Genomic DNA, 1,009,053 nt, shown 5'->3' on the forward strand with positions numbered 1-1,009,053 from the left:
CTGTTACACTCTCTCTGTGCATTATTTGTTGCTCACTCGTTCCTAACCCATTCCTTTCAAAAAAGAATGATTTTTTAATTAAAATAAATCTCTTGTTTCCCCCCATTCTCCTCTTTCCCCATTTCTGTGTTTCCATTCCCACCATCTCCTCATACCCCACCCCCAACAAAATGTGCTTTTTAATTATTTATTTACTTATTTTTAGAAAGAGCACACATGAGTGGGGGGTAGGAGCAGAGGGAGAGAGAATTTTTTTTTTTTAGATTTTATTTATTTATTTGACAGACAGAGATCACAAGTAGGCAGAGAGGCAGGCAGAGAGAGAAAGGGAAGTAGGGTCCCTGCTGAGCAGAGAGCCCGATGTGGGACTCGATGTGGGGCTCGATCCCAGGACCCTGGGACCATGACCTGAGCCGAAGGCAGAGGCTTTAACCCACTGAGCCACCCAGGTACCCCTGGAGAAAGAGAATCTTAAACAAGCCCCAAGTGGGGCTCTGCACATGGTGCAGATCTTGGGGCTGGATCTCAGGACCCTGAGATCATGACCTGAGCCAAAATCAAGAGTCAGACGCATAACCAGCTGAGCCACCAGGGGTCTCAAAATGTGTTTTTATCCTTGCTCCCTTCCCTTCCTCAAACTCATTTACTCCCTAACCAAGCCCAACTGTCTTCTGTACTCTATTACTAAATCTGCTTTAGCCAAAGTGACAAAAAAGAGCAAAATTGCCAAATCCAATCATTACATTTCTATTCTTACTTTATTTTATGTTATCTCTCAGTAGCTTCCAAGACATTTGACCATGCCTGACTACGAATAATTTCTTACTTTGATTTCTGGATACCATACTCTGTGGTTTCTGTTATATCTCTGAGAACACTACAATATTATATCTCTCTTTTGGTGATTCTCGAGCCTAGTTAGAATACCAAAGATCAGAATCTTATAAACATAAATCCTATAAAGACATAAAGATTTATCTATAGGAATCCTATAAAAATATAAAGATATTTAACCTTTTTTTAAAATCAAATTTCTCTATTTATATGAGCAAGGAACACTTGTCGGGGGAGGAGAGATAATGTGACTGACAGATTTATTAAGTAATAGACCAAACTATTCTGCGGAACGTTGATTTGAGAAAAACACTGATGTAGGATGAGCTATAGACATTACCAAATACCAGTGAATATATTTAAAACAACTTGAAAGGGTCTCTTTGTCAATGATTAGTAGAAGGATAGCAGATCATATTAGGTCTTCATTTACAGACTGCTAAGCTCCATTAAACACAAACAGCATCCCATTTGGAGAAAGGAAAAGATTGTATTGTATATGAGTAACTTTTGTCTTTCTTCTTCACAACATCCTGAGCAAAGATTTAAGGAAAAAAAAAAAACTGGCCTGAAATCCTTGCATTTCAACTTTTAAGACCAGAAAGTTCAAAAAGGTAAGAATATTTCTAGAACCAACATATAGAAATTCTTTTTTTTTAATTTTTTTAGTTTTTTTATTTTTTTATTTTTTTTAAAGATTTTATTTTTTTATTTGACAGAGAGAGATCACAAGGAGGCAGAGAGGCAGGCAGAGAGAGAGAGAGAGGGAAGCAGGCTGCCTGCTGAGCAGAGAGCCCGATGCGGGACTCGATCCCAGGACCCTGAGATCATGACCTGAGCTGAAGGCAGCAGCTTAACCCACTGAGCCACCCAGGTGCTCAGAAATTCTTTTTTTTAAATGGAGAGAAGCAATGCAGACTTCTACTTTTATTTGAAAAAGAAAATACTTAATTAATGTACTATTACTATGAGACTTAATTAACTTGCATAATCTATTCACATGAATGTCCCATCATATAGCCTCTAATTTGAAATAAGTATGTTGCAAACCACAATGAAATATCCCTTAGAAATACATCCTGAACTTCAGCACTATATACTAACATCCTATAGTAAAGAAATTATTCTTTTAAATTCATAGTTCTATATATGTTTGAAATCATTGCAAACCAATAACTATTCAAAAATGGATATAGAAAAAAAGAAAAGTGATAAGAAAGGCTCTATCTTGTCTAAATGTCTCACATAATTATTAAAAACCAGAGTCTTTTTTTTTATGAGTTTTTATTTGACAGACAGAGATCACAAGTAGGCAGAGAGGAATGCGGGGGGTGGGGGGGTGGGGGGGGGAGGGTGTTGGAGCAGGCTCCCTGCTGAGCAGAGAGTCTGATGCCATGCGGGGCTAGATCCCAGCACTCTGGGATCATAACCTGAGCCAAAGGCAGAAGCTTTAACCCGCTCACTGAGCCACTCAGGCGCCCCAAAGTCTTTTATTTTTTATATGAAGCATTGTTTTAAAAATGTTTTTCACTAAACAGTCTTACAAAAAATAGTAATAAGTGTGTCCTGAAAATGGATTGTAAAGTTAAGCAATGTTGGGAATCCACTACTTACTATAATCTCCCTGCTGGAGATTTCTAAACTTTGTTAGAATAATAAAGACCAGAGGCCTATAAAGAAATTTCTTTTATTTTCTTTGCTGAATTTATCAAATTGAGCAAAGAGCCCTTGCTTGGTGTAGGTGATAAAAGCAGCACTTACTAATTACAAATAAATAAAAATAATCTCATAATTCTTCCATCAACCAGGCACAGAAATAAAAACTGCTTTTACTCTATTTCCCATCAGGGAAAGAACAGATGGGTTGCTTCTCACCTCTTCTCGAATCTTCTTTCTGCAGCCTAACTCCTGTCTAGTAGGCATGGCCTCTGCCCAATTTTGTGCCTCATGCAATCTGGAGGACATTAGCTTGCTTCCTCTGTGGTACCAGAGGGCTTTCTCTGCCCACCCCAGACAAAGCTATAAGGTCCACCCTGTTACAGGTGATGCTAGAGGGTTGGCCTTTATTGGGGCTTCTCTAGAGAAAATGGAAGTGAGAGTCTATCTTATTACAGATCCACAAATGTATAGGGAGAGCCCACGCTTTACCCCTAACTCAGGATTTAGTTCGAAGTGAATCAGAGGATCTCAAGAAATCTCTGGAATTCTCGCCACATTGAGAGTTTTGTTTTGTTTGGAAGGAGGGAGAAATGCCATTTTGTCTCACAACAGAATGATGCTTTTAGAATTCTGGGACAAATTATGGGGCAAATTTATTCTTTACAGAGCACAGCCTCTAAAGCACTGAATACTTTTCTTTTCAGCTTTCAAAGGAGAGAGTGATCAGGTAGAATACGTAGGCAGGGAAAAGCAGATCACTTAATACTCTGTGCATTACCGTCACACATAGTATCTTCTTCAATAGATTAGAAATGAGCAAAGCCACTCTGGGTTGTGTTTTTTTAAGATGAAAAATTAATATTAAACTCAAAGACAGTCTTTATAAATTTGAAACTAAAGTTCTCTTGAGTGAGGATAATCTTTTCTCCAAAAATGCTTTGTTTTTTGCCTATCAAGTATTTGCATGAAATTCTAATAAGGATGATTTTTTTTTCATACATTAGACATTCTTCTGGCAAAATTCAGTCAGTTAGAATCTGTCATAATTATGTGTATTTTCATTATGTATTCTAATGGAAAAAAATATCCTTAATATTCCTTTACCCTTCTTGAAGAATATTTTTGTCATGTTTAAATTTCATTTGTTAAATATAAGCAGCAAAAAACAGTGAAACATAATGTCAATCTTAATATGTTTATTTTTTAGAAAGTAATAATGCTGTCAGCTTATTAAACTATCTTTAGCATAAGACATATTAATGTCACTGGATAACTTTCTATTTTTTCCTTCAATATAGAAACACAAAATTTAAATTTTATATCAAGTAAATATATATCTAGCTATAGACAAAATAATGAAAGAAACATTAAGGCAGATTCAGCTACATTTAATTAAGCTATTAAGCTGGAAAAAAAGTTCCTCTGACCTCTGAAATAAACTGAAGCACTGTAAGGTTTAATTCTGTCTACGTTTTCTTGTTCATTAATAGGTAGTTAGCAAAATATTTTTATCCACAATTTAAATTCCTAAAAAGAGGTGTATTTTAATCACATAATTTTTAAACTAGTCGTACTTTATACAAAGCAGCATACTGCTAGTGCTATTTCCTTAAAAAACTGAATTATAAAGGTGTGCCCTTTTTTGGGGGGGGGGTAAGTAAACTAAGAAAAAAAGGAATATGAACCTATGAAAATCCAAAATTTCCACATTAAGTTTTATATCTAAATGCATTCACTATCTTTCTGAATTATCCAAAGAGAATACACAGGTAAAGTCCAAATTTTCTTATTTTGAACTAAGAAAATTATTATTATTATGATAATAATTCATTCGGGTTTTTTTGTTTGTTTTGTTTTTTAAAGATTTTATTTATTTATTTATTTATTTATTTATTTGTTAGAGAGAGAGAGGGAGAGAGAGCGAGCGAGCACAGGCAGAGTGGCAGGCAGAAGCAGAGGCAGAGGGAGAAGCAGGCTCCCTGCGGAGCAAGGAGCCCAATGTGGGACTCCATCCCAGGAGGCTGGGATCGTTACCTGAGCCGAAGGCAGCCGCTCAACCAACTGAGCCACCCAGGTGTCCTGATAATTCATTGTTTTTGATCCGCTAAAGAGCATTTTCATATCATTCAGCTTAAGAAATAGAATAAAATTTACCACCTGGTAAAACCCAAGCTAAAGGCTTTGAAACAGAATAAAATTTGTCAACCATTTTGTGAATGATCTTTTATCTTATATATTTATTGTAAGAAGGATGTTTTAAAAGATACTGGGGAATTATGACCTCTGAGTAGTGAATTATAACTTAAGTAAGGGACCGATACATTGTTACTGGCCACTTCCCTCCACAAAAGATAGTATATTTGCACAGCTCTTGTTCATTTAACAAGTTACCTGATGTGCCCAGTCTCATCTGTTCCTCAAATGGATCTGGCGACATAGGGGGGAAACATATACTAGTCATTCTGCCAATAAGGAAATTGAAACTTAGCGGAGTTAAGAGGATGGGGAAGGATTATAATAACAGCAAGTGATGGAGCCTAAAGATGCAATAACAGATCTCTCCTCTTTAAGAAGAGTGGCTGTCCATGAAGGCCACTGTTTCTCAAAGGAGTTTGCATTTTATGTGTAAAGCTACAAGCACTGTGGAACTTTTAACACTCCTGCCCCCACCCACTGACAGCCAGTACTACCTGTGACATTTACTGGTCAAACAGAAATCACCCGCTGTGTCCAAATGTTCTCCTTTGGTGCAACATTTCAGTTCCAGATGATAACCACCACAATGTGTCCCAAACCAATGAAGTTCATTTCCCTGAACAGGAAAAAAAAAAAAAAAAAAGGTGTGTATATGGCACATGCAAACTGGAGGGAAGCTGGACGGGTTTATGTTGGGTTGATGGAAAAAATTGTTTCTTTTCTTTTCCTTATGCATTCTTGATAAATGTAGATAAAATAGGGGCGCCTGGGTGGCTCAGTGGATTAAAGCCTCTGCCTTCGGCTCAGGTCATGATCCCACCTGGGATCGAGCCCCGCATCGGGCTCTCTGCTCAGCAGGGAGCCTGCTTTCTCCTCTCTCTCTGCCTGCTTCTCTGTGATTTCCGTCTGTCAAATAAATAAATAAAAAATCTTTAAAAAAAATGTAGATAAAATACATAGTACCAAAGAAAACATTAAATATAAAATTATCATTAAACTTATATATCAAATTTTCACAAATTATTTAATGGAATCTTGAGCTTGCTTTCAGGAGCATATTTTATACCCACATACGCTTGCAATAACTATGCACAATTTTGAAACACATTTTTTTCCTGATTTACTCAATTTTTAGTCATCAAAACCAGTGAAGACTTTGTAAGTTGTAGCAAATGGCAGTATTTATCACTTTTTCTCCAATTAGCAGACTCTCCTTTCCTATCATTAGGTGAAATTTGGTGGAAGTCTGCTTCAACTACAGATCATTTTCCATAAGAGAGTCTGCTTAAGACACTTTCTTCCTCTCCTTCTGCCCCTCCCCCACTCTAAATTCTTCCTTTTATTTCATTCCACAAGCAAAATGTTGAAAATGTTGTGATATGGTGACTGAAAGAATTCTAAATTCCACATTTTGCTCATTGAGAATCTCAAAATGGCAAAACAATCATTTCATCAACACACACAGAAATAACTCTACTATGATTCAAGTTATAACAAACATAAAAATTACCAGTAAACAATCTTAACATCTTCATTTTCAAAACGAAACAGTTGTCCTAATTTCAGAATCCGTCGTCAATACAAAATAATATATTTTTGAGTGGTTCTTTACTATAACCTTAATTTCCTATGTAGAGATATCAAATAAGAAATACATTTTTAAAATAGCTCTTTTAAGGGCACCTGGGTGGCTCAGTTGGTTAAGTGTAGCTTAACCGGCTCAGATCATGATCATGATCCCGGGATACTGGGATCAATCCTCACGTCTTTTCCCTCTCCTCCCTACTCGTGCTCTCTATCTCTGTCTCTCTCGCTCTCAAATAAATAAATAAATAAGTAAAATCTTTTGAAAAGATCTTTTATTTCGAAACTCAATGTACATAAAGAAAATCCATACAACATACACGTAAAATTTAACATGGAACTATAAAGTGAGCATCTATACAACCACAGTCAGGTCAGGAAACAGAACACCATCAGTTCTCCAGGACGCCCAGCGTGCTCTCTCCCTCCTGCTGTAGTGCAATAGTGATAATTACACCATCATCAGATGCCCAGGAATAAATACTTCCTAAACTAAAAATTAGATCAGTCTCTCTCTCTCTTCGCACGTCTACCTCTATCTGTGCGTTGAGGGGTTGGGAGTGGGGAGAATAGTTTCACTTTCAACTCAGATTTTTTGTCGACTCGATATTTAAAAATTAACTTAAGACATAACTGTCTCTGATATTCAAGGGTTTTTGTTTGTTTGTTTGTTTGTTTTTAAATTGTCCAGGGGAAACCTTAAGCTGATTTCTATGTTCTTTTGCTAAGCCTCCATAAGTCTTGGAGCAATACTATTTCAATACAGGTTGTTTTTTTGTGTTTTTGTTTTTGTTTTTAATTATTTATTTATTTGACACAGAGGGACACAGTGAGAGAGGGAACACAAGCAGGGGGAGTGGGAGAAGCAGGCTTCTGGCCGAGCAGGGAGCCTGATGTGGGGATCAATCCCAGGACCCCTCATGAGTCAAAGGCAGATGCTTAACGACTGAGTCACCCAGGTGCCCCTCAATACAGTTTTTAAAGCAACAGATTTGCAAGATTAACCACTCACACCTATTAGTCCTTCCTAATGGCTAAACTGCTGTCAAAACTTTTCCTTTGAGGGCCGCATGGGTGGTGCAGTTCATCAAGTGCCAGCCTTTTGATTTAAGCTCAGGACGTGATCTCAGGGTCATGAGACTGAGCCCTGCACAGGGCTCTGCGCTCAGTGTGGAGTCTGCTTAAGCTCTCTCTTCCTCTCCTTCTGCCCCTCCCCCACTCTAAATTCAATCAGTCAATCTTCGGGAAAAAAACAAACTTTTCCTTTGGTGTCTTATAGTCACTCCTCAGGCATCTGATCCCATTTCCCATTTTGGGGAGTAAAAAAATAGAGAAACTTGGATGGCTACAGCTTGAATTGTTTTATGTTAGCAATTACATTATTTAAAGTGGAATGCAGACCTAGAAGCACACTTTGATAAATAAGAGCTTCCCTACCATGCCAGCACCAATTTATTGCCTCATAGTCCCAAATCCACTCTTCATAGTCTTGTCTGTAAAAACAGCCCTGGCCCTTTAACTATTTCTTTTCCAGCTGGCAAGACATTTAGATTTGTCCTTAGAAGGCTCTGGAGGGATACTGGATAAGGACAAGTTTGGTTTTGGTTTTGGTTTTCTTCTTCCTGGTTCCCATGTACTCTCCCCAGCAGGCTGCTCCCGCACGCATTTCTCAAACTTCAGATTCCCCCGGGAATGGCTTGCCTACCTTCTGCTCCTGCGGTGAACAGCTTCTCCAGTAATAGGCTTCTGGGATGCACGGCTGCCTGCAGCTTCTCCAGGCAACCCCTCCAGAAGCTTCAGGACACAATGCTGTCTGCAAGGCATCTCCCAGAGAAGTTTCTCAGGCCTCCCTCTGTTGCAAGTTCTGAAGCCTCGTCACTCTCTGAGGGCAGCTTTCCTGGGTACCCCCAAAGGTAGATTTATAGCAAGTTCTGCTAGGCACCACAAAAAATTCTCTGTCACCAGTGAGCCACAGCTGTTGCCTTTTCCAATAGAGTTCTGTCTTAGTCTTGACTTGGTGTGGGGTGGGGGGGATGGTTTTTTGGGTGTCCCTATCTCAACCCTAGGGATGATGATTGCTCCTCAATCCATATTCTTCTGTCTTTATTTCTTCACTAACCAATTCCCCTACTATTTCAATCATCTGTTATCATTAAAAATTCTTTATATTAAATTTTCCCTATTCAAGTTACAGTGTGGTTTCTCTTCCCTGAGTAGATCCAGAGTGATACAGAATTGATACCAGGATTGGTTCCAGGAACTAGAACTGTCAAGATGGGACTTTGCCATTGGTTCAGTCCTATCCTTGAACTTGAGTACAGTTCTGATTCCTTGCCAATAACAAATCAGTTATTAGTATTCCAACGACATGCAGTAGCATCACAATGAATCAAGCCATACCCTGTGACTGAGTGTGCTGACTCATGAACTTAACCACAGTACCTTGGGAGTCAAAGGAAATCTGAGGAATGCACTTGAGGATTATCACAGTAATGATGTTCAGGGTGCAAGATGAAGTCTTTCGAGAACACTTGAGGGTTCGAGAAAGAAAATGACAAGCTTGGGTCCTCTGAACTCTCAGCTCAAGTCACATCCTGATAACCAGGAGTTTCCATGTCAGTCTTAAAGAATCTTTTAATTTTTGTAGCCACATGGTTTATGTTGCCAAAAATCAAATGCAAAATTGTGGGCTGCTGGATAACAACAGTGGAATTCACAGTCTCACCAAGTTTTCCATGTAAAAATTAATCATTGAAACCTATGATAGGCAGATGGCTTGAAAGGTTGGGTCGTTAGTTTTGTGTCAACTTCAAGGGTGTTGTTGGATGAGATTTACACTTAAAATAGTAGATTTGGGGTAGAGCAGATTGCCTCCATGATTTGAGTGGACTTCATCTAATCATTTGAAGGGCTCTCCTGAGCAAAATGGAATTCTGTAAGGGATGGGTCTTGTCTTGAATTGCTGCTTCAGCTCCTCCCTGGGTCTCCAGCCTGCCCCCTCAACCTACAGACTTGACTTGCTCGCCTCCATGATCATGAGTCAATTCCTTACAATAAATCCCTTCATTAAATATAAATATAATATAAATAATATAAATATAGGTACAAATATAGAGATGGATAGAGATATAGATCCATGTTGTACTGTTCTGCTTTCTTTAGGGAATTCTGACACAAGAGGATATTCAATTTCCTTGAGACTCATCACAATCACTTCTTGTTTCTACTAAACCTATAACGGGTGTGTTATTTCAGCAAGCTTCCAGAAGACAGGTATATACTATGCTTCTGAAAGAAATAACTCAGACACTATAAAAATTGCAAGATGTATTTGCAATATATAAGCCTGGGGAATGTGTGGAGGCAAATTCTAGGGGGGCTAGACCAAGGGGTGAGAAATGTTACAGTAGTTCATGCCAAATTATTAGATGTAGGTGAATTTACAGCAATTCCAGGTTTAGTGTCATAGCTTATAGGTAACTTGCTTGGCAGACAGAAATATGGACTCAGTGGTATCTTGTATTTAATGAGACTGAGGTGCCTGAGCTTTCCAAGCATAATGCGGAGGAATGAATAAAACTAATCCCTTCATTAAATCTCAGCTTTTCAGAACTAACTCTGGATTTAAAGGCGATATATCTTTTGTTATTACAGCCACATAGTCAATATCCGGACTTATGGAGTTCTTCCTTAGTACCTAATTTGTTTAAAGTATTCATCTCCACTTTGAATAATCCTTCCCTAGGTGCTTGTTTTAGTATTTCTTTGCAAAACACAGAATGTTCTTCCGTATCTCTGAGGGATTTTAACTGTTCTATTAAACTGAGCACATTTATCGATGTCAGAAGATTCATTGATCTGAAATGAAGATTTTTTTCAACTTCTGAATTAGTGTCAACTTTACATCATTTGTAATGTAGTGCATTTTATAATAACATTATCCTGAAGTGACATCTTTTTATTTGATTTATAGTCCAGAACATGGTGTTGAAAATTTCCTTGCTGGATGATGAAATGGGAAATTTTCTCCTTTTGTCAGGTGTTTTGGTTTTAATTATTAATAATATCATGTTTTAACTGTAAATTTTAACTTTTTAAGCTCTTATGCTTTTTTTCTAACAAAGCTTAAGAAAGTTCTCTATATGTTACCTATTTTTAATTTATAAATGCTTTAAAGTGTTCCATTCTTTTCTTGCATAAAATGATTTATTTGTAGTAAGTTGCTATCAGAGTTTGCTTTGTACCATTCCTTTATTTTAAAACTTTTCCAGCTAAGTCATTTGGACTGAGAGAACAAAGAATCATAGGGCATACAAATCCAATTTGAATAATTCATACTAGTTGTTTAACTTGTAACAGAATTTTGGGAAGGAACACTATGCCTGCCTTGCAAATCTGATGACTTTCCATATTTAAATTAAAAGGTTTGACAATTAACAAGACAAACTATATGTGAGAGGAAAATATGGTTAAATATTAAATACTTAAGGAGAATGTAGACTTCATTGCTTCAGAAATAGCTTCAAAAATAGTTTCAAAAATAGGTCACCCATGTCCTTAAAAATACTTTTAAAAATCATATCAAAATTATGTATACAACAAGAAGAATCATGTTATTCAATATAAATTTCATTAATAAAATAAAGTCCAAACATTCTTAAACTATGAAGTATATACTACTGTATATACAACTGTAAAAAGTATTTTTTAGAGCCAAAAGCACTTTCCTGAAATTAATGAATTTCATTAAATAATATTAATAACATATTTTTATTTCTAATGCATGTTATAAATTTTGATTAAAAACCATGAATTAGCTAATTATTAAGTTTTAGGTAATTAACAAAATGAACTATGTTTTCTCTAGAATTATTTAACTAGACAATAATAATTATGAAATAAAATAAGAACAACGTATCTTTTATTCATAAGACAAAATTATGGAAAGTAATAATTTTAAAGAAATAAAAACTGAAAAACTGTTGTCTGTCTATAAGACAAACGATTTCCATAATGATAAGGTGAGAGTCAATGAGTAATTAAGCAATCATTCAGATGTTTCAACAGGAGGGTCGGGGGATGGGTTGACAATCTGTCAGCAGCTGATGTGCAAAAAGCTTTATGCACCAAATTATAGTTACTGGGATTAGGAATTTACAGAGGACAATGTACCAATAGTACAAGTTAAATAAAAAATTTACAATAACTTTTATAAATGTTGGACTTTTTTTTTAATATTTAAATATCACTTTATTTATTTATTTATTTTTTTAATTCCTTTATTTGTTTCTTTACAGCATAACAGTGTTCATTGTTTTGGCATCACACTCAGTGCTCCATGCAGTATGTGCCCTCCCTATTACCTACCACCTGGTTCCTCAACCTCCCACCCCCCCCACCCCCCCCCGCCCCTTCAAAACCCTCTGGTTGTTTTTCAGAGTCCATAGTCTCTCATGGTTCATCTCCCCTTCCAGTTTCCCTCAACTCCCTCTCCTCTCCATCTCCCCATGTCCTCCATGTTATTTGTTATGCTCCACAAATAAGTGAGACCATATGATACTTGACTCTCTCTGCTTGACTTATTTCGCTCAGCATAATTTCTTCCAGTCCTGTCCATGTTGTTACAAAAATTGGGTATTCATCCTTTCTAATGGAGGCATAATACTCCATTGTGTATATGTACCACATCTTCCTTATCCATTCATCCGTTGAAGGGCATCTTGGTTCTTTCCACAGTTTGGCGACCGTAGCCATTGCTGCAATAAACATTGGGGTACAGATGGCCCTTCTTTTCACTACATCTGGATCTTTGGGGTAAATACCCAGCAGTGCAATTGCAGGGTCATAGGGAAGCTCTATTCTTAATTTCTTCAGGAGTCTCCACATTGTTCTCCAAAGTGGCTGCACTAACTTGCAATCCCACCAACAGTGTAAGAGGGTTCCCCTTTCTCCACATCCTCTCCAACACACGTTGTTTCCTGTCTTGCTAATTTTGGCCATTCTAACTGGTGTCAGGTGGTATCTCAATGTTGTTTTAATTTGAATCTCCCTGATGGCTAGTGATGATGAACATTTTTTCATGTGTCTGATAGCCATTTGTATGTCTTCGTTGGAGAAGTGTCTGTTCATATCTTCTGCCCATTTTTTGATATGATTATCTGTTTTGTGTGTGTTGAGTTTGAGAAGTTCTTTATAGATCCTGGATATCAACCTTTTGTCTGTACTGTCATTTGCAAATATCTTCTCCCATTCCGTGGGTTGCCTTTTTGTTTTGTTGACTGTTTCCTTTGCTGTGCAGAAACTTTTGATCTTGATGAAGTCCCAAAAGTTCATTTTTGCTTTTGTTTCCTTGGCCTTTGTTGGACTTTTTTTAGAATGCCTTCAGTTGTTAATTAGTATAAACATGAACAACCCATCAAGATCTAATTTCATACCTATATTGCATCCACAGCACAACTAAAGGTATGTCTAGCTCTTCAAAACACAATACTGAAGAACTGTCATATTTTAAATTTAGGGGAAATGGTCTTTTGGTGCTTGTTAATGAGGGAAAAAAAGACAAGAAGAGCTTGCTGGAGCCACTGGAGGACCATTTTGAAGAAGAAGACATACCTTTAGTGGACTGTGGAAGTGTAAGTATGTGTAAGTATGAAATTTGATCTTGATGGGTTGTACATGTTTATAGTAATTAACTGCTGAAGGCATTCTACAAAAGGGCATAAGATCTTGACTCCCATCTCTTCAAGTCTCATCACATCATTCAAGTTCGCAATTTTATATTAAAAAAATCTGACTTTAAAAAATTTACTAAGATGTAATTAACATATAACATTATTTTTGTTTCAGATATACAACATAAGGAGTGTGTGTGTACATTAAGATGTGATTCCCACAATAAATTTATAACATCAATCACCATACATATTTTTCTTATGATAAGAACTCCAAAGATCTTAGCAATGAAAAATCTGAACACTATATTCTTCTAATGTTTTTGCATCTTAGACCTTAACAGCTGTCATGTGAACTTATAGTGTTTTGACATCATTGAAAAGGCACATGTTCCCTGAAATTGTACTCAGTGAAAATAACTTACCCTAGCCCATGCCTTGTAATACCATTGATAGTTATGATGTGAAGAGTCATGTGGGTAGCTCTGATAAGGTGAGAGTCAATGAGTAATTAAGCAATCATTCGGATGTTTCAACAGGAGGGTCGGGGGATGGGTTGACAATCTGTCAGCAGCTGAAACATGAAAAAAGATACGATAAATTTTGAAAAAGTACAGAGGTGGCAGTTATTATGTGCTGAATGTTTCTGTCCCTCAAAATTCGTATGTCAGATCCCTAATCCCCAGTGTGATGGTATCTGAGATGGGACCTTGAGGAAATAAATTAGAGGTAGATGAAACCATGAGGGTGTGTTCTCATGATGGCATTAGAGACCTTATAAGAAAAGACACTAGAGAATGTTCCATTTTCCTTGTGCGTGGGCTAGAGTAAGGATGCATTTTCCAACAATTTGAACAATGTGGAGTGATGGTATGTGATTCTAAAAGTAAAAGATAAAGGACAAGTTGTTGCTCTGTTGGCATCTCTCTGTTGGATCATTCGCTCTAGTGGTTGCCACAATGTGAGCAGCTCTATGGAGAGAATCACAGTCACAGAGGTAAAGCAAACTAGAACATTCTTTTTCTTTTCTTTTCTTTTCTTTTTTTTTAAGATTTATTTGACAGAGAGAGGGTGTCCAAGCAGGCAAGCAGGGGGAGTGGGAGAGGGAGAAGCAGGCTCCCTATTGAGCAGGGAGCCCGACATGGGGCTTGATCCCAGGACCCTGGGATCATGACCTGAGCCAAAGGCAGATCCTTAACCAACTGAGTCACCCAGGTGCCCCTAGAACATCCTCATTTGTCCTTGAATCCAGGAAAACAAGTGTTTCCAGAGTATGCACCAACATTTCTCTGTCAAGGTCACTAGGAACTTCCACAGAGCTAAATCCAATAATCACATCTTGGTCCTCATCATATGTAACTTATCAGTGGTAGTTGACATAGTTGATAATTGGATTTTCCATCCAAGAGACCTTTTCTTTAATTTATTTATTTTTTTCAGCGAAACAGTATTCATTGTTTTTGCACAACACCCAGTGCTCCATGCAATACATGCCCTCCCTATTACCCACCACCTGTTCCCCCAACCTCCCACCCCCGACCCTTCAAAACCTTCAGGTTGTTTTTCAGAGTCCATAGTCTCTTATGGTTCGCCTCCCCTTCCAATTTTTTTTTTTATAAACATATAATGTATTTTTATCCTCAGGGGTACAGGTCTGTGAATCGCCAGGTTTACACACTTCACAGCACTCACGATAGCACATACCCTCCCCAATGTCCATAACCCCCTCCCCCTCTCCCAACCCCACCTCCCCCCAGCAACCCCCAGTTTGTTTTGTGAGATTAAGAGTCATTTATGGTTTGTCTTCCTCCCAATCCCATCTTGTTTCATTTATTCTTCTCCTATCCCCCTAATACCCCATGTTGCATCTCCATGTCCTCATATCAGGGAGATCATATGATAGTTGTCTTTCTCCAATTGACTTATTTCACTAAGCATGATACCCTCTAGTTCCATCCATGTCGACGCAAATGGCAAGATTTCATTTCTTTTGATGGCTGCATAGTATTCCGTTGTGTATATATACCACATCTTCTTTATCCATTCATCTGTTGATGGACATCTAGGTTCTTTCCATAGTTTGGCTATTGTAGACATTGCTGCTATAAACATTGGGGTACACGTGCCCCTTTGGATCACTGTGTTTGTATCTTTAGGGTAAATACCCAGTAGTGCAATTGCTGGGTCATAGGGTAGCTCTATTTTCAACATTTTGAGGAACCTCCATGCTGTTTTCCAGAGTGGTTGCACCAGCTTGCATTCCCACCAACAGTGGAGGAGGGTTCCCCTTTCTCTGCATCCTTGCCAGCATCTGTCATTTCCTGACTTATTAATTTTAGCCATTCTGACTGGTGTGAGGTGATATCTCATTGTGGTTTTGATTTGTATTTCCCTGATGCCGAGTGACGTGGAGCACTTTTTCATGTGTCTGTTGGCCATCTGGATGTCTTCTTTGCAGAAATGTCTGTTCATGTCCTCTGCCCATTTCTTGATTGGATTGTTTGTTCTTTGGGTGTTGAGTTTGCTAAGTTCCTTATAAATTTTGGATATTAGCCCTTTATCTGATATGTCGTTTGCAAATATCTTCTCCCATTCTGTCAGTTGTCTTTTGGTTTTGTTAACTGTTTCCTTTGCTGTGCAAAAGCTTTTGATCATCCAAGAGACTTTTTCAGTTGCATGGGAAAAGGGTAAAATTAAGGTGGCAGAGTAAACCTGAGTAGATGCCTTAGAGAAAGCTTTTTTTTTTTTTTTTTTGCTTTCTGGTGAAAGAGGACAGAACCTAGGCACAGCAAACAAGACTACATAAGGACTCAGTTAACTTCCTGTTCTTCCCATATCTTCAGAATCCATGAATAATAACAGCCCATAAACATTAATATAAGTATAAATCAATCATGGTTTAGATGGGCAAAGAGACACAAAGAATCCACCTACTATTTCAAAACAGAAAGTTCCAAAAAGTTGCCCACATTAAGTATGAGCATGAAAATAAATGGAATTGCCACTGTGCAAACATAAAATGAATGGGAAAAGAAATAGAAGACATAGACTGAGGACAAAGAAAATGATATAAAGGTGAAAGGAGAATGTGCAGAAGGAATAACTAAAAAGACTCGTGTGTGGGCACTAATGACCATTAATAAGGAAAAAGAAGGTGATATTTATAGACAACAATACTGTCTTATAAACATCAAATTTGCTGACAGACTAATTATTCACATGACAAAAAATCATTACGTGGTATGATAGAGGTGTTAACTATCTAATGCTGCAACGGCAATAGTATTGCAATATGTAAATGTATCACATCAACATATTAGACACCTTAAGCTTATACAATGTTACATGTCAAGTATGTCTTAATTTTTAAAAATGGTGGGAGAGAGGATCTGAATAGTCTGCAAAAGAAAGTCAAATAATCTAATCTCAAAGGACACAAAAGAGAAGAAAAAAGACTTATCTGAAAGGGCTCATAATAAGAAAGAGCATGTTCTATGAGATGAGATTTCTTCAAAAAATGAGTTTCTAAAAGTATCAGATGAAAAATGAGACCACAACAGAAGGAAATTAATTGAGAACCAAAAGAAATTACAAATAACAGTTGTGAAAAAGAGAGAAAAATAGAGACAAAATCAAAGACTAAATTAGTTACCTAGAAGAATGCCTACAAAAATCATATTGAATGCAGAGGAACATTGTGAAGAAATTAAACTTATAAGAGAGAGAAAAAAAGTAGAATACATGACAGAAAAGATGCTTAAGAATAATTTCATTCCTTAAAAGAAGAGAACAGAACAAATAAATATTATAAAAATAGAAGAGAAAGAAGTATCCATTATGTAATAGAAGGTATTCTTGAAAGAAAAACAAATAGGTCAATTGAAAGAGGTTACAGTGTTTTGTTTAAAAAAAAAAAAAGAAGAAGAAAGAAAAAGAAATTGACACAGAAAATAAATACCAGGACATATGCTAATGAAGTTACTGAACTTCAAAGATAAAGGATTTTTTTTTTTTAATATCCTAGCAGAAATATCATGCCCCTTGCAAATAAAGATTAACAATCTTATCAGGGTGGCCCCAGGCTTCCAGATATTTTCCACTGACACATCTAATGCCAGAATGCCATAGAGCAATCTCCACACAGTCCAGAGGAAAATAAAAAGCAATTCAAGAATGTTTATTATAAAATCCACAAAGCTGTCATTCAAATCTAAAGCAATAGCAGACATTCTCATACACGTAAGAGTATACCAATGAGACCCACTAAAAGATGTGGGCAGAGAGGTTAAAAAAATACATATATGTATAACATATGTATATATATATATAACATTTGAAAAATCAAGTACTGATCAGAAAAACCATGGTAAAGGGATTTTGCTCACTGATGATAAGGATTTATTTCCAGATGAGATTAAGCAGCTGCAGGAAGATAAATGCTATAAATGGTGACAAATTTCAAAGTAAAACTTTTTAAAAAGAGAGAGTAAATGGGAAAATATATATATGCATTTATTTCTGTTTTTATTAATGAAGAATCTTCAGTCTTTATTAATGAGGATTCAAAAGACATTGAATTTGGTACATTAAGAGTGAAACTTTTTATATGTTACTTAAAGTTATACTAAAGAACCAAGAGAATACTTTTAAGTAGTATAACTAACATATACTAGGAGATGAAGAAGAAAAATGTTGTGTGTTCTATCAGATTTTGACTTTCCAAAATGTCCATCAGAAAAGCTAATGTTGATGTTTAATAAGCAAACTTCTGTGTCAGATCGACTATGATAAAGGAGATACTGTTTTGCCAGAACTTGAGTAGTGTCTCAGAAGGAGAAAGTCAAGTTTTAAGGCATGGGCTGGATGCTATAAAGTAGTTTTTCAAGGCTGGGAACTGACTGGGATTCTGTAAAGTTCATGACATGAAACTTGCATTCTTGGACACAGAAAGAATCTTAAAGTGAGTAATGACGAGTGGAGAGCTAATTATGATCATTGCTTTTCTGGTTCATAATCTTTACTTCAAGAAACAAACCCTTTCTGGAGCAAGAATCTAATAATGTTTGCCTAAGGCCAATGTTTTTTGATACACAAAAACGAAAGCATGCTATGTGCTGGAGTTGTTCAGCACAGAGATGGGAAACTATCTTGGGGCCAGAATTTCTTAGCATAGGAATGGAAAAACAGACTGGTTTCAGTTCTCATTCTCCTCTTTGGTTATTCTTTAGGGAGGATGAACTATTATCATCTGGAGACATGATCAATCCAGATCTGCATTGGTGTTTAACACATCACCATCAAGTATGGAGTTTCTGATGACAATGGCTCCATTTCTAAGAGTCATGTCATATTTTTTTTTTCTTTTCTCTCTTTTCCTTTGTTGTTGTTGTTGTTTTCCTCCTCCCCCCCTCCTCCCCTTCCCCCTCCTCCTCCTCCTCCTTCTTCTTCCTTCTTCTTCTTCTTCCTCTTTTTTTGAGTACATTTATTGGATCATTTTATGGAACAGCAACTGCAATTTGCACTTAAAACTTTGGAGATAACACATTTGAGCAGCATAACAGAGATAAATACTGAGAACAACTAGGATCACAGGTTATAGTTTGTTTCTAGCCCAGTAACCAAGAGAGCCCAAATTAAGCCAAGACTATTTCCGGAACAAGAACCTGCTGCCTATGTACAGAAATAGAAGCCTAATTATTAATTCCATGATTTCATTGTTTGTTTTCCAGACCTTTTTGGCAATACTAAAGCCTCCACACAAGTCTATAAGGTTTTAAGTACAGCATTCTTCTTGTAAGACAGTTCATATTCAACTGCGAGAGGATCTGAGTTATGTCTACAGTGACTCTATTTTAAAACACAGTCAAATGGTTTCAAAAGTTGAGGGTGATGGGAAATTGGTACTAATATTCAGAGTCAGATGTAGATTACAGTGTACAAATGAAGGGTTGGCCTGGGGTTTCCTGTGGTGACAGAGATAAACAAAAATAAAGGACACATAAGATTAGTCGTGGTATCTGGCTAATTTCTGAGCAGGCACATAGAGTAAAGCACATATCAGGGGACATCTGTTTCCCAAAAACAAAAATTAATTTTCAGAGACAGTAGCAGCTTAAATATTTATTTAAGAAACAAACAAACAAAAATAATAATAATGCTGGCTAGCCATTAGAATGGCTTAAAGATCTTTAAAACATGTACAAAACCTAGATTCTACCCTCAGAGATCTTGATTTAATTCATTTGGAAAGGAGTTTGAGCACTGATATTTTTTTAAAAGTTCCTCAACTAATTCTAACTTGCAACAAGGATGAGAATCACTGGCGTAAGGTTATAACACACAAGGAGAGCCTTTAATATCTAAATCTTATCATCCTTTATTAGAGTTCTCTTTGTATCTAGAATGTGGCTGAGAAGAACTGCAAACTCAGTGACGTCAGCAGGGAAAGGAGGAATCCCAAGGTGGCAAGACTAAGTAAAGTATCAGCTCCAAACCCTTCAAGTCACATTACTATGTTATCTTCCAATGAATCAGGTCTCATGTTATGAACTGATTTCTGAAACAATCTCGCTGGCAGTGATGAAATCAATCCTGAGTTCCTGGGAATGAAACTGGTAGGCAACCCACCAAAGTTCTATTTGATTTGTAGAACCTGAGTCAAGTAACCCATGAGAGTCTTCAACATTGACTCCACTTCCATAACTGAAGACGATGATAGAATCACCAGTCCTTTGAATAAAGGTGAGGTCCAGTTCACCTGCCACCTGATGTTGTCTACTTCTAGGCCATTCTTGTTTCCATAGATGCTTCTCTTTTAGACAAACATACTCAACAGCATATTCTTAAGCAAAAGGTACATTCTCTCTCTGAGAGGGATTTTTGCAACCAGATTTTATTTTATTTATTTTATTTTTTGTAAACGTATTTTAGGATTGGGTTTCCTCCCTATGGATCAATACTGGATGGTAATACTACTAATAAATACAAATGGAGGCAAGAGGCATGAAGAAGTACGGATACAATGAGAGTGTACAAAGGGAATACTCACTAGTTTATCATTAACTATTAGCAATGATATTGTGAGACCTTATTTGAAGAAGTACTTCTTATGACTTACTTCAAAGATACATCTCAACAAATATTTTTTATAATTGAATGGTTAGATGGAATGAGTAGGAATTAGATAGCCAAAGTTAGGAGGAATATAATCTGAGGCAGAAGAAACGGATTTGTATCTTCTCTAGAGAAAATGCGTGTAGCATGTTTGAAAAACTGAAACATAGTGAACGAGAAGTGAGAAGAAAGAGGTAGAGGCACGGGCCAGATCAGACCTATTTGGCCTGCTAATTTGTGTCTCTGTTCTAAGACTAATGAGAAGCCTCTGGATGATTTTAACTAATAATCAATTTAGATTTTTGAAGAGTCTTTCTGATCACAATTTGGCACATTCCCTAGAATAGCCCAGGTAAAGGCTAGTGTCTGAGCACTCTGGTGTGAGAAACCATTGGCGAGGATATAGAATGTGAGAGTCGTTCAAGAGGAAGAAGTAACAGAACTCAGAAATTAACTGATGGGAAGGAATAAAGAAGGAAAAGAGGAAAATCAAAGATGGCTTCAGGTTTGCCCTTGAGCCTGCAAGGATCTCTTTTTTGTTCTACTATCAAAGAGTAGCCTAGTGTTTGTACCCTGTGAGCTAATGGCAGTCTGATTGGTGTAATAAACAATGGTCATGTAGCTATATATATTTTCAACAGAGATTTATTTCTGCACTTCTGAAGTCTTCATGTGGATCATTTTTCAGTTCATAACAACATACAATTGCTACATAATAATTTTAAGATGTCTAAATCTATAGCAATTTTCTCCTACAAAAAATCATTCCCAATTTCATCACTCAGCTACCAAGGTCAGTAGTTTCCTGCTCCTCAGAGCCTCTGACAGAGCCAGTGGGAATGAGCACTGCCTCCAACAGGGAACTTAACATTTACTACCTTCAGCAGAGCCTTCTGTGGCTTTAAGCAATCCTCCCTTTGCATCGGACTGGTAAGAAACGGACACAGATACAGCCATGTTAACAAGATCAGGGAGTTGATGCTGGGTGACAAACCACATTTTTAGGAGGTCAGAACGCCCCACCAATCTGTTTCTGCATGCCCGGGTGCAAGAGAGCTATGTCTGTGAAAGCAGATACAGATATAGCTGGATACAAGATGTGGCAATTACGACACAGGCAAGTCTGCAGAGTGGTCAATATCATATACACAAAACAAATGACTTACCCTTGATCATCTTCTGCATCCTGCGATTTATTCTGTGATGATATTGGAAGAGTTACAAAGAAACAATTGTAATTTGTACTCAGATGAAAATCATCTTCTATCTGTGATACAAAAAGACGTTAAATTACTTCACTAAGTTAGGTCGATGTTATATGAGTTTTGTAATTGCTTTGGTGGCTATTTTATATAAAGAGGTAAACAAAAGGAAAATGTTAAGGAATACTGAAAGATGCCAGGGAAGTTTGATTCTTTTAATATTGAAAAATTGCTCTGAGACCATATCATTATAAAGTAGGCAGATCTTATCAATATCTTGTAATAGTGGCTCTTTAAGAAAGACTTTACAGGGGCACCTGGGTGGCTCAGTGGGTTAAGCCACTGCCTTCGGCTCAGGTCATGATCTCAGGGTCCTGGGATCGAGCCCCACATCGGGTTCTCCGCTCAGCAGGGAGCCTGCTTCCCCCTCTCTCTCTGCCTGACTCTGTCTACTTGTGCTCTTTCTCTCTCTCTGTGTCAAATAAATAAATAAAACCTTTTTTTAAAAAAAAGAAAGACTTTACAAATAGTACAGAAGCTATTTTGAAATACAAAGCTTTTGCTCTTAACAGATTCTTAATAATACACTTTTAATGGTTTGTTACTTGCAGTACATGGATATCAATACCCCAAAAGGACTTAAGGAAATCATTTTATTTAATGATTATAAAGTGATTTTTAGTTTTTAGAACTATCTGATAAATATCATAAGCATATTAGCAAATAGGTTAAAAAACGTTTTAACAGATTTCTTGTTTCAAAAATAGGTGCCCTGGAATATTTACATTTCAAAGTGATCAAAGAACCATCTTCTCTCCTGCTCATTTAGACTTTTCCCATTATAACAATGATTCAGAGGTAACTGATTACTCTCCCTCTTGCTTCAAATTGGATTGCAACTTGTTTCCTAGTCAAGGATAAATCTTAATTTCACTAAAGTGAGAAATGAGGATTGCCCACACTAAGTTGGAGGATGTGAGTAATTCAAAATAAAAAACTTTACTCCTTTAGTTAGAGATAATAAATCAAGCACAGCTACTTAATTATTTTTAGCAACATGTTTTCCAGTGGAAATTTCAGTCATTTCATAGTCATTTCACAGCATGTTTTTTTGCCAAAAACATTAAAAATCAATTAGTTTTCATTAAAAAGTGATCATAAGATATTCTATTTTCAAAATCAAATCATTTGTAGCTTAGTTGGTGCAAAACATCTAAAACTAAAGTATTTTCCAAGATTATTACTGTTTTCTCAACTTTTTCTGTCCAAGTTTGAATTTTTAGTTAAGGTAATACCGTTTCTGTAATATTTATGTTGCTTTAATGATCTGGACATTTTTATTTTTCCAGGAAATATACATTTATAAAATCGTTAACCTAAAACTTAAGGTCACCTTCTTCATTGGATATTATTCTAGATTAAAATAATCTTTTATTATATTAAGCCATGAGGTTATGGCGTTTATGCATTACTGCAGTATAGCCAAACATGTCCTGCCAAATATGTATCACAAAATGCCAGTTCCCTTGTGAGATCCTATGACCATTATAGGCTAAGTGTTTGTGTCTCCCTCAAATCTGCATTTTGAAATCATATCGTCTAGTGTGATGATATTAGGTGCTTTTGGGAGATAGTTAGGGTTAGATGAAGTCATGAAGGTGGTGCCCCAAGAATGGGATTAATGCCCTTAAGAGTTTCAGAGAGCTTGCTTCTCTCTACTTTCTGCCCTGTGAGCATTCACCAAGAAGACAGCCACCTGCAAACCAGGCAGTGGGTTCTCACCAAATGCCAAACAAATCTGCCTTGATCTTGGACCTCCTAGCCTTCAGAACTGTGAGAAATAAATCTCTGTTGTTTAAAGGCCCCAGTCTATTGTATTTTATTAAAACAGCCCAAGCAGACTAATACAGTAAGTGAATAAATTTTATGTTGGGTTTCATCCATATATAATTTAGATAGTATTTAGATGAGATTTTGGACTTTAGACTTTAGAGTTGATGCTGAAACAAGTTGAGAGTTTTGGAACTGTTGGGATGCAATGACTATATTTTGCAGTTAAAAAAAAAAACCATGAGTCTGGGGGATGGGGACAGGGATGGAATGTTCTAGACTTAATGTTTATATCCCCCCACCCTACAAATTCATATGCTGAAGCCCTAGCCCCCAATGTGATGACATTAAGAGCTGCAGTCCTTAGGAGGAAATTAAGATTTGATGAGATCACAAGGGCAGAATTCTCATAAATAGGACTTGGACCCTGATAAAAGTCCCAAGAGAGTTTGCTTCCCTTTACTTTATGCCATGTGGGGATCCAAGAAGTGAGCCATCTATAAACCAGGAAGCGGGTCCTCACCAAACACTGAATCTGCTGATGTCTTGATCTTAGACTTCTCAGCCTCCAGTACTGTGAAGAAGAAATGTGTGTTAAGCCAGTCTACAGTATTTTTGTTCTTGCAGCCCAAATGGACTAAAATTGATAGACTGACAAGATTTCTTTTGTGAGTTTCATTCTATGGTCTCCATTCAAATTTAGAATACAATACATTTGATGCATATTGGCATAATTTTTGACATATGGCAATCATTAGTATTAAAGTGTACTTACAAGTTAAAAATGATTCCTTTAGCCTCTTATAATTTATTTGTGCCCTGTACAACTAAGCACTGTATTTACAAACCTCAACTTCAGTACTTACCTCAGGTCTAGTAATAACATCTCATAGCCCTGTCTTTTGAAAGTTGAGAGTTTTCAGAGAAGCAAATAAATGCTCCTGTTCCAAGACCATCTCAAGCTTTCTTATTCTATATGAATATTAATAACATACAGATCTAGGGAATGATAGTCCATAAATTTAGGAATGTTTCCTTTCAGAGTTGTATTTAATTTTCAAATGCAAAGCTATCTAGCCTGGTATCACATGAGATGAAATGTATTTTGTATACAGCAAAAACAGGGAAAATATGAATCTCTGTGTAGAACTATAAACTTCTTCAAAATGAGACTAAATTGCAGTACAGTTCGTTAAAGATCTCTGCTATATTTATACTTAGAAGGACAGATCATTATTTTGTTTCTATTGAAACATTTTTAGATATAAAATAATTCTATTGTGTGTAGTAAGATAGAACACAGACTTTAATTATAAGCCAAATAACTTAATTTTTTTTTTAGGACCACTAGTATAATATTACATTGATCCACAATAATTAAAGCTGACATGTCCCTCCAAATAAAATAGGCTGGAAAGCAATCCTACTAAAAACAACAACAACAACAACAACAAAACAGAGAAGAGCAAAATGAAATAAAATGGTCTAATGCTTCAGAAGATGAAGTCTTAATTTTTTAAAAAATATTTTATTTATTTATTAGAGAGAGAGAGCATGAGTGGGGAGAGGGACAGAGGGAGGGAGAAGCAGACTCCCCATTGAGCAGGGAGCCCAGCGGGGGACTTGAACCCACCTGTAGCTCCATCCCTGGTCCCTGGGATCATGATCTGAGCCCAAGGCAGATGTTTAACTGCCTGAGCCCCCCAGGCACCCCAAGCGTGGTCAATCTTAAACGTTTCCCAGCGGATGCTACTTAATGTGTTGAATTTTCCCCAAATCTGTCCTTATACGTTGCAGTTCTTGAAATTTGATATCATTATCGCAGACTTAATCAAATTGAAGAACAGCTGATTTGTACATCGTGTCTCAGCCAGGATTCAATCTAAAGAAAGAAACCACACAGTGATTCAGACAGATAAAGCTTAATGTAGAGAATTATTCGCTGTAGCAGAGCTTTGGAGCAAGGACAGATGGATCAGTAGTAAGTAAAGAGAACTTGAAAACAATACGGCAACAGCAGCCATAAGGAGCATGAGTCGTCATTAGAGTTGAGGCAGAGTGCCCCACAAAGAGACCCCATGACTGATATCAAGACTATTAGAGGTGGAACAGCTGTGGCTCACAGAATTACCGAAGACATTGTGGTACTTGCATTGGTAGAACCTGCTGGAAATTTCAGAAGAGTCGCTCATGGGGAATGTGTCACTGGAGGCACTCAAGGATAACAGCATCTGAGGGGCTGCTGAGGGTGGCTCCTGCCCCTGAGGAGGTGGACTGGAGAAGGGCAGGTGCATCAGAAGTCTGGGCTGGAAGCTGCACCAGCTGCAGGAGCCAGTCCCTTGCACGGAGAGAGCAGGTTACTTCCGGGATTTTTCGTCCATGCTTGTGGGTATTTCCCAATATGCAGAGCAGGCTACATAGGAGGCAACAAAAATCCCCAGGGATCTCTCCACCATGCTGCTCTGAAAGGCCCGGTTCCCTGGTCTGTCTTCCTTCTTTTCACTTTTCAGTCTTCTGATGCTTGTTTGATAAATAATATCTAGAGTTTATATCTGTCCTTAGCTGGAGGAATAGGCTTCATTTTCCTGGAGCCCAAAGTCTATCTTTGCATTTAAATTTTGTTTTCCCTCTAACCAGTGCTTTTCTGGTCTTTAAATTAGTGTACTGGGACAGTATTCTCTGGTTCATAAAAAAATATTTCTCTTCTAGCACCTACATTCATTCTTTTCCACCTTCCTTTTCTTTTCTGCTTTTCCCTCCCTTCTCTTTGTTCACTTCTCTACCTCCATCCTCCCTGACCTTTCCTTCCTCCCTCCTTTTTTCCTACCACATAGTTATTCAGAAATTATTATATTAAGAAGTGATTCAGCGGGTTTTTTTATGGTTATTTTTTTCAATGAGATGGCCTTCATGTTTATGTTGGTGTTTCTTCATGTTTGTATTGCTTTATATAGAAGTGACAAAAGGAATTTTGTAGTTTCAGAACAGAATTGGTTAAACAGTTGAAGTTTTGGCAAAAAACACCAAGGGTTTTCACCATCAGAAATAATTTTTATTATTTATTTTAAGCGATTCAAGGTAACTGGTAGCAAAATGGTACATAGACAATAAACAGAACCGATTCCCATAAGATTACAAGGACTATTATTGACTTTATGTTTTATTTTTGTGTGCAAGTTAAGTATTTTTAAAAGGCAACAGTTTGTTAAAAGGCTTTTAGAAGCATTTTTTATGCTTTAAATAACAGAAAACTAATAAACTATCAGTATTATAGCAAGCTGTTATGAATTGTGTCAATTATTAAATTTGGGCTAATGTTCATAATTAAAAATAATTCTTGTAAAATTTATGAAACAAAACTTTTAGTTTTGTAGGAAATATAATCATGTCCTAGCTTAGAGTCCTAGTCTTGACAACGGTCAAAATGCAAAAATACCAAACTTGAGATCTCGTGGGGAAATAGAATATTCATAAAATCTTACATTTATTCCTAAAAATAACTGTAATGGAGTAATGAAATGGCAACTCAAAGAAATATCACATTTGATTACCGATGTGCAAATATAAAATAAGTTAATTAAATCCGTTATTGTTCTCTATTACATATATTAGTTCAATCTGCTTTTAGTTTGAATAATTTACAGGTGAATATATAAGTTTGTCCAGTATATTTCACATTCCTACAACGTACATGCATGAATATGCATACAATCTTTGTTTTAAGGTCCGCTTCCAATTTCAAGTAACTTGTTATGAATTCTCTACTTCCCTGTCTGATTAAAGAAAGGTAAAGATAGGCTCTCCCTGTTTTAGAGGAAATTCTTGGTGTTTTTGTTACTTTAAAATGAGAATAATGGAAAATACTAAAAAACAACAATAACAAATAGGCATTTCATCCTCTCTAAGCCAAATTATACAATGGCTATCAACTATAATTTCAGATGTTAGGACTTACGTTTTCATTTCTATAGAATTATTTGGGGAGTTTTAGGCTTTCTTTACTTTTTTTTTTTTAAATTCTTCTACTATCTTTCCAACTTATCTGCTTCTTTGTGAGAAGGAGGAAAATGTCCCTTTCTAGTCTTATATGTCCATTTTTTTGTGAAATTAAAATTCAATGTCAGACCAGAACTTTTTTAAGATTCAAAATTAGAGGAAAAATAACTTTATAGATTTACCGATGTCTCTCTCATGGGAATACCTTAACAGATTCCAGTCACCTGGTAAACTGTGGTCTTGTGCTTCTCAGTCTGTTTCTGAAGGGGAATAAAGCAATAAGATAATACCAAGGATCAATTTATACTTAATTTATAACTATAAAATTCTTCATGATTTATATTACATTTCAATGGCAAAAACTACCTATCTTCACGACATGTTTTTTCCTCACAGTGTTAAAACCTATGTCCTACAGATGATTTTTAAATTAAATCAAATTGTTTAACATACTATTGTTTTGTGTATGAGTATTTCATTACAAAAGCATAGAGGACTTTAAATGTTTTGAAATGTCCTTTTACTCCATAAAAGGTATAATTTTGCCTGTTTGAATTTTAAAGTATCTTTCTAATGAAATATGCTATATAAATTATAAAAATGTTAAAGCTCAAGAGCCTAATGAAAACCAATACTGTATATTTCAGTTAATGTTTCAATTCTTGGCTTCAACTGAAGTCAACATATGTGTTTTCAGTATTTTCTCAGGCATTCTTTTAGGAGAATAATAAATATTTGATTTTTAACACTTTTCTTGGCATATAATGTGTGTCAGACATTAAGTAAGCAAAAAGTTCAGGTACTTGATATTTTTTGTTTGTTTTGGTTTCCTCAATGTTATAAAACATGCTGTGAACATCTCAGATTCTAAAATGAGTATGATACCATATGAAAAGGCAACAAAAAAGGTTAAAATGATTTAAAGATTTATACTCTAAAGCAAACTGAGTCTTACACAAAAGTCAGCCATACAAGTTTGTTGGTTAATCTTTGTGTAGATGCTAGACATTTATGATGAACTCAATTTTATAAAACACAAGTTTAAAGAATATAATATGACTTTAATTTTAAGAGAAGCCACAAACTTCTATGTCCATTGTGATGCACCAAATACAGCTGGAGTTTTTTGTTTAATTTCATAAAACCTTAACACTCCTAAAAATTACCTTCATACAGTTTGGACTGTTGTCAAATAAATATCCGATTTAAATTTTTTGTTTTAATTTAGGTTTTTAAAATCATTCCACTGATGTCTTTCAGATATTAATAGGAGGCATACCAATAAGCAATACTTTAACTTTCAAAATAATCTATACTTCTAAGAGAATAGATTGCTTTTAATATGAGAGAACCGAAAATATTCTGATCGAGTTTCTTTCCTGCCAGCAGCATTCATTCTTCCCCTAAGAGTTAGAGTTGTTGCAAGCAAGATTCTTGTAGGGAAAAAAGGTCTCTGATTTTCCTTTTATCAAAGCTGAGTTTCCTCCCTTGAGTCTTGACCCATGGCATTGCAGATGCTGTTTTTTCGACTGGGTTCACTGTTTGGAAGGTATGCCAGCGGATCTGGTCGGATTAAGTATCTAGGGAAAGAAAACAAAGCAAATAGCTATAATAGTAAATAAAGGCAAAACGATTTCACACTTACACTTTAGACTGCTGCTTCAAATATATTTAGCTTTTAGGTCATTTAAACTGTGTCTATGCATAGCACCTGTAGAAGGACTCACTTCTTGGCTGGCCTATACAATTTGGCAGAACTTGTATTGTTTCTATACCTAAGCAGATTATGACAATATATGCTGATGAATCCAGAATTATTAATTTTTAATTGTGGTCCATTTCACCACCTTCATCTTATGTTTTATTTGTTTGTCTGATTTGATTTAGCATCCCTTTCCTCTGGCTATTTTTCTAACAAAGAGAATTAAATCTTAGCCATGATCCTTCTATTACTTACCTGCTCTTAGCCTTTTGATTAAATTACTTATTTACATATTAATAATTTATTTGATCTAAATAATTTCTATAGTCCTTTTAATTTAAATATTTCAGGATTCTAAAAAAGTAGTCATTTGATACATGCTCTGAAAAATATTATGTGGAGATAAACTTTTAATTACTTGGAAATTAGTCTAAAATTCAGGTTCTGCTATGGTGAACAACTACACAAAACAATAAAAAATAATTCTTAATTCATTTTACTGGTAAATGGGAAAATGTTCATCTGCCAAACTCATACATTTCAATAATGTTAGAATTTGTTTCAAGAGAGATGTTTTTCTTCAGACTCTCATATGACATGGGCTTCCAGTTCTTGAGCGCCTCTGGAAAACTATGTTGGGAACTGAGAAGGTAAAAATCACAAAGCTTAACCCCTGTCCTGCACAAGATTCATAGAATTTAATTTATAAAGCAGATATGAACAAGAAAAATAAATTCCAAACATCACAGAAAGAGAAAAAAAACAACAGTGAGAATTAGGGAATACTTAATTGAGAAGGTTGAGTTGAGCTTCTCTCTCTAGGCCTGCTCCTGAACTCTTTTAGAAAATGAATTTGACTTTGGGAGAATGGTTAAACCAGGAAATAGTGGAAGGTAAATTCAGGAAGAAAAGAAGAAAACAGCTAATAAAGGACTTTAAGTTTCAGGATAAAGTAGTTTCGATCTCTGTTCCAAAGGCAGTGGAAAGCCACTGACAGTTTGCAGAGAGAAAAGGAAAGTAAATTCGCACCATGCAGCATTTGAACAAAGTCTTGTTTCAGATGTAAATGAAACTAGGAATTCATAGTTTTATAGTAATTTGGGAGATACAAAAAATGAGTAGAAAACCCAATTTAAAGGGAGAACTCTAATGAAGATTGTACTTTTCTTCTTAAAAACCAAAGGAAAAATATTCATAAGATATGTTCTTTAATGAAAATGAGAAAAGGCAATTTAAGGCACTACAGTCTATTTTCTCCAATCAAATAAAAGTTGGAATGAATGTCCTTGAATCAATTAATTGGATACTGTTGTCTATGCACACTGCTTTATGATTACTTTAAATATCATCATTGTAGATTGATGAAGAAAACTAATAACTTTTTATTTGATAAATTGAACTTTTTCTAATTTATAAATTAAAAATATATAACATGTTACTTTGATATATTTTTAATATGATTGCCATTGAAGCAATATTCATCATTTATAATGTTATAGTGTGTTATTATTAACTATATGCATTACACTGTGCATTAGATCTCTATCTTTATTTCTTGGTACAAGCTTGGACCCTTAAACACCATCATTCTTAATCCCCCACCTCTCATCCCCTGGTAACCACCTGTTTTTTTTATGGGTTTGACTTTCTTTTCGGATTCCACATAAAAGTGCTATCATTCAGTACTTGTCTTTCTCTGACACCTCACGTCGCATAATGTTTTCAAGGTCCATCTATGTTGGTTCTGCAAGGTTCTGCAAATGGCAGAATATCTTCCTTAGTCATGGCTGAATAATATCCACTATGTATAATACCACATCTTCCTTATTCATTCATCCATTGATGGGTATTTGGGTTGTTTCTGTATCTGTTATTGTGAATAATGCTGCAACATACATGAGTGCACATAAGTCTCAACAAAATCTCATTTTCATTTCCTTTGAATAATATACCCAGAACTGGAATTGCTGGATCATATGGTAGATCTATTTTTAGTTTTTTGAGGAACTTCCATACTGTTTCCCATAGTGGCTTAATTCAAATTCCTAATTCAAATTCATAGGTTGGCCTAATTCAAATTCCCACCAACAGTGTACATAGAGTTCTGTTTTTACAACATTCTCACCAACACATGTTGTCTCTTGTCTCTTGATGACAGCCATCCCAACAGGTATGAGGTGATATCTCATTGTCATTTTTATTTGCATTTCCCTGACCATCAATAATGTTAAGCATCTTTCCATGGCACTGGGCATTCTCGTGGCTTCTGGAAACCAGTTTCTGCCCATTTAAAAATTTGATTGTTTGCTTCTTCGTTAAGTTCTGTTAATTCTTTATATATTTTGGATATTAACCCCTTATTTAAGATATGGTTTGCAAAACTTTTCTCCCATTCTGTAAGCTGTTGTTTCATTTTGTTGATCTGCTTTTGAGTTTGATGTAGTCTCATTTGTTGATTTTTAGTCTGTGCTTTTGGCATTATGACCAAAATATTATTGCCAAGACCAATATTAGTGAGTTTCTTCACTGTTTTCTTCTAGAAGTTTTATGATATAAGGCCTTATATTTAAGTCTTGGATCCATTTTGAGGGTTTTATTTTTTTAGTGGTATGAGATAGGAATCTAATTTCATTGTTCTGTATATGCTTCTCCAGTTTCCACAGCATCAATTTTTGAAGAGACTTTCCTTCCCCCATTGGGTGCTCCTAGCTTCTTCTGTCAAATATTAGTTGACCACACATACTAGGTTTTAATTCTGGGCTCTCTATTCTATTCCACTGATCTACCTGTCTATTTTTATGCCGTACCATACTGTTTTTACTATGGTTGTAGTATAGTTTGAAAGTGTGTATATATGTGTATATATATGGTATAGTTTCAAAGTGTGATACCTTTGGCTTTGTTCTTTTTTCTTCAGGACTGCTTTGGCTAGTCAAGATTATTTGCAGTTCCACATGAAGTCTAGTCTTGTTTCTTCTAATTCTGTGAAGATTACCTTGAGATTTTGACAGGAATTTTGTTGAGTCTATACATGGCTTTGGGTAGCATGACCGTTTTATCAATATTTATCCTTCTACTCCAGGAACACAGGAAATCTTTCCATTTCTTTGTGTCTTTTTTTTTTTTCACTTTAATTTATTTATTTTTTCAGCATAACAGTATTCATTGTTTTTGCACAACACCCAGTGCTCCATGCAAAACGTGCCCTCCCTATTACCTACCACCTGTTCCCCCAGCCTCCCACCCCTGACCCTTCAACACCCTCAGGTTGTTTTTCAGAGTCCATACTCTCTTATGTTTCGCCTCCCCTTCCAATTTTTTTTTTATAAACATGTGCAACCACTCTGGAAAACAGCATGGAGGTTCCTCAAAATGTTGAAAATAGAACTACCCTATGACCCAGCATTTCTTTGTGTCTTATTCGATGTCTTTCAGCAAAGTTTTGTCGTTTTCATGTACAGATCTTTCACTCCTTTGTTTACATTTTTTCCTAAGTTTTTTATTGTTTTGGGTGCTGTTGTGAATAGGATGATTTTATTTCTTTTTTTTGATGCTGCATCATTTGTGTAAAGGAACGCTACTGATTTCTGTAAGTTGATTTTGTAACCTGCCACATTACTGAAATCATTAACGTAAACAGATTTTTAATTGAGTCTTCGGAATTTTCTTTATATAAGATCATGTCTTCAGCACATGGTGACAATTTTACTTCTTCTTTCTGATTTGGATACTTTTTATTTCTGTGTCGTATCTAAATACTCTAGGTAGGACTTCTAGCTAGTATTATATGGAACAGGAAAATTGAGAGAGGGCAACCTTGTCTTGTACCTGATATTGAAGGAAACTCAATTTTTTCTCATTTATTATAATGTTACCAATGAATTTATTGTATATGGCTTTTATTATATTGAGGTATGTTCTTTATTTTTATATTAGTTATTTTTAAAAAATTAATTAAATTAATTAATTGTATGTGAGGTGCATTATAAATTTTCACACTGATTTTGGGTTAAAGTTATTCCCACTGAGGTATTTTCCTAAGAAGTCTTTGAAACACACTTACCTTTCTCCTCTAAAATAATTCTTTTTTTTTTTTTTTTAGCTTTGTTCATCTGGAAGATGAAAAATCAGTATTTCCTACATAACTAGCTTCTCTTCAAAGCTCTAGTACTATATATTTCTATAGGCTTTCTAGACATTTCCATGTAACACATTGAATGATGTATCTAAACTCTAGCTCATCATCTTTTTTTTTTTTTCCTTTGGATGTTCATATCAGATTTATTCTTAGTAGAAAACTCATCATTTCTTTTTTTTTCCACAGCCAACAATTCCTCTTTTTCTTCCCAGAAAGCTGCCTTCCTATTCTGACTTGCTTCAGTGAACCAGCACTTATTTATTTGTTTGGCCATCACATAGAACTGAATTTCTTTTTTTTTTTTTAATATTGTTAGTTAATATACAGTGTAATATTGATTTCTGGAGGAAACTTCATTGATTCATCACTTACATACAACACCCAGTGCTCAACACAGCAGTGCCCTCTTTAATGCATATCACCTATCTAGCCCATCTCCCCCGCACCTCTCTCCATCAACCCTCAGTTTGTTCTCTTTCATTAAAAGTCACTAATGGCTTGTTTCCCTCTCTCCTTTTTTTCTTTCCTCCCTTTCCCATATGTTCATCTGTTTTCCTTCTTAAATTCCACATATGAGTGAGATCATATGATATTTGTCTTTCTCTGGCTGACTTATCTCATTTAGCATAATACACTGTAGCTCCATCCAAATCGTTGTAGATGGCAAGATTTCATTCCGTTTGATGGCTGAATAATATTCCATTTCACACGCGTGCACGTGTGCACACACACACACGCAGAGCACATCTTCTTTATCCATTCATTTGGGCTCTCTCCACAGTTTGGGTATTGTTGATAATACTGTTATAAACAGTATTTTTATATTAGTATTATTATATTGGGGTGCAGATACCACTTTGAATCTATATTTTTTTTATCCTTTGGGTAAATATCTAGTAGTGCAATTGTTGGAGCCTAAGGTAGTTCTACTTTTAACTTTTTGAGGAACCTCCATACTGTTCTCCAGAGTGGCTACGCCAGTTAACATTCCCGTCAACAGTGCAAGAGTTTTCCCTTTCTCCACCTCCTTGCCAACACCTATTGTTTCTTGTGTTGTTAATTTTAGCCATCTGATGACTGATCTTGAGCATCTTTTTGTGTATCTGTTAGCTATCTGGATGTCTTTTTTGGAAAAGCATTTATTCATGTTTTCTGTTCATTTCTTAACTGGAGTATTTGTTTTTTGGGTGTAAGTTCTTTATAGACTTTGGAACACTTTATCAGATATGCTATTTGCAAATATCTTCCCCCATTGCCACCTTTTAGTTTTGTTGATTGTTTCCTTTGCCATACAGAAGATTTTTATACTGATGAAGTCCAATAGTTCATTTTTGCTTTTGTTTCCCTTGCTTCCAGTGATGTGTCTAATAAGAAGTTGCTATGGGCTGAGGTAAAAAATGTTGCTGCCTGCATTCTCCCCTAGGATTTTGATGGTTTCCTGTCTCACATTTCATCCATTTTGATTGATTTTTGTGTATGGTGTAAGAAAGTGGTCCAGTTTCATTCTTCTGCATGTTGCTGTCTAGCTTTCCCAACCATTTGTTGAAAAGACTGCCTTTTTTTCCATTGGATATTCTTTCCTCCTTAGTCAAAGGTTAGTTGACTATATAGTTGTGGGTCCATTTCTGGGTTCTGTATAGTATTGGAATCTTAAAGCCATGTTAGACTTCTTCTTTTCCAATTCCCACACTAATGACAAGTCTTACTCTTTGCCTTCATAAGTGTATATACACAGAAGCCTCCTCTACAATCCATTATCTGAATGCTATGAGAGATTCTTATCTTTCACACACTTGCCTAACAGCAATTTGACTAGTTTCCCTATTTTATCTGTTTCAGCCTTAATCCATCCTGTCAATCAATTGAACTTGTTTCTTGCAAAGCTCTTTAAAATATATATGTCCTTTCCATTCCAGCCAAAATATCCCACAAAATATATAAAGGTAGCCTTCTAATTCTTGGCATATTACTAGCTTTAGCTCTAAACCACTTGCATAGATCTATCTTATGCTCTGTATCACAGAATATTCTCAGTCCTACCAGTCTCTGACTTTATTACTAATTTTCCTGATTATAGATACAAACACATCCTGTTGACCTCACACCCACCAAGACTTTTGGATCTTTGGTGTTTGTATTGCGTCAGTAGTGCAACCTGGAATTAGCGACCTTAGCTCAGCAGCTCTTGATCCTGCTCAGCCTCAGGACCATGGACCTCAAGGGCAAATCCGCATTAGATTATTTCTCCCTTAGGCTTACACCACTATCAAAATGCCTTTTCTAAAATCTTGCTACTTTCTTGTTCATATATCTAAGTACTTTCCATTGCCTATAAGGTTTAAACTGAGTTTAAACCTATTTGGTTACCTAAAGTACCCCCAGAGTCAGGTTCAATATACATTTCCAATATTAGTTTAGTAAACAACAGAGATATTAGTAATACAAAGCTTTTTTACAAGGATCAAACTGGACTCTCTACTGTTAACAAAAGAAGCACATTATGCAGTTCCTTGCTCTGGAGCGTCCTGTGCTTTCCACCAACACAAATCTTATTTACCTTTCAAAGTCTAGTTCAAATCCTCAGATACTTTGTAATCACTGTAAATCACAATAAAGTCTTCCTCTTTGAAATCAGAAAAACTCTGTTTCACTCAGTTGGTGCTTAATTCATTAGTAACAAAGTCATATTATATATTGTTATCAAATTTTTTTATGTTTAAATTGTAGTTTGTTAATTAAAGTGTAAGACTTTAAAATCAGGAAAAGTGTCTTATCTCTATATCGCACTTTTAAGGAAACACTAATGCAATTGTACATGCATGGCACAGAGTTTTTGATTAATCAGGTTACTACCATAGACATTTTCCTAGTAAGTGTTCTGACTTATTTTACTTAGAGCTTTTGGGAACTCCCAGGTATTTAGAACTAGATAATGTGGAGTATTTCAGGTTTTCCTCCGAGCCGTTCTCTTATTATTCTGCACATTTTCTTCTCCAAATATATATGAGCTCACAAATACAGAATTCCTGCTGCTACTTCCTTCTTTTATACCTCTACAATTCTACAATGCTTTTTTATAATATTATACATAAAAATATATAAAATGCATTTGTTTATGGAACATAGAAATTAAGACTGGCAGTGTCTTATAGATTTTGGATACTAGCCCTTTATCTGATATGTCGTTTGCAAATATCTTCTCCCATTCTGTCAGTTGTCTTTTGGTTTTGTTAACTGTTTCCTTTGCTGTGCAAAAGCTTTTGATCTTGATGAAATCCCAATAGTTCATTTTTGCCCCTGCTTCCCTTGCCTTTGCCGTTGTTCCTAGGAAGATGTTGCTACGGCTGAGGTCGAAGAGGTTGCTGCCTGCGTTCTCCTCAAGGATTTTGATGGATTCCTTTCTCACATTGAGGTCCTTCATCCATTTGGAGTCTATTTTCATGTGTGGTGTAAGGAAGTGGTCCAATTTCATTTTTCTGCATGTGGCTGTCCAATTTTCCCAGCACCATTTATTGAAGAGGCTGTCTGTTTTCCATTGGACATTCTTTCCTGCTTTGTCGAAGATTAGTTGACCATAGAGTTGAGGGTCGATTTCTGGGCTCTCTATTCTGTTCCACTGATCTATGTGTCTGTTTTTGTGCCAGTACCATGCTGTCTTGATGATGACAGCTTTGTAATAGAGCTTGAAGTCCGGAATTGTGATGCCACCAACTTCGGCTTTCTTTTTCAATATTCCTTTGGCTATTCGAGGTCTTTTCTGGTTCCATATAAATTTTAGGATTATTTGTTCCATTTCTTTGAAAAAAATGGATGGTATTTTAATAGGGATTGCATTAAATGTGTAGATTGCTTTAGGTAGCATAGACATTTTCACAATATTTATTCTTCCAATCCAGGAGCATGGAACATTTTTCCATTTCTTTGTGTCTTCCTCAATTTCTTTCATGAGTACTTTATAATTTTCTGTGTATAGATTCTTAGCCTCTTTGGTTAGGTTTATTCCTAGGTATCTTATAGTTTTGGGTGCAATTGTAAATGGGATTGACTCCTTAATTTCTCTTTCTTCTGTATTGTTGTTGGTGTACAGAAATGCAACTGATTTCTGTGCATTGATTTTATATCCTGACACTTTACTGAATTCCTGTACAAGTTCTAGCAGTTTTGGGGTGGAGTCTTTTGGGTTTTCCACATATAGTATCATATCATCTGCGAAGAGTGATAGTTTGACTTCTTCTTTACCAATTTGGATGCCTTTAATTTCTTTTTGTTGTCTGATTGCTGAGGCTAGGACTTCTAGTACTATGTTGAATAGCAGTGGTGATAATGGACATCCCTGCCGTGTTCCTGACCTTAACGGAAAAGCTTTCAGTTTTTCTCCATTGAGAATGATATTTGCGGTGGGTTTTTCATAGATGGCTTTGATAATATTGAGGTATGTGCCCTCTATCCCTACACTTTGAAGAGTTTTGATCAGGAAGGGATGCTGTACTTTGTCAAATGCTTTTTCAGCATCTATTGAGAGTATCATATGGTTCTTGTTCTTTCTTTTATTAATGTGTTGTATCACATTGATTGATTTGCAGATGTTGAACCAACCCTGCAGCCCTGGAATAAATCCCACTTGATCGTGGTGAATAATCCTTTTAATGTACTGTTGAATCCTATTGGCTAGTATTTTGGCGAGAATTTTTGCGTCTGTGTTCATCAAGGATATTAGCAAACTCAACACCCAAAGAACAAACAATCCAATCAAGAAATGGGCAGAGGACATGAACAGACATTTCTGCAAAGAAGACATCCAGATGGCCAACAGACACATGAAAAAGTGCTCCACGTCACTCGGCATCAGGGAAATACAAATCAAAACCACCATGAGATATCACCTCACACCAGTCAGAATGGCTAAAATTGGGGCGCCTGGGTGGCTCAGTGGGTTAAGCCTCTGCCTTCGGCTCAGGTCATGATCCCAGGGTCCTGGGATCAAGCCCCACATCGGGCTCTCTGCTCAGCTGGGAGCCTGCTTCCTACTCTCTCTCTGTGCCTGCCTCTCTGCCTACTTGTGATCTCTCTCTGTCAAATAAATAAATAAAATCTTAAAAAAAAAAAAAAAAAAAGAATGGCTAAAATTAACAAGTCAGGAAATGACAGATGCTGGCGAGGATGCAGAGAAAGGGGAACCCTCCTCCACTGTTGGTGGGAATGCAAGCTGGTGCAACCACTCTGGAAAACAGCATGGAGGTTCCTCAAAATGTTGAAAAAAGAACTACCCTATGACCCAGCAATTGCACTACTGGGTATTTACCCTAAAGATACAGACGTAGTGATCCGAAGGGGCACGTGTACCCGAATGTTTATAGCAGCAATGTCTACAATAGCCAAACTATGGAAAGAACCTAGATGTCCATCAACAGATGAATGGATAAAGAAGATGTGGTATATATACACAATGGAATACTATGCAGCCATCAAAAGAAATGAAATCTTGCCTTTTGCGACGACGTGGATGGAACTAGAGCACATACAGACTTCTAATTCTAATTCTAATTCTAGAGCGTATCATGCTTAGTGAAATAAGTCAATCGGAGAAAGACAACTATCATATGATCTCCCTGATATGAGGACATGGAGAAGCAACATGGGGGGTTAGGGGGATAGGAGAAGAATAAATGAAACAAGATGGGATTGGGAGGGAGAGAAACCATCAATGACTCTTAATCTCACAAAACAAACTGGGGGTTGCTGGGGAGAGGTGGGATTGGGAGAGGGGGAGGGGGCTATGGACATTGGGGAGGGGAGGCGAACCATAAGAGACTATGGACTCTGAAAAACAACCTGAGGGTTTTGAAGGGTCAGGGGTGGGAGGTTGGGGGAACAGGTGGTGGATAATAGGGAGGGCATGTTTTGCATGGAACACTGGGTGTTGTGTCAAAAACAATGAATACTGTTATGCTGAAAAAAATAAATAAAATGGGAAAAAAAAAGACTGGCAGTTTCTAAGCATTTATGACACAAGAGGTAGAAACAAAAATATAGAAATAAATAAATTACTGGTTTCCTAAAAATACATGACTTATGTGAAATAGGAGATCAACTTACACAACATCGTTCAGCTCTAGTCTGGTATCTGGAGACGGGTTAATCAGGATGTAGGAGAGGGTACTTTGATGATCATTCATTTCATCTAGAAGATAAATAAATGCCAAATTTGTTATCCTACTTACAGAAAATTACAGGAATTACTGTAGAGCATCTAATCTTCAAACCATCTATCTGTCCATGAGAACTTGCCATAGTTTTGCCCACAGCATGATTGTGTACATAACTTTGACTATTTTCAAATGACTGTCATTGTAAATATCTGACAGGTACTCATTTTTTGTTCCAACAGATGATAAAAATAAAGTATCTAACTCTGTTCAGAACAACTACAGTTATATTCTACCTTTTAAGCTATTACACTGAAAAAGTATTTCTGTTAATGACAAGATTTCTGTTAATCTAGACAAGATGCTCATTAATTTATTATGCCTTCTCAATTATAAAAAATAATTGTGGTTATAGATGGCCATCCCAGATATGAATATGCATACGGGAAATGCTGTGAAAAATCATTTGATGACATTCTGTTTAAAAAACACAACAGAAATGTATCTAAAAAGCTTGAAGGCTCCAAATATGTTTTGCATTGTTACAGAATATATCTGAAATAAGTTATGCTAATGCTTTTGCAAAATACAAAGAATCCTGTAGAACAGAATTAACTGTAAGTTTCAAGGGAGCTGTATTACTAAATTTTTTCTTGTTCCTCTAAAACAATATGTAATTTTAAAATAAAAGGCTTTATCTTTTTAATTTTTTCAATTCACTCTGAAGACATTGTCACTCTTCAAGTTTGGAGAGCTAACTTGGTATTATATAGGATGCTGAAAAATTAAACAGCTTTGAGATCTCCATTTTTTAGCTGTCAAAGCTTTGATAAGATGTAAATATAAAACCACGTGGCCATGTACTTCAATAACATTAATCCTCTCAAGGGTGACATTTTTAGGCTGTGAGGGTACTGTTCAAAATCCTGCTCTAGAGCCACACATAGTACCCTTCTACCCACTTCAGTTACAGATAAGCTTGGTTTCTAAAGCAAGGTACGTAATTTTGCAGTTTGATCCAAAGTCTAAAAATATATTTCATACCAATGGAGATATATAGTACTCAAATGCATAAAGTTAAAATAAAGGTCTTTTTTAGGCCAACATAGTTGACTCTGTTAATTTCCTGCACTGGAAAATAGATATCATTTTTGCTAAATAATGTCTACCACTGTGGTCATCTAACTAGAAACTTATCACTTGAATGTGTAAAATTTAACAATATTTTCAGTTATGATAGTTTAAGTTGCCATGCAGATGTGTCCAATTTTTAAAGTCTATACATGAAAATCCTTATCTTACAAGGAAGATAAACTGCAGTATAATCAAAATTACCATAAGTTTGCAAGTAAAACTATTATAATCATAAGATCATCAAATTTATATTAAAAAAAAGGAACATATTTGGTTGCATATCTCTAGGGCGGACACAAGGAACTGTTTCCTGGCAGATGGATAAGAGTTTCTGGGCCAAATAGAGAATGCCTGGTGAACTCTGAATTTCAGATAAAAACGAATAATTTTTGGTATAAATATGTCCGGAATACTCTTTGTGGCATACTTATACTAAAACATTTATATGTTGTTTATCTGATATTCAAATTTAACTGAGAACCCTGTATTTTCACTTATATCCTGTATTCTAAACCTGCCCATTATACTTGGGGGCAAATGCCTAACTCAAACAGTTGGAGCTCAGAATTCTAATGAATATAATATGATAAGCTTACTTTAGATAAGGTAAAATTCCAACTCAAAACATATTATATGGGCAGGCGATGACCAAGATTCCTTTTCTAGATAAAAAGGAATTTTGATTTATCTATACTTTTTGAGAAAGTTTCCCCTTATGAGAATATCCACAAGTGCCGTACAAAGGAACAGATTGATAGTACATTTTAGAGACTTACGCAGGCTACCCAAAATGAAACAGGTCTACTAGAGAATCTCCACCTCATTTGGGTATGCATAACTCAACTTCTTATATAAACAGTGGCATTATTGAAATTTCTCATATAAACAATGAACATTGTTAAACAATGGCATTAGAGAAAACAATTTTAACAAATAACTTCTTAGTCAATATCAATACCCAACCTCTCTCCTTGATTATTAACATAATGTTGTACTCATTTGCCTTCTGGCATGTAGTCAAGATATATTAGTGACTTGGTTTGCCTGTTACAGGTGTAAAAACTATGGAAATAACTGAGAACTTTATAGCACTAGTTATAACTATTGCGTTGATTTTTTTTCTGCTCAAATAATCTGTTTTATTTATCATTCTGAAGATTTTCATCTTTCCATGCACTCCAGAAATTGAAGGAAATGTTAATGTGCTCAATTCAGTGATCCCATATGATATATATCAAGACATGGGTTACACAATCAGAATTCATCACACTCCTGGTTTCTTTCCCCACCCCACCCCCTCACTGACTTCTCCTCAATGTTAGGTTAAAAGAAATTAAAATAAATGGCTGAGTTCAAAGTTATTCTCTCTTTGTCTTTCTTGTCTGCCTTGCTGTAGAGTTAATTCTGGTCTGTTTTGTTAGGAAGTTCAGCAGTTTATTCTCCTCTTTGTGATTCTGTGGTTAAGAATTAGGAAGCAAGGTTTTGAAAATCTACTGTGGTTGTGGTCACATATCAAAACCGTATACCATGATCTAGTTTTATCAGCGCCAGGTCTGGTATTATTGTCTCTACTGGCCATTCCTTATATTTATTTGTTATTTCTGAATTCTGGAAGGGAAACTGGTAGGTTTCCTGCCATAATCATAATCATCACCACCTTCATCCCATCATCATCATTGGTGGTGACAAAGTCCCAGTAAATTAAATAAGGCTCTTTACCAAAACTACAACATATTTAGTGAATAAAATAAAATTGCCCTGGAATATTTGGTTCATGAACCAGAATCAATATTCTATTTCCTATCAGGAAAATAAATGCTAAGAAATCTGTTGTGAGCATATTCAATGTGTTCCTGACAATTAATCTCTGACCCTGGCAAAGTAAAAATCATTGCATCATTATATATTTATATTGTTTTGCTGAAATTATTTCCTCATTGATATAATTATCTTAAATGAAGCTATTCTTGTGAAAAATTAAAATGAGCATACCAGAATATTGAAAATGTTAAAAGACATTGTCAAATTTTTAAAAAATTGTCAAATTAAAAAAATTTCTAGTACTATTTACCAAGAAATTTATTTTGCTGTATTAATTAGCATATGCAATTATTCAATCAAAATCTACATAAAGCAAATATTCTGCTTAGAATGTTTCATGTCAGTAGATCCCATTAAGAAAGGAAATAGATTTATCCTTTTTATCCTCCTACTGTTCTTACAAAATAGTTCCTGTTGACGAATTTTAAGAGTATTTTCACATAAGGAGAAAGATTTTATCAGAAAGAAATTTAAATTTTACATACATTGATGTAGGTTTCACTAAATATTTCCAAAAATATATCCATTATGTGTTAAGTAATTAAAGAGACATTTAAATAATACAAAGGTATCAATAAGAGGCTCAGTTAAGAATGCAGATTCTGAAACCAGAGTGTCTGCATTAAAATGCAGCTTTTCCAATTACTTATGCTGAGGCCTTAGGCAAATTACTTAATTTCTTTTAAGCTCTTGTGCTGAGTTTTAATTTCTTGTGCTGAAAATGGGGGAAACAGTGGTGCTACCTTATAGATTATTGTTCAAATTAAATTATAAATGAATAATAAAGATAATTTAAAAGTAACAATATAAACATAAAGTTCTTAGAATCAGTACCTGATTTATATCAAGTGCTGTATAAAGGTTTCTCATTATTATTGTAGTGACAAAATCCATCCATAACTTGTAAAGAATAACCATCTAGATATGGAAATATGAAGGTGTTATCATGCAAAGACAGGAAAGAAAAGTGTTCAAAGAGCACAGCAATGGGAAGTTGAGTTAAAATTGCAGAAAGCAGGCCCTTGCAGATGGACTAAAGTGACAAAGAAGGAGATTAACTAGGGACAATGTTGAAAGTCAAACTAGGACCAGATCCTTTACCGCTTTATAGACCTTGATCAGAAGCTCAAATTTTATTCTAAAAACAATTGGAAGCCATGAGAGGGTTACAAATGTGGGAGACTGAGTGGTATGTTCTAATTTCCTATTGAATATATTACCTCACTTGGCTACTCTGTGGGAAATGGATTTTAGGGCTCAAATCTGGGTTCAAGAAGAGTAGATGAACAGTATAGAGACCCAGGTGAAAGATGATGGTGGCTTGGGAGCAATGGAAATGGAGGATATTTGGAAGGAGAGAAGAAAAGATAGCTAGAGAACCTGAGAGAGTGGAGGTGGAGAGAGACAGGGAGGAAGGAAGGGAGGACAAGAGAGGGAGGAAAGGAGAGACTGAGATCGTTTCAGAAGGGAGATACAGCAGCATATATGGATGAATGAGTACAACAGCACATACAGCAGCATATATGCTGATGAAAAAAGCAAATAAATATGAAGAAATTGATGTTGTACTAGAATGATGGTATATTTTTCTTCAGTCACTACAAGAAATACCTTATTGAGGAAAATAAATACTCCCCATTGCACAGTGCTTACTTCTACGTAGTCCAATAATCCAAATAATCAGTAATAGCGAAGCCCACCCATGATTTCATTTTTCCCTCTTCTGAACTTCTAAGCACATTACATGTTATCCAGCTATGAAACTAGCTAGTTTTATAGTGTTGACCTAATTTGCTCATGTTTCAGTTTAGTACCAAGCTATGCTTATGAGTCAATTTATGGAACTTACCAGTCTATTTGGGGGGTTAGGGGAAGTGGTTAGAGGTAAGGGTAAAAGAATCATTCTATTTAATGACCTCTATTTAAAATAATTCTTATTACCTTCTAATAATTTAGAACTATTTTATGATACACAAGGTAAACATCAGGACTCTCTTAACCTCACTTCATATAAACCATTAAGAAATCAAGATTAGAATTAGAACAATCTAGAATTGTTTAAAATTAATGAAACAAATGGTGAGTGCTCTGAATTGTGTAATACTGATGATTCACAGACCTGTATCCCTGAAGCAAATATCATATTATATGTTAATAAAAAAATTAGTGAAACAAGTAACATGATATAAAGTCAAGCTTCAGAAATTGCTCAGTTTCAACTCCGCCAAGAACTACTCCAAACTAGCTTCATACACAAAACTAGTTCTTTTAAAATTTCCCTTTTAAAATACAGTATTCAATATTTCCTAACCTTTTAAAATCTACTACCTTTTATAAATATATTAAAAAACCAAACCAACTTGCAATTTTCTAATGTGTTAGAAAATTCAAAATTGAAGATATTATGTATTTTTATGCTTTTACTCTTAACCTCTTTGTTTCTTTAAATTTTTGTTGGATTTATAGACAATACAAAGTTGAGTCTTGCCTCTTTTAATCTAATTATGATGACTTCTTTTCATTGAAATGCTTAATCCTTTATATTTAATGCAAATATCAGTATAGTTGGGTTTAAATCTACCCTCTTGCTAGTTGTTTTATTTGTCCCATATGGTTTTTTGTTCCTTTCTTCTACCCTCTCTACTTGTTTAGATTAATTGAGATTTTAAAAATTTCTTTTTATAATCATTCTAATTTATTTGCATCATTGGTTATTAAATGTATCACTTTGATTTAATTATTTTGTAGTTTCTCTTGGTCATTATTTGGCAAATGGTTTCCTGTAACAGGTCAGGTAGTAAATATTTCAGGATTTTGGGCCCTTTGATCTGTTGCATTTATTAAATTTATGTTTACACTGTAAAGTGAAAGTGGCCATAGATAGAACATAAATAAGCAAGGATGGTTGATTTTTTTTTAAAGTAAAAACAAATGTGCTATACTTTGTTATCCCTGCTCTAGGGTTTACAATATACAGTTTGAACTTCTCAGTGGCTACACTTAAATAACTGCCACTTCATGGGTAGTGTAACAAGCTTGCTACATTATATATTGATTACTCCATTTCTATTATTTGAGTTATTATTGTCATACATTTTTGCTTCTATATATTCTATAAATCTTAAAATGTTTGTTATAAACAGTAAATTGTCTTTAAATAAAATGCATAAATTAGAAGCATAAATTTTATATTTTCTCAATATTTACATTTCTTTTTATCTTTTTAAAAGGTTTTTGTTTTGTTTTGTCTTGTTTTTTAATAATCTCTACATCCAACGTAGGGCCGGAACCCAGGACCCCAAGATCAAGAGTCACATGTTCTCATTGAGCCAGCCAGTTGTCCCAACCATTTCTTTTTAGATCTAAATTTCTACCAGGCATGAAATTTCTTCTGTCTTAAGAACTTCCTTTAATATTTTTTTCATAGTGCAGATCTGTTGTTGACAACTTCTCTCACCTTTTGTTTGTCTAAAACAGTCTTTATTTGTTTTTATTTTAGAAATATGTTTTTATTGTGTATAAAGTTTTAGGTAAACTATTTTTTTCAGTACTCCAAAGATGTTCCTTTATTGTGTTTTGGTTTGCAAATTTTCTGTCAAAAAGTCTGCTGTCATCCTTGTACAGCTGTTCCTCAAACAATGCAGAATTAGGGTTGCCAACTTCCTGTGCAGTAGAAAATCTGCTTGTAACAGATGACTCCCCCAAACTTGACTACTGATAGCCTACTATTGACTAAAAGCCTTACAAATAGATAGTCACTTAACATATATTTGTATATGTATTATACTGTTCTCTTACAATAAAGTAAGCTAGAGAAAAAATGTTTTAAAGATAATCATGAGAAAATACATTTTGATTACTGTATGTATATTTATTGAAAACAATCCACATATAAGTGGACCTGCACAGTTCAATCTGTGTTGTTCAAGAGTCAAGTATATTTGTTTTTCATTCATAAAGTGACTTTTTCCTCTGGCTCCTTTTGAAGTCTTTCAGCAATTTTGTATACTATGTCTTGGCATTACTTCATTTGTTACATGGCTTGAGTTTCACTGGGCTTCTAAGATCTTGAGTAGAGTTCCCATCAAATTTGGAAAAATTTTGGTCATTATTTCTTCAAATATCCATTCACTTCTTTCCTTTTGGGACACCAATTACATGACTGCTTTATACTGTCCCATCAGTAAGTAACACTCTTTATCTTTTCAAGTGTTTTTTAACCCCTCTCTCTTCTGCATTTTGAATCGTCTATTGGTATGGCTTTATGTTCACTAATATTTTCTTCTGCAGTAGTTATCCTGATGTTGATGTCATCCAGCACACATTTCATTTTGAATACCACATCATAAATTCTGACCTCTAGGAAGTTCAGTATGGTCTCTTTTATATCTTTAGTTTCTCTCCTTATCATCCTTCCATGCTCCTCAACATCTTGAACATATAAACCATACTGTAATAACTACTTTAATCTTCACATTTTTCTGGACCTGTTTCTTTTATTGATTTTTCTACTGGGAAAGCTCATATATATGTATGTATATTTTATTTTGGGTCCACCTCCTTGCCTTCTAGCCTGTATAAATCTTAATTCATTTGATTCTTTTTCCTCAAGTAATAAAGTTATATGCTTTGTTTTGTCCAGAGTCTGTCTGCACACTATTGATCTATATTTTTTTAGTTATTTAAATTGAAAAGATAAATGGTCATCATAACTGGAAGTTTCTTTTTGTTATTTTAATGCAATTAGGAAGCCATTTTCTTCTCTCTCAAAAAATATTGAGTAAGAAGTTCATTCAACCAATAAACATTTTCTTAATGGTAAAAAGTATTTCATTTTATTCAAATTGGCCACATTTTTCTTACACACATGCTAAAACACATTTGAACTTCTAGTCATAATGATAAAATATATGTATATTTAAGTGCAATTGACTGTGGTGTTAAATTATGTAAAAATATTGATATCATTGAAAAATCAATGTTCTGGGAAGGACATGTTACAAATCCATGAAACAAAACTATATAGTCTTAATTTAGGGATATATGAAAAAGTCATTGCCCAAATAGTTCCATTTACCAGAAATCATTATCAGCTCAACAATTGCCCCCTTTGAAAGCTTCATTACTTTATCTATTGAGAAAACCACTGAGTTTGTTTTTTTTCTATTAATATTCTATATACAGAATGAGATGAACATAAAACAGGCACATCTATGTATCCTTCTGTTTCTGACTGCCATCTCATGTGAATCAGTTCTGGAAATACAGAGTAACATAAAATCATCCGTATTCTGGGAATCTATACTGGGAGCATGTTGACTTTGCATATCAATATTATTATACTTATTTTTTTGGAAAAAAGTAAACATTAAATTTCAAAAATAATAAAAATTTAATATTGATTTCTTTTGAAATACTAAATTATTGATGAAGTTGTTACAGTGACCTCAGATATTCATACTATTCCTCCTAAGTACTAAACCTTGCAAAACATTCTAGAAGAAATATCTACCTATGGTATCTTTTCCCTCTTTGGTAATTTGTTTTAGGAAAATTTGTCAATAATATTGTACTAGACAAGGTGCCTGACTTATCGACTAAGATTTTGGGAAAATTTTTTTAAAACATAAAAATGATAATTGGTTTATAAAAGTATGAGATGTTGATGACTGCTACTACTACTACTACTACTACTACTACTACTACTACTATTACTATGGCTACGACTGCTAATACCACTACCTTATCTATCATAACTTTGGGTTGGAATAACAATCCTTTTTGTTAATTTTGCTTATTTTTTTCCATAAGAAAGAGAATGAAAGAATTAAGTCTCCTTATTGTCTAAAAACAAAACAAAACAAAAACAAAAACAAAAAATAAACCAGTACTTATTTAATTTGTCCATTATTTCAGGCACTTATAAATCTACTTCAGAAAGAAACTAAGACCTTCTGATAGATGTAATGAAAGTCAGTGGATAACTACTAGTTATTTCTTTGTCACTTAAAAGGATTTTTTTTTCTAACTTGGCATTTCATCTTCTAGTAACAGTATGAAGCTTACAATCCATGTCAAAATTGGTTAACACCCGTAGGAGCAGTCACACTGGGAAGACTTACTTGCTACTTTATACTTAATAGTGTGTGCCGTTCTGTGAACTAATCATTAAGAATCTGTTAAAAGTTAGAAAGAATAATTTTTTGTGAATGTGAGAGCTATTCTAAATAGATTGTTGAAGAATAGTGCCAGCTATGAACATAAAAAAAGTATAATTATTCATATTTGCAGGTAGCTTACAGATTAAAAAGACTTTTTTTCACATACATTTTATTATTTTACCCCTTTAGGAAGACTTTATTATCCTTATTTGATGGTTAAAGAACAAGAATTTCAGGGCGATAGTGACTTGTACCAAAAACACATGGTTAGTTTGTATACAATACGATGAACTTTGAGAGGAAGTTTTAGAAATTATATTGAAGAGATTTCCCGAAAAAATTCAATGGGAAGCAAGCAGAATTTGGAGATTTTCACTTTAGCTATTTTACCAAAATATAGAGGTCCTCAAATTCTATCTTTCAAATCCTTGGGCCAGATGTGTTCTAGAATTGAATTTTTAGATTTAGAGAATAATATCGGTATATTATGCAATATCACATGAAAGATTACTTACCTTCCTGTCAAAATACCTACAAGTTTACTGCATTTAAAACATGAGTATTTCCTCATTTCCAAATATCTAAGCAAAAGATTCCAACTATGATCTTTTTCTTGTATTTCAGCTTCTTCATTAATGGCTCAAACTTAAAAAAAACATGCTCATATCTCTCTGATCTTCAAAACAAACAGTCTCTCTTCCCTCTCCACTTTCCCATCCAGTTAGCTTCATATTCTCACCTCTCCTTCACAATGAAACTTCTTAAAAAGTATCTACTATGCTAGACAGATAGTTGTCTCACAGTAGAGAAATTCTTCTCATCTTCTTTAACGTTAGATTTGGGCCACCAAAAATAAGACATATTCCTTGCCAATGGGACATAGCAGAAATGGTGAGTGCAGTTACTTGACAGTATGTTTTAACTGAAGAGATCTTTCCTTCTCTGGTATCTCCCTCCTTCCTACTTGCTGCAATGTGGACAAAATAATTGGAGTTCCCACATCTACCTTGTACTGTGACATGACTTCGCAATAGAAGCAATAAATGGTAGAGCAATGAGATAGAACATTAAATTTCCAATACCTTGGGGTTTCTAATATATTTAAATCCACTATATTCAAATCCTTACCTCACATCATTCCTCAAACTACTCAAATTTGGCTTGCACACATACCATTTAACTGATACTACTTTCAGCAAGGTCCATCCATAATCTATCACTATACTCAATAGCACTCTTTGATGTTATCAATCATTATCTCAGTCCAATACTTTCCAACAATTTTTTCACATCATAGTACACATAAGAAATGATATTTGTACTCACAGTGGGGTAACAGACAAAACTGCTTATGGCTGGAAGTAACCAGCCTGAGGAGTGCCTCTGACCACCCCTGGCCCCACATGGCCTTCTGAAAGCATAAAGGATCAATGTCATGATAAAACATGTAACCAATTAATAGCATACTATCGTATTTTGGGCATTTCAGTTCTAGACATTTCAGTCTCTTGTTTTTAAAAAAGATTTCTTCCCTTAACATTCTTGAAATGTTTTCCAAAGTACTCTTACAGTCCTCACCAGGGGTTATTTCAACTACTCCTATAATTTTAATTAAAATCCACATGCTTTATCAGCATGTAGAGTCTCAAGTCTATATAACATCTCATTTCTTTTTCTTGAGAACCAGACAGCAGATATTCATCTTCTTTCACAGCATCACCTAGTTAGGACTGAGTTAAATTTATTATATTTACCCCCAACATATTTGTCTTCTTTTTCTAAGCTCAGTGAACGTCACCACCATATGCTTAATTGCTCAAACAAAAACCCTCAAAAGTCATCTTTTAACTCTTCCCTGTCCCTCTCCTTGATGTCTCACATCCAGGAGGTCAAAAGTAATGTATTTATTCTTTTGGAGCATGTCAGCCCTAACTCAGAAAAAAGCAGATTATGACTTACTTTTAAGTCAATCATCATGCATTTTTAAAAATGTATGTAAAAACATTTTTCAACTATGAATCAATATAAGATATTGATGATATGTACAAAGAACATGTGGTATAGTGGAAACATAAAGAGACACAGAGTCAAAAGTATTAAGTTAGAATACTGACTTGACTATCCAGTAGGCTAGGAAATCATTTATGTTACAGATCCTGTTTTCTCACCTGTAAGCACTTCATTTGTTCACGCATTCAAAGTGCAGTTACTGGGTTCCTATGTGTCAGGAAATGTGTAATATGTTGGGGATACAAAGATGAAAAGATGAGTAAGACATTCCCTTTCTCTCAAGGAAGGAAAGCAAACATGCAAAATAAATTGTTTGAAAGCATGCATCCTCAGTGGAGGCAAAATTGCCCTGAGGGTGCAAAATTGGTTTGGTTTGGTTTGGTTTGGTTGAGGTAGGCAAAGAAAAAAAAAACAAAAAACAAAAAACAGAACCTATTCCTTTTATGTGTAAAGCACAGATGTACATACAGTAGTACTTAAATCAGTATATGGAAGATTGGTGGTATCGACTGAATGCCAGTTCTGGGCTCAGCACATTATTCTTCATTATCCCATTTGTCCCTCACAAGAGAATTGTAAGACAGACATTATTATTCCATTTCACAATGAAAAAAAAAAAGGCTTAGAGAGTTTAAATAATTCAGTGAGTCTACTGACTGATATTAGAATATAAGTTCCACAAAGGCAGAGGTCCTATGTGAATAGGCCATTATTCTATTCCCAGTGTGGATCAACAATATCTGTTGCATGGATGAATTATTGTGAGTTAGGAACACATGGAGAAGTCCAGAAGCTCACGATGTGTTAGATCCCAATCCTGTTTTCATAATCTTTCCATTATTAAAGGTGGCTAGTGCATGGTCTTAGAATGGATTGATGGACCTAGGGACGAATAGATGATTAGAATGGGACAGTGAGAGGAAGAAAGATGAAAAGAGAGAGAAAAAAAGAAGGTGGACAATATCCACTCTTCCTTTCTGTAAGAGTTAGTGTAAGAATTAAATTAACAAATTTATAAATTAAAAAAAAAAACGCACAACACAGAGAATAACTAAATGCAAGGTACCTGATAGAAGTTTCATTAGCAAAAACATAATATGTTCCCTGATGATTCTCCCATGTATCCAGTTCATGCATTTTTGTGTCACTTAGAGTCAAACTGTTATCTGTCACACTGCTTACAGGACCAGCCTTGAGTTACAATGTTCATGAAACACAGCTGGAACTTGGATGAACAATCATTTACTAGAACTTTCCAAAAAAAGAAAGAGTAGCTGAATAATAACTAACAAAAGTACACATAAATAAAGGACTATAGTTCTATAAGAAATACAATCATACTGTCATCACATTAGCAAAGAGCTATTAATATAGTTTTTAAAAGGAAGATCTATTTTTCTTTGAATTTACTCTTCATGTAAGACCGTGTGTGATTATATTAAAATTACTGGTAATAGATGAGTCTGTATCACATTTAAGTAAGTAATAAATAATTATTTCAATTACATATGGAATCCTGACTCCAACACATTTCAACTGTATGTCCTTGAACAAAGTCTTTAAGTGCTAAGCTTCAAATTCTTAGGGTAAAGTGGGACACCTATCCACTCAGGATTATGAAGAGTAATGAGCAAAATACACATAAAGAACCTAGCATAGTTCTTGAAGGTTAACTTCTTTTAAACTCTCTAATTCAGTAATTAAAATTTCTCCCTATATACATTGTTTCAAGTTGAGACTTTAATAATAAAGATGAGATGGGACAAATATAGAATGCATTCCATTTTATCCTTAACCTCCATGATATTTATATTATCTTAGCTTCTGGTTTACTCAAGTTACATATATAAAACAAAACCTACTTTGTTTATCATTTGACTTTACTCTAAGTTGACTAAATTTCTTTTTTAAATAAAATTCATAGAGTAGTAATCAATATATTTTAAATTATCCTTTCATTATTTATTTAAGCTATGCTTTTTGGTCTCTATGGCAATCATAGATCAACACAGGAACTTAATAATTATTGATACAGATCTATATTATATGAAATCAAGTACTATTTGAGCTTCAAATTAAAGCTTTTGAAGACTTTTGTTTCTGGACCACAAGGAACTAAACAAATTTTATGGAACATTTTGGTTCATTTGTGTCTGGTACATTTAGTTACTTGCCAATGCCTCAAATTCATTTTATACCAGTTCCTAGAAAAAGATGTGGTTTGGGTGTGTGTGGGAGTATGTGTGTGTGTGTGTGTGTGTGAGAGAGAGCGAGAGAGAAAGAGAGAGAGCATGACAGAATGGGATCTAAATATCAGACATGCTATTAGGAAGCTAATTAGCAAGTTATTGACTAAGTTTCCTTCTCTCTAAAATGGAAGAGTTTTGGAGAAAATTAAAATTAAGATAATTCACATAATAAGTTTAGCAGAGTGCCTAGAGAACTGACAAATACTTAACATTTTTAGCATTTACTTTCACGGTCATCACTATAATTTTCTGTATTAGATATGTGTCAGTAGTTCCTTCAAACTGGCCTGTGAAACAAAAATGTGATTCTTAACTTACTAAATTGGAACCAACTATGCAAAGACTATGGCAAGAATCACAAGTCCATAGCATACAATACTTTTAAAGAGCATACCATATCCCACTGTAGAAAGACCCAAGTGTTTCATTCTATTTTTCACAAGTTCAGCAAGCTCTTGTCTTTCTGACCTCCTGTAGAGGTTCAGTCGCTGCTGGGTTATTTTCTCAGCTGTTTTACCAGAGTGTTTTGGACCTTTTCTGCTCAGTCTTCGGGCCCACTGCATGCTCTTTCTCCGCAGTAAGGGATGGTCTGACTGGTCACTGGAGGTTGAGTTGCGGTGGTTGCTTCGGTGATGACTTTGATCTTTGGAGTCTTTGGTGTCTTCCCACTCTTCTACACTGATGGATATCTGAGACTTTAAAGGAAATGGATATTGATAATTAGATATTTTAGGAACAGTTGAAAACTGGAGATAAGCTAATAATTTTGCCAATAACTTGGTATCATTATATATCTCATGAGAGTTTTCACAGAAAAAACAAAATCATAATCATTGATTCACTTTGCTGTTACTAAAAATATTATTTGAAAATACACTGAACTTATATATGAAGCAGATAAAATAGCTTTGCATCTCCAGTATACGGTTTTATGAAAAGATTTAACTTTTCATGCATCCTGCTATAAAATGACTAGCTCGCATAGAGTTGTTTGGAACCATAATTAAACAAACAAAAAAAAATTTAAATTCAAATAAAGTCAATGTATTTTATATGAAATTTAAATAAAGATTATGACAATTGTTTTACTTTTGGAATTAATAATATTTTAAAAGGGTTTTAAATTATTACTTTTTTTAAAGATTGCATTGGGATGAAACTTCGTAAAATGTGATTTTTTTTAATTCACTATTTTGAGCCAGAATAAAATAAAAAGCACTTATTATTTAATTCATACATTAGTTATTCACCATATAAACCTTTTTTTGATTAAAACATTAAAACGTACGTTAGGACCATTCTCAGTATTCTAAGTGAAAAATGTAAATATTAAATTTCACAAATGCATTTGAGAATCACACAAAAAACTTAAATCAAGCTATTCTCCAGAGGAAGGAAAAACAATGAACAAATTCAGAAAGTCTATTTTAATTTACTTTTATACTACTAAATCTGATTTTAAAGTAAGAAGCTTTCTTTTGATTGTAAGACCTTAAAAAATAAGACCTTCCTGTTTCAAACTTTTGCTTTTCATACCAGGAAGTTAAATGAAATGCAACATAGATCAAAGCAGGAAGTCTTACTTAACTAAAACCATGCAAATGCAAATGGACAGTTTCCTGAATTATACTGTGCATAACACCAACATTCATGAATTTGCCAACTCTGTTTCCCTTCTATTGACTAAAGTTTGAAATTCAGCTCTAATATGCATATTTGCTGGCTTGTAAAGTAATAGAGTTTAAATTACCAATTTAACTAAGGTCAAGAGGTAGATCCAATAAAATCCTTTAAAAGTGAATATAAATTATGGAGTTTTCAGTCAATGATTTGCATACAATTCCTACTGGCAAGTTATGAAACTATCTCACACTTAAATTCAATGAAAAATTTAAATATTCTTCCCTACTTCTGTTTAAAAACAGTGAGCAATATTAAAAACAGTTTAACTTTCAAGTCTCCACAATAAGAGAGCAATTTATTAAATATTTTTACAGAACTTATTTGAGATGTAGAATTTAAACTGCAAGTATTAAAATGTAGACAGCTGCATGATTTTACAATAATGGGTACCTTTATAAGTCTTAACTTCCTCTAGTCTCACTACCTGATAATATACTGAAAACCCTCTTCTGTGAAAGTAAAATATGTGAACCCTTGAGTATTATCTACCATCAGTAAAGAATATCAATCTTTGTTCAGTAGATTCAGTTTTTATGTACTCTGTAGCAAAAATGAAACCATTCACATTTAGACATTTGTCTTGCAGAATTTAGTTAATCACAATTTTACATTTATTTGAAGTGATCTTTCTAGTCATTGGTTCTATGTGAGTAATAGTTTGATTTCCTATAAATATGTGGGAATAGTAGCTTTGCCAGTCCCATAATTCAAGTAGAGGATGAAACACTATCTGTCTTTGTGAATGCTTTTTCTTAGTTATGTATACCGGGAATTATATCAAGTAAGCATCTAAAACATAAAATGAAGCCTATATGTGTATTAGTTAAACATTACTGAATACCCTATTCATCATTGTTTTGAACTTCCATAAGAAAAATAACATGATTTATACATACAATCTATAGGATTCAAGAGGTCTTTTTGTCAATTACTCAATAAAATAAGTATCATTTCTTTGTATATTTCACTGTAAGTACAGAAAAAAGTAATTAGAAGGAATTGAGGGTTAATTTTAAGAAATAAACCAACAACATTGTTCTCTATGTGTTTGGAATATGTAGGTCTTTCTCTCATCCTTCCACATGACATAATGAAAAGGACACTGAATTTATGTATAAGATTACAAATTTGAATGATATTTTGAATACTTCCTAGCTTTGTTCCTACAACAAAACTGCTTAATCACTATGTAAAATGAGAATAATAATACCCATCTTCTACCTCAAGAAATGCCCTACAAATTCCTATAGTACATTAATGTATAAAGAAAAATGCACCAACTATAAATTTCCACATATAACAATGTTAATATTTCAAGTTAAAATGATGACTGACAATATCAATTTCAATGGAAATAAACATTAGTTATTCTATTCCTGGGGATGGAATATGTGTGTATGCTTGTGTGTGTGTGTGGTTTTTTTTTTTAAGTCCATTTATAAGTATACTTTCTTGCTGTCATTTCATCATCTGACTTGACTCTATTGTGTTTTGAATGTGACACACCATGATCTAGGGGAAATAGCATGCTGGGAGACACAGAAGTGCCTTGATCATAGGACCTTTTCCTGAATTAGAGTCAGAGTGATACAATGTTTAAAAGCAAGTGTGCTAGCCATCAGAGAGACCTGGGTTTAAATACAATGTTTCACCACTTAATCAGCTCAGTGCTCTAGGTTACATAAACTGCCTAAGATTATCCTCATTTCCCTATCTGAAAAATAGTAATTATATTTTTACTTTGCCCACAGTGTTTTTTCAGAAGATCTAAGAGATAATACTTGAAAGGAGCATAATATAGTGCCTGTCTCAGCAAATGCTCACTAAATGTTAGTTAATATTATGGCTCATGATCTGTATGAAGAGACAGTAAAAGAGAGAAAAGAAGAAATAATTATGAGGGATTATATAAAAGTGAGAAATGGATACAAAAAAGACAGGGAATGCCTCATATTTGTGATGCAGTTTTCTCTATCAGTAACCATATTTCATAAGAAATCAAGGTGCTAGAACAAATCCTTGGGGGTAAAGATTCCTTGGTTAAAGTTTCATGAATTTGAAGATGAGAACAATATATAACTGAAAGTGGAGATTTATTGCCCTACCCTGCTTCTATAAATTATTCTTCACCATTTCTATGAATAATGAGAGGAATCTGGTTTGAGGTTTCTGTACTTTAATTACCAGAAGACTGATATAATTATTAATGTGAAAAATCAAGACTTAATACTAATGCTTATGAGAATGAAAAAAGATATTTTCATATTGTTATGGTCTGATCTGAATGTTATGTTCAAAATATTTTAAAATCTTAAAATTTGTTAAAATCTTAACCCCTAAAGGTGATGGTTTTAGTAGGCCATAGGTGTGGGGTCTTCAGGAATGGGGTAAATGACCTTAGAAAAAAGACCCCAGAGAGATCCCTAGCCCCTTCTGCCCTATGGTTAAACAAGTGAGAAATCTGCAGTCAGAAGGGGGTCCTCACCTGACCATGTTGCCACCCTGATTTCCCACTTCCAGCCTCCAGAAATGTGAACAATCAATTTCTGTTGTTTATAAGACAGCCAGCCTATAGTGATTTGTTATAGAAATTTGAATGGATGAAGACATACTTTATATGAAATGCTTTCAGGAGCATATTCGTACAGTTCAATGAGGAAATAAAAAATTCATAAATCTAATCAATAGTTTTCATATAATTTTAAGGCATTATTATTTTTAAAGTTATATTATTCTCCAAATATTTATCAAACTTAATATGGTTTTTTAAAAAGGCTAAAAATATTTCTTCACAAGAATAAGAATTGGCAGCTTTATAAATGGGAAAATGTTTCCTATGCCTAAAAGAGTTTAATTACTTTCATTGTTTTCAGAAAGTCAAGAAATGTCAGGACCACAATAAATATCAAACATTCTTTTCCACACTCTACACACACACACACACACACACACACACACACACACTCCAAAATGACCTAACTCAACTTTCTCTCAACTTTTTTATTGAAGTTATTCATGTCATAAGGTTATTGAGCAGTCTGTGGAATAAAGTGGTATTTTAAAATAAATCAATTCACTCAGTAGTTTGAAAGTGAGTGTTTGTAATCTGGATTCATGGCTCCCTTAAGAAGAGATTTATAGGCTTTAAAACAGCCTTAAACTGTGCTATTTGATTTATGACTGAAGAAATTCTGAATTGTTGCTAAAGAAACAGAGGAAAATGAAACCACTGAAGATATGCTATTAATTAATTAATATGCTATTAATATTTATTTACTTATTTATTATTTCAAGTTTTATATATATTTAATTCTAGTTGGTTAATATATAGGGTAAAATTAGTTTCAGGTGTAGAATCTAGTGATTCATCACTTATATACAGCACCCAGTGCTCATCACAACTAGTGCCCTGCTCAATACCCATCACCCATTTAGCCCATTCCCCATCCACCTCCCCTCCAGCAACCCTCAGTTTGTTCCCTATAGTTAAGAGTCCCTTATGGGGGGAGCCTGGGTGGCTCAGTGGTTTAAGCCTCTGCCTTCGGCTCAGGTCACGATCTCAGGGTCCTGGGATGGAACCCCGCATCGGGTTGTCTGCTCAGCGGGGAGCCTGCTCCCTCCTTTCTCTCTGCCTGCCTCTCTGCCAGCTTGTGATCTCTCTCTCTCAAATAAATGAATAAATAAAATCTTAAAAAAAAAAAGAGTCCCTTATGGTTTGCCTCTCTCTCTTCTCCCCCTTAATTTAACATTATAAAAGAACTCCTATCTAATGTTTTCCATTAAGGTAAGTTAAATTATAAGAATACTTGAGACATCATCTAAATTTAAATCCATATGCACTTTGGCTAGTGACTTTGGGTCCCATGGAAGTTTTTTTGAATTAAAAAAAATAATAATTCATACAAAGATGTTTGTACTTTCTATAAAGGCTCAGTTTATAAGTTTACTTAGTCTGTGATCTAAGTAGAGATAGAAAATAACTAGTTACATTGTATTTAGGTGTACTGTTTTATTTATTTGTTTGTTTGTTTGTTTATTTATTTGTTTGTTTACTTTGAGAGAAAGCACAGGACTGGGAAAGGGCTAGAGGGAGAGGGAAAGAGACAATCCCAAGTGGACTCTCCACCCAGGATGGAGCCACATGTAAGGCTGGATAACAGGACCCTGAGATCATGACCTGAGCAGAAAACAAGAGTCCAACACTCAACCAACTGGGTCATCCAGATGTCCCATATTTAGATGTATTTTCAGAATCATAGATATAATTAGTGAATAAACATATTATAGTCTAAAAAATTCCAAGTTTGGAATCAAATACTACGTTGTATTTTCAATCCCATCCAACCAAAACTTTATGACTTCAAATAAACCAGCTGAGCTTCTTGAAAAATAGTGACAATTTTCAGAGTTCTCAGAACAAAAATAAACAAAACTTAAGAGAATCTATAGTAAGACTCCAACATAAATTCTAAAGCCAAATAATCCCTCAAGAATTTAGGTTCAAAATAAAAGCTTTTCTTTTTAAAGCTAATTACTTGGTGGAATAACAAAAATAATTTCAAAATCTTGACTTTATTTTCCATGTCTAAAAATCAGATATTTCATCTACATAATTCTCTTCGGTAGCTTTCTACTTCATGTATTATTCTATGACTATAAGGTTGTTACTCTAAGTATGTAGAACCTCCATTAATGTGCCATTCCAATTCCATAAGTCTGAAAGTCAAATTTAATTTTATGTCCAAAGTGAAAAGAAATTCCAAGTTCTCTATTTAGAGATAATGCTAAATAATCCAAAAATTTATGCTAGTTTTCTACTACTGTTGATCAGAATACATCTCCCTCTTTTCTCTTTTTTTCTCCTCTCTTTCTCATTCCCTCTTCTCCCACCCCATAAACAGTCCCAGCTTTCTGTTATTACCCCTAAAAGAAAATCAGACCTAGTCAATTACTTTTACACTTATGAGTTCAATCTCTTTTTAAGTTTTTGTTCTAAATTTACACATTAAGTTGCATATTCACACATCCTTGGCAATCTGGTTTTGTGTATGTGTGAATGTATGTGTGTCTGCATATTTAATTAAATCTTTGCTTCCTTTGTCTTTGTGGAATTTGAAATGTAGCTAATTTATTGTCTTGGTATTATTTCTCACATTGGTGATTAATTTTTTCCCTTGAGCCTTCAAAACTGTCACTCAGAAACAACTAATATACAGAGATTTCAACTGTCTACTGCCTTTGGACTTTCCTAGAGCTTTAAACACAAAAAACAGTACTTTTTTCTTCCTTTTTTTTTTTTTTAAGATTTTATTTATTTGACAGACAGAGATCACAAGTAGACAGAGAGGCAGGCAGAGAGAGGAGGAAGCAGGCTCCCTGCTGAGCAGAAAAGGATCATGACCCAAGCCGAAGGCAGAGGGCTTAACCCACTGAGCCACCCAGACGCCCCTTTATTCTTCCTTCTTTAGGCTCTTGAATACTATTGCTAACTAAATGGTGGCTGTCGTCCCTTAGAATTTAAATATTTAATTTAAATAATTTAAATAATTCATCTGTGTTAGTAAGAATAAGTTGAGAAGGGAGTGTCATCCTCATTTTAACTGGTCCTAAAAAAGTGATTCATAAATCTGTAGATGATGGAGAGATGAAATATATGTTACTTACTTTATGTTTCCCTACATGTTCAGGAGGTTATGCTCCAAAAGAATTACTTGAGTTCTCAAATGTACATGGACCAGTATCTGGGGAACAGGTGTGAGAAAGGATGCTAAGCATGCAGGATAATGGTGGAAGAAACATAAAGTTGACAGAATTTATTGATATGGACTCATGAAGTAGAGTTTCTTATTGGAAGTTGCACCTTGAGGAGTTCGAAAGGGTTCTAATAGTTCATCTGGTTGGTTGGCTGTAACAGGTACCAAAAGGTGGTCCATAGCAAGCAAATTGGACATGCAGGACCTAACTTGGTTTAATATAAAGCAAGGGACTGAAGCCTTGAGATTGGAATTTGAGAGTAGATTTGTCATTTAAGACCTATTCATCCACAATAAGAGGGTCTAGAAGGCATTCCTTTTATCACAACTGTAAGAAATAAATTTGTGAGCTGAGCTCTAGTATCCTTGAAGAGTTCAACAATCACTCTTCTCTCTAAAGCCACACCTTAGAGTGGTAATTGCAGTCACTCAGTTGGGAAACCTAAATGAAATGGGAGTAGATCAATCAATCCCAAGGAGGCAGGGGCCAAGTTGAGGGAATCAATTGTCCAAGGCAAGGTGAGTGAACATGGTTGTTATAAATGGACAGCAGAGTCAAAGCAGCAATCAGAATAGTCCAACTTGCGCAGACCTACGGCACTAGCTAATTGGTCATTGTGTTCCTATATGTAAAACAGATAGGAAAACTACTAAAATTTTACCTAATCTGCATAAGAATAAAACATCTAGATCAAGTGAAAAAAACTCTAACCTGAATCACAAAAGTAGAGTAACAACCTTTCAAATAATACCCAGATTTTAGCAACTTTAAAGAACCAAAACAGGGGTGCCTGGGTGGCTCAGTGGTTTAGGCCGCTGCCTTCGGCTCAGGTCATGATCTCAGGGTCCTGGGATCGAGTCCCGCATCGGGCTCTCTGCTCGGCAGGGAGCCTGCTTCCCTCTCACTCTCTCTGCCTGCCTCTCTGCCTACTTGTATCTCTCTGTCAAATAAATAAATAAAATCTTTAAAAAAAAAAAAAAAAAAAAGAACCAAAACACTTCAGTGAAAAGAGGCTTATTCCTTTTGTGGAAGGATTCAGTACACTGCCAAAAATCTATACCATTAATCTTTTTTCCAGCCTTCCCCAAAGGGACATATGACCTTTCACCAGGGTAACTGTTCACTGAAGAAAAAGAAATAATCAGAACTTTTAGAGACTAGTAGACACTGGCTTTGAAAAGAGACTAATTCCACGGACACTCAAAACATCACTTTGGTCCACTAGTTAGAGTAGGAGCTTATGGAGGTCATGTGATCAACACCTCAGGTCTGTCTTACAGTGGACTCAATAGGTCCCAGAACCCATCCTGTGGATATTTTCCCAGTTTCGATCCCAACTGTCTCCCTGACCATACTGACCTATATGTTGGGAAAGGCCAAGTAGAAGCCACTAGATCTGCTTCTATCCAAGAAAATATTAAACTAAAAGCAATACTGAATTCCTACAGGGATTGCAGAAATTAGTGCCACCATCAAGGACTTGAAATATCTAAATGCAGTGATTTCTACCACATCTCCACTCAATTCACCTATTTGGCCAGAACAGAAGACAGATGGAGCTTGGAGACTGACAGTGGATTATGCAAAATTGAACCAGGTGTTAACTCCATTTGTAGCTGCTGCACCCAATGTGGTTTTATTGCTTGAACAAACTGACACATCCCCTAGTACCTAGTATGCAGCTTTTGATCTGGTAAATGTCTCTTTATCCAACCGCATCAATAAGGAACACCAGAATCATTTTGTGCTCAGCTGCCAAGGTCAACAATACATCTTCACTGTCTTACCCTACTGGTATATCAACTCTCCAGCTCTATGCCATAATTTCGTTTGCAGGGACCTTGACAATCTTTCCCTCCTACACGGTATCATGTCAGTCCATTACAGTGATGACATTATGCTGATTGGACCTAGTAAGCAAGAAGTAGTAACGATCCAAAACTTACTGATAAGACATTTGCTGGTTATAGGATGGCAAAAATATAGGGCACTCTTACCTCAGTGAAATTTCAAGGGGTCCATTGGTGTGGGGGATGGCAAGATATCCCCTCCAAGGTAAAGAATAAGTTGTTGCATCTAACCCTTCCTACAACCAGAAAAGAAGCACAGCATCTAGTGGGCTTCTTTGGATTTCAGAGGCAACATATTCCTCACTTGGGAGTGTAACTCTGGTCCATTTACTGAGTGACCCAAAACCCTGCCAACTTTTAGCAGAATCCAGACAAAAGAAGGCTCCGTAAGAGGTTCAGGCTGCTGTGCTAGCTGCCCTGACACTTGGGCTTTGTGTTCTAGTAAAACCAATGGCACGTGCAATGTCACTGGCAGATAGGAATACTGTTTGGAGCCTTCGGCAGGCCCTAATACATGAATTGCTGCTCAGGCCTTTAGAATTTTGGAGCAAAGCCCTGCCATCCTCTGTGAATGGTTACCTTCTTTGAGAACAAAGGAGCTCCTCTAGGGCTCCTTTAATATTATCATACTCTGTGATTTAGGTCAATGGAAAACTGCAAGAACACAATTGAGATAAAACTACTATGGCCCAGACCATTTGTATGAGTTTGGGGCTTTTGTTAAAGTGGCCCTATACCCTAGGTCTCTGATCTATCTGTGTGTTTTGTACTGAATTGTGTGTAGAGATATCAGTAAGAATCATGACAGACACTAAGTTCAGGGAAGGAGTCTTACCCTATGACCATCAGTTGTATGCCTCAACCAGGTATCGATCTCCATCCCATACAGCATTCAGGGGAAGAACTGATATTCTGTGTATTATACAGGCCTATTACATGGTGACTTGTGTGGAGGAAGAGCAGCGGCCATGCTGAGGTCCACACTCCTGAAAACAGCTCACTAAGATGCTACAAAATGCTGCTTCTGCTGCTATGCGTCTGTAACAACAGACTCTGATCCCCACAGTTAGAAGGAAAAGTACTCATGGGCCTGTGTGGCATAGCTAAGGGGTTAATTCAAATCTCAGTGAAGATTTGGGTTCTAAATAAATAAATCAATAAATAAATCCAACGAAGCAACCACTGCCATCTGGGAGACCCATAATTCTAACGAAACTCATCCGAGACTCTCTGGAAGAGGAGACGTATAACCATGAGGAGGGTAGAAAGGATCCCCCGGAGGGGCTAGCCACCAAAGACAGCGATTACTGGGAATCAAAGGAATGGAAACACACACAAACACACACAAAATTGGGTATGTGGGAGGAAACCATTGAAACAGAAAGTCCAAAATTTGTTCAACTTGAAAATTTTTAGCTTGCTAGAAGAATTTTTAAGACAAAAAGATAAAAGGAAGCTGATTGGTTTTGTGCTTTGCAGCATTTGTTCCAAGTTTTAATATCTCCTGAACTGTACCAACTGGCAAATATTTAGGGCCCCCCCTTTTTTTAAATTTGGGTGGGTTTCACATTACAGTTACGACTAGAGATTCCAATAAACTTAAAGTGCTGTAAATATGGAGATTGCAATAAAATTAAGGTGATCTCTATACTCTTAGGGGGGTTATCAGTATAAAATAAAAACACATAGGTATATCTCATCTTAACCATCAGAACTATCGCCCTGCCTAAATCCCCCATGGTTATAACACCATTGTCCTACAATATCCCCTAGTAGACACTGTACACACTAATCCGATGAATAGTAAGTGAAAATTAAATGAAATAAAATCCTTGCCACTTACAACTGGTTTGACAAAGTGGGGCCATACGAACCTTCTGTATGTCCAATGTAAATAGTTAATAAGGCCTTCAAGGTTTGAACAGGGCTTTCAAGGATTAAAACCAATTATAGGAGCTATGCAGAGAAAAGATGATAATCACCACTGTTTCTCCATTTCACAGTCTATTTGACCTGTTCTTAAACCTGGAAAGAATGAATGGAACCCCACAGTAGAGTATCCCAACCTTAATGCCATGTTGCCAAGTATTAAGGTGCAATACCAATACTAGTGAAATTACTGACTCCAATCAGCAATTGATATGTACTTTACAGTCACAGACTTTCTATTTCATGCCTATCTTGACAGCCTCTCAAGCAATTTCACCTTTGAAGGAACGCAAATACTTCTTTGCCTTGCTACACAGAGGATACCTTAAACCCCTTGCAAACACACTCAATCTTTGCAAGCAAGATCTTAACTGCATCCAACTTCCTCCAGGAACAGAAGTATAGTATGACTTTATATCGATGATATCTCTTACAAAGGGATTTATTTGACACACTCATTCATGACATACGAAAATTCACAAAGAACACAAAAAGGGATGGGCCGTTGTCTTACACAAAAATGCAAGTTTTCTTCAACTTAGTAAAATTTCTGGGCATTATTTGTTCCGTCAAGGGATGTTCCAACTCTGATACTGTCAAGAAATAGTTATTGATCTAATAGTTCCAACAATATTAAAACAAATTTACATCTTTTAGTCTCTCGGGTTCTGGAAGCAGCATATTCCTCATTTACAAATTTTTAAAGCCCATTTACTCTGCTACTTTCAAACTGGGCCACACAGCATGAGTTATAACAAAAGAATCTAGATTCTCTCCAAATAGCAATGCAGCCATCAATTACATTAGTTTCCCCCTTCTTTCCCCAGATTCCTTTGCTGTAGCTCCTCCTCTAGTATTCCTGGAAACTGAAGTATTCACAATGACCAAACTGCCCACAGGCTTTCAATGCAAGAAACTGTCCACCTTGGCCATATGCTATACATTATGGGAACAGGAATTACAACGCATGTGTCCTTAAACATCTATATAAAAATTACAAGTAAAATAATAAAGGTGCCAAAATTAGTGACAGAGGAAGTATAAATAAAATCATCTAAGTTTGAACAGGATTTTTTTAAAGGATTGCTCTGTGTTGAGGATACCTATGACTGAGTTCAGTAAACAGAACTGAGTTTGTGTGAAGCACTGTCCAAGGTACGTGGGATACAATAATGGAAAGATAGATGTATTTTAGAGATAACTCCTTAAATTTAACTTTTATAGCTCACTATCCTCAGTTGGGAAAGTAGAAGAAAAATGAGAAGTTAAGACTATTAGAATGTATAGAAAAATTTACTATCATGGAGGCGAAAAAGTATTTCATGGAATAGAATGGGCACTGAATATTATCAAATAGTTCCTACTACAGCTTTTTGCCCTCTAATATACGTATCATAAATAATATCTATTGTTATGGAGACACCAAGGAAGAAAAGGAGAAGTAATAAAAGGTCTTGGCTTATTTAGGACCATAACATTACCCATGATGGGAGCTTTTATTTTTCACACTTATTTATTTACTTTAGAGAGAAAGAGACAGAGAGAGGGGGTGGGGGAGGGACAGAGGGAGAGGGAGGGAGAGACTCTCAAGTAGACTCCCCCTGAGTTTGGAGCCTGACACAGGAATTGAGCTTATGATCCTTTGATTATTGGAGCCAAAATCAAGGGTCAGACGCTTAACCAACTAAGCCACCCAGGCAGCCCTGTGATGGGAGATTTTTTAATTAAGGTTATACATCTTCCAATCATATGTATGTTATAGAGGTTACTGGTAATCCTGAGAAATGAATTTTCTAAATAGTAATTTGCAATATTTAAGGGTTAATATTTCTCTAAAGTATATACAACTCTTTTGAGTTGTAATATTCAGAAATGTATTTCAAGTATTTAATGAAATTGCCTTAATTATGTCATGTTTCTTTGACAATGCTACTAACCAATGTCACTAATACCATTTTTTCATTGTTTTTCTTGTGAAGTCAGACAATGTCCAACTTCTTTCATTGTGTAGTAGTGAAATGTTTTTTATATTCTCTGAAGATATAACATTTTTTTCTTCTCCTCAAAATAATGCTTAAGTCTTTTTTTTTTTAAGGTGGAGTGATAATATCAGCATCAGAATTGTTATTATTGTACATTTTGCAATTACTTTTTTTTGTAGGTGTCAAGATACTTTTTTACTCTTCCAATAGTTAATTTTATCTGTTGTAATCCATACACTGATGTGTGTCTAATAGATCAGAATAAAAGTCTGGTCCAAATTTAGACTGATTTCATCATCATTAATTTGTGGTTTATAAGGAAACTAAAAAGTGGTTTTCCTTAACCACATCATTCGTTTTATGTCTAGAAATCGATGTATAAGAACATAATTGTTTTCTACATAAAACATCCTTTTGGGTTGTCTATGTTTAGGTTTTCTTATATTATACATACTTATATATGTATGTATAAAGAATAGTTTATATACCTGAAGAGCTTTAAACTCTAAAACCGACTTACAGTAAGGAAACAATCAATAGAAGAGCACTGAATAACCACACAGGCTTAACAGGCCCAGAAAGGTATTCCAGATGTTTATGTTATTAAAATCACACTTTCATTGCCAGTTTTGTCCTTTCACAGTTCAGTTTTGTTTTGTTTTAAATTTTATTTTATCTTTTTTTTTCGGTGTTCCAAGATTCATTGTTTATGCACCACACCAACTGCTCCATGCAATAGGTGCCCTTCATAATACCCAACCCCAGGCTCACCCAATCCCCCACTCCCCTCCCTTCCAAAACCCTCAGTTTGTTTCTCAGAGTCCACAGTCTCTCATGGTTTGTCTCCCAGTTTTTCCATCATTTTCCAGAATTATAGAAATACACAGCCAAGGCAATGTTTTCAACCATGGGTATACATGTTTGAGGCAGATCCTATACATTGTAGGGTAAGTCAGGGACAGTATCATTCTATCATCTCCAGTATTTTACATTCCAGAAAAATATGACCTAAGCATGTGAGTTTATGGAAAACTATTACTGTGATTCTATTGGCATATAGCACAATTTCGCCATGCCCCATTTTAAACACACACACACACACACACACACACACACACACACACACTCCTCTTTTCTGTTGAGAACTACTTCCCTAAAGCATATGCAGTTATGGATAAATGAGCCTGTGGAAAGAAAATTTCTACACTATATGTAATGTCTTAATTAAAGAACAGACACAATATAAGACTTGGAAGTATAAATATTCAATTTCATCTTTAAGAATCTATACAAAACAATATTATTGATCTAAGTATACTGTTGCTTGCACATCACCACTCCTTTATAAAGATCTAGATGACCCAAATCAACTTAATAATTTTCCATTTGGTTCTGATTGTTTTGTAGACTCTAGCAGCCATTCAAAAAGGAGCTGTGACTGAAGGCTTAATTTACTTCCTATGGCAATGCAAAGTGAAGGAATGATCTCCACGCAGTTTAAGATGTTAAGTGGACAGAAAGCCATGACTGTGCAGTTAAATTAAATCAAACAGATTGGATGCATTTAAACAGCTTCTTGCTAATAAGTATGCCATTGAGATTCTAATTAAGTTAGAGTAAGTAAAAAATGCAGCTAAGAAATGTTTTCCTGGGGATGGAAATGCATGAAATAAGAATCAGAGCCAGAAAACATTTTATTTTATTTTAAGATTTTATTTATTTATTTGACAGAGAAAAAGATCACTAGTAGGCAGAGAGGCAGGCAGAGACAGAGGGGGAAGCAGGCCCTCCGCTCAGCGGAGAGCCCGATGCCGGGTTCGATTCCAGGACTCTGGGATCATGTCCTGAGCTGAAGGCATAGGCTTAACCCACTGAGCCACCCAGGCGTCCCAGAAAATATTTCAAAAGAATTGTAAAATAAGGTAAGAAAAAAGATTCAAGAGTAAAATTTCTGTAAGAAAGTGGAAGAAAATGACAAATGAGCTCAGACTTATGGAGTGTGTGCGTGCATTTGAGGATAGTGAATATGCCTATGCTTGACCAATGTCACAAGGTATTTATTCAAATTACAAGAATACATACTATTATATTATTTATGAATATAAGTGTATTGAAACAAATGTTTTCTAAGGGAATACCATCCAATCAAAATTATGTAGCACAGAACATTAATGAAATAGGATCTATGTTACTCCATGTAGTTTGCCCCAGAATTGTTTGCCATTAGCTATCTGTGAACAATTAACACATATCTGCCCCTTTTTATAATCTGCAAAGTGAGAGGGGTGCCTGGGTGGCTCAGCCATTAAGCGTCTACCTTTGGCTCAGGTCATGATCCCAGGGTTTTGGCACTGAACCCCGCATCGGGCTTCCTGCTCAGCGGAGCTCAACTCCCCCTGTTTGTGTTCCCTCTCTCACTGTCTCTCTCTGTCAACTAATAAATAAAATCTTAAAAAAAAAAAGCTCTTGGGAAGTGATAATCATATGTTCCCTGTTTTGTCTGTACTTTGCTATGTGTTGAGAATAGACCATTTTACACACAGGTAGTAAAAGGAAGAGCCAACATTTAAACCCAGATCATCTGGTACCAAGTCCATTGCTCATTTGGTCAGGCAGAATAATTGAATAAATGATTTGTATCAGGAACAGGGACAGAAGGAGCATCAATAAAGAATGGCCAGAATATAGAGTAGTTTAAAATCTAGCAACAAGAAATTTGACTTGATATCGTAGGCATCTAACACCCACTACATGCATCATGCATCATGTGAACAAAGTAAGGAATATGGTCATTAATCTGTCTGTTCTATGTAAAATATTGAATGGAAGAGAATTTAGATATAGCAAATCCACCAAGATGTACTTAAATTCAAGAAGAGGCCTACAATTCTGATGCTAGCTTTCTGAGAAATCTTTCTTGTATGTTTACTAATGCATTCCAAGCATCTAGGTGGGTGCATTTGGTGGCTAGTGGTGCTTGATAAATATTTATAGTTCTAGTAGATAATAAAATAGAGAGGATCTGGCAGAAAATGAGTATGTTCTTCATTTTTAAAATTTAGAAGGACCGAAAACACAAACTTGCTATCTATCAACATAGAGGTAATAATTAAAACCACAAGACATAGCAAGTGTTCTGAGATCAAGTGTAGAAAAAGACTGAAAGACTACAAAACATAACTTTAGTAAATGCCTGGTTAGTGTTCAAGTGTCATTTCCCATGTTGATTCTCAACCAAAGCATCTGAGGATCTCAAAACAGATGGTGGAAGAGAGATGTAGTTCAGAAATCAGTAGAGGCTGCTACAGTGAGAACTAGTGATTAAAAGAATCTCTGGTTTCAGATAGTGATAAATTCTAAAAACCACGTCTGCGGTTTCCAAAGTTTTTGGTATTGGTCAAGTTAACTTGTCTACATCTCTGCTTATCTAAAAACAAGAATAATATTGTCCACCATATTGGCTTCTGGTGAGGATTAAATAAAATAATAGAGTGCTGAGCATTATGCAGGGATCAAGCTTAAGGCTCTGGGTGAGACTGATTACAATGAAGCTTAGCCTACCTTCAGGTGGTTAACGGAGTACTTTCTGGAAACTAAAGATGAAGTCCAGTCCTAGAAGGGAGACAAAGGCAGATTGCTGCAGCTACTTGGAGTTCTTGGGCTCCAGAGCCAATCCCAGGGACAATGGGTTAGGGAGAAGCCTTCAGATGAAGATCACATTGGCACCATCTAGAAATGAGCTGTTATAGGCAGAAACTGAACAGTAGAAAGAAGGGGAAAAGTTTAAGAAATAAATCAATAGAAACAGTAAAATAGGTAAAGAAAGTAACTCATAATATGAAAACTGAGGATAAGAGGATTTTAAGATGTAGGAGGTAATGAACCCTGCTAAAGATTATATGATGTTTAAACAAATAAAAACTAATTTAAAATGCCAAGGATTTTGGCTTAAAGATTTCTCTGACTGAAGAACAGGATAAATACAGCAGTGGAGAAAAAAACTGTTGAAGACACTGATAAGGAATCGAATTGACAGCATATATGAACTTTTCTCAGAGTTAACAAGAGTAAGATAAGGAAAAAAAAAATAATGGGGCTCCTGACTATCTTCGTCAGCAAAGCATGCAACTCATGACCTTGGGGTCATGATTTCAAGCTCCCCAGTGCGTATAGCAATTACTTAAAAATTAAAAAAAAAAAATCTTTAGAAAAGAAAAAGTAGGAGAAAAAGGAAATTTTTTCTTGAGAACTGGGGAAAGGTGTATATTCAAAGGTAAAAGGAGAGAGTTGATGGAGAGGGAAAAAAAGAAAAACTAAAACCAAAAACTAGAACTGGAAAGGATGGAAATTGTTGTAGAAACAATTGGAATTACAAAGATAAATGTCTTCATATCCAAACTACAATTAGAGGTTTTTCTTTTCTTCATAAAAAGGATTGTAAGAAAGGTTCTTATATTGGAAAACTCAAATTTCTCAGTAAATTAGAGGGGAGGAACTTCGCTTACATAGGGAACCGACTAAAAGATGTGGAGACCTAAAATAGTAACTATAAGAAAGAAATCAATTAGTGGGAAAAAGTTCCAAGAATCAACTTGCAATTGGCTGCCATGATTCAGAAATGAGCCAAATTTTGCCTCCCTGCATCTGAGATGGTAAGTTAGAGAAAAGAGGTAACGGGGACGTGTAACAGCTGAATAAAAGCAAAGAACGTTTGAATCAACACATAGAACTGCAACATAGCCAAACTTACATCTAAAAGTTTCACCCACTTCCCAACGTAAAGCTATAAAGTTTTTAATCAAGTGAAAATGCTGTTCTTTCTGGAGCATAGAGTGAACCCCAGGAAGTGTTTCTACCACTGTGGACCAGGTCTGGACTTATACCTGAGAATCCCTTTAGGAAAGACAACTTTGCTTGTGACATGTTACTAAAATATTTTATGAAAAAAACGCAAGCCAATTCAAGGCATTGAATTGAGGTTGTATTTGTGCAGCTGGTCAGGTCAAATACTGGTATAAATTAAAAATTTAGAAATCTATGTTGATCTCATTATAAAACATTTTCTAAAAAAAACAATAAAACTCTGAAATAAATTCCTCAAAATCAGTATGTTCCAGGGATATGTTCTGTTTTGATCTGTTTTAATTTCCTCAACCTGCAGGCACCCTGGGTAGCTGAAACCCCTAAGCAGCTTCGTGCCAAATAAACATTACATTTCCAGGGTAGACCATGATGTGAAATAGGTCAGAAAGCACTTCTCTAAAGCTTGCTTTATTTATTTATTTATTTATTTATTTATTTATGCAGCCCAAAGGGAAACTTCCTTGGTGAATATTTAGTAAATTCTGAAGGATTCAAGATATAATAAAACAAAATAATAATATTGTAAAATACAATAGAGGTATAGCTCATAAAACAATAACAAATAAATAATTTAAGATGTTTAAAATAATTTAATGAACAAATTTTGCATTTATTATATGGATTCAAATCTACGATGTAGGCAACAGCCATTACATCAAAAATGTGGGTATTATGAATATAGAGTTTTTCTCCAAAATCCAACAAGCTCAAAAACAGACTTGAACTTTTCTTTTCCTTTCTTTTTTAATTTTATTTTTCTTAAATTGAAGTGTACTTTTAGATGGCAACTTTGCACACAAGCTTTCCACTTAACGGGCTAAATTCTACCATTGCTTTGTACATTCAAAATGCAATTTTTAAAGTGTTTATATTTGTAATGGTTTCATCAATTATATTTATGCTTGGGAGTCTGTGTTAAGTGCTAAGAACATAATGACAATTATTTATCATGGCTTATATGAAGAAAATGGAGAATAAGATTAAAAATACAAATCTCATGAAGATAATATCATGGTTTCAGGAATATAATGTATGTATACACACATAATATATTGTTAAGAATTTTATTTTTATTGCAACAAATCAATTATTAACCCAGGTCAATGTTATTAAACACTAAACTGATGGCTTCTTCAGGACAACAAATTACAAGTATTGAAGAATAAATTCAATGTTAAAAAGTATGCTAGAGAAAGCACAAATCCTATTGTTCCTAGACGCGTTTGTAGGAGTACCAGCTTATATAGGAAGCGTCGGAAAAGATATTTTTCATATCATCTGACTGCCAACCCTTTTTTAGTCTCAGTTGATTGCATTGAAGGTGGGTACCTCACTCAAGGACAGACAAAAAATACACAGCCAGTAAGTGACTAGCAGCAAATAACAATCAAATATATGACTGGACCAATATACAAACATAATGTGAAGACAAACAGGTAAAATGAACTTGCAATATTATTGGGAAAATATAGACATGCTAACTTGAAAATAGAGTATTTATAAACTTCAGCTTAATTAATTTGTTTTATTTTAACATCTGAAGTACTGAATTTAATTGTTAATACTCTTTCCCTTTAAAAGCATTGAATTCACATATAAAACTATTTGAGACAAGGGAGACAAAGTACTTACTTGTGATGCTATTTCTCGAGACTGACACAAAGGGAGGAAAAAAGAAACACACAAAATACATTTTAAACAATGACTAAACAATACATACATGAAACAGCAACAAGGACAAAATACGATAAGTCCCCATTTAACACTTACAATACAATTAGGTGTTTCATTATTTATTACAGGGCTTCTGAATAAAATTAGATAAGGAATAAGTTGTTATTTTAAAAGTCTAGCAGAAAGTTCCTGTTAAATTATTTTTTGTCTGTTTAGTAAAATTGTCCCTGAAGGCTTTGATAGAAAGAAAAAATAGTACTGGTAGGGAAAATAAAACAACTGACAGGAGCTTATAAAGCTCATGAGAGAATATTTGACATAATTATTGGCATTCAATAACCATTATTGGCATTAATATTTGTACTGTGCTAAAATTTGGATCGCATATAAAATTTAATACTTACAAAAATTTAATACTTTTAAATTTAGATATTGTCGTAAGACATAAATTTGTTTATAGAAATATTCTGAGCTCTCACATTGGCTTTAAAGTCTAAAATTTGACCTTCCCAGTCACCATATAACTCTTAAATATTGAGAGGCAATACAAATCATGCTTAGTCTTTAATTCTAAGGAATAATATTCTATTCATTTTTCAATAGGTAGAAATAAAATTTTTAGTTATATTCCTTGGTGTAACATAACTCAAATCTAACAAATTATCTAGCTTTCTGTTTATACAAATATAAAAACACATAATAAACATTTGATTATAGGATCCTTAAAACTGTTTATCTCAGGATTCTTAACACATGGCCCAAGAGAATAATAACATTGCTTGAGTGAATAATGGCAGAGAATGGGCAGCTAGAATTTCAAAACTATCCTATCTTAATCCTTTTTAAAATAATTTTATTAACATGATTTTGTGAAAAGATAAACTTACTTCAGTAAGACATTTAAAAATACTATGTTCCAGTTTAATAGTAAAGAGTTAACAATTGGTAGATGGGACAATGATTATTTCATTATATCACATGCTTTAAAGTTTTAGGATTTACTATTATGAAAGTAACCAACAATCACAGTACATATTCCACAAATTTATTGTGTACATTGAAAAGATGTTGGTACTTTAGTATGCTTTTAAATGATCTCTAATTTCTAGTAAAATTTTCAGCGATTATAGAACACTTCAAGCAAATATAACTTTCAATACACTGGAAAACTGGAGGTAAATACAGTTCCACATTTTCTTACCAAAAAAACCATAGGAACAAATATACTTATTAATTTAAGAATTTATCAGATTTTGGAAAGACAGTACTATACCATATACTGTATGGTAGTCAATGTCCCTAGTGGGTCTCGGGTAGCAGCATTTCATAATAAAAAATAATAATATATCTGCAACAAAAAGTAAGAATATTCACTTTAAGTGGAATAATATTAAAATTTCACATATAAAGTGAGGTGAAATAAATTTAGTGAGCTTTTTGGATTTCAGAATTGTGGATAAAGGATTATGGACAGAAATATAGTTCCTCTTCGTTATCAAGAGCAGCATGAGTCCTCACGCCTCCAACAATTTGAACCAGGAGATTCTGATGTTTATTTTTTATTTTTTATTTTTTTATTCTAATGTTTATAAGGATTTTCTTAAACAGACATATATAGATGGTGGTAGAAGCTCTGGGAAGGTGAAACACAACCTGGTAAAAAGGGACAGGACCCAGCTATACCCTACTATCCAGCTATATCCATGGACCGATTATTTTTTTTTAATTAATTTATTTGACAAAGACACAGAGAGAGAGGGAACACAAGCAGAGGGAGTGGGAGAGGGAGAAGCAGGCTTCCCTCTGAGCAGGGAGCCCGACGTGGGGCTCAATCCCAGGACCCTGGGATCATGACCTGAGCCAAAGGCAGTTGCTTAACCACTGAGACACCCAGGGGCCCCTCCACGGACTGATTTTGAGTCACTGTATCCACCTCCACTTTATTCTTTGTTTGGATAATTTCTCCTTCCATGAATATTCAGCCCACTAAAAAACTGAGATTGTATTTCCAGGTCTTTGGTACATTTTATAATTTTAATTATAAATATTCTTTATCATCATCTGTCTTCTCAAAGGTGTCTGCTTGAAGTATTTAGTGTTTCCCCTACTCCCACAGACAAAGCTAAATAACTTCTTTTTTACGTAGACCGTGAGAAGACACTGAAGAGAGACTACAAAATGATGCGGCATGAAATCCCGCATCGGCGTTTAAATTGTATTTTTTTAAACTCCAGAAATAAAGGAACAAGGCCTAGTTTTTAACCTGTGTTTATTCCAACCACATTCTGATATGAAATGTTGGCACTTAGTAAAAAAATTATTCACAGAATAGGACAGATTTTAATACTTGAAATATAATCTGAAAAAAATGTTCAATGTCTAATGCAACTACCATATGACTATAAATCTATTAGTTGTTTTTATTAGTTACAAATATATTGTAATGTCAGAAAATGTTACGATTTGTTTTGAAAAGAGAAGCATCTAACATAATCATTTTTATTTCCCTAGGACACATCTACTTTTATCTCTTCTAGCTGGTTATGTAAGTCTTTATTTTGGTTTCTCTGTAATAGGTTTAATTTATTTTATTTTTTTTCAGTTTCTGCTTTCATCTATTCATTTCACACTCTGGAAGAAAAGAAATTAATCTTTTCCACCTGTTCCAGTACCCTTACCATCTCTCATCATTTCAAAATTGTTCAAGTGTAATTCTGGTTAGATCAAAATTGAGGGCATATTATGACTAAGTACAATTTACAGGTGCTCTATATAGGAAACATGGCTACTATTCACTTCTTGCAATAATGTTTTTGTTGGTGGTGGTGATAATATATTCCTGAAGTTAATAACTTGGTTGTTTTTATAATTGCTTAATTATACCTGTACTTAATTCACCCTGAGATCTCTGGCAACTGTCTAATCTTTCCTTAAGACATTGAGATATGCAAGATTTCATCTTCCTGAACAAATCTCTCTGAAACCTTCTAACCGATTCCAGGTTACCCTGATGTCTGAGGGTCTTTTCACTACCATCCTAGGGATTTCCTTGGCTTCATATTTGTTGCCTGGATTCCATAAAGTGTCTGGTTTCCTCCATACCATGATTCCTTTTTCAGTGTATTCATTGTTTTTGGTGGGAGTAGTTTCCTCAAAAAGCAGATATGATAGAGCATTTTTGGAGGCAATGCTGAAATATGATTTATCTTACTCTTACACAAGTTTGATAGGTTTGGCTGAATACAGAATTATAGTTTGGAAATATCTCCTCCAGATCTTGAGGACATTGTTCCATTGTCTTTTGGCTTACAGTGTTGCTGTTGAAAAATCCCAAATATATTTTCATTGTGCTCTATCCCTGCCCCTCTTCCTCCTGCATCTTCTCCTTCCCTTCAATATTCTGAAATACTATGATGCTGTGTCTTGAGGTGAGTCTGTTTTAATTCATTATAGTGGGCACTTGGTGACCCTTCTCCTTTGGAAATTAACACACTACTATTCTGGGATTATTCTTAAATTATTACACTGATATTTTGATGCATTCCTTCTCCATGGAATGTTATCATTCAAACCTGAGACCTCCTGGACTAGTCCTCTAATCTTATCTTTTCTTTACTGTTTCCATGTTTGAATTTCTGCTCTAGTTTCTTGGTGATTCCCTCAAATTTATGATATGAACTTCTTTTTACCTCTGCTATCATATTTTCAATGCCCAAGGTTTTCTTTTTCCTAAATGTTCTTTCAACAATTTAGTTTCCTGGGATACCGGGGTGGCTCAGTCGGTGGAGGGACCAATCTGGTATTGGCTCAGGTCATGATCTCAGGGTGGCGAGATCAAGACCCACATGGGGCTCTTCATTGGGCACAGAGCCTGCTTGGGATTCTCTCTCTCCTTTCCCTCTGCCCCTCTCACCTCCTCCCTCTCTCTAAAAAAAAAAAATTAAAAAGGTAAAAATTCAGTTTCCTGTTCATCTTTCATCCTTGCAATATCTAATTTTTTCTAATAATTTTAATTATAGTTTTCAGTGTATAACTTTACTGATATATATATGACATATCAAATATAAAATCCAGAGATATTTAGTAAACTTACCAAGTTGTATAATCATCACCATAAATCAGTTTTAGAATATTTCTAATACCCTAGCAAACCCCATCATGTTCATTAGCTGAATCCCCATTTCCTCCACCTTCCTCTGACTTAAGCAATCACTAATCTGCTTCCTCTCTGCATACATTTACTCTTTATGACATTTCATAAATGTGAAATAATACCATATGTGGTCTTTTGTGCCTGCCTTCTTTCATTAAACTTAATATTTTTGGAGGTTCATCCCAGTAACAGCATCTATAAGTAGTTTCTTTCTATGGATAAACAGTATTCCATTGTATGGATATACCATATTTGGCTTATCTGTTTACTAGTTGATGGACACTTAGGTTTTTTCCAAATTTTGGCTATTATGAACAATGCTACTAAGAACATTTATATGCAAATCTTTGGGTGGATATATTTTTATTTCTTTTGGGTAAATATTTTATTTCATGTTTGAAATTGTCTTCTTCCTCAAAGATCTGTCCTTTTTACATGTTTTTTCCTTTCTGTTTATTTTCTGCCTCTGTGGTTCATTTCCCAACATAGGGAATTTTTAGTTGTCTTCTCCTACTGAAGAGTAGAGGACTAATAAAATTTATTGAAAGCTCTGGATGAGATTCTTTTTATTGAGTTTCATGGTGATCACTGGATTACTGAATGTCCCATATCTACATCTTTAGGTATTTCACTTGGTTATGGTCAGATTCCCTAAGGAAGATCTCTAATCTGCTGCTGAAGGGTACAGTATTCAGAATGTATGTTTCACTTAGTTCTCTGAATTTAGGGTGGTGTTACTGCCCTCAACTGTCTCCTCAATCCACAGAGTATCTGTGTACTCTCTCCAAAGAAACGAACCTTCAATCTTTGCCTGTGTGGAATGAGGGACAGTACCACAGCTGTATGAACTGTCAGGGGGAATGGGAAAATGACAGCTACTTATGCAACACTATGTTAGACACTTCGATTCTAATTATTAGATGGAGTTTCTACCTCCTGACATTTGTTGTCTGTCTTTAATTAAAGTTAGAGAAAATCAACATTGGGGGCAAAATAAATCACCTGAATTCTACCTCTTGACTTTTCTTGAACCATTCGATATTTGAGAAAGACGATGGGATGAATGAGCCAATCTTTCATCTCATGAGAGACATTAAGGTCTTATTCTTTGTTTTTATATGCTCAGGAAAAAAAGTTTTCCTCTTCATACAAAATCCAATGTCTTTGAGTTTTTATTTAATTGATGTCCTTTTTTTAAAAAAAAAAGATCAACTTAAAGAATATTCACTTTAATGGCACTTTTGTATCTTGTAAAACTATGATTGAAGATAAATACTGTTCTTCACATTATCTAAAACCTTTTAAATAAGAAAGCCCATAATATACGTGTTCTTTTAATAACAAATCTTTCTCAAGATTAACTTTTATCCTTTCATGTATCAGACTATAATTACTATATAATTCAACAGTTCTATTTTTGCCTTACTTACCAGGAAAGTGAAAGTAGAATTCTGGCTCAACTGTAGCACTCAGTTCATTCTAGATGTAGGATAACATTAATTTCTCTGCCTCTATTAATATATTGTGTTGTAAAAAATCTTGATGGTTTTATTTTTATCTTTAATTATTTGGGTTTCCTCAATTTTTACACAATAGGTAAAATATAAAATTTAAATAAAAATATATGTGTCAAAAAATGAACTGTAATCAATATAGGAAGACAGGAGGTATCATCTTTATTTAACTCAGTTTCCTTTTATATTCCTAAGGATGTGTGTTTTTCATACAAGCTAGAGTTCTAGGGATTTATATGCATTTTATTGAAGGATATTTTTTGTGATGGGAAGAACTGACCAAAATGTAATGTTAAATGCTCCGTGATGACAATACAAATACTCAATTATCCTTTCCCTACTATAATGTAAATAGCACACAACAAAGCCCCTTAATAATATAAAAGGATGACATAATTATGAACTTGACCAAGGGCAGAATTTACTACATTCAAATTTGTAAAACCTATACATAAAATAAGGGAATAATAATATTCTGGTGAATGGAAACTTTCTTTGTACTTAACAAGCTCAAATAAGTGGTTAATTGCTTAGGTGTGGAAACACTTGTCTTCCCTTAACCTTTACTCAAAAAATAGTTTTTTAGATACAGCATTTTTAAATTTTAGGCATATCTGGCCAAACTATCCTATGAAGTTACAGAGATGGCAATAAAATTCCTTTTAGCATACCTGATCTACAGTGAAACTGCTAAAAAGCACCAGAAAAATTGAACAATTTCCTGTAGTCCTCAGTATTACTTATTTAAATGTCAAATCATAAATTTTTGCAAGCAAACAAAAATCCACTCCTTTGCTCATATGCTTTCCACAAAGCTCTTTTTTTTCTATATATGGATTCAGTGATTTTAACACAAACCAGTTTCATGGCTGCATGGATTACTAAACTGCAAATAACAGACCTGAGCCTCTTAGTTGAGTTAATTTTGCATAAGACCAAAAACAGATATGGCTAACCAAAATTTTGAATAACTTTAAGATATTTGAGAAGGAAATATTTCAAGAATATAAACCATAATTATATTAAACAATTTTATAAATATTGGTATGATAGTGCATTTATCCAAAAATTTTATTTCATGAAAGAATCTCATTTAAAAGGTGATGTTTTACCGAGGATATAAAAACTACTTAGATCCACATAATGTGGCCAGATCAGTGTGGATGGGTTTTTAGCTGTAGGAAGTCATTGGAAATTTTGTTCCATATTAATAGATTCTAGTTTGCTTTTACAAATACTGAGCTTTCCTCTGGGAAGGTCTGGTACTACTCCTGGAGTTTTATCTTGGCTTCAGAGTATTCTTTAATCTAGAGTTTGAGAAATGTGAATTTCAGTGCTTACTAACTTTGTTTTACTTCCTTCCAAATGTGCATATGTGAGACGAGGAGTATATGAGAAAGCTGTACGGCTTGCCCTGGAAACTGCTCTTATGTGTCAGAAGGTTACTTAAAATTAATTTGCTTCCTGACAATCTAGACATGAAAATTCTAGACCTACAAAAGGCATTCAGAGCCCAAAGTCCACGAACTCTAGAACAGTCCCTTAGCCAATAACATTTTGGGGAATTCTGACCTTGTTTACTTCAACAAATAGTTATTTTATTTTATTTTTTTTTTACTTCTGAGAACTGACACTGTGTGTTCAGAGAGCGTTCTTTTTCATTCTCTGACTGTTTTTAGAAATCCATTTCTACGATTAGGAATGGTTATCTTCAGTCAGATTCATCATTAAAACTGGAATATTTTGGTATTTCCAAACCTCAGATGTAGTAAGTTTCTGAGACTCAGTCCTGTAGATCCCAATGGGAACATCTCCGGTAGAAGAGCACAGCTTCTGGTAAAGTCTGGCATAAGTTCTGATCCACAGGTCATCCTCAGTGATTTTCATCTATTAGATATACGTCATTAAAAAAAAATAAAGACTCACGTTATTTTTCACTTTTTAGAGGCTAAAGGTACAAATATTTCAAAATCTCAAAATGACATTTCATAAGTGCTTATGCATGGACTGTACTTATTTATGGCCCTCCACCTTAGGTTAGCCCCGGGGTCCCACAAACTTCAGAAGACCAACTGCTCAATTTGTGGCAGCACAGCATCGTATTAGTTCAGCATCAGTAGACAGTAGTCACTGTGATTGAGAGACGTTGGGAAAGAGGTGTAGACTTTTGAATGTTGCAATGACTACAGCTGCTACTGGAATTAGCGGACAGGGTCTGCCGATGCTATAGATCTTCAAATGCAAAAGACACTCCAGCACAAAAAGAAATTGTCCATCTAAAGTCCTAATAATGCTCATATGAAGAAAGGGTATAACAAAGTGAGCCCAGGGCTCCCAGACAGAGGCATAAGTACTAGTTCCTCTTCACTGATCCCAAATCTGAATTGTTGGCAAGTTGCTTCACAGAATAAATACTTGAATAAAGTATATTCATTTAAAAAGAAATAAAGGGGAGTAAACTTAATGGTCACTGTTTTCCTCAGCAGCAAGGCATCCTATGTCTGAAACCATCAGTCTCAAATGCCAGCTAGAAAAAAACACGTGTTCTGAATTTTGTATAGAATGGCTGTTTTCATGAATAATTTAAAATGTTTTCCCTGAAAAATTTTTAAAGAACTAAAAACCTTGAGGATATTCTTTGAGCACATATTACCCAACGTGCATTATAGATGGATTTCAGAAACATCTATTAGAACAATTCTATTCCAAAGAATATTAACTTACAGAACAAAGAAACCCTGATCCTGGAGTAGTGTCCAATCCTAACAGAAGTCTGGTGATAGAAATCATATAATCCTTTACAAACGACTGTAATACAAACAAAGTACATATTTACTGTGTGCATGAAATGTACAGAATAGCTCAGTGAGAACATCTTACCATTTCTAAAGGGTTACTTCTCATAACACATCATTAAACCCCCCTAAAAAAGGAAGTAAAAATCTAACCTGTCAGTGTCTTAAATACACAGGTACAGCTAAGCTGTCCACAAGGAAATATGGAGAATAAGTATTCATTAGACTATCCTGACATGCTTAAGTTTTATGTACTATTAGATATGATAAAACAGATTTTAATTAATTTTTAATAACAAAAAACTATGAACTAAAATAGAGAACATTAAAAAAAACTTGAACTCTAAAATTTGCAAGGAGATATTCCAAAAGGTTTTTTAGGATTAAGGTCTTTGCTAGTAGAATAAATTTCTAATATTTCAGTAAATCTAAATATTAATGAATTAATAATTTAGTATTAAATACCATTATCAGACTACTTGATGCGTTAGCATGTAAGGTTTAATTTAATATATTGCTAGAACACTGCTCAACAGAGTATTGTTAACAATGTTTTCAATTTCTTAAATTTATTCTTAGTTCTGAGCGAAAAGAAAAACTTTCAACAGATACAAGCACATTTCACCATGACATGTAATAATTATTTTATAGAGTGTATGAAATGACTGTCTTGAATTTAATCCACAAGTGTTAAAAAATGAAATATTTGAATATTCATCTAGTTATTTTGCATAGCAAAGTTTTTTTTTCAAGTTATAATACCTTTTAAATAAATTTACTAGGCTACTTTGTTCATTATCATTTTACCAACAGCTAGCATCAGAAAACTAAACCCTGACATTTAAACAAGAACAAAGGAACCATATCCATTCCCTTTTCTCAGGCCAAAGAAATGGAAGTTTTGTTTCGAGGTGTGTTAGTGTCCTGGTAGTTATAACATGAACCAACTGGAGGCCACCAAGAGCAGCGGTGACATGCACCCTTCAACTTCACTTGTAACCCAGTGTGTGCTAAAGAAGAGGACTTTTTAAGCACATTCTCAGACACTTAAAATTATTTCCCAAAATGAAAAATTGAAAGTACTCATGGGGGGAAAAAGTCCACTGAAGATTTGGCTATTATAAATTATTTTTGAGTTGGATGTGGTTATACTGCTGATTTGCTTGCTGCATTTGTCACTGATGCATCCCTTGTCTAGAGGTCATTTGTCCTGTAACTTCATTAGGGCAAAGACAAGGGGTACAAGTGAGCCAAAATGACAGGGACAGTCCCACCTGCTATACAACATCTGTGCACTCAATCTCACGGAATTTGATCACAGAAGAATCTTTCTCAGGTTCACTTAGTATCTATTTAATTGTATTTTATTATTTTATTTTAGTTTCAAGATTTTATTTATTTATTTATTTGAAAGAGAGTGAAAGGGAGGGTATGAGTAGGGAAAGGAGCAAAGGAAGAGAGAGAAGCAGTCTCCCAGCTGAGCAGGGAACCTCATGTGGGGCGCGATCCCAGGACCCTGAGATGAAGGCAGACACTTAACCAAATGAGCCATACAGGTGCCCCTATTTCATTGTATTTTAGATAATACTTTTTTTCACCTTTTCCACCTCTCCACAGATTATACTTATTTTTTAATCATTGGCTTTCCAGCTCCATGAAGATGAAGATTGAGAAAATTATTAAAAATATGAAAGAGATCTGTGATTCAAGTGGGAAGGAGAAAAGGGACTATGGACAAAATATTAGTAAAGAAAAACAACCTTCTGGTAAGTTAAAAAAAAAACTGCCATAAAGTGGATTTATTTGCCACAGGGATAGGGTAATCGAAATGAGACGTGCATGGTCTGAAGATGAGGGTTCACAGTAACTACTGGATAGTTTTTCTTTCTGAGTCTTTGTGTCTTGTCTATATATGGGGATTGATAATACTGCCTACATCATTGGTTTCTTTGAGTAAGCAAATAATATGATGTCTAGGATAGAACTGCATTAATAGTAAGTCACTGTACAATTTGTACACTGTACAATTTGTAGACATTAATAATAGTTCTTAAACATATCACATAAACATTTATCCTTGAGAACATGGGTTCAAATCACTAACCAGAAAATTAGATGGCATTTAGTTTAAGAATATATGCATACTTATTATATGAATTTAGGATTTATATATCTGATTTCCAATATTCATTTTTAATCAATAAATGAGTATTCTATCTCATCTGAAAAAAATGAACCACAACGTATCTCATCTGATGTCAGGCAAAGCCAAATAGGCAATTTGAAAATTACTGTTCTGCTTCACCCTTTCTGCAGTAGCTTCAGAAAACACCTAACTTTCTGTATGTGTATTTGCAACAGAAAACATAAGATAAAAATGAAGAGAAAGAAATAACTACTGCTTTCTACTTCTGTAGAACAATTTCCCTTTTATTTAGCTCATCTATTAGACTTTCTCATGAGATTTTATTTAAACATAAGATTCCAGGGCTATAAAGTCTGAAAACCACTGGTGCATAATGACATGAAGCATTTGACTGCTACTGACAGGAACTCTTCAGTTTCAGCATTGTTCTTCAAACAGTTCCTCTCCTCCAGTCCCCTAAGAGATCAGAAGGATGCGTGTGGTAATGGAGTGTGGGGGTGGAGTGCCCAGAGAATGTGTCTGGAAAGTTTAGGGTGCACCGGAGTGCTCATTCTCCTTTGTTGCACTTGTTCCTCCTCTCATCTGGCATAAGCAGATGGTTTGTGACGTTGCTAGAGGCATATTCATGGGCATAATCAGCCCCAAGGCCAGCAGAAAAGCTTTAACATGTTCAGATTAGTTTATTCAGTCAAGCATTGCAGAAGAGGCTACATAAAATACATAATCCAAAAGAAAATACCACAACAAAATGTTCGAATGCTTTATTTGAGATTAAAGTTATCAAATAACTTAAAGCTCCATGAATATCTGTTTTCCCTTAATTGAAATATTTATAAATTGTCTGATTACTTGAATCAGAGAATATGAGATATTAGAGTTGTTCAATACCTGGTAGAGTTAAAAAAATTAAAATATATTGGAGCAAAATAATATCTCTATACGTTTCTTAGCTATGATCAAATGACCATCCAAACTAAATGGTTCTTAGTTGTTGCAAAATCTTTTTTATATTTTTTCTAAAGTAGGCGGTCATTTTTTAAAATGTCCTTGGTTTGTCAGTTTATTGTCATCATTTTGGTGTCTCATTTTTTTGAAAATGTGCATTATGAAGAAGATTGTCTTTTTTTTAAATATATTTTGCTCTTACCTTCTCTTTTTTACTCTGGTAACATTCTTAACAAAAATGTAAGCAAAATGTACTCAAATGTCACAAAAACACTGTAGGACACTGATACTAAAGAATGGCTAAAAAGTATTTGATAGATTTCTCTGAAAAATACTGTTTCCCTTACACAATGTTTCACAGGCACATTTGTCATTAAATACACAAAATAAAACACGGAAGTACTTCCAGGGCCCGTTATAAGTTAACCGCTCCATGAGAAATACTCGATGCATTATTCATTTAATAAAATGAAATGAAGTTAGAATAAACATTTTGGAGAGAAAAAAGAAACACTGCATACCTGATAGAGAAGAGTGTCCAACATACTGATGCTAAACACCCTCCCAGCAGCAAAAGGCAGTCGAAACATAAAGGCCAAATTAGAACCTTTCTCTCGCTCTTTCTGTTCAGAAATTTGAAATAGAAAAATTTGTGAGATTTTATTTTATGCTTTCCTGCTTAAGTTTTCCTGATGCATGTGAAGGAGATATTTTCATTGTACAGTTGTGAGCTATGAATGGCATTACTTTATACATTGTAGTATAATACAGCAATATAGCTGTATTTTTAATATTTCTCTTTAATATTTATAACCAAGTTTTCTTAATCAATGAAAATACCCAATAACTGAGGAAGGTTAATCCTCTCCTACATTAAACATGTGCTTACTCTTTTTTAAAAAGTTTTTACTTAAATTCCAGTTAGTGAACATACAGTGCAATATTAATTTCACGTATAGAGTTTAGTGATTCAACACCTGCATACAAGACCCAGTGCTCTTCACAGCAGGTGCCCTCCTTAATCCCCATCATCTACTTAACCACACCCCACCCACCTCCTCTCTGGTAACCATCAATTTGTTCTCCATTGTTAGGAGTATTTACTCTTCAAATATATTTCTGCTAAAGGACTTGAGGTAATACAACAAAAGGAACAAACACAATAAAAGCATTTAATAAGATGTAAACCAAACCAAAACAAAAACCAAACCCTAAAGCCACGTAATATATCCTAACACCTGGGAGTTTTGCTTTTGAATATTCTCATATGTGAAGGCACAAAACTAGGCAAGTAGGAGCCACCACATCCAGGGGTTTCCAACTTTCTGTCATCTGAGTTTTCATTTCACTAAATGCCTTTTAAGGTGTACCAGCCACACCAAATTGTGACTGCAACTATACTCTGTAAATGCCTAGAAAAAGAGACAAAGAAAAGAAAGAAAAAAGGAAAGAAATAGCATGTGTGCATACCGCAGTGTGTGGGAGTTTCTTCTGAAAAATTCTGTTGCTATTATCTTCCCTTAATAAATGAAGGCATGAGAGCTAATGCTTGTCAAAGATTGTAAGGAGTTTCTTAAGAATCGAAATTAATCTTGCACTTAGCAAACAATAATCTCAAAATGCTGGTTTTATTTGTTGCCAACTTTACTTGGAAAGATAGATACAGCAAAGCAAATAAAAAAAAAAATCAGTCTTTGCTCTTCAAGGCAATGGAAGGAAACTCTTGTTTCTCATGTAGCAAATTTGGAGGCTCCTCCAGGGAAGGAAAGTCTCCCATACCCAAAATTTAAAACTGTGTGCCAAAAAGTATTACTCAAGCAATGAAAGAGAGCTACTGCTGTTGTTTCTTGTGAAGGCACAAGGGTGGCCTGACCCCCAGGCATCCCCTGGACAAACTAGTTGGGACACAGACTCAGCCCTTCCAAGTAGCAAGAGGAGTTACTCCACCACATCCAACACATCGATGTAGTTGAGAAGACTGTCTAGACTATAAAAAATATCCTCACTTGAGACTGTAGGGAGAGCCTAAAGGGTAAAATAAGCATGTGGTATTCTAATTTTTGTCTGTTTCCATTCTATCGTAGTATATTCTCGAATTTGGGAGCCTAGGTGTCAAGAATACTTAGTTTGAAAGCACACGTAGGTCGTTTGTAGATGACTTCTCCATTCTTCCCTAGCATGGACTTTGTTGAGTCAGATTGGCTGTCTGGTAGTATACTAAAATTCTTTGCCCAGATTCAGGTTCCACGTCAGCATGGGTAACATTCTCATCTTAGAGAATCCACTGTTCTTAGTACCAGTTCTGCAAGTCCTCCTCATTTTCTAAATGTTTAGTATGCTTCACACCCTCAGAAAACCCTTTCATACCCAGGAATGCTGTTCTGCTTGTATGAATAATTCTGCATTTGTGATTTACTCTCTTTTTTATTATTAACTTTCCTTATAGTAGAGAAAAAACACCAAAGATTTTACAACGCTATTTTCAAGACCTAATAGTTTTAAAGTTACCCTAAAAATAAGAGCTCAAGTAACTCATTCCATCCCGATGAGAATACATACTATAGTTTCTTTCTTTACTTCTAGATGATGAAGAAGTTGGATTACTTTCTTAAACTGCACTTTATAAGTGCTATTTTTATATATGGGGGGAAAAAAGAACTAGAGATGACTAATACTTAGTCTTACCATCCATTCCAATGTGATATTGTGACAAAATCATTTATCTACCTCTCTGTATCACAAAGGCAACATGCAAGCTAGAAGTTTTATATATTGGCAGTAAAGAGTCCAGATCATAACTACAGAGGAATTACATTTGGCCTGCAAAGATTTACTGAGGTCTACCAAGTGCCAACACTTAACATAAAAGTCTAAATTTTAACATAAAAGTCTAAATTTGGAAAATCTGATATCAGAGGTCATAACAACTGGCCAGAACTGAAAGCATCTGCTTTCTATGAGATTCATTCTTTCATACATATGATTCATTTTATTTATCTGTGTCACCTAATTGCATGGTCAGGTTCTTGATTTCCACTTTGGAAGATAAGATACTTGTTGGAAATGAGTCAAGGGATCTGTTAGCTCACATCTTGTTTAAATAGTGACTTATGTCAGAAATAACACAGTAAATGAATAGCACATTTACAATATGTGTTAAATTAAGAAAAAAAATAGAGGGAAGCTTTGGCTACAGAATATTCCCATGGCTTTGGGAAAAATGAAGCTGTGTAAATCAACACTTATCCATGAACAGTTATATATCAGACACTGAGCTAGGTTGGTAGAATGCAGAGGTAATTAACAAAAGATCCCAGTTTGGGAGGTATTCAGTTTTACTTAAAAGAAAGGCTTCAAATCAAATATCTACAAAGCCATGTGATGTGAGCCCATAGATTAAGGAAACCTAAGGAGGATGGGGAATGGTGAAATGACATCATAGTTAAGCCTTAAAGGAAAGGTTTTGCCAAATAGGAAGCAATCTTGCATTCTAGGTGCAGGACCTTATTTTTGCTTTTTTATAGAATAAGAGATTTAAAACATTTACACTTTTACTTGCTTTGATTTGGAGAAAAACAAGCCACTACTCCTTTTTGGTGCTTTTATAAAACTATAAAACAAACTATGTGTATTTACTTTTTAAAAATAAAGGTAAGTTCTGTACTATTTAATGATCTTCAGAAGTTGTGACTCATAAAACACAACTATAATTTTAAAAATTATTAAAACAACCATAAATCAACCATAGTCGCCATGATGAAGGAAGGCCTGAAAAGCAAATCAGCTCGTAAAAAGCTGGTTACCTCACTGAAAAGAGATAAAGAATTAGAACCGACCAAACTGTCTGCAGAAGCATTTGGCAGTCCAAACTGGGGGAAATTATGGAATAGAAATAGAAAATAATGCTGAAACATAATAATTAAAGGAGAAAATCCACTGTGTTTGACTAGGTTATCAGTGTAGAAGTGACATTTTGAGAGATACTTGAAAAAACAGTTTGCTTTACCTTCATTAAGAATACAAGTTTCAAGAGAACTTGTTTTAAGTAAGGAGGCCTATGAGTTTAAAGGTAATACCTAAATATACCCGAGTCCTTAGAAGATAAACAAAGGGTACATACATTTCTTGTGGAAGTTTTATGACATGCAGGGTCGTTGATGAAAACTATGTCATGATTTTGACTGTCCAATGAATGTCTGTCCAAATGAATGACTCACAGCTGAGTCTAGACTATTTTTTTTGGTTTTCAGACTACTTCCAAAGGATTGTTGCATAAGTCATTCTCTTAAAAAAATGATTGGGGGGTTTGTCTCCCTCCCAATCCCATCTTGTTTCATTTATTCTTCTCCTATCCCCATAACCCCCCATGTTGCTTCTCCATGTCCTCATATCAGGGAGATCCTATGATAGTTGTCTTTCTCCAATTGACTTATTTCACTAAGCATGATACGGTCTAGTTCCATCCATGTCGTCGCAAATGGCAAGATTTCATTTCTTTTGATGGCTGCATAGTATTCCATTGTGTATATATACCCCATCTTCTTTATCCATTCATCTGTTGATGGACATCTAGGTTCTTTCCATAGTTTGGCTATTGTAGACATTGCTGCTATAAACATTCGGGTACACGTGCCCCTTCGGATCACTATGTTTGTATCTTTAGGGTAAATACCCAGTAGTTCAATGACTCTTAATCTCACAAAACAAACTGGGGGTTGCTGGGGGGAGGTGGGATTGGGAGAGGGGGAGTGCTTCGTGAGTGCTGTGAAGTGTGTAAACCTGGTGATTCACAGACCTGTACCCCTGGGGATAAAAATACATTATATGTTTATTAAAAAAAAAAAAAATTTGGAAAGGGAGGCGAACCATAAGAGACTATGGACTCTGAAAAACAACCTGAGGGTTTTGAAGGGTCAGGGGTGGGAGGTTGGGGGAACAGGTGGTGGGTAATAGGGAGGGCACGTTTTGCATGGAGCACTGGGTGTTGTGCAAAAACAATGAATGCTGTTACGCTGAAAAAATAAATAAAATGGAAAAAAAAAATGATTGGGGGGAACGCCTGGGTGGCTCAGTGAGTTAAGTATCCGACTCTCGATTTCAGCTCAGGTCATGATCTTGGGGTTGTGAGATGGAGCCCTAGGCAGCTCCATAGGCAGCCATCTTCTCCCTGTGTCCTCACATGGTGGAGGAGTTCTCTGGGGTCTCTTTTATAAAAGCACTAATCCCATTCACGAGGGCTCCACCTTCATGACCTACTCAACTCCCAAAGGCCCCACTTCCTAAAATCATCACATCAGGGCCTAGGTTTCAACATACGAATTTTGGGGAGGGACACAAACCTTCAGCCTATGGTAACTCTGGACATATTGCATGAAATCATAATACTATGCATATTCTTAATAGATAAGTTTAAATGTTAAATAATTATCCACATAAATAACATTTTATCACTCCTCTAGAGTATATCAGGTAATGCTTTTCCACATTTAAAAGAAATAGAAACTAATATCAATATTCTCTTCAAATTCTTTCTGGACAGCCATGGTAAAATGGTAAATATTTTCTTAAAAATGGAATAAAAAGTGTCCGGGGCACCTGGGTGGCTCAGTGGGTTAAAGCCTCTGCCTTCGGCTCAGGTCATGATTCCAGGGTCCTGGGATCGAGCCCCGTATCGGGCTCTCTGCTCAGCGGGGAGCCTGCTTCCTCCTCTCTCTGTGTCTGCCTCTCTGCCTACTTGTGATCTCTGTCTGTCAAATAAATAAATAAAATCTTAAAAAAAAGTGGAATAAAAATTGTCCTAATAAATCAAATCCAGTGTAGGCAGTGTAGTAACAAACTTCCATTCAGCTATTCTAATACTTTGATTATGAATAAAAAGTAGTCCAACTTGTTTGGACAGAAAAAAGTAAGGCCATGTGTTTTTGTTTGTTCCTATATACCTATGCCTCCCATCAAATTATAAATTCCATTTATTTATTTATTTATATCTATTTATTTTATTTATTTATTTATTCTGTTGGTAACTGCTAGCATTAAACAAGGTGTCTGGGTCATAACAGGTGCTCAGTAAATATTTACTGGTTTGAATTTAAATTGAGAATATATAAAATTTGCCACTTGCTTACACAATGAATATATTAAAAAATAAATCTGAGTCTCACTTATTTCTCCCAGATGCAGTCTTCAATTTTTATTATTTTTCCTCTATCATTGACTACAAAGTGATGTGATTTACAGACATGACTCTTTGCATTCTGACACCAATTCTTTGACACCAACTGGATGTCATACTATTCAATTCAATCATGACACTACCCAGAGTTGACTCCGACCCACAGGCTAAGGGATCAATCCCATGAGACGACTCCCATCTCAGACATCAGCCACAAGTCCCAGATATCTCCAAGACAACTGTTCAGCCTGCTATAAATTTGGGGCTTCCCACAACTCCTTTAGTTTTGATAATTTGCTAGAATGTTTACATAAGTCATGAAAATGCTACACTTAATGATTATCATTTTATTATAAAGAGTAAAAATAAATGGCAGATTAAAAAGTTACATAGGGCAAGTCCGAAAGGATCCTGAGCACAGGAGCTTCTGTCTCCATGAAGTCAGGGCGCACCACTTTCTTGGTACATCATTATGTTTACCCACCAGGGAACTCTCCAAGTCTTGTTTTTCAGGGTTTTTATCGGTTTCATTATGTAGACATGACTAATTAAATCACTGGCCACATGATTAAACTCAACGTCCAGCCCCTCTGCTGTCCATGGAGGTCTGAAAGGTGATGAAGATTTTGAAAGTTTCAATATTCTAATCATGTGGTTACTTTTTCTAGCTCTCATCCATCCTAAAGCTATCTAGAAGATCCACCATGAGTTGCCTCAGCATAAAATCAGGTATGGTTGAAAGATATGAAAAAGACTACTAACAAATTCCAAGGGTTTTTGAAGCTTTGTGTCAGGAACCAGGAACAAAGATCAAATATATATATATATATATGTATTATGTCACCCTTCCCCTCACATTTTCATTACTTTGCTTCTTACATCAGTGTGTAATTACCATATGATAGCTCAAGTGTAATTATGATCATCATTGGGGAATGGTGATAGTTCAAGAGCAATTTTAAAGAATGCAGTCTTAAAGCAAATTGCTATAAGCATGAATAAAAGCCTTTTTTACAAAATGCATCAAAACAAGAGATGAAGTAAGTCTTTATAGGAAAATAAGATGAAAAATTCTTTTTCCAATTGCTGTCCTCCTCTTCTCTGTTTTTTATTACCTGTCACATTTTCCGTGTTCACTCAGCTCTTATACTGTGTTTCTGATGCCAGCTACACTTATTTTGTAGAGGAAGTGTCAATGATCCAATATGAACAATGATCAAACATGGGAAGTACTTTTGGGAAAACAATGGTGGTAATGGGAATATCCAAGACAAAAAGGATAATATAACTCAAAACAACTCAAAGCAAAAGTGGACAACAACAAATGAAAGAGCAGATGAAAGGGAAAATGCAAGCTAAAGCTGAGAAGTTCAGAAAATACTTTGAAAATTTCATAAATTTGTGGTATATTGCATGTGACAGAGAATATGGACTGTCTACCAAAACTGATTGCCTTATTCTTCATAGGCATATGACTGGACTACATTTCCTAATCCCCCTTGAAGTTAAGTGTGGCCATATTATTGAGTTCTATCCAGTGGCATGTGAGTGGAAGTCTATGTGTCACTCCCAGACCCGATCCATTAAAAACTTCCATCTGTTTAATACTGGTGTGTATATACTGTTATTTGCTGCCTTTAGTTGTACATTTTAAGATAGATAGTAGCTCAAGCAAGAATTAGTTTCAAGTACAGACTAAAAATAAACAGGGAACTCAGAGATTTAGGATCCTCTAATATTTAAAAATTGTGCACTTCTGGGGACGCCTGGGTGACTCAGTGGGTTAAGCCTCTGCCTCCGGCTCAGGTCATGATATAAGGGTCCCGGGATCGAGCCCCACATTGGGCTCTCTGATCAGCAGGAAGCCTGCTTCACCCTCTCCCTCTGCCTGCCTCTCTGCCTACTTGTGATCTCTCTCTCTCTCTGTCAAATAAATAAAGTCTTTAAAAAAAAAAAAAAAGGTGTGCTTCTGAATGCGAACAGGAGAGAAAACTGAAGCCAGACACTGAACAACAAAGTTCAACCCAGCACTATTGTCTCAATAACCTTAAGGCAGCTTCCAAAGAGAGAGAGAGATGCATGAAAAATTATTTTTAAGAAGGAACTTTGGGGAGCATTTGGTCATAAATATTTAGAGAAGTATACTAGAAGTTTATCAAGTTTTTGAAAGAAATTAGCAGACTCATCTAAGAAATCTTTAATCTTTAAAGTTTTAGGGGGAAAATGCTTTCATAAGCTTAAAAATCTTTAGATTTTTTCCAAACTTGGATAAGCAATAAGCAGGATAAACATTCACACAGGCAGCAAGAAGTAAGTACTCCTAAAGTGACAAGGGTTAAAAATAGCTTAGGAAGAAGCCTGAGGTGAGACAAGAGTCACATAAAACAACAGACAAGGGAATTCCTCAAGAGAGCAATCTAAAAATATAATCAAGAAATAATCAAGGAATTTCCTTTTACAAGACTAGATGGGGGTCCTCAACAATCATTCATTGTTCACATCATGTCATAGACCAGTGATCCTTCTGTGCTCTCAGTTCTCTCCTTTTCCTCATGGAAGTTATTACTGTGTCTATTCTTCACTGTGTGGCCCCTTCCAGAGAATTCTTACAGATTATCACTTCCATTACTAGTGGCAACCGGTGTTCTATTAGAATTCAAGGTCTACAAGGAAACCACCCAAATGTAATCATGACACAAGTAAAACATCCAGGGTCAATGCAATCTAATCTCCCACACTCATTCTAACAAATTCTAGCACAAACGAAAACCACTTAGTGTCCAAAATGTGTGTCAAGCAGCCAAGCTGTTGTTTGTTTCTAATTCAAAACCTTGATTATGTTTCTAAAGGTGAAGGCTTTATCTGTGAAGGTGCAAAGGCATCTAATTGTGGATAGAATAGAAAGATATTCATAAATATGTTCAAAAGATTAAAAAATCTACCTATTCTTCAGCCAAAAATAAATTTGGAATATTATTCAATACTAGAAATAAAGATCAATTTCCCAAGCCTAAAAATATCTCCTTGTATCCAGAATACAAATATAGAAAGACAATTACTATGTTAGCAATATTTATATCAGATAAAAAGCATGGATTGGAAATTAACCATCACTATATCACTGATGGTGCATTCGTTAGTTTACTAGGGCTGCCATAACAAAGTACCACAGACTGGGTAGCTCAACCCACAGAAATTTATTGTGTCAGAGTTCAGGAGGCTGGAAATCTGAAATCAAGGTGTCAGCAGCATTGGTTCCTTCTAAGGGCTGTAAGCAAACGGGTTTGTTCCAGGCCGCTCTCCTTGGCTGTGGATGGCTCTCCACATTGTCTTCCATTTATCTATGACTGTTTCTGTATCCAAATTTACCCTTTTTATAAGGATGTCAGTTGTATTGCATTAGGGCCCACCTCAATGGCCTTCTTTAATCCAATTACCTCTATAAAAACCCTATCTTCAAATAAGATCACATTCAGAGGTACTAGAGGCTAGTACATCTTTTTTTTTTGAGGGGGAGAAACACAATTTAAGCCATAACAGCACTACAGTCTAAAAGGTTTCTATGTGACAAAACCACTATTTCCATGGATAAAATGGTAATAATTGAGTTGAAAAAAATTTTTCTATGGCTTTATAACCTCCAAACCAACTGGTTTCAATTCCAATTACCCAAGACTCACTGTTCCTTAATAATGAGGGGATATACTGAATTCCTTTACTCTTTTTGGGAAATATCTAGTATATGTAAGGGTACATACAAATCTAAAAAATAAATGAATTTCCCTGATGTCAAAAGAGAAGAAAATTACATCTTTCCTCCTTTTTTTCCTAGAGCAGTTCCTTTAGAAAACTTGTGATTGTAAATCCTTTCTCTGTTGCTTTCAGAAAGATGCAAACCTTTTGAAAACCTGAATAATCTCTAGCCAGTTTTGTATCAGTGAAGTTTTTCTTGGAAGTCTTAGAACTATCTTTCTGAAATGTGAACTTAAAGTGGGCAGTCTCTCTGTCTCTTTGGGAGGTTAGTTTATGTATCCAGCTGCAAGTTTTAACTGCTTGCTTGTTGCCAAGATACGAGAAGTTTTATTTTTCCTTTATATTATGACAATTAACATGTATGCAAAAATTGTATTTGCTTAGCTATATAAAAGAGTGAGATGCCTTTCTGTTTTTTGCAATCTCTTTAGTGGATTTCTTGAGATATATATCAGTCTGGTTTAACGTTTATTCAAGTAAAACTTTCCTACATTTGTAAAAAGCATTTCTAGATTGATAAAAGATTTTATTTTTTATTAATTCCACAACAAATATTAAAATCTCATATTGTTCTTTTTCCCTAATGCAATAGACACACAATAATATAGACACAGACACTCAACACTATTAAAAAAATCTTCCACAATTACGATCTTCAAACATCCACTCACTTAGTATAAAATTGAATACATAGAATGGAGTATTGATTAGTGACATCCACAATAATTTGTAATTATGTTTGTAGTACCATTTATTTGAATACTGATTATATGCCAAAACTGGGCTAAGTGTTTTGGATAGATCATGTGGTATAATCTTCGCAATGACCCTATTATTTAACTATTACCACTATTTCTAGAGAAGAATCACAAAACTATCAATGTGTAAATAGCCAGGTTCCATTCCCAGATAATAGTAAAGAAATGGACCAATCTGACTCCAGAGCCTACACTCTTCATCACTAGGTAATTCTAGTATGACATGAGGGAGAGCATCAGATACCATGTCAGCACTGATTTCAGCTGGATTCCTGATAACTAGGTTTGCCTGTGGGTGCTGAGCCAATTTAGCCAAACTTGCCTCCACTCCTATGTAGAGTGGCATAATGGAAGTTTTCTGTCCTGAACATTAATGTCTTTAAGATTCTCTTACTGCACGAACTTGAGAGCTGTATAATCTTGGAAAAGTTATTTTACCTGTCTTACACTCAGTTTCCTCTTCTGAAGGCAGTGACTAAAAACAACTTTACTATGACTATAAAGGAACAGTGGGAAGGCTCTACTAATATAACAGATGTGACCAGCTCTGACTGAAGATGGAAATCAACAAACCAGAGTGCAATAATGTCCTTACTCAGCAATATGTCTCTTAGGAATTAGGACAGTGTTTGGCATAACAGGTAATCGAAATCAAATGAAAAAATGAACTAACCAAACACTAACAAGTATAAGGCATCATTATTCGCACCTCTTATGTTTTCATAAACAATAAAGATGGCATAGATTTAACACATTTTCACATGAATAAGATTGAATCTCATTGTTTTCTCTTACATCAAAGTCTTTCGGTGTACTAGTATCAAAATCCATTTACAGCCACAACTCAAGTTAGACATTAAGAATGGAAACCACACCTCTCTGTCCACATAACATGACTTTACAATCCTACTTTGTCCATTCACATTGCCCTGATCCCTTCCCAAACCTAATGAACCCCCCATTCCAAAGACCCTCATTAAATAAGATTTCCTGTACTCAAGAAACTTTGACCTTGCTTCCCCTGTTCTGATGCATTGCCAAAGCTCTCCTGAGGTGACCAGCTCCCTTATCTAAGGAAGCAATAAACTCAGCTTTGTCTCAGATTGTGTTGGTGACATTAGGGAAGCTAACTTTAACAAAGACTACAACTTTTCTAGGGCCTTAAGGATTAGTTTAAACTGCAAAGCCCTCTATAAAAACGGGTTTCTTGATATAGCACTCATGATATTAACAATATAACTGGCATTATAAGTGAGTATATGCATTCTTGTTGCATTTAACTCTTTTGTAGATCATGCTTTGAATTTACAATAGATGATGAGAGAATAAGATTTTCATTCTGTTCACTTGTGATACAAGTGGTTCAAATCCATCAATTCACATTAAAAATTTGTAAATTAAGATTTTAGTTCCAAAATAAGAATACAAAAGAGTAATTTTATTTTTACTACCTCATAGCATTTCTTTCTATATATAGGAATTTCAGAGTTGCTCTTTCAGGAAAAATAGTTAAATGCAACTCCCTTAATATGAAGTCTTACCTTTTCCAGTTTTGAAAGAGCAAGAGAGTAACAGTCTTTGGCTCTGAATTGCATGAATCTCATGTTGGCTGGGTGGGTAAGTTCTGTGATAATACTGAGACTGGAAAACAACCTACATTAAAAAAAACAAACAAATACACAAAAAACATTTGCATTACACCAACAATCCAATATGGCATTTTGTATAACAACATATTTATGAGTAAATGTTTCCTAGCCTTAGGCATAAAAGTACATGCAATTACAGCAGCAGGCATTGCCACAAAAACTGTCCATATAATGCAAGAAAAATGGAACACTGTTTTCCAAAGAATATTTTAACCAACATTTTAGCAATGTAAGAAAAATAAATTTAGTAATTTGGCTTTACTTTATTTCTCTCTACAATTATGAAGTGGCAGAGAATAGAAACTCATGAAGCTGATCTAAGAAGTTACAAGGTGACTTTGTGGATAATGTTAAAATTACAATTTATAAATGAATACACTGATTGACAAAGATGTCACGTGATGAGCTTGCTGTTTATAATATGAGTTCTTTGATCTTCTAAGTTCCCTATCCTCACAGTATGCAATTTTAAATGTCAAATCTTGCTATAATGACCTTCTGAGAAGAGAAAATATTTTAGCTGAAATAACATTTCATTATAATGGATTGAGGCCAAGGCTCAGTTGATAGTGTTCTTCTAAAAGGATCCTAAGCGACACCTGGGTGGCTCAGTGGGTTAAAGCCTCTGCCTTCAGCTCAGGTCACGATCCCAGGGTCCTGGGATTGAGCCCTGCATCAGGCTCTTTGCTCAGCGGGGAGCCTGCTTACCTTCCTCTCTCTCTCTCTGCCTGCCTTTCTGCCTACTTGTGATCTCTATCAAATAAATAAATACAGTCTTTTAATAAAAATAAATAAATAAATAAAAGGATCCTAAAGAAAGCACTAGCTTTCTTCCTATACACCTCCTTCCCCCCAAAACACACACACACGCAACCCTGCACACATATTTCCATGATAATAACTATCACATCACAACTTCATTATTGTTATTTTTATTAACTGAGGGGAGTATTTAACACCTACGTTAACAAGTAATTATCAAGTATTTGTGATCAGACAGCTCTGGTCTTTAGGACATACAAACAAGTATGAAGTGAAATTTTGCCTTTAAATTAGGCCCTACTACCTATAGGAAACTACAAAAAATTATAAATTATAAGGCTCTACATATTTTCTTGGTACATATTTTTCTAGGGGTGATAAATATGACTGGCTGAGTCCTCACCGATTATGTAGCATTAAGACACCAGTAAATGGACAGCTCATGAGAAGCATCTAGAACAGTGTTGAGATATAAGGTAAGAAAAGTAATTTGTGAGAAAACATAGCTGTAAACCAATGAAAAGCTATTTCATCTTTTGGGAAATTTTCATTTTCTCAGAGAAATATACATTTATCTTCCATAGATAGTTTATTCTAACTTTGGATACATTTATGATTACTTGGATGATATAATCCTTTTAACACATTATATCAAATAGAAATATATATATATATATATATATATATACTATATACTGAAGGTCTGAATTACAGTGAGTGGGAATATGATTAGGTGACCTGGTCATTGCACTTTAGTGACTTGTAGAGTGGAAATTAGAACCAAAAAAAATGCATATGATATACCATTTCTGTTCTATATAAATGAACCTATACCACCGTTTAGACTGAGAAAGTGAAAGCATTACCTAAGTCTGCCACCTAGTGAAAATCTGTAACTATAACCTATATCTATAACTAAATAAAACTTAAATATTGAAATGTTTTATTGCATTGCCTTTTATATCTACAAAATATTATTCACATTCTATTATAATACATTTATAAATTTGGTTTATATTTGGTTTATATTAATTATATATCTTTCAAATACTCATCTATAATTCTATTTCTGGACCTTAACATGGCCTAAAACACATTCTGATTATAAGATATCTTAGATATAAAATGACATTAAAAAGTCTATCTTCCCTAGGTATGAGGATCACATTAAAGCATTATTACAGTTGAAAAATAATATTGTTTTTTCTATTTAAAACTTTTCTACAATTACTTTATGTTCTGATTGAGTGATGTGAGTATCACTGTGGAGATGTGCAAAATCTCTATGGAATAGTTCTCTGCCTGAATTAATTTATTCAAAAAGTATTTTGACAGACATGCCTTGTTATACTAACCAATACAGAGATGGAAAACACAGTCTATACTCTATTTCCCAGACCATTGGGAGAACTCTGGGACTAGCTGCAATGATATATTTAAGCAAAACAAACATAAGGACATATAAACCTGGAAAACGTTTACAGTATTTTAATAAAAGTACTCAGCTATTGTCTTACACTATAAATTTCGATCTGTTGTGATGGCTGGGCATGATGTTTCTGAGTAATGGGAGTATACATTATAAATAGGTACACACACTTAGAGATATGAAACACTAGTTTTTGACTACAATTGACTGTCAACATTAAAATAAATATGATTTTTTTGATAAATGCTTTTTAAATACTTTAGATCTGAGTCTGAGTTAGTAATAAATGAGACCATAATAAATATCAGATATGTCCTGTATTTAAATTTATCCATGTAAACTAATCAAAAGAATAAAAAAATATTTTTTTAAGATTTTTTATTTATTTATTTGAGAGACAGAGATCACAAGTAGGCAGAGAGGCAGGCAGAGAGAGAGGAGGAAGCAGGCTCCCCACAGAGGGGAGAGTCTGGTGTGGGGCTCGATCCCAGGACCCTGGGATCATCATGACCTGAGCCGAAGGCAGAGGCTTTAACCCACTGAGCCACCCAGGCGCCCCTAAAAAAACATTTTTTAACTATATAAAGGAATCACTCTCACATTTATACAAACTCATTACCAATATTTTCAATTATATCATTTTCCAAGTATAGAGGCATGTTATTTCTTCAATTAGACTATGACTACTTGTGCCAACCTGAAGACAATATTCCCTTTTTTAATTTTTATATTTTAGCTTGCCATTTATGCTCTTAGCATCCTGGGGATGCAAATCTTTAAAATGACCAGCTCTCCCTGCTCTTACTATCCCCTCCCCCACCGCAAACCACTTTTCACATTGTAGCTAAAACAATATTTTATAAAACTCTATCTTTCAGTGGTTTCCTTCCTGTTAGCTCCTGTAAGGAAGATCAACTTGTTCTGAAGCGCCGCAAACCAGGACCTCAGAGCCTTTGGCTATGCTGCCCCCATGTGGCGCGCTCGCCTCCTCTCTTCGCCAGCTTAGTCTAACTTGCAGGTAAAAGACCAATTTCTCAGGGAGGTGTTTCCTTGATCCACTGGATTAGATCATATATTCTTGTTGTCTGGATGTATATAACATTCTTTTTTATTTTTCGGTACCTGCCACACTTACCATTCTCCATTTCATTTTTAACCCCGTTGAGCCACCCAGGCGCCCCTCCATTTCAATTTTTAAATGACTTGTTTAATGTTCTCGGCTTAGACTATCAGCAATACAAAGCCAGGATGCCTTAATCACGACTGATCACTGTCTGCCTTCAGCACCACAGCAGCCATAGACAGCATCCTGTAGAGGCCCCAAACTCACTAGACACTCAGTAATACCCCGTGGATAAATCAAGCTGTAGGTGTTTGTAGAGGTCCACCTGACCTGTACTGGGCTAATGCAGGAATTTCTCCTTCCAAACACATCACAGATACATGACTTGACTGAATGTTTCCACTGAGAGAGCACTAATAGTAGTTATCTTAGCAGTTTAATCAGCTGAATTTTAGGGGAAAAAAGCAAACACAAAAATATCTTCATATTAAAATATCAGCCCAAGGGACTTCTGAACTAAGTCACTCCTAGGCTTTTACAAGGCAGATGAATCGATGCTAAATCAATTAAATGAAGAGACCATTAGACTGAGAAGGTCCTAACACTTTAGCAGGCTACGTAAGCAAGCCAAAACCTCAGCCTATAAATGCCTCAAGGCTAAGACATCAAAACCAGAGGACAAACACAGACAGCTAGGCTTTCTCGAAGAAAACCACTTAAGTTGTGGCCAAATAATTTCCTTGCTTTGCTTCTGCCTCTTCTCGATGAGTCCCTCACTCCTGTCCTTGGAGTGTTTCTAACCACTTCCTATCTGGTGCTGCCAGATTTGAACCAATTTTTACTCACATAAACTCTTAAAAATTGTTAATATGCCTTAGTTTATCTTTTAACATTAGCAACTATTTACATTCGTAGCCATTCTGTATTAAACTGATGTTTTAACTATCTTGTGCGCTCTCTAGAAAATTTTCTGCTTCTCAACTTCCAGAGAAAGTTTTCTCGCCTCTTCTTTTCCAGATGCACAGACTTAAAGCCGTTGGTTTGAATCAGCCAATTTTTTTCCTATATAAGGTAGGATGAGCCAGTAAGCTGCCTTCAATGCTGCTTTTTTCCCAGCTAAATGAGGATAATGAGAGATGCCATGGACACGCCAAACGTTCCCTAAGTAGAGCATTTTGATAGTTAGTCTGACGTAGCTATTTTGAAGCAGTTGTTTTTAATTCACGGCACGTTTTGCACGTTTTGGCATGGTTGTTTAAATTTAGTTAAGATTAACACTTCTTCATAAAAATGTAAAAACAGGCAATATGTTCAAACATACCAGGTACTTCTTCGGTAAAACTTTAGGAAGAGAAACTTAAATTTTAAAGTGAGGACTTGCTGGTCTTTCAGTTTGGAAAACCGCACAAACTTCAGGAGTTATCAGCAAGTATTTGAGTGTTGAAACTTTGTATGCCAAGCTCTAGACTTCGAATGTGAGAAATAAAATACTTCCTGAGTGCGTTCTCTGGAAGAAATACGCAGGAGCCAACCCAGCAAATCCATAATTGCCACACTATATAAAGACACACTGAACTGTATAGTTGTTTTCAATTACAAACATATGTTTAAGTTATATGGGGCGCCTGGGTGGCTCAGTGGGTTAAAGCCTCTGTCTTCGGCTCAAGTCATGATCCCAGGATCCTTGGATCGAGCCCCGCATCGGGCTCTCTGCTCGGCGGGCAGCCTGCTTCCTTTCCTCTCTCTCTGCCTGCCTCTCTGCCTACTTGTGATCTCTGTCTGTCAAATAAATAAATAAATAAAATCTTAAAAAAAATGTTTAAGTATAAATGCAATTCCAGATGAAAAGGCGTCCTCCTCATGCCCCTAGCTCTCCTCTAACTCTTCTTAAACCTCACTCTTACCCCCAACTCTACTGCTAGTGCATTAATGAGATTCTCCTACTTTTGCCCTTGGTCTTTTGGGACTGAGTAACTCTGAAAGGTCCTTGAACAATCTGGAAGGAAGAAAGGCTTCCCAAGTGAAGCTGTATGTCCTAGTAAGGCAGGGGTTCAAGTGATCAATGTGAGCTTCTGAATAACAACAAATTTAACCTTACTCCAGACTGGCAAAACAGGTGATACCAGTTATACCAATAATTTGTGAACCAGAGCACCGTTATTTTCATTTCATACTTGAATTCCATCTCATTCTTGTCTCCCGGGCTCTAATACAAGCACAGATCGAAGATTTTCCCAACATATTCCTTAAGTCATTTTAAAAGCTGAGAATGCAAAAGTCAGAATGCCCCCGCATCAAAATGGAATGTCAAAATAATCAAGTTGAAATGGCATGTGCCCAAAGAGCTTCATAGTCCTTTACAAATGCTAAAACAAAATGTAGCATCATCCCATGCAAAGCAACAGCATAAGGTCACCTTAGTTTGCTAAATACATACAGATGCTAAGCAGATTAGAATTTGGTTCTCCTTTGAGGAAATTAATGACGTTCATGAAGATAGAAGGACGGGTGAGATATTTTAGAGATACTATTATTGAAATAAATTCCCAGGCCCAAGACGGAGCTTCTCCTGCTGGGTTGCCAGGTCAGCAAACTAAAACATAGATTCTAACTTTTGTGTCTCTGTGATAAAATTAATTTTGCATATCAGGACCCACAACTCAGAGGCTGTCTCAGCAGCCCCGCCCACATCACAAATCTAAACTTAAGTCCCAAGTACTTACAGTGAATACCAATTAAGGAAACCTAATACACACCAATCTCAATCCTCCAAATCAGCTTTAGCTAGTTCAGCTCATGCTAGAGAACAGGATCTACTAGCCTGACCAGGAAATGCCGGACCTCCTAGCCCGCCATGCCCTGTTTACAAGGTGCCCCTTCTAACATTCTATAAATCTCGCTCTTGCCCCAGATCTCTCTGGAAAAATGTCCCACTGCTTGTGAGGCACAGTACTTGCCCAATCCATAGGCTGTCTTCCCTTGAATAAAGGCTATCAAGCTTGTTACTAAATTGTTTTAGTTTTGTCATTTGACACCTACAAATGCTCTACTTGACCAGAAACACGATATACCCAGACAGCCAAGCCCCAAATGCCAAGCCAAACCTGGGCTCTACACTTAGTTCTTTGTTCCTTGTTCCTTATTCATTTTGTTTTTCTCTTTCCTGTTCTTTATCCTATAAGAGCTTCCTGCCACCCACCCTCTCTGGACCTTAGGAATGGAGACTGCCCACTTCATGAAGTGTTAAATAAAGTCTATTTGTATCACCTAAATTGTCTTCTTCAATCATTTGTAGCACTATTCACTCTTGTATACTCAACATTCCCTTGAAAATGGAGTATTATGCTTTAATCCTAAATAGTTTGGTACCTAGCCATAGGAATGAGATTTCTGGTTGCCTGTTGCTCACTTATCAGGATATCTGGATTCTACCTTTGGAATTGGTCATCTGTCTTTAAGGAATTTTGTGCAAGGTAGTGGGCAGAGAACCTGAAAGAAAACTGGGAGTGGAGGAAGGGAGAATGGGAAAGAGAGTTGAGATCGGTATTAGTCCACAGTAGATAATCAGTAATTATCTGTTTAGGGTTTCAGCACAGGAGTGATTATAATGATTGGTCTGGAACTTAATCTGGTAAGGAGGAAAGAAAAGCTCTCAGGTGACTAAAGACAGTGAAAAGGTATTTGATCCAGTGGATAGTATGTTCCAGTGGAGACACAGGACTATTAAAAATTGGGGGTATTAGAAGAATTGAAGCAGAAAATAAGCAGTAGTATTCCCAGACCTAAATGAAATTGAGAGGATGGAGAGGAACGTTACTGGTACTTCAAGGGAAAGGTTATGATCAGGAGAACAGGTGGCTAAGGTAAGACATTGAAAGGATTGTCTACACGAAATTGTTAAAATCATCAAGAATGATGGTAGAAACAGTGTTTTCAAGAGTAACAGTGAACCAGGAACACAAATCATCAAGGAATGTGGGAAAGTGACCTCAAAAGTGGTAACTGACTGCGTCTATAAAATTAAATGGCCAAATCTGCATGATTTTGGTCATTTGTCTATATAAGCAACATTCCATACATCAGTGTCTGACTTTTGTACTTTGTTATGCAAGACTAGCCTAGTTTGACATGCACTGACCACCAGCTCAAGGACTGCTCCGTTTAAGCGTTTCACAGATTTTTTTTTCCTGAAAAATATTGTTACGTACTTAGTGAAATGATGATAATACCACAACATAGGTATCTGCTTTTAGTTATTCTGGCCAGTTAGTTTTAAAAGATTAGAGCCTTTGCACCTTTCAGTAAGATGGGGAATTATTATTATCTATTTATTATTATCTTGAAATCAAAATAACTCATTCATAGACTATATAATAAAAGCCAAGTCAAATCAATTGAAACTTTACCATAACAAAAAAATAAAGCATAATAGAAATAAAGCATTGATAAGCTGAAAATTAAAGTGGTATGTTTCATCAAACAGACTGGGGATCCTTCCCTGTTGAAAATGTAACTAACTTTTGCCATGCATGGAACTAAAAAGTACAATTTCACTTTGTTCACTGGCTATAAATCTCATCCCTCTCTGAATTAATTTTCCATTTGTAATTTCTTTTTTCATTCTCCAGAGGGGGAGAAAATTACTTACATGTACGTCATATTTTAAACATGTGCTATGTAACCTTTAAGTGTACTATTTCATTTAGCTCAATAACTAGTTCGCTATATTCTAAATGAACTGCCACATTACAGTAACTTTAGAAGGTACATTCCTCTCCTTTTGGAACAAGAGGTTCTTATGCAAGTTCAGAGTAAAATTTCCAGATGCTGTGACAGACTCATCACCTACCTAATTTCTGGTCCTTACATTAACACTGCAGGAAGGGTTAATTATTTTCCACGTGCATTTTATAGATATGAGAAACTGAATTTCTATGACGTTAAGAAATATACTTAAAGTCACATGTTTCTGCTGGAACCTCAGGGATAGATGTGCCAGATGAAGTTTGTTGCTATACTGTTCCAAAGTCTGTGGCTTTTCTACTCTGTCACATGAAAGTGATCATGACAGTGAATAATTACAGTCACTAACATTCATAGAATAACTGAAAACTACCAACCATGTGCTACAGCCGTATATATTTTTAAATCCCAAACAGCCTTGTGATTAAGACATTGAGGTTTAGAGAAGGGAAGTAATTTGCCTAAGAGCATATAATAAATAGTCAACTTAAGTGGGACTCACATCTAGGCTTTCTCTTCTGAATTCTGAACTCAAACAACAAATTGATAATTACCCTCAACACAGGCTTTGCTACAATATGAAAGTGTTAACGTGGAACAAGAGAAGATGATGGAGTTCAGACTGTTTTATTTACTTCCATAATCTGGTACCTCAGATAGTTCCTTTTAGACTTCCACAAAACTCACAAAACTAAATCAATGATCTTTTAGATATTTACATTTTAAAATGATTTCAGAAAGAACCATTTCAAGTGACAAAGATGTCTTCATTTACAGGTAATTTTGACTTTGCTTATAGCATGGACGTTTCTCTAGTTTTCTTTCTTACCCAAAGATAATCATAATGGAAATTCCTATCTGGGTAAGTTTATTAATGAGAAACAGGAAAATAGTGAGGATAAGGTTATGACTTGGCTCTTAACATGGGTAAATTACCTGTTCACAGCCTTACAATATTTCATTTAGCAATCCAGATTGTAAATGCATACTTTTGGCCACTGCCAGGCATAAAACCAAAATTAGATCCCACTTCGTCCGTCATAAATCTTGACTGCAACTGCACAGGATTTAGAATTTGTTATTGTTAAACTACACCAGAAAACAGATTTGTTATTCTGTCTGCTTTGAAAAGAATGACCCTGAGTTAGAAATTAACCATACGGTGCCAGTCCCGCATTGGAGGCTAAATAAGCATTTGCTCTAGGATCAAATGAATGAACATAACTTCAATGTAAGTACCTCATGTTCATTCTTTATATACAGAGTCAGAGTCAAATATTTCCCCAGTATCAGCAGTAAATAGGCCACAGGGCTGAGTTATTGAGACATTTACCTGAAAAGGGTCTGCACATTTACAATTGTTTTGGCGTCGGCCATGTAGTCTTCCTCTGCACTCATGGTACTCTCTTTGTCCACAACCACCATGTTGGCAGCAAAAGTCACTCCACACCTGAGTAAATCATCTAGGCTTTGATAAAAATCAACAGAGAAGAACGGACTTTCAATAAACCACCACACTACACACAGGGCTTGCTTATCCACTACGCTTGTATAGGCTGCCCTTAGAGATGGCTTTCACACAATTTGCCCTGGTAGATACACGTTGATGGGAATTAAAATATAGTATTCTGTGCTGACAAGAAATATTCATATCTTTGAGCTCTCTCCGTTTCATTAGATCCCAACCGTTTCAAAGCATTATGTGTTAAGGAATTTTATTTAATATTTATCAATTATATAACTAAAACATGAAAAACACCCATTTTGCAATCAAATAGATAAAGCACGTTGGAACTATGTTTTTATGGTTAGCACACTATTTCAAAGGCAGGACGTTTATATATTCTTTATAATCCCTATGGTACTTTTGGTAAGAGTAGAAATGAAAGCTTATATTAATTTAGATGGCTTAGCCCAAAAAAGAAGTATTAAACTGTGAAGTGTTTGTTTTTAAAAGTGTATTATTTCTTTGTATAAAGCTATGTGTTAAAGATTGGTTCTGCACAGCCATGAGCATGAAAAATATATAAACATCAGTTGTATTCAAACTTACCATTCAGCCAGCCTAAAGTTTTTGAGCTAGTGATTTAATAACCTGATCTTTTTGATTGTGTGAAATGCCTGCTAAACCAGGATACAAATTCCCATGAATTACACGTCTTTTCCTCTACCACTGATAAACACTAGCATTCTCCCACTGAATTCAAAGAAAATGTTGCCATTGAAGCTGACCCAAAGAACCACTCTCCCCCTGCCTCTGCTTCATACAAACTAGAAAAATATAACTGAATCAGATAAAGGAGACTGAACTTGAAGGAGTATATGAATGCTCTAGGTACAAAGTTGATTGAGGATGGAGAAGAATTGGGCTAAATGATGCCCACATCTTCTGATTTAAAATAGGAAGTGGAGAACTTAAAGAACGGTAGTTCCTTCTAGATTCTTAAATTACAGGTCAGTTGCCTGAGGATCCTTTTCCAGTGTGATTGGTTAAACTAGCCACATCAAATAAGAAAGTATTACCAAAGCTCTGAGTCCAAGATCCCCAAGAGTAGTCCAGAAAAAAATATTTTGCTTCAATCAGGAACAATTTTCTGTGGCAGAGATTTTATGGCTAAAACTTTGGAAACAGAATGTTATTCCAAATAAATTTCCCGTGATGAGAGGGGTCAGGGCCATAATTTCAAATCAATATGATGATCAAGTTTAATCCCTAGAAATACTTTATTTTGATGTCTCTTTTAACTTGGGAATTCATAATTGTTCTCATATCTATTAATATACTTAAAAAAAAAAGAAAGAAGTAGGTGGAAAATTAATGAAATATGGTCCCTTATGGGCCATAAAAATGATGTCCAAGTCATATACCTTCAATCCACCTTGCTATAATTTTGAATCATTTTCTATTTGAGCTCTTAGGGTCTTTCCCCCCAATAAAAAATAATCTCTTCACTATAATTATCTATATAAAAAAGGGAAAGATAAGGTGCTAGAAGATAAGCTTGATTGTTAAAAGATATACAGATACAAGTTATGATGGGAAAAATGAATATTTCATCAGTAATAAGTCAATGAAGTTGAAACTTGACAAAAAATTTATTATGCATACCTGAGCTAAATAGCTAATAGCTACCTATACCCACATGTTTCAGTTAATTCCATACTCAAAATATTGGCTGTTGTAGTTTACGTAAAACCTTGACAAGTGATTTTAGTAATTATGATAAATATGAGTTCAAATCTATAGAAAATACATAAAATTGGAATGGCATTTCAGAACCATGTATAAACATTTTGTTTTTCAGGTTTTAACTTTAGATTATTTATTTTTATATCAATTTAATATTAATTTTTACTCCTTTTCCCCCTTTTTTAATCCGGCTACCAGTTTATTCTTACAACGCTGCGTCTGTCATGATTTCTCCACACTATCCTATTTGCAAAGCCACTGCCTGTATTTTTATTCAGCATAGTTGCTTTACAGCATTTGGCCACCAGATGGCTGCCTAAGAAAAAAGTCAATATTCATGAAAAAAGATAATCTAAATCTCAACACTTCCTTTTAACTGTTTTCTAAACCTTCCCTTTCAAGGAGAACTATAATGTGGATGTATGAATACATGGGACTGTTTGTAAGTGTTTTAATTCATTCAGAGGTTTTTTGGCTTTTTAATGAAAATTCTAAACATCAGGGAAAGAGAAGAACACAGTGAACCTCCATATTCCAATCACCCAACCCAGATTCAATAATGATCAACTTGTAGCCAACCCCGTGTCATCTCTAATCACAGGAAGTTGATACTCTCGTTTCTTCTTTCCCTCACCATAAACACTTCCACAGAGAAAGAATTCATTTCATAGTTTACATCAGCAAAGACAGATGGGAGGTTTGTTTTTTTTTAAATATTGTTTTTCTAATGAATTTCAGTAGAATACTATCACTCCAAAGTAATATTACTAGCAATAAAATATAGGTTGATTTTACGTTTATGAATTTAAATAGTAATTTCAATACATTTAACTACATCTTAGTTGATTAGTATTAAGATATCTGATAATGCAAATTATATTAATATAGAATAGAGGTTAAATAAACATTAGTCAGTTTGCTCTTTAATGTATCCGCAGCCAATAAACCCTTCCAAAGTTATAAAACTTTGTTTTTTTCAATCTACAGGACAAAAATGTAACCATGAAATTTCTTAATTAGTAACTTTAGCATTTTGTTTTGAAGGCTCTGGCTGACATTTTTTTTGATGGAAAACTAGCACATTTTATAAGCATAGTAGTTTTATGATCTTTAGTTTTATATTTCTTATAAATCATGTTCATCCATATAAAAGAATTTATATTTTAATACACATTACACGCATTTGACTTTTTGAATAACAAATTTTTAGAAATCATATACTGATATATGTTACTAAAATAAAGGAAGTTCTTAAGGAAATGCTCGAGTTTATAAATCTGGCTTAAAAGGAGCATCTCTAAATTACTTGAAGATTTCCAGAAGTTATGACAATGTTATCAAGCATCACAACATTGGACCATTCGATTTTCTCTACCCTAAGGCCCATAGTAATAACGTTATTGCTAGAGACGACACAAAACTGAAATAGCTTTAGAAACTAAACAAAAGTGACAAAATTCACATGCAGCGAGATTTGTTTTAATTCAACAACAGACTACTGCTTCGGAAGTTTGAATACAAGATTTATAACACGAGAACATAAGCTCTGCATGCAAAATACACCATATTTGCAATACTGAAATGGCAAATTACACTCATCATGCAACACGGGGCCACAGCACATGACAAACCACAGGACACCACACTGGTTAGTGTGCCAAAGATTTTGTCACCTACTTGTCAATAGAGCCCACCATGTAGTAAACCATTGGAAACCAACAGATTGCATCCAGAAAATGCATATCTGGCCTAAGTAGCAGATGGGTTACAAAATGAAACACAATGTCACAACAGTGGCAGCGCTTCTAGGGAAAGGAAGTAAGTTGACTTAGTTTGCATTTCCAAAACTAAACACTGTTTGACAAGATTAACTTTAAGTGCCTTTTTTCTTAACATTTATTAGGAAATATTATTTGTACTTGTTACGAATATACAATGCACTCAGAATGATAAAAACTTGTATTTCTGCTTTCTAAATCAGAAACATTATGGCATTATTCTACAAAAGTACTGAATTGATATTCTTAATTATAACTAAAAAGTCATATCAATAAGTTTCAAAATTATTCATGCAGAATAAAATGAGAAATTAATGATTTTTCCTTAGATGGCCCAAAGCGTAGAGAACTAAATTAGCATGCTTATTAACAAGAGCACCTTTCTCTAAGGAAAATACACAATTAAACACAACCCTTAATATGTCAGGATAGCAGTCAATAAATATAGTATATGCACCCATGTACCACATTTATTAAAGAAAATTAAAATGAAAATAATTCACCTTTTAAGTAATTGACTTACTCCATATATAGTTGAGCAAATAGTTATTGAAATCTTCACTTACATGCATATTTGAGGAAAGCATCATAATCCCGGATGCTTCCTTAAAAGTCACTTAATCTATTGCATTCATTTTATAAAATTATTGATTCTTTCATGCATTTATTCACTCAGCATATATGTATCCAAAACTTGTTATATAACAGACACTTCAGTATACTAAGCCATATGAGAATATTGTGTTTCCTTGTACTGTAAGAAATACATTTTTTGGAACACAGGTGTAAGAGCACACAATTTCAATACGCATTTTAATCAGAAAAAATAAACAGTAAGTTTCACTTAGAAGGTGCAATTAGGGGTCATTTCACAGAGGTTATGTTTAATCTGGATGTTTGCCAGTAAAGGAGAAAGAGAAGGGCGCCTGGGTAGCTCAGTGGATTAAGCTGCTGCCTTCGGCTCAGGTCATGATCTCAGGGTCCTGGGATCGAGTCCCGCATTGGGCTCTCTGCTCCGCAGGGAGCCTGCTTCCTCCTCTCTCTCTGCCTGCCTCTCTGCCTACTTGTGATCTCTCTCTGTCAAATAAATAAATAAAATCTTTTAAAAAAAAAAAAAAAAGGAGAAAGAGAGGGAAATTCTAGGAAAAGGGACGTGTAGCACCTATAATATCCCAGCTAAATGAAGCCTTTTCCTCCCTGACTTATTTTCTTTCTGCTAATCATCCTCTTAACCTTTTACACTCTAAAGAAAAAGAATGCACAATACAGTTAAATGAAAAAAGATGATGTGCCAAAGAATACCACTATGGTAATGTTGATCTGTCCTTCCCACCATTACATTTCTTTGTAGTCATTTTAAAAGGCCCCATATTATTCTATATTATAAATGTACCACAGTTCATTTTTAAAATCTTCAATTATTCAGCTTATAAGGTATTTTCACTTTTATGCTACTGAAGTTACAAGTTATTTCCAATATCTTGCTATTATAAATACAGGTATGAACATCTTTGAATGACAGTTTTCTAGCATTAGTTTTTTAATCATTTACTGCAAAACATTCATAGAAGGGATATTAGTGAATCACAGAATAGAAATAGATTTAAAGCTCATGATATATATTCTTTTCAACAAATAGTAGCAGTCCCAGTAGCAATCTTTTTATAGTATCTTCTAGTTCTCTGAGCACTGCTCTGCTTCTTAAAAATAAAGTGTCATCTCACTGCTGATTCAAGACCCTCCCTGTCTCCCTTGCCCTACCTCATGATTACAGAAGCCGGTATGAGGATGCCAACTGCCACAGGCCCAAGGCAGTACTGAGGTCTTGCAGTGATCTGAAACATTATTTTGCCTGTGTCTTTTTTCGGTTGTTATTTTGTTTCAATTCTCTTTACTCCCATATGGTTTTAGTCAGATAAAGTGAGTAGCTCCACAACTTACGTGGCAGAGATGGAGCCATAATCCTTTGCTATTAATTGCAGATTATAATAGACACCCTGGCTGGAATAACTACACTTTTAATCTGACTCGTTCTTTTAAATTCAGATCATTTCAATTTCTTCATGCTATCCTCTGTATTCTAAAGCCTAGTAAAGCAAGAGTAAATAATGTTATTGCATAAGTCAATATAATAAAGATACTGAAAATCTGTGTAATAAATAGTACTGGGGTCACTGAGAAGAAAATTAAGTCTTTACTTCATGTCAACCCTTCTGTTAGAGTTAAAACTGAAAATATGGCCTTTGTAATTTGTTGCTTTGTCCATATGAATAATTAAAGTTACTTAGACATCAACATTATTGTCTTGTCTTAGGAAACTCATGAATTTTACCCACGCATAATTCTGCCACAAATGTTTATTTACAATGTGCAAGCAATCTTCCACATCCTCGTAAATTACTTCAGGATTTTCATTGTGGGAACGTAGTTCACCCTTAGGTGGATTCGGCTGTGTTACAAGGTAAACCAAGCCCTTGAAACCTAGTAAATATATCATCTTGATGAAGCACATTTACTGTGGGGAGTTTAATGTGCCATACTTTTTGCAAAATGTAACTTAATATAGCAAATAGATTTATCTCCTACTTCTATCGATAAGGAGAGTTTAATAACAAACTTGAAATATTAAGAATATAGGAATTGTACATTTACATGTATTATGTTAACTCAAATAAATTGGCAACAGAGATCATGTCACTAAACTGCTTAGTAGCTAATGAGTAACATAAATGATATCATGGGCTCTTAATAGACTAATCTTCCTAATTATTGAAAGTTAATTGGCAAGCAAAACCTTTACATTGAAAACCACTAAGCAAAAACAAAACATTAGAATAAAATGCATGCATTTTTTTAATCTGAATGCTAAATAGAGAAGACCTATCTATGTTAGAAATTACATTATTGAAAAGTAGGAAAAATAATTGCATATTTAACTATAAAGCTCATCACAAAAATTTAACATATAAGAAACAAACATTTAAAAATGTATTACTTATACAAAATTTACATATTTACTTAATATGTAAAAAAGTATTTCAAATCAATAAAAGATAAACCTAACAGGAAAATAGATCTAGCACAAAATAAGAATGCATAGACCTAAACCAAACATGCTCAATCTAACTAGTAATAAAAGAAATAAAAATTCAACAAGCACAAAAATTTGTTAGTAAACAGAAAAAAACTGAGCACATCATTAATCATCATCCTAACTGTAACTGTATTAAGATGACTGCTTATGAGTCTAAAACATCATATTCTTACAATAGCTTTCATTATAAAAATTACCACTATATTTAAATGTTAATTAGCTAGTGTTTGTTAGGAAGTGAAAAGGTACGTGGATTTGCACGGGTTTGCAAAGTTGAAGATCATTACTTCCCATTTAACTAATTACTATAATGGACTTAATTTCTGATTTTTAAATTGAAGAAATGAATGTAGTGAGGGGTGGTTTTTTTTTTTTTTTTTTTGGTTAACATTTCATTATTCTATACTTAAGTAGTTTATTTCTTTCTTAAAAATATATAAGGAATTTCATTTCAACTGCTTAAAATACATCTCCTTTTTTTGTGAACTGATTTTCACCCAAGTCCACTCATCAGTTTGAAGAATGACAATGTCACTTTCTTGACTGGTGGCAGGGGGGAAACTAACATTTCCTGACTGCCTTTTCTAAGGGAGATACTGCACTAGTATTTCATAGAGAGTCCGTCTTACAGAGTCTCAATATTTCCTGTTAAAATAAATGTTCTACTAATTTTACACATGAGAAAATTGAGGCTTAGAGAAATTTGAGAACATGGAAAAAAGGCTTTTTACCACGAAGGTAAGTAAGTAAGCTTAGACCTTATCTCAGATCTGTATGAGTTCAAAGGTTGAATGTCTTTAATAAAGGACTCTGATAAGTCAAACAATTTATCATTACTTTTCAAATAAGCTGAAGTTTACTTGACACTATGTATGAAAAGAAGATTGATGTAATAAAAGAACTGTGTAAATAAGGTGTAAAATATAGGAACATAAGCCTGGATCTTGCTCTTCAACTTTATGTACCTTTGGGTAATATATCCCAAAGCTTTTGACTTTTGTTTCCATACTTTATATGAAATGATATTATCAGATGACTAGGTGACCTTTAAGGGGAGGGAGGTTATCAAAATAGTTAAAATCAGTATGGCACAACAGCAGACCAAACTAAACGGATGTCCATCCAACCAGAACTGAGACCATCTCTTATACCAAGTGCAAGATGTTTTCCATTGTTACCAGATGAGATCTAAAAGTCTTTCTCTTCGGAAACATTATGAACACTTAGTCTGACATATTACATTTGTGAATATTATCAATTTAATTTGCATTTTTAAATTCCTACTTATAACATCTGTTATTTATTTGTTATATTGAATTAATTGGTCTTTCAACTAAATTTCCTAAATAGCCATGTACTGAGTGTTATTTTCAGCAATGCTCATGTAAATTTAAAACAAAGTCAAAACCCACTAAACTAACAATTGTAGAAGTGTGTACAATCTTTAGTGTATAAATTCTTGTAACATGGAAATATTCTGAAGAAGAAAACAACACATTTCTTTGTAACATTGTAGGATACATTGCAAAATACTAGTCATGGCAGAGCAGGAGGAATCTCAAAATGATCGAGTAAAACTTCCTAGAACATTATTTATTAGTGTTTAGTTTTTGTTTCCTCATTCTTAACCAAAAGAGCAGAGGACAACAAATAAAAATGGTAGATACCACTTTCAGGAAGTCGTCAGGAAGCTAATAAACTTTACAACATGTACTTTCATCCTAACTCTTTGGAAGAAAAGTGAAACCCCGCAAAAATCACCTAACAAACATATTTTGGACTCTAACTAGTTCCATGATAAGTCATTAGGAAGCAATAAATTTTTAATGCAAAATAATCTGAAGTTAAAATATATTTTTACTAAAAAGAATTGACAATTTTTTTTTTACATATATCAAAAACCTGTAAGCTAAGCAAGATCAAATAGTAGAAAGAACTATGCACTGTGAATTATATAGAAGGTTCTAATCCTAGAATTGACCTTGGAAATATGCGTTTAATTTCTTTGGTCTGTTTTTCCTTGTGTATAAAATAAAGTACTGTAACAAAGCGACATAAGCTGGTTTATTTTAATGTTATCACTGTAACTTGAAAACTTTGAGATCTTAAGCTGCTCAGTACATCTCTCAGGATAAATCATCACCATATGATGTGGATATATTTATAAGGGGAATAAGATGTAAAATAAAGGCAAAGTGTCTAGTATGATGACTGACATAGTAAATGTCCATTACTATTATGAACAGAGGGTAGAAGTAAAGAAGATTAATTTTATTAAATGATCTATATGGTATTATTCCAAAAAAAACACTTTCTGATAAAAGCTAGATTGCTACATCTAGATTTATATAGAAATACTGACCAATTTGCCAGTAATTAAGGGAAACAGGGTTTTCGGGTTTTTCTATGATTAACCAGATTCAGGAATTAAGACTATAAAAACATCTACTTGCTTTGATAACTCTAACTTACAAATTAATCAATCAACCAATCCATCAGTAATTGGGCATTTTGGCAACCTGTTTATTAATAACCAAAGAGAAAGGGACTGATTTAGTTATAGCCATTCAAAAATCTCCAAAGGATACACATGTTAAGGAATGCTAGCCCCTGCCACCTGCTCAGTGGGATAGTGAGGTAGACAAAGGGGAATTAGTGATGCTGAGATGGGATTACTTAATAAGACTAGATATTTAAAAAGAGAAGAGCCTATCTCCATTCCATGGAGTGAACACCACTCCAAAATTTGGAGATTGGATTATTTTGGGAGGTGCAATATTGTGATCTATATGAAATCTATATTTGGGCATTTGTATCATCCATAGTTCTTGGATCACAGCTCCCAAAATGCTTGAAATTTCCTGAGGATAAGAGCAATGGGAGCATCTTTTGTTAAAATATTTGTTCTCTTGTCCTCAGTTCCTGATATCACTTCAGAGCCATAAAAGTGAAATGAGTGTGTTGTTATTCATTACAAGCCCCTTTCCACCATAACTGGGTTGATATTAATGAGGTGACATTTGGAAAGCACCCCTGGCTTGTTGCCAGGGGATCCAACCACCAACAGAGAGTTGGAACTCTTAGTCCCTCCCATCCCCTGATTTCTGAGGAATGGAGAGGGGTTGGAGTTTGAGTTTGACCACCAATGGCCAATGATTTAACCAATTATGTCTATGTAATGACCCATCCATAAATACCCAAAGAAAGGAATTTAAGGAGCTTCTAGGTTGATGAATGTGTGGAGATTTGGAAAGAGTGTTGCCCTCAGAGAGAGCATGAAAACTCCATGCCCTTTCCCCATAGTTTGCCCTATGTATCTCCTCCTTCTGGTTCTTGAGTTACATCCTTTTAAATAAACCAGAAATCCGGTAAGCAAAATGTTCCTTTGAGTTCTGTGACCTGTTCTAGTGAATTAATGGAACTTGAGTGGGGAACTCTGATTCCTAATCTGTCAGTCAGAAATGTAGCTAAACAACCTGGACTTGTGAGTAGCATCCGAAGTCCAAGAGTGGGGCCACTGGACCATCCAATCTATAGCTGGTCAGTCAGAAATAGAGGTGATAAAAGCTAAAACTTGTGACTGGCTTCTGAAGGGAAGTGGGCAATCTTGTAGGACTGAACCCTTAGCTTGTGGAACCCTTAACCTAGACAGTAGTATTGTCAGAATCAACTTAAGCTATAGGACTCCCAGTTGGTGTCTCAAGTGTTGCTTGTTGGGAATGTGGGAAACCACCCACCAACACATACACACATTGAAACTGGGTCCAGGAACCCAACTAGATTCATACATTAGAACAAGAAATCTTACCTTGAAACAATGTAAAACTGGGGAAAGGTCAGCTTTTACCCTTTGCTTTACCACAGTGATGCTACAAGCACAGTTCTACTTTTTCAAGCCTCTTCCTAACTTCCTTTCTGTATTCTGGGGCCTCAGAGGATCCACTCTGATCCAGTACATATAAGATGGGGATGCTCTAAGGCAATGAACTTGTAAATGCCCCTGCCTTAAATTCTACATTAAGGAAATAGACACACCATAAGGAAAAAGAGCCCAAACCTGACGCGTTAGAATTCACCACACAGGGTGAACTGAGCACTCCTTGTGTGCCATTTTAGCCAGTCCCTTTGAGCTTCCTGCCAGAACGGTTCTACTACTAGGGATACTTTCAAAGGCCTTGGAGGTGTTTCACAACCACTCCATTGTCAGAGCCATGCAGCAATCCAACTTTCATCCTCCTAAGATTTATTTTATTAAGCTTTTATTTTTTCTGACAATGCATCCAAGTTTCTCTTTCCCATACCTGCCCTAAATTTACCTGACCTTTCCTTGGACACTAAAGTGGTATCAGGAAAGTCACTGAGTCATCATATCTGAAAATGCTTCAGCTGAAACCTCTAGAATGTTCTCAGTTTTTAGTTATCATTGTGATAATGATGCTAAGAAAGATGCATCAATGAGTGCCTTGATATATTCTTGGTATATATCAAGTGTCTTGGTATATTCAGTATAAATGATGATAGGAAGTTATAGTGGGAAGATATTTTTGTTTTCAAGAACTTCTTTTGATAAATTTTAAAGGCAGAGATGAGGCAACAGATTTTGGCCTCATTTAGCTTATCCTGAAATTTTGCATCACTTTGGAATTTAAAAGGAGAGTTTCAGGATCCCAAAATACGGTATTGATCTAAGGACCATCTGCTACCAATTTTGAGTCACACAGAGGACTATCATAATTTTAGGATACAATGGGTTTGACCACTGAATTCATGACCTACATTTATATTTGCATAAGGAATTTTAAATGCTTAAGTAGTCTTATTTCACAAGAGTATATCAATCCAACATTTTCAAAATAAATGAGCATGATAAAGCATTAATTATTCATATTATGTTATAGAATATATGTTTTAACAGTGGAAGAATCACAATAAGTTATGATGATATATCACAGTATAACATAAGAATGGATCATTAATATGCTTGACTGATAATTAATGGTTCTTTAGAAAGACCAAAAATTTGTCCAGTTTTGGCAGAAATTTTCCAGGCTAGTTGATTAATTTAAGGAAAATAACTGTAATTATTTCAAATGGCATGTTTCCCATTGGTATTGAGTGATGACCACTTGCAAAATAGTTTTAAATAAAAAGCTCAGAGTGTTCCAGTGATGTTTTAAGTAGTATTTGTGAAACAACCATATTCAATGATTGTTTTGTACCATAGGACAAAATATATCTCCCAATGAATCATGTGCCATAATGTATCTGATTTAAAATATTTCAAGCAAATTAGAATAAATTATTTTTGATATAATATTAAAATTCTTGTCTTGTTTGGGTATTTTAAAATATACTTACGGGTTGTCCAATAGCAGTACTATGGGATTAAGTTCTTTCTTTGGTCTATAATATGCCCTGAGAGGAACAATAAAATTATACAATCCATTTCCAGCTGTTTCAGCTGCAACTATAATTAGCTTATTTTTGAATCCATAGGCTTTTGCGTCCTCATAGTAGTTATGCTGGCAACTCTAGAGAAGAAAAATTATACAAAGAAATGCTATTTTTACACTCCACTAAAATTTGCTGAAAAAATTTAGGATATATGGAAGAGTAAAATTAATCTAACCTAGTAAATCCTTTATTTTATAACAAATTTGAAAATAGTTACATTTTTCCATGCCCCATTCTCCAGCCTATTTCAGGAAGTGAAGGTATGCATGGACAAGACAAATGAATTGCAAGTGTGTAGCTTAATATGGGGGAAGACAAAGCCAGAAATATGTGTGTGCACATGTTCTACTGTAAACTAAAACATATTGCTCGATGACATCTGGGTATCTATATTTAAAAATTACCATAATGTGTATGTATATCAAAAAATCATGTTATATATTTTAAATATACACAATTTTGTCAGTCATACTTCAAGAAAGCTAGAAAAAAATCTACCTGTGACTTTGATTTCCAGAAAGATAATATTATCATCAAATGACCTTGGAACTTTCCACATACTGAACATCTAAAGGGATGGATACTGAGAAAGATTTTCTTTGTTGTTAAAAAACAAAAAAAGAAAACCCTTAATTGTCTAAACATATACCTGAGCTAGCAAGATAATAATAGAAATACGCAAAAGTAAAATACCAATACTAATACTAACAACAAAACAGTGACAATACATTATTAAAACTCATTGTTATCCTGAGGTTATTTTGCTATTTTCTAGAGACCTAGTACTCACTGGACTTAGCATTATTAAACCAAGAGTCTTTTAAACTAAATTATCTGCGTGGAGAGCTACTTTTGTGTTCTGCTCTTTTATCTTTCTATGTCTCTGCAAGGGTTTCTTTTTATTTGGGTTGAGATTAGTTGATTCTCTGTGGATTCATCACCAATTCTAGAATAGTCTCTGCTTTTTTCCTTTAATAAAAAAACTACAAAATGCTGTTGGGAAGAAGGCACCATGAGTCAGCAGAAACAATAAACAATAGAATTAGACTCACAAAGACTACAGATTTTGTTGTTATTAGATTCAGAACAGAGAAATGTATGTGTTTGCTATGTTTAAAGAAATAAAAAAGAACATTTAGAGTATGAACAAAGAACAGGAGGCTACTTAAAATATTCGGTAGATGTTAAAAGAAATACACGTATTCTCTTCTAGAACTGAAAAGTATAACAAGTAAAAATAAAAGCTCAAACAATGGGTTAGATGGCACATTTGACGCATGTGAAGGGGTCAACTGCAGGACATTGATGTAATTAGTCAGAATGTGCTAAGAAAAGAGATATAAAGTAGCATGGAGAAATTAAGATACTCGGAAGGTAGTATGACAATGTCTAACATATATTTAAGCAGAACACCTGAAAATGAGATTAAAGTATCAGAAAGAAGCCCTATTCAAGTAAATATTAACTAAGGATTTTCTAGAATTAATGAAATATTCAAAACCTCAGGTTCTGGAACTCCAGTAAATCCTAATTCAAATAAATAAATAAAAATCCAACTTCAGAGGTATGGTAATAAAAGTGCAAAACAACCAAACAATCAGATCTTAGAGAGCCAGACTGAAAAGAGAGACCACCATTAATTTACAGAATACAAACTAGAATGACAGCCAACTGTTCAATGGTAACATGGAACCCATAAGGCATAAAATGAAATTCTAGTGTGCAAAAAGAAAAAGAAAACTCATCCTGGAATTGGACACCCAGGAAAACTGTCTTTCAAGAATAAGGACATTTCTGGGGAAACTGAAATTGGCCGAACTTAACACTAATAGGACTTTCTGAATTTTAAAAGCTGTAATCAGTAGGAAAATGAATCCAAAAGGTTTAAGACATAAAAAAAGAATGAAGAAAAGGGGAAATGACTTTTTAAAAAGGAGACAATAAGCCTTCATTGGAAGTATGATTGAAGCTTTACTAATATAAGTAGGATCTGCACCCACATGAAGGAATGAATAAGGTCACTCACAAAGAGGTCATGGACGGAGAAGAGTGACGAGTGATGTTGAGATTATTAAGAATTTCAATATTTATGAGATAAAATGAAGAAAAACAATTAATTTAGGAGATTCAGAAGTAGCTCAATTAGAAGGAAAAAACAAAACAAAAACGAGAAAATAGGGACATTAGTATTGATAAACCTTGATCAGGAACCTATTTGCATTCAGAAACTCTGTCTTCTTAATATGGTCGAGACAGCTCAGAGTTTTTGCTTTAAAAGACCCTCTATTGTTTCTTTGCCAATCCTTATCTCAGAAAGTTTAGCTTTTCAATTGTATCAGGTTCCCTGCTTGGAGATAAGTCATTTTCAAGTCTTTGATCTCCCACTGTGTTTTTTCTCCTGAATTCTGAGTTAGAAAGTAAAATGCGCAGGGATACCTGAGTAGCTCACTCTGTTAAGCAGCTGCCTTTGCCTCAGGTTATGATCCCAGGGTCCTAGGATCAAGTCCCACATCAGGCTCCTTGCTCAGAGGGAAGCATGCTTCTCCCCCTGCTCCTGCTCTCTCTCTCTCTCCCCCACCACTCCCATAAATAAATAAAATTTTTTAAAAAATTCTACTGGAATTTGTAAATCCAGGTTTTGTGGTGCCTGAGGCTTATGTTACTTGGGGAATCCTCTTTAAGGAAAATAACACAAATATTATAAATCTATAAATTTTAAAAATTAGTCATAGGTTCTTAGAAAGGGCTAATACAGGTGAAGGGGTCCTGAAGCTTAAGATGTACTAATGTTACCAAAAATGTACAGCTAGTCAGCAGTACCAAATATTGCAAAGAGTAAGTTAAACAAGGGACAAAAAAAAAAAAAAAAAAAAAAGGCATTGAGAGACTGAGAAAGGGACATCTTAATGGACACAGAGAAATACTCAGGAGCAATGGCAAAGATTTTCTAATATTTCACTATTCTTCCTCAAGAGTGACAGTAACAGCCAGTCTTCATGATGTTTATCTTATTAAAAAGTAGTAGTAGCAAGAATACTAATAGAATGTATTAGGTGCCTACACATTTATTAACTTCCTGGCAATGTGTGAAGCATTTTGGTTGTGCTAATTTATAGAATTCTCACGAGAACCATTGAGGCTTGTAATTACAACCATTTTTATAGATATGGAAACTGAAATGTAACGGCAAAGTTATTTGCCCAAAATGCAAATCCTCTAAGCAGAGAGCTGGGATTTTAACTCTCGTTAACTCCAAAATTTAGAGTAAAAGAATAAATTCCTGGTAAGAATTAGCAGCACATTTTAATTTCTGGGAGGTGAAGTGTTTGAGAATCTTCTTATCTGCTTTCTTATTCATCAAGAGAATAAACTCTTAAACAGGTCACGCCCAATAGCCATCTTGGGAAAGAGATTTAAAAATGTCTGCATTCTTGTAATCTTTCTGTTTTGAATGGCTCCTTTAGAACATCCAAGCAAAAATCAAGAGCTGCAATAAAATCTTTAGAAAAGGAGATAATAACCACAAACAGACACTAGCTTTCAGTCTAGCCAATAATGAATCTTTCTGGCTAACACATAGACAAGCTCATTTCACCATGCCAAGCAATTCCACATTAAGTTTTGAAGCAAAAAAAAAGCCTTGCAAAATAGTGCACAATGGGCCAAAGTGATTTTGAGAGACTCTGGATGTTGAGATTTCATAGGTTTGAGGTTCTGGCACCTATGTTTCCTCTTGAAAAACATAACTGACTGACTCCTCCGCTACTTAAGTAGAAGGGGAAAGCATTTGGGTAATCTTTACTACAGTTAAGAAAGTAAAATTCACCATTTTATGTATTGCATTTACATCTGAAAAGATAATGCTATTTAAACATATTTTAGTCAAAAGACTATACAAAATTATTTAAATATATGTAATTACAAAATGCCATAATTTCAGTTTCAGAGAAAATAACAATTGCTTACCTTATCTAGTCTTAAGCAGCAAAATGGCACTTTTTCATGAAGGAGATGACAAAAAGTAGGTGAACTTCCTATATATGGAGAGTAAGGTGGATAGCCTTTAGCATATCTGTAAAACAATATGAAATATTTGAGTTGCCTTGAAGAAAACACACATAGTTGGACAATTAACTGATAGCCATGTGTCTCTATTTTGATAAAGTTAGGTGCAACCCTTTATGTTGTAATTACATTTTGATAAAGAAATAGTTAAGAATAGGGATAAGCAAACTGGATCAAATCTGGCCCATCAGCTGGTTTTGCAAATTAAAAGTTTTTTTGGTTGTTGTTTTGTTTTTTTGTTCTTTTTAAATCTTAAATGTTTGGAAAAATATTTTTAAGTAAATGGTTGGAAAAAATAAAAAAGAATATTTCATGTCACATAAAAATTACATGGAATTAAAATTTAAATATCCACAAGTGAAGTTTTTTTAGAATACAGCCATGCTCATTCATTTTACGTATTGTCTATGAGCACTTCAAAAATATTTGGATTGGTGCAGCAAAGATTATATGGTCCATAAAGTCTAAAGTATTAGCTGGTTCCTTCTAGAAAAAGTTTGCCACTCCTTGGTTTAAAAGATTTAGATAGATTTTTTAAATTGCACTATTAATTTTTATAAAACACATTTAAAGCAAAATGACTTACTATGATTTACTCCATTAATACTCATTAGTCATGAATGCATAGCCACAAAGGAGTAAACAACTGAGTTAAATATTCATATACTCCCCCAAAAGAGACTATTGTTGGAATCATGCTTAAAATATTATCAAAGATAATTATTTGCTGACTTTACAAAAGTAGCCACCTGCACATTACAACTATATTAATTTTCAGAATAAAACTATAAAAAGTAGAAGAATAAATGAAAGTTAAGAAATAAAATATAATTTGGTAGAGACAAAATTCCTTTCTCTACCATGAAAACTGTTTTCTTTTAAACCAAGAAATTTCAGGTCTAGTTTAAACTGTTTTCCAGACATTATTAACTTGGAGGGTAAAATGGTGCACATTTTGCAAATTTAGAAGTTGATAATCTCCACTATTATTTCAATATCTTTTTCAGTTTGCTTAAGAAAAAAAAAAAATCCACCTCTTAATCTTTTCAGAAGGACATGTAAAGAAAGAATTTCAATCACACCACACATCATTTCTAGAAATATACTGGCAGTCAAACCTCTCCTTGTTCCCATCAAATATTTCATAAATATATTTGAGTACTATTGATTTTCTGGAGAGTGGAATGTGTTCTGTGCGAACATTAAACTTCCTTGTAATATTTTTTTTTAAGTGTGAAGGATTAAATGAAGAATTTTTTTTAAGTTTCAATTATATTTCAGTTCATTTTATTCAATTCAACATTAACATCAACATTAACTGAACATCTATTATATGAAAGATATTGGGAGTATTTAAATGGTGTTACCACTGCCACTACTACTACTACTACTACTAGTAGTACTACAACTCCTAGTAAGTATTAATCATTGAATGATTACTTAACACAAAGCAGTGTCCTAAGCACTTCTCCATTATCTCAATTAATATACATCTGAACATTATGAGGCAGTTATTATACCCCCATTACAGATATAGATACTGTGGTTCAGATTGTTTAATCAGTCACTTGCACATAACCAGTATAGGATGGAACTGACATGGAAAACAAACTCTTTTAGACTCCATTGTCAAGACTGCTGACCTCTGTGGTTCCCTCAAGAAATAGCAATATAATATGTGACCAAGACAAGTAAACAAATCTTACTGAAGATTAAAATGTGATTAATAGCATGCACACTGGCACTATGTATTATGGAAGCATAGTAAAGAGAACTAGTACTTCATGTATTCATTCATTCAAAATATTACTGATGTATACCATATGAAAGATACCTATGAATGCTAAGATAAGGAAGGGAAATTTAATGGAGGAAACCTGCACTACATGTCACTGAATAATTGACTGATCTTCAATATGGACATGGAAAGAAATAAATTAAAAGTAGGAAGTACAATATAGTTAACAAAAACATGCAATCATTTAAATGCATCCTATATCATGAAAATACTGATTGATGTGTTTTATTTAAGGATAAAGGATAATTTAGAGAACACTGATCCTGGAACTACATGTTGAAGCCAGAAATTTGAAGTCTTAAAATACTTTATAGGTAATGGAGATACTGGCTAATAGGAAGGGTGTTTTGTTAGAAGTATGTGGAAATGATCCTTGGATATACAAAACGTAAGGACATTAGTGCCCCAGAGTAGCATAAATCCCAGTAAATCTTACAACTGTTCTAGAATATCTAAACATACTCTAAGTTTGAGGAAGTTTCTTCATCTGCTGTAGTTTCATCTTCTGATTGATCACTTAGAAGATCACATGTTTGAATTGATGACGTATCTGCAACCTCTAAAACGGGAGCTATGCTAGGTCTTCTGATTTCTTTGCTTCCCTCTGTAGGAAGAGACAGGGTGGGGCCGCTTGTTGATCTACAGCTTGTGTCTTGCAAGTCTATAGCCACAGTACCTGCAGCAAAGAAACATAAAATCCATCAAAGTATTTGCCACCTAGATGATAATCAACCATTTAATGATCGAAATGAAATACAACCAGTATAACTGGGAAATCTGTTACTGTTTACCCTTTATATCTTCAAGGTTATTTCTTCTCCATGTGGACATTTTTACTTACATGGATTAAAAAAATTCTGCATTTGTGCGAAATGTATTTGCTGAGTCTAGCTTATTGCACAAAACACAAGACTTATGAAATCCTGAAATACTTAGGAATTTAAAGTGAAAAAAAAAATACTTTGTTTCAATTTACATTTATTTAAAATTAACAAATAAAATTTTGGCCTTTTCAATATAGTGGATTTCTCATTATATCCTTCCCCCCCCCTTTTGTTATTATTCTCTTGCTGATTTGTAATCACTTTTGAAAAATATTAGAACCATTAATATTTTATATTTATTCCACAAATATTTATTATATACTGCATGGAAAACACTATCCTAGGCTCTTGGGATATGTGGGGAATGAGAGAACGAAATAATGCTTCTACACATAAGCACTTATCTTTAAAATAACCAAGTAGACAAATAAATGAAAACAGTCATTTTAGATAGTAATAAATACCATCCAGAAAATAAAACAAAATAATGTGATGAAGAACAGGAGGAGGAATTAATTTTCACCAGGTGGTCTGGAAGGCAACTCTGAAGTCATGACCTTTGATTTTTTATTCAAAAGACAATAGTGAGTACTCGAGCTGTGGAAGCACCTTGAGGCAATAGCAACAGCAAACTTAAATAGCTTAAGGCTTTTGAATACTGTGCGGGTAGTCCCCAGTAAACAGAAGAAACAAATTCCTTTGGGATTTTTTAATCGGAACTTCAAAATTAATTTAAACATCAGTTTATGGAAAGCTGATGTCTCCCCTTCTGAAGAAAATAAGACAGTCTAACCGATGAGTGCCATCATGTTTCTCCACCACTCACTTCATTTACGCACTAATACCTGGTCTTCCTTCTAAAACCCCTTAGACCTCATTTTGTCCCTTTTGAAGCAACTATTAAAACACTTGGCACTTCTCTCAAACCTCTGACCTGGCCACCTCCTTTACTATTACAGCAGAAGTTTTTAAAATGGGAATAAAACTAATGGATTCTGGCCTCTCTTTCCCTGCACCATGGAAAGAGAGGTCAGCAACGGATTTCTAAAACCTCTGAGGCAATCAGAAGTCTCCACAGAAGGAGGGATAAACAGGAAATATTTTAAGGGTGAGAGCTGGTAGCACAAGTCTGATGAGAATATCTGAGTATTCCTCAAAACTGAGTAAATTTGGGGGGCTAAGTTTCAGAGACTTATACTTCTCCATATACACAAAACTCAGTTAGTAAGTGGGGAACCCTAGTGTGTCTGTAGTTCATGTGAAAGCCTTCATGTGACGGGCATATATGAACATTCCCAGAACAGCTGTTTCTGAGAAAAGGATGTGGGGACCAGGCACTTAGCAATTTCAATATCAGAGCAAAAGTAAAGATTGTCACTATCAGAAACTCTATGCTCAACCAATTTTTGAACACCATAAATAAGGATTAATCTATAATTCAATCTTTGGGCAAAAGCTGAATGAGGCTCCTAGAGAAAATAAGATTAAATTTTCTATTTAGTAGGTATGTGGAATTGATTAAAAATTAAATTTTACAAATTTGATTTACAAAAATAAGCCATTATTTACATCCTAAGGCTTTAAGTTAAAATTCACATGTATATTTATCCTCTGCACACGACTACACTGTTGAGTCCAGAAAGAAAACAGAACTTATCATAGAAGAAATCCTTCAATTCCCTGACTTCAAACAAACATGAGAGTTTCACCAAACTTTAGTTCCTTTATTTCTGCTTAGAAGGAAACAGAAATACTTCCATTTATGTGAAATTAATCCCTACTCACATTTTGGGAATTAAATCCCTTCTGGCTTCCTAAGAAATTGTAATCTTTTAACTCCACTCCCCAAATGCATGTGACTTCACATCACCCCCAGCCACCTCTTTATCATTTTCCTGCCCAACACAGGGAAATGTGGTCACTTCCCGGTTATTTTGCCAACGCAGATACCTGGCCCCAAGCTGGGCATGGGGATATGATCATGAGGAAGAATCTAGCAGGGAAGACACAATTCAAAAAGTAGTCACAATTACAGAAACAAGCTCTTTGAACATTTCCTTTCCTTAACAAACCTGACTCTTCCCTCAGCCCTTTATAAAGGTGATGGGTAAATACCCTCAGTGTGGTCACCGTCTCTTTTAGACTCTTCTCCTTTTATCCTTTCTAAAATCCCAGATTTGCCCCATATCTTCAGATTCTATCACCACTATCTTTCACTGTTTTGTCTGGTGACTAAACCTATGTCATTCTACTTATTTCCTAATGTTTCTAGTCAGTTTCTCCAATACTATTTGCATTAGTCTGTCAGGACTATCGTAACAAAGTACACAGACTGGGCAGCTTAAACAACAGAAATTTATTGCCTCACAGTTTGAGAGTCTGGAAGTCTAAAATCCATGCGCTGGCAGGATTGGTTTCTTGAGGGCTGTGAGGGATGGGTCTGTTCCAGGCCTCACTCCTTGGCTGGTTAATGGTCATCTTCTGCCTATGAAGATGACCTCTCATTGTCTCCTCTCATTGTCTTCCTTGGATGTGTCTCTGTGTCCTAATTTCCTCTTCTTATAAGGACACCAGTCATAGTGGATTAGAGCCCATTCTAATGACCTCATTTTAACTTGATCACTTCTTTAAAGACCTTAGCTTCTAACACACTAAATTATTTCCTTATTTTTTCTGTGTTGTTATTGGCAGTCTTCCCTGTGATAGAACGTAAGATCTGTGAGCTAGGGATCTTTATCTATTTGTTCATTAATTTATCATAGAAATTTATAAGAGTGTCTGGCACATATTGGGTACTGTGAGTAAAGGTTAATAATGGGAAAAAATCAGTAGGACTACTATAAAAATAATATGCTAGGTCAAAAACAAACAGGGTCACCTAACACAGTCCAAGCAGGGCCATGGAATATGTCTCAGAAAGAATGATACTGAGACACAAAGGATTAGAAGAAGTTACCTAGGCAAAGTTCAGGGCTAGGGAGTAGAGAAGTTTCAAGAAGAAACTTCTTGGGGCACCTGGGTGGCTCAGTGGGTTAAAGCCTCTGCCTTCGGCTCAGGTCATGATCCCAGAGTCCTGGGATCAAGCCCCACATCGGGCTCTCTGCTCAGCGGGAAGCCTGTTTCCTCCTCTCTCTCTCTCTGCCTGCTTGTAATCTCTATCTGTCAAATAAATAAATAAAATCTTTAAAAAAAAAAGAAGAAACTTCTTGTGTTGAGGTCCACTGGTGAAAAACAATTAGTGAAGGCTGAAAGGAATTTAGTACGAATGGGACGTAGTAATGCAACTGAAGGCATAGTAAAATACAAGACTAGAATATGAAGTGGAATTATTTTAAAAAAAAAGAACTTTAAGTAAAGCGATTGCGATTTATCTTCTAAACTAGGATACCTTTTTTTTTTTTTTTTAATTTTATTTATTTGAGAGAGAGAGACACAGTGAGGGAGGGAACACAGCATGGGGAGTGGGAGAGGGAGAAGCAGGCTTCCTGCCAAGCAGAGAGCCTGATGCAGGACTCAATCCCAGGACCCTGGGATCATGACCTGAGCCCAAGCCAGATGCTTAACAACTGAGCCACCCAGGCAGCCCTGAACTAGGATACTCTTAAGAGTCAAAGGGTGTGTGGTCTTCAATAATGACACCAGGACAACATATATAAACTGAGACTGTCCTGGAACAACTGGGAGTGCCTCATGCAAACAAGAAGTTTTGGTCATCCAAATTATAAGCCATGTAATATAAAATTTAGATTTTTTTCCCTTGGATAATAAGCAATTCAAATGATTTATTTATTTATTTATTTTAGATTTATTTATTTTAGAGACAGATAAAGAGAGTACACACATGTAGGGTAAGGGTACAGAGAGAGAGAGAGAGGAAGAGAATCTCAAACAGATTCCTCACTAAGCATGGAACCCAATGTGGGGCTTGATCTCACAACCTTGAGATCATGACCTGAGCTGAAATCAAGAGTCTGATACTTAACCAACTGAGTCACCCAGGCACTCCAGCAATTCAAATTATTTATGCAGGAGAATGATACTATCAAAATTATGTTAAAATTATAACTCTGGTTGCAATGTGGAGAGGAGTGTAGGACAGCATGGAGGCATGGAGAGAAGCTTGGGGGGCAGGGGGTGATCCTACAGTTGAGGGGGAGAATGATGGACACTCAGACCATGATCACACAGATAGTGGGGAGAAAGAATGGAATGACTTTCAGGGATACTTGATAATCTGAATTAATAGAATTGGGTGAATTCTGAGATATGAGAGGAGAGGAACAGAATTGTCAGGATTGTGACCTTACAAATTATGATGTGTCATCTGTTTTTTTTAGCCAAAAAATGGAAGAGGAAGTAATTTTGAATGAGGGCAGAAAGATGACTTCAATTTGAATATGGTGTGTTGATTTTTCCTGTGAGACATCCAGGCAGAAATAAAGAACCAGTATACTGCTGTGAAGAGAAATTTAAGTTAATGATTTATATAAAAGAATCATCAATTTTTGGAGGGTAAGTCGATCTGTGGGAGCAGAAGAACATGGCCAATACCATCCCATGCTGTGAAGATGTCCACTGGATTTAGTGACAGAGGGTGACTTTGCCAGAGTAGTGATACGAGGACTACAGATTTCAGACTAAACTGGGCAAAGGCATGAGGGGACAATAAGATTTCAAGAAAGCAACTGAAGACAACACTTTCAAGGAATTTACCTGTGAAGATGTCAAGCTAAGAGGTCCAGGTGTGTGTGTGTGTGTGTGTGTGTGTGTGTGTGTATGTGTGTGTGTGTAGAAATAAAAAAAGAGAGACCCACAGAGACAGACAGACAAAGGGAGGAGAAATGAACAATGATTTTGAGAAAAAATAAAGTTAGGTAATAAGGATGAATTAAAAAGAGGAGGTAGTAAGTGAAGTCGTTACTATTAAAATATTAAAAGTTGGGGCACCTAGGTGGCTCAGTCAATTAAGTGTCCAACTCTTGGTTTTGGCTCAGGTCATGAACTCAGGGTTGTGAGATGGAGCCCTGTGTGGGGCTCTGCACTCAGCATAGATCTGCTTGAGATTCTTTCCTCCTCCCTCTTCCTCCTGCTTTGCTCCTTCCCCCACTTGCTTGCTCTTGTTCTAAAATAAATGAATAATAAAATCTTTAAAAAATATTAAAAGTTAAAAGATACACTATCCTTGTGACAAAAATGAATGTTTGTAGGTTTGTAGGTGGTTTCGGTGGCAAAATTTAAAGGAAATTCTTATTTGTCTGGATCTATTCCTCCCCCCACTATTTTTTTTACTTCTGTATCATAAAAGCCAAGTTCAATGGTGAGAATGAGATGGTCAATAGAAGAAGAGTTTTGAGAAAAACAAAGAATATTTTAAATAGCCTCTGTTGATAACTGGATAGAGAACTTACAAAAGAACTATAAAAGTGTCAGGTGCTATTATTTTAATCAGAAATATGAAATAATTATTGACAATTTTGAATTAGCAAAATTTTTTTTTTTTTTAAGATTTTATTTATTTGTCACAGAGACAAGGAGAGTAAGAAAGAAAGAGAGCACAAGCAGGGGAGATGGCAAGCAGAGGGAGAAGATTCTCTGCTTAGCAAGGAACCTGATCTGGGACTTGATCCCAGGATCATGACCCCGAGCCAAAACCAGACGCTTAGCAGACTGAGCAACTCAGGCATCCTAAATTAGTTTAATTTCTTACCAGTTTAATAGCTTGGAAACTTTGCTCTATATACTTAGTTACACCAAGTTTATAATATATACAATTAATGTCTAGTTTGACTTTGAAATTTTAACAAACATTGAAGGATATTTATTATGCCTTTTTAAGGGGCCTGGATGACTCAGTCAGTTAAGCATCTGCCTTCGGCTCAGGTCATGACCTTAGGGTCCTGGGATTGAGCTCTGTATAAGGTTCTCCACTCAGCAGGGTGTTTGCTTCTCCCTCTCCCTCTGTGGTCTCTCTTGCTTTTGCTCTCTCTCAAATAAATAAATAAATAAAATCCAAAGAAAGAAAGAAAAACAGAGAGAGAGGGAGGGAGGGAGGAGGGGATGGAGGAAGGGAGAGAGAAAGAGAGAAAGAAAGAAAGGGAGGGAGGGAGGGAAGGAAGGAAGGAAGGAAGAAAGAAAGAAAGAAAGAAAGAAAGAAAGAAAGGAAGGAAGGAAGGAAGAAACTAGTGATATATTCAAATTTATTTATACTTACCCATGCTGGCAATTATGCTATGTACAGGTAATCGAGAAGGTCCATGATAAAATGACCTTGGCACGTTGCTTTTTTTCTGCTGGTCTTGGTTTTTAAATGCTGAATTCTCTTCTTTGGTAATATTAATATAAAAACATATATCTGTAGCATTCATAATATATCGAGGACCTGGATTCAGCAAAATGTTTTTATTATCCTCCCTCCGAACACCAATCAAGCAGACGCCAAACCTTAATTAAAAAATAAATAAATAAAAGCTTAAGAACTGTGATTCAGCAAAGCTCTTATGTTTTTTGTTTGTTTTTAAGTTTGCATGTGTAAGAAAATTGGTAAACTATTATAAGGCAGAGGAAAATTAAAACCCCAACTCAAAGTATTTTAAAGCTTGCAAAGATCATGAAAGTTTAAGACTCCAGGCTCTGAAGACCAAAAAAAAAAAGACTCTCAACACTCAAAACTTTCCTGTTTTTCCAGGAAAAGAAACTATGTCCTTAGTGTGTGGTAAAATAAATTTAATTGATTATGACATATATAGTTATTTTTAAATAAAGAATAGAAAAAAAGATAATGAAAAATATCAGAGTGTGTATCATTAGTAAGGGTAAGAATTTTTAATAATTTGTGTGTGTATTGTCTTACCATAAATGTATATTTTCACTTCATCAAAAAGTATAAAACTGTATTACTTTAGTCAAAAATGCTTAAAAGTCATTGGCCTAAAAGAAGAAGAAACTTACCCAAGGTCATATGAGAAAAAAAATCAGGGTACCTAAATTTCTTTTAGTTCTGTTTCTGCATATTTGGTTTACTCTGAATTTTAGAAAAAAATTTAATAGTCTGAATAGGTGCACAGCTTAATTGGGAGAAATATCAACCGCTAAATATTGATATTAAAAATTTATTTTAGGACGCCTGGGTGGCTCAGTTGGTTAAGCGGCTGCCTTAGGGTCAGGTCATGATCCTAGCATCCTGGGATTGAGTCCCATATCGGGCTCCTTGCTCGGCAGGGAGCCTGCTTCTCCCTCTGCCTCTGCCTACCTCTCTGCTTACTTGTGATCTTTCTCTCTCTGTCTCTCTCTCTCTGACAAATAAATAAATAAAATCTTTAAAAAAAAATTATTTTATACTTTTTCAGATTATTCTTCAAACACAAAATGTCAGAATGTTTTTATTTCAATATGTGTTATAGCATTAGAAATAAATCTAGTTTAAAAATATTTTTTAAACATCAAAAGTATATGTACAGATAGAATCATACTGAGAATTAAAGTGGGATATATTAAATATTAGATTAGTGGAAAATACTAGACATATACAAACCTTAAAATATTATATCATATTTACAATACAATACAATACAATATTATACTACTTTGATTGTAAACATATTTTTGTTTCTTTAGTAAATAATTTTTCTCAAAAAGAAAAAATATTTTGTTTCATGTTTGAATTAGAAGGTACCATTGTTTACTTTTTAACTCATTTCTCTGATCAAAGTAAATTTTTTTAAATGTCTAGATTTTATAAATGTTATTATGACTGTTTACATTTTTAATCAGCACTTTAAAATCAGATCTCTAAAGAAGATTCATTTTCATGTATTTGTGAATTCTTCATGGATTAAAATATTTTAAAGATGACTTAAAAGTTACTAAAGCCAGTGTTTCTATTAAATTATACTTTATACCTAACACTCTTAACTTGTAGAGACCATACAGAACCAGAGTTCAAATGTCTCAATAATTACATTAAAAATTCCAGAATCCTTGCAACTCATGAGCACCAATGGGCTGTATTTTAGAAAACTGTATTTAAAGGGTATGCTTGATTTATATTTTAAGTCCCCTTTGGAAGCAGAAACGTACTTTTTGTGTGCATGAAAAGACGCGTATGTAAAACTCTTCCCTTCATATTCAGCAAAAAATGTACTTTCTTCCAAAACAATGTGGTATACTTCATTGCCAGAGCATCTACCATATATCTTCTGCCACTGCTCTGGGGATTGCTGGCCTTCTCTGCAACAAAAGCACACACACATACACATACACAAAGAGCAAGACACAGTGAATGCGGTTAAAAAGACAGTTTTTACACCTCATCTGGTTTCCCTACAGGAGGAAGGGGTAAGCACAGTTCAAAGAAGTCTATCTGTGATACTATAAATGATGGTATTATTTACAAATACAAAGAGTTACCACAGAAATTTTGAAACCAACACAATATGTAAGTTTGAAAGACGGCAGATTCCTAGAAAGTAGTTCTTCATGATCCAGTTAACGAAAGCATTTATCCTGACTATGCGGCAATAAGATATAGCATTTCATTTTAATTTCTATTTATGTATATCCTGTCATGCACATCCTATTTTTACACTTGTTTTGTAGTCTAAATAATATGGCCCACTTCATCTCATTTATAATACTTGTTTGGCCCTTGTAGGTAACCAGGTAACCAGATTTTGCTTTGTATTTATAAGTGTACAATGTCAACTTATCAATTTGATTCCACAGAAGATATACTCTTAATTTCCATCCATATCATAGCAATGGCTTTCTTCCAATTGTGTAGCAGTTAAGAAAAAATATTTCTGCATGATAAAAGGGTCTTCAAAGAGATCCCCCAAAGTATTTTTTCATACAACCTAAGTTATCACAGAAAGTACAGTTTGTATTTTCTAGAATGTTCTGCTCAGTGACCTTGGATATAAATAAAAAAGTCAACCTATGAAAAACATATTGTGAATATACAAGAGTTCTTTCCCATTTGTTATAGTAAATTTCACTTTTTCTGAATAAATTTAAGGAGTCTATAAATACAAGAAATGCACTTTAAGAAGGCAAGTGATAAATATATAAATATCAAAATATTTCATCTAATGTCTATATATTCTGAACGGATAAAAGCAGATAACAAACGATATATATATATATCATATTTAGGGTTAAAAAACATTTTAAAATCTGAGTTTTAGGGGGACCTGGGTGGCTCAGTGGGTTAAAGCTTCTGCCTTCAGCTCAGATCATGATCGCAGGGTCGAACCCTGTATCAGCCTCTCTGCTTCCCTTCCTCTCTCTCTGCCTGACTCTCTGCCTACTTGTGATCTCTGTCTGTCAAATAAATAAATAAAAATCTTCTAAAAAGTAAAATAAAATAAAATGCGTTTTATCTAAAGAATTATTAGAGATAATACATTAATATTTTCAGAGTCAGTAAGTTTAAAAAAAATCATATATTTTCCAGGTATGCTTCACTTTACTTCATTTTTTCTTAATTGTGCTTTAGAGTCAATTAAGAGTCAAGAGCCCATGGGATGCCTGGGTGGCCCAGTTGAACATCCAACTTTTGATTTCATCTCTGGTCATGATCTTGAGCCCTGCCTTGAGCCCCGCCTCAAGTTCTGTGCTGGGGGTTGGGGGGCAGTTTGCTTGAGATTCTCTCCCTCTCCCACTTCCCCTTCCCCAACTCACATGCATGTGTTCTTCCTTCTCTCTGAAATAAATAAATAAAACCTTAAAAAAAAAAAGAGTCAAGAGCTCGGACCCTGAAGACTGATCACCTGATCTGAACTCTAATTCTGCAATCTTGAGTTGTTAAGTAACCTCTGAGTGATTCTCTACCTCTTCTGTGAAAAATAGCCCCAGCCTCATGAGTTAGATAAAATGAAGTAATACAAACAAATCACTCAGTAGATGTTGGGATCATAGTAATCACTCAGTAAATGTTAGCTTCTACTATTTTGCTGTTACACCTTCCTCATTGCTTAAATTTTGGAGCCAATTTCAACGTGTCTAGTCAACCTATACTAATGCTCTTAAAACCTTTACTCTTTTTTCTTTAATGTTAATGTGTTTTTGGAAATAGGAAAATAAAATAAAGCAGACCACTTCTGACCATTGACTGCATCTGCCTATATCTAACTACTGCTTCCTAAAAATAATTTTTCCTGGTGGAGAAAACATTCCCTTTGGCAAACAAAAATAAAATTATCTTTGTTCTTTGTTATGCTCCTTAGTCTACTTGGCAAGATGATACTTGGCACAGATAGAAACCTTTTAAAGTGCTGGGAATGTAAGAGAAGGTGCCAATAATTCATCAGTGTTTGTTCAAAATCCAAAAGGTAGCATGGGGTCAAATCCATGTCACACAAGAGTCCTAAAAGCTATTAAAGAAAATCATAAATCTAAGTCCAGGTTCTGAGATGGAAATACAATGTTGTAACTTGGAAGGGAACAGAAAAGGAAGGTTGGACAAAGATATTTCAGATGGATTTTCCTAAATCATTTGCTTGTTCTCATGCTATTTTATGCTTCTACCCCCAGAAGACCTCTTTATGCTCTCTTCAAATATCCCAGATAGGTAAGCAAGAATCTCTAGGTTTCTGCTAATTGTAAATAGCCCAAATTTTCTCCTTTTTAGCTCATGTTAATTGCTTGAGAAATGTGTGAACTTAGTAATGTCATTTAATACTAAGAGCTATGTCCAGTTCCCACTTATTAATCCCTACATGAAATATTCATTGAGCACTTAGGCTGTGTCAGGGACAGTTCTAGAATCAAAAGTTATGGCAGTTAACACACAAGACAAAAAATGTTTTCTTATTTGGAAGCTCTAGTGAAAGAAGACTGACAATAAACAAAAGAAGCCAACTGTATTATGTGTTAGAAGTGATAAGAGACTGAGAGAAAAATTAGAGAGAAAAATGACTTCTAGGAGTGAAATGGAATATAAATGGTATGGTTGAGGAAGGCATCCCTGAGAGGTTGACATTTGAGTAAAAATCTTCAAGAGTTATGGAACGGCAACCACATGGGTACCCAGGAGAATAGTGGTCCAGGCAGAGGCAGCCACAAGTGCTTTCCCGAGGCAGAGGAATGACTGATACAGGTAAGGAAAAGAAAAGAGGCCAGTTTAGCTGGAGTTGAGGGAGGAGAAAAAAATGAACCCAGAGAGATAGCAGGGCAGGGAGAGGGATCACATAGAGATTTATAAATGTTTACAGTGACTCTGACCTGTACTTGAGATGATTTGGCAGTCACTGGAGAGATTTCAAAGATGGGTGCGAAATGATTCTGACTTAAATTTTACAAAAATCCCCTGGGTCATGGTGCTGACTCAGAAACCAGAGAAAGGGTAATGACCAATAAGGAGGTCATCATGATAAAGATGATAATAGCTTGGACCAGACTAGACTCGGTCCTGAATGTAGACCAGAAAGGATTGCTAATGGAAGAGAAAAAAGGTACAAAAATCTTAGGTATCTGAGTCCATCAGAAATATGGATGGATAAATAAATAAATAAAATCCATACAGATAACAGTGAAAATGCACCATACAGATAACAGTGAAAATGCAAGGAATACTGCTTATAAAACATCATGGAGAAAACGTAAACATAAAAATGTTAAAATCAAAGAAGTGATTTTGGATTTGTCATTGTAGCCTATTAGGTCCTAGAAAGAAAAGACAATCAGAGATAGTTTGTGTGGGCTTCAGAAACTTTTGGAGCGCTTATTTTTTACACCTGATATGGTAGGTACCTGTCCATGATAATATTTTTATCACAAGCAAATGGTCCATCAACACCATCACCTTGTCTTCCTCTACCTGGGTCACCTGCACCGGTCCCCTGTGCTCTATTTGACAGGAGAAGTTCAAAAAGCCCATTCCTCTGGGTTCTGCCTTCCTCCGCTAGGCACCCCTTCCATTCCCAAGCCCCAAGCTTGTGATAAAAATATTTTTCTTATTATATAGAATATAATTTCTTATTATATAGAATATAATATGTGCTAATATGCAATGATATTAGCATATATCCAAAAGACATCTGCATCTCATGATCATTGCAGTACTGTTTACATTGGCGAAGACATTGAAACAACTGAAGTATTCATAGATGGATGAATGAGTAAAGAAAATGTGGCACAGATGTATATAATGAATTACCGTTCAGGTATAAAAAAGGAAATCCTGCCATTTGTGACAACATGAATGGACCTTGAGGATATTAGTTCAGTGAAATAAGTCAGACCAAGACAAATACCATATGGTCTCATTATATGTAGAATCTATAAAAACAGAAACAAACAAAAAAATGAACTTAGAGATTCAGAGAACAGACTAGTGGTTGCCAGAGATGGGAGGTGGGTGAAATGGGTGAAAGTGAACAAAAAGTACAAACTTTAAGTTGTAAAATAAATAACTCCTGGGAATATAAGGCACAGCATGGTGACTACAGTCAATCATACTGTGTTATATATTTGAAAGCTACTAAGAGAGTAAATCTTAAATATTCTTCTTACAAGAAAAAAAATTTTAAGTATGTGCGGTGAATGGATGGAGTAATTGTCATGATCATTTCTCTCTCTTTCTCTCTCTCTCTTTCTAAATATATATATAAAAAATCCTACAGGGCTCTTGGGTGGCTCAGCAGGTTAAGTGGCTGCCTTCTGCTCAGGTCATGATCCCAGGGTCCTAAGATCAAGTTCTGCATCTGGCTCCTTGCTCAGTGGGGAGCCTGCTTCTCCCTCTGCTTGCTCTCCTCCCGCTCCCCCTGCTTGTGTTTTCTCTCTCTCTGACAAAAAAATAAAATCTTTTTTTAAATATTGTATATATAGAACATGTAGAATTATTAAGGTGTACATCTGAAACTAATATAATGTTACATGCCAGTTATATCTGTTTTTTAAAAGGGCATTTTATAGCCTATAGATGTGTAAAAAAAGAGTTTTGTCTTCAACTTTAGACAAATTAATTTCTACCTAAATTTTCTCTTCATCTTATCTCACTTTATGTTTCTAGGCAGAATTTTAAGATTTTATTTATTTATTTGACAGAGAGAGATCACAAGTAGGCAGAGAGGCAGGCAGAGAGAGAATGAGAGGGAAGCAGGCTCCCCGCGGAGCAGAGAGCCCGATGCGGGACTCGATCCCAGGACCCTGAGATCATGACCTGAGCCGAAGGCAGCGGCTTAAACCACTGAGCCACCCAGGCGCCCCTGTTTCTAGGCAGAATTAACTCAAGATTATTTTTGAAAGGAGGAAAACAATTATGTAAATTTAAAAAATTCTAAACTTCTTATACAAGAAAAAAAATTTTTTTAAGATTTTATTTATTTATTTGACAGAAAAAGATCACAAGTAGGCAGAGAGGCAGGCAGAGAGAGAGAGGAGGAAGCAGGCTCCCAGCGGGCTCGATCCCAGGACCCCAGGATCATGACCGGAGCTGAAGGCAGAGGCTTTAACCCACCAAGCCACCCAGGTGCCCTACAAGAAAAATTTTTTAACTCCACATCTAAGTGACTCTGAAACTCATTATGTGTCCCTTTCCCCATCAATTCTCACACTCTTAAAATAGTCCTGAACCATCTTTTTGCCTCCTTGCCTCCAGTATCGGCCATTACAAATCAGTTTATGGTGCTGTCATAAGAGTGAATTTCAAAATCTTTAAGATCAGTTCATGTGACTCTCCTGTTGAAAATGTTTAAAGGACTTCTTTCTTCCATTTTAAAAAGGTGAACTTTCTTATCATCATTACAAAGCCCTTCTGACCTACGCTATGCCTTTCAAATTTCTTTTGTTACTTCTGTCTTCTTTCTCTTGTATGCTCCAGCCATGAGCACTCCTTAATGTACCCTGAACAAGAAGCTCTTTCTTACCCTTTGGCCTTTTCACAATGTTGTTCCTTCTATCTCCTACACTTTACTCAATTCTTTGACCAACAGCTTACTTATTACTTTTTCAGCTTTGCAAGGCTGTACTTTTTTCATGATACTATAACACTAAATTGTATTAATTACTCCTTAATGTCTTGCTTCCCATGTGAAATAAGCCACATGAGGAAAGGGATCATGTCTTGTTTACAGCTATATTTTTGAGACCCTGCCATCCATTCTGGCACAGAGTAAGTGCTTAATAAATGGTTAAGTGAACAAAGAATAATCTAACAATGTTCTTCATGTTTAATTACTAAATGTTCAGCTTTCTTAATTATATAATACCTGTCTCCTTCACCAGAATCATTTTTTAGGTCGAAACAATTACTTTCCCTATGATGAATTTGCCATTAGAATTAGGGAAAAAAAACAAACAAACAAACACTGAGTTCCTCAATCGACATGAAATAAATTTAACCTCAGCAGCAGTGAAAACACAAAAGATATTAGGGACAAAAAAGCACAGAATGGAAAGCTTAGTGAAAATTACAAAGAGCCATTTAATGAAGATTTAAGATGTGTTTACACTAATCAAATGAACTTTTAGGGAAAATAATTGGCTTATGCATTTACGGTCAACCTCAAAGTATACTCAAACCTATAAAATAGTACAGTCTAGTTTATTTCATACCCTTTTAAGGCTGCTCTACCATTTTTACTGAAAACTCAATGATAATCAGTCCTTCCTAGACAGGTTTATGTCCACCTTCATTTTCAAAATAATTGACGGCTCCAGGATTTTTATAAAGGTATTAGTAGAAAAAGAAAGAAAACAATGATAGGAATATGAAAATAAAATATTCTATCAAGATAACACATGGATTACAGAGTATCAGTGTATGCTTGATACTTTAAAGAACATCTCTGAGTTGTCTATTCCCTGAATAAAGGGACATGCTGTAGAATTCATGCACCCAAAACCATAGTCATGAGAGCCTTGGAAAAACTTTGATTAGGCAACTTATGAGGAAACAAAGCTTGTGTCCAAATTTTAAACCCTAAAGAAATGTCTAAGTGAGAAAAAAAAAAAAATTTTAAAGGGAAGTGGGGGGGGAAGATGATTACTTAAGAGAAAGGAAAAAAAAATCTAGTTAAATTACAAATCCGGGGCGCCTGGGTGGCTCAGTGGGTTAAGCCGCTGCTTCGGCTCAGGTCATGATCTCGGGGTTCTGGGATTGAGTCCCGCATCAGGCTCTCTGCTCAGCAGGGAGCCTGCTTCCCTCTCTCTCTCTGTGCCTGCCTCTCTATCTACTAGTGATCTCTCTGTGTTAAATAAATAAGTAAAATCTTTAAAAAAAAAATTACAAATCCCACCTCAAATTCTTCAAGAGCTTATAGGCTTTAACCATGTCCTGTCAAATGCCCCATTTCTGTCCTATAATAATTTCTTGGGCAGGTCCCTTTCTTTCAAATCATGTTCAGTTATTAAAAAGCTCAGTTCCAACCCAATTTGAAACTCCAATCTTATCAGCTCAGGCTTATTCTCCGAGATGTTGCTGATCTTCAAAGTAACTCTAACTGGCCATCACTGTCCTCTGTGAAGGGGTCTGGTAGGCACACGTGAATCCCCTTTATGTGGAGTATGGGGTGAGCGTTGGTATATGATCACCGATAAGTAAGAAACTCTCTTCCACTTTCCCTTATCTTATTTCCTGGTGGTATAACCTACAGTCTAGCTTCTTGAGCTTCCTCACTTTGTGGTCAACACACTTAGACAGGGTACCAGAAATATGGCTCAAATCTTTTTAAGCTATCAATTGTGCTGAGGAAAACTCATGTGTGGGATTGAAAGCTGCTTTCTAGCTCTACCATTTTACTCTAATTCTTTTTTCCTCACGTTCAAATAATCACAACAAACTACATAAGCAAATAATCACAACAAAGAATCACAAGAAACTACATAAGCAAATGTCTAACTAGGGAACAAGTTGCTAGTTCCCACTTCCTGCAGAAATTCCCATTCTCCATGAGTAATAGCTAATTCTTTTGTACTTCCTTTCACGTAGCTGGGAGTAGGGGCAAAACACTGTGTTATTCTATCCATTCCCCTCTTTGATCTTCTCTTTCTATGGAAAGTTGAAGAGAATAGACAATAGGATACTTAACTCTTCTTTGTCCTCAATGATGAGTTATAGTCACCAATTCTCGGACATGAAAAGTCCCTCTCAATATAATAAATATTGGTTAAAAAAATATGTTTGTTCTATTCTGTTTATTTTTCCCAAGTTAGAAATATCATTTGTTTCAGTTAATTTCCTGACGGTGCATAAATCAATTTTGACAACTGATTTTATTTTTCTTTTAAATGCAAGTAGCACATTCCTCATTAATCTGTGATTACACCTTCAAGGAAAATGGGTTTTTATTGCCAGAAAGCAAATTAATTCATACACCAATCTCCTGTGTTGCAACACTACCAACCGAGCGGAAGGAGGACTGCTTAGTGAGCAAGTACTTGGGTCTGCTCTTTGCAGAAATGTATTTTAATACAGGCCTCTGACTACAGTAAAGGAATCTTACATAATTTTGCTTTTTTTTAAAGTTTCCCCATATCAAATTTTCACAGAGGGAGGAATAAAAAAGGATTAACTGGATTTCCTGCTCCAGATAAAGTAAGTTGAAATCCTATCACAGCACAAGTTCTCTCTCTCATTCAGTAATGTGCTGAACTATTCTGCTCCGTAATATAGCTTGCGTTGAAAAAACAAAACAATGGGAGCCTGGGTGGCTCAGTTGGTTGAGTGGCTCATTTCCTTTTGGCTCAGGTCAAGGTAAGATCCTGCCCCACACTGGGCTTCATGCTTAGCAGGGAGTCTATTTGACATTCTTTCCCTCTGCCCCTGCTCCCAATCACACTGGCAGCGCGCCTGCTCTCTCTCTCCCTCAAATAAATAAATAAATAAATCTTTTTAAAAAAGTGTTCTGAAAACAAACAGCGTAAAACCTTATTCTACTGACAAATTCCTATTTTTTTTCGTAAAGATGGACAGTGTTTTTATTTTTTTGAAAACACATACTAATAACTTCTAGAAAATAAAATTTGATTTTATTTTTATATTTCCTGTATGCAAACAAGGATGCCACCAAACTACAGGTGAACTCAAGAATAAGCTTGGTATTACGAAGCACTGCCTTCAAGGTTATGAAATGTAATCATTCGTAGGAACCCACCTCTCTTACAATATTACGTTTGTTGTCTTAAACACCTCTGCACTTTAATCACTGGATTTAGTGTTGCTGGTGTATTTTGTTCTCTTCAATCCTGAATAATGGAAATATACAGTAAATGATCACTTTCAGATTTGCCAACACTGACACAGGTTGACAAATTAGTTGTTTTTATATACTTATTTTTACTATCAAACTAAATTATCTTCACATCACTGAGAATAAACAGCACCTTGTCACCGGGATTTTTGATATAAAATCCATTCTTTGCTGTGTAATAAAATACTTTACATCTATCTAGGTGGAAATTTTTGCCTTAGGAAAAGGATTTCACTTAGATTTATACTTGAAATGTTAAATAAAATAAAATTTCCTTATTAATGCTTCATTTTGAAGGAGATTACATATTTACTACCTCATTATATTGATTAAAAGTAGATTTAAAACTCAAAGGTTTAAATCTAATTAAAATTAATACACTTTATTTAATTCTGTACACTTGTGTTTCTCCAATTTAATGTCTGCTTGATTGCACATAGTTGTTTATATTCTTTATAGGGTGTTTTTCTGCAAACACACATGAATTGCATTAATTCATAATGGTCCCAAACTGTTACATTATTTAAAAATCATATTATTTAAATGATATTACAATTTCGTCTTTATTATCAATGTCAGGAATGTACAGTTAACACTGTAATCCAAAGAAATGATTCTAACAAACTGTAGGCTGTGTCCCTGGAAACGTAATTCATGGGTGGAGAAGGTATAGTAGAGTATACAGAAGCTTGCAAAAAGTGAGTTTACAAAAGAAACATCGAACACAACTCTGATGAACATTTATTCCTCTGACATACAAGTATGCGTATCTTATCTAGGGAGAGAAGTATTCAAGATCTCTAGATGGAAGAAGTAAAAATACACAAGATTAAGATGCCTCAGTCTACTAGGAAGAGGCTTATGCATTCCTACTCTTGAACAGCAGAATTTCCCAGCTTTTTATGTCATCAGACATCAAAACAAAAATCTTGAGTTCTAAGATTAAATCAAGATAGTGTATGCTCATCAATTTTCTGCCGCTAGATGGAACTGGAAAGCTGTTTGCCACTCTCAGGACAAGAAAAAATTGCTGAAGTAGAAAAAACAGAAAAATGCCATATAGCTTTCAAACATAATTAATAGTGAACTTAAACAAGGGACACTTTTGGAAAGGAATCTATGTCATGAAGAAATGAAATAGAGCTCAACTGTTAAATCTGAAAGACTGTATGTACTTGAAGGTGGCCAAAATTCACTATTCTTAAAGTTAGTTTGTCTTTCAAAAACTCCAGTGTAATTTTCCAAAGTGCTCATTTAATTAAAAAACCGTCTAATTATCACATACAAAAAATTCTGTAAAGATTTCTCATCTATCTTTTTTTTTTTTTTTTGAAGATTTATTTTATTTGAGAGAGAGTGAGGATGAGAGAGAGACTGGGGAGGGGCGGGGAAGAGGCAGCAGGAGAAAGAGTCTCTCAGGTCAACTATGCACTGAGAGCGGAGCCTGACGCAGGACCTTGATCCCACAGCCCCGTGACCCTAAGATCATGACCCCACCTGAAACCAACATTGGGACGCTTAACAACTGCACCTCCCTGGTGACCCAAGATTGTTCATCGACTTTTGAAACTGTCAGATGAAAAAGTAAATTCCTCTGTCATAATGAACGTTATTCATTCTCAGCTCTTCGACTCCACTGTTAAGTAAAGCGTAGCCCACTGATTTTTAGACTGTTCTACTTTAGCATTAATAAAAATTCATACCTAAAATGTGCTTACCCTTTTCTCTCTTTCTCAGAACACAGCCTGCTTGCTTACTGGAGACCAAACATTTAGCTTTGGTTCAAGTGCTTTGTACCCCTGTAGGGTTCATACAGCACTACTACATCTATCCCTTTAGTTTGGAACACCACTGTGAATTCCCCAGGAAAGTTATATGCCATACATATTAATATTTTAGAATAAAGGAATTATAGAAGCTCCAATTATTGTTATTTACATTCTAACATTTGAGTATTTTTTTGCCCTTTTACAATTATTTGTAACTAGATTTATTTACTGTCTCCCCATGTTGTCATTTGGTTTATTCTCAAGGTATGCAAACTGACCTTACCATAGGCAAAAGGTATTTTACTAATAAAATAAATCTACTGGTGAAACTTATAATATGTTCCAAATCCATATATAAGTCATATTTACACTGTGTCCTGCCCTGTATTGAGTATTAGTCTTTTGTGATCGGAATACACTCATGTTTTCCATGTCCCAAACTTCTAAACTCAGTGCCTTATACTGTGTGGATGCATGTGATTATTATTTATGAAATGAATTAATGGCAAAAATGTAATGTTATTTTAACCCTATTCAATGCTATTTCTAGCATGTGATTTCATGCAAACCTTAAATTTGACACACATACAAAAAAAAAAAAAAAAACAAACAAACTTCCAAATCTTCAGCTTAAGGTAGAGTTTTGAGTATTTCATAATGACAATGTTACCAAGCTTTATATCATGGTAGGCATTCTCTATTACTAACTGCCTTCTCTGAAGTGTGAGAGGAAAGAATTATCTCACAACAGATTGCCCACAGGTGCTGTTCATATAATCATACTTCCATTATTAATTCATCTTTGGAATTCCTCTTTCAGAGTTTACAGAGTTCTGTAACTGCAGTGTCCACAGAGCAAGGTTTGTAACGTAAATACGGGAATCAGGCCAGATGTGAGACAAAGGGGAGTGTCCAGGCTTGTGGTGAGTTGGCTGTTACATGTCTGAAAAAGGCAAATTCAAAGGAATCAATTCAAAAGAAAAAAAATTGGGGGCACCTGGGTGGCTCAGTGGGTTAAAGCCTCTGCTTTCGGCTCAGGTCATGATCCCAGGGTCCTGGGATCGAGCCCCGCATCGGGCTCTCTGCTCGGCAGGGAGCCTGCTTCCTCCTTCCTCTCTCTCTACCTGCTTCTCTGCCTACTTGTGATCTCTGTCTGTCAAATAAATAAATAAAATCTTTAAAAAGAAAAAAAAATTTACATCAGGCTGGTAGCCAAGGAAAACTTATCCACCTCATAATTTGGTCCGTTGGTCATTAGGTTTGCAACCTCAGACCTACTGGTTACTTTGAAAGTGAGTTAAATGAAGGAACAGGTAGGCAAGTGGCATCTATTTTGTTGCAGAGGTGGAATGGTTCTGAGGTTTTTATCTGGTTCGTCATGTGGTGTGGCAGTGGAAATTGTTCATGCGAGTTTAGTCTAGATAGAGGCTAACTTTCTTGCTCTGAGTTATCGATATTCCTTCATAATCTCTTTAAGACTAAATTTGTTAAGTGGATACTCTTGACTAAAGTTAAGAATCCAAGTCAATACTGAATTATTTTCCCCTTTTGCACAAGTTTTTTTTTTTTAAATTATTTATTTATTTTCAGCGTAACAACTCATTGTTTTTGCACCACACCCAGTGCTCCATGCAATACGTGCCCTCTCTATTACCCTCCACCTGGTTCCCCAACCTCCCACCCCCCACCCCTTCAAAACCCTCAGGTTGTTTTTCAGAGTCCATAGTATCTCATGGTTCATCTCCCCCTTCCAATTTCCCACAGCTCCCTTCTCCTCTCCATCTCCCCATGTCCTCCATGTTCTTTGTTACCCTCCACAAATAAGTGAAACCATATGATACTCTCTCTGCTTGACTGATTTCTCTCAGCATAATCTCTTCCAGTCCCATCCATGTTGCTACAAAAGTTGGGTATTCTTCCTTTCTGATGGAGGCATAATACTCCATCGTGTATATGGACCACATCTTCCTTATCCATTCGTCCGTTGAAGGGCATCTTGGTTCTTTCCACAGTTTGGCAACCGTGGCCATTGCTGCAATAAACATTGGGGTACAGATAGCTCTTCTTTTCACTACATCTGTATCTTTGGGGTAAATACCCGGCAGTGCAATTGCAGGGTCATAGGGAAGCTCTATTTTTAATTTCTTGAGGAATCTCCACACTGTTCTCCAAAGTGGCTCCCTTTTGCACAAGTTTTAAGAAATTTTTCTTCATTATTATCATTTTGTAAGTTGGCAATGCTATGCATCTAGGTATAATTCTTTTTCAATCATTATCATTTACTAGCAAGAGACCCTGTCAATTTAAAGATTTGAATCCCCTTATTCTAATTTCTTATATTCTATTTTCTCTATGTTCTCTGGAATTCCCACTAAATCAGAAATTATTTCTCTTGGATTGATCTCTTGCCCTGCAAATCCTTTTTCTTACACATTCTATCTCTGTACTTTTATCTGTAATCCTCAGGATTTCTATGATATTATCTTTCAAAACTTTAAAAAAATCTTTATTGAGGTATAACTGACATATACTAGATTTTGGTATACAACCTAATGATTTTATATGTGTATATGTTGCATAATGATTACCACAAAAAGTCTGATCTCCATCCTCATAGTTCTGTTTTTTTCCCCTTGCGATGAGGATTTCTAAGATCTACTCTCAGCAATTTTCAAATATGCAATAGAGTATTATTAACTACAGTCACCATGCCATATATTACATCCCTGTGACATTTATTTTGTAACTGTGAGTTTGCATCTTTGACCCCTTTCACCCATTTGCCCACTCTTCGTCCTCCACCATGACAACTACCAATCTGCTCTCTGTATCTATGAACTTGGCTTTCTGTTTTGTTTTGTCTTGTTTTGTTGAAATTCCATGTATAAGTGAGATCATATGATATTTGCCTTCTTCTGTCTGATTTATTCCACTTAGGGTAATGCCCTCAAGTTCCACCCTTGCTGCAAATGGCAAGATTTCATTCTTTCTTATGGCTAAATAGTATTCCATTGTGTGCGTGCGTACATACTACAACTTTTTCATCCATTCATCTATTAATGGACACTTAGGTTGTTTCTATATCCTGGCTATTGTAAATAATGCTGCAGTGAACATGGGGATATAAATAGTGTTTTGCTTAGTGTTTTCATTTCCTTCAAATAAATACCGAAAAGTGGAATTGTTGGATCATACAGTAGTTCTATTTTTAATTTTTTTAGGAACTTCCATACTGTTTTTCATAGGGGCTGCACCAGTTTACATTACCATGTTCAGTATACAAGGATTCCCTTTTCTTCACATCCTTGTCAACAGTTGTGACTTCTCATCTTTTTATTAATAGCCATTGTAACAGGTGTGAGGTGGAACTCTCATTGTGGTTTATTTTTATTTCCTTGATGATTAGTGATGGTGAACATTCTTCCATGCCTGTTGACCATCTATATGTCTTCTTTGAAAAATATCTATTCAGATCCTCTGCTGATATTTTAATCAGGTTTCTTTTTTCTTTTCTTTCTTCTATTTTTTTTTGCTCTTGAATTTTATTCAATTTTAATTTCAGCATTCTGCCAATTTCAAAAGGTCTTGTTTACTTTCTATTTCTCTACCATAACTCCTGTTCTTCCTAAATCTAGAATAATAATTATAATAATTTTAAGCTATTCTAGATTTGTGTATTTATTTATTATGGCTTTTTTCTTATTATTAAAGAGAAGATAAGATCCTCCAGAAATATAATCAACAGAAATCTAAGTTAAAGATTCTGAAAATTTAAGACTCTACAAATAAAAAAAATTTCCTCAACATTTTATTCTTTTCAACAGCCATCATCACTCTTGTATAATTTTTTAATATTCTTCTAAACTATCATTTATACTTCCCTTTCAAAAATACATTTAAAATATTTACTCACTTACTGAGGTTTCAAAAAATACATTCAATTCTATTTTCAAATGTGATTTTTTATTTTTTTTTTTTTTTTTTTACTAGTGAGCCTAAAACCAACCTTCCCTATGGATCCAAAACAATTCCAGTGAGAATAGAGATAGTTTTTTCCATCTGGCTGGATTTATTTCCCTCATTTCATGCTGCATGCTCATACTCAGCAAATGGTGAGAGCCATATTTCAAAATTCTGAGTATGAGATACAGGGATATTAAACGGATTCCTTTGTCTGTAAATGTTTTCAGTGGCAGGTTACACGCTTACTGAGGAAGAAAGGATCACGCTATTTTGTCTGGAGCCACCAAATTCAGTATGGAATACTGAACCCCAACTCCAAACTATCTACCAGCATATACTTCAGACATTTTCTTCTAGTGTGTTTAGGAAAAAACAGATTTTTCCCAGTAGTAAATGTCTGACTAAACTTAACCACAAGGAATGGTACTGTGGTAGATGGAACAAGGGTAACTCGTTTAGTATTCAGAAATTCAACTAAAATTGGACTTCTTTTTCTAGAAATCCTGAACCCCAGATCTTCACTGGGGGATACCATTTTGTCCTGCTGCATCACCCTCTGAACACCACAGGGGGGTGTCAACAGAAAAATTCCTTTTTTCCGTCTCCCAGAAATTGACTGAACTCTCTTAGGTCTTTCACTTCTTTTTCATTAATGAAAGCTTATCATTTTTTATTTCTCTGTCATGATTTCAACAGAGTCTCAAGAGGGAGAGAAGATGAAGTCATATGCTTCACAAACTAGTTTAAAGCAAGGGCTTCAGTGAATCATCTTTAGTACCCTCTTAACTTCATTTAGTTAACTAGTATTTGTTGAGTGTCCATGCTGTGATGGTATGAGTACAAAATGTTTTTACCTTGAATGAAATTACAGTTTGCTAAGCAGGAAAAAATAAATACATTAAAAGAGAAAAAAAAAAAAAAACCCATAGGGGCGCCTGGATGGCTCAGCTGGTTAAACACCCGAATCCTGGTTTCAGCTCAGGTCATGATCTTGAGGTCATGAGATTGAGCCCCATGTCAGGGCTGAGCATGGAGTCTGCCTGAGATTCTCTCTCCTTCTCCCTCCCCTCTGCCCCTCCCCCCACTCCAGCCCAATATCCCTATCTAAAATAAATAAATAAATAAAACCTTTAAAAAATACATACTCTGGCAGAATATATTAAAATATGTACAAGTTCATAGAAACAAAAAATCACATTAATTGGGGAGTTTAAAAATATTCATGAGGAGATAGAATTTTTGATTTAGCAAAATCCTCTGGAATGCCAGAAGAAATGAGTTCAAGGCAATGGGAAAGTGGAAACCACAAAGTATATTTAGGATCATGTTATTTGGAGGACATGACATATATAAGAGAATCATGGGAGATGAGGATATAAAAATAAGTTAGGACTGGAGTATAGAGGGCCTTAAATTAAATGGACGTATTTGAATCTAATTTGATAAAGAATGATGAGCTATTTAAGGCTTTTCAAACAGCAGAATGCCAGATGAGAGCAATATCCAAATTTCTCCAAACTATGTTTAATGAAATTCTGTTCCAATTGATCTTTTAATAGGTGTGTTTAGGAATACATTTCTCAGGTAATCAAACATATTTTAGAGACACCAAATAAAATGCACTTCCATGGAGATTTTCAGTATACATAACTTATATAAAAGAAAAAAGTAACCTTCAGAGGTGCATCATTTCCCTCTCTTGTGATTACCTCCATTCAGACCTCCAATCTTGTAGTCCTTTTTCAAAAATGTTTTGTCATGGGAGAAATGGACAAAGCACCATTGGGGTATACAGACAACACCATCTTTCTCAATCTCCATGGTCAAAGAAGCAGGCTTCCACAGAACCAGCAGAACTGTTTGATAGTGGAAACAATCATAACTTATAGATGTATTCCAAGGAATACATAACTTATAGATGTATTCCAAATCCATCCTTATAGATGTTGGGTGCCCCCAACTCCACAGCTGTTATGGATTTTATACCCTCCCAAAACCATATGTTGAAGTCCTAACCCCTAGCACTTCAGAATGTGACTGTATTTAGAGACAGAGACTTTTTAAAAAAGTGATTAAGTTGGGGTATCTTTGTTGCTCAGCTGGAGGAACATCTGACTCTTGGTTTTGGCTCAGGTCATGATCTCAGGGTTGTGAGATCAAGCCCCACATTGGGTTCCATGATCAGCATGGACTCTGCTTGAGATTCTCTCTCCCTCTTCATCCACCCCTACCTTCTCTCTCTCTCTCAAATAAATAAATAAATAAATAAATCTTTTTTTTAAAAAAAAGTGAAGTTGAAACAAGACTGTTACCGTGAGCCTTAGTCCAATCTGGTATCTTCATAAGAGACAGAAGAGACCTAGGAAAGATCATGTGAGGGCCCAAGAAGAAGACGGCCATGTGCAAGCTAGGACAGAGGCCTTGGGAGAAACCAAACCTGCCAATACTCTGACACTAGAGTTCCATCCTCCAGGACTGTGAGAAATAAAATTTTTATTATTTAAACCACTCAGTTTCTTTGTTATGGCAGCCCTAGCAAACTAATATAATAGCCAGGAAAATCTAAGTGCTTTAGAGCAGGGTAGTATGAGGTAGGAGATTTTAGAAGAAAAAGTGAGCATTATTGTGTAGTTTATTGTTGCAGTGAAATTCATATTCCATAGCAGAAAAGAAGAAAAGGATATGGGAAGGAAATATGTCAAAGCCCTTTCTATGACCTTCCTTTTTTTTCCCCTAGGAGTCTAAGCAGCGGTAAGTTACCAGCTTGCTAATGGTGTGAGCCATTAGGGATGGGAAAGAGACTTGAGGTATGGTGGGAGGGCGGGAGAAGCCTGTTAATTTTCTCAACTCTGACTGAAAGCACTGAAAAGCATATACATTTATCTATTAACGGAAACAGAGGTGCAGACTTAAGAAAGTTTGATCAAATAAAGTTCAAGATTTATACTCTAAGTGACAGTTATTTGAAATGGAACAATCAAACATTAGAACTGAAAAAAAAAAAAAAACCCAATAATGTTTTACTCTAAAGGAAAACCAAGTGCTTCTCATGGACACTCTATTTTTATTTGTAGCTCCCTATGGGAAGAGAGTGACTGGATTAGATCTTCCAGATGACAAAATATAATCTTCTATCACAGTTTTGGAATGGGAAACTTCCAAGAGAATTAAAGTAATTCATTTGAGATTGTCCTGCCACCCCACACATATTTTTTTTTTTCCATTTACCTTTCTTTTAGTCAAGGGTGTAATTATAATTTCTGTTACTTTTTTTTAGAGAGAGCACACAAGTGTAGAGGGGAGGGAGAGATGGAGAGAGAGTCTGAAGCAGACTCTGCCCTGAGTGCAGACTCCCACATTGGACTCCATCTCATAACCCTGGCATCATGACCTGAGCTGAAGCCAAGAGCCCGGCACTTAACCCACTGCATCACCCAGGCACCCCTAATCTCTGTTACTTTTTTTTTTTTAAGATTTTGTTTATTTATTTGACAGAGAGAAATCACAAGCAGGCAGAGAGAGGGGAAGGAAGCAGGCTCCCTGCTGAGCAGAGAGCCGGATATGGGGCTCGATCCCAGGATCCTGGGATCATGACCTGAGCGGAAGGCAGAGGCTTTAGCCCACTGAGCCACCCAGGCTCCCCAATCTCTGTTACTTTTAAGAAACTTTCTCTTCCTTTCTCAAGGCAACTGATTCCCTGGGCCCTCTGTGACCAGCTCAGTATTATAAAGGAGAAAAACTCTCCGACCCTTCTCATCTCGACCTCTGTCCATGCTTTCCTCCCTTGTTTTCGGTCCTTTTTTTTTTTGGAGATGGTAAAAGACATTCAATTTTCCTTTTTCCTCCACACGGTGTTTAAAATAGGGACTCCCTGGATGTTGGGGTATGAGAGACCTGGGAAGTCTCATTGTTAATTTTCATCTGAGGTCAGAGAAACAATGAAGACTTCCTCACGTTCTAATGCAGATCCTTGTAGTTCTGCTTAGGGTCAAAGATACAACAAAATGAGGGCACCTGGCCGGCTCACAAGGTAGAGCACACATCTCTTGATCTTAGGGTCATGAGTTCCAACCCCGTACTTGGGGTGAAAACCTTACGTTAAAAAAAAAAAGAAAGAAAGAAAAAAGATAAAACAAAATATTGCCCTACCTTGCTCTTTGTTTTCTCCAGATATACTTTTTTCCTGACGATTTTGTTTGGAGAATTCCTCCAGTCAAAATACTATTTAAAATATTTAAATCACGCCCAAATAAAGCTGACTAAAATGCTTAAAAATAAGCATTTAATTCCTCAGGATTTCCTTGTCTTTCACCACCTTGGCATCTGGGAGAGTACTGGTCAGTATTTTGTAGGATGTTCCCAATTTTGGTGTGTCTAGGTATTTCTTCAAAATCAGGAAGTATAATTAAGAATACCAAAGAAATTATGTCATGCACTTCTTTTTGTCATGTACTTCTTAGCATATCACAGGGATTACATGATGTCACACCTCTTTTTATTGGTGATGTTTACCTTGGTCTCTTGATTAAAACTGTGTCTGTCAGGTTACTTCACTATAAAATTATAATTTTTCCTTTCATAGTTATTAAATACCATGGACAGACATGTTGAGACAACACAATGAGCCTGGATTTCCTTAAACATTCACCCACTAATACTAGCACCCTTTGGAGGATGGTGTCTACAACCATTGTTTGCCTTGTGATGACTTCTTATTTCTCTCTTTCCTTCCACATTTATTAGTTGGAATTCTTTGGTAAGAAATGAGCTATTCTTCTTTTCCTCTTATTTATTCGTTGCCTTCCTACATCAGTCTATTTACTTGATTTTATGGGTTAAAATAGAATGTTATCATTATTTACTTTGTTTCTCAAATTGTCCCATCTTAGCATGTTAGGAACTTCTTCAATGTTATTTCTTGGACCAATTTGACAAACCCCCACACTTTTCAGAGCAACTCCTTACTTTCTGGCACCACAAGATTTTTCCTGACTCCTCTTGTACATTCCCTGCCTACATCCTCGATCCACCCAATACCCAAGAAGCCCTAGATGTTATTATTAGAGAACCGTGTGTAGTAACCAAGATGTGAACATTAACTGTGCTAAGGGCTACTGAGCCATCCTTGCTCTCTCAGTAAACAAAGAGTTAGGAATTATATTTGTATATACTCGCAGGTCCATACAGACACAGATCTAAGTTTCTGTGTCTATCTTTGATATAGTGCATTAAAAGTCATTAATTGGAGGGGGAGATAACCATGAGAGACTATGGACTCTGAAAAACAGTCTGAGGGTTTTGAAGGGGCAGGGGGTGGGAGGTTGGGGGAGCCAGGTGGTGGGTATTATGGAGGGCACACATTGCATGGAGCACTGGGTGTGATGCAAAAACAATGAATTCTGTTATGCTGAAAAGAAATTTTTAAAAAAGTCATTAATTTATACTGATTTCCAACCTTACCCACTGAAACTACCACCAATTGGAGGAGCCTTAGCAGAAATAACTGCTAAGTTATTTCAGAAACTGCTTCTCCCTGAATCTGCCAGGGAGAAGATCCTGGAACAGAAAAGGGATTTTAATGGTAAAACTGGTGAAATCCATTTAGACCAACAATTTAGTCAATTGTATTGTACCAATGTTAATTTGTGATTTTGAGAACTGCACTATGATACTGTAAGATATAAATGTTAATGGAAGTTTATATGGGAAGGGTAGGTAGGAGCTCTCTGTATTATTTTTGTAACTTTTCTGTGAGTCTAAATTTGGTTCAAATGGAAAGACTAAAAAATAAGCCATTAAAAATGTAATGTGTTATCCAGCATTTCCCAGTCTTACTTGAGTACATAATTTTACTTTTCAGGAAAATTATTAACTTCCATCCAAAAGCATCAGTAATTGCACCTTGGAACACAAATTTGGCAATGATATGAAATAATAGAACCACTATTTATATACCACACACAAAAATTAATTACAGTGCATTTTGGCTTAATGTGTTTCTACTATGGTTGAAGATTTCCCAAAACTATTAAGCAATCTCTGGTGAAACAGTTATTTGAGAAAGCCTAAATTTCACTTAAATTTAAATGTACATAATTATAGTGTTCATGACAGAAATCTGAACAAGACTATCTCTCTCTAATTTTACAAACACTTTGCATGTAGAGGTACAAAAAAATTTTGCAAGCTAAGGAAATAACCACAAATGAAGGTGTTCTTTTTTAAAAATAAACCAATTACATTGAAAACAACAGACAAAACTTAATAGTGTTTAATTTTCATTTTACAAAAAGCATTGCAGCAATACCCAAATCTGCAGTTTCCAGATCCCACTGATGAAAATAACACACTCCTCCTAGTAACTTAATGAAGGGCTTCTTATGAAATAACGGCCCCTGAGGAACATAGTTACAAAATTGTAACTTTTTGAAATTGATTTTACTAAAATATAAAGGCAACTTCGCTTTCCCCTTACTTCTAGTATGTAGTTATAGAATGTGACATTGGAATTCTTACATCTTTCCACCCATTCAAAATACTTAAAACATGTATTTATATCATATACGAATTGATTTCTATTTGAGGCCTCCCTTTCTGTGGCCATGAAAATCAAAAGAAAATTATTGCAATATATTGTAATAATGTATTATGAAATCTGAATCTGCCAGCAACTGTTACCTGCTTACATTTATATGACTTAACCATTTTCTCTGATATCTGCTTTTTATCTTTATGTCTTCTGTTACATTTTAAAATAATTTTACTGCATTTAATACTTTCCTTATTTAAATTATTTTTTATAATGCATTTCCTCTAAACAAACTTTGAAAAGGTCACTAAAAACTTGCATCTTTTTTTTTAAAGATTTCATTTATTTATTTTTCAGAGAGAGAGAGAGTGCACACAAGCAGAGGGAGTGGCAGAGGGGAGGGGAAAAGCCGACTCCCCACTGAGCAGGGAGCCTGATGTGGGACTCAAGTCCAGGACCCTCAGATTATGACCTGAGCCGAAGGTAGACACCTAACCAACTGAGCTACCCAGGCATCTCAAAACTTGTATCTTTTAAGAAAACAAAATAGTTTTGTACCTCCTATAACTCTACTTGGCTTTCTTCTATGAAACCTTCCATGACTGATTAATATATTCCTTGAGAGTAAAATGCCTGACATTGTACATACCCGAGTCATCTTTTTCAAAATATATTTAATCCCAATCTCTGTAATGCTTAAGACTGAGTTGAAAGATTGGCCATGGTGAGATATATACCTTCACTGTTAATTGGAAGCACGGCAATAGATATTTGCTCATTAATGTCATTCTTTGTTCCAAAAAATATTCAGATAAAGTTACAAACATATTCTAATTTAAATAAAAAACACATGTGTGCATGGCCTGAGTCTTTTCTTTCTCCATCACAAATACATATATGGTTCTGGGTGTTCTGCTTTGTCTTTAATGCATCTCTCCTGCCACACTCAAACTGTCCCTGACACCAGATTTAAAAAATGATTTTGATGCATATAGAATCTGACTCACTTGATACACGTAAATAGAGCCAATGAGAGAATTAAAGAGTACCTACCTACTAGGGTCTGGGATGACTGTACTTAATCCTCAAAATAATCCTGTGAAGTGACTTCATCCATTTTCATGGTTTAAAGTGTCCGTATGCTGATGGCAGCCAAATTTTTATCATCAGTGTAGCTAAGCTCCAGACTCTATATTAGACACAATTTTGGGAGTCTAACAAGTATCTTAAATTATGTCCAAAATGAAAATCTTGATCCTCCCCACTCTTCTTCATTGTGGTAAATCACAATTATATTCTTCTGGTTGTTTGGTCCAAAAATTTGCAGTCATGCTAGACTCTTCTCCTTCTGTTCCACCCCACATCTAATTAACAATTCCTAACCACAAAACCTTCAAAATACATCTAGAATCTGAGCTCTTCTTATCACTTCCATGCTTGTGCCCTTGTCCAAGACAAGATTTAACTTCTCCGGCTTAGATTAGTCCCATAATCTCTTAATGGCTTTTGCCCAACCAAGAAGCCAGTGTGTTTGTTTCTCTTATTCAAATTTTAATCACTCTTCTGCTCAGAATCTTTCAAAGATCTTTCATTTGAGAATGACGGGCACCACCCTTATAATGGCCAGAGGACCAGTGTTTCCCTGTCAGATCTCAGTTTTTACTACCTTTCTTGTCCCTCCATTCTAGAGACACTAGTCCACTTGCTGTTTCTCAGATCATTAGACGTGCATCTATCTGAGATATATTTTACATATTTATTTTTTATCTGTCTCCCCAATGGGAATAACACCTTCATGACAGCTAGAATTTTTCTATCGGTTTCCTTGTTGAAACCGCAACACCTGGAATGATTCTGTCACAGAGGAACCGTTCAATAAATAATTGTCAAATAAATGAATAAAGTAATGGATGAGAAAATGATTATCTCAAATTTTCCATAAAAAATGATTGAGAATGAAATGGAGGATGTAATTGGCTCAGTGAGAGTTAACTTTGCCAGTTAGTGAGTCAGCCATTTCAAGCTGCCAGAGTGGGAGATCTTTTATCTCTGTCACATTTCCTTCCTAAGTTTATGAGCCCCATTTACAGCATGAACACTACCAAACAGAAGTAATTTTAGTTGTGATTAGGATATGTACTTCCCAGAAAGTTCAATTTTAGTTGGTACTTTAGTGAGAGAAGTTTCTAGATCATATATTTTATAATAATAATAATAATAATAATAATAATAATAGGCTTGATTTGGGCTCACTGATATGTAATATGTTAAAATTTAGGTAAAAGGCCAACTATCAAAAGTAATAATAATTAACAACTATACTACAGATATACTTAATGATATTTTTTTTAATAGTGCCAGTTTTGCAATCACCACATTTGAGCTGTCTCTAATAAGAAGCAATGACTTTTGTATTTCACACAGAAAACTTAGGCTTTCACAGTTATTTGCATGAATCAATATATCTCCCAATAAGATCCTTTGATTTATCTTGTATTCTTATAATATATAATGTAAGTATTGTAAAAGAGTAAACACATAATTTTAAATAAATATGTATATATATGTATATATAGGTATATATAAAGTGTGTATACAAAATTTTTAATTTTAAAATTATTTATATTCCTAAGAGACATAATTAAAAACAAACTCATATTTTAATATGCAAAATATAACTATATCTTAAGACGTTAAAATGCAATGGTTGGATTTCATGGAAAGTTTCAAATAATCCCAGCTGGAAATACTTTGCAGAAGGAGAATAGCCTAAAGCAAAGCAAACATTTTGTGATTACAAGGAGAGAATCTTCAGGATTAAGTTCTACAGCTAAAAATGTTAGAATTAAAAAAAAAAAAATGGAATGAACTAGGTGCGGTGTTGAGTCAGACATGCTGTTCTAGATGCTGTGCCCCAGACTTCTCATTTATAAAATGGAGTGATGAAAAGATTCAGGAGTTAGATGGTGGTGATGTTTTCACAAGACTGTGAATATGCCAAAGAAACATTAAATTGTATGCAATGAATGGGTGGTTTGTATGGTACGTAAATTTGGCTCAATAAAGGTATTCTGGTGGACTGCAGCATTTATGGTGACAGCTGTGAAGTAATTTTGCTGGTCAATCTTATTCAAGGAAAATCCTTAATTACATGGAACAATGTCTTCGACAACATTACCCTCTTTTGTAGTAAGGCAAAATTCATTAAAGTATATTGGGGAAAGTCATATTTTAAGGATCACTGAAATGCTTTTTCAACTTAGAGAAGAGCAATTTATTCGCTAAAGCAATATTGTATGCCAATAAATAATATTTACTAGGACTTGAACAGTGCAATTTAACCAGTCTATAATTAATGATGTATGTTAGCGTTGGTGAGCCTCATTTTTATCACTTCTACAACAATAAAATGAGACTAGATATTCAGTTCTAAAGTTGCATCTCCATGACAAAGAGGGCTTGGAAAAAATAATGAACCCTCGTGATGAGTTCTATGAATGTTCCATTGATTGATGTTAAAGTCATTTTCAGTATTTTATTTAATTTCATTAAAATGAAATTACTTTCTTCAAAGAAAAACAATTTATTCATAATCCCGTTACATCTTTTCCATTGCACAAATTAAAGGTTTGTAAATATAGAGAATAGAAATATTTTCATTCAGAACTTTAAGAAAATTGCTCCTCAGAAAATCTTACTATCTCAATAGAGCAGAGACATAATTAAAAATAAGGGAGGAAAATCTACCTGAAAATACTGCAGGGTACTTGTTATTTTCCAATTAGCAACTTACTCCATCTAGTATTAAATCCCAAGAAATTTTAAAAAATTAAAGACTAAATCCCCCAAAAGAATTTTCCTTCTTGATTTATTTGACACTTCACTTAAATAACAATCAGTTAACTTACTAATTTTAAATAATCATATCCATAAGCATCACAGTAAAATTTACTTAGAAAATCAACACTTTGTCTAAAATACTAAATAAGGAATAAGAAAAGGTATGAAATGCAATGTAACATTTGTCTATTCAAATAAGAGTGGGGACTGTGTTCACGGATTATATTTTCCTTGATCATCCAAGTCAAATGCAAACTCTCTCATAGAACAACAAAATGGTCTTAGAACTTTTCTTCATCTACCATGGCATGCATATAAAAAAGTGATTTATTTTATATTACTTGCTAATTGTATCAAGTACTTTGTTATTTTATAGTAACTGTAAAGTTCTAATTTTGAGGTCAATCATGTACATATAGCTTTTAAATAAAAACTTACCTCAGGAAAAGAAAAAAATGGTTTCAAGATCTCATACTAATGATTGTCATTATCCTGTGTTTTGAAGTTTTATTTGTTAAGTATCTTGAAAATAGAAACAGTGCCCTAATCCTAGGCCTAACAAATGATGAAGACACTTAGAATTTAGGATGAAACAAATTATCTAAGGATTAGTTAGAAAAGACAGAAAATAACTGCCAATTTTTTATATGTCTTAGACCACTTTGCCCTCCCCCTACCCCTCACCCCCCACCCCACCCCTTAACTGGTCTATATTTGTCTATCTATCTATCCATCTGCCTGTCAGATGAAGATAACTCACACAAATACAAGTATAGGTACATATCTAGCTGTATACCTTGGCTTACTGTACTTCTAAATCACAGGACTGCACTTATATTATTGTTATTATTATTATTTTTACAATTTAAAAATGCGTTATCTTAAAGAAAACATATACTTACTGCCCTCTAGAGGTATGAACCAGTAGTGTAATAAGTGTAGATGTTGCCGGGCATATACAGTTTAAAGCTAACATGGCGTATTTAAACTCTTCTTCACAAACAACGTGATCTGTTTGAAATAGAACAGGTAAATTAGAATAATTTACCTTGGGAGAGTACTAATTTAAAATAATACGAAAAATAAAACAGCAAATAAAATTACAGAAGTTTCCACATAAACACACTTGTCTTCAAGATATTTTTACGTGTGCAATTTTCCCCAGGAAAAATGTTTCATGAGAGTGAGTACTAGATTATGAGTTAAGTGACTAAAAGGGAAGTGGCCCCTTCTGTCTTTAATGAAATCGGCAGCCTTCAGCAATAGGTTTATTTTTCCTATGCTTCATCTGTACAAGGAGGTGAGAGGTAGATAGATAGTTTGAAAGTGCAGTATGGGAAACAATTCAGGGACTGTATAATGTACCTATTAATTCTGATAATTCTATGGTATGAAATGCAGTAGTATTGATTTAAAGCATTATTGATTTATCAAATTCATAGTCACACGGCACACAGACTTAGAATTATTAAAAGACATGTTAGATAACATTTATATAGTGGTAATAGATTTTGTACAGTCAAAACAACTATGACTTCAGGCAATAAAAACGAATGCTAAAATACATTTAAATTAAAATTGTACTTTGACCTCAGGACCTACAGTCATAAACACAAGAGATGATAGGATTCAATCAGGAAAGATAATAAATGGCAATTGAAGTCACTGACATAAAAACAAGAGAGTGTGCTAAAGATGGGGGCACAGGAGAGGTTGCAGGCCACATTAAAGGGAGATGATGCTACTCAGCCCATGTCTATTACTTCATGCAGCAATGAGGGCACAGATACCAGGTGTCCAATTTTCCATAGAAGTCATATTTTAGAGAAGAGATTGAGATACTGTTTACTTGGGGGGGGGGACTTTCCTTCCCAAGTAAACAATTACAATTGGTATGAGAAATAAGACAATGTGTAAAGTTCTAAGAAAATAAATATTCCCAGAAAATAGTTTTAGCTACGTTAAGAAATAGACGGTTGAATTTGTAGGTGAGTCGGATATCTACAGAATGAATACATAGGGGCCCCTGGGCGACAGAATCAGTTAAGTACTGCAACTTTGCTCCTCACTTCTCAATGCCATATGATAGCCAAGGTTTATTGAACATTCCACTAAAGTCTTCTCTGTCTTTCCCACCTTCTTCACCTCCATTCAAATCACTGTCCCTACTTGTTACAGGGTTCCAATCCTTATCCGTAATTCTTAAGGGCCAGATGTCAGCTTTTAGAATTATTATTATTATTATTATTATTATTATCATTGTTTTAGATTTTAGAAAGGCAATGTGCTTTATCTACCAGAACCTATGTAATACATCTAGGGAGCAAACAATGCTTTAACATACTATTATTCCTGCAGCTAAATGTGTGAATACTAAGTGGAAAAATAAAATTCAGTGTGGGGATTGCTACCAAATAATTTCAGGTCAGGTCTGATTTCACCACCAACAGAAATAATTTTCTTTCTTTCCCTCTCCCATTCTTTCTTTTCTTTCTCCCCTTCCATCCATCCATCCATCCATCCATCCATCCATCCTTCCTTCCTTCCTTCCTTCCCTTCCCTTCCCTTTCCTTTGTTTTTTTTTTTGGTTTTTTTTTTTTTTTTTCAGAATTTTCTGGATTTTAGAATTATGGCTAAGGGACTGTGAATCTTTATTCAAACTATGTTATCTCTCACCTAGACAAATGCGAGAGCTTCTTAATTGCTTTTCATGTCTTCCAACTCTTCAGCATTTTATTACCCTTCCAAAACTGCGCTGTCTGATTAGAGCTGCCCCCACCACATTTATCCATTTAAATTTAAATACATTGAAATACACATAAAAGTTCAGTTCCTCCATCTTACTAGTCATCTTTTAACAGCAATAAAGTGCTCAAAAACATTTGTGGTAACTGCCTACAGTATCAGACAACGTAAATACGGAATATTTCTGTTATCACCAATAACTAGACAGTGCTATAATCCAAATAGATTAATGACCTTCCATAAATCCTAAAGCTTATAGGATATATTTCAAATTCCTTAAAATGTCACTCATACACTGGCAGAATTTGGGTAACCTTATTAACATGCTATACGACCTTTCCATGACTTTTCTTAGTCACATCACTGCTAAAATGGCTCATTTATAATAATAGGAGGGGAGGCAGAACAGACGGGTGTACATGCAGGTTGGTAGATAGGTGTATAGGTGTAAGTTTATGAAAATTCTGTTTTTCTTCTTATGGTTCTGATTTCTTTGTGAAATTGGTGGAAATAATGCGTAAAGGAGAGGCTGGAGGTTAAGAGGAGAAAATACAGCATAGTTGCTTCAGAGAGTAGAAGAAGACTCAGAACAGTGAAACACAGAAATGATATTTGGCAGCTGCTGACCCTGAGAAATCAAGGATCATGAATTTAAAGTGGGAATAGTCTGCACATTATCTTTTGTTTATTTTGTTTATTCAGGCCACATTCAAATGCATGGAAGTAAACACTAGCTTCTGTCAAGAAGACTGAGAGAATTCACCACAGTGACTTCTGACAAGTCTCACTAAAGGTCAATGAACTGAGGATGAGTTAAAATAATGGATTATAATGGTGTGCTATGGAATTCAAACAGGTTAAGAAGAGAAGACAGATCTGCAGTTGTCGATAATGGTAAACGTTTGGTAGAATCAATAAATTTTAAGTCCCAGTATAGTCAAAAGATAGGTGGAGTTCTGTACTAGAGGAAGTGAGCTAGAATGAGAGGCAGTGGTAAGAAACAGGGTCATCAGGAACGGGAGATCATGGAAGCATCACATTAAAACGTAATGACATGATCTGTGGAGTGTCCCTCTGGAAGCAGGTGCTTAAATAGGACAGTGAACAAGAACATTCAAAATAGGGGAATTATAGGTACACAAGTCTAAGACATTAAGAGAATCATTTTCATGGCTATCAATATCATTAACTATTATGAAAATACAGTGTTGGAAAGAGTGAGTAAACTAGGAAACCAAGGGCTTTTCATCTCTCGCTCTCTTTTTTTTTTTTTTTTTTAATTTCTGCTACTTGTCTTTCTTTTCTGGGATGTTTCCCAGTTGCAAACTGCCAATTTTTATCAAATAACTTTCTAATTTGGGGCGCCTGGGTGGCTCAGTGGGTTAAAGCCTCTGCCTTCTGCTCAGGTCATGATCCCAGAGTCCTGGGATGGAGCCCCACATCAGCCTCTGCTCGGCAGGGAGCCTGCTTCCTCCTCTCTCTCTGCCTGCCTCTCTTCCTACTTGTGATCTCTGTCTGTCAAATAAATAAAATCTTTTAAAAAATGTGAGACAATGTTATATAAAATTTAAGTATATTGAAAATGCATAATGGAGAATTATATCTGTACAGAAATTGCTCTTTTTCCTTATTATCCATTTTCCCTTCCCCTCTGTATGCAGAAACAACATATCTATGGAAACATGTCTAGAGAAATGCTTGGAAGGGACAAGAATACAAATGTGTGTTGGCAGGGCCTTGCTGATTTTAGTCAGGGGTACATAAAGAGAAGACCCGAGGTAAGAACTGATCACTTTGGAAGCAGAGAGAGAAAGGAATAAAACTCTCTTAAACAGGGCATTATTTCTTACAGCCAGAAAGCTAAATCAAGTATCCAAGAAAGAATCTGGACAGTTGCAAAACCAAAAAAGTGACCCATACCCTCAACAGCAGGAGATGATACTCTCTCAGAGTCTTTAGGAGAGGCCTTCCACTAAGACTTCTCCCAAACCAATAAAGCCAGGCCTGTGGCAAGAATCAGATTAAAGTGCTGTTTCCCACTCAAACTTATACGTTTTAGATAATGGCAAGATAGCTGTCATTACAATCAAGAAGGAGATATGAGCAGGGCAACAAAAACCAGTAAACACAGCCAAGTTTACGAAAGTCCTTAGAGAAGAACTTGGAGCACAATTACTAACACATGGAAAGGAATGAAAGAAACCTGCTCCAATTTGAACCTTTTCCTATGGCCACAGAGAATAGTGAATAAAGAATATCTTTGAATAGACATGACAAGACAAAGGAGTTACTCCTTAAGAGCAGAATGAGTGTCTAATAAGGAATTTATTACGAGGTCTCTACCATTCATGTCTGACAGGATTTCTTCATTGCTATGGACCAACGACTGCTGTGTGTCTCCATTTCTTCCTTTTTTAAACACCGATATTTTACCAAAATTATCTTGTTTCACTATTTTATATGCATAAGCAGTAGGGGTAGAGGTAGCTAACTAATTTATTAGCGTGTGTGTTGCCCATGAGAAGCCACACCAAAACCGACTTTGCTGACAGATGCCCTGGACTTTGAGTTGGATGCGATAATTGATAGCTCTGTGGAGTGTGTTTCATATAAATGGATGAATCTCTCAATACATAGGGAAAATACTATACAGGACTACTTAGGTGTATAAGGATCTGGCCTGTGGCTGAAACTGCTATCACCCATATTCATTCCTTCCTTCTTCCTTTGAGTAAGAGAAGCTCTTATTTCCTCTCACCCACCCCCCAACTGTTGCTGGGTGCATGGCTGCCCAGGTAGAAATTACATTTTCCAGCTTCCCTTTAGTTAGCTATGGTCACCTCGCTAGGTCCGTCCAGCTACTGTCTTATTTTTTTGTGGACAAAACCACCTTTCCTAAACTCTTTCCTTCTTGTTGGTGAGACCACATAATGGCAAAACTCCACCTTGATTATGCAGAGGTAATTCCTTAGCAATGATAGAATCGGTCCCTTTTTTGTTTATAGTGTCTAATTTTCCTCCCTTGTTGAAGAAAGCATTTCCTCTTTCAAAATGATATGCATCTCATGTCTTCTTCTCATCCTTTTACAGTTTCTGTGTATCTGTTTTGATTTAGAACCTTCTTGTTTGTGGCTTCCTGCTAAAGCATGAGCACAGGAGATCAAGTGTTGTCACTGCTGAGTGTGCCAAGCCATGGGCAGATACTGATCCCTCTGAGCCTAATTTCCCTGATTTTTAAAATGTGAATAGTCACTGTATGTGCCTCATAGGATTTTCTGAGAAGAAAGGTAGACGATGAGTATGAAATGCTGTTCAGAATTCTAAACAAGTACATAACCTCAAATTCATGCTTATTAAAAACAAAGACTTCAATAAACTATCTTGAAATAATGCCAATAATACATTTTTAAAAGCCTAAGGAGCAAAGCAATATATCATAAATTTATTGTTCTGGAATTAAAACATGATCCTAGTTTTATAAAAACGCTGACTTCTGCGTGTAAGCTTATATGTTCACATGTATGTCTGAATAAGCACAGAAAATTTTAAGAGCAGGAATCAAACTATTAACAGTAGCTACCTCAAAGAGTAGGCAAATTTTCAAAAACTATGACATAAAATAGTAGGATTATGTGAGATTCTTGATTTCATTTTTATTGTTATTTTATTATTTTTAATCTAAGGGGCTTTTAAGATAAGCACTTAGAATTAAAGATAAAAGTTTATAGATACTTATGAATCAAATCTGTTTTCAAGTCCCTTTTACTTTAAGGAAAATAAAATTGTTAATTACATTTTAACAAGCCAGAATCTTTTTTTAAAGTCTGCCTCTGTATTTTCTAAGCTCCTGTATGATTTAAAATACTAGAAGCTTCTTCTATGCAGTTGCTAGGTAACAGATCTTTGGAAAGCAGTAACAACAGTGGAAAATGCACTAAACCGATGCAGGGTTGTGATTTATAGAAATCAAATATCCTTTGGAAAAGAGCTTTTAAACAGGAACACCAAACAGGGTAAATTTTAAAGCTGCTATTTGTTTTTATTTTATGGGGATATGTTTGTTACATAAACTGACTGAACAAATTGTGTTATAAAATATCTCACATATTCTTTGCTTATTAGACTGTTTATAAGCATGAGAGGGTCGATTGCTATGAAAATTGCTTTTTTTCTTTCCTTAGAGGAGAATGGATAATCTCTAACAATTGAACTTGATTTTGGCCCTGTCTCTTTAATCAATACAATAACCAATTGGTGAATGTGTGTGTGTGTGTTGCGTGTGTGTGTGCACACACACATGCATGATCATACAACAGAGACTTTTGCCAGTTCCAGGATAGTGAGCAGTTCAACCACAACAAATCTAAGAATAGGCTTAAGTGAACCTTTAAAAGTCATTTAGTTTCACAGGATCTAAATATAAGAATGCTTATTAAACATAGAGAATTCAGCTCCATTTGAGATTGGCAGCACCCTATAAAACAGACTTATTACATCTCAATAATATAAAGTAGGAGAAGCTTGCTTGATTTTCCAATTGCTTGAATCCTTGCATTATTTTAATGCTGCAGGTTTTAATGTATCGTATTAATTAAATGCTCAGGAGAATCAAGTTTCCTGTATTCCAGAGCAGAACAGTTTAATTCTATTAACCTCTGTTTCTTTGAAACATGTCAGAAATACAGCAGTTTTAATATTTTTTGAAAAATTAGTATCCTCAAGGCTCTGATTTCTTTGGGTTCTAACTTAATGTATTCTCTCCTCACTAGCTCATGATAGTTATTAAGAGTTAAGAATACAGTTATTGAATCATCTTAATAGTAATAATAATACCAAACAATATTTTAGTTTCTATGCAAAGTGATTCATATGTATTTTGTATATATATTATTAAAACTCACAAAACTCTATGATGTATATGGTGTTAACCCATCTTCAGATAACAAATCAGATGTTCGGAAGTAAAATAACTCGCATAAATCCATTACTATTAATTTAAATTCAAACTACTGACAGAAAACTCTACAAAAATTAAACAACTATAAAATTGATTAAACAAATGGATTAAAATAAGTGATATATTCTAGTGGTTTTCCTTTGTCCTGAACCCACTTTAAGGATTACTGCTTGCTACCAGATGGACAAATGACTCAAACAGCCACTAAATTAAACTGTTAACTGAAAAAAATATAACCACTATGTGCCCCAAACACCCATCATTTAATGAGGCAGTTTGGAAGGAATGAAGTCAAACTTGACCTTGAAATCAATTTCGTTACTTTGCAATCACACACACACAAATTGCAACTAGACTAAAATGATTTGAGTCACTGATTCAAAGGGATTTGGAAAGATCTCTAGATTCATTAGTAGCAAATATACTGTTACACTGTGATAAATGTTACAAAAAAAAATGCAGGTGCTATTAAGGGATACAAAAGGACACCTTTCCTGACCAGGAGCAAATCGAAAAAAGCATCTCCAAGGAGGTGATGTTTAAAGGAAGATTTGAAGTATAATTAAGAATAAGTTATTTGAATGGTGAAGAAAGTGGACAAAAGTAATTTTCATAAAACAACAGGCAGGGGACTGGAAGAGATTATGCTGAGTGAAATAGGTCAAACAGAGAGAGTCAATTATCATATGGTTTCACTCACTTGTGGAGCATAAGGAATAACACGGAAGACATTGGGAGATGGAGAAGAGAACAGAGTTGGGGGAAATCGGAGAGGGAGACAAACCATGAGAGACTGTGGACTCTGAGAAACAACTATGGGTTTTGGAGGGGGTGGGGCCAGTAAGCCTGGTGGTGGGTATTATGGAGGCATGTATTGCATGGAGCACTGGGTGCAGCACATAAACAATGAATTTGGAACACTGAAATAAAATAAAATAAAATTTAATTTAATATAAAAAATTTGAGAGGTAGAAGGATATTTAAATTTTTTTTGGAAAATCAACAACAAAAAAGGTCTGAAGATTAAGGAGAGAAAACATTACAAAGTTGCTGGCAGAGCACGAGGCAATGGGATCCAGTATAGAGACGAGAAGAAAATTGTGTTGTAATATAAGAAAAGCAGGAAGTGGTAAGTGAAAACAAAGCAACATTTGGAAAAATGAGATAAAGTCTTAAATTGTAACACAAGAGTGGAGATATTTTGATAAGAAAAAAACCCACACTGTTAAGGGCCTCCGAGCTGCCCAAGTGAGTTTGTGGTAACATGAATCACACCCAATAAGTGATTTCTTTTTTTTTTTTTTCTCCCCAGCAATGCTCATGAAGCCAAGGAGCAGGAAAAGGAGATCCATCTACGTAGGATTTTGTTTGTGTGTATGTTTTTTTTCCAATCTGGAGCCATAAAACACAAAAACGAAGGAAATTAGTATAGTATTATGAGTTTGGTTGGAATGACAACCCATAGAGTTTGGTTTGTTTAAAGAGGGCAGAAGAGAAGAAAGGAAGGTGAGGCCTAGGGAGAACCCACACCGATGATGCTTTGGAGCAATGCTCCTCAGCTCTTTGTGATGAAGAACCAGATTTTTTTTTTCTTTTTCTTAATTTCCAACCCACTGCAGACACTTATGTTGTTCTATTGTACATGATGGCACAAAATTCATGCCATGCGTGACTCACCTATGATTCTGATATGAGTCTACTCACTTTCCAAAGAGAGAACACACTGATGATGCACTTGGATGTCACATGACGTTGAACTGCTATCAAAGTTGCTAAATGCTTACTCTCAATTGCTGTACTTAACTTGTAGCCTAGCAAACATCTGCAGCCTGACACTGGTCTTCGAGTGGCACTTAATAGCACTGCATTAAAAGTTTTCAGGAGGGGCGCTTGGGTGGCTCAGTGGGTTAAGCCTCTGTCTTCAGCTCAGGTCATGATCCCAGGGTCCTGGGATCGAGCCCCACATCGGGCTCTCTGCTCAGCAGGGAGCCTGCTTCCTCCTCTCTCTCTGCCTGCCTCTCTGCCTACTTGTGATCTCTCTCTGTCAAATAAATAAATAAAATCTTAAAAAAAAAAAAGTCTTCAGGAGGCAGAAGGAGCGTATTTAGGTGGTAACGGAAGTTTGAATAAGCAAAACAAAAACAAGAAAGAGTGAGTGAGGTTTGAAGAATATAGATAAGCCTGGAAGTATTTGGGATGATGTCAAAGTGCAGGTATATACTCCATTACATAGTTCTTTCACTCTAAATCTCCAGGAATTCTTGTCAAAACTGGAAAATGGATCTTCTGAATCAAACATTCTATAGTTTAAAATATAGTTTCTTAGCACTTGGAAAAATGTATGATAAAGTAGGAAAATGTAAGTGTTGTCCTGTGCTCGATTTAAAGGATCCTGAGATTTGGAGTCACGAGATCTGAGTCTGAATCCCATGTGTTTAAGCATGTAGTCTTTACGCAACTGTGCTTAGTATCGTACTAGACAAATACATAGAGTCATTTACATCTGTCTTATAAAAATACAAACTTCAGATTGAAATAACACAGGGCAGCATGCAGTAAACTATAGTCTCAAACCAAATAAATAGTCTTGGTTTATAAAAATAAAGAATAAGTGGAAATTGAGCTTATATGACTGCACACCTTTCTCTTACCAGTAAGGGAAGATGCTACAATTTACCTGATCCTCCTAGACACATGACAACCCGTAGCCATATTTATAGCTGTTATGTGTAATCTGTGACAGTTTTTTTTTTTGGTAGTGTCATTACTCTGGACAAAATTGCAAAGGAAGCTCTCACCTCATCACTTAGAGTAGACATTTAGTACATACTTACTAGTAACCGCTTGCCTCTTGACAGTCTCCCATAATAACTAAATCTTTCCCTTTCCTTCCAAAATGATTTTACTAAATGACAAATGATAGATGATAGATACATAGGTAGACAGACAGATAGATGCTACTCTCAACTAGATGGTCATCTAACAATCTGAACAAAGTAAAAGTATAAAAGAAGGCTGAAATTTCAGTTTTACCAGGAGACATGTGCAACTTAAAAGGAATTCCTCAGTGCAAAGGGAGCTTGATTTAATGGGTAATTGAGCCAAATGTTAGGTCTAAATGAGTCCTTGCCTACTTGGGTGTTCTTCTTCAATACCACCAACTCTCCACCAAACAGCTCCTACAGTTCTTCAACATAATATTCATATCAACAGATTCCAAGAAATAACATAAGTTGGGCATTTCAGTCATTCACGCTTCACCCACTCTTTTTTGACCTTAAAGGATAATTCTAGGGGTTCCTAAAATTCTGTCTTATAGAAAGTAACTTTTGGAACAGTAAACTGATTTGAAGTATTAAAAGATGAATCCATGAATAATCTAGAGGCAAAAAGCACAAAGGTACAAAAAAATAGACAAAACTTTTGTTAGTTAAAACACCATAAATGCTATCCAAAGACAATTTGCAAACTGAAAAAAAAATGCAATTTTTAAAATACCAAAACGTTCATAATTTTAGAATATGAGAAATCTCTATAATTCCCTCAGAGAAAAATAGTAATCTCTGTAGAAAATAAGAGTACAGGGATGTATTTTATATATGAATAAACACAGAAGTTAAATGGGCAATAGATACATGAAAATGTGCAACTCTCTTAGTAATCAAAAACTGAAAATCAAAATAAATTAAACTATTAGACAGTACCACATATCTCTTAACAGCACACATTTTAGAGACAGAGAACATGGATTAAAGGCTTGGTTCTACCACTTAGTACAGCATCATCAACATTTCACTTAATATCTTTGTGTCTCCATTTCCTCATTTGCAAAATGAGAATACTGTTGACTCTTGAAGAACACAGGGGTTAGGAGAACCAACCTTATGCATAGATTGAAAATCCACATAGAACATTTGACTGCCCTAAAACTTAGCTATCAATCATCTATCATTAACTAGAAGCATTGCCAAAAGCATAAATTGTGGATTAACACATATATTGTATATTACATGTATTATATACTGTGCTTTTACAACAAAGTAAGGTAGAGAAAAGAAAATGTTATTAAGAAAATGATAAGAAAAATACAATTATAGTGCCATACTGTATTTATTGGGAGAAAATGCACAAAAAGGAGACTCTTGTAGTTCAAAAGCATGTTGGTCAAGAGTCAACCATACTAATGAAATCTATCTATGGTATCAAGTGTCCTGGAGTAATAATGGCTCTTGTATCCTGGTATTCACAGAACAGGGCTGATCTGTGTAATCAATAGGATATTGTGGAAGTTACAGGGTGGGACAGTGAGGGCTATGTCACAAAAGACATTGTGGTTTCTGCCTTGCTCTCTTTTAGGTCAATGTTTTCTGGGGGAAGCCAGTGGCCACATCATAAAAACACTCAAGTAGCCCTAAGAAAAAGTCCAAGAGATAAGGAACGGAAGCCTGCTGCAACAGCCAGAACTACCTTGCCAACCATGTGAGTCAAGAATAAACCACACCGGAAGCAGATCTTCCAGCCCAAGTCAAGCCCTCATGTAACTGTAGTCCCAGCTGACGTCTTCACTGCAACATCATAAATATCCTGACCATCAGTCCTCTCAAATTCCTGACCTGTAGAAACTGTGAGATAATAAATGTGTTGTTTACACCAAAAAGCTTTGGGATTGGTACAGGTACACAGCGATAGATAACTAACACATGACTTTACAAGGTGGTGATGAAAATTAATTCAGTTAATTTACAAAAAGTGCTTTGGAACGGTAATCCAGGGCACCTGAGGGGCTCAGTCAATTAAGCATCTGACTCTTCATTTTGGCTCAGTTTGTGATTTTAGGATCATGAGATCAGGCATGGAGCCTACTAAAGAGTCTTTCTCTCCCTTTCTTTTTTTTTTTTTTTTTCAAAGATTTTATTTATTTATTTGACAGAGAGAGATCACAAGTAGGCAGAGAGGCAGGCAGAGAGAGAGGAGGAAGCAGGCTCCCTGCAGAGCAGAGAGCCCGATGCGGGGCTCGATCCCAGGACCCTGAGATCATGACCTGAGCCGAAGGCAGCGGCCTAATCCACTGAGCCACCCAGGTGCCCCCTTTCTCTCCCTTTGTTGAAAACAAAACAAAACAAAACAAAACAAAAAAACTGTTCCTTGCACATAATAAGGACTATATAAATGCTGACTGCCACTATTAGTATAGTAATAATAATAATGTTCTTAATATTATTTTTCATTTGCCCAAGGGGCAAGAGTTAAAGGAATATTGCCCACTTTTGCAAAAGTAAGTTACACATTTCTGAAGAGCAAATTAGCATTGTGTATTAAAAATCAGAAAAGACCCCATACTATTTAACCTAGAAGTTACACTAGGTAATCATCTGAAGTTTATCACACAAGTTCAAGAAAACCTCTTTTATGATATTGAGTATGTATATATGGACATAGGAATGTATATAAATACGTATTTATTTTAGTCCTGGACAAGACTGAGTCGTAGTAAGCTGAAAAACAGAATGTTGAATACACACAATCCACAGAGGAATGGATTTCATCAAAATTACTAATCTACAATTTCAAGATGTTGCAAATTTCTTTTCCTTATTTTCAAACACATATACTGCCAAAATTTGTTGGAAATAACATCTCAGCTCTTTACATTCACCTTGGTGATTTTTTAAAAACAGCTATCACTTTTTAAATTTGCCTTATTTTTCATTCGTCACTGGAAGCTGAGTTAACATTCGAGAAGGAAGTAGCTACTGATTCATCATCAATTTTAGTCTGTATAAATATACGGATACAGAATAGCTAATGGCTTAAATGAGAACTTGGCACAAATGAAACTGTTACATTAAAATATTAAATGGCATTTGTCACGGGTTATAAAATATAACAATATGCTAATTGCACAATTTCATAAATTCATATACATTATCTTTTATCAACCTAATGAAATTTCAGCTCATACAAATTATTATAGTCTATACAAACATAACCCCCAGTCATAATTAAGTGAATAACACACTGCGTCCTTAGATATTACCATTTGCAAATATTTTCATGGCATTAATTATACTTGATAATTTGGACCTTGTGGAAAAAAATGTAAAATGTAAAATCTATAAATAAATTTAAAAACAACTATTATCAGCAAAACCACCTTCTAGCTAGTATTACGCTTCTATATAAAAATGAAATATAATTCATTATACGTGAATTATATTAATAAAATTGTTACCCTACTTTAAGGAATTGCATATCTTACTTATTCCATTTATACTGACCTTCATTTTAATATAATTTCTAATAAGGATTATGGTTGGATAATACATATACACCACACATCTATGTGTCTCATATATCTATTCTCATATTGCTAGACATTTTGCTTCTTTCTACATTTATTCTTATAATAAATAAAACTGAAATAAAGGTCCTTTTTTTTTAAAGATTTTATTTATTTATTTGAAGAGAGATCACAAGTAGAGAGGCGGGCAGAGAGAGAGGAGGGAGCAGGTCCCCTGCTGAGCAGAGAGCCCAATGCAAGACTCGATCTTAGGACCCTGAGATCATGACCTGAGCCGAAGGCAGAGGCTTAACCCACTGAGCCACCCAGGCACCCCATAAAGGTCCTTTATTTAAGTGTTCATGAAACCTTCATGTAATTGTGTAAACAGATGTTAGTGACTATGTGCATATATTGTCACATATTTTAATTTTACTGAGTTATAGTATTACTTTTGAACATTGTTACTGGATCTTTTAAGTTTTTAACTCTTACACTATAGTCTGCATACTTTTAGTAATAAGATACTGTGAGTTGAGCTTTGTGTTTGTCACTAGATACAAAGCATTTAAGAAATTCATATTCTAGGGGTGCCTGGCTGGCTCAGTCAGTGGAGCATGCGACACTTGTTCTTGGAGCTGTAAGTTCAAGCCCTATGTTGGGTGTAGAGATTACTCAAAAACAAAACCTTAAAAAAAAAAAAAAGAGAAATTTCTATTCTAGAATTAAACATCTAAGCAACTAAATGTCAATTAGTAAGCTACTATAATACAATTTCTATTAAATGGGAAGATATACAAAAAAGAGATTAAGATGGCAAAAAGAAAATAAAATGATTTTTCACTTTCTTTGATTCCCACAATCAATTGATTATTAGGTCTACAGAATATATCTGAAAATGATTCATGAATCTGTTCTCACTCTCCACATCCCTCATCACCACTCTGGTTCAATCCCTCAGTCTGTCTCACTTGGACATCCTAATAGCTCGATAAGTAATCACTCCTGTGAGGCTCTTTGTGTCATCTCCACTGTACTCCATGCTACTCCTGGAGCTACTTTATTATCTGGTTAAAACATTATACCCTTACCTATAACTGTCATCAGTCACTCCCTACTTCTTCAGCAACATTCCTATTCATTAGTAAAACCTAATTCGCAGTCTCTCTCACACATTTGTGCGTGCACAGTATGTTCTCACGCAGTCTGTCTTGAGGCATTGTTAAATAAACATCCCAGGATAATATTAAAGCGTTAGGATATTATACTATCCTCGTATTAGGATCTCATTCCTCATTTTAAGACACTTTTCAATACAAAAGTAATTACTTCAGGAATAAAAATATTATACTAAATCATGAAAACTTTACCTAAATAGGTCTGTCAGATTGACTAAATTCATCAATCAAAATCTGATGAAACTAGTACATAATTGGAATCCTGAGTTTTGGCATATATGGAGGGTGACAAGGGCAGGGGAGGAAGATCATAAGGTCACAGTTGAAGCTCTACATGGCAAAAACAGGCTCTGTTCGAGTGGATGCAGAACGTAAAACTATACGGGCTCACTGGTTAAAAAAAGGGTGACGTAGGGGAACCTGGGTGGCTCCATTGTTAAGTGTCTCCCTTTAGTTCAGGTCAGGATCCCAGGGTCCTGGGATCAAGCCCCACACCAGTCGCAGAGCCTGCTTGTCCCTCTCCCTGCTCGTACTCTCTCACGCTCTCACTCTCTTTGAAATAAATAAATCTTAAAAAAAAAAAAAAAAAAAAGATGAGGTGAAGAAAATAAAATCTGCCATTGGAACAGACAGCTAGTCCATCTTTTTTTTTTTTAAATCATACCACTAGTACCTAGACTAACAAATTGTTTACAGTAGGACTCAATAAAATGTTTTGAATGAGTAAATGAGAGTGAAAGAGGATATAACAGTTCTTCTTTATAAATCTTTGTTATCAAGAAACTACTTTAGAGATGGAAAATCATAGATCTGGGTTATAATAGAATATGGCTGGCACTTTCCAAACATTGAAGGAATATGCTACTCTGGCTTTCAGAATCATGCAATTGAGTCTTGGAGAAATACAAGACTATAAGAAAATTAATGGAGAAAAACATAACGATGCTTTGAGTTAATTCAATTTTAAGTGGTCCACAAGAAAATGGCTTGAAATACCTAATGTTCAATGGCAATTTCACCAAGTGTCAAAGAGAACAAACAAGAAAGCTGGTTTGGCTATTCAATAGACCCACGTATTAAAATTTTAAAATCTACAAAAAAAGTAAAACAAATAAGTTAATGATTTTTTTTTTTTTTTTGGCTAGGAGGAATGAAGGACAAGATAATATTTCACTTAAAAATAATTCACATCAATGTTAATTTTTTACTTTTGATTAAATGGATATAGTTATATAAGAAATTAACATCCTGGGAAGCTGTGAGATGCGTAGGGTATACGGGAAGGCTCATTCCTGTCTATACTAATCTTCTATCTAAAAAAATGAAAAAGCAAGTGCAATGAAAAATGAGATATTGATTTTTTTATTTTTTATTTTTTAAAGCTTTTATTTATTTATTTGAGAAAGAGAGACGAGCACAAGCAAGGGGAGGGGCAGAGGGAGTGGGAGAAGCATTGCTGAGTGGGGAGCCTGACTAGGGGCTCCATCTCAGGACCCTGAGATCACAGCCTGAGCAGAAGGCAGACACTTAACAGACGGAGCCACCCAAATACCCACAAATATTGATTTAATACTGAATTATAAAAATGCAATTATAAAAGACATCTTGGGGATAACTGTCAAAATTTAAATACAAACAAGACCCGTGAAAATATCTGACCCTCTTAGGCATGAAAATGTTATGCTGGGTATATAAGAGAATGTCATTCTTTGGAAAATCACACTGAAGTTAAAATGTGTGTGTGCGTGTGTGTGCACATGTGCACGTGTGTGTGTGTATGAAGAGAAGATTAAGCAAATGTGGGAAACTGCTAATTGCTGAATGTAAATGAAGGGAATACAAGTTTTCATTGTATAATATTTAAGCTGCATGTTTGATTTTTTTATAAAGTAAAAAATAGCGGAGAAAGAAAAAATTCAAAGACTCTCTAAATTGTGCTGGTCTTGAACATGGCCTTAGGTTAAGTGGCTTCTGATGATTTCTGCAATAACACAAACATCAAAGAGAATATTTTTATCCAAAAATGGAGAATCTTCAAAGTTGGGGTATTTCATCTTTTGAAATTGTAGGAATTCAAAGCATTATGTTCTTAAGTAGTTTGTAAGAATGAAATTTAAACTGATATCTACGTGGGTGTTATATGGAAAACGAAGAAATTATTCAGCATGAAAAACTCACACCTTACCACTTGGTGAAAGTCAAGCATTGCACATACATATGTTATTTAGAAACAGCTAACATAATTTCCAATATTTATATTACTTGGAAATACTTTTCTACTCTCTTGTCTAGGTAGAAAAAAGTGAAGCGTTGGGATGTCTTGTGTTTCAGCAAAATGAGACAAGGCTTTCATTTTTAGTCACATCATTTCCCCAAGATTTGTGTGTGTGTGTGTGTATATTCACAGATGAACACGTGTGCATATTTTAAACAATATTTTTAAATAATGGTAGTCACAACTACCTACAATAAGAAATATTTTTGTACAGTATTATCAATGATATTTAAAAATACTCTTGTCTATACTCTAATTTGTATTGCATGTGAAACCTTTTTAATTTTTTTTTTTAAATTCCTAGAACTGCTACTGTTCTAGTATAATGAATCATTCTTCTAGGCATGTTTTAGTTGTGAGGTAGAGAAAATTTCATTCAGTCAACAGTTTACTATTGAGGTATGATTCTTCCTTTCATTCACGAACGTTAATTCAATTCCGTTACTTATGAAATACCATAGTCAAAGCATGGAAAATAAAATTTATAGAAAACTCACAATTTACAAACCGATTTTTACAGTCTTTACTCCGATCTTTACATTTTCTACTCATACAAATTTATTTATAAATTGATATTTAATATTCTTCTCTACCACGTGTGGGTGAAATTTTACCAATTTGATTTTTATGTCTTTGTACATCTGTTCAAGTGAGGTAGAAAATTTTCAAGGACCCAGTATGTTGAAAAAAAAATTAGTTGACAAATAAAAGGCAATTGAATATTCACCCACAGATGATATAACCCTTTTTCTGGGAGGTAAAGATAGAGTGGCAACCTAAATTTAGCAATTGGTTTACTCATATAACCGGCATTCATCTCCCACTAATTTTCTGAGTAATTTCGTCTGACGAGGAGATAAACAGCAACTTCTTTTAGATTTAACTCATTGGAGAGCTCAGTTTATTCTTTAAGTTCATTCAAGGTTTTTCAATAAAAGAGTTCCTAATAAAGTACATTTTTCCTTATGTTTCTTTTGTTTTAATGTTTTGTTTCTTTATTAATGATTTCTGGAATATAGAGTGAAGAAAGAGATAAGGGTTTGGTTTTATTTTGATTAAAATTGAGTCTATAGAAACATGTGTGAAACCTGGGCTATTATAATGTTTTGCTTTTTTCATCCTGGTTTTGCCACTAAAAGGAGAATATTTGTGAAGGGCTCAACAATGTGGAACCCTTTTTTTCTAGGTGATTTCTGTTCAGATATATGACCTTGGAGAGACTTTACTAGAATTGCTAGTCCCACAAGAGGCTGTCAGAGAATACAAAATGTTACAAAACTACATTTTTATATTAGTCATAGCTATGGAACACTGCCATTACTTCTTCCTATGTTTCAGTACCAACTGCCACTTCTTAAAAAAGAAGTGTATTGATAAAAAAATACTTCTCACTGGAAAAGAGATTTAACACAACCAGAGCTATAGTACCATTTGACTTTTGTTCTACAGAGGTTGACAAAAAAAATAATCCACCAGAGAGAATCTTTTAAAAATAATGATATGGTGAAAGAATGCTGGCATTAATGTACTGGAAAGAGGAAACTATTGAGTTCAAGCTACCATGGAAGGCACGAAGATGTAGCAGCCTACTATAGCACACAAATGGTAATCACTACTACAAAGGTGCTGGGGAACATGAAGACCAGCAGTAGGCTTATAGGCAGAACTCATGGATAGCCAGGAAAGAAGACTAGGGGAGTGTTTTGACACAGCCCTGATCATGGGTTGAACCTGGGTTGAGTCAGTGGGTAAGCCTGGGATTCTCGGGGAGTCTAACCTATAGCACTTGATGGACTGAATGCAAATGATCGAAGAACGATTCATGGATTTTGGCTTGAGTTCTAAGTAGATGGTGTTGAGACGAATGGGATAGAAACAGATTTAAAGTCAGGGGAAATCAATAAATACTTCTAGATATCTTAATTTTGAGAAAGCTGTTAGAAACCTAATTGGAGATACTGACTATAGAGTTAGAGATACAAGATTGAACCTCATAGTGAATACTGAGGGAGAGATTTAATTTTGGAAATCATAGAAATGAATGAGGAATACTGTAGAAAATCTTATTTAAATAATATGGCAATTTTATATCTAGCTTTCCACTGCTTACTCCTTTTATCTATTTTAATAGTCTTAATGCACTCCTTAGGATTTCCAGGAAAACACTGAGTTAAAGAGGTTTTGGTAAGCATCCCTGTTTGTACCTAATCTTAAAGGCAGACTTTCAATAGGTGGCCATTAAATATTCTTTTTTTACCTCTAGGTTACTGTGCAGATGATTTTCCTTAGGCTAAGGAATATTTTCATCATAGCTTTCTAACACTTTTTCTTTCTTTCTTTTCCTTTTCTTCAGATTATAAATGGATACTAAATTCTCTCTCAAAAGCCTTTTTTGTATCCATTAAATTTTATTTTTCCTTTGACATGATGATCTATTTCTGGAATAACTTCAATTTGGTGATGATATATTATTTTTAAAAATACATTACTTTGATAATTTTGCCAATATATTTTAGATAATTTTTCAACTATGTTAGTCAATTAAATTGGTTTCTAATAATTTCTCATTATCTTATCCTCAATAAGTTTTGTATCATGGCTAGGTCAGCCTCATAAAATGAGTTGGGAAGAGATCTTTCTTTTTCTACTCTCTGGAAGATATATGCACTGAGAACTATATGCTTTTTGAATGTCTATAATAAGCTGTAAGACATCATGAGCAATGCTCAGTCACTTTTCCTAGAAATAAAGGTAATATAGATTTGTTAGGAAGATGAGAAATATGTACTCAAGATTCATGAAAATCATCAATTTGATAGGTACCAATTACTAGTGGCTGATGTTCTTTTGAGTGTTTTTTAAATTATAATAACTCTATGAGATAGTTTCTCTTATTATCCACACTTTATATATCAAAGAACTCAAGCGGAGAGAAATTAAGAAGCCTGAGGTCATGTAGTTACTATACAGTAGAATTGAAATTTGACTGAGGATAGTCTCATTCCAGGATTTGCGCTATCGAACTCTTTACTTTGACAAATTTATCATAAAAAGGAAAATCGCTGAAAGTAAATTTTTCTATGAGCCAGTTTGAGTTTATTTTCTTCTTAGGAAATCTGTGGTGTTTAAAATAATCAAATTATCCCTCCCAATCCCATCTTGTCTATGAAGTATACTTTTATGTTATTGAATCTCATTAAGACTTGTAGTAGTTTACATTCACAAACTCTGTATCATAGCCATTATTCTACTGAAGATATTTTCTATCTCCAGACCTATTTTTACTTTTCTCTCTCTCGGTGAAATAGGTTAAGAACATGTCTTTTCTGCTGCTGAAATCATGCCCATATAGACATCTCTCCTATAACTCCCATCAAAGTGTAGATTATTTTAATTATAATCAATAATATAATAATTCATTCAAATGACATTGCAACAACTCAACAGTTTAATGAGCATAGTCATTTTGTTCAGAAGAAAAGGATCCATATATGATATGACTGATAGATGTGCATAAAGAGATAGCTGCTAGATCACTATATTATTTTTACTTGTTAATATTTTATATACTCATAACTCAAATTTTGAAGTTTCTTCTTTTCATCTTTTAAAACCATGGATTTATTTTTTTTAAATATAAATTATAGTCATGGTAGTAGTTCCACAAGTTAGCATGTACTGAAGAGGCTATTTAAATAAACAGAAATAAAATGATCTCATTTTATATCCTGTATAATTGGAATTGTACTATTTAACACTCATGAGAATGAAAGACAAAAATATTGTGAATATTCTCGAATATTGGTTTAAGATTAAAGCAATTATTATTTTGTTACAAATGATATTAGATATCTATTGCCAAATCATAGATAACTACAAACAAAATTCATTAACTTTGAGCAACCAATACTTTTATTTCTCAAAATTCTATAGGTCAGCATGACTCTCTGGGTTGACTCTGGGTAAGTGGGGAGCTAGAGAGATGGGGAGCCTGGGATGGAAAAACGTCACTTCCCATGTGATTTTCCATCCTTAGGGAGGCTAAGTTGGGAATCTTTTTTTTTTTTTATTTCGATTTTACTTATTTATTTGAGGGCTAGAACCAACAGTGGGGAAGGGCAAAGAGAGAGAGTGAGAGAGAGAGAGAGAGAAGCAGACTCCTTACTGAGCAGGAAGCCCAACCTGTGCCTTGATCCCAGGACACAGAGATCATGACCTGAGCCAAAGGTGGATGCTTAACTGACTGAGCCACCCAGGCACCCCTGAATTGGGATTCCTTACATGCAGTTCTCTAGATAGTTTTCCAGTGAAGGGAAAGCAGAAGCACAGATTTTTAAGACTTAGCCTCTGAAGTCATAAAATGTAACTTTTGTCGCATTCTGGTCACAGTCACAAGAACAGCCTGTATTCAAGGAGTAGAGAACTACATTTCACCTCTTCACGGAATAAACTGCAAGATCCCATCAACACTGGACAGACACAGGGAACATGGTTCATTGAAGACCATTATTTTAACAATCTACTATACAAACTAAGTGCCAGCTTGATATACTGTCTTTTGAAAGGTAAAGTCTGTAATCTTTTCACCTCGGGCTGAGATGTGAAATATATTATATTGGTTTAAGAGTCTCATAGATCACTCTGAACTGTTTTATGACACTGTAATGAAAGTAGGATGCTTTTACTTTTTATAATATAAAAAAAAGAGTTCTTCTGAGGTGTTGTAATCTCAACCTAAAAGAAGACAGATGTCGTTAAAAGGGATTTCAGCAGGTATCATAAATAAGAAATATTGTGACAAACTGTCAGGATAGAACTTTTAACTATCACATTCATTTCAATGGACTTATCAAAATAATGGCAAGATAATATGAAAGAGAATTAATGTAAATAGTCTTTGTAATTTTTTGTTTGTAAAGGTGGAATATTCCCGTGAATTTGATCTATCTGTTGTAAACCTATCTAGTGCCTGTGAAGAAGGGGAAAGAATTAAAGTCTCTTCTGAATCTTAAGTTATAACACATTCAAAATTATAACTTGTCTTCCCAATCTACATATCGTTTTAGGATCCACATCTGATATCATTTATTGAGCACCTAATATGTTTCAGCTATTATTTAATCCTTACTGATAATCTTAACCAATGAAATAGAGACCTCATACATACAATAACATAAATTAACAGAAGAGAAAAATAGGGTTCAGAATACTAATTTGGCTATCTAAATCTTAAGTGATGGCACTAAAATTTAAATTTACATTTTTAGGACTTAATGTCATTGCTGCCTTCCTTAAAATAATTTCATATTAAGTCATTATCAGGCATGATAAAAATTTTGCAATAATAAACCTTTTTGGGGTGCCTGGGTGACTCAGGGGGTCTGCCTTTGGCTCCTGGGATCAAGCCCCGCATCAGGCTTTCTGCTCAGCGGGAGCCCGCTTCCCGCTCTCTCTCTGCCTGCCTCTCTGCCTACTTGTGATCTCACTCTCTGTCAAATAAATAAATAAAAATCTTTAAAAAAAAATTCCTTTTACTAAATAATAATAAAAAGAAGGCAGCTTACTTGCAAAAGTCTTTTAGATAAACAATTAGCATTTCTTGAAAGCTAATTACATATGTAACAGGTAGTAGATGTAGAATTTACATGTATTTTCCATTAAATTTCACAAAGCCATTTACAAAAGAGGTGCTTTTATTTTTAATTTTCAGTTTAGGGAACAGGTTTTTTTTAAAAACAAAACAAAATCATAGCACCATTATCACAAATCATTTAAATCAATATCTGTACTTAAAACAAACATTCAAACAAATACTAAAATGCAGCCACAGTTTATACATTTTTGGTAAACTAGTGTCATTAAAAATCAAGAGTAAAAGATAAAAAACAGCAAACTAAACTGCAAAAGTTTCATGGTTTTCTGGATATTTGGAAATTTCTTGGTGTTTATAATTTTTCGTTTAAATATCACATACAAATAGGTAAGCATTTTAAGATATATAAACACAGATGAAGAAATACATTTGTTAACACATAGTTAAAATGATTTGCATTTTAATGATGCTTGCAGCTTTAAATTATTAAGGCGAAATGTTAAAAAAAAAACCAAGGATGTCATTTTTTTCAATGTACATAAACTACTTCCTGGATCAAAATTAGTTCCTATGGAAACATTTAAGAAAAAAATAAAATATGATCTTACTTTTCAATTTCTTAACAGTTTAAAGTATTTGAAATGACAGTTTAAAGTATATGAAATAAAATCATATGAAATGACTTTAAAAAACTCACATGTATGTTTTCCTTGAACTGTTTTCAAAATCTATATTATCTCCAAATAAATCTTCAAATAAATTTATTATCTCCAAATAAATATATTTAATACACTTGAATATATTTTAACATTACAATACACTTTAATATTACTCTAATGCATGGTAAGCTTACATATGTATTAAGTAATCTATAACAAAGCACCACCTAGCTATAACAAAAATAGGTAGATACTATTTATAACAAAGCACTACCTATTTATGTGTAAACATAGTATAAATTAATGGCTGCAACATTGAAGACCTGTGTTTATATTATGGATAAAACTGTAAGTGCTAATCTATTTATAGTCTTACCAAGGTGTCCAGTAAATTCAGTTGATTAAATCACCAAATTATAAAAAAAGAGAAAAAATTTCACTCCCAAAACATTACCTGGCCATTTTTAAAGTAAATAAATTCTCTCATAACAAGTAGATGACAAAAAGAAATCCTTCTATTCTATACAATCATGAATATATATATTAAGTTGCCACTAATTTCAGAGACATAACTCTTACTATCACAGTTGGAGGAAATTCAAAGTATCTCAGTTGAGACTAAACTTACCAGCAAATTTGATATGGAATTTATTTTCAGGCTTTAATATCTGGACATACAATGGACAATTTGGAGCAAAATCTTTTACAGCCCATGCTCTCAAAATTGTTTGGTGGTCCTGAAATGATAAATATCAAAAGATCATGAAATAAATTGAAAAATTTGTAATATATAAAGTAAAAATCTTCAATTGGTGTGTTAAATGGTCACATCCACAGTTTAAAATTAAACATACAAAATAATGAATTGCAAGGACTTATTTTTAAAGATTCTTATTATTTTTATAAAGAAGAGTAACAATACCTAATTCAATCAGTGCTAATTACCAGCACTTAGAAAATTAGCAGAGATTAGGAGGAAAATTTCTTGACAAGCTTAAAAGTAATTTTCTTAGAAATAATTGAGGGGTAGAGGCTTCAGAAATATAGCACAACTAATAGTCTTTAACAGTTTCCATGGGGGAAAAAACGCAGATTTATAATAATTTTAACATGCTTAGGAAGCTTGGCAAAAGGAGAATGACTACAGTGACCATGCATATAAAAACACACCATTTTTTTTATTTATTTATTTTGTATAGCAGTAAAAGTAAAAGGATTTTTGACTCTATGGGGGTGTGTGTGTGTTGGAATAGATCAGTAACTTTCAGATACAAAAAAAAAGTTTTAAAAAAGTTCTAAGACTGAGAAAAAGAATAAAAAAATGCTTAACATTAATGTTACACAAAGCATGACCCCATAAATTATTATTTAATTAACTAAGTAGATCAAAGCAAATTATCTGAGAAATGTGTCAGTTAGCCAATATATTTTGAAAAAGGAAACAAAATCATGTTCATGGGTACGCTGTCCATATAGTAGTCACTAGCCACACGGGGCTGTCTAAATTTAAATTAACTAAAGTTAAGAATTCCATTTCCCTATCAGACGAGCCACATTTCCAGTGTTCAAAGCTGTCTGTGGCTAATTCAAAACTGTATGGGACACTGCAGATTTAAGCATCTGCATCATCACAGAAAGTTCTATTTGACAATGTTAGGGAAAGAAAAGGATAAGTAAAAATACAAGTAGATATGAGAGATTGTTCACAGAAACGCAGAAAGAAGCTGTTATCTGGTTGGTATGAAAGTTGATGAAGTGTACTCAGAATTCCTTAACTAGATAAGCGGATAATGTGTGTCTTGCAGGGACACTCTCAAAACATGACGACGAACCTGATACAGTGAGACAATTTTATGTGTCAACTTGGCTGGGCCATGAGGTGCCCAGGTATTTGGTTAAATGTTATTATGGATGAGTAGGAAATCCCAGAAAAGGGAGGGGCGGAGAAGAGAAGTCACAAATTCTGTGTATAAATTTATAAGACATCAGCAAACCTCTAAGCCACGCATGCATGGGACAGAATAAGAGCAATCTCAAGGGAGATTTGAATCACTGCCAACTACTAGGGTGACAGAGTTTGCATTCAAGTGAACTAAATTAACTGCTTGCCGAAATAAGAATGTCAACACTCTTTGGAGAAATATAGGAGCTACCCAGGCTTCACAACATAATATAATAACCAGAATACATTGCAAAATTATTCAGTATATGAAGTGCCAGAAAAATGTCCAAACTAAGTCCAATAAACATTAGCCTTTAAATAGATGATCTAGATGTTTGAATTATCAGACGAGGGCTTTAAAAAAGTGAATAAAAGTATCATCACTGAGGTAAAGCAAATATGGTCAAATTAATAGAAAAAAACTTAGTAAAGGAATGGGAAATATTTTAAAAATTAAACAAAAAGCTCAAATATCAGCAAAACATATTCACTGGATGGTCTGTGAAGTAGAATGGGGATGACATAGGAGAGTCAGTGAACTTGACCATAGATCAACAGAATTTATTGAATTTGAAAAACAAAGAGAAGAGGGATGGAAAAGGAACAGAGTTCAGGGACTTGTGCAACAATGTAAAAATGTCTTATATAATGTAATTGGATTTCCAGGAAGAACACAAAAGAGAAAATAGAACAGAAAACGATTTGAAGAAATAGTGGCTGGAAACTTCCCAATTTTGTTAAAGGCATAATCTTCCATATTCAAGGAGCTCAGAGAATCCCAAACCACATAAACAAACAAACAAACAAAAATTACCAATTACACCCAAGCACCCTGTAGTCTAATTATTGAAAACCAATGGTAAAGATAATATTTTGAAAGCAGCCAAAGAAAAACAGTTGTATGGCCAAGAATTCTCATCAGAAACCATGGAAACCAGGGGACAGTGAAACAATATCCTAAACTCCAGAACGAAGAGGGGGGATAAAACTATTAAGTCATTATTTCATAGAGAAAAATCCTTCAAAGAGATGAAATAAAGGACTTTTTCAATTACTGCTAAAAAAAGTGTTGTCATTAGAATCATACTATAAGAAAATTATAAGAAATGTCCTTATGCTGAAGGGATATGATACCAGAGGCAAAGTTAGAACTTCAGATATCAAAGGAGAGTATCAGAAATGAGTAATATCTGAAAGAACAAAGATACATTTTTTTCTTTAAAATATGCATACCTTTACAAAGAAAAATTTATAGTATCATCTTGTAGAATTTGAAATTTATAAAAATAATAGTAGAATAAGTACAAAGTTTCTAACTTCAATAAATTCTGCAATATTAAAAAATAAGTAAATTGTGCAATATTAACATGAAGGAGACTGTGAAGAGTTCATTTTAAGCCTGTGTAGCATAGTTCCTAAAGTAGTCACTAAAAAAATTTCAAAAGATAATTTCTAAAAAGCCAATAGGCATATTAAACTTGAATTCCTCAAAAAAAAAGCAAATAATAAAAAAAAGTAAAAAGAGAAAACAGAGGAATATGAATTGGTAGGGAGACACAGGAAACAACTTAGTTAGACCTACATCCAATTATATACATGATGGTACTAAATGTTAATGAACTGAACATATTAAAATATAAAGAAAATTAGAAAAACAAAACTAAGCAGTTTAGGAGTTTAGGAGAGAGGGCACCTGGATGTCTCGGTCAGTTAAGCATCCAACTCTTGATTTCAGCTCAGGTCATGATCTCAGGGTTGTGGGATCAAGTCCTGAGTCAGGCTTCACACTCACTGTGGAGTCTGCTTGAGATTCTCTCTCTTCCTCTCGCTCTGCCCCTCCCCCTGCTCTTTCTCAAAAAAATAAATAAAATCTTTAAAAAAAAATAATAAAATGGGGTACCTGGTGGTTCAGTTGGTTAAGCATCTGCCTTCCATCACAGGTCATGATCTTGGGGCCCCGGGATCGAGCCCCACATATGGTTCATTGGGAAGTTCATTGGGAAGTCTGCTTCTCCCTCTCCCTCTGCCCCTACTTCTCTCTCTCTGTCTCTCTCTCTCACTCTGTCTCAAATAAATAAATAAAATCTTTAAAAACAAATAAATAAAATAACATAATGTTACTGATAAAAGAAGTGATAATAAGGAAAAAAAAAAAAACCTTCAGTTTGAAAATAAGCAGAAGACCTAAACAGACACCTCACCAAAGAAGATACACAGGTGACAGGTAAGCATATGAAAAGATGCTTAACACCATATGTCAACAGAGAATTGCAAACTAAAACAACAATGAAATACCACCACACAATTATTAGAATGACTAAAATCCTAAATATTGATGACACCAAATACTAGTGAGGATGTGGGACAGTAGAAAGTGTCATTCACTGCTGGTGGGAATGCAAAATCATTCAGCAGCTTTGGAAGATAGTCTACAGTTTCTTATAAAACAAAACATACCCTTACTGTATAATTCAGCAATTGTGCTCCTTGCTATTTACCCAAATGATTTATCTACCCAAAACCTGCACTTGAAAGCTTACAGCAACCTTATTCATAATTGCAAAAACTTGGAAGTAACCAAGATGTCCTTCAATAGTTGAATGGATAAAACAAACAGGTATATCCAGACAAAAAAAATATTATTCAACAGTAAAGAGAAATGAGCTCTCCAGCCGTGAAAAGACATGGAGGAAAACTCAAATGCATATTGCTAAATGAAAGAGGGCTCACTTAGGCTGCATACCGAGGCACCTGGGTGGCAGAGTCCATTAAGTATCTCTTAGTTTCAATTCAGGTTGTGATCTCAGGGTCATGAGATGGAACACCAAGTGAGTCTCTGCACTCAGCACGGAGTCTGCTTAAGACACTCTTTCCCTCTCCCTCTGCCCCTCCCAGAGCACACACACACTCTCTCTTTCTCAAATAAATAAATAATCTTAAAAAAAAAAAAGGCTGAATAACTTAGAAAGCACAAAATGATCAGTGCTTGTTAAGGGGCTTGTCATGAAGGAGAGTGTAAGAAGTTACGATGGACAGATGGAGTTACAGAGGATTTTTAAGCGGTGAAAGTATTCTGTAGGATATTGTAATGATGGACAAATTTCATTATACATTGGTCAAACCCCATAAAATGCACAAAGTAAAGAGTAAACCCTAATGTAAACTATGGACTTTAATTAATAATGTATAAATATTTGCTAATTGTCACAATTGTACTAAACTAATGTCAGATGCTAATAACAGTGGAAATTGGGGAGAAGGGATGGTGGAAATTCTGTATGTTTTTGGCTCAATTCTTCTGTAAATCGAAAACTGCTAAAAAAAATAATGTATTTAAAAAAAAGTAAGCACACAAAGTGTGAACTTTAGAGTCACAATTTTGGGGCTCTAATTTCATCTAGAATTTACAAACTGCATGAGTTTAAGTTACTAAACAAATCTGATTCTCAGGACAAAATGTTCAATTATGTTTGTAAAGTTGATGTAGACAGCTTGCTTTTCTCATTTCAACTGACCTCTGGCATCATGTGACATGTAGACCACTGGCTCCCTAAAATTTTCTCCCTAGACATCTGTGACACTGATTGCCCTTTGGCTTTCTTACCCCAAATTGAACTCATCTTCCTGCTGATAATTCTTCCTTTCCTGGAGATGGATTTTTACCAGCACCAAATCCTGAACTCTGCCACCCCTCATAACCTTGTATTCGATCAGTCCTCAAGTCGTATTGATGACACCTTCTAAGTATTGCTCGAATATGTCTACTTCTCTCCAACCTGACTCCGAACAGTTGTCTCTTCAGACTTGGAGTGAAGGCAACAGCCTCCATATCAGTCCATTTCAAGTTTTATATTTTTTACTAATTCTGTATTTTTATCAGATTTATTGCCCTTTCAAATGACAATCTGTTTGGATATTTGGCTACTGACAACCCTGCAGTGACTTTCTTTACTCTTAGCATCAAGTCCAAACTTCTTAGCAAGACTTACAAGACTCTTTATGAAACTGTCCCCAAACTACTTCCCCAGCCTTGGCACTCATCATTCCAGTGCATTCTCCACTGTTGAGCCTCCAGGACTTCTGACGCGAAACAGAACTTCTGTCATTTATTCAAGCAGACCCTCTTCTTCCAACTAAAGTCCATGCCAGCCGCTTGCAATGCATTCTGTTTGCCCATCATAGTGTTAACCCACCTTTTTTTTTTAAAGTGGATCCCCACTAAAGTGTAAGTTCTAAGAAGACAGGGACCATGTTTTACACTTCATTCATCCAAAGTGTATCTCTAATACCAAGCTTTCATTTGCTTTTCAAAGATGAGTAGGAAAAACCATATTGACTTCATAGGGATATTGTGAACATTAAATGAGATAAGGTAAAGAAGCATCAGGCATAGAGAAAGCACTTAGTAAATATGTCAAGTCAGTGGATAGTTGGATGAAGTACTGATCCTAAAAGCCCATAAATCTTCCTTGTTTTATTCATGCATTGTGCCCTACCAACAAGAACCTATGATCCTGTGAGTGGAGCATTAAGTAAGGAAAAAGGAAACAAGGGAAGTGTACAATGGCATAAATGTTGCATAGAAAATAAGTATTTGCTAACACACATAATAAAACCAGCACAGAATCAAGATTTTTAATTCATTCTTCTACAACAGAGAATGATATTGATCTTTTTTTTTCCTTGCTGACAAAATTCAACCTGAAATAAGACACTCCAAACTTAATTGTAACAAAAAATTGAAAGTATCCACCATGACAACTTTGGAATAAACAGTCTAAATAATAAAGGAAGGTAACATAGGGAAATATTGAGTCATCGTGTTTACTGCTACTGTGAAAGCAGAATATTTCATCTAAACTCGGTTAATCTAAAAATTAATTGGCTAAAATAATCTTATAAAATTCAACTTTTATAACTTGAAAAAGCTAAAAATTGTTTATTTGTTGGCGTTCCAGGGATCTAAAATATATCACTTTACCTATGACAAGGATCTTTCCTGAACTCCAAATGACCCATAAAAGAAACCAGAGATTTTAGATGAAATTTTGTACATGAATTGTTTCCTCCTTCTCTATGAGAACTTGTAACTTTCATTAGATTCTCAAATACAGTCTATGACTCAGAAAATGGTTAAGTCATTAGTCTGATTGAAGGTCACTTTCAAGTCAGTTTTTAGTTTATAAAATATATCTGTAGCACTTAAAAATGATACTTTTTAAATATTTTGAGTATATTTTGCTAACTTATATACCAAACACATTTTTTTAGGGTCAAATAAACTGAATTCTGAAACTTAAGATAACATATGTAAATAAATTTGATCCCAATTTATAGGCAGCTAAACAACGTAGGTACAGCATTTATATGAGTAAAAAATCTTGCAGCCAACTGGAAAACAAATCTTTCTAAAACACAACTCAAATGCACTGCTTTATAAATAACTCCTGCCTAATATAATCATTGCCAGAGAATAACATATTCCCAGAACTTCTTCTAAACGCTTTGTTTTAGACTCAAAAGCACCTTGAGTGTGAGGGTCTATTTTGTTCACAATTACATTGTCTGGGTCTAATAGGTAAATTGATAGATTATAAGATTAGATTGCTTATCTATCTATATATTGCATATATACCTAGATATATATGTACTAGTATAAAAAATTGAATTCTGATACATAGAATCTATAATAAATGTCCTCTATAATTAATTCATTTGACTTCATGACTGAATTAAGGAAACTACATAGTTCATTTGTAATGAACTGTAATTGATGTCTTTGGAGAATCAGGTTTCAAATTTGATACATATTTATTATTAAGTGCAAAATAATTTAGGATTTTCCTAAATTAAATACTTAAAAATGAAGTATATAACCAAAAACCCCAATAAATATAAAAACATTAAAATATTGGGGCACCTGGGTGGCTCATTCAGTTAAGCAACCAACTCTTGACTTCAGCTCGGGCCATGATCTCTGGGTCCTGGGATCAGGTTCTGCTTCAGGCTCCATGCTCAGAATGGAGTCCGCTTGAGATTCTCTCTCTCTCTCTCTCTCCCCTGCTCATGCTGTCTCTCTCTCTCTCTCAAATAAATAAATTTTAAAAATTAAAAAAAAACAAATAGCAAAACAAACTTGGGGCACGCGGGTGGTTCAGTCAGGTAAGCATCTGCCTTTGGCTCAGGTCATAATCCCTGGGTCCTGAGATTGAGCCATACGCTGGGCTCCCTGCTCAGCTGGGGAGACTGCTTCTCCCCCCTCCTCCTTGCTCATGCTCTCTTTCACTATTTCTGTCTCTCTCTTAAATAAGTAAATAAAATCTTTTAAAAAAACTCATAGGGCTGCTCGTATAATTTCCTCTTTCTGCCAAATTTAAACAGAAAGGAACTAACATTATGTCTGAGACCAAAACATTATCTTGGATTTCAGTTTTAAGATTGTATTTCCTGCTCTTTCCAACGATCTCTCAGGAATTGTAATCCTACTTTCAATTCCTATTCTTATAGCTGAAACTGTACTACTCCTTATAAATACATCATGGCAAAAACCTGATTGCCTGTCTGAAATTCCAGATATGACATATTCCTAGAATCTTCTTACCACTAATTTTGGCATTTTGTAGCAAGTCAATTTTATGGCCAGTTAAATAACACATCTGCTTTCTGCCTTTGCTTGTCAAGAACCAAAACCTACTTTGTGCTCTGCATCTTAAAACTGAAATCCGTATTTTTTCTTAGCGCTTGTTTGCCTAAGGTCCAATAATTTGCTGGGAACCTTACATCCCTTAAATAATATATTTTGCATACTTATGTCCTCTCCCAGATTCTTCAGGAATCACAGTCAACACCAAATCTAACTCCAGACCATAACCTTCTGGGTCTTCCCTGATTTATTCTTTTAACAAAGTTGTGACCATAGTATCTTAAAATCTCACAAAGCTCATTGACAAATGCCAAGTGAATAATAAAGTGATTCATAAAGAGGCTAGTTTATCTTGAAAGCATGTAACTGAAGTTCAGTGACAATCATTTGTCAGGAATTTACCAAAAGATATTGCTGTATAGATTAAAAAATGAGTTATATTAGTAAGGGTGTCTTAGCAAGTTTAAAATTCACAGTTTGAAATTCTGAGATTTTATGAATTGGAAAGGAAGATGCTTTTGAGAACAGAGTATTAACCACTGGGTTGAATAACAAGTGAAAGGCTTTGGAAAACCTTTCTAAAGAATTTATGGTACACTGTATTGCATAATGAAATAATAGGAAAGATTATCTGTCAAACTGTTGCAATGCTCAAAATGGATCTGCTTAAGACAAAACAATATTCTTTTTAAAAAGCTTAAATTGTGAAAGGTAGCAGAATATGCTTTTTATAGCATAAAGACCATGCTGGTCTGATTATTTTTAATAAAAAGTAGCCTAAGGGAGAAGCTCTTAAACCAAAGTAAAATCTACCCTTTAAATCTACATTCATGAAGAAAATTCCATTTGTAAGGGTGACTCTCTCTGTACCAAGAAGAGAAGGATGACTCTAGACCACAGCTCTTTTTTACTGGAGAAGGCACCAGACTTAAATCTGCATAAAACCTAACTGTATTATCTTGATAACCCCTCAGAACTAGTCTCCCCACTCCCAACATATTTCTTTTTTCATTAGCTGAGGATTGTATTTAAGGTGATGGCTTGAACCATTGGGGGAGTTTTGCTGCTTTCCTGGGTATCTGCCCTGTATACATGAGGTATACATATTAAATTTCTGACTGATTTTTCTTTTGTTACTCTTTTATTACTGAGGAGGAGGGGAGAACACCCACAGAACCTAGAAGGTAGAGGAAAATTATTTTCCTCCTCTACAATTGCAAACATTTTATTTCAGCTCTTTCCTCATGCTGTCTAAAAGGGTCACAGAGGGAATACGCTGTCTGCGTATTTGATGATTGTTTGGCTTCTACTCTAAGATTCCATATGTTCAAAAATGCATGTAATTATCAGGAAAAAATGAACATCTTTGACATTTAAGAGGAAAGATAACAGCATAGTATAAAATAAATTTTTTTCTACAAGTTACAACTTAAAAAAGTCTTTGGAGTCAGATGACCAAGAAGACTTGAAAGTTTCCCTCAATTTGATTTCCTGACAGTTTGATTTTCTGTCAGGTTTCTTCCTGAATATAGATCCCCTAAACACCCTGTTCTTTGAACATTTACTTTAGAAAAAGTCCAATTACAATCCTTTTTTCTGCCCCTTTGAGAATTAAATCTTCTCCCAGATTCTCACCAGTTTTACAACCCAGAAATGTCTTTCTCAAGAACCAGAGGGCCATCGTTCTGAAATGTAAACGAAGGAGCTAGAGCCCCTACCTCCTAGTCTCCATGGGAAGATAGGACCCTTACTTCCATAAGAGATAATTAGCAAATGATGGCACAATCACATGGACCAGTCTCCTTATTTCATTCAGTACTTTTCCACCTCTTTCAGTCCAGAACTTAAAAATCCTCCGGCCTTTTGTTTCCAAGGAGTTCAGTTCAATCTTTCTCCTTCATTACAACAGTCCTAAATAAAGTCTTTCTTGCCTGTTTAGCAAATCTGGTGCAATTTTTCCTTGACACAGACAGAATAAAGTGTAAATACTAGGTTTTGAGCGAGTATTCAAAATCGCAAAAAAAAAAAAAAAAGTACTGTTTTATTAGCCTACAAATTGGAGCTAGGAATAACTTCCTTGCAGGGTTGCTATGAAAAATACATCACATATTAATATGTATAAATATATATAAATGACCTCTAGCCTGTAATTGATAGTGATGGCTAATAAATGAGAGGTGTTATTATGTATTTCTCTTTTTTTTTCAGTCCCAAGAAGCAAGAAGTTAAAAAATCAGTTGTGCCAAGAAAGCTAAAAGAGCAAAGCAAACACTACAGTTTTTTTTTCTAGAAGTAGGCCATTTATGTAAAAATCCATATGCCCAGTTCAGCTCAGAAAATTAAATTCTTTTACCATTGCAAAGAAAATCCATCCAGAGGGTGAATCTATCATGCTGCATACATTATAATGACTCAGTGGAGACTTAACTTTGAAGAAATCTTTTTGAGCATACCCAATGAGACTGAGGAAACAAGATATTGGAAAGTGTCTGAACCTTTTAAAACATATCACAATATAAGATGTCCTTCCTTCTGTCCATTCAACCACCTCTTAGCTTTCCAGCTCACTATCTAGGACTGTGATTCCAAAGAATGCCTGACACCCTCAGCAACTTCAATCTGTCCACACTGTCATTCTCTGTTACCCCAACACCCTCATTCTCATGTCCCTGCTTACCAGCTTGCATTAAATGTTTCACCAAATAAGCAGACCCTTGTGTAAACAGTCATTTTGCTTGTGTCTCTCAATCAGGCTTACTCTACAGGCAAAACTACAACCTTGATAAATCTAACCCTCTTTCTACTACAAATAACAGACAGTTGGCACAAACACACATGCATGCTAAAGAGGCCTTACTTCAAATTGAGAGTCCATAATATCACATGAGAGATGAACATTGCTCAGCAAACTCCACATTTCTCCAGGCCATTCACTTTCCTGCTGCTCTAGAGAACTATCTTATACAGTTCCTGAAACCTCTATGATGATCTCAACTACTACGAGAAAATAGAAATAATAAGAAAATTTCCATAGCGCTCTCCATCACACCAGACTGCATACGCGCCTCTCGTTAAAAATGAGTATTTTACACACTTAGCAAAAGGAAACCTTCTGCCTATCTGCTAGATCATATTCTCTCTTGTGCATCCTGTGACTTTACTCTTTGAATTTTTCACTTTCCTGGATCATTCATTTTACCCTTTCTGATGGATCATCTCCTTTAGTATACAGACTTGCTAAAATTTTTTCCACTAAAAAGAAGAAAGAAAAAAAGAAAAAAGAGAGAAAGTTTTCCTTCACCAGAAATTACCCTCAGGTACTGTGGTAATTCTCTGCTCCATTTACAGAAACCACTTCTTCTTCTTCTTCTTCTTTTTTTTTTTTTTTAAGATTATTATTTATTTGACAGAGAGAGAGATCACAAGTAGGCAGAAAGGCAGGCAGAGAGAAAGAGGGGAAGAAGGCTCCCCACCTAGCAGAGAGCCCCATGCAGAACTCGATCCCAGGACCCCAAGATCATGACCTGAGCCGAAAGCAGAGGCTCAACCCACTGAGCCACCCAGGTGTCCCCAGACACCACTTCTAAAGTATGTCTTTGCTTCTACTTCCACTTCGCTACTTAATTTTAAACTTCCATTTCTAATCCAAGAATTTAAAGCTATAAATCTCTTTTTAAGCACTACTTCACCTGCGTCCCCTCAATTTTGAAATGTGCATTTTCATCACAATTCAATGAAAATAATTCTAATCCTACCCTTCATTTGCATTTAACTCATGGCTTATTTAGAAATGTGCTAATTTTCAAATATTTGGGTATGATCCTGCTGTCATTTTATTGTTGATTTCTATGATCAGAGAATACACTCTGTACGTTTTCATTCTTTTAACTTTTTTTTGCCACTTCTTCTCTTGTCCAGCATATGATCTTTCTCTGTGAATGTTTTTTACACACTTGCAAAAAATGTGTATTCTACAGTTGTTGAATTTAATGTTCTACATGTCAATGAGCTCTAGCTGGTGAAAATGAGCTCAAGTTTTGTTTTGTTTATAACCCTACTGATTTTCTACTTGTTCTGTTAGTAATTTAGAAAGCAATATTGAAATTTCTAACAATTGCAGATTTTTACACCTCCTTCCAGTTCTGCCATTTTGTTCTTCGTGTACTTTGAGGTTTCACAGCACTTTGTGCACACTTTGAGAAGTGTTATGTCTTCTTGATGCATTGATCCCTTAATTAACACAAAATACTCTTAGAGCATTTCTTTTAAAAGAAATTGAGAAATAATGGCTTAACTACTAAGAATTCTATGAAGATTGAGAGTGCAAAGGCAAGTGGAGAAGGGAATGTGTGTGAAGGAAAAAAAAGGCACGAATGATCACAGAAAAAAATAGGGAAAACAAGTAAGTAAGACAACAATACAAAATGTTCTCTATTAGGGGACCTTTGGCGTTCTTGGAGGAGCTTCAGAGATATAGATAGAGTATAAATTGGAATAATGGATCTAAGGACATCATAAGTTTAAAAATAGTGAATGTTGGTTTTTTTAAGAGGCTAGACCTAAAAGGGAGGAAGAATTTTAATACCAGCAGCTTGAAGTAATAGGTCCCATAAAAGTAGTCTAATGAAATAAGACAGTGTTGCTTTATGTGTTCCTGTCTAATAATTAATGAGCTTTATGATTCTATTTTACATTAAGCTTTCAAATTTTTTAATTAATGGTTCAATCTAAAAGGTCAACGTTCTCTAACATTTCATATGCTTCTCCCCCAGTGTCCTCTCCTTAATATTCAACACCAGCTAACATTCTATGCATTTACTTAATTATATATTGATGGTCACTTCTACTAGCAGGCCAGCTTCATGAGAACGGATATTTTTTTCACTGCTATGTTCATAAATATACCTTCAGTTGGTACACCAATGCCTGGATGATATACCACTCAATAAATGTTTTTTCAATGAATGAATGGTTAAAAATGATGACATTGTTACCCTACAGAATTTTGTTTTTCCTTGGGTAAAATGCTATGCTCATGTCTAAAGAGCCTACAAATAATTATGTCAATTGGGTCCATGTAAATTTGATCCTAAGTGGACTGAGACATGCAAACCTTACATGAAAATCTAAATAACAAATTAATTTCTGATAGGATAGTGAGTGCAGGTAACAAATCTGCAATAAACGGCAATGGAAAATAAATAAATAAATAATAATAAATGGTAACAAATACCTATAATATACAGTGGATTTTTAAAATTTAGGGTATGGCAGGAAATAAGACACAAGAGGAAATGTGTAATCAAATTGACCATTGGGTCTTCAGCGAACGTTGTGTACATAGTCACAAAACTCTAAATGTTTATTGCACTCAACATTTAGATTTAATCATTAAACAATGGCAGAAAACTTAGTTTTGATCACAGAATAAAAAGGTAAATGATACCATTCTTGAAAGGCAAAAAGAGAAGTATCACAGGCCAAAATTGGATCATGGAAAATTGGGAATGAAAGCTGAAGGAAAGAAGGTAAAATACCGTATCAGCAGTTTAATGGATTTAAGGGAAACATCTTTTAGGAAACAGACTAAAATTGGGAAATAGAACAGACAACTGATGCTTCAAATCCTACACACACATAACGCACACACACACACACACACACTCACACACACATATAATTTTTTTTTTTACTGATTAAAATTTCAAACTGTGGAACCACTTTTACGTACAAATGTGTGACCCGTTCGAACAGTAAGCTATTACCACATGGGAAGCAGTTTGGTACAAAGAAAGGAGTGTTAAAGTTGACCTGACCTGCATAGAGCCCAGACTCGGCTGCTCTGGGAAATCTAATTAACAACTCCGAGCCTTGGTTCTCTCATCTATAAAACAATTGCGGTGAGCATGAAATGACATAATGTGCACAAATGCCTGACCACAGGAAAGCTACTCATGAAATGTCAAATTTGCTGGTTCTTTTCTGCTTGTTTGCTTTATTAAGTAGACTCAAAAACAATGAGCTAAAATATGTATAACAAGAGTATCAACATGGACTAGAACTCCAGTTCCATATAAACGTCCAAGATTTTTATAGAAAATTAACATTACAATCTTAGATGTTTTTAAAATGTTATCATTTTTCACAACAGGCTATGTAGAAAAATACATGTTTGAAAGTCTGTTATCTTTAAAATAAAAATAAATAATAAATAAATAAATGTTATCATCTTAAGAAGAAAATGGGCATTTTCTTTAAAATGCAGATATCATATGCTTTATTCCTTTTTTAAAAGATTTTATTTTTTTAGTAATCTCTATATCTAATGTGGGGCTTGAACCCACAACACTGAGATCAAGAGTCACATGCTGCACTGATTGAGCCAGCTAGGCACCCTTGAGCTTCATTCATTCTTTTATTTTTTTTTTTAAAGATTTTATTTATTTATTAGACAGAGAGAGATAGAGTGAAAGAGGGAACACAAGTAAGGGGAGTGTGAGAGGGAGAAGCAGGCTTCCCGCCAAGTTGGGAGTCCGATGTGGGGCTCGATCCCAGGACCCTGGGATCATGACCGGACTGAAGGCAGACACTTAACAGCTGAGCCACCCAGGTGCCCCTCGTTCATTCTTTTAAATTAAAGTTGATCTAGGATCATCAAAAAGGATTTTTGACTTTAATGAAACTACACTTAATGATTTTTTAAAAATATTTTTTTGTGATTCAGAAAAAATTACTAAGGATGTTGCTATACTACTTTCAGGTTCATGTTTACCCTATAATATTTGAATAAAGAATATAAAACTTTATATGGGAATATATTTATTTTTATGAAATATTATTAATTCCAAAACAGAATCCTTTGGACTATTTATTAATTTTTCATTTTGATAGTCACGACTCTGCCTCTCCCAGTTAGAACATACACACACTAATACTAGAGTTGGTAGTATTCTGCTTGGTTTAAAAAATATTATTAAAACAACAGAAGATGGGGTGCCTGGGTGGCTCAGTTGGTTAAACATCTGCCTTCATTCAGCTCAGGTTGTGAACTCGGAGTCCTGGAATCAAGCCCCACAAGGTAGCAGGTCCTTGCTCTTCCCCCAACTTGTGCACACTCCCTCTCAATAAAATAAATAAAATCTTTTATAAAAAATTAAAAATTAAAAAAATAAAGCAATAGAACTCATTCATTCAATTCTAGCAATATTTAGCAATTTTTAGCAATTTATTCAGCAATAATAAATGCACGTGTATATATCAGAAATAGTGTGCAACATTTTTCAAAGGTGTAACTGTTGCAAAGAAAATAGTATAAAAGAACATTTTCATAATAGAATGAATTAAGAAAATTTTTTTGAGTATAGATGACACACAACGCTACATTAATTTCAGGAGCACAACATAGTGATTCAACATCTTATATTTGATGCTAAGTGTAGCTCAGTGCAAGTGTAGATACCATCTGTCACCATATATCACTACTACAGTGTCATTGAATATATTCCCCATGTTGTGCCTCTTATTCCCATGACTTACTCATTGCATAACTGGAAACCTATAGACTTCCTTGCTGCATAGCTGGAAGCCTATACATTCCACTCCCCTTCATCTGTTTTGTCCAACCCCCAACTCTCCACCCCTCTGGCAACCATCAGTTTGTACTGTGTATTTATAGGTCTAATTCTGCTTTTTGTTTGTTTATTCATTTGTTTTTGGGTTCTATGAATGAGCGAATTCACATGTCTTTTTTCACTTAGCATAGTATCCTCCGGGTCTATCTATGTTGTTACAAATGGCGTGATCTCATCCTTTTTATGGCTGCATAATATTCCTGTGTGTGTGTGTGTGTGTGTGTGTGTGTGTGTGTGTACATACACCACAACTTCCTTATCCATTTGTCTATCAATGAAGATGTAAGTTGCTTCTATATCTTGGCCATTGCAAATACTGCTATAGGAAACATAGGGATGCATATATCTTTTTGAATTAGTGTTTCCGTTTTCTTTGGGTAAATACTTAGTAGTGGAATTACTGGATCATATGGTATTTCTATTTTTAATTCTGGGGGGACCCTCCAAACTGTTTTCCACAGTGACTGCACCGGTTTACATTCCTACAAACAATGCACAACGATTTCCTTTTCTCCACACCCTTGCCAATTCTTGTTGTTTCTTGTCATTTTAATTTTAGCCATTCTGACAGTTGTAAGGTGTGATCTCATTGTGGTTTTGATTTGCATTTCCCTGATGGTTCCTGACGTTGAGTATCTTTCCATGTGTCTGTTGGGCCATCACATCAAAATGATTTTGAACCACATTTAGAAAAATTTCTTTGAAAGCATGACCAATATCCAAATCTCAGTTCTATAGATTTTAAAAATGTGTTGTCCCCACACAACAGATAGTCCTAACTCAGATGTGCATAGACATAGCAGGAAAATATTGTAAGGTAAATCTAAACTATTAAAAACAATTATTGGAAAGGTTCATTTTCGAACAAATATATGAAAAAAAATTAGTCCGGGGCACCTGGGTGGTTCAATCAGTAAAGGGTCTGCTTTGGCTCAAGTCATGATGTTGGGGTCCTAGAGTCAAGCCCCACATTGGGCTTTCTGCTTGCAGGAGCCCTGCTTCTCCCTCTCCTCTCTGCTCATGCTCTCTTTCACACTATCAAATAAATAAATAAAATCTTTTAAAAATTACTCTAAGTTACTTCTTAAGAAATCATAAACATTTCACTAATTAACTTCACATAAATATCTTTGGAATTAAATTAAGGAAAGAAAAAAAAAATTGCCTAATCTTATTTATTTAACAACAACAACAACAAAAATTCTCCAAGGAAGGTTCAATGTAATTGACCTTTACCAAAGTAGAACTTTTTACTTTGTTCTGTAACTGTATCTGTAAAATATAAATCTATATGTTTCTTCCCAATATCCAATAGTTTCAACACTACTTCTCAACCTCTGTTGCAGAAGTGACTGATTGCTATCCCTTGCAGGATAGAGAAGGAATTTCCTGAGAATCTCTTAAAATTTTCCCAAGTGATTCAGTTGTCTAACATGAGTGAGCTTGATTAAAATTAGAGAGACCAGATAGCCTCTTAGCCAAGTGGAGCATAATTCCATGACATAGGAACACATTATGATTCCAGACCTTCTGGCCCTCCCAAGACACTCACTCACTTTCACTCCCCAATGCAAGTATAAGTAACAGTGATACTGACCTGACTGTTTAAGTGTAAAATTCTAGAGTTCATTTTCCTCTAAATGAAGATACAAGAAAGGTTTAATGAAGGTGAAATGATTTGACTGTAGCAAGACTGGATTACCAAAAAGGAGGACTTACTTATTCTCTTCTTCCACCCACCTCCCAGAGTGAACAACCTACTTGGGGAGGGGCAACTAAAATAGCTTCTCTGGGCCAAGCCCTTATATGTACAAAAAGATAGAATCAAAGCAAAACTACCTAGATTTTTTTTTCCAAATGATGTCTCTATTAACCTTTGGGGAATCAAAGAGCAGAATTTCAACTCTCCTGATAGGATTTAAACCAAACACTGGGGTCAGAGGGGCAGATGGACTATAAGTTGTTGAACCCACTACTCTGTAGGAAACAATGTAGAATTGTTTGCAGCAGCAACTATGACAGGCCCGTCCCAAGACAATAGCTAAAATGGGAGTATGTTCATTATCAAGCAATATGATGTCTTCAGTACTAACACATAGCTCTTTAGCATAGAGCGATATTTTTCTGGATTCCTATTTTTTTCCTAATAAATCTTTAATTGGATCATTGCTCCCACATATGTAAAAATGATTTTAAAAAGAGATGAACGGTAGCCTACTGGTGTGTCCAGATCTGAGCATACTAGGAACAGTCTATCATCCATTTTGTAATAAAGTCCTGAAAGTCTTTCTCTAAGGACTGTAGACACTTCTATAAGGCCCTGAACACACAAACACAAAACAGTTGAGAGACTCTTCAGTCTTTGCCAAAGGAGCAGAAATACCATATACTTAGTGCCACTCATGGATATTGGTTTTTCTTCTTTGCCATCTGTCCAAACCTAAAACTCCATTCAATTACCAGGACCCAGGCCTTTCTCCTTGTCCCTCTGTTCAGGTGTCCTAAACTCTTACATTGACTTCCCTTCTGTATTATTTCCCATCATTTTAAATATTTTACTACATTCTCTTTTGCTTGCATGGTTTCTGAAGATAAGTCAGATGAAATTCTTATCTTTGCTCCTCTATAGTTAGGGTGTTCCCCCCACCAGCTTCTTTCAGGGGTTTATCTTTGATTATATATATATATATATATATATATATATGTACACACACACACATATATATATGTATATATACATATGTTTGGTGTCTGATATCAATTTGGGGAAATCCTCAGTTATTATGCTTTCCAGTATTTCTTCTATTCCTTTCTTTCTTTCTTCTTATAATATTCCCATTACACTTATGTTATTTATACCTTCTGCAGTTGTCCTAGAGGCCTTGGATATTCCATTCTGGTTATGGGTTTTTGTTGCTGTTTTTCAATCTTTGTTCACTTTGCTTTTTAGTTTTGTAGGTTTCTGTTGAGTTATCCTCAAGTTCAAACATTATTTCCTTAGCCATGTCCAGCCTACTGATAAGTCCATAGGAGACATTCTTCATTACTCTTACGTTTTTGTTTTTAAACCTCTGGCATTTATTTTTGGTTCTTTCTTAAGGTTCCTATCTCTTTGTTTATACTACCCATCTGTTGATACATGCTGTCTCTTTTGTCTATGAGAGCCCTTAGCATATTAATCAGTTATTTTAAATGATTGGTCTGATAAGTTCAACATCCTTGCTATGTCTGTTCTGATACTTGCTGTCTCTACAAACTGGAATTTTTTTTCCCTTTTGGTATACCTTGTAATTTTTCTTGATAGCCAGTCATAATATACAAAGTAAAAGGAACTGTAATAGTAGATCTTTAGACACATTTGAGTGAGCCATGGGATAAGCGAAATTGTTCTATAGTCCATGATTTGGTGTCAGTCTTTTAGTGAGCCAATACCTCTAGACGGTGATCTTCATAAAAGTTTTTTTAGTGTCCCAGCCCCTTTAATTGAAAAAGAATGGCCAGAGTGGTCTGGAATTGGGTATTACCCTTGCCCAAATTGGGTAGGCTCTGATAATTAGGTTTCCAGAAGGTTAAACTGGGTTAATTAGTTTTCCTGAGGGTAAGGCCTGTTAAGAGGAACAGAATGCTCTGGTGTATTTCGAAATGATCCTTTTCCTTTCCTCTTGCTGAAATCCCAAAGGGATTTTTCTCTCATATTTACTGTGTGAACTGGGTAAAAGTCCTATAAGTAAATCTCACAAAATTATGTTATCCCTTTCCCGTGACTACATTTCCCAGGGGCTTTTTAAGTCTCAAAGTTGTCTGCACTGAACTTCCAGTAATTCATCAAGTACAGTTCAGATTTTCCTGCCCCTATACTGATTCCCAGGATGATTTCCACTCATGAGTATTTGCTGAGGTAAATTACTATTCTCCATATTTGTGTGTCAGTCTCTCCAATCTTGGGGATAGTACTTTGCCCTGTTTCCTCACCTCTCTTGCTTTTCTTCTAAACCTTTTATACAATTTTTCATGTGTTACCCTATTTTTAATTTTCAGGAGCTCTTTTGGTTCATTAAATATTTCTTGTTTTGTCTTCAATTATTTTGTTCTTACTGTTCTTGTTTTATATATGTATACTCTCCTCAACTCATATTATCCTAAGGAAGTTTGTTACATATTTTAAAATCTATTTCGTCTCCCAAAATTGTACAGTTTTGTTTGTTTCCTCCTCTAGGTTCCCCCTTTTCTCTATACTTCTTATGTTTGTTCATCCATTCTTTCTTTTCTTTGTCAGGAATTTCTTTATATGTTCAGTGATCTCTGTTATCTAAACATATGTAGAAATTAAACACTCAAAAGCTATTTGAGACTTCACTGAATGTGGGAATCTTATATTCATATAGACCTTACTGTAGGGTGATTAATCTGTGATACTGCACTAGGGAACTCCAGACTTTATCTATTTATGCACATACTATATATGTATATATTATATATATTACACACACACACACACACACACACAGCATTCTTTCTTGTGATGGACCATTTCCCCAGAGAAAATTCCTCTAATCTTGTGCCAGTGGAGGTGTGGACCTTGTTATGAGGTTTCTGAGTCATTTGAGACAATCACCTCACATTCAGTGGAGCAACTTACTCTAATCTTTGGCTCAGTTGCACCTACTGATTCTGAGTGAAAGGTATCCCTGGATCAAATTCTGCCATCAGTAAACCTATTCCCAGGATGGGGAAAGGGATCAGCAATAGATTTCTGGAGGGATTCAGGGAATCTAATTGCTTCTTTTACAAACTTTTAATACTATTCATATGTTTAGTCCCGCATATAACCCTACTTACAGAAGCATCTGGTGTCTCTATTTCTTGAGCCTTTGAGGTTCCATTGCAAAAAGCAGTCTGCTTCTGACTTGTTTCCTCTCTCAACTTAAATTTTAACTTCCTTCTGTCTAAGTCAGTTACCACTCATCCATCTGCTTTCTAGCTTCCAAACTTGTGTTAGTGCTGTCTCATCTACCATCTCCTTTGTCCTAATGAGTGAAATTTTTTATTCACTTCCTGTCAATTTAGCAGAGTGTCAGGAAGAAATGAAACACATTGTTTAACTGAATGATCTCAAATTCACAATTTAAAAGGTACTCTAAAAGATACTCTATTTTCATTTATTAATGCTTCTGCTTCTTCTTGTTACTCAAAACGTTATTGATATTGGAAGACTAAGTACTTTAAAACAAAGTTACCACTTAAGGGGCACAAGATTCACAATTATATAAGTTAAATAATTATGGAAACATATGGTAGATTATGACCAGTTCAAATTCATTTATTCCATAAATATATTTGGAGCACCTACTGTGCCAAACCAATTAAGAAACTCCTGAAATAGTTATAGTTAAGTACTATTTCAGTACTTAAGTGAACTGAGAAGGGTGTGGTCTGAATTAAGATAGCAACCATGGAGAAGAAGGGGAGCAGATGAATTTTTAGAAATACATATTGCAAAGAGAAATATTTTATAAATTTTTCCAAACTGTGTTTGCTCTATGCTCTTGTATTAGTTTGGTAGGCTACAATAATAAAGTAGAACAAACAGAGTGGATTAAGTAACTGAAAGTTATTATTTCCTAGTCCTTGAGGCCAGAAATCCAAAATCAAAGTGTTGGCAGGGTTGATTCCTTCTGAAGATAAGGAGGAAATGATCTGTTTCAGGCCACTCCCCTTGGCTTACTGATGGCTGTCTTCATGTTCACATGACATTCTCCCTGATAACTGACTTCTCCAAACTTCCTCTTTTTACAAGGACAACAGTCATACTAGATTAAGGTCCATCCTAATAAGCTCATTAGAACTTGATTATCTCTATTAAGACTTTATCTCCAAATAAGTTCACGTTATGAGGTACTGGGGGGGGTTGGACTTCAATATATGAATTTTGGGGGACACAATACAAGCCCTAATAGCTCTCTTCAAAGAAAGGATGAGAAAATTAGATAAAAAGTGAATAAGAACTTTAGGTAAATTAGAATGAGGTCACAGGAGAACACAGAGCCTGCCACATTCAGGAATCACAGTCTAAATTAATATAACAGACTGTCCTATTAAAGGCTCCAGAAAAAAAAAAAAAAAAAAACACAACAAAACAAACTAATCATGTTCCTGAAAGACCCCAAGCAGCATAGATTGCCTTTTTCCCCAGTCACGACAGAAGCCACTAGGGCTTTGTCTCTTCACCACAGATATGGCTAGAGATAAATTCATTGGCTTAAAAACACAGGAGTTAACAGTACCTGCTCAATATAAAATAATAAAGCACTTTTTAAAAAGAATAAAATCAGAATGCATGTTTAAAAATATGTTATAATTTGGTAAATTATACCATTTAATTTAATTATGAGTTTATATAACTTTAGGCCAAAAAGAAATGAATCATAGAGCTCATATAAGCTAAAGAGTATCAAGTTGAGATGTACTTCCATATCACCTGGGGATCTTTTAAAAATGCACAGATTCCAGATCCCTACTTTATATACCCTGAATAGAATTTTCATGAATGCATACTTTTTTAGAAGCTCCCCAGCTGATTCTAATGCAGACTGCCTGATCCATCTGCTTTGTTTTGAGTTGAGGAAATTGAGATCATTTTAACAAAATTACATAGCAAAGGACATATTTAATAAAAATATATGACATTTCATTTTGATCAACAGAAAACCCAAGGACTAGTAGAAACTACTTCAAAAACGGTTTTTTTGACACAGTCTATAATGCAGCTATTCTTATATGATGGAAAAACAGTTTAGAGATATTTGCTTCCCTTCAGTAATATTTTAAAGTTACCTATATTTAACATAGGCAGATTTTAAAAAAAAATTTTTTTTTAAATCTTCTTAGGTGAGAAGAGCAATTATGAAAGAGATTTTAGAAACTTACAGATGATGTCCTATCCACTTCACAACGGCTGCTCAGAATAAAACAGGCCTCAGCATCATCCATCCTAAATATAGACAAAAAAAATAAATAATCATACATTGAAATATCTTCATAGTGTCTGAAAAATAGAATTCCAATGCTTAGTCCAATGTACACAAAGTGCAAATAAACTATAAGTATCCGTAGGCTTAAATGAAAGTTAGATTTCTAGCAGACCATGACTGTACTTGACTGGAAACAAAAAATTGTTGTTGAATTGGCTATATAATGCAATAGTTCATAATGACAAAAATAAAAAAAAAACTCAAATTTTATTCTCTTTGATGTTTATATATTTTCTCATATATATGCTTTGTTTAAGGGAGTTGTATTGGCCTTCATTTTATGATTAGTTACATTTTAACTGCAAAGTTACTCAATTAACTAAGAGAGAAGGAACAGAGTTACTTAGTATTCTTATATCAAACTCTACTGTACATTTACATTTCTTGGAGATGGTTCATCATCTTGTTCCAAATCCCTATCCCTTATACTAAAGTTTTACATTTCATAAATTTGGTGATAAACAGTAGGTTTCAGTGCTTGATTAATAATGTTCTAAAATCATAAAAATGTTGGGGTGCCTGGCTGGCTCAGTCAGTAGAACATGCAACTCTTGATCTCAGGTTATAAATTCAACATCCCCTTTGGGTGTAGAAATTATTTAAACATTAAAATATCTTTAAAAAATAAAAACAAAAAAATGTTAATTTCAAAATAAGGAATGTTTTATCTTTCTGCTTCATTATGATAAAATAAACCTTCCCCCCCACCCAAACTTTTTTTTTCTATGCAGGGGAAAGATAAAAGTCCATGAAATTAGATCAAACCAAACAGTTTTGGAAAAATATTGAGGCATGGTTACAAGATAATGAGTATCGCATAACATTTTCTAAACATCATCTTCAACAAAGCAATTCAAAATTCATGCAACTGACCTTTGGAACTGGTTTGGAGAATCCTACTCCTTGTTTCTTGCATGGGAAATTGTGTTGAAGAATGTATTAGTTAACATTAAATCCCAGATTTTTATATGACATTAGGATAAGAAATGAACATAAAATGAATACTTCTTTCTTAACCCAGATTTTTTAGTATTACCAGCCTGCTACCTCTCTCATCCTCATTCTCATCCTTTGTATATTCCAATGAATGAATGCTTTTTGTAAATGTGATTGATTTTGCTGAGAAATCATTTAATAATATTAATAATAAATGAATTTCTAATGCTAAATTAATCATGTAATTAATAAAAAGATAAATCATTTTCCCTCTACCCTTCTAAGTTCTTGACTGAGACCCCTTTGTGATAAAAAGACAGATTAACAGAAGAGAAACAAACAGAAGTTTAGCAACACGTAGACCTCCTGTATAAGTGGGAGACACCCAGGAAAACTGATTAACTCCTCTCCCAGGAAGCCACCACCTTAAACACCATCTTCAGCTGAAGACAAAAGATGTTTGGCTAATGGTGGAGCCAGCTATGGGAACCTATCAAGAAAAGCACAGTAAATCTAGGTAAGGTTGGTATATAGATCTAGGTCCTTGCCTTCTCCATTCACAAGAGCTTCCAGAGATTGAGTCTGTAAGGACCTATTTTATATTTCTATTTTATCCAGAGGCTTCCAGTAAGGTTAAACAATAACTTTGTTGTTTAACCCTTAAACTGTCCCTGCTTCCCTTCCCCCAGGGGACTTAAAAACAAGTCCTGGAAACCAGCTCCAGGTGTGGAGGCCAAAAAAAACAAGGCTGTACCCACCTCGAGTCTAGCCCTGACATAAGTACAGCCATCTTGGCAAAGCAAAAGCTGGCACCTTGCACTGTAAGAGTGGGTTAGCATAAGAATGGCCATCCTGAAGGCGGGGAAGCCATTTTACTGAGCATCCCGAACCTGCCCACACTGCGTACCTGACTTGAGATGAGAGGAACTAGCTAAAACCTGAAAAAGCAACTTAATCTTACACCACCAGGGCGGTTAGGTGGTGGCGCCAAAGGGACCAGATGTTAATAAAAAAACAGTTAACTTGCAGAGATCCCAATCCTGCAAGACAGGAGTCTCCCTTGGTTTACAAATGTCCTAGTGATTTACAGCAAAGAAGCTATCTTCTCAATAGTCCAATTTCCAGAGACAAATAGCTCAGTTCCTTGAGGCCAAAGGTCGCCCCCCCACCATAAAACTGAAGGAGGCTGAGGTGGAGGGAAATGTAAATAAAGTTAAATTTCTTCTAAACCTACATCTCACCTAACCGTCAGGGTGACGCCGGGGTGGCAAAAAGTTAAAGTTAAACTGTCAAAGTGGGGTGCAAGATATGTATATAGCTATGAAAAAGTGCCTTGAAAATGCTATATAACCCTTGGCTTTGAGTCCTCGGGGTCCTTGTTGAAACCCGCTGTGCCAGGCAGATACTTGGACTCCAGCTAGCTGGAAATAAACCTTGCTGTGTGACTTGCATTATTGAGAGTGTTCTCTGTCTCATTGAGGGATGGTCGACTCTGTACCCTAACAAGTCATCCTCTTCCAGGTAGAGATAGAGAGAGACAGAGAGACAGAGAGACTTATGGATGGAGATTTCCCTTATAAATGTGAATGTAACAAAAGGGTTAGTTTCTACTAGGTTTTCAGTTTTTCCTGTGTCTACTGCTTCTTAAAAATAATCAGCTCACAATAATCTTTATCCCAGGGGCACCTGGGTGGCTCAGTGGGTTAAGCCGCTGCCTTCGGCTCGGGTCATGATCTCGGGGTCCTGGGATCGAGTCCCGCATCGGGCTCTCTGCTCAGCGGGGAGCCTGCTTCCCTCTCTCTCTCTGCCTGCCTCTCTGCCTACTTGTGATCTGTGTCTGTCAAATAAATAAATAAAATCTTAAAAAAAAATAATAATAATAATCTTTATCCCATTGAGGCATATTTTGAGGTAGCAAATTCTGCTCCCTTCTATAGTATCAAGCTAAAATACTAACAGCTAAAACTAATAGCTTAGATTAATTTATTAGGTAATAAAAAGCCTTCAATTATCACATAAATTTATAGTGAACATAATACAGGAATTAGTCTTATATGAAGAACTTAATGCATATGGTAAATTAAGCGTATTGATGATCTGTGCAGATGAAAGTAAAGATCCAAATTATGTTAGTGTCTAAGCAGCTATTTCTTTAGAGCTCCCAAATAATGTGTATAGATAGCAAATTGTAAACACCTAAAGCCATCTATTGCTTGAGGTGCTGGGAGAATCTGACTTAACTCTTGTGTGTACACTGACAACATCTATGAAGTATTTAATCCACCAGAAATACTAATATATTCTCAAAGAAGCTAAATTTCCTAATTACATACCATTCACAATATTCTGATGGTTTCTACTAACTTTTTTTTTGTTTGTTTCAGAAGTCATTAAATCATTGAAAAAATCTGGTAATGTCAAAGTTTAAGTTACAAAATACCCAGTCATCACTTTGCAGAATTAAGCCCCAAAAAGGAGTTTGGGAGTTTTCTCCTGTTCTTTTCCACTGCCCCTCCCCGCCACACACACACCGTGCATAAACACACGTATCCCCACCAACACACATACTCAAGCCATCCAGAAAAAACAAAACAACAAAATAAAAAATATGTATGCTCTCAAATTCAGTGAGCAGATTTATATTTAAAGGAGCACAAAAGACAACTCAGGGACAAATGGAGAGGTAGGATCCAAGGTGACTCCAAGATCGGCCACATTGGCATGAAGATTACTTTGAGCTAAAAAGCAATCAAAACCCAGCAGATTAAAAACAAGCAAACAAACAAACAAACACCCAGCAGATTCAGGAAAGCTCCTCATCTCCCTCCTCAACCACCTGAAAAGAATTTAGATAGAAAATCTGTCCCAGGAAGGAAGTCATCAACATAGATAACTGCATTATGATACAAACTAGGGATGGCAGGCAGGGAGGAACCAAGCAGGACCTGTTTTGATGGAAGTCCTCCACGTCCCATTGTTTCTGAGTGGCCCAACAAATGTTTGTTCACCAAACATTCACTCCTTTTTTAAATTATTATTAACACAAAATATATTACTTGTTTCAGGGGTACGGGTCTGTGATTCATCCATCTTACACAATACTAAGCACTCTTGTTCATCTCCCTGTAACTTGCTTTCCTTCCCTTGATAGTCCCAGACCTCTATCCCTTCTCCTTAGTTCACAGTGGCATATTTTGCCTGACTAGTCTCTGGAAGTTCCACATCAGTATGGATTCCCTGCACATACACTACTAAATTTGATTTTCTCCTGTTAATCTGTCTCATGTCTATTTGATTCTTAGTCCAGCTGGAAGGACCTAGAAGGGGACAGGACATTCTTCCTCACCAATAAAGACATGTTTAAAACTTTAAAAGCAACAGAAAACATGGGGCAAAAACACCTCAGCTGAAGATTTCCTTTGACTTTGAAACTATGGGTGTTGTTTGAAGAGGCCCTGACTGCCTGGTGTCCGTGGTCTTCTGTCCAACCATGTTTTCACTCTGCTCGTATGGAACAATTCCATGACCTGTGACAAAGGTATATGCCTGTGTCACCTTTAAGCCAGGTTGGCTGGCACATGTGCAACAGGAAAAGAGCAGGTAAGACCCAGTTACCTTTCTGATTCCTCCAGCGCCCACGGACATCTCTGACACCAGGAAACACAGGTGTCATCTGCCTGTACATTGTACAAACTCTAGAACTTAAACCTTGACTCAACTGCTTTGGTATTTCTCAATGGTTAGCCCAACATTTTTATTTGTGGAATAAAAACTATATGCAGGGATTTGGAGACTACTCTAACAGTGAGTCTGGATAACTCTGCTCCTCTCTGACAGCTTGAGATAATTACACCATGCCACACTCCTCACTGTGTTGTATGGACATGGTCCACTGAACATCCTTGCACTGAGAAAAGGAGCAAATACACTGATTTTACATTTTTAACCTTTCATTAAGACTCTGTATACAAAAATACTTAAACACATCTTGCAAGACTGAAAATTGCTAAAATTCAGAGGAGAGAAAAGATATTAAAGTATTGCAAGATGGAAAATAGATAGGGATACCTACTTTGCTCTCAACAGATCCTGATCTTTAAGGGCTGAGCCTTGAAGGTAGATAACTCTTTGTGACCACATTGGAATCTGCAGTACCCTTCGAACTTGCACATCCATTTCAGTAGGACACAAAATCACCACATAATAATCCTATACAAAACAAAGTGAGCAAAGGGGCAAAATCAATAATGGTGTGTTTTGTATTACATAAGTAAACAGAATGTCGAAGAACATTTAGAAATATGATGATATAGAAATAAACTCCTGCTAACAAGTAAATATTTGCATTTAAATCCTGGACCTACATTAATTAACATGATACTATAATAAACATAACTGAGACATATAAAAACCTCATAAACCAACATAAGGTTTTTCAATCTTTTTAGTACTATGAAGAGAAGGAAATCAATGTATACTCAGTAGACATTTCCAACTTATGAAGTTTTCAGTTATATTATAACTTCAGACTGATTCTAAAATATATAATACATACAGGGCAGAAGTGCTTAAAAATCAATTCATACTTCAAATTTTTACTTTTGGAATAGAAACTCTGATGGTGATTTATATCATTTGAAAATATTATGAACTGATAATACTGAAAAATCTCTGATGACTATCTGAAAGGATATTCATAAAAATATTGATAATACAAAGTAAATTTAAAACCTTGATATCACATATTTCAATATAATGGTCCTTTGGAGAAAATACAAGAGCACTATGAGTGATAAAATAGTTTAATACACTGATTACAGAAATTACCATTCTCTGAGAAACATTCACCATTTTATCATTTAAAATGTATCGAGTGGAAATTTGGAGAGTTTTAAGAATTCTCCACATTGGTACAAGTCAAAATAAATTAATAGGTATCACAATTTGGGGTACCATATTTTCCCCAAAATAGGTTTTCTTGTTGGAATATAATAAGCAAAACTGCAATTATTTAATATGAATAATAATAAAAACAATAAATACAGTGTTTCTTCAAAAATGCAAATTAATTGATATGGAAACAAAAGAATTTATGACGTAATTTAAGCATTGCTTATTTAAAAACTATATTTTTAAAAAATATTTTTTAAAGAGTATTTTAAAAGATCTCCAATATAGTCATGAAAACAAAAATCTATTTAAGGGAAATCTAATTAGATATACTCAGTACTGTTTTGATCTTGGGATTGTCCAACCTCTTGACACAAATGTATTGAGGAATTATAAGACATTCAAGTAGCTCTTTACTATTTGGACTGAACTAAGTGTATTGAGGAGGAAAAGGATATTACCTAGATCTACACTGGCCCAATACCACACAGCAAGGAGTAGAAGTATCTGAGGATTTTATCAGCATAGACAGATGAAGAGATTTTTTTTTCTGAATTATTGTTCTCAATTCAACTAGTTATTGTCCAGTTTTGGGTCATTCATTGCTAGTATAAATAAGACCTAGGTATACTCTGGGAAACAAAAGGAAAAACGGAAATTTCAGACTTCCACATTTCTATCAGCAACACTTGATAAAACTTCCGATAATTTCAAGTGAGTAGATGATATTGTGAAATGACTTTTTCATTGTTTGATATGTTAAATTCTACTGTTTCATAAAATGTCAATTGTGCATTACCCAAGAGGGAAAAAAAATCCTTTTATTTTTTTTTTATTTTTTTTTTAAAGATTTTATTTTATTTATTTGACAGGCAGAGATCACAAGTAGGCAGAGAAGCAGGCAGAGAGAGAGGAGGAAGCAGGCTCCCTGCAGAGCAGAGAGCCCAATGCGGGGCTCGATCCCAGGACCCTGAGATCATGACCTGAGCCGAAGGCAGCGGCTTAATCCACTGAGCCACCCAGGCGCCCAAAAAATCCTTTTAATTCAAAGAAAACCTTTCTTTGTAGCATTAACATAATTCCATCTGTCTTTTAGTGTAGATACAGAAGGAAACTTAAAATACTGTGTATTCCTTAAACATTTTTTCTATGTTCCTGGTTATATTTGTAGTTCTTCATTTACTCTTTCTAAATTTGAGTGTATAAATACAAATTCTCCTGAATGCAGGCCACACCATCAGTTAATTGACTTTGACAATATGCTAGTTAGTTATGATCCAGTCAAAGGCGTAACATAATTTTTATGTACCTGAAGTCTTGGGTGAGCATAGAATTCATTTAAAAAGTCCATAAGTAAATCAATCTTCAGTGAACTGACACACAGAACAACATGCTTCTCAGTTTGAGCTCTATGTCGACTATAGTTTCCACCTGACTTTTGTCTCTCCATCCACAAATAGGCCAGCTGTTCAAACTGCAATACATTTTCCACATATGAACAAAAAACATTGGACATGAAAGTAAAAACCAATGCAATACTTCCTTTGTTTATTAGATACACTCAATTTCTTAGCTGGAACTCACTGAGATTCAAATTATCTGTATTCCCTTCAATAACAGACTTTTCATGTGATTGCCGTGTAGGTTGCTAATGCTTCTGAGGGGCTTCCGGTATCTACAGAAACATATTAATATGATTTTCCTATTATATCACAACAGCACTAAAAGGTTTGTACCTCTGATTTATGTCCAGGAAACCAGGCAGCCATGATGTGTCATGCACTGGGTCAAAGAGAAAAATCTCAAAGGCATTTCTTCTACCTTCTTCTACCAAGTTCAGCACACATATCATGCAATGAGAGATACCCAACACACAAAGTCACTTTCTAGTTGGATAGTTGGAGTTGGTATATAAGGGAAGTGGAGGGACTAGAGGAGGGATGTCAGAAAGGAACACATGCCTGACTGAATAAAAGTGGGTTGATCATTTTCATACCTACCTACCTACCTACCTACATACATACATACATACACTGTGGCCAAAGGTTTAAAACAGAAGTACAAGTTTGATTTTTTATTTCCTATATCCTGTTTCTGGTCTGCTCACCCATGGGCACACAAGAGCTCACTGTAGGAAAGACTTAGAGATTCCATCTACTTATCTTCTGACTCCTTTTATATCTCTTTTCCTTTGCAACCACCTTATCCACTTCCAGAATATTATATATATTGTATATATATATATATAATATGTATTATATATATATAATACATATATATGTATTATATATATATAATACATATTTTATATATATATAATAGTTACAAATCATCCTCAGATTTTGTTTCAGTTAACAATATATGTAATCAGTTCTTATTTATTACAATGTTTAGCTTTTATATTGCTTCAAGAACCAAAAGAAATCAAACCTTCATAACTTTATTGCCTTGGACTATCATTCTGTAATTAAAGCTATCATTCTGTAATTAAAACCTATGATCTTATAATTAATATAGTTAAATACACTACATATGAAATATATATTATATATATAAATATATATTATACATATATTTCAAATAAACATCTTCAAGAGTTGAAATGAGCCATATCAGTTATGAATGGAGGGGGAAAGTCAGTTTCTAATACAATGTTAAAAAGCATTTCCTGAGACCATTTTAATTCATTGACTAGATATAATAATAACATATGTTAATATATTACATTAATAAACCACCCAGCATTTCTTATGAGGCATGGAAGATCTGATTTTATTAAGATTTACACATTTCTATATAATTTACCCTGGCTCCCTTTACCTGTATGGGTAGAACCACAAGAGCAACACAGATCATGGCAACGACAAAAAGCTTGGAGGACCATGTTTCAGGGGTGACATCCCCAAAGCCCACAGTAGAAAATGTCACAATGCAGAAGTAAAGGGAGTCAAAGAGATTCAGCTTCTTTCCTATTCGTTCCAGATGTTGGATTCCACAAATGCTAAAGAAACAAATGTGCATTAAATTTAAAACTTTCAAATTGGATTCATTATTTCTCACTATTCTTTTGAAAGTCAAAGCACATTTTACAAAGCCATGTAGTAAGTTGGAACCTTATATTGTATTTCTTTTTCCTCAGGAAAATATGCTTTAAAAAAATTTTTTTAACCAACGTTAACCAAATACATCATTATTTTGATCGATAACCAAAAATTGTAGTCAAAATATCAGAGTATACTTGAGTATCAGCTTGTAAAAGGAATAGATTGAATTCCATGGGTGACTTACACAAACATTTTGAATGCATGCCAGGAAACATAGAGACAGAAATTGCTAAATTTATTCCCTGTCAAAAGAGTGATAGTCTTTTTTTTTTTTCTTCCCCAGGAAGCCATCTTATTGTATAATGTGTGTGTGTGTTTCCTATATATATGTGAAAGGTTTGAGGAGTTAACAATTGCCAAGTCATTTTCAGGAGATCAACCACCTGTACAAGGCTACTAAATGGTATAAAAGTAAGAGAGCTAGAAACTGTTACAAGATGTCCCCAAAGTAGAATTGTTAAAATAGTATTAAAATTGCACTACTACTGGCAAAGGGGAAAAAAGAAAAAGAAAGAAAGAAAGAAAAAGAAAAAAAAAGGAAAGGTGAGACTTGGAGGGAGATAGGAGATTTGCACATATATCGGTACGTAACAGCATACGATTCAGTAAGAAGAAAAAAACAGGTATCGATGCATGTTATAATATGAATAAACCATAAAAACATGCTGAGTGAAAGAAGACAGATGTAGAAAACTACAAACTATCTGATACTATTTTTACAGAATGTCCAGAAAAAGACAGAAAGCAGACTAGTGGCTGCCTGGGGCTGGTGGTGGGAATAGGGTGATAGAAAATGTTCTAAAACTGGAATGTGCTGTTGATTGCAGAACTCTGTAAATGCATTTAAAATGATTGATATTTACACTTAAAATGAGTGCACTGTATGGTATATAAATTATTCCTCTACAAAACTATCCAAAAAAATCAGTGTTTACTTTTGGATACTATTCCAACCCTATGCACAAAAAGCAGACATAGCTCAATTTTGATGACCACAAAGAGGTAATATTCAATGTTTAAATTTGAGAAATTCCTTTTCTAGTCTCTTAAGATAGTTTTCCTATTTGTCAGGATGCCTGGGTGGCTCAGTCGGTTCAGTGTCTGTCTTCGGCTGAGGTCATGATCTCGGGGTCCTGGGATCAAGTCCATCAGAATCCTTGCTCAGCTGGGAGCCCACTTCTCCCTCTGCCTGCCTCTCTCCCTGCTTGTGCTCTCTCTTTATCTCTCTTGCTCTGACAAATAAATAAATAAAATCTTTTAAAAAATTTAAAAATAAAATAAAAAAAATTTAAGATAGACTTCCTATTTGTCTAGGTTACATATCAAAAATATTTAATTATCTTAATTTTTTTTTAAGGCAGAATCTCAGCCAGTGCGTAGGTAGATGGGTGGGTAAGTACACAGGAAGATAAACTAAGGGACAGAAGAGAAATAGTAAGGTGCTTGTTATTTTACTGCTGAGACAGAGAGTGTTCTTTTTTTTTTCTTTTTCTTTTCCTTTTCCTTTTATACTCTGTTTTGTTTTTTGTTTTTTTTTTCCTTTCTTATCTCCAGGTTTCCAGAATGGTTCAGCAAAATTTCCCTTGTTCTATCCTTAGGAATTTCAGGTCATATGAGTTGGTTCATATCAGTTTATTTGCGCTGCTGTCCCTATGCAATATAATAGCCAAACTAATTATAAGACTATTCAGATGGAGCCTTACTATAACCAAATAGAGCAACTGTTTGGTAACAAATATTTCTGTGAAGTAGGTTTTCTTATTTTATTACAAAAATATATATTTGAAAATGTAAACAATTTATGCTTAGCTTTACACTTCAGTAGAAAATAAAATAAGAAGATAAATTCCATAGTTTTAAGGATTCAAATGTTAAAGGCTTACTATATTTTGCATAACTATACATTAAAAGTCAGTACCTGTTCACAGATAAAAATGTCCATTTCATAATTTAGATAAACATTATGCTCATCTAAACTGTATAAAAGTCTCCTGCTCTGTTTCCTTGTCTTCAGTTTGTTCTTTTTTTAATGTACCCTATTAATAATGCCCATAGTCACATTCTTTAAACAAAGCTTAGAGGGGCGTTTGGGTGGCTCAGTGGGTTAAGCGTCCAACTCTTGATTTTGGCTCAGGTCATGATCTCAGGGTTGTGAGATAAAGCCCTGTCTTGGTGCTTAAGATTCTCTATCTCCCTCTTCCACATCCCTCTCCTCCCCCCGCAGGTGTTGGGGGGAGGAGAGGGATACTCTATCTGGTTAAAATAATAATAATAATAATAATAATAAAGTAATCAATTTTAAAAATCTTGGATATGTCAATCACAAGTTTAAAAAAGGCACTGGATTCTTACAGTTTCAGACCACTCTCTAATTCATGGTGTGATAGATTATTATAATAGCTGCCAGTAAATCAAGCCTTCTTATGCTCATGACTGTTTGCAACAGGATATTGCTGTACTTCCCACCAAAAGTGAAATATAGTTCTCCATGTCCTTGCATTCGAACAGCATAATAACTTATTTTGACCAACAGATTATTGTAGAAATGATGGTGTGTGGATCATAGAGCATGGAACTTACAAGACCCTGAAGTTCTTGTTCTTTTTGTCTTAGAAGTCTGAGATTACCATGCTGTAAAAAAGCCTGATATAATCTACTGAAGGATGAAAGGCTTGTGGGAAAAAAAAAAATGTCCCAACTGACAGCCAAACAGCCAGCACGAACTGCCAGACATGAGAATCGGCCATCTTGGATACTCCAATTCCATCCATCAGATGACTAAAGCCAAGAATAACTGCAAGTAAGACCAGCAGAAAAACTATCCTGGTTATCAACCACAGATCTGTGAGAAACAACAAACTGTGCTGTTTTTAAGCCACTACCTTTTAGGTGGCTTGTTATTTGGCAATAGTTACGTGGTACATAGAGAATTAATTAGACTCCAGCATCTGGGTCTAATCTGTTTTTTTTCTCAAATTTTGCTCTCCCTTCACTGACTATTTGGATGGTTTACCTATCATAGTATATATCCTTACCCTTGATACCGACTTTTGCCCAATCTATTTCCTACAACTGAAACCCTCTCTCCACAACACCAACTGGGATTCCCATTTTTTGAACCCTAGCTCAAAAATGACTTCCCTCATAAAGATTTCATCAAATCTCAAGTTCAAGGAATTCCTAGAAGTTCCCTGCTGAGTTCCTAGAGCACATATGAGTTCATGTCTCCTATAGGTTACCTTTACAATGATACCTATTTTTAGAATTTAGTATGTACTTACCCTACTGACACTATTTACACCTACATTTTTATTTCCTAGCGCATTAGCACAAAGTACTTAGTAGTCACTCATTAACTAACTGCTAAAAGAATTTTAAAAAACACTTGCTTAAACCATACTCAAATAATGTATGCGAACAAACTCCAGAAAGCAGTTCATTCACGTGTTTCTGTTTTTAATTACTGCATTGCAAACTCCCCAAAACTCAGTGGCTTAAAACCATAACACTTTATCATTTCACATGATTCCATGCGGTAGTTGGGAAGTTTCTCTGGTTTTCTTGGGCTCACTCACATGGCTGCAGTGAGCTGGAAGTCTGGCTAGAATGAAAAGTCCAAGATGGCCTCACTCTTGTGCCAAATGACCAGTCTTCATTGTTGTCTGTGTTTCTTGCTTGGTTATTTTCCATGTGACCACTCATCCTCCAGTAGATTCAACCTGCTTCCTTATTGTCTCAGGGCGTTGATAGCAACTGAAATTCTTCTTCAGACCAAGCTTAATCTGCCCCATTCTATTTGCCAAAGCAAGTCACTAGATCAGCCCAGTTTGGAGGCGTGGCTGTGGAAATAGACTCTATCTCGTGATGAGAGGAGCTACAAAATTTTGTGATCATGTTTTTCAATCCACTAAACTGTATAAGTGAGAATACTTTACTGCAACCTGTATATATCTTAATAAATATTACTGAATAAATCATGTTATCATCCAGATATTTACTTGCCTTGAAATAACTGTAGTTAAATTCATGCTTGCAATCATGTCCTGTGAACTTTTCACAAGTTTATCAATATCACACTTAAGATTCAAAACTTGATATAACTTAATACTCACTAAATCAATATGAAAATGAAGACACACACCTGCTGTTAACATGTGTGGCATTATTATACAAAACAAAATTTACATTTTTAAGGACTAATAAAGGTAAATACACTGAATTACTTTTGGAGTTTTTCTCTGATTTTGAATAGGGCTGTCAGCCAGTTTCATTTAGGTCTCATTTAATGGGCCACTGCGTATGTTTGTGGATAATGATGTCATTATATTTCAAAAAATACTGATGTTAATATATCTTCTAGGACAATAAATATTTTTATAGTCAATAAATGAACTTAGTTCCTTCTTTCCAAGAGAAAACAGGGCAGAGACTATTTAAATATCTACCCCAAGAGTAATCTTTTTCAGTTATAGATCAAATCTTGTTTCTTCTGTATTCATAACTCTAAATGCCCTTTTATCATATTCAGAATAAAATCCAAAAGCCCCTGGGGCTTCTTGGATGTCATCATCTAAGACCATCCCCTCCCTCCTTGCCCTTCAGCCACACCAGTCTCACTGCTATCCCTGAAGTCTGCCAAGTGTCACTCAAATCTTCTTTCAACTTTCTGTCTTTATTTCTAATATTTCCAATGTCCAAACAGAATCCTAAACTTCCTCCCTAAATGTTTCAAATCAAATGGTGGCACATACAGCTTTTTTGTTGATCAGGTCACAGTCCTAAAGTCATCCTTGACTTCTCTTTATTTTACAACTCACATGCAAATCCTTAGCAAATTCCACCATTTCTAGCTTCAAAACATAATCACTACCCAGCACTGCTACTGCAATGATCCTTGCCATCATGTTCTCTGCCCTGCACTGCAGTAAACACTCCATCCTTCTCCCAGCAGCCTATTGCCCTCATGCCAGAGTTGTCCTATGAAAACACAGGTCAGGTCATACTATTTCTCTACTTAAAACTCTAAGAGGGGGGGCGCCTGGGTGGCTCAGTGGGTTAAAGCCTCTGCCTTCAGCTCAGGTCATGATCCCAGGGTCCTGGGATCGAGTCCCATATGGGGCTCTCTGCTTCCTCCTCTCTCGCTCCCTGCCTCTCTGCCTAATTGTAATCTCTGTCTGTCAAATAAATAAATAAAATCTAAAAAAAAAAAAAAATCTCTAAGAGTGGTCATACTATTTCCCATACTACTTAAAACTCTAAGAGGGCTCCCTATTTCACTTGACTAAAAGCTAACATTCTTTGACTTACCAATAGCATACTACCCAATCTGACCCCCCCCACTATGACTTTCAGACTAATTTTCTACTCTTCTCTGTGGTTCACTCTGCCCCAGTTACACTGGCATTCTTGCTTTCTGACCAACATAAGAGCCTTGTTCCTTGTCAAAGAACATTCTCTGGCTAGAAATCTATTGCCCCAGATTTTGTCATCACTAACTCCTCACACCTTCCAAGTCTTTATTCCTATATTGGCCATCATATATATTTCTAATCTTCCTTATCCTGATTAAGTAAAAAAAAAGGGTTGAGTCATGTGTTGGGTTTGGTGTCCATTGTCTATTACCCTCTATATGAATGGAGGTCTATTAGGACAGAGAGTCACATGCTTCCTTCATCCACATTGCCTGAGCACCTAAAACGGTGCCAAGCACAGAATAATGTTCATAGATCTCTATTGCCATATTTAAGTCACCAAGACATTTACTGTGTTTAGATATAAATGAAATACAATTTATTAATTTTTAAAAAGCACCCAAAATGTTTGTCTGACAACTGCCTTAACTGTGGAATCTAATATAAGTAAGTGGTAATATTAAATACTTCTTTAGGGAGACAGGCGAGGCAGGGGCAGTGAAGGGACGCAGACACAATATTCCATAAGTCTATTGGTTTTCCCGGCACCTTTTAATCAATATCCCTTGAAATATTCAAGTACTATAAATAAGCAAATTGAGTTTTATTTTCCCTAGTAATTAGTATTTATAACTCCAGCATTTGTTTCAGTTAGTACTACTTAAATAATATGATAAATGACAGATTTGGAAATTGGAAATGCATTGACTAATTTATTGAAACTCATTCTGCTTATGTAATATACAAATATATTGTGAACTAAAAATTTGTCTTTTTATAAAATCAAATTGAATATTTAGATATAAAACTTGTATTTACTTAGTCCCATTACATTCTAAATTCTCTATGTCACTAATGCATTTAAAAATTATCTGAGTTATTGAATTAAGTTTGTTACATTTAACTATTTACTAATCAAAAACTTTATCTGAAATCCCATTCAGGACACTGTAAGTGAATATTGCAGACTTTAATACTACACTCAGTCAATCAGGATAGTTATAGAACTGTCATAATATGAAAGGGTCTAGCTTATGTTTTATAAAAGAAACCTACCACTCTCAATATTAGAGCTCGATCTACCAATAAGAACTATACAACCTGGACTCCACTGTTACTTTCACATTAACTTCCCTTTTTCTCTCTTATATTTATGTAAAGACTCGTGTTATTGGAAGGGTAGAAATAGTTTAGAAGGGAATTTTGTAAAAATTTGCACTAGCTTAACAAATTCTAAAGATAGAATATTCATACTATTTAAGAAAAAAAAAGGTTTTCAAACTTCATTGAATCATAAAAATTAGATTTAAGAAGTATTTTGAAAATTGCTTGTTCCATGTTGTTAATTTTGTAAAAGCAAGAAGTTTTTACTAAACATTTTACTAATGGCAGAAACTGGACTATTCTGATCATATTATATGGCTATAGCATCATTTTCTCATCCCAGTCATGGAGTATCTATATACAACATGTAGAGAATGCTAGGAGTTGTCTCCAACTTATTACATACTATTTTGGTTATAGCAACACATCTAGCAATGTTTTAAAGTTAAGAAATATAAAAATGTGTATAATTTTAGATTGTTCATATAAGCTATCTTTCCAAACAATTCAGCTTCTTTTATGAAGGAATGGAAAAGTATCATCTTCAGTGTCAACAATACTTCATTAAAAAAAGTGTATCTTCAGGGATGCCTAGGTGGTTCCGTTGGTTAACGTTTGCCTTTGGCTCAGGTCATGATCTCAGGGATCTGGGACTGAGCCCTGCATTGCGCTCCCTGCTCAGCAAGGAGATTGTTTATCCCTCTTCCTCTGTACCTCCCCCCCACGCAGCTTGTGCACACTCTCTCTCTCTCAAATGAATAAATAAATCTTAAAAAAGAATGTATATTCAGGATAGGTTAGATGCACAGCTTATTGTTACTTTATTATATAATTCTTAAGACTAGACAGTTTTAATATTGAAATAGTCTTGATTTGCATTATGCATAAACATTAATAATTCACTTATATGTTAGCTATTTTTCTTAGAACTGTGAATGTTACAACATGCTGCATAAGGATTTGAAACTATTCAGTGATTATAATCCATTTTAATATAGATTATTATCTTATTTCATTCACAGATGTCTTTGGAGCCATTATTGAACAAAAACTGCCTCTTCTCCCTGATCATAATTGATGAATTTCAGTTAATTATTATTTTGTGTCCATACCCAGAAGTGATTTCCATGATGGGTACAGATTTTCTGATAAACTAAATCCAAGAATGTGCTCAAATAGACCACACTCATAATCAAAATATTCTATTTTGCCTTATCATAAGAGATATATCTTTTCAGTCACAGACTATTTAAATTATATCCTGAGTCGAAAATAGCAGAAAAATTTAATAATGCAGAATTTAAAAATTAATAATTATAGCTGGTAGATATTAGTAAATACTCTGATATTTTACTTTTATAGTTAATCAAATTGAATGTTTTGTGACTGGCAATAATATTAAAAACAAGAAAGTTTTGCTTAAAATGCTTGATTTTACTGAATATCTAGTTGCAACAAAATTTATTTATTTATTTATCTGAGAGAGAGAGAGAGGAAAAAAAACACACACACACACAAGCATGGCAAAGAGCAGAGGGAGAGGGACAAGTTGACTCCATTCTGAGTGTGAGCCTGACCCAGGGCTCAATCCCATGAGCGTGCAATCATGATCTGAGCTGAAACCAAGAATTGGATGCCTAACGAATTCAGCCCCTTAGGCACCCTTAATTTTAACAAAGCTTTTATTTATTATCCTGTATTGTCTGCCTAAATATCTGAAATTATTTACTCCAATTTAAGATAGAAAAAATAAACCAGTATCACATCAAGTTCTGTTTATATTTTTATTTAGTTAATTTGCATAAAAATTAATCAGATTCATTTATAGTGGTTGACTAGAAATGCAAAGTTGCAAAATAATATAATTGTCTTATAATTTCTCTATTATAAAAATACCTATAAATATTAAATGAGAAAGAACTGGTTTATATAAAACCAATAGGTGGTATAAAACTTAAGTGTTTTATAATGTATAATGGGTAACAATATCATAAAAGTAGGTCATGTTTATTCCTATACATTAAGCACTGTACTGTATTATAGAGATGCAGATATGATTACAACACTGTAGTCTACATAAAAGAGCTTCTAAAATCTAAAGTGAATGATTCTGACCAGAACTTTATCCTACAACTACTAGTCATACCATAAATTAATAATCAAACATTTAACTTGTAACTTGATTAAGGCTAAGTTAAATAAATTATTTAAGCTTTTTAAACTTTATCCTTCTCAACTGGAAAATAAATGCAATATTAACTTCTTCATATGGTGATTATGAGAACAAATGAATTAATAATGCTCAGTGAAATGCCTGACACATAATGATGTTCAATGAATTCAGTAGTAATTTTGTTATTTAAATTTCAGCCCCAGCATAAAAGAAATAAAAGCACAAAAATGAGTCAAATGTAAGAATGAACTATCTACACAAAACAGATATAAAGTCTTTGCTTTGCACTTTATAGAAAATGTACTATTAACAATACATCCATCCAACAACATCCATCCATCCAACAATACATGGGGATGGCAAAGTAGTGGGTCTGTTCCTCTTTGCTAAGGATTTGGTACAAAAGTTATTCGCAACAAAAAATCATCCATGAATTAATGAGAGTAGCTCTAATCTTGTCCAATATTTTCTCAATCCTGCAACTTTCAACTGCTTTGGAAGTGGCAATATGAGCAAATTAGGAGGAGTTCAAAAAGAAAAGTTAGGCAATTTGCAAGGTAAACTCATAATCTTTACATACAAAGAACACAGTCATGCTAATATTAGCTGACCTTTGGCTATAGCATTGACCAATGGCTGACCTTTGGCTATAGCATATGACCAATGGCTATTACCATTTACGGAAACTGACAACTAATTCTTGGTAATGCAGTCAGGGGAAAAAAATAGGATTAAGCTACTATTTTGAGACCAAAATGTCAGTAACAGGCTAGTGACATGTTTTAAAAAGGACTACTTAGCCCTGAGATTGCTTTTTGTTGATTATGTAAAAGGCTGCATATATGTATGTAATATATGTATATATTTATATAGTTTACTGACCTGGGTAACTACTAAATATATCATCATATGGTAATATTCATTATTTAAAGGTTAAAATACTAGTATTTGGGGCGGGGAGGAATACTAAAAAAATTCTTTTTCTATTATTTTACACATACACTCATATTTACTATTATTTAACTAGATATATAATTTTACATAACTTGTGGATTTTCTGCTTTATGAAAATTAAATACACCTACTTGAAACTATGTATTTCATGAAGCAGAAAAATTCTTGCCAGGCATGTGTTTGTTTTACATAATTATGGTTAACATTCACAATAGTCCACTTAAACTGGACTTTCAAAACTATTTCAGACAGCCACCTTTCCCTTATGATGTAGTTTAGTTTTATGAATACCCACTTGTGATGATGTCTGTTTTAAAAATTACTGTTACAGAATAAAAATCCTTTAGGAATTTTGTGGTATGGCACTTTGGCAAGATTTTCTAAATCAAAGTGGACAAGCACTTCAACTATGCAGAATTGAGGACAAAATATGTCCTTAAATACCTACTCAGATTTTATCACAAAAGAAATATAAATATAGAAAAATGCCCTTAGGAATTACCTATCATCTAGCACTTCCAGAGAAAATAAGGATAAGAGATTAACTGTATGACTAGAGCTGTGTGAAACAAATACAGTTTTTGAGAAGTGTAATGTTTGATTTTTTTTCTTTTTTTTTTTAAAGATTGTATGTATGTATGTATGTATGTATGTATGTATGTATTTAGTGCACAAGTGGGCAGAGGGACAGAGGAAGAGGGAGAGAGAATCTCAAGCAGACTCTGTCGGAGCACAGAGCTCCACACAGAGCTTGATCACGACCTTCAGATCAGCAGAAATCAAGAGTCAGGTGATTAATCGACTGAGTCATCCAGAAGCCCCTCGTTTTCAATCGATATTTATAGATTTTCCAGTCTGACCTATTGACATCAGGAGATAAAGACAATGGATATCATAATATAATGTAAAGAATATTAGGGCAAATTTGCAGTTAGAGGGGGTGAAAATTATTTCATTTTTGAAGATGTTGAATTTATCATTCCTGTAAGATATATATGTCCCATCCACTGTAATAATGCATTTCATTTATATATAACTATAATAAGCCATTCTTTTTTTAAATTTTTTTTTAATTTATTTATTTGACAGAGAGAGATCACAAGTAGACAGAGAGGCAGGCAGAGAGAGAGGGAAGCAGACTCGCCGCTGAGCAGAGAGCCCGATGCGGGACTCGATCCCAGGACCCTGAGATCATGACCTGAGCCGAAGGCAGCGGCTTAACCCACTGAGCCACCCAGGCGCCCCTAATAAGCCATTCTTAACACTTTTTTGGTAAACCTGACTTGATGATAATTTTTTTACGGTTCCAGTATTTTCAGTACTAAAGAATACTAATTTGCTAATACGAGACAAATAATAAAGATCTAAATAATAAGTTATTAGTATTATTCCACTCCTATCTATTGTTAACGTAATTAATACTTAGTAAGTGCCCTTTGCTTATTAAATATTTGATCTTGTATTGCTTTAGCATTTACTATAAACTTTTGGATTTAGTTTGGCAATTTACTACTATAGGATTTTTATATCCAATTCTTCAAAGTGACCTTGTTCTATGGTTCTGTACCTCAATATATGTTCCTTGAAACACCAATCTACCACCATTTACGGTTAGCCAGTTAGCTAACCGGTCTGTGTTACATGGTTGTATATCTCGGGATTATGAAGTCTCTGTAGCCATCTTTCTAAAGAACAATGTATCATTAAACCTGTATTTATCAGGAAAAAATGGCAACTCTGGGTTAAACATTATTTATTTAGTGAAAGACTTTTCAGATCATCTTAATGAGTTAATGTTTATTGTGGATCGCTGAGAATGGAATAATTTTCAAAGGATTAACCAAACAAACCTGCCAAAATTATTAGTTTTGATACAGTACATCAAAGGATTAGGATTTGATGAACTAAATGAAAACGTTAGCTTATAGTCTGCTTAGCCGGAGGTTTTCAGAATCACAGTTTAGCTTAATCATTAAACGACTGGGGTAACTCTTTATCTTTGCTATGCCCTGAATTATACCACCTTGGATTAACTGTTCATTGAAAGAATTTAACAGTGAAACTGTTAGGCCCTGAAGTTTTTTTCTATTTTTTTCTTTAGTGGAAATCAAAACATATAATTTTAAAAGTGCTTCATTTCTACCTTAATCTCTATTTAATATTGATTATAAATCTTAAATATGCATTTGGAATGATCTACCATTCCTTCCATAGATCCACAAGAATTAATAAACCTCAATCATCATTCTTTGGTCTTTAATGAATTCCTATAAATCTAAACGTTAAACGTATCTGGCAAAGTTTATAAATACAGGCCCATAGCAGTCACATTGAGTACTGGATAAGCAGAGAGATAAAGCTTCTCTCTCTGCTGACAAACTAAGAGAAGAGGACAAATTTTTTCATAAGCACTGTGACTATTTGAAATGTGGATCACCAAATTGAGCATGCCATATGGAAAGGAGAACTCCAAATTGTATCTCATTAAAAAGAATTTAAAATTCTACTTTTTTTCTTAACTAGAATACTGTTAAATCTCACTAAGGATAATTTTAGTTAAAGAAACTATTCAAACACTTATGTAAAAGCCATAACCACATTAATTTAAAAAAAAAGGATTGGGCTCGATTTTGCAATAAGTACGTAGAGCCATAATATATATCATATCAAACATTAAATGTGTAATTACCCTTAGAAATAAAGAACCTAATATAAAGTATTAATTTCCTAAAGTTTCACTTTCACTAAGGAGTCCTCCATTGGGAAAAGCTGCCATCCTAATTTATACATTTAAAATTTGCTTTTTCTGACTTACCTAGCAAAAGAAGGATCATCAGGGTATGAAATAGAAATTAAACAAGGCTACACCAATCATAAAAGAGTGGTAAGTCTTCTTTCTTCTATTAAACACTTCAATTAAAGGGATCCCACAGTGTCTATTACCATTCTTATCCAATATATTTCTTTTACCAAAATTACATCTACATCCAATTGTAGTTTATAAGTTTCCTCTCCTTTCATCATTAGTGATTTAAACAAAATAAAAGCATCTGCTGAGCAGTCTTGGTAAATTACTCATAGACTCATCGGCCTTATGGGCCATTACTATGATAATACATGCAGATGGAAGCAGGGTCTTTTGTTCATATTGGAAAGATGGAACTATAATCATGTAATGTTTTGTGCTGTGTTCCTCAGTTTATATGCTGCACTGAGGATGTATTCCTAGTCATCCATAATTTTTTTTTCATAATTTTTTTGTAAGACGTGTATACTGGGTCTCAGTGAAAATGTATCTTCTACTGTGAATTGTGAAGAAAGTAGAGAAAGGAAGAAGGCAGTGGGATCCAAGAGATGAGTAAAACAAATTAAACTAGGTGAAAATAAAAAGAATAAATCATTGCAGTAAAAAATAATAACATGGTATAGTCAAGAATCAAGTAAAATCATGATCATGTTCTTGTAACTCTCATTTTAGGAGGCTCTAATTTTAAAAAATGAAACCCTTAAGTGGGAAAAATGGAAACCTGTGCAACCAGGAGAAAGTTATTATATTTTCATATTTTTAAAACAAAATAACATAGATAAGACAGTAAATAAAAACAATGTGGTACTTAATCACCTTACATTTCTGTTAACAGGTAAAGTATGTTTTATTTGCTACTTCTTGCTTCCTTGAAAACTTGGGATTTTTCTCTGCTGAATCTCCAATAAAGTGCTTGTGATTTCATTTTTGCTCATTTGTAAATCATATGCATTTGACAGAGTTTCACATTTATTTGTTCATCTATTTATTGAGTGTTACTATATGGTAGGCACAGAATTAGGTACTGTGGTATGGAAATGGTATGGAGAAGTTGGCGTGACTGCTTCCTTGATGGGAATTAGAGTCCAGTGAAAGAGACAGAAAATGATGACTACTGTAAATATACATAAATTTACAAAGCACCCCACACCCTCAACTGGCTATGTTTTCCTATAATTGTGTTGACCTATTCAGGTGGATTGGACTTCAATGACAAAATGACGTTTACAGTAACATAACATTAAAAAAAAAAAGATGAGTCATATTTTATTCTGGAGAGAAAAAAGGTAGAGCATTCTAGGAGCAGTGGGGGGGGGAACAGTAGGACTCCTGAGCAGAGGAAAAATTAAGAATGTGAGATGAAAATGAAAAGATGTGGAGAGGGGCACCTGGGTGGCTCAGTGGGTTAAAGCCTCTGCCTTGGGCTCAGGTCACGGTCTCAGGGTCCCAGGGTCCTAGGATCGAGCCCCACATCAGGCTCTTTGCTCAGCAGGGAGCCTGCTTCCCCCTCCCTCTGCCTGCCTCTCTGCCTACTTGTGATCTCTCTCTATCAAATAAATAAATAAAATCTTAAAAAAAAAGAAAAGAAAGGGACAATCTTGATCGTATAGGAAATATTAAGAAGTTTTGTGTTCATCCCAAGACACACGGAAAATTTTAAGCATTAGCAAGCGGTAACACAATTATATTTACATTTCACAAAGGTCAGTCTGGTTGCCATGAGATGAATGGTTTGGAATGGAACCAGAGTGGACCTAGGTAAACCAGTCACACAGCATCATTATAAAAAGGTTACAGTAGTCTAGATGAATGAGATGATGTCTGAAAGGAACAGAAATTGGTAGATTTGCAGGATATTTAGGAGGTAAAATCTGTGGGATTTGCTGATTGTGTATTTTGTCACAGAACAGGAGACATTAAGAATGACTCCATTCTTTGCAATTACCCCCAAGGAATGGACGGTAGTTACTATTTTAGAGATGTGGACAATTTGAGGAAAAAATAGCATAACTCTGCCTTTGACATATGTACGTTGAGGAATCTAAGAGGCTATGTCACAGAAACAGTTCAATACAAAAATTTTAATTAAAAACCTTAAAAACTGGCCTAAGAAAATTTGTATGCTCACAATTAACAGATTCTTTATGGTGCACATTTTTATAACCTCTGATGTAAGGAGGAAAAGTGGAGGAAACAGACTCTACTCCCCAATAGACTTATGACCAAACATACACAGAAAGCAGTATGTTATAAAGCAAATTCTGCCACATATAACACCTATTCATTCTTGTTCAGTAAGATCAAAGAGGTTCCTATTCTTTCCACAAATAACAACAAACACACTGAAAGAAAGATTCATTCTAAAAAAAAAAAAAAAGTGAAAATACACTAGGGGCAGGTTTAGCTAATGGGCTGGTGGAATCAGACAACAGAATCCTCTGTTAAGTAAGAACAGAGTTGACAGGGTCTCAAGACCCTTGTCACCACTCCATGAAAGGTTAAGCTTGATTATTCTTTTTTTTAATAAAGATTTTATTTATTTATTTGACAGAGATCACAAATTGGCAGAGAAGCAGGCAGAATGAGGAGGAAGCAGGCTCCCTGCTGAGCAGAGAGCCCCATGTGGGGCTCAATCCCAGGACCCTGGAATCATGACCTGAGCTGAAGGCGGAGGCTTAACCCACTGAGCCACGCAGGCGCCCCTAAGCTTGATTATTCTTATAACCCAATTATGCAAGACCGATAGAACCAAACAATACTTTCTGGTCAACTACACAACTTAAAATATATTTTTAATTCCATTTTTGTTAATTTGTAAGGATTCTGACACAAAAATTGATGCTTGAAACTGATGATAGCCTGAGAGTGTGTTCTGGATGCACATGTTTATTATTATCCCTTAATTTGTGTGAACAAAATATACTACACTACCCTGAAATATTTGTGGGATTACAGAAAATATAGCTAAATATATATAATGCATTCTTAGCAGAACAATATAAAATGAAAAGAAAATTGCCAACTTCTGATCATTGAGAAAATACATCTTTCAATGAAATGTTATAGAAGAGGATGAGGGACATAAACAGTGTGTATATCAAGGAGGAGTTAAGATGGCAGAGTAGAGGAACCCTAAGTTTGTCTCCTGCCTTAATACAACTACATAGTTATCAAATCATTCTGAACATCACAGAAAACAATCGGAGTTTTGAGAAAACAAATACCGCAAGTGTACAAGTAGAAAAGCGACCACCTTTTGGAAGGTAAGAGGTTCAGGGTCTTGAATTTCATGTGATACAGCTGTGTATAATATGGCGGCAGGGAGAAGCCTCCTTAAGGAGGCTACTGCAAAGCATTATAAGCAGAAGAGCACAAAACAATAAAAGAAAGGATAACAACCATATGATCCTCTCAATAGATGCAGAAAAATCACTTGACAAATTCACCATCCTTAAAAATCCCCAAGAAAGTAAGGATAGAAGGAACATACCTCAAGATCATAAAGGCCATATATGAAAGATGCACAGCTAACATCATCCTCAATGGGGGAAAATGGAGAACTTTTCCTGTAACGTCAGGAACACAACAAGGATGTCCACTCTCACCACTGTTGTTCAACATAACACTGGAAGTCCTAGACTCAGCAATCACACAACAAAAAGAAATAAAAGGCATCCAAATCGACAAGGAAGAAGTCAAACTTTCACTTGTCGCAGACAACATGATGCTCTATATGGAAAACTCAAAAGACTCCACCAAAAAATTATTAGAAGTAGTATAGGAATTTGGTAAAGTTACAAGATATACAATCAATGCACAGAAGTCTGTTATATTTCTACACACCAAATTTGAAGCCCGAGAGAGAATTCAAGGAATCGATCCCACTTATAATTGCACCAAAAACCGTAAGATACCTAGGAATAAAACTAACCAAAAAGGTAAAGAATCTGTACTCTGAAAACTACAGAACACTTACAAAAGAAATTGAGGAAGACAGAAATGGAAAAACATTCCATGCTCATGGATTGGAAGAACAAACATTGTTAAAATGTCTATGAGACACAAAGCATCTACATATGCAGCAATGCCTATCAAAGTCACACCAGCATCATTCACAGAGCTAGAGCAAACAATTCTAAAATTTGTAAGGAACCAGAAAAGACCCAAAACAGCCAAAAGTAATGTTGAAAAAGAAAAGCAAAGCTGGAGATACCAGAATTTTGGACTTCACGCTGTATTTAAAAGTTGTAGTCACCAAGGCAATATGGTACTGGCACAAAAACAGACACATAGATCAATGGAACAGAATAGAGAGCCCAGAAATAGACCCTCAACTCTATGGTCCACATTTGCCAAAATATGTAAAGAGCCCAAATGTCCACTGACAGATTACTGGATAAAAAAGATGTAGTATACATATACAATGGAATATTACCCAGACATCAAAAATAAGGAAATCTTGCCATTTGCAATGACATGGATAGAACTAGAGGGTATTATGCTAAGTGAAATAAGTCAGTCAGAGAAAGACAAATACCGTAAGATTTCACTCATATGAGTGAACTAAAGAAACAAAACAGATGAACATAAGGGAAGGGAAGGAGAAATAGAATAAAGTAAAAAGAGAGGGAGGCATACCATGAGACTTTTAACTACAGGGAACAAACTGAGGGTTGCTGGAGGGCGGATGGTTGGGAGAATGGGGTAATTGGATGATGGGCATTAAGGGGGGCACAAGATGGAATGAGCACTGGGTATTACATGCAACTGATAAATCACTAAATTCTACCTCTGAAACTAATAATACACCACATGTTAACCAAATTGAATTTAAATTAAAATTTTTTAAAAGTGTGCGTATCTGCATTTGTGTGCGTGCACCTAGTAGTGCCTCGCATGCCCACACACATGCTCATAACACCCATGCACATGTACATGTTTCTTCATGTAAACTGTTCTGACTTAAATACTGGGAAATATTTCATCCTATTTAATATTGGATTATTGGAAATATCAAAGCCAGTAACTTACACTGGCTTTCTGAATCCCACCATGACATCAGATATCCTACTTCCTTCCCAGGAATAGAATAATAGAATAAGGTCAAGAGTTCCACAAATCATATTCCTTTCCTCCTCCTTTTTTAAGGTTTAATTTTCAAAAACAATTTAAAAAAGCACAACATCAATTTTGCTTTCCTCCTTATTTGTGTTTCCTCCTAACCAGTAGTTTAATTAAAATAAAAAGGTATTCTCAATAGGAAGAGCTTCATCATCAAGTTATGAACAGTTCTAAGTACGTTCTACCGGTTGCAAAGAATTTTGCATAAAAAAACTTAACTGTGAAAGCATTACTTTAGTGCCATATGGCTACAGTATAGCCTTTAAAGTGAGACAAATAAGGGGAGATGAGGCCAGTGAAGGACAGATTATAAATCACTTTATATATACAACACCAAGGAGTTTATATTATCCTGTAGACACCAATGAAAAACTTTAGGCAAGAGAATGAATGATGTGATCAAATGGAGTAGTGTTGAGCTCATTAATAAAAGCCTGCTGATACCCTGAATGGTTAGTCCTGCTCCAAGCAGCAACTATATTTACACTAGACTCTTAGTCTCCAGCATGACAAATCACGTTAAGACACTACCCACGCAAATCATCCAAGTGAAGTTACAGCTGTGAGCAGAGACCATAATGGATGTAAAAGAGCTACAAAATCCAGCCTTCAAGCACTTTCTAAGTCGTGAGCTCTTGACTCCCTGCAATTTACTCTTATTTTGCTTGAACTTTTTTCATCTGATTCAGTTCATTAAAGTGAAGCACCTAGTCAGTAAAATATTAGCTTTACACAACATTATTCCCATTATATATTTAAAGATATGTACATATTTAGAGTTGATAAGAATAAAATATGCATATATCTGAAAAAGGTTGATTTAGCAATACATTTCTATATTCCCTTTTTTAATCAAGAAATTCGTAAGATGAACTGTGTAGGGGTCAAAACAGGCCACTTTGGCATGTGCACTACTTCATGCTGAAGACAATGGAGACCCTGCAGGCTCAAGAGAAACTTTTGCCCCTCCCGTAACCACACAGAAAAATCCAAGTTGAGGGTCTTTCCCAGAATAAAGTTTATTAGCGATAAGTTTTATCTGACTAACCTATCTCTATGGAGAGATAGATATTTGCTTACCAAACATCTACTCTTTTTCATTATCCTATGAAATGCATCCCTTCCCTTTGAAGTTCCAGGCGCCTACCACTTCTCCTTAGTTCAGAATGACATATATACCTCATTTGCCTGAGTGTCTTTGGAATTTCCCTCTCTATGTGGATTCCCCATACCTACAAAATTAAATTTGATTTTCTCCTGCTAATCTAGCTCATGTCAATTTATTAGTTCAGCCAGAAGCACCTAGAAGGGGACAGGACATTCTATCCACACCTTCCCCTGCCCCAACAACACTTATTTATATATCCCTGTTCCTGTGAAATATGAAATGGCACCAAATAAATATCAGCTAATTTAAGCTGATTTATACTCATTTACCAGGTTCCCACAAGCATGTATTGCTAGCAGCTACTAGATGACAAAACCAATCCCTAATATTTGGTCTCTAATCAACAGTTTCTAAAAATAAAATAAGGCACAAAATAAAGTTTTATGTTATTCTATCTGAAATGGTACAAATTTAATCTGCTACTGAAATAAAAGAGAACATTCAGCTTATCATGTTACCTCACCATGTAAGGAGTGGGTATGACTCTCATAGCAAAAGTGACTCTTATTTTTTATAATAGTTTACTCAAGTCCAGCTTTTAAAATGTAATATGAATATAGTATGTCATGTTCATTAACAGAAAAATTTTGCAATAGTGATCCACTTTTATTTTTATAATATTCAATCACTGCTTAAAATCAATTGAAAAATTTCCTCTTTTTAAGAGATGGCTAAGTGAACATGTGTCTATTTCATGGAGTATAATATTCAGATAATTCTGTAATATACAAATATAACCATATGTGACTAAAAGCACTCTTGAGAAGTATCTAATCAATTCTTTTGGTTATTCGACTAATATTTCCACTGATGTTGCATTTAATTGCTCATAAGCTAATGTCAAATAGACCAGTATCCATGTAGAATGGTCTCCTAGGTAAATAATTGTCTTTCTTTTTCACTGGAAATTACAACTGTTTTCCTGATCAATGATATTTGTTCAAAGAACAGTTTCGGGAGGTCAATGGCACATTCTAAACTAAAGAAATTTACTGGAGAACATGATTTGTGTTGACATTTACCTAGTACACATTTTGCTTCTATGACTTCAAGTAAAAATCTCTTAAGAACTTTACCATGTCAGATTATTTATACTCAAAGATATTAAGCTGGAAATTAAAACTGTAATTAAGGTATTACCATTCAAGATCTCTGATCCTGTATTTTTGCATCAGAAAAAAGATTAAGTAAAAGATAGCATTTTTAAACACCATATGCAATAAATTTATGCTATTTTCCTCTATATTTTTACTCATCATGAGATCCATTCAGCTCAAAATTTCATTTAATAGATAGTATCTCAATAGCACTTTTCTTTATTCTTAACAATTATGAATGTGAAACACTAAGACAGTAAGCAGGTTTGCATTTAAAGATTTTTTTTTATAAGAAATAATGTACAGTGTGCTTCTATACTGATATATAATGTCTACAATTCTGCCTACAGAATGAGATTCTTGAGTTCAGGAGAGGGAAGAGGAGATTAATTACATTGAGAAATATGTGTGCTTTCTTCTTTCTCATAATGAGAGCTAAGTACAGTTACATTTCTCCCTCCACCTCAGCTGCCTTAAAGCTTAATATGAGACTCATAATTCATTCTTATTATGTTGATGTGTTGTTTCTTCTATTCATATTATAATGACCCAATTCCATATCTGTTTTTAAAAATGCCTCAAGTCTTTTCTTAAGGTTTGTACAATATTTTTCTTTATTTGACAAATTAATAAATTAAGGCTCAGAGAGACTGTCATTTAATTAAAGTCACACAGCAAGAAGACGACAAGAAAACCAAGATATGTTTTTACCTAAAGTCTCTCTTGAAGAGTTGCATATATACATATGTCCCTGTGAGAAATAAAGCCTAAGAACAATTTTTTCACTTAACTACAAATCCTTCCTCTAAATTATAAACACAAAAAATACTTTCTACTTAAATATCATTTTATAGCATAAAATACTTTAATTTTATATAAATTTATATAGTTATTCAGCACTAGGCCCTGGTTTTTTTTTTTTTAATTTTATTTTATTTTTTCAGTGTTCCAAGATTCATTGTTTATGTACCACACCTAGTGCTCCATGCAATACGTGCCCTCCTTAGCCTGGTGGGCTCTGTTTTAATTTATAATTATAAAATAGGAAGATTTACTAAAAGGTAAACCAACCAAAAAATCTTGGGGAGAAAAGTTTAAAGCATTCAGAAAATATTTGGCTTGAAGAAAAGACAACTGGGCGCTTCAATTGTCAATATAGAAGATAATTATAAAGCAGGGGATTGAAAGTGGTTTTTCACCTTGCAGTAGACACACTAGAGGGAACAAACTCATATGAAATTCAAATGAGATATTTAGAACATGCTGAAATCAATTTGTTAGCAAACCAGGAACATAAAAAGAAAATAAAAAGCAAAAAACTTAAATAGAGAGATATAACAAGGGTCTGCAATAAACATAACTCAATGGGCTAATAGAATAGGAGCTAAAAAAAAAGAGTATTAAATAGTCAAATGAACCTGGATTATTAGGGATACTCAGAAATACTCTATATCACATTTGCTGGGCTTTGGTGAAAGCTAATATAACCCCCACTGGGGTAGGAGATATATCAGCTAGCTAAATCTAGAGAAAGGAGACAATGCTAAAAGAAGTCTCTCAACACTCTGAATCAAAATACTGGGGCGCCTGTGTGGCTCAATCCTTAAGCGTCTGCCTTCGGCTCAGTCATGATCCCAGGGTCCTGGAATCAAGCCCACTTCCGGCTTCCTGCTTGGCAGGAAGCCTGCTTCTCCCTCTCCCTCTGCTGCTTCCCTACTGTGTTCCTTCTCTAGCTGTGTTTCTCTCTGTCAAATAAATAAAATCTTAAAAAATATAAATTTTTAAAAAACCAAAATACTTGAAAATACATTGGCAAAGATTATGGGTAAGAAAGAGGGTAAAGCATAATATGATGAAATTAATTTACAGTTTACTGATAGGAAATTGTGAGAAAAGCAATGATACACGATCCCAATAAAAGGATTCTAAAAGTCAGGTGAAATGCAAATCTGTCTAAGCAATTAAGAGTTAGGTAACAGAACAGGAATTAATAAGAAGGGAAAGGCAGGTTGAAAAAATTAGGAATTTTAAAAGAGAAAAAAATATATAGTTGGTGGCTTTTAAAAGGATGTCTGAATTCTGCACAGATTTGACTGCTTGATGGTAAGAAAATGCTTTTATTATAATGAGAATGTACTATAAAAGCTCTGACGTTGACTGTGGTTTAAAATAGACAACCATCTGGGTTGTATGGTATAGGAAAGGCTATGTTTGGAGAAGTGAAAATAAAAAGAATTCTTGGATCTATTTTAGTGATATGATTCTTTATTAAAATCTTCTGCTACAATTACATTCTTATCAAGTTCTCTTGGCATTTTCACTAGTTTTTACTTTTTACGTTAACTGCCACCTTTTTTGGACACAGAGGTGAATGAAGATTCTGTCCCTATACGTTGTGTCATTTGTACTTATACAATGCCTCTTACTATTCTGTTATGGCTTTATCTTGCTTGTTTTTAATCAAAAATTCCACTTGGTTTATTCCCTAGATGCTCTTTTCTAATGATCTTCCTTTCACGATTACCCATATGCTGATTTTACCCACTCTACCGAGCTCCAGGCTTCTATAGACACATGGCTGTTCAACACCTCACGAAAGCTTCTAAAAAGCAACTCAACTGTAATGGACTCTTTATTTCGTTTCCTCTTGAGGTTTCCTTCTGGGTTTCTTCATCCTCATACATGGCACTATCGTTCGGTCAGTTTCCCAAAATGCAAATCTCAAAATCGCCCTTCAATTTTTCTGACATCCAGTTTGTCTTTACTGTATCACTTCTATTTTTTTTAATTTTTAAATTTACTGCAGTAGGAACACTTAATATGAGATAGATCACTCTGCACAAATGGATAAGCACACAGTAAGTGATATGATGGTCGAGTCATGGAACCAGTTAATGTGAAAGGGTAATATGGACCCAGGATTATCTCATTCCAATTTAAGATTTTTATCATTCATACCCAAGAGCAAGCACGTCTTAGAGCTTACCAAAGAAAGCAACTCTGTAGTCATTCTGGTGTGATAAGAGCTGTCATTAAGATGGAAATTGAAGAAGTCCATACTAATTGACAGAAAATAGGATAACTGTGTGACGAACAACCTGAGTGAAATGACCATGTAAATGAAAAAGTTTCAACACGGCCTGAACCAGAATGGAGAACCTTTAATTGATTGTAAAACTATCACTTTTTGGTCATGGTTTCTCACACATCATTCCTAAGAAGGAGCCAGCAAGTAACACGACTCAGTATACAGCTTGGCCTGACCTAGAAGAGAATGCACTCAAAGAGTACTCTCTTGAGAGTCCTCAGGTAATTCTTGGCCTTAAAGTGCATCATTCACGGGATGACCATGGACCGGGCTCTTAGCACAGATAAGAACTCAAGTAGGAGGTGATCCTGGGCACTTGGAAGGCTTATGCAATTTATGCAGGTGTGGTAGGTGCTAAACATTTGTAGTGAGACTCATCACATTATCTCATCACCAACCTGCAACTGAGTCAAACCTACCTTATTGCAATGTCATATATATTTTTGCTAATATTGCTTCATAAGAAAAACAATATTAAAAGCCAGGAAAATAAGATAGGTACTGAAAATTTTTCTAGATAAGCATACATTTTAAATATTAAAAGAATGTAAATGAATTCAATACAGTTGGTTTAAAAGTTTCAATGTAAGCCTTTGGACATTTTTTCTTTTAGAAAAAGTTTATTTTTTACATGTTTTGTGAAGAATGCTGGATCTGAAAGTCTACTGGGAGATCTGTTTCTTTACAAAACATTCTTCAGTGTTATATTTGACACAGATCCATACAAAATAATTTCAGTGTTACACAATTCTAAAACAAAATCTGAACATTTTACCCTCTTAAAAAAAACTAAAAAACTGTAATTGATTTGCTTAAATAGACCCTATATATAATAACAAAAGCATCTTAATTACTAATCACTTGTAATTAGTGCTCTTTAAAATTTGCCCCTTTAAAATATTAACTATACATTTGGTATATAGTAGTCCCCTCTTATTTGTGGTTTTGCTTTCTGGGGTATCAGGTTTCTGCAGTAGGGGCAGATGATCCTCCTTCTGTCATCGCCTCAGGTCAATAGTAGCTTAAAGCTATGTCAAGAGCCTGTGTCACACCCATCACTTCATCTCACCACATAGGCATTTTATCATCTCACATCATCACCCAAGGGTGAGTAGAGTACAATAAGATATTTTGAGATAGACCACATTCACATAACTTTTATTCTTATATTAGTACATTATGCTAATATAATATATATTATTATTACATATAATAATATTAGTGTATTATAATTATTCTTTCCATTATTAGTGTTAATTTTTATTGTTCCTAATTTATAAATTGAACTTGATCATATATATGTATATATATATATATAAATTTTTTTTTTCAGTACATTCCACACTTTTAGGCTTCCCCTGGGGATCTTGGTATGTATCCCCTGTGGATTAGGGGGAACTGTACAAAGCTTTCAAGCTTTGGCAAGGTTTATAAGGACAACATTAAACTGAATGAAAGGAAATATTGAGACTATAAACTTTCTCACCACCTGGTAAATGTCAATTTGTACAATAAAATGTTTTCAGAGGAAAAAAAAGTCATATGGCAGAAATAAATAACCTTAAGTATCCATGGACTCCCTATGAATCCTATTGCTGTGCAGTTACTTAAAAAACATAATTAGCAATGGCATTCTGTGCTAAAAGAATCCAACACTTTGATTTCATGCTTGTAGTGCAGACATTAGTATTCAAATCAGAACTTGCACTTTGGTATTTACTTGATGAATACCAGTTCATTTTCATTTCCTATAGAGTATCTCCTTAAAACCTAATATTCCTATGGAATTTAAGATATCTGAGATGTTGAGAGTTTTACATTTTCTAGGGAGAAATTCTGTGTTTAAAGTAAAAATAAACCTATTTTTCTATTGTTGCAATTAAGTTCTCAAACTCCTGGGCATTGTCGTTGAGTCTGGTAAAAAAAGGTTGCTGAATCATGCCATAAACCATTAATGAAGTCAACATACACTGCAATTTAGGAATTCATGAAAAGTGACCAGACCTCACCCTAACGCACAAACATGCATTTTCGTTATTTCAAAATAAATGGACGATGAACACTTTTCGGAAGAAGCTCAGGTTTTAGATTAGTTGGGAGACCCAAAAGTGAGACTGAACCAAAAAAAAAAAAAAAAAATTAATGAACGTAGTAGAAGAAAAAAAAAAAAAATTCTGAAAGATGATGGGAAGAGAAAAGCCTGAGAGTATGTGTATTGCAATGTTCTGTAGCACTTAATGAATTTGTTTCTGAGATCTAGGAGATGAGAGTTTCAGTAATTTTATTAAATTGTTCTGTTCTTACAAGTTCTAACATTAAAGGAAGAAAAATTCTCAAGGCATAAATTCAGATGTTATAGGTACAAAATTAATAGCCAAATTTTGATTTATCTGGAAGTTCTTATTTATGCAGTATGTATATGAAATTTATAAAAATTATTTCAAGGAGTATTTCTCTTCAATTAAATTTGTAGAAGTTTTGCTACCCAGTTATATTTCCTTGGCAGGAACAACAATCCTAGAATGTCTTCATAGATCACACTGAGAGTGTATAACCTCACACCAAAGTTAACTGTGAAAAGATGGTATTTAAAGGAACATTCTCAAATTACATGGCTTTAGTATACTTAATGTACAATATACTTAAGTACCTCCAGTTGATAAGATATTCTTTGGGAATTCTGACCTCCAAATGTTACTGTGAATCAACTACAAACATTTGTGAAGCATCCTACATATCCAACCAAGAGATGTGGGGCATAAATGGTGAGGAAGGAAAAACTGACTCTCTGTTCTTATATATCATGAAAATCTACCAAGAAACCCTGATATTTAAGGAAACATTATACATTTATAATTTTTTCCAACACTGAGAAACATAAAGCTTGGGCATCTCCCATAACTCAGATAGTCTTCAAGAAAACTTAAGAGCAGAACTTCAATTTAAAAATTGAGACTCAAAAAGAAGTTGGGACTCAAAGAGTAAGTAGAAGATAAAGTTGAAGAATTTGGATTTTTAAAAAGCTTAATATAAGAATCACTTTATTAAGGGAAGGAATTATGCAAATCATATTTGACATTTTGTGTTAAATTTTGTTGTCTATTCTTACATTCCTTATTTTTTTTAAAGATTTTATTTATTTATTTATTTGACAGAGAGAGATCACAAGTAGGCAGAGAGGCAGGGAGAGAGACAGGAGGAAGTAGGCTCCCTGCTGAGCAGAGAGCCCCATGTGGGGGCTCGATCCCAGGACCCTGAGATCATGACCTGAGCTGAAGGCAGAGGCTTAACCCGCTGAGCCACCCAGGCGCCCACATTCCTTAATTTTTATGACTATTTTTGTTTGTTTTCAAAAAGTATGCATATCCATTCTGAATATTTAAGCCATAGCAGAAGGTATGTGGAAGAGAGCTGAAAACATGGTACATAATTCTATATCCATATATATCACTTGAATATATTCCCAACTCTTATAGATATACAGAAAGTGAGATGGATGAACAGGTAAATGGAACTAATTTAAACAGATAATAATGATATATATGTCATAATTTTATCTAAATGTATTGTATATATGTTTGTTAAAATTAGAAACTTGCTGAATTTGAAGCAACTAATTATTCACACAAAAGAGACAGCAATGGCAAAGTATTCTACCCTTAATGAGAAATATCTAAAAAGTAAGAGTTTGTCATCCTAACGTCTAACTAAACTATAATTCTACTTCAAACAGTAATTCAAAAATTCACAATAGAAATGAGAAAATTAACATTATTCTTTTATTTTTTTTAGTTTATTTTTTTTGTTAATGATTTCTGGAACATCATACAAATAATATTGCAGTAGGGAAGCATGTGGGCTCTGGCACCAACCTGCCTACGCCCAGACCTGAGCTCTGCTTTTTACTAGTTGTAGACCTATGAGAATGTAAGGTTTATCTTTTTGTTGGAACTCTCTGTGCCCCTGTCTCTCTCTCTCTTTTTTTTTAAATTTTATTTATTTGTTTGACAGAGAGATCACAAGTAGACTGAGAGGCAGGCAGAGGGGGAGAGGGAAGCAGGCTCCCTGCTGAGCAGAGAGCACGATGTGGGGCTCATTCCCAGCGCCCCAAGATCATGACCTGAGCTGAAGTCAGAGGCCTAACCCACTGAGCCATCAGGCGCCCCTGTGCCTCTGTTTCTGATCTGTACCATGAGAATTGTTGTGGCACAACCACTTTGGCTTTCTCTCACCCCTTCACCCCATCTTCTAAGTAAAAACATCCTTTGGCTAGTACCTATGTCAGGAAATTAAAAATGATGTCTCATTGGGGAGGGTATGTGCTATGGTGAGTGCTGTGAAGTGTGTAAACCTGGCGATTCACAGACCTGTACCCCGGGGATAAAAATAATTATATGTTTATTAAAAAATAAGAAATTAAAAAAAATAGTTTGGTTAAAAAAAAAGTGGTGTCTCTGCCTCTTCCTGGATAAGCCTTCAACTGCACTTCTGATACCACTCAGTATGAAAATGGGGTTTCCCAGAGAAAGATCTAAGATGCTGCTATTGCGTATACCGCAGATTCTCATAAGCTTTATATTTTTCCTTTCGCTTTATCGTTTTCTTTTCTTATTCCTGCAGTGCATACTTAATATTAGGTAGGTAGCATACTTTCTAAGTTCTTGTATGTCTGAAAATAACTATACATTACCCTCATAACTCAGTGGTGGTTTAAATTCTAATTGTCTAACATCTGGCTGCCCACCTATGGAAAATTTAGTTGGGACAAAGAGTTTTCTATATGTTCTAGTGTAATACAAACCTGAGGGCTGTTTGTTTCCAGATCATCAGACAAACACACTTTCTGTCATTCATTGGTAATAAACCAAAATAAATGTGACCAAACAAATCTGGTGACCAAATACCATGATGGCGATAACACCATTAGATGACGGTTTAATACTTTCTCTAAAATTCAGTTCTTGGGGCACCTGGGTGGCTCAGCGGGTTAAAGCCTCTGCCTTCAGCTCAGGTCATGATCCCAGGGTCCTGGGATTGAGCCCCACATCGGGCTCTCTGCTTAGCTGGGAGCCTGCTTCCTCCTCCCTCTCTCTCTCTGCCTGCCACTCTGCCTACTTGTAATCTCTATCTGTCAAATAAATAAATCTTTAAAAAAAAATAAAATAAAATAAAATAAAATTCAGTTCTTATTTTTTCACTGTCCACTTCCTGTCACAAGGCTATTTGCCTTAAGAATTAAATCAGTAAATAGAGTTCAAGAACTTCAGCACCGAGCATCAAAATAAGCGTTAATCAAAGATGTACAAGAAAATTCCAAATGCTTTTTGAATTAAGCATGTTAATAATTTTAACTAGGTCATGTTTTTAAACAATAAATAGATTTCTCTTTTCCTGAAATGAGACTGAGAAGATAAACTAAATTTCTTACATTGGACTAAAACATGAAATACCCATGAACACAATTCAGATCTTGATGTTACAGCTCTACGAAATAATGTGAAAATATCTAAACATACATATTCAAATAAAAAATTACAGTTTGAAACAAAGTAGGTGCAAAATAAGCCTACTAGTGTAAAATTAGAAACACCAAATGCATTACAAATTAGAGTACTTATTATTGGTTAGAATATGTTGATAATTAAGCTAAAGTCATGCGCTTGATTCCCGATGTACCAGTTTCCTCTTCTTTGTTACAGAGACACAGGCTGAATCACAATTCCCAGCTGTCTTGGAAGTGTGCATTATTGATCAAGAGGGGTACACAGCGGACGTGGGGAAAGATTAGTCCAAATTCCATTACAATGACAGGAAAAACAATTCTGAGCACATTCCCTACAGAGAGTGGGTCAGCAGCTTAATTTTATTTCAGTTTGGCATGTATCTCTTGTAGACAGATGCTTAATGATAGTTCTTTGTAATGTTAATCATGATGAAGAGAAGACACATTTTAAAACTATAGAGCAGCTTTCCAAAACAGGTAATTTTAACATTATGAAATTCATGAACACATCCAGTTCGTCAAATATTAGCTCCTGAATCTTTGGGGGCTTAAATTGTATGCATTATAAAGTCTGATTTGGAAAAGCACTAACAGTCTTGCTCTATGACATAATGTAACTGCAATTAAGGCTAATCTCATCACAATGTAAAAAAAATATATATATATATATAGTTAGTGTGTGTGTGTGTGTGTGTGTGAATTTGTATAGTATAAAGTAGTAAAGGTAACCAGAGAGAGGGAGATGCTACCATTACTTTTAACCTAGTGAAGCTAACTAGAGAAAACAAATATTAGGAATAAGTAGAAAGTACAGAAAACCTGAATACATTATAATGAAGGAAAACGTTTCCTCGCATGTCCCATTAAATATATTTTTAGGCATCTCAGTTCAGCTTTATATTATTATTAATAAGTTACTATGCCTAGATATTTTAGATCAAATTAGTTTTTGTGCAGTCACATAATTTAATCATCTTATATATGGAAGATACAGAAGATACGGAAGATTGAGGTGGAAAAAAATGAAATTTTTGGAGTGTGCATACCAAATGCCACATCCTCTTTTGGACATTGTATAAACATATCTGAATCAGTCTTCACTAAAGAAAAGTATGGCAAAAGTCTTATAGGATAATTAATATTATCCTCATTTAATAATGTGGCAAATAAAGCTGGATAATTTCAGTAAGTTGCTCATGGGCTCCAAACTGGCATAGCCCTGAGTTTTAAACAAGTGATATACGTATGGGCTTTTATGACTTATCAGTGCAAGAGATTGCTTATTGTTCCACAGTATCTGGTTTTGCTCTTCCATGATAGTACAACATTCAGTTGGGTATATTCTTTCCCAGCTAGACCAGATTTCTGTAGACTCCCTATCGGCTACGTGTGGATATATGAGCAAATTCTGGGCTATGTTATGCATGTGATTTCTGGTTTGTGCTTTATCTTCTACCTTCCTACAGGCTGGAGTCAGGATATAACGGCAAGAGTAGACTAACCATCTCGAGCCACGTTACAGAAACCATGTTTTGGGAATGGCAGAAAACAAATTCTAAGGAAATTTAGTATCCATTAATATGAAGCTGATGTAACCTTCTTGGACAGACTACTTACACATTTCCATTTGTTTAAGTTGCTGAACCTTTGTGTATATTTGTATTTTACAGTGTCAGTGTGGTATAACTGTGTTGAAACAGCCTGTGAATTATAACTAATATAACATTGTTTATATTTTTCTTATCAATAACTACAGTTTTGATGGTGAATTCAAAAAAAGATTTATTCTACCCTCATAGGATGATCATGACTTATGAAGACATTTCGCTTGGAATGATAGAGAATACACAAAGACATCAAACTTCAGCTTCTGCGTCTTAGGTATTAAAATTTAAAAACATGTTTATGTAAATGTACTAACAAAAATGTATTGATGTACATGTGTTTAAAAGCAATAACACTGCACATTTATAATGTGCATTATGAAAACCAGTAACACGCAAGAACAACAAAAGCAACTCCAACATCAGATAAAATAAAAACACAAATAACTTAAATGATAAATAAACTGCATAATGGCCATTTCATATACATCACAAAAACCCATTATCTAGCACTGCTGCATCCCTTGGCATGAGAAAGTAGCAAAATTTGTCTATTTGCTTCTTTAGAAAATAAAAACTACGCAAAAAATAGACAAAAAGGCAAAAAGTAAGAGCAGAGAGCCCACGACTATGATGAGGATGCCTTCAAAACAAAAGTGCTGAGCTAAGTGTTATCAGATAAAAATAACTTGTCCTTATTTCAGCATTAATATTTACTTTTTTAAGAGAGGGATTTTATTTATTTATTTGAGAGAGAGAGCTTGATCAGGGAGAGGGGCAAAGGAAGCAGCAGACTCCCTGCGGAGCCAGGAGCCCAGTGAGGGGTCCGATCCCAGGACCCCAGGATCATGATCTGAGTCAAAGACAGACACCCAACTGACTGAGTCACCCAGGCGCCCCTCAGCATTAATATTTCAATTACCTCTTTACTAAATTTACTTTAACAGACTCTAATAATATTTTAAAAATCATTCATTTCACTTTTTGTAATTTTCCAGAGTTTGAAATATTAGCATGTACACAGGTATTCAAAAAATTTTAATTTGGCATATTTTTCCATAAATAAAATGAAATAAAAAAACCTCCTAAACTATTAATATAATGCTATTATCTTAAAATTAAGAATTTTTAGTGACTTTAGAAGGGAAATCTTTACTTTTAATATTTCATATTTATGAAGCTAGGTGTTTACTAGGTGAACAATAAAAATAATTTTTGAGCAGTTAAAAAAGATTAAAATGATAAGATGGCTTTGTGTCAATTTTAGAGAGATATTTTATACTTAAGGACATTTAATGTCTTAAACTGCATTTACTTTTCAAGATATAAAGTATGTAATAAAACCTATTTTAAATCCAGTTAATAGAGAATTAACTACAAAGTACTGATACAGAGGAGTTGCTATAAATACATATCTCTACCTATGTTTATATAGATCTATAGCTCTATTTATATCTAATTCAATTGTACCAGCATATGAGGGCATTCTTCTTATTTTGTACTTCCTAATTAACTTTTTCTCTTTCTCGATAGGTCAAATCCAGGACAGAGCACAATTACATGTAATATCTAAGACTCCTGCAAAACAGATATATTATTCTACCTCATTTTTCTATGTTGCACATTTTTTCTCCTCTTAAGGATCTATATGAATCCCTATGTGCAGCACAACATTTCCCACTGGATTACTTTATAATCATCAAACTGAGACTTTCCAGAAAAAGAAATACCTGTTTTCTATAATAAAGCAAAGTACCAGGTCCTGCATTGCTTTGTCAGGAGATCTGCCCTTGCTTTCTGCCTGACTGCACACTAAAACATCCTGGAGGGAAGGCACAGGCAGAGACAGTGACGGGCAATGACAGTTTTCTCCACAGTGTTTCTGCTTTGAAGATTGTAGAAAGATAAGGGCACCTCCATGTCAGCAGTTTGAAAGAAAATTTCTTGTTTGACAACTGTGACATGCAGTACAAATTCTTGTAATTTGATTGTTTACAACATTTGGGAAAATGTCAAAGTTGCAGTAAACATCAATACCAAATGATAGATGCACCTTCTTGTTTTCTCTGTAAGACTAAAGGAGAGATTTTACTTTTATTTCTATAGGTGACCCTTTATATTTATAGTGAATATTTCTCTACTTATTTTAGCCAACTGAGTTAAAATGATGTATATTTAAAAACTATAATTAAATGAGACAATAAAAATGGTATGTACGGTCTTACCAGGTGAAGATAAGGCATAGTAATGTAGATATTAAAATCAAAACTTGATTAAACATTGCAGACTGTGTACGCTGAATGGCTCTGTGCAGGTCATTCTAAAATAAAACCAAAGAAGCCTATTTTAATTTTGAAAATACTACATATCCATGAGTTTCACTACATTTGTTATTGTGTATTATATCTCATCATATTATATATATCTTGTGCACATTCAATGGATGTACTTTAAATGGATATAGCTTCATATTTCCATTTTTTTCTAGGTCTAAATATACTTTACCTTAGCATTCATATTACAAAGATAATACTATGGGGGACCACCAAAGCCCCAAATTTCAGTTTACTCTCCCCTTATCAAGATCTGCAGAGATGTTGTACTGACTCCTAAAAAGCCCACCGTAGTGAGCAATGTCTCTAATAGAAAATTCTAATTTTAACAGTAATAGCTAAGTCAAGCTACAATCACATCTCATTCTCTGAATCAGGAAAAACGACATGAAATATGCCAGGCAATCTATCATGAAAAGAAAATGCTAAACAGTCAAGGCATAAAATTTTTAAATTTAAATTCATTAATATAAAGATGAATTAAAGATACACTTTTAATCTTTCCAATTGAAAAACATTAAAAAATAATAATACTCAGTGTTGTTTAAAATATAAAACATCAGCACTCAGAAATGATTGATGTTGTCCATGTAATTTGTTATAAAATTTCTTGAAGGTGATTCGGCAACACAGGTCACAGCCATTCTCTTTTTATTTCATGCATTCATTAATTAATATAATCAGTGTTTACTCAATAACATAATTTCTGAAAACTGACCACATAAAATCATCAGAGATAAAAATTAATATTTATACTCATCTTATTACAAAATTATAATACTTATATGAAATAATAAATGTTCATTACTACTAAAATAACTAAAGTATGCAATACAAAATGGTTAAAGTGATCAAAACTATAGAACAGATTTATATGTCGCTATAAAAAATGATTTGAAGACATATGAAATTGAACACTACAAAAACAAAATTCAAAATTCAAATTATAAAACTGAACATACACTGTAATTTCATATATGATATGTGTGCATTTTTATAGGAAATGTTAGAAGGATATAAATTATTATTATAGTCTTTGGTAGATTCACAGGTTTTTCATGCTTTGTAGGTTTCTGCTCATCTCAAATATTTTTTTTTTCATCTCAAATATTTTATAATGAACTTTTAACTGTCTTAAAGTCAGTGTTGCATGAAATGAATCACTTTACCAATATAAAATCTCAATAAGCCCCTATTTTATCTTTCTCTACCACATACTTAACCAGAACTGTTAAGAAAACAAAAAACTAAGTTGATTAGAAGTTAACCTCTCATCCCTTACTTTCTTTTTAACAGAGGTGTTAATGAGCAGAAAAATAAATAAAAATTTCTCCAACCAGTGAAAAAAGAAGCAAAATACAGAAACACAATGCAAAATGAATCCTAAATTAATATTGCAAAACACTACTTTCACTCTCAGTGATTGACTAATGACTCCCTTGGTTAGGCAAATTTTTTCCACCAACTAAGAACACAAATTAGTATAAAGAGGTTTATTTTTTCCCAGTGTATTTTTTTCTTTAGCAGTTTAGTCAATCTTTGTTTAGTGAAATAGTATTTTTGGGGTGGGATAGTGAAGACAGCCCAACATTTCTTCAAACCATTCCACAGGTCATACTCCCCTATCATTTGTACATGTATTTTCACGAGATTCCAGTAGTCATTTAATATAAATGTTTAGAAACATTCATTTGATTGTGAATACTCAAATGCTACGCAAGTATTCTTTTGGCTAAAATTTTTGTGTTCCATTTCTGTTCAAAAACGTTTAAAAGGAAAAGTTTGCTTCCAAACGAATTTAATTTCAATGTAGTAAAACAGTATTGAGTCCTTACTATTTTTATGCCAGATACAATACTTTAGACACACACACCTATGTGCTTATACATATATGTAGTTTCATTTAATTCGTATAGCAAAGTCTGTAAGGTAACTACTTTTGTTCTCTTCTTAAGACAAATAACCGAAGTTCTTGGTAGCTCTGGACTGGTGATATTTAGAAAATCGGAACTATTTTAGTTCACCAGGTCAGAGGGACTTACAAAGGTGGTGACTTGGCAATATGGGCCAAGTTAAGACAGCCCAAAAAGTTTTTACTCTGAATTAGGATACGAGCAGACTTAAGGTCTTCAATATTAATATAACATACCACTTTATTTGATAGTATTTTACCAAAACTCTTTCATTTTTACAAATATTTAAATGAAATTATTTACTGGGATGATAAATTTATTTTTTAATTATTAATTTAAAATAAATTTATTTCTTTTAAAAATGAACAATTTAGAAATTTAGTTATACCTAAATAAATCACAACAGTATGAGTTTATATTTCATGGGAGAAAGAAAAATGCAGAAGTACTAGACTGAGACCTCAAATCATCTTCTCTCTGTTTAATATAAGCAGAGAAAGTATGTAAGAAATAATGGAAGGGTAAAAATATTGTTGTATTTACACTTCACTTTCATACTTACAATCATATTTTCCAAGGCATGTTTGGCAAGCCAACAGTTTAGAAAGACAGGGACAAATAGATTCCTTAAGGAAGGCCAGAAGATCTAAAAAACAAACCAAAACTAAACTTTTATCTCAAAGCAAAAATCATATCCAGCAGATTAAAATGTAGAACAAAAAAAAAGTTAATAAAGACTAAAATTTTTAATACATGTGATAAATTCTTTAAACTCATTAATGAAACACGAGGAGAAGATCCAATCTTTTCATTCATTGGTCTAAGTCTTACTTAGGGAAAATTCTTTGGGAAATTATTGTAGAAGCAGAAAGGAAAAAAAATGAGCTCTGCTGAATGTCAACTATAACTATGGTAATTCTATCATTAATCTTTCATTGCGACAGTTTATAACAGACATCACCTCTTTCTTCCCTACAACTCGAGGGGGAAAGTAGGAATAAGGAGGGAGAGAAGGCTTTCCCTTCTCATAACATTACCGCTTACTCTCTTCCGATTCAAACATTTTAAGTGATATTGGGAACCATATTCAATTGGATTATATTTACTTAGCCTGTCATTTAATCTAGTTCCAGTTGTTCCTCTAGATAAATCACTCAAATTAAAATAATTGTCAGAAATAAGCAACCACCTAAAATAGTATTTGCTTATTTTCATAATTTTCCAAATAAAGTTCAAAGGATGTGTTAGAAAGCATATCCCCAACAGACATTACCATAACTCTATGAAATACAGATTAAAACCTAATTTTGCAATGGGAAAGTGCTTGTTACATATTTATGGGGCTGCAATTGAGCAGGATCATCATAGAATTGGTATTCCACAGTACTTTGATGAAGAAGCAAATTGCTAATTATCTGGCTGTTGGCAACTTTCTTATTAATGGGAGAATTTGACTTAGTAAATATTGTGTTTAAGCTAGAAATAAATATATGCTCAGTATGAGAAACTTTTATCAATACTTCATTTCTATTTTTTTTTATTTGGATATAGGTGACATACAATGTTATATGAGTTTCAGGTGTACAACTTAGTAATTTCGAAAGTTTATACATCATGCCATGTTCACCGCAAGGGTAGCTACCATCTGTCCTATGATATCACTACTACAATATCATTGATTATATTCCTTAAGCTATGCCTTTTATTGCCATGCATTCATTTCATAACTGGGCCTGTATCCCCACTCCCTTGCACCGAATTGGGTGCAATTTGCCCAAACCCCCACTCCCTTCCCTCTGGCAACCATCACTTCTCTCTATTTATAGGTCTGATTTTGTTTTTTGTTAGTTTCTACTTTTTTTTTTAATTCTGCAATATACACAAGAAATGGAGTGATTAATTTCTACTCTATCTAGATAATATTAAACCTATTCACATGACACATCCAGAGCATATATGTCTGAAAAATTATTTTATTTTGTTATTGCACTAAATCTCATTTGTTTTCATTTAATTTCATAATCCAGTTATCCAACTGATTTTACTATTTATTTTTAATACCATGATCCTAACCAAAACCTAAAATCATTTATTGGAGCTAATGTATTATTTATTAGTATTTAGATTTAAAGACTTAAGTCTAATGACAAAATTATTTATTTTAAAGATGCTTTTAGGACTTACTGAGATAATGAAGGGAACCGCATTAATTATTTCCAAGATGAAGGGTATTCGTAAAATCTGTTCCCAGATGTTTCCCTTCCAAGAAAGAATAAATAAAAATGAAAGTCAATTATACTGAATCCCATTAAAGGGGGAAAAAGACAGCACTCAGAATTTTTCTAGCAAGGATGCTTACATTAACAGAATACCAAATCATTACATAAAAATGTAGCAATGACTTTTAAAGAGTATTTTTCTCAATATAATTGTACTCTCTCAATTTTTTGGTAAGTTTAAGAAGTAAAACAAACATTTATAGTAAGTCTAGAATATTGCACACAACACATTTTGATCATATAATATTTCATGGAAGAAAAGTTACTAGTAAAAATACCCATATTAAAGAAGCTACAGAATCAGTAAAGAGTGATTCAATCTTAATTTTTTGTTACGTGAGTTATATTCACAAACTATAAAGTATGTTAAATAGCTTGTAAATACATACACTTGTTAATGTTCATTGGTATTAACATTGTCTCTATGTAAAACTTAAAGGAAGGGCTTTTTCAATCATTTAGATTCTAATCTTCCAACCCACATACCACAACAGTATTCATTAAAACTGGTGATGTAACTTGTGGGTCCTAATGCAAAATGAAAATTCAGGGCTTCTTATTGACAAATTATGAACAATTTTCAGAAAGTGACAGGAGAATATTAAAATAAGCACAGGCCCTGGAGGGGAGGGGGTGAGAGGGATGGGGTGGCTGGGTGATGGACATTGGGGAGGGTATGTGCTATGATGAGTTCTATGAATTGTGTAAGACTGATGAATCACAGACCTGTACCTCTGAAATACATGTTAATAAAAGAAAATAAGCACAGGCCTTTCTAAATGTATAACGCTGTGTAAATGCATACTACACAGTCATGAAGTTGTCTCTGATATAAACAGGTTAGTCACTGACACTGACACTTTCTTAAATGGTGTTCAATGGGGGTGTAAATGGGTGGGGGGGGAGAAAAAGAAAAAAACTCAGAACTTCCTAAAGCAGTTTATTCTTCTTTGAAGAGATCTCCGTATTAGAAAAGCAATTTAAAATCTGGGTCCCTGTATTTTCCAGTCATTTTATAACACTGGCCTCAAAGTTAGGAACTTTTCTTAATTTTCCTTGAGGTCCCAAAGTCTTCAAATATTACAGTAATAGAAGATACTACCACATCACAAAACAAGGTTCTAGACTGGCTAGAACTCAAATCATGAACTCAAATATTAGGCAGTAAGTTTTGCTGTATGTCATTCTTCACCATCTCCAGGCTATCCAGAAAGTGGTAGGGGGAACAAGTGGAAGAAATGGAAGCAATGAGAAACCCTCTGTACTGACATATTAGTGATGCTTTGGTGCTTTCTCAAGAGAACCACCTTGGGAGCTCAGCTCACACATAGAGACTGTTTTTGGCTCATGCCCAAGACATCTAAACATGAAGAGACAGCAGTGCAACAAGAAAAGAGGGCTGAAATGAGAGCAAGCTACAATGATGCCAACTCTAAGACAAAGGTACTTGTTTTCTGGGAACCAAACGAGACCCTAAAAAATAAAATCTATGGTCATTTTAAAGGAGTTAACACTTGGCACAGTGGTGTGCCTGAAGGCAAAACAAGACCTCAACAGCTGGAGGACCTCAGAGGTCCACGGGTCACAGCCTTAGCGGCCAGCCAGAGGCACTGAGTCATCCGAGGAGCACCAGTCAAAGGCCTGCAGAAGACCACAGCAGCCCTACTTGTGTCTGTCATGCAGAGCAACCCAACACAAGACTCTACTTGTGCCAGTCCGGCACCTTCATCCCAGACGGTGACTTGACCTCACTCCCTGTGCCTCCTCAGCCCCAGAGGGACCAAGATCAGCAACCCTAAATAAGAAAGGAAGTGGGAATGACAGATAACCTCACAAGGATTCCCTGTCCCACGCAGGTCTGAGCCAAGGTTAAGCTGAAGTCTTGAAGTGAATGAAAAGTTTCAATGTTTATATATATGGAGCATAATTTCTAAAATACTAAACTGAAATTTGCCTTGTGATTGGAGACTACAAATGTTCTGGGACCTTTACAACATATCATCTGATCAGCATGGATCAGGAGGATGTGTGGATTTGGAAAAGTGTCTGAGAACTAAAGACCTTTCCTACTTGTGCTAAGTCAAGTTTGTTCAGTAAAGCAGTTATGACTGATTTGGGGTGTGCGTGTTAAATTACCATTTCATTCACCAGTTTTTTTGTTCTGTTTTGTTTTGCTTTTACTGAATGCTTAACATTTGGCTTATTCCATCCTTGGTGTGTTTTTACTGGTGATTGTACCTCTCTCTTTGGTGTCAACGACTGTTGCTGGGGAAAAGACTGATGTGACCAGCAAGAGAAGGAAGGGTGTGGAAACAGTTACCACTGGTGATATGTCAGGATATCTCTATTAATGCACAGCAAGATTAATATTAGTTTTCTTAGCTATGAGATACAGTTTGGACAACTTTAGTTCATAGTAAACAAAAATGTTATATATCTCTAATGACTCTCTTCATTTCCTTTTGTAATACATCAATTTTATTTCATGGATTTTTTTCTCAAACAATTAAGAGTCTCGTAAGTGTTATCTGACTTAATCTGGTTAATTTCTGATTTATCTTCTATATGAAAGCCAAAAGATTCTTTCCAAAATGCCACTACCAACATAATAACATCCAAACTACTCCTTGGATTACATGAAGTTTCATAATCTGGACTCTGGTTACTGGTCTTGTTTGTATCTATTATACTTCTATTTCCATCTTGAATTCAGCCACAGATTCATCCATACTGAATTTTATACAGTTCTCTGAATAAGCTAGGCTATTTCATACTTTTATAACTCTGCTCACACTTCTACTTCTTGGAATGCCCCACTCCCTATGTGTTTACCACTAATCTCCTGGATAAGTGTTAATAACATGTTATAGAACCGCTTTTTTCCTTGCCTGTTAGGGCTCGAGAAGTATGTTAATGCGTAAATGAGGGGCTCCTGAATGGTTCAGTCGGTTACCATCTGCCTTTGGCTCAGGTCACGATCCCAGGGTTCTAGGATCGAGCCCCACGCCAGACTCCCTGCTCAGCGAAGAGACTGTTTTCTCTCTTTGCTGCTCTCCCTGCATGTGTTCTCTTGCTCTCTGTGTCAAATAAATAAATAAAATCTTAAAAAAGAGAGAGAGAAGCAACATGGGGGGTTAGGGGGATAGGAGAAGAATAAATGAAACAAGATGGGATTGGGAGGGAGACAAACCATAAATGACTCTTAATCTCACAAAACAAACTGGGGGTTGCTGGGGGGAGGTGGGGTTGGGAGAGGGGGAGGGGGTTATGGACATTGGGGAGGGTATGTGCTATCATGAGTGCTGTGGAGTGTGTAAACCTAGCAATTCACAGACCTGTACCCCTGGGGATAAAAATACATTATATGTTTATAAAAAAAAAAAAAATTGGAAGGGGAGGCAAACCATAAGAGACTATGGACTCTGAAAAACAATCTGAGGGTTTTGAAGGGTTAGGGGTGGGAGGTTGGGGGAACAGGTGGTGGGTAATAGGGAGGGCACGTTTTGCATGGAGCACTGGGTGTTGTGCAAAAACAATGAATACTGTTACACTGAAAAAATAAATAAAGAAAATAAATAAAGTCAATCTCCTCATCAAAAAAAAAAAAAGAGAGAGAGAGAGAAGAAAAGAAATTTCTTAGGTAGCTTTATCTGTTCTAAGTATGTAGAACCACGTTTCTCTTACAGAATTCAATAAAGTATAAATAAACATTAATCCAACCATTTTACAACATTTAGTATGGACCTAACTTTCCTTAATCAATAAAAATGCAGGAAAATAGATACTTTTCTAAAATGTATCAGGCATTATTTTTATCATGAATAAAAATGGAAGTTGTAACTATTATCTAGTACCTCTAAAACACACTCAAAAAACTATAAGATGTATGGTAATATTGTTGTTAGACCAAGATGTACCCAGGAACTTTTAAAAAACACTTTCTTCTTCAATATTAAAAATACCTGTATGGGTGCCTGTGTGACTCAGTCAGTTAAGTGACTGCCTTCAGCTCAGGTCATGTTCCTGGAGTCTCCAGGTCGAATCCTACTTTGGGGTCCCAGCTCCACTGGGACTGCTTCTCCCTCTGACCTTCTACCCTCTCATGCTCTCTCTTATTGCTCTCTCTCTCAAATAAATAAATAAAATTTAAAAAAAAAAAAAAAAACCAAACCTGTATGTAAAGACAAAACTAAAAAGACTGATAACTTATCTTCTTTTAGTGAATTTAAAATAGTGTAGTAACCCTAAGGCAGTCTTATTTTGTATCTCTAAATGTAAACTGAAAAATAGTTAGATTCACCATTTCCATGGCACCAGAAGCAGAATCACCAGTATTGGGGCACCTGGGTGGCTCTGTCCATTAAGCAACCAACTCTTGATTTCCGCTGGCTTGGGTCATGACCTCAAGGTCATGGTGCTCCATGGGGAGTCTATTTGTGACTCTCCTTTCCCCCTCTCTCTCTAAAAATAAATAAAATCTTAGGGGAAAAGAAGAAGAAGAAGAAGAATCACCAGTATCTATGGGTGTCTAAGAGTTCTAGTCAAATCCTTTGTTCTTTGCCAGAAAGGAGCCCATCATGTGTTAAAATTTCAAAACTGTTGCTTTTTATAACGTGATTATAGAAAAAAGAGCTGTAGATTTAACAGAAGCCTTCTAGGTATGTTGGATTTTTGTTTGCAGAATTTTGGAAATTATGCTGGGGTTTGTTTTCGTTTCCTTTTGATTTAATGAATGTGTGTGTATAAATAGAGTTCTATTTTGAAAGCAGTTGATAAAGACTTAGAGGATATTTATGGTAACAGAAGAATAAGAACTTTAGTGCTGGGCGATCCCCTGGTTGTTCTGCCAAGTAGCTATAAACATGAATGGAATGATGATTTAAGTACAGACCTGCACTTCTGTAGGATGGAGGATTCAATAAGTTGATGTCAGGGATTTTTAAATCATTATCTGCTAACCTCTACATGCACTTGATAGAGTTTTCACTCATTTAAAATGCTTTTTATTCATTGTTTTTATTTTTTGAAACCTCCACAATTGTTTAAACTGTTTTGTTAAGGATTAAGTAATCATGCTTATTGTAGAATGCTTAACTTGAAGAATTATAAAATGCTTACAGATTACTGTATTAAATTTGCTTTTAAATATTATATATATGTATATAATATATACAATATGCACATTATATGTATATACATGTAAACAAATATAAAAATAAATATTGATTTGCTTTAACATTGATAGTTCAGAACCTAATGTATCAAAGAACAATATTAGAATGTATGTAGTTGCTAATGCACTATCCATTTCTGCATACCTCTCTATAATTTTTCTCAAAAATCTAATTTGAAGAAAAAATCTAATTTCAGAGGAGGAGCTCATTGAGTTTCTGCTATCCAAATTTGCCTTAATTATAAGCCATAAATAGCTACCAAATACTTAATTTATTCATTCTTACTTTGAGTAAAACTTGCTTCATCTATCATTTTTTTTTTTTTTTAGTCCTCTCTGCCTAGTTTCTCTAAAGGATGCAGATTTTTTCCATTATTGGGCAATCTTCTCTGCCTCATTTGACCACTTTGAGGGTAGTGACCCTATCCCAGGTAATCAACATTCTTATTTAGCACTTTTACTCCTACTTGTACACCATTGAATCAAATGATTTCCAAAGTTTCTACCTTTCTTTTCATGTTCTGTCTTCCCTGATTACTCTGTCCTTCTTCCAACAACCACAGTGAAGATCTCCATCAAAGGAGCCTTAGCTTCTCTGTTGGTTATTATCCCATACTTAAGACACTTACATGCTTCCTTCACCATCTCTGTGTAAATGACCTCAACATCTTAAATCTCTCTTCCCTACATGTTCCAGATTCTCATTTTTAGTTGTCCACAAGTCATGTCTACCTATTTATCCATAAGTTCCTCAAATTTTCTATTTCCAAAACTGTTTCCATTATTCCATCTATCTTGACTCCAATCTGATTTTTTCTTTGTGTAATTTTTCTAAGTTTTATTGCCATGTTCCCAGTCATTTGAATTTAGAAAATGTTAAAGTGATATTTGATCTTGCCTTTTCTTCAACTTTCTCAACCACTTAGTTGACGATTTCTTTAGTTTCTACCTTTATATTTCATCTTGCATCAACTCTGTCTATTCTATTCGCCCAGCCAAAAACTCATTCCCAGTTTTCCTTCCTATAATCGCGTCTTAATTTAGCACATGGCTCTCAGTGTGATGTCTCTCTGACCTGTGCTGCACAGATGTTCTGAACTAATACTCTTAAAACTTAATTACAATTATAGAACTCTCATGTTCAACATTCTCCATCAAATTCCCATTCTATGTTGCTATACAAGGCTCTCACAATATTGTGCCAAATTTTCCCAACCAATATTTTCCCAAACGCCCCCCAAATTCTGCCTAAACTTCTATATTATTCTTTCAATTTTATATGCACATTACTTCTTTTATGCCTTTGCTAATTCTATAAGTCCCTAGAGTCTTGTCTTTTCATCTTTACTTATTGAAGTCATTGATTCAAGGACTCTGCTCTGCTTAAATCAGTCAAGTATTTTCTTTTCATCATATGATAAGACATCTCTCTACCACCATGGGACTTGATTTGCTCCTCACTGGAAGTACCTACTGTTCTGTTTTGTATTATTATTATTTGTATTTTGTATCTGCATAATTTTCTCCTGCTTATCCCCCTTTCTAGCTGGAAACTCACTGAGAAAAGAACAATGCACAGTATGGAGCTCTTCATCAAATATGGACTCAATAAATATTTGTTAAATTGTGTTAGCCAGATAAAGCCTCACCAAAAATTAAATAATTCTTTAAAATAATGCCTAACAGACATGTTTTTGTTCCCTCAATGTTTTTTCTACAGATCAGGAAAAGAGGTTAAGAACAATTAAAAGCAAGGCCATTCCACTTGCTTGCCTCACAGAAGCACGTATATAATAGGTAAGTTAAGCACAAGAATTAGTGAAATATTTTAAGCCACCAAGGAAAACATTACTATACTACAGATTTTTATCACATACCACAGAGGCCCAAAATAATTAAAGAGGTTTAAGAACTCGCTTTACCCCAGGGTATAAATTATAAATAGAGAAATACTGGGTTATTCTAGTAATGTGTTCTATCAGCCCAAACCTTCCAATTAAAATAACTTACCTTATAACTGAGATAACCAAGTAGTATTGTCTCAAACAAACTTATCAATGCCACTGAAACCTGAAAAAAAAAGGTACCTTAATGAGAAAATGCAATAAAATTTTAAAAATATATTCATGATTATAATACTATTAACTTTATAAATATGGACATGTATGTGTGTATGTATGTAAATATCTGTATAATATACAGACATAGACATAAGGAGGTATTATGTGGCACCCCAACTTCTATATACAGGTGGCAGGTTGCAAGCCTTTCCCAACACTACAGGTTAGTTTTATATTTCTAATACTCCTTAATAAATATTTTATTATCTCAAATATAAATGTGGAATTAGAATAGTCAGACTGGGTGGAGTTTCCATGGTATGTAGAGAATAGGTTCTTTTGTGTATGTTCCTAATATGCATAATCACACACAACTGCACCACCACAAACACTACCCTCTCCCAGCAACACCTCCACCACCCCTGCAACATCTATCAATGACAGCAGTTCCTTTCAGAAAATAAAAGAATGTAAGCTTCAACTTGAGATACATTCTCTCCTGTCACCCACCTCAAACAAAGTGAGACAGCAACATCCCTGAACACTAAGCAAAACAGTCCACGTCAACACTTCAAGATACACCCAGATTTTATTTGAATGGACTTCATAACCAATTCCTCTTTCACAGCTGGAAGAGCATGTCCTGGACAAGCTTCCACCTTTCTCTACATTCTCTATTAAATATACAATTTCTGTCGCTGAACTACTGAAAGGCTATAACTCCAACAGAAAAGGTAACTAGAAAAAATATTCAAACTATTTTGTATTAAGTACTTTCAGCACTTTGGAGTAGATGAATTGAAGCAAATAAGCAAGCATAAACAAGAAATGACTCCAATAACAAATATACTGGTTTACGGATTTTGAGATTTAAGACTGTCTGCATAAGAAAGGCAGATACCGGGGCGCCTGGCTGGCTCAGTGGATTAAGCCGCTGCCTTCGGCTCAGGTCATGATCTCAGGGTCCTGGGATCGAGCCCCGCATCGGGCTCTCTGCTCCACAGGGAGCCTGCTTCCTTCTCTCTCTCTGCCTGCCTCTCTGCCTACTTGTGATCTCTCTCTGTCAAATAAATAAATAAAATCTTAAAAAAAAAAAAAGAAAGGCAGATACCCTGGAGTTTTAAATTTTAACTCCTATTGGAATGAAAACTTTGATTTAAGTGAATATTAAAACAGAAGTACAATAAAAAAGCATATGAATGCATGGCAATATAAGTGAAATATATTCAGAAGTACATATGGAAGCCAGGCATTGTTCTGATATAAAATGCACACCTCTTAAATGTTCTCCACAAGTCCTTTAAATCATAATCATCCATGCTTTTTTTCTATAAGTAGTGTTAGATGGTCTCTAGAACATTTGTAGCATGGATTATTCAAAATCCTATTTGAAAATGAACATTATTGTTATTATTATTATTGTAAAATATCATTATCAGATAAAAGCAATTTGAAAATGTATTTCAAGGCCATATATGACTATTCTTAAAAATATTAACTTATTTTAAAAGTGTATCTCACTGAAGAATAATATAGGAATCAAGCTAGAGATTAAAAACTACATTTTTAGTGAACACTTAAATATTTGAAAAGGTATTTGTACTTAATGACACTGCAATGAAAATCAGTACAAAAAATTAAATGCAACTTGACTTCAAAAAAAAAGTATGAAATATCAAGACAGTAAAAACTTGATTTCATAGTTATAAACACAATGCATACATAATTAAAATAATCCATTATAACATTTAAAATGTACAGACTTCACAATCCTAATGACTAAAAACCAAACACTTGATTTTAAAGCATTTTAAAGGCTGTTTATACACAGTCAGTTTTAGAGACTTTCCATTACTTCCAAGATTCAACTGTTTTCCAATCTGTAATTTTTGACCTTTTTATCTTGGTGACTGTACTCTTTAAAGAACTTTTATTTTTGAAAAATAACAAAGTAAAAAGTATCTGTAGGAGAGAGACAAGAGTACATGTAAAGGAGAGAGATGGGAACGTGTAAAAAGTTTGCTGGACGTAAAATTCAACAGAAAAAGGAACAAAGAAGAGTATAGATGACTCTATGGAACACCCCAACAATATAATTCAGACATGTTCCCTCTCATTTCTTACTCTTTTCTCAGGACTCCTTTTATGCCAGAACATACTTTTTCTTTATTTACACAATTATCTGTTTAGGGACCAAGCTCTCGCTATTGGTTATATGAGCCATTCATTCACTTGTTTATGCATTTAATAATTATTTATTAAGATTCTACCATGTTCCAGACACTGTAGATACAGTAAAAGAGCAAACACGGTTATGGGCCTTTGATGGATTTTTCAAGGATTATATAAAATGAATACCTAGAGTCGTTTTGAGAACCTGTGGTGCCTTAATACACTGATTTACTCTGTTTTTCTCCATACCTTCAAAAACTTTCTGAAGTCTAATCCTGATCAGAAGGAAATTCTCAAAAGGTAGAATGCAGGGCTCAGGCAAACACGAGGATAGGGAAAAAAAAACTTTGTCTAAGACATGCATCAAGATTAATTAAGCAATAAAACAAATTCAGTTTTAATATCAATAGTTTTCTCTCCAACAGTATTTCTCTATGAAATATGAACAAAGCCATAAGTAGAGGGATAGAACAAAATTGTACATAACCTGTAAGCCCCATAAAGGTAGACTTCTGTTCACCCAAAAGATATGAGACCTATAAAAAAATGATAAGATATTAGTTTTTAAAAACATGAAAAATGTATTCATCTTAAAATTTTGATTGAAGTTGGAAATATCTAAAGACTGCTGCATTAAAAGGCAATAAAATCTCAAAATTGAAATTAGAATAGCTTTATATTGTTTTAGTTTTCTTTTTGATAATATTCACTTCTATTCGAGGAATAGAAAATGGTTTATTTTTAAACCCTTTGTAATTTCGTTTTTATTCTCATGTTAATAAAGGAAAAAAACATAATGGACCCTTATCTAAGGAATGATTATGGCAAGGTAGAAAAACTTCAAACCCTTTACTAGTCAATTCTCCATTGAAATGCCACTTAAGAGTCTTCCACAAACTCAAAAGATTTTGTTATTTTTAACACTGTTAATATTTGGGGAATACAAAGTCAACAGCATAAATAATCAGAATAAAGTGAGTAACTCGTAGAGCACATTAATCTTTCAGATCTGGGTTTGTATAAAACAGTATGCCACCAAGAATATCTGTAACTAAGGTTAGCATAACCCATTACGCGGGACAGAGTGACTGTCCTTAAATATCTGCTAAAAAATTATATCCTCTCTGATGTTAAAAATTGTTTATACTCTGTGAAAAAACACCATGTACTTCTAATATAGCCACAAGTTATATATATTTTTTAAGTATGTTCCACGCCCAATGTAGAGTTGAACTTACTACCCCAAGATCAAGTCAATGCTTTCCTGACTGAGCCAGCCAGTTGCCTCCACAAGTTACAATTTTTAACTCATTATACCCCACTATTGCCTACATTATTTTGTGTACAGCTGATTAATGAAAGGTCATTCACAGCAATATAATCTATTTATTAGATGATGAGAATAGTTATATTATGCTGCCAAAAAATGCAAATAAAAAAGAAAGACAGAACAAAGCCTAGTCACTCTTTAAAGCTATTAAGTATTAGGGGAGTCCCATAAAGTATCAAGTTTATTTTTAAATATTTAGTTATTTCTTTTCGGCAATACGTTAAGTAATAACAAAGAGCAATAAACTTTCTAAAATTCTAGTTTTAAAAAAAATTGCAAACTTTAAAATAATATTCAAAGAAACTACCTACTACCTTAAACCAAAGGACTATGTAATTCCAGAATGTCACATCTACTTAGACAGCTGATCTCTTCAACTGATCCAAACCAAACCTATGACCTTTCTCTCAAAAAGTGGTCCTCTCCATTTTGTACCTCTCAGCAAATGGCACCAAATTCTACCAAGTCTGGTTACCCAAAACATTAGGTATCATCTTAGATTCTTTCCTCTCCTGTATTTGCAAATACAAAAATGTGATGCAAATGACATCAGTCTTCAAATCTTTTCAGTTCTTCCCACCAAATATCTGTAGGATGCATCTACCTCTCCTCAACTCTACTACCACAACCACCTCAACCAATCTACCATTTTTTATGCAATAGGATTCTTGCAAAAACCCGCCAACTAAGAACCTACACTTCTTTTTGCCTTCTACATTTTTGCTCCAAATTACAACTACACAGATTCTTTCTAAATGTGATTTAGATCACATCACCCCTCTCTGTATTGGCCCTACACTTTTCTTAGAATAAAGACCAAAACTCTTAAATGGCATTCTTAAACTTACTCAATTGTGACATGACCCTTCCTATCTCAGCCTTTTCTGTAGGAACTCTTCCCTTACCTAGAGCTCTCAGCTCAACTCTCTCTCAGGGAAACCTTCCTTGAAGCAGGCAATCAATCAACAACCAACGTAGTCAACTAGTCTCTTAGGCAATCTCACTCAGCACACCTCTTCTGCCATTTATGTAGGTGGTAACTTTACATTTATTTGCATATATTTCTTTAATAGTTGTCTGCTCATTAAACTGCAAGTTTCCCTAAGATGAGACAGTATGTCTATTTTCCTCACCATTAAACCCCAATGTCTTTATGTTCACATACCTATAGTAAGTTAGGCATCAATATAAACAAATGGATGATGCCATAAAGGGAAAAATATGACTGATGAGTTCAGCAATACTGTCCTGTCCAAAACACATCTCTTATATTCTCAGTGACAAGATATGTAAGAATGAAGAGGGATATGGACGTTTTTCATAGATAAAAATGATATGCTGTAAAAATTACTAAATAACTAAGTAAATAGCAGTGTCTGGAAAATTATAAAATACATTGTGAATCAAAAGTTTAAGAGCATTTTCAAAGAGAAATTAATGCTTAATATGGAGGGACTAAAGCTAGTTATCAAATAAATAGCATTTTCTTTGGACTGGGATGTTATTCTATTTTGATAGGTCTTGAAATACCATAGGTTCTTAAATTTAAATAAAACTTTAAAGAAAAGCTGTTTCTTAGACAAGGCTATGTCATGTGAAATAGGTTTCATATTCCTTAAAAATATTTCTGCAAAACTCTAATATATAAATGGCAGGGTGAAGTGAACTCTCCAATGGAAAGTCATCTTTTCCACGAGTTGACTAAGTACTAAATTGGGTAAATACATAGAAGAATAATGTATAAATTCTAGTAAAAAGCTAGTGCCCAAACTCCTTTAATAAAATGAACTTATCATGAAAAAAGAATGTAGGGTCTGATCTGCACATTTCTAGATGATCTCCAAAACAAATGAGACAGAATGCTGAAACGGGCAACCACACCATAATTCCAAATACAGCGTCAATCCCACTTGACAAAAATGCATTAGGAAGAAAGAATAGTGATATAGGAATATTTACCGTCACAGGAAAGGAAATGGAAGAGAATTAAAGTAGCCTTATCATCAACAATAGAAAAAATATGAAAATGAGAGAAAAAGTCATTGAAAAGACGACGCTTATAATATTGACCTAACTATATCACTATGGGCATGTTATGTACATGTATTGACACAAAGAGAATTTACAAAAGATTGGGCATCAAAATACTGAAAGTACTGATTTCCAGATACTGTATCTTAGGCAATTTTTACTTCCTTTTCTTGCCATAGGTATTCATATAGTAATAATCATGAACCAAGTATAAAATCCTGAAAAATAAAGTAAGTTTTGCCTTTGTTTATTGGAAAAATAAAACAAAAAAAAGCAAACATAAAAACCAAGTTCAGTCAGACTGAACTAGGTTTATAGATAAAATCCATCTTTGAAGTATCGTTGTGAAAACTGGAAGAACCATATCAAACCATGGAAGTTACGGCAAAAGTTAACTATAGAAAGTTAGTGACCTGTAGCCTCAGCCATGTTTCACAGCATGATTATTTATGGTTTTTCCAAAATATAAGGACATAGCCACTAAAAAATATCAGAGAAGCTTTAGCAGCTGAAGCAGAAGTCCAGGGGTAAATATGTTAGCCAAAGGAGTAAAGCATTTGCTAAATACATGAAAGTCATAAGGTAAATACGTGGGGCATAATTCATATGAAAGGACCTGCGACTCACAAACTTGAGATGAATGAAGATTGATAGCTCTCCAAGAAAACAAATGCAGCTTGTATTTTATTGACAAAAGTATAATACCCTAAACCAAAGGGTGGAAATGATAAAACTCCCCTAACCATAACAAATATTGAAAATTGAGTCCTAGGTATGGTACTAGGCCCACATCTCAAAGACATGTAAAATTTAATGTATGTCGGTGGGGCACCTGGGTGACTCAGTGTGTTAAGCATCTGCCTTCTGCTTAGGACATGATCCAGGGTTCCTGGGATCAGCTCAGCAGGAAGTTTGCTTCTCCTTCTCCCTCTGCCCCGCCACCTTGCTCATGCTTGCTCTCTCTCTCTCCCTCCCCTGAACTTTCTTCTTCAAATAAATAAAATCTTAAAAAAAAAAAAAATAGCGTGTGTCCGAAAACAAGGAGACCACAATACTGATGCACAGTAGAGTCTTGACAATACATTAGGAAGATTTTTTTTTTTAAAGATTTTTTATTTATTTATTTGACACACAGAGAGATATCACAAGTAGGCAGAGAGGCAGGCAGAGAGAGAGAGGAGGAAGCAGGCTTCCTGCTGAGCAGAGAGCCTGATGCGGGGCTCCATCCCAGGACCCTGAGATCATGACCTGAGCCGAAGGCAGCGGCTTAACCCACTGAGCCACCCAGGAGCCCCAGGAAGATTTTTTAATAACTGATTCCTTTCAAAACTTCATACCAGGTTTGACAGTCAACTGTGAGGAGTATCGTAGGGAGGACTAAAGGCTGACTTTTTGAGAGGCAGGACTTTAAGAGCCTTTCCATCACACGTGCACGGACTGAAGCTTTCTATCAACACTCCTCTCCCTTCTCCATGGTATAGAGTTGAGTGCAAAAAGGCACTCTTCAGCTAAAGGCTACATTTCTCAGCCTTTGTGTGAAAGTATGGTGATATGACTGATTCTCACATGAGATCTGAGAATAAAATGCAAGTAAAAGTGACGCTTGTCATTTGTTGCCAATAGTTTCAAGAAGTGTATGTATATATGTATACATATATATACTTCTTCATGCTCTCTTTACCTTTCCCAACGCTGTTTGCAGAGGATGCTTATGTCTTAGACAGCACATAGACACAAAATAGGAATGGTTTTCATACATAGTAATGTACTTACCATGTTACAGAGTGCATGCGTGCATGTATGTATAAGTCACCAAACAGAGAAAAGATCTACAGTAAAAACACCAGCATTAGACTCCAGTAAACAAAAACTTCTTTTGAATTTTTGATGTTGTATGTTAGAGCACTTGGTGCTATTTTAATCTATACTGTAGCAAATATACATGAGAGAAGAAAAGGTCTACATTATAACATTCCTTCTGATCAGTCATCAAATACTAAAAGATATTGTGGGGTGCCTACGTGGCTCAGTCAGTTAAGCATCTCACTTCCATTCAGGTCATGATCTCAGGATCCCAGGGTCAGTGGAGCCCCAAGACCGTAGGGTTCTGTCCTCAGCAGGGAGTCTGCTTCTTCCTCTCCATCTGCCCCTCCCCCACACTTGTGTGCCCATGCACTCTCTCTCTCTCAAATAAATAAAATTTTTATTTTTTATTTTATTTTTTTTTAAAGATTTTATTTATTTATTTGACAGAGAGAGATCACAAGTAGACAGAGAGGCAGGCAGAGAGAGAGAGAGAGAGGGAAGCAGGCTCCCCGCTGAGCAGAGAGCCCTATGCGGGACTCGATCCCAGGACCCTGAGATCATGACCTGAGCCGAAGGCAGCGGCTTAACCCACTGAGCCACCCAGGCGCCCCTTCAAATAAATAAAATTTTTAAAAATATATATAAATAAAAGATATTGTCAAAATTTATTGCTCTTTTAATAACTATTACCCTAAAGAAAAAAATAATCTTTAAAATGTTAATGTCACCTGAACACATTTGTTGCTCTATTAGGCACTGATTTTCAATGGAAGTCCAAATACTATACAATATAAGTACATTCATGTGCTTCTTACCTTGTCTCTATTACTTGATGTTAAAAACTAACAATCACTTCCACAATTTTTAAAGAGCAAGGGGATACACTCATTCTGACACACAGTGAAGAACTGTAAGCACCAGCAGGCAATGAGTCAACGCTGATGGTTCATCTCTCAGTGAAATTCATAAGCAACATGCCAGAGGTGTGTTTCCTTTGCTAATGCCTTTAAATCATTTACTACAAACTGTGTACATCAGAGTTTGTCATTTGGGCAATTTCATACATTAACAATATTTTTCTCATATCCTCAGTCTGTCCATACCTGCAACATTTTTCTATCAGTTTTGACTGTAAAAGGGGCTTAAAAATAAAGCAAAGCAGTACAAAATATCCACAGCTTTATTATGTCAGAAGCTCTAATTAAATAAATCTTTTTGCTGAATTAGCCTCATTATTTTAAAATAGAGCCTGTGCCCATAAAGGTCACTTCTGTTTTTCATTAACCAATACTGCATTGACAATGGGAACTGAACAGAACATTGTATTCAAAATGGAGCCATAAGTTATGTTATTATGCTTTTTAATTGCAGTAATCTGGTTTTTCAAATGTATATCCTCTATAATTATGGCTAAATATTCTCAGTAATACGACACAGAAGTTAATTGTAGGAAACTTTGTTCCTCTTAATGTTTTTCAAATAATATAATTTTACTCTGCCATCATCCCCCAATGCCCTTTCACCCTTGGAGAAATTCTATCATGTCTAATTTATGATTTTCAGTTCTCTCTAATGTACATTTTATTTATAAATCACCAAGTTTTAATAATTATTCTGGTGTGTGTTTAGAGAGAAGTGTAGCATGAACCATTTTTAATAATACAGGGACAGAAAAATGTAATAAATGTAATATGTGCTGGCATCTCTAGCCAGTGGCCTTCAATCATCCTGATTGTGCAACACTTGCAATAAAACTGCTGAACACAATTTCATTAATTCAACAACATTCACTGACCCACCAAGTCCTACACTAAGTATGAGAGCTACAGAGGCAAACAGAACATGGTCTTTGCCCTCCATAAGTATGTAGAGAGAGCAGAGAGGTAAATAGTAAAATCAAGAGCAGTAAGTTAAGTGTTGGGACAGAAGTATGTGGGGGAGGCTAAGACAATCCAGAGGCCATTCTTAACCCAGAAATTAGGCTACAATCATGACATTAGCTAAGAATTTCAGGTAAGGTATTATCCAAGAAATTATTACCCTGAAGGTCCAGAAATCCTGAGGCAAGTTAAGGAGGTGGGTAGTGAGGAACAAGAATGGAAAACAGAGATCAAAAAGACAGAGTAAAATATTCCAAGGCCCAGAGAAAATGGAGAGTAGAATATGTATAAGTGGCTTCAGGTAGGTCAGAATGGCTGGATGGCAGTTTGGGGAGGTGAAGTAAGCAGAGGTCAGATGATAAAGGACCTTCATTTACTCATTCACTCACTCATTTATTAATACTGAGCGTCGAATTTGTGCCAAGTTCTGAGGATTCAAACAACCTGTGCCCTCATGGGCTGACCAATGCAATCCCCATGGAATACACAGGAAAAGAAACAAACAAGTAAAGTACGTACAATATACAAAAGACATAAAAGCAATGGAGAAAAGTTAAAAGGGAAAGAAAAAAGTATTCGAAGGAGTCTTGTGAGGAGAATACAATTTTAAACAGGATATTTAGGTAAAGCTTCACTGAAAATACAATTCTGAGTAAGATCTGAGGAAGTGTGCCTTATGTTAGCTGATGGAAGAGAATTCCAGACAGAGGGAACAGCAGGTATGAAGGCCCTGAGCCAGGATTGTGGCTGGTATATTCCAGAAGCAGAGAAGAGGCCAATGTGGCTGGAGCAAGATGGGTGGGAGGAGAAGAGGAGGAGGTGAAGATACCGAGAAACAGGAGTTCTCACAGGCCAATAAGCGCTACAGCATTCAGAGCACAGACGTGTAAAGATCTGACTTAGATATTAAAGAAACACTGGCTGCTATATTAAGAATAAACCAAAGGGGAGCAAAGGCAGAATTAGCAGGACTCATTAGGAGGGCTACTGCAATACCCAGGTGACAGAAGGTGGCTTGTGCCAGGATGGCAGCATTGAGAAGTGGTTGTATGCTGGATATATCTTGGAAGTAGAAATGACAGAATTTTCTAAGGGGTTTGCATATGCTGCAGAGTGTGAGACCAAAAGAGAAGTTAAGAATAACTCTAAAGCATTTGGCCTGAGCAACTGTTAGGTTGGAATTTGGTTCAGCAGAAATGTGGAAAGCTGAGAGTAGAACAGGGTTGGGGGAAGGACAGAGTTGTCACATGTTGAGATGTGACAGAGCAGAGAAGAAGTGGAGTGGAGCATAGCAAGTTTGAAATGCCTGTTAAACACCCAAGTAGAGAGGATGAATATTGCAGTTCGAATGGGGGAGTGGGAAGGTTCTGACTTCCTGTGGTCAAGGACTCAACCAAGGATGAAAGGCATAAAAAGATTAGAGCTGGGGCACCTGGCTAGCTTTGGTGAAGAAGCAGACTCTTAGTTCTGGCTCAGGTCATGATCTCGGGGTCCTGAAATCCCCACATCTGGCTCTATGCTCAGCAAAGAGTCTGCTGGAGATTCTCTCTCTCCTTTTCCTTTTGCCCCTCCAGCTGCTTGTGCTGTCTCTTGCCCTCTCTCTCAATAAATACATAAGTAAATCTTTCTTTTTTTAAGATTTTATTTATTTATTTGAGAGAGAGGGCATCAGAGAGAACATAAGAGGGGAAAAGGACAGAGGGAGAAGCAGACTCCCCACATAGCTGGGAGCCCGATGCAGGACTCAATCCTAGGACTCTGGGATCATGACCTGAGCCGAAAGGAGTGGCTTAACCAACTGAGCCACCCAGGTGCCCCTACGTAAGTAAATCTTGAAGAAAAAAAAAAAAAAAAAAAAGATTACTGCTGAAGACCTCAAAGCAAAGGGCAAATATGAAAACATTTCTGCTTCTCTGTATGTAAGGCAGGAATATAAGATTAAGTGTATACTGAAGGAAATAACATAAATAAAATAACTAGTCCAATGCCAGAAAATAGCAAGAACTCCAAAATATGCAACCTTTCACATGTTGAAAATTCCCTGAGGGTAGTGAACGTTCCTTTTCTTAGTTATATTTTGACTCATAGCAATATAAATATATAACAAGTATTCAATAAACATAGAGCCAAATAGCCAAAATTATATTTCATTAAATGAATTAAAATTTTATAAAGAATTATCAGATAAATAATTACACAATAAAATTTCAGTTGTTAATCTTTAACCCTTTAATAAATAGAATAATTTTCATTGTCTAAATAAGCTGAGGAGTAACCAACTCATTTAAATGCATATTATCCATCACCATCCATTTTACTTTGATCTTTTTTATTTCTTAATTTTCTTAGGGCAAACCTCCACATGCAAAAATAACTACAAAAGTTAACCATCAAACGTCTTCTGCTTTGAAAAATTTTTTAAATTTAGTAGGCTGGACTGGAACCCAAGGTGGTGATGGGTTAAAAATTATGACACAGCTATTTCCCTTACCTATTGCTTCCACCAAAGGATAGAACCTAAGATGGGAAGCCTATAAATGAACAGAAATGCAATTTAATAAAAGCAACATGATAAGGAATGTAAAAATAAGTTAAAATAAGGCAACAAATCATTTAACTCAAATAAGATAAAGAGCTACCCAAGCTGTATCTGAGACTTAAGATAGACATGCATCCCAATAAATGCTGGAATGTTTCAAAAGTCATAACCAGATTTTTGTTGTTGTTGGTTTGTTTTGGCCTTTGTTTTTTGGTTATTTTTAGATTTCACATATCAATTTTTAACTTATTTCACTTAGCATAATGCCCTCAAGGAATCTCTTAAAAAAAAAAAATAAAGTAATATTCCAGTACAACTAGAAATACTTATAAAGCTGGTATACATGAGTATACTGGGTGCCTGGGTGGCTCAGTCAGTTAAGCGTCTGCCTTCAGCTCGGGTTGTGACCCCAGGATCCTGAGATCGAGCCCTATGTCAGGCCCCCTGCTCAGTGGGGAACCTGCTTCTCCCTCTCCAGCTCTGCCCTGGCTTGTTTTCCCTCTCTCGCTCTCTCTTCTCTGTCATTAAAAAAAAAAAAAAAAAAAAAGGAGTATACTTTTTGAGAGTATATGTAAATCAAGAAAAGAAAGGTATGTGGGTTTTTATAGAGATTAACCCCATACTAAAAAACTACTTAGAGTGCTCTTGTTAGCAATAAAAATCTTATGGGTTGGTGTCCAGTATTAACATTGGATAAATAGATAATAAAAGAAGAGATGCTTATTTTTTAAAAAGAGTGTTATTTTTCTTTCCTTTTATTTTTCTGAGTTTATATCTTTAAATAATCTCTATTTCCAGCATGAGGCTCAAACTCATGACCCCAAGATCAATAGTTACATACTCTTCTGACTTAGCCAGCCAGATACCACAAGAAGATATGTTTTAAAAAAACTTATAAGGGGGCGCCTGGGTGGTTCAGTGGGTTAAAGCCTCTGCCTTTCGCTCAGGTCATGATCCCAGGGTCCTGTGATCGAGCCCCGCATCAGGCTCTCTGCTTGGCAGGGAGCCTGCTTCCTCCTCTCTCTCTCTGCCTGCCTCTCTCCCTACTTGTGATCTCTATCTGTCAAATAAATAAATAAAATCTTTAAAAAAAAAAAACTTATAAAGATTATGTTCATTTATTAATTGAAAGCCAGATCAATTTAATTGTGAAAAACCCCTGAAACATCCTAAAGAAAATGAATTCCATAAACCACATTTTAATTTGCATTAAAATTATAATGCAAAGGGAAGGAGTTAAGATGGTGGAGAAGTAGGAGGACCCTGGCCTTTCCTCTTCCCTCAAACACAGCTGTATTAAAGTCAGATCACTTGGAACACCCAGGAAATCCATCTGAGGACTGGGAGAAGCTGGCCCCAGTTAGAGGGGATACAAATGGTCACAGTTGGAGGGAGACAGATTACCAGGTGCATGGAAGTGAATTGGGTAAGAGAAAAACTGCAGTGCCATGGAAGGGAGGGAACCCTTTCTACAGAGAGAGAAAAAGGAGACAAAGAAAGAGACTGAGAGTGCAACATTGAGTTCACACAAGATGAACACTTCTCTGGAACATGGACTGGGAGCGGGCGTTCTGAGTGTCACAGGGTTTTTGCATACAGTATGTGGAGCTCAAACTCAGGTTGTGGAAGTGCATGACTTTTGCTAGAGTAGAGCTGTGGAGTGCAATCCTGGGGAGAAGGAGGGCACTAGCCCCGGAGAGCACAATATTGTGTAGGGATTTCCTGGGTCATCTAGTTATGACATCTAGTTAAAGGCCCAAACATTCCCCCACTGCAAACAAGGAAGAACTCTGCAGAGGACTGACCAGTGGGAAAGAGCAGACAAACTGCAATAGCAGAGTGCACATGCATACGCCAGAAACACTTTCTGAAGTGCCAGACCCTGGACAGTATATGACCCCTTTTTAATGTAGAATTGATCTCAGGTGCAGAAAAAAAACTAGCTTTCAAAACACACAAAAGACAGAAACTTAGCCAAAATGACAAGACAGAAGAATTCTCCCCAAAATAAAGGTCAAGAAGAAGTCACAGCCAGAGACTTAGTCAAAACATATATATACAATATATCTGAACAAGAATTTAGAACAACAGTCATAAACTACTAGATGGACTTGAAAAAAACATAGAAGATACCAGAGAAACCCTTGCTGCAGAGATAATAGATCTAAAAAATTGTAAGGCTGAAATTAAAAATATGCTGTAACTGAAATGCAGAACTTACTAGCTATAGTCACAATGAGAATGGAAGGAGCTGTGGAGAGAATACAGAAGATAAAACTACAGAAAATAATAAATCTGAAAAGAAGAAGGGAAGAAAACTATTAGCTCATGAAGGTGACTTAAGGAACTCAGAGATTCATTAAGTGAAATTATATCTGTATCATAGGAGCCCCAGAAGAAAAAGAGAGGGGAAAGGGGGCAGAAGATTTACTTAAACAAATTATACCTGAGAATTTCCTTAATCTGGGGAAGGAAACAGGTATTCAGGTCCAAGATGCACAGAGCACTCTCCTCAAAATCAACAAAAACAGGTCAACACCACAACATATCATTGTGAAACTTGCAAAATACAAAGATAAAGAGAAAATTCTGAAAGCAGCTAAGAATAAAAGGTCCTTACCCTACAAGGGAAGACACATAAGGTTAGCAACAGACCTGTCCACTGAAACTTGACAGGCCAGAAAGTGGCAGGAAATATTTAACAAGCTAAATGAGAAAAATATGTGGCCAAGAATATTTTGTCCATCATGACTGTCATTCAGAATAGAAGGAGAGGTAAAGAGTTCCCAAGACAAGCAAAAAACTAAAGGAGTTCATGAACACTAAACCAGCTCTGAAAGTAATATTAAAGCAGGCCCTTTGAATGGGAAAGAGAGTCCAAAAATAACAAAGAATAGAAAGGAATAGAGTCTGTATACAGGAACACTGACATTACAGGTAATACAATGGCATTAAATTCAAATCTCTCAATAATTACTCTGAATGTAAATGGACTAAAGCTCTAATTAAAAGGCATACTGTATCAGCATGAATTAAAAAAAATCAATATGCTGCTTAAAAGAGACTCATTTTAGACCCAAAGACACTTCCAGATTGAAAGTGAGGGGTTAGAGAACCATTTATAATACCAATGGACATCAAAAAAAAGCTTCAGTATCCATACTTATATATCAGAAAAACTAAATTTTAAACCAAAGACTGTAATAAGAGATGAAGAGGGGCACAATATCATATAAATGGGGTCTATCCAATAAGATCTAACAACTGTAAATATTTATGCTCCCAATTTGGGAGAAGCCAAATAAATAAGTCAATTAATAACAAACTTAAAGAAACTCATTAATAATAACCATATGATAATAATAGGGGACTTTAACACCTCACTCTCAGCAATGGAGAGATCATCTAAGCAGAACATCAACAACAAAAAAAATGATACACTGGACCAGATGGACTTAACAGGTATATTTAGAGTTTTCATCCTAAAGCAGCAGAATACACATTCTTTTTGAGTGCACATGTAATATTCTGCAGAACAGATGACATAATATATTAGGTTACAAATCAGGCCTTAAACACTACAAAAAGATTGAGATCATATCATGCATATTTTCAAACCACATTCCTATGAAACTTAAAGTCACCTGTAAGAAAAAATTTGGAAAGACCACAAATATATGGAGATGAAAGAATATCCTACTAAAGAATCAATGTGTCAACCAGGAAATTAAAGAAAATTTTAAAAAATACATAGAAGCAAATGAAAATGAAAATATCACAGTTCAAAACCTTTGGGACGCAGCAAATGCAGTCCTAAGAGGTAAGAATATAACAATACAGGCCTTCTTCAAGAAGAAGTAAAAGTCTCAAATATAAAATCTAAAGCTCCTTACATCTAAAAGACTTGGGAAAACAGCAGCAAATAAAGTCTAAATTCAGCAGAAGAGAAATAATAAAGATTAATGATACAGAAATAAAAAAAAAAAAAACAGTAGAACACATCAACAGAAACCAGGAGCTGGTTCTTTAAAAGAATTAACAAAATTAAGAAACCCCAAAGCAGACTTAACAAAAAGAAAAGAGAAAAGACTCAAATAAATAAAATCATGAATGAAAAGGGGGGATCACAACCAACACCTCAGAAATACAAACAATTAGAATATTAGGAACAATCATACACCAACAAATTAGACAACTGGAAGAAATGGATAAATTCTTATAAACATATAACTACCAAAACTGAGTCTGAAAGAAAGAGAAAATCTGAACAAACCATAACCAGCAAAGAAATTGAACCAGTAATCAAAAATCTCCCCAAAAACAAGAGTCCAGGACCAGATTGCTTCCCAGGGGAATTCTACCAAACATTTAAAGACTTAATACCTATTCTTCTGTTTCAAAATTGTTCCAAAAAATAGAACTGCAAGGAAAACTTCTAAACTGATTCTATGAGCACAGCATTACCTTGATTCCAAAACCAGACAAAGACCCCACTAAAAAGGATAATCACAGAACAATATCTTTAATGAACATGGAGGCAAAAATTCTCAACACAATACTAGCTAATTGAATCCAATAGCACATTAAAAGGATTATTCACTACAACCAGGTGGAATTTATTCCAGGGCTGCAAGGGTGGTTCAATATCTGCAAATCAATCAAGGTGCTACATCACATTAATAAAAGAAAGTATAAGAACCAGATGATTCTCTCAATAGATGTAGAAAAAGCATTTGATAAAATATAGCATCATTTCTGGATAAAAATCCTCAAGAAAGTAAGGATAGAGGGAACATACCTTAAAATCATAAAGGCCATATATGAAAGATGCACAGCTAACATCATCCTCAATGGGGGATAATGGAGAACTTTTCCTGTAAGGTCAGGAACACAACAAGGATGTCCACTCTCACCCACTGTTCTTCAACATAGTACTGGAAGTCCTAGACTCAGCAATCACACAACAAAAAGAAATAAAAGGCATCCAAATCGACAAGGAAGAAGTCAAACTTTCACTTGTCGCAGACAACATGATACTTTATGTAGAAAACCCGAAAGACTCCACTAAAAAATTTCTAGACTAATACAGGAATTTGGCAGTATTGTAGGATATAAAATCAATACAGAAGTCTGTTGCATTTCTATATACCAATAATGAAGCATCAGAAAGAGAAATCAAGGAATGGATCTCATTTACAATTGCACCAAAAACAATAAGATATCTAGGAATAAACCTAACCAAAGAGGTAAATGATCTGAACTCTAAAACTATAGAACACTGATGAAACAAACTGAGGAAGGAACAAAGAAATGGAAAAACATTCCATGCTCATGGATTGGAGGAACAAATATTGTTAAAATGTCTATGCTACCCAAAGCAATCTACACATTCACCAATTCCTATCAAAATAAGGCCAGCATTTTTCACAGACTAGAACAAACAATTCTAAATTTTGTAAAGGACCCCAAAAAAGATCCCAAACAGCCAAAGGAATCTTGAAAAAGAGAAGCAAGTCTAAAGGGATCACAATTCTGGACTTCACGCTGTATTAGAAAGCAATAGTCATCAAGACTGTGTGGTACTAGCACAAAAACTGACACATAGATTGATGGAACAGAACAGAGAACCCAGAAATGGACCCTCAACTCTATGGTCAACTAATCTTTAACAAAGCAGGAAAGCATGTCCAATGGAAAAAAGACAGTCTCTTCAACAAATGGTGTTGGGAAAATTGGTCAGCCACATGCAGAGAAATGAAACTGACCACTTTCTTAGACCATACACAAAAATAAATTCAAAATGGATGAAAGACCTAAATGTGAGAAAGGAAACCATCAAAATCCTAGAAGAGAACACAGGCAGCAAGTTCTTTGACCTCAGCCACAACATCTTCAAAGGCAAGGGAAACAATAGCAAAAATGAACTATTGGGATTTCATCAAGATAAAAATCTTCTGCACAGCAAAATAAATAATCAACAAAACTGAATGGAAGAAGATATTTGTAAATGAGATATCAGATAAAGGGCTAGTTTCCAAAATCTATAAAGAACTCATCAAACCCAACACCAAAAAAATTAAAAATCCAGTCAAGAAATGGGCAGAAGACATGAACAGACATTTCTCCAAAGAAGACATACAAATGACTAACAGACACATGAAAAAATGCTCAACATCACTCAGCATCATGGAAATACAAATCAAAACCACAATGAGATGACAAATTGCACTACTAGGTATTTATCCAAAGGATACAAAATAATGATTTAAAAGGGCCCATGCACCCCAATGATTATAGCAGCACTATCCACAATAGCCAAAATACAGAAAGAGCCCAAATGTCCATAGACTGATGAATGGATAAATTAGAAGTGATACACACACACAATGGAATATTACACAGTTATCAAAAATAATGAAATCTTGCCATATGCAATGACATGGATGGAGCTAGAGCATATTATGTTGAATAAAATAAGTCAGTCAGATAAAGACTCATAAGTGGAATTTAAGAAACAAAACAGATAAACATAGGTGAAGGGAAGGAAAAATAAAATAAGATTAAAAAGAGAGAGAGAGAGAGAGAGGGGCACCTTGGTAGCTTAGCCCTTTAAGTGTCTGAGTCTTGGTTTTGGCTCAGGTTATAATCTCAGGATCATGAGATCAAGCTCTAAGACACTCTCTGCTCAGCATGGAGTCTGTTTGAGATTCCCTCTCTACCTCCCTACACCCCTCCCCTCACTCTCTAAATAAATAAATAAGTGTATATAAAATATACACTGTGTATATTAAAATGTGTATTTAAAATATACAATATATAAAATATTTAAAGTGTATTTAAAATATATATATATATTTTAAAGAGAGGAAAGCAAACCAAAAAAGACTCTTAACTATAGAGAAAAAACTGAGGGTTGCTGGAGGGGAGGTGGTTTGAGGATGGTGGGAGACGGGCATTAAGGAGGGCACTTGTAATGAGCACTGGACATTGTATCAAGTGATGTATCACTAAATTACTCCTCTGAAACTAACTACACTATATGTTAACTAACTTTAATTTAAATAAAATCATGAAATAAAAAAAAATAAATTAAATTATAACACAATTCAAAGTAATCAAAAGAATATTGTTAAAATTCAGACAAAGACACCTTACCATTCATTTCCTTGTGAAGGGTTTTCTAGTAGCACTCGGATTATGTATAATAAGCAGCTTAATAATTTGAGAGAAAAATTGAATAGACGAATTCTTAGACCTTTAAACAAACAACAAAAATTTGTTTTTATTTGAACTTAGTCCATGATGGTCCAAAAAAATGTCAAAAATAACAACTTTAAATACAGAACTTAAATTGTATTCAGAAACTACAATATCATAATTGTCTAAACTCTTAAAATTTTAGGTAGCTGAATTTTAATTAATTAAATACTGAAAAAAAATTGACATTCACAGATTGTATGCACTGAAAATGGCACTGAATATTATACCCAAGGAAAAAATCTAAGTTTGAGCATTCAGAAGTCACAAAAATCATTTCCAATCAAGATTGGCCAAATATGCTTAGAAGTATAAGCAATTTTTATTTCCGTGAATTTTGGAATAAATTTTACCTAGCTAGAAAATCTAGCCACTTACAAATTCATCAGATAACTTATAAATCTTTTACTTTCAGAACACCTTGTGGAGTTGATTACAGAGAAATTATAATCATGTATATAATTATATATATGCATATATACATACATATATACACACACACACGCTCAATTAGTAATTATGTAATTGAAGAAGAGTCATAATAGCATTTGCTGGAAAATACATGCGTACATACACACTTTTTAGTTTGACCACTTGAAACTTACTTTTGACTTTAAGTTGAATACGAATGAAATCTTAGATATTTAGGGGTTATTAAGACTGCTATGTATGTATCTATAAAACTGTATAGGTCACAGTTATGCAGCCTATAGTACTTGATGGTGAAGACCAATTAACATTAGGCAAAATATTCCTAAAGTCTGATTAATAGAAGCATTACCTTTCCTGTAATTATCAGGTGGTATCTGATTCATGCATTATGAATAAAATTTTGAGAAAGGTCTTCTTATAATTATTACTTAATAAAATCTGGAAATGAAATGTCACCTTTTTACTCTGCTATATATGAGTGTACTTGAGGTAACATTTCTTAACAGCAAAATATTAATGCTTATTAATTGTGTAATTTTTCCTAGGTTTCCCTATTAAAATGCTAGGTACATTTTATGGGTTAGCTTCTTTATAAAATCTTTTAAACTGTTAATGAAATTGCCCTGGTTTTATAGAACTGGCCTTTTCAAATGACTATTTCATTAAAGTTGGCTGCTGGTGAAGTATTCAAATAATGCATCTATCTTTTCTGGCCTGTAAAGATAGCATTGTCAGTATTAAAATCAAGGACACTTATTCAGATGATGTGGCCCCTTTAGGTAATACTTACTGGTCAGACTTCCTTGGAAATTCTAAACAATCAGGTTGGAAAGGCATAAGATATTATTAGCCTTAACTCCGCAGGTAATATGCCATTAAGGATCTCTAACCAGTGTGCCTTACATACTGAAACTGTCCCTATACTATATTTGGATAATTCCCACAACTCAGGCTTTTCTCTTTGAACCCTATAGAGACACAACTCAATCTAGACCACCCCAAGAAGATTCCAGATCAAAATTCAAAAAGAACAAAGTCTACAACAATCTAATATAGACCTCTCCTTTTATTTGTTGACATTTTAAACAATAATCAAATGAAAAACTGCATACTGACTCATTATATATGGCTTCTAAAAAATGTGTGGTATTACAGGGAAGTGACAAGTATCACTGACACATCAGCCTTGAATGGTCTTAGGTCAGTGACTATGCCAATTTCATGTCTTCTTTAAGTTGAAATGTTTCCCAAATTTATCTGGTGAGAAGAATCAGTGGTGTGAAACTATGAGCTGAGGCTATGCTTCCTGATTCAAAATCTCCAAAGAAGGTTGCTAATAATCTGTACATTTCAGAAAGCCCTAGTTATTTCTTCTTATCATGCATGATTGGGAAACATTACACTCTTCCTCAAAAAATCAATTATTCCTGTTTGTAAGAGCCTAATCAGTATCCTTTAAAATAAGGGTACCCCGACTTAAGTTCTTTTCCTCAATGTCTCAACTAATCCGGATGGTCCTCTCACAAGTCTGCTTATTGATGTGGGATTTGGAGAATTACAGGTATTCAAAAATCCTACCAACACCACGTGTAGCATCTATAGCTTTCTAAACTTTTACAGCCTGGTAGACAAGATTATCAAATTCATTCTACATAAAAGATGTTTTGCAAAAGGATTGCACAGCTGAATTTTTTAAGCAATTTTTTTTTAGGCAAATATGTACAAACATATAGACAGGACAATAAAATAAATGACTTACTTGATCTCTGGTTTTTGATAAAAAATAACTTTAGCCTCTCTTTAAATGTGTTTTCATTCATATAGAATTCAACTTGTACCCTGCAAGCAAAAGATAAAAGTATAATTAATATAAAGATAAATACATAAAATAATATTATTTAATGCATTTAATACTTTGCGTGAATCCCCACTACAGAAAATGAAAATTGAGTAAAAATGCTGAATTTTTTGGAGAGAAAGAGTTACTTTCTAATTCTAAACATAGAATAAGTTCAAATACCATATATAATTAATTCTATTATCTGTATTAGCAGATGTAATGCCTGGTATAGATAATTCAAAACAGTAATAATATATGTCTTTGGAATAATTTTGAAACAGTGTTTTCCCAAGTTTTTTCTCTGTCACTGGAATCAATTGGGTGTCTGGAGAATCCAGTTTGAACACCATCACCTGATGCACTGCATCAGAATCTTAAGGGACTGGGCCTGAAACTCTATTTTTTTTTTTTAAAGATTTTATTTATTTATTTGACAGACAGAGATCACAAGTAGGCAGAGAGGCAGGCAGAGAGAGAGAGGAGGAAGCAGGCTGTCCGCAGAGCAGAGAGCCCGATGCGGGGCTCCATCCCAGGACCCTGGGATCATGACCTGAGCCGAAGGCAGGCGCTTTAACCCACTGAGCCACCCAGGCGCCCCCTGAAACTCTATTTTTAAAAAGCCTTTCCCTCCATCGTGACCCTATTTGGGATACCTCATCACGGGACATTTTACCTCTTTATTTATTTATTTAGGCTCATAATAAAATATACATGGATCAACAAAGGAGTAGTAATGAATGATAAGTAGAATGTTAAAGTCAACATAGATAGGTTATAAACCAGACAAAACAATTAAGGAGCTGATTTTATATATTTAATCTTCAATACAATAATACCAACAGTGTAAAAAACAGCAGCATGCTAATAAATACATTTGCTTTCTCCCTAAATTCCAACTTCTCTCACATGCTGACTAATTGTTTTCAAAATACTAATTGAAAAGAAATATTATGTTCATGATGATTGTTAATAATTATCATTTGAAATTATATTTTTTATTTGAAATTTTCTTAATTAGTCTCAAGTACACTTATTTTAAGTTATGATTCCAAAATAGCTAAGAAAGCACTTTAATATTTACACAAACAACAGACTAAATTTTATTTTTCCTAATATCACAAAATTTTGATAACGTGATCTATATAAACTAGAAACTTTATTTTGTAACTGGTATTTTATAACTCTTAATCCCCTTCACCTATTTTGCACTTCCCAACTCCTATCCCCTCTGGCAACCACCATTTTATTATCCATATCTCTGAGTTTTATTCTTATTTTGTTCGTTCATTTATTTTGTTTTTTTTTTAGATTATGAATATAAGTGGAATTCTAGTTTTAAAATAAGTCAAGGGGATATGTATAGCAAGATGAATATAATTAATAATATTGTATTGCAAATTTGAAAGTTGATAGGAAAGTAAATCTTAGAAGTTTTCATTACAAGAAAAGAAATTCTAGTTTAATCTAGTAAGTCGGTATGGTGATAAGTGGAAACTAGATTGATTTTGGTGATCATTTCACAGCGTATATAAATGTCAAAACATTATGCTTACACCTGAATGCTTGCAATGTATACAAATGTCAAATCATTATGCTTACACCTGAAACTAATATAATGTTGTACGTCAATAATACTTCAATTAAAAATTGCAATATCCTCCAGCAAAACACTTGCATATGCAAGTACATAAACTTACACACTACAAAAGTGCATGCACACACATGCGTGTATCTTAGGAATATCCAGGAGTATCAGGAATCCATCATTGAATCTGTTTCCCTTATTTTTTGGAATAAAAAGGCAGTTCATTTTAAATAAAGTAACTACAACATTGATGTCAAGCTAAATTATTTCAAATCTGCTATGGCTAGAAAAGTAAATTTGAAAGGACATATGGTTATTATGCAAATAATTCAGCAAAGGACCATGCAAGTTTTCTCCAGAGTTATCAAATTTATAAGACTACGAGTCCATTCTTCCAATACTATCTGAAGTTCAGTATTGGGTGTGAAACAGAGATGTAACTAAAATTAGGTCATTTAAAGCCTTATGCAAAATAATGAAGGATCTGGAAAGCATCTCATATAAGGACAAATTTAAAGAACTGTAAATGTTTAGCCTAAATATGAAGAGTTATCAGTAACAGAATAGCTGTCTTAAATATTGAAGTGAACATCATTATTAAAATGAATTGACTCATAATATGATGCTCAATTATATAGGATTAATCAGAAAGAAATAGAAGAATTAGGAATGAGATTACCCAATTTGTAAATGGCCATCATTGTGAAGTGAAGAGCTCTCTAATACATACAAATGTACGAAAGACTGGATAACAGTTTGAAATACGGTAACTGATTTTTATTTCATTATTTTCCTGAGGTAAAGCCAATTTTGCATGAGATAAATTCTCTCATTAAATACTTCCAGATTCCCTCCTCATTATAATATCATGCGAAGTGAAACTATTAATTAATGTAGTGATATCTGAGTTAATATGATCACCAAGGAGCATAAGACATTAAAGCATAAGTTTATACAAACTTTTTTTTAACACTAAGGCTAACATACAAACAAAGCAAAACAATTTTGGATCCATTTCTTTTCTTGGGTACAGAAAAATGACCTTTAAGTTAACTACTCATAATATTGAACAGAGCTTTCTTTTATTTTTGTAATAACAACCTTTCCCAGAATCAAAGCCAGTTAGTGTTAGTATATTCTTGGAGGACCTTCTTAGCACCATACAGTTCTCTAAAACTCAGGGGCTTAGTACAGAGTTTAGTGTTTATCCTTCCTAATTTTTTTCATGATTTTATCTTAAATATCCACTTCATATTTCCTTTTCCAGAGTTAAATGTGCTTTCCCTTTTTTCCTTCTCTCCTTTCCTTTCCTTCCCCTTCCTTCCTTCAATCCTCCCTTCCTTCCTTCCTTCCGAACTCTCTCCTCCCAACTAACTTTATCTGAATTTATCTCCATGCAAATAGGTCAACTTAATGCATTCTTTGTAGATCTTCCCCAGAACCTCACAGTTTTAGTCACATTTACCTCAATGTAATAGTGGAATTCTAATTGTATTTTTAAAAAAATGGAATTACAATTAGTAGGTGGAATCTTGTCCTTTTGTCCTAAAAATATTAGCTTTATATTGGTCAACAAGATTTTATTTGATTTGCATAGACCCTACATATTCTTTGTGACATTTATTTCTGGGTACTGTACAAATTTGGTTGCAATTTTTGAAGTGTTTTGTTATAACTTTCAACTTTCGGTTTTAGTATTGTAAATGGCTACCATATTGAATTCCTTCATATGCAATAATACAATTTTTTCAGATTTATTGCTTGCGTTTTCAGGACAATCATGTCATCTAAAAATCAATATTTTTTACATTTGTTATTATGTTGACTAGCACTTATTGAAGAAAAAATATCAACTGTGGTATGTATTCTTAGAAGGCCTCTTATGCTTTAGCAATAATTATGTCATTGACCCTGGAATTACAATAAACATTTATATCTTACTAAAAGATATATTGACATATCTTTTATAAAGATATAAAAAAGATATAAAAAGATATTGAAAAAGATAAAAAGAGATATAAAAGATAAATTGATTGCTATCAAAAGCCTTTCTTGATTCTATCAAATTGATGGTAACTTTTGGGGATGTTTTTGACAGTGATTTGGTGAATTGTTCTAATAGTTTTTCTATCTTGCAATTATTTTTTTCAATTCTTGACTAGTTTTGGTAGCATGAATTATTCAGGTAATTTACTCGTGGATTCATTTTCATATATTTTTAGAAGTTTTTCCTCCTTAGTCATAACTAACTGGTACATTGATGTGCTATCATCTTTAGATTATTCTGATATCTTCAAATATGAATTGAAAAATATACAAATTGAAAACCTCTCCAGATTTTTCTATAAATTATAACAATTTGATTACTACAAATGGTTACTTTGTGTAACCATTGTCAATTTGCCTTAATATTAACTTGAATTTGTTACTTTTTTTTTCTTTTCTTTTCCTTCTGTTGCTCTGTTTATTTGAATTTAGTATAAAAATCATGCACGATCTTGTTAAAAGCCAATTTCCTTGTCTCACTCTTAAAATTCTTTACTAATTCTGAGATGCGCCTCATCATTTTAACCACAAAAAAAATAATTCTGAACCAGATTATCCACACATTTTTCTTTCAGAAAAACTATTTCACTTTTTTCAAGTGCTAACAATATCCTGGGCTCTGTAGGATATCAAACCTTTGCATATATTCTCTTTGGAACTTGTAATATGTACAAGGAAGATTCTTCCTCTATTTCTATTTGGTGCTCTCCCTTCCTACCTCCCTCTAAGACTGTCCTATTGGTCACGGAGTCCATGCATGAGTGTTTATGATTATACTCAACTCTAACAAGGCAATACCTGCCTGGATGTTCTGGTCTCAGCAGATAGGTTCAGGGGACACATGTTAGTCTCTCTGTATATTGTTGGTGAGTGATTTTCTTTGGAAAATCTACATCTGGATGTCAAGTTAATGTACACAGCTCCATTGTAATTCCATGTCTAAGAACGTTTCCCTTGGCATCGTTTTTGTGCTTTTAAATTGGTGCATCTTTCTAACTCTATGTTGGATGCTCTGACTCCAAAGAATAAGGAAAAAAAGCAGTCTCTCTGCATATTACTAGCAAGTTTCTCTCACTCTGTTTCCACCACTACTAAAACTTAAAATGGGGCTGATATTTATGAGAATTACACCTTTTCAAATATACATTACTATAAATGTACTCTTATTTTTTCTAAAGTCATTGCTATGTACCAAATTATGTCCCCTAAAAAGGTATGTTCAAGTCATAACTCCAGTATCTCATGTGACCTTATTTGGCAATGAGTCATTGCAGACATAGTTAAATTAAGATTAGGTCATACTAGTACAGGATGGGTCTGTAACCCAGTACCACTTGTCTCTTGATTAAAGGAAAATCTGGACACTGACAAAGAAGAAAGATGGCCATAATGAAGACAGAGACAAAGACTAGAGTTTTATGGCCACAGTCCCAGGAACACTAGGGCTAATAGAGGCTGAAAAGGCGAGTGAGGATTCTCCTCTAGAGCCTTAGGAGAAAGGATAGCACTACCAACAACTTGATTTCAAACTTCTATAATTAATCCAGAGCTTGGAATTAATAAACCTCTGTTGTTTTTAGGCACCTAGTTTCTGGTTCTTTGTTATGGCAATCCTTCAAAACTAATACACTAATATCCCATGATGATGACAATAGCATTTCACAGTTAGATGAAGTAAGTTTTTAGAATTAAGCTCCAGGAGAGCCAGAACTGTATTTTGTTTTGTTCATGATTATATCCTTAGCATGTCACATGTTACTTGAAACCTATTAGGCATTAACTGTGAGTGACTGAAAGCCTGAACAAAGGGGTAGGGTAGTCCCTAGTTCTTTCTTTGGTACAAACTTTAGGACTCAGTGGATAACTCATGTGAAGATGAAATGCATCTTCTTTCCTTCCTTACATTATAACTATTTGAGGATGCAAAGCCTGGGTTTGTAGTGAGGTCAATCCTTAGAAGGTCCTTTTTATTCCAATTTGATCTACTTTACGATTAATGATAATTCCCTGCAGATTTTTAATTTTTTTCAATTTTATTATCTTAGATTTATTTGATTATTTGCTCTATCTCCCCACGATTTGAAAAATATTTAGGAAAAATACACTACATTATTTAATTTTTCCAATGTTGCTATGACTTGGGAAAGGCAAACATCAACTTTACTTTATAAAAAAACAGACTTTAATTCAAATAATTTTAGTGAGTTGCCTAAATGCATAGCTAGTACCGGGACACAACTGGGATGTTGTTCTTTCCAATACTTCTTGCCTCCTGCTTCCTCATCAACTGATTCTTCATTACTAGGAGATTTCTAGGTCATTTGTAAAATATTACAAAAAAGTATTGCAAACACCAGACCCACAGAGAGATAAAGACAAGTGTTTGTTTAGTTCTGCTGTTGGATTATTTACTCTAAAACAGGTTCCTATCTATTTACAAATATTCACTCCTAACTTCTAATAACTAAATTATTTCCAGAGCAGCCATTCAAATGGAGCCTTGTGAAAAAAACTAAATGAATAAGGCTATAATCATTTTTTTTTTAATCTTGAAAAATTAGTTTCGCCAATCCATGCTCAAGTGCTTCCAAGGGGTTTCTACCCGGCTTCCAATCTTTACTACATGCACAAATCTAAGTCCATTTTAAATACTATGACATCCCTCCTCCTACTTCCCAGCTTCTTTTTGCCCATCCAATCTTCTTCATAACTACTCAAGCCTAACTTTTTCACCTCCTTTAGTTAGTAACATGTTATGAGGAGGCAGAGATTAATTCTGATGACTTTCAATAGCATTCTCTTATTTTTAAATAAGTAAAAATCTTTAAAAAAGTCAGTTGCTTGAAGATCATGTCCATTTCATGTCCATTTCTTTTCTCTCACCTCAACTCTACTTCTTCCCATTGTACACACACACACACACACACACACAGAGAAGACCGCATGATAAAATGCATATGAGCATGTGTACACATACACACATAAACATATATACATGCATGCAAACACATGCATATACATTCTGGAGGTATAAAGCTGTTATCCCCAGAAAGGCTTATAAATCTACATTATATGACTATAGGCAGCACAGCCCCACCACAAACGTAACAGCCTCCCAATCAAAACTCACAACAACTACAACCTGCAAATCCTCTTCTCTTTTTCTCTACACTTTTTAGGAGGATACAAAACACCAGGTACTCTCTAATTCAGACTGGAATAGTGCACCCAGTCATTTTAAAACCTTGAAGGAAAACATAACAGGGCTCACACATCCCGGGATTGCTGGGAATGGCATGGTTAAATATCAAAGCCCAGTTTGGGGAGAAAGAAGTGTGTGTCTTTAAAGAGGAACTAACTGAGTCTCAAACAGTCAGGTCATGTTCAACAGATGCTAGTTCTTAGAATGAATCCAGAAATTACATGAAGACACTCAGGTACAATGAAAGAAGCACGTTTTAATTTTATATAATTATTTGCACCAATGTCATAAGACTTTAAATGAACACACCAAGCAGCCTCTTTCATTTTGTACTCATAGGGAGAATTCACTTTTCAATAATGGACACAGCTCACTAAGACATACATATTTCTTTAAGATATTTTAGTACTTAGTACTCTTTTTTGTTTTAAGATTTTATTTATTTATTTGACAGACAGAGATCACAAGTAGGCAGAGAGGCAGGCAGAGAGAGAGAGGGGGAAGCAGGCTCCCCACTGAGAAGAGATTCCAATGCGGGGCTTGAATCCAGGACCCTGGGATCATGATCTGAGCCGAAGGCAGAGGCTTTAACCCACTGAGCTACCCAGGTGCCCCAGTACTTAGTACTCTTAATTCAAGTAAAAATAACATATATAACTTGGAATAGGTAAACTCTATTGGGCTGAATATATTTAAGGACAAAATGACACAATTTGGAGGGAGAAGGGAGAACAGTCACAAATAGAATCTCACTCCAAAAATTGTGACATTAAAACTAGGGTTTTCTATGAAACTGACATTTTCCCCACATTAGTTTCTTTCTTTGTTTATTTCATATGCAGTATATAGGAACTAAGAGGGATAACAGCATGGACTTTGGAATCAGATTATATGTGCTAGATTATAAAATTTGCTAACTTTTATTTCCTTTTATTCAGTTATTACTTCTATTAACAAGGCTGTTTAATGAAAATTAAAGAAGATACCTTATATATGAGCATACAAAGCTGACAACTCATAACTTTTTCCTGGTGTGTTGGTAATAATGAAAAAAGTTCCTAGAATAAACATTTATAATTGGAGTAACAATAACTATGGATTACTTATGTCAGTTCGATATAGTTGAGTCTCCAAAAAATATTTACTTGAGAAAAATAAGGGTATAAGGCAATAAATAAGTTCACTGTTTGTTTCAGAAAATTCCTACAGATCAGTTTATTGGAGCCTACAGTCTGTTCACCTGGGCAAATGCATCACTTATCTACAAAGCCTACTCACTAACACTTGCATTGTCTTTGAACTCATTATTCCTTAAGGCTTCGAAATCCTCACTTTGCTGTGTCCACCAATTCCAAATGATTTATCATGACAATTGACCATGGCAAATCCTTTCTTTTTTTTTTTTTAAGATTTTATTTATTTATTTGACAGAGATCACAAGTAGGCAGAGAGGCAGAAAGAGAGAGAAAGGGCGAAGCCGGCTCCTCACTGAGCAGAGAGCCCAACTCGGGGTTTGATGGGATCATGACCTGAGCTGAAGGCAGAGGCTTTAACCCACCGAGCCACCCAGGTGCCCCTTGCAAATCCTTTCTTACCTTGAAAGATCTCCTTTCCACCACTTGAGCCCTCATTCAAAAAAACAAATAAATACTTCACTTCTCACATCATCTTCTGAAACACTGCTTATGCTTACCCACTAACTTCAAAGAGTTTCAATAAATTTAGTTTGGCTTCACTAATAAATATCTGGTAGCAGATCAATTTAAACAACAGTATAAAGGGAGTTATACTACACCTGCTACTCTAGAACTTATTTATGTTTCCTTAAACATAGAAGATGCAGGCCTAGATCATAATTTTTAGTTACTACATGGTAATTCTTCTGTATATTCCTCTATATTAACAATATACTATTTTTTCACAAATCCCTTACATATCTAAATGGATCTTCAGGTTTTGTTTACTATAAAAAATCATCTATATTATCTAATAAATATAAATAAGTAAAAATACATTTTCAACATTGTTCACTAAATAACATGAAAGCTAGATATGAAATTATTTTTAAAATATATGTATAGGACAAAGAATATAGCAATAATCTTGTTATCATCACACCATTTTAATAGTCAAATAAAGTTCTCCCATGGAGCTTTCCCAATACATTTTTCCCAGACTGTCTAAGGCAGATAATGAATGACAAAGTCAAATATGTAAATACTATACTAGAAAAAAACAACTGTCAGTTTTGTCAGAAAAATTATCCAGAATTTAGAAATAAGAAATAGAGATTACTAGATGTTCTTTCAGTGAAATGCTGCTTCAACTTTCTATTTTCTGTGCAATTTCACAACTGTGAAGGAGCAGACATGAGTGCAAAGAACTCTGTGTAATAGATAAGCAAAGGACTGCCACCCACTAAAAAAGGTAACTCAAAAGGTTAAAGTTGATGGCTCTGTAGGGTTTTCAGGAGAGGGATACTAACTTAGCAATTTAATTCTAACATTGCCTAGTAATACATAGCTTCTTAGATGTACTGTGGACCAGTTTTAAAGTATTACTGTTTTGCTCATTAATTAATAAGTTGAGGATAATTTTTGACATGTTTTCATTTTATATTTGTCTAAGGCACATATTTTTCAAACTTTTGAAAATTATGCACTAATATCTTCTCTTCAAATTAATAAGAATATCTTTTGTCAGTATAATTTAAGTTGGTGAAATCACCTTGGACAACAATTTGGTATTTATATTATAAAATAATCCACAGATTCTACAAAATCCCAATCAAATCAAATAGGGAATTTTGTGGAGCTTGATAAACTGATTCTATAGAGGTAAAAGATCAAACTAACAAGAAGAATAAAGAGCAAATATTTGCCCTACCTGATATCAAGACTCATTATCATGCTACTGCAATTAAGACTTTATAAAAGTGGCACAGAGAAAGGCAAACTGATTAGTGAAATAAAACAGTTAAGAAATTGACTCATGTATATATTAGAATATTAATATATAACAAATGTAGTATGATGGATCAATAGAGAAAACAAAGAATTCAATAAATGTTTTTTAAATGGTTATCCAAAAAGGCAAAAAAAAAAAAAAAAAAGAATTACATTGCACCTCTATCTCATACCATATGGGTTAAATTATGTCCAGACAGGTTAAGGAAGCTTTTGAATTCCTATGAAAAAATTATAGTGAATACTTCATTGACCTTTGAATAGTCAGAGTCCTTAAGATACTAAAAGTAATAATATCATATTATAAAATATGTATAAAATATTTGTCTGGAAAAGCAAGAGTATAAATCGATAATAACTTCCCTGATGGGTTCAGAACATTCATTTGGTTCAATTTAGAAAGTTTAAATTTTAATTTTAAAGAGAATAAAAAGCAAATTCTCAATTAGGAAAAGATACTTAGATACAAAACCAAAAAAGGTTAAAAATCAAGACTATATGAAGAATTCTTAACAAATCAATGATTAAGAAAATAAAAAACATGTAGCCAGAAACTATGAAATGTCATTTTATAGAAAAGGAACTCTATTGGCTAATAAACTTAGGAAGAAATTTCCAACCTCATCAGTACTCAAGAAAATGCAAATAAGACTACAGTGACATAATATTTTATCTGTTACTGGAAAAATCAAGAATGACACATAATAATGCCAAATGTTGAAGAGAACATGTATCAAAGGATTGCTTAATTTGGTGAAGTGGAAGTTGGTGAGATCACTTTGGTAAACAATTTGTCATTATCTAAAAAAATTGAATATTCATACATTGACAGTTCAGCCATTCCACTCCTAGATAAATGTCATAGAGAAATTTACACACATGTACTCAGATGCATGTGGAGGAATGGTGAAAAAAAGCACTATTTGTGAGAGCACAGAGAAAAACCAGAAGTAATTCAAACATCCACTTAAGGGAAATGGGTAAATTGTAGCATACTTATGCAATGAAAGATTGCAGTAAAAGTTAATGAACTATGGCTATTTCAACAATATGAACGGATCTTAGTAACAGAATGCTGAATGAAAGATGCAAGTCTAAAAAGACTACAATATGTGCAGAATGGTAGGCACTTTAAATTCAAAAATATCTAAAACCAAGCAATAACTTGTTTAGGGATACACATACATCTGTTAAACTATATTTTTTAAGAGCAGGAAAATGATTAACCCAAAGGATACAAAAATACTGATTCAAAGGGGCACATGCAACCTGATGTTTATAACAGCATTATCAACACAGCCAAATGATGGAAAGAGCCCAGATGACCATCAACTGATGATGGATAAAGAAGATGTATAGAAGAATAAAAGATAGATATAGATAGACACATAGATGATAAATAGATAGATGAAAGAATATCCATTTTGGATCCATATGTCCATTTCCATACACATAATATGAAATACATAAATACACACACACACACACACACACACACACACACACACACACAGGAATATGACTCACCCATCAAAAAGAATGAAATTTTGCCATTTGCAATGATGTAGATGGAGCTAGAGTGTATTATGCTAATAAAATAAGGCAATCAGAGAAAGACAAATACCACATGATTTCACTCATGTGGAATTTAAGAAACAAAACAGATGATCATAGGGGAAGGGGTTTAACCAAGAGAGGAAAATTATATGAATCAAATTTACCTTTTCTGCTATTTATTTTCAGATAAACAACATAATGATTTGATATCTGTAGGTACTGTGAAATAATCATCACAATAAGGCTAGATAGCATCCATTATCATACATATTTATGAATTTTTTTGTGAGGAGAACTTTTAAGATCTACACTCCTTACAACTTTCAAACATGCTGTATATTAATATGTAGATAAGCTATAATAAATATGCTACACAGTATTATTAAGTATAGTCACCATAGCGCATATTACATCCTCATGACTTATTTTATAGCTAGACATTTGTAATTTTGATCACCTTTATCACAAATTCACTTTTTATTTCTTAAATTTTTTTCCTGTTTATATAGTATGCAAACATTATAAAATATACTACCAAATCTGAGAGACATTTTAGGAATTTTTTTAATAAAATTTATTTACACATGCAAAAAATGCTTACTAATTTGTTTCAACTACTTTAGTGAATAAATATTATTCTCTAAGACTGCATCATGTTGAGTACCATATAATTGGATATGGTAGACATGGAAATGTGACACCCCTCCATCAATAATTGCTGATAATTTCCAGCTCTCAGTTGCTTCAGGGTATGTCTCAGGCTCAATGAGACACTCTAGCTGGGTCACACTCTTCTCAAGGGAGCCCACAACCCAAACTCCCTATTGGGATCTGCCTCTAGAGAATTTAGCCAGGGACATTGACCATTACTTTATTTAGATTATTTATAGTTTAATGGTTCCTCAGCTTGATCAAAAAGCAAACAGTTGATTATGATTAAATTGGCAACATATGGATAACATCAAATTGGTTTATCACAAAAAAGATTTCAAAGAAATCAAGGATTTTGCTTCTGACAATGTGGTAGAAGAGTTGTCCTATACACCCTCCCCAATGAAATACACAGATAAACACACACACATGCACACACACACACTACCACCACCACCCCACCCCACACCACACCATACCACTTTTTAACATGTATGGCTTCACTAGTAAGAAATAAAGGGAAATCCTTAGAAGTCAGAAAAGACAAGAAAATAAGAATCCAGCAAAGGAACCGAGCATTAAATCTGTTGCTCACCCTGGTGCTTTGATGTTATCAGAGTTTATATTTTGACAGGCAGGAAACCTGTTGAAGAAATTCCCCACAAGGAGCTCCACAGAAACAACCTCCCCCCAAAAAGTAAAAAGAAAAAAACAGAATTCCTGAAAGAGAGCATCATGAGTGCATGAATGAAGAAAAATATCCTTTACAGAAGAAGAAGATGGTGAATGCACTTGGCCATCTTGGCCATGGTTCTGATTGGTATTGAAAGGAAGAAAGAGACACTGAGACTTGCTGTATTAATTTCCTAGAGTTGCCATAACAAAGCATCACAAACTGGGTGACTTAAAACGATAGGAATTTAGTTTTTCATGGTTCTGGAGTCCGGAAACCCAATATCAAGGTACCAGCAGGGTTCATTTCTCCTGAGGACTTTCTCCTTGGGTGGCAGATGACACCTTCCTGCTGTGTCCTCAGAAGCATCCCAGCTGTGTTCAACTATCCTCTTTTACAAAGACACCAGTAAAATTGGGATAAGGGCCCACTTTAATGGCCTCATTTTAACTTAATTACCCCCCTTTAAAGGTCTTTTCTCAAAATACAGCCACTTTCTGAAGTACTGAGCTAGATGGGCTTCAACATGAATTTTGCAGGACACAATTCAGCCATACACTTATTAACAATAAGCCAGAAATCAGTGATTCCAATTCCTCACCTCTTGTTCTCTCTTGAACTTATTCCACCCCATCACCAACCTTCAAAGATCACTGGTGATATCTATTTGGCACAGAAATCAGGTTTCAGTACTCATCTCATGTACCCTATCAGCATTCAATGTAGCTGATCACTTCCTCACCCTTGAATCACTTTCTTCATTTGCCTTCCAATGCACCATTCCTTTGGTTTTCTTCCTACTTTACAGTTTACCCCTTCTGAGTCTCCTTGGCTGGTTCATCCTCTTCTATTCTTAAAAAATCGGCCTCTCTTATAACTATACGCAAAGTGCAATTCATCTTTATGCCCAAGATTGTCAAATTTATATATCCAGCCTAGCACGTCTCCCAAACTCATACATTTGACTGCCTATCCAGCCTTTCTACTTGGATCTCTCTAGTGGTTTGGAATGACCAAACCAAGCATCCTAACTTCCTTCCATAAAATCTCTCAATCTGAGCTAACGTCAAATCCATCCTTCTAGTGGTCAAGACAAAAGTGATATAAAACAATATATGAATTCCCTTTTCACTTGAGCACATATTAGTATTGTTCTCTCGAGTTCTTCGAGTAGTCACGAAATCATTTAGCCTAAGAAAGAAAACAAACAAAAAATGCTTGTAATGAACATGTTCAGTCAACCCTAGCTTACATGAATGCACCTACAGATGTTTTAAACTTACCTTCAGGTTAAAATCTATTTTCTAAGGCAAGCCACGGAAAAACAAAGAAAAACAAACTTTCAGTGATAAATAGAAATATTGAACCCAAATGGAAGCTCCATTCATGTATCAATCTACAAAAATAGCTACAAAATATATCACACCATCAAAAGCACTGTGATGTGCAAAGTCTTCTATTCTAAGGCATGACCTTTAATTAGACATGACTGCAAAAACTGCTAGATTGGATCCCTAGTGTGAGTGATGTATAGTGACACAGAGGGAAGTATTGTAAATGAAATAACCACCCACTTTCTTCTTCCCATCATCCTGTGTCTGAGAAAAGAAGGTAGTCTGATCTACCTGCTAATTTTCCCAATGCTTACTCCCTCCCTTCCCCAATTAATTCCAATTATGGCATCCAGAGTTCTATAAAATTCAGAATGGTTTAAGGGAGAATAAACAGTTTCTTAAAGCCACATTAAACCTCAAACTCCTCTAAAGTGATATTAACCAGTTTTTGCTTATAATTGTTTGCCCACTGCCTAGAATATAAAGGATGTTCACTAATATACATGGAATTAAAAACTACTCAGCAGTAGTTGCTTCTAACACCCTGTTAGCATCCAAAGCTGACAACTATCAGCATGCAGGGGCTGACAATCTGTGGCTACTGCCATCTGGCATCTATGCTGGGAAACAGAAACTCCCGAATAACCCTGCTCCAAAAGGAAGAACATATTTGTTAATTCGAAAATGCATGCTTCTGATTTGCTATGGATGATATGAATACTCTGGCATACCATGATTCCTCTTTATTTCCTCAACCAGACTTAATTATCATACAAGTTATTGGGCTTTTAGATAGGTAAGACACTACTTTTCTGTTTTTTTCTTTTTAAAAAATTTATTATTTTTCAATTTTTATTAACATACAATGTATTATTTGTTTCAGGGGTGCAGGTCTGTGATTCATCAATCTTACACAATTCACAGCGCTACTTTTCAATAAAAATATTCAGCTGGACCTTAAGAAAAATGAACAGCCCTTAGATTAACTAAGCTTTCATTTGCCTTCCTCTCTAGGCCTTGCCCTGCTTCCTTCAGGTCTTGCCTTAGACGCCACCTGAACTTTTTTCCTCACCCAAGTCTTTGTTAAGTGACACACATGTATTTTTGCTTAGTGTACTCTATTCCTTTTCCCATAGACTTATTACAGTGTATGAGGTTTGACTTTTTAAGGGTCTCTGTCTTTCAATTGGACCTTAAAGATTAAATAAGTCATTCTATGCCATAGCACACAGAACACAGATATGTAAAAGGAGGAAAAAAGATAACTTTTAAAAATATATCATTACAAATTTGGTAAACATTTTGTAAGTGCGTACCCTCCTTGAGCAAAGTAGAAACAGCTTATCTTAGTGCTTTGCAGGAATAATGAACAAAAATAGACTGAATTAGACAGGAAGCTACCAAGAGCCAGATGGAATGCATCACTAATAATATCGAACTAGAAGCCTCACAAGAGTTGATTTGAGGGCATGTTTCTTGCTATCTGTCCCTCCAAAGCTGCTAGTAATAGTTTTGTTTGGCTCTCAAATTGTGAAGACAGGAACTGTACCTGTTTTGCTCAGTTTGACTGTGTTTTCAGAACCTAACACAATGTCATGTACACATATTAGGTACGCAATATATTTGCTGACTGTTGAATGAGTTTTGCTATATAAAAGTTGGCTTTTTGATCTTGTTATTTACATTCTTATCTGTCAAAATCATTATTGTCAATTTTAAATCTCTTCAGAATATTTTTCTAATTTTTCATCACCTCTTCTTCATACATTCTGATGTTGTGTTTATTTGGAACTCCTACCTAGCAATCTCCTTCAGCCTTCCCCTTCCTAGTCCCCCAAAGGAGGCAGTAATAGATAGTTATTTTCTTCTGTGTGGGAGAAAAGTACTATTGAAAAACTTGTGATACTTTTAAAATAACTAATGCACTTCACATAAATTACTGGTAAAATAAGGCTAAAAATGTGCACTGTGAACATTTATTTAAATATTTACTTAAATAAGTATATGTATAATATACAGTTTATATATTTAAACAACTAGTCAATTGTTTCTCTATAGCTATATCATAAAATAATTGATTTCCACTTTATTTACTTCTGTTGGACGTTTTTCCATTTGAATATTATCATTAAATCCAAAACTATCACTTTAGAAATTTTGCTAAAACATGCCTTTTAGAATCATGAAACTATTTGCCACTGAAATGAAACATGTAAGATATCTCCTAGACCAAATAAGTCCTAAATTTCAATTATCCATTTATAAGAGGGAAACAAAAATGAATACAACTCATTTCAAAGAACAAATGAAATAAAGCCACAGTAGATAACTTAGTCTATTCTAGAGATTCAGCTTCTTGACATAACCCGTGTCTCTGGTACAGGAAAATTGAAAAATATGGGTTTTTATGTTGTCATCATTTTTAAGATTTTATTTATTTATTTATTTGACAGAGAGGGCATAAGCAGGGGGAGCTGCAGGCAAAGGAGGAGGGATAAGCTGAGTTCCCAATGAGCAAGGAGGATGCGTGGAGTTGGATCCCTGGACCCTGGGATCATGACCAGAGCTGAAGGCAGAGGCTTAACCGACTGAGCTACCCAGGCGCCCCAAAAAATATGTCTTAAAATACTACAAGAACATGAGGAAAATTCCAGGTCCTGGTTCACCATCATTGCCCATATTCATGGAAAGAAACTATGCAGAGTCTGTTTTAAAGCCTTTACAGCATTTTTGAGATGAAGATAACTTTACTAGCACCCACAACTTTACTAGCATCATCACAGCATGATCCTTTCAAATGATCCCAAGGCTTGTCCGCAGAATTCTGAAGCCTGTCACATCACCTTCTAATCCCTATTAAGAGGCCTTCCAAATGTAAAGCTGTTAGGTTTTTGTTAACAGACAGTCGCTCCACATTATAAAATAGCTGATAAACTCAAGAATACTAATAGTTTGCAAACTTGCCTAAAATTTAGTACTTCTGAAAGTATTCATATTTCCTTCCTGCATTCATAAAAACTGAGCAAGCATTAATTCACCATTAGCAAGAAAGGTGTTCCTTATAAATAGAAAGACGCTGATGTGAAATCAAACCTGACTATATATATACCTTGTGAAAATAATTGAGAATCGATTATAATGGAATTTTCCCCTTAATGATAGAATCACATTGTCCTGCTTAAAAAGAAAAAAAGAAATGACAACAGTGCTTGTAGTTTATCCAACAACATACCACAGAAGATAAATGCCTCTATAAATTATATTTAACCAATATGGTTTTGCAGAAAAGAATCTATACTTGGCAATTCCATTTCAAACCAGCTTTCATTTTCTTCAGGCATATTTGAAAACTCTACATTTTTCTCTTATTCTCCTGTTTGTAAATTTACTTCATGTCAATTCATGTTAACAAAAATTAAAAACTAATTTAAGTGAAAAAAATTAATTTAATTGTCCATAACTGAGTAATAGGTGTATTACATATAAAAGCTTAAAGAGCATACATACACAGAAAGTGTTATTATTACAGGTGCCAACAAGTTTCTAATGCACCTATACCAAACAACATTTTAATACATGAGGAACTAGTAAGATTTGTGGAGTCATGAAGTTACTAAATTTTATATATTTATGCTTTGACTCTAAAATTGCCTGAACTGATTCATATTATTATATTATTTATATTATATATTATATTATATTATTATATTATATATTATTTGTTACATCACGTAGGATTCTTTGGTTTGCAACTGAGAAAAAGAATCTACTCAAAGGTTCATGTTAAGTCCTGAAAGGAAAAGAAGCAAACTTTCACCAGAATTTCAAGGAAAGCTTCCCCTGGGTCTCAACGGATCTGATGGTGTCATATACTCATCTCCAAATTAAACACTGAAGTCAGGGGATGAAGTCCTATGGCTTAGCCTTGGTTGTATTCTACAATTTCAAATTCAGGGCTTAGATTATAGGTCAGATAGAGGAGGACACTGAAGCCCACATAGTGAGAATGAGGAACAGGTAGTTTTCCAGTGAGAAATAAGCAAATGGATGCCAGTAATATAAAATTACTGATATCTACTAACAAGGCAGCATGATGTAGGATATGATACAAAATTTGTGATGTATATAGGATATCATGTAAAATAATGAAGTTCATATTAGAGTCATATATACTATTTCCAGGGTTAAGCAATATCTTCATGTTCCTATATCTTAAATATCTTTATCATAACCAATACTGAAAAATGACATTAAAATTGCATTAGGATATTTCTATACTGGCACCCTATATTGAGGCAGTGCCTATTAACAAAATTTCATTTTACATATGTCTCCAGCTATAGATAGGGCGGACAAGCAAATTAGAGCTAGTTTTGTGTTAAATAAACTATCTCCTAACCTAGAAAAAAACAATTTAAATCAAATGCCAAGTTTCAACTTTTATGAATGAGTGTTCTATTATAGGATCTTCAGTTTTTCATCTGTTTTATATTGTGATGGTTGGAATGCAAAAAGTACAAAAAGGTGATCAAGAAAAGGTAGCATGGTTTTGTCAGCTGCATTAAGGATTTCAAAGGTAATAGACAGCCATTTAAATAGAGAATTATTTCTATGTCTGTGGATTTCAATAGTTCATATCAGCATAGAGATTGCACAAAAAGGGTCAAGATTAAATGTAAGAAAATCCCACTAGTTCAGAAAAAAAAAAAAAAAGATGTTAAAAATGAACTAAGAAACAGTTAGGAATTGAAAGAATTCAATTTGATAATTTGGTCCCTGTGAAGAACACGAAGTCCTGTGTGACTACCGGATTTCTAGCTTAAGCATCTGATTTGATGAGAGTGTCATTTAATAGGAAAGCAAATACCAGAAAAGGACCAGTGATTCAGTGGTTTTTGATTGTTGGAGAAGAGTGAGTAGACAGATAGAAAATGACCAAATCAATCCCCATGGCATTTTCATGATCATCTGTGGATTTTCGTAAAGCAGCAAACAATTCGAGTCTTCTGTAGAACAAGTCCCCAGCTAAGGTTGAACAAGGTGACACTCTGCCTTCTCCTTTCAGCTCCTAAATTTTATTTTTTTTAAAGATTTTATTTATTTATTTGACAGACAGAGATCACAAGTAAGCAGAGAGGCAGGCAGAGAGAGAAGAAGAAGCAGGTTCCCTGCTGAGCAGAGAGCCCCCCCTGATTCAGGGCTAGATCCCAGGACCTTGGGATCGTGACCTGAGCCGAAGGCAGAGGTTTAACCCACTGTGCCACCTAGATGCCCCATTCAGCTCCAGACTTTAAACAAATGTCTTTTCGGGGCGCCTAGGTGGCTTGGTCGTTAAACAAGTGTCTTTTCCATTATTTCGTTAGTGTCTTGTTTGCATTTTTTTTTGTGCTTTCTTGCTGGTGATTTCACTGTTTAAAATAATCCTCTAGAAGTAATGCTAAGGTGCTGTTTAGTGCTTGCAAATGCAAGGATATTCTGATGCACCTTACAGAGAAAATACATTTGCAGATAAGCTTTCTTTAGAAATGAACTATAGCATTATCAGTTGTGAGTTCAGTGTTCATGCAGAAAAAGAAAGAGGAAATCCATCCATCTGTACATGAGCCTGCTCTGGGAAATGTTAATTTAACATCTACAGTGCATGATGGAGCTGTGGAAAAGATGAAAACTGGCTAAATTTTTGGATTCGTAAGATGATGGCTGATTTTAAAAAAACAAAAGTGCAGTGGACGACACCATCCTAAGGTTAAAAGCCAAATAAATTTATGACTATGTTATCCAGGATCAAGAAAATATGAAACCTTTCTGTTAGTTTTTTATGATTTAAAAAAATACTGCATATATAAAATTATTTGGAATATATATACATATTAGGTTCGTTAAACAGAAACACACATAAAACAAAGTTATGTGTCGATCAACTGTTGAAAATATGACCAAAGGCTGCAGGAATCCAATCCTTATTCACTTAGGATCAACAGCTCCATATTCACTACTTCAGTGTTTTCAGAGGCTTGAAAGCCTCTAACTAGTGCAAACAACCAGTACTGACTATACGTGTGTGTGAAAATTTATATAAATGTGATCAAATCAAACATTCACACACATATATATGTATATATTACATAAATAAAGATATTATATGAAGTAAGACTGCTCTGACCCTTGGTCAGAACCTGTCCTGTAATTCTATTTGGATGATTTACTGTATTCTTGACCATTCTTCAACCATAACCAACACAAAGGCACTGTCTTGCACTTTTTGGGATCCCCCTCATTGTGTCAATGCTACAGAATATCCCTCAAACCCTCAACTCTATGGTCAACTAATCTTCGACAAAGCAGGAAAGAATGTCCAATGGAAAAAAGACAGCCTCTTCAATAAATGGTGCTGGGAAAATTGGACAGCCACATGCAGAAAAATGAAATTGGACCACTTCCTTACTCCACACACGAAAATAGACTCCAAATGGATGAAGGACCTCAATGTGAGAAAGGAATCCATCAAAATCCTTGAGGAGAATGCAGGCAGCAACCTCTTCGACCTCAGCAGTAGCAACATCTTCCTAGGAACAACGGCAAAGGCAAGGGAAGCAAGGGCAAAAATGAACTATTGGGATTTCATCAAGATCAAAAGCTTTTGCACAGCAAAGGAAACAGTTAACAAAACCAAAAGACAACTGACAGAATGGGAGAAGATATTTGCAAACGACATATGAGATAAAGGGCTAGTATCCAAAATCTATAAGGAACTTAGCAAACTCAACACCCAAAGAACAAACAATCCAGTCAAGAAATGGGCAGAGGACATGAACAGACATTTCTGCAAAGAAGACATCCAGATGGCCAACAGACACATGAAAAAGTGCTCCACGTCACTCGGCATCAGGGAAATACAAATCAAAACCACAATGAGATATCACCTCACACCAGTCAGAATGGCTAAAATTAACAAGTCAGGAAATGACAGATGCTGGCGAGGATGCGGAGAAAGGGGAACCCTCCTCCACTGTTGGTGGGAATGCAAGCTGGTGCAACCACTCTGGAAAACAGCATGGAGGTTCCTCAAAATGTTGAAAATAGAACTACCCTATGACCCAGCAATTGCACTACTGGGTATTTACCCTAAAGATACAGACGTAGTGATCCGAAGGGGCACGTGTACCCGAATGTTTATAGCAGCAATGTCTACAATAGCCAAACTATGGAAAGAACCTAGATGTCCATCAACAGATGAATGGATAAAGAAGATGTGGTATATATACACAATGGAATACTATGCAGACATCAAAAGAAATGAAATCTTGCCATTTGCAACGACGTGGATGGAACTAGAGCGTATCATGCTTAGTGAAATAAGTCAATCGGAGAAAGACAACTATCATATGATCTCCCTGATATGAGGACATGGAGAAGCAACATGGGGGGTTAGGGGGATAGGAGAAGAATAAATGAAACAAGATGGGATTGGGAGGGAGACAAACCATAAATGACTCTTAATCTCACAAAACAAACTGGGGGTTGCTGGGGGGAGGGGGGTTGGGAGAGGGGGAGGGGGCTATGGACATTGGGGAGGGGAGGCGAACCATGAGAGACTATGGACTCTGAAAAGCAACCTGAGGGTTTTGAAGGGTCAGGGGTGGGAAGTTGGGGGAACAGGTGGTGGGTAATAGGGAGGGCACGTTTTGCATGGAGCACTGGGTGTTGTGCAAAAACAATGAATACTGTTACGCTGAAAAAAATAAATAAAATGGAAAAAAAAAAAGAATATCCCTCAAAAGTTCCTGTTGAAAAGCAAAAGATCTTTTGAAATGGAAAATTATCTCTTACTCATTTTAATGAAGAAAGGTGGACATGATAGCATTTATGAGAGCTGTTTAAAGCCACAAAGGTTTTAAGTGCACACATAGAAATGCATCACCATGAAGTTGGGTAAAACTACCTGAAATGTGTTCATAATTATTCACATGTAAGTAATGACACTTTACTAGTAAAACAGGGTGACATTAAATCAATAATATTAAAAATCTAACAAATGTCCTGGAAATGAGGCCATTATCTTTACAATCTCAAGTACTTTAAAAGCTGCTTGAATTTCTTTTATGGGGAAGAGTATTAATAGGAAACCATTATTCCACTTGTAAATCAGCATGTGCTCCTTGAGAGTAGCATATATTTCCAGCATATGACAGATATATGCTTAATTACTCAGAAGCTTTCATTTAAATAAAAAATATAAAGTTATAATTTGAAAAGTTCCAATTAAATAATTTAATGTGAAGTTACTCGTTCATAATTCATATCAAAAACTATATAAAGCATAAAGTTGAATTAATTTCTCACTGTAATCTCCAGATGTTAAAACTATTTCCTAATTTGTTTAGTTCTGCATTTGGCATGAAAATGTCCAGTTTTGGGGTCAAAAAACTATTCAAGGAATCTCTTTTCCACCTGTGCATCTTCAACAGTTGTTTGACTCAGTTGTTCTGTCCTTATTATAAGCAAGTCATTTAGTAGGAAATTGACAAACACTGGTAAAAATGAAATAAAAAGAGAAAACAATCCTCAATGACTAACATGAACATGACCAAAAATATTTTCAAAACCAATGAAAATTTTCATTTCCAAACTGAACTTATATTGCATTCATCAATCATACCATTTTAACATGTGCCTGCTCTAGGCTAAGCATGTATTTTTAAAAATGTAATATTACAAAAATTATTTGAGCTGAGAATTACTATCCTCATTATACAGATGAGATTGGTGAGGCTCAGAAAGTTCAGTATGCTGTCTGAGATCACACTACTAGTAAGTCAGGAAGTTGGAATCTAATAAAAGTACAATGTTACAATGAAAATAAAATGCATTTTGAAGACTCACTCACCAATTCCTTATAACTTATCTTGCACACACACTCGATGTAAAGAGTCATAACTCCTTCTACACAAGAAATTCTTTAGAGATAAATTTTATTTGTAGTAAAGAACTGAAACTCAATGTAGATAAACAATTTGAACTGAGGTACACCCCCTCCACACTCAGTGAGAGAACAAGACCTAAGCATAAACCCGGTTCTTAGATCATGATCTTGATAATGTATCAGATTTCTCCTGCCATTTCTCCCTTACTTTTAACTTACCAACTTTCTAACCTCAAGTGGATTTTGATTAACCACCCGTAATAAGCATTTTTTTAAAGAAAACCATAGAATAATCAATAATAGAATGGTAGCCATCATGTCACTAGTCTAATGATCCGCATAATCAATTCTATGGAAGAATGGCCACTTCCAGATATAAAAAAAACTAAAAGCTTATGCTTTTTATGTCAGAATATCCTGTCTCATTTTCGAACTATTTTTCAATTTGTTTAGTACATCAGTGCCTTGATCACTGTAAATCCAGAGAGACAAATCCTTTGGATTTTGCATAAAATAATATTCTCTGGAGAGTGAGAACAAGATGAAGAATTACTCTGAACACACATTTACACCCAATATTACAATCCTGGGTAGCTCCAAGTATTTACAAAGGCTACAAAGTGCTCTGTAGATGCCACTAATTTTATTACCCTTCGTTTTCCTCTGAGCACAAGAGAAAATTCTAAGCTGCCATTATAATTGCAAAAACAAATTAAATGTGAGCCTTTCCTCACATCTCTCAGAGTAATCATCTTTCTGTTCAATCAAGAATCAAACAGAAATGGCATACATTGACTTCTAATTTTCTGATGATATTCAAGCCAAAGAAAGTGTTACTGGCTAAAGGGCCAATAGAAAATGTGATAAATCTTTACTCATTATGGGTTATCACCCAAACACTTACTTTACCATAGTCCATTTAAGGAAAAAGCATTTTAGTTTTAAGTGTGATCATAAAAAATATAATCATTAATGGAGTAGAGATTTATCTTCTACGGGAGTTTCCTTCTTGCTAGCTCATGACTGCTTGTCAGTAATAAAAATTGGCTAGCACTTCCCTTGCTCATTAGGTAGAATTATTCCCTTGACTGGTGACATCAATGTATTGGTAACAACCCCATCTGCAAGGCTGGCAGCCCAGTCTTAAATGTACTGAAAAAAGGAGCAGAAGTAGAAATCAGCATTTTGACAGAAAGCTATTGTATTTAGTCAGAAAACAGAAAATGTTAGGCATGAGATAATTGTGTATTTGATTAGCCCATACCTTTCATGTTTACCACTATGCTATACAAAAATATCCTAGTCTTGAACATGTATCTTAAATAATGTGACTGAATGGCTTTTTTTTAGAAAAAATGTTGAGTATAACACATTCAAAATAACTTCCATTTAAGTAATAATGTTAGAGAAAAAATATTGTGCTGAATTAGAGCATTTTGATAATTATCTATAGAGGGCATACACTCAATTATATATATTCATATTATTCTAAGGTATATATTCAATTGTTCTAAAGTATCTCAAAAACTGCTTAGTTAAATATTAACTAAAGAGAATTCTTGGAAATGTTTATCTCTGATCACTAAAGTAAATATATTTAAAAGATGCAGTATAAGTGAAACTAGGGTTACTAAAAATATTCTATATTGGATGAATAAACAAGAGCAAATAATGATAGTTTTAGATCAACAAAAACATTCACTGTTTTCATTATTTCAACCCCTTGATACTATAGCCTACCCTCTTCTAGTATCCGATACCTTTTTCTTGAATCCGATATTGATGGCTGAAGCCGTGGAAAAGGAACGAATGTGGACCCGCAAGGAACTAGCTGTGGAGACATTATGATCCTCTGCTCGGGGATTTGTTCAAGAGAGTAAAATTTGTCTACAGCCACAAACTCCTTTCATCCAGTTGCATGGTCAAAGGAACTGAGTCCTCTTTTTACCATTACTTTGGAAAGATTTTATAGGATGTAAACATTTCAGCCCCAGCAGCTGATTCTAATTTCTTTAATGCTATCTTTGATTCAGCATTGCTTGACAGACTATTACGGAAATGTTGATGATGCAGGAAGACCAGCGTACTGGTTAACATGATTACTTTGCAGAGCACTGTGCATTCATTAATAGCAAATAAGTTGTTACAATATTCCTCTCTGCTTCTTTATAAAAATCTATTCTTTATCTTTATTTAGTCTCAAGATGTTTGGTGTTCAAAATACAGAGCCCGTCACTTGTTTCAGAAAATATAACCCATAATCTTTTCTCTAGTAAACAAAATCTTATGTTAATTTTAAGGAAAGTCCATGATACTGAAACCATGTCTCCCAAACACACATGCCTTACAACTCAGAAAAATATGAGTGATCATGATTCAAGCAACAAGGGCTTTCTACAACTTAAAAAAAAAAAATGTATATAAAATAAATGTTAAATCCTGAGAGGACACTGCTGTTTACCCTATGAAATGGCTGACATATTGAGGAACACAGTGAGTGTGGGGAAGTTTCCTATAGGCATTGACAGGAAAGGCAGAGCATACAAAAGAAAGAAAATATATGCATGTATGAACTAATAAAAATGTAAAAATGTATAAAATGTGTAAGTCTCAATAAGGGGCAAAGAAAATATTAGGAAGATATTAGCAATCTGTATAATAACAATGGTACACAGCAGTATATAAACTTCTTTTGTAGCCTTATCATGATAAACGACTTTTGTAGCCTCTCGTTCATGATAATCTTGTTCTGATTGTCAAAAATCAAAGCAAAGTAACTACCTAATAATAGAAAGCAAGATAAACATTTTTTGATGCATGAGTAGTATGGAATAGTATGCAATCACGAATGATGGAAAGCTATTCATGATATGCTGTTAAGTGGAAAAACAACAAGTAAATAAATCAAAAACCAGGTCACCAAACACTACTGTGGTTTGATCCTGTTTGGGTAAACCCATATTTTTAAATAAACAGGGGGAAAAAATCTCAAGAATTACATATCAAATAATTAACATTGGTGAAATTATAAGGTTTTTTTTTTGAAGTTTCTGGGGGTTATTATTAATCAGTATTCTCTAACTTTTCCATAGTGACCATGTATTACTTAGGTAATAAAAATAAAACATTAACATAATAAAATATTCTATTTGTACCAAGTAACATCACTACCACAAGGTTTAACCATCATTTTACTCCCTAAAAAGCTTATCCTTTCAAAATTACTTTCTGAATGTCATTTACAAAGATCTCAATAGTTGCTCTCTGGTGACATTAGGTCATTTCAAAATATGTCATGCTATGAACAGAAATTTCTGCAAAGAAGACATCCAGATGGCCAACAGACACATGAAAAAGTGCTCCACGTCACTCGGCATCAGGGCAATAAAAATCAAAACAACAATGAGATATCACCTCACACCAGTCAGAATGGCTAAAATTAACAAGTCAGGAAATGAGAGATGCTGGCGAGGATGCGGAGAAAGGGGAACCCTCCTCCACTGTTGGTGGGAATGCAAGCTGGTGCAACCACTCTGGAAAACAGCATGGAGGTTCCTCAAAATGTTGAAAATAGAACTACCCTATGATCCAGCAATTGTACTACTGGGTATTTACCCTAAAAATACAAACGTAGTGATTGAAGGGGCACGTGCACCCAAATGTTTATAGCAGCAATGTCTACAATAGCCAGACTATGGAAAGAACCTAGATGTCCATCAACAGATGAATGGATAAAGATGTGGTATATATACACAATGGAATACTATGCAGCCATCAAAAGAAATGAAATCTTGCCATTTGTGATGACGTGGATGGAACTAGAGGGTATCATGCTTAGTGAAATAAGTCAATCGGAGAAAGACAGCTATCATATGATCTTCCTGATATAAGAACGTGGAGATGCAACATGGGGGGTTACGGGGGTAGGAGAAGAATAAATGAAACAAGATGGGATTGGGAGGGAGACAAACCATAAGTGACTCTTAATCTCACAAAACAAGCTGAAGGTTGCTGGGGGGAGGTGGGGTTGGGAGAGGGGGAGTGGGGTTTTATGGACATTGGGGAGGGTATGTGCTATGGTGAGTGCTGTGAAGTGTGTAAACCTGGCGATTCACAGACCTGTACCCCTGGGGATAAAAATACATTATATGTTTATAAAATAAATAAATAAATAAATAATTTTTAAAATATATGTCATGCTAGAAATCACATCATACTCTGAGTCAGAAGTGAGAGACTCTTGTCCTAACTGCGACTTACTAATTAGTTCAGCCAATTAGACTTCAGCCTCTTGCCTCTTTCCCGTGGTTATTTGTAAAGTTCAGACAAGAACTTTGAAAGGCCAATTATTTACTGTAAATAAAGATTTTATGGAACATAAGCTTTTGACCTTATCACCACCCAGGGATCAAGAACCATACCGTCTAATATCCTCATAACTTTTATTCTTCTGCAGAGTCTGTGACAGTTGCTCCTTCCATTCCTTCAAAAGCAATCTGTGTACTTTGATGTTTACAGCTTGGGAGGTATTATCTTTAACTCAGCTGAGCTGGGCCCATTCTTTTTTACCAGCCTCATCAGGGAAAATAGACCCTTGGAGTGCTCAGAGCAGAATCCCCAAGCACACTTCCAGAAGGACAAATCGCCCTCTGAAGATTATAATGTTAAAGAACATATACAAACTTCACAGCCACACAACTCGCATTTAAATCCAGCTCCAAGATTGCCTGGCTCTGGCTATGGGACTCTAAAAGAACTCAAGGTATTTCACTGTACTGAGACTCACAATTTCTTCAAGGTGGAGAAATAGTGATGGCAATTTCAACTTCCTAATATGAGCGAGAAAGAGAAAGAAATAAAAATGCACAGGAAATACCTAATGTGGAAATTGACATGGAGAAGCCTTTCAATTAATGTTTTCTTTCTCACACATTTAGTAACCGGCATTCTTAAGATAATCAATATTATCACATGAGTGTGATAAAATTTCACCCCAAAGCAAACAGACATTTCAGTAAGCTTCACAGTATTATCTCTGAGAAATATGGATTTGTGATAAGTTTATTGAAATAACAAAAACAGCGCAAGAGCCCAGTGATTATTTCAGCAGGATCTCTAGTCGGTCTGGTTTGTAGTAGAGTGTCTCTCCATGAAGTAATCAGAGATGTCTTTATTTCAGCAATTTAATGTAATTAGACTAAAATGGCTGCTGGTAGAGGTAAGAAAAATGAAGGCTGAAGCAGTATTTCCCAGCATTTGGAAGTTCCATAAAGTGGTGACTGGGAGTACCTGGATAGGCTTATCTGTGCATTAACTTTCTTGCTCTGATTCTGCAGAGCTGTTAAGAAACTCAAATTTGTCAAAGGATACAAAATCAACATAAAGAAATGAGTTTCGTTTCTATACACCAATAATGAAGCAGCAGAAAGAGAAATCCATGAATCAATCTCATTCACAATTGAGCCAAAACCCGTAAGATACTGAGGAATACACTAAAGACGTAAAAGATTTGTACTCTGAAAACTATAGAACGCTAATGAAAGAAACTAAAGATGAGACAAAAAAATGGAAACACATTCCATGCTCATGGGTTGGAAGAGCAACTATTAAAATGTCTATGCTATCCAAAGCAACCTACATGTTCAGTGTAATCCCTATCAAAATACCACCAGCAATTTTCAGAGCTAGAACAAACAATTTTACAATTTGTATGGAACCACAAAAGACTTGAAATAGCCAAAGTAATGTTGAAAAGGAAAAGCGAAGCTGGAGGCATCACAGTTCTGGACGTCAAGTTATGTTATAAAGCTGTAGTCATCAGGATAGTATAGTACTGTTACAAACACAGACACAGAGATCAATGGAACAGAGTAGAAATCCCCGAAATAAACCTACAACCATATGGCCAACTAATCTTTGACAAAGCAGGAAAGAATAGTCAATGGAAAAAAGACAGCCTCTTCAACAAATGGTGTTGGGAAAACTGGACAGCAACATGCGAAAAAAAAAAAAAATGAAGCTGTACCACTTTCTTACACCATACACAAAAATAAATCTAAAATGAATGAAAGACCTAACTGTGACAGGAAATCTTCAGAATCCTAGACAACACAGGCTGGAACCTCTTTGATATTGGCCATAACAACTTCTTACTAGATATGTCTCCTGAGGCAAGAGAAACAAAATCCAAAATGAACTATTGGGGCTTCATCAAAATAAAAAGTTTCTGCACAGTGAAGTAAATACTCATAGACAACCTACAAAAAGGGAGAAGATATTTGCAAATGATATATCTGATAAAAGGTTACTATCCAAAATCTATAAAGAACTTATCAAACTCAACACCCAAAAAACAAATAATCCAGTTGAAAATGGGTAGAAGACACTTTTTCCAGAAGACACTTTTCCGGAAGACATTTTTCCAAAGAAGGCATCCAGATGGCTAATAGACAAATGAAAAGATATTAAACATTACTTATCATCAGGGAAATACAAATCAAAACTACAATACGGTATCACCTCACCTCTATCAGAATGGCTAAAACCAACAATACAAGAAACAAGTATTGGTGAGGATATGGAGAAAAAGGGACACACTTACACTCTTGGTGGGAATGTCAACTGGTGCAGCCACTCTGAAAAACAGTATGGAGGTCCCTCAAAGGGTTAAAATAGAATTACCCTACAATCCAGCAATTGCACTACTAGGTATTTGCCCAAAGGATAGTAAAATAGTGTTTCGAAGAGGAACATGCACCCTATTTATAGCAGCATTATCAACAACGACCAAAGTAGGGAAAGATCCCAAATGTACATCAACTGATAAATAAAGAAGACGTGGTGTATATATACACAATTGAATATTACTCAGTGGTAAAAAAGAATAAAATCTTGCCATTTGTAAGGATGCGGATGGTGCTAAAGAGTATTAGGCTAATAAGCGAAATAGGTCAGTCAGAGGAAGACAAATACCATGTGATTTTAGTCATATGTGGAATTTTTAAGAAACAAAACAGATGAACACAGGAGAGTAAAAAAGAGAGAGAGAGAGAGAGAGGCAAACCAGGAAAGAGACTCTTAACTATGGAGAACAAATTGAGGATTACTGGAGGGGAAGTGGGCAGGGGGATGAGTTAAGTAGGCAATGGGTATGAAGGAGTGCACTTGTGATGAGCACAGAGTGTTACATATAAGTGATCAGTCACTAAATTCTACACCTGAAAATAATATTACACTGTATGTTAACTAACTGGAATTTAAATAAAAACTTGAAAAAACTAAAATAAGAAAATTAAAAATTAAAAAAAAAAGAAACTCAGATTTGTGGTTCAGCTTCCTTTACACAGCACTACATAGTAAAGTGAGGGGTTTTTTTTTGTTTGTTTTTTGTGGGTTTTTTTGGTAAGCATGACTTCATTAGTCTTTTCTCCCCTTTTGGGAAAGGGATGTCCTTTCACATGTTGGAATTTATTTATTTCACAGGGATAGCAAATGAGGATCAACAGAAATAATATTCTGATTTAAAACCTCAGTCCATAAAACATCTTTTTAAAACATCAGAGTTTGGGCTAACAGTACATGTTGCCAGGAACAACTCATTCTGACTCTGAATAGTATCATAAACACCAGCAGTAGCCAAGCAAAAAACAGGGATAAGTAGGTGATTCGTACAGTTTCCATGTAATGTATTTGGACATCATTTGAGTTTGCAGGACTAACATCAACAGAACCATTCAACAGCTAAGTTCATTTTTAAACTTAACATCCTGGAACTCTTTAACATTTCCAAGCACAATCTTGGAAGATGAGTCGTATTAACCAGAAAAGAAGGAAACTGTTGAAATAAACAAGAAAGAAGACACATATAATCCTTGAGACCATATGCTTCTTATTCTGTCATTGAATTTCCATCATACCTCGCAGATTTCAATGTGCATAATATTTATTAAATGAAATAGAAAGAAAAAAGGAGAAAAATTGTGACTATGTTGCAATTCCCAATAATTTATCAACAAGAACATACTTTTTAATGTATGTAACGATTTCCTATAGTTGAGACAAAGTCAGTTACTTCCACTCTCTATCTGAACTTCTGCCTGTTAAAGGAATGTTTCATAGGATAATCTTTCACTCTATTAATGTGCTTTGATAAATAATCAAGTTATTGATCATTCTTATAAACCAAGGATTAAAACCATAACAAAAAGCATTATAACTTATAACAAACTTATAACAAAAAGCACTGCAGTGAACTAAAGGTGCTCAGACAACTTACTCCTCCATTTGATCCTAGAAACACTGCTTCTTCCCAAGTACAACTTTGGTAATACAAAATTTGCCCTTTCTCACGTAGCAATTCAAAAGCAAAGGAAATTCTCAAATAACCGACACACACAGAGACCTCTGACAGGTCACATTATATTTCCATTCTGTCCCCGGGCAAACCAAGGATTATATAAATGATATCACGAATAGAATGTGTATTGTCAAGTTAGTGACAAAATGGGTTATCAAAGATATCACAGTCCAATTTGGGTGTTGCTTCACAACTACTAACATCTTCTAAAGCATACAGTTTTCATTTCGATGCTAACAGAATAGTATGAGAAAAGCTACTGTTGTAGTCAAGCTCTCTTTCGATGTTTAAAAATTATTGGCATTCTCAGGACTCCATGTATAACAAGAAAATTATCTCTCAACTACAAAAAGAGATCATGATCCTTATTTCTCTGTGGAGATGTCTTCATATCTTCATGTCTCATAACTAGAAGAATCATGTAAAAAGAGAAATGTGGTGATCCAGAAAGAAGTAGAAATAGGATCCAACTGTACTAACATTAATTGAAAGCACTCTTGTGGATCAAAATGCATTTGGAAACTTTTCAGGTTCTTCCATCCTTAGGGATGCTTAATCTCCCCACCTATAAAATGAGATTTGAATAGTTTCTTCCCTGGTCAGAAATCTAGCATTTCTTTAAATCTATTAATGTGGAAAAAAGAATCTCAACTTGGTTACATGAAGCATTTATTCATTCATTCAATAGTTTTTATGCCTTCTATTGTGCTTGGCATCATGTATAAAGCAGTGAACAAAGGAAAAAATAGCCTCTGCTTTCACAAAGCTTGTATTATAGTCAGAAGAATAAAAAAATGAAAAAAAAACAATAAATGGTCAATTACGTATTGGAATAAATGTTATGAATACAAAGGCCAAGACACTGAAAGACTGGATAGATTGAGTAGGTAGGAGGGAGCAAAGGCCTCTCAACTTGAACTATATTGCCTGGGCCAATGAGATGACTGCCTATCATCTCATAGGCAGTCAGCCCAAAAATAATTTTATTAATTGAAAGTGGGCTTTCATTTGCATTCTGAGATAATGCATGATATATATCATTAAGGTCCAGTATTCTTGAACTCTGGACAAAATCTTGGAATGTGATGGATGGGGAAAAAATGGAGAAAATTGTTTCATATAAAATATGTGAGCCACAGAGCATCTGGGTGGTTCAGCTGGTTAAGCATCAGACTCTTGATTTCAGCTCACATCATGATTTCAGGATCTCAGGGTCCTGCGATTGAGCTGGGGGACAGCCTCTATGCTCAGCTGGCAGTCTGCTTCTTCCTCTCCTCCTGGCCCTCCCCCAGCTCACATGTACATGCTATCTCTCTCTTTCTCAAATAAATAAGTCTTAAAGGAAAAAAGGATATGCAATTCACTCTCTCAGAAAACCCCAATTTGCAAAGATTGCCTCCCACAGTCAATGAGTGTCTGTACTTCAATGTTGAATGCCTTTGATAGATAACCATTTTCAGTACATTCATACTTTGAGAGAAAATCATAAATGGAGATACTGTTCCACGGAGTAAAATGATTTCTTGCAAGACTATCAGGGAAATTGTCTCTGCATTCCAAGTACACAACTGGCTAGGTACGTTACTTAAAACTTTCTCATTTTGAAATCCTGTTCCAGGCAATAAATATGTGCAAGCCACAGAATTATTAACATGTATTTGTGCTAGACTTGGGAGACCAATTATTTGAGCTGATACAGAAACATCTGTGTCCTGAGATTATTCTCAGATGAAGAATAAGAAGGAAATGGAGAAACCAAGAATGTTATTGAGAACTAAATTAACATTAAGTAGGGAAAAAAACATATTAAAAGAAAGCTCCCATCTTAGCCTTTATAATTTCTTACGGGAAAAACAAATGGTGCCTACTTCTTAGGCATTTGATTAAAAGGTAAAACATGGAGAAGACCCACACAAAAACGGTTTATACATTTTTATTGTGTAATAAATAGATAATATAAATATAAATATAAATAAAGTTCACTGCAAGAAAAAGCAGACTATATTATAGAACAGACACAGCTTCACTGATTCTCTATGCTGAATCATCTCAATGGAAGAGATGAATTATCAACCTCAATATGGAGGAAAATTCTGTAATTCTCCTAATAGAGATTAGCTACAACATGGACCACATACTACAGACTGTTCCAAATCTCATACTTGCCTGTTCCCTATTTCTGACCCATGTTATCAAAGGATAATTATGATTAAACTTCCCTTTCCACAAATCTGATTTTAATGTGAACAAAGTCATTACCCTAATATAATGGTTTCTATCTCAACTGTACTTCTGCTTGCTAAACATGAAGCAGTTGACTTGAAATTGTACAGTTTGAGATGTCTCACAAAGTAAGAAGCATTCTAGGATGAGTCTGAGACACTACACCATGGCCTCATCTAGGTAAAGCCACTATGATGTGTTTCCCCCATGGCCAACCACTATCTCAATTTTCTTTAGTTTGGCTTCATTTTTTAAAAGATGTTATTTATTTATTTGAGAGAGAGAGAGAGAACAAGCAGGGGGAAGAGCAGAGGGAAAAGCAGACTCCCCATTGAGCAGGGAGTCTGACACAGTGGTGGACTCCAGGACCCTTCGATAATGACCTGAGCCTAAGGCAGATGCTTAACCAACTGAACCACCCAGGGGCCCCTAGTTTGAAATTTCAAGGATAAAATTCCAATTTTTCTATTGTTATCTATGTAAAAGTATTTGAATATGAACAATATTCACCTGAAGGTAGTATCTGTCACATACAGGAAATCGGAAAGCTGGAGAAGCCTAAATCAGTTAATGATCATTCCAATTTAAAGCGACAATTGAAAACCACTCTAACAAATATTTGAGAGAATGTAATATAGTTTAGCTCAATTTGGGCTCTTAAAAAAAAGTCCCTCAAAAAATTGTTTTTGAATCATGCTCACTTTCTTCATATATTTTTATAACCTTGGTTCTGTTGGCATTGCCACCTTATTAAAACAAAGGTATTATATATAAAGCAAGCGATAAGTAATTATGTTCATAGAGAACTCTAATCTGAAGTATCAATAACTGTACATAATATCAAGCTATATTAAAAATTAGGTTTTACCAAATTGTAAGATTCAATTTTCAGTAGACCACTTGACTCTATTAATTATTCTTTTTTTATTTATTTTATTTATTTATTTGACAGAGAGAGAGAGATCACAAGTAGGCAGAGAGGCAGGCAGAGAGAGAGGGGAAGCAGACTCCCCGCTGAGCAGAGAGCCCAATTCGGGACTCAATCCCAGGATCCCAGGATCATGACCTGAGCTGAAGGCAGAGGCTTTAACCCACTGAGTCACCCAGGCGCCCCGACTATATTGATTATTCTTAAAATTTTCTGACTTGTGCTTATTATCCTAGCACCAACCAGTTGGAAATTTAACTTTAAAATGTATTAAGAGGATTAGAGCTGGAGAAATGCATGGAGTACTTCCATGAAACCTAACTCTATTTGAATGAAAAATAAATAAATGGATTTGTACCTCTTAATCCCCCTTATCCATTAAGAGGTATAAACTTCCAGTTGTAAAATAAGTCACAGGGATGAAAAGTAGAGCACAGGAAATACAGTCAATAATATTGTAATAATTTTGTATAGTGACAGATGGTAACCATACTTATCATGGTGAGCATATCATAATGTACATAACTGTTGAATCACTGTGTTGTACAACTGAAACTAGTATATTGTAAGTCAGCTATATTTCAATTAAAATGTTTAAAAATGGCTTGAACCTCTTCCTTATGTTTTATGTGACACAGTTTTATATTTTGTGTAAGCAGGAGCATTTCATAATTTCATGCAAAATATTGTTAAATAACTTCCTAAAGACAAAAGCCCAATATAAATACAAATGAAAATTGAAAATAACTAATATATCTTAATAAAATTATCCATTTTAAACTTCTTTGGTTTATATTCAGCTTCTTTGGTTACAAAAAGAAATAATAGTATGATTTCACTGAGGATTGATATAAGTATATCCTTTTTCTTTCAGAAACAAAGTATACAGAAGATAGGTGTCATTAATTAACTCAATAAATATTTGCATACCTGACTTGTACTGAGCACTGCATGGGTTGCTGGGAATACAGTTACTTCACAAGGTTTTGTTCAATCACTAGGGCATGTGTACAAAGTGTAACTATTTATACATTGATATTTTTCAATAAACTCACCATGTCCTAACTAGAGATTTCTGATTTATGTCTATAAATCTCAAAATGTTAATATTTTGCAGTGCATAAAATTTTTTAAATTTAAGTCCAACTAATGTTTTTAATGATATTAATGTCTCTAATTTAGGATAGCATTAGGCTATATTCTTGCAGCTGTTTTCAATTTAGCCAAATGCAGTATTTAGTTTTTATTTTAAATAAACGAGGGGCATTTTCCCCTCATTTATCTTGGTAGTCATTAAGTAATGACTGCAACTCTTATCAATAAAACAAAATCCAATGGCAAGAACTCATTACTAGCTACTGCTTTAAATTCTGGGGGCAGATATGAAATAAATCATTTTCTTTGACATCTACAGGTCATTTGGCTAATCGCCTAATGATCAGCCTTTAAACAATCACTAAAATTAAAGAAGCAGTCTGATCTCTAAAACTCTATGATTTGGAACCAATAATTAAATTATTCAATTACAGAATGCTCCTGTAGACCAGAGATTAACCCGCAAATCCCTAAAAGGCTTCCAAAAATGTGTATTTCCCAGAGCTGGAGAGAAATACTTCATGGCTTGGCTGATAAGTGTAGAAGGTCCCAACCACCCAATTAATTAACATGTTTCAAGTTCTTAGTGCAAGATTTAAATAAACTTACAATTTAACCTTTTCCAAAAAAAGATGTTAGTTACAATGGCATGCTATTTAGTTTTTGCTTTTATTTTAACAATCCTGTTCAAATACTTTAATGAATCCTTACATATTTTGAAATGATCTCTACAAAATAAATCAGTATCAATGAATGTATGTATAAATTTGAAGAATAATAAAGTGAATTAAAATGTTTTTTTGTGTTGAATTTTATTTTGAAAATTAGAAATTTTTACTATCAACATTGTGACTATAATTCAATATTGTTGTTGAATAAAAAGATCACTCTTAATTGTTCTTAAGTCCAAAAAAAGACTATGTACTTTAACATATTTTATAATCCTCATATAAAAGCACTTTATTCTTCCTCTAACCATTGTGAAAAACAATCTTCCAATATTGGTGTGTCATCAAAATGTTCTGAACATCTGAGGACTCAAAAGGAAATGAACTGAAATTGCAAAATTCAAAATTGAATTATACATATAACTGCAAGACAGGGACCATGGTTGAAAAAAAAAAAAATGACTTTGTATTTCAAACTCCACTTGCCTTTTTCCCAATCCAGTTCCCCATAAGAGGGAGCTACATAAAGCAAAATTACCAAGGTGAAAATTATGTAATGAAAATAAATATGAATTCAATTTTCCTGTTTATACCTTTGAGAAAATAACAGCACTGAATATCAACCAACAAGTAAAAAACAATAAAACTAGAAACACCTAAATATGAGCAAAGAACTCAAAGTGGAAGCAGCATGTTTATGCAGCTGAAAAATAGTGGTTCAATTCTATAAACATGGAATCTGATAAACCTCTGTTAAACTCTACAGTCCACCTCTTAGAAAGTATATGACTTTGGGAATGTTACTAATCCCCTTCTTCCTCATTACCCTATAAAACAGAAATAATATCTACTTCACAGAGTTAGTGATTAGACTAATTGAGATAATATACAAAAAAGTGTCTAGCACTTAACCATCATGCAACAATTGTTACATCTTCTTCCCTAACTTATATATGGAATAGGATGTATAAGACAAAAAAAAGATATTTAATAAACAGTATTTTAAATATATATAAGAAAAAAATCAATTAGAAATGAAATTGTGTTGGAATCCAACATTATCTTGAGCCACATCAGGAGTCAACAAAGAGCCAAGAAGCCAAATCCTGCCCACTGTTTGTTATTTTACAACCTGTGAACTAAGGTCGATTTTATATTTTTAAATGGCTAGAAATAAATTCAAAGAAGAATAATATTTCATAGCATATGAAAATTTTAGGAAAAACAAATCTCAATGTCCACAAATAACGTTTTATTCAAGCTGAAATATGCTCATTCATCTACATTTTGTCTATGGCTGCTTTTAAATTACAACAGCAGAGGTGAATAGTTGTAGAAGAGAATTATGGCCTCTAAGGCTTAAAATAATTGCTATCTAATGCTTTACATAGGAAGAATTTGCTGATCTCTGCTCTAGTGAGGAAGACAGCCGATCTTCTGCCATGACCTATTTTGCTACATTTTAGCCTCACTAATTTTAAGAGACCACTTTTTGGTTACAGAAAATTTATTTTAATTATCTGATAATACACTCTACACTTTTAAATAAGCCGTCTCCTATGAGATGAGAAGATGTTATGAAACTAAGAGTAATGCTTAGTGATTGGGGGTACAGACGAAAACTGTCTTGAGGATAAGATTGGGAGAAAGAATTTTCACTACATTCTTGTATAGCTAGTGATTATTAATATATGTAAATGCTACTTATTCAAATATTAAAGAAATATGTTTATTTTTTAAAGACGAGGTGATCAAACAATTTAAACAAATCATTTTCTCTAATTAAAAATTAGATTAATTTACAAAGGAAGAAATATAAAAGAGCATTCATAATTTTAAAATCATGATTTAAATGGTTTAAGTTATTTACACTGAGCCATAATCTGCCTAACTTATCTATGAAGAGAACATAGTTTCTAAACTGTACTTTCTGTTTAGTTAGAATTTCTTAATTACTTTCTATGAATTGACGCAAATATGCATTATTCTCCCACAGACAAAGCCAAAAAATGACATCAAGTCTTTTCAGAAAAGAAAATGGAGCAACCTGAGAGCATTTATGAATATAAAACCTCAGAAATCACTGATTTGAAGTAAACACATAGACATTTTTAAAGAACTCTGATTTGCCAACAGATAAGATACAAGATGAAAGAGATGCAGCTATAATATCAGTCTAAGATATCTGAAAGTGGTTGGAAGAAACCAAACCCTGAACAACTCTCTACAATACTCCCTTCTCAAGTAGTTTCCCTTTTCAGTTCATCAACCTGTTCAAAAAACCAAAAGTTAAAAACAAATAACTCACCAGAGAAAGAATACCAAACATTCCCATGGAACTAAGAGGTTGGGAGGTATTTTTAAGTCCACTGCTTCATTCCCTCAACCTTTCAACAAAAATATATACCTTTTTTCAGTGCCTAGTAGGGGGAAAGTACCAAGGTTGGTACTGGAGAAGCAACAATGAAGAAAAAAGATTTTGTCCTCCTCATGAGGACAAGAAACAAAAGGTTCTGTAACAGGTAACGAAGAGTGAGAAACTGCCAGTACACGTTTATGAAAACAGAGTGAAGGAAACATATGGAAGGAGCATATAACCTGGCCCAGAGTTCAGCTGTGCTCACTTTGGCAGCACGTACACTAAAACTGCAACAGTACAGAGAACATCTGCATGGCGCCTGTGAAAGAATGACAGAGGTCAGTAGAGACTTCACTGAGAAAAATAATGAAGGAAGAGAGACCAGAGTGTAAGAGTCATCTAGAGAAAAAGTTAGTGGGACATCAAAAGCAGAAAATGTTCGAAACAAAGTGAAAAGCAAAAACACTGTGAGATATTTTACATGAAGTTATAAATAGATAATATAACTATTTAGCAAATACGTAGGCAAAACACTAATTTTAAATATAGTTGTGGTGCTCTTGAAAGCTGCTAACTTACAATTCTTCAAGGGAATTTACTAGACTTAGGCTACATGCATAAGAAATTTAGCTCATGATTTAATTTGTAGCTTCCAAACAATTATATTTGATATGTAGATAATTATCCCATCTGTCTCTTGGCAATATCTTAGAGAATTAACATTTTAACATACTGCAATTGTGAGGATTCTAAAATCAGAAGACTAAAGTTTAATCTCAGTAAAATGCCTTGTGTACCTCTCATGAGGTATTATCAATCAGAAGTCTCTTCCAGCAAAACCACAGAACTATAAATTCTGTCAGACTAAATAGCAAAAATAAAAATCACATTTACCACCATCTTAATATGCTCAAAGAAAAATCTGTGAAGGTTAAAAAAAATATTGGGAGATAAAAGGAGTCCAAAAATATCAAACTTAATTTAAAAAATTGTACAATATAATCCTTAACTTGTGACTTCTTTATCTTTGAAGAATCATCTCATGTTGGAAAAATGAATGTCCACTATAATTTTCTATAATTTTCTGGATAGTTCTTACTGAATGAAGTTTGTAATATTTCATAATTTAAAAGTGAGACCCCTTACATACCTAAAAGAATGGCCACAATAATAAGAGTTCAACTCCTAGCCTTTGGTGCTTATGGAAAACTGAATCACTCACACATTGCTGATGGGAATCTTAGTGGTACAGCCACTCTGGGGAAGTTTGGCTATTTCTTAAAAAACTAAACATGCAGCTACTATGTAACCCAGCAGTTGCGTTCTCAGGCATTAATGTCAGAAAAATAAAAATTTATGTTCACACAAAAACTTCCACACAAATGTTCAGAGCAGCTAATCTGTAATAGCTCAAATCTGGAAACAACCCAGATGCCCTTCAGTGAGTGAATGGTTAAATAAGTTATGGTACATCTATAATACGGAATACTACGCAGTAATAAAAAAAAAAAAAAACTACTCATACATGGAAAACTCAGATGAATTCTAAAGCAACCTAAACGTCCAAGAAAGTTCACTGTATCAAAAACTTATAGCATGCCTACATAAGAGATCACATTACAAATTTTAAAAATGGGAGAACCTGATGCCTGGTCATGAACTATCTTCAAGACTTCCTATAAAGTAAAAGAAGAAATGTATAATACAACTATATAGTCACTATCATTTGTATAAAGGAGAAGAAATATACATACCTCCACATATTTGCTTCCAAATTTATAGAATGTTTCTTGAATATGCAAGAAATGGAAGACCAGCTAAACTGATGGCCTTTGGAAATGCAAATAGGGTGGAGGCAGAGATAGGAGAGAATTTTCACTCAATTCCTTCTATTCCTGTTTACATAAGTTTTAAATTTTGAAACCATATAAATGTATTACCTATTTTAAAAATAAATTTTTTTAAATTTTATACATATATTATGTATATATGTATATATAAATTATATACATACATGTATATAATTTTTATATAAATTATATACATACATGTATATAATTTTATATAAATTATATACATACATGTATATAATTTTATATAAATTATATACATACATGTATATAATTTTATATAAATTATATACATACATGTATATAATTTTTATATAATTATATATAAATAAAATAAAATAAAATAAAAAACATTTATTTTTTAATTATATACATATATATTATATTTATATTATATAATATTATATAATACACATATACATAATTATATATATTTAAGACTCTAATAATTCTCTTCCAAAAATTACAGAAGGGTTTTGATATAAATGTGATTCCAATTGGTAAGGTGAAAAGGGCAATGTGGGAAATTCTGGGTGTACAGTTGGAAATAAATTTGCCTAATATGTCACTGGTCTGGAAAAGAACTGCTGGTGTCAGAAATACTCCAATGGCTTGGGCATTTTCTTTGATATGATTCCATACTCTCACTGAGTAGGCTTTTCATCCTAATTTGTTTTCAGACAGAGTTCACTGGAAAAAGAAAGCCCTGAGCAGCATTAAGGAACATTGGCAGACTTGGCACTTTCCTGTCTCATTATGCGTGATCAAATTTGTTTTGTAATACAAATAATGTCTCCTGTGAGACTAAACAGTGTGATTTTTCTCAGGACGTGAGCAGTTGAGACAAAACTTTGGAATAATAACTGACTTCACAAAAATAAGAATATTGGGTTTAAAACTAGTTTATGAAATGTTTTTCTGGAAAAGAGAAAAAAATAAACCTCATTATTAGGAAAAGATTAAAAAAAAATAAGACCAGTGGACTTTTCAAAAGAGAGCAGGTTTGGAAAACCTAATTTGGTTCAAATGTGTTTATACTTTATCCAGGCATGCAAAGTTATCTGCAAAAGTTACAACTCCTTTGAATTATGCAATATTTCCCACAGTCCTAATTCAAAAAAAAAAATTTTTTTTAAATTGCCCATTTCGATTTTTACTTTCACAAGAGGTTTTTGGAATCAAAAGAGAAGGCCTTGGGAGGTAAGAAGGATATAATTACACAGCACCTATAAAACTAAAAAGAGAACAAGAAAAGAATAAAAGCACCTCTATCCACTTAGCTCCATCATCACTACCAACATGAAATGAATCATCTGGGCTGAAAGGAAGAGGGAACAGAATCAATGGGGATACAGAAATGGTACCAGGGAGATGAGCAGAGCTTGTAACCTTGGGAAAGCAAGGTCAGGCTAGGGAGATGGCTAAAGTGTCCACAATAAGAATGCATGATGAGTGACCAAAGATGAACCTGGAAGACTGCACTCTACCTGGCTTTTAAAAATGAGTTTATTGTCATACAATTCACATAGCATAAATTTTACATACTTAAAGTGTACAATTCAATGGTTTTTTAGTATATTGACAGAGCTATACAACCATCACCAAACCTATTTTTAGAACATGTTCAGCCTTCCCCAAACACTGTGTATTCATTCACCCATTAGCAGAGTGGCTCTCCATCCCATCCACCCCCTAGCCCTTGGCAACCACTAAACTACTTTGTGTTTTTATAGATTTGCCTATTGAATACTTCATATGAATGGCATCATATTATGTGAGATCTTTTTACTTGGCATAATGTTTTCAAGGTTCATCCATGTTATAGCTTGTATCAGAACTTAATACTTTTTTATTTCTGAGTAATATTCCTTTGTATGGATATATCATATTTCATTTATCCATTCATCTGTTGATGGGTATATGGTTGTTTCTCTTTGGGGGTTATTATAAAGCTACCATAAACACCCATGTACAAGTTTTTACATGAACATTCCCTTTTGTCTTGAGTATATACCAAGGAGGGGGAACTGCTGGGTCATATGGTAAATCTATACTTAGCCTTTCAAGAAATTAAATTGCTAGACTGTTTTCCAAAGCAGCTGCACAATTTTATATGCCCACAGGTAGTATACAAGAGTTCTAACTTCTCCACATCTTCACCAACACTTGTTACTGTCCCTTTCAGCATAACCATCTTAGTAAGAGTAAAGTAAGTTCTCATTGTTGTTTTGATTTGCATTTCCTTGATAGCAAATGATGCTGAGCAGCTTTTGCTTACTGGCCAATTGTATTTCTCCTACAGAAAAGTATCTATTGAGATCCTTTGCCCATTTTTTTTTTAACTGGGCTATTTGTCTTTTGATTATTGAGTTGGAAAAGTTGTGTACATATTTTAGATACAAATATCTGCAGGATCTGATACATGATTCAAAAGTTTTCTTCCATTCTGAGGATTATCTTTTCATTTTATGGATGATGTCTTTTGAAGCACAAAGATTTTTAATTTTGATCAAGTAAATTTATCTATTTTTTTCCCTCGTGTCACGTGCACTCCTGTATCATACAATTTGTCTTTATCAGAGAGCAAACTATGTATCTTCCAAGAGAGGAAGCTTATGAGCTACATGTTGGCTTTGGAACATATGGACCTTCTAGGGATAGCAGCCAACAATTTGATATTTATATTATCAACAGATGGACACCTTCCCATAACTCTGTGTGTTTTCCAAGTCACCTCTGCCCTGTAGCCACAGTTCAGAATACTCATTAGGTTGTGGAAAGGAATGCTGGTTTTTAATTCCCAAAGGATAGTGAGAGTATAGAAGGCAAAACCTCTATATCAAAACCTAGAGAGTGATTAACTTACTTGTTACAAAATCTGTGTTACTTTTATTACTGGTTTGAAACAGAAGAAAAACAAAGAACTCTGAATAGAGAGAGACTTCCATAAAAAAACAACAAGTAAAATGAGATAGCAAAACAACAACAACAAAAAAATTAAAACTATTGAAGAAAACTGTACTGAAATAAAACTCAAATCTACAGCAAATTATGGCACTCTATGGATGTTAAAAAAACTGATAGCAAATAAGATATATTCTAGTAAAGTTATTAAACTTCATAGAAAAAGGGTTTCACATACATTCAGTAAATTACAAGGGGGATACCTGAATTACAGTGATCTGGTATTTCTTAAAGCAAATAATATCTGAAAACAGTGATATCTACAATATTAAACAATAAAAGAATTATATATTCATGCAATTTTGTCTTTCAATAAAAAATTTAAATTAAATTAAAAAACATACCTCCTCAAGCATGCAAGAAGTTATAGAAATCAAATATTCCTTAGAGTTTCTGGAGAGAAACTGAAAATATTTAATGAAATCCCTACATTTAAGAGATGAATCAAAATAGAGGTGCCTAGGTGGTGCACTTGGGTTCTGCTCAGGTCATGATCTCAGGGTCATGAGATCAAGCCCTGTGTGGGGCTCCCAGCTCAGCATGGAGTTTGCCTAAGACTCTCTCTGTCTCCCTCCCACCACACACCCCGCCACTCTCTCTCTCGCTAAAATAAACAAAAGAATCTTTAAAAAAAAAAAAAAAAGATGAATCACAATAGAAAGTGAGGAGGGGAGATACTATGATAAGTACTACAGATAAGTACAACCCTAAATAAATAAGCTCAAACAATTATTGAAATTATGGTTTTAGAGTGAATATTAGAACAAATATTGTTTTTGAAGAAATATAATTGGGAGGTGGAAGTGTGAGGCAGTGCGATGATATTTACTTCCTCATCCTTCATTTGACAGATAACAGATGTCTACACTTGAAACACATCCGTCCTATGACAGCATCACATTTTATAAGACTTAAAATCTAATATCATTTCTTTTTTTAATTTTTTAAAAGATTTTATTTGACAGATCACAAGTAGGCAGAGAGGCAGGCAGAGAGAGAGGAGGAAGCAGGCTCCCTGTTGAGCAGAGAGTCCGATGCGGGGCTCGATCCCAGGACCCTGAGCTCATGACCTGAGCGGAAGGCAGAGGCTTTAATCCATGGGGCCACCCAGGAACACCGAATATTTCTTCTTGTAAAAAAAAATAAATAAATATAATGTATATATTTATGTATATATTTATTTATGTATTTATAATTATATATTATATATTTAACATATATTATATATATTTAATATATATTTATATGAATATATTTATATTTATATACAAATATATTTAAATAAATAAATATAAATTATAAATAAATATAAATATATATATAATACATATATATAGTCAGGTTCAGCAATACCCTTCACTTAAATTTGTTTTTAATCAATTCTGAATAATTCTGAATTTAGAAAAATTAACTCAGTAACTTAATTTTTAAATGTTTTCCATACAGCACAATTACGTTCCAGTAAAATTCTGTCTCATCCTTTCCCCATCTTTCTATCCATTCATCCATCCATCCATCTTCGTATCTACAGCTACCTCTGTATCTGTATACAGAGATAGCTGAAATTATCATATGTTAATAATGTTATTTTTTAATGTCGTTTCTGAGTGTTTGAGTGAGTTTCCTTATTTATATTTCCCAGCATTATTTTTGTATCTTAAATAGGCATGTATAATTTGCACAAAAACAATACACCTATCTTTCAAACACCATTATTAAAAAATAATCATTTCAGGGGCACCCGGGTGACTCAGTCAGTTAAGCGGCTGCCTTTGGCTCAGGTCATGATTCCAGAATCCTGGGATCGAGTCCCACTGCAGGCCCCCTGCTCGATGGGCAGCCTGCTTTTCCCTCTCCACCATTTGTGCTCTCTCTCTCTCTCAAATAAATTAATAAGATCTTTTTAAAACGTCATCATTTCCTAAAGTAACTGATTAGAAGTAAACTCCAATAGGGTAAACACAGAAAAAAGTGTTTTAAGGTAGTGCTTCTCAAATTTTAAAATGAAGACAAATCAGCTATGAATCTTATAAAATGCAGGTTCTACTCCAGTAGAACATATGACTATGTTCTTTAAAATCAGTTCATATCTTTCATGTATGTTCTCTATATGTTCAAAATCTTTCTTAGGGGTAGAGAAGGATATCTATCTAATTATATAAAATGATATATGTGTTATTCCTAAGATATGGTTCTAAAAATACCAAACCATAAGATCACAGAAAAATGGTGACATAATAGGTATGATAATAATATTCTTGCTACCATTTTGTGAATATCTGTATCCCTATTTGACTCTTAATTCTCTTCCTTGAAAACTGTAACTATAACTCTAAGAACTAGGCAAAATAATCACAACCCCAATGATAAAATATACCACAACCACACTTTTCTTCCTATAAGTCCCACATCAGGATGATTTTATATCAATTTACTGAATTTCTAATACATTTTTAGCCTATCAGTGAAGAGTTAGTTAAAAAGAAAATTTTTTTGAGACCTTTCATTTTTGGGGGGTGTTCAATAGAAATCAACAGCTTGTCTCAAATTCAATCCCACTCCCATATGCTTATTATCAGCTTAAAGGGAAGAAAAGCATTGCTCAAATAGACTAAATTTCAAAATGTATGCACTTTCTCAGCAGGAGTGAGAGAAAAAAAATTTAAGCCCAAAGATTCTGGCAAAATCATTTCGAAAATCAAACATTTAGATCGTCTAGATTCCTCTTAAGTGTTTTACTTCAAGTAGCATGTGTAAGAAAAAACACAGAATGAAGACTGGTTATTTTAAACATAGCATATTCTGTGATCACTCTGTCAGAAAAACATGGGTTTTTACATTGCATATGAATAATTTCTGTTAGAAATACTATTTTAATAAATTATTATCAAAATCAAGAAAATAACTTTAGCCTTGTAGTCTTTCTCCAGTAAGTCATGTATTGTGTTAACTTATACGACACCATTTAAGATTTTAAACATACTAAAACTAATATAACACTGTGGGTTAACTACATGGAATTAAAATTAAAAACTTAATTTAAAAAAGATGTTAAATGTAAACCACACTTTTACTGTGTCCATGTACACAGGCTTAAAAATAGGCACAAGATCACTTGTATGGCTTCCAAAATATGCAAACACCAAAAAACTGAACTTGTTCGGTTTCTCACTTCTATTCCCTGTATACTTAGTTATCTTGGGAACCTCTGTTTCCTTCAGGTAGAGGCTTCTGTTCTCTGAACCAAAGACTGCAGGGGCAGTAAAAGGGAAAAAAAAAAAAAAAAAAAAAGCAATGGTAGAAAGGAGAAAGATGAAGTAAATTCAGCTAAACCCCATGGAAAATTTGAATGCAACACAGGAAGATTATGTTCCTAATTATGTATTTTTTTTTCAAAATACAAGAAATTCTTCACATTCATGTATTTATGATTCATGATTTCAGATATTTGCAGAAGTGGTGCCAGGACATGCTGTCTCTGTTCACAGGGCATGTTTTTAACAGCACTGTCTCCAGGGGAGTCACTGAAGAAAATGAGTAGGTGAGTCCAGGAGGCAAGTAAAGCTCAGAGGTTCCTTGTTCTTGCCTCTTCCGTGCCTGACTCCTTAGAGATTGACGAGGATTAACTCATGCTTAAATACCCTCTAAGATCGTTCAGTCTATCTTAAGTCCATAATCTCTGTTAAGTTACTTTCACCAGATTATAACACAAAAGCACTGAGCAGTAAGAACTGTTTTGGTTTTGGTTTGAAAAACAAAAAGGGAAGCTGGTATTGGAAATTGTATACAGAGTACAGCTAGAGGGAATAGGAGGGCCAGTGTGTGGCAGGTAGCCTGGGGATTTTCAGGGTGTTGAAGACGGAAGGACTGTTTGTTGTTGTTGTTGTTGTTGTTGTTGTTGTTGTTGTTGTTGTTTCCTCTCATTTTTTAAATTTTTAATTTAATTAATTTATTTATTTTTTCAGCGTAACAGTGTTCATTGTTTTTGCACAACACCCAGTGCTCCATGCAATGCGTGCCCTCCCTATTACCCACCACCTGGTTCCCCCAACCTCCCACCCCCGCCCCTTCAAAACCCTCAGGTTGTCTTTCCGAGTCCATAGTCTCTTATGGTTCGCCTCCCCTTCCAATTTCCCTCAACTTCCAGAAGGACTGTTTTTAAAAGGAGAGGGACTCTTAGGTGGAAAGGGGGGTTTATTAATAAACTTTGACTATTTCGTTATTTCATTTAGAGAGTGGTGACAGCAGTTTTTGTATGCGAAGGATATATAAAGTAGGATCCTATAAAATTAAAATGTGAATGTTCCTTTAAACCTACTTTCTTCTATTCCTTAGAGAGACAACTTCTAAATCAGCTAGAAAAGGTAAATGTCCAGCCTTTGCAGTAGGTGTGATAGGGAACCTGCTTCATTAGGATGAAGTCTGATCCTTAATCTGGGACGGTTCTTCTTCTATGTGCTTTCCTGTAGCTTCTTGCTATCTCTGAATCATGACAAAACAAGTTTCCTTTCCCAATTACATTCATTTATAAAATATCCACTATGGGCTACAGTTAACGCTAGGTAGAAAGTCTATCATATCGACTTAGTAAGCAAGGTGGTCACTTCTCTGAAGAACCTGAATATGTCCAGGCATTGGAACATATTTCTCTCACACTCTCCATCCCGATATGTTCCCTTCTATTATAAGGAGAACAATTCACCCCTCTTTCTTCCCTGGTTGGTGTCCTTTTTGAATCATTACACCAGTAACTAACCACGACATGCAAGACATATTTTGAGAAGTTCAGAATGTAATAGGAATCTAGGCACTATATTAAAAATAATGGGATTTTGTGATATGTCAGAAATATTTATAAATAACAATGAACCTCAAACTCTTGACAATACTCCTGTCCTTCCTATCCTTGTATATCAGGTCATCAGAATGGTTGCCTACCCAATTCCAATCCCTATCTTGAACCCAAATAAAGTTAAGTCAAAAAAAAGAAAAAAGAAGAAGAGGAGGAGAACAAAAATAAATATTTTTATGCCAGTGGAAAACAGAGACCATACTCTAATCCTAAATGACACCTCCCGACTCTCTCAGGATCTGTGTTCATCCTTACATTGTATTTGTTTTAAGAATTATTGATAGTTTTATTATTAAAATCATGAGTTTTTTTTCATTTTCCAGATGTCTCCATAAAGAGCTAAACCATTCCTGTTTTAGAAAGATGACAGCATAAAATCCGTTTTCATAATTCTTATAGTATTTGTATGTACTATAATTTTGAGTAAGAATTAACCAAAAACATAGCAAATATTATCCTATCCCATTTCTTGAGAAATATAATGATGTGAAGAACACTCCCCCGAACTGTGTCACCTGTAGTAAGCAGCTTGGTGTTAATTAACAGTCAAGATGTACTTTTTCATGGTCCCTGAGGATAGTCTCCTCCTACAAAGTTTATGACTAACATAATCTCTGTACCTCCCCCTCCCCCCCAAAAAAATGGTGGGCTTATAAGAAAAATGACTATTTGGTCCAGTATGCACAAAGAATTTATTAAATAACAGTAACTCAATTTTGTTTACCACAATTAGCCCCATCTAATATCAAAGTGATGAGAAGTTTGCAAAAAGAAAAAAAAAAAGGAGAAAATTATAAGATCACTCAAAAGGGAAGTTAAAAAATTCATATTTTTTGAAGACTTATTTGTTAACAAGAGCAGGTAATTTACTTGATGAAGCAGGTTAATCAGTTTTCCAATTATCTACATTCTTTTAAATAAAAATTCTTTTTATTCTACATTCTTTTAAATTATCTACATTCTTTTAAATATCTACTATTTTATATATTTTATATTTTATATTATATGCATCTTTTTTCCCCAAGGAAATCAGACTTTTTAAATCAAAAAATGCCCTTCAGAATTATTAAGAAAAAACGAGATGATCTAATTACTGTTAGGTGGTGAGATGTGAGAGGTTGCACAATCTTGACAAAAAGACTCTAATATTTTATCTCACTGTTGTCACCAAAATATTACAAATCAGCATCCTGGCAAAGTGTGTGATGTCTAATACTTTCCAAAAAGCATTCTTCTACTGCAAGCTGCTATCATAATACAGTGAGTGATTGATTTTTCTTTCTAATTAGAAAATAACATGATATAATGAGACCAAAGAAAGTTCTTCAGTAGCCACAGTCCCATACCTTATCCACTGCTGGAGAAATTACAAAGGCAATTCCCACACCATATGAAGAAGTGCATGTGGAAATCATAGATACCAAATAGAATCAAGTAGTTAAATCTATTACAACCCACCTCTGGTTACCAATTAACAACAACAACAAAAAACCATAATATAAGGATATTATATATAATTTGTAATTGTATAATAATTTTAAATTTTGTTTTCACTTCTGTGGGGCTTTTTCCTTTCTTTTTGTTTTGTTTTGTTTTGTTTTGGCCTGCAGCTTTTGGAGGGATATGGGAGGAATAATATTTCTAAAACCAGTATAACAAGCCAAGTAATGTGTAACTTACCGAATCTCTAATGTCTTTGGGGACTTGGTCAATGATTTTTCAGGAAAACAGAACCAAAAGCAAATAAGCTATAAACTAATGGTAAATAGAGAAAATGCTGAATTCAGTAAGTTCACAATTCTCTTACATCAGCCTTTTTTCCAAATATTTTTCTGATGGTTTCCTATTCACTCCCTTTTTAGTTAGTGTAGATGTATTTTCTTTCTGATTTGAAACTTATTTTTAGTTATTTTGTGAATAAATAGTAAAATTAAAAACTACTGATTAATGAGCCAGTTTTTTAAAATATTTTTAGTATGTAAAAAAATTTAGTTACAGATCTCTATTTCCAACACACAGGTTTATATATAGTTTTATGGAAAGGTGACAATACATCAGTGTTCATAAAGCAAGCAATACCTTGAGAGGCACATTTATTTGCAATACAAATGAAGTATGTATAAACAAAAAGGTAGGTAAACAATCTTTGTTTTACTTGGGAATAAAACATTCACTGCATACTTTCCTTAAGTTGATCATACCTAAATAAGAGCTTTTTAAAGATCACCTAAGGCAAAATGTCTTTTATGTATAATGTACTTACTTTTAATATAGGTCACAGCAAATAAACGCAATGTTGTTTTTGTTAATTTAACATTGTACATGTATGCATGTATTATATATACATATTTGTATGTATTTATATGTATAGGTATTATACATGTATGTATTATATGTGTGTGTTGTATGTTAAACCTGGCAGTAAAAAAAAACCAAACGCATTTCCCATGTTGTTAAAAACTACCTGAAGAGATCATATTTTGTGCCTGCAGAGAAATGCATTCCATAAATACACATATTCATAAATAGGTAAACCATTCCTCCACTTTTGCATATTTACATTGTCTCTAGCATTACACTGTTGAAAATGAACTGTGAAGAATAATTTAAGTGCTAAATGCTTACTGCATTCCACAGGAGATTCCCAAAAGTGGACTTCTTGTTCAAAGAGTATGGACATTTCAAGAATCTTGATAAATATTGCCAAATCATTTTGCAAAGTGTTGTACAAATTTACATTTCCAGTCATAATGTAAAAAAATTCCTATTTTACATTCTCCCCTTCTATATTAAACAGTATGATTGTAAGAAGCACTGCTAAATATGGCATCTCATTTTAATGTGCATTTCTCAGTTATTGGCAATGTATTTTTTTCTGTGGTTAGCATTTATTTGGATTTTATCTTTCCTGAGTTTTTCACTTAATTCTTTGCAAAATATCCTCTGAAAAAAATGTTAATGTATCAATTAACCCATTGCTGTATTTTCCCAGTGCTTTCTTTTGATTTATATATGTGTGTGTGTGTGTGTGTGTGTGTGTGTGTGTGTGTGTGTACAGATGGAAACTTTACATCAAATTCCTCCTTCTTTTTCTTAAAGAAACTGGTTCTACAGTATTTTTCTTTAATCTTAGGAAGCTTTCCTCCATTCATATATTTGATAAATACTCAATTACATTCTCTTTTACTTTTTTACTAATTTATTTTTTCATATTATTCTTTTAATTCAGTCCTCTAAAAATATTAGTAAGGTGCTTACCAAGCAACAAGAAAACATATTTTAAGCTTGACATAAACCAATAGTGAGCACAATAGAATCCAGCCCCTGTGTTCATGTGACTTAAAATCTAGTGCAAGAGATAGCCATTAGTGAAAGGAATGCTTGAACAGAGATAGAAGGTCTGACCAAGTCAGTCTAAAGGGTGAAGGGGATGGTTAAGCAGAACAGTCTTGTGCTAAAGCAGTTTGCTGTGCATTCTGATACAGTAAAGTAAGAACAATGGAGCTGAAAGTGTGTGAGAGGAGAGCATGGAAAGATAAGGCTCCAGAGATAAATAAGGGGACCAGGCAGCACCATAAGCCTCTTAAGAATTCTGATCCTTATGCTAAGAAGAATGGAAAGCATTAAAAGGTTTCCAGTGTTGTAAAGACAAACACTAATTGAAAATAAGAGGCTTAATTCTCCCAGCTGAAAACAGGGGAAGAGATTTCTCCACCCTCCCTTTTCGCTGAATATTTACTTTAGGAAATGTGTGTTTGTAAGTACTTTCCTCCTCTAAAATGATATAAATCCTTTTGAAAACTATGTAAGCCTCTTGTGAGTTTATAGACAGACTCAGGACTGTCTTAAGCTGGGAGTCATCTCTTTGAAATATAAACATCAAGGGAGATATCACCCTATCTCCGTTTCTATAGTATGATGGTAGCCTAACTTCAGTATTCCAAGTTGCAAAACTACTTTCTGTAATAAAGAGCTAAGAAGTTCATTTTCCTCTGGATAAAGCCAATTAGTTAATACAAATAGTTACCCCAACCACCAGGTGAAGTTAGAACTGTGTGTGACAAATGGTGCTGTCAAGTCCTTACTTGAGGACAAGTCATTGCTTAACTTGAGAACATGCAGGTAACGGGTTGTATATGCTTGGCTAGATTGGTGAGATCCATTTTTGTGATGTCTTACTGGATTGTAATGTATCACATTCTGTTTTAATGCTTATTCAGTGATAAAAGTTCTATCTTTTTCTCTTACCTTTGTGGAAAGAATTTCTGGACTAGAAGATGATTTGGAGGTTTTTGTTGTTATTGCTATTTTGGTTTTGCTTTTTTTTTTAATTCAAGAGTAATTAACATAGAGTGTAAGAAGATTTGGGTTTTGATTATTTTTCCTTAACAATGTGAAGGAAGGGAAAATATGTTTAGTTTTCTATTTCAAAATGATCTCTGGCTATAAAGGAGAAAATGGAAGGAGAGGAATGGAATAGTTTCATCCAACTAATCAAAAGTCCAGATGAGAAATGGGAGAAGCTTGGAAGAAGATGGGAGTGATAGAGAAGTGGATGTACTCATGGATATTTCATGAGTAAGAACAATAGGATCTGGCAATGAATAGGATGTTAGGGTAATCTGGGTAAAGATAACTCATAGGTATTTTTATATTAGATAGATAATCCAAGGAATAAGAACACAGAGTGGGGAACAAGTTTGCTTGGTTGAGAAAAACTAAATTTGAGGTGACTGAAAAAATCAAATGAAAATAATAAGTTGGCCATTAGGTCATCAATCTTGTATTTTATTTTGATTAGTATGAAGTAAGGTTCTAACTTCTTTTTTTTTCCCTTTTTCTTTTCTTTGTTTTGTTGTTATTGTTGTTGTTGTTGTTGTTTTCTGAATAGCTAATTACTTCCAGGACAAATTCTATTTTAGCTTAGTAGTTTTGACAAAGTCCTCTCTTGCCAAATGCAAACAAATTAAACAAAACCAGAAAAACTGACAACCAAATGAAAACATTCTTCCCCTTCACAGTAGGTATTTTTCTTTTTAACTAGATTCCACTGTCTAAATCTAATACAGAATCTTTGTTTCAAACTCATGTGTGATCTGCATCTACATTCTGTAAAGAAAATTAATAAAAAGGAGGAGATGTTTAGAGATTTAAATATCTTTAATTTCTTTAAAGGCTATCCCAGTATTTGACCTTTCTTACATCTAGAACTTGGGCTTCAAATTATTATTCTATGCCTTCAGTTGTGGGTCTTTCTCAACAATTGCAAAGAATTCTAGTGACCTTAACCTCAATCCTATTCCTTAGCCCTCCTAATTATCCAGGAAATTCAAGCAATATTAGGAATATGAGAGAAGAGAAAGCATTTTTTATTGTCTTTATTCTCTCAAGAAGGAACAGTGTTCCATTCAATGCCTCCTACCCAGCCACTGCCATTCCTTGTCCAATCACAGGTAATGAAGAATTATGAGGACTGGCTTAATATAATTGTCCCTGGATGTTGAAGAGTTGCTGTGTTATTGAAATCATCTGTGTGTGTTGCTACATAGAAATGCAATCACTTCCAGACAATGGGCCTTGTTGTTATTGTTCATTCCAATAACTGAAAAAAAAGTCCCCCCCATTAAGACCTCAGTGAGTATTTAGTGAGCTAAATAAAACAGAAATAAGCAGGCAGTGAAGGAAAAGATAATTCAGAGCATGAGATCACTAACAATACTTTACTGACAAAAGAAGTGGGATCATTAACTCTAAGTCAAATTCCATCAGGTTAAAACAGTGACAAAAATGAGCTTCCAGAAAGGGAAAAGTAATAAAATAGCAAAGGACATAGTCTCCTGAGAAGAGCAGCCTGAGTAATCCCATTGGTAATTTGGTATCAAAATTGGTGACCTGTCAATGTTAAGTTGCATAATTTCAACTGTGTCCTTGGACCACAAAGAAAACAGGGAGAGGCACAAGGTTGTTTCAGTGAGAAATGATGTGATCAAAGTCATTTGTATGAATAGGAGTTTGGCAACAATGTGCAAAATTAGTCAAATGCAATGGAACAAGGTCTTAAAAGACTATTTCAAGGCCAGATGTGAAGTAATCAAAAAATAGGTTCAGTGGTGGGAGTGAGAATGAGAAACAAGAAAACTTTATGAAATATAAATGGAAACTTACCTATGGTTTCACAATGGATAAATTTTTTATGGTTTCATCATGCTGGGGCCAACCGACAAATAGCTATCTAAAGGACACTTCCTTAGAGATAAGAAGGAAATTACACATCATTACCATAGCTAAATGTGGTAGATGAATGGCTCATACAGATGTCAACTTAATGCGGGTACCTGCTATGAGAAAAGTATAGGATGTACATAAATAGATTATGAGATCTAGCACTTTGTTCTGTTACAAGATATTTTTAAAAGTGAGATAAAAAAATATTGCTAGGTTTTGAGTATATACTTAAAATGTTTGAGACAGTATTTTGCAAAATCAATGAATAAATACACAAAAGGTCCATAGACAAAAATATGTACTAAAAATGCATAAGCACATAAATAATACATAAAAAGCAAGGTTTATATAATTCTAATTGAGAAAGATAGTTATTAATACAACCTTTAATAAAAAACTTTACTAGTTAAATATTAATTACAAAATTAAATATGAATTCCTCCATTTAGAATCGGTCCATCATAAAACAGTTCAATATATCCAGTCATGTCACACAATCTTCTTGACTATTTGAACACCAGTGTTTTAACTAAACCATACTACACTAAAGACCATTTCTTGAACATAACTCACTTTTGCATGTCCTCTTCCATCTACCTACAATGCCTTCTTGACAGTGTAACCTCTTCAGATTTTCCTTATCTGTCAAGAGCAAACCTCAAATATCCCCTTTTCCCCCAAAGTCTAATCTTGTGATAACATTGCTTCTAGGTATCTGCATGATGAGACAATCTCAAATATTGTTGACATTAATATACGACTTTCTATGTTTTCCTCCAATTTTTACAAATAGGATTGATAATTGATAACTTGAGATTCGTCAGGAAATGAGAGAAGACAGGGTCCAGAAGAAGTATGTTGTTCACTATCTGGAAAGATGCTTCTTCATTTTGTCATAAGCAGTTAGTGCAGGAGGGTGCTCGTTTAGGTTTAGTCATAAGAACTTGAGAAAACTCTCCTGTGTGGCAGCTTCTATCTTATTCCGAAAGTGCACAGTGAGGACTTCTTCTAAGACAGAGATGAAGGTAGTGAAGAAGGACTACTGAGGAGGGTGGACAGCCTTCAAAGAGCCTATGTGGGAAATGGAATATTATGGAATGGCATGAGAACTGCTGGGCCATCCTGCCAACTAACCCTCCCTGAGTATTCATGCCTTCCTTCATCCAGGACTTTGATTTCATTTGTCATAACTCTATGCCCTTAGCCTTGGGTTCCAATTTATGTGGCTGTGGTTTTCGTCACAATTCGCAGCAGCTCTCATATTCACACATAGAAGGAATCAGCTCAGAAAAAAACCCTGAAACTTGCTCCCGTTTGATTAAGATATAAAGTACCTTTTCTCCAAAACAGAGGATCATAGGGTAAGAGAGGAAAAAATAAAACAAGATGAAATCTTATTAAGAGAGGGAGACAAACCATAAGAGACTCTTAATCATAGGAAACAAACTGAGGGCTGCTGGAGGGGAGGAGGGAAGAGGATGGGGTAACTGGGTGATGGACATTAAGCAGGGCACGCGATGTATTGAGTACTAGGTATTATCTAAGATTGATGAATTACTGACCTCTACCTCTAAAACTAATCCTACATTATATGTTAATTAATTGAATTTAAGTTTTTAAAAAGATGAAAAGATAATGCAAAAAAATAATAAATTAAAAAAATTTTAAGTACCTTTTCTTTCTTCTGCTTTAATACCCAGTACTAATTTGTATCTGCATTCATTCAAATTAAAATGCTTTTGTTATGTTATATGATGGGACATTTTTTTTTCTCTCCAGAGTCTAACACAGTTGAACCAAAGAGTACATGTTGGTTGAATGCATGGCAGAAAGATACTACCCTAGGAATATGGAGATAAGACATAGCTCTAAGCTCAAACAACTCTCAGTAGATACAATCAAATCTACTGATGTGTTCCTTATGATAATTTTCTATCCCTTTAAAGAAATGATAATCCAGGACAATGGATGGGGCAGGAATCCTTGAGGTAGTGGCTCACTCTATTGCAATTTTATTCCTACTAAGTTTACATCCTGCCATTGATATCCTGAAATTAATTTCTACTTCCTCCTAGTTGTTTAGACTTTGTTTTGTTTAGCTTCCTAATCTATTGAAACATTTGTAAACTTACCTGATTTTTACAGTTGCATTTCTAAATTTTTTTCTTAAAAAGGTAATTATTTCTAATAACATTAAATTCTTATGTTGAATTCCTATCATTTCAGGACTATCTACACTATTTCATTGATCTCTACAACTATTTTGAATAAAAGTTTTAAAAGGACATTTTGCCCTTTTAAAATATACCTTAATATTTGGTAGTACCTGCCTATTTTTCAAAATAACCTCTTGTATTCTCAACGTTTATTCTTCAAATTAATTTAACAGTGATGTGTTGCTTTTATCAACAAATGTTATATTTAAACTTGTTTTGGGATTGTAATAAAGTTACGAATTTATCTTATATTTGGTACTTCATGAGGATAAAGATATACGTTGACACTTCTTATGTCTCGATTTTACATATCCAGATTAAATTTTATAATTTATTTAGAATCATTTGGAACAATTTACTGCTATAGTTATTTATGGCAAAACATTACTGAAGGAGTTCAAACTTGCAGAGAGACCCGGAGAGCCCATGAATTCCTAATGATGTTAATTCAAAGGAATAACATCAGGGAAGTAATATTGGCCACCCATAGGAAGAGAATAGCGGACCCGAGGCTATAGATCCCCATTCCAACTTAAGCAACTGGAGTTCATGTTCACTCAAATTGGCCAGACAGGAGAGAAAATTAAAAGACTGCAATTTCTTACACTGCTAGAAACTGCTGTCAAAAATAAATTCATGCGTTTGTTTTGATTACAGGGCAGGTGGATAATTTTGGGAGGTGGGGAAAGGGGTGGAGACTGAAGGAAACCTACAATCAAGTTAATGACCTCCAAAGTCACTCAAGGACTCCAGGGGTCTTCTGCTTTTGTAAGACGTTCTGACCAACAATAAGTCTCCAGGGCCCAGGAAGCCTAAGCTGGAATAGAAAAACCTTTTGTATAAACTGGTTTCATGTATGGGGGGGGGGGGGCGGGCGCTAAGAAATGCAAAACAACACTTGCACTTCAATCCACTAAAAACAACAAAAAGAAACAAAAAAAAATTCAAAAAGCAAGGGCAATCTGTTGTTAAGATAAAATGCAGTAACTGCGGAAAGAAAAGTGCTGGAATTTGATAGTTCTTATTGCTAAACGCCTACTAAATATTGGTGCTGGCAGGTTTTTACAATGCGTTTTTATTACATCATTTTGATTGAGCCTGAATAAACCTGACTTTAGAACAATCAAATAACTTTTTCATAAAGAACGAAAGGAATCAGCAGATTTACTGATTATTACTGATTATTATTACTGATTATTATTACTGATAATTACTGATTATTATTATCCCACAGATAAGTGGGACCCTCATCCCAAAACTTTATATCACATAAAGGTTTTACATTCTGACTCAATACCAAAGTTTTGAGCTTTGAGTACAGAATAACACTTTGAGTATTCTCAAACCAAGAAAATACTTTACACCTCTTATAGGCTGGCAGATGTAATGGTACACTAATTGTCTGTAGCAGATTAGGGTGCTATCATAGAATGTGGGACAAGCTTTCATATTTAAGGACCAAACAAGGGTGCCTAGGATTCTGAAGCAAGAATAAGTCCTTCTTGGGTGAGTAACCATCATTTTTTCCTGGGACAAATAATACATTATATGTTAATAAAAATAATTAATAATTTTTAAAATTAAAAAAGGAAAAAAGGAACAGCAAGATTCTGGCTTTCTACTTAATCAAGGTAAAGACTAAATGCCCAACTAGTGAACACCAAAGAGTTCATCTTGAAGGTGCCCCATAAGTAACTGATTGCACCTGCTTCATGCAGTCATAAAGTCAAGCATTCATTATTTCCTCTAAGGGAAGTTCTTAGAAGGCCAAAGTAAGTTACATGAGCACACAGCCACTCTCCTAGCCTATCTTGCCACACTATCCTGATGCGGTCCCATATGACAAACTACCTATATTAATTTGTCTTTCCCTCCTCTTCCCCGGTCCCATGAGGACAGAAATATTTGCCTATTTTATTCACTTATATAAGCTCAACACGTTGAACGGTGCTTCATACATCAGAAATGCTTAACACATATTTGTTCAAATGATAAATGCTTTGAAGTCAGATATTTTTGCAAAGAAAAAGAATGTTGCTATTAAACGGAAAAGGAAGAAATAAATTCACTTGTAGAAAATGCTTATGGATCCTTTTACAGTATCTGTTGGAAGAGCTTGAACAGCATGGGAAAGACCTGAAGAACTCCCCAGACTCACCCTGCTCAAGATATTAAACTTGCAGAAGAAAAAATGAGAGGTAAAATGTGTTCCTGGTTATTAACCATGCTGACTAATTTGCCTCCATTGTGAACTTCTTATCTATAAGCAAGATCATTGTGATCAATAGGTCAATCATGTCCTAACGCCTAGCAAAGAAGAGTCTCGATAGTGCAAATCCAGAAGGCATAAGACTGCAGAGACCCACATTTCCAGAGATCCAGTAAACTCTGTTATTGTCCAAGAGATGCAGAAATCTCTTTTCATAGAAAGAATCCAGATCAGCTTGGGATGAGGTGTGTTTAAGGAAAGGCAACGTGTGTTCTTGGAACTACAAAGCAGAAATGTCAATTCTTTTGTTTTCGTAGTTGAAATAGCATATATCTTTGGTAATGTATATGCACACAAAAAAATCTGACCCTAATTGTGCAAATGTTAAAACTTGCCTAAAGGAGATTTTTTAAATGAGAGGTAAAGCCTGAGAGGTAATATATTCTGACACCATGAATGAAAAGGTCCAAATGACACCACTGTCCTCTTGCCCTACATAATGCTCAGATCCTGCTGACAGAGGCTGATGGGCGTCAAAGGTGCTCATCGTTTAATCTCTTTCTCCAGTGGACTAGAAAATCATAACAAATCGTAACTATAAAAGAAGAGAATACGGCAGTGACATATTTTGAGAGTTTACTTACCCAGCAATTTCAAGTTTTGTATCTGAAAAGACCCCCTAGGGATTTGGAACATCTCCCAGTTCAAGGAAAAGTGCTTAACACAGGATCCTCCAAATCCAGAGTAGTTTAAGCTTGGGTGGCAGAAGTTGGCGTGATGACCTAGTGACTGGGACAAGATCTGAATAAGGATCTCTCCCAGCACCTAGGAAAGAAGGCAGATCTAGATAACAACACACAAAATGGATCCTCGGTTTCTTAATACTGGCTTTCTCGGGTGCCTGGGTGGCTCAGTGGGTTAAAGCCTCTGCCTTCGGCTCAGGTCATGGTCTTGGGATTGAGCCCCACATTGGGCTCTCTGCTCAGCAGGGAGCCTGCTTCCCCCACTCTCTGCCTACTTGTGATCTCTGTCTGTCAAATAAATAAATAAAATCTTAAAAAAAAAATAATACTGGTTTTCTTGCAGGTGAAAAAGAGTGAGAAAGAGCCATGAAGTGAATCAGATAAGCCTGAGGAAGAAGCAGCCACATGAGAAACATAAATATGTTTTGCCACCTTGTCAGAAAACCTCAGTCAGCATTAGCACTTTTGGTGGGATCCTTTGTAAGGCAACCTTGTTATAGGATGAAAATTATTTATTTATTTTATTGGGGGGGGTGGCGGGGAGAGAGAGCGCGCATGAGCAGGGCGAGGAGCTAAGGGAGAGGGAGAGAGAGAATCTTAAACAGGCTCCACTCCACACTCAGTGCAGAGCCCAACGCAGGGCTCAGTCTTATAACCCCGAGATCATTACCTGAGCCAAAATCAAGAGTCTGGCGCTTAATGGACTGAGCCAACCAGGTGTCCCTTTTTTTATTTTTATTATTATTATTATTATTATTATTTTCTTTTTTGAAAGAGAGAGAGCATGAACAGGAGGGGGAGCAGAGGGAGAGGAAGAGAGGAATGCAATTTTTATTTTTTAAAGATTTTATTTATTTGAGAGTGAGAGAGAGAGAGAGTGCAAGTGGGGGGAGCAGCAGAGGGAGAGGAAGAAGCAGGCTCCCCACTGAGCAGGGAGTCTGATGCAGGACTTATTTCCAGGACCCCAGGATGATGACCTGAGCCAAAGGCAGACACTTCATCAACTGAGCCGCTCAAGCAGCCCGCAAATCATTTCTAATAAGAGGGGATATTATTAATAAAAAGCTGTTTTATTTTATTGAACACCATGATGCATTTTGATAGGCAAATGTAGGTTTTCAAGAAAGGCTGAGGAAAAAGGAAAAGAGAATTTACAAATGATAGAAGGCCAGGCGATTGTAGAATGAGTAACATGGGAACAACCAATAGAAGAGTTGCCACAGAGGCTTTAACAAGAAGAATGTCTAATACACAATTTTCAATTATTTCATGATGCATGCTGATTCTTGTTTCTTAGAAAACTTTAAGCATAATTTCTATTCCACATAAATAGGGATATAAATGGAAAGGGAATCTAGTGCCCCAGGTATAGATGGTTGCTAGGATAAAATAGAAGACCACATGTAAATGAGAAGAAAAAAATCACCAGGAACTGTATATCTGAGCTTATGCTAACCATAGTAGGTCTTGTTTTTCCAGAATTTTGAAAAATTTGAATGTCGGTTTTTAATTTCCACAAGGCACATAATATGTAGTTGACCAAATCTTACCAAATGTGAGGAGTAGAAAACAACTGTTTCCTTCACAGAGATTTGGATCATTGAATTTAATTTTAAGGAATGACGTTAACACTCTTCTTTCTTCATAGAAAAATACGACAGAAAAACTAATTTTAAGTTTTAAGATTAAAATAAAGACATACCAAAAAGAGGGAAAGAATCCTGAGAGATACATTTAAAATTCTGTGAATGTACAGAATATTATTCCTAACTGTGTATGTGTATGTGTGTGTTCACTTTATGGCCTATTTAGATCTAAAATGAACTGCACTTTTCGGGTTAGGAATTAAGAGAAACAGTGCTTTTGATCTGTTTATATGCCCAGCACTACATCTACTTGCTTAACTATCTTTTTTTTTTTAATATTTTATTTATTTGACACAGAGATCACAACTAGGCAGAGAGGCAGACAGAGAGAGAGGAGGAAGAAGGCTCCCCGTGGAGCAGAGAGCCTGATGTGGGGCTCGATCCCAGGACCCTGGGATCATGACCTGAGCTGAAGGCAGAGGCTTTAACACACTGAGCCACCCAGACGCCCCGCTTAATTATCTTTTTAAAAAATTACTGAGGGAGGGGCGCCTGGGTGGCTCAGTCAGTTAAGCGTCTGCCTTTGGCTCCAGTCATGATCTCACGGTCCTGGAATTGAGCCCCACATCAGGCTCCCTACTCAGTGAGAAATCTGCTTCTCCCTCTCCCTATCCTTCTGCCCTTTCGTCTGTATGTGCACGTGCTCTCTCTCTCTTTCTCAAATAAATAAATAAATAAATAAATAAATAAATAAAATCTTTAAAAAAAATTACTGAGGGATCATCTTGATTTCTAATCAGACCAGGGGAAAATGATCTTAACCATTTAAATTGATGAATTACTATATAGAACTCAAAGTTAGATTGAAGATTTGACACATGCTATTCATATCTTTCTTCTAGCTATTTATCCAGGATCGTTCAAAGTGTTTAGAACACGCAATTATGGATGACTAAAAGAAGGAAGAAAAGAAGAGAGGGAGAAAGCAAGGGGGGGAGATCATCTGATATGCTACCTCGCGGAAAACTCGCTGAAATATTCATAAGATTCAGTCATTGTATTTCTAACAATTTGCAGTGCTTAATGGAAGAGATGTGAAAACATATCCCCAGGAGGTATTTATTTTGTTTATTTTGTTTATTGCTTGTTTTTTTTTTTAATCTTTTATTTTGAGATGATTATAAATTCACAGGAAGGACAAAGAAATGTTCAGGATGTCCTGCATACCCTTCACCCAGCCTCCCCTGTTGCTAGCCTGTGCTATAACTATAACACAATACAAAAACCAGAAAAACTGAAACTGATACAATCCAAGGAGCTTACTCTGGTTTCACCAGATATAAATGCACTCGTTGGTGTGTGTATATGGTATGTGTATGTAGCCCTATGCAAGCCCATCACACTTGTAGCTTCATCTCACTACCGACACAATCAAGATGCTTAACTCTACCACGAGGTTCCCAAGAGGTATTTGCTTGTAGCCACACCCACCACTCCTATCCTTAATAGTTCCCAACCACTAACCTGTTCTCTATCCCCATAATCATATGTTCTTAAGTGAAGTCAATTAAACTCATCTTTCCTGTCAAAGCATTTTCTTGGAAAAGTGATCAACTTTTTTTCCTTGCACAAACTATTTCTAAGTAGATATCCATGTAAGGAATTCTGGTAACATACTGAATAGAAAAAAAAAATACTTCCTAGAGGAATTTCGATATTTTTTACTCAATTATGGTAACCACTTATTCTTAAGTGTACCAACTACTTGAAAAAATATAGACTTCTTATAACAATGTACAATAAGATTGGGCGCCCGAGTGGCTCAGTTGGTTAAGCGTCTGCCTTCAGCTCAGGTCATGAGTTCAGGGTCCTAAGATCGAGACCCACATCTCGCTTTCTGCTGAACAGGGAGTCTGCTTCTCCCTCTCCCTCTCCCTACTGTTCCCCCTGCTTGTGCTCTCTCGCTCTGTCAAATAAATAAATAAAATCTTTTAAAAAAAATTTAAAAAGGATGTACAATAAGAATCACCTAAAACTCAACATCTACTCTGTAGCTTCTACTTCTAGTCAAGATGGGGTAACAGGTACCAGATTTACCCTCCCCCTAAAACTGTCCAAAAACTGATGACATACACACACAAAAGTTCAAGGCCACAAAATGCAGGCAGCAAAGGACTATACTCCCTAAAAGGTGAGAAACAAATGAGGTGAGCCTCAGTTTGCTTTAAGACAGTTTGCCACAGGGCCAGGAATGCTGCTTGTTAACATCAACTAGCTTGGAAAATCTCAGCATTCCCAGGACTGGAGTCCTCAGAAGGGTCTTGCCTCAGCAGCGGGCAGTAACAGACCTTAACCCAAGCACTGCTCTTCTACAGCTGCCTGACAAATCTTAAGGTATTTGAGCTATTTACAAAACATACAAGTGTTTGGAACAGATTAAGCATGTAAACATTATTATATACGCAATTAGTCATTCTTTTGGCATTTTTAGCTTTCTATATCACATAGGCATAGAATAAGATCACATAAATGCCAATCTGTGCTAAGAAAATGTTGATTTAGGCTGCAGTGTTTCACCTTTTTTACTGTAATGGAAATATTGTTTTTACTTGATATTTAGGGAAAGCGAAGCAGAAAATATTTCTTCTATTTCATTTTTGTAAGTTCCCAAATCTATATGCTTACAAATACCTAGATTTGGACCAGTTTAGTAAAAGTTTTATTTTTATCTATAGGCTGAAAACTAAAAATAAATAAATAAATAAAAATAATAAATTTAATAACGTGAAGGTTTTTGAATTTTGATTGCTTCCCTGAAAATGAAATACTGACTCATTTTTTTCCCTCATCGCTTTTTCCCTAAGCATACTCCAGAATTTGAGTCTAATGAAGTTAATGTAACCCAGAATTCCTTGGCAGCCTGACTCATTCCACAGGCACTCCATAAATATCCTAAGAAGAAGAAGGCTGGGGTGCACAGGGGGAGTATTACTGAAGAAGAGATTACTTTCATTCATTTATAACAATTTTCTGAATAGAGAAAAGAGTCCTACTCAAATACAAATTATCCTCAACTAATCTAAAAAGTATTTGCTAAAAGTAATGTCTTATAAAAATACCCAATTTATCTTTCATATCTTATTATGTTTTGGAAAAAAAAAGTCTTCTATTTCGTTGGTGTCTTATTTTAATTATACTAAATGTGTACGTGAACAAACCTATGAGAGTTGAATTATGGGTATTACAAATGTCTAAATTTTTATACTTTGTAAAAATTGAATCTCTCTCATAAGAAAATTCTGTGGGAGAATCACTATTGCCAGTCCTTCAGGAAAGCTTACCTTAAAAAGATGTATTATAGGGGCACCTGGGTGTCAATCACTTAAGTGTCTGACTTCAGCTCAGGTCATGATCTCAAGGTCCTGGGATCAAGCCCCACATTGGGCTCTGCACTCAGTGGGGAGTCGGCTAATCCCTCTCCCTCACCTTCTGCCCATCCCAAATGAACCAAAGACAGTCTCTCCCCCATCGCTATTTCCCCTTCCTAACTTCTTTGGGCACAACCTAATGGTCAAGGAGAATGAGGTTTGAGTTCCTGGCTCTGCCACTTTCTAGCTTTATAACCATCACTCAGTCACTTAATCTCTCTATATCTAAGTTTCTTCATCTATAAAATGGAAATAATATTATACTTCCTCATGGGGCATGTAAAGCACTTACAGAAGAATGCCTGGTGAAGAATAATATTATATAAATGGTCTATTAGGGAGCTAAAGTCCATGAATAGATTCCAACCCATATTACTTAGAGCAGGAGGAAATAACCTAGAGGTAGCTGTACAGATCTAAAAAACATCCAGCTTCCTTGATTCTAGGTTCTGCATCCTTTTATCTATTTATTACCTTATATTTCTATGTTATCCTAATTAAAAAAAAAAGTACGGGGAAGAAAATCTGGTGGGAAAAAAAATGCAGGAAAGGCTCATCATTCTATTTGACATGTTGTGCTCTCTGTACGGTAAGGTATAAATCGTAATCTCTGATAGTATATAAGTAAGGACATGGGTCAAAAATGTAATGTCTAATGTGGGACCTTTGGTATTCAACAAAAAGAGTTACCTTCTTCCTTATGCAAAAAGAGAAAATGAATTTGCAAAGCAGAGCTAAAGTTTGGTGAGGTTCAGGGGCTAGGCAGGATGATGCAGGGCAAGTTATATAAGCTGCCTTAACAAGGAAGTCCAGTTGCCATTTCTTCAGTCCTGGAGTCCACTATACCTTAGTGTCTCCAGCAAACACTCAAGATAGGATGGCTTGGACTGGGCCTGAGTTCAAAGACTGGGCCAAGTTCAAAGACTCGGCACTTTGAATTTTTTTCTCCCCACCACACCCTTTACACAGCAATGATCCATCTGGCCAGGGTACAGACGAACCATGTCAACTGCTTCAGCTTCTCCAAACTAGATAAAGTAGAACAAACAAAGTATGATGGTTTGGAAAGAGTAAAATATAGAATATGATGAGAAGAGAGAACTACAGAAAAGAAAGTCTCCAAAAAAATGCTGAGGTAAAAGATAAGTGATACCTGGTCAAAAGATACAGGTGATTATGGAGTGGCAGGATTGGGAGGAAGTGGGATGTCTCTAAAAGTGGTTACTCATTCCAAATGAAGGAGTTCTCAGGCAGCAGCCTAAGATGGGAAACCTGAGGCAGAAAAGTTAAGACACTTCTCAATAACCACATCAATTATAAAAGTAAGAACCAAAATAGAAATATAAGGACATTTATAGGAGCCATCTATGAGCTGAATCAATGAAACCTGTAGTAAACTAAGCTTTAGGCAGAATTTAATGCTCTACATTCGGGTGGCCAGTTGTGTGTTGCTACCACTCCCCAAAAGAGAAAATACAACAGAAAAGGTAGTTTTAAGATGATAAAATTGATGGGACATCTGGTTGTCTCAGCAGGTTAAGCATCTGCTTTTGGCTTCAGTCATGATCCCAGGGCCCTGGAATCGAGCACCACACTGGTGGGGGGAGGGGCTGCTCAGTGGGGAGCCTGCTTCTCCTTCTCCTGTCTCTTGCTCTCTCTCAAATATTTTTTTTATTTTTTAAATATTTTATTTATTTATTTGACAGACAGAGATCACAAGTAGGCAGAGAGGCAGGCAGAGGGAGAGGGGGAAGCAGGCTCCCCGCTGAGCAGAGAGCCCGATGCGGGGCTCGATCCCAAGACTCTGAGATTATGACCTGAGCCGAAGGCAGAGGCTCAACCCACTGAGCCACCCAGGTGCCCTCAAATAAATTTTTTTTTAAAAGATGATAAAATTGATTTTGGACATTGATTCTGGGTTGAGGAGTCTGTTGGACAACTGTGGCAAAGACATTCAGTGGAAAAAGTATGTATAATTTTAGAGCTCTGAATACAGTAAGACAAATATAAAGATCTGGAAATCAATATATTGTTAAAGTTATTGAAGCTTAAATGAAGCAAACTAGAAAGAGATAAGAAGTGAAAAGATCAAAACAAGGGATAATTCTTTGTAAAGTCCAATCTTAAGAGTAGCTAAAAGAAGGGAAACCTATAAAGGAAAACTAAGAAAGAATGAGCAGGACATAAACTAAAGCAGAATGACATCATAGAAATCAAGAGAAGGAAGTTTCAAGAAAGAGCAAGAGGAGAATCAGAGAAAACTGTTCATTGGATGTGGCATCAGGAACTTTAAGAATAGTGTCAGAGGGGTAGTAAGACAAAAGAAAGTGCCAAAGAAAGAAGAGAAAATAAGAGGCAAAAAAGAAAAAACAGATACTAAAAATGAATGCGAGAGAAGCACGGAAGCGGAATGTACAAGGGACTGAAGGTCTTCATGATACATAAAATTGAATCAGGTTAATGTTCATAAGGAAGCATATGGGCCAGAAGGACAATCAGTGAGACAGTGGGATTTTGCAATGTAAGTTACCAAAGTGAAGTAATTCTGGTCATGCGAGGGTCCAGTCTGACAAGAGGATGAAGAAAACTAGACATGAAAGTCATCAAACTACAAAAGTATAAAGACAGGGTCTTGCACTGGTTGTTCACTAGGTAAAGAACATAACAATATAGCAGAATCTATGCCAGAATCTGGGAGAAGAAGAAAGAATGGAAATCTGCCCCCATACCTTCCATGACTACAGAGGAATTACCAAATGGTTGACACAACACAGTAGCAAGGAAAAAACAAACGTCGTAATATAAATGCATACATCTCAAAGATAAGGAGATGCAATGATCTATAATTCGTGAGAAGAGAAACTCAGTCCCAGAGACAGGGGAACAGGAGGAAAAGATTCTAGTGTTACAGTTTAATTCCTATGAAAATAAGCAAATGGAGTGAACTTTCTTTGAAAAATACTGAGAGTGTAGAGAAATTTATTTATGATTGTGTAGGAATTTCAGAAGGCTCAAAAGAAAAAGCATTAGCAAAGGACAGTGCCTCGACAGTTAAGTCAGCAGAGTATGAGGATGAGACAGAACAGAGTACAGATGAATGGACATATTCTCAGAAAATTAAATAGCTAAAAATTTTAGTGACAGAAATATTGTTGTCAAAAAATCCTCTCATTTTTTTTCTAATCAAGTTTTATTTTAATAATAAGTTGATAGGCTCTGCTAGACCAGGAACCTTGGGAATTGGCTTCAAGATTCCAGATGAAACTCTGGGTAAGTTTTACCCGAGTAAAAGTAAAACGTGTGATCTGTCACCCAATGTAGTATTCAGGAGACTCTGCTTAGGGTCTAAACAAAATAAACACTATGTCTTTTGAGGGGAGGGGAAGAGAGATGGGTGTTTTGCAAAAATGAACTCTGGGTAAAGAAGATGCTTCCATTAGACCTGGCCCCATGAGGAAGACCCACCGTACCTGTGCTTTGTTCAGTTGAAAGATCATTCCCAGGGAGAAGAGGCTTACTTCTTAGTATTTGCTGACTTTGTTATTTCCAAGTATGAGTACAGTAAGATATAAAATGAACTTGGGGTCAAATGGGGGGAATAGGGAGATATAAAAAATAATGACAACTCAAGGGAGTCATTATAAAAATGAAGTAAATCCAAGGAAAGGAAAAAGAGGAATGAAGTTTAAGGAGGATGGGAAAAATCAGAAAGCTAAGAGAATTAGCAACTCGGCCAAATCTTTACACAAATTATTTCTTCCAAGAATAGGTGGAACGAGCACACCAAGTGAGAGGTAGTGAGTAAATTGTGAAGTGAGGGGAAGAAACGTAATGGTCTTTAAAGATTTCCTATACACAAATGTGATCTATATTTTGATTATTCAGACTAGGCACATTTACTTGAACAATGAAGACCAATGAATTCCCTTTGTCATTCTGCCTACCCCAATAAGCAAATTGCCCAAATGAATGGAACTGATTGGTCAGTTTAGTGGAAATGACTGAACTATTTATTATGGCCAAAAGGAAGCTAACTAATTCAAAGTAATATTCATTAAAACGATCACAAATGAATTTGATAACTTATGAATAACAGAGCAAAAAGGGAAATTAAATTATTTTAGAATAATTATTTTCTTTTTTAATGGGAAAACATCTTTTACTCATCCATCTATTCGATATATCAATTCAACTCCTTGAACATAGTCTTAGGAATTCATAGGATGAGAATGGAGTAGCTCATCTAAAGGTTCAAGACTTAAAATTTTAGATACACTTCATACTTGGAAATACTTTAGTGTGTATATCCCATCAAAAATATTTTTATAAAAATAATAAACACCGGTAACACTTAATTTTTTTAATTGTAGGTAATGGAACTTTTTTGCATACATGCATTTTCGTATCTTTCGTATATTCAGAATGACATCATCTTTTGGAATATATTTATTTATTTATTTATTTATTTTAAAGATTTATTTATTTGACAGATAGAGATCACAAGTAGGCAGAGAGGCAGGCAGAGAGAGAGAGAGGAGGAAGCAGGCTCCCCGCTAAGCAGAGAGCCCGATGCGGGGCTCGATCCCAGGATCCTGGGATCATGACCCGAGCCGAAGGCAGAGGCTTTAACCCGCCGAGCCACCCAGGCGCCCCTTGGAATATATTTAAATGCATATAAATCCAAAGGTAAACACTTATTTTAAATGCACATAAATCTTAACTCTATTAAGTTTTTAATATTATAATGGTGCACCAATCAATCCTATCCCTTCCTGCTACTAGACTTCCCATTTGGTAGGTTTGTTTAAAAACGTATGGGATTTTGGGGTGCCTGGGTGACTCAGTCGGTTAAGCATCTGCCTTCAGCTCAGGTCATGATCTCAGGGTTCTGGAATCAAGCCCCTCATCGGACTCCCTACTCAATATGGAGCCTGCTTTTCCCTCTTCCTCTGTCGCTCTCCCTAATTTTGCTCTCCCTCCCTCTCTCTCTGTCAAATAAATATGAATAAAGTCTTTTTAAAAAATGAGTTTTAAACTGTTGATTTAAAGTTTTTTATTTATTTATTTATTTTTATTTGTTTATTTACAGCATAACAGTGTTCATTGTTTTGGCATCACACCCAGTGCTCCATGCAGTACGTGCCCTCCCTATTACCCACCACCTGGTTCCTCAACCTCCCACCGCCCCCCCCCCCCGCAAGACAGGAAACAACGTGTGTTGGAGAGGATGTGGAGAAAGGGGAACCCTGATTTAAAGTTTTTAAACAATTAGCAATATTATTAAGAGTTTGATCATTTGGGGACTTAAACTGCTTTGATAATGGTTGACTGACGTCTTTCATTGCCAGAAGAATAACATTTCTTATATATATCAGTATTCTTTTCTATTACCATCAATAAAACAGTAACTGATTTGATACTGAATCACCTTCTTATCCTGCTATAAGGGGAACCAACAGCCAGTCACCTTTCCGCTTGTGAAACATGAGTTTTCAGGAAGACAAAGAGAAATATATAGCCAGGGAAAATAATTTAGACAGCTACCAAAATTAAAACTGAGAGACATTTTTTTAAAATAATGAACGGTACAATTTACAATTTCTTCCACTATATCCTATCATTACAAACTATTTTTCATGGGTTCTTGCTTGATCTTTAAGTGTATATAATAAGTGCTCATATGAGAACAAAAGTCTTGTTATCTGTAAGTACTGAAAGAATTCTTTATCTTGGAGCTTGACTCCCCAAAGCACAATTACCATAATATTGTTAAAACAGATTCAGAGCTTATGAAACACGAAACAGCAATAAACTTTTGCTATCAAGAATCAAGATTCTACTTTTCTCACAACTATGTAATGAAATGTAGGATATATACTCTATGCAGAAAAATGCAAATAAAACTTTAACAGAACCAATACTTCATATATTTGAAAGATTTTTCCACAAATAATTTTTCACAAATTTTTTTTTCAAAAATAACTTTTCTGAATCAAATTTTCTGAATCAAAAAATCAAGTAGCAAGATATTGATGACTTCTAAAGCCTGATTAGGTATCCTAAAAACTCTAACATACTGCTAATAAATTAACAAAACAAAACAAAATTTATTTAGCAGTAATTATTACCTATACTGAGCTATGAACTTTTCCTGGATTATCTCACCTCCCAAAGACAGTAAAATTATAATCTTCATCTTGTAGATGAAGACATTGATAACTACAGAGATTAAATAATTTCCCAAAACTACACAGTCACTAAATGCTAGAGGACGGACCCAAGCCCAGCAGTTAAGTGTTGGTTAAGAGAATATGCTCTCAACAGCTGTACTATAGTGGCATTGAAAGTACATGACATTTCCCTTTTAATTACTTAGTTGCATACCATAATACCACAATTCATGAAGTATTATTTATTAACATTCTTTATCATTATTCACATTGCTAAGTATCATGTTTTCATTTCAGAGTCCTAATTTAGGTGGATGCTTATAGGCTTTATCACTGTAGGCTTTAATTATAATAATTTATAGACACATGTTTATATAAGCACTCAATACAGAAAAATTATTTTAACTTTTCATTTAAATTCTAATCTACGATTTTAGTGAAAAAAAAAAAAAAAGTACCACAAATAGCCCATAGCACATGTAATACCAACTCTTTGATACTTGCTTTTAGAATTAAATGGGCTATCCAGTGGTCTAGGTAAGTGTAACATGATAAAAAATAAAATAAAGGTCCACTACAAAGCTAAGACAGCACAAATTACCCTGTTTTGACATACTGACATGCTCCATTGCTTCTGACTATTTAATTCATTCCAGAGAAAAATGAATTCATCTTTTCAATAGCAGTAGAGCTCTCTGGCTCAATGCTTGGCTGATTCTTGCCTTGATAAGATAGTGCAGAAAAATTACTATCATCATAATCATCATCATCATAATCAATACTTTGAACAACTTTTCCTGTCAGCTGAGTCAGGGTGGGAACAAATACTATTAAAATACTATTAAACTAAATTGCCATTTCAAGAGATTTGAATATCAGCTTCTGTAGCTCAAATTCTGCAGGGATAGTATTTGAACATGGGTTAAATAGGCAGGAAAAAAAAACCTCAGAAAACAAATAAAACATTTAAAATAAAGGCGATTGGCCTATTGTCTCAGGTACAGTAGGCCACAGATGTGATTTACTTGAAATAATAAAACCTGAATATTATTCATGTACATCATCAGCTTTTCCTAGAGGGTAAGGTCTAGGTGTGATTTGTTCATCTCTTTCTTTTTTTTTCTAATCAGCACACAGAAAAAATAGAGATTTTATTAGCAAACAAAAACATAGTAAGCATTCTGACATTTTTAAAAAGCAGTAACTTTTATTGCTGTTCCTAATACATGCACTGATATGTCAATTTCCTTGTTTTTTTTCTTTTGTTTTTCATTTGGCCAGTGATTCAAATATATAATAAAACAAGGAAAATACACAAAGAAAATAAATATATAATGACACAAGGGTGATTCAGAAGGAAAGGAAAAAGGACTAATATAGAGCTCTCTGGTCAACCATGTTGCAATGATCTAGAATCTGTATAGTTTTGGGTACCAGTAATTTTTATCTAATAGTAATACATGAAATAATTATTGGAAATAGGAACTGAAATATATTCCTGTAGTGTAATATAGAAATATTCATTAAAAGCCATAAAACGTTTCTACTTGTTGGCAGGGTAATTCCACATCTAAACATTTATTTTAAGAAAATCATCAGTAAGACCTTAGAGATGCCTATAAGCATTTAAAGGAAAGACTATTCAGCATGAAACAACCTAAATGCCTAACAAAAATAATAGCTAATTAAATAAATATAATACATTCATATTATGGTATACGATGCAGTCATATGTAATCTTGTTTCAGAATCTACTTACAGATACATTTCACTTAACAGATTAAAGTAGATGTACTTAACAATATGTTAAGTGAAAACAATGGTTAATAAAACTGTATCTTCTCTAGTGTAACTCCATTCATCTAAGCATAACCCTTAATGTCAATATATACAAAATAAGTATGTATATATGTATATGAGTAAACAGTCAAATATTTTATGTGCTCCTTAAAATGTCCCAACTGTATTACAAAGTGTTCTCAAAATAACTATTTAGCATAGCATCTGTACTCTAGAAGTAGTAAAGTATAAAATTTGATTTTTAAAATAAAAGAATAAAATTATTTCAAAAATGTATTAGCAACTGAATTTTCAAATAAGTTTAAACCTAACATGTTGCCTTATTTTTCTTTTATAAAACTAATACTTGCTATCTTTGGGATGTCTAACCAACCATGCACCAACCCTTCTGAGACCACCCCACTATCCTCAAACTTAGAAGTTGCCCCCTCTTTATAAAAGTATGCACTATGAGTATATGTGTTTGTGATGTTTATTATATTAATTAATACCCATTATATTCGACTACTCATGCATTTCTCTGATATTCTTTGATCTCTAGAGGTGTTTTGAATAGATCTAACCATCCCTTTCATTCACTATGTTGGTCACTGAACTTATAGTCTACCACCATTTCATTAAAAGAGCTCTTTGCTTTAGGCATATAAATACTTAAGTCAGTTTTTACTAAGCATTACCAGGATGTGATCCTATAAACTTTCTAAAAGCTATTTTTTAATAAAATAACTCTGACTTTCCTTCTGCTGTCCCCATTTCAATTACAGGGAACACATTTTTTTATAGCCATAAAAATAGTATGGCCCTCTAGACTTAGGGAAATCACCAAAATGTAAAAGTAGAAATTAGAAGAAATAAAGCTAATTATATGTTACTTGTCCAGCTTTACTTCTCCCCACACTAGATTAGTTATGGCCTTTCACGTAATCCATTTTAAATATGCCAAATCAGCAAAAATATAAAACGACTTCAGGAAGAGGGGAGGAGTGGAGATTATATGAAAATCCTACAGTCTGCCATAAGTGACCAACAAATGTCTGTTACTGCCAGATAATATATTTATTAATGAGCAGGACAAATTAGAATTGTCAGATGATTGATTTTAAGAAAGAAATACAGCGCCACAGTTGCTGAGATACAGGCTAGGTTTCAGAAGATGGCCCCAAGCCCACCGTCCACCTTCTCTTCTGGAGCCTGGCCCTTCTGCTATTTCCTTAACCTGACAGGACCTTCATTATCTTCTTCCATGATCTTCTGATAATGTGGGATATACCCTTCCAGGTGAAGAATGACTTTCCAGTTAGGGGGATGATGTGGACAAGTGTCTCATTACACGTAATCCTGATGGTTGGTCTCATTGAAATTTTTAGGTAAAACAAAGTTGCTGCTTCTAAATTAGTATTTTAAGGTTACTTACCAGTAAGGAAGATTTCACCTTGGCTACACCTTATAAATATACATATTTCCTTCCTATCATCTAGCAGTGAAAATACCAAAACTTCCTCAACACATATACAATTAAATGTTGATTTTGTTAAGATTTTCATTCTCGAGGGGCGCCTGGGTGGCTCAGTGGGTTAAGCCTCTGCCTTCAGCTCGGTCGTGATCTCAGGGTCCTGGGACTGAGTCCCGAATTGGGCTCTCTGCTCAGCGGGGAGCCTGCTTCCCCTTCTCTCTCTGCCTGCCTCTATGCCTACTTGTGATCTCTCTCTCTCTGTCAAATAAATAAATAAAAATCTTGAAAAAAAAAAGATTTGCATTCTTTTTTTTTTAAAGATTTTAATTTATTTATTTGAAAGAGAGAGATCACAAGTAGGCAGAGAGAGAGAGAGAGGAGGAGGAAGCAGGTTCCCTGCCAAGCAGAGAGCCCGATGCGGGACTCGATCCCAGGACTCTGGGATCATGACCTGAGCTGAAGGCAGAGGCTTAACCCACTGAGCCACTGAGCCAGGCGCCCAAGATTTGCATTCTTGAGACTCATTAATCAACATGCCACAGGGGCAATTTAGAGTGATGTACAATTTTCCAAAGGACCCAGTTACAAGCTGATGTAGTATTTATTAACATGATTTCCATAAGGGAATTTGAGAACACTCACGTGTGGAGCCATTCTGCTTATCAAGAAACATGGGATTGCTGCTGAAATTATAATTTCCTCTGAGAGCTGCTCAGAAGTGAAGGAAAACAATCAAATGGCTTAAAAAGCATACTTCAAGTTAAAATTATACTTGGAACTATGAGTTCCCTACCTCATGATAGCCATCATCTCTTGCCCAATGTGCACCACTTCTCATCTATACACACACACACACACACACCTCTTCCAAAAACAAATCTGATTTTGTTCATATATCTCAAAGTGGCAAAGTTATTTCAAGGAGGCTGAGTTCATCTCTAGTCCCAGAGGTTGAATGAAACTGTCCTAAGCTATTCAACCATGGTCTTGTTACCCTTACCACAGTTTTGTTTGGGCGTGGCACAAAACCAATTCTATTCAATAGCACATGAGAGTAAATCTGTTGGGATGTGTCTGGCAAGAATTTATTCACATTAAATAAAGGCATTCACTTTAAATAAAGGACAGGACAATGCTATTCTCCACCTCTTTTTATGCCAAACCTGAAACTAGAACAACCTTCCAGGGACCAAGGGGACCAGTGTCAAAGATGGATAAATTTAACACCTGTCAAGGGATGCCAAGGGGAAAATGGAAATATCCTGGGCTCTAAAGTCAACCCTGAAACTATTCTGGTTCCAGAATTCTTGTTTTTCTGAGTATATTAATTACTGAGGTTATCATAAGAGTGCTTCTCTATAATTTGCAGCTAAAAGACGTGATAGAGAATTTCTGCTGTTTGTGGCAGGCACTTAAGTTCTTTTTAGTTGAGTTTCTACCTATAAAGTACACATGGGACTGCTTTACCTTTACACTCTTGTTATGAAGATCATGACCCGAGCCGAAGGCAGAGGCTTAACCCACTGAGCCACCCAGGCGCCCCACCATGCCATTTCTTTATTCAAAACCTTTCAACAATTCCCCAGTCTAAAAAGAAAAAAAAAAAAAAAAGAACTCTTTCACTTGCCAATATAAGTCTCCTACAGGGGTGCCTGGGTGGCTCAGTGGGTTAAAGCCTCTGCCTTCGGCTCGGGTCATGATCCCAGGGTCCTGGGATCGAACCCCGCATCGGACTCTCTGTTCCGCAGGGAGCCTGCTTCCTCCTCTCTCTCTGCCTGCCTCTCTGCCTAGTTGTGATTTCTCTCTGTCAAATAAATAAAATATTAAAAAAAAAAGTCTCCTACAGCCTCCCCGAAAAACTATTAATATCCATTATTAATCCTCAGGTGTCCTATATTGTTTCCAATTTAGTCTGCTTATTTTTCATTTTCCTAGAACATGCCCTGTGGAAGATACACTGTACATTGATGCTAGCCATTACTACTTTATTTCTAATAAATGAATCCTAATATATAAAATTTACTTTCTCCCTAGAAGTTTTTCCAGTATTCCCACAGTACTGTCTCTTGTTCCATGTTCTAATTTATATAGTAGTTATATGTCTTATCTCTCCAACACAACACAAGCTCAAGGATAGTGGGAGTGTGGGATCACATCATTCCAGTACTTCTCATATACCATCACACCTCAATGATAGCAGGAGTAAGTTCAACTGGAACAGAATTTGGGATGCATAGAGGAGCTTCCATTACTACATTACGTGAGTTTATTAAAAGGAGACATTACTTGGAACATGTTGCTGGGGAAATAGAATCAGCAAGTCAGAACAATCTTATAATGAACATCTTAGTTAGTCTTTTTTAATTATATAGTTCCGTAAGTGATTAGAATTTGTCTCTCTCTACCTTCCATGTGATGGTAAAGCTGCAAGTATAAAGATATATACATAACAAGCCTCTTTCTAGTACTGAAAAGGAATGAAGTTAAATCAAAAGTGGTCATTCCACCATTACAAATAGGTAATGATCTGACTTAGGAAATAGAATAATAATAGGAATATACATGTTTTAGAATATTGTGCCTTCTATTCAAAGACTCTGAACATGTTTAGATAACTATCACTGATGAATTTCACATGGGTTTTTATTCCTCAAGAAAATCATTCTATTCATTTGAACATCGCAAAATTAAATACACTGTAAACTATTGTCAGCACTGTTTTTCAATAAGAAAATATATTTTACAAGATTTAAAATAAAAAACCCTCTTTTTGTTCATTCCAACTATGTAAGTATTGCTACCACCACCTTAGTGAGCCTGAGATGAAGCTGTTCTTTCACACCTCCACAAGCCCCTTGCACGATGGCACGCTGCTGCAGCAGATTGATGGCTTTCGCTGAGCTGCTCCTGATGCACATTTCAGAATTCACTTTAACAGTCATTTGAACTGTCACTGTATGAATTATGGACTGAAACACATTCTGCTTCACCATTTCCAAAGGAAAGCTCCTCGTGAATATCAAACTAGATGTGGGAAAGGCATTTCAAGTCAAATGATTTAAACTACCATACCTGGTTTTAGAATGAGCTTTAAAAAATGCTCACATTTCCATGAGGAAAAATAATCTCAAATTTAAATGACCTCCATTTTTACTTTAATAATGTATATATGTATATAAGAAGTGCACACATATATTCACAGCTGTAACTTTTTTTTTTCTTTTAAAAGTGCCTTCCTTATATTACAGAACTGAAATTCTGGAAGTCTTTGTGTAAACCACTTCTGTTAGATACATAAGAGGATCCAAAATGAATTAAGAAAATTTGAATTATGAAAAGACATAGCTTTTGGGAAGCCTGGGTGGCTCAGTGGGTTAAGCCTCTGCCTTCGGATCACGTCATGATCTCAGGGTCCTAGGATCCTAGGATGGAGCCCTGCCTCAGGCTCTCTGCTCAGCAGGGAGCCTGCTTCCCCCTCTCTCTCTGCCTGCTGCTCTGCCTACTTGTGATCTCTGTCAAATAAATAAATAAAATCTTAAAAAAAAAAAGACATAGCTTGTTCCCTAGAGATCACATGTTACACATAAAATAACATAAGAGTAATCACAAAACAACATAAAAATAAGTAAACTATATTCAATAGCCTGATTTGGAAAATGTCTTTAGTAACTGTGGCTCTATGTCCAGCTAGAGTCCACTCATGAAAAGGGGGATGGCATGAACAGGAAGAAATGCAAGACAGCCTAAATTCATAAGACAATATAAGCAAAGAGCAGCAGCTATCAGCATATGAGGCAAGGGGTAATTTCTATGAATAACTATAGTAACTGAATTTCAAAAAAAAAAAAAACAGTGTAGGAAGAATTGACAGAGGAATCAATGACTGAAGATCACTGAATACTGAACTCAGCACCTTAAATTTCATATACTAAGCATTAGTGACATAGCATAGGTTTCAAAACATGAATACATGTTAAAGTCACGTTCAAGAAGATTATGATGAAGTTGCAAGAATTAAGTGAGGATTGAGTTGGCGATGGGAGATTATTAGAGGTGGAGTACATAGAAGACTTGGAACCATGAAGCATGCCGGCAAGTGTTCTATTCATTTAAATAAAAAGGAGTGAAATCCTATCAAAAAAGAATAAATGGAGATCAAGAACTTAGGAAAGTAAGCTAAAAAACAGCACAAAAACACGGCAAAGGTTTGAAATGGAGAATTCAGGGAGACTACAGTGAGATTGGTGGTGAGAGACAAATTGAAAATACTGTAGTTTGGGGTTACTTTCAGAAGTCTGCTATATAATTATGTCCTTAACATGTATCTCTGTATGTATATAGAAATACATAGAGCTACATAAATAAATTCAGGATACTTACAAAGTCCTAGTGGAATGTTAAATTCCATGATATTTACTTTAGGCATTTGTGTGAAAAGAAAACAAATGAATTAATCCAGTGTGAGGAGATGAGAATGACCCCAACTCAGCCTTGTGTTTTGGTTAGAAATTCTGTACACTCTCCATAAAGCAACACCCTTTCAAGCCTCTGAATGTTTACACCTCAGGTGTGCAATGAAGACTATAACTCTTTGCTTTGCTTAATTATTAATCAAAGCTATTTATAGTTATTTTTTACATTTCAGGGGGGTGGTTTAGTTAACTAAATTTAGTTTTGTGAAAGCATTCATGTTTTTAAAACCATCATGAAAGAGGCTAAGTTTGGCTTTGATGTTCTTCCCATTTCCTTTATGTGAATCTTCTTTTTTTTTAATAATTTAATTTATTTATTTGACAGAGAGAGATCACAAGAAGGCAGAGAGAGAGGGCAAAGCAGGCTCCCCGCTAAGAGAGCCTGATGTGGGGCTTGATCCCAGGACCCTGAGATCATGACCTGAGCCGAAGGCAGTGGCTTAATCCACTGAGCCACCCAGGCGCCCTTATGTGAATCTTCTAATTGAAATCTAGTTGATGTACAACATCATATTAGTTTCAGGTGTGCAACATAGTGATTCATCAATTTTATACGGTATGCAGTGCTCATCATGATAAGCGTAGTTACCGTCTATCACCATAGAACATTAGAAGTATTGTTGGGGCACTGGGAGCCTGCTTCCTCCTCTCTCTCTGCCTGCTTCTCTGCCTACTTGTGATCTCTGTCTGTCATATAAATAAATAAAATCTTTAAAAAAAAAAGTAATGTTGACTATATTCCGTATGCTGCACTTTTCATCCCTGTGATTTATTTAATTTTTTAACTGGACGTTTGAATCTCTTAATCCCCCTTCATCTATTTCACCTGCCCTCCCAAACCCCTGCAGCAAAATCCAGGTTGCTCTCTGTATTTATGAGTCTGTTTCTATTTTTGTTCATTCGTATTGTTTTTTAGATGCCACATACAAGTGAAGTCATATGGTATTTATCTTTCTCTATCTGACTTACTTCATTTAGCATAATACCTTCTAGATCCGTTCATGTTGTCACAAATGGCAAACTTTCATTCTTTTTTATGGCTGAGTAATATTACAGTGTGAGTCTTCGTGAGTTTTCGTGTATGTGTGTGTGTGTAAATCTTTATCCATTTATCTACTGATGGACACCTAAGTTGTTTCTATATCTTGGTTATTGTAAATGATGCTGCAATTAATATAATGGTGCATGTACCTTTTTCAACTGATGTTTTGTTTTCTTTGGGCAAATATCCAGTAGTGGAATTACTGGATTATAAGGTATTTCTAACTTTTTGAGGAACCTCCATACTGTTTTCCATAGTGGCTACAACAGTTTACATCCCCACCAATAGTGCATGGGCATTCCCATTTCTCCACATCCTCACCAACATTTGTTATTTCTTGTCATTTTGATACTATTCATTCTGTCGGATGTGAGGCGGTATATCATTGTGGCTTTGATTTGCATTTCCCCAATGATAAGTGATGTTGAGCATCTTTTCATGTGTCTGTTGTCCGTCTGCCTGTTTTCTTCGGAAAAATGTCTATTCAGGCTCTCCATTTTTAATTGGATTATTTGGGTTTCTTTGGTATTGACTTATAAGAGTTCTTTATATATTCTGGATATCAATCCCTTATTGGATATACCATTTACAAATATCTTCTCTCATTCAGTAGGCTGCATTTTCATCTTGTTGATGGTTTCCTTTGTGGTGCAAAAGCTTTTCAGTTTGATGTAACCTATTTTTGCTTTTTTTTTCCCCCTTACCTCAGGAGACATAATCAGAAAAATGTTGGTAAGGCCAATGTCTAAGTGATTACTGCCTATTTTTTTAGGGGTTTTATGGTGTCAGGTCTTACATTTAGGTCTTCTATCCATTTTGAGTTTATCATTGTGTATGGTGTAAGAGAGTGGCCCAGTTTCATTCTTTTGCATGTAGCTGTCCAGTTCTCCCAAGATTTATTGAAGAGACTGTCTTTTCCCTGTTGTATATCTTTCCCTCTTCTGTAGATTAACTGATTTATACATGTGGATTTACTTCTGGGCTTTCTATAACTGATTTATACATGTGGGTTTATTTCTGGGCTTTCTATCCTGTTCCATTGATCTATGTGTCTATTTCTGTGCCAGTATCATACTGTTTTGATTACTCCAGCTTCGCAGTATGTCTTGAAATCTGGGATTGTGATACCTCCAGCTGTGGTTGTGTGAGGCCTTTTGTGGTTTCACTTAAATTTTAGGATTATTGGTTCTAGTTCTGTGAAAAACACTATTGGCATTTTGATAGGGCGTGCACCGAATCTATAGATTGCTCTCAGTAGTATGGACTATTTTAAGTTTTTAAAGAAGATACATAAAACGCTCATATTCCCTCAGTAATCTCAAGTGTTCCCTCTTTTGTCCTACAAAATATAACTGAAATACATTTATAAGTGTCCTGAAAATCTACTACAAGTGATAATTCTTTCTAGTTACATCACTGCCTGGCAGTAAGGATGTTACAAAGTCTTAGGAAACTTGCTATTCTTTTATGATAGAGACTGAATGAGGATACTGCAAGATCCACAGGAGAAATGTCCTTTCAATCTGAACACCAAGGGAAGCTGTATTTCTCCTGAATTACTAGTTTATTTCTCATCTTACGCCACTGACCATGTCTTCTTTGCTCTGGCAAATTTTGTGGCCCATCTCCAGTAACTGAACTCACAGAATTCACATGGTGGACCAACTCTATGCCTGGTTTGGATTTTTCACCTTATTATCTTTTTTCTGTGCTGTATTTTCTGTTTATTTTAAGCTACTGCACGTATTTATATGAACCACTGCAAATTTTCTTCAGAATAGATGAAACTAATAGGTAGGACTGAGTGTTAAACTCACAGTCAATAAATTCACATTACCCCATTTAAACCTCATAGCATCTCTGCAAGAAGGTTTTCATTATCACCAGTAGAGTGGTTGAGAAAAATTAATTTCACTCAGATACAAATACCTTACAGAGTAGAAGTATAAGCAGGAAACTCCAAAGTTCTACTAAGGAACATAAAAAGACAAACAAAACATCTAGCCATATCTAAAGAAAAGTAATTCTAGATTATAGATTAACTAAAGTCAAATGAGACTATGGGAAATGGATGACCTTAGCCAAAGCTTCCTAAGTGAATACTTTAAGAGTATTGGTCAGTTAATTATATGATCTTATTATAATGCCTTTTGATTCACCTACATCCTGGTTTTGTTTAAACAAACAAACAAAATCTGTTTTACTAATTTCCTATTTTAATCCACTCTCTCCAGACTCTCAAAAGAATAATGCTTTATATTTAAAGGAAAAAAAAAACAAAAACCTTTTTCTCCCAGAAAATATCACCAACTTTGAAAATTCCATACCTTTTCTTCTGAATTAATTACTGTAATATGGGCACAAAGGGACATAGATGCTATATGATTTTTTTCTACCTTTAGAAGCTTTACATTTGTTTACACTTTGTCCTGTTATTTAGTAGCATGAAATCACATCTGCTTACATTATAAACATAGTTGTTGGGCATAATAATTAGATTCTGGTTCTACCTTTTGTGATTACGCAACTTGGAACAAGCTATGTATTTTTGTACTTCAGATAATTCATTATAAAAAGTGGAAAAAAACAGAATTCCTAAGAGCTGATGTGAAGATTAAATGAAATAATATGTGTAAAACACTTAGAACAATGTGTGGCACACATTCAGCTCTTGATAAACATTCCCTGCCTTTACAAGCAGCAATGCGGTGTCATTCATTTTCACTTGATCTTCTGTATTTCCAGCAAAAATAGGTGAAATGGTACATAAACCCTTCTGGAGAGACAGGCAAGAAAAAGAAACAAAATACTGAACGCTTCCATTTATAATTTGCCAAAATCATCACCGCATGTTATGGCAGTGATTAAAGTCATTGCCATCGCTCCTTACTGGTACTTGAGTGGCTTACTGATCACCCTATCTGATTCCTAGGGGATCAAGTGGTATTTCAGTTTTTGACAGGACCGAGACAGCAGGCTGTCCATTATTAAACCACACATCTGGTCCTTGTTGTTAATAACTGGTTGTTTGCAATATGTGGACAATCCACAAGTTTTCCCACAGGGAGTCAAATGAGGCTGAAATGTGTTAATCCTCTTTTATCCCTATTCACACAGTGATTTACAAGATGGGCTAAGTGTGCGCCTGTACTAACGATTCATCTTTATGATTTCGTGCAAAGTCCAGAGCAAGAAAGCCAAAAACAAGCAGTCCTTTATTTCTTATATTCATTGTTTTTTGGCTTTGCATGCAAAATCCATCTCTTATACATATTTATATACTGTGAAAATTAGAATCAATATAGCTCTGAGTTCAAGGAATGCATACGCAGAGGGCATGATGCTCACTCTTTAAAGCCATGCCATAATTGCAGGAGTGCAGAGTATTAAAGCACAGTTCCAAAGAGAAGTCCACTGAAAACTGGAAACAGGAAAGGGTCAAAGAGTGAGGGCTTCCTGCCAGCCACAGTCCCCTACAGACCAGCCAAGCTTGACAGTCAGGGTTTCTGTTTCTGTTTACTTTTACTGCTTCTATTTGTCAGAAAAAGATAAAGATAAATATGATCGATCCAAGAGAATATTGTGGAAAGAAATCTCACTGTCCTCAGTCCCCCTCTTTTGAGGATCCTCTTTTCCCCCCACACCCAGGAGCATTTCTCCCCTATTCCCTCCAGTCAACTGGGGCTTTTATGGCCTCTGATTCACTCCACAACTCCAAACCATTTCTACTTCCCAGGCAAAGGAGACAAATAAATCTAATGCCACTGGTGTACTGAATTAGCTTACATAAATGATTTATTTTTTCCCCTGAAATTACTACATCTTAGATTCTCTTTAAGAGTCTGCTTGTTATATTTGTATCTAGTTACTGAAGAATCAAGGTCACAAGTTTCTAATCCACTCTTAGGCCTCCAGATGATCAGATGCAGAGGACCCAAAGCCATTTTCACAGCACTTCCTTTGACTTCACGAAGCTGGGTTTTTTTATTCATCTGCTGCAAGCAAGCACATGGTCACTCTGCTATAAGAGATGTATGCAAAGCAGACATTTCTGGCCCTGCTTATCCAAATCTTCTCTATCTAGGCAGTACATTCACCTCCATTTCAGTTCCTACAACTCCACACAACCACTTCTGAATTTATACTGAGGATGAGATGTTATCAGTGCTCTAGATGTACCTTGTCTTCTCACTCTGTGCTCTAAATGACTTTCTCTGACATTGGAACTTTAGTGCCGTCTGATGATTAAGATCCTTGTGAAAAGAATTATTTTTTTCATGATCCATTAAAAAAATAAAAATAAGGGCCCCTGGATGGCTCAGTTGGTTAAGTGTCTGCCTTGGGCTCAGGCCATGATCCCAGGGTCCCTGAAAGAGCCTGCATTGGGGCTCCCTGCTCATTGGGGAGCCTGCTTCTCCCCCTCCCTCTGCTGGCCATTTCCCCTGCTTATGCACACTCTCTCTCTCTCAAAATAATTGAATAAAACCTTTTCTTAATTTTTTTTAACTTTATTTTTTCAGTGTTCCAAGATTCATTGTTTATGGATCACACCCAGTGCTCCATGCAATATGTGCCCTCCTTAATACCCACCACCAGGATCTCCCAACACCCTACACCTCCCCTCCAAAACCCTCAGTTTGTTTCTCAGAATCCACAGTCTCTCATGGTTCTTCTCCCCCTCCGTTCCCCAACTCACTTTTCCTCTCCTTCTCCCAATCTTTTTAAAAACTTAAAAAAAAAAAAAAAAAAGCATATGAGTCAAGGACTGACACAAAGTGAAAGTAATGGTCTTTCTGGATCATTATCTACTGCTTCAACTGATTTTAATTTGCAATTTAAACACATAAAAGCATTAGTTTAAAAACACCTTGATCAAATGTATTAAATATTGCTCACATGGGATGCCCGGCTGGCTCAGTGAGAAAAGCATGCAACTCTTGATCTGGGGGTCAGGAGCTTGAGGCCCATGTTGTGTGTAGAGATTACTTAAATACATACATACATACAGACATACCTAGACTTTTATAAATAAATAAATAAATATTGCTCCCAAGAGGTCAAGCTAACTTAATTTCAAACTATAAATATATAAAGCAACTGGTTAGATTTTATTGAAAAAGTATTTCTTTTTGCTTCACTTTCTAAAAGTAACTTAGATAAGGATGGTGCATAAGTAAAACAATATTGGCAGTACATAAATATGCTGATAAAAACAGACAAACCAATGACAAAGTGATTTATGAACATGTAAAACATTTTAATAAACAAGAACATGATTTAGAATAGCCCATAAAAATACCACATCCACTATCGACAATAAGAAAATAAAAGCATGGCCTAAGCTACAGGTACACATTATGACTAAATATATTGTTAGTTTAATTTTTATTTTATACCAATAATGAAGCTGAAAGCTCTACGTGTTTAGCCTTCATTTGTATTATTTCCTATACTACCTCTCAAATGTATTTTTGCAGAAGTTGAGTTACATTACTAACAGAAAAGGGGGAAAGTTTGTTAATAATTTTGATAAAACAAGTTAGCTGAAACCATTTTCTTTGTCATCCATAAAGAAGTATGCTTTTGTAGCCATCCTCAAGACTAACTTGAAGCCGCCCTGGAGAAATATTTAGTACAAAGTTTAATCTCCTTGGGGCACCTGGGTGGCTCAGTCTGTTAAATGTCTGACTCTTGATTTCAGCTCAGGTCATGATCTCAGGGTCATAAGATCAAGCCCCACATGGAGTCTGCTTAAGGTTCTCTCTCTCTCCCTTTCCCCTTGCCCCAGTATCCCTCCCTCTCTTAAAAAAAAAAAGAAAAGGAAGTTTAATTTCCTTAAAATGTCACATAACTTACACAGAAAATGAAATTTCTACATTCCAAACTTCCTTATTCAAGACTTATTATATGTAAAAGTACTCCAAAAAGTTACAAGGGTAATACTCACAGAAGACACTAACACATAAGCATATACAGAAAGTGGATATATACATGAGAGTAGGTAAATGGTGCAAAGTTTAAAAATAAATTCTAGGTAAGAAAGTAAATAAATAAATTCTATGTAACCTAAAAAGCCACATTTTTAAAATACATTTTCTTTTTTTTTTTTAAAGGTTTTATTTATTTATTTGACAGAGAGAGATCACAAGTAGGCAGAGAGGCAGGCAGAGAGAGAGGAGGAAGCAGGCTCCCTCCTCCAACCCAGGACCCTGGGATCATGACCTGAGCAGAAGGCAGAGACTTTAACCAACTGAGCCACCCAGGTGCCCCAAAAAGCCACATTTCAATTATAAGATCAAGTCAAAAGGAAGAAATCAAATACATTTTTATATAAAATATTAATGTCTGAATTCTTATAGCTACTGATAAGCAAAAATTATTAAAAATGCATATTTCTCTGCATTGTATGATTTATACTATATGTATCTAAAGTCATTTTATGCACCATTACCTACTTCAGTACTAGGCAATTTTTTCTTTCCTTATTCATGGAGATTTCCCTTAATGTAACAGACAGTGTTAAGAAATACAGCATTATCTATATACTCTTAACAATAAATGCTTAAATCATTTTTAAAGATATTACATATGCGGGGTGCCTGAGTGGCTCAGTGGGTTAAAGCCTCTGCCTTCAGCTCAGGTCATGATCCCAGGGTCCTGGGATCGAGCCCCGCATTGGGCTCTCTGCTTGGCGGGGAGCCTGCTTCCTCCTCTCTCTCTGTCTGCCTCTCTGCCTGCTTGTGATCTCTGTCTGTCAAATAAATAAATAAAATCATAAAAAAAAAAGATATTACAAATGCAAAGTTGATTCAACTATATAATTGTACAGTAAAAATAATACTCAATTCTTTTTACTAACACAAAATATTTTAAAAGTGTATTTAACTACCTGAACTTACTAGTTTATAATAAGTACTTTATATCAAATGGCTACTTTTCAAAATAATATATAATTTTATTAAGGGAGATAAAATCAGTAGGTTATAAAAATGTGCCACTCCACACCCATTCCTCCAATTTAACTTTATAAATAAATTAATATATTTGCATTGTATATCTAAAATTACATATACTCCAAAAGCTTTCCAAACATTTTTTGCCATTTTATAAATACCTCTTAAACTACTAATTCATTGAATTGCACTCTTTGTTCAAATCCTTTTATGATTTCAATTACTACAGTGCATTAGTTGACTTGCTTACATTACTTTTAAATGCCACCTATAAAATATGAAAGATAACACTTAAAATTACTGGAGTTGAAACAACTGACCAGATATTTGAAAACTGAATGATGTTAATTAAATAAAAAGCCTACTCCTCTGTAACTGCAACTGAGAATTGTCCACTAACAGTAATGACAATTACTGAATTATCAACAGTCATACAATTCATCCACATCAAGTGCATTGTGTTCCAAACTTTAAAATTACTAAGTCATGAGAGGATGAGAAGGACTTGTTCTGTCTTAAGACATTAAAAACTTGAAATTTATCAACACTAAACTGCAAGAGAACATTCTAAATCTTTGTTGTCTTGTGAATCGTAGAAATGTTAAAACGGAAAACAGTAGATGTGAAGGCTGTAACAATTCTACATATTACAGAATAGCTTCCATATAAACCAGTTAAATTCAGTCTCTAATCATATTAGTTTTAATCATAGAGTAAGTGTGAGGATACTAAGTATCCTAAATATTAGATTCAAAATATAGAGAATACCTTGAGTCATCCCTAATATAGTGATTTCAGCTACTTTATTTTCAAACAACACTGACTAGCCTATCAAAAAGGGTGTATGGGGGTGCCTGGGTGGCTCAGTGGGTTAAGCCTCTGCCTTCAGCTCAGGTCATGATCTCAGGGTCCTGGGATTGAGCCCCGCATGGGGCTCTCTGTTCAGCAGGGAGCCTACTTCCTCCTGTCTCTCTACCTACCTCTCTGCCTACTTGTGATCTCTCTCTCTCTCTGTCAAGTAAGTAAATTAAATCTTTTTAAAAAAGGGGGGGTGTATGATCTTCTTGATAGTCTTAAAATTGAAATTCTGCAAAAACATCATCATAGCATAAACAATACTGTCAATATTCAGGAGGGGAGTTTATCTCTAATCACATCTGTGAACACCTCCTGACAAAGAACTGCTTCACATTCCTCCTTATATTGTTCTTAAAACCTAACTTAATAAGGCCCTGAGATGCAGCATGTAGTCAAATATTAGCTGAATGGATAAGTGACCATTAAGAAATATTTCATGAGCCACTTGAATTAGATTTTTGTTTTTTATTCAGGATGCCAAAGAAATAAATGTGAGTCATATGTGCAACAGACATCTCTAGGCATTAGCAGTGTTCTCATTTAGCAACTCTCAAAGTTATTTCATGGCCTCAGAGAACTAATGTTATTCATGTGCTAAATGTGCAGTTCTCTGCAATGCTATGTCTAACTCTGCTCCTTTATGTCCTACTCAGAAAAGGTCATCAGAATGCAAATCAGGGAGAGGGAATTATGTAAAGATGACACTGATTCATACACACACACACAAATTCTATACATATGTGTCATATGTACATACATATTACGTTACGTATACACTTAAGCATGTGTGTTTCCATACATGTGATATGGTATAACTACACTATCCAAAGTTAGTTCCCAGAAAATCTATGGTGTAAAGACCACCAAAATTCCCCTTTCACCACACTCCACACATCTATCATATGGCTTACTCATTTTCACATGACAGTCAATCATGCCTTATTCAGATTTAATTTGAAAAAAAATTTTAAAGATTTTATTTATTTGACAGAGAGAGAGAGAGAGAGAGAGCGAGCACGAGCAGGGGGAGGGGCAGAGGGAGAAGCAGGCTCTCCACTAAGCAAAAAGCCCAATGTGGGACTCGATCCCAGGACCTTGGGATCATGAACTGAGCCAACGGCAGATGCTTAACCAACTGAGCTACCCCGGCACTCTTTAATTTAAAATTCTTAACATGAAGAGCAAAGTAGAGTGTGCCTACTTTCCCATCAGCTGATTTCTCCATCATTTCTAGGATATGACTCTAGAAGAAGAAGATACCCAATCTTGGTTCAGATTCTCCCAGAAGCGTACCTTGAGATAAGGATTGGAGCATAAGTAGTTCATTTGGGAACTGATCCCAGAAAATACCAGTAGGGGGAGAGGGGAAGAAATCCAATTAAGCTTGTGATATTAAACCAATTACCACTATGGGCAACTGGAGCTTGTCCCATTGGGCACAGTGTAGAACATGTGTCAGAATTATCACAACCAAGGAGTTAGAAAGCTAAGGTATTTATTTAACAATTCCTTATTTATTCATTTACTCAGAGGCACTTTTGACCTGGGGAGCCCTGAGACTGGGGAGGTGATGGGGTTGGGGGAGTATGACACACCAAAAAACAAAAATTTCAGGCAAAGAATATTCATAGAAAATAGCCTAAAGAATATGAACAAATCACTAAATGTATCTGTTGGTATAAACCATCTACTCACTCTTCTATGAAAGAAAGCTTTCTCTTCAGCTCCATAGGAATTTAGTCCATGATAACTGAGTTGAATAAGAAAGCTCCTTAGACTCAGTTGCAAAGAGGAAGTTGTGAGCACAACAAAGACAAAAGAGATGACTTTACTTACTGCATATTAATTTAGAATTCTGAAGAAATATAACAAAAGAACTGAAAATTGCTAATCAGAAGTGAAGAAGGGAACTAACATTTAATGAGCACGTAAACTGTGCTAGACACTGCTTAATTACTCCTACAAATTCAAACAAACTTAAGGGAAGGAACTTGGGAGTTTCTTGAAGAATCTGAGTCACAGAGAACAAAATTCAAGTGTCATCTTTGTACTTATAAGATATATTGCCAAAAGAAGCATTTAATTTCCCAGAAATTTAGTTTACTAGTTCCTAAAATACACACATACACACATAAATCCCTGCAGACACACACACACACACACACACACACACACCATTAGCGTAGTTAACAGATTAGCCAGTGCTTAGTGCCAACTAAGTGTTAGTTTTGTACCTTACAGAAATAAGATTATTGAATTTCATAATAGTCAAATGACTTGCCCAAGGAGACTCAGCTAGTGGGAAAATAAGCAAAGGACTGAAGTCTGAGTCACTATTAACCCAAGGATCTTGTCTTCAAAGAAGGACAACAAATGGAACCAAACTCGATATTGTTTTCATGAAGCCACAAAATCAGTCAAATGAATGAATAATTTTTTAATGTTTAATTCCTTATTTTAATAGTAAATATGGCCTAGATTTTAAGTTAAACTTGGGCTAGCATAAACTTTTATTATAATGGATATTTTAACTAAATATGTAAAACTTTTTTTTTAATATAGCAGTGACTTACTTGGGTAGTATTCAACTAACCAAAATTCCTAGTTACTGAAATATATCTGCAGCATCCTTGGAAAAATGAAGGGAACCTCATGAACAATTAACATCTTGGATACAATATTAAAAAACAAACAATCTTGTCACCACAAGTCCAAAATATATCCTTTGTGAATTCAGTCCATCTCACAATTTCTAGAATGAGGATTTCTATTCTACATAATGATCCCATGGTCCTGAAGTAATAAATATAGATTCCATCCCTATAATCATAATGGTGCATTTGAGAAGTCATTTATCCAGGCTAATACAGTTTATCTAAACATCAACTAGCTTTACTATTTATTTAGATATTCATTTCCTTCTCTTCGGTCATCCAGAACACCTACTTTCCAAGCATACTGGTAAACTGGCATTTGTTCTTTTAACTCTTAACAAACACATGTGTTTTGCCTTAAAAAAAAAGAGGTTGCATTGAAATATTACCCTCTGAGAAACATCCATACCGCTTTAAATTACTATGAAACCAAAGAAGAAGTCCAAAATTTATGCCCAAGATAAAAGCCTGTGTGTGTAGGGACAGGAGTTGGTATCGGGAGCTGAAATGGTGAGGAAGAAAAGGAGAATATTGCCCAGTGCTGAATCAGGATGAGATTTTTGAATAGGACCAATAATGGATCTACTTTGTAATTAAAATAGAACATTAGTATCAAACTGAACTTCAGGGAAATATTTCAATTGAGTTAAGAGCCTAGTTAGTATACATAGCTCATTTAAAAACAAAAATATATGACATGTGATACATGAAATGACTATTCCGGAAAATACTAAATTCAATGAAACATTAAAATGTGCCTTTTAAATAATGAATCAGATAGCTGGAGGAATTTCAGAAGTTCGACTAGGTAAAGCAGTGATGCTCTGGATAAAACACATGAACAATATTTTTCTAGTAATAAACATTTTAGCTCTCAAACTTAGTTTTAATCTTGTGACATATATACTAGTTTGGTTAAAAATATATTAACTACAAAAAGGTTGGGTCATGCTCTACAAACACCATTACTAACTACAGTCACAGTTACCTGTTCAAAGTTAAGTATTTTCAGTTGACGTCATTTTCCCTAACTACCTGTTACATATTTAAACCAATTGTCTGTCTGTAACGCCAAATGTTTAAAGAGCATAAAATTCCCAGTAGCAGGTGAACACCTTAACGAGAAAACACTGACAAGGAGTAAGCAAACGGGTGCAAGAGATTTTAAGTTTCTTATGTGCTTTTTCAACCAACTTGGACACATTTTTCAAATCCGAGGAACTACCTAAAGGGGAAAAAATGAAAATTGTATGGCACCGACACTACGTGCCATTTGGACGGATTGTACCTCTAGCAGCAGCCTTATACACACCGTAGGAAAGCGCAGATAGACAAAAGAGTAAGTACCCAATAAATGCAATAAATGCTTTGCAAGGGTAAGAAAGTGAAAAGGAAGAGCTCCTTGTCCATGGCAATTGCTCTATGCAGTCAAAATGGAGCGACGTATCCAAGAGTCCCTCTCACTCCCTCCCCCAGTCTCGGGCTCCCTTTTCCTTCTCCCCTGTTCCCCCTTCAGCCTCCCTCACCTCTGCCTCGTTTTCAGCCCTGCTGCCGGAGCAAGACTGCACCGCACCACTCACCTGTCGTCGTTTTGCCATCCCTGGTCCCCTAGCAGCAAATCCCGAAACCTGTACCTGGGAGGCAGAGGGGGCACTTCGCTCTCCAAATCAACCATCCTTCCTCAAAGAGTGGGAAACATAAAACGACGAATGGAGAAGAGGAGGGAGAGAGAAAGAAAATTCTGCGGAGTAGAGGGAGAGGACTAACAAGATGTGGGGGGCCACAGAGGGACGGGGAAGGGGAAGGGGCTCGGGAGGGGGAGGGGTCGGCTTCGTGCCGGAAGCTGAGGCTGAAAGGGGGCTGGCTCCTCTCTCCAGAGGGTGTGATGAGGATGATGCAAACCGAGCCCAGGAGCAAAAGTCTGGCTCTGACAAGAATCTACGCTGCCAAGGAACCGCCCCCAGGCTCGGCACCGCCTCTGGTCCCCAGGACTCGGGGGAGGCGGGAACGCAAAAGTTACTTCGCGGAAAAAAAAAAAAAAAGGAAGAAAGAAAGAAAACCCGAACACGCACGGTGCCTAGAAAGAGGGGAGGAGGCGTGCGAGCCGCGCGCTGGGGAGGCACTTTCCTAAAAGGCAGGTCGAGGAGCCTCCTCCGAGGGCGATCCCGACAGCGGGTCCCCGCGCGGGCGTGCACGCGGCACAGCCCCGAGCGGGCGCGAGGGGGACCGTGGGTTTGGTCCCAGCTGCGGCCAACCCGGCTCTCCCCGCCAGAGCCTTCGCAACTGCCGCCGGGGGCCGAGCCAATGAGACTCCCCCTCATTAGCATAACACCATGACGGCATGGAGGTGCCTTGGGGACAACCAATGGGGGCGAGCCTAATTAGCGGATTCCCGGGGGCGGGGGCCGCAGGGTGTCGGGAGTGTTCCCAGGTGCCCCGCGCGCCTTCGCTGGGCTCGCCTTCGGCTCGGGTAAGCGGGGTGGAGAGTGCATCAACGTGGAGAGGGAATCCCCGCGCCCAGGCTCAGGAAAGCCCCCCCCCCCCTTTTTTTTCTTTTTTTCTCACAGTCTGAAAGAAAGGAAGGTGTTTCCCGGATTCTGGGTAAGAATGAAGGGGCCACTTTAGGCCGTTAAAGAAAAACATTTAGATGAGGACTAGGAAACCACATCGAAACGCCTGGAGGTTTACGCACAGTGGCAATTAAATTACTGTTACTGCTGCTAGTAGCGCTGTGGGCTTCCAGGTTGCACGGCCTTAGCCTTCGGAGTCCCCCCTTAGTGGCCCAGACAGTCAGAGGAAGAAGTGAATCCAAGAGTCCAGAGTTGGTTTTTCCGTATCAGCCGCTGCTTATAAGAGCCTTGGGGTACAAGCCCTAGTTATGTTTGCGCGGATTGTTTTCTGCCAAGCACTGATTTCATCAGGGTATACGCAGTCCCTCGGTGCTTAGCCACCTGGGAAGCAGTGGGCCTGAAGACTCAGAGACTTTACCACCCGTCCCCCAGGCTCTCAGGAATCTCATACTTTGCTTGGAGGAACAAGTTTAGAAACGCAGTGACACGTAATAGAAGACAAGGTTATCAAACCTCAGATAAAGAGATGTGAAGTCCCCGTGAGTTAACACACTTAATTCATGGAGAGGTCAAGGAAGACCTTGAAAGTGAACCAAACCTTCTATATTCATTGGCAACCTCTGTAAGGTAAGGGAAGAAAGCAGTGAAGGGGTGGGGACAATAGTAAGAGCAGGGGCTAAGTGATTAAAAAAAAAAAAAGGTTTGGTTTATTCAGGAGACAGGGGTTAATTTGGTATGGCTAATTCTCAGTGACGTCTCGTAGTGGAGGGTTTAGACACAAAGTTGGAAATGCAAGAAGAAATCAGCAGAAAGATAATATCAGATAAAATAGGATGAGTACCTAAACATGAAGAATCACAATAGAAATAGTCATACCCTATGTCTCTATCTTCCAAATCCCACCCATCTCAAATGACATATCCTTTATTAGATTTCCTGATTCTTCCAGCTAATGATGATGCCTTTCTTCCTTTGAACACTTCCTACCCCTCTGAGTATTTTGCTTTTAGTACTTACTGTAGTCTGTCTCCTCCCCTGCCTGTGGCTTATCTTTCTAGCGCAGTACCTTCAAAACAACAAAATCTCAGCAGATCTATGTAGAGATGCATTAAAAGCTTTTAAACCTAGAAAATTAATATTTTTTCACATTTGCTGTAGCTCCAGAATTATGTATTTGTTTATGTTTCTTTGGCATGAACTTTGGTAATCACTTTGATAATGAGAATGTTATATCTCTGCGTTGTTAGTTTGGGCGTGGGAAGAGAAAATATCTCGTTTATATTCTGGAGCTTATTATCTGCCGTTATGATAATTCTATGAAGTTTATTTTTTTAATATTCCAGGTTAATATTTTTTATTTCAATAGTCTGCCTTTAGACATTTGGCGTAAAACTTTAATATTTAGTATCAGTAACAGACTCAAAAAAGGGGGGCACTAAAAAAGAAAAAATTAGCTATTGAATGTTAGATTCCTGAGAAGCTGGACGTTAGAGTAAAGCAATAATATTCTACTTTAAAAAGAGCTGTGCACCCTTATTTTATTGTTACAGACTTAATTATTTGGCTTCCAAATGCCCAGATAACATTTGAGGAGGAAGCAAATGCATTAAAAAGAAAAAAATATTAAAGAAATAAGTAAAAACCTGCTCAGCTAATAGTGTCATAGCCCAGCTGTTAAGGATACAAATGGTACAAGGTATCCTGATGTGCCAAGCCAAACTGGTTGGAGACCACTGCCCGTAATGATACACTGATGTTCTGTGTGCTTTCACGTTGTCACAGTGAAGAATCTTACACTTCTAAATTAAAAAAAATTCTAAAAATAATGCAATATTTTAAAAAAACTATCCTTATTCTTAAAATAAAGCAATATTTGGGCACTGAAACTTAAATTTATAATTGAAAGATCCTCTTGCTGTCCTTTATATTTTCATTTTTCTTTAAGCAGACTTTTTATTTTTTGTCATTAATTTTGACTTTAAGTTCTCCCACCTGTCTTTCTACACTTTTATTCTGTTTTTTTTTTTAATGTCATGTCATGTCATTTCCTGCTGTTAAAATATATTTTCCTCTCTCACTCTTTTTATCTTGGTTTCCTTTTTCCACTGTGTTCTTTTAATATCCCATTTCATAGACTCTTTTTCTCTCTGTGTGTATGAAAGCTTTCATTCTACCATAACATGACATTCGATTTTTAGAAACAATTTCAAACGTGGTTCTGTACATCACAATTTTGCACCTTACTCAATGGTGTTCTTAAGCCCCTTAATGGACAGCTGGTGTCGATCAGAGCAATGGACTAGTTTGGTCCCACATGAACAAAAGAGTACTCACACATGAACAAAAGAGCACTCACCAAAAATCTGATTTGTTATGCTGATGGAATAGAAAATATCAAGAATGAGGATTAGGAAGAAGATTGATTCTCTAGATTTAATTTTTATTCTAAAGAATACTTTTGAGAATATCTTCCAGTCTCTTTTTTCAGTAGGAAAAAAATTCTTAAATTTTTTATTTCTGTACTTTGATGATTATGCCAATATTTAAATATAAAAAAGATCCATTCCCATGAGTGAAGAACGATTTTATTAACAAAAATAATTTATTGATAATTGTCTTGTGAATAATGAGTGTAGATAGGATCATAGAATATGATGAGTTTTTTGTTTTTGTTTTTGTTTTTGTATTTTTTACACATTTCATAGTTTCTTCACCTGTGGAGGCATAAAAAGCATACTCCACATCTATTCTGATAGCATCATTTAGCTACGTAACATCGCAGTGTGAAGAAGACATATGTTCAATTATTTTTTAACAAATATTTATTAAGTAGTTACTATGATTTGAACTTCTCATGGTCTAACGGGCGAGAGGAAGAGGAGTATGTGTGAGAGGATAGACCATCCAGTAGCCACACTAGAATGTGATAGCCCCCAGTAGTAATTAGCACTCCTTGCTCTCTTACTAAGGAACACATACAGACTTCTTTTTTTTTTTTTCATTTTATTTATTTTTTCAGCGTAACAGTATTCATTCTTTTTGCACAACACCCAGTGCTCCATGCAAAACGTGCCCTCCCCATTACCCACCACCTGTTCCCCCAACCTCCCACCCTTGACCCTTCAAAACCCTCAGGTTGCCCCAACCTCCCACCCCTGACCCTTCAAAACCCTCAGGTTGTTTTTCAGAGTCCATAGTCTCTTATGGTTCGCCTCCCCTCCCCAGTGTCCATAGCCTGCTCCCCCTCTCCCAATCCCACCTCCCCCCAGGAACCCCCAGTTTGTTTTGTGAGATTAAGAGTCATTTATGGTTTGTCTCCCTCCCAATCCCATCTTGTTTCATTTATTCTTCTCCTATCCCCCTACCCCCCCATGTTGCTTCTCCATGTCCTCATATCAGGGAGAGATGTCCATCAACAGATGAATGGATAAAGAAGATGTGGTATATATACACAATGGAATACTATGCAGCCATCAAAAGAAATGAAATCTTGCCATTTGCGACGACGTGGATGGAACTAGAGCACATACAGACTTCTAATTCTGGTTTTAGAAAATCAGGGAAATCTCTCAGGAGGAGCTGATGTCTATATTAATGGATGAAAAAAATGAGTGAGAGAGTAAGGTGGAGGCAGAAGCAGCGGCAAATATTATAGGTACAAATAATTAATATAAGAAAACAAATATCATAGGTACAAATAATTAACATAGAAAAGCCTGGCTGTCTCTATCAGAAGAGCATGTGACTTTTGATCTCTGGGGGTCATGAGTTCAAGCCCAAGACTGGGTGTAGACATTACTTAAATAAACAAACAAACAAACTCAAAAAAAAAAAAAAAGAAAAGAAAGAAAAGAAAAGAAAGCAATGGCTTACCCTAGCAAGTGCAGAAGTATCATGTACTTGGATTTCTAGGTGGGTCCCTACATGAGGAGAGAGCAGAAAGGGAGGGAGAAAAATCAGCAGGAAGATTGCCAACCATTTACTAAGAACCACATCTGAAGGGGTCTTGCATACCATGCCCACAAAGTTTGGGTTTTAACTGAACACGATGAATCTTTTGAGAATTTTAAGTAGGTAAGTGACAAGGATCACATGGTAACTGTGTATTTCATTGACTGGTGAGGAGGACAAGAGTGGAAGAAGGGAAACCATTTATGACCTATACAGTATTTTGGGTGAGCTTTGTCAGTTGTCTGAAATGAGGCAGTGGTTACAATGCAGATGGAAAGTAGAGGACAGATCTATAAGAAATTAAGAAGACAGTATTGACAGGACTTGATAATTGAGAGACTGTGAAAGTTAATGGAGAGTGAAGAATCAATGATACTCTCCGGACTCTGAGGATGAGTAAACAGATGACAAGTAGTACTGTTGGGCAAGATGAGAATACAGAAATAGGTCTAAGTAAGCAAATTATTACACTTTGAGCCATCCGCAAAGCATCAAATGGAGAAGTCAAGAAAATTTGGATATGTGAGTCTTAATACTAGGAGCAAATTTTTCTCCAGAGATATCAAATTAGGGAGCATCAATTTAAAGGAGGCTGTCCCAACAGAGGAAAGATAAATACACCTGATCCTTAGTACTGTGAGCAGAGTTATGCGGATGTGGAACCCACAAAGGTGCCCAAGGAGAAGGGATGGATTAGGGAGGTGGGCACAATGCCAAAGGGAATTCAGTTTCTATTGCCAGAGTATAGAGAGACATGTGTTTCTCTATTTTCTTGATTAGTTTTATTCTGTGACCCTTGATTCAAGCTCAAATAGATTCTGTCTACAGGAAGAAAAATGTAACAAATCCTGTCCTATATTCTAAGCATGTCCAGCTACATGAGCAGAATCATTTTTAGTTCAGTAACTTTGAAAAGAAGAAGCAATATAGAGAGAAAATGAAAAGGCAGAATACCATACTCGATTCACAAATTCCACCTGAAAAAAGCACAGGTAAGGCACAGGTAAGGCACAAAAGGCCATTTGGAGAATTCATAAGAAGCTATACCAATACTTAACATTATTTACCAATACTTCTCTTGTCATTTGTCATTCTAAAAGGAAAACTTGGCTGAGAGGTAAAATGTGTATGCAAAACTTACAATGGAAACCTCTCAGGAGACAGGTGACATTTTATTGTATTAATAATGATATCTTCTGTGATCTTCCTCCTTGCTTTCTTCCCTCTTCTCCTAGATTCCTCCAAATACACATCTTACTCAGTGTCATTCTTAACAGTAATACATATTTCCATTTATCTGCTTCTAAACACTCTTCACTTGACCGAATTTTTTGGACGGAGAATATAGAGACAGAGGGAGAACTATTTAGTGCCAAATGTGATTCAATAACTTTGCTGCATGTTTTTCTACCATAATCCAGGAATAAAACCCACATTATTCTTCTACATATTACACACACACTCACACACACACACTTAGGGAGGAAAACCTCCAGCAGTTTGGGAAAACTCCAGTTTTCATCTTGGATCACTATGTTGGTAGGATCCCAAAACTTGCTTATTGATAGAGGAGTCACCTTGTTCATGATCATCCCTCAGCCCTGACCCTTGTAATCTCCTAACCTGCTAAAGTAAGGAATGACAACTACCACTTTACTTTTTTCACAGTAGTTGTCAATCAGTAGATGACTATCTAGTAAGGAAATGAGAAGCTACATATATGAATGGATGAGCTCATAACTTTGTCAAACATCAGAGATTGAAATATTTGAAAATGAATAATTACAGTGTAAGTAACTACTATGTGTCATATATTAGGTCAGAACTTTGCAACAATTCTGAAAATTAGATAACACTGTCCAAATTTAAAAGAAGGGAAAACAGGTTGAGATGTTATCCCTCAGCTATAAGGTGCCAGGCCATGATTCAAAACATTGATTTTGTGACTTCCGAGTGCATACGCTTCCCAGTATAGCTGAGAGAGAAGGTTTATGGTCAATACCAGTAGATATTTATGTTTACTAATTGGTACTCTAAATAATGAAATAGAATTCAAAAAATTGCCCTATTAATTCCCTATTGATCCACTTTGCTCCAGCCTCAATTACCTTCTTTTCCACCTGAGGGACTTCCCATCACTTGTTTGCCCTGCTCTTTTTCTTCCCTTCTTCCCACAACTGCCTCATAATTTCTTCATCACTTCTTCACAGAAAACTTTCCTACTTATCTAACACGAAGAGGCCACCTGGTCACTCTCTGATATATCAAACTGCTCTATCATCAATTTCAAATATCTCTTTAAAATATTAACAGTATCCAACTTTACTGTGTTCATTCCTTTGCTTTATTTTTTCCTTGCTCCTCCATTCCCAACACTATGTAAGCTCCATAAGGGTAAGAATCTTTTTGGTCTTGCCAGCAAGAGTAGTGTCTAGTGTAATAGTATGGGCTTGAAAACATAGTTTGCTCAGTGATGAAAAACAAGAAAGGAAAGTAAGGAAGGGTAAAAGGGGGGGGGGGCAGGAGGAGAAATTTGAGATTTGCTCAAGTAATTATTTAGATTTTTCCATTCCAATCTGGGAAAATTGCATTGTGCATTTAGACATTGTTTTTAAATGATTATATATGTATGCATGTGCACGTATCATACAAAACTAAGTAAGGCACAAAGATTTAAATAACATTTGTCAGAGCCTTATATTGAGATGTAATAGATTCTTTCTCATGCAGGGTTTGATTTGAGAAATCCAGTAATGTTTTCATGAAGGAAAAAAACACATATAAGGTACGGTCATAGTAATTGAAATGGTTTTCTTGCATTAAAATATGGTCATTAGACTTTATTGATTCCTCTGATTTAGAAATTTAATTTGTAAGGAGAAAAACTTGAGGTGATTCTGTATTATTTCTATAATGTATCAACAACTTATAAAATTACTATCTATTCATTCCAGTATTTAAAATGACCACAGACTCATTAGTTTAAAATGTATAATAATTTGACAGCATTTTATATTAACAACTAGGTAGATATTCTTCTCATTTTGAAGATGATTAAACAGAGGCAAAAAAAAAAAAAAGAAATGCTAAAGTAAGTCACTCAGCAGCCATTTCAGTATAAGTGATATGGAAGTCCAATTTTCCTGATTATTATGCAATGTCCCTAGGCCACAAGCTAACAGTAGTTTTCATTGTAAATACCATGATGGTGTAAACACATTATATAACAAGTCAAAAAAGAAAACTTACACAGTTTTTTTATTCATAACAGCATTAGATACATTGAGGTTATTGGTACATATGAACACATAAGATCCTTGACGTTCATATATTTTATTTACCTATATATGTTGTAAATATTAATTATGTTACTTTTATATACCAAATTTGGATTATTACTTATTTTCATATAGCTCCACTTCAAAATATTAAATGGTGACTCTGTGTTCATTACCATCTTAATTTGTACGGTTTGAGTGTAACAAATTATTAAAAACATGAACACTTACTATTCCTTTTTCTATTATACAAAAATAATGAAATTCTAAAAAGTGTAACTATGGATACTAATGACAAGATGTTAGATATTCATACTTTGAGATTGAAAAAAGTGGAAATTGAGAGGCGTGGCCATAAGCAGCAGCTGTTTAGCTCACTTGAGCTATTTTCAGTATTTAGGAAAAGAATGAAATTATAGAATATGAGATACATCATTGAAGCTAAAGATATATGATTGAAAAGGTAGACATGTAAAGGTGATACATTATTCACGATTTCACCTTTTTTTTTAGCTTTCTGAGATCGGACTACTTCATTTGACATGTTGCATGTAGCATTGAAGGTAATGAGCTAATATGTATCTCATTTTCAGTGAAAATGCTACCTTTTCAGCCTTGGATCACTCTAACCTGAAGGGTACAAAAGTTGTAGGCTACCTTTTAGACACACAAACACACACACACACACACACACACACACACATTCTTAGTAAATCCTAATTCTTAGTAATTCTTAGTAAATCCTTTGCTGCAGTTTAGGCTCTGAATTCCAGCAGTGGGTAGAACTTGACTTAAAACCTTCCCTTACTCTTTGCCTCCCCTCACACCTGGCCCCATTGCTTCCCAATCCATCCATCTGAAAGCAATACTCTTTGTGATCACATACACAAGTTCTGAATGTAGACTGCTTGGATTTAGATCCTGACACTGGCGTTTATTTGCTGCTTGACCTTGAGCAATTTATTCACTGTGCTTCAGTTTCCCCTTCTACATAATGGAATAATTAGAGTGCTTATTTTTGGAGGATCAAGTCCATTAATACATCTAAATATTTTAGAATGGTGTTCACCACATAATTTGTCATTTTTATTACATGTGTTTTTCAAAATGTAGGCATCCACACATTTAGAAGTCTTTTTTTTAATATAAACTCATCTTTGCTGTTTAGCAACTAATGAATTTAATTGTGCTTTTCAAATTGCACACAACTGGTTGAACAGCTTTGATTACCTTTTAAGAGATAAACTAAAGTATGTATCCTCAGAGCAATCGAAACAACATAAATGTACCAAAGTTACATAGAAAAAACCTGGCTGTTCAATGATTCTTCTGAACTCCCATGGAAATAATAAATATGGATAATCAGAAAAGTACCTTAAATATTCCCTAGTTAGAAGCCAGATCATGTAGGCATTTAAAATTAAAACAAGCATCTTGAATTATATTCACATGCAAAGCAGAAAAAAATATGCACCATATTGAGTTCAGATGCAAGAAGCTGAACATGTGCTACAGAGCTAAATGAGTAATGCAATTTTTACACTGGGTCCACGCAAACTTTGCAGTTGCAGAAAATAAGGATATGGCAAAAAGCAATCTGGAAATGTCATAGATAAATCAATAATTAAGAGGGACGTTGATCACCTCCTTCTCAAATACCAATACAAATATATTGAAATACAGATTAATATGCAGGAATGCAATATACGATATTTAAGACCATTAAGACTAACATTTTTAACAAGGCATTCACTCAGATTTAGGAAACATAAACAAGAAACAACTTTAATTTGTCCTCTGGTCTTTTTGCCTACAAGCCTACGAGCTTCACTTGGACTTCAGCCCTGGGAAGATCACCAAGTTGCAAACTGTGGTGCAGAAAAGCTGAATGCATCAGATGTTAATGACCAGACAGCCAAAAGTGAGTTTTTCACCCAATTTCCTTTATCTTTAATAGATTATTTTCCTAGGAGTTAACTACTAAATTGTGTAAGACCGTGATTTCTCTGTGGCTTATCTGTTTTACCCAAGCAACACTTCAAAAATAATATATCCATAATTTAATATACTAGAACATGGATCAAATGGAATCAAGATTGTGGAAGTAATAAATTCAAAAATCTTTGCTTTTTATTTTCCCCACCAATTGTTCCTTCTTTCCTATTATTCTCCAATGTTTAAAACTCTTGCTAAGGATCAGCTCCCTGATAAACCCAATCACAGAAGTAGGACTGATGCCAAGTTTCTAGGTGAAGCGCAGTCACTTAGAAAGAGCAAGCTAGAAGGTAGGTCATTTATTTATGCTGAGTCATGTGAGAGCTAATAAGTAGGAATGAATCAAATAGGAGAGAAAAAATAAATCTTCAAATCATCACTAAATAGTGATAAAGAGATCCAAGTTAGAGATACTGCAGAAGCCAGGTGGATCCTGAAGGAAGAACCAAGTCAACAAGTCAAGTCAAAAGTGAAATGTGAGGGGCGCCTGGGTGGCTCGGTGGGTTAAGTCTCTGCCTTCGGCTCAGGTCATGATCTCAGGGTCCTGGGATGGAGCCCCACATCCAGCTCTCTGTTCAGCGGGGAGCCTGCTCCCCACCCCCCCACCCCCCCACCCCATCTTCCTCTCTGCCTACTTGTGATCTCTCTCTCTGTTAAATAAATAAATAAAATATTTTTTAAAAAAGTGAAATGTGAGTATCCTATACAGGGGGAAGATCCTAGAAACAACAGTAAGGGTTATAAGAATAACATTAAGTGAATATGATATGTCCAAATTAGTAGATTTTTAATTCTCAGAAAAGGAGATGTTGACACTCTCAGTGAAATATTCTGCTATATTACCCACCATGTTTTTGATTATTAGTAACAGACTAATTCATCTACAATGCCTTTTAAAAACTAAAGAAATCTAGTATCTCACATATGGAGACAAATCAGAGGAAGAGCCTCTTTAGCCAAGACTTGATATAGTGATATGATGTCACAAAAAGACTCAGTTCCTCTACATTTAATTGCTCTGCCTTCATGTTTCTCCCTGTGATTTAAGATGATTGTAGAAGCTCTGAGGCCTAGTTCATTTACTTCCCCCAGAAACAACAGCATCTTTAAGCCTAGGATTCCCTACAAAACTTGGAGCTACCAGGGTAAATACCCTGAGTTGTTGGTTTTCTAATATGCAACTAAAGAATAAAGATCCCTGAAATAGACCATTCTTATGGTCTCTTCTTTCCCCTAATCACTTTCAAAACAAAACAGAACAGACTTCAGTGACTGTGCACATGCTTTGATTGGGGTGGGATTCTACCACTCATTCTCACATACTCACATGGACATTATCAAAGTTGGGTCAAACAGTACGGACAATAGGAAAGCGGAGTCTTTCAGGTATGGATATTGGGAGCAAGAAATTCTCTTTCTTCCATTTACTATAGCACCAAGAACCATAAGATACCTGGGAATAAACCTAACCAAAGAGGTAAAGGACCTGTACTCGAGGAACTACAGAACACTCATGAAAGAAATTGAAGAAGACACAAAAAGATGGAAGACTGTTCCATGCTCTTGGATTGGAAGAATAAACATTGTTAAAATGTCTATACTGCCTAGAGCAATCTATACTTTTAATGCCATTCCGATCAAAATTCCACCAGTATTTTTCAAAGAGCTGGAGCAAATAATCCTAAAATTTGTATGGAATCAGAAGAGACCCCGAATTGCTAAGGAAATGTTGAAAAACAAAAACAAAACTGGCGGCATCACGTTACCTGATTTCAAGCTTTACTACAAAGCTGTGATCACCAAGACAGCGTGGTACTGGCATAAAAACAGACACATAGACCAGTGGAACAGAGTGGAGAGCCCAGATATGGACCCTCAACTCTATGGTCAAATAATCTTCGACAAAACAGGAAAAAATATTCAATGGAAAAAAGACAGTCTCTTCAATAAATGGTGCTGGGAAAACTGGACAGCGATATGTCGAAGAATGAAACTCGACCATTCTCTTACACCGTACACAATGATAAACTCGAAATGGATAAAAGACCTCAACGTGAGACAGGAATCTATCAGAATCCTAGAGGAGAACATAGGTAGTAACCTCTTCGATATCAGCCACAGCAACTTCTTTCAAGATACGTCTCCAAAGGCCAAGGAAACAAAAGCAAAAATGAACTTTTGGGACTTCATCAAGATCAAAAGTTTCTGCACAGCAAAGGAAACAGTCAACGAAACAAAAAGGCAACCAAGGGAATGGGAGAAGATATTTGCAAATGACAGTACAGACAAAAGGTTGATATCCAGGATCTATAAAGAACTTCTCAAACTCAACACACACAAAACAGATAATCATATCAAAAAATGGGCAGAAGGGCGCCTGGGTGGCTCAGTGGGTTAAGCCGCTGCCTTCAGCTCAGGTCATGATCTCAGGGTCCTGGGATCGAGTCCCACATCGGGCTCTCTGCTCAGCGGAGTGCCTGCTTCCCTTCCTCTCTCTCTGCCTGCCTCTCTTGTGATTTCTCTCTGTCAAATAAATAAATAAAATCTTTAAAAAAAATGGGCAGAAGATATGAACAGACACTTCTCCAATGAGGACATACAAATGGCTATCAGACACATGAAAAAATGTTCATCATCACTAGCCATCAGGGAGATTCAAATTAAAACAACATTGAGATACCACCTGACACCAGTTAGAATGGCCAAAATTAGCAAGACAGGAAACAACGTGTGTTGGAGAGGATGTGGAGAAAGGGGAACCCTCTTACACTGTTGGTGGGAATGCAAATTAGTGCAGCCACTTTGAAGAACACTGTGGAGACTCCTGAAGAAATTAAGAATAGAGCTTCCCTATGACCCTGGAATTGCACTGCTGGGTATTTACCCCAAAGATCCAGATGTAGTGAAAAGAAGGGCCATCTGTACCCCAATGTTTATTGCAGCAATGGCTACGGTCGCCAAACTGTGGAAAGAACCAAGATGCCCTTCAACAGATGAATGGATAAGGAAGATGTGGTCCATATACACGATGGAGTATTATGCCTCCATCAGAAAGGATGAATACCCAACTTTTGTAGCAACATGGATGGGACTGGAAGAGATTATGCTGAGCGAAATAAGTCAAGCAGAGAGAGTCAAGTATCATATGGTCTCACTTATTTGTGGAGCATAACAAATAACATGGAGGACATGGGGAGATGGAGAGGAGAGGGAGTTGAGGGAAACTGGAAGGGGAGATGAACCATGAGAGACTATGGACTCTGAAAAACAACCAGAGGGTTTTGAAGGGGCGGGGGGGGGGGGGGGTGGATGGGAGGTTGAGGAACCAGGTGGTGGGTAATAGGGAGGGCACGTACAGCATGGAGCACTGGGTGTGATGCCAAAACAATGAACACTGTTATGCTGTAAATAAACAAATAAACGAATAAAAAAAAAAAGAAATTCTCTTTCTGCTGGGGTTTCTAACTGGGAAAAATGTGTGTTTTTCATATGAATGACTTGAAAATAACCAACATTTTGCAGCCACACAGGACAAAGGTAGCACCACTCTGAGAAAACCCAGTCACAAGAATCAATAAATTCTCTTTTTACTTAAGGTAGTTTCAGTCACTTGTACCTGAAAAAAATCCTAATAAATATATTTGTATCACTTATGGCAACCTCCTCAATGGTGCTATGAATACTTACTAGTTATTTTTGCCCCAATATCAGAATAATTTCCTAATAAAACTAAGTGATATAACAGCTTTACATTTTGTTTTTCAGCAAATTCCACTGCTCTTTGGATGTTAATTTCCAAATTCTTGGCATGCACCAATATCCGACATTCAGATCCCAAATTTTGCATTCTGCAGTAATTACACAGTCTCCACAAAGCATCAGACCACCTGATCCCACAGAAAAATGTAATACATTTCATAATAATAACAAACTTTAAAAGATAAGCAATTAGAAAAATTTTTACTGACTAGTTTTATCCAGCTTCAGTAAACTAAACATTCTTCCCTTCTGCAATTTTATCTATTTTCTCCTGAATGGCAGCTGAAATGGCAACCAAATATAAAAAAATGAAGGCTGCTATATCTTCAGTGGGACTCAGAGAAAGTCACAGCCCAAGTCACAATCTCTAAATAGAAATTAAAAAAAAAAAAAAATTATTGGGACCAAATGGCAGAAGGTGTCAGGAGCAAGTACAGAGTTCTAGAGATAATTTAAATAGTGCAGAGTTCCCTCAAACTAGATGACACAGCCCTGAAAGTATCAAGGAACTTACTTCAAAGTTGTGAGTGGAATACAGGTGCCCTAAAGCAAGGCTAATGAGGGAGGGAAGGCTGAATAAGAAGCTACATAGATACGTTATCGTTTCAGAAAGCAGACAAGAAGAGTGTCATCTTGGTGATAGCTAATCAAAGCCAAGCAAAAATAAATAGCTGCTAAATACATCATAGACACTGGGAGCATAGGGCTTTCCTGTGAAAATTCTGAAGACTTTCTGCTCAACAGACATGAAAAATGTAAATAATGAGAGGAGACTTTCCTCAGTGAGATGACAAAACGGAGATGGTGAAAGTGTGTCCTAAACTTCTGATGCTTCACCCTTCACCTCTCACCCTTAATTAATTTCAGCAAATGTTTGAACCAGGTATATATGCCATATTTAAAATTAGTAAAAATCAGAAAGAAATGGCATTATGCATAGATAAAAAATTTAATGAGTAGGACAAGAGCAATGCAAGAACAGAAAAGTTTATAAAGGAAATACCATTAGAAGAAAGTTACTATGAATCAGAAGATAGTTTCTAATTAATCAAGTCTTCTTGAGTTCAAATGAAGAAAACATGAAGAAAAAAATTAGTAAGACTAGAGATGTGAAATAAGATCACAGACTCAGAAAAAAAAAGTGAGATAAAACAATTATAGAAATCAAATCAACATTAGAAGCAGTTTGTACATATATACATACACATTTGTATTCTATATTTTGGTACATAAGAACAAACTTTAAGGAATCAAATACAAGTTGAATAAAGACTAAATAAAACAGAGATCAAATTATAGATATTGAAGAGAAAAGAAGTACACTATATGCATAATTGTTGTTACTAAATATGAGAACGGAGCATAGTAATACATGAACATACAGCACATATTTAAAAATCCAAAGATATTTCATAAGCATACTTTGCTGTAAAGAAGAAAATGCTTTATTTATACATTAAACAGGTATATTTGCATTCTAGGAAAAGTTGGTCAAGAACAATAAAATTAAGAAAAGTACTGGAAGAAGCTGAATAAATGGATAAGTTATCAACATTGATAAAAGAGTTCGTCAATATTGCTTGTAAAATAGACATGCAAAATCTTTTCTAAGTGAAGGACACCTAGTTAAAATTAACAGACCAATCATATTGGGAAAAATCCTGACATTACAATATCTAAAACCAATGAGGGTTAACTTAGAATATGTAAATAATGTATAAGAAATGCCTTCATATTAGCAACAAAAGTTATGACTTCTCAAGAAAACAAAAAAAGGCTAATAAGTTATGAAGTACAAGAAGTGTTTGCATATATAATAACTAGAGAAATGCAAATTAAAACAATAGTGAAAGAAGGATGTAAAAAACTTCATGTACTGTATGGGAATTTGGACTGGTATAGCTGTTCCATACTGCGTCTTTTAGTATGAATTATATTTGGCATACATAAGTTTTTTGGGCCGGCAACATAGCTCCAGAAGTTTTCACAATAACTCATAAGGAGGCAGTACAAAGAGGTATGTTATGTCCGCAATGGGGTAGCAAGAAGCTGGAGCAATATAGGTGGTAACCATCACTAAAGGAACAGACAAGTTACCTGTGATAGGTGCACATTATGGAAAACTCCACAGCAATACATATACAAACATAGACACTGCAATATAATGCTGAATAAAAAAAAAAAAACTAAGACCTAGTGTGAGGTCTACAGAGAAAAAATGTATACAAAAAATGTGAAAGATGTATTTAGAAGAAAATGCCCAAATAAATGTTTGCCCGTCAAATATTTTAACATATTTGGCAATTGGGAGGCAGGAAAGAAATAGGAGGAGGGTAAGTAAAGAAAATGAAATAAAGAAGGCGACTTTGAGCTAGTGAGTACGATTTCCTCCACTATTTCCAAAGGTAACTTACTACAAAATATATGTTAAAATGATGATTAATTTGTAAGAAAGAAAAACGTTTTTTAAAATATTGAATTTCAAAGGTGGATGAAGAATTGTACAAAGATAATGTTCTATTCAGCAGTGGTGATTTTGTTCAGTAGTAGTTCTTCATATGTATGTTATAAATAATTATGTGTGTTAAATGTTGAATAAAAAATTAGAATTAATTTTCCATTCTACTAAAAAGTAGAATGGAAAAATTGATATATCTTTGTATATTAATGTAGAAAAAGGCTGTTGAATAGTATAAAGCTGCTAAATGATTTCTCTCAAACTACACTGCATTATCACTACAAACCTACTAAGAATTACTAAAATGAAGACATTATCACTACAAACCCACTAAAAATTACTAAAATGAAGACAACATTGAGTACTGAGAAGGACATAGAAAAACCAGAACTCTTACTTATTTTTGATAAGAATGAACCTTGGTATCTATCACTTATTTAGATAACTCTTTAACAGAATCTACTAAATCTAAACACATGCATACCCTACAATTTAACAATTCCGTTCCTAGGTCTATGTTTAAAATATTTATATACATGTGCACCAGAAGACATGTGATATATAAAAATGCCCATAGAAACGCTATTTGTAATGGTCTCCCCCAAAAAGGCCAAATACCTATTAATGGTTGAATGGATTATAAAACTGTGGTTCAGTCACACAATAAAATATGAGACAGCGGTGAAAAACAACAAAGTACAACTAGCCACAACAGTGAGGATTAATTTAACAAATATAAAGTTCAGTGAAAGAAGCCATAAAAGAATAGTGGATGACACCATTGATATAGTACACACACACTCTCTCTTTTTTTTTTTTTTTGTTTATTTACAGCATAACAGTGTTCATTGTTTTGGCATCACACCCAGTGCTCCATGCAGTATGTGCCCTCCCTATTACTCACCACCTGGTTCCTCAACCTCCCACCCACCCCCCCCACCGCCCCTTCAAAACCCTCTGGTTGTTTTTCAGAGTCCATAGTCTCTCATGGTTCATCTCCCCTTCCAATTTCCCTCAACTCCCTCTCCTCTCCATCTCCCCATGTCCTCCATGTTATTTGTTATGCTCCACAAATAAGTGAGACCATATGATACTTGACTCTCTCTGCTTGACTTATTTCGCTCAGCATAATCTCTTCCAGTCCCGTCCATGTTGCTACAAAAGTTGGGTATTCATCCTTTCTGATGGAGGCATAATACTCCATCGTGTATATGGACCACATCTTCCTTATCCATTCATCTGTTGAAGGGCATCTTGGTTCTTTCCACAGTTTGGCGACCGTAGCCATTGCTGCAATAAACATTGGGGTACAGATGGCCCTTCTTTTCACTACATCTGGATCTTTGGGGTAAATACCCAGCAGTGCAATTCCAGGGTCATAGGGAAGCTCTATTCTTAATTTCTTCAGGAGTCTCCACAGTGTTCTTCAAAGTGGCTGCACTAATTTGCATTCCCACCAACAGTGTAAGAGGGTTCCCCTTTCTCCACATCCTCTCCAACACACGTTGTTTCCTGTCTTGCTAATTTTGGCCATTCTAACTGGTGTCAGGTGGTATCTCAATGTTGTTTTAATTTGAATCTCCCTGATGGCTAGTGATGATGAACATTTTTTCATGTGTCTGATAGCCATTTGTATGTCTTCATTGGAGAAGTGTCTGTTCATATCTTCTGCCCATTTTTTGATATGATTATCTGTTTTGTCACACAAACACTCTTGATAGTAGACATTAGGAGAGTGAAGAGGGACTTCAGGGATGCTGGTAGTTTTTTTTTTTGTTTTGTTTTGTTTTTTCAATTTATTTATGTTTTTCAGCGTAACAGTATTCATTGTTTTTGCACAACATCCAGTGCTCCATGCAATACGTGCCCTCCCTATTACCCACCACCTGATTCCCCCAACCTCCCACCCCCGCCCCTTCAAAACCCTCGGGTTGTTTTTCAGAGTCCATAGTCTCTTATGGTTCGCCTCCCCTTCCAACTTTTTTTTTAATAAACATATAATGTATTTTTATCCCCAGGGATACAGGTCTGTGAATTGCCAGGTTTACACACTTCACAGCACTCACGATAGCACATACCCTCCCCAATGTCCATAACCCCCTCCCCCTCTCCCAACCCCACCTCCCCCCAACCCCCAGGGCCTTGTGTGGTTGTGATTCCTCTTCATTTGTATGTAAAACTTCAATTAAAAGTTTTTTTTTCTGAAGACACCTTGTTAAATAGGCTTACCATCACTAACCTAAGGTTAAAAAAAAAAAAGTATCGTGAAAATATGAGAATGAGTCAAAATTTAAACATCGTTTTCACAGAAGTACAATCATGAATACTTTCAGGCATGGAAATTTAGTCTACTTTCAAATTGCTCACAAAATTTAACTCAAATATGATTGTTGAAATATACATGCCTCTTTTCACTTGTTATTACACTCTGTAAACAACCGCTTTTCTTGGTAAAAACTATATAAACTTTATGTTACCTTCCATCTTTCTTTGTATATGTGAAATTTTATTTACCAAAGAACTTCTTTGTTTTCTGTTTTAAAAAAAAATAAGCAATACTTTTTACCTGTTAGAAGTGAGGAAAATGGTCACTTCTTGGGGAAGGAACATGCATGGAGCATGGAACCTCCAGCAAGCTGGTATTGTGCTGTTTTTTATACATATACTGTTCATATTGGTGTATCCACATTTATAAAATTAATTCGCTTTGGACATATATGCACATTTTCTGGATCTGTGCTATAATTCAATAAATATGTATATTTTTTTAAAGAATAGAAAAACAAGCCTTGGAGAGGAGATTGGTGGAAGATGTAAAGGCTTTGGATTTCCATATCTCTGAGCAATGTGATTTATTAAAATAGCAGATTTATTTTCACTTAAAAAGGTAAATAAAATTAGATTTAAATTAGTTTAAAAAATTAAAAGCATCTTGGGGGCCCTGGGTGACTCAGTCAGTTAAGCATCTGCTTTTGGCTCAGGTCATGATCCCTGGTTCCTGGGATCTAGGCCTCTCCCTCTGTCTGCCCCTTGTCCTGCTTGTGTTCTCTCTCTCGCTATCTCTTTCTCAAATAAATAAATAAAATCTTAAAAAAAAATTAAAAGCATCTTACGGGAATGCAGGGGACAAATCATGCAAAAAAGAAAAATATGAATGACATTAGGCATTTGCACAGAATCCTATGTTAAAAATGAGTGAAATATTTATGAAGTACGTATGAAAAAGAAGCGTGACTCAAGACTTTTTATAAAATTCAGTTAAGTTGACATTTTAGTATAAAAGAAATAAATTCATGAATATGCAAGAAACCATGGAATAGAATCCAAAAGCCTGTCTTAAAATTTTGATTATGAAATGCAAGGGATAAAAAAGATGAATCAAAATTAAGATCTCAATAACTGAGAAGCCACAGTTGGAAAGCAGTGGTGGTAAAAAAAGAAATCCACTTAGACATAAAACTAAGATTTGAAGAAAATGGAAAAATTAGTTATGAAATTCAGTATAAATCTTAGAACCATAGAATAAATGTTAAACCTAACAAAATCAGGGAGTAATGAAAGGAGGATGATGGAAGCACATTTCAGGATTTTTATATGAAATACATGCATGGAACCTGCTTTGGACAATGAAATGAGAGTTGAAGTGATTTGTGTGATCTCTAGGCAGAAGCTTTCAGAATGATAGACAATTAGCTAGACAGCTTTCCCTCTGTCCTGATGACTAGCAGCATTCCAGATGGCCTAGATCTTGAGGTAAGAACAAGATATACTGTAGTCAGTCCATGAGTTGCCCATTAAGAACATACAATATGAGTGAGAAATAGTATAGACACATATAATATAGTTATATAAACATATTATAAAACAATATTTATTTAATCTTTTTGTATTTTTATACATTCTAAATACAAATATATTTTGTCTGCTTGTATTTTGCATATATGTATTTTTATATATAAAAACAGTTAGAAATACCATTGTAAGCCATTAAATTCTATGTTTATTTTTAACACCACTTTATCTAACTATTGGGACATTTGGAACTATCTGAAAATTTCCATGGCATAGTATTGACTTCTGGAACATTGCAGAATTAAATGAAATGCTCTGTCTCTTACAAAAACAACCAACCAAAAAACAAACAGACCATCAGTATTCTCTCATTATCAAGAAAATATGCATTGAGGGACACCTGGGTGGTTCAATTGTTGTTGAAGTGTCTGTCTTCAGCTCAGGTCATGATCCCAAGGTCCTGGGATTGAGCCCTGCATTGGGCTCCTTGCTGAATAGGGAGCCTGCTGCTCCCCCTGCTTGTCCTCTTTCCCTCTCTTTCTGACATATAAATAAACAAAATCTTTTTAAAGAAAGAAAGAAAATATCAGTTGACTACCAAAGATCATCAAACACACACATAATCTTGCTTTCAGGAGTAAGAGTGAGCAAATCCCAAAACCAAAAAATTGATAATTATATGGACTTTAAATATTGAAATTATCAGTCACATAATATAAAATAAATATTTAAGCCTGAATAACCTAGAATGCAGCATGTATATAAGAGAAATAGTGTATATATGGAGAAGGCATCATATATCTCTAACCTGAGTCCCATCAATAGAACATATAAAAAGAAAAAGAACATTTGAAGCGATCAAGACAGAACTTTTCAGAACAAATGGAAAACAGATCAGAGAATGCAGAAGGGATGTAAATAAGTAAATAAAAATCCACACCAAGACATATATTAATAAAATATAAGAACACCAAAGACAAAAAGAAAATCTTAAAGCTAACTGAGCTAAACGTCACAGTGAAAAGACAGAGTTTTAAATTGAACTGAAACAAAATTCCATTACGCCGCAAAACATTAACAGAGTTAAAGAGCATCTGTGCATAATGGCAAAATGTTCATTTAATTTCTTGTAAGTTTTAAATTTTGTCTACCTAAAAACAGAGGAGGGAGGAAGAAGGGAAAGAAGACGCAGAGAGAGATAGAAAAGAAAGTGAAATAAGAGATCTGCAAGGGGAGATTGACAAATGTATCATCATTATTTATGAAATGTGATAATGTGTCATGTCATAAAATTATTTTTAAAACTTAAGAATTGGGACGCCTGGGTGGCTCAGTTGGTTAAACGTCTGCCTTCCGCTCAAGTCATGATTCCAGGATCCTGCATTAGGTTTCCTCTCAGTGGAGAGCTTCTTCTCCCTCTGCCTGCTGCTCCCCCTGCTTGTGCTCTCTCTCACACTCTCTATCTCTCTGAAAAATAAATAAAATCTTTAAAAAATAATAAAAAAATAAAACTTACACATACTTGCTATCATAGGGATTTCAATGTCTTACGACAGTGCCTTAAGATAACAATAACCAAGATGACTAAAATAAAACTGCATTTGGAAATACAAAAACAAACACATATGACCCCTGGATCACAGAATAAATCAACATTAAAAATTAGGAAATACATAGAAATTTAGAAAAATGGAAATACTAGGTATCATAACTCAGAGTGTCGGGTTGAAGCAAAACAGAGGCCTAATATTCTTACATTTTAAAAATAGTATAAAAGTTAATAAACTAAAAATTCATTAGGTATCTTATAGAATTAAAAGTAGAATGATAATAAATCCAACAGAAGTAAGAGGGAAATAATATAAATAACAAGGTAATGAAGTTGGAAAAACAGGGATGAATAGGTTAAAAGTTAGTTTCTTTGAAATGACTAATAAAATGAATAAACCTCTGATAGGATTAATGAGAACTGAAAGAGAGCAACAGAATTAAATAATATTAAGAATAAATAAGTGCATCTAAATAATGCACTTGACTTGAATATGACTTGAATTTGAGGCAGACATAATATAGTCCATGATGCCATTTCTTTGAATTATAGTCCATAATGTTCCCAACATGGTAACTTGAATGGTACCTTGAACTTTGACTTTGTTCAAGGTCAACCCGTTATTCAGTTGTACTAGAAGGGCTCATGATGTGATATAAACAATTTTCTCAGAAGAGTCATTTTTAAAAAGTCATCATTGTCACAGAATCTGAACATCCCCTGAGAGTTAATATTGCACTAAGATTTGTCCAGCCCATTGAAGATTTTTCATTAGCATGACTTGGTTTTCTCTTCAGAGTCACTCTTACATCAGCATGAGAACAATAATGGCCACTCTTTTATCTAAGCCTTGAAGTAGCTTCCATTGCCTGGTCAGGGCTGTAAAAGTTGTAAATAACTGAAGATATTGTGTCTGCTTGCACTAATTCTCCTGTGAGAACACCCAATACTGTTTCTTCTAGTCTAAAACATGGTGTCAGTTGCACAAACTAGGCAAGCATCCCTTAGTGCATGGCCATTCCTAGTCACTATTCCTCTGACTTTTTATAAGCGAGGGACAAGGGTCACCAACAATTATATTCAGACAAAATGCTCATACATTTTAGCAGTTGAAACATTCATATCAACAATATTAAGAACTCAACGCTTCAATGAGTCATAACTTCTACCTTTACAAGAAGAAAAAGTGGGACAAATTGAAAAATCAGTGATTTCTTGAACCCAAAAAAGACCTGGGTTTGCAGGCAAACCACCACCCCAACATCCATTGTGGGGTAAATCTAGACAGGCATGGCCAAGGTCTGTTTATCCAGACCAGAAGTCACTGGAGCCATAACCGGTTAGATTTAAATGATAATTTTGACAAGTTGCTAAGACTAAGTATGGTCTAGAGTGAGAAGGAGAAACTCCTGGGGCTGCAGTCCTGTAGGAAACACTTGCATTTTTGTGGGCTTTACTTTGAGGAACACCAAAGTCTCACAGTGAAGAAGAAAGATTTTCCTCTTAGACCTACAGGAGAAGAGAGAAATACTTCTGAAATGTGCTGAGACTTTTCCATAACAAAGGTCCACTCTCCAGAGCAAAGACTACCAGAGCCTTGTTCCAGAGTCCTGGGGAAAAAGACATTCCTCTCACTCCAGGCCCATCTACTCTTCCTGCCTCACCTTGAGAAGGAAGCTTTGAAAAAACAAACAAACAAACAAAACCTACTGTGCAGGTAACAGGCCCAAGATCCAAGCCCACTGTAAGAATGAAATTTAACTGGAAGACTACAGAATGCCCCTCCCACCTCCATTTGATTACAGATTAAAAAGCTGCAAGACACAGACTTTTTCTGAAGAAAAGTATGTAGGGAACTGGAAAGTCCAGAAAGGAGACAACAGTAAGGACACTAAAGAAATTTGAATTCTCTGGCACCGATAGCTTCAGCAAACATGAAACAAAGCCCAGCTCCTAATCTGTCACATACACCCTCATAGCAGACACCTATTTACCTCAGTTCCTATAATCTGATATAACCTATGTGGCATTCAACAAAAAAGTAACAGATATACAAAAAGACAACAAAAAACAGTCTGAAGAGACAGAGTGAACCAAACATCAGCTATGACACAGTTGTTGGAATTATCAAACAGAATATTTAAAATAGCAATAATTAATATATTAAGGGTTTGTCAACTATGCCTCCAAACACCTTTTTTAAAAATTTTATTTTAGAGGCGCCTGGGTGGCTCAGTGGGTTAAAGCCTTTGCCTTCGGCTCAGGTCATGATCTCAGGGTCCTGGGATCGAGCCCCGCATCAGGCTCTCTGCTCAGCGGGGAGCCTGCTTCCTCCACTCTCTCTGCCTGCCTCTCTCTCTGCCTGCCTCTCTGCCTGCTTGTGATCTCTCTCTCTGTCAAATAAATAAATAAAATCTTTTAAAAATTTTATTTTATTTTTTCAGTGCTCCAATATTCATTGTTTATGCACCACACCCAGTGTTCCATGCAATATGTGCCCTCCTCAATACCCACCACCAGGATCACGCAACCCCTCACCGCCCTCCCCTCCAAAACCCTCAATTTGTTTCTCAGAGTCCACAGTCTCTCATGGTTCATCACCCCTCCTAGTTCCCCCAACTCCCTTCTCCTCTCCATCTCCCAATGTCCTCCATGTTATTGCTTATGCTCTACAAATAAGTGAAACCATATGATAATTCTCTCTCTGCTTGACTTATTTCACTCAGCATAATCTCCTCCAGTTACACCCATGTTGATGCAAAAGTTGAGTATTCATCCTTTCTAATGGAGACATAATATTCCATTGTATATACCGACCATATCTTCTTTATTCATTTATCTGTTTAAGGGCATCTTGGCTCTTTCCACAGTTTGGCGACTGTGGTCATTGCTGCTATGAACATTTGGGGTACAGATGTCCCTTCTTTTCACTACATCTGTATCTTTGGGCTAAACACCCAGTAGTGCAATTGCAGGGTCATAGGGAAGCTCTATTTTAATTTTTTAAGGAATCTCCACACTTTTTCCAAAGTGGCTGCACCAACTTGCATTTCCACCAACAGTGTAAGAGGGTTCTGCTTTCTCCACAACCTCTTGAACACTTGTTGTTTACTATCTTGTTAATTTTGGCCATTCTAACTGGTATAAGGTGGTATCTCATATCTAGTAACAAGATTGAAGCAGTGATCAAAAACCTCCCCCCACCACCCCCCCCAAAAAAAGACAAGAGCCCAGGACCTGATGGATTCCCTGGGGAATTCTACCAAACATTCAAAGAAGAAATAATACCTATTCTGCTGAAGCTGTTTCAAACAATAGAAACAGAAGGAGAGCTTCCAGACTCTTTCTATGAAGCCAGCATTACCATGATCCCCAAATCAGGCAAAGACCCCATCAAAAAGAAGAATTTCAGACCAATATTCCTGATGAATATGGATGCCAAGATTCTCAGCAAGATCCTAGCTAATAGGATAGTACTTTAAAAAGATTATCCACCATGACCAGGTTGGATTTAATCCTGGGATAGAAGAGTGATTCAACATTTGCAAATCAATCAGTGTGATAGAACAAATCAATAAGAGAAAAGAGAAGAACCACATGGTCCTCTCAATTGATGCAGAAAAAGCATTTGACAAGATACAGCATCTGTTCCTGATTAAAATGCTTCAAAGTATAGGGATAGAGGGAACATTCCTCAACTTCATAAAATTATGAAAAACACACAACAAAAATCATTCTCAATGGGGAAAAACTGACAGCCTTCCCATTGAGATCAGGAACATGACAAGGATGTCCATTCTCATCACTGTTGTTCAACATACTACTAGGAGTCCCAGCAACAGGGGCACATGGGTGGATCAGTGGGTTAAGGCCTCTGTCTTTGGATCAGGTCATGATCCCGGGGTCCTGGGATCAAGCCCCTCATTGGACTCTCTGCTTGGCGGGGAGCCTGATTCTACCTCTCTCTCTGCCTGCTTCTCTGCCTACTTGTGATTTCTGTCAAATAAATAAATAAAATCTTTAAAAAAAAAAAGTCCCAGCAACAGCAATCAGACAACAAAAAGAAATAAAAATAAAAGGCATTCAAATTTGCAATTTGCAATGAAGAAGTCAAACTCTCTCTCTTCACAGATGACGTGATACTTTATATGGAAAACCCAAAAGACTCCAACTCAAACTACTAGAACTCATACAGCAATTCAGTAATGTGTCAGGATACAAAATCAATGCACAGAAATCAGTTGCTTTCTTTTTTTTTAAGATTTTATTTATTTATTTGACAGACAGAGATCACAGGTAGGCAGAGAGAGGGGAAGGGAAGCAGACTCCCTGCTGAGCAGAGAGCCTGATGTAGGGCTCCAATCCCAGGACTCTAGGAGGCCTTAACCCACTGAGCCACCCAGGTGCCCTGAAATCAGTTGCTTTCTTATACACCAACAATGAAAATATAGAAAGGGAAATTAGAGAATCGATTCCATTTACTATAGCACCAAGAACAGTAAGATGCTTGGGAATAAACCTAACCAAAGAGGTAAAGAATCTGTACTTGAGGAAGTACAGAACACTCATGAAAGAAATTGAAGAAAAAACAAAAAGATGGAAAAGCATTCCATGCTCATGGATCAGAAGAATAAACATTGGTAAAATGTTTATACTGCCTAGAGCAATCTATACTTTCAATGCCATCCCGATCAAAATTCCACCAGCATTTTTCAAAGTGCTGGAATAAACAATCCTAAAATTTGTATGAACCAGAAGAGATCCCAAATTGCTAAGGAAATGTTGAAAAAGAAAAACAAAACTGGGGGCATCATGTTGCCTGATTTCAAGCTTTATACAAAGCTGTGATCACCAAGACAGCATGGTACTAGCACAAAAACAGACGCATACACCAATGGAACACAGTAGAGAGCCCAGATATGGACCCGAAAATCCAAATATCTTTTTTAAATGTTAAGAGCTTCAATGGGAAAAAATGGGCAACATACAAAAACAGATGAGAGCCAGGAGAAAAAAAAAATGTGATAAATCAAAAATGAAAAAAATGCCTTCAGTGTTCTACTCACTAGACTGAACATGGCCAAGGAAAGACCAGTGAGTAGTAAATAAGTCGACAGACACTTTCCAAACTAAAATTCAAAGAGAAAATAATAATAACAATTAAATAGAACAGAACCTCTAGGAACTCTAGGAAAATTACAAAAGGAGTCAAATATGTGTGATTCGGAGATCAGAAGGAGAAGAAACGTAGAAAGGAACAAAAGAAATAACTTAAAATATTAATGGCCAAGAATTTTCAAAAATTAATGATAGACTCCAAACCACAGATCCAGGAAGCTTAGATAACATGAGGCAGAATAAATTCCAAAAAATTATTCCTAAGCATATCACTTCAAACTTCAGAAAACCAAAGATACAACAAAATCTTAAATTCTATATAGAGAAAATCACCTTATCTATCAGAGGAATAAAGATAAGAATTATGGCCAGATTTTCATCAGAAACTACAAAAGCAGGAAGAGAGTACAATGAAATAAGGCATTGAGAGAACAATCTAATGACCTAGAATTCTATATCCAGCAAAACTGACTTTCATGAGTGAAAAGGAAATAATTTTCTCAAATAGAGAACGACTGAGGGAGGGGCACCTGGGTGGCTCAGGGGAGAACGACTGAGGGATTTCATCACAGATAGACCTGCCTTATAAGGAATGTTATAAGAATTTCCTTAGACAAGAGAAAAATAATATAGATCAGAAGCTAGGATCTATATAAATTAGGAAAAAAACTTCAAAATAAGAAATGAAGGTAAAATAAGATCTATTTTTTTTTCTTTTTTAGTTACTCAACTATATAGGCTGGCAAACAAACAAACAAAAAACCACCAAGTACAGTCGAGACACAAAATACAAAATAATAACTATGTCAAATATGGTGTCCGCAAATTCAAGAAAGTTTGAAGTCTTCCCCTGGGAGGCAAGTAGTGGTTCAAGTCCCATAACTGGTTCTTATCCCCACTTATTCCCTCTTTAATTATTTGAGGGTCAGTTCAGGTTCTGGCATCAACCTACTACTTGGCTGCTATAGATCTACTTGTCTCTTGCTTCATCAATTTCTTGGCTGTCAGTCATAGAGCATTTACCTTTTTCTATAGTTTTTCTCCAGATCCCAAAGGACCTGGACTCATCTCCGCTACCAGCCATCTAAAAGTTGGGGTTTTCTTTTTGTACAAATCCAGTTCTTTTTCAAATGACCTGTTTGCTTTGGGATTTTAGAGGCTAACAAATTCTTCTGCTCTTTTCCATTCCCCCTGGGGCTTGCATCAGGCAGTTCTGAAGTCTTGCTAGGTGCCGAGTTAGCCAACTCCATGCCTGTCCTGTCTCCTCCTAAACCCTGAATAGAATTCCCAGCAATTTCTCTGAAAGACTAGGATTGGTGGACACCCTGCCCAGTCTTGATTACTGGCTACCTGATAAGTGGTCTTCCAGTGACATGTCATTACCTCAAGGTTGTAAAACTTCAATTTACTCCAATTAAACTCCTGCTTCCAAAACCACATAGCATCAGGAGAAGTAGCATGTGTCCCATGTTAAGAGGCAACTATCAGACAAGGGAGTCACAGACAAATACCATTAGTGCCTTACAGTATGTATATAGCACGGGATTTATTGGGGGCCCTTGGAGTAGATTTGCAAGCAGAGTAGTAGTGGATCACAAGCAGTCTTCTGAATTTTCATTGCTCCACAACATAAGTCGAGATTCCAAAAGAGAAAAGACTATTCAGTTGAGATTCCTCAAGGAAGAACAACTACTCCCACTGCATGTTTCATATTTGTAGGTTAGCCTAATGGGGCTAAAGTACATCTTTAGATAAAAGTTCTTTAAATAAAAGAAATGAGTCAAGAATGAGTCAAAGAATCTCAGAACCCAGGAGAAACACTAACAGTGTGTACCTGGAGGACCATAGTCTGCACACCAAAACCCCTAGAATAGCACTAAAATACCAAGAAGTTAAAAGCTTTGATTCTCCACAGAATGGCTTGGTCCAACTGAGTCAGCTCTCTGCTTTGTGATCTCAGTGGGGAAGCAGATGAACCTTTAGGATCAGCCAGACTAGTTTCTCATCAAAAATGAAATTTGACAAGCTAAATCTGTAAGGTCTATGAAAGAGTACATTCCCGAGACTTCATTGAGGGGACTTACCCTACCAGGAAATAATGACTAAGGCACTCTGGTTTTATTATTTTATTTTTGTTATTTTCTTATTTACTCATATGGGAATGAATGAGTAAATTGGCCACTGGAACAGAATTCACAGCTTAAAGAGAGAACTATCCATGATTATAAACTGCACTTATGTTACAAGAAGCTGCCTTTCTATAAATAATGCTGATCTCTTTATCCTTAAGGAAGATAATCAACTGGGATTTCACCCCCCATGAAGCTGAAACACACACGCATGTGTGCATACACACACACACACACACACACACACACACACACAGAGTCAATGGTGGTGACTGGTCTTCCTTCGAATTTACAACCACAAACTTCAACTGAGTCCTTAATGCTGCCCCAAAATCATACATTTCCACAGTACATGTATATTTCCACATGTTTAGACAACCATTGTAAAGTTCCACTTTCTCTTTCAGATGTCCAATTCCCTCTGCCTTATCTTTAATCTGAGCTAGGATCCATGATTCTAGTTCTTTGAAAAAACTGAAGCAACAAGCAAAAATGTCCAGCCATTAGCACCCTTATTTCCTGCTCTCTTCCTTCTCTGCTTTGACTATAAACTGCCTCTGCACCTACCTAAAGCCAGTCTTTCTCTTTGTGGAGTCAATTCCATCTGGTGTTTCCTTTAAGAACATCACTTTTATTTGACTATGTTCTATGATATACTGGGTCCTCCCTACCAGCTTGTATTTTATCTCCTCAATCTTATGAAAAGAAGAAACAAAAGTAAATGTTATTTTCATGTCTCCCTACCTCAAGTATTATATTTATGTCCTATTTATAGCAAAAGTAATGGACAATATTCAATGTCATCACTTCATTTTTTAACCCCGTTCCAGGAAGATTTTAATCTTTCTGTACCTCCAAAAATTATTTTGATCAAGGTCATCAATGATTCTAAAGTTGCTAAATCCAATGTGGTTTTTTGTTTGTTTGTTTGTTTGTTTTGTGTGTTTTTTTTTAAGGATAGGTCCAACTTTTCAGTTGCTTAGGCCAAAAATCTATAGAGCATTTTTGAGTCCTATTTTCTAATCACTCACCATATCTGTTTGACTAGGAGTTTGAGTTATGCTTACCTTAAAATTGTATCAAGAATCCTACCATATCTCAGGTGCCTGGGTGGCTCCATTGGTTAAGCATCTGCCTTGGTCTCAGGTCATGATCAAGGGTACTGGGTTTGAGTACCCCATCAGGCTGCCTACTCAGCAGGGAGTCTGCTTCTCCCTCTGCACCTACCCCTCCTTCTGCACTCTCTCTCTCTCCCTCTCTTTCTCACAAAAATAAATGAATAAATAATCTAGAAAGGAAAAAGAGAAGAATCATATCACTTCTCAGGACTTCTAGTGCTAGCATTCTGGTCTGATCTACCATTAGCACTCAGTTTAATGTTTCCTCTACTTCTTTCCTTGATCTGCCATAGCCTGTTCTCAATACAACAGCCAGAGAAGTCTTAAAAATGTAAGTAAGATAATGCCATCTTTTTCCATTGCTTAAGATGCTACAATAAATCCCCATTTACTCAGAGTAAAAGTCAATGATATTATTAAGGTCTTTAAGGCCCCAGAGGATATTGTTCCCTCTCTGAATGTATGTCTTACCACTGTCTTCCTCCACATTTCTGCTTCAAAGTACATCCTGGTTTTTCTGCCCAGACATATGCATGAATTTTTCTCCCTCCTTCAAGCCTTGCTCAAATGTTATTTTTTCAGTGAGGCTTAATCTGACTGACCTGCTTAAAACTTGAACTTATACCTGACTGATAAATATAAAAAACTGAGAAGGATATGGAGCAACTAGTACTTTCATAACTATATAGCCATTTTGGAAAACAATTTAGCAGATTCTTATAAACTTAAGGAAACACTTATGATAGGAACCAGCAATTCTACCCCTAGGTATTTACCTAAGAAAGAGATTCTTATGTCCACACAAAGACATGTATAGAAATGATTTAGCAACTTTATTAATAATCTCCAGAAACAGAAAATAACCTAAATGTTTGCCGACTGGTAAGTGAAAAACACACTGTGATATATCTAGTCACCTGAGTGCTACTCAGCAATAAAAACAAATGGACCACTGGTCTGTGCAACATTGCTACTAAGACTCGAGCTCTGCTGCTCACCTCTGAAAAGTCAATACTCAAGAGACAAGTATGGATTGGAAAGGAAATGTTGCTTTAGTCAGAAGGCCAGCAACCAGGCAACCTGGACAGCTAAAGGACGTCCAAAGATCACCTCTGAAGTTCCAGGTTAAGGAGCAGGTTTTTAAAAGGGGAAATTCAGGGTAGGAGACTACATACTTATTGATGAAAAGGGGCAGAGAAACTTAGGACTAATCGTGACAGAAGATAGAGTATGTGCATTGAACAAATATAGATGTAACCTACATCTCATATTCATTTTCAGATGAAGAATTAACAATGGAAGGAGGCTAAATTCGGCCCCTGACATGAGGAGGTTATAGAACAGAGAAGTTATTAGAGGCCTGCTCTGAGAGCAAGGTATAAACTGGATGGGGTCTTGGACTCTTTATCTTGGATAAGGAACGCAAGACCTTGCTTGTTTATAGGCTGGAATCATATCAGGTGACCCTGAATACAGACTTCTGCAGAGATAGTGGATGTTTTATTAGCTAATAGATGAATAGGAGAAAACAGTTTTCTGAAAAATAAGTTTAAACTTTCTGTAGTTATAACCACCTTAACACTATAGGGCATGGTTTCAGTACCATGAATGAATCACAAAATCACTTTTCTAAATGAAAAAAACTTGAAACAAATGACTATATATGTTACAATTTTATTTATCGAAAATTTAGGCAAAAAGGAAACTATAAGGACAGTATTGAAATTCGTATTTTAGAAAGAATGGAAATGAAAGTATGCTGAACACAAAAGGACACTAAGGAACACTTTTGGTGATGGAAATATTCTATCTTGATTGTAGTGGTAGTTATATGAAGGCATTTCCCAAAATTCATTGAACTGTATACTAAAATAGCATGAATTTTACTGCCTACAAATTATACTAAAATAAACATCTGTGTCAAAAGATAAAGTTGTTTTTTAGCAAATATTAGTGTAATTAACAACTTTCTCACAATATTGATCAAATAAGAGAACACACATGCAATGTTGAGAATGAAAAAAAGGAACATGGCTATAACTGACATGATGACAGTAATATATAAACGTTTCTGACAGAAAATTTACAAAAATAAATAAAGTTGATAAAGCTGAATCAAGAATCTAGAGGAAGCCACAGTGGCCCAGTAACTGTTAAGATACTCGAATCTGCAGTTAAAACTCAACCAATATAAAAAACAAGGTCCAGATAATTTTAGAGCAAATTATACCCCATTTCCAAGGGATAGATAATTCCAGTTTTATACAGTTTCCCAGAGAATACAAAAAAAGGGACAATTCCAATATCACTTTGAAAAGCCACTATAATTTACTATCTAAATTAGATGTGGGTATTATGAGGAAGAGATATTATAGGTTGATATCAATTGTAAAAACAAAAAAAAATGGCAAACGAGCTCAACAATATTAATCAAAGTGAACATGAGTAATTTGAATTTATTCCAGCAATATAAGGTTGTACTAATATTATAGAATTTTTTAAATTTATAAATATGTAGCAGATTAACATGGGAGGAAACTGTGTAACAAACTCAATAAATGAAGAAAAAAGTGATAAAAGGTAACACCTATTAATGGTAGAAAAAGTCATTAAAAAGAGCGAGAAATATATGAAAGTTTCCTCAATGTAAGAGAGTAGCAAACATTCTTATTGAAAATACTGATATCATTCTCCTTACCATCAGAAAAAAAAAAAGAATATCTGTACTCAGCTTTTATCAGTGTTGTTCTAAAAACCTGTGCCAATGCAGCAGATTTAGAAAATGTAATTTTAGAAATTACATAAATTAGCAATGCATAAATACAAGAAAAGTTGCTAAAGACCTATATAGATAAAATGATTAAATTTTTTGGAAGAATTTAAGGAAAGCCAAAAGGGGGTTATAACATATTTGTGGAAATGAAAGAAATGTAAATTGATCTATACGTTAAGTGTATTTTCACAAATTTCCTAACAACTGGCTCAGGCAGATTCAAATTCTTGGAGGAACAAAGATTTTAGAATATTCTGGAATAAAATGGGGAAATTGTTTTATCTAATATCAAGATCTATCAGAAAGTTGTGATAACTAAATAAGTAAGGTATTGCCAGTGGGAAGACAAAAATTAATCATTGGACAATTGAATGCTACATCAAAAACTAATGATGTTGGCTAACTAAACATCATAAAAAAATAAAATTCAGTGTCCTGCAAGCAACCATTTACATACACAAATATGATACAATGAAGGTGGCATTCTCCGTCGATGTGAGAAGGAATATCTTGTACATAAAGGATGTTAGGAAAATTGGTTATCTATATTGGAAAAAATCATACTGGATTTTACTTCACACTATCTACAAAAACTCAGTTCTAGATAGACATAAACATGAAAGGTGTATTTTGAAACTTTTATAAAAGAGTCACTGTGCCATCAGTGTAAGGAATTACTTCTTGTGATCATTGTTAATATGCTTGTAATTACCTCTTGTAGTTGTAATAATCTTGTAATTCTTATAATTACTTTCTTGTAAACAAAAAAGTTTCACCTACATTAAAATTAAAGTTTCTATTGAGAAAAGGACTTCAAAACATGAAATACTAAAAAATCACAGGTAGAAGAAATTAGTACCATGTTATCATCTTATAAATAATTCTTACAAATCATTAATAGAAGAAACATACTGACATGATGACAGTCCATATATTTTTTTAATGGGCAAACTAATGAATAGGCATTACAGAGAAGCAGCACCCAAACAGGCCAATGAATATACCAATAAATGAAGTGGAAATTTATGTATGTAAATATATATGAGCTAGGAGGAAAGTGAAGCAGCATATTGGGGTAGGTGAAAGAGGATGAATTGGGGATATATTTTAGGGACAGGATAAACATGTCTTAAGATGCATCAGCTGGGGTATAAAAGAAAATGGGAAATTGAAGATGGCTCCTTGATTTTGGCCTTGCAACTGATTAACATTCATTAAGATGGGAAGACTAAGGATAGAGTAGGGTTTTTTGTGGGATGGAATGATGAAATAAGAATTTTGTTTTATATATGTTAGGTTCTAGATGCCTACTAGTGTTAACCAGTTATTGATGCCTCAATTTGGGGAGTCTCTTCACATAACTGTAGTGATATATCAAAAGAAAAAGCCTACCTTTGCCATATAATATAAAAAGATATTTGGCATAATTTACAGTTATTTATCTTAATTAAGAATCTGAATTAAATAAGAATAGATGAAAATTTGATCTTTAATGATTAAACATTGAAAGTATTTCTGTTGATGTCAAGATATGATACTTTAGCCACAATTATATTAATGTGATAAAAAAAATTATTTAAGATAAATAATATGTACAAAATGTGAACACAGTAGTAAGTTTATTATACATTTGTGAAGCTCTAGAGAGCTTTGTTTCATTGAAAAAGCTCTTTGAGGCATTAAGAAATAAAACTTGAGAAAAAATAATTTTGCAGAGTGAGGATTCCTTAGCAAAGTGAATTTTCCACTGTTATATCCACCTCTTCTTCCAGCCTCCATTATAACAATCCAGAAGAGAGGTAATTCAGGGCATTAGCCAAGATAGTAAGAGATTTACTGAAGAATAAGAGAGACAGGTAATAAAAATTAATGAGTTAGAAATTCACATTTGATTAGGTGAAGTACAGAGGATTTTTTCTAGGGCAGTAAAAATTATGTTACTAGTGTGATGGATACATAACATTATGAATTTGTCAAAACTCATAAAACTTTACAGCACAAAAAGTAAAAATTCATCTATTCAAAATTTAAAAAATCAATTAGGAGGTTGAAGGATCTCAGGATGGAATGCAAAATGTAACAAAAAAAAACCTGTTAGAATGCGTGATACAACATCAATGAAGGGGAAGGAGAAAAGGGTACTGACCTAAATAACTTTAGAAATTATTGCAACTGTAAGACAAGGCAAAGGAGCTGTACATAAGGAGTACTATAGTTGGTGAAGTTATTTCTCTTGTGGGTGTGGATTGATAAATCTGAAAATACTATACATGTATACTGGAATTAAAGGGAAATGAGTGTCAAATAATAGGAGCCAAGCTTTTAGTGTTAGAAAGGGAACTTACAGATAAGCAAGAAGAGAGACTAGAATGAACTATCTAGTATTGGGTTGGAGTCAGAGCCATTGGTCTGAACATGTAGATACAGAAAGATATGGAAATATGGGTATATACACAGATTAGTGTATATGCATGTATTTCTTAACTCTGCTGGCTGAGAGAGCCTACAAACAAGAACTTCAGCAACAACAAGCACGTCAGCATCTGGATCTTGGTTTCTAATATTGTCCTCAATAAAAGGACCCAGGCTCCTGGAGAAATGGCTGGTTCAGGTCTGTGGCAAGAAATATCCAAGATGATCCTGAGTCATCTTGTAGGGTTAGAAAGTAAGGAAGTGCTACAAAAATCAAAATCCTAGGGACATGCCTAGAGTACATAGGAGTCACGTGAAAGAGCTCAAAATCGCCAAAGTTGGACCAATTTAAGAAACAGAATAATATAGTATTCATGAATATAAGACATAAGTATAGCCATTTAAAATGGAGCCAGAGCAGCCATTTCAGAGGAAATGCCTTGCATGTCCAATTTTCTGAACCTTTGAATTGGACTAAAACACCAGCGTTCCAGGAAGTCAGCAGGAAGTCAAATAACTTGTTTGAGAAGACTGATAAAATTGAACTTTAACCTAGTGATCACTTCGCCTGACCAATCAAGGAAGTACAAATATAGCCCTTTTTCTCAGCGCCAACGAACTTGTCAAAAACAACTTACCTAATCTTCTTCTTTTTTCCCATAAAATTCCTCAGTCCACCTTCAGTAATCAGTATACTATTTGAGTTTCTACCTAAATCTGTGTACCCCAAATTGCAATTCTTTGATCCTAAATAAAAGCTTTATTTCTTGAACTGGTTTCTTGTTTTTAGGTTGGAACATAGGGTTATCACTTTAAGTATAAACTAAACACCCAGAAATCCATACAGATGCTCATAAATGATTGAATAAATAAATGGGTGTAAAGAAACGTATTTCCAGGGGCGCCTGGGTGGCTCAGTGGGTTAAAGCCTCTGCCTTCGGCTCAGGTCATGATCCCAGGGTCCTGGGATCGAGCCCTGAATCGGGCTCTCCGCTCCGCAGGGAGCCTGCTTTTCCCTCTCTCTCTGCATAGTTGTGATTTCTCTCTGTCAAATAAATAAAATTATTTTTTTTAAAAAAAGAAAGAAACGTATTTCCATACTGAAGAATTCTAAGTATTTTATGTAAATACTTTCCATAAGGAGGTGGAGCTTTATTCTTAATCCCAACAAACACCACTTCTAGGTAATTCAGGTTAACATCATCGATGATGTCGTGTTGATAATATGTAACTTTCATATGACGTAATCAGAATGACACTTCCTTTCTGTGATCCTCTTCCAAAAATGCATATCCTCAAAAAAATGATGAAAAAAATTCAGTCAAATTCCAACTGAGGGACGTTCTTCAAAATTGCTGATCAAAATTGTCAAGGAAACAAAGAAAATCTAAAAAACTATCATAGTCTAAGTAAGCCTAAGAAGACATAATGACTAAATGTTATGTGATGCTCTGGATGGGATTTTTGTAAAGAAAAGGGACATTAGATTAAAAACTAAGGAAATCTGAGTAAAACTTGGAGCTTAGTTAATTACAGTGTACCACTATTAATTCATTAGACATGACAAACAATAATAATATAAATAATAATGTAAAATATTAACCACAGGAGAAGCTGAGTAGAAGTATCCAGGGATTCTATGTATTATATTTGCAACATTTCTTTATATTGAAAACTATTCTAAATAAAATCTATTAAATGAATATTCTTATATCTATTTTTATATCCTTATATCTATTTTTAAAATGTATTTCATAACTAAAACATTTCTTATATTCTTATATCTTGTTCTTATAAGAATATTCTTGGGGCACCTGGGTGGCTCAGTGGGTTAAGCCTCTGCCTTCGGCTCAGGTCATGATCCCAGGTTCCTGGGATTGAGCCCCACATCAGGCTCTCTGCTCCGCAGGGATCCTGCTTCTTCCTCTCTCTCTGCCTGCCTCTCTGCCTAGTTGTGATTTCTCTCTATCAAATAAATAAAATATTTTAAAAAAAGAATATTCTTATATTCTTCTATTTTTAAATATTCTTATGAATATTTTCTTATATCTATTTTTAAATATTCTTATAGCTATTTTTAAATGAATATTCTTATATCTATTTTTAAAATGTATTTCATAACTAAAACTTTTCCACCAAGAAAAGTGAAATAGAAATTCATGAAAATTAGCCTATTGAACACTTACTCATTTTTTCAAAATTCAGTTAAAGTATCTTCTGTATTTTGAGGTTTTCGTATTGCATGATTTATGTTCCTTTTCTACTCAGTGTTACACTTATTGGTATGTTTACCTGTGTCCCTCGGTTTCACCATACATTCCCAAGTAGAAGCTATGATTATTTTTCTGTTCATGGTCAGGGTCCAGCTAACATAAGTACATGTAATTACCAGTATGCCTTTATTAAATGCATGGAGATTGAGACTATGGAAAGGAAAGAACTAAAGACAAAAATACAGGAATGCCATATTGAAAAAACAACCAGAAAATAAAACAAGCAAGAAGACATAACTGAACAAGGTTAGAGAAAATTAAGAACAACAAAAATTCAATGAATTTTTCAATGATTTCAAAATCATGAAAGACAAGATGGAGAAGTTTCAAAGAAAAAAAGATCGATAATGTCAAACGCATCAAAGAGAGTATGGGGAATTTTTAATACGATTGAGTATTTTTGGTTGAATTCTGTCTCCTAAAATAGTATGTTCAAGTCCTTCCTCCCATAACTTTGAATGTGACTTTATTTGGAAATAGGATCTTTGCAGATATAACTGAGGTAAGATTAGGTCATAATAGATTAGGGTCCATAATCAGTGATTGGTGTTCTTATAAAAGAAAGAGGGAGATTTAGACACAGACAAGGAGATTTAGACAGCACACAAGGAGGAAGACCACTGAAAATGGAGGCAGAGATTGGAGTGATGCCCCTGCAAAACAAGGAACTACAAGGATGACAACAACCATCAGAAGCTAGGAAGAGCATAGAAAGATACTCCCTAGTATCTCTGGAAATAGTGAGCCCCTGAGAACACCCTCACTTCAGATTTCTGACCTCCAGAACTGTGAGGAAACAAACTTCTGTTCTAAGCCATCCAGTTTCTGGTAATTTATTGCAGTATCCCTAAGAAAACAATACACTGAAAAGGACTAAATATATGATTTGGAGTTCCCTGGAAGAATTCCAAGAGAACTGTTTTAGATGGGAGACATAAAGCAAAATTACGAATAGCTGGGAAGTGCATGAGAGGTAAAGAAATTAATTTCATAATCAAAAAATATCATTTCAAAATTTTTTATATCATCAAAAGAAAAAGATGCTTTTTCACCTATTCTAATAATAATTATTTAATTTTTTTATATTAAGCAATTTTGCAAGGTGAGCAAAATCCCCAACAGCATGTTTTTATGTGCTATTGGGGGGTTGGGAATTAGGATGACATACTTGGATGACAATTTGAAATGGTTTTAACATAAAAATTCATAGCACCTGTAATTTCACAAGTTTATTCTCATGTTAGAAATTTCCTTCCTAAACTTATTTTAGCCAGTACTACCTAATCCATTTTCACAGTTAAGTTCATAATGAAGTAAGAGGTATCTCTCTTTTTCTCTCTTTCTTTCTTTCCTTTCCCTGCTGTGTAATCTGATTCAGGTTTTCTTTGCAGCCAGTTCTATGTGCAAAGAATCAAGATACTATTTCATTTCTTGTTACTAAGGTCAATATGTAGTTCAATCTTAAAATAACATAAGCAATAAAAGAATACTTCTTTTTAGCTCCCCTAACCCTGAATCCTGTACTGTGTTTCCCATCAGATGGGTACTGCTGGTAGAGAGATTATATCCAAACTAGCAACAGCCATTTTTTTTTTTTCATTAAGGATAGATTTCAACTAACTTTGACCATTGTTTTTAGGAACAAAAGAAAGTTATTGATTACATAACCTTTTTTTTTTCAACGCTTTTATTTAAATTCAAGTTAGCTAACTAATACTATAGTATTGGTTTTAGGAATAAAACTTAGTGATTCGTCACTTATTTATAACACCAAGTGCTCATCATAGCAAGTGCCTTCCTTAATGCCCATCACCCAATTGAGCCATCCCCCTGCCCACCTCCCCTCTAGCAAAACTTATCATAAGCCTGCCTGGGTATAGCCAATATCCTCCACTTTAATGCCTTTTTAAAATTCAATGCTGTATACATTTCATGATGTCAGTATCAAAACAGTCATTCTTACCCTCATGGCTCATGAAACAGAACATTGCAGTAAGCCTCAGTTTACACCACAACTGAAAATAACAGGACTAAATTTAACAAATGAGACAAGGATGTTGATTATTTTATTCAGCAGTTCAATTATTTTTCATATATAAGACCCCAGGGTTTGCCCTTCAGGAAATGACAATTTTAATCTATGAACAATTAAAAAATAGATTTTTATATACAATCTAAAGGGATCTTCATAACCTTGGCATTCAAATTTATTTCTGATCATTTCAATTTATTTCCAGTCATTTCTTGACAGAGAAAAATAAATACTAGAATACCATTAAGAAGGATCCCAAGGAATTGAAAGGATGTTCCGTTTTTTTGGTTTATTGAAACTGTGCTATGGGTTGATTTTTAAATTGTAGTATTTCTATAAAATGAAAATTTGGATATGATTACTTTAAAATTATCTTTTGAGAAATACTTTGTAAATGAAATTTTATTCTCCCAGAATACCTAAAAGGAAAATCTCTGTTTTATAATCAATTTTATTTTTTTGGTTTGCTAATAACATTAGGAATATTATAACATGATGTTTAATTAATAATCAACAGGATTTCTTAATAGAATATAAACTTTAACAATGGAACTAGCAGCAACCATGTTTTTTGTGATATAAATAGAATCTTATATCTAATCTACTAAAACTTGGTCATATACCCAGCCTGAGTTTTACATATGTTTTATTCCCTTTGATTGTTAAATACACATCTAAACAGAATCACACAGAAGTTTTCAGTATCATTTTATGCTTGAATTTCATTTAAATAGTGACATATAATCTGGCCTAGTCAGTTATATTAACTGGACTATTAACCACTGAGTTTCAACTAACAATACATCATAGGCAAGACTTGTTTTATTTTTCCCCAAGAAATGATCACTTCTATTTTGCAGTACATAATTTAAGAGGTATTTCTAGAAGGATAACTTATAAAAAGAAATTATAGCCTTATTACCAAATACAGTGTAGTATCGTTACACAAAATATTACATTATGTGCCTGTGAGTCTTCATTAGAGACAAGGAGAAGATTAAGTCTAAGAATTTCCTTAGTCCAGAGCAAAAATTGGTAACAAAGTTTGCGGATAAGGTAGCCCCACTTCTCTGCAAGGAATACATTCCAAGATTCTCAGTGGATGCCTGAAATCACAGATAGTATTGGACCCTAATTATATGATTTTTTTCTATACATATATATATATAATATATAACTATGAAAAAGTTTAATTTAAAATTAGGTATAATAAGGTTAACAGCAATAACTAACCATAAAATAGAATAATTATAACACTATATACTGTGATAAAAATTATGTGAATGTGGTCTCTCTCTCTCTCTCCCTCTCTCTCTCTCAGAACATCTTACAGCACTGTACTCACCATTCTTCTTGTGATGATGTGAGATGATAAAATGCCTACATGGTGAGGTGAAGTGAGGTGAATGATGCAGACATTATGATCTAACATTAGGCTACTATTGACCTTCTGACCATTTGTCAGAAGGAGGACCACTTGCTTCCAAACTGGAGGTGACCATGGGTAACTGACACTGTGGCTAAGAGGGGACTACTGTGTATACACTTCAGTCAGAAAAATGGCTAGCCTAGTGTTAAATGTTCAAATGTGGAACCAGACAGCCTGGTTTCTAACCTATTTTAGTAATCTACTTAATTCTCTCTGAAATTCAGCTACCATTATGTGAAAAAAGGAATGATAAAACTATCTTACAAGGTTTATAAGGGGATGAAAGCAGATGATACATTTAATACACTTGATACATAAAAATTAATCATTAATTAGCAATTATCATTAGATCAGTAGAGCTTTGAAAGTTGAAACAATGTCACTGCAGGGCCAAACCAGTGACTCTGCTCACAGATTGTTTTTTTTATTAAGTTCAATTAACCAACATAGAGTACATAATTAGTTTTTGATGTAGTGTTCAATGAGTCATTAGTTGCATATAACACCCAGTACTCATCAGATCATGTAACCTCCTTAATGCCCATCACCCAGTTTCCCAAACCCCCACCCCTCCCTTCTGTAACCTCAATTTGTTTCCTGGAGTCCAGACTACCTCATAGTTGGTCTTCCTCTCTGATTTCTTCCCATTCAGTTTTCCCTCAATTCCCCTATGTTCCTCTGCACTAATCCTTATGTTCCACATATAAGTGAAACCATATGATAACTGCCTTTCTGTGATTGACTTATTTCACTTAGCGCAATACCCTCCAGTTCCACCCATGTCAAAGCAACTCATCCTTTGTGATGGCTCAGTAATATTCCAATGTATATATGAACCACATCTTCCTTATCCATTCATCTGTTGAAGGACATCTTGGCACTGTCCACAGTTTGGCTATTGTAGACATTGCTGCTATGAACATTGGGGTGCAGGTGCCCCATCTTTTCACTATGTATGTATTTTTGGTGTAAATACCCAGTAGTGCAATTGCTGGGTTGTAGGGTATCTCTATTTTTAACATCTTGAGGAACCTCAATACTCTTTTCGAGAGTGGCTGTACCAACTTGCATTCCCACCAACAGTGTAGGAGGGTTCCCCTTTCTCCACATCATTGCCAACATTTGCTATTCCCTGTTTTGTTAATTTTGGTGATTCTAACTGGTGTAAGGTGGTATCTCATTTTGGTTTTGATTTGCATTTCCTAGATGACAAGTGATGTGGAGCATTTTTTCATTTGTCTGTTAGTCATTCATATGTCTTCTGTCCATTTCTTGATAGAATTGTCTGTTTGGAGGTGTTGAGTTTGAGAAGTTCTTTGTAGATCTTGGATGCCAGCCCTTTATCTGTAATGTCATTTGCAAATATCTCCTTCCGTGGGTTGCCTTTTAGTTTTGTTGATTGTTTCCTTCACTGTGCAGAAACATTTTATCTAGAAAAATTCTCAATAGTTCATTTTTGCTCTTGTTTCCCTTGCCTTTAGAAACGTGTCTTAAAGTTGCTGTGGCCAAAGTCAAAGAGACTGCTGCCTGTGTTCTCCTCTGGGATTTTGATGGATTCCTTTCTCACATTTAGGTGTTTCATCCATTTTGAGTTTAAGAGAATGGTCCGGTTTCATTCTTCTGCCTGTGGCTGTTCAATTTTCCCAGCACAATTTATCGGAGAGCCTGTCTTTTTTCCATTAGATATTCTTTCCTGCTTTGTTGAAGATTAGTTGACTGTAGAGTTTAGGGTCCATTTCTGGGCTCTCTATTCTGTTCCATTGATCAGTGTGTCTGTTTTTGCGCCAGTACTTGATGATCACAACTTTGTAATATAGCTTGAAGTCAGGTATTGTGATGCCCCCAGCTTTGGTTTTCTTTTTCAGCAATCTCCTGACAATTTCTGAACTCTTCTCTTTCCATACAAATTTTAGGATTGTTTGTGCCAGCTCTGTGAAAAATGTCAATGGTATTTTGATAGGAATTGCATTGACCATGTAGATTGCACTGAGCAGCATAGACATTTTAACAATATTTATTCTTCTAATCCATGAGCAAGAAATGCTTTTCCATCTCTTTTTGTCTTCCTCAATTTATTTCATAACTGTTCTATTGTTTCTAGAGTACAGATCCTATACCTCTTTGGTTAGGTTTATTCCTAGTTATCTTATGGGTCTTGGAGCAATTATAGATGGGATCAATTCCTTAATTTTGCTTTTTTCAGGCACATTGTTAGTTTATAGTAATGCAAGTGATTTCTGTGCATTGATTTTGCATCCTGACACATTGCTGAATTGCTGTATGAGCTCTAACAATTTGGTGGTTGAGTCCTCTGGGTTTTCCACATAAAGTATATATGTCATCTGCAAAGATGACAAAGAGAAAGAGTTCAACTTCTTCATTGCAATTTGAATGCCTTTTATTTCTTTTTGTTTGATTCCTGAGGCTAGGACTTCTAGTGCTATGGTGAACAACAGTGGTGAGAGTGAGCATCCCTGTTGTGGTCCTGACTTTAAGGGAAAAGCTCTCAGATTTTCCCTATTTAGAATAATATTTGCTGTGGGTCTGTCATAGATGGATTTAATGATATTGAGGTATGTTCCCTCTATCCCTATTTCTTTGGAAAGTTTTTATAAAGAAGGAATGTTGTATTTTGTCAAATGCTTTTTCTGTATCAGTTGAGAAGATCATAGAGTTCTTGTCTTTTCTTTTATTAATGTGCTCTATTATGTTGATTGATGTGCAAATGTTGACCCACCATTGAATCCCAGGAATAAATCCCACCTGGTCATGGTGAATAAACATTTTAATGTACTTTTGGATACTAATGGATCTTGATGAGTATTTTGACATCCATATTCCTCAGGGATATTGGTCTGTAATTCTTTTTGATGGGGTCTTTGTCTGGTTTGGGGATCAATATAAGGCTGGCCTCATAGAATGAATTTGGAAGTTTTTCTCCTATTTCTATTTTTTGTAACAGCTTCGGCAGAAGAGGTATTATATCTTCTTAGGTGTTTGGTAAAATTCCATCGGGAAGCCAGCTACCACTGGAACTCTTGTTTCTTGGGTGTTTTTTTGTTTGTTTGTTTGTTTGTTTTTACTGTTTTAGTTTCCTTGCTTGTTATTGGTTTGTTCAGATGTTTTACATCTTCCTGGTTCAGTCTTGGTAATTCATAAGTTTCCAGAATGTATCCATTCCTTCCAGATTGCCTAATTTGTTGGCATATAGATGCTCATAAAATGTTCTAACAACTACCTCTTTTTCCTTGGTATTGTTTGTGATCTCTCACCTTTCATTCATGATTTTATTAATTTGGATCATTTCTCTTTTCTTTTAGATATCTGACCAGAGGTTTATTGATCTTATTGATTCTATCAAAGAACCAGCTTCCAGTTTTGTTGATCTATTCTACTGTTCTTCTGGTTTCTATTTTATTAATTTCTGCTCTAATCTTTATTATTTCTCTTCTCTTGCTTGGATTGGGATTAATTTGCTGTTCTTTCTCCAGCTCCTTTAGGGATAAACTTAGCTTGTGAATTTAAGACTTTTCTAATTTCTTAAGAGTAGCTTACACTGCTGTGTACTTCCCGCTTAGGACTGCCTTTGAAGTATCCCATAAATTTTGAATCAGTATGTTTTCATTTTTATTAGTTTCCATGAATTGTTTAAGTTCTTTAATTTCCTGGTTGGCCATTCATTCTTCGGCAGGATGTTCTTTAACTTTCAAGTGTCTGAGTTCCTTCCAAATTTCTTTTTGTGAATTGAATTCCAGTTTGAAAGTATTGTGGTCTGAAAATGGGCAGGGACTGATCTCAGTCTTTCGGTATCTGTTGAGACCATTTATGACCCAATGTGTGATTTATTCTAGAGAAAGCTCCATGTGCACTCAGGAAAAATGAGTATTCTGTTCTATTAGGATGGAATGTTCTGTATATATTTGTGAAGTCCATCTGGTCTACTGTGTCATTCAAAGCCCTCGTTTCTTTGTTGATTCTGCTAGGATGTTCTGTCCATTGTTGTGATTGGGGTGCTAAAGTCCCCTATGTTTAATATTTATTATCAATATGTTTCTTCACTTTGCATTTTATTTTTTTCCAATTGTAATGATGTTTTTATTTTTTCATTATTTTTTACATTTTTTATTAATTTCTTTTCAGCGTAACAGAATTCATTGTTTATGCACCACACCCAGTGCTCCATGCCATATGTGCCCTTCATAATACCCACCACCTGGCTCCCTCAACCTCCCACCCCCCACCCCTTCAAAACCCTCAGATGTGTTTTTCAGAGTCTATAGTCTCTCATGGTTCATCTCCCCTTCCAATTTCCTTCAACTCCCTTCTCCTCTCCATCTCCTTATGTCCTCCATGTTATTTGTTATGCTCCACAAATAAGTGAAACCATATGATAGTTGACTCTCTCTGCTTAACTTATTTCACTCAGCATAATCTCTTCCAGTCCCATCCATGTTGACACAAAAGTTGGGCATTCAACCTTTCTGATTTACTTTGCATTTTAATTGGTTTATATAATAGGCTGCTCCCACATTAGAGACATAGATACTTACAATTTTAAGATATTTTGTCAGATAGACCCTTTGGGTATGATATAGTGTCCCTCTACATCTCTTACTACAGTCTTTGGTTTAAAATTTAATCTGTCTGATATGAGGATTGTTACCCCAGCTTCCTTTTGAGGTCCACTAACATGATAAATTGTTCTCTGTCCCCTCACCTTCAATCTGTTGGTGTCTTTAGGTTCAAAATGAGTCTCCTGTAGACAGCATATGGATGGGTCCTGCTTTTTTTTTTTTAATTTTTTTTAAAATTTATTTGACAGACAGAGATCACAAGTAGGCAGAGAGGCAGGCAGAGAGAGAGAGAGAGAGGAGGAAACAGGCTCCCTGCCAAGCAGAGAGCCTGATGCAGGGCTTGATCCCAGGACCCTGGGATCATGACCTGAGCCGAAGGCAGAGGCTTAACCCACTGAGCCACCCAGGCACCCCGGGTCCTGCTTTTTTATCCAATCTGATACCCTGTGTCTTTTGATGGGAACATTCAGCCCATTTACATTTAGAGTAACTATTAAAAGATATGAATTTAGTGCATTGTATTGTCTGCAAAGTCCCTGTTTCTGTAGATTGTCTCTGTTACTTTCTGGTCTGTGCGAATCTTGGGGTCTCTCTTTGCTTACTGTATCCCCCTACTATTTCCTTTAGGGCTGGCTTGATGGTCACATATTCTTTCAGTTTCTGTTTTTCCTGGAAACTCTTGACCTCTCCTTTCATTCTGAATGACAGTCTTGCTGGATAAAGTGTTCTTAGCTGAATGTTCTCATTTAGTACCCTGAATATATCTTGCCAGCCCTATCTGGCCTGCCAGATTTCTGTGGATAAGTCTAATATTATTCTGAGATTCCTCCCTCCATATGTAAGGAATCTCCTCTCCCTAGATGCTCTTGAGGTAGCTTCTATGGCTTCAAGATTTTCAAGCTTCACTATTATATATCAGGGTGTTGGTATGTTTTTATTGATTTGTGGAGGGGTCCTCTCTGCCTCTTAGACATGAATGCTTGCTTTCTTCCCCAGATTAGGGAAGTTCTCAGCCATAATTTACTCAAATATCCCTTCCAGCCCTCTCTCTTTCCACCCCCTCTTGGACTGACAATTCTGACATTGGTTCTTTTCAAAGCATCATTAAATTCTTAAAACCTTTCATCATGAACTATTAGTTGTTTTCCTCTCCTTTCCTCAACTTCTTTCCTTTCTACCAGCCTGTCCTCTAGATCACTTATTCTCTCTTCTGCCTCATTGACCCTAGCTGTTAGAGCATCCAGTTTAGACTGCATCTCCATCATAGCATTTTTAAATTCAGCCAGATTAGCTCTCATTTCCACACTTAGAGATTCTGTATTGTCATTTATGCTTTTTTCAAGCTTAGCTATTATCTGTATAATTGCTATCCTGAATTCTATATCTGATGTTTTGCCTATATCCATATGGATTAGCTCTGTGGAAGAGAACATGGCCTCTGGTTCTTCCCTTTGTTGTGTGTTCCTCCTTCTAGTCATTCTGCCCAAGGAAGGATGGGTGAGTGAATGAACAGAGTCCAAAACATCATCCATGACCCAAGCAAAATGTGTCCTGGAAAAAATTCGAACTGGACTGAAGCCAACACAGAACAGCAATCAAAGTCAAGATGAATAGAAACAATATAAAAAGGGGTAGGAAGAGAGAGACTCTAATCTCACAGGGTGGACAAAGCAGAGTGAACTGGTTCCTGATTGGATTTTGGATTGTGTGTTAGAGGATACTACATCCCAAAATTGGGAGGAAAGCAGAGCTTATATATATATAAATAAAATTGAACAGAATGAAAGAAGGACTAGAATGAGGCATAAGTCTATAAGATGTAGATGTGAGGAAAAAAGTTAAAAAGTGACTTAAAAACATAAGTCAGTAAAATAAGAATCTAGTTGAAATGGGGAAAATGTTTAAAAAATGCAAAATTTTATACTGTCAAGCAGAAAAACCTGGAGCTCAATATATTATTCTACCTGGTACTGGTGTTTTACAGTCCTGTGGGATGTATAAGCTTGTCATTCACCTGTTCTTCCATTCTGTCTTCTAGGGGAGGGGCTTGTTATTTTACTTCTCAGGTGTCTTTGCCTAGGTGGAGTTGTCCCACCCCTTGTCAGGGGGATGGGCTCAAGGTGAACTGGTCCTTGGTGCAGCTTCTGTTCCCTGGTGGCTTTCTGAGACTCTTCAGAGGGTCAGAGCAAAAATGGCTGAGCCCAAATCTCCAGATCAGAGGAGCAAGATTGTGGTTCCCCTTCTTCAATAAATCTCCCAGGTCAAACCATCTCCACTTCTGTGTGCACCAAACCCACAGATTCCCAGGTTTGCCCCCCCCCCACAGCAGTTATCCTGGAGAGAGTCCCTGGGGCCACCAACAACACTTCACTTTGTGTCTTTGCACCTGCAAGCAGTTGTGGGCTCACACACATACATTGTTCCACTGCTCGCAGGTCTTGGCTGGATAGCATCCTACTGTCCTTTCCAGAGTCACTGCTGCTATAAGAGCTGTTGCCCAGTCATGGGTGTTGCTGTTTTTTCTCTCACAGATGATGTTAAATGGCCCACACATTCTAGTCCTTTTCAGGGTGCTCAGGCAAAGAGCAGTCTCCCTATCAGCTGAGCTCAAGGTTTATGGCAACCAGAGCTGATCATTTCTTCTGGACTCGCTAACCATAACAAGGTTCTCCATTCCACTGCTTGGGCACTCTATCGGATCTGGCACCCGCATTCCTTTTGTGTCTCCTAAGATCCTGAGACCACAATGACCCACCTAGAATTCTGCTCTTTCATCCTCTCTGCCCCTTTTAGAAAGAGATGTTTCTCACTAGAGCAGATTCCTGAGGGTTCCAATTTTGAGTTCCAGTGTTATATCACTTTCCAGTAGCCAGCTTATGGAGGCTCCCTCCCCTCTCTGTTTATCTTCTGGTATTTCCCATACATTCATGTTTCTGCACCTCCTATCTTGAAAAAGAAGTTGTGTTATTGCTTGTAGAGTTCCAGATATATTTTCTTATATATAAGGCTGAATTTGTGTGTGTTCAGAAAGATTTCATAGATATCCAGCTATTTTCAAGGGGCCAGATGAAACAAGGTCCCCAACTCTGTTGACATCTTCTAGAATGCAACTTTCAACTAACTTATTCACAGGTTTTTAATATAGCCTGGAAGAGACTCAGAAATGTGCATCAATGGGGCACCTGGTTGGCACAGTTAGTTAAGCGTCCAACTCTTGGTTTCTGCTCAGGTTGTGATCTCAGGGTTGTTAAGATCAAGCCTGATATTGGGTTCTGCATTCAAGGTGGAGTAGCTTAGGTTTCTCTCTCCCTCTCCCTCTGCCCATCCCCCCTGTGCACTCTCTCTCTCTCTCTCTCTCTGTCTTTCTCTCTAAAATAAATAAATAATTCACTAGAAAGAAAAAGAGCAGAGAAGAGAAAAGGTATGTTTTAAGTTCTACCCTAAGATGAATGGCTGGATCCCTAGGAAAGCAGACATTAGAGGTTAGAGCTGGTACAGGGAAAGGAGAACCAATTTTCTCTTAAAATTTTTAGAGGTGGGGAACCTGAGTGGCTCAGTGGGTTAAAGCCTCTGTCTTTGGCTCAGGTTATGATCCCAGGGTGTTGGGATTGAGCCCACATCGGGCTGTCTGCTCCTCGGGGAGCCTGCTTCCTCCTCTTTCTCTCTCTCTGCCTGCCTCTCTGCCTACTTGTGATCTTTGTCTGTTAAATAAATAAAATTTAAAAATCTTAAAAAAAAAACAAAAAAAACTTTTAGAGCTTTCTGCATGTGTTCTGGTATGACTGAGGAAGTTGCTACGGAGGTAGTAGTTTATTTGTTTGTTTGTTTTTGTTCAAAAGGGCTGATTACTTGATGAGCTTGCAATCTAGTTTTAGAAATGCATCTAGTAAAATAAGTGCAATAAATAGCAATGAAGACACTTACATGTTTTCACTTTCCCACCACTAGAATTAAAGAAAATCCAGAGTCAGTGCTCTTCACCTCTATACAAATTGTTAAACTGGATTATGTTAGCAGTGTCCTCTCAGAAAGAAGTTAAGGTACTAGCCTCCTCAGGAGTAGGAAAGGGAATTCTAGAAGGTTTTGTCTTTGTACAAGTGAGGAGACATTCAGAAATTAATCTGAAGAATGACCTTTACCTTAGGCCATGCTTACAAAGGATAATATATTTTTTTTTTCATGTCATCAATGAGGAGAGATAATGAAATTTGTGAGGATGTTTTAAACTCTATCAGGTAGGGAAAGGAAGGAGAGGAAAATTTGACCTCAGAGGAAAATTCTCTGAGTCAATAAGGGAGGAAAATCAGACAGATCAGGTACAGTGACCAAAAATGACAACCTGTTCCTGGTTTCAGTTTATTAGAGAAATAATAAGGGACACTTCACAAGTTTTAAAAACTTTAATAATTTGTATTTTGCATAAGCAGTGGTGCTCTCAATTAAAGTGGTAGTGCTTTGTTTTAGGAGGTTACGTATAGAAAAGCCCAACCACTGCAACTGAAAAATAAATACCACACATTGAGTAAAAGATGCCTGAATCTGAATTCCTCTGTAAATTATACTACTTATATCTGTGATTATTAAAAATCAATTAGATTGGTTTACCTAACTAATGTACCTACTAGTTACGTTATTAAGAATTTAAGATGCTGTTTCATATCCCCTCATTTCAAATATATATCGGGATTAACTTATGGAAAATACTGCCTTCTTTTTGACCCTTTTTGGCCCTGACTTTGGACTGACATTTCAATTAGCACCATCTAGGAAAATTTCTGTGATGAGCATCTCCTGAATGACTCAGTTGGAATAGCATGTGACTCTTGATCTCAGGGTATGAGTTCATGTCATGCTTCGGGCGTAGAGATTACTTAACTAACTAAATAAATATTTTTAAGAAGAGAAATTTCTGTTATGATGGGACTGCTCTGTATGTGTGCTGTCCAACAAAATAGCCACTATCCACTTGGCTATTAGTACCTGAACTGTGACCATGAGACTGAAAAAAACTGAAAAAAAAAGACTTTTAAAAAATTTTAAAAAAAGCTTTAGTGAGGAATCATTTATGTAGAATAAACAATGTAGCCACAATTTCCATTTCCTGTAGTACTCTTTATTCCTTTGTGTAATTCATATTTTCATATAGTATTATTTTTTTCCTGCCTGAATTTTTCCTGTAACATTTCTTGTAGCATTGATTTGCTGGTGATGAATTTGACTAGGTTGTGTATCTGAAAAGTCTTCCTTTTATCTTTCTTTTTTATGGTGGTTTTTTGTTGTTGTGGTTTTTTACAAATATTGAGCTTGTTGGGTCCCCCATGTTGGGTCCCCCAATAATGGGTCCATGGTCAAAGGAGCGAGACTGATACAAAGCGAAGGTCAAGCAAAGCTTTATTTTGCGCCAAGCATCTAGAATCAAACTGACCAGCCAGAATCAGGGAGTGTTACTGCTAGTTTTTCTAGGTGGGAAGTTTTTTGGGGCGTGGGGCTGCTTTAAATAGTTTTCTCAAATGCATACAATCATTAGTCTGTGCTAGCTGAGTAGGAATACTTGAAGGAATAATCTGCATGTCTCTGGATCTCTCTCTCTGTGCAGTTGCCTCTTCTCCAATACTGTCCTGCAAACTTGAGCAACCTGGCTATCTCTAGCTGCATCTCCTCAATTGAGGGAGTCTGTCTGACCCTACATGGGTTCCTCAACACTAGAAATTCTCTCGAGGAAATAAACTGAAGCAGTTACAGGGCTCACCTCCATCTCAAAGATCTGTTTTTTATGGCTTGGTGTCCCTTATCTTGAAAGCTGTTTTACATAGATTTTTTTGTTTTTTGGTTGTGTTCGGTTGCTCAAATGGAAGGGTAAATTCAGTCCCTACATTCTATCTTGATCAGAAATAGAGGTCAAGAGCTGTATTTCATTTTATTTAAATTTTAATTTAAATAATAATAAGCTGTTCATAGCTGCCATTATGAGTAATGGTTCAGAAGTCATAGCTGTCAACTGCCCATTCCAAACCAATAACAAACTTGTTATGCAGTATTTAGTTTCAGTAGACATCAAAGGTACAAAGCATCATCCCTTTAAAATATGTCTTTAGGGTGTGCCTGGGTGGCTCAGCCAGTTAAGCATCTGCCTTTAGCTCAGATCACAATCTTGGGGTCTTGGAGTTCAGCCCTGCATAGATGTGGCTGTCTGCTCAGTGGGGAGCCTGCTTCCCCTCTGACCCCGGAATTGTGCTCACTCTCCCTCTCTCTCAAGTAAATAAGTAAAATCTTTAAATAAATAAATAAATATAAAATATTTCTTTAGGACTACGTAAGGGGCCTTAAAATGTTGTGGATTTCATAGTATAGACTGACCTTAGTTATTATCTGTTATGGACTCTGAAAAACAACCTGAGGGTTTTGAAGGGTCAGAGGTGGGAGGTTGGGGGAACAGGTGGTGGGTGATGGGGGGGCACGTTTTGCATGGAGCACTGGGTGTTGTGCAAAAAGAATGAATACTGTTACGCTGAAAAAATTAATAAAAAGGGAAAAAAAATACTGTAATCAGGAAAGACACAGTTTTTTAAAAAAAAAGTTTTTTTGGAGTATAGTTGACATACAATGCTACATTAGTTTCAGGTATACAGCATGGTGATTCAGCTTCTTTCTATGTTAAGCTATGCTCACCACAAATGTAGCTACCATCTGTCACCATGCAGCGCTATTACAATATCATTAAATATATCCCCTATGCTGTGACTTTGGTTCACATGACTTCTCACTGCATAACTGGAACCCTGTATCTGCCACTCCTCTTCACCATTTTGCTCATTGCCCCGTTCTCCTCTCCCCTCTGACAACCATCTCTGTTTTTATAGGTGGGAAGACCCACTTTTTAATTTTTATTTATTTTTTTAGGATTTTATTTATTTGACAGACAGAAATCACAAGTAGGCAGAGAGGCAGGCAGAGAAAGAGAGAGAGGAGAAAGCAGGCTCCCCGCTGAGCAGAGAGCCCAATGCAGGGCTTGATCCCAGGACCCTGAGGTCATGACATGAGCCGAAGGCAGAGGCTTTAACCCACTGAGCCACCCAGGCACCCCAAGACCCACTTTTTTAAATGCAACATGCAATTTGGATGGAACTTCCTAAGCAAAAGATCACAAATTGAAAGCAAAAATTAATTTTAAAAATAATTTTTTAATTAGAAATAAAGAAAGAAAATTAAAATTAGAAGTGAATTATTATAAATTATAAACCTAAAAAAGTTGGCAGATACTACAGACATCACAAAAACCAGAAAGCTAACATAGTATGTATATTAATTGTCTTATACAACTCTATGATACCTTTAATTTTTACATTTTTTGACTGAATACTCTTTAGAGATAATATCTCTTCACCTGACATAATTTTCTAATATTTTCAATAGAGAAATTAGAAAAATAATTCCATCTTTCCTTTAGCGTGTTTGATTTAAATTTGTCATTTGTTATTGAGATATTAGAAAAGTTCTTTCAGGTTCACAACTCATGATTTGTAATGTTCTATAAATTTTTAGGATTGTTGTCAAATTTTGGAAAACCTCTGTCAAGTTTCCTTGATATAATGAACTACAAGATTTCAGGGCATTAAATGAAGTTTTTGTGCTGTAATTAATACTAAATACTATTGAATTGAGTGAGGTATTATAAATTAGTTTGTTCTCAATGTCCTCATTGTAGAGAGAGAAGTGTTATGGTGTCTATATTGATGTTAATATATCATGTGTGGCAGAAGCAAACTTCCATTCTCATTAGGCATCAATGAGAATTGAATCTATTTAAAATTCAACACATCTGATGATTGTCTCCATACTTTTAAAAATGTTTCTCCCTCAATACCCATATCCTTCTAATGCCAGGCATTATGCCACATATCCACCCATACGTGCTGTGTCTGCCATCCTGCATCTTTGTGTCATGATGCTAATTAATTTGGCACAGGGGTGATAGGAGTATTTCTAGAAGCCATTCTTAAGCTTTAATGTCCATCAGTGATGGAATTATATACAAATGTGACTTCAGAATATATCTCACTGATATCAAGCTAAATGTAATCTCTCTTAGACATCTTAGTTGAGTCCTCCAAATATCTGTGATTTTCTAATGTCAACTAACTCTGGGGAGTATGATGAAGGGGAAATCAGAATTGAAAAAGACAATAGTTTATTTCTTACAGTTAAGATACCTTTTCAATTAAAACAAATAACTGCAAAAAAAATCACTAAGGTCCCTTTCATGTCCTCGATGGTGTTTGTTCAAATGAAAAGGCCTGAAGCTGAAACTTCATTGGCCTCAAAGGAAATCAAGCTCTGAAGAATACAATTTCTGACCTGTTCTCATTTGACTTCCATATAACTGTTTCAGGACGAATGCATTCAGTCCTCTGCTTAATTTGTATCCATCTTCTAAGTCCTTTTCTCTCCATCCATTCTAATGCAACTGCCAAAGCAATATTAAAAAAATACTGCTTATCCTACATTCCATTTCCTTGATTAGATCTGTTAATGATTAAATATTGCCTATAAAATAATTTATAGATCTTTTGTGTGAAATTCAAACCACTTCTCCTTCAAAACTTCTTCCACAACTTCCTTGTGCAAAACCACTGCTCCAGTGTTAGTCTTCTCATTAATTCTAGAACATTCTCATCACTTTCTTTACCTTACAATCTTTGGTCAGATGTATTTGTCCCTTAAACTACAACTTAATAACCCAATGTTCTTGAGATCATCCCAAATCAAGCCTTTTAGGAAAGTAATTTCTCCTTCCTTCTAACTCCTATGGTATCTATTGACCACACAAGTCATTTTTCACTAAGCATCAGTGTTACTTACTTCCAGTTTGAACAAAATGGATTTTTCTCTAACACAAATTTGTTACTCTCTTTATATTAATAGTTAACTATTTGTTGTCTGTGATTGATAATGGTAATCCTATACTACATAACAACTTTATATTATCAAATAATAACATGTTAGTGTTATCTTATGTTCTTCTAAATCTCTTTTAAATAAACACTTGTTTTTTTACAGTATTGATAAAAAATAAAAAAGCATCAACTAATGCCTTACATTTTTTAAAAAAGATTAACTTATTTATTTTAGAGACAGAGCATGGGGGGCACAGGGCAGAAGGACAGGAACAGAATCTTAAGCATACTCCATGCTGAGCTCAGAACCTGATGCTGGCTCCATCCCACAACCCTGAGATCACAAACTGAACTGAAAACAAGTCAGACACTTAACCAACTGCACCACCCAGGCATTCCAATTAATACCTTATCTATTGATCTTTGAAATCACATTGAAGAGAAAAAAATAGAAAAATAATGCTTGTGAAAGATAATGTTGAAAATAATACAATTTTTTCATTTCATTAATGGAGTGGCATCTGACATTCAACAATTGCAGGTAAAATAAAAATTGTATAATAAATCCACCCCTAAGCATACTTTAAGTTCTTCATAAACATGTGTATATATTAAAAATATTTACAGTAATATGCATGTATAATTATAAAATACATAGGTAACTATGAAGCATACACTAGATTACATATGTAAATTTTATAGCATTTTTAATTACATAAATGAGTTATTTATTGATGGCTAAATTTATGTAAACAGCATCAGAAGCAAATCATTTGAGAGGCATATATGCATAAGTTAAAAAGTAAGATTCAGGAGATCATCTCTGGGTTTGATACATGGTCCTATCCTGTCTTGTGACTTTGACAAAGTTGTTTTAGTGTTCTGCAGCTCAGTTCACTCATCTATACACTGGAGATAGGAATAGTCTCCTATTTAATTATATTGTTATAAGTATAGTGTTGCTAAGTGTGCTTAAATCAGTGTTTGCTATACAGTTGGAATTCACTAGTGTTAGTCTTGATAACATTCTAGAGTATTCCCTAAGCGTTAAGTTAGTATTATTAGACAAGAATTACTATTAGAAATCTAAATAAGGCAAGATATTTGGAGTCATACTCAGAGAGATAAAACCAAGGAAAAAAATAGAAAGGATGTTTAAATCTATGCTGTTAATCCGTGTGCCACCAGTTAAATGAACTTCAACTTCAGAATGATAGCTGAAAATATATATTTGCTTGATTTTTCACATGTACTATCTTATTTCTTTTTTTTTTTTTTTTCAAAACAAAAGACAAGTTTAGTTCTGTGTTTCAAATTTTTTGAATACACAAACAGAAAAGAAAGAAAACAGAACACCATACGGGAAGCAAAATGAAAGGTAAAAAGTGACATTTTATAATAAAATGATCAGTGCAAAGAAGGATATCACAATTCTAAATATGTATATAAACATTACCATTTCTTTAAATATATATAAAAAATGATTGATATAAACCGAAAAATAGACAAATCCGCAATCACAATGGAATATTTATCCTTCCAATATCTAATAGAATAAACAGATTAAGACATAGTAAAAATATAAAGATTTGAACAATAGAATCATAGATTTGACCTACTGACATGGGTAGAATATTGACCATATAATGGGCCATAAATAAAATTGCATTGCATTTTTCCATTATTTTTATAAATTTTTATTTAAATACCAATTAACATTTAGTGTAATATTAGTTTCAAGTGTAGAATATAGTGATTCAACATTTTCATACAATACCCAGTGCTCATCACAAGTGCACTTAATCCCCATCACCTATTTAACCCATCCCCCCACTCACCTCCCTCTTGGTAACCATCAGTTTTTTTCTCTATAGTTAAGAGTCTGTTTCTTAGTTTGTGTCTCTCCCTCTTTTTTTTTTCCCCTTTGCTTGTTTGTTTTGTGTCCTAAATTCCAGATATGAATGAAATTATATGGTCTTTGTCTTTCTCTGACTGACTTATTTCACTTAGCATTATACTATAGCTCCATCCATGTCATTGCAATTGCAAGATTTTATTCTCAGCCAACTCAGCCAATAGCTGAGTAATATTCCATTGTATATATGCACTACTTTTTCTTTATCCATTCATGCATCAGTGGACACTTGGGCTGTTTCCATACTTCAGCTATTGTTGATAATGCTGCTATAAATATTGGGGCATATGTAACCCTTTGAATTACATTGTTGCATATTTCAGATAAACACCTAGTAGTACAGTTGCTGGATCATCAGGTAGTTCTAGTTTTAACTTCCTGAGAAACTTTGGCTGTATCATTTTGCATTCTCACCAGCAGTAAAACAGGGTTCCCCTTTCTCTGCATCCTTGTCAACACCGGTTGTTTTTTGCATTGTTGATTTAAGCCATTCTGACAGTCTGAGGAGATATCTCATTGCCATTTTAATTTTTATTTCCCTGATGATGAGTGATGTTGAACATCTTTTCATGTTTCTGTTGGCCATCTATATGTCTTCCTCAGAAAAATGTCTATATATGCCTTTTGCCCATTTTTTAATTGAATTATTTTGTTTTGGGGGTGTTGAGTTTGATAAGTTTTTTACATATTTTGGTTATTAATCTCATCAAATTTTGTGAGAATAGAATTGAGAGTGCATCTTTAGATCACAACAAAATTAAACCAGAAAACAACTTTTTGAAATTTTTTTCTTCCAAGTTTTCATTTAATTGTCAATTAGTTAACATATACAGAGTAATATTAGTTTCAGGTGTAGGATTTCGTGAGTCATCCACTTATATACACACTCAGTGCTCCTCACAAGTGCCCTCCTTCATACCCATAACCCATTTCACCCATCCACCTCCCCACCTCCCCTCCAGGCCACCCTCAGTTTATTCTCTATAGTTATGAGTCTCTTTTATGGTTTTCCTCTCTCTTTTCTCCCCCATGTTCATCTGTTACATTTCCTAAATTCCTCATATGAGTGAAATCATATGGTATTTGTCTTTATAAGAAATCAACTTAAAAGATAAGTAGAAAATCCCCAACTTCCCAGAAATCGACACTTCCTCAGAAGTTTTCTTTTAAAAATTAAAGTGGGACTTGTAGATATTGCTGTGTGAATTCACTAAGCCTAGAGAAGCGATTAGGAAATCGACTCACGCATATCCAGTTGTCTGATTTATAATGAAAGTCAGAGTAAAGCAGTGTTGTAGGAAAGAGATATTTTCAGTAAACAGTGTGAGAAGAGTTGGATCACTGCATTTTAAAAATGTATCTGTTGCCCTTCATTATACCATAGACAGAAGTCAAATGCAGTCTTAAATGTGAGACAGAAAACAAATGGTTTTAGAGGTTTTAGAGCAACGTTGTATCCTAGAGGTAGGCAAAGAATCCTTAAATAGGACACAAAATGCGCTAACCCAAGTAGAAAAAAATTGAAAATTTGTTCTATTTTAAATTTTAAGAAATGTCTCTTCTTCTTAAGCTCCAAACATTTTCTTTTTTTTTCCATTGCAATTGTTATATCTTGTGATATTTACAAGGAAATGTTCTCCTGTAGTTAGAACAATAAACATGCAAGGGGCCTTAGTAACCCAGAATTCTTTTCTGCTTTAAACATGCAGTGAATTCAGCATGACTTTGTGGGTTTGAACCCTCTGAAAAACTGTCCCCTTCAAAAGCAGCCTACCTTTGTCAATTGGACTCTTCAAGAATATGTTTGAAAAAATGAGTCAAGCATAATTATGTAAATAAAACATTTAATTGTTTAATTTAAAATGCAAAAATTCTGTTCATTAAAAACACTGAGCAAAATGACAACCCACTGACTGAAGATATTTATAATAAATATGTCCAAGAATGTCTAAGGATATAAAAAGATTTCCTACACTGAGTTAAGTAGAAGACAGATAACTCAATAGAAAATATATATACATGCAGAAGACTTGAATGGACAGTTCACCAAAGAGGATCTCTAAAGGACCAACCGCTACATGAAAGTCGCTCAACTTCATTTGTCCTGAAAATGCATACTAAAGTCCCAGAGAATTACAGCTCTGTGTTCACCAAAATGGCTAAAATTACACAGCTTGAAAACATCAAGTGTGTTGAGGATTTGGAGCAGTTCATTCACTGCTGATGGGAACACCAATTCGCATAATTACACCTATTACACCAAGACATGTTCATCATTCTGTCCTATTGTTGAACCCCTAGGTGTGCACTCATCAGAAATGAGGACATGCCTTTGTCAAAAACCTCACAATAGCTCCAAACTAGAATCTACTCAGATGCCCATGAACAGACACACAAATAAAATGTGGTACATTCACAGAATTGAATACTTACACAGCAATAAGAATTAGTAATCTGTAATTAAATCCAACAGTGCAGTTGAATAACAAACATAATTTCTCATGAAAGGCTCTACACACTAAAAAAAAAGAGCATTTTTCACTTTATATAAAGTACAAAATAGGCGAATGGATTCCATGTTCTGAGAGATCAGGACTGTGGTCCCCCTGTGTGTGGTGAGGGAGAGGCTGAGAGGGACTCACCAAAAGGGACAGCTGGGGCTTCCTGGAGAGCTAGTGCTCTTCAGTGTCCTGAGCTTGGTGCTGGATTCATACGGAGCTGTCTCCGTCTCCACTGTCTCAATATTCATCAACCCACTTGTTTGTATGCTCTTTATGCATATTATGTTTCAGTAAAAAGTTTAAAAACTCAGTGTTCACATTTTTTTTTAAAGATTTTATTTATTTATTTATTTGACAGACAGAAATCACAAGTAGGCGGAGAGGCAGGCAGAGATAGAGGAGGAAGCAGGCTCCCTGCTGAGCAGAGAGCCTTGATGCAGGGCTGATCCCAGGACACTGGGATCATGACCTGCGCTGAAGGCAGAGGCTTTAACCCACTGAGCCACCCAGGCGCCCCCAGTGTTCACATTTTTTTATTTTTGAATTATTAAATGCAGTTATGACCAAGGAGAGTGATCCTGTTGCTTCACACACATATTTAAGAAACCCTAAAAAGAATAATTTCCTGGATTGTGGGAAAAGCAGGCCAGCACTGCATTCCAGGCAAAGTTTGCTCACATTTGTCTGGGTCTTGTTTGTGAAAGCACTCTGTAAATGATTTTTAAAATTTTATTTTATTTTTTCAGTGTTTCTAGATTCATTGTTTATGCACCATACCCAGTGCTCCATGCAATAGGTACCCTCCTTACTACCCACCACCAGGCTCACCTAAACCCCCACCAAGAGTTTCTATTCTTTTATCTTTTGAGGGTTTATGAAATCCAGAGGATATCAGCAGTTATGTGCTTTGCACATTCCAAGAACTTGAACATGTTCCAGCAGAGAACATGCCTGGGTTTATGAAACAAATGAAAAGCAGTCACAGCATTCACATTCAGTGGGAATGCAGGGAGAATCAGATTCAAACTCTAACATTGCTGGGGCTTTGGGGTTGATTTTTTTCTTCTACTTTGCAAAATTTCTGATGGGCGGAGCATCTGGTACTCCCTTTAATTCCTGAGTTGTGTTTCAATTTCCTTTTGAGCAAGTGCTTTCCTGCACTAATCACATTTCTTAGAGGAAGAGAATTTGACATAGTGTGAGCACTGTCAGCTATTAAATGTACTCCTCAAAGATCCTCAGAATGAGATTTCCAGGGGAGATCATTTGGCTTATATCATGGACTGTTTGTGTTGCACAAGGTAAGCGTAAAAAAAGGGAAGGCTTTTTCATATATTATAAAACATTTGCCAATATGTTTTTCATAGTGGTAATAGGAATTTGGTCTAGAAAATGTGATTTAATTACTGTTCTGTAGCTTCATGTGTGTGAGGGCTTTTGTCATTGCTAAGTTTAAAAAATTGTAAGTAGCTTATTTAAGTAATGTGATTATTTATCATGATTTTATTTAATGTAAAAACTCAAAAATTTTTTTTTAAGATTTCATGTATTCATTTGTAAGAGAGAGAAAAAGACAAGAAGACGACAAATAGGGAGAGAAGCAGATGGAAAGGGGCAAGCAGACTCCCTGCTGAGGGGAATCCCCACCCCAATCCCCTGGAGCTCTATCCCAGGACCTGGAGATCATGAGCTAAGCCAAAGGTAGACCCTTAACCATCTGAACCACTCAGGTGCCCCTCAAAAATTGTTTTAATAAACATTTTGAAAACTGTAATATATCATCATAATTTCCCTTGAAATTATCATAATTTATTTTGTTTGTTTAGAATTTTCACCAAAATGTTTTGTATGAAAGTATTAAGAAGCATATGAACATTTATAGAACCAGAACAGAAATTAGAAGTCTTGTAGACAAGCAAGCATTACTTGTATCATTAAAATGAAAATATCACATAAGTTTGAAAAATTTGAACATGCAATGTTTGTAACATCTAAGTTATTCTAAAGGGTTTTTTCCTGTAGTGTATTTGAGATACATTCTAGATCAGTCTTCAAGAGTAGTAAATATGAATGCAGAAGTTTTCTTTCTGGTATCAGTAAGACAATTACTAGATTTATATTAAATTTAATTCTAACACTCCTTCTCACAGGTTAAAAAGTTTCTTTGGAGGAAATTTTGTTTCTAATTCATGATAGGTAACTAAATTATGTGGTAATATTAAATTAATATTAAAAACTGATGTTTTTAAACCAAATCAGTTACCTATCATTCATAAATTTCCAGAACTTTTCATTAAGTCAGCAAATTTTGATTAACTGCTTACTTCATCTAAGCCTCTATGCATGGAGAAATGTTAGCAAATAACATAAAATCTCTCTCCTTGAGCATCTTTCAATCAAGAAAATAAATGTAAAGATACCTCTTTAATTATATCCTCTAGTCATTTTTGTAAGGTTCACTTAAATGTGTTTAATTTTTTCCTAGGATAGAGCCCTTTTTTTCAGTTTTGCATTCTAATACATTACTGCTTGATTTTTGGCTTGGAAACCTTATATCCAACCCTTGGTATTCCATCATTCCCCTGCACACATACATATAACCCTTGGTATTCCATTTTTCTCCTGCACACATACATATTACAATTAGTATTCAAAAGTAAAATATTATTGTATTGGCAAAGAGTTCCAGAACCCTGTTAATGTTACCAATCATAACAAACATCTTTTCCTTTTTTTTTCCCAACATTTTATTTATTTATTTGACAAACAGAGAGAGAGAGAGTACGCAAGCATGGGGAGTGGCATAGGGAGAGAAGCAGGCTCCCTGATAAGGAACCCAGTGTGGGACTGGATCCCAGGACCCTGGGATTATAACCTGAGCAGAAGGCAGATGCATAACCAACTGAGCCACCCGGGTGCCCCACAAAAATCTTTTTCTTTACTTAAGTGTTTTTTGTCTTTCCTTTAACAGGAATAGTTTCAGTGTCTCAATATTTACATGCTGTTTGCTGAGGCTTTATGTAGCAATCATTTGTCATGTAAAGAAGACTTGTTTTATTTCTAGTTCATGTTCAAAACTCAAGAATTGAGGGCAAGTTTAATTAAACCATTAAAGTGATTACAAAGTGGAATTGGAAATATTAAAATGGGGTACTACAAAATATGTAATAAAAATTAAAACATACCAATTTGAACTCATTACATAATTGATTCCAGCTGACTCGTTTCATCTATATTTTATATTTCATCAAAATGTGTTTAAATGTAATATTGGTTTCTGCTGGTTGAATACAGGTTTGAATATTTTCACAATCTGCTTTACTCAACAAAGTTTGACATTTTAGCATTTCATAAATGGCCTCTGCTCTGTTTAAAGTAAGCATTCCTCAAAAAATATTAGTCACCATTAAAGAGGAATAACAGCTGATAGGAAGAATTTATTGGCCCAAGTGCCTCAGAGACCAACTAGTACTTCTTTAATACAATAAATAGGCTCTCTGCATTCCCATTCTCTTTGTATAGAAATATGAGTTGCTTCCTTATAAAACATTGTGTTTGCAGGAGTCCCCACAGGCTGCAAAGAATCTGGTCAGATTTACAAGACAAAGTTGAGAATAACATTCCCTTAAACATACTCTTTGAAATTAGCCACAGCCCAGAAATTCCTGACTTAAATTTATTTATTTGACAAACAGAGAAGTCCCAGAAATTCCTGTGAATAAATTAAAATCTCCTGAAACATGTCCAAGTAAACACTGACTATTTTGTGTGGAGACATATGTGTTATCTAATTCTGGATGTTTAAAGGTCAAAAAAGTTCTTTCAGGACTTAAAATAACATTGTAGGTCAAAGGTAGAGAGATTCTCTTCTATCAGAAAGAGAAGGGGAAAAAAGTACAAGAGGGTTTCAAATTTGAGTTATCCCTATAATGGAAAAAATAATTGACATTATAAATCATAAGAATTAATTCTAAAATATCTTCCTTTATGAGGTTATATGTGAATGTAATACAGTTTTCTAATCCAGAAAACTTAAGGTAGAGGTTTTTAATCCAAAATTCTATGTTTCAATTCCAATATCATAAATAAGATTTCTCCTTCTCTCTTCACCCAAACCCCCCATTTTCAGAGATAGTTGTGTGGTGTTTACCTATAGAGTGTGATTTAAAGTTGTGCATTGACCAAACTGCCTTCAGTATCTTCTCTTCTTCAAAAATTTGATATCACCGGATTCAACAAACCTGCAGTTTATGTGGAATGACAAATACTCTGAACAAATACTTTAGAAGAGTGAAAGCGAGTGTTACTCACTGCAGTTCACTGGAATTATCACAGTTGATAACTTCTCTCTCATTTGAGTGAAGAAAGGTAGAAAGGGATGATTAGAAGAACAGGATTAAGCAAGTCTGGCATGCTGGGTATTCCTGAGGAGGGGAGATCCAAGCAGGAGAGCCCCATGAGAAGGATCAGAGCAGATGCCCCAGAATGTCATGAGAGGGAGAGGTCAGCCCAAGCAAGCCTTCTTTATTTTAAGGGTAGGCGTGTCCGGAGAACGCACGTGCTACTTTTCTGCCGGCACACAATGCTCAACTAGAACTGAATTATTGAGTATCGCTGAAATTATTCTTAGCCAGAAGTAAGTTCCCAAATGACACAGGAATTAGTAAGTCTTCATTTTTGACCTTTGATTGCTAGGGCCTGAGCCAAAGTCTAAATCGACCCACTTTTCTTTGCTCAAAGAAAGCAAGACAGAAAGTAGGACAGTCTTTACACTTCTCCTTCTTCCCAGCAATGCCTCCCCCTCCTCACCCCACACACCATCCCCCACCATCCCCCACCTGCCCAGGTCTGTGAGAGTCTTGGGAACCAATCTCTCCTGTGCTCACTTTACCCATTAACAATTTTAATTGGTTTCAGAATATGGTGCATAAAAAGGATATGCAGTAATTGGGGGTGGGGGAGTGTTACAATTCAGCTGAAAATCATAAGGAAACATTATAAAAATGGCTTAGAGAAATTAATGTAATAGAAAAAAATCACAAAAATAACAGAAGGAAAGGGGTAAAAAGATTTCTTAGAACACTTTTATTTGTTTTGACATTTTAACTGAACACACCAAATTTCTTAAAACTTTTGACCAAAAATGCAATGGACAGAAAAGTGGTTACTAAAAAGTTCACTTCATAGACTCCCCAAAGTTTTTATTTTTTGAACTAAAAGCTAAAATGGTTCCTGACTTCAAAATTACAACATAAATTCAAATTTAGGACGTGTGGACAAGATGTACAATGGAATTACAGATATCAGAGTTTTTTGAGTTCATTCAGTAGAGCTTTAAGGTCACTAAACATTTGTGCCCAAGTCTTATCTTTTACTTTTGCTACCATCCATCATGCTCTATCCAGAGGTTGCCTATAATCTGCAGGTATAATGGAAAGCCTCCATGAGAATTCCCTAGTCATCCATTCATTTTTTTTCTTTCATTTCTTTGCTCATCCAGTAATCATTTTTTTAATTTATTTATTTTTTCAGCGTAACAGTATTCATTGTTTTTGCACAACACCCAGTGCTCCATGCAAAACGTGCCCTCCCTATTACCCACCACCTGTTCCCCCAAACTCCCACCCCTGACCCTTCAAAACCTTCAGGTTGTTTTTCAGAGTCCATAATCTCTTATGGTTCGCCTCCCCTTCCAATTTTTTTTTTATAAACATATAATGTATTTTTATCCCCAGGGGTACAGGTCTGTGAATCGCCAGGTTTACACGCTTCACAGCACTCACGATAGCACATACCCTCCCCAATGTCCATAACCCCCTCCCCCTTTCCCAACCCCACCTCCCCCCAGCAACCCCCAGTTTGTTTTGTGAGATTAAGAGTCATTTATGGTTTGTCTCCCTCCCAATCCCATCTTGTTTCATTTATTCTTCTCCTATCCCCCTAACCCCCCATGTTGATTCTCCATGTCCTCAAATCAGGGAGATCATATGATAGTTGTCTTCCTCTGATTGACTTATTTCACTAAGCATGATACCCTCTAGTTCATTTGCCCTAAAGATACAAACATAGTGATCCGAAGGGGCATGTGTACCCGAATGTTTATAGCAGCAATGTCTACAATAATCATTTTTTAAAAAGGTTTTATTTATTTATTTGTCAGAGTGAAAGAGCACAAGCAGGGGGAGTGGCAGGCTGAGGGAGAAGGGGTCCTGATGCAGGGCTTTATCGCAGGACCCTGGGATCATGACCTGAGCCAAAGGCAGATGCTGAACCTTTGGAGCCACCCAAGCATTCCCCATTGACCATTTTTGAGTGACTGTTAAGTGCCAGGCCCTATGACCAGCATTTTCCAAAAGTCCATTTAGTGGGATAAATAAAAGGAATGATTTATCATATAAAGTATTGTGATGGAGATAAGCAAAAGAGACACTATAGGATCATATAGAGGAGGCAAGAAACACAAATAGGAATGAGAGGATGGAGTGTGATAGGGTTGAGGAGTTGATCCCTAAGAGCTGGAATGAAGAGAAGGAAATAGGTCAGGGCCACGATGGCATCTTGGGTAGGCTTTGCAGGTTGAATAGGAGTTAACCAGATAAGGATGATAGGAAGGAGGACATTTAAGACTGAAGAAACATCAACTGGTGTACAAAAGACTAACAGTAGATCTGCAAAAATGGAGGCTTGAGATCAGCCCCCACATTTCTAAATCCTCCATCAATGACATTTCCACAAGTGCTGCAGGTGTAATTATAGTGTGTGTGGTTTTTCTTCTTTTTCTTTTTCAATACTTATCCTTCAAGATTGTCCTGAGGATTATTCAGATGCCAAATCATTCCTGCTACAGAGTTTTCAAAAGTCCGCAATTACTGTCACCCTCTGACCCAACTCCACTGTACAGCAACCAGTCGTTATAGACTATTTTAAGAAGCCACCATTTTGACTTGAACAATAATCAACATTAGGTATTAGTGATCCAAACACTACACATTCCACGAAACTTGATTTCAGTGATGTATTCAAGCTGTATCCTGAGAGTAGCTTGTTTCAGCCCTCATTATTGTATACTTATTTTCTGCATGACTTATTTTTGCTAGTACGTGTTCTCCCATTTGTTTTTCATAACCCTGGAATTATCTTTGTAGTCTTTACACTGTTAAAATTTTGAGAAGAAATTGCATAATTATACTTCCAAATTTTAAAAATATTTTATTTCTTCAAATGCTTTAATAATGCAATATAATGTCTGTTTTTTCTAGAGTTATTTTTTAAAAACTTTATTTGTGGAAACCTGAGTGGCTCAGTCAGTTAAGCAACCACCTCTTTATTTCAGCTCAGATCATGATCTCAGGGTCATGGGATCAAGCCCTGAACAGTGCTCTGCAGTCAGTACAGAGGGCCTCCTGAGATGCTCTCCTCCCTCTGCCCTCCCCCTACAACCCCCCACCCCAGCTCGAGTGTGCACACGCCTGTGCTCTCTCTGTCAAAAAAAATAAATAAAATCTTTTGAAAAATTAAAATAAAAAATAAAGATTTCATCGCAACTGATATTTTCTTTCTACAGGTGTATATATTATTTGCCAAATACCTTTAATTATTCTCATGTTATTTGTAAAACATTCTGAATATGTTTTATTTTGAAAAAGCTAATTGGATTGTATCATATATATGCATATATAACTAGTATGCGTATATACCAATATGAAGCTAGGAAAGAAAGTTAACATAAAATACTTATTTTTGCTGTTTCCATTTTGTCATTTATTTTTTCTAAATTGATTTTTAGTTCTGCTTTAGAATATAGTCTAGTATCTACTAAATTTAAAATTAGGCTAGCTAAAAGATAGTATCTTCTGTTCTTTTTTTCCCAAAATTATTATAGAAAAGAAGAGTAATTGTATAAAGAGACCAACCTTGGGGCGCCTGAGTGGCTCAGTGGGTTAAGCCTCTGCCTTTGGCTCAGGTCATGATCCCAAGGTCCTGGGATCGAGCCCCGCGTCAGGCTCTCTGCTCAGCGGGGAGCCTGCTTCCCTCCTTCTCTCTGTGCCTGCCTCTCTGCCTACTTGTGATCCCTCTATCTCTCTGTCAGATAAATAAAACCTTTGAAAAAAAAAAAAAAAAGAGAGACCAACCTTAGTCTACCAAAGCAATCTGGTACATGTTTGATTAAGCTTTACTCAAATATATAATTTTATCACTATTTATTTCATTTTATTAAGAATTCTTTTCAAATAACAGTTTATAGGTATACTCACTTTAAAACCAAATAATTAATACCATTTTATTTGTTAATAATACCTCTTTAACATTTCAAATAGGAAATATTAGGTAAATGATGATTATTGAACTAACAAAAATATTTTTAACTGTAATCAAAATTTTATAACTATGTCCCTCATTAAAAGCAAAATGTATCCTATTCCTATTCAATAGCCAAATCCATTCACACTCTAATTTATGGAGAGAATAATTTTAAATTACAAAATCAGACCAAGCAAATAAAAAGCTCACCTAGATAGTGTTTTATAAAATTTTTTTTCAAAAATTAACTGGCATTTACATGATTACATAAACACATAAGATAAAATATTTGTTGTTTAAACCTGAGTAGTATGTAAGACATAACAATGCTTAGTTCACTACTTAACTTGGAACTTGAGAAGAAAGCTATTCCAAAAAAGAAAAAAAATAGAATCATCAGCTAAGTCTTTCCTTAAAATGTTCGTATGCTTTTGAAATATGTTTATGTCACCTATTCAATAAGCCCACTGCCGTTTTCTTCAACAACTGCCAATTTAATTCAAGCAAATATGGCTGCTGTACATTCAGGCCAACAGTTTGAATACATGGGCTGAAATTATTCTTTTTGTCTAATTAAAAAAGTTTTTTGAGAATGCAGTTTAACTAAACAACTTATTTTGGTCAACTCAGACAAACAAAAGTCATGTTTTGTAATATGCCTAATTCTTGTTAGAACACAAGATAGTGAATCATTTAAATACTTTGTTATGACATGAGCTGATAATGCTCAGCGTATTGAAGATTAGAACCAAAGAAGACAGGAGGTGAATTTGAGTTTAGAGGATCTGAGTATTATTGAGAATTGACCCTTCTGTAAAACAGGACGAAGATGGTCGTTCTTTGATGGCAAGATAGATGAAATCCTTATAAACATAAAAATAATTACGAATCGTGAACTATGTTTGGAAAGAAGTAAAGTAGGGGCTGAGGGAAAACAACAGGGATGGTGTAGTAGGGAAAGAGCCTTTGGCTGGGCTGTTCTGAAGTGGGTCACTTTGAGGAAATAATATTTGAGCAGAACCTGAAAGATGAGACAAAGGCAACCACCAAAAGTCTCTGGTGCACATGTTGCAGGAGAGAAAACAACCAAAAGACCTACAGGAAAAAAATACATTTGAGATGCTGGACAAAATATGAACAAACCAGGGAGGCTTTGGAGCAATGAGTATGTGGTAGAGGAGACAAGATGATACCAGAGAGAAGGACAAGAGCCAGACAGGGGGTTCCAAGGGCAGAGTAAGGAGTTTGGAATGTCTTACACGTTAAAGGGAAAGTCACCAAAGAATTTTAAACACAGGAGCAGCGTGACCAATTTTGCAATAACTCCGGTGTAGACCTGTGGAGAATGGGAGGACCGAGGCTTGGAGGCTGTTTAGCAGGCCGTTTCACAGTCAAGGTGGCAAATGGTAATTCTCAGAACTAAGACTTTGGAGATGGCAGTAGAAAGATAGACAAATGGAGTAGAGGGTGGTGATACTGTTTTCTTACAGTCAAGAGCTGCCATTTAAAATTCATGGAAATACTTAAGAATTACTTGAAGTAAAAAGGGTAATCGATAGGAGAACTCTTCCTCTGTAGTAAACAACATAACAATAAATACCATGAGAAGGTGGTAGGAAGATGATGTCAAAGAGATATATCCTTGTCTTTGATATCTGCTTGCTAAAAGCGGTTAATAAAGTTAAAAAAATCAAGAATTATCTTGAAATATAACCAAGAGGAAATGCATTTGGCTCAGGCTAGCTAATGGCCTGACTCTGTGTGTATGTGTCTGTGTATTGGTTACTGTTTTGTGGATGGATTACTCCTCTGGTAGAATCAATACTTTTTAATAAATAATTTAGGAGAACCTGGGTGGCACAGCCGGTTAAGTGCCTTTTCTTGGTTTGGACTCAGGTAATGCAGGGTCCTGAGATCAAGCCCTCTGTGGAATTCAGATCTCAGCTTAAAACTTTTCAGAGTCAGCTTAAAACTTTTTCTCTTACTAGGCCCTTTCCCCTTTCCCATCTCTCCCCTCCCCACCCCATGCAAGCTTGTGCTCCTGTGCTCTCTCTCTTAAATAAATAAATCCTTTAAAAAATAATAATAATTTAAATTGAATAAATTAATTGATTGATTAAAAAATTTTTTATTACAATTCCCTTGCATTAACATAATAGGATAGTAACTAATTCTATCAAAATTTTAATACACTAGTGAAATATAGTTCTTAATGACAATATAGCAACCTTGTTTGAATTTAACTATTTTATTTTTCCAGTAATCTGAATGCTGTGAAGTGGATCTTAACTTCTAAACTGAAAAACGCACATATTAGCCTGTAATTAAGCATAAAATTTTCACATGAAAATTTGAACACTAAATTTAAAACTAATGAGTACAAAAACAAAAAAAAAAAATCTGGCTTTTGTGAGGGGCAGAAATGCTGGGAGATGGGGTTTGTGTTGTTTTATGATAGGTCATCAGCACCATCTAGTGGAGTAAAAGTATGTTTACTTAAATTCTGTTTTGTTTTGTTTTAATTAATTATTTTTATTACATATAATGTTTTATTAGCCCCAGGGGCACAGGTCTGTGAATTGTTAGGGTTACACACTTCACAGCACTCACCATAGCACATACCCTCCCCAATGTCCATAATCCAACCACCCCCTCCCTACCTGCCTTCCCCCAGCAACCCTCAGTTTGTTTTGTGAGATTAAGAGTATCTTAAGGTTTGTCTCCCTCCCGATCCCATCTTGTTTCATTTTTTCCTTCCCTAACCCCCACAGCCTTCACTCTGCCTCTCAAATTCCTAATAGCAGGGAGATCATATGATATTTGTCTTTCTCTGATTGATTTATTTCGCTCAGCAGACTACCCCTCTAGTTCCATCCACCTCATTGCAAATGGCAAGATTTCATTTCTTTTGATGGCTGCATAGTATTCCATTGTGTGTGTGTGCGCGCGCGTGTGTGTGCATATATATATATATATATATATATATATATATATAATCAAAACCATACTATGGAATCATTTATTAAAAGTTCCCTAATATAAATGTGCTAAAAATTTGTTAAAACTCAAAAAAAAAGACTATATATGAAGGCCAATACAGGTGTTATTTACTACACAAAAATAGTTTTATATGGAGCTTCTATGAAATGTTAAACATTTTCATAATGCGTATGTTCCATGATGAGATTCAGCTCAGTTGATTATTTGCCCCTTGCCTTTTAAAAAGAAATACTAGAATGGAATGTTAAACCATTGTCATAAAACCAAGTAAAGAAAGTTCTTCAGCAATTAAAGTAATACTAATAAATATTTATGGTGATCAGTATCATTGAATTTCCCATTTTTATTTTTTATTTAAATTCAATCACCCAACATACAGTACATCATCAGTATTCAATGATTCATCAGTTGCATAAAGCAGCCAACGATCATCACATCACATGCCCTTCTTAGTGCCCATCACCCAGTTATCCCATCCCCCCACCCACCTCCCTTCTGTAGCCCCCAAATTGTTTCCCAGAGTCAAAGTCTCTTATGTTCTTTTTTCCCTCTCTGATTCTTTCCCATTCAGTTTTCCCTCCCCTCCTTATGGTCCTCTGCACTGTTCCTTATATTCCGCATATGAATGAAACTATATGATAATTATCTTTCTCTGATTGACTTATTTCACTTAGCGTAATACCCTCCAGTTCCACCCATGTCAATGCAAATGGTGGGTATTCATCCTTTCTGATGGCTGAGTAATATCCCATGCATATATAAACCACATCTTCTTTATCCATTCATCTGTTGAAGGAAATCTCATCTCCTCCATAGTTCGGCCATTGTGGACATTGCTGCTATGAACACTGGAGTGCACATGCCCCTTCATTTCACTACATCTGTATTTGGGGGTAAATAACTAGTAGTGCAATTGCTGGGTCTTAGGGTAACTCTATTTTTACATCTTGGGGAAACTCCATACTGTTTTCCACAGTGACTATGGAACACCAACAGTGTAAGAGGATTCCCTTTCTCTACATCCTCACCAACACTGTTGTTTACTGTGTTGTTAATTTTAGCCATTCTGACAGGTGCGAGGTGATATCTCATTGTGGTTTTGATTTGTATTTCCCTGATGACAAGTAATGTTGATAATTTTTTTAAATTAATTAATTTATTTTTTCAGCTTAACAGTATTCATTGTTTTTGCACAACACCCAGTGCTCCATGCAATACGTGCCCTCCCTATTACCCACCACCTGGTTCCCCCAACCTCCCACCCCCACCCCTTCAAAACCCTCAGGTTGTTTTTCAGAGTCCATAGTCTCTTATGGTTCACCTCCCCTTCCAATTTCCCTCAACTTCCTTCTCCTCTCCATCTCCCAATGTCCTCCATGTCCTTTGTTATGCTCCACAAATAAGTGAAACCATATGATACTTGACTCTCTCTGCTTGACTTATTTCACTCAGCATAATCACTTCCAGTGTTGATAATTTTTTTAAGTGTCTCATAGCTATCTGTATGCCTTCTTTGGGAAAATGCCTATTCATGTCTTCTGCCCATTTCTTGGGTGTTGAGTTTGATAAGTTCTTTATATATTTTGGATGCTAACCTTTATCAGAGATGAGATTTGCAAATATTTTTCCTTCTGAAGGTTGCCTTTTGTTCTGGTGATTGTTTTCTTCACTGTGCGGAAGTTTTCTATCTTGATGAAGTCCCAATATTTCATTTTTTTCTTTTGTTTCCCTTGCCTCTGAAGATGTGTCTAGTAAGAAGTTGCTAGGTCAAAGAAGTCAAAGAGGTTGCTGCCTGTGTTCTCCTGTAGGATTTTGGTGGTTTCCTTTCTCACACTTAGGTCTTTCATCCATTTTGAATTTATTTTTGTGTATGGTATAAGAAAGTGGTCCAGTTTTACTCTTCTGCATGCGGCTGTCCAGTGTTCCCAACACCATTTGTTGAAGAGACTGTCTTTCTTCCCTTGAACATTCTTTTATTTTGTCTAAGATTAGTTGACCTTATAATTTTGGGTCCATTTCTGAGTTTTACTTTGTTCCATTGATTGATCTATGTAACAGTTTTTGTACCAGTGCTAAACTGTATGGATGCCTGCAGGTTTGTAATACAGCTTGAATGAAGTCCAGAATCATGATGCGTCCAGCTTTGCTTTGCTTTTTTAACATTCCTTTGGTATTTGGAGTCTTTTGTGGTTCCATGCAAACTTTAAGATAGGTTGTTCTAGCTCTGTGAAAAATGTTGGTGGTATTTTGATAGGGATTGCTTTAAATGTGTAGATTGCTTTGGGTAGTATAGAAATCTCAACAGTACTTCTTTTCCCAATCCATGAACATGGAATGTTTTTCCAATTTTTGTCTCATTTTCAGGTTCTTTCATCAGCATTCTATAGTTTTCAGAGTACAGATATTTTACCTCTTTGGTTAGGTTTATTCTCAGGTATCAGATGGGTTTTGGTTCAATTATAAATGGGATCAATTCTTTCATTTCTCTTTCTACTACTTTATTATCACGTATTGAAATGCAGGAGATTTTTGTATGTTGACTCTGTATCCTTCAACTTCTATGAATCACGTATCATTTCTAGCAATTTTTAGTGGAGTCTTAAGGGTTTTCTACATGGAGTATCATGTCATCAGCGAATAGTGAAAGTTTGACTTCCTCCTTCCCAATTTGAATCCCCTTTATTTCTTTTTGTTGTCTGATTGCTGAAAACTATGAGTTCTAGTACTATGTTGAATAACAATGGTGAGAATGGACATCCCTGTCTTGTTCCTGGTGGTAGAGAAAAAGCTCTCAGTTTTTCCCCATTGAGAATTATATTACCTAAGGGGGTCTTTCTTATACAGCCTTATGATGTTGCAATATGTTCCCTCTATCCCTACTTTTTTGAGCATTTTTTTTTATCAAGAATGTATACTCTACTTTGTCAAATGCTTATTTTGCATCAATTGAGAGGACCATATGGTTGTTATTCTTTCCTTTAACAATGTGGTGTATCATGTTGATTGGTTTGCTAATATTGAACCACCCTTGTAGCCCAGGAATAAAACCCACTTGGTTATGGTGAATGATTGATTCCTTGTTTTAATTAAAATTCAATTAATTAATATATAGTGTATTATTAATTTCAAAACTAGAGTTTAGTGATTCATCATTTGCATATAACACCCAGTGCTTATTACATCAAGTGCCTTCCTTAATGCCCATCACGCAGTTACCCCAACCCCCCACCTACATCCCCTCCAGGAACTCTCAGTTTATTTCCTAGTGTTGAGAAGTTCTTAGAATTTGTTTCTCTCTCTGATTTTGTCTTATTTTATTTTTTCCTCCCTCCCCTATTATCCTCTGTTCTCTTTCTTAAATTCCACATATGAGTGAAATCATATGATTGTCTTTCTCTGATTGACTTATTTTGCTTAGCATAGTAATCTCTAGTTCCATCTGGGTCATTTCAAATGTTAAGATTTCTTTTTTGATGGCTGAGTAATATTCCATTTAAATATATACCACATCTCCTTCATCCATTCATCTGTTGATGAACATCTGGTTTCTTTCCATATTTCGGCTATGGTGGACATTGCTGCTATGAACATGGGAATGTGAATGATTCTTTTAATGTCCTGTTGGATTTAATTTTCTAGTACTTTGTTGAGAATTTTGCATGCATGTTCATCAGGGATATTGGCCTATAAGTCTCTTTTTTAGTGGAATCTTTGGTTTAGGAATCAAGGTAATGCGGGCCTCGTAGAATGAGTTTGGAAATTCTCCTTCCATTTCTGTTTTTTGGATCAGTTTGAGAAGAATGGGTATTAATTCTCCTTTAAATGTCCAGTAGAATTCCCCTGGGAAGGCATCCCCCTCCCCAGACTTGTGCTTATTGGGAGATTTTTGATTAATGATTTCTTAGCTGGTTATTAGTCTGTTGAAGTTTTCTATTTCTTCCCATTTCAGTTTTGGTATTCATATGTTTCTAGAAATTTATCCATTTCTTCCAGATTGCCCAATTTGTTGGCATATAATTTTTTCATAATATTCTATTATAATAGTTTGTATTTGTGTGATGCTGATTTTTTAGCTCTCCTTTCTCATTTGTGATTTTATTTATTTGGTTCCTCTCCTTTCTTTTTGAACATCTGGCTAGAGGTTTATCAATTATATTAATTATTTCAAAGAATCAGCTTCTGTTTTCTTCATTGATCTGTTCCACTGATTTTGTTGTTTCCACATCACTTATTTCTATTCTAATCTTTATTCCCTTCTGCTGGCTTTAGGCTTTGGTCATTTACTGTTCTTTCTCTAGCTTCTTCAGGTATAATGTTACATTGTGTATTTGAGATTTTTCTTGCTTCTGGACATAGGCCTGTATTGCTATATAGTTTCCTCTTAGGATGGCTTTTGCCGAATCCCAAAGGTTTTGGACAGTCATGTTTTCATTATCATTTGTTTCCACGTATTTTTTAATTTCTTTTTTAATTTCCTGGTTGACCCATTAATTCTTTAGTAGGATTCCTTAACCTCCATGTGTTTGTGCTCTATCCAAATTTTTTCTTGTGGTTGACTTCAAGTTTCATAGCATTGCAGTCTAAAAAATATGCATGGTATGATTTCAATCTTTTTGTACTTGTTGAGATCTCATTTGTGACCTAGCATGTGATCTAAAAAGAATGTGTATTTTGCTGCTTTAGGGTGAAATGTTCTGAATATATCTGTTAAGTCCTAATCGTTCAGTGTGTCATTTAAAGCCCTTGTTTCCTTGTTGATTTTCTGCTTAGATGATCTGTCTGTTAGTGAAACTGGGTGTTAAAATCCTCTATTATTTTTGTAGTATGATCAATGAGTTCCTTTACATTTGTTATTAATTATTTTATATATTTGGGTGCTCCCAAGTTGGGGGCATAAATATTCACTATCATTAGATCTTCTTGTTAGATAGACCCCTTTATCATTATATAGTGCCCTTCTTCATCTCTTGTTACAGTCTTCAGTTTAAAATTTAATTTTTCTGTGGGTGCCTGGGTGACACAGTCAGTTAGGCATCTAATTCTTGATTTTTGGCTCAGGTTGTGATCTTGGGGTCATGGGATTGAGCATTGTGTCAAGATCCTGCTTAGCCTGGTGTTTCCTTCCATTTCTCCTACCTCTTCCTTTGCCCCTCCCCACCAGCACTCACTCTTTTTCTCTTTCTAAAAAATAAATAAATAAATAAATAAATAAATAAATAAATCCTTAAAAGCTAATCTGTCGGATATAAGAATGGTTACTCCGGCTTTCTTTTGACATCCATTAGCATGATAAATGGTTCTCCATCCCCTCACTTTTAGTCTGCAGGTGTTTTTAGGTCTAAAATGATTCCCTTGTAGACAAAATATAGATAGGTCTTGTTTTTTTAATCCATTCTTATGCTCTATGTCTTTGGACTGGACCATTTAGTCCATTTATATTCAGAGTGATTATTGATGGATAGGAATTTAGTGTCATTTATTACTTGTTTTTTCATTGTTTCTGGAGATTTTCCCTTTCTAGTCCTAGTCACCTGTTGTCTTTCTTTCCCACTCAAAGAGTCCCCTTTATATTTCTTGCAGGGTTGGTTTAGTGGTCACAAACTTCTTTAGTTTTTGTTTGTCTGGAAACTCTTTATCTCTCCTTCTATCCTGAATGATAGCTGTGCTAGATAGAGAATTCTTGGCTGCAGATTTTTCCCATTCAGCATATTGAATATATCATGCCACTTTCTTTTGGCCTGCCAAGTTTCTGTGGAGAGATCTGCTGCTATCCTTATTTGTCTTCCCTTGCAAGTTAGGGACTTCTTTTGTCTTGCCATTTCTGGGATTTTCTTAACAAACAAAAGACCGAAGCTTAGACAAAATGCCAAGACTAAGGAATTCATCCCAAAGGAAGGAACAAGAAAAGGTCACAGGGGAGGGAAATGGAGCTAATCCTCTCTCCCTTGTCCCCTGGAAAGGGGAGTTAGTACCCACTCCTGTCTGGAATGCCCTCTCAAAAGAGGAAACTATCTTCCTTTATGTGTTCCAGGTGTCCCTCAGATCCTGCCTTCACCTTGTATCTGGGCCATCTGCCTGCCCAGTGGCACAGTGCACCTATGTTTCTATCCCAGGCAGGCCAGCTGAGTTTTAGAACTCAAAATTTTAGGGACCTGACATGGTGCAGACCCACACTGGTCCTCTGCAGGAGGATCTCCTGGGACTAAGGCAGGTTTGTCCCAAAACGTCAGTTGCACCAAAGCACAAGGGCATGGAGTTTGGAGCAAAGTACATCAAAGAACAGTCGTTTGGGTTAGCTGCCCTCAGCAGGTGTCTTGGGAAATGGTGCCTGTCAGCTCCTTTTTCTCCCAGAGAGACAATGAATGGCACCTCTCCCAGATGTGCTTCAAGAGGAGGGTAACAGTCCCTCCCAGGACATCCCAGGGGATCCTCAGACTGCATCTTCTGCCCCCAGGCTATCTGCCCTCCTTCTCCACAGGGACACTGCAGGGCCCTCAAGACTCTGCACTGGCCTTGCTGCAGACTTCTTAAACTTTAGTCTTTGAGCCCACTGGTTGTAAAAACTCATGAAAATCAGCCCCTCTCATTTTCCCAGTCAATGTCTTTGGGGAAGTGTTTTCCTTGTGCAATCCCCTGTGCGCTCCTCTCTCTCTCTCATTCCCTCTTTCTATCTCCTGTCTCTTTCCATGAACAGGAGTTCTCTGATCCATTTCTCCCCTAAATCCAGTCTCCACAACTCCTACCTTCCATGATGTGGCCCCTTCTCTCCCTCTAGTTGTGCAGTTTGTCTTATCAATATGCAGATCAATTTTGTGGGTGTTCAGAACGATTTGATATTTCTCTAGCTGTGTGTAAGGGATAAGGCAAGTCTAGGGTCCGCCTAACACCCTGTCATCTCACGTTTTCCTGTAGTCATTCTAATAGCAAGGGTATTTATACCTAAATTAAACAGCAGGCAGTATTAAAAATATTAGCAATCACACTCAGTAGGCATGAGCTTCCTATTAACATCCTGTGATCTCTTTATATGTCACTTATTTAATTTTTTGCAAAAAAAGAATCATATTCTATATGCAGATTGTGTTAGTTTAATACATTTATTGTGAGATATAAGATGTAAGAGTGAATAAAATATGAAGGTACTGTATTACAAATATAACAAATCACCCATGTCAATGTAAAATGTCAATGTAAAACATTCCCAGTATCCCAGAAAATCCTAGTGGGTTTCTACTATATCAAAACTCCTCCTTTTCCTCTAGAAGAAAATGATATCTTAATATTTCTGGTAATTACATTGTTGCTCTTCTTTAATAGCTTCACAGCCCATGTACACATTGCTAATATATAGGTTTGTTGTTGAATTTTATATAGTTGAAATCATCCTATAATACCAATGTACCTGTGTATTTTTTAGTGCATTTGATTATTTAACTCTTCGTGTCATTTTGTAACATTGGTGCATTATTCCATTATATGAATACACCATAAATTTTTATCCATTCAACTATTGATGAATATTGAACTTGTTTCCATTTTTGACTATTAAAAAATCATATTCTATAAATATTACCACACATGAAACTTGGTTGACATGTGTGTTAGTTTCTCAGTGACATATTCCTAGGAGTAAACTTGCTAAGTAATAACCAATGCATATTTTCAAGTTCACTGCAAGTTGCTGAACTCTTTCTTGTTGTGGTGGATCCCATTTTCATTTGTACCAGCAGTTCCTAATGCTCCACATTATTTCCAAATAGTGGGACTTTTAGACTTTCTAAATTTTTGCCAATGTCATGTCGTTTTATTCATGGTTTATTATGGTTTTCATTTTCATTTTCAGTTTGAGCAATTTTTCATCAGTTTACTGATCACTTGCATTTTCTCTTTGGAGTAATACTTGTTTAGATTCTTCACCATTATCTTTATTTTCCACTAGATTTTTCAGGTATTAATAGCAAGGTTGTTTCTCCTTGCATGTTTTCTGGAAATGGCTGGTGAAGCCAACAAGTTCTACAAACCGAAACTATAGGGGTTTTTAACATATTTTTGTTATTGGGCTGTTGAGGTTTCTTTTGTGTTGTTCTAAAGATTCTGTTTTTAAAATAATCTCTACACATAATATAGGGCTCAATCTCACAACCCCAAGATCAGGAGTCATATGCTCTACCAGCTGAACCAGTCAGAAGCCCCAGAACTCAAGGTTTTTAAAATCTCCTGGCAACAGCAAGATTTTGCCTCCTGAATGTTTGCCGCTTCTTCCCACTAAGGAGAAGAGCTGAAAATTTTTCCAGAGCTAGACACCTTCCTACACTACCTGAGGTCATAGTGCAGGCCTTTTGTGGACAGGGCTCCCAGATGTAAAGTTCAGCAATTCTTCTTCAGTATCATCCCACAAATTTTGATATATATCATATTTTCATTATTTTTTAAAAATTATTTTCTAATATGTATTGTGATTTCTTCTTAACCCATGAATGATTTAAAATTGTTGCTTAACTTAAAATCTTTTAAGATTTTTCTAGTTATTTTCTGTTAACAACGTCTACTGGTCAAGGTGTGTACTTAACATGATTTTCAATATTTTGAAATTTGTTGAGCCTTGCTTATAGTCTATTTTGGTGAATATTCCATGTGCACTTGAAAAGAATATGTATCTAAACCTTTTGAAGGTTGCATTCTATCACTATGTAAAAGGTCAGTTTGGTTAATAATGTTCATACATTTGGGGTGCCTGGGTGGCTCTGTTGGTTAAGTGTTTGAGTCTTGATTTCAGCTCAGGTCATGGTCTCAGGGTCATGAGATTGAGCTCCACATAGGATATCATGCTGAGTGTGCAGTTTACTTAAGATTCTCTCTCTCCCTCTTCTACTTTCCTCCCCCGCCCCTCATTCTCTCTCTGTTTTTTAAAAAAATAATAGTATTTATATATTCCATATCCTTATTTGTCTATCTGCTTGTCTATCAAATACTTGGAGAAGTGTATTTAAATATCAAGCTATGAGGATGGATTCATTTACTTCTCTTACAGAGAAGTATATATCTTCTATATCTTGAAGACATATTACTAGGTTTATGTACAGCGGTATGCTGGCAAATGTATAACAATCAACTGTTCAAAAAAAAAAAGAAAAAGTCTTGATTTGTAGACTTTTCCAACACTCAATGTGTAAATACTCATGATATTGTCAATTTTGAGTTAACAATGTAACATCACTGAATACTGCATTGGGAAGAGATGTTTATAAATTATCTCCTGTGAGTTGGTATGAGTCAACTCCAGCAATCAATCATTCTAAATGTTCATACACATTTAGAATTATTACTTTTTTCTGTTCAATTAGTTCTTTTATTATTGTGAAATACCCCCTCTTTTATCTAGCAATACTTTCTGCCTTAAATTATTATTTGCCTGATATTAATATATTAACCCTATCTTCTTTGGCTAATATTTTCATTGTGCATTAGGTTCATCATTTACTTTCAACTTCTCTGTCCCATTTTTTAAAGATTTATTTATTTAATTGAGAAAGAGAGAGAAAGCATGAGCAGGGGAAGGGGCAGAGGAAGAGAATATCCAGGCAGACTCCTGCTGAGCAGGGAGACCAGGAGGGCGCTTGAATCCCAGGAGCCATGAGATTAGGTCCTGAGTTGAATCCAAGAGTCAGACCCTTAACCAGCTGAAAAACCCAGTTTCCATTTTATCAAAAGTGCCCAGTTTCCATTTTATCAAAAGTAATCAGCATATACTTCAATTTCATTTTCTGTTTTTCACCAGACAGTTTTTATACTTTAATTGGAGTGGTGAGTCCATTTACATTCCTTGTAATTACTGATACAATTAAAATCAAGTCTAACATACTGCTATTTATTTTTTGTGTCATCTTTTCTTTGTTCTTCTATTCCTCCTTTTCTGCCTTATTAAAATATTAATCAAGTAGGGGCGCCTGGGTGGCTCAGTGGGTTAAGCCGCTGCCTTCGGCTCAGGTCATGATCTCAGGGTCCTCGGATCGAGTCCCGCATTGGGCTCTCTGCTCAGCAGGGAGCCTGCTTCCCTCTCTCTCTCTCTCTGCCTGCCTCTCTGCCTAGTTGTGATTTCTCTCTGTCAAATAAATAAATAAATAAATCTTTAAAAAAATATATTAATCAAGTATTCTTTACTACATCACTATATCATTTCTATTAGTTATATAACTCCTAATATTAATGTTTTATAATTAACATACTCAAATTATTACTACTACTCTTAATACTTTCACTATATTCTAAACTATGTAAGCATTAAAACAGTTTAAGTTCATCTGTTGTCTTTTGATATTTGTAATTATTTTCACACGTTATACTCCTGAACATTTTGCAAGCAGAATAAGATATACTTATCAACTTTAAGTCAATAGTTTTTAAAATTCTAGGAGCACTGGGTGTTGTGCAAAAACAATGAATACTGTTACGCTGAAAAAAATAAATAAAAAAAATTTTTAAAAATACATATAATACATTGTTTATTATTTTTCAGTAGTCTTTGTATTAACCCATGTATTTATTTTCTTCAATTCTGCTCATTTATTATTACCCTTTTTTGTTTATATATGGGATCATATCCCTTCAGTCTAGGGAGCTTTAGTGGGTTTTTTTGTAGTGTCAGTCTGCTATTGTTGAATTCTCTCTGCTTTTGGTTTGTTTGAGAATGTGTTTCTATTCTCCTTCATTTTGCAGTATGTTTTCACTGGGTTCAGAGTTCTCTGTTCCATTTATTTTTCAGCAGTTTAGAAATGGCAGCACATTGTCTTCCTGCTTCAGTTGTTACTGTTACAAACATACTGTTACTTTTATTATTCTCCTTAAATAAATGTGTGTTCTTTTCTCTGCTTTTAAGAGTTTGCCTTTATCTTTGGTTTTCAGCAAAGCCTCAGTATAGTTTTTCTTTGTATTTACCCATTTTTCTCCCTAGCTTTTGAATCTGAAAGTTGATATTTTCATAATTTTTGAAACCTTTGCGCTATTCTTTCTTCAAATATTTCTGTCTTTTCTCTCCTCTACTGTTGGAATTTTAATTAGGCAAACATATCACTGGACTCTGCTTCACATATTGCTTATATTTTGTTATTGGTGTTTTCTACACTTTTATCTTTCTGTATTCATTTTGGATATTTCTATATCAATCCTCAGATTTAATATGTTTATGTTCTGCTATATCCATCCAATGCATGGTTATTTCAGGTACTTATTTTGTATGTTTTGTATAACACATGATTATTTTTAGAGAATCAATTTTCTTTTGAATATCTTTACCTTTTTTTAAATCATTTTATCCATTATTTTCCTGTATTTCCTTTAACATACTTATAACAGCTAAAGAACTTGACACTAATTTCAACATCTGGATTTGAGTGTCTATGAGCCATTTATTTTTGCTTTATTTTTTATCACATTTTTTTTTGCTTCTTTATGTGTCTTTTATTTTTTTTTAAGACTATTTATTTATTTGACAGACGGAGATCACAAGTAGGCAGAGGCAGGCAAAGAGGAGGAAGCAGGCTCCCTGCTGAGCAGAGAGCCCAATGCGGAGCTCAATCCCAGGACCCTGGAACCATGACCTGAGCCGAAAGCAGAGGCTTTAACCCACTGAGCCACCCAGGTTCCCCTTTATGTGTCTTTTAATTTTTTACCCAAAGCCATACATTTCATATGAAACAAATGTAATGTTAATGTTTATAATTTTTACCTACCATCAGCAAGTGATTGTTCTTTCTTAATCTCATCAAGAAACTAACTCAGATGGGTCTGGGTTACGCTTCTATTTTGAGTCAGTCCACTACTAGTTTCAAAAGTCTCAAAGTAGATACCTTCTTGGCTTTTTATCAAGGACACGGTTGGTCTCTCTTCCTCCATGCCAGAACACTGAAATATTTATTCTGCTTTTCTAATGTTTTGATCTCTGCTCTTATATCTCACCCTGAATGACTTTCAATGGTGGTAGCTGTCTTGATGAGGATACAGTTGTGTATTTGAAACAAGATCCTTCTCTTATTACAACTTTTTCTATGAGACTATAGGAACTTCCCCTCCACTCTTAAGAAACTACTTAGACTCCAGGAAAGCACCCTTATTCTGCAGGGTTTCAGAATTTTACATGTTAGACATTCCTCCAAAAGTTTGTCTAGTTCTTCTTTTCCTCATCACAGTCGCACATTCAGGCAAAGCCTGATCTTCAATCTATATCCAGGGTTGGCAAACATGACCCAGTAATAAATAGTTAAAAACAATACGTTTGCATGAAACGGGCCCTTCTGTCTTTGGTTTAGTTCATTTAATCCTTTTTCTTCTCACAATATCCAGTTCCTTTCAACACACACACACAAACACACATGAGTTGGTTGTTGTTTTTCCAATTTGCAGTAGGAATGCTGTTCTAATCCATCCTATTCCATCCTATTTTAAATTTTCCCATTCAAGTTTGTATCATCTTGTCATGCTTTAATTCTCTAAATAGAATTTATCTACTGTAATGCATATTATACATCTCTTTAATTACTTATTTAATAACAAACTTCCCCAGTAGAATGGAAGTAATTGAGAACAGGTACTTTGTCTCTTTTAAAATTTATTCTTTTTTTTTTCAGAACTTAGAATATTTTTCTGAAGAATGCAAGCAAATGCCCAAATTGTACTCAAAATCACTAATCATCAGACATATTCAAATAAAACCACAATGAACTATCACCTCATACCTGTTAAATGGCTTTTATCAAAAAAAAAAAAAGAGAAATAACAAGTGTCAGTGAGAATGTGGAGTAAAAGGAATGCTTGGATAGCAACGTAATTTGTTATAAGCATATGGAAAGCAGTATGGAATTTCCTCAAAAAGTTAATAAAACTACCATAAGATACAGCAATCCCATTTCTGGTATATATCTGAAAGAAATGAAATCAGTATCTAGAAGAAATGTCTGCACCCTCATGTTCATTATCATTTTATTGACAACAGCCAACACATGGAAATAACCTGTTTCTGTTTATTGATGGGTGAATGGATAAGGAAGACATGCTATATTTATTTACAATGAAATATTATTCAATCATGAAAAAAATCTTGATACTTAAAACAACGTGGTTGAACCTAGCAGACCATTATGTTAAATGTGATAAGCCAGAGATAGACAAATACTTCATGATTAAACTTGTATATTAAATCAAAATAAGAAAAAAAGAGAAAAATGTCACATTCATGGAAGCAGAGAGTAGGATGGAAATTATCAGTGGCTTGCAGATGGGGGAATGAGAAGATGATTGTCCTTGGGTCTAAGCCTTCAGTTATTAGATGAATAATTCTGAAGATCTAACATATAGCCTGATGGCTATAGTTAGTAATAATGTATTATATAGCTGATCTTAAGCATTCCAGCTACAAAAAAAGAAATTATGAGGTAATCAATCAATTTTGAAAATTGGTTCCAAATGTATATGTGTACCAAGTCATCTCATTGTACACTTTATACATACAATTTTGTCAATTATACTTCATTAAGTAGGAAGGAAAATCATTAATAGAGTACAAAATATAAGGAGATAAGAATCAAAGTGGCTATCTATAAAACATAATCAAATAATAAAGGAAGCCATCAAAAGTGGAAGTGATTGAAGAAACAGTTGCAAAGTAGAAGACAATTAGCCAAATGTGACTAGTGAGTGTTCACCTATCAGTAACTCCTTTAAATGTAAATGGATTAAACTTACCTATTAAAAAAAGAATGCCATGCTTAGTGAAATAAGTCAATCGGAAAAAGACAACTATCATATGATCTCCCTGATATGAGGATGTGGAGAATCAACATGGGGGGTTAGGGGGATAGGAGAAGAATAAATGAAACAAGATGGGATTGGGAGGGAGACAAACCATAAGTGACTCTTAATCTCACAAAACAAAGTGGGGGTTGCTGGGGGGAGGTGGGGTTGGGAGAGGAGGAGGAGGGTTATGGACATTGGGGATTGTATGTGCTATGGTGAGTGCTGTGAAGTGTGTAAACCTGGCGATTCACAGACCTGTGCCCCTGGGGATAAAAATACATTATATGTTTATAAAAAAAAAAATTGGAAGGGGAGGCGAACCATAAGAGATTATGGACTCTGAAAAACAACCCGAGGGTTTTGAAGGGGTGGGGGTGGGAGGTTGGGGGAACTAGGTGGTGGGTAATAGGGAGAGCACGTATTGCATGGAGCACTGGGTGTTGTGCAAAAACAATGAATACTGTTACGCTGAAAAAAATAAATTAATTAATTAAAAAAAAACACCAATATCATTCATACATGTTTTAATTATAAAAACAGAAGATAATATTGAATAGTAATTTTTTTCTTTTTCCACATGTGGTAGTAGCTTTAGTTTTTCTTGAATTGCATGTTATTTTTGGATACTTGTGCATTATAATTTAAAATTTGTACAAATAGTTTTTAACTTACCATTTTCAATGAATTTATGGGTTTTTAAAATTTTTCTCTCGTAATTTTTATGATTTTTAGGACAGTGTATTTTCAATTATTTGAAAAATGGAGGTGATACACGGTTTGGACAAAAATATTTCCAAGGTGAATCTGTGAGAGTTCAATGCAGTTCTTGTTACAGTCTTCAAAATGAGCAGACTATAATGACATGTACAGAGGATGGCTGGTTCCCTCCTCCCAAATGCATTCCTCTCAGTAAGTACTTGGTCTGAGATCCCAGTATATTTATGGTTTTCTAACCCACATTCTTATTAACTGTTTATGCCAATGCATATACTTATCTTTATTTTTTCCAAGTATGTATGAATGGATATACAAATTTCTTGATACATATACACCAAAATAAATGTCTACTGATAGGTATTAGTAAATAAAACAGTAAATGAAACACAAAGAAGAAACCTATAATAATAGAGTGACACCAGCAGTGGAGGGAAGAAGATGGCAGTGGAGTAGGAGGAATCTAGGCTTGCCTTATCCCATGAATACACTGAGATAACCATCTGATCATCCTAAATACCCTAGAAATCAACCTGAAGACTGGCAGAACAAATGTGACAACTAAAGGTCATGGAGAGACCACATTGAAGAAGTAAGATGTAGAGAGACACAGTTTGAGAGGAATGGATTGTGGTCACTGAGGTGGGGAGAGAGCTATGGTCACAGAGAAAGGTTAGCACACCAAGGAGCACATGGGAAAATGAATCACTGTGGCAATTTTCTTGGAAAGTGAGAGAGTCCAAATTTCATAATTCTTATAACCAGTGGGGTTTAAAGACTGGGGTTGTAAAGGTCAGTGTGCTTGGCTCTAGGACAGTTCAAAGAGCACTGGGATGTGGAGAAAAGGCAACCAAGCAGCTGAGAACATACAGCTGTAAAGAGCAATCTGAAGAGCACCCAGGGCACACAGTTAGGAGTTTATTGCAGAAAGGCAGTTTCCCCAGAGACCCCTTAGGGAACAAAGGAACTGGCAGGTTCTATTTCCCCCACCCACCCTTCAGCATAAACAGAGAGCCACCTGTGGGAACCAGCACTCACTACCTAACTTGCTTGCACCAAGTCCCAACTCCCTGTGCTCCAGCAGAAACACACTTCCAGTCATGCTTGCCTCAGTCCCTGAGCAGCCAGCCTCCCCCCACAGGAGACCAACCCAAACCCCTGCTGCTACCACATCTCCCTGCCTGGGAGTTTAGGGACTCTTGATTCCAGCAGTGCTGATAAGAGGTCTCATTTCACAGACACCTTGTTAAAACTCACCATAGTCAGGCCAGAGACTAAATACTGACCACCACAGGAAAAGAGGGCCTCTACAGATGCTGGCCTGAAGGATAAAGCAGTCAAGACACAACAGCAGTGTGCATACAACACACATTGGAGAACTCCCTGAAGTGCCAGGCCCTGGGACACAGGGGTCACAACACAGCAGGGCACTATAGAACCTCTTCTGCATTAGTCCATTACCCTCAAGATTAGGAGAAGTAGCTGACTTTCTGAACAAAGAAGCATGCACAGAAATTTAGACAAAATGAGAAAACAGAAGAATTTGCCCCAAATGAAAGGACAATACAAGACCACAGCCAGAGATATTATTAAAATATATATTAGCAATATGCCTGATAGATAATTTAAGGTAATTATTATAATGAAACTCACCGGACTTGTGAAAAAAGTCAAAGACCTAAGTGAAACCTTTAACACAGATAAAGAATAACATAGCAGAGATCAAGGGCTCAATAAGCAAAATGAGAAACACACTTAGAATGAACAGCATGCTGGAAGAAGCAGAGGAAAGAATTAATGACCTAGAAGACCGAGTAACATAAAGTAATCAAGTTCAATAAAAGAGAGAAAAAGAATTATACAAAATGAGAAAAGACATAGGGAACTCAATGACTCCATCAAATACAACAACATTCATATTATAGGAGGCTCAGAAGAAACAGAGAGGGAAAATGGGGCAGAAAATATATTTGAAGAAATGATAGCAGAAACGTCCATAATCTAGGGTATGGAACAGATACCCAGACCCAGGAGGCATAGAGAACACCCCAAAATCAACAAAGACAGAAACTTTCCAACACATATCATAATTAAATTGGCAAAACATAGTGATATATACACAATTTTTAAAGCAGCAGGACAAAAATGAAACAAAACAAACAAACAAAAAGACAGTAACATAGAAGGGAAAACCCATAAGGCTACCAGGGGGGTTTTCAGTACAATTTTCCAAGTCAGAAGAGAGTGGCATGATAAATTCAAAGTCTGAATAGGAAAAACCTGCAGCCAAGAATATCCTATCCAGAAAGTCTATTATTGAGAATAGAAGGAAAAATAAAGTTTCCCAGACAATCAAAAATTAATGGAGCTCATGACCACTAAACCAGTCCTGCAAGAGATAAATAGTGACAGTATAAATGTATGAAACACAAAGCAGTAAAAATGTATATTTATGTAAACAAAATTCAGTCAAGGAATTCACAGAATAAAAGGATATAAAATATGACTCCATATATCTGGGGAAAAGAGGAGTAAGCATGGATTCAAACTAAAATAACCATCAATGGGGAACCTGGTGGCTCAGTGGGTTAAGGCCTCTGCCTTTGGCTCGGGCCATGATCTCAGGGTCCTGGGATCGAGCCCCACGTTGGGCTCTCTGCTCAGCTGGGAGCCTACTTCCCTTCCTCTCTCTCTGCCTGCCTCTCTTCCTACATGTGATCTCTGTCTGTCAAATGAATAAACAAAATCTTTTTTAAAAATTTTAAAAAATGACCATCAACTTAATATGGATTGCTACATGCGGATGTTATGTACAAGCCCAATGGTAACCACAAATAAACCACTAATAAATATACAAAGAATAAAGAGAAATAAATCCAGTATGTCACTAAAGAAAACCAGCAAGCCATAAAGGAGAGAAAGATGAAAGAGGATCAGAGAAAATCTTCAGAAACAACCATAAAACAAGTAATAAAGTGTCAATAGATACATATCTATCAATAATGACTTGAATGAAAATGGACTAAATGCTCCAACCAAAAGACATAAGTTGACAGAATATATAAAACAAGACCCATCTTTATGCTGCCTACAAAAATCATTTTGGAACAAAAATCACCTGAAGATTGAACATGAGGAGATGGAGAATATTTATCATGCAATGAGTGTCAAAGGAGAGTTGGGGTATCAATGTTTATTTTGGACAAAACAGATGTTGAAACAAAGACTATAATAAAAAAAAAAACAAAGAAGGACAACATATAATAATAAAGGGGATGATCCAACAAGAAGGTGTACCAATGGTAAGTATTATGCAATGAACACAGGGGCTCCCAAATTTAAAAAAAAAAAAACTGTTAATAACATACATAAAGGAACTGACCAATAATAATACAATAATAGTAGAGGACTTTAATACCCCACTTACATTGATATGGATCATATAAATAGAAAATCAACAAGGAAACAATGGCTTTGAATGACACACTGAGTCAGATTGGTTTATATATTCAGACCATCCTATCATAAAACATCAGAATGCACAATTTTTTCAAGTGCAAATAGAATAGAACACATATTAGGCCACAAAACAAGCTTCAACAGATTAAAAAAAAATCATAGCCATATCATGCATCTTTTCAGAACACAATACTATAAAACTAGAAATCAACCCCAAGAAAAAAATCCAAAAGACCACAAATACATGGAGGTAAAGTAACATGCTACTAAACAGTGAATGGGTCAAGAGGAAATAAAAGAAGAAATTTAAAAGTTCATGGAAATTAATGAAAATGACAACACAACAGTTCAAAACGCTTGGGATTCAGCAAAACTAATCCCGAGGGGGAAGTTAATAGCCATAAAGTCTAGCTCAAGAAGCAAGAAAAATGTCAGCTAAACAACCTAAACTTACACCTAAAGGATCTGGAAAAACAACAAGAAACATAACCTAAAACCAGCAGAAGGAAGGAAATAAATATTAGAGTAGAAATAAATGATACAGAAACTAGAAAAACAATAGAACAGATAAATGAAACCAGGAACTCTTTCTTGGAAAAAAATGATAGATGTAATAAACCCCTAGTCAGTTTTATCAAAAAGGAAAAGAAACAAAAAAAAATCACAAATAAGAGAGGAGAAATGACAACCAACACCACAAAAATACAAGCAGTTATAAGAGAATATTCTGAAAACTGCATGCCAACAAATTGGACAACCTAGAAGAAATGGATAAATTCTTGGACACATAAACACATAAACCTACCAAAACTGAAACAGGAAGACAGAAAATTTGAACTGACCAATCACCAGAAAAGAAAATTGAGTCAGTAATCAAAAACCCCAATAAACAAAAAGTCCAAAATCAGATGGCACAGATGAACTCTACCAAACATTTTTTAAGATTTTTTTAGTTATTTTGGGCGGGGGGAAGCAGGGGAAGAGGGAAAGGCAGAGAGCGAATCCAAGACTCCCTGCTGGGCACAGAGCCTGACATAGGGCTACATCTCATGACCCTGAGGTTATGACCTGAGCTGAAATCAAGAGTCAGATGTTTAACTGACTGAGCCACCCAGGCACCCCTCTACTAAACAATTAAGGGAGAGTTAATACCTTTTCTTCTCAAACTATTTTTTTAAAAAATGAAAAAGTAAGGAAAGCTTCCAAGTCGATTTTATGAGGCCAGCACTACCCTGATAACAAAACCAGATAAAGACACCACCAAAAAAAAAAAAAAAAAAATCTACTGGTCAATATTTCTGATGACACAATAGACACAAAAATGACACATGGACACAAAAATCCATAACAAGATACTGAATCCAACATACATTTTTTAAAAATACTCACCACAATCAAGTGGAATTTATTCTTGGGTTTCAAGGGTGGTTCAATATTCACAGATCAACCCATGATACATCACATCAGTAAAAGAAAGGCAAAGAACAATATGATCACTTCAACAAATGCTAAAAAAAATTTGACAAAGTATAACATCCATTCATGATGAATGCTCTCAACAAATTAAGGTTAGAGGGAACATACCTCAACATAATGAGGGCCACATATGAAAAAATCTAATGTTATCCATAGTGGGGAAAAATTGAGTCCTTTTCCCCTAAGGCCAGAAAGAAAATAAGGATGTCTCACCACTTTTATCAACATAGTATTGGAAGTCCCAGCCACAGCAATCAGAAAATGAAAAGAAATAAAATATATCCAAATCAGTAAAGAAAAAGTAGAATTGTCACTATTTGTTGATGACATGGTATTCTACATAGAAATCCAAAAGACTCCATCAAAACCTGCTAGAACTGATCAATGAATTCAGTAAGTTGTAGGTTACAAAATCACAGTACAGAAATCTATTGCCTTTCTATACAGTGGTATTGAAGCAGCAGAAAGAAAAATTAAGAAAACTGTCCCATTTATAATTGCACCAAAGATAATAAAATACCCAAGAGTAGACCTAACCAAAGAGGTAAAGGATCTGCCCTCTGGCAACTTTAAAATACTGATGAAAGAAATTGATGGTGACACAAAGAAATGGAAAGGCATTCCTTGCTCATGGATTGGGAGAGCAAATATTGTTAAAATGTCTACACCACTCAAAGTAATCTACACATTAAATGAAATCCCTATCAAAATACCAACAGCATTGATCGCAGAACTAGAATGAACAATCCTAAAATTTCTGTGGAGCCACAAAAGACCCTGAATAGCCAAAGCAAGCTTGAAAAAGAAACACAAAGAAGGAGGCATCACAATTCCAGACTTCAAGTTATATTACAAAGCTGTAGTGATCAAGACAATATGATACTGGCACAAAAATAGACACATAGGTCAATAGAACAGAATAGAAAACCCAGAAATAAAACCAAAATTATATGGTCAGATAATCTTTGACAAAGCAGGAAACAAAATCCAATAGGAAAAAGACAGTCTCTTCAACCAATGGTATTGCAAAAACTGGACAGCAACATGCAAAAGAAAGAAACTGGACCACTTTCTTATGCCATAATCAAAAATAAATGCAAAATGGATGAAATACCTAAATGTGAGACCTGATACCATAAAAATCCTAGAAGAGAACACAAGAAGTAACTTCTCTGACATCAGCCACAGCAACTTTCTAGATAGATCCCTGAGACAAAGGACACAAAAGAAGAAGAAAAAAAAAACACCTATTGGGACTACATCAAAATAAAAAGCTTCTGCACAGCAAAGGAAACAATAAACAAAACTAAAAGGCAACATTTGGAATGGGAGATTATATTTGTAAATGACATGCCTGTTAAGGGGTTAGTCTCCAAAATATATAAAGAACTTATAAAACTCAACATCAAAAACCAAATAATCCAATTTAAAAATGGGCAGAAAACATGAACAGACATTTCTGCAAAGAGATACAGATGGCCAATAGACCTATGAAAAGATATTCATCATCACTTATCATTAGGGAAATGTGAATCACAACTACAATGCAGTATCACCTCACACCTGTCAGAATGGCTAAAATCAACAACACAGGAAACAATAGGTGTTGACAAGGATGTGGAGAAAGGAGAACCCACTTTCACTGTTAGTGGGAAAGCAAATTGGTGCAAACACCCTGGAAAACAATATGGAGGTTCCTCAAAAAGTTAAAAGTAGAATTTCCATATGACCCAGCATATGGGTATACATTCAAAGAAGAAAAACACTTATTCAAAGGGATCCATGCAGCCTACATTTATAGAACCATTATATAGACTCACCAGGATATGGAAGCAGCCTAAGTGCCCATTGATTGATGAATGGAAAAAGAAGAGATGATATAAAATGGAATATTACTCAGCCATAAAAAAGAATGATGTCTTACCATTTGTAACAACATGGATGAAGCTAGAGAGTATAACGCTAAGTGAAATAAGTCTGAGAAAGACAAATACCATATGGTCTCACTCATATGTGGAATTTAAGAAACAAACAGATGAGTAAAGGGGGGTGGGGGGAGAGTGAGAGATACAATCCAAAACAAAACAAAACAAAATAAACAAAAAATGACTCTAACTGTAAACAACAATGTGATGGTTACCAGAGGGGAAAGAGGTGGCAAGGGGAAGAGGAATGGGTGAAATACGTGGTGGGGATTAAGGATTGCACTTGTCATGATGAGCACTGGGCAATGTGTGCAATTGTGGAATCACTATATCATACATCTGAAACTAATATAACACTGTATGTCAACCAAGTGATCTTAAAATAAAAACTTAAGTACATAGATACATACCTTCAATCTAGAAAAAAATAGAGAGACACCAGCAAGATGGCAGAATACAAGTTTCTATTCCTCCTTGCAAAGAACACCAATTTTATCAATAACCCACAGACAAGAACATCTTTCTGGGAATCTGGGAATCTAACAGAAGTTTCAGCACATTGTTAGAGCAAGAAGATCCAACAGTAGGTACATTAAAGTGGGTGAAAGGAACAGTTTTAATGATCTGAGTCACTCCTCCCCCAAAGGGGCATAGTTCTGTGCTGAGAGAGACCCACTCAGCCTGCAACTTCTCCACTGGAAGAAAGAGTGTGTGAGTTAGAGTCTGGCTTCCTCACCTGTGTGGGTCTCTGATCAAAAGGCCCATTTCTTCCTCACCACATCCAGAACAATGAAGTGATCTTCATGACTGAAGGGATTGGGGAAATCTTGGAGCACACCAGTCAGGTCTCAGAATTCATCAAAGGACAAAGATCCTACTAACCACTTGGCACTAACCACTGGGGATGACTGGCCTGCCGATCCCACTCACCTAATGGTACCCACAACATTCCTTACACCTGGTATCCATTGGTCAGCTCCTTGTGTATTCCCCAAAGGTAGGGAATGCAGCATTTTTTAGATGGCCAGTGAACATACCTAGAAACCTAAACTGACTCATAGTAGAAAGCACATAGTTGAGCATTTAGCATTGGAACCAGCAAACAGAAAGCTCGCTATTCAGAGTTGAAAGAAGGCATACAATCTAAGAATTCCCTCCCAAGCAGTAGCAAAACGTAGGAAGCAGATATATCAATATAAAAGTTTTTTTTTTTTTTTAAAGCCTCAGAATCACTAACAGATATGACACAATGAATTTCTCTCCCACGGTCAGTCAGGAAAGACTAGAGAACGTTCTAAAGACTACAGAAAGCTTCTTCAAAGATGAAGGTAGCAATGCAAGACTTTAAGGGACATGAGAAATCTAGTAACATGACATCACCAAAGGAACACAATAAAATTCCAAAAACATACCCCCAAATAATGAAGGTCTATGATTTTTCCTGATAAAGAATTCAAAACAGTAGTTTTATGGAAGCTCAGTGAGCTTAAGAAAACACAGAAAGAGAATTCAAAGAAGTCAGGAAAACAATGAGATAGAAATCATAAAAGGAACCAAACAGAAATTCTGGAACTGAAGAATACAATGAATGAAATGAAAAATACAACAGAGAGCATCAACAGCAGATTTATAAAGCAGAATAAAGAATCCGTGAAGCAGAAGAGAGGCCATGTTAAATTTCCTAGTCAGAGGAGAACAAATGAAGAGGAATTAAAGAGTAGAGAGAGCCCATATGAATTTAGGAGGCTATCGGAGAAATATTTTAGGCATGTAAGTCCCAAAAGGAGAAGAGATGGAGAACGGGGCAGAAAGTTTACTTAAAGAAATAATGGCTGAGAATTTATCAATCCAGGAAGAGATATGGACTATCAAAATCAAGAAGCTCATAAGTCCCCAAACAGATTTAACCCAAAGAAATCGTCTCTAAGACACCTTACAATAAAACTGCCTAAACAAAGACAGAGAATTTTGAAAGCAGCAAGAGAGAAAAAAATACCTCACGTACAAAGGCAGTTTTATGAGAGATTTTATAGTGATAAATGCCTACACTTAGAGAAAGAAATGATTTCAAATATATGACCAAATTTATATATCAAAAAAACTAGAAAAAGAACAAAGTCTAAAATTAGCAGAAGCAAGGAAAAAAACAGAAATCAGAGAAGAAATATGTGAAAGACCAAAAAAATCAACAATATTAATACCTCTGTATTTGAAAAGATTAAAAAAAAACTCTGTATTTGAAAAGAAAAAAAAAGATTAAAAAAAGGTAAAAAAACAAACCTAAAGCTGCTAAATTAAGAAAAAAAAGAACATAAAAAAACAAAATGAGGAAAGAAAGTGGAGACTTTCAATTGATGCCACAGAAATACAAGTGTTCATAATAGAAAATCATAACCAATTACACACCAATAAATGAGATAACCTAGAAGAAATAAATAAATTTCTAGAAATTCAAAACTTGCCAAAACAAAATCATTTAGAAATAAAAAACCTGATCAAACTAGTAACAAGGAACAAGACTGAATCATTAATTTAAAATATCTCCACAGGGACGTCTAGGTGGCTCAACTGGTTAAGCTGCTGCCTTTGTCTCAGGTCATGATCCTAGGGTCCTGGGATCCAGTCCTGCATTGGGCTCCTTGCTCAGTGGGGAGCCTGCTTCTCTGCCTCTGCCTGCCACTCTGCCTGCTTGCTCTCTTTCTCTCTCTCTTGTTCTCTCTCTTGCTCTCTCTCAGAAAAATAAATAAATAAAATTTTTAAAATATCTCTGCAAAGAGGGCGCCCAGATGGCTCAGTGAGTTAATTGCCTTCAGCACAGGTTAGGATCTCAAGGTCTTGGGATGGAGACAAGGACACTACAAGAAAAAAAAAATTATGGGCCAGTATCACTGATAAACATAGACCCAGAAATGCTCAGCAATGTATTTGCAAACTGAATTCAACAGCTTATTAAAAGATTCATACACCATAATGAGTTAGGCTTATCCATGAGCCTCAAGGGTGCTTCAACATATGCAAATCAGTAATATGATAAACCCCATTAATAATACAAAATGTAAAAATCATATAATCATCCCAAGAGATACATAAAAAGCATTTGACACAGTTCACAATCCATTCAAGATATCTCAACAATTAGACATTGAAGAAATGTACCTTAACATAATAAAGGCCATAAATAAGAACCTTATAAAAAAGATCCTATTTAATTGTGAAAGGCTGAAAGCTATTCTTCAAGGATCACAAAGAAGACAAGGATACACACTTTCACCATCAAACAAAGGGAAATTAAAGGTATCCAAATAAAAAAAATAAGTAAAATTATCTCTGTTTGTAAATGATATGTATTGAGAAAACCATAAAGACTACAAAAAAAAAGAGAAGAAAGAAAAAGAAAAACTGTTGAATTCATAAATGAATTTAGTAAAGTTGCAGGATGTAAATTCAATACACAAAAATCTCTTGTGTAATGAATAATGAACTATCAGAAAGAGAATTTAAAAAATAATACCATTTACAATAGCATCAAAAGTAATAAGATAGTGATTAATAAATCTATCCAAAGAGATGAAAGACTTGTATCCTGAAAACAATAAGGAAATGATAAAATAAATTGGAGAAGAAATAAATAAATGGAAAAATAGTCTATATTTATGGATTGGAAGAATTAATATTGTTAAAGTTTGAATACTGCCCAAAGCAATCAACAGATACAATTCCTGTCAAAATCCTGCTGGCATTTTTTGCAGAAGTAGAGTAAACAATCCTAAAATTTACATGGAACCCATATACACACATATATATACATGTATATACATATACATATATATGCCTATATATATACACACATACATATACATATTATATATGTGTATTACATATATATGTGTATAAGTTGTATTATATTATATATATACAACTCTATAGCAAAAAAATCCAAACCAATTAAAGATGAGCAAAGATCTAAATAAACATTTTTCTGAAGAATACATGTAAATGGCCAATTGGAACTCAAAATCACTAATCATCAGGCATATGAGATCAGAACCACAATGAACTAGTTATCTCATACCTGTTAAAATGGCTTTTATCAAAAAGACAAGAGATAACAAATGTTGGTGAGAATATGGAGTAAAGGGAACACTTGTATACTTTCGGTGAGAATGTAATTTGTTACAGGCCTATGGAAAACAGTGTGGAAGTTCCTCAGAAAGTTAATAGAACTACAATATGATATGACAATCTCATTGCTGGGTATATATCTGAAGAAAATGAAATCAATATCTTGAAGAAATATCTGCACCTTCATGTTCATTACAGCTTTATTCACAATAACCAACATACAGAAAAAAACTAAATGTCCATTTATGGATGAATGGATAAGGAAGATGTGATAAATATATACTTTTTTTTCAATGGAATACCATGAGAGAAAGTAAAATTTTGCTATTTACAACATGTAGATAAATAATGATTAAACTTCAAGTCTAATTTACATATAAAATCAAAAGAAAAAAAGAAAAAAATTCATAAAGCAGAGAGTAGAATAGTAAATATAAGTGGCTTGCAGATGGGGGAAATAAGGAGATGGTCATTGAAGGGTGTAAGCCTTCAATTATAAGATGAATAATTTTGAAGATCTAAAGTACAGCCTGATGAATATAGTTAGTAATAATGTATTTTATTGCTGAACTTTGCTAAGAGAGTAGATTTTAAGCATTCCAGCTACAAAAAAGTAATTATGTGAGGTGATTAATGCAATTTTAAATTCATTTCCAAATGTATATGTGTACCAAGTCATCTCATTGTACTTTATATATATAATTTTGTCAATTATACTTCAATGAAGTAGTAAAGAAAACTATTAATAGAGTACAAAAGATGAGATAAGAATGAAAGTAAATAACTATAAAACATAATCAGATAACAAAGGAAGTCATCAAAAGTGAAAGAGATTGAAAAAACAATCACAAAACAGAAGACAGTTAGCCAAATTTGAATAGTGAGTGTTCACCTGTCAATAATTCCTTTAAATGTAAATGGACTAAATTTACCTATTAAAAAGAATACAGCACCTGAAAAGGTAAAGAGCTTTAGATTTAGATTTAAAGACACAAAAGGCTAAAAGTGAAGGAATGTAAAAAAAAGATATTTCCATCTGAATGGCAACCAAAGAATGTTCAAGTGTCTATACTTCTATCAGAAAAATTAAAAATCGACTTTATGTCTCAAACTGTCTCTCAAGACAAAGAAGGTCATTATATAATAATAAAAGAGTCAATTCAAGAAGAAGATGTAGCAGTTCTCAATGTATGTGGATCCAACATTGGAACTCCTAAATATATGAAGCAAATGTTGACAGATCTGAAGAGGAGAAATTGATAGCAACACAATAATATTAGGAGACTTCAATACCCCACTTTGAATAAATAATGTATAGAACACCCAGACAGAAATTCAAGAAAGCAGCTTTAGATTTGAACAACAATATAAAGAAAATGGACCTAATAGATATATATATGGAATTTTCCACCCAACCGTGGAAGAGTGCATTCTCCTCAACTGCACATAAAAGATTTTATACAGTATCTTTTTCAACCACAATGGAGTAAAACTAGAAATCAGTAACAGCAAAAAGAATGGGAAAATTCACAAATACATGGAAAGAAAACAGCACACTCTCAAAAAACAATGGGATCAAAGAAGAGAGTGCAGGAGAATTTTTTAAAAATCTCTTGAGACAAATGAAAACAACACAATGTAACAAAATTCAGGGATGCTGCAAAAGCAGTGGGAAGAGGGACATTTTTAGTGACAAATGCCTACATTAAAATAGAAGATGTTATATAAACAACCAAACTTTATGCTTCAAGGAACTAGAAAAACAAACTAAGTCCAAAGTTAGAAGGGAAGCAATAATAAAGATTAGAGCAGAAATAAACCAAACAGAGAATAATGAAACACCCTATTCCACCATCTCCCTAACAATAGTCTGTATTTTCAAATATATGTGAATGTTGGGTTCTCTTTGCTTTTTTTTTTCTAATTTCTTAAAGTAGAAACCATGAGTCAATATGCAGTCTACTCTTTTCTATCATAGCTATATAATGGTAGAATTTCCCTCTCAGCACTATTTTAGTATCACCTAAAAAAAATTTATTTAAAATGTTTTTGTTTTCATTCAACTCAAAGGACTTAATATCTATTTATTATTTATTCATTTTATTTTATTCATGCTTGCATGCATGCATGCATGCATGCATTTAGTATATTCTATGCCCAGCATTGGGGCTCAACATGGGGCTTGAACTCACAGCCCTGAGATCAAGACCTGAGCTGAGCATTAAGAGTCAGATGTTCAAGTGACCGAGCCATCCAGGTGATGCTCTAATATCTTTAAAAAAAAAATTATAGGGGTACCTGGGTGGCTCAGTTGGTTAAGCAACTACCTTCAGCTCAGGTCATGATCCTGGAGTCCTGGGATCAAGTCCCTCATCAGGCTCCCTGCTTGCAGGAAGTCTGCTTCTCCCACTGACCTCTCTCCTCTCATGCTCTTTCTCTCTCTCATTCTCTCTCTCTCTCTCTCAAATAAATAAATAAAATCTTTTAAAAAAAGATTACATACTTTAAATTCCATATCCTGAGTGTTTAATATTCCAAGTATACCATATCCTGTCTACTAGGTGCCCCAAGTGAAGGAATAAAATTATGAAATAAAATAAGGTTATGAAAATAGATGTACTTCATGTTTTCTCCTTTGATTTCCTCTTCATCCATGGGCTAGTCAATAAATAAGGCTGAATTTTGTGAATAGACCAGGTAACTGACAGACGTCTTCCTTACTGTTTCAAGTGAAGTTATACATAATTTGAGGATCATCATTTTGGTCTTAGAAAATAAATGAACATAATGTGTTAATTTGTGTCATATTCATCAAACTCCATGTATCTGTATGGTTTTAAGCACCCAGTTATGATGACAAACGTTTCAAATCCTCAGAGTTATAGTAGTTATGGTGGCAAATTCTCTGAGATCATCACCTCATCTGAAATACCCCAATTAGTTAACTGAATGCTGGGGTTGCTAAAGAGATACTGAGTACAAAATATTTAAAACAAGTGCTTGGAAAGAATCTGTTGCTACTGTTATTCTGGCACACTGTAGGAGTCCAGATCCATTAGACAAACTTCTAATAATTTCCTACAAGGTATTCTGAATATTTTAAATATTGCTTCTTTACTCCAAAAGAAGTTTTAATGAACTATCCTGATTTAATATCTCATGGCTTATTTTCTCTGTCACAAGAATTTGGGTGATTCAGATTTTCTAGATTATCATTTATAAATGACTCATTTTTTTATACTGTTACATTATTTGAGTCTTCATAAAAATGTTGACTTATATGCTTATCTTTTCCTTATACTTTCTCCCTTTCAGAAAGATGTTTAAAATCAGAGATAACAATTGAAAATGGATTTTTTTTCTGAATCTGAATTTGCATTTCCCTTGAATAAAGAAGCACAATACCAGTGTAAATCAGGATATGTAACACCAGATGGTAAAACTTCAGGATCAATTACGTGTCTGGAAAGTGGATGGTCTCCTCAAACCACATGTATTAGTGAGTAATTTAATGTTCACATTCACTATGCCATTGATCATTGTGCAAAAGTTTACCTTACCTTAATTCTTTCCTGGGGACAGGGGCTAATGTGGTTCCCATTTGAAAAGATAAATGAAAAAATATGTAATATTTTTTACTATTAAGATTAATCACTTATAGGGTGGAATATCAGTCCATGTTTCAGTTCAAGTTTTCTTCCACTTTAAAACATCCTGTGAATTAATTAATTACTTAAAACATCCTGTGATTTGGAAACTACATAGGGAGACTTATGTCTATTCTTCAAACTCACTTAGTTTTGGCTGACATCTTTGTGCCAATTGTACCTGTTTTTAGGTGATTAAACTCTCATGTCAGAGTCTTTGTTCCTAGACACAGAAGTTACGTTTTTAAGTGAAGATCTGGGTCCACAGTGCATAATTTTAATTTGACCTGTAGAATTTAAATGTTTCATAATCCAGGGTAGGTCCACTTCTAAAAAATCTTCTCCCTTAGGAAATCTTCATAAACATCTATGCAGTGGAGATGGAAATGCTTCTATATAGTTCCAACTGCAGCTGTGTTGAAAGATTTCCCTGTCCCTGGATATTTATGAAGATTTTCAAAGAACAATTTTCTCCAGTTTACCTTATACTTCAAAGATACACAGTGACACTCTGAACTGATATTTAGCATATTCACTTCAAGTAAAGTGGATATTTAAATATCCACTTCTACTGCTTTCACTTCCTTATTTTTTTGAATTTCCATGCTTACTATGAGCACTAGCCATAGAAAAATATGATAAAAGTTGTTGCCATATCAAACTCATTTTATACGAAATTGTATTCAGTTATCCATTTAAACATTCTAACGATGGAAGAGGAAATCTCTCTCTCTTTCTTTCTCTCTCTCTTTCTTGCTAGTATAGTTTTGCTTTGTTTTTTAAGGCTTTAAAGTACCTAGCTACATAACACAGTACAACATTTATGATAAATTACTTAAACCTTTATTGTTTAGATAAGCTATCGAGCTGATCTCCTGTTACCTGATGTAGTCTCAGGCTGCTACTTCTCCGCCATCTTGACTCCCACCCTCCTACTTAAACCTTTATTAACATCATTCTAGTATTGTGTTAGCAAAAATTGAGACTTTTAACATTTTCCTTCCTTATAACAAATTATAAACAATAGTTATCTCTCTATTCAAATATTTGAGAATGTGAGATCTAATAGAGTACAGTGATACTATTTAATTTCATCCAAGTCTTTGGTGAATACTTCAACTTTGAATGTAAACTGATGAATAAACCTGACCACCAAGGAAATTGTTTGCTCAGAGTTTCAAAGCACATCATTAACAAATGGAAACTGGAAAAATATATAAAAATATTGACATTACTGTGTTTTTTTAAAAAGTTCTTAATCTTTTCACTAAAAGGAGGAAACTATTGGTTCTATTGTTAAATGTGGTAGGTAATAAAATTCCTCTTAGATGACTGGTAATTCCAATTGCCCCAGTTTGAAATAAGTTCAGTTAGTATGAGATTATATAGATAAGAAAGTATGAGATTAATTAGTGAAAATCACAAGTTTTAGTATCAGATGTTCCAGAGGAAGTTGCTATTGTTACATTGATCTTAATATTTGTACATAAAAACTGATTTTTTGAGCATTGTTTCGTATTGTACTTTAATACCTGGTGTATAGTTCCAGAAATAAAAATCTGGAAATCTCTTTAAAAAAAGAATAAAATTTTCAGAATGTTTAAGTGATAAGAAAAATGCTGTGTAGGAATATACTTTTTTATTTTGAGTAACTTTTTCTGGACAATTATTTATCAGTGTTATTCTTAGATTCTTTTAATATGACACTTAATTTACTACCACATACTAAGTGAGAAAGCTTTTTTTACCATCTTGGGATAAGACTTAATTACACTGTCCATTAATTAATGTTAGAAATGAAATCTTTGATTCTATTATTCATTAGAATCTTGTGACATGCCAGTATTGGAGAATGCCATGATTGAAAGTAATGGCACGTGGTTTAAACTCAATGATACATTGGACTATGAATGCCATGATGGATTTGAAAGCAGAGATGGGCCCACAGGTTCCATAGTGTGTGGTAATAATGGTTGGTCTCATAAACCAGAATGTTATGTAAGTGCTGGGTTTTTTTAGGTATTCTTTTTTCAGGATTAACAAAATTAACAAAATGTACTTCAAATGTTCCATTCTGAACAAATTTACATTAAAGTCATTTTTAAGAATGACTAAAATCAGGTGTTTCCTGATTTAATGCAAACGGGTACAAGGGTTGTTTTAAAGTCCAAAGTCAATAATTTATCTTTAACACAGTACATTAATGTTTCCTATGGGCCATATACATGATAGATTTGTAAATAAACTATAATTCTGTTTCTTAATCCAAATGCAGTCTTTCATATTCTTTTTAATGGGGTTCTTTAAGTGTATGGTATAAGAAAACCAAAATTATAGTTTTTAACAATTTCCTCAGTTATTTTTTGCTCCTGAGTTTCTGCTTTTACACCTTCTACTTTAAGTGTTAATTTCTTTCTTTCTTTTTTTAAAGATTTTATTTATTTGACAGAGAGAGATACCACAAGTAGGCACAGAGGCAGGCAGAGAGAATTGGGGGGAAGCAGGCTCCCTGCTGTGCAGAGAAGCTGATGGGGGGCTCAATCCCAGGACCCTGAGATCATGACCTGAGCCAAAGGCAGAGGCTTAACCTACTGAGTCACCGAGGCGCCCCTTGAGTGTTAATTTCCTCAGGTTAGAAAAGCTCTTTACTTTCTGACAAGTTCTATGGACTATTACATGAATCTCTTTCATTTTTGCAAATCACTATTTTCTAGGAGTTAGAGTAGCCCTCTATTCTTGTACTTTGGAGAGTTTTGATCAAAAAGGATACTGGAGACTTGAGTGGATTTAGATTGCTCCATTCCAAGGGAATAGTATGTCCAAAACTTTGACAACAAAACAATATTTGGGAAATATCAGGTTGACCAAATTCTATTCAAAATGTGAAAGAGTTTTATAAACTGAAGCTGTTTGGCAGAATTCTCCTGGGAAGCCATCTGCCCTGGGTTCTAGTTTGTTGAGAGATCTTTGATAACTGCTTCAGTTTCCTTGCTGGTTATAGGTCTGTTCAATGTTTTCTATTTCTTCCTGATTCGGTTTTGGTAGTTCATACGTCTCTAGGAATGCATCCATTTCTTCCAGATCGTCTTAATTTGTTGGCATATAGTTGCTCATAATATGTTCTTATAATTGGATTTCTTTGGTGTTGGTTGTGATCTCTCCTCTTTCATTCATGATTTTATTTATTTTTGATCCTTTCTTTTCTTTTTGATAAGTCTGTCAAGGGTTTATCAATCTTCTTAATTCTTTCAAAAAATCAGCTCCTAGTTTCCTTCATCTGTTCTACTGTTCTTTTGGTTTCTATTTCATTGATTTCTGCTCCAATCTTTATTATTTCTCTTCTCCTTCTGGGTTTAGGGTTTATTTGTTGTTCTTTCTCCAGCTCCTTCAGGTGTAGAGTTAGGTTGTGTATTTGAGACCTTTCTTGTTTCTTGAGAAAGCCTTGTATAGCTATATACTTTTCTCTTAGGACCACCTTTGCTGCGTCCCAAAGATTTTAAGCAGTTGTTTTTTCTTTATCACTTGTTTCCATGAAATTTTTATTGTTTTTTTAAGTTTTAATATAAATTTCCCTTAGTCAAAATACCATGTAATATTACTTTCAGATGTGCAATATAGTGTTTAAATAATTCCATACAACAACCAGTGCTCATTACAAGGTCTCTCCTTAATCCCCTTCACCTATTTCACCCACCCTCTCACCCACTTCTCCTCTGGTAACCATCAGTTTGTTCTCTAGAATTAAGGGTCTGTTTTTTTCGTTTGCCTCTCTCTCTCCTTTTCCCCTTTGCTCATTTGTTTTGTTTTGTTTTTAATTCCATATATGAGTGAAATCATATGGTATTTGTCTTTCTCTGATTGATTTTACTTAGCATTATAGTCTCTAGCTCTATCCTTGTCATTGCAACTGACAAGATCTCATTCTTTTTTATGGCTGAGTAACATACATACTGCCTTTTCTTTATCCATTCATCTATCAATGGACATTTGGGCTGCTTCCATATCTTGGCTGTTGTAAATAATGCTGCTATAAATATCAGGGTACATGTATTCCTTTGAATTAGTCTTTTTGTATGTTTTGGGTAAATACCGAGTGGTGCAATTGCTGATTTATAGGGTAGTTCCACTTTTAACTTTTTGAGAAATCTCCATACTGTTCTCCAGGGTGGCTGCACCAGTTTGCATCCCCACCAACAGTACAACAGGGCTCCTCTCTTTCTGTATACTTACCACCACCTGTTGTTTCTTGTGTCTTTTTTTTTTATTTCAGTCTTTCTCACAGGTGTGAAGTGGTATCTAATTATGGTTTTGATTCTTATTTCCCTAATGATGACTGATATTGGGCATCTTTTCATGTGTGTTGACCATCTGTAGTCTTCTTTGGAAGAATTTCTGTTCATGACTTCTGTTCATTTTTAATTGGATTGTTCATTTTTGTGGTGCTGAGTTTTATAAGTTCTTTCCATATTTTGGAGACTAACTCTTTATTAGATATGTCATTTGAAAATATCTTTTCCTGTTCTGTAGGCCGCTTCTAGTTTTATTATTTCCTTCACTGTGCAGAAGCTTTTTATTTTGATATAGTCCCAAGAGTTTATTTTTGCCTTTGTTTCCCTTGCCTCAGGAGACATATCCAAAAGTAAGCTGCTACAGCTGATAATATATTGACATTTTTAGTTTCAGTCTTTTGCTCAGGTTGCCAGATGGACACACATCAGAGTGGCGGTTTTAGGAAGCATGTGTGCACCTTCTCTGTGTTATGATTGTAGTTCCTGTGTTATCATTTCTTTCAAATTATACTGCCAAATGTGGCAACCAGTACATAAAATGAAATATCAGAGTTAGTGAAACACGGAATCATTCTTTCACTTTTTTTTATAGCTTCCTTGTGCACCACCAGAATATGTGGAAATAAGAGGAGTCAACATTGGAGATATAGCCACTTCTTTTCCAAATCAACTTTAGCCTGGATAATGTATTTTCCAGTCTTTTACTTTGAGCCTACCTGTGTTTTCATGTTGAAGTTAGTTTCTTTTAGTTGCCATATAGTCAGCTCTTGTTTATTTGTCCACTCTGCCACTTTTAGTCTTTTAACTGAAGAATTTAAGGCATTTACACTTTAAGTAAGTATTGATAGATTAGGGACGTGTCAGGCATTTTGTTACATTCCTTGCATTTCTTCCCTCTGTTTCCTACTCCCATTTCTTTTTTCTTTTTTCTTTTTTTTTTTTCCATCTCTGTGGATTTTTGGAACAATTTAAGATTATTTTATTTTGATATGTCTTATTTTTTTGGAGCATATCTCTTTGTATTACTTTATCTATGGTTGCTCAAGGTATTAACATACACGTACATAGCTTGTCATTCCTCCCCCTGGTTTTGACATTTTACTACTTCAAGTGAAATGAGGAGACTTTACTTCCACATAGGTCCACTTACCCGCCCCACATTTATTTTATTATTTTATTTTATTTTATTTATCATTTATTTATTGAGAATGAAAGAGAGAGAGAGAGAGAGAAAGGGAGTGGAGTGGCAGAGCGAGAAGGAGAGAGAAAATCTTAGACTCCACACCCAACTCAAAGCCTGATACAGTGCTCAATTGCACAACCCTGAGATCATGACCTGAGCTAAAGTCAAGAGTGGACACTTAACTGACTGACTGAGCCTCCCAGGAGCCCATATGTTCCCCACTGTTCACACACAAATGTCTGAAGTATTTCTTCTACATATATGGAGCATCATATCAAATGATATAATGTTGCACAAACACCAAACCTAAAAAACTTCTCAGGAAAAAGAGAGACCATTCTATTTACCCTTATTTTTTCAGTCCCTTGATTTTTCTTCCTTCATGAAGTCTCAATCCTTGCTCTGTTATCTTTTCCCTGATATTTGAAGAATTCTTTTACCAATTCTTTAAAGACAGATCTGCTGGAGTTAAATGCTATTTTCCTTTGTCTCAGAATATCTTCTTTTCTCCCTTAAGTCCCAAAGGATAGTAACATGGGTACTGACAGTTCTTGTCTTCTACCACTTGAAAAATGTTGTCACTTCTTCTGGCTTGATGGTCACAGATAAGAAGCTTACTGACATTTGAAGCCTTTTTACTTTATAGATTTGCATAATTTCTATGTACCTGCTTTTGAGAATTTTTCTTTTCCTTTACTTTTCCTCAGTTTCATTATTGTGTATGCTGGCACGAATTTATTTGGGTTTGTCCTGTTTAGCTTTTTCAATATAAATATTTATGCTTCGTGCTCAATTTGGGAAATTTTCAGTCCATATATTTGGAAGTTTTTTTGGTTTAGTTTTCAATCTATTTTCAAAATGAGTAATTTATATTCTATTTCAAGTTTATGTATTCTTCTGTCACCTGTAATCCATAATTGAGTCCATCCAGTGAGGTTTTTATAATTCCACTATCATATTTTTCAGTTCTATAAATTCCACTGGATTATTAAATCTCATCATCAAAAAATTCCAATATCTGTGTCATCGCAGTGTTGTGATCAGTTAATTATCTTTACTCTTTTGAGATTTTTCCTGGTCCTTGGTCTGATGAGTGATTTTCAATCATATTTTAGACATCTCAGATGTTGCATTTTAAGACTGGATTTTATTAAAATCTCTTATTTATCAGGCCTCCATTACTGTAGAGTGCAAGTCCAGGCTTCCCACTTGGCCTCCACTGACCCTGTGGAAAGTAGAGAGGTGTCTTGTTCCCTGAATGTGGATAGAAGTCTAGACTCCTCACTTAACTTCTGTTGGTCACTGTTGACCTCTGATAAACATGGGAAGAAGGCTGGTCAATGTTTCTTCTATGATATTCCTCAGGAGTAATTCAAGTATTGTTAAAAAAAAAAAAGTCTTTCTAGACTACTCCTTTCCTGAGCCTTTGGTTAAAGACAGCAGGCAATTCTTGAGACTTTTTTTTCCCCTAAACTTGATATCATTTCTGGGCTCCAGTCTTCTTCAGTGCCCAGTCCAGAATCCACAGGGGGCAACATGAAAACACAAACAACTCACTGCAATGTAATTCCTTGAATACCAAGGCCTCTGTTCAGATTGATGTCTGCTCTGCATCCTGCACAATCTCTTTTGATGGTTTTTATAATACAGTCAGGATTTTTAGTGACACTGAACAGAAGGAATAAGCAGAAAGTTTTCTACCTCATCCTGTCCAGAACAGCAAGCCAGCAATTCCCTTTCCTATTACACAGATGTGTAATTCTTTCACTTTAATTTATGAAGTTAATGTTCCTTTTGTAATAGAAATGAAAATCAATAATCACTAGATATCCAATAGAAACTGCAGTATGTTGTATGTAACAAGAAAGTTTCTTTGTTCCTATTAGCTATCCATCTGTCCAGTATTGATTCAGTAGGAAAAACACTTTTTAACACCAGAATACAGTAAATCAGACATATTTGTTAATGCTTTATGTATGCTTTCATGGGGGATAAAAGGAAAGGCTTAAAAATGTGATTCTCAGTTTAAGTGATTAAAATTTCTTCAATGAGGGCATGTGGGTGACTCAGTTGTTTAAGGTTCTGCCTTCGACTCAGGTCATGATCCCAACATCCTGGGATAGAACCCCACATTAGGCTCCCTGCCCAGGAGGGACTCTGCTTCTCCCTCTGCCTTTCCCTTGGCTTGTGCTCTTTCTCTCTCTCCCCAATTCTCCCATTCAATAAATACATAAAATCTTTAAAAAAATAAAATAAAATTTCTTCCATGAATCATTTCTGTCAGCAGAAATCAGAAGTCTTCATATTGCATATTGTGCTGTATCTTTATTTACTTTATTTTTAACCTATTTTTCTTTGGTCTTTCAATAAATCAAATAAATATTGTTTTTAGATTCTGAAGGAAAATGTGGACCTCCTCCACGTATTGACAATGGAGACATTACCTCATTAACATTATTAACATATGCTCCAGGATCATCCTTAGAGTACATATGCCAGTCCTTCTATGTATTTCAGGGACACAGGACCATAACATGCAGAAGTGGACAGTGGTCACCACCACCAAAATGCTTAGGTAAATATTTCAGTATTCTCAAGGACCCTGGGAAAATCAGTATGAGTAAGATGCTTTGCTGTTATTAATAGAATCTTCGTGGATTAACAACAACCATTTATTGAATGCTTGGCTACCAAATATTAATGTGTTAAGAAATAACATTGGAAGGAAAACTCTTGTTCAATCAACAAAAGATCCTTTAATGAAAGGACTCTGGATTTATTCATATTAAAATTGACATTATAAATCTTTGATTGTAGCATTTAATTTTCATAGCTATAACATAGTATCTCGTTTTATATCATTAATCATTTAAAATCATTTAAAATAATTTAAAATCCACTGTGTGGATGGATTTTCAAGGGATTGTTCTGGAAAAGGTTTTGAAAACGAAGGCCTGAACTAGTGTAGAAGATTCCACATGAAAGTCTGAAATTCTGCAGAAAATATTTGACTACTCAATGTTTTATGTTCTTTCTTTTTTCAATCTTCAGAGGCCTGTACAGTATCAGAAGATATCTTGAGAACACATAATATACCTTACGATGGTCTCATGAGACAAAAATTTATATTAAAACAGGGAATTTTATTGAATTTGAATGTCTCCATGGATATCGTAGAAAGACACCAATGCATACATTCCTAGCCATCTGTCAGGGGGAATCTGACATATCCTGAATGTGAATAAAACAATGATTAAGACACAATCTTAAAATTAAAATATGTACTTTTACTCAGAATTTTTTTTCCCATTTTATTTATTTTTTCAGCGTAACAGTATTCATTGTTTTTGCACAACACCCAGTGCTCCATGCAAAACGTGCCCTCCCCATTACCCACCACCTGTTCCCCCAACCTCCCACCCCTGACCCTTCAAAACCCTCAGGTTGTTTTTCAGAGTCCATAGTCTCTTATGGTTCGCCTCCCCTTCCAAATTTTTTTTTTTAATAAACATATAATGTATTTTTATCCCCAGGGGTACAGGTCTGTGAATCGCCAGGTTTACACACTTCACAGCACTCACGATAGCACTTACCCTCCCCAATGTCCATAGCCCCCTCCCCCTCTCCCAACCCCACCTCCCCCCAGCAACCCACAGTTTGTTTTGTGAGATTAAGAGTCATTTATGGTTTGTCTCCCTCCCAATCCCATCTTGTTTCATTTATTCTTCTCCTATCCCCCTACCCCCCCATGTTGCTTCTCCATGTCCTCATATCAGGGAGATCATATGATAGTTGTCTTTCTCCGATTGACTTATTTCACTAAGCATGATACGCTCTAGTTCCATCCACGTCGTCGCAAATGGCAAGATTTCATTTCTCTTGATGGCTGCATAGTATTCCATTGTGTATATATACCACATCTTCTTTATCCATTCATCTGTTGATGGACATCTAGGTTCTTTCCATAGTTTGGCTATTGTAGACATTGCTGCTATAAACATTCGGGTACACGTGCCCCTTCGGATCACTATGTTTGTATCTTTAGGGTAAATACCCAGTAGTGCAATTGCTGGGTCATAGGGTAGTTCTATTTTCAACATTTTGAGGAACCTCCATGCTGTTTTCCAGAGTGGTTGCACCAGCTTGCATTCCCACCAACAGTGGAGGAGGGTTCCCCTTTCTCCACATCCTCTCCAGCATCTGTCATTTCCTGACTTGTTAATTTTAGCCATCCTGACTGGTGTGAGGTGATATCTCATGGTGGTTTTGATTTGTATTCCCCTGATGCCCAGTGACGTGGAGCACTTTTTCATGTGTCTGTTGGCCATCTGGATGTCTTCTTTGCAGAAATGTCTGTTCATGTCCTCTGCCCATTTCTTGATTGGATTGTTTGTTCTTTGGGTGTTGAGTTTGCTAAGTTCCTTATAGATTTTGGATACTAGCCCTTTATCTGATATGTCGTTCATTATCAATCAATTCTCAATTTATTTTGTCAAGTATTGTGTAACACATTTGTATTCATAAATCAAAATTTGTATTGAATATTATGTGGATGATGTAATGATAATCAGAGAGATGAATAAATCACTTCTTCAAAGCACCTCATTGAAACTTGGCCAACCAAAATGCTTTGTGTCCTACTCATAAAATACTTATGGCAAGAAACTAGATTAAATCACTCCAGTGCCTACTTCTATTCACCTTTCCCTCTAACGTTCTCAAAGCTTCTTCCATAACTTCTGGGGCTGCCTGAGACTCTCCATTTCAAAGAAATGGGAGAAAATGCCTTTCTCCATCTTTAAAATTATTAAAATAATTTCACTTCAAAAACACCTAGAAGAATAACCGTGTCATTCCGTGTTAGTAATCTATACAGTAGATAAATATGCCAAAAATGATGAAAGGTAAGATTTTCTACAAGATGCCTATCTAGCACACATAAAAATTCAAACAAATCATAAAGAGAAATTAGAATTTAATTGGTATATAACTGTCATAGTATAACATGAAAAGTGACAAAAAGAAATCTGATATCAAGAACACACACACACACACACACACCATATTTTTTTTAATTTTTAAAAAATTTTTATTAACATATAATTGTATCATTTGCCCCAGGGGTACAGGTCTGTGAATCATCAGGCTTACACATTTCACAGCACTCACCATAGCACATACCTTCCCCAATGTCCATAACCCAACCACCCTATCCTTATCCCCACAGTCCCCAGCAACCCTCAGTTTTTTTAAAAAAACTCTTTTTGGTTTGTCTCTTATGAGTTTGTCTCTTATGGTTTGTCTCTTATGGTTTGTCTCCCTCCTGATCCCATCTTGTTTCATTTTTCCCTTCCCTATCTCCCATAACCCTCCACTCTGCCTCTCAAATTCCTCCTATCAGAGAGATCATATGATAATTGTCTCTCTCTGATTGACTTATTTCACTCAGCGTAATACCCTCTAGTTCCATCCACAATGCTGCAAATGGCAAGATTTCAGGGTTTTTGAAGGCTGCATAGTATTCCATTGTATATATATACACCACTTCTTCTTTATCTATTTATCTGTTGATGGACATCTAGGTTCTTTCCATAGTTTGGCCAGTGTGGACATTGCTGCTATAAACATTCAGGTGCACGTGCCCTTTCTGATCACTACATTTGTATCTTTAGGGTAAATACCCAATAGTGCGATTGTAGGGTTGTAGGATTGCTCTATTTTCAACCTTTTGATGAACCTGCATCCTGTTTTCCAGAGTGGCTGCACCAGCTTGCATCCCACCAACAGTGCAGGAAGGTTCTTCTTTCTCCACATCCTTGCCAACATCTGCCATTTCCCCACTTGTTAATTTTAGCCATTCTGACTAGTGTGAGGTGGTATCTCATTACAGTTTTGATTTCTATTTCCCTGATGCTGAGTGATGTGGAGTACTTTTTCATGTGTCTGTTGGCCATCTGGATGTCTTCTTTGCAAAAGTGTCTGTTCATGTCTTCTGCCCATTTCTTGATTGGATTATTGGTTCTTTGGGTGCTGAGTTTTGTAAGTTCTTTATAAATTTTGAATACTAGCCCTTTATATAATATGTCATTTCCAAACATCTTCTCCCATTTTGTCAGGTGTTTTTTAGTTTTGTTGGCTGTTTCCTTTGCTGTTCAAAAGCTTTTCATCTTGATGAAGTCCAAATAGTTCAATTTTGCCTTGCTTCCCTTGCCTTTGGTGATGTTTCTAGGAAGAAGTTGATGTACCTGAGGTCAAAGAGGTTGCTGCTTATGTTCTCCTCAAGGATTTTGATGGATTCCTGTTTCACATTGAGGTCTTTCTTCCATTTTAAGTCTATTTTGTTTGTGGTGTAAAGAAAAGGTCCAATTTCATTCTTCCACATATGCATGCCCAATTCTCCCAACACCATTTGTTGAAGAGACTTTTATCCATTAGTCATTCTTTCCTCCTTTGTTGAAGATTAGTTGTCCATATAGTTCAGCATCCATTCCTGGGCTCTCTATTCCATTCTAGTGATTTATGTGTCTGTTTTTGTGCTAGTACCAAACTGTCTTAATGATTACAGCTTTGTAATAGAGCTTGAAGTCTGGATTTGTGATGTCACTAACTTAGCTTTCTTTATCACCATTCCTCTGATTATTCAGGGTCTTTTCTGGTTTTATATAAATTTTAGGATTGTTTCATGTCTTTGAAAAAATTGATGGTATTTTGATAGGGATTGCATTAAATGTGTAGTTTGCTTTAGGTAGTATAGACATTTTCACAATATTTGTTCTTCCAATCCATGAGCATGGAATGTTTTTCCATTTCTTTTGTCTTCCTCAATTTCTTTCATGAGTACTTTATAGTTTTCTGAGTATAGAGTCTTGGCCTCTTTGGTTAGGTTTATTCCTAGGTATTTTACAGTTTTGAGTTCAGTTGTAAATGGTATTGATTCCTTAATTTCTCTTTCTTCTGTCTTGCTGTTGTTGTATAGATATGCAACTGATTAATGAACATTGATTTTACATCCTGATAATTTACTCAATTCCTGTCTGAGTTCTAGCAGTTTTGTAGTGGAGCATTTGGGTTTTCCACAAATATTTTCTGTGGGTTTTTCATAGATGGCTTTGATGGTATTGAGGCATGTACCCTCTATCCCTACACTTTGAAGAGTTTTGATCAAGAAAGGATGGTGTACTTTGTCAAATGCTTTTTCAGCATCTATTGAGAGTATCATATGGTTCTTGTTCTTTCTTTTATTAATGTATTGTATCACATTGATTGATTTGCAGATGTTGAACCAAGCTTGCAGCTCAGGAATAAATCCCACTTGGACGTGGTGATTAATTCTTTTAATGTACTGTTAGATTCCATTGGCTAGTATTTTGGTAGAGTTTTTTCATCCGTGTTCACCAAGGATATTGGTCTGTAATTCTCCTTTTTAATGGGTCTTTGGTATTGGGATCAAGGTAATGCTGGCCTTGTAAAATGAGTTTGGAAGTTTTCCTTCCATTTCTATTTTTTTTTTACAGTTTCAGGAGAATGGGTATTAATTCTTTAAAATGTTTTGTAGAATTCCCCTGGGAAGCCATCTGGCCCTGGGCTCTTGTTTATTGAGAGATTTTTGATGACTGCTTCTATCTCCTTACTGGTTATGAGTCTGTTCAGGTTTTCTATTTCTTCCTGTTTCAATTTTGGTAGCTTATATATCTCTAGGAGTGCATCCATTTCTTCCAGAATGTCAAATTTGCTGGCGTATAGTTACTTATAATATGTTCTTAGAATTATTTGTATTTCTTTGGTGCTGGTTGTAATCTCTCCTCATTCATTCATGATTTTATTAATTTGGGTCCTTTCTCTTTTCTTTTTGATACATCCAGTCAGGGGTTTATCAATCTTATTAATTCTTTCAAAGAACCAGCTCCTAGTTTCATTGAATTGTTCTGCTGTTCTTTTGGTTTCTATTTGATTGATTTCTTCTCTGATCTTTATTATTTTTCTTCTCCTGCTGGGTTTAGGCTCTATTTGCCATTCTCTCTCCAACTCCTTTAAGTGTAGCATTGTGTTGTGTGCTTGAGACCTTTCTTGTTTCTTGAGAAAGGCTTGTTTTGCTATATACTTTCCTCTCAGTACCACCTTTGCTGTGTCTCCAAGATTTTGAACAGTTGTGTTTTCCTTTTCATTTGTTTCCATGAAATTTTTTCAATTCTTCTTTAATTTTCTGGTTGACCCATTCATTCTTTAATAGGATGCTCTTTAGCTTCCATATATTTGAGTCCTTTCCAACTTTCCTCTTGTGATTGAGTTCTAGCTTCAGAGCATTGTGGTCTGAAAATATGCAGGGAATGATCCCAATCGTTTTGTACTAGTTGAGACCCAATTGTTGATCCAGAATGTGATCTATTCTGTAGAAGGTTCCATGTGAACTGGAGAAGAATGTGTATTCTGTTGCTTTGGGATGGAATGTTCTGAATATATATTTGATATCCATCTGGTCCAGTGGGGCATTTAAGGCCTTTATTTCCTCGTTGATCTTTTGCTTGGATGATCTGTCCATTTCAGTGGGGGGTGTGTTAAAGTCCCCTACTATTATTGTATTATTGTTGATGTGGTTTTTTAAATTTTGTTATTAATTGGTTGATATAGTTGGCTGCTCCCACGTTAGGGGCATAGATATTTAAAATTGTTAAATCTTCTTGTTTGACGAACTTCTTGTTAGATTGTTAGATGCTTTAAGTATGATATAGTGTGCTTCCTCATGTCTTATTATGGTCTTTGGCTTAAAATCTAATGTATCTGATATGGGGATTGCAACCCCAGCTTTCTTTTTATGACCATTAGCATGGTAAATTGTTTTCCACCCCCTCACTTTAAAACTGCTGGTGTCTTTGTGTCTAAAATGAGTTTCTTTTAGACAGCATATCAAGGGGTCTTGTTTTTTAATCCACTCTGATACCCTGTGTCTTTTGATTGGGGCATTTGGCCCATTTACATTCAGGGTAACTATTAAAAGATATGAATTTAGTGCCATTGTATTGCCTGTATGGTGACTGTTACTGTATATTGTCTCTGTACCTTTCTGGTCTACTACTTTTAGGATCTCTGTTTGCTTAGAGGACCCCTTTCAATATTTCCTGAAGGGCTGGTTTTGTGTTTGCAAATTCTTTTAATTTTTGTTTGTCCTGGAAGCTTTATACCTCTTCTTCTATTTTCAATGACAGCCTAGCAGGCTATAGTATTCTTGGCTGCATATTTTTCTCATTTAGTGCTCTGAATATATCATGCCAGTCCTTTCTGGCCTGCCAGATCTCTGTGGATAAATCTGCCACCAATATAATATTTCTACTATTGTATGTGTGTTACAGGCTTCTTGTGCCATGCTGCTTTCAGGATTTTCTCTTTGTCACTAAGACTGTAAGTTTTACTATTAGATGATGGGGTGTGGGCCTATTTTTATTGATTTTTAGGGGGATTCTTTGTTCCTCCTGGATTTTGATGCTTTTTCCCTTTGCCATATTAGGAAAATTCTCTATTATAATTTTTTCCAATGTACCATCTGCCTTTCTCTTTCTTCTTCTTCTGGGGTCCTAATTATTCTAATATTGTTTTATCTTATGATATCACTCATCTTTCAAATTCTCCCCTCATGGTCCAGTAGTTTTTTGTCTCTCTTTTGCTCAGCTTCTTTATTCTCTATCTTTTGGTCTTCTATATCAATAATTCTCTCTTCTGCCTCATTTATCCTAGTAGTAAGAGCCTCCATTTTTTATTGCACCTCATTAATATCTTTTTTAAAAAAATTCAACTTGGTTAGATTTTAGTTCTTTTATTTCTTCAGAAAGGGATTTGATTTCTTCAGAAAGGAATTCTCTAATATCTTCCATGCCTTTTTCATGCCCTGCTAGCACCTTGATAATTGTCATTCTGAACTCTAGGTCTGACATATTACCAATGTCCATATTGATTAGGTCCCTAGCCATTGGTTCTGCCTCTTGTTATTTTTCTTTTTCTTTTCTTTTCTTTTTTTTTTTTTTTTTGTGGTGTGTTTTTCTGCCTTGTCATTTTACCCAGATAAGAATATGTGAATGAGAGAGTAAAATACTGAAAGAGTGGCAAAGGCCCCAGAAAAATATACACTAACCAAATCAGAAGAGATCTGAAACCAGGGGGAGAAGAAAGAGGGAAATATATATATATTAGACTGGTGAATAGAACAGAACCACCAGCTTGAGTTGGGGTGTATTCTGCTCTCTTAGAAGGAACTACCTCCTAAAATGTTAAAGAATGAAAAACATATATATATATATATATATATATATATATACACATATATATATATACATACACACAAAAGTAAGAAAACACAATGAAGGGGTGGAATATGACTGTAAAGATGAACATTAAAAAAGATTCTAAAAAATGAATTAAGATAAGTGAGTTGGAAAGAGGGAAAAAAAAAGAGGAGAGAATGTGATCAGGCTGCAGCTGGATTTAGGGTATATTTTCATCTATTAGAATAAATTGTATCCCAAAATTTTAAAGAAGAAAAACCTATATGTATGCAACAAAGAAGGTTAAATATAATAACAGGATAAAATATGGCTATAACAATGAAAATTTTAAAAGATTTTTAGAAGGTATTGATAAGATAAAATAGTTAAAACACGTTAAAAGAGTTAAGCAGAAAAGTTAAAAAAATAGAATATGAAATAAAATTTAAAAAATTTAACCTTGCAAGACTAAAGCATTGTTGGAAAAAAGCCATGAATTCTAAGTGTTGTTTTCCCCTAGCTCTCGAGTTCCACAGTTCTCCTTAATTGGTAAACTTGGTCTTGGCTGGATGTTTTTTTGATCTTCTGGGAGAGGGGCCTGTTGCAGTGATTCTCAAATGTCTTTGCTCAAGGCAGAATTGCACTGTCTTTGCAGGGGCCAGGCCAAATAATCTGCTCAGGCTTGCTCTCAGCAGCTTTTGTTCCCTGAAAACTTCCACACAGCTTTGGAGGATGGGAATGAAAATGGCAGCCTCCCAATCTCCAGCCCAGAGGAGCAGAGAGCTTGGGGCTCCACTCCTCAGTGTGCCTTCAGAGAAAAGTGGTCAATCATTCCTATCTCCCTGGTCTCCAGCCACGATCTACACTCACTTGGCCTGTGACCAAGCATTCCTATTTATGACACACAGGCCTCTTTGGACTCTCCAAACCAACCAGATTTCTGCTGCACTGCTCCTCCCAGAAGAGGAAGGTGAGTATCCCTGGATCTGCCCCTTGTGGGGTCCCTGCTCAAAGAGCTGTGGTCCGACTGTGCTTTGGATCACTGTTTAAGGTTTTCTGAGCTGAGAGAACCCACCTTGGCTCCATTTCTGTAGCTGGCTTCCCTGCTCCAATACCTGGGAACTCTGCCTCTTTCAGGCACTCCCGATCTTTCTGTGACCTCGTGGGCCTGAAACCACACTGTCTCTATGAGGGTTCCACCCCACTTAGCCCCTGGAGTGATATCCCTCATTGGATCCAACTTTTAAAAGTTCTGACTTTGTGCTCCACTGCTCTGCTGCTTGCCAGGAGCCAGCCCCCCCCCCCCCCCATGGTCTCTTCTGGTCACTTTGGATTCACTTCTCTGCATGTCCTATCTTCCAGAAAGTGGTTGATTTTCTGTTGCTAGAATCCTGCTCTTCTTCTCTTCTATCTCCTGTGGAGTTTTTAGGTGTTTGGAATGGTTTGGTAACTATCTAGCTGAATTCCTGTGACCTAATGATATTTCAGTCTCCTACTCCTCTGCCATCTTGCTTCCTCCCCACACAGTATGCTTTGAACACTGCAGAAACATTTATAGAATGAAGATTGTCAGGAAGTATAAGAAAATATTTATAATGACTACAATTGATTTTAGAGATGCTAAAGATTTGGTGGTTAAGTCCTTAATGCATACCTGTATTTTCCATGTTTTCTATCATTACTATGTATCATCTTTGAACCATAATAAGGTGGTTATTTTAATGGGGTGCCTGGCTGGCTGAGCTGGAGGAGAGTGCTCATAATCTCAGGGTTGTGAGTTTGAGCCCCATGTAGAGGTTACTTAAATATGTAAATAAATCTTTTCAAAAATAAAATAAAATAAAATAAAGATATATTAAAAGTGAGACAGTATATGTGGAGAATTATGAGGACCTCTTTGGAAATGATCATCAAATCCAATGACATCTTCATGATTTTGCTGCTATAGAGGATTTTGAAAACACTGAAACACAAGAGCCTGAAATACGATTTTTATGTTCATACATTTCAGACAACATAATTAGTTAAAATCAGTTGCCCATACACATTTTTAACTTCTGCAAATCCATGAAAACTTTAAGACAAAAATAAAGATAAAGTTAAGGTAAAAATTTTTTTTAAGATTTTATCTATTTATTTGACAGACAGAGATCACAACTAGGCAGAGAGGCAGGTAGAGAGAGGAGGGGAAACAGGTTCCCCGCCGAGCAGAGAGCCCGATGCGGGGCTCAATCCCAGGACCCTGGGATCAGGACCTGAGCCGAAGGCAGAGGCCTTAACCCACTGAGCCACCCAGGCGCCCCAGGGTAGAAATGTTTTAAGGTGGTACTTTGTTACTTCTTTTTGCATCAAATTAAGTGGAATTCTTAGAAACCTGGGTCTTTCTAATGGACCCAATTTATCTAAGTCTGAAACACAATTGACAGCCAGTTTTCTCACATTTAAAGGACATTGTTATAATTGGCACATTGTCTTTGCTGTTAATATTGGTATATACACTATTTATCCAAAACCTCTTACCTAATTCTTGTTGAATCTATTTATGACAATTATTCTGTAATCAATATAGCCTGTAACTAATCATTTTCATCGTTGGCTGTAAAATAATGAGTTTTAAGACATTCTTTTCTTTTTCTGAACTTACTAATTGTCATTCTTGTGTGAAGATGAATGTTATTTTGCCAGATCCTTAAAACTTTTACCTCAAAAAGATTTGGAAAATCTTTATTTTTGCTCTTTAATTTCTAGTTTGTGGAGTAAAGACTTAATAATACTGACTGTGATGGATTTGAAGCTTTTTTCTTTTTTTTAACATTCTATCAGCATGGATTCATGAATTTTTATTTAATTTGTCACAGTTATAGTCATTATTCTTTGAAGCTCTGATTGTCCCAAATTTGACTAGTGAGTGCCTCTTGAAACTGGCTCCTGATTGTTTTGTTATACCCACTAGTCTTTGAGTGTTTCATCTCTTTTTAGAACAACACAATGCTTCAGGCTCACTGTATACTTCCCTGACCAATAGCTATAAGCACACAGCTTTCCAAAAAGGTCTGATTCTTTTTACTGGAAAATAGTGTTCAAAACACAAGAACTGTGTTATTGGTACTAGATGAGGATGTTCAACACCGTCAGAATGTTTTTAAATGTCTTTTTACTTATCAGAAATCAGAAAAGGAAATGAAATTTAAAGTTCATTGGCTTCTATTGGATCTTACAATTCAGTGTTATAAATAATATTAGGTTAAGAAACTTTTAAATACATATTCTGTCTCTTCTCTTTATTCTTTTATTCTTATATTTCAGTATTTAAAATAATGTTAAAAATGTAATGTAAACATTACTATTTGCAGTTAAACTACTGAATGAATGTTAAAATGTCTTTGCATTTATTTTGTCTCAGGAAGTTTGACTGTGAGTGTAAGTACACTCTTCAAAAATGACTTGAAATAATCCTTACCTCTGATAAGTTCATTTACCAAATTACCAAATTAATAGAGTTTTACACTTATTTGCCTTATATATTTTTTTAAAGATTTTATTTATTTATTTGAGAGAAAGAGACAGAGCATGAGAGGGGAGAGGTCATAGGGAGGAGCATACTCCCTGCTGGGGAGGCAGTCCAATGTGGGACTCAATCCCAGGACTCCAGGATCATGTCCTGAGCTGAAGGCAATTGTTTAACCAACTGAGTCACCCAGGCACCCTTGTCTTATATTTTTTTCAATTTTAGATTTTGCGTCTTCCTCTTTTAAGCTAAACTTTTTTGAAAGTATGAAAAACACTTACATTTTTTTGTTCATCATCACTAGCCATCAGGGAGATTCAAATTAAAACCACATTGAGATATCACCTGACACCAGTTAGAATGGCCAAAATTAGCAAGACAGGAAACAATGTGTGTTGGAGAGGATGTGGAGAAAGGGGAACCCTCTTATATTGTTGGTGGAAATGCAAGTTGGTGCGGCCACTGGAGAACAGTGTGGAGATTCCTCAAGAAATTCAAAATAGAGCTTCCCTATGACTCTGCAATTGCACTACTGGGTATTTACCCCAAAGATACAGACGTAGTGAAAAGAAGATCCATCTGTACCCCAATGTTTATTGCAGCAATGGCCACAGTCGCCAAACTGTGGAAAGAACCAAGATGCCCTTCAACGGATGAATGGATAAGGAAGATGTGGTCCATATACACGATGGAGTATTATGTCTCCATCAGAAAGGATGAATATCCAACTTTTGTAGCAACATGGACGGGACTGGAAGAGATTATGCTGAGCGAAATAAGTCAAGCAGAGAGAGTCAAGTATCATATGTTTTCACTTATTTGTGGAGCATAACAAAGAACATGGAGGACATGGGGAGATGGAGAGGAGAAGGGAGTTGAGGGAAACTGGAAGTGGAAATGAACCATGAGAGACTATGGACTCTGACAAACAACCAGAGGGTTTTGAAGGGGCAGGGGGTGGGAGGTTGGGGAACCAGGTGGTGGGTAATAGGGAGGGCATGTACTGCATGGAGCACTGGGTGTGGTGCAAAAACAATGAATACTGTTACGCTGAAAATAAAAAAAAAAGTATAGAACAGTTATGAATTTATATGCATGGAAGAAAAGATGAAGCACAGTGATCCATCATTAGAGATGCAAAAGAAAAACTGAAGAAAGTAAACATCACACAACATGAATGTATTTCTCTGTGGTAGGTCTTATGATTCCAATGTCAAAGGTCTCAATTCCACTGATCTTAATTTTCACCAAACAGGAGGGACATAATCTAGAAGGAATGTCTGTATCCCACTCTACTGCCCACTGGAATAGGGCCACATCTCAATTTCCAATGCAAAGCAAATAGAACTACCACAATTTGCTCCCACCTTGCCAGACTGAGCCAGGCTTCCATCTCTTCCTCTTTTATCCCCATGTGCTCATGGAACGGACATCTCCCAGTGACTGCCTGCGAGGCTGACACATTCTGGGATAAACAGGTCAATTAATTGCCTATAGCATGAGCAATTAATGCCATGGGGATGGGAAGCTACACTCAGCATATGGCACATCTTGGAGGCTCAAAGTAGTACAGATAGGTGGTGACATGTTAAAGGCCTGGATTCAGAATTTACTATGATATTAATTAGTTTCTTCATCTAGCTGCAATTTATGTGGAAGTGTAGGGTATTCACGGGATAGGACCAGCTGCCTTGTCTCAAAATGACCATGGGCCATGCGGAGAAAAACAATTAAGCAATCACGAATCTCCATGGTCACTATTCATTCTGAGTAGACTCTGATGAAGATCATCTTAAAGAAATACAAACTATGGTGGGTGGGAGAGGGATGGAGGATGAGCAGAAGAGTAGCCAGTGGCACAATGGTCCCAAACTTGGGTTTCTAAATTGAAAAGACTGTGCTTAGACCCATAAAATTGATTCAAACCTTGGCAAAATGGCGATGGCAAAAACTGTTATTAAAAAAAGAATGAAAAAAAGATTAAAAAAAAAAGAAAAAAGAAAAACACCTACATTTTTAAAATGATTTTATTTATTTATTTCAGAGAGAGAGAGAGAGAGCGCAGGGAGGGTCAGAGGGAGAAGGAGAGAAACTCAAGGAGTCTCTGAGCCAAGCAGGATCCTGATGTGGGCCTGGATCTCAGGACCCTGAGAGCATGAATTGAGGAGGAAACCAAGAGTCAGAAGCTTAAGCATCTGACCCACTAATGTGCCCCAAATATCTGCATGCTTCAAAAGACAAAGTAATATGAGAAGTATGTTGAGTAGTCTTACTTCCATCTTATCTGTTCCCTCATTTCATCAAGTTATATTTTTATTACTTTCTGACATCTTTCCTGTGTTCATTAATCTCCTTTTTTTATAGAGAAGGGAGATTATGTTACACATTTGCCTGTTGTTACCATTTTTGTATTTACTTATTATTTATTTATTTTTAGTATCAATTTCTAATATCCCCTTGAATAACCTTCCTTAGCTCCCTGGGCAGAGGCTGCCTCAGTAGCCGTTGACCCAGTCAACAACACAGTCTGGCATCATCCCCCACCAAAGTGTTGCTGGGGTAGGGGCCCAAAGAGAAAAGGTTTTCGGGCACTTTCCTCCTCTGGGAACCTCCAACTTTGGCCTTGTGGCTGGGATGCTTTAGAATAAAGGTCTGGTAGGTCCAACATGTAGGAGGAGCCCAAGTTGCAGGAGGCCCCCAGATGGGGTTCAGGGTCCCTCCAAGGATGGTGGTAGTGGGCAGATACTGTGGAAGGCCTCATCTTTGCACAGCCAATGTGGAATTTTTCTTTGTGTCTGTCATCCAGTCAAATAATTAGGATTTTTTCTTCTTGGTGGATGGACACTCTGTCCTTAACTTTCCATATGTAAAATTTAATTTAGTAGGGGCCAGGACCCCATGCGTGCACAGCAGCCCCTTGCAGGAATCCCACCACTCTCTCTCTCAACGCTGTCAGAGATTTTTTAAATATATTATTGTAAGTTTGAAAGCAGTACATAATGTATCACATACATTACCTCAATCGTTTCTAATGGAAACCCTATGAGGTAGGTATTACCTCCACATCTTTCAGAGAATTTAAGAGACTCAGTAAGAATAAGCCATTGGCCCATGATGACATTGATAGGGAGAAGCCAAACCGTAATTTGAAACTAATCCGCCACACGGATTTTTTTTTATAAGAAAGTCTATTTCATTAGTTTTACAGACAACATCCCTTTTCCAAATAACACCTGAACTCAAAAAACAGTAACTCTTTGAAAAATATATCTAGAAGTGTCCAAAAATATTTTAAAATAGATTTGGAGATCATTTGTAGTTTTCTCCTCATAACATGTGGGGCAAACCTGGGACAAGTGTGGATTCTCTGTTATTGTTACTGTCATTCCACATAAATTTAAAGAGAGAGAGAGAAAATCCCAGACCTCTAACGTGCAAAAATATATAAAGACTTTAATAAACAAATGTCCTTAAGAAAATTATTCAAGAGGCCTTCAAAACTAATAAAACACAAGAGCTCAATTAATTTTGTGGATCTGAACTAAACTGAAAGGAACAAGAGCTGGCACAGTTCCGATCGAACACAACAAAGGAGTGGAAATTAAGTCAGGGTCACCACTGCCTGGACACTGGAGACACGCCAGTGCTGGCAATTTGCACAGGCACAGAGCCCAGCTCAGGGTCAGCTACAGAGCCCAAGTCCTCCGCGCCTTCCCCAGGCCCCGCCCACCCAGCGTCAGTTCCCGGCGTTGCCACTAGGGGCGGCCGCGGTCCCCGCAGCCCCTGTAGATGCGAAGCTGAGTGGTCTGGGTTTCCAGCCGGGCCTATTTTCCAGCCGGGCCCTAGCGTGGCTGCGCACAGGGCTGCGGATCAGGAAGTGCCGCGTTCCCGTTTTCTGACAGCCCCCGGCTTCTGTGCGCACCTTGCCTTCCCCAGGTCACTCCAGCAGACATGTTTGCTAAGGCTTTTCCGGTCAAGTCCAACCCGGCCATCAAGGGATCGGACAGGTGAGGGAGAGAAGGGGCCTGCTCTGCCCACCAGTGCACCCAGACATTTCTCAGTGCAGGATGCCCCACAGTCCTCTCTGAGCTAGGTCCGCCGCCCTGGGGTGGAGGCCAAGGGAAAGCCCAGCCAGGAAGGGACCCCGCAGAGCAAGGGTGGGTTAGACACATTTTGAGGGCGAAGATGGAGCACAGGCCTGGGGTGTCTCCCAGGCTGTTAGAGGAAAACGTAATTCAGTCAGCGCTTACTGACTGCGGCTAGATAAGGTGTGGGGGGTGCAAACATGAACAATTACAGGGCCCCGCCCTCCACAGCGCTTCGAGTCCCTTAGGAAAAATCAGATGGGACACCGAAAACTACGACAATAGGAGAAAAGGGATCTACTTCTCGCAGGAGAGACAGATGGAGCGTGAGGTGGGAGAGAACCAAGGGACATGTTTTAAGAACTGTGTCTGTTACACAGTGTTGCTGTGACTGTTACACAGTGTTGCTGTGTCTGTTACACAGTGTTGCTGTGACTGTTACACAGTGTTGCTGTGACTGTTACACAATGTTGCTAATGCTGAGACCACCTTGTGAAGTTTGGGACCAGTGTTCCCTAGTTGTCACTCTGGGTACCTACCTATAGCTTTTTGACCATAAACTGACAGATTTGCCAGGCAGATAAGAGAAAGGAGTGGGTCGGAGGCGAGGCATGGAGTCTGGAAGGTAAGGCTGAGTTTCTAGTCAGGCTAACTTGGTTACTCACTGGATCCCAGTTTTCCTTCTTCTTTGTGAAATGGAAAGATTTGCCCCCGGGAATATGTGAAACTACATGAGGCATTGAATGAAAAAGAGGATAGGATGTTTTGGAAGAGTGTATGAGAATAGGGCATCATAAACCAGTTTTCCTTGGCACCTGTGATTTTATAGTAGGTCTCCGGAGTCCTTCGGATTTATTAAAATCCATCCAGGCAGGATTCATGCCAAGTATTGATTTGCTTTCTGCAGGAGAAAGCTTCGGGCTGACATGGCGGCTACTTTCCCCACTCTTGGAACAGATCAGTCTCTGCCTTAGTACCTGGAAAGGAAGAGCTCAACATTGTGAAGTTATATGCTCACAGGGGGGATGCAATGACTGCGTATGTGTGTGGTGGTAACCCCATCCTGTTTGAACTGGAGAAAATCTATATCCGACAGGTATGCCGATAGGATGGAGAGGGCCATTACTGTAATCCTTGCCTAACCTCTGTTTCTCCTTCCTTCTTTCATTAACCTGCCTTACTTAAAACGTGAAGTACAGAATCTCCCAATATCATCCCCAAGGATCTTTTCGGACCCAGTGTCCCTAGAATTGGGTCTTTGAAGATCAAAAACTGCTATAGGAAGGAGAATAAAAGATCTAACACAGGAAGAGGGTAGTTGGCAAGGGATGTTCTGAGATGAAGGCATAATAGTTCGTAGTGGGTTAAGTAGGGATGGAGGAGAGGTCTTAAAAAGGGTGGAATTTCAGGGCATGTAAAAGATATTCTTAAAATTATCAGTAGCAGGATTTTCTTAAGAAAGTGAATAGGAAGTAAGCTGGGTTAATCGAACTACATACCCAGCTGTCCAGTGATGTCTGTCAATGCAGGTATCTCACAGGGATTCTTTCTTGGGCTCTACCTGGCTCTCAGGATCCTTTGCTTTCTGTCTTTGTCACTTGGGGCTCTTCTTCCCCCAGCTTGGCCCTAACAGTGCAGTGGGGTTTTCTTAGGTTACCTGTGCCCCCAGCCCACTTTACGCCTATGCAGACACAGGCCCTTTTGTTCTAAAGTTTTATTGCTAGTCACTTGGAACACAGGGGGAATAAAAATAGTAAACATGGGGAAGTTTCAACATGTCCCACAGGCTGTTCACTTACTTGCTTCTGAGGTCCCAGATGGAATCCTTGTTGGGTCTCTGTCCCAGCTTCTGTCTCCTGTGCCCATGGCCATTGCTGTGTCCAGGTGGAATCACAGGGTCCTCCCAGTCTCAAGTGACATCCCATTTTTTTAAGTATCTGCCTGCTCAAGAAGGGAATCTCTTATGGCCTCACAGCCTCCTTGCTAGCTTTGAGTTGAGTTTCTTTTCTAAATTAAAGTGACCTTAGTATTTGGCTTGTCCAGTTCCCTCTGAGATTGACCTTTTGGCAATAAGTCGTCCTGTGTCTCTTTTTGGGCCGTGTACACCTTGTGGTCCTATCTTGACCTTCTCCCAACGTTCACAACATGGCGTCTGGTGGTTGGAAAAACTGGTGGGGGGAGCGGGTAAGAGGATTTTCCTGTATTCTGGCTATTGGCCGAAACCTACTTAGTAAGGGCCAACTACTTGAATAAATGCACTCATTTCCTGTGTTCATACCACTGAAAAATGGAATTTTTGCCATATGTGTGTTTCCCCCTATCAGTTGGCTGTTTCCGTAAGGTCCCTGGGCCTCTATGACCCCATTTAAAGGCTTCAGTAAGCTTCGTACTTTGTACTTAGAGCAGAAAGTACTCTGTGAACGACCATATGCTCTGCTTTACATCAATAAGCTAAAGTTAGGAAAAGCAGAATAAGAGATCATGGAACCTGACCCTCAGCTTGGTCACTAGCCGAGTGACCCTCAACTTGACCACTAGCCCCCGAAGAGAAAAGGTCTGATACTCAGGTTGCATCTCTTAATTTTCATTATGAATAACCTAATTGATACTTAATAAGTGTTTGTTGGTTGAGTGAATGAATTAATGTTGAAGTAAAACTTGGAATTGCTTAGAGGCAGAATGTGGGTTGTGATGCTTTTGTCTTGCTTCCCACAGATTTGATGCTGCTCGGTCTCGTGGTGCCCCCTGCTGGTCTGCCTCAGGTACAGAAGGGTGGCCTCTGTGCCATTGCCTTGGCGGGGAACAGGTACTGTGCCAGTCCCCTGTGCCTTTGGGGGGAAACCTTAGGTAAAACTGGGGAGGAGGTTGGGAAAGAACAACTTCCAAAGCTTATGGGTAAAGGATTAAAAGAAAAAAACAGATTCTTCTTCCAGAAGCAGAGAGTGGGCCATGGGAGAACAGCAGTGAGCCTGTGTGAGTGACTGCCAGGAGTTGGGGGATGAGAGAAATAGGGAGAGTTTGGTCAAAGGATACAAACTTTCAATTATAGGATCAAGTTGGAAGACATAATGGATAACAAGGCAATTATAGTTAGTAACAATATATCGTATAACTAAAATTTGCTAAGAGAGTAGAATTTACCTGTTCTCACCTCTGACCCCCAGCTAAATAAGAGCATAGAAAAAAAAAAAAAAAAAAAAGAATAAGCTTTGGAGAAGATGGTATATGTTTTTCTCACTCACTATTCTCAAGTTACTTTCTAACACAATATGATAGTGAATATTCAACAAATATTTGTTAAATAGATAAATGAATATTTATGTCTGATAGTTCTATGTTGATCTCAAAATAAAGCAATATGCTTTTCCTTCTTTGTTCATTTAATAAAAATTACTATTGTCAACTAAATACAAACGTGCATACATATATAATCTCAAACACACATGTGCACACACACATGCACCCTGAACTTTGGGAAAAAGGTCACTTAGAATCACTTACTATTTTTGTCCTTGTTGCAGGCCCTGCTGAGATAGTATAGGAAATTATTTTTCATGCCAAAGATAGTTGTTTAAGGAAATCCAGGGTGTCCTCAGCAAGAAAATAACTAATCTCTCTACATAGGAAAAGGAAGAACATGCAGGCAGTATAAATCATAACTAAATGATCGCCCAATTTCAGATCTGGAATAGTTATTTTGACTAACTGAACTGTTTCTCTAGCTACTTCGGACCATTAGAGCTGCAGGCTTTAAGGAACTATTCACCCGCAGATGCTCATAGGGGTCTACCAGAATACATTTTTGTTCTATATAAACTATATAGAGTAAGGAAAACATTCAAAGAATTCTGAAAAGCAATACATTTAGCCCATTTAATAAAACTGGAATAATATTATAACTACACCAGGTAAAGAAATATTTTAAAATGAGAAAACTTGCTACCTCTACTTAGAAAGAGCACAGAAAATAGTTTCCTTCCATTTCTGAAGGGGGATTTATTTTTGTAATTACACTGATAGTTTTAATTTTGCTTCAAACCATATGTAACATATTTGACATTTACTGTTTCACACTAATACATGGCTGTATGTGTATCTCTATGTTATTAAGAATATGTTCACATTTTATATTCTCTTCCACTTGGTTTCAGCCAATGTAGTCAAAGCAATAAACATTTTTCAGTGTTTACTGTCTGTCAGTAATCTGTTTGGTTCCAGAGGCATAGTGATGAATAAAACACAGCCCTTTTCCTGAAGGATCATACAGTTTATGTGAAGGAGTCATGGAATTAGATAGGAAAATGAATAATATGATAACAATATATTTTTTTAAATTGATTTTGTACTTAATATTCCAGCATGATTATTATCTGACACTTTTATTTTCCATAATATCATTTCAATGAATACATTATTTACTATTGTTAACATATAATTAGCATGACCAATCCTGTATCATAGAACATTTATGTCTTTCTATTTTGGATTTAGGATATAATGTTGCAATTAAAAGGAAGACATTTATCTCAGTATTTTTATCTCTCTCTGGATTTCAGGAGCCAGATCAGGTTAAGGAATATTGAATTTATTTTTGTATACTAATTAGTTGATGGAGTGGTATGCTCAGAGCTGGACCTTGAGGCATTAAATTACTTACAAGGGTATAAAGCAATATTAGAGCATAAGAAGTGATAACTAATTGGATGATAGAGGTAATCAAAGACAAAAGACATCAAATATGATGAGTTTGGCCCTATGAGATCAGTTCAGTTAAAACTTTATTGAAAGGCTGTTATGCATTTGTATTACAAAGGGGAAGAAGTCACCATCCCTACCTGCTATAGACTAAATGTTTGTGTCCCCCAAATTCATATATTGAAACTCTAACCTTAATGTGCATGTATTTGGGGACAGGTCCTTTATAAAATGTAACTAAGGTTAGATGAGATCATGAAGGTTGGTGTCCTCATGATGGGATTAGTGCCCTCATCCAGAAGCGGCACCAGAGTGCTCTCTCTCTCTCTCTCTCTCTGCTCACATAGAAGAGGTCATGAGAACACACAGCAGGATGGAAGCAACCTATAGCAGCCAGAAAGAGAAATCTCTTCAGAAACTGACCATGTTGGCATCCTGACATGAACATCTGGTTTTTAGAATACTGAAAACCTAAATGTCTGTTGTTGAAACCACTGTGTATGGTATTTTATTATGGTGGCATCAGTGCCTAATAATCTGCCCTTGGGAAACAAACCAGTTAACACAGTCTTAAGTGGATAGGACTCATGCTAGGAGACATACACACATGGCATAACTATCACAGCTTATCAGAGGAAAACTTAGCTGTGGTCATGAATTCATGGAAAGTACATATTCTGTAGAATATTATGCCTAAGCAATATCTCAAATGGTGAATATGAATCAACCAGGAGCATAGGAATGTTTCATCAGAAGAAAAAGCATAAGCAGGAACATGAGTATTGGCAGCAGATCCACACTGCTTGGTACTTGTGTTGGGCAGAATTCTAAGATGACCTCTCTAAGATTTTCACTTTAGTCCTAGTTCCAGAAAGAAATGTAAGCATGATGAGATACCACTGCTATGATTAGGTGATTAGTCAGTTGACTTTGAGTTCATCTGAGCATATCTGACTAGCCAGAGAAGCCCTTAGCAGGATCCAGGGCCTTCCTTAAGAAAGACTGAGGTGTGAGAGGGCCTGTGGAGGAGGTCCCCGGGGAGGGAACTGAGAAGAGCCTGAAAGAGCTCAGAGCCATCCCTGGCCAAGAGCCAGCAAGAGAATGGAGGCCTCAGTCCTACCATTGCAAGAAACCGAATACTGTCAGCAATCCTGTGAGCTTGAGAGAGGACACCACCCTGCAGAAGAAATACACAGGCCAACCAACACCTCGATTTTAATCTTGTGACAAGTTGACCAGAGGACCCAGATTCCTGACCCATAGACAGTCAGTCTCTGCCGTTTTATGCAACCAACTTTGGTAACTGGTTAGGTAACAGTAGAAGCTACTACATTCATAAAGATCATAAAGCATGAAACTAAAACTAGATATAGAAGAGGTAGATAGGATTACGTGAATCTTCTGAAGCTTTTTAAGGAAACATGGGCTTCATTTTGTGGATCATGGAGATATCTCTGTGTGGTTACAAACGAGGGTGTGGGGGTTAGATTTCAGTTGTGCAACGTTGCTCTGGCTGCAGTTTAGAGGATAGATATGTGGAAGTTACCACGCCCATGTATGATGCTGCTGCTCCCGCCTGGCAGGTACCTGAAGAGAGCTTGGGAGAGCCGAAGTGGTCAGAGTGAAGTGAATGCATTAAATAAAATTAACATGTGAGGTGACAGGCATGAGCATTATACAGGTGTCAAAGACAAAGGAACAAAAAATTGTCTAGAATGATTCTGAGATTTCAACTGTATGTCCCAGTGAATGGTGAGCTACAACCTTTACTGGAAACACATTTGGTATAGATTTGACTTGGCGATTGGGACAAAATTATGAATTAAATTATAAAATATTTATAATTTGGGGTGTCTAAGAAGAAAATGAAGATTTATGAAGAATAAATGATGTCCCAAATCTATAGTTCCTTTTTGCTTGAAATGTAATTCATAACCTTCTTGGAAGAATTTAGCATTTCTGATAAAATATTCAAATAATTTCAAGATAAATTTTTTTAATTAATTTATTTATTTTTATTTGCTTATTTACAGCATAACAGTGTTTATTGTTTTGGCATCACACCCAGTGCTCCATGCAGTATGTGCCCTCCCTATTACCCACCACCTGGTTCCTCAACCTCCCACCCCACCCCACCCCACCCCCACCCCGCCGCCCCTTCATAACTCTCTGGTTGTTTTTCAGAGTCCATAGTCTCTCATGGTTCATCTCCCCTTCCAGTTTCCCTCAACTCCCTCTCCTCTCCATCTCCCCATGTCCTCCATGTTATTTGTTATGCTCCACAAATAAGTGAGACCATATGATACTTGACTCTCTCTGCTTGACTTATTTCGCTCAGCATAATTTCTTCCAGTCCCGTCCATGTTGCTACAAAAGTTGGGTATTCGTCCTTTCTGATGGAGGCATAATACTCCATTGTGTATATGGACCACATCTTCCTTATCCATTCATCCGTTGAAGGGCATCTTGGTTCTTTCCACAGTTTGGTGACCGTAGCCATTGCTGCAATAAACATTGGGGTACAAATGGCCCTTCTTTTCACTACATCTGTATCTTTGGGGTAAATACCCAGCAGTGCAATTGCAGGGTCATAGGGAAGCTCTATTTTGAATTTCTTGAGGAATCTCCACACTGTTCTCCAAAGTGGCTGCACTAACTTGCATTCCCATCAACAGTGTAAGAGGGTTCCCCTTTCTCCACATCCTCTCCAGCACACGTTGTTTCCTGTCTTGCTAATTTTGGCCATTCTAACTGGTGTTATGTGGTATCTCAATGTTGTTTTAATTTGAATCTCCCTGATGGCTAGTGATGATGAACATTTTTTCATGTGTCTGATAGCCATTTGTATGTCTTCGTTGGAGAAGTGTCTGTTCATATCTTCTGCCCATTTTTTGATATGATTATCTGTTTTGTGTGTGTTGAGTTTGAGGAGTTCTTTATAGATCCCGGATATCAACCTTTTGTCTGTACTGTCATTTTCAAATAGCTTCTCCCATTCCGTGGGTTGCCTCTTTGTTTTGTTGAGTGTTTCCTTTGCTGTGCAGAAGCTTTTGATCTTGATGAAGTCCCAAAAGTTCATTTTTGCTTTTGTTTCCTTGGCCTTTGGAGACATATCTTGAAAGAAGTTGCTGTGGCTGATATCGAAGAGGTTACTGCCTATGTTCTCCTCTAGGATTCTGATAGATTCCTGTCTCACGTTGAGGTCTTTTATCCATTTCGAGTTTATCTTTGTGTACGGTGTAAGAGAATGGTCGAGTTTCATTCTTCTACATATCGCTGTCCAGTTTTCCCAGCACCATTTGTTGAAGAGACTGTCTTTTTTCCATTGAATATTTTTTCCTGTTTTGTCGAAGATTATTTGACCATAGAGTTGAGGGTCCATATCTGGGCTCTCCACTCTGTTCCACTGGTCTATGTGTCTGTTTTTATGCCAGTACCACGCTGTCTTGGTGATCACAGCTTTGTAGTAAAGCTTGAAATCGGGTAACGTGATGCCGCCAGTTTTGTTTTTGTTTTTCAACATTTCCTTAGCAATTCGGGGTCTCTTCTGACTCCATACAAATTTTAGGATTATTTGCTCCAGCTCTTTGAAAAATATCGGTGGAATTTTGATCGGAATGGCATTAAAAGTATAGATTGCTCTAGGCAGTATAGACATTTTAACAATGTTTATTCTTCCAATCCAAGAGCATGGAACAGTCTTCCGTCTTTTTGTGTCTTCTTCAATTTCTTTCATGAGTGTTCTGTAGTTCCTCGAGTACAGTTCCTTTACTTCTTTGGTGAGGTTTATGCCCAGGTATCTTATGGTTCTTGGTGCTATAGTAAATGGAATCGATTCTCTAATTTCCCTTTCTGTATTTTCATTGTTAGTATATAAGAAAGCCACTGATTTCTGTACATTGACTTTGTATCCTGCCACGTTACTGAATTGCTGTATGAGTTCTAGTAGTTTGGGGGTGGAGTCTTTGTTTTCCATATAAAGAATCATGTCATCTGCGAAGAGAGAGAGTTTGACTTCTTCCTTGCCAATTTGGATACCTTTTATTTCTCTTTGTTGTCTGATTGCCGTTGCTAGAACTTCTAATACTATGTTGAACAAGAGTGGTGAGAGTGGGCATCCTTGTCATGTTCCTGATCTCAACGGGAAGGCTGCAAGCTTTTTCCCATTGAGGATGATATTTGCTGTGGGTCTTTCATAGATAGATTTTATGAAGTTCAGGAATGTTCCCTCTATCCCTATACTTTGAAGCGTTTTCATCAGGAACGGATGCTGGATTTTGTCAAATGCTTTTTCTGCATCAATTGAGAGGACCATGTGGTTCTTCTCTCTTCTCTTATTGATGTGTTCTATCACACTGATTGATTTGTGAATGTTGAACCAGCCTTGCGGTGGATAATCTTTTTAATGTGCTGCTGGATCCTGTTTGCTAGGATCTTGTTGAGAATCTTTGCATCCATATTCATCAGTGATATTGGTCTGAAATTCTCCTTTTTGGTAGGGTCTTTGCCTGGTTTTGGGATCAGGGTAATGCTGGCTTCATAAAAAGAGTCTGGAAGTTTTCCTTCTGCTTCAATTTTTTGGAACAGCTTCAGGAGAATTGGTGTTATTTCTTCTTTGAAAGTTTAGTAGAATTCCCCAGGGAATCCGTCAGGTCCTGGGCTCTTGTTTTTTGGGAGGTTTTTGATCACTGCTTCAATCTCATTACTAGATATCGGTCTATTCAGGTTGTCAATTTCTTCCTGGTTCAATTTTGGGAGTTTGTAGCTTTCCAGGAATGCATCCATTTCATCTAGGTTGCTTAGCTTATTGGCATATAACTGTTGGTAATAATTTCTGATGATTGTTTCTATTTCCTTGGTGTTCGTTGTGATCTCTCCCTTTTCATTCATAATTTTATTAATTTGGGCTTTCTCTCTTTTCTTTTGGATTAGTGTGGCCAATGGTTTATCGATCTTATTGATTCTTTCAAAAAACCAGCTTCTAGTTTCATTGATACGTTCTACTGTATCTCTCGTTTCTACCTCATTGATCTCTTCTCTAATCTTGATTATTTCCCTTCTTGCATGTGGAGTTGGTTTGATTTGTTGTTGATTCTCCAGTTCTTTAAGGTGTAGAGACAGCTGGTGTATTCTGGATTTTTCAATGTTTTTGAGGGAGGCTTGGATGGCTATGTATTTCCCCCTTAGGACCCCCTTTGCTGTATCCCATAGGTTTTGGACCGAGGTGTCTTCATTCTCATTGGTTTCCATGAATTGTTTAAGTTCATCTTTGATCTCCTGGTTGATCCAAGCATTCCTAAGCAAGGTGGTCTTTAGCTTCCAGGTGTTTGAGTTCCTTCTGAACTTTTCCTTGTGATTGAGCTCCAGTTTCAAAGCATTGTGATCGGAGAATATGCAGGGAATAATGTCAGTCTTTTGGTATCGGTTGAGTCCTGCTTTGTGACCCAGTATGTGGTCTATTCTGGAGAAGGTTCCATGTGCACTTGAGAAGAATGAGTATTCTGTTGTTTTAGGGTGGAATGTTCTGTATATGTCTATGAGGTCCATCTGGTCCAATGTTTCATTCAATGCTCTTATTTCTTTATTAATTTTCTGCTTCGATGATCTGTCTATTTCTGAGAGAGGCGTATTAAGATCTCCTACTATTATTGTATTCATATCAATATGACTCTTTATCTTGATTAATAGTTTTCTTACGTAATTGGGTGCTCCCATATTGGGGGCATAGATATTCACAATTGTTAGATCGTCTTGGCGGATAGTACCTTTAAGAATTATGTAGTGTCCTTCTGTATCTCTGACTACAGTCTTTAGTTTAAAATCTAATTTATCTGATATGAGAATCGCTACTCTGGCCTTCTTTTGAGGCCCATTGGCATGAAAGATGCTTCTCCATCCCTTCACTTTCAGTCTGGGTGTATCTTTAGGTTCAAAATGGGTCTCTTGTAGACAACATATGGATGGGTCCTGTCGTTTTATCCAATCTGCAACCCTGTGTCGTTTTATGGGCGCATTTAGGCCATTCACATTGAGAGTGATTATTGAGAGATAGGTTTTTATTGACATCGTGTTGCCTTTGAAGTCTTTCTGTCTATAGATTGTTTCTATATTTCTGTTCAATGATATTCTTAGGATTTTTTCTCTTTTATAGGACCCCCCTTAATATTTCCTGCAGTGTCGGCTTGTTGGTTGCATAGTCTTTTAAGCCTTGCCGGTCTTGGAAACTCTTTATCTCTCCATCCATTTTAAATGTCAGTCTTGCTGGATAGAGTATTCTTGGTTGCATGTTCTTCTCATTTAGTACTCTGAATATATTTTGCCAGCCCTTCCTGGCTTTCCAGGTCTCTGTGGAAAGGTCTGACGTTATTCTAATGGGCTTTCCTCTGTATGTAAGAAGCTTCTTTGTCCTAGCTGCTTTTAAGAGGGTCTCTCTTGAAACATAATTCCCCATTTTAACGATAAGGTGCCGTGAGGACTTTCGAGAATCTAAAATCTTGGGAGGAAATCTTTCTGCCTCTAGTACATGAACGTTGTTTCCATTCGTGAGATTGGGAAATTTTTCATAGACAACTTCTTCCACTATATCTTCTAGACTTCTTTCTTTTTCTTCCCCTTCAGGGATTCCAATAATTCTGACGTTGGAACGTTTCATGGCATCATTTATTTCCCTGATTCTGTTTTCGTGGCTTCTGAGCTGTTTGTTCCAGGCTTCCTCCTGATCCTTTCTCTCTATCTGTTTGTCCTCCAGATCACTAATTCTATCTTCTGTCTCAGTTACCCTAGCTTTTAGAGAATTTAGATTGGATTGGAACTCATTGAGAGCATTTTGAACATCATCCCTGGTGGCTTTCAGTTCTGCCCTAACATTGTGAACATCATCCCTGGTGGCTTTCAGTTCTGCCCTAATCAATTCTGTTTGGTCATCCATGGCTTTCTCCAACCTAGCTATTGCCTGGATAATTGTTAGTCTGAATTCCTTTTCTGACATATTGTCTATGTCGATAGCCATTAGCTCTGTTGCAGAAGGCCCATCCTCTGTATTTTTCTTCTGTTGGGTATTCCTCCTCCTAGTCATTTTGGTAAGAGATGACTAAACAGATGCAGCTGGACTTATCGATTGTGGTGCAGTTAATGTGCACCCTGGAACGCTTCTGTGCAATCAGGATTCCCCACCCAAATGAGAGAAAAAAGAAAAGAAAAAGAAATAGAGAAGAAGAAAGAAAAAAAAAGGGGAAAGAAAAAAGGAAAAAAAAGAGAGAGAGAGATAGGAAAAAAAGGGAAGATACAAGAGAAGGCTCAGCCCAAATGGGCCACAAGGTAAGATTTGTGGAGTATACAAACAAAAACAGACAAAAAGAGTGATAAAAGTATATGACAAGAGAAAAAAATATGTATATATAAGCAAAAAAAAAAAAGGGAAAAACCTCATCAGAAAGAACCCCAAGTATAAGATTTATATATTATCAGGACAGACACAAATTCACAGAAACACTGACAGAAGGAAAAATTGGGAGAATGGTTATAGATTCTCAGTGTGGGTGAGGAAGGTTATTTTGATTCTTCCTGAAGGTATCTTGATGTTTTTGTTAAGGGACTCAACTTTCCTAAGTTACAGGGGGATTAGAAACTGGTTTGCCTATAGGGGTAGCATTGATTGGGGAAAGGGGATTACTTTGAAGTTTAACTCTATATGTATAGTAGAAAATAAAAATTAAAAAAAGAATAAACTAGACTAAAATAAGTTAAAATTAAAAAAGAATTAAAAAAATAGAAAAACAAAAGAAAAACATGGGTGTATGTATCAAAAAGTTCAGGTTAGAAGGTTATTAAAGAATTTGATGTACTGGACATCTCAGTGTGATGGTAAATAGGTTAAAAAATTATCTGTATGTATAAAAAAAAAAGAACCAGAATATTGGCAAAGAGTTAAAAATAAAAGTTGTATTTATGAAGTAGTGGTGGTTGTTCTCTTGTAGTCTTTTTTTTTTTTTTTTTCTTCCTGGTTGGTTTTCTGGGGGAGGGGCCTGCCACGTGGGTTTTCAGACAGTGAGGTTCCCTGAGTTAGGTCCTCCCACTCCCCTCAAGGGGGTGAGCTCTTTTTTTTTCAGGAAACTGTTTTTTTTCAGCCTTTTGTTCTCTGGGGGTCTTTATGTTCTTTCATCTGCTTTCTCTCGCCCTGACAGCTTTTGATGGTTTTTGGAGGTTTAGAGGAGAGCAAACAGCACCCCAACCTCTCTCTCAGAGAGAAGCCTCAGACTGTTTTGCAAAAGCTGCTGGCAGAGTCGGTTCTGAGTCACTGTCCCTGGGGATGCAGGAGCTCCTCGTTGTGCCCAAAACCAGGGCCGCGGTGGCTGTCTAGGCAGCTCCAGACTGCCAGAGAGGTTCCGAGCAGAGATCGCACACTGAGATTTTCCCGCTGTCCCGGGCTGGGAATGTCTGGTTTTTCCGGCTGCCAGAGCTCCAGGCTAGCGCCTATGAGCACCTATCCCAAGGGAGGGTGTGGGACGCGCGCGTTTCAGGATTGCCGTCTGGCCAGGCTCCCAGCCCCTCACGGGAGCCAGACCCCACTCGTTCTCGGGCGCGCTGGCATTCAGGCGCACTGGCGGCTCAGGGACGGAGACCTGATTTCTCCGCCGCACTCTCTCTGGCTCCGCGCCAGGGGAGGCTGTCCTGGGTCCGGGGACTTAGGTCCCTGACCCTAACCGCCCAGGTTCCCACTATTACCCCCCACCGCGATCCTTTGCTGTTTGTTTTTTGAGTGCTTTCAGCCAGACTCCAAGTTAATGCTGGTCCCCAGACGCAGAGCACTCTCGTGTTGGGGTGTTACTTTCCAATCGGTCACCTCTGGTGGCTCCCTCCCCCTTTTATCTTCCGATATCAGTCCGATGCTCCCAGTCTGCTTTACCTGCCACTGGCGTCTTCTGCTCCAGTAGAGATCCAGACGTGTATAATTCTGATCTCAGGCTGATTTCATGGGTGGTCGGAGTTCTTTGGTAGGTAATCAGCTCACTTTAGGGTACAGGTTGAAATGGTGCCTCCTCCTACTTCCCCGCCATCTTGACTCGAAACTCAAGATAAACTTTTAATGGTATTCAGGCCAATTGTGGGAAATGAAGCTCCCTCCCACTCAGTTGTCAGTCAAAGAACCTAATGATCCACATTTTTTTTTCCTGTTTTAATTTTGCATGGATATTCTATGACTCCACCCAGCCCCCCTTTTAGATGTCTCTCACAAGCATAAATCTTAACTTGCTAGTTTCAGGAATCAGGCATCCTTGTACCAAGGTTAAAGTAATACTTGCATATATGGTCCTGTCCAAATATTTTGAAAATTTTATTTGAGACAATGATCTGTCTGGTAACAAGTTAGTTATATCAGTCTGCATTTTGTGGAAAAGATTAGAGGGTGAGATAGAGCTAGTGGAGCTCAGGAAGGAGAGAGAATTTGGACAATCAAAAAGCTGAGAACCAGAAACACAAGAACCTTGCTGTGTGAAAACACAGAACAAATGTAACTATTATATTTTGTAACAGTTATAATTGTACATGATAACATATATTAAATATACCATATTTAGAGGCGCCTGTGTGGCTCAGTCATTTGACTGTCTTCCTTGAGCTCCCATCATGATCCCAGGGTCCTGGGATTGAATCTGGCATTGGGCTCCCTCTGTCTTTCAAATAAATAAATAACATCCTTAAATATATATATAATATTTATACAAAATCCTTGAAAAACTGCCTTTGCAAGTATCCTTTATAGAAAACATTAAAAGCTAGAATTGGGCTTCCAGGGGCGCATTGGTGGCTCAGTGGTTTAAGTCTCTGCCTTCGGCTCAGGTCATGATCTCAGGGTCCTGGGATCAGGCCCCGCATCGGGCTCTCTGCTCAGTGGGGAGCCTGTTTCTCCCTCTCTCTGCCTGCCTCTCTGCCTACTTGTGACCTCTCTCTCTGTCAAATAAATAAAATATTTTAAAATAGAATTGGACTTCCAGTCCAGCCAAATTAAAAAAAAAAAAAAAAGAATTGAAAGAAGAGAGAAAAGAAGGAATGACTGAGTTACGAGTTACGAGACTATATAGAAAATGAATTTGTAGATGAATAGAATTGCCCAAAAAGACTGGCTGGAGGCGCTATGAGCTGATAACCCTCCAATCTGACCTGGAATCAGTTTGGCCACAAGTACTTCCACTCCAGTCAAAATCAAAGATGACATGGGAGAGTGGGCCGTTTACTTTGACACAATCAAAGCGGCCCTCTGAGACATTAAATCACCAGGAGATCCGAATCACAAATCAGTCATTTCTGATTTGGTGTGTTATCGACTTCAGTGAATATTAATTTACGAAGAAAGTCTCAAACATGCCAGACTCCTGCCTGACTCCTGAGAATCAAGTGGCTCTACAGCAGAACCTGAGGCTTTCCCATCCCATAAAATCAGACACAACCACTCATGAATGATGTGTCCATAATTGTCTGTAAAAGTCTTTGTGCTCATCCTTCCACCTATTTGTTTACATGTCCACTCATGGAGACATTACTTGCTTGCCTTCTTTGCCTGTACTTTGCTCAGTGCTGAGGATACATGGTGAACTAACTGGACAGAATCCCTGCCCTCATGAAGCTTATGTTTTATCTGGGGATATGGATATTAAACAAATCCTATAAAATTAATATTTCTAGAAAAAATATATGCCACAAAGAGCACTATGAAAGAGAATGCAATGGGGAGAATTTCAAAACTTGAGAGATAAAAGGAAAGCTTCTTTGAAGAAAATTGGGTTGACCTTAAGAAGAACAGAAGGAAAATAACTAGGAAAAAGAGGGATAAAATGCTGTCCAATGAAAGAAGCATGAAGGCTCACAGCAAGTGTATCTTGCAAGCTCTATACACTAAAGTATCTTGTCTTGGAATCTGTGGGTATACTGAAAAAAGTCAAGATAAAATAATTTGAGACTTTTTCTTACTTGGTACTTTGTCCCAAGTGAGCTTTCTCATTTACAGAAATATTTGTATTATTGATAAATAAGAAATATACATTTTAAGAGTTTATTTTTAACACTAATTACTAATTGCAACACTAATTACTGGTTAAAAAAACATTGAACATAATAGAAATTGATGAGGAATTCCCTAACATAACTTACAAATCCTTATTATTTGTCAATTTGTGTCTGCAATTTCACCTTCTGGCTAAAATCTATTTGTAACCCTAAATTTAATACCTGGGGCTTTTTCACTATCATTCCAGGACATGTACACACACAGAGCAGTGAAAAATCAGAGTCGTCCAAATGTGCGGATCCCCCTGCTGGGGTCCATCAAGGTGCTGCTCTGCCTTGTCCTTTCCAGCAGTTCCACAGAGAAGACCACGGGATCGAGATAGCAGGGGGCAGTACTGTGTAGTACAAGACACCGGCTCTATAACCAGTTAGGTAGGGTTTGAATGTCAACTCTGGTACTGTTATTGGGATGATCACTTAACACTTCTAAACCTACTTTTAAACCTACTTTTTTCTCTTATACTTGCAAAGCAAGTATAATCTACCAGGATGAAATGCTTTAGGAATTTATGTGAGGTATGTCTCTACCTACACACACACAAAAATACATGTACACATGATACCCCTAGGAGCAATGGTTCAGTATTTGTTAATATAGATTTTTGTGGTTATTTTCTAGACATTATTAGCAGGAAGAATGAGAATTGAGTGTCTGTGTGTGTGTCTGTGTGTGTATGGGTGTGTATTGTACACATATGTAAAATACATATAGAAATATAAAATACATATGTATATATGTATGTACACCTAGGTATATCTTATATATCATGTGTATCATATATATGTGAAAAGTAAGCATTGTATATATGGGCTAATACTGAAAGCTTTATTGCTAAGACAAGAAGATAGATGTACTATGGTCAGCTCTACTGTCTAACACAGCACTAGATGTTCTCACTGATGTAACTGGTCAAAAGAGAGAAATTAGAAGCATAAACCCCAGAAAGAGAACACTAAAAATATCAGTATTTGCAGATGATATGATTTAAACCCAGCAATTCCACTGGTCTTCAGTGGAAAGATTCTACAGACGATAAAGTAATTCAGTTAGTGGTGTGGTATGAAATTAAAATACAAAAATCAATAGCCTTCATCAATTCACACAATGACCAATTGAAGATATGAGGTAAAAGAAGACCTTACTTATATTTTCAACAAAATTAAAAGCTTAGAAAAAATCACAAAAGTTGAGAAAAATCTACCTGAGAAAATATTTTCAGCATTCTTAATCACAAACATAAAATGAAATACATGGAAATATATACCATAGAAAGATAGATTCATAAAGGTGTCATGGACAGACTATATGGGAAAAGCAAATAGGCATAAATACCCAAGAAAACTTTGGAAAGAAGAGTGACAATGATGACAAGAGTGATTAGATTAGGCCTATTAAAAAACAAAACTAAATTTAAAATTAAGTTAATGACTTCTGGATACACAGACCAACAAAATAAACTGAAGTTTCAGAAATAGACCCACACAGGTACAGCAATTTACTATATCCTATGGTGATCTCTGGGTCCTGAGATTGAGCCCAGTGTCAAGCTCTGTGCTTAGCATGGGATCAGAGAGCCTGCTTCTGCTGCTGCTGCTCCCCCTGCTTGTACTCTCTCTCTCTGTCAAATAAATCATATCTTAAAATAAAAAAGAATAGTCAAGAGAGCCCTATAAGGCTCTCAACTGCCTTCCACCTGCTGGCCTCATCTTCTGCTTCTTCAGCTTGCAGGACTTAAACCCAATAGAAGGTTCAGCCTCCTTGTGACCCTCCATATGCTATGGTTTCAAAGCCTGGCTGTGATTTTGGCACCTGGGTGGCTCAGTTGGTTAAGCATCAGACTCTCTTTTTTTTTTTTTTTAAGATTTTATTTATTTATTTATTTTGACAGAGAGAGACATAATGAGGGAGGGAATAGAAGCAGGAGGAGTGGGAGAGGGAGAAGCAGGCTGAGCAGGGAGCCCGATGCGGGGCTCCATCCCAGGGATCATGTCCTGAGCTCAAGGCAAATGCTTAACAACTGAGCCACCCGCGCGTCCCAAGCCTCAGACTCTCGATTTCACCTCAGATCATGATCTCAGGGTCCTGAAATTAAGCCCCTCATGGGGCACCAAGATGAGCATGGAGCCTACTTGGGATTCTCTCTCGCCCTCAGCCTCTCCCCCCACACCCTCCACAACCAGTTCTAACTAAAAAAAAAAATATATATATATATATATATATATATATATATATATATAAAGTGGTTATGATTAAAAAAACAAATGGTGCCCTCAACATACTCATATTGTTGTCAAACCCAAAGCAATGCATAATGGATCCCTACTGAAAATGTGCCTCTAAGAGTTTACATTTTCTAAAAAAAAATTAAATCTTATGACCCCTGCCCCCACTTCCCTCTCCCTTTCTCTTTCTCTCTCTTTTTCAAATAAAATCTTTGGGGCATCTGGGTGGCTCAGTGGGTTAATCATGGAACTCTTGGTTTTTGCTCAGGTTGTGATCTGAGTCGTGAGATCTGAGTCCTGTGATCTGAGTCGTGAGCCTGATGGCTCCACACTTGCATGAAGTCAATTCAAGAGTCTCTCTCCTTCCTCTTCTCCATCCTCCTCTGCCCCTCCCCCACCCCAGCCCTACCAGCTATCTCACACTCTTTCTCAAATAAATCAAATCTTCTAAAAAAAATTAAATAATACAAATTGTTTTGCCATATAAATCATCCTTTCAAAAGTAGTTGTGCTCCTGGTATTAAAGAACTTTCATGGACAATTATAATAATTCTGTATTTTCCATGTGAGTAGCCACTTGCAAGCTAGAGACTGTTTAGCTTGTCTAAAAGAGAAAGCAAATCTTAAAATCAATATTCATTCCTTAGTTAAACTTCAAATATTAGAAAACTCTAATTACATGGGTTTCTCTATGATCAGAAGGGAAAATGAAAAAACTGAGTGTTTTAACATCATTACATTTAGAAAACTTCAAATTAAACTCAGAACTCTGAAATTCATTTTTAAATACAAAAATTAAGTTGTTGCATGCTCACCAATTTTTTATTAAAGTAATAGAGTATAGAAAACTAAATCTGGTATATTTCTTTTCATTATCTTTTCTCCACAAGTCCAAAATGCAAAATTCTATATGAATTTTAAGTGTAAATCATTGGTCATTCTTATAAAAAAATCTGTTCAGTGGGGCGCCTGGGTGGCTCAGTGGTTTAGGCCACTGCCTTCGGCTCAGGTCATGATCTCAGGGTCCTGGGATCGAGTCCCGCATCGGGCTCTCTGCTCGGCAGGGAGCCTGCTTCCCTCTCACTCTCTCTGCTTGCCTCTCTGCCTACTTGTGATCTCTCTCTGTCAAATAAATAAATAAAATCTTTAAAAAAAATCTGTTCAGTAATATTTATAATTGAGTTTGAAGACAATGAGTATTTATCCCATTAATATTCTATCTAAACTTAGTTCTAAAAATATTTTATTGTAATAAATGTATACTTAAAACTATATATAGAAGTAATTTTTGTCAAGTTTTGGTATCTGATGCCAAGTGAACAATGATGGCAAACTCTACTCCTTCCCCTAGTGTTTTTATGTTTTCTTTGTATGGTTCCTAGTTTTAAAGATTATGTATACATGTACATTCACACACACACACACACACACACACACACACTCACTCTCATATTTTAGGTTCCTAAGAAAGTGTAAAGAGAACAATGATTACAAGAAACAGAAAGTTAATGTAAGTTACTGGTTTATAGGCCTTTGCCAACTATAAGAATAAAACTTTCCCTATTTAGAAAAAAATATATTTCCAGGTCAATATGCAAATGTCATTTGAAAGCATTCTCTTTTTTAAAATAAGTTGTTTCTCTTGAGTGGTTTTACAAATATCAGTTGTGTTGGTATAATATGTTTGCAAGCAAACAAAATTTATGGGCCAAAGTAGATTTTTAAAATAAATCTATATATGAATCTTAAATAAGATTCAGTAAGCACACAGATGGTTCTGCAGGCAGTAATGTCTCAGCAACAGAAGCTCTTCGAGAAGGAGTATGTGTTAGCATCTCGAAGTAACAATGGACACGCACAACTGCTCTAATTCTCCAGTCCATTGAGTTGACATCATCTGCCAATCATTTGGCCACCACTATGTCTCCAGTTGTTTCAGCATGTCACACTCTCTCAACAGTCCTTGTGTTACCATCCCTGAATGTACATCCTGAGCAGGTGTATATAACATGTGTGAAAAAGGCTGGAGATTGTCGGACCCAGAAAGGAACCAAAAACAGAAAAGAAAACTCTATTAATAAATGCAGTTAGATCAGACTTCCCACTTTCATCATAAGAACAGGATAAAATCAAATATTTAACAATCATTCTATTTGTAACCCTGAATTAGCCAATTTGACCAATTCTTTCGTTTCTAAAAAATGTCACATTTTATAGAAACAAGTTACACTGTCAGCACTAGACTATGTGTAATTAATCTATGAATTGGTCACATAACTTTACTAAAGTGTTAGGTCTTGGTAAATTTTGGTAAAAAAAAAAAATGAGTTTAGTCCTTTGATCTTGGAAAATGTCTTCAAACCATCATCCTTGGCAAAAATCTTATTATTCTTTGAAAGTGAAACATTCCGAATCCTGTCACTTATTCGGATAGCATCAGCTATCTTGTTCATAGATCCAGCAAAGACAGCTGAGGTTGTATAGATTGCTGAGTCTGAATGAGGATGTAAACAAAAGATGGTGCTTCCAGTGAGATTTCAGCCCTTCCAGGCATCTAACGGTTTCTATTTTAGTTACCAGAAAGAGGTCAGAACAAGCTTGTTCACTGAAACCTCTCGAGTGCAGAGGTGTTAGTTTCCTGCCCTTATGACTTTAGCAAATGTAATAGTTGCATGCTTCTCACTTAGTATGGAAAGAATGATGCAGATATCATCTTGGTACTAGCTGTTCTATTGAAAAGTGCACAAGCCTTTAACTTAACTCTAATTGTCATTAGAAATAAAATTACTCATACCCTAATCCAATAAATGACTAATCACTATTTTTTCATTAGTATTCCCAATAATTGTCCTTTTACTAAAGTCACAAATGTCTTATTTTGCATGCTAGATGCAATTGAAATGTAAAAATGACTACTGATTCATGAAGAACAGTAGAAATTACTTGAACAAGATATTTTTCTTACTGCTATTTGAAGTGGTTTAAAAAGCAACTAAGCTTTTTAGGAAACCCTGCTTTTCAGCAAGTTCCTTAGTCCATCTGTGACCCATGAATTATTGAAGACAAAATCTTTAAAAAAATGATACTGAAGATGAATCTCTACATTATTTTATTCATTCTTATGTAGAAATGTATCACTATGTATCAATCAGACTAAAGGGGATTCTCCAGACATGTAAAGCATGGTCACAAGAAATATTTTATGAAAAATGTCATTCCCTATGACATAAATCTTCACTCCATTTCTTGAAATTAGTTATATATATGATTATGTACATAAATATAATTTTTTCTATCTAGACCCCGTACAACATAAAGAGCATATCTTAATGATTGGGATTTTAAGAGACCTGAAATAACTCTGTCCATAATCTGTAATCTATATATATTTTTTTATCTGTAAACTTTCCTAACATTCTCAATTGATCTTCACAGAAAACTTTCTTCATACACTTTATGATTCTCATAGCCTTTTCTGTACCAATTTTTTTCCATACGTTATGCCTACCACAACTCCATACAATGCTTTCATAATTTTAAAAATATGATTGAGTATTTTTTTTAATTTCTTTTCAGGGTAACAGTATTCATTGTTTTTGCACCACACCCAGTGCTCCATGCAATACGTGCCCTCCCTAATACCCACCACCTGGTTCCCCCAACCTCCCACCCCCCGCCCCTTCAAAACACTCAGGTTGTTTTTCAGAGTCCATAGTCTCTCATGGTTCATCTCCCCTTCCAATTTCCCTCATCTCCTTTCTCCTCTCCATCTCCCCATGTCCTCCATATTATTTGTTATGCTCCACAAATAAGTGAAAACATATGATACTTGACTCTCTCTGCTTGACTTATTTCACTCAGCAGAATCTCTTCCAGTCCCGTCCATGTTGCTACAAAAGTTGGGTATTCATCCTTTCTGATGGAGGCATAATATTCCATCGTGTATATGGACCACATCTTCCTTATCCATTCGTCCGTTGAAGGGCATCTTGGTTCTTTCCACAGTTTGGCGACCGTGGCCATTGTTGCTATAAACATTGGGATACAGATGGCCCTTCTTTTCACTACATCTGTATCTTTGGGGTAAATACCCAGTAGTGCAATTGCAGGGTCATAGGGAAGCTCTATTTGTAATTTCTTGAGGAATCTCCACACTGTTCTCCAAAGTGGCTGCACCAACTTGCATTCCCACCAACAGTGTAAGAGGGTTCCCCTTTCTCCACATCCTCTCCAACACATGTTGTTTCCCGTCTTGCTAATTTTGGCCATTCTAACTGGTGTGAGGTGGTATCTCAATGTGGTTTTAATTTGAATCTCCCTGATGGCTAGTGATGATGAACATTTTTTCATGTGTCTGATAGCCATTTGTATGTCTTCATTGGAGAAGTGTCTGTTCATATATTCTGCCCATTTTTTGATCTGATTATCTGTTTTGTGTGTGTTGAGTTTGAAAAGTTCTTTATAGATCCTGGATATCAACCTTTTGTCTGTACTGTCATTTGCAAATGTCTTCTTCCATTCCATGAGTTGCCTCTTTGTTTTGTTGAGTGTTTCCTTTGCTGTGCAGAAGCTTTTGATCTTGATGAAGTCCCAAAAGTTCATTTTCGCTTTTGTTTCCTTTGCCTTTGGACACATATCTTGAAAGAACTTGCTGTGGCTGATATTGAAGAAGTTACTGCCTATGTTCCCTTCTAGGATTCTGATGGGTTCCTATCTCATGTTGAGGTCTTTTATCCATTTTGAATTTATCTTTGTGTACAGTGTAAGAGAATGGTCGAGTTTCATTCTTCTACATATAGCTGTCCAATTTTCCCAGCACCATTTACTGAAGAGACTGTCTTTTTTCCACTGTATATTTTTTCCTGTTTTTTCGAAGATTATTTGACCATAAAGTTGAAGGTCCATATCTGGGCTCTCTACTCTGTTCCACTGGTCTGTGTGTCTGTTTTTATGCCAGTACCATGCTGTCTTAGTGATCACAGCTTTGTAGTAAAGCTTGAAATCAGGTAACGTGATGCTGCCAGTTTTGTTTTTGTTTTTCAACATTTCCTTAGCAATTTAGGGTCTCTTCTGATTCCATACAAATTTTAGGATTATTTACTCCAGCTCTTTGAAAAATATCGGTGGAATTTTGATCGGAATGGCATTAAAAGTATAGATTGCTCTAGGCAGTATAGACATTTTAACTACGTTTATTCTTCTGATCCATGGGCATGGAATGGTCTTTCATCTTTTTGTGTCTTCTTCAATTTCTTTCATGAGTGTTCTGTAGTTCCTCGAGTACAGATCCTTTACCTCTTTGGTTAGGTTAGAAGTCCTAGCAACAGCAATCAGACAACAAAGAGAAATAAAAGGTATCCAAATTGGCAATGAAGAAGTCAAACTCTCTCTCTTTGCAGATGACATGATTCTTTATATGGAAAACCCAAAAGACTCCACCCCCAAACTACTAGAACTCATACAGCAATTCAGTAACGTGGCAGGATACAAAGTCAATGTACAGAAATCAGTGGCTTTCTTATACACTAATAATGAAAATACAGAAAGCGAAATTAGAGAATCTATTCCATTTACTATAGCACCAAGAACTATAAGATACCTGACTGAGTAATTTTTAAAATTTTGTTTTTAAAATTCTTATGAGAAATGACTAGAATCGTAATGTTTCCCTGATGTCACTCCTGTAAAAATAATCGGTCACAATCATTGGAAAACAATCCATAATGATGCGGTTAGATAAAGAAATGTCTGAGCAGAATCTACACTTAGAATGAACATAAAACATGAGAGTCAAGCCTGGCTGGACCCAAAGGCCAGGCTATGTGAGAAACACACTTGAATAAATAACATAGACAAAATTATGTAAGTATTGGAGGTAAGGCTATATTTTTATCTTTGATGGGTTGCTGGATTAATAAAAGTAATTTTCACAAAGCTTACTATGGAATTTATATGAAGAACAGATTGGAGGTATAATATAAAACTTCTTTGATATGACCATTTGATGAGTTTTTGCTTTCTACTTAATTTTCAAACCCTGACTCCAGCACACAAAGACATACACACCCTGTCCATCTTCTCTGCTGTGTATTTTCTTCACAATACCTATCACATCTAACACATGTATATACCCATTCATTTGTTTAATATATGCCCTCAATTAGATTATAGGCTCCATACGGTAAAACATTTTTGTCTTTGTTTTTTTTTCCCATTGTCATAATGTCAGAAATCAGAATGTTCTCCAGCAAACAGTAAAATAAAATTAATAGTAGTCAAATAACAATAAGCATGATTTAAGATAGAAATTTTCAAATGTTTTATTATAAAAAACTGCAATAACTAATATCAGATATGATATAAGAAAATATATAATTATATCTAAGAATATTGAAGTGATGAAGTTTTGGAGTATTGGTGAGGTTTGGTGGGGTGAAGTCTGGAGCCAACAACCAAAAAGAAATCTTGAAACATCTTTGGTATGAAATGGTGGTTTTATTAAGGCATGGGGATAGGACCCATGGGCAGAAAGAGCTGCTTTTGTGAGGTGTGGCTGACACGCAGCAAATCCAGGGAGACTCACCTGCCTCCAGGAGGAACAGTGCAGGAGCACATGGCAGGAATCTGCTGGGTTTGGAGACTCCAAATGGTGCCATGCACTAGAGATAGAAACACTCAGTCACAGGCTGGGTGAGCACAGAGTGCAGCCAGGGACCAGGGAGATGGGAGTGACTGATTGCTTTTCTCTGAGGGTGCACTGAGGAGTGGGCCTCTGAGCTGTCGCCTCCAGGTCAGAGATTGGGAGGCCATCAAACATTTTTTTTTTTTTAATATTAAATGTTAAGAGCTTCCATGGGGGAGAAAATAGGCAACATGCAAAAACAGATGGGAATGAAGAGATAAAGATTCTGAGAAAGAATCTAAAGGAAATGTTAAAAATCAGAAACATGGTAACTGAAATGCAAAAAATGCCTTTGGTGTTCTCCTCACTAGACTGAACATGGCCAAGAAAAGAACCAGTGGGTAGTAAATAGGTCAACAGAAACTTTCCAAACTAAAATTCAAAGAGAAAATAATAATAACAATTAAACAGACCAGAACCTCTGGGAACTGTAGGAAAATTTTTTAAAGGTGTCAAATATGTGTAATTAGAATATCAGAAGGAGAAGAAACATAGAAAGGAACAGAAGAAATACTTGAAATAATAATGGCCAGGAAATAACAAAAATTAAAATTAGGCACCATACCAGAGATTCCGGAAGCTTAAATAACACTATGTAGAACAACTTCCAAAAAAGTACTCCTAAGCATATCACATTCAAACTTCAGAAAACCAAAGACACAACAACCACAAAATCTTAAAGACTATGTAAGAGGAAATCACCTCATCTATTAGAGGAATAAGGATAAGAATTATGGCCAACTTTTCATCAGAAACTACAAAAGCAAGAGAAGAATAGAATGAAATAAAGTACTAAAAGAACATTCTACTGACCTAGAATTCTATATCCAGCAAAAATAATTTTGGTTAAGGTGATCATTGATGCTAATGTTGCTAATCCATTTTTTTTTTTTAGGATAAATCCAACTTTTCAATTGCTTAGGCCAAAAAACTATAGAGCAGTTTTTACTCCTATTTTCCAGTTATTCAATATATCTCTTTGACTAGGAATTTGAGTTATGTTTACCTTAAAATTGTATCAAGAATCCTACCATATCTCAACTGCCTGGGTGGATCAATGGTTAAGCATCTGCCTTGGGCTCAGGTCATGATCTGGAGTCCTGGATTTGAGTCCCCTGTCAGGCTCCCTACTCAGCAGGGAGTCTGCTTCTACCTCTGCACCTCCATCTCCTCATACTCTCTCTCTCTCTCTCTTTCTCTTTCCCTTTCTCACAAATAAATAAATAAATACATAATCTAAAAAGGTTTAAGCCGCTGCCTTCGGCTCAGGTCATGATCTCAGGGTCCTGGGATCGAGTCCCGCATTGGGCTCTCTGCTCGGCAGGGAGCCTGCTTCCCTCTCACTCTCTCTGCCTGTCTCTCTGCCTACTTGTGATCTCTCTCTGTCAAATAAATAAATAAATAAATCTTTAAAAAAAAAATAAGAAGAATCATATCACTTCTCATGATGTCTAGCGCTAGCATTCTGGTCTGATCTACCATTAGCACTCAGTTTAATGTTTCCTCTACTCCTTTCCTTGACCTACCATAGCCTGTTATCAACACAACAGCCAGAGAAATCCTTAAACATATAAGTAAGATAATGCCACTCTTTTCCACTGCTTAAGATGCTACAATAAATCCCACTTACTCAGAGTAAAAGTCAATGATATTATTAAGGTCTTTAAGGCCCCAGAGGATATTGTTTCCTCTCTGAATGTATGTCTCACTACTGTCTTCCTCCACATTCCTGCTTCAGGGTACATCCTGGGTATTTTTGCACAGACATATGCATGAATTTTTATCCCTCCTTCAAGCCTTGCTCAAATGTTATATTTTCAGTAAGTCTTAATTTAAATTGACAAACCTGTTTAAAACTTGAACTTATACCTGACTGATAATATCAAAAACTGATAAGGATGTAATGCAACCAGTACTTTCATAGCGGTACAGCCATTTTGGAAAACAATTTAGAAAATTCTTATAAACTTAAGCAAGCACTTAATGTAGGAACCACCAATTCCACCCCTAGGTATTTACCCAAAATAAACAGATTTTTTATGTCCATACAAAGACCTGTATACAAATGATTGTAAGAGGTTTATTAGTAATCTCCAGAAACAGGAAATAACCTAAATGTTTGCCAACTGGTAAGTGAAAAACACACTGTGATATATCTATAAACCTGAATGCTACTCAGCAAAAAAAAAAAAACAAACAAATGGACCACTGGTCTGTGCAACATTGTTTCTAAAACCTGAGCTCTTTTGTTCACCTCTATAAAGTCAATACTCAAGAGACAAATGTTGGTTGGAAAGGAAAGGTTGCTTTACTGAGGAGGCCAGCAACCTGGGAAACAGCTGAAGGACGTCCAAGGGTGACCTCTGGAGTTCTAGGTTAAGGAGCAGCATTTAAAAAGGGGAAATTCAAGGAGATTACAAACATATTGATGAAAAGGGGCAGGGAAACTGAGAAGTAATCATGAGAGAAGATAGAGCATGTGCACTGAGCAAACATAGATGTAACCCTAGATCTCATGTTCATTTTCAGATGGAGACTTAACACCCAGAAGGAGGCAAAATTTGGCCCCTGACATCGGGAGGTTAACATAGGTCAAAGAGAAGTTGTTATAGGTCTGCTCTGAGATCAAGTGTAAACTGGTTGGAGTCTTGGGCTCATTTTTTGGATAAGGAATGCAAGACCTTCTTGTTCATAGGCTGGAATCATACCAGTTGACCCTGAATCCAGGCTTATGCAAATAGCTAGTGGATATGTTAGTGGGGCCTGAAAAAAACACAATAGCTGATTAGGGGAAAACAGTTTTCTGAAAAATAAGCTTTAAACTTTCTGCTAGTTTTAACCACCTTAATTAACCCCATAGGGCATGGTTTCAATACCACGGATGAATCACAAAATCACTTTTCTAAATGAAAAAAACTTGAAACAAATGACTATATATGTCATAATTTTATTTTTAGGAAAATTTAGATAAAAAGAAAGCTATAAGGATAGCAGTAAAATTAATATTTGAGAAATAATGGAATGAAAGGATACTGAACATAAAAGGACACTAAGGAACACATTTGGTGATGGAAATATTCTATCTTGATTGTAGTGGTAGTTATATGACACCATTTCCCAAAATTCATTGAACCATACACTAAAATAGCATGAATGTTACTGGCTACAAATTATACTGAAATAATCATTTGTCTTAAAAGACAAAGTTGTTTTTTTGGCAAAGATGAGTATAATTAACATTCTGACAATATTGATCAGATAAAAAGAGAACATGCATGCAATGTTGAGAATGAAAAAAGGGACATGATTACAGTTACAGCTATGACTGACAATGACAGTAATATATAAACATTTCTGACAGAAAATTTGCAAAAATAAACAAAATTGATAAAACTGAATCAAAAATCAAGAGGAAGCCACAATAGCGTGATAACTAGTAAAATACTTGAGTCTGCAGTCAAAACTCAGCCAACATGAAAAAGCATGTTCTAGATCTAGAAGATTTTTAAAATTTTTTAAAAGATTTTATTATTTATTTATTTGTCAGAGGGAGAGCACAAGCTGTGGGAGTGGCAGGCAGACAGAGAAGCAGGCTCCCCACTGAGCAAGGAGCCCAAAGTTAGACACATTCCCAGGACCCTGGGATCATGATCTGAGCTGAAGACAGAGGCTTAACCAACTGAGTCACTTACATAAATTAGAACTGCATAAATATAATAAAAGTGGCTGAAGACCTGTGTAAATAAAATGATTAAATTTTATTGGAAGAATTTAAAGAAATCTGAAAGGGATTATACCATATTTGTGGAAATGAAAAAAATGTAATTTGACATACACATTAAGTGTAGTTTCACTAAATATCCTAATTGACTCAAGCAGATTCAAATTATTGAAGGAGCAAAGATTCTAGAATATTCTAGAATAAAGTGGAGAAATTATTTTATCTAATATCAAGATCTGTCAGAAAGTTGTGATAACTAAATAAGTATGGTATTGCCAATGGGAAGACAAAAACTACTCACTGGACTAATATTCGTGTCCTGAATATGACCATTTTTGTATGCAAATATGACATAATGAAAGTGACATTGACCATCAATGTGAAAACGAATATGTTGTCCAGGATGTTAGGAAAATTGGTTATCTATATTGGAAAAAATAGCATTGTATTTGATTTCACACTATCTATAGATACATAGCTCTAGGTAGACAAACATGAAATGAATATTTTGAAAATTTTACAAGAAAAGAGAATCACTGTGCTTTCAGTGTAAGGAATTACTTCATGTACAAACAGAAAGTCCTAATCTATATTTGTAGGTCGAAATCACAAATATAGATTGTATTTAATAAATATTGATTGTATTTAATAAAATTAAAATTTCTATTGAGCAAAGGACTCCAAAAACATGAAATATTAAAAATCACAGAGGTAGAAGAAATTAGTAACATGTTATCATCTTATAAAGAGTTCCTACAAATCAATAATAGAAGAGACATACAACTTATTTTTTTTTAATTGGGCAAACTATTGAATAGGCATTACAGAGAAAAAACACCCAAAAAGACCAATGAATATTCCAATAAATGTGGTGGAGATTTATGTATGTAAACATATCTGCACTATGGAGGAAAATGAAGCAGCATATGGGGATAAGTGAAAGGGGCTGGGTTAAGAATATATTTTGGGGATAGGATAGACATGACTTATAATGTATCAGCTGTGGTATAAAAAAGAAAATGAGAAATTGATGATGGCCCCTTGATTTTGGCCTTGAACAACTGATTAACATTCATTAAGATGGGAAGACTAAGGCTAAAGTAGGGTTTTTTGGTGAATGGAGTGATGTATTACGAGTTTTGTTTCATGTATGTTAGGTTCCAAATGCCTGTTAGTGTTAACCAGTTATTGATGCCTCAATTTGGGGAGTGTCTTCACAGAACTATAGTAATAAACCAAAACAAAAAGTTCTCCAGATATTGCCATATATCATAAAAAGAAATTTGGCAAAATTTACAGTATTTCTCTTATTTAAGAAGCTGAATTAAATAAGAATAGATGAAAATTTACTCTTTAATGAGGAAACATTGAAAGAATTTTTGTGATGTCAGGATATAACACTTCAGCCACAATCACATTAATGTTGTGACAAAATTATTTAAGATACATAAGTGTGTATAAAATGCAGATATATAGCAAGTTTATTAGACACGTGTTAAGATCTAGACAGATTTATTTCATTGAAAAAGCCCATTGAGGCATTAAGAAATAGAACTTGAAAAAAAGTAATTTTGCAGAGCTAAGACTCCTTAACGAAGTGAATTTTTCCCTGTTATACACCCTTCTTCTTCCAGCCTCCATCATAACAGTCCAGAAGAGTGGTAATTTAGGGCATTAGCCAAAACAGTAAGAAATTTACTGGAGAATAAGGGAGACAGGTAATAAAAATTAATTAAAAATTAATTCACACTTTGATTAGGTGAAGTACAGGAGACTTTTTCTGGGTCAGTAAAACTTTTTTATGGTACTAGAGTGGTGGATACATGACATTACACATTTGTCAAAACTCATAAAAGTTTACAGCACAAAAAGTAAGAATTCATATATTCTAAGTTTTAAAAATCAATTGTGAGGTTGAAGGATCTCAGGATGGAATGCAAAATGTAGCAAAACAAATAAACAGTATTATAAATGCATGATATAAGGTCACTGAAGAGGGAGGGAAAAAGGGTACTGACCTAAATAACTTTAGAAATTACTAGAACTGTAAGACTGAAGACAAAAGAGCTGTGCATAAGGATACTATAGTTGGTGAAATTATTTCTCATGTGGGTGTTGATCAATAAATCTGAAAATACTATGTATGTATACTGGAATTAAACAAAAGAAATCAGTGTGAAATGGTAGGAGCCAAACTTCGTAGTGTTAGAAAGGGAGCTTACAAGATAAGCAAGGAGGAAGACTAGAATGAACTATCTATATTGGGTTAGAGTCAGAGCCAGTGGTCTGAACATGTAGAAACAGAGACATATGGAAATAAGTGTATATACACAGACTAGTGTTTATTCATATATTTCTTGGCTCTGCTGCCTGAGAGAGCCTAGAAGCAAGAACCCCAGTAACAACAAGCATGTCAGCCTCTGGATCTTGGCTTCCAATATTGTCCTCTAATAAAAGGACCCAGGACTCCCAGAGAAATGGCTGGTTCTAGGTCTGAGGCAAGAAATGTACAAGATGATCCTGAGTCCATTTTGTAGGGTTAGAAAATAAGGAAGTGCTAAACAAAATCAAAATTATAGGGACATGCCAAATGTACACAGAAGTCACCTGAAAGAGCTCAAAATGGCTCAAAAGGTGGATTTGAGAACAAAATAAATAATGTAGCATTCCTGTACATAAGACATAAATAGAGCGATTTTGAAATGCAGCCAGAGAAACCATTTCAGAGGAAATGCCTTGCATGCCCAATTTTATGAACCTTTGAATTGGACTAAAATACCAGCATTTCAGAAAGTCAGCAGGAAAGCAAATACCCTGTTTGAGAAAATTGATAAAATTGAACTTTTGCCTAGTGACCACTTTGCCTGACCAATCAAGGAAGTACAAATATAGCCCTATTTCTCAGCACCGATGAACTCTTTTCAAAAACAACTTACCTAATCTTCCTCTTTTTTCCCGTAAAATTCCTAAGTCCACCTTCTGTAATCAGTACACTATTTGAGTTTCTACCTAAATCCGTGTATCCCAAATTGCAATTCTTTGGTCCCAGGTAAAAGCTTTGCTTCTTAAACTGGTTTCTAGGGTTCAGGTTGGCATATAAGTTTATCACTTGAAGTATAAACCAAACATCTAGAAATCCATACAGATGCTCATAAATGACTGAGTAAATAAATGAGAACTAAAGAAATGAATTTCCATACTGAAGAATTCTAAGTAATTTATGTAAATACTCCCCATAAGGTGGTGGAGCTTAATTCTTAATTCCCAATAAACACCACTTCATCTAGGTAATTCAGGTTAACATCATCAATGATGTCATGTTGCTAATATGTAACTTTGATATGATGTAATGAGAAGGACGCTTCCATTCTGTGATCCTCCTCCAAAAACGCATAACCTCATAAAATGAAGAAAAAACTTCAGACAAACTCCAACTGAGGGACACTTCAAAATTGCTGAACAAATTGTCAAGGAAACAAAGAAGACATAATGACTAAATGTAATGTGATGTGATACTCTGGGTGGGATTTGGGTAAAGAAAAGGGATGTTAGATTAAAAACTAAGAAACTGAGTAAAGCATGAAGCATAGTTAATTACAGTGTATCATTCTTGTTTCATTAGTCATGACAAATGTACCATAGTAATGTAAAATGTTAACCACAGGGGAAACTGAATAGAAGTATCCAGGGATTCTGTGCACTATATTCGCAACATTTCTTTAAGTTGGAAATTATTCTAAAGAAAGTCTATTAAGTCTTAGCACAAGGAGAAATGGCAATGTGGATATTCTTATATCTATTTTAAAAATGTACATCATAATTAAAATCTTTCCACCAAGAAAAGAAAGTGGAATAGAAATTCATGAAAATTAGCCTGTGTAACCTTTACTCATGTTTTTCAAAATTCAGTTAGAGTATATTCTCTATTTTGAAGGTTTCCCTATTACATGATTTATGTTCTTTTCTGCTCAGTGTTACACTTATTGGTATGTTTACCTGTGTCCCTTTGTTTTACCATAAGTTCCCAAGTAAGAGCTATAATTATTTTTCTGTTCATGGTCATCATCCCGCTAACATAAGTACATGTGGTCACCAGTATGTCCTTATTAATACATGGAGATTGAGACTATGGAAAAGAAAGAACTAAAGACAACGATAAAGGAATCCCATATGAAAACAACTGGAAAGTGAAACAATCAAGAAGGCATAACTGAATAAAGCTAGAGAAATTTAAGAACAAGAAAAATTCAGTATCATGAAAGACAAGAAAAGTTTCAAAGAAAAAAATCAATAATAGCAAAAGCATCAAAGAGGTTACGGGGAATTTTAATAAGATTGAGTATTGTTGGTTGAATTATGCCTCCAAAATAGTATGTTCAAGTCCTACCTCCCATAACTTTGTTTTTTTTTTTTCCCATTTTATTTATTTTTTTCAGCGTAACAGTATTCATTGTTTTTGCACAACACCCAGTGCTCCATGCAAAACGTGCCCTCCCTATTACCCACCACCTGTTCCCCCAACCTCCCACCCCTGACCCTTCAAAACCCTCAGGTTGTTTTTCAGAGTCCATAGTCTCTTATGGTTCGCCTCCCATAACTTTGAATGTGACTTTATTTGGAAATAGAACCTTTGCAGACATAATCAAGGTAAGATTAGGTCATACTAATAGATTAGGGTCCATAATCAGTGATTGGTGTTCTTATAAAAGAAAGAGGGAGATTTAGACACAGAAACATGGAGACAGCACACGAGGAGGAAGGCCACTGAAAATGGAGGCAGAGATTGGAGTGATGCCACTGCAAAGCAAGGAACTACAAGGATGACAACAACCACTAGAAGCTAGGAAGAACATAGAAAGCTACTCTCTAGTATCTCTGGAAATAGTGAGGCCCTGCCAACATCTTTACTTCAGACTTCTGACCTCTAGAACTGTGAGGAAACAAATTTCTGTTCTAAACCACCCAGTTTGTGGTAATGTATTGCAGTAGCCCTTAAAAAAACAATACACTGAAAGGGACTAAATAAATGATTAGGAAGCTCATTGGGAGCACTCCAAGAGAACTGTTCTAGATTGGGAGACAGAAACGAAATTTACGAGTAGCTGGGATGTACGTAAGTGGTGAAGAAATTAATTTCATAATAAATCATCACTTCAAAATTTGTGAAGTCATCAAAACAAAATTAAATTATACTTTTCACTTATAATAATTATTTAAAATTTGTATATTAAAACAACTTTGCAAGGTTAGCAAAATCCTTAACAGCATGTTTTAATGTGCTATTGGGGGTTGGGAATTAGGATGACATTCTTGAACAACAATATGAAATGGTTTTAACATAAATATTCATAGCATCTGTAACTTCACAAATTTATTCTCATTTTAGAAATTTCCATCCTAAATTTATTTTGGCTAATAATACATAATTGATTTTCACAGTTAAATTCATAATGAAGTAAGACATATTTCTTTTGTCTCTTTTTCTTTCTTTTCTTTCCCTGCTATGTAATTTGATTCAGGTTTTCTTTGCAGCCAGTTCTATGAGCAAAGATCAGGATACCATTTCATTTCTTGTTACTAAGATCAGTTTGTAGTTCAGTCTTAAACCAACATAAAGAATAAAAGAATACTTCTATTTGACTCCACTAACCCTGAATCTTGTACCATGTTTGCCATCAGATGGTTACTTCTGGTAGAGAGATTGTATCCATACTAGCAGCAGCCATTTTTTTCGTTAAGGATAGACCTCAACTAATTTTGACCATTGTTTTTAGGAACAAAAGAAAGTTATTGGTGACATAATCTTTTATTTCCAAGTTTTTGTATAAATTCATGTTAGCTAACATATCCTGAAGTATGGGTTTCAGGAATAAAACTTAGTGATTCATCACTTACTTGTTACATCCAGTGCTCATCACTGCAGGTCCCCTCCTTAATGCCCATCACCCAATTAACCCATCCTCCTCCCACCTCCCCTCATAAGGCTGTCTGGATATAGCCAATTTCGCCCCAGTATTAATGCCTTTTTAAAATTAAATGCTGTAACCATCTCAAGATGTCAGTATCAGAACAATCATTCTTTCCTTCATGGCACATGAAACAGAACATTGCAGTAAGCCTCAGTTTACACCACAGCTGAAGATAACAGGACTAAATACAACAAATGAGACAAGTATCATTGACTATTTTTTCAGCAGTTCAACTATCTTTCAAATATAAGACCCCAGAGTTATACCCTTCAGGAAATGACAATTTTAATTTGTGAACAATTAAAAATTTATTTTTATATACAATCTAAAGGGGTTGTCATAACCTTGCCATTCAGATTTATTTCTGATCATTTCAATTTATTCCTAATCATTTCTTTTCAGAGAAAAATAATACCTGGAATGCCATTAAGGAGGAGCCCAAGGAACTGAAAGTATGTTCCATCTTTTTGTTTATTGAAACTGTGCTATGGGTTGGTTTTTAAATTATGGTATTTCTACAAATTAAATTTTGGAGATGATTACTATAAATTAACTTTTGAGAAATACTTTGTTAATGGAATTTTATTCTCCCAGAATACCAGAAGAAAAAAAAATCTTTTATAATCAATTGTATTTTTGTTGATTTGCTAGTGACATTAGAAATATTACAGCATGATGTTTAATTACTAATTAACAGGATTTCTTCATAGAGTATAAACTTTACAGTGAAACTGGCAGCAACTGCAGTTTTAGAATATAAATAGAACCTTATATTTAATCTACTAAAACTCGGTCTTGTACCCAGCCTCACTTTTACATATGTTTTATTCTCTTTGATTTTTAAATTCATGTCAAAACTGAACCAAACAGAAGTTCTCACATATCATTTTATGTTTGAATTTCACTTAAATGATGACCTATAAGCTGACTTAACTGGTTATATTAACTGGGCTATTAACCATTTACTTTCAACTAACTACACATCATAGGTAGACTTTTTTTGTTTTCCCCAAGAGTGATCACATCCCTCTTGCAGTACATAATTTAATAGCTATTTCTAGAAAGAGATAACTTACAAAAAGAAACTATATTCTACCAAATACAGTGTAGTATCATTACACAAAATATTTGTGTTCCTTTAAGTTTTCATTAGAGACAAGAAAAAGATTAATTGTAAGAGTTTCCTCAGTCCAGAGCAAAAATTGATAAAGTTCGGGAATAGGGTAGCCCCACTTATCTGTATGGGTTACATTCCAAGATTGCCAGTGGATGCCTGAAATCACAGATAGTATTGTGTCACGACTGAGAGAGAATGGTGGGGAATTAAGAAAAACAAGAGACAGAAAACTGGGATTGGGAGGTCTCATGGGCTGATGACCCAGTGGAGCCCCAACATGCATAAGAGACTTTATTTTATAATTCAATAACAAGAATGTTTATCAAGGAGCTTGAGGTCAGAGGACCACAAGTCCCACATGATTGCCTTGCTTCAAAATAGGAGAGTTTTCTCAAGCATATTTACAAAGGAGATCAAGGACAGTGTCAGCGTGACCCAGAGCGACTGTGTGAGCCAAATCAATAGTGAGGGAGCTTCAGGGATTGCAGGAGCTAGCCCTTGGCAAGACTCCCTAGATTGCAAGGACAGTGCCAGCTTTCAGTTAGTTCCCTGCAGTATTGGACACTATATATAATGTTTTTTCCTATACATGCATACATAAATAACTATGATAAAGTTTAATCTATAAATTAGGTATAATAAGAGATTAACAAAAAACTAACCATAAAATAGAATAATTATAACACTATACTGTGATAAAAATTATGTGAATGTGGTCTCTTTCTCTCTCAAAACATAGCATGTACTCACCATTCTTCTTGTGATGATGTGAGATGATAAAATGCCTATATGGTGAGATGAAATGAGGTGAATGATGCAGGCATTGTGATCTAACATTAGGCTACTATTGACCTTCTGATGACATGTCAGGAGGAGGATCGCCTACTTCTGCAACAGGGGTGAAACTGAACTATGGCTAAGAGGGGACTACTGTGTATATACTTGGAGTCAGAAAAATGGTTACCCTAGTGCTAAATCTTCAAATCTGAAACCAGACAGCCTTGCTTCTAGTCTACTACATCCCTGCATTTTGTGTCTTTGAGACTGTAAGTGGTTGTGAGCATACACATGCACTTTGCTCTGTTGCTCCCAGGTGATAACTGGGTAGCATCCTACTGTCCTTTCTGAGACCACCACCAACCTGAGAACTGTTGATCAGCCATGGGCATAACCATTTCATCTCTCCCAGGGGATATTAAATAGCCCGCAATTTCCAGTCCTTTTGAGGGTGTTCCGGAAAAGAGCATTCTCCCTACTGACCTAGCTTGTGGTTTATGGTGACCAAACCTGAGAGTTCCTTCTGGACTCACTAACCATAACCAGGGTCCCTGCTCCACTACTTAGGCACACTGTTGGATCAGCACCCTCATCTTTTCTGTGTCTTCTAGGATTCTGAGACATAATGACCCACCTGGAATTCTGCTCTTTCATTCCCTGTGACCCTTTCAGAAAAAGATGTCTCCCACTATCTCTCACTGGAGCAGATTCCTAAGGGTTCTGGGTACTGGTGTTATATCCCTTCTCAGTACCAGCTAATGGATGCTTACTCTCCACTCTGTTTATCATCTGATATTTCCCAAAGATTCATGATTCTGCACTTCGTATCTTGAAAAAGTAGTCATTTTACTACTTGTACAGTTCCAGATCTATTTTCTTACATCTAAGGCTGTATTTGTGTGTGTTCAGAATGATTTCATAGATATCCAGCTAATTTCGAAGGACCAGATGATACAAGGTCTGCTGCCATCTTCTAGAATGCAACTTTCAACTAATGTGCTCATAGATTTTTAATATAGCCTAGAAGTGACCCAGAAATTTTGGAGTGGGGCACCTGGGTGGCACAGTTAGTTAAGCATACAACTCTTTGTTTTGGCTGAGGTCATGATCTCAGAGTCATAAGATCAAGCCGCAAGTTGAGTTCTTCACTCAGCGTGGAGTCTGCTTAGGTTTCTCTCTTTCTCTCCCTCTGCCTGTCCTCCCTGTGCACTCTCACTCTCTTGCTCTCTCTTTTTCTCTAAAATAAATAAATAAATCTTTTAAAAAGAAAGAAAGAAAACAAAAGAAGTAATGTTGTAAGTTCTACCCTAGGTGAATGGCTGGAAACCTAGGAAAGTGTACATAGTAGTAGCTGGTACAGGGAAAGGAGAACCACTTTCTTTTGAAGGCTTTTGAAGCTTTCTGCACGTGCTCCTGTATGACTGAGCAAGTTGCCAAGGACACAGTAGTTTTTTTTTTTCTTTTTCCTAGAAAGGGTTGATTACTTGAAGAGCTTGCAATCTAGTTTTAGAAATGCACCTAATAAAATAAGTGCAATAAATAGGAATGGAGACACCTGTGTGTTTTCACTTCCCCACAACTAGAATTAAAGAAAATTCAGTCAGCGTTCTTCACCTCTATGAGAATTGTTAAGATGGACTGTGCTAGCAGTGTCCCAATTAAAGAAAATCCAGAGTAGTGTTCTTCCCCTCTATGCAAATTGTTAAGCTGGATTATGCTAGCGGTGTCCCCTTGGAAGAAAGTTAGGGTAATAGCCTCCACAGGAATAGGAAAGGGAAGTCTAGAAGGTTTGATCTTCTCTGTGCAAATGAGGAGACATTCTGAAATAAATCTAAGAATGACCTTTACCTTAGGCCATGCTTACATAGGATAATTTATATATCATTTTTCTTGTCATCTATGAGGAGAGATAACAAGAACACTTGTGAGGATGTTTTAAGTTCTTTCTATCAGATAAGGAAAGGAAGGAGAGGAAAATTTGACCTCAGAGGGAAATTCTCTGAGTCAATAAGGGAGGAATATTGGACAGATCAGATCAGGAACAGTGACCAAAAATGACAACCTGCTTCTGGTTTGACTTAATTAGAGAAATAATAAGGGACTCTTCACAAGTTTTCTTCTGCTTTTTGCAACTTTAATTTGTATTTTGCATTAGTAGTGGTGCTCTCAGTCAAAGTGGTAGTGGATTTTGGTAGTTACAAATAGAAGCGCCCCAACCACTACAACTGAAAAATAAATAACACAAATTGAGTAAAAGATGCTTGAATCTTCCTCTGTAAATTATACTACTTATATCTGTGATTATTAAAAAATTAATTAGATTGGGGCGACTGGGTGGCTCAGTGGGTTAAGCCTCTGCCTTCAGCTCAGGTCATGGTCTCAGGGTCCTGGGATTGAGCCCTGCATCGGGCTCTCTGTTCAGTGGGGAGCCAGCTTCTCCCCCTCTCTCTGCCTGCCTCTCTGCCTACTTGTGATCTGTCAAATAAATAAAATCTTTTAAAAAATTAGATTGGTTTTTCTATCTAATGTACCTACTAGCTGCATTATTAAGAATTTATGAAGCTTTTTGATATTCTTTTATTTCAAATATATATCAGGATCATCCTATGAAAATGCTGGCTCCTTTTCTGAGAATAATGGGCCCTGACTTTGGATCACCATTTCATTTAGATAGCACCATCCAAGAGAAGTTTTTATCATAAGGGACTTCTGGCTGGATGAGTTTGAAGTGCATATGAATCTGGATCTCGGGGTATGGGTTCGTGCTCTGCGTTGAGCCTAGAGATGTCTTAAATCAATAAATAAGCATTCAGAAGAAAAAGAAATTTCTGTGATGATGGGAATGCTCTGTTTGTGTCCTGTCCAATAAAACAACCGCTATCCACATGGCTATTGAGTACCTGAAATGTGACTGTGAGACTGAAAATCATTTTTTAAAAATATTTATTGTGGAATCATTTATGTACAATAAACAATGTAGACACAATTTCCATTTCCTGTACTCTTTATTCCTTGGTGTAATTCATATTTTCACATAGTATTTTTTTCCTGCCTAAATTTTTCCTGTAACATTTCTTATATCAAGGCCCTGCTGGTGATGAATTCTTTCAGGTTTTGTGTATCTGAAAAGTCTTCCTCTTAGCTTTGTTTTTTATAGATTTTTTTTGTTGTTTTTAGTGAATATTGAACTCTAGGTTGACAGTGTCTTCTTTTCAGGACTTAAAAATATGCTTTAAAAAAATGCTCCACTGTATTCTCACTTGCATTATTTCCAGGAAGAAATCTCTTTTATCCCCACCATCTTTATGTTCTGTATGTAATGTAACAATTTTTGTTTACCACTAATATTGAGCAATTTGATTACGATGCACATTGGTCTGGTTTTCTTCAGGTTTCTCAAGTTGGGGTTCATCAAGCTTCATGGATCTGTGAGTTTACCAGATTTGGAAAATTATTAGCCATTATACTTCTGAAAAAAACAAAAGTTTTGAAATATTTTTCTCTCCCTCCTTTTCAAATTTGAACAGGAGCTACATTTCACTGATAATCTGTTTCTTCTCCTTTTTTTGAATTCTCTTTTACTTCTTGTCACCTTTTGGATAGTTTCTATTACTACTTCCTTAAAGGCCACTAATATTTTCTTCTGCAATGTCTTATCAATCTTTAATCCCATCTAGTATAAGTTTCATTTGCTCATTTGTTTTTTATATTTCCATATATCCATTTAACTTTTTGAACATAGATATTGTAGTTACAATAATTTGTATAGTGTCTTTTAATTGTAACATTGATGTCTGTTCTAAGTTTCAATTTCCTAATGTTTTTCTGCTTCTTTGCATGCCCACTGATTTTTTTTTTAAACTGGACATTTTGAATTTTAAATTGTAGGCTTCTTGGTTTTAAAAATTCCTATAAATATTATTGAGCTTCATTCTGGGATAAAGTTAAGTTACTAGTAAGTAGTTTGATCCTTTGGTTCTGGTTTTAATGTTTACTAGGTAAGAATGGAAGAGTGCTCAGCTTAGAGCTGATTATCCCCAGCTACTGAAACAAAACCCTTCTGTACACTCTAAGTGCCAGGCTGCTTGTGTGGTCAAGGAACATAGTCAGCTCTGTGTCAGAATCAGGGAGTGTTACCACTTGATTTTTCAGGTGGGAATTTGGGGGGGGGGGGGACTGAGTTCAGTAGTTTTCTTAAATGCCTACAATCATTAATCAGTACTAGGTGAATAGGAATACTTGAGGGAATAATCTGCATGTCTCTGCATTTATGTCTCTGTGCAGTTGCCTCTTCTCCAGTACCTGTTCTGCAAACTTGAGCCACTTGGCTATCTCCAACTGCATCTCTCAACTGAGGGAGTCTGTCTGACTCTACATGGGCTTCTCAACACTAGAAATTACAAGAAATAGACTGTAGCAATTATGGGGCTCAGCTCCATCTCAGAGATCCCTGTTTATTTTTATGGATTTCTGTCCATTATCTTGAAAGCTGTTTATCATAGATTTTTTTTTTCAGTTTTTTGCTTGTGTTTGGTAGCTCAGGTAGAAGGGTAAATCGAGTCCTTATTTTCTATCTTGACCAGAAATGGAAGTCAAGGATTTGATTTCTAATTTATTTTTTCTTCAAATTTAATTTAAGTTAATTTATTTTACTTAAGTTTAATTTTGTTTAAATTTAAATTTAAATAGTAATAAGGTGTTCATAGTTGCTCTTATGGACAATGGTTCAGAAGTCTTTCCTGGTTTCATGTAAATTTTAGGATTATATAACCATAAGATACCTAGGAATAAACCTAACCAAAAAGGTGAAGAATCTTTACTCAGAAAACTACAAAGTACTCATGAGGAACAACAACAACAACAAAGTACTCATGAGAGAAATTGTGGAAGACACAAAGAAATGAAAAAAGTTCCATGCTCATGGATTGGAAGGACAAATATTGTGAAAATGTCTATGTACCTAAAGCAATCTATACCTTTAATGCAATCTCTATCAAAATACCATCAATTTTTTCAAAGATATGGAACAAATAATCCTAAAATTAACATGAAACCAGGAAAGATCCTGAATAACCAGAGGAATGTTGATAAAGAAAGCTAAGTTGGTGACATCAGAATTCCAGACTTCAAGCTCTATTACAAAGCTGTAATCACCAAGACAGCTGGGTTTAGGGTTTCTTTGCTGTTCTTTCTCCAGCTCCTTTATGTATAGGGTTAGGTTGTGTACTTAAGACCTTTCTTGTTTCTTGAGAAAGGCTTGCATTGCTATACACTTTCCTCTCAGGACTGCTTTGGCATGTCCCACAGATTTTGAACAGTTGTATTTTCATTCTCATTTTTTTCCATGGTTTTTTTCAATTCTTCTTTAATTTCCTGGTCGATCTATTCATTCTTTAGTAGGATGCTTTTTAGTCTCCATGTATTTGAGTTCTTTCCAACTTTCCTCTTGTGATTGAGTTCTATCTTCAGAGCATTGTGGTCTAAAAATATGAAGGGAATGATCCCAGTCTTTTGATACTGGTTGACACCTGATTTGTGACCAGGATGTGATCTATTCTGGAGAATGTTCCATGTGCACTTGGAGAATGTTCCATGTGCATAAGGAAGAATGTGTATTTTGTTGCTTTTGAATGAAATGTTCTGAATATATCTGTGATCTCCATCTGGTCCAGTGTATCATTTGAGGCTTTTAATTCTTGTTGATCTTTTACTTGGATGGTCTGTCCACTTCAGTGAGGCGGGTGTTAATGTCCCTTGTTATTATTGTATTATTGTTGATTTGGTATTTTTGATTTTGTTATTAATTGGTTTATATAGTTGGCTGCTCCCATGTTAGGGGCATAGATATTTAAAATTGTTAGATCTACTTGTTGGACAGACCCTTTAAGTATAATATAGTGTCCTTCTTCATCTCTTTTATAGTCCTTGGATTAAAATCTAATTTATCTGATATAAGGATTGCCACCCCAGCTTTCTTTTGATGACCATTAGTATGGTAAATTGTTTTCCACCCCCACACATTAAATCTGGTGGTGTCTTTGGGTCTAAAATGAGTTTCTGGCAGACAGCATATTGATGAATCTTGTTTATCCATTCTGATACCCTGTGTCTTTCGATTGGGACATTTAGCCCAATTACATTCAGGGTAACAATTGAAAGGTAAGAATTTAGTGCCATAGTATCACCTGTAAGGTGACTGTAACTGTATATTGTCTCTGTGCCTTTCTGGTCTACTACTTTTAGGATCTCTGTTTGCTTAGAGGACCCCTTTCAATATTTCCTGTAGAACTGGATTGGTGTTTGCAAATTCTTTTAATTTTTGTTTATCCTGAAAGCTTTTTACCTCTCCTTCTATTTTCAATGACAGCCTAGCAGTATACAGTATTCTTGGCTGCATATTTTTCTCCTTTAGTGCTCTGAATATATCATGCCACTTCTTTCTGGCCTGCCAGGTTTCTGTGGATAAGTCTGCTGCCAATCTAATACTTCTACCATTGTATGTTACAGACTTCTTGTCCCGAGCTGCTTTCAGGATTTTCTCTTTCTCACTAAGACTTGTAAGTTTTACTATTAAATGATGGGGTGTGGACCTATTTGTATTGATTTTGAGGGGGATTCTCTGTGCCTCCTGGATTTTGATGCTTGTTCCTTTGCCATATTGGGAAAATTCTCTATTATAATTTTTTCCAATATACTTTGTTCTCCCCTCTCTCTTTCTTCTTCTTCTTGAATCCCAATTATTCTAATGTTGTTTTATCTTATGGTATCACTTTATCTGGAATTCTCCTTTCATGGTCCAGTAGTTGTTTGTCTCTCTTTTGCTCAGCTTCTTTATTCTCTGTCATTTGGTCTTCTATATAACTAATTCTGTCTTCTGCCTCATTTACCCTAGCAGTAAGAGCCTACATTTTTTATTGCACCTCATTAATAGCTTTTTTAAATTTCAACTTGGCTAGATTTTAGTTCTTTTATTTCTCCAGAAAGGGATTTTATTTTTCCAGAAAGGGATTCTCTGATTACTTCCATGCATTTTTTGAGCCCAGCTAGCACCTAGAGAATTGTCTATTTCTGACATATTACCAATATCCATATTGATTATGTCTTTACCCATTGGTACTACCCCTTGTTCTTTTTTTGTGGTGAGTTTTTCCACCTTGTCATTTTATCCAGATAAGAAATATGAATGAGAGAATAAAATCCTAAAAGTGTGGCAAAGACCCCAGAAAGATGTGCACTAACCAAATCAGAAGAGACCCAAAACCAGTGGGGGAAGAAAGGGGGAACTATATAGATATAGATATAGGTATATATCTATATCTATATCTATATCTATATCTATATCTATAGATTTATCTATATATCTATATATTTAGATATATATCTATATAGATAGATATAGATATATATCGATATATATATCTAGGCATATATATATATAAATATATATAGATTTAGATATATATATCTAATATTATATCTATATATATATCTAATATCTAATATTAGATATATATATCTAAATCTATATATATTTATATATATATATATATGATAGATCAGAGCCACCCACTTGATTTTGAGTGTATTCTGGTCTTTTAGGAGAAACTACCTCCCCAAATTTTAAAGAAATAAAAACATTTACATATACAAAAATAAGGGTAAACATGATGAAGGGATGGAATATGACTGTAAAGATGAAATTTAAAAGAAATCTAAAAAAGAAATTGATAAGATAAGTTGGTTGGAAAAAAAGAAAAAATAAAAGAGGAGAGAATATGCTCAGGCTGGAGAGTAGAACAAAGCCCTGTGCTAGATTTAGAGTATATTTTGATCTATTAGAAGAAACTGTATTCCAAACTTTTAAAGAGAAAAAAACTTATATGTATACAAAAATAAGGTTAAATACAATGAAGGGATAAAATATGACTGTAACAATGAAGGTTTAAAAGAGTTTTTTTCAAAATGGTATTGTTAAGATAAACTAGTTAAAAAAACATTAAGGGGCGCCTGGGTGGCTCAGTGGGTTAAAGCCTCTGCCTTCAGCTCAGGTCATGATCCCAGGGTCCTGGGATTGAGCCCCACATCAGGCTCCATGCTCAGCAGGGAGCCTGCTTCCACCTTTCTCTCTGCCTGCCTCTCTGCCTACTCGTCATCTCTGTCTATCAAATAAAAAAAAAAATTAAAAGAGGAAAGAGGAAAAGTTTAAAAAATAGAATAAGAAAAAAAATAAAATTAAAAATAAATTTTGCAAGACTAAAGGATCATGGGGAGAAAGCCATGAGCTCTATGCATTGCTTTCCCCTAGCTCTGGAGTTCTGCTGTTCTCCTTAATTGATAAGCTTGGTCTTGGGGCATCCTCTTGCTGATCTTCTGATAAAGGGTTAGTATCCAAAATATATAGTGAACTTATAAGACTTGGCACCTTCCTCCTCTGGGAGGAGTGGCACAGGAGTGCACAACAGGAATCTGCTGGGTTTGGAGACTACAAACACGGCTATGTGCCAGAGACAGAAATGCTGGGTCCCAGGCTGGGTGAGCACAGAGTGCCACCAGAGACCAGGGAAGTGGGAGGGATTGACTCTTTTTCTCTGAGAGCACAGTGAGGAGTTTAATTTTTACATTTTTGACTGAATACTCGTAGAGATAATATATCTTCATGTGACATAATCTTCTAATATTTCAATATAGAGAATTCAGTCTTTTCTTTAGCATGTTTGATTTAAATTTATTATTGTAATTGAAATATTAGAAAAGTTCTTTCAGTTTCACAACTCATGCTTTGTAATGTTCTATAAATTTTTTGGATTGTTGTCAAGTTTTGGAAAACCTCAGTCAAGTTTCCCTGATATAATGAAGTATAAGATTTCAGGGCATTAAGAGTTTTGTGCTGTAATTAATATTAAATACTACTTGAATTGAGTGAAATATTTTAAATTAGTTTGCTCTCAATGTCCTCATTGTAGAGACATAAGAGTCATGGTGTCTGTGTTGATGTTAATATATCACGTGTAGCAGAAGCAAGCTTCCATTTTTATTAGGCACCAATGAGAACTGAATCATCTATTTAAAATTTTACACATCCATGATTGTCTAAATACTTTTGTGAACATTTCTCCCACAATACCCATATCCTTCTGGTGCCAGGCATTATGTCACAAATCCATACATATATGCTGTGTCTTCCACCCAGCATCTTTGCATCCTGATGCCAATCGATATGGCACAGGAGTGATAACAGTATTTCTAGAAGCCATTCCTAAACTTAGATGGCCATTGGTAACCAAATTATATTCAATTGTGATTGTAGGTATCTCTCTCTGATATCAATCTGAATATACTCTCTCCTTGACATCTTGATTGAGTCCTCCAAATGCCTGTGATTCTCTAATGTCAACTAACTCAGTGAAAGTATGATGAAGGGGAAATCAGAATAGAAAAAGACAATACTTTATTTCTCGTAATTAAGGTACCTTTTCAATTTTTACAAAAAAGAGAAAGAAAGAAAGAAAGAAAGAAAGAAAGAAAGAAAGAAAGAAAGAAAGAAAGAAAGGTCCCTCTTATGTCCTTGATGGTGTTTGTTCAAATGAAAAGGCCTGAAACTTAAACGTCATTGGCCTCAAAGGAAACCAAGCTCTGACTGTATTCTTCAGTTTTTTGGCCCTGTTCTTCTCATTGGGCTTCCATAAAATTGTTTCATGGTGCATTCATTCCGTAATCTGCTTAATATGTATCCATTCTTCTAAGTCCTTTTCCCTCCATCCATTTTAATGCAACTGCCAAATCAACATAACAATACTGCATATCCTACATTTTTTTCCTTGATTAGATCTGTTAAAGGTTACATATTGCCTATAAAATAATTTGTAAAATCTTCTGTGTGAAATTCAAACCTCTTCTTGTTCAAAGCTCCTCTTCTTTTTTCCACAACTTCCTTGTGCAAAACCACTGTTCTGGTGTTAGTCTTCTCATTAATTCTAGAACACTCTCTTCACTTTCCTTTACCTAAGAATCCTAAGAATCCCAAGAATCTACTCAGATGCCCATGAACAGGCACACAAATAAAATGTGGTATATTCAAAGAATTGAATATTACACAGCAATAAGAATTAGTAATCTGTAATTAAACCCAACAATCCGGTCAAATAAAAAACATAATTTTTCATGAAAGTCCCTACATACTTTAAATATCTTTCAATTTATGTAAAGTACAAGACAAGTGGATGCCATGTTCTTAGAGATCAGGATAGTGGTTACCTTTGTGTGTGGTGAGGGAGAGGTTGAGGGGAGCTGACTGAAAGGGACAGCTAGGGCTTCCCAAAGAGCTCATACTCTTCAGTGTCCTGAGCTTGGCGCTGGGTTCATACATGTCTCCACCATCTCAATATTCCTCAACCCACTTGTTTATATGCTTTTTATGCATATTGTGTCTTAATATAAAGTTTTAAAACTCAGTGTTAAAATCTCCTGAATTTTGAATTATTAAACACAGTTATGACCAAGAAAGTGATCCTGTTGCTTCATACACATATTTAAGAAACCCTAAAAGGAATAATTTACTGGATTGTGGGAAAAGCAGGCCAGCACTACATTCTAGGTAAAGTTTATTCACACTTGTCTGGGTCTTGTTTGTGAAAGCATTGACTCACTCCAAATTCTGTAAGTGATTTTTTATTTTATTTTATTCTTTCAGTGTCCAAAATTCATTGTTTATGCACCATACCCAGTGCTCCATGCAATAGGTGCCCTCCTAAACCCCACCAAGAGTTTCTATTACTTTATCTTTTGAGGGTTTATGAAATCCAGAGAATATCAGCAGTTACTGCTTTGCACATTCCAAGAACTTGAACATGTTCCAGCAGAGAACATGCCTTGGTTGATAAAAACAAATCAAAAGCAGGTCACAACATTAACATTCAGTGGGAATGCAGGGGAAATCAGATTCAAACTCTGACACTGCAGGGGTTTGGGGTTAATTTTTTTCTTCTACCTTGCAAAATTTCTGAGGGGCAGAGCATCTGGTACTCCCTTTAATTTCCGAGCTGTGTTTCAATTTCCTTTTGAGCAAATGCTTTCCTGCACTAATTACATTTCTAAGAGGAAGAGAACTTGACATAGTGTGAGCACTCTCAACTATTAAATGTACTCCTCAGAGATCCTCAGAATGAGATTTCCAAGGGAGATCATTTGGCTTATATTGTGGGCTGTTTATGTTTCAGAAGGTAAGAGTAAAAAAAGGAAGACTTTTTCCTATATTATAAAACATTCTCTAAATGCTTTTCAGAATGGTTATAGGAATTTGGTGTAGAAAATCTGATTTAATTACTGTTCTATAGCTTCATGTGTGTGAGTGGCTTTAGACATTGCTAAGTTTAAAAAATTGTAAGTAGATTATTTAAATGATATGATTATCATGGTTTTATTTAATGTAAAACCTCAAAAATGGCTTTTCTAAATATTGTATTTATTCATTTGAGAGAGGGAGAAAGAGAGAGACAAGCAGGGAAGAGGCAGAGGGAGAGGGAGAGGGAGAAGCAGACTCCCTGCTGAGCTGGAACTCCCCCCACCCCAACACACACACCGTGGAAGCTCAATCCCAGGACCTGGAGATCATGACCTAAGCCAAAGGCAGATGCTTAACCATCTGAACCACCCATGTGCCCCTCAAAAAATGTTTTAATAACATTTTGAAACTGTAATATATCATGATAATTTCCCATGAAATGATCATAATTTTGTTTGCTTAGAATTTTCACCAAAATATTTTGTGTGGAACTATTAAGAAGCATATGAACATATATAGAACCAGAACAGAAATTAGACAATAGAAGCCGTCAAATCATCTAATAATGAGATTTATTTCAGAGATAGATGATAACTCTCTCTAAAGAAAAATCCATGTGTCATTTACAATTGATATTGCCACAGCCTTAGAAGTCTTGAAGATAAGCAAGCATTACTTGTATCATTAGAATGAAAATATCACATAAATTTGAAAAACTTGAACATGCAATGTTTGTTAACACTGAGTTATTCAAAAGGGTTCCTTTCTGTGGTGTATTTGAAATATATTCTAGAAGATCAGTCTTTAGGAGTAGTGAATATGAATGTAGAAGTCTTTTTCTGGTATCAGTAAAACAATTACCGGATTATAATTAAAATTAATTCTAACCCTCCTTCTCAATAGATTAAAAAGTTTCTATGGAAGAAATCTGGTTTCTAATTCATATAAGTAACTAAGTTATGTGATAATATTTGACTGACATTTTTTTAAAAGATATTATTTATTTACTTGACAGACAAAGATCACAAGTAGGCAGAGAGGCAGGCAGAGAGAGAGAAGGAGGCAGGCTCCCTGCCTAGCAGAGAGCCCGATGTGGGGCTCGATCCCAGGACCCTGGGATCATGACCTGAGCTGAAGGCAGCGGCTTTAACCCACTGAGCCACCCAGGCGCCCTACTGACATTTTTAAACCAAATTAGTTACCTATCATTCATAAATTTCCAAAACTTTTCACTAAGTCAGCAAGTTTTGACTGAATGCTTACTTCATGTCAGCCTCTAAGTATTGAGAAATATTAGCAAATAACAGAAAATCTCTCTCCCTGAGCATTTGTCAATCTAGAAAATAAAGGTAGATATCTCCTTAATTATGTGCTTTAGTCATTTTTGTAAGGTTTATTCAAATGCATTTTTTTTCCTAGGATAGAGCCTTTTTTCAGTTTTGCATTCTAATATACTAACTACCATACCAAATTTCTTTTTCTTTTTTTATAGATTTCATTTATTTATTTGACAGAGAAAGAGAGCACAAGCAGGGGGACCAACAAACAGAGGGAGAGAGAGAAGCAGACTCCCTACTAAGTAGGAGCCCAATGTGGGTCACGGTCCCAGGACCTTGGGATCATGACCTGAGCCAAGGGGAGAGGCTTAACCAACTGAGCCACTCAGGGACCCCACAAACATCTTTTTTCTTTACCTAAGTGTTTTTTGTCTTTTCTTTAACAGGAATACTTTCAGTGTCTCAAATTTTACACATTGTTTGTTGAGGCTTTATATAGATATCATTTGTCACAAAAGGAAGATTTGTTTATTTGTAGTTCAAATAATTGAGTTTAAAACTCAAGAATTGAGGTCAAGTTTAATTAGTTTAAAGGTTACAAAGTGGAATTTGAATTAAATTTAGTGCTACAAAATACGTAATAAAAATTAAGTCATAGCAATTTAAACTCCTTACTTAAATAATTGATTCTAGCTGACTCACCTTATCTGTATTTTATATTTCATCAAAATGTGTTTAACTGTCATATAGGTTTCTTCTGGCTGAATACTGGCCTGCATACTATCACAATCTGCTCTATTTAAAGAGGCTTGACATTTTAGCTTTCATAAATGGCCTCTGGTCTGTTTAAAGTGAACATTCCTCAAAAAATGCTACTCCCCAGTAAAGAGGAATAACAGAAAATAGCAAGAATTTATTGGCCCAAGTTTCTCAGAGACCACTAGTAACTTTTTAATGTGATAGGCTCTCTGTATTCCCATTGCCATTTGTATAGAAACATGAGTTGCTTCCTTATAAAACATCATGTTTGCAGGAGTCCCCACAAGCTACTAAGAATCTGGTCAGATTTACAGGACAGAGTTGAGAATAACTGCCCCTTAAGGCTACCACATGTTCTTTTAAATTAGTCACAGCCCAGAAATTCCTGGCTGATAAATGTGAATAAATTAAAACCTATTGAAACATGTCCAAGTATACCCAGGCTATTTTGTGGGGACAGCTATATGTGTTATCCAATTCTGGATGTTTAAAGGGCAAAAAGTTCTTTCATTAAGGACTTAAAAAGTATAAATCAAAGCTGGAGAGATTCTCTTCTGTCAGAAGAGGAGGGAAAGAAATTTTATATATTGTTGCAAGTACAGGATGATTTCAAATTTGAGTTAACCCTAAAAAGGAAAAAATAACTGACATTATAAATCATAAGAATTAATTCTAAAACATCTTATTTTATGAGCATATATGTGAATGCAACACACAGTTATTGAGTCCAGAAAACTTGAGTTAGAGATTTTTAATCCAAAATTCTATGTTTCATTTCCAGTATCAAAAATAAAATTTCTCCTCCCTTCACCCAAACACCCTTTATCAGAGATAGGTGTGTGGTGTTTACCTACCTATATGGTGTGATATAAAGTGGTACAATAACCCAACTGCCTTCAATATCCCCTCTTCTTCAAAAATATATCACCAGATTCGACAAACCTGAAGTTTATGTGGAATACAAATACTCTGAATAAATACATTAGAAGAGTTAAAGCTAGTGTTAGTCACTCCAGTTCACTGTGAATTACCATAACTTGATAACTTCTCTGTAGCATTTTAATAGGGAAAGGTAGAAAGGGATGATGAGGTGAAGAACTGGACTAAACGAGTCTGGGACATGGGATATTCCTGAGAAGAAAAGCCCAATGAGAAGGGTCAGAGCAGATGCCCTGAAATGTCTTGAGAGGGAAGGTCAGCTAAAGCAAGCCTGTTTACCCTTGTTTAAAGTTAGGCATGTCCGGAGAATGCACGTGCTACCCTTCTGCCTGCATGTAATGTTCAACTAGAACTGAATTATTGAGTATTGCTGAAATTATTCATAGCCAGAAGTAAGTTCCCAAATGACATATGAATTAATGAAAGTCTTCATTTTTGGCCTTTGATTGCTAAGGCTTGAGCCAAAGTCTAAATCGATGCACTTTTCTTTGCTCAATCCCTGATTGTTGGACAATCTTTGCACTTCTCCTTCTTCCCAGCAATGCCTCCCCCTCCTCACCCCACACACCACCCCCCACCTGCCCAGGCCTGTGAGATTTTTGGCAACTGATCTCTCCTGTGCTCACTTTTCCCATTTAACAACCTTAACTGGTTTCAGAATACTGTGCATGAAAAAGACATGAAGTAATTGGGGAGGGGAGTGTTACAACTCAGCTGAAAATCATAAACATTATAAAATGGCTCAAAGAAATTAGAGTACTAGAACATAAAAAAATCGCAAAAATAACAGAAGGAAAGGGGAAAAAAGATTTGACAGAGCACTTTTATTTGCTTTGGCATTTTAACAGAGCACACAAGGTTTCTCAAACCTTGCTGACCAAAAATTCAATGGACAGAAAAGTGGCTACTGAAATGTTCACTTCATAGACTCCCAAAAGTTTTTATTTTTTGAACTAAACTAAAATCATTCCTGACTTCAAAATTATAAATTTAAATTCAGGACATGTGGACAAGACATACAATGGAATTACAGATATCAGAGTTTCTTCAGTTCATGCAGTAGAATTTTAAGGTCGTTAAACATTTGTTCCCAAGTCTTTTCTATTACATTTGCTACCATCCACTATGCTTTTTCCTGAGGTTCTCTACAATCTGCACATATAATAGAAAGGCTCCATAAGAATTCTCTAATCTTCCATTCATTTTTTAATTTCATTTCTTTATTCATTCAATGATCATTTTTTGAGTGACTGTTAAGTGCCAGGCCCCATGACCAGCATTTTCCAAAAGACCATTTTTAGTAGGGAAAACAAAAGGAATGGCTATTGTATTTTATTAACATACTGCATTTTATCAAATAACTTATTGTGATGGAGATAAGCAAAAGAGAGACTATAGTATCATTTAGAGGAGGCAAGAAACCCAAATAGGAATGAGAGGATGTAATGGGATAGGGTTGAGGAGTTGATTTGTAAGAACCGGAATGGAGAGAGAGAAATAAGTCAGGGTCAAGATGACATCTTGGGTAGGCTTTGCAGGTTGACTAGGAGTTAACCAGATAAGGATGATAGGAAGGAGGACATTTAAGACAAAAGACTAACAGTAGATCTATAAAAATGGAAGCTTGAAAAAAAAAAATGGAAGCTTGAGATCAGCCCCTACATTTCTGAATCTTCCATCAATGGCATTTCCATAAGTGTTGCAGGTGTAACTGGTATAGTGGGTGTTGTTTTTCTTCTTTTTTCTTTTTCAGTACTTATCCTTCAAGATTGTCATGAGAATTATTCAGATGCCAAATCATTCCTGCTACAGAGTTTTCAAAGTTCCTCAATTAACGTCACCCTCTGACCCAGCTCCATTTTACAACAACCAGTCCATATAGACTATTTTAAGAAGCTATCATTTTGACTTGAAAAATAATTGGCATTAGGTTTTAGTGATCCAAATATTATACATTCCAAGAAACTTGATTTCAGTGATGTATTCAAGCTGTATCCTGAGAGTAGCTTGTTTCAACCTTCATTGCATACTTGTTTTCTGCCCGATTTCTTTTTGCTATTACCTGTTCTCCCATTGGCTTTTCATTACCCTGGAATTATCTTCATGGTATTTACAATGTTAAAATTTCAAGAAGAAATCGCATAATCATACTTCTAAATTTGAAATATATCATTTTATTTCTTCAAATGCTTTAATAATGCAATATAATCTCTTTTTTTTTTTTCTAGAGCTATTTTTTAAAGCTTCATTTGTGGAAACCTGAGTGGCTCAGTCAGTTGATAAACCATCTCTTGATTTCAGCTCAGGTCATGATCTCAGGGTCATGGGGTAGAGCCCTGAAGAATGCTCTGCAGTCAGTACAGAGGGGCTGAGATGCTCTCCTCCCTCTGCCTCTCCCCCCCAACCACTCAGCCCACTCACCTGTGCACCCACGTGTACTCCCTCTCTCTCTGTCTCTCAAAATAATAAATAATAAATAAACTCTTTTAAAAAATTAAAATGAAAAATAAAAACTTCATTACAACTGATATTTTCTGTATTTGGGTATATATGTTATTTGCCAAATACCTTTAATTATTCCGTTATTTGTAAAATACTTTGAATATGTTTTGTCTTAAAAAGCTAATTGAATCATATATATGCACATATAACTAATATGCATATGTACAAATTAGAAGTTGGAACAGAAATTTAACATAAAATATCTACTTTTGCTATTTCCATTTTGTCCATTTGATTTATTTTTTTCTAAATTGATTTTTAGTTTTGCTTTATATTTTAATATCTACTAAATTTAAAATTAGGCTAGCTGAAAGATAGTATCTCCTGTTCTTTTTTTCCCAAAATTATTTAGAAGAACAGAGTAATTGTATGAAGAGGACAACTTTAGTCTACCAAAGCAATCTGGTACACATTTGATTAAGGTTTTCTTAAATATATAATTTAATCATGATTTATTTCATTGATTAAGAATACTTACCAAATAACAGTTTATAAATACACTGATTTAAAAACAAGTAACTAGCTCTCTGTTTTATGTTAATAATATCCCTTTAAAATTTGAAATTAAAATATTAAATAAATGATTATTAAATTGTCAAGGATATTTGTTTTTAACTTTAAGCAATTTTTTATAACTGTGTCCCTCAGATAGAAGCAAAATGAATCCTAGTCCTATCCAATAGCCAAATAAAATTCACACTTTTAATTATGGACAGAATAATTTTAAATTACAAAATCAGGCCAAGAGAATAAAAAGTTCACCCAGGTAGTGTTTTATAAAAAATTTTTTTAAAAATTTAATTGAGTACATAAACACATAATTTGAGATACTTGTTGTTTAAACTTAAGTAGTATGTAAGACATTAGAAAGTTTAGTTCACTCATTAACTTAGAACTTGAGAAAAGGGATGTTACTCAAAAAAAAAATAGAATCTTCGGTTAAGTCATCTCTGAAAATGTTTGTATGCCTTTGAAAAATGTCTATGTTACCTATTTAAAACTGCCAATTTAATTCAAGCAAATGTGGTTACTGTAAATTCATATCAACAGTTTGACTACATGGGCTGAAATTACTCTTTTTGTCTAATTAAAAAAAATTGAGGATGTAGATTAAGTAAACTTGACTTTTTTGGGTCAATTGAAACAAATAAAAGTCACATTTTGTAAGGTATGCCTAATTCCTGTTAGAACACAAGATAGTGAATCACTTAAATATTTTGTTATGACATGAGCTGATAATGCTCAGCGTATTGAAGATTAGAACCAAAGTAAACAGGAGGTGAATTTGACGTTAGAGGATCTGAGTATTACTGAAAATCTCTCCTTCTGTAAACAGGGTGGAGATGGTCATTCTTCTCAGGGAGCGTACATTTTGATGGCAGGATAGATGAAATCCTTCTAAACAAAAAAATAATTATGAATCATGAACTATGTTTGGAAGGAAGTAAAGTAGGGACTGAGGGAAAACAGCAGAGATGGGGTAGTGAGGTAAGAGCTGGGCTGGTCTGAAGTGGGTCACTTTGAGGAAATAATATTAGACCAGAACCTGAAAGATGAGACAAAGGCAACCATCGAAAGTCTCTAGTGCACGTGTTGCAGGAGAGAAAACAACCAAAAGACCTACAGGAAAATAATGCACTTGAGATGCTGGACAAAATATGAACAAACCAGGGAGGCTTTGGTGCAGTGAGTATGTGGTAGAGGAGACAAGATGATATCAGAGAGAATGACAAGAGCCAGATATGGATTCCAAAAAGGCAGAGTAAGGAGTTTGGAATGTCTTACAAGTTAAAGTCACCAAAGAATTTTAAACACAGGAGCGGCATGACCAATTTTGCAAAAACTCCTGTGTAGCCCTGTGAAGAATGGGAGGATGGAGGCTTGGAGACTGGTTAGCAGGCTGTTTCATAGTCAGGTGGCAAATGTTAATAATCAGAACTAAGATTTTGGAGACAGCAGTAGAAAGATAGACAAATGAAGTAGAGGGTGGTGATACCATTTTCTTACAGTCAAGAGATGCTATTTAAAATTCATGGAAAGAACACCAGAATCTTTAGAATTACTTGAAGTAAAAAGGGTAGCTGATATAAGAACTCTTCCTTTGGGGGCACCTGGGTGGCTCAGGGGTTTAAGCCTCTGCCTTCGGCTCAGGTCATGATCTCAGAGTCCTGGGATTGAGCCCCGCATTGGGCTCTCTGCTCAGCGGGGAGCCTGCTTCCCATCCTCTCTCTCTGCCTGCCTCTTTGCCTCCTTGTGATCTCCCTTCCTGTCAAATAAATAAATAAAATATTAAAAAAAAAAGAACTCTTCCTCTGTAGTAAACATATAACAGTAAATACTGTGAGAAGGTGGTAGGAAGATGACGTCAAAGAGTTACATCCTTGTGTTTTATATTTGCTTGCTAAAAGAAGGTAGTAAATGTGAAAAATAAAGAATTATCCTGAAATATAACCAAAAGGAAATGCATTTGGCTCAGGCTAACTGATGGACTGACCCTGTGTGTATGTGTTTGTGTATTGATTAGTGTTTTGTGGGTGGATTACTCCTTTGGTAGATTCATTACTTTTTAAAAAATAATTTAGAGGAACCTGGGTGGCACAGCCCATTAAGTGCCTTACTCTTGGTTTGGACTCAGGTCATCATTTCAGAGTCCTGAGATCAAGCCATCTGTGGGGTTCAGAGCTCAGCATAGAGTCAGGTTAAAACTCTGTCCTTCTCTTCCTCAGCCCTTTCCTCTTCCCCATCTCTCCCCTCCCCAACACATGCAAGCTTGTGCTTCTGTGCTCTCTCGCAAATAAATAAATCCTTTAAAAAATAATAATAATTGGGTGCCTGGGTGGCTCCGTGGGTTAAAGCCTCTGCCTTCGGCTCAGGCCATGATCTCAGAGTCCTGGGTCTATGCTCGGCAGGGAGCCTGCTTCCTCCTTTCTCTCTCTCTGCCTGCCTCTCTGCCTACTTGTGATCTCTCTCTCTGTCAAATAAATAAATTAATTAATTAATTAAATTGAGTAAATCAGTTGATTAAAAAAAACTTTATTACTCTTCCCTTGCATTAACTTAATAGGATAGGAACTAATTCTATCAAAATGTTAATACACTAGTGAAAAATATTTCTGTATGCACAATATAGCAACATATTTGAAATTTAACTAATTTATTTTTCCAGTAATCTGAATACCATGAAGTGGATCTGAATTTCTAAACTGAAAAATACACATATTAGACTGTAACTAAGCACAAAATTGTCATATGAAAACACGAACACTAAAATTAAAACTAACCACCACCAAAAGAATCTGGCTTTGGGGGGACAGAAATGAGGAAAGTTGGGGTTTGTGTTGTTTTGTGATAGGGCATCACCACCATTTTGTGAAGAAAAGTATGTTTACTTAAACTCTAAAAAATCAAAACCATACTGTGGAATCATTTATTAAAAGGTCCCTAATATAAATGTGCTAAAAATTTGCTAAAACTGCAAGGAAAAATGACTACATATGAAATACAATGCACTTGTTATTTACAACACAAAAATACAGTTTTATATGGAGTGTCTGTGAAATATTAAACATTTTCATAATGAATATATTCTATGATGGGATTCAACTCAGTTGGTCATTTGCCCTTTGCCTTTTAAAAAGAAATTTGAGAATGGACTGTTAAATCATTGTCATAAAACCAAGTAAAGAAAGGAGTTTAGCAGTTAAAGTAATACTAATAAATATGCATGGTGACAAATATCATTGAATTTCACTTTTTTATTTTTTTATTTAAATTCAATTAGCCAACATATAGTACATCATTAGTGTTCAATGATTCATCAGTTGCATGTACCAGCCAATGATCATCACATCACGTGCCCTCCTTAATGGCCATCGTCCTGTGACTCCATCCCCCCACTCACCTGCCTTTTGTAACCCCCAATTTGTTTCCCAGAGTCAAGAGCCTCTCATGGTTTGTTTCCCTCTCTAACTCTTTCCCATTCAGTTTTCCCTCTCTTCTGCTATGGTCCTCTGCTCTATTCCTTATGTTCCACATATGAATGAAACTATATGATAATTATCTTTCTCTGATTTACTTATTTCACTTTTACTTATTTTCACTTATTTACTTCCTGCAGGTGATACCCTGCAGTTCCATCTATGCCTATGGAAATGGTGGGTATTCATCCTTTCTGATAGCTGAGTAATATTCCATGCATATATAAACCACATCTTCTTTATCCATTCATCTGTTGAAGGACATCTCTGCTCCTTCCACAGTTTGGCTATTGTGGACATTGCTGCTATGAACATTGGGGTGCAGGTGCCCCTTCTTTTCACTACATCTGTCTTTGGGGGGCAAATAACCAGTAATGCAGTTGCTGGATGGTAGCAAAGTTCTGTTTTTAATGTCTTGAGGAACCTCCATAATGTTATCCACTGTGGCTGCACCAGCTTGCATTCCCACAGTGTAAGAGGGTTCCCCTTTCTCCACATCCTCACCAACACCATTGTTTCCTGTGTTGTTAATTTTAGCCATTCTGACAGGTGTGAGGTGATATCTCATTGTGGTTTTGATTTGTATTTCCCTGATGACAAGTGATGTTGAGCATCTTTTTAAGTGTCTGGCAGCCATCACTATGTCTTCTTTGGAAAAATGCCTATTCATGTCTTCTGCCCATTTCTTGATTGGATTATTTGTTCCTTAGGTGTTGAGTTTGATAAGTTCTTTATATATTTTGGATAGTAACCCTTTATCAGAGATGTTATTTGCAAATATCTTTTCCCATTCTGAAGGTTTACTTTTAGTTCTCTTGATTGTTTCCTTCACTGTGCAGAAGTTTTTTATCTGATGAAGTCCCAATATTTCATTTTTTTTCTTTTGTTTCCCTTGTCTCTGGAGATGTGCCTAGTAAGAAGTTGATGCCTGTGTTCTCCTCTAGGTGGTTTCTTGTCTCACATTAGGTCTTTCATCCATTTTGAATTTATTTTTGTGTATGTGTAAGAAAGTGGTCCAGTTTCACTCTTTTGCATGTGGCTGTCCAGTGTTCCCAACACCATTTGTTGAATAGACTATCTTTTTTCCATTGGATATTCTTTTCTGCTTTGTCAAAGATTAGTTCACCTTATAGTTCTGGGCCCATTTCTGGGTTTTATTTTGTTCCATTGATTGATCTATATATCTGTTTTTGTACCAGTATTAACCTGTTTGGATGAGTACAGGTTTGTAATACAACTTGGAGTCCAGAATCATGTCTCCAGTTTTGCTTTTATTTTTCAACATTCTTTTGGCTTTGCTGGGGGGGGGGTGTGAGGGGGGTTCTTTTGTGGTTCCATGAAAATTGTGGGTAGGTTGTTCTAGCTCTGTGAAAAATGCGGTGGTATTTTGATAGGGATTGCTTTAAATGTGTAGACTGCTTTGGGTAATATAGACATCTTAACTGTATTTGTTTTTCCAATCCATGAGCATGGAATGTTTTTCCAGTTTTTTGTGTCATCTTCAGGTTCCTTCATCAGCATTCTATAGTTTCCTGAGTACAGATATTTTATCTCTTTGGTTAGGTTTATTCTTAGGTATCATATGGGTTTGGTGCAATTATAAATGTATCAATTCTTTGATTTCTCTTTCCCCTACTTCATTATTGGTGTATTGAAACGCAAGAGATTTCTGTATGTTGACTTTGTATCCTACAACTTTGCTGAATTGTGTATCATTTCTAGCAACTTTTTAGTGGAGTCTTAAGGGTTTTCTACATGGAGTATCATGTCATCTGCAAATAGTGAAAGTTTGACTTCTTCCTTCCCAATTTGAATAATGGGAAATTTTATTTCCAATATTGCCTGATTGCCGAAATCTACAACTTCTAGTACTATGTTGAATAACAATGGTGAGAATGGACATCGCTGTCTTGTTCCTGCTGGTAGAGGAAAAGCTCTCAGCTTTTCCCTATTGAGAATTGTATTAGCTGTGGGTTTTTCATATTCAAACTTCATGATGTTGCCATACATTCCCTGTGTCCCTATTCTGTTGAGGGTTTTCAAAAAGAATGGATACTATAATTTGTCAGCTGCTTATTCTTAGACAAAATATCAGGACTGAGGATTTCATCCAAAAAGAAAGAACACAGGGGCAGGAGATGCTGCCAGCCCTCTCCCTTGTCCATGGAAAGGGAAGTTCGTGCCCACCACTTTCTGGGATGCCCTAAAAAAAGAGGGAACAGTCTCCCCTTATGTGTTCCAGATTCCCTCAGATCCTGCCTTCACCCTGACTGTATCTGGGCCATCTGTCTGCCCAGTGGCACAGTGCACCTGTGTTTAATTCCAGGCCAGCCAGCTGAGTTTTAGAACTCAAAACTTTAGTGGCCTGGCGTGGTGCAGACCTGTACTGGTCCTCTGCAGGAAAGTCTCACCATGCTGGGACTGATGCAAGTTTATCCCAGAAGGACAGTTGCACCCAAAGCACAGTGGCATGGGATCTGGAGCAAAGTGTGTCAAAGAACAAGAGTTTGGGTTAGTCGCCCTCAGCAGGTATCTTGGGAAATGGTGCCTGACAGCTCTTTTTTCTCCCAGAGAAACAATGAATGCTACCTCTCCCAGATGTGCTTCAAGACCAGGGAACAGTCTCTCCCAGGTCTTCCCAGGGAATCCTCAGACTGCATCCTCTGCCTCCAGGCTATCTGCCCTCCTTCTCCACAGGAACACTTCAGGGCCCTCAGGGCTCAGCACTGGCCATGCTGCAGACTTCTAAAACTCTAGTCTTTGAGCCCACTTGTTGTAAAAACTCATGAAAATTAGCCCCTCTCATTTTCCCAGTCAATGTCTTTAGGAAAGTTGTTTTCCTTGTGCAATCCCCTGTGCACTCCTCTCTCTCTAATTCCCTCCCTCTTTCTTCTGCCTCTCTCCATGACCAGGGCTCCCCTCCAGAGCACCTGTGATCTGTTTCTCCCCTAAATCTGGTCTCCACACCTCCTACCTTTCATCATGTGGCCCCTTATCTCCCTCTGGTTATGCAGCTTGATCTAGGAGTCCACAGATCGATTTTGTGGGTGTTCAGAATGACTTGATATTTCTCTAGCTGTTTGTAAGGGATGAGACAAGCCTAGGGGTTTCACTTGTTGTCATGTGACAACACCCATCTTAGCTCTTCCTGTAGTCATTCTAGTAGCAAGGGTTTTTACACCCAAATTAAACAGCAGGCAGTATTAAAAATATTAGCAATTACACTCAGTACGCATGAGCTTCCTATTAATATCCTGTGATCTCTTTATATGTCACTTATTTAATTTTTTACAAAAAAAAGAATCATTCTATATGCAGATTGTGTTAGTTTAATACATTTGTTGTGAGATATAAGATGTAAGAGTGAATAAAATATGAATACTGTATTACAAATACAACAAATCACCCATGTCAACAAGTAAAACATTCCTAGTATCCCAGAAAATCCCAGTGGCTTTCTATTATATCAATACCCCTGCCTTTCCTCTAGAAGAAAATGTTATCTTAATGTTTCTAGGTACTGTATTACAAATACAACAAATCACACATGTCAACAAGTGAAACATTCCCAGTATCCCAGAAAATCCCATGGGCTTTCTATTATGTCAATAACCCTACTTTTCCTGTAGAAGAAAATGTTATCTTAATATTTCTGGTAATCGCATTTTTGCTATTCTTTAATAGCTTCACAGCCTATGGACACATCTCTAATATATATGTTTGTTCTTTAATTTTATATAGATGAAATCATCCTATAATATCAATGTATCTAGGTGTCTTTTTAGTTCATATGATTATTAATTTATCTCTTCTTGTCATTTTGTAGCATTGGTGTTGTATTACCTTGCACAAATACATCATAATTTTTCATCCAGTCAACTATTGATAGTTACTGTAAAGTTGTTTCCATTTTTGGGTATTGAAAAATCATATTTTATAAATATCACCACACATGAAACCTGGTTGGCATGTGTGTTAGTTTCTCAGTGCCACATTCCTAGGTGTAAAACTGCTAAGTAATAACCAATACGTATTTTCACTTCACTACAAGTTGCTAAACTCTTTCCTATGGTGGTCGTTCCCATTTTCCTTTGGACCAGCAGTTCCTAATGCTCCACATTATTTCCAAATAGTGGGATTTCTATACTTTCTAAATTTTTGCCAATGTCATGTTGTTTTATTCATGGTTTATTATGGTTTTCATTTTCATTTTCACTTTGAGTACTTTTTCGTCAGTTTACTGATCACTTGCATTTTCTCTTTGGAGAAATACTTGTTTAGATCCTTCACCATTATCCTTTTCCTCCCTTGCTTTTTAGGGTATTAATAGGAAGGTTATTTCTCTTTGCATGTTTTGTGGAAATGGCTGGGAAAACCAACTATTTCTACAAACTGAGGCTAGAGGGGGGTTTTGACATATTTTTGTTATGGGACTGTTGAGGTTTGTTTTGTTTTGTTCTAAAGATTTTATTTTTGGGGACCCTGGGTGGCTTGGTGGGTTAAGGCCTCTGCCTTCAGCTCAGGTCATGATCTCAGGGTCCTGGAATCGAGCCCCGCATCGGGCTCTCTGCTCAACGTGGAGCCTGCTTCCCTTCCTCTCTCTCTTCCTGCCTCTCTGCCTGCTTGTGATCTCTGTCTGTCAAGTAAATGAATAAAATCTTTAAAAAAATGTTTAAAGATTTTATTTTTTGAGAAACCTCTACATACAATGTCATGCTCAAATTCAAAACCCCGAGATCAAGAGTCACATGCTCTACCAAATGAACCAATCAGACACCCCAGGACTCGAAGTTTTTAAATAATCCTGGAAGTAGTGATATCCTGCCTCCTGAATGATTGCCACATCTATCTACTAAAGGGAAGGACTAAAATCTGTCCAGAGTCAGACACCTTCCTGCACTACCTGAGGTTAGAGTGCAGAGCTTTAGTGGATAGCACTCCCAGATGTATAGTTTAGGAATTCTGCTTTAGTATCATTCTACAAATTTTGATATATATCATATTTTCATTATTGTTGACTTCAAATTATTTTCTTCTTAACCCATGAGTGACTTAGAAGTGTTGTTTAGCTTCAAAACTTTTGAGATTTTTCCAGTTATTTTCTGTTAACAATGTCTAGTGATCAAGGTGTGCACTTAGAATGATTTTCAATATTTTGAAATTTGTTGAGCCTTGCTTATAGTCCATTTTGGTGAATATTCCAAATTGTGTACTTAGAATGAATAGTTATCTGAACTTGTTGAAGGTTGCATTCTATCACAATATAAAAGGTCGATTTGGTTAATAATGTTCATATATTTGGGGTGCCTGGGTGGCTCTCTTGGTTAAGCATCTGACTTGATTTCAGCTCAAGTCATGGTATCAGGGTCATGAGATCAAGTTCCACATCAGATTCCATGCTGAGTGTGCAGCTTGCTTGAGATTCTCTCTCTCCCTCTCCCACATCTCTCCCCACTCCATTCATTCTCTCTCTCTCTCTTAAAAAAATAGCATTCATATATTCTATGTACTTATTTATCTATCTGCTTCTCTATCAAATACTTGGAGAAGTATATTTAAATCTCAAGCTATGAGGATGGATTTGTTCACTTCTCTTACTCCTTTACATCTTGAAGACATATTATTAGGTTTATGTACAATGTATGCTGGCAAATATATAACAATCAACTATTTTAAAAAAAGAGTCTTGATTTGTAGAATTTTCCAACACCCAATGTGTAAATACTCATGATATGGTCAATTTCAAGTTATCAACATGACATCACTGAATACTACATTGGGAAGAGATGTTTATAAATTATCTCCTATGAATTGGTATGAACGAATGCCAGCAATCATTCTAAATGTTTAAAATACATTAAATACACATTTAAAATAATTGCATCTTTCTGTTCAAGTAGTTCTTTTATTATTGTGAAATAGCCCTCTTTAATCTAACAATGCTTTCTGCCTTAAATTATTATTTGCCTGATGTTAATATATTAACCCTATCGTATTTGGCTAATATTTTCACTGTGTATTGGTTTTCATCATTTACTTTCAACTTGTCAGTCCCATTTTCTAAAAGATTTATTTATTTATTTATTTATTTATTTATTTGAGAACGAGAGAGAGAGCATGAGCAGGGGAAGGGGCAGAGGAAGAGAATATCCAAGCAGACTCCGGCTGAGCAGGCAGACCAGCAGGGTGCTTGAACCCCAGGAGCCATGAGATCTGGTCCTTAGCTGAATCTGGGAGTCAGACCCATAACCACCTAAGCCACCCAGGTGGCTGGGTTCCATTTTATCAAAAGTAATCAGCACATACTTCAGTTTTATTTTGTTTTTATCCAGTCAGTGTTTATACTTTTAATTGGAGTGGTGAATCCATTTACATTTATTGTGATCACTGATACAGTTAAGCTCAAGTCTAACATACTGCTATTTATTTTCGTGTCATCTCTTTGTTCTTCTATTCCTCTTTTCCTAACTTTTGAAAATATTAATCAAATATTCTTTACTATCTCACTATATCATTTCTATTAGTTATATAACTCTTAATATTAATGTTTTACAACAAGCATGCTCAAATTATTACAGTCTACTCTTAATCAATACTTTCACTACATTCTAAACTATGTAAGCATTAAAACAGTTTAAGTTCATCCATTGTCTCTTGACATTTTTATATATGTTATACTCCTGAACTTTTTGCAAGCACTATAAGACGTCGTTATCAATTTTATGTCAATAGAGTTTTTAAAATTCTGTTAAAATATATAGCACATTGTTTATTATTTTTCAGTAGTCATTTTATTAACCCATATATTTATTTTCTTCAGTTCTGCTCATTTAATATTACCCTTTTTTGTTTGTATATGGGATCATATTTTTTCAGCCTATAGAGCTTTAGTGGGGTTTTTTGTGCTGTCAGTCTGCTATTGCTGAGTTCTCTCTGCTTTTGGTTCATTTGAGAATGTTCCTATTCTCCTTCATTTTGCAGTATGTTTTCCCTGGATTCAGAGTTCTCTGTTCCATTTATTTTTCAACACTTTAGAAATGGCAGTACATTGACTTCATGCCTCAGTTGTTACTGTTACAAACATACTGTTATTTTTATAGTTCTCCTAAAAGAAAAAAAAAATGTGTGCTCTTTTCTCTGTTTTTAAGATTTTGCCTTTATCTTTTAATTTCAGCCAACCCTTGGTGTATCATTTCTTTGCATTTACCTTTCTGGGTTGCTTTTTTTTTTTTTTTTCCCCTTAGCTTTTGATTCTGAGAGTTTATCTTTTTTCCAGCAATTTTTTTTTTCAAATACAGCAAGTTACCATTGAGTCAGACTAGAAGGGACTGACAGGGCATTAAATACTGCGGGGTGGGAGCAGGGAAAGGGGAGGGTCATACAAAACGGGCACAGGTGGGGGAGTGAAAAGTGTGGGTGCTGGGGGAGGGGGATGGCTGGGCCCCCCAGCATCAGGAGCTTATAATCTGATGGTGGCAACAGAGACCCTAGGACAGACAGGAGGCTAGGGCAGGAGGAGAAATTATGGATGTGAGGGGCTCCCCTCAGACCCCCCCAAGGGCTCCTGGGAGTCGCTGGCATTGGAGGGTCCAGCCCGAGGGGCCAGGGTGGGGGTGGGGGGGTCTTTGGTGGATGGGTTAGCTGCAGGGTCCTCCTCGCCTGAGGGACCAAGGAATTTTTGAAATCTTTGAGCTATTTTTTCTTCAAATATTTGTCTTTTCTCTAGTGTTGGAATTTTAAATAGACGTACACATATCACTTGACTCTGCTTCATATTGCTTTTACTCTTTCATTATTGGTGTTTTCTACACATTTATCTTTCTGTATTCATTTTGGATATTTCTACATAAAGTCTCAGATTTAATACATTTGTGTTCTATTAAATTCAAATGGTTTCTAAGGCCATCCAATGTGTGCTTATTTCAGATATTCATTTTGTATTTTTAGTATAACACGTGATTATTTTTAAAGCATCAATTTTCTTTTGAATGTCTTTCTCTTTTCTTTCATTTTATCTATTATTTTTCTGTATTTACTTTAACATACTTGTAGCAGCTAAAGAACTTGACACTAATTTCAACATCGGGATTTGAGTGTCTGCTTCTATGAGCCATTTATTTTTGCTTCATTTTTTATCACATTTTTTTGCTTCTTTATGTGTCTTTTAATTTTTTATCCAAAGCCATGCATTTCATATGAAATAAATGTAATGATAATGTTTATTTTATTAACCTACCATTGACAAGTGTTTGCTCTTTCTTGATTTAACCAAGAAGCAAATTCAGATGGGTCTGAGTTGAAGTTCTATTTTGAGTTGGTCCACTACTAGTTTGAAAAGTCTCAAGGTAGTTATCTTCTTGGCTTTTTGTCAAGAACCTCGTTGGTCTCTCTTCCTCCATCCCAGAACACTCTAAGAGATTCACCCTGCTTTTCTGATGTTTTCATCTCCACTCCTAAGTCACTCCCTGAGTGACTTTCAAAGATAGCAACTGTCTTGATGGTGATGCAATTGTGTATTTGAAACAAGATCCTTCTCTTATTAGGACTTTTTCTATGAAATTATAGGAACTTCCACTCCACTCTTAAGAAACTACTTAGGTTTCAGGAGAGCACCCTTATTCTTCAGGGTTTCAGAATTTTTCATGTTAGACATACCTCCAGAATTTGTCTAGTTCTTCTTTTCATCATCACAGTTGCACATTCAGGCAAAGCCTGATCTTCAATCCATACCCAGAGTTGGCAAACACGATCAGCTAATAAATGGTTAAAAACAATGTTTGCATAAAAGAGGCCCTTCTCACTTAGGTTTAGTTCATTTAATCCTTTTTTCCAACAATATCCAGTTCCCTTCAACATGCACATGCACATGCACACACATGTGCACACACAACACACACACACACACACACACACGGGTTTGTTGTTTTTCCAATTTGCATTAGGAATGTTGTTCTGTTCCATCCTATTTCATCATATCTGGAATGTTCCCATTCAAGTTTGTATCATCTTGCCATGTTTTATTTTCCTAAGTAGAATTTATCTAATGTAATGCATATCATACATCTCTTTAATTAATTATTTAATAACAAACTTCCCTAATAGAGTGGAAATACTTGAGAACAGGTACCTTGTCTTCTTTAAAATTTATTGTTTTTTCTTCAGGACTTAGAATTTTTTTTGATGAATACATGCAAATGCCCAATTAGTACTGAAAATCACTAATCATCAGACATATTCAAATCATAACCACAATGAACTCTCACTTGTTAAAATGGCTTTTATCAAAAAGACAAGAAATAACAAGGGTTGGTGACAATGTGGATTAAAGGCACACTTGTATACTTGGATGAGAATGTAATTTGTTATATGCATATGGATAGCAGTTTGGAAGTTCTCAGAAAGTTAATAGAATTACAATAAGACACAGCAATCCCATTTCTGGTATATATCTGAAGGAAATGAAATCAGTATCTTAAAGAAATATCTGCACCCTCATGTTCATTATTGCTTTATTCACAATAGCCAATATATGGAAACAACCCTTTTCTGTCCATTGATGGGTGAACGGATAAGGAAGATGTGAGATATAGATATATATAGGTATATCTATCTATATCGATATATATAGATATAATTATTGTTCAATCAAGAGAAAAAAGGAAATCTTAATATTTACAACAACATGATTGAACATAGGGGACATTATGTTAGACATGAAGGCATGATAAGCCATATATAGACAAATAGTTCATCATTAAACTTCTACATTAAAAAAAAGGTCAAATTCATAGAAGCAGAGAGTAGAATAGTAATTATCAGTGGGTTGCAAATCGGGGGGGGGAATGAGGAGATGATGGTCCATGGGTTTAAGCCTTTGGTTATAAGATGAATAATTCTGAAGCTCTAAAGTACAGCATGATGATTATTGTTGGTAGTAATATATTATATCGCTGAAATGTGCCAAGAGAGTAGCTCTTAAGCATTCCACCTACAAAAAAGGTAATTATGAGGTGAATAATTGACTTTGAAAATCATTTCCAAATGTATATGTGTATGAAGTCCTCTCATTGTACACTTTATATATGGAATTTTGTGAATTATTACTTCATTAAGTAGGAAGGAAAACCATTAATAGATGTACAAAAGGTAAGAATCAAAGTGGGTAAATATAAAACATAATCAAATACCAAAGGAAGTCATCAAAAGTGAAAGAATTTTAAAAATTCACAAAACAGAAGACAATTACCCAAGTTAAATAGTGAGTGTTCACCTGTCAATAATTCCTTTAAATGTAAATGGAATAAACTTACATCTCAAAAGGAATATAGTACCTGAATGAATAAAACAAACAAGAACTCATTTTAGATTTAAAGACACAATAGGCTAAAAATGAAGGAATGGAAAAAGATATTTCATGTGAATGGCAACCAAAGAGTATTGGAGGGGCTATACCAAAGAGCATTGGAGGGGCTATACTTCTATCAGATAAAAAATTGACTTTATGTCTAAAACTCTCTCAAGACACAAAAGATCATTATATAATAATAAAAGAGTCAATCAAGAGGAAGATGTAACAATTCTCAACATATGTGGATCCAACATTGGAACTCCTAAATATGTAAAGCAAATATTGACAAATCTAAAGAGGAGAAATTGATAGCAATACAATAATATTAGGAGACTTCAATACCCCACTTTGAATAATGGATAGAACACCCAGATAGAAATTCAAGAAAGCAGCTCTAGACTTGAACAACAATATAAACAAAATGGAACTAATAGATATATATGGAATTTTCCACCCAACAGTGGAAGAGTACATTCTCCTTAACTGCATGTGAATGATTCTATGCAGTATCTTTATCAACCACAGTGGAGTAAAACTAGAAATCAATAACAGCAAAAAGAATGGGAAAATTCACAAATAAATGGAAAGAAAACAGCACACTCTCAAACAACAATGGAATCAAGGAAGAGAGTGCAAGATAATTTTTTTAAAAAATCTTGAGACAAATGAAAACAGAAACACAATGTAACAAAATTCAGAGATGCTGCAAAAGCAGTGGGAAGAGGGAAATATTTAGTAACAAATGCTCCATTAAAATAGAAGATCTTACATAAACAACCTAACTTTATACCTCAAGGAACTAGAGAAACAAACCAAGCCCAAAGTTACAAGGGAAGCAATAACAAAGATTAGAGCAGAAATAAATCAGAGAATAATAACACACCCTATCCTACCATCTCCCTAAAAACAGTTTGTTTTTTTTCAAATTCATGCACATGTTGGGTTTCTTTCTTTTCTTTTTTTTAATTTCTTAAGGGGAAAAAGTGAGCCAATATGAAATCTATTCTTTTCTATTATATCTATATAATAGTAAGATTTCTCTCTCATTGCTACGTTAGTATCATCTCACAAAATATTATTTAAAATATTTTTCTTATCATTCAATTCAAGATATATAAAGAATTCCCTTTAACAGTTCTTATAATGCTGGTCTAGTGGTGATTAACTTCTTTAGCTTTTGCTTGTCTTGTAAACATTTTAATCTGTCAAGTTGTTTCTTTTCTTGCTGCCTTTGAGATTCTCTCCCTCAATCTCAGTTTAACTATAATGTGCATTGGTGTAGGTTTCTTTTAGTTCATCTTATGTGAAACTCTGTTGGTTTTTTGGATCTGTATGTCTATTTCCTTCCCAAGGTTAGGGAAATATTCAGTCCCTATTTCTTCAAATGTGTTTTCTGCCCCTTTCTCTCTTCTTCTGGGACTCTTGTAGTGTGAGTGTTGGTCTGCTAATGTTGTCCATTCAGTCCCCATCTTTATTCTTTTGTATGGTGGTGAGTTCCACTATCCTGTCTTTAAGTGTACTAATACTTTCTTCTGCTTCCTCTAGTCTGGTATTGAAACTTCTCACTGTATTTTTCAGTACAATTATTGTATTCATCAGCTCTGTGACTTCTGTTTGGTTCTTTCTTTCTTTCTTTCTTCCTTTCTTTCTTTCTTTTATTTCTTTTCAGTGTAACTGAATTCATTGTTTATGCACAACACCCAGTTCTCCATGCAATTTATGCCCTCCATAATACCCACCACCAGGCTGCTCCAAACTCCCACCCCCCGCCCTTCAAAACCCTCAGATTGTTTTTCAGAGTCCATATTCTCTCATGGTCCATCTCCCCTTCCAATTTTCCTCAACTCCCTTCTCCTCTTCATCTCCTTATGTCCTCTGTATTATTTTTTATGCTTCACAAATAAGTGAAAACATATGATAATTGGCTCTCTCAGGTTGACTTATTTCACTCAGCATAATCTCTTCCAGTCCCGTCCATGTTGCTACAAAAGTTGGGTATTCATCCTTTCTGATGGAGGCATAATACTCCATAGAATATATGGACCATATCTTCCATATCCATTCATCCATTGAAGGGCCTCTTGGTTCTTTCCACAATTTGGCAACTGTGACCATTGCTTCTGTGAACATTGGGGTACAGATGGCCCTTATTTTCACTACATCTGTATCTTTGGGGTAAATACCCAGTAGTGCAATTGGAGGGTCATAGGGAAGCTCTATTTTGAATTTCTTGAGGAATCTCCACACTGTTCTCCAAAGTGACTGCACCAACTTGCATTTCCACCAACAGTGTAAGAGGGTTCTGCTTTCTCCACATCCTCTTGAACACTTGTTGTTTACTATCTTGTTAATTTTGGCCATTCTAACTGGTATAAGGTGGTATCTCATTGTGGTTTTAATTTGAATCTCCCTGAGGGCTAGTGATGATGAACATTTTTTTCATGTGTCTGATAGCCATTTCTATGTCTTCATGGAAGAAGTGTCTGTTCATGTCTTCTGTCCATTTTTTAACATGATTATCTGTTTTGTGTGTGTTTAGTTTGAGAAGTTCTTTATAGATCCTGGATATCAGCCTCTTGTCTGTACTGTCATTTGCAAATATCTTCTCCCATTCCGTGGGTTGCCTCTTTGTTTTGTTGAATGTTTCCTTTGCTGTGCAGAAGCTTTTGATCTTGATAAAGTCCCAAAAGTTCATTTTTTGCTTTTGTTTCCTTTGCCTTTGGAGACATATCTTGAAAGAAGTTGCTGTGGCTGATATCGAAGAGGTTACTGCCTATGTTCTTCTCCAGGATTCTGATGGATTCCTGTCTCACATTGAGGTCTTTTATCCATTTCAAGTTTATCTTTGTGTATGGTGTAAGAGAATGGTCAAGTTTCATTCTTCTACATATAGCTGTCCAATTTTCCCAGCACCATTTACTGAAGAGACTGTCTTTTTTCGACACTGCTTTGTCGAAGATTATTTGACCATAGAATTGAGGGTCCATATCCAGGCACTCTACTCTATTCCACTAGTCTATGTGTCTGTTTTTATGCCAGTACCATGTTACCTTGGTGATCACAGCTTTATAGTAAAGCTTGAAATCAGGTAATGTGATGCCTCCAGTTTTATTTTTGTTTTTCAACATTTCCTTAGCAATTTGGGGTCTCTTCTGATTCCATACAAATTTTAGGATTATTTGCTCCAGCTCTTTGAAAAATACCAGTGGAATATTGATCAGAATGGCATTAAAAGTACAGATTGCTCTAGGCAGTATAGGCATTTTAACTATGTTTATTCTTCTGATCCAAGAGCATGGAATGGTCTTCCATCTTTTTGTGTCTTCTTTGATTTCTTTCATGAGTGTTCTGTAGTTCCTTGAGTACAGATCCTTTACCTCTTTGGTTAGGTTGATCCCCAGGTATCTTATGGCTCTTGGTACTATAGTAAATGGAATCAATTCTCCAATTTCCCTTTCTGTATTTTCATTGTTAGTGTATAAAAAAGCAACTGATTTCTGTACATTGACTTTGTATCCTGCCACATTACTGAATTGCTGTATGAATTCTAGTAGTTTTGGGGTGGAGTCTTTGGGGTTTTCCATATAAAGTATCATGTCATCTGCGAAGAGAGAGTTTGACTTCTTCATTGCCAATTTGGATACCTTTTATTTCTCTTTGTTGTCTGATTGCCATTGCTAGGACTTCTAATACTAATACTATGTTGAACAAGAGTGGGCATCCTTGTCATGTTCCTGATCTCAAAGGGAAGTCTGTGAGCTTTTTCCCATTGAGGATGATATTTGCTGTGGGTTTTTCATAGATAGATTTTATGAAATTCAAGAATGTTTCCTCTATCCCTATACTTTGAAGCATTTTAATCAGGAACGGATGCTGGATTTTGTCAAATGCTTTTTCTGCATCAATCGAGAGGAGCATGGGGTTCTTCTCTCTTCTCTTATTGATTGGTTCTGTCACATTGATTGATTTGCAAATGTTGAACCATCAACCCAGGGATGAATCCCACCTGGTCATGGTGAATAATCTTCTTAATGTACTGTTGGTTCCTGTTTGCTAGGATCTTGTTGAGAATCTTAGCATCCATATTCATCAGTGATACTGGTCTGAAATTCTCCTTTTTGGTAAGGTCTTTGCCTGGTTTGGGGATCAGGGTAATGCTGGCTTCATAAAAAGAGTCTGAAAGTTTTCCTTCTGCTTCAATTTTTTGAAACAGCTTCAGGAAGATAGGTGTTATTTCTCCTTTGAAAGTTTGGTAGAATTCCCCAGGGAATGATTCAGGTCCTGGGATCTTGTGTTTGGGAGGTTTTGATCACTGCTTCAATCTCATTACTAGATATTTGTCTATGCAGGTTGTCAGTTTCTTCCTGGTTCAATTTTAGAAGTTTGTAGTTTTCCAGGAATGCATCCCTGTTCATCTAGGTTGCTTAACTCATTGGCATATAACTGTTGATAATAACTTCTGATGATTGTTCTATTTTCTTGGTGTTAGTTGTGATCTCTCCCTTTTCATTCATAATTTTATTAATTTGGGCCTTCTCTCTTTTCTTTTGGATTAGTGTAGCCAATGGTTTATCGATCTTATTGATTCTTTCAAAAAACAGCTTCTAGTTTCATTGATGCATTCTACTGTATCTCTAGTTTCTATTTCATTGATCTCTGCTCTAATCTTGATCATTTCCATTCTTGTGTGTGGAGTTGGCTTATTTGTTGTTGATTCTCCAGTTCTTTAAGGTGTAGAGACAGCTGGTGTATTCTGGATTTTCCAATTTTTTTGAGGGAGGCTTGGATGGCTATGTATTTCCCCCTTAGTACCACCTTTGCTGTCTCCCATAGGTTTTGGGCTGAAATATCTTCATTCTCATTGGTTTCCATGAATTGTTTAAGTTCTTCTTTGAACTTTGAACCAATTTCTTGGTTGATCCCAGCATTCTTAAGCAAGGTGGTCTTTAGCTTCCAGGTGTTTGAGTTCCTTCTGAACTTTTTCTTGTGATTGAGCTCTAGTTTCAAAGCATTGTGATCTGAGAATATTCAGGGAATAATCTCCGTCTTTTGGTATCAGTTGAGCCCTGATTTGTGACCCGTATGTGGTCTATTCTGAAGAAGGTTCGATGTGCACTTAAGAAGAATGAGTATTCTGTTGTTTTAGGGTGGAATGTTCTGTATGTATCTATGAGGTCCATCTGGTCCAATGTGTTATGCAATGCTCTTGTTTTCTTATTGATTTTCTGCTTGGATGCTCTGTCTGTTACTGAGAATGGAGTGTTAAGATCTTCTACTATTAATGTATTCATATCAATATGACTTTTTATCTTGATTAACAGTTTTCTTATGTAATTGGCTCCTCCCATAATGGGGGCATAAATATTTACAATTGTTAGATCTTCTTGGTGGATAGTCCCTTTAATAATGATGTAGTGTCCTTCTGTATCTCAGACTACACTCTTTAGTTTAACATCTAATTTATCTGATATGAGAATCACTACCCCAGCCTTCTTTTGAGGTCCATCGGCATGAAAGATGCTTCTCCATCCCTTCACTTTCAGTCTGGGTGTATCCTTAGGTTCAAAATGGGCCTCTTGTAGACAACATATGGATGGATTCTGTTGTTTTATCTAATCTGAAACCCTGTGTCATTTTATGGGTGCATTTAGGCCATTCACATTGAGAGTTATTATTGACATTGAATTACCATTGAAGTCTTTCTTTCTGTAGATTGTCTCCATATATTTCTGTTCAATGATATTCTTAAGATTTTTTCTCCTTTATAGAACCCCCCTTAATATTTCCTGCAGTGTCAGTTTGGTGGTCAAATACACTTTTAAACCTTTCCAGTCTTGGAAACTCTTTATCTCTCCATCCATTTTGACTGTCAGTCTTGCTGGATAAAGTATTCTTGGCAGCCTGCTCTTCTCATTGAGTGCTCTGATACATCTTTCCAGCTCTTTCTGGCTTGCCAGGTTTCTGTGGACAGGTCTGACGTTATTCTGATGGCCTTTCCTCTGTACGTAAGGAACTTCTTTGTCCTAGCTACTTTCAAGAGGTCCTGTCTACAATTATGATTCATCAGTTTCACTATCATGTGTCATGAGGTCTTTCTAGATTCTGTAATCGTAGGGGGAGGGCGTTCTGCCTCTAATACATGAATGCTGGTAGCATTCACGAGATTGGGAAATTTTTCATGGAGTATTGTTCAACTATATTTTCTAATCTTCTTTCTTTCTCCTCCCCCTCAGGGATTCCAATAATTCTGACGTTGGAACGTTTCATGGCATCGTTTATTTCCCCAATTCTGCTTTTGTGGCTTCTAAGCTGTTTGTTGTAGGCTTCCTCCTGATCCCTTTTCTCTATCTGTTTGTCCTCCAGATCACTAATTCTATCTTCTGTCTCAGTTACCCTAGCTTTTAGAGAATTTAGATTAGATTGGAACTCATTGAGAATATAGTGAACATCATCCCTGGTGGCTTTCCCTTCTGCCCTAATCAATTCCATTTTGTCATCCATGGCTTTCTCCAACCTAGCTATTGCCTGGATAATTGTTAGGCTGAATTCCCTTTCTGACATATTGTGTATGTCCATAGCCATAAGCTCTGTTGCAGAAGGCCCAGCCTCTAAATTTTTCTTTGGTTGGGCATTCCTCCTCCTAGTAATTTTGGTGAGAGATGACTGAATGGATGTAGCTGAATGTATCGAACATGGTGCAGGTAAGGTGCACCCGGGAATGCTTCTGAGCAATCAAGAGTCCCCATCCAAATGAAAGAAAAAAGAAAGAAAAAAAAAGAGAGAGAGAGAGAAAGAGAAACTGGAAAAAAAAAAAGAAAGATAAAATAAAAGAGAAGGCCAAGCCCAAATGGGCCCCAAGGTAAGATTTATGAAGTATACAATCAAAAACAGACAAACAAAAAGACTGATAAAAGTAGATGACAAGAGAAAAAAAAATATATATATAAACAAAACAAAACAAAAGAACCTCATCAAAAAGAATCCCAAGTATAAGTTTTATATACTACCAGGACAAAAACAAACACACAGAAACACTGGCGGAAGAAAAAGTTGGGAGAGTGGTTATAAATTCTCAGTATGGGCAAGGAAGGTTATTTTGATTCTTCCTGGATGTATCCTGATATCTTTGTTAAAGGACTCAACTTTCCAAAGATAAAGGGGCTTTAAAAACTGGTTTACCTATAGGGGTAGCATTGATTGGTGAAAGGAGATTACCTTGAAGTTTAACTCTATATGAATATTAAAAAATAAAAATAAAAAAAGAATAAACTAAACTCAAATAAAATAAAATTGAAAAAATTAAAAAATAGAAAAGCAAAAAAAAAAAAAAACCGACAGCTATATGTATCAGAAAGTTCAGGTTAAAACGTTATTATGGAATTTCATATACTGGACATCTCACCGTGATAGTAAATAGGTTAAAAAATTATCTATAAAAAATGAACCAGAATAATGGGGAAAAATTAAAAATAAAAGTTGTATCTATGAAGTACTAGTGGTTGTTCTCTTGTCTTTTTTTTGGGGGGGGGGTTGGCTTTCTGTCAGAGGGGCCTGCCTTGAGGTTTTTTTTCAGGCAGTTCCCTGAATTAAGTCAGTGGGCTCTGAGGAAACCAGTTTTTCAGGCTTTTATTCTCTGGAGGTTTTTGTTTGTTTGTTTGTTCGTTTGTTTTCTCTCACCTTGGCAGCTTTTGATGGCTTTTGGAGGTTTAGAGGAAAGTAAACTGCACCCAGACATCCCTCTCAGAGAGAAACCTCAGTCTGTTCCCCTCTGGGTGCTCCAGAGCCCATAAATTCCCCCTCAGCTGCTGGCAGAGCATGTTCCCAGTCACGGTCCCTGGGGACACAGGAACTCCTGCTTGTACCCAAAACCACAGTAGCCAGGCTGTCTGGGCAGCTCCAGACCACCAGAGAGGTCTCAAGCAGCAATAGCACACTGAGATTTTCCCACTGGCCCAGGCTGGGAGTGCTCAGACTCTCTGGGCCTGAGAGCACAGGGCTGATGCCTGCAGGCGCCTCTCTCAGGGGGAGAGTGTGGGGCGCAACTCAGACTCTGGTTGCTTGACCTGCGCACATGCAGAGCACAAAAGGCTGTGGTTCTGTTAGCTGGCAAGGCTCCCAGCCCCTCATGGGAGCCAACACCCAGATGCTCTCAGGCCCGCTGGCGGCTCAAGGACCAAGACCTGGCTTCTTTGCCACACTCTCTCTAGCTCAGTGCCAGGGGTGGTTGTCCTGGGTCCTGGAGACTTAAACCCCCGTCCCTAAATGCCCCGATTCCCACAATTTCCCCCCACGATCCTTTGCTCTTTTTGAGTACTTTCAATCAGACTCCAAGTTAATGCTGGTCCCCAATCGCAGGGCACTCTCGTATTGGGGTATTACTTTCCAATGGGTTGCTTCTGGTGGCTCCCTCCCCCTTTTGTTTATCTTCCAATATCAGTCCGATGTTCCCAGCCTGCTTTACCTGCCTTCTGGCGTCTTCTGCCCCCATAGAGATCCAGAAGTGTATAATTGTAATCTCAGGCTGATTTCATGTGTGATCAGAGTTCTTTGGTAGGTAATCAGCTCGCTTTAGGGTACAGCTTGAAATGGCGCCTCCTCCTACTTCCCCACCATCTTGTCTCCCCTCTCTCTCTCTCTCTTTTTTAAGGTTTTATTTATTTATTTGGCAGAGAGAGACACCGTGAGAGAGGGAGCACAAGCAGGAGGAGAAGCAGAGGGAGAGGGAGAAGCAGGCTCCCCGCGGAGCAGGGAGCCTGATGCTGGGCTTGATCCCAGGAACCTGGGATCATGACCTGAGCAGAAGGCAGACGCTTAATGACTGAGCCACCCAGGCGCCCCTGTTTGGTACTTTCTTATATTTTCTATCTCTTTGTTGAAATTCTCACTATGTTTCTCCATTCTTCTTCCAACATTAGCGAGCATCTTTATAACCATTACTTTCAACTCTTTATCAGATAATTCACTTATTTTCATCTTATTAAAGGCTTTCCCTGAGGTGTTATCTTGTTTCATTTTGAATATATTCCTCTGTTTCTTCATTTTCCTTGACTCTGTGGGTTGGTTTCTATCCATTAGATACAACAGCCACCTCTCCCAGTCTTGAAGGAATAGCCTCACTTAGGAGATGGACATTATTGTTAGCCCTGCCCTGGCTTTTGGTTCTCTCTCAAGCCTTGTGATTGTCTAATCGCCCTACTTTGTTTTTAGTGGCTCCCTGTATTTCAGAGTGTGTCACGACCCGACCAGTGCCCCAAAGGGGAAGAGCTCAGTCAGCACCTACGTTTAGGCTGGTTAGAAGCCAGGTTCTCAGGCAGCAATTTTTAAAATATGCAAATATACCTCATTCGGGGGAAGACTGGGAGATGGGCACTTCTGTCTGTTCCTTCTTAAGGGAGCAAGGGAATGATAGCTAGTTAAGAGCTGTTTCTTCCTCTGCCACCATCTTTTTGAATTCATGAATACAAACCCTGCAGACCACCATGGATAGTCAATCAAGAGCCAATTCCTGGGCAGCAGTCACAAAAACCAGAGCACCAGTTGCAAAAACTGGACACCAAATGTTTGTATGAGTTCCTTGCTAGGAGATACCAGCACTCTGGAGTGCAGCAAAGAGAGAGGTGTGATGTCTTGAAGTCTCTGGAGAGGCCTATGGTTGGTCCTTAATTTAATTAGAACCTGCCTCTCAGACCTCATTTATAAAGATTGTTCCCCACCCACTAGCCTCTAACCCTAGAGAACACCTAAGGAGGCCCCTAGCTATATGCCAAACCAGAACCCTGCCCCCCAAGCTGAAACATCAAGAAAATCTAGCAGACCTCTTTTGTAGGGTGACGAAGATCATAGTTCAGTCTGTATCTACAGTGCATCAAGGGGTGGTAGCCAGACATGAACTGTCTCCACTTGTTACAATCCTGTGGGACCTATGAATGCAAGCCCCACTGGCCATCAGATCAAGTAATGTCCCCTGGGTGTCAACCACAAAATCCAGTGCACCAGATGTAAAAACTGGGACACCAGGTCCTTGTACGAACTTCCCTCTAGGAATTACCAGTGCTCTGGAGTGTAGGAGAAGGAGGACCTGAAGATAGTGCCTATCCGCCAAGTTCTTTGTAGAGGATTATATTTGCCCCTCAGCTGTTTAATGAGAAGTCTGTTCCTCAAGCCTCAGCAGTGAAGATTAGTCTAATAGGCCTTTTGCACAGAAAGACAGCTACTTCAGTCTGTGACTCTCTCCTGTGCCCTGGGGGTGGTGTCTTCTTAAGAACTCTATTTGTTACAATGCTACGGGACCCACTGGCCACCACAACCATGTGATCTAAAGGTGTCTCCTGGGTGGCAGCTATAAAAATTAGGGGGTGTATAAAGAGGATATAAGCTCCTTTCCAGGAGATGCCAGTGAGCTGGAATGAGACAGAGGGCGAGCATGAAGAAGGTGACTGCTGGCCTCTGTCTTTGAAGAGACCTTTATTAAGCCCCTAGATGTGTATCAAATTAAATGCTTGCCCCTCAGTACAGTGCTTTGAAATAGTCAAAAAAGTCTCTTTCACAGAAAGTCTGGGCCCTTTTCAGAGGGCTTCCCTTATGTGGGGCCATGGGGTGGGTGATTCCATCCATGTGGACCCTTTAAGAACGATTTCTCAGTTGGCGGTATCCAGTGGTCTTAGGACACAAGCCCCACTGGTTTCCAAAGATAGATGTTTTGGGAGCTTGTCAGGTGTCAGTCTTAAAACTGGGGTTCCAGATGTTCCCAGGCCTATTTAGTTACACATTTCTCTTATCATTTAGCTTAATTGGTTTAGGAGAAACGGTACAAATTCACAAGTTGGGTTACATGGCATAATGAGAGTGAAACTGCTTTAGCACAGATTCATTCTTCAAAAAGAATCCTATGTGCGCAGTTGAATCTAATGAGATTTAGTAGTGATAACTACAAGATCCTGGGCTTAGGTTAGAGGAATCAGCTGTACAAGTACAGACAGACTAGAAATATTTTAAAATTAGTGAAATTTGGCATGCCTTGGGAGCCTCAGTTGGATAAGAATCTGACTCATTATTTCAGCTCAGGACTTGATCTCAGGGTCATGAATTCAAACCTCACACTGGGCCCCATGCTGGGTCTAGAGACTACTTAAAAAAATAGTGAATGTTTTCATCAATTTTGAGATTAGTTTGAGTCAAAACTATGACAGAACCATCAGTACTATGAGACCACAACCTGCACTGATAGAAGTCTAAAGTAGAATGAGGCTGCTCTACGTCTTGCCAGTCTCAGTGCTGATCAGACTGTATGTGAAATATTATATTTGCTTCAGAGATGATCTTGCTAGAGTGTAAAAACGTATTTAAGTGTGCCCAGATGAAAGAGGAAGATAATAAAGGGGTTCAAGCCTGTCATAATAATAATACTTAGAATTTTATCCCCTTTGTATACCTTTTGAGAAGAAATCTCATCAGGCCGTTTTCTTTAACTGATATCCTTTGAAACACCATAATAGGTAGATAACCATAGTTGTTCTGAAATCAGACCACCAGGATTCAAATCTCTCCTCTAGAATTTCACAGCTAATTTAATTGAATTCTTTAAGACTCAGTTCTTGTAAATCCAAAGACTGAAGCGTGCCCAAGGAAGAATTATTGTTAAATGCCATACATCTTGATGTATCACGGTGAAATTCATTCAAGGGTAGAGAGAAAATAATCTAAATCTTCAAAATTACTAAGAAAAAAAAAAAACCCTAGAAGGTTGCTTAGAAAAAATTAAGAGTAAATGAGCATCTTACGCTCAACACTGGAAGCTTAAAAAGAGTGCCAGGGAAATCTATCAATGAGAGCTGTGGACTGTATGCCAGGAATCTATACCTAGAGAAGGTATCATTTACAAATGCTTATAAAAGGGGCACCTGGATCACTCAGTTGGTTAATCCTCTGCCTTTGGCTCAGGTCATGATCTCTGGTTCCTGCTCAGTGGGGAGTCTGCTTTTCTTTCTGTCCATTTACCCTCCCTTGTGCTTACACTTTCTCTCTCAAATAAATAAAATCTTTTTTTTTTAATTTTTAATTTTTTATACACATATAATGTATTATTAGCCCCAGGGGTACAGGTCTGCGAATCGCCAGGTTTACACACTTTACAGCACTCACCATGTCACATACTGTCCCCACTGTCCATAACCCCATCATCCTCTCCCTACCCACCTCCCCCTGGCCACCCTCAGTTTGTTTCGTGACATTAAGGGTTTCTTATGGTTTGTCTCCCTCCCAATCCCATTTTTTCATTTATTACTTTCCTACCCCCCACACCCCCCACGTCGCATCTCCACTTCCTCATATCAGGAATAGCCAAGTAAATAAAATCTTTTGAAAAAATCTTTATTAAAGCAAAACAGTATATGCAAGGATTCAAAGTGTATAATCCAATTAACAAGTCTGCAGAAGCTACTGGAAAATTTCTCTAATCAAGCAAAAAAGAAAATGGATCTGTGAACTTACGTATATGGAGATGATAATGAATATGTGTGTGTGTGTTTGTGTGTGGGTGCGCACGTGTGTGTGTGTGTGTTGGAAATTTTGCTCGTGTGTTGCACAAGATTCCTTTCAATCAAATCATTTTATGGATAAAAAACTAATATTACTCTGGTATTAAAAGTACTAGACTATGTCTAAATCATTTAACAAAAAGGGAAAATTTTTCTACAAAATATCATATATAAATGTCTTATAAACAACAGAACACTTGAACATATACATCGGAAATATTCAATAAATAAGAATAACTCAATAAAATACAATTAATATACCTCAATAATAAAGGACATTAAGTGTTTAAAAAGAATCAAACTATAGTGGCATCAAATATTCACTTTTATCCTAAAATATACATATTATGACATATGACATATTTGAAAGCATCTCCTACATAAGGCATATATGACATACCACATAATTAGGACATTTTAAACACCTCACATATGTGACATATACATACTATGACATGTGTGTCACATTATATATGGTATATATGTAATATGCGGGTCAAATATACCACATATAATATGATATGTTCTTTATGACATTTTAAAATACTTCATATGCACGACATAAGTCATATATGTTATGACATATGTATGACATATTTTAAAATATCTCATTCACCAAATAAGATTAGTAATAACAATCACATGTTTGCCATAATCTTAATTAACTATTTAGTTATTAAGAAATATTCTTGGGGTACCTGAGTGACTCAGTGGGTTAATCGTCTGCCTTTGGCTCAGGTCATGATCTCAGGTTCCTGGGATCAAGCCCCTCATCAGGCTATTTGCTCAGCAGGGAGCCTGCTTCTCTCTCTCTCTTTCTTTCTGCCTGCCTCTCTGTCTACTTGTGATCTTTCTCTGTCAAATAAATAAATAAAATCTTAAAAAAAAGAAAGAAAGAAAGAAATATTCTTAGTCAATTTCTCTGATTGAATAAAAAGAGGAAAACTTGCCTCAATGACTGGTTTGAGGCATTATTTTTCTGTATAACGTGGCAAATGGAAAATTTTTATCTTTCTCTATATTTCTTACACTATTTACAATAAATAGAAAAATAAGTTAATGAATGTTAATCTACCAAAAAAAAAAATTCCCACTATCTTCCTACATTGAATTGGTTGAGAAGAACGGCAGGGCTCTCATTTCTGCTGAGAATAGAAAAGAAAGGAAAAGAAGATGCAGATGATCTGAGCAATAAAATCAGTACTATCACCTCTCAACCAAGATGCTCATTTAATCAACCAAGGCTAGGATATACATACACAAGGAGAATTCATTAAATAGGTCTGTATGTCTTATTCCTCAAGAGTCTTCCTACAAGTTTATATATCATATCACACACAAGATATAATTTTAACTTCATTAGTAATAACTTCATCACATATCCCTGTCATCTGAATTTTGCAACTTTTCATGTCCTAGAAACCCTGTTGCCAGGAGCAAAATTATGCTAATAATAAGATATAATTCACCAATGAAAAAACTCATTTCTAATTTGATTTTTTTATTAAGGTAAAACGTTATTTATTCTGTTTTTGTTTCTTTTCTTTGTATTGCAAGTGAAGACCTGTGATTTTCCAGAAATAAAACATGGACGGTTATACATTGGAAATACGAATATATCACACTTTCCAGTAGGGTTAAGAGCATATTTTTCCTATTACTGTGATACCAATTTTGTGACTTCCTTGAAACGTAGTTGGGGATACATTACTTGCACACACAAAGGATGGGACCCAGCAGAACCATGCCAGAGTAAGTAAACCTTTTTCCAACTGTGTATCTGTAAACATTTCAAAGAGTAGAGGGAGAAAAATTCATAAGTGAGTACATTGAGCCTTGTATGACAAAATAAGGCCAAAGGATGATTTTTATGAGCAAAAAGACCCATATACGTTTTTCTTTTAATAAGGAGCTCTTCATAAAAATCACTTTACGGGGGAGGTGGGGTTGGGAGAGGGGGAGGGGGGTTATGGACATTGGGGAGGGTATGTGCTATGGTGAGTGCTGTGAAGTGTGTAAACCTGGTGATTCACAGACCTGTACCCCTGGGGATAAAAATACATTATATGCTTATAAAAAAATTGGCAGGGGAGGTGAACCATAAGAGACTATGGACTCTGAAAAACAACCTGAGGGTTTTGAAGGGTCAGGGGTGGGAGGTTGGGGGAACAGGTGGTGGGTAATAGGGAGGGCACGTTTTGCATGGAGCACTGGGTGTTGTGCAAAAACAGTGAATACTGTTACGCTGAAAAAATAAATAAATTAAAAAAAAACTAAGAAAAAAATAAATTGACTGATGTGTGGGAAAAAAATCACTTTATAGATAAAGATAGAAGCTTTTCAAAAACACCCATATCATTCATATGCATTTTAATTATAAAAACTGAAGAAAAATAATATCAAATATTGATTTTATCTTTTTACGCATTCGGTAGTAGCTTTAGTTTTTCTTCAGTTGCATGTTATTTTTGGATACTTAGGCATTATAGCTTAAATATTGTACAAATAGTTTTTAACTTATTATTTTAAATGTTTTATGGGTTTTATTATTTTTAGGACAATGTATTTTCAAGTATTTGAAAAATGGAGTTTATCCACGGCATGAAGAAAAATATTTCCAAGGTGAATCTGTGAGAGTTAAATGCTATTCTGGTTACAGTCTTCCAAATGAGCAGACTATAATGACATGTACAGAGAATGACTGGTTCCCTCCACCTGAATGCATTCCTCTCAGTAAGTACAAGGCCTGAGATCCCAGTATATTTATGATTTTCTAACCTGCATTTTCATTAACTGTAGAAAAATGTTTATATCAACTTTCTGATTTCTGCCAATGCATATACTCATCCTTATTTTTTCCAAGTATGTATGAATAGATATACAAATTTCTTGATACATATATAGCAAAATAAATGTTTACTGATAGGTATTAGTCAAGAAAACAGTAAAGAAAAGACAAAGAAGAAACCTATAATAATAGAGTGACACCAGAAGTGGAGGGGAAAAGATGGCAGTGGAGTAGGAGGAACCTAGACTTCCCTCACCCCGTGAATACACTGAGATAACCATCAGATCATCCTAAATTCCCCAGAAATCAACGTGAAGACTGACAGAACAAATTCGACAACTTAACGTCATGGAGAGACCACATTGAAGAAGTAAGATGTAAGAGACACAGTTTGAAAGGAATGGATTGTGGCCACTGAGGTGGGGAGAGAGCTATGGTCACAGAGAAAGACAAGAGATGGATAAACAAACACAAGGGAGCACATGGGAAAATGAATCACTGAGGCAATTGTCTTGGAAAGTGAGAGAGCCCAAATTTCATAATTCCTATAACGAGTGGGGTTTAAAGGCTGGGGATTTAAAGGTCAATGTGCTTGGCTCTGGGACAGTTCAAAGGGCATTGGGACTTGGAGAAAAGGCAACCAAGCAGCCTGAGAACACACAGCTGGAAAGAGCAATCTGAAGAGCACCCGGGGCACACAGTGAGGAGTTTATTGCAGAAAGACAGTTTCCCCAGAGACCCCTTAGGGAACAAAGGAACTGGCAGGTGCCTTCTCCTCACCCCCGACCCTTCAACATAAACACAGAGCCACCTGTGAGAACCAGCACAGGGCCAGTGCTCACTACCTAACTTGCTCGCACCAAGTCCCACCTCCCTGTGCTCCAGTGGAAACACACTTCCAGTCATACTTGCCTCAGTCCCTGAGCAGCCAGCCTCCTCCCCCAGGAGACTGACCCAAACCCCCGCCCCCACCACATCTCCCAACCTGGAATTTTGGGAACCCTTCATTCCAGGAATGGTGATAAGAGGTCTCAGTTCACAGACACATAGTTAAAACTCACCATAGTCTGGCCAGAGACCAGATACTGACCACCACAGGCAAAGAGGGCCTCTACAGATGACTGACCTGAAGGATAAAGCAGTCAAGACACAGCAGCGGTGTGCATACAGCACACACTGGAGAACTCCCTAATGTGCCAGGCCCTGGGACACAGGGGTCACAACACTGCAAGGCACTATAGAACCTCTTCTGCATTAGTCCATCACCCTCAAGAATAGGAGAAGAAGCTGACTTTCTGAACAAAGAAACATGCACAGAAATTTAGACAAAATGAGAAAACAGACGAATTGCCCCAAGTGAAAGGACAATACAAGACCACAGCCAGAAGATATAAGTAAAATATATATTAGCAATATGCCTGATAGATAATTTAAAGTAATGATTATAACGACACTCTCTGGACTTGTGAAAAAAGTCAAAGACCTGAGTGAGACCTTTAACACAGAGATAAAGAATAACATATCAGAGACCAAGGGCTCAATAAGCAAAATGAGAAACACGCTTGGAATGAACAGCACGCTGGAAGAAGCAGAGGAAAGAATTAATGACCTGGAAGACAGAATAACAGAAAGTAATCAAGCGCAACACAAGAGAGAAAAAATAATTATGCAAAATGAAAAAAGACATAGGGAACTCAATGACTCCATCAAATACAACAACATTCATATTATAGGAGGCTCAGAAGAAACAGAGAGGGAAAATGGGGCAGAAAATATATTTGAAGAAATAATAGCAGAAAATGTCCCTAATCTTGGGGAGGAAGCAGATATCCAGACCAAGGAGGCAGAGAGAACTCCCCAAAATCAACGAAAGCAGAACCATACCAAGACATCATAATTAAATTGGCAAAACATAGTGATATATACACAATTTTTAAAGCAGCAAGACAAAAACGAAACACAACAAACAAACAAACAAAAAGACAGTAACATGTAAGGAAAAACCCATCAGGCTACCAGGGGATTTTCAGCACAATTTTCCGAGTCAGAAGAGAGTGGCATGATAAATTCAAAGTGCTGAATGGGAAAATCCGGCAGCCAAGAATATTCTATCCAGAAAGCCTGTTATTGAGAATAGAAGGAACAATAAAGGGTTTCCCAGACAATCAAAAATTAATGGCGTTCATGACCCCTAAACCAGCCCTACAAGAGATATTAAAGGGGACACTGAGTGAGAAGAGACCAAAAGTGACAGTATGAATGCCTGAAACATAAAGCACTAAAAATGTATATTTATGTAAAAAAAAATCAGCCAAGGAATTCACAGAATAAAAGGATGTGAAATATGACTCCATATACCTGGGGAAAAAAGGAATAAGAATAGGTTCAAACTTAAATGACCATCAACTTAACATGGATTGCTACATGCAGAAGATGTTATATACAAACCCAATGGTAACCGCAAACCATAAACCACTAATAAATATACAAATAATAAAGGGAAAGAAATCCAATATGTCACTAAAGAAAACCAGCAAACCATAAAGGAGAGAAAGGCCAAGAGGGATCAGAGAAAATCTTCAAAAACAATCACAAAACAGGTAATAAAGTGGCAATAAATACATATCTATCAATAGTGACTGTGAATGAAAATGGACTAAATGTCCCAATCAAAAGACATAAGCTGACAGGATATATAAAACAAGACCCATCTATATGCTGCCTACAAAACTCATTTTGGAACAAAAGTCACCTGAAGATTGAATGTGAGGAGATGGAGAATATTTATCATGCAAACGAGTGTCAAAGGAAAGCTGGGGTATCAATGCTTATTTTGGACAAAATAGATGTTGAAATAAAGACTGTAACAAAACACAAAGGACAACATATAATAATGAAGGTAATGATCCAACAAGAAGGTGTAACAATGGTAAATATTTATGCACCCAGCATGGGAGCTCCCAAATTAAAACAAAACAAAGCAAAACACAACACAACAGTTAATAACAAACATAAAAGAACTAACCAATAATAACACAGTAATAGTAGGGACTTTAACACCCCACTTACATCAATAGACGGATCATATAAATAGAAAATCAGCAAGGAAACCATGGCTTTGAATGACATACTGAGCCAGATGGGTGTATTCATTCAGAACATTCTATCATAAAACATCAGAATACATACTCTTTTAAAGTGCACATAGAATAAAACACATATTAGGTCACAAAACAAGCTTCAACAGATTCAAAAAGACCGAAGCCATACCATGCATCTTTGCAGGACACAATACTATAAAACTAGAAATCAGCACGAGGAAAAAAATCCAAAAGACCACAAATACATGGAGAAAAAGTAACATGCTACTAAACAATGAATGGGTCAAGAGGAAATAAAAAAAGAAATGGAAAAGTTCATGGAAATAAATGAAAATGAAAACACAACAGTTCAAAACCTTTGGGATTCAGCAAAACCAGTCCAAAGGAGGAAGTTTATAGCCATAGAGCCTAGCTCAAAAAGCAAGAAAAATGTCAACTAAACAACCTAAACTTACACCTAAAGGAGCTGGAAATACAACAAGAAACAAAACCTAAAACCAGCAGAAGGAAGGAAATAATAAAGATTAGAGCAGAAATAAAGATACAGAAACTATAAAACAATAGAACAGATAAATGAAACCAGGAACTCTTTCTTAGGAAAAAATTGATAGATGTGATAAACCCCTAGTCAGTTTTATCAAAAAGGAAAAGCAACCAAAAATATAAAATCACAAATAAGAGAGGAGAAATAACAACCAACACCACAAAACACAAACAATTATAAGAGAATAATCTGACTGCATGCCAACAAATTAGACAACCTAGAAGAAATGGATAAATTCTTACACATAAACCTACCAAAACTGAAACGGGAAGAAACAGAAAAATTGAACTGACCAATTACCAGGAAAAAAAAAAATTGAGTCAGTAATCAAAAAACCCAATAAACAAAAGTATTAGATCAGATGGCTTCACAGATGAACTCTACCAAACATTTTTTTAAGATTGATTTATTTATTTTGGGTGGAGGGAAGCAGGGGAAGAAGGAAGGGAGAGAGAGAATCCAAGCAGACTCCCTGATGAGTGCAGAGCCTGACATAGGGCTACATCTCATGACCCTGAGATCATGACCTGAGCGGAAATCAAGAGTCAGATGCTTACCTGACTGAGGCACCCAGGCATCCCTGGTGTAATCCATGTAAATCCATGTAAAACATGATACTGGCCCAAAATAGACACATAGATCAATAGAACAGAATGGAAAACCCAGAAACAAACCCACAGTTTTTGGTCAGATAATCTTTGATAAATCAGGAAACAAAATCCAATAGGAAAAAGTCCCTTCAACCAATTGTGTTGCAAAAACTGGACAGCAACATGCAAAAGAATGAAACTGGACCACATTCTTTAACCCACTGAGCCACCTAGGTGCCCCTGGACCACATTCTTAGGCCATAATCAAAATAAATTCAAAATGGATGAAATACCTAAATGTGAGACCTGGAACCATAAAAATCCTAGAGGAGAGCACAAGCAGGTACTTCTCTGACATCAGCCACAGCAACTTTCTAGATAGATCTCTGAGACAAAGGAAGCAAAATGAAAAAGAAAAGGAAAAAAGAACCTATTGGGACTACATCAAAATAAAAAGCTTATGCACAGCAAAGGAAACAACCAACAAAACTAAAGGGCAACTTTTAGAATGGGAGAAGATATTTGCAAAAACATGCCTGGTTAGAGGTTAGTATCCAAAACATGTAAAGAACTTATAAAACTCAACATCAAAAAGCAAATAATCCAATTTAAAAATGGGCAGAAAACATGAACAGACACTTCTACAAAGACACACAGATGGCAAAAGACCTATGAAAAAATACTCATCATCACTTATCGTTAGGGAAAAGTGAATCAAAACTACAATGCAATATCACCTCACACCTGTCAGAATGACTAAAAGCAACAACACAGGAAACAATAGGTGTAGACAAGGATGTGGAGAAAGGAGAACGCACTTGCAGTGTTGGTGGAAATGCAAACTGATGTAACCACTCTGGAAAACAGTATGGAGTTTCCTCAAAAAGTTAAAAGTAGAATTTCCATATGACCCAGAAATTGCGCTCCTTGGTATGTACTCAAAGGAGAAAAACACTTACTCAAAGGGATCCTTGCACCCCTACATTTATAGAAGCATTATATAGACTAACCAAGATATGGAAGCATCCTAAGTGCCAATTGATTGATGAATGGGAAAAGAAGAGATGATATAAAATGGAATACTACTCAGCCATAAAAAGAAAGAAATCTCATTTGTAACAACATAGATGAACCTAAAGAGTATCATGCTAAGTGAATTAAGTCAGAGAAAGACAAATGCTATACGATCTCACTCATATGTGGAATTTAAGAAACAAAACAGATGAGCAAAGGGGGGAAAGTGAGAGAGAGATACAAACCAAAAACAATACAAAACAAAACCAAAAAATGACTCTAAACAACAATGTGATACTTTCCAGAGGGGAGAGAGGTGGCAGGGGAAGGGGGATAAGCTTGAAGCACAGCAATCAAGCCTCAGAGGTCATCAAGGGACAAAGATCCTACTAACCACTTGGCATAATCACTGGGGATGACTGTCCTACCGATCCCGCTCAACTAATGGTATCCACAACATTCCGCACACCTGCTATCCATTGGTCAGCTCCTTCTGTACACCCCAAAGGTAGGGAATGCACCAATTTTTAGATTGCTAGTGAGCATGCCTAGAAAGCCAAACTGACCCATAGGAGTGCTAGAAAGCACATACTTGAGCATTCAGCATTGGAACCAGCAAACCGGAAGCTGGCTATTCAGGGTTGAAAGAAGGCATACAATCTAAGAATTCCCTCCCAAGTGGTAGCAAAACCTAAGGAGCATATATATCCATATAAAAGTTCTTTTAAAAGCCTCAGAATCCCTAACAGGTGTGACAGAATGTATTTCTCTCCCAAGGTCAGTCAGAAAAGACTAGAGAATGTGAGAGCTTCTTCAAAGATGAAGGCAGCAATGCAAGACTTTAATGGACATGAGAAATCAAAGAAACATGACACCACCGAAGGAACACAATAATATTCCACAAACGCACCCCCAAATGATTAAGGTCTATGTCTATGATTTTTCCTGATAAAGAATTCAAAACAGTAGTTTTATGGAAGCTCAGTGAGCTATAAGAAAATACAGAAAGAGAATTCAAAGAAGTCAGGAAAACAATGAGATAGAATCATAAAAGGAACCAAACAGAAATTCTGGAACTGAAGAATACAATAAATGAAAAGAAAAATACAACAGGGAGCATCAACAGCAGACGTTATAAAGCAGATGAAAGACTCCGTGAAGTGGAAGAGAGGTCATGTGAAATTTTCTAGTCAGAGGAGAACAAAGGAAGAAGAATTAAAGAGTAGAGAGGGCCTATATGAATTTAGGAGGCTCTCAGAGGAAACATTTTAGGCATTGTGTAAGTCCCAAAAGGAGAAGAGATGGAGAATGGGGCAGAAGGTTTACTTAAAGAAATAATGGCTGAGAATTTATCCATCCAGAAGAGATATGGTCTATCAACATCAAGAAGCTCATAAGTCCTCAAACAGATTTAACCCAAAGAAATCGTCTCTAAGACATCTTACAATAACACTGCCTAAACAAAGTCAGAATTTTGAAAGCAGCAGGAGAGAAAAAAAATAGCTCATGTACGAAGGCAGTTTTATGAGAGATTTTATAGTGATAAATGCCTACACTTAGAAAAAGAAGTGATTTCAAATATACAACCAAATTTATATATCAAAAAAACTAGAAAAAGAACAAAGTTTAAAATTAGCAGAAGCAAGGAAAAAACAGAAATCAGAGAAGAAATGGGTGAAAGAAAGACCCAAATAATCAACAAAATTAATACCTACCTTTTTTGAAAAGATAAACAAAATTGACAAATAAAGCTGCTAACTGAAGAAAAAAGAACGTAAAAGAAACAAAATGAGGAAAGTGGAAACATTCAATTGATGCACAGAAATTCAAATGTTCATAAGAGAAAATCATAACCAATTACACACCAATAAGTGAATAAAGAAATGAATAAATTCCTAGAAATTCAACACTTGCCAAAACAAAATCATTAAGAAATAAAAAATCTGAACAAACTAATAACAAGGAACAAGACTGAATCATTAATTTAAAATATCTGTGCAAGGATGTCCGGGTGGCTCTGTCGGTTAAACTGCAGTCTTCAGCTCATGTCATGATCCCAGGATCCTGGGATCAACACCTTCATTGGGCTCCTTGCTCGGTAGGGAATTTGCTTCTCTCTCTCTACATCTGCCTGCCACTCTGCCTGCTTATGCGCTCGCTCTCTCACTCTCTGATAAATAAATAAATAAAATCTTTAAAATAACTCTGCAAAGAGGGGCACCTGGATGGCTCAGTGAGTTAAGTGTCTGCCTTCAGCTCAGGTTATGATCTCAGGATCTTGGGATTGAGCCCCATGTGGGGTTCCCTGCTTAGCAGGGAGTCTGCTTTTCCCTCTCCTTCTGCCTCTGCTCCCCTCCCACTCATGCTCCCTTTCTCGCTCCCAAATAAATAATTAAAATCTTAAAAAAAAAATCCCTGCAAAGAAAAGTCTGGGACCAGAAGTTTTCATTGTAATTTAAAGAAGAATTAATACCAACTCTACTCAAACCATTCCAAGAATTTGAGGGTGGGGGGCTTCTAATATCCCTTTACAAGATTAGCATGAATGTTAGTATCAAAGCTAGACAAGGACTCTACAAGAAAAAAATTATAAGCCAGTATCACTGATAAACATAGACAGAAATGCTCAACAAAGTATTTGCAAACTGATTTCAATAGCTTATTAAAAGATTCATACACCACAATGAGTTGGACTTATCCATGGGCCTCAAGGATGGTTCAACATAAGCAAATCAGTAACATGATAAACCCAATTAACAATACAAAATGTAAAAATCATATAATCATCCCAATAGATAGAGGAAAAACATTTGACACAGATCACAATCCATTTATGATATCTCAACAATTTGGTATTGAAGAAATGTACCTTAACATAATAAAGGGCATAAATAAGAAGCCTATAACTAAGATTATATTTAGTTGTGAAAAGCTGAAAGCTTTTCCTCAAGGATCAGGAAAAAGACAAGGATACACACTTTCACCACTGTCGAACAAAGGGAAATTATAGGCACCCAAATAAAAAAATAAAATAAAATTATCTCTGTTTGGGAAAAAAAAAAAAAGCAAAGCAATACCCTGTTATAATTCATAAATGAATTTAGCAAAGTTGCACAGTACAAAATCAATACACAAAAATCTGTTGTGTAATGAATAATGAACTATCAAAAAGAGAATTTAAAAAACAGTACCATTGGGGCGCCTGGGTGGCTCAGTGGTTTAAACCTCTGCCTTCGGCTCGGGTCATGATCTCAGGGTCCTGGGATCGAGCCCCACATCAGGCTCTCTGCTCAGTGGGGAGCCTCCTTCCCCCTCTCTCTCTGCCTGCCTCTCTGCCTACTTGTGATCTCTCTCTGTCAAATAAATACCATCTTTAAAAAAAAAATAGTACCATTTACAATAGCATCAAAAGTAATAAGATACTGTGGAATAAATCTATCCAAAGAGATGAAAATCCTAAAAACAATAAGAAAATAAAATAAATTGAAGAAGATATAAATAAATGGAAACATAGTCTATGTTCATGGATTGGAAGAATTAATATCATTAAAGTGTGCATACTGCCCAACAGATACAAATCCTGTCAAAATCCTGCTGGCATTTTTTGCAGAAGTAGAATAAACAATCCTAAATTTTACTATGAAACCAAAAGACTCCCAAGTAGCCTAATCAATTTTGAGAAAGAAGAGCAAAGCTGGAGTCATCGTGCTTCTTGATTCCAAACTAATATAGAGTGATTTAAATGAAAACAATATCATATTGGCAGATAAATGGAACAAAATTAGAAGCCAGAAATAAACTCACACGCATATCCTTAATAAAAATTTGATAAGGGAGCCAAAATACACATGAGGAAAGTAGTGTCTTCAGGAAAGAGGAAAGCTGGATATCCACAAGCAAAAAAAAAAAATGAAACGCTGTATTAAACCACTGACAAAAATTAGCTCTAGATGAACTAAAGACTCAAATTTGACTTGAGACCATGGAAGTCCTAGAAGATACATAGGGAAATATCTTCTTGACACTGGTCCTAGCAATGATATTCTTTTTTTTTTTAATTTATTTTTATTTATTTTTTATTTTATTTATTTGACAGAGAGAAATCACAACTAGGCAGAGAGGCAGGCAGAGAGAGAGGAGGAAGCAGGCTCCCCGCGGAGCAGAGAGCCCAATGTGGGGCTCGATCCCAGGACTCTGGGATCATGACCTGAGCCGAAGGCAGAGGCTTTAACCCACTGAGCCACCCAGGTGCCCCCCTTAGCAATGATATTCTTTGGATACGACAGCAAAAGCTGAAATAAGTAAATGTGTCAAATGAAAAACTTCTACTCAGCAAAACAACAGAATAAAAAGGCAACCTATGGAATGGGAGAAAATATTTGTAAGCTATAAATCTAATGAGGGAAATATATATATATATATGTATGCCTATATATACATACACATACATATTTTATATATATAAATGTATTACATATATGTGTGTGTATAAGTTGTATTATATAAATACAACTCTAGAGCAAAAAAAAACCCAAGCCAGATAAAAATGAGCAAACATCTAAATAAACATTTTTCTGAAGAATACATGCAAATGGCCAATTGGTACTCAAAATTACTAATCGTCAGGCATACGAGACCATAACCACAATGAACTAGTTATCTCATACCTGTTAAAATGGCTTTTATCAAAAAGACAAGAGATAACAATTGTTGGTGAGAATGTGGAGTAAAGGGAATACTTGTGTATTTTCGGTGGGAATGTAATTTTTATAGGCATATGGAAAACAGTATGGAGGTTCCTCAGAAAGTTAATAGAACTACAATATGATACAGCAATCTCATTGCTGGATATACATCTGAAGAAAATGAAATCAGTATCTTGAAGAAATATCTGCACCTTCGTGTTCATTATACCTTTATTCACAATAACCAACATACAGAAAAAAAACTAAATGTCCATTTATGGATGAATGGATAAGGAAGATGTGATAAATATATACATTTTTTTCAATGGAATACCATGAGAGAAAGAAAAATTTTGCTATTTACAACATGTAGATAAATAATGATTAAACTTCAAGTCTAACTTATATAAAAAATCAAAAGAAAAAAAGAAAAAGTCAAATTCATAAAGCAGAGAGTAGAATAGTAAATACCAGTGGCTTGCAGGTGGGGGAAATGAGATGGTGGTCCAAGGTGTAAGCCTTCAGTTATAAGATGAATAATTCTGAAGATGTAACATACAGTCTGATGACTATAGTTAGTAATAATGTATTATATAGCTGAAATTTGCTTAGAGAGTAGATATTAAGCATTCCACCTACAAAAAAATAATTATGAGGTGATTAATGCAATTTTAATTTTTTCCAAGTGTATATGTGTATCAAGTCATCTCATTGTATACTTTATGTATAGAATTTTGTCAATTATACGTCAATGAAGTAGTAGAGAAAACCATTAATACAGTAAAAAAGATAAGGAAATAAGAATGAAAGTAATAACTATAAAACAGAATCAAATAACAAAGGAAGTCATCAAAAGTGGAAGAGTTTGAAAAAAAAAAAAAAAACAATCACAAAACAGAAGACAATTAGCCAAATTTGAATAGTGAGTGTTCACCTGTCAATAATGCCTTTAAATGTAAATGGATTAAACTTACCTATTAAAAAGAATACAGTACCTGAACAGGTAAAAAACAAGAACTCACTTTAGATTTAAAGACACAATAGGCTAAAAGTGAAGAAATGTAAACAGATATTTCATGTGAAAGGCAAACAAAGAATGTTGGAGTGTCTGTACTTCTATCAGAAAAATTAAAAATTGACTTTATGTCTCAAACTGTCTCTCAAAACACAGAAGGTCATTATATAATAATAAAGGAGTCAATTCAAGAGGAAGATGTAGCAATTCTCAGCATATGTGGATCCAACATTGGAACTCCTGAATATATAAGGTAAATATTGACAGATCTAAAGAGGAGAAGTTGATAGCAACACAATAATATTAGGATACTTCAGTAGACCACTTTGAATAATGGATAGCACACCCAGACAGAAATTCAAGAAAGAAGCCCTAGATTTGAACAAAAATACAAACAAAATGGACCTAGTAGATATATATGGAATTTTCCCACCCAACAGTGGAAGAGTACATTCTCCTCAACTGCACTTAAAAGATTCTATACAGTATCTTTTCCAACCATAATGGAGTAAAACTAGAAATCAGTAACAGCAAAAAGAAGGGGAAAATTCACAAATACATGGAAAGAAAACAGCACACTCTCAAACAATGTGATCATAGAAGAAAGTGCAAGAGAATTTTTTTTAAATCTCTTGAGACAAATGAAAACAAAACCACAATGTAACAAAATTCAGAGGTGCTGCAAAAGCAATGGGAAGAGGGAAATTTTTATTGACAAATACCTACATGAAAGTAGAAGTTCATATACAAACAACCTAACTTTATGTCTCAAGGAACTGGATAAACAAACCAAGCCTAAAGTTAGAAGGGAAGCAATAAGAAAGAGTAGAAAGGAATCAAATGGAGAATGATAAAACACCCTATTCCATCATCTCCCTAACAACAGGCTGTATTTTCAAATTTATATGTATGTTGGGTTCTCTTTGCCTTTTTTTTCTAATTTCTTAAAGCAGAAACAATGAGTCAATATGCAGTCTACTCTTTTCTATCCTAGCTATATGATGGTAAAATTTCCCTCTCAGCACTACTTTAGTATCATCTCACAAAGTTTTATTTAAATTTTTTTATCATTCAATTCAAAGATGTCTATTCATTTATTAATGAATGTATATTCATTTATTATTAATTTTTTAATTAATTAATTCATTCATTCAGTAAACTCTATGCCCAGCATGGAGCTCAACATGACGCTTGAGCTCACAGCCCTGAGATCAAGATCTGATCTCACCATGAGCGTCAGATGCTCAACTAACTGAGCCACCCTGGTGCTGCTTTAATATCTTTTTTTTTTTAGATTATATACTTTTAATTCCATATAGTGTTTAATATTCCATGTATCCCATGTCCTATCTACTAGGTGCTCCAAGTGAAGGAATTAAATTATGAGATAAAATTGTGAAATATACATACTTCATGTTTTCTCCTTTGATTTCTTCTTTATTCATGGGTGAGACAATAAATAAAGATGAATTTTGTGAAGAGACTGGGTAACTGACAGAAGTCTTCTTTATCGTTTCAAGTGAAGTTATACTTAATTTGAGGATCATCATTTTGGTCTAAGAAGATAAATGAATGTGTCATATTCATCAAACTCCACCACCAGTTGTGGTGACGAACATTTCAAATTCTCAGAGTTGTAGTAGTTATGGTGGCAGATTCTGAGATCATCACTTGATCTGAGATACCCCAATTAGTTAACTGAATGCTGGGGTTGCTAAAGAGATTCCTGAGTACAGAATATTTAAAACAAGTGCTGGAAAGGATCTGTTGCCAGTATAATTCTGGCATGCTATAGGATTCTAGATCCATTAGACAAACAAATTTCTAATAATTTCCTAGAAGGGATTCTGAGTATTCTAAATTTTGCTTCTTTATCCCCCCCCCCAAAATTTAATGAACTATCCTGATTTAATATCTATGGAAACTCATAGCTTATTTTCTCTGTCACAAGAATTTTGGTGATCCGGATTTTCTGGGTTTTCATTTATAAATGACTCCTTATTTTTTTATTGTTATATTATTTGAGTCTTCATAAAAACATTTATTTACATGCTTATCTTTTCCTTATACTTTCTCCCTTTCAGAAAGATGTGTAAAGTCAGAGATAACAATTAAAAATGGATTTTTTTCTGAATATGAATTTGCATATCCCTTGAATAAAGAAACAAAATATCAGTGTAAATCAGGATATGTAACACCAGATGGTAAAACTTCAGGATCAGGGGCGCCTGGGTGGCTCAGTGGGTTAAAGCCTCTGCCTTCGGCTCAGGTCATGATTCCAGGATCCTGGGATCGAGCCCCACATCGGGCTCTCTGCTCCATGGGGAGCCTGCTTCCTCCTCTCTCTCTGCCTGCCTCTCTGCCTACTTGTGATCTCTGTCTGTCAAATAAATAAATAAAATCTTAAAAAAAAAAGATAGGGGAGCGGGCTATGGACATTGGGGAGGGGAGGCGAACCATAAGAGACTATGGACTCTGAAAAACAACCTGAGGGTTTTGAAGGGTCAGGGGTGGGAGGTTGGGGGAACAGGTGGTGGGTGATGGGGAGGGCACGTTTTGCATGGAGCACTGGGTGTTGTGCAAAAAGAATGAATACTGTTACGCTGAAAAAAAATAAATAAATAAAAAGGGGAAAAAAAAAGATAAAAAAAAAAAAAAAGATCTAGATCCACAGTGCATAATTTAATTTGACCTGCAGATCTTACTTGTTTGATAATCCAGGGTAGGTCCACTTCTAAAATATCCACTCCCTTAGGAAATCTTCATAAACATCTATGCAGTGGAGACAGAAATTCTTCTATATAGTACCAAATGCAGCTGTGTTGAAAGACTTCCTGTCCCTAGATGTTTATGAAGATTTTCTTTTATTTTTTAAAGATTTTATTTATTTGACAGAGAGCGATCACAAGTAGGCATACAGGCAGGCAGAGAAAGGGGGGAAGCAGGCTCCCTACTGCCCAGAGAGCCCAGCATGGGGCCCAATCCCAGGACCCTGAGATCATGACCTGAGCCAAAGGCAGAGGCTTAACACACTGAGCCACCCAGGTGCCCCTTAAGATTTTCTAAGAAAAATTTTCTCAAGTTTATCTTATACTTCAAAACTACACAATGATACTTTGAGCTGATATTTAGCATATTCACTTGAAGTAAAGTGGATATTTAAATATCCATTTTGACTGCTTTCATGTCCTTATTTTTTTTGAATGTCCATGCTTACTATGAGCTCTAGCCATAGAAAAAAACAATAAAACTTTTCCCATATCAAACTCATTTTATATGAAATTGTATTCAGTTAACCATTTAAACATTCTAATTATAGAAGAGGAAATTTCTCTCTTTCTCTCTTTTTGCTAATATAGTTTTGCTTTCTTTTTTAAGGCTTTAAAGTATCTAGCTACATAACACAGTACAACATTCATGGTGAATTAATTAAACCTTTATTAATGTCATTCTAGTATTGTGTTGGCAAAATTGAGACTTTTAATACTGTCCTTCCTTTAACAAATTATAAACAATAGTTATCTCTCCATTCAAATATTTGAGAATGTGAGATATAATAGAGCATAGTGATATTTAATTTAATCAAAGTCTTTGGTGAATATTTCAACTTTAAATGTAAATTAATGAATAAACCTGATCACCAAGGAGATTGTTTCCCCAGAGTTTCAAAGCACATTGTTTGCAAGTGGAAACTGAAAAAATTTATAAAAATATTGACATTACTGTGTTTTTTAAAAAGTTCTTAATCTTTTCACTAAAAGGAGGAAACTGTTAGTTCCAGTGTTAAATATGGTAGGTAATAAAATTCCCCTTAGATGACCGGTAATTTCAATTGCCCATGTTTGAAATAAATACCCTTAATATGAGATTATATACATACCTGAGTATGAGATTAATTAGTGACAATCACAAGTTTTAGTATCAGATGTTCCAGAGGACGTGCTGTTTTTACTTTGATATTAATATTTGTACATAAAAACTGATTTTTTGAGCATTGTTTTGTATTGTACTTTAATACCTGGCATACAGTTCCAGAAATAAAAATCTGGAAATCTCTAAAAAAAAAAAAAGGAATAAGTTTTCCAGAGTGTTTAAGTGCTAAGAAAAATGCTGTGTAGAAACATACATTTTCACTTTGAGTAACTTTTTTCAGGACAATGGTTTATCACTGTTATTCTTAGATTCTTTTAATATGATACTTAATTCACTAGCACATACTAATTGAGAAAGCTTTTTTTACCATCTTGGGATAAGACTTAATTACATTGTCCACTAAATAATATTAGAAATGAAATCTTCGATTCTATTATGCTTTAGAGTCTTGTGACATGCCAGTATTGGAGAACGCCACAATCAAAAGGAGAAAGACAACTATCATATGATCTCCCTGATATGAGGACATGGAGAAGCAACATGGGGGGGTAGGAGATAGGAGAAGAATAAATGAAACAAGATGGGATTGGGAGGGAGACAAACCATAAATGACTCTTAATCTCACAAAACAAACTGGGGGTTGCTGCGGGGAGGTGGGATTGGGGGAGGGGGAGCGGGCTATGGACATTGGGGAGGGGAAGCGAACCATAAGAGACTATGGACTCTGAAAAACAACCTGAGGGTTTTGAAGGGTCAGGGGTGGGAGGTTGGGGCAACCTGAGGGTTTTGAAGGGTCAGGGGTGGGAGGTTGGGGGAACAGGTGGTGGGTAATGGAGAGGGCACGTTTTGCATGGAGCACTGGGTGTTGTGCAAAAAGAATGAATACTGTTACGCTGAAAAAATAAATAAAATGAGAAAAAAAAAAAAAAAGTAATAGCACATGGTTTAAAGTCAATGACACATTGGACTATGAGTGCCATGATGGATTTGAAAGCAGAGATGGGCGCACAGGTTCCATAGTGTGTGGTAATGATGGTTGGTCTCATAAACCAGAATGTTATGGTAAGTGATGTTTTTTCAGGTATTCTTTTTTTCAGGATTAACAAAGTGTATTTCAAATGTTCCCTTTTCAACAAATTTTCATTAAAGTCATTTTTAAGATTTTTATAGCCCAAAGACAATAATTTATCTTTAAGACAGTATATTATATTTCTAATGGGCCATATACATGATAGATTTGTAAATAAATTATAATTATGTTTCTTAATCCAAATGCAGTATTTCATATTATTTTAAATAGGGTTCTTTTAGTGTATAGTGTAAGAAAACCAAAATTATAATTTTTAACAATTTCTTCAGTTATTTTGCTCCTGAGTTTCTGCTTTTACACCTTCTTCCTTGAGTGTTAATTTCCTTCTTTTTTTAAAAGATTTTATTTATTTATTTGCAGAGAGAGAGAGAGAGAGATCACAAGTAGGCATAGAGGCAGGTGGGCGGTGGGGGGAGCATGTTCCCTGCTGAGCAGAGAAGCCAATAGGGACTCAATACCAGGACCCTGAGATCATGACCTGAGCCAAAGGCAGAGGCTTAACCTACTGAGTCACCCAGGCACCCCTTGAGTGTTAATTTCTTCAGGTTAGAAAAGCTCTTTATTTTTTTACTTTGACAAGTTCTGTGGACTATTATATGAATCTCTTTCATGTTTGCAAATCACTATTTTCTAGGAGTAAGAGTAGAATTTGAATCTGTGGAAATTTGAGTAGATTTAGATTGCTCCATGCCAAGGGAACAGTATGTGCAAAACTCTGACAACAAAACAATATTTGGGAAATATCAGGGTGAGCAAATTCTACTCGAGATGTGAAAGAGTTTTATAAACTGAAGCTGTTTGGTAGAATTCCCCTGGGAAGCCATCTGGCCCTTGATCCTTCTTTGTTGAGAGATTTTTGATTACTCCTTCAATTTCCTTGCTGGTTATGGCTCTGTTCAATGTTTTCTATTTCTGCCTGGTTTAGTTTTGGTAGTTCATACGTCTCTAGGAATGCATCCATTTCTTCCAGACTGTCTAATTTGTTGGCATATAGTTGCTCATAATATGTTCTTATAATTGTTTGTATTTTTTTGGTGTTGGGTGTGATCTCTCCTCTTTCATTCATGATTTTATTTATTTTTTATCCTTTCTTTTTCATAAATCTGTCAAGGGTTTGTCAATCTTCTTAATTCCTTCAAAAAACCAGCTACTAGTTTCCTTGACCTGTTCTACTGTTCTTTTGGTTTTTATTTTGTTGTTTCTGCTCTGATCTTTATTTCTTTTCTACTGTTGAGTTTAGGCTTTCTTTGTTTTCTTTCTCCAGTTCCTTCAGGTGTAGGGTTAAGTTGTGTATTTGAGACCCATTTTGTTATATGCTTTCTTTTTTTTTTATTTTATTTATTTGGCAGAAATCACAACTAGGCAGAGAGGCAGACAGAGAGAGAGGAGGAAGCAGGCTCCCTGTGGAGCAGAGAGCCCGATGTGGGGCTCGATCCCAGGACCCTGGAATCATGACCTGAGCCGAAGGCAGAGGCTTTAACCCACTGAGCCACCCAGGTGCCCCACTATATGCTTTCTTCTTAAGATGGCTTTGCTGCATCCCAAAGCTTTTGAACAGTTGTTTTTTCTTTGTCATTTGTTTCCATGAATTTTTTTATTGTTTTTTTTAAGTTTTCATATAAATTCCAGTTAGTCAACATACCATGTAATATTAGTTTCAGGTGTGCAATATAGTGTTTAAAAAATTCCATACAACAGCTAGTGCTCATTCAAGGGCTTTCCTTAATCCCCTTCACCTATTTCACCCTACCGTCTCACCCACTTCTCTGGTAACCATCAGTTTGTTCTCTATAATTAAGGGTCTGTTTTCTTGTTTGCCTCTCTCCTTTTTACCCTTTGCTCATTTTTTTAAATTCCATATGTGAGTGAAATCTTATGGTATTTGTCTTTCTCTGATTGATTTTATTTAGCATTATAGTCTCTAGTTCCATCCATGTCATTGCAACTGACAAGATTTCATTTGTTTTTAAGGCTGAGTAATTTATATACTGCCTTTTCTTTATCCATTCATCTATCAATGGACATTTGGGCTGCTTCCATATCTTGGCTGTTGTAAATAATGCTGCTATAAATATCAGGGTGCAAGTATCCCTTTGAATTAGTCTTTCTGTATGTTTTGGGTAAATATCTAGTGGTGCAATTGCTGGTTCATAAGGTAGCTCCACTTTTAATATTTTGAGGAATCTCCATACTGTTCTCCAGAGTGGCTGCACCAGTTTGCATTCCCAGCAATTGTGCAAGAGGGTTTCCCTCTCTCCACATACTTACCAGCACCTGTTGTTTCTCCTGTTTTTTTTTTAAATTATTTTAGTCATTTTCACAAGTGTGAGGTGGTACCTCATTGTGGTTTTGATTTGTATTTCCCTAATGATGAGTGATATTGAGCATCTTTTCATGTATTTTGGCCATCTGTAGTCTTCTTGGAAGAATTTCTGTTCATGACTTCTGTCCATTTTTAATTGGATTGTTCGTTTTTTGGGTGCTGAGTTTTATAAGTTCTTTCCATATTTTGGATACTAACCCTTTATCAGATATGTTGTTTACAAATATCTTTTCCTGTTCTGTAAACTACCTTCTAGTTTTATTATTTCCTTCACTGTGCAGAAGCTTTTTATTTTGATGTAGTCCTAATAGTTTATTTATGCCTTTGTTTCCCTTGTCTCAGAAGACGTATCTAAAAGGAAGCTGCTACAGCTGATTTTATATTGACATTTTTAGTTTCAAGCTCTTGCTCAGGTTGCCAGCTGGACACAAATCAGAGTGGTGGTTTTAGGAAGCATGTGTGCACCTTCTCTGTGTTATGATTGTAGCTCCTGTGATATCATTTATTTTCAAATTATACTGCCAAATAGGCAACCAGTACATAAAATGAAATTTCAGAGTTAATGAAACATAGAATCATTCTTTCACTTTTTTTTTTATGGCTTCCTTGTGCCCCACCAGAATATGTGGAAATAAGAGGAACCAATATTGGAGATATAGCCATTTCTTTTTCAAATCAACTTTTGCCTGGAATATGTATTTTACAGTCTTTTACTTTGAGCCCACCTATGTTTTCACGTTGAAGTTAGTTTCTTTTAGTTGCCATATAGCCGGCTCTTGCTTATGTGTCCACTCTGCCAGTTTCAGTCTTTTAACTGAAGAATTTAAACCATTTACACTTTAAGTAAGTATTGATAGATTAGGGGCTGTGACAGGCATTTTGTTATATTCCTTGCATTTCTTTCCTCTGTTTCTCACTCCCATTTCTTTCTTTATTTCTTTCTTTCTTTCTTTCTTTCTTTCTTTCTTTCTTTCTGGCCATCTCTGGGATTTTTGGAATATTTTTAAATAATTTTATTTTAATATGTATTTTTTGTTTTGGAGCATATCTCTTTTAATAACTTTATCCATGGTTGCTCAAGGTATTAAGATGCACATACATAGCTTGTCACTCCTACCCCTGGTTTTGACATTTTACTACTTCAAGTGAAATGAGGAAACCTTACTTCTGCTTAAGTCCATTTACCATGCCCACATTTTATCTTATTTTATTTTATTTATTGTTTATTTATTGAGAGAGAGATACAGAGAGAGGGAATGGAGTGGCAGTGGGACAACGAAAGAGAAAATCTTAAGTAGACTCAACACCCAGCTCAGAGCCTGACACAGTGCTCAATCTCACAACCCTGAGATCAGGACCTGAGCTCAAGTCAAGAGTGGACACTTAACCGATTGACTGAGCCTCCCAGGTGCCCATATGTTCCCCACCATTCAAACATAAATGTCTGAAGTATTTCTTCTACATATATGGAGCACCGTATCAAATGATATAATTTGCACAAACACCAAACCTAACAAACTCCTCAGGAAAAAGAGAGTTCATTATATTTACCCCTTGTTTTTTCAGTCCCTTGTTTTTTTCTTCCTTCATGAAGTCTCAATCCTTGCTCTGTTATCTTTTCCCGATATTTGAAGAATTCTTTTACCAATTCTTTAAAGACAGATCTGCTAGAGTTAAATGCTGTTTTCCTTTGTCTCAGAATATCTTCTGCTCTCCCTTAAACCCCAAAGGATAGTAACACAGGATATAGCATTTGAGGTTGACAGTTCTTGTCTTCTAGCACTTAAAAAATGTTGTCACTTCTTCTGGCTTGATAGTCACAGATGAGAAGCCCAATGACGTTTGAATCCTTTTTACCTTATAGGTTTGCATAATTTCTATTTAGCTGCTTTTGAGAATTTTTCTTTGCCTTTACTTTTCCTAAGTTTGATTATGGTGTTATGTTGCATGAATTTCTTTGGGTTTGTCCTGTTTGGCTTTTTCAATATGAATGCTTATACCTTGTGCCCAACTTGGGAAATTTTCAGTCCATATTTTTGAAAGTTGTTTTGTTTTTGTTTTCAATCTATTTTCAAAGTGAGTCATTTATATTCTATATTCAAATTTATTTAGCTTTTGTTATTGCTTTATGTATGCTTTCATGTGGTATAAAAGGAAAGACTTAAAAATGTGATTCTCAGTTTAAGTGGTTAAAATTTCTTCAATGGGTGGCTTAGTTGTTTAAGCACCTGCCTTTAACTCAGGTCATGATCCCAGCATCCTGAGATGGAGCCCCATGTCAGGCTCCTCCCCAGCAGGAACTCTGCTTCTCCCTCTGCCGCTCCCTTGGCTTATGTTTTCTCTCTCTCTCTCCCTGACTTTCTCTCTCTCTCTCTCTCAATAAATACATAAAAATCTTTAAAAAATAAAATAAAATTTTTTCAATGAATCATTTCTGTAAGCAGAAATCACAAGTCTTGATATTGCATATTGTGCCATATTTTTATTTGCTTTATTTTAACCTGTTTTTCTTTGGTCTTTCAATAAATCAAATAAATATATATTTTTTAGATTCTGAAGGGAAATGTGGGCCTCCTCCACGTATTGACAATGGAGACATTACCTCATTCACGTTATTATCATATGCTCCAGGATCATCAGTAGAGTACATATGCCAGTCCTTCTATGTACTTCAGGCTTCAGGGACACAGGACCATAACATGCAGAAATGGACAGTGGTCACCACCACCAAAATGCTTAGGTAAATATTTCAGTATTCTTGGGGATTCTGGGAAAAATCAGTATAATGCAGTAAGATGCTTTACTGTTATTAATAGAATCTTCCCTGATTAACAACCACCATTTATTGAATGCTTGACTACCAAATATTAATGTGTAAAGATGTAAAGTTGGAGAGGAAAACTCTTGTTCAAGGAACAAAAGGACTCTGGATTTATTCATATTAAAATTGACATTATGAGGGCACCTGGGTGACTCAGTTGGTTAAGCAACTGCCTTCAGCTCAGGTCATGATCCCGGAGTACTGGGATCAAGTCCTGCATCCTGCTCCCAGCTCCATGGGGAGTCTGCTTCTCCCTCTGACCCTCTCCCCTTTCATGCTCCCTCTCTAATTTTCTCTCTCTCAAATAAATAAATAAAATTTTAAAAAATTGACATTATGAATCTTCGATTGTAACATTTAATTTCCATAGCTATAACATTGTACCTCATTTTATATCATTAATTATTTAAAATGATTTAAATCGACATGATGGATTTTTGAGGGATTGTTCTGGAAAAGGTTTTGAAAACGAAGCCCTGAACTAGTGTAGAAGATTCCAGATGAAAGTCTGAAATTCTGAAGAAAATATTTGTTTACTACTCAGTGTTTTATGTTCTTTTTTTTTTCAATCTTCAGAGGCCTGTACAGTATCAGAAGACATCTTGAGAACACATAATATACGATTACGATGGTCTCATGAGACAAAAATTTATACTAGAACAGGGGATGTTATTGAATTTTAATGTCTCTTTGGATATCGTAAAAAGACACCAGAGCATACATTCCGAGCCACCTGTCAGGATGGGAAAGTGACATATCCTGAATGTGGATAAAACAATGGTTTAGATGCAGTCTTAAAATTAAAATATGTACATTTACTCAGAACTTTTCATCATTAATCAATTCTCAGTTTATTTTGTCAAGTATTGTGTAACTCATTTATATTAATAAATCAGAATTTGTATTAAATATTATGTGGATGATGTAATGATAACCAGAGAGATGAATAAATCACTTCTTAAAACACCTCATTGAAACTTGGCCAACCAAAATGCTTTGTGTCCTGCTCATAAAATACTTATTGCAAGAAATTAGATTCAATCACTCCAGTGCCTACTTCTATTCACCTTTCCCTCTAACTTTCTCAAAGCTTCTTCCAAAACTTCCAGGGATGCCTGAGACTCTCCATTTCAGAGAAAATGGGAGAAAATGCTTTTTTCCATCTTTAAAATAGTTAAAATATTTTCACTTCAAAAATGCCTAAAAGAATAACTGTGCCATTCCTATGTTAGTAATCTGTATAGTAGATAAAGATATCAAAAATGATGAAAGGTAAGATTTTCTACAAGATGCCTATCTAGCACACATAAAAATTCAAACAAATCATAAAGAGAAAGTAGAATTTACTTGGGTACATAACTATCATACTACAACATGAAAAGTGACAAAAAGAAATCGAATATCAAGTATAAACACACACACACACTCACAGTGTTTTTTTAAATTATTTTAAAATTATTTCTATTAACATATATTATTTACCCTAGGATTACAGGTCTGTGAATCCTCAGGCTTACACATTTCACAGCACTCACCATAGCACATACTTTCCCCAATGTCCATAACCCAACCACCCTATCCCAGCAACCCTCAGTTTGTTTTGTGAGATTAAGAGTCTCTTATGATTTCTCTCCCTCCCAATCCCATCTTGTTTCATTTTTCCCTTCTGTATCCCCCAAACCCCCTGCCCTGCCTCTCAAATTCCTCATATCAGAGAGATTGTATGATAATTGTCTTTTTCTGATTGACTTACTTCACTCAGCATAATACCCTCTAGTTTCATCCACAACACTGCAAATGGCAAGATTTCCGGGGGGGGGGGGGGGGGAGGGGTTGATGGCTGCAAAGTATTCCATTGTATATATACACACCACTTCTTTATCTATTCATCTGTTGATGGACATCTACATTCTTTCCATAGTTTGGCTATTGTGGACATTGCTGCTATAAACATTTAGGTGCATGCCCCTTCAGATCACTACATTTGTATCTTTAGGGTAAATACCCAGTGGTCCAATTGTAGGGTTACAGGATAGCTCTATTTTCAACCTTTTAAGGAACCTCCATACTACTTTTCAGAGTGGATGCACCAGCTTGTATTTCCATCAACATTGTAGGAGGGTTCCCCTTTCTCCACATCCTCTCCAACATCTTCTGTTTCCTGACTTGTTAATTTTAGCCATTCTGACTGGTGTGAGGTGGTATCTCATTGCAGTTTTGAATTCTATTTCCCTGATGTTGAGTAATGTGGAGTACTTCTTCATGTGTCTGTTGGCCATCTGGATGCCTTCTTCATAGAAATATCTGTTCATGTCTTTTGCCCATTTCTTGATTGGATTACTTGTTCTTTGGGTGTTGGATTTGACAAGTTCTTTATAAATTTTGTATACTAGCCCTTTGTCTGATATGTCATTTGCAAATATCATTTCCCATTCTGTCAGATGTCTTTTGGTTTTGTTGATTGTTTCATTTGCTGTGCAAAAGCTTTTGATCTTGATAAACTCCTGATAGTTCATTTTTGCCCTTGCTTCCCTTGCCTTTGGTGAAGTTTCTAGGAAGAAGTTGCTGCACCTGAGGTCAACGAGGTTGCTGCCTATGTTCTCCTCAATGATTTTGATAGATTCCTGTCTCACATTAATTCTTTCATCCATTTTGAGTCTATTTTTGTGTGTGGTTTAAGGAAATGGTCTAGTTTCATTTTTTCTGCATGTGGCTGTCCAATTTTCCCAACACCATTTGTTGAAGAGACTGTCTTTTTTCCATTGGACATTCTTTCCTGCAAAGATTAGTTGACCATAGAGTTGAGGGTCTATTTCTGAGATTTCTATTCTGTTCCATTGAACTATGTGTCTGTTTTTGTGCCAGTACCATACTGTCTTAATGATTACAGCTTTGTAATAGAGCTTGAAGTCTGGAATTGTGATGTCATCAACTTTGGCTTTCTTTTTCAACATTCCTCTAACTGCTCGGGATCTTTTCTGGTTCCATATAAATTTTAGAATTACTTGTTCCATTTCATTGAAAAAATGGATAGTATTTTGATATGGATTGCCTTAAATGTGTAGATGTCTTTAGGTAGCATAAATATTCTCACAATATTTGATCTTCAAATCCATGAGCATGGAATGTTTTTCCATTTCTTTGTGTCTTCCTCAATTTCTTTCATGAGTGTTCTCTAGTTTTCTGAGAACAGATTCTTTGCCTCTTTGGTTAGGTTTATCCCTAGGTATCTTATGGTTTTGAGTTAAATTGTAAATGGGAATGACTCCTTAATTTCTGTTTCTTCTATCTTGCTGTTGTTGTATACATATACACCTGATTTATGTGCATTGATTTTATATCCTGATAGTTTACTGAATTCCTGTAGGAGTTCTGGTAGTTTTGGAGTGGTGTCTTTTGGGTTTTCCACATAAAGTATCATATCATCTGCAAAGAGTGAGAGTTTGACTTGTTCTTTGTTGATTCGGATGCCTTTTATTTTTTGTTGTTGCTGTTGTCTGATTGCTGGGGCTAGAACTTCTAGTACTATGTTGAATAGCAGTAGTGATAATGGACATCACTACCATATTCCTGACCTTAGGGAAAAAGCTCTCAGTTTTTCCCCCATTGAGGATGATATTCACTATGGGTTTTTCATAGATGGCTTTGATGGTATTGAGGTATGTACCCTCTATCCTTACACTTTGAAGAGTTTTAATCAAGAGAGGATACTGTCCTTTGTCAGATGCTTTTTCAGCATCTATTGAGAGTATCATATGGTTCTTGTTCTTTCTTTTATTAATGTATTGTATCACATTGATTGATTTGCAGATGTTGAACCAACCTTGCGGCCCAGGAATAAATCTCACTTCGTCGTGGTGAATTATCCTTTTAATGTACTGTTGAATCCTATTGGCTTAGTATTTTGGTGAGAATTTTTGCATCTCTGTTCATCAAGGATATTGGTCTGTAATTCTCCTTTTTGATGGGATCTTTGTCTGGTTTGGGGATCAAGGTAATGCTGGTCTCATAAAATGAGTTGCAAGTGTTCCTTCTATTTCTATTTTTTGGAACAGTTTCAAGAAAATAGGTATTAATTCTTTAAATGTTTGGTAGAATACCCCTGGGAAGCCATCTGGCCCTGACTTTTGTTTGTTGGGAGATTTTTGATGACTGCTTCAATCTCCTTACTGGTTATGGGTCTGTTCAGGTTTTCTATTTTTTCCTGGTTCAGTTTTGGTAGTTTATATGTCTCCAGCAATGCATCCATTTCTTCCAGATTGTCAAATTTGCTGGTGTATATTTGCTTATAATTTATTCCTGTATTTGTTTGTTATTTCTTTGGTGTTGATTGTAATCACTCCTCTTTCATTCATGATTTTATTAATTTGTGTCCTTTCTCTTTTCTTTTTAATAAGTCTGGCCAGGGGCTTATCAATCTTATTAATTCTTTCAAAAATCTAGCTCCTACTTTCATTGATTTGTTCTGCTGTTCTTTTGTTTTCTATTTCATTGATTTCTGCTCTGATCTTTTTTTTTTAATTTTTTTTAAGATTTTATTTATTTATTTGACAGAGAGAAATCACAAGCAGGCAGAGAGGCAAACAGAGAGAGAGGAAGGGAAGCAGGCTCCCCGCTGAGCAGAGAACCCGATGTGGGGCTCGATCCCAGGACCCTGAGATCATGACCTGAGCTGAAGGCAGAGGCTTAACCCACTGAGCCACCCAGGCGCCCCTCTGCTCTGATCTTTATTATTTTTCTTCTCCTACTGGGTTTAGGCTTTATTTGCTGTTCTTTCTCCAACTCCTTTAGGTGAAGGGTTATGTTGTGTATTTGAGACCTTTCTTGTTTCTTGAGAAAGGCTTGTATCTCTATATACTTTCCTCTCAGGACCACCTTTGCTGTGTCCCAAAGATTTTGAACAGTTGTTTTCATTTTCATTTGTTTCCATGAATTTTTTCAATTCTTCTTTAATTTCTTAATTGACCCATTCATTCTTAGTAGGATGCTCTTTAGCCTCCATGTATTTGGGTTCTTTCCAAATTTCCTCTTGTGTTTGAGTTCTAGCTTTGGAGCATTGTGGTCTGAAAATATGCAGGGAATGATCCCAATCTTTTGGTACTGGTTGACACCTGATTTGTGACCCGGGATATGATCTGTTCTGGAGAATGTTCCATGTGCACTAGAGAAGAAGGTATATTCTGTTGCTTTGGGATGGAATGTTCTGAATATATCTGTGATGTCCATCTGGTCTAGTGTGTCATTTAAAGCCTTTATTTCCTTGTTGATCTTCTGCTTGGATGGTCTGTCCATTTCAATGAGAGGGGTGTTAAAGTCCCCTATAATTACTATATTATTGTCAATGTGCTTCTTTGATTTTGTTATTAATTGGTTTATATAACCAATTTTATATATATATATATATATATATATATATATATATATATATATAACCAATTATATATAACATGGCTGCTCCCATGTTAGGGGCATTGATATTTAAAATTCTTAGATCTTCTTGTTAGATGATCTTCTTGTTAGATTGTTAGATGCTTTAAGTATGATATAGTGTGCTTCCTTATCTCTTATTATAGTGTTTTGTTTAAAATCTAACTTATCTGATATGAGAATTGCCATCCCAGCTTTCTTTTAATGTCCATTAGCAAGGTAAATTGTTTTCTACCACCTAACTTTAAGTCTGGAGGTTCTTTTAGTCTAAAATGAATTTCTTGTAGAAAGCATATTGATGGGTCTTGTTTTTTATCCATTCTGATACCTTGTGTCTCTTGATTGGGGCATTTAGCCCAATTACATTCAGGATAACTATTGAAAGATATGAATTTAGTTCCATTGTGTCACCTGTAAGGTGACTGTATATTATCTCGGTGCCTTTCTGGTCTTCTACTTATAGGCTCTCTGATTGCTTAGAGGACCCTTTCAATATTTTCTGAAGGGCTGGTTTGGTGTTTGCAAATTCTCTTAATTTTTGTTTGTCCTGGAAGCTTTTTATCTCTCCTTCTATTTTCATGACAGCCTAGCAGGATATAGTATTCTTGGCTGCATCTTTTTCTCATTTAGTGCTATGAATATATCATGCCAGTCCTTTCTGGCCTGCCAGGTCTCTATGGATAAGTCTGCCACCAATCTAATATTTCTACCATTGATTGTTACAGACTGCTTGTGCCAGTCTGCTTTCAGGATTTTCTCTTTCTCACTAAGACTTGTAAGTTTTACTATTAGATGACGGGGTGTGTAGGGGGCTTCTCTGTGCCTCCTGGATTTTGATGCTTGTTCCTTTGCCATATTAGGGAAATTCTCTACAATAATTCTCTCCAATACACCTTCTGCTCCCCTCTCTCTTTCTTCTTCTTCTGGAATCCCAATTATTCTAATGTTGTTTTGTCTTATGGTATCACTTTTCTCTCATTCTTCCCTCGTGGTCCAGTAGTTGTTTGTCTTTCTTTTGCTCAGCTCCTTTATTCTCTGTCATTTGATCCTCTATATTACTAATTGTCTCTTCTGCCTCATTTATCCTAGCAGTAAGAGCCTATATTTTTTATTGCACCTTATTAATAGCTTTTATTTAAAATTTCAACTTGGTAGATTTTGGTTCTTTTATTTCTTCAGGAAGGGATTTTATTTCTTCAGAAAGGGACTATCTAATATCTTCCATGCCTTTTTTAAGCCCAGCTAGCATCATCATTCTGATGATCATCATTCTGAACTCTAGTTCTGACATATTAACCAATGTCTGTATTGATTAGGTCCCTAGCCATTGGTACTGCCTCTTGTTCTATTTTTTTTTGTTTTGGTGAGTTTTTCTGCCTTGTCATTTTACCCAGATAAGAAAATGTGAATGAGAGAGTAAAATACTAAAAGGGTGGCAAAGACCCCAGAAAAATATACACTAACCAAATCAGAAGAGACCTGAAACCAGGGGGAGAAGAAAGGTGGAAATATATATATATTTATATACATATTTAATATATAGTATTTTAATAATTGTTCATTAATAATAAACAATTAATTAATAAATTAATAATTTTAATATATTATATATTTTATATAAAATGTTATGTTTTACATATAGTTGTATATATTGTGTATAACATTATATATAAAATATAAAAATATATATTATTTCTATTAGACTGTTTATATATATATATATATATATATATATATGCACACATAGGCCCTTTTCAATCTAAGGTTTTACTGCTAGTCACTAGGAACACAGGGGGAATAAAAGGAGTAAACATGGGGAAGTTCAACATGTCCTACAGGCTGGCGCCCTGTTCTTCTCTTACGTGCTTTTGAGGTCCCAGATGGAATCCTTGTTGGGTCTCTGTCCCCGCTTTTATCTCCTGTGCCCGTGGCTGCTGCTGCATCCAGGTGGAATCACAGGGGCCTCCCAGTCTCAAGTGACATCCCATTTTTTAAGAATCTGCCTGCTTTAAGAAGGAAACATCTTAGGGCCTCAAAGCCTTCTCTCTAGCTTTGAGTTGAGTTTCTTTTCTGTTTCTTAATTAATGTGAAATAATTCCCTCAGAGGTTGACCTTTTGGCAATAAGTCTTCCTGTGTCTCTTTTTGGGACATGTACACCTTGTGGTCCTATCCTGACTTTTTCCCACCATTCACAGCATGGCTGCTGGTGCTTGAAAAACTGGTGGAGGGAGCAGGTAAGAGGATTTTCCTGGTGCAGAATAAGAGATCACGGAACCTGACCCTCAGTTTGGTGCTTCAGTTTGACCACCAGGCCCCCAAAGGGAAAAGGTCTGATACTCAGGTTGCATTTCTTAATATTCATTATGAATAACCTAGTTTATACTTAATAAGTGTTTGTTGGTTGAGTGAATGAATAAGTGATGAAGTAATACTTGGAATTGCTTAGAGGCAGAATGGGGGTTGTGATGTTTTTGTCTTGTGTCCCACAGATTTGATGCTGCCCAGCCTCGTGGTGCCCCTGCTGGTCTACTTCAGGTAGAAAAGGGTGAGCTCTAAAAAAAAAAAAAAAAAAAAGAAAGAAAGAAAAGGGTGAGCTCTGCCATTGCCTTGGTGGGGAACAGGTACTGTGCTAGTCTAAGGGGAAAACTTAAGTAAAACTGGGGAGGGGGGTCTGAAAGGACAATTTCCAAAGCTTATGGGTAAAGGATTAAAAGGAAAAAAACAGATTCTTCTTCCAGAAGTAGAAAGTGGGCCATGGGAGAATGGCGGTGAGCCTGTATGAGTGATTGCCAGGAGTTGGGGGATGAGAGAAATAGGGAGAGTTTGGTCAAAGGATACAAACTTTCAATTATAGGATCAAGTTGAAAGATCTAATGGATAACAAGGAAATTATAGTTAGTAGCACTATATCATATAACTGAAATTTACTAGGAGAGTAGAATTTACCTGTTCTCACCACTGACCCAGCAAATAAGAGCATTAAAAAAAAAAAAAAAAGAATAAGCTTTGGAGAAGATGGTATATGTCTTTCTCACTCACTACTTTAAAGTTACTTTCTAACACAATATGATAGTGAATAGTGAATATTCAACAAATATTTGTTAAATAGATAAATATTTATGTCTGAGTTCTATTTTGATCTCAGAATAAAGCAAGATGCTATGCCATCTTTGTTCATTTTATAAAAATTACTATTTTCAACTAAATACAAATGTGCATACATATATAATCTCAAACACACATGTGTGCACACACACATGCACCCTGAACTTTGGGAAAAAAATAAGTCACATAGAATCACTTAATATTTTGTTCTTGTTGCAGGTCCTGCTGAGGTAGTATAGGAAATTATTTTTCATGCCAAAAGATAGTTGTTTAAGGAAATCCAGGGTGTCAACAGCAAGGAAATACCTAGCCTCTTTATATAGGAAAAGGAAGAACATACAGGCAACACAATCCATAACTAAATCATCGCCCAATTTCAGGACTGGAACAGTTCATTCTGACTAACTGAACTGTTTCTCGAGTTACTTCGGACCGTTAGAGCTGCAGACTTTAAAGAATTGTTCACCTGCAGATCAGAGTACATTTGGGTTCTATATAAACTATACAGAGAAAGGAAAACAGTCAAAGAATTTTGAAAAGCAATATATTTAGCGCTTTTAATAAAACTGAAATAATATAACTACACCAGGTAAAGAAATATTTTAAAATGAGAAAACTTGCTGCCTGTACTTAGAAGGGGTATAGGAAATAGTTTAATTCCTTCCATTTCCAAAGGAGGATTTATTTTTATAACTACACTGATAGTTTAAATTTTGCTTCAAACTGTATGTGACATATTTGACATTTACTGTTTCACACTAATACATGGCAGTATGTGTATCTCTGTGTTACGAAGAATATGTTCACATTTTATATCTCTCCCACTTGGTTTCAGCCAACTCAGTCAAAGCAATAAACATTTTTCAGAGTTTACTGCCTGTTCAATAATCTCTTTAGTTCCAGAGACATAATGATGTATAAAACACAGCCCTTTTCCTGAAGTATCATATAGTTTATGTGAAGGGGCCAGGGAATTAGATAGGAAAACAAATAATACAATAACAACACATACTTTCTTTGAATTGATTTTGTACTTAATAATCCAGCATGATTATTATCTGATACTAGTATTTTCTATAATATCATTTCAATGAATACATAATTTACTGTTGTTAACATATAATTAGCATGACCAATCCCTTATCATAGAACATTTATGTCCTTCTGTTTTAGATTTAGGATATAATGTTGAAATTAAAAGGAAGACATTTATCTCAGTATTTTCATCTCTCTCTGGATCTCAGGACCCAGTTCAGGTTAAGGAATATTGGATTTATTTTTGTATACTAATTAATTAATGGAGTGGTATGGTCAAAGCTGGATCTTGAGGCATTAAATTATTTACAAGGGTACAAAGCAATATTAGAGCATAAGAAGTGGTAACTAATTGGATGATAGAGGTAATCAAAGACAAAGGACATCAATTAAGATGACTTTGGCCGTACGAGACCAGTTCAGTTTAAAATATTGTTGAAAGGCTATTATGCATTTGTATTACAAAGGTGAAGTAGTCACCATCCCTACCTGCTAAGGACTGAATGTTTGTGTCCCCCAATTTCATATATTGAAACTCTACCCTCTAATGTGTCTGTATTTGGGGACAGGTCCTTTATAAAATGTAACTAGGGTTAGATGAGATCATGAAGGTTGGTGTCCTCATGATGGGATTAGTGCCCTCATCCAGTAGAGGCACCAGAGTGCTGGCTCATGCTCTCTCTCTCGCTCCCTCTCTCTGCTCACACAGAAGAGGTCATGTGAACACACAGCAGGATGGAGGCAACCTATACCAGCCAGAAAGAGAAATCTCTTCAGAAACTGATCATGTTGGCATCCTGACATGAACATCTGGTTTCCAGAATACTGAAAACCTAAATGTCTGTTGTTGAAGCCACTGTCCATGGTATTTTGTTATGGTGGCATCAGTGCCTAATAATTTACCCTTGGGAAACAAACCAGTTAACACAGTCTTAAGTGGATAGGACTCATGGTAGGAGACATACACACATGGCATAACTATCACAGTTTATCAAAGGAAAACTTAGCTGTGGTCATGAATTCATGGAAAGTACATATTCCGTAAAATATTATGCCTAAACAAAATCTCAAATGATGAATAAGTTCAACCAGGAGCATAGGAATGTTTCATCAGAAGAAATAGCATAAGCACGAACTTGAGTATTGGCAGCAAATCCACACTGCTTGGTACTTGTGATGGGCAGAATTCTAAGATGACCTCTCTAAGATTTTCACTTTAGTCTTAGTTCCAGAAAGAAATGTAAGCATGATGAGATATCACTGCTATGATTAGGTGATTAGCCAAATGACTTTGAGTTCATCTGAGCATATCTGACTAGCCAGAGAAGCCCTTAGCCGGATCCAGTTCTCCTGAAGAGAGACTGAGGTGTGAGATGGCCTGTGGAGGAGGTCCCCGGGGAGGGAACTGAGAAGAGCCTGAAAGAGCTCGGAGCCATCCCTGGCCAAGAGCCAGCAAGAGAACGGAGGCCTCAGTCCTACCACTGCAAGGAACTGAATACTGTCAGCAATCCTGTGAGCTTGAGAGAGGACACCGCCCTGCAGAAGAAACACACAGGCCAACCAACACCTCGATTTCAATCTTGTGACAAGTTGACCAGAGGACCCAGATTCCTGACCCATAGACAGTCAGTCTCTATTGTTTTATGCAACCAACTTTGGCAACGCCTTAGGTAGCAGTAGAAGCTACTACATTCATAGAGATCATAAAACGTGAAACTAAAAGGAACTAGATATAGGAGAGGTAGATAGGATTTCGTGAATCTTCTCAAGCTTTTTAAGGAAACATGGGCTTCATTTTGTGGATCATGGAGATATCTCTGCGTGGTTTCAAGCGAGGGTGTGGGGGTCAGATTTCAGTTGTGTGAGGTTGTTCTGGCTGCAGTTTAGAGGATAGATATGTGGGAGTTACCACGCCCATGTATGATGCTGCTGCTCCCACCTGGCAGATATGGGAAGAGAGCCTGGGGAGAGCTGACGTGGTCAGAGTGAAGTGAACGCATTAAATAAAATTAACATGTGAGGTGACAGGCATGGGCATTATACAGATGTCAAAGTTAAAAGGACAAAAAATTGTCTAGAAGGATTCTGAGATGTCCCGATGAATGATGAGCTACAACCTATAATGGAACATTTGGTGTAGATTTGACTTGGTGAATGGGACAAAATGATGAATTAAATTATAAAATACTGTATTTGGGGTATCTACAGAACAAAATGAAAATTTATGAAGAATAAATGATGTCCTAAATCTGTAGTTCCTTTTTGCTTGAAATGTAATTCATAACCTTCTTGGAAGAATTTAGCATTTCTGATAAAATATTCAAATAATTTCAAGATAAACTTTTAATGGTATTCAGGCCAATTCTGGGAAATGAAGCGCCCTCCCACTCAGTTAGTTTTCAGTCAAAGAACCTAATGATCCACGTTTTTTATTTTCCTGTTTTAATTTTGCATGGATATTCTATGACTCCACCCAGCCCCCCTTTTAGATGTCTCTCACAAGCATAAATCTTAACTTGTTTGTTTCGGGAATCAGGAATCCTTGTGTCAAGGTTAAAATAATACTTGCATATATGGTCCTGTCCAAATATTTTGAAAATTTTATTTGAGACAATGATCTGTCTGGGAAGAAGTTAGTTATATCAATCTGCATTCTGTGAAAAAGATTAGAGGATAAGATAGAGCTAGTGGAGCCCAGCAAGGATAGAGAATTTGGACAATCAAAAAGCTGAGAACCAGAAAAACACAAGAACCTTGCTGTGTGAAAACACAGATCAAATGTAACCATTGTATTTTATAACAGTTATAATCATTAATGATAACATATATTAAATATACTGTATTTAAGGGCACTGCTCAGTCATTTCACTGTCTTCCTTGGGCTCCTGTCATGATCCCAGGGTCCTGGGATTGAATCCCACATTGGGCTCCCTCTGTCTCTCAAATAAATAAATAACATCCATATATATAAATATATACACACACACACATGTGTAAATATGTAAATATATAAATATTATATATGCATATAATATTTATACAAAATGCTTGAAAAACTGCTTTTGCAATTATCCTTTATGGAAAACATTAAAAGCTAGAATTGGGCTCCAAATCCAGGCAAATTAAAAAAAGAATTGAAAGAAGGGAGATAAGAAGGAATGACTGAGTTACGAGACTATCTAGAAAATTAATTTGCGGGTGAATAGAATTGCCCAAAAAGACTAGCTTGAGGCGCTATGAGCTGATAACCCTCGAATCTGACCTGGAATCAGTTTGGCCACGAGTACTTCCACTCCAGTCAAAATCAAATGTGATATGGGAGAATGGGCTGTTTACTTCACCACAACCAAAGCTGCCCTCTGAGATATTAAATCACCAGGAGATCCGAATCACAAATTAGTCATTTCTCATTTGGCAGATTATCAACTTCAGTGAATATTAATTTATGAAGGAAGACTCAAACATGCCAGACTCCTGCCTGACTCCTGAGAATGAAGTAGCTCCACAGCAGAGCCTGAGGCTGCCCGTCCCATAAAATCAGACACCATCACTCATGAATGACATGTCTGTAATTGTCTATAAAAGGCTTTGTGCTCATCCATCCACCTATTCGTTTACATGTCCACTCATGGAGGCATTACTTGCTTGCCTTCTCTGCCTGGACTTCGCTCGGTGCTGAGGATACATGGTGAACTAACCGGACAGACTCCCGGCCCTCATGAAGCTTACGTTTTATCTGGGGGTATGGATATTAAATAAATTCTATAAAATTAATATTTCTAGCAAAAGTATTATACATGCCACAAAGAGGGCTATGAAAGAGAGTGAAATGGGGAGAATTTTAAAACATGAGAGATGAGGGAAAGTTTCTTTGGAGAAATTTGGGTTGACCTTTGAACAAAAAGAAATAACTAGGGGGAAAAAAAGGGATAAAATGCTATCTAATGAAAGAAGAATGAAGGCACAAAGCATGAAGGCACACATCCAGTGTATCTTCCAAACTTTACACACTAATATATCTTGTCAAGAATCTATGGGTTTAATGAGAAAAGACAAGATAAAATAATTCGACACTTTTTGTTACTTGGTACTTTGTCCCAAGTCAGCTTTCTCATTTGCAGAATTATTTGTGTTATTGATCAATAAGAAATATACATTTTTAAGGGTTTATTTTTAAGTAATCTCTACAACACTAACTACTGGTTTAAAAAAAATTGAACATAATAGAAATTGATGAGGAATTCCCTAACCCAACTTACAAATGCTTATAACTGTGATCCTTATTATTTGCCAATTTGTATCTGCAATTTCACCTACTGGCTAAAATCTACTTGTAACCTTAAAAGTAATACCTTGGGCTTTTTCACCATCATTCCAGGGCACGTACACACACAGAGCAGTGAAGAATCAGAGTCCTCCATATGCGCACATCCCCCACTGGGGTCCAAGGTGCTGCTCTGCCTTGTCCTTTTCAGCAATTCTACAGAGACAACCATGGAATGGAGACAGCAGGGGGCAGCACCATGTAGTACAAGACACAGGCTCTATGGCCAGTTAGGTAGGGTTTGAATGTCAACTCTGGTACTGTTATTGGGATGGTCATTAACACTTCTAAACCTACTTTTTTCTCTGTAAAACAAAGCAAGTATAATCTACCAGGATGAAATGCTTTAGGAATTAAGATTATATGTGAGGTATGTCTCTATCCACACACACACACACACACACACACACAAATACATGTACACATAATAGCCCTAGGAGCAATGGTTCAGTATTTGTTTATATAGATTTTTGTGGTGATTTTCTAGACTTTAGATTTTTTCTAGATTTTAGCAGGAAAAATGAGAATTCAGTGTCTGTGTGTGTATGGGTGTGTATTGTTCACACATAGGTAAAATGCATATAGAAATATGAAATACATACTTATTTATATATATGTACACCTAGATATATCTTATATATTGTGTGTATCATATGCATATATGAAAAGTAAGCATTATATATATGGGCTAATACTGAAAGCTTTATTGCTAAGTCAAGAAGAAGGAAGTACTATAGTCAGCTTTACTGTCTAACACAGCTCTAGATGTTCTCACTCATGTAACTGGTCAAAAGAAAGAAATTAGGAGTATAAACACCAAAAGGAGAACACTAAAAATATCAGTATTTGCAGATATGATTTAAACCCAGCAATTCCACAGGACTTCAGTGGAAAGATTCTACAGACAACAAAGTAATTCAATTAGTGGTGTGGTGTGAATTTAAAATACAGAAATCAATAGCCTTCATCAATACACACAATGACCAATTGAAGATACAAGGTAAAAGAAGGCCTTATTTATATTTTCTGCAAAAATAAAAGCTTAGAAAAAAACACAAAAGTTGAGAAAAATCTACCTGAGAAAATATTTTCAACATTCTTAATCACAAACATAAAATGAAATACATGGAAATATATACCATAGAAAGACAGCTTCATAAAGATTTCATGGACAGGCTATAAGGGAAAAACAAATAGGCATAAATATCCAAGAAAACTTTGGAAAGAAGAGTGACAATGATGACAGGCGTGATAAGATTAGGCCTATTAAAAAACAAATAGGCCTAATCTTAAGTTAAGTTAATGACTTCTGGATACACAGTCCAACAAAATAAAGTTTCAGAAATAGACCAAATCTGTACAGAAATTTACTATATCCTATGATGATCTCTGGGTTCTGGTTCTGTACTTAGCATGGGATCTGCTTGAAATTCTCTCCCTCTCTCTCTCCCTCTGCCCTATTTATGCTCTCTGTCTCTCTCTCTCTCTAAAATAAGTACATCTTTAAAAAAAGAAGAAGAAATGTACTATACTAAAGGTAGCATTTCAAATATATCAAGGAGTCTTGGAATTTTAAAATCAATGGTGTTGTGACAAACTGGGTAGTTATTTGAAAAATAATGGGGTTCAATTGGTACATTACACACTAAAATAAATTCAAATCAGATAAGGATACATATATTCACACTTATGATTTATATATACATATATATATGTCCAGCAAAAGTGTAGAAGAAAAGGTTGTTTCAACTTTACTCAATAAAATATTTCTTTTTAGTTGATATAAATAAGAATGTGTGGTTAACCACTCCCCTCCCCAATCATGGTAACCAAAGACAAAAGACAGAACAAACTGAACAAAATCAGAATTCACAGTTCATATAAAAAGACAAACATGCCTAATTTATAAAAAGCACTATATATCAATAAGGAAAAGTTCAGTAGAAAGTGTGCAAAACATATGAATAGGCAATTATATATATTGAGCAAGAAGTCATCACTTACATAGCTGGATTTTGAAGAAACAGACATTTTGCTAACCTATTTTTGCTCATATATATGTCTGAAAAATTAACTTGAAACATCCTCTCAACTTTCATTTCTACAATGATCACAGAATGATCTCAAAAAGGACCTCTGAAATATTTGATATCTGAAAATACTGCCATTTTGAGTACATAGAAGTAAATATGTTAGTGATCTTTTTACATTTTATGTAATGATGATTTTTAATTCCCTTTCATGGCCTTCTTAGCTTTAAGTAAAATGTGCTCTTCATTATAATAAAACAAGAGTTTCTTCAGGCAAGATGCCTTTATAGGTTTTTCTGATGACAACAATATTCTTGTAATTTAAGTAAAACCGCACCCTTCTGATGACTGTAGGCATCTTTAAATATTAAGGAAGTCAAAACTTTCCAAGCCACAAAGTGTAACCACACAATTTTTTTTGTTTATTTTCATAACAAACCAAATACTAAAAAAAAAAAAAATCCTCATTGTGTCTATGAAGAAACAAAGGATTACAGATCCCTGCAGTGTTTGATACGTTTGATACTTTATGAACATGACTTCTGTTCATATACTAGCAGATCCCTGAGAGTAACTGCTTACTTTTGGGTCTTTGCAGCTTTTTCATTCAGTAATTGCTTTGATTAAGTGAAATGTAGAAATAGCATCAAACACAGAATGTTCAGAATACTCAAGGAAAGCCACCTTTAATAAATTTCATATTAAATCTGTGAGTATTCCTCAGAGTTTAAAGCAGGCATAGCGAAATTTGAGCTGTATAATGAAATCATGGTATCATCTATCTGTTCATCTGTTTATAACCTGTTTTCATAAATATCTCTCTGTGATTCAGTAAGCATTTCAGAAGTGCTAGAAATTGTGTTATAAGCTTTATTTCCTTATTCTCATAACAATACATACTTAAAAATATCATATCCCTGTAATATCTATGAAGAAAAAGATAACAAATATTCCTTAATCTGTTTTGTACAAATAAGAAGTGTGACATCATAGCATAATTTCTTAAACATTAGACCATATTGTCTGCCCCAAAATACTGTCATGAATATTCATGTATAACAAATGTATTCTGTTGAACTTCTGACATAAACAAATGCATCTAACTTGCCTCAATGCTAGTTGACTTAAGTATGTCACATTAGAAAAATATTTTTCTCTTTCTAAATGCTATAGTTCTATTCACTTTTCTACTTTCTCTTTCTTATCCCTGAAAAGGGGAAGAAAAGCAGACACCAACATGCAGGCAGGATTTATGGCAGTGCTGCCCATAGAATTTTCTGTAATTATACATTTGTTCTGTCTCCATTCTCTGAGATGGTAGCCACTAGTCACATGGGGAGAAAGGATGAAAATGGTCAAGGGGCATAAACCTCCAGTTACGAGATGAATAAGTTCTGGGGATATAATGGACAGCCTGGTGACTACAGTTAACTGTGCTGTACTATATACTTACTAAAGTTTAAATCCAAGCCTCAACACATACTACCTGCATGACTTTGTAAGTTACTAATGTCTCAGTCTCCTCACATGTAGAATGAAAATAAAAATAAAACCTATCTTATGAGACTGTTATGGGTATAACATAACATATGTTATGGGTATAACATTAATTTATTGTAATATAAGTCCTCAGATGAATGTCTCACTCCTGGTAAATGTTACTGTATTCCACTTATTATTACCATTATTGCCCAAAAGTTATCTTCCCTTCCTCCTCCTTCTTCCTGCTCCTTCCTTATCAAAGGAAAACAGTTGATGTACTTCTCAGGCACCAATCTTCCCAATGGAAGAAGGCCTTATATCCAGTTTTAAAGGATGCATCTCAATTGAACTAAATCCAACATAGAAATTCCCTTCCTACTTGACAGGTTTTGGTCTAGAAATAAATATGTGATCCAGTTCTGGTCGAGGAGTCTTAATAAAAATCTCTTGGTATCTCCCCAGGAAAGACTAGCATTGCTGATGGGGGGGGGGGGGAGTACAGGAAAAAAGGCTCTTTTTACATTGTTCTGTCCTTTCTGCCTTGAACAGACCTGTGTGAAGACATGATTTTGGAGCTAAGGTAGTCCTCTTGCAACACCAGACCGTTAGGAGCCGATTCTCCATAGTGTTTCTATTCCTACTGTGACAGCTTTTGTTTTGGATTATTTTTTCAAGAATAATAACTGTTTTCATGGCAAACAGTTATGAAACTTAGAAACAATATTTCCCTTTGACAAGGGGGTATTTTTGTTTTCTGACTCGGATAACAGTACAAAGGTTGGGCATGTTTGCTGCCAGTCTACTTTTAAGATTTGGGATTTCCTACCTTGGGGTTACTCGGCTGTGACACAACTTGAGTGTGTGCGGAGCATCTGTCCAAGCTGCCCTAGAGAGACCCTGAGGGTCTGTAGGACAGAAAGAACCAGTGTGAACGTAAAGTTCATGTCACGTGCTATGCTAAGAAGAAAAAGTCCTCTGTCTCTGATCCAGGAGTTCGGTGTCTTCTGCCAGCAGCTGGGAGCTGTGCTGGGGTAACTACAGTTAACCCTTGACCAATGCAGGGGGTTGGGCACTGACCCCCATGCAGTCAAAAATCCACAAACAACTTTGGACTCTGCCCGAAAACTGAACTACTAATAGCCTACTGTTGACCAAAAGACTTACTGATAACATAAACAGAATTAACCCATGTTTTGTATGTGATACTATATCTCACAATCAAGCTAGAGAAAAGAATGTTATTAAAAAGACATGTGGAAGAGAAACTATATTTACAGTACTGTATTGTATTTACTGAAAAAAAATCCATATGTAAGTGGACCACACAGTTTAAATGTTCAAAGGTCCACTGTACTTATTTTGCAAGCAGGGTGAAGTATCAGACCTCACAGTTTCTGACAAAAAACAAGTTTGATGGCAAGAGCCAGCTTGCTGAGAACAGTAGAGCAAAAGATTGGAACTTCTGGCAGAACCACAGTTCCAATCTTGGAGTGTCTAACTCCATATTTATTACATGATATACATATTTATTACACACCCACCCAAGGGGCGCCTGGGTTCCTTAGTTGGTTAAGTGTCGCACACATGACCTGAGCTGGTTTCGGCTCAGGTCGTGATCTCAGGGTCGTGATTTTGAGCCCTGTGTTGGGCTCTGTGCTCAGGCAGAGTCTGTTTGAGACTCACACTCCCTCTCCCTCTGCACCTGCCCCCCCCAACAAAACCCCAAAGCACACACACCCAATAAAATACATTCAGCTAGTGAACACATTGTATCTAAAGTTATGAAAATTTTTTGTGAGATTCACTCATTTACATGATGAAAGCAAAGTCACCATTTGCTGATTTGAGTACCAAGAAAAAAGTTTAGAATATCTATTTGAAGAGATGTTCTTTTACTTACCCTTCTCATACTTCCTGTAAAATATGTTGTAACTCAAGTTCAACTCTTAGACAATCAGAAATTTTAAAAAATCTAAAAACAATTTGTTACATCAAAAAAGGTTACTATGCTTGAGAATATTTTTAGTTCTTGAGAAGCAACTTCCTCATCTTGTCACCTTGTCAAGAAGGAATCTTTTCAAGTAACGTACACTTAAATCTAGACGTAAGGTGCATGTCTGAGGTTGTGGATTCACTGCTTCCAAGATGCTGACAATCCTTAAGAATAGTTGTTATAGTTCACCTACTTTACAGATAACAAAACTAGTCACATAGAGAAAAAATAACCTGTGCACGGTTGCATAATTAATAAAATAGATTATGATATTATAAACCAACGAAGTTAGGTTGATAAGTCCAGTTATCCCCATTTTATTCTCAATGAAAAATAGGAGCCTCAAAAATATTTTATAGTTTGTTCACGCTCATACCTATAATTAGTGGAGTCATGGCTCGTGTTCAGTTCTCAACTCTTACACAAATATTCTCTTCCCCAGAGCTTATGAGCTCATGTTTCCTATCTAGTCTTGATCCCATTATAAAATAAATTTTAGTTTCTTCATTTACCTGGGTTTTTTTCTTAAATATTTATTTATTTATTTATTATTTATTTAAGTGAGCCAGCCTGAGTAGGGGTGAGGGACAAAGAGAGAGGGAGAGAATCTCAAGCAGACTTCTCACTAGCACAGAGCCCTCCATGGGGCTTGACCTCAAGACCCTGAGAGCATGTCCTGAGATGAATCAGGAGTCAGACACCTAACTGGCTGACCCACCAAGGCCCCCCACATTTATTATTTAAAAAACTCTTAAGTATGTTAGTCCAGTTTCCTCATATTCACTATCCTTTGTTTCCTTGACATTTTCCTCCATCAAAAAGGCATTGGCGTGATCTCAGTAAATGTGGCAGCACAGCCTTTCAGGGAGCCCAGACCACTGGCATGACTACTTACCATTATGTGCTGAGCCAGCCTTGAGCTCAGGAACAATGCTCATATTATTTTTATTATAAGATATGACAACTTTACTTTTTAAAAGTGTAATGAATTTGAAGGAAATATAAGCATGCATTTGCATTTCTTATCTCTATCCTTAGACTTTGCTATCTCTAACTTTACAGAATCTTTTAAAAATTTTCTTTCTAAAGAATGAATGGGTCAACCAGGAAATTAAAGAAGAATTGAAAAAATTCATGGAAACAAATGATAATGAAAACACAACGGTTCAAAATCTGTGGGACACAGCAAAGGCAGTCCTGAGAGGAAAATATATAGCGGTACAAGTTTTTCTCAAGAAACAAGAAAGGTCTCAAGTACACAACCTAACCCTACACCTAAAAGAGCTGGAGAAAGAACAAGAAAGAAATCCTAAACCCAGCAGGAGAAGAGAAATCATAAAGATCAGAGCAGAAATCAATGAAATAGAAACAACAACAACAACAAAAAACCAATAGAAAAAATCAATGAAACTAGGAGCTGGTTCTTTGAAAGAATCAATAAGATTGATAAACCCCTGGCCAGACTTATCAAAAAGAAAAGAGAAAGGACCCAAATAAATAAAATCATGAATGAAAGAGGAGAGATCACAACTAACACCAAAGAAATACAGACAATTATAAGAACATACTATGAGCAACTCTACGCCAACAAATTGGACAATCTGGAAGAAATGGATGCATTCCTAGAGACATATAAACTACCACAACTGAACCAGGAAGAAATAGAAAACCTGAACAGGCCCATAACCAGTAAGGAGATTGAAACATTCATCAAAAATCTCCAAACAAACAAAAGCCCAGGGCCAGACGGCTTCCCAGGGGAATTCTACCAAACATTTAAAGAAGAACTCATTCCTATTCTCCTGAAACTGTTCCAAAAAATAGAAATGGAAGCAAAACTTCCAAACTCATTTTATGAGGCCAGCATCACCTTGATCCCAAAACCAGACAAGGATCCCACCAAAAAAGAGAACTACAGACCAATACCCTTGATGAACACAGATCCAAAAATTCTCACCAAAATACTAGCCAATAGGATTCAACAGTACATTAAAAGGATTATTCACCACGATCAAGTGGGATTTATTCCAGGGCTGCAGGGTTGGTTCAACATCCGCAAATCAATCAATGTGATAGAACACATTAATAAAAGAAAGAACAAGAACCATATGATACTCTCAATAGATGCTGAAAAAGCATTTGACAAAGTACAGCATCCCTTCCTGATCAAAACTCTTCAAAGTGTAGGGATAGAGGGCACATACCTCAATATTATCAAAGCCATCTATGAAAAACCCACCGCAAATATCATTCTCAATGGTGAAAAACTGAAAGCTTTTCCATTAAGGTCAGGAACATGGCAGGGATGTCCATTATCACCACTGCTATTCAACATAGTACTAGAAGTCCTAGCCTCAGCAATCAGGCAACAAAAAGAAATTAAAGGCATCCAAATCGGCAAAGAAGAAGTCAAACTATCACTCTTCACAGATGATATGATACTATATGTGGAAAACCCAAAAGACTCCACTCCAAAACTGCTAGAACTTGTCCAGGAATTCAGTAAAGTGTCAGGATATAAAATCAATGCACAGAAATCAGTTGCATTTCTGTACACCAACAACAAGACAGAAGAAAGAGAAATTAAGGAGTCAATGCCATTTACAATTGCACCCAAAACCATAAGATACCTAGGAATAAACCTAACCAAAGAGGCTAAGAATCTATATGCAGGAAACTATAAAGTACTCATGAAAGAAATTGAGGAAGACACAAAGAAATGGGAAAATGTTCCATGCTCCTGGATTGGAAGAATAAATATTGTGAAAATGTCCATGCTACCTAAAGCAATCTACACATTTAATGCAATCCCTATCAAAATACCATCCATTTTTTTCAAAGAAATGGAACAAATAATTCTAAAATTTATATGGAACCAGAAAAGACCTCGAATAGCCAAAGGAATATTGAAAAAGAAAGCCAAAGTTGGTGGCATCACAATTCCGGACTTCAAGCTCTATTACAAAGCTGTCATCATCAAGACAGCATGGTACTGGCACAAAAACAGACACATAGATCAATGGAACAGAATAGAGAGCCCAGAAATAGACCCTCAACTCTATGGTCAACTAATCTTTGACAAAGCAGGAAAGAATGTCCAATGGAAAAAAGACAGCCTCTTCAATAAATGGTGCTGGGAAAATTGGACAGCCACATGCAGAGAAATGAAATTGGACCACTTCCTTACACCACACACAAAAATAGACTCCAAATGGACGAAGGACCTCAATGTGAGAAAGGAATCCATCAAAATCCTTGAAGAGAACGCAGGCAGCAACCTCTTCGACCTCAGCTGCAGCAACATCTTCCTAGGAACATCGCCAAAGGCAAGGGAAGCAAGGGCAAAAATGAACTATTGGGATTTCATCAAGATCAAAAGCTTTTGCACAGCAAAGGAAACAGTTAACAAAACCAAAAGACAACTGACAGAATGGGAGAAGATATTTGCAAACGACATATCAGATAGGGCTTGTGTCCAAAATCTATAAAGAACTTAGCAAACTCAACACCCAAAGAACAAATAATCCAATCAAGAAATGGGCAGAGGACATGAACAGACATTTCTGCAAAGAAGACATCCAGATGGCCAACAGACACATGAAAAAGTGCTCCACATCACTCGGCATCAGGGAAATACAAATCAAAACCACAATGAGATATCACCTCACACCAGTCAGAATGGCTAAAATTTAAAATTTTCATTGGTAACACACAGATATCTCAGTGACCTCAAGATTTCCATTTAGCTTAAATCATTTAAAAATATTCATTAATTATCAAATAATAATAGTAATGTAAATGAATCATAGTGAATTGTACCGTTTTCATTAAATCTACCAGTTAGCACTCATTCATGTTACAACCCAATTTCATTCACCACACACTGATATCTTATTGGTCTTAGGCATATGGATCAGTACTTGTTTCCAGGATTATTTCAATATTCTTTCCCTTTTCTTAAAGATAATTTGTGAAATTAACTTCTTCAGATTATATATGGTAATTTCCTTATTAAAAAGTTTTAAAGTAAGCTTAACTGCTCTGGGTAAATCTTATGATGTGCAAATTTGAAAGTAAAAAGGCAAAATGATGAGTAGTTACAGAAAATTGTATGTGCATATACAAGACATAGATACACATATTGCATAAGGTCAGTCATACCTTGCAAAGAACATATGATAATTTTTTTCTCTTTTAATATTAGCTCTTGTTTTAAAATGTAATATTTTTGTCTACTTCAAGAAATCTAAAATCTTTATTACAATGAATCTTTAAGTTCTATTTCACGTTTTTACTGACATGAAATATAAAACTGACAAACAAAAACAAAAATATTCCAAGATGCATGTGCACACCTCTAAAGAATCTAGAGGTTATTTGTTATTTTAAAAAATCCTCTCAACTCTTCCTAATTACTTCCTACTTAGAAATCCTGTCATAGCTTTCCTTGTCTACACACCTGGGATTTACATTCTCCCTCCTAATGCACCATCACAAATGAAAACATTGTTTTTTGTTCCAAATGCATATTCAACAGCTATTGAGAAAATGAGAAATGTGTGCTCATTTACTAACACACTCAAACTTCAGCTTAGTAGTGTAACAAATTGAAAGAAGTCCCAAACTACAAACTTCTACAAAAGATCACACTGAGCCAAGAATGAATTTATTTAGAGAAGAGAGGAATTATTTAATCTTTCCAAGAAAAGGACAGTTTACTGTTGGCAAATACTGAAGAAAAGTATACATTTATTAAACTTTTTTTATTGAACTTTTTGTCACTTCAGACCATGCCATTCAAAGTTAACCTTTATCTGACGATTCAAATGTCCTAATGAAATTCACCTGCTCTCAAATATTAAAAATTCCCTTTCATGATAAATTCCCTTTCATGAACTTACCAGCCACTGAATTGGCCAAAGCACAGTTCTAATAGGTCTGTTTACACTGTGAGATCCAAATAAAAGTGCCCTAGTTATGGACCTTGAGGTTCCAGCCATGTAAGTGAGTTTCCGGATCCAATCTGGGAAGAGCAGACACTGCAGTCATTTCAATCACTGCAGTCAGGTAGACCCACCAGCCTCATTCTAAATTTCCTCAAGAGCTTTCATCACATGGGTTTGGCAAATTGACAACTCAGAGTAGATATAGTATTGAATTGTATCTTCTCAGTGGTGTGGGTGGAATAGGGCTATGAAAGGAGGCCCTTGAAATTAGTTTATTGGCCCTCATCCATTCCTGGACGTATTCTTTTCCTCTCTATTAACCTCTGGAAAATATCCAACTGGGTGCTTTTTATGAGGTCATTCACAAAGATATTCTCTGATTTTTTGTTTTTTAACATTTTTAGGAGAACCTAAATTTCTTGTTCTCATATTAAAATAAAAATAAGGGATGCCTGGGTGGCTCAGTGGGTTAAGCTTATACCTTCGGCTCAGGTCATGGTCCCAGGGTCCTGGGATTGAGCCCAGTATCTAGCTCCTTGCTCACCAGAGAGCCTGTTTCTCCTTCTGCTGCAGCCCCTGCTTATGTGTCAAATAAATAAATAAAATCCTAAAATAAATAAGAATAGTCAAGACTTACTGTGAGTCCCTGTAAGATTCTCAACTGCCTTCCACTTGCCTGCCTCATCTTTTGCTTCAGCTTGCAGGCCTCAAACTTAATATAAGGTTCAGCTTCCCTGTGACCCTCCATATACTATGGCTTCAAAGTCTGACTATGACTGAGACACCTGGGTGGCTCGGTCAGTTAAGAATCTGACTCTTGTTTTCACCTTAGGTCATGATCTTAGGGTCCTGAGATTAAGCCCTTTGTTGGGCTGGCTCCATGGAGCTGGGCATAGAGCCTGCTTGGGATTCTCTCTCTCCCTCAGCCCTTCCCCCCACACTCCCACCAGTTCTCTCTTTCTCTCTAAATACATATATAAATAAATACATAGATAAAACTGGTTATGATTAAAAAACAAATGGTGCTCTCAACATACTCATTATTTTGCTGTCAAACCTAAAGCAATGCATGATGGATCGCTACTGAAAATGTGCCTCTAAGAGTTTACTTTTTCTAAAAAAGATTAAATCTTATGGCCCCTTCCTCCACTTCTCTCTCTCTCTCTCTCTCTCTCTTTCAAATAAATAGATAAATCTTTGGGGCACCTGTGTGGCTCAGTGGGTTCATCATGGAACTCTTGGTTTGGCTCAGGTCGTAATCTCAGAATCATGAGATTGAACCCTACATCGGACTCCACACTTGCATGGAGTCTGTTCAAGAGTCTCTCTCCTTCTTCCTCCCCCTCCTCCTCTGCCCCAAACCCCACTCCCACCAGCTAGCTCACATTCTTTCTCAAATAAATAAAATCTTCTAAAAAATTAAATAATATGAATTATATTGCCTATAAATCATCCTTTCTGAAATGTTTGTGCCCCTGATATTAAAAAACATTCATGGAAAATTTGAATAATTCTATATTTTCCATGTGAGTACCCACTTGCAAGCTAGAGGCTGTTTAGCTTGTCTAAAAGAGAAAGCAAATCTTAACATCAACATTCATTCCGTAGTTAAACTTCAAATATTAGAAAACTCTAATTACAAGTGTTCCTCTGTGGTCAAAAGGGAAAATGAAAAACTGAGTGTTTTGACATCATTACATTTAGAAAACTTAAAATGATTTTCAGAACTCTGAAATCCATTTTTAAAAACAAAAATGAAGTTGTTGCATGCTCACCAATTTCTTATTACAGTAATAGAGTTTAGAAAGCTAAGTCTTATACAGACTTAGTATATTTCTATATTTCCTTTTATTATCTTTGTTTCACAAGGACAAAACATAAAAATCTATATGGATTTTAAGTTTTGAAATATTGGTAAGTTTTAGTGGGGTGAGGTCTGGAGCGGACAACCAAGAAAGAATTCTTGAGACGTCTTTTGTGCAAAATCATGGTTTTCTTAAGGCCCAGGGACAGGACCCGTGGGCAGGAAGAGCTGCTGCTGTGAGGTGTGGCTGATCATATACTTGGGAGCTGGGGAGGTGAAGACAAAGGGTTTGTCCAGAAGGACTGTCCTATGTCCTATGACTTTTGGAATGCTGGAGGCCTGGTGATTATCAAGCCAAGGCTCTTTTTCCCTCTAATGAGGCACTAACATGAAAATAGTTGGGAGTTTTCCAGAGGATATTACATTCCTCCTAACACACATCCTTGACCATGGGCTTCAGGTTCAAAAGAAATTGAGCCTGTAATGATGTAAAAGGTAAATCTTATTTACATTTCCACATAATGTGAAATGTAAATAACATTTCTTTCTGCCTCAGCCTCCCTCAATTTCTTGGAGGGGAGGGTGATGTTTGGGCTCCAGGTAACTTATGGGTCTCTGGAAGTTTGGCCTTTGATAAGAAAACTTTTTCCTTGTAAATCACAAAGACATTTGCAAACTCAGGGAGACTCCAGTCCTGTGGGACAGTGATCCTTATCACAGTGATCTCTAGAAACCATTTATTCTTCCCTTAGGGCAGCCTGGAATGCCTGAGGAATGTCACACACATCAAATGGAAGGGGGGTGTAGGGTGCCAACTTCTGCTTTGTCCTCAGCTAGCATTCTGCTCCCTCATCAAAAGTTTTTAGTAAAAAGGATTTTTAACCTTTTGCTGGGTATACAGATTTATGTGTAGGGGCTATAAAATACATATTTCTGTTGGGGTTAATGTAGAGTAGGAAATCATCCATCATGCCTGGCTTGCTAAAATGTAACATGGAGGCTGCTGCGGGAAATGGACAGTTTCAGAGAAGGGCATAGGCCTTTCCAATGTCAAGCCTGGCAACCACTCTACCTGAGGAATGCTTGCAGGAAGTTGCCTTCCCTGCAGCTTTCTTAGCCCAGACAGCTGCCATGTGACCTAAGAGATGTCTGCATTGTCCCCTAAAGCTATGTTTAGCAACACAGAACAAGTGAACCCCACATTGTGTCTTTCCCATAATCAGACTCTTCTGTTTTCTGTAAGACCCCTTACTACACACCACTTGCTTGAGAAACAGATAATAATAAATAATATTTATATTTATTATTATTATTTAAATAATAAATAATAAAGATTTGTGATTATCCAGAAGCATGATTAAAGGTGGGAGCAAAGAGCAGCAAAGGGTCTTTGTCTCTGACTGTTGGTCCCCCTGCCTCCTGTCTTTCACAGCAAAGTCGGCAATAATCTTCCACCGGTGGGTACAGGGATTGCTGGCCATTCCATGCATTTATACAGAGTTAAAGCTGAATTCTGAGCAAGAAGTTATTCAACTTTATGAACAACCATAAATGACAAAATAAAATTTAGTGTTTATATTCTGGTTTTTTCCTTCTGTTGAGTAACAATATATGCTAACTCTATTGGAACTTACATAAGAAGTAATACATAAGAAAATAATCCCACATTACTCTACTGATTAAAATAAACCACTCCTACCAATTTGGCACATGCATTCAGACCTTTAAAAATAATTTTGGGGGCGCCTGGGTGGCTCAGCGGGTTAGGTCACTACCTTCGGCTCGAGTCATGATCTCCGGGTCCTGGGATCGAGTCCCGGATCGGGCTCTCTGCTCAGCAGGGAGCCTGCTTCCCTCTCTCTCTCTCTGCCTGCCTCTCTATCTACTTGTGATCTCTCTCTGTCAAATAAATAAATAAAATCTTAAAAAAAATAATTTTGGGAGCGCCTGGGTGTCTCAGTCATTAAGCATCTGCCTTCAGCTCAGGTCATGATATCAGGGTCCTGAGATCAAGCCCCATGTCAGGCTCTCTGCTTTGAGGGAGCCTGCTTCTCCCTCTGCCTCTCCCTTTGCTTCTGTTCCCTCTTTCACTGTGTGTGTCTCTCTCTGTCAAATAAATAAACAAAATCTTGTAAAAAATAATAATAATGGTGACAATATAGTTGTAATACAACAGCATTAAAAATGTGTGAACCATAAGAGACTATGGACTCTGAAAAACAACCTGAGGGTTTTGAAGGGTCAGGGGTGGGAGGTTGGGGGAACAGGTGGTGGGTAATGGGGAGGGCACGTTTTGCATGGAGCACTGGGTGTTGTGCAAAAGAATGAATACTGTTACGCTGAAAAAATAAATAAAATGGAAAAAAATGTTAATATAGTTGTTTTCCTTTCTATGTATTATATATAGCATTATCTATCATTAACCTTTCAAAGTCATTAAAAACTCAGCATTTCCATCTAATTATATTCTTTATAGTGTCCAAAAAATATTGTGGTTTCTTCTGAATGTTGGTAAGTTCAAAGGTTTTAAAATTTCTTCAAGTTACTCATTCAGTCAAAGTTGTGGAAAATATTTTGGAAATCTTACTATGTGTCCGACACTCAGCTGTGGTGATCACTGAATAAAACCAGCCTGGGTCCTGCACACACAGAGCATGTTTTCTTATGAAGAGGGAGCAGACATTAAACAGTAAACAATGAAAGAACATATTATAATTACATATATGAAGGGCAGAGATAGATCCATGAGATTGTAACTGGGGAACCATAATACATGTCCTTGTCAATATAGATATACAGATTTCATAATAAAAGTACAGAGGCTTCCCATATACATGTGCCCTTTTTATACACTTATTAAGTGTGTGTGTGTGTGTGTGCGTGTGTGTGTGTGTATATATATATATGTATATATATGTATACATATACATATATATATATACTTGTCATCTCCTTTTGTCCCTAGTCTGTTACTTTTGTATCTGTAAGCACTCTCCTCCAGCCAAATTGGCCTCTTTACAGAAACTTCCAGTTATGGGCCTTCTAAGGCCATCATATGGAGAGGAATTCCCATTGTATACTTACCTGATCCTACTCCCAGGCCTCATTGGATCTAAAACCAGCTGTTCAGAACAATCTCCCTCTTGAAAACTTGGATATTCTCCATCACACACATGAGAAACAAGGTGGTACTATTTGGGGTTCCTTTTCTTTCTAAAATGCCACAATGTAATCTTTACTGTAAAGCACCCATTGAAAGTTGTATTCTTCCAAAGTTTTAGGAGAAAAGTGGAGCAGAAATATCTCTGAGATTTCCAGTTATCTCCTTATACTCATCTTCTACCTTGCTCTTCCTTTCCTCTCCTCTCCCCTGGCCGAGAGGACTTCCATTAACTTTCTGTAAGTAGAAGAACTGCCCTGTATCTAGTGCTCTAAACATTAGAATAAAAATTCTCTGGATTAAAACGTGTTCTAATAGAGTAAAACAAACTCTGTGATGAGGTCTCTGAAATCAGGTTCTCAAAGGTAAGTTTATAAAATTCATTTTATTTAATGGTTAGCTCTTGCAAACAGAAAGCACCTTGGTATTATACCATATGGTCAGCTGAGACTAAAAACAATACAAAACAGAACACTCGGCACTTTAACTGATATTGTTTCTCTTTAGGTGAGGAAATAGAAAAAGACTCCTATATTAAAATATCTGGCTCTTATGCCATTGCATTAGAACAAGAATGGAAAAGTTTTGTAAGTAGGAGAAACATGGAGTGATGAATTTGAATCCATCTACATGTAGGAGTGTACTTTTCTCTTAGTGTGGATATTTGTTCTTGGTCTTCACTAGGACACTTTCCAGTATGCTGTCTAACATGTCAGAACAGGACTAGATATTTGACTCAGGACCACTGCTGCCCTCAAAAGCCGGATGCCTCCACTCCCATTCCTTTCAGAATATTGAATCAACCAAATAACTGTTTCTTAAATTTGTAACGTCAAAAATTGAATCTCAAATTGGGTCTGAACTGTGGAGCTAGTTCACCTGTTCATACCACACTATAAAATAAGGCAAAGGAAGTTTGAAGCTGAAATTCACTATAGGTTAAAAGGTGACAACTTTCATAATATAATAAGGGGAGAATAAGGCAAAATAATGACTACTGAAAATTAAAATTTAATTGAGAAATTACTGTAAATTTTGTGTACTCATAGAATACTAGTGATCATTTAAAATCATCATGCAAATATATTTAAAAGAGGTTTGAAATATATTCATATTCTGTCTCTCATGCAAATTGTGTTTTTCAGCTTCTTTCCTTTAACACTCAGACCAAATATTCAGTTCAGAAAAATCCACAAACATTGTCCAGCTTATTTCTTTGTGATGAATTCTAATTGAGTTTCTAGGAAGAAATGAAATTGGACTAACATAGCAGTTCATGCTTTTGCGTATACTATTACCTAACACATTAATACATGTAATTAAGTAATTGAGATTATTAATTATAGGAAAAATGTTTTAATCCAGATTATGAAAGGAAATAAATATTTAAAATTATAAAGTGAGAGAATTAATTTCCCTAAATATTATAAATATAAATGAAGAACTATGTGTAAAAATCAATTTACACATATGTACTATAGATGCCTCAGTTAATTTTCTACCTATTCCTCAGGGACAAGACAAAACATATTTTAGTAAATATTGTTTATATACACAACATTAAAGGCATAAAGTAAGGGATCCAAGATGGCAGATGTTTATATACACAACATTAAAGGCATAAAGTAAGGGATCCAAGATGGCAGAGGAGTAGGAGACGTAAATTTTGTCTGGTCCCATAAATTCAGCTAGATTGTTATAAAACCATTCTGAACACCTGCAAACTTAACACGAGATGGAAGAATAGCAGCAACTCTAGGAACATAAAAACGAGCACTTCCTGGAAATTATAACCTTCGGAAAAATTAATCTGAGGTGATATACAGGAAGACAGTGGGGAGAGGGAGCCTCCGTCAGCCAGCTGCCATCAAGAGAGAGCAGGGGTGCAAAAAATCAGAGCTTTTAGAAATCTGCTTCCATGAGGGATGATGTTCCAGTGGCTAAGCAGAGGGATGGAACCCTCACTGGGACAGTGTGGTGTCAGGACCCTCAGGGTCACAGAAAGACCACAGGTGCCTGAGTGCTGCAGATCTCCAGGTATCAGAGCAAGAAAACTTGTCACAAAGAATGAGCTGAGGAGTGCGGTCTCAGCTCAGGGATGCCATAAACTGGGGTTGTCATAAACCATGATCTGCAGCAGATTAGGTGAGACTCACATTCAGGCTGGGTGTGCTCAGAGCACAGCTGGACACAGGGAGAAAAAAGGGATAGATGGATTTTCTCTGAGGGTGCAGTGAGGAGTGGGGTCCTGAGCTCTCAGCTCCTCCAGGTCAGAGATTGGGAGGCCGCCAAACATCTTTTTTTTTTTAAGATTTTATTTATTTATTTGTCAGAGAGAGAGAAAGAGAGAAAGAGCGAGTACAGGCAGAGTGGCAGTCAGAGGCAGAGGGAGAAGCAAGCTCCCTGCCGAGCAAGGAGCCCATGTGGGACTCAATCCCAGGACGCTGGGATCGTGACCTGAGCCAAAGGCAGCCGCTTAACCAACTGAGCCACCCAGGCACCCCAAACATTTTTTTTTAATTTTTTTAAAATTTTTTTAATTTATTTATTTGACAGAGAGAGATCACAAGTAGACAGAGAGGCAGGCAGAGAGAGAGAGAGAGAGGGAAGCAGGCTCGCCGCTGAGCAGAGAGCCCCATGCGGGACTCGATCCCAGGACCCTGAGATCATGACCTGAGCCGAAGGCAGTGGCTTAACCCACTGAGCCACCCAGACGCCCCCCCCAAACATTTTTTTTAAATGTTAAATTTTATGAGCTTCAATGGGGAAAAAATAGGCAACATGCAAAAACAGATGGGAATGAAGGGATAAAGATTCTGAGAAAGAATCTAAAGGAAATGTTAGAAATCAGAAACATAGTAACTGAATTGAAAAAAATGCCTTTGGTCTTCTCCTCACTAGACTCAACATGGCCAAGGAAAGAACCAGTGAGTAGGAAATAGGTCAACAGAAACTTTCCAAACTAAAATTCAAAGAGAAAATCATAATAACAGTTAAATAGAACAGAACCTCTGGGAACTTAGGAAAATTTTGAAAGATGTCAAATATGTGTAATTAGAATATCAGAAGGAGAAGAAACAGAAAGGAACAGAAAAAATACTTGAAATAATAATGGCCAAGGATTTTCAAAAATTAAAATTGGGCACCAAACCAGAGATTCAGGAACCTTAGACAACACCAAGCAGAAGAACTTCCAAAAAGTACTCCTAAGCTTATCGCATTCAAACATCAGAAAACCAAAGACACAGCAAACACAAAAATAAAGACTATATAGAGAAAATCACCTTATCTATCAGAGGAAAAAAGATAAGAATTATGGCCAAATTTTCATCAGAAACTACAAAAGCAAGAATATAATAGAGTGAAATAAAGTACTCAAGGAGCATTCTACTGACCTAGAGTTCTATATCCAGCAAAATTGACTTTCAAGAGTGAAAAGGAAATAATTTTCTCAATGAACAACAATTGAGGGATTTCATCACTGATAGACCTGCCTTATAAGACATGTTGACTTTCCTTAGGCAAAAGAAAAATAATATAGATCAGAAGCTAGGATCTACGGATATTTTAAAAAAAAATCAGAGTAAGACTTGCCACCTCCCTCCTTACCTTTGCCAGGACCCTGTGCTCCCTGCTGGCATGATGCTTGGGAAGAGCCTGGTACTCACAGCCTGGTTCACCCTGGCTGTGGCTTACCCCATCATATGCCAGGAATTCCTTGGTGACCTCAACTTGATCACTAACCTTGAGTTGATCAAGGAATTTGAGTTGACCACTGAACTAGAGTTGGCCATCACAGAATCCATCGCCTTCCTGGAATCCCTCACTGACCTGGAGTCCACCGTGACCCCTGAGTCCCCCATTGACCTGGAGTCCACTGACACCTTGGAGTCCATCGCTGATCTGGAGTCTACCATGACCCCAAAGTGCCCCACTGATCTGGAGTTCACTGCCACCCCCAAGTACCCTGCTGACTTGGACTCCACCATGACCCTGGAGTCCCCTGCTAACCTGGAGTCCACTGCTACCCCAGAGTCCCCTGCTGACCTGGAGTCCACCTTGACCCCAAAGTGCCCTAGTGACCTGGAGTCCACTGCAACCCTAGAGTCTCCTGCTGACCTGGAGTCCATTGCGACCCCAGAGTCCCCTGCTGACCTGGAGTCCCCTGATGACCTGGACTCTACCACAACCCCAGAGTCCCCTGCTAACCTGGAATCCACCTTGACCCCAGAGTCCACCACTGACCTGGAGTCCCCCACTGACCTGGACTCCACTGCGACCCCGGAGTCCCCCACTGACCTGGAGTCTCCTACTGACCTCATCTCCATTAGTGATGTGGAATTGACCATGGGTGTGCATTTTGAGGACACACAGGCTTTCGAAGATATCACTGCGGCTGATTGAGAAGATCCCATGACTGGAAGACCAGATGAGCTGAGCACCTCTGTGTGAAGCAACGAGTCCATCTCAGTACTTTTTTGAAATGAAGCTGATTTTCTGTTAGTTGTGAACATCACTCTTCTAACCACAAGTTTTTAAGAAGATCCTGAACTATTGAACAAGACTTCCATTCTATTATAGGAGACTGATTAACTGAAAAGGACTAGGAAGACATAAGATGTACCAGCTGAGGATAAGCTGAGTGGCGGGACTTATACCCACACAGAGGAGGGCTATCTCTTAACCATGACCCATCTCCTAGGGGCTCAATAAATGTTGTTTGGAATTGAAAAAAAAAATCAGAGTAAGAAATGAAGGTAAAAATAAAATGTGTTTTTCTTATTTATTTGATCAACTATACAGGCTGACAAAACAGGAATTAAAGTCAAGACACAAAATCCAATATAATAACCATGACAAATCTGGCATCTATAAATTCAAGAATGTTTGAAGTCTTCCCCTGGGAGAAAAGTAGGGGATCAAGTCCTATAACTGGTTCTTATCCCAATTATTCCCTCTTTAATTCTTTGAGGGGCAGTCCAGGCTTTGGTATCAACCTATTGCTTGGCTGCTATAGATCCACTTGTCTCTTATTTCATCATTTTCTTGGCCTTCAGCCATAGAGCATTTACCTTTCTACAGTTGTTGTCCAGATCCCAAAGGACATGGACTCATCTCCACTACCAGCCATCTAAATGTTGGGCGTTTCTTTTTGTACAGATCCAGTTCTTTTTCAAATAACTTCTTTGCTAACAAACTCTTCTGCTCTTTTCCATTCTCTGTGGGGCCTGCAGCAGGCAGTTCCAAAGTCTTGTTAGGTGCCGAGTTAGCCAATTCCATATCTGTCCTGCCTCCTCCTAAATCCTGAATAGAATTCTCAGCAATTTCTCTGAAACTCCAGGATTGGTGGACACACTGCCCAGTCCTGATTACTGGCTACCTGAAAAGTGGTCTTCCAGTGACCTGTCATTACCTCAAGGTTGTAAAACTTCAATTTACTCCAGTTAAACTCCTGCTTCCAAAAACACATAGCATCAGGAGAAGTAGTGTGTGTCCCATGTTAAGAGTCAAACATCAGGAGGAGTCAAGATGGCGGAGAAGTAGCAGGCTGAGACTACATCAGGTAGCAGGAGATCAGCTCAATAGCTTATCTAAACATTGCAAACACCTACAAATCCAATGGGAGAGTGAAGAGAAGAAGAACAGCAACTCTAGAAACAGAAAATCAACCACTTTCTGAAAGGTAGGACTGGCAGAGAAGTGAATCTAAAACGACGGGAAGATAGACCACGGGGGGAGGGGTCAGCTCCCAGCAAGCGGCGGAGCAATGGAGCACAAAATCAAGACTTTTAAAAGCCTGTTCCACTGAGGGACATTGCTCCAGTGGCTAAACCAGGGTGAAGCCCACGCGGGGTCAGCATGGCCCCAGGTCCTGCAGGGTCACAGAAGGATCGGGGGTGTCAGAGTGTCAGAGAGCTCGCAGGTATTAGAACGGAGAAGCCGGCTGCAGAGACAGAGCCGAGGACTGAACTCTCAGCTCGGGGTTACCTTGAACTGGTCGCGGGCTGGGTGAGCTCGGAGCGCGGCTAGAGGCTGGGGATAAGGGAGTGATTGGGTGCTGTCCTCTGGGGGCGCACTGAGAAGTGGGGCCCCAGGCTCTCGGCTCCTCCGGGCCGAAGACTAGGAGGCCGCCATTTTCATTCCCGTCCTCCGGAACTCTACGGAAAGTGCTCAGGGAACAGAAGCTCCCAAAAGCGAACCCGAGCCAATTACTTAGTCCGGCCGCCGGTAAGGGCGGTGCAATCCCGCCTCGGGCAAAGACACTTGAGAGTCACTACAACAGGCCCCTCCCCCAGAAGATCAACAAAATATCCAGCCAGGACGAAGTTCATCTATCAAGGAAAGTAGGTTCAATTCCTAAGACAGCAGAGCAATTCCAGAGGAGGAGAAAGCAAAGCACAGAACTCATGGCTTTCTCCCCATGATTCTTTAGTCTTGTGGCTACTTCAAATTTTTTTTTTCAATTTTTTTTTCTTTTTTCTTTTTTCTTCTTCTGCTAAATTTTTTAAAACTTTTACCCTTTTCTTTTTTAACGTTGTTTGACTACTTTATCTAAATATATATATTTTTTCTTTCTTTTTTATATTTTTTCTTTATTTGTTTTATTTTTTAAATTTTTTTCTTTTTTTACTTTTTTTCTTTTTTTTTTTTTCAGAACCTGTTTTTATCCCCTTTCTACCCCCCACAATTAGGGGTCCCTTCTGACTTGGTTACAGCACATTTTTCTGGGGTCTTTGCCACCCTTTTAGTAGTTTATTTGCTCCTTCATATCCTCTTATCTGGACAAAATGACAAGGCGGAAAAAATCACCACAAACAAAAGAACAAGAGACAGTACCGAAGGCTAGGGACCTAATCAACACAGACATTGGTAATATGTCAGATCAAGAGTTCAGAATGACGATTCTGAACATTCTAGCCAGGCTCGAAAAAGGCATGGAAGATATTAGAGAAACCCTCTCTGGAGATATTAAAGCCCTTTCTGGAGAAATTAAAGAACTAAAATCTAACCAAGTTGAAATCAAAAAGCTATTAATGAGGTGCAATCAAAAATGGAGGCTCTCACTGCTAGGATCAATGAGGCAGAAGAAAGAATTAGTGATATAGAAGACCAAATTACAGAGAATAAAGAAGCCGAACAAAAGAGGGACAAACAGCTACTGGACCATGAGGGGAGAATTCGAGAGATAAGTGACACCATAAGACGAAACAACATTAGAATAATTGGGATTCCAGAAGAAGAAGAAACAGAGAGGGGAGCAGAAGGTCTATTGGAGAGAATCATTGGAGAGAATTTCCCTAATATGGCAAAGGGAACAAGCATCAAAATCCAGGAGATGCAGAGAACCCCCCTCAAAGTCAACAAGAATAGGTCCACACCCCGTCACCTAATAGTAAAATTTACAAGTCTTAGTGACAAAGAGAAAATCCTGAAAGCAGCCCGAGAAAAGAAGTCTGTAACATACAATGGTAAAAATATTAGATTGGCGGCAGACTTATCCACAGAGACCTGGCAGGCCAGAAAGAGCTGACATGATATATTCAGAGCACTCAACGAGAAAAACATGCAGCCAAGAATACTCTATCCAGCTAGGCTATCATTGAAAATAGAAGGAGAGATCAAAAGCTTCCAGGACAAACAAAAACTGAAAGAATTTGCAAACACCAAACCAGCTCTACAGGAAATATTGAAAGGGGTCCTCTAAGCAAAGAGAGAGCCTAAAAGTAGTAGATCAGAAAGGTACAGAGACAATATACAGGAACAGTCACCTTACAGGCTAATAATGGCACTAAATTCATATCTCTCAATAGTTACCCTGAATGTTAATGGGCTAAATGCCCCAATCAAAAGACACAGGGTATCAGAATGGATAAAAAAACAAAACCCATCAGTATGTTGCCTACAAAAAACCCATTTTAGACGCGAAGACACCTCCAGATTTAAAGTGAGGGGGTGGAAAACAATTTACCATGCTAATGGGCATCAGAAGAAAGCTGGGGTGGCAATCCTTCTATCAGATCAATTAGATTTTAAGCCAAAGACTATAATAAGAGATGAGGAAGGACACTATATCCTACTCAAAGGGTCTGTCCAACAAGAAGATCTAACAATTTTAAATATCTATGCCCCTAACGTGGGAGCAGCCAACTATATCAACCAATTAATAACAAAATCAAAGAAACACATCAATAATAATACAATAATAGTAGGGGACTTGAACACTCCCCTCACTGAAATGGACAGATCATCCAAGCCAAAGATCAACAAGGAAATAAAGGCCTTAAATGACACACTGGACCAGATGGACATCACAGATATATTCAGAACATTTCATCCCAAAGCAACAGAATACACATTCTTCTCTAGTGCACATGGAACCTTCTCCAGAATAGATCATATCCTGGGTCACAAATCAGGCCTCAACCGGTATCAAAATATTAGGATCATTCCCTGCATATTTTCAGACCACAATGCTCTGAAGCTAGAACTCAATCACAAGAGGAAAGCTGGAAAGAACCCAAATACATGGAGACTAAACAGCATCCTTCTAAAGAATGAATGGGTCAACCAGGAAATTAAAGAAGAATTGAAAAAATTCATGGAAACAAATGATAATGAAAACACAACAGTTCAAAATCTGTAGGACACAGCAAAGGCAGTCCTGAGAGGAAAATATATAGCGGTACAAGCCTTTCTCAAGAAACAAGAAAGGTCTCAAGTACACAACCTAACCCTACACATAAAGGAGCTGGAGAAAGAACAAGAAAGAAATCCTAAACCCAGCAGGAGAAGAGAAATCATAAAGATCAGAGCAGAAATCAATGAAATAGAAACCAAAAAAAAAAAAAAAAAAAAAACACAAGAGAAAAAATCAATGAAACTAGGAGCTGGTTCTTTGAAAGAATCAATAAGATTGATAAACCCCTGGCCAGACTCATCCAAAAGAAAAGAGAAAGGACCCAAATAAATAAAATCATGAATGAAAGAGGAGAGATCACAACTAACACCAAAGAAATACAGACAATTATAAGAACATACTATGAGCAACTCTACGCCAACAAATTGGACAATCTGGAAGAAATGGATGCATTCCTAGAGACATATAAACTACCACAACTGAACCAGGAAGAAATAGAAAACCTGAACAGGCCCGTAATCAGTAAGGAGATTGAAACAGTCATCAAAAATCTCCAAACAAACAAAAGCCCAGGGCCAGACAGCTTCCCAGGGGAATTCTACCAAACATTTAAAGAAGAACTCATTCCTATTCTCCTGAAACTGTTCCAAAAAATAGAAATGGAAGCAAAACTTCCAAACTCATTTTATGAGGCCAGCATCACCTTGATCCCAAAACCAGACAAGGAGCACACCAAAAAAGAGAACTACAGACCAATATCCTTGATGAACACAGACGCAAAAATTCTCGCCAAAATACTAGCCAATAGGATTCAACAGTACATTAAAAGGCTTATTCACCACGATCAAGTGGGATTTATTCAGGGCTGCAGGGTTGGTTCAACATCCGCAAATCAATCAATGTGATAGAACACATTAATAAAAGAAAGAACAAGAACCATATGATACTCTCAATAGATGCTGAAAAAGCATTTGACAAAGTACAGCATCCCTTCCTGATCAAAACTCTTCAAAGTGTAGGGATAGAGGGCACATACCTCAATATTATCAAAGCCATCTATGAAAAACCCACTGCAAATATCATTCTCAATGGAGAAAAACTGAAAGCTATTCCGCTAAGGTCAGGAACACAGCAGGGATGTCCATTATCACCACTGCTATTCAACATAGTACTAGAAGTCCTAGCCTCAGCAATCAGACAACAAAAAGAAATTAAAGGCATCCAAATTGGTAAAGAAGAAGTCAAACTATTACTCTTCATAGATGATATGATACTATATGTGGAAAACCCAAAAGACTCCACTCCAAAACTGCTAGAACTTGTTCAGGAATTCAGTAAAGTGTCAGGATATAAAATCAATGCACAGAAATCAGTTGCATTTCTGTACACCAACAACAAGACAGAAGAAAGAGAAATTAACGAGTCAATCCCATTTACAATTGTACCCAAAACTATACGATACCTAGGAATAAACATAACCAAAGAGGCTAAGAATCTATACACAGAAAATTATAAAGTACTCATGAAAGAAATTGAGGAAGACACAAAGAAATGGGAAAATGTTCCATGCTCCTGGATTGGAAGAATAAATATTGTGAAAATGTCCATGCTACCTAAAGCAATCTACACATTTAATGCAATCCCTATCAAAATACCATCCATTTTTTTCAAAGAAATGGAACAAATAATCCTAAAATTTATATGGAACCAGAAAAGACCTCGAATAGCCAAAGGAATATTGAAAAAGAAAGCCAAAGTTGGTGGCATCACAATTCCGGACTTCAAGCTCTATTACAAAGCTGTCATCATCAAGACAGCATGGTACTGGCACAAAAAGAGACACATAGATCAGTGGAACAGAATAGAGAGCCCAGAAATGGACCCTCAACTCTATGGTCAACTAATCTTCGACAAAGCAGGAAAGAATGTCCAATGGAAAAAAGACAGCCTCTTCAATAACTGGTGCTGGGAAAATTGGACAGCCACATGCAGAAAAATGAAATTGGACCACTTCCTTACACCACACATGAAAATAGACTCCAAATGGATGAAGGACCTCAATGTGAGAAAGGAATCCATCAAAATCCTTGAGGAGAATGCAGGCAGCAACCTCTTCGATCTCAGCTGTAGCAACATCTTCCTAGGAACAACGGCAAAGGCAAGGGAAGCAAGGGCAAAAATGAACTATTGGGATTTCATCAAGATCAAAAGCTTTTGCACAGCAAAGGAAACAGTTAACAAAACCAAAGACAACTGACAGAATGGGAGAAGATATTTGCAAACAACATATCAGATAAAGGGCTAGTATCCAAAATCTATAAGGACCTTAGCAAACTCAACACCCAAAGAACAAACAATCCAATCAAGAAATGGGCAGAGGACATGAACAGACATTTCTGCAAAGAAGACATGCAGATGGCCAACAGACACATGAAAAAGTGCTCCACATCACTCGGCATCAGGGAAATACAAATCAAAACCACAATGAGATATCACCTCACACCAGTCAGAATGGCTAAAATTAACAAGTCAGGAAATGACAGATGCTGGCGAGGATGTGGAGAAAGGGGAACCCTCCTCCACTGTTGGTGGGAATGCAAGCTGGTGCAACCACTCTGGAAAACAGCATGGAGGTTCCTCAAAATGTTGAAAATAGAACTACCCTATGACCCAGCAATTGCTCTACTGGGTATTTACCCTAAAGATACAAACATAGTGATCCGAAGGGGCATGTGTACCCGAATGTTTATAGCAGCAATGTCTACAATAGCCAAACTATGGAAAGAACCTAGATGTCCATCAACAGATGAATGGATAAAGAAGAGGTGGTATATATACACAATGGAATACTATGCAGCCATCAAAAGAAATGAAATCTTGCCATTTGCGACGACGTGGATGGAACTAGAGCGTATGATGCTTAGTAAAATAAGTCAATCAGAGAAAGACAACTATCATATGATCTCCCTGATATGAGGACATGGAGAATCAACATGGGGGGTTAGGGGGATAGGAGAAGAATAAATGAAACAAGATGGGATTGGGAGGGAGACAAACCATAAATGACTCTTAATCTCACAAAACAAACTGGGGGTTGCTGGGGGGAGGTGGGATTGGGAGAGGGGGAGGGGGCTATGGACATTGGGGAGGGTATGTGCTATCGTGAGTGCTGTGAAGTGTGTAAACCTGGCGATTCACAGACCTGTACCCCTGGGGATAAAAATATATTATATGTTTATTAAAAAAGAAAAATTTGGAAGGGGAGGCGAACCATAAGAGACTATGGACTCTGGAAAACAAGCTGAGCGTTTTGAAGGGTCAGGGGTGGGAGGTTGGGGGAACAGGTGGTGGGTAATGGGGAGGGCATGTTTTGCATGGAGCACTGGGTGTTGTGCAAAAACAATGAATACTGTTACGCTGAAAAAATAAATAAAATGAAAAAAAAAAAGAGGCAAACATCAAACAAGGGAGTCACAGACAAATACCATTAGTGCCTTACTGTATGTATATAGATGGGATTTGGGGGCTGGGAGTCGATTTGCAAGCAGAGAAGTAGTGGATCACAAGCAGTCTCCTGAGTTTTTGTTGCCTCACAACGTAAGTCAAGTATAGACTCCAAAACAGAGAGGACTGCTCAGTTGAGATTCCTCGAGGAAGAACAAGCCCGACTCCCACTGCATGCTCCATATCTGTAGGTTAGCCTAAGAGGGACTAGAGAACATCTTTCTCTAAATAAATGTGTCAAGGAATCTCAGAACCCAGGAGAAACACTAACAGTGTGTACCTGGAGGACCATAGTCTGCACCTCAAAAACCCTAGAATAGCATGAAAATATAAAGAAGTCAAAAGCTTTGATTCTCCACAGATGTCTTGGTCCAGCTGAGTCATCTCTCTGCTTTGTGATCTCAGTGGGGAAGCAGATGAACCTTTAGGACCAGCCAGACTAGTTTCTCATCAAAAATGAACCTTGACAAGCTAAATCTGTAAGACCTATGAAAGAATACATTCCCAGGACTTCACTGAGGGGACTTATCCTACCAGGATATAATGACTAAAGCAGTGTGGTTTTATTATTTATTTTATTTTTACTCTTTTATTATTTATTCACACGGGAATGAATGAGTAAATTGGCCACTAGAACAGAATTCACTGCTTAACGAGAGAACTATCCATGATTGTAGACCCCACGTATGTTACAAGAAGCTGCCTTTCTATAAATAGTGCTGGTCCCCTTATCCTTAAGGAAGATAATCAACTGGGATTTCACCCCCATGAAGCTGAAACACACACACACACACACACACACACACACACACAGAGTCAATGGTGGTGACTGGTCTGACTTGAATTCACAGCCACAAACTTCAACTGAGTCCTTAATGCTGCACTGAAATCATACATTTCCAGAGTACATGTGTTTTTCCATATTTTTAGACAACTATTTCAAAGTTCCACTTTCTCTTTCAAATATCCAATTCCTTCTGCCTTATCTTTAATCTGAGCTAGGGTCCATGCTTCTATTTCTTTGAAAAAACTGAAGCAACAAACAAAAATATCCACATTCCCACCATTGCATCTACCTTATGCAGCCATTAGCACCCTTATTTCCTGCTCTCTTCCTCCTCTCCTTTGATTATAAACTGCCTCTGCACCAACCCAGAGCCAGTCCTTCTCCTTGTGGAGTCAATTCCATCTGGTCTTTCCATTAAGAACATCACTTTTGTTTGACTATGTTTTATGATATACTGGGTCCTCCCTACCAGCTTGTATTTTATCTCTTCAATCTTATGAAAAGAAGGAACAAAAGTAAATGTTATTTTCATGTCTCCCTACCTCAGGTTTTACTTAGTTATGTCCGATTTATAGCAAAAATCATGGACAATATTCAATATTCAATTGCTTCACTGTTTTAACCCCATTCAAAGAAGGTTTTACTCTTTCTGTACCTCCAAAAATTGTTTTGGTCAAGGACAGCAGTGATTCTAGTGTTGCTAAATTAAAAGTTATATTTTTTTTTGATAAATCCAACTTTTCAGTGGCTTAGGCCAAAAGCCCATAGAGCATTTTTGACTCCTATTTTCCAATTACCCACTATATCTCCTTGACTAGGAATTTGAGTTATGCTTACCGTAAAATTGTATCAAGAATCCTACCATATCTCAACTATCGGGGTGGATAGTTGGTTAAGCATCTGCCTTGGACTCAGGTCATGATCTAGAGTCCTGGGTTTGAGTCCCCTGTCAGGCTGCCTACTCAGCAGGGAGTCTGCTTCTCCCTCTGCACCTACCCCTCCTCATGCACTCTCTCTTTCTTTCTCCTAAAAATGAATGAATGAATAAATAAATAAATAAATAAATAAATAAATAATCTTACTGCTGTTTTCCTACACATTCCTGCTTAAGGGTACATCCTGGTTTTTTTTGCACAGACGTATGCATGAATTTTTATCCCACCTTCAAGCCTTGCTCAAATGTTATTTTTTCAGTGAGGTTTAATTTAAATTGACAAACCTGTTTAAAACTTGAACTTACACCTGATTGATAATATCAAAACTGATAAGGACATAGAGCAACTGGTACTTTCACAACTGTACAGCCATTTTGGAAAACAATTTAGCAGATTCTTATAAACATAATTAAACTCTTATGATAGGAACCAGCAATTCCACCCCCAGGTATTTACCCAAGAAAAAGAGATTTTTATGTCCATACAAAAACCTGTATACAACTGATTATAAGAGCTTTATGAATAATCTCCAGAAGCTGAAAATAACCTAAATGTTTGTCAACTGGTAAGTGAAAAACACACTGTGATATATCTATACACCTGAATGCTACTCAGCAATAAAAACAAATGGACCACTGGTCCTGTGCAACATTGTTACTAAAATTCGAGCTCTGCTGCTCACCTCTGAAAAGTCAATACTCAAGAGACAAGTGTCAATAATAGAAGTGTCAATAATGGAAGTGTCAATAATAGAAGAGACATACAACTTATTTTTTTAACTGGGCAAACTAATGAATAGGCATTACAGAGAAAAAGCACCCAAACAGGCCAATGAATATACCAATAAATATAATGGAGACTTATGTATGTAAACATATGTGCTATGGAGGAAAATGAAGAAGCATAAGGGGTGAAAGGGGCTGGATTGGGAATATATTTTGGGGATAGGATAAATATGTCTTAGGATGCATCAGCTGTTGTATAAAAAGAAAATGAGAAAATGAAGATGGCCCCTTGATTTTGGCCTTGAGCAACTGATTAACATTCATTAAGATGGGAAGACTAAGGAGAAAGTAGGCTTTTTGGTGGATGATGAATTAAGAGTCTTGTTTTACATAAGTTAGGTTCTAAATGCCTATTAGGGTTAACCAGTTATTGATGCCTCAGTCTGCGGAGTCTCTTTACTATAGTAATAAACCAAAAGAAAAAGCTCACCTGATATTGTCATACATTATAAAATGATATTTGGCATAATTTACAGTCATTTCTCTTATTTAAGAAACTGATTAAATAGGAATAGATGAAAATTTGCTCTTTAATGACGAAACATTGAAAGAATTTTTGTGATGTCAGGATATGACACTTTAGACACTACTATATTAATGTTGTGACAAACAAAATTATTTAAGATAAATAAATGATGTGTATATAATGCAGATATAATAGCAAGTTTATTATACGTGTGTGAAGATCTAGACAGACTTATTTCATTGAAAAAGTCCATTGAGGCATTAAGAAATAGAACTTGAAAAAAAGTAATTTTGCAGACCTACGATTCCTTAACGAAGTGAATTTTTCCGTTATATTCCCCTCTTCTTCCAGCCTCTATGGTAACAGTCCAGAAGACTGGTAATTCAGGGCATTAGCCAAGGCAGTAAGAAATTTACAGGAGAATAAGGGAGTCAGGTTATAAAAGTTAATGAGCGGGAAATTCACAATTTGATTAGGTGAAGTACAGGAGAGTTTTTCTGGGGCAGTAAAACTTTTGTATGGTACTAGGGTGGTGGATACATGACATTACACATTTGTCAAAACTCAAAAAACTTTACAGCACAAAAAGTAGAAATTCATATACTCAAAGTTTTAAAAAACAATTAGGAGGTTGAAGGATCTCAGGATGGAACACAAAATGTAACAAAACAAATAAACTGTATTATAAATGCATGATATAATGTCACTGAAGAGGGAGGGGAAAATGGTTCTGACCTAAATAACTTCAGAAATTATTGGGACTGTAAGAAAAAAGGCAAAGGAGCTGTGCATAAGGAGTACTATAGTTGGTGAAATTATTTCTCCAACTATAGATGTGTGGATAGATGAATCTGAAAATACTATACATGTATATTGGAATTAAACAAAAGGAAATCAGTGTCAAATGGTAGGTAGGAGTCAAGCTCCTTAGTGTTAGAAAGGGAGCTTACAGATAAGCAAGGAGGGAGAGTAGAATGAACTCTCTAGTATTGTGTTAGAGTCAGAGCCATTGGTCTGAACTTGTAGATACAGAGAGATATGGAAATAAGGGTATATACACAGATTAGTGTATATGCATATATTTCTTACCTCTGCTGGCTGAGAGAGCCTACAAACAAGAACTTCAGTAACAACAAGCACGTCAGCATCTGGATCTTGGTTTCCAATACTGTCCTCAATAAAAGGACCCAGGCTCCTGGAGAAATGGCTGGTTCTAGGTCTGTGGCAAGAAATGTACTAGACGATCCTAAGTCATCTTGTAGGGTTAGAAAGTAAGGAAGTGCTACAAAAATCAAAATCATAGGGATATGCCAAGAGTACACAGGAGTCACCTGAAAGAGCTCAAAATGGCCAAAGTTGGACCAATTTAAGAAACAAAATAAATAATATAGTATTCATGAATATAAAACATAAGTATAGCCATTTAAAATGGAGCCAGAGCAGCCATTGGAAATGCCTTGCATGTCCAATTTTCTGAACCTTTGAATTGGACTAAAACACCAGCGATCCAGGAAGTCAGCAGGAAATCAAATAGCCTGTTTGAGAAGATTGATAAAATTGAACTTGTGCCTTGTGCTTAGTGATCACTTTGCCTGACCAATCAAGGAAGTACAAATATAGTACAGGAAGTACAAATATAGCCCTGCTTCTCAGCACCAATGAACTCTTTTCAAAACAACTTGTCTAATCTTCTTCTTTTTTTCCATAAAATTCCCAAGTCCACCTTCTGTAATCAGTACACTGAGTTTCTACCTAAATCGATGTATCCCAAATTGCAATTCTTTGCTCCCAGGTAAAAGCTTTGCTTCTTGAACTGGTTTCTTGTTTTTAGCTTGGCATATAAGGTTATCACTTGAAGTATAAACCAAACATCTAGAAATCCATACAGATGCTCATAAATGACTGAGTAAATAAATGGTAAGTAAAGAAATGAATTTCCATACTGAAGAATTCTAAGTGATTTATGTAAATACTCCCCATAAAGTGGTGGAGCTTAATTCTTAATTCCCAATAAACACCACTTCATCTAGGTAATTCAGGTTAACATCATCAATGATGTCATGTTGATAATATGCAACCTTGATATGAAGTAATGAGAAAGACACTTCCGTTCTGTGATCCTCCTCCAAAAATGGATAACCTCAATAAAAGGAAGAAAAACTTCAGACAAACTCCAACTTCAAAATAGCTGAACAAATTGTCAAGGAAACAAAGACATAATGACTAAATGTAATGTGATGTGATACTCTGGGTGGGATTTTGGTGAAGAAAAAGGATGTTAGATAAAACACTAAGAAAATTGGAGTAAAGCATGGAGCTTAGTTAATTACAGTGTATCATTCTTGTTTCATTAGTCATGACAAATGTACCATAGTAATGCAAAACATTAACCACAGGGGAAGCTGAATACAGTTATCCAGGGATTCTATGCACTATATTTGCAACATTTCTTTAAATTGGAAATTATTCTAAAGAAAGTCTATTGAGTCTTAGCACAAGGAGAAATGACAATTTGGATATTCTTATATAGATTTTAAAAATGTACTTCCTAATTAAAATCTTTCCACCAAGAAAAGAAAATGGAGTAGAAGTTCATGAAAATTAGCCTGTTGAGCACTCATTTTTTTCAAAATTCAGTTCAAGTATCTTCTCTATTTTGAAGCCTTCCTATTACATGATTTATGTTCCTTTTCTACACAGTGTTACACTTATTGGTATGTTTACCTCTGTCCCTCTGTTTTACCATAAATCCCAAGTAGGACTATGATTATTTTTCTGTTCATGGTTATCATCCAACTAACATAAGTACATGTGGTCACCAGTATGTCCTTATTAATGCATGGAGATTGAGACTATGGAAAAGAAAGAACTACAGACAACGATATAGGAATGCCACATGGAAACACCAACCAGAAAATGAAACAATCAAGAAGACATAACTGAACAAAGTTAAAGATTAAGAACAAGAAAAATTCAGTATCATGAAAGACAAGAAGAGGGAGTTTCAAAGAAAAAAATCAATACTGTCAAAGGCATCAAAGAGGTTATGGGGAATTTTAATAAGATTGAGTATTGTTGGTTGAATAATGTCCCCCAAAATAGTATGTTCAAGTCCTACCTCCCATAACTTTGAATGTGACTTTATTTGGAAATAGGATCTTTGCACATATAATCGCGGTAAGATTAGGTCATACTAGATTAGGATCCATAATCAGTGATTGGTGTTCTTATAAAAGAAAAAGGGAGCTTTCGACACAGAAACATGGAGACAGCACATGAGGAGGAAGGTCACATGACAGTGGAGGCAGATATTGGAGTGATGCCCCTGCAAAACAAGGAACTACAAGGATGACAACAACCATCAGAAGCTAGGAAGAGGATAGAAACCTACTCTCTAGTATCTCTGGAAATAGTGAGGCCCTGCCAACATCTTTACTTCAGACTTCTGACCTCTAGAACTGCGAGGAAACAAATTTCTGTTCTAAATCCCCAGTTTGTGGTCATCTGTTGTAGTAGCCCTAAAAAACAATACACTGAAAAGGAACAAATAAATGGTTAGGAAGCTCACTGGAAGCACTCCAAGAGAACTGTTTCAGATGAGAGACATAAACCAAAATTATGAGTAGCTGATGTATGTGAATGGTGAAGAAATTAATTTCATAATCAAAAACCATCACTTCAGAATTTTTGAAGTCATCAAAACAAAATTGAATTATATTTTTCACTTAGAATAATTATTTAAAATTTGTATATTAGGGGCGCCTGGGTGGCTCAGTGGTTTAAGCCGCTGCCTTCGGCTCAGGTCATGATCTCAGGGTCCTGGGATCGAGTCCCACGTCCGGCTCTCTGCTCTGAAGGGAGCCTGCTTCCCTCTCGCTCTCTCTGCCTGCCTCTCTGCCTACTTGTGATCTCTCTCTGTCAAATAAATAAATAAAATCTTAAAAAATAAATAAATAAAATAAAATAAAATAAAATTTGTATATTAAACAATTTTGCAAGGTCAGCAAAATCCTTAACAACATGTTTTAATGTGTTATTGGGGGGTTGGAAATTAGGATTTAAAAATTTCCATCCTAAATTTATTTTAGTCAATAATACGTAATCGATTTTCACAGTTAAGTTCATAATGAAGTAAGACATATCTCGTTTTTCTCTCTTTCTTTCATTTCTTTCCCTGCTGTGTAATCTGATTCTGCTTTTCTTTGCAGCCAGTTCTATGAGCAAAGATCAGGATACCGTTTCATTTCTTGTTACTAAGGTCAATGTGTAGATCAATCTTAAAATAATATAAGGAATAAAAGAATACTTCTATTGGGCTCCACTAACCCCAAATCCTGTACTGTGTTTGCCATCAGATGGTTACTGCTGGTAGAGAGATTATATCTAAACTAGCAGCAGCCATTTTTTTCATTAAGGATAGACCTCAACTAACTTTGACCATTGTTTCTAGGAACAAAAGAAAGTTATTGTTTACATAACCTTTTTTTTCAATGTTTTTATTTAAATTCAAGTTAGCTAACTAATACTGTAGTATTGGTTTCAGGAATAAAACTTAGTGATTCATCACTTACTTAAAACACGAAGTGCTCATCACAGCAAGTGTCTTTCCTTAATGCCCATTACCCAATTAACCCACCGCCCTGCCCACCTACCCTCCAGCAAATCGTATCATAAGATTGTCTGGGTATAGCCAGTTTCCCCCCACTTTTAATGCTATTTTAAAATTAAATGCTGTAACCATTTCAAGATGTCAGTATCAGAACAGTCAGTCTTACCCTCATGGAACATGAAACAGAACATTGCAGTAAGCCTCAGTTTACACCACAACTGAAGATAACAGGACTAAAGATAACAAATGAGACAAGGATGGTTGACTATTTTTTTCAACACTTCAACTATTTTTCATATATAAGTCCCCAGGGTTACATCCTTCTGGAAATGACAATTTTAATCTGTGAATAATTAAAAATTGATTTTTATATACAATCTAAGGGGATCTTTGAACCTTGGCCTTCAGATTTATTTCTGATCATTTCAATTTATTTCTAATCATTTTGTTACAGAGAAAAATAAAAGCTGGAATACCATTAAGGAGGAGCCCAAGGAATTGAAAGTATGCGCCATCTTTTTGTTTATTGAAACTGTGCTATGGGTTGGTTTTTAAATTATGGTATTTCTACAAATTAAATTTTGGAAATGATTACTATAAATTATCTTTTGAGAAACACTTTGTGAATGGAATTTTATTCTCCCAGAACACCTTAAAGAAAAAAATCTCGGTTTTATAATCAACTGTATTTTTGTTGATTTGCTAGTGACATTAGAAATATTATAGCATGATGTTTATTTACTAATTAACAGAATTTCTTAACAGAATATAAACTTAAACAGTGGAACTGGCAGCAACCACAATTTTAGGATATAAATAGAATCTTATATCTAATTTACTAAAACTCGGTCATGTACGCAGCCTAATATTTACATACGTTTTATTCCCTTTGATTTTTAAATTCATGTCAAAACTGAACCAAACAGAAGTTCTCAGGTATCATTTTATGTTTGAATTTCATTTAAATGATGACATATAAGCTGAGTTAACTGGCTATATTAACTGGGCTATTAACCATTTACTTTCAACTAACTACACATCATAGGCAAGACTTACTTTCCCAAGAAATATTCACTTCCCTCTTGCAGTACATAATTTAATGGATATTTCTAGAAAGATAAATGACAAAAAGAAACTATATTCTACCAAATACATCTTAGTATCATTACACAAAATCGTACATTGTGTTCCTATAAGTCTTCATTAGAGAAAAGAAAAAGAAAAGAAAAAGATTAATTGTAAGAGTTTCCTCAGCCCAGAGCAAAAACTGGTAACAGAATTTGGGAATAGGGTAGCCCCCACTTATCTGTAGTGGATACATTCCAAGATTCCCAGTGCAGATAGTATTGGACCAAGACCATGAGTCTTCCCTCAGTCCCAGGGAAGACTGAGAGAGAACGGTGGGGAATTAAGAAAAACAAAAGACAGAAAGCTGGGATCGGGAGGTCTCCATGGGCAGATGACCCAGTGAAGCCCCAACATGCATAAGAGACATTATTTTATAATTCAATAATAAGAATGTTTATCAAAGAGCTTGAGGTTGGAGGACCACAAGTCCCACATGATTGCCTTGCTTCAAAACAAGAGAGTTTTCTCAAGCATATTTACAGAAGAGCTCAAGGACTGTGTCAGCATAACCCAGACTGATCCTGTGAGCCAAATCAAGTAGTGAGTTAACTGCAGGGATTGCGGGAGCTAGCCCTTGGCAAGATTCCCTTGACTGAAGGACTGTGTCAGCTTGCAGTTAGTTCCCCAACAGTATTGGACCCTATATATATTTGATGTTTTTTCCTACACATACATACATACATATATCACTAGGATAAAGTTTAGTTTACAAATTAGGTATAATAAGAGATTAACAACAATAACAAATCATGAAATAGAATAATTATTACACTATACGGTGATAAAAATTATGTGAATGTGGTCTCTCTCTCTCTCTCAAAACATCTTCTAGCACTGTACTCACCATTCTCCTATGATGATGTGAGATGGTGAGATGAAATGTTGTGAAAGTGCAGGCATTGTGATTTAACATTAGGCTACTACTGACCTTCTGATGACATGTCAGAAGGAGGATCACCTGCTTCCAGACCGGGGGTGACCATGGGTAACTGAAACTATGGCTAAGAGGGCACTACTGTGTATATACTTGGAGTCAGAAAAATGGTTACCCTAGTGTTAAATCTTCAAATATGATACCAGACAGCCTGGCTTCTAGTCTACTCGAGGAATCTACTTAATTCCCTCTGAAATTCAACTTCCCCTATGTGGAAAAAGGAAATGATGGAACTATCCTACAAGGTTTATAAGGGAATGAAAGCAGATAATACATTTAATACAGCACCTGACACATAAAAATTAATCATTAACCAGCAATTATCATTAGATCAGTAGAGCTTGGAAAGTTGAAACAGTGTCACTGCAGAGCCAAACAAGAGACTTGCTCACAGATCTTTTTCTTAATTATGTTCAATTAGTCACCATATAGTGCATCAATATTTTTTGATGTAGTGTTCAATGACTCATTAGTTGCATATTAACCCAGTGCTCAATAGATCACATGCCTTTCTTAATGCCTATCACCCAGGTGTCTCATCCCTCCCTTCTGCAAACATCACTTTGTTTCCCAGAGTCAAGAATCTCTCTAGGTGTGTCTCCCTCTCTGATTTCTTTCCATTCATTTTTCCCTCCCTTGTCCTATAATCTGCACTATTCCTTATGTTCCATATATGAGTAAAACCATATGACAATTGTCTTTCTCTGATTGACTTATTTCACTTAGCATAATACTCTCCAGTTCAATCCATGTTGATGGGAATGGTAGGTAGTCACCTTTTCTGATGGCAGAGTACTATTCCATTTTATGTCTGAACCATTTCTTCCGTATCCATTCATCTGTTGAAGAACATCTCAGCTCCTTTCACAGTTTGGCCATTGTGGACATTGCTGCTATGAATATTGGGGTGCAGGTACCCCTTCTTTTCACTTCATCTATATCTTTGGGCCAGTAGTACAATTGCTGGGTGGTAGGGTAGCTCTATTTTTAACATCTTGAGGAACCTCCATACTGTTTTCCAGAGTGGCTGTACTACTTTGCATTCCCACAGACAGGGCAAGAGAGTTCCCCTTTCTCTGCATCCTTGTCAGCACCAGTTGTTTCTTGTGTTGTTGACTTTAGCCATTCTGACAGGTGTGAGGTGACATCTCATTGTGGTTTCGATGTGTATTTCTCTGATGATAAGTGATGTTGACCATCTTTTCATTTGTCTGTTGGCCATCAACATGTCTTCCTTGGAAAAATATCTATTCATGCCTTCTGCATGTTTTTTAATTGAATTATTCATTTTTGGGATGTTGAGTTTGATCTGTTTGTATATATTTTGGATATTAATCTAGTCAAATTTTGAAAGAATAGAATAATTGAGAGTACATCTTCAGATCACAATGAAATTAAGCAAGAACACTTACATAATAAACCCAGTGCTAATCACAGGTGCCCTCCTTCGTACTCATCACTCATTTAAACCATCCACCTGCCCACAACCTCTAGCCACCCTGAGTTTATTCTCTGTAGTTACAAGTCTGTTGTATGGTTTTCCTCTCTCTTTTCTCCCCCTATGTTCATCTCTTATATTTCTTAAATTCCTCATATAAGTGAAATCATATGGTATTTGTCTTTATAAAAAATCAACTTAAAAGGTAACTAGGAAATCTCCAAGTTCCCAGAAACTGACACTTCCTCAGAAATTTTATTTTCTTATTTTTTTATTTTTTATTTTAAAAATTAGAGTGGGACTTATAGATATTGCCTAAAGAAGAGATAAGGAAATGGACTCACACATATCCAGTTGTCTGATTTATGATGAAAGTCAGAGTAAAGCAGTGTCATAAAAAAGAGATATTTTCAGCAAACAGAGCCAACAGAGTTGGATCACCATATTTTAAAAAAGTATCTGTCACCCTTCATTATACCATACACAGAAGTCAAATGCAGTCTTAAATGTGAGAGAGAAAACAATGCTTTTAGAGAAAAGCATCATTGTACCCTAGGAGTAAGCAAAGAATCCTTAAGTAGGACACAAAATGTGCTAACCCAGTAGGGAAAAAAAATGAAAATTTGTTCTATTTTAAAATTTTAAAAAGTCTTTTCTTCTTAAGCTCCAAACATTTTTTTATTGCAATTTTTATATCCTGTGACGTTTACAAGGAAATGTTCTCCTGTAGCTAGAACAATGAACATGCAAGGGGCCTTATTGACCCAAAATTCTTTTCTGCTTAAACATGGCAGTGAATTCAGCATGATTTTGGGATTTGAACCCTCTGAAAAACTTCCAGCTTCAAAAGCAGGCTACCGGGGCGCCTGAGTGGCTCAGTGGGTTAAAGCCTCTGCCTTCAGCTTGGGTCATGATCCCAAGGTCCTGGGATCGAGCCCCGCATCAGGCTCTCTGCTCAGCAGGGAGTCTGCGTCTTCCTCTCTCTCTGCCTGCCTCTCTGTCTGCCTCTCTGCCTACTTGTGATCTCTGTATGTCAAATAAATAAATAAAATATTTTTTTTAAATGTATAAAAAAAAGCAGGCTACCTTTGTCAGTTGGACTATTCAAGAATATGTTTGAAAAAATAAGAGTCAAGCATAATTATATAAACAAAATATTTAATTATTCAATTTAAAATGCAGAAATTCTGCTCATTAAAAAACACTGAGCAAAATGACAACCCACTGACTGAAGAAGAAAGTCATAATAAATATGTCCAAGAATGTCTAGGAATATAAAAAGAATTCCTACAAAGATATAAGTAGAAGACAGATAACTCAATAGAAAATATATGTATATGTACACAGAAGACTTGAATGGATAGTTCACCAAAGAGGATATCTAGATGACCAATCACCATATGAAAGTCCCTCAATTTCATTTGTCCTCTGGAAAATGCATACTAAAGCCCCAGAGAATTACAGCTCTGTGTTCACCAGAATGGCTAAAAGTACACAGATTGAAAACATGAAGTGCATTGAGGATTTGGAACAGTTCATTCACTGCTGATGGGAACAGCAATTTGCATAATCCTTTCAGAAAATTCTCTGATGCTACCTGTTACACCTAGACATGTTCATCGTTCTGCCCTACCGTTCCATCGCTAGGTGTGCACTCATCAGAAACGAGGACATGTCTTTGTCAAAACCCTCACAACAGCAGCCCTATTTCTATCGGTTCTAAACTAGAATCTACTCAGATGCCACGAACAGACACACAAATGAAATGTGGTACATTCACAGAATTGAATATTACGCAGCAATAAGAAGTAGTAATCTGTAATTAAACCCAGCAGTGCGGTTGAATAACAAACGTATTTTTCATGAAAGGCTCTACACACTAAAAAAATAAATATCTTTCAATTTATGTAAAATACAAAATTGACCAATGGATTCCATGATCTTAGAGATCAGGACCATGGTCCCCCTGTGTGTGGTGAGGGAGAGTTTGAGAGGGACTCACCGAAAGGGACAGCTGGGGCTTCCTGGAGAGCTCGTGCTCGTCAGTGTCCTGAGCTTGGTGCTGGGTTCATACAGAGCCGTCTCTGCCTCCACTGTCTCAATATTCGTCAACCCACTTGTTTATATGCTCTTTACGCATATTATGTTTCAATAAAAGGTTTAAAAACTCAGTGTGCAAATTTCTTGATTTTTGAATTATTAAATGCAATTATGACCGAGGAGAGGGATCCTGTTGCTTCACACACATGTTTAAGAAGCCCTAAAAGGAATAATTTCTTAGATTGTGGGAAAAGCAGGCCAACACTACGTTCTTGGCAAAGTTTGCTCACATTGATCTGGGTCTTGTTTGTGAAAGCACTGACTCACTCCAAGTTCTGTAAATGATTTTTTTTCAATATTATTTTATTTTTTCAGTGTTCAAGATTCATTGTTTATGCACCACACCTGTGCTGCATGCGATAGGTGCCCTCCTTAATACCCACCACCAGGCTCACCCATCCCCCCAAAAAGAGATTCTATTCTTTTATCTTTTGAGGGTTTATGAAATCCAAAGAATATCAGCAGTTACTGCTTTGCACATTCCAAGAACTTGAACATGTTCCAGCAGAGAACATGCCTGGGTTAATGAAACAAATGAAAAGCAGTCACAGCATTAACATTCAGTGGGAATGCAGGGGGAATCAGATTCAAACTCTGACACTGCTGGGGTTTGGGGTTAATTTTTCTCTTCTACCTTGCAAAATTTCTGAGGGGCGGAGCATCTGGTACTCCCTTTAATTCCCCAGCTGTGTTTCAATTTCCTTTTGAGCAAGTGCTTTCCGGCATTAATCACATTTCTAAAAGGAAGAGAACTTGACCTAATGTGAACAGTGTCAGCTACTAAATGTACCCCTAAAATATCCTCAGAATGAGATTTCCAGGGGAGATCATTTGGCTTATATTGTGGGCTGTTTGTGTTTCAGAAGGTAAGACTAAAAGAAGGAAGACTTTTTCCTATATTATAAAACACTTGCTAATATGCTTTTCATGGTGGTAATAGGAGTTTGGTCTAGAAAACGTGATTTAATTACTGTTCTCTAGCTTCGTCTCTGTGGGAGTGCCTTTTGACATTGCTAAGTTAAAAAACTTGTAAACAGCCTATTTAAATGATATGATTATTTATCATGATTTTATTTAATATAAAAACTCAAAAATGGGTTTTTAAAAGATTTTATTTATTCATTTGCAAGAAAGAGAAACAGAGAGGCAGAGAGAAGACAAGCAGGGGAAGAGGCAGAGGGAAAGAGAGAAGCAGACTCCCTGCTGAGCTGGAACTCCCCCCTACCCCACCCCACACACACACCCTGAGGCTCCATCCCAGGACCTGGAGATCATGACCTAAGCCAAAGGCAGACACTTAACCATCTTAACCACCCAGGTACCCTCAAAAATGTTTTAATAAACATTTTGAAAACTGTAATTATCATAATAATTTCCCTTGAAATTATCATAATTTTTTCTGCTTAGAATTTTCACCAAAATGTTTTGGGTGAAGGTATTAAGAAGCATATGAACATATATAGAACCAGAAAAGAAATTAGACAATAGAAGCCGTCAAATCATCTAATAATGAGATTTATTTCAGAGATAGATGATAACTCTCTCTAAAGAAAAATCAATGCATCATTTATAATTGATATTGCCACAGTCTTAGAAGTCTTGCAGTGAAGCAAACATTACTTGTATCATTAGAATGAAAATATCACATAAATCTGAAAAAGCTGAACATGCAATGTTTGTAACGCTGAGGTATTCAAAAGGGTTTCTTCCTGTGGTGTATTTGAGATATATTCTAGAACAGTCTTTAGGAGTAGCGTATAAGAATGTAGAAATTTTTTTTCCGGTATCAGTAAGACAACTACCAGATTTATAATTAATTTAATTATAACCTTCCTTCTCAATAGATTAAAAAGTTTCTTTGAAGAAATTTGGTTTCTAATTCATGATATGTAACCAAGTTATGTGATAATATTTGACTGACATTTTTAAACCAAATTAGTTACCTATCATTATAAATTTCCAAAACTTTTTACTAAGTCAACAAGTTTTGATTGAACCCTTACTTCATGTCAGCCTCTAAGCATTGAGAAATATTAGCAAATAACAGAAAATCCCTCTCGCTCAGCACCTTTCAATATAGAAAATAAAGGTAGCTATCTCTTTAATTATATCCTTTAGTCATTTTTGTAAGGTTTATTCAAATGTGTTTAATTTTTTTCTAGGATAGAGTCTTTTTTCAGTTTTGCATTCTAATATGCTACTGCTTGATTTTTACCTTGGTAACATTTAATCTAGTCACCTTGAAAACTAGGTATTCCATCATTCCTCTGCACACGCAAATATTACAGTTAGTATTCAAAAGTAAAATATTGTATTGGCAAAGACTTCCAGAACCCTGTTAATGTTACCAAACATACCAAATATCTTTTTCTTTTTTTTGAAAATTTTATTTATTCATTTGACAGAGAAAGAGAGCACAAGCAGGGAGGCCAACAGACAGAGGGAGAGGGAGAAGCAGACTCCCTACTAAGAGGAGCCCAATGTGGGACTTGATCCCAGGACCTTGGGATCATGCCTGAGCCAAGGGGAGATGCTTACAACCAACTGAGCCACCCAGGGACCCCACAAACCTCTATTTCTTTACCTAAGTGTTTTTTGTCTTTTCTTTAACAGGAATACTTTCAGTGTCTCAAAATTCACATATTGTTTGCTGAAGCTTTATGTAGATATCATTTGTCACATAAGGAAGATTTGTTTTATTTGTAGTTCATGTTTAAAACTCAAGAATTGAGGCCAAGTTTAATTAAAAGGTTTAAGAGGTTACAAAGTGGAATTGGAATTAAATTTGGTGCTACAAAATATGTAATAAAAATTAAATCATAGTGATTTAAACTCCTTACTTAAATAATTAATTCTAGCTGACTCATTTTATCTGTATTTCATATTCTATCAAAATGTGTTGAACTGTCATAAAGGTTTCTTCTGGTTGAATACTGGCCTGAATACTATCACAATCTGCTTTATTCAAAGGAGCTCGTCATTTTAGCTTTCATTAATGGCCTCTGGTCTGTTTAAAACTGAACATTCCTCAAAAAAAATGCTACTCACCAGTAAAGAGGAATAACAGACAATAGCAAGAATTTATTGGCCCAAGTTTCTCAGAGGCCAACTAGTACTTTTTAATGTGATAGGCTCTCTGCATTCCCATTGCCATTTGTATAATTGCTTCCTTATAAAACATCATGCTTGCAGGAGTCCCCACAGGCTGCTAAGAATCTGGTCAGATTTACAGGACAGAGTTGAAAATAACAGCCCCTTAAACATGCCACATACTCTTTGAAATTAGCCACAGCCCAGAAATTCCAGGCTGATAAATATGAATAAATTAAAACCTATTGAAACATGTCCACGTATACATACTATTTTGTATGGAGAAATATATGTGTTATCTAATTCTGGATTTTTAAGGGGCAAAAAAGTTCTTTAATTAAGGACTTAAAATATAGATCAAAGCTAGACGATTCTATTCAATCAGAAGAGGAGGAAAAGAAACTTTATATATGGTTTCAAATTTGAGTTAACCCTAAAAAGGAAAAAATAATTGATGTCATAAATCATAAGAATTAATTCTAAACTTCTTCTTCTTTTATGAGGTTATATGTGAATGTAATACATGGTTACCTAAACCAGACAACTTGAAGTAGAGGTTTTTAATCCAAAATTCTGTTTCGATTCCAATATCTTAATAAGTTTTCTCCTTCTCCCTTCACCAAAATCCCCCATTTTCAGAGATAGTTGTCTGGTGTTTACCTTTATGGTGTGATTTAAAGTTGTACATTGACCCAACTGCCTTCAATATTCTCTCTTCTTCAAAAATATGAGATCGCCAGATTGAACAAACCTGAAGTTTATGTGGAATGCCAAATACTCTGAACAAATACTTTAAAAGAGTGAAAGCTAGTGTTACTCACTGCAATTCACTGTGAATTATCACAGTTGATAACTTCTCTGGAGCATTTGAGTGAGGAAAGGCAGAAAGGGATGATGAGGGTGAAGAACTGGACTAAGCAAGTCAAGCATGTGGGGTATTCCTGAGGAGGGGAGATCCAAGCAGGAGAGCCCCATGAGAAGAGTCAGAGAAGATGCCCCAGAATGTCATGAGAGGGGGAGTTCAGCGGAAGCAAACCTTGTTTATTTTAAGGGTAGGCATGTCCGGAGAATGCACGTGCTACCCTTCTGCCTGCACGTAATGTTCAACTAGAACTGAATTATTGAGTATCGCTGAAATTCTTCTTAGCCAGAAGTAAGTTCCCAAATGACACACGAATTAATAAAAGTCTTCATTTTTAGCTTTTGATTGCTAGGGTGTGAGCCAAAGTCTACATCGATCCACTTTTCTTTGCTCAGTCCCTGATTGTTGGACAGTCTTTGCACTTTTCCTTCTTCCCAGCAATGCCTCCCCCTCCTCACCCCACACACCATCCCCTACCTGTCCAGGCCTGTGAGATTCTTGTGAACTGATCTCTCCTGTGCTCACTTTACCTATTTAACAACTTTAACTGATATCAGAATATGGCACATAAAAAGACATGAAGTAATTGGGGGTGAGAGGAAGTGTTACAATTATAAGGAAACATTGTAAAAATGGCTCAGAGAAATTATTGTAATAGAACAGAAAAAAATCACGAAAATAACAGAAGGAAAGGGGTAAAAAGATTTGTTAGAACACTTCTATTTGCTTTGGCATTTTAACTCAGCGTACCAAATTTCTCAAACCTTGTTGACCAAAAGCGTAATAGACAGAAAAGTGGTTATTGAAATGTTAACTTCATAGCTCCCAAAAGTTTTTAATTTTTGAACTAACCTAAAACCATTCCTGACTTCAGAATTATAAATTAAAATTTAGGACATGTGGACAAGACATACAATGGAATTACAGATGTCAGAGTTTCTTGAATTCATGCAATAGAGCTTTAAGATCATTAAATATTTGTTCCCAAGTTTTATCTATTACATTTGCTACCATCCACTATGATCTTTCCTGAAGTTGTCTACAATCTGCAGATATAATGGAAAGGCTCCGTGAGAATTTGCTAGTCTTCCACTCATTTTTTTATTTCATTTCTTTGTTCATCCAATGATCATTTTTTGAGTGACTGTTAAGTGCCAGGCCCTATGACCAGCACTTTCCAAAAGACCATTTTTAGTCGGGAAAACAAAAGGAATGGCTGTTGTATTTTATTAGCATACTGTATTTTATCACATAAGGTATTGTGATGGAGATAAGCAAAAGAGAGACTATAGGATCATGTAGAGGAGGCAAGAAACCCAAATAGAAATGAGAGGACGGAGTGCAATACGGTTGAGGAGTTGATTTGTATGAGCTGAAATGAAGAGAGGGAAATAGGTCAGGGCCACGATGGCATCTTGGGTAGGCTTTGCAGGTTGAATAGGAGTTAACCAGATAAGGATGATAGGAAGGAGGACATTTAAGACTGAAGAAACATCAACTGGTGTACAAAAGACTAACAGTAGATCTGCAAAAATGGAGGCTTGAGATCAGCCCCCACATTTCTAAATCCTCCATCAATGGCATTTCCACAAGTGCTGCAGGTGTAATTATAGTGTGTGTTGTTTTTCTTCTTTTTCTTTTTCAATACTTATCCTTCAAGATTGTCATGAGAATTATTCAGATGCCAAATCATTCCTGCTAGAGTTTTCAAAGGTCCGCAATTACTGTCACCCTCTGACCCAGCTCCATTTTACAACAACCAGTCGGTGTAGACTGTTTTAAGAAGCCACCATTTTGACTTGAACAATAATCGGCATTAGGTATTAGTGATCCAAACACTACACATTCCACGAAACTTGATTTCAGTGATGTATTCAAGCTGTATCCTGAGAGTAGCTTGTTTCAGCCCTCATTATTAGATACTTGTTTTCTGCCTCACTTGTTTTTGCTAGTACCTGTTCCCCCATTTGTTTTTCATAACCCTGGAATTATCTTCATGGTATTTACACTGTTAAAATTTCAAGAAGAAATTGCATAATCATACTTCTAAATTTTAAATTATTTTATTTCTTCAAATGCCCTAATAATGCAACATAATCTCTCTTTTTTTAGAGTTAATTTTTAAAACTTCATTTGTGGACACCTGAGGGGCTCAGTTTCTCAGTTGAGAAACCACCTCTTGATTTCAGTTCAGGTCATGATCTCAGGGTCATGGGATCAAGGCCTGAATAATGCTCTGCAGTCAGTACAGAGGGGCTGAGATGCTCTCCTCCCTCTGCTCCTCCCCACAACCCCTCACACCTGCTCACATGTACACACAAGTGTGCTTCCTCTCTCTCTCTCTCAAAATAAACAAATAAATAAACTCTTATAAAAAATTAAAACAAAAAATAAAAACTCCATTACAACTGATATTTTCTTCATATGGATATATATATTATTTACCAAATACCTTTAATTATTCTCATGTTACTTATAAAATACTTTAAATATGTTTTATTTTAAAAAGCTAATTGGAAGGGCACCTGGGTGACTCAGTGGATTAAAGCCTCTGTCTTCAGCTCAGGTCATGATCTCAGTGTCCTGGGATGTAGCCCTGCATCTGACTCTCTGCTCAGCGGGGAGCCTGCTTCCCCACTCCACACCCCACCCCCCACCCCCCCGCCTACCTCTCTGCCTACTTGTGATCTCTGTCTGTCAAATAAATAAATAAAATCCTTAAAAAAATAAAATAAAAAAATAAAAAAATAATTGGATCTTATATATATATGCACATATAACTAATATGCATATACACCAATAAGAAGTTGGGAAAGAAATTTAATATAAAATACCTACTTTTTCTATTTCCATTTTGTCCATTTATTTTTTTCTAATTTGATTTTTAGTTTTCTTTTTTTTATATTTTATTTTTTTTCCATTTTATTCATTTTTTCAGCGTAACAGTATTCATTCTTTTTGCACAACACCCAGTGCTCCATGCAAAACGTGCCCTCCCCATTACCCACCACCTGTTCCCCCAACCTCCCACCCCTGACCCTTCAAAACCCTCAGGTTGCCCCAACCTCCCACCCCTGACCCTTGAAAACCGTCAGGTTGTTTTTCAGAGTCCATAGTCTCTTATGGTTCGCCTCCCCTCCCCAATGTCCATAGCCCGCTCCCCCTCTCCCAATCCCACCTCCCCCCAGCAACCCCCAGTTTGTTTTGTGAGATTAAGAGTCATTTATGGTTTGTCTCCCTCCCAATCCCATCTTGTTTCATTTATTCTTCTCCTATCCCCCTACCCCCCCATGTTGCTTCTCCATGTCCTCATATCAGGGAGATCATATGATAGTTGTCTTTCTCCGATTGACTTATTTCACTAAGCATGATACGCTCTAGTTCCATCCACATCGTCGCAAATGGCAAGATTTCATTTCTTTGGATGGCTGCATAGTATTCCATTGTGTATATATACCACCTCTTCTTTATCCATTCATCTGTTGATGGACATCTAGGTTCTTTCCATAGTTTGGCTATTGTAGACATTGCTGCTATAAACATTCGGGTACACGTGCCCCTTCGGATCACTATGTTTGTATCTTTAGGGTAAATACCCAGTAGTGCAATTGCTGGGTCATAGGGTAGCTCTATTTTCAACATTTTGAGGAACCTCCATGCTGTTTTCCAGAGTGGTTGCACCAGCTTGCATTCCCACCAACAGTGGAGGAGGGTTCCCCTTTCTCCACATCCTTGCCAGCATCTGTCATTTCCTGACTTGTTCATTTTAGCCATTCTGACTGGTGTGAGGTGATATCTCATTGTGGTTTTGATTTGTATTTCCCTGATGCCAAGTGACGTGGAGCACTTTTTCATGTGTCTGTTGGCCATCTGCATGTCTTCTTTGCAGAAATGTCTGTTCATGTCCTCTGCCCATTTCTTGATTGGATTGTTTGTTCTTTGGGTGTTGAGTTTGCTAAGTTCCTTATAGATTTTGGATACTAGCCCTTTATCTGATATGTCGTTTGCAAATATCTTCTCCCATTCTGTCAGTTGACTTTTGGTTTTGTGAACTGTTTCCTTTGCTGTGCAAAAGCTTTTGATCTTGATGAAATCCCAATAGTTCATTTTTGCCCTTGCTTCCCTTGCCTTTGCCGTTGTTGCTAGGAAGATGTTGCTACAGCTGAGGTCGAAGAGGTTGCTGCCTGCATTCTCCTCAAGGATTTTGATGGATTCCTTTCTCACATTGAGGTCCTTCATCCATTTGGAGTCTATTTTCGTGTGTGGTGTAAGGAAATGGTCCAATTTCATTTTTCTGCATGTGGCTGTCCAATTTTCCCAGCACCAGTTATTGAAGAGGCTGTCTTTTTTCCATTGGACATTCTTTCCTGCTTTGTCGAAGATTAGTTGACCATAGAGTTGAGGGTCCATTTCTGGGCTCTCTATTCTGTTCCACTGATCTATGTGTCTGTTTTTGTGCCAGTACCATGCTGTCTTGATGATGACAGCTTTGTAATAGAGCTTGAAGTCCGGAATTGTGATGCCACCAACTTTGGCTTTCTTTTTCAATATTCCTTTGGCTATTCGAGGTCTTTTCTGGTTCCATATAAATTTTAGGATTATTTGTTCCATTTCTTTGAAAAAAATGGATGGTATTTTGATAGGGATTGCATTAAATGTGTAGATTGCTTTAGGTAGCATGGACATTTTCACAATATTTATTCTTCCAATCCAGGAACATGGAACATTTTTCCATTTCTTTGTGTCTTCCTGAATTTCTTTCATGAGTACTTTGTAATTTTCTGTGTATAGATTCTTAGTCTCTTTGGTTAGGTTTATTCCTAGGTATCTTATAGTTTTGGGTACAATCGTAAATGGGATTGACTCCTTAATTTCTCTTTCTTCAGTCTTGTTGTTGGTGTACAGAAATGCAACTGATTTCTGTGCATTGATTTTATATCCTGACACTTTACTGAATTCCTGAACAAGTTCTAGCAGTTTTGGAGTGGAGTCTTTTGGGTTTTCCACATATAGTATCATATCATCTGCGAAGAGTGATAGTTTGACTTCTTCTTTACCGATTTGGATGCCTTTAATTTCTTTTTGTTGTCTGATTGCTGAGGCTAGGACTTCTAGTACTATGTTGAATAGCAGTGGTGATAATGGACATCCCTGCCGTGTTCCTGACCTTAACGGAAAAGCTTTCAGTTTTTCTCCATTGAGAATGATATTTGCGGTGGGTTTTTCATAGATGGCTTTGATAATATTGAGGTATGTGCCCTCTATCCCCACACTTTGAAGAGTTTTGATCAGGAAGGGATGCTGTACTTTGTCAAATGCTTTTTCAGCATCTATTGAGAGTATCATATGGTTCTTGTTCTTTCTTTTATTAATGTGTTCTATCACATTGATTGATTTGCGGATGTTGAACCAACCCTGCAGCCCTGGAATAAATTCCACTTGATCGTGGTGAATAATCCTTTTAATGTACTGTTGAATCCTATTGGCTAGTATTTTGGCGAGAATTTTTGCGTCTGTGTTCATCAAGGATATTGGTCTGTAGTTCTCTTTTTTGGTGGGATCCTTGTCTGGTTTTGGGATCAAGGTGATGCTGGCCTCATAAAATGAGTTTGGAAGTTTTCCTTCCATTTCTATTTTTTGGAACAGTTTCAGGAGAATAGGAATGAGTTCTTCTTTAAATGTTTGGTAGAATTCCCCTGGGAAGCCGTCTGGCCCTGGGCTTTTGTTTGTTTGGAGATTTTTGATGAATGTTTCAATCTCCTTACTGGTTATGGGCCTGTTCAGGTTTTCTATTTCTTCCTGGTTCAGTTGTGGTAGTTTATATGTCTCTAGGAATGCATCCATTTCTTCCAGATTGTCCAATTTGTTGGCGTAGAGTTGCTCATAGTATGTTCTTATAATTGTCTGTATTTCTTTGGTGTTAGTTGTGATCTCTCCTCTTTCATTCATGATTTTATTTATTTGGGTCCTTTCTCTTTTCTTTTTGATAAGTCTGGCCAGGGGTTTATCAATCTTATTGATTCTTTCAAAGAACCAGCTCCTAGTTTCATTGATTTTTTCTATTGGTTTTTTTTTGTTGTTGTTGTTTCTTTTTCATTGATTTCTGCTCTGATCTTTATGATTTCTCTTCTCCTGCTGGGTTTAGGGTTTCTTTCTTGTTCTTTCTCCAGCTCCTTTACGTGTAGGGTTAGGTTGTGTACTTGAGACCTTTCTTGTTTCTTGAGAAAGGCTTGTACCGCTATATATTTTCCTCTCAGGACTGCCTTTGCTGTGTCCCACAGATTTTGAACTGTTGTGTTTTCATTATCATTTGTTTCCATGAATTTTTTCAATTCTTCTTTAATTTCCTGGTTAACCCATTCATTCTTTAGAAGGATGCTGTTTAGTCTCCATGTATTTGGGTTCTTTCCAGCTTTCCTCTTGTGATTGAGTTCTAGCTTCAGAGCATTGTGGTCTGAAAATATGCAGGGAATAATCCTAATCTTTTGATACCGGTTGAGACCTGATTTGTGACCCAGGATGTGATCTATTCTGGAGAAGGTTCCATGTGCACTAGAGAAGAATGTGTATTCTGTTGCTTTGGGATGAAATGGTCTGAATATATCTGTGATGTCCATCTGGTCCAGTGTGTCATTTAAGGCCTTTATTTCCTTGTTGATCTTTGGCTTGGATGATCTGTCCATTTCAGTGAGGGGAGTGTTCAAGTCCCCTACTCTTATTGTATTATTATTGATGTGTTTCTTTGATTTTGTTATTAATTGGTTGATATAGTTGGCTGCTCCCACGTTAGGGGCATAGATATTTAAAATTGTTAGATCTTCTTGTTGGACAGACCCTTTGAGTAGGATATAGTGTCCTTCCTCATCTCTTATTATAGTCTTTGGCTTAAAATCTAATTGATCTGATAGAAGGATTGCCACCCCAGCTTTCTTCTGATGCCCATTAGCATGGTAAATTGTTTTCCACCCCCTCACTTTAAATCTGGAGGTGTCTTTGCGTCTAAAATGGGTTTTTTGTAGGCAACATACTGATGGGTTTTGTTTTTTTATCCATTCTGATACCCTGTGTCTTTTGATTGGGGCATTTAGCCCATTAACATTCAGGGTAACTATTGAGAGATATGAATTTAGTGCCATTATTAGCCTGTAAGGTGACTGTTCCTGTATATTGTCTCTGTACCTTTCTGATCTACTACTTTTAGGCTCTCTCTTTGCTTAGAGGACCCCTTTCAATATTTCCTGTAGAGCTGGTTTGGTGTTTGCAAATTCTTTCAGTTTTTGTTTGTCCTGGAAGCTTTTGATCTCTCCTTCTATTTTCAATGATAGCCTAGCTGGATAGAGTATTCTTGGCTGCATGTTTTTCTCGTTGAGTGCTCTGAATATATCATGTCAGCTCTTTCTGGCCTGCCAGGTCTCTGTGGATAAGTCTGCCGCCAATCTAATATTTTTACCATTGTATGTTATAGACTTCTTTTCTCGGGCTGCTTTCAGGATTTTCTCTTTGTCACTAAGACTTGTAAATTTTACTATTAGGTGACGGGGTGTGGACCTATTCTTGTTGACTTTGAGGGGGGTTCTCTGCATCTCCTGGATTTTGATGCTTGTTCCCTTTGCCATATTAGGGAAATTCTCTCCAATGATTCTCTCCAATAGACCTTCTGCTCCCCTCTCTGTTTCTTCTTCTTCTGGAATCCCAATTATTCTAATGTTGTTTCGTCTTATGGTGTCACTTATCTCTCGAATTCTCCCCTCATGGTCCAGTAGCTGTTTGTCCCTCTTTTGCTCGGCTTCCTTATTCTCTGTCATTTGGTCTTCTATATCACTAATTCTTTCTTCTGCCTCATTGATCCTAGCAGTGAGAGCCTCCATTTTTTATTGCACCTCATTAATAGCTTTTTTGATTTCAACTTGGTTAGATTTTAGTTCTTTAATTTCTCCAGAAAGGGCTTTAATATCTCCAGAGAGGGTTTCTCTAATATCTTCCATGCCTTTTTCGAGCCCGGCTAGAATGTTCAGAATTGTCATTCTGAACTCTTGATCTGACATATTACCAATGTCTGTGTTGATTAGGTCCCTAGCCTTCGGTACTGTCTCTTGTTCTTTTGTTTGTGGTGATTTTTTCCGCCTTGTCATTTTGTCCAGATAAGAGGATATGAAGGAGCAAATAAACTACTAAAAGGGTGGCAAAGATCCCAGAAAAATGCACTGTAACCAAATCAGAAGAGACCCCAAATTGTGGGGGGCAGGGGAGAAAGGGGATAAAAACAGGTTCTGAAAAAAAAAGAAAAAAAAAAGAAAAAAAATTTTAAAAAAGAAAACAAATAAAAAATATAAAAAAGAAAGAAAAAATATATATATTTAGATGAACTAGTCAAAAACGTTAAAAAAAGATAAGGGTAAAAGTTTTAAAAAATTTAGCAGAAGAAGAAAAAGAAAAAAGAAACAAAATTGAAAAAAGAAAAAAAAAATTGAAAAAAGAAAAAAAAATTGAAGTAGCTGCAAGACTAAAGAATCATGGGGAGAAAGCCATGAGTTCCGTGCTTTGCTTTCTCCTCCTCTGGAATTGCTCTGCTGTCTTAGGAATTGAACCTGCTTTCTCCTTGATAGATGAACTTCGTCCTGGCTGGATATTTTGTTGATCTTCTGGGGGAGGGGCCTGTTGTAGTGACTCTCAAGTGTCTTTGCCCGAGGCGGGATTGCACCGCCCTTACCCGCGGCCGGACTAAGTAATCGGCTCGGGTTCGCTTTTGGGAGCTTCTGTTCCCTGAACGCTTTCCGTAGAGTTCCGGAGGACGGGAATGAAAATGGCGGCCTCCTAGTCTCCGGCCCGGAGGAGCCGAGAGCCTGGGGCCCCACTCCTCAATGCGCCCCCAGAGGACAGCACCCAATCACTCCCGTATCCCCAGCCTCTAGCCGCGCTCCGAGCTCACCCAGCCCGCGACCAGTTCAAGGTAACCCCGAGCTGAGAGTTCAGTCCTCGGCTCTGTCTCTGCAGCCGGCTTCTCCGTTCTAATACCTGCGAGCTCTCCGACACTCTGACACCCCCGATCCTTCTGTGACCCTGCGGGACCTGGGGCCACGCTGACCCCACGTGGGCTTCACCCTGGGTTAGCCTCTGGAGCAATGTCCCTCAGTGGAACAGACTTTTAAAAGTCCTGATTTTGCGCTCCGTTGCTCCGCCGCTTGCCGGGAGCCGGCCCCTCCCCCCGCGGTCTATCTTCCCGTCATTTTAGATTCACTTCTCCGCCAGTCCTACCTTTCAGAAAGTGGTTGATTTTCTGTTTCTAGAGTTGCTGTTCTTCTTCTCTTCGCTCTCCCATTGGATTTGTAGGTGTTTGCAATGTTTAGATAAGCTATCAAGCTGATCTCCTGCTACCTGATGTAGTCTCAGGCTGCTACTTCTCCGCCATCTTGACTCCTCCCCGATTTTTAGTTTTCTTAATAATATATTTTAATATCAACTAAATTTAAAATTAGACTAGCTGAAAGATAGTATCTCCTGTTTTTTTTCCCCCAAATTATTTCAGAAAAACAGAGTTATTGTATGAAGAGAACAACTTTAGTCTACCAAAGCAATCTGGTACATATTTCATTGAGGTTTTCTTAAATATGTAATTTATCATGATTTATTTCATTTGATTAAGAATACTTATCAAATAACAGTTTATAGATACACTAATTTAAAAACAAGTAATTAGCTCTCTGTTTTATGTTAATAATATTCCTTTAACATTTGAAATTGGGAATATTAAATAAATGAGGATTATTAAGTTATCAACGATATTTGTTTTTAACTTTAAGCAATTTTTTATAACTATGTCCCTCAATTAAAAGCAAAGTGAATCCTACTCCTATCCAATAGCCAAAACCATTCATACTCTTATTTCCGGACAGAATAATTTTAAATTACAAAATCAGGCCAAGAAAATAAAAAGTTTATCCAGATAGTTTTATAATTTTTTTTTTAAATTTATGGGATGCCTGGGTGGCTCAGTGTGTTAAAGCCTCTGCCTTCAGCTCAGGTCATGATCCCAGGGTCCTGGGATCGAGCCCCACATTGGGCTCTCTGCGTGGTGAGGAGCCTGCTTCCTCCTCTATCCTCTCTCTGCCTGTCTCTCTGCCTACTTGTGATCTCTGTCTGTCAAATAAATAAATAAAATCTTTAAAAAAATTTTAAGTGACTACATAACACATAAGTTAAATATTTGTTGTTTAAACTTAAAGAGTACCTAAGACAATAGAAAGTTCAGTTCACTCATTAACTTAGAACTTGAGAAGAGAGATATTATTAAAAAAAAAAAAAATAGAGTCGTCAGCTGAGTCTTCCCTGAAAATGTTTGTAGGCTTTTGAAATATGTTTATGTTACCTATTTGAAACTTCCAATTTAATTCAAACAATAGGGGTTGCTGTAACTCCCATGCCAATAGTTTGACTACATAGGCTGAAATTACTGTTTTGTCAAATTAAAAAAAAAATTTTGAGAATGTAGTTTAACTAAACTTGCCTTTTTTGGGTCAATTCAGACAAGTAAAAGTCATGTTTTGTAAGATATGCCTAATTCCTGTTAGACCACAAGATAGTGAATCATTTAAATATTTTGTTATGACATGAGCTGATAATGCTCAGCGTATTGAAGATTATTAACCGAAGTAGAAAGGGGGTGAATTTGAGGTTAGAGGATCTGAGTATTATTGAGAATCATTCCTTCTATAAAACAGGATGGAAATGATCATTCTTCTCAGGGAGCTTACATTTTGATGGCAGGATAGATGAAATCCTTGTAAAAGGATTATGAATAATAATTACGAATCATGAACTATGTTGGGAAGGAAGTAAAGTAGGGACTGAGGGAAACAACAGAGATGGGGTGGTGGGGTAAGAGCCTTTAGCTGGGCTGGTCTGAAGTGGGTCACTTTGAGGAAATAATATTTGAGCAGAACCTGAAAGATGAGACAAAGGCAACCATCAAAAGCCTCCAGTGTACGTGTTGCAGGAGAGAAAACAACCAAAAGACCTACAGGAAAAAATACATTTGATATGAACAAACCAGGGAGGCTTTGGCGCAATGAGTACGTGGTAGAGGAGACAAGATGATGTCAGAAAGAATGACAAGAGCCAGATAGGGGGTTCCAAGGGCAGAGTAAGGAGTTTGGAATGTCTTACACGTTAAAGGGAAAGTCACCAAAGAATTTTAAACTGAAGAGCAGCGTGACCAATTTTGCAATAACTCCTGTGTAGCCCTGTGGAGAATGGGAGGATGGAGGCTTGGAGACTGGTTCGCAAGCCGTTCCACAGTCAAGGTGGAAACTGATAATACTCAGAACTAAGATTCTGGAGATGGCAGTAGGATGGATAAAAGGAGTAGGGGACATTGGGGAGGGGAGGCGAACCATAAGAGACTATGGACTCTGAAAAACAACCTGACGGTTTTCAAGGGTCAGGGGTGGGAGGTTGGGGCAACCTGAGGGTTTTGAAGGGTCAAGGGTGGGAGGTTGGGGGAACAGGTGGTGGGTAATGGGGAGGGCACGTTTTGCATGGAGCACTGGGTGTTGTGCAAAAAGAATGAATACTGTTACACTGAAAAAATAAATAAAATGAAAAAAAAAAGGAGTAGGGGATTGTGATACCATTTTCTTACAGTCAAGAGATGACATTTAAAATTCATGGAAATTCTTAAGAATTACTTGAAGTAAAAAGGGTAATCGATAGGAGAACTCTTCCTCTATAGTAAACATGCATAACAGTAAATCTGTGAGAAGGTGGTAGGAAGATGACGTCAAAGAGATATACCCTTGTCTTTTATATCTGCTTGCTAAAAGTGGTTAATAAAATTGAAAAATCAAGAATTATCTTGAAATATAACCGAGAGGAAATGCATTTGGCTCAGGCTAGCTAATGGGCTGACCCTGTGTGTATATGTCTGTGTATTGATTACTGTTTTGTGGATGGATTACTCCTTTGGTATAATTGTTACTTTTAAAAAAATAATTTAGAAGAACCTAGGTGGCAAAGCCAGTTAAGCGCCTACTCTTGGTTTGGACTTGGGTCATGACCTCAGGGTCCTGAGATCAAGCCCTCTGTGGGGTTCACAGCTCAGCGCAGAGTCAGCTTAAAACTCTGTCTTTCTCTTTCTCTTCCTAGGCCCTTTCCCCTTCCCCATCTCTCTCCTCCTCACCCCCCATGCAAGCTTGTGCTCCTGTGTTCTCTCTCTCAAATAAATAAATCTTTTAAAAAATAATAATAACTTAAACAGAGTAAGTTAATTGATAAAAAACTTTATTACTCTTCCCTTTTATTAACTTAATAGGATAGGAACTAATTCTATCAAAATGTTAATACACTAGTGAAATATAGTTCTGTACTCACAATATAGCAACCTTGTTTGAAATTTAACTAATTTGTTTTTCCAGTATCGGAATGCCATGAAGTGGATCTGAATTTCTAAACTGAAAACACACATATTAGCCTGTAACTAAGCATAAAATTTTCATATTAAAACATGAACACTAAATTTAAAACTAACAACTGCCCCTGGGGGCTGGGGGGTGTATTGTTTTATAATAGGGCATCAGCACCATCTAGTGGACAAAAAAGTCTGTTTACTTAAATTCTAAAAATCAAAACTATATTGTGGAATCATTTATTAAAAGTTCCCTAACATAAATGTGCTAAAAATTTGCTAAAACATCAAAGAAAAAATGAATGTATATGAAAACCAACACAGGTGTTATTTACGACACAAAACAGTTTTATATGGAGCTTCTATGAAATGATAAACATTTTCATAGTGAATATGTTTCATGATGGGATTCAGCTCGGTTGGTTATTTGCCTCTTGCCTTTTAAAAAGAAATTCTAGAATGGACTGTTAAGCCATTGTCATAAAACCAAGTAAAGAAAGGACTTTAGCAAATTAAAGTAATGCTAGTAAATATATATGGTGATAAGTATCATTGAATTTCCCATTTTTATTTAAATTCAGTTAGCAAACATATAGTACATCATCAGTGTTCAATGATTCATCAGTTGCATACACCAGCCAATGATCATCACATCACATGCCCTCCTTAATGCCCATCACCCAGTTACCCCATCCCCTCTCCCACCTCCCTTCTGTAAACCCCAATTTGTTTCCCAGAGTCAAGAGCCTCTCATGGTTTATTTTTTCCCTCTCTGACTTTTTCCCATTCAGTTTTCCCTCCCTTCCCATGTGGTTCTCTGCACTATTCCTTCTGTTCCACATATGAATGAAACTATATGATAATTGTCTTTCTCTGATTGACTTATTTCACTGAGGGAAATACCCTCCAGTTGCATCCATGTCTATGCAGATGGTGGGTATTCATCCTTTCTGGTGGCTGAGTAATATCCCATGCGTATATAAACCACATCTTCTTTATCCATTCATCTGTTGAAGGACATCTTGGCTCCTTCCACAGATCGGCCATTGTGGACATTGCTGCTATGAACACTGGGGTGCAGGTGTCCCTTCTTTTCACTACATCTGTATTTTGGGAGTAAATAATCTGTAGTGCAATTGCTGGCTCATAAGGAAGCTCTATTTTCAACTTTTTGGGGAAACTCCATACTGTTCTCCACAGTGGCTGCATTCCCACCAACAGTGTAAGAGAGTTTCTTTTCTCCACATCCTCTCCAGCACCATTGTTTCCTGTGTTGTTAATTTTAGCCAATCTGACAGGTGTGAGGTGATATCTCATTGTGGTTTTGATTTGTATTTCCCTGATGACGAGTGATGTTGAGCATCTTTTTAAGTGTCTGGTAGCCATCTGTATATCTCCTGCTCATCTCTTGATTGGATTAATTGTTCCTTGGGTGTTCAGTTTCATAAGTTCTTTATACATTTTGGGTGCTAACCCTTTATCAGAGGTGTTATTTGCAAATACCTTTTCCCATTCTGAAGGTTGCCTTTTAGTTCTGTTGATTGGTTCCTTCACTGCGCAGAAATTTTTTATCTGATGAAGTCCCAATATTTCATTTTTTCTATTGTTTCCCTTTCCTCTGGAGATCTGTCTAGTAAGAAGTTGCTAGGTCAAAGAGGTCAAAGAGGTTGCTGCCTGTGTTCTCCTCTAGGATTTTTGTGGTTTCCTGTCTAACATTTAGGTCTTTCATCCATTTTGAATTTATTTTGTGTATGGTGTAAGAAAGTGGTCCAGTTTCATTCTTTTGCATGTGACTGTCCAGTGTTCCAACACCATTTGTTGAAGAGACTGTCATTTTCCCACTGGATATTCTTTTCTGCTTTGTCAGAGATTAGTTAACCTTATAGTTGTGGGCCCACTTGTGGGTTTTATTTTGTTCCACTGATTGATCTATGTATCTATTTTTGTACCAGTACTAATCTGTATGGATGGCTACAGGTTTGTAATACAGCCTGAAGTCCAGAATCATGATGTGTCCAGCTTCGCTTTTCTTTTCCAACATTCCTTTGGCTTTTGGGGGTCTTTTGTGCTTCCACGCAAACTTTAGGATAGGTTGTCCTAGTTCTGTGAAAAATGCTGGTGGTATTTTGATAGGGATTGCTTTAAATGTGTAGACTGCTTTGGGTAGTAGAGACATCTTAACAGTATTTGTTTTTCCAATCCATGAGCATGAAATGTTTTTCCAAATTTTTGTGTCATCTTCACGTTCTTTCATCAGTGTTCTATAGTTTTCAGAGTACAGATCTTTTACCTCTTTGGTAAGATTTATTCCTAGGTATCAGATGGGTTTTGGTGCAATTATAAATGGGATCAATTCTTTGATTTCTCTTTCTGCTACTTCATTATGGGTGTATTAAAATGCAAGAGATTTCTGTATGTTGACTTTGTCTCCTGCAACTTCTATGAATCATGTATCATTTCTAGCAATTTTTTAGTGGAGTCTTAAGGGTTTTCTACATGGAGTATCATGTCATCTGCAAATGGTGAAAATTTGACTTCTTCCTCCCCATGTGAACCATATGAATGCCTTTTTTGTGGTTGTTGTTCTCTGATTGCTGAAAGCTATGACTTCTAGTACTATGTTGAATAACAGTGGTGAGAATGGATATTCCTGTATTATGCCTGGTGGTAGAGGAAATGCTCTCAGTTTTCCCCATTGAGAATTATATTACCTGTGGGTTTTCATATTCAGTCTTTATGATGTTGCAATACATTCCCTGTATCCCTACTTTGTTGAGCATTGTTATCAAGAATGGTTACTCTACTTTGTCAAATGCTTATTCTTAGACAAAAATGCCAGGACCGAGGAATTCTCCCCAAAAGAAATAACAAGAAAAGTCACAGGGGCGGGAAATGCTGCCAGCCCTCTCCCTTGCCTCTGGAAAGGGGAGTTCGTGCCCACTTCTGCCTGGGAAGCCCTAGCAAAAGAGGGAACGGTCTCCCCTTATGTGTTTCAGATGTCCCTCAGATCCTGCCTTCACCCTGACTGTATCTGGGCTATGTGCCTGCCCAGCGGCACAGTGCACCTGTGTTCTAACCAAGGCAGGGCAGCTGAGTTTTAGAACTCAAAACTTTAGGGACCTGGCATGGTGCAGACCCATGCTGGTCCTCTGCAGGAAGGTCTCACCATGTTGGGACTGATGCACGTTTATCCCAGAAGGGCAGTCACACCAAAGCACAAGAGCATGGTAGTTTGAAGCAAAGTGTGTCAAAGAACCAGTGTTTGGGTTAGCTGCCCTCAGCAGGTGTCTTGGGAAATGGTGCCTGCCAGCTCTTTTTTCTCCCAGAGAGACAATGAATGGCACCTCTCCCAGATGTGCTTCAAGAGGAGGGAACAGTCTCTCCCAGGACTTCCCAGGGGATCCTCAGACTGCATCTTCAGCCCCCAGGTTATCTGCCCTCCTTCTCCACAGTAACACTGCAGGGCCCTCAGGGCTCAACACTGGCCATGCTGCAGACTTCTAAAACTCTAGTCTTTGAGCCCACTGGTTGTAAAAACTCACAAAAATCAGCCCCTCTCATTTTCCCAGTCAGTGTCTTTGGGGATGTGTTTTCCTTGTGCAATCCCCTCTGTGCCTCTCTCTCTCTCATTCCCTCTTTCTTTCTCCTGCCTCTCTCCATGACCAGGGCTCCCCTCCACAGCACCTGTGATCCATTTCTCCCCTAAATCCAGTCTCTGCAACTCCTACCTTCCAGGATGTGGCCCTTTCTCTCCCTAGTTGTGCAGTGTATCAATATGCAGTTCGATTTTGTGTTCAGAATGACTTGATATTTCTGTAGCTGTGTGTAAGGGATGAGACAAGCCTAGGGTCCTCCTACCACCCTGCCGTCTTAGCTCTTCCTGTCGTCATTCTAGTAGCAAGGGTATTTATACCTAAATTAAACAGCAGGCAGTATTAAAAATATTAGCAATTACACTCAGTAGGCATGAGCTTCCTATTAACATCCTGTGATCTCTTTATATGTAAGTTAATTTTTGCAAAATAAGAATCATACTCTGTATGCAGATTCTGTTAGTTTAATACATTTATTGTGAGATAGAAGATGTAAGAGTGAATAAAATATGAAGTTACTATATTACAAATATAACAAACCACCCATGTCAAAAAATAGAACATTCCCAGTATCCCAGAAAATCCCAGTGGCTTTCTATTATGTCAGTAACCCTAACTTTCCTCTAGAAGAAAACATTATCTTAATATTTCTGGTAATTACACTTTTGTTCTTCTTTAATAGCTTCACAGCCCATGGACACATCCTAATATATATGTTTGTTCTTGAATATTATATAGATGAAATCATCCTATAATATCAACATACCTATGTGCCTTCTTAGTGCATGTGATCATTATTTTATCTCTTCATGTCATTTTGTAGCATTGGTGTGCTATTCCATTGCATGAATATACCATAGATTTTTATCCATTCAACTATTGATAGATACTGTGAAGTTGTTTCCATTTTTGGCTATTAAAAATCATATTCTATAAATACCATCACACATGAAACCTGGTTGACATGTGTGTTAGTTTCTCAGTGACATATTCCTAGGAGTAAAAGTGCTAAGTAATAACCAATGTGTATTCTCAACTTCACTGCAAGTTGCTACACTCTTTCCAGTGGTGGTGGTTCCCATTTTCCTCTGGACCAGCAGTTCCTAATGCTCCACAGTATTTCCAAACAGTGGGATTTCTAGACTTTCTAAACCAATGTCATGTTGTTTTATTCATGGTTTATTATGGTTTTCGTTTTCATTTTCACTTTGAGCAATTGTTCATCAGTTTACTGATCACTCGCGTTTTCTCATTGGAGAAATACTTGTTTAGATCCTTCACCATTATCCTTTTCTTTCCCCTAGCCTTTCAGGTATTAATAGCAATGTTGTTAATCCTTGCATGTTATGTGGAAATGGCTGGGGAAGCCAACAAACTGAGGCTAGAGGGGGTTTTAACATATTTTTGTTACGGGACTGTTAAGGTTTGTTTTGTTCTATTCTAAAGATTTTATTTTTAAGTAATCTCTCCACACAATGTAGGGCAGGAACTGACAACCCTGAGATCAAGAGTCACATGCTCTGCAAACTGAACCAGCCAGACACCCCAGGACTCAAGGTTTTTGAAATCTCCTGGCAATAGCGATATCCTACCTCCTGAATGATTGCCTCCTCTACCCACTAAGGGGAAGGATTAAAATCTATCCAGAGCCAGACAACTTTCTGCAACTACCTGAGGTCACAGTGCAGGGCTTTTGTGGACAGGGCTCCCGAATGGAAAGTTCAGGAATTCTGCTTCAGTATCATCCCAAATTTTGATATATATCATTTTTTCATTATTGTTTACATCAAATTATTTTCTAGTATGTATTGGGATTTCTTCTTAACCCATGAGTTTAGAAGTGTTTTTTAACTTCAAAACTTTATTTATTTAATATTAATACTCAAATTATTACAGTCTACTCTTAATATTTTCACTACATGCTAAACTATGTAAACATTAAACAGTTTAATTTCATCTGCTGGGTCTTGACATTATTATTATTATTTCTACATATTATTTCTACATGAACTTTTTGCAAGCACTATCAGACATTTTTATCAATTTTAAGTCAATAGAGTTTTTAAAATTCTGTTAAAATATATACAGCACATTGTTTATTATTTTTTGGTAGTCTTTTTATTAACCCATATATTTATTTTCTTCAGTTCTCCTCATTTTATGTTACCCTTTTTTGTTTGTATATGGGATCATGTTTCTTCAGCGTAGAGAGCTTTAGTGGGGATTTTTGTAGTGTCAGTCTGCTATTGTTGAATTCTCTCTGTATATTTTCTCTCAGTATAGTTTTATAATTTTTCTTTGTATTTACCCTTCTGGGTTTTTTTTCCCCCCTTAGCTTTTGAATCTGAGAGTTGATTTTTTTCATCAGTTTTTGAAATCTTTGAGTTATTCTTTCTTCAAATATTTTTTTCTCTTCTCTAGTGTTGGAATTTTAATCAGACATACACGTATCACTTGACTGCTTCATATTTTGCTTGTACTTTTTTGTTATCGGTGTTTTCTACACTTTTATCTTTCTGTACTCATTTTGGATATTTCTACATCAAGTCTCAAATTTAATATATTTGTGTTCTGTTATATCCAACTGGTTTTTAAGTCCATCCAATGCATGCTTATTTCAGATACTTATTTTGTATTTTTAGTATAACACATGATTATTTTTAAAGTATCAGATTTCTTTTGAATATCATTATCTTTTTTCTCATTTTATCTATTATTTTCCTGTATTTCCTTTAACATACATATAACAGCTAAAGAACTTGACACTAATTTCAACATCTGGATTTGAGTGTCTGCTTCTATGAGCCATTTATTTTTGCTTCATTTTTTATCACATTTTTTGCTTCTCTGTGTGTCTTTTAATTTTTTTACCCAAAGCCATACATTTCATATGAAATAAATGTAGTGATAATGTTTATATTATTTACCTCCCATTGACAAGTGTTTGCTCTTTCTTTTTTTTTAATTTTATTTATTTGACAGACAGAGATCTCAAGTAGTTGGAGAGGCAGGCAGAGAGAGAGAGAGGAGGAAGCAGGCTCCCCATTGAGCAGAGAGCCCGATGCAGGGCTTGATCCCAGGACCCTGGGACCATGACCTGAGCTGAAGGCAGAGGCTTAACCCACTGAGCCACCCAGGCACCCCTGTTTGCTCTTTCTTGACTTAACCAAGAAGTGAACTCAGATGGATCTGGGTTGCACTTCTATTTTGAGTTGGTCCACTACTAGTTTCAAAAGTCTCAAGATAGAGACCTTCTTGGCTTTTTATCAAGAACCTAGTTGGTCTCTCTTCCTCCATCCTGAACACTCTAAGATATTCATCCTGCTTTTCTGATGTTCTGACCTCCGCTCCTAAATCTCACTCTGAGTGACTTTCAAAGGTAGCAACTGTCTTGATGGCGATACAGTTGTGTATTTGAAACAAATACATAACTTTCTTATTAGGACTTTCTCTATGAGACTATAGGAACTTCCACTCCACTCTTAAGAAATTACTTGGGCTCCAGGAAGCACCTTTATTCTGTGGGGTTTCAGAATTTTTCATTTTAGACATTCCTCCAAAATTTGTCTAGTTCTTCTTTTCCTCATCACAGTTGCACATTCAGGCAAAGCCTGATCTTCAATCCATACCCAGAGTTGGCAAACACAACCACATAATAAATGGTTAAAAACAATATGTTTGCATGAAATAGGCCCTTCTGTCACTTTGGTTTAGGTCATTTAATCCTTTTTTTTTTCCCTCAGAATATCCAGTTCCTTTCAATTTGTGCACACACACACACACACACACACACGAGTTTGTTGTTTTTCCCATTTGCATTAGGAATGTTGTTCTGGTCCATACTATTCCACTATATTTGGAATGTTCCCACTCAAGTTTGTATCACCTTGCCATATTTTATTTTGCTAAATAGAATTTATCTACTGTAATACACATCATACATCTCTTTAATTACTTATTTAATAACAAACTTCCTGAATAGAGTGAAAATACATGAGAACAGATACCTCGTCTGTTTTAAAATTAATGTTTTTTCTTCAGAATTTAGAATAGTTTTTTGATGAATACATGCAAATGTCCAATTGGTATTCAAAATCACTAAACATCAGACATACTAAAATCAAAACCACAATAAACTATCACCTTACACCTGTTAAAATGGCTTTTATCAAAAAGACAAGAGATAAGTGTTGGTGACAATGTGGAGTAAAAGGCACACTTATATAATTGGATGGGAATGTAATTTGTTATATGCATATGGAAAATAGTATGGAAGTTCTCAGAAAGTTAATAGAACTACCATAAGACACAGCAAACCCATTTCTGGTATACATCTGGAGGAAATGAAATCGTGTTCATTATCACTTTATTCACAATAGACAATATATGGGAAAAACCTGCTTCTGTCCATTGATGGGTGAATGGATGAGGAAGATGTGATATATATAAGTACAATGGAATATTATTCAACCATGAGAAGAAAAGAAAATCTTGATATTTACTTCAACATGATTGAACCTAGAGGACATTATGTTATTCGTGATAAGCCATAGATAGACAAATACTTCATGTTTAACTTGTATATACAATCAAAAAGAGGGTGCCTGGGTGGCTGAGTGGGTTAAGCCTCTACCTTCAGCTCAGGTCATGTTCTCAGGGTCCTGGGATGGAGCCAACATTGGGCTCTCTGCTCAGCAGGGAGCCTGCTTCCTGCTCTCTCTGCCTGCCTCTCTGCCAGCTTGTGATCTCTCTTTCTCTGTCAAATAAATAATTTTTTAAAAAAATCTAAAAAATCAAAAAGAGAAAAAAAGAAAAGGTCAAATTCATTGAAGCAGAGAGTAGGATGGTAATTATCGGTGGCTTGCAAATGGTGGGGGGATGGGTGTGGGAATGAGATGATGGTCCATGGGTTTAAGCCTTCAGTTATAAGATGAAAAATTCTGAAGATCTAATGTACAGCATGATGACTACAGTAGGTAGTAATGTATTGTATATCTGCAATTTGCTAAGAGAGTCAATCTTAAGCATTCCACCTACAAAAAAGTAATTATGAGGTGAATAATCAATTTTGAAAATCATTTCCAAATGCATATGTGTACCAAGTCATCTCATTGTACACTTTGTATGTACAATTTTGTCAATTTACTTCATTAAGTAGGAAGGAAAACCATTAATAGATGTACAAAGATAAGAATAAGGTGAATAACTATAAAACATAATCAAATAATAAAGGAAATCATCAAAAGTGGAAGAGATTGAAAAGCAATCACAAAAGAGAAGACAATTATCCAAATGTGAGGAATGAGTGTTCACCGATCAATAATTGCTTTGAATGTAAATGGATTAAACTTACCTATTAAAAGGAATATAGTACTTTAATGAGTAAAACAAACAAGAACTCACTTTAGATTTAAAGACCCAATAGGCTAAAAGTGAAGGAATGGAAAAAGATATTTCATGTGAATGGCAACCAAAGAGTATTGGAGGGGCTATACGTCTACTGGAAAAAAATTGACTTTATCTCTAAAACTGTCTCTCGAAACAAAGAAGGTTATTATGTAATAATAAGGAGTCAATTCAAGAGGAAAATGTAGCAATTCTCAACATATGTGGATCCAACATTGGGACTCCTAAATATATATAGCAAATATTGACAGATCTAAAGAAGAGAAATTGACAGCAACACAATAATATTAGGAGACTTCAATACCCCTCTTTGAATAATGGATAGCACACCCAGACAGAAATTCAAGAAAACAGCTCTAGATTTGAACAAAAATATAAACAAAATGGACCTAATAGATATATATGGAATTTTCCACCCAACAGTGGAAGAGTACATTCTCCTCAACTGCACGTGAAAGATTCTGTGCAGTATCTTTTTCATCCACAGTGGAGTAAAACTAGAAATCAGTAACAGCAAAAAGAATGGGAAAATTCACAAATAAATAGAAAGAAAACAGCACACTCTCGAACAACAATGGAATCAAAGAAGAGAGTGCAAGAGAATTTTTTTTAAATATCTTGAGACAAGTGAAAACAAAAACACAATATAACAAAATTTAGAGATCCTGCAAAAGCAGTGGGAAAAGGGAAATTTTTAGTGACAAATGCCTACTTTGACATAGAAAATCTTATATAAACAACCTAACTTTAAACCTCAAGGAACTAGAAAACAAACCAAACCCACTGTTAGAAGGGAAGCATTAATAAAGATTAGAGCACAAATAAATCAAATAGAGAATAATAAAACACCCTATTCCACAATCTCCCTAATAACAGTCTGTATTTTCAAATTTATACAGATATTGGGTCTTTTCGCTTTTTTTTCTAATGTCTTAAAACAGAAATAATGAGTCAACATGCAGTCTATTGTTTTCTAATACAGCTATACAATGGTTAAATTTCCCTCTCAGCACTATTTTAGTATCATCTCACAAAATTTTATTTAAAATGTTTTTCTTTTCATTCAATTCAAAGGACTTAATGTCTATTTATTTATTATTTATTTATTTATTTATTTTTATTTATTTATTACGTAGGCTCTATGCCCAGCATGGAGCCCAGCACAGGGCTTGAACTCACAGCCCTGAGGTCAAGACCTGAGCGGAGCATTAAGAGTCAGATGCTCAACTGACCAAATCACCCTGGTGCTGTTTTAATGTCTTTTTTTTTTTTAAGATTATATACTTTTAATTCCATATCCTCAGTGTTTAATATTCCAAGTACCCCATATCCAGTCTACTAGGTCCCCCAAGAGAAGGAATAAAATTATGAATTGGAATTGTGAAATAAAATAAAAGTATGAAAATATATATACTTCATGTTTTCTCCTTTGATTTCTTCTTTATCCATGGGCTAGGCAAAAGCTGAATTTTGTGAATAGATCTGGTAACTGACAGAAGTCTTCTTTATTGTTTTAAATGAAGTTATACATAATTTGAGAATCATCATTTTGGTCTTAGAAGGTAAATGAATGTAAGGTGTTAATCTGTGTCATATTCATTAAACTGCATGCATCTGTATGGTTTTAAGCACCAGGTTATGATGACAAACATTTCAAATTCTCAGAGTTGTAGTAGCTATGGTGACAGATTCTCTGCGATCACCACCTGATCTGAGATACCCCAATTAGTTAACTGAATGCTGGGTTGCTGCAGAGATCCTGAGTACACAGTGTTTAAAACAAATGCCTGGAAGGGATCCGTTGCCAGTGTTATTCTGGCATGCTGTAGGATTCCAGATCCACTAGACAAACAAACTTCTAATAATTTCCCAGAAGGGATTCTGGATATTTTAAATATTGCTTCTTTACGCCAAAAGAAATTTTAATGAACTATCTTGATTTAATATCTCATGGCTTATTTTGTCTGTCACAAGAATTTGGGTGATTCAGGTTTTCTAGGTTTTCATTTATAAATGACTCCTTATTTTTTACATTGTTATATTACTTGTCTTCATAAAAATGTTTATTTATATGCTTATCTTTTCCTTATACCTTTTCCTATACCTTTTTTCTATACCTTTTCTATACCTTCTATACCTTTCCTATACCTTTTCCTATACCTTATACCTTATACCTTTCCCTTTTCAGAAAGATGTTTAAAATCAGAGATAACAATTGAAAATGGATTTTTTTCTGAATCTGAACTTGCATATCCCTTGAATAATGAAACACAATATCAGTGTAAATCAGGATATGTAACACCAGATGGTAAAACTTCAGGATCAATTACATGTCTGGAAAATGGATGGTCTCCTCAACCCACATGTATTAGTGAGTAATTTTATGTTCATATTCATTATCCTGATGATTGTTATGCAAAAGTTTACTTTAACTTAATTCTTCTCTGTGGGCAAGGGCTGACATGGTTCTCATTTGAAAAGATAAATGAAAAAATATGTAACTTTTTTACTATTAAGATTCATCACTTGTAGGGTGAAATATCAGTTCCTCTTTCAGTTCAAGTTTTCTTCCACTTTAAAACATCCTGTGATTTAATTAAGTAATCAATTAATTAAAATACAACATCCTGTGATTTGGAAACTAGATAGAGAGCCTTATGTGTATTCTCCTATAAACTCACTTATTTTTAGCTGACATCCTTGTGCCTACGGTACCTATTTTAAGGTGATTAAACTTTTATGTCAGTCTTTGTTCCTAAGCATGAAAGTTATGTTTTTTAAATGAAGATCTGGGTCCATAGTGCATAATTTTAATTTAGCCTATAGAATTTACATGTTTGATAATCCAGGGTAGGTCTGCTTCTAAAAATTCCTCTCCCTTGGGAAATCTCATAGACATCTATTTATTGGAGACAGAAATGTTGCCAGATAGTACCAAATGCAGCTATGTTGAAAGATTTCCCTGTCCCTAGATATTTACAAAGATTTTCTAAGAACAATTTGCTCAGTTTATCTTATTCTCCAAAGCTACACCAGTGATAGTTTGAACTGATATTTAGTATATTCACTTTAGGTAAATTGGATATTTGAATATCCATTTCTACTGTTATCATTTCCTTATATTTTCAATTTCCATGCTTACTATGGGCACTAGCCCCAGGAAAAAAAATGATAAAAGTTGTTCCCATATCGAACTCATTTTATACAAAATCCATTAAAACATTCTTATTATGAAAGAGGAAATCTCTCTCTCTGTCTCATTTTTCACTAGTATAGTTTTGCTTTCTTTTTAAAAGCTTTAAGGTAGATGCCTACATAACACAGTATAACATTTGAGATGAATTATTAAGACTTTATTAGCATCATTCTAATATTGTTAGCAAAAATTGAGACTTTTAACACTTTACTTCTTTATAACAAATTTTAAAAAAGTTATCTCTCTATTCAATCTAGGTAAGTTTAAAAGAATATATAGCCATTAGGAATATATTGGGGAAAGAAAATCAGCATATGATCTTTAGAAATTATTGTGTTGTCAAGTACAGTTTTATAGAATGTTTAAAAATTTACTTGCACAGTTGAAAATTAATCTTGAATCAACCAATCTGGCCTATTTGTCACAGTGCTAATGAGTCTGGCAACTTAATTAACAAAATGTCATTCTGCTTTGCTAGATAAGGTATGATACATCTGTAATGGCTTATCTTATTATAAGCATGGTATAAACACCTAAGTATATCTAGAAAAGTATTCTTAGAATAAATTTTTCACAGTATTTAAGTGATAAGAAAAACTGTGTACACACATTTTTTTTTTCATTTTGAGTAACTTTTTCAAGACAATGATTTATCACTGGTATTCTTAGATTCTTTAAATATAATACATAATTTATTAGCACATACTAATTGATAAAGTTTTTTTTACCTCTTTGGGTTAAGATTTAATTGCATTGTCCATTAAATAATATTAGAAATGAAACCTTGGATTCTATTATGCATTAGAATCTTGTGACATGCTAGTATTGGAGAACGCCAAAATCGGAAGTAATAGCCTGTGGTTTAAAGTCAATGACAAGTTGGACTATGAGTGCCTTGACGGATTTGAAAGCAGAGATGGGCGAGCAGGTTCCATAGTGTGTGGTAACGATGGTTGGTCTCATATACCAGAATGTTATGGTAAGTGCTGTTTTTTTCAGGTATTCTTTTTTCCAGGATTAACAAAATCAACAAAATATGTTTAAAATGTTCCATTTTGAAAAAATTTGCATTATTTAAAATCATTATTAAGAGATAATGACTAAAAACAAGTGTCTCCTGATTCAATGCAACCTGGGAGAACGGGGTGTTTTAAAGTCCAAAGACAATAATTTATCTTTAACATAGTACATTAATGTTTCCTATGGGTCATATGCATGATAGATTTGTAAATAAAGTATAATCATCTTTCTTAATGCAGTCTTCATATTATTTTAAATGGGGGTCTTTTAGTGTATGGCATAAGAAAACCAAAATTATAATTTCTAACAATTTCCTCAGCTACTTTACTCTTGAGTTCAGCTTTTACACCTTCTACCTTGAATGTTAATTTCTTCAGGTCCCAAAGCTCTTTCTTTTCTGACTTTGACAAGTTCCGTGGAGAATTATTACATGACTCTCTTTGTGTTTGTGAATCCACTATTTTCTAGGAGTACGAGTAGGACTTGAATCTGTGGGACACTTGAGTGGATTTACAGTGTTCCAAGCTAAAGGAACAGTTTGTGCAAAACCTTGACAATGAAACCATATTTGGGAAATATCAGGGTGAGCAGATTCTACTCAAGATTTGGGAGCGTTTTATGGACTGAGGCTGGATAGGAAGCAAAAAAGGATTATTCAGGTTATTTTCAAGGCATGTCAGCCTTTAGATTAATTTTTTAATTGATAAAAAGCCATAAAGAAGTCTTAAAGAAAGAAAGAATATAAATGTATTTAGATTTTTTTTAAGGGTTTTTTTTTTCTATACATTGTACTTGTGGTGGGTAAGAGAAGATTCATGAGTTTATGCAGGATGAGTCAGTGTGGGGATTGGGATAAGGTGATGGCTGACGAGATGCAAAGCAGGAGATCTACTTTCTTGGTAAAATACAGCTGATGTTTATTAAATATTGGATGCAAGACAGAGTAATGGTCAAGGGATTCACATGCTTGTTTTAAATTTTTTTCATAAGCAAGCGGGTAAATGGCAATGCCTTTCTTTTTTTCTTCTTTTTTTTAATAATGTAGTCTTTTTTTTAAGATTTTATTTATTCATTTGACAGACAAGTAGGCAGAGAGGCAGGCAGAGACAGAGAAAGGAGGAAGCAGGCTCCCTGCTGAGCAGAGAGCCCAAGCAGGGCTAGATCCCAGGACTCTGGGATCACGACTTGAGCCTAAGGCAGAAGCTTTAACCCACTGAGCCATCCTGGTGCCCCTGGCAATGCCTTTCTCTGAGATGGTGCTGACAGAAGAAAGAGCATTTTGGGAGGAACATCACAGCTATTGACTTAAGCACGTTATGGTTGAGCTGCCCATGGACAGTCAAAATTGGATATGTAAACTGCAGAGCTGAATAAATGGATCTAACTAAGAGAGATGTATTTGGAATTGTCACCCAATAAATGATGATAGCAAAATGGAAAAGAATACAGAATAAAAAGGGAAGAGAGCTCAAGACTGAGCTCTGAAGTATTCCAACGTTTAGGTGTCAGGCAGAAGAGAAATAGGTGGCAAAGTAGCTAGAAAAAGGAGGACCCAGAGAACAGGGAGAAGAAAACATTTTGGAATGACTGTTCTCATAGATGTGGAGAGAACGAAGTGATTAAAGGATAAGGAAGTATAAGCGAGTCCTGTGGAGTCAGCCTGGTCAATTCCAATTCCCTCATTTACTAAATTCCAATTCCATCATTGACTAAACATGTATCCTAAGGCAACAACCAAGCTTATTTGGAGCTTTGTCCATTCTTCCTCATCTACAAAATGTTTTAATAATTACAAATGCTTTAATATGTCAAAGGATTATTTTTCATTTTAGTATGATTCTAATATTTAAATTCCAGTTTTAATTTTGCAAATTAATTAGCAAGATGGGAAGGTTCCAAATTTGAAAAATGCATTTTTTATAATATTTAGGAATGTCATCAATGTCACAAATGTCACAAACCTGATAAATTTAAAGGGATAATTTTCATATTCTTAAATTAAATCAGCATAATCAACAGTTTATTAATAGATGATATAAATTATAGGTGCAATAAGAATAGATAGTTGTATGCTATATAAATAGTCAGGACACCTAGAATATGCCTAATTATATGGCCTTGAACATGTTTCTTTATTTTGTTTCATGTTTCAGTTTATGGTTCAAGCTTATTTCTTTACTAATATAATTAACATGATATAATACAAATTAAACAATTTTAATAGTGTCTTTAAACCATACTAGAAACACCTTATGTGTGTTCTGGTTCTCCAATTATATTTACATTAAACAAAAACACCAATTATTATTTCAGTGCAATTTTAAAATTATAGCATCACCTTTTTAATGCAAAAGAATACTTTTATGTTTCAACAGTACAAAACAATATCACATATTTTATAAATACATGGAAGTTATAAAATCAGTTCCAATACAAGCAAATTGATGTTACAAAAAAATTTTCAGGATACATATATCAATATTCAATGCCTTAATATTTCTGAGTCCTCTATAAATTTAGAAGGTGTGTAACATCTAATATGGAATATTTTTCAAGGAGAAGGATTTATCTGAACAGAGAGCTCCCCGCTGAACAGAGAGTCCCATGCGGAGCTTGATCCCAGGACCCTGAGATCATAACCTGAGCTGAAGGCAGAAGCTTAACCCACTGAGCCACCCAGGAGCCCCCCTCATTTTTATAAGACACATAAAATTTACTTTGGTGGGGATTGATTAAATATTCTCACCAAATTATTTGACCTATTTTTTTATAGAAATAGAATGCAAGGTTCCAGAAGTAGAAGAAAACTTACTTGCTGACCCCAGAAAGGACAAATATAGAGTTGGAGACATGTTGAAATTCTCCTGCAGGTCAAGACTTAAAAGAGTTGGACCAGATTCAGTTCAATGTTATGACTTTGGATGGTCCCCTAATCTTCCAACATGTAAAGGTGAATATCTATCTTACAATTGCTAAAACAAGAATTAGGATTTGGATATCAGCCTTTTTTTACATCTCAATTTTCTGTTGGCTTTGAGTGTGTCTATAATCTAGTGCATTAAGCCAGGACATGTACTGGGTGGGTAGATTCCTCAGACTTCCTTATTTAAGCAATTAATCTCCAATTGTTTCTTGAAATATGTAGTGGAAGTATGCATAGATACACATATGATGTCTCACATTCCTTTTGTTATTTTTCCTTTTGCCTACAGTTCCACCAATAATTTTGGACACTTTATATAGCATGGGCCTTTCCTCAAGTTTCATTGTGTCTAAACGATATTCAAGCAACTTATTGTCAATTCAATCACATGTTGCTTTAATCAAAGTTAAAATATCTTGATCAAATGCCTCAAATCATGGCATTTTCTCACACACTTCTAATAAAATGTTTCCATGGAATATGAATATTGCTGTAGTTTACACAACCACATTTATTAATTGGTTTGCATACATCTTTAGAACATCTAGATTATTAAACATATTTTCTGGGCTTAAATATACTTCCAATACCCTTGTTCAGTGTAAGTAATAGAACTGGGAAACATGTTTCTGGTGTAACACCATTGTTTAAGAATGCTATAATAAATTATATTGTAAATTACATAAATTAACATTAAAACTCTCTATTTTATGGATTTTTAAGTCATAGAACAGATAATTTAACCATTATTTACACAGTATTTCTCTTCCAGAGCAAACAAAACAGTGTGCTCCACCTCCTCAGCTCCTCAATGGGAAAGTTAAAGAGACACAAAAAGAAATCTATGAACACAATGATTTGGTGGAATATGTTTGCAATACTAGATTTCTGATGAAGGGTTTTAAAAAAATTCAGTGTGTTGACGGACAATGGACAGACTTGCCTATGTGTATTGGTAATGTATAAAAAATACTCATATTTAAACAAAAATCAACACTCTCTGTATTCATATAAACACATAAATTGCATTTTGTAAAGAAACATATTTTTGTGAAATTTTGACAGAGGTGGAGAGTACATGTAGAGAGATACCTGAACTTCATTACGGCTCTGTTGTTGAGTCTTCTGCCCCTCCCTATCACCATGGAGATTCAGTAGAGTTCAATTGCATGGAAGACTTTACAATGATTGGACACAAGTCAGTTACATGTATTAAAGGAATGTGGACCCCACTTCCTCAATGCATCGGTGAGAAGACACTTCTCAAATTGACACTCAATGAAATTTAATATTTTATTGTAAAAGCTATATTTGTGAACGTATTTTTGAAATTTAGGCATATTCTTGAAAATAACCAGTCAGTGGGGGTACCTGGGTGGCTCAGTCAGGTAAGCATCTGCCTTCCGCTCACCTCATGATCTCAGGGTCCTGGGATTGGACCCCCACATCAGGCTCCCTGCTCAGCAAGGAATCTGCTTCTCCCTCTCCCTCTGACCCTCCTTCTCATGCTCTCTCTCTCTCTCAAATATGTAAATAAAAAGTCAGTTCTTAAATTATAATGAAAGCAGACATTGCTTAAGCTCATTATATGTCTACAAATTAGCAATAGAATTTTATCAGTATTTCTGTCCCTGATATTAACAGTTTTTAAGTACGAAGGTAAATTTTACTTATGGTTATTCATATGATTTAAATAGGAGTACTAATTGCCAGGAAAACAGAACTATATTTGCATAAATACCGCTTTTGTTTTCAGGTGGAACTCAATTTCAGGCCCTGGAAAAGGAAGTTAATACACACTTGCTACATTGCTACATTGCTATAGGAATCTTGCCTCTCTCCAAGTCTCTAACAATTTCCCAATCTGTTTCAAATGCAACAAGTTAATGTGCTGAGGTGGGCTGTAGGCCCTCTCAATCAGTGGAACTCGGGTCAAAAGAGGCAGTCAGAGGGGCACCTGGGTGGCTCAGTGGGTTAAGGCCTCTGCCTTCAGCTCAGGTCGTGATCCCGGGGTCCTGTGATCGAGCCCCGCATCGGGCTCTCTGCTCCGCCGGGAACCTGCTTCCTCCTCTCTCGCTGTCTGCCCCTCTGCCTAGTTGTGATTTCTCTCTGTCAAATAAATTAAAAAAAAAAAAAAAAAAAAAGCAGTCAGAGTTAGGCCAGGAAACAAATCTGATGGATGACTTCACTCAGGTTGAGGTATGTAAATCATCCTGACCTTTGGATGACCAAGTCTTTTATGACTAACATGGAAAATATTGGGGACCCTTTTCAATTTTCTCTTGGAAGGAGTTCTTTCCTAGAGTTTTCCTAAGTCCTACATTCAAAGAGAGCCCTGGGTGTACCGTCTTACTTATTCATCAGATTTCTAGGCATTAATTAATTGTTCCAAGGAAGACAAGGCTTAGGCACACCGTCCATGAGAGCAGAGATTTACTCCTCTTTTGTTCATGATGTATTCCCAATACCCAAAAGACTGGCAGACATGCAGCACACATTAAACAAGAGTCTGTTGAATGAATCATAAGTTTTGTTGCTTATTAATCCTTACGTTTTTGCTAAACACATTCCCACTGGAAGTATTGTCAGTCCTTCAAGACCAAACCTCATCTTTGTCCTCTTCTATCTCCACAAATGATCACCCCTTATTTCACATCAGGGAAAAACCTAAAGTTATAACAGGCATCAAAATGCTCAACTTTTCATTCTTATTCTAAAGTATCTGCTTCAATTATTCTTCTTTTCTGATCTCAGAGTTTGCCTTCCAAAGGTTAATCTTCTACCTATATTCAACTTAACATAATCCCCTTACAGCTATCATAGCCCTTACTCCAATTTTCTTCATTCAGTATTAATATCGTACATCCAGCTAGTCTAGCTGTTCACTCTTCTCCGAATGTTTATTTTCTCCTAATAAACAAAGAAATTCTTTCAGAAACCAATCAGTCGTAGGGCAATGACAACAACCACCACCATTCCTTTCGTCCCTCAGTTACCATCACCTGAACACCTTGTTTTGTCTCCCTCAACATTGTGGACAAGCCTTAAAAACAGGACTAATTCTCAGCATCTAGTGTGTTTTGAATTAGTCTCCTTTGTTTTATTTTTTATTACAAATCTTTACTTCTTTGGATAACCATTAACAAATCATTAACAAAGACCTACATCAACTCATATTTTATCAAATGCAAAATGTACTTCAATCTGCGTTGAATTTTGGAAATATGCATTTTTTTCCATTTTATTTATTTTTTCAGCGTAACAGTATTCATTCTTTTTGCACAACACCCAGTGCTCCATGCAAAACGTGTGGAAATATACATTTATATAAAAAGTTGGTATATTTAACTCAGAGTCAGTAAAAATGTACTATTATAGCATTATAATATTGAATTTTAGGGTGATCTGGTATATAAAATAGCTCTTCAAAGATTGTAAGAGTATAAACAGGAAACAGGTTGTGGCTTTAAGCACTCAATTACTTATTCCAAAAATCCGTTCCTATTTTTTAGTGATTATGCAGAAGATCTACTTAAATACTCACATTCTGTGAGAGACATCTTAGCTGTACTTTTCTTATTGTACTACATTTCCCTTATTGAAAAAATATGTTTAAGCTAACAATTTCATATATTCTACTTCCACAGATAAATGTGGGACCAAATGTAGTCAAGGTGATGACTGTTCAGTATGCAGATCATCCTAAAAATTCAGCCTCTTACACTTTTCTAATCCCCAAAGTGCAGAAGGTATTTATGATGGACATTTTCCCAGAAATCTCCAGACTGGACATAAGACTTATGTTCATATGTAAGAGCCCATCTCATGCCATGTGGTCAGGAGTAGATTGGTTGGTGGGATTTATGGACTCAGATGCTAATTTCATTATACCATTGACTCTAAGTTATTTTTTTGTGGTAGTTGTTTTGATTCTTATTAGTCTTTTCAAGGGAATATTTTCATTTTATAGCAACCGATGAACTTGAAAAATGTAAATACAGCTTGACTAGAAAAGAGGCACAACCATTACCTAAGAGTGTATATGATCATAATGAGAAGATAAGTTACAAATGCAGAGGAGCAACAAAGCTGAAACACTCAACATGCATAAATGGGCAATGGAACCCCGAACTAAACTGCACAGGTAAGCTCTTGTTTTCAAAAACTTACTCTAAGGAAGTGGTCCAATTTCATTTTTCTGCATGTGGCTGTCCAATTTTCCCAGCACCATTTATTGAAGAGGCTGTCTTTTTTCCATTGGACATTCTTTCCTGCTTTGTCGAAGATTAGTTGACCATAGAGTTGAGGGTCGATTTCTGGGCTCTCTATTCTGTTCCACTGATCTATGTGTCTGTTTTTGTGCCAGTACCATGCTGTCTTGATGATGACAGCTTTGTAATAGAGCTTGAAGTCCGGAATTGTGATGCCACCAACTTTGGCTTTGTTCTTCAATATTCCTTTGGCTATTCGAGGTCTTTTCTGGTTCCATATAAATTTTAGGATTATTTGTTCCATTTCTTTGAAAAAAATGGATGGTATTTTGATAGGGATTGCATTAAATGGTGGGTAATGGGGAGGGCACGTTTTGCATGGAGCACTGGGTGTTGTGCAAAAAGAATGAATACTGTTATGCTGAAAAAATAAATAAAATGGAAAAAAAAAAAAGACACTTAACTAGCTGAGCTACCCAGGTGCTCCAATATGGCATTAACTACTGATCAACATTTTATTGGGAGTCATTTTGAAGGAGCTCTGTTTGGTTGTGTTTTGTGATTAAAATCTGGATTCTTGGGACACCTGGGTGGCTCAGTCGTTGAGCATCTGGCTTTGGCTCAGGTCATGATCCCAGGGTCCTGGGATCAAGCCCTGCATTGGGCTCTCTGCTCATCAGGGAGTCTGCCTCTCCCTCTGACTCTCCTCCCTTTCATGGCTCTTTCTCTCACTCTCTCTGAAATAAATAAATAAAATATTTTAAAAAAGAAAAAGAAAAAAAAAAACTTACTCTATTTCTTCCTAACTTGTAATTTTAGTATTTTTGCATCTTTTAAAATTTGTTGCTTGTGTATCACTACACAGAATTTTTCAGCTGGAAGGAAATTCAGAAACTCGCCCAACACTATTCCTAAGTATTAATTGCATCAGTGCCTTAGTCTGCTATAAAACAAAACCCAGAAACGTGGTGGCCTTAAATTAACATCCCATCAGGTAGCTTTAAGAATTAGCGTTTGGGTTTCTTTGAGGCTGAAGAGAGCGCAAAGTTGGCTTCTCCCTCGTCCCCCTCATTTCTGTTCCTGTTCCCGGGGAAGCTTCCAGATGTGCCGCAAATCTGAAGTCTGTCCCAGGAGCTAACGTTCCAGGACACGTAAATAGGCCTTTGTCACAGCAAGCCTGGGGGTGTGTTTCAGTCCGCTGTCTGTGGAGTGCCCTGGAGGTGGTAGCCTGCCACAAAAGACCTCTCCAGTGTTACAGTCCTGTGGGACCCAGAAAGGCAAGCCCCTCTGGCCAGGAGAGCCAGGAGATCAAGGAGCGTCCCCTCTGTGGGCTGAGCATGCTTGCCAGCTTTAGCGAGGCAGCAAGAGAAGGCAGGGCTGGGGCCCCAGGAGAGCCTTGGGCTGGAGTGCACCTGGGGGTGTTACCAACAAGGAGAAAAAGTGTCAGCATCTCCGTGGGGAAAAGAGTCCCTATAGATCCCTGACTCTCAGGTAAATGCTTTAAGATTGCAAATGAATCTCCTTCTCACATGTCTAGGTGTTTCTCCAAGTCTTCTTTTCAGGTGGGTCCCCTGAGGGACCATGGCTCCTGGGTGGCTCAGTGGGTTAAGTGACTACCTTCCAGTTGGGTCATGATCTCAAAGTCTTGGGATCGAGCCCCACATCAGGCTTTCTGCTAAACAGGGAGTCTGCTTCTCCCTCTCCTTCTGCCTGCTGCTCCCCTTGCTTGTGCGCTCGCTCTCTCTCTGTGTCAAATAAATAAATAAAATCTTTATTTAAATAAATAAAATCTTTATTTAAATAAATAAAATCTTTATTTCCAAAAAAAAAAAAATTCTCTGTTCTCTACAGCCCAATGGGTCTCCTGGATGAGACCCTTTGGTTTTCAAAGCCAGGTGTCTTGGGGGCTCATCTTGTTTTTGCAGGTCCCAGAGTTTGGGGTGCTGATGTGGGACACAAACCTCTCTCTGCTCAGGGAGAAGCTTGTGTGGGAGAACAACTGACTGTGTGTGGCCCTGCCAGGAGTGGGGTTTCTGTCCCTACTGGGTCTCTGACTCTCCTACCCACCTGGAAGTGGCCCTTTCACTGATTGTTGTGAAGGAGCTATCCAGCTAGTTTTCAGAGGAAATTGTTCCATATATACCTGTGATTCACTGGGAGGAGGTGAGGTCAGTTTCTTCCTATACATCGATTCTCCCACTTGAATTGTGCTCATTGATTTTATACTCTGACACTATGCCAGTTGCATTATTCATTTTAGGTACTGTCTTGTAGATCTGTTGCAATTTTTGTAACAATTATATCACTGAAAATACAAGATTTTATTTTTGCGTGTTCATTTTTATTTACTGACTAGGACCTCTGCTAAACTGTTGAAAGGAAGAGATAAGAACATACATCTTTGTCCCATTCCTGATCACTGGGAGAGGGTATTCAACATTTTACCACAAGTATAATGTCAGTTTAGGATTTCTGTAAATGCCCTGTATCAGTTTAAGGAAATTACATTCTATTCTCACTTAACTGAGTGAGAAATTTTATGATCAACCAATGCTGAATGTTTTTAAATGCTTTTTATGTATCTCTTGATATGATAATATGACTCCCTTCATGCTGTTAATACAGTGAGTTATATACATAAATTTTGGAATGTTGAACAAATCTCTCCTTCCTAGAGTTAATTCCTAGGTGGTGAGATGTTATTCTTTCTATATTTTCATGTACTCAATTTGCTGATATATTTTTAAGGAGTTTTGCATCTATATTCATGGAGAATATAAATCTATAGTTACTTCTCCTTTAAATGCATCTCCCAAGTTTTGTTATTAGGATTATCGTGGCCTTAGAATACAAATTGAGGACTGTTCTCTGCTTTCTTGAAAGTATTTATATGATATTTTTTTTAAGACTTTATTTATTTATTTGTCAGAGAGAGAGAGAGAACACAGGCAGACAGAGTGGCAGGCAGAGGAAGAGGGAGAAGCAGGCTCCCTGCCCAGCAAGGAACCCGATGTGGGACTCGATCCCAGGACACCGGGATCATGACCTGAGCCGAAGGCAGCAGCTTAACCAATTGAGCCACCCAGGCGTCCCTTTATATGATATTATTATTATGCATATTATCATTTTATTATTTCTACCTTGCATGATTGATAGACTTCACCTACAAAGTCATATGATATATAATTTGCTTTTTTTTTGGATGTTTTTCTTGATGAAGAATTCAGTTTCTCTAATAAGTAGTGAAACATTCAGATTTTCTTACTATCTTTTCCCAATGCAAGGAAGCTGTATTTTTGAAGAAGTATCTCTCTTTTGGGGTGCCTGTGTGGCTCAGTCATTAAGCTCAAGTTCTAACTGAATTGTTCACTCAGTATTTATGCAGTGCCTCTTACTAAATGGACAATTCAGTTAGAATCTCCAAATGGTTAGAAACATTAACAGAGGGGCGCCTGGATGGCTCAGTGGGGTAAAGGCCTCTGCCTTTGGCTCAGGTCATGATCCCAGGGTCCTGGGATTGAGCCCCATTTCGGGCTCTCTGCTCAGCAGGAAGCCTGCTTCCTCCTCTCTCTGTGCCTGCCTTTCTGCCTACTTGTGATATCTGTCTGCCAAACAAATAAATAAAATCTTTTTAAAAAGAAAGAAAGAAGGAAGGAAAGAGGGAGAGAAAGAAAGGAAGGAAGAAATTGTTGAAAGAGAGGCACCTGGGTGGCTCAGTCATTAAGTGTCTGCCTTCGGCTCAGTCATGATCCCAGGGTCCTCATCAGGCTCCCTGCTGGGCGGGAAACCTGCTTCTCCCTCTCCCACTCCTCTGCTTGTGTTCTCTCTCTCTCTCACTGTCTCTCTTTCTATGTCAAATAAAGAAATAGAATCTTTAAAAAAAAAGAAATCTTTAAAAGAAGTTTTAACATAAATTATGCAAGATTTATCACAGAAAGAATAAAACGAAGATACTACAAGTAAGACGGTGAGAATATAAGCCACATGTGATATATTAAAGTGTTCTACAAGCTGAAGAGTATTTTTAAATATAGACCATAATGTCATTATTTGATCATTAATGATATATTGTTATTGAGTTTTCTGTTTATCTTATTAATATGTTTAACTTATTATTTTTAATCAAGAAATCTAATTTTAATATTTTTAGAAGTTAGAACGCAGTCATGCCCCCCTCCACCTCAGATTCCCAATGCTCAAAATATGGCAACGACGGTGAATTATCAGGATGGAGAAAAAGTATCTGTTGTCTGTCAAGACAATTATATAATTCAGGATGCAGAAGAAATTGTGTGCCAGGATGGAAGATGGCAGTCAATACCACGCTGTGTTGGTCAGTAGCGCATAACTTGCTTTATAACATTCTTCCAAATGAGGTTAACGCTCCTCTGTGCTTTGTGTAAAGAAACAACATGAAGGCCTTTCTCTAGATCTGTTTCACTTTACCTGGAAGCAGTAAATTACAAACTAGGTATATAATTCAATCAGAATTCTTTCACTTGTGTGAAATGATTAGACAACTTCGGGTTATTGTGCAAATACCATAGAAAATTTCTGTTTACACCTATTTTATACCTCATAATGAACAGGACAAGAATGCAAGGGCATAGCAAACAAGGAGATAATAGCACAGATTTTATGGAGATACATATGCTTGCAAGTTTCAAATGTTTTCAGTTTTTCAGTAATTTAATTTGTTCAAGTTATCCTTATTTTAAAACCCCAAATGGTATTTGATTGCATTTTTCAATTTATACATCATATCTATACTTGACCCTTTGATCTCTGTTCTTCATACAGAAAAACTGGGGTGTCCTCAACCACCTCATACAGAACATGGACCCATTAAATCATCTGAATCTTCAGAAGAAATAAAAGAAAGATTGAAACCTAAGCTTTACCCACATGGCAGCAAATTAAATTACACTTGTAAGGATGGTTTCAGGATATATGAAAAAGAGATAACATGCGAGATGGGAAAATGGAGTTCTCTACCCTGGTGTATAGGTGAGGACAGTATGCAAACTAAAATTCTAGTTTCAATTTTCAATACAATCCATTAAACATAATTGTCATCCACATGAAAAAGTGCTCCACATCACTCGGCATCAGGGAAATACAAATCAAAACCACAATGAGATACCACCTCACACCAGTCAGAATGGCTAAAATTAACAAGTCAGGAAATGACAGATGCTGGCGAGGATGCGGAGAAAGGGGAACCCTCCTACACTGTTGGTGGGAAGGCAAGCTGGTGCAACCACTCTGGAAAACAGCATGGAGGTTCCTCAAAATGTTGAAAATAGACCTACCCTATGACCCAGCAATTGCACTACTGGGTATTTACCCTAAAGATACAAACGTAGTGATCCGAAGGGGCACGTGCACCCGAATGTTTATAGCAGCAATGTCTACAATAGCCAAACTATGGAAAGAACCTAGATGTCCATCAACAGATGAATGGATAAAGAAGATGTGGTATTTATAAACAATGGAATACTACGGAGCCACCCAAAGAAATTAAATCTTGCCATTTACGACGACGTGGATGGAACTAGAGGGTATCATGCTTATCATCCGATAAGTCAATCAGAGAAAGACAACTATCATATGATCTCCCTGATATGAGGACGTGGAGATGCAACATGGGGGGTTAGGTGGATAGGAGAAGAATAAATGAAACAAGATGGGATTGGGAGGGAGATAAACCATAAGTGACTCTTAATCTCACAAAACAAGCTGGGGGGAGGTGAGGTTGGGAGAGGGGGAGTGGGGTTATGGACATTGGGGAGGGTATGAGCTATCATGAGTGCTGTGAAGTGTGTAAACCTGGCAATTCACAGACCTGTACCCCTGGGGATAAAAATACATTATATGTTTATAAAAAAAATAAGAAATAAATAAAAAATTAAAAAGATACTGAGATCAAGATCAAGAACATCCTGAGATGTTCTTCTGACTGTGCCAGCCAGGCACACTCTGGGTGGGAGTTCTTGGTAATAAAGGGGAACAGAGCCAGATTTCCCTAACCTAATGCATGCTCTGCTGGTCCAGAATAGATTTACCTCCTCAGGAGCACACCTGGTTTCAAAACTCACCACAAAGACAAGTGTATAAGGCAAATGCTGGTAAGGAAAGTGAATGGGATTTGGAAGCTACAACCCACACGCCTAAGCAGCTGTTAGCCACCGATGTTCTAGCTCGGTACGTGGCAGGTCACTACTTAGATGCCCTCCTTCTATGCCGCAGCCAAGAGCTCACATGGGATTTCTGATTTCTACCCTTTCTTCTATGCCACCTTTTCTCCTTCGTTTTTTACCTCTGCTGTTAAAACAACATATGCTCTTGTAGAAAATTTAGAAAGTGAAAGCAGAAAAAAAAATTCTACTCATCATGCCCTCCAGAGGCAACCACTGTCACTAATTAGACTAATTTCCACCCAGTCCTTTTTCTACCCATTTATCAAGATCATGCTATTGAAACAATTTCATAACCTGTTTTAAATTGCTTAACATCATACTTTCCCAGATTATCAAAAACATTTTGTAAACATAATTCTAAAAGATCCCTTTGAGGGGCGACTGGGTGGTTCAGTTGATTAAGTGTCTGCCTTTGGCTCAGGTCATGATCTCAGGGTCCTGGGATTGAGCCCTGAGTTGGACTCCCTGCTCAGTGGGTCAGTGGGGAGTCTGCATCTCTCTCCCCCCTCCCCTTCTCCTTGCTTGTGCTCTCAAATAAATAAAATCTTGAGAAAAAGAAAACATAATTGTCATCAAAGTCATGACAAAGAGTCCTTTAGGTTTCTAAGTATTTAAAATCATTTGTATCTAAATATCTAAAATCATTTATATAATCATGTACTTTACCAATTTTTGCATAATCAAATCTATCCCATTTTTGTTAATTTTATTGATTCGCTATAGAATCACTTTCAGTGATGGCAATTGTTTAATTAAGACTAGAAGTAGAGTTCAATTAAACCTACCTATTCATATAGGTATGCCTGTTCATATCCCTACCTATTTATATAAGTTGTACTGTTTGCTTTGCCATCAGTTTTTAGTTGTTGTTGTTTTTCCTATCACTTTCTTTCTGATTTCTTACAATATATGGTACTAATTGTAAGATGATTAATTCTCAATGCCTTCTTTTTGTTATTCACTATATTGGTTTAAGAAGCACTAATAGTCTCTTTCATAAATATGTTGACATTTTTATTTTTTATTTTATTATTTTTTAAAGTTTTCACTAAAATTCCAGTTAGTCAAGGGGATTGAGAAGGGCCCGTTGATGAGTACTGATTGTTGTATGGAATTGATTAATCACTTAATCATTATAACCCTGAAACTAATATTACACTGTATGTTGCCTAACTGGAATATGCTATTTGTCTTTCTCTGGTTTATTTTGCTTAGCATTATAGTCTCTAGCTCCATCTATGTTATTGCCATTGGCAAGATTTCATTCTTTTTTTATGACTGAGTAATATACATACCACCTTTTCTTTTCCTTTTTTTTTGTAATTTAATTTAATTTTTTTCAGTGTTCCAAAATTCATTGTTTATGCAGCACACCCAGTGCTCCATGCAATATGTGCCTTCCTTAATACCCACCACCAGGCTCATCCATCCCCCCACTCCCCTCTTCTCCAAAACCCTCAGTTTGTTTCTCAGAGTCCACAGTCTCTCATGGTTTGTCTCCCCCTCCTAGTTCCCCCATATCCCTTCTCCTCTCCATCTCCCAATGTCCTCCGTGTTATTCCTTATGCTCCACAAGTAAGTGAAACCATGTGATAATTGACTCTCTGTGTTTGACTTATTTCACTCAGCATAGTCTCTTCCAGTCCCATCCATGTTGATACAAAAGTTGGGTATTCATCCTCTCTGATGGAGGCTTAATACTACCTTTTCTTCACTATCTCTTCTTTATCCATTCATTTATCAATGGACATTTGGGCCATTTCCATATCTTGGCTATTGTAAATAATTCTGCTATAAATATCAGGGTACATGTATCCCTTTGAATTAGACTTTTTGTTTGTTTTGGGTAAATACCTAGTGGTGCAAATGCTGGTTCACAGGGTAACTCTATTTTTAACTTTTTGAGGAATCTCCATACTGTTCTCCAGAGTGGCTGCACCAGTTTGCATTCCCACCAACGGAGCAAGAGGGTTTCCCTCTCTCCACATACTTACCAGCACCTGTTTTTTCTTGTGTTTTTTTTTTTTAATTTTAGCCATTCTGACAGGTGTGAGGTGGTATCTCATTGTGGTTTTGATTGTATTTCCCTAATGATGAGTGATATTGGCATCTTTTCATGTATGTTGGCCATCTGTACTCTTCTTTGGAAGAATTTCTGTTCATGACTTCTGCCCATTTTTAATTGGATCATTCACTTTTTTGATGCTGAGTTTTATAAGTTCTTTCCATATTTGGATACTAACCCTTTATCAGATATGTCATTTGAAAATATCTTTTCTTGTTCTGTAGGCTACCTATTAGTTTTATTATTTCCTTCACTGTGCAGAAGCTTTTTATTTTGATGTAGTCCCAACAGTTTATTTTTGCCTTAGTTTCCCTTGCCTCAGGAGACATATCTAGAAAGAAGCTGCTACAGCTGATAATATACTGAATTTTTCAGTTTCAAGCTCTTGCTCAGGTTGCCAGCTGGACACACATCAAAGTGGTGGTTTTAGGAAGCATTTGTGCACCTTCTCTGTGTTATGATCATAGCTCCTGTGTTACCACTTCTTTTCAAATGAGACTGCCAAATATGGCAACCAGTACCTAAAATGAAATTTCAGAGTTAATGAAATATGGAGTCATTCTTTCACTTTTTTTTAGGGCTTCCTTGTGCACCACCAGAATATGTGGTTCTACATAGTATTCCTCTTCGCAAATCAGACACTTACCAGTATGGAGAAGAAATAGTATACGAATGTGACGAAGGTTTTGGGACTAATGGATCTGCATCTATAAAGTGTTTAGGAGGAAAATGGTCTCATCCACCAGAATGCATAAGTACAGTGTATTTAATTTTACTCTAAAGTTGATCAATATTCTTAATTCAGAGCATAAACGGTACAAATATGAAACCAGGCAATAATTCTAGAATTTAACAAGGTATCTCTGGAAAGTTGTGGAGTCTGGTAGAGAATTAATAACCCTACTAATAATAAAAGTGTGACAGCATGAGCCCAAATTATTTCACTTTCACGTCACTTCATGTGCACATTTGACGTCCTCTGATACACATCCACAGACTCCTCCTCTCTGTGCCTGGATCACAGCTGGTCCCTGCTCAGCAAGCTCATCATTACTCAATTTACTCTTAGTTTTTCAGTTATCTCCTTATAAGTAAATACTTTTCTAAGATATTTGACATAATTAAAAGTAACAGATTTTGACAGAAGCAAAAAATACAAATACATACATAATGTAGGTGGCTTGTATGAGCAAAAAAGAATTTCAGTGGAAGAAATGTGATATCAAGCATTACATGTATCTCTACCTTTTCAGACTTCCCATATCATCGTCCCCATATTTTACTTTTGATAAACATAGAGCAATTCAATATAATTAAGTCAAAAGACTTCTAACACAATTTTTCAACTTATAAAAATTGTGTACAGTACCCATTGGTTTGATGTGCAGTTATTATTCTACATTCTAGTTATTGGTCATTATGTGTTTTTAAAGATTTACCAAAGAAGTACATGTTCTTTTCTTTCAGAAACGGATTGTTTTGGCCTACCTGACTTTGGTATTGCCATACCCATAGGCCCGAAGAAGGACTCATATAGGTCAGAAGAAAAAGTAACTTATACATGTCCAAATAATTACCAATTGGATGGACCCAATTTTATACAGTGTATTAAGAGCCAGTGGATAGGAAAGCCAATATGCAAAGGTACTTCGATAAAATTTTAGAATCTATTTATTAAAATGTCTTAAGTAATATAAGATACAATTCCCTCTAACGTCATTTAAACAATGGCCATAGATGATTGTTTTAGGCCAGGTCAAAGAAGGTTTATGCTTTAACATAAAGGAATGAAACTGTGTACTCAGTGGTTGGTCTGAGCCCAGTGGTTCTCAAACTATGGTCTCTGGAATAGCCCCATCAGCATCTTCTGGACAATTGTTAGAAATGCAGATGTAATTCACTGGCTCACTCAGACCTGTCGAGGCAAAAACTCTGGGGCTGCAACCCTGTAAGTGTCTCAACAATTCCCAAGGGATTCAATGTGTGCTCCAGTTTAGGAACCATAGCTGTGGCCCATTATTCTTTATACCCACCCGAATCTCACTGGTGAATTACACTTTGAATTCTCATTGAAATGTCCTTAAGCATTTGCAAAAAAAAAATATTATTATTGGGACGCCTGGGTGGCTCAGTGGATTAAGCCTCTGCCTTCAGCTCAGGTCATGATCTCAGGGTCTTGGGATCAAGGCCCGCATGGGGCTCTCTGCTTTACAGGGAGCCTACTTCTTCCTCTCTGTCTCTCTGCCTCCCTCTCTGCCTGCTTGTGATCTCTGTCTGTCAAATAAATAAATAAAATCTTTAAAAAAATTATTATTATCAAGGAATGTTTTTTAGAAGTTATACATTTATTTTTCTGTTCTTTTTCCTCATCTCCTGTTTGGATCCTCAGTTAATCATCTTCTCCCTTCAACTCTAGTATTCTTTTTTTTTTTAATATTTTATTTATTTGACAGAGAGAAATCACAACTAGGCAGAGAAGCAGGCAGAGAGAGAGGAGGAAGCAGGCTCCCTGCGGAGCAGAGAGCCCGATGCGGGGCTCGATTCCAGGACTCTGGGATCATGACCTGAGCCGAAGGCAGAGGCTTTAACCCACTGAGCCACCCAGACGCCCTCAACTCTAGTATTCTTAAAAGTATTCTAGTATTCTTAAAAGTGTGTTAATTCTTCGTTTATTGTCTAAGGAAGTGCCTACTGTGTTTATTTTTCTAAGGGCCTAAAATCACATTCATAAACAGGATGATTGCAAGCCAAAATTTGACATCAAATAATCTTTTTATTATTATTTCCTTGTGGTTTATAAATTCATATTGAATTTATATAATTTGTAATATTGATTTTACTAAAAATGGAAAATGTCCAGAAAAACTCTCATTTTCACACAAGCTTAAATCTTATTAAAAGATACTATTTATTTCTTCAATCTTATATGTAAATTTCTTAAATTGTCACTCTTTCATGACAGATTAATTATTGATTTTAAATCTCTTTTATCCTGTTCATTGATTTGCTACTCAAAATGATCATTACATTAGAGATGCTACTTTTTTTCTTTCTATTCAGATATTTCCTGTAAGAATCCACCCAAAGTGCAAAATGCTATTATACTAAATGAAAAGCCTATTTATCTACCTGGTCAGACTGCACGTTATGAATGCATCAATCCTTTTGAATTGTTTGGGGAAGCAGAAGTGACATGTTTCAATGGGAACTGGTCACAACCACCTCAGTGTGCAGGTAAAGTATCTTATTTCGCCTTGGGTTTTAGAGAATATATTAGGGACTAAATATGTCAATATAATAAATATAGTGACTTAGTTCTTATGGACTCTTTTTTTAATTTCAAATAAAATGATGGTGCTTAAAATCCGATTTTTTCTTTTTGTGGACTGCATACTGAAAATATATATTTATTTTATGAAATATTTGGCCACATTAGGACCGTTGGAATCATGGAAAATTCTCTCTCTCTTTTTTTTTTTTTTTTAGCGAGAGAACACATGAGTGTAAGCAGTGAGGGGAAGAGCAGAGGGGAGGGAGAGAGAGAATCTTTAGCAGACGCCACACTGAGTGTGGAGCCCAACACTGGATCTTACGACCCTGAGAACATGACCAGAGCAGAAATCAAGAGTCAGACCTTTAACCGACTGAGCCACTCAGGCGCCCAGAAAATTCTCTATCTTAAATGTTAAGAAGCTCAGTTATTTCCTGAGGAATAAATGTACTAAACATATGTTAGGGAGGTGGGGGCTATTTCACTTTGAGACATACAACCAATCAGCAGCTGGGGCATGATCATGGAATGTGATATGAATTTGGGCTTCTTCATCATGTGGACTATAAAAAGGTAGGTTTCTAACTGAGCTCAACCAGAGAATTTGTATATATAGAAAAAACTCTGAGAACTTGGTCATAGGGCACTCAAGTATTTAGAGTTTAGGAAATACTATAGGAGGAGATATTATAGCTGCTTGTTTTTCAAATCAAATTTTGCCTGGCATATATAGTTTCCAGTCGTCTACTTTGAGCCCACTTATGTTTTCACATTGAAGTTAGTTTTTTTTAGTTGTCATATAGTCAGCTCTTGTTTGTGTGTCCACTCTGCCACTTTAAGTCTTCTAACTGAAGAATTTAAGCCATTTACGCTTAAAGTAATTATTGATAGATTCGGGGTTATGTCATCCATTTTGTTATTTGCCTTGCGTTTCTTTTCTCTGTTTCTCACTCCCATTTCTTTTTTTTTTTTTTTTTTTTTTTTTTTTTTTTTTTTTGCCATCCCTGTGGATTTTTGGAACATTTTCAAATAATTTTATTTTGATATGCTTTTGTTATTTTGGAGCATATCTCTTTATATAGTTTTATCCATGGTTGCTCAAGGTATTAAGATGCACATAAATAGCTTGTCACTTCTCCGCCTGGTTTTGACATTTTATCACTTCAGGTGAAATGAGGAAACCATACTTCCACTTAAGTCCATTACCCTCACCACGTTTTATTTTATTTTATTTTTAATTTATTGGGAGAGAAAGAGAGAGAGAGAGAGGGATTGGAGTGGTAGAGGGAGGAGAGAGAAAATCTTCAACAGACTCTACGCCCAGCTTGGAGCCTGACACAGGGCTCAACTTCACAACCCTGACATCATGACCTGAGCTAAAGTCAAGAGTGGACACTTAACCAGCTGACTGAGCCTCCCAGGCACCCATACGTTCCCCACAGTTGAAACATAAGTTTCTGAAGTATTTCTTCTACATATATTGAGCACCGTATCAAATGAATTATAGTCGCACAAACATCAAACCTAAGAAACTCCTTAGGAAAAAGAAAGTCCATCATATTTACCCTTATTTTTTTCAGTCGGTTGTTTTTTCTTCCTTAGTGAAGTCTCAATCCTTGCTCTGTTATCTTTTTCCTGATATCTGAAGAGTTCCTTTAGCAATTCTTTAAAGACAGATCTGCTGGAGATAAATGCTCTGTTTCCCTTTGTCTCAGAATATCTTCCTCTCTCCCTTAAACCCCAAAGGATACAATGATGGGATATAGCATTCAGGGCTGACAGTTCTTGTCTTCTAGCACTTGAAAAATGTTGTCACTTCTTTCTGCTTTGAAGGTCACAGATGAGGACCCCACTGACATTTGAATCCTTTCTCCTTTATTGGTTTGCATAGTTTCTATGTAGCTGCTTTTGAGATTTTTTTCTTTTCCTTTACTTTCCCTCAGTTTAATTATGGTGTATGTTGGCATGATTTTGGGGGGGGTTTGTCCTGTTTGGCTTTTTCAATATGAATGTTTATGCCTTGTAAAAATTTGGGAAATTTTCAGTCCATATTTTTGAAGGTTTTTTTGTTTTGTTTTTAATCTATTTTCAAAGTGAGTCATTTATATTCTATATTCAAGTTTATTTAGCCTTCTGTCATCTGTAATCCATAATTGAGTCCATCCAGTGAGGTTTTTTTTAATTCCACTATTATATTTTTCAGTTCTATAATTCCCACTAGATTTTTAAAAACCATCATCAAATGATTCCAATATCTGTGTCATCTCAGTGTTGTGATCTGTTGATTATCTTTTCTCTTTTGAAATTTTTCCAGGTCCTTGCTATGATGAATGGTTTTCAATTGTATTTTAGAATTTTGGGTGTTGTATTTTAAGACTCTGGATTTTATCGAGATCTCTTATTTATCAGGCCTCCATTACTGCAGAATGCAACTCCAGGGTTCCCACTTGGCCTCCACCGACACCGGGGAAAGTAATGAAGTGTCTTGTTCCCTGACTGTGGCTGGAAGTCAAGGCTCCACCTTTGACCTCTGATCAACATGGGGAGAGGGCTGGTTGAGGTTTCTTCTAGGAGTTCTTGAGGAGTAATTCAAGAATTGTAAAAAAAAAAAAAAAAAAAGAATTGTAAAAAAAAAAAAAAAAAAAAACATCTGTCTTGCTAGAATACTTCTTTCCTCAGCCTTTGGCTAAAGACAGCAGGCAATTCTTGGGACTTTTTTCCCCCTGAACTTGATCTCATTTCTGGTTCCAGTCTTCTTCAGTGCCCAGTCCAGGATCCATAGGCAGCAACATGAACACCCAAACAACTCGCTGCAGTATAATTCCGTGACTACCAAGGCCTCTGATCAGATCGACATCTTCTCTGTGTCCTTCACAATCTCTTTTGTTGGTCTTTATAATATGTTCAGGATTTTTAGTGATACTGAGCAGAAGGAAAAAGCACAAAGTTTCCTACCTCATCCTGTCCAGAACAGCAAGCCAGCAATTCCCTTTCCCATTATACAAATGTGTAATTCTTTCACTTTAATTAACGAAGTTGATGTTCCTTTTGTAATAGAAATGACAATCAATAAACAATGACTAGAGATCCAATAGAAACTGCAGTATGTTGTAGGTAACAAGAAAGTTTCTTTGTTCCTATTAGCTATCCATCGGCGCAGTATTGATTCAGTAGGAAAAACACTTTTTAACACCAGAGTATGGTAAAGCAGACATATTTGTTAATGCTTTATGTATGCTTTTAGGTGGCATAAAAGGAAAGGTTTAAAAGTGTGATTCTCAGTTTAAGTGATTAAAATTTCTTCAGTAGGGGTGCCTGGATGGCTCAGTTGGTTATTTCAATGTTACATATTTTTGTAACATATGTAATGTGACATATCTTAATGTTAGGACTGCATCTTAACCATTGTTTGTTGTTTAAATGTATGCCTTCTACTCAGGTCATGATCTTGGGGTCCTGGGATGGAGCCCCACATCAGGCTCCCTGCTCAGCAGGGAGGCTGATTCTCCCTCTGCCTCCCCCTACTTGGCTTGTGCTCTCTCTGTCTCCCTGACTCTCACTCTCTCTCTCACTCTCTGTCTCAATAAATAAATAAAATTTATTTTAAAAATAAAATAAAATTTCTTAACTGAATCATTTCTGTCAGCAGAAATCACAAGTCTTGATATTGCTTTTTTATTTGCTTTATTTTAACCTGTTTTTCTTTGGTCTTCAATAAATCAAATATTTTTTTTAGAACCTAGTGGAAAATGTGTGTCTCCTCCATCTATTGACAATGGAGACATTACCTCATTCCCACTAGTAGCATATGCTCCAGGATCATCAGTAGAGTACAAGTGTCAGGCCTTCTATGTACTTCAAGGACCCAGGACCATAAGATGCAGAAATGGAAAGTGGTCACCACCACCAAAATGCTTAGGTAAATATTTCAATATTCTCATGGATCCTGGGAAAATCAGTATAATAGATGCTTTGCTGTTATTAATGGACTTGTCATGGGTTAACAAACGTTCGTTGAATGCTGACTACCAAGTACTAATGTGTAATGAAATAAAGTTGGGAAAAAAACTCTTGTTCAAGCAAAAGATCCTTTCATGAAAGAACTTGATTTCATTGATACTATGAATCTTTGATTATACCATTTAATTATCACAGCTTAAACATAGTACCTCATTTTACATCATTAATCATTTAAAGTGATTAAAATGGACACTGTGGACTTTTAATGAATTGGTTTGAAAAAGGTTTTGAAAATGAAGCCCTGGGCCAATGTAGAAGATTCTACTTGAAAGTCTGAAATTCTGTTTTTAATGTTTTATGTTCTTTTTTTTTATATTAGAGCCCTGTACAGTATCAGAAGAAATCATGAGAAGACATAATATAAAATTTCGATGGTCTCATGAGAAAAAATTATATTCTACAGCAGGGGATGAGATTGAATTTGAATGTCTTTTTGGATATCGTAGAAAGACACCAAAGTATACATTCCGAGCCATGTGTTGGGATGGGAAACTGTTATATCCTGAATGTGGATAAACCAATGATTAAGAAGCAGTCCTAAAATTAAAATATGTACATTTACTCAGAATTTTTCATTATCAATCCAATTCTCACTTTATTTTGTCAAGTGTTGTGGAACTCACTTATATTCATAAATCAGAATTTGTATTGAATATTATATGCATGATGTGATGATAATTAGAGGGATGAATAAATCACTTCTTAAAAGCACCTCATTAAAACTTGGCCAACCGGGGCGCCTGGGTGGCTCAGTGGGTTAAGCCTCTGCCTTCGGCTCAGGTCATGATCTCAGGGTCCTGGGATCGAGCCCCGCATCGGGTTCTCTGCTCAGCGGGGAGCCTGCTTCCCTTCCTCTCTCTCTGCTTGCCTCTCTGCCTGCTTGTGATTTCTCTCTGTCAAATAAATAAATAAAATCTTTAAAAAAATTTAAAAAAAAAAAAAATAACTTGGCCAACCAAAATGCTTTGTGTCCTACTCATAAAATACTTATGGCAAGAAACTAGATTCAATCACTCCAGTGCCTATTTCTATCCATCTTTCCCTCTAACTTATTCAAAGATTCTTCCATAACTTCTGGGACTGTCTGAGACTCTCTGTTCAGAAGAAATGGGAGAAAATGCCTTTCTCCATCTTTAAGGTAGTTTCACTTCAAAAATACATAAAAGCCTAACTATGTCACATCTACAATAGTAATAAGATGTAAGTAGTTATTGTCTACTTTTGTTTATCTACCAAATGATGAAATGCAAGATCTTCTACAAGATGGCTATCTAGCACACATAAAAATTTGAACAAATCATAAAGAGAAATTAGAATCTAATTGGGTACATAACTGGCATACTATAACATGAAAAGTGACCAAAATATCCTATATCAAGTATAAACACACACACAGAGTATAATTTGATCCCGCATAAATGTTTATAGAACAAACATTGTCAGGAAGTGCAATAAAATATTTATAATAACTATCATTGAATTCAGAAATGTTAGGGGTAAGAGTTGGTGGTTAACCACGGAATGGGAGAAAATATTCGCAAGTGACAGTACAAAGGGCTGATGCCCAAGATCTATAAGGAACTCCTCAAATTCAACACACACAAAACAGATAATCATGTCAAAAAATGGGCAGAAGACATGAACAGACACTTCTTCAATGAAGACATACAAAGGGCTGATATCCAAGATCTATAAAGAACTCCTCAAACTCAACACATATAAAACAGATAATCATGTCAAAAAATGGGCAGAAGACATGAACAGACACTTCTCCAAAGAAGACATACAGATGGCTAACAGACACATGAAAAAAAGTTCATCATCACTAGCCATCAGGGAGATTCAAATCAAAGCCACACTGAGATACCACCTTACACAGTTAGAATGGCCAGAATTAACAAGACAGTAAACATGTGTTGGAGAGGATGTGGAGAAAGGGGAACCCTCTTACACTGTTGGTGAAAATGCAAGTTGGTGCAGCCACTTTGGAAAACAGTGTGGAGATTCCTTACGAAATTAAAAATAGAGCTTCCCTGTGACCCTGCAATTTCACTACTGGGTATTTACCCTGAAGATACTGATGTAGTGAAAAGAAAGGACATATGTACCTGAATGTTCATAACAGCAATGTCCACAGTCACCAAACTACGGAAAGAGCCAAGATACCCTACAACAGATGAATGGATAAAGAAGAAATGGTCTATATATACTATGGAGTATTATGCCTCCAACAGAAAGAATGAATACCCAACTTTTGTATCAATTTGGATGGGACTGGAGGAGATTATGCTGAGTGAAATAAGTCAAGCAGAGAGAGAACTATCATGTGGTTTCACTTATTTGTGGAGCATAAGTAATAACATGGAGGACATTGGGAGATAGAGAAGAGAAGGGAGTTGGGGGAACAAGGAGGGGGAGATGAACCATGAGAGACTATGGACTCTGAGAAACAAACTGAGGGTTTGGGAGGGGAGAGATGTGGGGGGGGTTGGGTGAGCCTGGTGGTGGGTATTAAGGAAGGCATCTATTGCATGGAGCACTGGGTATGGTGCATAAACACTGAAACAAAATTTTAAAAATAATTTAAAAAATTTTTTTAAAAGAGTTGGTGTTAAAGTCCTTAAAGCTCACCTGTATTTTCCATGTTTTCTATCTTTGTATCATCACCTTTGAACTACAATAAAGTTGGTTATTTTATGGGGGTGCCTGGCTGGCTCAACCGGTGGAGTGTGCCCTCAATCTCAGGGTCATGAATTTGAGCCCCACGTTGGCTGTAGAGGTTACTTAAATATGTAAACAAATCATTTTAAAATTAAAATAAAATAAGAATATATTAAAAGTAAGACGGTATATGTGGAGAATTATGAGGACCTCTTTGGTAATTATCTTCAAATCTAATGACATCCTCATGATTTTGCTGCTCAAGGGGGTTTTGGAATCCTTCAACCACAAGAGAAATATGGGGTTTTTTTAAATTTTTTTTTAATATTTTATTTATTTGACAGAGAGAAATCACAACTAGGCAGAGAGGCAGGCAGAGAGAGAGGAGGAAGCAGGCTCCCTGCGGAGCAGAGAGCCCGATGCGGGGCTCGATCCCAGGACCCTGAGATCATGACCTGAGCTGAAGGCAGAGGCTTTAACCCACTGAGCCACCCAGGCACCCCTGAAATATGGTTTTTATGTTCATACATTTCAAACATAATTAGTTGAAATCAGTTGACTGTGAACATTTTTAACTTCTACAAAACCATGAAAACTCTAAGATAAGAATAAAGATATAATGGAGGTAAAAATACCTTAAGGAGATATTACTTCATTTTGCATCAAATCTAGTGGCATTCATAGAATGAGAAACTGGCTGTCTCTAATGGAGTCAATTTATCTAAATCTGAAACACAAGTGATAGCCAGTTTTCTCACTTTGAAAGGAACATTGTTACAATTGGAAGTTATCTTTGCTGTTAATATTGGTATATATATACTATTTCTCCAAAACATTTCACTTAATTCTTGTTAAATCTATTTATGCCTCTTAACCTGTAACCAATATAGCGTATAATTAATCATTTTCATTGTTGGCTACAAAACAGTGATTTTTTAAATGAATTCTATTCTTTTTCTGTACTTACTAATTGTCATTCTTGTGTGAAGATGAGTGTTAATTGATGCTCTTTAATTTCCAATATTTAGAGTAAGAACTTGATGATAGCGACCAGTGATGGCTTTAAAGATTTTGTCTTTTTTTTTTAACATCTATCAGCATGGAATTTTTATTTATTCAGTTTGTCACAAATAATTATAGTCATTATTCTTTGAAGCTCAAATTATCCCATGTGGCTAGTGAGTGCCTCTTGAACCTTGTCCTGATTGCTTTGTTATACCCACTCATCTTTGAGTGTTTCATTTCTTTTTAGCACAACACAATGCTCTAGACTCAGTGTATACCTCCCTGACCAATACCCATAATCATACAGCTTTCCAGCTTCAGACCGTTAGAGCTGCCGGCTTTAAAGAACTGTTCACCCGCAGATGCTCATAAGGGTCTATCAAAATATATTTGTGTTCTATATAAACTATATAGAGTAAGGAAAACAGTCAAGGAATTTAGAAAAGCAATACATTTAGCCCATTTAATAGAACTGAAATAATATTATAACTATACCAGGTAAAGAAATATTTTAAAATGAGAAAACTTGCTGCCTGTACTTAGAAGGGGCATAGGAAATAGTTTAATTCCTTCCATTTCCAAAGGTGGATTTACTGTTATAACTACACTGATAGTTTAAATTTTGCCTCAAACTGTATGTGACATATTTGACATTTACTGTTTCACACTAATACATGGCAGTATGTGTATCTCTGTGTTACTAAGAATATGTTCACATTTTATATTTCTCCCACTTGGTTTCAGCCAACTCAGTCAAAGCAATAAACATTTTTCAATGTTTCCTGTCTGTTCAATAATCTCTTTAGTTCCAGAGACATAATGATATATAATACACAGCCCTTTCCTGAAGGATCATACAGTTTATGTGAAGGGGCCAGGGAATTAGATAGGAAAACCAATAATACAATAACAACACATAGTTTCTTTCTATTTTGGATTGAGGATATAATGTTGCAATTAAAAGGAAGACATTTATCTCAGTATTTTCATCTCTCTCTGGATTTCAGGAGCCAGATCAGGTTAGGGAATATTGGATTTATTTTTGTATACTAATTAATTAATGGAGTGGTATGGTCAAAGTTGGACCTTGAGGCATTAAATTATTTACAAGGGTATATAGCAATATTAGAGCACAAGAAGTGGTAACTAATTGGATGACAGAGGTAATCAAAGACAAAAGACAACAAATATGATGAGTTTGGCCCTACGAGACCAGTTCAGTTAAAAATATTGTTGAAAGGCTATTATGCATTTGCATTACAAAGGTGAACTAGTCACCATCCCTACTGCTATGGACTGAAGGTTTATGTCCCCCAATTTCATATATTGAAACTCTACCCTCTAATGTGACTGTATTTGGGGACAGGTCCTTTATAAAGTGTAATTAGGGTTAGAGGAGATCATGAAGGTTGGTGTCCTCATGATGGGATTAGGGCCCTCCTTCAGAAGAGGCAACAGAGGCCTCGCTCGCTCGCTCTCTCTCTCTTTGTTCACATAGAAGAGGTCATGAGAACACACAGCAGGATGGAGGCAACCTGTAGCAGCCAGGAAGAGAAATCTCTTCAGAAACTGACCACGTTGGCATCCTGACCTGAACGTCTGGTTTCCAGAATACTGAAAACCTAAATGTCTATTGTTGAAGCCACTGTCCATGGTATTTTGTTATGGTGGCATCAGTGCCTAATAATCTGCCCTTGGGAAACAAACCAGTTAACACAGTCTTAGGTGGACAGGACTCACGGTAGGAGACATACACACATGGCACAACTATCACAGCTTATCAGAGGAAAACTCAGCTGAGGTCGTGAATTCAGGGAAAGTACATATTCTGTAGAATATTATGCCTAAGCAAAATCTCAAATGGTGAACAAGGATCAAGCAGGACCAAAAGTTAGGAAGGAATGTTTCATCTTAAGAAATAGCATAAGCACGAACATGAGTATTGGCAGCATATCCACACTGGTTGGTACCTGTGATGGGCAGGAGTCTAAGACAACCTCTCTAAGATTTTCACTTCATTCTCTTAGTTCCAGAAAGAAATGTAAACATGATGAGATATCAGTGCTATGATTAGGTGATTAGTCAATTGACTTTGAGTTCATCCGGGCATATCTGACTAGCCAGAGAAGCCCTTAGCAGGATCAGGTCCTTCCTGAAGAGAGACTGAAGTGTGAGAGGACCTGTGGAGGAATTCCCAGAGGAGGGAACTGAGAAGAGCCTGAAAGAGCTCAGAGCCATCCCTGGCCAAGAGCCAGCAAGAGAATGGAGGCCTCAGTCCTACCATTGCAAGAAACTGAATACTGTCAGAAACCCGGTGAGCTTGAGAGAGGACACCGACCTGCAGAAGAAACACACAGGCCAACCAACACCTCAATTTCAATCTTGTGACAAGTTGACCAGAGGACCTAGATTCCTGACCCACAGACAGTCAGACTCTGCTGTTTTATGCAACTAACTTGGGTAACTGGTTAGGTAGCAGTAGAAGCTACTACATTCATAGAGATCATAAAACATGAAACTAAAAGAAACTAGATATAGGAGAGGTAGATAGGATTTCGTGAATCTTCTGAAGCTTTTAAAGGAAACATGGGCTTCATTTTGTGGATCATGGAGATATTTCTGCTTGGTTACAAGTGAGGGTACGGGGGTCAGATTTCAATTGTGCAAGGTTGTTCTGGCTGCAGTTTAGAGGATAGATATGTGGGAGTTACCACGCCCATGTAGGAGGCTGCTGCTCTGGCCTGGCAGATACCTGAAGAGAGCTTGAGGACAGCCGAAGTTGTCAGAGTGAAGTGAATGCACTAAACAAAATTAACATGTGAGGTGACCGGCAGGGGCATTTTACAGGTGTCGAAGACAAACAAAAATTGTCTAGAATGATTCTGAGATTTCAACTGTGTATGTCCCAATGAATGGTGAGCTACAACCTTTAATGGAAACACATTTGGTGTAGATATGACTTGCTGAATGGGACAAAATGATGAATTAAATTATAAAATACTGTATTTGGAGTGTCTACAGAAGAAAATAAAGATTTATGAAGAATAAATGATGTCCCAAATCTGTAGTTCCTTTTTGCTTGAAATGTAATTCATTACCTTCTTCTCAGAAGAAATTAGCATTTCTGACAAAGTGTTCAAGCAATTTCAAGGTAAATTTTAATAGTATTCAGGCAGATTCTGGGAAATGAAGCTCCTTCCCACTCAGTTGTCAGTCAAAGAGCCTAATGATCCAAGTTTTGTTTTGTTTTGTTTTTCCTGTTTTAATTTTGCATGGATATTCTGTGACTTGCCCCGGCCTCCCTTTTAGATGTCTCTCACAAGCATGAATCTTAGCTTGCTTGTTTCAGCAGTCAGGAATCTTTATATCATGGTTAAAATAATACTTGCATATCTGGTCCTATCCAAATATTTTGGAAATTTTATTTGAGACAATGATCTGTCTGGGAAGACGTTAGTATAATCAGTCTGCATTCTGTGGAAAAGATTAGAGAGTGAGATAGAGCTAGTGGAGCCCCGGAAGGAGAGAGAAATGGGACAACCAAAAATCTGAGAACCAGAAAAACACAAGAGCCTTGCTGTGTGAAAACACAGATCAAATGTAACCATTATATTTTGTAACAGTTATAATTGTAAATGACAACATATATTAAATATAGCATATTTGAGGGTACCTGTGTGGCTCAGTCAGTTGAGCATCTGCCTTCAGCTCTGGTCATGATACCAGGGTCCTGGGATCGAAACCCTCATTGGGCGCTCTCGCTCACTCTTTCTCTCAAATAAATAAATACCATCTATAAATATATATATATATATATATATAACTGCATATATAGATATAGATATAATTTATACAAAATGCTTGAAAAACTGCCTTTGCAAATATCCTTTATAGAAAACATTAAAAGCAAGGGGGCGCCTGTGTGGCTCAGTGGGTTAAAGCCCTCTGCCTTCCGCTCAGGTCATGATCCCAGGGTCCTGGGATAGAGCCCCACATCACGCTCTCTGCTCTGCAGGGAGCCTGCTTCCTCCTCTCTCTCTGCCTGCCTCTCTGCCTAGTTGTGATTTCTCTCTGTCAAATAAATAAAATATAAAAAGAAAGAAAGAAAGAAAACATTAAAAGCTAGAATTGGGTTCCCAATCCAGACAAATCAAAAAAAAAAAAAAAAGAATTGAAAGAAGGAAGGAATGATAGAGTTATGAGACTGTCTAGAAAATGAATTTGCTGGTGAATAGAATCGCCCAGAAAGACTGGCTGAAGGTGCTATGAGCTGATAACCCTCGAATCTGACCTGGAATCAGTTTGGCCACAAGTACTTCCACTTCAGTTAAAATCAAATGTGACATGGGAGAATGGGCTGTTTACTTTGCCACAACCAAAGCTGCCCTCTGAGACATTAAATCACCAGGAGATCCGAATCACAAATCAGTCATTTCTCAGATGGCGGGTTATCAGCTTCGATGAATATTGATTTATGAAGAAAGTCTCAAACACGCCAGACTCCTGCCTGACTCCTGAGAACAAAGTAGCTCCATAGCAGAGCCTGAGGCTGCCTGTCCCATAAAATCAGACACGACCACTCATGAATGACCTGTCTGTAATTCTCTGTAAAAGGCTTTGTGCTCATCCTTCCACCTATTCGTTTACATGTCCACTCATGGAGGCATTACATGCTTGTCTTCTCTGCCTGGACTTTGCTCGGTGCTGAGGATACATGGTGAACTAACCGGACAGAATCCCTGCCCTCATGAAGCTTATGTTTTATCTGGGGATATGGATATTAAACAAATTCTATAAAATTAATATTTCTAGCAAAAGTATTATACATGCCACAAAGAGGGCTATGAAAGAGAGTGAAATGGGGAGAATTTCAAAACTTGAGAGGTGAAGGAAAGTTTCTTTGGAGAAATTTGGGTCGACCTATGAAGAAGAGAAGAAAAATAACTAGGAAAAAGAGGGATAAACTGCTATCCAACGAAAGAAGCATGAAGATTCACAGCCAGTGTATCTTGCAAACCTACACACTAACATATCTTGTTAGAGAATCAGTGGGTATAATGAGAAAAGACAAGATAAAATAATTGGACACTTTTGTTACTTGGCATTTTGTCCCAAGTCAGCATTCTCATTTACAGAAATATTTGTATTATTGATAAATAAGAAATATACATTTTTAAGAGTTTATTTTTAAGTAACCTCTACAACCCTAATTACTGGTTTAAAAGACATTGAACAAAATAGAAATTGATGAGGAATTCTCTAACGTAACTTATAAATGCTTATACCCATGATCCTTATTATTTGCCAATTCTGTATCTGCAGTTTCACCTACTGGCTAAAATCTATTTGTAACCCTAAAATTAATACCTGGGCTTTTTCACCATCATTCCAGGGCACATACACACACAGAACAGTGAAAAATCAGAGTCGTCCTTATGTGCACATCCCCTACTGGGGTCCAACAAGGTGCTGCTCCGCCTTGTCCTTTTCAGCAATTCCACAGGGACTACCACGGGATGGAGACAGCAGGGGGCAGCACTGTGTAGTACAAAACACGGGCTGTATGGCCAGTTAGGTAGGGTTTGAATGTCAACTCTGGTACTGTTATTGGGATGGTCACTTAAGACTCCTAAACCTACTTTTTTTCTCTTGTAAAACAAATCAAGTGTAATCTACCAAGATGAACTGCTTTAGGAATTAAGATTATATGTGAGGTATATATCTACACACACACACACAAAATACATGTACACATGATAGCCCTAGGAGCAATGGTTCAGTATTTGTTAATATAGATTTTTGTGGTGATTTTCTAGACATTATTAGCAGGAAAAATGAGAATCGAGTGTCTGTGTCTGTGTTATGGATGTGTATTGTATACACATATGTAAAATACATATAGAAATATGAAATACATATGTATGTATATATGTACACTAGATATATATTATATATCGTGTGTATCATATATATGTGAAAAGTAAGCATCATGGGCTAATACTGAAAGCTTTATTGCTAAGTCAAGAAGATGAAAATACTATAATCAGCTCTACTGTCTAACACAGCATTAGATGTTCTCATGATGTAACTGGTCAAAAGAGAGAAATTAGAAGTATAAATGCCAGAAGAAGAACACTAAAAATATCAGTATTTGTAGATATGATTTAAACCCAGCAATACCATTAGACTTCAGTGAAAAGATTCTACAGACAACAAAGTAATTCAGTTAGTGGTGTGGTGTGAAATTAAAATACAGAAATCAATAGCCTTCATCAATTCACACAATGACCAATTGAAGATATGAGGTAAAAGAAGACCTTACGTATATTTTCAACAAAAATAAAAGCTTAGAAAAATCACAAAAGTTGAAAAAAATCTACCTGAGAAAATATTTTCAACAAACATAAAATGAAATACATGGAAATATATACCATAGAAAGACAGTTTCATAAAGGTGTCATAGACAGGCTATATGGGAAAAGCAAATAGGCATAAATACCCAAGAAAACTTTGGAAAGAAGAGTGACAATGATGAAAAGAGTGATTAGATTAGGCCTATTAAAAAACAAAACTCAATTTAAAATGTAGTGACTTCTGGATACACTGACCAACAAAATAAAGTTTCAGAAATAAACCCACATCTGTATAGAAATTTACTATATCCTATGGTGATCTCTGGGTTCTGAGATTGAGTCCAGCGTCAGGCTCCATGCTTAGCATGGGATCTGCTTGAAATTCTCTCTCTCCCTCTCCCTCTGCCCTGCCTGTTCATGCTCCCCCCCCCTCTCTAAAATAAGTACATCTTTAAAAGAAGAAGAAGAAGAAATGTACTATATCCTAGAGGTAGCATTTCAAATAGATCAGGATGTCTTGGAATTTTAAAATCAATGGTGTTGTCCCAAAGAACAAACAATCCAATCAAGAAATGGGCAGAAGACATGAACAAACATTTCTGCAAAGAAGACATCCAGATGGCCAACAGACACATGAAAAAGTGCTCCACGTCACTCGGCATCAGGGAAATACAAATCAAAACCACAATGAGATAACACCTCACACCAGTCAGAATGGCTAAAATTAACAAGTCAGGAAATGACAGATGCTGGCAAGGATGTGGAGAAAGGGGAGGGGAACCCTCCTACACTGTTGGTGGGAATGCAAGCTGGTGCAACCACTCTGGAAAACAGCATGGAGGTTCCTCAAAATGTTGAAAATAGAACTACCCTATGACCCAGCAATTGCACTACTGGGTATTTACCCTAAAGATACAAACGTAGTGATCCGAAGGGGCACGTGTACCCGAATGTTTATAGCAGCAATGTCTACAATAGCCAAACTATGGAAAGAACCTAGATGTCCATCAACAGATGAATGGATAAAGAAGATGTGGTATATATACACAATGGAATACTATGCAGCCACCCAAAGAAATGAAATCTTGCCATTTGCGACGACGTGGATGGAACTAGAGGGTATCATGCTTAGTGAAATAAGTCAATCAGAGAAAGACAACTATCATATGATCTCCCTGATATGAGGACATGGAGATGCAACATGGGGGGTTAGGGGAATAGGAGAAGAATAAATGAAACAAGATGGGATTGGGAGGGAGACAAACCATAAATGACTCTTAATCTCACAAAACAAACTGGGGGTTGCTGGGGGGAGGTGGGGTTGGGAGAGGGGGAGGGGGCTATGGGCATTGGGGAGGGTATGTGCTATCGTGAGTGCTGTGGAGTGTGTAAACCTGGCGATTCACAGACCTGTACCCCTGGGGATAAAAATACATTATATGTTTATAAAAAAAAAAAATTGGAAGGGGAGGCGAACCATAAGAGACTATGGACTCTGAAAAACAACCTGAGGGTTTTGAAGGGTCAGGGGTGGGAGGTTGGGGGAACAGGTGGTGGGTAATAGGGAGGGCACGTTTTGCATGGAGCACTGGGTGTTGTGCAAAAACAATGAATACTGTTACGCTGAAAAAATAAATAAATTTTTTAAAAAAGTTAAAAAAAATCAATGGTGTTGTGACAAACTGGGTAGTTATTTGAAAAATAATGGGGTTCAAATGATACTTTATTACACACTAAAATAAATTCAAATCAGTTAAAGATATATATATTCACACTTCTCCAACAAAGGTGTAGAAGAAAAGGTTGTTTCAACTTTACTCAATAAAATATTTATTTTTAGTTGATATAAGTAAGAATGTGTGCTTAACCACCTCCCTACCCAATCATGGTAACCAAAGGCAAAAGGCACAAGAAAAAGGCTAACGTACTTAATTTATAAAAATCTCTATATATCAATAGGGAAAAGTTCAGTAGAAAATGTGCAAAACATATGAATAGGCAATTATGTATATTGAGCAAGAAGTCATCACTTATATAGCTGGATTTTGAAGAAAAAGACCTTTTTACTAACCTATTTTTATTTATATATATATGAAAAATTCCCTTTAAACATCCTCTCAACTTTCATTTCCACAATGATCACAGAATGATCTCAAAAAGGACCACTGAAATATTTGATATCTGAAAATATTGCCATTTTGAGGACATAGAAGTAAATAAAAATGTTGGTGATTTTTTTTCATTTTATATAATGAGAATTTTTAATTCTCATTCATGGCCTTCTTAGTTTCAAGTAAAATGTGCTCCTCATCATTATAACAAAAACAAGAGTTTCTTCAGGCAAAATGTCTTTTATAGATTTTTCTGATGACAAAAATATCTATGTAATTTAACCAATACCACACCCTTCTGATGACTGTGGGCATCTTTAAATATTAGGGATGTCAAAACTTTCCAAGTCACAGAGTGTAACCACAGAATTTCTTGTTCCCGTTCATAACAATCCAAATACTAAAAAAAAAAAAAAATCATATCCTCATTGTGTATGAAGGAACAGAGGATTACAGATCTTATCCCTGCAGTGTTTAATATGTGTGCTATTTTATGAACATGACTTTTCATATACTAGCAGCTCCCTGAGAAACAAGACCTACACTGGCTCAGTAACTGCTTACCTTTGGGTGTTTGCAGCTTTTTCATTCAGTAATTGCTTTGATTAAGTGAATGTAGAAATAGCATCAAATATAGAATGTTCAGAATACTCAAGGAAAGGCACCTTTAATAAATTCCATATTAAATCTGCGAATATTACTCAGAGTTTAAAGCAGGCATAACAAAATTAGAGCTGTGTAATGAAATCATGGTATCATATTATCATCATCTATAAATAGGTCATCTATTTATAACCTATTTTCATAAATATCTCTCTGTGATTTGGTAAGCATTTCAGATGTGCTAAAAAATTGTGTTATAAATTTTATTTCCTTATTCTCATAGCAATAGGTACTTAAAATATCATATCCCTATAATATCTATGAAGAAACAGATGATTATAAATATTCCTTAATCTGTTTTGAGGTAGACTACTAATAAGAAGCATGACTTCATAGCATAATTTCTTAAACATTAGACCATATTGTCTGCCCCAAAATACTGTCATGAATATTCATGTATAACAAATGTATTTTGTTGAACTTCTGACATAAACAAATGCATCTAACTTGCCTCAATGCTAGTTGATTTAAGTATGTTACATTAGAAAAATACATTTCTCTCTCTAAATGTTAATGTTCGTTTCCTTTTCTATTTTCTCTTTCTTATCCCTGAAAAGGGAAGAAAAGCAGACACCAACATGCAGGCAGGATTTAGGGCAGTGCTGCCCACAGAATTTTCTGTAATTATAGATTTGTTCTGTCTCCATTCTCTGAGATGATAGCTACTAGTCACATGGGGAGAATGGATGAAAATGGTCAAAAGCCATAAACCTCCAGTTATAAGATGAATAAGTTCTGGGGATATAATGGAATACTAAAGTATGATATACTTGAAAGTTGCTAAGAGAATAGATCTTAAATATTCTCATCTCACGCACACACACACACACAAAGAAAGAAAAAGGAAAAAGTCTAGGTGACATAGTGCATGTGTTAACTAACATTATTGTGGTAATGACAAAATATATATGTACATCAAATCATGGAGCTGCAAACCTTAAACATATACAATATTTATCACTCATATCTCAGTAAAGCTGGAAAAAGGTGTTAAGTTTTTGTTATAAATGAAAACATGATTAATACAAGAAAGAACTAGATTTTCATTTAATTTTAAGTACTTATAATTCTCAGTAGCTACATGTGACTAATATATGTTGTATGGGACAGTGCACATCCAATGTCTTTGCCACACCACCACCCTGTCATGATGTAGGTCCCATCATCCAATATCCACACTTATCCCCAATCGCCCCACTTTTTTTCATCTGTTCCACCATAGCAATAAACACTGCAATTTCTTTCTAATTAGTATACCTGCTTCTACTTGCAGCAGTCCATTCTCCAGGCAGCAATAAAAGTAAGCATTTAAAAAACTCAAATTAGCATAATACTCAATGGTGAAAGATTGAAAGCCTTTCCCTAAGTTTGGGAACAAGACAAGGACTCCTGCACTCACCACCCTATTTCACATCGTACTGGAAGTTCTAACCAGAGCTCTTAGGCTTGATAATGAAATAAATGGCTTTCAAACTGGAAAGGAAGAAGTAAAACTATCTCTATTTATAGGTGAAATGATCTTATGTAGAAAAAAAGCATAATGAATACACAGACGCACGAACTGTTAAAGCTAATAAAGAAATTCAGCAAATTACAAGACTCAAAATCAATACATAAAAATCAGTTGTATTTCTATACACTGACAATGAATAACTCAAAAATAATATTAAGAAAATTCCATTTACAATAAAATCAAAAAGGTTAAAATACTTAGAAATTAATTTAACTGAGGTGGCATAGGACTCGTACACTGTAAAGTATTAATCATTACTGAAAGAAATTAAAGAAGACCTATATAAATGGAAAGACACCTCGTGTTTCTGGATTAGAATATTTAATATTGTTAAAATGACAACACCACCCACTACAATACAGAGATTCAATATATACCTACCAACTTCCCAACAGCATACTTTCAGAAATGTAAAAACCAATCTTAAAACTCATATGCAATCTCCAGAGAACTGAACAGTCAAAACAATCTCAAAAAAAGGATAACGAAATTGAAAGTCTCTCGCTTCCTAATCTAAAAATGTATTGTAAAGCTATAATAATTAAAAGAGTATGGTATTGGCATGGGATAGTCAGGTAGACCAGTGGAATAAAGAGAGCCTAGAAATAAACTCTCACAACTATGGCCAACTGATCTTCCACAAAGGTTCCAGGGCCATTCAATGGAGAAAGAACATTATTTTCAACAAATAATCCTGGGAAAATTGTATATCCACATGCAAAGGAATGAGATTGGATCCTTACTTTATACCATATACATAAATTAACTCAAAATGTATCAGAGGTCTAAATTTTAGAACACTCTAAAGTCTTAGAAGAAAACTTTGGGGCAAATCTGGATGACCTCTGATTTGGCAATAGTGTCTTAAATATGCCTCCAAAGTATAGGAAAAGCAACAACAATAAATAGGTATTTGGACTTCGTTAAATAATATTAAAAACATTTGTTTATCACAGCACACACGCGAGAGAGTGAAAAAACAAACCACAAAATGGGAAAATGTTATTTACAGAGTGTATTACTGAATAGGTTTTAATGTTCAAAAAATTAAAATTCCTACACTCAACAACAACAATACAAACGATTTGAAAAATGAGCCAAGGACACGAATAGACATTTCTACAAAGATGAGGCACAAATGGCCAATAAGCACATGACAGATGCCCAACAGTATTGCTCGTTTAGGAAATGCAAATCAAAACCACAATTCAATACTACTTCATGCTTGCTAGAATGGTTAGAATTTTTTATTTTTAATTATTAATTTAATTCAATTAGCCAATGTATATCAAAAAGGAATGTAAATCCTTTTACATTTAGTAAATCAAAAAAGATTTAGTAAATCAAAAACTAATGATGACTAGAATGGTTAGAATTTTTGAAAAGAAAAGAAGGAGAGTGAAAAAAAGAAACAGCTGTTGGTAAATATGGAAAAATTGGAACTCTTTTTTTGAATTTTATTTATTTGAGGGGAAGTGGGAAGGAGCAGAGGGAGAGAGACAAGCAGACTCATCCCTAAGTGCACCCCATGCTGGGCTGAATCCCAGGACCCCAACATCATGATCTGAACCAAAATCAAGGGTGGGGCAGTCAGCTGAGTCCCCCAGGTGCCTCAGAAAAATTGGAACTCCTGGACATTGCTTGTGGATATGTAAAATGACACAGGTGCTGTGGAAAGAAGTTTGAAGTTCCTCAAAACTGTACACATAGAATTACCAAATGACTCACCATTTCAACTCCCAGGTCCATACCTAAAAGAACCAAAAGCAGTGACTCAAGCAGATGATTATATGTCAGTGTTTATTGTAACATCATTCACACCAGTCAGATGGCAGCAACAACCCAAGTGTCCGTTAATAGATGAATAGATAAACAAAATACATATACATACAGTGAATATTATCCAGTCACAAAAAGGAATGAAGTTCTGATACATGCTACAACATGATGAATTTAAAAACACTATGTTAAGTGAAATAAGCCAGACACAAAAATTTAAAAAGTCTGTGATTCATATAAAAATATTTATATGAAATGTCTTTAAAAAAAAAAACAAATTAATAGAGACAGGAAGTGTATTAGAGGTTGCCAGCTTCTGGGAGGAGGGTGGAATTAGGACTTATTACTTAATGGGTACAGAGTTTTTGTTTGGGCTGATAAAAATTTTCAAAACCTAGGGTCGGGGGTGGAAGGTTGGGGGAACAGGTGGTGGGTAATAGGGAGGGCACATATTGCATGGAGCACTGGGTGTTGTGCAAAAACAATGAATACTGTTATGCTGAAAAAAATAAATAAATTTAAATACTGAAAAAAATAATAAAAATAAAAAATTTTTTTCAAAACCTATAGTAGTAGTAATGCTTACACAGCATTATGAATTTAATTAATGCCACTGAAGTTTATACTTAAACATTATCAAAATGACAGTTTTTGTTATGCACATATATTTTTACCATAATTATAAAAATAGTAAACTGACAACAAAACCTCAAAGTGCATTTTTAAAAATCATATCATCTGTCATCAAAAACGTTCCCCAAGGGCGCCTGGGTGGCTCATTTTGTTTGAACGACTGCCTTCAGCTCAGGTCATGATCCCAGAGTCCCATGATTGAGACCCATGTCAGGCTCCCAGCTCCATGGGGAGTCTGCTTCTCCCTCTGACCTTCTCCTCTCTCATGCTCTCTCTCACAGTTTCTTTCTCAAATAAATAAAATCTTTAAAAAAAAAAAAAAAGAGCACATAGCTGCTCATCATTTAAAATATAAAATCTAAATTTCCTTATCTAAGCTTTCAAGCCCTTGTGTGATTTGGCCCCTGTCTACTTATCCAACCTCATGCCATTAACTGCTCCTATATTCATGTTTTGAATGTGTTAAGCTGATTTCCACTTCAAGATTTTTACCAGGTTTTTTGACTGTCTACAAAGCTAGTGCATATTTATGCAATGTACTGATGTGGGCTTTCTCTATAAATTTCATTTTACTGCAGTTGAGAAGGTAATTGCATAGTGTTGTATTTAAATCCCTGGATTCTGGAGCCAGATTACTAAAATTTAAATTCAAGCCTCACCACATACTACCTGCATGATTTTGTAAGTTACTATGTCTCAATTTTTCCTCACACGTAGAGTCAGGATAAAAATAAAACCTACCTTATGAGACCATTAGGGGTATAACATAACATATGTTATGGGTATAAAACTAATTACTGTAATGTAAGTCCTCAGATTGGTAACATGGTAACATGGTACATGTTACAAGTGTGATCCATTTATTATTCTTATCGCCCAAGAGTTATCTTCCCTTCTTCCTCCTTCTTCCTGCTCCTTCCTTACCAAAAGAAGAGTTGATGTACTTAGCAGGTGGCATCTTCTCAATGGAAGAAGGCCTTATACCCGGTTTTAAAGGATGGATCTCAATTGAGCTAAATCCAACATATAAATTCCCTTCCTGCTTGATAGATTTTTAGTCTAGAAGTAAATATGTGATCCCGTTCCGGTCAAGGAGTCTTAATAAAAATCTCCTGATATCGTCCCAGGAAAGACTAGCATTGCTAATAGGAAAAAAAGGGGGGGGGGGGTACAGGGAAAAAGGCCCTTTTTACATTGCTCTGTCCTTTCTGCCTTGAACAGACCTGTGCAAAGACATGATTTTGGAGCTGAGGTAGTCTTCTTACAACACCAAACGGTTGGGAGCAAATTCTCCATGGTGTTTCTATTCCTACTGTGACAGCTTTCATTTTGGATTATTTTTTCAAGAATGTTTGCATAGCAAACAGTTTTGAAACTTAGAAACAATATTTCCCTTGGACAAGAAGGCGTATTTGTTTTCTGACTCAGATAACAAAGCCAATGCCCTCCTCCAGTACAAAGGTTGGGCATGTTTGCTGGCTGTCTACTTATAAGATTTGGGATTTCCTACCTTAGGGTTACTCAGCTGTGAAACAACCTGAGTGTGTGCAGAGCATCTGTCTGACCTACTCCAGAGAAGCCCTGAGGGTTTGCAGGACCCAGAGAACCACTGTGAGTGTGAAGTTCATGTCACCTGCTATGCTAAGACCAATAAAGTCCTCTGTCTCTGATCCAGGAGTTCAATGTCTTCTGCCAGCAGCTGGGAAGCTGTTAACCCTTGAACAATGCAAGGGGGTTGGGGTGATGACCCCCACTCAGTCAAAAATCCACATACAACTTTGGAATCTCCCCGAAAACTGAACTTACTAATAGCCTACTGTTAACCAAAAGACTTACTGATAAACAAACAGAATTAACCCATGTTTTGTATGTGACATTGTATCCTCACAATCAAGCTAGAGAAAAGAATGTTAGTAAAAAACCATATGGAAGAGAAACTACAGTACTGTATTGTATTTACTGAAAAAAAATCCGTATGTAAGTGGACCCACACAGTTTAAATGTTCAAAGGTCCACTGTACTTATTTTGCAAGCAGGGTGAAGTATCAGGCCTCACAGTTCCTGACAAACCCAAGTTTGATGACAAGAGCCAGCTTGCTGAGAACAGTAGAGCAAAAGAATGGAACTTCTGGCAGAACCACAGTTCCAATCTTGGAGTATCTACCTCCAGATTTATTACATGATTAAAACACACCCACCCAAGGGGCGCCTGGGTTCCTTAGTTGGTTAAGTGTCGCACACGTGGTTTCGGCTCAGGTCATGATCTCAGGGTCGTGATTTTGAGCCCTGTGTTGGGCTCTGTGCTCAGGCAGAGTCTATTTGAGGCTCATGCTCCCTCTCCCTCTGCACCACCCCCCAACAAAACCCCAAAGCACACACACCCAATAAAATATATTCAGCTAGTGAACACATTGTATCTAAAGTTATGAAAATTTTTTGTGAGATTCATTATTTACATGATGAAAGTGAAGTCACCATTTGCTGATTTGAGTACCAAGAAAAAAATTTAGAATATCTATTTGAAGAGATGTTCTTTTACTTACCCTTCTCATATTTCCTGTAAAATCTGTTGTAACTCAAGTTCAACTCTTAGGCAATCAGAAATTTTTAAAAAAATTTTTAAAAATTTTGATACATCAAAAGAGATCATTCTGCTTGAGAATATATTTAGTTCTTGAGAAGCAACTTCCTCATCTTGTCACCATGTCCTGTGATGCTAACCACTTTGGACTTCTTGGAGGTCCGCAACCCACCAGATGCTTGCCCACCTTTACAAATATGAAAACTGTTTTCTCTTACTCTGATATTCTTACTCACCTTGCTATCTTAGAGAAGTTCTCTCTATTCATTTAAGTGTCAGGTAAACTTATCTCTCTTTGTTTTGTCAAGTCATTCCCCGCCCAAATTATCTGCTCCTGCTTTTCTCCATGTTATTTCACACACACTAGTGTTTCCATCCCACGTGTGTCACATTCTAACTTGTACATACACCTGTCTCCTCCATCACGTTTTGCCTTGTTTCAGAATTTTGCCTGTGTCATGTGTGGTTGTCTACACCCACTCATCTCTTCATTAAACAAATAGTTATTGAGGAGCTGCTGTGTGCTAGCCACTCTTCCTGGCAATGGGAATACAGCTGCACAAAAGTCACATGGAGACATTTCCTTTGTGGAAATTACCTTCTAGTAAGAGTAGCAGAGTAAAAACAATAAATCAGTGGAGAAATACGATAGCAAAACAAGTAGCTTGAGATTAGTGCTATGAAGAAAAAAATGCAAAATAATTTTGAAATAAAAAGTAATGAGAAAATCCAACTTGGATAGAGCAGCCAAGAAATGCTTTTCTGAGAAAGTGGCATTGCAGCTCTGACTTGAACGGTGAGAATGAGTGGGTCGTGAGAAAGGCCAAGAAACACACTCCAAAGCAGATAAACAGTGGAAAGGCTTGGGAAGGGCGCTTGGGGACAAGGTGTCTAGACAATAGTGAGAAGGTGAAAATTCTATAAGAAATATCAGAGAAATGGAGAGAGGAGGTGCATGAGTCATGGGAAGGGGTTTAGAATTTGTTCTGAAAACAATGGGGAAAAAATCACTGAATATTTTTATTCAAAGGATCGATGTAATCTAATTTACATTGCTGAGAAATCTGGCTGGCTACTGTGAGTGAATTACCCTGCCAGATGCTTGGAACAATGGTTCAGATCAAATATTACAGTGTCTTTGGCTAAGGCTGAAGTATGGCATGCAAGCAAGTAGATGGACTGGAAATCAGAAGGGTTCATGGACTGAGTGTGGTTAATGAGAGAAAAGAGGGTATTGGAAATAATCCGCAGATTTTGAACTTGAACAAGTAGCTGAGTGATGGTGAGGAAATGGGAGAAGGTGGATTTTTGAAGGAATATCAAGAGCCCATTTCCCACATACTAGTTTTGAGATAGCGATTTAATACCCAAAATAAGATGTCAGAGAAGTAAATGGATATTAGAAAAAAGATGGATTTCTGAAGAGAGATCTGGACTGAAGAAAAAAAATGTAATATATCTGTATCAGCAAATATTGTATTTAATATTATGGGTGAGATTGAATGGGATACCTCAGAAAGATATTTCTGTTTAAGAGGGAAAGATGTACCAGGACAGCAACTTGAGGCAAGGAAACAATTAGATGAGGAGTATTAGATCATTTATGATCAATTAAAACATCTCTAATTCAAACCAAATCAAAAAGGAATCTTATCAAGTAACATACACTTAAATCTAGACGTAAGGTACACGTCTGAGGTTGTGGATTCACTGCTTCCAAGATGCTGACAATCCTTAAGGATAGTTGTTATAGTTCACTTACTTTAGAGATAGCAAAACTGATCACACAGAGAAAAAACAACTTGTGCACGGTTGCATAATTAATAAAATAGAGAAGCCGGGCATTGACATCTAAGCTCATTTCTATCACACCACTCTGTCACAAAAAGTGAATTTAACCTTCCTCATTATGATATTATAAACCAATGAAGTTATGTTGATAAGTCCATTTTCTTACTAATGAAAAATAGGAGCCTCAAAAATATTTGATAATTTGTTCATGCTCACACTGATAATTAGTAGAGTCATGGTTAGTGTTCAAGTCTCAACTCTTACACAAATACTGTCTTCCCCAGAGCCCATGAGGTCATGTTTCCTATCTAGTCTTGGTCACTATAAAACAAATTTTAGTTTCTTCATTTACCGGGGGTTTTTTCTTAAATATTTATTTATTTATTTATTTGAGAATGAAAGAGCAAGTGTGAGTGGGAGTGTGGGGCAGAGAGAGAGGGGGAGAGAATCTCAAGCAGACTTGAACCCTCCATGGGGCTTGAATTCAGGACCCTGAGAGCATGTCCTCAGCCAAAATCAGGAGTCAGATACTTAATTGACTGAGCCACCCAGGCCCCCCTACATTTATTATCTTAAAACCTCTTAGGTATGTTAGTCCAAGTTCCTCATTTGGACTATCCTTTTCTTCCTTAACATTTTCCTACATCAAAAAGGCATTGGCGATCTCAGTATCTGTGGCAGCACAGGCTTTCAGGGAGCCCAGACCACTGGCATGGCTACTTACCATTATGTGCTGAGCCAGCCTTGAGCTTCAGGAACAATACTCATATTATTTTTATTATAAGATATGACAACTTTACTTTTTTAAAGGGAAATAAATTTGAAGGAAATATAAGCATGTATTTGGGTTTCTTACCTCTATCCTTAGACTTTGCTATCTCTAACTTTATAGAATCTTTAAAATTTTAATTGGTAATACACATATATCCCAATGACCTTGAGTTTTCCATTTACCCTAAATTATATAAACATATTCATTATCAAATAATAATAATGAAAATGAGTGGTAGTGAATAGTACTTTTTCATTAAATCTATCAGCTAATACTCATTCATGTTCCAACTCAACTTCATTCACCACACACTGATATCTTGTTGGTCTTAGGCATGTGGGTCAGTACTTATTTCGAGGATTATTTCAATATTCTTTTCCTTTTCATAAAGATAATTTGTAAAATAACTTCTGGTTCTACATGGTAATTTCCTTGTTAAAAAGTTTTATATTAAGCTTAATTCCTCTGGGTAAAGTTTATGATGTGCAAATTTGAAAGTAAAAAGACACAAATAATGGGTAGTGGCAGAAAATTGTACGTGCACATACAAAACATAGATACACATATTGCATAAAGTCAGTCACACCTTGCAAAGAACATGTGGTAATTCTTTTTCTTTTAATATTAGCTCTTTTGTTTTAAAATATAATATTTTTGTCTACTTAAGGAAATCTAAATACTTTCATTACCATGATTCTTTCACTTCCATTTTGCCTTTTAATTGACATGAAATATAAAATTGAAAAACAAAAACAAAAATATCCCAAGATGCATGTGCACACCTCTAACGAATCTTGAGATTTTTTTTAATCCTCCCAACTTTTCTTAATTACTTCATACTTGGAAATCCTGTCACAGCTTTCCTTGTCTACACACCTGGGATTTACATTCTCCCTCCTAATACACCATCACAAATGAAAACATTGTTTTTGGTTCCAAATGCATATTCAACAGCTGTTGAGGAAATTAGAAATGTGTGCTCATTTACTAAGTCTTAACACACTCAGACTTCAGCTTAGTAGTGTAACAAATTGAAAAAGTCCCAAACTGCAAAGTTCTACAAAAGATCACACTGAGCCAAGAATGAATTTATTTAGAGAAGAGGGGAATTGCTTAATCTTCCTGAGAAAAAGAGAGTTTACCTTTAGCAAATACTGAAGAAAAGTATATATTTATTAAACTTTTTTTATTGAACTTTTTGTCCCTTCAGATCATGCCATTCAAAGTTGACCTTTGTCTGACAATTCAAATGTCCTTCTAATGAATTTCACCTGCTCTCAAATATTAAAAATTCCCTTTCATGATAAATTTCCTTTCATGAAATTACCAGCCACTGAATTGGCCAAAGCACAGTTCTAATAGGTCTGTTTTACAGTGTGAGATCCAAATAAAAGTGCCCTCGTTATGGACCTTGAGGTCCAGCCACGTAAGTGAGTTTCCCAATCCAATCTGGGAAGAGCACTGCAGTCATTTCAATCACTGCATTGAGGTAGACCCACCAGCCTCATTCTAAATTTCCTCAAGTGCTTTTATTACATGGGTTTGGCAAATTGACAACTCAGAATAGATATAGTACTGATTTGTGTCTTCTCAGTGGTGTGGGTGGAACAGGGCTATGAAAGGAGGCCCTTGAAATTAGTATATTGACACTCATCTACTCCTGGAAGTGATCTTTTCCTCTCTATTAATCTCAGGTAAATATCTAACTGTGCTTTGTATGAGGTCATTCACAAAGATATTCTCTGTTTTTGTTTTCTTCTGTTTTGTTTTTAACATTTTTAGTGGGCCATTAGATTCAGGAGAACCTACATTTCTTGTTCTCCTATTAAAATAAAAATAAGGGACGCCTGGATGGCTCTGTTGGTTAACATCTACTTTCGGCTCAGGTCACCACACCAAGATCCTGGGATCGAACCCCACATTGGGCTCCTTGCTAACCAGAGAGCCTGCTTCTCCTTCTGCTGTTGCCCCTGCTTATGCTCTCTCTCTCTCTGTCAAATAAATAAATAAAATCTTAAAATAAAAAAGAATAGTCAAGACTTATTATGAGCTCCTATAAGGCTTTCAACTGCCTTCCATCTGCCGGTCTCATCTTTTGCTTCTTCAAATTGCAGGACTCAAACCTAATAGAAGTTTCAGCCTCCATATGACCCTTCATATGCTATGGCTTCAAAGCCTGGCTATGATTGGGGCACCTGGGTGGCTCAGTTGGATAAGCATCAGACTCTTCTTTTTTTTAAGATTTTATTTTCTTTTTTTTGACAGAGAGACACAGCGAGGAGGGAACAGAGCAGGGGGAGTGGGAGAAGGAGAAACAGGGTTCCCACTGAGCAGGGATCCTGATGTGGGGCTGGATCCCAGGACCCAGGGATCATGACCTGAGCCAAAGGCAGACGCTTAACGACTGAGCCACCCAGGCGCCCCAAGCATCAGACTCTTGATTTCACCTCAGGTCATGATCTCAGGGTCCTGAGATTAAGCCCCTCTTGGGGCTCCATGTTGGGCATGCAGTCTGCTTGGGATTCTCTCTCACCCTCAGCCCCTTCCCCCACCAGTTCTCTCTTTCTCTCTAAAAATAAATAAATAAATAAATAAATAAAACTGGTTATGATTTACAAACAAATGGTGCCCTCAACATACTCGTTATATTGCTGTTAAACATAAAGCAATGCATGATGGATCCCTACAGAAAATGTGCCTCTAAGAGTTTACTTTTTCTAAAAGAAATTAAATCTTATGGCCCCTTCCCCCATTTCCCTCTCTCTCTCTCTTTCTCTTTCTCTGTCTCTGTCTCTTTCTCTCTCTCTCTCAAATAAATAAATAAATCTTTGGGGCGCATGGGGTGGCTCAGTGGGTTAATCATGGTTTTGGCTCAAGTCGTGATCTCAGAGTCGTGAGATTGAACCCTACATCAGGTTCCACACTTGCATGGAGTCTGTTGAAGAGTCTCTCTCCTTCTTCCTCTCCCTCCTCCTCTGCCCCATTCCCCACTCCCACCAGCTAGCTCACACTCTTTCTCAAATAAATAAAATCTTCTAAAAAATTAATTAATATGAATTGTTTTAAATCATCCTTTCTGAAATCATCCTTTATATAAATATAAATCATCCTTTCTGAAATATTTGTGCCCCTGATATTAAAGAACTTTCATGGAAAATTAGAATAATTCTATATTTTCCATGTGAGTACCCACTTGCAAGCTAGAGGCTGTTTAGCTCTCCTAAAAGAGAAAGCAAATCTTAACATCAATATTCATTCCTTAAACTTCAAATATTAGAAAATTCTAATTACATGAAAAACTGAATGTTTGACATCATTATATTTAGAAAACTTAAAATTAATCTCAGAACTCTGAAATCCATTTTTAAAAACAAAAATGAAGTTGTTGCATGCTCACCAATTTCTTATAAAAGTAATAGAGTTTAGAAAACCAAATCTGGTATATTTCTTTTCATTATTTTTGTTTCACAAGGACAAAATGTAAAAATCTATATGAATTTTAAGTGCAAATCACTGGTCACTCTTATAAAAAAATTTTGTTCAGTAATATTTATAATTGAGTTTGAAGGCAAATAATACAAGTATTTATCCATTAATATTCCACCTAAGCTTAGTTCTAAAAATATTTTATTGTAAATAAATGAATACTTAAACTACATATAGAAGTAGTTTTTGTCAAGTTTTGGTATCTGATGCCAAGTGAACAAAGATGGAAAACCCTACTCCTTCCCCTAGTTTTTTATATATTTTCTTTGTATGGTTTCTAGTCTTAAAGATTACACTCACACACACACAAAGACACACACACACTCACATATTTTAGGTTCCTAAGAATCTGTAAAGAGAACAATGTTTATAAGAAACAGTAAGTTAATGTAAGTTACTGGTATATAGGCCTCTGCCAACTATAATAAAACATTCCTTATTTAGAAAAAATATATATTTCTAGGTCAATATGCAAATGTCATTTGAAAGCATTTTGTTTTTTAGAATAAGTTGTTTCTCTTCAGTGGTTTTACAAATATCAGCTGTGTTGGTATAATATGTTTGCAAGCAAACCAAATTTATGGGCCAAAGTGACTTGTAAAAATATATCTATATATGAATCTTAAATTTGACTCAATAAGCACACTGATGGTTCCTGCAGGTGGAAATGTCTCAACAATGGAAGCTCTTCAAATGTCTCCAATTGTCTCAATATGTCACACTCTCAATAGTCCTTGTGTTACCATACCTGAATGTACATCCTGAACAGGTGTATATGACGTGTGTGAAAAAGGCTGGAGATTGTCAGACCTAGAGAGGATCCAAAAATAGAAAAGAAAACTCTATTAGTAATGCAGTTAGATCAGACTTCCCACTTTCATCATAAGAACAGAATAAAATCAAATATTTAACAATAATTCTATTTGTAACCCTGAATTAGCCAAATTGACCAATTCATTCATTTCTAAAAAATGTCACATATTTTATAGAGACAAGTTACACTCTCAACACCAGACTATGTGTAATTAACCTATGAATTGATCACATAACTTTAGTAAAGTGTTAGCTTTTGATAAATTTCTGTTTAGAAAAATGAGTTTAGTCCTCTAATTTTAGAAAACATCATCAAACCTTGGCCAAATCTTATTATTCTTTGAAAGTGAAACATCCCGAATCCTGTCACTTATTCGTGTAGCATCAGCTATCTTGTTCAAAGATCCAGCAAAGACAGGTGAGGTTGTATAGATCGCTGAGTCTGAATGAGGATGTGAGCAAAAAACAGTGCTTCTGGTGAGATTTCGGCCCTTCCAACCATCTAAAGGTTTCTATTTTAGTTACCAGAAAGAGGTCAGAACAAACTTCTTCACTGAAACCTCTCGAGTGCAGAAGTGTTAGTTTCCTGCCCTTATGACTCCAGCAAATATAATAGTTGCATGATCTCACTTAGTATGAAAAGAATGAAACAGATATCATCTTGGTACTAGCTGTTCTTTTGACAAGTGCACAAGCCTTTAACCTAGCTCTAATTGTCATTAGAAATAAAATTATTTATACTCTAATCCAATAAATGACTAATCACTAGATTTTTCATATGTATTCCCAATAATTGTCTTTTTTCTAAAGTCACAAATGTCTTATTTTGCATGCTAGATGCAATTGAAATGTAAAAATGACTAGCTGATTCATGAAGAACGGTAGAAATTACTTGGGCAAGATGTTTTTCTTACTGCTATTTGAAGTGGTTTAAAAAGGAACTAAGCTTCTTGGGAAACCCTGCCTTTCAGCAAGTTCCTTAGTCCATCTGTGACCCATGAACTACTGAAGATGCAATCTTTTAAAAAAAGACACAGAAGATGAATGTTTACATTAATTTATTCATTCTTCTGTAGAAATGTATCACTATATATCAGTCAGACTAAAGGGGATTCTCCAGCCATGATAAAGCATGGTCACAAGATACTTTATGAAAAGTAAATGTCATTCCCTATGACATAACTCTTCACTCCATTTCTTGAAATTAGTTATATATGTGATTATGTACATAAATATCATTTTTATCTATTTAGATCCCACACAACATAAAGAGCATAGCTTAATGATTAGGATTTTAAGAGACCTGAAATCACTGTCTATAATCTGTAATCAATATAAAATTTTTTATCTCTAAACTTTCTAATATTCTCTATTGATCCTCACATAAAACTTTCTTCATACCCTTTATGATTCTCATAGCCTTTTCTGCACCATTTCATGTTTCCATACATTATGCCTATCACAACTCCATACAGTGCTTTCATAATTTTTAAAATATGATTAATTTTTTAATTTTGTTTTTAAAATTCTTATGAGAAATGACTAGAATTGTAATGTTTCCCTGATGTCATTCCTATAAAAATAATGGGTCACAATCATTGGAAAACAATCCATAATGATGCAATTAGACAAAGAAATGTCTGAGCAGAATCTACATTAGAATGAACATAAAAAAAAAGAGTCAAGCCTGGCTGAACCCAAAGGACAAGCTATGTGAGGAACACACTTGAATAACTAACATAGACAAAATCGTGTAAGCACTGGAGGCAAAGCTATATTTTTACCTTTGATGGGTTGCCGGATTAATAAAAGTAATTTCACAAAGTTTACTATGGGATTTCTATGAAGAACAGATTGGAGGTACAACATAAAACTTCTTTGATTTCTACATGACCTTTTGATGTGTTTCTGTTTTCCCCTTAGCTTTCAAACCCTGACTCCAGCACACAAAGACATACCCTATCCATCTTCCCTGCTGTGTATTTTCTTCACAATACCTATCACATCCAACACATGTACATATCCATTCATTTGTTTAACATATGCCCTCAATTAGATCATAGTTTCCATAAGGTAAGACATTTTTTTCTTTGTTTTTCTCCATTTTGGTAACCCCAGAAACCAGAATGTTCTCTAGCAAGCAGTAAAATACAATTAATAGTAGTCAAATAACAATATGCATGAATTAATGACTGATTTAAGATAGAAATATTCAAATGTTTTGTTATAAAAGAAACTGCAATAACTATATACCAGATATGATCTAAGGAAATATATAATTATATCTAAGAATATCAAAATGATGAAGTTTTAGAATACTGGTGAGGTTTGGTGGGGTGAGGTCTAGAGCCAACAACCAAGAAAGAATTCTTGAGACATTTTTGGTGGAAAATGGTCGTTTTATTAAGGCACGGGGATAGGACCCGTGGACAGAAAGAATGGTTGCTGTGAGGTATGGTTGATTATATATTTGGGAGTTGGGGAGGTGAGGACAAAGGGGGTGTCCAGAGGACTGTCCTATGTCCTATTGCTCTCGGGATACTGGAGGCCTGGTTATTGTCAAGCCAAGGCTCTTTTTCCCTCTAATGAGGCACCAACATGAAGACAGTTGGGAGTTTCCCAGAGGAATGTTACATTCCTCCTATCACACATCCTTGTCCATGGGCTTCAGGTTCAAAAGAAATTCAATCTTACTTACATTTCCTTCTGCCTCAGCTTCCCTCAATTTCTTGGAGGGGAGGGTGATGTTAGGGATCCAGGAAACTTATGGGGCTCTGGAAGTTCAGTTACTGATAAGAAAGCTTTTTCCTTGTAAGTCACGAAGACATTTGCAAACTGAGGGACACTCCAGTCCTGTGGGACTGTGATCTTTATCACAGTGATCTCTAGAAACCATTTGTTCTTCCCTTAACCAGCCTGGAATGCCTGAGGAATGTCACACATAGCACATGAGGGGGTAATGTAGGGTGCCAACTTCTGCTTTGCCCTCAGCTAGCTTTCTGCTTCCTCATCAAAAGTTTCTAGAAAAAGGAATTCTTAACCAGGCCATTGTGGGAGATGGACAGTTTCGGAGAAGGGCATAGGCCTTTCAAATGTCAGGCCTGGCAACCACTCTACCTTAGGATGCCTGCAGGAAGTTGCCTTCCCTGCAGCTTTCTTAGCCCAGACAGCTGCCGTGTGATCTAGGAGATGTCTGCATTGTCCTCTAAAGCTATGTTTAGCAACACAGAACAAGTGAACCCCACATTGTGTCTTTCCCATCATCAGACTGTTCTGTTTTCTGTAAGACCCCTTGCTACACACCACTTGCTTGAGAAACAGAGTAATAAAGATTTGTGATTATCCAGAAGCATGAGTAAAGGTGGGAGCAAAGAGCAGCAAAGGGTCTTTGTCTCTGACTGTTGGTCCCCCTGTCTCCTGTCTTTCACAGCAAAGTCGGGAATAATCTTCCACCAGTGGGTACAGGGATTGCTGGCCATTCCATGCATTTATACAGAGTTAAAGCTGAATTCTGAGCAAGAAGTTATTCAATTTTATGAACAACCGTAAATAACAAAATAATATTTAGTGTTTATATTCTGGTTTTTTCCTTCTGTTGAGTAACAATATATGCTAACTCTATTGGAACTTACATAAGTATTAATACATAAGAAAATAATCCCACATTACTCCACAGATTAAAATAAACCACTCCTACCATTTTGGCACATGCATTCACGCCTTTAAAAATAATTTTGGGGACGCCTGGGTGGTTCAGTCATTAAACATCTACCTTCAGCTTAGGTCACGATACCAGGGCCCTGCGATCAAGCCCTGCGTCAGGCTCCCTGCTCAGGGGGAGCCTGCTTCTCCCTCTGCCTCTCCCTTTGCTTCTGTTCCCTCTTTCATTGTGTGTGTCTCTCTCTCTTTCAAATAAATAAATAAAATCTTGTAAAAAAAATAATAGTAATTGTGAAAATATAGTTGTAATCCAACAGCATTAAAAATGTTAGTATATTTGTTTTCCTTTATATATATTGTATATAGCATTATCTATCATTAGCTTTTCAAAGATCATTAAAAACTCAGCCTTTCCATCTAATTATATTCTTTATATTGTCCCCAAAATATTGTGGTTTCTTCTGAATGTTGGTAAGTTCAAAGGTTTTAAAATTTCTTCAAGTTACTCATTCAGTCAAAGTTGTGGAAAATATTTTTGGAACTCCTACTATGTGTCAGACACTCAGCTGTGGTGATCACTGAATAAAAGCCTGGGTTTTGCACACAGAGGGCATGTTTTCTTATGAAGAGGGAGCAGACATTAAACAGTAAACAATGAAAGAATATATTATAATTATGTATATGAAGGGCAGAGATAGGTCCATGAGATTGTAACTGGGGAACCATATTACGTGTCCTTGTAAATATAGATTTCATAATAAAAGTAAAGAGGCTTCCAATATACATATACGCTTTTGTATAAACTTATTATATATATGTATACATATAGTGCTATTTATAATTTAAAAAAGGAAAAAAGAGAAATTCACCAAAGTATGGACATGTGGTTATGTGAACATCAACATTTTAAGACCGTTAATAGTATATATTAAAATATTATTAAATTTGGTAATGCTAGGAAAAATGATAATTTATGGTGAACATCATGAGCATTTTATTTTTTTTAAAGATTTTATTTATTTTTTTGACAGACAGAGATCACAAATAGGCAGAGAGGCAGGCAGAGGGAGAGAGAGAGGAGGAAGCAGGCTCCCTGTTAAGCAGAGAGCCCGATGTGAGGCTCAATCCCAGGACCCTGGGATCATGGCCTGAGCCAAAGGCAGAGACTGACAGATTCCTGTCCAAATCCTTCCCTTTTTAAAGGGATTGAAACTGTGTTGGGTCTCCACAGACCTCCTCTGCTTCTGCTAATTATCAGTTCTGGGGTGTCAGCTGACGTGGGTCCCCTTGGATATCCGCATTGGAGATCTCCTAGCTGTAGTACGTTAACTGCTTGCGTCATTGCTTGACACAGGTTTCTGCTTAACATGAGAGACTCCGTTTTGCTCTCTACACCACCTCAAGAATTTTTTTTAAGGGAGAAAATAATATAACCCACTAAAATTATATACCCACTAATATATATATTATATATAGATAATATATGCCCACAAATATAAATACATAATATACATATTACATATATATAAAATATATACCCACTAATATAACCCACTAAATATATTATTAAAAATAATATAACCCACTAAACGTTTCTCTTGGGTCAGAGTTAATGTGCTAGTTCAAGATGCCCTTTAAAATTCCCCAACTGTCCTTGTATTAAGGTCTGTGACTTTAACAAGGAGTACTTTCAAGGCATTTCTGCAAATACATTAGGTTTATGCATCCCTTCCTCCAACTCTGCACCCTCCCCATTTCTTCCTCTCACCCCTGCCCAGTTTATGATTTTTGTAACATTGTTAAACATTTATATGAATGCAGGTTAAATATTTAAATAGATTTAAGTTGTTCTCTAACGCGAATACTAAGAATGTATGCATCATAGTAGAACCATCTGAAAATACATGTATCCCATTACTTGAAACAGCAAAAAATTATCCCCGGATGGGTCACATACAGGTTATATGATTGTCAATAAAATATAGACATTCAATCTTTACCTGTTTAACTGCATGATGACAAACAAATCTGAACAGCATGCAAAAGTCCCAAAATTCTGAATCTGTCTTGCAAGCGGTTGAGACAGTTTTATACCCTGATGCTTCCTTCCTTGCTTACATGCATTTGACTGGCTAGGATATTTGTAAGCAATACTAGGGTTATTTTGCAACCCCAGTCTCCGCTTCCTCTTTTCAAGCCTCTGGCTGGCATCTCACACAGCTCGAAACGGGCATCTTCGGAGGTAAAGCCTCCCCAGCGATTCCCAAACGGATTCCCATTAGAAGGAGGTCCCTGCTCTTAAAACGCTGATCACGTTCTCGACCTGGTGCAGAGTAAAACACTCTCTGGTTCAACTCTTAGGGACTAAGAGCACAGCATCAGAGACCTAAACTTTCTGCCACTGCTTGGCTGCAGAACCAGCAGGAACCCGTGGCCAAGAAGCGTCACCCTCTCTCGGGCGGACACCGAGGGGAGCTCTCCAGCTCCCAGCTCCTCCTGCTTCTCCCCCCACCTCCAGAAAAAGGGACACAGAAAAATAAAAGCCCAACTTGAAAGTGTGTCTCATGTAAGCCAAAGGGTTCCCAACCTCACTCTTTGCTTCAACTTCAACCTTGTATTCCAAGCTCCAGCTCCAAGTTGAAATCCAGCTGTCTTTCCCCCACCCCATCTCCCCAGGTAGAGGGGCGAAGAAATCTCCAGGCTCGGTCGCCTGTTGCTAGCCCTCTGCTGAAAGCGTCCTTGGCGGCACAGCCTCGCAGACCTAACTGTCCCCCTCACAAGCCGGAGTTTCAGGCTATAATCTAGCAAAGCGCACTTACCTAACAGGGTAGGGCTGGGCTTTACTGGAGTAGACTAAGTTAAGAAGGAAGGATCTGACTGCACTGAAAGTTGCGTTGTGTGTGTGTGTGTGTGTGTGTGTGTGTGTGAACCCCCCCCCACTCCCTTCCACCCCTGCGCAATATCACCAGTTCTCCAAAGAGGAATCTTGAATTGGTGAGTTATGCCAAGCCCTCATTTCTGAAACTAGAGTGGTGGCATCTGATGGCACTTGTCAGGCAGGACGACCAGACTAGGAAGGAGACCAGGTAGAAACTAGGGACATGTGAGGGGCGCCAAGTGGTGCAGACCACAGTCTCAGCCCTGCTCTGATGGGCTGCTGGGGGGAGCGAAGGGGGGAAAGCCCTTGAATCCTGAGACTGGGGGGTGGGGTGACGCTGCAGCTGTAGTACTTTTATGTCTGGAAACTAAATGGGCTTTTGAATTTAAAAAAAAAAATTACTTAGGTCATCCTGTCAGTTATCAATGAGGACAGGGATAGTTCTTTCTAAGAAATTAAAAAGAGAGAGAAAAGGAAAGAAGAATGAAGGAAGAAAAAACATAAGGAAGGAAAGTTTAAACAGTACGTTCTCACCTCCATCCATCCCAATAAAAAGAAAATGTAGAAACCAGGAATTTGTTCTGATGGGGGCTGGCAGCGGAGGGGGTGTCACAGAGAAAACCCTAAAACCTTAGTATGCATTTGAGATTACAATACACGCAGCCTTGACATTTAATTAATACCATGTCCTTGTCAGTATGTGAAGTAAAAGCTGAGACTTAAGTGTTCTTCAACATACCTATACTTAAAGGGTAAGTGATAATCATAACTGTCAGGTAAACCCATTAAAAAATGTTCATAAAATCAAAAAACATTGACATATTAATGTACGTATTAAAAGTTGAGTCTGGGAGTTAAACAAGTGTGAAGAGTGAGGCAATAAAATTTTTCATACAAAATCTGTCCCTGATTTCCAATTTATTAGAACCAAGATAATCAGTACTTCCTTCCGATAGCCCTCTTCCTCTGAAATGAGCACTCTGTGTCCAATTAGCTGTTCACCAGCTAAATTCACAAAATCAGAAATGTACTAAATATGATGCCTGAATTGAAATGCAATGTCCAAAATAATATGTTCCTGTGTGATTTGAGATATTGTAAGAAAAAAGTGGTGCGCTTTAAACTCCCACTCTTCTTCTTACCATCGAGTGGCTTCTAGTGCTTAATGTCCTGCTAAACCCATAAATATTCATTTACGAAAGTCTTCCTTCAGTCATGCAATTACTTTCAATGAACAAATGCTGGGCTGAACAGCCTTGTGAAGATAAGAGACTAGTGAACCTTCTCAGATGCGGAAACTGTCGCAAGGTTTCTTTTAAGCTTACTCTTAGATAAACATTTAAAATTTGACTTTTCAAATGGCACAAGAATGTGTGTCAAGAAGCATTAATGGGATGGGGGGATGGTTAATGTTTCCTATAACATGTTATATAAAGGAGGACAGAAATAATGTAAAAGGTGATGGGATAATCCATTATGTGAGCTCTATCTTAGTAGCACAATTGCAAGTAATATACTAATTAATGAAAAGTCATGTAGATCTTTGAGTTCTGAAGGTAACAAAAATATCTTTAAAATGAGATAATGCTGAAACAAAGCTTACTAAAAATAATACTAGCAAGAAATTTCTAATAAAATATAAGAAGAATAACTTATCAGAGGTTATTTCAGGAAGCAAGATGACTGTGAGAAAAATATGTCCAAGATGCAAACGGATATTCCATGATCTTCCAAATCAAGATAGTGATGAGCTGCAGGGTGGTGGAACTTTGAAAAAATCAGCAGTTCCTGGTAGCATGTAACCACCTAAAAACTAGTTACACAGAAAGCCATGAACCCCCAAGGAAAAGAAAAAATGTGCGAGAGGTGCCTTTTATTTTGGGGGAAGGAGGCTTATTTGTAATGATCCTTAGGCAGACAAAGTGAAATTTACTGACTGTACATGCCCACACAGCGGGGGGCAAACAGAAGCTGTGTAACCCCGGGGAACAGGAGGTGAAATACAGATAAATCTGCAAAGAGAAGTAAAAGGATGTGTTGAAGACAAGAGATAAAGAGACAACTACTGAGCAAGGCTCTAGTCATCCTGAAAGATTCAGCAGCAAGAATAATTTAGGCTGCTGGGAAGGATCCAATGAGAATTCAAGAGGGCACTGCTTCTGAAATCCTGCTCTGATCTTCCCACTCTCAGTTCTTTAAGAGTTACCTGCGCTGGGAACATGATTATTGGGATTAATAGTATTCCATCAGTGTGTTTCACTAGGATTTCCCTTGAACTCTCTCACTCGCAGCAACTGAGGGAGGCGTAGTAAGGAAGCCCAGCACAGCCAACGCCCCCAAATAAACCACTATGGTCACTTTAGGGTGACCAAATCGTCAGCAGTTTGCATGGTGGGGGGGTGGTGGTCGAAGGGCTGAAGATGCGGATGAGGCCGAGTCGCCGGGCGCTTTCGGGGGCGCTGTGCCGAGGCTCAGGCAAGGGGGCCCGGAACCGTGGTTATGAGCTGCGGCGGCGGCAGCAGGAGCCCTCCCAGGTGCGGTTTTCTCCAAGAATGCTGCAGCCCGCGACTCGAGGCCATTCACTTCCAACCGAAACCTCAGCTCCAAATGCCTTGTTTTAGAAGCTAGAGTTCGGGAGCTTCCGAGGACGGTTCCTGGGGGAGCGGGTGACAGGCTGTGAGGCTCCGTGTCCTCTCCGATTCCTGCACAGTTACCGAGGGAGAGTGTGCTAGAAATGGCTTTGCTGCCGAACGCAGGATCTTGCCATTTTCGTATCCCGATACGGCACACACGATCGCCTGATCGATCGGGTAAGATTAGCTTTATTCCTTCTCTCTTTTCCTCTCCCTGGTCCCATCCCTTCTGCCCAAACCCGAAACCCCCGAATCCTAGTTTCTCCACCCCACCCCGCCCCCCACTAAACGCCCCTCTCGGAATTGCTCGTGTGACTTAGGGGCTGGTAATTCTCTTTGTAGATGATTTATATTTTGGCTGTGAAATGAGTCCCCCTTCGCCACCCTCGGTATCCTCCTTAGAGAAGATCCCTCCCTCCCCATGGGTTTACTCTCCGAGCTTGGATCTGGAAAAAGAGCGCCATGGGAGTCTTTTTCCCTCTGCCCTGTGTTCTTCCAGACCCTGGAGTTTAAGATTATCCTTTTCTCTCTCTCTCTCTCTCTCTGTTTAGAAATAGGACGGAAAGGTACAGTGGAATTTTATTTCTTGCATACCGAGGCGTTGAATGATATTCTTGGTAAGTAATCTTATTTTCTGCGGTTGAAAAGGAAACACATTGGTTCTCACTGCCCCATCCCCCACTCCATTCATTTATTTGCTCTGTGCATAAATCACAAGCTGGATCAGAGGAAATTTTCTTTTCCTCCTTCCTAGGATAATAACAGCGTATAAGGGTGAATTTAAACTAGGGGGCTTTTAAGAAGACAATATGAAGGCTTCAAGGCTTTTTTTTTTTCTTTATGATTTTATTTATTTATTTGATAGAGAGAGACATAGTGAGAGAAGGAATACAAGCAGGGGGAGTGGGAGAGGGAGAAGCAGGCTTCTGGCTGAGGAGGGAGCCTGACGCGGGGCTTGATTCCACCACTCTGGGATCATGACCTGAGCAGAAAGCAGATGCTTAATGACTGAGCCACCCAGGCACCCCAAGGCTCTTCATTTCTTAAGTTCACAAGCTACACACATGTCAAGCTGATTCCCAATTGCTTGCTAGAAGAGTATTTAAATAACTTCTTTATTTCTTACTGCCTTTTCTTTCTGGAAATAAAGTAGTTTCAAGTAGTAGCCTCACATCCAAGGTTTTCATATTCTTTGGCCATGTTCTAAAATCCCATTCCGGAAATAAGAACATGTATTAGGCTAAAGTTTAATAAGTAAGCTTTAAGCTAAAGGTAAGTTAAATCTATAGTCCCCTTACTAATGTATACATCTTTGTTCCAATTCTTGTACCAGAATCAAATTATTAACATCCAAGATAGCTGTTTGCATGTTGTGAAGATACCTATACATTCAGAAAGCCCTCTGGTTTTCATGAGTCTAGAGCACCCCAACCTGCATTTGCTTGAAGAGTGTAAAAGTGGGAGGAAACCAAACAGCCCTGGAGTGTGCTTACATCATATGTCACTAATTGTGCAGAATAGTACATCTCGCAAATTGTGTGAACTTGGTTTATCAAGTGTTAGCTGACCATTGGGGATGTGACAAACTAAAGGAGAAATACTCTAAGAGAAATTATTGAAATTTTGAGTTATAGAGTATATTTTACTGGTGTAGTATCTGCATTATTTTTTTCTTCCCTTGTTGTTATACCTTATACTACACATCTCTTATTCCCAAGTTTTAATGATAAAGAATAAACTAACTTACATGAAATTCCTCATACAAATAGGATAGCCTTAATCCAAAATATGATATTAGAATTCCATTGATAAAAATAGACTTCATTTCAGTTCATCAATTTTCTAGAAATCTAGGAAATCCCAAAAGAAAGATAACCAAGTGTCATATTTCAACAGCAAGGCAAACTGTGCATGGGCTCACTCAAGTATCTAGTCTTTATTACTAACAAAATTGTCCAGGGGGAAAATTTCACGTGTATAACTTTTTTTTTCTTTCTCTCCTTAGGCTGTGTGCCAGCCCTAAAAAGGATCTAGAGCAGAAATTCTTCTTCAGTCATCTAATTTTACCCAAAAGATTACTTCTGTGTTGTGTCTCTGTTTTACACAGGCTGACAAATGTTGGTAGGGGGATCTCAGGTCCACACAAGAAGGATGAATGTCCTGAATTACATTTGTTCCAGATGCAACCTTAACAACTGTGATATATAGAGAGCATACTTTTTCATACATGATCTTCTTATACTGTCTAAACCTACTTACCTAAATTGCTATTCAAAGAAATACAGCTATTTGTTGAGAACCCAACCTGACTTAAGTTAGAAAATGTAACATTAAAATTTTTATTCTATATGTGAAATAAATGTAAGGTTGCTGTTCTTTTAAATATTTGGAGAATAAAAAGTACAGGATAAAAATATTAATTTGGTGACCCATTGTTCCTTAACTTTAACATATTTTTTTTAAGATTTTATTTATTTATTTGACAGACAGACATCACAAGTAGGCAGAGAGGCAGGCAGAGAGAGAGAGGAGGAAGCAGGCTCCCTGCAGAGCAGAGAGCCCGATGTGGGGCTCGATCCCAGGACCATGGGATCATGACCTGAGCCGAAGGCAGAGGCTTTAAACCACTGAGCCACCCAGGCGCCCCAACTTTAACATATTTTATAGCACTTAACTATCTAAGTATTTGAGTATTATATTAAATCATATGATGACATTTGATGAACCTCAAAATAGAACCATAGGCCTTTACATCTCTTAGCTAGCTCTTACATGGTTTGTACTTAGACCATCTTAAAAGTTAGATATTTTAATTTTATACTGAACATGTCCTCTCCTGGATAATCTCAAGGCACATCTACTGTTGGTATCTTAGCAAATTTTATATTACTGGTATTGTTTTTGTTTGCTCTCATGGCTTCTTTTAAATGTATAGGTACAACCTAATATATTCCTTACCTGTTAATCCAGTAAAATGTCTGATCTAAAAGCAATGTTCAAGATATATTGTATTAGAGAAATTGCAAATCAGTTTGCTTGTGAATAAAAAATGTCAATTTTTTATTTTTTAAATTGGGATTTTTTTGTTTTATTTTATTGTTTAAATGTTAGACCATTTTAACCTTAAATTTATAACAAAAACATAGTAGTAGAAGTAAACTCAAACTGTCTTGCCTACAAAAGAGAGTCAGTTATATACATCACACACATGTGCATATATAATTTTCCTCATTAGAATATTTAGATTTATTCATTTTAGTCTCTGCTATATGTTTAATTTGGTTTTAGATCCCTTTGAAAGTGCCTAAAGTTTCTTAAATACATAAGTGTGAAAGTGTTTTCATGTCTTACTCCATAAGACGAATATGCTGCTAAATAAACAGAGCTCATATATTTGAGTCTCAAAATAATTACAATAGTCCTCTGCCTTATCCACAGAGAACATGTTCTAAGACCCCCAGGAGATACCTGAAACCATGGATGGTACAGAACTCTAAAATACTATGCTTTCTCCTACACATACATACTGTGATAAAGTTTAACTTACCTATTAGGCACAGTCAGAGTTTAACAATGTTAATAAAATAAAACAATTTTAAAAATATGCTTAATAAGAGTTATGTGAATGTGTCTCTCAAAATACTTATTGGACCATACTCACCCTTTTTCTTCTTGTGATGATGTGAGATAATAAAATGCCTATGTGATGATGAAGTGAGGGAATGACATAGGCATTGTGACATAGCGTTAAACTACTACTGACCTTGGGACTACTTGTCAGAAGGGGATCATCAGTTTCCAGAAACTGAAGCTGCAGGTAGGGTAACTGAACTAGGGGGAAGTGAAACCAGAGATAGAGGGAAATACTGTATGTTGGAACTTGAAGGGACTTTAATGCCACTGAGTCTTAACTCCTTCATTATGATGAAGAAATTGAGAACCGAAGAGGCTAACTGATTACTGTAATCATGTACTAACTGGTAATCCAAGGAATTTTAAATTTAGTCTTCCTAACTTCTTAGCTAGTATTCACTGTAAATCAATCAAATTCCATCACTAGCTGCTAAAGCAGGTATTGTTTGAATTGGGATAAGAAGTAGAAGAAAGAGAAGGTGGTACAATTGTAGGGGCCTGATTAGCCAGAGGAACTGTAAACCCTGGATATAGGAGCGGGCCAGGCCAGCTAGATGGAGACATCCAATCAATGGGGCACGCATATATTTACTGAGGTGAGTTGCAATCCCATTGGCCACCTGTGTGTGGGCCGGGCTCAACCACCTCTATAAAGGCTGGTCTGTGAGACTGGGGTGGGGGGGTAGCAGGAGGAGTTAGAATAGCCATTAGAGTAGCCATTAGAGTAGCCGTTGGGAGCCGTTAGGGTAGTGGTAGGAGTGATAGTGTCGGGATCCTCGAGAGTGACAGCGGCCTCTTCATCATTGGGAGCATAGGGAGTGGCATTGCTGGGAGCCTTGCCGCCCTAAGCAGCAGCACTGTCACGAGTCCAGGGAGTGGACTCGTCTGGGGAGCGGCCTCTTGGCAGCGGCCTCATTGCGAGTGGCCTTGTCTGGAGCGGCCTCGTCCCAGGGAGAGGCCCCGTCTGGAGCAGCCTCGTTGGCAGCAGCCTTATCACGAGGGACCTCGTCTGGAGCAGCCTCATCCCAGGGAGTGGCCTCATCCCGGAGCAGCCTCGTTGGGAGTGGCCTCATCTGGAGCGGCCTTGTCGGGAGCGGCCTCATCCCGGGGAGCGGCCCCATCCGAGCGGCCTCGTTGGGAGCGGCCTCATCAGGAGCAGCCTCATCAGGAGCGGCCTCGTCCTGGGGAGCGGCCTGTGGTACAGTGAGGGTAAGGCAGGGAGCTTCCAGGAGGGACCCCAGGGCAAGGAGGCGGTGGCCCCCAGCAAGGCTTGGGCACCTACTGGTCAGTTTGATTTCTGATGCATGGCGTGAAATAAAGCTTTGCTTGATTTTCGCTTTGTGTTAGTCTCATTCCTTTGATCACAGACCCTAACACTGGGGGCTGGCCCGGGATCAAACAATGAGAAATGAGCCAGCATCAGAATTTCTGGAAAAAGCCTCTGGAGGTATTGAGATCTTGTCTGTCTGGTTGCGGAGCTCCAGGGTATAGCCCACCAGGGAGAAGGTGGACACAGCCATGCTCCCCAGGGCTGGAGTGGATGCGCGGATGCCCCATCCCTCTACTGGTAGATTGACAGGGGGTTCAAGTCCCCCTGGGCAGTCGGGGGGTTTGAGTCCCCCTGGGCAGTCGGGGGTTTGAGTCCCCCTAGATGGTCAGGGGGTTCGAGTCCCCCTAGATGATCAGGGGGTTTGAGTCCCCCTAGACAGTCAGGGGGTAAAGAAAGCCCCCACCAGTGGCAGGTTCTGGGTAAGAATCGTTGGGCCTGCAGTTGTCTTTGCCTGGTTCTTTTGTTGTCTGTTGTGTGGTTTGTTGTGTTTGCAGGGGACCAAGAAAGTCACCACCAGCAGCAGGTTCTGGATGGGGATCGCTGGGCCTGTGGTTGTCTCTGCCTTGCTTTTTATTGTCTGTTATTTATTGTATTTGGAGAAATGGGACAAGCAGGGAGTAAGGGACCTGTGACACCCCTAGGTCTTGTTCTTGAACATTTCAAGGATTTCCAAGGTAAAGCCACTCAGTCAGGTGACAAGGTTTATCTGGGAAAACTAAAAACACTCTGTCAATTAGAGTGGCTCACTTTCTCCACAGGGTGGCCGCCGGAAGGAACATTTGCCTTGACTCAGATCTATTCTACCCTGAGTGAGGTCTTCAATCTACATCGAGACGAAATACCGTACATTGTGGCCTGGCAATATCTGATAGAAGAGCCACCGTCATGGCTCAAGTCCCACCTTCCCCCTGCTAATGAAATCATCTCTCTCCCTCTAAGGCAGGTCAGAGCACTAAAACCAGAACAGACAGATGAGGGGGAGCCAGGGAAGGAGACTGTCCTACCCCCATCAGATGTGGAGGATGTAGAATCCCCCTCCCCTTTATCTGTCCCCTAAATCTGACTCTCGGTCCCGAGATGCCTTTACCAGTCCATCTCATACACGGTCAGGGTCTACCTATGAGACCACCAAGCAGAGAGACCGCCCTGATCCTTCCCCTTTCCTCTATCCCCCTCATCCTCCCTTTACCTCACCAGTACTCTCTGCACCAATGCTGCCTCTCCATGAAGTTTCTCTACCGGATGGGAGAGGGCGCTCCCACCTAAGCTATATCCCTTTCTCCTCTTCCAACATCTATAACTGGAAGACCCAACACAAATCCTTTTCTGTCTACCCTCAGGATTTAACTAGTCTCTTGGAGACTGTTTTTCTTACCCACCAACATACCTGGGTGGATATTCAACAGCTCCTTATGGCTCTCTTTAATCAGAAGAGAGGGGTCGCATCATGCGAGAAACCCATAAGGTGATAAGCGAGAGACTTGGCAGGGACCTTGATCCCCGCCAAATGGAAGACTACTGCCCAAGGGAACCCCCTGACTGGGATCCAAATTGTGATGAAGGTAAGGAGAGCTTACGTTTCTACTGCCAGGCTCTACTGGGAGGCCTCTGTGCAGCTGCAAGGAGACCCATAAATTTATCTAAAATTAGTATGGTGACTCAAGGTAAGAATGAGTCTCCAGGAGCTTTCCTAGAAAGGCTAATTGAAGCCTATAAAATGTATAGCCCAATCGACCGTGAGGCACCTAAAAAATCAGAGGGCAATGAATCTTGCATTTGTTAGTCAGTCAGCCCCAGATATAAGGAGGAAACTTCAAAAAATCAAAGGATTTGAAGGAAGAATCTGACTGAGTTCGTGGGAATAGCAGAAAAGGTGTTTAACAACAGGGATGCACAAGAGGATGAAAAACAGACAGAAAAACAGACAAAAAAAACTGGTTAAGGTTTTGGCATTACATGAGGTGGGGAGGAAACAGGTTGGAGATAGTAAATGGAAGGAAAAGCCTAAGCACAGAGAAGGCAGGTGGGAAGACTTAGATTCAGATCAGTGCACTTACTGTAAGGGAAAAGGACACTGGGCCAGGGAGTGCCCCAAAAGGAAGACAGCAATGCTTGCCATGAGAGACTGAAGGGGCCATCATTTGGAGCCCCTCCCCAAACCTCAGGTAAAAATTGAAGTGGAGGCAATAAGTTGATTTTTTGGTGGACACAGGAGCCCAATTTTCATCATTACTTAAACCTATGGGGAAACTATCTGGAGAAGAAGTCTGGGTACAAGGAGCAAATGGCACAAAGAGACATAAATGGACAACAGAAAGGACTTTAAATTTGGCCTTGGGAGTAGTTAAACATCGAATTTTGGTCCTCCCTAATGCCCCATATAACTTGATGGGAAGAGATCTCCTCCATAAGTTAAGAGCTGGCATTCAGTTCTCGGAAGGAGACATGACTGTAACCTTGAGACAACCCACTGTACAGGTGCTTATGGCAGCAGTAGATGAATACCTCCTTTACGAGCCAGTCTCGTAATCCAGAGGAGACAAATGGGGGGAGCCTTCTACAAATCCTACAAGTCGAGTTTCCCGAGGTCTGGGCAGAAGGGCAGCCCCCTGGCTTGGCCAAGGAACAACCTGCAGTGGTGGTACAATTAAAGGCGACCGCTATGGCTATTCACATTTGGCAGTACCCCCTTCCCCGGGAAGCAAAGGAAGGGATCAGAAAACACATTAACCACCTCCGAGGAGATGGGATTCTAGTTCCTTGCAAATCTCCATGGAACACACCTTTGCTGCCCATCAAAAAGGCCAAGACTGGGGAGTACCGACCTGTTCAGGACTTGCAGGATGTTAATAAATGGGTTGAAGATATCCACCCAACAGTGCCTAACCCCTATACCCTACTCTCCCTCCTGGGCCCCAAAAGAACTGTGTATACCATCTTAGATCTCAAGGATGCATTTTTCTGCATATCTTTAGCAAGGGAATCTCAGCCCCTTTTTGCTTTTGAGTGGCCCAACCCACAGAAAGGGTTTCAAGGCCAACTCACCTGGACAAGACTTCCCAAAGGATTCAAGAATTCACCCACCATTTTTGACGAGGCCCTACACGAGGATTTGTGTGAGTACAGAACCTCCAACCCAGGAGTCACTCTGTTACAGTATGTTGATGACTTGCTGATAGCTGCTGAGGACTATGAGTCATGCTTGCAGGGGACAAGAGCTCTCTTACAGACTCTGCAGGAAAAAGGGTATCGGGTGTCAGCAAAGAAAGCACAGTTCTGTCAGAGCCATGCCACTTATCTAGGCTTTGATCTTCATGAAGGAGTGCGTTCACTGTCTGAGTCCAGGAAACAGGTGATCACCCGATACCCCTGCTCCACCATGTCCTGACAAGTGAGGGAGTTTCTTGGGACAGTTGACTGTGGATACCGCGGTTTGCAGAGATTGCCCGACCTCTCTACGAACTGGCAAAAGGGGGGCTCACTATGATAGAGTGGACAGCTGAAGCAGAAGGAGCATTTCAGGAATTACAAACAGCCTTACTGCGCGCCCCAGCATTGGCCATCCCAGATGTTACCAAGCCCTTCCACTTGTATGTGGATGAAAAAGCAGGGGTGGCCAAAGGAGTTTTAACTCAGACCCTGGGGCCTTGGCAAAGGCTTGTAGCCTATCTTAGCAAGAAACTAGATCCAGTAGCATCTGGGTTCCCCCCTTGCCTCCACATAATTGCTGCCACAGCCCTCCTGGTCAAGGATGCAAGTAAATTGACTTTGGGTCAAAATCTCATCATAACCACCACACACGCTATTGAGGGCCTTCTTCGGACTCCACCAGGCCGATGGATGACAAATGCCCAAGTGACGGGGTATCAGGCCCTCCTCCTCAATGAACCAAGAGTGACCTTCCAGCCCCTGGCGGTGCTAAATCCAGCCACGCTGCTGCCAGAAGAGCGGGCTGACCACCCACATGACTGCAGGGAGGTCCTAACCAAAGTTGCCAGAATAAGGCCGGATCTCAGAGACATTCCCCTCCCGGATGCCAAGATGACTCTGTTCACAGATGGGAGTAGCTACATGGTCAATGGAAAGAGGTATGCGGGGGCTGTGGTAGTTTCTCCTGAGCAGAAACTCTGAACAGCAGCCCTGCCACATGGAACTTCAGCACAAAAAGCGGAACTGATTGCACTCTCTAAGGCACTGCAGATGGCCAAAGGTAAAACCACCCACATCTATATGGACAGCAGGTATGCCTTTGCTACTCTCCATATACATGGGGCTATAAGCTATCCAGGTTATTTGGGACCCAAAAGAGGTGGCCGTTATGCATTGCCCAGGATACCAAAAGGGGACTGATCTGATTTCAAAAGGAAACCAATTAGCAGATCAAGCCACAAAGGAAGCAGCCTGAGAAACAGTGCAAGAACTGGTTACACTCCTGGCTCCAGCCCTACCAGAAAAACAGAACTATTCAGAGGAAGATTTAAAGTATTTACAGAAATGGGTTAAATTGGACTATGAAGGGGACTGGGCTAAGACTGAAGCAGGAAAAATAATTCTTCCTCAAAGACTAGGCAAAAAGTTAGTAGACCAGATACATCAGGGTACTCATTTGGGGATATGCAAACTCAAGGAGCTTATAGGCAAGCAGTTCCAGGTTTCTAAATTAGGGCGTATGGTTCAGGATGTAGTTGATAGATGTGCTCAATGCCGGGCAGTTAATGTGGGAAGAGCTAAAATGGGAAGAGGGGAAAGAGAAAGAGTTAAGGAACCAGGAATTTATTGGGAAATAGATTTTACAGAAATGAAACCTGGAAAATATGGGCACAAGTACATGTTAGTTTTTGTAGATACATTTTCGGGTTGGGTAGAGGCTTTTCCCACCAAACATGAGACATCAGGAGTGGTAGCCAAAAAGCTACTAGAAGAAATAATTCCTAGGTTTGGGCTGCCTCTTGCAATCCGGTCAGACAATGGCCCTGCATTTATGAGTTCAGTCTCACAGGCATTGGCCAAGGCCGTGGGCACTAATTGGAAACTACATTGTGCCTACCGGCCCCAGAGTTCCAGGCAAGTAGAGAAAATGAACCAGACTCTTAAAGAGACCTTGAAAAAACTAATTCTGGAGACTGGCAGTGAATGTGTGGATCTTCTTCCTGTCGCCCTCCTCAGGGCACTATGTACACCCTATTTAAGCAAGGTGACCCCATTTGAAAAAATGTTTGGGAGACCCCCCTCATCCTCGACTACAAGAGGTTGCCCTAGCAGAAATGACTGATCAATCTGTACTCCAGTCACTGCAGGCATTACAGTCTGTCTTAAAAAAAAAGCCTACTCAGGGATCCAGACTGCCCACACTGGGATGGAGACGGAGGTGGCACCACATCCTTACCCACCTGGGGCCTTGGTTTGGATACGTCGCTATCAAGTGGGAAACTTGGAGCCTCGCTGGAAGGGACCATTTACTGTTATTTTGACCACCCCCATGGCAGTAAAAGTAGAAGGCATTAGAGCCGGGATTCATGCGGGTCACGTCAAACAAGCTGAGGACAAGAACGCCCCCCAGAGATGGAAGCTGCAGCCAACAGACCCCACTGACCATGGACTAATGCTAGGACTAAAAAAACTGTGAGTTTGTTGTTGCTCCTATTGTTACCTGTTTATGTAAAGTATAGGTGGGAAATTAGATGAATGGAATTAGGAAAAAATGGAAAAGGTCATACAAAGTGTTGAATGGCTAACTCATCAGCCAACTGTGCACTACTGTTACTTTTTGGCCCCAGTATTACACGCTCAATATAACCCCCTTACAACAGGAGAACATAGAACTGGCTGAAAAGTCAAGGATTTGACTAATTTCCAGAGAAAAGAGGGGAATGTAGGGGCCTGATTAGTCAGAGGAACTGTAAACCCCAGATATAGGGGAGGGCCAGGCCAGCTAGATGGAGACATCCAATCAGTGGGGCATGCATATATTTACTGAGGTGAGTTGCAATCTCATTGACCACCTGTGTGTGGGCCGAGCTCAACCACCTCTATAAAGGCTGGTCTGTGAGGCTGCGGGGGGGGGGGGGGGGGGGGGTAGCAGGAGGAGTTAGAATAGCCGTTAGAGTAGCCGTTGGGAGCCGTTAGGGTAGTGGTAGGAGTGATAGAGTCGGGGTCGTCGAGAGTGACAGCAGCCCCTTCGGCATCAGGAGCGTTGGGAGCAGCATTGCTGGGAGCCTCGTCGCACCGAGCAGTGGCACCACTGTGAGTGGCCTCACCGCCCAGAGTAGCGGCGCTGTCACAAGTCCGGGGAGTGGCCTCATCCAGGGAGCAGCCTCATCCAGGGAGCAGCCTCATCCAGGGAGTGGCCTCGTCCTGGGAGTGGCCTCTTCCAGGGAGCAGCCTCGTCCTGGGGAGCGGCCCTGTCTGGAGCGGGCTTGTTGGCAGTGGCCTCATCTGGAGCGGCCTCATCCCGGGGAGCGGCCTCATTCGGAGCAGCCTCGTTGGGAGTGGCCTCATCTGGAGCAGCCTTGTCGGGAGCAGCCTTGTCCCAGGGAGTGGTCTGTGGTACAGTGAGGGTGAGGCAGGGAGCTTCCAGGATGGACCCCAGGGCAAGGAGGCAGTGGTCCCCAGCAAGGCTCGGGCATCTACTGGTCAGTTTGATTTCTGTTGCATGGCGCGAAATAAAGCTTTGCTTGATTTTCGCTTTGTGTCAGTCTCGTTCCTTTGATCACAGACCCTAACACAATGATGAATAAATTGCACCCTTCTTGGAGTTGATTTGACACCTAATCCTCTCCACTGTAGGAAGTTTTTGTCTCCCCATCAGTTTTTATCCTCCCCAGCTCCCCGCTGTCCCTGCCCTAAATGATTGGGGAACACTTCTTAGTGTAATTTTACTTTCTCAGGAAAGATTCTCAGTGTTTTTGTAATTCACTGGGTTGTTCCCTAGACTATTACATGCCTCCCTCCCTCCCCCTACCCATACGACCTGGCTGTGCTGTCACACTCCATCATGTCACCTGCAGTTCTACTTTTTTTTAAAGATATTATTCATTTATTTGAGAGAGAGAGATAGAGGGAGAGAGAATGAGAGGAGGACACTCAGAGAGAGAAGCAAGACTACCCACTGAGCAAGGAGTCCTATGTGGGGCTCAATCCCCACTTGATCCCCAGTTGATCCTGGGACTCCAGGATCATGACCTAAGCAGAAGGCAGATGTTTAACTGACTAACCACCCAGGAACCCCTACATTTCTACTTATTAAATTCCCTAGCAATGAGAAAAATAGAACTGCATCAAGAGGAAAGCCATCTCAAAATAAGATGGTTAAGTAGACTTACATTTGAAACAACACGCACACACACACACACACACACACACACACAATGAAATAAATGCAGAGACTAAGACAATACATTGTGATGAAGAAATTACTATGCAAAAAAAAAAAAATCCATGTTCCATTAACAAAGGACTTTCTTCATAGCAGAAAAGTATAAAATTTCAGTCATTTAGGAATGTTCAGTTTTCTGGAGTGACTGAAGCCATTTTTCATTCTTTCATAGACATCTAAATTTGAGTATTACATGCAAGTTACTTTGCTTGGAAATGACAAGCCTAAAAGACAAACACAACATTGAAATCCATCGGCAGTTATTACTTCAAAGAGATTACTATTTTTTAATTAAACAAGAATAGAAATAAATCTGAACATATCTTAAGTCAAATAATATGCTCTTATAAAATTAAATTTTTTCACTAATCCAAAATATTGCAAAAGATGGAAAACATATGAGAATACGAGAAAGAATTTATAATGATTATTTTGCATTTTAAGGTTTGAAACCAAAATAAGCCCTTATATAAAATCTATTATTGTTGAATAAAAAATTGCTAAAGGGAAAGATAAGTAGATTCACAGAATTATTTTTAAAGATTTATTTATCTATTTGAAAGCGAGGGAAGAGTGGGAGGGATGGGCAGAGGGAAAGAATCCCAAGCAGACTCCTCCCTGAGCACAGAGTCTGACCCTGAGCACTGATGATCTCACAACCCCTGAGCTCATAACCTGGGCCAAAATCAAGAGTCGGTCACTTAACAAACTGAACCACCCATGTGCCCTAATTCACAGAATTTCTTGAAGAACCTATGTAGGCCTGTCTTTTAAAATAGATTTTCTCCATATCAATTGGGCAATTTGGTTATACATTCCACATATGAAGCAACAGTCTCAAAGAGTTTCATTAATTTGCCCAAAGTCACAAAGTAAGTAAAAGATTCAGAATTAGAAATCGGGTTTTTTTCACATAGAGAGTGAATAGGAACCAGGATGGGGACAACCAGACAATAGTACTAGTCTCCAGAAATAAACTAACAATTTGAGAACTTATAATATTGCATAGTTTTACTCATTTGGTATGTACCACTTAGCATAGAGTCTTACATATTAGCATCAAATTCATGCTGATTTGGGTATAAAAAATATCAAAGTAGGTGTAAGTAAATAATGATCATTGCATTTGAAGATTGCATAAAAATGAGATGGTATGAAGAATACATACTAAGCACAATAACAGTAAGTGCAGAATTTCTGCCAGTGAAAATTGCAAAATATTAAAAGAAATGTGAGATCAAAACAAGACCACAAGGGGTGCCTGGGTGGCTCAGTGGGTTAAGACTCTGCCTTCGGCTCAGTTCATGATCTCAGGGTCCTGGGAGTGAGCCCCCATCGGACTTTCTGCTCAGCAGGGAGCCTGCTTCCTCTCTCTCTCTCTCTCTGCCTGCCTCTCTGCCTACTTGTGATCTCTGTCAAATAAATAAATAAAAATCTTAAAAAAAAAAACTTAAAAAAAAAAAAAAAACAAGACCACAAGAGACTGACTAACAGGGAATGGATTTTTATTTTCATGGAAAGATGGATATGAAACAATTTTATCAATTTCTCCTTGTGTTTTGTACAGTACTCCAATCAGGAAAAGAACTCGAATGTTTACTTAATTAGGACACATCATTAATTTTAGTGTCTCATGAACTTCTAAGGCCTTTCACCCCTTGTAGAAATAAAAGAAACTAAGCTACTTGATTGCCAATTCTCTTGGTGTCTCTAAATCTCTGTAATGCGTGTACTTCCTATTCTGAAGAAATATATACCTTGTAGGAGGAAGAAACACAATCCTTCACACTGATCATGGAGTTTTGCCTCTGAGGAGAAAATATGAATTTACAAACAAAAGCAATTTTAAAAGACTATATGAAATGCATTCATTTCATATTTATGGAAGAAGCCCAAGCCTAAAAGTCAATTCAATAAATATTTATTGATAATTTATTCAGTATTTATTGATAGTATTATATATAAGAAGCAAGGTTCTAAATGTTATAAGGACATAAACATCAACAATATTACAATAATAGTAGGGGACTTTAACACCCCCCCAAATGAAATGGACAGATCATCCAAGCAAAAGATCAGCAAAGAAATAAGGGCTTTAAATGACACACTGGACCAGACAGACATCACAGATATATTCAGAACATTCCATCCAAAAGCAACAGAATACACATTCTTCTCTAGTTCACATGGAACATTCTCCAGAATTGATCACATCCTGGGTCCAAATGAGGTCTCAACAGGTACCAAAAGATTGGGATCATTCCCTGCATATTTTCAGACCACAATGCTTTGAAGCCTTTACTCAATCACAAGAGGAATTTTGGAAAGAACCCGAATACATCGAGACTAAGGAACATCCTACTAAAGAATGAATGGGTCAACCAGGAAAATAAAGAAGAATTGAAAAAATGCATGGAAACAAAGGAAAATGAAAACACAACTGTTCACAATCTTGGCGACACAGCAAAGGTGGTACTGAGAGGAGAGTATATAGCAATTCAAGCCTTTCTCAAGAAACAGGAAAGGTCTCAAGTACACAACCTAGCCCGACAACCTAAAGGAGCTGGAGGAAGAACAGCAAAGAAATCCTGGAGAACAGAAGTCATAAATATCAGAGCAGAAATCAATGAAATACAAAACAAAAGAACAATAGAACAAATCAATGAAACTAGGAGCTTGTTCTTTGACAGAATTAATAAGATTGATAATCCCCTGGCCAGACTTATCAAAAAGAAAAGAGAAAGGACCCAAATAAATAAAATCATGAATGAAAGAGGAGAGATCACAGCCAATGCCAAGGAAATACAAAAATTATAAGAACATATTATGAGCAACTATACGCTAGCAAATTTGACAATCTGGAAGAAATAGATGCATTCCTAGAGACGTATAAACTACCATAACTGGATCAGGAAGAAATAGAAAACCTGAACAAACCCATAACCAGTAAGGAGATTGAAGCAATCATCAAAAATCTCCCAAAAACAAGAGCCCAGGGCCAGATGGCTTCCCAGGGGAATTCTACCAAACATTTAAAGCAGAATTAATGCCTATTCCCCTGAACTGTTCTAAAAAAATAGAAATGGAAGGAAAACTGCCAAATTCATTTTACGAGGCCAGCGTTATCTTGCTCCCAAAACCAGATAAAGAACCCATCAAGAAGGAGAATTACAGACCAATATCCTTGATGAACATGGATGCAAAAATTCTCACCAAAATACTAGCCAATAGGATCCAACAGTACATTAAAAGGGTTATTCATCATGACCAAGTGGGATTTATTCCAAGGCTGCAAGCTTGGTTCATCATCCACAAATCAATCAGTGCCATACAACACATTAATAAAAGAAAGAATAAGAACCCTATGACACTCTCAATAGATGCCAAAGAAGCATTTGACAAAGTACAGCGATGTTTCTTGATCAAAACTCTTCAAAGTGTAGGGATAGAGGGTACACACCTCAATATCATCAAAGCCATCTATGAAAAACCCATAGCGAGTATCATTCTCAATGGAGAAAAACTGAGAGATTTTCCCCTAAGGTCAGGAACATGGCAAGGATGTCCCCTATCACCACTGCCATTCAACATAGTACTAGAAGTCCTAGACTGGGCAATCAGAAAACAAAAAGAAATTAAAGGCATCTAAATCTGCAAAAGTCAAACTCTCACTCTTTGTAGGTGATATGATACTTTATGTGGAAAACCCAAAAGACTCCACTCCAAATCTGCCAGAACTCAGACAGGAATTCAGTAAAGTGTCAGGATATAAAAATCAGTGCTCAGAAATCAGTTGCATTTCTATACACCAACAACAAGACAGAAGAAAGAGAAATTAAGGAGTTGATCCCATTTACAATTGCACCTCAAACCATGAGATTCCTAGGAATAAATCTAACCAAAGAGGCAAAGAATCTGTACTCAGAAAACTAGAGAATACTCATGAAAGAAATTGAGGAAGACACAAATAAATGGGAAAACATTGCTCATGGGTTGGAAGAACAAATATTGTGAAAATGTCTATGCTACCTAAAGCAATCTACACATTTAATGCAATCCCTATCAAAATAACAACAACTTTTTTCAAAGAAATGGGACAAATATTCCTAAAATTTGTATGGAACCAGAAAAGACCCCAAAGAGCAAGAGGAATGTTTGAAAAGAAAGCCAAAGTTGGTGGCATCACAATTCCAGACTTCAAGCTCTATTACAAAGCTGTCATCATCAAAGCAGTATGGCACTGGCACAAGAACAGACACATAGATCAATGGAACAGAATAGGAAGCCCAGAAATGCACCCTCAACTCTATGGTCAACTAATCTTAGATAAAGCAGGAAAGAATGTCCAGTGGAAAAAAACCAAACTCTTCAAAATGGTGTTGGGAAAATTGGACAACTCCATGCAGAAGAATGAAACTGGTCCATTTCCTTACACCACACACAACAACAGACTCAAAATGGATGAAAGACCTCAATGTGAGAAAGGAATCCATCAAAATCCTTGAGGAGAAATCAGGCAGCAACCTCTTTGACCTCAGGCACAGCAACTTCTTCCTGGACATATCACGAAAGACAAGGGAAGTAAGAGCAAAAATGAACTATTGGGACTTCATCAAGATCAAAAGCTTTTGAATGGCAAAGGAAACAGTCTACAAAACCAAAAGACAACTGACATGGGGGAAGATATTTGCAAATGACATATCAGATGAGGAACTAGTATCCAAAATCTGTAAAGAATATTTCAAACTCAACACCCAAAGAACCAATAATCCAATCAAGAAATGGGTAAAAGACATGAACAGATATTTCCGCAAAGAAGATATCCAGATGGCCAACAGAGACATGAAAAAGTGCTCAACATCACTAGGCATCAGGGATATACAAATCAAAACCACAATGAGATACCACCTCACACCAGTCAGAATGGCTAAAATTAACAAGTTAGGAAGTGACAGGTGTTGGCAAGGATGTGGAGAAAAGGGAACCCTCCCACACTGTTTGTGGGATTGCAAGCTGGTGCAGCCACTCTGGAAAACAGCATGGAGGTTTCTCAAAAAGTTGAAAATAGACCTACCCTAGGACCCAGCATTCACTCTACTGGGTATTCCTAAAGATTCAAATGTAGTGATGTGAAGGGGCATGTGTACCTGAATGTTTATAGCAGCAATGTCCACAATAGCCAAACTATGGAAAGAACCTAGTTGTCCATCAACAGATAAATGGATAAAAAAGAGGTGGTATATATACACAATGGAATAATATACAGCCATCAAAAGAAATGAAACCTTGCCATTTGCAACGACCTGGATGGAACTAGAGGCTATTATGCTGAATGAAATAAGTCAGAGAAAGAGAATTATCATATGAACTCTCTGATATGAGGAATTTTAGAGGCAGGGTGAGGGGTTTGGGGGTAGGGAAGGAAAAATTTAAAAAAGATGGGATCATGGGGGAGACAAAGCATAAGAGACTCAATCTCACAAAACAAACTGAGGGCTGCTGGGGAGTGGGGGGTTGAGAGAGGGTGGTTGGGTAATGGACATTGGGGAGGGTATGTGCTATGGTGAGTGCTGTGAAATTATGTAAGCCTGATGATTCACAGACCTGTACCCCTGGGGCAAGCAATACATTATATGTTAATAAAAATGATTAAATAAATAAAAAAATAGAGAACATACTCTAACTGAATTTTGAAAAAAATAAGCAAGGGTTACAAAGGCTAAATTTCTTGAATTTCTATTCTACTTCTCTTTTCTTGATGGAAATTGTGATGGAAATTATGAAGTACATTTTAAAAATTGATATAAGAATATCCATATTGCCATTTCTCCTTGTGCTAACATTTAATAGACTTTCTTTAGAATAATTTTCAACTTATAGACATTTTGCAAATATGTGCAGAGAATTCCTGGATACTTCTATCCAGTTTCCCCTGTGGTTAACATTTTAGATTACTATGGCACATTTGTCAAGACTAATGAAACAATAGTGATACATTGTAATTAACTAACTCCATGCTTTCTTAAATTTTCTTAATTTTTATTTAACATCACTTTTCTTTACCAAAATCCCATCCAGAGTATCATATCATACTACTTTAGTCATTATGTCTTCTATGTCTCCTTGACAATTTGTTCAGAAATTTTGAAGTGTCCCTCAGTTGCAGTTTGTCTGAAGTTTTTTTTCTTCATTTTATTTAACTTATGCATTTTTGGAGGAGGATCACAGAGTGGAAGTGTCATTCTCATTACATCATTTCAAAGTTACATATTATCAACATGACATCATTGATGATGTTAACCTGAATTACCTAGATAAAGCAGTGTTTTTGGGAATTAAGAATTAAGCTCCACCAATTTATGGGGAGTATTTCCATAAATTATTTAGAATTCTTCAGTATGGAAATTTGTTTCTTTACTCCCATTTATTTACTCAGTCATTTATGAGCATCTGTATGGATTTCTAAGATGTTTGGTTTATACTTCAAATGATAACCTTATATGTGGACCTAAAAACAAGAAACCAGTTCAAGAAGCAAAGCTTTTACCTGGGATCAAAGAATTACAATTTGGGGTACATGGTTTTAGGTAGAAACTCAAATAGTGTACTGATTACAGAAAGTGGACTTAGGAATTTTACGGGAAAAAAGGAAGATTAGGTAAGTTGTTTTTGAAAAGAATTCATTGGTGCTGAGAAGCAGGGCTATATTTGTACTTCCTTTATTGGTCAGGCAAACGGATCATTAGGCAAAAGCTCAATTTTATCAATCTTCTCAAACAGGGTATTTGCTTTCCTGCTGACTTCCTGGAATGCTGGTATTTTAGTCCAATTCAAAGGTTCAGAAAATTGGACATGCAAGGCATTTCCTCTGAAATGGCTACTTTGGCTCCATTTCAAAATGGCTCTACTTAGGTTCATGAATGCTATATTATTTATTTTGTCCTCAAATCCAGCTTTGGCCATTTTGAACTCCTTCAGGTGACTTCTGTGTGTACTTTTAGCATGTCCCTGTAATTCTGATTTTTTTTTTTTTTAGCATTTCCTTATTTTCTATTGTACATTTCTTGCCCCAGACCTAGAACCAGCCATTTCTCTGGGAGTCCTGGGTCCTTTTATTAGAGGACAATATTAGAAACCAAGATCCAGATGCTGACGTGCTTGTCATTACTGGAGCTCTTGCTTCTAGGCTCTCTCAGCCACCAGAATTAAGAAATACATGCATATACACTAGTCTATGTATATAAACATATTTCCATATTTCTCTGTATCTTCATGTTCAGACCAATGGCTCTGACTTCAACTCAATACTGGAGAGTTCATTCTATTCTCCCTCCTTACTTATCTGTAAGCTCCCTTTCTAACACTAAAGAGCTTGACTCCTACTATTTGACATTGATTTCCTTTCATTTAATTCCAGTAAACATATATAGTATTTTCAGATTCATCTATCCACACCCACATGAGAAATAGCTTCCCCAACTATAGTATTCCTTATGTACAGTTCCTTTGTCTTTAGTCTTACATTCCCAATAATTTCTAAAGTTATTTAGGTCAGTACCCTTTTCCCCTCCTTCTTCAGTGATGCTATATAATGTATTTATAATATAGTTTATTTGTTTTGTTACATTTTGCATTCCATTCTGAGATCCTTCAGCTTCCTAATTGATTTTTAAAATTTTGAATATATGAATTTTTACTTTCTGTGCTGTAAAGTTTTATGAATTTTGTCAAATTCGTAATGTCATATATCCAACACTCGAGTACTTTACAAAAGTTTTCCTGCCCTAGAAACAATCCTCTGTACTTCACCTATCAAATTGTGAATTTCCAACACATTAATTTTTATTACCTGCATCCTTTATTCTCCAGTAAATTTATTTTTTTAATTTATTTTCTGTGTTCCTGAATTAATTGTTTATGCACCACACCCAGTGCTCCATGCAATACATGCCCTCAATAATACCCACCACCAGGCTCACCCAACCTCCTACCCCTCTCCCCTCCAAAACCCTCAGTTTGTTTCTCAGAGTCGACAGTCTCTTATGGTTCAACTTCCCCTCCAATTTCCCCCAACTCCCTTCTCCTTTCCATCTCTCCATGTCCTCCATATTATTCTTTATGCTCCACAAATAAGTGAAACCATGTGATAATTGACTCTCTGTGTTTGACTTATTTCACTCAGCATAATCTCTTCCAGTCCCGTCCATGTTGCTACAAAAGTTGGGTTTTCATCCTTTCTGATGGAGGCATAATACTCCATAGAATATATGGACCACATCTTCCATATCCATTCGTCCACTGAAGGGCCTCTTGGTTCTTTCCACAGTTTGGCAACTGTGACCATTTCTTCTGTGAACATTGGGGAACATAAGGCCCTTCTTTTCACTACATCTGTATCTTTGGGGTAAATGCCCAGTAGTGCAATTGCAGGGTCATAGGGAAGCTCTATTTTTAATTTTTTAAAAGATTTTATTTATTTACTTGACAGAAAGAGATCACAAGTAGGCAGAGAGGCAGGCAGAGAGAGAGGGAAGCAGGCTCCCCGCCGAGCAGAGAGCCCGATGCAGGACTCGATCCCAGGACCCTGAGATCATGACCCGAGCCGAAGGCAGCGGCTCAACCCACTGAGCCACCCAGGCACCCCTCTATTTTTAATTTAAGGAATCTCCACACTGTTTTCCAAAGTGGCTGTACCAACTTGCATTCCCACCAACAGTGTAAGAGGGTTCCCCTTTCTCCACATCCTCTCCAACACATGTTTTTTACTGTCTTGTTAATTTTAGCCATTCTAACTGGTGTCAGGTGGTATCTCAATGTGGTTTTGACTTGAATCTCCCTGCTGGCTAGTGATGATGGACATTTTTTTATGTGTCTCTTAGCCATTTGTATCTTCACTGGAGAAGTGTCTGTTCATGTCTTCTGCCCATTTTTGACATGATTATCTGTTTTGTGTGTGTTGAGTTTGAGGAGTTCTTTTTTTTTTTTTAAAGATTTTATTTATTTATTTGACAGAGAGAGAGATCACAAGTAGGCAGAGAGGCAGGCAGAGAGAGAGGAGGAAGCAGGCTCCCCGCGGAGCAGAGAGCCCGATGCGGGGCTCGATCCCAGGACCCTGAGATCATGACCCGAGTCGAAGGCAGCGGCTTAATCCACTGAGCCCCAGGCGCTCCGAGGAGTTCTTTATAGATCTTGGATATCAGCCCTTTGTCTGTAGTGTCATTTGTGAATATCTTCTCCCATTCCGTGGGTTGCCTCTTTGTTTTGTTGACTGTTTCCTTTGCTGTGCAGAAGCTTTTGATCTTGATGAAGTCCCAAAAGTTCATTTTTGCTTTTGTTTCCTTTGACTTTGGAGACATATCTTGAAAGAATTTGCTGGGGCTGATGTCGAAGAGGTTACTGCCTATGTTTTCCTGATGGATTCCTGCCTCAAGTTGAGATTTTTTATCCATTTCGAGTTTATCTTTGTGTATGATGTAAGAGAATGGTAGAATTTCATTCCTCTGCTCATAGCTGTCCAATTTTCCCAGCAGCATTTATTGAAGAGACTATCTTTTTTCCACAGTATGTTTTTTCCTGCTTTGTTGAAGATTATTTGACCATAAAGTTGAGGGTCCATATCTGGGCTCTCTACTCTGTTCCACTGGTCTGTGTGCCCATTTTTGTGCCAGTGCTGTGCTGTATTGGTGATCACAGCTTTGTAGTAAGGCTTGAAATCAGGCAACATGATGCTGCCAGTTTTGTTTTTCTTTTTCAACATTTCCTTAGCAATTCAGGGTCTCTTCTGATTCCATACAAATTTTAGGATTGTTTGTTCTGGGTCTTTGAAAAATGCTGGTGGAATTTTGATCAGAATGGCATTGAAAGTATAGATTGCTCTAGGCAGTATAGACATTTTAACAATGTTTATTCTTCTGATCCATGAGCATGGAATGGTCTTCAATCTTTTTGTGTCTTCTTCAAATTCTTTCATGAGGGTTCTGTAGTTCCTAGGGTACAGATCATTTACCTCTTTTGTTAGGTTTATTCCTGGGTATCTTATGGTTTTTAGAGCTGTAGTAAATGGACTTGATTCTCTAATTTCCCTTTCTGTATTTTCATTGTTATTGTATAAGAAAGTGACTGATTTCTGTACACTGATTTTGTATCCTGCCACTTAACCGAGTTATTGAATGATTTCTAGTAGTTCGGGGGTGGAATCTTTTGGATTTTTCATATAAAGTATCATGTCATCTGTGAAGGCAGAGAGTTTGATTTCTTCATTGCCAATTTGAATACATTTTATTTCTCTTTGTTGTCTGATTACTGTTGCTATTACTTCTAATATTATGTTGAATAAGAGTAGTGAGAGTGGGGGGCGCCTGGGTGGCTCAGTGGGTTAAGCCACTGCCTTCGGCTCAGTTCATGATCTCAGGGTCCTGGGATAGAGTCCCGCATCAGGCTCTCTGCTCAGCAGGAAGCCTGCTTCCTCTTCTCTCTCTCTGCCTGCCTCTCTGCCTACTTATGAACTCTCTCTGTGTGTCAAATAAATAAATAAAATCTTAAAAAAAAAAGAGTAGTGAGAGTGGGCATCCTTCTCATGTTCCTGATCTCAAAGGGAAGGCTGTCAGCTTTTCCCCATTGGAGATGATATTCGCTGTGGGCTTTTCATAGATAGATTTTATGAAATTGAGGAATGTTCCCTATAACCCTATAATTTGAAGAGTTTTTAGTCAGGAATGGATGCTTTATCTTGTCAAATGCTTTTTTCTGCATTAATTGAGAGGACCATGTGGATCTTCTCTCTTCTCTTATTGATATGTTCTATCACATGTGAATGTTGAACCACCCTTGCAACTCAGGGATAAATCCCACCTGGTCATGGTGGATAATCTTTTTAATGTATTGTTGGATCCTATTAGCTAGGATCTTGTTGAGAATCTTAGCTTCCATATTCATCAGGGATATTAGTCTGAGATTATGCTTTTTGGTGGGGTCTTTGCCTGTTTTGGGGATCAGGGTAACGCTGGCTTCATAAAGAGAGTCTGGAAGTTTTCCTTCTGCCTCAATTTTTTCTGAAATAGCTTCAGGAGAATAGGTATTATTCCTCCTTGAAAGTCTGGTAGAATTCCCCAGGGAATCTGTCAGGTCCTGGGCTCTTGTTCTTTGGGAGGTTTTTGATCACTGCTTCAATCTTGTACTAGATATTGGTCTATACAGGTTGTCAATTTCTTCCTGACTCAGTTTTGGAAGTTTATAGGTTTCCAGGAATGCATCCATTTAGTCTATGTTGCTTAACTTATTGGCATATAACTGTTGGTAATAAGTTCTGATGATTATTTCTATTTCCTTGGTGTTACTCATAATCTCTCCCTTTTCATTCATAATTTTATTAATTTGGGTCTTCTCTCTTTTCTTTTGGATTAATTTGGCCAATGGTTTATCAATCTTATTGATTCTCAAGAAACCAGCTTCTAGTTTTGTTGATGTGTTCTATTGTATCTCTAGTTTCTATCTGATTGATCTCTGCTCTAATCTTGATCATTCCCCTTCTTGTGTGTGGAGTTGGCTTAATTTATTGTTTCTCCAGTTCTTTAAGGAGTAAAGACAGCTGGTGTATTCTGGATTTTTTCAATTTTTTTTTGAGAGAGACTTGGTTGGCTATGTATTTCCCCTGAGGACCGCCTTTGTTGTATACTGTAGGTTTTGGACCGAACTGTCTTCATTCTCATTGGTTTCCATGAATTGTTTAAGTTCTTCTTTGATTTCCTGGTTGATTCAAACATTCTTAAGCAAGGTGGTCTTTAGCTTCCAAGTGTTTGAATTCCTTCTGAACTTTTTCTTGTGGTTGAGTTCCACTTTCAAAGCACTGTGATCTGAGAACATTCAGGGAATAATCTCAATCTTTTGGCATTGGTTGAGTTCTGTTTTGTGACTCAGTATGTGGTCCATTCTGTGGTCTATTCTGGTCTATTCATGTGCACTCAAGAAGAATGAGTATTCTGTTGTTTTAGGGTGGAATTTTCTGTGTTTATCTGTGAGGTCCATCTGCTCCAATGTGTCATTCAATGCTCTTGATTCGATATTGATTTTCTGCTTGAACGATCTGTCTATTACTGAGAGTGGCATGTTAAGATCCCCTACTATTAATGTATTTATATCAGTATGACTCTTTATCTTGATTAACTGTAGTCTTATGTAGTTGGCTGCTTCCATACTGGGTGCATAAATATTTACAGTTTTTAGATCTTCTTGGTGGATACACCCTTTAAGAAAGATGTAGTGTCCTTCTGTATCTTTGACTACAGTCTTTAGTTTAAAATTTAATTTATCTGATATGAGAATCACTACCTCAGCCTTTTTTTGAGGCCCATTGGCATGGAAGGAAGATGCTTCCCCATCCCTTCACTTTCAGTCTGGATGTATCCTTAGGTTCAAAATGGGTCTCTTGTAGACAACATATGGATGAGTCCTGTCATTTTACCCAATCTGCAACCCTGTGCCATTTTATGGGAGCATTTAGGCCATTCACATTGAGAGTGATTATTGAGAGTTACATTTTTATTGAAATCATGTTACCTGTGAAGTCCTTGTTTCTATAGGTTGTCTCCATAAATTTCTGTTCAATGACACTCTTGGTTTCTTTCTTCTTTTATGGAACCCCCCTTAATATTTCTTGTAGTGCTGGCTTGGTGGTCACATACTCTTTTAAACCTTACCCATCTTGGAAGCTCTTTATCTCTCCATCCATTTTGAATGTCAGTCTTGCTGGATAACAACATGGCTGCATGTTCTCTTCATTTAGTGCCCTGGATACATCTTGCCAGCCTTTTCTGGCTTGCCAGGTTTCTGTAGACAGGTATGACATCATTCTGATGGGCTTTCCTCTGTATGTAAGGAATCTCTTCCCCCTAGCTGATTTCAAGACCTCCTGTCTAAAATTATGATTCATCAGTTTCACAATCAGGTGTCTCCAGGTCTTTCTAGATTCTATGATCTTGGGGGGATACCTTTCTGCCTCTAGCACACGAACGCTGTTTCCATTCCCCAGATTGGGAAAAATTTCATGGAAAATTTGTTCAACTATATCCTCTAGTCTTCTTTCTTTCTCCTCCCCCTCAGGGATTCCAATAATTCTGATGTTGGAATGTTTCATGGCATCATTTATTTCCCTAATTCGGTTTTCATGGCTTCTAAGCTGGTTGTTCCAGGCCTCTTCCTGATCCGTTTTCTCTATCAGTTTGTCCTCTAGATTACTAATTGTATCTTCTGCCTCAGTTACCTTAGCTGTTAGAGAATTTAGATTAAATGGGAACTCATTGATAGCATTGCTAACATCTTCTCTGGTGGCTTTCACTTCTACCCTAATCAATTCCATTTTGTCATTAATGGTTTTCTCCAACCTAGCCATTGCCTGGATAATTGTTAGCTTGAATTCCCTTTCTGACATACTGTTTATGTCCATATGCAATAGCTCTGATGGAGAGGGCACAGTCTCTGAATTTTCCTCTGCTGAGCATTCCTCCTCCTCATCATTTTGGTGAGAGATGGCTGAGGGGATGTGTAACTGAATGTATCAACCATGATCCAGGCAAGGTGCACCCTGGAATGCTTCTGAGCAATCTGGAGTCCCCACCAAAAAGAAAGAAAAAAAAAAAAAAGAGAGAGAGAGAGAGAGAAAGAGAGACAGGAAAAAAAAAAAGACCTAGCTCAAATGGGCCCCAAAGGTAAGATTTTATTTATTTCTTTGACAGAGATCACAAGTAGGCAGAGAGGCAGGCAGAGAGAGAGAAAGAGAGAGAGAGAGGAAGCAGGCTCCCTGCTGAGCAGAGAGCCCAATTCAGGGTTTTATTCCAGGACCCTGAGATCATGACCTGAGCTGAAGGCAGCGGCCTAACCCACTGAGCCACCAAGGTGCCTCTCTCATTTTTTTTAATGCCACAGCTGATGCATCATAAGACAAGTTTATCCTGTCCCCAAAATCCAGTCCCTTTCAGCTATCCCCTTATGCTGCTTCATTTTCCTCCATAGCTCACATATATTTACATACATAAATCTCCACTATATTTACTAGTATATTCATTGGCCTGTTTGGGTTCTTCTTCTTTGTAATACTTATTCATTAGTTTGCCCAACTAAAAAAACAAGTTGCATGTCTCTTCTATTATTGATTTGTAGGAGTTCTTTATACTAAGATAACATGTTACCAATTACTTTTACCTCTGTGTTTTTAAATATTTCATGTTTTTGGAGTCCTTTGCTCAATAGAAACTTTAATTTTAATGTAGTTTAAATTACCTACAATTATAGATTAGGACTTTTTTTTGTATATGAAGTAATTCCTTACACTGAAGGCACACTGATTCTATATTTTCTTGTAAAAGTTTCAAAATGTTCCTTTCATGTTTATGTCTATCTAGAACTGTGTTTCTATAGATAGTGTGAAATAAAATCCAATATGATTTTTTTCCAATATAGATAACCAAATTTCCTAGCATAATTTATGTACAAGATATTCCTTTTCATATTGATGGCCAATGTTGGTTTTAGTATATCATTTGCATACATAAATGGTCATGTGCAGGACACTGAGTTTTAGTCCAGTAAATAATTTTTGTCTTCCCACTGGCAATACCATACTTATTTAATTATCACAACTTTCTGATAGATCTTGATATTAGATAAAACAATTTCTCCACTTTATTCTGGAATATTTTAGAATCTTTCCTCCTCCAATAATTTGAATCGCTTGTAAGTTAGGAAATTTAGTGAAACTACACTTAACATGTATGTCAATTTACATTTTTTTTCATTTCCACAAATATGATATAAATCATTTTGGTTTTCTTTAAATTCTTCCAATAAAATTTATTTTATTATATAGGTCTTCAGCCACTTTTTTATATTTATACATTGCAAATTTATGTAATTAAAAAATTACATTTTCTAAATCTGCTACATTGGCACAGATTTAAAAAAATTATTATTTTTTATTTAAATTCAATTACTTAACATATAATGTATTATTTATTTCAAGGTTACAGGTCTGGTGATTTATCAGTCTTATATAATCCCCAGTGCTCGTTACAACACATACCCTCCCCAATGTCCATCACTCAGTTACCCTATCCTTCTATCCCATTGCCTCCAGCAACCCACAGTTTGTTTCATATGATTAAGAGTCCCTTAGGTTTGTCTCCCTCTCTGGCTTCATCTTGTTTCATTTTTTCCTCTCTTCCCCTGTGATCCTCTGCCTTGTTTCTTAAATTCCACATATCGGTGAGATCATATGATAATTCTTTCTCTGATTGACATATTTCACTTAGCATAATCCATATCATTGGAAATGGCAAGATTTCTTTTTGATGGCTGCATTATTCCACTGTATAAATATATCACCTCTTCTTTATCCATTCATCTGTTGATGGACATTTAGGCTCTTTCCATAGTTTGGCTACTGTAGACATTGCTGCTATAAACATTGGGGTGCATGTGCCCCTTCAGATTACTCTGTTTGTATCCTTTGGCTAAATATCTAGTACTGAATTGCTGGGTCATATGGTAGTTTTATTTTTTACTTTTTGAAGAATCTCCATACTGTTTTCCAGAGTGGCTGCTCCAGCTTGCATTCCCAATAACAGTGTAGGATGGTTCCCCCTTGTCCACAACCTTAACAACATCAGTGGTTGCCTGATTTGTTAATTTTAGCCATTCTGACTTGCGTGAGGTGGTATCTCATTGTGGTTTTGAATTGTATTTCCCTGATGCAGAGTGATGTTGAACACTTTTTCATGTGCCTGTTGGCTATTTGGATGTCTCCTTTGGAGAAATGTTGGTTCATGTCTTCTGCCCATTTCTTGATTGGATTATTTGTTCTTTGTATGTTGAGTTTGAGATGTTCTTTATAGATTTTGGATTCTAGTCTTTTATCTGATGGGCCATTTGCAAATATCTTTTCCCATTCTGTAAGTTGTCCTTTGGTTTTATAGACCGTTCCCTTTGCTGTGCAAAAGCTTTTGATCTTGGGGCGCCTGGGTGGCTCAGTGGATTAAGCCACTGCCTTCAGCTCAGGTCATGATCTCAGGGTCCTGGGATCGAGCCCCACGTCAGGCTCTCTGCTCCACAGGGAGCCTGCTTCCTCCTCTCTCTCTGCCTGCCTCTCTGCCTAGTTGTGATTTCTCTCTGTTAAATAAATAAAATATTAAAAAAAAAGCTTTTGATCTTGATGAAGTCCCAATAGTTCATTTTTGCCCTGGCTACCCTTGCCTTTGGCGATGTGTCCAGAAAGAAGTTGCTGCAGCTGAGGTTGAAGAGATTGCTGTCTGTGTTCTCCTCAAGTATTTTGATGGATTCCTGTCTCACATTTAAGACTTTCATCCACTTTGAGTCTATTTTTGTGCGTGGTGTAAGGAAATGGTCCAGTTTCATTCTTCTGCATGCAGCTGTCCAATTTTCCCAACACCATTTTTAAAGAGTTCCCCCCCCCCCACTGGACGTTCTTTCCTGTTTTATCAAAGATTAGTTGGACCATAAAGTGGAGGGTGCATTTCTGGGTTCCCTATTCTGTTTCATTGATCTATGTGTCTGCTTTTGTGCCAGTACCCATACTGCTTTGATGATGACAGCTTTGTAATAGAGCTTGAAGTCTGGAATTGTGATGCCACCAACTTTGGCTTTCTTTTCAAACATTCCTCTTGCTCTTTGGGGTCTTTTCTGGTTCCATACAAATTTTAGGAATATTTGTCCCATTTCTTTGAAAAAAGTTGTTGTTATTTTGATAGGGATTGCATTAAATGTGTAGATTGCTTTAGGTAGCATAGACATTTTCACAATATTTGTTCTTCCAACCCATGAGCAATGTTTTCCCATTTATTTGTGTCTTCCTCAATTTCTTTCATGAGTATTCTCTAGTTTTCTGAGTACAGATTCTTTGCCTCTTTGGTTAGATTTATTCCTAGGAATCTCATGGTTTGAGGTGCAATTGTAAATGGGATCAACTCCTTAATTTCTCTTTCTTCTGTCTTGTTGTTGGTGTATAGAAATGCAACTGATTTCTGAGCACTGATTTTTATATCCTGACACTTTACTGAATTCCTGTCTGAGTTCTGGCAGATTTGGAGTGGAGTCTTTTGGGTTTTCCACATAAAGTATCATATCACCTACAAAGAGTGAGAGTTTGACTTTTGCAGATTTAGATGCCTTTAATTTCTTTTTGTTTTCTGATTGCCCAGTCTAGGACTTCTAGTACTATGTTGAATGGCAGTGGTGATAGGGGACATCCTTGCCATGTTCCTGACCTTAGGGGAAAATCTCTCAGTTTTTCTCCATTGAGAATGATACTCGCTATGGGTTTTTCATAGATGGCTTTGATGATATTGAGGTGTGTACCCTCTATCCCTACACTTTGAAGAGTTTTGATCAAGAAACATCGCTGTACTTTGTCAAATGCTTCTTTGGCATCTATTGAGAGTGTCATAGGGTTCTTATTCTTTCTTTTATTAATGTGTTGTATGGCACTGATTGATTTGTGGATGATGAACCAAGCTTGCAGCCTTGGAATAAATCCCACTTGGTCATGATGAATAACCCTTTTAATGTACTGTTGGATCCTATTGGCTAGTATTTTGGTGAGAATTTTTGCATCCATGTTCATCAAGGATATTGGTCTGTAATTCTCCTTCTTGATGGGTTCTTTATCTGGTTTTGGGAGCAAGATAACGCTGGCCTCGTAAAATGAATTTGGCAGTTTTCCTTCCATTTCTATTTTTTTAGAACAGTTCAGGGGAATAGGCATTAATTCTGCTTTAAATGTTTGGTAGAATTCCCCTGGGAAGCCATCTGGCCCTGGGCTCTTGTTTTTGGGAGATTTTTGATGATTGCTTCAATCTCCTTACTGGTTATGGGTTTGTTCAGGTTTTCTATTTCTTCCTGATCCAGTTATGGTAGTTTATACGTCTCTAGGAATGCATCTATTTCTTCCAGATTGTCAAATTTGCTAGCGTATAGTTGCTCATAATATGTTCTTATAATTTTTGTATTTCCTTGGCATTGGCTGTGATCTCTCCTCTTTCATTCATGATTTTATTTATTTGGGTCCTTTCTCTTTTCTTTTTGATAAGTCTGGCCAGGGGATTATCAATCTTATTAATTCTGTCAAAGAACAAGCTCCTAGTTTCATTGATTTGTTCTATTGTTCTTTTGTTTTGTATTTCATTGATTTCTGCTCTGATATTTATGACTTCTGTTCTCCAGGATTTCTTTGCTGTTCTTCCTCCAGCTCCTTTAGGTTGTCGGGCTAGGTTGTGTACTTGAGACCTTTCCTGTTTCTTGAGAAAGGCTTGAATTGCTATATACTCTCCTCTCAGTACCACCTTTGCTGTGTCGCCAAGATTGTGAACAGTTGTGTTTTCATTTTCCTTTGTTTCCATGCATTTTTTCAATTCTTCTTTATTTTCCTGGTTGACCCATTCATTCTTTAGTAGGATGTTCCTTAGTCTCGATGTATTCGGGTTCTTTCCAAAATTCCTCTTGTGATTGAGTAAAGGCTTCAAAGCATTGTGGTCTGAAAATATGCAGGGAATGATCCCAATCTTTTGGTACCTGTTGAGACCTCATTTGGACCCAGGATGTGATCAATTCTGGAGAATGTTCCATGTGAACTAGAGAAGAATGTGTATTCTGTTGCTTTTGGATGGAATGTTCTGAATATATCTGTGATGTCTGTCTGGTCCAGTGTGTCATTTAAAGCCCTTATTTCTTTGCTGATCTTTTGCTTGGATGATCTGTCCATTTCATTTGGGGGGGGGGGGTGTTAAAGTTCCCTACTATTATTGTAATATTGTCAGTGTGCTTCTTTGATTTTGTTATTAATTGGTTTATATAGTTGGCTGCTCCCAGGTTAGGGGTATAGATATTTAAAATTGTAAGATCTTCTTGTTGGACAGACCCTTTAAGTATGACATAGTGTCCTTCCTTATGTATTATAATTTTTTAATTTTTTTTTACATTTTATTTATTCAACAGACAGAGATCACAATTAGGCAGAGAGGCAGGCAGAGAGAGAGGAAGGGAAGCAGGTTCCCTGCTGAGCAGAAAGCCCAATGGGGACTTGATCCCAAGACCCTGGGATCATGACCTGAGCTGAAGGCAGAGGCTTTAACCCACTGAGATACCCAGGCACCCCTGTATTATAATTTTTTACTTAAAATCTATTCTATCTGATATAAGGATTGACACCCCAGCTTTCTTTTCATGTCCATTGGCATGATAAATTGTTTTCCACCCCCTCACTTTAAATCTGGAAGTGTCTTTGGGTCTAAAATGAGTTTCTTGTAGACAGCATATCAGTGGGTCTTGCTTTTTTATCCATTCTGATACCCTGTGTCTTTTGATTGGGGCACTTAGCCCAGTTACTTCAGGTTAACTATTGAAAGATAGGAATTTAGTGCCATTGTATCGCCTGTAAGGTGACTGTTAATGTATATTGTCTCTGTTCCTTTCTGGTCTACTGCTTTTAGGCTCTCTCTTTGTTTAGCGAATCCCTTTCCATATTCCCCATAGGGTTCATTTGATGTTTACAAATTCTTTTAGTTTTTGTTTGTCCTGGAAGCTTTTTACCTTTCCTTCTATTTTCACTGACAGCCTAGTTGGATATAGTATTCTTGGCTGCATGTTTTTCTCATTCAGTGCTCTGAGTATATCATGCCAGTTCTTTCTGGCCTTCCAGGTCTCTGTGGATAAGTATGCTGCCAATCCAATATTCTTACCATTGTATGTTACAGACTTCATGTCCCAAGCTGCTTTCAGGATTTTCTCTTTGTCACTAGGGCTTGTAAGTTACTATTAGATGACCTATTTTTATTGATTTTGAAGGGGGTTCTCTGTGCCTTCTGGATTTTGATGCTTGTTCCTTTTGCCATATTAAGGAAATTCTCTACTATAATTTGCTCCAGTATACATTCTGCCCCCTTCCTATTTTTTCTTCTGGAATCCCAATTATTCTAATATTGTTTCATCTTATGGTATCACTTATCTCTCAAATTCTCCCCTCATGGTCCAGTAGTTGTTTGTCTCTCTTTTGCTCAACTTCTTTATTCTCTGTTCTTTGGTCTTCTATGTCACTTATTCTCTCTTCTGCCTCATTTATCCTAGCAGTAAGAGCCTTCATTTTTTTATTGCACCTCATTAATAGCTTTATTTATTTCAACTTGGTTAGATTTTAGTTCTTTATTTCCCTAGAAAGGGATTTTATTTCTCCAGAAGAGGATCCTCTCATATCTTCCATGCCTTTTTCAATCCAAGCTAGCACCTTGATAATCATTTTTCTGAACTCTAGGTCTGACATATTACCAATGTCCATATTGATTAGGTCCCATTTTTTTCACCTTGCCATTTTATCCAGTTAGGAATATATAAACAAGAGAATAAAATACTAAAATGTGCAAAGAGTCCAGAAAAATATACACTCACCAAATCAAAAGAGACATGAAACCAGGGGGAGAGAAAAGTAGGGGGAATTGATTTGGGGTGTATTATGGTCTCCTAGAAGAAATTACCTCCCACAATTTTAAAGAAAGAAATGCTTATATATATACAAAAATAAGGGTAACACGATGAAGGGATGGAATATGATTGTAAGGATGAAAATTTTAAAAAGATTCTAAAAAATGAATTGATAAGTTGGTTGGAAAAAAAAAAAAAGGAGAGAATGTGATCAGGCTGGAAACTAGAACAAAGCCATGTCTAGATTTAGGGTATATTTCTATTTATCAGAAGAAATTTTATCCCAAAATTTTAAAGAAAATAAAAAACCTATATGTTTGCCAAAAAATAAGGTTAAATACAATGAAGGGATAAAATATGACTATAACAATTAACATTGGAAAAGATTTTTTTTAATGTTTTGTTAAGATAAAATAATTTAAAATGTTAAAAGAGGGAAAAGTTTAAAAATAGAATAAGAATAAAATAAAATTTAAAAAATTTAACTTTGTAAGACTAATCATGGGGGAAAAAAGCCATGAATTCTATGCGTTGCTTTCCCCTAGCTCTACTGTTCTCACTGATTGGAGAACTTGGTCTTGGCAGGATGTTCTTGCTGATCTTCTTGGGGAAGGGCCTGTTGCAGTAAGTATCAAATGTCTTTACCTGAGGCGAAATTGCACCACCCTTGCCAGGGGCCCAGGCCAAGTAATCTGCTCTGGTTCACTGTTGGGAGCTTTTGTACCCTGAAAGCTTTCTGTAGAGGTCTGGAGGATGGAATGAAAACGGTGGCCTCCCAATCTCTGACCGGGTGGAGCTTAGAGCTCAGGGCCACACTCTTCAGTGCACCTTCAGAGAAAAGCAGTCAAGACCTCAGAGAAAAGCAGTTAATCCCTCCCATCTCCCTGGTCTTTGGCCACGCTCCGTGCAAACCAGCCTGTACCTCAGCATTTCTATCTCTGGCTCATGGGCCCTGATTGGAGTCTACAAACCCAACAGATTCCTGCAACATGTTACTGCACCACTCCTCCTGGAGGAGGAAAGAGGGGGTTTCTCTGGATCTTCTCCTTTTAGGGTCCCAGCTCAAAGAGCAGAGGCCCTACTATGCCTTGGATCACAGTTTAAGGTAGCCCTGAGCTGAGATCTCACTTCTCAGCTCTGTCTCTGTAGCCGATTTCCCCACTCCAATACCTGGGAGATCCGCCACACTCAGACAGCCCAGGTCTTTCTGTGACCCTGTGGGTCCTGAGACCACCTGTCCCCATGAGGGCTCCACCACCACTTAACTTCTGGAGTGATGTCCCTCAGTGGAGCTAACTTCTAAAAGTTCTAATTTTGTGCTCCCCTGCTCCACCACTTGCTGGGAGCTGGCCGCAGTCAATATTCCTTTCTCTTCAGATTCACTTTTCTGCATGTCCTACCTTCCAGAAAGTGGTTGAGTTTCTGTTCCTAGAGTTGCTGCTCTTCTTCTCTTCTATCTCCTGTTGAGTTTGTAGGTGTCCTGAATGGTTTGTTAATGATCTAGTTCAACTCCTGGGACCTAATGATATTTCAGTTTGCTACTCCTTGCCATCTTGCTTCCTCCCTAATGTTCTCTATTTTGAAGGCTTCCCTATTGCATGATTTATGTTCCTTTTCTACTCAGTGTTACACTTATCAGTATGTTTACCTGTGTCCCTCTGTTTTACCATAAGTTCCCAAGTAGGACTATCATTATTTTTCTGTTCATGGTCATCGTCCAGCTAACATAAGTACATGTAGTTACGAGTATGTCCTTATTAATGCATGGACATTGAGACTATGGAAAAGAAAGAACTAATAACAACAATAAAGGAATGCCATATGGAAACAACAACCAGAAAATGAAACAATGAAGAAAACATAACTGAACAAAGTTAGAGAAGACTAAGAACAAGAAAAATTGAGTATCATGAAAGACAAGAAGAGGGAGTGTCAAAGAAAAAAAAAATCAAAATATCAAAGGCATCAAAGAGGTTATCAGGAATTTTAATAAGATTGAGTATTGTTGGTTGAATTATGTCCCCCCAAATAGTATGTTCAAGTCCTACCTCCCATACCTTTGAATGTGACTTTATTTAGAAATAGTACCTTGCAGATATAATCGAGGTAAGATTAGGTCATAGTAGATTAGGGTCCATAATCAGTGATTGGTGTTCTTATAAAAGAAAGAGGGAGATTTAGACACAGAAATATGGAGAGAGCATATGAAGAGGAAGACCACCTGACAATGGAGGCAGAGATTGGAGTGATGCCACTGAAAAGCAAGGAACTACAAGAATGACAACAACCATTAGAAGTTAGGAAGATCAGAGAAGATATTCTCTAGCATCTCTGGAAATAGTGAGACCCTGCCAACACCTTCACATCCAACTTCTGACCTCTAGAACTATGAGGAAACAAATCTCTGTTCTAAACCACCCAGTTTGTGGTAATCTATTGTAGTAGCCTTAAAAAAATAACAATAAACTGAAAAGGACTAAATAAATGATTAGGAAGCTCACTGGGAGAACTCCAAGAGAACTGTTTTAGATGAGAGACAGAAACCAAATTTACAAGTAGCTGGGAAGCTCATGAGTGGTAAAGAAATTAATTTCAAAATCAAAAACGATCACTTCAAAATTTTTGAAGTCATCAAAACAAAATTAAATTATGCTTTTTCATTTACAATAATTATTTAAAATTTTTATATTAAACAATTTTGCAAGGTTATCAAAATCCTTAACAACATGTTTTAATGTGCTGTTAGGGGATTGGGAAATAAGATGACATTCTTGAACAACAATATGAAATGGTTTTAACATAAAAATTCATAGCATCTGTAACTTCAAATTTATTCTGATTTTAGAAATGTCCATCCTAAATTTATTTTAGCAAATAATACATAATCAATGTTCACAGTTAAATTCATAATGAAGTAAGATGTATCTTTCTTTTTCTCTCTTTCTTTTCTTTCCCTGCTGTGTAATCTGATTCAACTTTTATTCGTAACCAGTTCTATGAGGAAAGATCAGGATACTATTTCATTTCTTGTTACTAAGGTCAATATGTAATTCAATCTTAAAATACTATAAAGAATAAAAGAATACTTCTTTTTAGCTCCACTAACCCTGAATCCTGTAATGTGTTTGCCATCAGATAGGTACTGCTGTTAGAGAGATTATATCCAAACTAGCAGCAACCATTTTTTTCATTAAGGATAGACTTCAACTAATTTTGACCATTGTTTTTAGGAACAAAAGAAGGTTACTGATTACATAACATTTTTTTTTAATTTTTATTTAAATTCAAGTTAGCTAACTAATACTGTAGTATTGGTTTCAGGAATAAAACTTAGTGATTCATCACTTACTTAAAACATAAAGTGCTCATCACAGCAAGTGCCTTCCTTAATGCCCATCACCCAATTAACCCATCACCCTGCCTACCTCCCCTCCAGCAAATCTTATCATAAAGTTGTCTGGGTATAGCCAGTTTTCCTCCACTTTTAATGCTTTTTTAAAATTAAATGCTGTACCCATTTCAAGATGTCAGTATCAGAACAGTCATTCTTACTTTGATGGCACATGAAACAGAACATTGCAGTAAGCCTCAGTTTATACCAGACTGAAGATAACAGGACTAAAGATAACAAATGAGACAAAGATGGTTGACTTTTTTTTAACAGTTTAACTATTTTTCGTATATATGTCCCCAGAGTTACACCCTTCAGGAAATGACCATTTTAATCTGTGAATAATTTAAAAATTGATTTTTATATACCATCTAAAGGGTTCTTTGTAACCTTGGCCTTCAGATTTATTTTTGATCATTTCAATTTATTTCTAATCATTTTGTTACAGAGAAAAATAAAAGCTGGAATACCATTTAGGAGGAGTCCAAGGAATTGAAAGTATGCTCCTTCTTTTTGTTTATTGAAACTGTGCTATGAGCTGGTTTTTAAATTATGGTATTTCTACAAATTAAATTTTGGAGATGATTACTATAAATTAACTCTTGAGAAATACTTTGTGAATGGAATTTTTTCTCCCATAATACCTAAAAGAAAAAAATCTCTACTTTATAATCAATTGTATTTTTTGTTGATTTACAAGTGACATTAGAAATATTATAGCATGATGCTTAATTACTAATTAACAGGATTTCTTAACAGAATATAAACTTTAACAGTGGAACTGGCAGCAACCACATTTTTAGGATATAAATAGAACCTTATATCTAATCTACTAAAATTTGGTCATGTACCCAGCCTGACTTTTACATATGTTTTATTCCCTTTGATTTTTAAATACATGTCAAAACTGAACCAAACAGAAGTTCTCAGGTATCATTTTATGTTTAAATTTCATTTAAATGATGACTTATAAGCTGACTTAAGTCATAAGCTGACTATAAGCTGACTTAACTGGCTATATTAACTGGGCTATTAACCATTTACTTTCAAATAACTACACATCATAGGCAAGACTTATTTTATTTTCCCAAGAAATATTCACTTCCCTCTTGCAGTACGTAATTTAATGGATATTTCTAGAAAGATAACTTACAAAAAGAAACCATATTCTACCAAATACAGCTTAGTATCATTACACAAAATCTTACATTGTATTCCTATAAGTCTTCATTAGAATCAAGAAAAAGATTAATTCTAAGAGTTTCACCAGTCCAGAGCAAAAACTGGTAACAGAGTTTGGGAATAGGGTAGTCCCCATTTATCTATAGGGGATACATTCCAAGATTCCCTGTGGATGCCTGAAATTGCAGATAGTATTGTGTCACAGACCAGTGCAAGAAGTCCCAGGAAAGACTGAGAGAGAACAATGGGGAATTAAGAAAAACAAGAGACTGAAAGCTGGGATCAGGAGGTCTCTGTGGGCAGTTGACCCAGTGAAGCCAAAACATGCATAAGAGACTTTATTTTATAATTCAATAACAAGAATGTTTATCAAAGAGCTTGAGGTCAGAGGACCACAAGTCCCACATGATTGCCTTGCTTCAAAACAAGAGAGTTTTCTTAAGCATATTTACAGAGGAGCTTAAGGGCAGTGTCAGCATGATCCAGACTGATCCTGTGAGCCAAATCAAGTAGTGATTGCAGGAGCTAGCCCTCGGCAAGACTCCCTTGACTGAAGGACTGTGTCAGCTGGCAGTTAGTTCCCCAACAGTATTGGGCCCTATATATATTTGATGTTTTTCCTACACATACAAACATATATCACTATGATAAAGTTTAGTTTACCAAAAAAAATGATAAAAATATGATAAAGTTTAATTTAAAACAAAAAAGTATAATAAGAGACTAACAACAATAACAAACCATGAAATAGAATAATTATAACACATTCTGTGATAAAAAATTATGTGAATGTGGTCTCCTCTCTCTCTCTCAAAAATCTTACAGCACTGTACTCACCTTTCTTCTTGTGATGATGTGAGATGATAAAATGCCTACATGGTGAGATGAAGTGAGGTGAATGATGCAGGCATTGTGATTTAACATTAGGCTACTACAGACCCTCTGATGACATGTCAGAAGGAGGATCTCCTGCTTCCAGACTGGGGGTGACCATGGGTAGCTGAAACTATGGCTAAGCGGGGACTACTCTGTATATACTAGAAGTCAGAAAAATGGTTACTCTAGTGGTAAATCTTCAAATACGATATCAGACAGCCTGGCTTCTAGTATACTTGAGGAATCTACTTAATTCTATCTGAAATTCATTTTCCCTTATGTGCAAAAGGGAATGATAGAACTATCCTACAAGGTTTATAAGGGAATAAAAGCAAATAGTACATTTAATACAGCACCTGACACATAAAAATTAATCATTAACCAGCAATTATCATTAGATCAGTAGAGTTTGGAAAGTTGAAACAGTGTCACTGCAGGGCCTAACAAGAGACTTTGCTCACAGATCTTTTTTTTATTATGTTCAGTTAGCCACCATATAGTATATCAAAAGGTTTTGATGTAGTATTCAGTAACTCATTAGTTGCATATTAACCCAGTGCTCAATAGATTACATGCCTTCCTTAATGCCTATCACCCAGTTATCCCATCCCCCCACTTCAGCAACCCTCAATTTGCTTCCCAGAGTCCAGAATCTCTCTAGGTTTGTCTTCCTCTCTGATTTCTTCCCATTCAGTTTTCCCTCCTTTCTCCAATAGTCTGCACTATTCCTTATGTTCCATATATGAGTAAAACCATATGACAATTGTCTTTCTCTGATTGACTTATTTCACTTAGCATGATACCCTCCAGTTCAATCCATGTTGATGTAAATGGTAGGTAGTCACCCTTTCTGATGATATAGTAATATTCCATTTTATGTCTAAACCATATCTTCCTTATCCATTCATCTGTTGAAGGACATCTCAGCTGCTTTCACAGTTTGGTCATTTGTGGACATAGCTGCTATGAATATTGGGGTGCAGGTACTCCTTCTTTTCACTTCACCTATATCTTTGGGCCAGTAGTGCAATTGCTGGGTGGTAGGGTAGCTCTATTTTTAACGTCTTAAGGAACCTCCATACTGTTTTCCAGAGCGGCTATACCAACTTGAATTCCCACCAACAGTGGAAGAGAGTTCCCCTTTCTCTGCATCCTTGCCAACATGTGTTGTTCCCTGTCTTGTTAATTTTGGCCATTCTAACTGGTGTAAGGTGGTATCTCATTGTGGTTTTGATCTGCACTTCCCTGCTGGCAAGTGATATGAAGCATATTTTCATGTCTGTTGGCCATTTGTATATCTTCTTTGGTGAAGTGTCTGTTCATGTCTTCTGCCTATTTATTAACTGGATTATTAGTTGTTTGGGTGTTGAGTTTGAGAAGTTCTTTATAGATATTAGATACCAGCCCTTTATCTGTAATGTTATTTGTAAATACCTTCTCCCATTCCATGGGTTGTCTTTTTGTTTTGTTGATTGTTTCCTTTGCTACACAGAAGCTTTTTATCTTGATGAAGTACCAATAGTTAATTTTTGTTCTTCTTTCCCTTGTCTTTAGTGATGTGTCTTGGAGGAAGTTGCTGTGGCCAAGGTCAAAGAGGTTACTGCCCATGTTCTACTCAAGGTTTTTGATAGATTCCTGTCTCACATTGAGGTCATTCATCCACTTTGAGTTTATCTTTGTGTATGGTGTAGGAGAATCATCCAGTTTCATTCTTCTGCATGTGGCTGTCCAATTTTCCCAATACCATTTATTGAAGAGCCTGTCTTTTTTCAATTGGATATTCTTCCCTGCTTTGTTGAAGATTAGTTGACCATAGAGTTGAGCATCCAGTTCTGGGCTTTCTATTCTGTTCTATTAACCTATGTGTCTGTTTTTGTGCCAGTACCTTGCTGTCTAGATGATCACCACTTTGTAATATAGCTTGAAGTCAGGCATTGTGATGCCCCTAGCTTTGGTTTTCCTTTTCAACATTCTCCTGGCAATTCTGGAACTTTTCCATTTCCATACAAATTTTAGGATTGTTGGGGCACCTGGGTGGCTCAGTGGGTTAAAAAGCCTCTGCCTTCAGCTCAGGTCATGATCTCAGGGTCCTGGGATTGAGCCCCACATCGGGTTTTCTGCTTATCAGGGAGTCTGCTTCCTCCTCCTCTCTCTCTGCCTGCCTCTTTGCCTACTTGTGATCTTTGTCTGTCAAATAAATAAATATAATCTTTAAAAAAAAATTTTTTTTAGGATTGTTTGTTCCAGCTCTGTGAAGAATGTCAGTGGTATTTGATAGGAATTGCATTGATGGTGTAGATTATTCTGGACAGCATAGACATTTTGAAATGTCTGTTCGTCCAGTCCATGGGCATGAAATGTTTTTCTGTCTCTGTGTCTTCCTCAATTTCTTTCATAAGTGTTCTGCAGTTTCTAGAGTACAGATCCTTTACCTCTTTGTTTGGGTTTATTTCTAGGTATCTTATGGATTTTGGTGTAATTGTAAATGGGATCAATTCCTTAATACCTCATTCTTCAGACACATTTCTATTAATGAATAGAAATGCAACTGATTTCTGTACATTGATTTTGTATCCTGCCATGTTACTTAATTGCTTTTAGAGTTCTAGAAATTTTGGGGTGGAGTCTTTTGGGTTTTCCACATGAAGTGTCACATCATCTGCAAAGAGAGTTTAAGTACTTCCTTTCCAGTTTACATGACTTCTTGCTGCGGTCTGATTCGTGAGGGTAGGACTTTTAGTACTATGTTGAACAAAAGTGTTGAGAGTGGGCATCAGTGTCCTGCTCCTGACTTTAAGGGAAAATCCCTCAGCTTTTCCCATTGAGAATGATATTTGCTGTAGGCTTTTCATAGATGGATTTAATGATATTTAGGTACGGTCTATATATCCCTATACTTTGAAGAGTTTTCATCAAGAAAAGATGTCATATTTTGTCAAATGCTTTTTCTGCATCAACTGAGAGGATCATATGGTTCTTGTCTTTTCTTTTATTGATGTGCTCTATTACACTGATTGATTTGCAAATGTTGAACCACCCTTACATCCCAGGAATAAATTGCACCTGGTCATGGTGAATAAACCTTTTAATGTACTGTTGGATCCTATTGGCTGGGATCTTGGTGAGTATTTTGGCATCCATGTTCATCAGGAATATTAGTCTGTAATTCTCCTTTTTGATGAGGTCTTTGTGTGGTTTTTGGCATCCAGATAAGGTTGGCCTCATAGCTGAGTTGGAAGTTTTCCTTCTATTTCTATTTTTTGAATGAACTTCTGTAGAATAGGTATTATTTCTTCTTAGATGTTTGGTAGAATTCCCTTGGGAAGCCATCTGGCCCTGGAATCTTTTTTTTTTAAGATTTTATTTATTTGACAGACAGAGATCACAGGTAGACAGAGAGGCAGCCAGAGAGAGAGAGGAGGGGAAGCAGGCTCCCTGCTGAGCAGAGAGCCCGATGTGGGGCTCGATCCCAGGACCCTGGGACCATGACCTGGGCCGAAGGCAGAGGCTTTAACCCACTGAGCCACCCAGGTGCCCCTGGCCCTGGAATCTTGTTTTTTGGGAGGTTTTTGACTACCGTTTGAATTCCTTGCTTGTTATTGGTTTGTTCAGATGTTCTACTTTTTCCTGTGTCAGTCTTGGTAATGTGTAAATTTCTGGGATGTATCCATTTCTTCCATATTGCCAAATTTGTTGGCATATAGTTGCTCATAATATGTTCTAACAATTACCTATATTTCCTTGGTGTTGGTTGTGATCTCTCCCATTTAATTCATGACTTTATTTGGGTCCTTTCTCTTTTCTTTTGGTAAGTCTGACTAGAGGTTTATTGATCTTATTAATTCTATCAAAGAACAAGCTTCTAGTTTCACTGATCTGTTCTATGGTTGTTCTGATTTCTATTTTATTGATTTCTGTTCTAATCTTTATTATCTCTCGTCTCTTGCTTGGATTGGGCTTTATTTGATATTCTTTCTCCAACTCCTTTAGGGATAAACTTAGCTTGTGTATTTGAGACTTTTCTAATTTTTTGAGAGTGGCTTGCACTGCTTTGTACTTCCCTCTTAGAACTGCCTTTGCAGTATGCCATAAGTTTTGAATCGATGTGCTTTCATTTTCATTAGTTTGCATGAATTGTGTAAGTTCTTCTTTAATTTCCTGGTTAGCCCATTCATTCTTTAGCAGGATGTTCTTTAACCCTCAAAGGTTTGAGATCTCCCACATTTCTTCTTGTGATTGAGTTTCAGTTTGAAAGCATCGTGGTCTGAAAATATGCAAGGAAGGATCTTAATGTATTGGTATCTGTTGAGACCTGATTTATGACCCAGTATATGATCTAGTCTGGAGAAAGCTCCATGTGTACTCAAGAAAAATGAGTATTCTGTTGTTTTAGAGGGAATGCTCTGTCTATATCTTTGAAATCCATCTGGTCGAATGTGTCATTCAAAGCCCTCATTTCTTTGTCGATCTTCTGCTTAAATGTTCTGTCCATTGTTTTGAGTGGGGTGTTGAAGCCTCCTACTATTAATGTGTTATTATCAATATGTTTCTTTACTTTGGATATTAATTGGTTTGTATAATTGGCTGCTCCTATATTAGAGGCATAGATATTTATAATTGTTAGATATTCTTGTTGGATAGGCCCCTTGGATATGATATAGTGTCCCTCTACATCTCTTACTACAGTCTTTGGTTTAAAATCTAATTTGTCTGATATGAGATTGCTACCTCAGCTTTCTTTTGATGTCCACTAGGATGATAAATGGTTCTCCATCATCCCACCTTCAATATGGAGGTGGCTTAAGTTCAAATGAGTCTTTTGTAGACAGCATATGTATGTGTCCTACTTTTTTATCCAATCTGATCCTCTGTGTCTTGTGGGGAGCATTCAGCTCATCTACATTCAGACTAACTATTTAAAGATATGGATTTAGGGGTACCTGGGTGGCTCAGTGGGTTGAGACAATGCCTTCGGCTCAGGTCATGATTTCAGGGTCCTGGGATGGAGCCCCACATTGGGTTCTCAGCAGGGAGCCTGCTTCCCCCTCTCTGCCTGCCTCTCTGCCTACTTGTGATCTCTCTGTCAAATAAATAAATAAAATCTTTAAAAAAAAAGATATGAATTTAGTGACAGTTTATTTCCTGCAAAGTCCCTGTTTCTGTAGATTGTCACTGCTACTTTATGGTCTATGTGACTCTTGGGATCTCTCTTTGCTTACCATATCCTCCTTAATATTTCTGGCAGGGCTGGCTTGGTCACATATCCTCTCAGTTTCTGTCTGTCTTGGAAACTCTCTCTCTCCTTCCATTCTGAATGACAGCCTTGCTGGATAAAGTATTCTTGGCTGCATGTTCTTCTCATTTAGTATCCTGAATATAACCTGCCAGCCCTTTCTGGCCTGCCAGGTTTCTATGCATAGGTCTGATGTTATTCTGAAGTTCCTTCCTCTGAAGTAAGCAATCTCCTCTTCCTAACTGCTCTCAGGATAACTTCTTTGGCTCTAAGATTTTCAAGTTTCACTATTATATGTCAGGGTGTTGATCTGTTTTTATTGATTTTGGGAAGGGTCCTCTCTGCCTCTTGGACATAAATGTTCATTTCCTTCCCCAGATTAGGGAAGTTCTCAGTTTGCTCAAATATACCTTCTAGCTCTCTCTCTCTTTCCACCCCCTCTTAGATCCTGATGATTTTTACAGTGGTCTTTTCAATGCATTATTAAATTCTTGAAGACTTTCTTCATGGGCTATTAGTTTTTTTCTCTCTTTTCCTCAACTTCCTTCCTTTCCATTAGCCTGTCCTCTAGACCACTTATACTTTCTTCTGCCTCATTGACCTTAGCTGTTAGAACATCCAATTTAGATTGGATCTCCTTCATAGCATTTTTAAATTCAGCCAGATTAGATCTCATTTCCATGCTTAAAGATTCTGTATAGGCATTTATGCTTTTTCCAAGCCTAGCTATTATCTTTGTAATTGCTATCCTGAATTCTATCTCTGACTTCTTGCTTATATCCATATTGATTAGTTCTGTGGTGGAGAATATTGCCTCTGGTTATTTCCTTTGTTGTGAGATCCTCCCTCTATTCATTCTGCCCAAGGAAGGATGGGTAAGCAAATGAACAGAGTCCAAAATATCAACCATTGCCTAAGCAAATTGTGCCCTAGAAAAATCCAAAGTGGTCAGAAAGTGGTCAGAATTCACCACAAAAAAGCAAACAAAGCCAGGATGAGTCCAAACAATAAAAAGGGGTGTGGAGGTGGAGAGACACTGTAATCTTACAGGGTGGACAAAGCATGGTGATCTTCTTGTTCCTGATTGAAATTTGGTCTCTGTGTTAGAGGACACTACACCCCAAAATTGCAAGTAAAGCAAAGCTTTGAGATATATATATATATCATATATATATGATGAGAAAGGACTAAAATGAGGCATAAATCTATAAAATGTAGATGAGAAAATCTATAAAGATATATATAATGTAAAATGAGAAAAAGTTAAAAACTAACTTAAAAACATAAGCTGGTAAAATATGAATCTAGTTGAAACAGGAAAAATGGGGGGGGGAAGAAATGTTAATTTTTAAACTGAAGATTAAATGAGTCTTGTGGGAAAATCTGGAACTCAATATATTATTCTCCTGTGGGATTGGAGTTTTCCAGTCCTGTGGGATCTGTAACCTTGTCATTCCCCTATTCTTCCAGTCTGTCTTCTGGGGGAGGAGCCTGCTGTTTTGCTTCTCAGGTGTCTCTGCCTGGATGAAGTTGACCCACCCCTTGTTAGGGGGATGGGCTCAAGGTGAGCTGATTGTCTCTGTGGCTTTTGTTACCTGATTGCTTCCTGCACCTTTTCAGACTGTCAGAGCAAAAATGCCTGGGCCACAAGATATCTGTCCCTCTCCTTCATAAACTCCCTAGGTCAAAACTTCTCCACTTCTGTGTGCACCAAAACTGTAGACACCCATGATTGACCCCCACAGTATTCCCAGGGGAGTCCCCACAGTTGTGAGAAACACTTCACTTCATGTCTTTGTGACTGGGTGTACTGTGGGTTCACATGAGCACCATCCTCCACTCCACTTAGGTCACAGCTGGGAGCCGTCTTACTGTTCTTTCTAGAGTGACCACTGCCCTGAGAGCTATTACCCAGTCATGGGTGCAGCCTCTGTGTGAGCCAGTCCTCAGAATACCAAGGTTTGGCCCCTCTTCAATCCTCCTGAGGGAAGTCCCAGGACCCATGAACATCCCTGCATTTTGTGTCCTTGCTCTGCTGCTCCCGGGTCATGGCTGGGTGGCATCCTACTGTACTTTCTGGGGCCTTCACCAACCTGAGGACTGTTGATCAGTCATGAACATAACTATTTCATCTTTCCCAGGGGATATTAAATGACCCACAATTTCCAGTCCTTCTGAGGGTGCTCAGGAAAAAAGCAGTCTTCCTACTGACCCAGCTCGAGGGTTATGATGACCTGGGCTGAGAGTCCCCTCTGGGCTCTCTGATCATAACCAGGGTCCCTGCTCCACTGCTTCGGCACTCTATTGGATCAAGCACCCCCATTTTTTCTGTGTCTCTTAGGATCATGAGTCCATAATGACCCACCTAGAATTATCTGTGCCGCTTTCAGAAAGAGATGTCTCTCACTGTCTCTCACTGGAACAGATTCCTAAGGTTTTGGTGTTATATCACTTCTCAGTTAGCCAGCTTATGGAGGCTCCCTCCCCCCTCTGTTTATCTTTTGATATTTCCCAGAGATTCATGATTCTGTACCTCCTATCTTGAAAAAGCAGTCATTTTACTACTTGTACAGTGCCAGATCTATTTTATTACATCTTAAGGCTGAATTCATGTGTGTGGTTTCATAGATATCCAGTTAACTTCAAGGGACCAGATGAAACAAGGTCCCCAACTCTGCTGCCATCTTCTAGAATGCAACTTTTAACTAATAAGCTCACAGATTTTTTTTAATTTTTTAAAATATTTTATTTATTTGATAGAGAGAAATCACAACTAGGCAGAGAGGCAGGCAGAGAGAGAGGAGGAAGCAGGCTCCCTGCAGAGCAGAAAGCCCGATGCGGGGCTCGATCCCAGGATCCTGGGATCATGACCTGAGCCGAAAGCAGAGGCTTTAACCCACTGAGCCACCCAGGCGCCCCCAGATTTTTAATATAGCCTGGAAGAGACCCAAAATGTGTGGGAATGGACACCTGCGTGACACAGTTAGTTAAGCATCCAACTCTTGGTTTTGGCTCAGGTCTTGATCTCAGGGTTGTGAGATCAAGCCCCAAGTTGGGCTCTTCACTCAGCATGGAGTCTACTTTGGTTTCTCTCTGTCTCCCCCTCTGCCTGTCCTCCCTGTGCACTCTCACTCTCTCGCTCTCTCTTTCTCTCTAAAATAGATAAATAAATCTTTTTAAAAGAAAGAAAGAAAGAAAGAAAGAAAGAAAGAAAGAAAGAAAGAAAGAAAAGAACATTATGTTGTAAGTTCTACCTTAGGTGAATGGCTGGGAACCTAGGAAAGTGGACTTTAGAAGTCGCAGCTGGTATAGGGAAAGGAAAACCACTTTTCTTTTAATGCTTTTAATGGTTTCTGCACATGCTCCTGTATGACTGAGCAAGTTGCCAAGGAGATAGTAAGTTGTTTTGTTGTGTTTTTTCACTTTTTCTTTTTCCTTGAAAGGGTTGATTATTTGAAGAGCTTGCAATCTAGTTTTGGAAATGCACCTGATAAAATAAGTGCAATAAATAGGAATGGAGACAGCTGTGTGTTTTCACTTCCCCACAACTAGAACTAAAGAAAATCCGGAGTCAGTGTTTTTCACCTCTATGTAAATTGTTAAACTGGATTATGCTTGAAGTGTCCCCTTGGAAAGAAGTTAAGTTACAACCCTCCTCAGGAATAGAAAAGGGAATTCTAGAAGCTCTGATCTTCTCTGTGCAAGTGAGGAGACATTCTGAAATAAATCTAAGAATGACTTTTACCTGAGGCCATGCTTACATATGATAATTTATATATCATTTTTCATGCCATCTGTGAGGAGAGATAACAAGAAAATTTGGGAGGATGTTTTAAGCTCTTTTTATCAGATAAGGAAAGTGAGGAAATTTTGACCTCAGAGGGAAATTCTCTGAGTCAATAAGGGAGGAAAATTGGACATCAAATCAGGAACAGTGACCAAAAATGGCAACCTGCTTCTGGTTTGACTTAATTAGAGAAATAATAAGGATGCTTCACAAGTTTTCTCCTACTTTTTGCAACTTTGTTTGTATAAACTGTGAGACCGAAATTGAATTTTTAAAAATAGCTTTACTGTGGAATCATTTACATACAATAAACAATGTAGCCACAATTTCCATTTCCTGTATTCTATTCCTTTATGTAATTCATATTTTCACATAATGTCATGTTTTTCTGCTTGAATTTTTCCTGTAACATTTCTTGTAGCGTGGACCTGCTGGTAATGAATTCTTTCAGGTTTTGTGTATTTGAAAAATTTTCCTCTTAGCTTCATTTTTTTATACATTTGTTTTGTTTTTACTGAATATTGAACTCTAGGTTGACAGTGTCTTCTTTTCAGGACTTAAAAATATGCTTTAAAAAATGCTCCACTGTCTTCTCATTTGCATTATTTCCAAGAAGAAATCTACCTCATTTTTTCCCCATCATCCTTATCCTCTGTATGTAATGTAACATTTCTGTTTATCACTGATATCGAGCCATTTGATTATGATGCACATTGGTCTAGTTTTCTTCAGGTTACCTGTGCTTAGGGTTCATCAAGCTTCATGGATCTGGAAGTTTACCAAATTTGGAAAATGTTTAGCCATTTTATTTTTGAACAATATAAAAATTTTGAAAATTTTTCTCTCCCTCCTTTCAAGTTTGAACATGAGCTACATTTCACTGATATTCTGTTTCTTTTTTTTTAATTCTGTTTTTTTAACTCTGTTTCTTTTTTTTTTTTTAATTCTCTTTTATTTCTGAATTACCTTTTGGATAGTTTCTGTTGCTACTTCTTTAAGAAGTACCACTAATATTTTCTTATGCAATGTCTAATCAATCTTTAATCCTATCTAGTATGTTTCATTTGCTCATTAATTTTTTATATCTTCTGTATGTCCATTTAACTTTTTAAACATAGAGAATGCAGTTACAATAATTGGTATAATCTTCTCATCTTTTAATTCTCACATTGATGTTTGTTCTGACTCAGTTTCAATTTCTTAATGTTTTCTGTTTGCATGCCCAGTGATTTTTAATCCATTACTGGACATTTTGAATTTTAAGTTGTAGGCTTTTTGGTTTAGAAAATTCCTATAAATATTATTGAGCTTCCTTCTGGTATGCAGTTAAGTTACTGGTAAGCAGTCTGATCCTTTGGTTCTGGTTTTAATGTTTACTAGGTAAGAGTGGAAGAGTGCTCAGCTTTGAGCTGATTATCCCCAGCTACTGAAACAAAACCCTTCTGTACGCTCTAAGTGCTCAGGCTGCTTGTGGGGTCAAGGAACATAGCTCTGTGCCAGAATCAGGGAGTGTTACCATTTGATTTTTTAGGTGGGAACAGGGGAGGCGGGGCTGATTTCAGTAGTTTTCTCAAATGCATGCAATAATTAATCAGTACTAGCTGAGCAGGAATACTTGGAGGAATAATCTGCATGTCTCTGGATTTCTGTCTCTGTGCAGTTGCCTCTTCTCCAGTACTGTCCTGCAAAATTGAGCCACCTGGCTATCTCCAGCTGCATCTCCTCAACTGAAGGAGTCTGTCTGACTCTATGTGGGCTCCTCAACACTAGAAATTCTCTCAAGGAAATAAACTGGAGCAGTTACGGGGCTCACCTCCATCTCAGAGATCCATGTGTTTTTATGGCTTGGTGTCTGTTATCTTGACAGCTGTTTTTCATAGGTTTTTTTCAGTTTTTTTGGTTGTGTTTGGTAGCTCAGGTGGAAGGGTAAATCGAGTCCCTAAGTTCTATCTTGATCAGAAATGGAAGTCAAGAATTGGATTTCTAATTTAATTTTTCTTTAAATTTAATTTAAATTAATATTTTTACTTAAGTTTAATTTTGTTTAAATTTAAATTTTTTACATTTTATTTATTTGACAGAGAGAAGAGGTAACAAGTAGGCAGAGATAGAGGGGGAAGCAGGCTCTCTGCTGAGCAGAGAGCCCAATGTGGGGCTCGATCCCAGGACCCTGAGATCACGACCTCAGCTGAAGGCAGAGGCTTAAACCACTGAGCCACCCAGGTGCCCCTAAATTTAAGTTTAAATAGTAATAAGTTGTTCATAGTTGCCCTTATGGACAATGGTTCAGAAGCTATAGCTACCAAATGCCATCCCAAACCAATAACAAAACTTGTTATGCAGGGGCACCTGGGTGGCTCAGTGGGTTAAGCCTCTGCCTTCAGCTCGGGTCATGATCTCAGGGTCCTGGGAAAGAGCCCCGCATCGGGCTCTCTGCTCAGCGGGGAGCCTGCTTCCTCCTCGCTCTCTGCCTGCCTCTCTGCTTACTCGTGATCTCTCTCTGTCAAATAAATAAATCTTTAAAAAAAAAAACTTGTTATGCAGTAATTAGTTTCAGTAGATATCAAAGGCACAAAGCATCATCCTTTTGAAGTACATCTTTTGGGGATGCCTGGGTGGCTCAGCCTGTTAAGCATCTGATTCAACTCAGGTCACAATTATGGACTCCTGGGATTGAGCTCTGCATGGGACTCCCTGCTCAGCAGACTGAAAGGGAGTCTGCTTCCCTTTCACCCTCTCCCTCCCCACTCCTGCTCGAGCTTGAGCTCTCTCTCTCTCTCTCTCTCTCGCTCTCTCTCAAATAAATAAATAAATAAATACTTCAAATAAATAAGTAGATAAATAAAAATATGTCTTTAGGGCTAGAAAGAGTCCTTAAAATGTTGGAGATTTCTTAGTACAGACTGACCTTAGATGTTATCGGTAACTTTTAATACATACTATAATGAGAAAAAACCTAGCTTAAAAAAAAAAATTTTAGTTACGTTGATGCACAATGCTACATTAGTTTCAGATATATAGCATAGTGATTCAGCTTTATATGTTAAGCTATGTTCACCACAAGTGTAGCTACCATCTGTCACCACACAGTGCTATTTACAATATCATTAAGTATATCCTCTATGCTGTGACTTTGATTCACATGACTTATCACTGCATAACTGGAACCCTGTATCTGCCCCTCCTCTTCACCATTTTGCTCATCACCCCATTCCCCATCCCCTCTGGCAACCACCAGTTTGTTCTCTGTTTTTATACATGGAAAGACCCAGTTTTTTTAATGTAACATGCAATTTGGATGGATGTCCCTAAGGAAAAGACCACAAAGCGAGAACAAAAATTGGGCTTAAAAGTAAAGATTTTTTAAAATTAGAAATTTAAAAAAAAAAACAAATTAAAATTAAAAATGAATTATTACAAATTAAAACTTAAAGAAGTTGACAAATACCACAGACATCATAACAACCAGAAAGTTAACATAGTATGTATATTGTCTTATACAATTCTATGATACCTTAAATTCTTACACATGTGACTGAATACTCTTAGAGATAATACATCTTCACGTGACACAATTTTCTAATATTTTCCAATTAAAAAAAGTAGAAAAGTAATTCAGTCTTTCCTTTAGCATGTTTGATTTAAATATATTTTTACTAAAATATTAGAAAAGTTCTTTAAGGTTCATAACTCATGCTTTGTAATGTTCTATAAATTTTTAGGATTGTTGTCAAGTTTTGGAAAACATCTGTCAAGTTTCCCTGATATAAGGAACTATAAGATTTCAGGGCATGTAGAGTTCTGTGTTATTCTTAATATTAAATACTACTTGGATTGAGTGAGGTATTATAAATTAGTTTGCTCTCAATGTCCTCATTGTAGAGACGTAAGAGTTATGGTATCTCTATTGATATTAATATATCATGTGTGGCAGAAGCAAACTTTCATTTTCATTAGGCAGCAATGAGAATTGAATCATCTACTTAAAATTTTACACATCCGATGATTGTCTCCGTACTTTTATAAACATTTTTCCCTCAATTCCCATATCCTTCTGGTGCCAGGCATTATGCCACATACCCATCCATATGTGCTGTGTCTTTCATCCTGCATCTTTGCATCCTGATGCCAATCAATTGGGCACAAAGAGTATTTCTAGAAGCCATTCATAAACTTAGATGGCCATCAGTAACCAAATTATATTCAATTGTGATTGTAGAATATATCTCTCTGATATCAAACTGAACATACTCTCTCCTTGACTTCTTGATTGAGTCCTCCAAAGCCTGTGATTCTCTAATGTCAACTAACTCAGTGGAAGTATGATGAAGGGGAAATCAGAATAGAAAAAGACAATACTTTATTTCTTGCAATTAAGGTACAATTTTAAATTTTTTAAGAAAAAAAGAAAGAAGGAAAGAAAGAAAGAAATCCCTCCCATGTCCTCAATGGTGTTTGTTCAAATGAAAAGGCCTGAAGCTTAAACTTCATTGACCTCAAAGGAAATCAAGCTCTGACTGTATTCTTCAGTTTTTTTGCCCTATTCTTCCCATTTGGCTTCCATATAATTGTTTCATGATGAATTCATTCAATCATCTGCTTAATTTGTATCCATTCTTCTAAGTCTTTTTCCCTCCATCCATTGTAATGCAACTGCCAAAGCAACATGAAAATACTGCATATCCTACATTCTTTTCCTTGATTAGATCTGTTAAAGATTACATATTGCCTATAAAATAATATGGAAATCTTTTTTGTGAAATTCAAACTTCTCCTTCAAAGCTCCTCTTCTTTCTTCCACATCTTCCTTGTGTAAAACCACAGCTCTGGTGTTAGTCTTCTCATTAAGTCTAGAACACTCTCTTCACTTTCCTTTACCTAAGAACCCTTGCTCAGGTGTACTTGTCCCTTAAACTACAATTTAATAACCCAATATTCTTGAGACCGTCCCATATAAAGCCTTTTGGGAAAGTAATTTCTCTTTTTTCCTAACTCCTATGATACATATTGACCACACCAGTCATTTTTCACTAAGCATAGATGTTACATACTTCTAGTTTGAACACTATGAGATTTTTCTCTAACACAAATTTATAACTCTCTTAGTATTAAGTTAACTATTTGTTGTCTATAATTGCTAATGATAATCTCATACTGCATAACAACTTTATGTTATTAAATAATAACATGTTGGTACTTTTCTTATGTTCTTCTAAATCTCTTTTAAATAAACATTTGGTTTTTTAAAGAATTAATGAAGAATAAAAAGGCAACAATAGCATTCAAATAATGCCTTATCTTTTTAAAAAAGATTTACTTATTTAGTTTAGAGAAAGAGTGTGGGGGACAAGGGGTGGAAGGAGAAGTAGAGAATCTTAAGCAGACTCCATGCTGAGCTCACAGCCTGATGCTGGGCTCCATCCCACAGCCCTGAGATCACAACCTGAACCGAAACCAAGTCAGAGACTGAACCAACTGCACTACCATGCACCCCAATTAATACCTTATCTATTGATCTTTGAAATCACATGAAAGAGAAAAAAACAGCAAAAGTAATGCTGTTAAAAGATATTATCAAAATTAATTCAATTATTTGCACTTCAGTAATGTAGTGGCATCTGACATTCAACAGTTTCAAGTAAAAGGAAAATTGTATAGTAAATTCACCCCTAAGCATACTTTAAATTTGTCATAAATGTGTGTATATATTAAAAATCTTTACAGTAATATGCGTGTATAAATACAAAATACATAGGTAACTATGATGCATACACTAGAATATATATGTAAATATTTTATAGTACTTTAATTATATAAAGGAGTTATTTATCGACAGCTAAATTTATGTAAACTTAGTAACAACAGAACTAAATTATTTGAGAGGTATATCTGCATAAGTTAAAAAGTAAGATTCAGGAGTCAAGATGGCGGAGAAGTAGCAGCCTGAGACTACATCAGGTAGCAGGAGATCAGCTCGATAGCTTATCTAAACATTGCAAACACCTACAAATCCAACGGGAGAGCGAAGAGAAGAAGAACAGCAACTCTAGAAACAGAAAATCAACCACTTTCTGAAAGGTAGGACTGGCGGAGAAGTGAATCTAAAACGACGGGAAGATAGACCGCGGGGGGAGGGGCCGGCTCCCGGCAAGCGGCGGAGGAACGGAGCACAAAATCAGGACTTTTAAAAGTCTGTTCCACTGAGGGACATTGCTCCAGGGGCTAAACCGGGGTGAAGCCCACGCGGGGCCAGCGTGGCCCCAGGCCCCGCAGGGTCACAGAAGGATCGGGGGTGTCGGAGTGTCGGAGAGCTCGCAGCTATTAGAACGGAGAAGCCGGCTGCCAAGACAGAGCCGAGGACTGAACTCTCAGCTCGGGGTTACCTTGAACTGGTCGCGGGCTGGGTGAGCTCGGAGCGCGGCTAGAGGCTGGGGATATGGGAGTGATTGGGTGCTGTCCTCTGGGGGCGCACTGAGGAGTGGGGCCCCAGGCTCTCGGCTCCTCCGGGCTGGAGACTGGGAGGCCGCCATTTTCATTCCCGACCTCCGGAACTCTACGGAAAGCGTTCAGGGAACAGAAGCTCCCAAAAGCGAACCCGAGCCGATTACTTAGTCCGGCCGCCGGTAAGGCGGTGCAATCCCGCCTCGGGCAAAGACACTTGAGAGTCACTACAACAGGCCCCTCCCCCAGAAGATCAACAAAATATCCAGCCAGAACGAAGTTCATCTATCAAGGAGAAAGCAGATTCAATTCCTAAGACAGCAGAGCAATTCCAGAGGAGGAGAAAGCAAAGCACGGAACTCATGGCTTTCTCCCCATGATTCTTTAGTCTTGCGGCTACTTCAATTTTTTTTTCTTTTTTCAATTTTTTTTTCTTTTTTCAATTTTTTTTTCTTTTTTCTTCTTTCTTCTTCTGCTAAATTTTTTAAAACTTTTACCCTTTTCTTTTTTAACATTTTTTGACTAGTTCATCTAAATATATATATTTTTTCTTTCTTTTTTGTATTTTTTTTATTTGTTTTATTTTTTAAATTTTTTTCTTTCTTTCTTTTTTTTTTTTTTTCTTTTTTTTTTCAGAAGCTGTTTTATCCCCTTTCTCCCCCCCACAATTTGGGGTCTCTTCTCATTTGGTTACAGCGCATTTTTCCGGGGTCTTTGCCACCCTTTTAGTAGTTTATTTGCTCCTTCATATCCTCTTATCTGGACAAAATGACAAGGCGGAAAAAATCACCACAAACAAAAGAACAAGAGACAGTACCGAAGGCTAGGGACCTAATCAACACAGACATGGGTAATATGTCAGACCAAGAGTTCAGAATGACGATTCTGAACATTCTAGCCGGGCTCAAAAAAGGCATGGAAGATATTAGAGAAACCCTCTCTGGAGATATTAAAGCCCTTTCTGGAGAAATTAAAGAACTAAAATCTAACCAAGTTGAAATCAAAAAAGCTATTAATGAGGTGCAATCAAAAATGGAGGCTCTCACTGCTAGGATAAATGAGGCAGAAGAAAGAATTAGTGATATAGAAGACCAAATGACAGAGAATAAGGAAGCCGAGCAAAAGAGGGACAAACAGCTACTGGACCATGAGGGGAGAATTCGAGAGATAAGTGACACCATAAGACGAAACAACATTAGAATAATTGGGATTCCAGAAGAAGAAGAAACAGAGAGGGGAGCAGAAGGTCTATTGGAGAGAATCATTGGAGAGAATTTCCCTAATATGGAAAAGGGAACAAGCATCAAAATCCAAGAGATGCAGAGAACCCCCCTCAAAGTCAACAAGAATAGGTCCACACCCCGTCACCTAATAGTAAAATTTACAAGTCTTAGTGACAAAGAGAAAATCCTGAAAGCAGCCCGAGAAAAGAAGTCTGTAACATACAATGGTAAAAATATTAGATTGGCAGCAGACTTATCCACAGAGACCTGGCAGGCCAGGAAGAGCTGGCATGATATATTCAGAGCACTAAACGAGAAAAACATGCAGCCAAGAATACTCTATCCAGCTAGGCTATCATTGAAAATAGAAGGAGAGATCAAAAGCTTCCAGGACAAACAAAAACTGAAAGAATTTGCAAACACCAAACCAGCTCTACAGGAAATATTGAAAGGGGTCCTCTAAGCCAAGAGAGAGCCTAAAAGTAGTAGATCAGAAAGGTACAGAGACAATATACAGTAACAGTCACCTTACAGGCTACTAATGGCACTAAATTCATATCTCTCAATAGTTACCCTGAATGTTAATGGGCTAAATGCCCCAATCAAAAGACACAGGGTATCAGAATGGATAAAAAAACAAAACCCATCAGTATGTTGCCTACAAGAAACTCATTTTAGACGCGAAGACACCTCCAGATTTAAAGTGAGGGGGTGGAAAACAATTTACCATGCTAATGGGCATCAGAAGAAAGCTGGGGTGGCAATCCTTATATCAGATCAATTAGATTTTAAGCCAAAGACTATAATAAGAGATGAGGAAGGACACTATATCCTACTCAAAGGGTCTGTCCAACAAGAAGATCTAACCATTTTAAATATCTATGCCCCTAACGTGGGAGCAGCCAACTATATAAACCAATTAATAACAAAATTAAAGAAACACATCAATAATAATACAATAATAGTAGGGGATTTGAACACTCCCCTCACTGAAATGGACAGATCATCCAAGCAAAAGATCAACAAGGAAATAAAGGCCTTAAATGACACACTGGACCAGATGGACATCACAGATATATTCAGAACATTTCATCCCAAAGCAACAGAATACACATTCTTCTCTAGTGCACATGGAACCTTCTCCAGAATAGATCACATCCTGGGTCACAAATCAGGTCTCAACCGGTATCAAAAGATTAGGATTATTCCCTGCATATTTTCAGACCACAATGCTCTGAAGCTAGAACTCAATCACAAGAGGAAAGCTGGAAAGAACCCAATGCATGGAGACTAAACAGCATCCTTCTAAAGAATGAATGGGTTAACCAGGAAATTAAAGAAGAATTGAAAAAATTCATGGAAACAAATGATAATGAAAACACAACAGTTCAAAATCTGTGGGACACAGCAAAGGCAGTCCTGAGAGGAAAATATATAGCGGTACAAGCCTTTCTCAAGAAACAAGAAAGGTCTCAAGTACACAACCTAACCCTACACGTAAAGGAGCTGGAGAAAGAACAAGAAAGAAACCCTAAACCCAGCAGGAGAAGAGAAATCATAAAGATCAGAGCAGAAATCAATGAAATAGAAACCAAAAAAACAATAGAAAAAATCAATGAAACTAGGAGCTGGTTCTTTGAAAGAATCAATAAGATTGATAAACCCCTGGCCAGACTCATCCAAAAGAAAAGAGAAAGGACCCAAATAAATAAAATCATGAATGAAAGAGGAGAGATCACAACTAACACCAAAGAAATACAGACAATTATAAGAACATACTATGAGCAACTTTACGCCAACAAATTGGACAATCTGGAAGAAATGGATGCATTCCTAGAGACATATAAACTACCACAACTGAACCAGGAAGAAATAGAAAACCTGAACAGGCCCATAACCAGTAAGGAGATTGAAACAGTCATCAAAAATCTCCAAACAAACAAAAGCCCAGGGCCAGACGGCTTCCCAGGGGAATTCTACCAAACATTTAAAGAAGAACTCATTCCTATTCTCCTGAAACTGTTCCAAAAAATAGAAATGGAAGGAAAACTTCCAAACTCATTTTATGAGGCCAGCATCACCTTGATCCCAAAACCAGACAAGGATCCCACCAAAAAAGAGAACTACAGACCAATATCCTTGATGAACACAGACGCAAAAATTCTCGCCAAAATACTAGCCAATAGGATTCAACAGTACATTAAAAGGATTATTCACCACGATCAAGTGGGATTTATTCCAGGGCTGCAGGGTTGGTTCAACATCCGCAAATCAATCAATGTGATAGAACACATTAATAAAAGAAAGAACAAGAACCATATGATACTCTCAATAGATGCTGAAAAAGCATTTCACAAAGTACAGCATCCCTTCCTGATCAAAACTCTTCAAAGTGTAGGGATAGAGGGCACATACCTCAATATTATCAAAGCCATCTATGAAAAACCCACCGCAAATATCATTCTCAATGGAGAAAAACTGAAAGCTTTTCCGTTAAGGTCAGGAACACGGCAGGGATGTCCATTATCACCACTGCTATTCAACATAGTACTAGAAGTCCTAGCCTCAGCAATCAGACAACAAAAAGAAATTAAAGGCATCCAAATTGGTAAAGAAGAAGTCAAACTATCACTCTTCGCAGATGATATGATACTATATGTGGAAAACCCAAAAGACTCCACTCCAAAACTGCTAGAACTTGTTCAGGAATTCAGTAAAGTGTCAGGATATAAAATCAATGCACAGAAATCAGTTGCATTTCTGTACACCAACAACAAGACTGAAGAAAGAGAAATTAAGGAGTCAATCCCATTTACAATTGTACCCAAAACTATAAGATACCTAGGAATAAACCTAACCAAAGAGACTAAGAATCTATACACAGAAAATTATAAAGTACTCATGAAAGAAATTGAGGAAGACACAAAAAAATGGAAAAATGTTCCATGCTCCTGGATTGGAAGAATAAATATTGTGAAAATGTCTATGCTACCTAAAGCAATCTACACATTTAATGCAATCCCTATCAAAATACCATCCATTTTTTTCAAAGAAATGGAACAAATAATCCTAAAATTTATATGGAACCAGAAAAGACCTCGAATAGCCAAAGGAATATTGAAGAACAAAGCCAAAGTTGGTGGCATCACAATTCCGGACTTCAAGCTCTATTACAAAGCTGTCATCATCAAGACAGCATGGTACTGGCACAAAAACAGACACATAGATCAGTGGAACAGAATAGAGAGCCCAGAAATCGACCCTCAACTCTATGGTCAACTAATCTTCGACAAAGCAGGAAAGAATGTCCAATGGAAAAAAGACAGCCTCTTCAATAAATGGTGCTGGGAAAATTGGACAGCCACATGCAGAAAAATGAAATTGGACCACTTCCTTACACCACACACAAAAATAGACTCCAAATGGATGAAGGACCTCAATGTGAGAAAGGAATCCATCAAAATCCTTGAGGAGAATGCAGGCAGCAACCTCTTCGACCTCAGCCGTAGCAACATCTTCCTAGGAACAACGGCAAAGGCAAGGGAAGCAAGGGCAAAAATGAACTGTTGGGATTTCATCAAGATCAAAAGCTTTTGCACAGCAAAGGAAACAGTTAACAAAACCAAAAGACAACTGACAGAATGGGAGAAGATATTTGCAAACGACATATCAGATAAAGGGCTAGTATCCAAAATCTATAAGGAACTTAGCAAACTCAACACCCAAAGAACAAACAATCCAATCAAGAAATGGGCAGAGGACATGAACAGACATTTCTGCAAAGAAGACATCCAGATGGCCAACAGACACATGAAAAAGTGCTCCACGTCACTCGGCATCAGGGAAATACAAATCAAAACCACAATGAGATATCACCTCACACCAGTCAGAATGGCTAAAATGAACAAGTCAGGAAATGACAGATGCTGGAGAGGATGTGGAGAAAGGGGAACCCTCCTCCACTGTTGGTGGGAATGCAAGCTGGTGCAACCACTCTGGAAAACAGCATGGAGGTTCCTCAAAATGTTGAAAATAGAACTACCCTATGACCCAGCAATTGCACTACTGGGTATTTACCCTAAAGATACAAACATAGTGATCCGAAGGGGCACGTGTACCCGAATGTTTATAGCAGCAATGTCTACAATAGCCAGACTATGGAAAGAACCTAGATGTCCATCAACAGATGAATGGATAAAGAAGATGTGGTATATATACACAATGGAATACTATGCAGCCATCAAAAGAAATGAAATCTTGCCATTTGCGACGACGTGGATGGAACTAGAGCGTATCATGCTTAGTGAAATAAGTCAATCGGAGAAAGACAACTATCATATGATCTCCCTGATATGAGGACATGGAGAAGCAACATGGGGGGGTAGGAGATAGGAGAAGAATAAATGAAACAAGATGGGATTGGGAGGGAGACAAACCATAAATGACTCTTAATCTCACAAAACAAACTGGGGGTTGCTGCAGGGAGGTGGGATTGGGGGAGGGGGAGCGGGCTATGGACATTGGGGAGGGGAAGCGAACCATAAGAGACTATGGACTCTGAAAAACAACCTGAGGGTTTTCAAGGGTCAGGGGTGGGAGGTTGGGGCAACCTGAGGGTTTTGATGGGTCAGGGGTGGGAGGTTGGGGGAACAGGTGGTGGGTAATGGAGAGGGCACGTTTTGCATGGAGCACTGGGTGTTGTGCAAAAAGAATGAATACTGTTACGCTGAAAAAATAAATAAAATGAGAAAAAAAAAAAAAAAGATTTATTTATTTGACAGATAGAGAATACAAGTAGGCAGAGAGGCAGGCAGAGAATGGGTGGCTCAGTCTTTAAGCATCTGCCTTGGGCTCAGGTCATGATCCCAGGATCATGGGATAGAGTCCCACATCGGTCTCCCTGCTTATTGGGAAGCCTGCTTCTCCCTCTCCCACTCCCCCTGCTTGTGTTCCCTCTCTTGCGCTCTCTCTCTCTGTCAAATAAATAAATAAAATCTTAAAAAAAAAAAAAAAAAAAAGTAAGATTCAGGAGATCATCTCTGGGTTTGATACCTGGTCCTATCTATATCTCGTGACTTTGACAAAATTGTTTTAATGTGCTACAGCTCAGTTCACTCATCTATACATTGAAGATAGGAATAGTCTCCTATTTAATTATATTGTTATAAGTACAGTGTTGCTAAGTGTGCTTAGATCAGTGTTTGCTGTACAGAATTCACTAGTGTTAATCATGATAACATTCTAGAGTATTCTTTAAGTGTTAAGTTAGTATTGTTATTAGACAAGAACTACTACCAGAAATCTAAATAATGCAAGATATTTGGGTTCATACTCAGAGAGATAAAATCTAGGAAAAAAATAAAGAGGATGTTTAAATCTATGCTGTTAATTTGTGTACCACCAGTTAAATGAAATTCAACTTTCACAGCTGAAAATTCATATTTGCTTGATTTTCCACATATACTATTCCACATATACTATTTAATTTCTTATTTTTCTCAAAATAAAAGACAAGTTTGGTTCCGTGTACCAAATTTTTGAATACACAAACAAAAAGAAAAGAAATAAACCAGAAAATCATACTGTAAGCAAAATTAAAGGTAAGTAGGGACATCTGATGATAAAATGATCAAGGCAAAAGAAGGCTATCATGATTTTATATAAATATGCAGAGATCATCATAGCTTTAAAATATATTAAAAAGATTGATGCAAACTGAAAAATAGACAAATCCACACTCACAATAGAATATTTAACACATCCTTCTAATACCTAATAGAATAAACAGATTAAGACATAGTAAAAATATAAAAGATTTGAACAATGGAATCTTAAACTTCACCTACTAACACAGGTAGAATATTGACCATATAATGGCCATAAATAAAATCTCATCACATTTTCTTCATTATTTAAATATCAATTAACATACAGTGTAATAATAGTTTCAAGAGTAGAACATAATGATTCAACACTTCCATACACCTCCCAGTGCTCATCACAAGTGCACTTCTTAATCCCCTATTAATTCATCCCCCCACTCCCTCCCCCTTGGAAACCATTAGTTTTTTCTCTATAGTTAAGAATCTGTTTCTTGGTTTGCTTCTCTCCCTCTTTTTTTCCCCTTTGCTTGTTTGTTTTGTTTCTTAAATTCCACATTTGAGTTCAATTATATGGTTTTTGTCTTTCTCTGAAAGACTTATTTCCCTTGGCCTTATATTCTAGCTCCATCCATGTCATTGCATTTGGTAAGATTTCATTCTCAGCCAACTCAGCAATAGCTGAGTAATATTCCATTGTATATACATACCACCTTTTATTTGTCCATTCATCAATAAATGGACATTTGGGCTGTATGCATAATTTGGCTATTGTTGATAATATGGCTATAAGTATTGGGCATATGTAACCTTTGAATTAGTATTTTTGCTTTCCTCAGATAAATATCTAGTAGTACAGTTGCTGAATCACTGGGTAGTTCTATTTTTAACTTTTTTGAGGAAAACTGTTTTCGAGAGTGGCTGTACCACTTTGCATCCCCACCAACAGGGCAAGAGAGTTCCCCTTTCTCTGATTCTTGTCAACACCAGTTTTTTCTTGTGTTGTTGACTTTAACCATTCTGACATCCTGAGGTGACATCTCGTTGTGGTTTTGATGTGTATTTCCCTGATGATAAGTGATGTTGACCATCTTTTCATTTGCCTGTTGGCCTTCAACATGTCTCCTTGGAGAAGTATCTCTTCAAGACTTTTGCACATTTTTAATTGAATTATCCATTTTTGGGATGAGGAGTTTGATAAGTTCTTTATATATTTTGGATATTAATCTAGTCAAATTTTGAAAGAATAGAATTATTGAGAGTACATCTTTAGATCACAACAAAATTAAACAAGAAAACAACTTTTTTGAAATTTTTTTCTTCCAAGTTCTTATTTAAATACCAGTTAGTTAACATACAGTGTAATATTAGTTTCAGGTGTAGGATTTGGTGTTCATCACTTACAGATAATACCCAGTACTCATCACAGGTGCCCATCTTCATACTCATCACCCATTTAGCCCATCCTCCTACCCACCACCCCTTCAGCCACCCTCAGTTTACTCTCTATAGTTATGAGTCTTTTTTATGGTTTTCCTCTCTCTTTTCTCCCCCATGTTCATCTGTTATGTTTCTCAAATTCTTCATATAAGTGAAATCATACAGTATTTGTCTTTATAAGAAATCAACTTAAGAGATAACTAGAAAATCCCCAAGTTTCCAGAAACTGACACCTCATCAGAATTTTTCATAAGAATTAAAGTGGGACTTGTAGATATTGCTGTATGAATTCACTAAGCCTAGAGAAGCGATTAGGAAATAGACTCACACATATCCAGTTGTCTGATTTATGATGAAAGTCAGAGTAAAGCAGTGTCATAGGGAAGAGATGATATTTTCAGTAAATAGTGCCGGAAGAGTTGGATCACCGTATTTTAAAAATATATCTGTTGCCCCTCATTATACCATACACGAAGTCAAATGTGGTCTTAAATATGGAAGAGAAAACAATGATTTTAGAGGAAAGCATCATTTTATCCTAGGAGTAGGCAAGGAATCCTTAAAAAGGACACAAAATGCACTAACCTCAGTAGAAAAATAAATGAAATTTGTTCTATTTTAAAATTTAAAAAATGTCTTTTCTTCTTAAGTCCCAAACATTCTTTTTTCCATTGTAATTGTTATATTCTGTGATATTTACAAGGAAATGCTCTCCTGTAGCTAGAACAATAAACATGCAAGGGACCTTAGTGACCCACAATTTTTTTTCTGCTTAAACATGCCAGTGAATTCAGAATGACTTTGCAATTTGAACCCTCTGAAAAACCTTCCAGCTTCAAAATCAGGCTACCTTTGTCAGTTGGACTCTTCAAGAATATGTTTGAAAAAATGGGGGAAAAAAATGGGAGTCAAGCATAATTATGTAAACAAAATATTTAATTGTCCAACTAGAATGCAGAAATTCTACCCATTAAGAAACACTGAGCGGGGCACCTGGGTGGCGCTGTGGGTTGGGCCTCTGTCTTGGCTCAGGTCATGATCCCAGGACCCTGGGATCAAGCCCCGAATCAGGCTCTCTGCTCAGGAGGGAGCCTGCTTCCCCCCCGCCCCCCGCCTGCCTGTCTGCCTACTCGTGATCTCTCTTTCTCTCTGTCAAATAAATAAATAAAATCTTTTGAAAAATAAGTAAATAAATAAATAAATAAAAGTAAAAAACACTGAGCAAAATGACAACCCACTGACTGAAGAAGAAAGTCATAATAAATATGTCCAAGAATGTCTAGGAATATAAAAAGAATTCCTACAATGAGATAAGTAGAAGACAGATAACTCAATAGAAAATATATGTATATATACGCAGAAGACTTGCATGGACAGTTCACCAAAGAGGATCTCTAAATGACCAGCTGCTACATGAAAGTTGCTCAACTTCATTTGTCCTCAGGAAAATGCATACTAAAGTCCCAGAGAATTACAGCTCTGTGTTCACCAGAATGGCTAAAAGTACACAGCTTGAAACCATCAAGTGTGTTGAGGATTTGGAGCAGTTCATTCACTACTGGTGGGAATACCAATTCACATAATCCTTTCAGAAGACTCTCTGATGCGACCTGTTAAACCTACACATGTTCATCGTTCTGTCCTACCATTCCATCCCTAGATGTGCACTCATCAGAAACGAGGACATGTCTTTGTCAAAATCCTCACAACAACAGCCCTTTTTCTATCAGCTCCAAATTAGAATCTACTCAGATGCCCACGAACAGACACACAAATAAAATGTGGTACATTCACAGAATTGAATATTACGCAGCAATAAGAATTAGTAATCTGTAATTAAACCCAGCAGTGCGGTTGAATAACAGACATAATTTTTCATGAAAGGCTCTACACACTAAAAAAATAAATATCTTTCAATTTATGTAAAATACAAAATAGACGAATGGATTTCATGTTCTTGGAGATCAGGTCACTGGTCCCCCTGTGTGCGGTGAGGGAGAGGTTGAGAGGGGTTGACCGAAAGGGATAGCTGGGGCTTCCTGGAGAACTAGTGCTCTTTAGTGAACTAAGCGTGGCACTGGGTTCATACATGTCTTCACCATCTCACTATTCATTAACCCACTTGTTTGTATGCTCTTTATGCATATTATGTTTCAATAAAGGTTTAAAAACTCAGTGTTCCAATTTCTTGATTTTTGAATTATTAAATGCAGTTATGACCAAGGAAAGTGATCCTGTTGCTTCACACACATATATAAGAAGGCTTTAAAGGAGTAATTTCCTGGATTGTGGGAAAAGCAGGCCAGCACTCTTGGCAAAGTTTACCACATTTTATGGGTCTTGTTTGTGAAAGCATTGACTCACTCCAAGTTCTGTAAATGATTTTTTTCATTTTTTATTAATTATTTTTATTAACATATAATGTATTTTTTTGGCGCAGGGGTACTGGTTTGTGAATCATAAATGATTTTTAAAAGAGCTTCTATTCTTTTATCTTTTGAGGGTTTATGAAATCCTGAGGATATCAGCAGTTACTGCTTTGCACATTCCAAGAACTTGAACGTGTTCCAGCAGAGAACACGCCTGGGTTTATGAAAACAAATGAAAAGCAGTCACAGCATTAACATTCAGTGGGAATGCAGGAAGAAAGATTCAAACTCTGATACTGCTAGGGTTTGGGGTTGAATTTTCTCTTCTACCTTGCAAAATTTCTGAGGGGCGGAGCATCTGGTACTCCCTTTAATTCCCCAGCTGTGTTTCAATTTCCTTTTGAGCAAGTGCTTTCCTGCACTAATCACATTTCTAAAAGGAAGAGAACTTGACATAGTGGGAGCACTGTCAGCTATTAAATGTACCCCTAAAATATCCTCAGAATGAGATTTCCAGGGGAGATCGTTTGGCTTATATTGTGGACTGTTTGTGTTGCACAAGGTAAGTGCAAAAAAAGGCTTTTTTCTATATTATAAAACATTTGCTAACATGCTTTTCACAGTGGTAACAGGAATTTTGTCTAGAAAATGTGATTTAATTACTGTTCTATAGATTTGTGTGTGAGTAGCTTTTGACATTGTTAAGTTTAAAAAATGTAAGTAGTTTATTTAAATGATGTTATTATTTATCATGGTTTTATTTAATGTACAAACTCAAAAAATGGGTTTTTTAAAGATTTTATTCATTCATTTGAGAGAGAGAGAGAAATAGAGGACAAGCAGGGGGAGAGGCAGAGGGAGAGGGAGAAGCAGACTCTGCTGAGCAGGAACCCTCCCACCCCCACCCCACCCCAACCCCAACCCCACCCCCACCCTCTGGGGCTCCATCCCAGTACCTGGAGATCATGACCTAAGCCAAAGTCAGACGCTTAACCATCTGAACCTCTTAGGTGCCCTCAAAAAATGTTTTAATAAACATTTTGAAAACTGTAATATATCATAATAATTTCCCTTCAAATCATCAAAACTTATTCTGTTTGTTTAAAATTTTCACCAAAATATTTTGTATGAAAGTGTTAAGAAGCATATGAACATATGTAGAACCAGAACAGAAATTAGAAGTCTTGTAGACAAGCAAGCATTACTTGATTTTCATTTGAATGAAAATATCACATAAGTTTGAAAAACTTGAACATGCAGTGTTTGTAACATCTAAGTTATTCCAAAGGGTTTTTTCCTATAGTGTATTTGAGATACATTCTAGAAGACCAGTCTTTAGAGTAGTGACTATGAATGTAGAAGTTTTCTTTCTGGTATCAGTAAGAAAATTACTAGATTTATATTAAATTTAATTATAACACTGCTTCTCAATAAATTAAGAAGTTTCTTTGGAGGAAATTTTGTTTCTAATTCATGATAGGCAACTAAATTATGTGATAATATTTGACTACCATTTTTAAAGCAAATCAGTTACCTATCATTCATAAATTTCCAAAACTTTTCACTAGGTTTAGTCAAAATCAAACAAATTTTGATTAAATGCTTACTTCATGTCAGCCTCTAAGCATTGAGAAATGTTAGCAAATAACATAAAATCTCTCTCCTTGAGCATCTTTCAATCTAGAAAGTGAAAGTAAAGAAATCTCTTTAATTATATCCTTTAGTCATTTTTGTAAGGTTCATTTAAATGTGTTTAATTTTTTTCTAGGATAGAGATTTTTTTTTCAGTTTTTCATTCTAATATGCTACTGCTTGATTTTTAGCTTGGAAATCTTATATCCAAACCTAGATCTTCCATTATTCCCCTGCACATATACATATTACAATTAGTGAAATATTATTGTATTGCCAAAGAGTTTCAGAACCCTGTTAATGCTACCAATCATAGCAAACATCTTTCCTTTTTTTTTCCCAAGGTTTTATTTATTTATTTGACAAACAGAGACAAAGAGCACAAGCAGGGGGAGTGGCAGGGGGAGAGGGAGAAGCAGGCTCCAGGCTAAACAGGGAGCCCAGTATGGGACTGTATTCCAGGACTCTGGGATCATGACTTGAGCAGAAGACAAATGCATAACCAACTGAATCACCCAGGCATCCCACAAACATCTTTTTCTTTACATAAGTGTTTTTTGTCTTTCCTTTAACAGGAATAATTTCAGTGTCTCAATATTTATATACCGTTTCCTGAGGCTTTAGGCAGATACCATTTGTCATGTAAAGAAGATTTGTTTTATTTCTAGTTCATGTTCAAAACTCAAGAATAGAGGGCAAGTTTAATTAAACTTTTTAAGTGATTACAAAATGGAATTGAAAATATTAAAATTGGGTGCTACAAAGTATGTAATAAAATTAAATCATAGTGATTTAAACTCCTTATGTAATTGATTCCAGCTGATTCATTTCATCTGTAATTTATATTTCATCAAAATGTTTTTAGTATATGTGCTGCCGAAGCGAGCACTCATCAAAATGTTTTTAAATGTGGTATCGGTTTCTGCTGGTTGAATACAGGTTTGAATATTTTCACAATCTGCTTTACTCAACCAGGCTTGACATTTTAGCATTTCATAAATGGCCTCTGCTCTGTTTAAAGTGAACATTCTTCAAAAAATATTAGTCACCATTAAAGAGGAATAACAGCTGATAGAAAGAATTTATTGGCCCAAGTTTCTCAGAGACCAACTAGTACTTCTTTAATACAATATGCTCTCTGCATTCCCATTCCATTTGTGTAGAAATATGAGTTGCTTCCTTATAAAACATTGTGTTTGCAGGAGTCCCCACAGGCTGCTAAGAATCTGGTTAGATTTACAGGACAAAGTTGAGAATAACGTTCCCTTAAACATAGTCTTTGAAATTAGCCACAGCCCAGAAATTCCTGACTTAAATTTATTTATTTGACAAACAGAGAAAGCCCAGAAATTCCTGTGGACAAATTAAAATCCACTGAAACATGTCCAAGTACACACTGGCTATTTTGTGTGGAGATATATGTGTTATCTAATTCTGAATGTTTAAAGGTCAAAAAAGTTCTTTCAGGACTTAAAATATATTATAGGTCAAAGCTAGAGAGATTCTCTTCTATTAGAAAGAGAAGAAAAAAAATTATGTATTGTTTCAAGTACAAGAGGGTTTCAAATTTGAGTTAACCCTAAAAAGGAAAAAATAATTAACATTATAAATCATAAGAATTAATACTATAATATCTTCTTTTATGAGAATATATGTGAATGTAATACACAGTTAACTAATCCAGAAAACTTAAGGTAGAGGTTTTTAGTCCAAAATTCTGTTTCAATTCCAATATCATAAATATCTCCTTCTTTCTTCACCAAAACCTCCCATTTTCAGAGATAGTTGTGTGGTGTTTACCCAGAGTGTGATTTAAAGTTGTGCATTGACCGAACTGCCTTCAGTATCTTCTCTTCTTCAAAAATTTGTTATCACTGGATTCAACAAACCTGCAGTTTATGTGGAATGACAAATACTCTGAACAAATACTTTAGAAGAGTGAAAGCGAGTGTTACTCACTGCAGTTCACTGGAATTATCACAGTTGATAACTTCTCTCTCATTTGAGTGAAGAAAGGTAGAAAGGGATGATTAGAAGAACAGGATTAAGCAAGTCTGGCACGTGGGGTATTCCTGAGGAGGGGAGATCTGAGGAGAAGGGCCCCATGAGAAGGGTCAGAGCAGATGCCCCAGAATGTCATGAGAGGGAGAGGTCAGCCCAAGCAAGCCTTGTTTATTTTAAGGGTAGGCATGTCCGGAGAACGTGCTACCCTTCTGCCTGCACGTAAGGTTCAACTAGAACTGAATTATTGAGTATCACTGAAATTCTTCTTAGCCAGAAGTAAGTTCCCAAATGACACATGAATTAGTAAAAGTCTTCATTTTTGGCCTTTGATTGCTAGGGCTTGAGTCAAAGTCTAAATCGATTCATATTTCTTTGCTCAATCCCTGATTGTAGGACAGTCTTTGCACTTCTCCTTCTTCCCAGCAATGCCTCCCCCTCCTCACCCCACACACCATCCCCCACCTGCCCAGGCCTGTGAGATTCTAGCCAACTGATCTCTCCTGTACTCACTTTACCCAGTTAACAATTTAATTGGTTTCTGATACTGTGCATAGAAAAGTCATGAAGTAATTGGGCAGGAAAAAGTGTTAACATTTCAGCTTAAAATTATAAGAAAATGTTATAAAAATGGCTCAAAGAAATTATTGTAATAGAACAGGAAAAAAAATCACAAAAATAACAGAAGGAAAGGGGTAAAAAGATTTGTTAGAACACTTCTATTTGTTTTGGCATTTTAACTCAGTGCACCAAATTTCTCAAACCTTGTTGACGAAAAATGTAATAGACAGAAAAGTGGTTACTGAAATGTTCACTTCATAGACTCTCAAAAGTTTTTATTTTTTGAACTAACCTAAAAACATTCCTGACTTCAGAATTAGAAGTTAAAATTTAGGACATGTGGACAAGACATACAATGAAATTACAGATGTCAGAGTTTCTTGAATTCCTGCAATAGAGCTTTAAGATCACTAAACATTTGTTCCCAAGTCTTATCTATTACATTTGCTACCATCCACTATGCTCTTTCCTGAGGTTGTCTACAATCTGCAGATATAATGGAAAGGCTCCGTGAGAATTCACTAGTCTTCCACTCATTTTTTTGTTTCATTTCTTTGTTCATCCAATGATTATTTTTTGAGTGACTGTTAAGTGCCAGGCCCTATGACCAGCACTTTCCAAAAGACCATTTTTAGTCGGGAAAACAAAAGGAATGGCTGTTGTATTTTATTAGCATACTGCATTTTATCACATAAGGTATTGTGATGGAGATAAGCAAGAAAAAAAAGAGAGAAAGAGAGAGAGACTATAGGACCATTTAGAGGAGGCAAGAATCCCAAATAGGAATGAGAGGATGGAGTGGGATAGGGTTGAGGAGTTGATTTGTAAGAGCCCAAATGGAGAGAGGGAAATAGGTCGGGGCCACGATGGCATCTTGGGTAGGCTTTGCAGGTTGAATAGGAGTTAACCAGATAAGGTGATAGGAAGGAGGACATTTAAGACTGAAGAAACATCAACTGGTGTACAAAAGACTAACAGCAGATCTGCAAAAATGGAGGCTTGAGATCAGCCCCCACATTTCTAAATCCTCCATCAATGGCATTTCCACAAGTGCTGCAGGTGTAATTATAGTGTGTGTGGTTTTTCTTCTTTTTCTTTTTCAATACTTATCCTTCAAGATTGTCATGAGTATTATTCAGATGCAAATCATTTCTGCTACAGAGTTTTTTCAATTACGTCACCCTCTGACCCAGCTCCATTTTACAGCAACCAATCGGTATAGACTATTTTAAGAAGCTACCATTTTGACTTGAACAATAATTGGCATTGTTTTAATGCTCCAAACACTACACATTCCAAGAAACTTGATTTCAGTGATGTATTCAAGTTGTATCCTGAGAGTAGCTTGTTTCAACCGTCATTATTACATACTTGTTTTCTGCCTGATTTCTTTTAGCTATTATCTGTTCTCCCATTTGCTTTTCATAACCCTGGAATTATCTTCATGGTATTTGCACTGTTAAAATGTCAAGAAGAAATTGCATAATCATTCTTCTATATTTTAAACATATCACTTTATTTCTTCAAATGCCTTAGTAATGCAAAATAATTTCTGTTTTCTCTAGAGTTATTTTTTAAAACTTCATTTGTGGGAACCTGAGTGGCTCAGTCGGTTAAGCAACCACCTCTTGATTTCAGCTCAGGTCATGATCTCAGGGTCATGGGATCAACCCTGAACAGTGCTCTGCAGTCAGTACAGAGGTCCTCCTGAGATGTTCTCCTCCCTCTGCCCTTTCCCGACAACCCCCCACCCCAGCTCACATATGCACACATGTGTGCTCCCTCTCTCTCTCTCTCTCAAAATAAATAAATAAAATCTTTTTAAAAATTAAAATAAGGGGCGCCTGGGTGGCTCAGTGGATTAAGCCGCTGCCTTCGGCTCAGGTCATGATCTCAGGGTCCTGGGATCGAGCCCCACATCGGGCTCTCTGCTCTGCAGGGAGCCTGCTTCCTCCTCTCTCTCTGCCTGCCTCTCTGCCTACTTGTGACCTCTCTCTCTGTCAAATAAATAAAATCTTTAAAAAAAAAAATTAAAAATTAAAATTAAAATTAAAAGAAAAAATAAAAACTTCATTGCAATTGACATTTTCTTTATACAAGTATATGTATTTGCCAAATACCTTTAATTATTTTCATGATATTTATAAATACTCTGAAAAGCTAATCATATATATACAAATATAATTAATATGCATATAAACCAATAAGAAGTTGGGAAAGAAATTTAACATAAAATATCTACTTTTGCTATTTCCATGTTATCCATTTGATTTATATTTTCTAAATTGATTTTTGGTTTTGTTCCATAATGTATTCTAATATTTACTAAATTTAAAATTAGGCTAGCTGAAATATAGTATCTCCTGTTCTTTTTTTCCCAAAATTATTTTAGAAATACAGAATAATTGTATGAAAAGAACAACTTTAGTCTACCAAAGCAATCTTGTACACATTTGATTAAGGTTTTTTTAAATATATAATTTTATCATGATTTATTTCACTTGATTAAGAATACTTATCAAATAACAGCTTATAGATACACCGATTTAAAAACAAGTAATTAGCTCTTGTTATATGTTAATAATGTCCCTTTAAAATTTGAAATTGGAAATATTAAATAAATGATAATTATTAAATTATCAAGGATATTTGTTTTTAACTTTAAGAAATTTTTTATAACTATGTCCCTCAAATAAAAGCAAAGTGAATCCTATTCCTATCCAATGCCAAAACCATTCACACTCTTATTTATGGACAGAATAATTTTTTAAATTACAAAATCAGACCAAAAGAATAAAAAGTTCATCCAGGTAGTGTTTTATAATTTTTTTTAATTTAACTGGCATTTAAGTGACTACATAAACACATGAGTTGAAATATTTGTTGTTTAAACCTAAGACATTAGAAAACTTAGTTCACTCATTAACTTAGAACTTGAGAAGAGAGATGCTATTCAGAAAAAAAAGAATTATCAGCTAAGTCTTCCTTAAAATGTTTGTATGCTTTTTAAGTCTTCCTTAAAATGTATGTTACTTATTTAATAAGCCTCCTGCCCTTTTCTTCAAAAACTGCCAATTTAATTCAAGCAAATGTGGTTACTGTACATTCATGCCAACACTTTGACTACACGGGCTGAAATTACTCTTTTTGTCTCGTTAAAAAAATTTTTTTGAGAATGCGGTTTAACTGAACTTGAATGCTTTTTGTCGATTCAAACAAAAGTCATGTTGTAAGATTCGCCTAATTCTTCTTTTTTAAGATTTTATTTATTTATTTGACAGAGACTGAGAGATCACAAGTAAGCAGAGAGGCAGGCAGAGAGAGAGGGGGAAGCAGGCTCCCCACTGAGCCGAGAGCCCGATGTGGGGCTGGATCCCAGGATGCTGGGATCATGACCTGTGAGCCCAAGGCAGAGGCTTAACCCACTGAGCCACCCAGGCCCCCCTTGCTTAATTCTTGTTAGAACACAAGATAGTAAATCATTTAAATATTTTGTTATGATATGAGCTGACAGTGCTCAGTGTATTGAAGATTAGAACCGAAGTAGACAGGGGGTGAATTTGAGGTTAGAGGATCTGAGTATTATTGAGAATCGATCCTTCTGTAAAACAGGATGGAGACGGTCATTCTTCTCAGGGAGCTTACATTTCAATGGCAGGATAGTTGAAATCCTTGTAAAAAGATTATGAATAATAATTATGAATCGTGAACTGTGTTGTGAAGGAAGTAAAGTAGGGACTGAGGGAAACAACAGAGATGGGGTGGTGGGGTAAGAGCCTTTAGCTGGGCTGGTCTGAAGTGGGTCACTTTGAGGAAATAATATTTGAGCAGAACCTGAAAGATGACACAAAGTCAACCATCAAAAGTCTCCGGTGTACGTGTTGCAGGAGAGAAAACAACTAAAAGACCTACAGGAAAAAAATACATTTGAGATGCTGGACAAAATATGAACAAACCAGGGAGGCTTTGGCGCAATGAGTACGTGGTAGAGGAGACAAGATGATGTCAGAAAGAATGACAAGAGCCAGATAGGGGGTTCCAAGGGCAGAGTAAGGAGTTTGGAATGTCTCAGACGTTAAAGTCACCAAAGAATTTTAAACACAGGAGCAGCGTGACCAATTTTGCAATAACTCCTGTGTAGCCCTGTGGAGAATGGGAGGATGGAGGCTTAGAGACTGGTTCACAGGCCGTTTCACAGTCAAGGTGGCAAATGGTAATACTCAGAACTAAGATTCTGGAGATGGCAGTAGAAAGATGGACAAAAGGAGGGAGTAAGGGATTGTGATACCATTTTCTTACAGTCAAGAGCTGCCATTTAAAATTCATGGAAATTCTTAAGAATTACTTGAAGTAAAAAGGGTAATCGATAGGAGAACTCTTCCTCTGTAGTAAACATACATAACAGTAAATACCAGGAGAAGGTGGTAGGAAGATGACGTCAAAGAGAGATATATCCTTGTCTTTGACATCTGGTTGCTAAAAGCGGTTAATAAAGTTTAAAAAATCAAGAATTTCCTTGAAATATAACCAAGAGGAAATGCATTTGGCTCAGGCTAGCTAATGGCCTGATCCTGTGTGTATGTGTTTGTGTACTCGTTAGTGTTTGGTGGATGGATTACTCCTTTGGTAGAATTGTTACTTTTTAAAAAACAATTTAGAAGAACCTGGGTGACACAGCTGGTTAAACGCCATGCTCTTGGTTTGATCTCAGGTCATGATCTCAGGGTCCTGAGATCAAGTCCTCTGTGGGGTTCAGAGCTCAGCGCAGAGTCAGCTTAAAACTCTGTCTTTCGCTTCCTAGGCCCTTCCCTCTTCCCCATCTCTCCCCTCCCCACCCCATGCAAGCCTGTGTTCCTGTGCTCTCTCTCAAATAAATAAATCCTTTAAAAAATAATAATAATTTAAATTGAGTAAATTAATTGATTAAAAAAAACTTTATTACTCTTCCCTTGCATTAACTTAATAAGATAGGAACTAATTCTATCAAAATGTTAATACACTAGTGAAATATAGTTCTGTACTCACAATATAGCAACTTTGTTTGAAATTTAACTAACTTATTTTTCCAGTAATCTGAATGCCATGAAGTGGATCTGAATTTCTAAACTGAAAAACACACATATTAGCCTGTAACTAAGCGTAAAGTTTTCATATCAAAACATGAACACTAAACTTAAAACAAACAACAACAACAAAAATCTGGCTTCTGTGGGGGGGGCAGAAATGCTGAAGATGGGGTTTGTATTGTTTTATAATTGGGCTTCAGCACCATCTAGTGGAGAAAAGGTATGTTTACTTAAATTCTAAAAATCAAAACTATTCTGTGGAATCATTTATTAAAAGTTCCCTAACATAAATATGCTAAAAATTTGCTAAAACATCAAAGTAAAATGAATGTATATGAAATCCTACACAGGTGTTATGACACAAAATACAGTTTTATATGGAGCTTCTATGAAACGTTAAACATTTTCACAATGAATATGTTCCATGATGGGATTCAGCTCAGTTGGGTATTTGCCCCTTGCCTTTAAAAAGAAATTCTAGAATGGACTGTTAAGCCATTGTCATAAAACCAAGTAAAGAAAGGACTTCAGCAAATTAAAGTAATGCTAATAAATATGTATGGTGATCAGTATCATTGAATTCCCCATTTTTATTTTTTTATTTAAATTCAATCAGCCAACATATAGTACATCATTAGTGTTCAATGATTCATCAGTTGCATACACTAGCCAATGATCATCAATCACATGCCCTCCTTAATGCCCATTCCCCACCAACCTACCTTCTGTAACCCCAAATTTGTTTCCCAGAGTCAAGAGGTCAAGAGCCTCTCATGGTTTTATTTTCCCTCCCTGACTCTTTCCCATTCAGTTTTCCCTCCCTTCCCAGATGGTCCTCTGCACTGTTCCTTATGTTCCATATATGAATGAAACTATATGATAATTGTCTTTCACTGATTGACTTATTTCACTTAGGGTTATGCAACCCTCCAGTTGCATCCATGTCAGTACAAGTGGGAGGTATTCATCCTTTCTGGTGACTGAGAATATCCCATGCATATATAAACCACATCTTCTTTATCCATTCATCTGTTGAAGGACATCTTGGCTCCTTCCACAGATCGGCCATTGTGGACATTGCTGCTATGAACACTGGGGTACAGGTGTCCCTTCTTTTCACTACATCTGTATTTTGGGGGTAAATAACCTGTAGTGCAACTGCTGGGTCATAAAGTAGCTCTATCTTCAACTTTTTGAGGACCCTACATACGTTTTCCACAGTGGCTGCATCAACTTGCATTCCCACCAACAGTGCATAAGGGTTACCTTTCTCCACATCCTCACCAACACCCAACACCGTTGTTTCCTGTGTTGTTAATTTTAGCCATCTGAAAGGTGTGAGGTGATATCTCATTGTGGTTTTGATTTATATTTCCCTGGTGACGAGTGATGTTGAGCATCTTTTTAAGTGTCTGGTAGCCATCTGTATGTCTTCTTCGGAAAAATGCTTATTTATGTCTCCTGCTCATTTCTCGATGGATTACTTGTTCCTTGAGTGTTGAGTTTGATAAGTTCTTTAATATTTTGGATGCTAACCCTTTATCAGAGGTGTTATTTGCAAATAACTTTTCACATTCTGAAGGTTGCCTTTTAATTCTGTTGATTGGTTCCTTCACTGTGCAGAAGTTTTTTTATCTGATGAAGTCCCAATATTTCATTTTTTCTATTGTTTCCTTTTCCTCTGGAGATCTGTCTAGTAAGAGGTTGCTAGGTCAAAGAGGTTGCTGCCTGTGTTCTCCTCTAGGATTTTGGTGTTTTCCTTACTCACATTTAGGTCTTTCATCTATTTTGAATTTATTTCTGTGTGTGGTGTAAGGAAATGGTCCAGTTTTACTCTTTTGCATTGGCTGTCCAACATTCCCAACACCATTTGTTGAAGAGACTGTCATTTTTCCACTGGATATTCTTTTCTGCTTTGTCAGAGATTAGTTGACCTTATAGTTGTGGGCCCACTTGTGGGTTTTATTTTGTTCCATTGATTGATCTATGTATCTGTTTTTGTACCAGTACTAATCTGTATGGATGGCTACAGGTTCGTGATACAGCTTGAAGTCCAGAATCATGATGTGTCCAGCTTTGCTTTTCTTTTCCAACATTCCTTTGGCTTTTGGGGGTCTTTTGTGCTTCCACGCAAACTTTAGGATAGGTTGTCCTAGCTCTGTGAAAAATGCTGGTAGTATTTTGGTAGGGATTGCTTTAAATGTGTAGACTGCTTTGGGTAGTAGAGACATCTTAACAGTATTTGTTTTTCCAATCCATGAGCATGAAATGTTTTTCCAAATTTTTGTGTCATCTTCACGTTCTTTCATCAGTGTTCTATAGTTTTCAGAGTACAGATCTTTTACCTCTTTGGTAAGATTTATTCCTAGGTATCAGATGGGTTTTGGTGCAATTATAAATGGGATCAATTCTTTGATTTCTCTTTCTGCTACTTCATTATGGGTGTATTAAAATGCAAGAGATTTCTGTATGTTGACTTTATCTCCTACAACTTCTGTGAATCATGTATCATTTCTAGCAATCTCTTAGTGGAGTCTTAAAGGTTTTCTACATGGAGTATCATGTCATCTGCAAATGATGAAAGTTTGACTTCTTCCTTCCCCATGTGAATGCCTTTTTTGTGGTTGTTGTTCTCTGATTGCTGAAAGCTATGACTTCTAGTACTATGTTGAATAACAATGGTGAAAATGGATATCCCTGTATTGTGCCTGGTGGTAGAGGAAATGCTCTCAGTTTTCCCCATTGAGAATTATATTACCTGTGGGTTTTCATATTCAGTCTTTATGATGTTGCAATACTTTCCCTGTATCCCTACTTTGTTGAGCATTGTTATCAAGAATGGTTACTCTACTTTGTCAAATGCTTATTCTTAGACAAAAATGCCAGGACCGAGGAATTCTCCCCAAAAGAAATAACAAGAAAAGTCACAGGGGCGGGAAATGCTGCCAGCCCTCTCCCTTGTCCCTAGAAAGGGGAGTTCGTGCCCACTTCTGCCTGGGAAGCCCTAGCAAAAGAGGGAACAGTCTCCCCTTATGTGTTCCAGATGTCCCTCAGATCCTGCCTTCACCCTGACTATATCTGGGCTGTCTGCCTACCCAGCGGCACAGTGCACCTGTGTTCTAACCAAGGCAGGGCAGCTGAGTTTTAGAACTCAAAACTTTAGGGACCTGACATGGTGCAGACCCATGCTGGTCCTCTGCAGGAAGGTCTCACCATGTTGGGACTGATGCACGTTTATCCCAGAAGGGCAGTCACACCAAAGCACAAGGGCATGGTAGTTTGGAGCCAAGTGTGTCAAAGAACCAGAGTTTGGGTTAGCTGCCCTCAGCAGGTGTCTTGGGAAATGGTGCCTGCCAGCTCTTTTTTCTCCCAGAGAGACAATGAATGGCACCTCTCCCAGATGTGCTTCAAGAGGAGGGAACAGTCTCTCCCAGGACTTCCCAGGGGATCCTCAGACTGCATCTTCAGCCCCCAGGTTATCTGCCCTCCTTCTCCACAGTAACACTGCAGGGCCCTCAGGGCTCAACACTGGCCCTGCTGCAGACTTCTAAAACTCTAGTCTTTGAGCCCACTGGTTGTAAAAACTCACAAAAATCAGCCCCTCTCATTTTCCCAGTCAGTGTCTTTGGGGATGTGTTTTCCTTGTGCAATCCCCTCTGTGCCTCTCTCTCTCTCATTCCCTCTTTCTTTCTCCTGCCTCTCTCCATGACCAGGGCTCCCCTCCACAGCACCTGTGATCCATTTCTCCCCTAAATCCAGTCTCTGCAACTCCTACCTTCCATGATGTGGCCCCTTCTCTCCCTAGTTGTGCAGTTTATCAATATGCAGATCGATTTTGTTGGTGTTCAGAATGTTTTGATATTTCTGTAGCTGTGTGTAAGGGTTGAGGCAAGCCTAGGGTCCTCCTACCACCCTGCCGTCTTAGCTCTTCCTGTCGTCATTGTAGTAGCAAGGGTACTTATACCCAAATTAAACAGCAGGCAGTATTAAAAATATTAGCAATTATACTCAGTAGGCATGAGCTTCCTATTAACATCCTGTGATCTCTTTATATGTAAGTTAATTTTTGCAAAATAATCATATTCTATATGTAGATTCTGTTAGTTTAATACATTTACTGTGAGATATAAGATGTAAGAGTGAATAAAATATGAAGATACTGTGTTACAAATATAACAATTCACCCATGTCAACAAATAGAACATTCCCAGTATCCCAGAAAATCCCAGTGACTTTCTATTATGTCAGTAACCCTAACTTTCCTCTAGAAGAAAATCTTTTCTTAATATTTTTGGTAATTACACTTTTGTTCTTCTTCAATAGCTTCACAGCCCATGGACACATCCCTAATATATATGTTTGTTCTTGAATTTTATATAGATGAAATCATCCTATAATATCAATGTACCTATGTGCCTTTTCAGTGCACATGATCATTATTTTATCTCTTCATGTCATTTTGTAGCATTGGTGTGCTATTCCATTGCACCAATACATCATAAGTTTTTATCCACTCAACTATTGATAGATACTGTAAAGTTGTTTTCATTTTCAGCTATTAAAAATCATATTCTATAAATACCACCACACATGAAACTTGGTTGACATGTGTGTTAGTTTCTCAGTGACATATTCGTAGGAGTAAAACCACCAAGTACTAACCAATGCATATTTTCAACTTCACTGCAAGTTGCTGAACTCTTTCCTTTTGTGATGGTTCCCATTTTCCTTTAGACCAGTAGTTCCTAACGCTCCACATTATTTCCAGGATTTTTAGACTTTCTAAACCAATGTCATGTTGTTTTATTCATGGTTTATTATGGTTTTCATTTTCATTTTCAGTTTGAGCAATTTTCACCAGTTTACTGATCACTTGCATTTTCTCATTGGAGAAATACTTGTTTAGATCCTTCACCATTATCCTTTATCCCCCTAGCTTTTTCAGGTATTAATAACAATGTTGCTTCTCCTTGCATGTTTTGTGGAAATGGCTGGGGAAGCCAACAAGTTCTATAAACTGAGGCTAGAGGGGGGTTTTGACACATTTTTGTTATGGGACTGTTGAGGTTTGTTTTGTTTTGTTCTAAAGATTTTATTTTTAAGTAATCTCTCCACACAATGTAGGGCTCGAACCTACGACTCTGAGATCAAGAGTCGCATGCTGTACAAACCGAACCAAGACTCAAGGTTTTTGAAATCTCCTGGCAATAGCAATATCCTACCTCCTGAATGATTGCCTCCTCTACCCACTAAGAGGAAGGACGGAAAATCTGTCCAGAGCTAGACACCTTCCTGCACTACCTGAGGTCACAGTGCAAGGCTTTTGTGGACAGTGCTCCTGGATGGAAAGTTCAGGAATTCTGCTTCAGTTTCATCCCACAGATTTTGATATATATCATATTTTCAATATTGTTTAGTGCAAGTGGTAGTCTAATACGTATTGTGATTTCTTCTTAACCCAAAGTGAGTTAGAAGAGTTCCTTCACTTCAAAACTTATGAGATTTTTCCAGTTATTTTCTGTGTACGGGGTGCTCTTAGAGTGATTTCAATCTTTTGAAATTTGATGAGTCTTGCTTATAGTCTATTTTGGTGAACATTCCCCGGGCACTTGGAATGAATCTGTAGCTGCAGCTGCTGAAGGTTGCATTCCATCAGTATATAAAAGGTTGATTTGGTTGATAATGTTCATACATTTGGGGTGCCTGGGTGGCTCTGTTGGTTAAGTGTCTGACTCTTGATTTCAGCTCAGGTCATGATCTCAGGGTCATAAGATTGAGCCCCACATAGGATACCATGCTGAGCGTGTAGCTTGCTTAGGATTCTTGCTTAGAATTCTTTTTCTCTCTCCCCTCCCCCTTCCACTCACTCTCGCTCTCTTTCTTCTCGTAAATAAAAAATAATAATATTCATATATTCAATATCTTTATTTGTCCATCTGCTTGTCTATCAAATACTTGGAGAAGTGTGTTTAAATCTCAAGCGATGAAGATGGATTTGTTACTTTTCTTACTTCTGTTATATCTTGAAGACATATTACTAAGCTTATGTACAGTGGTATGCTGGCAAGTGTATAGCAATCAACTATTTAAAAAAGAGTCTTGATTTGTAGAATTTTCCAACACTCAATGTGTTAATACACACGATATGGTCAATTTCAAGTTATCAATGTGACATCACTGAATTCTGCACTGGGAAGAGATGTTTATAATTATCTCCTGTGAGTTGGTATGAGCCAACACCAGCAATCATTCTAAATGTTCATACACATTTAGAATTATTTCATTGTTCTGTTCAAGTAGTTCTTTTATTATTGTGAAATACCCTTCTTATATCTAGCAATACTTTCTGCCTTAAATTACTATTTGCCTGATATTATATATTAACCCTCTCTTTTTTGGTTAACATTTTCATAGAGTATTAGTTTTCATCATTTACTTTTAAATTATCTGTCCCATTTTTTAAGGATTTATTTATTTATATGAAAAAGAGAACCCTAGCAGGGGTAGGGACAAAGGGAGAGAATATCCAGGCAGACTCCTGCTGAGCAGGAAGCCCAGCAGGGACCTGGTCTCCAGGACTATGAGATCAGGTCCTGGGCTGAATCCAAGTCAGATGCTTAACCAACAGAGCCACCCACGAGCCCAGGTTCCATTTTATTAAAAGTAATCAGCATATACTTCAGTTTTATTTTCTGTTTTTCTCCTGTCAGTGTTTATACCTTAATTAGAGTGGTGAATCCATTTACATTTATTGTAATTACTGATACAGTTAAGCTCAAGTCTAACACACTGCTATTTATTTTTTACATCATCTCTTCTTTGTTCTTCTATTCCACCTTTCCTGCCTTTTAAAAATATTAATCAAATATTCTTTACTACCTCACTATATCATTTCCATTAGCTATATAACTCTTAATATTAATGTTTTACAATAAGCATACTCAAATTACTACAGTTCACCCTTAATCGATACTTTCACTACATTCTGAACTATGTAAACATTAAAACCATTTAATTTCATTTGTTATCTCTTGGCATTTTTGTTATTATTTTTATGTATTATACTCCTGAAACTTTTTGCAAACACTCTAAGACATTGTTTTTGATTTTAAATGAAGTCTTTTAAAAATTTTGTTAAAATATACATAACATATTTATTATTTATCAGTAGTCTTTTTATTAATCCATATGTTTATTTTCTTCAGTTCTCTTCATTTAATATTACCCTTTTTTGTTTACTTATGGGATCATTCTCCTTCAGTCTAGAAAGTTTTAGTGGGGCTTATTGTGGTGTCAGTCTGCTATTGTTGAATTCTCTCTTCTTGGTTTGTTTGAGAATGTGTTTCTATTCTCCTTCATTTTGCAGTATGTTTTCCCTGGGTTCAGTTCTCTGTTCCATTTATTTTTCAGCAGTTTTGAAATGCCAGAACATTGTCTTCATGCCTCAGTTGTTACTGTTACAAATATACTGTTATTTGTATTGTTCTCCTAAAAGAAATATGTGTTCTTTTCTGTCTGTTTTTAAGATTTTGCCTTTATCTTGGGGCACCTGGGTGGCTCAGTGGGTTAAAACCTCTGCCTTCGGCTCAGGTCATGATCCCAGGGTCCTGGGATTGAGCCCCACATCAGGCTTTCTGCTCAGCAGGGAGCCTGCTTCTTCCTCTCTCTCTCTCTGCCTGCCTCTCAGCCTACTTGTGATCTCTGTCTGTCAAATAAATAAATAAAATCTTTAAAAAAAAAGATTTTGCCTTTATCTTTGGTTTTCTGCAAAGCCTCTGTATAGTTTTTCTTCGTATTTGCCTTTTGATTTGTTGTGGGTTATTTGTTTTGTTTGTTTGTTTTTCTTGTTTTGTTCTGTTTTTGAGCTTTTGAATCTGAGATTTGATTTTTTTCCATCAATTTTAGAAATCTTTGAGCAATTCTTTCTTCAAATATTTCTGTTTTTTCTCTAGTTTTGGAATTTTATTTAGACGTACACCTATCACTGGACTCTGCTCCACACATTTCTTGAACTCTTCTTTATTTGTTATTGGTGTTTTCTACACTTTTATCTTTCTGGATTCATTTTGGATAGTTCTACATGAATATTCTTCAGATTTAATATGTTTTTGTTCTGCTATCTCCATTTCATTCTTAAGACCATCCAATGTATCCTTATTTTGGATATTTATTTTGTAATTTTAGTATAACACATGATTATTTTTAGAGCATCAATTTTCTTTTGGATATCTTTATCTTTTTACTCCTTTCATCTATTATTTTCCTGTATTTCCTTTAACATACCTAAAACAGCTATTTTAAAGAAACTTGACACTAATTCCAACATCTGGATCTGAATGTCTGCTCCTATGAGCCATTTATGTTTTTTAATATTTTATTTATTTATTTGACAGACAGAGATCACAAGCAGGCAGGCAGAGAGAGAAGAGAAAGCAGGATCCCTGCTAAGCAGAGAGCCCGATGCGAGGCTCGATCCCAGGACCCTGGGATCACGACCGGAGCCCAAGGCAGAGGCTTTAACCCACTGCGCCACCCAGGCGCTCCTGAGCCATTTATTTTTGCTTCATTTCTTGATCATATTTTTTTTTCTTCTTTAGGTGTCTTTTAATTTTTATACAAAGCTATACATTTTATATAAAATAAATGTAATGATAATGTTTATATTATTTATCTCCCATTGACAAGTGTTTACTCTTTCTTGATCTAATCAAGAAGTGAACTCAGATGGGTCTGGGTTGCACTTCTTTTTTGAGTTAGTCCACTTCTGGTTTCAAAAGTCTCAAGGTAGAGACCTTCTTGGGTTTTTATCAAGTACCTGGTTGGTTTCCTCTTCCACCATCCAGAACACTCTGAGAGATTCATTCTGCTTTTCTGATGTTTTGATCTCTGCTCTTAAATCTCACTCTGAGTGACTCTGAAATATGTCAACTGTTTTGATGAGGATTCAGTTGTGTATTTGAAGTAAGATCATTTTCTTACCAGGACTTTTTCTATGAGACTATAGAAACTTCCATTCCACTCTTAAGAAACAACTTATGCTCCAGCAGAGCACCCTCATTCTGCAGGGATTCAGAATTTTTCATGCTAGACATGCTTCCAAAAGTTTGTCTCACTTTTCTTTTCCTATCACATTCCTCTGTTCAGGCAAAGCCTGGCAAACATGACCAGTTAAGAAATGGCCAAAAACTATATGTTTGCATAAAACAGGCTCTTCCCACTTTGGTTTAGTTCATTTAATCCCTTTTCTCCTCACAATTTCCAGTTCCTTTCAACACACACACACACACACACACACACACACACACGAGTTTGTTGTTTTTCCAATTTGCAGTAGGAATGTTGTTCTGTTCCATCGTATTCCATCGTACTTGGAATGTTCCCATTCAAGTTTGTATCATCTTGCCATGCTTTATTTTTCTAAATAGAATTTATCTACTTGCAATGTATATTATACATTTATTTATTTACTTATTTAATAACTAACTTCCCTAGTAGAATGGAAGAACTTGAAAACAGGTACTTTGTCTCTTTTAAAATTTATTGTTTTATCTTCAGAATTTAGAATAGTGCCTAGTACATATTTTCCAAATCAATGAATGAATAGTAGAATGCACTGCAGCAATAAGAATAATATATACACGATCTCCCCCAAACTCCCTGGCTATGAGGTCAGAGGTAGCAAATGTTTCCTTATGTTCATTTTAAAACTTTCCATTTGTGTACATAAATTTCAGCAGGCAGATATTGCCAATAATCTCACCTTTGATGACTTTTGTATGTGTTGGACTTGCATTCCCAAAGGATAAGTCACTTTTAGCTTTCTACAGTGGATGTCTCTATTATTGCATAATCTTCATGAAGTGGCATGCACTTGCAGCTTCTCAATTTATTTTTATGTCTAATGTAGTGATAAAATATTAAATAGAATATTTTGATTAAAAATGTAGAGAAGGAAAACAATTTCTATGGAAAGCTATTTTTACAAACTTACATTGATTCAATTTCTGTAAGGTAAAAAAATATATGTTATATATTTTAAGACATAATTTTGGATGGACCTGTAACACCATAGGTATTTTTAAAAGGAAAAATAACTTAAACATATTGTAAGTTTAAATAAACACTTTAAGCACTTACTTTGTTTTTATGGTTTATAGATTGCAAAGAACCCCCTCCAAGAAAACAAACTGAAGTGTTGTCAGGTGTCTGGACTGCACAAACATATCCAGAGGGCACTCGGGCTATGTATAAATGCCAACCTGGATTTAGAACTCTTGGAGCTATTATAATGGAATGCAAGAATGGAGAATGGGAGTCTCTTAATCCATTGAGGATATGTCGGGGTAAATAATTCATACATTTGTGAAATTTGAAAAAACTTTAGTTATGAAAATCCTGAGTGTTTGATATTGTAGCAGTATTAGCTGAATTATATCACAACTGTCATTTAAATACAAAATCATATACCATCATTATTCTTAATAAGGTGTTATAATCTTCTAAAATTAAAAAAAGCAACCATACAGGTAAGTTTAATTTTAAAATGGTAATTGACATTTTTCACTTTTGCACGTCTTCAATTATGTCCACTGTTATAATATCAAATGTCATTTTTCTTGAACTCCTAATAAAATGTGTTTTCCCATGTTATGTAATAATATCATTATTTTTTTCATTTTAGAAAGGCCCTGTGGACATCCTGGAGATACTCCTTTTGGTTCTTTCCAACTCGAAAGAGGAGAAGAGTTTGTATATGGTGCAAAGGTTGTTTACACATGTGATGAGGGGTATGTAGTCAATATTTAAAAAGGTTTATAATTGAAACAATTATAATTTAGGTAGCAAATAGAAACTGTACTACTGTACTTTTAAGGTTACTTTATTTTTCTGTGAACATTTTTATAAGTACCATACAAGTAGTCTGAAAAATTAAACTATAATGGAAATGATTATATTTGGATACCAAGTTACCTGCTCAACATTGAAAAATTTAAATGAATTATAATTACTCAGGTTGAGTGTAGTTATAAGAGGGCTAGAAAATAATATGCATATAGATAAGAGTTTATTCCAACAAGTCCTGACTACATTCTATTATGTGCAGAGTATATGGGAGTTCAATATGTCCTGGACAGAGGGAATGATAACAAAATCAGATTACACAGCACCTCCTTTGATAAAAACTTATAAAATTTAGAAGAAGCAAATATTTTACACTGATATAATAGTAACTACCATCCTTTAAGTCTCCATGGTCTGCAAATTATTCTTGTCACATGGAACAAAAATGCTACTACATTCATAGTCATCGACTCTCTGTTCTCTAACCACATACTGGATGTTCATGACTAATCTCAACACTATGATACCTCTTCAGTGTTCTTTATTTCTGTTATTCCCAGGCAGGTAAAAAATTGTTTTGAAGAAAGTTTCATACATGAGAAAAACAATATCATTACAATTTTATGATACATAAATATAAAAAGGATCAAGAAATTACAAATTGAGGCCTCCTGTGTGGCTTATTCAATTACGTGAGGGTCTGCCTTCAGTTCAGGTCATGCTCCCAGGTTCCTGGGATTGAGCCCAGTGTGGGGCTCCCTGCTCAGCAGGAAGTCTGCTTCTCATTCCCTCTCTGCTCCTTCTTTTTGCTCACTTGATCTCGCTCTCAAATAAATAAATACATTTTCTAAGAAGGAAATTACAAATTCATTCTAATTATTTTCATTTATTTCTTGATTTGAAGCAATAAAATATTTTAAACCTTAGGCTTTGGAGTAAGCCTGCATTCCAAAAACTCCACAACTCACTGACTGTATTATCATTTTAATGACCCTTAACTCCCATTTCCTCAATTCTAGAAATAGAAACACAGCAGGGGCATCATAGGACTGGTGGAAGAAATAAATATGACACACACTGAAGCCCTTTGAAGAGTGCCTAAGATATTGTTACCCAATAAGTCTTAGTTCTTGTGAATTAGGCTCTCCTTGGCCACTACCTGAGGGAAATATTTCCAAGATTTTTTTAGCCCAACTTTCAATTATTACTGCTGGCTTTAATTACACATGACGAAATAGATTTCCAATTGCCTCACTCTTCATCTCTGAAATACCCCTTTAGGTTCCACATTTGACCTGGCAAAAGGGATCAAAACTCGGGACACCTGGGTGGTTCAGTTGGTTAAGCGTCTACCTACCCGCTTAGGTCATGATCCCATGGTCCTGGGATCGAGCCCCAAGTGGGACTCCCTGTTCAGCAAGGAGCCAGCTTCCCCCTCTGCCTACCATAGACCCTGCTTGTGTTCTCACACTCTCTATTTCTCTCTTCCTCCCTCTCTTTCTGGTAAATAAATAAAATCTTCAAAAAAAAAGGATCAAAACTCATAGACTCCTTCTACTAGATTCCCTAAATCTCAGTAATAAAAAATATTTATAATTTGATAAAAGAAATTTTCCACATATTAACCTCTGACTCTGGCTCTGCTTAATTCATCTTTGCTTCCTTCTGCTTGTGTAAATTATGGGTAAACTCTGCTAAAGACTCTCTAAGAGTAACAATCTCCACCATTCACCTTGGGCCTTCAAAAAGGACTAGATATTCATCAGTGAATTAAAAGTTCTTGGACCTTACAAATAAGCAGGCATCATTATTTTATGCTATTTTTATATTTCTTTTTTTTTAAGATTTTATTTATTTATGTGACAGACAGAAATCACAAGTAGGCAGGGAGACAGTCAGAGAGAGAGGAGGAAGCAGGCTCTCCGCGGAGCAGAGAGCCCGATGCGGGGCTCGATCCCAGAACGCTGGGATCATGGCCGAAAGCAGAGGCTTTAGCCCACTGAGCCACCCAGGCGCCCCTGCTATTTTTATATTTCTGAGGGATGATTTTACCTGTCTGAAGGACTGTAACTCCTTTGACCCAGCTGTGCAATCAGTGTAGAATGACTTTACTGTGCCTATTGTTCTGCCAGTCAACTGACCCTCTTTTGATCCCTTTCCTCATCCAGTTTTCTCTTCTGAATACCAATTTAGCTGAATACTAGCCACTTTTCAGGATATTCAACATGGATATCCAGTTTCAGTATCCTAGAAGTGGGTAGTTTTAAGGAAGCATTCTACAAAAAGTTTTTCTGGTATTTTGTCTGGCTGGGGTTGCAGAAACGTGAGCTATTACTTTTCCCCAACCACATTTGGACAATCTCTTTTTCTTCCCTCTTTCCCTATGTATATAGATATATCTATATCTATATCTATATCTATATCTATATATCTATATATCTATATATATATATATATATATGGGCTGTGGGCAGTTTTGTGTAGCATTTTGCAGAATTCCTGAAAGAGCTTTGGGGAAATGGGTGGGTTTCCGGTGTAGATGGAAAATGTTAAGTAGGAAATATACTTTCCATGTTGGAAGGGGTTACAAGGAGAGGAGACAGAGAAAGAATTTTAATAGCCAATTGTTTTTCCTTTATATATCAAAGTTGTAGAGTAAATGTTTGATTTCAAGTTCTATGAATCTCATTGAATCTACTGAAATGTTTTCTTCCTTTAGAAAGTTAGGAACAAATCAATAACATTCAAATAAAGCTTATTTTTTGAGGGAGAAAGTTTTCCTTTTCTTGTGTAATGGGTGAAACAATCCTTATATGCAGATAAATATGCAGGAAATAATTGTCTAGGTATAATTATCTAGAAGTTTATGAAAATTCTGTTCTCAAAATTATCTCTCTTGGGTTTATCAAAATGCTGTCCATTATTTTGTTTTTGAGATAAAGCTTTTTACCTCTGGCTGTTCACTGTAATATTAAGAAGGATGTTTTACCTTGATCTAAAGCATCTGGTAATGATTGTACGTTTTGCATCTGTCCCAAGGATATCTCATTCAAGTAAAGCACTTTAGATTTTTAAGGATGGGCTTAATGTGTTACCACAGCTAGATAAATTTGACATTGAATGGGTTATATATACAGACTTGTCTCGATGACTTACACTCGGGAAAAAGTTAATTAATTAAAAATAATAAAAATTTTAAAATAAAAAAGAAACCACATGCTAAGAAATTTGGGCTAGTGCTATTCTTGGTTATGTTAAAAGTCCAAAATATTTCACAAATATCATAATTGTGGAGGGTAGAAGTATAGAACAAAACCGGAGGAAGGGTAACATACTGTTAGCTCTTGATTACTACCATGTTTCTGGTTTTTGGTTTGGGTTCAAGGAGGTTATAACATTGTTCAGGGTAACTAATTAACTGACTCAGTGAAAAGAAAAAAGGATATTGTGCACAGAATCATAATGAGTTTGTGTTATGAACCAAGGATTATGATTATTCCAAGTCCATGTGCCTGAGGACTTGAGGGCCTTTCTTAAGTGAAAAAAGAAGCTTAAGAAAGAGAGAAAGAAATTTAAGAACAAGAAAGAGAAAAAAAGAAAGAAAAGGAAAAGAAAGAGGAGGGGAGGGAGAGAGGGAAGATGGAAGGGAGGAAGGAAGGAAGGAAAAAGGAAGGAAGGAAAGAAGGAAAGAAGGAAATGCATATGCTGTTAATTTTCTCTGAAATGGAGTTTCTGGACATTCAGAATGGTATCAAAATTGCATATAAGTACACATTAGCTCACCACTCTGTTATTTTGATTTTCAGGTATCAGTTGCTAGGTAGGATTAATTTCCGTGAGTGTGAACCAGATGGATGGTCCAATGATATTCCTCTTTGTGAAGGTATACGTAAAATTGATTTATCAATATATTCAAATAGCAAAGGTTTTTTGAGATGTCTTACATTAAAATGTCCTTAAAATTTGTAATTAAATATTTTTTACTTAAAGTATTTTTGTTGCTTCTAATATAGTATAGAATGGATACCTAGGCATTATTTTGTGTTTCATTAACCAAATAAGAATACAGACTCATCTGATCTAATAGTCTAAGTATTTGAGTTAGGGAATCTAAAACCTATTTTCTTTTCCTTTTGGATTCTAACCACTAGAAAAAAACACAAGTATCAGAATTTCAGCTTTATTAATGAAGACTTTCTCACCCAATAACCACACAAATGCAAGGATCTCTGGTAACAGCTGAAGTGAAGAACATGATTTAGACATTTCTCCCCTCTTGTGTGACAAGGAAGACTTTCCTGTGGTCTTAGTCTTATTGAAAAGAGACCGGAAGTAAGGGAGAGCTCTGCTTTTTCTTAGTGACTCATAAATCAAAGAGTGAGAATGAGAAAATGTAGATCCTGTTTCCAAATTTTGAGCTAGTAATCCCAGTCTCCAGTCATCATGGAAATAAGAGAATGAGTCAGAATAGTCTTTCTTAGTTCCATGCTGAGGAATAAGTCAAGAGGGAAAGGAAAGGAGGAGTAACAGAGGAAAGGAGATAAGAAGGGAGGAAGAAGTGGAGAGGGGGAGGGAGAGGAGGAGGGAAAGGAGGAAGAAGAAGAAATGGGGTCACTCAAAAATCCTGCTATCTAATGAAGAGAATGAAAGATCTTTCATCTATGGAAATGTGGAATGAAGATCTAAATGCTTTAAAAAATTTCTAAGCTGGAATCACCTGAGGTGTTTATTTAAAGCTGAAAATTTTGGTTACTAAAAATCTACTAAATCAGTATCTCTTGGATAATTGGGCAGGGAGACAGGGAGATAACCACAGAATTTCTATTTCCAAATTCAACCAATTTCTACCCTGGATGATCCCACTATAAAATCAAGTTAAAATGGCATAACCTAAAAGATATTGGAAAATATTACATAAAATCAAAAGGATTACTCAAATTACTTTGAGCACTGACATGGAAAAGGAAGTAAAATTAAGTACTATTTGTCTATTGAAGTAAATAGAACCAGAAAATTTGCTTCTATACCTTTTAGGAATACAGCATTATATTATTCTGGAGATTAAATGAAAATTTTTGTTTAATTATCCCAAGCTTTATATTTTTCAATTATTAAGAAACACTTGTTTGTTAACTATAACAATGTGAACTGTCATTCCAAGAAGTAATTTTCTTTGTCCATTCTCACAGAAAAGAATGAGAGAGAAGCTTATTGTTTTTTTTAATTTACTAGCCTTTATATCCAACAGTTTTATCAAATGCTTCTTTAAAAAATATTAAGTAATTTCCCCAATCTTACTTTGCTGATGATTTTATCCATCTATGTGAATATATGCATACATTTCATAGTAAAGTTGTTAAATTCTATTAGGAAAAATTGTATTTATTTTTTCAGTTGTTAAGTGTTTACCAGTGACAGAACCAGAGAATGGGAGACTTACCAGTACTGCGTTAGAACAAGACCAAGACTATACTTTTGGACAAGTAGTACATTTTCACTGTAACTCGGGCTTCAAGCTTGATGGGCCTGCAGAAATCCATTGCTCAGCAAATGGTGTTTGGAGTGGAGAAACACCAAAATGTGTGGGTAAGATACATTTACTGTTCATGGGATTGATTTTAGTTTTTGTCATGAAAATATGCATTCTCAAATATTGTGCATCCTTAAGAATATGAATAACACTAATACCTAATATTTATTGAGCACTTACTATTTGCCAGTAATTGATCCAAGTTCTTTACATATATCATTCCATGTTATTTTCAAAATGTCTGTGATTTATGCACTATACTCTGTTTTATAATCAAGGAAACTGTGGTGCAAAAAAGTTAAATCCATGACCAAGGTTATCATGGCATAAATGGCAGAGTTAAGAGTCAAACCTTGATCATCTGAAACCAAAGTCCGTGGTCTTAACCATAATTAAATTATGATTGGTTTTCATGTCTCAAATAGAAGAGTGATCTGCACAAGTACGGGAGGGCAATTTTTAATATTAATTAATAATATTAATAGAATTTAATATGGTCCTACTGGTCAGCAATTTTTTATATTGGCTTATAGAATAGACTTTCTTTTAATCTGAAAAGTGAAAAAATCATTATTTATTTCCACTGAGGAATCTCAATGACTTTCCGTGCTTGAATAATACTTCTAGAAAAAGGTCCTGGTTTATATATACACTGCGGGTTTAGATAAGTATGTGGAACTGAATTGCATCCACTAAATAAATCTTTGCCTTTTAAAAAAAGTTTTAAAAAAAGTAAACTGTAAGTCACGATTTCTTTAGTTATGATACTGCTAACAGTTACATCATGATCAGTTTGATGACTGGGGCTTTTGTAATGAAACATTATGGTCAATTTATTCAAAAGTGCCATATTTCATTTTACCAGTATTTGTGCAAAAGAAATTTCTGCCATATTTATTTTTTAACATTATCTAAAATCTCTTGAGTATTTTCACTGTCTTAGTCTAGCTTCCAACCGTGAGATGCAGAGAAAAGCATCCTCTTCTTCAAAACTCTTTCTAACAAAACTAGTTCCTCAAATCAGTGGTAAACCTATTTATATTCAGCACAGCAAGGACTATATGTTCTAGAGGTTCGCAGATAGGGTTTCCTTCTTAAAACTTAACTTCTGTGGTTAGTGAAACTTTCCTGGAATAACTGAGGTATATTATTCAAATGAAGTTGAGGAAGGGGAAAGCATACCAGTCATGGGAACACACAGAGAGGAAAGTACAAATACAAGGACCCTTTTGTGAATATGAGTCTCCACTGTACTCACGTGCTTGGGGGACATGTAGGATGCAAGTAGGGATAAGTCAGTGATGGAACTGAAGATAGGCCAGTAGACGGTTCTAGAGTGCTCCATGTCATGCTGAAAAGTTTGGCTTTTACTCAGACTGAATTGGGAACCAATGGAGGATTTTTTTTTTAATTTTTTTTAATTTATTTATTTTTTCAGCGTAACAGTATTCATTGTTTTTGCACAACACCCAGTGCTCCATGCAAAACGTGTCCTCCCTATTACCCACCACCTGTTCCCCCAACCTCCCACAAGGAACCAATGGAGGATTTTAAATGGAACAATGAAGGGACAAGAAAAAGGCCATTAAGTTACAAACAGGAAAACAGATTAGAAAGATGGGAAAATTGGATTTGGGAAATGAGTTATTGTTGCTATAATCCCAGAGGAAAATATTTGAGAGAAGATGGGGTCAAAGATGATGGCCAGTTTTTGGTTTTTGGTTTTTGGTTTTTGGGGGGTTTTTTAGACAGAAAATTTGAATGGATAGTGATGCCACAAAAAACAAGTCTGTTACTTTTCAATGATGTTAGAAATTTTGATTGGTTGCCTGATTTGCCTAATGGAAACAGAATTTGTGTCTAAATATAACTATGTCTTTGACAAGATCATTTAATATATAACAAACATTTTGGAACTTAATCCCTTCTATTTAGAAATTTCCTGCCAAAAGCCAGAAATTGCAGATGGATATTCTTCTTCTCCAAAGCAAGTTTACAAGGAAAATGAACGACTTCTATATAAATGTAACAGTGGTTATGAATACAGTGATAGAGGAGATGCTGTATGTACTAAATTGGGGTGGACTCCAAGTCCTTCATGTAAAGGTGATGTTATATTTTTTCTATACATTTTGCCGTAGAGTTTGTAAGTTGTTTTCATGCATATACTCCTTATAGTTAAGCAGTTTTTTTTTTCTTACAGTGGAGTATTAATGTTTACAGAAATCAACTATTATAAAGACAATATACTTAACATTTTGTGTGCAGTGCCCATTTTGAGATCAATTAGTATAATTCTCTCATTCTCAAGACAGAGAGAAAACGATGAGAGACATTCAATAGCTCATTAAGTAGTTGGTCTGTGGTCAAAAAGCAAGTCTAGAGCACAGCCAGTGTTGTAATGGGCTTCCTAATTCCCGGCTATATACACCTCCCAGATTGTTCTTGTAAACCCCAGAATTTTGCTTTAAAAAGTAAATTTTATTAATACCAGATGAGGAAAACCTCCATTGACAAAATGGCATTAAGTGGGAGTAACTGGAGATTTCATTATCCATAGACCTAATATGAATCAACAGTGATGATACTGGGGGGAAAAAAAACAAAAACAAAAACTCTTTTAGGCTTCAGAATGGAAGAATGTTTTACAGAGCTAGAATCCTTCTCAACTGTGTTTAGTGCCCACCAAAAGTTATGTCTGGAATATTGTGTTCTGCTTAGCCTACCTCATTTTAAAAGAGGTGGTTTCAAAACTATGACCTCAACGAGAGAATGTAGATAGTTGAGTTTAAGAAATCATATAATGGGGCGCCTGGGTGGCTCAGTGGGTTAAAGCCTTTGCCTTCGGCTCAGGTCATGATCCCAGGGTCCTGGGATCAAGCCCCGCATCAGGCTCTCTGCTCCGCATGGAGCCTGCTTCCTCCTCTCTCTCTGCCTGCCTCTCTGCCTAGTTGTGATTTCTCTCTGTCAAATAAATAAAATATTTTTAAAAAAAGAAATCATATCATGAGAAGAATAGCAAGAAGATACAGCTATAGCACGGTAACAACTGTGTTGAGATATTTGCACACATTTATGGAAAAGAGTGAGTCAACTTCTGTTGAGAGCTGCAGCAGTGACTGAAACAAGTAACATAAATTCAGAGGTCGAGTGCCTTTCTAAAAGGGTGAGTTTTACATATATGGTCATACTGTGGGCCAGGGTGGGTGGGGAGATGGTAAGAAGAGTTGAACTCTTAAGAGCCCTCTGAACTTTTAATCATATGATTCATAATTATATGTACACCTTGTTCAATGATCCTCTTCTGCAAAAACTAGAGTTGGCTTTTGAGTTGATTTTATTCTTTAAAAAAATTTTTAGTTGACTTTTTCTAATTTTAAGTAAGTTCTACACCCAATATGGGGCTTGAACTCACAACCCTGAGATCAAGTATCACATGCTCTGCTGACTGAACCAGCCAGGAACCCCTTCCCCCGCAAGAAAAAAAAAATGATTGAATTCACAAACAGCTCCTTGGAAAATATACCCTCCTACAATTGAGCGACCTCCATTTTCAGGCATTATTTAGAAAATATTTTATGAAGAGGTTAATGAACACAGAACAATAATCATTCACATTAGATCCATGTTCAGCTGTTGGTGTGTAGGTCCAGCTGTTTGTCTTCATGGCATTCATGGTTCCTACACAAAGAACATGGGTGCACAAGTCCTCTGGCATTAACTTTTGTCACATGTTTTACTTCCAGAGCCCCACCAAAATATTAAATACTTAAGTTACCTATCCAGTCATCAAATATAATTTATAAACCACTTATTTTGGATGAGTCCCCTTGTCCTGTTTAAATATTAGAATAAATCATCATTCCAGGTGTCAATGAACATTAGACTAAATCATCATTCCAGGTTTCAATGAAGTTACCTACTTTAAAGTAAGACCTCAGAATCTGAATCCAACTTTATTTTGACATAAGTTAATTTCCTATTTATGCTCACTTCCAATGTAGGTCTGAAGGGATTCTGTTCATTATATTCACTGTAAGAACCAAGGGATAAAGACATCAACTTTCAATGGCTTTCCCTAATCACTGCAGCTATGGAGAAGAGAACATTTTAAAAAAAAATCACAGAATGGCTTTTTAAACTTCCTCCCTGAAGGAAAACACGATACTTTACATTTATTTCATTGTCCTATGCAAATCATAGGGCCATGTCTATTTCAAATGGGTAGAGATATGCAGTCCTACTAAGTCCTACTAAGTGTCTGGAAAGGAGAGTCCTGGAATATTTTTAAAGAGTCTGAATGAGAACCACAGATGTCAAGGTAGTTGAAGAACAGTTGGAAAGAATAGTCGAAGTGATATGTCATGAATTTATTGCCACATATGAAATATCATGATGTATGTGAGGACTTGGAGAAAGAGGTTTCAAGAGTCTGCATGGCTCAGTTGGTTAACCATCTCCTTTGGCTCAGGTCATGATCCTGGAGTCCCATGATGGAGTCCTAAGTCGAGCTCCCCATGCAGCAGGGAATCTGCTTCTCCCTCTGACCCTCCCCTCTCTCATGCTTTCTCTCTCTTACTCTGTCATTCTCAAATAAATAAAATCATAAAAGAGAGAGAGAGAGAGAAGTCCAAGGGGCACAGATATATCAGATGAGAGATATAGTGGTGGGACATGAGTGATATGGTGGGAAGAATATGAGACTATTTTAATCCCTTTTGTGCTGTTACATGGATAAAAAAAATAACATCCAGCTTCCTTTATTTTTATGTACATGATTATTTTAATGGGTGGTGATTTAAACATTATCCACATGTCCTTATTTTTTTTTCAGAAGTAGTATGTGGTCCTCCTCATATTCCAAATGGTGACTACACACCAAAAGCCATCCAATACAGAACTGGAAATGAAATCACATATTACTGTAAAAAGGGCCTTTATCCAACTGCTGGAAATAAAGCAAGATGTTCCGGTAAACACTGGGAACCTCCTCCAAAATGTTCTTGTAAGTTTCATTCATACCTTGACCTACTTTTTAATTCTGAAATTACTGTCTCTTAAACAACAACAAAAATGGGGACACAATAATTCAAATATTTGCCTTACCCTGTATGTAAAGCAGAGGCTTCAGAGATACTCTTTTCTCTTCAAAGTAGACAATTCTAAGCAGGATCAAAAACATGGTTTTGAATATTAAAAATTCTTTACTTTTTGCTATTTAATGTTAAATATGCATGTGTATGAACATAAATTTCTCTAATGTAATTTTTATCTGAACTAAAACATTTGGTAAAACCAGAATGTATTATTTATTTCGGTGGAACAAATTCCCTCAAAATACATTTTCTTAAAACAACAAACTTTTATCATCTCCAAGTTTCTATGGGTCAGGAATTTGGGAGTGCTTAGATAGCTACTTCTGAGCCAGACACTTTTTGTGTTGTAGTCAGAATGTTGACCTCGGCTACAGTCACCTGATGGCTTGGCTGGGCTAGAGGATCTGCCTTCAAGATGGCCCACTCATCAGGTTTTTGGCAGGAAGCCTCAATACCTTACCACATGGTCATCTTCATAGTCTACTTGAACAGCAGCTAACTTTCTCCAGAGCTCATGATCTGAGAGATGGAACCCTCATACCATTTATGAACTAGTCACACATTGTCCCTTTAACCATATCTGGTCTCTAGGAGGGAGTGTCTAAGTCTAGCATACTCAAGGGGAAAAGAATTAGACTCAACATTTTGGAGGGAAGAAAAGACACTGTGGAATTTTCTAAAGCCATCCCATGTACCAAAATGACATTCAATTCAACAAGGTACTGTATTTTATTTCTGGAGATGTTTCCTCTGCCATTTTCTTTACATATCTGCAGTTGGTTGTAAAGGTATATGATACTTAAACTGGACAACACATGAATAAAAAATGTCATGATACAAATAAGTCTCAATATTAATTCTAGGCATAAGTCCTGAATGAATTTTCAAAACCCTTAAAGAAGATCCCATCATCACTATGAAACAGACTTCAATGTGTAAAACAATTATCATGAAAATATTGATTGATAGATTGAAATATACTTGACATATAATTTTATCTTAGTTTTAAGTATGCAACATGATTTGATATTTGTATATATTGTGAAATAATTACAAACACATTTCTAGTTAAATCCATCACCACACATAGTTACAAATATTTTTTTCCTTTTGAGAAAAACTTTTAAGATCCACTCTCTTAACAACTTTCAAATATACAATACAGTATTAACAACTAGAGTGACCATGCTGCACATTACATCCCCATAATTTAACTATTTTATTCTGGGAAGATTGTACATTTTTATTCCCTTTGCGCATTTCTGCTACCCCTGTGCCTTGCCTCTAGCAACCACCATCCTATTCTCTTTATCTAAAAATTCAGTATATTCAGATTACAAATATAGCTCATATGGTATTTTTCTTTGTCCATTTTATTTCACTTAGCATAATACCCTCAAAGTCCACTCATGTCATCACAAATGGCAATATTTCCTTCTTCTTTTGGCTGAATAGTTCATGTGCGTGTGTGTGTGTGTGTGTGTGTGTGTGTTACATTTTCCTTCTGCACTCATCCAGCAATGGACACTTAAGATTGCTTCCATATCTTGTCTCTTATAAATAATGTAGCAAAGAACATGGGGTACATATATCTTTTCGAGTTAGTGTTTTCCTTTCTTTCAGATAAATACCCAGAAGTAGAAATTGCTGGATTATATGGTAGTTCTATTAATTACTTGAGAAATCATACTGTTCCCATAGTGGCTGCACCATTCTACATTCCCACTAACAGTGCAGAAATGTTCCCCTTCTCTACATCCTCACCAACACTTCTTTTTTTTTTTCATTTTGTTGACAGCTGTTTTAACAAGTGTGAATTAATATCTTATTGTGATTTTGTTGTTGTTGTTGACTTGTATGAGTTTTTAAGGTATTTACCCCTTATCAGATAAATGATTTGCAAATATTTTCTCCTATTCAATAGGTTGCCTTTTCAGTTTGTTGACAGTTTCCTTTGTTATGCAGAAGTTTTCAGTTTAATGCAGTCCCACTTGTTTAGTTTTGCCTGTGTTGCCTTTGCTTTTGGTGTCAAATCTAAAAAATAATTGCTAAGACCAATGTCAAAGAGTTTATCCCCTATCTTTTCAGTTTCAGGTCTTACATTCAACTCTTTAATCCATTCTGTGTTAGTTTTGGTATGTGGTGTAGATGGTGGTCTAGATTCATTCTTCTGCATGTGGCTGTCCAGTATTCTCAACACCATTTATTGAAGAGACTGTCCTCTCCCCACTGTATATTCTTGGCTTCTTTGTCATACACTATCTGACCTTATCTGCATGAGTTTATTTCTAGACTCTCTATTCTGTTCTGTTGAGCTATTTGTTTGCTATTATGCCAACACCATAGTTGGTAACTTTGTAATATAGTTTGAAACCAAGAAGTATGATGCCTCCAGCTTTGTTCTTCTTTCTCAAGATTACTTTCACTTTTTGGATTCTTTTGTGTTTCCAAACAAATTTTAGGGATGGTTATTCTATTTCTGTGAAAAACGTTATTGGAATCTTGATAGGAATTGCATTGAATCTATAGATTGCTTTGAGTGGTATGGACATTATAATAATATTAACCCTTCCAAACCATGAACATGGACTACGTTTCATTTATTTGTGTCTTCGATTTATTTCATCATTGTCTTCTAGTTTCAGGGCACAGATCTTTCACCTCCTTGGATATATTTATTCCTAGATATTTTATCCTTTTGATGGTATTGTAAATGGGATTGTTTTAGTAATTTCCCTGATAGTTTATCATTAGTGTATAGAAACACACCACATTTTTGTACATTGATCTTGTATCCTGCAACTTCACTGAGTTCATTTATTAATTCAAACAAATTTTGGTGGTGTTTTTAGGGTTTTTCGTCTATAATATCACATCATCTGAAAATAGTGACATCTTCTTTTCTGAGTGGATGTCTTTTATTTCTTTTTCTTGCCTAATTACTCTAGCTAAGACTTCTAACACTATGTTCAAAAAAAAGTTGTGAGAGTGAGCATTCTTATCTTTATCCCGATCTTAGAGGAAAAGTTTTTGCTACTGAATATAAGGTTGGTGTGAGTTGGTCATATATAAATTTTATACATTGAGAGGTATGTTCCCTCTCTACTGTGTACACTTTGTTAAGAGTTTCATCATAAAAGTTATTGAATTTTATCAAATGCTTTTTGTGCGGCTATTGAGATGATCATAGGATTTTTATCCTTCATTTTGTTAATGTGGTATATCACATTGATTTGTGGATATTGAACCATCCTCGTACCCCTGAAATGAATCCTACTTGATCCAAGTGTATTATCCATTTAATGTATTGTTGAATTCAGTTTGCTAATACTTTGTTGAAGATTTTTACACCTATGTTTTTCAGGTTTTGGCCTGTAATTTTCTTTTCTTCTGGTGTCTTTCTCTTGTTTTGGTGTCAGGGTAAACATTGGCCTCATAAAATGACTTTGGAAGTGTTCCCTCATTTTCTATATTTCTGAAGAGTTTAGAAAAGGATTGGCATTAATCTTTTTTAAATGTTGGTAGAATTCACCGGTAAAGCCATCTGGTCTTGGACTTTTGTTTTTTGGGAAGTTTTTGATTACTGATTTAATCTCTTTGTTAGTAATTGGTCTTTCAGATTTTCTATTTCTTCATGATTCAGTCTTGGTAGGTTGTATAGCTCTAGGAATTTACCCATCTCTTCTATGTTGTCCAATTTATTGGTGTATAATCATTCATAGTAGTATTTTATGACCCTTTATATTTCTCTGATATCAGTTGTATGTATTCTTCTATAAGATCCTGGACTTAGGTCAAAGTACAAGTACAGACAGATGAGAAATACTTTTAAAATTAGTGAATATTTGGGGTGTCTGAAGGGCTCAGTTGGTTAAGTGTCTGACTCATTATTTCAGCTCAGGGCTTGATCCCAGTGTCATGAGTTCAGACCCCACACGGGCCTCATGCTGGGTGTGGAGCCTAGTTTAAAAAAAAATAGTGAATATTTTAATCTATTTTGAGACTAGCTTCAGTCAAAACTATGAGAGAATCACCAGTACTATGAGACCACAACCTGCACTGATAGAAATCTAAGGTAGAATGAGGCTGTTCTAAGTCTTGCCAATCTCAGTGCTGATCAGACTGTATGTGAAGTATTATTTTTGCTTCAGAGATGATCGTGTTAGAGTATAAAAACATATTTAAGTGTGCCCAGATGAAAGAGGAATATAGTAAAGAGGTTCAAGTCTGTCATAATAATAATACTTACTTTTAATTTTATCCCCCTTGTATACCTTTTGAGAAGAAATCTCATCAGGCTGTTTTCTTTAATTGATATCCTTTGAAACACCATAATAGGTAGATAACCATAGTTGTTCTGAAATCAGACCACCAGGATTCAAATCTCTCCTTTACAATTTCACAGCTAATTTAGTTGAATTCTTTAAGACTCAGTTCTTGCAAATCCAAAGACTGAAGCTTGCACAAGGTAGAATTATTGTTAAATGAAACACATCTTGATTTATCACAATGCAATTCATTCAAGGGTAGAGAGAAAATAATCTAAATCTTCTAAAATTAGTAGGGAAAAACCCCTAAAACTTTACTTAAAAGGAATTAAGAGTAAATGAGCATCTTAATCTCAACACTGGAAGCTTAAAAAGAGTGGGAGGAAAATTTTATCAATGAGAGCTATGGACTGTAGGCCAAGAATCTATACCTAGAGAAGGCATAATTTACAAATCCTTATTAAAGGGGCACCTGGATGACTCAGTTGGTTAACCCTCTGCCTCTGGCTCAGGTCATGAACCCTAGTTCCTGCTCAGTGGGAAGTCTGCTTTTCTCTGTAACCATCCACCCCCATTATGATCTCTCTCTCTCTGTCTCTCAAATAAATAATAAAATCTTTTTTTAAATCTTTATTAAAGAAAAACATTAGTATATGCAAGGATTCAAAGTGTATAATCCAAATAACAAGTCTGCAGAAACTACTGGAAAGTTTCTCTAGTCAAACAAGAAAATGGATCAGTAAACTTAAGTATATAAAGATGATAATGAATACTGTGTGTGTGTGTGTGTGTGTGTGTGTGTGTGTGTGTGTGTGTGTTGGAAATTTTGTTCATGTGATGCTCAAGATTCCTTGCAATCAAATCATTTTATGGAAAAAAAATTAATCTTACTCTGTTATTAAAAGTGCTAGATTATCTCTAAATCATCCAACAAAAAGGGAAAAATTTTCTAGAAAATATTATACATAAATGTCTTATAAACAACAGAACACTTAAACATATATGTAAGAAATATTCAATAAATAAGAATAACTCAATAAAATACAACTATATTATACCTCAATAAAAATAGGACTTTTTATTGTGTTTTAAAAGAATCAAACTATCATGGCATCAAATATTCACTTTTCTCCTAAAATATACATATTATGACATATGACATGTTTGAAAACATCTCCTATATATGGTGTATATGACATATTATGTAATTAGGACATTTTAAACACCTCACATACACTATATATACATACTATGACATGTGTGTCACATTATATATGATATATATGTAATATATATGTCTAATATACCACATATAATATGAAATATTCTGTATGACTTTTTAAGTATGTCATATATATTATGACATATGTATGACATATTTTAAAATATCTCATTCACCAATTAAGATTAGTAATAACAGAGAGGGCACATATTGCATGGAGCACTGGGTGTGGTGCAAAAACAATGAGTACTGTTACACTGAAAATAAATAAATAAATTTTTAAAATGCAAAGAAAAAATAAAATAAAAATTAAGAAGTGAAAAAAAGATTAGTAATAACAATCAAATTTTTACTATAATCTTAATTAACTATTTAGATGTTAAGAAATATTTTTAGGGGCAGCTGGGTGGCTCAGTGGGTTAAGCCTCTGCCTTCAGCTTAGGTCATGGTCTCAGGGTCCTGGGATCAAGCCCCGCATTGGGCTCTCTGCTTAGCATGGAGCCTGCTCCCCCACTCTCTGCCTACTTGTAATCTCTCAGTCTCTGTCAAATAAATAATACCTTTTTTTTTTAATTTTTTTTTTAATTTCTTTGACAGAGAGAAATCACAACTAGGCAGAGAGGCAGGCAGAGAGAGAGGAGGAAGCAGGCTCCCCGCCAAGCAGAGAGCCCGATGCGGGGCTCGATCCCAGGACCCTGGGACCATGACCTGAGCTGAAGGCAGAGGCTTTAACCCACTGAGCCACCCAGGCGCCCCAATAATACCTTTTTTTAAAAAAAAGAAATATTTTAGTCCACTTCTCTGATTAAATAAAAAGAGGAAAACTTGCCTCAATGACTGGTTTCAGACATTATTTTTCTGTATAATGTGGCAAATGGAAAATTTTTGTGTTTCTCTGTATTTCTTACACCATTTACAATAAATAGAAAAATAAGTTAATGAATGTTAACTTACCAAAAAAAAATACCACTATCTCCCTACATTGAGTTGGTTTGAGAAGAAAGGCAGGGCTCTGATTTCCATTGAGAACAGAAAAGAATGGAAAAGAAGATAGATGATCTGGACAATAATATCAGTATCTTCATCTCTCAACCAAGATGCTCATTTAATCAATCAGGGCTAGGATATATATATATTAAAGGAGAATTCATTAAATAGGTCTGTACTGTCTTATTCCTCAAGAGTCTTCCTACAGGGGTGCCTGGGTGGCTCAGTGGCTTAAAGCCTCTCTGCCTTCAGCTCAGGTTGTGATCCGAGGGTCCTGGGATCTAGCCCCACATTGGGCTCTCTGCTCAGTGGGAAGCCTGCTTCCTCCTCTCTCTCTGCCTGCTTGTGATCTCTGTCTTTCAAATAAATAAATAAAATCTTAAAAAATAATTTTAAAAAAGAGTCTTCCTACAAGTTTATATATCATATCACCCACAAGATATAATTTTAACTTCATTAACAATAACTTCATCACATATCCCTGTCATCTGAATTTTGCAACTTCTCTTGTCCTAGAAATCCTGTTGCCATGAGTGAAATTATACTAAGAGGATATAATTCACCAATGAAACAATTCTTTTTAATTTTTAATTTATTTTTATATTTACATGAAATTCATATATATATATATTTTTTTTAGTACATCATAAGTTTTTTTATTAACATATAATGTATCATTTGCCCCAGGGGTACAGGTCTGTGAATTATCAGGCTTACACATTTCACAGCTCTCACCATAGCACAAACCCTCCCCAGTGTCTCTAACCCAGCTACTGTATCCCAACCCCCCACCTCCCAGCAACTCTCAGTTTGTTTCAAGAGATTAAGTTTTTTTTTATTTAAACTTTATTTTTTCAATGTTCCAAGATTCATTGTTTATGCACCACACCCAGTGTTCCATGCAATACATGCCTTCCATAATACCCACCACCTGGCTCACCCAACCCACCAACCCCCACCCCTCCAAAACCCTCAGTTTGTTTCTCAGAGTCCACAGTCTCCCATGGTTCATCTCCCCCTCTGATTTCTCCCAACCCCCTTCTCCTCTCCTTCTCCCAATGTCTTCCATGTTATTCCTTATGCTCCACAAGTAAGTGAGACCATATGATAATTGACTCTCTCTGCTTGACTTACTTCATCAGCATAATCTCCTCTATTCCCAACCATCTTGATACAAAAGCTGGGTATTCATCTTTTCTGATGGAGGCATGATATTCCATTGCATGTATGGACCATATCTTCTTTATCCCTTCATCTGTTGAAGGACATCTTGGCTCTTTCCACAGTTTGGCGACTGTGGCCATTGCTGCTATGAACATTGGGGTACAGATAGTCCTTCTTTTCACTACATCTCTATCTTTGGGGTAAATACCCAGTAGACCACAAGTGTTAGAGAGGATGTAGGGAAATGGGAACCATCTTACACTGTTGATGGGAATGCAAGTTGGTGCAACCACTTTGGAAAACAGCATGGAGATTCCTTAAGAAATGAAACAATTCATTTCTAATTTGATTTTTTTTATTAAGGTAAAACATTATTTATACTGTTTTTGTTTCTTTCCTTTGTATTGCAAGCAAAGACCTGTGATGTTCCAGAAATAAAGCATGGACGCTTACACAGTGGATATTTGCATAGTTTATACTTTCCAGCAGGGTTAAGAGCATATTTTTACTATTACTGTGATGCCAATTTTGTGACTCCTTTAAAACAAAGTGGGGGATACATTACTTGCACACAGAAAGGATGGGACCCAGCAGAACCATGCCAGAGTAAGTAAACGTTTTTCCAATTGTGTATCTGTAAATATTTCAAATAGTAGAGGGGGAAAAATGCATAAGTGAGTACCATTAAGCCTTGTATGACAAAATAAGGCCAAAGGATGAGTTTTATGAGCAAAAAGACCCATATACATTTTTCTTTTTATAAGGAGCTCTTCATAAAAATCACTTTACAGATAAAGATAGAAGTTTTCAAAAACACCCATATCATTCATATGCATTTTAATTATAAAAACTGAAGATAAATAATATCAAATATTGATTTTATCTTTTTACACATTTGGTAGTAGATTTAATTTTTCTTGAGTTGCATGTTATTTTTGGATACGTAGGAATTATAGCTTAAATATTGTACAAATAATTTTTAACTTATTATTTTAAATGTTTTTATGGGTTTTATAATTTTTAGGACAATGTATTTTCAATTATTTGAAAAATGGAGTTTATCCACGGTATGAAGAAAAATATTCCCAAGGTGAATCTGTGAGAGTTAAATGTAATTCTGGTTACAGTCTTCCAAATGAGCAGACTATAATGACATGTACAGAGAATGATTGGTCCCCTCCTCCCGAATGCTTTCCTCTAAGTAAGTACATGGGCTGAGATCCCAGTATATTTATGGTTTTCTAACCCACATTTTCATTAACTATAGCAAAATGTTTATATCAACTTTCTAATTTCTGCCAATACATATACTTATCCTTATTTTTTCCAATTATGTATGAATGGATATACAAATTTCTTAATACATATATAGCAAAATAAATGTTTAGTGGTAGGTATTAGTCAAGAAAACAGTAAAAGAAACACAAAGATGCCGGTAATAATAAAGTGACACCAGCAGTGGAAGGAAGGAGATGGCAGTGGAGTAGGAGGAATCTAGGCTTGCCTCATCCCATAAATACACTTAGATAACCATTAAATCATCCTAAATACCCCAGAAATCAACCTGAAGAGTGGCAGAACAAATTCGACAACTTAAGGTCATGGAGGGACCACAATGAAGAAGTACAGAGACACAGTTGGAAAGGAATGGATTATGGCCACTGAGGTGGGGAGAAAGCCATGGTTACAGAGGAAGGCAAGGGACAGATTAACACACAAGGCAGCACATGGGGAAATGAATCACCATGGCAATTGTCTTAGAAAGTGAGAGAGCCCAAATTTCATAATTCTTATAACTCGTGGAATTTAAATGCTGGGGTCTTAAAGGTCAGTGTGTTTGGCTCTGGGACAGCTCAATGGGCATTGGGACTTGAAGAAAAGGTAACAAACAGCCTGAGAACATACAGCTGGAAAGAGCAATCTGAAAAGCACCGGGGGCACACAGTGAGGAGTGTGTTGCAGAAAGTCAGTTCCCCCAGAGAGACCCCTTTGGGAACAAAGGAGCTAGAAGGTGCCTTTCACCCACCCCTGACTCTTCAACATAACACAGAGCCACCTGTGGGAACTAGCACAGGGCCAGCACTCACTACCTAACTTGTTTGCACCAAGTCCCAACTCCCTGTGCTCTAATGGAAACACACTTCCAGTCATGTGTGCCTCAGTCCCTGAGGAGCCAGACTCCTCCTGCAGGAGACTGACCCAAATCCCTACCCTCACCACATCTCCCAGCCTGGGAGTTTGGAGACCCCTGATTCCAGGAATGGTGATAAGAGGTCTCATTTCACAAGCAGACCACAAACACCTAGTTAAAACTCGCCACAGTCAGATCAGGGACCAAATACTGACCACAATATGGAAAGAGGGCCTCTGCAGATGACTGGCCTAAAGGATAAAGCAGTCAGGACACAACAGCAGTGTGCATACAGCACACATTGGAGAGCACCCTGAAGTGTCAGGCCCTGGGACACAGGGGTCACAACACTGCAAGGCACTATAGAACTTCTTCTTCATAAGGCCATTACCCTCAAGAACAGGAGAAGTAGCTGACTTTCTGAACAAAGAAGTATGCACAGAAATTTAGAAAAATAATTTAAAAAGAACAATTTGTCCCAAATGAAAGGATAATACAAGACCACAGCCAGAAATGTAAGTAAAATATATATTAGCAATATGCTTGATAGATCATTTAAAGTAATGATTATAAAGATACTCACTGGACTTGTGAAAAAAGTCAAAGACCTGAGTGAGACCTTTAACACAGAGATAAAGAATAACATAATAGAGATCAAGGGCTCAATAAACAAAATGAGAAACACACTTGATGGAATGAACAGCACACTGGAAGAAACAGAGGAATGAATTAATGACCTAGAAGACAGTAACAGAAAGTAATCACACTTAACAAAAGAAAAAAAAAAGAATTATGCAAAATAAAAATAGACATAGGGAACTCAGTGACTGTATCAAACAAAACAACACTCATATTATAGGATACCTAGAAGAAAAATAGAGGAAAAGGGGGGCAGAAAATTTATTTGAAGAAATAATAGCAGAAAACATCTATTGTCTTGGGGAAGAAAATGATATCCAGATACAGGAGGTATTGAGAACCCCCAAAATCAATAAAAGCAGACCCATACCAATTATAATATTATAATTAAATTGGCAAAGCATAGTTATATAGAAAAAATTTTTAAAGCAGCAAGACAAAAACAAAACAAAACAAACAAAAAGACAGTAACATATAAGGGAAAACCCAAAAGGCTACCATGGGATTTTCAGCAGAAATTTTCCAAGTCAGAAGAGAGTGGCATGATAAATTCAAAGTCCTGAATGCAAAAAATCTGCAGCCAGGAATATTCTAACCAGAAATCCCATTATTCAGAATAGAAAGAAAAATAGAGTTTCCCAGACAATCAAAAATTAATGCAGTTCATGACCACTAAACCAGCCATGCTAGAAATATTAAAGGGGACTCCGAGTGAGAAGACAGCAAAAGTGACAGTATGAACATAAGTAATACAAAGCAATAAAAATGAATATTTCTGTAAAAAAAAATCAGTCAACAAATTCAAAAAATAAAAGGATATAAAATATGACACCATATACCAGGGAAAGAGAGGAGTAAGAATGTGTTCAAACTTAAATGACCATTAACTTAATATAGATTGCTATGTGCAGAATATGTTACATGCAAACCTAATGGTAACCACAAACCAAAAACCACTAATAAATATACAGAGAATAAAGGGAAAGAAATCTAATATGTCACTAAAGAAAACCAGTAAACCAAAAAAGAGAGAAAGACAAGAAAGGATTCTAGAAAATCTTCAGAAATAACCACAAAACAGGTAATAAAATGGTAATAAATAGTTTGAATGGGAAAAGTTACTTCGAACATAAATGGGCTAAATTCTCCAATCAAGACATAAGTTGACTGAATAGATAAAACAAGACCCATCTATATGCTGCCTACAAAACTCATTTTGGAACAAAAGTCACCTGAAGATCGAATCTGAGGAGATGGAGAATATTTATCATGGCAAATGAGTGTCAAAAGAAAGCTGGGTTATCAATGCTTATATTGGACAAAATAGACGTTGAAACAAAGACTGTAACAAAAGACAAAGAAGGACAACATATAATGATAGAGGGGATAATACAACAAGAAGATCCAACAATGGTATCTTTATGCAACCAATATGGGAGCTCCCAAATAAAACTGTTAATAACAAACATAAAGAAATTAATCAATAATAATACAATAATAGTAGGGGACTTTAACACCCCAATTACATCAATGGACGGATCATATAAATAGAAAATCAAAAAGGAAACAATGACTTTGACACACTGAATCGGATGGATTTATACATTCAGAACATTCTATCATAAAACATCAAAATACACACTCTTTTCAAGTGCACATAGAATAGAACACATATTAGACCACAAAAGAAACCTCAACAGATTCAAAAAGATCAAAGTCATACCATGCATCTTTTCTGACCACAATAGTATGAAAGTAGGTATCAACCACAAGAAAAAAATCCAAAAGACCACAAATACATGGAGGTTAAGTAACATGCTACTAAACATTGAATGGGCCCAAGGAAATAAAAGAAGAAATTAAAAAGTACATAGAAACAAAGGAAAATGAAAACATAACAGTTCAAAACCTTTGGGATTCAGCAAAACTGGTTCCAAGGGGAAAATTTATACCAATACAGGCCTAGTTCAAGAAGCAAGAAAACTGTCAACTAAACAACCTAAACTTACACCTAAAGGAGCTGGAAAAACAAAAGAAACAAAACCTAAAGCCAGCAGAAGGAAGGAAATAATAAAGATTAGAGCAGAAATAAATGATGCAGAAACTAGAAAAACAATGGAACAGATAAGTGAAACCAGGAACTCATTCTTTGAAAAAATTAATAAATTTGATAAACGCCTAGTCAAAGTTACCAAAAAGAAAAAGGAACCAAATAAATAAAATCACAAATGAGAGGTGAGAAACAACAACCAACACCACAAAAACACAAACAATTATAAGAGAATATTCTGAAAAACTACATGCTAACAAATTGGACAACCTAGAAGAAACGACTAAATTCTCAGAAATATAAACCTACCAAGATTGAAACAGGAAGAAACAGAACATTTGAGCCAACCAATTAGCAGCAGAAAAAAAAATTGAATCAGTAATCAAAAAACCCAATAAATAAGTCCAAGATCAGATGGCTTCAGAGATGAACTAATGAAACATTTTCTTTTAAGATTTACTTTTATGTTTTGAGAGAGGGTGGGGATGGAAGGGCATAGGGGAACTCAGAGAGAATCCAAGCAGACTCCCTGCTGAGCTCAGAGCCTGATACAGAGCTGGATCTCATGACACTGAGTTCATGACCTGAGCTGAAAACAAGAGTCGGATGCTTAACTGACTGAGTCACCCAGGCATCCCTCTACCAAACATTTAGGAAAAAATTAATACCTATTATTCTCAAACTATTTCAAAAAAATAAAAAAGGAAGGACAGCTTCCAAATCCATTTTATGAGGTCAGCACTACCCTGATACCAAAACCAAATAAAGACACCACAAAAAAGAGAACTAGGAGTCAATATTTTTGATGACACAAAAGACACCAAAATGTCACATGGACACAAAAATCCATAACAAGATACTAACAAGCATACATTTTTGTATGTATGTAAAAACACGCATTTTTTAAAAATATTCACCACAATCAAGTGGAATTTATCCCTGGGTTTCAAGGGCGGTTCAAGATTCACAGATCAATCAACATGATACATCACATCAGTAAAAGAAAGGATAAGAACTATAAGATCATCTCAACAGAAATTGCTTTTTTGACAAAAAGCATTTGACAAAGTACAACATCCATTCATGATAAAAGCCCTCAACGAAGTAGGTTTAGAGGGAACATACCTCAACATAATAAAGGCCACATATGAAAAACCCACAGCTAATATCACCCATAATGGGGTAAAACTGAGTTTCCCCTAAAACTGCTTTTCCCCTAAGGTCAGGAACAAAACAAGGATATCCCACCACTTTTATTCAACATAGTACTGGAAGGCCTACTCACAGCAATCAGAAAACAAAAGGAAATAAAATATATCCAAATCAGTAAGAAAAAAGTAAAATTGTCACTATTTGCAGATGACATGGTATTCTATATAGAAAATCCAAAAGACTCCATCAAAACCTGGTAGAACTAAAAAAAAAAAAAAAAAACCTGGTAGAACTGATCCGCGAATTCAGTCAATTTGTAGGTTACAAAATCATAGTACAGAAATCTATTGTCTTTCTGTACAGCTATAATAAAGTAGCAGAAAGAAAAATTAAGAAAATTGTCCCATTTCCAATTGCACCAAAGATAATGAAATACCTAAGAGTAAACCAACCAAAAAGGTAAAGGATCTGCACTCTGACAACTATAAAATACTGATGAAAGAAATTGAAGATGTTATAATGCAATGGAAAGACAGTACTTGATCATACATTAAGATAGTTGACTGATGCCACAGAAATGCAAATGTTCATAAGAGACAACAATAAACAATTACTTACGAATAAATTGGATAACACAGAAGAAATGTATAAATTCCTAGAAATTCAAAACTTGCCAAAACAAAATCATTAAGAAATAGAAAATCTCAGGGCGCCTGGGTGGCTCAGTGGTTTAAGCCTCTGCCTTCGGCTCAGGTCATGATCTCGGGGTCCTGGGATCAAGCCCCGCATCGGGCTCTCTGCTCAGTGGGGAGCCTGTTTCTCCCTCTCTCTCTGCCTGCCTCTCTGCCTACTTGTGATCTCTGTCAAATAAATAAATAAAATATTAAAAAAAAAAGAAATAGAAAATCTGAACAAACCAATAACAAGGAACAAGCCTGAATCATTAATTTGAAATATCTCTGCAAAGAAAAGTTCTGGAATCAAAGTTTTCATTGTAATTTAAAGAATTAATACCAATTCTTCTCAAACAATTCCAAAAATTTAAGGGCAGTCGGCACTTCCAAAACTACTTTACAAGATCAGCATTACTTTAATACCAAAGTTAGATGAGTACGCTAAAAGAAAAAAATTATAGGCAGTATCACTGATAAACACAGATACAGAAATGTTCAACAAAATATTAGCAAACTGAATTCAACAGCATATTAAAAGATTCATACACCATAATGAAGTTGGGTTTATCCATGGACCTTAAGGATAGTTCAACAGATGAAAATCAGTATCACAAACCCTATTAACAATACAAAGGATTAAAATCATATAGTCATCCCAATAGATGAAGAAAAAGCATTTGACACAATTCACAATCCATTTATGATAAAAACTCTCAACAATTAGGTATTGAAGAAATGTACCTCAACATAATAAAGGCCATAAATAAGAAGCCTATAACTAACATCATATTTAATGGTGAAAAGCTGAAACCTTTTCCTTGAGGATAAGGGAAAAAACAAGGATACACACTTTCACCACTGTAGAACAAAGAGAAATGAAAGGTACCCAAATAAAAAATAAAGAAGTAAAATTATCTGTTTGTAGATGACATATAGAGAAAACCCTAAGATTCCACCAAAAAAAGAAAAAGTTAGAATTAATAAATGAAGTCAATAAATTCACAGGATACAAAATCAATACACAAAAATCTGTTGTGTAATGAATAATGAGCTATCAGGAAGAAATTTTATAAACAGTACCATTTACGGGGCACCTGGGTGGTTCAGTGGGTTAAAGCCTCTGCCTTTGGCTCAGGTCATGATCCCAGGGTCCTGGGATCGAGCCCCAAATCAGGCTCTCTGCTCAGCGGGGAGCCTGCTTCCTCCTATCTCTCCACCTGCCTCTCTGCCTACTTGTGATCTCTTTCTCTCTGTCAAATAAATAAATAAAATCTTTTTTTTTAGGGGCGCCTGGGTGGCTCAGTGGATTAAGCCGCTGCCTTCGGCTCAGGTCATGATCTCAGGGTCCTGGGATCGAGCCCCGCATCGGGCTCTCTGCTCCGCAGGGAGCCTGCTTCCTCCTCTCTCTCTGCCTGCCTCTCTGCCTACTTGTGATCTCTCTCTCTGTCAAATAAATAAATAAAATCTTTAAAAAAAAAATCTTTTTTTTAAGTACCATTTACAATAGCATGAAGATAATAAGATACCTAGGAATAAATCTGTCTAAAGAGATTAAAGACTTGTATCCTGAAACAATAAGACAATGATAAAATAAGTTGAAGAAGATATAAATAAATGGAAAGATAGTCTATGTTCATGGATTGGATGAATTAATATTTTTAAAATATGCATACTACCCAAAGCTATGAATAGATACAATTCTTGTCAAGATAGCACTGGCATTTTTCACAGAAGTAGAATAAATAATCCTAAAATTTACATGGAACCACAAAGACTCCCAAAGAGCCAAAACAATCTTGAGAAAGAAGAGCTAAGCTGAAGGAAATGAAGAGCAAAGCTGAAAGCATTATGCTTCCTAATTTCAAACTATATTATAAAGTGATTAAAATGAAAATGATATCTTATTGGCTGACCAACAGAATAAAAATAGAAGCCAGAAATAAACTCACACATATATCTTTAATTAAAATTTGATAAGAGAGCCAAGAATACACATGCAGAAAGTATATCTTCAGTAAATAGTGTTGGAAAAGCTGGATATCCACAAGCCAAAGAAAGAAAGAAAGAAAGAAAACACAATATTAAAGCACTAATGAAAATTAACTAGATTAATTAAAGACTTAAACATGACTTGAAACTATAGAAGTCCTAGAAGATACATATCTTCTTGACATTGGTCTTGGCAATATTTTTTGGACATGGCATCAAAGCACAGACAGCAAAGCTGAAATAAATAAAGCTATATCAAATGAAAAAGCTTCTACTCAGCAAATCAACAAAATGAAAAGGCAACCCATGGAATGGGAGAAAATATTTGCAAACCATAGATCTGCGTATATATATATATGTGTGTGTGTGTGTGTGTGTGTGTGTGTCTGTGTGTCTGTGTGTGTGTGTCTGTGTGTGTGTGTGTGAATATCAAAACCACATATGGAGATCAAAACCACAATGAACTATCACCTCATAGTTGTTAAAATGGGTTTTACCAAAAAGACAAGAGATAACAAACGTTGGTAAGAATGTGCAGTAAAGGGAATACTTGTATACTTTGTGTGGGAATGTAATATGTTATAGGCATATGGAAAACAGTATGGAATTCCCCAAGAAGTTAATAGAACTGCCATATAATACAGCATTCTCTCATCTCTGGGTTTATATCTAAAGGAAATGAAATCAGTGTCTTGAAGAAATATCTGTGCCCTTGTGTTCATTATAGCTTTATTCACAATAGCCAACATATAGAAACAACCTAAGTGTCCATTGACTGTTGAATGGATAAGGAAGATGTGAGATAGATAGATATATATAGGAATATTATTCAACCATGAGATAAAAGAGAATCTTTCTATTGACAACAACATGGTTGAATGTAGAGGACATTATGTTAAACATAATAAGCCAGAGATAGACAAATACTTCACGATTAAACTTGTAGATAAAATCAAAAAAGAAGAAAGAAAAGGTCAAAATCATAGAATGGTAATTATCAGGGACTTGCAGATGGGGGAAATGAGATGCTTATCCAAGGCTGTAAGCCTTCAGTTATAAGATGAATAATCCTGAAGATCTAAGGTACAGTATGATGACTGTAGTTAGTAATAATGTATTGTATAGCTGAAATTTCCTAAAAGAGTAGATCTTAAGTATTCCAGCTACAAAAAAAAAGTATGTGAGGTGATTAATGCGATTTTTAAAATCATTTTCAAATGTATATGTGTATCAAATCATTTTATTGTACACTTTATATATAAAATTTTGTCAATTATATTTCAATAAAGCAGGAAAGAAAATCTATAATAGACACACAAAAGATAAGGAGATTAAAAAGTAAATAACTATAAGGCAAAGGAAGTCATCAAAAGTGGAAGAGATTGAAAAAAACAATTGCAAAACAGAAGACAGTTAGCCAAAGGTGATTAGTGAGCGTTCACCTATCAATAATTCCTTTAAATGTAAATGGATTAAACTTACCTATTTTTTTTTAAAGATTTTATTTATTTGACAGACAGAGATCACAAGTAGGGAGAGAGGCAGGCAGAGAGAGAGAGAGGAGGAAGCAGACTCCCCGCTGAGCAGAGAGCCCGATGCGGGGCTCGATCCCAGGACCCTGGGGTCATGACCTGAGCTGAAGGCAGAGGCTTTAACCCACTGAGCCACCCAGGCGCCCCTACACTTACCTATTAAAAGGAATACAGTACCTGAATAAGTAAAAAAACAAGAACTCACTTTAGATTTAAAGACACAATAGGTTAAAAGTAAAGTAATGAAAGAAGGTATTTCATGTAAATGGCAACCAAAGAAAGTTGGAGTGGCTATAATTCTATCAGAAAAATTAAAAATTGGGGTGCATGGGTGGCTCAGTGGGTTAGAGCCTCTGCCTTCAGTTCGGGTCATGGTCCCGGGGTCCTGGGATCGAGCCCCACATCAGACTTTCTGCTCAGCGGAGAGCCTGTTTCCTCCTCTCTCTCTCTGTCTGACTCTCTGCCTACTTGTGATTTCTGTCTGCCAAATAAATAAATAAATAAATCTTTTTAAAAAATTAAAAATTGACTTTATGTCTAAACTGGAAGATGTAGCTATTTTCAACATGGCAATTTTCAACATTGTGGATGCACCACTGGAACTCCTAAATATGTAAAGCAAATATTGGCAGATCTAAAGAGGAGATTGATAGCAACACAATAATATTAGACTTCACTACCCCACTTTGATTAATAGATAGCACACCCAGACAGAAATTCAAGAAAGAAGTTCTAGATTTGAAAAACAATATAAAAAATGGATCTAATAGATATATATGGAATTTTCCACCCAACAGTGGAAGAGTACATTCTCCTCAACTGCACATGAAAGATTCCATACAGTATCTTTTTCAACCACAGTGGAGTAAAACTAGAAATCAGTAACAGCAAAAAGAATGGGAAAATTCACAAATGGAAAGAAAACAGCACACTCTCAAACAGCAATGGGGTCAAAGAAGAAAGTGCAAGAGAATTTTTTTAAATATCTTGGACAAGGGATGCCCGGGTGGCTCAGTTGTTAAGCATCCACCTTTGGCTCCGGTCATGAACCCAAGGTCTGGGATCGAGTCCCACATTGGGCTCCTTGCTCAGTGGGGAGCTTGCTTCACCCTCTCTCACTCCCTTGCTTGTGTTCCCTCTCTGGCTATGTCTCCTCTCTCTGTCAAATACATAAATAAAATCTTTGTGTTTTTTTTAATCTTGAGACAAATAAAAATAAAAACACAATGTAACAAAATTTAGAAATGCTGCAAAAGTGACGGGAAGAGGGAAGTTTTTAATGACAAATTCCTACATTAAAATAGATCTTATATAAACAACCCAACTTTATACCTCAAGAAACAAAGAAAAACAAAACAAGCCCAAAATTAGAGGGAGGAAATAATAAAAATTAGAGCAGGAATAAATCAAATAGAAATAATAAAGCACCCTATTCCACCATCTCCCTAAAAACAGTCTGTATTTTCAAATTTATGTGTATGTTAGGTTCTCTTTGCTGTTTTTTTTTCTAATTTCTTAAAACAGAAACAATGAATCAATATGCTGTCTACTCTTTTCTATCATAGTTATATAATGGTAAAATTTCCCTCTCAGCACTACTTTAGTATCATCTCACAAAATTTTATTTAAAAGTTTTTCTTATCATTCAATTGAAAAGACTTAATATCTTTTTTAATTTATTTTTTTAAGTAAGCTCTGTGCCCAGCTTGGAGTCCAACACTGGGCTTGAACTCACAGTCCTGAGATCAAGACCTGAGCTGAGAACAAGAATCAGATGCTCAACCAACTGAGCCACATAGGCATTGCTTGTCTTAAAAAAAAAAAAAAAAATTATATACTTTAATTCCATATCCTGAGTGTTAGGTGTCCCATGTGAAGGAATAAAATTACCAATTATGAAAAAATATATACTCCATGTCTTCTCCTTTGATTTCTTCTTTATCCATGGGCTAGTTGATAAATAAAGCTGAATTTTGTGAAGAGACCTGGTAACTGACAGAAGTCTTCTTTATTGTTTCAAGTGAAGCTATACATAATTTGAGGATCATCATTTTGGTATTAGAAGATAAATGAATGTAATGTGTTAATCTGTGTCATATTCATCAAACTCATGTGGTTTCAAGCACCAAATTATGATGACAAACACTTCAAATTCTCAGAACTGTAGTAGCTATGATGGCAGATTCTCTGAGATCACCACCTGATCTGAGATATTTCAATTAGTTAACTGAATGCTGGGTTGCTAAAGAAATGCTAAGTACACAATATTTAAAACAAGTACCCGGAGAGGATCCGTTGCCAGTATAATTCTGGCACGCTGTAGGATTCCAGATCCATTAGACAAATTTCTAATATTATCCTAGAAGGGATTCTCAGTATTCTGAATTTTGCTTCTTTATTCCAAAAAAAAATTTATTTTTAATGAACTATCCTGATTTAATGTCTTTGGAAGCACATAGCTTATTTTCTCTGTCTCAAGAATTTGGGTGATTCAGATTTTCTGGGTTTTCATTTATAAATGACTCATTATTTTTTATATTGTTACATTATTTGATTCTTCATAAAAATGTTTATTTATATGCTTATCTTTTCCTTATACTTTCTCCCTTTCAGAAAGATGCTCAAAATCAGATATAAAAATTGAAAATGGATTTTTTTCTGAATATGAATTTGCATATCCCTTGAATAAAAAAACAAAATATCAGTGTAAATCAGGATATGTAACACCAGAGGGTAAAACTTCAGGATCAATTACATGTCTGGAAAGTGGATGGTCTCCTCAACCCACATGTATTAGTGAGTCATTTTATGTTCATATTCATTATCCTGATGATCACTGTGCAAAAGTTTACTCTTACTTAATTCTTCTCTGCAGGCAAGGACTGACGTGGTTCCCATTTAAAAAGATAAATGAAAAAATATATTTTTTACTATTAAAATTAATCACTTGGAGGGTGGAATATCAGTCCATCTTTCAGTTCAAGTTTTCTTCCACTTTAAAACTTCCTCTCTTTAATTAATTAATTATTTAACATAAAACATCCTGTGATTTGGAAACTAGATAGCGAGCCTTATGTGTATTCTCTTATAAACTCATTAATTTTTAGCTGACATCCTTGTGACTACTGTACCTATTTTAAGGTGATTAAACTTTTATGTCATTCTTTGTTCCTAGACATAAAAGTTACATTTTTTTTCTAAAGATTTTATTTATTTATTTGATAGAAAGAAATCACAAGAGAGGCAGGCAGAGAGAGAGAGGAAGGGAAGCAGGCTGTCCGCTGAGCAGAGAGCCCGACGCGGGACTCGATCCCAGGACCCTGAGATCATGACCCGAGCCGAAGGCAGCGGCTTAACCCACTGAGCCACCCAGGCGCCCTAAAAGTTACATTTTTAAGTGAAGACCTGGGTCCATAGTGCATAATTTTAATTTATCCTCTCCCTTAGGAAATCTGCATAAACATCTATTTATTAGAGACAGAAGTGTTTCTAGATAGTACCAAGTGCAGCTGTGTTGAAAGATTTCCCTGTCCCTAGATATTTATGAAGATTTTCTAAGAACAATTTGCACAGTTTATCTTATCCTCCAAAGCTACACGATGATAGTTTGAACTATATTTAGCATATTCAGAGTTAAGTGGATATTTGGATATCCATTTCTACTGTTTTCATTTCCATATTTCTTTCCATTTCCATGTTTACTATGGGCACTAGCCACAGGAAAAAAATGATAAAGTTGTTCCCAAATCGCACTCATTTTATACTAAATTGTAATCAGTTATCCATTAAAACACTCTTTTCGTGGAAGAGAAAATCTCTTTCTCTCATTTTTCACTAGTATAGCTTTGCTTTCTTTTTTAAAGCTTTAAGGTAGCTGCCTACATAACACAGTATAACATTTGAGATGAATAATTTAAAACTTTTATTAACATCATTCTACTATTGTGTTAGCAAAAATTGAAACTTTTAACATTTTACTTCCTTATAACGAATTTTTAAAAGGTGAATTATCTCTCTATTCAATCTTGGTAAGTTTAAAAAAATACACAGCCATTAGGAATATATTGGGGAAAGAAAATAAGCTTATGAGCTTTAGAAATTATTATGTTGTAAAGTACAGTTTTATAGAATGTTTATTACTTGCACTGTTGAAAATTAATCTTAAATCAACCAATCTGGCCTATTTGTCACACTCCTAATTAGTTTGGCATCTTAATTCACAAAATGCTCTTCCACTTTGCTAGATAAAGTATTGATACACCTGTAACGGCCTATTTTATTATAAACATGGGATAAACACATAAGTATAAATGAGAAAATTATTCTTAGAATTAATTTTTCACAATGATAAGAAAAAATCTGTGTAGAAACATAATTTTTCATTTTGAGTAACTTTTTCAGGACAATGATTTATCACTGGTATTCTTTTAACATGGATACTTAATTTATTGGCACATACTAATTGATAAAGCTTTTTTGACCTCCTTGGGATGAGACTTAATTACATTGTCCATTAAACAATATTAGAAATGAAACCTTGGATTCTATTATGCATTAGAATCTTGTGACATGCCAGTATTGGAGAACGCCAGAATCAGAAACAATAGCGAGTGGTTTAAAGTCAATGACACGTTGGACTATGAATGCCTCGATGGATTTGAAAGCAGAGATGGGCGCACAGGTTCCATAGTGTGTGATAACAATGGTTGGTCTCATAAACCAGCATGTTATGGTAAGTGCTGTTTTTTCAGGTATTCCTTTTTTCAGGATTAACAAAATCAATAAAATGTGTTTAAAGTGTTCCATTTTGAACAAATTTGCATTATTTAAAGTCATTTTTAAGAGGTAATGACTAAAATCAGATGTCTCCTGATTTAATGTAAACTGGGAGAACAGAGTGTTTTAACGCCCCAAGACAATAATTTATCTTGAACACAGTACATTAATGTTTCCTATGGGCCATATGAATAATAGATTTGTAAATAAAGTATAATCATATTTCTTAATCCAAATGCAGTCTTTCATATTATTTTAAATGGGGTTCTTTTAGCGTATGGCATAAGAAAACCAAAATTATAGTTTCTAACAATTTCCTCGGCTATTTTGCTCTTGAGTTTCAGCTTTTACACCTTCTACCTCAAGCGTTAATTTCTTTAGGTCCCAAAGCTCTTTCTTTTCTGAATTTGACAAGTTCCGTGGACAATTATTACATTATTCTCTTTTGTGTTTGCGAAGCCACTATTTTCTAAGAGTAGGAGTAGGACTTGAATCTGGGAAACTAGAGTGGATTTGTAGTGTTCCAAGTCAAAGGAACAGTATTTACAAAACCTTGACAACAAAACAATATTTGGGAAAAATCGGGGTCAGTAGATTCTACTCAAGATTTGGGAGACTTATGAACTGAGGAGGGATAGGAAGCAAATAAGGATTATTCAGGTTATTTTCAAGGCATGTCAGCCTTTAGATTAATTTTTTGATTGATAAGGATGCATAAAGAAGTCTTAAGGAAAAAAGAATATAAATTTATTTAGTTTTTTTAAGGTTTTTTTTCCTATATGTTGTACTTGTGGGCAAGAGAAGATTCAGGAATTTTTGCAGGATGAGTGTAAGTGTGGGGATTGGGATAAGGTGATGGCTGACCAACTGTAAAGCAGAACACATGTGAGATCTACTTTCTTGGTAGAAAACACAGCTGATTTTTACTAAATATTGGATGCAAGACAGAGTAATAGTCAAGGGATTCACATGCTGGTTTTAATTTTTTTTCATAAGCAAGCGGGAAAATGGCAACGCCTTTCTATGAGGTGGTGCTGGCAGAAGAAAGAGCACTTTGGGAGGAACATCACAACTTTTGACTTGACATGACAACTTTTGAGCACGTTATGGTTGAGCTGCCCATGGACAGTCAAAATTGGATATGTAAACTGCAGAGCTGAATATATGGGTCTAACTAAGAGAGATATATTTGGAATTGTCACCCAATAAATGATGATAGCAAACTGGAAAAGAATACAGAATAAAAAGGGAAGAGAGCTCAAGACTGAGCCCTGAAGCATTCCAACATTTAGGTGTCAGGCAGAAGAGAAATTGGTGGCAAAGTAGCTAGAAAAAGGAGGACCCAGAGAACAGGGAGAAGAAAACATTTTGGAATGACTGTTCTCATAGATGTGGAGAGAAGGAAGAGATTAAAGAATAAGGAAGTGTAAGTGAATCCTGTGGAGTCAGCCAACATAATTCCAATTCCATCATTGACTAAATTGTAATTCCATCATTGACTAAACATGTATGCTAGGGCAACAACCAGGCTTATTTGGAGTTTTGTTCACTCTTCTTCATCTGTAAAATGTCTTACTAATTACAAATGCTCTACTATGTCAAAGGATTGTTTTTCATTTTAGTATGATTCTAATATATAAATTCCAGTATGTAATTTTGCAAATTAATTGGCAAGATAGGAAGGTTCCAAATTTGAAAAATGCATTTTTTATAATATTTAGGAATGTCATAAATGTCACAAATGTCACAAACCTGATAAATTTAAAGGGATAATTTTCATATTCTTAAATTGAATCAGAATAATCAACAGTTTATTAACAGATGATATAAATTATAGGTGCAATAAGAATAGATAATTGTATATTATTAAATACTCAGGACACATAGAATATGCCTAGCTATGTGGCCTTGAACATGTTTATTTTGTTTTATGTTTCAGTTTATGGTTCAGTTTTATTTCTTTACTAATATAATTAACATGATATAATATAATATAAATTAAGCAAATTTAATATGTCTTTAAGCCACATTAGAAATGCCTTAAGTGTGTTCTGGTTCTCCAATTATATTTACATTAAATTAAAATACCAATTCTTATTTGAGTGTAATTTTAAAATTATAGCATCACTTTTTTTAATGTAAGAATACTTTCATGTTTTGAGAGTACAAAACAATATCACATTATATTTTATAAATAAATGGCAGTTATAAAACCAGATCCAATATAAGCAAGTTCACATTACAAATAAATTTTCAGGATACATATATTGCTACTCAATGCCTTAATATTCCTTAGTCCCCTATGAATTTAGAAGGTGTGTAAAATCCAATATGGAAAATTTTTCAAGGAGGAGGATTTATCTGATGCCACTCTGTATATGCAGTATTCAAATCCTCATTTTTATAAGACACATAAAATTTACTTTGGTGATGATTGATTAAATATTCTCACCAAATTATTTGACTTATTTGACCTATTTTTTTATAGAAATAGAATGCAAGGTTCCAGAAGTAGAAGAAAACTTAATTCCTCACCCCAGAAAGTACAAATATAGAGTTGGAGACGTGTTGAAATTCTCCTGCAGGTCAAGACTTAAAAGAGTTGGACCAGATTCAGTTCAATGTTATCACTTTGGATGGTCCCCTAATCTTCCAACATGTAAAGGTGAATATCTATCTTACAATTGCTAAAACAAGAATTAGGATTTGGATATCAGCCTTTTTTTACATCTCAATTTTCTGTTGGCTTTGAGTGTGTCTATAATCTAGTGCATTAAGCCAGGACATGTACTGGGTAGGTAGATACCTCAGACTTCCTTATTTAAGCAATTAATCTCCAATTGTTTCTTGAAATATGTAGTGGAAGTATGCATTGATACACATATGATGTCTCACATTCCTTTTGTTATTTTTCCTTTTGCGTACAGTTCCACCAATAATATTGGACACTTTGTATAGCATGGGCCTTTCCTCAAGTTTCATTGTGTCTAAATGATATTCAAGCAACTTATTGTCAATTCAATCATATGTATGCTTAATCAAAGTTAAAACATCTTGATAAAATGCTTGCTTCAAATCATGGCATTTTCTCACTTTTGATAAAATGTTTCCATGGAATATGAATATTGCTGTAATTACACAACCACATTTATTAATTGGTTTGCATACATCTTTAGAATATCTAGATTATTAAACATATTTTCTGGACTTAAATATACTTCCAATACTCTCATTCAGTGTAAGTAATAGAACTGGGAGACATGTTTCTGGTGTAACACCGTTGTTTAAGAATGCTATAATAAATTATATTATAAATTATATAAATTAATTTTAAAAACTCTTTATTTTATGGATTTTTAAGTTGTAGAATAGATAATTTAACCATTATTTACACAGTATTTCTCTTCTAGAGCAAACAAAACAGTGTGCTCCACCTCCTCAACTCCTCAATGGGGAAGTTAAAGAAACACAAAAAGAAATCTATGAACACAATGATTTGGTGGAATATGTTTGCAATACAAGATTTCTGATGAAAGGTTTTAATAAAATTCAGTGCGTTGACGGACAATGGACAGACTTGCCTATGTGTATTGGTAATGTATAAAAAATCATATTTAAACAGAAATCAACACTCTCTGTATTCATATAAACACATAAATTGCATTTTATAAGTAAACATATTTTTATGAAATTTTGACAGAGGTGGAGAGTACATGTAGAGAGATACCTGAACTTCATTACGGCTCTGTTGTTGAGTCTTCTGCCCCTCCCTATCACCATGGAGATTCAGTAGAGTTCAACTGCAAAGAAGACTTTACAATGATTGGACACAAGTCAATTACATGTATTAATGGAATGTGGACCCCACTTCCTCAATGCATCGGTGAGAAGACACTTCTCAAATAAACAGTCAATGAAATTTAACATTTTATTGTAAAAACTATATTTGTGAACATATTTTTGAAATTTAAGTATATTCTTGAAAATGTCCCCTCACAGGGGGATTGGGTGGCTCAGTCAGTTAAACATCTGCCTTCCACTCGCCTCATGATCTCAGGATCCTGGGATTGAACCCCCACCTCAGGCTTCCCGCTCAGCAGGGAGTCTGCTTCTCCCTCTCCCTCTGACCCTCCTACTCATGCTCTCTCTCTCTCAAATATGTAAATAAAATCTTATTTTAAAAAGTCAGTTCTTAAATAATGATGAAGGCAGACATCACTTATAGTTCATTATATGTCTACAAATTAGCAATAGAATTTTATCAGTATTTCTGTCCTGGTATTAACACTGTTTATAAGTACGAAGCTAAATTTTACTTATGGTTATTCATATGATTTAAATAGGAGTACTAATTGCCAGGAAAATAGAACATTTTTGTTTTTAGGTGGTACTCTTAATTTCAAACCCTGGAAAAAGGAAGTTAATACCCACTTGCTACATTCCTATAGGAATCTTGCATCTCTCGAAGTCTCTAACAATTTTCCAATCTGTTTCAAATGCAACAAGTTAATGTGGTGAGGGTGGGTGGGCTGCAGGCCCTCTCAATCAGTAGAACTCCGTCAAAAGAGGCAGTCGAAGTTAGGCCAGGAAACAAATCTGATGGATGACTTCACTCAGGTTGATGTATGTAAATCATTCTGACCTTTGGATGACGAAGTCTTTTATGACTAACATGGAAAATATTGGGGACCCTTTTCATTTTTCTCTTGCAAGGAGTTCTTTCCTAGAGTTTTCCTGAGTCCTACATTCAAAGAGAGCCCTGGGTGTCCCGTCTTACTTATTCATCAGATTTCTAGGCATTAATTGTTCCAAGGAGAAGGCAGGGCTTGGGCACACTCCATGAAAGAGATTTACTCCTCTTTTGTTCATGATGTATTCCCAATACCCAAAAGACTGGCAGACATACAGCACACATTAAACAGGAGTTTGTTGAATGAATCATAACTTTTGTTGTTTATTAATCCTTACGTTTTCGCTAAACACATTCCCACTGGAAGTATTGTCAGTCCTTCAAGACCAAACCTCATCTTTGTCCTCTTCTATCTCCACAAATGATCACCCTTTATTTCATATAGGGGAAAACCCCAAAGTTATAACAGGCATGAAAACATTCAACTTTTCATTCTTATTCTAAATTATCTGCTTCAATTATTATTCTTTTCTGATCTCAGGGTTTGCCTTCCAAAGGTTAAACTTCTACCTATATTCAGCTTAACATAATCCCCTTACACCTATCATAGACCTTACTCCAATTTTCTTCATTCAGTATTAATATCGTACATCCAGCTAGTCTAGCTGTTCACTCTTCTCCGAATGTTTATTTTCTCCTAATAAACAAAGAAATTCCTTCAGAAACCAATCAGTCGTAGGGCAACGACAACAACTACCACCACTCCTTTCGTCCCTCAGTTACCATCACCTGAACACCTTGTTTTGTCTCCCTCAACATTGTGGACAAGCCTTAAAAACAGGACTAATTCTCAGTCTCTAGTGTGTTTTGAGTTAGTCTTCTTTGTTTTATTTTTTATTACAAAATCATTACTTCGTTGGCTAACCATTAACAAATCATTAATAAAGACCTCTATATCAATCGTACTTACTTCAATCTGTATTGAATTTTGGAAATATGTAGCTATATAAACAGGTGGTATATTTAACTCAGAATCGGTAAAACTAAAATAGGCTTCTAATTTCAAGAATCTGTTCTTATTTTTTAGTGATCATGCAGAAGATCTACTTAAATACTCACATTCTGTGAGAGACATCTTAGCTGTACTTTTCTTATTGTACTACATTTCCCTTATTGAAAAAATACGTTTAAGCTAGCAATTTCACACATTCTACTTCCACAGATATATGTGGGACCAAATGTAGTCAAGGTGATGACTGTTCAGTATGCAGATCATCCTAAAAAGTCAGCCTCTTACACTTTTCTAATCCCCAAAGTGCAGAAGGTATTTATGATGGACATTTTCCCAGAAATCTCCAGGACTGGACATAAGACTTATGTTCATACGTAAGAGCCCATCTCATGCCATGTGGTCAGGAGTAGATTGGTTGGTGGGATTTATGGGCTCAGATGCTAATTTCATTATACCATTGACTCTAAGTTATTTTTTTGTAGTAGTTGCTTTGATTCTTATTAGTCTTTTCAAGGGAATATTTTCATTTTATAGCAACTGATGAACTTGAAAAATGTAAATACACCTTGACTAGACAAGAGGCACAACCATTACCTAAGAGTGTATATGATCATAATGAGAAAATAAGTTATAAATGCAGAGACATTTCAGCAACAAAGTGGAAACACTCAACATGCATAAATGGGCGATGGAACCCCGAACTAAACTGCACGGGTAAGCTCTTGTTTTCAAAAATTTACTCTATTTCTTCCTAACTTACAGCTTTAGTATTTTTGCATCTTTTAAAATTTTTTGCTTATGTATCACTACACATAATTTTTCAGCTGGAAGGAAATTCAGAAACTAGCCCAAACACTATTCCTAAGTATTAATTGCATCAGTGCCTTAGTCTGCTATAAAACAAAACCCAGAAACGTGGTGGCCTTAAATTAACATCCCATCAGGTAGCTTTAAGAATTAGCGTTTGGGTTTTCTTTGAGGCTGAAGAGAGCACAAAGTTGGCGTCCCCCTCGTCCCCCTAAAGTTCCCGTTCCCGGGGAAGCCTCCAGATGTGTCGCAAATCTGAAGTGCCCCCGGAACTAACGTTCCAGGACACGTAAATAGGCCTTTGTCACAGCAAGCCTGGGGGTGTGTTTCAGTCCGCTGTCTGTGGAGTGCCCTGGAGGTGGTAGCCTGCCACAAAAGACCTCTCCAGTGTTACAGTCCTGTGGGACCCAGAAAGGCAAGCCCCTCTGGCCAGGAGAGCCAGGAGATCAAGGAGCGTCCCCTCTGTGGGCTGAGCATGCTTGCCAGCTTTAGCAAGGCAGTGGGAGAAGGCAGGGCTGGGGCCCCAGGAGAGCCTTGGGCTGGAGTGCACCTGCGGGTGTTACCAACAAGGAGAAAAAGTGCCAGCATCTCCATGGGGGAAAGAGTCCCAACAGATCCCTGCCTCTCAGGTAAATGCTTTAAGATTGCAAATGAATCTCCTTCTCACATGGTCCCCTGAGGGACCATGGCTCCTGGGTGGCTCAGTGGGTTAAGTGACTACCTTCCAATTGGGTCATGATCTCAAAGTCTTGGGATCGAGCCCCACATCAGGCTTTCTGCTGAACAGGAAGTCTGCTTCTCCCTCTCCTTCTGCCTACTGCTCCCCTTGCTTTTGCTCCCTCTCTCTCTCTCTCTCTCTCTCTGTCAAATAATAAATTAAATCTTTATTTAAATAAATAAAATCTTTATTTCAAAAAAAAATCTCTGTTCTCTGCAGCCCACTGGGTCTCCTGGATGTGAGACCCTTTGGTTTTCAAAGCCAGGTGTCTTGGGGACTCATCTTGCTTTTGCAGGTCGCAGAGTTTGGGGTGCTGATGTGGGACACAAACCTCTCTCTGCTCAGGGAGAAGCTTGTGTGGGAGAACAACTGACTGTGTGTGGCCCTGCCAGGAGTGGGGTTTCTGTCCCTACTGGGTCTCTGACTCTCCTACCCACCTGGAAGTGGCCCTTTCACTGATTGTTGTGAAGGAGCTATCCAGCTAGTTTTCAGAGGAAATTGTTCCATATATACCTGTGATTCACTGGGAGGAGGTGAGGTCAGTTTCTTCCTATACATCGATCCTCCCACTTGAATTGTGCTCATTGATTTTATACTCTGACACTATGCCAGTTGCATTATTCATTTTAGGTACTGTCTTGTAGATCTGTTGCAATTTTTGTAAGCAATTATATCACTGAAAATACAAGATTTTATTTTTGCCCGTTCATTTTTATTCACTGACTAGGACCTCTGCTAAACTGTTGAAAGGAAGAGATAAGAACATACATCTTTGTCCCATTCCTGATCACTGGGAGAGGGTATTCAACATTTCACCACAAGTATAATGTCAGTTTAGGATTTCTGTAAATGCCCTGTATCAGTTTAAGGAAATTACCTTCTATTCTCACTTAACTGAGTGAGAAATTATGATCAACCAATGCTGAATGTTTTTAAGTGCTTTTTATGTATCTCTTGATATGATAATATGACTCCCTTCATGCTGTTAATACAGTGAGTTATATACATAAATTTTGGAATGTTGAACAAATCTCTCCTTCCTAGAGTTAATTCTACTAGGTGGTGAGATGTTATTCTTTCTATATTTTCATGTACTCAATTTGCTGATATATTTTTAAGGAGTTTTGCATCTATATTCATGGAGAATATAAATCTATAGTTACTTCTCCTTTAAATGCATCTCCCAAGTTTTGTTATTAGGATTATCGTGGCTTTATAAAACAAATTGAGGACTGTTCTCTGCTTCTTGAAAGTATTTATATGATATTATTATTATGCATATTATCATTTTATTATTTCTACCTTGCATGATTGATAGACTTCACCTATAAAGTCATATGATATATAATTTGCTTTTTTTTTGGAAGTTTTTCTTGATGAAGAATTCAGTTTCTTTAATAAGTAGTGAAATATTCAGATTTTCTTACTATCTTTTCTCAATGCAAGGAAGCTGTATTTTTGAAGAAATATCTCTCTTTTGGGGTGCCTGTGTGACTCACTCATTAAGCTCAAGTTCTAACTGAATTGTCCACTCAGTATTTATGTAGTGCCTCTTACTGAATGGACAATTCAGTTAGAATCTCCAAATGGTTAGAAACATTAACAGAGGGGCGCCTGGATGGCTCAGTGGGGTAAAGGCCTCTGCCTTTGGCTCAGGTCATGATCCCAGGGTCCTGGGATTGAGCCCCATTTCGGGCTCTCTGCTCAGCAGGAAGCCCGCTTCCTCCTCTCTCTCTGCCTGCCTTTCTGCCTACTTGTGATATCTGTCTGCCAAACAAATAAATAAAATCTTTTTAAAAAGAAAGAAAGAAGGAAGGAAAGAGGGAGAGAAAGAAAGGAAGGAAGAAATTGTTGAAAGAGAGGCACCTGGGTGGCTCAGTCATTAAGTGTCTGCCTTCGGCTCAGTCATGATCCCAGGGTCCTCATCAGGCTCCCTGCTGGGCGGGAAACCTGCTTCTCCCTCTCCCACTCCTCTGCTTGTGTTCTCTCTCTCTCTCACTTTCTCTCTTTCTATGTCAAATAAAGAAATAGAATCTTTAAAAAAAAAGAAATCTTTAAAAGAAGTTTTAACATAAATTATGCAAGATTTATCACAGAAAGAATAAAACGAAGATACTACAAGTAAGACGGTGAGAATATAAGCCACATGTGATATATTAAAGTGCTCTACAAGCTGAAGAGTATTTTTAAATATAGACCATAATGTCATTATTTGATCATTAATGATATATTGTTATTGAGTTTTCTGTTTAATTATCTTATTAATATGTTTAACTTATTATTTTTAATCAAGAAATCTAATTTTAATATTTTTAGAAGTTAGAACGCAGTCATGCCCCCCTCCACCTCAGATTCCCAATGCTCAAAATATGGCAACGACGGTGAATTATCAGGATGGAGAAAAAGTATCTGTTGTCTGTCAAGACAATTATATAATTCAGGATGCAGAAGAAATTGTGTGCCAGGATGGAAGATGGCAGTCATTACCACGCTGTGTTGGTCAGTAGCGCATAACTTGCTTTATAACATTCTTCCAAATGAGGTTAACGCTCCTCTGCGCTTTGTGTAAAGGAACAACATGAAGGCCTTTCTCTAGATCTGTTTCACTTTACCTGGAAGCAGTAAATTACAAACTAGGTATACAATTCAATCAGAATTCTTTCACTTGTGTGAAATGATTAGACAACTTTGGGTTATTGTGCAAATACCATAGAAAATTTCTGTTTACACCTATTTTATACCTCATAATGAACAGGACAAGAATGCAAGGGCATAGCAAACAAGGAGATAATAGCACAGATTTTATGGAGATACATATGCTTGCAAGTTTCAAATGTTTTCAGTTTTTCAGTAATTTAATTTGTTCAAGTTATCCTTATTTTAAAACCCCAAATGGTATTTGATTGCATTTTTCAATTTATACATCATATCTATACTTGACCCTTTGATCTCTGTTCTTCATACAGAAAAACTGGGGTGTCCTCAACCACTTCATACAGAACATGGACCCATTAAATCATCTGAATCTTCAGAAGAAATAAAAGAAAGATTGAAACCTAAGCTTTACCCACATGGCAGCAAATTAAATTACACTTGTAAGGATGGTTTCAGGATATCTGAAAAAGAGATAACATGCAAGATGGGAAAATGGAGTTCTCTACCCTGGTGTATAGGTGAGGACAGTATGCAAACTAAAATTCTAGTTTCAATTTTCAATACAATCCATTAAACATAATTGTCATCAAAGTCATGACAAAGAGTCCTTTAGGTTTCTAAGTGTCTAAAATCATTTGTATCTAAATATCTAAAATCATTTATATAATCATGTACTTTACCAATTTTTGCATAATCAAATCTATCCCATTTTTGTTAATTTTATTGATTCGCTATAGAATCACTTTCAATGATGGCAATTGCTTAATTAAAACTAGAAGTTAGTTCAATTAAACCTTCCTATTCATATAGGTATGCCTGTTCATATCCCTACCTATTTATATAAGTTGTACTGTTTGCTTTGCCATCAGTTTTTAGTTGTTGTTGTTTTTCCTATCACTTTCTTTCTGATTTCTTACAATATATGGTACTAATTGTAAGATGATTAATTCTCAATGCCTTCTTTTTGTTATTCACTATATTGGTTTAAGAAGCACTAATAGTCTCTTTCATAAATATGTTGACATTTTTATTTTTTATTTTATTATTTTTTAAAGTTTTCACTAAAATTCCAGTTAGTCAAGGGGATTGAGAAGGGCCCATTGATGAGTACTGATTGTTGTATGGAATTGATTAATCACTTAATCATTATAACCCTGAAACTAATATTACACTGTATGTTGCCTAACTGGAATATGCTATTTGTCTTTCTCTGGTTTATTTTGCTTAGCATTATAGTCTCTAGCTCCATCTATGTTATTGCCATTGGCAAGATTTCATTCTTTTTTTATGACTGAGTAATAGACATACCACCTTTTCTTTTCCTTTTTTTTTGTAATTTAATTTAATTTTTTTCAGTGTTCCAAAATTCATTGTTTATGCAGCACACCCAGTGCTCCATGCAATATGTGCCTTCCTTAATACCCACCACCAGGCTCATCCATCCCCCCACTCCCCTCTTCTCCAAAACCCTCAGTTTGTTTCTCAGAGTCCACAGTCTCTCATGGTTTGTCTCCCCCTCCTAGTTCCCCCATATCCCTTCTCCTCTCCATCTCCCAATGTCCTCCGTGTTATTCCTTATGCTCCACAAGTAAGTGAAACCATGTGATAATTGACTCTCTGTGTTTGACTTATTTCACTCAGCATAGTCTCTTCCAGTCCCATCCATGTTGATACAAAAGTTGGGTATTCATCCTCTCTGATGGAGGCTTAATACTACCTTTTCTTCACTATCTCTTCTTTATCCATTCATTTATCAATGAACATTTGGGCCATTTCCATATCTTGGCTATTGTAAATAATTCTGCTATAAATATCAGGGTACATGTATCCCTTTGAATTAGACTTTTTGTTTGTTTTGGGTAAATACCTAGTGGTGCAAATGCTGGTTCACAGGGTAACTCTATTTTTAACTTTTTGAGGAATCTCCATACTGTTCTCCAGAGTGGCTGCACCAGTTTGCATTCCCACCAACGGAGCAAGAGGGTTTCCCTCTCTCCACATACTTACCAGCACCTGTTTTTTCTTGTGTTTTTTTTTTTAATTTTAGCCATTCTGACAGGTGTGAGGTGGTATCTCATTGTGGTTTTGATTGTATTTCCCTAATGATGAGTGATATTGGCATCTTTTCATGTATGTTGGCCATCTGTACTCTTCTTTGGAAGAATTTCTGTTCATGACTTCTGCCCATTTTTAATTGGATCATTCACTTTTTTGATGCTGAGTTTTATAAGTTCTTTCCATATTTGGATACTAACCCTTTATCAGATATGTCATTTGAAAATATCTTTTCTTGTTCTGTAGGCTACCTATTAGTTTTATTATTTCCTTCACTGTGCAGAAGCTTTTTATTTTGATGTAGTCCCAACAGTTTATTTTTGCCTTAGTTTCCCTTGCCTCAGGAGACATATCTAGAAAGAAGCTGCTACAGCTGATAATATACTGAATTTTTCAGTTTCAAGCTCTTGCTCAGGTTGCCAGCTGGACACTCATCAAAGTGGTGGTTTTAGGAAGCATTTGTGCACCTTCTCTGTGTTATGATCATAGCTCCTGTGTTACCACTTCTTTTCAAATGAGACTGCCAAATATGGCAACCAGTACCTAAAATGAAATTTCAGAGTTAATGAAATATGGAGTCATTCTTTCACTTTTTTTTAGGGCTTCCTTGTGCACCACCAGAATATGTGGTTCTACATAGTATTCCTCTTCGCAAATCAGACACTTACCAGTATGGAGAAGAAATAGTATACGAATGTGACGAAGGTTTTGGGACTAATGGATCTGCATCTATAAAGTGTTTAGGAGGAAAATGGTCTCATCCACCAGAATGCATAAGTACAGTGTATTTAATTTTACTCTAAAGTTGATCAATATTCTTAATTCAGAGCATAAACGGTACAAATATGAAACCAGGCAATAATTCTAGAATTTAACAAGGTATCTCTGGAAAGTTGTGGAGTCTGGTAGAGAATTAATAACCCTACTAATAATAAAAGTGTGACAGCATGAGCCCAAATTATTTCACTTTCACGTCACTTCGTGTGCACATTTGACGTCCTCTGATACACATCCACAGACTCCTCCTCTCTGTGCCTGGATCACAGCTGGTCCCTGCTCAGCAAGCTCATCATTACTCAATTTACTCTTAGTTTTTCAGTTATCTCCTTATAAGTAAATACTTTTCTAAGATATTTGACATAATTAAAAGTAACAGATTTTGACAGAAGCAAAAAATACAAATACATACATAATGTAGGTGGCTTGTATGAGCAAAAAAGAATTTCAGTGGAAGAAATGTGATATCAAGCATTACATGTATCTCTACCTTTTCAGACTTCCCATATCATCGTCCCCATATTTTACTTTTGATAAACATAGAGCAATTCAATATAATTAAGTCAAAAGACTTCTAACACAATTTTTCAACTTATAAAAATTGTGTACAGTGCCCATTGGTTTGATGTGCAGTTATTAATCTACATTCTAGTTATTGGACATTATGTGTTTTAAAAGATTTACCAAAGAAGTACATGTTCTTTTCTTTCAGAAACGGATTGTTTTGGCCTACCTGACTTTGGTATTGCCATACCCATAGGCCCGAAGAAGGATTCATATAGGTCAGAAGAAAAAGTAACTTATACATGTCCAAATAATTACCAATTGGATGGACCCAATTTTATACAGTGTATTAAGAGCCAATGGATAGGAAAGCCAATATGCAAAGGTACTTCGATAAAATTTTAGAATCTATTTATTAAAATGTCTTAAGTAATATAAGATACAATTCCCTCTAACGTCATTTAAACAATGGCCGTAGATGATTGTTTTAGGCCAGGTCAAAGAAGGTTTATGCTTTAACATAAAGGAATGAAACTGTGTACTCAGTGGTTGGTCTGAGCCCAGTGGTTCTCAAACTATGGTCTCTGGAATAGCCCCATCAGCATCTTCTGGACAATTGTTAGAAATGCAGATGTAATTCACTGGCTCACTCAGACCTGTCGAGGCAAAAACTCTGGGGCTGCAACCCTGTAAGTGTCTCAACAATTCCCAAGGGATTCAATGTGTGCTCCAGTTTAGGAACCATAGCTGTGACCCATTATTCTTTATACCCACCTGAATCTCACTGGTGAATTACACTTTGAATTCTCATTGAAATGTCCTTAAGCATTTGCAAAAAAAATTGTTATTATTGGGACACCTGGGTGGCTCAGTGGATTAAGCCTTAAGCTCAGGTCATGATCTCAGGGTCTTGGGATCAAGGCCCGAATCGGGCTCTCTTCTTGACAGGGAGCCTACTTCCTCCTCTCTGTCTCTCTGCCTCCCTCTCTGCCTGCTTGTGATCTCTGTCTGTCAAATAAATAAATAAAATCTTTAAAAATAATTATTATCAAAGAATGTTTTTTAGAAATTATACATTTATTTTTCTGTTCTTTTTCCTCATCTCCTGTTTGGATCCTCAGTTAATCATCTTCTCCCTTCAACTCTAGTATTCTTAAGAGTGTGTTAATTCTTCATTTATTGTCTAAGGAAGTGCCTACTGTGTTTTCTAAGGGCCTAAAATCACATTCATAAACAGGATGATTGCAAGCCAATATTTGACATCAAATAATCTTATTATTATTTTCTTGTGGTTTATAAATTCTTATTGAATTTATATAATTTGTAATATTGATTTTACTAAAAATGGAAAATGTCCAGAAAAACTCTCATTTTCACACAAACTTAAATCTTATTAAAAGATACTGCTTTATCTCTTTTTCTTCAATCTTATATGTAAATTTCTTAAATTGGCACTCTTTCATGACAGATTAATTATTTATTTTAAATCTCTCTTATCCTGTTCATTGATTTGCTACTCAAAATGATCATTACATTAGAGATGCTACTTTTTTTCTTTCTATTCAGATATTTCCTGTAAGAATCCACCCAAAGTGCAAAATGCTATTATACTAAATGAAAAGCCTATTTATCTACCTGGTCAGACGGCACGTTATGAATGCATCAATCGTTTTGAATTGTTTGGGGAAGCAGAAGTGACATGTTTCAACGGGAACTGGTCACAACCACCTCAGTGTGCAGGTAAAGTATCTTATTTTGCCTTGGGTTTTAGAAAACATATTAGGGACTAAATATGTCAATATAATAAATATAGTGACATAGTTCTTATGGACTCTTTTTTTAATTTCAAATAAAATGGTGGTGCTTAAAATCCGATTTTTTTCTTTTTGTGGACTGCACAGTGAAAATATATATTTATTTTATGAAATATTTGGCCACATTAGGACCGTTGGAATCATGGAAAAATTTATCTCTCTCTTTTTTTTTAGAGAGAGAGCACATGAATGTAAGCAGTGAGGGGAAGAGCAGAGGGGAGGGAGAGAGAGAATCTTTAGCAGACGCCACACTGAGTGTGGAGCCCAACACTGGATCATACGACCCTGAGAGCATGACCAGAGCAGAAATCAAGAGTCAGAATTTTAATCGACTGAACCACTCAGCGCCCAGAAAATTCTCTATCTTAAGTGTTAAGAAGCTCAGTTATTTCCTGAGGAATAAACGTACTAAACATATGTTGGGGAGGTGGGGGCTATTTCACTTTGAGACACACAACCAATCAGCAGCTGGGGCATGATCATGGAATGTGATATGAATTTGGGCTTCTTCATCATGTGGACTATAAAAAGGTAGGTTTCTAACTGAGCTCAATCAGAGAATTTGTATATATAGAAAAAAACTCTGAGAACTTGGTCATAGGGCACTCAAGTATTTAGAGTTTAGGAAATACTATAGGAGGAGATATTATAGCTGCTTGTTTTTCAAATCAAATTTTGCCTGGCATATATAGTTTCGAGTCTTCTACTTTGAGCCCACTTATGTTTTCACGTTGAAGTTAGTTTTTTTTAGTTGTCGTATAGTCAGCTCTTGTTTGTGTGTCCACTCTGCCACTTTAAGTCTTCTAACTGAAGAATTTAAGCCATTTACACTTAAAGTAATTATTGATAGATTAGGGGCTATGTCAGCCATTTTGTTATTTGCCTTGCGTTTCTTTTCTCTGTTTCTCACTCCCATTTCTTTTTTTTTTTTTTTTTTTTCCATCCCTGTGGATTTTTGGAACATTTTCAAATAATTTTATTTTGATTTGCTTTTGTTATTTTGCGGCTATCTCTTTGTATAGTTTTATCCATGGTTGCTCAAGGTATTAAGATGCACATAAATAGCTTTTCACTTCTCCGCCTGGTTTTGACATTTTATCACTTCAGGTGAAATGAGGAAGCCATATGTCCACTTAAGTCCATTCACCCTCCCCACATTTTATTTTATTTTATTTTTAATTTATTGGGAGAGAAAGAGAGAGAGAGAGGGATTGGAGAGGTAGAGGGAGGAGAGAGAAAATCTTCAGCAGACTCCATGCCCAGCTTGGAGACTTACACAGGGCTCAGTTTCACAACCCTGACATCATGACCTGAGCTAAAGTCAAGAGTGGACACTTAACCAACTGACTGAGCCTCCCAGGCACCCATACATTCCCCTTGAAACATAAGTGTCTGAAGTATTTCTTCTACATATATTGAGCACCGTATCAAATGATATAATGTCGCACAAACATCAAACCTAAGAAACTCCTTAGGAAAAAGAAAGTCCATCATATTTACCCTTATTTTTTTCAGTCGGTTGTTTTTTCTTCCTTAGTGAAGTCTCAATCCTTGCTCTGTTATCTTTTTCCTGATATCTGAAGAGTTCCTTTAGCAATTCTTTAAAGACAGATCTGCTGGAGATAAATGCTCTGTTTCCCTTTGTCTCAGAATATCTTCCTCTCTCCCTTAAATCCCAAAGGATACAATGATGGGATATAGCATTCAGGGCTGACAGTTCTTGTCTTCTAGCACTTGAAAAATGTTGTCACTTCTTTCTGCTTTGAAGGTCACAGATGAGGACCCCACTGACATTTGAATCCTTTCTCCTTTATTAGTTTGCATAGTTTCTATGTAGCTGCTTTTGAGATTTTTTTCTTTTCCTTTACTTTCCCTCAGTTTAATTATGGTGTATGTTGGCATGATTTTGGGGGGGTTTGTCCTGTTTGGCTTTTTCAATATGAATGTTTATGCCTTGTAAAAATTTGGGAAATTTTCAGTCCACATTTTTGAAAGTTTTTTTTTTGTTTTGTTTTTAATCTATTTTCAAAGTGAGTCATTTATATTCTATATTCAAGTTTATTTAGCCTTCTGTCATCTGTAATCCATAATTGAGTCCATCCAGTGAGGTTTTTTTTAATTCCACTATTATATTTTTCAGTTCTATAATTCCCACTAGATTTTTAAAAACCATCATCAAATGATTCCAATATCTGTGTCATCTCAGTGTTGTGATCTGTTGATTATCTTTTCTCTTTTGAAATTTTTCCAGGTCCTTGCTATGATGAATGGTTTTCAATTGTATTTTAGAATTTTGGGTGTTGTATTTTAAGACTCTGGATTTTATCGAGATCTCTTATTTATCAGGCCTCCATTACTGCAGAATGCAACTCCAGGGTTCCCACTTGGCCTCCACCGACACCAGGGAAAGTAATGAGGTGTCTTGTTCCCTGACTGTGGCTGGAAGTCAAGGCTCCACCTTTGACCTCTGATCAACATGGGGAGAGGGCTGGTCGAGGTTTCTTCTAGGAGTTTCTTCAGGAGTAATTCAAGTATTGTTTAAAAAAAAAATCTGTCTTGCTAGAATACTCCTTTCCTGAGCCTTTGGCTAAAGACAGCAGGCAATTCTTTGGACTTTTTTTCCCCTGAACTTGATCTCATTTCTGGTTCCAATCTTCTTCAGTGCCCAGTCCAGGATCCATAGGCAGCAACATGAACACCCAAACAACTCACTGCAGTATAATTCCTTGAATACCAAGGCCTCTGATCAGATCGACATCTTCTCTGCGTCCTTCACAATCTCTTTTGTTGGTCTTTATAATATGTTCAGGATTTTTAGTGATACTGAGCAGAAGGAAAAAGCACAAAGTTTCCTACCTCATCCTGTCCAGAGCAGCAAGCCAGCACTTCCCTTTCCCATTATACAAATGTGTAATTCTTTCACTTTAATTAACGAAGTTGATGTTCCTTTTGTAATAGAAATGACAATCAATAAACAGTGACTAGAGATCCAATAGAAACTGCAGTATGTTGTATGTAACAAGAAAGTTTCTTTGTTCCTGTTACCTATCCATCTGCCCAGTATTGATTCAGTAGGAAAAACACTTTTTAACACCAGAATATGGTAAAGCAGAAATATTTGTTAATGCTTTATGTATGCTTTTATGTGGCATAAAAGGAAAGGTTTAAAAGTGTGATTCTCAGTTTAAGTGATTAAAATTTCTTCAGTAGGGGTGCCTGGATGGCTCAGTTAGTTATTTCAATGTTACATATTTTTGTAACATATGTAATGTGACATATCTTAACGTTCAGGATGGTTCAGTTAGGACTGCATCTTAACCATTGTTTGTTGTTTAAATGTATGCCTTCTACTCAGGTCATGATCTTGGGATCCTGGGATGGAGCCCCACATCAGGCTCCCTGCTCAGCAGGGAGGCTGATTCTCCCTCTGCCTCCCCCTACTTGGCTTGTGCTCTCTCTGTCTCCCTGACTCTCACTCTCTCTCTCACTCTCTGTCTCAATAAATAAATAAAATTTATTTTAAAAATAAAATAAAATTTCTTAAATGAATCATTTCTGTCAGCAGAAATCACAAGTCTTGATATTGCTTTTTTATTTGCTTTATTTTAACCTGTTTTTCTTTGGTCTTTCAATAAATCAAATTTTTTTTTAGAACCTAGTGGAAAATGTATGTCTCCTCCATCTATTGACAATGGAGACATTACCTCATTCCCACTAGCAGCATATGCTCCAGGATCATCAGTAGAGTACAAGTGTCAGGCCTTCTATGTACTTCAAGGACCCAGGACCATAAGATGCAGAAATGGAAAGTGGTCACCACCACCAAAATGCTTAGGTAAATATTTCAATATTCTCATGGATCCTGGGAAAATCAGTATAATAGATGCTTTGCTGTTATTAATAGACTTGTCATGGGTTAACAAACATTCGTTGAATGCTGACTACCAAGTACTAATGTGTAATGAAATAAAATTGGGAAAAAAACTCTTGTTCAAGCAAAAGATCCTTTCATGAAAGAACTTGATTTCATTGATACTATGAATCTTTGATTATACCATTTAATTATCACAGCTTAAACATAGTACCTCATTTTACATCATTAATCATTTAAAGTGATTAAAATGGACACGGTGGACTTTTAATGAATTGGTTTGAAAAAGGTTTTGAAAATGAAGCCCTGGGCCAATGTAGAAGATTCTACTTGAAAGTCTGAAATTCTGTTTTCAATGTTTTATGTTCTTTTTTTTTATATTAGAGCCCTGTACAGTATCAGAAGAAATCATGAGAAGACATAATATAAAATTTCGATGGTCTCATGAGAAAAAATTATATTCTACAGCAGGGGATGAGATTGAATTTGAATGTCTTTTTGGATATCGTAGAAAGACACCAAAGCATACATTCCGAGCCATGTGTCGGGATGGGAAACTGTTATATCCTGAATGTGGATAAACCAATGATTAAGAAGCAGTCCTAAAATTAAAATATGTACATTTACTCAGAATTTTTCATTATCAATCCAATTCTCACTTTATTTTTTCAAGTATTGTGTAACTCACTTATATTCATAAATCAGAATTTGTATTGAATATTATATGCATGATGTGATGATAATCAGAGGGATGAATAAATCACTTCTTAAAAGCACCTCATTAAAAATTGGCCAACCAAAATGCTCTGTGTCCTACTCATAAAATACTTATGGCAAGAAACTAGATTCAATCACTCCAGCGCCTATTTCTATCCATCTTTCCCTCTAACTTACTCAAAGATTCTTCCATAACTTCTGGGACTGTCTGAGACTCTCTGTTCAGAAGAAATGGGAGAAAATGCCTTTCTCCATCTTTAAGGTAGTTTCACTTCAAAAACACATAAAAGCCTAACTATGTCACAACTACAATAGTAATAAGATGTAAGTAGTTATTGTCTACTTTTGCTTATCTACGAAATGATGAAATGCAAGATCTTCTACAAGATGGTTATCTAGCACACATAAAAATTTGAACAAATCATAAAGAGAAATTAGAATCTAATTGGGTACATAACTGGCATACTATAACATGAAAAGTGACCAAAATATCCTATATCAAGTATAAACACACACACAGAGTATAATTTGATCCCGCATAAATGTTTATAGAACAAACATTGTCAGGAAGTACAATAAAATATTTATAATAACTATCATTGAATTCAGAAATGTTAGGGGTAAGAGTTGGTGGTTAACCACGGAATGGGAGAAAATATTCGCAAGTGACAGTACAAAGGGCTGATGTCCAAGATCTATAAGGAACTCCTCAAATTCAACACACACAAAATAGATAATCATGTCAAAACATGGGCAGAAGACATGGACACTTCTTCAATGAAGACATACAAAGGGCTGATATCCAAGATCTATAAAGAACTCCTCAAACTCAACACATATAAAACAGATAATCATGTCAAAAAATGGGCAGAAGGCATGAACAGACACTTCTCCAAAGAAGACATACAGATGGCTAACAGACACATGAAAAAATGTTCATCATCACTAGCCATCAGGGAGATTCAAATCAAAGCCACACTGAGATACCACCTTACACAGTTAGAATGGCCAGAATTAACAAGACAGTAAACATGTGTTGGAGAGGATGTGGAGAAAGGGGAACCCTCTTCCACTGTTGGTGAAAATGCAAGTTGGTGCAGCCACTTTGGAAAACAGTGTGGAGATTCCTTACGAAATTAAAAATAAAACTTCCCTGTGACCCTGCAATTGCACTACTGGGTATTTACCCTGAAGATACTGATGTAGTGAAAAGAAAGGACATATGTACCTGAATGTTCATAACAGCAATGTCCACAGTCGCCAAACTACGGAAAGAGCCAAGATACCCTACAACAGATGAATGGATAGAGAAGATATATGGTCCATATATACTATGGAGTATTATGCCTCCAACCTCCAACAGAAAGAATGAATACCCAGCTTTTGTATCAATTTGGGTGGGACTGGAGGAGATTATGCTGAGTGAAAGAAGTCAAGCAGAGAGAGAATTATCATGTGGTTTCACTTATTTGTGGAGCATAAGTAATAACATGGAGGACATTGGGAGATAGAGAAGAGAAGGGAGTTGGGGGAACAAGGAGGGGGAGATGAACCATGAGAGACTATGGACTCTGAGAAACAAACAGGGTTTGGGAGGGGAGAGGTGTGGTGGGGTTGGGTGAGCCTGGTGGTGGGTATTAAGGAAGGCACCTATTGCATGGAGCACTGGGTATGGTGCATAAACACTGAAACAAAATTTTAAAAATAATTTTAAAAAGTTTTTTAAAAAGAGTTGGTGTTAAAGTCCTTAATGCTCACCTGTATTTTCCATGTTTTCTAACTTTGTATCATCACCTTTGAACTACAAAAAATGTGGTTATTTTATGGGGGTGCCTGGCTGGCTCAACCAGTGGAGGGTGCCCTCAATCTCAGGGTCATGAGTTTGAGCCCCACGTTGGCTGTAGAGGTTACTTAAATATGTAAATGAATCATTTTAAAATTAAAATAAAATAAGAATATATTAAAAGTAAGATGGTATATGTGGAGAATTATGAGGACCTCTTTGGTAATGATCTTCAAATCTAATGACATACTCATGATTTGCTGCTCAAGAGGGTTTTGGAATCCTTCAACCACAAGAGTCTGAAATATGATTTTTATGTTCATACATTTCAAACAACGTAATTAGTTGAAATCAGTTGACTGTGAAAATTTTTAACTTCTTCAAAACCATGAAAACTTTAAGATAAGAATAAAGATATAATGGAGGTAAAAATACTTTAAGGTGATATCTTATTACTTCATTTTGCATCAAATCCAGTGGCATTCTTAGAATGAGAAACTGGCTGTCTCTAATGAAGTCAATTATCTAAATCTGAAGCATAAGGGACAATGAGTTTTCTCACTTTGAAAGGAACATTGTTACAATTTGTAAGTTATCTTTGCTGTTAATATTGGTATATATATACTATGTCTCCAAAACTTTTCACCTAATGCTTATGGAATCTATTTATGACACTTAACCTGTAACCAATATAGCATATAATTAATGGTTTTCATTGTTGGCTACAAAACAGTGATTTTTAAAATGAATTCTATTCTTTTTCTGTACTTACTAATTGTCATTCTTGTGTGAAGATGGTTGTTAATTTATGCTCTTTAATTTCCCAATATTTAGAGTAAGAACTTGATGATAGTGACCAGTGATGGCTTTAAAGATTTTTTCTTTTTTTTTTTTCAACATCTATCAGCATGGAATTTTTATTTATTCAGTTTGTCACAAATAATTATAGTCACCCTTCTTTGAAGCTCAAATTATCCCAAATGTTGCTAGTGAGTGCCTCCTGAACCTTGTCCTGATTGCTTTGTTATACCCTCTAGTCTTTGAGTGTTTCATTTCTTTTTAGCACAACACATTGCTCTAGGCTCAGTGTATACTCCCTGACCAATACCTATAATCATACAGCTTTCCAAAAAGGTCTGATTCTTTTTATCGGGAAATAGTGTTTAAAATACAAGAATTATGTTATTGGTACTACATGGGAATGTTCAATGCTGTTGAAATGTCTTTAAATGTCTTTTTGCTTGTGAGACATCTGAAGTAGAAATGAAATTTAAAATTCATTGGCTCCTATTGGATCTTACAATTCAGTGTTATAAATTATACAGGGATAAGAAACTTTTAAATAACAGTTTCTGTCTTTTCTCTTTATTCACATATTCTTATATTTCAATATTTTTAAAAATAATATTAAAAATGTAATGCAAACATTACTATTAGCAGTTAAACTACTGAATGAAGGTTAAAATGTCTTTGCGTTTATTTTGTCCCAGGAGGTTTGACTCTTGAGTTTAAGTATTCTCCTAAAAAATGACTTGAAATAGGGGCACCTGGATGGCTCAGTGGGTCAAGCCTCTGCCTTAGGCTCAGGTCATGATCTCAGGGTCCTGGGATTGAGTCCTGCATCGGGCTCTCTGCTCAGCGGAGGCGCTGCTTCCCTCTCTCTCTGCCTGCCTCTCTGCCTACTTGCGATCTCTCTCTCTGTGTCAAATAAATATATAAAATCTCTTTAAAAAATGACTTGAAATAATCCTTACCTCTGATTGGTTCATTTACCAAATTAATAGAATTTTATACTTATTTGCATTAGTATTTTTTTATTTTAGATTTCACTTCTTTTTCTTTTAAGCTAAACTTTTAAAAAAAAACATAAAAAACATTTACATTTTTAAAAATATTTTATTTATTTATTTCAGAGAGAGAGAAAGGAGGGAGGGGCAGAGAGAGAGAAAGAGAAACTCAAGCAGACTCCAAGCCAAGCACCATCCTGATGTGGGACCCGAACTCACCAGCCAGAGAGTATGATCTGAGCTGAAAACCAATATTCACACGCTTAAGCAACTGAGGCACCAGGCGCCCAAACACCTGCATACTTCAAAAGTCATAGTAATATGAGAAGTATGCAGAGTAGTCTTACTTTCATCATATCTGTTCCCTCATTTCATAAAGTTATATTTTTATTGGTTTCTGACATCTTTCCAGTGTTCATTAATCTCCATTTTTTATAGAGAAGGGAGATTATGTTACACCTTTGTACGCTGGCATTTTCGTATTTACTTATGGTTTATTTATTTTTAGTATCTATTTCTAATATTCCCTTGAATAACCTTCGTCATCTGCCTGGGCAGAGACTGCCTCAGTAGCTGTGCTGCAATTGACGTAGTCAAAAACACAGTCTGTTTCATCCCCCACCCAAGTGTTGCTGGGGTCAGACCCAAAGGGAGAAGATTCTGGGGCATGGTCCTCCTCTGGGCTCCTCCGACTTTGGCCTTGTGGCTGGGATGCTTCAGAATAAAGGTCTAGTGGGTCCGAAGTGTAGGAGGAGCCCAAGTTGCAGGGGGCCCTAGGTGGGATTTGGGGTCCCTCCAAGAATGGTGGTGGTGGGCAGATACTGTGGAAGGCCTCATCTTTGCATAGCCAATGTGAAATTTTTCTTTGTGTAACTGTGTCATCCAAAGAAATAATTAGGATTTTTTTTTTCTTGGTGAATGGATGCTCTGCCCTTAACTTTTCATACGGAAAATTTGATTTAGTAGGGGCCAGGACCCCAGGTGTGAACAGCAGCCCCCTACCCGGAAACCATCACTCTTTCCCAAGGCTGTTGGAGACTTTTTAAATATATTACTAGAAATTTGCAAAGGACTGTGTAACCTATCACATACATTACCTCATTCGTTTCTAATGGAAACCCTATGAGGTAGGTATTAACTCCACATCTTCCAGAGAATGCAAGAGTTTCAGTAAGAAAAGCCTTTGGCACATGACATCGATTTGGGGAGAAGCCAAAGCATAATTTGAAACTAATCTGCTTCCCAGATTTTTTTTAAATAAGCAACGTTATTTCATTAGTTTTGGAAACCCCCCTCTCCAAATAACGCCTGAACTCAAAAAGCAATAAAGCTTTGAAAATTTTATCTAAAAGTGGCCAAAAATATTTTTAAAATAGATTTGAGATCATTTGTAGTTTTCTCCTCATAACATGCGGGGCAAACCATCGTTACTGCCATTCCACATAAATTAAAACAATGAGAAAATCCTGAGACCTCTAGCGTGCAATAAAATATTTTATTAAATATTTATTTAATAGAATTATTTATTAAATAATAAAATAAGACTTTAATAAACAAAAGCCCTTAAGAAAACTATTCGAGAGGCCTGAAAACCTAATAAAACACAAGAGTTCAATTAATTTTGTGGAGCAGAAACTGAATGGAACAGGAGCTGGCGAGGCCTGACAGAATGTAACACCGACGGAGTGGAAACTAAGTCATCATTGTCGCCACTGCCAGGTCACTGAGACCAGGGGGCACCTGCAACTCGCGCAGGCGCAGAGCTCTGCCGAGGGCCGGTGATGGAGCGGGAATCCGCCCCGCCTTCCCCAGGCCACGCCCACCCAGGTTCAGTTCCCGGCATTGCCACTGGGGGAGGCCGTGGTCCCCGCAGCGCCTGTAGCTGCGAAGCTGAGTGGTCCGGGTTTCCAGCCGGGCCTATTTTCCAGCTGAGCCGCAACATGGCTGCGCACAGGGGTGCGAGTCAGGAAGTCGCCGCGTTCTCGTTTTCCTGACAGCCCCCGGCTTCTGTGCGCGCCTTGCCTTCCCCAGGTCACTCCAGCAGACATGTTTGCCAAGGCCTTTCGGGTCAAGTCGAACACGGCCATCAAGGGGTCGGACAGGTGAGGGAGAGAAGGGGCCTGCTCCGTCCACCAGTGCACCCAGACATTTCTCAGTGCAGGATGCCCCACAGCCCTCTCTGAGCTAGGTCCGCCGCCCTGGGGTGGAGGCCAAGGGAAAGTCCAGCCAGGAAGGGACCCCGCAGAGCAAGGGTGGGTTAGACACATTTTGAGGGCGAAGATGGAGCACAGGCCTGGGGTGTCTCCCAGGCTGTTAGAGGAAAACGTAATTCAGTCAGCGCTTACTGACTGCGGCTAGATAAGGTGTGGGGGGTGCAAACATGAACAATTACAGGGCCCCGCCCTCCACAGCGCTTCGAGTCCCTTAGGAAAAATCAGATGGGACACCGAAAACTACGACAATAGGAGAAAAGGGATCTACTTCTCGCAGGAGAGACAGATGGAGGGTGAGGTGGGAGAGAACCAAGGGACATGTTTTAAGAACTGTGACTGTTACACAGTGTTGCTGTGACTGTTACACAGTGTTGCTAATGCTGATACCACCTTGTGAAGTTTGGGACCAGTGTTCCCTAGTTGTCACTCTGGGTACCTACCTATAGCTTTTTGACCATAAACTGACAGATTTGCCAGGCAGATAAGAGAAAGGAGTGGGTCGGAGGCGAGGCATGGAGTCTGGAAGGTAAGGCTGAGTTTCTAGTCAGGCTAACTTGGTTACTCACTGGATCCCAGTTTTCCACCTTCTTTCTGAAATGGAAAGACTTGCCCCCGGGAATATGTGAAACTACATGAGACATTGAATGAAAAAGAGGATAGGATGTTTTGGAAGAGTGTATGAGAATAGGGCATCATAAACCAGTTTTCCTTGGACCCTGTGATTTTATAGTAGGTCTCCAGAGTCCTTCGGATTTATTAAAATCCATCCAGGCAGGATTCATGCCAAGTATTGGTTTGCTTTCTGCAGGAGAAAGCTTCGGGCTGATGTGGCGGCTGCTTTCCCCACTCTTGGAACAGATCAGGTCTCTGCCTTAGTACCTGGAAAGGAAGAGCTCAACATTGTGAAGTTATATGCTCACAGGGGGGATGCAGTGACTGTGTATGTGTGTGGTGGTAACCCCATCCTGTTTGAACTGGAGAAAAATCTATATCCGACAGGTATGCCGATAGGATGGAGAGGGCCATTACTGTAATCCTTGCCTAACCTCTGTTTCTCCTTCCTTCTTTCATTAACCTGCCTTACTTAAAACATGAAGTACAGAATCTCCCAATATCATCCCCAAGAATATTTTTGGCCCCAGTGTCCCTAGAATTGGGTCTTTAAAGATCAAAAAACTGATGTAGGAGGGAGAATAAAAGGGCTAACACAGGTAGTTGGGTAGGGATGTTCTGAGATGAAGGAATAATAGTCCATAGTGGGTTAAGTAGGGATGGAGGAGAGGTCTTAAAAAGGGTGGAATTTCAGGGCATGTAAAAGATAGTCTTAAAATTACCAGTAGCAGGATTTTCTTAAGAAACTGAATGGGAAGGAAGCTGGGTTAATTGAACTACATACACAGCTGTGCAGTGATGTCCTTCAGATATCTCACAGGGATTCTTTCTTGGGCTCTACCTGGCTCTCGGGCTCCTTTGCTTTCTGTCTTTGTCACTTGGGGCTCTTCTTCCCCCAGCTTGGCTGCAGCAGTGCAGTGGGGTCTCCTTAGGTTACCTGTGCCCCCAGCCCACTTTGCGCCTATGTGGACACAGGCCCTTTTCAATCTAAGGTTTTACTGCTAGTCACTAGGAACACAGGGGGAATAAAAGGAGTAAACATGGGGAAGTCTCAACATGTCCTACAGGCTGGCGCCCTGTTCTTCACTTACTTGCTTCTGAGGTCCCAGATGGAATCCTTGTTGGGTCTCTGTCCCGCTTCTATCTCCGTGCCCGCGGCTGCTGCTGCATCCAGGTGGAATCACAGGGGCCTCCCAGTCTCAAGTGACATCCCATTTTTTAAGTATCTGCCTGCTTTTAGAAGGAAACCTCTTAGGGCCTCACAGCCTCCTCTCTAGATTCAAGTTGACGTTCTTTCTGTTTTTTAATTAAAGTGACCTTAGTGTTTGGCTTGTCCAGTTCCCTCAGAGATTGACCTTTTGGCAATAAGTCTTCCTGTGTCTCTTTTTGAGCAGTGTACACCTTGTGGTCCTATCCTGACCTTCTCCCAACGTTCACAACGTGGCCTCTGGTGCTTGAAAAACTGGTGGGGGGAGCAGGTAAGAGGATTTTCCTGTATTCTGGCTATTGGCCGAAACCAACTTGAAAGGGCCAACTACTTGAATAAATGCACCCATTTCCTGTGTTGATACCATTGAAAAATGAAATTTTTCACACATGTGTGTTTCCTCCCTCACCTGGCTGCTTCCATAAGGTCCCTGGGCCTCTACGACCCCGCTGAAAGGCTTCAGTAAGCTTCGTACTTTGTACTTACACCAGAAAGTACTCTGTGAACGACCATATGCTCTGCTTTACATCAATAAGCTAAAGTTAGGAAAAGCAGAATAAGAGATCATAGAAACTGACCCTCAGTATGGTGCTTCAGTTTGACCACGAGCCCCCAAAGGTCAAAGATCTGATACTCAGGTTGCATTTCTTAATTTTCATTATGAATAACCTAGTTGATACTTAATAAGTGTTTGTTGGTTGAGTGAATGAATTATGTTGAAGTAAAACTTGGAATTGCTTAGAGGCAGAATATGGGTTTTGATGCCCTTGTCTTGCTTCCCACAGATTTGATGCTGCCTGGGCTCGTGGTGCCCCCTGCTGGTCTGCCTCAAGTACAGCAGGGTGACCTCTGTGCCATTGCCTTGGTGGGGAACAGGTACTGTGCCAGAGCCCTGTGCCTTTGGGGGAAAAACTTAGGTAAAACTGGGGAGGGGAGTGGGAAAGAACAACTTCCAAAGCTTATGGGTAAAGGATTAAAAGAAGAAAACAGATTTTTCTTCCAGAAGCAGAGAGTGGGCCATGGGAGAATGGCAGTGAGCCTGTGTGGGCATATGCATATCTCAGACAAGTGTTTTTGCTGATGCTGCCGATATTGCTTGCTCTTCCTTTTTTTTTTTTCTTTTCTTTTCTTTTCTTTCTTTCTTAATAATTTTATATTTATAGGAGAGTTGCAAAGATAGTATAGAGTTCTTACCCAGCTTCCTGTAATGATAATGTTTTATATAACCATAGCACGGTTATCCAAACTGTAGTCCAGACCGTGGAATTAACATTGGTACAGTCGTATTAGTAGATTTGTATACTTTATTCATATCCCCCCAGCTTTTCCACAAAATGTCTTGGTTTCTACTCAAGCATCCGATGTAGGACAGTACATTGCATTTAGTTGCTGTGTCTTCTTAGTCTCTCGTCTATGACATTTTTTTGGTCTTCCCTTGTTTTTCATGGACTTAACACTTTTTTCTCCATCATCCATATCATCATCCTTTTTTTTTAAGTTTTTTTTTTTTTAATTTGAGAGAGTCAGAGCACAATTGGAGTGAGGGGCAGAGGGAGAAGCAGACTCCGTGCTGAGCAGAGAGCCTGATGTGGGGCTCAATCCCAGGAATCTGGGATCGTGACCTGAGCTGAAGGCAGATGCTTAACCGACTGAACCACCTGGGCACCCCCATCATCCTTCTTTTAAAATTATTTTAAGAGTTATTCAAATGTGGTTTACATACTTTAAAATTCACCTATTTCACTTGTATAGTTCAGTGATTTTTAGTGTATTTACAGAGCTGTTCGACCATCAATGCACAGCTTCTTTTTAAAAATTAATTAGGGGGGCACCTGGGTAGTTCAGTGGGTTAAAGCCTCTGCCTTTGGCTCAGGTCATGATCCCAGGGTCCTGGGGTCGAGGCCCGCATCGGGCTCTTTGCTCAGCAGGGAGTCTGCTTCCTCCTCTCTCTATCTACTTGTGATCTTTGTCTGTAAAATAAATAAAATCTATAAAAAATTAATTAGGAAGTAATAGTATAAACAGTTCTGAAAAATCAAAGCCCCCTCACCCCACAGCCCTTTGCTGCTAGAAGTGACCATTATCATCTTGCCAGCCTTCTTAAATGCATGTATACGTATGTGTATGAAAATGTACGTTTGGGTGTGTATGTTTAAAAGTGCAAATAAACAGAATTATACTTTATCGATAATTGTTCTTTCACTTAAGATCAAGAGGACTCAGTTATGCTGAGTCTTCTTACCTGCTCCGTGGTGATGAAAGAGGTCCTCTCTTAATGGACCTCGTGGTTGCCTCTAGTTTGTTTTCGTCATGAACAGTCTCTTACTGATGCCTTTAGGGACACTTGGGCCAGTATTTTTCCAGAGTGGATACTAAGAAGCAGAACTGTCAGGCTGAAGACCGGGTGTATCTTTCTGCTGCCCCAAAGGAAAGCCATATCCATTTTCACTCCCTCCTCCAGGGTATATGGAGCCTGTTTCCCTACACTTTCTGCCAACACTGGATACAGGGGGTGGTTTTCATTTGTGTCATCCTGACTGAGAAATGATACTTCATTATTTTGCTCATTGCTGCTTTGAAAGAGAGAGAGAGAGACTGTAGGTACCGGGAGGGGTCAGTGTTCAAAGATCTTAACGTTGCTACTCATACTCTTCTGTTTTCCTTGAACCTTTTGCAACTAAGCACCTAGAAATGTGTCCTTCCTTGTTGAACTGTGGCACAACCAGCAGTTGAAAAGGTTGGTGGTGTCACTGTGTTTTCCTGGTATTCTGTCCAGAACAGGAGAAAACTATAGAAATGTATATTTGGCCTGCTTGGTTTGGCTCTAAGACCATATCAGGGGATCAAGCTTGAGAGTGGTTTGTGGCCCAGAATCAGGGTACAAGGTGGTTTTTTAATAATCCGAACTATGTTCGAGACTGGTTTCTGAGCCACTGACCCTTCCAGAGGTGGAAGGAAAAGACCCTCTTTTAGGAACTGAGAAAGACACCAGATTGAAAGTTTCCGTGGCAGGAGTTGACCTCTGGGCGCAGTCAGTGGAGACACCAGGTTAGCAAACATCTTTCTCAAGTTCAGGTATTGGGAACTCTGCCCTTGAGTCTTCTCCCTTGTGCCCAGGTGACCCTGCCAGGCTTGTACATCCCCCCGCTATTACCCAGTTGGTCACCCGTCCTTATGGGCAGCGTGTGGGCAATGCTTGAGTAACACTGGGCGGGAGGAGGTTTTTCATTTGGGCTTTGGAAGGTTTTGTAGTTACTGTAAGTGGGACTGTTTTCCATCTTCTGGACACACCCAGTTCTTCGCCTGATCATCACACAGAGTGAGGCCTATAACACAGAGAGTTACAAAGAGCCATCTCGAATCAGTGCCACTGTTTATCTCTTCCCTCTTCCCTTGTAGTATCCCTCAGCCTCATTTGTGGCCTACGAATGACCTACCTTTTGAACCCTCTGTATAGCACGGCTAGGTCTTTATGGTAGGGGAGGTCATTTATAATTTTGAAATTAAATAAAGGGAACTTTAAATATCCTTGCAAGACCTGCCTGGGTTTGACTCATAATAGGAATAAAAGCAGTGATAAAGTCAGCACAGGGGTTACTTATACCGAAGAGGAATGTTTGGTCAAGGGATTTTTGAAAGTCATATTTACAGGTAATCTGAAGAAAACTTGAGGCGGGACTGAGTTTCGTTTTGTGCTACAGGCGGTTGCTTCAGATTGACAAACGTGGTGCTTTTAGCACATGAGTGGAAACGTGCCCTTGATGTGTGTCCTCCTAGAAGGCTTTCCCCAACCCACGTCTCTGGCTTCCTTCTCCTCAGAGCCCCTGTTGCCATCGGAGTCGCTGCCATGTCCACAGCTGAGATGCTGACCTCGGGCCTGAAGGGAAGGGGCTTCTCCATGCTGCACACCTACCAGGACCACTTGTGGTGAGTCCTCTGTCTCTCCTGTTTTACAGAGAGCTGGGTGGGTGGAGAGAGCATGGGGCCTGGACTCACAAGTGAGAGTTAAGTGTCCCTGCCATGTCCATAGGCAAGTTGCTGATTCCAGACATTCGTTTCTTCACTAATTGTGGAGGAAAAGATGGATGGATGGATTGGTTGGTCGAATATTTTTTCTTTCTTGTTTGGGGAAGAAATTACAGAGAACCTTGACTCTTCTAGATGAACTGTAGCATCCTAGGCCTAGAAGAAGACCTGGGGGACTTCTCTGCCTCTCTGCACTGTGATAGTCTAGTCTTACAGCTCCAGGCGATGCCACCTTACCTGCCACCCACATTTAGGCATCTTCTTGCCCTGTGGTGAGAGCTCGGGAATTCTCACTCTGAACCCAAATCAAAGCAGAGGAGATCTTCAGACGCCATCAGATCTCCTCCCCATTACAGAAGCCATGTCTTCTCACTGTGACAGTTGCTTTCTAAAACCATATACTAGTTTATTCTCTGATTATTTTCTTGTCGTTCTACCAAAACTGTAAATAGGGTTTCCTTGAAAGTGGTATAGCTGGTCTTTCGGCCAAGTGTCGTGGCCTGTCGGTATAGGCTCACTCTAAAATTTCTAGCCCAGCCTTGGAGTTTTGTTTTGTTTTTTTTAAAGATTTTATTTATTTATTTGACAGAGATCACAAGTAGATAGAGAGGCAGGCAGAGAGAGAGAGAGGGAAGCAGGCTCCCCGCTGAGCAGAGAGCCCGATGCGGGACTCGATCCCAGGACCCCGAGATCATGACCTGAGCCGAAGGCAGTGGCTTAACCCACTGAGCCACCCAGGCGCCCAACCTTGGAGTTTTTTAAATGAGGACTGGCCAAACCCCGCTTTGCTGGAGGTCCAGCCGCAGCCTGTATCTCGGCAGACACTTGAGGGCTGCTTCCCGATGTTCTCCAGGCACCTCGCTTTCTGTCAGTCTGCACAATGGCTGGCAAGGTCCTGTTGCCTAAATTGTTCCACCAGTGGCTGCTTCCGTTCTCCCTGTCCCCAGCTTTTAAAAATGTTTGTGTACTTATCAGAATTGTTTAAACACATAGTCTGGCCTCATTGCTGCAACCGTTAGTGAAGACTTGGTTAGATTTCTGCCATGTCACACCACATGCCCTGTATGCAGCGTCGCTTTCTTGTCCCCTGTCTTCCTAAGGCTTAGTGGCATTAAAGCATGTCATCACTGGGCTGCAGGTTCGCTTGCCTCCTGCTAGAACATAGAAGCAACTGGCTTGCGGTCCGGAGCCACCCAGGTGCTTGTACTTGTCACATACTCTGAGCCTCAGACTTGGGTCTCACCAAACTGGTACAACGGATGCACTTGCCCCCTGACTTTTGTTATTTAATTCAAAATGGTTTTATTTTTATTTCATGTGAAGGGAATCCTTCTGGGGCCTTCTTTAACTGCTTTTTCTTTTATCATTTTTTGTCCCCAGATGTGGATGAGTGATATTATTCCTTTGGATAGGGTAGGGAGGAGGCAAGAATTACTCTCCCCATTTCAGAGATGAGGATGCTGAGGCTTGGGATTTTTCTGGGCCCCGAATTGGAAACGGGGTTTAGGTGACAGCCCGAGCTCTCTGCCCTCTCCTGGACAGCCCTGCCTGTGGCTCTCACTCTTTCTGGACTCCCAGCTGACCTCGACCAGGATTGGAGAATGTTGTGGCTGCTGCTTGGCATTTCTGACATGCGGTTTTTCCAGGCGATCTGGAGACAAGTCTTCTCCGCCTTCTTTGGCTCCACCGGCCCCGGATGCCCCAGATGTCAATGAAGAGAAGGGGTCTGTCCAGGCAGACCCCGCCCTGCAGGGAGACATGAGGCGCCTGACCCTGGAGGGAGAGGACAAGGAGAATGGGGAGGTTCGGCAGCAGATGTGTGGGGAGAAGTCCCTGTCAGAAGCCGCAGAAGACCCCGGTGTCAGGGGCCTGAACCCAGACCCCACAGACAGCAAGACCCTTCAAGGTATAGGTCTGGGAGTAGAAGGACCCATCTCCTCTCAATGGAGGAAACGTGCTCTACTCTGCTTCTGACCAGAGTGCTGCCGAAGCTCTAGGAGAATGGGAAAGTCCTTATTTTTGGTGAGGGTGGTGCGACCAGCAGCCCTTTGCCATCTCACGGGGGGTCTTTGCCCCACACATCCTGTTGCCCTGGATGCCGGTCTGCCCTAGAGTTTGGAGTGCTTCCAGCTACAGAGGCCTCTGTGGTTTCCTCCGGCTCCAACTTCTCTGTCCCAGCAGCATGTGATCCTGGCTGGGTGGGCCTCGGTGGGCCGGACCCCTTCTCTGGAGTCAGCCCTCTTTAAAGGCTCAGTGCTCAAGAGAGTCTGGGAGCTTTGGGACCCGGGAATGGGTTCCTTCCAGAGTGAAGGGGGTGACGTAGGGGTGGAGCTAGGTGGGGAGTTTACTTGTACTGCACCAGCCATTCTGTATCTTTCAGAAAAATACGGTTCTTATGTTTCCTTTGCAGAGCAAATGGATGAACTCTTACAGCGATGCTTCTTACACGCCTTAAAGTGCCAAGTCAAAAAAGCTGACCTCCCTCTACTCACCAGCACATTCCTTGGCAGCCACATGTTCTCCTGCTGGTACGGGAGGCAGGTGTGGGCCACAGGGCTTTCTCTGGTACCTTGGTGGTGTGTCAGGACAGGTGTGTGATGGGGGAATTAGGTGAGAGACATACTATGGAAAGAGTGGAGTGGAGGGTTGATCTGGCAACTAAATCAGGTCCTGAGTTTCAAAAACTTAAATTTTAGCCAGTGAAGGGTTGTTGAAAAAATGAAGGTTAAAATTCCCAAGATTCTCTGAGCACGGTCTCTGCTGTGGTGATTCTGGGCTGGCTCATGAATTAGGCAGCACGTCCCATCCAGGAAGCATCCTTGACAAAGCCTCTTTGTCAAGATGCTTCTTGTGGAATGTTCAACCCCTTCACACTTTCCCTGCAAAGTAGGTGGGCCACATGAAGTTGTGTCAGGAGGAACAGCCAGTGTGAACCCCATACCCCAAAAACAGGCCACCAGGAGAGACAGTATTGCATGTATGTAGAACCTGGGCTTTGGAAGCAGTCATCTGGCTGCAGTTCCCTAGGGTTTTGGAGCAGGCTGAATTTGAACTTGTTACTAGGCTTCTCTGAACCCGAATTTCCAGCACCTGTAGGATTGTTGTCAAGATTCACTAACCTCACATTTACTAAGCACCCAGGAAATACGCTGTCAGAAGCTTTCCTTCTTGATTTGTACACCGCAACTCAACTTTTCTCTTTTTGAGAATTTTGTTCCATTTTTTAGAAAGTGATTTTGATGAATTCTCTTCCTGTTTACATGTAGACTCCTTTAAGGCATCCTGTATAAGTGTGGGATCTGGAGCTTGTGGCGGGATGCTTGATAATTTGTCTTGACCCTGCTGGGATATAAGTAACTGGGAAAGATCCTAGAATTTTCTCTAGGCTAGAGGTTCTTAACCTGCAGCAGGTTCTAAAAGGACTTTCTATGAATCCCAAGACTATTGCTTGTCCCATTTTGAGAAAAAACGTACGTTCTGAGTAGAGGGACTGAATACGGCTTTCATAGGAACCTCCCCCAAAAAATTAACAGCTGCAAAAAAAGAAAATAAAAAATAAACTAACAGTGGTAGGATAGGGGTCCGCAAACTCTTCCTCTCAAGAGCCAGACAGTGAGTTTCTGTCACAGCCCCTCAGCTCTGCTGTGTCAGCAGACAGTACATGAACGGCTGTGATCAGCTATGGCCTAAGAGATATGGTTTGCCAGTCCTGCCCTTGACCCAGCGGCCTCAGTGAGCTTGGTGTTGGAAAGATTTGCCTTGAGGCAGAACTTCAGAGGCCACAGAAGGTGGTCCAGCTTGAGAAGACTCTAGAGCTATATCTAGTACAGTAGCCACTAGCCACATGTGGCTATTTAAATTTAAACCAATTAAAATTAAATAGAATTTAGTTCCTCAGTCACATTAGTTGTGTGTCAAGTGCTTAGTAGCCGCATGTGAATAGTGGTTACCATATTGGAGAACAGATAGAGAACAGTCCGTATTTATAGAAAGGGCTATTGTACAGCGGTGCTCCAGACTATCCTAAGGTTGGTATCCCTCTCTGATGCCACCTTTGGCAGAGGGTTCTGGAATGTCAGCTTCTTTCTGAACATGGAAGAGGAAGGCTGAGGAAAAAATGCCCTCCTCTCAGCGGCAGGCAGGTCCCACCACTACTGCTATGTTAGCTTAACTTGCTTTTTCCGTCTGCCACCAGCCCTGAAGGACGACAGCTGGACATAAAGAAATCAAGCTACAAAAAGGTAAGAGGTACCTTCCCTGAACTCCCACACAGAGAGTTGTGTGCGGTTTCCTGTGCCGTGAGCTGGACGCACACTGGGGAAGCCCCATCTGTAGGGCTTAGGCTAGAGTTGAGCTTTTTGGTTCTCGGTAGGGGGGGTAGGGGTTGGAAAACTCTTCTGGGTCAAGGCAGCTGGGCGAGCACCAACTGCCCTCTCTCCCTTCCACCCGTTCATATCTGACCAGAGTTCTGAGAGCCTTCACCAGTCAGCCTGTAGCAGCTTCTCACTCCCTGAGCCTCAGGGTGGGAGCCTCCCCGTTCCCGGTTTGATGGGAGCAGGGACTGTCAAGCGTCCGTCCCCAGGAGCAGCCTCGCTCGATGTGAGGCACATCGAGAGCTCAGGACGGGCGTGGAGTCCACGGAGCCCCTAGCCCTGGCCCTCTCTCCCGTAGCTCTCTAGGTTCCTGCAGCACATGCAGCGGGAGCAGGTGATACAGGTGGAGGAGCTGCGCAGCGGGGTGGAGAGCATCGTGGCTGTGGACTGGAGGCACCCGAGGTGAGTGCGAGCCGGGGGCCTGCTCGCCGTAGCTCAGCTGGCGCCAGGGCACCTGGGCCCCGGGCCGGGAACTGCCCAGGTGGTAGTATAAAATGTGTTTTTTCTTTCCTTCTGCTGGGTTTTAGGATCACATCTTTCGTCATACCCGAGCCCTCCCCGACCTCCCAGACTATCCAGGAGGGTAGCAGGGAACAGCCCTATCACCCTCCAGATATAAAACCCCTCTACTGTGTCCCAGCCAGCATGACCCTGCTCTTCCAGGAGTCTGGCCACAAGTGAGTTTTTGGAGAGCAGCCCTCCTCTGCCTGCTTGGTGTTCTGGCCTGTTTCCTCTCGAGCTGAGTAGCCTTCCTCTGTGACGGGCAGAACCTGCTGCGCCCCAGTTCCCCCCTTCTTCCACATCCAGCTTCAAGCCTCTTTCCCCTGGGAAGTGTCTCTGCCTAAATGAACCAGAGTAGGCGTCTCCCTTTCTCCCTGTAATTATGCTTCACGAGGTCCTCCTCACCTCAGTCAGGAAAGGGAAGAATCGAGCTCAAAAAGCCAAGGAAAGCAGCCTGCCAAGCAGAGAGTGAGTCTTGGTGTCTGCAGTTTGTCCCCTGGCACAGCAGGAGCTAACCCCCCCTTCCCAACCTCACCCCCCACCCCCATCACTTCTGACCTAGGAAGGGGAGCGTTCTCGAGGGTGGGGAGGTCCGGACGATCATCGTCAACTATGCCAAGAAGAACGACCTGGTCGATGCGGACAACAAAAAGTGAGTGGCCGGGGAGCCCTGCTGAAGATCAGCCCCCCACAGCGCAGACTTGGGACACACTGTGGAGCATGTCCAGGCTAGAGAGGAACAGAGCAGCTCACAGCCTTTTAGAAAGAATCAAGACCAGTGGTTTCTAAACCGTTGCCCATGGACACCTAGACTCGTCCAGGGTGCTCGGCTCCACATGGGGGGTCAGCACCGGCTATAGCCTGAGTAGGTGATAGCTCATAGACATCCAGGACTGGTTTTCAAGTCCACATGCCCTTGTGAGGAAGAAAATGCAGCTTAGAAAAATTTTACTGCTGTCATTGTGGCTTTTTGATAGCGTGTTTTCTTAGTAAGGTAGTACAAAAAAAACGAAGAGCATTCCATTACCATTTTTCTTTTTTACTTTCAAAAGACATCTCCATGAACAAAAAATTGGGAACTAACAGTGTAGTCACGGTTAGTTAGCAGAACTGGCCCGAGAATCCTGATCTTCAGATTTATCCCACTCTCCCCTCTGCCACCGGCTCCTGGGAAGCTTGCCGTACCTCCCATCCACGGGGCACGCTTCTTCCTGCACTCTGCTCTCTGAATTGGTTCTCATGGTCCTGAATGACTACAAAGGACATATAAGAGATGAATCTGAGCTCACCCTTGGGTCAGAAGGGGTGGGGCTGACATTTCTCTATTGCCTCTTCTTTCCCTTTAGCCTCGTGAGATTAGATCCCATTCTGTGTGACTGCATCTTAGAGAAGAACGAACACACAGTCACGAAGCTTCCATGGGACAGTCTCCTGACCAGGTAGTGGGGATTGGCAGTCCCCTCTCCGACATTTCTATCCCCTCCCCGTAATGTCTGTCCTTTGGACTTTAGAATCATCACTGTCTCAGGCTTTGGCCTTCTCTCCATAATTCAACTGAAAGTAGTCTACATAAATACAGGCTCAGTAATTTTGATGTGGACGAACCTTGGAATGATTTGAGCCAGCACAATATAGGAGAACTTAAAAGGGAGAAAGAAAAAGAAAATTAATTAAAAATAAGAACTTTAAAAAGATTTAGAAACAAAAAAGAGGCTGGGAGGAATTGTCTTAAAATCATCAAAGGGAAGATTCTATGCCCTTTCTTTTCCACAGAACAAAACTGAAAATAATTCATATCAGGAGTTTGCAAACTACAGCCCATCCTGCCTGCTGCCTGTTGACGTCAATAAGCCACACCCACTTGTTCATTGTCTGTGGGTAGCTTTCGGGCTACAGTGGCTGAGTTGGGTGGTTGCACAGACCCAGCGGCCCTTAAAGCCTAGAATATTGCTTTGTGGCCCTTTATAGAAAGTTTGTACAATCCCAGTATATATGGTACGAAGAGAAAATCTGGTTAGATGAAAGGTAGACATTCTTTGTGGTTAGGCTTTCTCTAGAAGATGGACTGGAACATGTCACAGATGTGAAGCAGCACTTTACCAAGCTGGAGACGTGTACGTGAGCAGCTTGAGACAGGAAGTAAATTCCACAAGGCAGCCTGGGCAGACTGTCAGAAGACCAGGCCACTGGATGGTTTCCAGGGACTCCAGTCACTGGGGAATCCCTTCCCTGAATCCATGGGCCTTGACTTCGGCCATACTTCGGGGATCTTTAAAAACCATATGTGCCTAATTGGAGTTTCTGATTTAATTGGACTTGGGGGCAGCCCCTAGATGACATCAGTGATTCTCAGTGTAGCCTGAAGCAAACCAGTGCCTGCGACACTGGCTCCCCCCGAGCTGCCCGATAGCAGTGGGGAATGAGGAGATGATTTCTGCTGGTTTTATCAGTCTATAGCTCATGAACTCCTGTTGCAGGTGTTTGGAAAGATTGCAGCCTGCCTATCAAGTGACCTTTCCAGGACAAGAGCCCATTGTGAAGAAAGGCAAAATCTGCCCAATTGACATCACCCTAGCGCAGAGAGCATCTAACAAAAAGGTAATTTTAAAAAGACACAGTGTTGGGAGGCACCTGGGTGGTTCAGTTGCTTAAGCGTCTGCCTTCTGCCCAGGTCATGGTCCTAGAGTCCTAGGATTGAGCCCCATGCTGGGTTCTCTGTTCAGCAGGGAATCTGCTTCTCCCTCTCCATAAGCCCCTCCCCCTGCTCATGCACGCTTGCTCGCTCGCTCTCTTTCTTTCCCTCCCTCTTGCACACGCACTCTCACATAAATAAAATCTTTAAAACAAACCAAAAAAACACAGTGTTGAAAGATGGTGATTATTTAATGTCCCTGCTAAGTTTTGGTCTCTCTAATGTGATTGGAGGTATATGTATGTATGTATTTATTTACTTTTAAAGATTTTATTTATTAGAGAGTAAACAAGAAGGAGTACACAAGCAGGAGAGCTAGAGAGGGAGAGGGAGAAGTTGACTTTCTGCTAAACGTGAAGCCCCACACAGGGCTTGATCCCAGTACCCTAGAATCATGACCTGAGCCGAAGGCAGACACTTAACCAAATGAGCCACCCAGGTGCCCTATGATTGGAGGTTTTTAGAGTTTGGCCTCAAATACCACAAAGATTATTTATGAAAGAGCCATGTTTGCGCGAGTGGGCTGGTATAAAACAGGCAAAGCTGACCCTCTTACCCCCTATTCTCTAGGATTTTGTGCTAGGATACTTGCTAGAGCCTAGTTCCAAAGGTAAACAAGATTTTATTTTTATTTTTTTCTTAGACCTGTTAAGGGCTTTCAGCTCTTACTCATTCTGTCACCTCTTGGGCCTTCTTGTTCAGGGAAAAACAGCTTAGAAAGAATTGCTGAAGGAAGTGAGTGTGTGTAGCCTGGCGACACAGAATCCTAGGGAACGAATTCTGTCTAGCCTCAAGTGCGTGAAAATCTGTCCTTGGGAGAAGGAGCACACTTAATGCCGAGATGCTTTGAGAAGACAAAAATAGGATTATTGGATGGAAATCCGAAGAAGACAGACTTAGGTTCCAGATAAAGAGCTTTCTAGTGTATGAGTTATGTGAGTGGGCTTTGGCATTAGAGATATGCATTCAAATGTGACCTTTGCTTTGCTGCTTGTCCTTGAGAAAATCGGTGTTTTTTCTGCCTGAGTTTTCTTATGTGAAAAATGGGAATAATATACCTACCATATAAGGCACATGAGGGCCAAATGAAGGAAATGTATGGGTGAAGCACTTAGACTAGTACTTGGCATTTAAGCATTCAGTAAATGAGAATCAGTAATGATAACCTCAGTAATAACCAGCAATAGCCACTATTTCTTGGGCATGTAATTATGTGCCAGACACTGTACTAAGCAATTTCTGTATGTACAGGTTTCCCCCGCTAGCTGAAAGTGGAGCATTCCTATGAAACCTTCAGTAAGCTGAGATGGGGTAAAACAAAGAAGCAATTACGTAGTGAATTTATATGGAAAAAATTTTGAGCATTCCCAGACCCCAAAAAGAACTCTTTTAGGCTTTTTTGATACCTCGGGCCACATCTTGCTAATGGATACACAGAATAAACGGAGATAAGGCACAAATGTTCACGGACCCAGTTCAGAGCTCCGGCAGCTGGACGCTGAGGTGCTGAGCATAGTTCCGGGGGCAGCAGCGAGGCGATCCCCCTCCTCGGTGCTGCTCTTAGAGTACACACTGCCTCTCTGAGGGCTCCCTGCAAAACCAGTGCTGAGCGCTACGTTCACTTTTCACCTTTTTTACAAAAGTGAAAACCTCTGGATTTCTTTCAGTTAGCAAAACAAAAAGGACTGATGTAGGTCTTTCCATAAGAGCGAAGCAGCATGCCATGAACTTTGAAAAAGCAGGGGACATTTGTATTAGCTTATTAAAACACTATTAATATTAATGGTAACAATTAGAATTGTCCAAAATTAAAACTGGTGCTTTCCAAAAAAGGGAGTTACTGTCTAAAGGTCTCCAGGCAACGCTTGGGTGACCCCTTGTTGGGGGAAGATGTTGTCAAGGGTGTGTGCATCAGGTGGGGGCTGGAAGAGGTGTGACCTCTAATGCCTTCTCAGTTCCAAGGTTCTCAGGGACTGGAGTCCCCGCACAAGCCTGGGTTATTTGGAACCAAGGACTTTATTGAAAGCAGCCCTTACCCACCCACTTCTGATGGTAACACGCTCTACCATCTCTAGTCATGAATGCAAGAGAACTCGTTTCAAAAACGGGAAAATTGTGGGGTTTTTTTTAAGTGCCAGTTTTTTTTTTTTAGTCTCAAAATCACATATATGTCATTTGTGCATTTGATAAATAATAGAAAAATATATATGTTCTTGATGAGATGCTTGATATTAAGGAATTGTCCATTTATTTTTAGGTATGGTGATGGCTTTGTCTTTATGTTTAAAAGAACTCTTACCTTTTAGAGATACATACTAAAGCATTTGTAGATAAAATGATCTAATGTTTAGGAAGATTTGCTTTAAAGCAATATGGACAGGGATATAGGTGAATTGAGGTTGGTCGTGAGTCGATAGTTGTTGAAACTGGTGATGGGAACTTAAGTGCACAGTATTCAATTCTACTTTTATTTATGTTTTTAATTCTCCATAATAAAAAGCCTTTGTAAAAAGTATATGTTACATGTGGGCTAGAGAGTATTCCACTAAGGATATAACACATTTACTAGATGGGACAGAAAGAATCAGTAAGTATAAAAACAAGCGATGTGGATGGAAAGGGACCGTGGTCGTAGGGATGGTGAACACGGCGGGTGAAGAGGCCGCAGAGGCTCCAGGCCCTGTGGGCGGGAGGGCTTGTGGCTCCCCCTGCCACCAGTCTTCTGTCCTCACAGGTGACGGTGGTCCGGAACTTGGAGGCCTATGGTCTGGACCCATGCTCAGTGGCTGCCGTCCTCCAGCAGAGGTGCCAGGCTAGCACGACGGTCACTCCCGCCCCTGGGGCCAAGGACAGCCTGCAGGTCCAGGTCCAGGGAAACCAGATTCATCACCTCAGCCGGCTGTTGCTTGGTGAGCGTCCCCTCTAAAGATGCAGGAGCGTGGGTCTGACTTGACCAGAATCTTCCCACCGATTCAAGCCCCTCTAGTCACCACAGCCGTGTGCATGTGTGTGTGTGTGTGTGTGTGTGTGTGTGGCCACACAGTGTGTAGTGGCCAGCAAGGGACAGAGCTAGTACTTGAAGCAGATGCTGTGGCCCCAGGTTCAGGGCTCTTTCCATCAGACTACTGGAGTACTTTTCTTCCTGGTTTTTCCCTTTTCTAAGACATCAGTGGACCACCCTGGCCGTGCTGGGTACTTTGCTGGGCTTCTCGCAGGTCCCATCTCTCTTCATCTAACGATCAGCAGAAGTGTTTGTGTTCGGCAGCTGGGGAAGCCAAGGTTCAGCAAGGCTCAGTCCCTCGCCCTCGGATAATCAGCTGCTCGGTGCTACAACTGGGCCCCCGACTTGGCTTTATCAGACCCCGGAGCCTAAGTTCTTTCTCCCAACTCTGGGTCACCTTGATTCACGCCACCTCTGCCTGAGTCAGCTTTCCGTCACGCTCCTCGAAATACTCCTTGTGCCGCATCAGTGCCTTCAGAATAAGCCCCTTCGCTCAATAACTAAGACCCTCCCCATCCAACTCCCACTCCCCTCGGGCTCTCTCTGGCAGCTCTCACCACCCCCCAACCCCAGGCGTCAGCCGCGTTGCTGTCCTCGCTCCTCCCCACACATATTTGGTGCTTGCATCCCTGTTCCCTCACCCAGTGCGCCCTCCCACAGCCCACATCTGCCCGACTGGAGGGCCTCATCGGCCCAGCTCAGGGGTCATGGGAAGCCTGTCTCAAAGCATGTCCCATTTTTTTCTGTCCTTAAATTAGCATTTCAGAAATTGCCAATGTGGCACTTTCTTCTTATATTAATTTTTCTGGTTAGTGTCTGCCACTTAGCCAGTTTTTTCTAATGTCTGAACCCCCCTGTTAGACTGAACAACTTAATTCAGAGACCTTGCCTTCATCCGTTTTTCACGCTCAGGGCCTGGCACATAGTAAATGCTCAATAAGCAAAAATATTTTAGGGCCTCAGTAGTAAACTTTGGGAGTTGAGCCCTGTAAGTGAAGAACCGGTAGGAGGTGCTGAGAAGGAATGTAGAGGGAAATAGACAAGCACATGACTGAACACGGATGCACATGTTCTCTCTCCTGAGGAGATTCTGAATACCTCAAGTATACCTAGAAAGTGGCTCTCAGTGTAAAAATCGCTAAAATATACACATTAGCCGTGAGATGTAAGGATAAATGGCCCGTCCACTACCCAGAGCAGCTGGGTTCGAACCGTGTGTGGAAGAGCAGGTCACGTGGTGCAGGTTGACTGGGGAGAAGTTGACTCCGGGGATAAGCACACAGTGGGGCGGGGGGCCAGGGAGGGGGAGGTGGTGGTGCGGGTCAGGGCTCCCGGGGGTCGGGGCCAAGGAGGGACGTTGTGACACAAAGCGCAGGCGGTGGCGGAGAGGGCATGCCCCACTAAGGAGTTTCTGCTTTTTGGATTGTAGAAGACTATCAGCTTCCTCGAAAATACATCCAAGGCCTGGAAAAGGCCCCCAAACCCAGCAAGAAGAAGTAACAGACTCCTGTTTCACGTGGTCTATCCGGTGGAGATCCGAGCTCTGGGCTGGTCATTTATATGAGCATTTTCAGCTTTTGCAAAGGAAAAAATATAATTCTTTACCAAAATAAATTTTTATTCTAATCTAAATCGGATTTTGCTCTCGTTTCCTCCCCTTAGCTAGAATGTCGTACTAAATTTCCAAGTCATACGTCGGTTTATGTGGACAGGAAAGGTGGCGGTGGAGTACCTTTCTGTTCCTGTGATGTCAGTGGTTTTAGTCGCTTTCCTGCCAGCAGCACTGGGTGGCTCATCCACAGCTGAGGCAGGTAGGGCCTTCTGTTTTAAAGCCCCTCGAGCAAGTGGTCCACAGCCTCTGGCCCATCTGTTCCTACTACCTAATTAACCTCCTAGCCCCAGAAGAGTCCCCTCACATCTCGAAAGGGTTAGTCACACAGAAGCGGCCCTCAGCCGCTCTCTGCCATCATGCCAGGCCAAAGAAGAGAGGCTTGGCTCTAAATGGCAGCACCGTCCCGGCCAGACAGAAATCAGAAGTCCTAAAAGCATCTGGATCGCCTGCAACAGCGATACCGTCCCAGCACCGGCACGCTGCCGCTGGCTGTGGTCAGTCATGGTGTGGTTTCCAGACGTGGCTTTGTCATAGGAAAGTCTTATCCAGCGGATACTGCTGGGTGTGGAGGCCGAGAAAAATTAAGGCCATCCCACCTCAGGTTTAGCCTTAGCATAAGTACAGCCATCTCAGACCCCTGTGCCCAAGGGCTGAACTCTCCCCTACTTTCCTTTAGTTCTAAAGACCCCCCCCCCCCCGCTTTAGTAACAAGAACCCCCACCCTGCTTTGGTTCCAGAGACCCCCCCCCCCCGCTTTAGTAACAGGAAGCCCCACCCTGCTTTAGTAACAGGAACCCATAAATACCCCTGCCTTAACTAAGCTCGGGGTCCAAGTCCCTACTCCGCTGTGTTGGGTATACTTGGGCCCAAGCGTAAGCTTGTCGAATAAACCCTCGTGTGATTGCATCGGTGTTGGCTCCTCGGTGGTCTCGGACGTGAAAACTCGAGCACAGCACTGGGGGCTCACAGAAGAGATCTTCAGTGGGTCATCTGAGAGTCGATGACCTCCCTGAAATGGTACGCAGAATTTTGTGCGCTCATTTTCCTCGGGTTCCCGTGTCTTTGTCACATGTCCAGCGGAGTCACTGGCTGCCAGAAAGGTTCAGAACCACTGCTTTGGTCCCTGGTTAGTTCCTGGGAGTCACTTCTGTGACCACAAAGCACTCCTTGTACAAAAGGAAGGGGTGAGAGCTGACCTGAATTCCAGAGGTCTTTGGTTTTACCCTCAAAAAACAGAGTTTAATTTTTTTTTTCCTTTCTTATCCCCCCCTCCTTTTTTTTAAATCAGGGTAAGAAAGACTTGAAAATATCCACAATATTCACAAATTACCCCTCTGGAGCTAGAAAGGAAGAAAGGGATGCGTACGAAGGGGAGTATGTGTGTGATGCTTCCTACCTGTCCTTATTAGACCCAAAAGAAAAGTCCCTATCACTTGTGACTCACCGTAAGGAAATGCCTTAATTTTACTAATCCTCTCTCTGCCAGCATGAACTTATGAAACCCAGGAAGGAATTTTTGAAAATTGACCCCAAACAAGATTCTATGACAACAGAACCTTTGGACAGACAGTTTGATCTGAGGGAGTGTGGTATGTATAGTATAATGGAACACGGTCCTTGTATGAACACAGATAACGTGTAGTATTTCGTAAGGTTCTTTCACAAACATTATTTACCTTGCACAGACTTGGTGGGATTGGAGGCTCAGAGCTTGTGTCCCGCCCTGCCGACCTCTGTTAAAGACACAAAGCCAGTAAATGGCAAGGGTGGGTCTAAAATGCACTTTCACTCCTGACTGTGGTTTAACTCAGAGTCCTGCTGTCAGGACCTGTGTTTTGAATGGTTTTTCCAGTAACAATTACCATTTGCGCTGACTCACCTTCCCTCTCCTCCTCAGAGCACCATAGGCATGTGTAAGAAGGCTGGCGAAGGTTAGGCTGTTGAATGGATTTTTTTTTTCTCTGCTAGGCCCTACATTCTCTTTCAAAGTCAAATTCATAACTCTGAACTTACTCCCATAATGTTACCAAATGGGTTGCAGTGAAAAGCAGAAACCGGTTCATGTGCAGGTTTTAGCGAAGTTATTGAAAGACCTACTTCTTGGAGGTCTAGGCAAACAGATGTTAGAGAGATGCCCCGTTCTCAGATAATTTTAGGAATGTCTATTAGATGGAATGTTCTCTCTGCCAGGGAGGTAGGGAGTGAGCTGTCTCCCTCTGACCAGCCTCTGTGGCCCAGTGCATTATGTGTGGCCCCTACCGGAAGGTGGGCAGCAGTTTCTTCTTAATAACCCTGCGTGGTTATTTCTGTGATGACAGAGCCCTTCCCCTCATGGAAGTTAAATAATGCTAATGTGAAAGGACTGTTTTACTCGCCTCATCTAGCCTTCCTCCTCTAGGTGAGATGACCTTAAACTCTCACAGATGCATCCTGTCTGTCTTTAAATAATTCCAGAAGTAGAAGAATCATCATCGACCTCAGTAGTCTGTCCCGACGCTTAGTCATCCTTAACTCCAGAAAGCCCCTCCTCTTTTCTCACTCAGGATCCCCTTCTAGAATACATCCCCTTTCCTCTCCTGCTCTGTGGGGCAGCACAGCAGCCAGGCACCTGGGCAGCACCCTCCAGCCCGTGCACTTGGACCGTTTTCTCAAGACTCTTTGAAGAGCAGCCTTCATTCCTCTGTTCGCTGGCTGAAGAAAATCTGACTTTCCCCAGAGTACGTGCTCTTCTCCGTTCCCATCCTCTCCCTTGGCTCCCAATTTCCAGGAGATGGTAAAGGACAAAGAAGAGGTCTCCAGACTGGGTCATTTTTGCAACAAGCTTTTATTACTTTTTTTAAAATCCATATAAGAAAGACATTTAAAAGGAAAATATCCTCAAAACAAACACGTACACACAGGGCAACACAAGGATAGAAGGCACTACCAGCAGTCATACCCACCTCTGGGGGAAGGGATACTTTATACAGGCTGTTTGCCGAGGCTCGGACCTCAGCGTGGGTCCTGGGTCTAACTGTGCTTTAGATAAAGTCAGAATTTTCCCAGAATTTTCTTATTTCATAAACACCCCTATCTCTTTATATATAGCTATATGCCTTTATGTATATATATACATGACTTTATTTTCCTTCTCAAAAATAAAATAGCCGCCCCCATCAGAGGGAGGTTCTCAGCAGCATTCACGGTGGCTGCAGCAGGAGCCGGGCCTTCCTTTAATGTTAAAGACATGCAGCATGAAGGAAAAGGACTCTCTACCCGCTCCCTTTAATACACAGCAGGGAGAGAGTTTTTTTTTTTCAGGGAGGGAAGCAATAAGGCTGAGCATGAGATGGCAGAGAACCAGGGTTCTAGGGAACCTAAACACTCTTTTTGAGCGGCTAGCTTGTCTTCCTTTTGTAGCTGTGAAGACTACACACCGTTTGTATGACTTGGGGTCAGCATTCCTTCTGGGATCAGGGGCAGTGTGGACACAGCAAGGGTCAGGGAAGGGACTTCTGAGGCTACACGAAGAAGCTGGGGCTCAACCCAACCCAAGAAGGACCTGGGAAGGCAGAGGAGAGTGAAGAAGGGATCTCTCCAAGGCTGGACTGAAAAAGCCCGCCCTGCTTTGACCTCCTCCGTCTCATGGGACTGTCTGCAGCCTGGCCACTTGCTTCAGTTGCTTGGCTAGTTTTTCATTTTGCGCCCGAACAACAGCCAGTATAGATGTAGGCTGGGGACCTCATCCACCCCATCCATGTGGTTTAACATCACTTCCTGGGAGTCAAAGCCCAAGACCTTAGAGGGGAAGGAGGTCTGTGACTCTTGCCCTATTCTCGGTGGGAGGGCTCTCCTGGCCTCGCCTCCCACACCACTGCCGTCCCCTTCCTGGCAGGAGCAAGCCGGCCTCAAAGCAAGTGCACCCTGCTCCTGTCTCTCTCTGAAAACAAAAAGGCACTGAGATAAGCCAGAGGCCAGCCCGCAAGCTCACAGAGCACAGCGCCATGGACTGGCCTGGGCTTCAGAGCACGAAGGACTCCACTTGGCTGAGTTGGGAGGTTCCCCGATCTGTCCCTCAAGGCAGCACCTCCAGCAGCACCTGGAGACCCCAGCATGCCCGGGGGGGAGGGAAGAGCCAGGGCGGAAGGCTGAGCGGGAAAAGCAGGGCAGCTAGGCCCTCCCCGGCTCTCGAGCTGGGGGAAGGCTGAGGACGAGTTGGACACATTTCTCTGCAACGCTTTTTGGCTTTCTCCGACTGCCTGATTTCCGTACTCAGCAGGAGACATTAAAATTGGTAAATGACTGGTTTCCCTTTGTGGAAACACATGAGGATGAAGGCAATATGAAACTCCAAGTTGTAACTCAAAAACAAACACTCGTTGACAAAGACGTGACAAGGCATCACACACGCGCGGATAGATGTGCCTTTGGGTTTCCATGGGTGCAGACTCTTGAGCGATGAGGCCTGAGGCAGGCTGCAGCTTCTCTGGAAATCTCTGAGACAGCCTCAGCTCTGGGGCTCCCTACCTGAGCATCTGGGGCCAGTGGCTTTAGGACCTTCCCTTGAGCATGAACAACGGGCACCTTGGGACAGTGAGGGGCAATCCTCTTACAAGCATTATCTTACTTTTGGGGGCTTAGCCCAGACCTGCTCAAGGAATATACTATAATTTTTGACTCATAAATAAAGGTCTATGAGTGGCAAATAAGAGATTGAGGAAAAATGAAAGCCAGAGAAAGAACATACAGCTCTAAAACCTTTCTTCTTTCCTTTGCCGGCTGGTGCAAACAGTTCCAATCTGGTGATGAGAGAGGCAGCTGCTTGGCTTACAAGGAGCTCGCAGACGGCACCGAGGTCCGAGGCTCTTCTCTCCCACCCCCGGGGTCCCGCTCCTCGGCAGCGTGTGGCAGGTGGGGCCCAGCCGGCGAGCACGCGTGTCCCTCAGAGATTTCGTGCCACATCTGGAACTGCCCGGGAGGAGGGGGGCACAGATGCACCCGCCACAGGTGTCCTGAGAAAAAGTGTCTGTTGCAAAATAATAATTAATAATAAAAAGAAATCCATGGGCACCAGAAGAGGAAGCAGGACCGGTTAGCCAGGTTTGCCTTGGGATTCTCTTAAGGCCTCCTCCAGTTTCTGCCTAAACTTGTCATACTTCTTTTGCACTTGTTGAATTTTGTCCTGCTCCTCCTTTTCCAGGATCGTTAGGAAGTTCTGGAGCTCAGGGATGGAGAAGGCGTCCCACTGTGAGCCACGAGGATGATGGGGGAGAAAGGAACAGGAGACAGGTCAGAAGCCGCACGACCTGAGGGGCTCCCTGACCCCCGCTGCCTCCATCTGCACACAGCTTACACAGGGCTTACTACTGAGTAGACCACTGCCGTGGAGAAAGCTTGGGTGTCCCGTGTTACCAGCCACCAGATTTCAAATCCTGACATCTCATGACTCAGAGGTACCCTCCATGAGTGGTGTTTTATTTGGAGAATCAACCATCTGATATTTTCTGTGTGGCAGCTAAGGTCTGAACAGTGATACTGGGGCCGCCCAGGCCCCTGCTGGCCTGTCTGTATGTCCGTTTTGGGGGTGCTGAGCGAAAGGCTCTCAGCATGCAGGCCCTCAAGAGGCAGGTGAAGGAGAGCTCGGCTTGGCCTCCAGAGATGGGGTTGCAGCCCAACTGCACCACGTGACCTTGGGCACATCACTGCGCCCTTCTGTCTGGTTAGCTCATCTGCCACGGAATGAGGGTCCCTGCCTCCCTTGACTGGCAGAGCAGATAATGGGATCCCAGAACCCAGAAAACTCCGGACAGTCCTGTTAGCCCTGGCCTGCCCCAGTGGGACCTGACCACTCTCCGACTGACCCAGGAGCAGAGCCCCTACCCCTCACCACCTCCCCCCTTCAACCCGTGGAGCCAGGGATTTTGAGCACAAAAGGTTGATCTAGTTTAATCCCCACATTGCATAATGGAGAAGACTGAAGTCCACAGACAGGAGAAGAGAGAGCTGTGGGTACAGAGCTGGCAGCAGCAGAAGGGGAATTAGGGCCTGGTCTCTAAACTCCCAGGCCCCAGAGGTCTGCAGTGGGCCAGCAGTGTCCAAACACAGTCAGCAGAGTACTTTTTCCCGAACAAACTCTTACGCACTCTAACATGTAAATCAGATGAGACAGAGCTGCCTGACTGAAGCAGGGAGAAGGGACCCGACCTGCCTGGATCCCCCAGACCGCCGGGTGACCTGCGAGACTGCTCCCCCAAACCCTAGGCCTCCACTGACCACAGAGTGGCAAACAACTGGCCTCGGTCACTCCTCCGTGACTCCTGAGCCCCAGGATCCCAGGCCACGGGGAGCACCAGCCTAATTTCGCCCGACTCCGTGCCGCCAGACTGGACTCTGATGAGTGGCGCTTTGAGGAAGAGGGCCAGTTTTTACGAACCAGGAAAAGACAAATAGCTCCAAATCTCTGTATCCAGTGGAGGCCAGAGATGGAGCTGGCTGGACCTCAGACCATCCGGAAGCAAAACAACCCGGGCCGGGACATGGCCATTTCTCAGTGTCCCTCCACCCTGGCTTTTCGGAAAAAAAAAGAAAAAAAAAAAAAGCACATGAAATCCTTTCTTTCCACAGGCCTTGCCAGACACACGCCCTGACTTGCTCCCCCAGGAGGCTTACAATCCCAGCTTTAGACGCTGAACTCGGCAGCCCAGCACTGCCCCAGGCTCAACTTCCCAGGACATTTTCCCAGCTGCCTCCACGGCTGCCGCATGGCCCCCACCCATGCCGGTGGTGAGGACGATGCCCGCCAGCACCCAGCCAGGTGCCCTGAGGGCTGGGCTTTTGCACCACCCAAAGGGGCCCAGACCCACCTCCACCTCTCCAGTTTCATTCTCCTTGAGCACGAAGCTGAGGATGTCATTGTCAGGCCCGGCGAGCAAGCGCAGGTAGAGAGGGCAATCGGCAATAGAGAGTTTCTGGAAGAGCACTGCAAAGCAAGAGAGGGACCTGGAGGCGCGTCTCGGAAAAGAGGGTCAGGGACCCAGTGTGGGTGGGACAGACCGGGAAATGCAGACATGGGAAGGTCAGGACGGGGAGTAACCATCCTTTCAACCTAATGAAATGAACCTGACAGGAATAAGGAATGACCTTTTATCTTTGGTGTCTGCCCAGACTTTGAAGCATGTTTCCATTCGCATCACCTCCCCAAAAGATTAGGAACAGTGGGCGGTTTCTCTCCCCTTCCACAGATAAGGAAGTGGGAGCCCAGGGTGTGGTTTTCCTGTAGTCACATATAAAGTGAGGGGCACGGGGAGCAGGCATGAGCTTCCTGGCCAGCTCTCTGCCACGTGGCTGGACAGTGGCACCCCAGGGAAGCCCAGTCCTCCTCCGCACCAGGTCTGCCAGGGCTTTAGCAGGGGAGGTGGTTTCCGACGGGGAGCTCACCCTTGCATACCTTGCCCGTCCTTGTGTATCCGCTTAAAAAGTGCAAACTTCTGGGGATTGTCCACAACCATGAACTTCTTGAGCAGCCCCTGGATGACCTCGCTGACCGTGGTGGTGCTGCTGATGTGTAGCTGCTTGATGGCATCGAGCGGCAGGTAAAAGGACGTCCGCTTGTCTGTGGTGGCCGCCAGGTCCACTTCCTTGATGGCGTCATAGATGGACTGGGGCCGGATGCCAGCGGGCACCGTCACCGGCCGCCGGAGTTTCAAATGCACTTTGATGAAACCCGTGTAGGTGCCATCTTCACTCTGCGGAGCAAGGGATGTGCTATGGGTCGGCTCGGGTCTATCTTGCATGATCGTATCTGCCACTTTGAGCCACCGCCGCAGGTGGGGTCGGGGTGGGGGTGGGGGAGGCGCGGTGTGCAGAGAGGCCTTTCCTAATAGCTGTGCCACCCCAGTCAGCCCCCGACCTGTCTCCCCAAGTTGTTCCTGTCTCTGCCAACCTGGGGGTGCTGGAGGGCAGAGACACTGTCCCCCTGCCCACCCTGCATAGGGCCAGGAAAGGCTTGCAGTATCCAGCAACCGGAGAGGACAGGAGGAGCTACTCTGGCTTGCCCTCCCAGGGCTCAGGCTCCCTGCCTCAGTCCCCTACCTTTGCTGAGTCCCGGTTCCTAGGAGGCAGGGTCTGGAGTGGCCTCTCTAGTTTGTCCCTCCAAACCAGGAAGGAGCAGGAAAGCTCCGTAATGAGGTCCTCGGAAAATCAGCCCACTGCATTTCCTTCTGCATCTCTTTCCAAAACCCAGCAGCCTGCAAGGCTTAAGCCCAGGACCAGGGGAGACTGGGTTTTCTAGTGCCCCATTGGGCTGAAGCCCCAGAGATCCAGTTGCTAGCAGCGACCAGCAGGGGGCAGGGATCTTCTACATTCTCCCTTTCCCGAGGTCAATGGCCTTTGGGAGCCCAGCAAAGTTGGTGCCTCCCCTCTAAGAGCTCTGCCGTCTCCCGAAGCTTCCCGGGGACACAGACAGGTAAGGAGAGAGGACAGGAGCTGGGAACTCCCTCTTATGAAGCCTTCCTGGGGGCCAAGCGATACCAGTTATTGAGGTCTTTGTACCTTACTTAATTCCCACAACAGCTCTGACCAATGGGCCCTAATATCTCTATTTGACGCCGAAGCCCAGGGAGGTTAAAAGGGTTTCCCAAAGGGAAAAAGGGGGAAGAGCCAGAGATGGACCTGGATCTTATTCTAAAGCCCATTCTGTTTCCCTGCAGCACACGTGGGGGGGGGGGGTCCCCTGACAGCCTCCCACAAGCCCTGAGGCCTCCCGAGGACTGACGAAAGGGGAGGGGCCACCCCAGAATCCAGAGGGAGAAGAGAGGAGCCCCAGTGGAAGAGGCGGCCGGGGCCGGGCAGGCCCCCCGCACGCACCAGCTTCATGCCCAGGCAGTTCTTCTCCCGGGTGTTGTAGCTGTCAATCTTCTGCTTGATCTCCTGCAGCGTGGGCGGCCGCTGCGTGGCCTCCTCGACTGGTTTACAGACGTTCTGGAACAGACACAGAAGTGAGAGTGGGTACGCAGTAGTGCTCAGTATGAGAAAGGGGAGGACCGCACCCTCCCAAAGACCCCCCCGACCAAGAAGAAGGGAGCACCAGTCCCACAGTGAAAACTAATCTCCCGGGCGCAGGGTGAGAACAATCAGAGATCAAATCCCAGTGGTGCCCCTGGGAATCCCAGCGGCTCTGGGTCAGTGACTTAAATCTCCAAGTCTCCTCACCTGTGAAATGGGAACAAGGCCTACCCCTCGGGCTCACTGACAGAATAATATGAACGTGCCCAGCACGCAGGCACAGATGATGAATTCGGTGCATCAGTAGAACAGCATTTGCTTACTTAGGGTTACTAGGGAAAAGACTGCATTTAGATGCTGTGGGAAGAGAGAAATGCCAGGCTCAGGGCTCAATCCTGCCACCTCGAGATCATGACCTGAGCTGAAATCAAGAGTCGGACGCTCAACCAACTGAGCCACCCAGGAGCCACCCCTCCTTATGATTTTCTTAATAACATTTTCTTTTCTCTACCTTGCTTTAGTGTAAGAATGCAGCGTATAATGCATATGACACGCAAAGTTGTGTTCATCGACTGTTCATGTTATTCGTAAGTCTTCTGGGCAACAGCAGACTGTTATTAGCAGTTAAGTCTGGGAGTTGTCAAAAGCTAGCCTCAGATTTTTGACTGTGCAGGGGGTCAGAGCCCCCAACCCCAAGTTGCTCAAGGGGTCAACTTTATGTATTTGTCAAATGCATGAGTGAACCGGAAGGAGCCAGGGGTCGTCCTTCTACAATAAATGAGATTTGGCCTCCTCTCCCGGGGCATGGGGACAACCAGCATCCACTTAGCACCCTCTCTGTGCCAGAATATGGCATGCACCGTCTCTTTTAATCCTCATGAACCAAGAGGCTGTGAGGTGGAGATTATTACCTACATTTTCAGGTGAGATGACCGGGCTCAGAGGAGCTCAGTAACTTGCCTAAAGCCCTGAGTCTGCAAATGCAGACCTACAAGGAAATTCCAGGCTATTCTGCTGTGTTCTTCCCGGCGGGTCCCCTGTGCCCGCCGGCCGCCCCCAGGGAAGCGTGAGGGAAGAAGAAGGCTGAGGAAGGGGATGAGGGTCATCATTCTTTGCGCTGCAGGGTGAGTTCTGGGGTCTAAGCGACTCTGTTCCCTGATCAGTTCCTTGCATTTCCCTCCACTTCACCATCGCCCCCCTTCCTGATGATGTCTTCAGGCTGGCCGTGTGTGGCCGGGGGTGCGGGAGCCATGGTTTGGGGAAACAAGTAAGTTGGTAAAAACCCACCCAGAATTCATCTGATTTTAGAAATCGAGCAGACTCAAGACTCCAGTCAGGATTCTCCTTTGGCAAATGAGGAAACTGAAGCCCAGGGAGGCGGGGCCCCTGTGTTCTCCTGGCTGCCTCCCTGCCACCACCCAGCAGCTTCCTGGAGGGGTGTGGCTCAGCTGGAGGATTTCAAGGTCGTCCTGTCAGGACACCAGCACCCGGTGGAACACAGAGCCCCCCCCCCCCCGAGCCTGTCCCCGCAGTGTCGTCGCCCCCCCCCCCACCCCCCGTCAGCAGTCAGCAAGCCCTGGGAGGAGAGGGCACGCTCAGCACGATGCCTGTGCTTCCTCCTCTCACTTTTCAACCTCACACAGCAGATAACGTGTCGACTCTGTGGCTGCCACAGGGAGCTGGTGTGGCCTCCCAACGCCCACCCCCCACCCCTCTGCATGGAGATGAGCCAACACCCCTTTTCCATCCCAGCCTCTTCCCTTGGCCTGTCTGCTCCAGTCCTCTTCCTCAGAGATCTGACGGCACCAGCGCTGCGCTCCGTCCTTCCACATACCCTGTCTCCAGTACCACCTCCGGCACTCCCATTTCACAGATTACAAAGCTGAGGCCTAGAGAGATTACGGAACACACTTGTGGTCCCACTGCTAGTAAGCATCTGAGTAGAGCCTGGAACAGAGTCCATCCAAGTGTGGAGCCCATGTTCTTCTCAATCCAACACAGGGCACTCTAGGACGGCGCTTCTGCCACTCCCATAACGATCACTGAAATTCCATGCCAGTCCATGAGGGCCAGGGTTGCAGCTGCCAAACCAAGGCCCATAAATTACGGAACCTGTGAAACATTCGTCCATGGTTTATCAGATCAGTGGATCACGCCCCAAAGAACTCAGGACCCAGGGGTACCATGTCACCAACAAAGCCATCAAGGAGGGCCTTCTACTCTCTCCAGTAGCATGAAGGAGCCACCCTTTCCCTGCATGCCCTTCGGGCTCTAGAACTGGACCTTGATTCCATCCAAGCGCCCCAAGGGGCAGCACTCAGCCCAGGGGTTCTCCTGCTTGCCTGAGGTAAGCAACAACAGATGTGAGCCTCAGGCAGTGTCTTCATTCACTGGAAAAGCATGAATCCAGGGAGCCCCAAAGGGAGCTCCGTCCGTTCCCACAGTCCATTCCCAGAGACACATACCTACCCGGAAGCCCTCCCAACCCTGCCCTTTCCCACACCTGGACCATCTCTGTGGGACCAGGTGTGCCTGGCCGTGGCCCAACCGTGGGAGCTGCCAGTCAGACAGACTAGTTATCTGTGCTCCATCCTATCCATCTCTGAGACACACAGGCTGTCCCCTCCTCAGGGGCTGATAGCTTTCTCATAATCATCTACTACATTAATTAATAAATAAGATAAAATAAATGATGGACAGGAAACTCTAGAAGTTCTGGGAAGTTCTCCTCTCATAGTTTCCAAGTGAGCTACAGCCATTTCCCTATAAGAAAAGGCAGCTGGTTCACAGCTTTCAAAGTCAGTTATTCCAGACCTGGGTTTGTACACAGCAAGAGTCACAGCGGCTGTAACTAGAGGTTTCTTCTTCCTGTTCCCCTTCTCTTCAGCAGATAACTCATCTGTTCCTCCCTCTTGCCCACCACAAACCTGGGGAAGTGACGCGAACATCTGAGGCTACCCCCTCCAGGACTGACGCAGAAGATGGCTGTCCTGATTCCACCACCCCATCTGGGAGGGCCAGGAGCCCTGTGTGGCCAACAGGAGAAGTCCCCCAGGCTGGAACGTCAGCCCCCAGGGCTGACACGGCTGCTGCCCACACCACCTCTGGCAGACCAGATCTGACGGGTGGATTGCATGAATCACCCGCCAAAGTGGGCCAGCCAGTCAGTCAGCCAGTCAGTCAGCCAGTCAGTCACGAGAGCCCACTAACGCTTTCCCCTCCTAGGGATGGTACAGAATCTAGGCCAGTGGTTCTGAAACTCAGCTCCACACGGAATCATCTAGGGGATCTCTAGAAACCCTGCTTGGGCTTCGTCTCGGAGCTTCTGATGTATAGTGTAGGGTTCCGCCAAGGCTTAGGCTGAACGAGATCAACAACAATAGAGTCATCTTCAGAGTGTAAGGCAAAGACCTCAATTCTTATTCACCTGTCAGATTTTCACGTCCTCAGAGTGAAAGATTTGTTTCTGTCCACGGGTACAGAGCCAGAAACACAGAGTTGTATCTCTCGGGGTGGGCCAAGATGGAGAAGGAACGGGGAACTCACTCTGTTAGGGTTTCACAAACACTGGCCTTGGCCACGGAGGTGTCTCTCATTGGGGGTCTGCGCCTCTCGGGGCACCTGGCATGGAACCCACCTGCTCTGACTGAGCCCCCGGCACTGGGGCCAGATGGTCTAGCTGAGCCACGGCGGCTGGCAAATCAGGGCGCTGGTGGAAAACAGGTGTGTGCTCCCCTATCCGGAGCTACAGAAGGGGCTGTGTTGCCTCTCGGGGCTCAAGGGTATTAGGATACAACCACGTGAAGAACCTGGGTGCGAGGAGTCCAAGCAGACGCTCCTCTGAGAGTGAGCCCCAACCTTCTCTATTAAAAATATCTTTGGGGCTCCTGCGTAGCTCTGTCCCTTAAGCATCAACTCTTGATTTGGGCTCAGGTCAGGATCTCCGGGTCTGTAGGATCGAGCCCCAAATTGAGCCCCATGTCAGGCTCTGTGCTCAGTACGGGGTTTCTCCCTCTCCCTCTGTCCACCCCCCCCCCTTGCCAGTCATATGTGCACATGCCCACTCTCTCAATTAATTAATTAGTTAATTAATTAAAACATATACATATATATCCCTAACAACAAAATGAAGAGGACCATGCCATGTGCTCTGGGGCCTACCTCAGAGCCAATTTACCCCAAGCTGAATTTTACTTTAAGAAGAAACCCAGGGCACCTGGGTGGCTCAGCAGGTTAAGCCTCTGCCTTCAGCTCAGGTCATGATCTCAGGGTCCTGGGATCGAGCCCCTGCATGGGGCTCTCTGCTCAGCAGGGAGCCTACTTCCTCCTGTCTCTCTACCTGCCTCTCTGCCTCCTTGTGATCTCTCTCTCTCTCTGTCAAATAAATAAATAAAATCTAAAAAAAAAAAAAAGAAAAGAAAAAAAAAGAAGAAACCCAAACATTGGTAAATTGTGCATTCGAACCAAGGACACATGTCTTCATTTTGGTCACGGTGGAAGAAGAAGCTCCGAATGAGTCCTGCAGTTTCTAGTATCCCCAGGTGGACCCAGGGCAGCGATGAGTGGGGGGCCCCGGGGGAGAAGCAGGCTGAGGAGAATCGGACACTCAGATACCTTCGTCCCGTTGTCTTTCGACCCGAATCAAACAAACCTAATTTTTTCTGAAAATTTTACTCTCCCTCTTCTTAAACTTCTCAGCTGCTTCTTCCTTTGTGATGCTTTCGTCATATTGCTCCCATCCGCCCACCTGAGGTCCTGCTCTCTGTCCCAGCCTCTCGGGCCTCTCCTGCCCTGAAGGATGATGATGATGATCTGTCTCGGTCCATGTCATCCTCACCACAAGTCCATGCGAATGCCCATTTCACGGATGGGGAAACTGAGCCCCAGCAAGGTTAAAGCTACCCACATGTAAAACTAGCACTATACTGCCTGGCACTTAAATACGCATCTATCTATATTAACCTCCAAGTAGACTATCTATCTTGAGTTGTCTTCCCAACTAGAGTGAATTTTATTAATAACTTGTACCATACTTCTATTTCTTCTTATGTCCAGTGGCACCGAGCATGAACCAAACAATGGACACTTGCTCAGGAACCTTCAGTGGCTCCCCACTGCCTACAAGGATGGGGTGGGAGGTGAAAAATCTTATTTTTTTCCCAGGAATTGCAGTGCAGTGAGCCTTGGATATCAGCATGGAATGAGTTCTGTGGGAGAGACACCTGCACCTGTCTTACCTGTCATGGCATCCCAGAGCCTAAGAGGCTCAGGAAACGCCTACGGGATGAACACAAGCCTGTGTTTGAGACCTGGCCCCCAACACTAACTAAGTGATCTTGAGGAAATCCGATAACCTCTTTCAGCCTCAGACTCTCTCCTCAGTTCCATCTATCGATTTGAAATACAAATCCTTCATTGCCTGATAGAATTCATGCGAAGATAATAAGACCAAATGAGACCACGGGGCAAACACACTGCCAACATCATCAAAGCCACCCAAAGGCACACCGTGACTGTCCTCCCAGGCCTACAAAGCCCGACGCCTAGAAGCCAAGCCCACACCTCACTCTCCTTGAGAACTTCATCAGGATTGGCTGCCGTGCCGCAGAGCGTGGCACACTCTACACTAGCGGCTGGCATGCTTTTCCCGTCCAGGGCCAGGGAGCAAACACCCGAGGCTTTGCTGACCGTACAGTCCTGGCTACAACTACACCTCTCTGCCGTCGTGGCTCGAGCAGCCCTGGGATGAGCACGGCCGGGGTTTGGTAACACTTCATCTATGGTGCCTGGTGCCTGTAGTCTGCCCCCTCCCGCTCGGGGTGCGGAGCCCCCATCTCCCTGAGCGCCATCTCCCCGGCATCGTGAGTGAGGTTTCCCCGGCCCATGACAATCTCCTCCTTCTCTGCGCTCCTCAAAAGGAGATCCCTGCCATTTCAATTCCCCAGCTGAGAAAGGCCAATACGGAGGTTTGTGCTGGGCGCTGCCGGCCCCCAAGGGATAGTCCCATTGACAGCCGTGTTGTCCCTGCATGTCCCCAGCCAACCGGCCCAGCCTTCTGTACTTCGCTCTCATGTCATGGACTCCTTGCACAAGTCGCCAGAGGCTTCATGGCTTCAGCGGAGCTGGGCCTGCTCTCCTCCTGGCTCCCGGTGTGGGAGGCAACGAGCTGGCTGAGGAAGGGACGCAGCGGGGAGGCCAGGCTCACTCACCGGCTCAGGGGCCGACTCCCAAACCCCGGCCCCGCGGCCCCAGTGCCTCAGGCTCCTGTCGTGGCCAAGCTGCCAATTACCACGTGCCGTGGGCCTCTGCACCTGCTGACCCACACGTCCACCCCACAAGGACCGTGGAGGTGTCCTCGCAGCCTGTGCGGCAGCAGCTGGATCTAACTGGACCTGCCTTTTCTGGTTTCATTCTTATGGCACATGTGTTAGTCCCATCTTCCCAATTAGATGTTCCCTGGAGGGAGACAGACACGATGGCTGACGGTTGTGCCTCTTTCGTCCCCGCTTCAAGGCTCTGTCGATCTCTCCATAACCTCCAAGGAGGTGGCCGGGACAGGGTGGGGCAGCCTGGGTGGTGCCCAGCCCAGAGCCGCGCCGCCGACTGCAGTCGGGTCCAGGAGCCGCTCCCACGGACCCGCACCCCAAGGGGCTGACGTGAAGGCACAGGCTGCTGGCTCTGGATTGGCGGCCGGCCCTCTCAGCTCTTTGCAGCTTCCTGATCGGAACGAATGCAAGACCATCCTGACCTGTGACCTCCCGCAAGTCACTTCCCATCTGAGGGCCTCAGTTTCCTCCTCTGTGAAATCACGAAGTGAGACGCCTTTGCAGCTCGACGCGTTTACCTCGAGGAGGGGGTGGTTTCTTTCATCACTGCTTCCTCTTCTATTTCAGAGAATTGGGGGTGGGGTGGGGGCTGGGGCCCATCGGAGGACAGCTGGCTTGTCGCAGGGGTGAGAACTGGCCTGAGACAGTATCAGGAAGCCACGTCTGTGGTGTGACTTGTCTCAGTACCAGCCGCTTGGTTTCTCCAATCATCCCCAAGGCTCAAGGAGGTCTACACCTTCCTAACTCACACCACTCAAGAAAACAAAACAAAAACTACCCCGGAAGCCAATGTCCGTGAGCCTTTGCCACACTTCCTCTTTCTCAGCTCTTAGCAAATCTCTCAGCAGCCATTCTTTTGCCCCATGGGCAGAAAGCACCCCCGGGCCTATGTAGGGTCGAGAGCCTCAGGCTCTGCAGAGAGCGAAGGACCATCCGCAGACACGGTCCAGGATAGCCTGCTGACCTCGAGCGGCACGGGCGCCACACACCTGATGCCTCGCTCGTGCCCCTCCTACCCGGGAACTTCTGAAGGAAAGGGGTGGACACCCCTCTGCCTGGGCTGGGTACCAAATGTCCTGCTCAACGCCCAGACCACAGGCAAGGCTCACTGGTCCCTTCACGATGGCCTCAAGCAGATGGGAAGGAGGAAGCCCCATGGGGCCTCACCGTAGGGCCCTCCCCCAGGTGCAGAAGGGCCTGTCTTCTGGAATGGCTGCCCAGCCACACCCTGGATAGGGAAGGGGTTTATTCTTCCGGATTCTTCTCTGGCTCTGTCCAACATCCCAGAAATAATAAGGGTTGGAAACTCCTCAAGTGTGTTCTCCAGGAAGCTATTCCCAGCAGAGCAAGGAAGGAAGGGGTTTCAGCAGGGAGCCATGCGTACAAGCATAACCGTGTGGGATTCGGGCTTTGAGCTGCTCTGGGGGAGGAGTGGGAAACAGAGGAGCAGGAAACAAAAAGGGGGTGGGATTTGAGAAACTGGAAAGAGGCTGAAGACAAAACCCTAGAGCAGATGGTCCATGCAGACAGTCAGTCAACAGTAACTGATTGAGTTGCCCACGGGTGAGGCTGTGAAAGTCACCTTGGGACAGGAAGCCAGTGGGCCATGGTCCCCATCCTTGGGAAAGCACAGACCACCGGCAGAAGGAAGGCAGAGGTGCAGGCCTGTAAGAAGCACGAGACAGCATGGCGCGGACGGAGCCTCAGTGCTCTCCGGGCAGCCACATCAGCGCCACATACAGGGGTGTGATGAAGGCCGCACCGGCGGGCTCCCCAGGGGGCCAGCAGGCCCAGAGGCTGCGCGTGGCCCCTCCCTCTCACGGGGGGCCATCTCAGTCTACAAGCAGGGGCGGGTCATCCGGTGTGAGTTGGGGCAAAGAACACCAGCCATCTGCAGGAGGCCGGGAGAGCCCCGTGGCCGTGGAGCGGCAGTGACCCAGGTTCCAGACCTACAGGGCGTCAGGATCATGATAAAGTCACCAACAGACCAGCACCTCACAAGTCACAATCCCATTTAGTCCCTGAAATGATTCAGCCCCTCATCCCCAGACCCCAATGCCCTGCCCCTGCTGCATGCCCTCAGTCTGTGCATGCAGGCAAGTCGGCCTCCCCAAGGCTCGGGTTTGTCTATAAAGTGCGGACAACAGGACTTCTTCACATGTTTGTCACAGAGATGAAATGAGTTCACACATCTGGAAGTGCTTAGCACACTGCACATAGACAGCAGGCACTCAATAAACAGCTAGTGCATGTACACAGCAGGCACTCAATAAACAGCAGCTAGTGCACGTACACAGCAGGCACTCAATAAATAATAGCCAGTGCACGTACACAGCAGGCACTCAATAAACAGCTAGTGAACATACACAGTAGGCACTCAATAATGTTAGTACATGTACACAGCAGGCACTCAATAAACAGTAACTAGTGCACATACACAGCAGGCACTCAATCGACAGCTAGTGCACGTACACAGCGGGCGCTCAATAAACAGTAGCGAGTGAACCATCGCTATGGCCGCCATCACCATCAGTAGTCAGCTCTCCAGGGAGGCTGAGGAATGGCGGGTTGGTAGGGCTGGCTCAACATGGAATCCCTCTGCCTTCACCTTGATCTCTGACAGGCCCTTCAGCCAGAGCCACGTTACGACTCTGTGCGTCCTAAGTACTTCTGTCATCAGGGCCCTGGGCCCCTCTTCTTCCATTTAAAAAAAAAAAAGATGGGAAATATTACTTTATGATAGCATTGATATAACATATATATATATATTAATATCACAAAAGAAAGCAACTTCTTCAACCCAAGAGTTCATTTTTCTCCCTCCTGATTTGAAAAGAAATTAAACCATTTTTGTGGATGCATGAGAAACTGTGGGCCCCTCGGACACCAAAGACCACTGTGCCTCGGGGTAAGTAAGCAGTCCTCTCAGCTCCTGAGTCCCAGGCTGACCAGGGACTGAGAGTTTTCTTATGACCCAGGACCTTCAGTGCTAGTCAGGACAATCCTTGGCAAACCAGTGATTTGGTACCCTAGTCCTGGAGACCCCCTCGGAGGCCTAGATGGATGCCTTCGCTCTCTTTCACAGATCATGACTGTGAGCCCCAAGGACACTGCTTGCTCGTCTGCCCTCTAGAAAGCTGTACATGCATTCTGCTCAGGGGGTTTCCTGACACTCCCCCCGGAACCCCATCCCCCCCAACCTGGCTGTGGACTGGACACATGGCCCTGGTGGCCTCTGCTGACCAGCTTGATCACTGAATGCAGACTCCCTGCGGACAGGGCCTGCCCCAATCACGGTGGCAGTGCCCAAAACAGTGCCTGGCAGACATGAGGGGCTCATCAACCATTTGCCTAATGAACTGAATAAAACATAAAGAAGTAATAAGACCCATGCACGTGCGCACGTATATACAAACATATATACACATGCACACAAATACACACATATATACGCATATATAGACACATATAGACACATATATACATACATATAGACACATGCACATAAAAGCCCAAAATAAATACAGGGAGAACAAGAGGTTCTGGAATCATATAAGGCTCCTCCTATAGGGTTCCTGGTCCACGGCACTTATCGACTTCTGAGACAACAGCTGGCAATCAGAGGAAGACTCCTGTCCTGTTTCTGAGAACAGGTGATGCAAACCTCTTCCTTTTCTGCTCTCTCTCTCCCTGAGACTTGTGGAAGCGTCCTCCCAGCTCAGAGGTCTCAACTGTGAATCCAGGTGACACCAATCTACTCTGCTGCAACAGCCACAGAACTTTTCCCTTGGGCATTTTCTCATGCCCTGAGAGTTTCTAGGGCATGTGAAGGTCTTTCTCCAGGTCAGTTCTCCTCACGGGATTTCCATCCAAGTCCTTCTCCCCTCACCCAGCCTCACATAGGTCAGTCCCCTTTCCATCTCCCTGACCCCTTAGCTTGACTCCAAAACCAGGGATTGTACCCTTCCCATCTCTGTTTCCCCAGAGCACCCAGAACCAGAGAGCACTGGAGGGTGAGTCAGGGATGATGGTGGGCAGCGTGACAGAGTGGGTCCAAACCCCCGTGCCAGGCTCCAGTCTCTCCGAAGGCTGAATGCTGCTCTTTCGGAACCAATTTAAAGAGGATTCCACTGTAAACCACATGTCTGACAAAGGATCACTAGCCAGAATATATAAAGAACCCCAGCAACCCAACAAAAACAACAACAAAGAGACCCCATTTTAGAAATGGGCAAAAGACTGGAACAGACATTTTTCCAAAGATAAACAGATGGCCAATAAGCACACGGAAAGAGGCTCAACATCACTCATCATTAGGGATATGAAAATCAAAACCACAGTGAGAGACCGCCTCATACTTATTGGGACGGCCGTCGTCAGAAACAAAGAAAACAGCAGGCATTGGCAAGATCACGGAGACAACTGGAGCCCTGGGCATTGCTGGTGAAATGGCGAAGCCACCTCGTAAACGGACCGCCAAGTCCTTGAAAGATTAATCAGAAAGAATCACCAGATTATCCAGCAAGGCTACTTCTAGGTTGATACCTACAAGAAGAACGAAGACTCAGACGGGTATTTGCACATTCCTGCTGACAGCAGCATTCTTCACAATAACCAAAAGATGGAAGCAAGCCCCTGATGGATGGAGAGGTGACCCAAGTGTGGTGTAGACAGGCAATGGAATATTATGCACCCCTAAAAAAGAAGGAAACCGTGGCACCTGCTACAGGGAGGAACCCTGAAGACATCACACTGAGGGAAATAAGCCAGGCATCAAAGGACAGACTGTATGATTCTAGTTACAGGAGGTCCCTCGAGTCATCAAATCCTCAGGGGCAGCAAGAAGACTGGGGCTGGCTGTGGGGAGAGAGGGTGGGGAATTGCTGGTAATGGGGACAGATCTTTGGCGGAGAAGATGGAAACATTCTGGAGATGGTGGTGGGATTAGCCGCACAGCACAGGCAATGTACTTTTGCCATGGATCTCTATACTTAAAAAGGGTTAAAACAGTAAATGTTGTGTAAGGTATATTTTATCAGAATTAAAGAAAAAAGAGGATTCCAAGGGCGGGGCAACAGGAGGCCTCATAGCCAGCTAGTTTCATCTGGTTCCCGTATAGCTGGGGGAGTCCCGTAATTTCCGTCTTCCAGGCAAGTGAGCAGTCCAGCCTACTTGAGAGCAAGGTGTAGGCTCTTTTCCTGGGCCCCGGCCACTGTCCTGCACGCAGGAAGAAGTCGCTGGATCCTCAGGCTGACCCGAACAGCCCAGCCCAACTCAGAGGAGTTCTACAGCAAGGGGAGTGTCTCAGAGCTTCCCAGGGGCCTCTCCAGAGAGGGGCTCAGGCACACGGAAGCCTGAGCTCAGAGATCTAGATGGGGCCTGGAGATGAAGAAGGCAGCAGCATTCTGGAGCAACCAGAGTTGTTAGATGACTCAACGCACGGGGACTCCCCAGCCTGCCCCAGGCACTCTCCCTCCAATCCAGCATGGCCGGCCATGGTCAAGGAGCCACATCTGGCTTTCCAGCTTCTTCCCCCCACCCCCAGCCCTTTTGGGAAACGGATGCATCCGCAAAAGGAAGATTAGGGGAAACACTTCTTTCTTTCCGTGTCTTCTGTCTTCTGCAGGCCGCAGAGCCATGACACTCTCTCGAAGTCACCCAGCTGGGAGCTGGGAACAGGCTGGCCTTCAGGGCACCCATCCCCACCCCCAAACCGCGTCCTCCCTCTCACACACGGGACCTCCCTGCACAAGAACACTCTGAAGAAGGCTTCCTCAGCTTCTCGAACAATCCCATGTGCTCTGAGAGCGCAGAGTCAAAGCCAGCAGCGTCCCAAGGCCGTGAGAGGGGGCGGCTTTAGAAGCCCAGCTCGCGTGCTCTAACTACAGGGCCTCTCCTGGGCTGCGGGGGACGTGGGCGCCCGGGCTGCAGGAGCCCCCTCTCCTACCACGTGCCGGTTTCAGCTGGGCTGGAGCTCCCTGCAGAGCACCCCGGAGGACTCATCTGACTCAGCAGTGGAGAGCGACCCAGGGAGCTGGTAGCCAGGGCCCAGCACGGCCGTGCTGCCCACCCTCACAGGGACTTGTGCCAGCAGCCAGGACACCGACCTGCATTGCCCTGTGGGAAGGAGGGCAGTCACCTAGGCTCCCTCTCCCTGGAAACCCCAACTGTGCCCTCGGCTTTGCAAGCCCAGGGTAGGGGGAGGGATGCTGGGGCTTCTGCAGCAGCCCACACACGTCCTCTTGTCCCAGTGCTGCCTGCCTGTGAACCTCACCCCATTCTGCTGCCTGGGGACCAACAGGGCACGTTGAAACGTGTCTTGGGGGTTGTTAGGTAACTCTGAGTCTTCTCCGGTGTGTGTCCTCTGGCTGTGTCACAAAGGCTCAGGGGCAGGGACATTTGGTTTCCTCCCGCTCCCAAACGGCCTGGCAAAGGGTGCCTTCCTCAGAGCCTCCCGGATGGATGCTGCTGACGCAGGGTTGCGTTGGTGGGCACCTCCAAGCCCCATGGCCAGAGCTTCAGCTAGGAAAATTCTGGAAAGGGCTTTCAGAAAAGCAGTACAGTTTAGGGGCTAAGAGTTCTGGCATCAGACTTGGGCCCAAATCCTGAATCCTCAGTTTCCCCGCTGTTTATTGGAAAGCACTTAGAACAGTGCCTGCCACATGTCAAGGCCCGATAATTCACTGCCACTATGATACAATCTGACCATTTCCCAGCAGACCCCAGCTTTATGCTTCCACACGCCCTAATCATGAACCCCACTTCCCCACATCAAAATTCATCACCCATCTGCATTTCTTGAAATGGCCTTTATTATCCCAGGAGGAGAGAGTGAGTCCTGGAGCAGTGAGCATTCTTCCCGAGGTACATATGACGAAGGCTCGTGGTCTGGGTTCCCAGGCCCCGTAATGGGCTCACTTAAGGGCCTGGGTCCCTTGAGCAGCACGCCCCCTTCCCACTCCACCTGGGCCCACAGAGGATGCTCAGATTACTGGGACTGTCCAACCGGGGCCCTGCTCAGAATTTAGCTGGGAAATGAAGACAAACAAGAAGTGTGTTTGTTCCTCCCCCTGAACCTGCCCCTCTCCATGGCGGAAAGGCAGCCGGAGAAACCATCATAGGAGGCTCTCCTGCCTCCTCATATGGGCCCCTGGGCATGAGTTCCCCTCCCCCCTGCCACCAGGCCCCGCTTGAGGAAGGACCAGGCCAAATCCTGCCAGCAGGTGCCAGGGCTCCGTTGCTTAGTGACCCAGTCCTGCCTGCCCTCATCCTCCAGGGCAAACAGCTGAGCAATCACAGATGGGACGGAGAGAGCTGCTCTATGTTTGGAAAGTTGTCCTTGCATTTTCTGCTCACTCAGTGAGATTTTTCTTTTCGGAGTTACTGGAAAAATCCATTGATTCCACGTCCGGAATCTTAGCCAGCTTCCCTTTGGAACAGTACGGAGTTGAGCTTTCACACACCGTGTGCTCTGAGGAGCTTGTGCCTGTGCCCCCTGGGGAACCCCTGCGGCCTCTCAGGGCACTCTGTTCTCAGGGAAGCTCCAAGCCCACTCCTCCTTTATCAAACCTGCCTCATATCCCTGTCCCATGCCAAGGACACAATGATGACCAAGATGTGGCCCCTCATCCAGAACATTTCAGCCCATCAGCATGAGGGATGGGAAAGATACGCTGGCATTTGGGGCGCACAGAGAAGTGAGCGCATGTGGACGTGATCTCCAGACACCCCAGATCCACCAGCCGCCACTCTCGCTCAGGAACCCACACTTTCCCCACCATGTGTGAATGTGGTGATCGGCCACGCCTACCGCTTCCCCCACATGTTCCTGTCAACGGAGGACCTGCCTCTCATGCCCCGCAGCAAGGCCAGTGCCCTGCACACCTGGGTCGTGCCCGCCATCCCCATCACAGCCCCGGGGGACCACCCAATGCCACTCTTCACACCAGCGACAGCCAGGCGATGAGAAGGACAAGGCGGGGCTCACCCACTGGAAGCTGATGCAACGGTGAGGCTGGGGGCCCAGATATCCCCAGACCAGAGCAGGAAAAGGGAGCTGGATTTCAACATCAGGGAGCTGGCTGAATGAGAACCCCCGCTGCCTAGAGTCAGTCACCAGAGCTTGAGGCAGGAGTCTGGAGCTCCTCTGGAGATTTTCAAACTTGACTCTCACCCAAAGTGCCATGTGTGCAGTGGAAAGAACATGTGTTTTGGAGTTGGACAAATGTGGGGCGGGGGCCTCGCCCTTGGCTAACCCTCTTTCGCATACGACCTCATTGAGTGCGCCCATCTTTCGGCTTGATAGCAAGGGCGATTCTGCCTGTGTGGTCTGTCAGAGGCTCCCAGCAGCCTCCTGACCTTCGAGGCACCCCCCGGAGCAGGGATCCAACCAGGTGGGGATCCAAGGCACCACAGCCCCTCAGACAAGGAAGGACTGGACACCGGGTTGGAGGAGGATGGAGAGAATGAATGCAGCCTCCCCTCCCCTGCCTGGGATGGATCCCATGTGCACCCTCTTGGGAACAGGGAAACGGCTGCAGGGACTGCTGACAGTCCCCTCCAGCTCCAGGAGTCTACGCCTCTCCCAGGTTGAGTTAACTACCTGCGCCCCTCCAGGGTCGGCTGTAGCCCCGTCATTCTCAGTCTGCTCCCTGCCAGCTCCCAGCACCCGCACAGGCTATTCAGGCCCAAACCCCAGCCCCTCCAGCTCCCTGACTCGGGAGCTGCCGCCACGTCTTGATGAAAGTCATGTGGCTGCCGGGCAGAGGCTGCATCTTCCACCAGGATGTCCCTCCGCCCAGCTGCCCGCATCCAAATCCTCCACGAATGGGTAGGGGAGCGACGATGGTCTGTGGCCCAACACAGCTGGGGCCTCAGGTCTGTAAGCACTGAGATGTAGTTTTATCTGTCTGTCATTCCCCACCCGCCGGTCCTCAGTGCTACAAGAAAGCTAAAAACACAATGGCTTGCTTGAGGCCAATGGCTTGCTTGTACTGCAGCGTTGGGGATGCTGTATAAGGAACAGGGACCAAGGGTGGGCTTCGCTCTGGAAGCAGAGGGAAGGCTCTAGGGGCTTTGTGATACTGGAATGATAGGCCCCTGGCATTTGTGAGCCGGATGTGCAAGAGGGGAAGAAATAGGACGGAAGCCAGTTGGGTGACTTCCTGGAGTGTACAGGTGAGAGGTGATGAACACACAACAGAGGGCGGGGGGGGGGATGGAGAGCAGAAAGGAGAGCCTGACATCCGCAGCGCAGGAGACAGAACCCACAGTGACAGGCTGGGTGAAGGGAGGAGGGGAGACCCATGAGGCTTCAAGGACGGGGGACTAGGAGGGCCAGAAACACAGCAAGAAATCATTTGCAGGCAGAACTCTGAGTTGGGTCTGGACGTACTAAATGTTAGCCATCTGAGGGGCATGCGAGACCACCAATAGGCTACAGAGAATTTCATTCTAGAGCCAGGAAGTGAGGTCGGATGGGGGCCAGAAGCTAAGCGGGGTGGGGGTGGGAGAAGAGAAGAGAGGAGGCGTCAAGACAGCCCCATGCATAGAAGCCACAGGCCCTGTGATTCAAGGTTTTTGCCACTACAGCTCCCTTCTTCCTCCTGGCCCTAGAAATCCAGTGCTCCAGCTTCGTACCAAATTTAGCTCATCCTCTTGTCCCCAGGGAATAGGCTAGGTCAGGCCAGTGTCCCCATGTTCTTTTATGGGTAGACTGATCCATCGAGAAGAGGAAACTGAGGCTGTGGGGGAGACGGATCTGGATCCTCCATAGAGAAGAATCCCAAAGCCAGATGCACAGATGTGGGTTACCTGGAGAGTCAGAGTGGAAGAGAGAAGGGAACCCAGGCTCCTGGGCACCCAGGCTGAGCCAGTGGGGCCACCCTTTCCAGCTCATGGGCTGGGAGCTGGATCCAGAGTCCAACCAGGTATTGCGAACTAAGAGCTGGAATCCAGGCTTTGCTTCTACTGTGGGATCTTCCTTCCTTTCTCCTTAAACTGCTTGGGTGGGTGGATGAAGCATGTGCCCCAAACTGTAACTGGAATTGCTTTAAAGGGAAAAGCCAGCTAAGTCAGGATAAATGGTCTAACCTGGTGGAACAGGGAGGGGTGGGTTGGAGGGGAGGCTTCTGGAACACAGCGGTGACGATGTCTTGAGTTAAGTCTCAAATAGTCCTAGAGGAAGGGACGCGTGCCAGCCAGGCAAGTTCTCCTCCTGACCCCTCCCTGCGGAAACCTTACAGCTTAGAACCCATAGACTGTATCTAAACTCCCCACCGGCTCCGTGAAAAGGTGGTGAGGACGGATCTGCTCCCGCAGAGGAGGGACCCTCAGGGAAGAAAATCGAGACAGGCTCCTCTCACAAGTGTTCTTGCTGAAAGGACGATGGGGACCCCGGTCTGGAGAGATGACGTGGCTGGACCACAGCCCCTCAGTTAACAGCTGCAGCTGCCGTGACCAGCCAGGACTCGGCTCGCGGATCTGGTGCTTCCACACCACGGGCTGCTCACCGTGGCAAAGGGCCGCCACTCCGACAGCCTCACTCAGCGGGTCATGGTGAGGGTAACAGGGACCCAGGGGCCCTGAGGCCTCGGTTCCGTCTCTACTTAGCTGCGTGAGCACAGACAAATCTCTGTAGCCTCTGGCTTCAACTTCCAGCCTAGAAACCCATCTGGAATCTGTGACAAATGCCATCTCGTATTTTAATGGAAATTATTAAGTATTTCTAAACAGGGGGTTCCCTGACTTTAGCCCAAATTAAATATTTGAGAGTCCGACCTCCAAAGGTGCAGGACCCAGTAAGTCTGAGACAGGGTCCCTGAGTCTCCATTTTCAGCGATCCCGAGGGTGCGTCTGAAGGAGGAGGCTGGACCACCTGCCGCATCACTGGAGGCTTCAGATGCTCTGGAGGCCGAGCAGTGCTGAGTAGAGGCAAGTGTCTGTGCTCAAGGAGCTGCCAGTGTGGCTGGGGAAGACAGGACCTCATCCCGGGAGCCCCAGATGCTCGGTGACCCATGGAGGAGAGTTTCGGCCCATTTCCAAGAAAGTATGAGCAGAGCTTCCAAAGGTGGGTGTCAGGCAAAAAAGCGGGCAGGAAGGCTGCATGACAGCGCCAGGGAAATGCCCTTACCGCAACCTGCTTCCTCGGCCACCTGGGCTCACAGCTGCACTTCATCTCCCAACCTCCCTTGTGGTTAGGTGTGACCACGTGACCCAGTTCTGGCCAATGGCGTGTGGCTGTAAAAGACTCCATTTCAGGGCTGGCCCACGAAAACCTCCCATGTGTTAACCGGAGCCCCCCACCTGCCAATGTAACTTGACTTAAAGGGGGAAATAACTTGCTCTTAGGTTCCAGGACTGAAAAAAGGGGGCTGTTTGCCATAACCTCTCGTCCATCCTGGTGATACAAGATGCAAGAGAGAACAGAGTCACTACAGCCAACCACTCTCACAAGTCTGCTTTTGAACCCAGTGCTTGGTGCTGCGTCGGCCCCGAAGGGGATGCGAGTTGTGTCTTCCCGGGTTTACTGTCTGCACTAGAGAAAAGCCAACCCCAGGGAGGGTCAGAGACGGCGGTGGGCAGTGAACACCACAGGAGGGGGAGACAGCCTGCAGCCTAAAAGGAAGGCCATCCTGGGGCTGGACCGGCATGAAGCATCTTTGGACGTTAATCTTGGTCTGTGCAGGCTCCTGAGATAACACCTAAAAATGTGTGCTATCCCAACACTTCTGAAGATTCTTAAGTTATTTCTACTGCTCAAATTTGGAACTCGTGTCTTTTTAGTATGCTTTTTTCTCAGGCCTAGAAGGGCAGGGGCAGGAGCTGTGCCTGAGGCCTGGGTGTGCCTGCTTCAGGGGAGAGACGGTATTTCCCTGACTGGTCCCAGGGCCATCGGGGTTGGCGGACATCCCCGGCTTGCCACAGAGGCCCTGCCCCAGGGAGGGGCTGATGGCCAGACACGTGCAGGAACAGAATCAGAGGTGGCTTCTACTCTGACCCCTGAGACCCCCTTCCTCTTTGCATCTGTCTCGAGTTTTTCAAGAATCAATGGTGTCAGCACAGAGAAAACCTGAGGGCACGGGGGCAGGGGAGATGGGAGCGTGTTCCACGTGTGCTGAAGGATGTTTAACCACAGGGAGAGTCAACCTTCTGTCTTCCGTATCCACAAAGAAAACACCCACGAGGAGGAATATCCAGCAAGCGGGATTTAGGGCTAGACACCCAAAAGAACTTTTTAAATGACTAAAGTTGTAAGATTTTGGAACTGATGACAGGGAACTCCCTGCTAGTTAAATGGAGAGTCAGTGTGTCCTTGACTAGCGTGCCTTATGGAACGGAGCCTGAAGTTGTTTGGGTCTTTCCATTCTGTAGAAGGCTCTGGGAGGACAAGGACCATGGCTGGTCTGGGGTCACCCACTGGGTGAAGAGGACCAAGAAGAGCATGTGACAAGAAGCCCAAGAAGGGGGTGAGTCCTGGCTCTGCCTGACACACATGTGGCCTGGAGCAGCCTTCCCACCTCTCTGGGCCTCAGTTTCTCCATCTGCAGAGGAGGGCACTAGACCAAACAGATCCTTTTCAGCTCTGACGTTCTGCAAGAAGCAGGCGTCCTATGTTCTCAGGGCACCCACCCTGAAGCTCTGGGTGACTCCAGAGTCCTGGAATCCTGGAGATGCAAGGAGAGCTCAGAGGCCAATGCCACCACCTGAGGGCATTGGGAAGACCGATGGGGCCGAAGTTGGCCTCACTGCCAGGGTCAGACCCCAGACAGGAATAAAGAAGCAGATGGTGGGGATGGCCAGAGGGCGTGGCTTCACTGTCCCCAGCCCTGCAAAACGCCACATGCTGCCTTTCATAGGACTAACCCAGAAAAATCTCTGGGTCAGGAGGCAAGCGGTATGGATTCTAACCCTGGCTCCATCAAACTTGCTGCGTGACCTGGGACAGACCCCCACCTGGGTTGCAGGCTGCCCCAGCCTGCTGGGTTGCAGCCCCAACGACACCACCAGCCATGCAGGTCCGTTCTCCCCCAAGCCCCCAGGAGCCCCGTTTGGACACAGGAACCCCACGGCGATGTGATCTAAGTGCCCTCACACAAGAGGGAAGTACCTGCCAGCGCTGCCTCAGCCCCCTGAAGCCACCTGCTGTCCCTGTCACCTCAGACAAGCCCCAGGACCCCACGCATCTGGCACTTTCTGTAAGGGCCCAGGGCGCAGTCTCCCTTCTCCACTGCCATCTCCTTACTTTCCCGCACCTCCTTTCTCACCCCCCAACCTCCCACCGAAGGGGCTGGAGAGGAGAACTCCTTGGAGGCCGGGCCAGAGACAGTTCCCAGGTGGCGGCACCAGGAAGAGCAGCTTGGGGCCCCACCAGGCGCAGGCCTGAGGCAGATACAGGTCGTTCTGACAAGGCTATTTATAGCCACCGTCTTGACACCATTGCAGGGATGGGGGCCCTAATCTCTCAGCGACCGGGAAACACACAGACGCCTTTCCTTGGAGACAGGAAAGAGGAATTCCCTTAGGAGCTCAGACGTGACCTGTCTTCGGGGAGGAAGGAAGCATCCTCCTTAGGGATCAGGAAGGGATCGTGATAGCACAGGCGGTTTCCCTGAAACCCCCTCCAGTAGTGGCTGCAAGGGAGCAGACGGAACTGAAAATGTGATTAAAGGCAGAGCAACCCTTCAAAGGACGAAAGACAGAAACATTTGGATGAAGCTTCCCCAGCTCCCAAGTCAGGCACACACAGCCCTTCACCCCCCAGACCTCACTCCCCGGACTGGGCGGTGCTGAAAGCAAGCCTGGGCTGAGAAGCACGGCCGTCCTGCCCGGATCGCCTCATCCAGGGGCTCGGCGAAGGCCAAGCTCAGAGGGGCTACGCCCACCATCCTGTCCCTTCAGGAGCACTCAGCCTCATCACCCCGTGCAGGGTCCAACAGATGAGTTTCTTAGAAGGGATTCCTGCCCGCTGAGGGCTTCTGTGTTGGGGCAAATGAGGTATGCAGAGACCTCACCTCGGGGCATGGATTGAAGAACTAGACAGAGTAAAGAAATTGCTGACGTGGGCGCCAAAGCAAAGGAGTATTTTCAGGAGCGACGCTTTGGGAGGCGAGGAGGAGGACAGAAGGCTGTCTGGGCCAAGAAACAAGTCGCCCACCATCCCCAACCCCACCATCAGGACAGAAGGCTGTCTGGGCCAAGAAACAAGTCGCCCACCATCCCCAACCCCACCATCCCCAACCCCGCCCCTGCATATTTCCTTGAAGATATTTCTACCTCTCCCAAGAAGTACCAGACACAGCTACCATTTTCCTTTGCCAAGGAAAAGAAACCCCAGCTTTGCAGGGCTCTTTCGTGCACCCCATCCTGCCAAAAGCCCACCTTCTGGGACCAAGGGCTCCCAGCCTGGCTGGCAGTAAGCACCGCAGCTACTCTCCCTTTTCAAAACAGGAACCTTTCCTCCCCGGGCAGCAGCAAAATTCTCTAGAGCCGTGGTCTGACCTCAGCTGCATACCAGAATGACCCGGGGAGCTTCTCAAAATCCTGATGCCCAGGCCGTACCCTAAGCCAACAAAGTCAGACTCTCTACTAGTGAACAGGTACCCACATTTTCTAAAGCTCCCCAGCTAATTCCAGGGTGCAGCTAAGGCTGAGAATCACTGGTCTAAAGACCCCAGACAGCCGGAGTGCCTGTGGGGTGAGGGGTGAGGGGCCGTCCACACCATGAGGCAAGAACCCCAACAGAGAGCAAGGCACCACCTCTTGGCAGCCATGCCCTACCTACTCCGGGCCCCCCAGCTCCTCAGAACCGGCCCTGCTCCCCAGCCTCATCATAGGGTGCCCCAGATAGCAGGGGCTGGTTCCAGGGGTCCGTTTTAGTCGATTCCTTCAAACACTAATATCAAAACTTTTCTTTGGTTCTAGGGCATCCTCTCACAACCGAAAGGTCCAGTACATCGGTGTAATGTCAAAACCCGGGAAGTGCAGGGCTTACGGGCAATATGAATTAGTCAGGAAGGAGGCCCCAGAGTCAGGCCTGGGGAAGTTTCTGGTGGATCTACCCGTGTAGGACCGCTAAATTGATGAGTGTGCACACACCTGAGAAACTTAGCAGCTCACTTCTGTCTGTGAGCAGTCCCGGTTAGGCAATCTCTCCCCTTGGCTTGGAACCCTCTCATCTAAACAGCACAACAAACAAACAAACAGAGCTCTTCCGTGCTCCCACCAAGGATGTGGAAGATCCGTGATCGGGAGCAGCCGGGAGGGTGTGGCCAGCGGACTCAGGCACGCGGGGTGCCCAGAGTTGCTGTAGGAAGCACATACGACCCCCTTCAGGTGACCCCAACAAAGTCAGTAAGTTAAAATGGTAGCAGGACAGAGACTTAGAGAAAGTTTAGTTTGCTTCTAAAAACACCCTACACTTCTGCAAAGTTGCTACAACTGTGTTTTAAGATGGTTTCTGGCCACTCACAATACGGAAGTTTCGACCTATGAGTGTTTACCCTACTGGGTGCTATCCATTTTCCACCCAGAGCTTCAAAGCTCAGGTTTGGGGTGGCGAGGAAGAGGGGGTTTGACACAGAGCAGTTGGCCTGTCACCTTCCCAGGCACAGGTGTCACCAGACTGAGCCAAGCACTGTCGCCAAGTCATAGAGAGCCATTTTGAAAAGGTCCGGGGCCAGGAAATACTGAAAAGGGCATTAAAAAGAGAAGAGGGTTTGCTGGTGGTCCCGGAAGGGCTCCAGATCCAACCTTTGGTCCACTTAGCCCACAAGTTCAAGAGGGTTCCAGGGCAACTGGCCACCCATTCTGATAACACATTGCCTTGCCTGTTGGCCAGGATGGATGTTTCCCTCCTGGACCATGGAAGTGATTCTCTCTGGCCCCTACCCCCTAAGCCCGCAGTGAAAGCCTTTTGCATTGGATCATGATGTTTACCTTGGAAGGATGTTTGCTCTGCACATTTCTGAAGAAGGTGGTCTTGGCAGTGAAGAAGCAATCCTCCAGTTCCTCCTCCAGGCTGCAGTACCCACTACTCATGCTGTTGTCCACCGTCATCTAGCCCGGGGCCCCGCGAGGCACAGGGCGCGTGTCACCAGCGGGGCTCGCCGAGGGAGTAGGGGATCCCCGCCCCAATATCCACCGGTGCGAGCTCCCAGCCCCGCAGCGGGCTGGGGGGTTGGGGGGGAGGCTGGGGTGGGGGGGCCGCTGTCACCCGGTCAGGCGCAGCCGGCACCCGCCTCCTGGGCTCTCAGGCTGAGCCCTGAGCGGCTCGGCTGGAGGGGTAACCTGCGCCCTTCTCCGCGCGCCGCCCGGGCTGCAAGCTCCCGGGTGGGACGTGGGCGCCCGCCTCGCGCGCCGCGCTCCCCGGCTCACTCGGCATCTGCGGTTTCGTCCCCTCCGCCCCGCGCGCAGAACGCCATCTCAACACCTCCCCCGCCTGCCCGCGCCTTTCCTGCCCCTCGCCCTGCGCGCAGAGGAGTCGGAAGCCACTTCCTCTCGCAAGGTTCCCCAAAGCCCGGCTGGGCTGTCGCGGCGCCCCTCCCCCCGCCCGCCCCTGGCCTGCGCCTCCCCGCCTCCCTGGGTGGCCCTGGATCCCAGGGCCAGGTGGGCCTGGGGCACCAGAGGTCAGGTTAGGGATGCCGGAAGGAACAGACCCGGACGCGCGCGCGAGAGAAAATTCCCTATGGCCTTTCTTCATGCCTCTGGAAACAGCTCCTTCTCGTCACCCATGATGGCTCATGTTCAAGGAGTAGAAAGGGCTCTAAGGTCCTCCGCGTCTCTCCTCCCTTCCTCCCATCCTCCTCCTCATCCACTCTCACACCCCCCATTCACAAGGAGCCCGGTCAATTAGAGTGGTTGGAGAAGTAACCGGAGAAGAAGAAAATCAATATCTGGTCTGCCTGGAGAAGCAGCAATATTTTAACTTGGAAATGCGAGAAGAAACGGCAGGGGCCCTACAAACATATGCAAATCATATGCAAAGTTATGGCAACCTGGAGCGCAAGCCTCCCCTTCCTCCCTCGCGCAGAACTTGGCCCTCAGGAAGACTCAAGATACCGAAGGAGCCTGCACACACCAAATAACCCAGGTTATCCGTACATTTTCCTGACAGTCTGGCCAGGAGGGGGTCTTTGCCAGTTCCTGTCATTCCTATCAAAGACGGCTCATTACATGTCCCCATCAGACTGGATGAAGGAACATCTTCCTCTACCAGGGTTTAGCCCTCCAAGCAGTTAGGGTGACACTCCCATAACCTTTCGGCCCAGGTCTGCACAGCAATAGCAGTTAGAGGTACCCTTGCTTGCATAACTCCTGTGCCTGGTCATTTAACTTGCCCAGCAGCCTCGAGGTAGAGAATATTATTCCCATTTTATGGATGAGGAAACTCATCCATGGATGAGGCTCAGAGTCCTACAAGGAAGATATGTGTCCTGGGACTCAGACCCAGGCCTGTGCAACTCCAGGGCCCACGCTTTAAGCCCCTTGGATCTACAGTCTCTCCGCAGAAATGGAACTGTCCTGGTGTGCACTCTGCCATCTTTCAGTAGAGTGGGGCCTGGAGTCCCATGACCGGCAAGACAAGGCCAGGGGCACCGTTCTCAGAGGCTGATGCCCTGCGGACACTGGTGTGTCCCAGAGAGTGGCTGAGAGGGGTTATCAGGACTCTCTCCGGGTTTGCGTGGCTCTTCCTTGCAGGTCTGGAACACTCCAGTCTGGGGGAAGCACAAGCTGGCCAGAGGGCTAGACTCAGCCCCCAGATACCAAGCTGCCCGCTCCATTTTAAGCTCTCGTTATTTTTATGAGGAACCCCCTCCCTCCCCCACCTTAGCCAAATCTGTCAGTGCTCAGGAGGGTTTCAAACTGCAGCCGGATTTGGCTCCATCCTCCCACACAGTCTTTCTCCCAGAGGCCTGTGAATGCCTGGCAGGTAGGAGCACAAGACAGCTGAGAGCTGCCCACCACCCTGGGCTCAGGAGAACGGTCCACACCAGCAGGAAGTGCAGGTAAGCAGCTGGTGGTGGGCTGCAGTGAGCTACTGGGTGTTTTGGGGGGAAGAGCTCACCACTTATAGGGTTGAAGAACCTCTGGCTTGTTCTGGGACAATCTTTCCTTCAAATGAGTATTTTAGAGCTAGTTTTTTGGGGGTGAGGGAGAGGTGTCCCCAGAGACAGCAGTTCAGGCAAAGGAATCTGTATTAGCCTCACCAGTACCTCCAAACCCAATGCTGACTGATGAACGCTGCAGGGAGGGGGTCTCTGCATGAGCCTCGGGCCCTCAGTGGCCTACCTGCTTTGTCCAGCCAGCAAAGCAATGCCCTTCTCTTTATCAAAGGAACCTCCTGGCTCTGTGGGAATCCAATACTTAAGGAAAAAAATGGGCCCCAGATTCTTTGTGGCCACACTGTGCCTTGGAGTCACGCAGGGACCTCTGCAAAGCAATTGCAATGCCATGCATTCAAGAGACATCAGGTGACAACCTCTTTGAACCCCAAGCCAAAGTGCCCCAGGAGTCGGCATGCCTCTCTTCTTGTGTGCAACACGCCAGCTGCGAGACCTGGTTAGGAGAAGTTCTAAGTGACACTGTGTTCTTTTTGGGTGCTGCTACATGCCATTCCAAATATTATGCATATTTGCTGCTGTCTGAATAGGGCTTCTGGAAGCCTTTTTACTATTCACTGTGTAGGCGGCTCTAGAACCTTGAAAGCAGGTTGTTATTATACCCATTTTACAGATAGGAAAGTGAGGGAAGTAACAGGTTCCGTCACAGCTCCTGCTTCCCAAGTCTCTTCCCTCCAAGTTAGTGTCTTTCTCCCACCCCACTCCACCGGCCAGTGACTCCAGGCCTGCAAGGGAGTCATGAGTAAGAAGTCAGCAACACAGAGACTGTGCTGGTGAGGACCCTGGGATTCGAAGAAATCTGCAAAGATCAAACACAACACAATAAGTTGGCCAGCCTCCAGGAAGAAAAATCTAGACTGAAGCTCCAGGGGCCTTAAGAGAGGAAGACTGGATTCTTTTCAGTGTCTAATGACCCCATCAGCACCTCTTCCCTATGAATAATCAGCACTGAGAACTTGGGAGAGGGGGAGAAGGGGTAAGGGAATGCAGGAGCCGCTGGCGGGGAACACACAAAAAACAGGGACTGGCTGTTCTTGTCCCTGAGCCGGGGAAGAGGCGTCCGGACCTCCGGCTGCAGCCTAAGCCTCGGGAGGCTTAAATCTAAGGCATCGTGCTGGGGTTCCGGAAGCCCCACTGAGATGGTGAAGTGGGTGACTTTCCTGGCTCAAAGTTTCAGATGATGAAAAACACTATTTTAAGCTTTCTTCCTTTCTCAGATGTGATCCTGGCATGTGCCCAGATCCCCTCATTTGATCCACTGCGTGGTTCCGCGTGTTCCAGAAAAGCAGTATCACAAGACCGAGAGCCGGGAGCTGCTACTCTATCCCAGCTCCAACTCCGGCTTGATTCGGCATCCGGAGCCCCTTAGCACCTGAGGATTCCCCTACTGTCCAGCTGCAGGGTGTCGGGGTGGAGGTCAGATGGGGGGCCTTGTGACCTATCAACATATTCAGAAACGGAAAACCAGGGTGACGTGCCCCTCGACTCCTGAAACAGAGTTTGAATTTATTCTTAGCCGGTCCATGCAGGCCTCGTAGGGCTAGCTTTGTGTGTATCCTTTCATTTAATCCCGACAACCAACTGATGAGGAAGCTACAGTTCTCTCTCTCTTATAGAAAGGAGAAGGAGGTTTGGGGAGGTTAAGCAATCTGCACATAATCGTACAGGCTAGTTCACGGTGGAGCCGAATGAACCCAGCAGGTCTGACCCCAGAACCCAGTTCTGGAACACTCCGTAACAGTACGTGATTGCTCCCGTAGCACCATCCTGCCTGAAATCACAGGCCATCACAAACCACGCAGTGGTTTCCCTGCTGCTTTCCCAGACTGCTTTCCCAGTCTGCCTATGTCCTGTCTTCCCGTCAGCTTGTTGGGGTTTTCCAGGGTCCAGCCACTGACCGTCTTCTGGTCCTGGCACCCCGCACCCCCAGTCTGGGAGCTTAGTCTGATGTCTGCCAGTGGTATCCATCGTACCTCACAGACTCGCACCTCAGAAGGTAGCCCCAGGTGGAGCTACATCTAGCTCCAGCCACAGCTCACGGAGTTCCCTGGGCTCCCCTTTGAAGCCTTGCGGGCAACAAGCCCGAAACTGAGCTCGTTATTCCCTGCTTCCCCTCCCCCTGCTCCTTCACTATGAGTAGTTCCTTGCTCAATGAATGCCATGAATGTAGATTATTGCAAAGCCTTCTAGTAGTTTCCTTTGTTTCCATCTCAGCCTTCTCCAAACTCCCCGCTCGCTTGTTGCCAAAGTCACCCTTTTGTACTAAGATCTGATCAGGGCTATTCTATTCTAAAATCTTCTATTCAAATTTCAACTAATAGTTACTGAATATTGCTGCACTATACTCCTTACTCTGTGCCCATCTCTAGTTGCTGATTCTTTCATCCATTCATTTAAGAAATATTTACCAGGCACCTTCTACATGACAAGTACTAAACTAGGAGTTCGGATGGACACCTGAATAAGACATCGTTTCTGCCTCTCACCACACACAGTCTAATAGAACAGCAGGAAATAAGAAGTTATATTCGAATCGCCAAGTTCTTATACATTTTCCCATCTCACCAGATCAGCACAACCTTGCAAGGAGATATTTTGCAGATGAGTAAACTGAGGCTCAGAGTGGTTCATTTGCCCAATGTCACAAAGCAAGTAAAGGGCAGGATCTGATTTCAAACCCAGAACGCCTATGTCCGACAGCTTTCCATGACAATCGTTGTCCTTCAACCAACAACTCCCCAGTGCCTGCAGTGAGGTCCCAAACTCCGGAGCAGGTCTTCAAGGCCCTTCGAGGCCCTTCCGGACCCGTGCCCAGCCAGCAGTCCATTCACACCCACCTCCAGCCACAAGACAGCCTCCCTCCTTCAGCTGCCCGAAATTTGTTTCACGTTCCTGGCAGCTGCCCTGCCCTCTTGTGGTTTGTTTTGCTGTTTTCTCTGCCTGTCAAAATGCCCCAGGTCCTCCCCTCTTCCTGACACATATTCACCGGGGCAGCCTCCACCTTCCCCATGCCTGTCAGAGGCAACCTTTCCCAGATGTCCTCTTGGGGGGAGGGGGGTTGTTGAACCTTAAGAATTCCACTCTTCATCGCGAGAGCTGCATTTTACAACACTAAACCAGCTGTGCAGAGCCAAGGGCCCAGTTTCTCCCCAGACGACTTCCTGTCATAAAAGGTAAGTGACTACACACCTCTTAGGGTGGGCTCACAGGAGATTCTTTCTCGCGGGTTCTAACCCACACAGCACTTCTGTTGCTTGGCTGCTAGCCTAAGAGCTTTGACAGGGCCCTTCCACTTAAAAACACTGAATGCAGTGAAATTAGCCCAGACCAAGAGGCACGGGTCCTAAACAGCTCCTGCCCAGGTCTGACTCAGCCACAGGGGAGTCTACTTTCTAAGTGTCCCCCTCTCGTCAGACTAGAGAATCACAAAAGATGTTTCTGACCCACAGTCCCCATCCCTCATCTGCCCCTCTGCAGGCAAGACCAGTTACCCAGGGCAGTGTGGTCTCCAGGGTAAGACACAAACAACTCTCTCACCGTGACACATATAAAGCTGCCTCCTCAGAAATTCGGGACTGACCTGGCCCAGCCAGAGGCCATCTCAGGCAGCCACTGTTTCACACGTAGAAGGAGGAGGTGGGGCTGTGATGAACACCCGGGAAAGGTCTCCGAAATTTAAGGATTTCTAGAGAAATAAGTTCTAGAGCTCTGCCCCTCCTCAGAGCCAGGAACTCAGGCTGGGAAGACTTTCCGCTCTGCCAGACTGGAAACAAGCTCTGTGGGTTGGCCTGAGCTGGTCAGATAGGCCTTGGGGCAGCTCCTGTGAGAGGCGGCTGTCTAGTGGAGATGAATCACTGACAGCCTGAGCCAGCACTTCTGGCTTCTAGAGCGTGGAAGGACGTCTGTGGAAGGTGGAGAGGCTGTCTCAAATGTAGCCAGAGTGGAACAGGACAGCTGGGGACTGGCCCTGCCTTTGGCACATGTGGATGGGCTGGCAACAAATGAAATACAATGGGATCATAAAATATATTCAATTAATCCAAAATAAGATGGGGGTCGGGGGGGGAGAAGGAACACAGAACAGAAAGGACAGACAAAAAATAGAAAGATGATAGACTTAAAATCTAATTATATCAATAATCACATTAAATGCAAATGATCTAAATAACCCAATTAAAGGGCAGAGATTATCCAATTGGATTTTAAAATAAACAAGATCCAACTATTTGCTGTCTACAGGAAATGAGTTTTAAATATAAAGACACAACTACCCTAAAAGTAAAAGGATGGATTTATAAATATCATGCTCCTGGTAATCAAAAGAAAGCTGGAGTGGCCTGTATTGATATCAGACAAAGTAGATTTCAGAGCCAAGAATATTACCAGGGATAAAAAAGGTTATTTCATCATGAGACGAGGTCAACTAATCAAGAGAACATAATCCTAAATGTTTATGTAATGAATAATTGAGCTTTAAATTTCAGCAAGATAGAAGCCTAAGGAGAAATAGGCCATATATATATATCGATATACATAGATCTAGATATATGGATATAGATATCTATAGATATTGATAAATCTATATACCTAACCTATATAGATATATATCTATATATATATTCACATATAATATAATATATATAATTGTGTATATATATATATATATATTTTAGGCACAATTATATTTGGACATTTCAGTCCCTCTCCTTCAATAACTGATAAAACAAGTAGACAGGGCACAGGTGAGCCTTGTCAAAGTTGTTACCGGTCACAATTCAATGTGATACACCCTTGCGGAGCATTTCTGAGGAGAACTAGGACCCAGAACACGAGGAGGTGCCCGCAGGTGTCCCTCGGTAGGGTGTGTTCGGGCGCCGCCCCGCAGGGACAAACCCCGCCTCCCAGGCTCTCCCGACTTGCTTCTGGCTCCCCCGTGTGGTAGTTCTGGGTTCAGCACCGGGCCTTCCGGCCGAGGGTTGGGGCAGGAGTGACCAGGTTTCTGGAAAGGCAGAGCCTTGGGGAGAGAGAGACGGTGGCACGCCTGCGGGAGGGAGCACAGGGCCAGGAGCCAGGAAACTGGGCTCTCCACGCCAGCTGAGTCACCACCACGCAGCGGCTGCAGGGGCCTGCTAAGGAGTGACAGCAGAGGGTGGGGGTTGGGGTCGGTGGCAGAAAGGCAGCAGCCAGCACCTGGGGCGACTGATCCACCCTGGAGCTTGGGAAGCCGCCTGGCTGTCCCTTTGGTGTGTAGGTCTCTTGGTCTATAGAGGGAAGCAACAGACAACGGTAAGTCTTGAAGCAAACAGGCTGCTGACCAGAGTCATAGTGTCCTGGTTGTATGTCCAGGACAGTAACCCTTCTTTCTGGTATTTTGGAGAGTTGGCAGAGCCAGACCATGAAGGATTTCTGCCCTAGTGCAGATTCGGGTTGATTTCGAGGGCCATGGGAAGCCACCACGGGTTTTCATCATGGGGAGGACAGGATCGACCCTCCAGTAGGGTCACTGGAGGCAGCAGAGACAGCCCTCCCATGCTACCTGCAGGTTCGCAGGCCTTGGTGTGCACACGCCCTCGCACACATCTTCCCCACGAGCCTCACAACCCAGCACACCGCCCACTCCTCAGGGGAGAAGCCCAAGGCCCAGAGAACCAGGAGGCTGGCCCTGGGTCCCATAGCAAGTATGCTGTCTCCACAATCTGGATCAGAACCTAGCTCTTCCGCCATGGAGAAGCTCGTTGTTTTCTTTAAGGAAATATTTATTGCTTAAAAAAAAAAAGTCTGTCCTGGAAACAGATGAAAACATCAGTTATTCGAGCAGCACTGATGCAAATAGCAAAAGCTGAAAGGTATCTAACTCCACCCTCTCGGGACTCTTACCCGCCCCCACGGTGAAACCTCTTCAGTGGTTTGCCAGTGGCATCCAAGCCCTTACTCTACACTAAGACACACATGGACATATGTGTGCAAAATACAGATAGGCTTGTTCTGTGGTGGGGGCGGGGGAGGGGGGAGGCACTTGTTCTCACTTTGCACTATTCCCTACCGTACATATGGACTGAGCTCTCCTTTGGATGCGTGCCTTAGAATTGGCTCAGACAGGTGGAACTTTCTTCCCAGCTACCCGGGCTGTCTCCGCTGCTCACAGTGCCCCTTAGGCAGTGGCTGGACCCAGGGCCCTGGTCATCGAAGAGCCAATGACCTAAGACACTATCCTCTGTTTGCAGCGTGTCCCACTGATGGCATCCGGAAGGATTTTAGAGTCATTAGACATACGTGGATGGAATCTGAGGTCGTCCCTAGAAACACATTGTTCTTTTCATTTTAGAGAGTAAGTATTAATTGAACACATGTCAGGGGAAAAAAATCAAACCAGTGATTTGAGGGTTTTCTAAATTTCCTTTAACACACGTTTTATTTAAGTTTAATGAAATGAATCTATTTAAAGAGAAATGTTGGGTAAATAGTAGACAGGTGGAACGTGGCTATGGCCGGCTCCCAAGTGTGTAAAGTACCCGAGCGAGGTTTGGGAGCTGCCGAGGGAGGGGCCAGGCTGCGCGGCCAGGAGCCGGGAGGCTGGCTTCCAGGGGCCGCTCCCACTCCTGAAGGGGCAGGGGCAGGGGAGGGAACCCACGCCCGGCAGATGTCAGCCCACTCAGTCCCTGGCTGTGATTTGAGTGGAAGGAAGAGTGGTTATGTTTTCTGCTCATCCACTGTTCATCCGATGTACTGAGACAAGAGAGAGGCTTCCAGGAACACCCTGGCCTGCCGTGGGTTATAAGAATCAACAATTGGGGCCAGGAACTTCCACTCCGGGGGTTGCTTCCCTGAAGGCAATGAAAGGCGTGGACCAAACTGGCAAACCCACATGCCATTGTGAGGGTACTGGGGAGTCCCTGAGGGTTGGGTTTTTGGTTGTGTTTTTTGTTTTTTTGTTTTTCCACCAGAGGAGCAACTTTAAGAACACATGAAGCGTAAGGTCTTTGGGATGCCACAGCCAGGCTGGCAATTTGTCATGCTGTTTGGACAATGCCAATGATGTTCTCTGGGAATGAGGCTTCAAATGAAGAAGGGATCTGGGGTGCACATGAAGGAGACTTGCTAGGTGCTTAAGGAAAAATCGCATGTGTCAGACCTTGGAGACCTCCAAGGAAAGACTCTAAAAGCAACAGTTTCGTGGTGGAGAAGGCATAGGCAGGCAGCTGCCCTTCCTCTGCTGGCCCTGGGTGTCTCCCACATGGCCCTGTTAGCTTGCAGCCAGGGCTCTGAGTCCATCTCTGCCCCCCCCCCCACACACACACTCCTGCCCCCCCACCCCCGTACCGCCCTCCGGCGGCGGCACGGCAGAGAGAAGACACCTGGAACCTTGGGATTACTGCTTTCCAAACAGGGATGCCAAAAACGTATCTGCAGGGTGATCTCAACCATGTTTTGAAAAATGTATGAACGTACGGGAGGAAAATATAAAAAGATTAACCAACAGCTGTCTCCTCCGGTTGGAGAAAAATCAGTGATTTTTCTTTTCCTTAATGAGTGGAGAGGAGAAAGGACATGAAGCTGAGACCCCCCCCCCCAGCAGCCATACGGCCCCCAAACTAGCTGAGTTCAGACGGGGCCACAGCAAATGCCCCCCGGGAAGACCGCGCTGGCACATGAAGCTAGCTCAGCCCAGGTGACCGTGTCAAGGTGAAAGAAAGCTCCATCCTGGTATTTAACTGAAAATCAACTCAAGGCGGAAATCAGCACAAACAAGCTTTTTAGAGAAGGGGAGTGAGCCTGGAGCACGGCCCAGGTTTTATTGATAGAAGGCTCGGTCCTGCCCTTGCTGTGCTGAAGCAGGCGGCCGGGCCTGGCCAAGGCAAACAGAACAGCCTGACCCAGCCGGGAGCAAATCCCACTCCAGGCCATTGGTGGCTGGGGGCCGCTCGGCACCCACAGGGGACACTTGGATCCCCCCATGTGGTTCTGTATGGCTCCTTCTATAGTTCAGTGGGGGATCTACTTTAGACACGGCCTCAATTCAGCTTCCGGAGGGTTCTGAGGCGTCAGAGTCCATGGCGTCCTCTTCCCAACAGAGGAGAAAGGGCCACTCCGCTTCCAAAGACTCAGACTTGGAATGCGTCATGTGCTACTGGCATCCCAAGCGGGAGACGAGGTATAGAGCAAACTCCAGGGCCTGCTCTGGGGCCTTCCGCCCCCCTCACCTGCCAGGCTAACCTGCTCCATGGCAGGCTTTCTCAACCTCCACACCGTGGACATTCAGGGCCAGGTGATGCTTTGTTGTGGGGGTCTGTCCTGTGTCGTGGAGGGCATTCATCAGCTTCCCTGGCCTCCCCCATCAGATTCCAGTAGCATCACTCCAGTTGTGACAAAAAACTATCTCCAGAACCTGACATTTTTAGGAAATGCTGCTGCACGGTGTGCTGTGTAACCACCCTCCTCCGTCTCGTAAGGCAAACCTTCAGCAAAATTCTGCAGCTTTCACCAGGGTTCGGGAGGTCCGATTCGTCTCCTTTTCCTCCTCACCCCTCACGGGGCAAGGCCCTCCCGAGAGGCCTGGCTACATTCAGGCTATACCATAAAGTTACTATTCCAAAGTGTGTGGAAGAGGCATAGAGTTTTTAAAATATTTATCTTAGAATCGATTCAATCTCACTCTTATAAAAACATACATCATATTTGCTTTCTTAGTGGGAGAAAAGGGGTGGGGGGTGGTGATTACTGTGGACAGCTAGTCTCGGGAGTTGGGGTCGACTTGGGATTTCCCAGGGCCACTGGTATTCTCTTCAGGAAATAACCAATTGTTCAGCACCTATATTGTCTCTCACAACGCTCTGAGCATTTTTCTCATAAACATGGTGCTTCTTTGTTTATCTCATTCCCCAACGCTGCCGCCAGCCCAGAGAGGCCAGGGGCCATGTCTGCTCCCTTCATCACTAAGTCCTTGGCATCTCTGGGCCTTACATACAGTCAACCTTCAAAACATATTTGCTAAATGAATGAATGAATGATATCTGGGGACCCTCCTTTCATCCTTGACTAGCACCCATGGACTCATACATTAGGGATCAGATCAAACGTCACCTCCTCTGGAAAGTCTTCCCTGATTTCTCCCAACAGAACCAATTGCCTCCTGTACTCAGAACACTTGATTCATACTTTCCATTGCAACATGCATCATGGTATACACTACTTGGTTGTATTCTGCCTCCCCTGCCAGAATGTAAGCTCTCTGTGGATAAGAACTGCAATGATGTATCGTTTACGATCCCCACTCTCCCCAGTGCTCGGCACACAGGGGACACTCAATAAATCCTTGTTCAGTGCAAGAATTAAAAAATGTTCTCCCATCTCCATTCCAAATCCTAGACGTCAAAGTTTGGATGCATCAATTCCCTGGTTCTTTTTGTTTTTTTTAAATATTTTATTTATTTGACAGAGAGAAATCACAACTAGGCAGAGAGGCAGGCAGAGAGAGAGGAGGAAGCAGGCTCCCTGCAGAGCAGAGAGCCCAATGTGGGACTCGATCCCAGGACCCTGGGATCATGACCTGAGCCGAAAGCAGAGGCTTTAACCCACTGAGCCACCCAGGCACCCCCAATTCCCTGGTTCTTTAACACAAGGAAAGAATATCTGTCTGGCCCTTCTGGGGCTGAATCTAGATTGGCTGTCTGATTGGCCCACGGCATGATATGCTTGAAGAGCCTCAGCCCCAAAGTCCCCATTGCCCCAGGGGTACGAGGCTTCAAAGGACCTTCAGGAGCCTTCTCTCTTTCCTATCCCCGCTATACCCGCATCTCTGGCATGGAATCCTAGGCCAAAGCAGGCCCTGTGCTTGGAGAGACCTAATGAGGATTTCTGAATATCTACACACTTCTCGAGGTCACTGTTCCTGTTCCATCTTGCTGTTCCCTTGAAAAGGGGTGTGTCTGGCCAGAAGGGGACCCCAGCATCCAGCTTACATGGAATGCATGCTGACCAGAGCTCCTGGGCAAAGAACATGGAGCCTAGGCTACCAGCAGAAGCCATTCCCCGCCCGGTCCTTGAGCTCTACTCCCTTACCTGGCTGAAGATCGGAGTGAGGGTGCTTTCTGGAGAGGGTCTGTCCCGGGATGGGCCTTCCTGACGACTGCAGTCCAGCTGGATCAGGTGACGGCACTCCGGGTGGCAGGTGAATTTACAGTCTGGAAGGAAAGAACCACTGGGAGGTTAGGAGTCAGGGAGGATCCTGTTCACTTCCACCCAGAGAGACACCCCAGGAGACTGCCTTTAGCTCCAAGAAGGAAGAACGTGCAGGAGAGAAGTGGCAGCTGGGAGAACAGCCCGGGGCCAGCAGAGACGCTGAGAGTTAACGCGTGTTTTACACGTTTGGAAACTCTTTCCGCCTCCATTATTTTGTGTGACCTTGCAGTCATGATTATTGCCACTTCACAGACAGGAAATTGTGGTCTAGGGACCTAAGGGACTTTCTCAAGGTCAGATTGTCTGACTTCAGGCTGGTGCTCTTTCTACTAATTTATATTAATCACCGGGGGGTCATGGATCCCCAGAGAAAGACTTCACTTTTGGGGGGCTCCTTCTGCCGATCTGTAAAATACAGGTAATAGCTTCCCTGCCTGGTGCACAAGCAAGTTTCTGGTTCCAGGGGAGAGCAGCTCTTAACAAATTGAAAGTGCCTCCAGGGACAGAGGCATTTTCATCCACAGGAAGGACTGTTGTCTGTCTCCAATGCTGACCCAGCTCGAAACGTGGAAATGGCTTCTCTAACCCAGTTGAAAGGGTCTACGGTGAACATCCCACATCAGCTGCCTCACGGGAGAGTGAACGTCTCACAGACAATGTTCATTTCCATGAAGGCAGGACTTAATTTCCAGGGTTGAAAAGAGCCTTGGGAACTACTCTGGAGGTGGGGAGACCGGGGCTCAGAGGGGTGAGTTTGCCCAGTGACACCCGGCTCAGCGGCAGAGACTCTGACGGGACCAGCGAGGCTCGGCCAGGCGGCCCGTACCGCGGAGGATGGCTGTGAAGCGACAGGTGGCCGCTAAAGACACCCACACAGACCCACCAGCAGGTGAAATAGTCGGACTTGTTAAGGTTTCAGTGGGGTCCCCACAGAGAGCTGCTGGGCCTGCTGGGCTCACATGTCCTAGACGTGCCACAGATCAGCCTGAGGACCCTCCGGGTTGGGTGCGGAGTCGCTCTCGGGACTGGCTTCCTGATAGTGCAGCCGGGTGTGCGGGGATGGGCGGGTGTGGGCAGGGTTTGTGGCAGGGGGCACGACAGCCTGCCCTCATCTGGATAACCTGGGAACCACTTTTGGCTGATAAGAGCTCAGGTTCGGGGATGCCTGGGCGGCTCAGTTGGTTGAGTGTTTGCCTTCGACTCAGGTCATGATCCCAGGGTGCTGGGATCGAGTCCCGCATTGGGCTCTCCACTCAGAGGGAAGCCTGCTTCTCCCTCTGCCTGCCCCTCCCCCTGCTTATGCTCTCTCTCTCTCTCAAATAAATAAATAACATCTTAAAAAAAAAAAAAAGAATTCAGGCTCCTGACACTCTTTCCCTTCCTTATAACAAGTTCCAGAAACCAGCCCATTTGGACTCTTCCTTTGAAAGCCGCTGTAGCGCCCTCCATCTTGGGCCAGGGGTGGGTCTCCTCTTCTCCCACGCTTCTGGGGAGTTTTGAAGGGAGGCCCCCACTCTCTCCAGCTGCCCTCTTCCTTTACCCCCCGGCCCCCGCCGCCAAAGGTGAGCACCTGAGCCCCATTCCTCCCGCAGGTTTTGCCATGAATGTCTGCCGGAGAGCACTCTCACAAACACAGAGACACATGGATTCCAGAACCCACTCCATGGTCTGAAGCCCCCGGCCACCTTTCAGGATGGCATTTAGAAGCTCTCTGACTTACCAGCCTCATGCCAAAGGCCACCAACATCTCCTCCTTCAGACCCCACCCCTGTCTAGGCCTTCCTGACATTCCTCCATAGAACCTTCCCCTCACCTGGGGACGGAATGGCGAAGCTGTTGTCTGAGGTGGGCACCCCATGCCTTCAAGTGCCCACATGCATTTCTGGCCCCCTGCCCCTGTAGGAGATCTCTGCCCCGCAGAAGGACAACTTCACACCTAGTGGGGTGAACAGCACAGGGGGTGTGCGGGCCAGGCCTCCCTTGCCCGCAGTGCCCGGAAATGCCGGGGCTCTGCTAAGGCAGCCCTGAGGCCAGAGCCCACACAGAGGACCATTGTTCTGGGATTCCGCTCCTGGGACGCACCTGTACGGCCTCTGGCAGCACGCTGAGCGGTGAAGAATGCCACGGGGATGCCAAGAAGGGGAAACGAGAAAGAGAAGGAAGCTCTCCTAACTCTACAGCAGGCAAGAGCTGTTGCCAGCTCACAAATAGGGAAGCGGCTCGAGACAGGAGAAGGTCTTCCAGTCTCTCCTTTGAACTCCTGGTACCGCTGATACAAGCTCTGTATGTCCCTCTGTGCGTCCAATTCTCTCACATTCTGTCTGTCCGTCTGTCTGTCTCTCTGGTCTCTCTGACACATACAAACACACACATGCCCCCTGAAAACAACACCGAAACCTCAGGAAAAATTTTTTTTTCCTTTTTTACAGTCCTGACGCCACGGTGGACAGAGCCAGGGAACAGAAGACTCCAGGAAGAGTATCGGGGATTTTATAAAAAGCACATTTGAGCACCAACGACGTTGTTCCATCAGACCGTGTAATCACAGACTGTAGCAAAACCACTAGAGCACGTCTTGATACTTCCAGGCCCCTGGAAATGCTAAGCCCAGGGCTTTTCGGACAGCAGAGATGAAGTCAGAGCCCCATGCCCTGCTCCAAACACAGAAGCAAGCCCCACCAGCCCACAAGCCTGCAGGCCTCACGTGCTCCTAGTGGAGAGATCTGGGAGGTTCCAGAGGCAGGGCTGCGTTCCCCTGGGACTAGGTGCATGACCCCCGCAGGCCATCTTCCCCAAAGACAGCTCACCATGAGGGCTGCCAAGCCGACTCCTTGGTATCCATTGCCTTCCCCAGGCTTCGGCTAGTGTTCAGTCTGGACTCGGAAAGGGAGAGGACCCATAGGGGGCACAGAGCCCCTGAGAACGGCTCAGTTGTCCCTGAACAGCCAGCGCTGCCATCTTTGGCCACAACTCCAATGTCTTGCACACAGACCTCCCCACACCTGAGGGGGAGGAGGAATGAGACTTCCCTGGGGAAGTCAGGCTGCCTGGGCAGACAGGACACACATGTGTAAAGATAACTAACGTGTAAGGATACTAACGTGTAAAGATAACTAACGTGCACAGGGAAGGGCCTGACTGCCCAACAGTTCCAGGAAACCTGCCTGCTCAGGGCACAGCAACCCCTCCCAGCCACAGCAGTCTGGGAAGTTTTCTGGGTGAGGCAGGGTCTGGGGAGCTGGAAGAGAGGACCAGATTCCAGGAGACGCATATTCCCACATCACAGGGCCAAGAAGGGGCAGGGAGCTCCGACATCACAGAACAGATAGGACGAGGATCTCCCCGTCTTGAGGCAGCAGAGATCAGGGAGCAACATTCCTAGGTTCTAATCGGAGTATCTTAGGGAGAACTGGCATTTCTTGACCCTTGTGTTGTCATCTATAAAATAGAATTATTATCCCTTCCTTCCGGGATCTGCCTTTCCTTGCGGCTCTAACCCCTGGCCCCCTTCCCAGGGGCTGCTTCAGAGAAAATGAATGTGCCTCCAGCTCCTGGAAGAGGAGCCTATGGAAACAGAGGGGCCAACCCTAAGGAGAAATGATGGAGACAAATCACAAAAGGGCTCCTTCTCCGAGAAGGGACCCCTGAGCCAGGATGGACAGGAAGCAGCTAGGGCCCGCCCTCAGCACCCAGACGACATTAGTTCCCCAGTTGCTGTAACAAAGGACCATGAACTAGTGGCTTAAAACAGACATTTGTTTGGGTTTGGAAGGCTGCGAGTCTGGGCCCTTTCACCCCAGAGTCGCACGCCAGATCCCGCGACAAGGTGGAGCTCTCTGCTTAACTCCCTCTGAGGCCAAGGCATGGGAGGAGGGCGAGGCTTGTACCCAGGATGACCTCTGGGCCTGCAGTGAGCCCTCAGGCCACCCTCACAGTCACTCCGGGCTCAGTGAAGACCAGCTTCTTGCCCCGTATGGCCAAAGACACTTCTGAGGCCCAAGGGGGAAGCATGACAACCTCTGAACCTAGGAGCCTGTGCCTGTTCTCTGGGCACCCCAGGCCTTCTTGGTGAAGGTCAACTTCAGAACGAACCTTCTTATCTCCCCCTTTCTGCCTTCAGGGACCCAGCCCGTACTGTGGTGTGATGGCAAGAGGATGCACTTAGAGGTAGACCTGGCGTTTAGTCACTCTACCATCTCCATGACCTTGGGTAAGTTATTGAACTTCTCTGAGCATTAATCTCAACTCTGGAAGGGGAACGAGCCAGCTCGCGGGGCTACCATGAGGGTTCGGGGTGGGGGGGTCTTGATGCAGAGCACTGCACGGGGGCCCTCGGTCAGCATTCCACCCCCGTACCCCAACCCTGCCCTGCCAGGCAGATGCCTCAGCTCAGTTCCTGGCGGGTGATCTGTGGTCGGTCTCACCAACCTTCCTCCAACTAGTCATTTCAAAGCAACACACAGGTGGCTTTAGTTGTAGAGTTATTTGGTTCTAAGACTGTATAGGCCAAAGCAAAACAAAAACAAAGGGGCACTAGAAAATGCAGTATTAACCTAAGTTTAAGAAGCGGAAGTCAGGGTTGTCCTGGTCCTCCAGAGCAAGTCAGTGGGGACAATCCCCAATAACAGGGGTCCCTTCTCAGACCTTCTCAGGACACTTCAAGGGACCCCCATTCTTGGGGTCCCTCTGGAGTCCCTCCACACAACTCTCTGGGCTGGACCAGCTGTGGCCACTCAGAGACCACCCAGATCGCCTCCAACACCCCTGCACCTGTCTGTCCAGCCACCGGCCTGCTCCCCCACTACACCCCCCCCACACACACACCATCACCCTGCAGCCTCCAGCCTGCCTGCTGCCCCAGCCAGGAGTGGCCTTTCTCTGTCACCCCAAGATTTCCCCTCAGACCTCAGGCCCTCTTGCAAAGGACCCACAGGTTAAGGGACCCTCAGCAACACTGCCCTCCAAGTTTTGAGCCTTGCTCTGGGCCCTGCTCAGTATTTGAGAGGACCAGACACTGTTAAACATTCAGAAGGGATTTGGTATGAACTGGATAAGTGACCAGAGTGAGGAGGGGTGCTCTGCCTTTTGCCAAAGCAGAGAGGCCAGAGTCTGAGTGCTGACCTGATCTCAGGCCAGTATCCTTGTGCCTCAGTTTCCTCCCTGTGAAGTGGAGGGATAGTAGTATTGGCCTTGCAGGGTTGCCCTGAGAATGGAATGAGATACTCAGGTAAAAGTCACAAAAGATCTGATACAAAGAGTTCAATATGTATTAACTCTTCTTATTAACTGGCTAAAACCCAAGGTGGCATCTTCATTCCAGAAGCCTGTCTGTGCATATCCTGTCCAGACCCACTGACCTTCCTCCAGACCTCCACTAAGTCATGATGCAAAAAGTCCCGAGGCACCCTCAGACCTCTGCTGAACCCCTATTCTCCAAGAAGGGAGCCCCTAGGGCTCAGCTTCCTGCATGAGTGAGGCACCAGGTGGACACAGAGCTAGCCTGGTGAGGGGTTGACCGTTCCCTACTTCAGAGAGGCACTCTGTCTGCCCCTAGATGGCTCCCTTCCCTTCCCTCCTCCCCACACCCCTCCCATATTTGAACTTCTAAAATCTTACTCAGGTTTCAGAAAAGAAAATTGTTAACCAAGTAGATACTGCCCAGTATTTAGGGGATGTGGATAAATGAGAAGGTCCTTATGTCTAAGATGCTAATTTCCTACAATAATTCATCCTGAGTGTGTATCTATTTGTATCTAAATATCTCTTCGCTAAACTGTTCGTCTCATGATTGTTTATGACAACAAAATTGCTAGAAATACCCATACCCACCTATAGGTGGCCAGCTACAGTTAGGCTATTCTACTTACCCATTATATAAGATGATGCAGATTGATACTGGTCAACTTGGGAAAATGTCCACAAACATATCACTTGAAAAAAAAAAGTCGTGTTCTATGGTTCTAATTATATAAAAATACACATGTGGCTAGACACATTGCTCGGAGAGCTGCCCGGAAGGAAGGGGACATGCTTGCTCAGAGGATAGGATCTCAAGTGCTTTATCTCTCTGCATAGTTGATACGTTTTTACGATGAACATACATTCTTAGCTAATGGGGAAAAATGCTACAAAAAAAGGAAGGAAGGAAACTCACGTACCCACACTGCTGTGACAGCAAGAGCCTTCTACACTCCCTGTATGCACGCCAGACGCTTGTATACATGATTTCACAAAGTCAATACTATGCCTGTAGGACATGCTGCTTTCCCTATTTTTAAAAATAGATTTTATTTTTTAGGTTTGAAGCAAGTTTTAGGTTTGAAGCAAAACTGACCACAAGTATAGAGAGCCCTTGCGTATACTCCCAGCTGCCTCCTCGCCACATCCCATTATCGCGCCCCCCGCCCCCCGCCCCCCGCCAGGGTCACATTTGTTACAACTCATGAACCTGTGCTAGCAGGTCACTCTCCAGAGCCCCAGTTTACCTTCGGGTTCAGCGATGGTGATGGTGTATATCTGATGAGTTTGGACAAGTGTGTAATGATAGGTATCCACAATTATATTGTCGTGCAGAGTCGCTTGATTGCCCTAAAAATCCTCTGTGCTCCCCCTGTTCATCCCTCGCACCCCCTCACCCCTGGAAACCACTGATCTTTCTCCTGCCTCTGTAGCTTTGCCTTCCCCAGAATGTCATCTAGTTGGCCTTTTGGGATTGGCTTCTTTGACTCCGGAACCGCATTTGAAGTTCCTCGTGGCTTTTCGTGGCTTGAGAGCTCATGGAGTGCGAAACAGAAGCATTCCATCGTGTGGAGGGACCACAGCTTCTCTGTCCACTTTCACCTACTGAAGGACGTCTTGGTTGCTTCCAGGAAGCTATGAGCAAAGCTGCTATAAATGTCGTCCACCTGTGGGGTTTTGTGTGGACATAGGTTTCCAGATCCTTTGGTCTACTCCAAGTTTAGGGATGAGGATACCAAGACTTGGAGGGGTGAGAGCCTCCCAGCGAGTCAGCAGCAGAGCTGACAAGAAAATCCACCATAACTGACTCCTTCTCACTAGCCCTGTTTTCTGGGAAGCTGTTCCTCAGAGTCGTCCTCTTCACTTGGTCCTGTCCCCCCTACCCTGCACTACTTGAGACCGGGGTGGGGGGGGGTGTCATCGAGGCTGGGGTAGGGTGGCTGGTCCAAGCCCAGAAAATAGTGTGACTTAATGGGATTTGAGCAGTGAGCGCTTTTTCCCTCCACCCCAGCAGGGCATGGCCACAGCATCCCTTCCTGAAGTCCCCACTGCATCCTGGGAAGCGTCCATTCACATTTCCAGTCCCGGCCCAATTAAGCCCTCAGCCTGGGAGCTCCGGACCCCACCCATCCTGTCTGCTTGCTCTGGCCTGACTCTCTAAACATGGTTCCCAGCACCACCTGCCTCACAGAGGCACCAAGTGCCCCCACTCAGCAGCGGTGAATCAGAAATCCTTAGACCATGGGGTACCTTGAGGCACGCTGCGTGCTGGGCATGAGGAGGTCTCTGAGAAGAGGTGCAGGGGATGGAGCCCCTCATCAGGAGCTGGGGAATGCACAGAATCTAGCATCCAGAGTCCCACACATCTGGTTTTGAACCCAAACTCTGCTTCTAATGGAGCATGAGATGCCTGGGCAATTTACCTAACCTCAGTAAAATAAAGAATTTTTTTAGCCTCGAAGTCTTCATCTGCAAAATTGAAGCAGTCCTATCTTCCTGGCCAGCAGATTTGTTGCCAGAATTAAAGAGAATATAGGTAGAGCATCCAACAGTGCCTGGCACATAGTAGGTGCTCAATAAAGGGTAGTCATCATCTTCCACATGTTGGGATTCCGGCATCTGGGTGGCCCCGCCCCAGGGTGTGGTGCTGGCCTCTTTCCTTCGGGACCCTCTCCCAGAGTGTTACAGGGAGAAGAACCATGCGACTGTCCAGGGAGCTCCTCCGACCTGCTGCCGTTGATGTGTCCAGAGGAGGAAGCCAGGGATGTGCGCCGGGGAGTCGTGTTGGAGGGTGGGAAGGTAGAGGCTGTGGTTTGTCAGGCTTGGAGTTCTGCAGCAACTGCCAACACCAACACCGTCTAGTCATTTGTCATCCTCCTGGCTAAACTCGGAGTGAGAGCGGGGCAAGGGAAGGGCAACTCCTCGCGCGTGGGTCAGCCAGTCGGGTCGGGACTTCGGCATCTCTGCTTCCAAGAACGCCTGCAAACCCCAGCCCTGCTGAGACCACGTACTGTAATTACTCGTTTTGGAGGACAGACCACCCATGAGGGTACTCAACACCCTCTTGCTCTAGCCTGGACGATCTGGAGGCACACCACTGCTCCCCACCCCCACCGCAAAACCCCTATCCAGCACACACACACACACAGCCCACGGAATGGACCAGAAAGCAAGCCAGGAAGCCAACAGGAAGGGCCGGGGTCGTGGCAGGGGAGCGACCTGGAAGCCAGCCCCACATCCCAGGGCAGAGACTGTAGGCAGGTCCCTCCCACGGACAGGGAAGGTAGGTGGGCCCCTGGGCACAGGGAGGCCTCAGTCTCTGCGGGAAGCGCCAAGAGGAGATGCGCCTGAACACGCCCCAGCCCCAGCCGGGTTCAGACTTTCAGTTCCCACGTAAAACAGAGGGCTGGGGTGGGCGGGCTTTACGGGAAGCAGGCTCCCCGGGGTCAGGGGTGCTGAGCAGAGAGAGTGCCCCAGAGGTGGGGTGATGCTGGAATGCCTCAGTTAAACTGAGGACGCGAGGCCACCCCAAGATCCTGGTCTTCATCCTCTCCCAAAGCGACTGGAGATTTCCGGCATGTGGCAGGCCTGGGTGGGGTTGGACATGCGCTTCTGAGTGACACGTCTGTGTTGAAGGGAAGGGCAAAGGGTCCTGCCCTGTTGCTCAGGGACCAAAGCAGATTACAAGATCCTTTCTGGGACCTTGGTTGCTAGGCATCATATGTCAGTTGTTAATGCCTGAGTCTGGCTTCTCCCCTGACTCGTCCCCTGCCAGCCTGGCTGACTCTGGGTGTAGACCCTGGGTGCCCAGGCTGGCCTGCAGAAGCCCGATCCTGCCCCGTGTGGGCGGGTGTGAGGGGGTGTGCCTCTCGGGCAGGCCCATTAATCATCTACCTCCAAGACAACCACACATTCCAAGGCCAAAAGCAGCCACAAAAGGAAGGCACTGTGGCCAGGCCCGGCTGGGGATGTGAGCTGGGCGGGTATTTGGGGAGGGACAGGTATGGCAAGAGAGGGCAGGACAGTTCACAAGTTCAGACAGACGATGCAGGAAGTGAGGGAGGCCGAAGACGGTGCCCTCCCTGGGGCGGGGGCAGGAGGGGGCCACAGCACACCTTTCTACATGGTCTGTTTCGTGCCATGTCAGTCTTTGGGGGTGCTGATCCTGAACCACATCTGCATGCCCCCTGTCCCGTGCAGACACGTATATATGTTTAAAAAATATAAACATGCTTTATAGGATTGAGCCATTTGTAGCAGGGCAGGCTTCAACCACAGCTGGTACTAACTGGCCCCCTGCTGGGACGACTCCAGGACGCTCCCTCTGGCTCTTGGGCCCCCAACCCCCCAGGTTTTTCCTATATTATTTACACTTCTGATATTTGTAACTTTGACACCCTCTCGTACCAGTAATTCCCACAGTCATCTGTAGTTCATTCTACTTTTAAATCGATTCAGTCTTTTTTACAAGAGCGACACTATTTTTCATTTATTCTAATTAATCTTTTGGTTGCGGACATTTTTTGGCGTATCTCCACACGCACTCTGTTTCCCAACCATGCTTCCAGCGTCTGGGAGAGCAGCACCCCTGCTGCAGGGGCTGCGCTGCGGTACGGTGGCTTCCACGGCGGTTTCTGGGTGACAGGGGTGGTGGGGAGGGGATGTGGGTGAAGGAAAGAGAAGTGGGCGAGTCTGCAGGCCCCCAGTGTGGTATCCCAGAGCATCTCTGAGAAGCCCCCGCCGTCACACCCTTGGACAAGAATAGAAAGAGGCAATACATTTTGGGGGGAAATGTTAAAGTACATGATTTCGGGTGGGGCCCCAGGGTGGCAAAGCCGAACAGATCTCGTCCTTTGTGTGCAAGGGTCTGGGGGCTTGTCGGCAGGACCAGCTGACTCCACATCCAAAGAAGTTCAAGTTGTATTTAGGGTCTGGCCAGACAGACAGACGTGCAAAGATATGGCACCATTTTTCAAGAGGGGCAATTAGAGCTTGTGCCCTCATCAGGACACGTGTGCTCAGAGAGGCACAGAGACAACATTAGACCTTTTCATACAGTTCTACCCCTGTCTTTCCACAGAAACCTAGTTATTAGTCAGTTTCCCGTGTGTGCGGGTATGCATTCATCCCACATGTATTTTTTGAGGGCCTTCAAGGTGAGGCACTGTTCTAAAGGATAGCATGTTATACCCAAAGATTTTCCACAATAGGAACAAGAGGACAAAAGAAAAAATTACACACACACACACACACACACACACACACACATATTTTTTTCCAGTATAGATATGTCCTATTTTGATTACCACCATGGAAAAAAATAAATTCTATTGCCAGAGCACCTTAAGAAAAGAAAAAAAATACTTTAAAACACTGTAGGCAGCTGGGTTGAAGGGAGTTGTACAAATAGTAACAAGCCCATGGTATCCGAAGCCAATGTGGGGCGGCCAGATGCCCTCTCGGCTTCAGGCCTGCCCAGGAGGGGCCTCTGCCCCCCCACCCCAGGCATGTGTCACTATGCTCTGGGTGTAAGAGAGACAAAGCAGGTGGGGTCCCCCACCCCCGGGGGCTCAGGTTCCTCTCCACCCGTCCCTGGGCCCGAGAAGACACCAGGAGTCTGGATAGCTGATAAAGAAAGGACACGATCCCTAGTAATGAGGGACGGATATAGAATGAAGAGCTTAAGGAGGGTTTTTTGTTTTGTTTTTTCCTTTGCTTCTGTTTTATTGTTGTTATTATTTTCAAAGATTTATTTATTTTAGAGAGACAGTGTGCACACATGAGCAGGGGAAGGGACCGCAGAAGAGCGAGAGGCTGTCAGGCCGACTCGGCTCAGTGCACAGAGCCCAGCATGGGGCTCGATCTCACGACCCTGAGATCGTGACCTGAGTTGAAACCAGGTGTTGGACGCTTAACCGACAGAGCCACCCAGGGGTCCCTGTCTTAGTGTTTTTAAAGCAGATACCACCTCTGAGCAGGGGCAAAGGGCAGTCTACCCTCTCGCGTGCCTACGGTATATTTTTGGCAGCGTCCCACGGAGCCCAAGGAGAAGAACAGCTAAACGAATTTGCAAGAAGCTCTGCCCAGGTGTCCGCAGCCTGCAGGGCGGCAGGGGAACTTGAGACGGACGTGCGGATCTGAGGGTGCACACAGGTGTATGCACACAGGTATGCCCATCAGGGCCAGGAGGCCCCCAGGGGCCCGGGTGCACCCAGAGGCCATCCTCTAGGGGACAGCCAGGCTGCTGCCTCAGCTGGTTTTTCCACACCTGCACTGATGTCACTTGCCCTCAAAGTGCCGATCACCAACCAGCTGGGTGAAAGGAGACTTTCTGCCGCGAGAAGAGAAGTAAATACGTGACGTCTGGAGGAGACTCACAAAGGCTTCTTTACAGCTGTGTCCCTGTGGAGCCAAGACCACCCGAGGTTTCTGGACAGACCAGGCTGTTTCCCGCTGACCCCCAATAGCCTCTTCAGATGATACATGACTTGCTTCTTGGCGACATGCTTGCTCAGCTCGAATGATGCCCAGTGGGCTCATCTAGCCTTCCTTGTTCATTAAGCGGTGTAGCAAACTCAATGATGGGAATTTTTCCGGAGAAGGTGTGTGAGTTTCGTGCCCCTCCCCGACTTGTGCCCGGGCAATCTTCAAAGTCTGTCTCTTTCGCTAAGATGCCGGCAGCTAGCCCACCCTTGCGCGGGTGTGATGGAAGAGCAGGCAACCCGGTGCCGCAGGGGCTGGGGCGGGGGGTGGAGAGAGGGCTCGCACAGGTGACCTACCAGAAGCCACTACTAGAAGTCAGTAAATAAGAGCGGCTGCCAAGAAGGGACCTGCTATGTGACAAGCATGTCAACTGGTTTACATCTGATGTCACGTTTAACTTAGATGACAGCAGCCTGAGGTCGAGATTCTTTGCGCAGTATACACTGGGAGTAACCGAGGCTCACCTGTACGAGGTTCACCTGTACGAGGAAGGCCCTCCTGCCAAGACTCCAAGATCCGAAGTCAACTCAGCTCGGCTCGAAGCCGGTGTTCCTACATGCCCTACTATAGGTTGCTGATAGATTCCCGCAAGTAAGATGAGCCCTTCTAGAAATCTGCAGTCCACTGTCTACCGCCGCCGTCATCTTTGAGCGCGCTGTCTCCCCTCTTCCGATCCATTAAGCCCAGATGCTAACACAAGCTAAACGAGCCCGCGAGTCGTAGAGGCAATGCAGCATTTGCCTTGACCTTAATGCTGCCACTCCAGGTCTGATTGATTTTCTTAAATCTATAACTCCTTGGGCTGAAGAGCAAAGGAGCAAGGGGATGATCTGTTGAATAATTTTTGCAGGGGGGAGGAGGAACGCAAAGGCACGAGTGAGCGTTTAAATTGAGAAACTCAGCATCCAGCTGTCTTCTCAGTGAGGGCTGCAGTGTGTCTTATGCCATTGAGGAGGATAAATTATGCAGGCTGGCTAAGAGTATTTGTCTTCAAGTGGGGATTAGGTCTGGTTGAATTACAATTTCCACTTCTTAAGAGGTAAAACCTAGATCAGAAAAATCATATTTTCCAGAGTCAAGACCATGTTGTCTTTTAAACTCTGCTTCCGAAATCTCAGCCCAGAGAGGACTGTTTCTAAAAGTCAGTGTTGTGACCCACTGGACATCCTCCCATTCCTGAATGGGTACAAGAACAGCGTGGAGACAAGTGGGACAGGAAGCCCTGTGCTCCAAAGACCCAACCATCAGCGAGAAGTGGCAGACGGTCAGTAAGGGGACTGGAACCCAGGGCAAGGGGTTCCAGGCCTGGCTGTGCTGCTCTGGTCCCTAGCAAGGGGCCTTACTTCTCTGAGCTGCTGCACCTGTGAAATAATCAAATCCCCTTCCCCCTCCCCCTGCGCAGGGGTCTGGAGGGAGTACATGATATTAAAAGTAAACAAACAAACATAAGTGCTTCAGCTCTTTGTCAGAAGGGAGCTATGGAAAGAGAAGACGCTGAGATAGCATGACAAAGCAGAAAGAAAATGCGCTGGAAGGCAGGTGCCCGGGACTATCTCCGTCCTGGTGCTGCCGTTGGCCTCAGCTTCCTTTCTTTGGAAAAAAAAAAAAAAAGTGAGTAGAAAGACCTAAGGTTTCATGAAAATGTGAATGCTACTGTCTCTCCTTATCTTTCACTGGCCCTACACTATGCCACTATCCTTTCCCAGGCAAGGACTATTCTCCCGCTAGTGAGGGCTCAGGGCAAGAAACTGTGGCCCAGTCACTGCCTGAGGCTGGGCTCCTGTCCCCTGTGTCCCGGCCAGCAGTCCCCAGCCCTGCAGAGCCTGGATGTTGGGGCCCCGCAGGCCCCACGCCTGACTATCCAGGTGAGAAACCCCCTGCCTAGGAAATGTCACTGCGCCTGGGTCCTTGGGAGGCTGACTCCACACTGTGACAAGGTCTCACACCCCTCAGAGCTCCAGCACAGCAGAGTGGAAAACGGTGTCATCCAAGTGTCCATCTTTCCCCAGCTCATGGGCGCAGATTAAGACGACTGCTGAGCCCTCGTTCTCAGCCAGCGAAAAGCTGTTCAGACCCACAGGCACCCTGCGCATGTACTTTCAGACCTGCCCTTCCACCTAAAGCTGGCAGGGGTCAGCACCTGAGCTTTGGCCCCTGGAGGGCTGCTGAGTTCAGCAGCAAATCCCAGGCTGCCATTCGGCTCCTGCACTCCCTTCCCCATGGGGAAGGCCGCTTGGCCAAGGCCTCGGACCCCAAGAACCCCCCGAAGGCCCCTAGCTAGGGCACTGGGACCTACCGCGAGCCAGCCGGGCCTCATGGCAGAACCGCTGCAGGGCTTGGAGCCTCTCTGATCCCGAACGGCTCCTGGGGAGCCTTCGGAAGAGCCGCTGGAGCCTCGCCAGGACAGTTCGGAAACAGGCAGGAGCCGCCTCCTCATCCCAGCCCTCGGTCATCCCGCTGCAGGGGATCCGTGGCTTCTCTCTGGGCCGGCGGGGACGGAGTGATGAGTGGAGAGTCTGGGGGCTCCCGTGACTGGGGCTTTGCTCCAATCAGCCCAGCCCAGCTCCTCTTCCCAAAGGGAGTCCCAGGCACCTGGGACACGGGGCCCGGGTACCGGCTCAGCCTGCACAGCGCTTTTCTCCTTCCCAGCTGAGGTCCCTTCCCACCACCTCCCCCAATGGAAAACTTTCTATTCCTGGGGCTTTTAGCTTGATAAGATAAAAATGCCCCCACCAAACAGGCTGCAGGAAAGAGCCTGCCCCAAGCTTCACTTCTCAGTGGTGCCTGTGAGCCTGAAAATCAATGTCTCCAAAGTTTCAACAGACAGCAGAAGTGACAGGTTATCTCACACCGTGAGCCCGACCCAGGAGCTCATTAATGGATTTCTTTGGGGATGGCGGATTAATAATGCTTTACCAGCTATACAGGCTCCTGGAGGAATGAGGGGGCTAATTCACATCCTCCCACGCTAAGTCCAAGGGCGGGGAAGAGTGTCGGCTTTCAGCCATCTGGGCTGGGAAGGAGCCGGTGAGCAGAGAGAGGTAAGCAGCGAAAAGAGGGAAGAAAGAGAAAAGAAGAAAAGAACAGAGTCTCTCATAAATAGGACAGAAATGTTCTCTTGCCTCAAAATGGTGCTCACAGGGCATCCCTCAACACTGACTCCCAGAAGCCACCAAGTCCTTAGCGGGGAAGTTCCCAGAAACCCTGTCACCCAGGCCGAGATGGGCAACCGGCACCAGACCGGCTGCAAAGCCTTCCAGGAAAGCCACTGGGGAGGGGTGCCTGCTCCCAGGGCTGCCCAGAGGTTCCAGAATTCATCTGCCAACTGCCAGACGAGGCCAGTTTCAGACGAGGGAGGGCCGGTCGTCCTGGCCTGCAGAGGACTCAGGAGTGCATGGAAATAAAGGTGCATTTACACATCTGGGTTCCAGTGCCCAGGTGTTAGATCCAGAAGTCAACACCTGTGGGTTCAGGCGTGAGCTCTGCCAGTCCACTCCCCTCTGCTGTTGTTTGTCCCCAGGTCACAGAGAACACGGAGCGGCATCCGAGCTGAAGGCCATGTCCTCCGGCCCACTTAGAGAAGTGGCAGAAAAACCTAAGCTATACTCTGTTCCTCCAAACTAGGCCCCCCGTCATCTGCCTTCCTCCTAGGAAATCCGGGTAGAGGGTCCCCTGTTAGATCACCCATCACGGCTGAGGGCCTTAGTACGTGGTGCAGGAACAATAAAAACTTGTTTGTAAGCTTGACAATAAAAGCTCATTGTTTGCAAGTCCTTCATTTAAGACAGAAATGCCCTAAAATGGCACTTCCTAAGGCCTGGACATTGGTTCTTTCTCCCTCGTTCTTCCTCAGGGAGACAAGGCTGCCCATGGCTGCTTTTTATTATTACTATTATTATTATTATTATTATTATTTGGCAGCCCTCTAGTTTACCCAGCAGCTTCTGCAGAGAAGAGGCTGGTCACAAAATGACACTTGGAGCCATCAAGCAAGGGTTGGGAGATCTAGAAGGTTCTAGAACTCCTGCTTGGGTGGGCCCTGGATGGGGTGGCATTCCCATTTCCACTCTCAGGGAAGGCAACATGTATGCTAGAGGACTTCTACTAAGAGTCACAGTGAATGGGGGAAAAGCCCCTCCTGAAGGTCCCCCTTTGGGGTCGAGGATTTACAGATCTCACTTCTCCTTTCTCCTCATCACAGAGCTGTTCTTTGACAGGTTAAGCCATCGGAGGAGCCAGCAGGAGAGAATTGGCAGACACAGGAGGATGAGCTTTGGGAGGCTCTAGAATCTTCCTTCCTGACCCTGTGAAACCTGGACAGATAGAAAACTGTAGGGAGGATCTAGGAGGAGCATTATCTCGGGGCTGGGGGCTTTATGCGATGAACTCTTGTAACCCAGCATCTAAGCACCGACCAGATGACCTGCCTGCTGGGGAGGAGTCCAGCCAAGGCCCAAAACAACTGGGAGAAACAGCCTTCCCTATCTCAAGGAACGCTGCTACAATACATTCTTACCTTGAAATGCCCCATTCCCATAGAGGGAACTCCAGATCACTCTTGAAAATATTTGTCACCCGAATATGCATTTACATACCGTTTGTTCATCCCTCTCTCTCACAAATCAAGTTACAGCTGGGATCTGTTGTTCCCTTGGATAGTAAGGGATCTATGAAGGGTTTTGTTTTCTTTTAAATCCTTTCCTCCCTTGCAGAAAGGACACAATTGTTTCAACAGAAACCACAAAACCTCCAGCTTCCATTCAGCTTGAATGGAAAAAACAGCTTTCTCCAAGTCAGCAAGGCAAGTAAGCAATGATACCCACATATAAGACTGACCTGGAGAAACAGAGAGGGTCAGAGATAGGGTAAGAGTTGGGGCAGGGGGTTCGCCAGATTCGCTGGTCCGCATGTGGCCACACCACTGCCTGGGATAGGGCCAGAGGTCCGTGAGGCAAACCTCGGTTTATATTAAAGCCCCTAACCGGCCCTTCTTCACCCTAGCTGTCCCTTCTGAGACGCAACCTGATTTTGGTGTGGTTCCTGGTCATGAACTCTGACCCTCGGTCAGGGCAAAGAGCAGGCATGGAACAGGAAAAGACCTCCTACCTGTATTTCCATGCCAACTGTACATACTCCGATCACCAGTGGGGATGAGGCAGGGCCAGAGAAAGACTCTTTCTTCTTTTAACTTGGGACGTAGAAAAACGTCACCTTTTGTTCAAAGATCTCATGATTTACGCATGCTGAAAATCTATTTAGAAACCACACGCTGGAAACAGCTTAAGTGCAGCCAATCCTCAATTATCCAGGCACTGGCTGACTGTCTAGCTGGCACACGGCTCACCCACCCATTGGCTCACCCTCTTTTTTTTTTTGTACCTCTTTTTATGGACATTTCAACATTCGCTGGTGGAAGGGGGGCAGACGAAGGAGGAGGACTCAATGAACTTGTGTGTTCGAATGACATTAGCTTATACGGCAAAATGCTGTGTTGGGTTCTGGTGCTGGTTTTGCTACTTCCCATCTGGGTCATCTTAGAGCAGTCTTTCGCCTCCCTAAATGCTGTGTTTTCTCCCCTGTGAGAGGGCCATGATCCCACCAGCCCCAGGCCACCGTGCAAGCCAATGCAGAAGGAAAGGCTTCAGGGGCCCCTGGGTGGCTCAGTCATTAAGCGTCTGCCTTCGGCTCAGGTCATGATCCCAGGATCCTGGGATCAAACCCCACATCGGGCTCCCTGCTCAGCAGGGAGCCTACTTCTCCCTCTCCCACCGCCCCTACTTGTGTTCCCTCTCTCATTGTCTCTCTCTCTCTCTGTCAAATAAATAAATAAAATCTAAAAAAAGAAAAAAGAAAGAAAGAAAGAAAAAGAAAAGGCTTCAGATGGGGCCAGGCGACCTCCACTCCCACAATTCTTGTCATTCTCAACTCACCTTGTTTCATGTAAATACTCCCATCCTAGCAGGCTCCTGGGACACCAATTTGTATCTACAGCAAACATGAGGATAATTCTTTCCCAGAGCCAGCATTCAGTAGAAACAAAACATGAAAGGATTAAAAAGTCAATAAAAGGGGGACAAAATACAAAAAGATTTAAAAAAAACAAAAAACAAAAAAAAACAACCCCAGGGCACCTGGGTGGCTCAGTCGGTTAAGTCTCTGCCTTCCACTCAGGTCATGATCCCAGGGTCCAGGGATCAAGTCCTGCCTCTGTGTCCCTGCTCAGCAGGGAGTCTGCTTCTCCCTGACCTTTAGGTACGACTTCTTAAAGGTCCATGTAAGCCAAGGTTTCATTCTCTAGCAGCCACTGCAGACATCTGGGTAAGACCTGCCCTGCCCTGGAAATGTTTGTTCAAGAAACAGGGAGGGGGAGCCGAAGGTGGGGTGCAGGCCCTCTCCGGCAGAGTAAACATGAGCCAGTCCCGCTGTGGTCACAGCTGAGTGACAGACCCTGCTCCCTGCCTCCCAGTGACAGGCAGGAGTGAACACACCAGACTCTCCAGCACCACCTTCCTACAAACCTCTCGGTACCATGTGAGCTCGAGCTTTTCTCCTTGATGCCTTCCATGAAGCCAAAGCGGTCGGCGTGGGTGGGTAGGAAAATCCTGAAGAAAAGCTGGGATGTTCTACAGAAACGAGCAGGCACCAGACCCCTCTGTCAGGACAGGAGAGTCTCCACAGGGAGGCCGCACACCTGGCTCCCTTGCCCCGAGGGATCCCCGCTGTTCTTCTTCCTTCCTGTCCCAAAGGGGCAAAATAGGAAGCCAACATCCCTGCTTGTTCTGTGGGTACATCTCTCAAGAACTTTCTCTATGCCAAGAACCACAGGCAGGCGGCAACAGGCCCCACATGAACTCGTCAGTCACTCTAGCCAATGACCACACCACGGAGTGCTCTCGGGGTGCGCTGGGCTCAGCCCAGGTCTTCTCTGCATGGTGTGTGGGGTGCTTCAGAGAGCAGCCAAACATCACCCCCACAGGCCTGCGTTGAGATAGTCTTAACCTCTCGGAGTGGGGCCCCCACAACGAGTCCCCCCCGCGGATGTGATTCCACTTAAACCAGAGCCCCCGGGAAACAGAGCCCGCTGCCCTGTCTGACATCACCACCTTGGCCTCCTTGCTCTCTCCCCAAAGCCGAAAAGCTGGCTCAGCTCCCCTCCCAACCCTAAGATTCTGCCCTGAGCATGTGGCGAGAAGCTTGCCAAAGTCTCTTGGAAAAAAACCCACAGATGACTAAATGCCCAGCCATCTCCCCCGTCAGGACTGGCCTTCCCAGCCTCAGCGCCGCCTGCCCTCCCCGACCCAGGCAGCAGAGAGCCGGGACCCAGCCGAGCCGGTGGGTGGCCAACAGCATCCAGCTCCCAGCACAGCAGATCTCCGAGTGAGAGGGAAGACCGGCTGCCGACGGATGCTCGGCTGGGGCTGGGGCAGGGGCTGGGGGGTACATTCCATTCGCATGCTCTGCCCACCCACAAATATTCACCTGCCCAAGAATATTCACCTTGTCATCTGAGGAATGCGAACAGGAAGGGCCTCTGATAAGGCCAGAGGAGTATTTACAGCTTCCTCATCAGCCTTAATAGTAACCTGGGCAGAGCAAGAGTGGCTAGCCGCTCCTTCCGTGGGGAAACTGAGGAATGGGGTGGGAGCCAGAGAGGTCTCCGCGGAAGAGCCCCCAGGGGCATGATTTCTGGGCATGGCCTGAAGGAGGGAAAGGACCTAACAGCCTGAGCTGGCCCCACCGCCTTTGAGGCCAGCCAGGTTTGCCCCACCTGAGAGGCTCTAACCTCGTCCTGCCCCCAGCCAGGGGGACGGGCACTGCCTCCTTGCCCACATAAGCCATGGGCAGCAGCATCCCTGCGTTCTGACCTCAGGAAGCCATTCCAAGGATGAATGCAGAAGCAAGCATGGAAATCCTTTGGACTCTTCAGGGAAAAGGCACCACTGGCCTGTGAAGAATCCCTCCTATGCTTGGAGGCGGACTGGGTACAGCCTGCACCTCCCACCCCTGTCCTCCAACTCTTTCCTGCCCACCAGGAGCCAGCCCTAGGAGACAGGCAGGGGGCGGTCCTTTCCCTGTCACTCTGGGCGGACCTGCACGGCTGGGCCCGGCCTGAGTGACTGATAAACTTGGGAGGGGAGAAAGAGGATCCCAGACCAAAGCCTCAGCTGAGGGGAGATGTCAATTCACTTCCACCCAACAACTCCGCAGGATCAGCAGGCGAACACACACGTTCATTACCAAGTCTAATTAGGCTGGCAGACAAGTGGCATTAATCATTTTTGACTGTACCTGGGATTCAAGCCCCCGTCCCTCCATAATCAGAAAATTTCATGCTCTGATGAAGTGGGGGGACAGTTAAGCCCACATTTAATGCTTTCACTTTCATCTCTCCAGAAGACAGGAAGCAGGGAGGAGAGGAAACAAGATACAGCTTGGGGACCTCAGGAGGCCTCCCTCAAAGCATTCCAGATCTGTTCTCTGTCCCCAAATACACACACACACACACACACAAACACTCATTCCACCAGGACTCTTCCTGGAAGAAAATCCCAATTAGAGCCCGGGGCAGGGGGAACTAGAGATGGGGTTCCACTCTCTTTAAAAGCTCAGCGTCCTTTTCCCTAACCTCCCCAGCCAAACCGGGGCCCGAATCCGTGAAAAGACTTCAAGCCACACACTTCAAAGCTGCTGGGCATACTAGACAAATAAAATACTTTCCAGGTGCCCAAGAGTTCTCGTGTCTGCGGTAGGGTAACTCAGTGTCAATGTCCAGTAACCTCTTCTACAAAGAAGTCACGGCAAGAGGGCACTCCCCAGGATCCCGTGGCTGTCGCATGGGTGGGCGGTTCCAGTCTTCACAGAGAGGTAGGCTGAGCCCAGCCATCAATGAAGTGACAAGGCAGAGCTGGGAGGGCTGGCCAGGGGGCCTGTGGGACATCAGTCTCACCCCAGGAAGTCCTCTGTCCCTGGGGTTCATGGAGAGCGCCTCCTCTTTACATCATAAGTACACATCTATCAAGTGGGGGGTAGGATAAAGAGCCCCAGGGCTCCCCTTTCAACCCTGTACTTCTAATCCCATAAGACCTCAGAGTCCTGAATGAGGGACAACAGCTCCGGAGAAGCCCGCGGGCACTCACTAGCATCATGCAAGGTGTGTCCAAGCATCCCTCCTTGCCTGTGGAGTTGGACTTCGGTTTCCCCATTTTCCAGACTTTCTCTGGTCCAGGATGGCTTGCGTATCCACAAAAGGAGATGAAAGGTAAAAGGTCAACTCTGTGCCTTCTACAGAAGAAAGGGTCCAAAACCTCTGACGGGTGTTTCCTGATCGCAAGCCTAAGGACAGCGGGTAACTCCTCAGGGTGTTTGCTGCCGGCCCTGCATCCCCGGAGGGCTGGAAGTGGACCCTCACTACTGCTATTGCCCCACCCCAAAACACACATGCCCCCACAGAATCTCTCACTCTCTGTCTCTCCATCTCTCTCTCTCTCTCTCCTCCAGTCCCCACTGGAGTTCTTCCCCTATCTACTAAACACGATTTTTTAATCCTGGAAATTAACATTAACTCTGAACCTCCTGACAGGCAAATCCAGCCTTAGCCAGAGTCAGTTACAGACCTGGACGTAGGGGTTAGGCTAGGTTGGAAGGGCTTTCACTACGGAGGCCGGGAGGCAGTGGGAAGACCGCTTTCTAAAATTTTCCTTATTAAAAGCCCATCTTGCCAACATAGCTCCCACCCATTGTTAGCCTCCCGCCCAGACAGAGGTCCTTCCTGTACCACTGCCCTTCGGCTTGTGTCTAAGAGCAGAGAGATTTAGGAGGAAAAACAAGCCACCACCTTCACCAAATGCTACTTACTGAAGCTGCTCTGTGCCTGGCACTTTGCTGGGGGCAAGTGATACAAAGACAAGGCGCCAATGTCCCAGTGCTCTCAAAGCCACTGGTATTCAGCAGGGACACGCCTCAGCCACAGGAAGCAGAAGTGTTTCTGGAGGACAATTAAAACCCACACATCCTGGGATACTCATGGCACTCGCTTCCCCTCTTAGTTCAGCCACGCAGGGTTCGAGAACTGTACTCGCTACTTGGAAAAGTGACCTCAGAGGTGTCAGGAGCCCAGACAAATTGTGACAGCTGTTGGATGGGAGGTGATAACACTGACACTCATATTGCATTAAATGTTCATAATGCCTTTTGCCAGGCACTCTGTTAAACACTTTACATACATTAATTCACTTAATTCTCACATTAACACGGTGAAGTAGGTAACACTTTTATCCCCATTTTTTTATAACAAGGAAGCAGAGCACAGAGGGGCCCGGAATGACACAGATTAGGTGGCAGAGTAAGGACTCGAACTTAGGTCTTCTGGTTTCGGTCTGTTCTCTTAATCGCTGCCTGCTGCTGCCTTTTTAAAGGTTCATATTTCTGAACCTTGGTTTTTGAGACAAAGATAAAACACACCAAGCCCACCACGGAATTAGATCTTCAACTTAAAGAAAGATGCTGGGTGATTCTGGCCAGCTGTGTCTCCACCTGCCTGCGGCTCATCTGCACCTCCGAACGTGTCTCAACTGTCCCCATCCAGCCACGGGTCCACAAGTAGTTAAATATTAATAGTGACAAACACCAGCTCTGCTCCCTCTCTGGTATTCAGATACCCCTGCTTGATGGAGTCCCCAAACGCCTTACCGCAGACTAGAATTCCAGTGAACTGGATTTGCCAGGGTTCCAGCACAACTAAATCCATGACAGTGAGAATAATGCCTCTGTCTGTGTTTAGAGAATCCGTGGATATGGTAAAGGAGCCTCAACCCTTGAGAGGGCGACTGTTGCCAAGACATCCACGGGCAAGTTTCACGTGATTCTACTGTAAGGTCAGGAGCCTTTACGGAGTGACAGCAGCCCTCCACCCACAACATACGCCTCTCTGAAGTTTGGTCTTTCCTTTTGTCTTAGCACCTAAACGGTGAGTTCTGGTGGTGGAAGGCGCACCACCTCCTTTCCCCTCCAATCTCTCCCTTCCACTTGACCCTGGCTTAGAATGTGAACTTTCCTTCCCTGAAGCCAGGAGGCACCCAGCCCAGCCTCTGCTGTGAACTAGGGGGGCGGGCAAGGTAGGGTTTTCCTGATGGGGAAGTGGCTGCTGCAATCAGATGGGAGCCCCCGGCCTTTGGGCAAGGGGGAAGGGCCTTTGCTGACAGATACAACCCACACGCCATTTCCAGAGACGCTTGTTAGGGGCTCTGCCTCCTCTGTGCTTTGTACTTCAGATATGTAAACTATCTCTATAAACACATAAACACATGGATATGGATATCCTCCAGCAAACACGGCAACCACAAATATGGGGGTGGGGAGAAGGCACCCCTTAAAGAAATACACACACCTAAAAATGACCCCAACCCCCAAGAAGACTGCAAATTTGCTCAGTAAGTCTACACGCTGGGTGTGTAGTGGTCTACAGTCCAGCTTTAAGAAGAGTCTGACTCCAAAGGAGGCTGGAGGGGCCTGAGAGCTCCAGGGAGGAAAGTATTGGACAGGAAGTTGGGGAATTTTAAAGCCTGGGGACTGGCGCAGTAGCCGAGGAGGAGGAGAAGATGGAGGGGGAAGAGGAGGAGGAGGGGACACAGGGCACTGCCAAATATTTAGAGCAGAGTCCAAAGGTTTGAGGGCCAGAGGTGAAAGGCAAAGGGGGGCGGGGCACAGGTCAGGGCGACCTCAAGCTCACATCAACCTTACAGCTCATTTCCATTCAAAGCCTAACCAGGTCTCTTTATTGTCCCATCAGTGTGCCCTAAAGAAGAGGCGTACCAACCACAGGGGGGCATGTGCCAAGGGCCTGTACTACCGGCGACAAACAAGCCATATTCCCATTAACCCTAATAAGCAGGGGTCAAATGGTCATATCAATACAGTCTCATGACCCACTGTCAAGAAGCTACAACAAAAGCAAGAGGGTGCGTGTGAGACAACGGAATGACCTTGCCGCGGTGGTCATCATCCCCAGCCTGAGTGTGTGTGTGTGTTTGTGTGTGTGTGTGCGCGCGCGCGCGCGTGCGTATGTCTGGCGGGGCGAGGTATGCACCTGTCAGGAAAAGGGGTATTTGTTAAACACAGCACCACCATACCTGGGCTTAGGTAAGCAGTCACTAAAGCGTACCCGCCAGGGGGCTAAGAGCAGTCTCCCGGGCCTGTCTCCCTTGGCTGAAGTGGAGAAGGGCAATGCGGTCCCCACCGCCAGCCCCGTGGCAGCTCCCCGGCTCGGACTGCGGGCTTCCCGCGCGCCCCTCCCCTGCCCTGCCCCTCACACTCACTAGCGCAGCGCAGCGCCTGCCGCAGCACCTCTCGTCCGCACAGGTCGCACCAGCCCCGGCCGCTCCGCAGCGCCAGGTCGGCGAAGCTGTGACCCTCGCCTCGTTCCACCGGGACGCGGGGATCCTGCGGCTGCTCGAAGATGCTCCGCACGTCGCGGGGCCGGGGCGCCCCAGGCCGCCGCCGCAGTCTCTGCTGCAGACCAGGCCGGAGAGGGCGAGCGGGTCGCGAGGCCCGCGGTTGGGGTTCCGGGTCCCCCCGGGCCGCCCTCCGGGCGCCGCGCCCCTCGTGCGCCCCGGGTGCCGTGGAGAGGGGCGCGGGGGCGCAGCGGCGCGAGGAGCGGCTGGGGGGCGGCGGCGGCTCGGGGCCGCTCAGGCTCTGCAGATAACGCGGCGGTTCCGGGTCCAGGAGCAGCCGGTAGGGACGCTGCCCGATGGCCGGGGACGCCATGGCCATGCCGGCCGAGAGCAGCGGCTCGCAGCGGTCGCGCGGCTCCCGAGTCAGCCTCGAGAGAAGGGCGGCCGCGCACGAGCGCGCCTTTAAAGGGACCGCAGCCTGCAGGGCGGGGCGAGGCGGGGCGGAGGCGGGGAGACCCGCGCGCGGCAGGAAGGCGCCCCGGGAACTACCGATCCGCCAAGCAGCGGGGAGCAGGGGCGAGCGCGGGTTTCGGGGTGTCTGCGGGAAGCAGACCCGACGACTGGGGCAGCTGAAGAGGAGTTGCTGTCGGGACCGTCAGCCTTCAGCCCTGCCTCCTTCCCTCTCCCACAACTTCCACCACTAGATCCCCGCCTCCACCGCACCCCCGCACCCCAACACCCCCAGGTGAGGGCGCGGGCGGCAGGGAAGGGCTTGGGAACTAGCTGGGGATGGGTCTATGGAGAGGTCCCCGGGCCAGGTGTCCGCGCGCCCCCCTCCCGCTTCTCCTCCCCACGGGAGAGTGTGCGCCCTGGCGCCCCTTCGCCGCCGTCTCCAGGCCAGCCGGCCGCGCGTGGGTCGGGCAGGCCCGGCCGGCGCTCCAGCTCCCGCAGCAGCGCCGAGTCGCGTGACTCCGAGGGACGCGCGACTGGGGACGCTTCCGAGGCTGACCGCGGGAAGCCGCCTCCGCGGCGGGTTAGGCTGTCAGCCTGCGACTTTCACTCTTGCTGGATTTCCCCTCCCTGGGCGGCCCTGCTTGGTAGGATATTCCTTTCCCGGAAAACAGGGGTTACAAGATCCTGGGCCCTGGATCGTGAGACCGCTCCCTCGCCCCATGGCTTGGGAGAGCTTGCCTTCCCAAGTCAAACCCGCCTCTTCCCAAGGCTGCTCCAGGAACCACTGTGGAAACGCCAGCCCCGAAAGCCCCACGCTGCCTTAGGGACGGACAGCTCACTTGGGGGACCCAGAGACGGATTCCGTTCTGCTAGCGCCAGAGCCGGCGTCATAACTCCCGTTTGAATGCTCTGATTTTACCATCTTTAAAGTCTTAATAATTTTTGAATTATTATTCAAAAATTAATAACACTTCAATAATTTCCAGCATTTTCTCTTTACACTGGGTCCCACAAATTATGCAGCCTGTCTTGATCGTCTCTCGTGGGCGGGGAACAGGACTGCTGGATCTTTAAACAGGCCAGCTGCATGATCCGGGACCCTCTCCGGCCTCTACAGTTGTTTGTTTGTTTGGTTGGTTGGTTGGTTGGTTGGTTGGCTGGTTGGTTTTGTTTGGTTTTTGTTGTTGTTGTTGTTGTTTGTTTTTTTTTTTTTTTTGTGGGGGTTTTTTGCCTGTAAATTAGTCTGGGGCTGGAAAGACAAGTGAATGCTTTTGCGATCCGCCACTCTGACGCGGTGATCACGGACTATCCTCTTACAACTTGGGGTTCAGTTTGGATGATTTAACAGAGGTCGCCAGCCACCAACTTTGGAAATAAGCTGAATTCCTCCAGACCTGAGACGCATCCTCTTCTTCCCAGGCCAGGGATGGGACTCCCCCTAGTGTCTGGTAGGGGAATCTCCACTTTTGCTTTTGCTTTTGCCTTGGAGGTAATTTTTAGGTAATTCCTGAAATTTCGAGAGTCAAGTAGTCAGGGAATTCCCAGACCGCTTGGGTCCATGGCTTTTCCTCCGTGGTGGCAGCAGTCATAGAGTCGTCCTCATTTGTAGTGGAGGACATGTGCTGGGTCCCCGGGTCTCACCAGAGGCTGGAGCTTCTCACCTGAGCAGGTGATTTCCAGGCACAAGGGAAAAGAGCCAACCTCACAGTGTTCCAGAGCAGAAGGAACTGAGATGAGGGAGGGTGCACGAGGAACCACCCCTTTTACTCCCCTCCCCCACCTTCCTGCTTCTCCCTCTGAACCTCGCTTTCCCTCTCATCAGTGGTTTCCAACTTTGGCGTTCAATCCGTTGGAGGGCTTGTTAAATCCCAGATTACTGGCTCCACCGCTGGAGTTTCTGAGTCAGTAGGAGTTTAGGGCTGAGGTTTGAGATGTTGCATTTTTAACAGATTTCCAAGTGGTGTTGCTGCTGCTACCTTGTGCCCAAGGAGTCCACTACTCTAGATCTAAGGTGGTGATAAGGTGGGCTTCACCATTTTTCCCCCCACGGGGCAGGTGAGCTTCAGTAGACACTCTGAGAAAAACTCATTAGGAGGGGAGTTTGCCATCCCTGAATGCTTTCTGCTGAATGTTCATGCAGGAAAGTACAGTTTGCCTTTTTGGTCTCTTATTCCCACCTCTTCCACTTTTTTTCTGCAAACAGCTTTCTTGGGGCTGTTGCAGAAACCTGCCTTGCATATAAAGATCTGCTTGTACCCACTCCTCTGTTATCCATCCATCACCACAGGCTTGAGGCTCATTGGAGGAGATCACTCCCTCCCAGGAGGCAGGGAGCTGGGTGAGGTCCAGGGTGTGGACCCAGCCTGAGCTCTGGGTGACAGCTTGGTGTGGCAAGAAGAAAAGACCTGTTAATGAGCACATCACTGAAAGGCCAGTTCTGAAATGCCATTTGTGAAATAATTACCAACAATTGCCATCTCTGTCCTCTGTCCCCCTTCTTGCCCCCCCCAAGCACGAGTTTGGGCAGCCCAGCCCAGATCCCCCAGATAGAGAGTCTCATGGGATGAGTGTCTCCTTTAGCCCTGGGAAGCCGAGGACCATCTAGAACAACCAGATGTAAACCCCTTCCCAGTTGCCTGAGCTGCACAGAAAAATTGGCTTTCCCTTCCTGCTATAGCTCTGATATGCAGGAATGGGGGTGGCTGCTCTCAGCCAGGAATGATGTAGGAGATTTTGCCCGGCCAAAGCCCTACACTTGGCTTCTGGGATGGGAACGGAGATGAAGAGGGAGACAACGTAAGTTCATGTAACCGACCCAAAAAGTTTATCAAGTTTATCTTAAGGTTCATCTGCCTGAGCCAAGAAATTGAGGTGGGGAGAGGTAGTTGCCACCCCTGACCCCCAACAGGAGGCTCCTCGCGTCCTCTGATACCAACTTTCCCAGCCCAGTCCCCTTCTTCCCTGAAGGAGCAGCCGTTCCCACAACACACACACACACACACACACACTTTCTCTCTCTCTCTCTCTCTCTCTCTCTCTCTCTCAAGTCAGTCCTCCTTCCCCAGAGAGGAAGTACTAAATAAACTCCAGTCTCACTGGAAGGTCAGGACGATGCCTGGCGTCATGGAGAGTCGATGCTTGAGGTTCAGAATTGTTTGGATGCTCTTTGGTCAGGCAGGCCACCGGGGAGAGACCACAGCGTCTGCCGAGACACCTCCACTGGCAGATTTCCCCTGTTCGCAGATCCTCTTGGCTCACAGCCATCGACTTTTTTTCTGTCTGTGACTCACTCCCAGAGGAGTAGGTGTGCTGCTTTTATTTTGGACCAAGGGGAAGGATTATGACAGTCATTTGAGTGTGTGGTCAGTGTGTGGGGTCACTTCAGAGGTGGTCCGGAGCGTGCTGGTTCCTCCATGGGGGGAGGGGGCTGGCGAGCTGTGTCAGGGCTGTCCCCCGCCCCCAACCGCTGAACTTCCCAGTAGGAAGGAAAGGGGAAGGACAGAATGCATCCTAACTTTCTGAAGGGGAAGTTTCTGGTTTTGTTTGGCTTTGAGGCATCTGAAGCCGCTGAAATCCCCAAAGCATGTAGGGGACCTCCCAGTGATTCTGAGAGACCAGCTGTTTGCATGGGCTCGCCGGGCCAGTCAGGACAGGTTAGGTTATGCTGCCATAATAAACAGCCTGCAAACCTCACTGCCGTTAAGCCAGAAACTTCTTTCTCACTCCTGTGACATGCCCTCTGCCACTTGGCAGGGAGGTTCTTCCCCAAAGCCACTCAGGGCCCCGCGCGGATGGAGCGGCCACCACATCTCCCGTTGCCGGCCCTGGGGCCAGAGGGAAGCCAAGAGAGCCCCAAGGCTCCTATGCATCGAGCCCGCCCCACAAGGGGAGCAAGAAACGCGATGCCTTCATGCGCTCAGAATGGGGAAAGAGCTGAAGTATCCGGCAAACAGCACCGAAGGCAAACCTTCAGGGGCACAGAGCAGTTCTTCATTTAAACAAGTAGCTAAGCGAGCGGGCGCTGCTGTCGGTGCTAAAGGTCCAGGAGCGAAATGGACATGTTCCTGAAGCTTCCATTTGGTGGAAGAGCCAGATTATAACCATGCAAACGTGTTTGTAATGTCGGGTCCTGAGTACTCTATGGTGAAAAGTAAAACATGTCAAGAGGACAGAAAAAGGCAGGGACAACTCTTCAGTTCGAGGGCCAGGAGAGACCCCTCTGAGGAGCAGACCCGAATGGAGGAAGCCCTGCGTCTGCCTGAGCAAGGGCGGGACTGGCTAAGGCAACAACAGCCCCGAACTTTCTGGTACCTTAGGAACAGGAGTTGGTTCCAAATGTGTATTTCCAGACTCCACCTCCAGAGATCCAGGAAGTCTGGGTACTGGCTGTGTTTTCTAGGAGTTGATTAAAGTGCCTCACAGACCCCACTCTGAAAACAGGAGCCAGTGGGTAGCTGGGATCATGTGCCCTGGTGTAGACATCTGAGGGGAAATGCTCTCGCCCTTGTCGAGCACAGGGTTATAGCTCGGCCCACGACTTCCTTCCCTCCTTGGGCAGCCTGTCAGACCCAGAGCTCAGCCTCCCAGGAAAGTGGGGAGTCACAGGGTCCAAGTAATGGGGGTCAGTAATACCTTCTGTTGCTAGACTGTGAGCCGGGACCATAATAAAATGTTGTTGGAGAATTAGAATGTTTGTAAAAGTCTCTCAAATGCTATGTGTTATACATATTTACTCAAAAAATACGCATCCAGTGCTTACCGTGGGCTGGCACTTTGGGCTTGATTGACTTGCTCTCCATGGCAGCTTTGTGAAATGGCTGAATTCCTATTTTACAGGTGAGAAAACTGAGGCTCAGAGAAGTCATGTGACCGGCCCTAAAAAGTGTCACGGTCTGGACTCAAACACATGATTTTGCCTTTGCACAACCCAGCTGGTATGGTAAAAAGGGCAATGTTTAAACATCTCTGATCTCACTTTGTAGGTGGAGTTTAAAGAATCAGCAAAATACTTCCCCATTTGAAATCCTGTTCAACATTCGAGGTCCAATCCAAATGCCATGGAGCTTCACCAGAGTTGCCCAGAGCCGACCCCTCACTCTTTCTTCTGGGTCCCTCCAAGTCGCTTGTGTCTCTAACCCTCACATCATCCTGATGTGAGTCACAATTACATTGTATATTTTGCCTTCCCCACTTGGGTCTTACCGGCCTTTCTGATCACACAGTCCAGGGAAAGTAAGAGGTGCTCGTTCAGTGTTGAATAAAATGAATCCAGCTGTCGGCTCCCACCGGTACCTGATACCGAACTTATGTCTTAACAACCTTTAGGCCATGGCCCCTGCAGGGTGAGGAGACCAGGAATTGCCTGGCCGGAGGAGAACGGAAAGGCACCCAGTGACCTGGGTCTAAGACTCACCTGCATCCTCCCACGTTGATAGTCACTGGGGTGGATTTCTTGCCTCCTGGGCCACGGGTGAAGGTTGGTAGGACCCCATCCCCACTTCAGGTGTTGGGTTTTCTCTTGGTCACCGAGAGCCTGTGCTTCCACGGGGAACAGCTGGGTAGGGGCTTGACAGTACTTAGGACAAGAGGACAAACGAGGGTGGGAATTCAGCGGGGATGTGAGGGCTCCTGGAGAGATGTCCCCATGCCGGGTGGGGGTGGGGGGACTTGTTGGCCAGGATTCATTGGTGTCTCCCCTGTCCGCCTCTCAATTACAGAATTTTTCCATCCCAAGTCACTCTGCCAGGCTTATGATAAGCCCGGTTGTGTGTACGTTTCTTCTTTCCATGTGGAAAAACTCAGCTGTTCCAGGCGGATTTGTCAGAAGCTTTTCCCCCCTCGGCCAGAGGGGAGGCTCCAAGCCACAGCCACTTACATTCCAGCTCTAAGCCTGCTCGGGGCCCATCGCTGTGGCAGGAAGCCAGGGACTGGGACTGGGACAGACCAGTTCGAGCACAGTGGCCTGCGTGGCCTTCCAGGCTGGCCCTGCTCTTACCACAGTACCCCCCTGCCCACACGCACCCACACCCCGTTTCTTCCAGGTTTCTATCTTGTTCCCCTCGTTCCTGTCCCCTTCCCCCCCCATCCTCCTCCTCCCTTTCCCTCTCCATCTCTTTATCACTCCATTCCTCTCCGTCCTCCCTCCCGCCCTCTCTCCTGTCCTCATTCCCCTCCCTCGTCTCCCCCACCCTCCCACCCATCACCCACACGCCATGTCTCTCTGCAAAAGGGCAGGGAAAGGACCCAACTCCTAGAAGGAGATCCCAAGGGAAATCATCGGAAGTAACCTCGGATTATTTCCCTGGGAAGCTCCTTCAAGCAGTTGAGTCCTCCCCCCGCCAACCCAATGGCGCCACTTGCCTAAAGGTTCTCTGCAAGGTGAAGGGAAAAGAAGCCGGGAATGCCACCCTGGGCAAACTCCCTGAGGCAGCTCAGAAGTGAACCCCGAAGGGCTCCTTGTGGAAACCCTCTGAGGCCCCCCGCTGAAGTGAGACAGCCCCGTGACAGCAAATGGTGGGGTGCGGTGGGAGAGCAGTCGGGCCCTTGTGGGGGTCTCTGCTGTCCCCCAGCCTGGTTTCCCTGGCCTCAGCAGTCAGCTGGGGATGGAGGTGTGGGGGGCGTTTAGTCAGGCGTCCACTGCCTCCTGCCCTTTGCGGGGCCATTCTCGTGTCCTCTGCAGGGTGTTTGCAAACTCTGCCTCCGGGTTCTCCAGCATTAGCTTGTGTGAGAATCACCGGGAAGCTCATCAACAATGCGGGTTCCTGGGCCACACCTGGGCTGACTGGAATCCTGTGGGTGGGTCCCAGAAGCTGTTTTGAACCAGGATGGCCTTCTAAAGAGGACACTGAGGAGCTCCTGAGAGAGACTGTCAGCCCGCGGTGCTAGGGCACCGAGGGAGGTACCAGGCGGCCTGCCCTTCTCACGTGGGGAGCTGGGACGTGCTCCCGTGTCCTCCTAGGGAGGCCCATTTTCAACCGGCCCAGCCTGTTTTAAGAGGATGCTCCCCGTGAATCTGAATGCCATGTGGGTCCTTCCCAGACCTTTGTGACAGAACTGAGCCACTGCCTGGCCCGGCCCAGTGAGACAAGAGAATCTGTTTCTTTTTTCTTTTTTTTTTTTTTAAGATTTTATTTATTTGACAGAGAGAAATCACAACTAGGCGGAGAGGCAGACAGAGAGAGAGGAGGAAGCAGGCTCCCTGCGGAGCAGAGAGCCCCATGCGGGGCTCGATCCCAGGACTCTGGGATCATGACCTGAGCTGAAGGCAGAGGCTCTAACCCCCTGAGCCACCCAGGCGCCCTAAGAGAATCTGTTTCTTGACCTTCCCCTGCTCAGGGGCCTCACAGCCAAGTGAGGTCAGGGCAGGCAGGGTGTGCAGACAACTCACATGGTGTTTCAGGCCCCGTGTGGAAATACCTGACCTATTCCCACAGGTCCCTTGGACAGCCATCACCGCCATTTCACAGACCAGGAGACCGACACGCAGTGTTTCAACACACCCTCCACGTAGGCACTGAAGAGTCCTGTCTTTAAAATCCCAGTTGGACTTGACATCAACCTGCACCTGTGGTTCCCTGAGACAAAGCTCGAGTTCTTTATCCTGGCCCACAAGGACCTTTTGGGTCTGCTTCTCACTTTCCTCAAACCGACTTCCCACTGAGCTTCCTCTCAGGGACACACATACCTACAGTTCCTTCCACACCACGGCCTGTGCAGTTCCCACTGCCAGGGATGCCTGCCATGCCTTCTTTGCTAGGTAATTCTGCTCACCTGCGGAGGCCGCACCCCAGAGCCCGCGGGTCCCCAAGTCCTTCCCTGATACCCTCCCAGGCTGACCTCAGCACAGCCCCGTGAGACAGTGAGGTCACGCTGCCGTTGAGCCGTGCGTCACTGGCCCGGCCCTCTCCTCATGACACTGAACTGTCCCCCCCCCGCCCCCTCCCAGTGAGCTCCTCGGGGGCAGGCAAGCCATGGCGGTCACCTGTGTGGTTCAGCCACCAGTAACGGCGCCTGGCACCCTGCGGTTGCTCAGGTCAAGTCTGAGGAGCCGAGTGCACTCTTCGTTTTAAGTGTTAAGTTAGGAATCACAACAGAGACCAGAAAGGGAATTTTAAGAGGTCTTCAGACACCAGAGGATCTTCTTCTGGATGGGCCTTGGTCCACTTCCTCGCTCCCTACTGACGGAGAATCAGAGCCTCTGCGGAAGTTGAAATGGGGGTAGGCATCCACTACAGGGCCTCTGCCCCGCACAGGAACACACTGAAGCCTTCGAGTTTATCTCTGCCGGGCTTTCCTCGTGAGCACACAGAGTCTGGATCCTGTCATTCCCCAAAAAATCTGTGCTTGGCTTTCAGGGATCCCAGGCTCTTTTGCTGAGCCCCACCAAGCATGTGGGAGCCAGAGGCAGCCACGGCTGCCAGGGAAAATCCATCCCGGGATGTCCCTGTGGGGACTCTGATGAGCTAGAAGGGTCCGCCCCAGCTTCATGCAGGCAGAGAAGGCCCGAGGTGGCCCAGGGCCCAGGGGCACAAGGTAGAAGCTGGCTCCAGGGGCCCCAGAATTGGAACACACTGGGCTTAAATGACCCCATGGACACACACATGCACACACACACACGCCAAATGGCATACATGAAGCCGCTTAGGTTCAGTGCTAGCAACCCCTACCCCAGCAACCCTCTCCTGGGTCCTTAGAGGCTGCTGGTCTTTTCCATAGAGAAGCAGCAGGGAGGGCATCAGAGTCGAGGACCTGGGCTTCCTCACTGCTGGGTCATGAGGCACTGCAGCCTCTGAGGACATGGAGGCTGCAGGAAGATGGGCAGGAAAGGTTTCTAGGGTTATCTAGAGTCAAGCATAATGTTGTTTTCATGCTTCGGTGCACAAATGGGGCTTCCCAGCTCCCTCCCTCCCCTAAGAGGGCTACTTCACTGCATTCTCCAGGCTGGGTGGGGAGCGCAGTTAAGGGGGAGGCTGGATGGAGTGCAGGGGAAAGACAAGTCTGTCCGAATCTGAATGTCCAGGCACCATTCTAGCTTCTAGGCAAAATGAGGGGACACTCAAAATGACCCATAGTAGTGCTCGAGCTCAGTGTTTAGGACGTGGCCTAGGTTTTGAAGAGTGGTGGGGGAGGTAAGGGGAGGGAGGGAGAGCGGGGGAGGGCCGGCTGGGGGAAAGGAGTAGGCACTTCGATGGTGGATTTAAGGGGGGAGAAAAGAGAGATCTCCTTTCTCCCCCCGTCCCAGGCCCCCTAGACAGCTCCCCCAAATGGCTGGGGGCAGGAGAAGGAATGGGAAGACAAGCCCTCCCAGCAGGATCTTCCCTGAAATTAGGGCCCATTTAGGGGAAAGGCAGGGATCAGGAAGTGACCGGTCCCTCCTGCATTTCCCAATCCTGTCCTCACAGATCCCCACCCAGTGCTTGCTGGGAGGCCAAGCGCACTCTGCCAAGAGCCCTCCCCTGCCTCACAGACCAGGCCAGTGAGAGCCACTCAGAAGTAGAAAAGAAGGCCACATTTATTCCCCTTCTCAAAGGTGCAGGCTTCTTATCTGGACCTGCAGGCCTGTGCTCACGGCTGACTGTGGCTGTGTCTCCCAGGCCAGGCCAGGCCTCAGGGAAAGAGGAAGGTGAGGGTGCCCGAGGCCCTAGCACCTGGCCTGGACCCCCCATTCTCTCCTCCCAGGCTCTACCAGACCCAGAGTAGAGGGAGAGTCAGGCTCTGTCCTGCCTGAGGCGGAGAGCGGGAACCCTCAGAAGTCACAGGAGAGGGCAGAGCTGTATGTTCAACATAAAACCCCTTAAGATGAGGGAAGACTGAAATGAGGCCTTTTGACCCAGCATCCTAGGGAAACCTCCAGAGGCCTCCCCTTTCTGTTCCCTGAGAAGCGAAGCCCTATAGCCCAGAGGAGATGGGCGGGCAGGCCAATGGGAGCCTCTTTTCACTGCGGCCTGCCAGAGGTGACCTGAGCCTGCACAAGGCGCCAAGGTCAGTGCAGGCAGGGGTCCTGACAGAGAGCGCCCGCCGCCCCAAGTCCTGCCATGCTGCTTTGGGCAGAGAGGCAGTGGAAGGTAATGCTGGTGATGTCTCCCAGCTGTCGGCCAGGAGGGAGGTAGGCTGATGAGAGGGGACGGGACGTGATCCCCTGGGAGGCCCCACACTGCAGGCAGGAGAGCAGTGTTCAGATGATTCTAATGCTTCAGGATGGCGGGCGCCCCAGGGCTCAGAGATCAGGAGTCAGGAGCCGACGGGGGCCGACTTAACCTGTAAGGAAAGGTGCAGATTAGCTTCTCCCACGCAGGGGAGAAGCCCGAGGGCCGTGCCAGGACCCAGCACACTCAGCTATGGGGAGCACCGAGACATTCAAGTCTTTGGCTATCCCCTCATGGCGTCTTTGACCCCCGACTGCCCATTAGAATCTGTTGGGGGGGGGTATAAAATCCCCCACCCCATCAGCACCCGCAATCTCTGGAGGCAAAGTCTGGAGCTGCACTCTTAAAAGTTCCCCTGGTGAATCCGGGACAGCCAAAAGGTCAAAAGGGGGGAACAGGAATTCAGAATGGGTTCTGCAGGCTCTTTGGCTACTGCTCTGAATAAGGAAGTAAAAATTCACTATAATAAAGTTTTGAGCTATCTGTAAATAGACTCCATATCACAGCAAGAAACATTTATGGCACTAAAATTAGAACTTCCTGCCCCTGAGGGCTGTTTTGGAAAGAATCTCCTCCTTGAGGGTATTTAAGAAGCTGGGACCTGGAGGGGATGCCCCCTCAGCCCAGGGACACTCCCCGACTCTGGGGACAACCACAGGCTCTGCTCCCAGCACCCCAGCTCATAATCCTAATTCCAGGTTCCAGACTGGCCTGGCCTCCAAGGAACACTTAGCATTTAGGGAGCCCTTCCCTCTGTGCCTCCTCCCCTCCCCAGCACGTGGCCTATCTCATCTGAGTTCACCCTTAGCTCCCACCAGGAGCTTAGGATCATCATCCCATATCCTTTTCACAGGGGAGGAAACTGAGGCCCAGAGCCGAGCGAAACCTCCCAGGGTCATGCAGTCAGGAGTCAGACCCTACGGGAGTCTGCAGATTCCTTTCACTGTGCCACTGGTCCTCCTGTGGGAGGTGACAGACACAGGGCGGTGGGGAAGCTGTGGGGGGGATATGGGCACACGCACCCCAAGTGTGTATGTGTGGAAACAGGCCACGGAGCTTCAGGGCGAGGACCATCCCTGCCGCTGAGATCATGTCCTTCCTTCTCTTTGGGGTTAGAAAACGTGCTTTGTAAAGCACGACTACTAGATGGAAGGATTTTCCCTTTCAAATCTGCTTCCTTATATGAGACATCGGTCCCTCTGTTATTCCCCAGCTTGCTTTTGTGAATTTTACTGGAGCAAACAAATCCCAAAGTCTCAGTGCGGAGGCACGCTCCCTGCGCCCTCTCTAGGACCCCTCGTTCCCCCGAGGAGGGGAGTCTAACGGGGGTGTGTTGCAGAGTCGGGGAGGCTGGGCCTGCAGCCGGGCCTCCTGGGAGCTTGGGCATGAGGCCGGGGCCCAGCAAGGCCAGAGAAACCCAGGCCTCGGGCAGTCAGGCCAAGCTCGGTGCTGTCGTTTCCCGGCGCGTCACACAGAGATGAAGAGCAGCAGCCCGAGCACGGCAGCCAAGGGGGCAGGAGTGGGTCTGGGGGAGGTGTGGGGCAGAGTCCGCATTCACGGGGAGCGGGACGCGGCCATAGTTCCACGTGCCCCCAAGCCCCCTTCTCGGACTGCACTGAGACTCACATCCTCGCAAGGATGGCGACTAGCCTGCGGACAAGGCCAGAGCTCTGAAAGGACTGGAAAAGGGACGCCTGTCATCCACCTGCCCCGCACGCAGTGGGAGCTCCTCACCCTTCAATGACGCGATTGTTGTCCTGAAGGTCAAAGGCCAGCAGCTTCATCTCCTCACAGAGCTCCTGCATCCTGTGCAGGGCAGAGGCAAGAGAGGCTCCTGTGGCTGAGGCCCAAGTTGTCCCGCCAGCCCCTTTCCCCGAGAAGCCCGCCACCCCAACTCTTTATTCCGGGGCCTGAGGCAGAGCCCCTCGGGCTCTAACATCTGCACCCTACACCTCCCTCTCCTACCACCCCCCCCCGCCCCGCCCCTCTCTCCAGCACTTACTGGAGAACCAGGCCCGTCAGTGCAGGGCTGGGATAGGGGGCTGTCAAGGGTGGGGAGACCTGAGCCTCCTTTGTTCTGTCCTGAAGGAGCTGGTGAGACATCCAGTCAAGGATCTGAAGGGAAGCCACACTTTAGTCAGGCGGGATGGGCCACAGATGTGTTTTTTTGTGTTTTTTGCAAGAGAGATATGAGTAAGGATAACAAAAACATAACAAAATGGCGCCCAGCCTGCCTCCCTGGAGAACCCAGAATGCCGGAGCCTTTCCCGCAGGCCCTTCCTTCCCACGCGAGCGCAGCTGACACAGCCACCCTCACTTGTCTGTGCTTGGATTTAATGGTCCAGACAGCCACGTTCTCCTCTGGATCTAACCTGCACCTTGATGGCCCTGCACGAGCCAGGAGCTAGGGGAAGGGGCAGGGCAGCCAGCCAGCCTCTTGAGGAATGGGGCTGCTGCGGGGGCTGCAGGCCAAGGACCTGAGCAGCCTTCTCAGAGCTCCGCGTGTTGGCCTCTTCCCAGAGACCAGACCAGAAGACAGAGGGTTCACACTGCCTCTCTCAGGAGTAGCCTGGAACCTCCCTGGCTACACGAGGCATGAGGATAATGTCCCAGCATTCTGGAAGCTCTGTCCTTGCAGTGATCCGCAGTCTGAGGTCATCAGGAAGTGCACATTTGCTTGTCAGAGACCTCCTTAGCCACCGTGTGCTTGGACTTGGCCAAGGGCAGGCCTGCCCAGAGGCAGGAAACAGCCCCATGTCCCCAGGGTACCAGACCAACCTGGCTCCTCTCAGCGGCACCCATGCCCCTGACCATCGCGCACCTTGCTGAGGCTCTCCTGGGCTCCCTGGGCTTCCGTGTTATAGGCAGCCACGGAACAGCCGACCATGCGCAGATGGTTCCTGGTCTCATGCACCTCCCTGGAGAGAGCAGATAGAAAGTCCGAGCTGGGTTTGCTGGCTCTTCCCGTGGTCCCTCCAGCTGTCAAGGTCACCACACAGACATGGGGGAGAGCAGGAGCTGAGGGGTTCTGGCCATGTGCTTCCCTCACAGTCTCTGCTCCCCCAGGTATGCCCTCAGCCCTCCCCTGTCCCACTGGAGGAAGACCGAGGACACTTCTGACCGAGGCTGCCGATGGTCCCATCAGAACGACAGGGAGCAAAACCACACATGGCCGGGCCCAGCACATGCGCCGCTGAGGGGGAGCTCAGGGCCAGGCTCAGCTCCTGAGAGGCAGAGGAGAGCCCAGCCAGCACTTGCTCTGGGAACTGCCCCATTGCCAGAGCACAGCAAGGTCAGGACTCTTCTAGGAATTCTCTTTTTCTCTGAGTGGAGGGAGGGGGCAGGAACATTGTCCCCACTGCACAACGAGGGAACCAATCCGAGCACAGACAAGCGGGTGGTCGATTCTCATCCCAACCTGCATAGCAGAATGACCTGGGGGTGCTTTTAAAATGTTGATATGCAAGCCTGACTTCAGACCAATTAAATCAGAATTCGGGGTGGGCTAGGGGTGGAGAAACCGTATTCTAATGTGAGGGTGGGTGAGTGCCTGGGTCGCAGCCCCATAATGAGCCCACGGATTGTACAGGCCTGAGAACCTGCCTTCTTTTCTTGGGAGGGGACGATGTTCCCACAGACAGAGGAAGCCGGGAGGGGCTCAGGTGAGAAGGAAAAACCCAAATCTCCTCCAGGGGACAGCGTGAGTGGGTTCTACTTAATCCTGCATTCCCGACCATCGGAAGTCTGAAAGCCTGCCTGGCCTCATTCCAGAGGGATCCTGTGTTCTCCCCTGAGAAGGGGTTTCCCAGCACACCAACCTGGGAACACGGAAAGAACTCAGATTTTAGAGACAGAACCAGTACTAGTTGTGGGTCTGCTACTTACTAGCTATGTAGTGCTGAGAATGAGACCCATGCTCTGAGCCTCAGTTTCCTCATCCGTGATGTGGGCTGATAGTGTCTACTGCGTGGGGTCCACGTCGTGGGGTTAAAGAAGCTAATGCACAGAAATCACCCCCGTGCACAAAACCACCTTTTTTTTTTCCTTTGTTCCTTTATGACCACCTGCCCTCGATCAGGGCTCTGCAAACCCCAAGGTTCTCTGAAGCCTGAAGGGCCAGGCCAGGAAGGGCCCCCGGGTCCATGACCCCAGGAGGGAGGGCCTGACTGTTACCTCATCCACCTGCCGTGCGTGACCAGGGATGTCTGATACTTCTGCACACACTTCTCCTGGAACAGCTGTAGGAGCCTTTTGGCTAAATGACTAAAATTCACCCTGAAAAGACAGGGACACTGAGGTACACAGAGAAGCAGCTGGACTCGCCCACACCCATGCGTAGTGTCCCTGTGTCTCCAGCAAGGAGACCTCCTCCAAGGGCTGGCATCCCCAGCAGGGATGTGTCTCCACACAAGGAGGGACTGAGGCTCACACACGTGAACTGGGGAGGTCGGTGCACTGGGACACAGAACCCAGGGACAGAGAGGTGTGGAAGGGCCAGGGGATCTCAAGGAACAGACACACTCAAGCCCAGTCCTCACACAGAAGGCGAGATGGTTTCAGAGACTGAAGTGGGAGAGAGAGTGCGTAAGGGTCAGGGGTGGGCGTGGAACTGGGGGAGTGAGTCTCCAAATAACCATTTAAATCAGGGAGGGCCTCCGGGAAGATGAGTGACTTGGGAACAGAGGGGCAGAGAGGAGCACAGGGAGGGTCAGCAGCAGGAAGCAGGAAGCAGTAAATCAGGGAGGACAGTTAGGAAAAGAAATCCTACACACGATCGTGCTCATGCTGGAAATAAATCCAGGGACATCAAGCCTGCTTAGCAGAAAGCTCTGTCTGAGCCAGCTACCCAGTCTCCCTCCCCTGGCCCCAGATAACCTGCCCCAGACACAGTGACCCGCTTTGCTTCTGCCCAGCTACGGCCTGGGAGCAGGACCCTTTGTCAAGCAGAGGCTGGCTCGGCCCCAGGAACCCCCATGCTACCGCTCACCCACCTGCCACGGGCTACTCACTTATCCAGCTTGTGAATCTGTTCCTCGTTGTAGCCAAGCCCTGGAGGAAACAGGGAGAAATGATGTCACCTGTCCAATCAGTCAACAAAACAGAATGCCACAAGGCTTGGGGACGACTGCAAGGATGCAGAGAGCTCAGCCTGGCCCTGGGGAGCTCACAGCCCCGTGGAGCGAGGCAGGTGGAGAGATAAGTACTTGGGGAACATTTCAGGTGGAAAGTGGTGGATGAGGGGGCCCAGAAGGATATGTGGTCAGCCCCAGCCACTCATCCAACACCCCTCCCAGAGGTGGTTGCCTGCAGCCTGCAGGTCCCATTACGGACCATTCAAGCTGCAGGCAAAGCCAGCTGGGGACTCTGGAGCCAGGAGCTGGATAAGCCAGGCCATCACCCTCCACCTCTCCTTCACCCTCCACCTCGCTTTCACGGACCAGCCACTTGTGCCTGATGCCCTGGTTCGGTCCCTTGGCCATGGCCGGAGGATGCTCACCCGCTAGGACATGCTGCCCCCTGCTGGGCTTGCAGGGAATGGCCTCCCAGCTAGAGGTTTCCCAGTTCCCTAACAGCGGAACCCCCTCGCTGGGCATTTCACCTGGGGTCCTGCTCTCAGCCAGCTGAGCACTGAGCTGAGTCCCCGCTGCAGGTCCCAGACCGGCCTCCGAGTGGCAGGAAGCTGCAGACTCGGGATTTTGCCGCACAGAGTCGGCTTCCTCAGCCATCCCATGGGACACCCAGGGCAGCCGCAAGGGAAGAGAGAAAACCAGGAAGCATTTTACAGAGTGGCGTTTTTCAGGAGTCCAGGGGTTAGCTGTCAAGGGTTAGCTGTTTAATCTTCATGAAGGATTCTTGCAACCAATAGGAACATAACTGTGAGGCATAAGGGGTTAAACGACCCCAGACCAGGACAGCTTGGGCTACTACATGTCCCTGGGGTTGGTTTCCTTATCTATAAACAGCAGAAGGGGAGCGCGCCCAGAGTTTCTACAGGCATGAAATAAATGAGGATCCCAAACAGCCCAGGGGATGGTATCAGATGCATGGGAGGGTCCCAGAAGTGGGGGAGGCTCAGAGGGCAAAGTCCCAGGAAGGGAAGCAGAAAAGCCCCTGAAGTTCTCCCAAAATCACAGCCAAACAGGCCAGTGGCACATCAGGAATGGGAGAGTATCAGTTGTGTGTCCCACTCCTGGGCTGCTCTCCCCTCTCCCTCCCCAGCCAGACCGCTGAGGCAGGACTGAGACTCCCACACACAGACATCATCTAGAGAGATCTGTATGTCCAAGTCAGTGGCCACCACACGCACGTGGCTACTGAGCACCCGGTCCATGGCTAGTGTGCCTGAGGAAAATAATTTTTATCTTAATTTCATTAATTCAATTAACTAAAACTTTAAAGCTGGAGCAGTGGAAAATATTATTTTCCCAACAAACGCAACTTTACTGCTTTGGTAAGAACGACTGTTACGTCTGCTAAAAAATTAGCTTCCGGAGAAAGATGTGCTGTGAGTGTGAAATACACACGGGATTGGGAGGACTTAGCACACTCACAAAAAAGAAAAGAATGTAAACGATCTCTTTAATAGAATTTTTAAAAATTGATTATATGTGGAAATGACAATTTGGATATATTGGGTTAAGTAAAACGTCTTTCGAAAATTAATTTCGCCCGTTGGTTTCTACTTTTTAAATTTTCGCTACTGGAGAACTCAAAATTTGGTACATTGCGGGCATCCAGTTTCTAGGGGACAGTGCTCTTAGATAATCCTAGAGCTGGAGGAGAACTTGGCACTCGAGGCCAAGGCCTGCGTCCCCATGTCAGGAGAAGCTGGGGGGCATGGCCTGGGAAGAAGAGGGTCGGGTCCTCGTCTGTGAGCTCCTCAACCCCAAGAGTCAACTGGGGTCTCCCAGGACCAACCTCCTACCCCAGCCGCCCCTGAATTGCAGCCTACCATGCCCTATGATGGCGGTCACCGTGGGCAAGCAGCCGCCAGTTCCTAAGCCTGGAAATGAGCTGCCTGTGCCCCCGGAGGTCCCCTGTGAGGACAAGCAGAGAGTGCCGGCGAAGGAGCGGGTGGGTGCCGGCAGGATATGTCTTCAGACCCTCCCTCATTTGGAAATCCTGGCTATTCCGATGAGCCAAAGACACGATGGCTCGGGAAACGTTCCTCAAACTGTAAAGTGCTCTGCAGAGGTGAGGGATCTCTTCCAAGGACCACCTCTCCTAGAACAGCCATCCTCGGCCATCTGAGCCCCCCACGCATGCTGTCCACGCCTCTCACAGGGCAATAGTCACAGGCCTTCTGTCCCTCTCTGTCCACAGGCAACTTAGAGGTGGGGACCCTGCCCTAGGCCAGCAGCACCCCAGCAGCCGCACGGTGGGCCCCCGGCAGCCACAGGGATGGCATGGAACAGCCGGATAAGCAGGCAGGAAGGAGGAAGGGAGGGAAGCAGGGGTAGTTTGCTCTCCCCACGGCTCACCTGGCCTCATTCTGGATTTCTTGAACTGTTTGTAGATGAGGTTCATCTTCTCCAAACAACACTGCATCTGCTGGATGCTGTGGGCAGGAGATGGGGACCAGCCAGGGGAGAATCAAACAGAACAGAGTAAAAGGGAAGGGAGGGGATGACGTGGCTGGGCGGGGAGGGGGCCGGGGGGGGGGGGCGGAAGGAGCAGAGGAACCGTCCGCCTGCAGAAGGAGCCTCATCGCCACAGTCTGGGGGGCCAGTCTGGGAGTGGGGGTGACTCTCCTGTCCTTAAGCTTGTTTGAGGTGCCGTGGGGCCAGCCAGCCACCTCTGAGTCACACATTGATTCTTTCTCTCTGTCTCTGTCCCTCTCTGTCTCTCTCTCTCTCACACACACACACTCGAGGTGTTTCATCAGAGACGAGACAGACAGAAAGCCAAGCAGGAGAGGCCACAGGAGGCTGGCCTTTGCTACACTGGAAGGCTTGAGAACAGAATCCAGGCAGGAGTCTGGACCCTGCGAGTCCGGCAGGGCCCGCTGAGGACCGCAGTGGAGCAGAAGCCTTTCTCCTGGTGGCCCGGGGAGAGCAGAAGTCGGGGCCTCATGGTCTATCCCACACCTGGCACATGGAAGGTGCTTAAACCATGAACCAACAACCCCTGTTTAAAACACAGGTGAGGGGCGCCTGGGGGGCTCAGTTGGTTCAGCCTCTGCCTTTGACTCAGGTCCTGATCCCAGGGTGCTGGGACCGAGCCGTGAGTCGGGCTCCCTGCTCAGTGCAGAGCCTGCTTCTCCCTCTGCTGCTCCCCCTGCTTGTGCTCACTCTCTCTCTCTCTCTGTCAAATAAATACATAAAATCTTTAAAAAAATAAAATAAAATGAAATAAAACACAGATGAGTCCACAGTCCTCAGTCCTGCCTGGAGGCAGACGGATGTGCAAGATGACCTCTCAAGGACCTTCACCTCCTGGGGTTTAAGGTCAGCAGTGTTTCTTCCTTTCCCTTTTTGGGCTGGATACAGACAGTTGAGATGTTGAATGTGTGTGTCTCTGGGGGGTTGTGTTCTTCCCCACCCGTGGGCCTGTTTAGCTCCACCTCCCTCCTGAAGCTCTTCCCAGTGACCCCATCTCAGCTACTTCTGGAGCTGGACTCTGGGCTGGGCCCAAGCTGGGTCCCAGGCACCCGTCCTTTGGACAACTTGGGGTGGATGAGACCTCAAATCCAGTCTTTATCCAAAAGACTCAGGCCAGATACATCCCAAATTCAGAATTGTCTTCTGATTCTAGAAAGGCAATCCAGCAGACATAGGTTATGTTGTAGGACAGCCTGAGTGGGGTCTGGGGCCTGGGGTCTGGGGTCCATCCAATACCTTCAGCCTTTAAGGAACAGTAAGAGTATCCACTCTAAGAGGGAAACAGAGACTAAAAGAAGGATCACGGCAGAAGACTGAGGTCAGGGTTTGCAGCCAAAACGAACAAAACCCCACAGTTTTCAGAGCTCTTTGATGTCGGAACTGGGGGCCGGGTTAGGGATCCCCGTCAGCACTGAGCGGAGTGGGTACCGAGAAGAACGGGCTGCGTGGTCAGGGCAGGGCCGCACACCAGGCCGTGAGGGGGCAGGTAGGCATTCTTATATTTGTTGAATGAGGTTCTCGAAGCTGTAAATCCCTGGTGTAGGCCAAGAACATAGGCCTTGGAGATGGGCACACGTGACGTCAAGTCCCACCACTGTCATTTGTCATGGACCGTCTGTGTCCCAGGGCACATTAAACTCCCAGAGTGCGCTTCCCCATCCACAACAGGGGCATCCTAGCAGCAGAGGCATTCTGGGGATTCAATAAGACGACAGAAGTAGGAGAGCCAATCCAGGGAATGAGCAGAGCAAGGGTTCAGAAGAGGAAGGGAACAAAGTTATTCTTTTGTTTAGAACTATTCCACCTGCTGGAATTTCTAATTCTCTCCCTAAACGCCCAGAAGGGGGCAGGACCCCAGATGCTTTTCTCCATCTGGCTAGTCTCGGGGGAGGGTCCTACTCATTCTTGGATGCCACACCACTACCCCATACCCCAGCACCCTGGCCCAGATAAGGGAGAAAGCAGACTGATGCCTAAAACGGCTACCGGACCTTCCGAGCTGTGCGTCCCTGTGCCCACCCCACCAAGAAGGAAAATCCCACAGACCTTCTGTCCGCATGTACCTGATCCCGGTTCTTCACCAGCTCAGACCTTAGGTTGCTCAGGCTTGTCTGGGACTCTGTGATACTGTGCGAACATCTGGAGAGGGCCTCTGCCAACTGGAAGACAGAAAAAAAAAAAAAGGCAGACCCCCAGGGGGTCCTCAGCTCAGTGTTCTGACAGCAGCCCCGCTGGACCACGGCCCCCCAGCTCTGCTCTTACAGCCCCCCATGCCCGCCTCACTCACAGCCCGCAGCCTGGACCTCAGCTCCGTGACCTTCTTCAGCTCTGGCATCTCAAGCATCCCAGCCACACTGCTGAACCTCAGGGAAGGACACAGAAAGGACACGGCTGGGGGGTTGGGAGGCAGAACCCCGTGACCACAGGAGGGGTATGACATCTTTGGGACAGCCTTGCTGCCTTCGGGGGTATCTGGGGAGTATTGCGGTTGGATCAGAGGAACCAACCTCAAGGGGCCCCGACTCACCAAAGTTATACCTTTGTTGAGCACTGCAGAGACTAAAGATGGGGGTTGATGGACACAACATGAAGCTATGAACATCCATGAGTCCGTACAGCGAGGCGACCGTTATGGACTCCTTATTAGGAATATTTATAACTAAAGGAAAAGACCCAAGTTCCTTCCCAGTAGAAACTATACGTCAGGATAAGCAATGAGGGAAAAGCTGTATTTCCTAGAATATTACCAATAATGCTCTGGGACTCAGACTATGAGCAACCCATTGCCCCAGCAAAGTTAAGTTACTCGCTTGGGCATGGTGCCAAATCCCTGGTGACTAATGCCGGCCTGGACAGGGAAAATGTGACCACACGATCAAGGAATCAGCTGTCCCCACCCAGTGGCGGGAGGAAATTAAGTGTACTTGGTGTCATCTGCGATGTATTTAGCCAAAAAACATTCCAGTTGAATCCGTCTAGCCTTCAGAACTCTCAGTTTATAAGAAATGCTGGGAAGGAAGAAAAAAAAAAAAAACCCCAGAGGGTGTAGAGGAATCCCTAGAGTCCAGAAAGCGGGACAATGGGCATTGTCCCCCCAAATCGCCAGGATCAGAAGGGGGGCTGGGGAGAGGCAGTCTGTCAAGATTAAAATAGACTTAAGGAACAAAACAACTAGATGCAAAGTGTCGTCTTGCATCGGAGCCTGGTTTGGATAAAACCAGTGAGAAAAGGAAAGGAGGGGGCTAGTTAGAGAACTTTGCGTATGGCTGATTTTAGAGGAGATGACAAGGTATGGACATGGGGCTGGAGGGCTCATGTGCTGAGAACGGCAGGTTAGAAGAGGGCAAGTACCATCAGATCTCATGTCTGTCAATATATATGCTTAAATACACATAGCCGAAAATACCTAGAAGAACATCTATTACTACCTAGCTCTGGGTGGCAGGGACATGGTATTTTTATTTCGTTTTTGCCTATCTATATTTTCCAGCTTTCTACAATTGGCATATACTATTTCTATCAAAACCATGATTGGGGAAAGAATCCTCTGTGCTTGGGCTTGGGAGTCGTGTTGGCGCAGGGGGAGGTGAAGGCGAGAGGAGGGGGGAGAATCAGGACTGCAGGGGAAGCTCCATGAAGGCAGGAGTTCACCATTATATCCTCAGTAGCTCGCAAAGAGTTCAGCACATGGTACTTCCTCCATACATGGTTGTTGAATGAATTCGTGAATGTACAAATGGATTTTAGCGCATGCGATGCTTGGCTGGCAGAAGCGGCTGCAGCTGGCTAGTCCAGCCGGGCAGGGAGGCTGGGGACATGGGTCTGAATGCCAGTCCTAGCTGTCCCCTCACCCGTCTTGTGGGATCTGGGGTCAGTCACTTCAGCTCTGCCAGACTCAGACCTTCGTGTACATAACAGAGACGAATCTCCATATTTGTGGGCAGCAAAGAGGACCTCAGGGCTAAGGCGCTTGGCTAGAGAGTATGGACACACACTTGGTGGCGGTTGGGGAAGCATGGGCATTCCAGAGCCAGTCCCAGCTGCCTGCACACTGCCACCACATGCTGCAAGGACCAGGGAGCTTCAGAGCAGAGGCAAAGACACTCTGCCAAGGGAGCCTGGCGCAGGAGGAGGGTGCTATGGGAGAGGTGAGTCACCTGGCTGGGCAATGGCAGCCACTTTATGCCTAGTGTTCATTAAATTATCTCAGATTCCAGAATCGATGTGTCAGGATGTTCAAAAAAGGAAGGAATTGCAAAGTGTCAGAGGCAGGAAGCCTCAGAGATCATCCAGTTCTCTCATTTTGAAAACGAGGAAATAGTGGCTCAGGTTGGGAGAGAGAACAGTGGCCCGAGGTCCCAAGTGAAGAGCTTGGACTGAGCCTCTGAGTCTCGGCTCTGTGCTCCTCCTTGGCAGGAGGGAGGCTGAACTATGCTTTGAAGCAGGCAATCCTCTGAGCCCAAGCTCTCTAGATATACTATCCGTCCAGAGGGGCCTGGGATCCAGGAAGGGAAAAACAGTGGCCAGCAGACCGAGGACTCCAGTCCCAAGGCTGGCCTGTCCCTTCTCCACTGTCCTCAGTCCAAGGCAAATGGGCAGACAAATATCCCAAATGCTTTCTCGACACACGTCTTTCCTGTTCAAGAAGATACAGTAGAACTTAGAACTCTGCGGGTCCTCTTATTGGGTTCAATCTACCAACTACACTGGCCAGGACCTCCATGCGTTCTCTCCTCCCCTTTCCATCCCTCTGTCCCACTCCACCTTCACTCTGGGATATTTTCCATTTTAACTGTGGCTTCAACAGACCTCACCAGAACCCCTCCCACAATCTCCCCAGTCATGGCCTCCTTTTCTGTCTCTGCACAGGACCTCCCAACTCGAGGTCTTCTCTTTCACTGTGGCCTTAGAAGCCTCACCTCTTCCAGGAAGACCTCCAGGATTGCCTCTTCTTATCTCTAATCTTCCCTATCATCTTTCGTGCCTAGAAGGGCTTCCTCCTCCAGGGGAATGTGGATGTTCTGCCACATCTATCCCTGGACCCCCTTTCCATGCCCTGGACAGAGCTCCTCGCGAGGAGCCATGCTCGGCCCCTGCAGCCCTTCATCTCTGTCACCATTTGAAGGGGGCTCAGCCAGGCCAGGGACTCTGTCCCTGTCATCTGGAGACTCTCCTCTGTCTCTTCCCACATCTCTGTCACCCCATCTGTCCTTTCCTCCTAGTGGCCGCTGCACTGCTGGGAAACTCCCAGGACCTTCCTAGAGAGCAGGTCAGGTGACATGAAGGGGAGGGACATCAAACGCGTTCAGCACAGTCTCTGCTCCTCTGCCCCCCCCCTCATCTCCTCCCAGCGGGGAAGGTTCCAGCCACCATCAGCTTCCCTGAGCTGCAGAGCTCCCCCTCTCCACTGTACCATGGCCCCTGCCTTCCAAGATTTGGGGTGTGGGGGGCTGTGCTCACGGCTTGGAAGTGCTATGGCCAACTGAGTCTTCCTGCTTCTCATCTCCAGACCCTCCGGCTTGGTTCCCTTCTCCCCAGTCTTTCCCTCTGTCTGGCCTGTCACACCTAATCAGTTTAAGTGAGAGGAGAGGCCGGCTTGGAGCCCCGAGGCAGGGCCGGGAAAGGTGAGGAAGGTGAGGACAGCGTAAGATACAGAAGGAAGAGCGTGGAGGATGGGGCAGAATGGATCCCCATCCCGTCAGGTCCGGGGGGCTGGGTGAGGCGATGGGGGCTTTCCCTAGAGCGCTGCTCTGGGCCTTCCTACCTGCTGAGAGAGTGTCCCTGTAGCCCCATTCCCCCTGCGGTGACTGGGTGGTGGGAGGAGGTACAGTCACCAGGCGAGGGGCAGGGATGAGGGACAGGTAGGGCTGCCCTCTGTATTCTTGAATGGCAGGGCAGGTGGGAGCTCTGGGTAGGGGGAGGCGAGGGCCATTGTTGGAAATATTGCGGGTGAGGAACAGGCAGATGGAGAAGGGCTGAGGGTCTGAGCCAGCCTCACACTGGCCGCAGCCCCCCTGTCCCAGGCAAGACACCCACCTCTCAGTGCCCAGGCTGCTGCTGAGGAAGAGGAGAGCCATCCGCGTGACCTCCAGCGTCCGCCTGCACGTAGCCTGCAGTGTCTCCCTGCAAAGGGGGGACTGAGTCGGAGTTCCCTCCTGCCAGGGGGCCCAGGACACCGAGCCGGAGAGAACAGCCGCGAGGCTGCGTGGGAAAGGTCCACCCCGCCCGCCCTGCCCCGGTCCAGCCCATCTAGCCCTCGGGGGTACTCACACACACCAGTGCAGCCCCCGAAGCATGAGCTCCTGCCCGGCCAGCAGGGTCCGCGCCAGCCACAGGGCCTGGTAGCCAGCGCCCAGGACGCTCTGTGATACACAGGGGGCGGGGTTAGGAGTCCCGCTCCCCGCCTTGTGCGACCCCTCCCTGCACCCCCTCAGGCCCCCTCTCACCTTGGCGGTGGTGTAATCTGCCTGCAGGTCCACTTTGGGGAAGAACTTGGGGATGTCCTGAGCAGCTGCAGACGAAGACCCTGTCTGAGAGGGCTGCCTGTGTGACCTGGACGAACCCTAAGTTCACCTTTCCTTATTCCTCATTCACACCCCTCTCTCCCCCCAGCTTCCTACCTTGCGCAGAGCGGCCCCCCAAGCCTACATAAATGCACACTCTGTGCTTCACAACTGCGGTTCCTCACTGCCCCCTTGTGTCCTCTTTGGAGAACTACATACAGCCTCAGGCCCAAAGTCCCAGAAACGGCCAGAAAACGGGCTAAAACCACCCTCATACCCAGGAGTTTCAAGGTTAATCCCCCTTCCCAGCATTGGAGACCCTGAGAAGGAGGGAGAAAGGATGATACTTTTTCTAGAACTTGGAAGATAAAACTCTGGACCCCTGGCAACTTTCCCTTCTCTCTGGGATCCTGTGTCCTCCAACCCAAACTATCCGAGGCTTTCCCACCCATCACAGAGATCGTGGAAATCCTCTTAAATCCAGATCTCCCAGTTTCAGTTGGAGTTTCTTTCCCAGCTCTGCGGACACTGCGAAGCCTGAGTCACGTGGCATTTCAGAGGTGTGGGAGGATCAGAGGCCAAGTCTACTTCTGCGCCCCGTGAGCCCCAAGAAACACCCACAAAAGATACTAATCAATATCCTGGATCATAAGCCCCTGCCCCTTAGAGAATGTGAGAAGGAGAAAAGGTCCAGCCTGTGGGCCCCACTCACGGTCCTTGAAGGCCAGCCCCTTGGGGGTCTCGCTGGCTGTGCTGAACAGGGTCAGGGGGCTGTTTGCGGTCGTGTGGGCGATGTGTTGTGCTGACAAGTTGGGCTCAAGGACCCAGAAGTGACCCTCAAAGAGGAACTTCTGGTGTTGGGGGGCCACCCTGGTCTGCTCATACACGGCCTCCAGAAAGATGGCTATCCTAGACACACAAGGGGTTCCGGGGGTGGGGGAGAAAGAGAGAGGACGGGAAGTGTCAACAAGATATGGGGTCCAGGTGACCCAAACCCCATCTCAGTCTTCACCCACGGAGAGGGCTCAGCTTCGCCAAGGGAGGGACTGGGTTTTGCCTGTCTTGTCAAGGGTGGAGAGACAAAGGTTGGAGCTCGTGCCTTATTGGAATGGATGAGGACAGAGTAGGAACCGAATGCAGGAGCCCCAGTACCCAGTCTCTGCCTTCACAGCCCTTCTGGCAATTCTCCCACTAAAATCACCTAGAATTTTAGAGAAAAAGGGTCCTCTGAGCGATATATTTGGGAACACGTCACCAACACACAGACGCACACACGCACCCCTCAGAATCCTAATGCGTGTTGCATGGGGAGGCTTCTTCCTGCCGGAGTCCAGCAGCAGGAAGAATGGTTTAACTTCAAATTTGTGCAACTAGTATTTTCCAAACTAAGGTCAGACCCGGATGCTCTTCTCTCTAAAGAGCCCACAGAGCACTGCCTAGGTCGCACCCTTCTGCCTGGGTAGGGAAGGCTCCCGCGCACTCACGTGTTGTGGGCGTGGATGTAGACGTGGTGCAGGACCGCCTGGGACAGGGAGAACACGTGCACGACGACTCGCTGCAGGATGTCGCTGGTCTCCGCAAAGAACTGGTCGAAGCCCCAGCACTTGGCCTGTTCCACCTCCAAGATGTTGGCCAGGATGGGCACCAGCTGGCTCTGCAGCCCCCTGGACCCCAGGACACAGAGCTGGTCAGGCACCAGGGCCCAGACTCATCCTCTCTGAGTGGGTCAGGGGCGTCACATGACAATGTCTAGAAGAGCTTGGACCCAGGCGGTGGGTCAGGGCAGGATGCGGAGGGAGAGCTGGATGAATTCGTTCCAGCATCCGGATGGGAAGACTGAGGCCTGACTGGGAACGTGGTCTACCCGAGCCGACCAGGCACAAGGGGCCCTCTGAGGTAGGGCCCGACTCTGGGTGGGGGACAAGGAAGCCAGCCCAGACTCGGGTCTGTGTCTACTCACAAGGACAGTCGGCAGGTGACAGGGAGGGTGTAGCTCCACTCCAGGGGCCCATTCTCCCGCTTCTGAGTGCCTGCAATGGCCCCGGCCGGCTTCTCCGTGGTAATCCTGTACCTGGGCCGAGGTGGGACCTGGTCAGCGGGACCCCTGGCCTATCACATCTCAAGGGATGGCAAACTCAGCCAGAGGGCTCTCAGAGCACTGGTTCACACCAGCCAGCCCCTCCCCATTAGCCTGGAAATGTCAAGCTTTCTGCTCCTTTCCACGGCCCACTTCCTCTGCCCCTGCCCGCACCTCCCCCAGTCTGGCCTGCCCCTGCACCTCTGCCCTCACTGTGCCCCACTCCACTAACCCACTCCTCCCTGCAAAGTCCAGTCTTCCCTGCCAGCCTCTGCCTTGTCTGTCTCATTCCCCTTCCCCTAACCTCATCCAGGTTCCACATAGCCAGACCCCTGAGCTGAGGGTGAGGGTTTCGACCATCCCACAATCCACCTTACACCCTCCCTGCTCTGAGCTGTGCCCTTGGTGGCAGCAGCCACCGTCCCCAACTACCGCTGGACCAGACCGCAGGAAACCTGGGAAGGCTTCGCACCTGGGATCAGGAGGCTGGGTCCTCGTCCCATTCCCCACCCCTGTCCCTGGCAGGCTCTGCCATCTTGGGCAGGTCTCTTTTGGAGCCTCAACCAACTTGGGTGGGCCACACGCGCATGAAGGGAGCGCTAACAGGGCGCCCTGAGCGAAGATAAAGGACTGATCTCCCGTCAGTCAGGGCAGGTCTCAGCTTCTCATGTGACTGGCTGATGATGGAGATGGCCCCGAGGAGGACCACAGAGGGAGCGGAGGAAGCAGCCATAGAGCAGGGACCTGTGGGGAAGGCCCAGGGTCTGACCCATCTCCCGCCTTGCCCGGGGCCCACTGTATGCATACATCATCTCCTTGTTGCGCCGTGGCCCCCCGAAGGGGACAAAGGGCAGGCTGCCCGTGGCCGCATGGTACAGGGTGACCCCAATGCTCCAGAGATCCACAGTCACCCCAAATGTCTTCTGCTGGGGCTTGCGAAGCACGGCCCGCTCATACATGTCGGGGTGCTGCGGGAAAGAGAACCAGTGAGCAGCCACGGAGGGGGCCGGTAGGCACGGGCCCAAGCCCCACCCAGCAGACCTCCTTCGGCCCCTTCCGGGGAAAACAGAACGATCAGAACCAGCTCCTTCGTCACCTTAAAAACTGGTGAGGATTTAGCCCACCGAGCGCACGTCTATCTGGCCAGTCTCTGCCCTGGGGAAAGTAGTGACCAGCGGTGCTCCCTGCCTGGTGGGGATCCTAGCAAGGAATGAACTGCACAAGGGAGGCCCAGGCAGGGGGCCAGGCAGGGACACTGCAGCGGGGAGGCCCAGGCAGGCTGTAGCGTCACCTTTCCATCTTGGAGAACAGACTACAATCTTCTGGTTGGGGGGCAGAGGGGACGTATACCCTGCCACATGCAGGGGGATTGAACAGAGTCCTTTGGCCAGGGTCGGGGGATGGCGCTCCGGGAGAGTCATAAGTGGAGGGGCAACTAGCTGTCAGGGCGGGCCCCCAGCTTGGGCAGTGGGTCCCCAACCTCCCGCTCACCAGGTATTCCTCAGTGCCATAGACAGAGACGAACTTCTCATCGTCATCCAGCTCCCGGGCGGCCCCAAAGTCCGTCAGCTTGTAGATGCTCTGCCCCTCCTCCCCCAGGAGGCGCAGGATGTTTCCAGGCTTGATGTCTCGGTGGACGATGCCATTCTCCCGCAGATGGTTCATGCCGGCCACTGCGGAGAGCGGGGCTGCTAGCTCTGGCCAGGGACAGCTTCGTTCCTGGGGCTTACTTTGGGCAGAAGGCTGTCCTTGGGTCCAGAGAGACCGTTCACATGGGCTGACAGGTCACAGGACATGCAGGAGAAGAGAGGTGGGCACAGGACAAAGGAGGGGGTTCCCAAAGACATGGTGTGGAGGTTCCACCGGGATTCTCTAAGACATCAAGAGGGTCCCTGCCTCTGCCTCCCCAAGGATGGCACCCCCCTTCCTGTCTGATTTATTTTTACAAAGTATAATAAAATATGGAGCGCCTGGGTGACTCAGTCAGTTAAGCATCCGCCTTTGGCACAGATCATGATCCCAGGGTCCTAGAATCGAGTCCCGCATCAGGCTCCTTGCTCAGAGGGGAGCCTGCTTCTCCCTCTGCCTGCTGCTCCCCCTGCTTGTGCTATCTCTCCCTCAAATAAACAAAATCTAAAATTTTTAAATTTTAAAAAGTTGTAATAGAATAGACCTGACACAAAATCTGCTATCTTAAGTGTGCCATTCAGTGGCTTGTGCGCGGTCCCAGTGTGGTGTGACGGTCACCGCCGTCCACCTCCAGAGCTCTGTCGATACCCACAGAGGATCTCTACCTAGTAAGCAGTCACGCTCATGCCTCCGTCCCCCCAGCCCCCGGCGCGCACTCCTCTTCTTCCTGGCTCTGTGGATGTGACTGGGCGAGGCCCCACATCTGCGCGGAATCAGAGAGAACCTGTGACTTCACTGGGTGCAGAGCCTTCCTGGTTCACCCGCATGTAGCCTGGGTCAGAACTTCGTTCCTTTTGAAGGATGAAGAGTATTGCATTCTACATATATATTCTATTTGTTCCCTCCGTCTGCCCCTGACATTGGGTTATTTTCATCTCAGGGTTATTGTGAATAACACTGCCCCGAACCTGGTGTATGACCTGCTTTAAAAAAAACTTTCTTGGGGCACCTGGGTGGCTCAGTGGGTTAAAGCCTCTGCCTTCGGCTCAGGTCATGATCCCAGGGTCCAGGGATTGAGCCCCACATCGGGCTTCCTGCTCAGTGGGGAGCCTGCTTCCTCCTCTCTCTCTGCCTACCTCTCTGACTACTTGTGCTCTCTATCAAATAAATAAATAAATAATCTTTAAAAAAAAATAAAAATAACTCTCTTTAAGCTGGGGTTTTAAATAGCTGATTAGCAGGAATCAGACGCTTGGATTCCGTCCGTTCTCTCGTGTCTGTCCTATGTCCGTGAATGCAGAGCCTCTGAGGGACAGTGTTGGGGTGATTGTTTTTTGTTTTTTTTTTTTAAAGATTTTATTTATTTATTTGACAGACAGAGATTTCAAGTAGGCAGAGAGGCAGGCAGAGAGAGAGAGAGAGGAGGAAGCAGGCTCCCTGCTGAGCAGAGAACCCGATGCGGGGCTCGATCCCAGGACCCTGGGATCATGACCTGAGCCGAAGGCAGAGGCTTTAACCCACTGAGCCACCCAGGCGAGTGTTGGGGTGATTGTTTCAGAAATGTCGGCCCCTCCGGGACTCGGCCTCCCACTGAGGGCAGGGTGTGTGGTGGGTCCGCCGGGGAAGAGGGCGTCCTGGTGGGGGCCAGGGAGGGGCTCACCCACACAGCGCAGCACCACCAGAAACTCCTCCTCGGGCAGCCCGAAGGCGTTCTCGGGGCTCTCGAGCACGCTGAGCAGGCTCCCGCTAGAGCAGTACTCCATCACCAGCACCTTCTGCCGGCTGCCCCCCTGCGCGTGGGACAGAGAGAGGGAGGCTGGACTGGAAGGCACATCTCCTGCTCTTCATCACGATGGCAGGCACCGGCTTTCTCCAGAGGGGGTGACTCGGCCTAGAGCCAGCAGCCCCATTCTCGAGGTCCCAGCTTCTGGCCTGGCCTTCCCTCCTTACGGTGACCCCACACACCTGAGCCCAAGGTCACCTTCTCCAGGCAGCCCTCTTCGATCAGGCCCTCCTTCCCATCTTTACTTCCCCAGGTACTACCCCCCGCCCCCTGGCATTCTGTCCTGCACATTCCGGGTTGCTGCTCTGGCTGACCAGCTGACCACCATCATTACGTGACCCGCCTCTTCCCAGCCTGTGAGGGTCAAGGACAAAACCACCTCCCTCCGACCAAGCACTGGACCCACCGTCTCCTCCACCGCAAAGAGCTTGACGATGTTCTGGTGGTTCAGCTTCCGCAGGACCTCAAACTCCCTCACCTGCACCTCGCGGGGTCGCAGGTAGCTGGCCGTATTGAAGACCTTCACGGCAACCAGCTCCCCAGATTTCTGCCATGGGGGAGAACGTCAGTCCCCCTCCTGCCCCAGGGAGCACACCTCCTCCCCCAGGCCTCCGTGGAACATCTCCCACCTGCCCAACACCAGACGTGAGCAAAGACAGCCTGGTTGGGCCTGGGGGCTCCCCCCCTCAGCTCCTTCCTGCACTCAGAGGGAACAGGGGCCGGTCCAGCCCTGGGAGGGGCCGAGGGCACTGGGCACCAGATGGTGCAGGTGCAGGGATGGCTTGGTGTTCCTGTTACCCTTCTACTGGCAGCAACCACGTAGGCGTCTACGGTGCTGCAGCGAAGCCGGGACGGGAACCTGGTCTGGCCCCGGCTCTGGAGACAAGACTGTGCACCAGGTCTCACAGGACAGAGCTACGACAAAGGCTGGGAAAACCCAAACGAGTCCCACTTCCCAGCTTTGCTATTCCTAGCTTTGCTGCCCTTATCCCAGGTTGACTCCTTTGTGTCTTCCTCTCTCTCTCTCCAGTCCCAAACTGTCCCTGACAGACGCAGCATCCCAAGGAGCCCTTCACAGCTCCCCACACCTCTTCCCAAAGCCATAGCATCTCCCTCACTCCAGAGTGAGCCTCTGCCTCGCCACACACCACCCCTGCTGCCCACCAGGGGCTGAGAGGGCCAAGAACTTTCCGGGCCTGAGGGGCCTGGGCAGGGCTGTGTCCTACCTTGTTTCGGGCCTTGTACACGCTGGCAGTGGCCCCCTGCCCCAACAGGTCGTCTGTGTGCCAGAGGTAATTGACGGTGCTCTGCATCTGGCTGGCTGGCCGCCCTTGGCCTAGAAAAACAACACACTGGGGTCTAGGATTCCATTCCTGACCTGAGGTGGACACAGGTGGCCGACAGGGAGCTCTGCCCAAGACCATCCCACAAACGCTTCCAGTGTGGCCATTCCCAAGGTGAGGGGATGGAGGAAGTATGAAGTGCAGAAGGGTTAAGAAACTTCTCCAACAAGAAGTGCGGCCACAGGGGCCCTCAGCCCACAGCCCGTACCTATCCCGCCACAGGGCCCTCTACCTGTCCTCACTCCCAGTCTTCTCCAATCCCTTCCCCAGAGGCCACTCTGCCAAGACAGACCTTTTTCTCTGTTACCTCTCCCAAGCACAGAGAATTCTGGGTTTTTGGCATCCAGGCCTGGGATTGTCCCAGGAAGCAGAAATAGCACTTGAAGGAAGGGCCCCAGGTCAGGCAGCGTCAACCACACCACCACAAATCTCCAGGATTGCAACACGAGCCTGGAGCCCTTCCCCACCCACTCGCCTGGGCCCACCACTTCCTGTTGCTGTGAGCGAACAGCTGCACGGGTGGCCAGTGTGGCCAGGTCAGCGCTGCTCTGGAAAGGAACGCACACAGTGTCGCAGGGAGTGTGTGTATGTACGTGCGTGTGAGAGAGTGTGCGTGTGAGTGTGTGCGTGTGAGTGTGTGCGAGATAGTGTACCTGTGTCTGAATGTGTGTGCAAGAGTGTATGTGTGAGTATGCGAGAGAGTGTGAACACGTGCGTGTGCCCGCGAGTGCCTGTGGAGGGCGTGGGGGGGGGCAGGACACCATCAAATCCAAGGGCCCAGGAGCCCTGGGGAGAGTCTGAAACCTCTACAACTCCATTCTCCATCTCTGCCCCCATCCTCTTCTCCCCAAAGGCCAGTTCCGCTAAAGCAACTAGCTCCGGAGAGTGTAGCCCGGGAAAGTAAACTCAAATCCTCTGAAAAATAGGGTCAGGGCTGGTCTTAATGGGATGACTGGAAGAAGGGGCTTGAGAAGGGCGGCCGCCTGTCAAATACGCTCCAGTAAGGTTAGACTAGGCTCTAACATCTGTCTGCTGGGTTCTCAACGCAGGGTCACCATGCCTGGAACCCTACAGTTCCCTAGCTTTCTTTGAGCCTTCTTTCCGTAATCGTTTTAAAAATATAGATCTTGAGAATGTCAATTCCTTGAGCCAGCAGCCACTTGAAGAGACTCGGAGGCTAAGTCCTAGTTTCAGAAAATGTATTCGTGTTTACACTCTCCAGAAGCAGATGAGATACAGAGAGACTCCCTGAAGATAATATAACAACTCGGTTTGAATGAGTTGATCAGATAAGTCCCCCATCCCAGAGGCTGAGGAAGAATCAAGATGCCAGCAGGCCTGGGGATGTGAAGCCTGGCAGGGAGACCTGAAATCAAGGCCAGGGAAGAGGTCCAGTCTGGGGAGTCCGTGGACAGCAGATTCCACCCCCTTCATAATCCTTCCCAGGACTGGTCCTCCCCACCGGCCTGGTGCTGGGGGCAGGGCGCAGTGGCAGAGCTGGGAATGCACAGAGTTGTGCAAAAGGCCCAGCCCTGGAAGGACCACAGGTCCTGGGTGCTGCTCCTGGTCCCGCCAGGGCCGCGCCTAGGAGCTGGAGGGGGGCACGTTAGGTGGGTGTCTTGTGCAGGGAAGGCTGCTCTCCTTGGGGGGCGGCTGGCTGAAGAAGGGTGGGCATCGGGACCAGGGCACCCGCGGCCCCACCCACCGCCGCCACTCCTCCTCCCCCTCCCGGGGACTCTCCCTTGGCCAAACGCACTTACCCGGCGCTCGGAGCAGCCGTGGATCAGGCAGAGACTCTCCCGGGCGAGTGTCTGTTATGCTTTCTGTCTGTGGCAAGTCCAGGAGCTGAGCTGCACCGGAAAGAGGAGGGCGGAGAGGCACCCCTCGGTGCTGTTTGATGGTGCTGTGTGCTTCTCAGGCTCCGTCGGAGGCCACCGGCCCCAGCCCTTTAACCCTTTCCTGTCTGTCACCCTCCCCCAGCGCGGGGGGTTTCCATCTCCCCAGCGGCTCCGGGAGACTTTCCTCCCCACTCCCCGGGCCTGGCGCCGGGGACAAAGACCCCAGGTGGGGTGAGGGCAGTCCTCCCGCCCCCGGAGCCAGCCGGGCAGGAGGAAAGGACGGAGGCAGAAGCTGGACGTGACGCCGAGGGCAGAAAGGGAGAGTGGTGGGCGGGTGGCCGCTCTCCTCCCTGCCACAGCCCTCCCCGCCTCTCTCTGTCGCAGCCCTCTGCAGGGGTGACGACCGCAGGCGACGCGCGGGGCACTGCCGGGGCCCCCAGAAGCGGCAGGGGGAGGCGCCGCGGGGCCGGGAGAGCTCCGGCTCGGCGCCCGCAGCCCGGCACTCGGCGGAGAGCGGCCCCGCCGCCGCCCCACGCGGCCGCCCCGATCCAGCCCCCGCTGCCCGCGGGGCACACTCACCCCATCTCCGCTGGGGGACTGGCAGGCTGGCGGGAGCGCGTGGCACCCGCCGAGCTTTCAGGGCTCACAGTCATCCACGGGCCAGGCGCACAGCATCCTGGAGGCCACGGCCCCAGGGACCCCGAGGCTGGGCCTGCCGGAGAGGCCCGCACCGCTGGAGCTGGGGGCGGGGGGCTGCCGCAGAGGGTTTCCTCCCCGGCTCCCCGCGGGCAGGCACTGCTGGGCTCGCAGCCGGCTCCGCGCTCACACACTTCCTGATTGTTTTCCTTCTCTCTCTTAAAGGGACAGAGGCCTCCGGGCGGCAGCCGCCACCCGACAGGAAGGCGAAAGGATGCTCTGAGTTCCCAAGTGGAGGTGCCCGGACCAGAGTCCGAGCCACAGAGAGGCCGGGACCTGAGACTGGGCGGCGGCGGCGGAAGCGGTGCCCTTGGGGCATCTGCCGTCCCCCGAGCAGGGAAGTCCAGGACTGGGCCCACAGTCAACCTAGCAGGTTGGGCAAGTTAACCAAGTGGAGAGCCTCCTGGGAAGGCGAAGTTCCCACGCCCCAGAGCCGCAGGGAGGTCCCGGACCTAGGCCTAGCCACTCCAGACATTGGATCTGACTCTTCCCAGGGAGCCTGAAGAGGCCCAGGAGCAAACCCTGCAACCCAAACTGTGCCCTCCCCGTGACCTTGAGCAGAGGCCACATCCCTTCACAGTGTTTCTGGTCCAAGGTAGTAAACTTTACTCGGTGGTGCGGTGGATGACTTGGAACACTAAGTATGGAAACGCTAGGGAGACTGGAAAGAAAGCGTTTTACAGACTTCGAAGGCACTGAGGCCCACACTCCTTTAGACATTTGCCCGTGATCTTCAGAGACTGCCGGGGCTGGAACCCAGGTGTGCCAACTTCCCAGTCAGGACTCCACACCCCACACCCAAGGTCCCAGGAGACTGGAGAGGTCAGCCCTGTTCTGGTCAACTCTGAGATGGCGATTGGATAAAAAATGGTTAAAACCAGGAAATTCCGTGTTTCTAGAGAATGTTGGAGGGACTTTCCCATGGCAACACCTGGTGGTTTCCTCTGCCGGTCCCACCCCTAGCACAGTGACACCAGAACAGGAGCTGGCGGAGGACTGCCGCGGTGCTCCGATGGATGTCTACCTGCTGATAACGGAGCCTGGGGCATTGCTGCTGGCAGTGGTAGGGCTCCAGGCTCCAGGCTGCAGCCTCTCACCGCAGGGCCAGCAAGAGCTGTCCCTGACCCTCGGGCTCCCCATCCAGGATTCCCAGCTTCCCACCCACCCAGCGGTGGGAGAAGTGCACTTCCTTGGCACCCTCTGCTGAGCCGGGGCCAACCAAAGACCCCGCCCAGGGCACCTGCCCTCTGACCCTGTGATTCTGTTAGACTTGGGGACTGCCCATTCTCATCCCAGCGTGACTGTCATGAGCAGAGCCCTCTGCTGGCCCACAAGGGACATGGACCTTTGATGAGAAACCGACCTTTGTGGTCTTAAGCCAGAGGTTAGCAACAGAACACAGGCTCTCCTTAAGAGTCTCATTTTTAGTCTTTACCTGCATGCCTACTTTTCTCTTTCCAGCAAGCCCAGCCAGTCTTTTCCAGGATCTGACACCCTCGAACACAACGAATATGTGTCTGGCAGCTGCTGGGAAGCAGGCACTGTGTGCTGAGGACACGAAGGTAAGACCCAGGCTTCCCCCTAGAGCTAGGGTTCAGCCCATGTGGTGAACGCTGTGGGAGGCATGCTTCAGCTGGTGGTGATGTGAACCTGAAACAGGGCAGGACAGCAGAGACGGGGTGGTCTCCAGGAGGGCTTGCCAGGAGAAAGCACGCTCAACCAGGCTTCAGAGGTGGGGAAGTGAGACAGAGAATTGGGAGTCAGCGGCGAGGTGTTCCAGGGGAACAGGTGCAGAGGGCCAGAGGTATGAGAGGACCCCAACAGTGGTCAGGCTAGAAAAGGGGGGGGTGGCCAGAAGCCCTGTGTGGTGACAGATAAAGTTTCCCTGGCCACCCTCCATGAGGTCACATCCTCTGTGTGGACACATTCAGGTCCCAGCTGGAGAGCACAGCCCTTGTTTCATTGTGGGGCGGCACGGGAGCCTGGCGGGCTCCTGAGGGGAGGAGGAAGCCTGGAAGAGGCCACAGCACATTTTCCTGAGTGACTCTGAGAAGTCCTAGAAACAGAAGTGGCAATCCAAAGACAGGACAAGGGCCAGAGGTGGGAAGAGCAGGTACTTTGATGGCAGCTCTCGGGGAGAAAGCTCACGTCCACCTTCTACAAAGCGAGGCCACGTGTGTGGTGGGAAGGACAGGAGCTTGACCATTAGGGAGGTGGGAGTCCTCACTCTGCCTCTGCTCTGCATGACCTGCAAGGCCACCCTTCCCTCTGTGCTCTGCAAGTCCCCCTCTCCTGCAAGTTCCTTTTTCCCATCCTACTGGGTCTTGACCTTGAGCTAGTCGCCCGACCTTTCTCATACAGTTGGTGTAAGAGCAAACTGAGATTCAGTACCCACTGCCAGGTGGGCCCTGACACATGCTTGTTGCTTCTCCTGTCCCTGCGTGGCTTGAGCCTGTCTGTCACAGCTGCCTCACGTGTCCGCGCCGCAAAGGAAAGAAGGGCAAGGGCGGGTGGATGTACTCCCCACGCTCCCCCATTGGTGAGGGGCTGAGGGACCAGGTCTCAGAGCCCTGCTTCTTGCCACCTTCACTAGTCAGCTCTAGCCAGGAGCGTTGGGTGGGGAAGGAAGGACACACTCGACAGCCAGACCTGGCATGTTCCACGGGAGCAGCCCCCAGCCACTGAGGGAAACAACACTGTGCCACCAAGCGTTTGTCTTTCTTGGTGTGGAAAAACACTTCCCTCATTCTCTTGACTCTCCAAGCCTCTGCCGTAAGCTTCACTGACATACAAGAAGCCATCGAAAGGGAACCCCATCATCTTCTCCCCCCACATCCTCTGCCCCCCTTGCCTCGCAGCTGCTTTCCCTCCACTGAGTCGGAAGCATCTCTTTCCATAGCCTTGGCCAGCTCTTCCATTTCTGCTGTGATTCACCCTCTCCGGCACGTTCCTTCTTCCCATCCTATTGGCTCCTGCTCGTGAGCGAATATGCCTCGAGAGACCCATTTTATGTAGGGACCCCTGGGTGGCTCAGTGGGTTAAAGTCTCTGTCTTCAGCTCAGGTCATGATCCCAGGGTCCTGGGATTGAGCCCCACATCGGGCTCTCTGCTCGGCAGGGAGCCTGCTTCCTTCTCTCTCTCTGCCTGCCTCTCTGCCTACTTGTGATCTCTCTCTGTCAAATAAATAAATAAAATCTTTTTTTTAAAAGAGAAACCCATTTTATTTATTTATTTATTTATTTATTTATTTATTTATTTATAAAAGATTTATTTATTTGACACAGCGAGAGCGGGAACACAAGCAGGGGGAGGGGAAGACGGAGAAGCAGGCTTCCTGCTGAGCAGGGAGCCTGATGCTGGGCTGGATCCCAGGATCCTGGGATCATGACCTGAGCCAAAGGCAGACATCCAAGGATTAAACCACCCAGGTGCCCCAAGGCCATCTAAACAACAAACATCTGGCCCCTTGCTCCCTCCTGATGCTCCCCATTCAAAACCGTGCCTTTGCATAAGCTGCCAGGACTTCCTGACTGCCCTGCAGCGGCCACCCAACCCACTCCAATCCGACCCATTTCCCATATACTGAAAGTTCCACGTCACCAGAGAATGAGCGCCTCTAGGTGGCCTCCTCTTACCCACTGGCACCAGACACCTGAGCTTCCCTCCTTCTTAGAACATCTTTCGGTTGGTGTCTGTGACTGTGTGCTCTCCCAGCACCGACCTGTCACCTCTCCCTCTGTCTGTGCTGGCTCCTTCCTCTCTACTGGACTGCGACCTTCTTTTTTCCATTTACACATTCTTCCTGGGAATTTCATGGTTTGAATATATACATAACAAAAGAGATCCTGAATTTCTTTGCAGGTATGATCTGTCCCTAAACCCCCATATTCATATATTTAAGAGTCTATTTGATATTTCTCTTTGGACATCTGAGTCGTCATTTCAGCTTTACCGAATTCTTGATGAACTGTCCTACTCCTCCCCCAGGCACTAAGGACCTATCATTACATTGTTTCACTTTCTAAGTCCTGCTTGGCTTATCTGTTCTCCCTCACACCAGAAAGCTCCATTATCTGTTTCTCCTGCTTCCTACTGTACAACAGCGCTTGGCACACAGTGAGGCTTAGAATTTGTTGACTAACTGATGAATGAGTCTTTGGTACATGCACTATGCCAGGGTGGCTGACTCCAGAATAAAAAGAAGCTTTTTGCATCTATTGAGAGAGACATTTAGAGTAGATACTCATTAAGGCCATTTCCTAAATTCCGATCCCCCTGGTCTCCTTCTGGGGTTGCTATCTGGGTCTGTTTTCAGTGGTGTTCATTGTCACTCGCTTCCATCCAGCTCCCCTCTGAATACAGAAAATGAATCAGCGGACCCTCCACGGTAGCCCACCTTTGCCTTTAGGCTCTCTGAAAAGGCTCGTCGGTCCTCTGCCCACAGCCTATAAACCAGCTCCATCTGCCAGGTCAGCACCTACACTCAGGGGTGGGGCACCGGGGGCAGGACAGCCTCACCTTTGACTTCTCCAAGACCAAGGGCCAGCAACTGAAGCTCAAGATGGAGCTCTACTAACTAAAATGAAGGAGGGGGAAGAGAGGACAGGTTGGAAAGGCATGAGACAGATGGAAGGGATGGACTTTAGGGCATGGTGTCTGGTCTGGGGCTCCGGGTAGGATTCCTCCTATTACCATTGAACACTGGGCGACCCCTTGGAGAGGAGAGATCTGATCCCAACCCAGGGGCTTCTGCTATTTGAAAAAGCCCAGTAAAAATAAGCGTAAGCCCTTGGATACATTATCAGTCACTACCTTTGAATAGCTTCACCCTTGAACTTATGATCTGCTAGAATCAAAATCTAAAGGCAAGAAAGCATTTCCTATGCCCCCCCCGCCCGGTCCCCCCAACTCAACACCAACCGCACAAGCATGGAGCTCAGCTCTTCTCCCAGAGGCAGGGGGCATCCAAAGGCAGGATGACTCAGGGCTTGGCTTGTGGAAGAAATACAACCTTTAGTCACCCTTGGTTGTGGCTGGCAAAACCTGCGAGCAACCGACAGGCCCCACTCTCCCAAGTGGGGAAATCTGACCAGCAACAGAAACGAGAAGGGTCCTCCCTGAAAACAGGGTGGGTGCATTCTGTGGAGGAAATGATTCTCATGGCAACAGACTGCCCGATGGGGAGCTAGAAGACTTTCTGCAAAACCTCATAGGTTTCACACTTGCGGCGACTGGAAGCGCTGGGGGGGAAGTGCACATTCTAGATGCGCTTGCGCCGTGCCTTGCTGGGAGGGAGAGGGTGGTCGGCTCCTGAGGTCACATCTCTCCTTTGCCAGCAGGGCTCTCTCGCCACTGACCAATCACACTCCCTCCTGGGCAGCTGGACTCCTGGGTTGGAGATCTCAGGGGGCAGAAAGGGAATATGAACTGGCAGCATCGAAACCTAAAAACGTATTTTATTTCGAAGTTGTGCTTTGGATTTTCCCCAATCCAACATCTGTTGAGTGACAGTCTTAGGTTCACACAAAGCATCTCCAAGCATACATACAATATTCCAGTTACCAACACTATTTTAAAGAATATACCAGTTCACACAAACGTGACATACAAGTCAGACGCCACAACATTGCAATTCCCTGGAAGATCTAAACTTCTCTTCTGCACGTGGGGTACACACACACCAGCCCTTCCGGCGGTCTGTTCATCTTGTTGCTGGCGTCATCTCTCCTCATCTCCTTGGGGAGAAACCAGGGCGCCCTGAGGAGGTCGGCTGAGACCAGTGTTTCCAGCTGACAGACTGCTGGCTGCAAACTCCTCTCTTCCAGATTGGGATGCTGGAAGCCCCACCCCGCCTCCGATCCCCCAAAGACGGACCCAAGTCCGCACCAAGAGAAGGATCCACGCCTCAAGGGGCAGAGTGGGGCTCTCTGAAGCATCATGCTGGTTGAGGCAAGCAGATCTGAGGAAGACTGGTCTCCCTAGGCCCTGGGTGGCCAGCTCCTTTTGGCTTTTCGGTGTAAAGATCACAGTGTGCAGCCTGAATTCCAGTTGGCCGCAGGAGCTCTGCCGAGAAGGACTCTCCTTCTGTGGGTTCCTAGTCCCCTCGACAGGTCAGTCTCACAGGTGTCAGGAGCACCACAGAGGGGAAGACAACGCGGCTCCCAGAGCTGGGGGAAGTAGGCGGCTGCTCACACACTGTCCAGTTCATGAGGCAAATCAGCAGAGGGACACTGACCAAGGGGATGGCGGACACAAGTCATGTACAAGGGCCGCAAGAGAAATAAGGCAGGAACAACCAAAGAGGCCCGAAGCATTGTCATTCAGAAAGCTTTGCTTTTTCTCAGAGAGGAGTATGCTCGGAGGAGGGGGGAAAGGGCAGGTGTGGGTCCCAGTGTTGATCGGTTGGAGCAAAAGGAATGTAAAGTGAAAGGCAGGGCTTCCATTTTCATTAAGGAAACAGATCCTTCAGTCTGAAAGCCCCGTTGGCTCAAGACCTGTGCAAGTCCATGTGACAGACGATGACAGGCCAGCGAACAGAGCAACAAAAGCCAAGAACCCAAAGGCCTGCGGGTCGCTTCTCACAGGCTGACTCACTTGACTGAAGGAGTTCTTCCTTTCTCCTTTCTAGCTCTTGGGGTAGTCGTCCTGGTGTGCCAGGTTAGCCTTTTAGTGATTAGCGATGCCCCCCAAAGCTGCTCTTTCCTTCACCCAGAATGAGGAAAATCCTACCACTTTCCACAGCACCAACTGCCACCTTCAGAAGATCCGAGAAGGATCTTCTAGGCTAAACATAAGGAAACTCAGATTTTCCTATCTGAATGGGAACCCACCACCTCTCTTGACCTACAGAAAGTAAGGCTAAAAGCATAGCTTTAAAGCCAGAAGATAAAAAGGAATGAGCTTCAGCTTTATCTGAAGGAGTTGTCTGAGACTCATGAAGCAGGGTGGGACAGTCCCCAGCCCTGGTACTGCCAGGACAGCGTGAAGCCAGGGAAGCTGGGACCAGGGGCACCAGGTTTAGAAACTGGATTAAAGTAGGCAAGGGCATCATTTCTGCTTTTTGGGGAGGAGAACCAGAAAAAAGGCCAACAGAAGGCCAAAATATTCAGCATCCAATTTTTTATTTTGTTAGATTCCGGTCTCGGGAAGACTTTAGAGCCCACAGGGCCAAAGCTCTCTTAGTTCTTATTTGGATTAAAAAACAAACAAACAAACAAACAAACAAAAAAAAAAAACCCAGGTTTTAAGGAGTAGTGTCTCTCTTTAATCTAACTAGGGCTCTCCAAGCCCCTGTTGGTCCCTGAAGAGAGATCTTACAAAATAACCAACCCAGAGGGGTGAAGTTAGGTTACATTTTCATTCGGGAACAATTTGGGGGTTAGCAAAGCTGAATTTAATTTTTGAGTAAGATAATGAAGTTAGTCTTAAATGCCCAAAAACAGTGGGAGGAAGAAGGACCTATTTCTCACCTTTTCCAAACCTGCCATAAACACAGT

General features: G+C 38.3%; 8 protein-coding genes, 1 long non-coding RNA gene and 1 other non-coding gene across 25 annotated transcripts; 7 read left to right on the forward strand and 3 right to left on the reverse strand.

Moving 5' to 3' along the window:
• Positions 1 to 26,129: 26,129 nt before the first annotated feature.
• Positions 26,130 to 370,729, reverse strand: KCNT2 (potassium sodium-activated channel subfamily T member 2). Of its 5 annotated transcripts, XM_045982454.1 has the most exons (29): positions 370,116 to 370,468; positions 278,414 to 278,493; positions 276,121 to 276,220; positions 259,867 to 259,915; positions 257,158 to 257,217; positions 249,880 to 249,954; positions 248,258 to 248,341; positions 245,675 to 245,769; positions 213,137 to 213,317; positions 211,626 to 211,790; positions 209,499 to 209,635; positions 204,387 to 204,450; positions 181,872 to 181,980; positions 158,459 to 158,567; positions 132,343 to 132,492; positions 130,478 to 130,707; positions 123,905 to 124,118; positions 121,546 to 121,651; positions 117,484 to 117,656; positions 108,931 to 109,002; positions 105,397 to 105,531; positions 95,959 to 96,070; positions 84,256 to 84,357; positions 80,573 to 80,656; positions 79,607 to 79,735; positions 69,206 to 69,256; positions 52,841 to 53,141; positions 39,022 to 39,106; positions 26,130 to 28,665 (listed from the first exon to the last, which is right to left on the reverse strand). In XM_045982454.1, the coding sequence occupies exons 1-29, from the start codon at positions 370,208 to 370,210 to the stop codon at positions 28,554 to 28,556; spliced, it is 3,459 nt and encodes a 1,152-aa protein (XP_045838410.1). In that variant the 5' UTR covers positions 370,211 to 370,468; the 3' UTR covers positions 26,130 to 28,553. The 5 variants fall into 5 exon arrangements, with proteins under 5 accessions (XP_045838410.1, XP_045838412.1, XP_045838411.1 ...); XM_045982456.1 differs by lacking the exon at positions 108,931 to 109,002 and having other exon boundaries at positions 370,116 to 370,467; XM_045982455.1 differs by lacking the exon at positions 69,206 to 69,256 and having other exon boundaries at positions 370,116 to 370,458.
• Positions 317,318 to 317,425, forward strand: LOC123928541. The gene has a single exon (XR_006815751.1). It is a non-coding gene; the product is annotated as a U6 spliceosomal RNA (small nuclear RNA).
• A 147-nt stretch (positions 370,730 to 370,876) lies between the features above and the next one.
• LOC123927595 (complement factor H-related protein 4-like) lies at positions 370,877 to 478,162 on the forward strand. The gene is given in 7 exon segments (XM_045982288.1): positions 370,877 to 371,005; positions 371,103 to 371,136; positions 469,156 to 469,193; positions 469,195 to 469,339; positions 471,313 to 471,489; positions 477,352 to 477,534; positions 478,011 to 478,162. Coding segments are annotated over 7 exon segments (858 nt in total).
• A 14,427-nt stretch (positions 478,163 to 492,589) lies between these two features.
• Positions 492,590 to 899,793, forward strand: EIF2D (eukaryotic translation initiation factor 2D). Of its 5 annotated transcripts, none has more exons than XM_045982460.1 (15): positions 492,590 to 492,727; positions 882,558 to 882,748; positions 883,756 to 883,839; positions 884,354 to 884,444; positions 887,388 to 887,495; positions 889,241 to 889,500; positions 890,005 to 890,122; positions 891,790 to 891,835; positions 892,266 to 892,369; positions 892,495 to 892,644; positions 893,031 to 893,120; positions 893,815 to 893,907; positions 894,946 to 895,066; positions 897,895 to 898,069; positions 899,591 to 899,793. In XM_045982460.1, the coding sequence occupies exons 1-15, from the start codon at positions 492,672 to 492,674 to the stop codon at positions 899,659 to 899,661; spliced, it is 1,758 nt and encodes a 585-aa protein (XP_045838416.1). In that variant the 5' UTR covers positions 492,590 to 492,671; the 3' UTR covers positions 899,662 to 899,793. The 5 variants fall into 5 exon arrangements, with proteins under 5 accessions (XP_045838416.1, XP_045838418.1, XP_045838417.1 ...); XM_045982459.1 differs by lacking the exon at positions 492,590 to 492,727 and adding an exon at positions 881,409 to 881,638; XM_045982462.1 differs by lacking the exons at positions 492,590 to 492,727; positions 893,031 to 893,120 and adding an exon at positions 881,408 to 881,638.
• Positions 566,804 to 597,472, forward strand: LOC123928179 (complement factor H-like). Its single transcript, XM_045983285.1, has 6 exons — positions 566,804 to 566,837; positions 574,230 to 574,424; positions 575,229 to 575,405; positions 590,727 to 590,769; positions 591,214 to 591,344; positions 597,093 to 597,472. The coding sequence occupies exons 1-6, from the start codon at positions 566,804 to 566,806 to the stop codon at positions 597,197 to 597,199; spliced, it is 687 nt and encodes a 228-aa protein (XP_045839241.1). The 3' UTR covers positions 597,200 to 597,472.
• Positions 666,165 to 704,137, forward strand: LOC123928181 (complement factor H-like). Its single transcript, XM_045983286.1, has 15 exons — positions 666,165 to 666,168; positions 678,022 to 678,060; positions 678,687 to 678,869; positions 680,500 to 680,673; positions 683,488 to 683,664; positions 684,410 to 684,592; positions 684,703 to 684,885; positions 687,608 to 687,781; positions 691,999 to 692,181; positions 692,649 to 692,855; positions 696,692 to 696,868; positions 697,581 to 697,757; positions 699,174 to 699,347; positions 703,121 to 703,303; positions 703,724 to 704,137. The coding sequence occupies exons 1-15, from the start codon at positions 666,165 to 666,167 to the stop codon at positions 703,918 to 703,920; spliced, it is 2,415 nt and encodes an 804-aa protein (XP_045839242.1). The 3' UTR covers positions 703,921 to 704,137.
• Positions 738,329 to 741,198, forward strand: LOC123927703. Its single transcript, XR_006815514.1, has 3 exons — positions 738,329 to 738,913; positions 739,288 to 739,353; positions 740,742 to 741,198. It is a non-coding gene; the product is annotated as an uncharacterized LOC123927703 (long non-coding RNA).
• CFH (complement factor H) lies at positions 803,380 to 876,051 on the forward strand. Of its 3 annotated transcripts, XM_045982451.1 has the most exons (22): positions 803,381 to 803,656; positions 822,512 to 822,697; positions 823,036 to 823,141; positions 827,003 to 827,079; positions 828,591 to 828,782; positions 830,662 to 830,832; positions 833,561 to 833,731; positions 841,875 to 842,069; positions 842,488 to 842,664; positions 854,244 to 854,426; positions 856,189 to 856,362; positions 858,895 to 859,071; positions 859,817 to 859,999; positions 860,107 to 860,289; positions 862,583 to 862,762; positions 865,890 to 866,072; positions 866,540 to 866,746; positions 868,884 to 869,060; positions 869,773 to 869,949; positions 871,131 to 871,304; positions 875,031 to 875,213; positions 875,634 to 876,051. In XM_045982451.1, the coding sequence occupies exons 1-22, from the start codon at positions 803,599 to 803,601 to the stop codon at positions 875,828 to 875,830; spliced, it is 3,711 nt and encodes a 1,236-aa protein (XP_045838407.1). In that variant the 5' UTR covers positions 803,381 to 803,598; the 3' UTR covers positions 875,831 to 876,051. The 3 variants fall into 3 exon arrangements, with proteins under 3 accessions (XP_045838409.1, XP_045838407.1, XP_045838408.1); XM_045982452.1 differs by lacking the exon at positions 856,189 to 856,362; XM_045982453.1 differs by lacking the exons at positions 860,107 to 860,289; positions 862,583 to 862,762 and having other exon boundaries at positions 803,380 to 803,656.
• Positions 899,794 to 902,578: 2,785 nt separating the features above from the next.
• Positions 902,579 to 967,904, reverse strand: RASSF5 (Ras association domain family member 5). Of its 2 annotated transcripts, XM_045982889.1 has the most exons (6): positions 967,415 to 967,904; positions 943,260 to 943,381; positions 908,618 to 908,731; positions 907,200 to 907,497; positions 906,616 to 906,731; positions 902,579 to 904,997 (listed from the first exon to the last, which is right to left on the reverse strand). In XM_045982889.1, the coding sequence occupies exons 1-6, from the start codon at positions 967,866 to 967,868 to the stop codon at positions 904,845 to 904,847; spliced, it is 1,257 nt and encodes a 418-aa protein (XP_045838845.1). In that variant the 5' UTR covers positions 967,869 to 967,904; the 3' UTR covers positions 902,579 to 904,844. The 2 variants fall into 2 exon arrangements, with proteins under 2 accessions (XP_045838845.1, XP_045838846.1); XM_045982890.1 differs by lacking the exons at positions 943,260 to 943,381; positions 967,415 to 967,904 and adding an exon at positions 931,018 to 931,572.
• Positions 967,905 to 975,139: 7,235 nt separating this feature from the next.
• Positions 975,140 to 1,001,795, reverse strand: IKBKE (inhibitor of nuclear factor kappa B kinase subunit epsilon). 5 transcript variants are annotated; one of them, XM_045982703.1, is made up of 22 exons: positions 1,001,441 to 1,001,788; positions 1,000,784 to 1,000,873; positions 998,907 to 999,016; positions 998,087 to 998,227; positions 997,558 to 997,687; positions 995,760 to 995,941; positions 995,076 to 995,236; positions 994,152 to 994,262; positions 993,676 to 993,855; positions 992,904 to 993,100; positions 992,135 to 992,199; positions 991,965 to 992,050; positions 991,725 to 991,811; positions 987,976 to 988,051; positions 987,735 to 987,847; positions 985,569 to 985,645; positions 983,097 to 983,136; positions 982,261 to 982,362; positions 980,909 to 981,005; positions 980,090 to 980,202; positions 979,822 to 979,893; positions 975,140 to 978,199 (listed from the first exon to the last, which is right to left on the reverse strand). In XM_045982703.1, exons 3-22 carry the CDS (start codon positions 998,991 to 998,993, stop codon positions 978,166 to 978,168), a joined length of 2,151 nt encoding a protein of 716 aa, XP_045838659.1. In that variant the 5' UTR covers positions 998,994 to 999,016; positions 1,000,784 to 1,000,873; positions 1,001,441 to 1,001,788; the 3' UTR covers positions 975,140 to 978,165. The 5 variants fall into 5 exon arrangements, with proteins under 5 accessions (XP_045838659.1, XP_045838660.1, XP_045838658.1 ...); XM_045982704.1 differs by having other exon boundaries at positions 987,976 to 988,042; positions 991,959 to 992,050; XM_045982702.1 differs by having other exon boundaries at positions 987,976 to 988,045; positions 991,959 to 992,050; positions 1,001,441 to 1,001,787.
• Positions 1,001,796 to 1,009,053: the final 7,258 nt, after the last annotated feature.

Source organism: Meles meles, chromosome 17 (genome assembly GCF_922984935.1).
Source record: "Meles meles chromosome 17, mMelMel3.1 paternal haplotype, whole genome shotgun sequence".
Taxonomy (NCBI): domain Eukaryota; kingdom Metazoa; phylum Chordata; class Mammalia; order Carnivora; family Mustelidae; genus Meles; species Meles meles.

What these genes read in the sequence shown, in the direction of transcription:
- KCNT2 (XM_045982454.1), bottom strand. Translation starts at nt 370,210, where the DNA reads ATGGTTGATTTGGAGAGCGAAGTGCCCCCTCTGCCTCCCAGGTACAGG. An exon ending in CTCTTTCAAAACTGGAAAAG is followed by an intron (nt 84,358 to 95,958) that starts GTAAGACTTCAT and finishes ATTTCTGAACAG; the next exon opens with AAAGAGCGAGAGAAAGGTTC. An exon ending in GATCAGGGTTTCTTTGTTCT is followed by an intron (nt 79,736 to 80,572) that starts GTAAGTTAATAT and finishes TATATCTAATAG; the next exon opens with ATGAAAATCACTGAGGATGA.
- EIF2D (XM_045982460.1), top strand. Translation starts at nt 492,672, where the DNA reads ATGTTTGCTAAGGCTTTTCCGGTCAAGTCCAACCCGGCCATCAAGGGA. An exon ending in AAAACTGGTGGGGGGAGCAG is followed by an intron (nt 883,840 to 884,353) that starts GTAAGAGGATTT and finishes TGCTTCCCACAG; the next exon opens with ATTTGATGCTGCCTGGGCTC. An exon ending in CCTCAGCCGGCTGTTGCTTG is followed by an intron (nt 898,070 to 899,590) that starts GTGAGCGTCCCC and finishes TTTGGATTGTAG; the next exon opens with AAGACTATCAGCTTCCTCGA.
- LOC123928179 (XM_045983285.1), top strand. Translation starts at nt 566,804, where the DNA reads ATGGATGTAGCTGAATGTATCGAACATGGTGCAG. An exon ending in CCCAGCAGAACCATGCCAGA is followed by an intron (nt 574,425 to 575,228) that starts GTAAGTAAACCT and finishes TATTATTTTTAG; the next exon opens with GACAATGTATTTTCAAGTAT. An exon ending in TCATAAACCAGAATGTTATG is followed by an intron (nt 591,345 to 597,092) that starts GTAAGTGATGTT and finishes TTCAATCTTCAG; the next exon opens with AGGCCTGTACAGTATCAGAA.
- LOC123928181 (XM_045983286.1), top strand. An exon ending in TAATCTTCCAACATGTAAAG is followed by an intron (nt 683,665 to 684,409) that starts GTGAATATCTAT and finishes TTTCTCTTCCAG; the next exon opens with AGCAAACAAAACAGTGTGCT. An exon ending in CCCCGAACTAAACTGCACAG is followed by an intron (nt 687,782 to 691,998) that starts GTAAGCTCTTGT and finishes TAATATTTTTAG; the next exon opens with AAGTTAGAACGCAGTCATGC.
- CFH (XM_045982451.1), top strand. Translation starts at nt 803,599, where the DNA reads ATGAGATTTCCAGGGGAGATCGTTTGGCTTATATTGTGGACTGTTTGT. An exon ending in TCCCGAATGCTTTCCTCTAA is followed by an intron (nt 842,665 to 854,243) that starts GTAAGTACATGG and finishes TCTCCCTTTCAG; the next exon opens with AAAGATGCTCAAAATCAGAT. An exon ending in TCCTCAACCCACATGTATTA is followed by an intron (nt 854,427 to 856,188) that starts GTGAGTCATTTT and finishes ATTATGCATTAG; the next exon opens with AATCTTGTGACATGCCAGTA.
- RASSF5 (XM_045982889.1), bottom strand. Translation starts at nt 967,868, where the DNA reads ATGGCCATGGCGTCCCCGGCCATCGGGCAGCGTCCCTACCGGCTGCTC. An exon ending in TCACTCCGATCTTCAGCCAG is followed by an intron (nt 908,732 to 943,259) that starts GTAAGGGAGTAG and finishes TGTCTGTTCCAG; the next exon opens with AACGTCTGTAAACCAGTCGA. An exon ending in GATACACAAGGACGGGCAAG is followed by an intron (nt 906,732 to 907,199) that starts GTATGCAAGGGT and finishes CTTGCTTTGCAG; the next exon opens with TGCTCTTCCAGAAACTCTCT.
- IKBKE (XM_045982701.1), bottom strand. Translation starts at nt 998,993, where the DNA reads ATGCAGAGCACCGTCAATTACCTCTGGCACACAGACGACCTGTTGGGG. An exon ending in GGGGCTGGCCTTCAAGGACC is followed by an intron (nt 992,200 to 992,903) that starts GTGAGTGGGGCC and finishes CTTCGTCTGCAG; the next exon opens with CTGCTCAGGACATCCCCAAG. An exon ending in CAGATTCACAAGCTGGATAA is followed by an intron (nt 982,363 to 983,096) that starts GTGAGTAGCCCG and finishes CTGTCTTTTCAG; the next exon opens with GGTGAATTTTAGTCATTTAG.